Source organism: Cloeon dipterum, chromosome 4 (assembly GCF_949628265.1).
Source record: "Cloeon dipterum chromosome 4, ieCloDipt1.1, whole genome shotgun sequence".
In the NCBI taxonomy this organism is placed as follows: domain Eukaryota; kingdom Metazoa; phylum Arthropoda; class Insecta; order Ephemeroptera; family Baetidae; genus Cloeon; species Cloeon dipterum.
In genome coordinates, this window is record NC_088789.1 from 9,763,007 (window position 1) to 10,763,269 (window position 1,000,263).

The 1,000,263-nt window shown below is 40.3% G+C and overlaps 92 protein-coding genes, 4 long non-coding RNA genes, 1 other non-coding gene and 1 pseudogene across 158 annotated transcripts; 44 read left to right on the forward strand and 54 right to left on the reverse strand.

Moving 5' to 3' along the window:
- Positions 1-4,858: 4,858 nt before the first annotated feature.
- Positions 4,859-17,169, reverse strand: hfw (leucine-rich repeat domain-containing protein hfw). 2 transcript variants are annotated; one of them, XM_065490023.1, is made up of 9 exons: positions 16,935-17,169; positions 6,954-7,321; positions 6,564-6,766; positions 6,339-6,502; positions 6,093-6,278; positions 5,863-6,027; positions 5,695-5,805; positions 5,562-5,633; positions 4,859-5,503 (listed from the first exon to the last, which is right to left on the reverse strand). In XM_065490023.1, exons 1-9 carry the CDS (start codon positions 16,935-16,937, stop codon positions 5,300-5,302), a joined length of 1,476 nt encoding a protein of 491 aa, XP_065346095.1. In that variant the 5' UTR covers positions 16,938-17,169; the 3' UTR covers positions 4,859-5,299. The 2 variants fall into 2 exon arrangements, with proteins under 2 accessions (XP_065346095.1, XP_065346094.1); XM_065490022.1 differs by having other exon boundaries at positions 16,923-17,169.
- A 765-nt stretch (positions 17,170-17,934) lies between these two features.
- Positions 17,935-45,908, reverse strand: Cht6 (Chitinase 6). 3 transcript variants are annotated; one of them, XM_065487533.1, is made up of 21 exons: positions 45,678-45,908; positions 28,550-28,616; positions 27,054-27,251; positions 26,739-26,998; positions 26,554-26,678; positions 26,367-26,499; positions 26,126-26,311; positions 25,949-26,074; positions 25,447-25,583; positions 25,159-25,391; positions 24,662-24,784; positions 24,240-24,503; positions 23,985-24,177; positions 23,769-23,882; positions 23,474-23,713; positions 22,942-23,065; positions 21,547-22,854; positions 20,698-20,907; positions 20,093-20,432; positions 18,794-19,125; positions 17,935-18,585 (listed from the first exon to the last, which is right to left on the reverse strand). In XM_065487533.1, exons 2-21 carry the CDS (start codon positions 28,614-28,616, stop codon positions 18,388-18,390), a joined length of 4,911 nt encoding a protein of 1,636 aa, XP_065343605.1. In that variant the 5' UTR covers positions 45,678-45,908; the 3' UTR covers positions 17,935-18,387. The 3 variants fall into 3 exon arrangements, with proteins under 3 accessions (XP_065343605.1, XP_065343604.1, XP_065343606.1); XM_065487532.1 differs by having other exon boundaries at positions 21,547-22,866; XM_065487534.1 differs by lacking the exon at positions 21,547-22,854 and having other exon boundaries at positions 45,678-45,901.
- Positions 45,909-47,798: 1,890 nt separating this feature from the next.
- LOC135941800 (putative fatty acyl-CoA reductase CG5065) lies at positions 47,799-50,989 on the reverse strand. The gene is made up of 10 exons (XM_065487535.1): positions 50,788-50,989; positions 49,827-50,013; positions 49,523-49,771; positions 49,334-49,467; positions 49,166-49,275; positions 48,926-49,112; positions 48,551-48,793; positions 48,354-48,485; positions 48,172-48,297; positions 47,799-48,119 (listed from the first exon to the last, which is right to left on the reverse strand). The coding sequence occupies exons 1-10, from the start codon at positions 50,802-50,804 to the stop codon at positions 48,053-48,055; spliced, it is 1,452 nt and encodes a 483-aa protein (XP_065343607.1). The 5' UTR covers positions 50,805-50,989; the 3' UTR covers positions 47,799-48,052.
- A 1,759-nt stretch (positions 50,990-52,748) lies between these two features.
- On the reverse strand, positions 52,749-56,220 carry LOC135944655 (uncharacterized). Its single transcript, XM_065491753.1, has 5 exons — positions 55,668-56,220; positions 55,293-55,569; positions 55,051-55,244; positions 53,513-54,152; positions 52,749-53,313 (listed from the first exon to the last, which is right to left on the reverse strand). The coding sequence occupies exons 1-5, from the start codon at positions 55,687-55,689 to the stop codon at positions 52,773-52,775; spliced, it is 1,674 nt and encodes a 557-aa protein (XP_065347825.1). The 5' UTR covers positions 55,690-56,220; the 3' UTR covers positions 52,749-52,772.
- Positions 56,221-56,363: 143 nt separating this feature from the next.
- On the reverse strand, positions 56,364-58,133 carry LOC135944658 (hydroxysteroid dehydrogenase-like protein 1). The gene is made up of 6 exons (XM_065491757.1): positions 57,917-58,133; positions 57,669-57,791; positions 57,501-57,611; positions 57,226-57,446; positions 56,620-56,844; positions 56,364-56,559 (listed from the first exon to the last, which is right to left on the reverse strand). Exons 1-6 carry the CDS (start codon positions 58,077-58,079, stop codon positions 56,473-56,475), a joined length of 930 nt encoding a protein of 309 aa, XP_065347829.1. The 5' UTR covers positions 58,080-58,133; the 3' UTR covers positions 56,364-56,472.
- Positions 58,134-58,480: 347 nt separating this feature from the next.
- Positions 58,481-60,056, reverse strand: LOC135944660 (inactive hydroxysteroid dehydrogenase-like protein 1). The gene is made up of 6 exons (XM_065491759.1): positions 59,842-60,056; positions 59,593-59,715; positions 59,427-59,537; positions 59,120-59,340; positions 58,834-59,064; positions 58,481-58,773 (listed from the first exon to the last, which is right to left on the reverse strand). The coding sequence occupies exons 1-6, from the start codon at positions 59,999-60,001 to the stop codon at positions 58,702-58,704; spliced, it is 918 nt and encodes a 305-aa protein (XP_065347831.1). The 5' UTR covers positions 60,002-60,056; the 3' UTR covers positions 58,481-58,701.
- Positions 60,057-60,483: 427 nt separating this feature from the next.
- Positions 60,484-62,244, reverse strand: LOC135944656 (hydroxysteroid dehydrogenase-like protein 1). Its single transcript, XM_065491755.1, has 6 exons — positions 62,002-62,244; positions 61,815-61,937; positions 61,651-61,761; positions 61,338-61,558; positions 61,053-61,280; positions 60,484-60,628 (listed from the first exon to the last, which is right to left on the reverse strand). Exons 1-6 carry the CDS (start codon positions 62,168-62,170, stop codon positions 60,521-60,523), a joined length of 960 nt encoding a protein of 319 aa, XP_065347827.1. The 5' UTR covers positions 62,171-62,244; the 3' UTR covers positions 60,484-60,520.
- A 734-nt stretch (positions 62,245-62,978) lies between these two features.
- On the reverse strand, positions 62,979-64,320 carry LOC135944661 (uncharacterized). Its single transcript, XM_065491760.1, has 2 exons — positions 63,829-64,320; positions 62,979-63,427 (listed from the first exon to the last, which is right to left on the reverse strand). Exons 1-2 carry the CDS (start codon positions 64,204-64,206, stop codon positions 63,002-63,004), a joined length of 804 nt encoding a protein of 267 aa, XP_065347832.1. The 5' UTR covers positions 64,207-64,320; the 3' UTR covers positions 62,979-63,001.
- Positions 64,321-64,645: 325 nt separating this feature from the next.
- LOC135944657 (hydroxysteroid dehydrogenase-like protein 1) lies at positions 64,646-66,756 on the reverse strand. The gene is made up of 6 exons (XM_065491756.1): positions 66,444-66,756; positions 65,667-65,789; positions 65,496-65,606; positions 65,209-65,429; positions 64,923-65,147; positions 64,646-64,870 (listed from the first exon to the last, which is right to left on the reverse strand). Exons 1-6 carry the CDS (start codon positions 66,601-66,603, stop codon positions 64,769-64,771), a joined length of 942 nt encoding a protein of 313 aa, XP_065347828.1. The 5' UTR covers positions 66,604-66,756; the 3' UTR covers positions 64,646-64,768.
- A 294-nt stretch (positions 66,757-67,050) lies between these two features.
- Positions 67,051-68,891, reverse strand: LOC135944659 (inactive hydroxysteroid dehydrogenase-like protein 1). Its single transcript, XM_065491758.1, has 6 exons — positions 68,509-68,891; positions 68,302-68,424; positions 67,821-67,931; positions 67,539-67,759; positions 67,251-67,478; positions 67,051-67,190 (listed from the first exon to the last, which is right to left on the reverse strand). The coding sequence occupies exons 1-6, from the start codon at positions 68,657-68,659 to the stop codon at positions 67,098-67,100; spliced, it is 927 nt and encodes a 308-aa protein (XP_065347830.1). The 5' UTR covers positions 68,660-68,891; the 3' UTR covers positions 67,051-67,097.
- A 1,668-nt stretch (positions 68,892-70,559) lies between these two features.
- On the forward strand, positions 70,560-72,190 carry LOC135944664 (brachyurin-like). The gene is made up of 6 exons (XM_065491762.1): positions 70,560-70,668; positions 70,730-70,902; positions 71,210-71,376; positions 71,437-71,532; positions 71,586-71,728; positions 71,991-72,190. Exons 1-6 carry the CDS (start codon positions 70,621-70,623, stop codon positions 72,144-72,146), a joined length of 783 nt encoding a protein of 260 aa, XP_065347834.1. The 5' UTR covers positions 70,560-70,620; the 3' UTR covers positions 72,147-72,190.
- A 251-nt stretch (positions 72,191-72,441) lies between these two features.
- On the forward strand, positions 72,442-74,002 carry LOC135944662 (brachyurin-like). The gene is made up of 6 exons (XM_065491761.1): positions 72,442-72,805; positions 72,903-73,072; positions 73,134-73,303; positions 73,359-73,457; positions 73,517-73,659; positions 73,715-74,002. Exons 1-6 carry the CDS (start codon positions 72,755-72,757, stop codon positions 73,877-73,879), a joined length of 798 nt encoding a protein of 265 aa, XP_065347833.1. The 5' UTR covers positions 72,442-72,754; the 3' UTR covers positions 73,880-74,002.
- A 99-nt stretch (positions 74,003-74,101) lies between these two features.
- LOC135944654 (SET and MYND domain-containing protein 4-like) lies at positions 74,102-78,505 on the reverse strand. The gene is made up of 6 exons (XM_065491752.1): positions 78,051-78,505; positions 77,711-77,906; positions 77,085-77,625; positions 75,851-76,172; positions 74,767-75,197; positions 74,102-74,335 (listed from the first exon to the last, which is right to left on the reverse strand). The coding sequence occupies exons 1-6, from the start codon at positions 78,346-78,348 to the stop codon at positions 74,162-74,164; spliced, it is 1,962 nt and encodes a 653-aa protein (XP_065347824.1). The 5' UTR covers positions 78,349-78,505; the 3' UTR covers positions 74,102-74,161.
- A 337-nt stretch (positions 78,506-78,842) lies between these two features.
- On the reverse strand, positions 78,843-85,823 carry mAChR-A (muscarinic Acetylcholine Receptor, A-type). 4 transcript variants are annotated; one of them, XM_065489453.1, is made up of 6 exons: positions 85,587-85,823; positions 81,775-82,160; positions 81,472-81,677; positions 81,158-81,408; positions 80,645-80,976; positions 78,843-80,109 (listed from the first exon to the last, which is right to left on the reverse strand). In XM_065489453.1, exons 2-6 carry the CDS (start codon positions 82,131-82,133, stop codon positions 79,554-79,556), a joined length of 1,704 nt encoding a protein of 567 aa, XP_065345525.1. In that variant the 5' UTR covers positions 82,134-82,160; positions 85,587-85,823; the 3' UTR covers positions 78,843-79,553. The 4 variants fall into 4 exon arrangements, with proteins under 4 accessions (XP_065345525.1, XP_065345527.1, XP_065345524.1 ...); XM_065489455.1 differs by lacking the exon at positions 85,587-85,823 and adding an exon at positions 84,817-84,945; XM_065489452.1 differs by lacking the exon at positions 85,587-85,823 and adding an exon at positions 84,595-84,797.
- A 258-nt stretch (positions 85,824-86,081) lies between these two features.
- puc (puckered) lies at positions 86,082-97,083 on the reverse strand. Of its 2 annotated transcripts, XM_065491449.1 has the most exons (6): positions 96,944-97,083; positions 91,997-92,146; positions 88,805-89,078; positions 88,424-88,640; positions 87,797-88,114; positions 86,082-87,029 (listed from the first exon to the last, which is right to left on the reverse strand). In XM_065491449.1, exons 2-6 carry the CDS (start codon positions 92,137-92,139, stop codon positions 86,761-86,763), a joined length of 1,221 nt encoding a protein of 406 aa, XP_065347521.1. In that variant the 5' UTR covers positions 92,140-92,146; positions 96,944-97,083; the 3' UTR covers positions 86,082-86,760. The 2 variants fall into 2 exon arrangements, with proteins under 2 accessions (XP_065347521.1, XP_065347523.1); XM_065491451.1 differs by lacking the exon at positions 96,944-97,083 and having other exon boundaries at positions 91,997-92,223.
- A 5,062-nt stretch (positions 97,084-102,145) lies between these two features.
- Positions 102,146-106,010, reverse strand: LBR (lamin B receptor). Of its 2 annotated transcripts, XM_065491447.1 has the most exons (8): positions 105,903-106,010; positions 105,140-105,504; positions 104,415-104,674; positions 104,322-104,363; positions 103,632-104,105; positions 103,335-103,579; positions 102,991-103,118; positions 102,146-102,933 (listed from the first exon to the last, which is right to left on the reverse strand). In XM_065491447.1, the coding sequence occupies exons 2-8, from the start codon at positions 105,489-105,491 to the stop codon at positions 102,650-102,652; spliced, it is 1,785 nt and encodes a 594-aa protein (XP_065347519.1). In that variant the 5' UTR covers positions 105,492-105,504; positions 105,903-106,010; the 3' UTR covers positions 102,146-102,649. The 2 variants fall into 2 exon arrangements, with proteins under 2 accessions (XP_065347519.1, XP_065347520.1); XM_065491448.1 differs by lacking the exon at positions 104,322-104,363.
- Positions 106,011-106,476: 466 nt separating this feature from the next.
- On the reverse strand, positions 106,477-107,475 carry LOC135941917 (peptidyl-prolyl cis-trans isomerase FKBP2). The gene is made up of 3 exons (XM_065487714.1): positions 107,210-107,475; positions 107,014-107,126; positions 106,477-106,651 (listed from the first exon to the last, which is right to left on the reverse strand). The coding sequence occupies exons 1-3, from the start codon at positions 107,366-107,368 to the stop codon at positions 106,507-106,509; spliced, it is 417 nt and encodes a 138-aa protein (XP_065343786.1). The 5' UTR covers positions 107,369-107,475; the 3' UTR covers positions 106,477-106,506.
- A 451-nt stretch (positions 107,476-107,926) lies between these two features.
- On the forward strand, positions 107,927-109,922 carry LOC135941915 (ras-related protein Rab-4B-like). Its single transcript, XM_065487712.1, has 4 exons — positions 107,927-108,083; positions 108,151-108,231; positions 108,923-109,255; positions 109,562-109,922. Exons 1-4 carry the CDS (start codon positions 108,068-108,070, stop codon positions 109,765-109,767), a joined length of 636 nt encoding a protein of 211 aa, XP_065343784.1. The 5' UTR covers positions 107,927-108,067; the 3' UTR covers positions 109,768-109,922.
- Positions 109,923-110,180: 258 nt separating this feature from the next.
- On the forward strand, positions 110,181-113,354 carry alphaSnap (Alpha-soluble NSF attachment protein). 2 transcript variants are annotated; one of them, XM_065487711.1, is made up of 4 exons: positions 110,181-110,340; positions 111,803-112,079; positions 112,439-112,798; positions 112,862-113,354. In XM_065487711.1, the coding sequence occupies exons 1-4, from the start codon at positions 110,249-110,251 to the stop codon at positions 113,009-113,011; spliced, it is 879 nt and encodes a 292-aa protein (XP_065343783.1). In that variant the 5' UTR covers positions 110,181-110,248; the 3' UTR covers positions 113,012-113,354. The 2 variants fall into 2 exon arrangements, with proteins under 2 accessions (XP_065343783.1, XP_065343782.1); XM_065487710.1 differs by lacking the exon at positions 110,181-110,340 and adding an exon at positions 111,451-111,624.
- Positions 113,355-113,685: 331 nt separating this feature from the next.
- On the reverse strand, positions 113,686-115,110 carry LOC135941916 (calmodulin). Its single transcript, XM_065487713.1, has 4 exons — positions 114,967-115,110; positions 114,522-114,696; positions 114,106-114,247; positions 113,686-114,046 (listed from the first exon to the last, which is right to left on the reverse strand). The coding sequence occupies exons 1-4, from the start codon at positions 114,967-114,969 to the stop codon at positions 113,917-113,919; spliced, it is 450 nt and encodes a 149-aa protein (XP_065343785.1). The 5' UTR covers positions 114,970-115,110; the 3' UTR covers positions 113,686-113,916.
- A 58-nt stretch (positions 115,111-115,168) lies between these two features.
- Positions 115,169-115,910, reverse strand: Pfdn2 (prefoldin 2). Of its 2 annotated transcripts, XR_010575028.1 has the most exons (3): positions 115,741-115,910; positions 115,335-115,687; positions 115,169-115,279 (listed from the first exon to the last, which is right to left on the reverse strand). XR_010575028.1 is itself a non-coding variant. In XM_065487715.1 (2 exons), the coding sequence occupies exons 1-2, from the start codon at positions 115,857-115,859 to the stop codon at positions 115,396-115,398; spliced, it is 411 nt and encodes a 136-aa protein (XP_065343787.1). In that variant the 5' UTR covers positions 115,860-115,910; the 3' UTR covers positions 115,301-115,395. The 2 variants fall into 2 exon arrangements, 1 of the variants encoding a protein (XP_065343787.1); XM_065487715.1 differs by lacking the exon at positions 115,169-115,279 and having other exon boundaries at positions 115,301-115,687.
- A 28,235-nt stretch (positions 115,911-144,145) lies between these two features.
- Positions 144,146-155,451, forward strand: LOC135942848 (neurogenic locus protein delta-like). The gene is made up of 9 exons (XM_065489177.1): positions 144,146-144,251; positions 144,327-144,605; positions 145,801-145,852; positions 149,882-150,191; positions 152,891-153,197; positions 153,857-154,070; positions 154,353-154,594; positions 154,657-155,009; positions 155,106-155,451. Exons 1-9 carry the CDS (start codon positions 144,192-144,194, stop codon positions 155,275-155,277), a joined length of 1,989 nt encoding a protein of 662 aa, XP_065345249.1. The 5' UTR covers positions 144,146-144,191; the 3' UTR covers positions 155,278-155,451.
- Positions 155,452-161,132: 5,681 nt separating this feature from the next.
- Positions 161,133-167,060, forward strand: LOC135941978 (glutathione-specific gamma-glutamylcyclotransferase 1). The gene is made up of 3 exons (XM_065487821.1): positions 161,133-161,513; positions 163,949-164,126; positions 166,084-167,060. The coding sequence occupies exons 2-3, from the start codon at positions 163,971-163,973 to the stop codon at positions 166,672-166,674; spliced, it is 747 nt and encodes a 248-aa protein (XP_065343893.1). The 5' UTR covers positions 161,133-161,513; positions 163,949-163,970; the 3' UTR covers positions 166,675-167,060.
- A 315-nt stretch (positions 167,061-167,375) lies between these two features.
- Positions 167,376-173,948, reverse strand: LOC135941977 (BTB/POZ domain-containing protein 7). Of its 2 annotated transcripts, none has more exons than XM_065487820.1 (9): positions 173,767-173,948; positions 172,670-173,021; positions 171,983-172,174; positions 171,723-171,928; positions 170,624-171,065; positions 169,928-170,072; positions 169,620-169,870; positions 168,866-169,183; positions 167,376-167,747 (listed from the first exon to the last, which is right to left on the reverse strand). In XM_065487820.1, exons 1-9 carry the CDS (start codon positions 173,856-173,858, stop codon positions 167,487-167,489), a joined length of 2,259 nt encoding a protein of 752 aa, XP_065343892.1. In that variant the 5' UTR covers positions 173,859-173,948; the 3' UTR covers positions 167,376-167,486. The 2 variants fall into 2 exon arrangements, with proteins under 2 accessions (XP_065343892.1, XP_065343891.1); XM_065487819.1 differs by having other exon boundaries at positions 173,656-173,948.
- Positions 173,949-174,835: 887 nt separating this feature from the next.
- Positions 174,836-177,148, reverse strand: LOC135943958 (uncharacterized). Its single transcript, XM_065490625.1, has 5 exons — positions 176,509-177,148; positions 175,791-176,044; positions 175,538-175,739; positions 175,344-175,482; positions 174,836-175,279 (listed from the first exon to the last, which is right to left on the reverse strand). Exons 1-5 carry the CDS (start codon positions 177,072-177,074, stop codon positions 175,001-175,003), a joined length of 1,440 nt encoding a protein of 479 aa, XP_065346697.1. The 5' UTR covers positions 177,075-177,148; the 3' UTR covers positions 174,836-175,000.
- A 6,428-nt stretch (positions 177,149-183,576) lies between these two features.
- Positions 183,577-195,436, forward strand: IP3K2 (Inositol 1,4,5-triphosphate kinase 2). 2 transcript variants are annotated; one of them, XM_065491285.1, is made up of 5 exons: positions 183,577-184,390; positions 187,946-188,048; positions 188,372-188,518; positions 191,908-192,287; positions 193,333-195,436. In XM_065491285.1, the coding sequence occupies exons 1-5, from the start codon at positions 183,896-183,898 to the stop codon at positions 193,621-193,623; spliced, it is 1,416 nt and encodes a 471-aa protein (XP_065347357.1). In that variant the 5' UTR covers positions 183,577-183,895; the 3' UTR covers positions 193,624-195,436. The 2 variants fall into 2 exon arrangements, with proteins under 2 accessions (XP_065347357.1, XP_065347358.1); XM_065491286.1 differs by lacking the exon at positions 183,577-184,390 and adding an exon at positions 186,988-187,873.
- On the reverse strand, positions 192,737-205,666 carry Ork1 (open rectifier K[+] channel 1). 3 transcript variants are annotated; one of them, XM_065491283.1, is made up of 8 exons: positions 205,250-205,663; positions 200,006-200,185; positions 199,665-199,794; positions 199,296-199,498; positions 197,758-198,020; positions 197,087-197,553; positions 195,582-195,750; positions 192,737-195,138 (listed from the first exon to the last, which is right to left on the reverse strand). In XM_065491283.1, the coding sequence occupies exons 1-8, from the start codon at positions 205,401-205,403 to the stop codon at positions 194,959-194,961; spliced, it is 1,746 nt and encodes a 581-aa protein (XP_065347355.1). In that variant the 5' UTR covers positions 205,404-205,663; the 3' UTR covers positions 192,737-194,958. The 3 variants fall into 3 exon arrangements, with proteins under 3 accessions (XP_065347355.1, XP_065347354.1, XP_065347356.1); XM_065491282.1 differs by having other exon boundaries at positions 197,087-198,020; positions 205,250-205,666; XM_065491284.1 differs by lacking the exon at positions 205,250-205,663 and adding an exon at positions 203,720-204,288 and having other exon boundaries at positions 197,087-198,020.
- Positions 205,667-208,848: 3,182 nt separating this feature from the next.
- Positions 208,849-211,397, forward strand: LOC135944393 (mitochondrial 2-oxodicarboxylate carrier). The gene is made up of 5 exons (XM_065491287.1): positions 208,849-209,008; positions 209,097-209,302; positions 209,877-209,939; positions 210,004-210,261; positions 210,567-211,397. The coding sequence occupies exons 1-5, from the start codon at positions 208,945-208,947 to the stop codon at positions 210,864-210,866; spliced, it is 891 nt and encodes a 296-aa protein (XP_065347359.1). The 5' UTR covers positions 208,849-208,944; the 3' UTR covers positions 210,867-211,397.
- Positions 211,398-212,772: 1,375 nt separating this feature from the next.
- LOC135944476 (1-phosphatidylinositol 4,5-bisphosphate phosphodiesterase-like) lies at positions 212,773-220,788 on the forward strand. The gene is made up of 19 exons (XM_065491462.1): positions 212,773-212,890; positions 214,077-214,243; positions 215,089-215,202; positions 215,258-215,428; positions 215,542-215,621; positions 215,707-215,943; positions 216,000-216,194; positions 216,256-216,438; positions 216,493-216,586; positions 216,640-216,804; positions 216,860-217,054; positions 217,110-217,436; positions 217,490-217,861; positions 217,941-218,145; positions 218,565-218,717; positions 218,776-218,959; positions 219,014-219,217; positions 220,246-220,492; positions 220,565-220,788. The coding sequence occupies exons 2-19, from the start codon at positions 214,160-214,162 to the stop codon at positions 220,631-220,633; spliced, it is 3,279 nt and encodes a 1,092-aa protein (XP_065347534.1). The 5' UTR covers positions 212,773-212,890; positions 214,077-214,159; the 3' UTR covers positions 220,634-220,788.
- Positions 220,789-221,717: 929 nt separating this feature from the next.
- On the forward strand, positions 221,718-230,532 carry east (enhanced adult sensory threshold). 4 transcript variants are annotated; one of them, XM_065491460.1, is made up of 11 exons: positions 222,559-222,730; positions 223,431-223,923; positions 224,866-225,561; positions 225,622-225,972; positions 226,025-226,942; positions 227,025-227,100; positions 227,155-227,230; positions 227,442-227,862; positions 228,112-228,395; positions 228,574-229,038; positions 229,337-230,532. In XM_065491460.1, the coding sequence occupies exons 2-11, from the start codon at positions 223,432-223,434 to the stop codon at positions 229,557-229,559; spliced, it is 4,002 nt and encodes a 1,333-aa protein (XP_065347532.1). In that variant the 5' UTR covers positions 222,559-222,730; position 223,431; the 3' UTR covers positions 229,560-230,532. The 4 variants fall into 4 exon arrangements, with proteins under 4 accessions (XP_065347528.1, XP_065347529.1, XP_065347532.1 ...); XM_065491456.1 differs by lacking the exon at positions 222,559-222,730 and adding an exon at positions 221,718-221,846 and having other exon boundaries at positions 227,025-227,230; XM_065491457.1 differs by lacking the exon at positions 222,559-222,730 and adding an exon at positions 222,069-222,272 and having other exon boundaries at positions 227,025-227,230.
- A 151-nt stretch (positions 230,533-230,683) lies between these two features.
- On the reverse strand, positions 230,684-233,404 carry LOC135944477 (uncharacterized). Its single transcript, XR_010575339.1, has 2 exons — positions 232,963-233,404; positions 230,684-231,130 (listed from the first exon to the last, which is right to left on the reverse strand). It is a non-coding gene; the product is annotated as an uncharacterized LOC135944477 (long non-coding RNA).
- A 959-nt stretch (positions 233,405-234,363) lies between these two features.
- On the forward strand, positions 234,364-235,741 carry l(2)k10201 (lethal (2) k10201). Of its 2 annotated transcripts, none has more exons than XM_065489509.1 (5): positions 234,364-234,496; positions 234,574-234,737; positions 234,805-234,894; positions 234,956-235,067; positions 235,180-235,741. In XM_065489509.1, the coding sequence occupies exons 2-5, from the start codon at positions 234,598-234,600 to the stop codon at positions 235,564-235,566; spliced, it is 729 nt and encodes a 242-aa protein (XP_065345581.1). In that variant the 5' UTR covers positions 234,364-234,496; positions 234,574-234,597; the 3' UTR covers positions 235,567-235,741. The 2 variants fall into 2 exon arrangements, with proteins under 2 accessions (XP_065345581.1, XP_065345580.1); XM_065489508.1 differs by having other exon boundaries at positions 234,385-234,517.
- A 150-nt stretch (positions 235,742-235,891) lies between these two features.
- LOC135943100 (zinc finger protein 423-like) lies at positions 235,892-240,932 on the forward strand. The gene is made up of 3 exons (XM_065489507.1): positions 235,892-236,488; positions 237,464-237,546; positions 237,889-240,932. Exons 1-3 carry the CDS (start codon positions 236,289-236,291, stop codon positions 240,855-240,857), a joined length of 3,252 nt encoding a protein of 1,083 aa, XP_065345579.1. The 5' UTR covers positions 235,892-236,288; the 3' UTR covers positions 240,858-240,932.
- An 826-nt stretch (positions 240,933-241,758) lies between these two features.
- On the forward strand, positions 241,759-245,437 carry LOC135944592 (brain-enriched guanylate kinase-associated protein). Its single transcript, XM_065491646.1, has 6 exons — positions 241,759-241,990; positions 242,343-242,551; positions 242,615-242,789; positions 242,840-242,923; positions 242,975-243,131; positions 243,516-245,437. The coding sequence occupies exons 1-6, from the start codon at positions 241,961-241,963 to the stop codon at positions 243,908-243,910; spliced, it is 1,050 nt and encodes a 349-aa protein (XP_065347718.1). The 5' UTR covers positions 241,759-241,960; the 3' UTR covers positions 243,911-245,437.
- On the reverse strand, positions 245,424-250,676 carry Sym (symplekin). Its single transcript, XM_065491643.1, has 19 exons — positions 250,401-250,676; positions 249,901-250,328; positions 249,691-249,846; positions 249,488-249,636; positions 249,283-249,437; positions 249,007-249,225; positions 248,695-248,874; positions 248,427-248,642; positions 248,279-248,372; positions 248,002-248,218; positions 247,757-247,952; positions 247,460-247,698; positions 247,226-247,404; positions 246,611-246,771; positions 246,427-246,556; positions 246,188-246,375; positions 245,684-245,860; positions 245,582-245,626; positions 245,424-245,525 (listed from the first exon to the last, which is right to left on the reverse strand). Exons 1-19 carry the CDS (start codon positions 250,482-250,484, stop codon positions 245,490-245,492), a joined length of 3,249 nt encoding a protein of 1,082 aa, XP_065347715.1. The 5' UTR covers positions 250,485-250,676; the 3' UTR covers positions 245,424-245,489.
- Positions 250,677-250,805: 129 nt separating this feature from the next.
- Mrgn1 (Mahogunin ring finger 1) lies at positions 250,806-255,623 on the forward strand. The gene is made up of 11 exons (XM_065491645.1): positions 250,806-251,009; positions 251,172-251,290; positions 251,519-251,766; positions 251,820-252,007; positions 252,092-252,246; positions 252,307-252,558; positions 253,541-253,716; positions 253,888-253,969; positions 254,023-254,190; positions 254,246-254,491; positions 254,791-255,623. The coding sequence occupies exons 1-11, from the start codon at positions 250,922-250,924 to the stop codon at positions 255,028-255,030; spliced, it is 1,962 nt and encodes a 653-aa protein (XP_065347717.1). The 5' UTR covers positions 250,806-250,921; the 3' UTR covers positions 255,031-255,623.
- A 257-nt stretch (positions 255,624-255,880) lies between these two features.
- On the reverse strand, positions 255,881-257,424 carry RpL10 (ribosomal protein L10). Of its 2 annotated transcripts, none has more exons than XM_065491647.1 (5): positions 257,330-257,424; positions 257,137-257,167; positions 256,492-256,690; positions 256,325-256,431; positions 255,881-256,267 (listed from the first exon to the last, which is right to left on the reverse strand). In XM_065491647.1, the coding sequence occupies exons 2-5, from the start codon at positions 257,157-257,159 to the stop codon at positions 255,931-255,933; spliced, it is 666 nt and encodes a 221-aa protein (XP_065347719.1). In that variant the 5' UTR covers positions 257,160-257,167; positions 257,330-257,424; the 3' UTR covers positions 255,881-255,930. The 2 variants fall into 2 exon arrangements, with proteins under 2 accessions (XP_065347719.1, XP_065347720.1); XM_065491648.1 differs by lacking the exon at positions 257,330-257,424 and adding an exon at positions 257,258-257,282.
- A 475-nt stretch (positions 257,425-257,899) lies between these two features.
- On the reverse strand, positions 257,900-261,155 carry Aldh7A1 (aldehyde dehydrogenase 7 family member A1). 2 transcript variants are annotated; one of them, XM_065491740.1, is made up of 9 exons: positions 261,016-261,155; positions 260,606-260,792; positions 260,320-260,536; positions 260,049-260,266; positions 259,460-259,675; positions 259,225-259,404; positions 258,927-259,109; positions 258,667-258,873; positions 257,900-258,608 (listed from the first exon to the last, which is right to left on the reverse strand). In XM_065491740.1, the coding sequence occupies exons 2-9, from the start codon at positions 260,783-260,785 to the stop codon at positions 258,396-258,398; spliced, it is 1,614 nt and encodes a 537-aa protein (XP_065347812.1). In that variant the 5' UTR covers positions 260,786-260,792; positions 261,016-261,155; the 3' UTR covers positions 257,900-258,395. The 2 variants fall into 2 exon arrangements, with proteins under 2 accessions (XP_065347812.1, XP_065347814.1); XM_065491742.1 differs by having other exon boundaries at positions 260,606-260,720; positions 261,016-261,153.
- Positions 261,156-261,208: 53 nt separating this feature from the next.
- Nthl1 (Nth-like DNA glycosylase 1) lies at positions 261,209-263,236 on the forward strand. 2 transcript variants are annotated; one of them, XM_065491747.1, is made up of 7 exons: positions 261,209-261,335; positions 261,714-261,879; positions 262,084-262,254; positions 262,311-262,470; positions 262,525-262,741; positions 262,799-263,003; positions 263,057-263,236. In XM_065491747.1, the coding sequence occupies exons 2-7, from the start codon at positions 261,748-261,750 to the stop codon at positions 263,102-263,104; spliced, it is 933 nt and encodes a 310-aa protein (XP_065347819.1). In that variant the 5' UTR covers positions 261,209-261,335; positions 261,714-261,747; the 3' UTR covers positions 263,105-263,236. The 2 variants fall into 2 exon arrangements, with proteins under 2 accessions (XP_065347819.1, XP_065347818.1); XM_065491746.1 differs by having other exon boundaries at positions 261,290-261,604.
- vito (nucleolar protein viriato) lies at positions 263,212-264,190 on the reverse strand. The gene is made up of 4 exons (XM_065491750.1): positions 263,980-264,190; positions 263,810-263,915; positions 263,564-263,731; positions 263,212-263,500 (listed from the first exon to the last, which is right to left on the reverse strand). The coding sequence occupies exons 1-4, from the start codon at positions 264,072-264,074 to the stop codon at positions 263,249-263,251; spliced, it is 621 nt and encodes a 206-aa protein (XP_065347822.1). The 5' UTR covers positions 264,075-264,190; the 3' UTR covers positions 263,212-263,248.
- A 282-nt stretch (positions 264,191-264,472) lies between these two features.
- Positions 264,473-270,769, forward strand: LOC135944640 (RNA polymerase II-associated protein 1). Its single transcript, XM_065491732.1, has 20 exons — positions 264,473-264,662; positions 264,738-264,806; positions 265,039-265,163; positions 265,307-265,645; positions 265,695-265,866; positions 265,922-266,094; positions 266,155-266,513; positions 266,579-266,739; positions 267,941-268,208; positions 268,260-268,503; positions 268,559-268,630; positions 268,682-268,791; positions 268,846-269,041; positions 269,098-269,378; positions 269,444-269,533; positions 269,591-269,913; positions 269,969-270,107; positions 270,158-270,323; positions 270,374-270,458; positions 270,511-270,769. The coding sequence occupies exons 1-20, from the start codon at positions 264,545-264,547 to the stop codon at positions 270,654-270,656; spliced, it is 3,636 nt and encodes a 1,211-aa protein (XP_065347804.1). The 5' UTR covers positions 264,473-264,544; the 3' UTR covers positions 270,657-270,769.
- Positions 270,770-274,033: 3,264 nt separating this feature from the next.
- LOC135944639 (collagen alpha-1(V) chain-like) lies at positions 274,034-285,681 on the forward strand. Its single transcript, XM_065491731.1, has 43 exons — positions 274,034-274,262; positions 276,902-277,096; positions 277,153-277,369; positions 277,433-277,598; positions 277,651-277,774; positions 277,829-277,921; positions 277,976-278,202; positions 278,252-278,387; positions 278,445-278,536; positions 278,595-278,675; positions 278,733-278,843; positions 278,897-279,032; positions 279,089-279,150; positions 279,215-279,277; positions 279,327-279,524; positions 279,637-279,753; positions 279,811-279,999; positions 280,059-280,139; positions 280,194-280,274; positions 280,336-280,380; positions 280,435-280,542; positions 280,592-280,690; positions 280,770-280,887; positions 281,187-281,276; positions 281,338-281,381; positions 281,438-281,599; positions 281,659-281,820; positions 281,877-281,971; positions 282,026-282,147; positions 282,195-282,293; positions 282,348-282,409; positions 282,465-282,600; positions 282,661-282,786; positions 282,866-282,911; positions 283,012-283,100; positions 283,306-283,368; positions 283,419-283,606; positions 283,660-283,767; positions 283,826-283,950; positions 284,003-284,205; positions 284,885-285,063; positions 285,113-285,328; positions 285,381-285,681. Exons 1-43 carry the CDS (start codon positions 274,196-274,198, stop codon positions 285,522-285,524), a joined length of 5,265 nt encoding a protein of 1,754 aa, XP_065347803.1. The 5' UTR covers positions 274,034-274,195; the 3' UTR covers positions 285,525-285,681.
- Positions 285,672-289,976, reverse strand: LOC135944648 (uncharacterized). Of its 2 annotated transcripts, none has more exons than XM_065491745.1 (5): positions 289,833-289,976; positions 288,572-288,934; positions 287,495-287,809; positions 287,211-287,437; positions 285,672-287,157 (listed from the first exon to the last, which is right to left on the reverse strand). In XM_065491745.1, exons 2-5 carry the CDS (start codon positions 288,932-288,934, stop codon positions 287,055-287,057), a joined length of 1,008 nt encoding a protein of 335 aa, XP_065347817.1. In that variant the 5' UTR covers positions 289,833-289,976; the 3' UTR covers positions 285,672-287,054. The 2 variants fall into 2 exon arrangements, with proteins under 2 accessions (XP_065347817.1, XP_065347816.1); XM_065491744.1 differs by having other exon boundaries at positions 288,524-288,934.
- A 372-nt stretch (positions 289,977-290,348) lies between these two features.
- On the forward strand, positions 290,349-295,131 carry Nab2 (Nuclear polyadenosine RNA-binding 2). 2 transcript variants are annotated; one of them, XM_065491734.1, is made up of 10 exons: positions 290,349-291,153; positions 291,209-291,349; positions 291,403-291,816; positions 292,871-292,997; positions 293,051-293,091; positions 293,149-293,332; positions 294,058-294,169; positions 294,226-294,377; positions 294,429-294,532; positions 294,587-295,131. In XM_065491734.1, exons 1-10 carry the CDS (start codon positions 290,515-290,517, stop codon positions 294,689-294,691), a joined length of 2,019 nt encoding a protein of 672 aa, XP_065347806.1. In that variant the 5' UTR covers positions 290,349-290,514; the 3' UTR covers positions 294,692-295,131. The 2 variants fall into 2 exon arrangements, with proteins under 2 accessions (XP_065347806.1, XP_065347805.1); XM_065491733.1 differs by having other exon boundaries at positions 293,051-293,332.
- A 420-nt stretch (positions 295,132-295,551) lies between these two features.
- On the forward strand, positions 295,552-297,078 carry Zfrp8 (Zinc finger protein RP-8). The gene is made up of 4 exons (XM_065491743.1): positions 295,552-296,292; positions 296,353-296,520; positions 296,626-296,837; positions 296,893-297,078. The coding sequence occupies exons 1-4, from the start codon at positions 295,740-295,742 to the stop codon at positions 297,043-297,045; spliced, it is 1,086 nt and encodes a 361-aa protein (XP_065347815.1). The 5' UTR covers positions 295,552-295,739; the 3' UTR covers positions 297,046-297,078.
- A 55-nt stretch (positions 297,079-297,133) lies between these two features.
- Positions 297,134-298,811, reverse strand: LOC135944650 (N-alpha-acetyltransferase 30-like). The gene is made up of 4 exons (XM_065491748.1): positions 298,353-298,811; positions 298,100-298,223; positions 297,759-297,814; positions 297,134-297,688 (listed from the first exon to the last, which is right to left on the reverse strand). The coding sequence occupies exons 1-4, from the start codon at positions 298,809-298,811 to the stop codon at positions 297,551-297,553; spliced, it is 777 nt and encodes a 258-aa protein (XP_065347820.1). The 3' UTR covers positions 297,134-297,550.
- Positions 298,812-299,390: 579 nt separating this feature from the next.
- Positions 299,391-305,795, reverse strand: LOC135944644 (neutral amino acid transporter 9-like). Of its 2 annotated transcripts, XM_065491737.1 has the most exons (13): positions 305,547-305,795; positions 305,322-305,483; positions 305,032-305,133; positions 304,783-304,915; positions 304,297-304,391; positions 301,627-301,784; positions 301,416-301,577; positions 301,315-301,356; positions 301,063-301,260; positions 300,797-301,008; positions 300,638-300,742; positions 300,337-300,581; positions 299,391-300,281 (listed from the first exon to the last, which is right to left on the reverse strand). In XM_065491737.1, exons 2-13 carry the CDS (start codon positions 305,459-305,461, stop codon positions 300,113-300,115), a joined length of 1,761 nt encoding a protein of 586 aa, XP_065347809.1. In that variant the 5' UTR covers positions 305,462-305,483; positions 305,547-305,795; the 3' UTR covers positions 299,391-300,112. The 2 variants fall into 2 exon arrangements, with proteins under 2 accessions (XP_065347809.1, XP_065347810.1); XM_065491738.1 differs by lacking the exon at positions 305,032-305,133 and having other exon boundaries at positions 305,547-305,794.
- Positions 299,439-299,836, forward strand: LOC135944653 (cytochrome c oxidase assembly factor 6 homolog). Its single transcript, XM_065491751.1, has 2 exons — positions 299,439-299,597; positions 299,660-299,836. The coding sequence occupies exons 1-2, from the start codon at positions 299,439-299,441 to the stop codon at positions 299,750-299,752; spliced, it is 252 nt and encodes an 83-aa protein (XP_065347823.1). The 3' UTR covers positions 299,753-299,836.
- Positions 305,796-305,904: 109 nt separating the features above from the next.
- On the forward strand, positions 305,905-311,664 carry Pgm1 (phosphoglucose mutase 1). Its single transcript, XM_065491739.1, has 10 exons — positions 305,905-306,455; positions 306,738-306,900; positions 306,959-307,237; positions 307,294-307,484; positions 307,541-307,695; positions 307,750-307,860; positions 307,916-308,056; positions 308,111-308,300; positions 309,426-309,560; positions 309,617-311,664. Exons 1-10 carry the CDS (start codon positions 306,213-306,215, stop codon positions 309,704-309,706), a joined length of 1,698 nt encoding a protein of 565 aa, XP_065347811.1. The 5' UTR covers positions 305,905-306,212; the 3' UTR covers positions 309,707-311,664.
- Positions 311,665-311,669: 5 nt separating this feature from the next.
- On the reverse strand, positions 311,670-356,255 carry LOC135944642 (tyrosine-protein kinase Dnt-like). 2 transcript variants are annotated; one of them, XM_065491735.1, is made up of 10 exons: positions 355,795-356,255; positions 333,059-333,186; positions 314,662-314,896; positions 314,332-314,547; positions 313,438-313,789; positions 313,109-313,384; positions 312,892-313,050; positions 312,342-312,501; positions 312,151-312,287; positions 311,670-312,092 (listed from the first exon to the last, which is right to left on the reverse strand). In XM_065491735.1, the coding sequence occupies exons 1-10, from the start codon at positions 355,895-355,897 to the stop codon at positions 311,981-311,983; spliced, it is 1,878 nt and encodes a 625-aa protein (XP_065347807.1). In that variant the 5' UTR covers positions 355,898-356,255; the 3' UTR covers positions 311,670-311,980. The 2 variants fall into 2 exon arrangements, with proteins under 2 accessions (XP_065347807.1, XP_065347808.1); XM_065491736.1 differs by having other exon boundaries at positions 313,438-313,779; positions 314,334-314,547; positions 355,795-356,254.
- An 8,260-nt stretch (positions 356,256-364,515) lies between these two features.
- Positions 364,516-368,739, reverse strand: LOC135942369 (serine protease 38-like). The gene is made up of 12 exons (XM_065488449.1): positions 368,630-368,739; positions 366,413-366,518; positions 366,191-366,360; positions 365,963-366,138; positions 365,807-365,908; positions 365,607-365,752; positions 365,401-365,551; positions 365,216-365,334; positions 364,943-365,152; positions 364,854-364,889; positions 364,662-364,788; positions 364,516-364,613 (listed from the first exon to the last, which is right to left on the reverse strand). The coding sequence occupies exons 3-12, from the start codon at positions 366,211-366,213 to the stop codon at positions 364,516-364,518; spliced, it is 1,188 nt and encodes a 395-aa protein (XP_065344521.1). The 5' UTR covers positions 366,214-366,360; positions 366,413-366,518; positions 368,630-368,739.
- A 5,510-nt stretch (positions 368,740-374,249) lies between these two features.
- On the reverse strand, positions 374,250-382,127 carry Sep4 (septin 4). Of its 2 annotated transcripts, XM_065487861.1 has the most exons (10): positions 381,463-382,127; positions 380,257-380,568; positions 377,054-377,234; positions 376,526-376,701; positions 376,352-376,434; positions 375,516-375,666; positions 375,294-375,459; positions 375,083-375,236; positions 374,946-375,027; positions 374,250-374,856 (listed from the first exon to the last, which is right to left on the reverse strand). In XM_065487861.1, the coding sequence occupies exons 1-10, from the start codon at positions 381,607-381,609 to the stop codon at positions 374,716-374,718; spliced, it is 1,593 nt and encodes a 530-aa protein (XP_065343933.1). In that variant the 5' UTR covers positions 381,610-382,127; the 3' UTR covers positions 374,250-374,715. The 2 variants fall into 2 exon arrangements, with proteins under 2 accessions (XP_065343933.1, XP_065343934.1); XM_065487862.1 differs by lacking the exons at positions 380,257-380,568; positions 381,463-382,127 and adding an exon at positions 378,311-378,470.
- A 1,531-nt stretch (positions 382,128-383,658) lies between these two features.
- Positions 383,659-384,480, forward strand: LOC135942003 (PRKR-interacting protein 1 homolog). The gene is made up of 3 exons (XM_065487863.1): positions 383,659-383,844; positions 383,950-384,129; positions 384,213-384,480. The coding sequence occupies exons 1-3, from the start codon at positions 383,740-383,742 to the stop codon at positions 384,435-384,437; spliced, it is 510 nt and encodes a 169-aa protein (XP_065343935.1). The 5' UTR covers positions 383,659-383,739; the 3' UTR covers positions 384,438-384,480.
- Positions 384,481-384,506: 26 nt separating this feature from the next.
- LOC135942001 (HEAT repeat-containing protein 6) lies at positions 384,507-389,779 on the reverse strand. The gene is made up of 17 exons (XM_065487859.1): positions 389,576-389,779; positions 389,257-389,517; positions 388,915-389,190; positions 388,671-388,862; positions 388,347-388,622; positions 387,720-387,919; positions 387,438-387,664; positions 387,235-387,386; positions 386,909-387,037; positions 386,629-386,860; positions 386,413-386,567; positions 386,234-386,356; positions 385,987-386,114; positions 385,853-385,937; positions 385,650-385,799; positions 385,301-385,594; positions 384,507-384,837 (listed from the first exon to the last, which is right to left on the reverse strand). Exons 1-17 carry the CDS (start codon positions 389,726-389,728, stop codon positions 384,550-384,552), a joined length of 3,321 nt encoding a protein of 1,106 aa, XP_065343931.1. The 5' UTR covers positions 389,729-389,779; the 3' UTR covers positions 384,507-384,549.
- A 634-nt stretch (positions 389,780-390,413) lies between these two features.
- lilli (lilliputian) lies at positions 390,414-415,675 on the reverse strand. Of its 5 annotated transcripts, none has more exons than XM_065487362.1 (19): positions 415,342-415,675; positions 406,463-406,570; positions 403,474-403,600; positions 402,706-403,086; positions 402,322-402,351; positions 402,158-402,262; positions 401,753-401,852; positions 396,790-396,841; positions 396,454-396,529; positions 396,344-396,369; positions 395,906-396,179; positions 395,690-395,770; positions 394,251-395,636; positions 393,758-394,056; positions 393,419-393,616; positions 393,279-393,359; positions 392,495-392,591; positions 392,098-392,437; positions 390,414-392,031 (listed from the first exon to the last, which is right to left on the reverse strand). In XM_065487362.1, the coding sequence occupies exons 2-19, from the start codon at positions 406,522-406,524 to the stop codon at positions 391,919-391,921; spliced, it is 3,828 nt and encodes a 1,275-aa protein (XP_065343434.1). In that variant the 5' UTR covers positions 406,525-406,570; positions 415,342-415,675; the 3' UTR covers positions 390,414-391,918. The 5 variants fall into 5 exon arrangements, with proteins under 5 accessions (XP_065343434.1, XP_065343432.1, XP_065343435.1 ...); XM_065487360.1 differs by having other exon boundaries at positions 393,419-393,631; XM_065487363.1 differs by lacking the exon at positions 406,463-406,570 and having other exon boundaries at positions 393,419-393,631.
- A 797-nt stretch (positions 415,676-416,472) lies between these two features.
- On the reverse strand, positions 416,473-431,330 carry Ndf (Nucleosome-destabilizing factor). The gene is made up of 12 exons (XM_065491843.1): positions 431,013-431,330; positions 430,886-430,922; positions 430,462-430,550; positions 430,271-430,412; positions 430,041-430,166; positions 426,136-426,321; positions 425,430-425,603; positions 419,121-419,231; positions 418,750-418,851; positions 418,538-418,700; positions 417,709-417,888; positions 416,473-417,652 (listed from the first exon to the last, which is right to left on the reverse strand). The coding sequence occupies exons 1-12, from the start codon at positions 431,045-431,047 to the stop codon at positions 417,453-417,455; spliced, it is 1,545 nt and encodes a 514-aa protein (XP_065347915.1). The 5' UTR covers positions 431,048-431,330; the 3' UTR covers positions 416,473-417,452.
- On the forward strand, positions 419,950-425,382 carry LOC135944707 (leucine-rich repeat and immunoglobulin-like domain-containing nogo receptor-interacting protein 3). Its single transcript, XM_065491837.1, has 5 exons — positions 419,950-420,324; positions 420,547-422,407; positions 422,866-423,022; positions 423,100-423,240; positions 423,410-425,382. Exons 2-5 carry the CDS (start codon positions 420,567-420,569, stop codon positions 424,073-424,075), a joined length of 2,805 nt encoding a protein of 934 aa, XP_065347909.1. The 5' UTR covers positions 419,950-420,324; positions 420,547-420,566; the 3' UTR covers positions 424,076-425,382.
- A 284-nt stretch (positions 431,331-431,614) lies between the features above and the next one.
- On the forward strand, positions 431,615-435,778 carry CysRS (cysteine--tRNA ligase, cytoplasmic). The gene is made up of 13 exons (XM_065491838.1): positions 431,615-431,756; positions 431,973-432,143; positions 432,206-432,604; positions 432,657-432,803; positions 432,860-433,000; positions 433,056-433,266; positions 433,327-433,568; positions 433,634-433,867; positions 433,926-434,067; positions 434,824-435,038; positions 435,089-435,251; positions 435,309-435,511; positions 435,567-435,778. Exons 2-13 carry the CDS (start codon positions 432,057-432,059, stop codon positions 435,687-435,689), a joined length of 2,307 nt encoding a protein of 768 aa, XP_065347910.1. The 5' UTR covers positions 431,615-431,756; positions 431,973-432,056; the 3' UTR covers positions 435,690-435,778.
- A 102-nt stretch (positions 435,779-435,880) lies between these two features.
- On the reverse strand, positions 435,881-438,609 carry LOC135944713 (BTB/POZ domain-containing adapter for CUL3-mediated RhoA degradation protein 3). 2 transcript variants are annotated; one of them, XM_065491846.1, is made up of 4 exons: positions 438,175-438,606; positions 437,852-438,111; positions 437,544-437,795; positions 435,881-437,478 (listed from the first exon to the last, which is right to left on the reverse strand). In XM_065491846.1, the coding sequence occupies exons 1-4, from the start codon at positions 438,338-438,340 to the stop codon at positions 437,275-437,277; spliced, it is 882 nt and encodes a 293-aa protein (XP_065347918.1). In that variant the 5' UTR covers positions 438,341-438,606; the 3' UTR covers positions 435,881-437,274. The 2 variants fall into 2 exon arrangements, with proteins under 2 accessions (XP_065347918.1, XP_065347917.1); XM_065491845.1 differs by having other exon boundaries at positions 437,852-438,609.
- A 502-nt stretch (positions 438,610-439,111) lies between these two features.
- spin (Protein spinster) lies at positions 439,112-446,852 on the forward strand. 2 transcript variants are annotated; one of them, XM_065491840.1, is made up of 9 exons: positions 439,112-439,510; positions 443,262-443,458; positions 443,800-443,951; positions 444,112-444,315; positions 444,470-444,604; positions 444,883-445,144; positions 445,200-445,298; positions 445,359-445,632; positions 445,976-446,852. In XM_065491840.1, the coding sequence occupies exons 1-8, from the start codon at positions 439,255-439,257 to the stop codon at positions 445,629-445,631; spliced, it is 1,578 nt and encodes a 525-aa protein (XP_065347912.1). In that variant the 5' UTR covers positions 439,112-439,254; the 3' UTR covers position 445,632; positions 445,976-446,852. The 2 variants fall into 2 exon arrangements, with proteins under 2 accessions (XP_065347912.1, XP_065347911.1); XM_065491839.1 differs by having other exon boundaries at positions 445,359-445,599.
- Positions 446,838-453,337, reverse strand: LOC135944711 (delta(24)-sterol reductase-like). Of its 2 annotated transcripts, none has more exons than XM_065491842.1 (11): positions 453,163-453,337; positions 448,901-449,125; positions 448,638-448,793; positions 448,476-448,581; positions 448,302-448,420; positions 448,149-448,243; positions 447,843-448,011; positions 447,642-447,785; positions 447,387-447,584; positions 447,158-447,333; positions 446,838-447,104 (listed from the first exon to the last, which is right to left on the reverse strand). In XM_065491842.1, the coding sequence occupies exons 1-11, from the start codon at positions 453,169-453,171 to the stop codon at positions 446,951-446,953; spliced, it is 1,551 nt and encodes a 516-aa protein (XP_065347914.1). In that variant the 5' UTR covers positions 453,172-453,337; the 3' UTR covers positions 446,838-446,950. The 2 variants fall into 2 exon arrangements, with proteins under 2 accessions (XP_065347914.1, XP_065347913.1); XM_065491841.1 differs by lacking the exon at positions 453,163-453,337 and adding an exon at positions 449,193-449,270.
- LOC135944714 (uncharacterized) lies at positions 449,753-451,348 on the forward strand. The gene is made up of 5 exons (XM_065491847.1): positions 449,753-449,902; positions 449,963-450,073; positions 450,125-450,345; positions 450,418-450,475; positions 450,904-451,348. Coding segments are annotated over exons 1-5 (744 nt in total). The 5' UTR covers positions 449,753-449,900; the 3' UTR covers positions 451,256-451,348.
- On the reverse strand, positions 452,568-452,649 carry TRNAS-AGA (transfer RNA serine (anticodon AGA)). The gene has a single exon. It is a non-coding gene; the product is annotated as a tRNA-Ser (tRNA).
- A 351-nt stretch (positions 453,338-453,688) lies between the features above and the next one.
- LOC135944706 (titin) lies at positions 453,689-495,337 on the forward strand. Of its 3 annotated transcripts, XM_065491834.1 has the most exons (12): positions 453,689-453,935; positions 471,332-471,438; positions 473,137-473,297; positions 475,225-475,459; positions 476,405-476,642; positions 478,340-478,468; positions 488,905-488,967; positions 489,390-489,450; positions 489,501-489,628; positions 489,689-489,758; positions 490,266-492,793; positions 493,656-495,337. In XM_065491834.1, exons 3-11 carry the CDS (start codon positions 473,141-473,143, stop codon positions 492,764-492,766), a joined length of 3,582 nt encoding a protein of 1,193 aa, XP_065347906.1. In that variant the 5' UTR covers positions 453,689-453,935; positions 471,332-471,438; positions 473,137-473,140; the 3' UTR covers positions 492,767-492,793; positions 493,656-495,337. The 3 variants fall into 3 exon arrangements, with proteins under 3 accessions (XP_065347906.1, XP_065347907.1, XP_065347908.1); XM_065491835.1 differs by lacking the exons at positions 453,689-453,935; positions 471,332-471,438; positions 473,137-473,297 and adding an exon at positions 474,609-474,779; XM_065491836.1 differs by lacking the exons at positions 453,689-453,935; positions 471,332-471,438; positions 473,137-473,297; positions 475,225-475,459; positions 476,405-476,642 and adding an exon at positions 477,294-477,634.
- A 761-nt stretch (positions 495,338-496,098) lies between these two features.
- On the forward strand, positions 496,099-548,497 carry LOC135944099 (protein Fe65 homolog). 4 transcript variants are annotated; one of them, XM_065490841.1, is made up of 13 exons: positions 496,099-496,253; positions 513,533-513,625; positions 527,544-527,835; positions 541,123-541,487; positions 542,134-542,246; positions 542,306-542,415; positions 542,604-542,802; positions 542,865-542,992; positions 544,003-544,268; positions 544,705-544,907; positions 544,967-545,146; positions 545,264-545,443; positions 545,639-548,497. In XM_065490841.1, the coding sequence occupies exons 2-12, from the start codon at positions 513,565-513,567 to the stop codon at positions 545,420-545,422; spliced, it is 2,076 nt and encodes a 691-aa protein (XP_065346913.1). In that variant the 5' UTR covers positions 496,099-496,253; positions 513,533-513,564; the 3' UTR covers positions 545,423-545,443; positions 545,639-548,497. The 4 variants fall into 4 exon arrangements, with proteins under 4 accessions (XP_065346913.1, XP_065346912.1, XP_065346910.1 ...); XM_065490840.1 differs by lacking the exon at positions 496,099-496,253 and adding an exon at positions 509,503-509,634; XM_065490838.1 differs by lacking the exon at positions 496,099-496,253 and adding an exon at positions 522,258-522,466.
- LOC135943596 (uncharacterized) lies at positions 501,726-503,162 on the forward strand. The gene is made up of 3 exons (XR_010575228.1): positions 501,726-501,987; positions 502,036-502,106; positions 502,785-503,162. It is a non-coding gene; the product is annotated as an uncharacterized LOC135943596 (long non-coding RNA).
- LOC135944101 (uncharacterized) lies at positions 520,438-522,169 on the forward strand (annotated as a pseudogene).
- A 266-nt stretch (positions 548,498-548,763) lies between the features above and the next one.
- Positions 548,764-577,762, reverse strand: Pax (Paxillin). Of its 8 annotated transcripts, none has more exons than XM_065491856.1 (12): positions 577,563-577,762; positions 562,608-562,723; positions 560,064-560,187; positions 558,999-559,095; positions 557,868-558,000; positions 553,363-553,548; positions 553,136-553,309; positions 552,798-553,028; positions 550,772-550,892; positions 550,569-550,710; positions 550,353-550,421; positions 548,764-549,571 (listed from the first exon to the last, which is right to left on the reverse strand). In XM_065491856.1, exons 1-11 carry the CDS (start codon positions 577,573-577,575, stop codon positions 550,376-550,378), a joined length of 1,383 nt encoding a protein of 460 aa, XP_065347928.1. In that variant the 5' UTR covers positions 577,576-577,762; the 3' UTR covers positions 548,764-549,571; positions 550,353-550,375. The 8 variants fall into 8 exon arrangements, with proteins under 8 accessions (XP_065347928.1, XP_065347925.1, XP_065347927.1 ...); XM_065491853.1 differs by lacking the exon at positions 577,563-577,762 and adding an exon at positions 575,478-575,636; XM_065491855.1 differs by lacking the exon at positions 577,563-577,762 and adding an exon at positions 570,478-570,592.
- Positions 577,763-578,107: 345 nt separating this feature from the next.
- On the reverse strand, positions 578,108-580,802 carry LOC135943358 (RING-type E3 ubiquitin-protein ligase PPIL2). Its single transcript, XM_065489852.1, has 10 exons — positions 580,644-580,802; positions 580,187-580,406; positions 579,982-580,125; positions 579,761-579,926; positions 579,565-579,704; positions 579,237-579,509; positions 579,035-579,186; positions 578,788-578,977; positions 578,582-578,730; positions 578,108-578,528 (listed from the first exon to the last, which is right to left on the reverse strand). Exons 1-10 carry the CDS (start codon positions 580,673-580,675, stop codon positions 578,429-578,431), a joined length of 1,566 nt encoding a protein of 521 aa, XP_065345924.1. The 5' UTR covers positions 580,676-580,802; the 3' UTR covers positions 578,108-578,428.
- Positions 580,803-581,162: 360 nt separating this feature from the next.
- Positions 581,163-582,651, forward strand: Vha26 (V-type proton ATPase subunit Vha26). The gene is made up of 5 exons (XM_065489857.1): positions 581,163-581,331; positions 581,503-581,678; positions 581,747-581,915; positions 581,968-582,119; positions 582,176-582,651. Exons 1-5 carry the CDS (start codon positions 581,299-581,301, stop codon positions 582,324-582,326), a joined length of 681 nt encoding a protein of 226 aa, XP_065345929.1. The 5' UTR covers positions 581,163-581,298; the 3' UTR covers positions 582,327-582,651.
- A 426-nt stretch (positions 582,652-583,077) lies between these two features.
- On the forward strand, positions 583,078-585,482 carry mRpL16 (mitochondrial ribosomal protein L16). 3 transcript variants are annotated; one of them, XM_065489855.1, is made up of 6 exons: positions 583,078-583,141; positions 584,064-584,143; positions 584,382-584,447; positions 584,706-584,863; positions 584,921-585,052; positions 585,103-585,482. In XM_065489855.1, exons 2-6 carry the CDS (start codon positions 584,104-584,106, stop codon positions 585,427-585,429), a joined length of 723 nt encoding a protein of 240 aa, XP_065345927.1. In that variant the 5' UTR covers positions 583,078-583,141; positions 584,064-584,103; the 3' UTR covers positions 585,430-585,482. The 3 variants fall into 3 exon arrangements, with proteins under 3 accessions (XP_065345927.1, XP_065345926.1, XP_065345928.1); XM_065489854.1 differs by having other exon boundaries at positions 583,080-583,226; XM_065489856.1 differs by having other exon boundaries at positions 583,137-583,230.
- Positions 585,483-585,552: 70 nt separating this feature from the next.
- Positions 585,553-589,347, reverse strand: ktub (Tub domain-containing protein ktub). Its single transcript, XM_065489853.1, has 9 exons — positions 589,137-589,347; positions 588,603-588,677; positions 588,389-588,536; positions 588,132-588,325; positions 587,834-588,031; positions 587,444-587,668; positions 587,275-587,392; positions 587,066-587,218; positions 585,553-586,358 (listed from the first exon to the last, which is right to left on the reverse strand). Exons 2-9 carry the CDS (start codon positions 588,642-588,644, stop codon positions 586,225-586,227), a joined length of 1,212 nt encoding a protein of 403 aa, XP_065345925.1. The 5' UTR covers positions 588,645-588,677; positions 589,137-589,347; the 3' UTR covers positions 585,553-586,224.
- A 287-nt stretch (positions 589,348-589,634) lies between these two features.
- Positions 589,635-591,135, forward strand: MED9 (mediator complex subunit 9). Its single transcript, XM_065489860.1, has 3 exons — positions 589,635-589,836; positions 589,921-590,026; positions 590,842-591,135. Exons 1-3 carry the CDS (start codon positions 589,739-589,741, stop codon positions 590,980-590,982), a joined length of 345 nt encoding a protein of 114 aa, XP_065345932.1. The 5' UTR covers positions 589,635-589,738; the 3' UTR covers positions 590,983-591,135.
- Positions 591,109-593,967, forward strand: LOC135943355 (glomulin-like). The gene is made up of 5 exons (XM_065489844.1): positions 591,109-591,248; positions 592,070-592,585; positions 592,654-592,877; positions 592,934-593,493; positions 593,555-593,967. Exons 2-5 carry the CDS (start codon positions 592,078-592,080, stop codon positions 593,847-593,849), a joined length of 1,587 nt encoding a protein of 528 aa, XP_065345916.1. The 5' UTR covers positions 591,109-591,248; positions 592,070-592,077; the 3' UTR covers positions 593,850-593,967.
- Positions 591,244-591,981, forward strand: LOC135943363 (protein YIPF3-like). Its single transcript, XM_065489858.1, has one exon. It carries the CDS (start codon positions 591,258-591,260, stop codon positions 591,903-591,905), a length of 648 nt encoding a protein of 215 aa, XP_065345930.1. The 5' UTR covers positions 591,244-591,257; the 3' UTR covers positions 591,906-591,981.
- A 115-nt stretch (positions 593,968-594,082) lies between the features above and the next one.
- GTPBP1 (GTP-binding protein 1) lies at positions 594,083-598,143 on the reverse strand. 2 transcript variants are annotated; one of them, XM_065489843.1, is made up of 11 exons: positions 598,022-598,143; positions 597,422-597,679; positions 597,236-597,347; positions 596,614-596,973; positions 595,927-596,329; positions 595,727-595,871; positions 595,489-595,671; positions 595,298-595,433; positions 595,111-595,244; positions 594,705-594,887; positions 594,083-594,641 (listed from the first exon to the last, which is right to left on the reverse strand). In XM_065489843.1, exons 2-11 carry the CDS (start codon positions 597,521-597,523, stop codon positions 594,459-594,461), a joined length of 1,941 nt encoding a protein of 646 aa, XP_065345915.1. In that variant the 5' UTR covers positions 597,524-597,679; positions 598,022-598,143; the 3' UTR covers positions 594,083-594,458. The 2 variants fall into 2 exon arrangements, with proteins under 2 accessions (XP_065345915.1, XP_065345914.1); XM_065489842.1 differs by having other exon boundaries at positions 597,904-598,136.
- A 4,226-nt stretch (positions 598,144-602,369) lies between these two features.
- Positions 602,370-631,460, forward strand: LOC135942315 (uncharacterized). Of its 2 annotated transcripts, none has more exons than XM_065488357.1 (8): positions 602,370-602,527; positions 624,387-624,474; positions 626,317-626,443; positions 627,235-627,365; positions 629,002-629,111; positions 629,548-629,913; positions 630,217-630,333; positions 630,691-631,460. In XM_065488357.1, the coding sequence occupies exons 2-8, from the start codon at positions 624,394-624,396 to the stop codon at positions 630,806-630,808; spliced, it is 1,050 nt and encodes a 349-aa protein (XP_065344429.1). In that variant the 5' UTR covers positions 602,370-602,527; positions 624,387-624,393; the 3' UTR covers positions 630,809-631,460. The 2 variants fall into 2 exon arrangements, with proteins under 2 accessions (XP_065344429.1, XP_065344430.1); XM_065488358.1 differs by lacking the exon at positions 602,370-602,527 and adding an exon at positions 603,123-603,361.
- A 422-nt stretch (positions 631,461-631,882) lies between these two features.
- Positions 631,883-636,783, forward strand: LOC135943936 (probable cytochrome P450 301a1, mitochondrial). Its single transcript, XM_065490604.1, has 10 exons — positions 631,883-632,342; positions 633,703-633,949; positions 634,199-634,315; positions 634,382-634,458; positions 634,933-635,134; positions 635,520-635,685; positions 635,886-636,055; positions 636,120-636,198; positions 636,260-636,484; positions 636,547-636,783. The coding sequence occupies exons 1-10, from the start codon at positions 632,132-632,134 to the stop codon at positions 636,655-636,657; spliced, it is 1,605 nt and encodes a 534-aa protein (XP_065346676.1). The 5' UTR covers positions 631,883-632,131; the 3' UTR covers positions 636,658-636,783.
- A 106-nt stretch (positions 636,784-636,889) lies between these two features.
- LOC135943069 (probable cytochrome P450 49a1) lies at positions 636,890-644,413 on the reverse strand. The gene is made up of 10 exons (XM_065489468.1): positions 644,074-644,413; positions 640,859-641,105; positions 639,758-639,874; positions 639,299-639,375; positions 638,544-638,745; positions 638,328-638,487; positions 638,098-638,267; positions 637,961-638,039; positions 637,119-637,352; positions 636,890-637,064 (listed from the first exon to the last, which is right to left on the reverse strand). Exons 1-10 carry the CDS (start codon positions 644,285-644,287, stop codon positions 636,957-636,959), a joined length of 1,608 nt encoding a protein of 535 aa, XP_065345540.1. The 5' UTR covers positions 644,288-644,413; the 3' UTR covers positions 636,890-636,956.
- Positions 644,414-648,468: 4,055 nt separating this feature from the next.
- LOC135943188 (probable cytochrome P450 49a1) lies at positions 648,469-662,348 on the reverse strand. The gene is made up of 10 exons (XM_065489637.1): positions 662,085-662,348; positions 658,609-658,855; positions 655,925-656,041; positions 653,658-653,734; positions 652,017-652,218; positions 649,867-650,023; positions 649,431-649,600; positions 649,291-649,369; positions 649,012-649,233; positions 648,469-648,870 (listed from the first exon to the last, which is right to left on the reverse strand). Exons 1-10 carry the CDS (start codon positions 662,296-662,298, stop codon positions 648,757-648,759), a joined length of 1,599 nt encoding a protein of 532 aa, XP_065345709.1. The 5' UTR covers positions 662,299-662,348; the 3' UTR covers positions 648,469-648,756.
- Positions 662,349-671,123: 8,775 nt separating this feature from the next.
- On the reverse strand, positions 671,124-672,199 carry LOC135942525 (thyroid transcription factor 1-associated protein 26). The gene is made up of 4 exons (XM_065488666.1): positions 672,077-672,199; positions 671,774-671,902; positions 671,458-671,593; positions 671,124-671,396 (listed from the first exon to the last, which is right to left on the reverse strand). Exons 2-4 carry the CDS (start codon positions 671,871-671,873, stop codon positions 671,150-671,152), a joined length of 483 nt encoding a protein of 160 aa, XP_065344738.1. The 5' UTR covers positions 671,874-671,902; positions 672,077-672,199; the 3' UTR covers positions 671,124-671,149.
- Positions 672,200-674,176: 1,977 nt separating this feature from the next.
- On the forward strand, positions 674,177-678,322 carry LOC135943357 (zinc finger CCCH domain-containing protein 11A-like). 2 transcript variants are annotated; one of them, XM_065489850.1, is made up of 5 exons: positions 674,177-674,338; positions 675,603-675,713; positions 675,781-676,021; positions 676,147-676,266; positions 676,926-678,322. In XM_065489850.1, exons 2-5 carry the CDS (start codon positions 675,660-675,662, stop codon positions 678,083-678,085), a joined length of 1,575 nt encoding a protein of 524 aa, XP_065345922.1. In that variant the 5' UTR covers positions 674,177-674,338; positions 675,603-675,659; the 3' UTR covers positions 678,086-678,322. The 2 variants fall into 2 exon arrangements, with proteins under 2 accessions (XP_065345922.1, XP_065345923.1); XM_065489851.1 differs by lacking the exon at positions 674,177-674,338 and adding an exon at positions 674,728-674,841.
- Positions 678,309-736,890, reverse strand: LOC135943356 (paired box protein Pax-6-like). Of its 4 annotated transcripts, none has more exons than XM_065489846.1 (12): positions 736,752-736,890; positions 719,990-720,127; positions 708,057-708,122; positions 707,652-707,817; positions 707,010-707,190; positions 700,563-700,723; positions 699,773-699,882; positions 681,679-681,855; positions 681,081-681,163; positions 680,675-680,910; positions 679,912-680,150; positions 678,309-679,595 (listed from the first exon to the last, which is right to left on the reverse strand). In XM_065489846.1, exons 2-12 carry the CDS (start codon positions 720,072-720,074, stop codon positions 679,513-679,515), a joined length of 1,587 nt encoding a protein of 528 aa, XP_065345918.1. In that variant the 5' UTR covers positions 720,075-720,127; positions 736,752-736,890; the 3' UTR covers positions 678,309-679,512. The 4 variants fall into 4 exon arrangements, with proteins under 4 accessions (XP_065345918.1, XP_065345917.1, XP_065345920.1 ...); XM_065489845.1 differs by lacking the exon at positions 736,752-736,890 and adding an exon at positions 722,601-722,872; XM_065489848.1 differs by lacking the exon at positions 736,752-736,890 and adding an exon at positions 722,601-722,867 and having other exon boundaries at positions 680,675-680,907.
- Positions 736,891-742,179: 5,289 nt separating this feature from the next.
- glu (structural maintenance of chromosomes 4-like protein gluon) lies at positions 742,180-776,256 on the forward strand. 2 transcript variants are annotated; one of them, XM_065490836.1, is made up of 21 exons: positions 768,456-768,582; positions 769,376-769,674; positions 769,745-769,939; positions 769,996-770,175; positions 770,236-770,340; positions 770,426-770,613; positions 770,663-770,803; positions 770,933-771,083; positions 771,131-771,352; positions 771,410-771,531; positions 771,585-771,909; positions 771,989-772,292; positions 772,345-772,586; positions 773,110-773,236; positions 773,295-773,484; positions 773,545-773,689; positions 773,741-773,914; positions 773,972-774,154; positions 774,210-774,442; positions 774,498-774,681; positions 775,201-776,256. In XM_065490836.1, the coding sequence occupies exons 2-21, from the start codon at positions 769,387-769,389 to the stop codon at positions 775,825-775,827; spliced, it is 4,326 nt and encodes a 1,441-aa protein (XP_065346908.1). In that variant the 5' UTR covers positions 768,456-768,582; positions 769,376-769,386; the 3' UTR covers positions 775,828-776,256. The 2 variants fall into 2 exon arrangements, with proteins under 2 accessions (XP_065346909.1, XP_065346908.1); XM_065490837.1 differs by lacking the exons at positions 768,456-768,582; positions 769,376-769,674; positions 769,745-769,939; positions 769,996-770,175 and adding an exon at positions 742,180-742,183 and having other exon boundaries at positions 770,233-770,340.
- Positions 764,820-768,247, reverse strand: Nnp-1 (Ribosomal RNA processing protein 1 homolog Nnp-1). 3 transcript variants are annotated; one of them, XM_065490845.1, is made up of 12 exons: positions 767,960-768,247; positions 767,818-767,900; positions 767,292-767,435; positions 767,133-767,238; positions 767,003-767,073; positions 766,760-766,948; positions 766,440-766,702; positions 766,101-766,392; positions 765,633-765,953; positions 765,374-765,511; positions 765,238-765,313; positions 764,820-765,070 (listed from the first exon to the last, which is right to left on the reverse strand). In XM_065490845.1, the coding sequence occupies exons 1-12, from the start codon at positions 768,132-768,134 to the stop codon at positions 764,919-764,921; spliced, it is 2,010 nt and encodes a 669-aa protein (XP_065346917.1). In that variant the 5' UTR covers positions 768,135-768,247; the 3' UTR covers positions 764,820-764,918. The 3 variants fall into 3 exon arrangements, with proteins under 3 accessions (XP_065346917.1, XP_065346916.1, XP_065346915.1); XM_065490844.1 differs by having other exon boundaries at positions 765,374-765,526; XM_065490843.1 differs by having other exon boundaries at positions 765,374-765,577; positions 767,960-768,244.
- Positions 776,257-780,609: 4,353 nt separating the features above from the next.
- On the reverse strand, positions 780,610-795,960 carry LOC135944679 (uncharacterized). 2 transcript variants are annotated; one of them, XM_065491787.1, is made up of 10 exons: positions 795,682-795,960; positions 790,120-790,197; positions 789,627-789,728; positions 789,513-789,574; positions 788,508-789,457; positions 787,740-787,820; positions 785,838-787,612; positions 781,357-785,112; positions 781,074-781,178; positions 780,610-780,917 (listed from the first exon to the last, which is right to left on the reverse strand). In XM_065491787.1, exons 2-10 carry the CDS (start codon positions 790,171-790,173, stop codon positions 780,852-780,854), a joined length of 6,951 nt encoding a protein of 2,316 aa, XP_065347859.1. In that variant the 5' UTR covers positions 790,174-790,197; positions 795,682-795,960; the 3' UTR covers positions 780,610-780,851. The 2 variants fall into 2 exon arrangements, with proteins under 2 accessions (XP_065347859.1, XP_065347858.1); XM_065491786.1 differs by lacking the exon at positions 787,740-787,820 and adding an exon at positions 788,191-788,436.
- Positions 795,961-800,199: 4,239 nt separating this feature from the next.
- Positions 800,200-807,800, reverse strand: Nle (notchless). 2 transcript variants are annotated; one of them, XM_065491789.1, is made up of 18 exons: positions 807,606-807,790; positions 807,372-807,532; positions 806,982-807,293; positions 806,735-806,924; positions 806,549-806,681; positions 806,364-806,495; positions 806,197-806,314; positions 806,037-806,140; positions 805,851-805,977; positions 803,560-803,775; positions 803,256-803,476; positions 802,957-803,149; positions 801,645-801,842; positions 801,365-801,593; positions 801,115-801,305; positions 800,818-801,058; positions 800,648-800,761; positions 800,200-800,587 (listed from the first exon to the last, which is right to left on the reverse strand). In XM_065491789.1, the coding sequence occupies exons 1-18, from the start codon at positions 807,744-807,746 to the stop codon at positions 800,444-800,446; spliced, it is 3,165 nt and encodes a 1,054-aa protein (XP_065347861.1). In that variant the 5' UTR covers positions 807,747-807,790; the 3' UTR covers positions 800,200-800,443. The 2 variants fall into 2 exon arrangements, with proteins under 2 accessions (XP_065347861.1, XP_065347860.1); XM_065491788.1 differs by lacking the exons at positions 800,200-800,587; positions 800,648-800,761; positions 800,818-801,058; ... (4 more) ...; positions 803,256-803,476; positions 803,560-803,775 and adding an exon at positions 805,506-805,533 and having other exon boundaries at positions 807,606-807,800.
- An 11,270-nt stretch (positions 807,801-819,070) lies between these two features.
- On the forward strand, positions 819,071-822,220 carry LOC135941994 (uncharacterized). The gene is made up of 4 exons (XM_065487847.1): positions 819,071-819,162; positions 819,749-819,803; positions 819,973-820,316; positions 820,663-822,220. The coding sequence occupies exons 2-4, from the start codon at positions 819,759-819,761 to the stop codon at positions 822,080-822,082; spliced, it is 1,809 nt and encodes a 602-aa protein (XP_065343919.1). The 5' UTR covers positions 819,071-819,162; positions 819,749-819,758; the 3' UTR covers positions 822,083-822,220.
- Positions 822,221-823,490: 1,270 nt separating this feature from the next.
- On the forward strand, positions 823,491-827,578 carry LOC135941993 (uncharacterized). Its single transcript, XM_065487846.1, has 4 exons — positions 823,491-823,606; positions 824,000-824,062; positions 825,024-825,379; positions 825,769-827,578. Exons 2-4 carry the CDS (start codon positions 824,018-824,020, stop codon positions 827,471-827,473), a joined length of 2,106 nt encoding a protein of 701 aa, XP_065343918.1. The 5' UTR covers positions 823,491-823,606; positions 824,000-824,017; the 3' UTR covers positions 827,474-827,578.
- On the reverse strand, positions 827,574-833,333 carry pink (WD40 repeat domain-containing protein pink). The gene is made up of 7 exons (XM_065487845.1): positions 833,234-833,333; positions 832,540-832,626; positions 832,376-832,486; positions 832,067-832,318; positions 828,703-831,422; positions 828,533-828,647; positions 827,574-828,264 (listed from the first exon to the last, which is right to left on the reverse strand). The coding sequence occupies exons 1-7, from the start codon at positions 833,315-833,317 to the stop codon at positions 827,989-827,991; spliced, it is 3,645 nt and encodes a 1,214-aa protein (XP_065343917.1). The 5' UTR covers positions 833,318-833,333; the 3' UTR covers positions 827,574-827,988.
- Positions 833,334-850,993: 17,660 nt separating this feature from the next.
- Positions 850,994-852,668, reverse strand: LOC135944172 (uncharacterized). Its single transcript, XR_010575283.1, has 2 exons — positions 852,291-852,668; positions 850,994-851,405 (listed from the first exon to the last, which is right to left on the reverse strand). It is a non-coding gene; the product is annotated as an uncharacterized LOC135944172 (long non-coding RNA).
- Positions 852,669-853,797: 1,129 nt separating this feature from the next.
- On the forward strand, positions 853,798-885,547 carry LOC135944050 (paired box protein Pax-6-like). 4 transcript variants are annotated; one of them, XM_065490737.1, is made up of 11 exons: positions 853,798-854,158; positions 859,609-859,782; positions 865,890-865,964; positions 866,996-867,164; positions 867,496-867,676; positions 876,151-876,379; positions 881,017-881,169; positions 882,691-882,773; positions 884,134-884,354; positions 884,679-884,875; positions 885,211-885,547. In XM_065490737.1, the coding sequence occupies exons 2-11, from the start codon at positions 859,770-859,772 to the stop codon at positions 885,300-885,302; spliced, it is 1,413 nt and encodes a 470-aa protein (XP_065346809.1). In that variant the 5' UTR covers positions 853,798-854,158; positions 859,609-859,769; the 3' UTR covers positions 885,303-885,547. The 4 variants fall into 4 exon arrangements, with proteins under 4 accessions (XP_065346809.1, XP_065346812.1, XP_065346810.1 ...); XM_065490740.1 differs by having other exon boundaries at positions 865,902-865,964; XM_065490738.1 differs by having other exon boundaries at positions 853,799-854,158; positions 866,999-867,164.
- Positions 885,548-886,363: 816 nt separating this feature from the next.
- On the reverse strand, positions 886,364-892,319 carry LOC135944049 (transmembrane 7 superfamily member 3-like). Its single transcript, XM_065490736.1, has 9 exons — positions 892,104-892,319; positions 889,838-890,176; positions 888,734-888,990; positions 887,873-888,047; positions 887,644-887,811; positions 887,328-887,480; positions 887,171-887,268; positions 886,953-887,115; positions 886,364-886,895 (listed from the first exon to the last, which is right to left on the reverse strand). Exons 1-9 carry the CDS (start codon positions 892,192-892,194, stop codon positions 886,636-886,638), a joined length of 1,704 nt encoding a protein of 567 aa, XP_065346808.1. The 5' UTR covers positions 892,195-892,319; the 3' UTR covers positions 886,364-886,635.
- Positions 892,320-892,350: 31 nt separating this feature from the next.
- Positions 892,351-918,740, forward strand: LOC135944048 (ankyrin repeat and SAM domain-containing protein 1A-like). Its single transcript, XM_065490735.1, has 17 exons — positions 892,351-892,586; positions 898,355-898,435; positions 899,052-899,208; positions 901,270-901,415; positions 901,513-901,635; positions 903,164-903,396; positions 903,469-903,673; positions 904,006-904,345; positions 904,710-905,372; positions 907,313-907,469; positions 912,415-912,723; positions 912,847-912,986; positions 913,352-913,708; positions 915,121-915,429; positions 915,751-915,912; positions 915,995-916,132; positions 916,629-918,740. The coding sequence occupies exons 1-17, from the start codon at positions 892,483-892,485 to the stop codon at positions 916,899-916,901; spliced, it is 3,897 nt and encodes a 1,298-aa protein (XP_065346807.1). The 5' UTR covers positions 892,351-892,482; the 3' UTR covers positions 916,902-918,740.
- A 1,172-nt stretch (positions 918,741-919,912) lies between these two features.
- On the reverse strand, positions 919,913-920,909 carry LOC135943282 (uncharacterized). Its single transcript, XR_010575185.1, has 5 exons — positions 920,740-920,909; positions 920,541-920,684; positions 920,417-920,490; positions 920,265-920,364; positions 919,913-920,212 (listed from the first exon to the last, which is right to left on the reverse strand). It is a non-coding gene; the product is annotated as an uncharacterized LOC135943282 (long non-coding RNA).
- Positions 920,910-921,764: 855 nt separating this feature from the next.
- On the forward strand, positions 921,765-923,083 carry LOC135942370 (C-type lectin domain family 4 member K-like). The gene is made up of 8 exons (XM_065488451.1): positions 921,765-921,899; positions 921,946-921,980; positions 922,036-922,215; positions 922,270-922,324; positions 922,385-922,412; positions 922,470-922,543; positions 922,590-922,689; positions 922,830-923,083. The coding sequence occupies exons 1-8, from the start codon at positions 921,810-921,812 to the stop codon at positions 923,081-923,083; spliced, it is 816 nt and encodes a 271-aa protein (XP_065344523.1). The 5' UTR covers positions 921,765-921,809.
- A 43,602-nt stretch (positions 923,084-966,685) lies between these two features.
- LOC135943670 (venom carboxylesterase-6-like) lies at positions 966,686-969,022 on the reverse strand. Its single transcript, XM_065490324.1, has 8 exons — positions 968,700-969,022; positions 968,335-968,647; positions 968,098-968,283; positions 967,813-968,006; positions 967,389-967,748; positions 967,197-967,341; positions 967,013-967,142; positions 966,686-966,951 (listed from the first exon to the last, which is right to left on the reverse strand). Exons 1-8 carry the CDS (start codon positions 968,895-968,897, stop codon positions 966,723-966,725), a joined length of 1,755 nt encoding a protein of 584 aa, XP_065346396.1. The 5' UTR covers positions 968,898-969,022; the 3' UTR covers positions 966,686-966,722.
- Positions 969,023-969,307: 285 nt separating this feature from the next.
- LOC135943912 (venom carboxylesterase-6-like) lies at positions 969,308-971,803 on the reverse strand. The gene is made up of 8 exons (XM_065490581.1): positions 971,579-971,803; positions 971,210-971,525; positions 970,974-971,159; positions 970,717-970,910; positions 969,979-970,338; positions 969,780-969,924; positions 969,598-969,730; positions 969,308-969,541 (listed from the first exon to the last, which is right to left on the reverse strand). Exons 1-8 carry the CDS (start codon positions 971,771-971,773, stop codon positions 969,340-969,342), a joined length of 1,731 nt encoding a protein of 576 aa, XP_065346653.1. The 5' UTR covers positions 971,774-971,803; the 3' UTR covers positions 969,308-969,339.
- Between the last annotated feature and the right edge of the window lie 28,460 nt (positions 971,804-1,000,263).

Below are 1,000,263 nucleotides of genomic sequence, written 5' to 3' on the forward strand. Positions count from 1 at the left end.
TGCGTTTCTTTGCTAAATATGACCAACCGTTTTGACCAACCTATTCAATTACAAACCGCGCTAAGACCATTAAGCTTAAAATAACTGTAAATAAATTGTAATGTTAAAAAATCTAAAAATGAGGGACAAATATTTGAAAGTTGTGATTTTTTAGTTCCAATCACATTAAATTTCAAACGCGATGGTAGAAAAGGCGAGGGTCAACATTAAATTTTTGGAACCCATCAAATTAGAAATTATTCACACGTAGAGAATTAAATGAGACACAGAAATATTTCAAAAAATGGCTCTTCTCTGAGAATCCGCCCCTGCTATAGCTGTACAAAAAGAGAGCAATAGAGGTTATTTTTTATTCTCCATTTCTATTCCTTTTATTAAATATTGCATTACGCAGTTTTCCCCTAAGGCATGCAATCATCACAAAAAGTATACATTATTTGAGGATAAAAATTTGCATTTTAGAGCGGAACAAACCCAGGGTTCTCTTGTGAGTTAGGTAAATTAATAATTAACCAATTATTAACAATACCAATTATCCGCCGCATATCGGACGAGTTTGGCCTTTCCATTAATTTCAAAGAAATATATAAAAATTCGATTTAGCCAAAGTACAAAATGAGCTCATGGTGCTGTTGTGATTGAGCTTGGATACGATAAGCACGCTGACGCGCAGCTTCTATAAAAGCCACGAGTACATGGTGTGTTTCTTCAATGACAGGTCCAGCGTTATCTGGCATTTGCAGCTCTCAATTTCCATATAAATGGCGGTGATGAAATGCTGTGGCGGCGGCTGCGGTGGCGGAAAGTCGGACCACGACACACAAAACCGGCTCAATAGCCTTAATGGTGGTTCATGTGCGGCCTCCCGACTTGATTTCAACAATTTGGCTTTAATGAAGGCCGTAAACAACTTGGCGCAGACCCCAACAAACCCGAGTTTTGCCGGGCTGGCTCAAGTTTCGCGTGACGAACGGATTGAGGAGAGGAAACTTTGCTGACAAATTTGATCAGATGCGCCGGTGGTTTCCGAGCCAGACATCCGTAAAATGCAAGCAAACACTGTGAGGCAAATTGCCATGCAAGCAGCACAAAAACACCGCAGAGAAGCAATTTTCAGTCAATTATCGTTTATTCCTCGCCGATAATAATAATCGAGTATGTACACGGTGCAAGTTTGATGTGATGAATGCTTGTTGAGCATGAAATCTGGCGAGTTGCTAGCTATTGTTTGTGAATTCCTAATGCACGTTTCGCTCATGAATAAATAGATCAGAGCCGCATGTTGTTTGCAACTTCTCGCGAGCTGCGCAGCGCTTTCTTGCTTGTTTTTCCTCTCGGCAGAGATTTCCGCTTCGTGGGAGATGATTAACTCGCTGACCTGCTTTCAAGGTGCATGTTCACTGCCTTTTGGTTCGTTCCAATCAGTCAATGATGAAATTATTGCTCCCCCTGCACGGGTACACAAACCAACAAGCAACAGAAGCAGCAGAAGCCAGAGCAACTAGCAAAACTGCTTGATTGGCGCAATGACTTGGAATGGAGCATGGATAAGACATAAAGAGAACTAACTAGGACTGTTTGTTGCATCTCACTCACTCACTCACTCACTCACTCAAACAAACAAACAATACCTGTTTTCTGTTTAAATAAATCCGTGTCAATTTTCAACTGGGAAATCGAAACATTGTTTAATACATGTCTTTTAACAGAAACCACTATAAATTCAATCTAGTAATCTTCATAACACCTAACTGATAAGCAAGGAAAATAGCATTGTTACCTGAAAGGTGGTGTGTTACAAGCTCAAAATTAGATATTTAAAAGGTTTAATAATTTGAAATGGTGCTCATCCAGGTTTAGCATGTAGGTAAATCTAGAAAAATGAATAAACTTAGCACATTAAGTTTGCATTAATTTATATATTGGTTCTGCACAATTCGTTGTCACGTCTAGAAAAACAGCAGATACAAACAAAGTAATATCAAAAAGTGACTAACGTGTGTTCAACTTTTTAAAATTTCCAGTTCAACTGATTCTTAGAGGCACTTGATAAGTTAGTTTACTTTGACAATGAGGATAGGAAATACTTTATCATACCAAGGTAATCGAAAGAAAATAGAGCACAGGTTGAAGTATACTTTTCAATTTCGTAATACAACAACAAAAAACTCATGTACTCGGCAATATCTTAAGGACAAAACACAAAGGTAAGATGGTAGTAAACATCTCAACATGGTTTTAGCTACTGAAAACCCCGTGTGCTGGAATTGCTAGCAAAATTTGAAATTTGACATAATAGTCAATTAATAAAGTTTGCTATAATTTTCATACCAACTGCAACACTAAACTTGAATCGTCAAGAAAACACATTTTCAATTAATCGAAATAAATAAGATAATATCGCGAGAAAAAGAGAGAGCACACATCAGAGTTGTCGGGAGAAATTCTAAAAATAATTTTTTTAGCGAGCTCAGCAGTCATGACTTTCTGCCATTAAACGACACGTGCACAACCTTATTGTTATTTCATCTTGCTATGTTTCATAAAACCAGCCCGTGACGTGCGTCAAACCAAGTATGAGGCCAAAGGTGCGAGAGCGAGAGAGAGAGAGAGAGAGAGAGAGAAAGAGAGAGAGAAAGAGAGAGAGAACACGCTATTTGTCACCGTGTGTGGTGTCACGGAGTGAGGGCAATTTATTTTTCCTCGAAACTTTCAGCAACAGCCACTCGAGGCAGCGAAAGATGCACCGTCACTTACTCACTGTCTGGCGGCTGCTCGTGTCGACACAGACTTTGGCTCGAATTTCTCGCCGCCTGAGAGTCGAAGCGAGTGAACGTACACCGTGTGTTGTCGTTGTTCTTTGTTGTTATGGCAGCGCAAATTGACTGCTTATTGAGTTGCTGGCTGAAACCTCACTTAAAAGGTTGTACGTCGGGTTTGTTTCTCTCGGACGACGCAAGGGAAAATGTAGTGAAACAGTGTTGCTCTCGATTAGCTGAAAGGCAAACTGTTTAATTTAAGACTTCGTGCACACGGCATAAAATCTACATTAAGTAGAAGCAAAATGTTTGCTTAAAACTCTAAAATAAGACTTACCAAAAGGAAGTTGAGCTTGATAAAGAACAAATAGACGGGAGACATACACAGTTCAACGTTTTATGGACTGAACGCCTGAACTTCTTTGAGTATGCAACACGATGACAGTGGTGTAGTGCGAGTTGCATAGCTATCAAAGATTAAAAACTAACAATAAACTCTCTGTTAGTTATTTGTCCAATCACTTTTGCTCTAAAAGCAGTTGGAAACAATTATATTAAAATAAAATATTATTATCTACCCGAGAATCTCTTCTTGAAAATATTTTCCTGATGAAATAAATCATTCCTGTTCATAGAAAATCTACAACGCAATAACTGCTCCTGAGTTCATAACTTCATTTTTTTACAAAGATACGGAAAAAAGAAGTTTTAGTTTGAGATATATGATATAGGGATTTACTCAACAACTTTCCTGGTCAATTTCATGTTTAATTTAAAAGAAATGATGAATAAAGTGCACAGAGGTCGGTGGGTGCTGCGCAACTGTGGTTGATAGCGTGCCCCTGAATTTTATCCTGGGTGCCATTACTTTTGTCCAGAGAGAAACGTGGCGACACCAATTCTGTTAATAGCTTCTCCCTTGGTGGAAATACGCGGCGTGGGCCAGGAAACGCGCGCGGCGCGGCTGATTTATCGGGTTGGGCTCTTTTTTATTTTAATGTGCGCTGTGTAGACCGAACAATAACGATCATGTAAATTGTGTTGTGTGCGCGCCGCAATAAATCCGCTCCGAGTCCATCACACACAAAAACCGTAACAGTAATTTGCACGAACGCCACTTTTTGTTTGGCTGCGTGAATGAAAAGAGTGGAATTAAAAATGGCGTTATGCGACCGATTTCCTTGTTGGCATCAAAATTCAGAGAAGCTCCAAAAATGAACGCTGCTTTCCCCGACATTTTTTTTACATTCAAAAGGTTTTTGACTCGTTAACTCTATGTAATCAGGGAAAATGTTGAGCATAAACCATTTTTTGTAGTTTTCAACTTGAAATTTAAAAAAAAATGAAAAAAATGTCCAAACCTTCTCGCTTCATTTGGTTAAGTCTTTTCTTAGTGCGTCCTTAAATATCTTATCAAAAATGTGTAGTTGCGCGGCCCTATTAATAATATGCCTACTTCTTTAAGTTTGAACCTAACAACATCATTTTCCCTAAATATTTTTTTTATTGCTTTTTATCCCTGTCCAAGGACCGGGAAGGGCGCGCTCTGTGTAGCATATGATGCTGAAACCTTTCATTTTAAAAATCTCATTTGTAAAAAACTAAATTTTGAATAAGCGCTCTTTGGCAACCAAGCCGGTTGCCTAATTTGCATGAAAAACCTTCAAATCCAAACAAAATAAGACCTCAAAAAAACTCCATGGCCCAAACAAGTCGTTAAAATATTTGGCTATTCATTTCTTATTAATAAAAATCACATAATAATGCTTATTAATTATCTATTTATTAAATATCTTTTCTGTAGTTCAGGCTCCGCCAGCAACGCTAATCATTCATGATGCCAAACAAAAACAAAAAGGAACGTTGCGTTCCGTTGAAAAAGCTGTTTTAATGAAGCTAATAAGGGTTTATATGATATATAATGGACCCGTAAAAATTTCCTCTAGAACCCACTGTCATGAGAACGCGCCACTGGTGTATGCTCTGCCACCTGTGCAACGAATTGTAAACTGCTACATCGAGCGTTGTTCAATATGCGGCGGGAATTACATGTACCAGGAAGAAATCTCACTTTGCTTAAATAAAACAAAAATTGTGGGTTGGTTCTATTTTTTAACATTTTATTTCACATGATTACTAATTTCCTACAAATGTAGTGTCCCACATAGAAATTACTAATCACTCAAAGTCAGAACAACCTTTTTACAATAGATTCAAATTGGAAAGTGTTTTTCTTTAAAATATTTTTTAATTTTCTGGATTCTTTTTCTTAAAATATATTCATATGACTGCTTTGAAAAGTTTCACAACAGTTAGGCACTTTATTACATTAACAATCAAACATCTTCAAAAAATAGAGCTTGAACAGTCTTTTTTACACAAATCGTTAGGGTAACTGATTTCACATTCTACCGCCTACACTGAGCAAAGTTTTATATAGTTTTTAATACAGTTACAACATATAATACATAAATTTGTCTTTCGTGAAGCGTAGGAACCGAGTTTTATCGTCTATTTACATAAGTGTGAACACATTTTTGTCAGTTTTCGAGAACGCAGTCACAAGGAAGCCGCGGCATTTTTGACGCGGGCCAAGGAAGGTAGCCAACATGCTTGAAGACCCAGTAATCATAAGACACTTTTCCAACAAGCAATAGTAGAAGCAAAACTTCAGCTACTATTATATAATATATGTAGTTGATTTCATTTATTGTGCAAACTTGTTCATTGACAAGATCTATGATCTGCAAAATAAATTAAATATTAGAAAAAAGGATCAGAGATAAGTGAAATAACTCTTACTTTAATTTCCATATTGCTGCAATAAATATTCTCAAAATCAACAATGTGCTTCTCCAGCGCCACCAACATTGGCTGAAAATGAAAATGAGAGAATTTTGAAATTTTATTTTATTTTTGAGTGACCAGATCACACCTTCATGTGCAACGCCGTGTCACAGTTGCATTCAAACTTGTTATCGCTCAACAAAATCTGCCCTTTGCCTGAGGGTGTCCCCGTGACAGCTTTTTCTAGAAAGTGCGGAATCTGCAATGATTTTTTTTTTAATTATTTATGTCCAAGAGAAGGGATTGATTTGCTAACCTTAGATATTTGATTTCCTTTCAAACTCAAATACTCGAATGCTTTTAGAAATTCTGACCCTTCCAAAGTCTGCAGAGATTTGATTTCGTTGTAATTCGCATTTATGTAGTTGAGTTTGTCGTAGTTTGAATCAGGCTTTAGACCATTCAAGTTCAAACTAGTGATCTGGAAATATTTAATTATGCAAGATTTTATCAATCATATATAAGCAGAAATAGGAAAACACTCACATTGTTGTGGCTTACATCGAGCGTAGTGGTATACGTTGGCAGGCTCTCTGGCATTTTCGTAAGATGACGGTAGGAACAATTCACTGCGACGGCAATATTTGAAACTTGATTTTGATTGTTTTCACCTTTCTCTGTTACTATTCTGCTTTCACTGCAGGAACATTTAGGAGGGCATTGCTTATGTATCTGAAATTGGAAAAAATGTGATATTAATTAAAGAAAACGAAAAATTTAATAGTGGTTTACCATAATAGTGGATGCAATGCTGCTGAGATTCAAGGAGACTGTGTCTTCTTTGGACCATTGGGTGATGGTCACAAATTTACGGCACAGCGTTTGGTCAGGGTGAACGAACTTGATATTTTCTAGCATTTGCTCTTTGATACCATCACAATTTAGAAACTCGTTGTCTATGAAATCATTTGTGGAGCAATAAGTAATCAGAGAATTCGAAATTTTTAATTTACATACTTGCTATGTGCAACGAAAAGTCGCTCCTGCCACTGATGTTCGGCGCATGTGAAAGGTTGTTGTTAGACACGTCAATCAATTGGAGAGACGGAATTGAATTAATCACATTGGCCACGTCTGTGCTGTTGTCCAAACTGTTGTAGGAAACATTCAGGCAGCGTACGTTGGAGATATTTCCGACTTTTGGGTCAACCTTTATCATACTGAAATCATCAGTAAATTAATTTATAAATTGTAAATTGAGCAGTTCCTATTTCCAAAAAATATATATTTATATACATTAAAGATCTACTGACAATGAGAATGATCGGAAAGTTTTGATGAATTTTTGCGTTTTACAAAAATTCACTTCTGGCGCCACCATTTATTAAAATATCATCTATCACTTACTTATAATCCGAGTTAGTGAAAGCCAGTGTCTGCAGATTTGGGTACTTTTTCAAGATTGGGCTGAGATCAAGTTGGCTGATGCTAGGTTGTGAGAGAGACGAACAGTTGAAGAAGTAAAGAGCAGTGAGCTCGTTGAAGCCGCAATTATTGTAGAGATAGTCGGCCACGAGATTGAGCTTGAAGTGACAACATTTTGCCTTGGTGCCTTTGGAGACGCAGCCGCAGTTAGTACCCCGCGTTAGGTTTTTGCAAGTCAGCTCAGTATCTATTTCACAGACGTCGAGTTCATTGTTATCACTGCTTGTAATGTTACAGTTGCTGCCAGCCACAAGAAAAATCACCACAAGTCCCAAATATTTCAAACTGATCTGAAACAGAATACAATTGAAAATTTAGAATGATTCAATAAATTATTGTATAGTATGGTTGATTTGTTTCTTGTGTATTAAAACGTATATATTTAAACAATAAAATATAAATTATATTTTTCCAGGGATTGATATTTTTATCATCAAATAAAATTTTATTTGAACATTATTTTTCATAAATGCTGGACAATAAATTGGTTTGACCACATAAAACCTTTCCCCATCATGCATTTACATATTCAATAAAAATTGTAAGCAGAATGTGCTTGTGCAGTATTTTTGGAAAGAATTGATTTCCAGTAAACAACTAAGCTATAAAATCATGACTGGGATTTATAATAGAATAATTAGTGTAGCCATTAATTCTGATCAGCAGAAAAGTAGTCGTTTTATTACATATAACGTGAATAATGAGGAGAGAGCTTGAAGTAGAGACAGAAAGCCGTGTGTCTTACTTTGGCACACATAGAGCATAAATATCACTGTCCCTGCGGAAGTCTCGTGTTAGTTTGCTACGCCTCTCGTTCGCAATTATGATAGTGTGGAATGCTAATATCAGATTTCGCGGCACGTGAAATTTCATCTGACGAGCGACACAATGAGTATCTCAGAAAGTCGTAGGAGTTTTATCCCCGCAAGAGGTCTGAATAAGGGTCGACTTTTTCCTTCGGTGGCACAGCAGGACAGGTAAAAAACGCGTTGCCAAGCGTTTACACCGGCAATTAATTATGCCCGCGCGGCCATTGTATTCGTCTTCAAGGATATCCAGACGGGCTTGTAAAACTTATTGGCTTTGTTTCAAATTCACTTTTTACGAAAGCAGCCAGGATATTTTCCTCCGGTGCGCCCCGAGAGTACTCATAACCAGATTCTCAACAGCCGCGGAATGCATTGCGAATTTATGTAGGCACATGCTTCAATGCATAAAAACGCCCACCGTGCTCGATTACTGGTTGAGCAGGCTCTTTAGATGAATTATTCACACCAGCAAAATGAAGAATGCTTAGAGCTTAAGGTTTCAAAGGTACTTGCTGTCATTATAAGCTGCTTTTTGCCTGTACGATGACGATGTGCTCCTATTATTTTTAATTACATATTCTTCTTCTAAAGCTTCTAACGGAGGAGCTTTGATAGGAATAATAAATACGCTGCCTCTACTAATCAATAATATCGAAGGAATATAAAATTTAATGCAAAATAAGATAACAAAAACTGTGAAGAGAAAAATCAAGTTGTACACTGTTGGTGTTCGTAATTTAAATTTATATATTTAAATAAATTTAAATGACACCAATTCAGTGATTTTTCATGGAAATCTGTCCCCTAATACCAGGATTTTGCTAGTTGAGTGGACATCTACTTGATAATAATTGATTTCAATTATTCTCTGTTGATTTGTGTTTTTAGGCAACTTTGCTTAGAATCTTATTGAATTTGGTATGTATTATCACCATATTCTGCACTCCCACCCACCTTTTTGTTTGTTATAATGTTAAGCTCTAGTTGCAGTTAGTCTAGTTGCACGTTGTGTGGCGGCGTGTGTAGAAACGCAATGAGAGCACTATTTTTAGCTAGGACGTCTCATTATAACAGACGCTTCTGATTTCGCAGTCGAGAGAAATGACGCCCAAGACAATTATTCCTGACAGATCGGCAACATTTCTGCCGTGATGTGCATGCACCAGTGCAGACACTCATAAGAGAATTGCCATTTACAGATTAATTGCACCTGCACCAGCGATGGGTCACTTTCTTTGCCTCATGAATATCGGGGAAAATCAAGCGTAAAAGGAATTTAAACGAGCAAGACAAATGATTGATCTATAGCCTAGACTTAATAAATCATTCCAGCCTCTTTAAAGTCCACCTTCCAAATGACGGTCCTAGTTCAATTTTCGCCTATAATGTGCAAAATTGCTTGAGAACGAGAAAAACATTAATTATTTTTTGTATTGCTTAGTACTGCACTTGTTTGTCGTATTTGGAGCTTGCACTGCATCCAAGGAAATTTGTGGATACAAAATCATTGAGCAAACAAAATAATAATTTTTTACTTTTCATTTTCAGAGTAGTATCTTGAAAGCTGTAAGATTCACTGACACCTCTATAATGAACTAGTCTTGCATAAAAGAAAGGAAAATTAATTTCAAATTCTACAAAGTAAAGGCCGAGCAAAAAACCTTTGAACTCATAGAGTTACGTAGAAAAAGATCAATCGTTTCCTTTAGTGGAAAAAACAATATTCCTCTGACTAACTCAGGAGCAATAATCGTGAGTCAAATCTTTTCGGCTGATTTCTCACCAATGATTATTTTGACACGGAAACATTTTGAAATAGCGTTTATGTTAATCTATTTTTAGACAGAGCCGAAATTAACTTCATAAGGAAATAGCAACACTGCTTGTGAAATGCTTTTCTAATTTCGGCCTTGTCCTCGCACGCATTTAAACGCATGCGTTTGTGCACGATGCATTCAGCCTCAGCGCTAAACAGGTGCATTTTGCTGGCCTTGATATCCAACTCCCGTACACTTCAATAATAATTGCCTGACGGATTAGCAGGGAAAACAATGTCTGGCGACTACCTCTTAAGAAAAGATTGCGATAAGCAGATTACAATCGAGTTTGATGAATTCATAAATATTATGACAGATCTGGTGTCAAGTGAACACATTTGCATTTTATGCGAGTTACCTTAACGAAAAAAACAAAGAGCAACCTTGCCAATCACTTTCAGTCAGATCATTTATTGGATAAGGAAAAATGTGATTAATTTTATAAATGTTACAAGAGCCTAAGGTAAGTATTTTCCATCAATCTATTGCTGCCCGACTTTCTAAATATCTCCGATTCAAGTTTTAAAATTATTTCACGGAAAAGAAATTCTTGGGATGGCGGCTGTAAAATAATATGCAAATTGCCCGGCATAATTTTTGTCAGAATAATAAACAAAATTTGTTTACAACAACTTTCTTTTCGGAATAAATATAAACGGACCTCGTCGTTTTATTGACAGGCATAAACTTAACTGCGTCTGTTGGATCAGTTAAAGGTTTTCAGGGCAAGAGTCGATAACATCCATGCCAAGAGAAGGAAGCAATTACAAAATGCAATTACAATAGCAAGTACATGGGCAGGGACATGTCGGAGAAAAGGCTCGTGAAATTACATCATATTTTGACCTTCTGTTCTGCACTCGACCCGAAAATTTGTAATTAAAGGTTGCGGATAAACCCGTGAAATAACAACGCGGAACCATTGCCTGATTAATCGTTGCAAGGCCGTGCGTGCGCCCAATGACTCGAGGCTGGCTGGCGGTGGATCGCTGAAAACCGCGAGAGCAGCGCTGCGTGCGTTGCCTGACCGAATGCATTAAAATAAGAGCCGCCGACTCGCATGTATACGGCGAGCCTGAATTGAATAATCGCGACTGCAACAACGACAATTCCACTCCGGCGCTGGTGGCGTGTAACCCTTCCCGGCACACTGAACAATGCTAATTGAGCAAATGAATGGATTGGACGCTCAGACACGCCTACTTTTACGACCAGCGGACGCTCTCTTTCGCAGAGTGCAAAGGACAAAATAGCGACCGTGTTTGTTTGCTTGAGACGTATCATTGACCGCTTTCAATGCTAACTTTTGGGAAAAATTTGATTGCGCTCATAATATTCTGTGCTAATTTTTTTTTAATTTTTTGATAATTTCGTATTCAAACCATTTATATTTTCCTTCATACTTAAAATTCATGATTGAGTTAGTATTTCTGATATATTTTGCAATATGTAAATATGAAGATTGATCTCCATGCGCATTTTTTTCATTTCAAATTGGCCGCACAATCAAATAGAAAATATCCAATTCCATCTAGAGCATCTGGTTTATTTATATTTTGTTTTCATATATCTTACAAAGCTACCAGTACAGCATTATTCCGAAATTTTCATTTATTAAGTATGTGAATCATTTTTTCAGTTAAAATTAAAGGCAGCTTACTAGGTGTTTTTTTTTAATTTGTTTATTCTTCCCACAAATTCTACACAGTTTGATATAGAATAAAATAATTAAGTCTTCAAAGCACGAGACCGTAAAAAAAATTAAAGACCAAAAGACATTTCTGTAGAAAAACAGAAAAATATACAGTTCGACACCGCAAGGTAGCTGCCTTAACTGAAAAATTCTGTAAACCTCTATTGCATCTGCCTTCCTTGCCATTGGCCGAAAATTGTATGTAAATCGTACTAACCCTATATTTTCCAAAATAAAAATAAGAGAAATTGCGGTCTAACAAAATAAATTCGTTCACAAATTAAAAATGTTGTTTATAATATTGTAAACTTATATACTTATATGCCGCTATATTACTTTGAATACAAAATTATTTTTCATATTGGGCCCTTCAATTGCAGCGTAGAGTGTAATAGTTAATTAGGGGTGTATTTATTAAAATTATTTTCATTCCTAAGCTTACTGTTTAAATTAATGCGTTTCTATTTTACAAATAGGCAAAAATCTAGAATCTACCAACTCGTTTTCATTGATCTTTCAAAGCCGTCGGAGATAATCACGTGAGGGCCAAAGGTCAGCGTCCCTCACACCACGCTGCAGCCCCTGGAGTCTGGCTAACAAATAATGCTCTTGTCCAATCACCACTCAATTAACAATAAGATTACTTCTCGCGCGCTTGTTCAGCGGTGCATCGACCGGCCGCTCTCGTCGTGCATGACTTTACTTTGCTCTTTTGCATTTTTCCACGCGCAGTAACTCGTCAGCGAATATAGTAAGATTGCAATTCCACGGCTGACAGTTCTCGAAGGAAAATATGAGTTCAAGTAATTAACATAAATCTTCAGAGCAGCTGTCAGCCGTCCAAGACTGTTCAAGCGTGGCAGTGGCTACGTTAAAATTTCATTCAAACCACGGAACGTTTTAATTTTTGGCACTAAACTCAAAACTATTTTCCAAGCAGGTTGACAGAAGATGGACATGGGCTGCCAAACGCTTTCAAAAGCACATAAGAAATCTCAGAATTATTTTTAAAGCAAATAAATTTGTCTAAGAAACCAAAATAAGAAAATGAAAGCTCATAACATCTTTAACCAACTTTATAATTAGGTTCTAAATAAAATTAGATTATTATGACCACTGAAATAAACTAATGTGTATATCTGGGGAGATTTCGTTTGAAAGTCTCTCAAAAGTACACTGGTCATTTCATGATCAAGAAGATCCCACCCAGTAAACCTCTTGTCTCGAATGGAATATATAGAGGAGTTTATTTTTGCTAGTGAGAATCCGAGGAGTCTACAAATTGGAGCAGAGCCAGTGGATCTTTCTGTTATTTTCGCAGACGCAGAGCTAGAGCAGAAGCGTTTGTTTGTTGAGATGAGCGAGACAACCACCGGCGTGGTTTGCTAATAAAATATGCAACTCTTTTGCACAGCTATAGGCGACTCTTAAATTAGCACCTCGACTCATTGCGCAATCCTTCGCTTACAGCTTTCACACTCATCAACAAACATCAAATCTTTCAGGAATATTTATAATATTCAAATAATATAACAGTCAATTAATTCATCGCAGAAGATACCTCATGCCATGCTGACAACATGAATTTTTTACTATATTAAAAACAAACAGGACGAAACTGTGGTGCCTTCTTCTGCCACTTCTGTCCTAATAGCTAGTTTGCATTTTAACCTGTATCGCCAGGTGGCAGTGTAAATGTGTGCGATAAGCAGTACACCCTCAGTGCACCTTCACCAACACAGCACCTTTAACCTCGCGCGACAGCAGTCGAAAAAACTTGTTCTCTATCCGGCTTGGATGATATTTGGTGTGAGAATATTCTAGAAACTTTGATCTACCTGCACGACTTACGGGGTAAGAATTCATTTAATCGTGTAATAATTGTAAATGTTTGAAATTGGCATTTTCATGTTCAAATTATTTATTGTTTGTGATTTTAATTAGTTGTACTATTTCACAGTTTTAAATTTACTGATACATCTAATCACGAGACTAAATAATAAAAGACGGTCAATACCAAAAGACGCATTTCTGTCACGGCTCCTCGATCCCACAAAAAAGATTAAACTGAAAATAAATTATCGATCCTTCCATTATTGAAGCAAATCGAATGAGTTATTTATTCAAGCAGTTGTACATGAAGATTTATGCAATGGTGTGTACAAACAACACTAGCTCAGAAACGAAGTATCGCGTCAATATGTCTATTGCAATAAAGTATATGGCGAATCAGCGGAAGCATAAATAAGCCATTTCGTCAACGCTCGCGTTATTTCTTGTTCGCTTCCTCGCAAGAATCGTGTAAATTCAGTTTTAATTGGCACTGCTTATATTCTGGCTATGAGTTTAAGTCAATAACATTATTGCTCAATTCTAGTGTCTCTTAATGACCTTTTACGCACGTCAAGTTTGATGAAATAAAGTCGGTTTGGAAGACAGTTTTGACACTTGAAAGTCACTCCGCTAATGAATTGGGTTGACTTGGTGCCTCCATGCAAATTAACAAGCAGCGGATGAGGCTGTTTTCACGTTCAATGGCAGTTGGATGTGTAGATACAAAAGTTATTTTCGTCGCCTCGGCGGCAATGGTCATTTTCAGTGTCATTTAAATCGAGTCAGTGGCGCTCTCGCCCATTACACTTTCTCTAGCCTCGATGATCTCGTGACTTGTCACTGCTGCAAAATAGTCTCGAAGATATCCTAACATGACAAAATTTACGATCTATAAACGTAAGTCGTGCTTCGTTCCCCAGCGTTTTAGCACGTGGACTTTTTTAATGGCACTGGGCCAAATATGTCGAAATCTGTGACGCGAATCCATTTGTTTTTTGTTTAAACTTGAAGCTACCAGCTGCGATAGGTGTCGGTTTATTCAAACTGGAAGTAGAAACAGCAAAATTAATTATCAACAAGTTGGTTGCGTTGCTAGCTGCAATTCCGGTCTTGCGGTCGTCGTGCTGGCCTTTCGCGGCTAAAAATAATTATGAATAATCAAGCTGGAGATATGTTTTGTATTAGTATTTTTGTTTGTCGTCACACCACGCGACCAAATTATACACAAGTGAAACGCACTAAATGTATATTCTAGACTCTCTTGACTAACTAACTTTAACTTATCAAAAATAGGCTTTATAGAAACTGCAAAATATTTATAAAAATTGTAAAAAATAGCTGTCATAAAAACTAATTTTAACTATCACATTGCTTTAAATTTTATAGAAAATTGTAGAACATTTTGGTTTTATTATTATTATTATCTGAAATCTTTAAACCACGCCTTACAATTAATACATTCAAATCAACAGACAGTGGAAATGATCACCGCACGGACTTGATTTATATAACAGAAAACTTAAATGCCCTCTGTCGCTGCTGCAACGCAAATAGCTTGCTAAAAATCATGTAACATGCAAAAATACAAAAATATTTAGTTGAACACCAGCGACGTGTACACGCTACATAAAGTTGCGTATTTTCAATGATCATTATTTACGGTTCAAAGAATACCCTATCGCGTCACAGCCTGCAATTGATTAAGTAAGCTAGACTTGTTGGACGATGTGCAAGGAAGACACTTGTTCTGCAGCTGTCTTTGATGTGTCATTAAAGGCACTTCTTCACACAAGGTGTGGGAATAAACGCACGCTGTGCTAACCAGAGGTTAGGCCTCATCTCAGTCATCTCCGATGCTTCGATTCATTTTGAGCATACTAATAAGCCTGAATAATAATAAACGGATGTTGCTCAGATCGCTATCTTCATCGGGTTAAAATTAAAATTATTTTTTTCTGTCGCTGATGTAAATTAAGCACCAAGCGGATGGGTTTTGTCGGTTGTGAATTGAATTTAAATTTCTGCGTCAGACTCCAAAAGGTAATTTTCGCGCTCAACCTCCAAACTGAGGAGCCCATTTTAGTTATATTATCCTTTCGCAAAATATTTTGCCCCCTTGAAAATCTAAAATAAGTTTAAATAATATTTATATTTCTTGTTTCATCATGCTCAAGAGTGATTTATTTTATCTAGAGGAAAACGCAACTAGCTATAGCTCCGTGGAACTGTGAAAGCGTTAAAACATCTTCAGCACATTTTAAAATAGTCGCAAGCTCCTAATAAATTTTACAAAATACTACGTGTGTTGTGCAGCAGATTTACAAGCATCTGACGGTTTTCTTTTGCTTTGGCTATTAATGCTTGTGGTGTTGGCCGCCACTAACACACGAAGTCTTTCATGCGGCAGATGAAGAAAAGAAGCAAGCGGTGAAATGCGAAGCCATGTGATGAACAAAGAAAGACCACCTGCCGCCCGCCAGTGCCGATTTTTATGCGAGCAAAAAATTTGCGACTCACGAGCAGACGTTGTGCAACGCTAACTAAAACCCTTATTGAATTTCATTCTGGGAAAAGGCGTTTCAAAGTGTCTAAGGCGATTTATTTTATCGAAGCATTTTAGATACTGTGTGTGACCTCTTCTAAATTATCAGAAATTTATTTTTCCTCGACTTGCTAATTTTTTATTTCTTTCTCATGAGGTTAATCTTCAGAACGTTTTAAGATATAAAAGCTAAGATTACCAATCACCTCTACAAAACCAAAATCATGAACAATTTAGTTCAAGTGCACTCCAACGTCATTTTAAGAGCAGCTTATAATGTTTGCATTAGGCGTATTATCACATTTCAAACAAAAATCCTTTCAAGGCGAGGAACTATGGATAATATACTTCAAGTGGATTTTTATTTCCCTTCTTTTAAGTAACCGCATCTTGTTTGTTCTCTTGCAATCAAAATGTGTTTTAGATCAATGGAAAACAAGACGCTGTTTTCATCCACTGACAGAGATAAACGAGGCCTATTCACGCGCACAAAAACACCACCTCTTGAACTGGCATTTACAGAAAAACTGAAAATGCGCAGAGATGTGTGTTTGTCGCTGGAGCGAGAGATTTTTGCCTCCGTTTTCTGTGTATGAAGATCAAACATTTCGCGATAGTAAAATGCGGCTATCGTACGCCTTTGCAAGCGAACGCGGAAACTCAAGGTTGGCCCTGCTGTTAGATTATTATACACGAATTCCGAAAGACGTGCCTGGCCAGGGAAATGCAAGGGCGCCGGCTTGCGTTGAAAAAAAAACGTGTATCATATTGTTGAGCCGATCGCCGAACCGTTTCCTCAACACAGTTTCCTGCTAATCGAAAACAAATATAACCGAGAAGGTGAGAGGCTATAGATAAGGCGCGATGAGATATAAACTGATCATGAACTTGATTCGTATTTCAAATAATAGCGTTGTGTAGTTTTCCTGAACTGCGCAATTTCGATCACAGCAATACTCTTTTATTTACGGATTTATGATTACTGTCTTATTTTATTTTGAGAATATTACTGCATGGCTTTATACTATTGCATTTCAACAACATTTTATCAATTTAAATTTATTGCCAACAGTAAGATATGGTCAAGATTGATTATAAGAGAGTAAAATAATTAATAAATTAAAAAATTAGGGTTCCACTGGAACCGGTTTTGGAAACCATGCGTGCCTAATTCATACATGCAAAAAGGTGACTCACAAAATTTCTCACCATTTTCACAGAAAACTGCGTTGACACTATTTTCCCAGCAAAAAGTTCAGTGTTTGAAGCTAAGTTTTATCTTCTCGCAATCGTTCCATCTCAAGATATAGTCCAAGAAGTCACAAAAAATAGATTCAAAACACTAAAGCCGCTATTGAGCCCAACTAACACATGGGGAGCGCGACAAACAGTCACTTCCTTCTCGCCACAAGGTTAGAGACTGACTAACGATTCCGATTAAGCAGCTCGTGTGGCTCGGCTCGTCGCTGCTGGCGCGCCGCGGCCTCATGTGTGGAAGAAGGGGAATGCGGTCCCCAGTCCATCCAATTAGCATACATATTTTGAATGTGTGATTCCTTAATTTTAAAAGTTTTTAATCTGCAGAACTTTTAATCATGAAAATATAAGTTTTGATTCGTACTGGTTGTTTTCTGGTGTCCATCTGTAAGTTAACATATTATTGAGATTGTAGAAAAGATTGAAGTGCAGACGAGTGAACTCTCGCTGTAAATTTTTCAACTTTCCTTTTACGGTTTATGGTTTTATTTTACTCCCTTGCAATGACCGATTACTTATTTAAAAAACTTTAAAAAAGATTGTGAATCATTGAAATAAAAAATAAAAATATTTTTATCTTATTGAATTATCGACAGGACTAACTTCAGTTCCAAATCATTGTGTATAATATATATTGTTATATTTTATATTTCAACATGTGTTTGGGCAATTTTAAGATAACACAAAATATATTTTTCATTGTTGTACACTGGTTGCAGAAAATTCCGATCTTGAGCCATTTGGATTGGAAATAAATAAACCGGAAAAATGATAACGTGCGCCTCACATCCGCTGTTGCGCACACACAATATAAAGACGTTCTTTATTCATGATAATTGAACATTGAACTCTTTCTTGGTTAAAGGTTAGCATATTTTACGTTAAAAATTTAAATACCTCTTTATTAAGCCGTTAAATTTTTACTTTATATGTTTGATCAATTTTAAACCACTTTTCATTGTGTTTATTGTCATTTTATTATATACAAGTACAGAGCAATAAGTTTTTACAGCTTATGCAAAATAATTTCCGTTACAATTACAGTGTGGTCAAACACAGCATGGCCTTGAATCAGTTCTACTCTTGTAAAGTAATATGGCTGAAAGTAGAATAGAAATTCTTGCCGTCAAAAGAAATGCATAAATCGCCCTTACCATTTGAATAAATATTTTGATCATAGCATTACTATATAACAAAATTCAAATTTCTTTAACTGTTGTTGTTGTTCAATTTAAAGGGCGGGGAAGACCATACTCCATGCTTAAGGCTCACACTAGACCTAGATAAAATTCCAGTAAAAAATAAATCAAATTCTTACAACGTATAAACTCTCTCGCATTCACCACTTTGCTTGAATCACATGCTATTGTTCATGTGTGTCACCGACACTGTGATTATCGGCGGTTTACTCTTTGCAACCGCCAGACCAGTTGCAGATCCCGCCAATCGGGTCAAAGGCGAGATGCTTCGGACAGGTGTAAATCCAGCCGAGCAGAGCGCCGTTCTCCATTAGGGCGCATGAGATGAATTTTCGACAAGAGAAGGGATGCGCGAAGTTGCCCCTGTCGAGGCACTCAAGACTGCCGTCCTCGTGAATTTTCACCTGCAAAACATAAAGATTTGATAACTGAATCATTTTTATATTTTTTTATATTTTTAGGAAAACAATGAATCAGAAGAGGATATCCTATTACTATGCTGGAAATAAAATAAAACATTTTATCACGCCAGTGATTAGGTGCAATAATTAATTTTAGCAAAAATACCTTCGACCAAAATAATTTTCACTAAGATATTTTTAAAAAATTTACCTTATTGGTGTAGCTTGGCTGGAGCGAGTCAGGTTCGGCGTCATAGTAATCATACGTTGGTTGGTGCTCAACAGGCTCCTGATGCTTGTAGGTGACTGTTTGCGTGAATGGGGCAACTGGGGCAAGACTATGCTGGGACTTGGTGCTTCCTCTGTTAATTTTGGTGAACGGCTTTTGTTCCCTCACTACTTGTTCCTTCACTGCCGCAGATGGCCTCTGCGAGCGTTGCCTGATCTTGACGGGAGCTGCTGTGCTCAGGACTGGAGCAGGGGCTGGCACTGCCTCAGGGTCAGGGAAATCAGCGTCCAAGAGGTCAACGACAGGCTCAGATGCTAAAAAAGAGAAAATGAATTAAAAATTAGTCGTTACAGTAAAGAGGATAAAATTTGAGAAACTGCTAATACATTAAAATTTTGTCCATCCTATTAGGTGTAACTTTCCAGGTAACAGGAACGCGTTTTTACAAGCACATCGGGAAAAGAGTTAGGGTGTCCATTTTCACTATTACTATAAACTTCAAAATTCGTCAAATGTTTCTATCGTTAATAGCTGCAGATGACTGAACTCTCACTGTAAATTTTTCAACTTTCCTTATACGGTTTATGGATTTATTTTACTCCCTTGCGATGACCGATTACAATTAAATTTAAAATTAAAATGGGCTATCTCACAAATTGCTTCATTTGACATTGAAGCGCTGTAGCAATTTTTTATCACTAAAAGACCTAGTACTTCTAGAAAGTCGCGATTATTTAAAAAGGTTGTCAGTCGATAAAAGAATGATGTCTCGCCTTGTATACAAACTAGTTCCAACTGATTACTCTGTAGACGATCTAGAAATAAACTAATTCTTACTTCCCACTCCCTATCACAGATGCTTACTGAAAATTTGTTAACAAATATGAAATTTAAAGCACATTCAATTGATTTTAAATTTTTTAATGCCCCAGCAATGTGTGAACTGTCTGAGGATCTCGGATACATGCAAATTTCAAAGACAGATATATGTTTCACAGTTATCTGCGTTCTAACGTTTTACTTCAATCTCGAATCATCTTCAACCAGCGAATGCAAATTTATTTTAAATATCCACATCTGTCTATGTATAGTTTTTTGCATGCAATGCTAATGACTTATCTTTAAAGTAAGCAGCAATGCACAAAAATCCGAGAAAAATTGTATTTTGTAAATTGTACACCGTGAGATGATCGTTAATAAATATGTTTAATCAAAATTTAAATTATCTTAAAATAATTGTGTTTCTTTTGAGAAAGGGAAAATTAGTGTAATTAATCCTACATGGAGCAGCAGTTGCAAGTTGGGCAAGGGCAGTAACGCGAGTATTGGCCAAATCAAAGTCCTGCGCTGATCCGGCAGAGGGGATCTCTTCAGTCACGATTGGCTCATCGACAGTTTGCTTCGAGTAGTAAAGGGCGGGCGAGGGTTCGGCGACCAGGGCCGACGTCTCACCCACTTCAGCTACCGTACTCTCGGTCTGGACAGGCTCTTCAGTTGTGGTGGTTGTGCTGCTAACTTTCACTCTGCGGAGCAAATTCTGACTACGCCTGGGAGCACTGCTGGTCGACTCCGGGACGCTTGGTAATTGAGACTCTTTACCCTCCGTATTCTCTATAATGTCCTTGGATGGAAAGAATATTAAATTTTAATCGTTTATTTTTTATTGAATTTATGTCATGTTTTTTGACTGAATAATGGAACCGTATATTAATTAAATCAATATTTTTTACCCGTTTATTATACAGAAAACCATAAAATTTGACTATTCTTTGAATGAATAAAAAAATATTTTTTTTTTAAATTTAGATTTCTTACAAATCGATTTTACAGTTTTATTTTTCGATGAAAGAGTTTTAAAATAATTAAATTTTGAGAAAATCAACTACCTTGGTCGTTGGTCTGAATTTGCGTCTGACGACAAACCTCTGACGCGGTGACTTGGTTGTGTAATCGTCGATAGTTTCCAGAACGGGACTGCTAGCAAAGGAAGGCGATTCGGTGGTTCTCGATCGAGACCGAGAGTTTTGGAAAGGTCTACGATTGACGCTGGTTAAGGGTCGGGAGGTAGATCTGCTGGGAACCGAAACGGCTGGAGCCTAAATAAAAAAAGATTTCAATTAGGGCGATTTAATATCGGCTTTTGAGAAAGAGTGTATTCCATTTAAAATACCATCAAAATTAATCAGGCAACAGAAATTTTAAATAAATATTTAGAGAGTTTAATTATGTAAGCTTTTAGATTTGAATTTAACGATATTATCCATTACAAACTGGTACACATGATCCTGCACAAAATCACATGCCAGATTTATTTTGAATGAATAGTAGATTCCAACACCCTGGCAGTAGAAAAAAGAACAATTCATTTTAAATCAAGATTTAAAATAAAATTATCAAATAGAACATTTTATCATGCTATCTCATTCCAGTCACATGTGGTTTATAGGTTGTCCGTTATTTTGGGTCCGTTGTCCGTGTTTTGGTGTTTTTGTGCGTCCAAGTCGTTCGATCTCATCATCAAGTGTGTCGCGGTCAGTGATAATTTTGGTTCGCCTCCTCCACAGGTGGCCGTCTTCACCGCCGCAGTGTGGCATGCAGAGTTATTTTTGGCGTTAGAGGACAAGAGGACAGAGAGAAGAGGAGGAGCAGAGTTTTTGTTTGTGATTTTACCACCGCATCGATCCCCAGCCAAAGGGTTACGCGAGCGTTTCGGGGGGAAAGTGAACGAGTTCTACCTCGTCATTGAGGGTGCCGATTACGTTCTCTTCTTCGACAGAGGCGTCTGGGCCGGTTTGAGAGCTGGACAGCAGGAAAAACTCTTCTGGATTATTAACTTCGTACGGGTCGTATTGCGATTTGACAGGAGTGGCCGCGGTCGAAGAGGGCCTGCCTCTAATTAGAACAACGGTTTTGCGTCTGGGCGTGCTGGACACCTCAGGCGCTAATTCCTCGCTGGTTACCAGTGGGAGAGCAGTAGTTGGCACGTAGGTTTCGGCAGTGAACTCTTCAGAGTAGATGGTGGCAGGGCTAGAAGGGGTTGTGCTCGAGACAGTTGGTCGGCGTCTTCTTTCAATTCGGCTGACAGGTCTCTTGGAAGAATTACTGACCGCGGTTGGTTCGGTCGTGAAGGGGTTCCTCCTCCTAGCTGCAATAGGTATTGGTCTGGCAGTGCTGCTGGGTTCGGCACTCTCAGTGTTTACCACCGAGGGTCTTGTCCTGCTGCGGGGAACAAACTTTGGTCTCTCTTTGCTAACATTCGTATCATCATTATTTGTTTCTTCAGAGGAAGCGTACGTTGTGCGGCCCCTGTTTAATTTGAAAGTCCTCTTTTTCTCAGTTGTGGAGTCCAAGATGCTTTCTGTGGTAGAGGTGGTCGACGAGTAGTTGAAGCGGTGGTGCTGGCGAATGAAACTCCTCCTGGTCACCTGCTCTTCCTTGACCTCTGGCTCTTCCGTTGGCTTTTCAGCCTTTAATGGTCGTTTTCTGACTAGCTGTTTGCGGAAAGTTGATTTTTCCTCCTTTTGTCTGATGAGTGGCCGCTTGAACCTTATGGTGGTGCCTTTGATGGCACTTGTCGGCGCTTCTGTGGTGGTTGTCGTCGTTGTAGTGGTTGAGGTGGTTGTGGGCAAGTCAGTTACTACCTCCTCTTCCTCCTTGGTTGACGGAGCCATGGTGGTGGTCGATTTGGGCAGCAAGATAAACTGCTTCCTGTTGATAATGATTTTGGTCCTGCCCGTGACTAGCGACTCCGTGATTGAGGTAACCACACTCGTAACAGTGCTAGTGGAGGCAGCGCTGAAGGTGGTGGGCTCCTCTGTAGGCTGCTCGGTGGTGGTTTGCTCGAGGGTGGTGGGAGCCGAGGTAGTGGAAGTTGTGCTTGGGGCAGCCTCAACGGCTGGCTGTGCGTTCACCACGAAAATCCTCGAACTTTCGGTTGTGGTGGTGGTAACGGGTTTTGTCAGTAAAAAGCCAGAAGGAGTGAAGGTGGAGGGTTCTTCAGTGGGGGTGGCGGTTTCTTGGGAAAGCTCAGTGGTTGTGGCCTCCTGTGGAGGGAGCTGTTCATCAGTCGCATTATCTACCTGATCATCTACTATTTGTCTCCGCAGCGAATTGCCATCTTTGAATCCTACCTTTGTCACTTCATCGCTGCCTTCAAACTCAAGAGGAGTCTTGCCTTCTTCCTCGATCTCTTCTTCGAGCACTGGAGCCGCAGTGGTGGTGCTTCTAGTGCGGCTCAGGGAGGCATACAGTTTCCTGTAATCAGCAGCTTGTTATACTACTCTACCACCTTCACCCAGACATCGCCTATTGGATGAGCAGGGGGAAATTTAATGTTAAAAATACTAAGTGAAGCTTTGAATTGTCTACCATACTTGATAAAAACCAAAAAAGTTTTTGCGTTCACTCCAGCAAAAACTTAAATATACTGAGAGCAATGTTGCTGCTGCATGCAATACTAGCTTAATTTAAGTTTTGAAAATCTCCACATTTTACCAAAAAATATTACATAAAAGCGCAAAATATAATATCAAAAGGTGCAATATAGGTTGATATCTAATTTTTTCCCGTAACTTCTATGTTACTGCGCCAAAAATGAATCAATTGATCAAATAAGCTTGCTACCGTACAATGCTCAGGGTTAATTCATTTAAATACACAAACCTCTTGGGTGCCTCTTCCTGTATCGGTTGACGTTTCACTTCCTTTTCAACTGGTTCTTCTTCAACCTCCTCCTCAACGGGTGCAACAGTCGATGGCCTGGCTCTGCTAATGTTGGTGTACTTCGGATTGTATGGCTTTCTAGATCTCTGTGTGCTAACTTCTGGGGCAGACTGCTCACTTTCTTCACGCTCTTCAATTTCCTCTTCTTCTTCATCATCGTCATCCACAGAAGGACGAGGTCTATAAAAATAGTTCCAACTATTGATTTCGTTGGCAATTTAAAAACAAAATTTACCTAGCTTTCCTAATTTCCGTGTACTTAGGCTTTTCCTTTGTCAAGCCTCGGACCTCCTCGAGATCTTCCAATCCTTGATTTTGGGGGCCTCTGCTTTGGTTCAAGCTGCTGGACCTGTTGTAACAAACCAACAAAAAAAGTAGCTGCCTGTTGTATGAATCTGGGAAACCGGTATTGCAGTGATGCTGCGCAGGTTGCATAGCTATCAAGTCATACCTTGGTGTTTCTTCGCGGCTGGGGATTTCCTTCTCTACTAAAACTGATCCACCACTTCCACTCTGAGGGCGGGGTCTGCTTCCTAAAACCCTGTCATACAGAGATTTGGGGATGTTAGGAACTACAGCCGGCTGCTTGTTTTCTTCTTTATTTCCATTTCCACCAAACTGCTTTTCCAGTTGCTCGACACCGCCTAAATTTGAAGGAATTTTAATATGCTTTTTCTCTGCTTTTTTCTGTAAATTTAGATGCTACCTAGTTTCTTAATCAGTGCTACCAGATCCTTGATTGCTTGAGGATCATATTCTTCTTCATCATACTCATACTCTTCTTCATCAGGGGCGGCAGTAGTTGTTGTGGTGGTTGTGGTCGTGGTAGTGGTGGTTGGCTTGTAAATAGGGGATTTTTGAGACGTTGATGGCGCGGCTGTGGTGGTAGTGGTAGTTGTCGACTTTGACTGCTTGCAGATCACGTTACGCGCGTAATCGCACGAATCAGCGATTTTGTTGAAAAGTAGTCCTGAATATTATAATTTAACAAATTAAAATTGATTTTAAATGTAAGGTCACGTAGATAATGTGACAAGCGTGAACATGTAATATTAAATGGCTTCAATACAGTCATGGTGCATATATGTCTATAGTGAAAGTAATCAAACGATTAATATGTATGCATACCTGAAGGGCATGTGAACTGATGGGCCACAATTCCCAGCTGGGAAGGTCCACTGTCCAAGCACCAGAAGTACTTTTTACAATCCCTGGGATGTGGGAAGAAACCTTCATCCTTGCAGACAAAATCTAGCATCGAGAAAAAACGATTACAATATGGGCTTATACTTTTATCATGTGAAATTATTGTTATTGTTATTGATGAGATTCAAAATAATGTGCATTAAAAATTATAATTAATTACATAACGTTAAATTATTATCATCATAATGAGGGAGTATTAAAAACAAAAAATAAGTGAGCATTATACTTTTAGAATAAATTCTGAAAGACTACTGCGGCGCATCAAAATTTGCGGCACTTTGCAAGTAGCTCCAGTAGTGAAATTTTAAAGAATGGCATAAGAGAACGTAAAGTCCATTTTTTGCGCGTCTATGTAGAATACTGCTTTTTCCCCAAAATCTTTAAACTGTTGAATAGACTGAAATTTGTCAAGTGCTCACCACTGCCTGGGTCAGGGGTAGTTGGCGGTTCAGGTGTGCTCAAAAGCTCGGCACTGGGAGGAACAGGCGTTGTCGAAAGCTTTGGCGCCTCTGTGGACGTGGTGGTCAATGGCCTGGGTCTCTTTGCTCCGCTCCTGGCAGGCAAAGTGGTCGACTGCGGGCGATTTTGTCTACGCGGGATCAGTCCCGCGCTCGAAGGCTTGCTTTTCTTGGGCGTATCGCTCGTGCTCGGCCTGCAAACGACGCAAACGTGAGATCCGTGAGTGAGATAGCACCGCGAAGACTTACTTTGAAGACTCGAGGAGAGCCTGCTTAGCAGCCTCGATCAGCGGGTAGGGCCGGTCGTGGCATTTTCCGCGGAAATCGTCGTTGTCGATGGACCAGAACATGACTCCTCCGAGGCCCTGGGCGGCTACGTAACGAGCCTGAACAAAGGCGTTACTTATGTTAATCCAGAGCCACTTTCGTTCCCACGCCACCCGCGATTAATAGATTTCTCTCGCACGCGCTGGCGGCGGAGTAAACTCGGGATCACGATCGCCGCGCGGCCACTTGTGTGACGCCGGGCGGGCTTGCCAAAATAAACAAAGAGACGAGTGAAATGGTCTAAATAGGAAGTCTTTTCTCAATCGAATCAACGCGCTATTCTCGTCGGATCATGAAGAATAATCTGCATCACTGCAGGGCTCTCGAGAGTTTCACTTTCAGTCCCCAAATTCCCGACCATAAAATTGCGTTGCCAGAAATCGTGCATGAGAAAATTGGTTCTAGATTTTTATACTGTCCATACCTTGGTTTTGACAATATCTACGTCGTCGAAGCCCACCCACTGATTTCCCTTGTAAGCATAGGGGCCGACGTCTGTTGGGTTCGGAGACTCGACAGTCCAGCCGTCCTTCTTGATGCTCTCGCAAATCTAAAAGCATCACGTTAATGTACAGGATTTAAAAATTAACCAATACCTTACTTCATAGTATGCAAGGTAGCCCTTTTCCCTCGTTGCGTCACCTTGTTCTCCAGGCCCGTCAGCGGCAGAGCCGACTTCGTTTGCCAACGGGTTGAAAAGTGTGTATGATCTGCCGTAGGTCGGAATTCCAAGCACTAGTTTTGAAGGCTCAGCACCCGATTTGATGTAGTGTTTGATCGTGATGTCCTATTATTTGAAGAATTTTTTAAAAAGAAATTCAACGTAAAAGATTTTAACTCACGATAGATAGCTGAGCATCGAAATTGTATTCGTTGTCGGGGTCGCCACCACCAAAAAGAGGAGCGTGGTGATTTACGACCGGTTCGTAAGCAGAGTGGTAGTCGTAGCTCAAAAGGTTGAAGAAATCCAGATTTCTAAAGTGAATGTATGATTAGAACTGGAAAAATTGAGAGAAAATAAAGTCAAACCTATTGAGAGAAGGAATATCATAGCCCTTGTCAATGTATTCAATGCCAGCTGGCACGGCCATGGTGAGTAGAAGCCTTTCGCGTCCAGTTTTGCTGGATTCCCTCTCGAATTCAGCTCTTAATTCCTAGTGAAGTAAAAAATTGAATTGTAAATATTTAAAAAAAAAAACAATGAGATTCGGCACCTCAACAAGAGAAGCGTAATTTTCTCTGTCCTTTGGTTTGCCGCCATCCCTGAATGCAGGATATTCCCAATCCAAATCGAGACCATCAAAGTGGTTGGTCCTGAGGAACCGCACGACATTCTTGACGAATTCCTGCCTCCTTTCAGGGTCGGCCACCAAGGGTGAAAATCTCGTCGAACCTTCATTCCAACCGCCAATGGCGAGCAGAGTCTTGAGCTGCTTGTTGTAGCTCTTCAGTCCATTGAATTTAGCATATCCACCTGAACACGATCACTTCAATATTTTTTCCTTGAATACACGTGATTGGCTAATTACCTTGTTCAATATCTTGGTACTTGTCGAAAGGTCTGAGGCTATTTTCTTTGGTTAGACCGCCGAAGGCGTAGATGAGGTGAGTGCAGAGGTAGGGGTTGATGTTCTGTGGGGAGAATTTCGCTGTGCCCGGCCGATACACTGACCAGTTTGTGTAGTAGCAAACCACCCTTTGGTTTTCGCCAGCGACATTTGAAATGCCTGAAATCGATATTTTTGTTAATTGGCTTGCGCAACACCGAGACAAAAAAATAAGCGAAAGCAGAGCGAGTTTTGTAATTTCCGCCCTACGACCATTTTGGATAATGATGCGTGACGTCCATGAATGAAATTAAAAAGCAAAGAAAACAAAACAGCCTCCCACACTGCATTGAAAAATTGCTTAACGACCTGTGCAGGCGTTCCGCTTTGAGAATTAAAAATTAACAATGGAGAGTTAGCAGAAAAAATAGATGCATGATGCACCCACGTAATATTTTCTTTGTATTCAAATCAAGATGTGTGGATTTTGAAACACGATTGAGATTGTTTTGATATGTCAGGCAATTAATACTACGTGCGACTCTGCCATCACTATTTATGGATTTGATTTAAAGTAGGTTAACATGAAATCTGAGCCCTAAAAACGTCTTGAATGCCTGCATTTTTAGAAATTGTAGCATTATGGGAATAAAAATATCAGTACAATGTTTGGAAAATTTGTAACTGTGATATTCAAATAGAGCAGTTGTTGCGTTACGCCAGATTCTAATTTCCAATTAATGCTTGCAGGTATTGTTTGCAAGAGAAAGGCTAGTGTGTACAATAATTAGTACGAGTTCAATTACTCCCCGTGAGCCATTAACATACAAGCCTGATCCAATTATGGCCCGACGAATTTTCCATTACCAATTCATGTCCACAGCAATCTAATCGCGAAACTCTCCAGCACAATTTTTACGACTACAATTTTCACTCGCGGCAGAAGCATAAATCACGTGCGCGAGACGCGTCCGAGCGGAATCAAGAGTATAAAAGCAAAAGAGAAATTGACGCGTGAATCATTTTCGTTCGCGGCGCCGCTTGAATTCATACGTGTATTATTATAATAGTCAAAGGTCCATTTCTCTAAACAGCACCTAACATGCAGTGGGTGGGTTCTCGCGTGTCGATCTGTTGTGGCATTCCATCCGAAGAGAAATCCAAACCGACGTATTAGATTTGGGAGGAAGAAGATTTAATGCTTTTGCTTAATTTCGATTGTGGAGACTTTAATGAATGAGAATCGCTTTCTTCAACGGAGGAATAGACTTGCACGCCTTTTCATGATTTGAGAACCAAATTAATGCAATTTCGTTGTACGAGAGAACGAATCTGACCGTTTAAAAAAGGAAATTTCTCCTTCGCCGTCAATGTAAAATGAGATTAACTCTTAGTGAAAATTCCAACTAATGAATAACCTAGTTTTATGTTAGTAAAATGATTATAAGAGCTTTATTGAAAATTAAAGGAACACCTACCTGCGGCGACTAGTGAGACAGTGAGCAAAATAAAAGGGCCCAGGCCTTGCTTAGGCCACAGCCTCATCTGCAACAGACAAAAATGCAAAATGAACAAAAAAACCCGTGACAATCACACATGAATAGCACAATGAAGGGAAACCAGGTACATTCACAGGCCCGATACAAAGTGCAACCGACAAAAAACCACTCGGTGAGAAGGTGCGCTCGCGAGTTTACACAATTAAGCAGCAAGTGGTTGAAGAGTGTCCGCGATTCCAAACAGGGAAGTCCATTATTAAAGAAGAAAGTTCAAACCGGCATCTCACAATTATTAGTACTGCTGCTTGCGAAGATTGCGTAAGCTGCAGAAAAGTCGGCTGGCTCATACGCAATTGAAGTGTTTGTGTTTTAACAGCAATTAAGAGGCTGCAGCCTCTTTTCCCAACTAACAGACGCGTATCGGTGCGCGCGAGCAAGGCCCCTTCAGCTGAAACCTATTTGCCGCTTGGCATTTAATTTCGGGCCAGTCAAGCTTGTAAATCAGCGGAACGTGCAGTGCACTTCAAAATGCATGAGTGGTCGGCTGGGGAATCCGCATAGATGTATGTGCACACGCTGCGGGGATTTCATCTGATGAGAGTGAGACGTGAAGCACAATTTCTGATTGGCTTTCCTCATGCGGTTATTTTTTGCCAGTGCGTTTGTGTTTGGTCTGAACATTGTGTTTTGGATAATTGAAAGTTTCCAGACGTCATAGTTCCTTTATAATGATATGCTGTAGAGGATAGATCATGCCATTTACTGATCCATGTTCGCTATTAATAAATATCAAGCACACCTTAGAAGAGAAAACTTGACCGTTATTTTGCAATCAGAAATTTTCTTTGCCATTATGAACTTGAATTTGTTCATATCTTAAAAAATACTGCTAATTTAAACGCTAAAATTGACTTTGAATTATACAAATTAACGATGCTGAAGATCTGTTTCTACTCGCCCACCTGCTGTTGCTGATTTTTTTGTTATTTATTTATTTTAATTGATACGAATTTAGATCTGTGTCAGGCACGAGATCAAACGTCATAGCGGATGGCAATAAAAAATTAAGAAACGACTGGTTATATGCTTACATATAAGAGAAGCACTGAAATTAATATTAGACCCGAATGCGGGCTGTTACGTAATGTGTATGCTAATTTTTTATTACGTGTCTGCAGCAACGGCAAATTAAGAGGAAAAAAGGACCAGTCGCGGAATGTGGCGGGCTATGTTCTCACCGAGTGATCCATTTCTCGAGCTTTTAAACTTTCACTACCGGCTGCAGGCCGCAAAACTAATGCCAGCCAATATGTGAATGTTAAATAATTCTTCGTGGGTCAAATGTGCTTGATACGTTCGAGTGATTTACGCCCGGACAGGCTCTTCCCAAAGTGTGGGAACTCTTGCAAGAAGTTACTAATGACCAATTGAGTGGCCAGCCGAGCGGAATGAACTCAGCAAGTTGACTAAACTTCGTGAGAAGTCGGAAAAATTCACACGTTAATTTTAGATCGGTGCTGTAATTAGAAGCAGACGCTAACGAGCTAACGTAACTTTTTTGCATCTCGAAATTAGCATATTGAAACTAGTTTTGACATATTCTTTTCGTAATATTTCTTACTTATGGGGGACTCACACTTTCCGCTCACTCACACTTCTCGTTTTTTGATGGGAAGAATCATTGTAATGCCCTATCCTAGCGAGAAGTGTGAGTGTTGGGCGAAAAGTGTGAGTCCCCCATATCAATAGAGGATAATATTTAAAAAAAACATTTTAGCTCTTGCAATCAGGGTAAATAATATTTAATTTTCTTCGAGCCCAAAAACGATATTTTTAATCAATCTGGATTTAATATGGAAATTAAATTTTAAGTTTTACAGCTATATATTATATAGTCATGACAAAACCAATTTATGTTCCATTGCATTTTGCCGTATTAAAATTCTATCTGAATGCCCCCCACTTCATGTTTTACATCTGACCGGAACAAAGAAAAGCCAATTTAAGTGCAGTGCATGAAAGTGATTGGTGTCCCTTAAGTGGCTACAAAGCAAATCCGATCAGGAAAGTCTTTTTCAAACTGCTATTGTGCTGGCCGAAAGTATAACGACAAATTTTACGATCCCTTTGATCAAACTGTTTTAACTGAGGAGGAAAATGCGAAGGCAGACCAGAAGATAATCGGCTAAATTACGGCGTACACAAGCACTTGTTCAACCTTGAAGCCAACTTGATCGCATTCCATAGCAAGTAGTGTTATTTAAAACTTATACATACTGGTCCATCCTGAACACTCCGCGAGAGAGGTGTTGGCTGAAGTGAAAATTTAATGCACTTTATATATGTGTTTAATGAAAATAATTATATCAAGAAATACAACCCGCAGGCAGTTGGCACTCATCTGCTTTTCTTACAATCTCCACTGAGCTTTTTCTTTTCGAGACGGACGATGAAGCAGTTTCTACTCTTACCGCGAGAGAGAAATTCAAATAAGAAAGAAAAGAGACCAACAAGCACCGTAAATATGTACGGAGAAGGTCGAGTGAGATCTTTTGCTCACTTAAAAACATCAATTTGCTTTTGTTGTACAAATAACAGAGGAAACTTAAGGTCTTGAATCCAGCACATTGCGTGTTGGCCGCATATTTCAGACAGTTTAATTTTATGCAAACTACCCGACATAAAAATTCATTGCCACATATTTTTAGAAACTTGCACATCACGCGGAGAGTGGCCAACGCATCCTAATTCCCATAAGTAAAGCGCAGAAAGCAAAATAAATCCATTCATGCTGCTCAAGACCTTGAAATTTCGCCCTTTCTCGTGATATTTTAGTCATGATCCACAAGCATTCTTGGTCACGATCCCTCATCTGATAGGAATGTGATCGCTGATGCATATTCAGGAGTGCCGACCTTCGACAAGGGCGGATTAAGTATGATGAAGCTCCAGTGAGTTTTAAAACAACACTGAATGTGATTGATGAAAAGGAATGAAAGGCGTTTGGTTCCGAGAGAAAGAAATTCACTTTCGACTGGTCCTCTCAGAAAAAGATTTATTTTTGGGTCACTCCTTGCAGATTGACCTGTGACCTTATCTGCGGTTCATCACACGCGTATTAGAAACTTTCTCGTCAAAAGTGACAGCTTTACTGCCACGTCATTGGATAAATTTTATTTCAGATTTATGCGCCTAAACGGTAGTCAATTTATGAAAAGCCAATCCCAATCTTCATTTGATTGTACATATCGATAAAATTAAATTTAACATTATAGAAATTAGATTTTACTCGACGGTAAAAGCTTACAAGTTTAGCGAACCATTCTATCTTTATTTGAAATCGTCATAAAATACCTTGTAAAATTAGCTTAAATCTTTTTTATTCAATTATAAAATTGATACGATTTGAGAATATTTTCCAACATCTATAACTGATTCCTTGGAAATAAAGAGCATTTTTGAAGAATTGAGAGAGTGATAAAATTTCTAACTTTTATGCCGCACAGTTGCAATTGTTTCAAAATTATATGGTATTGCTTTATCTATTCTCTATTCCATCATTTTACGTAACACATCAAACCAGTTCAATTCTAGCAGAAAGATGAAGGATTATTAGCCTGTTCGATTAGGGCCGCCATGCATAACGAGCTCTTCTCTCCTCCTCACCGTGCATCAAATTAGATATTCTAATGTAAAGGATGCGCCGTGATGCGTGCAATATACAAGTATATTATTTTAGACATTTTGCTTTTAAGTGCGCAACACAAAACAAATTTTGCATCAATCAGAGAAATATGTGATGCACGCGTCCGTTTCTATTTATTGTGTTGCAAAACGGTTCTTCTATTCAGTGCGTTGTTTATTGCGTTTTGGATGGGCGCATAAACAACGCTTCATTTCTGTTGCAGGGCACGCCGCAATTTATATCCCAAATTATAGTCTTCAGTTCCGTAACTACCAACTCATTAGACCCACCAGGTCGTAGCTAGAAGAGCTTCTTATGACTTTACAAGCTATTATTTGATAATGCATAGCTTTCTATCGGACTGAGGCAACACTTAGGCTGATAGGAAACTTGTCCGCTAGTGCAAAAATGAAAAATGAAATCGAGCGAGCCAAATCAACTTCCTCTGGCGAGAAATGTACTGCAAATGCCAGCAAAACTTGTTAAAAGGATCATTATCAGCAAATTTACAAGTTGTTTAGTCTGGAATAGATGGTAAATTTGGATAATTTTCTAGCTATAAAATTTTATATTATAATAGCCGAACAATTAAAAGCAATAATAAATCAATTCCTTTACCAAGAAAATTTTGTGCACGATAATGTTTCTTTTGTTGCAAGATTTATTTAAATATAGAAACTTTCCATAATGATTAATTGTACTGCGCCTCGTAGTGATATTGCGATTATTAATTGGCAAGTGTATTACCGTGGGGAAATTTCTTGAATAATGAATGGTTGAGCAAACGCTTGCAAACATCAAATGATCAGCCAGTCCAAAATTCGGCAGCACCAGGACCACCACAAGATGGAAAGAAAGTGTTGCGCAACCGTTTGGGGTCACGCGTTTAGAAAAGCGAATAAAAATGTCATCTGGGATTCCGAGGCAAAATGTTACGCTATTAGCCTACGGGGCAAAATCACGCAGAGAAAGTAGTAGTGTGTTTTGTTCTGGGGCCGGCGCGAGCACTTGTCCCGACCGGCGTGGGTCTCGGGCTTTACTTTCTCCGTACGTATACGCACTTGTCTCGCAGCCGGACCGGCAGGGTTGGGCGTTACGTCACCTCCGAGACCTGAGCAATGATCGCCCCGAGGTGGAAGACCGCGGAAAATGATATTGCGCGCGCGTTACGTCACTTTTTTATGTTTCTCAGGTTGCCATATACGTGCGCTGAAACTTGATTTTATTCTGTTGAATCATTTGCAGGTTGTAGCCTTGCAAGGGAGCTTCTTCAATTGTTGCAGGATGCGAGGAAATGTGCATACCACTGTTGAAACGTCGGCGAAACTCGCCGAGGTATTTGTGCCAAAACACCTCTATTTAAATATGTATTTGACACACATATTCATGAATGGAATTATATGCTACATTTTTTTAGTCACATCAACGTAGCTCAGTGTTGCATAATTTTTGCCGAGACAGGTTTTTACATTTTTCATATACTGATGGTATTATCTATTCATATAAACTCCACGGTGGGAGAAATGTTCTCTTTGCACATGAATGGCTAAATTAAAATTAAAGGCCTGAACGCGCATCTTTTTCACAGCAACAACAACCAAAGCGAGTAAAACAAGCGTGCAATCAGCCCGCGTTTAACATTTGCGACGGCGGTAAATTGCTTCGATTAGCATATAAGAGTGGAATGTGCACGAAACAGCCAACTCGTGGGATGACGTGAAGATGCTCTTACTTCATAATTTGATTTGCATGTCGGTACCTCGGAGATTGCAATTAACGCACCCAAACATTAGCGTTGTTCCTTTTAGCACAGTCACTCTTCTCATAAATTATTGCGAGTGAGATGATCTTTGTTCCTGTGCGCTTTGTAAATTGATGTACGCACTCGTCGCTCGAAATTTCTGTGTGTGATTTATGCATGGTAAATTCGCAGCTACACTTTCCCTAGCTCTGTAACGAAACAAATTTTCATGAAGCGCATCTGTTTTCAAGTCAAGGTTGACTAGCTGTGTTCGAGTCACGTTTAAATTCCAGGATTGAGATTTGCACGACTCATTCCAGGGCAAATAACATTTGGAGCATCAAATCGAAAATTGAGCCACAAGTTGATGTCGATGAAGATAAAAAATGATCCTGATTTGGATCGCATATTAATGGTAATACGCAGAAGCGTTTTTATGTCTCAAGGCTGACTACTGGCGACGCCAACTGTAATTACCCTTCCTTGAATTTATAATGTGTATGCAACAAAAAAATATGGCCGATCAGATAAGACCGTATACGCGTAAATATTTCAAGCAGAACAAACAAGACTGTTTAAAATTTACAAGCCATCGATTAAACGATGCTTTGCATACAATATAAAAGCGGGAAAAGTTCCCATACATGCAATTTTCGCATCAAACTGTTTTCGCAAGTGATCGTGAAGGCTTGAGCAACGCAACATGCCAATTTTCACCTGCTGTGGAGTGAGTGCGTATAAATAAACTATAGAGGAGAATCAAGTTAATAGCCATCCACAGAGCAGATCGGTAACACACACACACACACACACACACACACACACACACACACACACACACACACACACACACACACACACACACACACACACACACACACACACAAACTCAGGTCATGCCAATAAAGAGTGATGAAAGTTGAAAACCGCAGCAGTACCAACAACAACACAGTTCGCTCCTCCGCACAATAATCTAATAGCCACTGCACGAGGTGCGATCGGCTAATGAGACCACGATGCGTCCGTTGCAGTTAAAACGGCGTGGTTGGTGCGTCTCTACATTCGTTTCCTCACTTCTCGCAGCCGTAATTACTTTATTAGCATGCAAATGAATAGGGCTGCTGTTACAAAACATGCACACGTACACGAAATTGGCTTGTGCGGCCTGCTTCCGCGTAATTACAGCGATTCGATTGACCCGGCTGACCGATATAATCTTCACTTCGCACGTACGATTGCGCTCGCACAAAATCGAGAGTGCAGCAGCTTTGTATTTTATGCAGGAATGTGAAAGGGGGTTCCTGTGTGTGCCAGTGCGCGAAAAGAGTTGTCTCTGAAAGTGCAATTCATGCATCAGAACTGATTGAAGATCGAGTGGATGTTAAAATAAATTAAACCACGGAAGTAGCTGATTTACAATTAATTTCGTTTCTGCAAGTCAACAAGATAAAAAAACAATCTAGACATCAGATTACACTTCAGAGCGTTCTTTAAATTACGCAACATGTGAAATAAAATCGATATTAATACATGCATCGCTTTCGTAAATTAAGAGTCGTCTCATAAGAGAGAGTGACTAGAATAGTTTCAACGAAAGAGGAAAGTTTTGAAGTCCGCTTGCCATAATCCACAGAAATTATGAAATGGTTGAATTCAAATCACTCATCATGCCAATTATGGGATGTGCAGCTCACCATATTTGTCCATCTCACGCTGAATTTGCTTCGCCATTCAAAATTATAATCCAAGCATGATAATAGGCGTCTAGTTCTAGGCATTATTTACATAATTCGCAACAATCATCTCGTCTAGAAATCTTTAGGCAAATAATAATTTCATCACATGTAGAAGTGTAGAGGCAGACTGGCACGCGCGCAATTGAATTGCAAATAATAGCCTGTTTCTGTTTATGGACCAAGCATCTTTGTCTGCAAGACACGCAGTCTTTGCATTTGCACAATACGCACCGCTACCTTGGTGCGGCGGGCGAAAAGCCAAATGTCCAGCGGATATGGCAAGTAGCAATTAAGAGTTATGTCAGCTAATACGCGCTCCCTGCAGCATCTCGCCGCTTAGCTAACAGTTTTTATTTGTGTGACTCGTGTGACTTAACATTTTGCCGGCGGTGCGTCAAAAATATAGCAGCGATGGTAATTAATTGCACACACACGCCACTTTCTCCGATAACCTTTAGGCCAAAACGCGCATTTTAGCTTCCTCGCCACGGTCTAAATGAATAACTTTTAACATTGTGGTGATTAATGCGAATGCTAGGCGAGAATTTCAGCTGTGGGAGCGGAGGAGAATTAATAATTGCTAGATGGGGAAAGAAAGACGTAAAATTTCCGCTGATTCTACTAGAAAGGTGACAGGTAAGTGAAAATCTCATTTGCCTCTGAAGATGTCATATTTTATTTGAATTTCAAAATTCAATACCCACTATAACATCATGAAGAGGACCAGTCTTGTTTCTTTCAAAGCCATAATTCATTTTTTGAAACCTATAAAAATTTGTTCTGATCAGGAAGTAATCATTGACATTAATTTCACGCCAAGTTGTATTCTTTTTTAATTCTTTGATGGTTCTACTACATTTTTTCAAACACATAATATGAGAAATGAAAGTTAACTTCTGGCATTTTTATTTGCTGAAAAAAACTACCTGGATGCAACAGCATCGATGAAACTCTCTGTTTAATGAAAGAAAGACATAAATAATAAGATGATTCCAAATTTTTTCGCCGAAGTTTACTAAATTAACCCAAATTGTTCAATTTACGAATACTAAATCACAAAAAATGGAGCTTTGTATTGCCTTCTAATGAGAACAAATCAACTCAATAATAGGCGATAACCCAAGATTAAAATATATCTTTAAATTGAAGGCTTTTGAAAACCCTGTGCCTTCATTTTTCAGGTTCAATATTAGAGTTTAATCATTTCTACGTGTCACTCATGTAATTGCATTAAGAATATTGTGCTCAACTTAAAATTATAATGATCGATTATCACGATTTCTGTCCCAACTCAATAAATCATTGAGCACGCATCAAGCCAGGGAAAGGGGTCCTCTCCAAGGAATAATTACACAATAATGACATTCAACGCAGCACAGTGTTCGCCTTTTCCACTCGTCCTTTCTTTCACGACTGATTTGGGAGCCTCTCTAAACTGGCCCACTCGTGAGGATTGTGACCCAAAACATGCTTTCGGTTTTTATTTCGAATTATGATAACGAACCACTTTCGATGGCTGCTATTTTCCATATCTAAAACAATCATCACGCACTTGGCGCGCGCCTCCACGGTCTGATAAGCACTTAAAATGCCTGGAAAGGAAGGCGTGTCCATCAGGTGAACGAGCGGTATTGTTGAAAAGTGTGATGAAGACAGCGAGACCTTTGCCAAGCTTATTATTCCCTCATCACGTCCACGCATACGCTTGGTTAGATATTATTTTCTTATTTTATTTGAATGTCAATATCAAGAGCAAGGTACTGAACAAGAACTGATTTGAACAATTCCTTGCGTTTAGAGTGATTATCACAGGAATTAAGGTAAAATTTGCGTGATCAGAACTTTGCAATTCGCATCATGAGTTGCTTCTAGTAGAATTTTGAGTTTTAAATAAAAATTGAACAGTAGGAAAGCTTATCGATTGAGCATCTGTTCTAGACTAACGTAGAGATGGCAAAATAATTTAATTTCACTTAACGACGAAGTTAAGTGAGAAAGGCAAGAAGTGAAATCCGAATTAGAATATCTATCATTGCTAGAGTGTGAGAGAATTCTTGCTGGAAATGCATCTCATGAACATTCTGAGCAGTTTCCCTCTTGACTAAGCACACAAACGAGAGAGCAGCGAAAAAAGCCCACGAAATTGTTATGAAAAAGTGCACGGAGCGGTGGAGTTGAATTCAGGTGTGCGCGGTGCGAAGGAAGGGAGTATTTCACAGGTCGCGCGCGGCGCTATTTACGTGTTTGCCTTCTGCTGCTCTCAGTTAGCGCACCTGAGCGCGCTTGATTTCGACCTGAATGCGATATTGTCAGTGAAAGTCACCACGAGAGCAGTGAATTTAATACTTGAGTAAGTGTAGCACTCGAGCAGTGATACACCTTGAGGAATGTGATCGGCAAAAGGTGGTTCTGGGGCTTCAGCAGGAACTGCGAGAGAGAGAGAGAGAGAGAGAGATCCTGGATGCATGCCTTGCCTAGGAGAAAATCCGAATTTTCAACGAGAAAATGACCCATTCGATGGTAATCATAGACGAAAATAATCTGTCATGCGCAGACCTCGAATCGAGATACAGATGTTAAGGAGAAATATTTATTTTCATATACTTTCTCAAGTTCCATAATATATGTAACTGCAAGCGACGGACCCCCAACAGTTGGCGCAATGATTGTAACGGATTTAGTAAATTGAAATTTAATTTAGCCGACGAGGCAGTTGGACGGAACGAAATCTGCAGGTGTTTGCCATTACGGCAAAGCAGGGACAACATTCGAAATCATTGCAAAATGACAACAAATTTGGCCCGAATTTCCACCGCAAGGATATCAATTATACATCACAATGACTCGTGTTTTCCTGAGTTCTGAGATTAATTTGTTTGCGTCTGATTGCTCTCAGGTGAGCTCGTGAGCAATCTAATTACAGATATCCAGTTGCTGTTCCAGTGCAAGGCCGTTGATGAAAGTAAAAAGAATATTCGCGAGCGTCCAGAAAGGCATGTTTGCGGCCACGTGACTCAAGAGAGGAGCGCCGGCTGAGAGTTCACTTGAGCAGCAAACAATGGTGCTGAGAGCGCTCCAGCGGTGTGGGCTGCTTTGTGTTTCAGACGCCAAGCACAAGACGAATCTGGACCAGATTAGTGGATTCCGGCTCCTGAGATTTTGAGCAACTGGAGCGTTGTATTGCTTAATCAGGCAGATTGCCGCTGCATTCCTCTTCAGCTCCAATCGTCGTAATTAAAATCACTCTCGAAAGTGAATTTCTAAATTGATATATTTATCTTCTAGCGTACTTGACGTAAATTTAATTGCATTCCTCTGTGCAACATAATTGCAAACGTTTAAAAAGCCGAGGGAGTGCAACCTCTCACATTTTTGTTTTTGCAGCTAGCTGTTAAAGCTCAGCGAGCGTGATATTACCTCGTTTCGATTGTTTGCCAAGGTACATCGATCAATACTTCATTATACTATAAATAATATTAGCGACAACTTTCGCTCACGGGTTATGGAAACAACATCAGAGAGGTCCGGGCACGCATGCAAGAATTCAGCTTTTACTTTTGCTCGATATTCTCTCTCCTTTTCTTTGTCTCTGACACAGGGCAGTGACATTCAATTCGCACCACAAGTGGAGATAAATAATTCTGTCCAGCTCTCGCACGGAGTTGGCAGCCTGGCCAATCGTGCGCCCCACATCGCCACTCAACCACTTTTGCTGCAATATTTATGCGGCTTGCAATAATGCGCACACTAAGCACCGAGCACCGCCAAGAGCGTGTACTTTATTTTTTCAGAGATCGATAAAATAAGATAAAACGTAATACACGAGAGACCGAACGTCACGCACGGTCAAGCCATCGAGCACTTCCTGCGGTAAGTGCATTGCAGACTCGGTTCTGCATTAGCCGGAGTGCATCCTCCATTGGCTTAATTGGAAGCAAATTGGCGGGTCCGCGGGTAGCGAGAGGAAGAAAACATCGTTACGAACGACCGCAAATAAAATAATAATTGCGCCTCGGCATCAAATGCTTTGTTTGTTGGCCGCAAAAAGTTGCTCGCGAGCGCAGAAATTTGGTTTCCCTTTGCTGATTGGCGAAAATGCTCCATGACCTTTAAATTTAGTGCCTGTGGCCACGGCGTTTCGAACTTTTCGTGGAACTGCAGAGTTACATTTTATAGCATTATTCTGCTGAAAACTTTCGAGTAAGCTCGATTGGAGCAAATTTATCACGTCTTTTGCCGTTTGTGCGCACTTTGCTGAATATATCCGTCTGCAAAATTTATGTCATCACGTCATCGCCTGAACCGCAAGCAACATTTTACGCACTCAAAAGACAGCCGCGGGTAAATGATATTCAATTCAGGGCATGACGAAAGTGTTAAATTATTTCTATGCAGTGACTGATTAAATTCCAAAGCGGAGAGGCTGTCCTTGGCGGTTAGCTTCTCCTGATGAATAAAAATTCGGAGATTACTATTCTGCGAGTGCGTCTTTCCTTCTGAATTTCCCACAGGGCCCGAGCAGTGCGTTTGTTTCGACAAGAGAGTTCCATTTCCCGCCGTTTTCACTTTCCTAAATAAATTAACTAACTGTGTGGTTATATCAGGGCCAAGATCTGCATTGTTTGCGGACGTGTGATAATTGCTTTCTGCTTTGGATCGCATACATTTGAATAAGCCCAGAAAAGCAGCAGTCTTTGTGAGGTCCACCGCGAGGAATGCTGCAATCGGTGTTTTCCAGAACGACGCCGCTGCGGTCGTGAGAGAGCAATCAAACTCAAACAAACAACACACGTACATGTAACACACCATATTGATTTTCTTGGATAAATTGGAGAACCAACCGACCGCAACGAAAAACGAGTTTGGAGCTCGTGTGTCCGCAAGAAATGATGCAAATTTTGGTTTGCTTCAAATTTCCTTGTCAACTCAAAAATGATAAGACGTCGCGGGGTTCAGACGGAAATACGAGAAATGTGTGAAACTCTTATTATTTAAGATGCTCATTGTCTGCGGAATCCACAATCTCACGAAGATGAGTAACTCGCTGGTTGACAAATTTATAAAGGCACAATGCAAGATGAAAAAATACGCTAAATTATGGGAACACTTGCGAAATGCAGAACTCTTTAGCGAAATTTATGATGCACGACCCTAATTAAATTCAAAAGATAAAACTGAAACTTTCGCTGTCGCATAATACAAAACAAAAGGAAAAGGAACTCATATCAGTTGTTCCTGTATTACTTCCAGTTTAAATTTCTTAAACTACTAAGGAAATTATAATCAAAGAGCTTAAAGTGTTTCTCTGCCAAATTTGCGTTCACGCCATGGCGCTTCAATTGTCACTTCCTTTTTGAATTGTCGTGATTTCTTTTTCGTGTAAAATGAATAAACATTTCATGTTCACACGTTTACTATTTAAATTACTGTAATAATTATCGCCCTTGGAATCAAAATATTCGTGTTGAGGAAGTGATGGAAATTATTGCTCTTAAGATGCGAATTTTATGATTGTTTTATTGGATAATTGTTTTTTCCACACTAATATTTCGTAGAACAAGCATATTTAATTTCACATCATCGTCAATTTATAATTGTGGGAACCAAAATTTAAATCATTGTTTGATAAAAATTCTATACCAAATGGTGTCCTATTCCAGATAGAGATTTCAACTCCACTGCTAAATTTCATTATCATGTTGACACGCGTGCAAAATATCACCCTGCAGCAGCAAAGCTAATTCCATTACGTAGGCAAGGAGTGGAGCAAGCGTTCCATCATCTAATCTAGCTGCGACACACTAATTTCTCTCGCGCCAACTTTGCATGTGTGCCATGGGACGCTTGAGTGTTACGCAACCTGCCGAAATCGGCATAAAAGCCCCAAGCCATCCCAAGATCCCTGGCGTAAAAACTTTTTCATCCGCCTTGCGCCAAGCCGAGCCTGCTCGCGCATACGCGTTTGTGTCTGTGATTCATTCGATTCATCAAAACACCTGCGTTGAACGAGTCTAAGCAACCGGGGCCTTTTATAGAAAAGAAACTGAAAGTTGTCTTTCCTAGCAGATAATCCGGTGTGTTATGCGATTGATCGGATGCAGACGCATATATTTTGACATAATAGGAAGGGCGACCAACACGCGCGCCTTTTTTTTCTAATTTTGCAACTGAATGTAAAAGTGGATATGTTTTTGTAATAGGAAGCTGCCTTAAACATATACAGTGCCGTCGAATCTATACGTTAGATTCGAACGGAGCTTAACTATTCAGCATCTTACATTAATCAAAGATTTTTGTCTCGAAAAAAATGTAAATTAAATTAGACTCCTCAGAGTTGAAGTCTTAATAAAAGGCTTTTTATTATAATTTTCCTTCACTCAAACCTCAATTTTAAGTAGAGCCTTTTTTAAATATTTCAAAGAGTTAGAACGAAATCATTATAAAATTATTATAAAATTTATGAAAAATTGTGATCATTTTACTTCCATCAATCTTAAAGATTATTTGTGTCACTTTCGTGTTGCAATATCACTGTCACTTTTGCTTAAAGAAGCATCTTTTTCCCAAGTGCAATAGATTGATTTGCAGGGCTCCCTCCCATCTAGCCCTCTTCAGCGTCGCGCTGCAAACACCGGTGATAAATTTTCGTTTTCAAAGACACGAGGGACCATTTCGCCTCTCAATCTTAATTTTCTAACCATTAGATGGAAACACCGTTTTATGTAGATAATGGGCGAGCAAAATAAATTGCCGAGAAAGTTGGTTGGTCCGCGTGTCTTATGTATTGGCGAACGTTCATAATGGTTTGATCTCTGGCAGCCACTTTTGCATAACCCAACGTCAGAGGCGGACCAAACGGTGTCGACTTTTTTCAACAGGGAAGTGACTCTCGACAACCTGCTGGCTGGTTAAATAAAAGATTTATCAGTGTTGCGATTTTAGACTGCCAGCTGGCTGCTGGTGTTCTTTCTAAAGAAAAGAGTACGCTGTGTGGTCAAGACAGAATCAAACTTTCATAGGGCACAGATACGACCGACGTTATCGAATTTATCGCACGGTGACGGCGGTAATTTGAGCATGTGCTACACTGTGTGAACAAGCAGTTAAATTTCACACCACCTGCTCTCCATTGTGTTTAATAGCCAGTCAATTGAGTCCGCATATGATTCTGGCCTTCGAGTGAGTAAATTTTGTTATTCTAATTAATTTGATAACTCTTGAGAAATTTTTCCATAAATATGCAATATTACATTTTACCTACGACTCAACTTCAAAGTTGATATTTAATAATAACTGTTAGGAACAATCGATTTGTTTAATGCTTTTAAGCTTTCATAACAATATTTAATATTTTCAAAGATATAATGAAATTGAAGGAAAATTGGAGTTTAATGTGTATGCAATTATTTGAATGAAATACATTAGCATTTATTTATACATAATTTCTATACTCCGGCACATCTGAATTATGTTTTAGTTTCAATATTATCATACACAAATCTAGATTATGGTGACAATTTTAATTAAGTTCGTTGATGAAATTTAGGAGATGGAAAAAACAATGAATAGGCAGATTCAGTCAGCAAAGCTCAATCATAAAACCGGCCACTGCGGCATACATCCTCTTTAAAGACCTGTGTGCCCTAATTAATTACGCGAACGAGTGACGAACCGCAGAGCGAACGACGTCCTCATTTCTAATTTCAAGGTGCACTCTCGCCAAGTCAGGTCTGGCTAATTAAAGCAGGCTGCAGAACAAAACAGCGTAAAGCCGCCACCGTGCGCGCTTGTATATTTGAAAATCAAATGGCGCTCGGCTTCTCACGAGGCGAATGTGTATTAATACCAGGTGAAATGCGCACTCGCGCGCAGTGAGAGGACAAAAAGCTCAATCTGCATGACAATTAGAATGATAATATACGTGAAGCAGCGTGTGCTCTCACTCTCGCCTTTCTTTCTCCTTCTTTGTTTATACCGTATACACGACCATATATCCAACACACCAAAACGCGCTAGTGAATTTTTGTATAATTCATACCGCACACTGGCCTAATAATCTAGACCTTGGAGTCGCAAGTGTGTGAGCCGAATAATTACACCGGTCATCGCACACTAATTAGGCAGCCAGGTGAAAGGGAACATTGAGACGAGTGTCCTTTTTCCGAATTGGACAGGTTTCAAACATTATCACACACTACCGCTGCATTGGATAAACAGTATTTATTTGTTGCACTTCATTCAACTTAACTTGTTCAGAACATTTTGGCTTAGGCTCAAATTATGTATTACCACTTTATGCTGAACAGGAAATTTAAAATGATGACCCCCAGCAACAAGTTTGGTGATGGATTAATCTATCCCTAAGAGAATATACTTTTGCAAGCTTTTAAGGAAGATTTTTCACTTCAGACTCCTTCGTGCGTGCTTAGCATCAGATTAAGAGCAACACGGAAAGTCAGATAGAATGACTGCACTGGAGTTATTTACTGCGTAACGCTAAATTAAATTAAAAATATGATATGTGAGATCCGTATCACATAAAATGTAGAAAACAAGAGAGGAAACAAAAGTGTGTTATCTATAGGGAATAAATTTCAACTGCCGTGCAGAGAGTGTGTCGAAAATTCTTTGATCACATGTGCAAAATTTCAGGCACTCGCATTCGCGGAAACTGTAGCATGAGAATTAATTTGTCACTTTCCTGGCAGTTGGCTAAACACGAGAGTCGCATTATTTAGCATGGTCCTTTGTTGACATCCCTGACAAGAGCCGAGTGAACGTGTTTCACTCTGCAACTCAGTTCTCGCAAATGACTTTCAAGGACGGATTTGACACAAATCCAATTCACTATAACCAGATCGCGGCTTTGTTTTGAGCAAGGCAGCTCCCCGTTCTCGCGGCGATACGCGGCAATAAATAAAAATGTATATGCAAGTGTGTGTAGTATATTTACTCTCAAATGACTGACACGCGATATTTTACAACTCTCTGCCTTCCTGCTAAAAGCAGAATCCTCCGCATTGACACATTTACCTGGCGCGCCGACGCTCACTTTTAGTAGCAATTTTCTTTTCTGTCTGTGTCTTAATTGATTCTGTCGACGGTTTCACATTCGCATCACCTTGCGGCTTCACATCTCTATTCATGATCGTCGGCAGTTAATCACCCAGATTATCTTCCAGCCATAAAAAGATTGATTACTCTAGTCTAATTGGGGCAGGTCGTACATTTTAATTGCGCCCTTGGTGAATTATTTTTCAAAAGTGATCATAATGAGCAAAAATTCCCAAAACTGCCATTTGTATAAATCGTGAAATAACCATTTTATCCTTCAAAAACCAAGTTTCCCTCTGAGAATCGACACTTTTCCACGAAGCGGTTAAAATCGAGCTTGATCTGGCTTTAATTGCCCTTCGCCGCGAGTGTCGTTAATTGATTTCTCTCAGCGTGAGCAAACTTTTCATCGCTTCCTGCACGACCATATCAGTTGTGATAGCCCATAGGTTTGCAGCAATAAATGAAATAAATTGCGATTGTACTGTGAGAAAAGAAAGTACAAACGCGCACAATCAATGAAGCGAAAAGAATATTCGTGAATTTTCTCACTTAGGACGATTACAAGGACGCAGTTTAAAAGAACAACAAGCCAAATTTATATTTAGAAAATGTGAGTGCTTATTATTACAATTTTTTTTTAATTTGAATGCAAATTAATTTTTGGTGTATTTCAACAAAAATTTGAACTTTCTACGTGCTTATTTACTACAAACACAAATCACATTTGAACAACAATTTTGCTAAACTGCAAAAACTATTCTTAATATTAAATTCACGCTTTTAGTTTAGTTTTAAAAATAAAATTAATATAAGCAAATAAAATAAAAATAATTTAAAATATAAATTATTTAAATAGGCTTTGGGTAATTTCTGCCATGAAAGTCTTACCTTGTCAGGAATTTGGTTTCTATTGTTGGAAGCAGGCGTGTGTAAGTTTCAGGTCGAAGGCGAAGTTCACCTCCTACACATGGGCACTCTGGTCGGAAAGTCTGCTCTGCTCACGCTTGTTCACCGTCTGCTGACTGAATGAGCCGCGGCCGGAGCACGAGTGTGCCTACAACAGCAGAGAAAGTGCTCCTCTGCTCCGCAGCAAATCCAAGGGGGAGTGGTCTGGCAGCGTAGCCGCGAGTCCCGTGCGTGTGCCGTGTAGAGTGTTGTTCACTGAGTGTGTAACTCCTAACGTGCCGGACGACGTGCCCCTGATGGACGATGTGACCCTTTCTTCGACGGACAGCACTATTGGTCAGGTAGGCCGCTAACTCTTTTTACTACTTGGAACATTTCATCTCCATCCACACCCTGCTGATTTGCCAATCTTGCTGGTCGCCGCAGGTTCTTAGAATGGATGTGCTTTTTATAGGCTAATTGACCTGTTAGGTAATTAAGTTTCTGACCAAATATTAACATTGGCCTTTAAGCAATCAGTGTAACTTCTTTTTAGACTAGTTGAATTGAATTTGGGAAATATACTCCTTAAGCTTAAGGAAAAGAAGTGAATACCAGACGAAATCGCTTTAGATATGCAATGGAAATTAAAAATAATTATGCCGATGTGCTGCATAAACAGTATTTTTATGCAAAGATCATGCCAAAAATACACATTTATTGATTATTTGGCAATCCTTGTGAATTAACCCGATCAGTTCATACAAGCATAATTTTCTCTATTTAAAAAAAACATTGAAAAAATAATATCGCAAATTCGTGTATTTGTTTTTTTTTAATTTGAATCGATAATCTAATTTGATCATTACTAAGATATCTGAACTTCAAAGGAATAATCTCAAACATATACGTGGATAGGTATATTGTGGCTTCATTATAAATAAATAATCAAGATATCTGACAAACTTTTTTAATTTGAAAAATATTTTTCGTCATTTAATACAGCATATTTAGATCTGCAAAATTCCTTTTTCTTTTCACTGCTGTTAAAAAGCATTAACTGAAAAATTAAAATAAAAACAATTAAATTTATGTGGCGCCACCCATCATTGAGTCAAATAAAAGTATCGAGTTATGTTATGCATTTTTCAACAGATAAAGTTTGCTATTGAAACGACTGGTTGTGTGTGTATACAACAGTTTCCGCAACAGTCAAAGCCTGTTGAGTATGCAACTAGCGTCGCTGAAACCCAAAGACGGTTGCATATATATCAACAACACAAAACTTTCGGAGGTGCAAGTATTTTTGCTGACGTTTTCGCCAATCAACTCGCTAAAAATACGTTCTGCAATGATTTCTTCTGAGCTTCCTGATCCAGCTGGTATTAATGTTTTTGTTAACACTTCATTTGTTTTATGTTTTAAATCCGGTTCCTGGAAGTATATAAATGATGTTTCTTTCTAGCCAACTCTCTCATCGCAAAAGTAATCTGTCCTGCTGTCCTGCATCACTTTAGCCCTTAAGAAACTATGGGCTCACGTCAGCTTTGTCATCCTCGGCAGGGTCCTAGTCACCTGTTTACTAGAGGTGTCTGCCTTTCTAACATATGTGTAATTCCAACCTGTGATACATTTTTTTGTAGAAGTCTCAGCCACGAGATTTAAGGCGGCGGCTGGCGGGACCAACTTGGCCGATTATTTGCCCGGCAGCTTGCGCGGCTGACAATATTTTAAACGTGAAGTTTGATAGTGCTTAAGGGCCGGAAGACATTTTTTTCTCATGCGCTCTTTTTAATTTTTGACCCTATTTCACCGGTATCTGGCGCGGCGCAGCGCGGCTGGCTGAGACCTCTAATGTTTCGGCAAATTGTGAAAATAAACATCGACAAAATAAAAAAATGTCTGGTACAGCATTTTAACAAGGTCCTTTTCGCTCTGTTTAAAAATTATTCATTTTTTGCTGGGATTTAATATTCACGAGACTAAAAATTAATTAGCCACATATTATGATAAGAAACATTTTCAATTAGAATTAAATTGTTTCATGTTAATCCTTTTCCGTGTCAGTTAAAGCATTATATTTCAATTTAACGGTATGCAATTCAAGTAAGGAATCGCATCGAGTTAATTAGTATGTTGTAGAAATTATTGTATTCATTGTTTTCAAGCATGGCTTATATCTTTTAAGTTTATTCCGTGTAAACTTCAGATTATATAAATTTGAGGCCAAACTTTCGTGACTACACAATATGCATATTAATATTTTATCAAAAAATATATTTATTGAGTACATGATGAGTAATGTACCTCTCTTCTACGCTACTTAAAGAACTATATCCAATAAATCACAAGAAACAAATTAACGTTCGTATAGCTGATTACAAAAGAATGGCGACTGCCAGCATTAGGACGAAACTGCGGAAGAAAATCTGCACCCAATACAATCTGTGAAAAAGGAGCGTGAGTTTGCTTTTGGCACAAAGGATCTATTACGCACCTCTGCAGCTTCTTTTTTGTCGCTGAGTGTGTGAATGAGTCGTCCTTGAGCACGTACATAACGATGCCTTTGATATAGTTTTTCACATACGTCTCCCATTTGATCTCCCGGCAATCCATAACAAATCTAATGGAAACGTAAGAGTCACACAAAAACTAACAAACGAATTTACGATTTCTTGCCTCTGTTTGTCAGCGTCGCTCTGCTCATCCGCCAGGGCCACCAGGTTGTCGCTTTTGAAATTCCACTCTCTAATGGAGAAATACTCGCCAGCCTTTTCAGCGTTTCTGGCATTATTGTAGATTCGCATTGCACTGGAAAAGCATAAACATAAAATGAATGATCTTTTGAACTTTATAATTAATCAAGTGTGGCATACATCTGGCGTTTTCCGCTGATTTTGTAGTAGACGTCCAAGAGCAGGGCTGGGATGTAATGCAACCAGAATGCCATGAAAAGGTGCACTAGTTTGCTTGTGCGGTATGTGCACGATGGATAAAATTGCATGTATTTAGTTGGGGTCTCTTTAGCAGCCTGCAACATGTAATCAAAATAGCGGCCCCATTTCAGAGGGTTCAATTCGCCACTGGAGCAGTTGTAAACCACGCGCCCGCCGCTAGTCCTAAAAACATTTAAAATGTCAAGAATGGTTTTTCTACAAAAAACAAAATGACCCTTGTAATGTGGCAAATTTCACTGATGCGATTGAATACATATTATTAAGCTGAATCAAACTCGTTCGAACTCGGCTTACTTGGAAATGTCTGCTGCGGCCACGAGGAGGCAGTTGGCCACAATGTCGACAGGGACGACGTCCATTTTGCAGCTCTCATTGCAGAAGCAAGAACGAAAGGTGCCCCTGATTATTTCAGTGGTCAGACCTGTGATGCCCGCCAGGTTGTCTACCCAGCCAGGAAACGGCTCGTTCAAAGCGCCAGTAACTATGGGTTTTATTGAAAAATTATTGTTCAAATAAGAGATTAAACGTTTTTACTGATAGAAGGTCGCACAATTGCCAACGGAAAATTTCCAGATTCGGTCCAGACAACATGTTCAGCCATGGCTTTGGTAAAAGTGTATGTGTTGGGGTGTTTTCCTATTATGCTGCGAACGGAATATTTCAATTACCTACAATACATGGTGGAATTTCTTCAAAACTGACCTGCGCAAATTGAAATTGGGGGTTTCCTCCAGGAGCTCTTTCAACGAGTCTGGATCCATTGGTGGCTCGTAGACCTTTTCATCAATATCTTTTATTGGAGAGTTTGAGTAGCAAGTAGACACGTGCACAAAAGACTAATAATAAAAAAGCTGTTTTTATCAGTGTGATCACAATTACTTAATTGCTAACCTTCAGGTGATGGAGTTCGTTGCAGAGCTCGACAACTTTTCTGGCTCCAAAAGTATTCATTTCCAGGGCGATCGCGAGTGGCTCGACGAATTTTACGGTTGCCGCGGAATGGAAGACAACGTCGATTTTTTCAGCAAGCAATTTTCTGTCTTCCGCACTGATTCCGAGTCCCTCCTGCATCATATCTCCAGAAATGAGATGCACTTTGCTCAAATTCTGCGGCTGCTCTTGTTTAACTCTATCAAAAACCTGAATACTAAATTTTTAGCGGTCCATCTAATTATGTATAGCAAGAAAAATTTACGCGGTCTTTAGTGTACTCTTCAAATCTACTTTTCGGGTCCTGTCCTCTTTTGGGTCGAACCAAGCAGAAAATCGAATCAACATCGGGGCATGATCGCAGCATCTTTTCAACGAGCACTTTGCCCAAAAAGCCAGTGGCACCAGTCAAAAATATCGATTTCCCTTTATAAAAATCAGCCACAAAGCTCCTGCAAATCATGAAAGATAAATTTATTTATTATACAAAAAAGGGTATAGTTTGTTAAAATAAAAAGGTAAACGCAAATGTTCAAATATTTGGCTTGTGGATTTAAATAAATGTACTGAAATTCACTGGATTTTCGTATAAACCTCTGCTCAGTAAATCCCGTGGGCCCTTAGCTCGCTAGGTCCCAATTACGCCACTGAAAGGATAACATGTGACCAGAGTGTCCGTAGATGAGCTTGGGCCTGATGTGGCCATCTTTTCGACATTTTTTGTCCCTTAAGTAAAGGTGCAAATACCAGCTAGTGGCGAATCGGCGCCGGTGCGTCTCGCACCGAATTATTCGATTGATCTATTTAGGTTATTTAAAAAAGCTGGTATCTTTATTCTGGTCTTGGCCAAATTGACGAGAAGAATGTAAATTATGTTAGTTTTATTATTTATTCTTTGTTAGCAGTCAGCTAGCTTGCGTGACAGCTTTAATTTCATGGATTTGGATAAAGAGAAAGGCTATATATTCCAATAAATAAATAAATAGTTGTTATTGTAAAAACTATTTGTAAAAAGCAAAATAGCTCAGCTATTTCAAATTTTAAAACAAATTTTAAACAAATTTAAAACAATTAAATGACCAATTCTTTTCTAAAATATCATGTTTTTCTGTTCATGAATTAGGGCTTCGGGGTAGGAGCCGAAACTGGTAGAGCTTAATTTGATATTAAATTCTAATAATATCATAAACTTCTATTTAAAAACCCACAAAATGCTATATACTTACACTTCTCTGTGGTCCATCTTTAAGGTGTTCCTTGTCAGTTTAGTTGAGTCGTCTGTGGTGTTGTTTTAAATGAGCTTGATGTCTGGAGGCAAGGTATATTTATTTGAAATTGTGCTGATGCAGCCCTGTCCCCCACTTCTGCATCCCCCCTGGTCGCTCAAGGGACGAGCAGCAAGGTTGGTGTTCCATCAAGTACACAATGAAGATGCAGCAATGAAAAAATATTTTTCTTTTGCTCCCGCTCCTTATTGGCAGCTAACCGAGACCTTGTCTCTACCTAAGTAAGAGTGCACTGCCCCTCTTATATTTTATAATAATTTTTCTTTGACGTCAGCCTATCAGTATATCTCATACAAGTTAGCTAAAAATCTGATTCAAAATGATGCAGCATTTAAATTAAATGAAGCCGTGCAGGTGACATTCCCTGTGATATTAATTCATTTAAAATTCGCCAATGGTGCAGAATATAAATTTTACAAATAATAGTTTGTGCCAATTCTCCTAACTGTTATTAACGTGAGTTACCAAATAATTATATAATGATTTAAGGGAATGAGTTCATATTTCCCAATTCTTACTTGATTTATTTATAGTTTTTAGCACACATTTTCTACAACTAAAATAATTATCCTTCTTTCTAGCACAGAAAGCTTGAATATGTAATTTTTCAATTTAACAATGGTTTCCTGAGTATGTGAAAACCTTTCATGAAACTTTCAATTGCATAATTTTTAATTGGTTCACGGTAATATTCAAACAACCTTACATTTTTTGCGAAAATTTATTCTTAATTCTGAACTTCCAATTTTATTATATAATAGAGCCTAAATACTTCACTTAAATACGTATTATGAGTTCAATTGCGAGACGTGTTAATTAGGAGACGAAGAGAAGAGAAGGCGATGCGGCACTGGCGCTTCAGAAACTTAGCATTGAGACGGAATATATTTTTAATAAATCACAATACCGAGTAATAAGTTTTTCTGCAATCAAGTATTATCTTTGATCAAACTCTCGTGGTAAATCACATGCATTTTATTTGCAATAGAAAGACCAGTGTGCATTATTGCATCGATTGTTTAAAAAAAGAATACCGTAACCGCAGTATCTTGGCAAACTCGCGTGCACACGTGTAATCAGGCCTTGCGGCTTAATTTTTTACATATTTACTGCATGCGCAGCACAATATTAAGTTCCTTCATCTCCGATAATCTGATATGATCCTGTAACTACAATTAAAATATTTTTCACAAAACCTTGGCCACGAAGGGAACTTGCGAGGGTTGCAAATATCCGGTAATTGCCCAAGGCTGGTGTGCGATAATCGTTATATCACTGTCCTACAAGCACTTCTCATTTTTCAGATTTCAGGGTAGAATTCTTAGCTAACCGCGCTATGCCGCGTAAGTCGGCGGTTGAAAAGTCGAAAAAATCTGAAAAGTGTTACCGGCCCGTCGGTATCACACTTCACTTTTAAAACAATTTCAGCCGCGCCAGCCACCGGCAAAAATTCTTAGCTGCCGCCGCTAGCTCAAAATTCGGCTGCAGCCGAAAAAGCTAGCCCCCGCATAAAATTACGCAGCTGATACCTCTAATTATGTGAGCCATGAATTTGAAAAAGGATATATAATATATTATTATCAATATAACTATTTTGCATTTATTTCTTTTGAAAATGTCAATGAAAAAAGTTTCAATGTGTATTTTTTTCTGCTGATGCAATTTAAAAGACATTGACACATTTCTCACAGGGGGATTTCCGACATTACATTTTTTTCCTACTTAGATATTAAGACGACGATCTATTGTTATTGCATGACACTCTCTTGGCAGGCCATTGAAAGATGAAACACGTATAATTAAAATGCTTTTTTCAGCCTTGATTGAGAGTTAAACTTAAATGAGAACCCATACATCATTTCTTAAATATTTATTTCACGTTTCATTAGGTTTTTTTTAAAAAAAAACATATAATTGTAATTTAATCACTCATAATAAATCACATATCTTTTTGGCGAAAGAACCACTTTGTAAAAGGCTAAACAAGCCACTGCGAGACCATAAGTCACAATCATTGTGTAAAACAAGTAGGTAAACCACCAACTCTCCATTTCCATTGTCAAATCTGGCCTATAAACAATAAATCCAGCTGCGAAATTCTCCACAAAGCAGATTGGCCAGTAAATCAGCATGATTCTCGAGATTTTCTCAAATTTCACTCCGTATTCAAGGAGGCAATAAAACGAGGCAATTGCCAATACGACACTGCGCCAAATTTTAGTGGTGGACCTATCGCTGTTGACTGTCAGCACAACACTCATGACGACGATATGGGCCACAGTGAGGCCAGCGGCCATCAGAGCTGCAAACAGCTGCTCCGCCACCACGGTCAAAAGGCCTCCGATGGCGATCACGCGGGAGATGGAAAAGAGGAACCAATGCACATGGAGAATGCAAAGGCCGACCGTTGAATCACTCTCCAAATATTTTCTGCCTTTCTTTCGTGTAGGAAGTTGCACTGTAGACCTGAAACATAATATTTGCGTAGCAAATTAGCTTTGAAGTGTGAATCTCTTACTGCAATGATGTAAAAATCATTCTTAGACCAAGACTAGTGTTTCTGAGCTTTAAATTCCTTGATTTACATTTTAATAAAATTGTATTAGCAAACACTATGAAATTAACATAATGACGCAAGCCTATGACTTGATAAATATTTGTTTACCTAGCAACTGTGCTTAATTTATCAGGCGGTGCGGGGGCTGGAAAATCAGGAGGCGCGGGCGCATGAAATTCGGGAGGCGAAAGGTGCGGCTGCGACACACTTGAGGTCCGCTTGCTGCTGTCGCTTTCGATCGCTTGCAAGTAATGGTAGGACGACCTCCTGTTGGACACGTCCGCCTGCAGAGTCAACCTTTCGCTTCTCTCCACGTAGGAGAATCGCAGGAAGGGCATCTTCTTGAAATCATCCTCGCTCAAAATCGAGTCCATGTCGTTGGTGTGAATCACCCTGGATGGCGGTCTGCTGGGTGCGCTGAGGGTGGACGCCCTCGGGGGCAGCGGGGGTGGTGACGGTGTTTCAGGCATGTCGGGCTCGATACCGCTGTCTTTGTTTCTCTCCAGGCCGATGGTCAAGGGGGCGAGTTTCGTCGAGTCGGGCTGGTCACCCCGAAGTGTTTTTTGTTCTTCCTCACTTTGAGCCTTATAAATCGGCTTCCTTTGGCATTTTGAGTGCTTGTTCGAGATCAGTTTCTGGTGCTGCCATGGAGCGATGTTTGAATCTTGCGATTCAAACCGCGTGAATTTGCTGGCGAATATGGTAACTGAGATGATTGATGTGAAACCGCAAACCACTTGTAGAGCTCCTGAAATGATACACTAATTTAATTTTTCAATTAAAAATATAAACCATTATTTTTTCCATCAAACAAAGATTTTGAGTGCATCCAGTTCCGTTGGAGAGGGCAACTTTTCTTTCAACCGTATCCAATTTACTAGAAATTCGCAATTTTGTAGGAAATTAATATTAATTCTGTTTTTACACTGCTCTGGTATAAAATAATGTGAACGACTGAAATATATAATTATGCTTGGCCACGATTTGTGAAGCAGAAACAATGACTAATGGATATTGGCGCAGTATTCTTTCTACACAGACACGTGTTTTACAATATTAATGTGCTTGCCAAAGCTATCGTTATAAAATGTTTGCTGCCTCAACATTTTCATTTCATTTTGAAATGTGCAAGTGTTATGGTAGTAAAAGAGAAAATCCATTATCTGCAAAGTTATCATTTCTGTACTTAGCTAGATAATCGAAAGTTCCCTATATGGCATTAAGTAAATAAAAGTTATTTTTTCAGCAAAGTTTTGATGTTCACAAATGGAAGCAAACTTTAGTGTTTGATCGGTGTATATCTTCCAATTTTAAGGGAAACAATACTTGTCGTTTTCGGCAACATATTTTCACCTTAATTTAATTTTAATGAAGAATTGATTACAGTTTAACAATGGATATATCTTTGCGTGTCATGCTCAGAGCCATGACACTCCTTTTTAGTGTGCATTTCTGGGTACGTACTCTCTCAAGGATTTTGCGCTTTGTTTCTTCCTTGTTTCCCGTCAAATTAAGAGTAAATCATTTTTTCCCTTTGCACGTATCATTGCAGTTACATTGTAAACGTTCCTGCTTTGACATTAAACGACGAAAATCGGTTTCTATTCATCTGTCGTGACAGAGCAAATTTAAATGATTTTGCTTACGTAGATTGACGTCTGCAATGAGAATCAGCTGCATCATTTGCAGCAGGGACTGCGGGGCCGCCTGAAAGAGCGCCCGCCACCCCATGTACCACTCAATACGGCGAGGTTGGTTTGCCCTTTGCTCTGCCAGCTCTTTCTGTTCCTGTCTCCTTGAGATGCTTTGCTCGACAAGCCAAAATAGCTTCTCCAAATACCTTGAAAACAAAAAATATAAAGGCAATCGTTCGTCAACAAATTATCACCTTATGAAAGCAAACATCGGACAAAACAGCACGTCCAGAATTCTTCCCACGACACTTTGCCACGTTGTTTTCTCCTTGGATGAGACCAATTTCACAGTTTCATGAACGCCATAAGCTATGATGGGCAGTAAGATTAGGCTGAGGCACACGGCACCGGCCCACACTGCTCTTTTAAAGAGCTGGATGGCAACAGCCAGGTCCGACACCATGTCCACTATGAATATGAACGTCTGGAAAGCCATCCATGCTGCACGCCAGCCAGCATTTAACGTTGCTCCTTAAAAATTAACATTTTGTATATATATAATTCTACGATTGCACGAATTAGGTGGCATATTAAATTATTTTGTTAGGTTATTTGTAAAAAATATTCACCACTTTGAAATAACTGTTCCATGTTGATGACACATTGGGTAATTCTCTAGGCGCGCCTTACGTTATCAAATCGCTGCCGAGTGAGACTTTCAAAACAGTTCGTGGAACCACACATTTTGCGTCGTTGATAATGGACGTTTTTAGCCTGCAGAATGAACACGAACTCGCACTGACAAACGTCCAAAAGCGCGGCTGGTGAGTTTTCCACTGCTAACACACAAACTGTCACTGCTGTGCGTGAGAAAGACCAAAGCAGTCGCCGCGTTGTTTCCAGTCATTAACTAGGGAACTGACTAACTCACGCTTTCTGGTGTCGATGACGCCCCTCTCCCAGTTTTGATAAGATAAGATTTCGAAAGCTCTTCTTCAGTAATAGCACACCTCACTACTGACGGCCTCGCGTTACACCGGTACGTGCATTTTTGCAAATTGAACGAGCCTATGACTCAATTCCGGCGATACGCCTTTTGAAGACCGCGCAGAGCGCAAAAAGAATTGAAACTAGCGTGTCAAAAAAATTCAAGAAGGCGATGCTTGCGCAACGGTCACAAACACTGGCATGCCGGTCACGGATTTTCGAAGCATGCGTTTCCTGTTCCCCAGCACAATTGCGTGCCTGATAAATATCGCCATGTAATTGCGAGCCGCCTTAAGTGTGTGAGTAGATGTGTCAGCTGGAATGAAATGGGTTTTGAGTTGTACAACTTGAATTTAATTAAAATCTTCAGTCAGCAAAGAGGAACAAAGGCCGCACGACAATTGCAGCGTGAGTCAACCTTCAGTAAAGGATGTCTCCAAATACAAGTTATATGCTTTTGTATTTCTTCGTGTCGACAAACATAGCCATCACGACCTGGCGCAGTCCCATCGGCAGAAATTCCAGCGATACGCTCTGCAATATTTTATTACTTATAAGTAAACTTTTAATGAAAAATTCAATGAAATGGATTACCTGAAGCTCGTGTGCCCAGTAACCCGAAGTCCACTTCATATGCCCTATTGTGGCCACTGCACTCTTTGCATAATTTTCGGGCGTTGGATTAAAAAAGCCGGGCAGATAATGTTTGTTTCCGTCAATAAACCCAGTGTCCACATACCCCGGCGCCAAAGTCTGTATTTCTACGCCCGTTCCTTCGCATTCGGCTTTTACGGCTTCAGAGAAACTGTGAACATATGCCTGGAATAGAAAAAAATATTCTAAATTAGAATAATATTATTCACATACTGATTTTTACGACCAGCAGGGCCTGATAATTAAATCAATTATTTCAGCGATGCTGTCGATTATTCATTCCTTTTGTATTCGCCCGCATTAGCTCAGTGACAAAGAGCATATACTTTCACTTCGCTTCACATGCATAGCTTAAATGAAATTACTATTGAGGTCAGCAGCTTGTATCTGTTAGTTTTACTTTATAGAATAAATATTATGAATATGCATATTAAGTTAAAAAATTTAAAATTAATTTTAAATATGTATCATCGAGTTCTTATTTTAGGTAATTATTCCCATTAATTTCACTAAAATAAATTATCGAATGTTTTGCTTGTTGTTTACCTTGCTCGCAGCGTAAATTGAAGATATTGGGTTCGGTGCAAGTGCAGCTACGGAAGAAACATTGACGATCAATCCTCGGCGTCGCTCTTTCATTCCAGGCAAAACCAAGTGGACCAAATCAGTGAGGGAGCAAATATTCAGCGTCAGGAGATTCCAAATGTCATTGCGCTGTAGGTCGTAGAAGTAATTCGGCAAGCCACCCGGCGTTGCAGCATTGTTCACTGTGTGAACGAAGCTCATGTTATAAACATGCTAATTTCATTTTTATTTCTTACCTAAAATTCCAATGTCGAGTCCTTGAATTGACGACGAAATTTTTTCAGTTGCAACTCTCCCGCTTCCTAAATCAGCAACCACGTATTTTGTTTTAACGCCGTATTTTTCACCTGGAATTAGATTTTAGATGTAAAAAAATAAATATTATTTCTTGCTCGAAATGAAACCTATGTCTTGAGACACCGCTCTTAGTTTCTCCTCGCTCCTGCTGACTAACACAATATTTATGTTCCTCTTCGCTAGTTCGATTGCATAATGCTTTCCTATGCCTTGCGAGCCACCGGTGATTACTGTAACGGAACAACGTTCTTGCATTTAGGTATCGTTAGTAGTGAACTCAAACTGTGCTCAGCCCATTTGTAACATTATTTTGACTTTTGCATTAGCAAAGTTGTAATTTTTCTTTGTGACTCACCTGCCCACGAGCCATAGCGTTGTTTCAAGTCGATTGGCTTTTTAAAATACACGCAAACGAAATACTTGTAAAAAATGTAAGCAATGGCATATCCGAAGTACGCCGCAACAGCCAGCACCACCAGAAATGTGGAGAGAAAGGCCATCCATAAGAGGACCTCCATGGCGTCGGATCTTTGCTGATACAAACTGCACGATCCAACGTCTAAAGAGAAATTGCATCCAGATGCAATGTGCGTCCAGCGCTGCTAGTCTGGAGAAAGTGAGCGAAATCCCCACTTACACAAAAAGTATTATTCCCGAGCATCGCTTTTTCTTCTTTGTTAAATTTTTTATAACCATTTTATTGCGCTCATTTTTAACTAAAATGGCCTATAAAATTGGTAGGATAACGTTGCAGCTACCATGTTTGATCGGCTTTCAAGAAATAATTTGGAATGACATGAATTTTATTTAAATGATATTGTTAACTGTTTTATTTAATCCTTGTAATTATAAAATCGGTGACATTTGCAGTATTTTGTTCTGGTTTGTTGCTTGGTAAATAAGTGAAAGGAAGGCAAGGTACACATAAATAAGATTTATTTTAAACAACATTTGTACAAAAGAATTGGGTCATTGGTGGCGTTGGCACTGACATTAAGCACAATACACGTTTATCCGCATCCCGCACCGACGGCATTGATCTACATTTAAAAAAGGTGGGCAAGCCAAAAATAATGAGTGCCTAAATAAGGATTTGATCATCTCCAAGAGAGCAGCCGTTTACTTTTTTGCTTAAATTATTCACGTTGATTTCAAGAAATAAGCCATCACTCCAGTACGCCAGGAATACGGCAGCAACTCGAGAAACTCTCTCTGAAATAAAAAGTATTAAAATTATAATTTTTCTGTCTCGAATTGAGATGAAACACTCACCTGCAAATCGTGCCACAAAGTGCCAGAGGTGAGCTTCATGTGTCCGATTGTGTCGACAGCACTCTTGGCAAACACCTCAGGTGTTGGGTTTAAAAAATTAGGCAGACTGTTCCTCTTTGTGTCGCAGTGAAGGAGAGCTGTTTGCACAAATCCCGGTGTTAGGGTCTGCACGTCGATGCCCTCACTGGCACACTCGATTCGAATCGTTTCCGACAGATTGGCTACGTAGGCCTGCCAAAAATGATTGAGTTCACCTTACGCTTCTCCCTATCAAGTATCTGTCTACCTTGCATGCAGAATAGACTGAAGCGTTAACTAGTGGACCGAGCGAAGCAACCGAGGAAACATTGACAATCAACCCTCGACCCCTGGCACGCATTCCAGGCAGCACCTGGTACATCAGATCAGCCACTGCACTCATGTTCACAGATGACATGTCATAAATACTTTGACGCTGCACTTTTTTGAACTGGCATGGAAAGCCGCCTGCTGTTGCTGCATTATTCACTGAAAGTAACCAAAAATTAAAAATAACAAAGCTTATACGGGTGTTTTAATTCGTAAATAATTACTATAAATGAATTGAATTTTACCTAAAATTCCTACGTCCAAATTTGTCAACTCCTTGTCAATTTTATCAACTGCGTCTTGGCCTTGGCTCAAATCAGCAACAATGTATTTAGTTTTCACGCCGTGCGTTAAAGCTGGGGAATGTCTGTTAATGCTTCGCGAGCAATAAAAATATCTCGTAACTCTTACATATTTCGTGAGCAACCTGTCGCAGCTTTTCCTCGCTGCGGCTGACAAGGATGATGTTCATTTTTCGTTGTGCTAACTCATTCGCATAGCTCTTGCCAATCCCGTACGACCCGCCAGTCACCACTGGAATCGATTGAAAAATTCATGGTACTTTCTTTAAAAGAAATTAAATTGGTTTATTTACAAAAATTATCTGTAACCCACTTCGTGACCACCCGCAATTTATATTAACTAGATTTCATCCTTTACCTGCCCACTCGCCGTAGCATTGTCGCAGGTCCTTAGGTTTCTTCAGGTATCTGCAAGTGAGATGCTTATATATGATCACCAAGTTGAGAAGCAGCACATATAAGATCACGAGAGCAAAGAACGCCTCCACGTAAAACAGCACCAAATACAAAAACTCCATCACACGCCAGCAACTGAATGACTCGGTGAACTACTGTTGCTGTCCCGCGTACTGGAGAAAACTGCGTGCTTTTGCGTCCCCACCTGTGCCGTGGCATCTCCCATTAGTGATACGCTGTGGATGACCGCAAGTGACCTAAAATTGATGCCCACAATTCCTTTTAAGAACTTTCGCTACGTCCTGCATTGTTTTCGGTTAATTCGCTATTCAGTGATCACAGGCGATGATTATTAAATATGCCGAGAAGATGATGAAACGAGAGAAAACCGCCGCTAGATATAGGGCTCTCCAACTTCCAACAAGGGAGACTAACTAAAGAAAGAAAAAAAAGATGCTCGAAAATATCGCATATCACGTACCTTCTGAGCCGTTCGTCAAAACAAAGGTCACCGAGCCATAAGATATGGTTGTGCCTCCTGGACGCAGTTAGAATAATAATGCAAACAACTTAATATCAAAAATGGTGTCTCATTTATTTGTAAAAACATATAACAACATTATTTTATTGCACTTTTTTAATTAGCGATCTTTTCTTGATTGCTGCTCTTTGCGAAAGTCACGCACCGCCATAAAATCAGCTGCCATCCAGATCTGCACACACCTTGGCAGCGATTGTGATATGGCAAACTGAAAATATATACTGTATATTGAATTTTTAATTTTTTAAACAACAATATATTATTGGACAAGTTATCTTTTGCTCTGTTGTTCATAATACCTCTAGCTTTCTCTAGCGGTGTATTTTATAAAAATTAATGTTTGTTTAAATATTATTTTATAATATTTAAGAATGTTTTTGATTTTACAAAACTGACTTTTTCATTAAAATTATCCGCTTGTGCTCACTTGACAGCTTCTGTATCTTTTGAGCACAAATTTAATAAAAATTAGAAAACAACCAAATTAAATAGCGCGTCATCTTTGAACCATAAAATAAATGTTCTCAGTCTAAGATGTTTTGTAAAAATTATTTCTTAGTCCAAAATGCTTAAAAATACTCGGAATGAGTGAGGTGACAGAAAGCAGTTGAAGTCGAACTTTTTATTCTAACCTGGATTTGATGAGGTAGATATCCAGCAGTGATGTTATCTTCTCCAATCATTGTGCTCAAGCTTCTCGCGTACTTGTCTGCCGATGGATATAAAACTTTTGGCAGGGTTGGGGCTTTGCTATTTTCAGCCACTCTTGTGTCGACAAAGAATGGGTGGATAACCTGTACATCGACGCCTGTTCCTTTCAACTCGTGCCTCAGTGATTCAGAGAAGCTCAAGATGAATGTCTGAAAAATAATTTTAAATCAATTGAAAATAACACAATCCCCTTAAATAGAGCACACCTTGCTAGCTGCATAGAGAGATGCGTAAGGTGTTGGTGCGAATGATGAGGTCGATGCCATGTTCGCGATCAGGCCTTTCCCTTTTGAAATCATTTTTGGCAAGATGTAATGAGTCAGTGCAGTAGCGGCACCCATGTTAACCAGCATCATGGTCCATATTTGTTGCCGAGACATATTTTCAAACAAGTAAGGCAATCCGCAAGCTGTGCCAGCGTTATTTACTAAAAAATTAAGGAATATTTTAACAGCAGCCCAACAAAAATTAGATTTTTTGATCTTAAAAATTGTTAATAATATTGGTTTTATTAATTACCAAGAATTCCGACATCAAGACCATCAATGACAGTGAATATTTTTTCGTATTCCTCCTCCGTTTTGCTAAAGTCAGCATAAATAACTATCGTTTGTACACTGCATTCGCTCTCTGGAACGGAAAAGATCAAGACCAATAGATAAACGATGAAATTTTAGAATTACCAATATCGGCGGAAACGCTTTTTAATTTTTCCTCTTCGTTGCTGATTAAAACAATATTCATTCCGCGTTTGGCAAGTTCCTTGGCCAGGCTTTTGCCAATACCATCAGAGCTGCCAGTGACAACTAAAATTTGTTGCATGACGTAGCTAAAGTGGCCAGTATTAAAATTATTTAAATTCTTGCATACCTGCCCAACTTCCATATTTTTTCACGAGATCCTTTTGCTGAAAAATCCATTTCGAGAGCGCGTACTTGTATGAAATCTTCGTCCAAATAGAAATGACACTCAAAACTAGGCGAGCGACGCAGAAGAAAGCGACCAACGAATATAAAGAGCTGAGTAAATGCAGGTCCATTTTACTCCTCCGGGTCCCAGAAATGCACTAACCTCTCGAGAAAGCTTCGATCTGTGAAACTTTCGTCCAATTTTGAAGTCTTCATAATTAAAAAGAGGGGGACAGTTTATGTCGATTTCCAAACTAGCACTCCCTGTATAATGAGCAGAGTAAACAAACACACTCAGAGAATAGCTTATTGACACAAAAAGTATAAATAGAGTATCGCCAGGCGAGGAACGATATCCTGCAATAAATAATAATATCAAGTGTACAGGGCTTAGAGAATAATTAATCCAACAATTTGTTTGTTGTTGCCCATCAAAAAATCCATAGCTAAATTTATACAATATTCTTTGATTGCTTTTTTCGTGCGGGGGAGTTAAATTTGGGGGCTTGAAATTTTTTTACTTGTTGGATGACCCTTTAAGTGTCCATTCTTATTATAGAACAAATATTGATCCGTTTTTTAATTGATTAAAAAAAGACTGCTTATGCCACTCCATTGTAAGGCTTTAGATTAAAAGTAATTTTATTGCGGATCAGCAGAGCAACTATGCCCCAGCCATCCCTACATCCAAAACGACATCAAAACATCAAAAATATCATTTGGCTTAAGAACCATAATATAGGAGATGTCACTATGCCATCTGGGGATCCTTAGCCAAACAAAGAATATCTGCTACATTTTAAAATTACAGTCATGAATCAAAATCCCACAAAAATATTGTTTTTTTGCCAACTCAAAAATGTCATATTATTTTACAATGCATATTTTTCCAGAAAAACAAATCATGCATTTAGTTATACAATTTTGAAATGTCATTTATTTAAAGGACAGGAAGAATATTATCAAATCTCTTTTTCCGGCGAGGATAAGATGACCATGCTGATCATGTCTTTGATTCCCTTAATGCGATCCTCCATGTCGAGCATGCCAAAGCTGTTGCAACTCTTGTCATCTGGTGTCCGCGACTTCGCTCTTTTTCTCACGAGGTTTTTCACCATATCCTTTCGGTGCTCCGACTTAGACCTGCGCAGCTCTTGTATTCGCTGTTCTTCCTGTTCCTTCTTCGCCTTCTCCTCTTGTCGGAATTTTCTGATCCGACGCAACGCTTCCTTGGTGCCTGGCAGCTCGTCCACACTGAGATTTTTCTTTAGCTCCTTCTTTTCCTTCTCGTTGACACTGGGCGAGCGCTTAAGCAGGTCCGGGCGGTCTCGCTGCACCTTTCTTGCACGCATAGCGGCTAGCTGATGGTCCTCTTTGGCCTCAAACCACCTAATTTAATCAATGATCAAAAAATTCAATGATTTTCCAATTATAATCAGATTAAGCGGAATTTCACTATAAAGGGATTTCACATGAGAAAGGAATTTGGAAAAATACAATTCCCTTAAATAGAGCACACCTAAATCAACATTTGGTGTTTTTTTCTGAAATTTTACTAAAATTTGTTCAATTCCCAAATCTGATTCTACTGCGGACAACGTTGTTCTCAATTTATACGTCTTTTTTCATTAAATGCAGTGTATTTAAAGAACAAATTATTTACTAATCTATGTATGAATTTTTTTAATTTATTATGAACTTATATACTGCTTAATACTTCCGCATAATTATATAAATGTGCGTGCTTATATCACTAAAAATAATGATAAAAAATAAATTTTATAACTCCCCTTTTATGTTCCTCGCTCTTGCGTCGAAGGTCGTTTTTCTGTTTTTCTTTTGCCCTCAGCCTGCGCTCTTCCGCTTTAGCGTCCTCCCTGCTGTGTTCCTCCAACAATTTCTGCTGCAGTTCAAGCAGCTCCTGTTGTCGTTTGACCTTGCGTTCCAGGTTGATTTTGCGCTGCTTAGCGGCGAACTCAGCAGCCTCTGCGTTGGTGTCGATGACTTGGCTCTTACGGGTATGAGCGGCGTGTTTCAGGCTCGCATGTGATTGCTGCTCGCGTTCCTTGCGCTCCTGCTCGCGACGATCGGCCTCAAGCTTCTCTTTGACGCGCCGCGACGCTTCTCGCGCGTACATCTTGCCCATAATATTATCGTTTTTGATCATCCCCACGCTCTTCACTCGCTTCACCAGCGAATTCTTTAAAATGAAGAGGGATTTGAATCCGGTAAGTACCACAAAACGTGTGGTATTGTTGGTAAACTTTTTTGTGTCGAGTTTCTGATTGTTGGTATCTTATTTTTGCTTCTTTAGCACATAACCATAGCAACGGGGCTTCCTTAAAAACGTTTGAAGTTAATTAAATCGATTCATGCGGTGGCAGCAATGTTTATGCTTGCTTAGAAAAGTGAAATGATTCTGGAAACTAATGAAAAATATAAATTACGTTGTAAGGAGAAACCGAGTTCAATTTCGACTGTAACTCAAACAGTTGACCTTCAAAAAATGACCAAGCTAAAAATTTGGCCAATGTTCTGAAAAATTTAGGATTGATAGAAACTAAGCTTTATTGCTCATCGAACATTTTGTATTTTATTTCTCCTTTTTAAAAAAATCATGGTGTTTATTTGCGCAGATTGAAACATAAGTAATTTGCCGAGCTTTAATTTTGAATTTGTTTAACTAGCAAAACAGTAAGATAAAATCAGTGTTGGGAAACATAGTCTAACTACTCTTCTTTCTGCTCGTTGGCGTGGAAATTCTTCACCTCAAAATATTTTGCTCCAAGCCAAATCTGCACGCATCTCGGCAGCATTTCACCAAAGACACACTAAATCCAAAGATAAATTTAAAAACGGTCCTCGTTTATTTTAATTGCTCACCTGAATATCATGAGCCATGTATCCTGCAGTTGAGCTGACAACCCCGATGTTGGAACAAAGATTTTTCGCAAATTTTTCAGGTGTTGGGAAGAAAATACTAGGTGTGCTTTTTGCGTTACTGTCTATGATGTTGGTGTCCACAAAGCCCGGGTGAATCGTTTGGATTTCTACCCCAGTGCCTTTGCATTCATACCTCAATGCGTCAGAGAAGCTCATCATAAAAGCCTGTTAGAAATAAACTGATGGATTAAAATATACCCACTCATATTACAATTTTTATTTCCACCTTGCTGGCTCCGTAAAGAGTTGCAAAGGGCGTGGGAAACATTCCAGCGGTGGAGGCGATGTTGACAATGAGACCGCAACGTTTCGATTTCATCTTGGGCAAAACGAAGTGAGTCATAGAAGTGGCGGCACAAACATTGATCATCGTAAGGTCCCACATTTGCTTACGGGTCATGTTTTCAAAAAGTCCTGGCAGGCCTCCCGCAGTGCCTACATTGTTCACTGCAAATTAGATCATAAATTGAAATTACATTTGATATATATTTTATTTATATGATGGATGAGTACCTAAAATTCCAACATCAAGATCTTTTATAGCGTCGAAAATGTGTGTGTACTCTTCGTCTGCATGGCTGAAGTCTGCAAATATGACTTTTGTTTCAACACCACATTCGGTCTCTGAAAATGGAGTAATTAGTTAATTATTTTGTGTAAGCAGTTGGTTAAAAAAATACTCACTAATTTCCTCCGCAACTGTGCTCAATTTCTCTTTTTCATTGCTTATTAAAACAATGTTAGCTCCTCTTCGCGCGAGTTCCTTAGCCAAATTTTTGCCGATTCCATTGGAGCCCCCAGTAACAACTATAATTCAAAATAAATTAGACATTTGCCATTTCACTATTGATCGCTGACTATAGCTAAATTTTATCATTAGTTCATGAAGCTGCTAGCATATAACGCATAATCATATTTTTATCATTTATACTGACAATAAAATTTATCTTTCTTTTGCTGTTATTATCAAGCAACAAATTGTTGCTCATATACCCCTGATTATTTAGAAGCAAGTACTGGGTAAATTCAATCTAGAAATTAATGGTTGTTAGCTTCATGTTGACTCATCAGCTACAGGCTGATTAATCATTGAATTTTCAGAATATATTTGTTATTCTTTATCTCTTGAGATGGGTGACCCCCTGATAGGGAAAACTCCGAGTCCCAATATCATCACGAGCGAATAGCATGGGCACACAGGCCTAATTGGTGGAAGCCCAATTCAGAAAAGGGCCACAAACAAACAAATAAAATTAATGGAAACTGGGCCTCATTGTAATTTTTCAATATATTATGTTTGAAAAAATAAAACATATTTCATTGAAATCTTTTATAATTTGGTAGATTTCCCAAAGCAACAATACCGCGAATTTCTTTAGAGACCGATTTTATGATAGCAAATTTGTATTAATTTCAAATTAAAATACATTCATATTCGTTTCCAAATTGAATTATAAATACCTGCCCAAGGTCCATACAGCTTTACGAGGTCCTTTGGTTTTACGAGTATCGGCGATAAAACGTGAAGATATAAAATTTTGGTCCATCTGCTGAAAAAGCTGAATAATGCGCAGAAAATTATAAGCAGTGCTATTAGCGAATAAGTGTCCCACGACTCCATTGCGTCTACTACTACTAAGCGTCTGACGTGTAATGAAAGTGAGCGGATTATTATGAGATGCTGAGTTGCTTCTTGCTTTATCCTTGCTTATGGGAGAGACCATTATGAGCACAGCGCATGAAGTAGTAATATAATAATTATAACCCAAGACCGGTTTCTGTAGTATATAATTTCTTGCTGTTTTAAAATAGAATATCAAGCAGATCAAGCTACCTTTCTGCAAGCTGTGGAAATAATGTCCAAGGATAATTGTGGATTCATATTATTGTGTATGGTTCATTAATTATTTTGCACAGTTGGAAAACTCTAAAGTTATTTGCCATTTCGCAATTTTAGAAATTAAAATTGTTCTTTTGATCATTTCGAAATTTCCATCTGGTCACTCAATTATTTGATCATTTGTGTGTATGATGAACTGTATATTTTAAGCAAATAATATTGTCACAGATTGACACATAAACATATTCCATGTTTTCAGTTGTTCTAATCAGTTTTTAATCTCTACGGTCTTTCCTTGCACCGGTCAGGGCAATGTAGTAAAAAATCCAGGTAAGTGCACTTCGCGGCAAAAATAGAAATGCTGTCATCTGAAACATGGTTACATGTGAACACTTTTTGTTTCAATACTTAGTTAGGAAATTAATTACCAGGATGTCATGTGAGAGGCAACCCGAAGTAGATTTGCAGTTTCCAATTGTTGCAACTGCATTCTTCACAAATGTCTCTGGCAGCGGATAAATTGCAGAAGCGGGAACATCAAAAGCTTTGTTACCCATGATATTGGTCTTTACAAAAGATGGACACACTGTCTGAACATGCACGCCAGTGCCTCTGCATTCAAATTCCAGTGCTTCAGAAAAGCTCCTGATGTACGCCTAAATCGAAGCCAAACGATACTCAACTAACTAAGAATGATTAGGTTAAAGAATAAATACCTTGCTTGCTGCATAGAGAGCACCGAGAGGTGCCGGGGCGATCGCGGTAATCGACGCGATGTTGACGATCATCCCTCGACCCCTTGACTTCATCTTGGGCATCACTAAGTGGCTCATTGAGGTAGCTGCACACATGTTGACCATCATTATGGACCAAATCTGCTCTCGCGACATTTCCGTAAAACTCTTTGGGAGGCCTGCAGCTGTGCCAACGTTGTTTACTTTTTTGTGAATAAAATTAGTTAAAACGATTGTGCTCCTTTTAAGGTTGAGCTTTTATACCAAGTATTCCTATATCAAGCTTTCTTAAAACTGAGAATATTTTCTGATGCTCATCTTCTGTCTGGGTGAAATCGGCAATTATTACTTTTGTCTCGATGCCATGATTTTTATCTGTAAATGGAAATCAATGTTATTTTTTTAATTATATAATTATACTCCTAAAACGCAAATATATACTTTTTCAGTATGAGAAATAACAAGATTGATTTTTGTACTATAGAAACTGGACTAAAATAAATTAACTTGTATGAACTTATAAGTTTTATGCCTCAAGCGTTATCAATTAAGTGATTATTTAGTAGCAGTTTAAATTATTTTATAATTTATTTTTCAAGTAAAAGCGAAAAAAATGATCATTAGCTACTAAAATTTAAATAGTTATATTACAAACCACCGCATCAAACTATTTATAGTAAAATTTATACCTACAAGTCACGCCTGGGGATAATTAAAATATTTAAAATTGGTAATAATTGCTTACTCAGCTGCTCTGCAACAGCATGCAGCTTTTCGTCTTCATTGCTAATAAGAACAATATTCATTCCACGTTTAGCCAGTTCAAAAGCGTAGCATTTACCAATTCCATCAGAGCTGCCAGTGACCACTGGAATCGCAAATTAGATGTTAGAGTTAAAATAATTGCTAGTCTCGATGAATTGCAATAAAAAATATTAAAATCGCACAATACCTGCCCATGGTCCATAAGCCTTCACAAAATCTTTTGGCCTTTTGATGAAGCGAGAGAAGATGTGCACGTAAGCGATCTGGACTACAATCCAGGTCAAGAATATTGCGGGCACTCCTATTAAAAGCGATAAAACCAGCAAACAAAACTCCATCGCGAAGTACCGCTCCGATTTTTTGCAATTGAAAATCAAACGCGACTGTGTTTGCTCTACGTTGTCTTTACGTGCTTATGCTCGCGAGCTGTGGAAAGCAGCGTATATTATGACCGACGCACAAGATCGGCAGACCGAGCCCACAGCCTCGACCTAGAACGGGTATCCTTGCAGCGGTGATGCCATTGGCTCACGCACGCACACTCTGCGTTTTTCTTACTCACACTTTTCGCCCAACTCGCACTTCTTGGAAGGATAGGGCATTAACATTGATTCTTTCTCCATCAGAGCGAGAAGTGTGAGTCCAACCATATCACATTTCAAGAAAGTTTATCAACTAGCCGTCTAAAGTGCAATATTGATTAAAAACGGAAGAATATTTCACGATAATTATTGTTAAGAAACGCGTAAAAATAATTTATCCTCAAATCAGAGTGTATTATTTGGCCCATAATCACTTTTATTGTTTCAATGAAATATTATTACTTTCCATGTACTATCGGTTTTCTGCTCACATTGAAAATTGCAGAAAGGTACAAAGAGTTCAAAAACAGCGGTGGTAGCTTTTTGACCCTTTTGATTAGATTTCATATTCTTCACTTCTGGCATTGGGATTGACACGTGCTTTTGGCGCCAAAAAGGATGAAACCATTGAAATGGTGCAAGCGGTTCCAGCACCGCCGGTACGTGGCGAACGCGACCCACAGCCGCCACCGCGACGCACGCGCACGATCTCCTTTTGGTTTTTGCAGTATGGTTGAGGATCTAGCACTCTCCCATACACTCTGCTCACAATGATTTGCCTGCTTCGAGTTTCAAGTCATAATAAGCTCTCCCAGATAATATGATTGTATTCTATTCGCATAACTTTGTTCCAAGAATAAAAAATATTTAATGGAACAATCTTAAGTTCACCTGTGAGGCTATATAAAAGGATGAAAAAGGATAAATATGATTTAAAATTGTTATTTTAATTTATTATCACTGAATCATGTACATAAATGAAATTCAAGATAAGTTAAAAAGGCAAAATAAATGTACAAGCGAACAAGTCACTGAAATGTCGCCAAATCAAAAGATAGTTGAGTCATACAGGGATTATGCTGAAACAAAATCACTCGATTTTTTATTAAATTTTAAGATGATCGACGTTTATTATATTTGGTCTTGGCCAAAATTAACTAAGCTTTTATTTATAAACCCGATAAAAAACTGCGAGCTCTGTTAAGTAATTTAAAGAAAAAGGTATTGAATGCCAAGCAAATAATGTAGTTTCAAATGATTTTATAGTGGTTCTGCTGGGATATTTTGCCCTATACATTACCATATCCAGACAAATGAATTCAAATAGGAACTAATTGTTGAAAGAGAGGTAAGACGTTGGTTCAATATTTCTTGAGGAACAACAACTGTTTTTTTAAGAATAATTTAAATGCACTAACGTTTTCGTTGAGACGCACATTCGGTGGGAGATCATTCCACAGGCGGTAGCTTTGATGTAATATGAAAAATATTTATGAAAATCTTTATTAACAAAATATGAAAGATCCCAAAATATTAAGCATGATTAAATTTATTATAAACCCTTTTAAATTTAATCAAACACAAGAATGTGGGATTTGAAATTGTCTTATTCTCCTGCTGAAAATTTTCATTTTTTTATGCTCTCATTGTCCGTTTTCATCAAACGTATAAGTGTGAAGACGCGTTATCAATCATGTTCGGTGTTTCGTTATCTTTAGAATGCTTCGATTTTGTTTCAAATGATGCAAATAATCAAGCGATCTGTCGAATTATCTCGCACATCAAATGTTTTCAGAACACTTAATTTATGGAATCGGAATGACCTCAAACGAACAAATTTTTTACCGGCGATCGATTAAAGCTTATCTAATCTATTATTTATACCCTTTTTATAGTAATTTATCCCACTCAGTTGATGCTTTTGGTAGTCTGCCAAGATGAAACACCTTTCTTTAGCAATTATTTTTGTTGCGGCCCTTCACAGTGTGAGATTCATAATTGCACAGACGTACAAACTCAGGAATCAATTTCACATATTCTTTTCAGGCGAACTCTGTCCATTTGGGCAGTCGCATTGTCGGCGGGGAAGAATCTACCCCCGGCGCTTACCCGTGGCAAGTATTCGTTGAGGGCGTTGCGAATGGCCAGGCTATCTCAGGATGCGGCGGAACCATAATTTCTGACAGACATGTTTTGACTGCAGCTCAGTGCTTTGACGGGTAAAATACATCTTTTAATGATTTTCATAATTCATAATCATTAAAAGTGGGAATGGGGTCATCGTACAAAAATAACAACTTCTTAATTAAAACATTTTTGAAATCAATTTCATCAAATTAGTTCAAAAATAAATATTTGGACCCCTCTTAAAAATACACCGTGTTACAGACAATCAATTAATCAGAGTACATATATACTCTAATTATTTTTCAAATTTCTCTTACGTAACCCCAAAATCAGAAATGACAAACAGGTTGCATAACTTAATATGGTCGTCCAACAATTTTTAAGCTTTATTCCTTTCAGCGCTCAAATTGCCCGCATGTACTTTGGCTCGTTCAATATCACAGCTTCAGATGAACCAAATCGAGTGCTCATGGAAACCAGTGACTTCACGACTCACCCTGATTTCAACAGTGTGTATGACAATGATATCGCTGTCATAACCCTTCCTAGAACTCTCGAACTCAATGGTATATATCATTAAGTACGGATTAATTGCATATCCAAATTCTAAATCTCTTCCAAAATAGAATTTATTGCGGTTGCAAATCTCCCTTCTGGAGCTGACATTGAAAGCGATTTCATTGGCACGGAAGGTCTTCTTGCTGGTTGGGGCTCACCTGATGGTTCGTTAAATACCATGAATCCAGAAATTTTGTACAAATTTGTAATATTACAGGCACCAACTCTTTGAGCCCAACTCTGCGCTTCACTCGCAACACGGTGATTGAAAAAGTCGACTGTGAGGCCCATTACGGTGTTGACTGGATGGGTCCCGGCAAGCTTTGCATCGAAACCCAAGACTTGAATGGACCTTGTTATGTAATTCACACTATTTGTAAATATTATTTAATATCATAGTGCAGAATGAAGTTTAGAAAAACTATGAAATTACGAAATGTCATCTGCTCTGCGTGGAATTAAGCGTTTTTTCTTAATTTTTTAGTGTTTCCAAAAATTCCTTGCGTGTTAGAAGTAACTTTTTCAAATTTTCGTGTTGAAGAAAATCATTATAAGAATTGATTTATAAATTAATCTGCTTACATTCCCTAATCTTGCATTAAAATTAATCAATATCCCTCAGGGTGATGCTGGAAGCGGTCTGATCCGCGAAAGCGATAAAACGATCATTGGTACCTTTTCCTTCCTGGACACAAGAGGCTGCTTGGATGGTTTCGCAGTTGGTTTCATCCGGGTTGGTCAGTTCGTTGACTGGATTAATGGAATTGTAGGTGCATAGAATATCAAATGAAATTGTGACTCAGTGATGAAAAATTAATAAAATTGTGGAAGGTCGCATCAGAACACTCCTTTAATTCCAATGAATACAAGCAATAAAATAATATTATATGAGCATCTTTTTTGCGGAGACAATCTTAAAAAGGGCCGGACTGATGATAAGAAGTCCTCCTGGTAATCCCGAACCTTCTTTTGGTGTCAAATGATGGGCCCTATTGCGGCTCTTAAAAATAAGCATAATAGGAGCTCCAAAATACGCATTAGCAATAAATGATTCAGCCTAGGACGGGCCCTGTTCGTAACCCAACAAACTGATAGGCGGGATAAACAGACTTTGATGATCTTAAAGAAAGGATATAAGTGGCTTAAAATTGTGTTTGCCATAGGATCATTTTCATAAATATGTTCTAGTTATAGTGCGGCTCTATAAAACTTGTCTAAGCTCTCACAGATTCGCGATAATTTATAACACGTTAGACGTCAACTGATCTATGATAAAAGCAAATCTGATTGCGATCTTTAAAAACGCCGTCAAGAGCAAAAAGGACCGTCCCCTCGAGAGCGAAGCAAAAAATTTTAATCTGCTAACAACACCCATAGCAATCAGCCATGAAGTTGGTACTTCTCTTGTGCGTTTTTACATGCTGCATTCTAACCTCCGTAAGTATTTTTATATTGTTTTCACTGAAGCCTATAATTTAATAAATATATTATTATATCCCATCATGAATTTTACACTGGACTAAAAATATTTCAGACCTGGTGCTCGCCAACCAGTCGCATCATCGGTGGCGAATCAGTGGTCAGGGGTGATTATCCCTGGGTTACCCTCGTGGAAGCGTTCAATGGAGGCCAGGTTATTTCATACTGTGGTGGCTCTCTCATTTCCAGCAGCTTTGTGTTGACTGCGGCGCAATGCATTGAAGGGTGAGCAATTGCGGATGAATTTTGGCAGCGGAAATAGAGCACTGAAAAATTATATTTGCAGAGCCGACAAAGCGAGAATTTGGTTGGGTGCTTACAACATATCCAACCCTCTTGAGTTCAGCAGAGTTAGACTCAATGCGACCTCCTTCTACACCCACCCTGACTACAACAACGCATTCTATGATAACGATATTGCTTTGATCCGGCTGCCTAGAACTGTATCTTCCTCACGTAATAATTATTTCAACAATTCAAGAGCTTGAAATTTTAAAGATATGTCTTGCAGCTTATATTAGCCCAGCCACTTTGCCAACCCAAGAAATAGCGGATCTTAATTTGGAAGGCATCTATGGCACAATGCTTGGATGGGGCTTCATCAGCCAAAGTTAGTGATTCGCTCTTAAATATTGATTTGAAAACGAACTTATCGAGTTATTTTAACAGATTACAATAAAATGCACGATGTCTTGATGAAATCACCGAACAGAGTGATTGCGCCGAGCACCTGTGAAACCAGGTATGGCGCAGGTTGGATGTCGCCCAACAAATATTGCGTGGAGACTGCCGGAGGCAGAGGACCTTGCTTTGTAAGTAAGAGTTTATTGACGACCTGATCAAATTTAATCGGTCCTTTAATTGCAGGGTGACTCGGGCGGCGCTCTGATGGCTCACAACGAGGATGGATCACCTGTTGTTTTTGCCATCTTTTCTTTCCTTGATACGGACTCCTGCATTCAAGGAATTCCAGTTGGATACACCAAAGTTGGTGCTTACTTGGACTGGATAAAAGGCATCGCAGGCGTTTAGAACGGCAGCAATTAACACGTGACCGTTGCGAAATGAAACTTCAGCCTTATCTGATAACCTCGTATGGCGCATTTTTCTTGTAAGAAATTCACTGAACAAGCCATTGTCCCTTACGTTCCTTGTAATAATAATTATAAATCAAGATTTTTTTATAGGGAATGATTAAGATAAACATGATGTGTTAACAAGTTAATGAATCGTTTTGAATTAAAACCTCTGCAATTAAATCCAAAAAAGCCATACAAATTTATTTTTTAAAAATCCCTTTTGTAAATATTTCTCTTAACGGCCTTTGAACCAGTTGCCCATTTGTAAGAAACATTTTCGTACAGCTTGTTGGCACAATACGAAGTCCTTGCAGGGAGGTGTTGCCAGAAACTTGTTTAGCGCCTCCAGAATTTGAATAAACATGTCCAATGCTTCCTCAGGTTTGTCCAAAGCCCGCATTTTCGCCAGCTAAAAATTCAAAGTGCGATTTAAATTATATGAAAAGTGAATAAAATAAATTAAAATGAAAATCTATGTTTAACATATTTTGCTTTCAAACGGGGTTGCGAATGAATCATATTAGAACGTAAATAATTCATTTTCACCTAACCAAAACAAAGTATGGTCGTTCGTGCCCTCTTGTAAAGCAAAAATTTATTTCATATGCAATAAGTTATTTAACATTGTTTTATTTTCAATCTTCGGATGTTTGTTTCTTTATTCTCACAATCATTCATATATACAGTAGTGCAACACAGTCAAAGTATAAATCAAAAGTAGAAAATCGTATCTTTTAATAGTTGCTACTTTAATTTTAAAAAAAAATCCCCACTCTACTTATTACGCTTATATTGTTTTTCATTTCTAGACTGTTTTCCTACAGTTTTTACCATATTTACCTCCATTTTTCGTTCTGTGTCCGCAACTCCGGCCAGGGACGCGAGGACGCTGGTCTTGTGTCCACACACGAGGCACGTGGCCGCGATCTGCTCCTCTCCAAAGATGACCGCGGCACCGCAGCCTCCGCATCGCAGTCGGATGATGTTTTCGGAGATGTCTTCAAAGAGTGGCCACTCGCCGACGCACGCTTCGCAGTTGCACTCAAACCAATACTGGTCACGCAGGCGTTGCTGGCGTACGTCTCGTGACTCACGTGTCCACAGCGGCCCGTAGTTCTCAGAAACGTCATCGCCTGGTTGCAGCGGACGCACGGCACGCACCACGACGACGCCCCCCGGCGCGTGGTAACGCATCACGCTCGGGTTGCAAGAGTGGTTGAGCAGAGCCAGCGTTGTGTACACGGCACCACCGATGAATAGCGACTTCGGGTCTGGCAGATGTTTAAAAAAAAGCCATTATTCATCGAATTGACGCTGAAGACTCGATTAATATATTTTTGGATGATTTTTTTTATTTCTACGTAATAATTTTCAAATCTATTACGAAAATGACACAAATTTCGAATCTTGAGGTTTTTAACAATATTTTGAAAATTAGTGCAAAATAAAATGTTGAATTTGTTTTATTTTTTCAGGAATTTAAAGTATTCTTAGTGGGTTTAGAGAGTCGTTTTGCCCTTAAACGATAAGCTGACAGCCAGGTGTGAGGAAAAATTGAAAAATGGCTAATACATAATGAAAAGATAAAAAAATCCAATTGATTTCTAAAATAACTTGTCTTTGCTATATTAATTTTTATTTATATTCATTTATTAATATTCATCAAAAAGGAAATATCAATTTTCCCGCGCATATTGTTTTGGATTTATCAATTCTTAGTGATATTTGGTGTTTTTATGATTTAAATTTTTAAGGACAATTGTTAATTCTACCAACTCTGAATTCAAAATATTGATGGGGATGTTTCAAAACGTGTACCCTTAAATTTTGGATTTAACGTTGTAAGTTACGAAGACTCTTGTGGCAACCCTATGTTGTCCCTCACATATTTTGCAATTTGCGAAAGCCATATTTCTTTGCTTACCTGAGTCATTGTCGCGTGAAACGAGCTCAGACACTTCATGGCTATTGAACTGCGCGATCTGCAGCGCCTGCAGCAACGCCCCGCCGATTAACGCTTGATCGGCGCTGAGCTCGGCGCCTAGGGCTGTTTTTCCGCCAAAGTACCCTCCTTGCGAGAGCCCGCCGAGCAAAAAGTGCGCCATCAAAGAGCGCTGGAGCAAATCGCGGGGCGATCGTCTTTCCGAGTGGCTTACCAGCGAGAAAAAATTGGACAAGTCGTGCGAATGGTACTTTTCCTCGCCGATCAGACGAACATCACGACCTTCAGCCTCTGAGAGACCAGCCTAAATTAATTAAGACATTTTTATTTCTCAGTGCTTACATATAAAATTTTCTGAATATATATTTATATATATATATATATATATTGCTCTTTTTATCACTGTCCGAGGACCGGGAAGGGCGCGCGCTGCACTGGCACGAATGCTGGAACCCGGGTCCCAATAACACCGCGAACGGATAACATGGGCGCACCAGGCCGCACAGGGACCCAGCCCACTCAAGGGCCACTTGCCTCCGCACCGAGGACTGCATTGAAACGCTAGACATTCATTCCGTGAAGCCAAATCACGCTTGCTGGAAAGGTGCAAACCAGCAAGTAGCGAGTCGGCGCCGGTGCGCCTCCCAGCCCGTTGAGCAATTTCAGCATTTCGAGTCACTAAACTAACCACTTTTTGCCATCTCCGACATTGGGTAGCCAGTATTAGATCTCCGAACTGCTCAAATTGCTTTAAATCTCAAATTTAAAATAATATCTTTAGAGTTAGCAAATCTAGGTCAAATGAAAAAATATTAACATATATAGTTTTTTTGATTCCTTCAATGCTTATCACCTTATCTGCATTCACTTACAAGGGAAACATTTTAGGTGTCTACATGTTCTTAGTTCTGATAAGTTGAAAATTCATTTAATTCGTGCATCCAATAGTAATGTGATAGAATTTCTATGGTAAGTAAGTTTGGTTCTATTTAATGTAAGTAGTTTTTTGGAGCAATGAGAAAATTTTCCAAACAACATAAAAATGTTTTGAAAGCCAAATATTTGTTCGAATTTCGTAAAATGAGGTTTTTATGCAATCGATAACCATCTTTCATAAAAAATATTGATGGTAAAAATGATGGTATGTTAAAAATATATTTTTTCATCCAAAAGCTAGCTCTTTATGTATATATATATATATATTGAATTATTTTACCCTGATCTTGTCCACATTGTTGTTACTCGCCAGCCTGAGAGCCAAGAGGCAGGTGACGGAGGCTTTGGACTCGCGGAGAATGGGCAGGAAGGTGCACTCCCAGCGGTGGTGCGTGCCGAGCGCAGCGTCCCTGCACTTGGCCGTGCAGAAGGCGACCTCAGCGCACGTAGGACAGGGCAGCGAAGTGCCGAGGCGCTCCATGCAGTGCCAGCAGTGCGTGTGGCGCCGCTCGTGCAGCAGCGCCGCCACGACGGGCGACTCCACCAGCACGGTGTCGCCGGTGCGGATGGCCGACCTGCACCTGGCCATGCGGCCCTCCGCATTTCCAGCCCACTCGAAGCGAAGGCTGTTGCTGGCGCACGGGAAGTTGGGGTTGACGCCGCCGGACAGGGCAGGCGGCTTCACCGACGTATCGGGTGGCAGGGGTGCGTCCTTCAGCAGCCCTTTTTCCAGCATCACCAGCATGATTTGCACGTCAGTGCGCATTTTCGTTTTCCGGTCTGCTTCCATTTTTGCGTCGTCCAGTGCTTGCATTGTCTGTCTGAAAATTTCGCCAAGATTACTCACTTTTTATCTAAATATATTTATAATTCGAAAATTGTATTTTATTTAATAACGTTAACAACCTGAAAGCGTCGCGTGCGCTCAGTCTCTGATCCATTGCCAGAAAACACCGCGCCCTCCGCTCTGAAACCTTGTACAAAAGGTGTTTTGGGTAGGCTCCGATAGCGTATAGCTCTTTTATGTCATTCAACGCCAGCCTGTATTGCTTCATATTGTAAAGCGCTGCGGATCGGTTAGCCAAAGCCAGGCACATGGATTCTGGAAAGGAATAAATTGTGTAAATAACATGATCCATCCAGGGAGCTTGAAAATTTTAATTAAATAAAGGTTTAAATTGATATTATTTCTCCAGTTTCGTAGACTGAACAAGTAATTGTCGCTTAAACGTCATGTTATACTAACCAGGATCATCTGCCACCAACAGACTTGCTGAATACAACTGCTGAGCCTTGTCAAAGTCGCCTATCTGGAAAAGTTTGTTTCCCTCGTTGCGTCTTTCGAGGGCCAAATCAGATTTTTTCCCACTGCCCGCCGGCTGCAGCCTAGGGAGCAAATCCTTGTTGGCCAGCAGTTTTGCGACATATCGGATCCTCTGCTCATTGTCCTGGAGTTTGCCGAATTCGGTCTCGTCTACTTCGTTTAATGCGTTATGCACCTGCTCCTGAAAAAGCGGAAACGAGAACTGCTTGATGGTGCCCATGGCGAACCGACTTCAGATTCAGATGGACCACCGATGGGGGCGGAGTGCAAAGACCGGCTCTATTTTTAGTCTCCGAACAGAAATAGCGATACGGTGCGACCGTGCGTACGCACAGAATGCTTCACTGTTGGTACCACACTAAGTCGACACGTGCTGCTGCAGAATAAGTTCAGACTCTCGGGATTTTTACATTTGTCTATTTTGTATTGGAATTTTTTATTGTGGTGTCCAAAATCCAAAAACTATTTTTCCACTTTATAAAATTATCCCAGCCCTGCGGGCTCTGTGTGTAGTGGAGCAACTTGTGCACCACTTTCATGTTCCGCTGGTTTCCTATATTTACCCGGTGAAATGAAATCGTTTGTGTGTGCTTAACATCAAAGTCAATATCCAATTTCCATCCGCCTCCGGCTGGAGCGATAGTGCCGGAATTTTTATTCTCCTCTGTTCGAGACAAAAAGGGATGTTTGCGAGATCAAAAGTAAAACAGAGCCTTGTTTCGGGGTTTTCATGTTATGTGTGTATATTTAATATTAATCAATAAACACAGCTCGTTAGGTAGAATACAAACATCCAAACACTGATTCGCACAATTGCCTGCAGCAGTCCTCAATTGTGGCGGGCGGGGATATGAAAGAGAACACACCGAGGGTCGTTGAGCAGCGTGGCCGTTGGTTCGTTAGTTTTAACACCCCTGCGCGGTTCACGCGAGCAAAATCTGCCTGGCGACATATTACATCGTGTTTATTTTTTAATCGCTGTCGCGAATCCAATTTGCAAACAATCTGGCCTTATGCTTGCTCCAAAGTAAGGGCGTGCGCGTCATCAGCCTCTTCCGAAATTCTTAATTACGCACGCTCCCGATCAAGAGAAAGAGACAGGAAGTTCTCGAATTTGGGACAGCACGCAACGTCGGCCCGTACAAATATTTGGCACGTGTTTTGCTAAAATTTGGCATAAGTAGTACACAAATGTATTTCAGAGGGAAGTACAGTTTACAAACACCGATTTAATGCATCGATAGAAGCGCGAGAAAAATACCAGGCTTCGCATTTAGTTTTGTATCTCAAGTATATTCTTAAATATCCTCTATACAATAATATATTCGTTTTTGCCGAGCGGGCCAGAATTGCGTGCGCCTCGCCGGCAGACTTTGCGTTTTCGGAGCCGCAGTTCGGGGACTATGATGTGGCTTATTGTCTCGGTCAGTTGTAGTATCCGCGGTTGAGGGCAGCCCTGTTGCGAGACTGCCACTTGCACTTGATGATCTTGATGTAGGTCTTGCGGAATGTCTCGTTGCACAGGGCGTAGCAGAAGGGGTTGATGGTCGAGTTGATGTAGCAGAAGAAGTAAAAGAAGTCCCACACGCCCTGGCTGATGCAGTCCTCGCACGAAGTCAGCGGCTTGAGCAGCACCAACACGTTGTACGGCAGCCACGAGATGATGAACACGGACAAGATGGCAGACAGCGTCTTGGCCGCTTTTTTGTCCGCCTTCTTTTCGTTCGATTTCTTCTTTTTCTTCTTCAGCGGAAAGTTGGATTTGATCAGCTGCTTCGGAATGATCTTGGCGTTCAAGGGGATGCGCACGTCCGACGAGTGACGACGCAGCGTCGCATCCGGGTAACCCGTATCCAGCGCCGGCAGCATTTTGATCGACGCCAGCTCCGATTTTTCGTTTTCTGACGGCAGCCGGATCAGTATTGTGTACACTGACTCCGTGGACACCGACCGTGTCAGGGTGCGAGCCCCTGCGGTCACCCTGAAATTGTGTCTCATTTCAGTAAAGAAGCATTGTGTACAATCATTAAATTGAACAAAGAAAAGGGGAAAGACGTTGGGAAATCTAATGAAACAAAATTTTTCAGAACGCTCTATCCCACATGCGACTCTTCAACAGGATGGGTGGCTGTTTGGGTAAAAAAATAAAAATGTTGAGCAAGAATGATTTATTTTTTTAATTTCTGTCTCATCGTCAGCCACACATGCTGTTTAAGAGTCACATGTGTTAAAGCCATTTTGTAAAATTGAGATGATGTTAAAAAAATTTCTCGTCCGCCTTTCTTACTAAATATAATTTTATCAGTAGGAATGATACACTTTGTAGCTTAATTAAAATCTGGCTGGTTTGTGTCATTTTTAAGTGGTCTGTCTCTTCAGCGAGATAAAGCTTTGCTGCTATGCTGTACCATTGCTTACTGAAAAAATGTCCACAAACAAGAAGAAAAGGAAATTAATGTCAAATTATAATTTAAAAAAATTTAAATTCTACCAGCCACTATTGAAATTGAACTCACTGTTTTGGGTCGTAGTGCGCCAGTCTAGCGGTGGGGTTCACCGCGTAAGGATCTTTGATCATATTGAGCGAGGTGCACCGCGACACGCTACTCGGCACGCTCGTCTCCATGGACACGGAGGTGTTGTAGCCGGCCTCGCTCATCGTGTCCAAGTCCTGCTGGCGGCGGCGCCAGAAACGGTGCTGCGGCGGTTGTTGCGCCTCGCCGGCGCCGAGGGTGCGGGCGAAGCAACAACGAAGGTACGACGCCAGCAGGTCGCACTTGTAGCGGATCCACGACGGCGAGCAAGGTGCGTGATACTGCTGGTTCACCGTCGGACCATGCACCGCGCACTGCAAATAAGTTTTGTTTCAGTTTCCAGGTCCTCTCCGATAAATCGGTTTTTGGTATTATTGTACTAGGAGGCAAATAACGCTCTTTTTCTGTTTGCTTCACGACAACTCCGATAAAATGTGTCCTGCAGCAATCTATCGGAATTTATTTCATGCGTCAATGCTCAATATCGCATTTTACCGTGCGGTAGGGTACTGCTATAAAGCTCTGAGAGTCGACTTCGTCGGGGCCGGTACTCGACTCGCTGCGCGTCCGTTTCCAGTCCTCGAGGTCCATGGCCTCGTCGCTCGAGTTCGAGCGCTTGGAGCACTCCTTCTTTCCGGCCTGTAGGTTTGGCAGGTCTTTCTTTCGCTTTTCCGTCTCCCGCCAAATTCTCCAGTAGAGAATTATCATCACCGTGACTGGCACGTAGAAAGCAGCAATCGCCGTGCCTGTGGAATCCAGATTGACAATTAGCGGCTGGCCAGTGAAATGTTGTAAGCGACGTGTTTTACCGAATGTAATGTAGTGGTTTGTTTCGATGAACTGGATGTAGCACGCCGTGTCGGGCACGGTGCGTTTACCCTCTATGTACGGCCAGGAAAAAATCCACGGGGGCCAGAGCAGCAACGATATTCCCCACGCGGAGCTTATCATTACCGCTGCTTTCGTCGTCGTCCTTTTTGCTCGATAGGTCAGAGGTCGTGTCACAGAGAAGTATCTGAACGAAGCAATTAATAAAAATTAGTTACAATGCACTGTCAAATTATTTTATTTTTTAATCGTTAAATGCAAAATATAAAAAATGGCGTGTTTACCTGTCAAAGGAAATTATGAGAAGGTTGAGCACGCTGGCGTTGGAAGCAAGGTAGTCGAGGGCGAGCCACATGTCGCAAACGTTAGGCCCAAAGGGCCAGTAGCCTTTCAGCAAGTAAATGGTGTAGAGGGGCATCGAGACGGAGCCGATGGTAACGTCGGCGATGGCGAGCGACAACAGAAAGTAATTGGAGATGGTCTGCAGCTGCTTGTCGATCTTGAAGGACAAGATCACCATGATGTTGCCCACCACGGTGAGGAAGCTCAAGGTACTGGCCAAACCCGCGATCAGCACCGTCTCAGGTAAGGAGTACGGCGCCGGCGGCTCCAGCGTCGCCGCCTCCGTCGCGTTCTCCGCCATCACGCTGCTCGCTCAGCCCCCGATCATCTAAAAATGAGAAAATTTTCAGTATTTCAGCAAATAAAATTTTTGTTTGTTTGCAAACCAGCTATTAGGTTTGCAAATGTTCCCCTCAAAATAAACACACAAAGTTCACATCACACCAGAGGTTTTGACCCTTAATTAGTTGCTCTGCTGAAACTTGCGCTACAACCACGTCGCAGCGCGGAGAGCTGCATTAATAATTAACGCGTGGAAATTCCAAGAACAAAGTGTGTGTTCTTTGAACTATCAAACTAATCCGCAACACAAAGGGTGGCGTGCCGCGCCCAATTAAGAGGTGGTTTCGAAATTTCCACGTAGGCGAGCAGTGTGAATGAGCAGGGCGTTTTTATCCACCGGTCTGAATGAATTGCAAAAAGCCCAACTTGTTGCAGTGAAAGAGCAACAATGGCCTGGTCAGCGGCCGTCTGCGACAAAACACTCTTTGTGTCGTGCCCGAGCACAAAGCGGCCACCCACTCGTAGTTAGCGTAGATTATGCAGATGAGAGCTCGGCAGCAGCTCCCGGTCTAGACCCACATATGCTTAATATCCATCTGCGGAATTAATTGCAGTCCGTCCTAGTCTCTTTCGCGCGACCCTGCCTCTTCAAAGGATTCGACAGTTTTTAGGTCAGGAAAAACCAACTCGTCGAGAGCGATGTGACTTGAGCTTTTTTAATTAACTTCTAGCCTACATCCCGCGCTCGTCCGTCGAGAAAGAAACGCGTAAATTGGAAATTTTTGTTGCGAGTGACAGCTACAAAGTGAAGGTGAACGAATATTGCGCGCAGTAGGGAAGTTTAATACCGTATAATTGAAGCTCTTGATGTTACGTTTGAAACGAATATAAATCAATTGTCGAGAGCTTGCATAGGCAATGAATCAATTAATTAATGGTCGGCACGTTCATTGAAGTTAATTTGAATGAAGAGCATTGGCAATCATCAAGAATGTATACGAGTCTTAACAGGAGCAGGCTGTTATAATAATTAAGGTAGATGGTTAGTTTTCCCTTACATTTCTCTACATTGTGGAAAATAATTAATTAAATTTCCGTCCAGCCCGCATTTATTGCGTAAAATGTCAAAAGTTAAGCGCGAATTGCGTGTTCACGCACATTGATTTTTGCTTAAAGAACAAAAGAAGCTGCTTTGAGGGATCAGAAATCGGAAACCAGGGTGGGGAATCGATTAAAAATTGCATTGTGCGACGCGAGCTCCTGAAACATGACACGGTATGCAATCTGCGCGACTCCCATGACCGACGTATTGCCTAAGCGCTCGGCCTGCAGGCGCTTGGTGCTTGTTTTGTTTGCTCACGGTTCACTCCATATACATATAACAGTGCACGTTTTTGCCCTCAACGCAAAACTTGAGCCCGCTTTTCGCAAAATAAATAAAGCCAGACCATTCTCACTCGGCGCTAGCTGCAACTCAAATACGGGGCCGAACTACAGTAGACGCGCACAATAGGCAACTTGCTTGGGTAGGGCGAAATCTGGTTTGTTGCATGATGATGCTGCAATGAGAGGCTCTAGTGTGCCACTTTCAAAGACAGTCTGAAATTAGCGATGTTTGCCGAGGGAAAGTTTTAGAACTCCGGCGAGATGATCTCCATATAGACAGCTGTTGTTTGCGGCAAACTTTTGTTTTGCAGAGTTTGCAGTTTCAAAGTTGCCGGAATAATGAGTATTTCGTGGGAAAGCATGCAAGAGGGCTCTTCTTGCTCGGCTTCATGCATACAAAATCCATATAAAATGTGTTAATTAAGATAAAGGGAATGTTAAAAAGTAGAAGCTACACTCAGTGAATATTAATTAAAATTAACGAGCGGGAAGTGTAAATGAGCGTACATGCAGTCGTAAATTCCGCGAGAAATCTGACGCCCCTAACCGTGTTTGCAAAACTAGCTCTATTGCAGCTCCGCCCAAACTAACGCCTTCCCCAGCAAACATTGACTTATTTTCTATTACAAAAATTTACCAACTGCCCGAGTGACTCACGGCACCCGTGAGGTCTAAATGAAATTAATTTAGCTACGACAAAACGCGAGAAAAAGATTAACGCGATTGGTGTGGCGGGACTAAAAAGCAAAAACGGCGATTTTCCCTCGCTCGGCGTGAGCGGTGAGCAGGGCGAGAAACAAAAGTGCTAACAGAGGAAATTGGCCCCTTCAAAGTGAGACAAAGGGTGGTGAAGGGCCTGGAAATAAGCAAATCCGCACCGGTAAGGAGGCAATTACTAAATTAGTCCGTGTTTACGAAGGCAGTTCTGCCGGAGATGTGGCAGCGATTGGGGGAAATGAGACAATTATTGCGCGAGGAGATGAGAACGAGAGCCTGGGCCGCCACTGAGGGGAGCGTCTCGGGTGGCCGGGCGAGCGGCCAGGTGGTCTGGGATAGCGGCCGAACGGCCACGGGACGAGCCAAAACAAACTCACTGTGAGGGTAGCAGCAGCAGAGACGGCACACGAGAAATGCAAATTGGGATCCGCCGTTGACAAAGCCCGGAAAATATCGATTCCCCTTCAAGAGGGTGGACCAACTGGAAAAGCAGATTTCTCGCGCATGCCGATTGTTATTTGGTTACACGAGCCACTTGCCAGCCCGGAGACCCCGAGGCGCCCGCGTGCCCCCGACCAGCCCGCCAAAATTGAACTTGCCTCAACTCAAAATCCAGTTTCGGCCCCTGTAATGCGAGAATTACAGCGAAAATGCGATTTTTTAAACGCGCAAACTCGGCGACGGGGATGTAAGGGAGCATCTGTGGGGATGCTGCGGAGAGAGAGCATAACTACTGCCACTACAAGGCCGGCAGAAACGGCGCAAAAGTGAGGGGGTGCTCGAGTACGTTCCAAAGGGGTAGCAGATTCGGGATTTTGAGATTCATTCATTCTAACTGGTTCTAACTTTTTGAAAAATAATTTCAAGGAAGATAATTATTTTTTAACCTTTATTGTGAAATTAATCTCATTCAAGAGAAATTGGATGTTTTGTAAATATTACCGACTTTAATTGTATTAGCTCGATTCAAGAGATCATGCAAGCCAACAATAGTATAGACTCTTTGGTTTAATCAGTCCGAGCCGAGCCGTCTTGGGGTCCAATCCGCGGCAAGGGTCTGTTTAGCCCCCGGCGCGGACTCGGCTGGTGCGGCGGTTTTAATTAAAACCCGGCCTCCGGCATTGTGAGTGGCACACAAAAAGCGAGCAGAGGAGTCCGCCTTTTTAATGAGCCGGCTCTAGAGATGCTTTTTAATATGCCGTGGGGCTTTCCTTGAATTATTTTCCTTGGCACGCAGGAAATGAGCCGCGCGCGCAAAGAGCGCGGATGAGCACGTAATCACTGGCTCCTCTCACAATGCCGGTCTGAAATTTCTCCGGCAAACAGTCCTTCTGCAAATATCTGCCGCGCGCGTCCTTCAATAACTCACCTTATTGCGTCGTGCCGCTGACGGCGGTTCCCCATTCAGGCGACCTCTTTCGCTCGGCCGCCTTGCCTATTCACACGGCTCCCGACAAATTACTGCTGGCATTCATGCGCCTGAGTTATGTAACAGTGGCATTGTTTGAGTTCCTTGTTACTCATTCTCTAATGACATCTTAAAATTTGAGCTTGTTAATGCACGGTAAGGGTCTCCCGTGCCGCTGCATCTATTTGGCAATGCACTGGAACTCCTCCATAGTCAATAGATAACATCTTTATTCATTGAAGGAGGCAGCTGTCATTGATGACCACCAAAAATAAAATATCACCTCAGTGCAATGTGCTGAGATATCACGAGTGTCTTCATTTCGCCTTATCGAGTTCGATTTCACAATTAACAAGCTCTGTTATCAAGGCCAATTAAGAAAAATTTATATCTAAGAACGCACTTCATACAGGCTTTCAGGTGTCACTGATAAGTTTAAAACAAACTGCGAGTGAATATTTTATCGTTTTATATGTGTTTATTATTATGATAATAGTTTTCTCGTCGGTATAACTCATTTTTCACATATAGTCAGTAGCAATAGAAACTAAAATAAAAATCAAATCATCAAAAGAGTGTGTTTACAAATAAAATTATCAACTCTCACATTATACTCGTCCACATTTAATTCGCGCCCAGCACCATCTGGAGGCAGGTATGTTTAAAAATATAATATTTAACCTGTTAATACACATCATCGTTTGTGATAATTTAAATATTCCAGCCTAAGCCACGTAATAATAAAGCTCCAGGGTGGCAGCGAGTCTCCAAGTTCGGTTTGTTTTGACCGCCGTTCCACCCAACCTGATATGCAAATCACCCGCATAAACAAAGATGGCGCTGAGAGCGCACAAGCGGCTCAATGATCATTCACTTGCGCTAAATTAATTCAAATTGACGCGATGGCCGCCACTTCTGCTTGTCAAAAAGGCCCTTTTTGTTGTGAGCCGTTGGAAAAAAAACAAAATGTTCATCTTGCGCAGCGCTCTGCGCAGGTCACGTGACAAACTCGCACTGCGCACGCGCCGTGACCTCGGGGGGCGGTGCAGCAAGCAGGTGGCAGACGCCACGCGCGCCGTTCAGTCCATTGCGGTGGGACTAGATGCACAGACTAGGCGCTCCATCAGTCTTTGCGTTAGCTGATGCCGCCCACAGGGGCGGAGGTCGCCTCCGCCTGCTTTTCGCTCCAGCTGGGGCCTTGCAGACTCGCCTCCAGCTCCATCAGCTGGCCCACAAAGTTGAGGTTGGGCGAGATTATGGACCGGATTTCCTTGACGCGGCGGTACGCCTCGTACATGGAAATGCGCTCGAGGCGCATCATGTAGGCAATGGCGATGGTGGGCGAGCGCGAAACGCCTGCCTGGCAGTGCAACAGCACGCGTTCACCTTTTTTGCGAGCTGCCTCTGTGGACAAAAACAAATTTCGCATTAGAAATGCTGTGACTAACCGCACATGAGACAACAAGGTTAAAGTGTTTTTTTACAGCCTGGCATTATTTTTACTGATAAGAATGACGGATGAGTAGTTGGGATTTTCCCTTAATGAAATCAGTAAGTTCAATGGAAAAAAGACACGGAACAAGAGAAGACAAGCTTAAACTATGGTCTTAAAACCTGAACAAACTAGAATATTTAGTTTGCGATTTTTTTTCAAACAATGGTTTTTGGATTTGTGGGCCAAGTTGCGTGGTTAGAAACAGCAACTAAATGAGTACAAGAGCAATTGTTCCACGGTTTCAGATAATGAATTACAAAAGACAAAATGATAATGAGTACAAAGTGTCGAGGAAGTTTGATGAATCAGCGTGAGCGCTAAAATATTACCAATTAAGGCACTATTTCCTTCCTCAATGCGTCAATCCATACTTAGATTCTCTTATCACTCTTATCGCAATGACTTTTCAAATTTTAATTTTGTGTTAATTTCGCGCACGCAAATTGATGCACAGTGAGCACTACAAAAAATCTAATTTCAGTGGGTTCTACTGCACTCTACTTTTCTACGTTATCGTTAGGGTTCGCCGTATGCACTGATATCGTGTTATCAGTAAATGCACACACGAAGTGCCACCATTGTGCACAAGAGAGCCCACACTCCAAAATAGATTAGTTGACAATTTCTCCGCAAAAAACAAAACTTGTGAAAGTCATAGTTAACATAAAAGACTCACCAATAAAGCTAAAGGCCTCCTCAAAAAATTGTTTCATGTTTTGACTGCAGTTGTCGGTGGCTGCGATGATTTTAGTCTCCAAGAGTGGCTGGACCGGCGATTCCTCGTCGGCAGAGATGGCCAATATGCGAGAGATGCTGTGGTCTGCCAACTTTTGGCGGTCACGCGCGTCACTGGCGTTGCCTAGGTACAGGTGGGGCAGAATGCGGGAGATGGGGTGCTTGTGCAGATCGTAACTTGGTGGTTCTTCAGGCGCTGAGGAGATGAGGGTGGTTTCGCAGTGCTCATGGTACTGACGCTGGAACTCTGAGTGCCCACCTAAATGATCGAAAAAAAGAGTTATAATGTAAATACGGATAATTTTTTTTAATTATCGCCATCTAGCTAATTTGGAAGCTTTTTTAATCTTTATCAGAACTTGTTGAAACGTTTTTAAACCAATGGGTCATTGAAGATAACTCCAGTTAAATGTATTTCTAGTTTTTTCTAGAGTGGAAGCCAAAGCCACTTGACTGTCAAGCTGTCAATCCAGCAAGTTTCTCTTTTTGTTGGTGGCTTTATTTTAAGTCTTTTAGGTGCCATAGTGACGTCATATTCTTATAAAAATAAAAATTAATGACAACATACCTATCAAAACGGCAGGCTCGCGGTTCTCCTCCACCAACGAGGTGAGAGCCAGAAATAGAGGGTGTGTGGACGACAGCTTGTCGAATTCTACCGTACTCTGGTCGTAGACAATAATTTCCTTGTAATGTCGCTTACGCAGCGCTTCTTTCACCTCCTTTGATGATGCAAGTTCACTGAGAAGGCTCCGCTTTGACAGCCTTTTGCGGCTGATCCGGTCCTGCAAGAAGAGCGTAATGAATTAAATCGACCAAGAAAATAAATACAAGTTTAATTATCAGGGGGTTATTTTTTCCTTCTTTCTAACCAAGAGAGTAATTTACTTTGTGTCTACCGCGCATGCGCAGGGTGTTACATAATTTTTCATCCAAAATAGCAGCCCACCTGGCAATTGATGTTGACAGAGCCAGCAATGTGACTTAGGTTGAAGGCCAAAAAGGGCCGGATGTCGATGAGTAGAATTCCGTTTCCACCACCCGTACTGAGGCTGCGCGCGAGGGAGGCGCAGTCAAGGGCGCGCACCTTGCGCAGCACCATGGAACGGTGCAAGGTGGATGAGTCGCAGCACGGCGAGGTGGGCAGCGACTGCGGCTCCAGCCTGCAGCGCTTTACCTCCGGCGAGGACGTTGACGGCGCCAGCAGCGGGCTCTTGAAGATGCTGCAACAAAGCATCGTGGGTTCACGATTAGACGATTGTCGAATGATGGCTGTTGCGTCGCAACCGCTCGATATTATTTATTTTAACTCGGCGGCTAATCTGAGGCAGATAATTTTTTAATTTGTCAGCTGATAACCCAACCGCTCAGGAGAGCTTTTAGCCGCTCAATGGTTCCCTTAATAACTTTCTAGATTATGAACGGAGGCGTAAAATGAGATAGTGATTCACGTCGCAATTCGTTTGAAATTTTGTATAGTCATATTAATCAATAGCACCGGAATTTCCTTAAACGTTATTTTTGGGCCCAGGTGTTGAAGTCAGTGCTCAAGTTAATATTAGGTAGCAAAATGCAATAAAAACAATACTAAAATTGGTGTCACTTAAAAACCAGGCAATTCTTTACCTTTCCCGTCATTTTATTCAAGCCCAAATATGAAAAGCCAGAAAATTAAGATATTTTCAAACCAGCTACTACTTTCGTGGAGTTTTCCACTGCACTAATTTTTCTATAGCCATTTCATAAACATTACATATCGCTCCCAATTGAACCGGTCAACTGGCTGCATTCGATTACGTGCATGAAGACAGCAAATTGATGTGGCCTTCGAGCTCATCACTGTTGTTGTATGTGCGATTAAATTTGCATGTTTACCGTTTTGCAAGAGAGGAATAAAATTACCCATCACGCATTGCGAAAATCGCACGCTAGCCTTTCTGCACGCAATCTTTGAGTGCTAAAGAGAAGTTTTCGAGCCGCGATGATGATTTGGCAAAGGGTATGGTATTTTTAAAACTCGATCTTGGCAAATGAAATGTTCAAAAGTTTTTGAATCATTGCCCGCGGGCAAAGAAAGATTGAACGCCAACTCAATTATCTGCGAGCCCAAGTGCCAAGATGGCTAAACTAGAAGTTCACTTTTATGAATCACGCACAATATAATTACCCGACAAGACTTCAAACTCAAGTGAATAAATACGCAAAATTGCACAGGGAGTGACTAAGCGTGCGACCATCACAAAGTATTTTGACGCCGCCGTATTTCTGATGAATCGACCGAATGAAGTCATAGACGAAAAATGAGTGATTTTCACACGGTGACGAATAATTGCGACTCTGAAAAGGCGCTTTTCTGAATCATCGCGGGGGTGTTTGCGCAATCATTAGGATTAGTCACGCACGATGCACAACAATTGCTAATGCAAAGACAGACCTAACATGCACACCTTGGCGGCAAGAGCGACAAAAAAAATAAATAAATATAAAGGCTTTGAGCAAGTGCATGCAAAATTACAGACGTAAATAAGAGCAAGAGACCCGTTTAAACACTGCGAGCCGAAATAAAGTGTGGCGAATCCGATCGTGAATCATCGGCGCTGGCGAAAAGCAATACCACATCAGCAACACAAAAATAACAGCCGATCACCCTCTTTTTAAAGGCCAAACTCTCACGCGGTGTGGCGACTCGCACTGCCAAACCCGCTAGTCCGTGCTGAACTTGCATTTTCGAGAGCATTTACATCCGTATTTTTGTCCAACGAAGTGAAATTTGAAGGAAAATTTAAAATTTATACAAATTATCTCATTACGAAAAAATTGTTTACTTGAAAAGACGCATGTATCTGGAAGTAATATCGTCGTTGTATTTATCAATTAGAAAATTATCCACGATGTCGCAGACACTAATTCTAAAAAACCTTTCGTGTTTTTTTTAATTAAAAAAAGTTATGCTGTAATGAAAGATATTGTGTAAGCCGTAGAGCAACCATTCAGTACAAAAATTGGATATCAGAGAAAAACATGCGTATTTCTGAACTATTTCCAATGATCTGAAAAGCTATTTTCGCGCCGTTTAGTCACGACGTGAGTCATGCTGCACTTTTTGCGCAATTGGACGCAATTTTGAGCGTCGAGGTGGTTGCAACAGCCTGCACGCGACTACGAATGTCAGAATACTAATCGCCGATAGCAACGATAAAGAATTGAAAAACCAACCACGCAACGCTCTGATTGGCAATTATTAATACGCATGATTTGTTATTATCTAAACGAGATTTACGTTCAGTCAGAAATTGCGAGAAACCCATTCAGGTGTTAATTTAGAGGCAATCTTATGATGATTGCTACATACTTTATCTCGCTGTCAGCATGCATGTTTTTTCACGAGAAACTCAAAACCACTTCAATGGGATTTTACGTTAAGCACGCTTCTTTTAACTTTCGAGCGCGCGCGACGCAAATTTGGCACTTGCTTAAAGAGTTCATTTGTGACGGGAGATTGAATCTACGGGCCACATAATTAGTTTTGGGGTTGGACAAAAAGATCATGTTCAAAAGAAGGCTAGCAAAACAATATTATTTTCGAAAGCGTGACAAAAAAATGACGACGGGAACACGTGTAAGTTAGATCTTAAAATATTAATGATTTCAGCGGATAGACGTATCAAGATTTTTAATTTTATACTTACGGTGCCAATTGTGAAACAAGTTTTAATTTATTCTTAAAATGGTTCAAATATCAATTCCATGGGGCTATTTAAATTTTGAAGCTAATTTCGCAACAATCATTTATCCAGGCTAAACACCTCTTCTAAATATTAAAAGCCCTCTTTAAAATCGCGATACCAAGGAAATTAAAATACAAACTGCTAGTACTAAAACAGATAAGCAACAGAGTTGTTAAAAGTACAAGCAAAGCCAATAAAGCACGGTTTAAGGATCTGTGAACTCATTACCTTCAACTACCGCCTCTGTGCACACAAACACAAACAATCTAAACTATTAACAGAAGTAGGAAAACTAAACAAGTTGATTGCTGGCGGCACGAGGTAAACAAAGTGGACTAGTTCTAAAAAGGCCGAACGTCCGTCCGAGAAAGCACGTTCAATGAAGAAATAAAGAGGCAGGATGTGTTTGTTACCTGGGACTGAAGGGCTGCGGCTTGTCGAGGGGCGCGGGCTCCGATACGCTGCGCGCCAGTGGCAGCCTCAGACTGGACCTCAGCTTCGCCGACTGCGGGGGGCTCTGGGGGGCTTCGGTCCGGATGGCCACCAGCGAGGTCATCGCTCAGCTGCGGACAGACATCGGTGCTCGGTTATTTGGAGACTCCATCGCTCAAGAAAGAAACCGACTCTGGTGCGAGGCCTTTAAACGAATCGCACTGGGGGGAAACGGCACTCGCGATGACTCATCCGACACGCAAATAGCGATCTCTCTCTCTCTCTCTCTCTCTCTCTCTCTCTCTCTCTCTCTCGCTCCCACTAAGTGTGTGTTTCGCGCCGCCCCTAGACCCCTGAAGGCGAACAACCCTGGGTCACCGAAAATAATGAGATATTTTAAAATCATAATTTTATTTAAAATTATATAGTATGAGTCAAGCAATGAGTGAACAAGGAAGGTATTTCAGATTTTTTTCAGGCAGCGGAACTGTTATGGTTTGTGAATCATTTATTTTTTTAAGTTTATCAATACAGGAAAATTCCAAACTACTTGAGTTGTTGGCTACAATAAACAGTTTTGACAATTTGTTCTAAAATTGCAATTATCCAAAAAGGACCTTTCTACAGTAAAAATGCAAATTTTTCATATTTCCTCCAAAATATTCAGCGCTTGACCACATTTACTTAGCAGATTTCGATTCCTCTCGTTGAAATCTGTCTAACTGCGTATGAAACCTTTTAGGGAAACTTTTTGTTTTAAAATAGAGTAAGATTTCTAGCAGGGAGACAGTCCTCGCCATTTGAAAAGCAACCTAACTTTGAAGCCCCTTTCCTAAAATATTTACAGTGCTACCTAGATCAGATTTGACTTTAGGGATTAGATAATGCATTGGAAACAAGGATTTTCCTGGGGTTGCAGTATCGATGAGGAGAGCAATTTTAATTTGAGTCGACGGAAGGAAATTAAAGTAACCTAAGTTCCTATCAGTTTGAAAAATCAATTAGAAGTGTCATGAGTCAACTTTTCATGCATAGAAAAGTGAACAAAGCGATGTCGGCGGAAATGGAAGGAAGAAACATGTCTTTATTCCATACAAAATTAAAGGACACACTCTGCTTTTATTGTATGCAAAGCCGACAGCTTCAGAACGAAAATATTCACGACTTATATGAATATTATTACGAAGTCGAACGCGGTTCCCACAGTCGAGATTTTAGAGCGCTCGCTGCTCTCACTCTCTTCGAGGCAATAATTGAATTCGCAGAAAATTATAGCTTTTTTCCTTGTGTAATTGGGTTACTGTAATTTCTGCCTGAGAGTAAGGAACAATGAGCTGTTGGCTGATTCAGAAGTGCGTTTCCCTGAATGAAAGCCTGACTGCTTTTCGTGAATCGAGATGCTAACTGGAAGTCGACGGCACTAGTCATGACTGAGCGACGCAACATTTTTCTTAATTCGTATTGTATGGATTGTTTCGAGAGTAAAGAAACTCGCTACCGTAAAAAAAAATGTATAATGCATGAGCGAAAAATGCGTGTTTGCTATTCAAACAATAGAGAAGCTGTGACACGTGCAAAAAATACGGCGAAAAGAATAATGGTAATACTGGAATAGCGAATGCTTCTTGAGTAACCTCAGCGCGGTTCACCTGCCGGGAGCTGTCAAGAAATGACCTTTAAAGGTCGGCTAAACGCGCAAAAACCCGGTCGAATATCTCGATCTGGGAGTCAAAAGGTTGGAAATTTCTTTACCGTCTGCAGCGCCCTCGAAAGGTGGCCAGGGGGCAGCCGGGGGCCTTGGCGCGGCCTCCGGAGGCAGGAAGTGATTCGACCTTATTAGCTGAGCGAGCGATTCCAGTTCCCCCCGTTGCCGCAATTCTGTTGGTGAGTCATGCATTCACGGCAGACTGCGTCATCACGTCGTGGTATCACACACAACAGCATACACGGCTCCAATGTATTTCAACCACCTTTTGTGCCCGAGCACACCAGGTGCAAACACTCTAATCTCTGCCCGCAGCCGCCTCCCCTCCCTCCTGCAGAAAATACCCTATTGTGCATATTATTATCGGAGCGATTTTTGCCACCTCCTCACACTTGTGCACATTCATAAGACGGCCAGAAGTTGTCTGAAATTAGAGTCTGCATTTAAAAATTAGGCTCCGGGTTAATCCACCAATTTCAATTTTTAGAAAATAAAATATAGTTTTTTATTAAAAAAATATATACATAATAAATCCTAAAGGTGCAATTTTTTAATATCTTGTGTGAATTAGGCTTACTGTCGATTTTATCCCACAAAAATTTAATATGGATTTTTGCTGTTTTTTACTTACAAAGTAAACAAGCATTAATGTTTGATGTCAGTCTTAAACATTTTCAATGTAGTATTACTTTGAGAGCTTGATGGTTCCTTGGCAACTCTTTTGAAGCCGATGTTATTAGTGGTGCCAGTTTTAAATGCCGAAAATAAGGGCTTGAGCCGGTGAGATCAGCGTTTGGAATTGTAATCAGCGACGGCCACGCAAAACACACAAACCAGCAAATGAAAATTGCCGGCCGAGGTGAGTCATGTGCTTGAAATGGAAAGTGCCGGCTGGAGTAGCTAAATGTTGTTAAATCCGTCCAATAGAGCGTTTCATTCGTTTCCAGAAACGATTTTTACCAGTGCAGTGCACGGTGAGATCGCTTACTTTCTTCGCAACTTTTTTCTCTTTTGGAATAATATAGATTCGCAGTCTTTGCAGCACGGAGAGGTAGAAAATGTAGTACACCATCAGTCGTGCAGAGATTTGCAACGCTGGGTTCGATTAATAAAACACGCCGCTAAAAGTGGATGTTAGATCATCAAGTGATCTCACTGTTTGCCTTTGAAGGAAATTTAAAAAAAAACCTAGTGCCGTTTAACGTGTCTGCTTTTTATCTGTTTACTTAACAACAACAGCTGTGTCGAAATTGAAAATTGGTCAGAGGGGGGTTGTAGTAAAGATAATATATATTTGATAAATCGAGCGTATGACTCATATATGATATAATTTTACGAGGTGGGGTTTCCTAACAAGTTTTACAGCTTTAATCGAATTACTCAAGGCGACAAAAATTTAGTATTATTATTCCTCTCCAAAGAACCAATAAAGACTTGTTTACAAACTAAGATTGGTTCAACCAATAGGTATAGTAATCATAATAATCTTTGACCGTTTTTAAAATAATCCCCTTTATAAATATTCAACGAACGAGTAAAACATAATATATTTAATATTTGTAATAGTAACGTAATAAATAATAACGATAATTATTTTTTCAAACTCGATCAAAGAAGTAACAATTTCCTTATTTCACAAGTTGCGCTCATCCTTGATTGGAATGCTGGATGCGGTCGCATTTTTTCGCCACGCTGTCATGAAAACGTCACCAAAATTAGTATTCCTTGAGCGTTAGCAAAGGTCATGATTCACAATTTGTTTTCCTGTGTGTATGATGGGTGCTCTGCTCAAATACGCGGCGCGCATACATGTGCGTTTAAGAGGAAAAAACGCTACGCAGATATAAAGGAAAATGACTGCTCGCTTTTGGAATGGCAACACTTCCGATGTACCAAGATTGATTCACTTTTTGATTGCGTTCACATAAAAAGGAAAAAACAAGCAAGGCTGTTCCTGGAGGAAAATGAGGAAAAAATAAATGCTGTGGATTATTCCACGCAACCACACAATGCGTGTTTAACAAGCAGACAAAATTTCCCAGGAATCACCACCAAACGCTGGTGGTATTTTTATCTGACGCGAATCGTCAATCGTGTCACCCAAGTGTTTTACTAGCGATGAGCCAAAAACATCCGCATTCGAAACAAACAAGGGGGAAATGCACTTTTGGCGGGACGAAATGTGGGTCAATCCGATTTGGAAAAGAATCCGAGTTGGCGGCACGTGAGACTGTCGCGAGCAGGGGAACGGGGGTGACAGGACGGGGGATAATTGCGCGTTTCACTCTATTTCAAGCCGGTGAGTGACTCACTCCGGCCGTGCAGATGATGACTAACGAGGGATGCAAAATGCGGGGTGTGCAATTGACAAACCCCTGAATTATGAAATGAGCGACAACAACACAAAACGCACGCGGGGGCAGCGACCATGACAATTGGGTGCGTGAGTCACTGCAAAGAGAGAGAGAGAGAGAGAGAGAGAGAGAGAGAGAGAGAGAGAGAGGGTTGCGCAACACCCATTTCGACTCCAGAACCCGCGCGTCGTGAGTCAGCCGAGTGAGTCACGGGGGTTGACGGGTGGATGGGTGATTCATCCCCCGGGGGTGCATCCGGCGTGCCGAATCAACAGCTGAACGCACCCTGTCAATGAGCCATTCATGCACCGGAAGCACACACGGAAGAGAAAAACGCGTCAAGGCTAACCGCACTCGCGCGCTGCCAAAGCGCCGTTTATCCGCCACCGACGGAGATGCGAGCTCCTTTCCTGGCAACATTCTCTCGGCTCGCCTCCTCCAGGAGCACGCTACACGTATTACATACTTTCCGGAAAAGTGTGCGTAGTACCGCGATAGCGTAAAGTAGCCGAGCGACCGCGATAATAATAATAATGGTGGCGTGAGTCATCCTGCAGAGACGAGGTGACGTCATGCGATAGGCTCACTCATTTTACATTATTTACACGCGCCCGCCGACGTTTCGCAGGGTCGGCCCGACAGCTGGTACATAGCAGAGCCGAATCCGCGACTGTCACCTGCCGGCTCGATAGGAGCACCGGTCAGCCGAAGGGCAAAACAGGGTCGGCAGGTGAAAAATAGAAAACGCGCTTTTGAAAGTCCTGGCGTAAATAGGCGCATGGTTTGGCTGTTTGTTTACTTCCCTCGGGCTCTATAGCCGCGCCAGGGTGCGAACCCACGCGTCAGGGGCTGCTTGAATGACCACTCACCTCTTTTGGGTCCAAGGGCGTCCGCAGGGTTGGCTTGTATTCCTTTTTGTTAGCGAAGAGTTCGCCGAGGACGAGCGGTGGCTCCGCGAGTGCAAGACAGACTGGCTGCGGCGGCTCTCGGCTCTCCCACTCGCAGCAATTGCTATAGGCGCTCACTGACGTCACCGAGAGGAATCCCCTTCCCTACACAGTGACTCAGGTATCGACCTGCCTTCACGCTTATGTACAGTTCGCACGGCCTATGTTATGTACTGAGCCTATTAAATTAATAAATCATAATCGCGCACTTTGATGCACGTGCAGCGCTGATGAGTTGACTGAATGGAAATGGAGACGCCGTGCCTTTAATTCGGTGGCGAATTAACGAAGCGAGCATTATTTCATTCAATCTTTGAAACGCCACCGTTGGGTAATTTTTTCTTTCACAATTCACACTACTTGAGGACACTGCGTAGTTCTCATATTCTAGAATGAATAATTGCACTCGGTATTTACGGTAAATTTACCATTTTTTAATTAATAAAATAAATGTTTACATTTATACAAAAATTGTATCCTATAATAACATAACATTAAATTAATCATTTTGATCTGTGTTGAATGAACGATAGTCCCTGTTTGATTTAGAGTGAATCATCACGGCTTGTATATCATATTATATTATTTATTTTAATGCAGTGCACTTTGAGTCTGGGGCGATCGGCTGGCTGATCAATGAGCAAATATTTAATTCCAAAATATTATAGCGGATTAAGGACTTTGCTCCGGTGAGAGCGACGGTGTTTAATATCTATATCCTACAAAGCTCTCAGTCAATGCCGAGAGCGGTCAGTCTGCTTTTTATGGAATTATGCGCGAGAACGCAAATAGGAAGAAAGCTTGCTAGTGCTGGAAGATATTTGAAGGGCAACGCCATAACGGTCGCGTTTAATACACATATCTTCCCGTGGGGTTTCTCTCCCATCAATAACAAGAAAAATCAGTTTCATGGCATTTTTTTTTTTAATTTTTCTTACAAATTAATTCCATGTTTGCTGAACTTTGTGACAAGGTTTGCTGCTAAGTGTGATGTTGAGTGATTATACAAAACCATTTCCTGAGTTTCCTTAATTTTATTGTGATGATGTTCTCAAATTATTTACATTTTTGAATAGACATCAGTGTTGCAACAAATAACTTAACGGATCATAGCAAATTGGTTACGGTAAATTTTGTATGATTTCAACATATTAGGGAAATGTGTTTGTTAACAAATAAGGCGTGTCAAATTCACAAAATTATTACCACAAGGAAACTGATTGCACTTAAAAACATCGTTTGCATTTTAGAAAAGTATATTACACACTAATTTATTGTGAAATGTCAGAGTTGCAACATGTTCAATAATAATATTATGGCAAAATTGCATTTTTATATAAAAATAAAATCCAGGATGTTTCGTCAGATAATGGAAATCCGCAATAAGAAAAGGCAGCAAATCAATCAACACAGGTAGCGTTCGAAATTCTGGACCGACTGCAACAACGCAGGCGGAGGTGCATAAACAGAAATGGTCCTTCAAAATAACACCAGTGACCACAAACAAAAAAAAGTCTAATCGCATTCAATAAATTGAATTTTATTGAATCTCTTCATGATAAAATTAAGATCAGTAAAAGTTGAACGTACGTTAGGTATTGGTCTGGCTGATCCATCCACAACAAGAGACATACCGATTGACATGATTAATCAATAATTTTAAAGTAATTATACTTATTCCATGAATCTCGATTGCGAGAAGGTCGATGGTTGGTGTGATTCATAGAAAGTGTTGTTCTTCATGTTTTGTGAATTTGTGTTTGTGTAGTTTACATTACACAATAAACTCGCTCTCTTTATTCTCTGATAATACATCGATGTGTGTGGTGCCCTTACACGCTAACGAGAGTTAAAATTCACACCCAGACTACCACGAGACACAACAACAAGTCCTTATTCTTCGTTCAACAGGTACATCTCACTTCTTCCGCCCTCCTCTTCTACTTGGCGCCGCTCCTGCAAATTTTTTCATTAAATTCATTAATGCACAAAGCAACGCACCAATAAAATATCAAGAGTATGTTCTACAAAATATCAAAAAAGTGTGTGACTAATAAAAGCCTGCTATTGCTCATGAGATTTGAGACTGTGACCTTGGCCAATTACCTAGAAAGATAAAATCGCTTTATTAAGCTTTTACAGGTAGGAATAGATATCATGTGTTTTGAAACAATGATTTCTTTCAAAAAAGCTCTGGTAAAAATTTAATTTAACTGAACCAGCGTGCACAGTATTCAATGCAAATAATTTACAAAGAAGGCAAAGCCTCTTTCAACTGTCGTAAAATTCGTTAAACTGTTTAAACGATAACTTTAACAGCTTGTGATTAATTTACAGATATATACTAGTGTGGTGGGCCTGACATTAGATTTATAATTGGGACATACCTTTGGCTTCCTTCTTGGCAGGGGTAGCTGCTTTAGAGGTTGAGGGGCGGGGTCGCTTGGCTGCTGGGGTGGCCTCGCCTTCAGAAGACTGCCGCTTAGCAGCTCGGGCAGCACGAGACTCTGCAGCGGTCTCTTTCTTGACAGGCTGGTGTAACCATGAAAGTCATTTTCATTGCTTATTGTCAATTACGATTCTAACTCACCGGTTTGGTCTGTTTGGATGGTTTTATGTCCTCTTCTTCCGATGAAGACTCTGACGATCCAGATTCTTCTTCACTACTGTCGGATTCACTCTCGCTGCTGCTGCTACTCTCAGTAGATTTCTTTCCTTTACGTTTGGGGCTTGTATTAGCATTTTGCTCCTTTTGGCGCTTTTTCTTGAGCTGCGCCTGGTCCGTAAACAAACTCAGGTCCAACCCATCAGGATGGCTTTCACTAACTTCAGGACGCTCTGAGCCTGATGGAAGATAATGATTAGATAGATGTCGCCAAAGACTGGGGTAGCAAAGGTTACCTTTTTCAACAGCTAAGGCTCGGTCTAAGATGCTTTTGATTCGGTTGTACTCTTCTTTAGGCAACCGATACTTGTTTTTGTCCACTCTATCCAAATTCAGGCTAGTAAGTATGCAGTCAAAATCTGTAGAATGAATCAGGTAAGATGTTTTGCAATGATGATCAATATGAGGTGCAAATTACCGGTGTTGTCATAAAAATCTGGTGAGTAGACCTCCGTATCTGACTTGTCTTGGCTTAGCCAGCGTATACGAATTTTATGGCTCTTCTTGGTGATGTTGTGCGTGGCCTGGCAGACATAGAAGCTTCCTTCTGCATTTCGGACCCCCAGAAACTCATTCCTGTAAGGTTAAAAATTAGTTATGTAGTCAATGTTTTGTTCCATAGATGGCACTAATTATGCCATTAAAATTCCACACCCCCACAGACATTTGAAACAATGTTCTAGCTAGAGGCTAGAGGGAACGCCAGAGAAGCTCTTAATTAGTTGTGATATAGCGAGTAAATAAATTATTTTACTTAACATGATTTCATAAGCTAGAAAACCTGATAACTTCCTCTATTTACTAACAGGAAAATGGAAAGTATTAGATAAAATAAAGTGAACATGAAGATATAAAACATAGATCTCACTGAAAACTGAACTCACTTAAAGAAAACAACAAGCTTGTCGTCCGGACTTTTGGGCCTTTTTGGGGTGGGTTTCAGGCCAAGGTCGGCAGTTGTAAGCGGTGCCTGATAAGGCTGAGTGCGAGTACGATTGCGTTTGGAGCGCTGCTCTCCAGGAGTGGTATCAGGGGCTGGTTTGGCCTCCCTCTTGCGCTTATTATTGGCCTTGGGAGCCGGTGGTTCTTTCGCGGGTTGCTCTTTCGCGGGTTGCTCTTTCACGGGTTGCTCTTTCACGGGTTGCTCTTTCACAGGTTGCTGCTCTTTAGCTGGCTGCTCCTTGGGGGCGACCGGCGCTGGAGCTTCCTTCACTTCCTTAACGGGGGTGGGTTCCTTCTCCTTGGCCGGTGCAGGTGGCGGCGGGGTCTCCTTGGGTGGAGTCGGTGCTGGTGGTTCAGGGGCGGCCGCCTCCACCTTCGGAGTATGGTTGGTCGTTGGAGGTGGGTCGGCAGGGGCCGGTGGGGGCGGCTCGGGCTTGCTTTCGGTGCCATTTACCGGCGGCGTCTCCGTTTTAACCGGTTCCGCGGGTTTCGAGATTGGTTTTTCGGCGGCGGGGGCGAGCACCGGCGCGGCCTCCGCGGGGGCGGCCTGGGGCGGCAGCAGCGCAAGCGGCGCCTCAGCGTCGGTCATAGCGGCGTTTATTTACAAGTGTCGCTCAAAATGGCCGCCCATTCAGCGGAGCAGCGGCGTCGAAGCCGTCGGCGGCGTCCTGGAGGTGCAGTACCTTCGACAGGAGTGCAACGGCGAAGGTGGTCCCTTTGGCAACTGGGGTCGTCGGCGGGGGCAGTGTTCGCGGCGATTTTGGGCAGCAACCGGAGGCGGTGTTTCCAGCAAGCTACACCGACGCGTCTCTCCACACAGGCAGCGCGCGAGTTTTGAGTGTGACGTCACGTGACGTCACCAACAGGGCAAATTTGTGGCGCGAAAATAACCAACCAAACGGTTTGAATTGTTTGAAATTACGAAATTGCGGAAATTACCACTAGATCGAAAATATGGAAAATATTATTTAGTTGATACACATATTATTATCAATTCGTTATAAGTAAAGTCCAGCTATAAGCACATTGATTGATGATTAATATGATATATTATTAAACATCAACATCACTGACGTTTGACTTCAAACTATCCTTTTTTAGTATATCACTTCAAATATGTAATTTCTTTCAACTTAGTCGCTTTTCAGAAACAATTCAAGTATTTTTAAATAAATTGTTAAGTCTTATGTCCTTTCAAAGCTTTTCACTTGAAATACATTATATATTATCCTTCTTGGAGTGAAGATTCACGCAGAAAATAATTAAGAATATAATAAAGTTAAAATATAATGTCACCCCGCCATAAAAGATTAATTATCACAGTGGGGTACAAGCGGATAGTCAGATCATTGTCTCTTCTATGCAAATTATGTTATATTTATTTTCTTTTTTGTTCACATGAGATAAGATTGTCGAGGACAATCAAGTTAAAATTTGATACTATTATATTGTCCTTTACATTTTAGTGTATTTCGTCGTGTTGTGGTGTATAAGGTACTAAAGTAAAAATCTATTGCTTAAATTCCTCATCCTTTTTTAATAGGGTGTACATGATACTAGTTTTTTTTCCAAAAATACCAAGCGTTCGATGAATTTGACAAAATTTCCTCGGAGGTTGAACCATACAAAATGTATTAAAGTAATATATAAAAATGCCCGCAATCTCGTTGGAAGTTACTGGCTAAGCCTATTGACCATTTTTACACAATAACCTCATGATTCATGATTGTTGCGCAGATCCAACTGCTTGACTTAAAATCAAATGAGTTCAAACACTCCATATTGCTCTGTTATGTTACTATCATCCTTTCCTGTTAAGATTCTATATAAAAATTGGACACACAAACACAAAAGTCCTTACAAAAATGGCGTGCTATAGCGCAGGAAGCGTTGCGTCTGGGCTTCCGAACAGGCAATATTTGTACTCATTGTTTTTTTACATAAAACTGTAGAGAGGCCAAAACACTTTGTGCAATTGCTAAATCGATTCATACAATTTCAGTTCATGAGATCTGGCAAGATCAGTAGATCTTTGGCAGCACACGATACTTGACCCTTTCGCAGTAACGCGACCACGCATCTCCATACTTAGCCTGGCAGTGGCGGTGGTCTTGGCTGACGCGCAAGAGTAGTATTAGGGTCGTGAAGATTGGCAAGAACCAAGGCAGAATATATTCATGTCCAGAAATCAAGCCGAATGTACAATGTACCAATATGTCACCAAAATAGTTAGGGTGACGCAGCACCCCCCACCAGCCAGACACTAACAGCTTCTTTCCTCTAGCAGTGGGCAGGGTTTCCAGGTCTACATCAGAAAGCAAGTTAGCGACAAAGATTTAACTAGGATCGGTGATAAACTTACGAGACACAGCAGGGTCCATCGGGTTCTTACGGAAACAGTGTTTCTGGTTGCAGCTCATACGGTTGATAAGGAGTCCAGAGGTATAAATTAAGACGATGAAACCAATTACGTAATTGTTCATTTCAACACTGCGGAAAAATTAACTGTTAGTGTACAGAGCAAATGCGTTGTGAACTATGGTGAATGTTATCCAACTTTGTCATGCCAAATTTGATTATGTTATTTGCAATTCTATAACATTGCTATAATTTAAATTATAAATGCATAATATGATGAGTTGTTTTGGATTAACTAGCTTGATTAGACTATTTAAAAAAACTAGCATCTTTCCTGATGTAACATACTTGGCAATAACGGCGTAGAGAGGCAAGTTAACAGCAAGGAAGGGGTAGAGGAGCATTCCGACTGAGGCCATGGCACCCAATCCTTCAGCTTGAACTGCCAAAGATGTCAGCATGTTGTGCTCAAAAGCAATCGCATCAAGACAGTAGATAGACGGCATCACAAGGGCAGCCAGCTGGTTGTTACCATATGGCTCCAGATTGAGGAATATCAGAAGATTCAGCAACAGAGACTCCAAGATTCCAATCTGAAGAATTTATTTTTAATTTGGCGCAATGAGTGAGTTATAGATGCCTTACCCTCAGGAGAACCATCTTCAGGTGCAGATTTCCAATAGCAGGGTTGATCTGCTTGCCCATGAAAAACGAGTAAACCTTGCTTGTGGCAACAGTGGCAGGGTTCTGCAGAGAGACAGGCGCGCGGGATCCTTTCCAGTATAAGTAAATGCCAAGCAGTAAGCCAGCAACGACTGACGTTGCTGCCCAAATAGGTAACGCGGTCAGAATTTGAGCCTCTGTCATGCCGTAGCCCTGGTAGCGGCGGTGAGCCAAGAGAGCACCAAAGGTAACGAAGACTGCGATTAAGCCATTACGGCGGTATATGCGAGGCCCAGTTGAGCCAGGCAGGGCGTTTTCAGTAGGGCCAATCGGCAGCAAGGCCAAGATTACTTGCACGAACCAGAAGGCCACCAGCTGGCCAGCCAACAGCCAGTCCCACTTGGGCCACTCAGCAACAAGTGCGCGCCAGTCCTGGCCTTTCAGGTTAAAGGTGCCCTGTAAAATGGTAAAATGTTTTGATCAGGGGATCAAACGGGAGCACAATTCCGATCACCAGTATCAAAATGTAATGAGAGGGCGAGGGCATGCATTTATTAAGCATCTTTTTTTTAAATTAAGTACAAGTACAAAATAACAATAAGGCCTGACACAACAACTAAAAAAGCGACACCATTCTGAAAGAAATAAAACCCTCATTGGGCATATTCAGACCTGAGGCACTGTGGCATTTGAGGACTTTGGGGGCATGGCTACCTGCAACAACTCTACTCAAGCAAAGCGCAAACTACAAAATAATTAACTTACAGATCGGAATATCATTTGCGTGCCAAAGGTGACTCCAATAATGATCAGGAGAAGCACAATAATTCCAATAGCTCCACCATATTCAAGGACGACCTTTGGGCCTTCTGTCTCCTTTTCTTTTTCTTTCTCCGTATTCTTGGACTCTTCAGTGTCAGAGTCGATGTTGTCATCTTTGTTCCAGCGTCGAACACGCAGAGTCATGGAGGGAGAGCTCACTGGCTCTTCTTTTTTCTTCTCAACAGTCTTCTTGGCAGTTGAGGCTGGAGAAATAACGTTTCAGTCAATGTTGAAGTCATCTACTACAATGCAGATTATTTAACACCAACTTGTTTTCTTAAAGCATTGACATTATGCCAAGTAAAACGACTCTATAATATTATATTATATCAAGGTGAACTTGTCGAGTTGTTAGAAGTTAAAACACTGGTTAATGAAAATTGCTGTAATAAAATCAATATGAAATTGGAAAAATTAGTAAACCGAAGGCGGAAACAAATTTTGAAATAAAATCTGATGATTGCATGTTGTATCATAGTAGGTATGTACTATTTTTTATACATACAGCCTTTCCATTTAAAATATGAATTAGGCATTACGTAATTAGATGAATTATTGCGGTCATTAATAATGCAGTATATCAAATCATTCACAACCTCGATGGTGAGTGCAGATATTTTAGTATGGTGCATTAGTGAAATTCGATACCCATGCTCAAGTTCTCTTACTCTTTTCAGGCTTCTCTTCCTTGGTCTTGGGGGTGGTGTTAGCTTTGCGGCCTTTGCTGGTTGATCGCTTCCGGCCTGTAGAAGCAGCCCTAGCAGGACTTTTGGGCCTGCCGGGACTGCGGCCACGGCCTCCGGTGCTTTTGCGGGCAGGGGAGCGAGAGCGCTGGCGACCCTTGGGGGTCTTGTTCGGGTTTTCGAAGACATCTTCTGGCCCGACAGTGATTTTGGTGCCATCGTCCAGCTGAATACGTACTGTGCCGCTCTTGTTTTCCTTCAGCACTTTGCCGGCGGCCAAGTCACCCTTTTCAGGTATGGCCACAAATACGTTAGAGCCCGTTGACCACGACGTCATGCTGTATGCTTTGCTGAAATTAAAAAAGGACGCCAACGGTTATTATTCGCGCGTTGGGTGTGAGATGAAATGCTGAAAGATTTTCTTCCGGCCTAAGAAACCGGTATATTAAAAAACCGGTTTACACTTTCGTTACAACGAAGAAAGGATAGCAGATGGATTATCACCGTTCAACAACATCAAAGGTACCGGTTAATTTTTAAATAAATCGTTGAGGTAGATACAATGGGGGCGTTTGTGACGCCGTCCAGTGACGCGAGGAGGCGTTGGTTTTATGATATTGAAGTAAACAAAGCACTTTTCGTCCTCATGTTGAGAGGAAGCTAACCTAATTTTTTGATTTAAATTTAGAAAAAAAAATTCCGAATCATTTAAGTCAGTTAAATTACCTAAATAACTCCAAAAACTTACCTTACTGAAATAAAATTGCACACCTCCAAATTGAGTGACAAACAACGCGCCAAATCGGCTGTTATACCAACTGTACGTCGAAATTGACGAGAATATCAACAACTTTTCAATAACTTGATGTGAATATTTAGCCTTTTATCATTTTGTTTGTATTGTAACTGAGACATTTGAATTTAATCAAAATATTTTATCATTAGCATCACTATGTAACGTACTAGAGCAGAAAAATACCAAAAATACTCAACAAATATTTTCTGTTCAGTTGGCATCTATTCTGAGAATTAAATTTTTACTGTCTCGCATAGCGCACCCTCTATCGTTTGCACAAATAACTGACTGAACTTGCAGCGGTGCAGCCACAGCCACAGCATCTTTTTTGTAAGATTGTAGTATAGAGGCGGGTAGATAATTCAAACCTAAAAATAAGATGAATGCATCCTGTACTACTATAGTAGTTTCGGCTGATGTTTGCAGCCCTAATTCATGAGCTTTCCTTATCTTTTGAGCGGTATGGATATAAAATAATTTTATTTAGGGTTAAGCGGTGCTTTGCCAATATTGAAACTTGTTTGGCTGATAATTTTTTTAAGTTTATTTTCAAAATTCACAACTCGTCTTTACGCTCCAATTTCAAGAGTTCCACATCAAAAATCAGAGTAGCTCCAGGAGGAATTTTTGGTGGCGATCCTCTATCTCCATAACCCAAATCTGATGGAATGACCAGTTTTCTCTTTTCTCCCTCGCACATCCTGAAATAATTAAAAAAATTAATTAAAATGAAATTTACAATGGTTTCAACTTTTGATCTTATATTTTGTGTCAATTTAATTCAAGCAGTTTATTTAAAAAAAATAGAACTGAACATTTGCAAGAAGTCCCCATGGCGAGCCTTCTACACGCTTTTAAACTATAAACGCCGATCTGCAATTAACTTCGTTCTAGTCTACGCGGCCGCCAAACAGGCCAAGTTGTATTTATGTACGAGCAAAATTGTCATAGCTGTTTTGTGCATATATTTGAGGCACGATAGGAAATAAATTAAAAGCGAGCCACTAATATTCGATAGAGTTGAAAAGGAATGAATAGATAATAATAAAAGTCCGTGTGTTACCCCAAAAGTCCTTGGTCCCAACCCTTTATGACTTGACCGGAGCCAAGAGTGAATGTGAAAGGCTGGTTTCTTGGAATGCTGGAGTCAAATTCAGTGCCATCCTCCAGTTTGCCCTATAAAAACATATTATTAAGTGCAAAGAAAAATAATTTTTTAGACTAGACAGTCAACATGACGTGTTGTTCATATAGCATACCGTGTAATGCATGTGCAAGAAGTCTCCCTTGCGGCTTTTAACTGTGCAGCCCTCTACACGCTTTTTAACGCCGATCTGCAACTTCCTTTTAGTCTCCGCGGCCGCCAAACAGGCCAATATGCCTACGAGCAAAACTAGAAAAGCAACCGTGGCCCTCATATTTTCTGGCCCTTAAATTTTGAGGCAAGTTCTCCTGGCCAATCTGGTGCAGACACGCAGAGGCTTGAGTTCGGCCAGGTTCGGCTTTAAATCCTCACAAATGTTGATTTTTCGTTTACGTTACTACGCCTACTACACGGTGTTATTTACGTTTCTTTGAGTGTGTACTAACAATAACCGGTGACGTAAAAATACATAAAAAGGCATTATGATAGGTTACTAGACAGTTGCAAATATAGTAAATAAATACATTATTACATATTTATTTTTAAAAACGATTAATTCTGGGGGTCTATACCACCCCACGCTCTCACAAACACTAACTTACAATTTAGTGACTTGAAAAAATACCGGTTTCAAGAGCAATGACGATGTTATTTTGATATCATCTAGATAGCTTACCAACAATGTGGGATAAATCCATTTGAAAAAAATAATATCCGTATTTTTCTCACTATGCGCAATCAATGAAAATTTATTTTTATATTTAACCGTTATTTTTGTCTTATACGATGTTAATTATATTATATGCAACATTATTTTATTTATAATTTGAGAAAATAAATGTTATGTTGGCAATTGCCAGCTGTGTGTGTGTTTGACAGAAAAGAAAAGAAGATTACCGAGAAGTACATACCTACTCAAACCTGAACATTGTTGCTGTTGCTTGTCTGTGTCAGTTCCCAGATGTGATCCACGATGTCCGAGAGTTACGGTAGGCTGCTTTTAACTTTTTCAGTTTTATTTTAGTCTATTTAATTATTTTCAACGCCTCTTTTCAGATTACTTATTTAAGTTCCTGGTGATTGGATCAGCGGGCACGGGAAAGTCATGTCTGCTTCATCAATTTATCGAGTCTAAATGTAAGAAAGTGCCCTACTTCTTAATTCGTGTGTATGACGCCTAATTCGCTCCCTTTTTAGACCCATTGTTTATCAAGTAGTAAATTATAAATATTGCAACTCTTCTTACTTAGCAACTAAATAAAAGCCAATATATGTACTAGATACATACACTCAAGTCTTTCTGTGATTTGACATAATGACTGACTATAGGTGGTTTTTTAAATATCATAAACAAAAAACATTAATATTAAAAAATACACAAATATCATGTTTTAAGCTGATCAAGTGGAAGCTAAGCGATTAAATTAATAAAACAAAACAAAAAATAAGAAATATCAAGAACACCCCTGAAGTCCAATTAACTCACTAAAATGATTTTTCAACAATCTACCAATAATTTCAAAATAATGACTTTGAACCTTTGAAGATCAATGTTGTTATTGTGACAATTTTATCAAATAAATACATTGTTAGGTTGACAATTCATAGCTATATACATATGTATGTATCTGATATAATATCATGCAAGATGCATATCTATATCAAATCCAAACAATTTTATTTGGATTGTAAAATTTTAAGGAAATGTCATCCTGAAAATTTTTAGATTCCATTATGTGATACATTTAGGCTTATAATATTTCCGTTGGTAATTTTTTCCTTATTTGCTGACTTTTATTAATTGCACTGTGTCGTTGTTTTATTTTAGTTAAGGAGGACTCATCACACACAATCGGCGTCGAATTTGGTTCCAAGGTTGTGCCGGTGTCCGGAAAGCAAGTGAAACTGCAGATATGGGACACCGCTGGTCAAGAGCGGTTCAAGTCTGTAACTCGTTCGTATTATCGAGGTGCTGCTGGAGCACTCCTGGTGTATGATGTGACTCGGAGAGATTCCTTCAACGCCCTCGCTAACTGGCTAGCAGACGCTAGATCACTTGCCTCCCCAAACATTGTGGTCCTGTTGGTAGGCAATAAGAGTGACCTTGAATCCCAGCGAGAAGTCACTTTCCTAGAGGCTAGCAGATTCGCACAAGAAAATGGTAAGTAGAAAGCCCTTTGGTAAAGAACGAAATTAGAAGCATAGATTTAAGTTAGTTGGCAATGTTTCACATTGGCCTTCACTAAATAAAAAAGTCTCTTATCTCTGCTTTTGTCTTTTATATCTGCAAAATTTAAACCGCACTTAATCGCATTGAACGCACCTCCTAAGCGCAAAAAATTAGTTGAACTGCGTAGGAGAAAACCTTAGGGATATGTAAAAAGGTTTAGTGAACCCTGAATTTTTATCCTATCATCAACACTAGTGTCATGCTGTCATGTTGAAGCATTTTTGTATTCTGTTGCAGAACTTATGTTCTTGGAGACGTCAGCAAAGAGCGGTCAAAACGTGGTTGAGGCGTTCTCAAAGTGCGCTAAGGCAATTGTGACAAAAATCGAGTCTGGCGAGCTTGATCCTGATCGCATCGGATCAGGTATTCAGTATGGAAACTTAAAGCCTACAAGAAATTCGGCCTCTGCGGCCACCGGCCGTTCCTGTCCTTGCAAGGTGTGAGAGGAAATGTTCAAATTCATTATATAAATCATTAATACAAATTAATTTTATCACAAATGTCTAGAAATTGTGTATTTGTTACTTCATTTATATATTTTGAATATGAGTATAAATTTAAAGAGCTAAAATAAATTAACTATTTACGTAAGGTTAAATACTCTTGATTTTATTTAAATCCCCTTTGAAAAATTATTCGAATAATAGGTAATTGCAAAGAAACAAAAAAGGGTGAATTGCACCCTTAATCTTAACTATTGCACATGATTGGCATCTATGTTGCGATTTTGGCACGTTCGCGGCGCTCGCGAGGGTCAACAGGGTGTGAGGTAGTGGGTGGGAGCGAGTGTGGGGTGCGCGGGCCCTTATTGAAGTGGGCCGCGAGAGAGATCGATTCACCCCGAGGGTGACGCAGGCGCACGGCCGCACCCGCAATCGATAGCGAGGCAGCCATCGGCTGGTGAGCACTCGAGCACCAAAAACCATGGGCGACTCCGAGCAAAAGGCCTACCAGCTCATTTCGGAGGCTGAGAAAAAGTTGAACCGCTCCAATGGCTTCTTTGGACAGCTATTCGGGTAAGTTACCTTAGCGATTGGACACTCTAGGGGCCACTGGGGTGAGCACCACAGTGGGTTTCGGGGTTACGCCAAAGCCTGCGTGTTCAATCAATAATAAGCCTTCCTTGCCCGTTTCTTGCATCACCAAGAGACCATTCATCCGCTTTTGCATTTTTTTACTCAGCGTAAAATTGAATATTTGAACAACCTGACGCATTCATTACGCGAGGGCTGATAGATTATAGATGAAGATGAAAATACGAGCTTCAAATTGCCTTGCTGAAGTGCTTCACTGCGCATTAATATTGTGTCCTTCAAGCGTTGCTGTCACCGTTTATTGAATTTTGGCGCACAAAAAATATTCTGCAAAATGAGGCTTTTTAACTAACTGAATATGTTTTTTGAAATTATTTCATTTGATCATTTTTGCTATATACTTTAATAGAAATATTTTCATAATGACTTTGGATATTATATGCTTGCGTTAATTCTCATTATATCAATATAATATTTACTTGAATAATGGAATAATTTATATTTGTCTCACCGTCTTGGTAAGAAGTGTGCATTACTATAATAATATTAAGCAATTCCTTCACTGGTAAAGGCCCTCAATGAAACAGTTTTTTTCTAAACCTGAAATTTCTTAAATCAAACATTAAATTTGCATTTCCCTATCATGAAATAGCCACAAAACCGCAACAACAACCGGAACGGGCATGAAAAGCAGTTATAAATAATAATGTTCGTCATCATGTCATTTTAGTTTGAAAATAATATCAGTTTTCATTCTCCCTCATTACTAATTTTAAATTTATTTCCTATACTAATCTCAATATTATATTCGAATAATTTACTCTCTCGCGTTTCATACTTTCTCAATTAGAGATCTGAAACGTTCTTAAAAATATTGCATTTTATGTGATAATGTGTAAAACTTAAAAAATGGAGTCTTAAATCCTGGCGCGTAGCTTAAATGACATAGATAATATCATCTGTTCTACTTTTAGTAAATATTTTTCCCGCGCGATGTATTTAAATTCTGGCAATAAACCAATCAAAAAAGTCGTGAGTCATCAGTTCACGCCCCCGTTGACTGCACTGCAATTGCACTATCATCTGATACTGTTTACTACGCTCTACGTCCTTCAGTTTGCTCTTCCGATCACACTCACTCTTCCACTTTTTGCTGAATTTTGAACACCAAACAATGGCAGATTCCGAGGCCAAAGGTCATGCTTTGATGGCCGAAGCACGAGCAAAGCTTCAAAAGCCATCGGGACTTCTGTCGTTCTTTTTTGGGTAGGAAAAAAAATTATTTCGGACAGTTTAGTCGGGTCGTCATTCTATTCTCAATTGCGTTGAGACTTTTTGAAATCACTTTCTCTTCATTGTTTTTTTCCTGACCGGATACATAAGTTAGTGGTCATAAATGATTTCAAATTGGAATAAATTTAATCGTTGTTTTTTTCGTTCACAGTGGTTCGTCCAAAGTGGAGGATGCGGTGGAATGTTACCAGCGGGCAGGAAACATGTTCAAGATGGCAAAGAAATGGAACGAGGCTGGAAAAGCTTTTTGCGAGGCAGCCAGCCTGCACGCTAAGGCAGACAGCAAGCATGACGCGGCCACCAATTACGTAGATGCAGCCAATTGTTTCAAGAAGTCCGATGCCAATGAGGCGGTCAGCTGTCTGTTAAAGGCCATTGAAATTTACACAGACATGGGCAGATTCACCATGGCTGCTCGGCATCACCAGGTATTTTTCCACCTCTGTTTTTATCATTGGGAAGAAACAATAATACATAAGGAATGAGTTTCAAGTTTGTCCCTGTAAAATATTGATTGCTCAATAATTAGCATAGATACATTTCATAAATTTTAAACACAAAAATTGCTATACATAGTTAACTTCTCTCAGTGGCAGATAGATTTTGATGCGTGAGAGGAGAGTAGAATATATGAATCACACAAAGTATAGGCATTCAAGTTAAAATTATTAGTCATGCAACTCAATACTATCACAATGATTATCAGAAATGCATAATATATTTATCAACATTACAAGGAAGAGAAACATTAAAATTCTGTGTTTAAATATTTTATATTTTGTTCCAGTCCATCGCTGAAATTTATGAAACAGAGGCACCTGACCTTGAAGCTGCTACTTCGCATTATGAAAAAGCAGCCGATTATTTCAGAGGCGAGGAGTCCAATTCTTCTGCCAATAAATGCATCCTGAAAGTTGCCCAACACGCAGCTCAGTTAGCTGATTACGAAAAAGCCATTTCAATTTACGAGCAAGTTGCCGCCACCTCGCTAGAGAGCTCCCTCCTCAAGTATTCCGCGAAAGAGTACTTCTTCAGGGCTGGTCTGTGCCACCTCTGTGTTGACATGCTGAACGCCCAGCTTGCACTGGACCGATACATCCAGCAGTATCCAGCTTTCCAAGACGCGAGGGAATACAAACTTCTTAAGGTATCATTCTCACTGACAGACAACCGCTTTTGCTGGATTAAATATTTTTTTTCTTTTTCTAAGGTGCTAATGGAGCATATGGAGGAGCAAAACGTTGATGGATTCACAGAAGCTGTTAAGGATTACGACACAGTCTCTAGGTTCGATCAGTGGTACACCACCATCCTCTTAAGAATCAAGAAGTCGGTGCAAGACAATCCCGACTTGTGCTAATCCCGCAACATTCCTTGGCTTACTCATTTTTTATTTTTGTTGTAAATATAATTAAGATTTTCTCTCGATCGTATTGAGAAAAAAGTAAACTCTTAAGAATTTCCATAACTATTCCTATCACTTTTGGTTGCAGTTCTCTTGGTGTACATAATGAGATCAAAGGCAAAAATATATCACATAAAGCAAACCAAATTGTAAAACTATGTTAGTAAAAAATGGTTGGAAGTATAACTGAGAGCGCGCAAGAGCATCGAGTCAATTTTGCTCAGGATGGGCAATTGAAAATATCTATACCCCTAAGTTATGTTTGGAAAATAAAAAATACAAGTTATGACGTAACATACTTGATTATTTTGTTTCATTAGAACCTAATGGAAATGTCAAAATATTTTTTTATTTCCTTACATCTGGTACCAGAATTTTATCCCCACTCAAATCAATGTCACAGGGGTCTCTAATTACGTGAAAATGGCTTGAAAATAATGTAATCATTAACTTGCATTCCTCGACTGATCAAATTCAGCTGACTCGTTAATGATAAGAACTAAAAATGAAATCTACACATGTCATGCTTCCCTTACAAGCTGCGCACCTCCTAATCTTTAGTTTCACACCGCAATAAGAATACTACACAAAGATGAACATTTCGAGAAAGGAAAAACTGACGCAAAATGTATTAATTTAACTTCTTAAAATTTATTTAGTTGTTTTACAATTTTTGACCGAAAAGTCATCTCTTTCTGGACTGGGCCCTGTCTGGGCTGGACCGACCAATCAAACAACCAATTTCAGCGAGTGATTCATTGATGAGTGTGTGTGTGTGGTTGTGTGTATTTATCTTTGGAAATGTAAAAATGACTGTGGTGGAATGTGTTTCAAGTAATAAATTAGGGCCGGCAGGCACCTCACTTGGAGGTCATCATGGTGACGAACTCCTCATAATTGACCTGGCCGTCACCATCAATGTCCGCTTCACGGATCATTTCATCCACCTCCTCATCAGTCAGCTTCTCACCCAAGTTGGTCATGACATGCCTGATGAAAAAGCAATAGAAGTATATTTTATTCGATTGGAAAAACTCGAATGCACAAACCTGAGCTCAGCAGCCGAAATGAAACCATTTCCATCCTTATCAAACACTCTGAAGGCCTCGCGGATCTCTTCCTCAGAATCAGTGTCCTTCATTTTGCGCGCCATCATGGTCAGGAACTCGGGAAAATCGATGGTTCCATTGCCTGAAAATAACATTAATTAACAATTAAAAAACGATATATTTACAATTAAATTAAACAACACTATAATGTCAAATTAAAAAAAAAATATGTGTTTGACTTAGAAAATGATTTACACGCGATGAGTCACCCCTCTAATTTAAGGCAGAGCAAAGATCACCTATTGCCCTTTTTCAGGGGTAACAGGCTAAAATTAATTCAGTACATAAAGCACTCAAAAACTATGTAAACAAATAGCAACAGTTAAATTAGAGGCTGCAGATATAAATATAATTACCATCAGCATCGACCTCGTTGATCATGTCCTGTAGCTCAGCTTCCGTGGGATTCTGTCCAAGGGACCTCATGACGGTTCCCAATTCTTTGGTGGTGATGGTTCCATCGCCGTCTTTGTCGAACAATGAAAACGCCTCTTTGAATTCAGCGATTTGTTCTTCAGTCAGTTGGTCCGCCTATAATTAGGTCGGAGTTTTCGATGAGACCTCACATATAACATTGTGACGATCCAAGGGTCGAGGGAAAATTAAACGGTTTCTTTTTAAAACGGTCATCTGGGGTCGCAACCGTCCCCAAGGGGGTGGAGAACAACCTAAAGGGGCGGCCGCCATTTTAGCCGCTAATGACTAAGGAATTCTTTTTTCAAAAAATTAAAGACCTAGGAGCATCAAGGGGCACTAAAGGATCGCAGATGACAGACAAATGGGAACGGATGACTTGCTTACCATGGTTGATTGCTGGATGTGACCGAGAAGACGGTCGGCCGATTCAGAAGCTATAAAGCAACTAGCAAGAAATTAGTTCGTGAGGTAGTCATCCGCGGATAATGTTTATGTAATTCACAGCTTGTGTTGAGCCAGTTGCATTAGTATTGTAGAGAAGAAATAAAGCTGGGGCTAAATTAAATCGTTTTATTGAAACAAAAGGTTGGCTATTTAAATGTTTTATATTTTTGTGTAACAGTAAATTCGCGAGAGAAAATAGATCCAACTGCCATTGGCCAGTAGAGACGTCGCATTGCAGTCAGTCGAAGGCGGCCTAATTCAAAAATACGTCACGGAGATGTATAATTTGATTTATTATAGTATTTTACAGGTATCTGCACGTGCATTTTGGATAATAACGTATCACGGTGAAAAGTCACTTCAAAGGGATCAGTTGACAAGAACACCAGCTTGCTGGGGCGCTTTCGGCGCTTCTTGTTTCTCCTGCTCTTCGTCTCCGGCGTTCCTCACTCTGATGTTGTATTTTTCTTTATAGTCGTTCAATTCAGTTCCTTTACGTGTCAACGCCTCGTTGTGCAACCGGATGGCTTCGCCAAGCTGCTCCAGACTCTGCAGAAGCTGCGGACGCACTTCTTTGACGGTGCGTTCGACCAGCACGCCGTTGATTAGGCGGAAACATTTTCGATCATCTTCAATCTTCCCCAGGGCGTCTACCACGATCCTAAAACAAAGACCTTTTTGACTTGGGCGCATGGGCGGCGAGCTTGATTTTACTTGTGTTCGTTCTGGTCAACTTCCATCTCCGATATTTTGAGGGCAAGCCGCCGCTGTTCATTGCGAAGGGCATTAAAGCCGGCCACAATTTCCTCAGGAGACTTTCCTTTATCGGCCATGCTTGTGCTTGTTTTGATACCTCATGTCTTAAAAACTACCGGTTCCCCTCCCAGTCACTCCTAGCTGGAATACCGGTTGCCTAATAATACCGCACCATAAAAGGTTAGGCAGAGAAGAATAATAGCAAAGTGACGAAATCCCAACCAAATTATTATTGAAATAATAATGCCCCATTAAAATGTGAAAGTCTAAAAACAATTAGGAAAACCTTGACCTATTTTTTCAGTTTTATTGCCACCGTTAATGAAGTTTTTAGATAAATCCATGACCTTTAATGAACATAGGTTTGACGATTTGATGACTTTAATACCATATATACATTTTTATTTTTCTGTTTTATGGGATGCGTTCAGTAACAACTGTATTTTTATACGAACAAAATTGTAAATGAAATATTTATTAAACACCAAAAGGTGTACAACAGACATAAAATACAGATTAATTAAGTACGAACAAAATTGTGTGTTCCTTTTTAATGTTAACTATGGCCTCCTGTTAATTGACTTTGAATTATTCACAAGTTTTTTCTTTAAAAATTATATTCATAAAAAATTGATTAAAATTTTAAAGAGCTAAAAAATGATAATTTCCCACATTTTCCTTTCTGGCGATTAAAGCGAAAATGAAATAAAATAGGCCAACTGGGGGCGCCACGCGCAAATCTGTTCGGAAAAACCGACGAGCATTTTCATCGCTGGCCGCCAGATGTCCAAGAAAGCGTTGGCAACCAGCATCGAGCGTTTGTCGTGCGGGCTGCATACTCCAGCAACGATCAGGCGCCAATCGAAATAATTACGAGGGAGGAACTTCGGCCGTACAAATCTCCACGGCCCAAACATAGGTTCAAAAAATTAAAAACTAGAAATTTTTGTTTTTCGGCGGGAAAAAGGGTTGCGACTTGGCAACGGGGCGGCAATTAAGACGCTGGCTGGCAGCGTTCCGTTCCAGTGACTCGGCGTACTTCCGCTGCACGCTGAGTGCGTGTCTTCACCTTGAGTCGCACCAGGCGCGCGAGAGAGCGCCCAGCGGCTTTTGCCAAATCCGAAAATTTGATGCACAGAAGTCGCGCGTCGACGCTGCCGGGGCGAATTTATTCGGCCGAAAGAGGAGGAGGAAAAATCAGGGCGGACGGACACCGGAAGCCGGTTTTTCCTGTTGCTGTCGCGCTCTGCACGTGCAAAGGGGTTGGTCCGCGCCTCGTGGAGAGAAAGAGAGAGAGAGGACCAGGGGTGAATGAGGGGTGCTGACGTCACGAGGCACGCTACGCTAGCTAGCTGTGGCTGCGCCGCTAGCTGCTGCCTGCCTGCCGAAACACCTGGCCTGGTCGCGGGTCCAGGTGCATGCGGGACGACAGCTGGCGGAACGACGACCATCACCAGCGCGAGAGCAACCTTGCGGAAATCAACAGATATCCCCGCGCGTTCAAAATACTACACGCGCACTCATAATAAATACGCGCGCATTCAGATTTCTCCCCGAGATCGACTCTCTGCGCCGCGCGCGCACTTGCGTTTTATTTTGCGGGAAAATCAGCGCCTCCTTCCTTTTTCCTATGATTCCACGATATTCGCTTTCCCAAGAGCCAAGGTTGATCAGATCACGTGCGTGTCGCTTTTTTATTCTTCAGTCAGATTTCACATTTTGAAGTGCGCGAAATACAATGGCCGCGTAAGTGACACACTGACTCTTTTAATTATTGTTACAAAAGAGGCGGAAGCTTGTATTTTGGCCGGTGAAAAATAAATGTTCTTGGAGATTTCTTGCACTGATAGTTTCATTAAAATTTAAAGGGTGGTACGAGCTCTTAATTTATTAATAAAAATTGTCTGGTGACAAGACTATAAGGAGTAATTATCATTATATTAGTCCCTATCACTATAACCAAGGTTGTTTATCTTGTAGAGATATTTTCACTAGAGGTTGTTTTTCCACGTACTAATTGAAAATCAGGCTTCATCATCGTTGCTCAATAATCGTCATTTAATTGTTTACTAGTTTTGGTGTCCCTTTTTGTTAAGTGTAGCCTTGGTGCTTCTAGAAATAGGAAACTGACACCGAAACTGGTAAAAAATAAGTGAAATTATTGAGCATGCTTATTGGGGAGCTTTAAATTCAGGAATTATTCACTATATGTTAGTAGTTTTTCCAGTCAATTTTGTTGCAAATTTTTCATGCATGAATTCTTATTCCTTTCACAACATTTACCCTTGCAGAATTTGATTAATTCATTTCATGCCATCTGTCAAAATTACCATAAAAACGTTTCAATGCTGATTTAAAAATTCTGTATTAATATGTTGATTATGAAAATCAAAATTTTATTTTAAAAAAATCCTAAATCTAAGCAATATTTTTCTAACGAAATGCCAAAATATAACGTCTCTTTGGCTTCTGCGTCACGGGTACACGAGTGTCCCTATTTTTCTCGACACTTGAATTTCTGCCACGACAAGTCAATTTAAACGAGACAGTTCTAGTGTTTTTAAAAGGCACAGTCCACAGATATCCGCACGATTTATTGTAGGAAACAAAGTTTTCCCAAGAAACTCCTATTCTAAATATCGTTTTCGCACACACAGTCAAAACGCACGACTCAATAATGACGAAGTTGTGACTGCTTTGTGATGATGGTTCGGAGCTGACGCGCGTGTTCGGTTTTCAAATTTCAAGTGCACGCACGAGCTGATGAGCGGAAAAATCGAGAGCGCGCAATTAAAAAGAAATCGGAGTGCATGAACTCGATTAATAATTCATACACATGCACTCACTTTCGGCAAAAAAAGGTCGGCGAAAATGCCGGCTGCTGCACGCGGGTGTTGATACGCGCGGCTGGGAAGTTTTTAGAGGTTTAAAGACCTGCCAGGTCGTTAGCCACATTTGCATAAAGCCATTTCGCGATTTATACACACACACACACACTCAGACAAACGAGGAAGTGAGAAAAAATAGCAGAGCTCCGCGCTGCGGATAATATAATAAGCGAACGAGCGTAAACGTATACGAGATCTAAGAGAGAGAAAGAAACGGAGACAATGGGAATAAATATGCGCGGCGGCGGCGGCCACGCGGGCCTTTAAAGATAAAAAATGTATTGCTCGTGTGAATAGGACTGCAGTGTGTGTAAAATACGTATACGCTCTATAGGCACATATAAATAAGATCAAGTACAGTAAAGTTCCTTCACTTGCGCGCGCGGCCTTTTTTCAATTACAATTGTGCATCCACCGCAACCAATTGCATGCAGCATCTCACACTTTTAATTGCGATTTTATGTCTCTCGCGCGGCAGCGGCGTCTCTATTTCCTTGATTAAAAATCCGCGCTGTGCATGCGCTTTGATAATACACTTTTCAAGCTTTTATCCAACTGTCTGATAGCTAAAAGCCCGCGGCACGAGAGCCATGTGTACAGCTGGTGGCAAAATTGTTGCCGGGAATCCTTAAAAGTAGGAATGAAAAAAAACAAGCCCTATTGGAAGAACACTTGACTTCCTGTGCGCTGCATTCGCTGGCTAAATGCACGGGGGAGCATTTTCAAATTAAAATTTACGTGTGTTGCGGTAGGAGGGTAAGAAAATATCAATTTTCTGCTGGGCTGTCTGCTTTTTTAGTATAAAATCCGTTCGAAAATCAAATCACGCACCCCTCTACGCTCATTAAGGTGGCCCTGCATTTTTACGAACTCATTCACTTCCGAGAATGGTTATTTCCCTGTATGATGAGAAAGCTAAATCTGGCGTTTATGCCACAACTGATTCACGCGTGCAACGAGAGCGGAAACAAAAGGACTGTCTAATTAGCAAAAAGGAAATATGCGGATTTTCGTGACAGTAATTTCGGCACACCCGTTAGGAACAATATACCACTTTTCAAATCATTCTCAGACGAGAATAGTCTTTGCGACTAAACATTTTAGTTCATTTATTTCATAAATCTTTTTAAATGTAGATTTTTCAATGTTTGCTTATATTCGCCGACGACCACATTCGCGCAACGCGCAGGCATGTCGTTGGGAGGAGTATACGACGCTTTGAAACTGGCAGATAAAAATTTGTTTAAACAAAATTATGATATAATTTGCAGTACATTAATTAACGCCAATTGTATCAGAAAAACACACTTATTGCGAAACTCGTTAAATAAAGTAAAAGAGAGCTTAAAGTTTTCCGTCTTCGAAGGCATCTTGGATCTGTGATCGGGGGAAACTTTTTTACCGCAAATCTGGCCCCGATGCTTTAATTTAAAAATTAACGCTATAGATTTTTTCACTTGGATCAACTATCATCGTTTTTATTCCAAGATAAAAAAAATTGGTTGGAATGAGATACCCCTGAGCGCCTAGCAATGGTAACATTTGGTCCTTAAAGAGAAAGCCATAATATATGGCAGTGATAATATAATTTTATAAATTTTGTATCATGAAAAAACATTTTAACAATACTCATAGCCTATTGGTTTCGAAAATTTCGTCCCATTGCGAATAAATTCACTGAAAAATAATATGTTAACTGCAGTTCGGTTGAAAAGAATTCGACATTTTGCAGCATTTTTCTTTTCTGTTAAGGCAAACAGAAAAAGCTGTGATTATGCCAAGAGAGGGAATTTTTAGTGTCGTTTGTCAAAGCATTAAAATGAGAAGACCCACAACCAACAGTCAGTCAGCTCGGCGGCGATCACAGAACGCAGCAGTGCAGCTTGTTTATACCTAATAGTAGCAGCTCACTTGACTTGGAAATAACTCAATGCACATATAATTATTCTCCGTGCCGGCAGACACACGCGCGTATTCTCGAGGCGAAGCGGAAGAAGCACTCAAGAGAGAAGCAGCGAGAGATCAAAGACAGCATGATTTTGAATAATTCTTTTCAAATAGCTCGAGAAATAACTTTCATTTTTCAGAATCGACGTCTCCGCCGCTTGCATGCTAAACAACAATACATAGAGTCGGCGGCGTTCAAGGAAATATGAACATCAAACAAAAGCGCGCCTCCCTCTCCGAAATATACATAAGCATCTAGGCGCGAAACGCGAGTGATCACGTTGAGCAAATAGAATTTTATTTGTCGCGTTGCGACTTGCGACGAGAGAGTGCCATGAGCGAGAGGATGCTTCCTGATTGACGAAATCGACGCGCCCAGCTGTCATTCGATTCACGTGTCCACGATGCTATTTATTTCGCCGCTTTCGCGCATAATGCCCAGAGGAAGCAACATACAACAAATAAATAGAATAATTGGCGCTGCATCACGCACGCAAAAGTGTCGCATTCAGCGCAGCCGAGCAGCGCGTGCAAGAAAGGAGCCGAGCCGAACAAAGCGCAGAATGGAAATAAGCAGGAGCTTGATTTCCTCCCGCTGCAGTGAATGAGCGTTGTCTTGAATAATTCTTCCTGCTCTGCTTCCTCCTGCAAAGGTACACACACAGCACCAATTAATGGCTGCGCATTGTGGATCCTACCGCCAAGATAAAAAACCGGAGAGAGAGAGAGAGAGAGAGAGAGAGAGAGAGAGAGAGAGAGAGAGAGAGAGAGAGAGAGAAGAAGAAGAAGTGCTTTCAAGCCTTTGCTGCTTCCTGTGTTTGACAGAGCGAGGAGAAAACGGGCCGGAAAAAAATCTAAAAAACGTCGACGGTGGGGTGCATTTCGCGATAAAAATAGGCTTTCCGCTCGGCGGGCCGCGCGCCACGCGCCCTGACGTGAACGCTCGCACACACCGCGCCAGCAGCTTATACCTTTCGCCCTGCCAACCTTTCATTATCTGCCGAACGAATTAATGTTCCTTCCACTCACGCCACGAGAATCGCTTTAATGTACAAAACCACGAAACCGTGAATTTTCTCGATTCCGAGCCAATTATTGCGACATTAACTACTCTTTTGCCTGAACGCTGCGGAATTTTCGCTTATGCCGCTTGAGCAGAGCAGCAGCGATTCGAAATGCTCGTTTTCATTTCTCCGAGTTGATTGGGTGTAAAACGGCGATAATAAAGCGGGAGGAGATAAATTAAGTTGCCGCGCGTCGCGACCGGCTATTCGGAATTATGCTGATTACTTTTGGAGATGCGCCATTGCCATCACGCGGAAGCACCTGCTGTAAAATGTTTTATTACGAGCGCTTGCCGCGTGTGTGCTTGGGTATTATACCGGGGCCCAGTGCATGTCAGACGAACATTTTACTTTTGTGTTGTTCATTAAAGGTCTCGAAACGCGCAGAAGGAGGGACGAGTGTTGTTATCGGGGGAATTTCATCGATGCGCCCTGCCTTTTGTTTGCTGTACGTGTATTATAACAATTTACACGCGAGCCAAACGCAGTCTCAGGTACAAAAAAGGACAATCAATAATTCGTGTTATCAAGTTTTAATTAAAGTTGTATTCCAGGAAGTAAATTATAATATAAATTTGTATGCTTTGATGAAATAAAACTACCATTAAAATGCTGGTCAGTGGGCGATAGCGAGTTGGAGCTGTGTCTAAAGTGGCACAAAATGCAGCATTTTACAGCCGGCGTTCATCGCACTCGCGGTAGACAGCAACTTGTTGAAATGACACAGCGTGTGTGGATATATTGTGATAAGCATCTCGGTTTTAAAATCGCCTGACTAATTAGGTCTGTTGAAAATTCGTTCCATGCATGATATACGCCTGCTCGTGCCGAGTTAATAGAAAATTAAGTTGTGAAAAGCGACGCATTCGAATAGCGTGTGGCAATTTCCAGAGGAATTATTTCGAATTAAAATAAAAATCAACGTCAAGGTAGCATTAGTGGAAAGAAAGGCACGGGTTGGTAACGTTAATAACTAGGCAGATTTTTTTAAACCACTCATATTGTTGAAATTTTTGTAATATTTATTTTCTTACTTATTTTATTGTTCTTTTCAAAGACTATACGATTTTAGATTCTGCTTAGGGAAAAACAGAGTAACACAGCAAATGAAAAGCCTATAGAAATTCAGGCCTTGAAAACACAGTGCTTTATCTAAAAAGTATTTGTGGTCCCACCGATAAGAGGTGTAAAAGCAAGCCGTTTATGCAGCTGGCCTGTTGATACGTACACAGGCATAAATAAATTGGAGCAAAAAACACACTCGGCCCCTCGTCAATCCTATTCAAAAAGGCGTCCGTTCCATCAGCCGACGAAAAAATCAAACCGCGTCATTTAAATCGACTAACAAATGGCCAACTGCTGCCGGTGAACAGCATACATCGGAATTATTGATATAATAAGTCGAAAAATCAGGAGCGGACGCGTTCCAGTGGTATGGCCTAATAATGGCCGGCGCGCGCCAACATTGTGCGGGGGCGCGTGTGCCGCCACGTGCGGGGGTTGAGGGTGTGCAGGCGGCAGTCTGCGCCAGCTGCAGTGCACCCCAAACACTTGTTTAAATAATTCCTCCACTTGATGCTCTCTGATTTCCACATCGCGCCAGTTGGCCCACGAGCGAGCGAGGCTGCGTCGCGGGCCCCAATTCCCTTGCCGGGACTTTTTTCTTTCTTTGCACTCTGCTGGGGCCGCTTTTTTATTAGATCGACTCATCTTTTTATCGCGCTCGCTCTTAACTCACTCCCCGCGCGCTTATCGCTGAAACTGCGTGCAGCTTTAGATACTCGCGCGCGCTTGCCACTCTGCATTTTTATCACTCCCGCCGCTAAAGGGGTGAGTCTTGTTGGGGCTCTTGGGCCGTGCACTTTTCGAACGATGCTTTTTGTGTTATGACAAATATAGAACAACACCGCGGACTGGTTTTGATTTTTTACGTTCGTATTAGCCCTGTCGCTCAGACAGACACCAGTTCGTTAAAATTTCAATCGTTTTTGTGTCAATGATGCATGGAATGGAATTTCAACAATAAGCGACACTAATGAATATTAATGAAGCACATCACTTCAACTGATTTTTTACCAGGAGACCGGATCCTATAAAATTACACATTTTATTTCCAAAGCCATCAATTCTACTTCAACGAGTCCAGTGCTCAAGATATTAAGAAATATTCCATATCCGTGCACAACCATTCGCTCGTTTACAGGGCATTAAAAATGAGAGCCAACTTTTTAAAGCGTGATCAAGAATACTGATTAAAGCACCACTCAGGTCTTAATTAAGCTGATTAATCAGCCTCCCTCACAGTTGAGTTCGGTTGAGCCGCTGCAAGTTCGTGTTATATTTATGGTTTTCCCTTACTAAAAGGGTTTCTCTTTCGGCATGTTTGTGATTTCCAATATTTATAAACACATTTTTACTAAAATTTTGATATAGGTGACCACTCGAGGTTGTGTTCATAATGGCAGTATACTCATGATTAGGACGTACTGGGATGACGTCGAAACTATAGCCCGAGAAATTGAAACGATAATTTTTCAACGAGGATGAAGCCTGGTTTAATTTACTGCCATTACATTTTTGATAAGTAAAATATTTTGTAAATGCTTTTATTCATTGTTAAAAATACACGTGACTGTTTTGTAAAAAGAGAATAGACAACGCATGAGTCACCAACTGGCTGATATATATTTGGATTTATTTATTTTTTGTGGAAGCTCCATAAAAGATTGTCTAGGATACACATATTTGTTATTGTTCCTTTTGTTACGTGTCAGACATTGAGGGATGACCTAATCTATTTTTCTCGACATATGTCACGGATAAGCGCAATTCTTGTTCTCAGGACCCCTTGGTTTCATACCTTTTATGTCTGCAAACACACAGCATCATCTTGAGACTCGACTTATTTTAAAAACGCAAAGGTGAACAAACTGTGTGAATTTTTGTTTTCAGCTAGCGTGTTTTATCAAAAAACATATATGGTTTGGCAGCAGAACATGTACAAAAAAAGCATTTTTCTCTTTAAAGTATAACATCAGCAAAACTATGTAGTATGAGTTCTCATTATCTTAAATTTTCAGAAAATCATTCCATTCTGCGCATGCGACCTAAACACATTCTACATTCTTTTCCTATTTTCGCCTTATAGGGAATTGTTTATGAGCGTCATCCATCCCTACATAAACAATAATATAATTGTTGGACACCTAAATGTTAGAATGGAATGATGGAAGACAGTTTCCACAATTTGTCGGCATCAATAAAAGGAAGCTTTGAGAATATTTTCACTTTTGTGCGGTGCGGGCCCTCTCATTCATGTTCTGTAAAACACTGGTGTAGACACAAAATATTGTATGACATGCGTGGCATCGCGCACATTATGTGACCCACATCATAGCCATTTGTGCATTCAACACATTTTCGTTTTTTTTAATTCATTCTCGGATACATTTCAACATCTCACTCTTTTTACTGTAATTTTATGTGCAAGTTGAATGGCGGTGTGTGTTAGATTTTTCTCTTACAATACATGCATCAAAATTTATTGTGTGAATTAAAAATTTGACTTTATCATCTTCGTCGAGGCTGAAATTTTTTTATTTCGTCCTCATGTTTCGGCGATCACAGCCTCCCTAATTCAAGAGAATAAAATCGCGGAAGTAAGTCAAACAATGAATATAACCTCGACTGTTTAAGACAAAAGTTTTTGGATTCTGCTTCTCTCCAGAAAGAGATTAAAATTTAAAGGCCATAATTTTAAGTATCCCATTGTCTACTTATTTTGATTAAAAGGAGATATACTAAAAAATTCCTTCGAGGCCTTTATGATTTCATTAGAAATAAGCCCCTATGTTTATACCCATTTATACTTCTCACTATATCAATCTCTCGCATGACTGTGTTGCTAATTAATTCGCTCAGTTTCGAGTCCATCGCTGACTGAAAATCACATGCGCGCGAACGAAACAAAAGATAATAGATAGGGAGCCGAGACATCAAGATCGTTTTCAATTGTGCTGATGCTAATTCGCCAATTAAATATGCGACATTATTTGACGGTGCTTGGGAAATTGAGCCAATAATTGTAATAGAAGGAAGAAAGGAGACCGAGCAACTGTAAAACATGCAAATCGTTTTCATTTCGCGCTTCCAACCGCCATCCTGTGTTTTGGCACACATTAATTATTAATTGTGTCGCTCCGAGACGCGAGCTCTCTCAGCACTCAAATTGTTGGGAAAAATTTCGCCGACAACACAGCTAGTCGTTTTGGAGCAATTACAGAGGACGTACCTCTTGTCAACGACAGTTAACAAGAAGACATGCTGGACGACCCGGACGACAAAATAAAAATGTGAAATTGTGTTACAGCCTTAAAATATCAAGGGCAGAGGTATTTTTACTACAGCAGGTGAGGATTTAACTTGACACAACATAGTTTTTAACAAACTTTTGACCACCGTGGGCTGGTGCATGAATTAATTTTAATCTCTTTTATTATAAACATAATTTTTATGATTTCTAGACTTCAAGCCTTCCATTTTTATTAGTCTGCCCAATATGGACGAAGTCATTGTAAAATCAATTAATAAATAACAATACGTTCATAGCCCACATGGGAGACAAAAAGGCAAAAAACGATTTTACTGGATTTTACACTACATGCACTTAAAGTATAGTTTAGCTTGCTGGGGGTGGACATCCTAAATCAATTAATCAGGTCATTCAACTACAAAGGTATGTCTTTTACTTGTATGACTCATGGCATTCCATTATAATGCGGCCAACCCCAGAAATAGCCCCCGCATGATACTTAGCCACCCACGAAAAAGGAATGGATCCAGATAGTAAAGAGGAAAAGCCGAAAGGGTTTTTATTTGCTTTCGTTCATTTTTCTTGTTGAATAGAAAGCTGCTTGGCCATTGTCAACTATTTTTTGACAGATAACTAGTTATTCCTGTTTTTCACTTATATCCAACCATTAATAACAATGTGGAGAAGCTACAAAACAGTGATTTTCACCTTTACCCAACCATTAATAACAATGCGGAGAAACTACAAAACAGGCTTGATGACTCACCAAAATTCCAAAGATTTTTCTTAAGGGATGCTCAAAATGTCAAACGACAATTTCTCACCATCTTCCAAATTTAAAAAATAAATAATATTTTTCTTCTCGCTGACCAAGTTCTATTATTTTATAGATATCTGGTCACCACAGCTGTTCATTAATCAATGCGCAAGTGAGTTTGGTTTCTCATTGTTGCTTTCTAATCAACTTAATTACATACCTATCCATTCCATTATTAATTACAAAAATTTATTTCATGCCATGCTAAAAAAGCAAATAGGGATATTACTAAAGTGTCTCGCTACCGCATCAAATTAAGTATGTTTATTTAAATGCCGAAGTTACTGCACGTCTCTGGTTTTGTGCGAAAGCAGCCCGAGGCCGCACTTCCAGCAGAGGAAGAAAGCGATTAGCAACTCTTAATTCAGCGCAACAAGCTGTCTGTGGTATTTTTTATCGATAAAAAATTGCGTGCAACGAGCGGTATCAGCGAGAAAAAATCAGCATGAAATTGCTCAGCGCCAATTTATATTTTAGATCAGTGGAGCTGCGGCAGCGTTTCATTATTTTCGCCAGTGAGCGTGCGTTTCGCACCGGAGAGGTGTGTGCGTTCGTTATTAATATTCAACCGCATCTGCGCGAAAAGCAGTGTGTGTGACGACGAGATGTGAATGGATGCTCAGGTATCAGAGCAGCAGCTTGTAAGGAAAGCGGCGGCGGCTGCTCTGCGGTTGCTGATTTTTCTTCTTATATGACACGAGAAGCAGACAGCACCTGCTGATTATGTTGTTCCATTAAAGGTTTAATCTCGCCCTTGCAATCTGCTCTCCGAGTATGTATATACAAGCACAATGGTTTTTAAAGGGAAATTACATACCTGCTTGAGGAAATTTAATTTTATTCTGCGTCTGCTCTGCGGAGAATTGTTCCACTGCCGTGTAATAACACCTTGGGGAATCCGCCGATTAATTTTTACGAAATGTGTGGAATCAGGGATCACCGTCTCCGAAATAATCTGATCAATAAATCATACATCTACATCAGTTTGCACTAATATATAGCCCAGCAATGTGTACACGTTTTCAAATATGAATAGAGAAAAGTCTTCTGCTGCAGAGGAATATAGACGTTTCCGTTTTCCCGCCTTTTGTTGCTAACTTTTCAATGTTTCAACAAAAACGAGCCTCACAAAGGTGAGTATATCAAATTCCCATAACATATATCCATAAGCTTGAGAGAAAATGTATTAAAATCAAACCACTGTTCCTTTTTCCTGCATGCTATCTATTGTATTCACCGAAGCAATCTTTGAAAAGCGAGGGCAATGGTCCCGTAAACTAAATTGTGTCGTCGTTCGTGTGCAGTAGTGCAGGATAAATTACAGAAGTGTGCCCCGCTTTGATGAATAGGAAATAATGCGAAGCTGTGGTTGGTTTTGCTGCACCGCACTTGATACAAAACCGCGATGAGCGCAGCGCAGCATTGCTCCATATAAACGCGATCATCCCTCTCTTTCTCTCGGCTGTGGGTCGGAATGAAGCCGCGCAGGGGTGGTCAGCACTGCACCCTCGGAGCCATCAGGGGCCGTTCCCATCCACGGCTCATCTGTTGCTCTGGCCGCAACAATAGCCGGCTTAATTAACGCGACAGATGCACCATTTATAAAGTGCACACACGCCGCACGCCGCGCGGAAATAGCGCGGCGACAAGTGCGCAAAGCTAAAAAACAGCTCAGAGGAATTGCATCTCGCGAGACTGCACAAATTTCGAGTGCGTTGGGGGTGGTTATTATTATGTGTTTTTGAATTTACTGCTGCGCGCCCACCCCATTCCTTTGATCGACGCTCTGCCATTCCGGCGGAAGGGTTGTTGCGGACGGTGATCAATTTGTCTGTCTCGTTTGATGAGTTGCAATTCTGAAACGGCGCAGCTGATCCGATCCGATCTGATCATGAATGCATGATTTGCCGGCACAGTTTTCGTTTTCACAGCATCATTAGCGCAAAAGCTGCTCCAGTGCTCCTGCACGGCGACAATGACCAAAAAGGCGGGAATGAAAATGGATTTTGCTTTCCACATTCAAGGCTATTAGCGGCTTTGTGCATCCTGACGCAGAGGTATGAAAAATGAAATATCTTCAAGAACCATAAATACCTCCCATTTGAAAGGTGCGCTGTGAAATGACAACCCTTTTGTGTATCGCCTTTTTGTCGGAGTCATGGATACCCTGTTCTTTTCCTCAAAGGAGGACTTATACCGCCTCACAATATTTCCTTCTGTTTAACCATCAACCATAAACCAATCTGTTCCACCATTTTCTCGAATGTGATAAAAACACTTTGACACTGTGCCAAGCCGCCAAAGCAAAAACTAGCAATGAACCTGTGATTTAATTATTGTATATGTCTGTTGTTGTACACCCGTGGTGTCTAATAAATATTTCATTCACAATATTTCCTTGACAAGTTTCAACAAGTTTGGGCAAAATTTAACGTCTGTTAAAATTTCTCTTCCAACAAGCTACAAAAATATTTGAATGTACTGTAAAAATAAAGAAAATGGGATCATTTTGACAAATAGACTTTCGGATATCGTAAGCTATTATTAGTGGTTTAGGATGGACAAATTTAGTGTATGCATAGTGTTCGGTTGGTTATAATAAACTTTGAGAGTTACAATAAGCACAAGTGCGCTATAGTAAGCGTTGCCTCCGTACTTCGCACGAAAATTCACAAATTTAGTGATGCAATTTTTAAGAATAAAAAATAAATCTTAAAAATAATCCAAAATATCAATATATTTGTTCAGTAAAAAACATTTCATAAGAAAAATAGCAGCCAGTATTGGAATAACGCCAGAATTGTGTTCAAATAAGCTAACAAAAAATTAAAGCAGAATTGGATTAGCATAATTTTTACTTCTTTAAACTTGCAATCAAATAGAAAAATTACTTAATCTCATTTTGTAATAGTTTTGAGGTCATAAAATTACCGCAGCCAAGAATTCGTTCCAGCAATTATTGACCACTTTCAATATTTTCAATATTTTGTTAAAAAAATGATGAAATTTCAAAGAACAAAGTTTAAGAAGTCTTTGAGCGTTCAATCTCCGCATTTTTGACGGAATGAATTATCTTGGACCCGCTTGGGCTCTGTCCTCCTGAACAGGGTTTTCGTAAGATGTTTACCAGGAGTGCTGCCTTTCCTCGTATGCTTTATAATTTTTTGACAATTCACCAGTTGCATAAACCCTAAATGTTTGAAGCCGCCAACAGATGGCGCCACCGTAGACGTTCGATTTTAAGGCACTTCCGCTGCGACTTCAGACTCAATCTAGCTACCGTGCATTCTTCAATTAATTTGCTAATTTTGACGTGCTGAAAACCAAAATCGGTTCAGCCAATCGCCGTAGAATCGAGAAAAACTATTTTTTGAAATAAAAAAATCTTTTTCAACGTTTCTGCGGCGAATGGCTGAACCGATTTTGGTTATCAGCACGTCAAAAATAAGCAAATTAATTAAAAAAAGCAAAATAGCTAGATTGAGTCTGAAATCGCAGCGAAAATTCCTGAAAACCGCCCAAAATTTTTTTTAAAAAAGTCTGTGGTTGCGCCATCTGTTGGCGGTTTCAATAACTAAGGGTTTATGCAACTGGTCAATTGCTGCTATAAAATTATTGTATTAGACAAAATAACTGTTGGGAATAAACAACAATAAAGATCCAAAATAAAGATCAGATTTGCATGCAGCATTTATTTACCTTTCTGCACTATCAACAGAAGATCTTAAATTGATAAATTGAATAGGCTGGCCTACTCTGAAGGGCTGTAACGGAACTCAGTTTGCTTCTTGATCCAATGAATGTTTGGCTGGTTAACTATATGTAGGGGAAGATTGCAGGCTCACTTTGCTGCGACCCTTTCCATTTAAGCTGTTTGACGGGGTAAGACCATTCATGTCAAGCTCTTTCCCAATTCTGGATCGTCTGTATCAATAGCATGTCGTTGTTGAGCTATTGAATTTATGTGTGTTATTGTAATATTGTGGTTTTGAGGATTTGGTCGGGTTTTCCTCTACCTTTTGCCGATTATGTTTGGGTTTATTGCTGCGGTCTTTGTTAGGTTGTTGGTGTATCGTTTTGTTGAAAAATAATGTTTTCTTTCTAATGTCATATTGGTCTTTATGCTGCATTGGATATTATGTTTTAAATGCCGTATTTTTTGAAGGGCTTCAAGTGAGCAATTAAAAGAAGCAGAAAATTCCTGTTGTGTTAACAGAAAAATAAAAACAATTCGCTATACCGAAAATTAACTGTTTAAATTCAACTGTGAAAATATCAAACTCTTGGAGTGCATATCTGCCTTCATTGTCAAGGACCGAAAATTTAAAAAAAATATTTTAATAGTCGGTGTAGCTTTAATGCGTTACACAGTCTAGATTCAAAACATCAAAGTAAAGAGAAGCCAACTGGAAACCAAGACCTGATTTTGATGATGCGTTTAATTTATAGTAAAATGGAATTTCACATTAACACGTTTTTAAACAAGGCGAACGCACTGCAACTATAATCAAACATCGTCGATCAGCTGCACACAGGCTGCTCGCGGGCAAAATCCTCACATTGATTAAATATGCATAAAAGCGTATCACAGGAATAATGATGATAATAATAAAATATCGAATGAGAAGCCATAAAAGCGGCGTCGAAAATAAAACTAAAATGCAAAGCAGCGCACACCCTGCGTGCGTCCGCTCTCGCTGCTGACACACACAAAGCAGCGCGTTATTATTATACTGCATAATATTATATACGCGCGCGGGTCGAGCTCGCCATTGGCCGCTTGTTTCTTTTTGTAATTTTCGCAGTCCGGCAGATAGGTGTGCATAACAGGATAGCGGCACAATGGGTTTTGCGAAGCGTCTCTTGCACGCCGATAAAAAAGGTGAAATGAGATCTAGGTTTGCATGCATATACATGCATGCACGGTGTGTGTTTTTGTGCGACGAGCAAGAGCAGCGCGCGTTTTTATTTATTTGTCCCCCTTGAATGAAACGGAAGGGTGGACTGGCTGCTGCCGCGCTGGAAGCTCATCCAGCCAGCTCAACCCTTGCTTTTTTCACCTGCTTTCGTTTCATCTGCGCCCCAACCAACAGCTAGCTCTTTGTACACGTATACACGAATAGTAGAGCAGGGGGTTTTCTTAAAATAAAAAAACAACTCTCATTTTGCTTCCCCGCCCTGTGCATGTGCATTTAATGTATTATATTATTATTTTCCACATGCGCCGCCGCGTGTGTGTGCACAAAAAGAGTTGAGCCCCCGAATAAAAGTACACCAGGAAGCACATGCCCTCTTCTGCGACGACGCGCAATATTCGTGCAACAAAAACATCCCAGCAGCGGCTGCTGCCTGTTTACAAATGCGCGCCAGCAACATGTTAAAAGTGTAGTAGGCCTTTTAAAATTCAAATTTCCATTATAATAGCCGGCGTTGCGAAATTTCTAGGTCGGCATAAAAAGTGCAAAACAATGCGAAATCGGCCTGTGCAGGAATTTTTTCTATTAAAAGAGCAATGAAATTAATGGCGTGGAAACGTGTTGTTCATTTTATTTCACTCGCTTCCGTTTTCTTTCTTCATAATGCGGATGCCATCATAATTCATTATTTTTTGACGGACTTTGAAGATTCACTTACGCTGTAACGCATGGTAAAAGGCAACAAATTTTTTCAAACTAAACGGATTTTAAAATGCTTCTCCGCACTTAGGATTAAGGATATAGGTGAAAGTGTAATTCTGAAAAGAAAAATTATCTCGCTTGAAGTATTCGCACAGCGGACATCAACTGTTTCGGCATCAGACCTCTTCAGCAGTACCTGCAAACCAAAATTCACGCTGCTTGTGTGCAGGAAATTTGTACTGGACATTGAACACTATAAAAAAGAGAAATGGGTGATGGAATTTTGTGAAAACTACCAATCCTCAACCCAAAATTTCCCTCTTGATTTGAAAGTATTTCAAAGAGAAAAACTTTGCTTCACATAATAAGGCTTGCTACTGTTGCCCAATCAAAAGAATTTGTTTGAAATAGTTCCAAATTTTTAATTAAGCTGAAATTACTTTCCATTGATTATTTTTTAAGGTTCATTCATCTAGTTTCCCCGATTTTTCTGTTTGAATTAATAATATAATAATCGATTGTCAACTCAAGGTATTCAAACTGATCGTGCTTTTAATTAATATGCTGAGCACACTAGAAACAAAATTTAAAAAATCTCTTGTTGAACACACTTTTACAAAATCGTTTAGTTAATCTGGTCACGTTTTCCGATTCAATTTTGATTTTCTGGTGTTATAACTTCGATCGTCGGGCCACACGCACGGCCTATTGTCCTAGGCCGTTTTGAACGCAGGCGGCGTTTTCACTTTCTAACAGGATTTATTGTACCACGGCTCAAAAACACAAAGTGCACTCCAAGAGCTGGACCCCTGACCTCCAACGCAGCGAAGAGGAGAAAAGAGATGTTGGCGGCAACGATCATACACACATAGCAGCGCGCGAGAAGCGATAAACAAACAAAATCATCTCGCATGTCGTGCACGCGCGCAAACAATCAATAGAAAAAGACGCGGCGGCGGTGGCAGCGGCGACGAAAAACTCAAATTGCTGCGTGTTGAAATCCAGTTTCCGAAGTGGAATCGCCGTAAATGGTATGCGGCCGCGTGCGTTTTTCTCCAAATCAAAATTGTGAGTCACGTCGGCAGGCGGCAGCGGCGCCGCCGCCGCGCGGCGAGAGCACGCGTCGGGCACGCGCGCCCTCCAGCTTTCCGCCCCCGGACACCCCCTAAAACTGTTGCTCAGTGAGGCCAGGTGAAGCGTGTGCAGAGCTTGCTACCTGCGACACCGGGCATCTGGAGCAACAGATTGCAAAACAGATGCACTCGCAGTGCTGCAGCGAACGAGCGGCAGGCGCCTGCCATCAAGAAATCCAACTCTCGCCGCTCAATTATCTCTCGGAGGAAATCCGAGCGGCAGCAGCCGCTGCTCTTGTAAATTCGGTCCTTGCGGCACATATTGGCAGCGCACGCGGCGGCGGTGGCGGCTGCTGCTGTTGCTGCTGCTGCTGCTGTTATGCATCGCTATTTTTTTGCCTCGGATGATAGCAGGCTGCTGTTTTGATGCTGGTCGATTTATTATTCGATGCCAGCCAGCATCCACGCACGAGGACGAGATGCATATGTGCCCGCGGGCGAGCTGGGGACCACCGCCGAGAGACATTAATGAGCGATCGAGTGTTTGACACCCTCTGGAGAACGCGGCGTCTCCGGTTTTCATTCAAACATCTTCCGCACCGCACCGGTTAGAAGCGATAGCATCATCTCGCTTGCAACAGTGGCTCCCTGGGATTTGGTTACGGACCACCAATTAAGACCAATTTGAGAAGCACGCTGCGGCGTCCAATAAAAAATTATACGCTTAGTTTGGCTTAACACAGAGATAAAATAGGAATTCACAAGGATGCAGCAACAATTTTTGCATGAGCCATTAATTTTTGAAAACTCAAATTATAACCCAAAAGTGTAAATGTCTCCTCTTGCAAAAATTATGATGACGCAACATGCTCTTTCCAGAAAGAATTCCAACCATAATTATAGCATCCGGACACATTCTGCTTTTTTGGTGCACACATCATCTTATTCGTTTAATTTAATTAAATATTTTTAAAATCGTTGTCGCCAAAAAGGAGTGCTAGAAATATTCCCACGCAATTTTCAACAGTGTCCTAATTTTTCCAATATGTTTGCCATCGCAATTGAATAAATTTACACACCCGAGACCAAATCACACCTTGCTGGTGATTAGGAAATTTTCAACGTGTCGTTAAACAGATCTGTTTATCCTCTCATCTCACTTAAAGACAGCAAACAATGTTTCCTTAATCGTGTTTTGGAAACAACAGTTTGAAAAACAAATTACAGATCGAAAGGAAGACTAAAGAATGTGCCGGATTTATGCGAGCATTAAGCAAAGCACCATCGGGGAGATAAAGTTTGAAGGTCGTCTCGAAGACGGCGCAGACTAAATTATTTGATGCGGCGTCTGAAATAATAAAAGAAGCAGCGAGACTGAAATAGATATGAGTAGGAGACTCTATGTATTTTGATAGGGGCCGGAATATATTCAGTTCAAGTGATTTCCTGGTCGGCGGCCCATCACTCGGATGCATTTATGCGCTATTTATACAGCTTATTAACAGCAGAGAAGAGAGGGTTACTCGGCGCGATCACCGCCGCGCGCCGAGGCGCAAATAGAGACGCCAGCCTCTCGCAGTCAGCAAACTGGTGCGCGTTTTCTTCTCGGAACATCATCAGCGAGAAAGCACATTGAAAGACAAAAGGAATTTGAGGCACGCAGGAAACACACTGCTGCATCGAAACTCAATACGAAAATTTCTGCTAGTCTCGCGCATTCAAGCCTGAGACGGGACGATTTTATTTCTCACTCTCTGTGGATTTCAAGTTTTTCAAGCACTCCATACATTTTTGCTTTGGATGTAGTATATGTTCAGCTGAATACGTCTGGGAAAATTTTGTTTCCTCTTAATTGCAACTATACAAAATACCCATAACATACAACATTTTAAAGCCTGAATCGAATGACAACTAATAGCAGAATGTTTTCCTTGGATGATTAAAAATAAATATATCATATGCAATCTTTCATACATAGCGTACATATAAAGTTGATATTTATAGCTGAACAGTTAATGTTAATATTGAAATGAATTGCTAAAACCCGTTACTTTTTTGTCTTTTAGTTTTTGTCGGTTGCAAATAATGAGTACAATTAAGTGGATTGTTTTAATACAGGCGGAAACGGATGCATTTGTTTTATCATTAGCTGACCCAAATGACTTAATTTTGATAGATGATAAAAATGCTATGGGTGAACTCTTATGATCCTCACTTTCGCCCACTGATTAGTAAAGGAAACCCTTTGACTGCAATAAATTGATAGTTCGTCTATGAAGCTATTTGAGACACACACGCACACCCACTTTGTATTGCACAGGAAAGAAGCGGGGGAACAACTTTCTTGCTCCGATGTTCATCTGAATGGATGAATATACAACCACTTGAGAGATGTATTTTTTGCTCTTGTGACTCGACATGATTTTTTGTTTTGCAAATTTCGCTCAGGGGGTATCAAAGAAATATCACTATCCAGTGCCTCGTCGTGAACCATTAATATTTTAAAAAAAAATCAACTGAGAGGGCAATTAGTTATGATAAATTATACGAACATTAAATACAATGAAAGGGCTATTAAAAAAATTCTTATGGCTTCATCAAAGAGAAAATAGTTTTACGTCATCAGAATTTTTAGCAAAGATTAAACTCTTGTTTGAACAAGTTCTGTATGAGAAGAATTGAAATATTTCTTTTGCTGGGAAATCTATTCACTTGGAGTGTCATCGAATTCTGTGGTTTACAGACATTTTATGATTCCAGCGGCGGTTGACGAAAATCTTATTCAACCATGAAAGATGATTCCTCGTGCTGATAGCATTTTGAAGAATATACACATCAAATAGAGAATAAATTTCCTTGGAGAATGCGAAATGACGCTAGCGGCATTGAAATTTTCGAGGGGAGCTTTCGAAACACATTGGAGCAACAAAAGGACGCGCTGAGAAAGAGTACATCATATCTGTTACAAGGGAGGGCAACAGGCGACGGAGGTACGTTGATTTGAAAATGCCTTTTATATACGCTGCCGCGCATAATGCACGAGCCGATCAACACACACGAAATCCTCCAGCATAGCAGCACATATATGAAAATGAATGGCTGTTTACACGGATTGGCGAGAGAAAGCCACCAGTTGCATCCCCTGCAACAGGGGTTGCTTCCCTTGCCGCGCGCTCATGAAAGCTGCCGCGCGCTCGGCAGGAAATGGAAATCGGAAATGCATATTTGGCGTTTTGCTTTTTCGCCTTTGCTCTCGATCGCGATGATTGAAACCGTGGAGGAGGAAGAGTTTGATGCTCGGTCGCGTCTGGGTCAAACAATGGTCTGGCGAGTGGTCTGATGAGCGAAGAAGAATGGGACTTCCTCTGGGACAATGGGCCGCGACGCAATGGACCACGCCACCGAGCCTATCTGAAGGTATGTGTGTGTGTGCGCGCGGCGAGAGCGAGCTAGCAAGCATCAAGTGACGTCATGCGGCGGATCTGTTGCTCTTTGGATGGGTCGTGTGCCAGGCAGATGTTATTCCAAACAGGGGGACGGCCACATCTGCAGAGGATGCCGCCAGCTGCCTCCAGAGATGAAAAACAAAATCCCTCGCCGTGCCATCCACATGCTATTACGCAAAATCACTCAGGGCCACATGCACCAAATCAGGCCTCCGAATTCAAATCTGCTCTGTGCGCCCGCTTTTTTACCGCCGCGCATTTTATTTCTGGATTTCGGCGGAAACGCGTGGATTTCCAACGCCTTTTTTAACTTTTTTCGCCCGCTCGCTCGCGTGCATGTGCAATGCGGATGATACAGCACTTGGGGGAGTTGCACAGCCCACAGTTATGGATGCAAGCGGGGAACTTTACGTTTTTCGAAACTCCCTGATCACTCGTAAAGTCGAATTTGTGAAGTGCGGCTGCGATGAATCAGCCAACACAGCAATAAATTTCGCCGCCGGCCACCCTCTAATTGGGCCAGAAATTACGAATTTGCATTTTCTGAGAGCAATATTTTTGAATGCGCTAACGGAGCGGGCGAGCGAGCGCGTCGTCTCTCGATGACACTGATTTCATTTCTGCCTGGCACTCGCCTGTAATCCCTCGTGTTATAAATGCGCGTCTGAACCTCACATTTAACTCAAGGGGTGGTGAAAATGCGCCGAAAAAACGTCATAAATTCTATTTCACCATGGTGTAGTGAACGCTGAAAGGGCAGCTTATTATGAGTTATTGCATTTTAGGCATGAGCGTGAACCACAGAATTAATTACGAAAATTAATCTTAAGTAAACACTTCTCTGGTGTTGATGCCTGAATAGGAATGACGGAGAGTTTTTTTATTAATCTCGTATAGTTTAATTAGATGCAGCTGAAATTGGAATTTAGAGTATCATTCCCCAAAAACGAATTTGAATAGTGCAAAGAGCGTACCTATGTCATGTACTCTCTATACCTGTTAGCAGCATATTCCCACAGAAAATTATGTTTTGATATTCAAAATTATCAAGGCAGACAACAGACAGCTCATTAATTTTTGCTCTATTATGCGGGCTAAGCCTAAAATTCGCACGCTTAGTTCACCGATGGGACCTGCTCGGTGGCCGTAAAAAATCATAACCAGCATTCTGGCCGAGCACGCGTAAAACTGAAACGGTGGCGTCTGTAGCCGACTTAAATAAATATGGAAAATGTAAACTGTTTACGCAAAAAGGATAAGATTTCCAAATAACTGTCACGCATTTTGAAGGATCTTCCCCGGCTATTGAATCGAGCAGGGGAAACCGCTCGCTTCAGAGAGGAGAATTCGTTACTATAGCTCGCGTCGAGATGATTGACAGCGCGTTGATAAAGGATTTCCTGAGGCCAATCTGTCTGACCAGCAGCTCCAGCTTGGATCGGATCACCACGGGGCTCTCATTATTTCGGCGTTTGAAGGTTTTACGCCGGTCGGGCGCCTGGTCGCGTGTCCCGCCGGCCTCATAGAGTGGATGGATGTAAACAGCCCAGCGAGCATTAGATTCAAACGCTGCAGCGCGCGAGAGCATATGCAGTCAGCGAGGCGTGCGCGGCTCGCTCTCTCGCACTCTATCTAATACATTTTATTAATAAGTGTCGGTGGCGAGTGTATCACACACACACTGCTCCACCGCCTGTAAATATGTGTGCAGTAAAAGCAGTGATACGCGAGACATAGAGCAGAGCAATCAAACCGCCAGAAATAGCCCGAAATTATGTTACACGCCGCCCAGCTCGTCGCCGGGCGCTCGGCACTCGGAACCCCCGCATGCATGTACATATACGCATTATTTTTTACGGCCGCCGCGCCAAGGCAAAACGAAAAAATCAGTGCACGCACGTGAGCTTGATTTTCCGAATCACGCTTGAATAAAAAGCTAAAAATATACATGGGAGCGCACGCTGCAGTGTTTTTTCCCTCAGCACCTGCCCTGATGCAGATTCGCAGCTGCAGTCGAAGGAGACTGCATGTTGCTGCGCTCTGCTCGCTTTTCACTAGCGGCAGAGGCAGCGGTGCATCCACCATTATATACTTTTTTTTCCTTTCACGTATATAATAGAGAAAGGTGGATGCATCGAAATGCGTTTTCGGGGATGCAACAGGGGGGCCACCTGGCCAAGCAGCGTCGCTGCTCGCCGCGGCTAGCACACACTTCCATCATCTGTTGCTAATGCAAACCTCTGGTTCGCCACCCGGGCACCAGCTGGGTCTCGACAGGTAGCAAATTTACTGATAGTGTAGGCTAATTACGTGTCGCTTATTTTACCGTATTTCCAGAGAAATGAGCTCGGCCGCGCGGTCAGCTCCGCACGTTGTAGCCGAAACAACGAGCGCCGCGCTCCTGCTTCTTATGATTTGTAACATAAAAAGGTCGTGCAATATTGTGTGTGCGTGATCGTGAAATTCTCGGTGAAACGTCTGCGCGCCGGGTTCACGATTTGGCATCTAGAGGTTAATGCTCAAGCCCGTGATATGATTTTATTAGATTACTCCACGATATATTTAACAACATGCGATTTTTCTTCAATGCGGTGGCAACCCCATTTCCTATTAGTTTCTCGGCACTTTTCTGCTAACAGTTTTTTTGCCTCAATTTTATTAGACTATAAAAATAATTCAGTTTCATTGTTGAGATAAATTAATGACCCATTTAGCCATTTCTACGTTGAAACCGTTGAAACTATATTTTTTCATTAAGAAATAATATTTCCAGCAACTAATTTTACGAATGGAGTTTTTAGAACACAATTTTATTTCGTCTGCGAAAAATTATTTATTGTGCAGATTTAATTTAAACAGATTATTTGGTTTTGTATAGAAAATTTAAGAAATAATGATTTCTGGATTTGTCATAGAAGAACCCATCAGAAAATAAGTAACCTAATTGTACAGTGAATTCAAAAATTGTTAAAAGAAAATATCTTCAAAGCCAGCCTGATACTTCATAATCGTCTCTTCCGCAAAGGAAAGCCAGATTGAAAAGCGTGTAGATCGAATTACGACCCAATTATCAACGCGTTATGACAAAATTAAGAGGAAAATCTCCTACTTCCTGTTGTTCGATGCACAACACAAGGAGCGACGTCATTCAAGCAAGTCGCATATCGAAATGAATGAGTCTGAAAAAAGAAGGAAAGCGTCGATAATGTAGTAAAGGACCTCATAAACCGGGTCGGAATAATAAAGAAGCGTGCCATATTGAGTGTCTTGGCGGGCGACGAGAGCGCAGTGGTGCTATGAGAATATTCAAGCCGGTGTGTGTGCGAGTGTATAGGAGAGGAGTAGATTTCGGGGCGGAAGTTGTGCAGGCTGCACCACCGGATGGATGTGTGTGCATGTGAATATGGGGGATGGTGCAGCCCTTGCGCGACGCGCGATGCAGCATTTTGAGCACGCAGGACTTGACCTGGACCGCCGACGTGACCGAGATAAAGAATTGGCTGGCGGGTAGACGCCGGCAAAAGCGCAAATAGGCACATATAACCATTTCGAGAGCCGGCACTTACCTGATTTTCAGAGAGAATAAAAGCTGCAGAGAGCACCACTGGGGTCAAATCCGGCGCACGTCCGCACCACCTCTCCTGAAATTTTAATGAAAAGCTGCTCTTTTCATTGTGAAACAAGCCAATGACAATGGAAATGTGTCTGGGGTAACAAAGGGTTGATTATAAGGCATAATTAAGAAAAACGAGGCGACGGAACATCTGTTTCCTTTTGCGGCCGAATAAATAAAATCCAACTTAAATTATACACTCAGAGCAGCAGCAAAGTGGACTGACTTTCTGCCTTGACTTGCAGAGAAGGGTTATTATAGTATACTTTTACTGCTTTCTATGCGGGTGGAAGTGGCTGGAATAGAATAAAACCGGATTTGGCGGAAAACACTTGTATACATTATTTGTTAACATGACCTTTTGTTTGTGATAATTTAATTAATTCCTAGGAAATTTAAGAACCATACAAAAATTCAGCTGAGCAATATAAAATTAAACAATCAATCAGTATAATATTAAATTAGAAGGACAATTTTATTCTCAACCATCCTATTCTTAAAAAAGGGGAATAAAGAAATTGTTTGGCATTTAAAATTAAAGTAAACGATACTTCTGAAATTTAGTAAGTTTATATATATGCTTTCAATTAAAAGTATGGCAGTGCCTTCTGCACAACCAGACCGACAAGATTCGGTTTGGTCCGACCCGAAATTAAAAAAAAAAAACTCCTGTTTTTCGTCGTCATCACTAGATTGATTGAAATGACCGACGACCTAGACCAGCCATGGAAATAAAGATTGATGTCTTAATATATGTTATATCTCAAATATCCACTCAGATATTTAGCTTGTTATCTTTATGAAATTTGAAATTAAACCCTAAAAATGAAAAAAACGGGCAGTTTCTTACGTATCACTGCCTTATATTATACTTTGCTGCGAAGTAGATGATAATACCATTCTCCAGGGAGAGTAAAATGCGTGTGGTCAGAACCAGACGAATGCATGCAGCGTTGAGGAAAAATTGGATGACTAATTTTTTTTTTTTGAATGCTCTTCGGTGGTTGAAATGGCGTGGAATTTCAGTATGATTGTTATGCCTCCAGAATGCATGAGAATCTCCCCTGAGAGTATACCAAACACATTACTTCTCAAAAAATGCAATATTGTTTATTAGTTTTTCCTTTGTTAAAATTTGACAAATGACTACTGCGTGTGGGAAGAAGCAATGCTCCAGCTTTTGAAGACTCTAATGGAATTCTTCAATGACTTTGCTTTACTGGAATAGCCCCCAACGACGTTTGACTATTATTGTGCGGCGCACAATGTAAGTCTCTGCTCCCAAAAAATAAAAATAAACTTTCCCATTGACTTCTCCATAATTTTTCAGGCCACAAAATCGTTTAGTAGCTGCAAGACCGCCAGAGCAAAGGAAAGACTAATTATCATAAAATAATCATGTCCAATAAATACGTTTTCAATTTTTAAAACACTATTCTACGCCGATATTCATTTAAAAAGCCCTACTCAAAGCGACATAAACTTTCCATTTTCACGTCTAAGAAAAAGTAATAGACCACCAAGCACCTACTGGACAAACGGTGGCGGTTGATGAAATAAAATGACAGCAGGGTTCAGATAAGGTGTCAACATCATCAATTATATAATTAAGCAGAAAGCGGGAACTGGAACCAGCAGCGCACAACAAAGGATACTGTGACGAAAAAGCAGCCATGTACCTGGAGCTTCTGGCGGACAATGAGTGACCTGCTGCGTATGGGTAGTTTTAGATTCTCTTTGAGCAATAACAAAGCAATTCATGAAGGCATAGTAAATTTTTGAAGGCGGTACATTCCAAATCAGCTTTTAGTGTCTCGCTTTAATATTTTACCTGTAGAAACCGGGGGCGAAACCGTGTCGAGCTTCATTATATTGCAAAGCGATATGCTCGTCATTGCACGATTCTACAGGCTTTTTGAAAGATATTTTAGCCCTCCGACCGAAATTTACTAAAGCTTATTCTTTGAGGGCTCATTCATTGTGAGCGACATCTTAAGAAAGCGCATTGCTCTTTGGTCCATTTTTTTTAACAAGTTGTTTTAGTAGCCAAAACGTGTTTCTGCTCCTGCGGGACAGTTGATATATCCTCCATTATCCTTGCTCCAGAGTAAAGGAGAAAACGCATCAATGAAAATATGCTCTGCATCCACGTGAAAGACTTTTCAACTTACAACATATTTCAGGCTGAATAGAAAAGCTTATTAATATGATAGAGATTGATGAGGGGAAACTTAACAAGATAAACACACAAAAGATGGCAGCTACGAACGCAACAAGGTGAAATTGATTCCGCAACTAGCGTCGATTGAATTAATAAATTAGGGAAATCTTTGAAAACGCAAATGGCGCAAGTGCTGTGCGATTAAAATGAAGTGTGTGTGGAACACATACCACTTATTTACGGAGGCGGCGCGAGAAGCGTTGTTAAAATAATTAGGCCATGACAAAGAAACAACACGCCATGTGAAACGGACAGTGCAAAATGTAACATTGTAAAAACACAACACAATCACCAATCCATCATCGGTATGAGTGCGGTCGACACAAAATTTTCTTTTCTATTTTGAGGCAGCCGTCGGTCGGCCAAAAGGTGCTAATTAAATTTAGGAAAGGGCCCGCCTTCAAAGCTCGAATGAAATATGGGCTTAAATGTGTCAAGTGTGAACAACGTTTTAATAACCGCCGTCTTTTGAATAAACAGATTGTTATCCGCGAGGAACTGTTCTCGATTTTTACGCTGTACACTACACAGAAAGGAAAGCTGAAATTATCGAGTCGTCACTGCGCTGAAATTCGGTTTAGTTTCCTGTTTCTTTTTCTGTCCTCAAGTCCAAACAGGGTGTTCTTTTTGTCAGAGCGTGAATCAACAGAAGCAGCGCAACTGCCGCGCCGCTTGCCACGAGTCGAAACAAATTAATCAGCCTTTCTGATGAAAAAGACACTAATGCCAGAACGAACAGATGAGGACAAACATAGCAAATGAGAAGAACGGCTATTAATTTGATCGCGGACTGGTACGAATCGGAACGTCGAATCGTTTCCTTTAATTTGTTGCAAGATTATTTCGAGAGCGCGTTTCCAAATTGACCTTTTAAACGCGATCCATTCATTTATTTTTACGCGACGATTGACGAAGACGAGAGAGAGAGAGCAACGAGGGGGTGCAAACGAGAGGCGACTGGCGCCGCCGCACGCAGCCACAGACTCGAAACATAAAAAATTTGGCGACGGACTGATTGGGTGGGACCGACTCTCCAGAATTAAAAACAATCAGTTTGAACTTGCTAGAAAATTAAATTAAAACATTCGAGGGCGAGACTCTGCGTTGTCCCCGAAATTCGTAAATCGCAATAAGATGTAAAATCGGTCCGCGGGCAGAATCCACCAGGAGGCGGCTGCGTCGCGCCGGCTCGTGCAGCACTCGTACCGATTGCGGCAGCTGCGTCTGGCGTACCGGTATTCCGCGACTCCCTCCCCCCCGTAAGGGAGCAACGGCAGCAACACCGGCAGCTGCTCTCACGCGAACAGAAACCGATAAGCTTGTGAGAAACCGGTTTCCGCGGCAGACAGCAGGCTGGTTAGAGGCATCCGTTTTCAGTTCGAGTGAAGCTGAGTTCGCGAAAGGATATGCATGCGTGAGATGCGGCCCCTGCTGCTTGCTGTGCTGCTGCCGCTGGTGCTGTGGCCCCAGGTAAGACGCGTTGCCACCCTCGCGTGCCACCCCCGTCGAGTGTCCGCCGATCTGACTGTGCTTTTATTCCAACAGGAGGCCGACGCCAGCGGACTGTTCGAGCTGCGCTTGTCCACTTTCGAGAACCCCATCGGACAGGACACCAAGGGACAGTGCTGTGACGGCCAGAATGTTGTAGACAGTCGCTGCGAGAGCCGGTGTCTCACCAGCATCCGTGTGTGCCTCAAGCACTACCAGGCCCAAGTGGACCCAAATTCGGCCTGCACCTTTGGCAGCGTCAAATCGCCAATTCTCGGAGACAGACTCATCAACGAAAGCTATAACTTCTATATCCCCTTCAATTTCACATGGCCGGTGAGTGTCAACGCCCCCCCAAAGTGCTGTCAGTGGACGCGGTGGTTTTGCCAGGTGGACAGTGCTCTAGCTGTGCGTGTGTGACATTATTCAGCTCTCGATTGGATTATTTCTGAGTGCATCTGCCGCTGGATATCATTTGGATTTAACGTCGGATCGAGGAAAAGGCTTTGGTGTTGAACGAAACTTAGACTTTCAAGATAGTTTCTTAAATAGTTCCTTTAATTTTTTTCCCCCCTATTTAACTCCGTCTCCTATCAAGGAGCGGACATTATTTTTGAGTCGTTATTTTACGCAGAAAATAGTTTTTTGAACGATGCTATCTCAAAGCAAGTCGTTTTCATCTCGCGTATATTTAATGTCAGGCTAAAGAAGAAGCTCCGTCGAAACAACGCCAAGCCCTTTTCTCTCTCTCCGACGGCGAGAATCTGAATTTGGCACAACGCAAGCCGGCGAATCCATCGTGCAAAACCCGCGTCACCGCACCACCCCAAACAGTGAAAAGTGAACAAATCCAGCCTGCATCTCCCAAATAATGCCGCCTCAGTGATATGAGCAGCTGAAATTCGTTTTGCGTGCGCATTTGGATTACGCTTCTGCCTCAAACAAAGTGCCCTGCTCGGGATGTCCAGACCTTTTCCATAAATAACGCTGCCCGCGTCTGCCTACCTGCCGCCGTTTTATCGGGAACCCATTCCTCTAAGCCTAACTGACCACCTCCTTTTCATTAAATTATTTTTTGTAATAATCTCGGGTGCGGGAGTGTGTGTGTGTATGCGCGCAGCTCCTCCACTAAATCGTGAAACAATGCTCGGATTCTTCTTTCTTTCTTTCCTTGTACACACGAGGTAGGCACAACTTCATTAAATGTTTTTCTCTCCCGGCCGACGCGGCTGCCAAAAGGTCGAGGAAGGTGGGCATAAATTGAGCTGGCTGCAACGCCGGCGTAGGTGATTATTCGGTGGGCCCGTCCAAACGGACCGACCGCGCATGAGATCCATCCTTCCACGTTTATCCAAGTTGGCCGGGCAAGGCAGGCAGGCAGGCAGGGCTCCTCGGTAATTAAAGAGGGGAAAGTCTGCTCGAGAGGTCACAGGCATGACCGAGAGTCGTGATTCGGCTGCTCGTAAAAAAACACAACCTGAAGAAGCAAGCGTGACCTGATCGCTAATAATTATTTATCGTTTGTTATCAGCGCACCTTCTCGCTGATAGTCGAGGCCTGGCACGACTCCAACGAAACACGGGGTGAGTACACAAAACCATGCTTCTTATCTCTTTTCGATTTCGTGCGCACAACCCCTTTCGCCGTTTTTTGTAGATCCGAGTACAATGTAATTATCCATTGTCCGAATTATCGCGGCCTGCTCGCCGTTCCGCTGCTGTTGCTCGCGCGTTTGTTTATTTCTTCATTAAACTTGCTGCACACATTGTTTAATTATCTAGTGCATATAATCGACTTGGCAGCCTGACAGTTCTTTCGCCCCCCGACATTGTGTTTTGCCGTCGAACGAAGTCTGCTCCTAAACGTATTTCGGCAAGGACTAAATCGAGCTCTTTTTGCAACATTGTTGCGCCGCTCTCTCAAAAGCTCTAAAATTGGCTAATTTTTACGACGGAAATTATTTTTATTATTGCTTGTTTACACTGCGTCTGGGTCCAAGGTCATTGCGATTGGCAACGCTGTCCACCCTTTGATGCCGCCATTGTATAGCAGAGCGACTTTCCTTAATGAGCATCCGTTTAGCGGGTCATCACGCGGGCCGTTACAGTTTTTCCGCCTATTGCACAACTTTTCCCAACGCTTCTGCTCGAAAATTAAAAACTTTTAACGCAATCAGTGCTTTAACCCTTGCGGCACACTACGCGTGCAGCGCGTTCTTTAAATTTCGGTGAGCCCCTAGCTGTTTCCGTTTTTGCCTGCCGTCCGCTCTTTCTTCCTGCGGCGGATATAGATTGATGAATGGCGAGCTGAAAGTTGATCTGTGCGACGTGTCCTCTGGATGAGGAGCATCGGGAGTGCGTATGCGTGTGTGTTTGGCCAACGGCGGCGGCAACTTCCTCAGCTCTGAGGCTTCCACGCTGCTCGCTCGCCAGCAGCAGCAACGGCAGCACGGCTAAAACAAACTACCTGAGCAGTAAGGTGGAGATACATATGCCACTTCCGACTGCACGCGATCTCTCCGGCGAGGTTCCCACAGCCCAATTGCATGTTTCGGGTCCAGCATGCGAGCCATAAACCGAGAGGAGAAAAAAACTCATCTCCATTTTCCACATCTCACACACCCTGCGCGCATTGTTAATAATAATTTTATGTTTCCAAGCTCTCGTGATTTTTCATTCAAATTACTATCGGTTTTATTGGCTGCGCTCAGGCAGATGGAAAAGCTTCTCGGAATTATTAGCACTGCCGTTTCATTCGATATGATTATGGCCGTTCACGTTAATTAAGTTGCGAGCGTGATTTTCGGCTCGGCGGCCTCTGTGATTTTTTCCTAATTTACTGCTGGCGTCTTTGTTTGTTTCGACACAAAAGTGTAGCACCCATTCACCTTCTTTTTCTTCGGGGATAATATTTCATTTCGCCAACCGAATGCGCGATAATTTGAAGCGGAGCTTTTTCACACGCTGCCTGCGAGGGTCGTGGTAAAATCTCTCCTCCGCCTGGCGTCTTCCTTGTCTATTTATCCGGATTTCCTACCCTCTTCAAGAATTGTTTACTCTCCAAACAAGCCAGCTGCTGTTCTGGTAAAATACTCGCTTTTGATATAGTCAATAGAGAGGAGCGCTCTGTGGCTTAAGGAAAGGAACTGCATATTGCATCCCCCGTCTGCGGAGGAACGACCTCGATTAGAGCAGCAGAAAAAAAACTGCTGCGAAAATTGCGATAAACGAACGCATCCTTCCTCTGCTGTTGCGCGGCGGCACTTCCTTTTCGATGATTGGAAACAGTTGCGAATTTATTCCGTTTTTGACGGCAAATGCCGCGAGCAGCGTCCATTTCCGCTGACCGCGCGCGACGCCCGCCGCCTGCTTTTATCGCGCGCGCGCGTTTTAATTGCAAACTTGGCCTGAACTTGACCGATAATGCGTCTTCCTGCGTTGCTGCTGCGCCGGCAAGCAGTTTAAATGCCGCATTAATTACGGCCGGGCGCGCGTTCTCGTGTGTATTTTTCGCCAAACTCGTCTTTTGCCGCATTTGCAGCGTTGGTCGTTACACTTCCTGTCTTTTTAAATTCCCCCTGCGCGCGCGTAACGGTCGGGGTTGACGCGAGAGGGGCGAGTATGAAAGCATCATACGATTATTCCGCACCCCCTGAATGCACGATCAAACAGCAACCACTGACGGGGAAAAAAATTACGGCGGCCCTGAGCCGGGCGCCTTCAGCTTGGCTACCTGCTGCCGCCGCCGCTGCAGCAGCCCAATTGGGTTTGTTTTTTACTCTCCGTGCTGTTGTAAATGGTGAGAAACACACCTGGCGTCCTCCATCCATCCACTCCATATGCCAGACCGGCATCTGCTTCTTTTTCGCCACAGGAAGGAGCCTTTCTCACACACAGGCAACAGCCAGCCTTTCTTTAAAATCTCCTGCCTTATCTGAATGGTGCGGCGGCGGGCCTGCTCCGATGGGTCGCGTGAGTGCCCTCGCCGCCCCCGGGGCCCACCGCCGGCCCAAAGGCAGACGCACGCGTAACTCGGCTGCCTATTCCCTCTCTTTTCACGGAAAGTGCCCGTCTTTCTTTCTCTCTTTCTTCTCCAGATCGCTGCCAGCGAAACTGGTTTTTTATTGTTAAATAATCGTGCTGCCGAAATTTGTTCTCGAGCCGGGGGAAAAAACAAACAAACAAACGCACGGTGACAGCTCGCCAATTACGCAATGGAAAGTGATCGGTCAAATTCGCAAAAATTGAATTCGAAGACGCGCGTCTTCTCCACCTGCCGCTTTTAATAGGTCTCGCGCAGTCGGCATTCGCGAGCGAAAGTTGATGAAAATCTCCAGCCATTAGCTCATCCCGCGAGTTGCCGTGTTTTTATCCACCTGCAAGTACATAAACTGGCAGTCGAGAGCGATAAATTTAATTTTCCCTCCGCTCTTACGTGAGATACCATTCCCTCTCCCTGTCCGCCGCCGCAGCCGCTGCTGCTGCTGTCAAATATGAGCAAACTCGTCTTGATTGGCATTCAAAGTGGCGTCGTGAAAAACACCTGTAAACAAGTTTTAAATTTATTTACATTCTTGAATGCAGATTTAGAAAGTTGAGTGGATCGTCTTCGTCTCGTTCGAATAGCACTGCAAATTTTTCTCTTATTTACAGTCTTGATTAATTTGGTTAACCGCCGAAGTGAATAAAAAGCGGGCGAGCGAGTGTTAATTAATCACGCCACTCAATCGGCTGAGAACCGCCACCGACTCTCTCATAATTCACTCACGCAGTGATTTCCACAATGGAATCGATTTGTTTTTTTTCTCTCTCTCTCTCTTTCTCGCTCGTCTCGAAAATGAAATTTCTTCTGGAGAGCAGAAGCGATGGGCGCTCGCTGGCCGCGGCTAAAAAAAGCGGCCGAGTGCTTCTTTTTTGTCACCTCGGCGTGCGGTGTTGTGAGCAGGCCGAGTGAGTTTATTTCCACGGCTCTTCCTGTTCACTGCTCTCGAGACGGACGGAGGATGGTGCGTCTACTGCACACGCGTCTCGCTCCATTGCGCCGTCAGGGAGACAATTTTACCGAGAATCATTCGATTGTCAATTTTGTGTTCGTTTCCTGTGCTTTTTGCTGCCCATTTTCCACTCCCTTTTCACATCGATTCACTCGAGTCCTCAACTCGACCGAATTTACTCGTTTTTTTTTCTTATTTTCTGCGCGTATACAGCGGAATTGAGAGGCTGCCAAAGTCACGCTGCTTGTGTATAGATTTTCCTCATAGCCCCGAGACGCGGTCGCTTTCGGAGACCAGTGCGAAACGTATATATATCCGTGGCTCTCTGCTCGCTCGCCAAACTATGATTTTCGCAAATGATTTTTTCCTTGGCACGTGCAGTTATTTATTTACACTCGGCTTCCGATGAACTGCTCCTCCTCGAGGCCGGTTTCCGCCTTATCTGCAGCCAGCGCTGTGTAATTTCTCGGCCCGAGACTTGGACTGCAGTCAAAAGTTACAAAACACCCTCCGTAATTGTCATCGCGACGGGGTTATGCGTGTAAATTTGGCTTGCTGACTTAATTGCCCAGGCACTTCGCAAACAGAAATAATAATGTGTTTATTTCCCCTGTTTCAGGCAAACGACGGCTGCTCTTAAGGCACACCCTTCAGCAGAACGTGGACGTCGGCACGGAGTTCAAGCCGGCCAGGTTATTCAAGGACCAAATGTCGCTGCAGTACGAATACCGCGTGACCTGCGACGCCAGCTACTACGGTGAAGGGTGCGAGGTGCTGTGCAAGTCGCGCGATGACACCTTTGGCCACTACACCTGCAACCGGCAGGGCAAACGCGAGTGCAATCCCGGCTACACGGGCGACTACTGCGATAAATCCTTGTGCATGAAGGGCTGCGTCAACGGCTTCTGCAGCAGGCCCGGCGTCTGCGAGTGAGTATATAAACCGATTTTTAGTTTTGAAAATCAGTGAAACTGTGCGAGCCACGCGCGGTCTCGGAGGAGTATCGTATTTAACGCGCCGTTAAATGGCGCGCGCGCTCGTTCCCGGCCCAAATCCATAAAAATACAGTTACCCCTTCGGCTGGTGTAACTCGAGCGTGATTTCGATTTCCCAAGTAATTCGAGAAAAAAGAGCATCGTGTAGAAATGAAATCGCTGCCGCGGAGGATCGCTTTCCGTTTGAAAGTTAAAATAAGAGTTTATTTACTCGCGGCTGGCCGCTCTCCCATCTACACAGCGCGCGCTCATTAAAATTGACAAAACAGTCTCGGTGTCCATGCGGATGAGCGAGGGGATGGCTAGGCTCGCCGGCCGAAAACCACCCCCCTGGTGCACCCCCGGCGGTGTCACCGGCCGGCGCTGCATGCACGCGCGCGCTGCTGCCGTCGGCGGTGGCTGTCACTGCTGTGGCAGACGCGCATGCAAATAAATCCGCCAGCGTGTTCACTGCGCCGCTGCCGTTGCTGCTGCTTTATGTGAACACTTACACATATATACACTCGCACACACAGAGTGAGCGCATTTGAATTACAAATACGGCGCGCTGACTCGTTTCCAAAAAGAGTCCCCTCTGCGCGGCTCCATTTTCCACACATTTGTCCGTCTTCATATGCCACTTTCACGCGGAATTTGCTTCACAAACGACGCAAATTGGTCGAAACGCCGCCGGAAATCGATCTTTTCACTCGCAAACCCGGGTCGCGCGGCATAAAGCTTTTATTTACGTCTCGACTCGGATCAGTCCTCCCCACATGGAAACACGAAAATTTAATTTTGATGCGCCTTTTGGGGAATTTATGCCAGCTGGCGAGGACCCTCTCTGACAGGTGGAATCATGATGAAATTTAAATGTTTAATGTTTTAGCTTCATTAATATGTTAACTAAAACTAGCATTTTATAAAAAGGAAAATGGGAAAGACGTGGAGTGGATAATGGTCCGACAAAAGTCCTAACCGATGAAGCTTGTAAGATTAAATTTTGACACTGCAAACCAGATTCGCGAAAATTTTGCAATGTCTTTTTATTGTATCCGCCATTAAACCGGCCTTAGTATTCCGCTCGAGACGTCTACACTGACGTAGTACTCGAAAGAAAAAGAAAAAAATATAAAAGACTAATGAATTGCACATTGCTCTCGTTGTTATGCGATTACCAGCTCGAGGATAATAAATAAATCGGCACCTGGACTTAAAGAGCAGCTGTCAATTTCAAGTTCACGGTGCTCCGAGATTGTCTTGTAAAAACATCTGCGTCTGCTTGAGACAAAAACGGGTCTTTTTGCACCAAAAACGTCCTCAGACGATTTTACACCATTCACGCCAAGTGGCATGAGTAAAGTGGTGGCGGACTCGAGAGGGTGGGCTGACACTTGACGCGCGCTCGCTCGCGGGGTGCAATTGCGTTTCAATCGGCCGGAAAACGCGCTTTGCACGCACACAAAGGGGTTCCGTCTGCCGGCGTCTAATTTCGCGAAGTGATTCAATCTGCCGAGCGTCTGCGAGGAGCAGGAAGATGCCAGCCAGCCAGCCAGAGGACCGATTTTCTCACACACACACAGATACACTCCGTACCCACGCGTTGCACAAATTTGCTCAATCGGGCCGGTTTGCTGGTTTAAAGGAAAAAGCGAAAGTAAGAGAGCACACACATGTGCACGCATGCAAGTTGTCCTCTCTCAGGCTGTCAAAGGTGGCTTGCTTGATATTACGTGTGTATGTATATGTAAAAAGCAGCCGGTCTGTCTCGTCCGCTCGCTCACTCGCCGGCTCATTCCGCAATCAGAGTGGCATCCTTAGAAAATTAGTTGTCACATTTAATTAAAGCACGGGGCTAATGACAAAGGAAGCCAAAAATCGGACGAAACCTGTTCGACCGAGCGACCGTCCGCGCCCACCGCCGATTGGCCTAGAATTCGGGTTTCGGGGGCGGGTGGGGCCGGCTCGGGGTGCGATTCGCACTAGGGGTGGGGTGTGGGTGGCTGCATCCAAGGGTCGGAGCGGTGCATCCCAGCCTGGGTGTTGTGAATGGAATTTTCGCGCAGCGCCTTTCTCGATTCCCATGCTGCGGTTCCCACGGTGTGTGGCTGGTATTCAGCTCACATCACAGGCCTCTCTGTACCGTCGGCGCCACAAAACACCGGCTCGCGCTCGCACACCTCACTTCTTCTTGAGGTCGAACCGCCGAACACGACCGTTTTTACGCCTTTTTCGCACAGTCGGCGCACACCGACTCCGACTGCCAATCCGCGTCTGCTCTTTTTTGCGGAATTCGCGAATTTCTGCAAATGTCGCAAAATTCGCTTAAACGGGCAATTAAGCCCGCTCGGGAGGCGCAGCCCGACCGAGGAAATTTTTATTATTACTATTTCAAAGTCGTATTTATCATAACAATTCTCCAGCGTTTAACCAATTTGAGCAAGATTGAAATCACGAATGCCGCGGCAATCAAGATTTTTTCTTTTAATTCATTCCGCACTCGAGCGCATTTTTTCACAGTTGTCGTGACTTTTGAAATATCTGATAAACCTGCCGGCGTTCTGGAACATTTAATATATCGTTCCGTGGGCATATTTCGCACAAGATCCGAAGACGAAAACTGATCGATCCTCATTTTTCTTATCTTTCCCCAGTTGCAAGCCAGGGTGGATAGGCGATAGGTGCGACCAGTGCCAGATTTACCCTTCGTGCCGCCACGGCTCCTGCAACCAGCCGTGGGAGTGCATCTGCGACCAAGGCTGGGGTGGCCTCATGTGCGATGAGGACCTCAACTACTGCACCCACCACCGGCCGTGCAAGAACAACGGCACCTGCTTCAACACCGGCTCGGGTCTCTACACCTGCAACTGCACCGAAGGCTTCACGGGCGTAGATTGTGGAAAGCCGGTCGGCACGACGTGCGATGCATCGAGCTGCAAGAACGGTGGACATTGCCATGAGGTGAGTTTCCATTCTCGAGCGACTCATCAAGTCCCCCGTCCGTTGCCACCGCCACCCCCTTGCACTCATGGCCGCCACCAAGCGTTTTTGTCTATTTTTATGGCGAGAATTTTATGTCGGCTGCGTGCCTGCCGCGATTCGCATGATTCCCAGCTCCACGCAGACGGAATTAATATTTATGTATCAAGCGCGAGGATATATGGGAATTATTATTATTTTCGCCTTTCCTTCGCCCACGACGCTTCTTCTGCCGGTCGCTCGCTCGCAACTGCTGCCCGCTGGCCGGCCTTTCTTTCGCTGTTTGCTTTTCCTAATTTCGCTTCGCATTCGATTCACGTATCTTTGCAAATTGCGTGCCGCGGAGCCGAGCGGGACCGCGCGATAATTCATGTTCGGCCTGCAAACGTGAGAACTCAGGAAATGAAAATATAATAACAATAATTGCGCGCGAAATTGCTTCTGTACGCCGAAATTGGCCGGCGCAGATAACGCGGGCGTTTTTCCAAATTTTTTCAAATTTTTTTGCAATTTAATTAGCCTTAATAGGTCTTTTGTTCTTCGCGCGGTTCTCATGCACGCCGGAAAAAATTTGAATTCCCACCTGCCTGTTTGGTTGAAAAAATCCTCATGTTCTGACGGTCGTGTTCTCTTCTCTTCAGCTGGGCCACTGCGTATGTCCTCAAGGCTTTATTGGTGCACATTGCGAGCTGGAGAGCGGCTGCTCCAAGAACCCCTGCATGAACGGAGCCACCTGTGAATCGCGCCTTCCGCCCCCCGGGGCTCAAGACTTCGTTTGCAAATGCGCCGTAGGCTACTATGGGCAGCTGTGCGAAAACCGTGCGAAAGACTGTGACACTCGCCCATGCGAAAACGGTAAGGAAACATTTCTCGGAATTTAAACTCGTTTTGTTCTATATTTTAACAGCACTGAACTATTTTATTAGTTATTGCATTTTCTTTCGCGTGCTTAATTTGACTTTAAAAAGATTTTTGTTTCTTGCTGAAAATATTTTTTTAAATAACACATGACATCACGTTACCTTTTGTCACATCACCATCCACTAAATTTTAAAATGGCTTGCATTGAAAAAATGTGCTGTAAAGTCCCATGATAGTTCAAAAATATTCTAAAATGTCAATTTTGCGCTTTTCCAGGTGGGCAGTGCGTGAACAAAAACGGCTACCGCATGTGCGAATGTATCCTTCCATACTACGGCCAGTTCTGCGAGAGTCTCACGCAGCCGTGCACCGCAAATCCTTGCCACCAAGGAGCCACGTGCAAAAGCCAGATGGATGGCAAATTTATCTGTATGTGTCCGCCCGAGCGCTTCGGCCCGACCTGCGAACATGTGCGTGATGTGAGCAAAGACGTGAATAAAGGATATCTCGTAGTTGGTGTAAGTATTGACATTGCCGTAGAATTTCGCTTGATTGCTAATTTGCTTCTTTTACCATGCAGGACGAGGATCTAGAATACTTGGACAGGCAGAAATTGATGGTGGTTCTGGTGCTGTCGTCCGCCTTTGTTTTGCTCATCCTGAGCGGCACCGCGATCATCATATGTTTAAAGAAGAGGAGAGATATGGAGCAGAAAAAAGCGGACACCATGGCCCGCATGCAGAACGAAGCCAACCTTCGGGCCAGCGGTCAACGGCCAGAAATGATTCACAACAGGCTACGCGGCGAGAACGATTACGCGACAGTCAGCTACGACTATGCCAAGCTCAACACCAACCGCACTTTCAGAGACGCAGACAACAGACTGTCCAAAGCCAGTCTGGAATCGCAGCAGTGCTGCCAACCTTCAATGTGGTGAGTGTCGCATTTTTCTGCCATTCTTTCTGCAAATTTCTTAGGTTGTTTTAACATTTGACTAACCTGGGACCCTCTCTCTTTTTGTGATTGCAGTGACCCTGGAGGTTTCAAGAAAAGTGAGTGCACGCCAGGACCGTCGTCGGCCTGTTGTAAAGACACGTCGTGCATCTACGGAAAGTGTGCGACGATTTATTCAATCCCAGACTCAAGTTGCGGCGACGCAGTGTTATCTGCACCCCTCGATTTTGTCGCAACAGAGGTGTGATGAACTGTTAATTATTGTTGTTGCGATAATTACCTGATCTCAATTAGTCAATTAATTTAATAATTAATAAGGAAAAGCCCTGTACACTACTTTGTAAATATATATTTGTAAGTCATACTGATGAAAATATTTTTGCATTTAAATTACATAAATGAAAGTCAAAATCCTGATAAATCTAGTCGTTTGATTTTTTGCGTATCATGCCTGCTGTTGCCATTTGCATTTTCAAAAAGATTTTCCGCTCACCTGAACTCGTTCGTGGGCTATGCAAGCAGTGGGGTAAAGTTGAATGAATTTGAGCGTGAACCTTCGCCGTTCGGCCGGTGCACAGCGAAATGAATAATGAATATATGAAAATGTGCGCCTGGTCTGGAGAGGCAGCGACGGACGGAGTAAGAATAAGAGCACCAACTGGCTGGTCACGCTTGGAAACAGACAAACAATCGCAACAAAGACAGTGCGCGCATGGCCAGTGAAGCAAAAAGCAGAAAGAAAACCGAAAACAGCCTCCCTTTGTCCGGTGCGTGAAACTCAAAACTCAAGACGGGAATCGAGTTTCCGAAATCGGCCAGTGGAAACAAGTTGCAGGGGGAGGAAAACGCGGTGCAGGCAAACAAAGCGCGCGGATGTTTGCGAAATTCTGCAACATTCGTTTGAAAACTTTCAGCTATTGCATTACGCTTTCATCTCCCAGCGGCACGCCCAGAGGAAAATATCAAATTAATTCTCCTCCAGGATGACACCCGCATTTCTCCATCTCAAAAGTCGCGATTTGAACCACAGTTAACAATTTTTCAGCAACTCTAATAAATGAGAAGCGGGCTCTTCTTCTTCGCAAGAGGCAGAAATCAGGTTTATTTTTCTGCGACGCCAGCAGAGCATACCGCACTCGTGTGCTTTTCTGCCCGTGACTTTGTAGACGGTAACCCGAAGTGTTCACCAGAGGGAATATAATAAAAATAAAAAATAAAATACACCGGGGTCACCGACCAAAAACAAAAATTTGGTCGGAAGAAAGTTTGGTGACGCCGGCCGGGACTGCAGAAAAAGAGCAGCTCGTCGGGGGGCGGGCGAGACAAGTGTGCAAAAGCAAAGGCAATATCAGCGTCGATCGTCTGCGGTGATGAAAGTGCGAGCGTCGAGTGCCCCTTGGAGGTCCGCAGACGGCGGGCTTGGTGAGTGGCGCGGGTCTGCCTGCCGCTCGGGCGGCGCCGACCCAGAGTCATTGACTTCGCAGATAACGGAGCCACTTGTCATTACACATTTCGTGCATCACGGCCGCTAATCTGGCAGCGAGGATGGAGCTCAGCAGCGCATATGGCACCTGCAACAGGGGCGGGCCGCCCCGATAATTTGGACAAACACGCACGGCCAATCAACGCTGGTCCCGGCATAATAGCACTCGCCGCCTAAAAAGCAGCAGCACTTTTTCAGCACCATTATCGCGATCTCTGGATTGCTGGGAAATTAGCCCTTTTCCTGAAGTGCTCAATTTGCAAATTTACACGCAATTTATTTTGTCTAGAGCTTCGTTTTCTTCTGGGAAAAATAATTTGTCGGGTTTGCTCACTTGAAACGCTTATTTCCTAAGTAGAACAAATTTATATCAAGAGAGGTTGAAACTGTTAATTTTAATGTTTTCGAGTTCATTTTAACGTGCAATCATAAATCTGTTTTTTTATACTTAATTATTGGAATCAAACTTCAGAATGGAAACCGTCAGAGAGAAGAAAATTGCCACGCGAGGATCTTGCAATTTAGAAACTCTTTTGCTGGCTCGATGAAACTGTTACTTAATGGGCCGTCACGATAATTTTCGGCAAACACTTTTACGTCGGAAGAGTATGGGTACACACACCATCTGTCATCCTCGATATTGCCCCAATTATTTACAAGGTAATTCACCAGGGTCCTTGATTCATCATCGCACGAGTCACGTGACTTTTTGGCAAGCGATCAAGGATGCTGCTCAAGCTGGGGGTCTAGCTCTTTCAAAAACAGAAACGGCGCACGCCAAATTTTCATTACGTGTGTGCACGCGTGTGTATATTTGTACCCGTAACGAGACAAGTTAGTGCTTTGCTCTTTTTGACACACTTCTCGGTAAATAAATTTCATTTACGCGCACCGCTCGCCCGATTCGCACCATAATTATTCTCGTCATGCGGGCACTCTGTTTGTTGTTCGCAGCAAAAAGATTATGAGTGTCGGAGCGGACGGGTAATTGGCCTTCTCGTTTATCTCGCGTTTCAGACCAATAACATGACTAGACTTCCCGCGGAGCTATTACTTTTTATTATGGTAATTATTAGTTTCGGAGATGAATGAGGAAAATGCGCATTTTCTGCTGTGAATTAAACGTGGGATTTTCTTGCTAATTTTCAAAGCAGTGCCATAAATTAAACCGATTAAAGCATCAAGCTGATATTGGCCTGACTTAAATTTTCAGGGTCGTGTAGCTTACAATTAGAACATACATATTCTAACGCAGGTGTGTTCGTTGGCAAATTTTAAGCGGATCCTTAAACCTTTTTCCAAAAAAATGGAATTGATTATCAAACTCATAAATACTTTTGGCACTGCCTCAATTTATTTGTGTTGCTAATATTTCTGTTGAAGCTGCGTAAAAGAGTTCTGTAAACTCTGATGCCTCCATGTGTGACCAATGAATCAAGTGGCTTGTTTTGGTTGAGATAATTTCGCCTATTCAATAACAACAATTTTTTTGGCGAGAGCTGAGGATTTCTAGCACAGGCCAATTTTAGCCGGCACAGATTATCCGGGATGCCAGTCGGTCCTGAGCACTTTTTCTAATGCCACTTGGCAATAATAGACATGGCAATACTTTCTTCTAATCTGGCACTGGTGAAAAGTGCGAGTCTCTCTCGGAGCGTGTTTCCTCATTCTTATTTTGGGCGCCGTCAAAGTTCATCAGCACGCGAGGCGGCGGTGCTGTGTTGCGAACGCGATTTTGCAACCGCGGCGTTTGTCCTATCCCGCTGACTGCCCAAAGGACAACTATCAAAGAAAGCGAGCAAAATCGGGACTGCGACGTGCTCTCTTTTCGCTTTCATCGCAGGTGTGCGCGTCGAGCCTACACAGCGAGCGGGTGAGTGTGTGCGAGAGTATTTTCGGCCAACAATTACTGCGCATTTTTCGCAAATCGCCACCAGAAAAAAAGGCGCTGCCGAACACGCTCGCAAATCGTCGCGCGCCGCCGAGTTAAAATTAAAAGTTAAAAGCTCTCTGACATTTATCAGACCCGCCGCAGCCGCTAATCGCACCCTCGCACAACATTTTCTAAATCGTCCCTACCTCGCTCCTCTTTGTTTCTTTGATCGAAGGAAATTGCGACAACACCCAGGCATTTAGATTATTTCGACGAAAAATAAAGAAATATGTGCCTGTTGCGGGATTATGTCGAAATGACAAGCAAATTTTAAGTGCAGACCAAAAGCATACAAGAACGATCTCGGATATAATTCTTAACCTTGCCATTCAAGGTAAATGCCTTAACAATTGTACCTCAGTAATTTTTGCATCGCTGAAGTGTCTACCCAAATACATAATGAGTTATCTAAAATTTTGCAGTTACTAATGCAATTGCTTTCATATAGCTTGGGATGACGCGTCATCTCCAACAAAGGTTGAAATAATCAGGGCTTTATGGGGAGTGATTTTAAGCAGACCGAGCGAGGTGAAGGAAATATAAGACCAGAAAGTCTTTGCTCATCGTCTCATCGTGCAGTGAAAAACTTGCTAAGCAAAACAACTTCAACGAGATGAGCGAAACTGTGCAAGAAACTTTGAAAATGTGTGTGTGTATTATGACGAACTTGAACTGACAATGAGTGTTTTGTATGCATTTTTATATTTAGCTTTTAAATTTTATTTTTGGAATAGGTGACCACTCGAGGTTGTTTTCATGTTAAATATAAATAAAAAAACATTCTTCATCCTCGTTCTTTTTTATTTACGTTCAACTTAAAACTTATGTTTCGACGTATTTCAAAAATAACACCTTTAAATAATTCAGATCAATGGAATACAAATATTTTGAGTTGAATTTAATTGTTTTGCTTATAGAGTGCCAAGGTGAGTGTAATTTCAAATTTATTTTTAGCAAGAAAAATACAAAGCGTATTTATAATGAGAAAATTTTGTATTTATTCTACTCCAAAATATTGTACTTATAAAAATTTGCGTAATTTTAATATTCCGGATATTTTTTTGCGATTTGAGACAAGGAGAGGTGTCATAACTTTTTCTACCTCAGTTGATAAAAACGCAAAAGTTGATTTATTTTGTCACAGAGCATTTGTAAAAGCAATCCTCTTACGCATTAGGGTGCTCTGTCTCTTTTTCTTGCAATTTAAATAACGAAAACCGTGACAGGCGTGTCTCGTGAACATTATGTTTGTCAACAAAGGAGGCGATTCCAATATCGGTGGGCCATCCCAGGTCGAAGAACTTTAGACGTTGTTCTCAATTCATCAGTCTAAACAATGAAACTCTAGAAAAACATTTATTTCATTAAAAAAGTGTAAGGTATTTACTGTAAATTATTTACTAGCTTTTTAAGAACCAGTAAAATACGTAGCACACGGTTTAAACATATTAGGGAGGGTGGAAAGGTTAAGGAAGTAAGCAGATGATTATCAATGAACTAGTCATAAAGATGAGATCAGGGAATGAAAAAATTACTCAAAACATTTGTCTAATTTATCACGTAATTGCTAGGAAAGTAGGAAATCAGTTTTCTAGCAGCGGTATGGTAAATCAATCCGGGATGTGATGACCCCGACTAAAAACACTTGATGCTGCCCAGGGGCGACTGGAGGTGGAAGTTATTGTCTCATCGCAGCACAATCAACCTTTGATTTAAAAAAATGTAAAAACCCGTGAAAATGGCCCTTAAAAATAATTTTTTCTGTTACAATAAAGTAAATATGGTTAACCTAGTTGTGTTACTGTTAGTGTTTCACAACAAAGTAAATATTTGAGTTGCACGAAGACCACTAAAATATATAGTGATACATTATTTGTAGAAGAATTGAGATCAAAACCGTATAAAGTACACTGATCGCGATAGGTTGTAATACAATACCCATGTATAAACCACGTATACATTTTTTTCTAAAATTCAGCTGCATCGAGTGAGCTGTTGCACAATGCAAGAATTTTTCACAAGCAGACGTTTTTCTTCTTTCTCATAATCCATTAAAACTGGAAACATAACAATATTTGTTGCATATTTTTGTCACGAGCAAATGTTGTCTGTTCGCCATAAATCACCATAAATTGTACTTTTTTCTGCTCTTTTTGAAACATGATGTGAGGGCAAGATGCAATGGGAGCACATATTTTCGTAGCTTTGGCTGATGTAACAACTTTCAAACTTTACACTGCAGCGCTAATCATTTATGACCGTCTGCGCTGCGATCCCATTGTCGGTCGGTTGGGAACGAACCCATGCAGCGTGTTATTGCACTGCGCCGAGTGCAATGCAGTTTATTTATAAGATTAACAGCACAGCGTCTGAGCACGAAAACAAACAATGTGCTGAATCGGCTATCCTTGAGCTGCCACCGTTTTTTGCGGTGAAAAGTGAGGCAAAGTGCTGAGGAAGCTGCATCAGCGTGGCTCGAGATGCGAGATGTGCAATCGGGTATTATTTAATTGTGTCTAGCCGCGTGCGACGTTTAGCATAGCGCGCGAGACAAAAAGAGCCGGGGAGGAGAGAGCACGAGACTCATATAATAAATAAAATGCGCCGTCGGATTCGGCTCTCACACCACTACTGCAATGCAGACAAAGCGACCGTCGGCGAAATCGCAGCCGAGAGCAACCGCCGCTCGGAGCACACGATAATTAGACCGAGATTAACGCGCGCGCGGCGCGTGTGTTTGTTTATTTATTTTACGCTGTTGCTCCAACCCTTCTGCTCCGCCCTTTGGTCGCGTTTTGTCCACGGCGGCGGCAGAAGCGGCTTCGCAGACCGCCGCACATACCGTCGCGTGAGTGTGAGTGGCACTGACCCCGATAGACGACGCAGCGAGTCGGAGTGGTGCGCACTCGCCGTCAGACCGACGAAACGCCGCCGCCTCGGTTTCATCAGCCGTCTAACTCGCTGCGGCCGCCTCAGTCGCCTCTGCATCCTGGCCGCGCCAACATGAGACTCAGATAGCGCCCGCAGCACCCCTCAGCTCAGCCCAACCGCCCTTCTCGCACTCCTCGTGAGTATATTTTCGCTCTTTAAACGTGGCACGTGTGCGGTTTCGTCGTTCGCATCCTGCAGCAGTCGGCTCGCTGTGCTCCGTGCACGGAACTGGAATTTCCGCTCTGCATTGTTTGCCTTGAGAGCTGTTGTTTGCTGCACTTTTCCTCCTCGCGATCCATGAATAAATTCCCTGCAGGAAAAGTTTCCACCATCTAAGAAAAATAAGAGAAAGTGAATAAAAAGAGATTGTGTCGCTTAATTACTGCCGCAATTACTGAGGCTGCGCTGAAGGGCAGAACGAAATTCGCCTGCAGATGTGCTAGCCTTATTTTGCTGCGTTTCCTATGAAATTACGTGTCGCAGTCACGTGCTCGGTGAAATTAGTTTTTTATTGAGACCGAATTGCGAGACGACGCAGTTTTTTCCAAACCGCAGGCTGTCACATTTGGCCCGGCGAAACCGCGCGCCGCGGCCAGTTTCTCTGCTCCCCTCGGGAAGTATAGCGGAGAGTCCAAATTAAGACTGTGCGTCGCGAAATAACTGCGACTCCCTCTTCGCAACACTCGGACGGACCACCGAGAAACATGCCATGCATTGATGTGTGGTATTTACATAATTGAATCGGTTCAATCGTAACGATCGCGAAATTGATCCTTAAGGCCGCGCCCTTTAAATGGACCGAGTGGTGAGTGCGGTCGGCGGCAAACACAAGACGCGAGGGAGCGAATTTCATTCAATTCGTCTGCCACATCACGCCGTGTGTGCATGCCCCATATAGGCGCGCAGCCTCTACGCAGATCAATAACTCTGGCGAGAGCACCACGCCGCGCGCTCTCAGGATCGCGTATCACCCACCGCCCTTGCCCAACCACTCCTCTCCATTATTATATTGCCTCACTTAAAGTTCCGGTCCTCGTTAGTGTCACTTATTGCTAGTGGGTCACGCGTTGACAGTGGAAAATTCCCAAATTCACCGAATTCGGAGGGTGAGATAAAAGTGAGGCAGTTAACTTGACCTTAGTTTCTCCCATTGATTGGCGCCGATTAATTCCTCGCTTCTGCTAGGGGGGAAATCAAATACGGCGGTTGTTTGGGGAATTTTTATTACTCTGTCCGGAATGACACTCAAGATACTGCCGTGGAAAATCCCCAAATCTTGGAGGGTGAGATTAGAAAGTGTGGTCCGTATGGCTCTTCTTCCATCGGTGCATTGTGTTCGCACCACTTTCTTACGAAAGAAAAAAATGCCCTTTCCCTGGCTGCCTTTCTCATTCCTACAAAATCTCATTCATCCAAAGAATGTATTCAAACTCGAAGATGTCCGAGATCCACTTTGATTAATTTTTTTGAGGCACCATTTTTAATTAAAAAAAATAATTATTGGATCAAAATTTAGAAGAATTGCGTCTGGGTTTGCTTGAATGAAATTGTTTGTATTACATTATTAGTTCAAAATGGTGATAATCATGCGTTTTAAAGGTCCTTTAAATTACAATGCCTTTGTGTCCGTTAGGAGAAATCATGTTGTTGATTTTGATTTTAAGATGATGCAATCAAAATATACATAATAACACAAGTTGTGATAATAAACTCGTGAGATGAAGGGATATTATTTACAAAGTTTACAAGAGTTCAGATAAGGTGTTTAAACATTAAGTGTGATCTGTCTGGTTTAATGATCTTTAGGCAACAGAGTGGACGAAATCATTTTCAAAGGCCTCGGCCGTTTACGATAGCGAGGCGATTCAGACTAACTTTTCAGACTGACAATTAGGGAGGTTGTCAATAAACGGATGTAAAAATACAGAGATATTTCTGCACAAACAATCAGGTCAGTAAAAAGAAAGACGAGACGTGCACCGATCCTAACGGTACCATCAGGGTCTGCAAGACTTATAGCCATATATATAATAAGGGATTCTACCTCCCCCACCATCCCTGGATTTGTGGAGCTTAAAGCTACAAAAGGTTGCACACAACCTTGGAGGGCATGAATCTATTTTCGTGTACAAAATCAACAGCGTCGGTCGTTCACAAGCTGACGCCGTGGGACGCGGAGCTGAAAACGCGATCGCCCTGAACCTCTCAAAATGTGAGCATTTTTTAATAATGACGGCCTATATTTACTAGGGAATTGCTGGTTTCACTTTGCAATTTACAATCGCGCACGAATCTACTTTAAGGAATCAATTAGAATACCCGTCGTCCTTTTGCCGCAAAAGGCAGTATTGCCGTAAACCAGACATTGAGAAGTAGTGCTTGCACCGTGAATATACATTATGTACACATGTACCACAGCGAGCAACGAAGCATGCAATATGTGCGCTGGCGGTTTGCTCTCGCGCGCTGCTTGATATTCCGCAAAATTATCGGGCATAACAGGAAATGAAAGGATGCTGAATGAATAGCAATAATAATAGAGCGCTCGTTTCTCGGAATTGCTTGTTGCAGGCCGCTGCGCCGCGCCACCGAAATGAGCTCCTCCTCTCAGGGCCTGTGGGTCTTCGGTTACGGCAGCCTTTGCTGGGACCCTGGATTCGACTTCGAACAAGCACACATCGGCTTCATCAAGGGCTTCAAACGCACCTTCGCCCAGGGCAACACGCACCACAGAGGAACCAAAGACCAGGTACACACACAAAAACACATGTCTTTCCAGTTTTTTTTGTGCTCAGACTTTTTCAAGCACACCCAGTTTTTTTAGGGAATTTTCCATTGTGGTTTTCTCGGTGCGTAAATTTCAGCGCTGTTTGCCGGGTATCATTTTAATGAAACAATTGTCATGTTACACAGCGAGCTAAAAGTCACATGAGAGCATACTTTTCTTAAAAACATGTGAGCTCTCTTTATTGCTGCCAGAAAACTTTCTCGTCAAAGCTTCATTGACGCCGCGTTCTGACCGGCTTGCGTATCAAAATGCGAGACGTGCGTGTTTTATCGTTAATTAATAATTCATGGTGGTCGGCAGCATGTGATCATGACTATTATTTGTTCTTTAAATAGTTTTTAAAATAAGAACCTTTTATGACACCCAGAGGTGTCTTGCGCAGAATTTTAATTTCCCAGACACACGCAATGCTGCATAAAAGCACTCGCTCAACGCACCGTGGAACTTCTGGATGATTAAATTTTTGTCATACGCCAGGTGATCTTAATGCTTAACAGCCACTAAATCCAAACTTGGTATAGCTTGAGCCCTGAATTTTATGATCTAAGATAGCTGGACTTTTCCGCATTATTTCGCACCTCATGTTAAGTACAAAGATTTATTTTAACGTTTTATCACACCGTTGAAAATATTTTTTAAGTAATAAGGTAACAATATTTTTATTATTATAGTATTTTATAAACATAAACGGTGTACAACACATGGAAAAAATATATATTATATTACAAAATTCTTACGAAACACATGTTTAGCAGATTGAAATAAAACGATAGTACTATTTTTACACTTGAGCAATATCTATACAGACTTCATCACAAAAATTGGCATTTGCAGCTTACAGAAATATCAAAATGGAAACGTTGGACTTTACAAATAAGGAAATGATAACCATGGAATGAGTGTCTCGAAAAAAACATACCGGTCATTTCAATGAGGAAGCTACCAGTTCTTTTTTGTCATAGCTGGAGTGCAGTAATATAATTGGGGTGGATATTTTGTTTTTTATACATCATCATGTTCTCCAAAAAAAAAAAATTTATACACAAACGTAACTGGAAGGGATAATTTTTTTCTTTAGTTCGTTAGTAAAATAATCAGTCTCAACCAACTCATATACACAAACCTTGATTTCATTCGTTTGTCAGTACATAAAGCTTTGTTAAAGAATAAGGTAACTATATTTCAGAGATGATTTCTATTGAGCTTCTAAGCAATTGATGTTGTTGATTGTTGTTGTCCAATGTTTGTGGCCAGATTTAATTTTTTATAAAAAAATGCATGGCACAATTTAGGAGCTAAAAATTGGACCGATCTCTAAAAAACTTTCTTTGAACAATAAAAGTAAAAAGAAGCTTGATCTCTTTCCCGTACTTGATCTGAGCTAGCGACTTTAAGATAAGAGTTGTCATGGTTTTCCCCTACACTGAAATTATTCTTAACTAACGCATTTGGAAGATTTTAGGGGTTTCCCCCAACTATGACAGAATTTAGTCCCTCTTTTCAAACTTACAACTATTTGTTTTTACATTTTGTTAAGATATTAAATTGGAGTTAATATTCCGATTTCACCGATTCGTGCGGGAATTCATGGAATGATAATGACACCTGGACCGATTAATTAAGAACTGTAGTACAAAAATTCAGGATAAATTCCTGAGTAAGAGCTATAATTAATTTTGTTATTCATCTTTTTGAAAATTTTATTTAAATTTTCATAACTTTTGGCCGTCTAATTACGCAAATAGAAAATTTCCACCTTGCAACTCAGGAATTTTTCCTCAATTTTGTTTCTTACTTCATTGACAAATTATGGAATCCACTAAAAATTGCATTAAAAAACTTTCCCTCCGATCCTCCGATCTTGCTCTTTAAATTACTGTATCGTGAGAAATATTAAGAATTTCAATTTTGATTGCAGCCCGGCCGAGTTGCCACTCTTGAAGAGTCGGCCGACGGGATAGTGTGGGGCCGCGCATACCTCCTGCACGGGGAGGCGGCCCTCGCGTACCTGGCGCAGCGCGAGTGCCTTCTCGGCGGCTACAAAACGCACTTCTCGGCGGTGTGGCGGCCGAAGAGATCGAGTGGGCCACTAGCGCCCGAGTGGCGGTCCACAGGGTTCGGCCGGTGGTCATCCACCTCGTTTGAGCAGCTGACCGCGGCCGCCCTGGTGTACGTGGCCACTCCCGAGAACACGATGTGGCTGGGCGAGGCCTCGGCGGCCGAGATGGCCGAGCAAATCTGCGTGGCCGCCGGCTTCAACGGCCACAACGCCGACTACGTGCTCAACCTGGCCAAATTCGTGCGAGAGCACTGCCCGCACTCGGACACGCCGCTGTTGCAGCTGGAGGCGGAGATCCGGCGGCGGCGGCCCTTCGGCGCATTGCTCTACAAGAGGCTTCCACAGGCGAGGCCGGCGCAGTCGGCCGAGGAGGACAGGCGGACGCCCACGGAACCAGAGTTCTCCAAGCGTGTGCAGGGCAAGAAGCTGCGCTGCCTGAACATTTACTGAGCTTTTGTGATAATATATACGCGTATACTATATGATTATTATTTGATCAATCGCTGCTTGCTTTATTTAACGGAGCCGCCAGGGAGAGGTTCAGAGAGACCTGATCCAGGGACGCTAATTCTTGGCCAATGTATTTTTGCATATATATATGACATATTTTGCAAGCATTGTTGCGTATACCTATTTTGAACAAAGCTTGGGACTTCCAGGCGTAACCCTTCCTTCGACTCGTAAGCCTTGCAATGGGTTCCCAGTATTTCGGTTACGCTCACGCGACCGCTGATTTCTGTGTTTTATCTAGCATCGCGCACATCATAAGCTGTGAATTTTTAATGCTGAAATCTCGTTAATATATTTAATTTGGTGAATAAAAGAAATTAAATATATTACCAGGCGTCTTACTGGAAAGCAAAATAGCAAATTTTCACCAGTTGTTGTTAGTTTGTACTGCCTTGATTTAGATTCTTGCATTCTTTTGATCTCTCCAAAGAAAACTTTGATCGGACTAAGCGCAGTGTCTGTCGCAGTCCAGACTGATCCAGTTATAAATATTGCCTTGTTTGACCCAAAGTTCACAGCCATCAATAACAAACTCGGTTACGGATTATGTAATGGCAGCAATCTATTAAATTGCTTTCTCGTGCCGCGAGCTATTATCAATTATCATCTATGAGAGGAAAGTCGTAAAAATAAAACCAAGATTTTAATTTCATAGAAAACAGTGTTTGTGTGTTCTGCTCGTGTTTATTTACAAATAAGTTAAATGCATCAAGTGAGATGAGATGGAGGCAGTGGGGGTGGCGGGGGCGGTCTCAGTAGTGGAAGAAACGCTGCTGGCAATAGCCGTCGCCGAGGTCGAGCTCGATTTCGCTCTCCTCCAGTTCCAGCTGGTTGAAGCTGGCCGTGGCCATGGCCACGTCAGGCATCACCTCGCTCAGGTGGCCGTCCGCCCCGGCGTCCGCCTCCGGCCGCCGCCGCGAGTACAACAAGTGCTCCTGCGAGGCTGACAAGGGCCGCGCGAAAGGCCCCCGACGACGAGCCGCCTCTTCTTGGTCCTTCAGTCCGCTGGCATTCTGCAAAATTAAATAAATGTCATTTATTTATTACTTTATTCTCAGGGCAAGATATTTTTAACTAAAAATAAATAAATGGCACAGACGTCATGTTAAGAAAATTTCGAGGAATTGCATTACGCTCTTTAAAGTCAGTCTATCAATTTAATCATTGCATTTGGAAATTTCAGGGTTGATTTTTATCAGTTGAGATAAAAAAAAATAAGTGACAGGAGGTCCATGATAGCTTACTCTCATTCAACTAAAAAAATGTCCTTCCATCTAGCAATAAAGGAGGTGCAGCGGTGTGTCATTTGATGTGAAAATCTCAATTTTCACGCAGCAGGAGCTTTGATTGCTTTGATGACGAAGGCAAAAAACTTTCATTCGTCATCCTTGAAGTTAATTCATCAGTTTACACGCTGATAAAAGTTTGGTAAGGCAATGGATTTATTAAGAAAAGCGCTAGACGAACTTCCTTCAGATTGTTTACAGAAAGATTAATCGCCAAGATAAATTTTTAATACGTATGCGAATCTTGATTCATGGCTTGAACCAAATTTTAAGAGCCGCTACAGGCCAAATAAACAAGCTCCAGCTGGAGATAATGAAAAAATTGCAACGTTTATGATCTCTGATGACGCGTGTGCGATGATAGGAGGACGTCAATCCATTTATAAAAATCTGCTGACGTTAAAATTAATTTGTATTAAAAAAACTTGCTCCTCAAATTGTCAGAAGGACACCAAGAATATTTTTTGACATTTAGCTCCATCAGCAGCCATGCTGACACGTGTGGATTTTAAGCTGTGCCGCATTAGCGTAGTTTTCACGTCAGCAAATTGAAGATATCACCGTTAAAAGTCAAGTATGACCAATGGCTATTTTCACCAAAAAACATGTTGAAGATGCAACAAGAAAAATATTCCCTGCAGGATCCATGTCGATTTATTGCCAAAGACCTGTAAGAGGCTACTTTTCTAGACTCAGCAAATTCACGAACATAATATTAATTTAATTTGAGAGCGAATGTGCAAAACACGTAACATTAAAATTTGATACAGTTCTCTCGCAGCCACGAATTTTACTCCCCAAATCACGTGATTGAAATCAAAGGTGGCAATTTTAACGCGGTTTACCTCGAGCAGCTGCGCAGTGGCATCAGGTAGATTGAATTCTCGCACTACGCGCAGGCGCACCTGGCTGAGCACCAGGTGCCGAGAGGTGAGTGGAAGGCTGAGCGCGCGCAGCACCAGCGGACTCTGACGCAGCTTCTGCTCGCGCTTCACCATTTGGCTGAGGGTGGCCGGATCCGGCAGCGGGGGAGCTGGGTTGGCACTCGCTGCCTCCAGATTCCGCCGCTCGTCCACCATGTACAGAGTGTCAGGGATGTCGTCCGGCCTGCGCACCGCGGCGCGCACTACGTCCACCGCCTGACTGAAATGCTCCTCCAAAACCTGCAATCACGAATGAATAGTTAAGTGATTAAATTAAAAAAAATACATAATATATATGATTTGTTATGTTCATTAGAAATCTGAAGATATTGTAATTTATTTTCTTGACTTTAGGATGAGGGATAGTATGGGGCAAAGTTGCCCTGCCAATCCAAATTAGAATGAAAAAATTAAACAGGGAGCGAAAATTTAGTTTGACAATCTGATAAACGATAAACTTCTTAATTTGGGAATAAATAAGTGTAAGTGTAAAATAATATAAAGAATGCAGGTTAAGTATTAAGTTATAATTTTAAGATTTTTCCAATGCACTCTTATCTCTCGATCTCTTTGGATTTACTATGTAGTGTGCGTCATGTAATTTGAAACTATTATGGGCCAATAAATTCAAGTTTAAAAAATTCTAAGTGGTTAGATGAGAAAAAATTAATGATACCGCTTTTGCTTCCTCGTAATAGGGCATAAAGAGTCGCGGTCGAATCCACACGCCCTGCGCACAGCCTGAGGTTGACCTAATCCAGGCGTGGATGCGCACAGCATCCCTGTCGCCACCCAGCATGTGGCTCGGAGGCGTCGGCAGCAAGCCGCGGCGGACAGCGTGTGCCAGGGTCTCGGCATTAGCTGGCAGAACGTGATCCATTCTCACCAGCGGAAGCAGAGGAGACAGGATCTCACGCAGCTCCACATCTAACACGCGGGTGTTAGCGCGCTCTTTGTTTCATCTTGGTATCACCAGAAACTAACCTGATAGGTCCCTTTTCTTTACACCCTTGCGCGCCACGCTGTGAGCAGTGTGGCTTAATAAGTTCGGCTCTCGGTCCTCCATCCGCCGCACAAGCTGGTGCTCACCCCACTTCAGGACCGCCTGCAGAACTTCATGTTCTGATGCCTGCAGATTGGTGCAAAAATTTAGTATCAGCTTAAAATTATTTAACTATAAAAATGATGAACTGCAACAAGGGATTGAGTATGTTTCATTTATTACGACCAAGGAATGAACTGGGAAAATGTGAGATAATTTTCCTTTACTGTTTTAGCAGGAAAACGCAATTTAAGATTGAGACTGCAACTGAAATACATTTTTGTTCAATTTTACTCTACTTAAATTTTAGTTTAAAATAAGTAGACCTAACACACTTTAAAATTAATTTTGATGCAGAGGGTAAAAAAATCGCCCCAAAGGCAAGTAAAGTTAATAATCACTTATATTTTTAAAGTATATGTGAACAGAGTAAATATAAGCAAATTAATTTTCATTTGTGTCCAAAGACTGCTATTGCTGATAGTGTTAATTTTAAAGAGTAAAACAAATACCTTAAAACAGAAAAGAAGGAGAATTGTGACTTAATGTCTCCTGCAAAAATTATAACCCAAAAAAGCGCATCGACAAATAATGTTCAATATTTAAGTGTGACAAGACCTAGCCGTTTGTGAGCTTACCTGAAGGAAGTCTGAAGAGAGCGCCTCCCTGAGGTGCTCTGCACTCAGTTGCAGCAACACTGGGGACTGACTGAAGGGTTGAAACTCATCGCGAAGATAGTTAACCGCTTGTCTATACACCCAAGCCGATCCGTACGGCCGCGCGCCCCACGCCAACACTGTGGCTAAATTGTTTGGAGTCAGCATCTCCAGAATTAGGTCCTCGCAGCCTTGGGACAGAATGTCCAGCTCCAGGAAACGTCCAATTTGGTACAGTTCCATGGCATCCTCGAGACTTGTCGGACCTCCTTCGAGAGGCCGACATACCAGAGCCAAATTCACCTCGTCCAGGTACACAGCGTGAAGAAGTACTGAAGAAAAGCGCTGCGGGATGACAGACTCGTCAAGCACGATTCTAGTCGCCAGGTTTAACCCTGCGCGCTCAGGTTGGAGCTCTTCGCCCCTGAAATTTGAATAATAGTGATGATAAAGACTTTTACCTTTTAAAATTTTAATTACAAAATTTGATTTAAAATATAATCATTCTCAGGTTTTAGATCATAGTAATTCAAAATTCGGAGGCTCTATAATATATGTGTATATTAGCTACATCTAAAAAAATTAATTTAAAATTAATATATTAAGTAAAATATTTAAACCCAAAATAAAATATTTTAGATTTGAGAGAAAATGCTTCTTACTATTCTTTAATTTTGAAGGGTATAAAAGGGTTTTTTATTTTGTCTCATTTATTGATAATGTTTAATATTTATTTAATTAGGAGTTACCATTGAATTCAGAAAGTTAATGTAAAATTACTCATTTGCATCATACTTGATGTGAAAATTATAGATACCAGGGATCGGAATATACTAGAATTTCATATTTTTACCATAACAGGTAGCAATAATTACCAGCGGTAATTACCGGTGTGTACCAGTTATAACTGAATATTTGCTGCTTTCAACTACTAATTACTTATTATTGTACTATGCTAAAAATTTCACTTTCAAGGTAAATACCAAAATACCTAGTAAAAACTTGTTGGTTTTTACCGTTAAATACTATGCTCGTAAATAGCACTTGGTAAATACTTGCGAATTACACAAAATAAATGTACCTGTTTCTTCGTTGTACCAGATTTTTGAAAAATGGGCTCCTTGCAGCCAGCACAGCTTTGTGGCAAGGACGCTCCAGGGTCCCCAAAGAGCTGAAGCCATACTCTGAGTGACCCGAGCTGGAGCTGCTGCTAGAGGAGCCGTTGCCCTTAGTAAACACCAGCATGGCATCAGCAAAGTCGCCAGTCTCCAACAAATATCGCAGATCCTGCACTCAGTCAGTGTCAGTGCTATCAAATCTAATATATGTCACAAACCGAACCTGTTCAAGAGGGTTGGGGGCACCTCCAAACTCATCAGCTAACCTGCCAAGAAGGGGTCGGTCGTGCTGGTGGGGGGCGAGTTCCCCTGTGTACAACAGCTTGAGCAGCGCCCCAAACAGGGCCGCATCAACGCCGGGGGTGCGCAGCTCGAGACCGATTCTCGCGCCATGCCCAGGGAATCGACCCAATACCTGTTTACAAAATTAATTAAATGAATGCCAATCTGATGAATTAGGAGACACAACTTATAAGTAGTTAATTTTGTTCATTTGTTTTAAGTTTGCAATTATTAATGATTTTTTGAAATTTTTAAGTAGTACTGTATTTGCCAGGGTTCCTCGTTTATCAAAGCAATTTAAACTCAACCAATAATTATTCCTCAGATTGTTTGAAATCTACAGTAGTAAAAATAATTATGCTAATCTTTGTGTGTTGCTACTGTGCGGCAAATTTTCCAAAACACTAAGGAGAAAAATTTAATCACGTTCTTGTTCTGTACAGCTGCTGTATGTTTCAGCCACGCAACTTCATCAGCCTCATCAGCAGTACTTTGACTTGAAAATGAATTTCAGAGTTTCATCTGCGTGTTTTAATTATTTCAAATTATTCCCATTTCAGCTAATCTAAACAATTTTTCTAACTAGCAAAAAAAAATAACATTTTAATCTGCATGATTGAGCAATCACCTGTCGGAAGTATGGACATCTGGCTGCCAAAATGGCTCTATGTGCGGGGAAGCAGGCGCCAGCGTAGACAAGCTCGACGTCGGCGGCCACTCGGGTCTCAAACAATGCGGCCAAGTCATGTTTCTTGGCAGACGCTGGCGGTCGAGCAAGGTCGGCTTGCACAGAGAGGTCCTTCAGGGCGGCCAGCGCCTCGTATTGCTCACACAAGGCGGACACCTCTGCCAGCGAGCAGCCGGAGAGCAGTTCGCGCATGTAGCGGGCATGGTCTGGGCACTTTGATGAGCGGCGCCGTCGAAGGAGCAATCGCCGCCTCAAAGTCGCTAAGCTACTCGAAGAACCACGAGCTTTCTTTCTGAAATTCCAAACGAAACCTTTTTAGAATGCTGTTGGAAAAGGAATAATGAATATTAATATGCAGTTATTGTTATTTTAATCTAATATCTCATTTTTCATGAAGTTGTTGGATAATCGCCAGGGTAATTTTCCCACCATCACAATGACGCTGTGCAGTGCAGCTTTTATCACAAACAAATCAAAGTTCATTGTCACCATGTCAGATAGACGTGCGTGAATTTACTAAAAAGTTATGAAACTCAAGTAACAGTAATCAGTCAACAACTGCAGCAAAAAGCTTTATTCTCTCCTGAATTTGCGCAAGAGATTCAGCTCTCTTTTCTGCTCCAAATATTTAATTACATTCAATCGTAGACAAAGTAGTACCATATATATAATCCCATTCAGTCAAAAATCTTGTTTTGGCACGATTTTCTAAGGGCATAATGGAAACAAGCCCATTTCTCTGCCCACATTCGTGACCATAAAAAACACTGAAAAATACAAACATAAGCCCCTTTGCACAACATCCTAGGGCCTCTACGAGAAGTGCTGGAGTCCACTTCGAAACGAAAGGTATGATGGAAAAGACTATTCCATCTACTCTTACCATTAAAATGCAAAGTAAAAACAACAAAGGTGACAATAATTACAAAGGTCTAAGCTTCCATAGGGCCCAAAAAGGGTCGCGTAGCCGCGGGACCGAGGGATCAAGCGAAGGCTCTAGTGGGCGCCTTCCAAGAGTCACTCCAGACAAGCCGCACCTTTGATTGAGAGGGTCGCTGCTGCTGCAGAGGCCCGTGTTTTCCCTCAGGAGGCGGGGGGCAGCCACGGAGGTGGACTGACTAGTGCCCATTTGGGGCCGCGCTCTCTCAATCCAGGATCAGCTCGGCTCTGTTGTCAGGCGGCCATCTTCTCAGCCTGTTTTGGTCGTCAGCTGCTTCAATCAATATTCCAGGGCCCTCCGACGCCCCTAATCAGAGTGGACCCCAAATGCAGCGGAGAGTACCACAAAATCGAAACGAAAATTTTTTAATTGGGAAGCTTATTAAGATTATTACACTGCTTTATGTTTTCCAAAATTTTATTTCAGTTTCGCGAATGGATTCAAATGACATTTGAATTGTGGCGGGAAATGAGAGTGCTCATTCAGCCGCATCGGATTTCTAACCTAACATACTTGAAGTGCTTCTCGTCTGAATTTCATAACAGATAGGGAAAAAATATTAAGTAGTGGTTGTGCTGAAAATAACTGCATGATAAATAACAATAAATTTAATGGGACGAGTTAGGTTTCATCCCATTTTATTTTAAGATTCAAAGATTCCTTCATTAAAATAAAAAAGCAACCCAAGTATAGTAACTAGAAAATAAATGAAGACGAGATATATATTTTAAAACAAAATTGAACCAATTAATTATCAAATTTATTAATCCATCCAAAGGGTTTCATGGAAAATCTACACATTTTGTCGCATTGTAACAAGTATTTAGATACTCGTTTAGTTCATTTAAATTGATTCTCATATATGAACTTGCAAGTGTAACCTGGCGTAAATGGGAACTTCAATAAATTGCTTTTAATATAGTTCCATGTTTGTCATAAGAATTTCAAAAGCTTGAGCAGGAAGAGAGAAATGTTTAGAAAAACATGACTTTATATTGCAATTTCTTCTCAAAAGTGGCGACAGTGTGCCATTGTCTAATCCTGGACTTTCTTAACCTAGCAAGTGAATGCAAAGCAAAGTTCCCTTTCTGTGACAGTTTTGAGCTTAAGGAGCTTATTATGTAAAAAAAAATATTTTTTTGTAATTTTGTAAATAATTTTTGTAAAAAAAAAAGATAATTTACAAGTATATTCATGTCAGCTTTGCAAATTGGCAGGTGTATTTTTAGCTTTTAATGCACAAAATTCTTGCAATACGAATTTAGATATAGGTAACAGAATACGCTTTACATGCGATCTAATTTAATATTCGAACAACAAACTTTTATAAGCTACTTCAATAGCTTTTGCGTGTTCAACCAACTGAAGTAATCCTTACTGATAAAACGGTAATGATTACTAGCAGGGCCAACTAGCTTGAAGCAGTTGAATTTTCCAGGGTATTCTGGATCAAATGAAAAGGTGTAGACAGTGTCTTCTGGAGTGTCATCTGTAATGATTGTGCTGACAAAGTTGAGAAACCTCTTTGCTTGAGACACGCAAACTTCTCTCCTAGGATGAAGAGTTACTCCAGTTCTCTCCAATGCAGGTATTTGGTTCATATACAGTTCCTAATATATAATCGAATGATAGTAATTACACACAAGCAAAACATAAATTTATCGAAAAAATTACCTGACACATTTGGAGAAGAGCATCCTCGGAGTACTCTTCAATTTCCTTGATTCTCAAGCACTGGCTATCCTTGATTCCCATGATCATGCTGCTCATGTTGCCGGAAAAACAGCGAAGCCACTTGCGGAATAAGTTGTAACTAAAAATCGGGAAGTAGAACATAATTTAACCTATTTTTTAATAGAAACTCTTACAGCTTATGAGGTTTAAAGCCAGTCTTGACTTCAAACATTTTGAATTCTTGCAATTCCTTCACATCATTCTCCGATCTAACAGCTTTGAATTTATTCTGCATGAGCATGGAGAGCGTCCCAGTTTTAAAAATTTCGACTGAAAATAGTTCTACTCTTTTCCTGTCGAAAGCAGTGTTGACATCAGGCTCCTTGTCTTGAACGTCTGTAAATTAAGCTATTAAAGCTGTAAAATCCAATTTAATTTATAACTTGCCCGACAATACACTTTTGTGGAACATGAGGCCAGCGATGGAGCTCTGTGGCAGATCCAAAGTAATGTGCTTGATTTGCCTGGATAGTTTTTCTTCGTTAGTGTAGAACGAAGACAGGTAAATCTTTCCACGCAATCTCACTGCAGAAATGATAAACCCATTCTGATCATGGTATCGAAATCTGGGATCATGCAGGTATGCTGAGCACATGATATTGTCAAGCTCCAGACGAGAACATACGAACTGCACGTCAGGACTGGAACATGAGAACATTTTAGTGTAAAATAATTTTATATTAGTGTAACAATAAAAGTGATACAAATTGACTCAAGTGACCCAAGTTGTGATAAATGAGGATGTGAACTGGTAGTAGTCAAGATTAAGCTTTTGTCGAATAATAATTTTGTGTGGTTTAATATTTCTATTGATGAGCGACCTAAATGCATTTTCAATTTCACATCACCATCAATGGATAACTTACAATTGTAACGGTGAATTTGGTTATTTTTGAGCCAAGTTTAATCCTGATTGAAGTCACAAGAGAATTTTCTTAAAACAGGTACGCAACTCAATCATACGAAAAATGTCAAATTTGACATGATAAATTGCACCAATAATTAGAGTTTACAAGTGATGCTTGGATTCAGATAAATTTCAACACCTTCACTTCTCAAAAATGACCACTTCATATTTATTATTATATTTGATAAACTCTCTTACTAAGTTTTGTTGAATAAAGCTGGTCTTGGAAAAGAGGCCATGATCCACGATAAAATCTCATTGATGTTTTCAGAAATGTCAATTGGCAGGTGCAGATCATCCTCTTTACCAAGCACATCCAATTTCACGTTGGGTTGTTTGAGATCTTTGGGTAGGTGGAGGTAATTCAATTGCGCTTCGTGCCCACAGTAGAAGCCCTCACTGAAGCCAAACCAATCCATCCTTTCAAATTTCCAATCAGGACCAAGAGTCTCCTCGTCGCTGCTATAATCCTCCAGCTCCGGAAACTTATCGTTAAATGTCGGATAAACGAAAGGACGAAGGGGTTGAGTCAATTTACTCCATTGGTATTTGTTTGGAAAGAAGGGCTTTGTATTCCGATCGTTCCTGCTAATTTTAGCAGGCTTTCGGTTGTCCTCTTCGTCCTCTGAACTGTCCGTGTTGTTGCTGCGCCAAGACAGCACACGGTCAGCACCAACAGAAGGCCTCTTTATGTACCTCTTGCACCAGGAGTCTGTTGAGGAAGCAGTTGATGGTGTCGGAGAAGAAGGTCGTGACTTCAGCATTTTCAGTCAGCAGAGCTAAAATTAGCCAAAATGATTTAATTGAGTTCAGTTTCAGGCAAAAGCTTAAAAACATGTTAAAATAAAAGTAGCGTGAATTAGTAGGTTTGTCAATAAATATACGTGTGTGTTCATCATTTTTACAATTTTCTTTCATTTTTACCTGAGAAAGAAAAGATCAAATATTGTGATTGCAGAATTTTTGGCCGCAGTGTCATTTAAAAAAAAACAGGCGTATTTTTTATAATTTCATGATTTCTTAGAAATGATTTAAATATCTGTAAAAAATATAGTTCCGTGAAAAACATGTACAATGTAAAATAACGAATGCATAACAACATGAATAATTACTTGCCCAATACTAAAAGGTTCATTGCTGTTATAGAAATGAAAATTATTTTTTGTTCTTAATTTTGGACGCACTTACGTTATGTGGGGGGTAGTAATGGGATACCACTATTATTTTATAGTTTTCATTCGTTTGTGTGTTTCCATTTAAAGGCAAAATGTTTGCTCCTTCGCATTGATTTGTCGCCTCTGTGATTCATTTAGAATAAATTAGTTGGAGGTGACAGGTTGAATTTTGATTCCATAAATTCCAAGAAATCAAGTAAGTATGATGAAGTTCAAAAGTTCAAAATGTACATCGGGCGTAATTAAATATTATGTACTTTTTGGGTGATATATCACACAATAAAAATGATTAGCATGACCGCAAAAAGGCAAGTTAGGCTACATACCTATATTATTTTCAAATATATTAATATGGTTTCTGACATAAAATATTTAGAGCTGCAGTGTAAACGTAGTGTTATACATCATGATGTATGAACATATATACGTACGTACATAATATGTATGTACATAATGCTACGTCAAAAACCACCGTCTACATACATAATATGACTGTATTATGTACTACAAAAGCTACACTTCTCGCCAGTTCTTGTGAGCATCCCATAAAAATGTACAAACATATAATAGTAGATGCATACACATACTTATTATATATCTATTCGCGGCAAAAAAAGGTATAATTACATAATATGTATGTATGTATGTAATTTTTCCATGAAATATCATATAATAATATATTCTAGTAGAGATATGACTGTGCTATACATACTGTAGTTTTCAGCTATAGCACGTATCTACATACACGAGCTGCACCATTATGTACCTTGATTTGCGTTAAAACCATGCAGCAGTCCTTAACTTCTTTGTCTGCAAATCTTCAATCTCTGGTCTCCGGTCTGGGATCTAAGCCTGGGTCCAGGGTCCAGGAATCCAGAACGAATGCGACTGCGTGGGGCGTACTCTCTGTGTTGGTGACTCAATTAGCATCCAACTTTCGTGCCAAAATTTCGTTCCGGCTAATTGTAAGTCAGACAACTTTTAAGTTTAGTTGCCACTAATAATTAATTTAAGTCACAAAAGGTTTGTGAACGTTCATTAATTAATGACCATACCCCATTTCTCTTAAAGACTTTAAAGAAGTGCGATTTTGCCTGTTAAGGTTTTGTGTGCGTTTTGTCGCTCAAAGAGTTTAAGTTCATTGACTTGAGAGCTGGACTAGCAGAGGGGGTGGTTGTTATGCATGATGCAAGATGCACTACTCACTCATCCGTTCCAGTGATTTAAGTCGGATTTAATTAGTGACGATGGTGGGAATTAATACAAGATTTACGAACATAATTATTATATATTTATGCAATATAGCTTCATAAAAATTATTACTGTATTTTGGGTTTCAGCGGATTATTAATTAACATAGAATGTGGATTGGGGACAACAGACCTAGATAACAGAGAAGAAGTGCAAAAAAGAATTATTCAGTGGATAATAATATAAAATGCATGGAAAAAATCACAAATCTCGTTCACATACATACATACATACATACACACACACACACTTCCCGGCCAAAAATAATCATGTGGAGGAAAGCGAGAAGTCGAAGTGAACGATTATTGTGATTTTTGCACATGTATGGTAATGTAACAATTATATATATATATATATATATATATATATATATATATATATATATATATATATATATATATATATATATAGATAGACAGTATAATTATTCATACTTCTCGATCACTTGCACTCTTCGTTTTTTCTGTAAGAATCTCAGAATTATATTAACTTTGTACCGAGAAGAAGTGGTCGGTCAAAGATTGTACTTTAAGCAAACATCAATTGAGTCGCCCTTGTAAATGTTAGCTCAAATAAAACAAAAGTGCAAACTATAAATAAAACTGAACTGATAATGATGAAGTTGCGATGCGAGAGCTATAACACTATATAAAAATGCATGTTTTTTACAATAAAAAAACATACACATAATTATTTTTTGCTACTTACAAAGCTCATCGATTCTAATCGAGACATAATATTTATTAGGGTTAAAAAACTACATTTTTGCTATCATAAATTATTTCTTGAGGTTAATTATTGTGTCAGGATTGGCCTACTATGAAGACTGATGAATTACGTGTGTTAAAGTAAATAGATAGCAGGACTAGCATTTTCTAGATTAGCAGAGGAGAACACGGAAAAATTCGGATTGTTGTGACGCCAGTTACGCGTTTAGCCATTTTTGTGTGAAAGAAATTAGCGCTGTTTCATTTTCTCGGAAACAGCGTGCGAACTGTTCTTACGTACGTCAATAGATTTTATTGGGTATTGAAACACCGCTTTCTGAGCACACGCGTTCATAAAAAAAATACAGTTTTTGCTATTTAATATTAGTAAATAAAAGATGATTTTTGCCGAATAATTTTCGTTTGAATGAATATAGAAGCAAAAGATTGGGAAAACGTAGATGTTGAAAAATCCGTTTGATTCTAAAAGGAAAACTGAAAAACAAAAAATTAACGGCATGAGATATTTTAAGAAAAAAATAGCTACCGCAAAATGATGGAACTCAAAGGAGGTCAAAAATAATTGCCTTCATTTCATTTGACGTTCATTCAATAAAATGAATGAATCTTGCATCACACGCAGCCTACAAAAATAATGTTAAAAATAAGTGAATGTAGATTTTTAATTAAATTTGCTTTTCCCTGAATTGGCTCTCTTAGTCCATAAACAGTCAACTGTGCACACACGTGCATTAATTATGCATGCAAGCAGCTTTAACAGGCAACTTCCATCTTTATAAAAGCGAAAAACATTATGCCAACGAGCTCGCACGCGAAGATTAATTTCAAACCGCAAATGATGACGGCGTGCCAGGGAATAATATAAAAACACGCTGGTCGCTTCGTTAGCAATAATACACAATGCCAATGTGGATCGGTTCAGATCAGGAAAATGGAGATGGACGAGCTCGAAAGTACCTGAGGCGACCTGGTGCCAGGCTTATTATGCGAATGACGTCTTTGCCAGCCATTTTCGCAGCCCCAGGAGTAAGAAAATAATTTTATTCGCATCATGCGCGTTATTACTTCGTGCCGTGCGGCGGATTGATTTTTAAAAGCCCGCTCATGCACTCGACTGGCGACTTTCGGAGCGCGCGGACACATGTATTCATATGTGGATATATACTCCAGCAAGGGTTTATTACTCTCTGTGCTTTTTACGACCGCCGAGCGACCAGTTAGTATTCTCATTGTGGCCGACCGAGAGAACGAGAGAGATCTCGAATGCGCAGAGATGCAGACCGCGTTTCTTTCAGAATTTTGTACAAACGTGTACGCGTCTCACTCGGTAAACAAAAGTGATTGGCTCAAATAAATGTCAATTGGAGTGGTGTGTGTACTAATGTTTCGCATCCTGTGTCTGGCTGAATGTGTGCTGTGGACCCCAGCAGCCGAGGCATCTGGTGCAATATTCATTCGATGCTCCGTAGTTGACTCTATTAGAAGTGTGGTAGTCAGCTCCGCTTGCAGCCACGGGGAATACATACGCTTTGCTCCTCTTTGCTCGCACGCATTCACTGTGCAATCTATTTTATAGCTTTTTTTCTCGCTTCTGACGAGAGCACTCTTTATTGCCGGTCTGCAGTAGGAAATTCCCTACCAATATAATTGGGATCGCCAGGACGCGTGTCCTATGGTGCAATTACTCATGGCCCGTATAGTGTGACGAACCAACAACCAACTGCGTTTGCCTTTGTTGTGACAGCTGTTGGTATGGTCAAAAGGGAACGGAGCCCAAGTTTGTGGTGGCAAGAATATGAAACTTTTCTTTGAAATCATATTAGTTCTTATTGCTTTAAACTAAGGTTAGATACTTAATTCTCCCGACAAGTTTTATTGGAATTAACGTATATTGAAAATTTATCAAAATTATACGCGACATTTTTTATTGATTGTACGTGTTTCCTTCGCCACTGAAAAAATTGAATTTGAAAGCGACAAAATTTTCAACTTCTTTTGTTGCCTAACTCTGAACTGTTTCCTTTGAACCAAAAATAACAATACACGAGGGTATTTATTTATGAAAATATACTCTATTTTAAAATTAGAAAAATGTCGATATGATAAACAAATGGAAATGCAATCTATCTGTAAGGTTAAAGTGATAACAAATCCATATGTTTAGCAATCATGTGGATCTAAACTTAATCAAGTAGCCACTTCTTCAGCGAGTTGCTTTGATATAAGAAAACTGACGTTCGTCGTTTTAACGATAAAAAAAGTCTGATATAATTCATACTCATTCTTTATTTTTTAAACGCAATGAGCGTTATTAAATTACTCACATTGAGTGACGTTTTGCGATTCAAATATAGCGAAGGAAAACCTTGAACGCAAAGATTATTTCATTTCGCGGTCGCGGTGAATAGTCCCTGATTCATCCCATTTACGTTTTTCGCTCGGGTTTCTCCAGGTCCAGTCTAAATTTGATATTTTACTGCCGGTGTAAAGGAACTTGATACAAAAATGTTGGTATCAAATTAATGTTTGGCTAGTTTCTACTTTGATATCAACGCATAGAAAAAACACAAAAAGCAGATTAGCATTTATACAGCCAGCTGCCACAATAGTTTTGATAATGGTGGAATGACGCAAATGCGCCAAGGAACTCGACCTAAAAATTATTTTTCCCAGTAAATTACTCTGTTGGCTTATTTATACTTAACTCCAGCTCGCTTTTTCCCCTGAACGTAGCAGTGCAGAGCTAATTATTTTCTGGTGAATTTTAATCTTTACTTAATTCTTAAAATTTCCATGTAAGGAAGATTTAAATATATCTATTTCCACACTCTTAAGTTTGAGTCATATAAGTTAAGCATCATTTAATATGTTTTATTTCTCATTTCCTGCAAGACACAGTGACATTTCTGGGTTTGGTTTTGTGGTCAGTGAGGATTTTTTGTCGTTGATAATCTCACATAATATTTTTACATAAAGTCGTGTACTCTAAAGCCGTTTTTTAGAGATCATATGATGCGATGAGAAAATATAAAGACTCATAATGATAAAAATTTTGCGTTTAATTACAGCTGGTATTAATTGGCATGCTGTGTCATTTCAATTTTGAATCAAGGACAGCTATCAGGTCTATGGCTATTAACAGCGCACATATTGACTAATATGTATTTCTTCCAGCACAGAGTAATATTTTAAAAGCTTTTTCCAGTCAAGATTTTTATCGCTCCTTCCGCTTGAGAAATAAATGACAAATTACAAAAAGGAAGTAGTGCCTCAAGCGCCTTTTATCGGTAGTTTCCTTATTTCGATCTCGATCTGAATTTAAGTTTCACTTTTTATCTTCAACTCGATTTTTAGTTTCGCCTTAAAATCACATTTATTTCGCCTGATTTATGCAGTGCATTTTGAATGGCTGAAAAAGCTTGCTGATTTTCTCATCCTACACTTCAGAATTGAAATCAGAAAAGCCAAATATATCTTACAAAAACAAATCTACCAATAAAATCTAAAACAATTCACCAGTGTTTACTGTATTGCTATATGTGTCCCGCTTCATGATGAATAAAGCATAATCTTTTCAACAAATACGTGAAAAATTTGGGTTCTCCAATGGAGTTTATTTGCCAACTATGCGAAAAGGTTGACGCTGCTCTCGTGTTTGTGGTAAATTTTCGAGTGGGGTTGCCAGTAGGCTCACGGAAAGGTGTTATTCAAACCCAAAGTCTCAATTCGGCGAGTAAAAATAATAAAACATGCGGAAGCAAATTCATTATTTTTCACTGTTGGCGATCTTTATTTGAATATATGCTTGTCACGTAGCTAGGAGGCTCGTCAACAATTCAAATTTAACTCGTCATGACTCCTGATGCCACTGGATTACACAAAAGATGCAAGCCCGGGGCAAGGAAAAGTATGGTCCAACGCCCGGCGCCTGGCAACCCTATCCCTAAGCGCGCCTTTCGCCGCCGAACGCTTGTTGACGCTGCAATCGCGTTGAAAGACGCGGGCGGCGCTGCACAACACAAATTGAGATAAAAATCTCGCTTTTCTATATCTTATCAAGGAAGAAAAATTATTACAATCCTGGGAAAGTGGTAAGTGAACGATTTTTTTCACTATGTGTTCCAGGCGGCGGGGCGGCGGCGGTGGCGAAGAAGCGAACCGCAGAGTGCGAGAGGAGGGCGAAAGGACGGGGCAGGACGAGGGGCAGTGGTCGTCCGCATCCTGCGCACACGCACCACAGCGCCGGCCTCCTCCTCAGTCAGAGAGCGAGAGCAGTGCTAATGGCCATCCGCGTATTATTGCCGGCGGCCTAGCCGCGCTGCTCGCTCCATTAAGGTGACGTCAGTCGTGTTCGAGGAGCTGGCTGATCGGAGAGCAGCAGCAGCAGCAGCAGCAGCAGCGGCGGCGGCGAAAGGTGCACTTGAGTCAGTCATGTCTTTCTCGGTGAGCAGCGCGCTCGTCGAGGGCGTCGGCCCGCCGAAGCGCAACCCGGCCGCGTGCTACGTGGCGCAGCTGCGTGCGTTCGCGCAGCGCCGGGCCGTCGGCGGCGCCGCTACGTGGCCGCGGGACGACGCCGGCGCCGACAGTGACGACGAGCCGACGCCGTGGCGCTCGCAGCGCTGCGCCAGCTCCGACTCGGCCGTCGACTGCGACGAGTGCGACGACGACGTGGACGCGGCGGTGGCGCGCGCCTGGCGCACGCCGTCCGTCGTCGTCAGCGACTTCAGCGACGAGACGCCGTGGCTGGCCGACGACGACGACGAGCGCAGCCGACGCCTCTCGCAGCTCTCCGACTGTTCATCTTGCGGTGGCTCGCTCTGCGCCCCGCAGCGTAAGACCTCAGACTGCAGCACGTGCAGCAGCGTCAGCGGTGACGAGGACGCGCCGTCGCCCGCGTCCGACGCTGCCTTCAACAGACAGTCCAAGGTGTATATCTTTTTGCCTCTCGCCCGTTCGCTCTCCGGAGACAGTGATAAATTATTTTTCTCTTCCGATCCGTATCTTTGCATGCGCGCGTCCTCCAAAAATGCGTGAAAGGGGCCCTTACTCGGCTCTGCTTTGCCAAAGTTTCGCCACTTGCAAAATTTCAATGTTGCGTTTCCCGCCAAAATTCGACAACTGGCCACCCTAGCTGTCTGTCTTGATAACATGCTGACTGATGAGGAGAAACTCATCATCTCGTGCGTAACACACCGCCTTTCTTCTGTTGTTAGTTGTACAATAATGCAGTAACACACTACACACTCTCGCTCCGAGTTTTTTCTCTGCCTACCTGCAAAATGGTTTTTAGGCACCGCCAGCACTTTTCTCGCGAGTGACTTTAAAAGACGTCCGAGAGAAGCAGGTTTTTGCGTGGGGCGACCAAGACCTTGGGCAGCAATGAATAGTCGAAATGAAGAAAATTTCGTCAAACACCTTTTCCAGAGTCTTCTGCCACAAGCTATTTTTAGAAAAGCTCGGAAATCATTGTGTTGCTTAAAAGGCATAATTTTATAACGCTGCGCAACCAATTTGAATTTACATGAATTTTCCATTCCGTGTGTATTGACAAACTTATGTTTAAAACTGCTTCGGGCCTTGTTCGGCTTTTATAATGTTTCCGAGTCATTAAACTTCGAACAAGCAGATGATCAACAAGTAGTCTCGTCTATTTTTATAACAAAAAGGCCCTCTCCTCCCATCAAACCTGTTTTCGCAAAGGTAGATTGGCCGCAAAATGACGTCAATTTAAGAAATAAATGTGTGTGCTCTCTCACCGGCAGCGCACGTATTTTTGTCCGCTAATAAGCACTAATTGCTAAATTAAACTGTGAAAGTAATTCGCGAAGCACGTATGGAAGTCGCAATCGGAATCGTGAAAAATCCCCGACGTCAGTCACGAGCAGCCGTGAGTGTGTTATGTGTCACACTACTCAAGCTTGTCAAGAGCGAGGCGCACAATGCAGCGAGATGAACTACATTTTGGGCCTAATTCCGTTCCAAGTGGCGCGGGGCTATCCCGTTATTTTATTTCCATTAACACCAAGACCACATATATATCGGATTGAGGAGCTCTCTCGCACGTTCGATGCGCATTTTTCATGCACCAACTCGCGGAGAGCGGACAATATAATTTTCAGTAAACACGACGCACGTGAAAACAAACGTATCGTTGGGAGGCAGCGAGAGTGCGTCGCAACTTTGCGGTTAGAACAACGATTGGCTTTTGCGCGGAATTTCCTCTTCCTGCCGACTCAATGCCCCGTCGGCCAACCCCTTCTTCCTTGTGCGTGTGCTGGGCCGCGGGCGAACTGTGCCAGCTGCGCTAAATAATTCGGCCCTCATGCTCCGCGCACAAATAAAAACAGTGTGCATAAATAAATATAAGAGTGTGTAGACAAACACACGGCACATTCCCAGGCTGCACGGTCGTGAATGAGCGAAACGACTTGATTGATCAGAGCCTTGACTAATTTCCATGCTGAATAAAGGCAGACACACGCTCACGTCCTTTTCGCTGTCCGGCCGGCCGCTCTTAATGACCAATCAATTGATTCGGGCCGCCTCCGAGTGCGGCTCCAAACGGCGGCCGCCTCCCTCGTTCAATTTGGCAAAGGTCGCCCCTGGCTGGTGATTTGAATGGTGGCGGCCGTGACCTTCGCGAAAGTGTGTCGAGGTGGTCCGCAATCGCAAATGCACTCGTCCCGGCCCCCACGCGCCCGCCCCGCCGCCCCCGGACCCCCGCCGCCCGTCGGCCGACCCCGAGTGCCGAAAATCGGCCGCCGACCGCGGAGCCGACGCCCGCGGGCCGCTTGGTGGCCGGAAAATGGCTGTTATATGCAGCAAGGCCCTTTGCTCGTAATTTCCTGCTCCTTGTTAGGGCCGAATTTGATTTATGGACTTGTTTTCGCCAGCTGGGATGCATTTTCCGTTCTGTTTGACTCGAGTCGAGCGCATCGTTCCTGCTTGTCCCGTATTTTCAAGGCGCCGAGTGAACGAAACCTGCTGAGGCGGGAAACCATAAACTTAATTAAAGAGGCTGTACACTTGAGTGCTCCCCACTTAACTTTCAAGTTAAGTGTTAATTTTTTATGCCCGCGACCCCCAAATTCCTGTTTGCCATATCGCTCTACGCTGCTGGGAATTACTTAGGAAATATATAGATATTTATTTTATTGATATTGTCAATATCTTAAAAGGCCGAAATTTGAGCTGAAAATTTGTGTTTTTTGAAAAGTCGAGTTACAAAAAAATTGCGGAATGTGTCGAATTTATAGAATAAAAAATACTTGAATTGAATTTTAAAAGAAATAATATATCAATGTTTTATCCTCTTTAAAATGTTCTCTCAACACGGCCACTTGATATACGGAGTGTTTTTAATAATTATAATTTCTCCAGAAGAAACGGCGTTGTTAAAAACATATCTTGTTTCATCCTATCACTCACAATAAGGCAATCGCCGCTGCAGCAGTTGTTACCATCTTTCAATGAATAGAAGAGAAAAAGGTAGATAGGAAAAAAATCGAGTTGCAAAACAAAGATAAAACTGAATTCAATTCAATGAATGCGTAAAACTGCTCTCCTCGGATAGTACCAGATTGCTTTTCATAGCGCTTTTATTCGAACCTCCGTGTGCGAAATGCCTGGCTGTATCCAAGCTATCGAATACCATTAACCGAGAAACACTCTTTGCGTTCTCCTGGTCCGCGCGTCAAATTCGCGCGTGTCTCCGCGAACAAAATCGGTGAGTTCGGCAGAGCCGCAACCGGTTATTTCGAGGTCGGTGCGCCGCTGTTGCGTCACAGCCGCGCGGCTGGCGGCTGTGGCAGCATCGGCAACGCCGCCTTCGCGACACACAGGGATGAGCACCGACCTCTGCTGAGCACCGCAAGCGAACAGGTTGTGTCCGGCAGCACGCGGGAAACCGGTTATCGGCCACCGCGGCGCGATCGTCCTGCGAGCACCGGCCGAGCGAGGCGCTACGGCGCCGAGGGGGTGCCACCTGCGGCGCCGGACGGGAATCCAGCCGCGGGGTGGGCGTCAGGGCAACCTGGAGCAGCGAGCCAGGGGCCGGTGGGTGGCGCTGGCAACCGGTAGGCACGCACTCCGGTTAGTTGTTTTGGGCGGCGGCAACGCTGCATTCAACAAGTGGCCGTCGCCATGTACTGCTGCTGCTCGGGGTGTGCGCGCTGCACCGCCCCGGCCGCCGCCCGTGTGATCGTGCGCGCCGCCTCCGACACGGCGCTCGAGCCGGAGGCGGCGGCGGCCGCCCCCGAGCCGTGCGGCTACGAGTTGTATCAGAAGTCGCTGCTCGGGGTGCCCTGGCCGTCCGATTACGGCGACGCCTCCAGCGACGACCTCAGCTCCGAGTGGGACTCGGACGCGGCCGAACCGCCCTCCGCCTCCGCCCCTGCCACCCCCGTCAAGGTGTGCCGCGGGCCCCGAACGCCAGCTCGCGTAGCCCAGTAGTGACCGCAGCGTTTTGTTTGTTTGTTTCAGCCGTCGGGGTGGCGCAAGCTGCGCAGCATCGTCCAGTGGACGCCCTTCTTCCAGACCTACAAGAAGAAGCGCTACCTCTGGATCCAGCTGGCCGGACACCAGGGTGAGTGCTCGTTGTCCGGCGGCTCGCCACGCGGAAAACGCAGCCGATACCATCGCGCCGTTTTTTACTGTTACTTTTTGGTGCGCGCGCGGTATGACGCAAATCAAAAACAATGAGATGCGACTATCTCCATTACAAATTTAGGTCATTAAATTTCTCTTTTCATTCAATCTGGCCGGCTTCCTGTTTCGAAGCCACTTATCGCACCGCCTAAACGGCAAGTTCAACCTCGTAACACAAATTCCCGGCTGAAGTCGTCGCTCGGCATAATCTCGCTCGGAAGTAGCTTTATTTATAAATTTGCTCTCTAATCTGTTGCGCAGGCAACTTCAAGGCCGGCCCTGAGCAAGGCACCATCCTGAAGAAGCTGTGCCCGAAGGAGGAGCTGTGCTTCCAGGCGCTGATGCGGGACGTGCTGCGACCCTACGTGCCCGAATACAAGGGCCACTTCACCGCCGACGACGGCGAACGTATCCTTTTTGTTCATTCCAGTGCAGTGTGACGCACGAAAAAAGGAACACGGCCGCGGGGGACACGGCTCTCGCGATAAAAACAACACTCGCACACACACACACACACTCTCACACACATAAGGCCTTGACGCTCTCGCTCTTCTGCGTGCAAATAAATCGTATTAGTCGATTTGTCGCGCTCTCAAGACGAGTTCAGGGTTCGCCAATCGGCGCAGCTGCGCGGGGTCCGTCTAATTGCGGCGCTCCTCGAGGTGCTAAAACGCACCTCTTGCACTAATTGTACCTTATTCGTATTCATCGCAGCACTCGCGCGACAAAAACCAACTTTTCTCCGTCGTGGCGTGCGTACCGCACTGCGGTGGTACAAGGTGTTATTAATACTATTAACCTCCACCGGGGCGACCTGCCGCACCGCCGATATCTTGTTTTACATATTTCTATTATCTAGCCGACTTGATCGGATATATTGAGCTTTCGGAAAAATTATACGCGCTCGCTCTCGTTACACTTGTGACCTGATTGTTAATTAGTAAGCCAATCGACGTGGAAATCGCTATGGTAATTAGACGCCCGTTTATGGCAATATTGTGTGGAAGAAAAGTATTACTCTGCGCTGACCTTTCCCGGGATGAATTGAAACTTTTACAAGTCGCCTTTAATTAAGTTCAATCACGATTATCGGACTGTGCGGCCGACGTTGCCAACCGCAATTAGTTTTCCAACTTGGGCTCTCGTAATTTGCTATTAGGTAGGGACCGCCTCGTCGTAACAATTTTGATCGTAATCGCATATATTATAACCTCAACACCTGGTAACTTTCTGGCTGAAATAATTTTTCATTACTTATGATCTCAATTTTTTTATATTTATTTAGTGTCTAACTGAGATGAATACTTTTTTACAGTGTTTGCTGGTTGCCAGTGTAACCTTGAAGATGGGAAAACCTGACCAATTAAAATACAAATTTCTAATTTGACTTTGACATGTTTAAGACATTATCCCACCAGCATGCCTGCAGGTTGAAATTCTGGAATTTTTCAAACTCTTGCATTTAAATCATGATTTATTTATATACTGGTGTTGAAATCTCTACTCATGTGTTCTTGTTTCATTTTTTAATTATTGCACCCATATAATTTTTACCAAGAAACGGTTTCAATATTTAACAAGCAAGAAAATATGAGTGTTATGGCAATATTTTTGTTTCCTTTTAGTTTTCCTACTTTTGGGCAATATTTTATGTAAAATTAAAATGAGAAAAACTTTCACTATTTATTTGTTTCTGAAGAGGAAATTGTTTTTCTTCCACTGTTGCGTGATGCAGCTGCATTTATCACGGATCAGGTTCCGCGAATCTCGAAACAATAATTTCTCTTTTCACAGTGGAGCATGTAATCATATGTTTGTGCACACATCATAAATCTGAAATGTATAATCGGTCGAAAAGCCCTAAATAATAATCAAAGTGCGCAATTTGGAATCGCGTCGCTCGGCCCGAGTGAGAATGAGCTCTTATCACGAGCGGCTTGTTTGAATACTGTTATGTTACAGCATTCCAGTGTTATTTCTTCGGAGGTTTCGGAATCGCCGCCGACGTCACGATTTCAAACTGTGCACTTTTGTGTGCGCATTTTCTTTTATTTTCGAGCCAACAAGCGACGCGGCGCCTGAGAATCACGCGTTTCGTCCTCCTCGCACGGAGAAATGGAATAATAGCTTAAAGAAAACGGGTGTTCTGCTCTATTTGCATGATCCTTTTAACTGCGCCGCCTATAAAATGTATTCAATCGTGGCGTGTAAAATGCGCATCATCAACGTTGCATGGCGCAAATGCACTCGCGGGCACCTAACTGGCTTTTCTGCACCAGAATATCCTGTTTAGCGATTAACCAATTAGCCTCGCGCGGTGAATTTCGCGCGTTCAATTCGCAAACATGGTCATGCCAGAGCTGGAATTATAATGTATTTCACTTGCGCAACTGATAACTCGGGTAAACGTGGTGCAAGACTAAATTCCTTCTATGGTCGATTCGCCGCGGGTGTTAAAATGTCAATCCGTCGTCTACATGCGAGGATAAGCGAGCTGTGATTGTAATAAATCGGCCACTGAAAACACTTAAAGGCGCTGTCTGCGCATTAGCGCGTCATTGAAAGTTAAGCCACTCGATAGGACTAAAAAATGAGTAAGCACCTTCTTTTTTCGGCTGGGTTAAAAGCGTTTCTCAATTGTGGGTCAAATGCTGTTAATAGCAAACAAAAACACACCAATTAGTCTGCAGTTCCTAGTCTGCAGTGCCATGCAATGCACTACCGTGTTACCGCAGCAGTTGGAAATCAACCCGTCTCCTTTGAGTGCGCCTGTGGCAATCAATTTGATCGCTTATTAAAAACCATCAACAAAAAAAATAAAAAAACACATTTAAGAGTGTTATGAACTTGATTGATTCCGTTTTTAAAGATAGAGATCTAACTAATCATAGTTGTTGTGGTGAGCTTATGGTCAAAATTAATTTGTCTCGAAAAAAAATACAAACAAATGCTCGCAACACAAGTCACGAAAAGCGTTGCAGACCCATTTTAGTTCTTGATTTATTTCTTGTCTTTTTGATCTCCAGACAATCAAGTTAATTTAATTACAAAATATTTTGTAATTAAATTAACATGTATTTACATGTTGCGTATGAAAATGATTAATTTTAAAAATTAGGTTTTCCTCTGTGTAGTCTTCAATGCCATGAAAAGGTATGAAAAGATTAAAATTCAAACTAAAATACAACAGATATTTCAAACTTCAAAACACTTCTTTAAATTTAAATTAAGCTCTTTTTCTAGGGAAGACATTCTAAGCAACACAGACCAACTGTGGAAGATTTTAAAATATAGAATATCTTAGTTTTCGCGTTTGCTGGAAATGTTCCGCAAACTGAGTTTTGTCTAGATTTAAATTCTTTTATAACATGTGATCATATCTTCCCGTGGGCTATGACCCAATAACGCCGCCGAGCGGATAACATGAGGCCTAAGTGGCCGCAGAGGAGCTTTGGCCCAATGTCTTTTTGCCTCCCCGCACCGAGGTCTTTTTATTGAAACACCAGACATTTTCCCCTCAAACCGCTGGGAAACAAGTTTAGTGGAAAGTCAGCGCCGCTACGCCTCCCAGCCCATTGAGACATTTTGGAAATATTTCCTAAAATGAATTGTTACTTTTTTAGAAAGCCTTCCCTAGTAAAAGTGCTTGTAATTTTAAATTTATTTTGACTAAAGTAACAGGCAATAATTATTTCATATTCCAATAAAAATATTGTTTGTAAAATTAACAAATATCTGCTGATAGCTATTCTCTGTACACTTTTCTCCAGAGTTTTCCTTGACCTTAAACCAAACAGAGTACCTGCAGCTTCAAGACTTACTCGGCGACTTTACGTCACCGTGCGTGATGGACTGCAAGATCGGGGTGCGCACCTACCTGGAAGACGAGCTGGCCAAGGCCAAGGAGAAGCCGAAACTACGGCGCGACATGTACGACAAAATGATCCAGATCGACCCCTTGGCGCCCACCGACGAGGAGCACAGACTGAAGGGCGTGACAAAGCCGCGCTACATGGTGTGGCGCGAAACCATCTCATCGACGGCCACCCTCGGCTTCCGGATCGAAGGCATCAGGCAGGCCGACGGCCGCTCCAGTAAAGACTTTAAGACCACAAAGGCCAGGGAGCAGGTGGCCGAAGCCTTCAGGGAATTTACGGCCGGCTACCCGCATGCCATAGTAAGCCTATTTATCATTTCATTTTTTTTTCACTGCTGCTCTCGCAATCTTGAATTAATTGAGTGTACCAATGCCACGGTGTGAATTGCTCTCGAAATATATAAATTTAATCTTATTTCGGACGTCATAATATTTTGTTTAATCAGTTCTGTCATTTATATCTTTTGTCAATCGACTTCTTAACGCCCTTGTTTAATAACCAAACATTTAAAGAGCTCAACAAAAAAAATCCACTACACAAATAGTAATTGCCACTTGCAAATCTTGATTGAGGACCCGCAGATAAAGCTTTGTTTGTTTTCTGGTAGTTTCAAGTGTTTGCCAATTAATGAAATGTACTAATCGTCACTCCACTGGTTATGCAACGTGCTAAGCTCTACGACCCTGCCAGTTGCAGAAATCGCTCTATCAACGTCATTCGGGGTTGCAAAATAATTAAACACAAGTGGTGCGTTAATTCGCATAATATCAAATCTATTGACTCATCTTTTCTGTCTAATCACAATTATAATTGAGCCAAGGGTCGCCCGGGGCGACCCACGCAAGTCGTTATGCACACGTCCACAATCGGGACGCAACAGCGAATAAATATATTTTATTAAACTACAAGCACAAATGGACAATTTTTGTGCCTTGGCAATGGGGGATCCCACGAGAAAATTAATTATCTCAAGACTGAATTCTCCGTTACAGAAGATAATTTTTTAGTTTGTTAAAACTGGATAACATAGTTGATTTTTAAAATTAACTCTAAATAATAATTTTGGTATTAATCGTCCTGCAATTATTTTTAACGGTAAACTGGTTTTGTAAATTTAAGAATCTTTGCTTGCTTGATATAATTTTATCTGAGGCACGCAACCCTCCAAGTTGGTCAAATTTCATTTAATTTTGTAGAAAATTTCTCATTTAAAAGCTTCCAGTGAATCTGAATTAAACTTAATTACAGGGCGAACAGTAACAAAAAAAGCAGTAGATTTCACGGACGCACAGACGATTTCGTTTTGAACGGCTTAAATATTCTAACGACGCACTTTGCTTGCAGCCCAAGTACATCCAGCGGTTGAAGGCGATCAGGGCGACGCTGGAGGTGTCCGAGTTCTTCGCCACACATGAGGTGATCGGCAGTTCGCTACTGTTCGTGCACGACGCGAGCAACGCCAACGTGTGGTTGATTGACTTTGCCAAGACTACGAGGCTGCCGTCGGGCCTCGCGATCGACCACGCGTCGCGCTGGGTCGTCAGCAACCACGAAGACGGCTACCTAGTGGGCGTCAACAACCTGCTGTCCATTTTCAAGCAGGTGCATCAGCAGCAACAGCAGCAGCAGTCGTGAATCTACCGAGAAACAGAGAGCGAATGAACTTTGACCTCCGACGACGGTGACTCCCTCCCTCTCTCTCTCTCTCTCCCTTACACAGAATCAATCACTCGTAAATTTTTTGACGTCTCAGGTGCGCGCATGTCCGCTGCGTTGGCTCCCGCTGAAGGGCGGCAGTGTTTTGGTTCTTACTTTCTCACTGTCTAATTTTATCGGCCGCGTGGAGACCTGCTTACATTTATAAGTTAGTAGTATGTCCTCTCGAAATGTACACAAATTGAAAAAGAGGCTGTGCATCCCGTTGCTGGTTCTCCTTTTTTGAAATCTTGCCATAGTGACTAGAAGTATAATGACTCTGCCCCAGTTGACACAGCTAGATTATTTCTCGCATATTATTTACAATGCGGGATGGATTTGAATTGTTTTGTGATCGAAATGAATGAAATAATTAAATTACGATCAAAAACAGAAAATCAATGCTACTTTTCATACACTTGTTGGCCGTATAATTCCTAAGCAATTTTTACAGCCTAAATTTCAAGGAGCAAGTTGACTCTGCTTGTCTTCAAGGGATTATCTTATAAAAAAATAGTGCACTAAATTCGCCGTAATGTCAAAACGTGTAAATATATAATATCTTGATATTTTGAAGCTGTAAAAATGAATGAAAATTGAGGTTAACAATTTGAGCAGTAATTTTTTACGCGACAGTTTAGAATGAATCACTTGATTTACAATTTAACATGTCAATAACCGTAATTTGATTTTGCGTGATAGGCTCCTATCACGATTTAATACCAATTCTTTAAACTTATTATCGATTTAGGTTCATGGTTGAGCCCCTTTTAAAAATTCGGTCATCACTCGCAAAGAATTAGTTTGCACTGCACTCAATAATGCGAAAAAAAAATTGAAACAAATTATCAGATGAAAACTGTCGGCAGCTGGGGTGGAACGGGTCTCCTGGCTTTTATTGCATTTTCACACTCGCACTTGAAAGAGCAAAGTCACTCATCCCCTTCAGCGAACCGAGTTTTATCGCGCAGCGGTTTGCGTCATTTACTCAAAAGAATCGGCACTCGCGGAGCACATCCGCCTATCTTTTTTTCGCGCCTTCCGCCCACGAGAGGAGTCACTCGGGTATTTTTTGTTTTTTTTAATTGTCATAAAGTGTATGAAAAAAGGGGCGAAACTCCGCCTCGAGCAGCTGCGTCCGCGTCTCGTTTGCTCTGTGTTTCTCTGTGCGCGCGAATCTCTACCCTACTGAAGTGCAGTGACTGGACACTGTGACAGTGTCAGTGTGATAAACTTAGTCACGTCTGCAGCACCGCCTCAGACGCTCGGGTGCCCTCAGAGGCGCGAGATCTGCACCGACTTGCCGTCCCAGTCGTCGTCGTCATCTGCAGCTCGCATTGCGACCCCAGCACTGGAGGTCTCGTCCTCGAAGGTCAGCGTGGGACGCAGCGAGCCGCGACGGGAGTGGAGCGCGTGCAGCGCCCGCATCAGGTCGCCCACCGTCGTACCGTCCAGCTGCAAACCACACCTGATCAGTACTTACGCTGCCGGACAGTGTCTGTTTATTGTTCTGTCTGACTGTCTGAGTGCGTCCGCCGGTTTAGCCAGTTAGTCAGAGGAAATTGTTGTTGTGCACAACAACTTCTGTTTGAGTGTGTACATATTATAAGTGTGTGAGTTGTAAGCAACAGAGCTCGGGTCAGTCCAAAGAGAGAATTTATGTAAGTTCAGTGTTTCGTGAGATGAGAAGCTAATGTGATGCCCTGTTCTTTAATAAATCACGATTTAGATGAATCTGTCTAATCAGAATGGATCTTGGTGTTTTTTTCCAAAAATAAACAAATTTTAAAAAGTTGTTACAATTTGAAGGGAATGGAAGCTACATTCAAATTATTTAATCCCACGTGTAAGATGTTATTTACTGTTTTAATATAGATTTTGTAATTCACTAGACTTGCCTCGGAAAATGGTTCATCCGTGGGGGGTCTGAGGACAAACCCTTCGGACCTTCGCCGAGCTGTTGGATCCCAATCTGGCGCGTTCGGCCGGCGCTCTTGAAGTGGAGAGCTTTGTTGCGAAGCTGCACTCAGATTCCGCTCTGCTAATACTCTACGCAGAGATGCCCGTCTGAAATGCAAAATAATCCGCAACATTATTTAAGTCTGCGGTAATAGATAAGATATAATAATATGATACTTGTGTAAATTATTTGTACAGTAATTGCATCGAAAAAAAAACAGCCAACAAGTTTAGAAGAGTTTGCTTATTGTTGGTTCCATCCGAAAACTATTAAAATTTTCTAAGGTTTAATCCTGTCAAAGCAAAATATAAATGAAACCTAGCTATGAAAAATAGTCAGTTTAGACGACGTTTACTTAAGCAAAAATAATTTACAATTGTTATAAATATAATTCACCTTGACCTATATGTAAAAATTGAGGTAATGAAGCAAAAATTAAAGTCAATTAAAAGAGCCTTGCTTGGGTCCTGGTCTACACAGTTTTTATGGCAAATAATTTTATTTCAGGGGAAACTCAAAGATATTATTTGTTTTTAAACACTTAATATCATTTCAAATGTTGGTGTGGATCACGTTCTTTAATCGAAAGTTGTCCATTGGGCAATTTTACTCATTAATTCTTGATCGGTCAAGGCAAAATTTCAGCAAAACTTCTCAAGCGAACGGGTAAATTTGAAAAAATAATATTAATTCAGTATAAAAATTCATCATTGATCAATTTGTCTTATTGAAGTCTGTCAAATATTATTCAATTAAAATTTAATTTTACTGACAATGAGATGCAACCTGTGAAAGCAAGCGCTGCAATAGTCCATTATTGAACTTGAAAATCATTTTACTCCAGGAGCTGAATTTTCATTTTCACATACAGTTCCCCACGAGCAAAGACTAGCTCCTCCCAAACCATTCAGGTTTTCTTATTATTGTTGGCTCTTTATCATTACAAATTTGTATGGTTTTTGACAAGGAAACTCTGAGTACGCTCCGCTCTAATATGCAAATTTGTGCCTCAAACGTGTACTTTCATTAAATTTAAGGAAAATTACCAATTATAATATTTAATCTATAGCATCATTTCCGAGTTAAAAATAGCAAATTTAAAAAAAGTGTTTTATATTTATATGAGTTTAAAAAAAATACAGGCGCTCTTTGAGAAATTTTCTGAGAATATTTGAAAGTAAAAAACTGACCTGTCAATTGATTGGTCTATTCAAAGGGCATATCAATATGCCAAATATCACGATTGAACAAAAATTGAATTTTAAAATTATTTTAAGTTTTTTAAATTTGTGTCCGTGACTTAAAAATATTGCTAGATTGAAAACTTTGGTCTGGTGGTCCATGTAAATATCACAAAAGTGAACACATTTGAGGGAAAAATGTATGTCAATGCGGAACGAACCCAGAACCCTGGGTTCTCTTGTGCCGAATTTTGTGTCTCACCCTTTAGTGCGACGCGCATCTCCATTGATCAAACTTCCTCGGCGTGAGGGAGCGGCGCTGCTCTTGCCGGACATTGGGATCAAACTGCCCCTGCGCGAGGGTATCCAACTGCTCCTCCTGGATCCGGCGGCGCTGCTCCTGCGCGAGTTGGAGCCGCTGCTCTTGCGGGAGCGCTCGTCGGCTAAGATATCCTCGTCGGGGAGGCCGTGGTGGGCGCCGGCTTCCTCCTCCTCTACGGCCTCGACGGCCGCGGCAGCCGCCGCCACGGTGGCCAGCAGCTCGGCCGCCTCCACCCTGCGAGGCGAGGAGGCGAAGGTGGCGTCGCGGTCGATCAGGTCGAGACACGACTCAGAGAGGCTGCGCGGTGGCGGCCGGGGCGGCAGCTGCTCCTCGTCCAGGTTCAGGCTGCGGCTGCGTCCCCTCAGGGTTGGCACGGCGGCCAGAGATCTGCGGCCGCGGTACACCGGCTGCAGCAGGTAGAGAGAGTGAGTGGGGCAAAGAGTCAGGCTAGGAACTCTATAGCTTGACTTGCGACTAGAGGCCAGCAGACTACACTCGAAAGAGTCTAGGGCGTAGCTAAACCTATGACTAGCGACACTACACGGAAAAGCGGCTCGTTTGCTCTGGCGGCTGCAAGCGCTACGGCTGATGACGTGACGGCCACCGTGCACCTTGAATTTCAGGAGGTACAGTTCGTTAAGGACGCGTCTCAGGTAGCCGATCTCGCCTGAGTGCCACAGGCGGGCGCTCTTGATGCGGTGCGCGAGCCGCTTCTCCAGCCGTCGCAGCCGCGACGACCGCATCGCCCGCGTGATGAACGACAGGATCATGGCCAGGTATCCCAGTCCGAACATGATCCACAGCACGATGAACGCACGGTACGCGCCCAGCATCCCAAATTTGTGCTTCCAGTCCTGTTCGTTGGCCATGAAACCTAGAAGGAAATTTGTTAACTTAGAAAACCCTGGTGCGGGGGTAGTAACATGAGTCGCCTTTGGTCCTTTTCTAGACTGGACCTCCTCCAATGAGGCCCGTGCGCCCATGTTATTCGTTCGCGATGTTATTAGGACACGGAGTTTTCGCAAATTGTTCGCTATCAGAAGGTCGCCCATCTCGAAAGTGGTAAACTGATAAAAAAAGTATTAAAGGCACTGGTCACACGAAGATTTTGAAATTTTTTTCAAGCAAAATTGATGAAATTTACACCTGTTACCATACTATTCTAACAATGAAACAATCACTAACATTTTTTTGTGAATTTTTAACTGTAAGCGGGTTATTGTTTTTGTGCCTCCCCTCTGCTAGAGTCGCAACTTGAAAAGTAAGGTGTGCATTAGATTCCTTTCTGATGATGATTGTAATGCAAATTTTGAGGGGAATGTTGTTTGTTTGGCAAGGAAAGTGACTCTAATTGTAAGAAAAGCAGCGAAACGCTCTACATAAAAATTTATCTATATAGTACTTTTAGCGCTGTAGGCTTAGTTCTTTTAATAAATCTACTATTCAATTAGATTTCCCTCGCCGAGCTTAACTAAATGAACACCAAAAATATGGGTCAAATTCATTTTCTAAATATTTCTAGCGTTTTCCCATTACTGTTAAGCCCAGTGAATTTTTTTTTAATTTAAAGACAGCCAGAAAATAGGTCCCAGGATCATGTATATTAAGTGAAAATTTCTGAGTGTCCAAGAAATTTGAGTTTATAACTTTTACAGCTTAACCTATTTTCAATTTTTATTTGTTTTGACGGCGAGATTTAACCATCAGAATTGCAAAAAGCACGCAACAAATCGACTTCTCTTTGCATCCTCTGGTGCACGTAAGATTTTGAGGGGTGGTCCGTTCAAAAATTACTAAATCTAAAAAACCATCAACCGATTTTCTTATTAACAATGCGAATGCCGCTCTGAAATTTAAACACTAGTTTATACGTGACTTCTCTTTAGGGTTTGTCTTTAAATTTACAATAAAAGAGTAAGAGTGTTTTCATTCAGGTGCAGTATTGCTTAAAAATTAGTCTTGGTTCGATTACAAAAAAATTAGCAAAAACGTTTTGGTCGGGTAGATTCAAAGAATAAAATAAAATTATTGCATGATCTATTTGACGGTTAAGGGCAATAATATAATTATCTCATACTTTCTTGCCATGAATATTCATATTTCTGCACCTGTATGTAACTATTGCTAGTAGAAAATTTATTCAAAGAACCTGCAACGTAGTCGCCGAAGCCGATAGTCGAGAGCGTGATGAAGGCGTAGTAGACGGCCTCCTCGTAGCTCCAGCCCTCAGCTAGGGCGAATAGCACCGCGGGTAGCAGAATAAAAAGTGCGATCCCAGCTGCCAGGTACTGCATCACCTTGAGCAGTAGTTGATATCTGCCCTGTGGTTCCTCCTTGTAACGGTGGTGCGCTCTGTTCAAATTGATTTATTTTAATTGCTGCGTGCATCCAGCTAATTAGTCGATGCGTGCAAGCGCGAGTCACACGTATTGCATAAGCTCTCTCGCTATTATACAGGGACGCGCGCACGAGAAAGAGTGAGAGAGAAATTTAAAAAAATACACTCTTTCGTGATCACCTGAGGAATGTGCGGCTGAAGTATTCGCCGAGACCTGCGAGCAGGATGCCGTTCAAGGGTATGCCGACGAGTGCGTAGCCGATGCAGAACATTCTCGTGCCAAAAGTGGTTGGCGCCATGTTTCCGTAACCTTTAAAAGCCGGCAGAATACACAGAAGCTCTCAAGGAACTTGCGTTTTTAGGACAATCAACGCGTTCTCCAATTAAATAAATATCGCGATGATTCGAAAAGTAAATTTTCCAGAAATTTTCTCTCGCACAAGAATTGCACATTTAAAAAAAAAACGGAAAAAAGTTTATATTTCACGCGTGGAGCGTAATTGATAAGGAAAATTTATTACCTATTGTGCTGACGATGGTGACAGCGACAAAGAAGGAATTGTAGAAGTCCCACTTTCGCGGCGATTCTTCGTCAAGTGTAGTTTCTTGGGGTAGTAGAGGCTTGCCACAGTACTGGGACACTCTGTGGATGGCCTGCAGCCGTTCATGGGAGCCGTTTACGAGAGTTGTTTCTACTAAATCTGAAATGACAGAATCTAAATTGTAAAAGAAACCAGAGTAACGACTTAAGGATGGATAAACGAAACGATATAATATATATCAAATATTTTAAAATGCGAGAGTATTCTGACTTTTTTATGTTGCCCGTGCTTTCTTCCTGTTTAAACAAAAGTCCATTTCGAGTATAAAACATAAAGTAAGTATAGGTAGATAATGCAGTTCTTTGAAAAACGTTCGTAGCCGCGACTCGGCCATAGTCACTTTGAAAAAGCCGTTGCCACATCACTAACATTTTAGAAAGAAATAAAAATAATGCGATCTACAGTGCTAATTTTGGAACAGTGCAGAGCAAGAACAATTGATAAAATTTTCCGCGCAAAAATCTTCCCTAGACAAACAGCGGTGTAGTTATTTGTACATACTTTATTCAAATTCAATTTCAAATAATTCAGAATCCATTCGCACTGCATGGTTAACTGCATGTTTTCTTCAAAAGAGTTCATTATAATACAAATTTGCTGTTCCTATCTCACGCAAGTTGATTTTCCGTGTATAAACGCAAAAACTAACATCATACGGTGTTGCAGCAAACTTTAAAAAACCATCGTAAATAATGAATTCTTAAAATTCAAGGAAAATTTACCACCCTTACAGCAAACAGCATGCCTCCACGCCCTGTTCAAGCAGAGAGGCACGTGGGGGGCTCAAAATCGGGCTTAGACGGAGGAAGAAATTGTCAGCAAGTGAGACGAGAGCCTTAATTAGCACGCAAACTTATTTATTGTGGGGGTATTATTGTGGTGTGTTTGGGTTCAGCCAACGAACTGAGCAAACAAGAGCACACTAGACTTGAGGAGCGAGCTCTCTCGCTGTTTGGTCTGGATTAGGTTGGTGATAAACGCCGCGCAGCGTGCTGTCTGCCCGCCTGCCTGCCGGAAAAGCGCCCAAACTGTACACACGACGAAAGTTGGTTTGTTGCGTACGAATGTGTACACAATAATCCTCTGTTAGACTTTTTGTCTGTGTGTGTGCTCAAGCCTACGGTTTGTGTACCGGCGAATATAAATTTCGTATTGTCGCGAGAGGCGCGTGCAAATTGTCAGCGGCCGCCGGTCCCGCCCATGTATAGCAAATTCCAACTTAATCTGCCTTGATGTCTCGTAATTCGCACACTTGGCAGCGTAATAACCTGATTTGCTAAAAGAAAATATGGATATTAAATTTATTAATTAAAAAAGGTCATCTCCATTACAATCTATTTAGGTTTCGTCTGTCCACTGCAGCTCTAATTCACGAGCACAATGGTCACTCGTGATGTTTAAAGTGATCATTGTGCTCAAATTAGGACCACAGCGGACGACCGAAACTGTAGCGGAGTAATATAAATGACCTTTACCAATAAGGAAATATTTTTTATTCCTGAGTTATTCCCTTGTGAATGTTGGTTCTTTTTAATGGAATTTGGAAAACGCAATTCAAATCCGTTTAAGAATAAAGAAAATACAATGCTGTTATTGACTGAGACATTTAACAACTGAATTGTTCTTCATTTCCTTAACACTGCATTGCATTAAGGAGAGCTTTACTCTCCTTAAATTGCTTAAATCAAAAGAATTGGCATCGTTTGAAACGTCTGTTTGCATCTGTAAAACTATCTAATGTAAAGTTGGTTGATACAGGATGCCAATTAAAAATTGTATGAATTATTGGATGCAATAAGCTGTTGACCGATAAACAATTTGTTCTACAATATGCAATATTAAAAAAATACCTTGCTATAGTAAAAATTCAAATTTTCTCCAAAATTTACAGTGCTTGACCACATTTTCTTGGAAGATTTTGATTATTTTCGTCAAAATCTATTCAACAGTGTATGACACTTTTTGGAGAAACTCTTTGCTGTAAAATAACACAAGATTTCAAGTAGGTAGACAGTCATCACCATTTGAAAAGTATGCTAACTTTGCAGCCACTTTTAAAAAAAATTACAGTGCTACTTGGGCCAATTTTGGCTTCAACTGAATCCTAAGTGATCCTAAGGGACGAGTTCATGCATTGGCAACAAGATTTTCCAGGATTTTTCAGTATCAATCCTCTCGTTAGATTCAAGCACTTCTGATTTACTAATGAAAGCGCATGAACAGTACAGTCCAATTCATTTGAAGGAGGTTACAAATATATGCCGCGGTCGCATTGTTTGGAATAAGATAGTTATGAAAAAATGCATAGTCATTAAAGTCCTTCACAACATTTTTTTTTGTAAAAATAAATTCTTCGTTATCACCTTAAGGAGAGGATATTCCCTCAGTTGTGCCATCAATCATTGCACGCTTATCTTGTATGTGGCATTTTGTTCTTCCGTATTTTCAAAGGGATTTTATCGCATAAATTAAGGTTGTTTTCGTTCAAAAGCTTGACTTTCTCACTAGGTGGTATGACAGCAAGTGAATAATGCCAATCATTTTTAACAAAACCCCGTACCAATATTTGAAGGACATAAATCCATAAATAAGTTGAGATTATTTTTAAATGGAAAATCTTGGACATGTTGGAGTGAAATGTATAAATTAAAAGATAAAGAGAAAGGTAATTTTAAGATTATAAAAATAAGTTATTTTTATCAGAAAAAAAACATTACCTTGATCATTCGGTGTAAAAGAGGAGCTCTATGAATAGAATTAAGTCATACAAGCTCTTCACTTATCTGGAATTTTTGAAGATAGCGACCCGCGTTAATTGTCTCTATCGTTAATTGACTGCAATTATTGATAAAATTCGCTCAAGATTATCCAAAATGGACAAGCTGGGTAATTTTTATTTGTCAATCAAGACCTGCATGAATAATGCAATCTGGCCGACTGCGATTAAACACACAACACCGACGCAAACCGCGAGCGCGCATTCTGCATCACTAATATAGCATGAGCGTGAAACAAATGACAATAATGAATACTAATTCAAAGACCGCCAGTGTCGCTTGCAATTCACAACTGTTGAAATGCGAATTTTTAAAAAATCAGATATCAAATATATAATGCACAGAAAATCTACATATACTGATTTGAAAAATAGCTCTACTCCACGTGTGCAGCTTACTTTGACAATTTGAAGTGAAAATATTTCTAGCATTTTTAGATACTGGAAAATTTAAATTCTTGCAAAATTAATTGTGTTTTACCAATAAATTATTGCAAACAGTGATTAATTTTTTAAATCAGTTTAAAAAACATTATTCTATTCATAAGTTGTATTGTCTCTTTCAGCAAGGTGACTCTTATGGTGGTTAATAAAATACTTTTAAATAATTGCGTCTTGCTTGAGCAGCGACAAAAGAGCAAATTTAGCTGTACTTTTTATATTCCTAGTCATCAAAGAAAATTTTTCATTGCACGAAAGTATTGAGTTTCGTTTGTTACTTGTTTTTCCGTCGATTTACTAACCTATTTTATTCCACTATTTATTGCGAAAATTTATTTTCTACTATAATAGCATATGTGCATATACATTACAAAGTGTGTATCTGCATTGTTAGGAGTTAATTTGACATTGCTCACGATTTCACTGACGTCAGAGAGTATTCCGTGAGTGTTTGAGGTCGCAAACTTTGGCTGTGCGGAATTTTCAGCGAAAGGGGTCGATTTGCTTGGAAACATTTTCAGGATCAAGGTGGCGGCCTGCGAAAGTAACTCGCGGGGGACAAGGTGGTATTGTTTTCGCATAGGAGACAATAAAGAAAGAACTCGCGCCACGGTGAATGTTGACGCAACACACGCGAGTGTCGTCCAACCGATTCCTGCTTGACACACGGTATAATTATTAATTGCTCGGCTGATTTCACCGACAATGCTGCTGCTACTGCTGAACTGGGTCGCCGCTTGGCTAACCTTTCAACTAACACCGCAAGCTCACAATCAGTACCTGCAGAAGGCTGCTCACGACCGATACGCGCATTCATCGGCAAAACGCATAGATCGCCATTTTCAAAATCCGCAGACCTTGATCTTTATTGCGGACTGAAAGTGCCTTTGTTGTGCGCGATTAAAATGCTGGCTGTTGCAATTATATATTGTACATATTATCCCTGCTCTCGTGTGGTTACGGATGAGCTGGTAATACATAAAATCGAGTTGGAAGGCCAGTAACTGTTTTACAGGCGCTTCTGCTGGATTTGGGATGACGCTAAACAGAAATGGGTTGCAAGAGTTGGCAAGTGGCTTATTAACAGGTGATTTAAGTGTCTTGGCAACTTTTGAATGTTTCGTTAGCTAACAATAAGCCAAAGGTTGCATTAGCCATTACTCTTCCATTCCTATCACAAAGAAATGTTTACTTCTACTTTGTATGGTTGTTCTAAAATTTTGGAATGTTCTGAAAAAATGTCCATTTAACTATTTTTAGAAAACAGACTTTCTATTAATTGCTTCAAAGTTTTTATTGATTCAGCCAGTTTCAGCGTTCAAAATGCGGCCTTTTTCAAGTGAAATATTTTGTTAAATTTTCGCATAAAATAGGACGCTGAAGCTGGTTGAGTGATTAAAAATCATGTGATCTACAATGACGAAGACTGTTTTCTCATTCCTTCTGAAGATTATTAGCTTTAATTTAAATTATTTAACAACTCGTATGCGCATCAAAAAGCATGAAAAAGGCGGTCTTCACCACAACTCCCATAGGTTTGGGGAAAAACGAGGAACGATTATATAGTAATAGGAGGTCACAAAACGATGCGTTGGGAAAATTGAGTGAAGGTATTGTATGTCGATAAATAACCCGCCATCAGGGCTTTGGATTTAATTAACCCACAGCATATATAATCCTAGACCTATTTCTCACAAATTTAAAAGCTCTCAGCACATTCCCACGTTTCACCCGACAAAAACATCAATCAGGAATTAAAAACCGGACCTTTTCCTTGTCGTCAGAAAAGGCATTTTACGCTCAACCAGTTTCGGCGTCGATTTCACATTGGATAGGCTGCAGTGACCAATAAGGACAGCCCTACTTCGCACGAAAAAAACTCGATTCGACCTCACCCCCAAATACCCGCGCGTTGAGGTCACCGCGGGGGCGGCGGCGTGTCTCACCTTGCAGCTGGCGGGCCTTGTCCTCGTCCTGGGCCCGCTGGGCCTCTTCGTTGAGGCCCTCGAGGTGCATGAGCACCACGCCCCCGAGCACCACATACACGACGAACACGAGGAACAGCAGCAGCCACTCGAGCCGCGACATGACTGCGTGCATAAATTAACTCGCGGGCCCTTATCGCGGCGGCGGCGGTGAGCGAGCGAGCAAACACATGCACCAGCGTGCCCGCCAGCGCCTCCGCGGCCTCCGGCCTCCACCGCCGCTTTCATGTGCCGCCCCCGACAGCCGCCGATTCGCAATTTATCGCATCACGATTCAAAAGGGGGGTTTTCGGCGGAACTTTATTAGTGTACGCGCGCCGCCGATTGCACGCGTTCGGCTCAAGGTTCGCCGCAAGGGAGAGGGGACTGCCGCTGCCGCCGCCGGCTGCAATCCGAGTCAAAGGAGAAAGACCCCGCTGGCCGCGAGTGAGCAGAAGCGCGCCGCGTGCCTCGCGAGAGAGAAGAACGCTGGCCGTGGCCGAGTATGAAAATTCATACGACGTTAGTTGCCGAGCGCGCGTGATAAGATTAATTTCTGCTTTTTCAGCGTCCATTCCTAAAAACATATTGCCAGCCGACTTTATCTCCCGCAGATGATACTGAATTCGCACCGTTCGCCGTAGCTCGCGGCAAAATTGGACGCTCAACTCATGCGTTGCGAAACGTTCACCCTGAACATCAAACCAAAACTTTTGCATGTGCTAACTGTTATTGTTGCTGTTTAATTAATCACGAGTGACGTAAAACAGGCTGGACAGAACATCAAGCAGTTTTCCGCAAATACGAGCAAGATTAAAATTTGCTTCTATTTGCTTGATATAGATCCTCTGAGTTTGCAATTAGTCTCATTGAAGTATTGTTTGTGCAAACGAATGCAAACATATGGCTATCGGAAATACTCAATTGCTTTCAGATAACAAAAATAAAAACAGTATTGTTTGCATCTACAGATTTAATAATTGTAAATCATTGCTCAACTTCAGTGCCAAAGTCCTTGATATATATCTCTTATAAATAATAATGCAAAGCAAAATGGCGAAGAAATATTAATAAGTTATTTTATAAATTTAATAACTTTTTGTAGCAGAAAGAGGTCAACAATTGCAAATTATTTTTGCAGTTGGTTACAGTAAGCACTAAGCAGTCAATGGGGAGTAATGGTAATTGACTCTGTTGCTTTTAGAATTTACAATAGTCAATCTCTATACAAGTCCCAATATTGAAATCAGGACCACATCACATAAAATTTCAAATTTTGCAAAACATTATTTTTCGAAAAAATAATGGTTTTGTCAATAGTTTTTGCTTGATTTATATTCCTCTCGTCGTGATCATAATGGTGTGCAGATTGCAAGGCTAATTTCTCTAGTGGAGAAAAAATCCTGAATTTCAATAGGGATCAGACAGTGTTCACCGCTTGATGTAACATACTAACTTTTGAGCCGATTAAATCGCAAATTTAACCGGCCACTTAGGAAAATTTTAGCGCTTTACAAATTTTTAGAGTATTTCAAGTAAAGTTGAAATGATTTTTGACAATTTTCTGTACAGCTTTATTTAAATAATTTTGGACAGTTTAAAATAGCCTTTCAACTCTTCAATGTGCAATAATATAGAATTCTAGAAAAGCTGTAGAGAAATTGAAACCTTGCCTAATTTCGACGAAATTTTCGTAGCGTTTGACTATTATTTCAGGGCAGATTTCGATTCTATCCAACAGTGTGGTGAATTCTTCTACAACTAAATAAGAAATCCACAAGGGACACATTGTTCGCCATTTCAAAGGTAAAACTTTCCTCTTTTGTCACAAAATTACTGTGTTACCTTTTGTTACCTAAGCTTCAACTCATTTTCCCACCAATAATACCAATAGAGAATAGAGTATAGCAATAAGAAAAAAGAATCGATTTTCTTTATTTAGAATTTAGAAGCAAACCTCACTCAATTTATAATACTTTACCTCAAAATGCCATTTATAAATCATAATGCGTGCAGATATGGTTTATAATTGTTGACTGAAGCAAACAATAATCAAATCCCTTAATTTATATATTAAGAAATTAACTTTGAAAAAAAATCATATCCATGATGAATTTAGATATTTTGTGGCATAAATTCCTAATATTTGCTTGAATGAGGCAATGGAAATGAATCAAAAATTAAAAAGCTAGCTGAAATGTATTTAGATTTATTAATCAAAATAGATATGAAATAAATATGGCAATAACTACGCAAAAACTAATAAATTATAATTTTTATCAAATATATTTCAATGAGAGCATTTAAGCATTTACATTAAGTTTATTAAATAAAGGCAGGCTCGCAATTTTGAGGCGGCGCCTGGCTCAACGGGTTAATCCAAAATTTATCCTAGTGGCTGTGCATTTTTGCACGGCTAACAAAATTGTGAAATTGAAGTTTAATAGTGCTTAGCGGCCTGAAGGGCCGGAGACCAATTTTTTCTCCGGAACTTTGTGATTTTTTCAACTTTTTGATCAGTTTTTAAGTTTTTTGGCCAAGTTAACTTCATTAAAACAAAAATCAAAAGAATGCTCTTGATCGGAGAAAATCATCATCGTCTCAGATTAAATTTCATTCGACCATATTGTCATCGAATAGTAAGAAAAGTTGCATCAAGTGAATTGTATGTTGCATTTGCACAAGGGCGAAAGTGACAACTGAAATCTAAATTCCATGTAACACATTGCGGCACGGCCTCTTTTGTGTCGCGAGATATTATAATGCGCTAAAGCCTGCTGGTAGGCGAGCACTATTTTAATTACACAGCTACGACTTCAAACGTGCAATAAAATAATTATAACACTCTCAACAATAAATAAATGGTACCTTGCGGCCATAGGAAAAATAAGAAACATATTGCGTCTAAAAAAACGAGAAGTGTTTTATTTGCTTCCAAACCGCGCCGCACAATGTCATTGACTACGATCGCGCAATTATTTGAAAAATAGTTGCACTTAAAACTCACGCAATGGGAGAAAAATTATCAAATGGAAGAAGGCGCGATGTTGAAACAATTTTAAATGTTTGTTTTCTGATTTCACATCACCATTTTTCTGCTTCGCTAGCAGAAGATTTTTAAACAGCAGTTTAATGCTTTGCACTTACAAAAAGAAGAAAAATATATATAACATCAAGATAGAGATTCTGTTGTGCGTGACATTTAACAAAATTAGGAGAAAATGCAACAACTTGGTGCTGTGTATGCAACTCGCTTAACTTTATTTTTGTGCAGGTTGCATATTTACGCTACTTGCAGGGGCACAATAAGCAGGACACTGCTTTTAAATTACGCATCATGCTTGGATCGATAAGGAAATAAATATGTATTGAATTGCGGGAGCAGAAGGAATTTTTGTGTTTAAATGCTCTAGTATAGTTTATCAAATAAAAGGGTTGAGCTTAAAATTTATAAATTTTTGGCTAGGGCTAAATCAGCAAAAAAATTTGAAAGTAAATTTGCGTTCAACAAAAATTTAATTTATATATCTCATTTGAATTCTGCAATTTCATCTTTGTCACGCTGCAACGCGATTGCTACGTGCTCCAGATAAAGATGAGCGCCAGTGGGGGCCCCTAGCGGACGACCAGACAGCTTTCATTGTAAACACAGACGAGACCAAGACACCGGGCCAGCGATGTCGGAGCCGCGGAAGGTGGCCCAACAGGCGGCCATGCAAATCGCGGCCGGCGGTTCGGCCGGTGAGTGAACATAACTTAACCCTGAGTCCCCCCTCTGTTTCGTTCTATCTCTAGATTAAAAGATTTATTTCCTTCTTTCCATGCGCAGGGTTCGTCGAGGTGTGCCTGATGCACCCCCTGGACCTGGTGAAGACACGGCTGCAGCTGCAGACTCGTGGAGCATCTTTGGACCCGCAATTTTACAATGGCGTTGTGGACTGCCTGAAGAAAATGTACCGACACGAAAGCTTTCTCTCCTACTGGAAGGGGGTGGTGCCCCCAATTTTGGCAGAGACCCCGAAAAGGGCCGTCAAGGTGAACCCATTATTATATCTTATCATTTAGGGCACAATCTAATTTTAGTTCCTTGATATAATTTATGACCCTTGTATTGCATCTTCGCGTAAACATCTCGAAGCGGGAGTTGCTGTATCATTGCAACATTTTGCTGGAGAAAAGTTTGCTTGTGATAATGACGCACCATATTTTAGGGTGACTGTAGAAAATTTTTTCCACTTTGCTTTCAGAGTTATTAATTGAATGTTCAAAAAGTTACTTGATGAATAAATAATACAATTTATTACAGCAGTGTCGTGACCTGGAAACTACTCTCTATTTAATTTGCTGACTGTGAGAAATATAAGCATGCTATTTCAACACAGGGATTTTATTTAGGACAAGTACTTTAAAAATACGGCAGTTTGAACTCAAGAATAAAACCAGTTTTTTTGTTATCTGAAAGATATAACATTGTATTTTCACTAAAAAAATGCAAGCTAAATTAAAAAAAAAATGTTTTGTGGTCTTCCTAAATTGCAAAATAATATAAGTTTAAAATTGTAAAATAGCCTAATCAATAACCTTTAACTAATTGGATTCCAAATTCCAGTTCTTCACATTCGAGCAGTACAAAAAGGTGTTTCTGTTTGGTTCTCCAACCCCAACGCCTGTGGTGAGTTTTTTCAAAATATTGTGTACGTTTGAATAAGAGCTTAACACATTTTACTGTTTCCTAGACCTTTTCATTGGCCGGTTTGAGTGCAGGCATCACGGAGGCAATTTTGGTCAACCCGTTTGAAGTGGTGAAAGTTTCCCTTCAGGCCAATAAGGGCAAGGCGCCCTCAACTTGGAGCATGACGAGACAAATAGTCAGAGAAAACGGGCTTTGGGGATTTAACAAGGGGATGACGGCCACAATCGCTCGCAACGGAGCTTTCAACATGGTTTACTTTGGATTCTACCACTCCGCCAAGAATTACCTCCCTGAATCGCAGGTAAGCAATGCTTTAAATAATATTCACTGGTTTTATAAGGTGGCAAGTATAAGACTCCTAAATACAAAACTATTGAAATTTTACCAAACTTTTTTATTTCATAGCATTTTTATTTCACACTTAGAAGATATGTGCCAGTAATTTTTTATTCAATTTCATGTTTCTAATCATCATGATACAAATAACTTTTGGCTCTTTTAAAAAATATTTATGATCGTTTCAAAAAAAATAGTTAGAATTTTTACGCCCAAACGCTATTAAATTTATTGTCTAATCGACCCACTAACTTTTTTTATTTAAAATAGGACCCTGCTCTGGAGTTTTTCCGGAAACTTCTACTTGGCTTTGTGTCAGGCACTATGGCCTCATGCTTCAACATCCCATTCGACGTGGCCAAAAGTCGCATCCAGGGACCGCAACCGGCCAGTGGCATCAAGTACCGGTCCACCGTGGCCACAATGCGCATAGTGGTTGCGGAAGAAGGCTGGCGAGCCTTGTACAAGGGACTGGTGCCCAAAGTGATGCGCCTCGGACCTGGAGGAGCTGTCATGTTGCTCGTATATGAGCACGCGTACGCCTACCTGCAGGACCGATTTCCCCTGTGACTCGATTGAGAAGCATTTATCATAAAATCCAAAGCAGTTAATTCACCATTATGTAGTGATATTATTAAGTTCATGCTAGTCTTAATGAATGGTCAAATTTACTTAAATTTTATCAAGCATGAGTCCGCATTGGCGTTCTGATACAGACTCTATTTACTTAAAAAAGTCGGTCTACTCATTGTTTTTATATTATTTTTTTCTAGTGATTTGTCATTTCTTCAATGTTATAAATTTCGTTTTTGGTTTAACTTTAGACAGGCAGGTATTTAAAACTCAAATACTCAATGCAAGAAAATCTGTGATTGTTGAAAAGCACCACCAATAAAAGAGTGATCTCTGCCTTAATTATGCTAATTCAGCAGCAAGCACAGTCAACCAAGATTATGTACACCGCGTGCCTAAACTGAAAGCTACATTTTTCAGAAATGTTCACTAGCTACAACTTCCAAATAATAATTAAGAGACTTAGTATCCAGCAATGCGATTTTATGTTCTTAAATCATTTTTAATAAAATTAATATCTAAACCAAACCAATAGCAGTTTATCTTTTTTAACTACACGTCACGTCATGACATTTCAAAATTTTCGTGCACATCCTTCGTGTCACTCACGTTCACTAGCTTGTAATTATTATAGGCTGCAGTTCTGCGAAAAATTACAAACTCGTGATAGTTAGCGAACTTTACGGGCGTATGTAGTGCTATTCCAATTATAACGAAATTTAAATAATGCAAATTCACCTGTTGTCACGCCATACGAGTGAGTTTTTTTTATACATTTTAATTACTGAGACCGACATTTTGCGAATGGATAAATTATACTGGCGAGTAGAAAAGGTCGGTACGCCAGTGCGGTGATTTCAAGGGTCCGCGTTGCCCTCGAGCATGCGCTCCATTAAAATGCACGCACGCCGAGCCAGCAGCGCTCATTGTGCGTTGACTCAACATTGAGTTAAATCTCCCACATCTACGAGCGTTCATAATAGCAATTTCAGTTCAATGCCTCAAAACAATTAGATGTCATTAATAAGTTGCTCCGATCTCCCCCACTTCGACAATTAAACACAATTTATGTGCCAAGCGGGGCGCCTTGATACGAGTCGATCGCATTTTTTCACCTTAATTGGACAATAATAGCATTGAATTCATTCCTGTGAAAGATGTACACCTTGAGCATTATTTCCCTCCAATCTATTGCTGTGCGCTATAAAGATTTCACTGGCTATTTTTGGAAATTCCGAAAGCGTTAAATTTATCGTCGTCACTGCAGCTATGCGGAGAACCTGTTTCCGACGTCGAAAAATTCCACTTCTCACGAGATGATCGAGAGAGGAAAAGTCTTGGCTTCTTATAGAAAGTCCAAGTCTCCTGAGCGAGCACCTTTAATTACAATAATTGTCACGCCCAATTTATACACTCGCGGTTAGACGTGTGCGTCACGACGAGAAAACAAAATGCGAGGGGAACAGACGCTGACGCCGGCGTTAAATTATAGGGCCCTATTTGCGCTGTTAATTGGAAATATGTGGAGCGAGCGCAAACTAAAATAGGCGAATAAATAAAATGATAAAGAGTGAGTGCCCTCAGGAAGGTCTGCCTTGGAGTGGCCTTCGTTTGCGTTCGCCAACGGCTGGGCCGCCTAAAAAATAGGCCGCGCCGATGTGTTGCGTAGTGAATGGCCCAATCCGCGGGCGTAAATATTTTTCGTTGCGTGTTATCAAAAATATTTACTCAAAAAACCGTAAACATTTTTTCGGTCGGTACAAATTTATTTTTTCTTCATTTGAAAATATTAGGCTAACAGAGGCTTTTCGCTTCTTTAATTTCCAGATATATAGTGTAAGTCGAGGATTGTTCAGCGTAATTTTGGACTGATAGAATTTAATTAACACCTCGTGCTACAGCCCAGCTCGAGACGGTCCTGGTTCTGGTACTCGGCGCACGCGCGAACAGTCGTGAGCACCAACATAAACCAAGGGGCTGGGTTCTCGTCAGTCTGCTTATTTTCTAGTCCGGACGCACAGGTAAAGCACCCCGCGGTCCCCAGGGGACCCCGTGGCCCCTTTTCCCGGGGAGCCAGGACTCGGCGGGCGACGGTCAATGCCCCCGGTGCGCGTTCTCGCGATTCGAGGGGCCCACCGAGCAGGGGCGGATTTTTATTGATTTCTTCGACAGTGACAGGGTGACAGGGGCAGCGCGGCTGGCCCCCCGGGGTGGCTTGACCCCGATGCGGGTCACGGGTCGCGAGCGGAGAGAAGGCCATCGGCATATGGCTCCGTTTTTCGCCAGTCAGAATTTCCGCAAGGGGTGGATTTCTCGGCCGCAGGGATGAGGGGGTTGTTCTAAATTGATAAGGGATGAGGGTAGATTTTGCTTATTGAGCGAGGATTTACTGACGGGCAGATGCGCGCATGTTGGTGATGTTTCGCGTGCTGTTGCGGATGCTGATAAGAATCAATGAGGCCACAACGACTCTCATTTAAATTGTCAATTATTTAATACGCATTGCGTCCAATCGTCCTATTCAAACCAAATTTTCCTTGCAAATTGGTATCTGGTTAACGGAAATTTCCTAAAAGGTCACTTTCGTGTCTCGAAAAATAATTATTGTAATTTCAAACATGTTTATTTAGATAATAATGTTATCAGTTGAGCGTATCGATTCAATTAGCTAACAATGCGCGTGGTAGACTGCTTACATCGGCGCTCGCATAACAGCTCTACAAAATCTTTGTTGAATGAATTGTTCAATTGATTGACAAATTGCTCGCAGATCATCACCAATGTGAAAGTTATATAGTGGCGCGAAAATATAATGCAGTTGGCATTGGAAACTCCCCTTCAAGCACTTTTAGCACTTCCTATCGGTTGATTCGAGCATGAGGTCCTGCACGTTCCTTATAAAATTTTTGGCACACGAAGCGCAGGCTAAAAAATATTTTTCCTTTTTTTGCAACTGAAATAGCAGAGATATTGTCACTCAAATGTACGGTTGAGGGCTGGCCTCTTTACTAAATTTTTTTATCTATAACTTGAAAATAACATATTTTCCAGTGTCGTCAGCTCAGAGGTTTAAGTATAAAGCTGAGTGAGTCTCTTTGGTTTTTGTCTTCCGTCATTATTGAAAAGTAAATTGCGAAAAGGGGACAGTGAATGTTCCGCTGACCCTTTGCATTGATTATTGCATTTGCTTCTCCTCCCGTGTTGCAGAGAGTGGGCCACCACTTTTATGGGGTGAAGCCTGGATGCTTCTCCGTCTATTTATGTGGACTCAGTACCACTAAAACTGAACCATGACCAAGAAATTCGAGTTCAACTGGAAAATTATCGTACCCGAGCCACTGCTCGAGGGGGGCTTATTCGAAAGATGGACTGAGGTAAGCTTTATTTTCTTACTCTCATTTATCAGAAACCAAAATTCGAGTGAATAATTTTAATGTGATGAGGGTTGATTTTTCAAATGAAAACAACTCTAAATATTCGAAGAAGTATTGCCGAAAAAATGGTAATCAATAACTATTGCGGCATTACTTCGTTTGATTAAAAGCTGGTTGATAGCGGTAATTTGGCGTATATAGTTACACTGCTAGCTCTGGCCCGGGACGCCGCAGAGCAATTTCAATATTCTGATGGTACATATGCACGTAAAAATAGAAATTTAAAAGTAAATTAGCGTTACTAGCTGCTGAAAACCACTTTAGTGGAATAATATCAACCACACCAACACCACAAATAGCTTTTAAAATTGAGTTACATTTTCCTGCTGTTTTATTGTAACAATTTCCTTCACATTTTAAAGTTTTTAATTCAAATTTGCAAATTAAGAGTTGCGAGTCGACGTAATTAATAATCAAGAAAAATAATATATAATTATATATTATGTTATCGTCTTTATAATTGCTTGAAGATTTTTTTTTTGTAATTTCACATACGGGCAAAATATTTTTGCTTTGGTTTTTTTAAGCTAATAAATAAATCGGATCACATATTAAGTTGTGACTGAGGGTATAATTCTGATTCCATTTGCCAATTTTTCAAGCTGTGGTTATCTTAAAATTTACTCTTAGAGGATTTTTCCTAAGCTTCAATACATTCAAAACTCCAGAAAATTTCAGTTTAACATTTAATTTTAACTGTTATCTCCTAATAAAATTTTCTTGCGACAGAGCAAAAACAAACAATAAATAGTGTGTTGAAAAATGGTTTCAACGTGTACTTACAGGAGAAGGATTCGATCGACTTTGAATCGCAGTGCGTCTTCAAAGTAGACGAATACGGATTCTTCATTTACTGGAAAAGCGAAGCACGCGAAGGCGATGTCATCGAACTATGTCAGGTACTCTGGCGCAGTGTCCTCCATTATGCAAAATGGTGCTGACGTGATTTTCCAGGTGAGCGACATCAGGGCAGGTGGAGTGCCGAAGGATCAGCGCCTTTTAAATCAGCTGGTCGCTCGGCATGGCGAGCAGCTAGAGGACAGATCGTTGACCATCTGCAGCGGCACCGACTACGTCAACATAAATTACCAGCACATTGTTTGCCCCGACACTGAAACAGCCAAGGTAAATCTGCTCGTCGGTCAAAAAGCAGTATAGAGTGAAATTGCTTAAAACTGTAGTTCCCCTTTATATTTAATATATGCACCTTCAGTCGCTACAATTTTCTGCTTTTGAAGGTATGGCTAGATGGGCTCAGGTCAATCACGCATAATGTCAAGGCCAACAACGCTTGCCCTATGACTTGCCTGAAGAAACAGTAAGTTTTGCTGTAGCAGTTACATATTTATTGCTTGATAAAAAATGGAAATATATTTAACGTAAGCACTTATTTAAATTTTCAGCTGGATGCGATTGAGCTTTTTGACTTCTGCCAAAGGCAAGGTGCCAGTCAAAGTGATCGCTCGCACATTCGCTTCAGGTAAAACGGAGAAGCTGGTGTACCAGTGTCTCTCGGATTTGGATCTACCCAGCGGCAAATCCGACACAATAGAACCAGAGGACTTCACCTTTGACAAGTTCTACAGCCTATACCACAAGATCTGTCCTAGAAATGATATTGAAGAGCTTTTCCAAGTTATGTGAGTGACATCAATTAAATCTTGCTACGGTTCATATTAAATTGATAAAATTACAGAAATCAAGGCAGTGCAGATTATATCACCCTGGAGCAATTGATTAACTTCCTGAACGAAAAGCAGCGTGACCCGAGACTGAACGAAATCCTTTATCCATTTTACGACGAAAAGAGAGCTCGGGAAATTGTTTTGGACTATGAACCTAATGAGGAGCTGAGAAAAGAAGGGCTCCTGAGCAAAGATGGCCTAATTAGGTGAGGCAAATAAAATCTACAATTAATGGATGCAAAATTATTCACAATAAAAAAATCATAGGTACCTTATGTCCGATGAGAACGCTCCAGTTTTTTTGGACCGTTTGGACTTGTTCATGGATATGGACCAATCACTGGCTCATTACTACATAAACTCGTCACACAACACGTACCTCATAGGCAGACAATTTGGTGGCAGGTCCTCGGTTGAAATGTACAGACAGGTTCTTTTGGCCGGGTGCAGGTAATTCGAAACTGCTTTTGCGGTAACAAAATACAAGTGACTTGGTCGTAACAGATGTGTGGAGCTCGATTGCTGGGACGGAAAAGGAGAGGACGAGGAGCCAATTATTACTCACGGCAAGGCTATGTGCACAGATATCCTATTTAGAGTACGTATAACATTACACTGTTGAGACGCCCAAACAGCAATATTCAAATTTAGGACGTGATTTATGCATTGAGAGACACAGCGTTTGTGACCTCTGACTACCCAGTCATTTTATCCTTCGAGAACCACTGCTGCAAAGCCCAGCAGTACAAACTGGCAAAGTATTGCGAAGACATCCTAGGAGACCTACTTCTCAAAGAGCCCTTGCCAGAATTTCCAGTGAGCACCACTTGAAACGCCAATAATTCCTTCTCTAAAAATCCGTCTCTTGCAGCTCGATCCTGGTGTCGCCTTGCCGTCTCCGAATCAACTGCGCCGAAAAATTCTCATAAAAAACAAGCGGCTCAAACCTGAAGTGGAAAAGCAGGAGCTCGAACTGTTCAAACAGGGTCAGTTTGTGATTGAGGACGAGGAGAAGGAAGACGCCAGCGCCGTCAGCACGCTCGCCATCACAGAGAAGAAAATAGAGGTTACAAACAGAAATCGATAACAACAGAGAAATGTTGAATAAAACAATTCTGTAGGAGCCTGCGGCAATGTCTAATGACTTGGTCGAGTCTGTAGTGGTCGAGGGCACCGAGTTGCCGGTGCAGGTGCAGTACACAGGCTCTACCACCAACGTTCATCCCTATCTCTCCTCTATGGTGAACTACGCGCAACCAGTGAAATTCCAGAGCTTTGAGGCTGCAGAGGAAAAGAATTTTCACAACAACATGTCTTCCTTTGCTGAAACTGCCGGATTAAATTTACTCAAGCAGCAAGCCATCGAATTTGTTAACTACAACAAGAGGCAAATGTCTCGGATTTATCCAAAAGGAACCAGGGCAGATTCGTCAAATTATATGCCGCAGGTAAATTAGTAGAAAAAGATGTTATCATTTTTGTAAAATACGACGAACCTTAGATTTTTTGGAATGCTGGGTGCCAAATGGTGTCTCTGAACTTCCAAACGCCTGACCTGCCAATGCAGCTTAACCAGGGAAAATTTGAGTACAATGGCAACTGTGGTTACCTCCTGAAGCCAGATTTCATGCGGCGCTCAGACCGTAGCTTCGATCCTTTTGCTGAATCTCCCGTCGATGGCGTTATCGCTGCTCAGTGCAGTGTCCAGGTCATTGCCGGACAGTTCTTGTCTGATAAGAAAGTCGGTACATACGTCGAGGTGGACATGTACGGCCTCCCGACAGACACAATAAAGAAGGAGTTCAAGACGAGAATGGTGCCCGCTAATGGTCTAAATCCAGTATACAATGAAGAGCCTTTCCTTTTTAGAAAGGTTAGTATAGTATTTACTGACGTAAATCACAGATTATTAAAGAAATAATACCGTGTGCGCAATGCCATTTCTTGCGTAGGTAGTGTTACCTGATCTTGCCGTGCTGCGCTTTGGCGTCTACGATGAAAACGGAAAACTTCTTGGCCAGCGCATTTTGCCGCTTGACGGTCTGCAGGCAGGCTACCGGCACATCTCCCTTAGAACCGAGGCAAACTTCCCAATGTCTCTGCCCATGTTGTTCTGTAACATCGAGCTGAAAATTTACGTCCCAGATGGATTTGAAGGTTTGAGAATTTTTATTTTTTTATTACTTAAAATTTAAAACACAAATTTATAAATAACTCTTATTTACGTTAAAATAGTATAAAAATGTATCCGTGTCGTAAGCTTTCGATTACTGCTCGTGAGAGACAGTCGAAAATTAAGCAAGTTATGCAACCGCGTGAACAACGGAGTCGCGCAAGTTGCCTATATCAACTTGTTGCTGCGGTCGTTGTTGATGGAATGTGAGTCCGCCAGGTTGCATAAATCTAAATTTCGATCTTCTAACTCAAAAGTACGATTGATTTTACATCATTGACCTAATTTTAATTAACACACGTAGTTCAAATCAAATGATTTGTGTGTTTTATGATAATGACATTTCAATAAAATCGTTGAAAACAACCTTGTTTCCTGGAGTTAAACTTTCAACTTGTGACAGATTTTATGGCTGCGTTGTCCGACCCCCGACGTGCTTTCATCCCTCCAAAAGCACCCCCCACTGAGCGTTTAAAAGGGATGGGCATCGAGGAGGCCGACAACTCTATGGAGTCGTCTATGGAGCGCTCTCGTAGGGAAGAAGCGAAACGAAAGGGTCAGTAAACTCGCATTTCATCAGGTGGTTATTAATTAAATTTCAAATCAAACACTAGAAGAGGCAGAGCTGAAGTTTGAGGATGTGACTGTGGAAAGTCTCAAAGCCGAAAAGGGCTTCTCCAAGGTCGGCCGCAAACAACAGAAAGACATTGAGGCGCTGAAGAAGCGGCACCAAAAGGAGATGGCCGCCGTGCAAAAGCAGCAAGTGGCTGCAATCGAAAAACTAGTCAAGGGAAAGAAGTAAATCTCGCATTTCTTCTCAATGGAAAATATTTTCAACGGTTTCTTCTGCAGGCCGAATGAAGCGGCTTTGGACCCAGCGGTGCGAAAATTGGTGGTAGAGCAAATGACTCAGTGGTCAGAAATGGTGGTGCGACAGCAGCGCGAGCGGTGGGAAACCCTTCGGCAGCAGTTGCGCGAAAATCAAGAGGTGCTGCGTAAATTAATGGAGGGTGTGCAGGCAAACCAGATGAAACAACTTGAAGCCAAACATGAGAGGTACGAGAAATTATCTTGCTTTAATTGCTGTCGCAAGTGGTAAAAACGTCGGTGTTCATTTTATAATTATAAAATTGAGCGAATCCCGTCTGCGCATTTCTTATTGTGATATTTTTATGCACGATTTTATTTAATATTTATTTATTTTTTGAACGTCTGCTCAGCACATTCCGTGGGCAATGAGCCCACCGGGTCTCAATAACACCGCCGAGCGGATAGCATGGGGCCCAAGTGGCCGCAGGGGAGCTTGGGCCCAATTTAGCCATCTTTTCGACTCCTGCACCGAGCTATTTAATCGAAACGCCAGGCATTTGTCGAAAGCCGTAGGAAAGGTGCGAAAACCAGAAAGTGGCGAGTCGGTGTTGGTGTGCTCTGAGCTATTTGAGCACTTTGAGTCACTTAACTAACTATCTTTTACCATCTCTGACATTGGGCAGCTAGTATTAGATTCCGGAACTGCTCAAATACCTCCCATTGCTTTGACACTCCTGAGAATGCCTTTTTTCAGTTTTTTCAGTACAGTGAAAAGAATATACCTGAATAAAACATTTTGGACAGAGCCTACAGCCTTCAGCGCTGCCATTAAGAGCACAAACACACTGATAAGCCTCTGTTTTTGCTTGGCCGAAAAAAATCCCAAAGGCATGTAAGCATTCATTGTTAAATAAGCCATTCGCAACCTTATGAGTTTTAATTGTCATTTGAATAAAGAATTTTTCTTAAATCATAGATGCTTAAGTTCTCTTACTAAGCCGCTGTAAATTGGACACTGAGGGTAAAATACAAATTAATTTTTGTTTCCGTCAGGCAAACTTGAAAATTGTGTATCAACAAAGTGTCAGATAATCTACTTTACTATGATAGCTTTGACTACAAGAAATTTTATTTAACAATATTGTACTCAATTCGTTATCTTTAAAAGAAAATCGAGAAAGAAAATAATTATAATTACTGGAGCTCTTTTTAAACAAAACTAATTGATACTTTTCAATGTCCTGCTATGTAGAGTTCCATTGTTATTATTTCAGGGACATAAAAGAGCTGAATTCGTCACAGGCGCGCATCTCGGTTGAGACAGCGCGAGAGGTCAACAGCGATAAAACGCTGAAAACCAAGAACGACAAGGACCGAAAGCTACGAGAAAAGAAGCAAAATAACACAAAAAAGTTTATGGACGAACGAAAGGTTGCCAAAATGAAGCAAGATAAGGAGCGAGAGCGCCTGCGGAAAAAGCACGAAAAGCAACTTGACGAACTCAACAAAACCTTCCACAATGTAAGTCACAAGATCCCTCTTTTCCCCTCCCTCACATGAAATATCTAATTACCAAAAAACGCGTTTCCGCAGCTGATGGAGTTGTATCAGAACGAGGAAGTGGAATATAACTTGGCAAGTAAGCAAGAGTGCTTCGTTTAATCTGGATCTAGTCGGACCAATCGAGTCAGCATGAGACGCCATAACGCATTTAGTCTTCGTACAAATAAAAACCTATACTGTCTGTTTTCTAATCTCAAAAGTGTATGACTACTGAAACAATAAACACGCTATTGAATGTTGAACCAGAACCGAAACGCAAAGCCTAATTATTGACGTAACGCCTGCCACACGACGAGATAGGCAACCAGGCCGTCTGGTTAGATCAACGGGTTGCATAACTAGGATTCGGCCGCGGCAGGGGCAACGGCTGCATCCACCCACCGACGTTCCTGAAACGGGTGTCGCGCACAATTCACCCACGAATTGCGAATTTCGGCGAATCGAGATTTTAAAGAGTCATTAGCCGCCGGAATTGGGTCGGGCGGTACACGGCATTTTTATTTTTAGCTTGCGAGACGGTGACTTTCTCATTTTAAAGCGGAGAGAGAGGTCCAAAATAGTGTTGATCTCGGGTCGGAGGTGGCTGCGTGCATCGGAGGCGGTCTCTACGGAGGCCTGCCGGGTCAAAGACCCCTGGAGCGGCAAAGCAGGAAAGGAGGTCACCGATTGGAAATGAGAATCACGCGCGTTGCACGCACCGCGAGGGGGGAGGCGCGGAAAGGCGTCGAAACAATCGCTGATTTACATTAGCAGCAAATTCATAATTAGAATTTCACCTCGCTGCGATGGCATTTGAAATGTTTCGCAATGAGGCTGACGCAAACCGACAGAAAATGGCTGCTTCGTCATTGAAATGCTGGTATTATCCCCTGGGGTTATAACTGCTTCTTTTCGTGTGCATGCGCTTTTTCAAGGCAGATGGAGAGCCGCCGATTCAGCTTGTTCATAGGCAGATCAATGCGGCTTGGAAATTGGAAAATCGCTTCACGCATTTAAATCCCTGCGGGAAATTCCGCTGTGAGGTAGTGCGTGCGCGTGGGAAATCCACACGGTCACCGGAAAATTCCCGAAAAACACTAATGACTCATTTGAAAGCGGCGGCGTAATTTAATGTGATACTTAATTAAAACGGCCGCGGGTTCGGTGAATTACGTTTGGCTGGGGAGAATGTCGTAAATAGGCGGCAGCGTTCCGTGCGCTCCGCACGAGAGCACAGCGGAGTGCAATTGAGAGCGATTACGGCATAGTGAACGAGCTAGCGCAGCAGCACAGCAAAATACATTCATACACACGTATAGTATGTTGGCTGCAGGTGAGCTAGCGAGCGAACGTCGTAAAATAAAATGGACGAGAGGCGAGAGACGCCTCGTGTTTAGCAATGCAGCAAGGTCAAATGAATCGCACAGATTTTAGTTCTCTGATCCGTGACACGCAGTATCCAATGCATTATTCTGTAATGCGTAGTAGAACTTGAAAAATTAACTTCTATGTTGTGTAAATACAAAGTTTCGTTTTTGGGAATTTTCCGATTTTCCAGAATAATTAACCGCTTTTCCAGCCCGCCGAGTCGGTTTCCGGCTGGCCTTTAAATTGAAGCATCGTTTAGCTCGAGCGAAATGCGCAGCGAAGAAGGGCCGCGTGCGGTTTAAATCGAGACTAGGAAGAATTTCCCGAAGAGTGCTAGCTGAAAGACAAGAAAGCAGGCCGACGACACAGCGCGTCTCCGTGGAGGCTCCCCGTGGGTGTACAGTTTAGAACTTTTTAATTTCATTTCCCTCCCTGAAAAAATCTCATAACGCGCATATTTCGGGCTGGTTGGAACGCCTGGATCGCAAAGAACACGATCCCAGCGAGCAATAGCGGGGCCGTGGCCGCTACAGGTTGTAAATCAGCTCCGAAATCCAAGGTTACGAAGAGGAAACGTGCTCGGCGGGACAGCATAGCTACTCTTGCAGGGGCACGGCTCACGTAAACTTTTTTACGTGTCACGTACCTCAAGTTTAGCTCCGTCTTTTAGGGAACTACAGAATCTAGACACATATTGTTGGATTCAGTACACCTCGCCGAACACGTTGCGATCGGAATTCGGCTGGAATTCGATCGAGCCGAGAAGCGTCGGCCGCGTTTCTTGCTGTTTGTTGACGTGAGCCGCCATTGTTTGCGCGCTCCCACCGAGTCACTGGCTTGCCACAATGCGTAAGTGTTCGCGGCCTCCAGCCGCCTCCGCTGCCCCCGCCGCCCCATTTGAATGCTGTCCCAGCCTTCATCAATGTCTGCTGCACTTGTTTTTGATATTGCATTACCGCCCCTGCTCGGTCGTGAGCGTCCCTGAGGCTTGATCCCTTTCGGTCTGTTTGTTGCCGTGTCGCGTTCATTGGGGGCAGTTGGAGGCGGCCCACTGCCGCCGTTTTTGCGCCGCTTCGGACCGCATTTAAATACACAAGGCTGTTGACGCCAATTTCCGCATTTTGATAATTTTCTGCTAATTTATGTTGGGGGCCGTTTTGGCACACTTGTTGATATCGGAGGCGGGGAGGCGGCCCTTGTAATTTGTTTTTAGTGTTTTTGTCCAATTATTGGACTCCAATAATACATACTCGATAGCCGAACCCAATGAAACTCAAATCCAAAAATGTCGACATGAATAATTTGATACCTATGAAATTTATTACGTCTGTGGGATTTGCACTATACATACAGCTTGTCGGCAAAGAAGGGGTGGGAAAGTTTCAAATAAATACACAAAGAGTGTCGTGGTTTAAAAATTTCCTGAGATTTTGGTGCAACAAATTAACTTTGAACTGTGTCGGTTGATGAAAGAGTTCCATTTATTCTGTTAGGTATTATTTTGTCAACTTAATTAGACTTCAATTGGACAGTTCAAATTTGATTGCAGAATGGCTGGCAAGGAGAAAATGACGTCAGTGGCTGCCTCACCGCCTGTTCGGCGTCTCTCAGTGTCAGGGGCAGCCAAAAAGGGTAGAGAACCGGCGTTCGAGTTTCCTGTGCCCCGCAAGCCTCGCCAGCGTGCCTCAAGTGAGCGATCTTCGCGCTCATCAACTCCTCTCCGAGGATCTCGGGGATCATCTCCAGCTGAAACAAGACGGCGGCCACCAAGCAGGCCTTCTAGCCGCCCTTCTACGCCTCAACCAAAGAAGAAACGAAATAATGAATTAGAAAGATTATTGATTTCGGCCGCCAATGACGGACAGCGTCGATCCACGGTCACAGAGGAGGTGAAGAAGGGTGCCGCCAAGAAGTCGGCTGACAGCCAGCCCGGGAAGAAAAAAGTGCCTTTAGGAGCCAAAAAGGTCCTTGAGAAAGCCAAGAAATCTCCTGCTAAGACTGCAGTGAAAACTGTCGTGAAATCGCCAATTGGAAAAAAGAAGGTAAGTTGTACAAATTGGATCCATTTAAACGTCGTTCAAATTCCTTCATCGCTGCTCAATTAGCATTCTTTTATTTCGTCAAAGATAGCTCTAATGCTCATTGAACCCCTTAAAAGCTTTAATTTGTAATCATTCGTATGGGGACAGGTAAAGAGCAAAGTTGCCTCGCTGATCCACAGTAATAAAGCGGGGTCTAGTAAAGCTCAAACTGCCGAAACTATTTTTCTATTTCTTAATTTTAAACCGCATTTAGAAATATTTTAATGTAGTTGTGCACTTGTGAAAATTATTTTTGGTAGCTTGATTTTACTTTGACAAGGTGCAAATCAAATTATAGTTGACAGTCACAAGCTGTTGAAAACAGGAAATTAAATTTAGCTTGCCATAATTATAATCGTTATATGCACAGTTTTGCACCCTATCACAAATAAATTCAACTGTCCAAACTTTGTAGCTAGCATTGCCTTGATTTGATTTGACTAATGGTAAGAAGGGCGTCATAACTTACAGATAGGATTGCCAATCTTTTTTATTAAACAGTTTCCAACATTTCAAATTTTTAATCATCATTCAAGTACAGATAACTTTGCATTGAAAATCCTCAATTATATTGGAAACGTACTGTCTCAAAACAAACCAAGTTATATTAATATATTGAATGCTGGAATTTGAGTAAATAATGATCTGTTGAACCTGACAAGTGAAGGCAAATAAATTTCAAGATTTTCTGGCTGAACATAAAGTGGTCTTCTTTGCTAGTTCCGTCTCTTTTCTTTTACTCATCAGATGTCAATGAAAATCCTGTTTTGCCATTTTGACGTTCTAATTAAACTGACATAATATTAAACTACATTTTTAAGTATTCGTTGATGCCATAAATTGACCTCTAATTGAGCATTGCGTACTGAAAAATAAACTGATGACATTTTTGTATGGCTACAGTTGGATGTAAAGAAGAAGGCAGTACAATTGAAGAAAGCTGTTGGAAGCATAAAAAAGACTGATACCAAAAGCAAGCAAGCTGAGGTTAAAACCAACGGCAGCAAAAGCGTGGAGAGCCAAACTGACTTCAAGTTGGTGCCGAAGAAGGAAACCACCCTAAAAGCCTTGAAAGACGCAAATAAAATAAGTAAGGAGAACCAAGCAGTATCAGAGGCTCCTGAATCCTTGCCCAATACCAAGAAGGATGTAGAAACTCCGGTCGATAGTCCAAAACCTGTGAACGATTCAAAACTGGTGGAACCTGTGATTGACGCTGTGTTGAAAAATCAACCTGGGAAAGATACAACATTGGCCAAGGAACCAGAAAATGAAGTGGGGAAAAGAGAAGAGGTCATCACTTTGGAGACTGTTCTAGCCCTAAAGGATGCACTGAAGGAATCAGAGGATGTCTCTAAGACCTCTGATGAGGTGACAAAAGGCAGCTTGGAAGTTGTTAAAAGAGATGAGAAACCTAAAGTTGATGTGATGCACACGCTGACGGAAGCGTGCCGAAAGCTAGAGCAGCTGACCGGCAAGAAGAAGGATCTCTCGCCTTTTGAAGTCAATCCCAGGAGTCCTGAGGTTGCCTCAATGTCTCCAGAAAGGCCGACTGAAAAGCCCATGGAACACAATGTCATCTCTCCTGTGAACCTCCAGGTAGTTTCTACTAACATTGATTAAACATTAGACATGATATCGTAAAATAAATTTTTGCAGCTTTTCATGCAGGCAAAGCTGAGGAACAAGCTTAGTCAAAGTCCCAGCGCTGAAGCGAAGGAAGGGAGCACAGCGTTTCCATCTCCTGCAATTGCACCACTCACTGCAGCCCCAATTATTAACTCACTGTCAGCCGCCGCAAAGCAGACATCTTCTTTCCTCAAAGACTCTAGTGAAGTGCCTATTGAGTATCGGTGGAAACTCGATAAGCGATATTCTACGTTGTCACCTATCAATTCTTGTATCAAGGATAAGGTGGCAGATTTGCTAAGGAAAGACCCCAATGAAGTGGTTCTCAAGGAAAACAAAAGAAGAGAACCTGAAAATGAAGACGAAATGGAGGAGCTAAGGGTATGCATCTAACTGTTACAAGGTTATATATTTCTAATTTAAATTATTTTAGATAAGTGAAAGCGAGGGCGATTCGAATGGTTCATCACCTGAAAAGTTTATCTCCAAATCTAAGCGTGAAGAGATAGAGCGCAGAATGGAAGAAATCTACAGGGAACGTGAAGGCGAGTTGGGCAAGGATGACGAAGTTCTAGCCTCAGAATTGGAACCTGAAGACAATATCGAAGCCTCAGCCACACCAACAACGATTAAAGAGACTGAATCGGACCAGGATCAGGAAACTCCTGATGCCACTGAAGCAACTCATAATGAGGAATCTGAAAAGATTGAAGAATGCCAAATAGAAACTGAAAATCCTGAATCGAAGGTTGAGCTCAACGAGAATATGTTAACTTGCGAAGTAACTAAAGTTGATGAGGAGTTAGAAAAAGAAACTGAAGCCAAGGTCGAAGCGGAGGTTGCAGTAGAGAACAATGAAGTGACTCAGGAGGTTGACCAAGAAAATGAAAAAGCTAATAACGACAAAAAGAAACGCTATTCTAAATCCAAAAGGGAAAGTGATAAAAAGAAAAAGAAAAGAGAAGAATATCAGCGAAAAAAGATGGAAGCTGCTGCCAAGAAAGCTGAAGAGGAAAAATTAGCATCAACCGCTACTGCTGACTCGATAGTGTCTCCAGAAGTCGGATCACCCCAACCAGAGTCCAAGGCTGCATCCTCCTCAGTTTCTGAGGCACCAAGTCCCAAAGCTAACGGAGGACCGCACCTTGACAGCCCAGAATCCGCCAAGGAGGAAGATCTCGTTGCAAAAGAGAGTGTTCTTGGAGCACTTGGTCTGCAGTCGACACGAGTAGCCCAACAAGAGAGGCCGAAGGTGCCTAAGCTCAAGTTGGTTGTGAGGCCTAATCCCGCCAAAAAGAAGGGTCACCGTAACGAAACTGGAAATGAGAAAACCTACGCCATTTGCCATGAGGTCAGTATCTTGTTGCATAGCCTTGCAGCTCTCATCTAACAGTCTTAAGAGCGTCTAAATTAAATCTTGTCTTTCCTTGCAGGTCGAAGGCGCAGAGGGCCAGAAAAATAGCCACCGTAAAAAGTCGCTGTGGTACCCTGGTCTTCCGATCTCCAATGGTGAGCTGGCGAAACTAATCCTGACCACGCCATCTATCTCGGATCTGATTATAGGCCGGCATTTAGGCGAAGCCAAACCGCCCCAGCCGGGCATTGGCGTTGGCGACGGCCTCGATATAGAGGCAGAACTGTAATTATTAATTTGTTATCAAACAATCGCTTTTTCCCCTTAACAGTTTCTATGGAGCCCTGCATGGTTCGAAATTTCGGCAGTGGTTTCAGACAAAATATTCCAATAATTACCTCACACGCTTTCAACTATAATTCAAAACGTTATACGCATCTTTAAACTTACAAAATTAGACCAGAAATATATGAATGGAAATGTCTTAATTTTTCAGTGGTCAAAAAGGCCCTAAGAAGCGCGATGAAGTGGTCATTCCCGAGAAGACTGCCGCGAGCAATGTGCATCCTGGCCGACCGTGTGAAGATGTTTGTTGTTACTGTCACAACAAGTTTGGACTATATGACACGCCTCTGCACGTGTCCCAACTGAAAGGAGGTAGCGAAAAGCAATCTGCTGTGCTCGCCCGAGAGCCAGTCCTGACTCTGGCCTCTTGCGTGTGCGACGCTTGCTTCCGCCACTTGGATCGGCCCTTATCGGCAGTGGCAACCTGGCGGCCAGCGCAGGCGAAGCAGAAGAAGCCCAAAGAAGCTTCAACTTGCTGCTTTGCCGGGTGCAGACAGCCAGCGCCCCATCCGCTCGCCCGCAAGTGGAAAAGGAGGGTTCGCGGTCTCTTGACTAGGGGACTTGACATGAAAGTAAGTTTAATTTTTTTTAAAAACAAATGGTTGTTTGCTTTCTTCAAGAGTTATGCTTACTTTTGGTATTGACTTCTCAAAATACAAAATGTGTGAGTAAGTGCCACTTATGTTTTTTTTGCTGCCAATTAATTTTAAATCTTTGATATTTACTGGACATTAATTTCCCGCACTTATGATTTTAATTACGTGAAAGCAACTTTTCCACTCTTCTTTATGTTTTGTCTAATTCAGTTTTATGTTACGCAGAGCGGACTTTTCCTCTGTCATCAACATCATCAAGAAACAGCAAAGATTGGCGCTTGCGTCCTCTGTGGGCGCAGAGCGGCCTCGTCGCAGTTGTACTGCTTGGAGCCACAGGCCACGGATCAATTTAATGAAGTCCTCAGGCAGGACTTGATACCCATAGTCGTGCAGCCAGAGGCAGATCTTTGCAAGAAATGCAGATATTACTCCAGCCTCCGACTGCGATACTCGGACTACACCAAAGTCAGCGTTTCAAATCGTGCCTTCCTGCGACAACACAGAGAAAAGTGAGTTTGTTTGGCGTCATATTTCTCGCCTGCAGGAATGAGAACAAAAACATAAATGTTTATTAGTATTTTTTTTATAATATCTGCAGGTTTCACTTGGAATTCACAGAAATCTTGGTTTAATAAGGATAAACGCCCCACAACCAAAATTGTAACAAAAAATTCATCATATTTTCAGAATCATCAAGAATGCTAATCCTTCAGACACGTCAGCGCTGGTGGAAGTGTTCCCTGAAGTGTCTAAGGCAAGAAAACTAATGCCTCCTCCGCCAACTCCTTCCACGTCTTCCGCTTCAAGCTCGTCGTATGTTGCCGCAATGACAGCTGCCCCTAAACGCACCCTTCTCACTCCGTCAGTGGAAATTATCCCAGTCCCTGCTGAGGGGCCTCCTCCAAGCAAAAAGACAAGGGGCGTTGCCCCAGCCAAAGAAGCAGTCACTGTTCGCCTCGTTGGAGGATGCTCGTCCCTGTCATCTGTTCCTTCACCGGCCAAACGGCCTTTGGTCAAGCGAACTGCGAGGAATGACGGTCCGAACCTCAACTTCCAATGGCTAGGTGAAACTGGGCCTCCAAGAGGCCGCTGGCACACGACCAGGGCGGACATTCAAATGGACGACCGCACTTTGGCAGAGTGGAAGAAAAGGTATATTTGCTTTTTTTATTAATTTTATTGGGAAGTAATGCACTCATTTCATTCACACTAAAACACAAATTTCTAATCAAAATAAGAAAGATTTTGCTAGCAGTTTCATATTAATAAAAAAATGTATTGCATTCTATTATCTAATAAAGTTTTTCACTCATTAATTTGAATACGCAATAAATTCAATAGAGAGTCAAAATGCTCGTAGCAAAAATGTAATTAATTTTTATGTATTTATCATCTACGATGTTCAAAGTTATAAAAAATGAATATTTATGTTATTGTTTCCTTTTCTTAGGCAAGAGCCGTTCGGCAGCTACACAAGCTACGTCAAGCATCTCATCACCTTAGACGGCTTCTGGAGGTCGAAGCAACTGGGGCCTCTTCCTGGAGCCAACGGCGCTTGCGTCAAGTACTGCACTTCGGTGAGGAACAGGATTGAAGCGTATGAAGGGCTCGCGGTCGAGCCTGAGGACTCTGACCGCCCCAAGATATGTGATGTCCGATCCCTTGCCGAGTGACCTTCAAACCCAACTGTGCCCAGCCTCAAAGGTTTGCTGCTTTACTTCTGGATTATGCTAACGACAGGCGGCTTGGCCATGTGATAATATATATTCACAAATAACTAATAATTAAATTATGTCCAATAATTGGAAGTTTGAACGGAGTACTTGATTCTGTGGTAGCTGTGACGGAAATGGCACGAAATTGAATTTGATAATTCGGGAGCCTTGCTCAACAAGTATTAACGAACTTTTAATAGCAAGCTGCCTGTTGTTACTGTTGGTCCAGGAAATACTCTCAGGTTTCTACTATATCAAATGATTGTGCAAAGAAGAGTCATTGCTGGGCACATTGTGTTTGAGTACTCGAGAACAGTGCAGCAGTTTTGTACTCTTGTTGAATGATCTTATATTTTGGACTATAATATTTGTAAATAGAGACGACTTTCTACGAACCTTTTTTCAATTGGACTTTGCAATTTGAAATGAACTCTCTATATTGCACTGAAAATAAATATTGTATACTAAAATATTTTTGCCCACTTAAGTGCGACTTTGTGCTTAATTATTTTAAAGATAATTCATTTCCAGTTGTTAAAAAGTTATGTTAAACATTCACCCGGTATGGTTGCACCTGTGACTTATATTTTGGCTATCAAAATGTGTCAATCCTTTGCTTTCTGGTTGCTAGTTTCGTTAAAAACTATTCAATCAAACTGGTTTCAATGTCGTAAAAATGTGGTTTCCGAAATGAAATCTGGAAGTGATTGACAACTTTGGTTTGTGACTCAACTACGCCTCCTGTGAAGTGCCTTCACGGACATCTGTATTTATATATATATATACACATAAAACGCTATTTCTGTTCCTACCCTTTCAGTTTTATGTAATTGTCAATAATTATTACATGTAGCAAATATACTATTAGTAATTATTGTTATATATAAAGACACGTATTTTCATAAGCATTAAATAAAGCTATATTAAGGGATGCAGAAATTAATTTCAATTTTCAATAATCCTAAATTCCTACAGTGTCTTTTAACATTTACATATAAGTGCCCATGTCTAATAACCTATTGCCTTTTATTAAAAAAAAATCTCATGAGAAGTAGTTTTTCAGGATATCAGTAAAACAAGGATTCATGGTCATACATAACTGATATCAATTTTATTAAACTAAATCACAAAAGTTTCTCCTGCTAATTCCAGTTTGGCATGGTTTGTACAGACTAGTTAGAAGTAATAATAAAGTAAACAATTAAAAGCGTCTTGATAACAGAATATATGCAAAAGGATACTTTTAAAGCATACATCTCCAAAGAGAGTATAAGGTTGTAGAGTTGTAATTTTGTTCTGTAGTTTTAAATTGTTTTAGTGACTCGGTTGGCATGAATTTTAATTTCATGCAGTTTCATTGGCGTTCATCGCAGGGGTTTGAGCCTCCTCTTCAGAATTATTCGTTGGCGGGTCTTCACCAGGGGTGTTTTCAACATGTAGCGCTTCTTCATTTTTCCCATTTCCCTCAGCCTGATAAAATTCTTCTCCAATCTCAGCGTCGTCTTTATTAGCTGACTGAGTTAACGGAACTGAAAATAAATTAGTCTGATAAAATTATTTATTGCAATAAAAGGCACACTTTACAAATATGCAATTTAAAATATAGTTTTCAGCGCAATTCTGTGTTAAATAAAAATCTTAAAAACAGGATAATCTAAATGTGCGTAAGCTAAAAATTGAAGGAGAAATGTTCTACTTTTTACTTAATTTGGCTACCCCTTTTCGTCTGCATTTCTTGAAAAGCACAACCCGGCAAAACCTCGTCTAGGTCGGGCCGTTCCAAAAAAATACCAGTTTTTTGGGTTTTGCCAGGTATTTTAAATTATAATAGCTATGCATCTCCCAATATTTTGTTGACGTTAGAAAATTAGAAAAATAAAAAACATAATAGCAGTAAAGTTTCAAACAATCATCTGAGTTCTAAAAATACACTTCACATTTGCAATAACATCACGTTATTTTCGTAAGAAGCTGCGCGACAATGAGATCATCGGTGATTAATTTGATTTGCTAGCGCGACACGCACACGAGCGCGCACTTCATTTCATTTAATATATATATGGAGTGACTGGCATTCAGGTGGGTGTGAATGAGGTGGGCCCCTTCGAGTGCTGTTCCCACGTTCATTTCCTTCCGAGGAGAGAGATTGAGTTTGGTCATAGACAGAGACGATGAAACCCCACCTCTGAGGCCCCAATTAGCCCGACGCTTTTCTTCAGAGCTCGACGATCGGCCTACACTTTAACCTTCCGGCGGGACAGCAATTAATATCCGCTTTGTGCGCTCAGGAAAAAAGGACAAAGCTCTAACTGGAAAAAAACCGTCACGCTGCCATACGTGTGAGGAAATTTATTGCGTGTGTGACAAATAAGCAGCTTTGCCTAATTTGGTATCATAGCAATATTCGTTTCTTCAATGTAAAATATATAATAAACAAATTTCGGGCATATTTATTTTCTTTCTCCTCTTCTTTGATCAAGATGAACTCTCTTATGTAAGCCTACGCAAAAACTTATAGTGCTGTATACCCACTAATGAAAATAAATTAACTGCGTTTTGGATTATAATAAAACTACTTGTATTCTTGCTGTAGTATCTTAATTTGCGATACGCTAGAAAACACACAAATTGTGCTCGGCTTATTGTCACGCGCACCTGATTTCCCATCCAGAAATAATTGCAAAATTCACTATGAATTCTTTTCTCGTTTTCATGCTATAAATGAGATTTTAAGACACTCTACTGTAGAGGGCCTCCTGAGGGGGCACAATCCCTTTATCGGGTAAGATATTTTGGGATTCACAAGCAGGAAGGGTGAAAACGGTCTATGGATGTCTACAGCCTGTCTGCTTCCATTTTGGGATTCCCAAGGCGCAGGCAAAGGCGCGATTACTCTCGTCACGCGTCTGGATTGAGACTATATATATCACAACATCTTTGCAATTAAATGATAAATGTATCATTATACTGCTTCCGGCACAAAAAATATAACCTGAAGCAGAACCATTCAGAATCAAAATTCTTTAATTTAATTTAAAATCACTAAAAATTTCAAAATTGCAATTCCCAAAGAATAAAAATAGGTTGAAGGCCCACTCAGTACATTTAACCAACGGGAAGGGCGCAAAATTATTTAAAGGTTTATAAAAAAAGCAAATAGTTAAAATTAATTTTTGCTGGTAGAAAGGATATTTTGCATCACGATTTGAAATCCATATAGCGTATCACTTAAGCCTCGGCGTCTGCTCTCTGCTCGCGCTAAATATTTCACTGATAATAAATCGCATTCGGCGGAAAAATTATTTAATAAAAAACTCGAAATGTAGTTGTCAGGGTGCCTTGGTGGTGGAATTTTTCTTACCTTCACTTCCCAAAATATCATCACAAAGGGAAACCAATTTAACGTCATATCGTTTTTCAAACTCCTCTTGTTGGAGTTTCAAGATGTTCGTCAATTTCTCATTCCAGGCAGTTTCGTCTGGCTTGCCAAACAAGCACCTGCGGACGGAGGTTGAACCAACCGGAGGTGTTCTTAAATTTGTGGCCAACTCCATTTCTCAGACACGACGATGTGCGCTAGATGAACACCGAAAACGCACCTAGGCGAGTTCACGTCTTCCGGATGACTGAGTGAGCGAGAAGCGCTGGAGCGGGCGCCGCCGTGTGCCTTTTTACGCGATGCGCATTCGCTGGCCGGGCCGGCAGTCGGCGGGCAGGTGCTGCGGCCATGCGGCACTGGCCGCCGCCGGAAGATCTTCTTTCCGCTCATACGCTCACCGAAATAATTATCCCTTTAGATCAAGGACAAGGGCGTAGGGAGGAAAAAGCAGTCTACTGATTACACGTCACCCTTTGCGCTATATGTAGATCTATTTTTACATTTTCAAACTGCGCGACTCGGAGTTTTATAGCTAAGTTATTATTTGTTTTCAATGGACAAAAGTATGCTAACTGTCGGATCTGTTGTCCTTACTATGATTTAAGGCATACCTTTTCCACTCTTATTATTATTTCAATTGAAATTAAGCCAAACTAAAAAAGTTTATAATTGTTAATTATCTGATCTAAAGGATTGACGGTCGTGTTTTAAGACTTTAACATGAAATTTTATTTCCAAATTATGTTTCACTTGAAGGAAGAATAATTAATGCAAATAAATTTTCACTTTCATCCGGGTGTAATCCAAATTTATTATAAAGAGGATTTCGACATTTTGATCAGCATCTGACGCGAATGACACGGTTTCGTAAAAAATATAATATTTTAAGAAATCAGTAGTAGCCACTGATCATTTGGGTTTTAAATAAACACTCCAACAATTGTGGAGGAATCAGATAATTATATAAATCAGCAAAATAGTTTCGAAAAATATTAAAAAGTTACGAGTATAACAAGAATTTTGAATGGTTGAAAACTGTTTCATCAATATTATATCGTTTCGAGACCAAAAAAACTTAAACATTTATAATTTTTAACCTTTTAGTACATTTCTTGAGAATTTAAATATTCTATATTTCTCCATAAATTCCAGAGACGCACCACTCAATATTATAAGTTTCACAGCATAATTTAAAAAATTACACTGCAATTAGCCTGGCAACTAATTATGTGACTCTTGCTTATTGCAATTGGCATCCATTGGTCGTTATCCATACAGCAAAATGCAAGTATGAGTAATGAGAGCAATCATCCGCAACTGCTCGAGACCAAACCTTTTTTATTGGCCTAGGCCATCTGTTTGTAGTGCGCATGTCAAAGACAGGTAGGAGGGGACGAAAAGATGAGAAATGTAAATAGTAAACAAACAAGAAAACGTACGTGCTGGCATGCTTGGGCCTGATTGGAACTGCAGTACTGTACTTGGGCTAGGCGGCTGTAATTAATTGTTTCGCTAGGTGGGAAAACGAAATCACATTGTAATTTATTACTTCCATGCATTACTTGTCGATTTATAAAAATAATTTAATTTAAGGCTGCTAAACTGAAGAGAATTGCAATGGATGGATTGGGTGAAATAATGAAGCACATCACACCAGGCAGACGTTTGCCCGGGGACCCCAACTTTGCTGCCGGTGACGCTATTTGCGGTCCTTATAAAATACTTGGGATTGTTGATGTCGACGTTATTGAAGAAAAGTGAGTTATTCTTGCTCTAATGGCCTGTTAATTTTGGTCGAAAATAATTACAATATAAATTTTTCAGCGTCCAAGTATTTATCTGCGAGGTTCACGGATGTTCAAAGAAATTGTCAAGCTCTTTAGAGCTTAATCAACACTACAATGTTTTCCATAGGTATAATAATTTGTTTGAAAATAAAAAAGGCATTTGCTTACCATACAACTCCTTGTTTTAGGTATGAATGCACTGTGTGTCGCAAACACCTGGCGTCAGCACACCTCCTTGACATTCACATTTGTGAGTCACACGACACCTTCTTTGAATTGCAAGCATCAAAAAAGCCTATGGTAATTTAAGGTTCATTAAATCCATCAGAGAGCTCGAACAACTCCAAGAGCCGAACATACATAAATAACAAAAATATAAAGAGCAAAGAGCTTAAATTAGATAATATTACAGTATTCGTGTTTCGTGGCTGAGTGCTCTGAGAAATCGTGGAATGCCAAGGAAAGGTTAGCACATTGTGTGGACGTCCACCATTATCCAACCAACTTTCGCTTGGACAAAGTGCCCAGATCAAAGAGTCGCAATAATCCCAACGGCATGGACGTGGACAAAGCTGATACCCCTGTAAATAATGTTAAGCCAAAAAATCAACCCAAGAAGAAATCACAGACCAGAGAGTCCAACGCAAGCCAGAAAGCCCCCATGATCCTTGGTGGTGGCCGACGTGGTCGAGGGCGACCAACAGCAAGCTGGCATCATAAAGTGACAGTTCGAACGAGCGCTGAGCAATCGTCTGCAATAGACATGCAAGATTTGGAATTTTCATTGCCTCAAGACTAAAATATGGTGTTGTTATTTCTGTTGGGAAAAGGATTCTTTTATTTTAACAATTGAATTGGGTCAGATTTCCATTAGTCTTACAATTAGTGAAAAATGTTATATTTTAAACTTAAAGATTGAAAACTACAAGAATTTAAAAAAATTTAACAATAAAAATGGTGATTTTATACTGAGATTAATTTTTTGTTTAACGAAAACAAAATTTGTCTAGTTCTGAAATTTTGTAGTAATAATATGATGGAAATGTATCTTCTGGGTCAAAAGGTTGGAAATAATGATTCAACGATAAAAATGCATGGGCTCTCCCCCTATAAGCATCCTCTAAAGGATGGCTATAAAAATTCCAAATATTATTCCCTTATATAATGCTAAAACTAGGAGATTAATTCCTATCTTTCCCATGATTGATTTTGACACGGATTTTAAAATTTCTAGACCCCGACACCAAAAGAAATCCGGTCGAATCCCGCTGGAGTCATTTCATCACCATATTAATATTCGCAGTTCGCAGCCAAAATCATCCCTTAACCTTAAACGGCCCACTTCTCATTCACGTTTCCCTTTTACTTAAGTTTACCCAGTTTCTGTATTATTACCCCCTCCACTAACTTGAGCAAGTTTCGCGCGATCGCCGCAGCACATAGCGCATGCTGCATCTCACAATAAGGCAAAATGTAAACAACATTCCATTCCATTCAATCTTTACATGAAAGGCAGACGGAATGCAGTCACCTGTGCTGCCTCTAAATTTTCCGAAATGCATTTTCTGCGAAGCCCCTGTTGTCGACGGGTCGTTGTATTTACCGGATGTCGATTTTACGAAACTCAAGAACTGGTGGGCTAGTGGTGGATCAGGCATAGAAATCGATGAGGACTTTATCCGTGATGAGTACTGCTGCATGAACTGCGCCCGTGAAGCTAGGTAGATAATATAGATTTGTGCATGAATTGTATCATATTTCGTAAAATATTAAATTTTAATGATCATCCTTATAAGTAAATAGGAATACACTATTGTACATTTTCAATAATTATATCTTTCACGAGCTTAATACTGAAATGCCGAAAAGTACATACTTAAAATGACATGCAATAATATCCGCCTTTCCGACTAGATTTCTCAATGAATTTTTAACTGAATTCCTTAAATTCATGCAATAAGTGTATGTAAATATTCCTATGTTTCCGACACGCGAACCTTTTATTAAAAGATCGTACAACTCTCTCAATTCCTTTCTTTTTCAAAGAAAAAATTAAAATGGTATCGATTCTGTTATTTCTGTTCAATTACCTTTTTAGCTATTACATGGGCTAAAATTATTACAACTTTCAATTGCGCATGTTATATAAAACATTTTTCTAAACATTTTTGGTCAGATTGCTGATAATTAAGTCTTACAATTAGTTGCATTCCGATATACATTATGTAATATCTAGATAAACAAAAGCTATAAAGGAATGCCTAACAATAAAATTGTGTATGGAATGCATGCTTGTGACTTGTGATGCTTCCTTATTGTTAGCAGCTGGCGTAGTAAAATCCGCTGTTGTCAGTTCTCTATATCTTTCGTCGCTCTCCAAATTGTTATAAAATAAATTGTGGATGTATTGGAAATTCTGAAAGGCGCAAAGGAAAATTACAACAATGAAACACTGAACTTGTAATTTCAATTTCCCCTAATGGTAAACGTGATTAAAAAAAATTTAGTGTCATTATGTATTTTAAATTTATTTAAAATTTTTCGTTTATTTTTCACGCGTAATTATTATCATTAATTTTTAGTGGATATAGTTTGCATATTGGCAGTGAAAAATTTAGAACATCAACAAATAAGATTAAAATGAAATCTATATCATAGTAGTATACATATTTACATTTTATTGAATTCAATTTCAGGCTTCTGCATGAATTGTTTGAGGGTCGTGATGGCGACGTATGGTGGCCAACATCTGGAGATCCATATTATGAATATTTCCAAAGTGAGTGCCGAGACCGGGTTTTTTATTAAAGAAAAGCATAGTCTTGCCAAAAATACCCCATTGCGCTGCAAACGCACAATTTGAAAAATTCACAAAATGTGTGCTCATAATGCTATTCAGTGGAAAAGCATTATTTAACAATTAATTTGCGGGAGCTTACAATGTAGAGTCAAATTTTTGTGTGCATTGAAATTGATCTGTCGGACTTGACCCAAGGTTTGACCCAGCCATGATTATTTCTCAAATATATGGATTAGAATGGTCTAACTTGGGATCTTTTAGTTTAATTTAATTTAAGTTTTCACTTATTAATGAAAATTTTTTGTCATATTATGTTCGTAGATGGACACATAACATCATGTTCAGTTCAACTAAAAAAGTTGACTGATGAAGAGGTAGCCTTCCATACAAAAGCGTCAGGCGTGGTGATCAAGACCGAATATTCAAGTGACAGTGATTTGTATGTGAACCAGCTATCCCCTTTGTTAGGAAAAGATTTATTTTCTGTTAAGGAGGAGCCTCCATCTAGCGTTTCGCCTCCCGCTAGTCCACGTCCTGCGAGCTTATCAGGTATTGGGTATAGTTCGCCGAGAAAAAGAAAAAATCCCAACAAAGAGTCACCTTCAGATGTGAGTTTAGACCAATACATTTTGTCAGAAGACGTTGTCTGTTTTTTCTGTCAAGAGAAAGGACCGAGAAAAACGTTTTTCCAGGAGCACATGAGCTCCAAAACTTGCGACTTGTGTGAGAAGAATTTCAGTTGCGCAGGTCTGTTGCGGAATCATCAATTGTCGTGCACAAATGGTGCTGCCATTCTGCAAGAAAAGGACTTCCTGGTTGCCACAGAGCCAGCAAACGTACCAGCCCTTGCGACTAGCTTCAGATGCATGTTTTGCTTGGAGGTCTTCAACGCCAAACCCAGCCTTGATGAACATATGGGAAAGGTGCACAATAAAACGTCCAGTTCAGTTTTCAAGTGTGGCGAGTGCAACAAAAATTTAATCGGAACGCTGACACTGCAGCAGCACATGGTAAATATCCATGCTTTCAAACAGCACGCTCAGTTCCGATTAATGCACAACGCGAATAGAATTGCGAGTGTTTTGCCTGCTGACTCGATTGCAGTCAAGTGCGAAAGCTGTGGCGCTGTCATGAGCGAACGCACGCTGGAGGCGCACATGAGTGAAAACCACCCCAATCTAACAACAAAAAGCACAGAGGTCTTCCCGTGTAATAACTGCGATTTCGCTGCCAAATCCCAATCGGAGTTGACTGAGCACAACTTGAAACAGCATCCAGACTATGAAACTTTCAAATGTGATGCATGCGAAGCCACATTCCAGTCCGAGATACCGTACATGTACCACGTATGCCACAAGCGTGTCAAAGAGACGTGCGTCGACTGCAGCTTGAACATGTATGGCTTCTTCCTGCCCTTGCACAGGACGGTACAGGATCACAAACCAAACTGCAGAAACCCGCCAAAATGCCAGACGATGGTGAAGGTGCACGAGCTGTCCAGAGTCTTCTGCAAATTCTGCAAAATCAAGCTGTGCAGCATGGAGGACCTGGTGGTGCACACGGCCAAGACGCACAACTTGGAGCACGCCATCCAGTTGCAGGGGCTGCAGTTCAAGGCGCTGGGCCACCTGTGCAAAAAGTGCCAAGTGTATTTCCCGAGCGAGCAGAGCTTGGAGAACCACCGAACCGTGTTCCACGTCAACCCCAACCAGCACGCGTGCCGCTTCTGCGGCCTGCTATTGGGCTCCCTGCCCAACCTGCAGAAACACCTGGACGTGGTGCATCAACTGCAGGGAAGGGGGCATCACTGCCAAACCTGCAACCTCTTCTTCTTCTTTGACGCTGAGTTCAAGCGGCACGAGAAACAAAACAAATGCCGCGAGCCGCCTTACGAGTCGTGCGCCAAGAGGCTGCGACGCAACATGATAAAGAAACTAAAGAGTTCAAAAAAGTTCCCAGGGAACGAGGAGATTTACTGCAACATCTGCAACCTGCGCTACTCCAGCATAATTCGTCTGGAGGAGCACGTGCTGGTGGTGCACAACGCGCTTATGCCGCAGAACTGCATGATTTGCGACAAGAACTCCACCAGTGTGATGGACATGCTGAAGCACGTGCTGTTCAATCACCTGCTGCGCCCGGAGTTCGCCGAAGAGGTGGTGTCGCGTTCCAGGGAGAAGATAAAATGCAACATATGCCTGCAGGAGATGCTCAAAGTAGACGTCAAAAAGCACCTGGAGGTCAGACACAAGAATGACCTGATCGTCTTACTTACTGCTAGGCTTCAGTCCTCGTCGTTTGAGTGCGAATACTGCGAGATGGGCTTCACGAAGACGGAGCTCCTGCTGGCACACTTCACAGAGATTCACCTAGAAAACGTGGCCAACGTCTGCATCTACTGCCGGGAGTACTGCAGCAAGTGGAACAACGTGACGACGCACATCAATGCGAATCACTTGAAACAACCAAATAGCTGCATCTTGTGCAAATGCGACGTCAACCCTTACGACGCCGTCTCGCACTACGCTAAGCACATGGACGAGATCAAAAATTCAGAGGGAATCTGCACGGCCAACTCACTTGCTCAGCCAGCTGTCCCAAGAGAAAGTGACGTCGAAGCTGCCACCGTCAGAGTCGCCGAACAAGAAGGATCCGCCCTGCAGGCAGTCGCCGACTCCACCACGCCTACCTCCGCGGACAGCCAGGAGTGCGCCTTCTGCAAGGTGGTCATGCCCACGGGCGACATGGCGCAACACATAACCGACGTGCATTTCCCCAAATCTGAAGAGCTGCAGGCGAAGACCCTGTCCTCCCCAATGGACCTTCCAAAGTGCGTTTTCTGCGACATGCACTGTTCGACTGGAGAAATGGCGCGTCACATAGTGGAAGTGCACTTTCCCAAACTGCAGGAAGAATCTTCAATAGAAAGGCCAAAAAATCAAAAAGTGAAGTGCCAGTTCTGCAGCGCGACTATCCTTGCTAATAATATGCGACGCCACATTAAAAATGTTCACAAAGAGCTTTTGTCAGAAGCAAACCAGGTTCAAAGCCCAATGAGTGGGTCATCAGTTCGCTCTGACATGATTCTCACGCACCTCCCAGATGGTAATACCTGTCGATCGAAGCGTACAAAGAAAACCATGTGGTCCATGTGCACCATATGCCACAAATGGATGCATCCAGGCGGGTTGAACAGGCATACTTCGGAAGTGCACGGAATGTCACCGCTTAAATCTGGCGCTGCTGAAGTAAAATTGGAATATGACGAGGAAGACGCATTGTCGATTTAGTTTTGCTGTCGTTTTATTAAATGAGGAAGACCCATTTTAAGAAAAATGCTGTCAATAAAAACTTTGATGACATGTGGGGTGTTTTTTAATTGCTTGATTTCTTGAAATAACTTCACATTTTAATAAGAAACCACAGTTTGGGCTTAACCTCAATGAGATAATTGGGAAATATCTAATATAATGTTATAAGTCTAAAATTTATCGCTCTGCTTAACGTATGAACAAAGTATGGATGGTTAATTCAAAATTTACGCTTCGAAGTCGTCTGGTATGAACACGTTTCTTTTCTCTGGTTGTTTAATGTTTAAGTATGTATTCTTAACATTCTTAAAACTGAAAATAAATAAAAATTAAATTACTCAATGCAATTGGGATTGCAACCAAATGTGGACAACCAAAAGCTTACAACAATACTTTTACAACGAGAAATGCATTGGCTTATAATTGTTCTGCAAAATTTTCAGATGTTAAAAACAATTTACAGATGGGAAAAATTGTCCCTTAAATTAGTGTCTCTGACAGTTATATTGCAATACCATGAATACAAAAATAAATTGAGCAAAATAATGATAAAATTTAGAATCTAGCAGTTCTTAAAATATATGTTGAAAAAAATTATTGATAAAGATGTTTTTAAAATTAAATATTCATGATTTTATCACTATACGAAAAAATAAATTGGATCGGAGTGATATCCAAACTGATCAAAACACTGGTAACCTCTAACGCTTCACACCCAGAGCGGTTTTCTGCCTTTTCAAGTAGACTGCTGCATTTATGCAACACGTTGGACTGAAGTGACCAACGCATTGCATAATTTACACAGGACCGCGGAAGAAGGCGCGGTCTTTCCCCTCTAAAAAGCGGGGCAGCACAGTCGCCACTGAATTGGTCGTGTGGAGTAAACAGCTGTTCAGAGTGACGATTTTGAAGTAAGACGCGAGTCGTGTAAAAATAGTTTTGATTTTCCACGTCACTTCGAATCTGTAACATAGCGTTTTTCGCCCTGAAAATATGATCAATCCCAGCTTTTAAGCCGACAAGGTGAACTTAAAAACTGATCTAGAGCGTGTGTTCTACATCGCATCAAGAGAGAGCATGATATGGCCCACAACTTCAGACGGTCATGCAAAGTAGGTCATTTTTCTGTTTTATTTCCGTGTGATGATAGTGATTAGATAGAGCGTTTCCCATCAGAATCAGTTAAAATTTTTGCGCGCAGTCTAACGCAGAGAGTTATTAACAAATTTAAGGGGCAATGGAAGATCCGACAAACGATTTATATTTAGATCCTGTACAACATGCAAAATGTTTTCAATGATTGCAACTGTTGGCATGGGAGCTGTTGAAATAATGAAAAAACTGCGGAAGCGTGCTGTTATTTTTATTCAGTGTCACGTTTGCATGCCAACGGTGCATACGCTGACTTGTTACATTATTTTTGTGAATTGGCACATTCTTCAAACTGACGTTGACTCGTTCTAGGAATGCGGGTGCCAGTGCGAAGGCTGCAACGACAACACATCGCTGCACTTGCATGTAGAAATCGAGAATCTTCAGCAACGTCTTCTTGAGAAAGAGCATCACATTGTCAAAATGGAAACAAACTTCCTTTCGGAAGCAGACAAATATCCTGACGGTGAGGTGGTTGCCATGATGGAGGAGATTGCCGTTTGGCAGGACAAGTACAACAGGTTATATTGCACAATCCTTTTGTTTCCTGTGCTTAAATTAAATTATGTACTGTGGTGTTGCAGATTGTATGAAGCGCACAAAAAGCTGCAAAAGGTTAACCAGGGACTTGAGGACAAACTGTTAAGAATAGTCGATAAATTTGAAACTGAGAAGAGTGTTTTGTCTAGAGAGTTGGGCTCGACGTCTAGGTCGCTGAGTGAAGAAAAAGCCAAGTCGGCAAGACTAAAGACTGAAAATGTAACTATTGAACAGACAATCTTGCTTCTTTACCAATTTCTTTATTACAGGAAAGATACAGAAATGATGTAAATTTAACAATTCAGCTGTTGCAATGCAGGCCAGGGAATTTTATGCCTCAAAAGATGGATTCGGTAAATATATTTACTCTCTCTGATTCTTTCCAATAACATTTTTCGCTCTAGTTACCCTCAGATATCCAACAAAAAGTGAAAACCTATGTAAATAATAAGAAGTTAAATGGTGGAAGTTTTCCGCAAAGCAGGCCTGAGCCGAAGCTAATAAAAGTGCCCATTCCTACTTTCCCACCGACAGCGATGGTCTATTCTGTCAATAAAGGAGGTTGGTATGATGTGGTGTTTAGAATATTTAATAGTGTTCACTATTAAATCAAATTGTTATTCTGATCAACATTTTTATTTGCTATATCAAAGATTTTAAATTGTCGTTGCTTGTTCACTAAAAATATTCAACAAAAATCAAGCAAGAACATAAAAGTTTCTGTACAAGGACATTTTCGTGAGTCAGAAAGCTAGTATACAAGAAATATCGAATGCAGCCACAGGCACATAGCTTTTATGCAATCATGCCCCCAATTTTTTTAATGTTTTAATTTTAATAGATACTTGCAAACCACGTTTGTAAATATTTCATATTTGGAACAGAGGCTTCAATTAATTTACGAATGTCAGTGAAAATAACAATTAATTGTGGTCTTTGGTGCAGAGCCGAACGGGTCCGCAAACATAAGCGATCCTGAGGAGCAGCCCGTGGACATCGTGTCGGCCGCCATCATGGCGAAGGTTCTCGAGGAGCGAGAGCGGGAGCGGAGTATGCAGCAACATTGTGAATCTTGCCGATGTCCTTCGCTGGCGGAGACAATGAGCCAGGACGTGGCAACGCAAACGTCGGACCACGTGTCGGTGGCCATACTGCCTGCAAACCATAGCAACATCCTGCTGGACAACATGGTCGGCTACCACTCGCCAAAGCTCGGTTCCAGCTGCCGCAGCGCTGTGCTGGTCCACAGCCCTCGCGGCAGCAACAACTCGACCTCCTCGTGCAACGATTGTCTACGAAGGGGTCGAGGTGAAGCGTCTGAGACAGAGACGGACATTTAGCTGACGAGTTTTTGGTATCTTTTAAGTCTAGTCGTAGCCTCAAGAGAGCAGGACCAAACCATGCAAAGTGCTGGCATTCAAAGGACACAATGTAGCTCGTTCTGGTGAGAAAGAAGCGTTAGCATTTGGGTTTGTTATGAACATTCTGGTATATTTTTTATAAACCTTAGGTTTTTTCAAAACTGTTACTGGTGACAAAATTGAGAGGGAGGAAAAAATTAACAAAGTTGTTTATGGAAAAGTCAAATTTTAGCTGTTTTCATATACTTTCTTTGATAATTTCTCAAAAAAACTACATTTTTTCATGAAAGATACACAGCTGAAATCTGAGGTGCTATTTTCACTTTTCCGTATGAAGCTAAAACCAAGTCAATGCATTTTAAATGAACAGTCAGACTCTGGATTCGTGGACTATAAATTGTAACTCAAACCTTTATCTGTTCTGTTCCCATTTTATTTTGCAGTCTTTCCTTAGTAGGTCTGGTATTGGTTATTTTAAATTTGAGAATTGAATTAAATTTCCATCTAAATTTCGCTATTCTGGCTTTGCCTTAATAATGTTATGTAAGTAATAATGATTCAGTGAACTTAATTGTTACTATCACAGGAACCCTTTTTTAGCCCTACAGCTTCTTTCTGGACCAGATAGCGATCTACCACAATTAGGATTTAATGCCATGAATGAGATTAATACAATGTTTTAACCGTTACTGCAGCGAACAACCAAATGAGGCAATTTCATTTCTCTGTATGTTAGGCCTAACTGATTGCTCATCACAACTGGTGCTTCAGACGTGGTACTGACTAAACTGTAATCAGGTGGAGCAAAAGGTACCTCAATATATTTTCCAAAGTAAATAGTTCAGGTCTTAGTTCTATAATCAGTAACCAGACACTTTCAAATTCATCCAGATTTTTGCGTTACGAGTGACTCGAAAAGAATTTTAAATGATTGAAAAATATATTATGATTCATTTTACTTTTCAGATTTGCAAATCCCTTACCACTTAAAAGCACACAAAAAGTATAAATCATGTGTGAGTCAGTGTGATTATATTTCTTTTAAATGAAGAATTTAGGGGCTTAGAATGAGCAATAAATTGTTTCCTGTCAGTTATGGTTGTATATAAATTTAACTATTTTGAAAAGAAGACATGTCTAAATTATGTGTAACTATAACAAGCGGCATTAAAATTTGGACCAAATATTTTCACTGGAAGGATTCAGCTAATAGCCTTACTAGCTATAAAATACTGTAAATATTTGTTCCTTCTTGTCTGTTTCACAGCAAAATTATTTCCAATGCCCTGTTCATGTAATTATCATTCAAGAATACTTTGATTGTTGGAAAATACTGAAATTTTTTGGAACTTGTGGATCTATTTGCAATTGATGTGATAATAAAATACAGTTTGTTGTTATGTTAAGGCATTTCCATCTTAAATCTAAACAGAACATCTATGTGTAGCCAACTGATAACCAAATTGATCATGCTCATGAATAAACAGACAGATAGTCACTAAACAACATATTTTATTTAAATATTCTATCCCGACATGATGTGGTGAAAGATATTTGATTACTCGTCTCCCGGAGGTCCAGGTTGATTTGAATTCTGGTACAGAAAATTTAAATCAAGTTCAAAAACCCCTGAGAATATTAAAGCACTACCTTGCCCGTCAGTACTTCCATCACAGTTGAAGGAACGTGAGCTCTCTATAAAATTTGTTTTTAATCAAATTTCTTAAAACAAATATAATTGAAATAGCATACCTGGTTCTCAGTAAAACTCTGTACATGCTCCAAGAGCGGTATCTTCATGTCGGGACAAATGGTAAATACATCTTCCAATTGGGGAGCCGGCAATTGCAGCAACACTTGAAAGCTTTGTGGCATAGCTCTCTGACAGCATTTGACGAATCCCTCCCATACTTTCTTTTGCTTCCACACCTAAACAAGATTGAACAATTATTGATCTACTAAACACTTGCTCAAGCGGGAAAAGAGACTCATTGACGTGGAGCTGGTGAAATGGGATTTGCAGAATACCTTTCAACTGACACACATACTAAAATTACACCAAATCAAATTGTTGCTCCAAAAAGGATCTGTAGTGGTTGCGGGGCCGAGCTCCCACTCCTTTTTCATTTTTAGTCTAGGGTATTGTTATTCATGAGATTGTTAGAAATTCGTTAATGCAACATAAATTAATTGAAACCCACTATAGAGCTTAAAAAAATCTTAGATCCCTGCCTTAAATTTATAATTCTTGTGTACCTGTTTCTGAATCAGTCGTTGGAGAATGTTCATAATGAAACCAATCAGTCGAGGGTAAAGCGCAAACGACTGAATTACAGTCCTCATGAACAAGGTTGGCAGCGGGCTCTGCTCCATTAAACTCTGCATGACGACAGCCAACACTTCTTGGGTGTAAGCTTGTTGCTCACCAAAGCAAAACGAGGTTGCTGAAAGAAAATTTGAATTAAATGAAATTTTTAGAATAACCTGAAAAATACCCTTCATGATGGTCTTCATATCAGCCTTGCTTGTGTCGATGTTGTGTAGAGCAATCAAAAGTTCCGCCGGAGTGAGAGGAGACGTGTAGCTAGAGCCTTCAGAATGGGTACCAAGCAGACGGTTGAAAACCTGAGAGTTAAAATTTTGTATGCAAACAAACTGAATGGATCATATTGAAAGTACCTCTTTAACAACCACAGGGTTCAAGCTAATCAGCTTGGGCAACGCTCCGATCACCTCCTTCTTTGTTAAGCCATTGAGAACAGGAATCAAGAATCTGACGTCAGATACTCGAGAGTGATACAGGTCTCTCACTCTGTTCACCAATTCTGTACTTGGTGGGCCTGGAACAACGAAATTCAGCTTACTTTGGTTCAACCTACGCTGCCATTTTAAATTTGAACAATCAGTAAAAATAAGGAAATTAAAAATTTTCAGCCAAAGCCACACACTGACTGAAGGAACAATGGCATTCACAAGGGGGAGTCCTTTCAATGAACGGAAAATCCTTGTGAATTAAAATGTGTCCCTAAAATTTTCAGCTCAAATTATATGACATTTTCAAGCAATTTCAGAATCTCTTAATTAAAATCGCGGATCTTATTAACCATAAGTTACAATATCACGCTTAATTAGTGGCATTGTAACTTTTAAAATAACAACATCAAACAGAGCACAATTCACCTATTATTGCTATTCTATTGGCGGCTTCAAAAACGCTTTCGCAATTGGAGAATTCTTTCGTTTAATTTGAAAGCAAGACACACTATCGGGTGATCGGGTGGAAAAGGTACATACTCTTTTCTGTGAGAATGTGGATGACTCTTGTCACTAGGGTTTCAGCGCCTTTGGGACATTCCTCAACCAGTTTCAGCAACTGAGGAGATTCCATGCCCATTCCCCGAATGGGCTGCTCGAGCAAACGAAGGATAGTTCTTTTGACATCAGCAACAGTTTGCACGTAAATTTTAGCCAACCTGTAAAATGAAGTAAATTAACCTAGTCCTTTGATGCAACAAGTAGCAAACTTACTCGTGAATCATGCTTTCATTGAGGGGCAGAAGGGAAAGGTACAGATAAAGACAAGCTCTGACGCAATTTTCGTTCCAATCCTTAGTGTTTTCCCTGCCTCTATCTTCTCCAAAAATAACTTCAGGTGGGTTTGGCAATCTTAGGAATCCTAAATAAAAGATTGCGTAGTCTTCAATCACCTTGCACTGAACACCTTTCTCGTACAACTCGTATACAGCGCTCAGCGCTCTACTGCGGATCTATTAGAATGGAGTTCAAATGTAGAGGGAGATTTAACATCCAAAATTGTAATAATACCAAATTGTTCTCATGGGCTGTGTACAGAAGCAAACAATTGAGGAAAAGCAGCTGCTTTGGTGGTCTTTTTGTTACCAAGTGCTCAAGCAGTGCTATTGAAGACGAAGCATTTTCCTCACTGCCGCATTGGGCCTTCAGGATTTCAACAGCATCATCAGTTATGGTAGGACTTTCCAAGTAGATTCTCCACATCAAGCTGGAACGAAATTTTAGGCAAAGAGCCAATAAAGCTATCAATTTCTTACGTATCATGGTCCTTGACAGGATTTTCGTTGGAAATTAGCGTGTTGATGATGCCGCACAACAGTTTGTTGTAGTTTTCTTCAGGCGCTTCAGCGTACTGTTTCCTCAGCAGGCTGCTGCTTCTGTTGAAACCCTGCATGTAGCTGTACTCTTCGTATAACCACTGTAACGCTAAGTCACATCGCTCACTGACGTTTTCCAGAATATAGTTGTATATTTCTAAGAGAAATGGTCAGTTAAAATTATCAATCCACAGGGATATTTGATTCTACTGCTTACCACCCCTGACCTCAGAAGGGAACTGCGAAGCAAGACTGGTTAGAATCTTGCATCTCGTGATCATTGCGCCTCCCAAGACAGCACTGTTATCAGCCTATTCCAATGGACATAAAATTATGAGCAACCATTGTGAGAGAAAATTTCTTACCTTCAAGATTCGAACGACAGCCATCTGAACCATCTTGTTCCTCACTTTAGAAGACATTGGCTTTGTTATTTCTGCAAGCTTCATGGTCTTGATCTTGGGTATTTTAGTTATTTTTGTAGGGGCCGGCACTGGCGTCGGAGCTTCAATTGGTTTGCTTGGCTCTATTTGCATTGGCAAAATTATGTCATCGTCGTCATCATCATCCTCCAGCAATTTCTAAAATCAGTTCCATTAGAAAGACACCAGAGGCAGTAATATAGAGATGTACCTTGTTAAATACTGAGGTCAACGCGGCAGACGCTCTCGTACAGTCGGGCCCAAACCCAGCGGACGCTATTTGAGTGGCCATCAATCTTGCGACGTGCTTAATTTGCCCGTGAGTTCCAGCAGCAGCAATGGGCGTGTAAGTTGAGCTGAAAGTGTTTGGCATCTTTTCCGGCAGGAATTTCTGCAGGCAATAAAAATCTTTTTAACTCTCCAAAAGTCCAGATAGAAAATAACATGGAATTTATAAGTGAAATTAATACTGATGCATAATTTCAAGAAAATGAAATGTCAGTGATTGAAATATAATTTATACCATTGCTTGCATGATGAGCTGTGCGGCCAAGTCTACGCCTAGTCTATCTGCTATGAAAAACTCCAAACGATCCAGGTCAGAACTGCTCAGAGTTGGCCTAGAAACGTCAGAGGTGCCCGCTTCAGGATCAAGCTTGGGCTTCTTTGCAGGGGGCTGCTGCGCTTCAAGCTTCTTTTGCCGCTTTCTCACTTCTTCTGGTTTGGGCGAGTTTTTAGCAATCTTAACAAAATAATCAGGTAACTAAATTTGCAATCGCCAGCAAAGCATTGCACACACTTCATTCTGGGTTGCCCCCAGGTCCATTAATAAAGTGGTGATGTTCGATAACATCTCAAATGCGGCAGGGTGTTTCAACAAATTCAACAGCTGCAGTTTCAAATGTTTCCGCACAGAGCTCACTTGCGACTTTGAAAGTGTGGGTGGTAGATTTGCTGAAAGGAAAAATTGAGTTTCAAGCATTCGCATAAGAGAGAATATTTACTGTGCAGGGTTTCAAAAGCGATGATCACTTTAGCCATGTATTGCGGTCTCATTTTAGCTATGAGTGTCAGCGTTCCCATACAGGCCATCAAATTGACGCTGCTTATATGGGCCGAGCCATGGAACTTGATTATATGCTCCAGAGTAGCACTATACAATTGAAATAAGAGTACAAATTATATATCTAGCAACAGAAATTCTTACACAGCTTCATCTTCAAGTCTGCGCCGTTTGGCTACTTTCAAAGCCATTGGAACATCGTCCAGGGAAAAATCGTTGGCCTTTCTTACGCTGTCAGCGTCGGTGTAGGTCTGCAAGAGAACAACCATCTCCAAAAACTTGACAGACTGCGTTCGGACACTGTAAAGAAATGCAGATAAGTTTATTCATCAACAGAATATAAAAATAAAGTACCCATCATTGTCGTGGTCAACCATGTCTGATATAAAGTTTCTGATTTGAACCACTTCCTGCCAGGTCTTCTCCAAAGTTTCAGAAACAGTTTTGGATTTTGAAATCCACATCAAAGTGGCTTTGTAGACCTGAGATGCTGCCTGCACTGCTCTTTTGATGACTTGGACTGATTCGTCCCTCAGCAGGGCCATCAGAGCGCTCGTGAGACGGGGCAAGACTTCAGGCTCATGTTTGCTCACTTCTTCAATAAAGCCTACGATGGCTTTCCTCACATCTGCGCAGGGGTCTCGTTGAAAGGCAAGAATTTCGTCCAAAAAGTTGTCCAGTAAATTTGGCGACATATGAATAGCGATTTCTTGCACTTTGCGAATGTTATCAGATTTAACCTTCTCATTCCCTAGCATGGCTTCATTTAGCAGAGAAACAACCTGGAAGGTAAATGTAAAATGTTAGATGACATGTCGTGAAAAATTAGATCGCAAGAACTAAAATGTACATACCCTGTTTTCAGTTCCATCCTCCTCCTCATCCGCAAAATATTGAGCAGCGGTGCTCCTGCGAGACTCTCCATCCGCTGATGCCATTTTTGTGCACGAAAACTAATATTGCATTCAACTGAAATGCTATCAAGTTGACAAATTCGACAAGCTGGATTAAGCTTTGATTACTCAACCAACAACCATGTGGTTTATCATGCGACTGGTTCAGTCCACAAAAATGTAAATAATAAATAAAACCATCAATGGCGGCCGCTACAGAATCTTGCCGGTCCCCGCGGTAAATTTAAGTTCAGTTGTAACACCGGTTTAAAAGCCATTCTTAAATATTACCGGTTACAAAATTTGTAAAAAAAACCTCTTCACATATAATCCCACTGGTTCCCACCTGGTCCCCACCACAGACTTGAAAAGTACACAGAAGATCTGAAATACCAAGATGGCTGACAGAAATAATTTATCTGACTTATCCCAGTGAAATTTTTAAGGTTTAATCAAACCCTGCGCGATACAATCCCAGAGAAATGGGTTCTCTCGCGAGCAGGCAAAACGCTGGGGTGGAGGAAGTGGATGTTTCCTCGAATCATGCTTACAAGTATCCTCCACGATCAGGTAAAAATGTGACATTATTTGCTATTTTTGTTTAGCAACCAGGCCATGTTTATGCTGTTAGGTTACTTTAATTAAAAAAGGTCGGCCGAGTATAATCTTAATCAAACTTCGCCCTGTGGATGTGGAAATAGAGGAGTGTATTTTTATTTGCGAATCTTACAGGAAATTACTTTGGCTGCCACTTCATCATGGGTGGTGAGCGATTTGACACACCTCAGCCAGAGGCTTATCTTTTTGGCGAAAATTCAGATCTGAATTTTTTAGGCAACAAACCTACGCCTGTGAGTATGATGGTTATACTGAATATCGATTAAAACTATTATATAAAGTTAAGTAATTATTGGCATGTGTACATTATCTTACCAAAGGCAGCCCTATTTTTTCTTTCACCTACAACGGTACATTTATACTCGCTCTAAAGTAAGCTCTGTTTACGTATTTTATCCTTTTTTAGACTTATTTAATTTGCTTGGTGAATATTTTCTATAATTTAATATTATATTTTTCAGTTCCCATATCCACCCCCTCAAGCAACTGAACCTACTAAGACATTGAAGAGTATGATAAACATAAGAAAAGAGTCTCTCCGGTTTGTCAGGGTAGGCTCAGCTGACAATATCAATAAAGGAACGCCACAGGATCCAAAAAACGAGGAGTCAAGCAGATTTACCATAGAGTTTACATTTGACTGCGACTGCAAATGTGCAATCACTATTCATTATTTGTGTCAGGAGGAACTCACTCCATTGGGTGTTACGTGAGTGATTTCTAAAGCAATGACTAGCATGTTGAGTTGAAAAATTTTGTTAGGTACGCATCAAGCAACCCTTCACTTTCTTCAGAGACTTTCCATTACAAAAAAGGATCTGGACAAACGTTCTGCCAGCCGTCTCATTCATTTAATCCTTCTATTCTTACGGAGGACCAGCTTAGCTATAACATGGAAAGAGAAATTTGTCCAGTCGCCATCCATTGTGTTGCTGAAGAGCCCGCTGATGGTAAGCAAAAAGAGTACAATGTGCTCAGTTGCTAACAATCCTTCCCTTACATCGCAAATATTAACTGTAAAAATATATGTGCAGAACCCAGACAGTCACACACGACCATTGCTGTAATTGACAGACATCCTGATGGGACTTTTGGTCTGCGTGCATTTAAACAGAAAATCTACGTAGATGGACTTTGCTATTTGCTGCAGGAAATTTATGGCATTGAGAACAAAAACAACGAAAACAAGGTAAATTAGTCTCTATGCGTTAAAGGTAGTCAAACACTGAAATTGTTGACTTTGCTGCAGGGTTCAATTGATACTGATACCGAAGACAATGGAAGTGAATGTGTGATTTGTATGTGTGACGGGCGCGACACTTTGATCCTGCCCTGCCGTCACCTCTGCTTGTGTAACAACTGTGCGGACTCGCTGCGGTATCAGGCCAACAACTGCCCCATTTGCAGAGCACCTTTTAGGGCACTCCTCCAAATAAGGGCTTTGCAGAAGACAAATAGCTCAACTCTTCCAATCGCGTCTGCAGTCACTGGCAACAATGAGGTAAATACTGATTTGTCTTTTTCTATTAAATTTGTTACCCTTTTAAGTTGTGTCGCTGATAGAGCTGGATTTGAGGGGCATAAATTTCAATCGTAAATAGTGGATTCAGCCAGCCACGCTGCGCCGCGCCAGCCAGAAAATTTTGGGTCATGTGGGCAGCTGCCGAAGAAAAGGAGTCAAAACTTAAAAAGTCCAGGAGAACCAAATGTCTTTCGGTCCTTCCAACCATTAAGAACTATCAAACGTTTTAAATACTGTCAGCCGTGCCAGTCACCGGTGAAAATGGCCAGCCGCTGCCACTGGGAAAATTTCGGCCAAGCCAGTCCTGCCAGCCGACTCCTTTAATCTCGCGGCTGAGACCTATAATCTTAATATCATTGTTATGAACCACGAATTAATGTTATCGTATTTTTAAAAGTTAAAAATAATTTTAAAAACGGAATCAGATCGTCACTTAAAGTTCTGCCTTTACTATCAATTTAAAATCATGCTTACATAAACTTAATTTTTTATTAAATGTGTTATGGAGAGAGGCAACCATGAGCGTTCCCTTTATTGCAAGCCACCCCTCTCTTTCAAAAAATCCCCTTTTGTATCTAATTTATAATCTGAACTATTATTTCTGGCGCCCAGGTCCCATTGTAAGAAGCCCAAGCCTAGAATGGGCCCAACGTTTTGCCCTCAAATTTAGGTCTTTGGTAGTAACCAAAATTGTCCCGTTATTGCTAGAGAAATGCTCACCAGCTTTTGTGTGACGATCAAATTTTAATGGATTGACTTCCATTGTGTTTGAGTTACACATCAGCATTTCCAATGCAAATTGGCTGTAGTTAACTTTTCCTGCTCTAACTGAATTAGGGATTAAAAAACCCTACCAAGAAAAATAATTTTGGTTTCACGTCAGATTCATAAATTTGTATGTTATTTTTTTTTAGATTTAACCTAAATAATACAGTTGACCAAAATTATTGTGTTGATGTAGAGCACACTTGCCGCTGTTCCTGCTGGATTTGAAGCTGTGTCTTTGATTGAGGCCCTGAATGGACCATCTCAGCCAAGCAGACCGGTGCATCCACCTCTACTTTCCAAGAGAGACAGAGCAGCTCCTACCGAAATTGAAGTTGCTTCTGCTACTCAAGCGGCTGAAATGCTGAACAAGTAATCTTATTTTTTATATTATGCCACCTCCATACCCCGCCATTAAAGTAACGGTGTCCACGAAAAAATATCTATTGCTAATTTTCAGTTTTTAAAATACGCTTTTCGCAAAACACATAAATAATGCAGGATGTTTTTTCTTGGGAATGATGATTCAATTTTCTATTCCAGATCAAATTTAGATCTCCAGCATTCTAGATCAGGAGATTTCAAGGAAAAACTGAGCCCATCTTCAGATGGTCCAATTTCAGAGGTAAAATATTTTGTTTTAACGTAAGCTGCGATTCTAACCAAATGTGATACCAGTTTCGAACAGCTGGTTCGGCATTGCGTGACAAAGATTTGGCGTTAGAATCAAAAGAGTGCAGGAAAGCCACATCTCCCACATCTAGTTCGGCTGCCAAGCGCCCATCTCGAAAGGAAAAATTGGTGAAAAGCAGGGACAAAGTGAGAGTCGTCAATGAAAAGAACGAGGTTTGGAAATAATTTCATCGCAAAGCCAGTTAGTCTCACATTCACGCAATCACAGAGTGGAGATATTTCGGACAATGAAGCAGACAGCGAAGCAGAAAAGCTGTCTCCGCTGTTAGATGCTAGCACAAGTACTGACCCAATTGTTTGCGCCAGTCCCGTCCAGAGCCCAAGAGGCGAGAAGCCAAGCAGGAGTACTCTCAACGCATGCCACCCAGCTGTTCACGGGGCTCAAGGGTGCGCTTCGGCTGATGAAACTGATTACTACAACACTGAGGACAAAATTCCCAGCGCTGCAGAAAAGGTAAAATCATTTATGACACTCAAAATGCTAACAAAAAAGTTAAAATTTTTATGCAGCGTTTAGACAGTACCATACTGATGTTTTTCTGTTCAATTATACTTGTTTATTCTTGCCATTATCCATACAATACATCATACAATACATAGTAAAATATGAATCAGATTTTAAATTAGGACAGGGTAGCAAAATAATGCAAAGTATCAAAATATATAAATTAAAATAAAAGAACAAATTTTAAACTTTGATTAATAAATTTAGTTGGATTATGAGAATATAAATAAACATCTTGTACTTTTCAGGCTGAAGCTCGGGCTGTGGCACCTGCAATATCTGCTGGTAACACGCCGATCCGAACTCCAGGAACTCCTCTGAGCGCAGCGACAAGTCACAGATCCAGCGGTGACAGTTTTAGCTCCAGTAGCTCTACTCGGCAGTTGCTGCCACCAGTCTTGATTGCTGGAGCGACTTCTGCAAATGCAAACACAACAGGACAGCCCCCTGAATCGTCCAAGTCTTTGGATGATATTGCTATGGTGTGATTTCGATGATTCCTCTCTATTGACCCAAATGGACTCTGATCCCGTTTGGAATGGTTACTTCCGTGATTTAATTAAGCTTCATTATTCGATATAATTAGGATTTAGTATGATCTGAGATTGAAAGCATTTGATATTATTGAAAAGTTAAAAATCAATGGCTAGAGTTAAGAATGTTAATTTATCAACTCTTTTGTCCAATGTATAAAGATTTATTTTTTGTACCTTACTAAAACTACAAGTTAAGCGTAATTCAGTTGTACTACAAAAGCCACTTGAAGAGAAACTTGAATTGCCTCTCTGTGCTCCGGTAAAGATTTAAAAAAGCTATCAGACGTTTCCAAGATAATATAATATGCTAACTCATGCTGGCTTGCAGCGTTTTATAGAACCAGAAAATTAATGGTACCAGCAACAGAGATAAGCCGAGAATCATGTCAAGATAGCGTAATTATTCTTTTTCTATTCATTGTCAGCACAATTGAATTGCACCCTTGGAAAACTATAATTTATATGCGTCTTGATTGATATTATGTTACGATTATGCGGCAGAAATTAGATACTTCCAAATAATAATGCTGATTTTAATCACTACACTAGACACGTGTTTCATTCTATATCCCACCACTTTTAAGTGGTTCATATAGGATATTATTGGGCAGGAGTGAATTGAATTTAGTGAGTAGTCAACTTGGGCGAACACGTGAAGAAAGTTTTTAGGTTAAGCTCATTATAGGCCATAAGATTGCTTGCATTTCAGTTGCACCTTCATAATCAACCATTTTCTATTTTAATTTTGCTGTTGATCAAGCTAAGCTTTTCAAGAGGATAATGTCAATATCAAAGCCAGATATAATACCCGAAAGATTGAGTTTATTGAATTGGAAGGTGGTCATAGACAAATTATCCTCTGCCTTCGCTCAGCGTCTTCTGCCAGTTCTTCCAGCTGAGAAGTGGACCATGCTCAGGCCTGTACTTGACGTTGCATCCGTCATTCTCCAGTCTGCCTTCTTTCAAGAGGTTTTCATACTCTTCCTTCTCGTATTTTGTGAATCCCCACTTCTTGGAGACATAGATCTTCTGGCGGCCAGGGAACTTGAACTTGGCACGCCTGAGAGCCTCGATCACGGAAGCCTTATGACGATCGCTTGAGCGAACAGACATAATGGGCTGGCCGATGTCGACGCGAGCAACAGTGCCCTGTGGTTTGCCAAAAGCACCGCGCATTCCAGTTTGGAGCCTGAGGACGTAGCGTTCTTTTAGCTTTATCTTTTTAAAAAGTCTTTAATAATTGTACCTATCAGCTCCAGCGCAGGACAACATCTTGTTGATGCGGATCACATGGAAAGGATGAAGTCTCATGCGAATGTGGAACTGGTCCTTGCCGCAGTTCTTCACCAAGTACTGCGTACAACAAGGAATTTGTTAAGATTGCCAGGGAAATTGTGCTGGCTTGATTTTTACCTTGTTGCAGCAAATACGGCCAGCCTCAAGGGCCTCGGATGAAAGCTGTTCATACTCATCAGAGACGAGATGCACACACAGCGGGAAGTCCTCAACCTTGGCCTTCTTTCTGCCAAGATCGAAAATCCTAATCTTGGGGTCGGGGACACCTCGACAGAATCGGGACTTGGGGTAGGGCTTGTTCTTGCAATAGCGGTAGCTAATAAGAGAGAATTATGTAAATTATAATTACATACAAACATATAATTGGTTTAAATTCACCTCAAACCCAACCCATGCAAACGTTAGAATTTTCTACTTAAAAAATACATATTGTGTTTATTTATTAGATATTATTGGATTTAAAAGGGGATAAATGTTATGATTCAACTGAAAAAAATAAATATATTTTTGAATTGAATGCTCTTGCTGGCGAGTTCCGTTCATTAGAGGTACCGTGTGGACCCATCAGGGTTCGCAATGCCATCAATCTCACGTAATTTGATTAAGCTGTGTACATCCAAACAGTTTTCAATTGAGATTTCATACAGCGCCGATTATGATAGAAAGTTTCCGCCAGGCGATTGCTCGCAAGTTTGATTTCAAAAAGGAATTTTAAAAAGAAACTATCCTAAATAATATCAACAAAAAATAACATGTACTCACCACCGCGCAGGCCGCCGTCCCATGATGACTCCTAAAACATGCAATTCACAATATTATACCTAACGTATCATTTCAACCAGTAATTTGAAATGTAGGAAATATATATAACTGTTAGATATACAAGAAAATTGAGTGATCGGCAGGATGATTGAGGATGAAAAATTAAAAATTAGTTTGACATGCTGAAACATACCTCTGCGGAATGAGAGAGCGGGGCGGAATACACAACGTCGTCGTCAACCTAGGATCCACGACGTAAGAGACATCTAGCGGTAGCGGGAAGCTACCGCGAACGGCGCGAAACTGGCGTCCAAAGGTAGCAGAGCACTCAGGTTATCTTTATTATCAGATGAGTTAAGACTAAATTTAATTTTCTTCTCAATAAAAAAGGAAAGTAATGATATTATGAAAGAATAATTAACAACCGCGTCGATTTTGCAGCACAAGACAACGTTTTGCATTTTTTTTATTTTTCACATTAAAAAAATTCTGCATTACTGAAGGGCACAGACCACCGAGATTATGTTGCCTTGATCTTACCAAAAAACAGTAGTTACCTCATTTTCATTGCCAATTGAGGATGATGTAGACACAGAATACGACATTCAAATTTATTCACCAGTTTGCAAAGGAACTGTCTAAACAGGATCCAAGTCGATTTTTGTATCCTGTCTACCATCCTTATAGCAAACTGCCATTTTTACTTATAGTAGTTTATGACGGGCATATTGGCTTAAATGATATAATAATAAAAAATCGACAATTTACAAAAATCCAAATACTTTTATTTCACAATGACACTTGAATGAACACATCATCATAGTTTTTCAAAAGTTAGTTTAGCAATCAAATTTCAGCTACCCAACCTGGACCATATCTAAAAATTTCAGATGCTGACTTTGGTGTTTAGAATATTAGAAATTTCAATCCTATATTAGTTTGTAAACCTCGCATTTATTTTGAAATATATTGTTCAATCTTTAGCATTTTTATATCAAGTAGACAACAGTAGACAGACGTGTTAATTTAACCATGAATCAAAAAATAATTTTATGAATAAAAATATGGCACTGTTTCAGCCTATGACACCAAAAATGAACTGTATAAAAATAGATGGCTTTTAAAAGGTAGTCAGTTAGATGTCAAAGTGCAGAACACAGTTTACATCATGTTCCAATTTTTAAGCAAATAAGTTTCTTACTTGGATGGTATGTAAAGCGGACTTGACGCATTTGATGCAGCATTTTTGCAATTTAGCATTATTCAAATTTGATTCCTTGAGCAAGAGGCAATTCCTTAGAGTAGTTGATTGTGATGGTTGAGCGGCGCATGTACTGCTTCCATGAATCAGTGCCTGACTCCCTTCCACCTCCAGTGTGCTTTTCACCACCAAATGCTCCGCCAATTTCGGCCCCGTTGGTCGGAATGTTCACGTTGATGATTCCACAGTCGGAGCCTTTCGGGCCAATCCACTGTTAAATGGAAATGTCACAGTTGAATTCATAATTAGAACACTGACAAAATGAATACCTTGAAAATCAGTCCCAAATCTTTAGTGAATATGCTGGAGGAAAGTCCCTGCTTGACTTCATTGTTCCACAGGATGGCCTCATCAATGCTGGAGCACTTGAGCACGTATACGATGGGGGCGAAAGTTTCATCTTGCACAATTGGGGCAATATGTGCAATTCCAGTGATGATGGTTGGCTCAACAAAGTAACCAGGCCTGTTGATGACCTAAATATAAAATTTAAAATGTTTTTTTCAAGTAATATAAATTTTCAACCCACTTTTCCACCAAATTCAATTTTTCCGCCTTGCTCTACCGCTGCAGTAAGAGCCTTTTTGAATTGCTCAACTCCCAACTCGCTGTGCATTGGCCCGTAGAGTATACCACTGTCCAAAGGGTCTCCAACTCGGTTGATAATTTGCTCATATCCTTTTTTCAGACGAGCCAAAACTTCATCATACACCTAAACATTATTGATTTTTTAGAAACTAAATTATGTAGAAAGATATGCTAAAACCAGGAAAATTTAAGCAAAGTCAAGATGTTGGCTTTTAACAATTCATAAATTGGTGCAGTACCTTTTCATGCAAAATCAGTCTCCTGGTGGTGGTGCATCTTTGTCCAGCAGTTCCAGCGCAGGCAAATATTATGGCTCTCGAGACCATATCCAGGTCAGCATCTTCGTTGACCAGCAGGGCGTTGTTGCCTCCAAGTTCAAGAAGGTGCTTACCAAATCTCTTTTGCACTTCAAGAGCAACCTAAATTAAATAATTTTTTAAAATTAACTATTACAGATAAACTATTCTCTTTTACAGTTTGCCCAATTTTGGTGCTGCCGGTGAAAGAGACCAACGGCACTCTCTCATCTTGCGACATAGCCTTTCCAACGTCAGCACCTCCAGTGCACAGGGCACAAACAGCGCCTGGAATGTTGTTCCTCACAAGCACCTCCTCGATAACCTTGGTGGTTGCAACCGAGACAAGCGGCGTTGTTTCAGCGCCCTTCCATAGCAGAACATCTCCGCACACCTGGACGAAGAATCAACTTTAGTATATAGGAAGGAATTATGATGCGCAGTATCAACCATGGATATCGCTACCAACAAATCATCAGTGATTTTATCTAACATATTTTTAATCCTAGTCAAGATTAAAAAATTGTGACCTGATCAGACTAAAAAGTCTTTTCCTTATTATACTGTTCCAACTAAAAATATAGTTTAAAAATAACAAATTTCAATTCTTATTTTGCATTAGTTAAGAATAAATACCCCCCAAAAATAGGACAGGCATTCAAAGATTTCCGAAGAATAAATAATTGATTAACTATATTTCTTGGATGGCATAAATTCTCAGAATAAGGGGAATGTTTTAAGGGATAAGAAAAAGAAAATTAAATCACCATAGCAATAGCACTGTTCCAGCCATACACAGCAATTGGGAAGTTGAAAGCAGAAATAACTCCCACAACGCCAAGAGGGTTCCACTTTTCGAGAAGAGCATGCCCAGGCCTTTCTGAAGGAAGAACACGTCCCTCCAGCATTCTGGACAATCCAACAGCGTAATCGCAGATGTCGATGTATTCTTGGACCTCTCCAACTCCCTCAGGCAAAATTTTACCTAAAGGCGTTTAAGCAAAATATACTCAAAATAAATTAAAATTTGTCATTTACCCATTTCCAGGGAAACTAGTTGGCCAAGAGGCTGGAGCTTTGCCCTCAGTGCATCCCCAATTTGGCGAACGATTTCACCCCTCTTTGGTGCTGGAATGTCAGCCCACGTTTGCCAAGCCTCTTGGGCAGCCTGGACACAGCGGTCGTAGTCCTCGACAGAACCCGTCTGCACTTCAGCAATGGGACGCCCATTCGCAGGACAAATTGAGGTCACAGTCTGAAATTTGCAAATTTGATTTAAATATATTTAAGTTTTTGACAAATTAGTAAAATCAAATTTAAATACCTTGCCTGATGCCTTCCACTTGCCATCATAAACACCAACATTGACTTTGTCCAATCCTAATTCCTTGAGGAAGGAATATTTGGGTTCGTCAATCAAGTACGACGTGGACATTGCTCTAAAATAAAATTGAAAATTTCTAAACGCTGCTGCTGATCTGAGCCGTAACAAAGCGGATGCCATTTAGTGTCTAAACAAAAAATTGGACAACAAAATTACTTTCACGAAACACTTATTAGCAAAAATGCAGTTTACATTTTATAATAACAATAAGTATGATACATTAAATAAATTAAAATATGCAAAATGTAAAAATTACTTTTTACAAAACGTGCATTAAAGTCAAGTCAAATAGCACACACCCGGCTTTAAAACAAAATGATAAAATGCAGCAGCACAAGGAGCACACTCACGAATATCGACGATGACGGCTCTGTTGAGGTCAATCAAGCAGATCACAACAGCCTTAATCGCAAAAGAGCTAATCCTTCGCTGGTCCGCCCTCCCTGTGTAGCGAAGTCAGGAGCTCAAGGTCACAGAGTTGTGTGTCGTGTGATGCTTGTTCTGGCTGGCGGCTGCTGGTGCCGATTTGAGTTCGCAGCCGGTTGGATCTGGTGTTGCTATCTGCTTGTGCTCGCCCTGCGCTTGCCTGCTTGGACGGCTTCTGCTGTCAATGAAAAGATTGTAAACAACTCAGCGAATGGGCAGTTCATAGGGGAGCTCAGTTGATTATGTAAATTTCAGAATTTGGTAGCGCTCATCGGAAAGATTGTTAGCTCAGATCGGCTCAGATCCATTTATATTTATGTTTTGTGTAATTTTTTAAAATAAAATTTAAAATTTATTCGCTATGCCACTGAGAGAGAAAATTTTGCATCGCCCTTCTTTATGAAGACTGCCTATTAAAAGCTGACAATTTTCCCTTGCTGTCTGTTAAAAGCTAAATGCCGCGAAAGGGAACATCAAAATTAGTCGGAGTTTTTTGCACATTATAATTTTTATGTAATGGTTTATTTTTTCATCTGTTACAGACCATTTTCATGTCTCACTCAGCATATGTATAAGATCTCGCACATTTTCATAATTTTAATTCATGTTTTGTGAATTTTAGCAACAAAAGGAATTAAACCACCACTCGTCTCACAATGCCTCCAAAATTTTCGCCACAGGAATGGATGAAAACCTTAAATAACATCAGAGAAATGAGGAAACTAGAAAAAGCTCCTGTTGACAGCATGGGATGTGACCAATGTCAGGACAGTGATCAACCTGCAGAGGTAATATCTTTTTCCACGTGACGGAACAATGTCAATTTTCTCTAGACGCGTATTGACCTTTATCCGTAAAACACAGAAAGGGAAAAATTCCTTAATAGCCCCTCAACTTAACTTCTTGTTTTTTTTTCAAATTGTAATTAACAAATTTTTTCTCTTAGTGTTGATTCCCATTCTCAATTAATTTGTCATTTTTGCGGTGGACAGATTCAAAGATACCAAGTTTTGCTGTCTCTGATGCTGTCTAGTCAAACCAAAGACCAAGTCACTCATGCTGCAATGACAAAATTGAGAGCTCATGGTTGCACCATTGAAAACATTCTCTCCACAAATGATACTCTGCTTGGAGAGTTAATTTACCCTGTCAGCTTTTGGAAGGTAATCAACGCTATTGAAATCTTATTCGTGCGCTTAAAAATTTCATCCTCTCACAGACTAAAGTGCGACACATCAAAGCAACTACTAGTGTGCTGGCTGACAAGTATAAAGGAGACATTCCTCAATCAGTGGACGAACTGTGCTCTCTGCCAGGCGTTGGCCCAAAGATGGCACATCTGTGCATGAACATAGCATGGGGCATCGTTACGGGAATTGGTAAAAATTTATATGTGTATTAAACAGAGTTGTAAAAAGATGAATAATGTGCAGGTGTAGATACACATGTCCACCGTATCTCCAACCGACTTGGTTGGGTCAATAGCAAACAGCCTGAAGACACGAGAAAACAGCTCGAAGACTGGCTGCCGAAAGACCTTTGGGATGAGGTAAACCACCTCCTAGTTGGGTTTGGACAGACAATTTGCAGACCTGTGAATCCAAGATGTGCTGAGTGCCTGAATAAGGATACTTGTCCAGCAGCATTCAAGTGAGATGTTCATTTTTACAAAACATGGATTGTAATTGATACTCTTTTCAATTCAAGAGAGGTGAAGAAGTCACCAGCCAAAAAATCACCAGCTAAGAAGAAAGAGGAAGGTATCATGTCCAAACCTAAAGTTTTGAAATTGGAGGAGCCCCAGACATCAAAGTATTTCAACAAGGAGGAGCCGGAACATGAAGATAAAAACCAGAAGAAGATTAGCAAACTGAAGAAAACCATAAAAAAGGAATCGCAGAACATTGAAACTGTACATTCAATTTCCAGTATATATTCAAAAGTTAATAATGTACACTTTCTTAGGAAGCTAGTGGTGGCCGCGTCACAAGGAGCAGAGCTTTTAAAAAGTGATCATCAGAAACTTACTTTCGTCAATCAGATCTACCTCAATTTCAAAATGATTTTGCATTTATGTGAGTGGATTACACATTTGTTGGTGATTGAAATCAAATATTAAATTTATCTTGTATAGTAAAAATATAACTTGTAGTCTTTTTATTTTCTAAAGGGTTTACTACCTGGGCGATTACTTATGTTTTTAGCTTTTTTCTGTTTTTGAGTCATTCTGGACTTCTTCTGCTGCTTTTTCTGATTGAGCTTTCCTTTCTTTTGAAACGCTTTACTCTTCTGCACCTGCTTAGTGGCCATTTTTTTCACTGCCTTCTTGATGTCCTTTCCACTTTTCAATTGCTTTTTATCTTCAACATCAGGTTCATTGCTCTCGTCATCATTAGTTTCATAGGATGTCTAGATGAAAAACCGTAGTCAATATAATGAATGTTTAACCAAAAGAAAAGTGAATATATTTACCCGATTTTCTCCGATCCAGAAGTTATCATCTGCCATTACAGCAGTGGATAGCTCCTTTATACTGACAGAATGTTGCTCAAAGTCAAAAGTTTCTTCTTTTCCAAGCAGTTCTTCGACTTCAGGGATTGGTCTGTGTGACACCACCATTGTGTTGTGCAGATTTTTAGCCTGAAATAAAACCAAAATTGATTATTTATTGGCAATTCTTAAAAATAAATTTGATAGTGTGTTATATATTATAGATACCTCTTCCTTGATTCTCTTCTTTTCCGCCTTTAATTCCGCAGCAAGTTCCTCCTGAGCCTTTTTCTGGCGAGCCATTTTCCTCTTGTGGAAGCCAGTCAAAAAATCTCTGATAATATAAATAAATAAACAAAATGAGATTTTGAAAAATGCATAATGAGATCGTTCTATACCTTCGAGCATCAGGATCAAATACTAATTCAACTTTACTCTTCCTGTTGATGGCCTTTTTTGGCCGAAATATCTTCCCTTGACCTTTATTTTTCATTCTGCGTTCTTTCCTGGTTCTGTCTCTTCGTATTTTCGTAAACGCTAGAAAAGCAATAATTCACAAAAACGAAAGCGCGTGTTTTCCAATCGAATACGCAACGCAAACAAAAGCTTTGTGGTGCACGCCCCTTGTTGAAACGTCCCAAGGAGTGTAAGCTAAAGAGAAGAGAAAATCAAATTCCGATGAAATATTTTTAGGTGCTAAGGTGTATACTTTTAAAATAATCTTTATAAATATGCTGGAAAAAAGACAAAATTATGTTTTTGACTAGTTTTCTAGATGATTTATAGTATTTACTATTAATTCATCGTTTAAGTTATTCGGCACAGAAATTAGACTTCTATTTTCCCGGAACTTCATTCATTATCATTGATCCTTCAAAAAGCAGCTGATTTGAAATCATCTTGAGCGGTCGTGAGTGGGTTGTTATTTTTCGTCTTTTCAGAGATCATTTCTGAATTGTTAAAATGAATACCTTACGTCCAGACCCTGGTGAAACTGACGATGATCTAATTAGGCTAAATGCTGATTTTTTGAAAAGTAGTAAAAGAAAACAAGAAGATACTGACAAAAAGGCTTATGAGGGTAATACTTGTCATAAAATGAACAATTTTTTAATGTATACATATACATAATGTATCTTACTTTTTTCTCTTTTAGACGGTTTGAAAAAGCAGAAGCCGCTAGATAGTGGAAATGACTGTATTAATGATCCTCAAACAATATTGGGTATGTATCTCCTATTAAATTGATTTAATTAATTTTGTATCTTTTTATTAATCTTAAAGTGAAAATTTAAAATTTTACATAATATATATATATATATATATATTATTGTGATTTGCTCTTTTAATGACTCTTTTAGAGACGAGAAGCTTCAAAACTGTGCAAAACATAATTTTTGTGTTGTCTTATAGTGCGTTTAATAAAATGTTTATTTTAATACTTTATTTGCTCACAGAAAATACCATTGCACCCAAAATGATGCTAAGCGACGTAGTTGAAAAGCGTTTCTCTCCACAGCAGTCACTTCCACCAAAAAAGACATCGAGAGGTTTCCCTAAAGTGTTCAAGCGAGATAAAATGGTCAGGTTTGATTCATAATTTTGGGTATTTGAGCTCTCATTGTCAAGTCGTGATCTTTGTAATCATCCTCTTTTATAAGATAATATTTATTTTCTAGCAATTATATGCTTCATCAAAGAATTACATGTTTGGATTTTTAACAGGTGTCTAGCTGTGGTGACAGCAAGAAGACGAGCATTTTTGCCCAGATGAAAAAGAAGGAAGTAGATCAAGTACCAGTGGAAGTTGATGCTAAAATTGATCTTGGCGCACAGAAAGAAATAAAAAATATTTTTGGTCCGTCGGAGGCTGAAAAAATTCACATAGAGAGCATGCAAAAACTTCCTGCTGAGTTATATGAGGAACAAATTCTTGAAGAAAGAAATCGCTTGATGGCTACCCTTAAACCAGACACTTTGAGCTTTTTTGCCAAGAGAAAGGCAAAAGTTGCAACAGTTACAGAAGAACCCTCAAGATCAAGCCAAAAATCCATGAAAATAGAGGTACATTATTTTTATATTACCCAGACACCATTCACTTCACATTGCACAGGAGACGAAAGAGCTTTCTGATGATGACGATTTGCCAATACCTGTCATTGAGGCACACAAGTGGCTGCACATGGATGTCGTAGAGACTGAAAAGCTGAAGTGGATGAAAAAATTGCCGCAACCTAAGCCGCTGGCACCGGGAGATCCATATCCTGCTCGCTTTGATTTTCAAGGTTGCTCCAACTTAAAATTTTTTAAGTGTTGATTTTGACAATTCCCATATCGTAGGAAACTTGCTTCCGCCAAATGCTGATGTACATGTAGCTAAAGCTCTTCATCACCACGGAGACGAACCTGAAAGAGCAGGGTACACTCTTGAAGAGCTGCTGCTCTTTTCAAGGAGTTCAGTTATTCAACAGAGAACTATTGGCATCTCAACCATTGCAAACATATTGCGACTGGTGCGTTTGACCTTTTAGTTTTAATCTGGCAAATATTTGTGTTACTCTCACAAACTTTAGGCTAAAGAGGGAAGGTTCGATTTGTGCTTTGAAGAGCAGATTGTGCCTCAGCTGGTTGGCGCTGGTGTGTTTGCGGTCCTGCGTTTTTCACTGGACGACAGCGTCAGTATGGTCGTTCAAGCTGCAGCTGATGCTTTGAAAAACCTTCTGGCGTCAGACCCTGACGAATTGTGCCTCTCATTGCTGCTAGGCACAACTTTCGGTACAGAGCAACCAATATTATTTTGCCTACCTGTGCCTGACGATGAGAAAGAAAAAGGTGAAGCTCCTGTTGAAGAGGGGGAACTGAAGGACCACGAACTGCTGCAGTTAGACGTCATCAAAGGAGCGATCAGAACTGACATTATTTCAAGAATCAGGTGTGCTAGTTTTGAAGCGTTTGAATATTTATTTAATTGAATCTGTTTTAACTGATCATTTTCAGATACTTGTTGGAAATAACGAAGCCAGACCCCAAAACGACGCTGTCTTTGATTGAGATTCTAATCAGAATTTCTAGGCACTCTAGAAATTCTGCTCTGGAAGTGGGAAGGTGCATTGGTTTAATGCAAATCATCATCTCGCGTTTCATCCCTATAGAATGGGGTGAGCTATTCCATTGACGTAATTTCAAAATCACAAAATTTCTTAAAGCGTTGCATTCGTTTGAAACCGGAACTCACAAGACTTGGTTAAAGTCTGAAAATACATAGCTGTTCTCCCAAAGAAACTCTTTGAATTGGACATCAATGTTTATTGCGAAATTTAAGTAATTGAAATCATGTATTATCCAACAAGCTAAGAGATATCACTAAGGAAATTTTTTGATTCGTCTGAGTTTGCGAGTTACAGTGCTCCAAAGGTTTAAAATCATTAATTGAATTTAACACAAGGAAATGTCTCAAAATCAAATCTTGAAGCCAGTTGTCAATCAATCGTAGTGATTAGTAGACACTCTACTTGACAAGACGAATCGATTGGAGGTTCATTTTCATTTTCCAGAGTAGTCCCTAATGGCTCATTAATGGTCCAAGATAATGTTTAACTTCAGAGCTTACTTCCAGGTCATTAATTTACATTTTGGTCACTAAGAAAAATATATAGTCTAGCGTTTCAATGCAGTCCTTGGTGCGGAGGCAAGTAGTGGCCCTTCAGTGGGCTGGGTCCCTGTGCGGTCTGGTGTGCCCATGTTATCAGTTCGCGGTGTTATAGGGACCCGGGTTTCAGCATTCGTGCCAGTGCAGTGCACGCCCTTCCCGGTCCTCGGACAGGGATAAAAAGAGCAAAAAAATAGATTAGAATATCATTATGGTGGCCGCCACACACACTGCTCATGCATGGAGTGTGAAATAGCCATTTCTTAATATTTTAATTTTAAACTAACATATTTAAAAAAAAAAATGAAAGATGGTGCAAGAAAGTTTTGGTCCACAAGTACTAAATAGAAAATTTTATCAGCTTTTAGAATATGTTTAGATTTTTTCTCTACGGTGAACCATTTAAAACTTGAAGCAGGGAACTAAACCTTTTGGGAAAATTTTAATGTTTTCTGGAGCTTAAAAAGTGACCACTGATTGATTTATATATCTATACAAACTCAATTTCAGCTTACTTGAACAAAAACTATTTTTAAATCAATTTTGATATTTTGGGCAACTTTCATATTAGAATTATAACGTTAAAACCCATAAGTTTCCTTGACATCGCCTTAAATTTTATCATCATCTTTTGCCTTGTGTTTGATACTATAATGCTCATTTTCTGAGGATGACATGGGATCTGACTACTGATTTTTAATATTTTTCAGAATCTGTGTCTAAAAAGCCCGCAGAAATGGACTCCGTGTATGGCGTTCCTCTTGCGAGAGCAGTGCGGCTGGTCAGGGTCATAGCTGCTCAGAGCAAAGAAATGGCATCGGATTTCGTGCGCAAGTACAAGGTCATGCCGACAATAATGAAATACTTGTCTGCTGAGCCTGGTGATACAGGTATTCCCGATGGTGCAGCCATCCTCATCGAATCTTTTTGCCTCTGGAAAACATTGCTGGCTTATGGCTTTGCGTTAAAAGATTTCAGGTTAATTTCCAACATTAATGTACTTTTGTGCTTAACGTTTGGTCTCCACAGCTCTTTTTCACCAGTTTACGCACAGCTGTTGTCATTTCACTTGACAACCACGAGTCTCCGCACAGAAGGGTCGTTTTATCAGGAACACGCGACCGCCCTCATCAGGTTGCTGCAGCAAGCTCTTGAAGTTGACAGACGGTTACACCATGAGTTGCCCAAAGACATGATCATCAACATGGGCCCTGTGATTGTCAGATCAACTGCATCCTGGATGCAACAGGCATCTGAAAATTTGCCATTGAATGTACATGTTACTGCTTTAGATGAAACTGTCAAAATAATATGCCAATTCATTTCAGTTCAGTGACTGCAAATTATTAGGAGCGGCTATTTCTCTCTCACAAACTCTATTCCAAGTGTTGCTGCAATGGGTAATACAATAACTAAATTGCGATGCGCAGAGTTGTAATTTATTATATTAGGATGGAGTTGATGTTGTGTCCTGGATGAGTTTGCTGCAAAATTTTATGAAATCATCTATCATCCCATACGTTTCTTCCAAGGCTTTTCAAAATGCTACTGCTTCCATGTTGCAAGTGAACAGCTTTTGTTGGCTTCTCTCCTCTAATTTGAGCGTATTTTTCAGGGAATATTCCTCATTGCTGAGCATTGAATCATCTTCTGGCAAAAAGCGAGACCACAAAGGACTGCCCTCAGTAGGTTCCATCAACTGTGGACAGAAAGTAACCAGCATTCTCCAGCCAAAATCAGCGCTCTTCTTGATTCAGCCTCTCATTTCCTTCATCAAGTTTGCTGCAGACAAATTCCCATCGCTGAAAACTGTAATAAATTGTTTACCGCATTGAAAATTCATTGTTGATTCAATTTTTTCTATTAGAATATCTTGAGTTTATTACTCGCAAACAGTGACATCAAAAACTATGTGAGCAAAATAGCTGAGGATGGATGCCCTGGTTTTGACAACTGGTTTTCAAGGACAGAAATGCACTTAGTGGTGGACCTGCTGCTCCTTGCTGCCAAAAGTGATGTTCTAGAGCCTGACTACCAAACCCAGTGCCACATTGCCTCTCTCAAATTGGTGTCCTGCATCCGAAAGAACGACAGAAAATTATTGTTAGACTTGTTCCAAACATGGGTTTTCCAAGACATATTTTCCAGGTAAGTAAATCTTGTTTCTCTTAGAGGATCACAAAAGAACGCTTAGCTATGTTATGATCATCTAGTCATGAAGATGTTGCCATTGGATCACTGAAAAATCTCAGCTTGAGGGATGCTAACCAGCCTCAACCAGCAGTTATAACCGCAATCAATGAGTAACTTTACCTTTGACAGAAATATAATGTTTTGACTATTGTCACTCTAATTTAAAGGCTCACGATCATACGAGACACGTTCATCGCTGTTTTTAACTTGAAGTTTGAAGAGGCCAAAGATAAATTGAACACAATAAGTCTACTAGCTGAATGTGACACTTTGGTACCCAGAGACTGGCCTTTCTTCCCGCTGATTAAAGTTGTTAGCTTTTCGCAAGAGGAAGTCAAACCTGGTGGACCAGAGCCTGCTGTTGATTTCCAGGAGGTTGTGAGGAGTTTGCAATGGATTCTGTTACTTGAAACTGCAGAGCACCAAATTCTACACACAATGCTCTCTCCAACAGCAAGATTTTGCAGACTAGCTTGTGTTTTTCTTGCAGGTACACTCACTTGATTTTGTTATTTTTTCTGATTGTTTCTTTTCCTTTTTCTCAGAAAACTGCCTCTTTCTGGAGAGTGAGATTCACAAGTATCTGAAAGAGATCGTCAGCACTCTTCTGGCGAACATGGAATCTGATGGCAAAGATTTTGACTTCAATGACAAAATTCCAGGCCTCAAGGATTTCTGGGATTTGTAAGTCAGCAGATGAAATTGAAACTTAAATATTATCAGATGTTTTCTAGATATGTGCAACTCGTGCAGCAATATAGTTCAGAATCTTACGGGGATGGATTATTCGCTCATTTTATCTTCATCCCGCTCCAGCAGAGATTTGGTACTGCGTTTAAAAATTTGATCTGGGGAGAACGGATTGAAGTTGTTCGCTTTTTGTCATTACCAATAAGCGAGGTAGGTTATTCAACAATAAGGAATTCCATGGTTCAATTGTCTTATTGCAGCTCTTACTGCCTTTGGAAAAGTTCCTGGAGCCAAGTGAAAAAGACATTTCACTGTTGACTTTGTATCTGAAAAACCTGATAGCAGGTAACACTCTTCATTACTTCTTATTTAGCTACCATTAATGTTTTTTCCAAAGGTTTGGTCAAGCCGATGTGGAGTCCTATCCTGTACAAGGTTGCTGTCCATCATATAATGCAGTACATCGCAAATGGAGAAGACAGGGAGTTTGCTGAAAAGCTCAAGATAGGATTGCAGACAGCAAAGTTGGAAACAGTTGCTTAAGTAGTTTTAAATTGTTTTAATTTTTTGTTTTCCAAATTGTATTTTTACAATTTTTCTGATGACAGTTTTCATTAAACAGATTAAACACAAAAGTTTTGTATCAACAACAAAAAGTGAATTATTTTTGCAATTAATGTTTCTCTGAAATTCATTCAGACTAAAAAAGCAAGAGTAAGAAATTATAAAAAGATATAAAATTCATCTTATGATATGTGAATAAATTATCAATGCAGCACTTAGACTTAAATTGATGCTTCATAATCTGATGTGCTTAGTCCTCATGAAGTTATTTGCTTTGTCTTGGTTAACAAGTTCTGATGTCAGATGACCGCAATAAATTATTAAATCAAAGACAAGGGCTTGTGGGCTAGGTGATAATCATGCAGGAATTGCGAGTTCAAGTGGAACAAATAGTGATCAATATTTCAGCCAGCACGTAATTGCTACGAGTTTCATAAGCCGCACGCGTAGCAAAGCATAGTCTTTGACCTTATGTTCCAGAGGGAGTGAGGAGCTATGGTGTTTCTTTTAGAGGCTCTGTTTCTAAAATTGGGGTTTTTGCTGGGAATTTTCCCGTATGCGCAATCTGGCACAGGTCAATTTCAGGTTTCCAATTTTGGCCTGTTTCTCCTTTTGGCTAACTTTCTTTTTTCTCTTTACAACGAAGCAGATATTTTGATTTACGATATAATCAGACTTTTGACAAAAGCTTCTTTTAAAAGCGGAGCTGAAATTTACCCAGTGGTTTTATTTACCGTAAGCTCGTGCCTCGGAATATTGATTGGAATTTTAAATGCGTTTTGGAAATTGGAGTTGACTTTAGAAATTTTCAATCGTTTGAATAACTTATTACCTGGGGCCAATAATAACTCTTCTTTTATAAATTTTGCAGATTTTAGCAAATTTTTCGCGTGCATTTTCGTGTTATTGCCATCAACCGCTTTTTACGTGATGCATGATTTGATTCACTTCTTGCAATTTGGCAAAACTCGTCTTTTCATAACCTATCTGTCCACCGACTGGTGCACCATGGGTCCCTTGTACGTGGAAGGTCTATTTGCGCTTACTTGTTTAAAAACCTGCGAGTGCCTAGACCAAATATCTAGCTCGACCATGGAAATCGGGGAATCAAAACACCTCTCTGCTAAATTCTGCGAAATTTGTGAAATCGTTTGGAAAATCAACCGAAGGTGTGCTGAGTCAATCATAAATTTAAACCAGAAAAAACCTATGATTTAATTTATTGTATCTAAAAGGTTCAGTCTAGACTTCTTAATAAGCATATCGCTTGCTCCGCCGCTCCTCATTTCCTGCCTCTTAGTCTTGGTCTGCTCTTTCCTAAATATCGGCTCCTACGGTGAACTTAATTTGTTCTTCTACACGTCGTACGCAGTCTCATCGTTCGTCAGAACATCATACGTTTGCTACTTTTGCAGAAAATTGCTTGTCAAGGTAAAATTGTTTCAGCGCTTTGATTTAATAATTTATTCCCTTCGTCCTTGCAGAGATATATAGGAAAGGCGTTTTGCCATCAGCGCGATTATTTCAATTTTCTTATCAGCACACTTGTTAACCCCAATCTCTCCATCAAAATTTGGAATTGATGAGTAAATCTTTCCGTTTATATATATTGACTATGAAAAGACACGGTATATCCTCCTGTTTCTTGATTTCAAGGCATTAGTATAGCTGAGCGAGCTCTTAAATACGGTTTGGGCCATGAATTCATTTTTCTATCACTGGTCACTCGGTGCGACGTCTTGGGTCCTACTTTTGGCCCTCATCCTCGGTCTTTTTCCTGCTGCCCTTGTTCCCGGATGTAAATTTGGGGAGGTGGGGGTTGGAGTTTTCATGTTCCTCGTTAACTTCAGCTTCGCAATGTTCATCAACGTCCGCAGCATTCACACGCAAAGCATCAAAATCTTGGAAATTCTCTCGGCAAATTCTAACGTTAAAACTGAAATTTATCCAATTATCACATTTATGACCAGTTTTCTAGTTTCGGTCATTGCGGGTTTACTAAGCGCTTATTTCCAAAGGCGACTAACGATTGATATATTAAATGACGTGATCGACACAAAGAACTTTATCAAGGTGTTACATGGGCCGTGAGTAGCATATGATGTCAATAATAATTTACAGATACTGAATGATTAACTTTCCCATAATAGAATAATTTACAGCGATAGGCACATTTTGAAGCTTGTCATCGCAACGTATTTATTAGTCATTTCATGCGCATTTTACGTCGGCTACGACATTATTCAGCATGTTGAATACGATGGCACATTGGAAGAGTTAATCGAATATCTAGGGATCGACTGGTGCTCCATGATTCCTCTATGTATAGAGTCGATTTTCGGAATTTTCTGTTTATACGTGTGCGAATGCTTGGATCAAATATGCGTCAGTCCGTGCAAGTATTTTGTAATTCAATTTTTTCACATATATTTAAGCTTAACTCATCGTCAAAGGGACAATAAGCTATTGCTGCGAGTATTTGTCCACTTGTGCGCCACAGTGCAGAAAATAAACGAGCGTTTCGGTGTTGATTTCCTGATCAGCATTGCCATCGGACGAATCACTTTGTTGAGCAGTCTTTTCACGTTGATCTGTAGTCTATTGGGTCTCGGCAGCTACGAGAGTCTCAACCCCGTATACCTGTGTTCTTATGCCACATCCTCCTTCGCCAGAATTTACTTTGTCTGTTATTTTTGCAGAAAAGTTATTCTGAAGGTACTTTAAAGAAATAACACAAGCAGTGTTTTTTTATTAGATCTAAAATCGTAAACGTAGTGAATTTTCTCATCAATATAAAAAATGTTGCAGATTGAGGAAACCAAATTGGAGCTGTTCAACAGGTGCGTTTCTGCACGACAGCAGAGAAATGAGCCACTACCCTTAGCTGTAAATATATATATATATATATATATATATATATATATATATATATATATATATATATATACCAAAGTTTTCCATGGAGCTAAAAAAGAGCTAATTTTTTTATATTTTAAGATAAAATGTGTGATGAACCGAAAGAAAATTGCAGCGTTTGATGCGTGTGGTTTCATCCAAATCAGTATGGACTTGCTCGGAGAAGTATTTATCAATTCGAGTTAAAAACTTCGTTTTAAATTTTTTCTCACATAGATCATCGGTTCTGTCATCACATATTTAGTGGTGTTGGTGCAATTCCAATTTCTGAAAAAGTGAAGCAGCGCAAAAATGCTCCGCCAACGTCGCATTACTCTGCAATTAAATTTCTGTAGCTGGTTGATGTAAAATTTGAGTGATTAAATGTGCACGTCAGCCAAATAAAAATTAGAGCACGCATGCGCTTGTGTGAAACAAAAAGCTTCTTCTCCTTTTAACCCTTTGCATCTCCAGAATTGAGAGATGCTCCAGTGAGGACCTGTTGTTGGTTGGCTGCGGCATAGCATCATGGGCACGCTTTTGCAGTCTTGAAATTGCGCCACGCCGTATAGGAAGAGCAGGAGGCTGAATACGTACTTTGGGAGCGCGTCTCACGGGCGAAAATGAAGCCACCTGAGCTCGTTTTCTTCCTCGTGTGGAGTGCTTTTATTTCCAGTCTTTCTGCAGAAGGTACGAGGAATTTTTTTTCCGATTCAAGGTTGAGAGGAATAATATAGATCTTTTAATTTAGATTGTTTTGCATATTTAATTATGTAATTATTTTAATTCATTTATAGCTGAAAACAATCCATTCTGATAAATAACATTAATTTATTGTTGAAGGGCATAGTTTTCTTTCCAGATAATCAGACCAAAAATTAATTAAAAATTGATAAAGAGGCCGTTTGACTACAAAAATTATATTTAAACAAAAAAGGCCAGCTTCTCCTTGAAAATAAAAAAAATATTCACATTCAATTTTAAAATCTCATTTTTCTCTTTGAGAATAGTAGAATTCTTTGGGATAAATTTCCCTGTCAAAAGAGCATCAATTGACGGCTGGAAACGGCAGCTAAAATGCAGGGAAGTAAGATCGGGTTTTCAACGTCAACGAACCACATGCGCCTGGCGCTTGGCTTCAATTTTCGGAGCCTTTCTGCCGAACTTCATTGGAAACAAGTAAACTGTGAAATGAAACAGAAAAGCGGTGCCGGCGCATTCTAATTCCTTTGAGTACATAAACATTCGCGTGAGAGGCAACGACGCGGAGCCGCCAGGGCTGCATGCATTATTTCCAACAAAGCACTGTTGATAAACTTCCTGGCCACAAAAAAGGGACATTCACTCTCGTTTAGTGACACATGGCTGCATGGTTTTTTGTGCAGCCTCAAAAAAGGCTTGATTTCAACACCATCTGAGCGGCGAGGCAGCGCGCAAGGCTCGATTTCGAGACGATTCGGCTGATTCTTCGCGTGCGCCGATTCGCGTTCGCTAAAGAGCACGCCTGCCCTCGGCAGCAAAAGTCGGGCCCATTCATGATGAAAAAAGTTCAAGTTCACTTCCGAATGAATCTTCAAAGATGCCATCTATCCGATTCAAGTGCGTCGGTCAGCTCTCACTCACAAATCGCGTTACGTCAGCCCTTAATTAACGAGCCCGCGATGCTGCTTCTCTCACATGTTAAATGAAACGATCAAGAATATATTGTGTAGCATGAGAGGGTAACTTGTGCGTTTTACTTTGGAAAGAGGAAGCCTGTCTGAGTGCACTTTTTAGCCAAAACACGTGTGGCTGGCACGCTCTCGAAGACCATGATTGCCTAATTTTCGCCAATAGGCTAGATTATAAGTTTTTGATAACTTCCAAAATAAATTTGTCCAAAAAAGTATTGAAATTAAAAATTTGAAACTCTCATAAGTAATTGAAAGATCATCTCTGCCATGATTTCAAATAGCTATCCACACCCACTCCATGTTAACACTTCAAAAGCAAAAATTGTATGAAAAATCTAAAATACTAAGTATTAATTTTAAAAAGTATTTCAATAGGAAATGAACTGAATATTTATAAATTATTTCTTTCACATCGACCCCGAGAGGTTTAAAAGTTAAATTTTAGAGTCAGAAATGTATTGTACCAACAGGGATACATAGGAAAATGAAAAATACTGCAGCTAAATTACAAAATCTAAAAAAATGAATAAATAAATTTTTGCTTGTACTGTGCCTTTTCTTGCTATATTTTCTATTAATTATTAAATTTTATTTATTGACATGCAAGAATAACCAAGAATGAATGAATGAAATGATAAAAAATAAATAAATAAAAGAAACACGTGGGAAATTTTAGGAAAATTAATAATATTCTTATTCGCCAAGCGGAACTGATGCTGAGTGAAGTTTGTAAAAAATCCCAAAACGTATATCGGTTCTTTTGGCCCCACCGCAGGCCTAAATTTTTTGTTAACAAATTAGGTTACTGAAAATTTGATTAATTTTAAAGAACAATTATCGGTTTCATAGCTAAAAAAGATGTTCTAAGTCTAAGTGTCATTTTCCCTCTAATGAAAATCATCATATTAAAATACTCTCCGTCGAACGTCCTTTTCATTTAGCAGAACGACACTCTAACAAACTATTATTGATCGAGACAGGGACGAGAGAGATGAAGTTGCTGCTTCTCGGAATGGATTCATATGAGGCACGAATGATAATTTATGGGCGTCGGATCTGGATTCAAAAAAGGGGAGAATGACATCATGAGACGCAAGCCATGCGCCTTGCTGCGTGCGTGCATAACAAACTTCTGCTCAATCACTTAACTAGGCGACCAGTCCACGTCGCATAATGAAATAGCGGAGGCGCGATCTCGTTTACGACTTGCAAAAAGTAATAAATTGTTGTGTATTACGGGCGCGCATCAAGATTCACTTGCCTTCAAAGTGGTTCAAGTACACGCCTTTTTGAAGATGCCGCGCCGATTGCTATTCATTTTTAAAATAACCTACTTATTGGAACAAAATTATTGAGGGCATTGGCACTGAAAATGACAGGAGTTAGAATTCCCCGCCAACACTAACTTAATTAGCGTAATATGCACTTCAAACGCCAGAATATTTTATGTTAATGAGCGCGAGTGTCAATCACAATTGTCTTGCTTGACCCGTGCGCACTACTTGTCTTCCACCCTTCTAACAAAATGATTGCACTCATTACGCTCTCTAATTCTAAATTAATCATTTTCTCTCTCTTGAATTTTTCATGGGGTTTTCAATAAAATTATAGCATAGGAACTAATCGAATTTTACTGAGAAGCTCTGGCTGTTTTAGACCAAGAAGCCGTTGACCTTTTGTCCCACGCCCAGCTGCAAGACCTCCCTAAAGGGGTTAAGGTGGTGGCCGACATTTGCGCCGACAGAGGCGGGTCAGGGTCAAAAACGCCGAAAGACGCCGACGCGGGCCAACGAGCCTACATGCTGAAGAAAAAGGCGTCGATGCCCATCACAGTCTCGCAGCTATTCGAAGGTTAATTTTCGCACCCCATTCATCAACCAAGCGTGACAGTGTTGCTTCTGCTGTAGATGGCACGTTCCCGCAAGACTTTTCGCTGCTGATGGCGGTCAAGCCGACAAAGGGCTCAAAACAGGTGTTGCTGACCCTGTACAACGAGCTCGGCGACGAGCAGGTCGCGATTACCTTGGGCAAGCAGGTGGAGTTTTTCTTCAGGGACTCAAGCGGCAGGCCGGTCGAAAACAAAAAAGCCACGGTCAAATTTAACATCACGGTCAATGACGGAAAGTAAGATTTTTATTTAAAATTTTATTTCATTTTGAATCTATTGAAAAAATAATTTGAAAAAAGGTACCACCGACTGGCGTTAAGCGTAAAAGGCGACTCCGCGACTCTGCTGTCGGAATGCGGCGACTTGAGCATAACCAAAAAACTCCACCGGCCAATTCCGTCCGATATTAGCACAGCTGGAATCATGCTAATTGGCCAAGAACTGTTGAATGAAGAGCATTTCACTGTGAATATCAACTTAGCCGGAACGTGAATTCTTATCCAGTCCGAGTTTTCAGGGAGACATGCAGCTTTTGATGTTGGCACCGCGGCCTGACGACGCGTACAATTTGTGCGACTACGTGCCATTGTGCGCTGGTGAAGAAGCGACTGCAGCGAAAATCAATGCGGCCGTTAACGACAGTATGTTCGATTGAACCATGTTGTTTGAGGAGTAAATAAATTTTTCCATTCCAGAAAAGAAAAAGAGGAAGAAGAAAGTTGATATTCACAAACGACCGCAGAAGCAAGAGCCTGCGTCAAACTATTACGATGAAGAATATGATAGTGGTATTTTCCAGTTTTAAATAATGTGCTTTTAAAGTATATTTTTTATTTTCTAAGGCTATGAGGATTTTACTCCTGAATTAAACGGAAACGTTGATTATGCGATTCCGGACGAAAACGGTTTTTACGACAAATTGGAGAATGATACCGTGACCAGCGTAACTGAGCCTATCGAGCCAGGCATTTTTTTACCCAGCGTTACAACTACCACTGAAATACCTATCACGACGGAGTTCCCAATCGAAAACGAGGGTAACTCGACTTCAAATGAAACAGACGATACTGTAAGGAATTTAATTCTTGAGCGTATATATTCTGACTGATTGTGTACAGTATGGCGAAGAAGATGTGATAACTGAAATTCCAATAATTGGCGGCGAGTATAGTCCCTCTAGTCCAGGGGTTCAGTATTACCCAATCAGGGGGCCTCCTGGTCCCAGAGGCTATATGGGCCCTCCAGGACCACCAGGTAAAGAAACAAAAAGAAAGTAAAAATACAGATATTTCACTAACAATTTTTAAAAAGGATTGCAAGGGCCAAAAGGTGATATGGGAAGGGATGGTTTAGCAGGCACAAACGGCCACCCTGGCCCACCGGGTCACGTCTTTATGATACCGGTGAGAATTCAATGCTGACAAATTTTATAATAAGAATAATAATTCAATTTTTTTCTAGCTTAACCAAGGCGGAGGAGGGGACACGAAAGGACCAGACAATCAAGCAGAGCAATTTAGACATCTTCTGTCACAGCATATGGTACGCCAAATAGTATTCTAGATTGAGCAAAATACCATTTCATATGTTAAACTACAGATGTCTATGAGGGGAGCTGAGGGCCCAATGGGTTTAACTGGCATACCAGGTCCAGTAGGGCCACCTGGTCCGGATGGAATAAAAGGCGAATCAGGTGACTCGGGAGAGCCGGTATGATAAACAACGAATTAAAAAAAACTGTGCAAGCTTTAAGCATTGTTCAGGGTCCACGAGGGTTACGGGGTTTGGTGGGAGCACCTGGTCGGGAAGGACGCAGAGGAAGGCCGGGACGGGATGGTGAGCGCGGCTTGACTGGCCCGCCAGGCGTGAAAGGCGAGCAAGGCTCTCAGGGACTGCCAGGTATTTTTTAAGGCAGAAATAGCTTAGCATGTGAGAATTCAGAATTTTTTATGTAGGCATGCCGGGAGAAAAGGGCGAAAGAGGCGGCCCTGGTAACACAGGAGAGCCAGGACTGCAGGTATAATTTAATCAATGATTTAGCTTCTTGGGGTTTCAGTGTTCCCTCAAATATGAAATTTTAGGGTCACGATGGAATCCAAGGTGAAGACGGTCCTCCAGGGTTGCCAGGTCTTCCAGGAGAAATGGTAATTTTTAATTAATTTTGTTTGAAAGCCCTCAAGCCCTTTAAAATAGGGACCACGAGGATTTCCAGGGCCTCGAGGAGTTCCAGGACTAACTGGATCCCCTGGGCTTCCAGGCTCTGAGGGTCCTACCGGCCCCAAAGGCAATGCTGGTCCTCCAGGGCAGCCTGGCGCGCCAGGACAGACAGGCCCACCCGGATCAATAGGCTCACCAGGCCCACAAGGATTGCTAGGCCCCCCTGGAATGGCTGTAAGAGCATTATTTTGTCTGACGAATTTTCAAAAACGAAAATTGGTCGAGTTTTAAGAGAGGAAAAATTTATATAAATATATATACTGATTTTAAAAGACTTTGGTTTCAGGGACCTCAAGGAAAACCTGGCATGCCTGGGTTGCCAGGTGCAGAGGGTGCTCCTGGACACCCAGGAAATTCTGGTGCGCCAGGACAAAAGGGTGATCAAGGTCTGCAAGGAGCTCAGGTATGGGAAATATAAAAGATATCGATCAATTTGGCTATTATTGAGTTAATTATTCAGGGGCAAGTGGGATTCCCAGGCAGCAGAGGGGTGAAAGGTGACGAAGGGAAAAGGGGTAGTCCAGGAGATAAAGGCGACAAAGGTGAGAGAGGTGGTGATGGTGAGAAAGGTGACCTTGGCCAGAAAGGGGAAAAAGGATCGCAGGGTCCTCCAGGGCTGATGGGGCTGGAAGGTCCCGAGGGACCAAAGGTAGATATTATTGCATAAGTGTATGCGGGATATTTTAATTCAAATTTTCCGTTGTACAGGGATTCGAAGGGCCAAGAGGTGAAGCTGGACCCACAGGCCCACCAGGGGAGCACGGAAAAGTTGGAGTTCCTGGATTTCAAGTATGATCAGGATTAAAAAGCAAAATTTTGCCTTCAAATAATATGTATTTGCAGGGATACGCTGGCCCACCAGGCGAAAAAGGAGACAAAGGCGCAAGTGGAAAGCAAGGGACGCCGGGTGAAAAGGGAGACAGGGTATAGATTATTGTTCAAACAAATCACATAAAAAAATATTTTAATTATTTTCATTTAAAAGGGCAATCCTGGCGTAGCCGGTGAAAGAGGAGAAGCTGGACCAAGAGTGAGTTGTGGCTAAATAAAATGCATAGATGAAAGTAAATTTGTATATTTACAGGGTTTCAGAGGTGCCCGAGGGAGAAGGGGCAATGATGGCCTTCCAGGTCCGAAAGGTGACACTGGCCAGCCAGGCTCTGCCGGCCCGCAGGGTGAAAGGGGCTTACAGGTTTTTGTTCAATTTAAAAGTTCTGAAATTTTTAATCCATGTAATTCAGGGGCCAGAGGGTCCAAGAGGTTTTGTTGGCCCACAAGGAGCGCAAGGTACAAATGGAAAAGACGGTAGTCCAGGATTGCCAGGAGAACGCGGTCCTCCAGTGAGTAAATTACTTGATAATTTTAATTTAAATTCTGTATTTTTGTCTTTATACTCAATTTTAATTTTAAACTGTCCAGGGTGAGCCAGGTCCAACGGGTCCTCAAGGGGCACCAGGGGTTGTGGGACCACCTGGTCCATCAGGTGAACCGGGACCAATTGGCGAGCATGGCGAACCTGGGCATCCAGGACTGCCGGGTAATAACTGTTTGCTATTATTTTCCAAACACTTTTGAAGTGCACGTTTCTTAACACTTATTCCTCAATTGATAAATTTAAAAGAAAATCTTTTTTATCTGTTTATATTAATGATTTAAACGCATACCAATTTTCGATTACAAATGCGTTTTTATTAAAAAAAAAACATTAAAATATTTATTACTCTTATGAGAGGAAGATAATTCATTATTTGAATATAATGAAGCTAGAATTATACTAAATGAAATGAATATTAAATGAATTTTAAAAATTTAATAATATTTTGAATAATTTTGCAGGTGAGCCTGGCGCTTCTGGTGAAGCCGGCAAAGAGGGTCCACCAGGGAGTGCAGGACCCGTTGGTAAACCAGGCCCAACTGGAAGCACAGGTGATGTTACGAAAAAAGCGCATATTTGGGATGCAACTTTAACATTCAACTTTTACTTCAGGACTTCCTGGTTTTCCTGGTGAAAGAGGACTTCCTGGACTTCCCGTGCGTATTATTATTTTTTTGCAACATATTAAATCAACTGTGGCTAATCATATTAGGGAATGCCGGGTCTCAAAGGCGAAATGGGTCCGTTTGGTCCAATGGGATCGCCGGGTGATAAAGGACAACAAGGAGAGAACGGGAAAGAAGGCCCACCTGGACCTGAGGGAAGGCAAGGACCACTTGGTCCTCCAGGAGAACCTGGAATGAAGGGGGATAGGGTAATTTGTTATTAGAATACTCAAAATGAGAGAATTTATCGACAAAACAATGAACAAAGGGCGAATCTGGACTACCAGGATCTGTGGGAAGAGACGGATTGACAGGACAAAGAGGGTTGCCTGGGCCACCTGGACCGATCGGCCCGCCAGGAGAAGACGGCGATAAGGGAGACGTTGGTCCACCTGGCGAGAAAGGTTTCAAAGGATCTCGAGGAGAGCAAGTATGAGATTTAAAATTTATTAAGAGAAAAAAAAATTCAAAATAATACGTATAAAGGGACCTCCTGGATCGCACGGTTCTCAAGGGTTACGAGGAGAACCTGGTCCAATGGGACTTCAGGGTGAGAGAGGACCACCTGGAGAAATCGGAAGGTAGACCATTTTTGAAATAATACCAAAACAGCTAAATCAATCAAATATTTTAAGACAAGGGCCAAAGGGAGAGGACGGACCACTTGGGGTAGCAGGACCTCCAGGACCAGCAGGGCCACAGGGGTTGCCTGGGCCGCCAGGAGTAAAAGGGGATTTTGGGGACCCTGGACCAAAAGGTAGTGTGCTTTAAATAATAGGATAAATATTGACTTTAAACATACAGGACCACTTGGAAAGCCTGGCCCACCTGGGGAGCGTGGTGGTCGAGGAACCAAAGGTGTGGAAGGAATTGTTGGACCTCCAGGAGCAGAAGGGTTGCAGGGTAATAAGAATGTTAGATTTGGAATGCCATATTAAGCAGTTATTTAATTGTTAGGAGCAAAGGGAGAACCAGGAAATGCGGGTCCTCCAGGTCCACCCGGCATCGATGGAAAACATGTTAATTGATTATTTTGCAAACTTTGACAAAAATGCATAGCTTCTTCTTTTATAGGGTGAAAGAGGTCCAATCGGTCCAAAAGGTGAAGAAGGAAAGCAAGGATTGCCTGGCTCACCTGGTACACGCGGAATACCTGGTCCAGAGGGACCAAAGGGTAATGTGGGTGCCGTTGGATTTCCTGGCCCAGCAGGTTGGCAGACAATTGATGAAAGGTTATACATAAATTTATCGATTTTTTTTTTCAAACAAGGGGAGCCTGGACCACCTGGTTCGAAGGGTGAGCGGGGTAAAGACGGAGCTGACGGCCGCGAGGGCGAACAAGGTTTACAGGGAGAGCCAGGGCCACAGGGAAAAAGTGGAAGTCCCGGTCCACCAGGTCAGAATTGAGATAAGATAATTAAATTTATGTGTCTCCAGATGTTTTTAAGTGTGGAATTAAAACATATTGTTTCTAGGGAAGTCTGGACCTGAAGGTCCACCAGGTCAACAAGGAAACACAGGGTAGGACATAACTACAAAAAGCTTGAATTACTTGAATAAATATTTGAAAAATGCGACCACTCGAGGTTGCTTTCATGTTCAATATAATTGGTTGATTCAGACTGCCTGGTGAGAAGGGAGATCAAGGGCCACAAGGTGCGCCAGGTTTGATTGGGATTGCTGGATCTCCAGGATCGCAAGGACCTGAAGGTAATTGTAAAAGCCAATTAAAGTGGAACTTATCTTTGACTAGCAATGCGGTGATATTTTTCTATAAGAATATAGGATATATTGTGTATGCAATTTGCTCTGCACTTGAGACGTGCGAGTTGCATACTTTTGAATACGCAATTTAAAGAACATTTTTGGATCATTTTATGAAACTTATTAACTTGGTTTTTATTTAAAATTATAGGTCCACCGGGATCAAGAGGGTCACCGGGTCCAGCAGGTGATGTTGGACCGCCAGGGAAGCCAGGTAGGTTTGAAAATGTATTTACTATTAGTGAAATGAATGTGTGTTCTAAGGGGAAACCGGCCAACCGGGCAAAAACGGAGAGGTGGGCCCTAGAGGACCCAAGGGTGACAGAGGCAAGAGAGGTATTAAAGGTCACCGCGGTGAAATGGGGCTCCAGGGACCAAAGGGTGATCAGGGAGAAAAGGGAGAGAAAGGCGACAGAGGACCACAAGGACCGTTGGGCGACAAAGGAGAAATCGTGAGCGAGTGTGGAATTGCTCTACAGCGTATCAATAACAACATTTTGCCTAGGGACCTGCCGGCCCCATCGGCATGAAAGGCAGTGACGGACCACAAGGACTCCCGGGAATGGAAGGGCCACCAGGCCCAAAAGGATCGGACGGACCCACTGGCATAAAGGTATATCGACCTGGATTAGATGTCCCGCAAACAAATCCATAATTACAATTTTTCGTAGGGTGAGACAGGTCCACCTGGTCCGCCCGGGCCCCCTGGCATTCCAGGCGAACAACCGATGCTGCCCCCAGAGTTACTCTTCCACCAGGTCGAGAGTTTGAGCAGGGCAAAACGCAACATTTTTGAGTACGTTTAAAAAAGTGGCCTTTGTTCAAATAATTCAATTCTCTTCTCCAAGTGACGATGATGTGGCTGGAACAGGGGACAACGTGAACAAAAAGAAAGGAGAGGACGACCAGGACGGGTGCATGCTAGACATGTACAATGCAATTTACGGAATGCGCAAGGAGCTCGAACGAGTGAGGAGACCTCACGGCACTAAAGAAAATCCAGCTCGCACTTGCCGGGACCTGTACTTTGGTCATCCGCAGTTTAAAGACGGTGATTTAGTACTCTATTAATGTTATTCATCAAATTATTAACCAGCCCGTTGGCTCGCATTGTTAAGGCATTCTCAAGAGTGTCAAAGCAATGGGAGGTATTTGAGCAGTTCGGAGATCTAATACTGGCTACCTAATGACAGAGATGGCAAAAAGTGGTTAGTTTAGTGACTCGAAATGCTCAAATTGCTCAACGGGCTGGGAGGCGCACCGGCGCCGACTCGCTACTTGCTGGTTTGCACCTTTCCAGCATGCGTGATTTGGCTTCACGGGACGAATCGAATGCCTAGCGTTTAAAAAAAGTCCTCGGTGCGGAGGCAAGTGGCCCTTGAGAAGGCTGGGTCCCTGTGCGGCCTGGTGCGCCCATGTTATCCGTTCGCGGTCTTATTGGGACCCGGGTTTCAGCATTTGTGCTAGTGCAGTGCGCGCCCTTCTCGGTCCGAGGACAGGGATAAAAAGAGCAAAAAAAAATATATTTAGGGAGCGAAATTTTTTAACTTGAACTCTCACTGAACTACAGTGAGGTGGAAAATGTATAAATTTTCTCAGGTAGCAAAAAATTTTCATTTTATCGCCCGATAGTTTTCAATTTGATTGAAAACCTTAATCACGCCAATATTTTAATGACCGAGAAAATTATTTTTATTCTAACTCCTCCAATCTAATAAATTATCTGACAGGATGGTACTGGATTGACCCGAATCTGGGAATGTCATTTGACGCGATTTACGTGTTTTGCAACCTGACAAGCGGCGGAGAAACGTGCGTTTTCCCGGACACGCATTCATCGAAAATGCCAAACATCCCCTGGAGGAAGGAAGCAACTGACTGGTACAGCAACCTGAGGGGCGGCTTTAAGGTTTGAGCACGCAAACACCCAGCATCATTCAATACCCAATCCTTTTCAGATAACATACGAAACAATCGGCATTGTACAAATGAAGTTCTTGCGGATGTTGAGCCAGGACGTATATCAAAACTTCACCTACACGTGCATCAACTCCGCCGCGTGGTTCTCGCAAAAGTCATTCAACTATGAAAACGCGATCAAATTGATGGGACACAACGAGCAAGAATTCAGCAGTGACGCGCTTCAGCCCGCCGTTTTAACAGATGGCTGCAAGGTTAGTTGACGAATTTAATTTCAAAAGCTTTAATTCAAAATCTTTAACGCAGTCTCGGAAATCGAAGAGCAAAACTGTGTTTGAAATACGGACCAAAAAGTTGGCCCACTTGCCAATCATCGACTTCTATCCCGTGGATTATGGGGAGGCGAATCAAGCGTTTGGATTTGAAGTGGGCCCAGTCTGTTTTAAGTAACTGAGTTCTTGAAAATCAGCTACAAATTTGACCACTGCCATTTAAATTTATAATAAGTAGATTAATGATAAAATTAAGAATAAACTTTTGATATCTGGCAAATAAGCCGACTAAATTGAGTGTAACTTAAAATAATAAAATGTAGGATAAGATCACACTTACAATTTATTTCAATTTTCATTCCAGCAAAAATATCAAGCGTGCATAGAAACCAGGAAATCATATCAATTATCTAAGAAAATAAAATACAGACTAACAAAATCATCTTTTAACATTATCAACGTTATATATTAATCTATGATGCGTTCAGCATGTTATGTTAAAAGATTTCAACATTTGAATATTGTTGTCTGCTTCGATTTGACAACTGTATACCATGGCGCGATTCTCACTGGATGCTTAAATTTAGCTCAATTCACAATGTAATATTGATTGATGATTTTTTTTACATTATCAAATTATTATCCTTTCGAAGTGAAAGGAAGATACACTCCAGAGAATTTAGCAGATTGATTATAGTCTCACTTGGTTGTTGACTAAGGTTTGCATAAAATTATGCATTTTAAATCAAGTTATCAACACTGTGCTACTATGTATACCAAGCATGCAAATTCCCACCACCACAAAGCAATTTGGGGTTTCAGACTTTGTATATCATGGGCAGTTCCTCAATTGAATTGTTGCTAATTCCACAAGCAAGGAGAAAAGTGAAAGCATTTAGATATTTTTTGAGCCCTCACACACACACAGGAACCAATTTGTTTCAGCAGTTGATTAAATTTTGAGTGAAAATATTCTGGGAACACGACTACTCAAAAAGGACACTTCCTTAAACTGTCATGATATCGATGAACTGATTCATACACATATCTGATATGTTTTTGCTCACTTTTCTCTCCTTCATATTATGTTCCCTTTCCTCCCTTGAAGCTTCAGAGTGCCTTGTCTCCCTTTCACTTCACAGTCTGTTTAATTTTTTATAATTTATTCTGCGCGTTGTGACAGACAATAATTTAGCTGATTGGGAGTGGAGGATTAAAGCTGATCTTATAGTAGTATAGTAATATAAAAGGTGGCTTTGTTTTCAAAAATTTATATTTTTTATAGGTGTTTTCAAATTTTTTAAAACAAAATGGAATATTAAAATAATCATTTGATATTAGAATGCTGAGATGACTGTGCTATTCTAATACCTAATTTCTGAATAACTAGTAGTTTAAAAAAATTATCGCGAAAAAATTGGCATGTAAAAAGTTTTCCTGTTAAAAGTTACCAATAAGTATTTGCACTCCATTTATTGCTTTAGATAATAACTTCTTGTGTTGTATGATTTGAGGAAGTTTAAATTTATTTTAGATGGCATTTCAAATTGTATGCTGTACATTGCTGTGGTGGGGAAAGGTACGACTGTACTATTTCTCCCTGCTAAGGAAATTTTTTGGAAGGAAGGAGGAAAATCCCCTATTTGTAATTCATCCTTTGAAATGACACGGACCGCCAATGTTGTAAAATTAGTAGAAAGATTAAAACTCATCGCGTTTGAGTTGGTGACGACGACGGCTTGAGGCGCATCCCAGCGATTTTCTTCAAGCAGCTCCGAATTTCGTCGCTATCAGACACCATTTTCTTGAAGCTAAAACGCACCCTATTAGATCAGACATCACACAAAATGCGGTGTGACAATACCTTTCTTCAATTCTTTGGTATTCATCCTGCGTGAAGTTTCCATATTTGATAGCCTTCATGCATTTTGAGGCCAGGTTTTTGAAACAGCATTTTTTGATGGTGTTGTGAGCAACACTCTGCCAGGTTGGGGTTAGTGACACGTATTTCCAAGCCATTTCAGCATATTCAATCACCGCTCCGTAATTCTTGCTATCAACAAGCTCATTGCCATAGTCGATAACAGCTTTCTGTAAATCAAACCGGTTCACTTACGATGCACTGGCTTTAAGAAAAACAATATTTACCTTGAACATGTTAAGGTGAGTACAGACTCGCGCGAAACCAGAAGCGTCGTACCTCTCAATTTCGCTCGACATAGGAAAGGCCTTAGAAATATTCCCATTCAAAGTTCTCAGCTGCTCCTCCATCAGTTCTAAGTCGGGAAATGAAAGATTGTCGCGGACCATTTGTTCCACATCAGGTTGGCTTTGAGTCACTCCCAGCAGCAGATTTATCAGTTGCTGCTTGGACTGTCCCTTCAGCAGCAAGGAAAGAGGCACCTGAGGCAAATTTCGCGTTCCCAACCTCTCCACACTTTTTCTCTTGGAAGGTGACGGTGTCTGCAAATGAGTTTGGAACCTCAGATACAGAAACTAACAGCATAAAATTCATTTAACTCCAAACAATTTTTTTTAAATCCCATACCTCTCAAGCAAAAATTGAAACCTCAAAGAAGGAACAAGCTCAGAAAGAAAAGTCCCATCCAGGGTCGAAAAAATTATTTATGTAGAAAGCAGTGCTCTGGTAAGAGCCGTTTTTGTACCAATTTTTCTACCTAAAAAGCGATTTTTTGAGAATATTTTGGTGATTCTTCGGTTGCATGATAACCTTTCATCTCAGAAGACTGAATGTTGCTATTGCACAAAAACAAAATGCAACTAGTGTTAATTCAGATGACTGAGATAGTAAATTTAATGAAAACAAAAATATTAACTCTCTCCCTTGTCTGTTAAAATAATATGCCTCTGGAACTTAAGATTAATAAATACAAAAACTCTTAGTTTCTTAAATATCATGCTATTTTAATTAGCCATGAAGTGGCTTATTGAGAAAACTTGATTTAAAGCAGTAAAATTTGAAATAGTCAGGTCAAAACGTTAAAATAATTTGTTAGTTAAGCCATTCTATCAAGATTTCTAATATTTCTGCCAAAATTATAATAAATTCATTTCGTGCAATTTCTTGCGCACACAATTGGGCAAAGTAGGGTGAAAAAAACGGTAAAAACCGGGTGGTAAGAAAAAACCAATCCTGAACTCATGCATAACTCTAACCTGGGAGGTGACAGATAAAAGCTCGAAGCTTCCTGCTATGCGGCTCACTTTCCTTGGCGACTTTTCTGGAGTCCGTTCATCATTGAGTAAGAGTCGCTTCCTTGGGGTGCTGCGCAGGACAATGCCGCTTTGGTTTGGACTTCCCGGTATCAGCTTAATAGGCGAGCGTTTTACGTCGGGACTCCAAGTTACTGGAAGTTTCCTGCGTCCTCTGAGTTGAATAAGGAGCTCGTCCGGGGATGGTGACGGTGTCGGGAAGCTGGACGTATTTAATTCTGGAGTCACCGGCGACGGAGTACTGGAGGGGACCTCCATCAGAGCTCGTCTGGTAAAACGTCTCATGTTGTACACTGGTTCGTCAGCGTCAGAGTCGTTGTTGATGCCACCAGGAGTGTGAAGCACCGAATCCATCTAAAAAGATCATATAATTTTTATCTAGTAAATGCAATAGTAATTATTTTTGTTGAAGTAGAAAAGCTATCGATGATAAAGTTCAAGCCCCTAATTGGGATGTGTGCTTTATGCTAGTGAAATGACTTTATTTCTCTTGACTCATCTGGGGCAATTTAAATACAGGAAATTTCATTGCTTTTCACCTAGGGTAAAAAATATTTAACAGTTTAATCGATTAACCTTTTACACTTTCAAAGTGTCAACTATTTGACACTTTCGTACTCTAAAAACGATAAAAAATACAGTTTCATCATAACAATAATTTTGGTCATTTCTTCTAATAGCTTATATGTTGCAATCCTTGTCAGAACTGCTTACGTAATGATCATATGATTCTTCCCGCCTAAACTGAGGGTGGGTGTATTTTGGTTTTAACTTTCAAACCTGAAAACCACATTTAGGACAGGTTCTAATTGTATTTTCCATGGAATTAAGGCACAAAACACTCAAAAATATATTTCTGACTTAAATCTAACAAGATTCTTTGCTCCAATCGGTAAAAAATATGATTTTTTTAATACATACCATCCGAGCGCGTTTGCTATGGCGGCAGTACCGTGTAGCATTTTAAATTTATTATCCAGCCATTAAATATGAACCCATTAATTCATCGTGGCCTAAGAAATCATAGGGTTTTCTTTTTAAAACCCATAAAAAATATCCACCTTTTGATATAAAATTTAGCTCAAGCACAAACATCATACATTTATTCCATTTTTATTCAACCCTAAGAGACGCCATTATCTTGGCGGCCAAATAGTGGTTCAAGGATCGCACAATAATTATTTATGCAGCACATTTATCCCCAAAATAAGTTGCAAATCTGAAAATCAAGATATTAATCTGCTAATCTCACCTTCTACAAGTCCTGGATTTATGCAGAAAAAAAACAAATTCTTCTCTCCAAGTGGACAGATACCAACGACGACTGGCAACACACCTGGGCCAAGCGTATGATGATGATGATCTCGACTCGAGCTTCGCGCTCGCGGGAAGTGTAGAGACAGTGAGAGTGGTGGTGTGCTGAACGTAGTAAATATCTGATGTTTACAACTGAGATCAATGTTGTGATTGGAGGACTGTTTTATAACTTCACCAATAGCAAAGGCTGCTTCCCTGCTGCGTCCGTTTAATTTACTAGCGGGAAATTTAAAGGAAATTTCACTTTTATCAAGTCATTATAATTCACTATCATTAACATTGGTATCAAAACTACTAAGACAAAAATTAATCTTGTTATGTTTAAAATAAGCAAACTGTGCTCAAATTGAGAACATTAAACAAAAAATCACTCGCTTTTTGTGACAACTGAATATCACGCCCCCTCAGGTCTCTAACTAGCAGTGAGGCCTACCGGCGGCCATCATTAAGGTCAGCTGTTTATGGTATCACTCTCAAGCAGAAGCAGTTTCTTGGTCGACGGCTCACGGTTTAGTTCATGAATTTGGGGAATTGGCGTTAGTTTGTTGATGTTTGTGTGAGGCAGCTTGACACTTGAACATTGCTGTGTACGCTGCATTTTAATTTATTGCTTCACCATGGAATTGGTATGTTCTGAGGTGGGCAAAAAAATACGCTCGGCCATCAAAGTTCGGCTGATGGAGCTTGGGAAAACAGTCGACGATGAATTGATCGACTACATAATGGTGATGGCGGCCAACAAAAAAGAAGAGACTCAGATGGCCAAAGATTTGCAACCCTTCCTGGAAGAAGACACGAATAAATTCACTAGTTGGTTACAGAAGGTTTTGAAGAAACTGGAGCAGATCACAGTCACTGTTACTGACAATGAATACAAAGTGGCAGCCACTGTGAACAAGAAATCAAAATCTGTCACTGCTGACTCTCTGAAAAAGAAAGTTAAGGATGGTGACAGCAAGGACAAGAAGAAGAAACTGAAGGTTGCCAAGGATTTAAATGACACTCCGAAGAAATTAAAGGTAGTCAAAGCGACTGGGAAGACTCCTTCTGAAGTCAGTCCAGATTCAAAATCTAAGGGTAAAGTTAAATCAGTTGTCAAACTGAAGAAGACTGTCAAAGAGGAACCAACAATTCCATTGGAATCGTTTCCTAGCACATCAGGACTTCAAAGTTCGGTAGTTGTTGTTAGATCTGAATCAGTCTCTGAGAGAAAGATGGAAGCTGCCACTGCTAAACCTAGAGAACCAGTCATGATGGTGAGATAATTAAATGGCTGCAAGTTTCTATGTTTTAAACTTTCACAATTTCCAGACAAGTGACGTTGATGAGGACGAGGATGACGATTTTATCAACATCAAAACTGACTTAATTGAAGAAGAAGAACTGCTAGCTGAAGAGCAGCCAAATGGAAGCAAAGTTAGTCGCGTTGAGAAGATGAGCAGCGATCATGATGTAAGATGAACGCCAAAGTGATATTCATTTTAATTTATCCCATCATTTTTTAGAGTGAATCGTCAAGGTCCAGGCCGTCATACCGCAACAATCCGGCAATCACGACTGCAGAGCTCAGGGCACGGAGGTCCGTGGCTAACAGGTCTAGAAATGAATCTCCACCTGTGCAAGCTGTTATTCGATCACAAGTGATTGCGAAAAAACGCAAAAGCCCAAGTCCTCCACCGAGAGTGTCGGTAATGTCAAGAATTGGCGCTGTGCTGAAGCGCAAAGCCGAAGAAGAGGAGGAAGTGAAGCCAAAAAGTGTCGCCAGTGTTGTTAGGATCAAACCAAGAACAACCTTGCCTCCGGAAGCGCGCCCTTCCAAATTTCTTCTGCTTAAGGCTATCAATGAGGCGCAAAAATCAATCACTACTGCTAGACAAAAAAGTGTTGAAGAGGAAGAAGAAGCTGACTCGAGACCAAAGGTATTGCTGATGATAATCTAAAAATTTAGTTACCCCTTGATGTTTTAGTCTGTGCATGCCTTTCTCAAAATTAAAAATAGGCAATTATTTCAACATATTTCAGAAAAGGAATCAGCCTGCTGGCTCGCATTGTTAGTGCATTCTCAGGAGTGTCAAAGCAGTGGGAGATATTTAAGCAGTTTGAGGATCTAATAGTGGCTGCCCAATGTCGGAGATGGCAAAAGGTGGTTAGTTTAGTGACTCAAAATGCTCAAATAGCCCAAAGGGCTGGGAGGCGCACCGGCGCCGACTCACCACACTTGCTGGTTTACGCACCTTTCCAGTGGGTATAGGGACAAATAAATGTCTGGCGTTTGAATTCAGGAAGGCGAAAAAAGATAGCTGCTCTGCGGCCACTTGGGCCACTTGTTTCATGTTATCCGCTCGGCCCATAGCCCACGGGAAATTCTGAGCAGAGGTTATAAAAAGAATCAAATTAACAAACTTTTATCCTTTATCAATAAAAAGGAAAATTTTTTGGTTAAATCATAATTAAATCAGGTTAGGAATATATTTCCTTTCGCTGGAATTGTGTATTTTACAGTAGTTGGAACATTTGCTAAAAGTTTAAAATTTTCCATCTTGAATACGATGAAACTTAAATTTAGAGATCAGACATCACTTAAGAATCAGGTGCAAAATTTTTGCGTTAGCTAGCTTACAATTAACACCATTTTGCCCCAGCAGCGGCAGGGTACGATTTCTGGCATCTAATTTTTTAATCACATTTGATGAATTCCTTGGGGATTATTTTATGCATTTGTAGCAAATTTTGCAGTATCAATCCTCTTTAATTCTATGATCGGTATCTCAACACAATTTTTTTTAAAAAGAAAATATAAAATTTCCATTTATCATTTTTACATTGTACTGTCAGTCCAGGCATCATTCCTTAAATTCCCGTTTGAATAGTTAAAATTGTAATTTTCTAGCTTCTTCAATTTTACATCTTCTAGCATAAATATGATTTAAAACTAACTCCATGACAAATAATATTCTTATTTTTAACTACCAGCTTTTCACCAAGAACCTGAAGAATAGACTTGGTCCTAGAGAAAAGATCCAAGTTACGTTGCGCAACTTGGCAGCAGAGAAGAAGTATGATCTTGAAGAAGACGATGATGAGATGAATGAAGGGGATGGTACGAATTAATATTCTGCGAAAAACCGTTCGCCTAATTTTTCTTTGTCTCAGCGTACGTGCCTGAGCTCACAACCAGCAAGAATCAACCATCGGTAACTTACAAGCCAAGTCCTATCATAAAACCTGATGTGAACCGAAATCCTACCCAGTTTTTAATTACGCTGGATGGATATGAGGAGTACTCCAACAAATATCTGAGGGCTACTGCCGAAGACATTGAGATGCTGCAGGAAGAGGGCGTTGAGATGGAGTTCATTGACGAAGGGCAGCTGGCTGATGAGAATGCACCCAGCAAGCCAAAGCGTAAACGCATCGTTTTCACACCTGAACCAGGTAAAAATCTTTCACTGTACCTTTTTAAGTAGAATTTAAATTATGTAAGGAATTCTGAGAGCGCTGAAAAAGGATTGAATGAGGTGTGTTCTGATACACTATTTTAATTGATTGAAAGAAAAAATGAAGAAATACGCACACTGGCTAAATCTTAAAATATGAAAAAAACTGAATGGCTCTTAAAATTAACTCTGGACGATTAGCTATTAGAGAAAGTTCTAGGAGGAACAGGAAATTAAATAACACATTCTTGTACAGTAGTTAGTTGTTGTTTTGGCCCTGCATGCCTCATCAGCAGTACAGTAAGAATTTTCTGCAGCAAAGTTATGAATTTAGCTTTTGAGGTAAAGAACTGCTGATGAGGCCTGCAAGGCCGAAACAGCTGCTGTCTATTACGAGAACGTATGCTATTTAATTTTTCCTCGTAGCATATTCACTATTAGCTAACCGCGCAGAATTAATTAACCACACAGTGTAGAGCCAATGTATTTTATTTTAGTTGATGTTGTTTCCTAAGGCTTGAAAAACTAATTAATTTGACATCTGAGTATCTTTGAACCCCTCTGAAGTATGCCCTTATTAAACATTACACCAATTCTTGTTGTTAAACCTTGCAGAGTTATATTTTTGTAGTTTAACTTCTCTGTAAAATAGGAGAAATGCCACAGTAACTATCAATTTGAACTGAAATCGAAGAGAGTGAGTTAAAATTAAAAATATTTCAGAGGAACCAGTGGCCACTGAGCCTGTCAAAAAGACCATGGAGAGGTGCAAATTTTGGCCGGCGTGCCGACAAGGTGACAGCTGTGGTTTTCACCACCCCTCGACTACTTGCAAGTAAGTATCCTTAATATAATGAATGAAATATTTTATCTATGAATTCACCTATCCAGCAACTTCCCTAATTGCAACTTTGGTGACCGCTGCTTATATATACACCCTAACTGCAAATTTGATGCTGCTTGCACTCGAAAAGATTGTCCGTTCACTCACGCCAGTCCAAGAACCTTCACTGCTGTTGTTGCCATTCCTAAGTTTGTGCCAGGTATGTCTACTTTTGGATTGTTTTAGGTTTTCTAACAAAACATAATTACAGCTCCAGTGGTTCGACCTGCAGCTCCGGTAAAGCCTGTCGGCCCTACGATTTGTCGCTTCTACCCTGGATGTACCAATATGAATTGCAGATTTTTCCATCCCAAGGTGAGCTCAACAAATAAAGAAAAAGGAGAAACCTAATTTTTATGTATATTATAGCCATGCCGGTTTGGAGCTAGCTGCAAAAGCTTTGGTTGTATTTTCTCTCACCCTGATGTTGCCCCCATCACAAAGCTGAAATGGGTCAATACAGCATCAGTCTAAAATTTAAAGCTGTAGGTGTTGCTTTTTGTTTTCAGATACCTTGCAAATTTTGTAAGAATCAATAATTCTATTCACCTTATCAAGAACAAAAACTGTTTTTTCACTTTCAAAATTTCAATAGATTTTGGCGGAAATAGTTTTGTTAAAGTCAATTTTATGTGTGCTATGAAGACAGCTATATCAGTCAGTATTTCATCAGCTGCAGCAACATGATTGTTATTATGCTGTTCAGTTCTTGCTTTATGCATGTGGTACTGTTTAGAGAAAACCAGTTTTTCTATTCTGATGCCATTTGGAAAAATTATGCCTAGCATGAAAAATTTTGCATCAGCATGATGTATTATTGGATTTTGGATTACATGAACCTCTTTTCATTAAATATATATATGAATTAAGATGAATAAATATGACATAATATTGGGACTGAATTAACAGAAATATCTTATAACAGTTTCAATCTGATCCCTACTCCTCTGCATCCGCAAAGATAATTTTGATTGCAAATTATTTTATAACAAATAATAACATTGTATTTTCTAGTTGCGGAGAGTGTCAATATTTTTTATTTCTCCAACACTTGTTTCGGCTTTACTAGGCTTTACTAGAGTGACACCCTATTTCATGGATAAGTTACAAAATTATGATTTAAATAATAATTGTTTATTGCTATCATGACTGAAATATAAAAGCCGTACAAATGTTAATATTATATTACGAGTAACGGTCAAATTTAAATTATTGTCTTTACAGAACTATAATAATATCGCGCATTTTTATTTTCTCTACTCTGTGTGTGGGCGTGGCTTCAAGCTCCGCAACTAAAGCGAGGTTGCCAGTTGCCAGCTGGGTGTCATCAATGTTTTGTTGGTTATGTTTATTTTAAATTTATAGAAACGCTTTAGGCACACACGGCCACACGTGTTTAGTTGGCTGTGGTGTTTCGACTGTTTCGAAAAGTTGCAATTTTACCAATTGAAAGCAGTGGTTTTGCTAAATTATTGCGATTTTCTCACTCTGCGGTTAAATAAGAAGTTTGTAAACATTCACAATGGAGATGGACGACGAGTTTTTGGATTTGGACAACGCTGGGTCGGTGGACTTGGGATTTGCAGAAAAATGCGACCCGTGGAAACTGGAAAGTCATTTCTTCCCAAGCAAGATTGGTGGAAAGCCAGCCTGGCTGAACTTTTCACATGTACCAGCAGCAGACCGGGTCCTTTGCAAAACATGCAAAAATCCGTGCATTTTTCTTTGCCAAATTTATGCACCCATCATGAGCACAGACGAATGTTTCCACCGGACTCTATTTTTATTCGTCTGCCGAAACGAAGACTGCTGCGAGCCGAATCGGTCTGACAACTTAGTAGTTCTTCGATGCCAGCTTAAGAGAGAAAACGAATATTTTTCATCCAGCCCACCAGTCGAATCGAAAAGTTTTTCGCCAAAATGTAAAGTGACCGATTTCACTAAAACATGCCGAGTCTGCAATTTAAAGGGCACATCACACTGCGGCAAATGCCAATCAGTGAACTACTGCTGCCGTGAGCACCAGGTTGCTGACTGGAAAGCAGGACACAATTTGGAATGTAAATCTGGCAAAGGTAATTTTCTCTGTTGAAGAGAGTGCGATTTGTATCTCTGAACTGCTTCATTTTTTCCAGCTGACCCTCAAAGAAAGTGCCCACTGTTGCTCCCAGAGTGTGAAATAGAAATTGAAGCAGAGGAATTGACGGATGAAGCAAGAGAAGGAAAAAGGGAAAAGTCTGAGGAGGAAAAAATGAAGGAATATGAAAATTTAATTAAGGAAGGCAAAGCTGGAACCATGCATGGTATGCAATTATATTTTATTATAAATGCTCTCAAGGCTCCTGCGCTCTTCTCATATTATTCTGCTACTGTTATGGAATTAGAATTCATGTTAAAAAACATTATAGGGGACTCATCAGCAGATCCAGATTTTGATGCTATGAATGAGGACAAGGAAGATGTTGTCTTCAAGAAGTTCAAAAAAAGGATTGCTGCAACCGCTGCTCAAGTTTTGAGATACGAAAAAGATGGAGAACCACTGTGGGTGTCACAAGAACATCAACCAAATGCTATCCCGCCATGTGAATATTGTGGAGGAGAGAGAACCTTTGAATTCCAGGTAATACAATATTGTTATCTCTTCTCTGATATAAAGCTAACTGATTTGTTTTCAGATTCTACCTCAAATGTTGAATCACCTAGCTCTGGATCAAATTGGCAAAAGTATTGATTGGGGCACCATAGCGATTTTTACTTGCAAAGAAAGCTGCGACAATGGTGACGCGTATAAATCAGAATTTGTGTACAAGCAAGATATTGTTCAATGAATATCTTTTGATTAAATTAATTTCATGTTTCAATCGTGTGTGTTACTATGGAGGGTGGGGGCGAATGCAATTTTCAACCCGTAAGTCATTGTATTTAAAGAAATGAAATTTTATTATTCTATTCACGGTTGCACAAGTTTAACAGATATAGCAGAACTAAAACAAAGAGGGCATGGTTTCCAGGTAGTCATATTTTTTAACAATTTGTAATTTTAACACTTAATCTTTGTCTCCTGGTCCTATACAAAAAGGCATTTTGTCACTTTCAAAGAAGCATGTTAGTTTAATGCGATGAAAATTTAATGATGACAGAAATTATTAGCAGACAAAACCAAACTGATGAGCTGATATTAACATTCAACAGCAGAACCAGCATCAACAATTGACAGAATTCATTCAGCCATTTCATACAACACGGCCAACGCAAATTCGAACCACTCGTACGAGTAACAATCTGATCTGTAGTTAAGACATGGTAATGCTAATTTCAGAAGAGTTCATTGGTTTATCGTAGCCACAGTTTAAGTCGCAGAGCATCGACTCCGTTCAGATAATAGCGAAACAAGCGCTTGTCTCGGACGAACCCAAGGTTTTCGTACAGTCGCAGAGCGGGCTTGTTTGTTATCTCGGTTTCCAGAACAACCTGCATGTTAAAAAGGTTTATATCAGAATAAATGCTGGAGAATAATATGCTGGTGATGGTGTAAATTTACCTCATCGGCGTCATCTGCAATCATAGCTCTGATTGCCTTTAGAACCAAGTTGGAACCTGTAAAAGAAGCACTTCTAGAAATTTCTGCGGTGATTTTTATTTTTAAGGAGATTCCAAGTAAAACTTGTTTAATCAATTTAGCCGTGGGATAAATATAAACTTTTTAACACTAAAAAGATTGGTCAGGATCCTAAATATTTGCTAGATCAAAAATTGACACAAATTAAAATTTATGGTTTATAATATTATTTACTGATTTCAGTAGAGCCCATGACTGCCACTAACAAATTTATCTAGATAAAATTCCTTTTAAGTACTACAAGTTAATTTATTGTTTCTTACCTATCCGCTTTTTTCGGTGTTTTTCATCCACTGCTAGCATAGCGATGTAACCCCTCTTCAAAATTTTTCGATGTAAATCTAACTTGCAGACAATCGCTCCCACGCATTCATCTCCACACATTGCCTAAAAATAAGGGTGTAATAATTAAATAATCGAGGAACGGCAATAATCATCTATTGAAATATTTTAACTGGTTTTGCTAGAAAAATAGTTCTACAAGAAAATTTAAAGTGTCATTATGTATTTAAATACCAAAAAGCAGAGCTTGGGCCAGTTGTGTATGAAGTATCGGTAGGTGTATATGGAGTAGGGCTCGGACAGATCTTTTTGTATGAGGCGCATGATGTCCGGCATCTGCAGCTCCGACCCGTAGGAGACATAGCGGATGTCAGAGTCTGAGCTTTCTTCTTTGACAGACTTTTGACGACTCTCCTCGTGGCTTGAACTGTATCCACTTGACTCCTCACTATGGCATGGGACAGGTTCATTAACACAGTCCGCACTTTGACTAGAGCATGGCTGGACGTCCGGACAGCAGTGTGACGCACCGTCCACGCCATTAACCACCACCCCGTTCACTGCACTCTTAAGTCCTAGTCTGTTCTTAAATTGTGTTGCAATACATTCGTCCGTCTGCTGCCCCTTCCCAGCGTTCGGACTGTCCGAGGGTGCGGGACATGGCCCGAGCTGCTCAGAATTTTTCGTGTCCATTTGATTGGCGAAGCCCTTGGAGGCCTAACGATGCTGGAAACGAAGCTTGCTGCGCAGAAGGGCACTGGTGGTTGCCGGCGCGTTCATTTTCTTGATCCTTGTGTCACCATTCGTCTTCTGTAGTCAGAGCAGCTCATGGAAAATAACAATAGTCTCGCAATTTTTCCATGAACACCACCATATTGGCCGGACAAGCGAGCCACGGTGAGCGGCAAGCGCGGCAAATTCAAAACTGGTGGTGATCAGCTGGAATTGGAAACGAGAAGCAGCACGCTGTCTGGGCTGTTTTGTCCAGTTAATAATATAATTATATGTAAGTTCATTTTTTGAAACTGTCACTTCTACCGCTAAAAAGTTAACACCCAAAAGCTTCAGACAGCAGTGCGACGTTTTTATATATCTTCTAGAAGGTGCGGGCTAAACGTTTTCGATATTTTCAAAAATATCCCCTATCGAAAGGATGTGTTTATAATTATTGTGGTATTATTTTCTTACGTAACCTGGTTATAATATTGCTTTTTTCTCGAATTTGATCATAATAATTAGCTTGGGTCACAAAATAAATTAAAATACATACCATCACAGTTTGTATACATACAATAATATTAACTTTTATTTTATAGCAAGATGCCTCATCTCAACAAAGAGGAAAGATCAATATGCTGGAAATCAAGAGATGATTACTGGAAGTGTTTAGACAAAGCTGAAGCAAGCAAGCAATTAGACCCAGAAAAAGCATGCCAAGATCTGTACCAGGTTTTTGCATCAAAATGCCCTGGTCAATGGGTAAAGAAATCCTTGAACTAGTTTAAGGTACAACCACATAATGACAATTTTCGGTTTTATAGGTTAAACACTTTGAGCGAAAACGTAAATTTGAAGTGTTCAAGAAGAGAATAGTTGAAGAAGGATTCGAGCCTATTCCAGAAGAAAAAAAGTGAGACTAGTTGATAAATTTACAGTGTTAAATGTGCGGATGTGCGAATTTCAATGAATGAGTGACAAGTAGAATATTATTGTACAAACTTTGTTGTAAATTGAAACTATCCTGAAAATCTCACAGTTTGAAATCTTTAACACATCTTTGGCCTCACATCATAGATCTTAAAGAACATTAATTTACTAGATAAGTAATGTAACACATTCAATGAAGGTACTACTTAAAAAGGTACTCAAATAACTTAAAATTTCTCATATATCAGATCAGTCTTTGAAGCTTATCTTGCAATAAGGCAGCTTTTTGCTGGAATTTGTCATATCACGCGTATCACACATAATTTGAGATATCTTGCCTGAAAAAATTACAGCACAAAAAACTGAGCTAGTAAATTGATAGCACCAACAAGCGGAATAATTGTATGAATCAAAACTTGGAGACAGGTTAGCCTATTTTCTTGGAACAACGACACCATATGCAGCAGACAGGGAAGAGTGAAAACGTAGACCATTCCAGATATTGAACCAGTGAACCTGCAAATTAAAATTCAAATAATAAATTAGAATTGAAAGTTAAGTAGATAAATACCTTGCGATTGTTCCAATTTTTGGTAGAAAAATTGCAAACAAAACGCAGAGACAGACAATAACGGTGTTAAGAGTAAGGATTGGCACTCTGGCCTCCAAGGCAGTTGCTGGGAGTTTCAAAGCTGCAAAAACTTGGACCCTGATCATGTATGCCACTAGTGGAAATACAGTGACCAACTGAAAGAGCAAAAAGATCCTGGCAGTAACGGCCATCACATCCCACGCAGGGAAGTTGTTCAGGATGTTCTGAAAATAATATCATCAAACTTTCCACCAGCTCATCAAAACATTTCTTATCTTACGTCCTCAATGCAGGTTTTTGCCAAGGGGAAAGTCACATAGAAAACAAACCCGATGAGGATGTAAGTCATTGTCACAAGGCCATAAGCAATGGACAGATCACGGCCCTGAAAAAATATGTTCAATTCAATGCCATATCATTTGAAGCGATATCAACCTACATTGTTTTCTGGATTGCGGTTGTTCTTCATCACAGTTATGACAATATTGTGTATGAAAAATGAGAGAGCAAGGAGACCCGAGAGCGCAGGGAAGGACTGCTCAAATATTGGTGTAAAGGACGGACTAGTGGGTGTATGAATATCTGCATTTATACCCCACTGAGCGCCCTTCGTTGCTATAAAGCCCAATAGGTAAAAGACAGAGAGTGTGCCTGTCAGAAAGCATAAATAATCACTGCGGCTACAAAATAAGTTAATTCATATACCAATTGAATTAAATTTTGTGAAAAAAGTCGCGTTCCTGCAACTTATAAGCGGAGCAATGAAAGGAATCAAAACAAGAGGCACTGTCGAGTTCATATTCCACCACTTGTGATAATCGTCATCTTGTGATGCCAGTAGGAAGCCAAAGAAACTTGCGGTCTCGTTGTGAACTGGTGGTAGATTGGCACTTGGACACAGGACTATACATTTTAGTTAAATTTAACAAATAAGTATTTTAAAAATTATGTATTTACCGCTAGATGCATTGGAGACATCAACATTTTTCGTATACTTTGCTAAAAATATCAATTAACAATTAGATAAAGCAATATTTAGGGAAAACAAGAATGCTCACTATAAAAATAATCCACAGAGTAGTAGAGGAAATTTGACATCAGAACCCAATAAACAATAGTGGCTCCCAAAAGCACGACAAGTGAAAAAACCTTAGCAGCTATTTCAGCAGGCCAACCTAGCAGCTTTCTTGAAATGTCAGGGACCTCGGTGTGTTCGCCTCCTGCACAAAAATTAGCATTATCATGACAGCTAAAAAAATCATAAAATACCATGCAACTGGTTGATCTTGAGCAAGCGCCAAGTGGTGTACAGACAAATAGTGCTCATGAAAACCATCAGAATAAGGCCTCCGCCAAGGCCAGCTTGTGACACTCCCCATGGCATCGAGAGCAAAGATGAACCCATGATTGTGTTCCATATTGCGAATCTAAAAACAAATCCAAGAACAGAATTTAAGTTATGCTGGAATGTTCTGATTTAACTATAACATAACAGGGTGCAAAGGTTATCAGCAACGCAGCAAAAGCGGCTAAAAATTGGCGGCACAAGAGATGCACGCATTGTAAATGGTGACTGTCTCGTTGTCATGGCAACAGAGGTCGATGACCCGCCGTGCAAGTGGCGAAAAACTTGAGCACTCGAAACGAATTGTAAGTCGCCGACCCTGCCCCAAGTGCGCAGTTCTATTTAAAATTCAAATTGATGTCGACCGATTGCCGAGGAAAGCTATTTGAAAAGAAGGATATGACTTTTTTAATTATTCGCAGATTAAAATGTGTCGGTTAAATTTTGATCATGTCTAGAATTGTTTGGACTTAAACGATAGATAGATGTTTTTTAAAACAATTTCTTTAGTTGAATTTTGCAAGGTCTAAACAGGTTGCAAATTACGCGAGTCAAGGTCAGAGTTATATTGTACAAGCGTTGGCTGCACGCGAAAGGCAGAGAATTTTGATTATGCCAATGCCCAAGGTACGCGCATGCACTGGCGCTGAAATCACCCACCAGAGCCTTGCAATTTCCGAGCAGAGGCTCCAGTCGTCCGCGAAACCATGACCTAGGCTGACGCTCTGCTCAGTCAGGCAGGCCAGGTAAGAAGACACAAATACTAAATCATTGCTTTTTCTATTGCAAATTGCATGCGCACTTGTATGGACAATTCATAAGCACATTGATTCTATGCACGCGATCGTCACTACACTTTTTGGGTTCTCTTTATTGTGGCGGATATTACAAATTGTCAACAAAACTTTGAGAGGTTTCTTAATTTTTCTGTTAGAATTTTACATTGCTGCCGAGACGACCAATCTTTTTAATAATTCTTTAATTGGGGTACAGTAAATTTGACCACATATTAGCGTTTTTGCACACTGATGATAATTTCATGGCGTCTCGCAAGACTTTCAAGGTGAGGTTGTGAAATTGCATGAGCGCAGGCCGAAAAATCGCAATGATTGAAGCTGTGCTCGCTGCGTTCAAGGACATGACTTTATATATGCTTTAAAAATGGTCACTCACTGCATTATTTATCCCTTAGCCAATTCAGATTATTATAATTTGCTCAATGCATTCCTAAGATACGAAAAAACCGCATGACTTCAAATTGCAATAATTAAAATTTAACTTGAATGACTTCAATGCCACAATTTTTAACTCTTTACAATTATATTAGTTTATTTTTAAACTTTTTAAAAGATAATTCAGAATTAAAAATTTGGGGATTATTATATATTTAGCGAAAGACACCACAGTAGAATGAAAACCCCAATCAAAATAGAGCAAGAAAAGATTTTGTTGAATGGTAAGAGAACTCGAGCTGGCGGTGGCGAGCTTAGTGCAAGGGCTGCGGCAAACGAATCGGATTTATTTTGCCAAAATGTCTGGGATGCGTGCGCCCTGCAGACGACCTCAAATTGATCGATCTCGGCTGCATGCGTCTGGTTGGGCTGTGAGTGCAGCGGCCGTCTAGACACGCGGATCATCTCTACGGGGCCAGCCACCCCCATTGCCAGAATTGTGCCTGTGATTCGCGGCGTCCCTCGCGAGGGGGCATTCAACCCTCTCACAGTCGCTGGAGTGGGAGAACGAGAACGCGGGCCGGAGCACCAAACTCAGTTTGCCGGCTGAGCCAGTGCAGTCAAAAGGGACGGCGACAGAAATGAGACTGACGCGCTATTCGATACGTTGAGCCCCTCGTCGGAAAAAATTTGATCCGAGTGAAGCACTTGTCACATTCAATTCACGTGTGCGAGGATGAAATGAAAAAAAAACGAGTATCGGGTAGCGAAAACTAGACGGTGTCGTGTTTCAAGTCACATCTTTTAAATAGAACACTGAATTTGTAATAATTTGATATTTCAATTACACACAGGAATCATTGAAACACTTAATTGACAAGACTATTTGATTGAAAACCAGTAAACGCAAAACGATTAAACTAATTTAAGTGGAAACTCCCATAATTTAAAATGAAATTATGAATATAATACAAATTCAGTCGTAGTAGAGGGAGGAACTTATGAATTAAACATGCAAATATCAAAAATTGAATTGCATGACCCTAACGCATGATTCACAATTGCCCCCTGCGTGACCGACGAGAAAAAAACGCACAATAAGAAGTGCGATCTCTCGTAATCTTTGCAATTCAGTCGATTCACGCTACTTTTAATTGGGTCAGTGTGTTGATTATTCGGTGACGGAAACTGGAAAGACGCAAAAACATTGATCATGAGCAAGGAGTGCAAAAATAGTCATGGCCATATACTCGCAAGTGTCCGCCCCAAGATAACCCCCCATCCGCAAGGTCAGCGGACACAAAATCACGTCAAGTTTTCCATTGACCGCGTGTATCGAAATTACACCCATAAGTGACGTAATTCTTATTTTTAAATGCAAGCCGTTAAAAAGGAGAGGTAAAAAATTAAAATTTCACTCACATAGTGACGATGCTGCTTTGTTTGCCTGTCGGCCTCTCCGTGCCTGGGAAGTAAGGTAAAAAGAATGTTGGCGGGATCACATGATCAGGTATAATCTGTGAAGCAAAATTTAGGAGAGCTTTTTACTTCTACATCTTCAAATGAAATTTGTCGCATTGATAGAAAAAATTGAAAGAAAGACAAGGTTATGACCAAACAAGAAAAAAATTGTAAAATATTATTTTAGTGAGCACTTAGTAACAGTTTTTAACGTTTAATTAAGACACTACATTGAACAGCTAATTGCTTTTTAGAGACATTTCTTCATGTTGGTAAACAGAAATAAGGTTGACAAATTTATTGAATTGGTACTTATATTTTTAAAAATCTGACAAATTAAAATAAATAATGAATTGGAAATTTTTATTTTTCATTTCAAATTAAAATTTTAAGGTTAAACCTTCACATTTCTAATTGCTTTTCGCTTCAAATAAAATCAATAGTTACCAGGGCTGGTTCTTCCACTGTCACTGTGCTCCTCAACTTATTGTAGTACTGAAATCGATTGTATGTTGCTGAGGAGGATTCATCAATTTGTCCCGATATACGTCTGTGGGTGTGGTAATGGAATGGTCTGCGGCTGTTAAATTAATTTTTATTGCTAATGTGATCCAACGGCCTTTGAATTATTTAAATAACACAAGACTATTTTAGAGAAGCAAATAGTTTAGAAAGAGATTATTAATATAGCTTTACTTGTTTGAGTAGGTTTTGCGTAATAGTTCTCTGGTCCTCTGGTAATTAGCAACATATTCCATATCACTTGTTTCAGAGTCAGGAAACATACAAACAGGCATTCTGCAAGAGAGCATTGTACAAAGCCAATATAGTTAGGAAGCCATTAAGAATAACCACAGCGTGTAGAGTTTTGAAAAATTAATATAGAAATGAGAAGTAAAGAATATCTAAACAACTTGAACTAGAAGAGGAAGAGAAGAAGTTAATGCTCTTATTTTAGTGTGAGATCAAATTAAGAGTGGACGCACGTGTAGCTGTTATTGCTTGTACGACTGCCGTCTGATGACAGAAGTGGTTGAGACTCTCCTCCAGAATCAGTGGTTTGGTCTTCAAAATTTGGTGGGTAGCGGTTTAACGGTCTGCGGGGGAGACGAGCTCTGTCCGACATTTCTGTTTATTTGCTCGACCACCTTATTATGCAGCGTAGAAAGAGAAATTGGTGAAAATTATTTTAAATGATTTGCGAGTCTCACAGCTGGTGAATAATGCGATGTCCTTCAAGTGTCAAACGGCGAAAAGATTACTAGCTGCAGATTAGTTGGTCAGCGTCATGTGATTTTCTTCAGTGTTACGAACGATCGAGGGTTTCAGGAACCAAGTGGTCTCTGCCAAAGCGTTGCTGCGCTCTCGGTTCTCATACTAAATCAAAAGGCACAATATCCACTCGCTGGCAGCCAACATCATCTGGCCCATTGCATAGTACAGTCACAACACACTGTCGGAGGTGGGAGAGTTGCCATGCTAAAAGAGAATGTTCTTAGGCGCGCCTCGTAACCAATCACGGAGCGGCTCAAAACAGTCGCGAATGGCGATCCGTCAATGGCGCGGGAATTTCACATGGCAGAAAGTAGCACAAAGTTTGCGAAATTGGCCACTTTTCCAGCGCTCCACTGCCGGAAAAGTGATTTTGGCGCATTGGAAGAGGCCAACACATGGATTCGCATTCTCAGTTGGGGGGGCCATGAGGGCGGAGGACGGTTCACCTTGAAGAGCACTGCGAGTGCCCTTGAAGGTCATATGGCAGCACCGGCAACCGGCTGCAAGGACTGGCGATCGGTTTTTAGGGTCACCTAACTTTGACCGCAGTCGCTCTCGTTCCTCTCACCGTGGTTGATCGAACAGAAACAGAACTCGCCAGGATGGCCTACACAACCAAAAAAGTGCCGACCACTCCATTCGATGGGCAGAAACCCGGGACCAGTGGCTTAAGAAAGGCAGTCAAAGTTTTCCAGCAGCCAAACTACACCGAGAACTTTGTCCAAAGCATTTTAAACGTGCTTGGAGACAAGTTGGCCGGCAGCACTCTAGTCGTCGGCGGGGACGGCCGTTTTTTCGGCAAGGATGCTGTCAAAATCATCATCAACATGTGTGCGGCAAATAGGGTGCCACTATAATTTTTCCTCATCTTAGACGAAAAAATTCATTGTTTGACAGACGTGTGTGTGTATGGTGAAACTTTTGATTTGTAACATATTTTTCAATTTATCTCAACAACAGACCTCTAGTTTCAAATCAAGCTTTAGCAATTTTATTGTGTAAATTGCATTTACCAAGAGTTTTTTTATTTATTATGAATTATGATAACTTGAATTATTTTGATCAAATTTCTACCATAAATACATAGAATAATTATTAATGTTTCTTTTTTTCTTTTGTTTTTATAGGTTGGAAAGCTATTTGTTGGTCAAAATGGGATCCTTTCAACCCCTGCTGCTTCTTGTTTGATTCGCAAACACCAGACAGCAGGGGGTATAATTTTGACTGCTAGCCACAACCCTGGAGGCCCTGATGCAGACTTTGGAATCAAATTTAACACTTCTAACGGAGGTTTGACTTTGATTGATGTATGATGAAAATGTAATTAAGATATAAATTAATTTGATAGGACCTGCTCCTGATGCTGTCACCAATCAAATTTACTCTTTAACCACTAAGATATCTGAGTACCTCATCACCGATTCGCCGGTTGCTGTTGACCTGTCAAAAATTGGATCCAATACGTTCACTATTGATGGCGGCCAACAGTTTACAGTTGAAGTTATTGATTCTGTTTCGGACTACCTTCTTCTTATGAAAGAAATATTTGATTTTGAATCAATCAAAAAATTGCTGAGCGGTTCGTCAGGAAAGCCGTTTAAATTGCTATTAAATGCAATGCATGGAGGTAAAAAAAATTGTAGTCTGTTTACTCCATATAAATTTTTATATTTCAAATTTCAGTCACTGGGCCTTATGTGAAGCGCATTTTTGTTGAAGAATTGGGGGCTGGCGATGATTGCTGTGTGAATACAACTCCTTTAGAAGATTTTGGAGGTCATCACCCAGACCCCAACTTGACCTATGCTGCTGACTTGGTGAAAGCTATGGCTGAAGGAAACCACCAACTGGGAGCTGCGTTTGACGGAGACGGAGTAAGTTAACAGATTGTTAACAAATTTATATTTCTAACTCATTTTCAACTAACTAGGACCGCAACATGATCTTGGGTGAAAAAGCGTTCTTTGTCACTCCATCTGATTCACTGGCAGTATTGGCAGCCAATCTAGAGTGCATTCCATACTTCAAAAAGACAGGCGTTCGAGGTTACGCAAGAAGCATGCCCACCGCAGCCGCTGTTGATAGGTTTGCAGATAAATGAACGTGTCTGATAATTTATTACAAAATAAATGTCCACAGAGTCGCAAAGGAAACGGGAAAAGAGTTTTTTGAAGTGCCCACTGGCTGGAAGTACTTTGGCAACCTGATGGACGCTGGAAGGCTGTCATTATGTGGTGAAGAAAGCTTCGGGTAGGAACGAATGATCTGTTCGAGCATTTTTTTTAAATTGTGTCACTTAAAACAGCACTGGTTCAGATCACATTCGTGAGAAAGATGGTGTTTGGGCTGTGCTCGCGTGGCTCTCTGTTTTGGCACACACAGGCCTTGGCATTGAACAACTTCTAAAGCAGCACTGGGCCCGCTTTGGAAGGAATTTCTTCACAAGGTAAAGTTTAAAGGGAGGCATAATTGGACATATTGAAAATAAACAAATTTTTAGATACGACTATGAAGGGTGTGAATCAGATCCATGCAATAAAATGATGGCAGAGCTGGAAGCCAAAGCGATAGAGCCATCTTTCGTGGGCACTTTACTGACTGCTGCATCTTCTGGAAAGGTTTATACTGTGGCCAAAGGAGATAACTTTGAATACACTGACCCCATTGATAACAGCGTTGCTAAGGGACAGGTAAATTTTCTTGCTACCTTCACTTTTATTGAGTCAGACCTAGACTTGGACTTGTTGGTCTGTGCCACTTATTACCAGTTCAGAAAGTACTGTTCAAACTATTATTTATCGTCATCTTTGTTAGGGTGACGAATTGAGCATTTTGTGATAAGGATTTTCATGCTACTAACACATAAAGTCATCAATATTTATCTCAACGTTAAATTGAAGTTAATATTCACATTCATTTGCGTGGGAGGTTATGCAATGTTGTCTTGACCGTTAAGAACGAAAATGATGTTAAAACAATTTGGAGAAGACTCACAAGTTGGAAGTGGAAATTTTCCATTTGCTTTGTACTGTCAGGAAGTGAAATTTCAAAAATTGTGCAAGTAACTATTGAAGCAAATGGAAAGTTTCCACATACAAAACTTGGTAATTTTCTCCAATTTGTTTTAACATATTTTTCATTGTATCAAGATGTTTTGAAATCATGATAAAATACTATTTTGAGCACATTGAAAAATTACAAAGTGATGCTCTTGGCAACGAGAAAATACAATGTCTGTTTTTCATTGTTTTATGGAACATTCCTCGAGTGGCTCGCATTGTTGAGTGTATGCTTAGCTTGCACCTTGCAATGTAAAAATCTGAGCGTTGTTTTGGGGTCGATAGCGGGCTGAAGCGCCTAGGTTTGACTTCCTTTGTATTGCAATGACGAGTACATTTCGGATTTTAAAGGATTGCGATTGCTTTTTGACTCGTTACTTGCTGGTTTGTACCTTTCCAGCATACGAGAATTAATATCACGGGACGAATATCTAGTTTTCTAATAAAATACCCCTGTGCGGAGACAGTAGCACGAGCTGGTCCTTTTGTAAACTGGGCTTTCCCCAAGGGGGCTATTTATTCGTTATTTGTTCGCTGTGTTATTGGGACAAGGAGTTATTTGCTTTTTTATTTGTCTCACTCTATAGGAACTGTTGGACATGGTTGAATGCTTGAGATTTTAGGCCTCTGTTGATATCCTTCACAATAAGCTCTAAATTTTTAAGCCGAACTATTCTACATTGATTGCAGCATCAAGTTCTTATATTTCCTAATAATTCCTAATTCTTTTTTAAAGAGAGTCCTAAATATTTTCAGGGAATTCGAGTTCTTTTCTCTGATGGATCACGAGTGATCTACCGCTTGAGTGGAACAGGCAGCGCAGGAGCTACAGTTCGGCTCTACATTGACAGTTATGAATCTGATAGTTCCAAGCACAGTCTAGATGCTGAGGTATGTTCCTAATAGCCTGAAATAAAAATACTCTTCAACTGAATTGGTTAAAACAGGAAATGCTGGGCCCTCTGGTTGAAATCGCCCTTCAGCTGTCCCGCCTTGAACACTTCACTGGCCGCTCAAAGCCTACAGTCATCACGTAATTGGCGTAGTAAGTACTAAAATAACTTCGTGCCATGTTTTCTTGTCAAAATTTAGGGGTATGTGACAAGGTTGTATCGTTTTAACCATTTTAACACAATTCGCATTGCGGCTACATTCACCTTAATCTAAGCAAGGATAATAGTTTCACACAAACCTTAGCATAACCCAAGCAATCCCTCTTCAACTCTACCTCTTGTTGTTAGTGTTTTCTCTTGAATATTGTGTTTTAATAGCAAAAACAGTAGCCTTTTATAAGGATTTGTAAATTGTAAGGACGAGTTAATTTTCTCCTGTAACTTAAGAGATATAATAATGGTGGTTGGGAGTATTCAATCTTAATGTCAGTTAGTTATAGGAATGTGGGATTCATGTATTTCGGTCTAAGCAAATTCTTAAAAACTGTTATAAAACATTTTACTCTTTTTGGCTCAGAGATATATCTTTGGCGTGAATTTACTGTAATTTTTAACACTAATTTTGATGAATATGAGCTGAAATCCATTTTAAAATATTTAAATCCTAGTCCCTAAATTTCTGCACAAAAATTGATGGAACGATTTACTATTTTTTCGCGTTTCACCTGCAAGTATTAGTTTTACCTTTGCATTCTAAATACAGCTAATGTAAATACTATGCATTTTAACAATGTCTGCGAAATTACAGCTTGCGCTATGAAATATATCTTAAAATAATTGATAAGGAAGAGCAGCGGACATTGCTTAGCAAACTGCTGGATAAACTTCATTTTAACTTTACTTTTAACCAAATACTGACTTTATACATTGGCCAAACACATCTTAAATAGTTTGTTAACACATTTTACGTAGCATACCAAACAATTAAATTCGAAAAAATAAGTGTAGGTGTCGCACACATAGCAACACTTTAAAATCCTCCAAGCACCTCACCGTAAACACACATTATAATACATATTATACCAAACAGGATAGGGAAGGGAGGAATGATAACTGCCAAGTAAAGCTGTGAAAAGGATATTTTTGTGAACTAGATTTTAAAGGTAATCATTTGATAAATAATGATTTAAAACAAAATTTTAAGCACGAGCACAATTTGCATTAGCGATTGTTGCTCAGTGTGCTCATTCAGCAGAGAATTGTTACAAATTAAAACTCAGTTTGATTCTGTGAAAATGGGCGCTAAAATTGTTTAAAATCAGAACTTTTCTATTAGCTTTTACAACCATGAAAAGTGTAAATACTTTACCCAAAACTCTTTAATTTGTTATTGTTATGCAAAACTCAAAAGATCATCGTTTCAATTGGCCAATCTGACGTTGACATGCCCAGAAAGACTTAATATAATCAGTAGGAACGTATTGAAAATACTTTTAAACCGAAACTCTTGTAAAGGAGAGTGACATCTCCGGCGCTGACAGCCACGAGCAGCGCCGGGTCAGTGACCAGCCATGACTGCCTGTTGTTGTATGATAGACTGGACTTTCTCTACTCGGTATCTATCTGCTTGATCCGTAGTTTGTAGAAGGGCACCTTTCGAAGGCGGTCCTGGTGACCGTTTCAAGGGGCTCTTGCTTTGTTTCCATTGTCCAATTTTTGTTTGCACCGTTTCAAACGAATCTGCTGCGACGCACCAAACACTCGCTATAGCTAGAAATATTGAGCTAAATGCCCTGACACGATTGATGGGTTCATTTTAGCTTTGCTTATTGTAAATATTTTGACGCACTCTTTCTCGGAAATATATATTTCGCCTCAACGCACTTATTATGAATCTAAGCTGGGAATTCAATGAATTTTTGTGCAGTTAGAAAAAAAGACCACTCATCAGCTCTATATGAAAATGGATTTCAGTTTATATTGTCATTTTGTTCTAAAAATGTAAGCTACTTTAAACATGTTTGACAGGCTCTGGCTTGTTTTCTGAAATGCCCATGAACTGTATGAATTGGAATTAAATAATAATTAGGATAACCATAAAACGCCATTGTTTCATTTATTATATCATCTCTATTTAATTTTCTTCTTGTATGACTCATACATTTTTGTACAAAACTCTGATCACTCTGGATATCAACATTAAAATACATATTTACAATGAACATTTATTCTAGTATACAAGTTCATCCAATGGACATAATAAATAGCTCTGATAATATCCACTTTTGATTATTTATAGTGTTATATTGTTTTTGGACACCAACGCGACATGATTCATGCGCACTAATTCACATGATGATGACTTCAGTTTATCAAAGTTCTAAATCAAGTCTTTGAAGAGTCAATTAATTGATACGATCACACAAATAGGGTCAATTGATTGTACAGCTCTTGCAGACAATGTTCCATCTGGGTCGCAGATGGTCTTTCCTGTGGATCTATTAACCAACAAAATGCCATGGCATCAAACCTGAAAACATAAACAAGAATCAAAAATTGGTCAAGCAGTGCATTTAAAAGGGACTCACAGTTTATTTGGACAATTAAGAGGATGGGCGAGTCTGTAACCCTTCTCCAGGTATTCTGACATCTCAAAGGGATCAATATCTGAGTAAGGAGCTTGCGCCAGTGTGACGATTTCCCACAGGAGGACTCCAAATGCCCACTAAAAGATCACGATTCAACGCTAATCCGTATTTGATTCCAGCCATTCTCTTACCATATCAGACTTAGTTGTGAACTCGTGGCGGTTCAGGGCTTCGATTGCCATCCATTTAATTGGTCGGTTGTCGTTGTCGCCCAGACAGTGGTAGTCCATTGGGAAGAGATCTCTAGCTAAAGCATTGTCGGCAATTTGTATCCTAAAATTGCCATCAATCCTGGAATAAGTCAGACAAATTTTTTTTTAAAAGGTTGAAATTTAAAATTTATTTTAGGTGCACAATAAATCGATTTCTCAGAAAGAAGAAAATCGTTTTTTAGCCTATCCTCCTTAACCTCCTTTTTGTCCCTATCCGCTGGAAAGGTGCGAAAACCAGCAAGAGGTGAGCTGAAGCCGGTGCGCCTCAAAGCCCGTTGGGCTTTTAGAGCATTTCGAGTCACTCAACTAACCACCTTTTGCTATCTCTGACATTGGGCAGCCAGTATTAGATCCCCGAAATGCTCAAGTTAATATCTCCCATTGCTTTGACACTCCTGAGCGAGCCAAAGTTTAATGCAATCGTTTATTTTAAAGCTAACTTAAATTTTTTTTCTAGGGTAGCACTTACATGCAATTTCTGGCAGCAATATCTTTGTGAATGATTTGCTTCCTATGCAAATAACGCATGGCTGCGTTGACCTGAAGGCCCATGTCCACAAATTTCTGCGTGGTTATCATGTGAGACATGCCTCCGTCGCTATTGTAATGGCGACAGTTTAAGAGGAACCTGCATCAGGAAATATACAATTTATTAAGGAAAAAAAATACGTGTGGATGAAACTTGCCTCTTGAGATTTATGTGGCCCTTGTAAGGGTAAATAAGAAGGGGTATATTTTCGTCGAGAGACACCCCTCTCACTGCGAGCAAGTTTTGGTGAGTGAGGGCGTACAGGTACGTGCCCTCCTGCAGCAGTAAGTTGATCTGCACTTGAGATGCTTGGTCCACCACCGTCTTCACGAGGACATCTTCCTCCTTCATGGTGAGCGCTTCAGCATAGGAGCCGAGGTAGACTCTTCCAAAGGTTCCCTCCTGCACCACGCTTTTTAGCCGTACGCGGCATCTGGAAAAGGTTGAATTAATTTCTCGCTCAAAACTTTTGAAATAGATATCTACCTCTGAATGGTGAGTTCGTTGATCCGTTCTGTAATATCGTGTGTCCGGTCGTCCCTGCTAGTGACGACTGAGGGCACCTGGCAAACCGAAGCAGCTGAAGCCGTTCCTCCGAGGACAGAGTGAGCCGACTCGTGGTGCCGAGATGGCTGCCTCCTTGAAGAGTAGCTGGCGTAGCTACTGGCACCAGACTTGGCAGAGCTGGAGCCTGCAGGGGCGATGATTGGTACACCGTGGTGGAAATTGTTTGGCGACGGAGTGGGCACCACAGGGGCTGGCAGCGTGTAGGCTTTGGGGTGCAGCAGCGGTCCAGTCAGTTGGGAATTCGCAATCATGCGCGAGTCACTGCAAAGGGACCAACATTGGGATTCAATTGAGATTTCCAAAGTCAAAAGAAAAAATAAAACAATGAATTTTAAATTTTTACTCTTAAATTTGTGCACATGTAAAGTAAAAAACGTGTAAAGTAAAAATTGAGTTGCCAAATTTTAATTATATGCACAGCAAAAATTTTGTTGTTTGATAAAAACGATATTATAAATTAATGTTTAGAACTCTCAATAATAACTGTTTTTGGGTGTTTCTAGGAGAAATTTGATAGTACGGTCTGCAACTTTGAAATTTTTGGTCGTGGTATTTTTTTATTTTTTGATAATATGTTGTTGGAGTCATACAGAGAAAAACTCGAGATATTCATGATTTTGTGAACTGGCTGGCTTCTGATTTCACCCTGTTTTTCCGGGAATGGTAATGCATTTTTTACAAACATTTGTGATTACAGCACCTCTAAATTTCAGACCATATCAAATCTCTCCTGAAACCACTTTTTTCATTTTAACTCAACAAATATTACAAATGTTGAGAATTTTCAATGAAAATTAAAGTTGGGAGATACTTACTGGATGACATCCTGGCGCCTGGACTTGTTTCTGTTTCTAGCGCAGCAAATTGATAAGAATACCGCAACAAAGACCAACAGGCCGAAAGCACACGCCGCGGCTGCGATAAACGGGTTGTTGTTCTCTGGCCCTGACGCTTCTGGAGAAGTGTCCACAGAGACATGCCCCGAGGAGAATTGAGACAAATCGTTGCTCTCAGACAAAGTAGATTTTCCTAAAAACATTAATAAGAATTTTAGTTTCCGAGTGTATCTTCCGCATGACTTTATACGTGTGAATCTACTAGTTTTGAAATATAAATTATATCTTGTCTTGAAGAATAGCTTACTTTGGAGGCAAAACTTCTTTCTCATCAAAGTGATCGCAGTGACAGTTTTCTTTTCACTAGTAACGTTGATGGAAATGTTGACATCCACCTCAGCGTCGAGATTGCCAGTGCAGGGCAACACCACTTTGAAGATCTCCTGCTCCGTTGGCACGAAACCCACCGTTGTGATGTTGGCAGTTGGCCGATCCAAGGCGTTTTGGTTGGAAACAACGTCTATTGAAAGAGAGTATGGCATCTGAAACAAAAATGCATGTTTGAGAAACATGATTGATTGAAATTGGATAATCAGGACTGGGTAATATTGAATTGCGCCGTAAATCAGAGTAAATTGACTCTTTTGTTTTGGCAGAGCTCACGGGATAACAAAAGTCTAGCCATCCATTGACTCTTTGACCCGCTGCTTCAATTGGCGTGAACTCTCCCAGAGGAAGTAAATGATGCCAAAAAGGGGACCACCCTGGGATCCGTCACCGCGTCGAAATCATACGAATCGAGACGTCAAATAAAGCGTACTCGATCAATCACAATAATTGCCACCCGCCGCACTCGAAAAAGGAATAATATATACAATCGAGTCTACATTTCACGCCTCGTCACCTCGAGCATGTAATTACTCGGGCGCATAAAGCACGCATGCAGAGGACCACGCTATAAAATTAATCACAAAGAAAAATCTCCTCGGCACACAACGGCGTGCACTGACGTCACGATTTAATTCGATTCAGTCGGATTTCGAGAAGCGCGCGGCCTCTCATCTCGATCGTGAAAAGATCCAGGTGCGCTAGTCGGATTTGAAAAAATAAGCGGAGGTGTGATGGAGACCCTCGTGGGGTGCGATGTTTGGACAGCCGCATTTATTTTGTGACTGCTGAATAAAAATACAGTCGCTGTTCTCTGCTGCTGTATATTTAAAATGCTCCGCTGGTCCACTTGGGCACTTTATTCACACGCGCGGGGTCTGCATTCATTTGAATATTGTGGGCTGACTCGAGTCCAGGACGGCGCGTTTGTTTGGACGCGCGCTGCTCGGGCCACAAACAGTCAACATCTGCACCATCGAGAAAATGGAAATGCGGCTGAGATGCATAATTATTCTGACGCTGTTCACGAAATTGAATTTAGGCAGCAGAGGTCATCAATTAGCATTTCAAAATGCCGGTTATATAGAAGCAGGCAGCGTATTTTTTTATATTCAAAGAGAGAAGGAAAATGAAACAGGATCTAAAGTAGAAAATTTCTCACAACACTCGCTCCTCTCATATTTTTTCTTTTTTAACGCGAATTCTGAGGAAACCAATTCGTCTTTTTGTTGCGACTGTTTATGACTTGACTTTGGCGCCAAGCAAAAAGACGACAAATAATAGACGAGAACAAGGCAGTGCACGCGGTGCTTTGTCATTTTACTTAGCAAAAAGCCTCTCGCTAAAATTGAACAAAACGGAATGGCCGGCGGCGCTTCGCCGGAGACGCTTATTAGTATCAATTTTCCGTCTGCGCAAACTACTTTTTAACCATCTCCCGTGGCCATTATGTTGCCATTACGATTGTCAGTATGTTGTGTTGCTGATGTCGCAAAGCAGCGGATGATTTCTTGCGCTTTTCCATTCTCAAATAAATAATAATGAATGCTCTTTTGTGTGCGCACAGCGTCAGGCACGGCCGCCTAGTGAAAATAAACACACGCTGCATAAAAAGCACCAACTCATTTGAGCGATCTGTCAGGTACGAATGCGTACGTGAACCATAAAATAAACATTAAGCGTCGTTTAATAACTCATCATTCACCAGTCATTATTACTCTGCTCCTCTTCCCCACTCGGCCCGTTTGGCCCGGCGAAAAGAAAAAAAACACCAGCCATCACTCAGTTAGCCATCATTAGCGGGAATAATTTATGAGTCTTGCGTGAACCGGTGTTCTCAGAGCAATGGAAAAATAATAACTTCTGACTCACGGTTTTACACCACAGGCACGAAATTCGCCATGTATGGTCGTGTTTTTAGGTTTTTCCACGAACCCGATATTTCGGAATTATATCAACCTTCCCATTTTAATTTTAAAATTGTTAGAACGTAAACTACTGTCAAAAAATAATGAACCAAATGTATTTATTTGCTTCATGTGAACTAGGATAGCTAAGGCAGCATTAGTAAATATAACGTATTCAAAATGATCCCCTGAAAATAATTCGCTATAACTGGATAACAATATTTTGAATTGAATTTATTTGAAGGAAATTTATTTTTTAAACTGATTCATGGATGAAAAAATTGTACTTGCGGAATTGGTAAACGCGAGCTATGTTGCAAAACTCACATTAGCATTTCGTCAAATCGTAGTATATTTAAATTAACTAATTTATTTTGTGTGTTGTCTAGCCAGGAACGGCAAAAAACTCAGAATTCTCAATAAGATTTCCTTAAGTTATTTTAAATCTTATACTTCTCCTTAGTTTATTTTCATTAACGATGCTGTTTGAAATTAATTTGCAGTAAACATCCGCACGACTTGCTTAAAAAAAAGCTGCCAAGACTCAGCAGTAGTATGTAAATCTGTCAAGAGAGACTGCTTTGACTTTATACTGACGCTGCTAAATGAGAAAAAAAATCCTCGACGGAGTGCAGCGAGTTGTGTGTTTGCGGAGGGCGAAGGACCAAAAGAGACAGACTTCTTGTCTTCTCGTGTGTGCACATGTAAAAAGCTCAGAGCAAGCCTATCGGACTCCCACTATCTGACACAGACTGTGATGTATAGACGGTGGGTGACAAAAGTAACCGCACAACCACCTCTCTTTACATAAAAAGTAGTCTTGGGAGAGAGCGACAGAAACGTCCGTCCCGAAAGCGAGATGAGAGATAAAAAGACGCCTACTCGCGGTCGTGGCTGCTGCTGCTTCTTAACGAGAACACCACCGGGTGTTAACTCGTCTTGTAGGCAAATAAATTAAAAACTTATCGATTCCATCATTTCTGCCTCGAGAATAACACGGGGCCAGTTTTGTTCGGCGAAACGCACATTTACATACGTAAGGCGGAGAGTCGAGCCAGTTCGGCTCGGCCGCAGCTGTCAATTAGCAGGGATCCGAGGCGCGCTCTTTTTTATTCAATTATTTAATCCTCGCCGGAATGCTAATCAGCCGGCTGGACGAGCTGGATGTAAAATATTTGTACGCGATACTTTATGGTGCCCGCTTGCCCTGCTGTCGGTCGTTCTTGGCTCAAAACACGGCACTTGCCAATAAATTATAATCGCAATCGGATAGCTGTTGCCTGCGCAAGAACTAATTTCGATTTTTGAGCATGAAAGGTGCTGACTTATGCGATTATGGATAAACTTTTACGTGTTTGACGAGAGAAAAATAATTAATTTTTGGACTCGGCTCTCGTCAATCTGCTTTTATAATTAAAAATGCAATTTTAATTTACGAGAAAAGAATAGCAGAGAACGTGGTTTCTGGTTTAAGAATTTTCATCTTCTTCCATCTGCATTAGCATTAATACATTTTTTTAATAAATATTCAAACTGAGCAAAATTTAATTTAATTCAAACAAGTAGTTTATTTATTCAAAAGAAGTTATATTTAAAAGCGCGATTTTTCACGTGAGCTGCCCATTAAGAAAACGGTTATCGAAAACCAGTGTCAAACACGGACACACCGCCCTGTCGCGCACTAGGCTTGTCGAATTAATTTATATTTGTGTATGTACATATTTACTCTGGAGGAAAACCGGCAGCTCGTCTCCAGCACGTGTGAAAGGCAACTCTCGGCGAAAAACTGTTTTTAAAAAAGGGCTTATCTTGAAGCGTTTATCAGTTGTGTTTGGCTCCGAATTATTTATATATTGACACATCACGAATGACAGCCCATTTCACACATAACAAGAGCGTGTCCCAGTAATTTTTAATACAGGAAGCTTTTGGATTTTTATCACCTCAAGGTGCTGAGAAATCGGAGAAGAGTGCGTCATTTTTGTCAGACTGGAAGAGATTAGAGCGCTTTATCATCTCACTCGCCAGTCTCGAGGTGTCAAACGTGTCAAAATGTTGAGCTTTATTTTCATTATCGCGCGCTCTCCACCGAGGCCCAGCTAGATGTTTGACTTTGGAATTATGAAACGGACACGATTTTTTAGCTCGCTCGATTGATTTCTGGGAACTCTGAGCGCACCTTTCAAGTCAAAATGGTTTTGACGTCGTTTTATCAGTCACCTCGCATTCATCTGCTCATTTAAATACGCTATTGACAGACTCTCTTTTTGAAAGACATCTGGCTTAATAGCTACTGGATTTATTTTCGTTATTTCACTCTTAGATAAAGTAAAATTTGAAAAGTTTCATGGATGTAGCAAATTTTCCCATCTATTATGGAGATCACAGAATCAAAAGAGCGCACGAAGGAAATTTTTTGTTTCAGCCGAATCTGAATTTTAGTTAAATTTAGGACTCAAACTAATTTCACGTTTGCCAGTCTTTACATCTTACATCTGGCATTGTTTATTACTTGAGACGTCGAATGTTAAAAATATCAAATTTCAACAGCTATTTAAACATTATTAAATCTAATCTGTGATCATATTACATTACAGCAAAAATAAAAACGAGTAACGAAATATGGTGACAGAAAGCAACGAATTTTTCCCGTGGGTTTTGTTTGGTGCTCCAACCAACAGTGAGAATCAGCGGAACAATTCCGTGTGATATCAGTGCACCGGACGCTCTATCCACCTGCACGTCAGAGAAATCGATCACTCCAGCAAACCCTTTCTTCCCACGGTGCACAAAAAAGCTTGGCTTCCAGTAATTAGATTAGCGTTTTTGTCGAGCAGCCATTGCGACAAGAGACAACAAGGCTCTTAACACCTTTTACACGACAGGATTAAAATGCGATTTATTAGAGAAAAACTGATATTTCTTGATGAAAAAGTTTTTAAAAATTGATATTTCTGTCTCAATATGGAATTTTGAATTCAATTTTTTTTCTCTAATAAATTTTTAATAAAATAGATGTCAAGGGGAAAATCAAAACCGAAATTTTTTTGTTGTTTTTCAAAATTGACGTTAAGCTTGGTTCTATATAACATCATAATATAAATGAAAATCAACTAATTCTAGACTGAGTTTCAGCACTGTCATTTATTTTCAAGAATTGGTCAGTGAAAAGTTGAATTTTCGAATGTGCTTTCCTGGTAATTTGACTTGAAGACGCGGACACGCGAGAATGCATCCGGGAAACTTTTCCTGCGCTGCAGCGTTAAAGTGCCACCTGGAGCCGGCCGGTGTCGCCCTGTCAGTTCCGCTGAGCGATTTTTCGGATGCCTTTCTCGTGCACAGCACAGTGATTGAGCTCGGCAGAAGCATGTTTAATTATCGGTGGTGGCGCAGCAACGCGCGCGGTGACGCTGCATCTTATCTGCGGCTCAACAGAGCGGCACCGTCTCTTATCCACACACATTGTGCCGCTAACAACGTGCACTAAAAAGCGGCATCACGGAATGCTTTGAGAGACAACTCTTGCCCCTTCTCTTTTCTTTCCAATGAAACACAATTTATTTCAGTTTAAATTAGATTTTGATACATTTTTTCTCTCTCTCTCCCGCTCGCTCGCTCTGCTCCTTGGGCTACAATATGCTGAATAGACAGACCTTCGCCGGCTGGACCACACTATGTGCACGCCTCGAGATCTCTTTTGACTCTTTCTCGTTTTCTCTGCGCCACATATATATATATAGCTGGATGCCGCGGCATTCCTCCTCGCGTGTGTGTTAAATCGTAATGAGATTCCTCTCGCTGCCACGTCCATATGTACATGCTGTTGTGTTAACCATTTTGGTGCACGCTTTTATTCAGCACATCTGCACATATGTACACCAGCAGTAATGAGATTTGAGTCCATTCTCGAAGAGGGGTGGACTTCATTCTCCCTCGAAACGCGAGTAAAATCAACAATTTCTGTTCAGAACTGGCATCATGTCAAATGTCACGACCCTACAAAAGTGCATTAAAGAAATATTTAACAGCATAAATACTGCAAAAGCCATTTCTGTAGAGCAGCATCGATGCTAGATAAAGTTGAGAAACAACAAAGAACTTGAAATCTCTCTGCTGCTATGAAAACGGGCGTTTCTCTTCCGTCGACCCTCAGACAGGCGCGAAAAAAGGAAATAATTGGCATCAATCGTTTCTCTCTCGAGCAACAGGTCTAGGCTTCAGATGTGTCAGGCTTTTATTTATAAAAAGTGGGCGATTTTCATCGCAGCAGCGCGAGCGTGACAGTGAATTACTTACATCGCCGAGAGAATCTCGTGTATTTATTTTATTCAGGCAGGCAGGCAGGCAGAAAGATCACGAGGACTATGAGGACCTGAGGAGATGACCCTCGTAATTCGAGGTGACAAGATAAATGGGCGCAACAATCAATACACGCGGTGTGGGAGCGAGCGCTTTTTCTCCTGCTGCCTCCACAGTGTAAATAACAAAATATCTTGACTCAATATCGCGTTTTCCTTAAGGTAAACATCACGACCGTGCGCGTTTTATTTTCGTTCACTGAAGAGGAGAAGAAGAGACTTCTTTCTGACACAGGTTTTCATTCTGGGCAGGCACGGGGACGAATGGAAATTATGGTAGTTTGTTCTTTTGTGACAGAAACGCGTAGTGTAAATACGCACCAGCAGGGAAAGAGCGAGTGACTTCATTTTTAGATATTCCAAGCATGACTTTAAATAATCACACGGAACCATACCTGAGGAAAAAGTGCGCAGCCACGAGAGAATTACGTGCTCCTGTGGCAACGGCTGTGACACGAATAATTTTAAGCTTGCTCCGCCTTTGGATGCAGAAGGGTTGAGCCAAAAATGCATATTTGAGATGAAGGTGATGTCTCAATTCCGAAGTCAAAATTTCACTATTAAGGGTCTCATTGTCAGTGGTCGGATAGGAATTTGACCCGTCTGTTGCGGCTTTTGTGTCAGTTTCAGCAGTGACGCTGGGCCCGAGATTTTTTTCACGGAAAAGCCACAAAAGAGCTGTGTGAGTGTTGTTGTTTCTCAGCCCCTTTTTTGTACTTTTGATTTGTGGTCGAGTCCGTGATATCGAAGATACGGGCCGGGAGAACGCGTATGTTACTTGAGATTGCCCGCCCGCCAGCCTCAACGTTTCTCCGTTTTTATTCAGTATTTTTCTCCGTGCGCGCAGAGCCACAACCTTGAAGGCGCAGGCGAGTAACCCGAGATGCGCAGGTGAGGCTCTTGTTAGTCGCCAAGATCAGTGTTTCTGATCTTTTTGCAGCGAAATTTATGTCCGCCGCCGAGAAGTTCTGCTTGTAAAATTAATAAACGTCATTGCGTAAAAATGTCAAGTGTTGGGTTTCTATTTGAATAACCCGCGAAGCAGCCGCAAATGACGAGGGAATTTTCACTCGCTCGCAACTCGCAACCCTTTCCCAGCGCTAACAAAAGCGACGGCGGCCGCACAGCGTGTGGAATTATTTTTTATTTCATCGTGATGCACTCTTGGGTTCGTCAATTCCGTAGATTTTACGCCGGCCGCTGCTTTTTATGCGTCTGTTGCACCGATGGGAAAATTTATTTAACTTTTTTTTTAATATCTCGCTCGTGCGTCGTTTGACAGCACACTCCATGCAGCGCTGCGTACAATAAACAAAGGATGATTTTGGAATTAATGCTGGCGCGGTTTGCGTTTCTAATTAAATGAGCATACTCTGGCAGCTTGAATGAGGCATTAAACAAAGTGGAATTTGCTCTTTATTGCCGTGTAACATTTTTATCACCCCCCGTAGAACTGTTCTTTCCGAAGCTAAATATTCATAAGCAGGGAAACAATTGCGCTCGTTTGTTTTTACAAATTTAAATCACCGCATATGGGAATACAAACCTCGAGTACTTCTATCTGCAAGTGAAATTCTTTACATAAAATACGGCTTGAGAAACCTCCGATTAAAAAGTCAAATCACCAAATTTAAGAGTCGCGAATGCAATGTGGGAGACAAATTTCTCATATTAATGAATATTCATACACATTTTCACTATGTATTTGGAATAGCTTCACATGAATTTTTTGGGCTTGTGAACCGTTTATGAGGCAGTGTCCTCGCAACTGTTGCTTTTCCTTGTTTATCCTGCAGTTGAACGCAATCAATCGTTCTCAATGACCAGTTATGAGTCAAAAATCCCTACAGCTGCGTCATGGATTTCATTTTACAGGTAGCCACTGCAGATGAGGCCCGAGGGACTGAATCAAAACCAAAAACAGCAGCGGCTGTTCTGTAGGAGAACGTGCTTCAATAGTTTCCTCTTTAAATTTCCACTTGAACCTACCATTTTTTATGAGAGAAACAGAATAGAGCCATTTACAAATTTTTGGCTTCACAAGGCTATTTTACCAATATTACTAACTTTATTCCAAGTTGATTCCTTTGTTTCATGAACTGACGTATGAAATGTTCATTACAGAATAAAATTTTCCAACCCTCTATGTCCAAGTGGAGTTTGCTGCCAACAGGACTCGGGATAGAGCCGTCTAAGTCAGTGCAGCAATCGTCGGTGGCAATTAACGCTACGGCGATAACAAGAGGCGGCTCAATTTTCGCACAATTGCAATTCCGAGAAGGCCGAAAAGCCGCAGCGGCGCTCGGACAATCGGCCGGGCAGCCTGCTGGAACGGCCGCGCGGCGGAATTAGCATTTTCAGGCGGCGTGCGCATTTTTTGAAAAATCATCCATCACAGCGATCACGAGTCGCCGGCTGACGCAGCACAAATTCGCCGACGCCCGCGGATCACACCGTATATATTTATCCGTACGATATTTATTTGCCCAACAAAAGCGGCCGCTTCTCTCGCGTGATTACGGCGGTGAAGCGGCCGTAAAGTCGCCGCTTTTGTGCAAAGCGCCGATTCGATCGGAGACGCGGAGAGATGCGGCAGCGCCAGCATCGAGTTTGATTGTTGTTGCATCATTGAGCGTGGAATATTGTGTGATATTATTTATTTATGGAACACAGCGCACGACCTCCATTTCAGCACGCGGCGGGAACTTTTCTCATTAAACATACGCACTCGGAATGGGAGACGGCGAGAAGGAGAAGAAGAAACTCGAAGCTGCAGCTATTTCATATTTTATCATGACTCAGCAACAGGGAAAAAAATAAAAAGTGAGAGAAAACAAGCAACTCTTATTCCCTTTCGCCTGTGCTGTTTGAGTTGCTCGGGCTGAAAAGTACTTGAGGAAATTGTGGGATGAGTGACTTCCAGAGGTGACAGGCGTCTCGGACACCTGCTCTAGGGTCCTCGGCAGCAAAAGCAGCAGTAACAAAAAATGGTGAGAAAAGTAAATAATCTCGAGTTTGTGAAGCTCCAGGGATAAGTGGCGACGAGTTTATCTTGACATCTGCATGGATGAAAAAGCAAAATAATTGCACTTTTCGCTGATCATCCGTGCAAATGCGCGCGGCGACAAAAAAAAAGCAAGTTTTTTGTGACGTTGGATGGTTAAATAAACGAGACGAGCCTGACTGTGCGTGTAGGATCCAAGCGTCGCAAACTCGACGCTACCCTCATGCGTTGGAGCGAGAAGGTTATCCAGCAGCCAGCCGCGACTGCTGGGTGTCAAGTATTCACGCCTCCGTTCCATTATTCGGCCATCCAGATCGGTTTCTCAACCCTTTTGTTCGAGTCTTCCTGCGTGCACGCTCAGCCCACACAAAAGGAAAGAACCCGCTTTTCGTGTCGCGCAATTTTTCCCTCGGCGGCGCGAAGGAGAATGCGAAAACTCGAGCCAGCCTGCTTGTTCGATTCGGCAGACAATGGAACCGGCTCCAACGGTCCATTATTTTGCCAGAAACAACGTTTACAAATAGGCAAAATCAAGAGTGACAGACATTGATGGTCCTCCCTGCTGCGGCCACGCGTGTAAGTTTTCGCTGCTTTTCTCGAGCACAATATGAAACGTCTGCGCTCTGCACGTCGAATTCGGATCTCGACATTACATATATTTTAATGCGCCGCGAGAATGTACAGCTGACACGTTTCATTTTTATAAATCCGAAAGAGAACACGACACGAAAACTTCTTACAAGTGTCAAGATTGATTACTTTTCCAATCTAGCTAGCATCGCTATTTTTCTCTTTCTCTCTCTCTGATGTTCCCACGACGCAGGAATCGAGAAACAGACGCGTTGCATTGTCTAATTATACTCAGCCGAGCTAAAATTCATGAGAGTAAATATCAAAATGTTTATCAACAACGACAGGAAGTATTAATAACAGAAATAAACGCGTGTCACAGTCTCTTTCCCTCGATGCCTGCATTTTAATGAAAGATAATTACTTCATCTACATAATGTTGGTGCCCACTCCAATTGACTCTGTCACATTTATCAATAACAATCTGTCAAGCTAATAAACACAGCACATGCCGCGCGCGCAGCTTTCACGGTAATTTAAGTTGACCAGCAAGCAGCGGGCGGAAAGACACATGCGAGCGACGCCGAGCATTGTTTTTATTAAAACACTACATCAAGTTGTCATTGAGTCGGCCAAGTGCGTTGGCTGCCTGCTCGGTAAAAAATGGCCTGTCCCACTTTGATGGACAATGGCAGATATGCAGCAGATAAATTGTCGAGCCGAGGCATTCATCAAAAGTGGTGCCCTTTGCCTTTGAGTTTTGCAATTGAAATGTTCCGGCAGAGAAATTGATATTTATGACGGTGAATTTTTTCATTTTAATGAAATTCAGCAGCTGCTGCTATATATGACGAGTTTGATTATATTAAACGAATGACGTTTTTATGAATAGCATGCGGGATCGGCAATCGACCATTTCGTTATATCGAAGGATTGATCGCAATTTCATAACCAAATACTGTAGCTTTTTGTTGCCAAGTAAAATATGTTGCAAAAATTGTTTTTGGTGCCACCCTACGAGGCCCGTGCAGCAGTCGTTTGCGAATAAAAGCTTAGGCAGTATTTTATCTTCGTGTGGATGTTTTATTGTCACCCGACAGTAAGGCAGGATGAGTTATAACCACCTAATGCTTTCATTTTGCCATTCACTATCTCGTATTTTTGCAGTCGCTGCGAGTACTATTTAATCCTCACGCGGAGAGGAAATGCAATGCGAGAGAGGGTAACAGAATACCAGCCAGCGAATATTCATTTACGCCAAGGGGTGCCATTTTAGACTGGCTGCTGGCTTTTTGTGTCGTGTGCATGTGTGTCTGAGCAATATTCATTTGTTCGAGTGCGTGTGCGTGCAGACACTCGAAATACACACACAAAAAGCTGAAATATTGCACACACACGCGTCGTCTGCAGATCACACAGCGCGAATTATGATGATTTTGGGGGTAAAACCAGCACCCCTGCTTACCAATTAAATTTTAATCTTCGGCCTGAAAACGTCACGTGAGGTGTGTTTAATTGAATAAAGCCACCCCTCGGTGAGCACAAAAAATTGAGCTCTAAATCATTATTAAAAATGAGCAGGAAAGAATCCCGTAAATTCCTGGATTTGCATTAAAAAAGGAATGCAACCCTCGTGAGCCAACACCCTGTTTTATGGCGGATATCAAACGCCGAAAATCTCCCCTTTTGGCGTTCTGGCGGGAAAGAAATTTGGAGGAATTTCGAAAGGGACGTGCAAATGACCACTCGAGGGTTGTTTTGCAGAACAGCAAAGGTTATTACTTTCCACTTATAGCATCGGCGTGGGGCCAGAATTTTGCGGTCATTCTCTACGCTCATTGCTATTCTAGCCACCGAAATCAGCAGACTATTGTCCGACGGAGGGATTAATTGCGCGAATGAATGATTCATTTGCGGGCGGGGTGAATCAGGCGGCTGATGAGGGGTTGCCATCGGTCGTTACAAGCACCTGTTTTCGTAAAGCCACAGTCGCGTTTGCAGCAGCAGCAGTTGGAAACTTCGGGCGTGCGTTTCAACCGCTATGCAGCCGTCTCTGCTGTTTTTTATTAATCCTATAAAATTCGTTGAAAGAATTTATGGCTAATAAAGGGAGGGAATGAGCGAGCCTCGTTAAACGAGCAGGAATCCAGAGTGCCGCTTTTGTGAAAGGAGGAGACAGTCCTCAACTTTTTCCAACGTGCCTTTTAACCTCAAGCACGCGCTCTGAAAAGTGACTTTTTAAATTGTCGATATAAATTGTGCCTTTGTGGGGATAGAAACGAATTGCCCTTCTGCTAGACATTTGGTTCAGTTTAAAATTGAAGGCTGAATAAGCGAGGAGGAAATAACAAATTTATTTTCTATTCCTGGACAGCTTTAATAGCCAGAACGAATATAAAAAATTGAACAGCCATGGAGCTTTTAACATGGAAATTCCTTCAAATCTGTTCCACAAGGATTTAATTGCTGAGAGAAATTAAAAATGGAAATTTAATTATCTCGCGTTTGCACCCTCGGTTTTCTCTCAAAGCAGCAGCACATTATTTCCTCCCAGAGGCGGTGCAATAATAATAATCCAGCAACACAAAGCAACAATGCTCGAATATAGTTTGGAATGAAGATAATAACAATAATAGCGGAGGTCTGCGCTACGCAAACAAGCATTCCCGACTCGCATGCACACAGCACTATTACGCTGAACAAGAAGTAGGGTACGCACAGCATCTCTGTGACGCGCGACGAACAGAGTAACAGTTCGCGACGCCGGCGACGGAGGATTACTTTGGGCGGCAAGCACTTCTCACAAATGGTGTGTGTTTGGCAAATAGCGCTCGCACTTTATGCAAACAGAGACACGCGCCAGCCTCATCGTGCGTCTCTCGCATACATACTTTATTAAAACTGCGCGCCTTCAACGCTGTGCTCGCTTGCTCGCTCGGCTGAGTCAGTGGCGTGTGTATTTTGACAAGCACCCGCCGGGGGCCGAGGGGTGAAAATATTAACAGAATCCATCAGCCGCCGACGGGAGATTTTGTTTTCATTTTTCATCCAACAGCGAAAAGCGACAGTTTTAAAAGGCTGACACGTCAGATTCAATTAGCCCGGCTAGAGAGATTTATTTGAGATGCTACGCTGTGACACTCTCGATTTAAAGTTTAAAACTATCCGTTGGCTTTGGGGTCGTTCAAGTTCCAAGAAAGTGAAATTTCGTGGGGGACCAAATGGGATTTTAAAATTTTCAGCGACGGGGGAGAAAAGTCGTCGTCTACGCGCACACGATCTTTGCGCCCTTAGCATTTTGAAATTGCCGTCTTCCCTTTCCGAGTGTGGGTGCGCAGAGCGATGGACACGCGTATACATTTAATACGTGCGCATTGTGCCGTGCTCCGAAAGTACGGGGCGGCGAGGGTGAAATGAGCCGGGCAGCATGCACTGCAAAATAAAGGGCTGCGTGCATGTTTTGTATAAAAGCTTAATGGCGCCTTAGCTGCGAGGGTGTCACGCTCCCGTGCCTCCGAATTATTGCCACCGGCAAAATTAGGCGAATAAATCTTTCAATTACAGGAAATCGCGTCTGCATGCTCGTGTGACGCGCCCACATCACCGCATCTTCTCGTGCGCGCATAAGAATATTATGATGTCGGCTCGGGGGATTATTTATGACGCAACGGGTTCTAAAAAGAAGATGAGCCTTTTTCATCTCCCGTACGCAATTAAAGCACTCGGCTGTAAATCACAATATTTGAATGGAGTTGAAACGCACCCTCTTTCATTAAGGGAAGGCACTCTTACAAATTTTTCTTTTGTGTTCAAGGTAACATTCACGGAATTCTACTCAGTGAGCTTCGAGAGATTTATACGACGGAAATTTTTTTCTTTATTAGCACAATGGACACAAAATGTTTTGTTTAAAACTCACAAATGGAAAGAGAACACCTTTTCAGTACTAAGGCGAAGTGTCATGAAGCACAATTACGTTCGTAGATTTGCATTTTTATCGCGCGTTAGTGGCAGTCAAAACGCGCAACTTCCTGTCAGCACTCGCGGTTTTCACGCCCATCTCGACGCAGCCGTGTCGAACAAAAGATTTGCCGTGCGAAATCCACCCCTCCTGCACCCCTATTTGCATTAGCTGATGAAGTCGTTGTGCGACCGGTCGGCACAAAAGGTGTTAAAAAGCCTGCCAGTATACACAACGCGCGCAGAGAGAGCGAGAGAAAGAGAGGTCTGAGGAGCACTTTCAACAAACAGCCGGGCGAATGCAAATGTAAAAAATACGCACGTTCGAACAGAGCGGTGCGGGGAGCTGCTGCTTAAATACATACAAAAGTATATTAATGTTTATCCCCCAGCAGAGCGTAATGAGTTCACTGCTTGCTCTCTATTCAATTGGAAGGAAAATGCCGCATGCGTACAATAGATGAGGCCGAACGAAATTTATATATGCCAGGGTGTCAGGCCGAAAGGATAAAGTAGCGCTGCAATTATTATGATTATTGTATACGCACAACAGCATCCCCTCTCCGCTACATTTTTAATTCAGACCAGGGGTGGCTGACTGGTTCTCTCGCGGCAAGAGGGGTGTGTCGAGGGGTGGTGTTAGATTGCGGCTTGATTGATGTGCGACCAACACCAAATTCTTCGCATTCGTGTTTTGTGCTGATAGTAATCAGCGAAAGACGCACGACATTTGCTGACGAGAAATACGGAAATACTTGTCTGTTGTGTGGTTTATGGGGGTGCATGTGATTTTGCACCGGAAGAGGAAAAAACCTACTGCTAGAGTGAGTCATTTGATATTCTGCACACCCTATAGGCAATTTTGACTCTTCAAAGCGGCTTTTGTTAATTTTAAAAATTGGCATGCAAAGGAATGGCCGACAAAAGCAGCAGTCCTTTCAGCAGCCGCATTCACTTGGACTAATTAAATCACAAAGTCACACCTCGCAAATGCTTCATCATCAAAGGCGATGAGTCGGTCGCGGTATTCGCGAGAACTATATGACGAGTTTATAAAACACGCGCCAGCGAGCGAGCAAAGCGGCCGCAAAAGTACTTCGCGCAAATTCCATTCTCGCTAAAGAGGCAGGCGCGCAATTTATTACACGGCTAATGAGGCTGAAAAATAAATATATATAAAAACTCATTACCACGCGGTCGAGATTTGAATAAAAGTGGCCCGCCGGGCGGAATCGAGTGTGTTTTGGGCCAAACCAGATTCCGTGCTGCCGCAGATAGTTTCCTTTTACCGACGAGCGTAAACTCTCGCCTCGCTTATCTCGCGCTTAATTGAAAGGACGCAAAAGTGGCGTTGAACACAAGTGACAGCCGAGTGAAAATAATTGGCGAATGCAGTAGCTTCTGGTACGGTGCGAACGCGATAATGATTGATACAATGGCAGCCGCGGAGGCGATACACGTTTGCGTCGCCGTTGGGGGTCCTCGGTCCAGCCGCTCCACTCGATCGCGCGGCTTTAATTCGCGCCGGCCATTGTGCCAAAGACGAAACATTCGCACACCGGCCTCTTTCTCTCTATCTCGACTTGTAAGGCCGGCCGACAATCAAGTCATTATATGACCGAACCTGCTGGAGAGCCGAAATACCTCGCGCCAACACTGCTTTATCAGCTTGTTTATGCAAATTAGCGCCCAAAGATGAAAACTCTTTGATTACACGCATTCTTTTGTTTCACACTTTTGACTCTACAGCTTTTCATCAATGAAAGAATGCAACAAACAATTATTTATTTTCAATTTTAAGTCTTTAAGTTGTTTGTCTCCTTGAGAGTGATTTGAATTTTAATGAAGACGTTTACGCTCATTAGTACGAACAAGTTAAAAACGTTATTTCCCCAGTTTGTTTGGGTACCTTATCTGTAGCCTTACTTTACGAGGAACAAAGACAGGAAGTGATTAATTATAATATGTTTCACCACTGTGATAAATGAAACATAATTTAACGCTTGGAAGTCTTTACAAGAAAAAAACGTTCCATTTTTTATCAAATGAAATTATCTGTTTTCTTTCACATTGAAAGCAATTTGCATAAATAAGTTTTTCTCTTGTGTATGCAATGTGATTTCATCCATCTGCCACAGTTCATCATCATTCTCGCTGTATTGTTCGTTAAAAATACGGAATAAACGATGGTCCAAACTAATATTGCAATATGCCAACAGGCGGGGGTATATCTCATCAATTTGGCCATTTTTTGCCGGATCTCGGTGCGACGCCAAATAAGCATCGCGCCAACAATGAACTGCATGATGGAAAGCTGTCAAACAGGAACATGTTTCATACGCGGCCTTTTAATGAATAAAATTATCGAACACGGCAGCGAGTCAAAATAAAGAAGGCACTCGCAGGTCCGTTTTTCATTTTCATACCGCGGTCGAGATACGAGCGCCGATAATGGCACTCATAATAATAATTCAATATATTTTTTGCCTTCGCACCGCTACTTGCATGGGCGTGAAAATAAATTAGAAAAATGATTCATCCTCTCCGCGGGCCGGCCAGCCGGCGCTTGTTAGAGAGGCAAAAACTAGAATCACGGTCAGAGTGAAGTCATGATAAGATGTGCTGTGTTTTGATGGCTGACAATGAAAACAGGCGACAGTAATTTATTCCTGCCGCGTCCAGAGGTTTTATGGACGTCGATTTTACGGCTTCATCCAGGAAAATAATCGTCATTATTGCTGTCGAGGGACGTGAACGCACTACTGACAATGCCCGAAAAGATGAGCGGACAGCGTATAAAGAAGTGCCGCGGGATCAAATATGTTGATTATCCGCGCAGCCATCCCCTGAAATTCAGGGCCCACCCCATGGGAAATTGCAGCCGGGCCATTAGAATTTCCACCCCCTGCGCGCTGAAAACGGGCAACTTTTCGGAAAATGAACTGCTTGTGCGTCATTTAGTGCTGTGTTGAATCTCAAGAGAACTGATGTCGAATTAATGGATTCACTGCTCTGTGAAGTGTCTTCGGGGTGTCGTTGTGAGGCAGTGGAGTGGCACAGCGCGCTGCATGTGTGACCAATTTGCTTAGTGCGTTCCGCGAATGAACATTTACCAAAAGTGAAAATTGTTTATTAACTGAGATGCATCGCGTAGCAAGGGTGCAATTTTACCATTTCTTTCAAACCGAACGAAGCAAATTAAATTCGTGACTCATGCCCGTTGTGAGTTTCCACGAGTCGCGGGAGCGTTCCGAACTGAAAAATTGTGCTTTACTCATAAAAAGCGGAATGAATGGAGTCTAATTTTCACAGGCGGCTTCTGCCAAAGCAATTATCGAGGCAAAAAATGCATTGAAAAGAAGCGTCTGCAGAGCATCAAACATTGCTCCTTGATGCATCAACTTTTTCCACCAACTTGAGCCGCGAGGCGGGCAACTCGCGCGGAACTAATTCAATTCAGAATTTGACGCGATAAGGTGACTCTCGCTGTAATCCGCGCTGCACCTTGTTAGAATAAGGGGAGGCGGCAATTTATTTGCTGGAATGGAAATTCCGTAAAACTGGCAACAAATTTTCCGCGTCGGAAAGGAGCTGGGGAGCGGGGCGGTATCTTTTCCAGCCAGCGCTTGAAAGCACTTTTCGTGCAATTAGAATGCAGCCGCCTCGCCCCCGAGGGTGCAAACGTGCACACTTTCCAATAAACCGGCATCATTTGCCTCGCCCCGCTGCTCGATCAAACAGAAGAGAGCGCTCACGTTTAAGTGCAGAAGAATCGGCTCGTTTGTCGCGCCTGCACCCACATGCACCCCCGGCCATATTTTTTGGACGCGACGGTTACTAACGAGCGACGCTGATGTCATCGGACGAGATTAATTCCCGAATCGCTCAGAGACAATGTTGCAGAATTGAATGTGCCAACGGATTTAGAGATTCATCAGTTTTAATGAGAGTCGGTTTCTAGCCGGCTTGCTGAGGGTGGTGTCACTTTCATTAATTAAAACGTCGACGCGCCGCGTATTCAAATTTTAACGCCGGAGGCTTCAAATTTTCATTTTGATTTCCTCCGAGGACGCGAGTTTCAGCCTTTCAATACTCCCTGTGCTGCATGTCTAATGCTAACGGAAAAGTGCATTTTTCTCTAGGGATACTGTCGTAAATATCCACGTTTTCTATGAGAATTCCGCAGGGGTGGCGCCGAGTGAAATGAGGACCCGAAGTCGTTCCCTCAAGATAATATGAGTCGAAACCAAACACACTTTGTGATAAGTTCGTTCGAACAAGTACATAATAGGAAGAATTTCTCCGCACTTGCAAAGCAACCCCTATACTTGACGTCGCCGCTTATAAATCTCTCAGCCATGGTAGCTTCTGGAATAACAAAAGCGCGATGCATTGCCTCTCGTTATCTGTTGAAAAATAGCTGCGCATTGTGTGATAAGCAGTATGACAGGCCCGCAGATGGGGGACCGGGGAGGTTTAATGAATAAATTTCTAGATAAGAGCGTGCGAGGAACTCACCTTCTTTGAGGAATTGCTTCGCCATGTGAAGTAGATCTCGGTGAAGTTGGCAGGAACAGGAACGTTGAATTTCAAGGCGTACTGATTGACAACTCCGTCTCGAATGTAGTACAACTCAGAAGCGAGTCCTGGAAAAATATAAAAATCGATTGAAATTTCGTGCACAAAGAGGTTCATTTTAAAACCCAAGGAGCCCAATTTCAGGATTAAATTGTCGCTGATCGTAATAATTGATTTCCCAACAGCTATTTCCCTGCTTATCGCCCTTCCGAACAAACAACACGAATCCAATCCTTCTTAAAATCCTCTTGTCTTCCTGAAGAATTAATAGGACGACTAAATCTATTCCACTTTCCCGTGTAAAACAAAAAAAAATTCCACCCGTTGGTCACACCCTGCAGCCTCTTCCCATTAATCTGCAGCTCCATCTCGAGAAATAAAAATAAATCCACGCGCGCGAGCGCGAGAATAAATAAAGAGCAACCCTCTGGGATGAAGAAACAACCTGAGAGATGCTGCGCTGCGATATAAATTGTGGCCGGCCGGCGTACTTAAAATTCATTCCACAACAGGTATGTGAACGTCAGGCAGTGGGCACCACGCTGCGCATGAGGCTGCGACTTGGTGATCAATCAGGCCCTTGCTGGACCGCCAGCCAGCACAAGCAGAAGTCGAGCGATCTGTCACTCGGCCCGACAGACTTGTCGCTGTCACTCGACTCGCACATTTTATTTCTCGTCTCCATTTGAATGGGAAAAATTCCGCCGCCAGAAACAAACCGCCGCGCGCGCTTATTATGAAGAGTGTGTGTTTTGACTTGACGCCCGCCGATTCCTTTACGACTTGTCTGCTCGCATTTCCCTTGCCTGGATTAGTTCATAATGCGAGCCCCTCCTTGAGCGCTTGACACCTTGAGCGAGTCTGTATTCAAATTCGGTCGTATCTACGCATTCCATCTGCGCCGCAAATTAAATTTTAACCTTTCCATTCCGGGTGGATTCGCAAAGCTCCTGTTTGGAGCCTTCAGGCAGTGTGGTCTCGTTTTCATTTCCACTGCAACAAGCTTAAAGTGGCGTTTAACAACGTCCAGAAAAATCAGATTAGTTTGAATAGCCACTGCGGAGGACAAAATTATTATAAATGGACCACCTTTTTACTCTGCTATTTCTGCGTGGCCAGTTTCAGTCTCTCATCCAGCACATATTATTGATTCCAGCTCCCATAGTCATTGAGCTCAAATTGAGAGACAAGTGCTCTCGGACCGCAAACTAAAAATACTCGAAATTTCCTTGCTGTTGCGGGCGTTCTATTTCTGAATAGAGAAGGATCACCAGCCCGTCGGTGCCACACTTCAATTTCTCATCGCCCGTCTTCAAAACAGATGTTTCCCATCAGATATGATTAAAATATTTGACTGCGTTTACGACAACGCGGCCGAAAATTTGTCGCTTTATTCTTTTGATGTTCCCTGCTGATTTATTCGTGTAACGGAGGCGACAGCGACACCGAGGAAATTATTATCAAAACATTTAAAACAGCGGCTCGTGCCACGAGGATGAGTCGACCCGGGTGAAATTTTTGTGTAGCGACTTCCTGATTTCCACGAAATTTCAGCTCCGTTAACTCGCTAATTGGGAGCTTGCGTTTTAATTGGAGGATAATTGCAGTCATCGAGCTGGGAAAGCAGCCACATGCTTCACATAGAATTTAATAATATTATAATAATAAGGCGCAGGCATTAGACGAATAAATCACACGCACGCACACATGTGTTATAAATTAGAGTGCCAAAACGGCAATGATGCAGGCTGACACAAAAATAAAGACCCGCTCTTTTTATTTATATCACTTCCTTCTGCCTCATCAGATCGCCGGGTAATTATGGCTGCCGAGGGCACAAAAAATTAAATAAACGCTACTGCAGCGCTTATTTAATAAAATATATGGGCCATATGAATTTTTATCACCCAATTTAGCCCAGCCATTGGATAATATTTCATCCGGCCGCGACTAGTAACTTGCAAGAGATATTTTTTACACATGTGATTTTATTGGGCAATAAAAAGCGCCCGGAGATTACACATAATGGGCGAGGGCTTTTTGTGCCACGCTGCTTAGCATTTTGGGCAGGCAGCTGGTCTCGCACCCGAAAATCAACTCTCACTTGCTTCGATTTGCACAGATTGCCCCGCGAGGCCTATTGTGTAGGAAAAGACCGAGACTAGCGACGGCTAGAACCGGTGGCAGCGAAATTCAGCAAATTGGAAGACGATTTTCGGGAAATCTGACCGAGAGTTTTGTGCAGAGAGCGGAAGATCAGTTTTCGCGATAAAGGGTTCGGTTCCTCGAACGGAATAAAATGTGGATGATGAGGGAGTCGAGATTAGGAGAGCGAGGCTCGTTACACTGGACTGCTCGTTATATGGAAAAGGAAAGGATGTGTTCTCTCTCGCTCTCTCAGGTATGTTTTCTTCTTCTCCTCCTCACTGGCGAGATCGACCCGCAAGACAAGCAGAAGAGGAGAGAATAAAAAAGGCCAGCTAGGGAGTAAATTATTGCAGGCGGGAATATAAAACGGCGAGTCGCGGCCATAAATACATTTACTCGCTCGTAGCGCGCAGTGTGTGTGTATAGACTTGGCCGAATGTATAAATTTATACCTAACTTTTTCACAACAACAAACCTGCATCGTTAATTCAGTGATTTATGACTGTTTATTTTTCACCTCCTTTGTCACACATTCTCCCAGACAGAGACGATTTTACTGCGGCTCTGGCGCGCCGAGACGCCGTTTAGTCTTTAATTAAGCTCTTCTACAAGCCTAATTGATAAAAAAACGTATTTCGGTTTTTAATTCATGTATAATCCTCTTTATCGATGTCCTTGGGATTAAATCCATTATTTCGATCAATAGGTTCATATTTCCCAGAGAATTCTGGCAATAACCGCATCCAGCTGCTTTAAGTGCCTGTCAAAAGTGCATTTTCTCTTTCTTCCCGAGTGCATCATCTTCTCTTTCATCGCTGCCATCAATCACTCTTTTCCCCATTCTTTCAACCGATAAATATATCAGTATGAATTATTCCTCTCGACGATAGTGTGTGTAGGTACTCCACTGGCATACATTTATTTTGAATATCATTATTTCATACACGGCCAGCCAGCCAGGCAAGCGGCTCAGCATCTCTTTGTGTATTCAGAATAATCCAGTGTCGGCGGCGAAATCAAAGGAATCGAAACGCGGTGTTGCTTGGCCTGTAGTATGCTCGTGTGGTGCTGTCCTACGCAGCATGAAAATTTCACTAGCCGAAACAAGAGCGCCTCCTGCCTGGAATGCAGCCGCGTAAGCAGATTAAATTATTTGGGAGCAAGGATAGTGCGAGACACATTCATATAGTGTAATTTTTTTAAGCTAATATTATAATCTGCTTGCCCACGAGCAATGCTTGAAAATGCTCTGCCTCTCGCACTCGACTGATTTGCATTCCCGACTGACCTGATGCAACGAGAGACCAGAGCCGGCTTTGGAAAGGTTGTTTGATCTCGTTATCGCTTGTTGTTGTCCAGTTTTTGATAAAGTTGAACACGCGAAAGGATTTACTGCGCTTGGAAAATTGCTATATCATAAAGAAAATTGAATTGTTAAGTGATTAAGTTTATTAATATTAATATTATTTGATTAAAATCACTCAAATAATGTGATGCAAATATTAAATTACTGCTTTTTTCAGGATTAAAATGATCTGAAATGATCAAAAATGCACTGATACAATGTAAACATGCCTTTGATTCACTCAAAGTTAACGAACAATTACACCGTTAATGAGTTTAGTCTTGTTTGGGAGAAAATAAACGGATGTTAATGACGGTGGTCGAAGAATGCGTCTGCTTTGCAGATGAGTCGCACTCAATTAAATGATACACAAAAACGACGGATCGCGAGTGTGCTGCCGCGCGAATTCAGCACTGTTTTTTGCGCTGCCTTGATTGTTTGGCGTGAAAAGCGGAGCGGCGGCACTGCCGTTTGATATGTCACTGGAGAACGCTTTTGTGTGATTGCATTTTCTAGGATAAAGAGAGCAGAGCGGAAAATAATAGGAAAAGGGGTGGAATGTGACAATGGAGCCGAGGTGAGATGCCGCATGCTGTGTTTTGAGTCGTGAGAGCGAATATCCTGGCGAATAATTCACTCTCCGGCACAAAACCTGCTTGTTCTCCGCGTAAATTATTCTCTTGACGTTGGCAGAGAGAAGAAAAGCAGCCACGAGGTGTGAAAATATCGACTGGAATCTTAATCGGACTAGATTTTCTTTTTGCTCGCGGTTTTGTACAAGCGTAATGAAAAAACAACTGCGTGCTGTCAACTCGAGAGTTCACTCGCACGGTGGGCAGTTGAAAAATTATCAACAGCTGGCCAAAATATATATTCGCCTCGCGTGAATATATATGTGTACGTGATTGATGTCTTATGTGATCAAGATGTTGTTGTTGCTGCTCGGTCTGGCCAGCGCGTTTCGCGATTGTAAATTGAAATGACAGTGTTGTGGAGCGGAGACACGTTTCACGTTTGATGTCGTCTCTCATGCGGGCAGATTCAAATAATGGTCCTTTAGGTGTCAAAATCCGTTTGGCTGACGTGAGAGACGCTCTAGAAAAGCGTCAAAGCTCATTTCGGTTTGTTAGTCGAGAAAAAGTGCACGAAATAGAAGGTGGAACTCTTTTGTGTTGGTTGACTCGGGATGTAGGTTGTTTTTGCTTGTATAAGAAATGCTCGAAATTTGTGTACACTTCTAAAGCTCCAGTTGCATAAATATATAATAAAATAATAACTCGATATTTTTGGCCGCATTGTCTGTGACTTTTTCTCATGCACGAATTCTTCTTTTAACAAGTGGTTGCACCAAAAAAGGAATTAATTTTGGGCGTTGCAAATGAACCACGTCTAAAAAGTTATCTTTTTGAAGCGAAGATCAGTATCTGGAATTAACAAGCCTGCTTTTGTCCAATTAACAGCTCCTCCGCTTTGACTGTCTTTTTTCCAGCGCTTTTCCTCGCCTCGTGAACGTGCCGTGCACGGCGGCGTTCGTGACATTATTTCCCCTTGTCCGTCCGAGCGTCCGCCCCGAAATCGTGATGCCCGTCTGCCCTTGTAAATTATGCACACGCGGGGCAGAGGCGGCCGTAAACTAGCTGAACTAACTACCAGTGTAAGCTTTATTTCAACAGCACACTCGGCGTTGATAGTATCAAATTAAATTTCACACACGGCTGTCCGTGAGCCGAACGGGAATAAATTTCCATGTCAATTTATATTTACAGAGGCAATATAATACATTTTGTTCAATCCGGTCCTGCCGCCGCCGCTGCCCGACGCCAGGCCGAGTTTGCTTAACAAGCTGCGGCGAGCAAACTAAAACAGCGAGCGCGCTAATGAGCAGCGAGATGCGAATCGGACGCCCTTAATTCAGTTTCTATCGTTCAATGTCATCGCAAAAGGGCTGAATTTTTAATGTCACGACGTCGTCCCTTTTTCCTTAATAATTGGGCGCTAGGTTCATTCTGTAAATTATTTTGTGTCGGTGCAACTCAGCGTAAAATTGCTAGACTTTTTTTGTTGACGGACATGCACTCAATGGAGACTTCAACGAGAGGGTTAACTTTAACTGCCTGTTTGACTCATTCTCCTCGAGAGCGGATAAGGAATTTTCAAGATTATCAGTAGAAATTTCGGAACGTGTTTACAGCTAAAGGTTAAGTAAGGGCTCGACAGTTTTATTAAATCGTTTAAAAAAGTAATTTTTCAAACGCCACCAAACCAATCCTTCTTGCGTCGAAAGTGAGCTTTGACTTAACGGAAACATCAGGAATCGCTGAGGCGCTCATTTATTTTTCGAGGAGCGGCGGAAAAAGCGTCGCCGACGGAAGCATCTGCTGTGCTTTTCCTTGCTGATTGTGCACAGTGTCTTAATTACCCGCAGTCTCTGAGGCAGCCAAGCCTGCAAAGTCCACAATGCTGCCGAGGGAAAAGAGAGAATTGCATGCGAGCTGTGAGTATTGAGAGAGAGAGATAGAGATGAAAGAGCAGAGAGAAGTCTCTTTCATTATCCGCATCTAATCATCTCGGCACCTCGTTTTGTTTCAGCCTCTCTCGCATCTGCGTGCGTGTACACTTTCCGACAAATGAGAAGCCGTTATTTGACTTGTTTGTATCTCCTTTTATTAAAGTCGGCGCTAGTTAGTTAGCGAGTGGTTATAGAAAATGTACAAGGAGAGAGAAAGAGTGGTGGAGTGGAGGCTGAAAATTATTTATCGCCTCGTTCCGAATGCTTGTTTTCGAATTCTCTTGACCGATCGGCTCCGCGGCCCAAGCCTTTGGAGCAGATCGGGCGACTCGATATTGATGTTTTACGGCCGTTTGTTTAAAAATCCGGCGGAGAGAGTTTGAAAAGGCGAACTGCATCTCGTCTAAAGCAGGAAACACGCTCGCTTCTGGCGACCGAAACGCGGTCTTGTCCGATTAAATTCCGGCCTGGCGATTAAATTCGTATTCATCGACGGACGACTCTTTCTTTATCTGCGGCGTGTGCGTGTAAGCAGCCACGCTGTTGCGTGCCGTTTGTTTACATATTAAACAAGCTGAAATGTGTTAACAAGGTGTCAGCTGGTATCGTTTTTGTGCGTTGATTTTCAAACGTCTGCCAACAAATTAGGCGCTCGATTTTAATCTCTTGGGAAATCGGACGAACGAGTTCATTTCCTACCACAAATTCCATCAAGATCACATTCTCACCGGCGCGCCGTAACTCATCCCGAATATTTTAATATCCAGTCAAGGCAACGATTTCTGGCATTTTGATGGGCTGAAATTCCTCTTCTGAACTGGTCCCTGCTCACTACTCGCGGGAGTTTAAAATTTCTGGCGCGCACACGCCGCTCGAATACAAAAAGGCGAGAAGACCACCCCTTGTGAAAGTTTCACCAAGAGGAAATTCCCCCAGGCGCAAATCAAGTTTTGTCACCCTATGTGTCCGAATGTGTACGAATAAGAGGCTCGTCTTTCACGCGATCGAATTTTCTTTCTCTATTGAAACTATTACGAGGCACAATAGCGGCCAGCCCTTGCGACGTGCGAGGAAATCAAACGTCTGCGTATAATTCCTATTAAATAATAATAATTGGACCCACAGTGCGTGCTGACAATAAAAGAGAATAATCCCTCTGCAGCAGCTCCCAACTAACAACAAGGGCCTTTTTCCTGTTCCTGAGTTTCGTTGAGCGGGGCCATGCGCGCGGATAAATTTTATTTCTATATGAGCTGCTGCTTGCACGAGAGGTGACAAAACCCTCGCTAAGAACTTCTAAGTGAACAATAGGCGAGCAGCTATAAAAGCAGACCTATGCTGGGGGACTTGCACAAGGCTGTGGGGTCGACAGGGTTGTGAACTTGAAGCAAAGTTTATGACAGTTTGCATTTTACACTTATATCACTTGAAGAATAACAGTTTTTATTATGTTAAGAAACAGATTTGATTAAGTTTTTGTATTTTAATTAGTTAAGTAAATATCTTGGAAATCTTTTCTGGTGCTAAATTGTCTCGTTGAAAATATATTCTACCACCCTATAATCACTGCATGAATACATTTTTCCTCGTATTTGGCATTAGGGGTCAAAATAATGGTCACGGCAGTTAAAACGTTACTTCTCCTAGGCAATCCGCACATGTGTCACTCAATCTTCGAATTTTGCCACAAATATATAAAATGCGGTGTACTGGTGTGGGGTCAGCGTTCCATGGATCTATACTTTAAATTGCCTAGTTTATTTTAGGTGAATAATGAAAATAACTTGCAGCTTCTGCAGCTTTTCCTACAACAGGCTGATGTATCGAGGAGCCGGCTTGTTTGGATTTCTCGAAACGTATACAAATGCCACCCGACAGATATAAATTGCTAGCTGCTGGACCAACATTGGGCGGTCTAAAAAAATTCGAAGAAAAAATGTGCGCCTCCAGGCCCGCTTTTATATCTTGCTTTCACGCAATTCAATATACGCATAGTCAGGCGAAATTAGTCTGGACACGATTCCGATGCGATTTTTATCAACTTTTATGGACGTTTTTAATCAGCAGAGATGTTGGTTTTTGCCAATAATTTTTGCTTCGACTCAGGTGCGCGCAATAATGCAGCATTTTACGACCCGCAATCCGTGGCCACGGGCAAAATCGAGATTCAAGGAGTCGAGTTTCGCGCACGCAAAAGAGAGTATAAATCAAGCCTCGTTATAATAACATCGAAGGTACGCAAATCAGAGAGAAAGCAGCCGGCAGCGATAATGCGGCAGGCGGCACGATAATTTACTCGCAATTTCATAGTTTAATCAGTGTGAAAACTCGTTTCAGCAGGCGGCGAATCAGTCTCGAATTTACGACGTTGAGCGAGCGAGCGAGCGAATCTTAATTAAACACACACACACAAACACATGCCCGTTTGTGCCGAGCACCAAAGCACACACTCTCGTGTCCGTTTGGCGCATTGATTTAATCGAGTCTGTCACATTTTCATCTAACGCACACGGCACAAACCGAAGAGAGATATGAAACTTGAGATTCAGTGAGCATAGCGTGCAACAAAAGGCTCCTGTTACTCGGCATCAGCAGCAGCATCGTCGTCATCGTTTTGTGGCTAGAATTTCTTCTAGGATGACGCTTCGCAGATGGCCAACAGGACGCACGAAATATGCCTCTTGCCGTGAAATAATATCCCGGCAGATCTTGATACATATATTTCGACCCAAAGAGTGCACATTAAACCGACCTCCGCTGCTCAGCACTTCTCGACCACTGCGCGGAATGCCAGCAGATGAATAAAATTGCGAGAAAAACGGCCTCAGCCCCGAAAATGAATTTCATCTCTTTTTACGAGACAATTAAGACGACTTTTTACGACGCCTCTCGTCGTACTTGTACCTTGTTAAATTTTATATACAGACACGCTTTCGAAAAGGCCGACACACACACAATCGCGGCGCAGCAATCGTTTTCGCCGTGCAAGAAACGAGAGTGTTATTTTATCAGGGAAAAACGGCGCGCGTAATAAATATTTTTATGTGTACACACATACACATCAGGCCGGGGTTATTAAAAATCAGTTTAGAACAACTGACTGCGGAGTTGTTCCGAAATCGTAAACCATAGCCTAACGCACAAAACGTTTCTCGTAAAAATTTATTGTTTCGAGGTTGAAGCTCAGGAAAAACACGCGAATATTGAGCATTGCCGTTTTCAGGCTTCAGAAAACTAATCTTTTTTTATCTAGAAAAGAAAGTTTCACCAAATTTCACGGTTTTGTCGGACTTGGAAATCTTTTATCCGGTTTTCTATAGCAACTTAAACTTGCGCCCCTGGCTGTGCTATTTGCATGAAAAGCGGACGCCCTGGCCATTCATTGGCTATAAACCCACTTTTATTTGCTCAACTTTATTCACCTCCTACTTCACGGCCAGTTAGTTACCTGTTGCACGAGGTGGAAAGAAACCTAAGCAAAAAGGAAACCAGACCTGCCGTGCGCTTGTTCATTATTCCCCTAGTGGGTGAGGAAGAAAGCGCTTTATATTTTCAGGGAATACGCATCGTGCTCCCACTTTGTGTACGTTGGATTTCTAAAGGTTGATGTTTTTTAGTTACAACGCAACTCCTGCGTGGCCCTGTTTCCGATAAAATTGAATGGCTAGTGTAAAAATTTGAAAGGTACATATCAACAACACAGCAGGAGGTTTTAACTTTATTGTCACCTCCTTTTCACAAAGTGTTTTGACCAAAGAAAGAATTTGTCAAAGAATTGAATGAACGAACGGTCAAGGCTTTTTCACTAAAAATGACGTCGTCTTCAGTGCTGGAGGTAAAGGGGGTATGCTTTTTAAGGAGATCTCAAAATACAATCAAACAGCTTCCATAAATATCTTCAAGTTCCGAGGCATAAAAATTAGACTGTTTCGCTGAATTCAAAAGGCGTATAATTTTAGCACACCGCCCAACAAAAATCTGACCTCTCGGCAAAACGACTTGTGTTTATGCGCAAACAATGGCACCTTATTCAAATTTAATTTAAATATCTCTCGCTCGCTGCTCGAGACCCTATTTTCGTATGTGTAATAACAATTTAACGCTGCGCCTAGGCGTTGCTGGCCAATTTATTCAGCAAAGGGAACCGCATTGCGGTCTTAAGTCGACAAGACACATCAGAGGAGAGATGAAATATGATCGGCAGCCTGAGCAGTCACTTTTTATGTTTTTGTGTCTCTGTTTGGACAATTTATGGCACTCTTTTTTGTCGCTGTCGGGAATCTCGATTAAAATATGACGGATTCACGAGTGAAATCACTCCAGGAGCAAAAACAATTTTACCCGCTCATATTTATTCGGCCGAGAATGACGAGTCATCAAACAGGACACGAAGCGATTTCATTATCAACAAACACCATCTGTTTTAATAAATGGATACAAGATGGTGTACAAACACGTTGGGACGCCCCGCGAGAGTTATTTGAAAAATTAGCATAATAATAATTCCGACGCTCTCCAGCACGACTGTGTGCAGTACTTATTATTTCCATTTCGTCCGAACCGATTGTTTGAACAAGGGACGCGCCTGTCGAAATAAATCGGCGCTACGGGAGAAAATGGTGTGGCCATGTCACTTCAAATTGACTTATCAATCATCACCGCGAGAAGTCCGATTATTAAAAATATTTTCCTATCAGTCCAACCCGATCGTGTCGGTTACACGCCATATAATGCCATTGTTTAACTTTGGAGCAGGTGCAATTTACTTTTCGATTTCGGATCGAGTCGCATTAAAGAAGAAACCCCAACAAGCCTTTTATTTGTCGAAGGGATCTGCAAACTCGATTAATCATGCGGAGTGTAAGACAAAGGCTGTGCGAAGAATTCCTCGCTCAACGCAGGCGGCCGAGTAAATTGAGAAATTATGAAAATTTTTCTCATCTCGAAATGACAATAATATTTATCAGGCGCCGCACAGCAGTGTTTCCGAAGGTCTCGAAAAAATGCATGGAGGTGGGCAGGCATGCTGGCGCGATAATTCATTTTGGCTGGTCGAGAGGCCCCCCGTCGCACTTGCTACACAGTCCCATCCTGAGCTGTTCCGCGAAGCCCTGCTGGGGCAGGTGTGGTGCGGGTAAAATAGTGACAGACGCCTCTGCTCGCCGCCGCACATATGCTGCTCAATGCATGGCAGGGCGACACAAGCCTCTGAGCAGGCTGGACAAAAACCTGATCCTCGGTCTCAACCGACCCATCAATAATCCCTGACAGCCTTGACAGCATTTCGTGAGAAAAATCACAAAGGCGCAAAAAGAGTTGTCACGACGCTCACAAGATCAAGCTTTTCGTGTGCAATCTAATTTGAGTTTACTGACATATATGTTCAGTTAATGGGGTTGATTTTCATAGATTTGTCAACATCCATCATTCCCTTCCGACACCTGGCTGGCAGGTGGATTAAATTTGCGGGGGTTCCATCCCACTGACCATTTTTTATAATGGCCTTTTGATTCTAATTTAGTTTGAAGTTTGAAACGCAGTAAATCATAAAAATTAGTGAATATCCCAAATTTATCCGGTCTGCGCTGGAACTGAGTGAAAGACCGGCCCCTGAGGTCGGAGATTCGTAACGATTTTGTGGCCTATCCGCGCATCAGCGAGCGGCCAAAGGGATAATTTATTCAGTCAATTTATTTTCTAATCTAGTTTGTTTATTTATCAACAGGTACAGCAGCCGCAGCCGAGCATTAAATGTGTGCTGTTTATAAATAATTTAATGGAGGGTTTACCGCCTCTGGTTATATTTGGCATTAAATAAACATCGTTTCCATCAGCGCGTCTCGCGGGGCCGCATGTCCGACTGACTAAAAGCTTTCGGGCCGGCGAAGAAAACGCAGCATCACTCAAAGGGCTGCTCTGGCGTTCTCTCTCTCTCTCTCTCTCTCTCCGCGCCGCTGCGAGGATAATTGTTATTATTTCGGCTATGCCATTCAAAACGCCAGTTAATGGGCAAAACAACAACAGCAGACGTAGGAGCACCAGCCGGCCGGGCTGATTCACCAAGCAAATTGGATGCTGGTGGCCCTTTATTCCCGCAGACCGGAGTCGGATTTTTCGCTCTGTCGCCGCTTGATTGGCTGTCACTCAGCAGAGTGGCGTGCGTGACTGCTCGAATCGCACATTCAATTATTTCTGCAGCCGAGTTTTAAAATTTTCCTGCTCCCGGAAATGGGTGAAACCCGCGAATTGCGTTTCCCGGACGCATCTCTGGTGTTCATAAATCTCGAATTCGAACCGATTTTCAAACAATCAATCTTGCTTATCTCGAACAAGCCGTCGGCTGCCTTTACCAGAGTGTCATTTCCGGCTCAAATTGGACTCGCCCGCCACTGACTGCGAGGCCGATTATTGGATTTGCTGGAGCATTGCGAGATCACCTTCGTTTATCAGTTTGAATAACACGGAGAGCGCCGCGCACTTGTTGCTGCTCTGTTATACACGCAGCGGAGAGCCGCACGATTTTTGTAGCCACCTGTACAGTACCAATAAAACAGACAAAGATTCGTACAAAGGGAGTGTGGCAGGCCGTAAAAAATCCGACCAACTGATCTTCACAATAAAAATCGGTGTGTTCACACGAGATTAACACTAAATTATCCGATACGTTTTCCAGAGCGAGCTGCATTGGCATTTCACCCTGGGATTTTTCCTGCAGGTCGATCCACCTTATCGAATCAAACGTTTGATTGATGGACGAATTCAATCCACGCACCAACAGATGATCGACGCTTCTTTGTCCTCTGATCACGTAGGAAATCGTCATTATTTTAAACATACACACGCAGAGGAATTTCTCGGCTTGTCAATTCTGCTTGATAAATTGATCGATCCTAACGAGTCTGAGTGGCTCTGATTTTGTTTGTTTGTTTCGAATTTAAAAGTTATAAACTTCAAACTTTTGATGATAAAAAGAACTGAAGCGCAGAAAAGAGGAAATTGTTCTCCTCGTTAAAACTGGTTAGAATGATCATTTGGCAGGGAAAATGCCCCTGTGAAGTACTTGCCATATTAAAATCCAATGATGGGATTTGGGACTCACATCAAGTATTTGAATTTGCAGTAGTGAAACAAATAATAAATTTTAAAGAGTCAATGTTTGACTTCAAACTGCAGAACCGCTAGAACCTGTAAGAGTTGAAAACGAAATCGTATAATTGGGAGCTCTCAAGTCGAAAGTGCAAACCGGTTGCAGCCGCTTATCTGGCCGTATTGACTTAAATAATTATCAACAAGTGGCGATAACCAGATAAAAAGCGAGTTCTTCTCAACGGCAGCAACAGAAACAGCAGCAGCGATAGATTGGCAGTGTCATGCGTGCTAATTATTTGTGGCAACAGGCGCCGTCCGAAAACTTCGCACCCTCGCATCGGACGTTCAAACAAGCGCAGCGAAATGATTATCGATGCGGTTGCTGCTGCTGCTGCCGTTGGGCGCACGTGTGGTGCGAAAAGTCGGAGATAACCTACGTGGATTCACATTCACACTCCCTCTCTCGCGCACAGAGGCTTGCTTATTTTTATCGGACATCGCGATAAGGGAGGAAACGGCTGCTGATATCATGGATTGCGCGCTCTGCCTGTGCCATGAGTGTAGGTTGGTTGGTTGCTGCTGCTGCTGTTTCCAAAATAAATTTACGATCCTTCTATTTTCAGCAGGATCTCCGCTGTCAGCGTCTAAAACAAACTGCTCGCTCGTTCGCGCGCGCAGGAAGAGATTTTCGTTACCCTCTTTATCAACGCAAATGAGCCGAGTTTGTTGATGGAAATTTTTTATCGCAGAGGAGAGTGTGTGTATTGTCTTACACCGCAAGGATGGCGCCTCTGCCAAGTGTTTGATAACGGAAGTAGGTAGACTTGCTTGCTTGCGTCTGTGTACACACATTTTTGGGTGTAATAATCGCGGCGCGTCGTTATCATGCAATAAATTGTCATTAACATGACTACCTACTAAACAAGAAATTTATTATCCCGGAGATTATTACACGCATGCTGCGGGTGCAGTAAATTATTCACCTGCTCGGCCAACTTTTTAATTAGTGTGCCGGTGCTGCTGGTGGTGCGACAAATGGCGAAGAATTTAAGACGGGTATTTAATCCTCACACGCTCATAAAAAGCACTGAGCGCTATAAAATGGGACATAAATAATAACTGAATTCAAATTAAGAGATTACGATAAAGTTAACGCCATATTGTTTTGGGAATTAATTTATCAGACTGCATTTTAAAATAAAATTTATTCGTTTATTTTCCTGTATTCATTGGCTGCAATTTCACTTTAATTTATTTTATTTCTAACTTCTGTAAGTGAAAGTTGAATTTCGGCAAATTTATTTGACTGGACTGAACATAAATGGGTTTAATCATTTCTGGACCGATACTGTTTGCATTTTTGAGTAGCCTTTAAGAAATTTGCGCTGCTTTCAAATCGTGCCTGCTTTTGAGGTCGCTGAGTTGGCCCGAGCTTTCAACGAGCAAATTAATCACGACGATCAGCCGCCGTCACAAACGCATTCTATTAACAAGACGGTAATAAATAAAATTTCATTGAAAGGTGGATAATTTTTCGGCTCACCCCGTCCGCGTGTGCATGCCATATTCTCGTTTATTGGTTAGTCGGTCGTAATTACAGGTTCGCCTCGTCGCTCGTCCGCCAGGTAAATAAACAATGAAAACCCGGGAGGTCCGTGTATATATATCCGCGGAGAGAAAAATTCCCATCAAAATTAACCATCGGCAGTTTTTCTGACCTGGGACCAGCCATATTTGAAGCCTGATCAAACAGCCCGAGGGCGAATCCGCATAAATAAACAATCACGCTGGTTCTTGTATAATTACAAGGCGCTCGGATTTGCATATATACGTACTGACTCGGTATATGCTGAAAACAATTGGCAATATCTCTGCAGCTTGGCGGAGCAGAGATTCATCAACTCCTCCGGCCAGACGGGGAGATGATGATGATGATGCCGCTCGGGAAAGCCATTACCCACTTGACGAGTGTGTGTGTAAAAGAGTACGTGTGCATTTGGCGAGTGTGGAAAATGGGCCCAAGGGGGGAATGATTCGCCAATTACACCCTGGTCCCGACGCCAAATTGAAGGTTGGCAACGCACGATCGCTTTTGCTGCCGTAATTATTGTCCACCAGAGCCGATTCCACGCGAGCATCAATCACCGGCAAATTGCTGCTCGGGTTACAGCGGGAAATGCCGCTGTGATGGTATGTTGATTTATATCTGATTTCCACTGCAGAGTAAACATCACAAATTGCGCGCAAAGTGATAGTCGCGACTGTGAGCGTTTCCGTCGTAACTCATTTTCCTCGTGTGTCCAAGTACGCACTCAATTACCGGCAAATAGCCTTAAGACGCAAAGTTTGTTTGCTTGGCGTGATGGGAGGAAGGCGATAAAAAATCCGAGGGCATCCCTATGCTCGCGAGGGAGCTGTAATATTTTCTGCCCGCCCATTTAATAACCCGTCAAACCCAAATAAAAAGCTCGCGAGCAAACACAACGCAAGAGCAAGAAAAAATATATTGTTGTCTGCTGGACTGACTGAGAGAGCACGATAAGTGATTAGTCCCTTTTGCTCTAGCGCGTCAGACGAAAAGAAACGCGCGGCCCACCTGCAACCCAAGCCCAGTAGTGATGTGTGTGTGTGTTTCACTATTATAAATTTTTGATCCGAACCTTGCTCTCTCGACAGTCAGTCGGGGGCGATTAAGCACGTCAAAAGTAATTATCGTGTCCACTAGTTTAATTTATTCCAAAGAGCAGCCATCGCTGAATTCCAAACACACTGCTGAATTGAAAATTTATAAAATGGGCCGGGTATTTTGTGTTTGGATAAACTGATCAAGATAAACACTAATTTTAGTGTTGATCCAGCACGGAGTCGCAATGTTTCGTTTTTTTATTTCATAAGCATCGTCGTCTTGAAAGACTTGGTTCGCGTCGGATTTCGGTTTTGGGCGATGAGCGATCCACTCCCGGCTTCCCATAGCTTGCCCGAAATTTCCTCCTGCGTTGAAATGTTGAAAGCCTAATCGTCTGTGTTGGCCTTGGCGGCCGCGGAACAATGCAAGGGGAGCCAAGCGAGCCAAGCGCCTAATTGTACTGCAAAATGCGCTCATTTGCAAAACAAATAAGCCAGCCAAGACGCTTTTCTCATCAAATGGGATCAAGATACTTGCTTGCAGTGCTCCTAATCTACTCTGCTTATTGCTAATCGCCGTCCAGAGTATTCTTTGCAAAGAGGAAAGAACAATATATAATGGATAAAGATGAGGTACTTTTTAACTATTTAAATTGAAAGAGCCTGGTCATGAAAAAATGTTAAAAACTTTCTGACTGAGATGCTTTAACTGTTGTCTAAAGAACCAAAATACAAAATTCGCCCATCCACGTTTTTTAGATTGTCTTGAACATTTGAATTTACAAGTTTAGTGTTGTATTTTCATCTAAATATTCATTATAAAAATTATAATCATTTCCTCTGTGGGAGAGAAGAGCAGAATCGCGCCTTCGACCATCCTGCCAAAAAAGAAAATTGACTCATTGCAAGGAGAGAGAAGTCTGCGGGCCAAATTCCTTAACGGTCTCGTCTGACATAAAACTATATTACAAAAAGGGCAGCTCGTTAATCCACTCGCCGTTTTGTGCATAAACACCGTGAAAATTCGCACGAGGATGGAGAGGCGGAGCCGATAGCGAGAGGCAGAAGGCAGAAGAGGATTAAAATTATAATTTGTGGTCGTGTTAATGTATTGCGTGCATTTTGTATACACACGCGGGCAGGCCGAAATTATCACCAGCCAAACTATTGCACAGCACACACAGGTGGTATATAATTTCATTACTCACTGCGAGCGCAGAGGAGAGAATCTTTATTGAAATCTTAATTGTTTTTAATTCAAATATAAATTGCTTTCCAGCGCAGAATAAACACGTACTCTCTTGCACGCCCAATTTACATTCCCACCACTCGCGAGAGGGGGCCGGCACGGGAAAAATTAAAAGCTTAAACAAACAGTCCTTGGCCGCGCTGATGGATCGGAGGTATAATTTTACAAGGTGCTTATTAAACAACAACAAGCAGAACTTCTTTCCTTAAAAATAACTCGTCGAGTAATAAAAGTCTGATAATTATTCTCGTTAGGCCCCCACTGCCGTTTTGAATAATTTAAGCATGGAAACTGCGTACACCGTAACACAGCACCTGCGAGCACGTGTGTGGGAAAATTTGTTTTGCATCTGTTGTAAAAAGACTTAATTGCGCACGGTAATATACAGCTAACTAAGCAAACAGATTATCCCGACGAGTGCTCGGAAATGTGAGTTGTCAGCGTGTGCATGCAAGGGCAAGTCAAATTATTCGCCGCCGAAAAGAGAAAAGCGAATGATTTGCCGGAGACAAGTTAATTGGTACCCATGTCAATGTTTGACGAACGTAACTGCTTTAAAATTGAAGGAAGGGACGCTCCCAATAACATTATCGCATTTGTGAAAAAGTTAGGATCGTCTTTTAAATCAATCACTTGTCACGATAATATTCAAGATTTCACGGTAAAGATTATTTGATCTGTGGAATTTGTTGCAATTGCACAGATATGCAGAGTGAGTGATCGATAGGTACTGCTGGAAATTTAATCTAAAATTTGATAACGAAAAATAATTATTCCAGCTTGAATAAAAATATTTATCCATAATATTTTTTTAGTAATTAATACATATATTATTTTTATAAAGCGATCAATTTGAAGTTGAAAATTCTTGGGCAGACAATGGACTTTTTTCAAAGTTTTCAAACTAAATAGTTTGTAATTTTGTCACATTTCCAAATGTCTGCATGGTTAGAATGCAAATGGTATGTGCCCTAATGCGTTAGCACTAAATGATAGATTAATCCTCGAAGCCCAGAAGGTTGGAGATGAAAAATAGGCAGAAAATTAGCGGCATTATTTAAAGACGTTGGCACGCTTTGAGGAATAGAAAATCACGCGAGTCGCCTGAGGTCGCCGGCTACGGAGGAAAATAATTAATTGTGTGGCGGGATTAAGAGAAGAAAGGATCGGAATGCCGCTCTCTTCGCTGACTCGCTCACTTTTCATCCTTCGCCGTAATAATTCTCCGCTTTTTGTGTTTGTTTTGATGTAGGACGCAGCGAGTAGAATACGATTCTCGCAGGCACTGCTTGGAATTGTAAATTATAAGGCAGCAGCTCGGTCAACAACTGCTGATTACATTAAAAAAGGAGGGACCACCAACGTTTAATAAGCAGACATGCACCTCCTCTATTTTAATTCCTGATTATAAAACGTGATTGCTTTATAATGTCGGATTTCATGTAAATATTTTAACAAGCACGCTGGCGACCACTTTTTTGGGAGAAAAATGGATGTACGGCCCGCGAGCGAGTCTCGAGGGGCCCTGGCTATATTTTTTATCTTGATTTTTACAATCCTCTAAAATTTAGTGAAGCAAAAATAAGTTGTAAATCCTTCGATGGTCAAGCTAATTCCATTATACTCAACAACCGTCCTTCTCTATTCCCGTGAAGTGAAACCAAGTCCATCGCTTTTGTACATAATTTATGAGGGGTTCATTGTTGCAGGGCGGAAACAATCTCATTTTAAGCTCAGGCGTATAAAATTCTTCTTTTGGTTTTCGACTAAACAGTAATCCATGCATAAATAGGGTTTTTACGCTTTGACGTGTGGGCAAGCCTCAAACGCGTATGCCTGTCAAAATATGTTGACCATATAAGTTCATTGTTATTCGGATCCCTTCTTAGAAAAAAGGTGCCTGGGGGGGTTGAGATGCGCAGCAGTAGCGTTGTTTCACTTTTTTCCGCACCCTCTGTATGGTGAGTTCCCATGCCCAGCTAGCAATGATGATGGACAAAATTCTGATGCACCCTCGCTTAGAAAAACACTCTCAGCCATCTTGCATTAGTATCTAGTGCGAAAGATAAATTATGACAAAAGTAAACACACACGATGGCAGTTTTTTGTCACCAGTCTATTTTCTTTGTTGACAGAGGCGGATGCATTTGTGAAAATATTTTGGTGTGACTTCTACCACCCTGCGAGGCGCTAGTTTGGTAAAAACACAGGCAAGTAGGCCGGGTGGAAATTTGAGCCGCCAGCTGCTAATGCATCGGCAATAATTGCAGAGCTAATAGCACAGAGCTCTGCTGTGTTGGGCACGACAGAAGCGAGATATTGTGTTTCAGGCAATAACAGAGGAAAACTAGCTATATAACAGTCCACTGACACCACTGGCCGCAATATTATCAAAGACTGATTTCGTATTTCACAAAAATTACGATGTTCCAAAGTGGGCCTCAATGATTCCTTAAAAATAGTTTGAAATAAGATATTTTGAGACCAATAATTGTGGCCATGATTATCTGTCTCCATTAATTTTTTTTTTAATTTTGGCAATGTTATGATCTGATTAAAATCTTTAATTTTTGCGTCATCTGGCAGGCAAAAGCCTCCTTGGCAATTGTTGGACTTTTTAATTGTTGCCATGACTAAATGATCGATCTAAAGGAATTACATTTTAAAAAGCATCGATTTATATAATCTCGAATTTTTAAAGCGAACACCCTGGGCGCATCACGAGCCACCAACGCAAGGTTGGATATTAATCTATCCTCCTCCCCCTGCAGCAGGCCAAAACATTTTCCTTTCACATATAAAGCATTTCTGACAGAATCTAGATTTTTGACTCCTCGCCTTTTACAACCACCAAGCGGTTGCAGCAAATCTGATAGAGTACCAGAGATTAGGCCAGAAGCGAAGTCAAAAGCCAGCTGCTGGCGTCCGCCAACCAACGAGACGCACACATATACACATAAAAGTATCAGTGCAGCGCGATCAGAGTCACAATATGGGTGCCGCTGCTTTTCTTTTTCTGCTCTGCTGCCCGCCGAGCAGGCAGACATAATTTATTTGTATATTGTGCAGCAGGAAGGACAATTCTGCTCTCCAGTGCCGGCCTCATCTCCATAACTGGCTAACTGGTCGGCTCGGGCATTAATTCTGCGCGGCTGCTGTTTTTTCTGTCTGCACGGGCAGACCGTTCATTCGGCGAAAGAAAATTTATGTCTTGCATCCCGAGAACACCCTCGCCATGAACGAGCAGCAAAGGTGAGTCTGTCTTATCCAATCGCGAAAGGCAGTAGTCACGACTCTTTGGCGTAAATAAATTTCCGAGCGTGCACTGGTACAACAGCTATAGGCCGCATCTCTCTCGACCGAATTTATATAGGGAAGGTCGATTTATTTTTTCAGGTATACGCATCCAAGAGGGGTTCGTACACCCCCACCCTCAAGGGATGCTTTGGTAATCCTGTCATCGCATCATCTCGAATTACAAAATTTTTAAAACGGTGGAGAAAGCCAGGCACTTTGAAACGACATCAAGTATAAATTAATGAAACAAGATTTTTTTCAAACAACCACATTCCTCATTCCATGTATACAAAAAATCAGGAATTAGGTTAGCCTGCTTTATTTTGAGGTTGATTTACAATTTTAAGATCATACTAGTTTTTCAATGCGCTAAAAAAAGATTCGAGCTTTATGCTTTCTGTAAGTTCTTTCTTGAAGCAAACACTTTTTCCTTTTTCCTGCGGAATTTGAAGCGTTTCTCTGTCAACACTCGGCCAGTCCACAGCTGCCCGCAAGTGGCTGCTTTTTGCGAGCAGCCTTCTACATCAAGTGGACAACTTTTCAGCGCGGACGTAAGTGCGTTTGACTGACTTTGATGGCTCAATGCGCGAACGGCTGTCAAAAAGCAGGAATTTCGCACTGCAACAATCGTGGAGCCGCAAAAAGGAACACACGCGCGCGCTAAAACTGCTCCCTCGCGAGCGCAAAAAATAAAGGCAGGATGGTTTGGAGAACAATCTGGCCGAGGCACGCACTTTTGCTCGCTGCTGCTGCTGCTGCTTGAGTGATGGAGCAAGTAAAAATATTTAACTAGCGAGGTGGCATGAATGGAAGCTGTCATCGTGATATTCAATACGCGGCTGGAAAAAACTGGTTGAATAACTTACATGCATGCTCGCCAGCTTTGCACATACCACGTCTGCGTTTTCTTTCTCTCCAGTGGTGCGAGATGCATGGTGGTTCGAAATTTCGCAGCTGCAACACGTATTTCTTAGCGCGCGGATATAATATCTCACCGCGAGCAGCCCGCTTGCGAGCACCATTCAAAAAGGATGCTGGGTTGGAACAATTCGATTATGAGTGAGGAGAAATTTGAGGTGCTAGGTCAAGGAGGGAATTTCTTCCAATGTTTCCTCACAAGGAAACACTCAGGATTCGACGTTTTATAGTTTTTTTGCGAAATAATTGACATCGCGTAGCATCCAACGAGTTAAGAAATTCGTTTAAAATTTTTGATTCGTCGGAATTTGAGAGTTACGTGGCTCTGAAAGCATTTAACATGGGAACCGTTTTAAAACGAACTGTGAAGCCATTTTTCATTCAATCGTGATATTTTTATAAGGCAGACTCTACTTGACAAGAAAAATCGATCGATAGGTCGTTCTTCTGGGAAATTACGCTCTTCATTCACTCTTGTGACAAATTTTCTTGTCCTTCTTTCTTAATTTTACTTAAGAGTTTGTTAAGAGACAGAACGATCCTCTTTTTATGTTAGGCCTGAAATAGTCGATTTAACTTTTCCTTTTTAAGGTGAATTGAATAAGGATTCTTTCAGGAAAGTCTGTTGACATACGGACCAAATTACAACCCAAGACCCTAAATGCTATAAAAAGGATTTTTCTTTTAATCCAGAAAATAATTGTTTTCTAGTTTGAAGTGTTTCTTGAAGCGTGAGATTGTTTTTTTTTAATTAAAAATGGCCAGAAAATCTTGCTGACAGCATGAATAAAAACGAGCTCATGACTTAATTTGGACTGATTTATGGGGGAGTCACGCGGGCATTTGTACGACTGCGGGGATCCTCTCTCACGATGATTGCCACGGACGGAATGCCACTTTTAAGATGTTATTTGTATCGAAAATGGAGAAATCGAATCCACCTGCCGCGAGCACACCCGTCATATTTAACACATTTAATTAGGCACGTCTCGTTTTTCGCCGCGAATAATAATAAGCGGCGAGCGAACACGGGAGTCGCGACGAGCATGCGGCTGGACCGTTTCCAATCGGCGCAGCAATAAGATAAATCAGGCATCCAATTTTCCTCCTCAATCATTCGCAGCTTGGCGGGCGCAAGGCCAAAACAAGAGAGGCTCGCCGGTAATTGCTATTGTCAGTACCCCGTGATTGAACATCAACAAGTCCAACCAACTCGTTAACGAGCCGCCAGTGTTTCCTCGCGCATATTGTTGCACAACACACACACGGCTTTCTTTCTTTATTTTTCTATACACTCCTACACGGAATTCCGCGCCTCCCTCGCCGGCTGATTTGCATTTTAGTGGTGAAACAACAAACGCGTTTGAAATGAGGAATCGTCTACAGAATCATCAGTCAGCGTGATTGATGGAAAAGGTGTCGGGCTATCTATCCATCGACGGGGACTTAATTTTACGGAAAAGCACCCAGCTGAGCGCTTGAAGCTTGGAACTCACCTAACAGGCGCACAGACTCCTTTTTACTGATGAACAGGTTGAGACTGCCGTGGCACCCGAGGAGGCTGGTCGCGGTCAACACCGCTATCACGTGCTTCCACATCTTGTCACCGGGACATCTGACAGGCGCGAGGGGGTGTTTCTTCCTCTTCCTAGGCAAGGCGGGCGGCTAACGGCGCGGGGAAGTGAAAATTTCTCTAGGTCTGCTGGCTTCTAACGAGCGGCAGGTGAGCCGGCCGGTGCTCAGGTGTGCCAGGACCTGGCAAGTAAACGCAGGCAGGTAAGTCCGAGCGGCAAGGGCGGTCAGTAGGGTGCGGGCGCGCGCTCAGGGTCTTGCTCTTTTGACGGGGCCCCCGGGGGTGTACGGGGGACGGCGTGTCCGAATGTCACGCGAGCAAACGCTGGCACTTGCATAGGGGTGCACGTGGCTACGTGCGTCTCTTACGACGCTCTACACACGACTGACGACTGACTGCGCGGCTGCAGCGGAGCGGAGAGGAGAGGAGAGAACGCCAGCCGGCGGAGGAATAGGCTCCGAGGCGGCGCGAACGGGCTCGACGACCGGCCGATGATGGCATGCTGATTAGAAGGAGGAGAGGCACACAGTTGTTAACCAGCATCCAGTTCGTGGTACTCCTCTCCTTCTTCTCTCTCTCTCTCTCTCTCTCTCTCTCTCTCTCTCTCTCTCTCTCTCTCTCTCTCTCTCGCTCCGAGAGAAGGAATATATTATTACGCTGCGATTGAGAGAGACGGCGATGATTATTGTTGGATGCTGCCTGGCTGGTCCAGCACGCTTGTTTGCCCGACTCGTTCCTTTGCTCGCTCGCTCGCTCGGCCAGGGCGATAATCGCTTTATAGTGCGCGCGGAGATTGGACTCTTTAACGAGGTGGTGCTGCTGCTATTTTCAGTTCTTGTTTTTCTTTCGACCGTTTAATTGATAATCACGCGTCTTCAGGGAGATTGTGTCCTGCTCGTGTGTTCTGTACCACCGGCTATTTTTGGCAGTGCAATCACACACGCACCCGGCATCACCTGCCTTTTGTTTACCGAGCCTTAAAATAGGGGCAAAATTAGATCGTGACTTGAAATCTTCAATAAGGATTTAAAATAAGAATGAGATCGGCATCGAAAAATGAGTAACACAAATGAAAATAAAACTTTTTTGCCTCAAATTTCATAATATGAATTTCGTAAAATATATTATGAAATTACAGGATACTTTTAGAATATTACCACAGTGACTCCAAAACTTCAATATACAACACCAATATTGCTTAAAAAAATCACGTGATAAGATCTTCAGCTTAATATTAGTAATTCTTAAATAAAATGTATAGAGTTGATTTACTTGATAATATCAGATTGCAGATATTGCAGCAACCTAATAAACACGTAGAATTTTATTTCGGAACGTTTTATTTTTTCCCCCAAATTAAAGTAAAGCTTTACAGAATATTTGTGAAAAAGTTAGGATCGTCACTTTGTCATCAATTACTTGTCACGATAATATTCGAGATTTCACAGTACAGATTATTTGATCTGTGGAATTTGCGTTTCAATTGCACAGATATGCAGAGTGAGTGATCGATAGGTACCGCTGGAAACTTCATCCAGAATTAGATAAGGAAAAACTCTACTTAAAAATGTAGCAGTTCAACAGTTTTGTTAATATCAACAAAACATGTTTTCATTCCTTATTTCCAACATGATTTTTTGAATTTTCCTCTTTTATCAAAATTATGATAGCAATATAATGCAAATGCTCACTGAAAACTTAAATTTTCAGAGAAAAATCATAAGGTTTGGAAGCACCTTCATTTCTTTTAACTGCCAGCTAGTTAGAAGAAAATTCCAGTTGAAGGATATCATCAGCGAACGCCAAACACATTGGATACTTTTCTGCTGGACAATATTTCAGGTCCAACGGGTGGCAATTGATTTGACTGGACAGCACATAAAACACGAGAGTTAAAATCGCCGAGTGGTCGCTATTAATCACGGCGCGCGCGTAAATGGTCGCTGAAAAATAAATAACCCTCGAGTTGGCAGCTCCGAGTCGAAACAAACCCGCAGGAGCGGAGGAAATCCAGCTTCACGCAGCGTCGGTTTCATGCGAAATTAATTTGCGGGGCAAACACACACACACGGCCCAATCTTGATCCACAATGAGCAATTTATGTGGCGTATTTTGACAGCACGCCGAGGACCATATAAAAATAAACTTTTTATTATACACGTCAGATCTTGTTTGCGCCGTGGAAATCTTTATTTACCTTTGGCCGTGCGCTGCTAACTAGGCAGCGCGAGGAAGAATCAGAAAAAATTACCAGGCAAGACACAGTCTCAGCAGGGGTGGGGGCGCAGGAGAAAAATTAACAATTTATGCAAATAATGGTTGCACAGCATGCAGAGGGCAATAAAGCGTCTGAGGCTGGCTGGCTGGCTTGTCGTGACCAAAGCAAATAATATATAAGAAATAAGATTTTATGATGTGCTGTAAACGAGTTTACCTGCCTGCATGGCCGCGGAGAGTCGGCGGACCGAGGTGTTCATGCATGGCTCGTATATCTCGCGCAGATCGCTCGCTCGCTGGCTCGCTCTTTCGTTCGTGTACACAAGGCCCTCGTTACTATGATTTTCCAGCAAGCTCTTCCTTTCTTGAATATGTATCCCAAGTGCGGCCTAAGGCTCTGCGTCTTGTTAGGCGGGCGATGGGACGAAACGGAGCGCCCGGCCGGGACGTCGGCTCCAAACAGCCTTTTTAAATCGGCTGGGTGGTAATATGCCTGCACTGCATTTGCATAATTTCTTAATTTAAAATTTGGCTCGCAAGGTGGATCAACACGCGGTGTCCGCAAGGCGAGCAAAAAGTTGAATAGCCCGTGGTATTCAGTTGTCAAGTGAGACAGAGGCTTTTGAATCGCAGTCTAAATATAATTTTGGCCAGAACGGTGCTCGTCGTGCAATATTATGGGTGTAATGAAACACGGCATTACTTTATCTTATGAAAAAAGATGATAACGGAAGGAAAAACAAAATATTTCATTAGAGATTTTAAATATTAATACTCACTATATTTGGGTAAACACTAGTTCTCACTGTGTTTTTAACTTTTCCATTAGTGTCAAGCTATTTCGTAATTTCCAATCGCAATCTATTTATTAATTTCTTGTGGCTGCTATGTTGAACTTTTCACTGCGTAGATGAAGCAGTTACAAAAATTGGATTGCAATGCTTATCAGAGGATATAAATTTGTGATAAAAATGTTGATTTGTCGGCACAGACATTTTATAAGTTTGAAATGAATGGTAAATATAGTAAAGAAATAATATTTTGCTCATTAATTTGTTACAATAAGTGCTTGGCATATATTGAATTTCGTCCTCTTTTGGAAAATAATAACATCCAAAAAGGATACACATTTGATCCAAACTCTCTCCGTGTAATTTCTTATATTGTTGTTTATTCTCACATTTTGTCAAATACATTCACGTTATAGCATGTCATTAAAAAGGTATATAAGCATGTGAGAAAAGGCAACACTCCTGGCAAACAACTTACGAAAACCCTGTCCAGGAGTACAGAGCTGGAGTGGGCCCATGGACTATGTTCTTTAAGTCATATCAACGTGAAAATTAGGAAATGAAGAGAAAAGGAGGAAAATGAGAAGAAAATGTGCCAAGATTGGAACGAATAAACTGATGGAGGAATAAAAATAATCTAATTTGACAAGATGTAGTGCCAAGTCAATTCATGGTGAGGTGTTCATTCGTTGTGAAATCACTCCCGAGTTTACAAAAATATAGAAGTGTCAGAGCCTACTCGTCTTTATATTTACAAATGTGCAGCAGACTGCTCGACTCTTTTAAATTAGCCTTTCTTGCGCTCTGTTATTTCCTATGCCAAAATGTCTTCTTCTCCTTTTCCCTTCCTTACCTTATTATCTTTTGTATTCTTTAAAAGATATTAGATCATAGAAAATTTTCTTCAAATTCTTCCTTTTAAAATATATTTCTTTTACTTAATAGCAGTATAGCCTTTTTTAAATACGAGATATTTTTCAAATGAAAAATTAAATAGACAGCAAAGAGAATTTTGAAAAGAAAGACTATTCCTAAATCAAACTAAAAGTAATGAATCCCAAAAACTCCATAAAGATCACCGATAGAAACACACGCACAATCGCGATAGCTGGAAAGTTGAAAGCCCTTTCATTGGTACAGTTTTTACAGCGATTATCTCAGTATGAGTGGCAAAAAGACAAGTACTCTAGCATGCAATTTTAGCCGGGGAGCACTTCAAACTAAGTAAGGCGCAATACATTCTTCCCGCACCGTGAAGAGAGCAACATGCGGTTTGGCTGCCGATAAAATCACTATTTGCCAACAATCTTGTTAATTTTTGCGGCCGTCAGTGCTGTGCGGCACTTGGCCGATCAAATAAAACAAAGGGTCAGTCAACTCGCAAGCTCTTGGCACACATGCAACACACGGCCATCAAAAAATTATTCTGACAGGAGAGCGAAATTGCTTACCCGCCGCAAGACCATCAAGATATACTGTGTGTTTGTACCATCAGTTTTTGCCAAGTAAAAAAGTGGAGAGGAGCAAAATTTTAAGTGCAGAGAATTGAGATATACAATTGCTAATCCAACTCTGCGCTTTCCTGCAACAGAAGTCAATTTAGATGAGAAATTTTAAGTAAGGGCAGAAAAAATCTAAATATAAATTAATACAAGTATAAAAAACCATGTCAGGTAAACATGCATGTTCGCTTTTTTTCTCCTTGAGCGATGGATTGACCAGAAACGGCGCGTCGAAAGTAAAATTACACACCGCAGCCTACGTTCACAAGAATAAATAACAATGCCGCCCCCTGCCCTCCCCCAATTGGAATTGGCCAGATTGGCCTGATATAATTTTTAAACAAACAAAAATTACATATAATTTGATGAGACTTGAGAACAAGCGCAGAACCTGTCTGCTCTTTTCTGTGCCTACTCTCATCCCATTATTTATTTTGTCCAAAGGCCCGCGCAACTCTTTGTGCTCCAGCCAAATTGCCATAATTACTGAACAATTTATAAGGTCTGCAGACTCTCATGATTTGCGATAAAATGTACCGGCGGACTATCCATTTTTTAAGGTAGTGTAATTTTATTGTGAATACACGCAATGATTAGGAATGAAAATTTTCGCACTTTGATTTTAAAAATTTAAGCCTTTATTTTTTAAACGAAATAAAAAAGGATTATTTTATTCTGTGGTGTTGAACCATAAAAAAAATCCAAATATTTTAAATGAGCTAAATAAGTGTACACTTCGCCCTTTTAAAATTTTAAAATATTGTGTGCAGACTAAAAATGTATTTTATTTGCCAATATTTAAAAATATGCATATTTAATTTTTAAGTAAATTTGTTTCAAATAATGAAGAGGACTTTTACAACTTAATTTAAATTCTTTTGAAATAAATTATATTCGATATCTTCCTTGTCCAGGGAACTGCATGTCAAAATTTGGATTTTTTATCCCCTTGAAACTCATAGCCCACGGGAAGTGCTGTGCAGAGGTTCTAAAAAAAGCTAATTTAATTACACTGTTAAAAGCCAAATTATAATCTACTTTCCCTGTCTTCTTAGTATTTTCACCTCCGTAAGTTTTTGGCATACACCTACTCCTCACGAGAAAAGTGTATGTGTACAACTCAATTTAAAAGAGGCAAACATGCAACATATAACAAGCAAGGAGGAAGAGTGAGGTTTCAACGTTTTCACTGTTGCATGCAATCAAAACATTTTCGCCGCAACGAAACATAAAAACGAATGGTTGACGTGATAAAAAGCAAGTCTCGACTCTTGTCAAAACGATTAGCATTATTTGCGAGTGAAATTAAATATCTGTCCGTCGCATTAAAAAGTGCGGTGCTCATTAAACCAGATAATGGCGGCAGTAAAGTGAATAGGACGACTTTAAACGCTCATTTTATGTTCTCGTCATCGGGCGAGCATAAACTAAAAGACTTGAAGACCAAACATAAGCCATGGCACTGCGCCCTGCCAACATATAATAACAAGGGACGCTGTGTAAGCACAATAAATTTCATCCGCGCGCACCGAGATGCTGATTATATGCATCGCGCTGTGTCATTTGATACAATTTTTATTCGTCCGTGTTTGCGAGAACGCGCGCGTCTGGTGTTCATAAATTCGCGTGTAACTCTGTCTTGGCAGACGCAGACTCTGCGTGAGATTCATTACGACCACCTTTCGCACTTAAATTTTCCACCAGCCAACAACCAACCAACCGAGCTCGACAGAATGTGAGTGTGTGCACACGTACAGGAACACAGCTTCTCGGACCATGTTCAACATCATCAGCGGCGGAATTAGAAATTAAATTCAATCTATATTTTATTTCCTCAATTTTAACTTTAACATGGCTCAACAAACGTTAACACATTGTTCACACTTTAAGAGTTAAAACTGATTAAGAATCAATAGGGATGGGAATTTTAGATGGTTTTGCGACGAACAACTTTCTTATGGCTCCATTAAGGTGTTTTTTTTTTAACAGTTTTAAGACCGTTTTTACCGATGTTTCAAGTTTTTGTATCAAATATAATTCCAATATCAGAGGAGTTTGAAATTTTCAGATAAGTTTAAAAAAAGAGATACTTGAATTAATTATTGTATTTTTGCAACAGTTTCCGACTGTTTATGATAAAATTCTAACATGAAAATCCTATAGTCCATCTACTTTTTATTCCAAGCTCTGCCGAATTTGGCAACTGACTTTAATGGGATCGATAAAATCTGCTGGAAAATTTCCATCGCACAACTAATTGATCACTCAACAAAGCCATCCGAGATTAAATGATCGGCTCGATTGAGTTAAGTTCTCGTGATCAAAAAGACGCGAGAAGACGACATGTCTGCAGAAATACGGTTAAATAAACAGCTTGTAACACACCGAGGAAGCTGAACTTCATTTATTGAGATTAGATGCAAGAGTGTTAATATTTTGCTCCAAATTATTAATATCTCTCATTGAAAGCAACTGAAATGTATAATAATATTATCCAATAAAATAATACAGACTTCATTGTATATTATATCTAGAATACATAGAAATAGAACAGTTATGTTAACTTTAGCCCCCATATATAAATATTTACTATATTTTAAATGCAATGGCAACAGTTTCTTCATTAGCTAAAGAAATAATAAAAATAAGTTAATCACAGAATTTGACAAATTTAAAGAAATCATATTGAATATGCTAATAGTACTTGAGTGAAAAACTGAAAAAAAGCTACCATGGCCAACACAATGAACATAAAAATGACTCGTCGTGTAATATAAATTTTAATTCCTATCAACTGCTATACAATTAGGAGTAATGTTAAATTTTTTATTGCTTAATAAATAATAATGCTGTAACGAGCTATTATACAATAATTAAAAACATATAATAATGATTTTGAGTGTCATCTTGCAACATTTCATATTAGCTGCAGAGAATTCTAAACAAGCGATCGTTGAATTCCAATTTCTCAACAGCAATCGAAAAGAAGAAACGAGTTACGATATCTTCTTGTCAACCCCGCGTTAAGTACGAGATCGTATTTTTAGTTTTTACTCTCATAACTCACTAATAGCTATCCATCAGAAGCATGTCTGCGCCGTTCGATAATTTAAATTTCAATCTCGTGATTTAATAGTTAAATGCAATTAAAAATGATTATGCTCGCAATGGAAGCGTTTAACTTCTTATTCTCTGTTTTTAATGTTTGGCTCGGCACGCCACTGCCTTGGTGCGGAGCGCGAGGCTTGCTGCAAATTCAAACAAACAGTGCCATAAAATAAAAATAAACTCGGGTGCGTGTAGCATCGCATGGGACGTACGCAACTGCTACACGTGGACGTGGGGCGCACAATTTGTGAGCTGCAGCAGAAGAAGAGCACATGTTGGCGCGGCTAAATGGAACCGCGCTGCGCCTGCTGCTGGTCATACTCAAAATAATGCTCCCGATGTATTTATTGCGGGCACACAAACATTAGCACGCGGTTTATTTTGCTTTAACAGACTGAAATATTGTCTGCTGACGAGCTTAGTGCTCTGCTTTGACATCTTTGCTGCACAGCCGCGCATTTGTTTTGTGCCACGAGGTGCGCGATCTGCACAAGATCTCTCTCGGTGCCTATCGCCTGTGATTCATTGGTCAAGTTTCCTCTGGAACCTTCTTTAAATTCTGTGCATTTTACATTGTTTCTTAAACTGTAACTGGAGCTTTTGTGGAAATAAAATACAACTTTTTGAAAGACGAATCGTGTTTATTAGAGGTAGAACGTATCCAATTTCCAAAATTTCCTGCAATCGAAATATGCGTTAGACTTAAACAGAAGAAATAAATTAAAGAAGAGTGGGAAGGATAGGGAAGATTATTTTACACTATTTACGTTAGCCAATTATGTGATTGCTTCAATTACAATTGATTGTAAAACTCTTATGGATTGTTCATCAATGCATTGGTTATAAAGTTTTTGCACTGATCAAACAGGGTGTAGTCAGTATTACAGAGGGTGTTCGTTACTGAAAGATTATGTTTGTTATAAAATGTTTGCAATCGATCATTTAACTAAGTGTACCTCTTGACGGGCATTGATGCGTTTTTGGAAGGTCAATTAGTTTAAAATCCAAATTTTCAAATTTACATTATTACACATCAATGATTCTGGCCAAAACACATTGCACTACAAGTGCACCGCTGGGATTGCACTTCAACTTGCCAGATGGCAAGTCTGGCAGGGGCAACTCTGAAATTTAGCTCAAATATCTGTTTCTGGCCCTGTTAAAGGTATTACCGTTGACTAGGGATGTGCAGTTACTAACTGCCGCCGTTATAATTTCATCCCAGGGACCAGAGGGGTCTTGATTTGCGATCAGCTGGGTGGTCAACGCCGAAACATCGATGACACCAGTGCTATCGACCTTAAGAAATATATATCATGGTCATGTAAGTTTATTCTGGTTGCTAGAATGGATCATCGACATACAGCTCCTGTTTGGTTGAGGAAGCATGAAATGTAGCACTGAAATATCGTTTAGGTTCAAATTTGGCAATTGTATACGAAATTCTCGTTACAGCAGCTTTGGCGAGTTGCTTTGCCATACTGGCAGAATCGGTCAAATCAAGGCTGGTTTTTTTCTTAGCATTCTGCAGCTTGTTGAGGGCGAACAAATTGAATGCAGTGTTGTCACCACCAACCTTTTTGCAAATGGTTTCTACTGCCTTGTTAAACGTCTTGGCTAACAAATCTTTAGCAGGTGGAGAGCAGCACTTCCTTTGCAAGTTCTGTAATAATTTCAACAACAAGATCACAAGACGCTGTTCCATTGATGGCTATAAGCCAAAAACCTTGAAATCTTTGGGTGCACATTGTGGCGGTTTTGTAGCAGTTGGTGTTGTAGGTTTTTTTGTGGTACTAGATCTGGTGCTGGCAGTGCTAGGAGCGCTGGTAACTCCGCCGTCAAGTGCTGGAATGTAATTGATCATTTTCGCCTGACTCTTTTTTGTAATACTTTTTTTTCTGAACGTTTTACCACTCATTTTGTTAGTAATCCAACTCACGAATGACGTGACCCTTGTATACACGGAAGACGTCGTCTGGCAAGAGCTGCCTGCCCACGACACAATTCCGATCTGGACCCAAGCAGAGCCGTTGTTGTATACGAGAGCTCCGCCGCTGTCGCCCTACGTGCATTTTTTATTATTTATATTGGTGACTCAAACTCTTGGCTTAAAGTACGTTGCAGTCTGCTTGGTCTGCGGCTGGTGCTTTTGCACACATCATCACATTCGAAAAGTACCAATTCGCGCCGTACTCGGTTGTGCACGACGCGTCAGTGGTGATTGTAAGAGTTGCGTACTTCAGCGTGTTGCTCGTAATTTGATCTGTTCAATTTCAATTAATTATCCGCAGCAAAGTGCATCGTTCAACGAGCATACTGCTATCTGAAATTCTGCCAAAGCCGCTAACGTTGGCTTTCGTGCCGACCAAATCAGCGGACGCGAGTGAAGGTTGAGGCAGATTGATCCATTGAATATTGCCTGGGGCAATGAAACGCTATTGAAGGTTTTGGTGATCGACTTTTTTATAGTTACTCGTTGCAGTAACCGGGCTATCGAATGGAAGCAGGGACACATCATTTTGGGTCGTTGATGCAACGTAATTTTCGTGGCAAATAGGTTTTGCAATGGTCTTCCTGACATATCCCGCAGTGGGTGATCTAATGTTGACTATGCCGAGCACCACTTCATGCTTGAATTTGGAAATCGGCCTGCAGACATATTTCTTTTGATTCAATTTTCACCGAGTCTAAAGAAACTTACATGATGCAGTGACACGCGGACATCGCGTACTTTGGCGCGATCAGCGAAGCACCGCACAAGTATCCACCGACAGCCGATTTGCAATATGTCCAGCCAAGCGTGCCATGGGAATACTCCTGCAGCAGCCTGCGATCCCCCGATGATTTGTGCGCCAATATTATTGGTGTTCTCTAAAATATAATTAGTTTAAGTAGAAGGCTTGAATATTTTTGGTTGTCGAACTGGTGTGCACGGGTTGGACTATTTGTCCATTGTTCTTCACGAATATGCTCGGTTTGTTGTCTTTTGTCGCTGCATTTACGCTAGCAGCATTGAACAGGATCAGGATCTACAAAACGAGTTAATCCAACACTATTTAAATTTAGGATCAAGTGTATGAAAAATACTATAAATAAATATGTAAATTATCAAAGATAAAAATTAATTGCTCTAGTAATAAAGCCCGTCAAGTAAATTTTCCGGCACTAAAATGTATTTGAGCCATATTCAGTCAAAGCAACAAATTTCTGTCCAGGGGTCGATAGATTTTGATGAAATTTTGTTTGCGTTAATTTTGCCCTAATTGTACTTCAAAACAATTGAGAAAACTCCGACTTTCCCATTTTTGCGGGTTTTGCGGGCGTTCAAATGTCAAAATCTGGGAATTTTGAGTACTTCATAACTTTGCTCAGGGTAGTCCTAGAACAAAAATTAAAAAACCCGTAAACTCGTCTCAACAAGGCAAACAACTTTTACATTGACCTCAAAGTGGTAGGTCAAAGGTCAAGGTCATACAAATTAATTTTTTGAATTTAAACTCAAATTTGAAAATGAATATATTGAAATTTTTTGTTTTTTTCATAGCCATTTTGTAGAGCACAAAAAATGAAGCTAAAAACGTTAAAATTTGGAATGGCGTTTTGCCTCATTTTTTTAATAAAAAATGAAAACTTCGAAAACCCTTGTTTTTCGAGGTTGGTAAAAAACGATGATTGGCCAAATCTCGACTTCTAGTAATCCGAATTTGAAAAACCGCATACCGTTAGACTCCTCTCGACGTCCCTAAGTGCACTAAAGGGGTTTTAGACCCGCCAACCCCCAACCCCCTTTTAACCCCCTAAATAACGGCAAATTTAGAATTTTTCGTCCGCTTTAACACCTTAGCACGACGTTGACGAGTAATTGTCTTCTTCAAACCAATTCAGTTACTTAGTTGCGCACCCGAATCTCAGGTTGTGGTGGTCCTATTTACAAAATATTAGTTCCGTTTGACTCGTCTTTGAGTGAACTAAGTAAATGAATTGGTTTGAAGAAGACAATTACTCGTCAACGTCGTGCTAAGGTGTTAAAGCGGACGAAAAAATGCTAAATTTCCCGTTATTGAGGGGGTTAAAAGGGGGTAGGGGGTTGGTGGGTGTCATACCCCTTTAATGCACTTGGGGATGTCGAGAGGAGTCTAACGGTATGCGGTTTTTGAAATTCGGATGATTAGAAGTCGAGATTTGGTCGTTCATCCAGAATTTTATTGCATCGCGTTTAGAATAAAAATCTTTGTGCACCCGAATCTCGGATTTTAGTGGTCCTATTAACAAAAATTAAGTACCTTTTGACTCGACTTGAAGTGAACTAAGTAACTGAATTGGTTTGAAGAAGACAATTACTCGTCAACGTCGTGCTAAGGTGTTAAAGCGGACGAAAAATTCTAAATTTGCCGTTATTTAGGGGGTTAAAAGGGGGTTGGGGGTTGGCAGGTCTAAAACCCCTTTAGTGCACTTAGGGATGTCGAGAGGAGTCTAACGGTATGCGGTTTTTCAAATTCGGATTACTAGAAGTCGAGATTTGGCCAATCATCGTTTTTTACCAACCTCGAAAAACAAGGGTTTTCGAAGTTTTCATTTTTTATTAAAAAAATGAGGCAAAACGCCATTCCAAATTTTAACGTTTTTAGCTTCATTTTTTGTGCTCTACAAAATGGCTATGAAAAAAACAAAAAATTTCAATATATTCATTTTCAAATTTGAGTTTAAATTCAAAAAATTAATTTGTATGACCTTGACCTTTGACCTACCACTTTGAGGTCAATGTAAAAGTTGTTTGCCTTGTTGAGACGAGTTTACGGGTTTTTTAATTTTTGTTCTAGGACTACCCTGAGCAAAGTTATGAAGTACTCAAAATTCCCAGATTTTGACATTTGAACGCCCGCAAAACCCGCAAAAATGGGAAAGTCGGAGTTTTCTCAATTGTTTTGAAGTACAATTAGGGCAAAATTAACGCAAACAAAATTTCATCAAAATCTATCGACCCCTGGACAGAAATTTGTTGCTTTGACTGAATGTGGCTCATTTATCGAAATCATCAAAAGTGTGAAGAAAAATTTCACGTTTTTTAGCTTCAATAGGGTAAATTTTCTTGACGGGTCGGATTTTAAAGAAAGTTATAAACATAATAGAGGGATTTTACTTGGAATCCCAAAAGAAAACTTCTGAATGCGCTCATCTTTGCGATGAGCTCTGTCAAAAGTGCCAGCGCACTAACTCGGCTTGGCTTTTATACAGTCCTCACATCCTGTTGTTCAGTTTGCGAAATATCCTTTGCATTTCTGATTTAAACTATGACATGAATCTCCGCTGTCCTACTTAGAATTATTGTGGGAAATATTAAAAACATTTTCACCTGCCATCCGATTGGTTTCTAACTTACTAAGTCAAAATCTCGTGACTATGATCAGCAAAATATTTTTTATATCTATTTGAAACATAGCAGAACTATCTTATTATCGATATGTGAATTGTGCTGAATAAATATACTTTAATAAAGTAAAACATCAACATAAGGAAATTACGCGTCCCAGGTATGCACATTTAACATTTTGTTTGTAAAGAAAATAAAAGACGGCACTGATTGGAAATTCATCAACATATAAACAGTTTGAAATTATTACACGGTGGTATATATTTTGATAAATAATGGCTGTCCCCCGTCACTGCATGCCCCCCATTTAAGAGGAAACCATAGTCCAAAATAAACTGTGAACCTTCCGGTTTTCGCATCTATCAAACATCGCGATCGGTGGAAATTTCATTCCATGGAAACCCAAAATGTTAGTGTTTAAAATTTCAAGCTATAGTTAATTTAACTGTAAAAGTGTACGCGTATTTTCATTTCTTCTGATTGCTTCATATTTTTTTCTTTCTTGAAACTCAGCTTTATACTTCCCGTGAAATATTGACAAACTGTAAGTGTAGCTATATTTAAAATCCTCCAATGTGTGTATTTGTTTCCTTGAATATTTTCTCTGGCATAAATATTATTTATAATTCTGATTTGTTAAATTCATATTTCACGTTTTTAAATTGGATAAAGTAGGTCACAGATGCAATCAAACCATTTTCCATCAGACTCTTAAAATACAATAGTAACTATTGCCGTATTTCCATACAGCCAGTTGTCGCTGTGGGAACGTACTGCAAAGATTGCATCGCAATCGTGACACGTATGTAGAGATGCAATGTGTGTAAGGCGTCATTGCATTCTGTTGCTAGATATTTAATTTAGGCGATTTGATTATCCTTTTGTATGGGCCACAAGTAAAAATCCATCCTACTGACTTGCGAAACCGGCACTGTCTAAAAGTTAGAGTGTAATTTTGCATGGCACTTGCCATGTCAATCGAACTAGCAAATTGGATTTGTCTGGGCGGGCGGGTGAAAGACGCAAACTTGCAAGTCACCCACCTACCAATGAAACAATATGCTCTTGAAAAATACTCCTCAGATGGAACAAAGCGATAAGTAAAATTCAATTCAAACGCCGAGTTCTCAGCGTTGCAGCATGCAAACAAGTTTTTCCTTTATTTATAACTCAACGCCTTTTGCATTTTCCATTTCGCATGCTGGTGTATCTTTGCGAGCACGCGTAGCGTGTGCCGCGTGGGCAACTTGAAGTTGTCGAGCGAGAGACTGCAGCTAACAAGATGAGTGAAAATTATAATTATCTCCCGGTCATCCAGATGCCCACTCTTTCAATTATTACTCCATAAAATATCCAAGGGTTTTATATCGACTCGCCTTTTTCGAGTTAGTCGACCCCCTGATAGCGAAAAGCTCGTCCCTATAACATCACGGACGAATAAAATGGGCGCACGGGTCTGATTGGAGTAAGCCCAGCGCAGAAAAGGACCAGCTCGTGTTACTGCCCCCGCACCGGAGTCTTTGATTGAAACGCTAGACATTCGTCCCGTAAAATTAATTCACGCATGCTGCAAAGGTGCAATCCAGGAAGTAGCGAGTCGGAAAGCTTTCGCAAAATCCGAATGGAACCGTCATTGCTATGCAAGAGAATTAATTGTAGGCGCATATCAGCCCGCACTCGACACCCACATAGCATGCTCTCAACAAATGCGAGAGTTTCAAGTTATTTTGCGATGTCGCATTTAAACCTGTATGTCTACATAAATTCTATTAAGAAATTTTGTTCGCGTTTAAAAAAATGACTTTGGGGAGGGGGGATTTGCATAAATTGTAGTTAAAATACCCCACAAATTCCCTAAATAATGCTACTTGTTCAGTGACGTATTCAAATTTGAATTTAGTACACCTATACTCCCACAATTCTCAGAGCGTGACAAATTTTGTGGGAATTTCCTGTCCTCTCAATAATCCCGTTGCCAACTGGCGAACCCCAAGGGGGTGTTAAGTAAGGCTTCCCTGACTGTGAGAGCCAGCCGGGCGCAGTGGAATTCAGTGCAAGCGACAGTCTTTTTGCTAAGGGTGTGATCAGCACCCGACTTAATACCTCTCTGAGAAATACAACTGTACGGTTGTTTTAACGGCAAACGGAAGAGAGAAACGCTAGAAGGGGAGCTGCAAGGGTGTTCGTCTTGTTTCAACTTGATCCAAGCCAGAGACATACGAATTTATTATTATTTCACTAGTTGCGTCGCCTCACAACACGCGAGGGAAATTCGAAACAAGGAGCAGTCTCTGTTTCTTGAAATTCTATACCTCTCAACGTGTGAATTTCTAAGTTCTTTAGGGAACACTTATAGGACCTTCCGTTCCAAATGGAATGACTATTTTGGAGATCGGATTTGAGTTTGATAATTGACTAGAATTAACAATTTGAGCTCGTTATGACTGCGAATCATTTCATCTTCTTGAAAACTCGCAGATTTAAAATGCTCGCAATTAATGACTGATATTTTTAAAACGTTTAACGACACTTATTTTAAATATAATTTAAAATTAAATTAAACCCAATAAACGAATACTTTAAACATAAAATATTCGCATTCAATTCCTAGTTGATTCTATGATATTTATAAGAGCTAAAAACCAAACTCAACAACCGTTTGCAGATTTTTCGACCATAAAATCAATATACCATACTAAATAGCTATTCGTGGTGGAGCAATAGAATTCCCCTTGTGGTGTTTAAGCTGGGGTCTCTTTTCTTTTTTTTAAAAGTGTCTTGTTACTCACGACTGGTTGCTTATTTTATTACTTCTAATACAGAAAAAAACACCAAGTGACAATCACAGAGTATCAATTTCACGCTCGCCTTGTAAAAAGTCCAATAGCAAGACATATAAATAAAGATTGTATTGTAACCGGGGGCAATCAAGCGCTGGAACTTAAAACTCAAGTCAGGGATAAATAGCCACCTTCATTTATGAGAACAAAATTGAAACTTATGAACTTGAATGAGAAAATGAATTTATTTGAAAGCCTATATTCATAAAAATGTCCTCGTCGCGCTTAAAATACCTTTTGAATTAACTATGGGGACCCACATGTTTTTAAGTATTTTATAAGTTCATCGATAATTATGTTGTATGATCTGAAATTATATACATGAAAATTTATGCTAAACTAAATAAAAGCGATGATTTTAGTTGTTTTGTAACGTTTTACAGTCTTACAAAAAGGTGACTAAAATTTTAACACTATAACGCAGAACACAAACCGCAAAAAGATCACATTTCAACGCGCTCGACAAAAATATATTATACGAACGGACTTGTTGCTCGTTGAAAAATTCCTGGTTTCGCTCTCGTCATCAAAACTATCACGTATCAGGTGATTTTACCACAGCGTCCCCGTGTCGAGTTGCTTTGTCACGTTGTCACTCCAACTTTTATTTGTCGATGGTGCATGATATTGTGTTTACTCTATACAGCACGTTCAAGTTATATGGAGTAAAAAAGTGACACAAAATAACGGATATTTTTTGCATGCTATTGATTTTTTTGTTCCAACCAAATGTTAAATAAAATTTTGCTAATGGAACCAATATATGTATTTTTCGGTGCGATAATAAATTTTGGAATAAATTTGACCGAATAAAAATTAAACTCTGCAGAAATTAAAAATAGCAATGCTTAGACTGTTGTGCCACAAATGATTGGAAGGTTTTGTGATTGATGGGGACAGCATCATTTATTTCATGCCTCTCTTGTGTGTAAACAGCGTCTGCTTGTTATTCAAAGTGGATTACTCATCTGCTTGTTCCACCGAGACACACGTGACGATCAAAATCAAGGATAAGGCAGGCTCAAATTTTATTGGCTGCTAGCGCCGAATACAAATAGGAAGTGTCACTTGAATATCAAATAAGCAATTTGCTTATCCGTCAAGCCGGTTGACTCAAGCGGCGATGCATATTTTTGAAGACGGGGGCAATTATAGCTACAAGAGCATAAGAGCAACTTCACTGAATTCCAGAGTGCCTTCAAAGATTACACTTCATTCGATTAAAGGAGAACAATGAGGCAACAAATACATGATAATGTACGTCCTGCCTTATTAAGTTTTATAAGATTAAATATTTTACATGTGATTTTTGGTAACATCGTGTGTATTTAATAATTTATTTATTACTTCGTAGTTGGCATTAGCAAGCAATAATATCTATATCGAACAGTAGTAAAATTTCCTTTATTGCAAAATAATCAAAAGAGGACCAAAGGAAATTTACGATGTTAAACATAAAGACAATTTTAAGTAGTCCTTTCAGAAATGATTCAATTATGAGAACAATGGATTTTTGTGCATGGATTTGAGAAAAGAATTTTACTGTCCAGTGTGTGAACATGACCGAGTAGGAATAGCTTCGCATTTTGTGGGCACACGTGTAGGGCGATTGTGAGTGAGTATGCAACTCGCGCAACTCGCTTGCCGCGCAGGTTGCCAGATTGTGCTTCGACTGAAAATGATTGGAAAATGTAACAAAATACAAGATTTAAACAGGGAATTAAAATAAAAAATCTAATTCGCATTATTCATTGAGTTGGCTTTTATAAAATTTGATTTTTATTTTCCGATCGAGTTGAGTTGGTTTGAGTGAAGCGAGATGCATTGTTGCTGTATAGGAAACAAAGAATGGAATCGACAATCTAGAGAGGAAGTGACTGTCAACACGCATTTCATTTTCCCCTGCTTTGATGGTACATACATTACAAAAATGGAAACGAGAATTACCTTCAAACAGTCGGCGTTTGCAAAAAATACGTGTCATTGTGTTGAGCAAATAAACTCTTGAATTATGTCACAGCGGGCTTTTATGCATGAAACCAAAAGCCGATATATTTCCCTTGCTGATTATTCTTCATATAAGTATTTAGCAACACTACGAAACTAACTTAAAGTATCTGTGTATTTAGAGATCACTTGATTATGAATATGAGATTATGCAATCCGCTCAACCCAAGTGCAGTGCAGTTTGCCGGAAAGGCATTTTCTTCAGATTTTCCTGCAGTAGCTTAGTACGTTGAATTAAATAATATGGTTCATTGTTTTATTTTTCAGTCTGCAACAAACCTTGTACTATTGCGATGTGGAAATTTGTGATGTAGTTTTAACACACTCGAAATAAAATGTTTTGTATGAAAACAATAACTTTACTGCTGTTTACTTCCATTTATCAGAACCACAAAAGGCCACCAAAAAAGCAAATTTTTGTTTTTACTTGAAAAGGCAAAACTGAATTAGTAGAGTTTCAAAAATCACCCAATGCAAAAGGTAAAAGGTATTTACAGCAAAAATACTCTATTGGAATCATATGGATTAAAAAGTTCAATCAATTTAATTTGCTGATTTTTAATTGTCCCAATACTTGAAATACATATTTCAATAAAAGTCTAAATTAATACATGAAACTACACGTCTCAAGTTATCTCCATCAATTATTATTCACAATATAATAAATTAGCTGGATAAAAATTCGCAAATAATTGCTTCGACTAGAAGTTTGCATGACACTAAATGTTTTGAACGATATTATTTTACAATTTGCCACTTTAATTGAGATCGCAATCAATACTGAGAATTATACACCTCTCCATTCGAGTAAGAATTTTCGAAAAAAAGAGAAACAAAATTTAAAACCCTCAATTATTAGTTTTTCGTCATATTTTGGAATCAACACTTTGTATAGGGGTTTATAAATAATTGTTGTGCACATTATATAGTATAACAATAAATTGCTGTGGATCGATGATTGGAAAAATCACTCTTTTAACTTTTTGGTACGCGTTTTTTGGCGGAATGTTACACATCCACAACACTGTCCCGTTGGTTTTGATTGGGTGGGACAGCGAGCTCGTCGAGCAGATTTCCTTGTGAACCAGTTGAACTTTGCTTCTGCAGCTTATGTTGCATTTGAGCAAGCATTTCTTGCATGCGACGAATCTGAAATAATGTATTTTTATTTGGAGGTCAAGTAGATTAACAATTTATTTAACAACAGGTAAAAGCAATAATTTACAATGAAGATTTACCTCTTCATCCTTCTGCAGAAGTAGCCGGTCTGTCTCTGTGCCAATGTCCAACACTGGACCGGAAGAGTCACGTTTGCCCTTTCTGAAATATTCCACTTTTAAGAACTGTTTGTCTAATGGTCATTCATGAAAATCACCTCTCCTTAATAGCTTGCTGCGAAATTTGTGCGATGCAATGGGCTCGGAAGGCTTCATAATGAAGGTCGTGTGTCACGTCTTTCAAGTCCTGCATGTGTGTGGACACCAGGAAGCTGCGGAGACGGGCAAAATCACTGTGTTGTGGGTTGTCCACTGTAAAAAGAATGCGGCTGATTTTTTTCTGTTTTTTAAGAAGTATTGAATTTGTACCTTCAACAACTCCCCACGCATACTGCCGACCTCTGACCTTTTTGCCGTTAACTTCTATGGTTGTATTACTAGCAATTACAGCGAATGGAACACACTTTTTCAGTTCTTCGTCCTGTTTTTTAAACTCATCGTCTTCATCAGAGTCGCAATCGGGAAACTGGTAAATCTGTTGTCAGGGGCGATTTTTAGAATCAGGAATGTACGGCCCAGAACTAAAAGTACCTGGACATTGTTCTCCTCCAGGTCAGCTATAACCCTTTCCTTAAGTCTCTTCAGTTCGGTGGGTGTGAGGGTATCAGCTTTTGCAATAACGGGAACCAGGTTTACTTTGTTCTGCAGCCGCTTCATGAACTCCACATCTAATTGCCTCAGGCTGTGGAAAAATGACAAATGGATTTTAACAATAAAACATTCTCAAAATAAAATTTCGACCATTAAAAGTGTTGACAATATTACAGACACGCATAGCAAACAAAGATAGTAATATACATTATCAATATTTGGAGTTGAGTAGGGTTTAGAGCTGATTATCCAAGCGATTTACTTGTACTGAAAATTCAAATTGAAATTTTGTTATTATTTGAAAAAGTGGAATTTATGGCAAAAAAATCATCAATGTGCTTAGACCATTTCGCAAATTTTTAAGATGGCTTTACTTAGAAGGCGCGCTTTGGAGCTAGAGAGGGGTTTTTACGTTTCTGTACTGTCTTGTTTTGAAAAAAAAAATGAATTGTCTTGTCCTGTTTGGTATCAAAATTTCCGGAATGTTTCGGTTGGAAAATTTTTAATCACGTTTGGAGGTTATTGGAAACACAAAATTAAAATTCCTGTCGTGTCCTGTTCTGGTGAAATTTTTCTTGTCATGCCAGATTTTCAGGAACAACCCGAAATTCCAGTTTAGAAAATGTTAGATCCCTGTTATTAGATAACTGTTTTAAATAATATTTCAAGTGTGCGAAAAATGCAAATAAGATTGCCACTTTGTATAGATTTGCTGCGGGAAATGAGGAAGCCAACTCGGCCCGAGATGTTTTTATAGCAGCTCTTGGTGCAATTACCCGTGGCCGTAGGGCGGAATAAAGTAGAGGCAGCAGTGGATGCGGTTATCCTGGATGTTCTTTCTGTGCAGTCCGCTTTCGTCCTGCGGGCACAAGCCGAAATTGTTATTTTAAAAACCAATTCACGCGCGTGGCCCAAACCAAACTGGCACACACATAATTGAGGCCATTTACCTGGAAGTACTGGCTGAACTGCTGCTCGACGTATGTGCACACTGCCCTCCAGCTGTCGTCACAGTCGAGCGCGTCACCGAAACCCGGCGTGTCCACCACGCTGAGCCGCAGCCGGACGCCTCGCTCCTCGATGTCCATGGTCTGCTTGGAGATCGCTGTTGTCCGAGCGACAAGATCTGGAATAGAGTCATTTTAGAACTGGTTAACACTGTACAAACTGTAATGATTTAATATATTATATTTTCATACAAAAATCTAGGACGAAGTTTAAACAGTTTTACTAGATGCAAAGCCTATAATGCTTTTTTGTATTAACAAAATTTTTAAAAAAATCAAAGATATACTAACAATTTTTTTTAAATGTGTTTTCATCAACAGCTCTTTGCTCTCCTGGTCGAATTATTTAAAATAAAAGTTAATGTGCTAAAAGTAGTATAATTATTCAGAGCAGGCCATAAAATATTGAAATTAATATTTAAATACAGTTTTCCACAAATCTGGCATTTTGAGTTTAAGTTTCAGGCTAACCGCTGACATCAGGAATGACTCGGTCATTGTAGAGGTCGCTGAGGAACAGGCTGTTGACGAGCGTTGACTTCCCAAGTCCCGACTCGCCGACCACCATCAGGGTGAACTCGAAGCCGCGCTTCACAGATTTCCTGTGCACTTGCTCCGGCAGAGTTGCGAAGCCGATGTAGTCTCGGTCACTCTGCGCCAAAAGGGATTCATGTTGAAACGTTTGACAACATATAATTATTTTAGCGGAACACTCCAGATCTAAACAAGAGATTGTGCGTGGCCACTATGAATACAGTTAAAATTCCATACTTCGATCAAAATGTGTGGTAAAAAGCCATGGTTAAAAAAAAACGCCTTGGAAACAGAACCGCAATCATCGTTTTTTTCCATGAACGGCAAAATGTCGCAATTTGTTTACTGAGTTCTGCGTCCCATTTTTTTAAAGAAAAATGTTACATCATTTGGTTTTGTTGAGCTGTTGGTTGATAAGACAAGGTATAGGATAATCTCACTACACCCATGAATATTTATTTAATTTTATCTTGATAATTTAGTTTAAATCTAAATGTCAATATTTGGTGTGAATAAGAGATTTTTAAGTGGAGTGTTACTATAGAGACACCAGAAAGGATTAATCTCACCCAAAATATACCAGAAAATTTAATAAAAGACAAATGAAAATTTTAATTATTGACGAGTGCAATTTTGGTATAAAATCATAGTTCCAAAAATTTCAAAGACATATTTTTTATTTTTTATCTTTCACCTCTCTCAAGATGAATAACCCTCTGATAGCGAACAACTATTTGTTTCTCTGTTATGTTCTTGTGGATTTGGTTAGCACTTTGCGTAAGATTTTATTTTAAAATAATAGTAAAAGAAAGGATCAATTAAGAAAATTTGATATCTAAATCGCGTTGTAGGCAGCTCCGCGTAAGACGGTGGATTTCTGAATAATGGACTCACTTCGGTGGGCACACCACGCTTATCAAAACGGTCCGAAAAATTAATTAGGCAAGAAGAGAAACGCGATAGCGCATAATAACTTCCTTTTAAAGGCTGACGGAGCCGCAGCAGCCACGTCTAATCTCGGAAATAAATAATTCAAGCGAGCATTGAAGCGCTCAAAAAATATATTAAAGGCAGCCGCCGGCGCCTGCCGAGCCGAGAAAAAGATGGAATTATTCGAGGCGCGGCCGATTTCCCCCTCGCACCGTGGCTGTATAAATATATTGTGTTATTTGTTTATCTGAATGGTCATCTCACCACCAGTCTGCCCATTTTCTTTCTGATGGAACCGATGCGGCGGTAGCTGCGCCTTGTGCTGCCCATCCGACCGAAAGAGGAGTCCATCGCGCGCGCACCTTCCTCGCTCGCACAACGCCGGCCGCCGACTGCGAGCTGCGTCGGCAAACGAGCCGCATACATTAAGCAAGCAAGCGAACGAACGAGCGAGTGAGAAGAAGCTCCTCACACGCACCGACACATTATTTGGATCCAGGCCAGAATATTATTATTATGTGTGACGTCACGGCCAATATAACAATTTGAAATAATCGTCGGCACAATAGCTGCGGGCCTCGACGAGAGCAGGAGGATCGCCTTTCTGCCTTTTCTGGGGTGGTCTAGATTATTGCAGTGTCGTCACCACTTGGCTAGGATTACAATTTATTAGGCCTAATGGTCTACTGGGCCGAATTTTACCAATCGCTCATTTTTTAAATTGCTAAAAGTTACATTTTTCTTGGTGAGAATAAACAAACAAGCAAATATAAAAAAACATGAGCTAAAGTTTGAATGTATCTGTTTAAAAACAAATTTTATTTTGTTGAAGATAACAAAAGGCAAGACCATTTGAGAGAACCTCCCTTTATTATTAACATTAAGCCGAATTGTTCCTCTAATTCAGCTAGTTATCTCCATAAAATTACATCTGAAATCAAAATTTAATTTTGTAATCTACCTTCAGTAACGAAGAACGCCTCTAAATTTACAGTTAGAGCTCTCAAATTATAAATGAATGGGTTTGATTAGCTAGAAAGGAACGTTAATTAACAGCTCATTATTTTCATTTGTTTTCTTTCACAATTCATTTTGGAGTTTCGAGAGGAGAAGCGTATGGATTGACGCCAATTTACAACTTGTTGGAAAATGTCAGCCTAATTAATTTAATTATATGTTCATATGGAGATGACCTTAATAAGGTATTTAAAAATGTTGTATCAAATTTATTCATTTTTTTCCACCAGGAATTAGTTTTTTAACTTTAAATCCACCATGAAATCATTTTCTATGAATGTTTCAACATGGTGATCACGTGTTGAAAAATTTGTTCAGCCTTCCACTTTTTGGAATACTAATATATTGAAAATTACGAGTTGCTGTGGATATTTTGACTTTGCAAAGCAACTTATTCAGTTAAACTTGTCAGTTATTCCGTCCGCCATCATGTCAGCTTTTACTGATAAAATTCAAGCACACAAAACCCAATTCCACGCATCGAATGCGAGCTAATTCTGAATCAACAACTGGGCACGTCCATTGCAAGATTCCCACGCATCCGCAGTCCACGCACAAACTCTGATACAAGCACGCACACCACACTCTATCAGGGTTGCCGGTTGGCATGAAAGTGGCTTCCATGCAAATACCATATACTGGTCTAATATTCTATGGGTCCTCTTATTAAAAAAATGTTTACATTTTCAAACCCAGTCGTGATTTTAGGGAGCTCCTTACTAATTTTAATAAGCCTTTTTATTCTACAAGATTCATAGTGGTTTCAGACTAAAAGCTTTAAATTAAAAATGACAAATTTTAAATCCGAAAACGAATAATTTTGCTAAAAAAATCGACATTAAGCAAAATCGAGCAATATTATCAACTGGAATGCTTCATAGGTCCCCTAGCGTGAATGCCTACATCTCGCTCTCTAAAAATTAATTATTATTTTAACTTTGTTATACATTATACATCTTGATTGACGTGTTTTTTCTACACAAGACAAATCCTAGATTTAATACCAATTTTATATGTAAATATACAAGTGTCTACACTTGGATTAGAAAATCGGAATGATATGTGATTAAAAATGTTAATTTGGTTTTTTCTTTACATAAATGTAATCTGGCAACCCTAACATTAAATCACACACGCACGCAGACATTAAGACAGAGCGGAATTCAGAGTAAAAGAGTTGTAAAAGCACTCACGTCTCCTCCTACGATGAAGGGTCGGCGCAACGGGACACGTGGTTTGGCGCGCAGGGCGTCGGAGAAGCGCAGGTCGTTCGGCGGACAGCAGAGGCAGTAGTTGGGGTCCATGAAAGAAGGAGAGGGGGCACGGTGGCCAGGCGTTAGAGTGCGCTCCTCGGGCACGCCGGGTGAGGGTTGCAGGGTCGAGGGCCGCGTGGGCCCGTCCGACGCGGGCAACGGGGTCGAGCGAGGCGGCTTGATGTACTGGATGGGCCGACCGAGCGGCTGGAACGGCATGCCGGACAGAGCGCTCGCGTACGTCTGCCTCGGCTCAAGAGGGCGTTTTTCAATCAGCATTTTATCGTCTCACGTATTTATTTCATTAGTTTGGACCTCGTGATATAGTTCATATCATCCTCATAAAATAATGGTTGATAGTTTTGAACGTACGTTTAATACAAGTTATTATAAATGACAAAGAAATAATTATTTGTATTTAAAGAAAAACTTAACAATCCAATTTCATGTGGAAACAGATTCCCTAGGCAACCAAATTTTACCCCACAATAATTCAAGGTTAAATTCTATCAATCACTTAATTTTATACTTTGGATTGTTACTGGTCATCTATTAATATTTAAAGCGCATTAAAATTGAAATCCCATCTTCAACAATTTTTTTTAAATTACTGTTCTTAAGAGAAATGTGATGTGAGTGGCAGGAAAGGAAATGAGCATTATTTCTTAAAATTCCTAGCGTACACAAGCAAATTGTTTAAAAAAATTATTCTATCCTAGGATTTGTTTAATTATATTCATTGACACGATGCTTTGAACACGCTCAATGTTAGTATAACATGCAAGAAGCAAATAAATAACAATATTGAAGGAATTTGCGTTGCAAATTTTATGCCATTTTTTACAAACCTTTCTCACCTAAACTCAGGACAGTTAGGAGTATCACCGCTTTCACAGATTAACAGTAGACCAGGGAAGTGAAGGCGAAAAAATGGGTTTCTCGTTTTCGCCTTTCATGCCACTAGCACATTATTCTGAGTTTTCTTTCTCTTTGTGCTTAGATAATGATTAGAATTATCTTGTTAAAACTGGATAGAAATCACTTAATGGAAATGTGTCTTTTACAAATTCTATTCACCGAAAGTGAAAATTTGTAACAATCAACCAATTTTGCTACTTGCCTCCCCTGATAGCAGTTTTTGTTTACCAGATTGGTGGCTGGAAGATAAGTGGAGGAGAGAGGGCCCAGTCGGGGCTGGACCGCCTTGTAATGGCCGTAGGAGCCGACTGGGCTTCTCGGGGGTGGAATAGGAGACTTTCCGGGGTCGGCGGTGGGACTGGGCGAGCGCCTCATGCTGTCACGGTTGGCGAATTTTCACACTTCGCGATCACGGACAACAACTCGCCAGTTGTCTTTTCGACTTTGATGCGACGCTCGCGAGGGCACTGAACCAACTAAAGCCGGCTTGCACCCTCCGTGACTGAGGCTGCGCCCCGCTCGCGACAACATGATGACCTTTACCTCGCAGGCGAAATACCAGCGGTGCGGAATTTTGGCTCCCGTGTTCGGGTATCAAAGGAAAAACAAACGACACGAATGCTGCTGCCAAATTTTTTGCTCCATTTTTATCGAGAGCGATTATATTTAGCTTGCTTTAGGCGCAAGGAAAATGGTCATTGTTGTTCAAAATTCACGAATAAACACTGCCAGAGATTGTGATTCATCGAGCCAAGAAATACGAAACAAGGAAGAAATTTTGAAGCAATTAACATTGAAAAACCGCCGTCCCTATATTCAGCTTCCTTTTATGATAAGATAAAAACAACAATGATACTGTTAGATATTGCACTCATGAAATTCCAGATCCAGAAATTTAAAAATCAATAATTTATTTTGTTGGATATACATGACAAATTATGTTTCGGATTTTAAACTCATGTGTTCATTTAAAGCAATTAAATTCTAACGTTGTTTATCATATGAATCACCATTCAAGAGAAAAACACGATTAAAATATAAAGCTAGGAATAGTGCCTCAAACCACCCAATAATTACTTTGTTTGAATCGAAACCCAGCACCGTAGGAGGAACTAAACACGCGTTCCCTTCCATAATTTGATACGTGAGCGAATGGAACGAAATCTGGCTCATTGTTACGCACGACGGATCAGCTGCTGCAGCACAACTATTATCATTTTCCACGCCGACCCCAAAAAGGGCAGGGTTCCGACTGGCAGACGAGTTTGGGAGGCACGCACCACGGATTTTTATTTCCTCGCTCGAGCCTACGCACCGAATTTTTGTGTTTGTTATAAAGTCAAGATGCATACACAAGCAGGAGGAGGAAGCACGAAAAAACGAGTTGGACGACCAAAATAATCAAAGGGAAATCGTAATCATTACGAGCTGCTGCCGCACTCCGTGAATTACACTCAAATGTGGGAAACGCCGACACATTTAATATGCTAGCAGCAGGTTCTTCACTTCAACGTTTATATTTTTTTATAATTGACCACATTGATAAATTACCAGAGCAAGAAAAGAAGGAAACGAGTCAGAATGGTTGAAAGCATAATTTTTCATTTAGTTGACTTAAAATTAGGATTGAAATTATTTCTACTGAGCGGGCTATAATTTTCAATCTTTTTATTATGAGATTGCCTATTTATGAAAATAAATCCAGTGTTCGCATTGAAAGCGGGAAATCCTGCACGCCGGGAAAAGAGCTGCACGAGGCCAACTACAACCCCTTTCATCACCCCCTTGTACATAATCAACTTCTCGATCTGCCGAATCGATGGAACTGACGAAAGAGCAAAAATGCTGAATGAAAAACACCACACCGCTCATGCAGAGCCGGCAATAAGTGGTGGCCGTTCCGGCGCAATAATAAGCGACTGTTGTTTGGCAAGCCGCCTCACTCAACTGAAAGCAAAGGTTAGCCGATCAGAGGAAAACAAACCTGGTGTTGACATTTGCGCTGATTAAAAATGCTGATGAGCGGCAACAAGAGCGGAGGAGCCGATTTAAAAATGTCACTCTCTTGGTGCGATTCGGTGGAATTACTTCTTCATGAATCGCCAGCCGCTGCTTTTTACGATCGCGCTGACATTTCGGCGTGAACTTCACCACCCGACGCTTTGTGTGTGTGTGTTCCGACACAAACAATAATTTTGCACCCCCTTGTAGTAGAATCGATTTTCGGGGCGTCTGCTGCTGTACAAGCAGAATGGGCCAGCTCCCCTCTTGCCGGCCGGGCGAGCGTAGCTCACAGGGCCCTTTCACTAAACTCCAGCGCGCCAGCGCAATGCAAATGAAAAGAGGGTGTAACCTGCTTCTGGTTCTGACGAATAGCAACGGCGCTGCATCATAATCCCAGTCGCTCCAGTTTGTTGCTTGTTTGTTTACGACCCGAGACTAGAACGCGCCTTGCTGCACATTCTATCTATTTTCGTAATTTTTTGGTGATTTCTCTGGCAAAAAATGGAGGACAGCAAGGAGGACAAAGAGGAAGGAAAGAAGTTGGTGCACGCAAAAACCACTTACGACATGCAGAGGATCCGATTAGAGAGGCTTATGCAGAACCCAGTGAGTATTTTTCTAGAAATATGTATCAGCAAATTTTTGTTTTTCATAATATTATGATGTTTTTATTAATACTCGCATATTAACTTTGTGTTTTAATATGTTTAGGACAAACCGATTATCATTCCTGAGCGGCCAAAGGAAAGGTCAATGCCTGAAGCTCCTGATTTTGTCCGTAATGTTATGGGTTCAAGTGCCGGAGCTGGCAGTGGTGAGTTTCACGTGTACAGACACTTGAGGAGAAAAGAATATGCAAGGCAAAGGGCTATTACTGAAAAAGCGAGGCGGGTAAGTGTTAAAATGTCTAGATATCAAATTTTTTATCAATAATATATATATATATATGTGTGTGTGTGTGTGTGTGTGTACAGGAACAAATGGATGATGATTACCAAAAGAAACTAGATGATAATAAAAAGAAATCAGAGGAGAAAACTGCCAAGAAAAGAGCTAAACGGATGAAGAAAAAGGCCAACCTGAAGAATAAGAAGACAAAGCCAGATAACGGAAAGGAAAGTGAAAAAAGTGATTCGGATTCAGGCAGTGAACCTGAGAACAGTGCAAGTGACAAAGATGAACAGAAGGACAAGGAATGAAAATGAGCACTAAAATTAAATTCTTGTGTCATTTTAAGGCAAAGTTGTGTGTTTGAAAATCATCGCACCTTTTAACTGCATAGTATCAGTACCTTTCCATTTATTAATTAAGTTAGCAAACTTCGTCGAGAAATGCTTGTCCTGAGCTCAATATGCACACCAGCTGTTCACAAACGTCTTTCACGCCTCCTGAGTTAGTTGCAGCCAATCTTTTGACGTGGTCCAGAGCGTTGCTAAACGGCTGCGCTTTCTCAGGGACTACCCGCAATCTCACTCGCTGCAGCTGAGTGACCAAGTTTTCCTCAGAACCCATAACCAGTTGGATGAGAGATCCGTTCATTCCTCCAGACAAATCTTCCGCAGTCAGGCAGCTAACAAGGTGGCAGATTGAAAGGCAGATCTAAAAATTGTATAATTAAATTTTTTGACTGAATTTGAAACTCTTGCAGAGGTATTGGATAAGGGGTGTGTAGTTTTGTAATTCAGCATATTTGAATATTAAATTAACGTGGAATCCACAATCCACTAGCTAATAATTAATAGCTTTCAGTTTTTGCTGTTGATAATCCTAGTTTGAAGCATCTCTCGAGAAATAATAAAGTCATGGCAGAACAGTACAGACTTGTTTTGAAAAGCCTTTCTATATCTACTGAAGCTAGAAAATCTATTTTGCAGAAAGCAAGAACTACATTAATAAAAATAAATGAATTCTAAAATAAATATATTCAGAGCTGGAAAATCGCTAGATTGCGGCTGTGGCGTTATCTTTGATGGGAAAAAAGTGTGTTTGGTATATAAATTATTAAGTTTCTGTGCGATATTCGTTTGAAAGTAGTTTGCTAGGTTCACAAGCCATTGCATACCTGGTCAACAAGGTTGTCTCGGTGCTGGAATTCCTTGAAATCCTGCACATTGTCGGCGGATGAGAGTGCCTCTAGTAGCGCGTTCCATGAAGTCAAATAGAAACCGAGGTAGTTGGCTCTGGTTCGAGGAGCAGCTAGCGCTATTGCAGCGCTGATCCTCACTTTAAAGTTGGGGGTGTTGACGACCATGTCGCAGAGGACAGGGAAAATCATGGACTGCCAATTCTGCACCTCGTCATGCAGCTCCGTTCCCCGGAGAAGAGAAGCCAAAGAGTACAAAGCATTCCACTTGAACTGAGAACAATTCGTTAATTTGAATGCAATATTTTTACTTGAAAGAAAGTCTTACTTTCATCACGTTGGTTTTTGGATCTGATGCGCATGTGATAATTGCATTCACTGAATGGAAAACAAGTTCTCGAACTGCTGGCTTTCGAAGCTGCTCAGGAGGAAGTAGCCGTATCAGGTTTCCAAGGGAACGAACAGCATTTAACTTCAGCTATAGTTCACACTTTAAAGCATGACAATTACTAAGCTTTAAATCTAAATTACCGCATCATCGCTGCAGAATTTAAGAGAATCCTGGATTAGCTTCACTACCAGGTTACTGGGCACAGTGTCAGGGAATCCTTTGTCCCTGTGATAAGAATTAGAGATTTGTAATTTGATTCAGTTATTCAAGTTACTTCTTTGTCAAAAGTTCATCAGATATATTTCCTAAAGCCCAAGTGACTTTGTTAATTAGATCTGCGTCTTCTTCATTGGAAATGGCACTTGATACATATTCAGTTGCGTCCAGCAAGAATTGTCCATCCTAAAAATAATGAGTCAGTTTTTTCTTACCAGAGTCAATGTGTATCATCATTAATTTATAGTTGAAAATAAGCTTTATTGAAAGCTAATAGATATCAAAATAATTTTTATCAAAATTACCTCCATTTCAATTGGCCAGCCAGCACACATACCCAGAGCTCTGACAGCTTGGATTTTGACATTCGTACATTGATCTCTGCACAGCTCAAAAAGTGTAAATGCTATTAAAAGTCTTGAAGACCTCTAAAACGGAAATGACATTAATAAACAAACCAATGAGTGAATTAAATTCATAATACTTCAATATTTTCATACACTTGGGGGCCCATGGAGGACAAAATATCACAGAGAAGAGATCGGAAGCTGGGGTTTGCATCTGTCGAAAGTCTCGGCACAGAATTCCCAATAATGGTGCTCCACATGGACAATCCATACTTCAGATTGTAGTTGTTATCTGCGAAAGGACACGCTTTATAGATATAAACTTAATAAAAAACACAAGGAGCAAGCATTACCAGGATCCTCCATGTATTTTGCAAAGCTATCACCCAGGTCGACAATGCCTCGGCCAGCCGCCAACTGCAGTTTTGAATCATTTTCTTCAGAAACAAAGGCTTGCACAAGTAGATTTGCAGTGGTAACAAGTGTGTTGCCATTGTCAGCAAGTAGCAGCTCAAAGTATGACCTAGAAATTGCTGCTATAGCACGGCAAACCTCCAGTTTCAATTTTAGGCCTGCATCACTCCTCTGAGAAAGAACTTGTGGTTAAAGGTTTGAATAATCACTGATGTTTACCTGTAAATAACTCAAACAGTACTCAACTAGCCACGTTTTGCCCAAGTCTGAATTGTCATACTCAACAAAATCCTCAATTTCGTCACTGTTGTCCAAACCACTAATTTCTGGTCTCTCATCTTCACTGGTCTGAAAAATAATTACGAAATATGTGAAAATAAATAACGTTCCGTATAAAATTTGAGCTGTGCAACTGGTGTTCAATTAGGACTCGTAACTAACATCTAAAAAATTATTGTTGTAATTATTGCATTTTCCGTATTGTATTTTAATTCTTGGGATAATTATGGGCGTGAAGTTGTTACAATAAATCAATTCTCTCTTACCATATTTGCCGATGAATTTTCAACTGAGCCAAAAAGGGAGGATGGTTCTGGCTTTTGAAGGATTGTTTGCAGTTCTGGTAATTTGTGATTAGCAGCTGAAGAAGACACCAAACCAGTGAAGACAGAAAGAGCTGCAGATTTTACATCGACATCTGAAATTCAATGTGTTTAAGGAGCTAAACATAGTTGAAATAATAACAGACTTTTGTTGATGAGAAATGGTCGCACAGATCTAGAGAGTCTGGTCAGCAATCCACCAGGCAGTCTGTGGTAGGGTGTTGCCACAACCAAAGAGGACAAGGCGGTCAAAATAGCTGCAAGGCACTGAACGATTCTGTTGGAGCTGAGCGAAAGGGTAAGGTACCTCTGGCAAGATTCCAGTGACTGGGCCAGACTGTGTGACCAGGGCGTGAAGGCCAGCTGACCAGAGCTAAAATTCTAGTGTCAAAAGGTCTGTATTTTAAAAATCAAGCGTAAATCCAAACCTGGCCTCAGCCATGATCAGGTACATTCGGCATCGATTGAGGAGGTCTCCAAAACACTGGGCAGCCGCGATTTTGCTTCCAGTATTGGGGTCTCGTAGAAGACAGCAAGGCAAGCTCGGTTTGATTGGTGGTGGGCCTCCAGGAGGCGAATAAGGCACTAGTTGGTCCCAGAAGGCCATCAAAACTTGCGGCTCAGTATTCTTAAATACATAGATAAAATTTCAATTATTCATATCAAACAGGTGATTTTTAATAATTAAAAATTGTAACGGTGTACCACTGCCTTTCTCGCGCCATAATGTCCAAATAATTATATGGAGATCAGCGACTCTACAAACAGCAGCTAATTTGTAAGTGGAAAAACTAAAGATTTTTCCAACCTCTTGTTCATTCTTTTCACCATGGCGAGAAATTTTTTCCAATTAAAGTTGACGATTGTAGAGAGCATTTATCTTTTTCTTTGGTTGAGAAAGTGAAATAATGCACTACAAATCTTGTAATGAAAGAAAACTTGTAAGAAGTATAAATAAATAAACGACTTTATCAATAAGATTTTTTTTCTTCCATTGAGTGCAACCTTAATGAAATCTTGACATGTTAAATTTTACAACTAAATAAGCAATTAACCTTAATTAAGAGCAGTAGCAGGCGGATTGCAGCAAATCGTACTGATGCATAAGCAGTGGCAATGTCCCGACCTCCTTTACCGCTCGCTATGTTGGAATCAGACGTGTCCTCAGAGTCGCTATTTTGGGACCAGAATCCAGTTTCGTCAAATTCTCTCCGACTTAACGCTGCCCCACTGTCATCGTCTGTTTCTTTGACTAGTGCAGATCGCAAGCGCCGAACTTGCTTAGCGTTTGCAGATCTGTTAGGGCCATGAGGACCTCTTCTTGGCCCTGACTGTTGAATTTTTATTTTTAAATAGATATTTTGATATTAAATACAAACCCTCAGAACTGAAGCTGCGGTTGGAGGTGGAGGCCCTGGTTCAGCAGGAATTGGTGGGAAACTGGAACTGTCGTACTCTGGCAGGCCGACAAGCCAAAATGCTCGAACATATCCAAATCCGGTTTGAAAATCCAGTGCTACTGGCCTCTGTAAGAGAACCGCTTGTAGTCCTCTCAGGCAAGTGGAAATCACCTAGTATGAAAGTTAAGAGAAAACCATCGTACAACTATTTGAGCAAACAGACCTTGAGATGATGAAGACCTGCTGTGATAGAGCTGTTGGATAATTGGTTTTTGAAAATCACAGTGCAAGCTTCTAGTCTGCGAACTCTAGACGACGAATGGGCGCTGCCAATTACCAAAACCCCAGTCTCGGTAGGACTCGAAATGGCTTTGACCACTCGCAATGCTGCCACTTTAACTTCGTCTGGCGGCAAAACCTTCAGCGTATCTAGATAGTCTCGCTTGAGCCAATTTGTCAGCGATTCAGGCTGTTTCTCATTCAACAGCGCCGAGAGTGTCTATAAACAGAAGCATAATTTTTAAGTGTTAAAAATAAAGAGAAAAGTCTTTCTGCATTTGTGTACCTTAGGATCCACCGTGATAGCACGACCTCTGAGAATCATTTCTAAAGATGACAGAGCTTGCAACAAGGACAATTCACTTCCAATCTGGAAAGCCCTCAGGCACCAATCCTCCATCAATGATGCCATCTGAGGGCTTGAGGCGAATATTTTAGCAGAATGTGGTTGAGCTGCACAAGACAATATATGGCAAATTTTTGCTGCCAAAGTTGAATCAGCTGGGTCTACAATTTGCATTGCATGTGCCAGAACTTTCATGAGGTCCTAGAATAAAAGTTAAACGTCAAAAAAATAAAGCGATCCAAACAGGTGTTCATCCAACCTGGCACGATTCTATCGAAATTTTCTTGAAATTTGTGCCGCTTAGTTCATCTAAAGCCAAATTGAGCTTGTCCCTATTACGGTTATCCACATTGCCATTAGCTACTATGAGGAATTCTCGCAACCCAGTCCCTAACTTTGGATTTGAAGGCATTTTCTGATGTTTGCTGACCGAGAAAATTAAATTCAGCGAATCTTTTCCTTTCCACGCCTATAAGTTTGTTTTGGTTGAGCGAAAATGATGTCATTGGTCTTCCCCGGCCAATGGCAATCGTTTCTGTTCATCCGTTGAATTTCATTGGTTGAATGTTCAAGTAGCCTTTTTTGATTGTCTGAGCGCAATTAATTTATGCTGAGATTTTTATTATTGATTGTTCTGCGTTGTTTCTGGTATTCGATTGAGCTCATAGCCAGGGCCGTGCTGAACAGAGATTCAATAAATTATTGGACTTGCTTAGAGAAGCAAATTTGCGTCCCATGATTATATGCGATTTGATATTTTTTTAACAGATTTATTTTTTTGTACATACATAATAATATGAATAATATATTACTTCTGTGCGAGTGCGCAGCCATGGAGAAACTTGCCTTTTTCAACTCAGCATTTTCAGAAGGGTATGAAGCGCGTGTTAATAATAATTTATTTTCTTTGTATAGAAAAGTTGCGTTTCTTCTCAACCGAACTTACATTTTAGCTCACCAATTTATAGCTCTAATGGAGAAAATGAAAGGAGATGAGAGGAAAGGGCGAGCTGAAAATGTCAAAAAAATTAGTCCACACCTTAGTGTGCTCAAGGTTTTAATATATAGTTTCAAGACATAAAAAATAAAACGATTAATTTATTATTTCTCATTGTAATCAATTTATTTAATATATATTTTAGATTAAAAGGTAGTTTTTAAAATAAGTTTTTGGCTCCTTCTTAAGGATTTCTACGGTTTGGTACATTTTTAGATCTCCTTATACATTCGCTATTAATTTTACTAAAACTTAACAGAAAGTTTTCATTATCAATAGAGAATATCTTTATTTGTTTGCAAAGTACTGCATTGACACAAAGGGCACTTCTTGACTGAAGAGCGCCTCTCCAGCACCCAACAATTTCAGCTTGCTGGTGACAACATGGACAAGACTCAAAAACGGAAGAAGAGCAGAGATTAACCTTGTAAAAATACTGCTTGCTAATCAGCAAAATCAGGCAATAGATGATTCAATTCATTCACAAATTTATTAATAATTGTCTCTTGTTTTGTGGTGTAGAATTTAACACTACTTCTCAATGCATTGCGTGATTTTTCCATTTTTGGACTTGATGAATGTCATGCGTAAAAACTTAAAAATATGTATCAACCGTTTCTTTGTGTTATTTAATATTTCCGTATTTTTGTATGCAATAAAAAGGCTTTAGTTAGACATAGTGTTCATTTTCTGGTGCCATGATTCTGTATATTTATCTGATCGTCGCTTTATGTAAAAATATATTTGGGCATCATCTCTGTGTCATACATTGATCAAGTAGCAAGGTTTGCTGATACAAAATACGAATTCGCTGGACATTCCTTTCTGAAAATATGCTTTTCTAAGCTATGATGCATCAGCTAGTGCGTATGTAAAACAAGAAGTTCGCTCTCTACTTTCAACTTTCTTTGTATATTACATGGTAACCAACAAATAATGCGAGACAATCAAAGTACTTGCCATTGTTTCAAGAGAAGAACTCAAGGCTGTTAGCAGGTATCAAATTTCAGAGTTTAACTATAATTGTTTTTCTCTTCGCACTTAAAACGTTTTTGTCACTACTTCTTTCTTCCACAGAAAATTCAGACAAACAATCAGAACACTTTAAAAAAGAAAATGTGTAGAAGTTGTCCTGGATGAGATAAACAGTAAAAAAGAAACCACGGGTGAAAATATAATTGACAATCCATGATTGATAAGCCCGGTAGAAAATCTTAACTTGTTTTGCGCAGTGAAGAACGCCCAGAATATATCAGGAGGTATGCAATGCAAGCTTCTCACTTCTTTCAACTGGTACAGAGAGCTGAACGCAGAAAAGGTTTCTTGGATAAGGAGATGAATAAATCGCTCTTGTGAACAGCCTCAAATTGCTGATTGCAGTCAACTCTTTTGACTGGTGGAAAAAGTAGTGTTTGTAGAAATGAAGTAAATAAATAACGTTTCCGAGAGTCTTCACGAATAAATTAAAAGTAAACTTCAGCGTTTCACAATAATTGCCTATGTGGGGCCAATAAAAATTATTCACTCGTAGATAACACATGCGTTGCTTGTTTGGTTAGTTCGCAGAGAAATGCTGCGTCGCGTTTACAACAATATTCACAAACATCAATTCGCTTCCTTCAGTAATTTGATTCCATGTCTGATGTATCTCACTAAGTGGCTCACTGAACTGTGCAGAGTCAACGGCCCAACAACTTTGTCCATGTGGATAAAGAAGTCTGCAAGTGAGAGAAAAAAGGGTCAGTGAGTCAAGAGCTGCAATTTGTCAGCCAAATATTACATACCTTTAGATCTACCCTTGGCAATGAGCGCGTCCGACTGATCCCACAGATCGTGACTCATGGACAGGTAGTTAGAATACCTGTTCTGCTTCATAATCGCCTGGTGAACTTGACAGGGAATGGCGATGCATTGGTTTAGGGGGGTTTGCTGACCGGCAGCCATGCTGGAGGATGGGTTGCTGGCACTGCCTGGAACCTTGGGCCGCAGTTCGCCGCTGCTGTAGCCAGAACTCTGGCTATTCACCGAGCCCACGGAGCCTGGCGACTGCGGAGAAGGCGTCTCTGACGTTCGCGCCACGCTCCATGCCTCGCTGTTCACGTAAATTGAGGGTTGTTGCTGGAACTGCAGATATTGTGCTACAGAATATGTTCTTTCATCCTTTATCTGCCAAGGATTTACCTTAGTGACGTAAGAGGAGATGGTTTTTTGAAGCTCTTTGGCTTCTTGTCTTCGCATCTTGAACAGCTTCAGGTAAATCAAAGATTGGCAACGTAAGCTGAAAACAAGAGCAATATTTTTTCATCTGTTAACAAAACTAATAAAATGTCAAAAATGTTTGTAGTGAGTAGTGCCACTAAACACTTTTCTCAAAATATTGTGCAATTTAAAGACAACTATTTAATTAAGTCTGGGTTAGATGGTTTCCAAGTAGATTGACACGATTGTATCATGCACCTGCTTAAGTTAATTTAACTAAACTTCAAATAATATATCTTAAACAAAAAATTAAAGGGTTTGGCGTGTCATGGGATAAAAAAAAGACATAAAAGTCCTAACATTCGTTGTGAGAAAAAGACCAGTATTCTTTACGGTTCCGAAAGGCAAGGAAAAATATTACTGATTTATTTAGCTTTTCAATCAACATTGTTCCAAAGATATGCGATTTCCTGCAAACTATGCGGGTTTATTAAAGTCAAATGAGACAGTTTAAAATGACTGCAATTGCAGCTGTTTTAGAAAGTATCACATATTATTGTGGTTCAAATGGCTCTAACGTGCATGATTTGTACTCAATTCAAAATACGATGATTGAAAGCTTAGAAAAAATTGTTGATTATTTATATTTCAGTGCTAGCTACCAATTAAAAATGTATGCAGCATAGCGAGTTTTGAAATATGATTTCGACTGTAGAGCTTTGGGCCACCAAATATAATTAAGCGAAAAGATAAAAAAATCACTCACCCTAGGACAGCTAGTTTGTTGTCGATGCTTCCTGGAGCAGAATTGTACTGCTGCTGGTTGCGGTATTTCGATGATATGTATCTAACATGAAATTTGTGATTAAACCTTTGCTTATGGTTGCAGACTTTTGGAGGCCTTACTTGATCAGCTTAAGCGTGTCATCATACATGGTAAAAGCTGCCATCTCAGAGTCGTAATTGTCTGTTTCCATTGTCTTGCCAGTTAGGATAAAGTAGAGGGCAGACTCCAGGTACAGCATGGCCTGAGCGGTGTGATCCTTTTCCTTATCAGCCGTGTGCTTCAGTCGTTTCGCTTCCATCAGGTAGTGCGTTTGGTCTCTACACCAATAGAATCTGTAATTTAGACTTTTCTGTACTCTTTTGAGTATGACGGCAAAGGCTCTCCAGCCATTAATGAGTTTGTCAAAATTTTAAAAGTAATCCTAAGGCAGAATAGATGTAAATAAAAGTTTTCCGTACTTGTCATCTTCTAGGATATCAGGGTGCTCTAAGTAAGAACTGTACATCTTGCAGCTTGAGGAACCTGGCTGTTGGTTGGTCCACTCTGCGCCAAGCCAGCTGCTGCTGCCAGACAAGTTTCCTTGAGCGGCTGGGTTAGGCGAATACATCGCTGGTGGCGAACTCAGAGGCGACAGCGCCTTGCTAGGGTTAACAAAATGAGAGTCTGGGTCGTCAAACGAGGACCCTGGTCTCGGCGGCGGTAATACCCTGTCGTGGTTTGTGGGTGACGCGTGAGACGGCCACATCACTTCCTCGTTCTGAAATTTTAAGGAAGACTCACTGAAAATTGTGTTCTGTTTTTTTGCCTGGAAAATTGTTTCGCACTGAAACTACAGAAAATAGTTTTTGCAGTTGGATATTAATTTCATTTCAAATTATTACCGTGATTAACTTTTCATTTGTCTGATTTGACTCTAGGGTCTATCAACTAGAATAAAGTATTTTTAATTACCTGACTAGGCACTGGCTTTTTACTACTACTCCGACTGGCATCTTTTCGTCGCTTTTTGTCTGCAACTTCGCCATCCTCGAGACTGTGCTTGCGACTCCTTCTACTAGGTTTCTTGTGCTCCTGAGGCATGCTTGTAGCTGAGATCCTACTGCTGACCGTTGAAATTGATGACACCGAACTGCCACTCATTCTCCTCTCGCGATCAGGTTTAGTCTTTTTAGAGTGGCTTTTGCCGTTGACTTTGCTCGAGCTTTTCCTCTTCCTGTCGCTCGTATCGGAGGAACTCACGGTCGCGATCGGTTGGCTAGGCGACTGCGAGCCAGTCTTGGAAGAGTCAAACAGTCTTGAAAGAACTTGCGCTTTGGGCACTTCAATGTCTGGTGTTGCCCCCTCAGGTCTGAGCTTCCTCAGTTGCGATTCCTTAAGTCTGCTCAGCGGGATGCGGCACATCAAACTGAAAGGCTTCTTGACCACCGGCGCTTCCTCCTTGATGGAGACAGCAGGACTTGGCCGCCCAATTGACGGCAGCACAGCATCTTCCTCGCTCCTTTCCGACCTGCCGGACCGGGCCTTCACTCCCTTTCCGCCGTCTGATTGGCCAGACTTAGAGTACACACGCCGCAAAAAGTCATTCTTCTTCTTGTCCTGAATAACTTTATCGTCCACTTCTAGCTTGGGCGGGCTGTCGTCCTTTTTGCCAAGCCCACCGACGCCTTTGGGCTTAACATCATCGTTTGAGTCGGAGCTGCTGTCAGAGCTGTGGTGTCTACGAGCCGCCCCTTTGCCGCTGACCCTCCTCCGAGGAGCAACAGTCGCCGATGGCTTGACAGGAGTAGTTGGGGGAACCCAAGGAACATTCTTGTTGAGCACTTGAGAGTGCTCCAAACTCGTTAACTTTTTCACCTTTGTATCAGAGTCACTACTACTGCTGCTGCTCGAGTCGGTTGGACATTCCTCGACGCTCTTCATCTTTGACTTCTGCTTGCCTCCCTTTCCGCCAGTAGCAACCGGCACTCTCTTCGGTTTGACTTCTTCCCGTGACGCGGTTCGCCGCTGCTTCTTCACAGGAACCACGTTGCTGCTGCGACGAGTTTCCTCGCCCTTGGTTTTGCAGTTGCGTGCCGGCCGCGCTGCCTTACTCGGTTCATTGTCCTCGTCTTCCGAGTCACTCAACTTCTTCTCCTCCTCGATGCTCCTGGTCGAGGAACGCTTCTTCCTAGGCTGCTTCCGTCTGGCAGACTCAGCAAGCTTGCGCACATTTGCAGCATCGTCATCATCATCTGACAACAGCGGCTGCAGAGGTGTGGGAGGAATCACTTCCGACAAGGCGACATGCTCATCATCGCTGCACTTATCCTGCTTTGAACTTCTCTTTGGTGAGCCACCCTGCAATATTAACTAGTTAAGTAGTTGTTTGAAAATGGGCATTAAAAAATTACCAGTGACTTTTTATTAGAATCTTCAGCTTTGAAGAAAGACTCGAGTTTCCAACTCCTTTCTACCTGCGGAGCTTCATTTGCCTGTAGGATGAAATTCAATTTAAGAGATAACTAATTAAAGAGATACAAATTTTTATAATTTAAAATACCAATTTTTTCTAAAATCTTAAAAACGATACCAGAATATTGAGCATTTACTCGAAAGAAACCACTCACCTTTGGTGACGAAGGTCTTGGGGGCGAGGGCCTACTGGCGAGAGGAGCTTTCTCGAGGAGTGATGTTGGCTCCTCTTCATCCTCACTGCTTGATTCGGAGCCAGAGGAAGAGGAGGACTCTTCTGAAGTAGTCCCTCCGCTCTCAGAGGCATTTTTAGGCATCGGTGCAATGGGTGGCGAGTCCTCCATGCGGACACTCGTCGATGGCAATGGACTCAACAGAGGCGGCGGAACTGATGGTCTCGGAGTTGTGATTGCCTGAGAGGCACCTTGTCTGCAAAGCGGAATTTTGCGAATCAAACACAAGTAATCTTTTATACAAGCTAATTATTGACAAGATTGCCACGAAAAACAACTGCATTAAAGTTTGGATTTAACAGTGACAAAAAATTAGCTTGTTTTTATTTATGTCTATGTGATGCAAAAAATTATACTTACAAAAGAGTGCTGCTTGTTCCTTTCACCTGAAAGAGTGGAAAAAATTAAGTAAACAGACGTTTAAAGTAGTGATTTTCAAGATCACTAGTTTCAAGTATTAGATTTCTTACATTCGGTTTTGAGTACTTGCGAGCATCAGCGAGCTCATCAGACGAATCTTCAGAAAATTCTAAGTCTTGCTCAACACTGAAACGAAATCAAGAGGGAACGGTCAAAATATGCGTTTGTAAATAATTCCTCAACTCCGCTTTCAGTTGCACAGGGTATACAAATTTAGGAAAGGTTAACCTATCATATTGAAGCATGTTATCACAACTTCCTGTGCTCGTTAAATGTAATATCAGTTGAACGAACTGAAAGGGCGATGGAGAGTAGAAACGCGATAAAAAAATATATGGAAAATAAAAACCATCACAGAGGCTCACTGTTTAAAGTTTGGTACTTACATGCAAGGCTCAGGAGGACTGGGTAAACTCTCTTTTTGTGGCGTCCTTTGCTCTGTAACAAGAAATATTACGTTTTCAAGCAATTTTTCCTAAGTAATTCAAGGAAAATTAAACATTCAGTCAATCTGCATTGAAATTAGGCGATAAATGTGCTTAAATACGACGTGTAATTTACTGCGTAAATAAATTGTCATTTTAGTTGATCAAATCCATCTGTGCATCACGGGCAAGGATGTTAATTTGGTTTCTTTTAAGTTAAGCAGCTGTACGTTGGGCAGGTGGAGCAGCGCGCACGCGGCCAGGCAAAGGTGCTGCCATTTCACAGACCAGATGCTCGCGTTATTACCTCGTAAAAATTACCGCCAGGGAAAAACACGAGTTCCACTTAACTCCAATGTAACTAACTGGTCATTCTATTTTAAGTCAGACTGCCGGATTTAAAACTTTCCGACCGGAATCTCATAGAAAGGAACGGCCTGGGGCGTTATCAGCCCATTTGCGAATTTTCCTGACTGACTAACACCGGATGCAGCCTGATAATTTGGCGTTGATTGCTGAATAATGGAGTACGAAATGTGAATTTTAAAAGCAGAGTAAACGAACTTTGAGAGATTTTCATGTATCTTATAATTGAGTTTTTAAACGATGTAGGAGAGGGAGCAGCGCATCATTCCGATTCACAATAAGAATTTTCCTCATCATCGAAAGCGTAAAAATCTAAGTGGTCCGGCACAGCGAGCGGTCAGCATGCCGGACTCTTTATTTGTAGAAAAAAACGACTTTCGAAAAGTGATCAACAAAATAGTGCTCGTGCTCAAGCGCGTTAATCGCTCAGCCAGAAAGGGTGCAAAATTTGCACGCGAGTTAGCAGGCGAGCAATTGGCTTTCCAGCATCTCGGATGATTATGACAGTAGCACCTCCACTGCGGCCGTTGCAAAAAGCAAGGTCATTTGTTGCTGGTGGCACCAGTCGACGTCACTCTCGCACTCACTCTCAGCTCTCTTGTGTGCCAAGGCGACCGTCAATATCAATACTGTCTGTTCATAGGGCGAACGACTCGAATAATTTTTCTTAGCACTTTAGTAACCAAAATATATTATTGAGAGCCTTTCATTGTGCTAGCGATGCGGAATTTTTTGAACTATAAATATCAGTTCCTTTCCTTGTAGTGAAGCGATAAAAATCTGCAACTTTGCTGGCTGACGGAGAGAGGAGAGTGATGACAGTAGCGACAACAAAACAATCCATTCGTCTCTGGATCAGAAAAGAGATAAAAATTTAAGGGCTTCGATCCCATTTATGTTTACTAATTGCGTGTTGGCCAATGCGATCTATTATTCGATGAAACACATCTCGTGGATTATTCACAACGCAAAATCCGATTGTGCTTGCTATTAATAGCTGAGTGGTCACCGAAAATAAAGCTGATGAGAATGAAGTATATAGGGGGGCAGTCGATTGAACACATGACGGATGGGACGGCAGAAAGGATTGAGATCCGCCCGTGAGAGAATTCGGCCTCTTGTAATGAAACAACAAAACGAAAAGCGCTAGTCACGATTTTCTTTCCAAACGAAGCTCAGGAGAAATTGATGCGCGCAGCGAATTCAGTAACAAGCACGCGGACCGATTATTATTGCTTCTAATATGTTGGAGAGGATCGTTTCGGTGCGGCAAACAGTGCAGCTGACAACGAGCGTTCAACAAAAAATGCAAAAGTGAATTCTTGGTCAAAGATTTTTCACAGAGGATGTCACAGTACCAGTTGAGGCATTTTGCTCCAACAGCCTTGGGAATTTTAATTTAAGCGTATATATGCTCAATCTTTACGAATAAAAACGCAAGGTTCAGCAGTTTGCGGAGGCCGATTTTCTTTGCTGCTTAAATGAAACGCGAATATGAAAAGATTCTCATCTTGAACAATATTGTGTCTCGCTCGACACAATTAATTGCAAATTAAGAAAGGGGTGGTAAATGACCTGTTGAGACAGTTTACGATAAGCAGCGTTATTTCATAGCTAAAAATTGCTGTTTGTTGTTTGAAAATAACGATAAATTGTGTGTAGTAGCATAAAAATTACTGAAACGTATCGCCAGTGATAAGGACAGAGGAGAGTCAGAAACAACTTTTTTTTTTAAAAAAAAAAAAAGTCGTCTTGAGTTGAAGGTTCTTTATTTTTGCTGTTATTTTTGTTTTTTTCGCATCAAACTCTAAGTCCATTTATTTTCACACAAAATATTTCGTAAAGTTTCTAACATCAAGGTGATCCTTTGAAAAAAGATTATGTAAATTAAAATATGTGGAGTAACGGGGGCGATCGATGGGATAAGAAAAGAACACCGTTTCGCGGTGGTGTCTCATTACCGGAGTGTCCTGCGGTCATTAAAACAAGATCCATTTTCCGCCTAAACTGATTTACCCTCTTAATGGGCAACGAGGGTGAGTGGCGCGCGGCTCCGATTACAAAAACAGGCGGCCGTTTGGCTAATGATTATTGGAGAGGAGCAGTCGGCGGGCGCAGCGAAAGCAGCACGCGATCAACCAACCAACATTTCAACAAAGACAACACACACTCAAATACACAAACCGAGGCGGCGACGGCAGCCGACGGTGACGTCGTTCAGGGCGTTTAATGCTTTCAATTAAACTAATATCCACGTACGTAATTATCGATCGCGGCGGCCAACATCGCATCATCTGGCTGCCCCTGCTACGTGCCGTGCGCGTTTCTGCTCGATTTGTCGGCGGCATTGAGTATTATAGTGCATATGGCACTTCACAGACAAGAAGATGAAAAAGAGAGAGAGAGAGAGAGAGAGAGAGAGAGAGAGAGAGAGAGAGAGAGAGAGAGAGAGAGACGGAGTAATAATCTCCGTGTGCCAGTGGAGGTGGGGGCGGTAACGTCGTGTTCCTCTTCCTCTAGGTCACTCGATATGAAATTTTCGTGACGGTGGCGGAAATTTGACTGATCTCCACTGGATAATTAACCAGCAGGCACGACGCAAAAGCAGAGACTCTACTGTATACAGCAGGAAGTAGCCAAGTGTTTCGGTAAAGTGTACTGCTTTCGTGATGGCGCGCGAATTAAGAGAAATGACAATCAGCAATAATCCGCGTAAATCTGCGAGCGCACGCGAACAAAATCGATACAATCACGTATAATTAAAAAACAAGGCTTTCGTAACTTCGAAGCAGTTGCATGTTTGGCATGATTTGTTTTGAAACTGCTCTCCAAATAGAATAATGGCGGAAACTTTGCAGTAACTTAAATAAAATAGACTATCACATATCATTTTAGATTGTATGTAAGAATAAACGTTAACTTGTAATTAATCAAAATTTCACATTTCAATGTTTTACCGAGAAGTAGACTTCATAAACCTGGCTTCCGCGTTAGGACAAATATGATTATTTGACAAAGCGAACAAAAGAAAAATTCAAGGTTAGAAAATAATTACGCGTTTAAATCGGCAGACAGTGTTTGTGGCGAGTGCTTTTAAAGATTGATTTTAATACTTGTTGTAGCAGACAATGATCGAAGCTTATTATGTTAACTTAAGCTAGCGTACTTCACATGTTGTACAACTTGTTTGATTGTGAAATTTGCGACACTCGCTGGCCTGAAGTGCAGCGATGTCAATAAAAACCAATTTTGAACCGTGTGGAGTTTCGCACAGAATGAGAGCCGGAGAAGTGCGCGCTAGTACAGCGAAAAATTCGCCGACTGGCTGCGGCGACGATGACGACGACAGCGGCGGCAAAATCACGGCGGAATCGATCCATTTTCCGATAGGCCACGAGAAACATTAAGGTTTCCCACGCGGCGTCGACGGCAACGGGCGCGCGAATCTGCAGACGACAAGGAGCAGCTGCTGAAATGCGATACCTGCGGAAGTGGAGTGCTTCGGCCGCTTTTCGGCACAGTCGGCCATGCAAAGCGCGCAGAACGAGTTGACCACTATCGCAACAACGGCGGCTCCATACATTGGCGTTAAACGCTCGAGGAAAGCCCAACTAAATCAAGCGTCACTGTTCTCGCCGCTGCGTGTTTTGATCTTGCGGACGGGCGTACGCGAGCGAGACGCACTCTCTTACACACAGCTGAACACTCCGTCAGAAATGACTGTAATATGCGCGCTCATATAAAAAGGCAGCAATTGATGAGAGCAGGGAAGAAGTGCTTGGCTAGAGCGGCGGGCTCGTGGTGGCAGCAGCTGCTAGCCAGTGTTCCCTTTCGGGTGTGCGGCTTCCACCGCGCGCGCCTTGTGCATCAACCAACAACAGCGGCCTGTAATTTATGTTATTGTGCACGGGCGAAGGATGTCTCTCTCTCTCTCTCTCTCTCTTTCTCCTACCACGACGGCGGCAGTATGAAGCAAGACAAAAATCACACCTCACTAACTGCAAAATGCGGTCGAAATGAGCAGACCATGAAATCATTTCGCGTTCTTCTCCGGCCACTTGCTTGCACATCACCACGAGGGAAAATAACAAGAGGCAAACTTGCCGAATCAAGTCTGCTTTTAATGTCAAGTAAATTACTCATTTATAGAGGGGTTTGCGGCATATAAGTCAATGTTGATTTTTATTGACTGAAATGATGTCAGCGTAAAAATATTTCTTATGTTAATAGATCAATTTTAAACAATCAATTAAATTTTCACAACCCGTGAAAAATAAAGAAATTTAACCAAAAGCTCATCTTCCCAATCTTCCATATAAGAAATTTAATCACATTAATTTAGTATTTTTTTCTTGCACGTGGATTTAACAAATTAAAAATATTTTAGACATCATAACTTGATTTTGATCACGCAGCAGGCACTTTCTTTCATATCGCAAAATTTGAATTTTAAAAAGAATTGACGCGTAGCTACTCATTAGCGAGACCCACATGAATGCAAATTAAGCAATTCATTATCCAGCCGAGAGATTGAAATAATGGTGGAAAGAGTACTCACCTCTGGAGTTGGCTGAGCAGTTCTGCTGTTGAGTTTTAGGTTCAGTCGTAATATGTGCAGTCATGGGGGCAGGTGGCGGCAAGGAGAGCGATTCTTTTGGCTGCAAAAATCGCAAAAATCATGAGAATAAATAAGACGACTCTTGTTAAATAATGTGCGACGTTCGATTCATTGTTTCAAGATAGACTTGTGGCATGTGTGTGCGTTAAAAAAATGTGTCACATTAAATATTTTCTCCACGTTTGTGAAGCATGGAAATGCAGTTGCATCACAGTGAATATATATCATGCTTGAACACAATATATATGGAATTACATTAGGAGGACTTATATTTTTATGAATTGATTTCACGACTAGTTACAACTGAGAAGTCATACAAGGCAGCTTTCATTGATGGACACGTACCTTCACTGGTGTTTTCAGATGTTGATCAAAAGTGAACCTCAGCTCAGTGGGTTCTTTGCGCGGAGTTTGGATGCCTTCCATGAGCGGAGTGATGTCGGTCATCTCCTGAAGAGACAGTTTAAAAAATTTAACTCTTGGAAAAACGGCATTAGCACAAAATTTACCTTGAATATGTTGTCCAATTCCGGGTAAGACTAGAAAGATAGCAAAATTTGTTTAGATGCCACAAAATCAAATTTAATTCAATCTTATGGGGATAATATAACACTGTTGCACATTTTTCCAAAGTTAGCAAAACAAGTGGAGATAAAAGCCTATTGGAATTGAGGCAGTTAACGCTAGACATCGGCAGGAAACAGGAAACTCGTTTGAACCAGAGGTTGCCTATTATGCAGTTGAATAATACTTTGGAAATTACTAGCAACTATGGAAGATTTGATTTAATGCATTGTTATTTTTCCAATCTTAAATTAAGTTGAAATTTTGATTTATATGCTCTCAAGTAGGGAAAAAATACTTAAAATAAATAAATAAAAACAGACATCCACCTTTGACACGGCTTTTGGTTGGCTGAATGCGTTGAAGGATGATGGTTTCGAGGTATTCATCTTGGAGCTCATGCCCATTTGGGGAGCAGGGGTAGGCGGCATTTGACTCGAGTGTCTCGACGGCAAAGGGTGGCCGTTATTTCCGCCATGAGGTACATCGACCTTGGGCCCAGGGGCGGAGTAACGGTTGCTTGAATGTTGCGAAACTCCTGACATCAGACTATGCACTTTCTTGTGATCCGTGGGCGCCGGCGGGGGTGCGATCGCGCACCCTTCTAGGCCTATCAGCCGTTTTGGTTCCTCCAACAGTTCCCCTTTGACATCATTGAATTTGCCAAGTTTCATCTGTATCTGCTGAGCGGCCTTGTCGGTTGACTTGGGCTGGAAAGGTTGAAAAGCTGTTAGCATCGCCGTGAAAAAATGCGTGCGGCGGCTAGTTGGCATGTGTCTAACGTCTGATGTTATGTGGGTAAATAGCAGCAAACGCGATTGTCACTGCCACGTACTAAGGAGAAAGTTTTATATGTCGTGGTCTCGTTTGATGCAGAAAAAGGATTACGTGGGTAAAATCAGCGATCAGCCGATTTTTATTATTGTTTCAAATTGCTAAAAATGGCAGTAGGTTTCTTTGAAAATAATATATTTAATTGCCACGGTGAGTGAATCGACCACGAGAAGACATATACAATGATCATAGTTTAAGATTGTGCAAGGGTATTTTTTATGATTTGTGGAAGATTTGGGGTCGTTGATTAAATTTAAGCATACCCGTTTAAGGGGGGAGAAGAGCGGTTGGGTCGGAGTAACTAACGGGTGATCACCACCTCGCTCCACGCTCGAGATGATTTGCTGCCTAAACTGACGTTCTTTTTCGCGCATCCTTTCGCGCTCAACGCTGAAACAGAAGGGACCAAATTAAGATAAAACGTATTATTTTCGAATGTTTCCATTCAGCTGCTCGTCTACCATGATTGATAAAGCTTATCAAACCGAAACCAAACACACCGAACGAGGGGAAATGTGTAAACGTGCTTGATCTCACTTTGTCTTTGATGTTTCTTTTAAAAATTCAAAGGCAAAAAAGTCCGTGAATTATAATCTATCGCAGAAAGTAAAAGTACGACATGCGTCTCTAAATCTCCAAACGGTTTTGCTATATTGTTTTACAATTCTATGGTGCCATTTTCTTATCTGAAACTATTGTAAAAACAAAAAAGAAAAACAGCCATTTTCGCGAACTACCATCACTTCTCCGCTTGAGTCGGCAACACTATACAGAAACATTTATTCATGTAATTAAAATTGTGGCAGCGCAGACCAGGTCAAGGACATCGTTAGCTGAATCTCGCTGATGCAAATGAATTTATCGGCACGCGAAACCGAGAATTCGCCAGCAATTCAAAACAATGCGTCAAGAGCGACCCGCAGGCGGCAAAATAAGAGAACGGTCCCGTTGGACAGCGTTTTTGAACTTTGGCAAGCAAAGTGTGACGCAAGCGAGAGCGCAATGACAAAAAAGCAAATGAGCGGGCAGAGAAACCAGAGCTCTTTTCGGTTTGAATCGAGGCTGCTGCTCGCGGAGAAATTCCCACGATTTAGCGTCCGCAATCAGGTTGAAAAATGGTCGGGCGAAAAATAAATCGCGTTGCGCTGCGCTTGCTAGCGCCTAACACTGTTGCTACTGGATAAAAGTAAAGCAGGCGCACATATGTATATATTTAACACTGAGATAAATATGCACATATATTAGAGCCGCATGCATCATCCGCGCGCTGTTTCGAACTCGCCGTCGAGGGACACACAATTTCCCGAAATCCAAAATCGAAACGCGGCGGCCTAATTGTCGGCATTCTGAGCGAATCCTCATTCAGCTCCACTTGCTGACGCGCCTCGCGATTTGTTTCCCATTCGTGAGTTACTTTCTCTTGCATTACTTTCAAATTCGACATTCAAGCAGGCAGGCAGGCAGGCTAGCTGGCTGCCTGAAGAAAATGCACACACACACTCGTACCTCGTCAAGGTTCCTTTGAGCAAAGGATTGGGACTGTCATGATAGCCTCCAATCATGATCATTCTGATGCACACGCACCGCGTCGCTAATTGCCGATCACTTTAAAAATAATATAATCGGTCGTGCCACAGTGACATCTTCTTTCTCGGCTCGGTGGAAACAGGACCATATGTCGAGATCGTCGCACCACATTTGTCGTCACTGTCGGCGCACGTGCACTTGTCAGTATTGGCCACGCGTGATCGTCGGCCTCACGCCGCGGTTCGGCCGTCGAAAGCACGGGGCCGCGGCTGCATACTCGGCACTGCAGCGATTGCAACAGACCAGACGGCACACATAAACTAACAAGTGAGCCGCACAGCACACCTCTGTAGTTTGGTAACGGAACTTTCTTGAGCGACGGTGCTCACTTGGCGGCTGGGGGGGCTGGAGGGGGACACGGACAGGAAAATTAGGGGAATAACAATTGTTGCTGCCGCGCGCGATCCGCGGATGCAAAGTTAAAAGTTTAAACATCCGAGGCTGCGTTTTGGGACAGAAAATCGAACGCTAGAAATAATTCATCAAGCTCAACTGTGAGGCCAGTTTCGCTGTTGGGCTTTGTTTTTTCTACATTGTCATTTAAATCGCATGGTGACGTTTTGTATATGAATTGCACAGGCAGCGTGGCCTCGATAGCGAGTGCGTTTAAATGCAAAATAGCTTGAGTGGTCACTTTTCACTGCTGCTGCAAATCAAAGTGCGGCGCCTGCTACGTGTAATTAGTTATCCTCATCGAGCTAAACACATAACTAAGTCGCACTCAAGTCTTGTGAACAGAGTTGAATCGTATTTAAGAACAAATTTGTCATTTTCCTCTAATTACTGATAAGTTCTGATAAAATATACTTTTAATTTCGGTCAGTATCCAGGGTTTCCTTGTAAGTCTAGAGGTACTATAATCTCTCTTAAATTTTCCTTGTAATTGACTCAAGCAGTCACTTTTTGGCACCACCGTTTATCTATCAGTTTTGAGAGAAACCCCAATGATTTATGCATTAGTAAAAATGTATTTCCGTGATTTTCTTTTCCTGCTCAGTGCGATGTGAGATAACCTTTTCAGTTTATCTTTTGCAGCTTTTCTACAAACCGTGTTTGCTTTTTTTCTTTCCATTTAATTCTAACATAAATCTAATTACATGACTAGCAAGAATAAACACGCTAAAAACTACAATCAACTCTCTAGACAAATCGTGGTATGATCGCTGTGAAGAGTTTTTCTCAATAAATTCAATTCGGTTTATTTATTTATTTTTTACTCCAAAAGAAGTCAATAAATATAAATATGGCAGCAGTAGGCTGATCTGATTTTGGAGTTGAAAGGAATAAACGATCAGAGGGGATTTGGCAAACTTATACCAGCGCCATGCTAACACTTGAAATGTTTGAAAAATAAAAATGAATAAAAAATAAAATAAAATATGATAAAAAGTACGCTAAATTGAATCGTAAATTTTGCATGACCCTAGGATTATAAAAATCCATACTCAACCAAAAACTGTCTTTTTATATGAGCTTTCAGTGGGCCAAATGTGTAAAACGTGCTGCAAAGTGTGCGTGCAAACACTCGGCATTCAGGACATGGGATGATTTGAATAAATTTGAGCAGCACGTTGCATCCCACGCATCCTGCGACTAGAGTCTGGACGTCAATCAATCAAGCAGAGCGCTGAATGGAAATAACGCTGAAAGAAGCAGTCCACTTACCCTGCTCCCGCAACAGATTGGTGCTGTTGCCTAATGCGGCTAATAAATCCAGCTGAGTCCATGATCGTCCCAATCAATTAATATGCGCACAACAACACCGCTTGCCAACTGAAAACAATCAACAAAATCACCAGGTCAATACAAGTATACGAACGAAACGAGAGTAGTTCACAATAAAAGCGTTCGGGCACGATTCATTTATTCTTTTCCTTGTTGTGCATCTCTACGGAGCGTTCTAGAGAGTAAGCATGTTACATTTATTATTATGCATGCATGTGTGTGTTGCAAAGGTAAATCGAGTGGATGCATCTATCGACGCTAAAATGGGATGCACAAAGCAGACGCGCATTTTATATTAATGACTGATGTGATTTGTTTTCGTAATAGCGAGCCTTCCATTGATTTATCATTACTATTATGATTGCCATTGTTGCGTACGAGCAGCACATTTCGCACTGCAGTTGATAAGATTAAAGTGTAAAGGCGTCGTAAAGCAGAAGTTATTGGGTGCTAACTCAAGGGAACAACCTGAAAATAATCAATTCGATTACAAAACTCACACTTCGCCATTTAAAGACTGAAAATTTAAATTTGGTGAGGTTATAGCTTTCATTTTCTATTATTCAAATATGACAGCCTAAATACAACTACTATCAAACAAAAGTAAGAAAAGGCTTATTGTTTTTATACTGTCAATCAAATTTTTACATATTTCATGCTGAGAATTGTAATTTTGTTATTTAATAGACGGTTCAATTAGATAATTATTAGATTAAATTCCTTTGAAATATTTCTTAAATTTATCCGACGATGCATTGTGAGTTCCCCAAAATAGTTACCTGATATTATCCACACAAACATTTTAACAGGCACTAATTTAAAAGCTTCGTGGCCCAAAAAATATTCAAGCAAGAGTATGGCGACTATTTATTTTGGCGACAAATCAACTCAGCGTTCACAATTGTTAGGCGTTTACAGAGAATGAGAGCAAGCGCTTGATATCTGGAGCGTGATATAGCGATATAGCGCGATTTGGGCTCATTTTCTCACTCTTTGTTTAGAATCGTTTCAAAGAATGCAATTTTCGCTCTTTCGTCACCTCTGCCATCCCACTGGCATGGCGAATATGCAACTCAATAACTGATATCGCCTCCAATAGCAAAACACCGCCAGTTCAAATTTGCATTACACGCAGATGTAGATGTCAGCGAGCGCGATTTTTCACACTGGGTTTCCTTTCTTCTATTTACATAATATGGAGATACACATGGCTATTTTTGGACCGCTAGTTCAGGTATGGATGTCAATTAGCGACTCAACCGACGCAGAAAACGTGTAAATTCGCACGTCTAGATTCGATTTAACTACACACAGCGTGACGCTATGGTGTAGAAGTTAAAATGAAAAGTCATAGAGCTCATTTCAATTTAGTTTGGCTGACTGTTACATATTTTTGAGAGCTAATAACTGATTTAATCAATATTAATAATAAAAATTAAATGATTATGATTAGGAATAACGAATTCAGGTTCTTACTTGTATTTTAGCCACTCTCAGGAGTAGCAAGAAAAATATACTTTATTTTTATAAGTTTAAAAAAATAAAGCTACCAGAATAAGCATAATATACATACTTCAAAGATGAATATTGTAAGCTATCATGATTTTTAAGGAAATATTTCGCCAATGAAATAAAGTAATGTATTCAAAGGTAGAAAAATTAGGGCACTTGCCACACTGAGCGCGTCTAAATCGCACTCGGTCGGTTTATAAATATCACACAAAGCGGCAGGAAGCTGGAATTCAATGCCGTGTCTTGAGTCTGACTGCCGTTCATAGTAAAAGAAGAGTCACTTAAGGGAAATACCAGAAGCAACCTTCCCTTAAAAATCACCAGCGAACAAGTCAGGGGAAGATTTGTTGTGCGTATATAGTTAAGTTGAGATATGGGGTAAGCGCGACTGCTAGCAGCGAGAATCTCCTTCGAAATTCCAGTACCATGACTCACTTCACCACGTAAATGTGGCCACGTCGAAGTGGCCACACACGATTTTACACAAAACAAAACAAAAAAGTTTTTTGTAATTTCCCAGCAAGTCAAATATTACGACGCGTTACTTAAGAATCGGTCGGCGAATTATTTACGCATAACCAAATAATAACTGACTTCTAACGCAAAGTAAGTTATTGGGTCTTCTTATTTCATAAAATCTGTGATGAAAAATTCAGTTACACGTTTTATTAAAACATTAAGCTCTACTTTAAGTATTTTATGGGAAGTGGTAGAATTGTAGAATCACCTTTGCCAGCAAAATGCAAGCAGCCGGTAAAACTTAAATAAAGTATTTCAAATAAAGTAGTCAAATGGTTTTTATGTCGTGCAGACCACACACGCTCTTAGCACAAAATCTACACAATATTTGTTGTTGTATGATATAATATGGTATTTTTCCCTAGTCTTAACAAAGGGATGCATTGTCATTGTCACCATCACCATACTTCCCTCTGCTGCAGGTAGTGCTCTTTCCTAACAACGCTCTCAACTGACCGATGGTGGAAAAATTGTAAACAAATCAAAGGAATGAATGCAGGGACGTAAAGCCTTAACACTATGGCTGTCTCAAGTTTTAGGTCGGCGTACATATACACATACAAATTTATTTACATCCATCAAGTTTTCATTCAAGAAAACAGGACGCGAAACCAATGAAATTTACAAGCTCTCTGAACACGAGACAAAGCGTACTATTTGGCCCAAAAGAATTTTGTCTCAATCTTAGCTTAAATAAAAGCTAAATGTGATATTCATGTCGTGTTTGAGTTGTGAGTGTTTACTTATCAGTCTCCTGAGTGGGGTTTTCCTTTCATAAGTATTAGCCCCAAGAAAATCTAGGTCTCAACAGTGACTTTATAAGGAATTAAACGATGCAGACAATTAGCCCATTGACCAAGCACGGATTTCGGGCAGCTGTTTTGACAAAAATAAATATATGGTTAAAAGGGTGAAAATTGAAGCTAAAACAAACTGAGAAAAATTCCTCAGTTTGAAGCTGAAATCTTCTATTTGCTTCTACGGTCAGGTAATTGAAATTTTAAATAAATTGTGCAAGATACACACAGCAGAATCAATTGTAACAATGGTTTGCATTGCAATTGTGGCTAAATCCAAGCTTCATCAGCAACTCTGGCTCTGAAAAAAACTTACTAAGCCATTCTCCCGCCACATGTGCGTTCTGAATGACCTGGGAAATATTTTCATAGGCGAGCGAGCAACAGGAAGCCGTCCAGCGGCCCATTTGGCGTTTTTTCGCCACCCCTTTCCCAATTGATTATATTTTTCTCTCGTTTGCTTTAATTTATGAAAATTTTGTTTAAAGAAAGCGGATGCGGACCAATTTTTAACCACTCATCGCTCAAAACAATGTCAACGCAAGTCTTTTGGCCCTATTTGCCAGCAGTTGCTGACCATTTTGAGCCAGAAAACAGAAAAAAACAAACCTGTTCAGGCCAGATATGCGAATGACTTCTGTTTCAGCTAAGTTGTGCAATTAAGATGTTAAATTGAATTTTATTTCTTCAAATTTTACTCCTTCGTGCGGGAAATAATGGAATGATGCCTGAACCGATTAAGACTGACGCAAAAACAAAATATTTGGACAGAATATTGAAGATTTGGAAAACATAAACAAATTTTTCAGAAATACAAATAACAATCGATTGTAGCAATGAAACAACAACGTATTTTAAATTAAATGTACCATTATGTAGTGACTTTGCAAGAATAAACAAGTATAGAATGGTAAAAAATTATAATAATTTACTCTTCATACTATCCAGCCGTTTTAATATTATATTAATAACATTCTTAATTATACCATTGGCTCGCATTGTACAGCACAAACACCGATGGAAGTGATCTGTGCAGGATGCACGCTTGCATTTGGCTCGCACACATTGTAAAGGAGTTCGTTTAAATTTTTGAAGGTAAGTGAAAGCAGACCGAGGCGCTACTTAGGCTGCATCTTTCCAGTTTCCGGCAACGCGATTTACGGGTAAAAAAGTCTTGGCACCTGAACAAAAGCCCTTGGTTGCCATCCATTGTTATTTTGCACGCTCAAAATTTGCGAAATTTGCAGATCGGAGATACAAAAATAATTGACTAAATAGTTACCTCAGTGCTGATAGTTAATTCGGCTCCCGGTATTATTAATTTATACCTTTAGACTTAAGGCAGACTCGCGAGAATTGCAAGATAGCTTTGAGTTTCCGTCTCAGAAAAATTCTGAGTATGATCATTCTTTGCGCGCACTTTTGTTCAACAAGGAAAAACTTTACTTTCTCGATGAGCGAACACCGATCCGTCACGGAAATCACGGCGACTGTTACAAACTGCGACCTAATAGAACGGAAATTAGTCATCAGTCCTCGCTCCATATCGAACCCGATTTAAGGAATAGTCTATGACAATATTTCACACTGGAGAAGCAAATACATAATTATTTCGACTTTTTTTGATGATAGGAATGTTTGGTAGTCTATGCCAATGCCAAGCATATAGTTCTTGGTATTTGCATTCAGAAATACACCGAGAAAACTGTCACGTGTGCGGCAAATGTGACAAAATTAGCCAAACCAATAAAGGCTCTGCCATTGAATTCAAACATTTCAAACCCATTTGTCAGTTGACGGGCATCCAAGAAGCGTCCGCTTGCAAATAGCTTTAGATTTGAGGAACAGCCTTTATCAGGCACGGAAACGCAGTTTTTAACCGTGTATTAGCGGAGCAACTTCCAAATCGCAATTACAGAGATACTTTAATTCAAGAATAAATCAATAAGATAGGTTTTGTTTGAGTCACTTTGTTTCTGTTTGGTCATCACTCAATATCATTCTTTCAGAGCATCACATCTCCCAACCCGCAAAACAAAGCCGGCGACAGTAATAATTTTCTTTTCATCCCCCAAAAATCGATACGCAAAGCGAGGAATAACCGAATCTGTGTGCGAACACGCTCCCTGTGTTGGACTGGCTCCTGGCGTGAATCAGCGCAGTTTGCATGTCAGAAATATTTTTAGAAGAGCCACTCGGCCGGCGCAATTTTAATTACATAAATATCGTGAGCGCCATTATTTCGTGATCGGCCATGCTGACGACTGCTAACAAGACTGGATTCACCATACATACGGCTCGCTATCAAATCGCGAGGAGGAAATTGGGCGTTTGACGCATCTAATTTATCAGTCAAAATATTTTGTTGCTTCCAAGAATGCCTTGCTGGGATTAATTCTGTTTGTGGAATTGGAATAAAGAGAAAAGTAGCTATTAAATTGTGAATTTGTTTTTTCGTATAATTTTTGACGAAAAAGCTTTATCTGAGAAGAAAGAAAATCTCTGCAAATAAACCGCTAGCGAAACTTGTAACCTGCGCATTTCCAAGCAATCGTCTCTTGTGATAATAAAAAGCCCAGGCCTGAAAAACAAGTCGGCAACTCACACAAATAATACTGTATTTAATACTGAAAAATATTTATAATTATTCCAAATCAGCTTGTTTCTAGTTAGCTTAGATATTGAAATAAGCTATCAATGAAACTAATAGTTAATTTTTTCTAAAAACATCTATTGTTAACTTGAATTTTATGGTGGGTCACCGTTTTTGGGATGTTGCAAGTTGTCCGAAAATAATTTGTCTGAAACATCAAACGGAACTTGTCCGAAACAGAAGATGTCCGAAAGGATTTTATCCGAAACGGAATAAGTCCTAAATTTGAATGTTTGTCAGTAATGTAAGTATCTTTCTGCGTATATATAAAGAAGAATAGGACAAATAATTCAATTTAACCTAAACATCGCCTGCTGAAGAAGCAAAATCAAAACCTCACAATCAAACTGTTGGAGATTTATAGTATAGGTAGCTCAATTTTCAATTTAGTAATAATTCTGAAAAAACTTAATTTCTTTTAGATGTTTTAAAGGCCTATGCTTAACGTGCAGCGTCAATCTGGATGGCCTGAGAAGTGGCAAAAAATTCCAGGATTAGACGACCAGGCTATTTGATCCAAGACCAAGACATTGTCAGGAAAACACTTGAATTGGAAGACGGGGATTTCTTGAAAAAACACATAGCAACAAATTCATTCCATCGAGAGCAGCACTGTATGAGACATCGGAAATTGTGCCAAAGAAGGCCATCAAGCGACCAGCTCAACCCCAAGATTCAGACTCAGATAGTTAGTTTCAGAAAGATATTACCGACACTTTCGTTCATTTGAATGATTGAGTACTGTGATTTTAATACGAAAATTTGATAGCTAAGCTTGCCCATTTCGGACAATTTCCTACACTGATAAAGTCCTCTCGGACAAATTCTGTTTTAAGTGTTTTTGGACAACTTGCACGCCCTCCCGTTGTTGTTATTGTCAGACGCAGTTCTGACGCGCCCACTTATGTTGTTTGAATTTAATCTTAACAGTTGCGAGTGACGATTTTACGAGAAAGGGCAAAGGGCATCGAATAAAGTGGATACGTGAGTCGGAATGGGCGCAAAAATAAAGGAGACTAAAGCAAGTACGTCGGCCTGCACTACTGCAGCTTTCAATTTGTTAGCGGCAGCAAAGGGAGGCTCAATACTGTCTGCCGACCGCTCCAATTTAATTAGGCGGATGAATGAAATTTAAAAATAAAACGTGGGGAAAGTGGCTGCATGCGTTTCTGCTGCAAAATTGGCTTTCCACCAAGATTGCTGAATAATTATTGCCGCTTATGGCCAACGTATCTACACTATTTGCACGCCTAACATATATATAATCAGGATGAAACCGCTATGGTAGCCAATCGTGCTAATTTATGACGCAACGCCGACTGTTTAGCTGAAAACGAGAAACCTGAATTTTTGCTAGCTAGTTCACATTGTATGGCGACGGTACTTTTTAAGAGTTCTTTCGATGGTATAATTTAAATTCATTTTTTTTAATTTTTAATAATTTTTTATGTAATAAATATATCGGTATTCACTTGTTTGGAATGTTATTTCACTTGCTTGTTTTATAAATTTTATACATATATATACTTCAACAATAACAAGTTTCCAACATTATTTAATCAATTCAAAATACAGCTTGTGTTTCCTGGACACCTTACTTAGGTGATTGTTCAAAACCGATAATATTCTTCAACTTAAAACTGGCAATAATTGAGAGAAATGAAGAGACAGAAAAGTGTGCCAAACTATAGATATAATGGACTAGATTCCTCTCTCTGCTAATAAAGAGCCTAATGTCATGATGTCTCGTGCGAGTGACAACACAAGAGGTTACACTGTTAATATTGTAACCATTTAAGCATAGAGAAAGCACTCAGTATATTTTATAACTCTCATGCCTACTGTATTTTCTAAAATTTTGTTCAATAATACACCATTATTTAACGAATTTTTCATCACCCAGCTTAGCTTATGAAAGAGAAAAGTCCAGTCAACTTTCTCACTCAAATATAAAAAAATAGAAACTCCATGAAAAAAATATAATGTTTGAAGAAAATTAACACACAGGCTTAGTAAGATTTAGATTACAATTAAGTAAGCTTAAATTTAAAAAAAACAGTACCATATATTATAATACTGCAAGCTGCTGCTCACAATGTCTAATAGTTGCAAGGTATCGTATGATTTACCCCTCGATTCAAAATGAATATTATGAAGTATGTGCGTGGTTTAAGTAGAATATGAAAAAGAGCATCCCCATCCCCTTTCCACGAATTACCCACGCTGACACCGATTCCTCCACTTCTTGAAGCAAGTGGAAAACCTTTCACATTGTTGCCATAACTAACAACCACCCCAATGACAAGCGACGCCGACATTTTAACTCTAGAAGTTTCAAACGAAAAATACCTTCATTTGAACGGATTTAAAAATTTAGAGTGCATAGATTTCAGTAACTGCGGTCCAATATTTATTTTGTTCAGACCTAACCACTTTAGGGAATTAGGCCGGTGATAGTAGCTGTTCGCGTTTGAATCCATTCTTAACTCTGAGCCATAATATTTATTATTTTACTACTTAATTCTTATTGTTTAACAAATAGCTCGCTTTAAAATTGGGAATTCCAGCAAATGCAATAAGTCACGTAGGCATCTCCATAATAGGTTCGCGCGGAAATTGCCGTTTTGCACCTCGGCCGATATCATACTTTCCGTCCAGGAGGAAATTAGATAATATGCAGCAGTAATAGTCATCAGGACATGGGATAATACAGCGACAAGAATGTCAAAATGTGCGTGCGATGATTCATGCTGCTCTAGACGAGAAATCGGATGCAGCGAAAACGATGCCGGACGCTGTGCATCTGTGTAGCACTTCGCCCTCAGCCAATGGATTTCCACCCCATCTTTTAGCACTCAGCAGGTGCCGTCGGCGGCACCGCATGCTTTGCCTCGGTCGGCGCCCGCTAGTACGTAGCAGCGTCCCTCGCGATCAAACGACATCACGAGCATTTGAAATGTACATGCACAGCGATTGCGACACAGTCGATCGGGATGCGCTTTTGCGCGACGTGCAAGGATTTCATACCCTGAGCAGGCTCCTGGTCGCTGCACTACATGTAAAATGCGCATGCAACAATTGCACAAAAGTGCAGAAAGTGGGGTCATTTAAAGGGCCACTCGCACGGGCCGTCGAGGGGTGGGGGCTCGCGGGGGCTGCTCGGCGGGTTCCCCGGAGGCCATCGGGACGGGCGACTGCGACCTGCGGAGGCCGCGACGGCAAAACAAACAGTCGCCAGGGTCGTGTCCGAGTGGGGTTAATTTCAGGGTCACTCGCGTAGCAAAGCCGAGCGCGAAGGTCCCACCCGCCCAGACGTCGACCTTTGGGTGCTGACCTACCTGCGGCACGAGGCGGGGTGCATTCTGCGTACCAGGGGCTCTGGGGCTGCTTCGGATGCTTCGCCAATGACACTATGAACGGAGCCACTCAATGCACTCGATGGTTCTTCGGGCTTCGATTCAACAAACCAAGCTCACAGCTAGTCGGCCCGACTCACAGGTTGGCGTGCCCAACGGGCGGCTTCGACATCACTCAACTCGTCGTCGACACCTGGCCTCGCAGCGCTGGCCGAAAAGCCCGAGACAAGTTGGCGAAACGCACTTCTCAAGTCGAGCTCAATTTAGGACGACAGAACGAACGAACGTCACAGATCAAGTCGCCTCTATACCAAGTGCTGCCTAGTTTACGGTCAGGCGGCGCTAGTCGTAACTCGCTTGTTTTTGTGGCGCGCAAATACGTCCCTTCAATTAATAATTGCTCACTTTCAATTTTCTTTTTCCTCCTATTCATTTTTCCACCGTCGCAGAATTATTTCTTTCACGCGCAACTGTGCACCCGAAAAAATTCAAAAGCAAGTTAAGTGTCAAAAGATCAGATGTTTAATTTGAATTATTTTGGCAGCTCGCTTTTTATTTCTCATGAACCAAAATTGCCCTGGTGTGAATAGTATACTGAGGCAACATAATTTTACTAGTTAAGGAGTGTTGGTAAGCGAAAAAATTTAGCGAAAAGCAAAATTACTAACGCACAAATTATTCTGCTCACGTGAAATTTATTGGCGAATATTTAGACAGTATGAATACATGACAGAACTATGTAGTTTTTTAATAAGGCAGCTAAAAACTCATAACGTACTGGAATGACATTAAAAAAATTCAGGTGTTTATTTGAGACAAAATAAAATAAATATGAAAATTTTCTTTCTGACAATAGTCGATAAATAAAAAGCATCAGAATTGTTTACTTTTACATTTGAAATAACCCTTGAAATTGTGCGGCAGGAAATGGTAAACCTTGTTATCAAAGATTAGGGTATTTGTGTATGAAATTTGTTATGCTAATTTTTTGTCTTTATGGTTATAAAAAAGATAAGCAGAGTTTGAACGTGCGCACACAGATTTCAAGCGGAATTTGAGTACAGATAACTGGATTTAAAGAGACCGCAAGGATGTGAAATAAAACAATTCAAATTCGTCTTTACATTTAATATTTTTTAAATGAACAGTGCGTTTAGAAAGATACACATCATATTGATGCCAATTTTTGGAAGCCAAAGAAAAATGTTGTCTTAAATTTTAATACAATTACCAAGCTTACGACTTTGAACTGAGTTTTAACAGGAGCGATCATAGGTTGTTAATCATTAAAACACACCTCCTGCATTCTAAGAATACAAACAAATTAAATACGTGTTTTAAAACAGTAGCTCCGTATTGTCGTAGTGACTGCTTAACATAAATGGGTTAAAATTACACACCAGCATTTTTCTGCCTCTAGTACAAAAATAATCAAATCCTCCAAAACATTACTCATTGTTTGAGTGGCCCAAAAATGTACGCATGTTGGAATCAGAAACATTTTCAGTTAAATTTCAAAGCAACTTTTCCACGATTCATAGATTAGCTAGATTTAAAATTCATTTGGTTGACCACTGCATGATCCTCTGTTAAAGAGCTTTTTGGAACAGATTCAGTTACTGGCATTAGATGAGAACGCTACTGAATATTGATGATTAAACTAGCTTTTAAAGTCAATAAACTGCAATTGGAAATTAAAAGAACCTGATATTTTTTTTTACGAAACTGACAATTGCTCTATCTCTGATCAAGCACAGCGCTGGTGCTGTGCAAAAGGCGTTGTCAAAACACTTCAGTCTGCCCAGTTAAGACATTTAAACTGATCAGTTGTTGTAAAAACAATCATTTCCCAGATGTGATCTCTACATCCCTTTTTATATATTCTAAAAAAGACAATAAAATGCCACATGCCTAATTACAAATAAGGAAAATAGACACAAAACAATTGACAGAAGAGGTTGCAGCTTTTGGTACTTTCTTAGTCATGGGGGCACATCATTAGAAACTGTGCCGCGATGCCGAGTCTATTGTGTTATTTGCAAAAGTTGGTTGATTTTCTAACAGAACATTGCGGCAGTAAAGTGAGATCCTCTTCAGAACCGTGCTCGTATATACACCGCGGAGGCATCATGGTCACCGTAACCAAGTCGTTTGGCGTGCTTAAAGACCTCGTTGGCTGTGGCTGTCAGAGGCAAAGGTTGCTCCAACGAGTCTCCCATCATCAGGGATAGCTTCATGTCCTTTTGCAGATGCTGCAAAGGGAGGTTGGTCTGGAACCCTCCATCAATAATAGCTGCAATGGACAGAGTATTTTCAATAAGGTTTTCCAGCCAATTAATGCTTACACACCTTTGCTCTTTTCGATCATCATTGGGCATGCTAGTGAAGTAAGCTCAAGAACTTCCAGGACATCCTTCTGCTGAAGCCCTGCACGGTCAGCGAGAGCCATGCCTTCAGCCAATCCTGCCATGGTCACTCCAGCCATCAACTGCAGGACAAGGTTCATCTTCGATGCATTTCCCACATCACCTAAAATTTTAAATTTTACTTTCAGTACCTTTTAAGAACATGAACATGTTTGAGATTTTAAGGGTCAAACCCAATGCCGCATTGTCCCAGGGGTGAGCCTTGTGGCGCCCCCCCCCCTCCAGCTGCAATGTTAGCGCCTGATATTTTTTGCTCTACCCCAGCACTTGTCAAACCAAGATTAAGTTAAGATTTTTGGTCTTGGTTAATCTCAAGTTCATTACATAAATAACTTTCAAAATTTATTCCGAAGTTAACTTAAAATTTAATAGAACCCTCGTGCAATTTAATGAGTTTGTCATATTTAAACTATTTTTCTTAGCAATTTTTAATTAAATATTGAACAATATCTGTACTTTCAAACTTAGATGAGTAAAAATTCAGCCACTGGACTTATCTCTTGCGAGTTAAATAAATAGTGCACTGAGCTGTTAAGCAATGTAGATAAAATGTTGTTGATAGCGGCTAACGTTATCATTGTTTACAGCGTGGCACATATTTTCCATTGCAATCATGTCAATGCTGTTTAAAATGTGTTATACTAGGCATAAATTTTGACCAAACAAAATTGGTTAAGGGCACAGAACAACAAGACTTAGTCTTAGTCTGAATAAAAATCTTAGCCCGGAAAAGATAAACAACTATTAATTACCAAAGTAAAACGAATTGCGACCCATAGCCTGGAAACATGTTTGACACTCATCAAACAAGGACCTGTCTCCAGCGGCTAGAATTACTAAGCTTCCCTCTTCAGCCTGATTCTTGCTGCCTTGAATCTGGGCCTCCAGGAATCGACCACCCTTTGCTTGGATTGCCTGTGAAAAACGATTTAGATTAGAATGTAAGATTTAAAGGATGAGGTACCTCAGCGATATCATGTGAAGTGTCGGCATCAACACCAGTCATCTCGACGTAGCCTTTGTTGGGGGTAATTTCCAGCAGCACGCCGCAGTTTCCAAAGACCATCTGCAAATTTGTCCATTTTAATATTAAACCACTTGATGGCATCATCTGATAAATGTGGCAAGAAGCACTGAACGTGTTATCTAAGATTTGGCAAATACAAGCTGAAGTATTTTAGCTCTCATGAATTAATAATCCTCCACCAAGTGCAAAAAGATGGTCACAATATTTACTACGTTATTAAATTATTTCAGTGTAACGAGTAATTGTAATCACGAGTGATTTCAATTACTCGTTACATCAGTACTAAAATAATCATATTGTCTCTTTACCTCTTTGGCTGCTTTTGGGTCGGCAACGCATGAGAAGATGATGTCTGCTGCAGCAACAACATCTGACGGTGTCAGGCATTCTTCAGCTCCTGCCTTAACAAAGTCTTTGCACTGCAACAAAAAATAATTTTTTTTAGTGAAAAATTGACTACATTAAAAACGATCAAAAGCCCAATCCGGAGATGATCCCTGATAACACTTTCAAAATTCTTTAAACACCTAAGGATAAGATAATGATAGATTGAAAGAGCTTTTTCTTCCATAAAAAGTTAGTGTTGACTTGGCTTATTTTTAAGTGTACTCTCGCTAATATTTTTTATTTTATTTTTAACTCTCCTGCATGTAGAACAATCAAGCGCTATTTTTGTGCAAGCTACATGTACGATTTATTTTGAGGCTTGCAAGCCTTGAACTTTGTTTGGCAACTGCTCCATAAGGTGCGTCATTCAATTAATCCAATTTAAAAGCATCTGCGCATTGAAGCTCATAATTAGATAGGTGCGTGATCAAAAAAGCCGCAGCGAGAAAACAACCTCATATTAAATTTTATTGAAACCAAGGCCGCGTCATTTTAACGTAGAGCATCAAAAAATCATAGTATGTTACTTTTACGAAATATTAAAAATTTCAGGCTGCCTAGTGCAGAACTGATGACCGGCACCACAGTCAGAAGTGCGCGATCCTCATCGGTCAATATTTTATAGTCTTGATTCGAGAATCGAGTCAGGCAATCGTAGGTGGCACTGCTCTCCTCGCACCGCCCTCCACTCCAAAAAATGAGCCGCTCCGCCGTCTCCTCCGTGTTCATGTTGCAGTGGCTTTGAAGCAAGAAAGCAGCCATACACGGCAGGCAGCGAGCAGTGCGAGAAGCAGGCTTTCGAGCGAGCGTTCAATCCACAACTCTCGGCCAACCCCCCCGCTACCGGAATGGAATCGACCGTTACTGTAGCACGGCGATTGCGTCGACGGCCATGTTAGATTCAAAACGAGCTTTCAGTAAATAGTGTTGACGTACTTCGAGGCAGTCAGCTTAAAGGGGTCATGGCATTGCGATTTACAGCCTCTCTACTCGGTCACCAGCATTTGTCAATTATAGAGATAATAAAGTCATGTGCCCAACGCCTCTCGTAGAGGGTAGGTGCCGAATCTCAAGCAACCATCTGCGTATGCGGCTAGAGAACACCTACCACGTAAACACGGAGCGGTAAATATCAATATCAATTATTATGCTTTGTTCAATATGTTGGCGAGCCATCTGATAATGCCCCTTGCGACTGTCTGTGTTGCGACTGGCGCCCTGGAAACGCCGCGATCAGACTCTCGATTTTTAACACTTCGCAGACAAATTTTTACTGCGCATAATCATGCTTTCGAATCTTTATCAGAAGCAGCGGCTTAAATCAGTTGGCGTGTTGTTTTGTTGCAGCTAAAACTACAGAGGAAAAAATGCGCAGTCGAAAGAGGAAGCGTGGCGACGTCGGCATGGCGGCAAGCTGGGGTTTAGCTTTTGTGTTGAGGTGCATACTGCTGCTCCCTTCCCTCGCGACCGGGGATGCACAGTTGCCTCAACCTTACCTGCCAAACAATCTTGCCTTTCCACCGCGAAAAGTGTCCCCAGCGTCCTGCTCCAGCGCTTGCTACTACTGCACGGCCGACCAAACAATGTGCCAGGGCGGTTCTGTGCGCGACCTTCGACTGCCTCCATCCACGCTGAGACTCACCCTGGAGGGCGTCAAAGCGACCACGCTGGTCAAGGGAATGCTCGGCGACATGCCGCTCGCATTCATCTCGTGGCGCGACGGCGGCCTAACCAGGGTCAATAGCGACGCGCTCGTAAACCTGACAGGGCTCATCCACCTGGATCTCAGCGAGAACGCCCTCAGTCAGCTGGGAGATTTCATGTTCCAGCGTCAGGAAGCGCTCAGACTGCTCAACCTGACGTCAAATCAACTTTCGTTTTTGCCGCAGTTTGTTTTTCAGGGACTCGAAAATTTGGAAATACTGCACCTTGCTCACAACAAGTTCACCACCCTGCCACACAGAGCGTTCGAGCCACTACGTGAGCTGCAGACGCTCGACCTGAGTGGGAACCTCCTCACCACTATACAAGACGTTATCCTTCCGCCACACAATAAGCTCATCAACCTGCTACTTAGCGGTAACAGGATCGAGGATATTAGGCCTGAAGCATTCCACGGACTGCTCGACTTGCAGATTCTCGACCTTTCAAAGAACAACCTGCAGAACGTCACGGCCAATTTATTGCACGGACTGCACGACCTGAGATACCTCGACTTTGGAGATAATAAGCTGGAAATTTTACCCCAACGCATATTTCGGGACATGGAGCGGCTGTTGCAACTGAATCTGAGCTCCAACCCTTTGATGACGCTGGACAAGGGTGTTCTCGCCCCTTGTGCCCACCTCGAATCGCTTTACCTCACCAACACGAAAATTGCGCACTTGAAAGACACCGATTTTAGAAACTTGCGAAGCTTAAAGCACTTGCAGCTTTCAAACAACAAATTCCTCAAAGAAATAGAAGACTACGCGCTGGTGCACTCAACTCGAATGCGACACCTCGACTTGCGCAACAACAACCTAACTCAGTTCCCTTATTCGCTGAGTTCGTTGATCGGGCTGCGAGAGCTGATGGTTGCGGGCAACCCCTGGGCTTGCGGATGTCGTTCGCTGTGGTTCATCAATTTGATGCGCAATTCCAAGATCAGAATGCAACCGACCTTGCAGCAGATGGAGTGCTCGCCAAAGACAGACAACAATTTCATAAGTCAAGTTCTGGCCGTAAACTGCACGCCCACGCAGCCTGAGCCGATCGCGGAAACGGCTACCGTGCAATTCCGATTCGGCGGCAGGGCCAAGCTCGAGTGCAAGTTTTCGGGGCACCCGACCCCCTCGATAACGTGGCTGACCCCAGAGAGAAGAACATATCACTGGTCGCCACCCGAAAATCCGCGAGAGGGTCCACCGATTTTCAGACACCATCCCGAGTCGCACGACGCTGATTTAAGACCACTGGAAACGGGCCGCGTGTTCGTTTCACCGGGAGGCGAGCTGCTCATTTCCAGGGTGCTGCGGGAAGATGCGGGAAGGTACACTTGCTTCGCATCTAACGCTTTGGCAAACGCTAGTATGACTGTGATAATGAAGCTGGATCCGATTACGATGCACCAGATCCAATACATCAGCCTTGCCTTCGGTGGAGGCTGCGCTCTCACTTTTCTCATCTGCACCCTGATTGTGCAAGGCATCCGGAAACTCGCTAGAAGGTACGTTCAATTTTTTACTAATTGCCTTATTGTGGAAATTTGCCTCTGCTTGCAATCGTCGCGGTGCTGCTAAGTAGAGCGTGCCAATTAGACATTCGTTTGTGAAACAACAGTGTGTGTGCATCGGAAGGAAAATCAAACGCGTGCACACGCATATTTTCTCTCTCACAGCCAGACGCGAGTAAACACTTCACTGCGAATGGCGTTAAACGCTCAATAAGTATATAAAAAAACGAGCCGTTCTATTCATTGCAGTATTGTGCGAGCATGGAAATGCCGGTCTAGAATGGTCGAGAGACGGTTGTTTGTGAGGCGATGTATAATTCAGTAGCTGGCAAAGCACGGCACGCGACTAAAAATAGGCATTTGACACGGGAAGAAAAAATCGAATAAAATGCACGTCATTGACCCTGACTGATACATTGTGCGTTCTAATGAGCGATTCAATTATGATTCAGGCTCGGCTGTTGCGCCAATTGCTGCTGCGAACGGTGGTGCGAAGACGAAATAAATCCTCGGTCACCGCGCTCGAAACATGTAAATCAAGTGCTCGAGACGATCGAGCAGTACAAAACGCAGCAACTGGAAAAGCTCCGAGACAACTACACACAGCAGGTGAGGAGAGAGGGAATAGCGAAAACGCGTTACCGCACGTGCTCACGCTAACCCGCTGTGAATATTTTTGTCGACAGGTGCATCGCATCAAGGAGAACTGCACACAGCAAGTCGAGTGGATACGCGAGAGTTACACAGGGCAAATCAAGCATCTAAAAGACTTCAGAGACTATGGCACGACACACATCACCTCCATCAGGGGTCAATACTATGAGCAGGTAGGTCGACGATTTTGTTTTCCTGCTCTTGATTAGCCTCTTTCGTGTTTAGGCCCGTTCTACACGAAACGCACTTAATGGGAAACGATGTTTTCCCCACTGACTTAAATACATTCGTGTTGATCACGATTTATTTCGTAAATTAATTATTTTAATGCGTGTGTTTCAGGTGAAGCGCGTCCGCGACTATTCTGTTAATCAGCTCAATTGGGTGCGCGAGAACTACGTCTTCCAACGAAACCGAATTAAGAAATTCAGTGCTCATCAAGCTTTTCGGCTGCGCGAGACTTACAAATACCAGCAGCAGACGCTCAATAGGCTGCTCGAAAATCTGCCAAGTTTGTACCTGGAGAACTGCCGGTCGGGCGCGTGCGGCCGCACCGACTCGATCAACTTTGACTCGTCCACCTTTGCCGAGGACGAGGAGCTCCGACACGTGGCCATCGGCACCGAGGACCACGTGTGGTACCAAAGCCGGCAATCCGTCTACTTCACGCCAACAGAGCTGATGAGTCCAACCGTGCCACCCCGGCCGCGCCACTACGTTGTCCAGATGGACAACACCGAGATGGCGCTCAAACTGCAGGCTTGCCTGCAAAAGCTGTCTGACCAGCAGTCTGACGACGAAGACGAAACGACCGAGCCGCAAAACTCGCCCTACTTTTCAGCTGGCCTCAACAGCCACTTGCGGCAGGAAAGAGCATGTGCCGAGGAGGTTGTCAACCTCCTGCAGATTGCGTCCAGGGAAGAGGCGAGCGTGGACTTCGAACCTGTCCAAGAAGAGGAAGGCCCGAGTCTCAAGCGCTCGCTGTGCAAGGACGAAATGCCGCTGTAAGCGTAGCTGGCTTGCGAATGTGCAGTGGAAAAAATTCGGTTCTGTGATATTGTGACACGTGAGTGAGCGGAACAATTACCGTCGTGCATCTGGCCAATCTAACAGAAGGAACGCCGCGTGACCAACATTTATTCGACAGTTACGTAATGCAAGTATTAACCGGTAGAAGACAAAGTGAGCAACATCGTATAAGTATTACCTTATTCCGTACTTTCGTGTTTTCAGTGTTTCTTTTGTTTTATGCAACATATTTCTTAATCGTATTTCAGTATAATGTTCTCCTGGCGATAGTAATTATACGCAGGTTATTAGTACACTAATTTTGTAGATCTTTTCCCACATGCCCACCTTTCAAAAGCATGGTTGTACACTCTCAGCACAGTAAGCCATCCCTGATATCAAGCATTATCTATTCATGGACCGTCACAAAACACGGAATTAAATACAGTATAAATCCCTCGAAGTGGCACATTCACTGAGAGGCGCATATATAGCGTTCAAAAGCACCTGTTTAAACATTTTCGCACAGGTCGTGAGAAAAAAAAAACGAGCTGTAGCTCTCTCAAGTATATACAGATGCAACCATTTAGGCGAAAAAAATATAAATTAAAGGCAGGAAAATGATGTTGTGTTGAAATAACACGAGACAAATTTTTGTTACACTAATAACTACACTACTTGCAAATGCATGTCAATTTAAAGAAAGGTAAAATAGATCAACTAAAAGAATCAATGTTTGGTGTTAGGATGGGAGTTCTATATGGCCCATCCTTCTTATTGAAAGCGCTGATCTATTAACCAAATATATTTACTGACAAAGAATTGGCAAGACTTTCTTTTACACAAAACTGCTCATGTAAGCATAAGAGTTAATATGAATGGGTAGATTTTTGGTAACTATATAGGCATTTTTGAACATATACATTGCAGCAACTAAGTAGACCAGACCCAGTGTAAGCATTTTAGATGTTCCAAATATGCTTGATTGTATATTCTGTTGTTAGGTATGTTCCTGCTATTTGTTACATTTGAGTGTCTATGTCAGCATAAATAAAGAATAAGGACTAAAAAGGCTGAAACCCAATATGTCTTAGTTTTCTCATGATCTTATATCATCCTAGGTTCTAACTGAGAAAGTATTTAACAAAATTATAAAGAAATGATTAAAACAGATAAACATTATTGTCACAAAGCTTTTGCCAAGGTTGAAATATGTATATTTTGTCACTTGTTGCTAGTGAAAGATTCAACCGAACCTATCCATTAAATGTAGTTATAAAAAATAAAATGACTAAAAAAACTTACAACCCACTTGTTTACTTGAGAATACAAGGTTAAAGAATTCTGTACTCACCTTTTCCGGTGTACGATTCCAAACAATGACAGAGTGACCCGAATTTAGTAGGTTCTTCACGATGCCGGAACCCATGATTCCTAGTCCCAGGAAACCAAACTTAAGCATAGAGGGCATGATGTTTTTCTCTTTCAGTGTCTGCGTGACACCCTCAATGTCTAGCGGAGGTGTCTCCTGCAAGAAAAGGATTAACATAATATTAATTTTTAAAACATACAAATTATTGATGCTGCCAATCAAAAAGAGTAATTCCAAGTAAGACAAAGTGTTTATTGAATAGGAATCACTTGAATCTATATTTCATTGGTTCTACTACTGGTGAACCACCATTGAATGTAGTCACTTATGGACATTTATGAGAGACAGAATTGTTAGAAATGAAGCTAGTCGGAATTGAATTCAAACCAATATGAGTAAGTATGTACCGTTTTACAGTAAAATAATTATTGGCAACTGGTATCGGAGTTCAAGCGATATTTTTGAATTTATCAGATATTTTCTGGACGAATAATTTGAAATTGCAGTAATTCCATACTCATCAGATTCCCCATATTGAAGAACACGAGTAAAATAATATATTTGTTTCAAAAAAGTATCATGGCTTTGCGCCTGCGGAAATAAATCTGTAGCCCTGTGATAAGCCAAAGATAAGTCCATGTATGACACAAGCAGCACGCGAAAATCGAGAGTAAAATAAGTCACTTACAGGTCGGACAACATTTGATGGCCGGTCCAGCAAACTGCTTGAAGCTGCAGCTTTACGATAGGAATGGTTCACCGACCCAGCAGAATCGAGGTCAGCGTCCTCCTCAGGTCCCTGTGAGCCTTTGCGCGGTCGTTTGGCGGACGATCCATTGCTTGTTCCTTCCGAGAGCCGACTCTTTTTTATATCCTGCAACAATATGTCGAAAGATATAATTCAAGATCAAAAATGTCTTTCTTTTCTAGACTCAAACATAGCAGTCCAAATCAGCACTGCTGTGCGTCACCAGCCTGCAAAGAGTCACGTTGTTAGCAGCTAAGTAGCCACAGCCGAAGTAAAAAGTCGAAAAATCGATGAGTTAGGATAGTTTTGTAATCTGATTCAAAATGTAATCAAATAATATGGACTTTGAAGTCTAAGCCACCAGACGCTAGATTACATAGCCAGCCTCCACCAAGGAAATGATGTGGTGGAACCGATTCAAATATCCGCATGCGGTTTAAATGACTAGTACATTGATAAGGTGCACCGGCATCAGTTCGACTTATTTCATTACTTATGTATTTTATTCATTCCATTAATATGATTTGCTGATGATAATTCATTTAGTTACTGTCTACTAATTATTAATGTTAAAACAAGCGAGTTTATCGCGAGACAAAGCGCATGCAGGTTCTTCGTGTATATAATAAAATCTGAGTCCCTCTGCTTTGATGCCAGCAGCACAAGATGGTTCTTTTATTCCCCTCACTCGGTACAGACTGGCATGGAGGAGGCTCCTGACTTGCACAAGTTATCACCCTCCATACTTTTGGCACCAGCTTAGGGTAAAGGTAGAAAAATGTGTAAATGTGCACCAGGAACAAGTATAAATAAGAGGTTTCAGCCAGCCGCAAGTGGGATGACCAGCTTAGCCGATTTTTTGCCTGGCGGCGGCTGGCGTGGCTGACAATATTTTAAACGTGAAGTTTGATAGTGCTTAACAGCCTGAAGGGTCGGAGGACATTTTTTTCTCCTGCACTTTTTAATTTTAGACCCTTTTTCACCGGCGCCTGGCATTGCTGACGCAGCTTACTTAGCCAAATTCACGACGGCTGGCGATTGCCCATGTGACCCAAAATTTGCTGACTGGCGCGGCGCAGCTGGCTGAGACCTTTACCATAAATCTCTAAATTCTTCGTCGTTAAAAACCTTTAAAAAATGATTTAGAAAACTATCAGCCGCGCTAGTCAACAAGTATGAATTCCGGCTAAGCTGATGCAAACCAATAATCTGGAGGGCTACGCCACATAATTAAAGGTGGCGGCTGGCAGAACCAGCTGCGTACGAATTTTGGGCTGGCGCGGCAGACAAATCTTTAAAAGTGAAGTTTAATAGCGCTTGACGGCCTCAAGTGCCGGGAGTAATTTTTTTTCGACTTTTTGACAGGCGGCTGGCACATTATAACGAGTAGATGTCGAAAACTATGCTTTTATCGAATACGTTCAACGAAAATACTATCACTCGATTTAACATTTGGCCAAATCCACGGCGGCTGACCACGTGATCCAAAATTTGCCGGCTAGCGCGGCTGGCTGAGACCTCTATATATATCACGGCTGACAGCTTCGTGAATTTAGACGACATTTTCTTCAGCGGCAGTAGGGAGAGTTTAGAAAAGCTTGTCTTAAGATAAAATCTTTTATTTAAGATCTCTTAGCGGCCAAAATTAAAGCAAGTTGTGTTTGATCATCAGAATCCCTAAATAAGTGTACCACGGGTTCGAAAATTGTTCAAAATGCAGTTTTTGCCAAAGAGAAGTACCTGATATATGAAGTAGCAGCGTTCTTAGCAACGAGATATCGAAAAAGCAGATAACTGAACTGGCTACGCCAATACATAGAGGAATAATAATTTTTAAGTGTTTTATGATAGTGCTAATTTACAGCAATAGGGCATTAGGGAGGATAAAGTGTCCCATTTCCTCATCTTTTCGACTTTTGAATTGGCGAGTGACCATGCGACCTAAAATTTGCGTGGCACTAAGACCTCTGATTGTAGGAGGGGAAGGTTATTTAAATTGTGAAATTAATTTTATACTTTTGTGATCAAAACTACTGGATTTAACTATATTAAGGGCATTATAACCATCTTTAAAAATAATGTCAAGCAAAAAACATGTCCAATTTTTGTTAATAAATCACTGTGTAGCAACACATTTTTTCCACAGTTATTACGTAAGTTTTGAAAGAACAATTTTTTCCTGATGGCTGGCTGATGGCGCAAGTCACAGATAAAAAGGTGAAATAATGCTTATTAATTGGACAACTCAAAGGTTCAGGGAAATGTAGGGCACGCAAGATGTTAAGGCCTGGAACTCATATATGTCGAAATGGGTATTGGAATCACAGATTTCGTAATTGAGAGCTGATTGTCTTGCTGTGGCGGATGATGTTTTACTTGAAAGACAGCTATTTCGCAAGAGGCGTGGGTGGGTTGTACCGGAAAAAGTTACAACCACCAACTCTGTTAGTCAATTAATTAGTCTGCCCTGAAGCTGGCAAAAATTAAAAGGATCTACGTCTACATTGAATCAACAAGAGGACAATAAAAGCTTGTATTGTGAACCTAGTGAAGCCATCTTTCTAAAATGGATCAGGTAGATGCCGTTATATTTCATAGATATCGGTCTTAGCTAGCTGCACGGCACCAGCCTGTTAATTTTGAGAGATGTAGTCAATTATCTTGACTTAGGACAAGCTGCGCCAGCTACGATCCAAAATGTCAGGCATTGTATTAGTACCAAAGACAAATATTTGTGTTTCAACGTATTCCAAAATCACACCTGTGCATATTTCGGATTAATGGAATCAAGATTTTTTTGAATTGCTTTCAGTACTTCAGACACTATCAAACTTCTTTTTAATAATTTTGTCAGCCAATCCAGCCACTCGTAAAAATGCACGCCGCCACCAGGCTAAGCAGGTAAGGACAGCCTCCTCGTCAAAATCTTAAGGCCGAGTCTTATAATTTGGCTCAAATAAAAATTTAGCATGTGAGTTGGAATTGCAAACAGATCATGAACAGAATTGCGGAATTCGCTTAACTAACGCAAACTAAACTAATAAAACAGGTTTCACCTGACTTAATTAAATTTATGTAAAATGCAATGTTTTTTTTGCTCTTTTTAATTCCTGTCCGAGGACCGGAGGACCGGGAAGGGCGCGCACTGCACTAGCACGAATGCTGAAACCCGGGTCCCAATAACACCGCGAACGGATAACATGGGCGCACCAGGCCGCACAGGGACCCAGCCCACTCAAGGGCAACTTGCCTCGAGAGGACTGCATTGAAACGCTAGACATTTGTCCCGTGAAGCCTAATCACGCATGCTGGAAAGGTGCAAACCAGCAAGTAGCGAGTCGGCGCCGGTGCGCCTCCCAGCCCGTTGAGCAATTCGAGTCACTAAACTAACCACTTTTTTGCCATTTCTGACATTGGGTAGCCAGTATTAGATCTCCGAACTGCTCAAATACCTCTCATTGCTTTGACACTCCTGAGAGTGCCTTAACAATGCGAGCCAACGGGCTGGTTTAACAATGTTATAAATTTATTGTATCTTGATTTTCAGTACTGGATGCCAAGCAGGAATTACCAGAACATTCTTGCCAGAGGGCAAAAGTATCATACTATTTTGAAAAAACAATATAACGTATTTTGATCTGCCTTTTCAGTCAAAATTAGAGCTGGTGTGCTAGAAAGATACCACGAATGTTTTGTTTCATGGTGGAACTTTCAGGGAAAATGTAACGAACTAGGCACCACACCGTAAAATGAGGAAACATCTTAAAGCTATCTGAGTATAAATTTTAACTATATAAACCACAAGCAGATACATTTGATTTTATAAAAATGAAGTTGCACAATACCTTCTTTATTTTCTGCTTCGGAGTTGCAGCAGGTCCTTCACCTTTGGCAGGTGTGCGACCCTTGTCATCGTCGAGGAAGGATTCCCTCAAACGGTTAAATTCAGCATCAGATGCACTCTCTCCGATCTGCAGAAATTAACAATATTTGAGGCAACACTCGGTTAGTGATTGATTATAACATTTAATGCATAACTAAGATATTGTTTATGATGATAGGGTACAAAACTTACATTTCCGCCACCCTTTCGCTGATTTTCGACATATTCTTCGATTGCTTCAACAGCCTCCCTGAAAGGAGCACCCTTGCTTGTCTTGGAGAGGGTTTCTTTAAACTGGAAGTAGGGCTTCAAGTTTGTTTCTTCAATCCAAGCGCTGAAAGCACGTATTTAGAAAAGATTTCAAGTGCGCAAGACTTGCTCACTAGTTGTTAGAGCCAAAGAAAAACACCCATCGGCTTCCACCTTTCTTGGCAGCAGTCTTCTTCAGCTGTTCTTGGTCAGGTTCAGCAACCTACAAACAAATTAAATATTAATTCCACTTCTTAACACAGAAGAACATAAATTAAAAAAATACTTTGTATAGCTGAAAATTACGAAAATTACTATCATTTATTACAAACAATGGAGACTCGAGCAAAACGTTAAGCATAGTTTTGTTGTATGTTCTTAAATTTAGAACAACATTAAAGGAAAGAATAAAATGAAGCAACTTTGTATATTACTATTTTATAATATTTTTGAAGCTATGCTGAAAAATACTGTAGCTCGAATAACTTCGTGAAAAGCAGGAATTTCACAAGATTTCCTTCGCAATGATCACATAAACAAGACGTCGAGTTGGCTCACCTTTGCAGGCCATGGAGCGAAACCCTTCATTTTGGCCCTGAAACGAGTAAAAATGAAATGAGAAAATGTAAATTAACGAGCTAGTCAATGGGGAAAAAACCCGAGATAAAAGAAAATTGCTCCTTACCAAACCAAATCTCCGACTTTCCAAACTTCACCCATTGTCGCGGCAAATTTCGACCGAGCGTCAGAAGCAAGTTAACAAGCGGCGTTGGCTTCGTTCAACTGGAAGTCAGGTGATCGCGCACAAGGACCAAAACTCAAAGTTGTCCCGCCTAACAGGATTCGTTCTGTGACGAAAGTCGGTCTCCCTGAACGCAGAAACCGAAAAACTGAGCTAGATTTGGTCAAAACCGGCGATAATCATGGAAAATAGGCGCGAAAACAACGCGATGGCGTCTCACGGAAGCACATGGAAGTCAACATGCACATCACGTGTGATGTCGCCACTGTGCAGGCAATATTTGTAAACATTGCTAGATTTCCCTCCCGCGCACGAGAATTTAGCCAATGGAAATATTCTTGTGCGCCCCCATTATGTAAAATGAGTACTACGTGAATTTCAGATTATTTGGCGGTAGATTCAATTTAGTTTTTTAATTTTCTTATCTGAAGTGAGTGAAATTATTGCTAATTATTTGGTCATTTTCAAAGTTATGCTATGTTTACTCATTACAACGTAAGCGGTATGTTTCATAATAAAAAGCAAATTTTGTTATTGCTCTGAAAGTGAGTATGTATGAATTGAAAATATTAGCAAAGGGAGGCGTGTCTTCTCATTAATGTTTTGAGTAACAGTTTTGCCACATGCACATGACATGATTGTGTAGGTGTATTTCAAGTTGGTGGTCAGGAGGAAACGGAGGAATAGGTACGAAGGTAGTTTAGGATTAATCGGATTAGTAAGCATCTTTGCTTCTATGTATGTACTTGCATTTATGTAATAACTGTTGAAATTTATTTGAGACACTAATTTTGTACGATTTAAAAATAGTGAAAAATTTCTCGCCCTTAAAAGCTTCACCCTCTATTATCTTAATCACATGCATATGTAGCCTACATACATATTAATTGTTATCACTTTCAGTTTTAGCTGATGCAATAGTAAATAATTTGACGTGTGCGAAGAAAAGTTGCTGATTGCTGTTTTTCTCGCAGCCACGCACGCTTAATGATATTTAAGCCTGCTTTCCGCAGTAGAATCTTAGAATCCTTTGCAACAGTTCCTGGTGTCAACCGACTGAACAAGATCTCATTGGTAAATTTTATATTAAACGACGAAAATAACCAAAATAACCATGGTATATTTTTTCTTCAAAGATCCTTAGTTTTAAAAAATCGACGATGGCAAAACGAACCCAACCAGCATGGTCTCCACCTCAAGGAGCTTCTGAGCCTCAACTCAAACTTTTCAACAGCCTTACAAGACAAAAAGAACTGTTTGTGCCTCAGAATGGGAGGAAAGTTCTCTGGTACAGCTGCGGGCCAACAGTTTATGATGCTTCCCACATGGGACACGCCAGGTCGTACATTTCATTTGACATCATGCGGAGAGTCCTCACAGACTATTTCAATTACGATGTCATGTATGTGATGAACATCACTGACATTGATGACAAGATCATCAAGCGTGCTCGTCAGAACTATCTGTATGACCAGTACGTCAACAAGGGCCACAGCCTGAACAAAATCCTTGAAGATGCTGATAGTGTTGTTGATGTATGTATCATCAGAAATCAAAGTGTCTTTAAATTAATTGACCAATATTCAGGCTTTGCTCGATAACATTAATGGAACTGATGACCAGGACAAGAAGACTATGTTGAAAGGCATGATGGTCAAAATTTCTGAAGTCCTCAAGGAATTGAAGGCAGCGTTCCTCAGTAACAATGAGACTGTTATCAATGAGAAGCAAGCAGTATGTTAAATTGACTTAACTTATTAATTAAAAAAATCAAATATGTTTAATTACAGGCTTTTTTAGCTGAGGCCAAAGATGCAATATCTAATTGGCTTGACAAGAAATTTGGCGCAACAGTGAAGGACAATTCCATATTTTCGGAACTGCCTCGTTATTGGGAGGCAGAGTATCATAGGGACATGGATGCCCTGAATGTAAGTTAAAAATATTTTTATTTCATAGCAGCACTCAATAACTACGTGCCACTAGGTCCAACCCCCCCATGTTCTAACTCGTGTCAGCGAATATGTTCCTGAAATCATCGAGTACACCAAGAAAGTCATGGAAAATGGATTTGCATATGAGTCCAACGGCTCGGTGTATTTTGACGTTCAGGCTTTCGACAGACAGAAAGGCCATCACTATGCCAAACTTGTGCCAGAAGCTTTTGGAGATGAAAAAAGTTTGCAGGAGGGAGAGGGTGAGCGATTTACAATCATCTTGTAGGTTCTTTCTGTAATACATAATATTGTTCCTGCAGGTGACCTGAGCATTTCGAAAGACAAGTTGCAAGAGAAAAGAGCACCTGTTGACTTCGCACTGTGGAAAAGCTCTAAGCCTGGGGAGCCTTCCTGGGAGTCGCCATGGGGACTTGGCAGGCCTGGTTGGCACATTGAGTGCTCAGTAATGGCCTCTGCAATTTGCGGCGAGTCTCTAGACATCCACACTGGAGGAGTAGACCTCAAGTTTCCTCATCATGACAATGAGTTGGCGCAGGCTGAGGTGCGATAGCATTTTGCATGTCTTTTTTTTTGTGTGGAATCATTATTTAACTTCCCATTTTGTAGGCCTACTTTAACAATGACAACTGGGTTCGTTACTTCTTACACTCAGGACATTTGACCATTGCTGGTTGCAAAATGTCCAAAAGTTTAAAGAACTTTATCACCATACGTGAAGCCTTGAGTCGCAACACGGCCCGACAGCTACGACTTGCATTCTTGCTGCACTCATGGAAAGACACTCTGGACTACAGTGCCAGCACCATGGAGCAAGCAACCCAGTTTGAGAAATATCTTGGGGTTATTTTTACATTCGGTTGAAATAAACACACCACTATTCAGCGTATTGAAATTTCAGGAGTTCTTCTTGAACGTCAAAGACATGACTCGCTCATCAGGAGGAACTACCTTGGACACTTTTGATAAGTGGGGTGCTGCTGAGCTTGAGTTGAACAATCGTTTTGGAGTGGCTAAATCGACAATTCATAATGCTCTTTGTGGTAAGAGATTTTTAAACATCACCAACAGCTTTTAGTAAATATTAATTTTCGATTTATTGCCAATTCTAATTTTAAAATGCGCAAAATGCACCACTTTTGTTCACATAAAAACAGCCAGTTTTGGGTCATTTCGCTTTTTTTTTGGAAAAGGTTCACATTTGGTGTCAAATAAAACAGTAAATATTATGATAAAATACATTATTTTAATAGATATTTTTGCGAATGGTGGCACTAGGACTAAATTTTAAATTTAAATTTTGGTCATCCGTCAATGCAAACCAAAACCAAAAATATTCCATCGCAGCTTTTACAAAAAATATCCGTTGGGGCAGGCACTGCACGTTCTCCGGGCGCTGCTTCTCGCTTCAGGTGGTTGGGAGAAATTAAACCAGTAGCAGTACTTTTAGACTTTCGGTGAACTTAATTTACATGATTCTACTGGTTACAACACTAGTTTTTAATGCCGATTGCGTTTGCGATTAGGATTACTCTTTAAGTATTTATGAACTTCTATAGTACATGTAATTAAAATAATGTGAAAAATTGTGTCAAGAATGCAAAACACAGTTTGTTGCAATGCTTTGTTTTTTTTCCTAAAAAATGTAGCTTCTTGGAAATACTGGTCCAAAATTATTAAAATCTTAATTTTCTTTGCTGCCTTAGATAACTGAAATATTCATAATTTTAGTCAGTGTTGCGTCCTCATACCTTAGCAGAATGAAACTTTGAACCATAAATTATTTTGCTTAATTGCAGACAACATTGACACAAGAAGTGTCATAGAAGAAATCCGAGAAATGGTCAATGTGAGCAACAACTACATCAGGTCCAAGAAGGCCAGCCAGGATCAGCCAAATAGACTTCTGCTAAAAAATGTTGCCGAGTATATCACTCGCATCATGAAGGTCTTTGGCGTGATATCTGGTGACAACTTGATTGGATTCCCCATTTCTGGAAGTGGTGCTTCAAACGTAATGAGTTTAAACTTGTCTGTGCTGTTAACCTAAACAAAATATTGCAGACTGAAGAATTGGTGATGCCATATCTCCAAATTCTTGCCGAGTTCAGGGAAAATGTGAGAACTGAAGCCAGGACACTGAAAGCTGTGGCCATTCTTAAGGAATGCGATAGGCTGCGAGATGATGCACTACCTAATGTAGGCGTCAGACTGGAAGATAAAGAAGGTACTGTCTATGACACTAGTTTGAAAAGCCCTGTATTGTTGAGGTATTTAAAATTAGCTGGCCATCCTGCTGGAATTAAATTAGTCGGTAAAGAAGAGCTCTTGAGGGAGAAAGAACTGAAGAGGAAGCAAGAGGAGGCCAAACAGCTTGAAAAGGAAAGAAAAAAGGCAGAACAAGCTGCTCTTTTGGAACAAAGAAAGATCAAGCCCTCTGAGATGTTTCTGAAGGAATCCGATAAATATTCCCAATTCGATGATAAGGTTTGATTGAAAATATTTTTTGCTTCGATTTCACTTACCCAAACTATTCATTTAGGGTATTCCGACTCATGATAAGGAGGGGAAAGAAATCAGCAAAGGCCAACAAAAGAAATTGCTTAAGCTGTATCAAGCACAAGAGAAGAAATATAACGATTATCTTAAAGAGAGTGAAAAGTAGGTTCATTCACTTTCAGGTTGGGACAAGAAGCACGAGGATGCTGAAAAACTAATTCATTTTGAATAAAGTAATTTCATTTAACTTGTTAACTGCTGAATTTATCTATAAAAACTCAACATCAACTCTTTAGACGTTTTCTTAATTCTTCAGACAGGGAAAATATAAGAAAGATGGTAATAAAACAATTATGCTATCTGTTGATTTCTTAAATTTATTATGCGCTAAAATATTCCAGTTACAAATATTCAATTATGAGACTTGACCAACTTTACATGTATCACTCCAGCTTCTGCTCTAGCAGATAATTATCTGAAGTGATCGCTCATCACAATCATCATCTAATCCTGTCTGACTTATTGTATTTGGTGTTCACAATTTGAATATATTCGGGTGGGTTTAAATTCGTTTTAATACTGTACACTGGCACACTTGTTTCCAAGGTCCATCATGGAGTAAGGAATGTTTCACATGCTACGATCATCCTTGTGAATACTGAGTGGGGGCAAGAAGGCTGCGGTTTTTGCACATAGAATTTTGGCACACCAAAGATTATAAGTTAGTTAGGTGTTTGGGAATTTGTCATTTCTCTTGTTAAGTAAGCTATTACATTTGATTAAATTAAATACACGAGTAGAAAATTTTACAGAATAATCATGTTACGAGTGACATCTCCTAACTTTCCAATATCACAATTAAAGCCCTTTGCATTTTGTTAGTTAGCTGACAAAATCTAGCAGAACCCTCTGATTCAGGTAAACCTTGATGTTGAGGTTTCTTCTCAAGCAGTCTTTGAATGTTACTTTGGATTTTATTTGCACACCCAACATTAATATGTGTGATAATGATTTTCTGGACTATATGAAAAATTACAACTTTTTTTATCAGTTCTAGATAAATTGTAAATTTTGCACCAACTTGGGAATGTATTCAAAAGTGGAGTGAAAATGAATAGTGCCTCCAATACTTTGTTCGCTTGTTTGAATGGTGAGGCAGTTTTGAATGCATTCCCTGCATGTTGTGATTTTACACTTAAAAATGGCTTTTCTTATTTTTGCACGGAGCCTTTGAGGTATAATTTGACTGATCTCATTGACCTAAAAATAATACTTCTACTATCAAATCGAGATCAGTCCAATTGTAGCCTAACAAGTTAAAGATCACATACAAAATAGTTGGTGGAGATCTTTATAAACACTTTTTTACTGTTTAAGAGCGTCTATTTGAAACAGTGAAATCAGTTTCTGCAACAGCAATGTTGATTATACTTCATTTACAAGCTCGAGCTGCATTCTCTTTCATACGGGACAAATTAAGGCAAAATCGCTGCCAGGAATCAACTCAAGGGAGGATTAACGCTTCTTGTAAAAATTGTAATAAAATTAGCAAATTATATAACGACTTAGGAACTGCGATTATGTGCATACAGTAAGAAATAAACCCAGTTTGGACATGGGAAATCAACGATATGGGAGGCAACATTCGAAACAATGCAGCAAAAACCGTCGAGGTTTCGATAAGAGTGAGTTTCTCACAAGCGAAACAAGCTCTGCATTGGCCTCCCCGATTGTGGGGGGAGGCAGTTGCGCTAGGGGTTATTCTGCTTGTTAGATCGCAAACGGGCAAGACCAGATCGCTCCTCCTCCTCATCACTGGTGTAAGAAGTCATGCCTGCTGCCACCGCGGTTCTGGAGGACGTGGCTTGCATCAGTTCTTGGTCCGGGCCTGTGCGATTTTCATACAAAAGAATGTTCAGGGTCTCCTCATAGATCCTAGCTTCTGGAAACTCTACCTGAAATTTAACATGTGGTTCCCTCAGCATTCTATTATGTCACTCATTCAATAAAAAAATATTACTTTAGTGTTTTTCCTGTCTGTGGCATACACTATGGATGTGCAACAGACTTCAGCGACTTTTTTGCCATGTCCGTAGAAACCCCAGCAGCAAATCTCAGTAGATCCTATCACATCCTTGATGAACAAAACTCTTCCGCTGAATCTTAGGGAGAGCTTGTCAAAGAGTTCAATGTTTTTCAATAGGTTGTCATCTGATGTGTTAGTGTACGAGTACTTGTTGTTGTGGCGGTTGATCAGTAATTTCACAATTGGCTGGATGAAAGCAATTATTACAATCATGTGAGCAACACTCAATTATATTATAATACTTTAGCCGTAGAATTGATGAGCAGTTGCTCTTCTTTCTGAGAAGTGATGAGAGGCACCCTGCAAATTGGCTCAGCCTCTCGTTCTCTTTTCAAGAGAGCCATCTCACACGCTTCGATCAGGTCTTGGATGCAGTAATATTTGACTTCAGCCAGCAACTCTGCAACCTCTTTGCTATTATCAGGAAGAGGAACGCTGCCATCCCTCAAATAGTTGAGGATTGTGCCGAAATGCTTCCCGCAGCGATCGATCAGAATCCACCCTGAAAGCAGAGTTAAAAACCTATTAGCAAATTTTGTTAGTTTTCTCTCTACTAATGTGATACCTTCAGAATCAGTGAGGACTTCCATCCTCCCACTGAACATTGCCCTAAGCATGGTGTCATGCTTGGTGAGTGTGCCAATCGTGGTGTAATGCAACGAACCACCTATATTGAGCTTCACATACTGGGAAGGATTGCCTTTGATTACTGTTTTGTGATCACCCGACATGGTCGAGCAATCTAGCACGCTGCTTTTCTGAATTTTTTCGGACGAGTGATCAATCAGAGGAGAAACACTGTCGCTTTAGTAGCTTTGCTTGTAGTTTTATCAGTCAACGCAACTGCTCTAACTGGGTTAGATATTCAAGCTGCAAAATCCACTGCGAAAAATTGCACTTGACTCAAAGGGAACCACACAAGGAAAATGGAATGAACGATGAATAACACGGATAGAGCCTCCTGTCGGCCTTGTCCGTCATTCAATTAAAAATGGATTTTGCAGCCGGTGAGCCAGCAGAAAAAAATCGATACACAATGTACGGTTACATTAGACACAAACGGGCACAAACCTCCAAACTAAATAAGTTTTCATCTTATTGATTATTAATAAAAGAAAAAACAGAAATACATTGTTAATATAAAAAATAACTTTGTAATAAATTGATGCAAAGCCAATGCAAATGAATTTTGGATTCTTCCAATCTTACCGGTATTGTACTTTTTCTATAACAAAGGCTGAAAATTATACAGCTCACACGATCCTAACAAACCGCAAAATCTCGATTCGATTTCTGTTAATGCTTATGTATGTATTGTTAAGTTCTAAAATTGTTGATGGATTTTATTATTTCATTGAAGAATATCTAATGAGCGGACAACGGTGGCTACCTTCACAGTTTTCACAAAATTTTAGTTGTTTTAGGTATTCGTTCGCAGTGCTGCCGCCACGCTTGGATAATGAGAACTACTTGAGTCGGGCGGGGTGGATCTGCTGACTGTGAGCTGTTTCCGAAATAGAGCGGTGGGTGTGTTCCACGTCTGTACACGTAAAATTCTCCTTCTCCTTCGCCGCCTGAAGTAGCTGCCGGGTTGAAAATATGTTGGTCTTAGCCAGCTCTTCAGTCAGTGTTTTGTGCAGCTGCAATGCCAACGCAGAAGAATCCCTTAGACGCTAGGCACTCGCTGCAAATTCTCCAAATGGAGCCGAAAGGGATTCCGTCGAACAGCTCGAACCAGCAACTCGTCAGCGGCGACGAGAGCGACGGTTACCCGAGCGACAGCAGCCCTTCACCCCGTCCGAATACAATTAACATTCGAGTGACACGGTCACAATGGGTCACCGTGGCCATCCTGTGCTTCGTCAACCTCATCAACTACATGGACAGATTCACCGTGGCAGGTGAAGAAATGTTCTGGACGTTTAGGTGCACGTGCCCCTATTAGGGACCGGTTGCATGAAAGGGGCGCGGCTTTGTAGCAAAACATAATTTAAAATTTTAAATATTTTTATCTTTAGCTAGGATGTTTCATTTCAATGTAATCAAGTGAAATGTTCAACAGAATCTCATTTAAGAACATCTTCCTATTTAGTGCAATGCTTAGATGTTTCGCATGTTTATTTTTTCTCCATAGGATATTTTTGCTATTTTAGAAAACTGTTTAATCGTTAGTACAATTTGGTGCATAGATAATGTTCATTTACCTTTACTGAGGAAAGTGAAAACCCTCACTGAATATATACTTTATTTTATAATTATACATGAAGTTAAATGAAATTAATGCTCTTGGAAAAACGCATTTTGTCGGAAAATACTTTTCCGTTTCTAGTCACGGCACAAGTGACCCGATTCTTGCACCGTCACGTAAGGGTTGGTTAAAGCTAACAGGTGGACCGGGCGATAAACAATCGAGGCCGGGCGGTCTCGAATCAGCATATGCGAAAATAGTCGGCTGTGGCCCAATTGCCAAAATTATACATTTGGTGTCCGTGGGTGTTGAGCCACGACCTTGGCGGTCACTTTCATTTCTAACATTTTCATTTCACACACGTCAGCTGATTGTTCAGCCTCTCGTCAGCGAACCTTTTTCTATTTCGCGTCAATGAAGCTGTCCATCATGAGCATTATATTTGTTTTGGGTCTGGAATTGCAAACATTGATACGCTCTAGGACTGTACGTCAGGCGGGCAGACGTAGACGCATGGCGTGACGTGCGACGGTTATTCCGGCGCTGCTCGCATGCGGTGGTGCGATGAGCGCCAGCCAATCAGGAGGCGCTCAGCCGACCGTGGGCCCGGCCTACATAGCCAATGCAGTGTCCCGCTGCAATTTTCTTCCTCAGCACGCCACCACGGTATTGAGCCGCCGCCTGCCAGCTAACCGTAGCCACCATCGGCGGCACCAGCATTGAATCGTCAGTCTTGCATTCTCAGAACACGTGCTTTATTGCAGTTTCAGTATGCACGTCGCACTCATCATGCATAATAATAGGGACAATAATAAATTGCAATTGACGCGCGCGCGCACACACTGCTGCCTGCGCTATTTTTGAACGACCTTTCTCTTATTGTTAATATTTCTGGCCGTGAGCTGGAGTAAAGTTGCTGGTTGGCCGGCTCGTAAGGAAGGATTTCATTCATGGGGAATTTTTGCCGTGCCGGCGGCACACGCCCTATCCAACACGCCATCCTTTTTCCTTAACTCTTATCGGCCTTATCGCTTATCGTCTGCCGACGCGAACGTGGCCTGATGCGGTTGATAATTACACAAATTTCTAGCCGTTTCTCTTATCATATCAATGTTGACGAGGTTAATTAAATCGTAATTGAACACCTCACTTTCTGCAGAATAAAGATGCGCAGTATTGATCAATATCTTATTAGTGGCCCATTTTTGTTGTTTTCATTTTTCTCTACAACTGACGTAAATTTAAAAAATATGTTGGTATAGGTGCAAATGAAGCAGACTAACTAACAATAAGATTTCAACTTTTTCAGTTAGAAAAACATCTTATAAAAACATGCGCTGCTGAACCGCAGTAAAACTACTTTTGAATCTAAAAATAATAACAAACAAACAATATATTGTAGTTATTTTGTCATGGGTATCTGACTGTCCTCTAAATATGTTGCGAAATATTCTTTGCCAATCGTCTGCTGAGTCTAACGATCCCAACTTCCCAAGTGAAAGTTAGCACCACAATTATTTTTACTTAAGTTTCACTTCAGCGTCAAGAGCGCCTTTCATCCACTCTATGTGAAATGCGTGGATTCCCCGCTTTTATATTGAAAGTGCGAGAATGATGGGTTTTTTGTCGCGCTTGTTAATTTTGTTGAGAATAGTTTGGCGTGATTATCGAGGTTATTTACCCTGCAGCAAAGAATGGTTAAAATTATTCTAAGCCAATAACTGAGCGGCCCTCTCGGATGCCAACGCAATAACCGGTTCCTTGGACCTTCTCATTGTCAGGTGTTTACGTGCTTAGCTTTTAAAACATGCGCGATGGTTGCGGATTCCTTTCATTGTTTTAATTGTGATAAAACAGAACGTGATGAACGGGAAAATAGAAAATCAAGAGAGTAGTTTCATGCAAATCTTCCTAAAACAATAACTCCGATTTTACTCGCAAGAGGTAGGCATTCCAGACTAATATAAAATCAAAGAATAGGAACATTTTAAATTAAATTGGAAATTTTCTGATTAGATTGTTATGTCATTCTTGAAAGTGAAAGAATCGAGGCATACAACGAAATGAATTTTTTCTAAGAAACTCTTTGATCTCCTCACCCGTCTACAAAGCTAATTTGCGGCATCTTGTCACCCTCTTAGTGGTTTGCTGATCGTTCTGGGAAAGACGAAAAACCGAAATTCACATTTGTCATTGAATTAACCTTCCTCCTCCCCATCGGTGGGATTAAAGATGTTAAAAAATGGAGGCTACACTTGCTATAAAACTACAAGGGAAAGTTACTTTAATCGTATGGAATTGTTCGATTTTTTCAGTCGGAAATCCGATTAAAAACCAAAGCTAAATCAAATTGGATTTTCAATGTCATTATTCCAATGACACTTCTTACTGAACTATTTAATAAAATGATATCAAAGTAAATCTGAAAGTTTGCTTTAAATAAATTTCGTGGCAATTCTATTTGTGTCTTACAAAGATGGCGAACGTGAATGTTGAAGAACTTTCATCGTTTTATAACTCTGGCTTAAAAACTTCCGAGATTTCAACAATTTTTTTCCTCACTGACCAACTGCGTTGTTGGCGCTTGCGGCGTCAATATCCGCCTTGAGGATACGTTTCGCACAGTACAAGGCTGTCCCTAAATGAAACAAACTTCCGACCGGAAAGAATTTTTATTCTTTCAAGGCAGTGCTAATATAGTGAAAAATCACATTAATTTAATGTCTCCTGCGCTATACCGTCTCACATCTTAATGCCTCCGGAATAATTAAAATTAAACTATGTACTCTGCTTTCAAGTGTATGAATAAGTAAGTCATTATTTGAAAAAATAAGAACTATTAAGCTGTTGTAATTGTATTTTAGGTGTTAATAGGTATTTAATCTATACTCCTCGGTAAATTAATAATAACTTCTTGTCATTATACCAAACAATACTCAATCGAAACTTAGAAAATAATACGAATATATATTAAAATAATATATTTTGCTGACTGATTCCATATCCGGTTTTGTAAGCATATACTATATGTGGCAACTATGTAGATAGCATAGCTCTAAACCAAATATTTAAACAAAGTTATCAACCCGGCATATAGCTCCAATCATGAATGCGGAGTATTATATTGATCCCGGGACGTTTCATGGTATATATGAGCAAAGAATTCATTTTTCTGAATTTTGAAGACACTGAATACACTTATCATAGAGCTAAAACGACTGGCAATTTATCTTGAATTGCATAAAAAATAAGTAGCGGTAAAATCTATTGTTATCAAAGCATCACTCATTGTCAGATGTCAACTTTCTATTCAATGCTCAGAAAGAAATATTGCATTTTATCGTAAATAATGACAATAAAGATCACCAATTCTATTTGAACAACGTCATTGCATGTCTGCATATTTTTCCTTCAGTCTGAGACTCGAGCCAAGTTTTAAAAGTTCAAATGTTGCTCTTTTGCAGGTGTGCTGGAGGACATCCAAAAAGACTTCAGCGTCGGCGACGACAAAGGTGGCTTGCTACAGACCGCCTTTGTCATCAGCTACATGGTGTTCGCCCCACTCTTCGGCTACCTTGGTGACCGCTACAGCCGAAGAGCAATCATGGCCTTCGGAGTATTCTTGTGGGGCCTCACTACCCTTTTGGGATCTTTCATGCAGGTTTGTTGAACTGCGCCACTTATTGTATAAACATGTGAAACAGTTCAGTGACGTACACGTGCGTTTTTTAGGCTTCTGATGAAGCTTTTATCCCTCGAGTGAATTTTTTGCTTATTAAGTTTAGTCAGTGCTTAACGAGATTGGCTGTCTACCCCAAAAAATTTGTGATCCCTCTATAGGGTCAACAACCAGGAGCCTTGATATTTAAGCTTAAAATACTTAAAGTATTGATAGTCTTACTGGTGAATAGCTCTGCTTGGCTGTTTTATTTAATTAATCCTGATAAATTCAGCAAAAAATCCCATTTCGAGTAAAATAATTAAGAAGTATTTTATTTTCAGAGTTACAACTGGTTCCTGCTTATGCGGGCGTTAGTGGGCATAGGTGAAGCCAGTTACTCGACCATCGCGCCCACGATCATCAGTGACCTTTTTGTCAAAGACTTGAGGTCCAAAATGCTCGCCCTCTTCTACTTTGCCATTCCCGTTGGCAGGTAAGAATTAAACATCATAATTTCTAGCATGCGTGTTACGTTTACCTGTAAGCCTGAAGCCAAAACAAATTAACCATTTTTTAATGGTTTTTAACGTAAAATCCCCTTCAGATATATTTCGACCAGGATGTTCACATAGTGTTTGATCTAATTGTTTTAGTGGCTTGGGCTACATTGTGGGGTCCGAGACAGCTCACTTTGGAGGCAGCTGGCACTGGGGCCTTCGAGTGACCCCCGTTCTAGGTGCGATCGCGGTCCTCCTCATTCTCTTCGTTATGGTTGACCCTGAGCGGGGCCAAGCGGAAGGTCACACTGAGCTCCATCATACCGACTATGCAACTGACATCAAAGATCTCGTAAACAAGTAAGAATACCATATTTCACTGATTTTTTCTTGGTTTAATCATGTAATAAATAATTTATTTCTATCGTATGATACTGTGACGTAGAAGCAGTTGATTTCATGCTTCGCCTCTTTTTGCAGTGAGTTTCTAAAATTTGTGGTTTACTTTTTGCAGTCGCAGCTTTATGTGGTCAACTTTTGGTTTCACTTGTGTCGCGTTTGTGGCTGGAGCTCTGTCATGGTGGGGACCGATTTTCATTCTCAATGGAATGCAACTGCAACCTGGCAAGGAGAACATGAAACTAGCAGAGTGAGTAATTGCTTGGTGCAACGACCTTTGTCGATTCTCTTATTTATGGCATGATGCACCAAAGGGAAAGGAACAAAACATTTTCTAATTATCTCTGTGCACTTTCATCACGGACTTACAATTGGACTGGAACAAGTTTCCTTTGCTTATTCGGTTCCGTGGCCTTGGAGGATTTTTTCAAAGATGTATTTCTGCTCCATGTTTTAATATCTTGATATCATTATATCAAGAAATTTATTAATTATAATTGATTTGAAACTTTTATTGTAATTTTTCAGTGTCTCATTGACGTTCGGCATAATCACCATGCTTTCTGGCATTGTTGGCGTACCTTTGGGAGCCACACTTGCCCAGAAGCTGCGAGTCAACTATCCAAGAGCGGACCCACTGATATGTGCAGTCGGCCTTCTAATCAGTGCCCCTCTTCTGTTTGCTGCTTCCCTTACTGTCACCTCAAACGCAATACTGTGCTACACACTCATCTTTTTGGGAGAGGTTGCTCTCAACCTAAACTGGTCAATAGTTGCTGACATCTTGTTGGTGAGTCTCGACAAATACGCGATCTACTCTCGTGCTAAGTTAGTTTTTTCCAAAGTACGTTGTTGTGCCAACAAGAAGATCAACTGCGGAAGCATTCCAGATTCTTCTGTCCCACGCTCTGGGTGACGCAGGCAGCCCGTATCTCATTGGTCTTGTGAGTACTAGGGTGTACCAAACCGACAGATCGTCTCACTTGCCCACTTAATAATTTCAGATGTCAGAGTACTTCAAAACCATACTTGTTCCCGCTGATGTCGATGTTTCTGGGCTGACAGCCGAAAACGTCACAGCGGCTGCTGGCCTCATTAACGATGTCAGCCACTCAGTCAAATTCCATAGTCTGCAGTACGCCCTCTTCACGACCAATTTTGTGGAAATTGTTGGAGGTCTTTTCTTCTTCCTCACGGCTCTCTACATTGTAGCCGACAAACGAAGCGCAGACCTCGCAGCATCAGGCAAGTCCATCTCACGAGCGCACATACTTTGATGTAAACACATATTCAAGTCTTACTATAGCACCTTTAGTAGATGAAGAAATAAGAATGCTAAATTTTTTTTATGAAAAAGTGACTTTTAAAATGTTAAGCGCATATGTGGCACATATTTCCTTTCATCTTGTGTCTTGTTATGTAATTCCTGTTGAGTAACTCAAATATTCATTATCAGCCAATCAGCAACGACACATTTTGGAGATCATCTGAAAATATTTTTGAGTATGAAAATCTTCCAAATTATATCAACATTTCCTCATAAACAAATCAAGTGTGCAGTTAACTATTATTTATAGACATGGTGACATCTTTTTTATTTTTGCGATTGATCTGATTGCAGATGACATGCCTGAGCAAGGAATTACAAATATTTTTGCTGATGAGGAAAGTGTGACGACAACTCATCAAAGAAGAAACAACCTCAGCTAGAAACCGAGCTGGAGCTGTGGCGTAGTTTTGACTGATTTTGATCTTGTATAGTTTGTTCTCAGCAGCTGTTCAGTACAGTTCAATCAGTACTTTCAAAGACTGTTATGCTCTGTTTGAAGATGCGCTGCACATGTATAAGGCAAAAGCACGCATGTGCTGATCGGTAAGGCTGTTCTATTCAAATTTATGGTTGTTTAAATTATATATAAAGGTGCCTATATGTATTGTTTGTCACATAACAACACGTTTCAACATCACGTCATTGCTTATCAAAGCAATCAATCATAGAGGTTCCTCAGTGCTTAACTGTTTTGTTATGAAGTCTAAGAGCAATCTATTATTATTTTAGTGTTGTAGTAATTTTAGATACGTGATGACTACCTATTTGATCGTTATTCCGCATTTGATACTTATCAGTTAAATGAAACCCGCTCCTCAGTCTCTGATTAGTACACATTGTTGCTCAAAAAGAACTCGATTTTAGTTGAAAAAGGGATCCGTTCATCAGTGAGTCATCTTTTGGAAGACTGATTCATTTTCAAAATTTACCATGCCCTTCACCCTATTTTATGAACGATATTCCTTGTGTACTGTCCTAGAGAATTAAACAGGACTGGCCAACGCATTGTCAGTTCAACACAAATAAGTAATGCTAAAATGGAACTGACAAATTGTACTGTAATGTAAGGTAGCCTGGTCGAAACTCTTTTGAATGTTTGCAATTGGAAATTCTACACGTATCAAAATTTGTGTTGTATGGAATAAATGGATCATTATAGTATCAAACAGTTGATAATTCTTTTAATCAAATTAATTCACAACAAGTATAAAGTTTTGGTGACAATAAATTTGTTAAAAGGGCAGCACTTCCTATCCGCGCTACTCATCAGTACCGAGCAGCTCGGCTTACTTTGTCGTAAACTTCTGGGAATGCTTTAGTGCAGGCAAGTTTGCTTCTAACACGGTCATAAAGCGTGTGGTCAAACATCCGCCGGAACTCTTCCTTGGTTGTGTACGTGTCCGCGTACAGCATCTGGAATCTGCAATGAGAACTTTGTAATATTTAACTTAAAATTTAAGTGGAGTCACTCACCCTTCACATTTCTGCACAAATTCTTCGATTTTCCTTGTCGTTTCCATTGGTTTAAAGTTGACGCTAGGATCAGGTACACCATATACTCCTATGTCAACAAACATTCTTTCCTTTGGTGCGCATAGCATTCCAGGGTCAGCTGGTAGCTTAAAAGGACAAAGCCAAATGGGATACACCTATGAAAAGAGAATTTGCAATGCCCCTTTTTTATTAAAAATTTTGCGTCCACTTTTGTTTCCTTATTGAACATTTGCAGGGATTCCTTGAGATTTGTAATGGGCACAAGCATGTCTTGAATAATGTGATTGTTCTCGTAGAGTCTCTTCACTGCGTCGGTCTGAGTGAGCTTCAGGAAAGATATTTTTGGAGGCATCAACCAGCCCATGCACAATCGGAACAGCCTGTTATTGCCAAACGGAACTATATCCTGAGAAGAGCACACATATTACAATGCACTAGAGATTCAAATAGAGAAGACACTGACTTGCAGTTCCCAAAATATTGATCTCGTATGCCTATGGTAGTAATCCCTAAGAGGCAGTATCTCACTTGCTGTCTTTCCAGTAACCAAAAAGCTTTCCACGTGCTTGAAAAACCAAGGTTTGTGCCATAATCCTATTTTGTTCACCTTGAAAATATTGATTTTATAAAATTACGCGAAAAAGTAAATATTTTGTGAAAAAACCTTGTCGCCTGGTTGAGGCTCGTCGATCATATTTCCAGTCATGATCACTCCTTTGTTCAAAGTAAACATAATTCCTTCAACAAACTGATTTTTGCTTGCTGATGCTTCAGAAAATTCCTTTACTGCGTCATTTAAGGAGTAGACTGGCTTGTAATTTAATTTTATAAACCTGCACAACCAGAAAAATAAAATTAATACTCATAGAGTATATTTATATTAGCAAAATAAGCTTCAAATTGCAATAATGGGACACAAAAAATCAATGGATATCATTCAAAAATCCTTTAGGTATAGTTCAGTTCTTACTTTGTGCAGGGCACTATCATGATTTTAGCAGCGGTCAAAAAACCAAGGGTGCCATATGACCATGGAACAGCATAGAACAGGTCTGGATCAGAATCCTTCTCAAATCAAATGAAAATGTGAAATTATAATTTAAAAAAACCGTGTCTTTGATACTTTCGTCACGGTGACCAGACTTCCGTCAGCCAAGACGAGCTCATATTCTTCACAAATATGTTGGAAAAGTCCAAATTGGTGAGAAGAGGATTCGATGCCAGTACCCAAGATCAACCCTCCTGTGAAATACAAGTGTAAGGCTATGGATAAAATCATATCGCCTTATAGTTTTACCAACTGTCAAGTCGTCAATTTCAGGAACAATTGGAATGGTCCAACCAAGAGGTGCTAATGATGCGCTCAGCTGCCCCATCGACACTAGAGGTTCCACTCTAACAGTCTGTGATTATGTAATTAATTTAAATTCTAAGAAATTTTAATAATTATGAACTGCACATTATTTTCTGTGTCTATTTCCAGGACATCAACAAGGTTGACCTCCACTTTGTAAAAACTCTTTTTGTACACTCCCTGTCGAAAGCTCATTGTTTGCCATCCTGGCCGGGCTGTGCACATATGGCCTTGCTGTCCATTTTTATTCCATTCCCGCACCTGAAAAAATATGTATAATTGTTAGGGAAAAAGTTTTCATATTTATACAAAGGCAGAGCGAGTAAAAATTAAAAAAAAAACGTTTCTGCCCTCTTTGCAAAGACTACCTGTTGTTGCACTTTTTGCACTTTAGACGCATGCTTTCCTGGGGCGCTGCTCAGCTTGAAGACAATTAAATTTCTGAAGTAGCTCCAGAGTTCATAAAGAAAGGATGCTGGCAGCAGGAAAAAGCAGACAAAGAGCCAGCGATATTTGATCAACACGTGTTCCAGCAACTGGTCGCCTTTGCCCATCCTGAAGCCTCTGGCCGCCAGCGGTCCGCGCGAGATTGCCTGTAAAAAAGGAAGACGTGATGGAATGTAGACAGATTTATACACCAGATCGTGCTGACAAGAGCACCTGCAGAAGATAAAAATGAAGTATTTTTGAGCGCCGATAAAAATCTTTTAGCGAACGACACATGGTTTAGTTAATGATTTTTGGCACAAAGACATTTCATTGAAGCCTGTAATGAGTTTGTAGTGTTCTATTTTAAAACATTATCAATCATTAATCAAAACAAGTAGTTCTCAAAAATATTATGCCTCATTTGACAAAATCTTAATGTTTTTCAGTGGCATCAATTATTACTATTTAAACCATTTAAACATTTAAAAATAAGCTCTAACTAGTAAAATTTAAAAATGCAATATAAAAAATTACTTTAAGATCAGTAAATCACCAATCTAAATGTTGTTATGAAACAAAGGGTTAGGGTAATGGCACATTAAGGCGGCTTCAAATTATGGCAAAGAGTCCTACTAAGTGAGTATACACAATATTCATCGAGATTGGGCCATAATAGGTAAAATTGTGATGGTTATTTTCAGCCTTTACTAATTACTTACACATTTAAGTAGGAGAAAAACATATAATTCAAAAGCATTTAAGGCTACATTAATTGGTTCAACTGTAGATAACACCGACTTTGTAAACCCGCGCGCAGCTCGAGTTTCAATCAATCAGCTCACCTCTGTCTGTGCTATCGGACGCAGGATTAGATAAGCAAAGTATCTCATTATTTACAGCCTCTCAACATTGGAAGCAGTCTTTTCTTTCAGCTGTAAGATGTAAGTACACCGCTGTTTGCAATTTTCCTATGTAATATCTTAATTTGATCTAACTGATAGGACTCTGGCAAGGGCGGTTTGTTTCCTCGCACTATGTGCACTCGCTGCAGGCCTCACTTTCAAGGGCGAGACTGGTCGTGTTGAAGAATTTAAGAAAGCCTTTGCATACGGGTAGTTACAATTTGATAAAGAGACAATTCTGTAATAATTTTGAACCAAAAGAGAGGTTGTGAAAGCAACGCCATTGCAATATCCCAACTTCGAATCAATGCCTAGCGAACAGCCGATAATGGGCTTCACCGTCACACTTAAGGGAGTATCCGACGCAGTAAAAGAAACGTACATGGTTGAAATCAACGCCACGACCATGAAGATCTACGTGCCCTCAGCAAAACCGCCATCCCCAGAGGAAATCCGCATCCCTGACAATGATGATGTTGAAAGTACGTGTTGAATTTTCACTTTTAAGTTTCCCGAGTCAAGGAAAACTAATTAAAAATCTATTATCTATTAAGATATCCGAGTTTACTTCGCTAATGAAGAGGGAAGAATGTTGGAAGTACGTTTCAACAGGTAAATATGAAACATTCACGCATCTATATTATTTTGCTTTAACCCAAAGGAAATTCACAATGCCCGGTGCAGATACTCACGTATTAAATATTTATGGGCAGAATATGGCGTAGAGAGCGTGCTCATCGCAGAAAAAAACTTGGCAACGTTGAAAAAATATAAGATTTTTCAAGTGGGTCAAAACAATTAAGAAAACCCTGAATTACGAACTATATCATTGCCATGAAAATAGAATTAAAAATCTTTCCTCTGTCAACTTGATGCCTCAGCTGATTTTGAACTCGCTAAATACCATTTATTTTAAATTAACCTAATCGTAATCACGTAGCGATAGCGAAAACATCATTATTACTCAATGACGTAACACCGCCTGACAAAAATTAAAACGATTAGAACATAACAAATTGTTCATTTTTTCCTCATTTTAGATTCCAACAAAGTTTGGTTCGTTTGTGGAAGCATCCTTACGGGATGCTGCGAGATGACGGATCAGTTAACTTTGTAAGCACTGTGACAACGGGAGATAGGTACTCAATGATCGTCAGAGTGCCAGCGGAACTAATGCCTGCTAATGTGACACGGGTGCACGGCGTGGTTGTCGACCCTACGCAGGAGGGTGGTTTCAAGTACTTTTCCCACTACAGGCTCTACAACTACCCCATCGCCTATGACTGGAACATGATGGTCTACCAGATGTTCAAAGAAGTTACCATCTACGCACTAGTACCTGAATCCATCAACAAGATTTACAGCACCTGGTGGGATGGTCTTACTAAATAATTTGAGATGTATGAGATTTCCATTTGTTTTCTCAATTGCACTTAATATATAGAAGTGTTCAACTGAAGCAATAAAAACGACTTTTTTTAGTGATTCACCCGTATTCTAAAAGAGAGAAAAATTATAATAAAGATCGAATATAATGAGATTTTCAACTGCAAGGGAGAATCTTGAAATGAAATTATTATTAAAACTAGCTCCCAAAAATACTTGTCAAAATTAAATATATTATGTCTAGCAGAGCAGCTTTCAATCTCAATTATGGTGCTGTTTACGCAACCGTTCAATAGAATTTGATAAGAGATGACAATTTTCCAAAGAAATAGTTTCCCATTATTTATGGTTCGCAAGACCTACACCTCTAGCAGTAATTTAAGTGTAAATTTTTAATAACTTTCAAACTGCCTTGTAATCTAAAATTTCGGTCAGATCTAATAATATACTTAATATTTTTGTAGTCTACTCAGCAAAATATTCCATCCGAAAATTGTTATGGGAAAATCGCGTGCAGAAAAAAAAGTTTCCATAAAATCGAGCTATATTTTGGCTATTTTCAATTTTTCCCCGGGTTGCACTTACTTGCAAGTAAACATGAGTCAATTTTTGAAACGATATTTCTGGGAATTTGGCAGAGGAAAACATCACCAGGTATGTTAGAAATTGCAAATTTCATCAGCTTTCCGAAATTGCTGCGCTTTTTGCTGCACTAGCACTCATAGTCGCTGAATTAAAAAGCCAAAATAATAGACTAAAAAATCCTCTTTCACAAGAAGGAAAATTTAGTCTGTATTCAGTTTACAAATTCAAGATTTTCATAGTACTTAACACAGCCATATAAACTCTCCATAAAGTGAGACTTGAACGTCCAGGGTCCAGGCCATAACTCGACAACCGCAAATATCCCCTTTGAATATCCCGTTTGAATATTGTAATTTGTATTGGGAATAAATGAAAACAGACTTCATCCTCGTTGTTCTATTGAATTCGTCGTTTTAATTCTCGACTATAGTTTCGACGTCAACCAGTACGTCCTATTCATGAGGCAGTTGAGGCTAGCTCCAAAGAAATTTTTGGTCTCAACTGCCTCATGAATATAGGACGACACGTACTGGTTGACGTCGAAACTATAGTCGAGAATTAAAACGACGAATTCAATAGAACAACGAGGATGAAGTCTTGTTTCATTCATTTATTCCCAATATGAGCACAACCTCGAGTGGTCGCCTATTTCTAAAATTGCCCTGCTGATCCGTAATAAACCAAATTTTGAATCTAAAATTATAATTTGTTTTAATTACTGGAGCAAAAATTTCGCAGTCGGTAGGATTCGAACCTACGCTCCCAGAGGGAATCTGATTTCTAGTCAGACGCCTTAACCACTCGGCCACGACTGCACAATAAAAAAGCTATGTGCATTGAACTTACTTGATTTGAATTAGGTTTAGCGTTGATCTAAAATAAAAAATTGCACAACAGCAACAAAAAATTTAACAGCAAAAAAGTCAGAAAATAGTTACCACACTTAAATGGTAAGTTAGCATTCAAATTGATTATAATACACATTTCTTACACACTAACTCAAAGAATATTATTTAAAGCGTGGTCCGTATCCCTTGCAAGAGAAATCGAGCACTGAACATTTTCGCAATCATTCCTTGACAGTCATGCAGACATCGTAAGTAAATCGCAATACATAACAATAACCCAATTTATAGCATAAAAGAGACGAAGGGTAAGATTTTGCAGCAGAACAACTTGATTTTTGTATTCTAACAGTAACCTAGAAATTAGAATTTCGCAAAAATTGAATCCGGTGAAAAACGACAAGCAAAACACTTCCCGCACTTTCCGACCTTGACAAGTTGTCAGTCCAATCGGTTCAATCGAACAAAATTAGGGCATCTCACCTTGGCCATCTGTCTATGTAGTACCCCGAAGTTCTTATGTAGAAATGCTTTACACCGCTAAATTAAACCTTGAACAACACTGAGTGAGCTTTCCTCTCCATTTCAGCCCACTTCAGCCTGGCAGCCAACGACACGGCACACCGAACCCTTGCGAAAACATAGTCACTCTCGGTGTTAAAGATTTCAGAAATGTACACAGATGGCGTAGCAAACTGTGAACTCTAATAGATTTTCCAGTCATCCTTTTACGCGGTACACAATCGTCAAGTTACATAAATAAACCGGAAATAAGAAAAACTGTTGTACTTAAAATCAACCTTTCTACTTTGTTAAAAATAATGCTAAATGGCATGAAAAATTGAAGAACTAAAGTTAAGATTCATTGATCACGAGAAATAGTCAGGTAAAATAATTATTTGCCTGAAGAGACTAAAAGTTATCAGAGGATATTTGAATTTAACCGGTTTAACCGTCTGGGATGCTGCACACCATCCCCTCCTCCCTGTAGCCGCCGCATGCCTCGCTCGTATTGAATGCAGTTTGTGTTGTTTTGACGCCGCTTCGAGTGGCACTACTTTAGTCCGGAATCCGTGAGTGACGGTTTCCGAACCGCGGCTTTACGCTTCTTCTTTGTGTCATAAAAATTGATTTCTCAACTTGGAATAATTGGATCCTGCAACTAAGAACGGAATCAAGGGGATTTACTGGAGACTGAAGGACGGCTGTTTCGCAAACGGCTTTTTTTTGCACAGAGTGTTGCCAAAACTTGATTGGTAAGTACCTGGCGGGCAACCTTTTTTTGCTCATAATATATTTCGAGAGCTGAGAGGACAAAAAATAACAAGAACCTTCGTAACTTGTCATCTAGTTCAATTGTTTTTTAATTTAATTTTCATCAAAATGTTGAACTTTAAAATTTGTTTATCGTTGCGAAAAGTAGCGGCAGGTGACGAAATTTCGCGGCAAACGCTAACGCACATCTGACTCCGATTAGTGCAATTTTCACCTGCGGCTTGTTTGCCAGTGCACTAAGTGAAATAATAAAAATCTGTACTTAGCTAGGCGTTGTTAAAACAGAATTCGTGTCGTGCATGTTGAGTGTTGCAAACCGGAGCGATTGGCCGGGCATCATGGAAAATGAGCAGTGTGTTCGTTGCACAAACAAAAGTGCTCGTCGTTAAAAGTAAAAGGTCAAGCTACGGGTCGTGCAGACAGCAACCCACCTTTCCAATCGGTGTTATTGCCAGCAGTGCGATCATCTGTGGATTGTAAAGCAACACTTCGCTTTGAAATATGATAAAAATACCAAACAGAAAAGGGAATCAGAAAAATTGTTAGCTTCTATCAGAAGTGAGTGAAGATTCCCTTAAAAGTGATAACATTTCAAAATTTTCAAACTTAATAGAAAAGTTGACCCGCCCTTTTAAAAAAATACTTAAACAATTGCTCTCTGTGTACTTACCACAGTTCATTGAACGAAATGAGTTTTACTTTGGTACTCAATTGTAAATTAATTGATAAGGAAAGGCTGTGCGATAATTAATCTTAAGTTACACAATTCTAATAGTCTGTAATATTAGGTTTTGCAGAGCCTTGAAAGTTACTCGAGCGTTCAAGGTTCAGGCCCTTTGTCAGTGTTAGCTACCAGTGTTTGCCATGCAGCGCCCTCAATTCACCGCAGTCTTATAAAGTATATTTGCAGTAGATCAGTGCCGAAATAATTTAAATAAATTCAATTGTTTGCTAACAAAATTACAATAGCGTATCATCAGAAAAACACTTTGAGTGTGCCAGTCATCACAACTAAACCAGATGAGAGCTTAAACCTCTAATAACTTAAAACATAAGCTTATAAAGCCAAAAAATCGAATTTAAAATGCTTAAATATTTCTGGCGTTTGAGTTGTATTCATATTTATAACAGAAATATATTTTTTGACCGCTCTGCTCATTGATTAATATTGCTGCTTTCTTCATAACTAGAGTCCGGGGTTAATTTTTAATGGCATGAATTAAACATAGATATTTGTTGTGGTAGTATCCTATTTTTTTTCAAAACAATCAAGTCTGGTGGAAAAATGGAGCATTACTTTTCTTTTATCCTCAGGTCGTGGAAATCCGTTAGATGTAATTCTTCTTTGACCCTTTCAAAGTTGTGCGCCACGAAAATAAAAATAATCTAATTTCTTAGAGCGATCCTCCATATAGATCGAGACTAGAAGGAACACCTCCGACAGTTTCCTCTATTAAGTCCATAAAATAGCGAAAACACAATAAAAGCGCCGATTTTACTGGCAAACGAGAGCAGGCGAAGACAAAGAGCGCCATAACTTTTTTAACAGCCGAGCGTAAAATCCGGCCGCGCGCGTGCATATTCATGCCAGCGTGTAGCATATTATTTTCGCTGTCTTGTTTATTTGTTGTGATGCAGCTCAGCAAAAATCAGGTCGGCGGATGGGCTGGAGTGTCACCCATTGGCACGCTTGATCAGCCCGCGGCATCCTCCATATCATTCAGCTGCGCTGCTCTCCGCTGGGGCACTACCATTTATCTAAGAGCACTTTGTTAGATTGAAACTGAAACGCATTTGGTACATACGCGATTTCTAAATCTGTCACGGTGACATTTAAAAACGATTGCTGCGTGAGGCAAATCTCGAACTCTGTGAGTTTGGTACACTCAAAATACGAGTTAAAATAAGAAAATTTTGAACAGTTTGAAACATAAAATTTCAAGAACTTCTACAAGACTTATAATTTAAATTTCTTAAGCTCAACGCCCTCCAGAACGCACCATATTTCAAGAGTTATTTTTTAGACAAATTCTTCAGACATTTTCGCATATCGTCGAGTGCTTTAAAGGGAAATTCTTTTCGGTTACAACGCGTGCTTCGGTTGGTTCGTCCGCGGAGAGTTGGGTCACTAACTCACTCGCTTCTCGTGACTTCGCACGCACGAATGATCCCTAGTGCTGTGTACAGCAACCGACAATAAAATAAAACTACTGCTCCACTGGCTGGGTAATCGCGCTCCCATGCGATTGCGCGATAATGTTTTGCCCTTTTTCATTAGATTTTCCGCGCATCTCTTGTGTTCGGTGCTGCCTTTTGTCTCTAGAGCCAGGGAATTCGTCACACCTGTCTAATTGACACTGACAATTTACTTACTAGCCGCGTTGCTTCCATTTCAAATCTATTTTGGTGTAAGAACCTTGTCGATTACGATTATCTTTACGACATTCATTGCCATCCTATTATATGTTGAGTGCTGTCCAAAGGGTATTTTTAAATATTAATTTTTATTGAACTTACGTTTGATGTTTTTGAATTGAATACACAAATCAAGTTATCAGCTGGAATTTTCGTCATTTGAAGAACGCGCTGCACTTAAAATTATCGCTCTTTGATTCCTTCATTCCTTCTCTTTTCTTGTAAGATCAGCCTCAGGGATATCCACAAGAGGCGAAGCAAACAACTCGCTTCTCAACCCAATCGAACAAAAAGTTGGGCCCGTCGATAATTTTGGACCGCTTTTATCCGTCCATACGTGCACCGTTTAAAAATGTTAACAACGTCGCTTTTTGGGGTCGACTTTTTGCTTTGGCGTTGCGTGAAAAGCCGCAAAAGGAGAGTGTTGCCTGTTAATGCAGCTTTTTCACAGCTGACATTTTTTGTTTCTTTCGTAATTTTGTGTGACGTTTTTTGAAGCCGTATAGAGAGGAGATAATTGAAAAATTTCATTCGGAAAGCAGTGCTCGCGACTTGGCGGCACGTAATCTGACAGCTCTACACAGTGGAAAATTATCGATTGGTCAACACGTCATTCCAGTGATACTTATTTCCAGAATATAAGAGCTGAAGTTTTAACTAATTACAGTGGGTGTTACACAGCACAGTTGCAGAAGGATAGATTCGCTCTGATTTTAAAATCGTTTAATGAAATAAAAATCATGCGATAAATTGAATAAAAATAACTGTAAGGGTCGTGGTTGGGTAATACCCCAACCCTATAACAAATTATTTATATAAATATAGTCTTAATTTTTTTAAATGCAATCCGTGAAAAAATTACTCTGGATGAAAAATTCTTTCACCACAACCAGCAACAAAATTCAATGTCCTCCCTGTAATTTAATATTTCTGCACAAAACTTTCCGGCAGTTCTGTAGTGTCTCTTTTGGGCATGATTCGTAATTCTACAGTGGGCCATAAAGCACGGCCATAATTCACATGATTTTAGTGCTTCAAGTGCGCTTATCTGCACGCGAACGGAACCGGCTTTCGAAATGCTTGCCAGTCACACAAATTTTGGCCTTACGGACATTAACACAATCCATGCAGGGCTTAAATGCGGTGGCGACACGTGCAAAAACCACTACAGATATTAAAAGGTCAAAACACCTGCGTATAAACATCTCGTTTTTCGGCTTGAAAAGCCGACTTGACCAAAATTGGAGGTGCGTTAAATGCCTCGACTGCTTGTTTCTTCCTTCTGCGAAATTTGAACACTTTCCGCCGCTCTTGGTATTTGGTAATCAATTATGCTGCTAGCGCACGATAAGCTGAGCAAGCAGGCAGTGAAGCACACCATAGAAATTTCGAGTTCTGCCTCGTTTGACAAAGCAAAAGCAGCGCCACAGGTACTAATATGTAACTCAACTTGAATACCCTGTTTTTCTGCACGAGCTCAAGCAACTATTACAATACTTCCGAGGAAATATGTAAATTTAGTTTGGACTTATTCCAAAGTAGCAACTCGAACCAACTGTTCTGCTACTCTTTTTCGCCTTGATTTAATAAGCATTTATTTGAAAAATTGAATTTCTTTCTCACGTGGCAGATAAAAATTGCAGAAAATTTCATTAACGTCAAACATTTTGAATTTACATCAAAAACATCTTTTTTTATAATGCGGATTGAAAAAATAACAGTGTATTTACCGTATTTACAGATGCTTGAATTGTGTTGAGATGTTTGTTTATCTTCATTTTCCCATTTCCACAAACTCAGTTGGCTACAAAAACTTAAATGATGAAGCCATTTGAGGATTCTTATTTATTTCCTCGTTTTTCGTCACGATTTGCAGAGTCATTTATTTCTCAAACAACCGGCGGAACATTAAACACGATCCGAAATCGTTCAGAGACCATTAAAGTACCGCTAACGAATTTGCAGCTGGACATAAATCTCGGTGTTTTTTCGCGACGCCAGCAAACACCAACGCGGAGCAATTTAAATAATCGGATCGTTGGCGCTTTCGCGCACCCACTCGCGGAAAAGGCCAAAATTGCAATTCGACTTCACTCGCATACGTCACTTATGTATTTAAACCGGGAAAGCGGCGAGTTTGAGTGCACGACAAGCATAACCGCCCTCAAGGCGAATTCGTGCCAAATTACACTCACGCCTCCGCACATTTCGCGACGGAGGGGAGAAATGTAAAAATGAATACCAATTTGAACCTCGACGCCATTCACACTGTGCACGTTGTCTTTCGCTTTCAAAATGCTTTATTGCGTTATTTAAAGATGCAAACGTTTACTTGGTACATGAATGAAAGACACGTATGTTAGAATTATATACAAGCGTACTGGACATTCTTTTGGAGATCATAAAGATTCAATTTGAAATCCGTCTTTGTTTCCCTTGCATACACATACATATTTATTTTGCAACAGAGATAGTGGGAGCGCATTTACATACTTCTGTTTGTCCCTCTCTCGATACTTGTTACAGACGTTCAGTCGAGTTGCACTGCTCGCTGAGCAAGATAACAACATTTTATAGTACCTACTCCAGCCGCCGCTGCGGTTAAAGTGTACGCTCTAAATAAACGCTTTTAATTAAATCACTTTCACGCGGCTGTTTCGCCACCTTCTCTGAGAGCATATGCACGACTCAGTAGCACATATTAACCCTGTGTGTATCAGCACGAGGCTCTCGAGTGGCGAGCAAAGCCACAGCCACTGGGTGAAAATCATGAAAACGCTAGGCGGGGTTCCCCTTTGTGAGGAAGTGAACGCTCGCACCGAGTAATAACTCATGCTAATTCTGGGAGGGCCGCTTAATTGGGCGTGAGATTTAAATGGATGGTCTCTTGAGATAACGATTTTTAGACGCGAAGGCGATGCTCTTGTTTGTTTTAGAGAAAAATAACGGTCACAACCTTTGGCTCCATTGGATTCATTTAGTTTAAACAGATTTTCTCTTATGTATTGACTGATTTACCCATCTAATTTTAAACAATCATGTTCAAACTGATATTATTTTGTCTGGATATGGCAATGTATGGGGCAAAATAGCCCTGCAGAACCATAATAATGATTACTTTGAAACTAATTAGTTGCTTTAGATCGCCAAGAAAGCTTCGACGATAGAGTCAAGTCTTTGCTGATTTGCAAAACGAAGAAGGCTGATGTGCCCAACGCTCAGCAGAATTATCCATCAAATAATTTAAGATAGCTGTTTTTTGCTTACAAAATAATCTTGTTTGTCTGAATACAATTGACGTTTGATAGTTGTGTACTCGACTTTTTTAATTATTTGCTCCCTCCGTTTGCTCACATTTCACTTCTATAAACAAACTCTTCACAGCAATTCACAGTCGTTGTTATTTCTGAGACAAATAAACGGATTTGCAATTAAAACATCGTGCGCCGTAATCACCGAGTGTCACCACTCTTCACACAGCGAGAGTATGAGCAAAATGAATACGTCCATTGTCGAGAGTTAATTGCACGAAATGAGTGAGTAACCTGCAGTGATGAACGTCGATAATTGAGACAGAGAGAAAAAGTGGCGAATCGCGTTAGCGGTGCTTGCGAGAAACAACTCTGACACGTCTCTCGTCATGAGTAAAAAGTTGGCAGATGTAGTTTTAGCTTTTATAGTTGCTGCCAGACCGTATAAATTTTCCAACGACACAGCTATGGAGCTAGAATTTATAGCATTATTTTGCACTCGGTCTGGCGGAAGATTGAAGAAAAGCATTACTACGTCACTTTTTCTTGATTAAATTTCGACCTAAAAAGCCCTTTGGAACGATCCCCCATTCCGTTTCCTTTCCTCGACTTTGGCGAATAGCTGTACTCTATTTGCAAGCGGAATGTTTAGCCCATCAATTTCCATCAGTCCATTAAATTGGGAACGAGATTGACACGATGAATAACTTGTCAATCTCTCCGCGCTTTCGTTCGGCAAGTAGACCATTTTATTCTGTTACGAAACACGCGCGAATTCATGCAAAAAGCAGCTCTCTCTCTCTCTCTCTCTCTCTCTCTCTCTCTCCTGGCTGCATAAATGGAGCTTTAGCCACGCCACGCTGATGTGCCCAAAGTGCTCCTCTAACGTCTATTGCGTGCAGTAGTTTTTTTATTGCTGCCTGTACAAGAAAGTGATATAAGCGCTTTGTTAGTTAATAGCTTCGGCTTTTCCTCCTAAAAGACGTCCGCTCGTCTCTGTGTATTTTCCTTATTACCTCACCTTGTGGTCGCAGCACAAACATAACTAATAATAATTAATCTAATAATAGGACATAGCAATGAAGGTCGTGTTGTTAATAAGGGTAAAAAAGGGTCTTTTCCTGTTTGAGGAAACTCCGAAAAATATGAGTTGTGTGGTCAAAGTAGTTGTTAAACTGTTTAACGGAAAGATCGGAATTCCTTTTTTTTAATATTACTAGTCTATTTTTTTGTCCAGACGAAAATATAATGTTCCTCTTAGTGTCACGAACTTCTAAAACAAATCGAAAGAAAAGTTATAAAGTTGGACCCCTGCTAAAAACTCGTTACCCGACCATCATTGAAAATATCACAAGGTGTCATGACCGCATTGAGGGCTTTGGTTGATCGACTAAGCAACATATTTCTCCCATGAAGTCATTTGCACATGCTAAACCCGCAGATGTTGTACCTTCGCGCGCACCTTTCATTTCAAATGGATTTAAAATATGGACAAGTCGAAAGAAACAGAGTGCTAGTTATTTTATTTACATATTTGATCTCTGCATAATAATTAGATGCTTGTGCCAACTCAGCTATAAAAATTTATTACTTGCCTGTGTTTAATATAATGTATCAGATTTTGAATTATTCAATAAAAATCGGAAGGTATTGTGACAGAAATGTGACGATCCTTATTTAAAACTTTATAAATTTAGCAACAGTCACACTTTAAATAGCCCTCTTAAACGTCTGGAAAGTTTTATCTCGTAGCCAAAAGCCGAAGCGTAGAAAATTGGAAAATAATGGAAAAGTGGCCCTTATGGTTGGAAAAGAAAAGCACACAAGAGGCGAGCCAAGAGACATGCCACTCGTTCCGTGGCCTGAAAGCCTCCCGTCTGGCAGCAAACAAATAGCGTCTGCGATTTCTGCTGCTTGCTGCTTCTGTTGGTATTACATGTTATGGAATGCAAATTAATGCAAAGGCAGACGCACATATCATAAAGAAGCGCCTCAAAGTGCTCCGTTCTGGGAAAATAAACGGGCGCTTAGTTGTGGCTGTTTACGCCGGCAGCTAGAGCTGTGTAGTGTAGAGCGTAGAGCTGGTCCAGGCGGCGATCTCCAGACGACGAAACAACAGCAGCCAATTATTAAAGAGTACAACAACACGCCATCTGCTTGCTCCATCATTCGCGTCAGGGTGAAGCGGCACATTTTCCGCCGTACGTGAGATCATTATTCTGCATTTTCACGCCGCAATTCGTACGCTCCTGTGCGGTTGGGCCAGAGGACGCTGTGATGATGATGATGGCTCTCTCGCACGCCGGCTTTTAAAAGTTGCTTTTTGCTGGGTCGTGTGCGTTGAAAGTTGTTGCCGAGTTCGCTTTACCTCTGGAGAACGGCCATTTTCCATGCCACATTTGAGGCCAATTTTCCTCCGAGTGCAATACGAACCTCAGTTTGGTCGTTTGACGTTTCTCTTGGATTTGAAAATTTCAAAATGGTAGAAATAAAGACGAACCTACTCTTGGGACTGGCGTTGTATCATATTTCTCTGCTATAAAATTGAAATTAATAATGCAACGCTTTAGATATTCGTCTGATATCTATAATATCCAGGGCAATGGGCAAGACGATTTTTTTTAGATTTAATCATATCAGTCTTGGTGTCCTCAATGAGGATGTAATGGCTAGCGATTTTGGAGAGAATGTGTGTGAAACGTTTTCGGTTGCGTTTGTAGGAGTTAAGCTCCAGAGCACATCAAATAAAAGACTAGCTACATCTTTCAGTATTATTATACTGCTCCAGAGGCGTTATTTACAATTAGTAATTTATTTAAGAAAGTTAAAAAAGATATTTTTAATTTAATTGTTTTGCTACCACAGTTTTTAAATCCAGTCACAATTTAATTAAATTTGGCTTGTTTTGAGAAATAAAATTGGCTCTAAGGCGATTTAAGCAATTGCCATTTCTATAATGTAGAGATGCGGCAAGCTTTCCCTTTTTGCCAAATTTGTATATTTGCAGTGAAAGACGGTTCTTCAAAGCAACTAAACTCTAACCATTCCCCAAATTTAGACGAAAGATACTGTAGGAAGCGAAAGCAGGCTGTTAAATGAAAATCAAATCGAGAGCGCAATTGCACCTAAAGCGCTGAAAAGCAGCACTGACTTCTTCGCTCAGCAAACCGCTGCGACCAAAAGCTACTCATCTGAACTTTGAGCACCTCGACCGCGGCGGCTGCCAGCAAGCGAGCGCAGCGGTTGTCGGAGGAGGAAAAAAGGATGAGATGGATGGATAGCATCCAGCACACATACGTACTCGCACACTGTTGCCAGCACTACTATTGTGGTCCATTGTGCGGCGTGATTGCTCGTGAAAGGCGTATGTACTTAATTTACGGCGAACAAAGAGGCAAGGCCGCGTTTGCATCCAGCAGGGCTTTACCTGAAAAGCTAGCTTGTGCTAGGGTTGCCAAATGGCTTAAAATTGTGACCCATAATCACACCTTATAATAAATGCTTTCAATGAAAGTCCAGCAAAAATTATTTTCAAAGAATTTGGGTGCTCTCAAATATTCACATCAAACCCCATGGGTTTTTTGTCATTTTACTCATCCAACATATTTTTAAACCAGTGAAATTTGAAATTAGTTCGTTTCTTTTCCCTGTGTGATGTGCGCATTTCTATGTTTCACGTTTGCTCCGGTAAACGAAGTCCGGACTCTGGCAACCGCAGCTGGTGCCGAGTGCCCTTCTCTGTGTTAAAAGTGGCGTCTGCACCGCAAAATAAACACAAACAAAGCACATTTTTCACCGACTGAGATCAAGGTTCTGCTTCTCGAGATGAACAGGCCGTCGTTGCATTTGATATTAGCATGCACCGTTTTCATTACTGCTTTTCAGAAAACACATATCACAGGACGAGACACCACGCTGCTTTGTTTGCTTTCGTCGTCGGATTGAAAGAGACGCGCCGCGAGCTGAAAATTTCGCATTCATTGTGCAGAGGGCAGGAACGTTGCACACGCCTCTTCCTTTTTTTTATTCATTTCGCCAGGATTTGTATGATGCTGCGCATTTCATTGTAGCTCTTGTTTTGCCAGTCGTGTGTTTTGCAAACCCTCTTTTGAAACCGCAGGCACAAAGCTGCTTTCCGACCCATCCACTCGCCAGGGGAACCAAACAATCTGCTGAATAATGTAACGCCTTCATGATGTTTTGGCAAATCTAATTTTGTGAAATGGCACCATATTCAGAATTTAGATTTGATTGATCGGCCTTGAAACATTAATAAAGCTCGGGATCGATTATTCAGCATGATCTGTAAGTTTCATGGGGTTGATGATCCCGGAGCGACCTAATTCAAAGTTTCAAAATTTGAGAACAAAAAAGTCTACGAAGCTAATCAGCGTGGTATGTCACAGAATAGACTTCTGGCCAGCTATTTCCGTCCAATTTCAGCTTTTAGCAGGCCGCGAGACATTTATATGAGCCAGTTTGCTTTCTCAGTCTCGTCTCCGTCAAAAGCTTCTGCATTTAGTACAATTTTGGCCCTCTTTCAAATTCATCACGCCGCGCTCGTGTCGGTCGCGGGCAACTCTAGTCTCGTGCATATGTGCCGCCGGGAAGACCAACAAGTCAGCCAGAAGCAGTCTGGGTTAGCGGCACAGATGACGAAAATGAATTTTCGCCGGCGCGAGTCGAATCCGCGGAGTCAGTGATTTTTCACTTCCGCGCACTGCAGGTACGTGGGTTTGAATTTCACTTTGGCGTGCTGCAACCCATCAACTCGCACATTACCCACTTCGAAAAGCATGACTGACGGCTGGAACCGCTGAATGTGGCCAATTTCACGCGATATTCTAGACTGATTCGATGCAATAGGAAACAGATGAAATTCTGCCCGGCGTGCCTTGGCCTGATTGTGGAGATGAGCTTTGCGTAAGCTAATAGAAGCTCATGCGATGGGTCGAATTGATTTTTTATGTAACTCATCCAGCAAGAGAAACCATAGATTTCTAAACAGATATATTTTAAATAATGAACCAGCTATTTTTTAAAGAAAGGAAAAACCCATCAGATAAATCCATTATAAATTATGTCAGCTTTAAAGAACACGCTCAACTCTATAAAAGTTCTGCTGAGTTAAATTACTCAGTAGCTCCACCTCAACCCCTGTACATTTTTCATTTTGAATATTCGTGCCACTCCTTATTGGAGGTTCCTGCCTCCTGCCCGCTCAATATAATTTGTCTGGAGGAATCGGAGGAATGCATAAACAGTCGGTCCGCCGCCAACATATTTTCGTTCCGCGGCACGGATAGCGTTTTTCTGCATCGCCCGCGACTAAAAATACAAGGAACTGCACCAGCGAATGTGTGTATATATCGGACTGATTTGTAGTGCATAAAGGGCTGTCGGCTGCAGACGCGCGCGGCAGACTTGGCCACAGCCCCATGAGAACTTTTAGACGCGAACCGGAACAAAGAAAATAAACACGTGCAGGACATACGTCAATGTTCGCGTGGCTCGCAGGAAAACATATTTTACACACCGTCTACACCATACCATGTGGCATAATAATGCGTTTTGCTTGCCTGACGAGAGTCGTTTGTTTAATTATTATGTCCTGAGAGCGGATCATGCGCTGTACGCTTTTGGCAGTAATTGCCTGTCTACGTATATTCGCAAACTAGAGTAAAGGCGGATATTTGCCAGGCAAGGCTGAATTAAATTAGCTACCTTGTGGTTGGGTATTTTGTTTACCAAGTGCGTCATTAGTGGGCGTTGGTCAGGTTTGACCAGAAGAAATGTACACCTATATGTGTTTACAACTTATTGAAATTTTTGTATGCTGGAAAAACTTTGTTACATGACTTATACAGCCGTAAAGCATTCAAAACAAGTCTCGTAATTTGTAAAATAAAAAGCAAGAAATGACAGCAAGATTTACATAAAAGGTCCGGACAGAGATTAAATTGAACGTCGATCGTCATAAGATTTTTCTTTTACGATGATTTTTTTAATAGGGCCAAAAACTTTCATGACACATTATGTAGTTCCTCGATCTCTTTGTTAGATATATGCTATAGCTTCAAGTCGAATAAATTATTATTGCCTATTATGGTAGACTGACCATTTTTTAATGGTTTTCTCTCTATCTCAATATTATCAAATCATATGCCTGTAACAAAGTGACACTTCATGTCACACTATCAACGGAATTTTAAATTATTCTCATTTTCCTGCACACATAATTGATTTAAATCTTTCACACATTTGTAGACTTAAACGTAAAAACGACGTAGAACAACTTTGTTACTCTGCAATTGTTAAACCGTTTGATGCACCTCCGCATCAATCAAACTCGCTTTTATACTCTCGAGAGCACGTATTTAAGTCGACCTTGATCTGAAAGGAGCAAAGTAGGAAAATCCAAGCAAGAAGTTGCACATTATCGCGAGAAGAAAGGCGCTCACCAACTCCCTCCACCACCCACTATATATCACAATATCTATGAAAAAGTAGACAGAGAATAAAACTCGACCAGCGCACCGCGAGGTTTCTATTCACCTGACGACGTTTTGCAACGGATAGCTTACTTTTTAATTGTCACATGAATGAACGCCACCGGTTCGCAATTCCCGCCGCCCTTCTTGCGACACTGTTTAACATGTTTTTGTCTCGTTACAACGTGGCGCGAGAGTGTGATTCATATTCACGGCCCTTTCCAGTGTCCGTTTTAGCCGCAGATAGGCCTTCGAGCGAGGGGGCACACCAGTAGCAGCGAGTGAGTCACTCTCCGAGTTGCTTTTTGCGACCCGCTTTGATGGCGCTAATTTCTATTTAATGGACTAAAAGCGCGTCATCGCTCCGATAATGGGATCGATCAAATCATTTTCATCTGGACTAGGAAATCGTAAAAAATACCATATATCTATTTGCCATTGTCTGACTTTTTCGGTTTGGTTCTATCCAGTCAATGTTACAAGAATGAACTTTCAGGTAGGGATTTTCTGATGATACAATTATTCAATTTATTCCTAGTATTTGTTAACCAACCATAAATCGAGAAATTCCTACGATTTTTCTTATGTGTTCATTTAGGTGTAATAGACATGTACATTACACCCAATTATTTCTGTTTAATTGTGAAACGAACAGAATGATCACATCTGATTGTTGATGTAAATCAAATGCTTCCACGATCGGCTAGAGAGCCAATTTCATAGGAATTTGTGAAGGACTAGCACAATTACCCAATTAAGCTCAATTAGCCGTGTACGACGAGTGCGCTTTATATGTTTTTCGCGATTCTCTCGTTTCCTTCTTGATGCTCTGGAATTGCCGTTCTGCTCGAGTCTGCTTCCTCCGTTTGAAGGTTTCGTGGTAAATTTATTTTTTTGAGCGGGCCGGCCGACAAGCTAGCAAGCTTTTCACGCCTGAAATGGAATGGTGAACCTTTTACTGATTTAATTTGTCTCACGGAACACAAAGGCGCTGACTCTGTCGGGAATATAACCGGTGCGCTCAGCTCGCATTTACGCAACCGAGTCTCGCTAGGTGCCGAGCAGATCCATCCCTGGCGTATCTCCATTCCGCGCTGTCAACCATGCGTTTATATTTGCTCAAAAAAAATCACGATGCAAATAGGTTATCTGGCTAATGAGAAATTTCTAATATCGCAACCTCTTTTGATCTCTGGTGCCCTTTGACAGTCGCGGCCCGGCGGCACGCAACGGAGATTAGTGTTGTTATTCAAATTCGAAACGTCGCCTAATGCACTATTGCTTTTGGGGAAAAGCGTCGGATTTTGCACGCGTGCTTGGTTTTTCTTTATTTTCTATACGCAGCCGCTGTATGATCTATTTTCTTCGGACAGTTGCGTTTCGGTGCAGTTGGAAGTGAAATAAAAAACTTTCTTTACTGTGCGCTGCCGAGTGATAAGAGTCACGCGTCTCTCCTGAGAATATACAACTGTCTGCCTGGAGTAGTAGTTATTATTCACGCCTAGTTTGCATGGAGATCCTGAACAGATCTGTTTTTCTAATGAAAAGAAAACTATGAGATTAGCTCTACTCTTCTTTCAGATTTCCAAGAATTTTACCAATTTTACAGCCGACTGAATTAGCAAAAACTTGCTATGGTGGCAGATAAAATATCCAAGCTTCAATGAGCACTATGTATGCATTTACATAATTTTAAGTGACTTGATGCAGGTCAACAATTGAAAACAATTTGCATTGTTTGCTTCAGTTTGCGGTACTTTGAGTTGGAATTTCTAACAGTTGCAAGACTCTTACAAAGGGCAATAATGAATCACTACAACACGTCGTGTCCAGTTGCAGTCTACAAAAAATATTCAGATTCTGCCAATGCTCTGGAAAAGTGACAACTTTTGAATGATTTTTCAGGGCAGATATCGAGATCTATAATAACGGTGTATAATTATGCTTCCTTATATCAGGGAAACTCAGTTTCAAATAAAAAACAAATTCTTGTAAGGAGCATGATGTGATTACCATTATTTGAAAAACACAAAATTTTGGAGCTAATTTTTTCTAAAAATACTGTGCTGGTTAAATTGTTGCTTTAAACTTAATCATCAAGGGTTTTTCTGGAGTTTGCATGAAATATTATGAGAAGCTTTTTCCATTAATTTTTCCATCAATTTTTAGATATTAAAATTTGATAGATTCCTATTGGAAATAAAAATACTGGCGAGTTTTAAAGCTAGATTTCGCTGAATGTGAGAAATCAGTCATCTGTAGAAGTAAATGTAGCTGAGGTATTCCGCATATTAAGTATGCTTTCCATATTAATGTTTATGCCGTTCTTTTTTCATCGCACGGCTGGAAACACTCTATTCAACTCATCTATTTCTATTTATTATATTGACCAACCCACCGCCTGTCGAGCCATATGAGGCGCCTCGGCAATTTCCTAATTAATCTCGCGATGCACTCCAAGTGAGCCACTTTTCCCACATAAATTACAATCAACTGTCCGTTGTCGATGGCAGTGCAAAAAAGGCGAAGACGCCTGACGAGAAATGCACGAGAGGCGGTGAGGTCATTATTCAGCTGCCGTTGCTTTTTTTCTGCAGGCAGCGGCAATTACAATCATCTTCCGCAGCTGCCAGCTGAGTGAGCAGTGTATAGAGGCAACGGGGGATGCAAGGTCAGGGTCACGGCCAACATATCCAAACTTGTTGCTCCGCGCGCACTGTTGGCGGGCGGACTGCATTCGGGGATGCTGCGCCGGGGGATGTGCAATCTGCTCACCCCTCGACCGACCGACTGGTCGAATCGAGACGCGAGCCTAGCTGCTGCACAATATCGACCTGCCTCACGCCCTTCGCGGCTGTCTACACACAATGTGCGCCGTCCGTGCCAAGCACTCGGTGCCGCGCCCGACCTAGTGGCAGGCAGCCCCGCATGCCTCCGAAATTTTCGCATTTGATTGAATGTCCCAATTTCTACCTTTTATCTGAACAATCAACCATCGTCAACGCCCGAATAGCAATATATTATGACTGCTAGAAACGCTATAAGATTGAATTTTACGGAATTCCATTGGTTCCTTTTTTAATGAACCCAGTTACAAAAATTTGAAAGTAGTGCATTTATTATTTTATTGTTTTGTAAATTTTATTTATGTGCGATCGAAAATCAGCCCTGTAGAGGGAGGCGGGATCAGCCAGCAGTGTTAAATTACAATCCATTGTATTTTTCTTAAATTTATAAAAGTAATTCATTGGTGCCACAATTTAATAGACCTAATATTTTTGATCAATCAAAAAATAATTATAATTTCATGCTAAAGAAAAAATTAACAGAAAATAATAGGTGATAATGAGTGAAACTCCCCTCCAAAATTTTTGTGAAATGATTACTAGTTGTTTTTGCAACTCTTTAACTTTTGCATAATATTCGGAACGCTTTTCTCTTTAGAAACATGAAAGGCGAACTGCATCCGTTCGCGTTGGGGTTGAAGGTGCCAGTGGAAACCAATAAATCGGGGATTAAGGCGATTATCGCGTTCTTGGGGAATTCCTCCGGTGTGTGTGAATGGCTTCCCAAGCTTCTACTCCTCCCACTGGCTATATTATCCGTCCTGGTGTATAATGGACGCCGGTGCGAGATCGATCGGATTAACGCCATAATGTCCTAATTTATGGGTGCTGCTGAACACGCTTTTAGGGAATAGGGCGGGTGAGCAGGTGCTCGAGTGCGGTTAATTGAAAAGTTTGGTGAGAATAATATAGGCGAAATAGGAATGAGGTGAGGCCGGTGAGGGTGTGTGTTGTGAAATTTTTACACGAGGAGGGTGGTTGCTCCACTGTAATGGGAGCAGTGTCTCTCTACGTTGAATTTCTACTTGGCAATTCTTTCAATGCCAAAAGCGGTCTCTTTCAGCGAAAATGGCTAAAAAAGTCCTCTGCAAAGTCTTTTCATTTTTGCTCTCTGGAGCCATGCAAGCTCTCTCATGTGCATGTAATGCGCCTTAAATTCTTGCGCTGCGTAGCGTGCTCTCTTTCTAAAACTTCGAGTACATACATATTTACCCAGCACCGCTACTTGCAGTTACATAATTTTAAAGAGAATACGCTTTTTTTGTTTCATTGCGATGAAATAAAACAGCCAAATAAAATCCTTTAAAATAAATTTCAACATTTTCACATCATTTCATAATTTATTCTTTCCCTGGCTCCAATTGAGGATATATTTTTACTGTATGAAATACTTACTTCTTTTACAACAAATTACAATGTCCCTCGTCACAATATCACATGATTTTTTTACTAGTTCATCTCTTTCGAGTTGAACGACTCCCTGATAGCGAACAACTCGCGACGTATATAAATCCCAATTTGCACGATTCGAAAGTCGCCCAAGACTCAGCACATTTTTAATAATTGTGCTATACCAGGAGAAAAGTACTACTGAGATGGGATGATTTTCAAATTTGACACGCAGCGTTGTCACCCGTCATTGCTTTTTTAACTCTCATTGCACACTTTTTTCCGTGATCTCAACCGAGGGCGATCAGCCAGAAAGATTTGCATTTGAAACTCCTCAAGCGTGAAGTTGCCGGAGCTTATTCAAAAGCTGACCTTTAACATTGCATTATTAACCTTTGTTAGTCGCGCACAATGCACGAATTATAAGCGTGCACAGGCCGCTGACACCTTAAACTAAATTCGCACTAGATACAGAGGGAAATTACCAGTAATACGTTGCATGTTTAAATTGACATTTTAAATTGACGTTAAATTGAAGTGGTTTGATTCTCGGCCCAAATAAAATTGAATCAGTAGCACAGCAAGCTGATTTTAAATTTCATTCGTTTAATCCACTGAACCTATTTGCCAACCTTAGTCATTGCCTAACCACAAAAACTTCATCAGACGAAAATGCGAGAGAAATTTCCCCGAAAGAAATTCAATTTCCACGACCTCAGCTCTATTCCATACCTAACTATCTGCCTCAGAATACGAATTCACTGCTGCACCAAATTATTTACTCGACGCGCGGAGGCACGATTTTATCAGGGCACGTCCTTAATGATACGGATTCGCAGCGCGGCGCAGCGTGTGCAGTTCGCCACGAGGCTTGAAATGAAACCGTACACGCATTGTTTCACATTCGTCATTTTCCAACAATGCAATACCGACGCAGCTGCTTTTTGAGTTTAGTTGCTAATCGATGTGCATGTATGTGTTCCAGATTGATTGCGAGTTGGCCGGATAAGAAACTGCCAGTAATCATGCCTAATTGGACTAATACACGATGATGATGTGTGATTGGAAATAAGCGCAGTTACCACCGCTCGGGTAAGGACCTAAACGACGGCTGCTCTGTCTTTGAGTCCGACTGAGAACACACCAGAGACTAGTTTCTCTTTGGTGCGCTTCACTACTTCGCTCCTCGCTTCTTGGGCGTCGCCCTCGACACTCTTTTCCTTCACCCAAACTGGTTTTGCTCTGTGTACATACACGTACAAACCGCGCCGTGCACTTTTCGAGGGTATCTGGGGCACGGAACGACTGGGTGGATTGTTTTCGCTTTGCATTTCTCTCCAAACGTAGAGATGTGTAATGGCACCCCCACATTGTGCTCCATATAATAATTGCCGCCGCACCGTAACTCATTTATCGCGCACTCTATACGCTCTCGGTGGTTTTATTGTCTACAAACTGCTATAGAATAATGAGAGAAAGAAAGAAAGAAAGACGTTTTATTATTACTCCACTTTTGAGGTCACCGCATTTTGATCTGATTACCTAATATGTCCGAAAAGTTGAAAAATGGCTCGCACTCAATCTCATATTGCAAAAAAACAGGTTTAACCGGATTAAAAATTAACTCAACCCTTTATTAGAACCTTTTTAAGGACCTTGTTTATGTTAATCCAAGTGAGTTTTGCCATTTCAACATAAAATGCCTGTTCTCTTCAGCATAAAAATAATTTTACTTTAACAAAGCCGGGAAAGTCGTCATAATTATTGATTTCTTTTGCCGTGGCGTGCTGGCGCACGGATTAGACATTATCTTTAATTTAGCTGCTGGTTTAGTGCATGCAAGTGAAATTGAAAGCCGTCTGACTAATCACTGCACCAAGCTAGAGAATTTCCCCCGCAAATGCGGTGATCGTAATTTTTTAAGTCCAGGAAGACAATTTCGCTCTTTACTTTATTCAATGCGTGCTTGGTGCACTCATTTCAAGTAATGAGGTTAATCAAATTTGCATTTTGAAAGCGAAAGCTCGCTGCGTTTCCGTTATTACAAAGCTCCTTTACAACTTTGATGCCAGACTAGATCTTTTTGAGTAAGTGCGGGACCCGATATTGCCTTATTTTGCTGACGCAAAAGGCAATATTTTTCCAACGTAATGGTTTGGGAGCTTTTTGTACAGAGATCAGTTGAGTATAAAAAGTTGATACCTGATACGCAAATAATGGATTTTTACTCGGAATGGAAAAAATTTTTACATCAAGATATTTTATTAAAAAATAATTTCAAGTTGTTTTGTTACCATGCACGTCTAACTTGCAGCCATATAATTCTTTGACATATTGAGGAAAGGAAATATTTTATTCTTTTTTCTAATAGATTTCTTATTTGCGTGCTACAAGCCTTCTATCCATATTTTTATTGCTTTGTAACATGTTTAAATTAACTTACAGTTAGATTCATTTGATGAATTTTACCAAATTCATTTTTTTTTTTGCAGAACGACGAGGTAAAAAATAAAAATTCAATGCCAAGAGCATTGCGATGCAATTATTTGCTGCTTTATTCCTTTATGAATTAGTTAAATTTATTATAATGAATGTTGTATCATTTTGCCTCCGTCTTTTTAACCTGCTCTCCTAGTGCTCTTTATCACTCTTTGGCCCCTTGCTAATAGCAACGAATAATGAATGCGCGGCTACCTCCTTGGAGCTCCAAAACCTCTCACGTCCATCCCTGACACACACTAATGACGGTGCCTACTAAATGAGCAAAGTTTGATCGCCGCCTCGTTTCAGAACAATGAGCGTGCAGACGGCAACCAGGGGCGCTCCTGCCGGCGCTCCGACCTCCCGGCACTCATCCAGCCTGTTAGCCTGCGTACGGGAATCATCACCTCCATCTGACCCCGGCGACGAGGCTCCTACCTCCGCGGCTGCCGGTGACTCCATCAAAAATGGTAATACCACTCTCCACGTGAGCGGCACTTGCTGCCGCTTACACACGCGCTTTTATGCGTCTATCATGGGGGGAACGTGAGATAAATAAAAAACCGTAATTACGTCCTGGCGACAATAGGGGCTCACGCATGATTTTGCTTTCCGTGGGAATTCCGAGTGTGGCAAATTTGCGCACTGCAATCAGAGTGTTGTGCCACAATTTCGCTCGTCGGCCGCGCCGTCAGCTCTTTTGTCGGATGCTGCTCAGGACCTTGAATCGTGCCGCTGTCAATGCAAAGCCGCTCGAGAGGAAGTCTTGAATTGTACAAAGAGCCCGGCTCTATTTTTAGCTTGGTTGTGTGCGAGTGCGATGTGACAAAGAAGAAAATTAACTCCAGCACGAATTGATTAATGCCATCTGCGCGTCGCTCGAGGGATGTGAAAAACAGTCTTTAGCACTTTCTTAAGTGCATTCTCTAACGCTTTGAGCGACATACATAAAGTACTAGAAATAGATGATTCTTAAATTTCATTCTGACTAAAATGTAAAAATTGTCTTGACTCTGGATACCAAGTATTTTAAATTGCGGTAGATATAATAAGAAGTATCCAATGGGCCTCTAGTTTGATGCTATTTATATTTTTTTTTTCAAAAGAACGTATACATGCATGTATGGTTCTACAGGGCAACATTGTTATATTTCAATATTTTTTTTTAATAAATTAGACTTTTGAAGGTGTGAAATTTTCTTTCAAACGTAGAGATTTCATTCTTATTAACATTCAAATAAAAATATTGATTTTAGGTTGAAGGGTACTCTTAATATTCATTCCAGTATTTTTGCAAAATGTCATTAAGCACAAACATGTCAACAGTGCCAAAGGTCAGCTTTGATTAATTACCCTCATATTGACCGAAACGCCAGCTATTTCTCACGCCCCTCTATGCGGGCACATGATTAATGCAGTCAAAAATGTTATTTATCCAGTCAGATCTGACGCACATGATTCATTTCCAAGATTTAAGACACGTCCAGAGTATCGACCCTGTAATAAATATGCTCTTCCATGGCTTCCACGGGTGCTGATTCAGAGGAATGATATAAACGGCCATTTTAATTTTAAATATATGATATTTAAACTCGTTTGATATGGTTGTTTGAGCGTTAACAGATTTAAACGCATTCACATAACAAACAACTAGAATCCAATTAACGCGTGTTGCACAAAGCAGATCGCATTCGCAGGGGTCGATAGTTCTATTGACAAGGACACAGCTAGTGAAAAACTTGCGGGCTTTCATGCTTTCCTGGCGCCGCAGCAGACTTATTTGCATGTTAGTGCTCAGTCGCACGCTAGGCAGTGCGCATCGCGTATGCTATTTCTGATTCCGGCTGCCGCGTCCTGAGATTGTGTCGATTGTTTCCCTGGTGGAGTTGGCCGAGCGTGGACGAACGAATTTCATCGTTAGTGCCGGCGCATCAGGATTCCGTCGTAGAAGCGTAATTGGTCTATGAAATTGTTTTCTCACCCATCAAGCCAGGCGGCTAATTGCGTGCCATCGATTGGTTCTTTGCAGTAATTTTCCAATCTCTCATCAGCTTGTTTGCTCCCATTTTCATCGCGTCACTCTGCCCGCATTTTTGCACAGATAATCCTTAATTACTAAACAAACCTTCGCACAGCAGCGGCTCCACGCACCGTGTCATTGCTTGAAGCTCTTTGATCGAGGTCAAGCGAGTAAAAAAATTTCCAACTCAGCCGCGATTCAATGAAAAAGTGCTTCTTTTTATCGACCCGCGCGTAACTCGTGCTCTTTTAAAGTAGAAAATAGACGTGCAGCAGACTCTGTCGCTGCTGAATGCAAATCAACTTAAGCGCACATTATCCCGAGTGGGCGGCCGTGCGCTCAAATGCACTGTTCTGATGTTTACATTGTACTTGCAGGGTCAACAACCCATCCTCAGCCAGAGCCGAAGAAGCGCAGATTCCATCCGTTCCGCGGACTGAGGAGAATGTTTCGGCGTGCCCCAAGGGTGCCCGACCCGCCCCAAGGCACTACCGAGCAGGGCGGTGAGGCGGGCAGTCCCGTCGGAGGCGATCACCTGATGGTACCAGAAGTGCATTTACGATCTCGGTCGGCCAGCGAACTGATGGACAGCACGCAGGAACTGCGGAAAAGGTGATCAAATCAAATTAGCCGTCACTCACGTCCTCCCGATGCAAAGCCAATCAATCAATCAACGGTGGGCTGAGTGGATGCAATAGTTACGCCTGCCAATACCCCGTGGCAGAGCTATTTTTAACCTTTGACGTGTTTTCTATGCAGGTGTGTCTGGGGGAGGAAGGCAAAAAGAAGGGGTTGGATGACTGCATAATGAGTTTCTTTGATCTTTTTTTCAGTTTGATTATGGCAAAGCTTGCGGTTTTTTTGTAATTTTGTGGAAATATGCTGTCGAGACAGCGATGTTGAAGATTTTAATCTCAAAGGAAATTCATGTTCAAATACCAAAGGGGTTACGTCGCCAAAGCAGTGTCATCAGTTTACCTTACTTTTTGCTCTTAAAGGAGTATAGGGAAAAATTTACTGGAAACCCGTCAATCCAATTCAATTTGTTATCAATATAACTGCAGCTGTAGTTTTAATGAAAGACGCTTTCCCAAAGCATCATAACCTACGTCATTTAATCATTTCACTAATTTTTGTCGTTAATTTTACTAAATAAAATTTTCGATAGATAAGCAGGAAAGCAAGAAAGTTTTCTTCAAATCTCCCTAAATGGAGCTAAAAAATAAACGATTATGAGGGAAGTTGGTCTTTTGCCTTGCTTATTTTAGATGCACCAGGGTTATTAATAAAATATTAATATACTTAATTTAATCCTGCAATATGTCAATGATGTAATGTCTGATTAAGGCTTGTTTGGTTTTCACAAAGAAGATGCCATCAAATTGTTATTTTTCTGGGGTCATAAAGTTGAATATTTACAAATAGTGCAGTTTGCTGTGCAAAGAATTACAGGGGTTTTATGAAATTGAACTTCTCTTGATTTTTTGTCTCTTCCAATTCTATTCACTGAATGCGACAAACTAATATTTTTTTACTAATTGATCTTTTTAATTGTAGGAGTTCTGGCGGCTTATCTGGCGGCAGTCACGGTGGAAGTGCTGGTGTTCTCTCAGGGGGCCTCAGTTTGTCGCATGATTCAATTTTCACCTCTGACTCAAGAGCTGGCTCTTCATCACCCAGAGGTGGCAGCGCCATGGACATTCCTGAGACGTACGGTCTGCACCACAACGGAGCAGTTTCTCCGCCCATTGGTGTGCATCCAAATGGGCCGATCGCCTCGCATGCAGGAGTCAGGGTGAGTAAACAAAGCTTTAATTTCACCTAGAAAGCGCTAAATAAGTGGAGGAAAAATTATTAATTAAACAGGAGCATAAAATGAAATGAACATGCGCTTTATAGTTGTCTCTAAATGAGATAAGTTTGATTAAAATCTGCTCGGATGCTGTATTTGTAATGACTGGGCTGGGTCTACTACACTCTGACGTGAGCGACTTGCTTTCCTTTCAGTGCTTGGCACTAAATTGAGCATTTATATGCTGCAAATTCCTCATTTGGCTTGTTGGCCTTCAGGCTCCTGCTTGAAGATCGCCAATTCTCCTTTGGCTTGCTCTCAGCGCACTTGATCGAGCATAATACCAACTCAACTGGTTCTTGCTAAGCGCGCCAGCATTATTTAATTCTGTCTGCATTGTGCCAAAAGGAATTTCTCGTTTGAAGGTGTGCTTATAAGGAGAGACTCAAGTTAATCGCTGAAAAAAAGGATCAAGAGGCGGTTCACTTTTACTTTTTCTGCTGGTATCAACTTGCATAGCTTGGCGTTGTTCCTATGATAAGTATAAGTGAAATCATAATGCAAGTAAAATCGCCGCCCAAGTGATAAGCACTGAACCACTTCCTTTCGTCAGCTCATTTCCTCAAAATAAAGTTCAAAGCAGTCAGTCCTTTGCCAGCCTTGTAACCGGGCAAACTGTACAAGTGCGCGCGGATTTCTTATTCTGGTGTAACACCCACACGATGGGACACTTTTCTGGGGCAGTGTCGTTATTGCGTGAGTGAGGGTTGTCACCGACGTTTGAGAAAATTGGCTTATAAGCGGTGTCCGTAAATAGCACTTGAGCCAAAATGATGGTGCCCTTGGAAAAGAACCCCGAGAAAAGCAAATACACAATCAACCCCAGAGCAAAGGAGACCGCCGCCGCGGAGGCGCCAACAAGCCCGAGAGCGTCTTGGGGGTCAGTCATCTCTAAGCCGGCCGTCGCCATTTATGTCGCCTTTTGCAAAATATGGGTAACTAAACAATTGTACAACTGCCTTCTAGGGAGTGATTCTCATTACCACCATTAAGTGTGTTAATCAAATAAAGAAATATACTTTTTTCTCTTACCAGAGAGTAATGTTTGCTGTGGACGCGCAGTGAGAAAAATAGGAAGATAAATGGCGTCTTGAATGAACTGTTGCTTTTAATTTGCATTATTTACTTGACTACGCATTCATAATTTGCGAGAACACAAAGCCTGTTTTTATTTATCCCACTGACTCAATTCACATGAGTGCCCTTGTTGCTAGGCTAGAAGTTAACGAACTATTATTTAACACGTTTGCCCTTTTTAAATTCCGCACAGCACCTTCCGCATGAAATCTCCATGTGCAAATGTGCGACTTTAAATGCAAGCAATGAATTGGAAAGTGCAAGTCGCCCGCGTGTCCCTTTCTAAACACAATAAAACAAAATTATGCCAACATGCAAGTGTGAGCAAGTCACAATAATACCTATGTACATACACAACAGTTGGCACAGATTCAGATAAAAAGTGTGAACAAAGCGACATAAAAAATGAATAACGCCGCGTGTTGCCGTCAATTATTCGTCCCGATATCTTTTCACAAGTGTCGAAGGCAGGGGGTATTGATTTTGCCAGTACGGCTAGATGGATCTCTGCACATGTCGGAGTGTGTGGTGAATTTTTCAAAAGCTTGCCATTTCTGCTGCAGGCCGAGCTGTTTGAAGCGGTGCGCCGCCGAAGGGGCCGCAGTCGCAGTGAGGACGAGGAGGAAGACTTGGGTCTGCCCAGTTCCCCATATGGCGTGTCGCCGAACACAGCAGACGACCACAACAACATGGTGAGTAGTGCTACTCTTATTCCGAATTCGCGGCCAATTTACCTCAACATCTGCACTGAAATGGCCCCAATTTTCCGGGCTTGCTCGAAATTATTGCGGTGACGGGGCATTTTGCATGGGGACGAAAATTAAAATAGCAACTGTCTCATAATGCGGTTAGATACGAAATCGTTTTAAAAAAGAAAACTGCGGTATGAACGCGTCTGCGTCACCTGTTCCGAGTAATACAAAACGCCTAGCTAGTTATGCTTCCCACGCAACACTGACGTCGCGAGATTGCCTACATCTCGGTATTTATCGTACGTCACTGCGGTTCACCTGCCAGTTACCATACGGGTGTTCAAGGAAAATACGATAGTGGAGTTCTCCCTGCGGTACATCGCGCAATATTATTCCACGTTGAGGTTAAGATAACAATCTGATAATTAATATTATGGCGGAAAGTTGATTTATGGTTATGTTGTCTTTCATATCATTGTAAGCTATTGACCACAATTAATTACAAATTTGAGTCCTTTTTCTATTTATTCAGATACGCTTATGCCTTTAATTGAACTTTTTGTGCTTTCTGCAATGGCAGATTCATCTGACGTAATTTGTCTTATCACCTTGTAGCTATAAAACAATAACCCTTATAGCTGTCACCCTTGACAGCCGCAATGACGACTTTCCCTACAGTAGCTGTTCAGTAGCAGGCTATAGGAAGAAATAGGCGTTGATAAAATACTTAATGATGTCACAGTTTTAAGTATGAGATTGATGTGAGATTAAAAATGTGCGGTGGCACAGGTTCTTGTGAAGGCTAAGGCACCCTGTATACGTCCTAAATTCTTAGTTGAATCCTTTGATAGCTTTGCGAGCCAGATACGAAACCGTGATTCAAGCCAATGCCGAAAATGTGGAATGACTGAAACAGATCATCTGAAATTATTGCGAGGAGCATATTGAAATTGCTAAAGAATAAATTAAAAATTGCAATCTTGATTTAGAGTGTACTTCGCCACGGTTAACGCTGATCGTTTATTAATGCAATAACTTACTATATCGTAATCAGTGGAAAGGCACAAATTGCAAAACGCCTCGTTATTGGATGATAAAACACGCCCGCAATAATTATTACCCAAGCCAGCGGCAGTTTCACTTTTGATTCTTAAGAAAATTGGCTAGTTGCTAATAATAAGGCATGCACAGCGGTCGGTGCAAATTCGCGCTGACAGATGAGTCCGCGCAAAATTTTGCCTCCACCACGCCGAACAGCCAGCCATTGGTTTCTCTTTTAATAAGGCAGAGTGAGCGTGTTGTGCTCGGCGCTACCGTTATCTCTCTCTTCTTCTTGGTCTGGCGTGCGAGTTTCTGTGTTCCTACCTGCGGGCAGCCAGGCAGTCTTTCTCGCTCGAGCCGCAGTCCTGCCAAAACCATGGCTGTTGTTGTACTGTGCCGCTCGTGATCGTCTCCTCGAGTTGAATTTATTTGCTGTTGTTGATTGTGACTAGTGTTTTTGTTTTTGTTGTCCTGCCACTGTCAACATGCCTGAGGAGGAGGTAAGCGTGAATCGGTGTTTTTGCCAACTGACCTTTTATATTGCTCTGATTAGCAAACACACTTGCGAAAATTCAAATCGACAATTGTGGCTAAATTTGTAAAAAATGCTACTCCTGAAGCAAAATTGTTGGTCATCAGAAAAATTTCAATTTGGTTGATTCGTGTCAGATACGCTTTATTTTCACATAAAATTTTGTGTTCTAATTTTTAACACATTTTAATTCTCACATGAAGGGGCATGATTGAAGGAAGAAAACGCACCATTTTCATGGTAAATTTTTAAATATAGTTATTCAAAACAGTAATTTTATTACTTTTCTTGAGTCAAATAGTGTTTCAAAATAAAAACAGTCACGCAAGGCTATCAACGCTCCTGATTAACGAAACTCTCAAATTTGTACGTAAAGGCAGTTGCTAGTACTTTCAGTAAGCATTCATCAGTCAGCCTAAAATTTCCGGAGTATATTTAATGCATTTCGGTAGGTAGAGAAAATGACACCTGCAAAGTCCATGTATTCATTTGAGGGGTGTAGCATTAGGTTTCGCGGTTGAGAAGAAATGATTAACTTAAAACCGTCGCCTATAACAGTTAAGTGGCACACGTATGTATCAGATTATGCCAATTTTAGCGTTACCCTAAGGTGCGCCCCTTTCCATCAAAGTTGCCATGCACCAGAATAAAACAGATTTAAACTAGCTGTAAGGCAAGAAATCGTAATGGTGGCGGTTGAATTGCGCATAGCTCTTCAACCAAACTCAAGTTTCCTTGTTGCAAAAAAGGGCAACAATCAATGCGGCCGTTAAATTTTTAGTGGTTTTTGAGCGATGCACCATATTACCGCCACCAGGACGAAATAATGATTTTACCTCTTTTTCTTTAATTAAACATTTATCGTTCCTCCTCAAGACTTTTACAATCTGAAATAGGATACGAAATTCCGATCCAGCGTCGTCTCTTTTATGGCCTTCTTTTATGAATTAATTTCCACGCACACAAGTGTTCGAGGCCTGTGGCCCCAGAGAGCAGCGTGTGTTGATGCTTGAGGCGCTGGACCTGTTGTAGTGCGATTACGATTACTATGTACATATACACACACACACACACGATGCTTCGAGATTAAGCGTTAATTCGCGATGGGATACAGTTACCCAGTTGAATGATTACCCAGCAACGATTCTGTGAAATTGGCGATACCCATGGGTTTCGCATTTGGTCCACGCACATGTTGGAGCATTTTTCATTTCGCCCAAAAGTACCGCTACGAGTCTGTAAAATTGTACTCAGCGGAGACGAAAATTATCGTCGGATGAGAAGCACTTAAAAAACACGCTGATGATCTCGGAACGACTCACGTGAAATAATCGACGCCGGCAACGCATTAACGAGCCACCGAAATACGCTCGTCTCGTATTCGCCTTATTCCGAAATAATATTGCAATTTGATTGCGCTGCCTGCACAGCGGACCAAAACAATATCCGCCACTAATTAATCATTAGAAAGTCAGTCGGCCGCCGCCACAGAGAGAAAATGATAATTTTCGGCTAATGAAAGCCGATTTTGCTTTACCTCCAATAATGATCCTCTGGGAAAACAAATTATCGAGAAAAGGAAAGCACGAGTTATTCCCAATTCCTCCTCTCTCTCGATCGTGGATAGCGAAAGAACAGTTTTGTTCGTTCTGCGGAGGAAGCGTCGGTCGAACTGGGGGGCCCGAATTAGTAATCGCTCGTCTGCATCACAATGCGATGCGCCTCTTGACACAGTCCCATTGTGCGAGTGTAAATGGTCACAAGCAGCTTGCGTGACTTTGTCCACCCACGTTACACCGTTTGAACCGCAGAGGTCACCTGTGAGTTTTTCTTTCCGCCAAAGAGTGCATCTCCATTTCCTAACCTCAATTCGCGGAGAGGATATCTCTGTCCGCGATTATTCGCATTGTGCTGTTGTTTTCACTTTTGCAGCCTCCGCGCGTTGAAGCCCACGTCCAGCAGCGCCGTGACTCATCTCGATTGTTGTTCGCGTTTTGCGTTGGCTTCCCCAAACAATCCGATGGACGTGGTTTATTAATAGTCCTTTGCTCTTATGGTGCTTTTGGGCGCGAAATTCGCTGTCGACGAGCTCGTAAATTTTATTCCCTCCACAGAACATGTTATTTCAAAAACATTCGGAATTATTTAGAGGCTTCGCATTAATTTACATATTAAAAAGGCATTTATCGTTCGCTTTTTTATTTGTCTTTTCGGAAAAAAAGAAACTACCAATAAAGAGGATCGATTCATGGCATCAGTTGAAAAAAGTTCAGTTGCTGACTTAAGTAAACGATTCTTTGAGCCGTTTGCTTCAACAATAAAATCTGTTAAGTGCTAAAATAAAAACAGGGCAAGACTGCAGAACGTTCATTAATTGCCAATTTTCTCGAAAATTTGCAGTCCTTGTCCGTGTTTTCTTGGCTAATTTTGATTCATATTTTCGAGATCGATTCAATGGTCCTTACTTTATAAGAGGAAGCTCCTAATTCTATTATAAAATAAGATTAGATTCAGGACAAGGACACAGTGCCACCAATTGGAAAGAACGCAAACTTTGCATCACTTTTTCTCAAAAATTTGCAGCGCTACCCATATATTGACCTCAAGTGGCAAAAAGGAATTTTTGGGTTTCCAGCAGTGCCATTTTTTCAATATCCAGGTTTTTTCAAATATCCGGAAATGTCAACATTTGTCGATAAAAATTGAAAAAACTGAAAGCAAGCAAAAAACGTAAATTCAATTTCAAATTCACTCGTGTGAAGTCAATTTCCTTGCTTTCAACCATGTATTTGCGAAGTCAGAACCACTGATTCTAAGTGTTATCTGGCTATGAATATCATACTTCATGCAATGTAGAAGGAACAATATGATTTATAAATTTTATAGCTACCAGGACCTTTTAAATCATTTTTACATTTAAACGCTTGATAAGCTTATCCAAATTTAATGACACTTCCTGTCAGAACGGAAGCTTAACAAAAAGAAAAGAAAATAACCGATTTTCGAGACCATGTTCGGTTTTAAATCAAGACAGGAAACTGCATGGCGTTTTGGAGCAAGTAAAACACGCGGAAGAAAGTTACGCGTATGGCTGCAGTGGGACATTTTACTTACTTGCGCTCCTTAAACGCACATTTCAGCTTGTAGTATACTGTTTCGACGAATTAAAAGACGCATTTGCAAACAAAGGTATCCTGCCGGTGTTGTAAGCTTTATTCAGAGAGCATTTCCTAATTACGCGAATTGTGTGTGACTTTGTGTGCTGCGCGTGCATAGAAGGCCGAAAACTCCATTTAGAAAGTGTTGTACTTTATTATTTGTGCTGATATACCAGCGGCAAAACAGCGAATCCATAAAATAATGCAATTCACTTTCACGCCGGTATGAATTTTAAAATTTCGTAATTCCAAGCAAACCGCCGCTTGCTGTGCCGAATCAAAGCAATCAGATAAGATGCCGACCCAAACAATCAGCTGCCGTGAGGGCAAACAATGGGGTCTCAATTCCTCGCCTTTGTATATAGAGAGAGAAATTCTGGGAATCGTTATCAGCAAGAAATGGATTTGCACACGGGAGGCCGGCGCCGGCGTTGATAAGAGGTCGTATGTCGGTGTGCAGTGTATACACGTAAGCCTCAAATTGCGGACAATGATGGTCGGTAAATGAGGCTTTATAAAATCGCCAAATGGCGCTGGCGGACCGCGGCATTAATTAGCGGCAGAGCGAGAGCATGCATTTCAATGTGTGCGGCTGCATCACGGTCACACACGGCTTTGTTGGCTGCTATCGTTAACGTGGGCACCCAACTCGCCACACTCGCTCATCCTTCATCCTGGTTGCTCTCCGGCCATGTTGCAGTAGTATCAACGTCGTTCGTGCGAATGCCACCGACACAGCTACACTGCTTCATGTTAGCTAGCGATTTTCTGCTTTGAACTGCTCAATACCGCTCAATGTGATCACCTTGAGGATTTAAACGTAAGGTTTTTTCATTTATAATTATGGATTACTGCGAGAAATTAATGATTTTTGTAATTAGATATTAGCACACAACCTTTGGTTGACATTTTTTTATTCTAAGAGCTTTTACGGAGACTGATCTTGTTGTAAGTTCCGACACTGAGTGCCATTTAATTCAATCAAATGACTTGGACCAGCTCACAAACGTTGGTAACTGCATATTATGTCAATCTTAATCAGAGAAAGTTAAAAGATGTACGTGGCTTATGATTAATTCCAGTTAAACCAATTTGTCTCGCTACCGATGTTTACCTCCGTCATATTTGATTCACAATTGACCAAAATTAAGGTTTCACTTGTGTGCAAGAGGAGTGAAACATCTTGTGAATTAGTTTGATCGGTTTTCCTCTATCCGAATTCTAGTTTAATTAGTGGTTTATTTATATGTAGGAGTGAATCAATATGTTTTATTAAGTTTTATCCACTGATATATTTATTTTTTTTACCGTCCTACAGTAATATATTTTTATAATTTTAGTTTGTAAAAAAGTTAAACAGAATGCCAAAAAAATAATGGAAAGGTGATAAAGCTGGGAGCAAAATAGAAGCGCTAGCATTATTATTTGGTGCTCTTATTTAAGAATTTATCTCTCAGAGTAGCACTGTAGCGAATATAAAACTATCCCATTGATTTTATCACACAATTGATCTCATCATGTGAGATGCCAGCGTAATAATTTCTGACCCCTATTCTATCCCATTAAACAGCAAAGCGTCAGCTCTACTTACAAGCGTGTTATTATTTCTTTTTCATTTTTATCATTAGGTCTGTTCGAGGCACACTCACGCATTGTATTCTTTTTTCCAAACGCGATTGTTGTCCGTGTGAACCCCGGTCGCGCGAATGTGGAGCAAAGCGGTGGCGGAGGTGTGTGTTTGTGTGCGCGCAGACGACGGTACAATCGTAGTGTCCGTGGCTCACCAATTAGCATTGTGAGCGCGCCGAGGACCTAAATGTGCGTTGCTCAAATCCGCGACTTTGTTTCTGCAGGAGAGAGGCTTTGGCCGGCTCAATTTGCTCCTGCTGCTCGCTCGACGCATTGTTCGGTTTGCTCAGTTGGAACATTAGCCGGCATCAAGGTGTTTCGCTGGGTTTGTGTTAGTTTGGTCCTACTAGGTTCTCGGAACAACGCATTACCTCCTTCAAAGGCGTGAAATTCAACTCTGAAACAGCGCACCTTGAACTGATTCGGACGCTTGTTCAGCACTGTAAATGCTAACGTATGACCGCAACAGCCTTGAGTGAGCTTTAAAACCTTTTAGGAATATTTATTTCATTGTTATGAAGGTCTCAAAGAAATTAGAAAAATTTTGAAGTAGAATTTCAATAGAAAATTTTTGCTTCTTTTCCTGTGGTGTTGAAATCACCATTATAACGAAATGAAATTCAGCTTCTTGTTTTAAAACCGTATTTTTACAAAGATTGATATTCATTGATACGATTAAGTTATTTTTACTTGATAAAATCGGAAAAGTTAGTTATTTTTAGCCAAATAAATAATGAGTGAACTGTTTTTTCAATAATTTACATTAAAATTAAGAATTACAAAGAAATTTCAGAAATTAAAAAACCTAAGTAACACGTATCGATAATATATACTAGTAGTAAATTAGTAATTAACAATTTCCCCCCAAGAAAAAGTTTCTCACTTTGAACCAACAATAATTATTTCAAGAAAAAAAATGATAAGGATAGTCCTGGTTTCCGGTAAAAGGCTTTTCCTATTTTTTGAGCCAGCGCTTTGTTCATGGTTCAGCTTCTGTCTGCTACATTGACGCCGAGCTAATGATATGCAAAATAAACAAAAAGGGTTGCTGGAATTGATGAAATGTGATAGCGTGTATAGACACTAGCGGAAACGCTGCTCGCATGAAGATGCGAATCATGCAAATCGCGAGCTCAAAGTGCACTGAAACAAGTCAACCCTGCATTGAATTGCTGCGAAGCAAAATGCCTCTCTAACATTACCACATGCAGGAAGTGGCTGACTTTTAATCAACTTCACAGAATTCAATATTTAGTGAGAGGCGAAAAATAACAGGTTACATGCAAAGCAGGCCAACTTCCCTAGTGCCGTTTTTGCGAAATTTGGCAATTCACATTTTGGTAGTTTAAGTGTAATTACAGCTATAGCCAAGACGCAGTGCTCATAAAATTTAATTGATGGGCTATTGAAAATGATGATCTCAAGCCCTATCGTGAACTCGTTTACTGCTTCCTCCTCTGCCACTCACTACAAATATAACATGTAGAGAAAAGCGGCTTGGACAGCTTGCCCTTAGAGATGAAATTTTAGGCTGCCGTTTTCGTGAGTAAAAAACACGAAAAACCAGCTCCACGTATAAGAGAGTTGACCGGCGTGTTTTCAAATGTAAACGCACATACACACACGAAAAGATAAAGGTAACGGGACATACGGGGGACGCGTCGACCAATTGTCATGAAGAGCACATTTTTATTTATACCGTTCGCGCGCGGCCGATCGGCCGCTCCACGCGAGTTTTTATTTGGTCCATCATGCCCTCAACGCGCCAGCGATTATCAGAATTGAACCGAACACCTGGAGCATATCAAACACACGCTTTCAACAGTTTAGACTAATAAACAGGCGTGTTAAACCGAAGTTTGATGTTGCTCTGACAATCGTATTTAGGTTCAATTAAAGAACCGTTATTATCATTACATTAACCTCATAATTTAAATTCGTTGAAAAAGTCTGAACTATTTTGACCTCTTTGAAAAGTTTTGAGTTTTGGTTTCTACATTATTCTTTTTATCATTTTAAATGTTTTACTTTTTAAACTGTGTTATTAAAGGGTTTTTATAGTTTTGTCAAACTTGATCCGTGCACCTTAATTCTCTGATTAAGGAATAAGGCAATTTGTATAAGTGTCACAACTTTCCTTGAAAATGTTCTTGTTGTTTCAAACAAATACACAAATGTTCAGTTGAAAAGTTAATCTAATCCTATGCTTTCAAAAATACTTTTAGTTTACACCTCTTAAGTTCTTACTAAGTCTAAACAGGAGTTCTTTGTTGCACGTTTTAAAATTTTAGTAATTCCTCATTTTTTTCAGATTTATGATTCAATTTATATAATTTTCTCTGATTATTATTTTTCGTATTGTTACATTCAACCAGTTGAATTAAGACGACAGCAATTCAATTGCGTCCATCAGAGGGCAGCTAGATACGTAGAATCGCAAATTGAATCAGAGCCGGTGCAAAGAAGAAGACACCTCATCTCGCATGCGTATCAGCCGACCCGACCACTTGCTCTAATTGAAATAAGATAAAACGCTGTCCGGCTCTCGTTACGCGAACAAGGAGGTGGATGACGTTGATGGACGACGCTCGAGATACGCGACGCGTAGGCATAATATGCATTCGAGAGTGAACACTCAACAAGAGAAACCTGTTGTCGGAGCGCAAAATTCACTGAACAAACCGCGACTATAAACTTCATTGGCGGCTCAGGATGAAAGAGGGAGACTCACAATGTTAAATAACTGGATTGCCTGCGAGGACAAAAGCGGTGCGAGCATTACGTGATTTCTCTTCCTGATGCGCGCGGCTGCGGACGCCGCCACCGCCGCCGTTTTTTTCAATGAAGGAAGGGAAAGTACTGATTGTGCGCGATATATTACGCGATGCTCATCATCTCTGTCATATATATATTCCACTTCTGCGCTAGAAACGAAACCGGAGGTGGCAAGGTTTTAATTGCGTGGCTGAATTTTCATCGTGATTAGCACTATAGAGATGTAAGCTTCTTTAAAGCAGCGGCGGTGCACGAGATAAAGCCTTGGTGAGAATTTCACGGCTTTTTGATTAGAGCAGCTATTATGGGAAATGCTGTCGTAGTTTAATCATCTGTATTACGGAGCTCATCGGAGCGCGTAGCGAATGATGATATTTTTATCGGTCTTTCGCAACTTCAAATCTGAATGAATGGTGTTTCACATTTAGATATGCCTTTGTTAGGGTACTCTTTCCCTCGAGTGCTACTTTTATATCTTTTTTTTTCATTTTAATTGCCTACATTAAGTTGACTTGAGAGCATACAATAATGCTGATTGAACTCGAGTAATGAAAACAATGGAAACACTTTAATCATACCTGAGTTTCAAAATAGGCTTCAGATTATTTTAAGTCTAACGAACCGACCTTTCTTCCAGAATTGCTTTTCTTAAGATTAATGCCCCTGTAAACAGAGATATATAATTATTTTTTATTGCTTATTCATACTAACATGAACCGGACCTCTGACGATTTATATCACTGCTAACCCATTTTCGTTTCAGGTAGGACTAACGCTTTACAACCTGATAGAATATCTCTACAGTTAATAAATAAAATTTAGCAGTAACATGCAAAGAACAATGCCCACCTAAAGCGGCTCCCAGATTATATCAAACACCAAACTATAGAATTGAAAATAGATTGAAATCTTTAAAGCAGCGCTAGGTACACTTTCATGTTGAGATAATTCTGTACCAACGTTTTATTTGAATGGTCAAGGTGAATATGTCAAGTTGTTAGACTTTTATATCTTGAATTCATTGAGTCTTTAAAAGCCGACAGTCATATATTTTTCTGATTTGGCCATGCATGTCAATCAAATCGAGCGATCCACTATCGACTTTTTCACGTGATCTTGATTACTTTAATAAGCAATTCAGTAGACAATCGGTGCAACGGTATTTTGCCAATCAGCAAATAAAATAAAAATCTGTCCTTTCATGTCATAGACCTAGATCGAACTAAATTAAGCTCTCACTTAAATATTTGTGAAGCAATTATTGTCAGGATTTTATTCTCAAATTTCGATTTTTGTTGCAGGGAGCACACAGCACTTGCAGCGACGGGTCTCTCCTCAGTATGGGCAGCAACGAAATGGACGAGGTGAGTTTACTTTGAAAAATTGAAGCTTTGGAAGCTGGTTTCAAGACAGGACTTAAATTTTTGAGAACTTGGCAAGCCTATTTTGTCTCGGTTTCTTAACTCGGCACTGTACTTAATTTATTTTTCATATTTATTAAATGAAAACATATTTTTACAAGTGCTTTTAAAGCACTAATTATCTAGCTGCAAATATCATTAAGACGACTACGCACGTGAATTTGCGCCCGATTTGCACTCGGCAAGCACACTATTTATTTGCGGTACTCATTGTCAGCCACACACCAGGCTCACTTATCAAGCATTCAGTGTTTAAAGTCGTGGCAAGATAATAATGCAAAGATAGCAGTGAGAAGCGGCCTAATCATCCAAATCTGGCAGACAAAAGTGAACAGCCAAAGAGTAAAAACGTTTTCTGTTTGCAGGACTTTCACAATACTGGAGGTTCTGTTCAGTTGTTTGCCGCCGACAGGTCCCACAGCGAGGGTAAAATTTGTTTTGTTGAAATTTTTCGAATACTGATCCGTTCATTGCAGGCTTAGCAGACATGGCGCTCGAAAACGGAGACAAAATCCCACCGCTGAGCCACATAGCAGCCAAGCACAAGATAGCAGTCAGACCGAAGAGGACGCATGGCCCACCACGGCTCCGGCGGCTCCAAACAGTATGCTTGGATTATGCACTGTACAGGGGAAAATTTATTGCTTTTCCTTTTGGTTTACAGACCCAATCTGTGTTGCCATCTACTCCCGAGGCTGTTGAGGAAATAGGCCCTATTGTTGATTTCAAAAAAGGTAAAACACTTGTCTATTTATTGAGCAAGAATAAAACTGACAAGATCAACAACGAATTAATTAGCTGGGAATTAAAGTACTCAGTTCATTGATAAGGAATTTACAGCGAAAAAGATAAACAATTTTGAAGGTGGTCTTCAAAATAAAGTTATCTGTAAAAAGATTTAAAGATGTGATCATGCTGTTTGTTATCGAAATAAGTTACACGCCAGAGCCAAAATAAAATCTGTGTTGTATTTCAAACCCGTTTTTATGATGCCCTCTTTTCTATAATAAGAAATCCGAAACAATGAAAAAGTCTAATGAAATCTCTGAGAAATTGTCATATTAGTGTAAATGAAACCCAATTTCTGATAACCTAATCTTTCTTATCTATGCAAGTGTTTTTTGTGCGCCTCTCTTTCAATTCGCAACTTTCTGCTTTCCCAAAGCGGCATATTCTGCATTATTAATCATACGAACTTTGCCATGCTTTCAACTAAAAGCTTGCCTCGTTTGCCCTTTCAGATGATGTCTGTTTGCCTGCTTCTCCGCACAGCCATGAAATTAGTCAGGCTGAGTATTCCGCCTCCTCGCCTGTGGAGCGCAGTGCTCCTTCTTTTGAAGCCATTCTCGAGCGCCAGCTCAAATCTGCCTCGCTGCCGCCTGGGCTCGCGCTCGCCGCGGCCGCTAACGCCCCCGCCGCAGAGGTCAAGCTTGCCCGCAGCCACTCGAGCACCGAGCAGCCGAACCCTGCGCTCATCAAGCCAACCTATCGCCGCGCCGTGTCAGCCGTGCGCATCGAGCAGGCCGCCCTGGCCAGCGCCGCCGCCTCAAAGTTCAGTGCCATGTTTGGGGAAGAAAACAAGCAGGAGGAGGAGGAGGAGGAGACTGCCACAGAAATCGAGCCTGAGAAAGCTGAGGTGCCAATCGCAGAGAAGAGGGCCAAGCCAGACAAGCTGGAAATCGAGGTGGACAGACCGGTGCCCCTTCCCAGACTCTCGCCTGTGAAAAAGGCGGAGGAGGCGACCTCTCCGGTCAAGGAGATCAAGTCGATTTTGAAGAAGGACGAGAAGCCAGAGTCGCCAACAAGGAAAGAGGCAAGGTCGCCTCCGATTTTGGCACCAAAGCCGGAGCCTAGGCGTATTTCGTCAGCTAGCTCAAGGCAGCGAGTGGAGCCAGTTTTGGTACAACAGAGAGTGGACTTCCCACCGCCCTCTCCAGTGTCCCCTGCGCATTTTGTTCTCGCGTCGTACACAGACGACTCGCTGGAGGCCAATAAGGATTTCGGAGCTCAATCTCCGAGCTCTCTGGACAGTCTGGAAGACTTCCGCAAGATGCGAAGTCCCAGTCAGTCGCAGATGGACAGTTTGGAACGCAATTTGAAGATTTCATCAGACTCCCTGAGCTCTGGGACTGAGCTTTCCAGTACCAGTGACGACGTGCGGCCTACGCCTAAGTTCAGACAGTCGTGGCTGCCCACAAGCGACTCATCGGAAGACAAAATTGAGGTGCGGCCCGTGAAACTGCGCGCGGCCAAAAGCAGGCATTCCGACCCGCCAGTGACGGCCGCGCAGACCGAGTTGCTTATCAGAAAATCGTCTTCAGTTGACAATATCCTCAGCACCAGTATTCCTGAGAGGAAAGTTTTGTCGAACGATAGTGCCAGCAGCTCGGAGGAGGTGAATTTGCGACCGAGCGAGATCAGGAGGCGTCTGAAAGATAACGAATGGCCAGCAAGGACCGAGAAGGTGGTCAAGCCAAGCACCCCCGAGTTCCTGCGTCTGCAGCTTAACCCTCTGGACAGCAAGCAAGACGCTTGCGTGGTCAAAACTGAGCCAGCTCGCAGAAGCAGCAGCAGCTCTGCTGAAGAGCTGGACAAGTCGAAGAGAGTCTTCCCCAGTCCAACAGCGGTGGAAGTCAAATCAATCGTTGAAAGTAAACCGGTTGAGCTCGGACGTAAAAGCCCTGAAGTGAAGGACAAGTCGAGCACCCATGAGTTCCTGCGTTTGCAGCTGAACCCCGTGGGCATCAAACAAGAGGCTGCATCAGCCAAAGTAGAGCCTATCAGACGGAGCAGCAGCAGCTCAACTGAAGAGCTTGATAACGACAACAAGCCAAAGCTCTTGAAACAGAGTTTGTCATCGTCGCGGTTGAGAGTTTTCTCAAATCCTCCGTCAATGGAAACCCATTCCGTGGAGAGGGGAATTTTCGAGGCCAAACCAATCGAGCATAAAGAAAAAGCAGAGGAGCTTCCGAAAATTATTAGTCCCGCTCGACTCAACAGAAACGTGTTTAAAACAAAGAATGTGGAAGTTGAGGTAGTGGCGAAAAATAATAACCATAAGGAGGAAACGTCCCCAATTCAGATTCTTCCCAGCAAAATAAACATAGTGGAGGGCTTAAAAAGTCAGACAGCACACGCAAAGCCTGTCGAGGAAACTCCCAAAACGGAAATGAGTCCACAGATCAAGCCAATCCAGAATTTGGCCAGAACTGAGCAGGTCATCCTGAGAAAGAAACCAGCTACCTCGGAAACGGATGCCGAGTGCGAACTGTTCAAAGTGTTCGCGAGACGGTCGCTCAAGCTGACAAAGGACTCGGACAACAACAACCTCTCGGTCCAGCTGTCAAGAGAAACCTCAGTCCAGATTTCAAGGGACAGCGACAAGGAGAACGACGAGGAAGTGAAGCCCGCAGCCTCGGAAAAAACTCTCAACTCGATCAACAACAACACCACGCCGTCAAGCGTCGCCAACAATAACAGCCTCAATCGACGGCCGCACACTGTCATGAACAGCGTCGAACCTAAGGTGGAAAGACAGGCGCAGGAGAAGACGCCAAGACCGAAAAGCTACTCGGAAAAGAACTGGTGGACCATCAAGGACAAAGACGTTGAATTGGTCAAGAACGAAAGCAACTCGGGCACCGCGTCTCTTCCTCCCAATGTTTCATCTGGCAAAGCGACCACAATAACGCCCAAAGTGAAGAAGAAGCTGGAGCAGTGGGAAAAACTGGCCCAGCAATGAGGGAAAACTGATTAGCAGCCTAGAACAGTAAGGATTTTCGATTGGCTTCAAATTGCTGCCAGATTACTGCATGCTTTGCTGATTTTGACTGTCATGTATGCTCGATCATTTTTGCTTTTGATTATTTTGACGTGATGAAATATCAGGAATGCGAGCTATCGTGTTTAGGATGGGCAAGCATTAAGATTAAGATAAACATAATATTTTTAACGTAAGCATCCTTTTTTATCTAGTATCAGGTGTAAGAATTATTATTATAGGTATCAAAAATTTAATCACACGTTTAGTCATCCCAGAGAGCTCGCAAGAATCCTTATTTTACCTTTAAACCTACAGCATCTTGAAAAACGTTTTTACAGAGTATTTCCGCAATTTTTTCGTTCTTTTTACCCCATGCATTTGTGTAGCGAATCATAAATGACCAGAAATTGTATTTTAAAGATCGATTCTAGTGCAATTGATTTTTCTGAAATTTTAAACTATGGAATTTTTATCGCAAATTTTGATCTAAAGAAGGTCCAATCCATTATTGACTGTTTTTTCATTTAGTTTTTTTGCGCAAAAATGCTAGTGGTGTATTAATGCGCATTGTAAAATTGGCGAATCATTTACCAACCAAAATTAATTGTGTGAACCAAAGCGAATTTCCTGTGTTCCAAAAACACCTGCTAGATTCAAGCGCACCTTAGTAATTCGAGGCAAAATCTCGGCACAGAAATATCAGAATAAGAAGTGGCGATAAATAAAGAAACTAGAGCTTATCTCATCAATTGATAAACGTTTTTGCCACTATGAATAAGATGCTTAGAGTGCAATAAAAGAGTTTTTTTCCTTATTAGAAAGTAGTTTAGGTCAATGATCATTTTGATAAAAACCTATTTTGTTTCAGGGAAATCACGTGGAAAAAGGACTGTGTCATGGCGCTGATCAGAAGACGTACCAATTACAGGCGACTCTCGTCAGCAACAATTGTAGATAGTTTAGCTCACCGTCAGAATATTTACACCCGTTTTCCATTGAGTCAAGCTGGATTTATCGGCACTGGTGGCCACAGTTACAAACTATATGCAGATTTTACGACTGTGGATGACATATATATTCATAGCTACCCTGATTAATGATTTTTGTACTTTTTAAAGTATATTTAGGCGTTATATAATATACTAATTAATAACGTGGGGATGCAAAAGCTTGGATACACCATTTTACAAAATGTAATTTCCTGTGATTCTAACTGATAAACAATAACCATCATACGCAAACAAATTTTCAATTGAGCACATATGAAATACGTGAAGATTAAAATTGGGCAAAATGGTGGCAGAAATGCACACCCCACGATCCAAATAGCATTTCTGTGCTAAGTCAGTTTCAAATTATTCCACACTTACGCCTCCTGAAAATAGTATTTTGTATCCTACATTTATGTATTGAAACTAAGTGAGCAATGCAAAGCAGAGAACATTATACTTACTGTGTCAACTTAAGTGGAATATATACATAGCACTGTAGTTGAATGTGAAAACTTGTATGCCTTATTTTGCTCCTATTTTCCACGAAGAGAAAAATAATTAAATTGTGTTTTGAGAATATTGGAGTGTCCTACTAAATTTTGTGTCTGTATATTAAAATTTTATCGCAAAGATATAAAGGGCACATTTTTGCATTCCCGCAAACTTTACTGGTGATTCCTAATCAAGACGGATAGTTTTTCAAAATATTTAGATGTTTCTGGATGAAACAAATAAAATGTATCTGGTAATGTAGCTGGAAAATATGATAATCACGTTCAGAGGACCACGGGAGGATCAGTTGGTTGACCCAAAATTTTTGCTTGCTGCGTATTTTTTGTAAATGCAGTTCAATTAGACGCGGACATATCTCTTGATGAGCATGCACTCTATTTTTTGCTAGAAAATTTATTGCTGAGTCGGGATCACAGTGTGGGGGGAGCTGTAGAAAACTAATTGTCTCATTTTTTGTCTTTAATTTGTATTGCTGACAGCATTAAAAGTGCTCTCCTCTGGTTCTTTTTTCTTTTGTATTTTAGACTTGAAGCTAACTAAGTAAATAATCTAGGAAACAAATTGAAACACTTACGCAGTAACTAACCTTTTGAGCTACTTTCCATGGTGAATATAATAAATTAATATAATTTTTAGTTGCAAGACGTGACAAAATTTTTTGTATTTTAGGTGTCTAGTCAGATTTGTTAATTATAATTTTTGCCTGTGTCAAAGCTGCATTTTTTATTTGAGTTAAAGTAATTTGTCTTTTCTTATTAGGATACTTTTGTTTCCCACAGAAGAGCTGTAGGTGGTGAATACAGCCAAGCAAGCAAACATGTTTTCTACGATTTGTTTTATCTCCATTATTGTTGATGTAGTTAATACTTTTTTAATTGATTGGTATTTTTCTTTTGCTGAGAAATTCTGAACAAAATGCAGAGAATTAAGTATATGTAACGCGTATTAAGTTAAACTATTAATTGTACAGTCAGCATGTATTATTTGCTACACTTGTCTAATAAAGGCACTTGCAAAACATATGCAATGTGCGGAAGACCCTGTATATTTGTTGTTTTGTTTCAATATATTGTTTTGGTGCTGAGCAAGAAATCAAGAATATTTTAACTACCCAAATCTAGCAAGTATTTCGATTCGCTAACTTTTTGCTTATTTTTCTCTATTGAAATTATATAAAAAGAAATTTCATAAATTTCCTATATTACTATAAAAACATTCCAAGAAAGGCGTAAAAGGTGAAAAATTACGAGTTGTATCTACATATTATGGTGGAAATTTTCAAATAAATTATTAGAGGCCCATCAAGGCCTTCTGAAATTTAAAATAGATTTAATAAGCTATACAAGTTCCAATATTTAGAGTACTTTCATTTTCTGATGGAATAACACAGCTAAATGATACTAAACAGGAAAATGTAAGGAATATTTTTGTATTAAGAGAAGGGGACATAAATAAGTCGCTGAAAATTAAAAGGATTAATTAAAAGCCAACCTTAATTCCTTTACTTCTAAATCATAGTCAAAAATGCCTAAAACGAATCTGCGTTCCAATCTTTGATAATTCTAAATTGTAATAAGAAAAAATATTTTTTATGAACATACCCAGTTACCCAGACAGAAAAATTCGCTAACCAATACATACATATAACAAATTACAATATAAACCGGTTACATCGTTCTGACCATCCAACCGATATCTGCGGTGGTCACCGACACAGGCACCTGGAAGGGAGAAACACATGTTTGCTCACAAGTGGGTGGTTCCGCGAAGCCGCCTCTCGCTTGCTGCATCAAAATCAGGAACAAACCCAATCAAAGTTTAAAATTTGGCAAAGTTGCAAACTACGAATGACAGTGTTTTAGATCAAGGGTTCAGCTTTCGAGTTGTGTAACCGTTTTTTTATCGCGTGAATCGCATCAAGAGGCTGCATCGACGGCATTTGATCTGTGGAGGAGCAGGAGGTGAGTCATCTCTCCTTGAATTCTGGCATCACTATACTTCCTCACAATTTGACTGCTTCACTTGATTTGGCTCACCTTCACAGACGACTAGTTTGACGCTCCTTGTTCTTTCGATATGCCTTCTTAAAAATTGAGAAAATTGAGGTTTATTTAAGACGAAAATACTAGCGCAGCGCCTTCTTCCTGGCAGCATTTTGACTTTTGACTTAATAAATTTTTTGCTATTGTTTTAGGTTAAGTTCAGGTTACACCGTAAAAACAACTGATAAACTTGTGTTTTTTTAATGCGGAAGTAATATTTTACGACAAATTAAAACTGTAGGTGATTGAAATCAGACAATTACATTAAAAAAAATTGACGGTGGGAAAGGCTATGAAAATTTTTATTCGCTTTTATTTTTAGCCAATGAATTCTTGTTTAATACATATAACTTGTTCTTGTGTTGGCAAGTAATTTTTCGTGAGATGGAAATATTTTTTTAAGTTTGGCTATAAATTTAAAATTTCAAGATTAGTTAGAAAAATATTCTGAATTCAGTTCAAATCTGAACATTTTTAGCTAACAAAAGCCTCTTGATCTGACAAAAAGGTGATTGATGTGTTTAAAATTTACAATAATCGAATTCCATTTGTTAAAATTATTAAATAGATGACTCGACTTGTGTCTTCAATTGGGAAGGAGGCTGTGAAATGGAGACGCGAGTCTATATTAAAAATTAAGAAATGGCCAAGTAGTTGTGCTTCCGTCCGGCTTTGTTTGAAAAGGAATTTTGGACAAACATTGAAGTTGACTTGCGCGTGAGCGCGTCCAAAACACGTTTGCAAATGATAGCAGTGCTTGCGCAAATTTCACTTATTCACGCCGGGCGTAATTCCCAGCAGGTCTGCTGCACTTACTCGTAATTGCACGCGTCCAGCTATTAATGAGAATGCTAGCTCCTGGGCGCAATTTGCAATTCGTGGCGTAGAGAGGCCAGCCCACTGCGCAGCCAGCGCTCGCCGCCGTTTAATTCGGCCGTAAGGGGCCCCCGAATGGGCCCTGCCTCGGTCTGCTCATTTGTATTTGCCCGCCGTAAAGGGGCTGCTGAATTTTTCATGCCCTCCGCTCGTTGCCGATGCGGTTGCCACCCGCTGCTCTAGTTTCCAGTCTGCATCGTGCAAGGACGAAATTTTATCTTGTATCTCTTGGTAATTTATTGGAACCGCAGTTCTTTTCAATTTTTTTATGTCCTCAGACAAATTGTCTTTCTCAATTACACCGCTTTTCAAGTCAATAATAAAATTTTAAAATCCCTATTTAAGTTTACAATGCAAATGCTCATCTCTCTCCACCTAGAGAGGCAGTATTTTATTTCTACAATGGCTTTAGATAGTTAATATAAAGATAATTTAGCTCCATTTTAACCAGTTAGAGAAGCTCTATTTTTTTGCATTTTTTGAGTTTGCATTTATTTGATATTTTGCATGAATGAAAAAAGGAGATTTCGTCAGCGTTTAGAATATTGTGCCATATATTGGCCATATTTTTCAAACCTGTCACTAAAATTCTGGAATCAAAAAATTTCGTCCATTGAACATCACAAATCACAACAGGTTACACGATATTTCTTTTTTCAAAAAAAAGCAGGAGAAGTTAAATAAAAAGAAATGGGATTTGTTGAACTGAAACCGCTGATTTTAAGCAAACTATGGGCAACAGTCTGCATTAATATGAAAAAAGAATGAACCAAATGAATGCGACAGAAATTAGTGCATTCTGGCAACCCTACTCAGCCGCTGCCGCTGGTTGGTGTTTGCCCATAAAGTGTAGTCGCGAGACTCTGATGCGTTTGTCTACTGTCTCGGCACGCACGTTTACTTAGCGTCGCCGACATTATGCTGCAAATTACATAAATAAGCATTTTCTTGGCTTTGTTGCCTGTCCGAAATGATGCTAGGGGGATTTTTCGCTTTATTTTCCCCGCGCCGCGCAGCTCGGCCGCACGCACTAAATTTGCTTGCTGGCAAATTTTATTTGCGCGCTACTAAATTTTTTTAATTTCTTTAATGCTTGCAACCGCACGGCACGCGCGGGCGTCGTCTTCAAGGTGTGCTCCTGCGCCTTTTTTATTACTTTGCACGCAGCAAAGTACATCACTCGAGTGGCGTACGTCATGTTAAGTGCTGCGTTTTTATTTTTAGTTACCTCGGACGGAATATATTAATATCTCCAACCGCCTATCAAGCGAATGAAATTTCAACTTGTAGCGATAATTTTGTAGTTCTCAATCATGTCAAGTGCATTTGATTTGTTTGCTAATTGAATAAACAGCCAACCTGAGTGCAAACATTGTTTATTTATTATTTACAGCTCGCGATAATAAACCCGATATATAGGTTACAGAGCAATTCAGAAGCGCCGACTTGCTCCAATAAAAAGAACTTAATCATCTCGCTCGTACGAGAACGCGCACGTCTCAATAATAATCAGAATAAGGTTCATTTATCCAGGTTAATGATCTGCGCGCAGAAGTCGATAAATGTAACGGGCTCGCGGCGAAAACGAACCGAGTTGCGGAACAAAAAGTGCGCCCTAACAAGGGTGCATTATTAAAAGGTGATGACGCGTCAGTAGTTATATGCAGATAGAGGCAGTTTGCTGATTTTCTCCCTGATACCACCACTGGAACACTGATTGAGACCTTCTCGTTGGGCATTTGGGTGTCCTGCTTTGCGCTGAAAATTTTTATTGTTCCAGATTCAATGTGATTTTCTCAGAGATGGCCCTCAAATTTCCTGGCTTATAATTAATTTTAATTTGCTGTTAGGTGTAAGTTTCGTTTTTTCTGTAGTGTGATGACGATGACACTTTGATACTGCTGATTACAAAAGAACAATAAACTTTTATCAATTCCAATTTTTATGATGGAAAGAAAAGAACAATCATTTCCAAAGATTTGAAAATTGTTCCAAATCCCATATATATTTTAACATATTAATATCTGAAACTCTTTGATTGATTTTAAAATAGGTTAACTATCACTTAACTAGAAACCTGTGGTGGCTCTGACTCTCTCTGACTCTCTCCCCCACTTTGTGCTAGTGCGCCCTGTGCTCTTGTGACTTCTCACCCCCACTTAAGATGGTGCTGAAAACCTCCAGAAGTTTCCCCCATCTCAAAATGTACTTTAATTAACAACATTAATTAGCTGACTAATTGTGTCCTCAATTCATCGATATTACAATTTACAATAAACTCTGACAATAAAGGCAAACCCAATTTCACCCATATTAGTAATGCACAGCAATAAATATGATTCAAATAAAACTCCACTTCGCGACGCACTTTATGGCCAGCCGTTTTGGCCAGTCTCTGTTCACTCAGTCTAATAAAGCAAGAAGTAAGAAGTAAAGTTAAAAATCAGTAGTTGAGTGTTTTACTTCATACGACTACCGCTCCTACAAACACTTAAAATTCAAACTGTCTGATCTCATTAAAAAGTGATTATTCCAATCAGGTGATTGTTACGCCTGCTCAGATAAATGCTGCAGAAACCTTGAAAAAACATCGGTATGATATAATAAAGGGATAAAAAAATTAATAAAACGATGGTATATTAAACAATGATTTTTTTATTTTTGCAAACATGACAAATTTTCAACAACAAATAGTTTTCGGAGCAAAAAAGGTGACCCGGTCCTTCTCGTTGCTGTGCTAGCGTTTTTCTCGTTCTCTCGGCGACGCGAATCTATTGATCTGCGGGTGGTGCGCGCGCCCGTCCGCCCGACTTTCCAGCCAGCTCCTTTCGAGGGCTCTCCACGTAAAACGTAGACTGCGCCTCCTACCGATATTAGTGTGCCGTTCACAACTCGCCCCAAAAGCTCACACTGCAGAATTTTCGGGTAGAACGGCAGCAAGCACCACAACCCAATCAAAGTTCAGGGCGAAGCGCGCGCGGAAATGAATGATGAGGGGAAACACACACACACTCTGGCTGGTTTGATTTTACGAGCACGGAATCCAGACGAAACGGTGGTGGAGCAAAAATCGTCCGCTTGCAATTGCCGAACGGAAAGGGACTTCAATTCGGAGTGAAACTATTGCTAGATTGTTGGATATTGAGTCTTTGACACTTAATTCTATTTTAGAAAAAGGGGTTGATTTAACGAACAGGTGATTTTTAATAAATGAAACATGTTTTTCTGCGATTTTAGTCGATAACTTTATCTAAAGATACTTTTTTTTAAATTTTACTAAGAAATTTAAAATTTTGCTTCGAATACAAATACTAATGATTCTGACGGTCCTGTAACTCATGGGGAAATTACAAGATAACTCGCTTTCTTATCTTATCTCGTGCGTCTTAGAACAATTGAAAAAATTGGAAAATACAAAGTGAATTAATAATTCATCAATAAAATTGAATATAGTTATTGTGCTTTGAATTAAATGTTATCATCCAGCGTCACTGAAATTTATTTCTGTCTGCAATAAATGTATAGCAAACATTATTTTTAAATGATTAAACCACCGAAAACTCCAAATTGTTTTGTTCTTATTTTAACTAATTGATCCAAAATAAGTCTTCCATTTAGTAACAGTACTTAAAAAATTTGCAATGAAAATATTGCTGAGGCGTGAAAAAGAAATGCTATTGAGCTAAGAATTAAATGTTTAAAAGCCCAACGCCTATTTTGCTATTCAACCCCTTGCGACAAATCAATGCCTGACTCACCGATAAAGTTTACTCCCGCATTCTAGAAGCGTTTTATCGCGGTCGGGCGGGCCGGGATGATTCACAAATTGATTTGACCAGCAGCCAGACGGAGCTGCGAACTGCAATAAACCCAATTGCTTTATCTCTTAAATCGCGGCGTGAATCGCGCAAGTTGGTGCCGATTAAAATTGTATCGTTCGCCCTTGTGCTGAAGGGCACGCAGTTAGTTTTGTGCTCGGCGCACGCGGGCGTCGATAAATTGCGGCTGTGCACGTCAATTGCCGATACACTAACTCCACATTTGCAGCTTGGTTAGCCACGGCCCGAGTTTGGTACACACGCGTTACATAATTATATCGGCGGCAGCGAGCTGTCAGAGGAAAATACGAGCTGAAAGCAGAAAGAAAGAGGCAAAGAGAGGTGAAATTGAAAAGAGGCAAAAAATTGGCATGTCTCTGTAAAGGAGAAATCGCATTTACCGCCCAGCTGTGAGCCGTGAAACGAAAAATTCCTTTCTTCTTCTCAACGGAGAGAAAATTGAGCAGACGATGCGCAACTTTGTGGAAATAAAAGTCACAAAATCGAGGTTTAAACTTTACAGTTATTTTTTCAGAAACATACTAGTCATTAGGCCCGCCAGCACAATTTGCCTTATTATCAGCTCAAATCCATGCAAGTGCAATTAAATTCTAATGACATGGCATTGGAGCTCTTGAACCGTTCGAATGCTGCATTCTGGTGGCACCTGCATTTTTCATTTTATTATTCACCGGCCGCAAATGCTAATCTGCCATCAATCTGTTTACGGAATAAGGGCCGTTTTCGACCGCCGAAACCGCACACGAAGCGGCAAACATGCAGGATCTGTAATTGAGAGCTTATCTCGACTGGCAGACGAAAAATTCTGGTATAAATAATGAGCAGGAGAAACTTGAGGCTACATTTTTCCAAACCCACGGCCCCAGAGGTAACCCAACCCGAAAACATGGCTGCAGCTCTCCGTGTGATGCTCTTGCTCTGCTTGGCTCTTGCACTTGGTATGAATACAATTCACTTTCCTCGCAACTTGCTGATTGGTGAAAAAGTCTTGGCGCAAAATCAGGTGGCCGAGGACGACCTGGCTCTCCACACCAAGGCTGAGAGCATAAAACAACAGGTGAATGCCTTACACTTTTAGTTTTGCGGGCCCCTTTCAGTCCGAGAGCCGGTTTTAAATCATTATCATACTTTGATAGCAAAGAATTTGAAATGTTATTTGGCAAAATTTAAAACTATCTTGTTTATTGGGATTGAAAACCTTTTTGCTTTAGAATCATCGAATACTTCTATTGCAAAATCCAAACGTGCGTCTACGATGCTAAACGTGGCGATGAGCACTTTTGTTCATCCTGCCATTCAAGTCAATTTTTTTAACCGGTTGTTAGGAATTATATACTTTGAAATATCAATATTTCTTTAATAACTTTATAGCGGGGAACGTCCCCTCTGGTGGCTTTAAATTAGATAATCTTAAACATGAAATTATAATTTTTTCTGTTGAAATTCAATGCAGCTTCCGTAGTGTATATCAAGCTGATCATTCTGTACTTCTGCAGAAATACTTAATAAAAATAAACATTTTGATATACACCGAGGAAGCTGCATTTAATTTCAACCAAAAATAAGTGTTGACCTCGTGTGCTTCTGTCTTGATTGGCATCAATCAACAATATTAAAAATTTCAAGAAGGTCGTTGAACAATTACTTAGATAAATAATGAAAACAAGCCCGAGTATATATTCCCATTTTATTTGATTTTCTTGCGGCTGATCTCTTTTTCTGCTCGCGATTTTAGGTCGATCTGATTAGAAATTTGCCGAAGCAGCAGGCGTCTGGTTTTTTGGCCGCGGTGGACCAATTATTAGCCAGTTTGATAGCGGCAATCCCTTTGCCGCCTACGACCACGACTTCTTCCACAACCACTACCACTACCACCACTCGTGCTCCCTAAAAGAGAGGAATAACGTTTTCACTGCCGCACCTAATTGCCCTCCGCGCGCGCGCGTGTGTGTGTATATATATTTGTATAGAAGCTCGCTAATTACGCTCGCGCGTTCATTTGCATACACCACGCTGCATAGAGCAGAATTCCAGCCTCGTTTTATCAGTCGGCTAACTTCTTTGTATCACGTTTGCAATCTTAACTTGGAATAAATTTGCGCACCGAAAAGAGGCCGCTCGTTTTATTTAACTCGACTTGAAAAAGGCTCGACTTTTTAGCTTTTCAATGGGAAGACACAAGTTTACCGATCCACTTTAGAGAGACAGAGTGCCGTGCCCCTCGGTCGGCCGCAACTAGAGAACGAATTTGACGGTGCGGACTAAAATAGGAATTCCCCGGCTTTCCTCTGCTGAATTCGCAAAAGACAGAAAAGCCCACCCGTCTAATTGCTATATTAAAGACTTTGCGTAGTAGGCAGTGTGTATGTGCACGACTAATTTGCATAACTGCCGATTATCCAGCGCCAAACGCGTGTTTTTGTCTAGCCTACTGCGTGCGCCACTTTTATAGGCCACTGGTGTAAATTAATATGTAAAATTTTGGCGAGTACGCTATTTTAGCATGCGAAATTATAGGAATTGGGCTATATCATCATCCTTTTTAATTGCTTTTCGCACCATCGATTGAAATACATTTTTAATTAAATTTGACCCTACAGAGTTTTAACCTTAAATATTGCCATTTCAAATCTAATATATGTTAAAAAATGAAGTCAAGTTAAAAGAAATCAAATTTAAAATTTAATTCGGTTGTGACTTATGTGGCTTTTAGGTGGATAAACTGGTGTTAATTTTGCCGAAGCAGCAATCTACCGGTGTTATTTCCGCGTTGGACAAACTGCTGACCGACCTAATAAACGCTATTCCTCGGCCGATGACCACTGTAAAACCCATTGTGGCAGTTATCTACAATAGGCCCTTCCCAGCATTTCTTGGCTAAAAAGACTGGAGTGGAGCACAAACTTCTTTTTATTATGATTTAGGTGTAAAATTGATAGATATTAAATCTAAATTGTCTTATAAAACACAATTTTATTTATAAACCGTGCAACAAACTCTCTGAACTTAACTAGATTTTGTGTTTGAAAATTCTTACTTTTTCGTTAATCTATAAAATCAGTAATTTCCAATTTCTAAACCATAATCAAAATTGAAGGGAATAAATCGCTGCTCAACCACTTTGCCAATGATTTATCGTCTGGTCAGAAATCACTTCCTGCATAGCTGATGAAAAATCCAACAGAAGGAAGAATAATATTATTTAACGTCCATCGTTTCGTGCCGACCGATCGCTGCAGGATGTTTCAAAATCATACATGCAAATTACGCGCACTGACTCGTTTCTCGTTTCGGGTCAGCCGCTCTCGGACAGATTGTGGCCGATGGCTCGGTTTTTGAACACACAAAAAATTGGCGTGACGGCATTCTAGGTTGACCAGCTCGTCGGCCTCCTGCCGCGGCAGAAAGCGACCAGCGTTTTTGGTGCCTTGGACCAACTGTTGGGCAGTCTGGTAAATGCGATCCCACGACCAACCACCACTAGACGGCCCACCATTATTGGGGTGATCGTCATTAGACCCCAGCCATCCTTCCTTGGTTGAGGCGGACAGCTGAGCAATCTGCACGCCAAATTGGCCTGACATTTTTCAAGCGGCTCCCAAACGTACTGCAATATTGCACGGCCGGGGAAGCAACTTGTGCGCTGTCAACCTTTTATTTTTGGGAAATAAAGTTTTATGCGAGCCTGCGTTCCGGGGTAGAGGGCCTGATGCATTTGCGTTGAACGAGCGATTTCTGTTTTGCTTTTGTCTTCCCTTTGGGAAAAATGCTGTATTTTCTGTTTGCGAAATGCAATTATTTTCGAGCTGCACGCACTATTGTCAATACTGCGTTCTATCAATATTTTTTGCGTGCCAGAGATTAGATGTTGTAACTTGGTTGCTTCTTGAAAAATAAATTGTGCATCACATATTCAATGGATTTTTTTTGTGAAAAATACTGAGGCTTGGGACCCTATACGCTATAGTGTCTAAAATTAAAACCGTGCCAAGCTGCATGCTTGTTCAGTGGACAAATTTTACGAGTCAGCCTGCGGGCCTGCGACCTAATTAGATTCTTGGCACGATATTAATTCAAGTTACCTATTATACTTAACAGTTTTTTAAGGCACATTCCCCTAATAATGTATTTATTAAATCTATATGTGTGAGCGAAAATCACTCTCATATCAAAAATATGTATATTGCTCAAGAAAAACATTAAAATATTCTTTTGACTCACACACTGCAAATATACTTTCTAATTTCCTGCTTTACAAAATAAGTTTTTGCCCTTAAATACGTAAGGTAGAGAAAACAGGGTTCGCCAATTTTGCAATGCGCAAAAATGCACCACTGGTTTTTTGCGCAAAAAACCGGCTGGAAAAACCCACCAGTCTTGGGTTTTTCCGCACTTTTCCGAATTTAACCCGAAAATAGTCAATTTTCGCTTGAAAAGAGTCTGAAATTTCAGAAAACTATGCAGAGAGTTAAAATTTTTAGTCTCTTGGAGGAACCAGTGGCTCTAATACTGATTTTGGTGATTTTGAAAAATCCCTATTTTTGGTCATCCATCATGAAAATTTTTTATTTTCCATAAGAATGCATGTGTTTCGGAAAAATGCGCAAAATTGCAGAAAAACCCGCAAAAAAACAGTTTTTTGCAATGCAGTGGGTTTTTCCGGAAAAATGCGGGTTTTTGCGAACCCTGAGAGAAAACGCATTGTAAATGCTAGTGATGCAAATTGACCTCGAAGTTGGTGCTAGCGGAAAATTCCCGCCACAAAGTTAATCACACATAAATCCCCGTCGAGTGGAGCAATCCAGAGTGGCGCATTTTTCTTTTGAAAATTTCCACGGCGACGAGCCGCGCTCCTCCTTTGAACTTGTCCCATTAGCGCCCATTCATGTTCCCCGTGCCGTGGCGAAAACTTTGAAGGCTCGAACCGAAAATCATTTAACCCGTCGGAAAATGCACGGCCGAAACGGCGGCGAATAATAAAGGCAATTTTCCGCCCATATCGGCAGGCTCATCAAAAGACCATAAAAATTCGCCGCAACAAATCCCTGGGCGGGCGGGGGCTCGCATCACTCGCCTCATTAGATCCTGGCTGTCTCGAGCGTATGGGCTTAATTGCCTCGACTTAAAGCTCCGCCGACAGAGTCCATTCCATTCGGACTCTGGAATCGAACCATCTGTTTGGGTCAAGAAAATCAATACTAAATTTAGGAGGCGACTAGTTCGCGCAGCCTTCGGTGTGTGACTCACCCCTCGACATTGCTGGTCGCACTCTCTTGAATTTGCGAGTAGCTTGGTAAAAGCAGCAGCATGTAGCACTTACATTCTGGCGAATGCTCGAATACGTCTCACGGTATAAAAGCTGAGCGTGGTGATGGTACTAAAAGGTTATGCGCAGTATATACGCATCTAAAGAAAAGTGTATCAATCTCTCTTAAATCTTAATTAAATCGTTTACTAGAGACATACATGGTCCGGTAGATTTTGAATCACTTGATTCTTAGGTCAAGTAAGAAGATAAATTTCGAGAGAACATACCTTTTGACAGAAAATTTCTTAAATGATAAGATATAAAAAAGGGAAAGAAAATACCAGGTGGATCCAGACAGTTTTTGCTATTTTTGACTGTGCGGACAATAGTAACATGAGTTTAAAAATTTTGCAAAGAGATTAAAACAGTAATGATCTAGCTTTGTTTTTTTTTTATCAAATATTTGTTTAACCTTTTCTTGCATCTTATTACTTATTAATAAAACTATCAAATACAAAAATATGCTTTGTTATATTTTTGTTGTGTTCTGGATGTGGATGTATGGGGCACAGTTGCCCTGCTGATCCGTAGTAAACCAAAATTTTGAATGTAAAACTATCAATACGAAATTCATTCCACAAATTTCCTTTTGGATTTAATTAGATTTTTATTTTCTCAATTTCAACTACTTGAATTCAATTCATATTCATTTTACCCCAGCGGAAACAAAAACGCTCCAAGGTGTCATATTTTGCTAGTGCGGCCTGGGTGTTGAGCATTTGCTCTGCTTCTCAAACACTTGGTTAAAAAAGGTTTCCAGCATGTTGAGTTAAATAAATTTTAAAGTGTCAAAACGAGGCAGTTTCGCGTTCGCAGGGTGTCCTAATTGCACGAAGGTTTCAGCTGGGAGATTGCACAAAAGGCGAAACACGCTCCAGTAGCTGAGACGCAGATGTGTTTGTCTCGAGCTCTCGTATGCAAATTAATTAATCCGCTCATTTGGCGAGAGACTCGCCGGCTGCTTATAATTGCACATCTCGCTCACTCACCCACTCGCGGCAGTCGGTCTGGAGCGAGCGCTTTTCACCGCCCCGCAATCAAATGAGTCGCTGACGCTAACTCGATGGAATTTATTTCGAAGACTGGCAGCGACTTTGGTATTAATCCGACACGAGTCCTTGCTTTACGCGCTTCTGTATAATTTGCCAACTCGATTATCAACCAACTCTTTGTGTCGCATACTTGAAAAGGTGCTAATTTTCCACTGCGCTCTGGGTTGAATCTCATGTGTGTTTGTACATAGATAGTTCAGCTTAAAAACGTTGAAAGAAAAGATGTCAATATTTTGTTTGGACTAACATTAAAGGTAACTTACAAACCATTTAAAATACAATTCGAACATTTTTGAACAAAAAAATATAATATGTGTTGGTTATTTATTGTTTATTTTAGCTATTTTAAAGACGATTTATTGTAGTATCTCAGGGTAGGGTACCCTGAAATCTTACCAGATTTAAATTGAAATTTAATTGCCAATAGCTTCGATTATTTTGTATCTACTCAGCTGTAGATATCATGTTTATATTTGCAAATTCTTCCTCAACAGGGAAATCCTGTAGCCCTTCTCGTGCGTTAGATTGGTGACGTCACGGGATTCGCCACTGGGAAAGAGGCCAGTAGTGTAATTTCCAGTGCACTGGAAATACGCTGCCTTTGAATCCCTTTAAATGGGCTGAAAATCCATTCGATCGCGAGCAAATCCACTCTCTGCAGCCTTTAACGCTTTTGAAGGCAACCAGTCGACAATTGAAACACACTCCATTGGTGGCGCAGAGATCACCATCCGCGAGTGCAGTTTGAAATAAGCACTACGTGTACACTATCTAGTCCGCATTCCTGCAATGCCTCTCAAACTCATGCCTTTCGTGCAATTTTCTGAGTCAGCCATGTGGCGCACTGCTTGCTCTCTTACTTTACGGACGAAGCAATCTCAATTTTCCAAAGCCCCCTGTTTTACAGTATTCGACGATGCGTTTGTTAACATAACATTGTACTGTGAATTTGAAGCCCAGAGGAAAAATCGATTTCAATTTCAACTCGTTCACTTCAAGCAAGATGGCAACCATAAAAGAAAATGCAAATTACTGAAATGGAAAAATTGAGATTGCGTGCAACTCCACAACACCACATCGCATAAATAGGCCACGCACCTGTTTTGGTATTATTACTGCTTTTTGAAGTAGCAGTATAAAATGGCGTTTGACTTTGGAATATTTATCTTGAATATCGAAGTCGTGCAGGGTAATATACTGCAATCTTTATATAAAGTTAAATTTGTTTGCTAACGCTCACTCAAGATCGCTTTTTGCTAGGAAGCAGGTATATCTGTCGCAGCCTTTCCTCTGAATCATACGAAAATATATTTTTTATTCTTTTAATAATACACAATTCAACGCATGAATTAAGCAAAATAGGAAAAATAGAAGTGTAATGCACAATGATTAATTTTAACTAAAAAGAAATATTTAAAATGCATAATACTTTACCCAAAATTAAAATCAATATTTTTGCACTTGAAAATATTTACATCTGTTTTCAACACTTTATTATGCATGAAGTTTGAAACACTTAATCCGCATGTCGAGGTGTGTTGTAATAAAGAGGTATCACGCAGGAATTAAAACGTAGAACTGGCTACTTTATACAAAAACGATTCTGGTTGCAGATAAACTAATCCTGGTGGCCAGAGTGTGTTGTTTGCTCGTGAAAACACGCGAAAATGTGCATATGCACAGTGGTCGTAAATCCGCGCTATTCCGTCAAAAGAGCACGGGTCGTATGCAAATGAGCAAAAAGCGGTCCAGCCAGCGCTTTGCTCAACGCAACTTGGCACTTGTCTGCCGATCTTGCAGCATTATCTTCCTCTGGCGAGGCGAAAATGCTGCGCACTTTTAATTGCCGACCTCACGCAATAGATCAAAATCGAGAGAGCCGATGAATAGATTCATCATCCGGCGCGAAATGAACGGATTGTTTGCGAAAAATGGAAGCAATTTCGTTGGCGTAATTTTCGACCGGCGGCGGAGTCGGCCCACTCAATTGCAGTGCAGTTAATTGTCCCTCGGAATTGGCAATGCTGATTTTTCCGGGGTGGGGTCGCGGGAAAGGGGCGCGTGCGCAGGGGTGGCATCCGCGGTGGTGGCTGAAAAAGCGCCCCTCGCAGCCAGTGCATAGCTGAGAGGAGTTAGCCAGCCCTTCTCGGACTTACTCTCACTTAATTTGTGCTGAAATAGTTGCTCCAGGCCGAATTTCGATCGCCGATTCGCCATTGCTTCAGGTAACGAACCTTTTTGGCGTTGGTCGGGATCGCCTGCGGGTCCAGAAAAGCCACCACGCGCGTGGAAGGGGCTCGAACGACACCCCGAAGGGAGCGTGGAACTAACTGTGGATATGTATTGGCATTTCTGCAGTGTACAGCACGGGCAAAAAACGACTCTCGGGGCGCGTTTTCGGTTTTACTTGCGTGCTCGGTCTGGCTTGATTTACGAGACGCGATCGGCTGATTTTTGCGGCCTGTGGATTTCGTCCGTTAATGGCCGCCGCATGAATATGCATATTTTATTTGCAAATTGTTGCTCCACGCGGAGTAATTGGCGTCGCACGCACGCAGCCGTCGGCCCGTCTGTCGCGGCTGCACTTTAGCCATTTCGACTCACACGGATTTGACTGCGGCACTCGCTGAGCCGCTCTGCCGACACCACTTAATTGGATTAATACGAACTTTTACTTTCCCTGGCCCGACGCATCGATCGCAGCCAAAAAAGACAAAATTTCTAAATATTGGTCCCACAGGAAAATGCCCTAAAAGCTTATTTGTCTTGAAAATTTCCTTATTTTGCGGAATATTTTCACTGGCAGAAATAGATTCACCAAAATTCAAATAAACGAGTGTTTGCTGGGGGTAGGCTGGGGGAACAAACTACAAGAGATGGTAAAATTATTCACAGTGCGATGATTCTAAGTAAATTTTTTTCAATTTGAAATAGAACGAGCAGTTGGTGAAATCCTTGATGAAAATTCGGTCTTGAATGGCACGTAAAATTCTATTTGGCTCTCAAATTTATGACTCACTGCACGCGATTTATTTCAATTGCTGGCTCGACATTTTTGCCAGCAGTATTTTTCGCGGGTCCTCCCTTATTCATATTCCTTTTGAAAATAATTTTCGTGGGATATGAGGTGTCAGCCACAGCTCTCCTGCACATATATACAATTCGATCAAAAATTCATTAAAATTTCGAGCGCGTGCTGAAGGGTCATACATGGTCCAAAAGTTCTGCCTTGGGCCCTTGAAGCGATGCCGTTGCGTAATTGGCCTACGACAAAACGTGACTTGTGCGAAATCTCACGGTGGCCGCAGATAATCCGAGCTTTGTCACAAACAATAGCTACCTGCCCTTTTTGGGCCACTGTATCCAAGGGACTCACGCGGCGCCGATCAGACCAACTGCAGTGCACGAGAAGTGAATTTTGCGGCAACGCCTATCAATCAATAAAAATCACTCCTCAAGGAACGATCCCGTCTCTCGGCTGACAATAACACACTGCACAACAACCAGTGGCTGCAACAATAAAACGCAAATCGCTTCGACACCTTCCAACTCGAGGTCTGCTCGTGACCATTGATTGACCATGATAAGAAGCGCTGCTCACTCACAATCAGTTCACTTTTCTCTCTCTCTCTCTCTCTCTCTCTCTCTCTCTCTCTCTCTCTCTCTCTCTCTCTCTCGTTGTAAATTTGTGAGTGTCCAATAGCCTTCCAGAGACGATTGATTTAACTCTGTACCAGCTATGAGCCGATAGAAAAATTCTAGAAACATTCTGGGTGGTTCTCAAAATGAAATTATTAGCTCGACCGGTTAAACATACAAATTTTGTGAGTTTTAACAATAAAAAATTCAACTTGACTATCGCTAAATAAATACCTCTTTTACTGTCATAGTAGTCGAGCAATGTGGTGACAAATATAAAGTTTCGTAATTTTAGCAATTTCCTATAATTCCGGTTAAAGTATGAAAGCATAAATTTGTTCTATGTCAGTTAAAATTCAACATGAAATATTTTCGATTTAATACAGTTTAATCCAAGAGTACAAAAGAAACCATTTCCTTAGTTCCGCTTAGTTCGCTCTTAATTTATGAGTAGAAATTGACCTCATTTTTGCATAGCAGACTCAGATCGACTTAAATTATTTGGTGCTCATGTGTTCCAACTAGAATTCCGACGGCGCGACAGCTTCCAACAGGCGGGATTAGCGGTCCAAATGGCATTGTTCTCTCGGCGGTTTGCATCTGCATTGTTCCAATGAGCGCAGAGCTATCAATCAAGGGCTGCGGGAGAACAATCTAAAATAATCGAACCGCTCATTATTCGTTGTGTTTGCGCTCTCGCGATCGTGGTACGAGACAATGCCGATCTATACCGTGCACACTGCTCAAATACTAATAATAATAAATTTCACGAACGCTGTCATAAACAGATAAACAGTGGCACATCGTTTCCCTAATGGCGCCTTTCACTGATAGGGTAGCCAGCAACCTCCGTGTCGGAGCCACTCTCCACCGACCAGGCATAAGATAAACTCAATTGTTGGTCTGGGTGAGGACCTCTTTTGTTTGACGCCAGAAGGTGACAAAGTCATCTGGCACCCCTATCCGCTAACACCGCTCATTGTCTCTGTTTAATCCGGGCGCATGGTGCACATTATGCAATTGTGTGGCCTAGTTTGCCGCTGTGTTTGCGTTTGCAAGCCCGACACGTTATTAGCACACTCCTTATCAATAAAAGAGGCGGCGTGCCGACGCGAAACGGGCGGCCGGCATGAAAAATGTCTGAAGGGTAAATTGAAAAAGTTAACAGAGGAATCGCATCAAACGCACTCTCCGTGCGCTCGAATGATTTACGCGGACGTTCTCTGTACCCTCTGCAGTGGAACACCGTGTAAGGGCTGCCCATCTGCCGACATTTTGCGCGAGAGCCTGATAAAATATGTACAAGATTATGCATTGATACGAGCAACGCCGTGCGAAATTGAATTTATGGCGCGTTTGAGAAATGGAAAATTGGATTTGTAAATGCTTTAGAGCCGAGGATATTGGACTTTTGCTTAGGAAGGATTAAATGGAGTGTGGATTGCCATCTTGAATGAATTTCATTGTACTTTTCTCATAGCTCAGCAATGTTTCCCATGAGCATACACCACTTGTTCCGTGCATATAAATCCGTTTAAATTATGGCTGTTTATCAGAGATGTTCAGTTGACAACAACTTTTCCGTGAAATATAGTGACACAATAAATTTCATGGTGCTCCACAGGCGTGCCACTTTTGTAGAACAAAACTTTATTTGCTCTATATAATTTGCTGCATTAAGAACAATTTTTTTCATTATCTTAATTTGCTACAGTTTCCCCGTTGAATTTATAACTGAGCAACAGCATGATTTTCCATATAGTTTAAATATGAACTGGACTGATATTCAAACATTTGAAATGTAACCGGGAATAATTTTTATCATTTTTGTGGACACCTTTAAATTGACTCGAAATGGCCATGATATGCTGAGGTATGATTTGGTGTTTAGTTAGCTTTCGTAACAGGTTATATATCCTCAGACCCAGACGTAAAAGAAACTTTTGAATCAGAACTGCAGCCGTCACTATAGTTTAACGTACTATCACAGGAAAAAAACATTGAGATAGCTACGTTAAACTCAACTTTGCTAGTTGCTCATTTGTGATTTATCTTATTTTGATTTATGAGCAGATAGAATTAAACAAAAGCTGAAAGAGCAATAACTAACGCAAGCAAAGTATAATTTACTTCATGAGTTTGTTGCTTTCCTTCCTGAAACATAGAGCCCCGATTATTTAAGCAAAGCCGTCGACACGAAAAGAGAAACGGGCGTGAACACATCTCCATTTAAAAATCCGTGCAGTCGCACATTCCAGCGGCACAGCGAGGGGCAAAAAGCTGGGCGGCACTCCAATCGGCTGAGCATGGAGGGTGAAAAAAGTGATGAACTGTCTTTAATCACGAAAATAGGCGCAGCGCCCGCGGGCGTCAGGCTTTTCGCTCGGGCGACACACCGAATTTTACGACGCGCGGCTGCCCGCAAACTGTTGAATGCGTGCGAAACTTTTTGTCCTCATTTTTGGCATTTTCCGCGTGTTGCAGGCCGTTCTCGCCTATGTTGGATTCACCGAGTGATGGAGTGGGAAAGCAGCAGCAGTCTCGCCAGGACCCAGAACCAACTCGCAGCTGAACTGAGTGAGTGCCGACTTGCAATCTTCCAAGTCATTAAATATTCCACGGGGGCAAATATCAATGTCCGTGTAGGATTTACGTGTGTGCTGCTTACAAATCACTCGTTTTCCCGACTTTATGCATAGGTTGTGAAAGCGGGATCGCCACATTTTATTCGAATTTTAAAGTAGAGTGCTACAAGTGGAAAACTACCGCTTTAAAATTGATTTGACCGACTCGTGAAGTTTAAAGTTTTATTTCTTCTAAATTTTTGTGCTCGCGTGTTATTTTAAACCTTTCAATCTGAGCAAAATGTGGTGGTGACCCGAGACAGCGATATTTTCCACCCGCATCCTGAACGCACTGCTTATTTGTGTTTGGTTCCTCTACCACTCATTATCAGGCAGGTCGTTTTTCATTTTGCGCCGTCTTAGCTGTGACATTATGTGTGTTTAATCGTGCACCATGAGCGTGATTTCGCTTCTTCCTCAGTCGTTAAAGCAGATTAATGTTCTTCCTAGGGTAAATATGCGTGTAGACGGTATCATTTTATCTTATTTCGCTGTGTTCCGTGCTTTCGCCGTCTCTTTAATTATCAAAATTGCCAAAATACGTACGATGACTAATTTATGTTTGAAATAATACCCAAGAATGACAGCGATCTCAGGTATTTCTCTGATATGTGAATTGTGCCCTCAAACGGTCTGTTCTGTTCAGATTTTAAACGAAATATAATTTTATCATACTCTATTGCAGTCATTAAATTATTTTGATCGCGATGCATTGCAAACAATCATTACGTATATTAAAAAATCAGACATTGTATCCACTTTTATAGATTTAGATAAAAAAATGAAATATTTAATTCAAATATAATTAAAAAATAAACCACAAACTATTGTGGAAATTAAGTAACAGACTTCATCCTCGTTGAAATCCGCGTTATTTTAACTAAACTCGACCAGTTTCGGCGATTCCAGTCCGCCCTACTTCATGAGCGAATATTTTCTTGAAATATTTTCTCCATTTTTTCCAATATTGCATTTCATAACTGAACCGACTGTTCCGTGGCAACCATCATCCGCGTGCAGCTATGAAATCAATAAGGGAGAAACACAGGCTCTTGACCTATTTCTGAAAGAACACATTGTTCAAATAAATGTTATGAGGATAGCTGCAGTTCCAGCTAAACTTGCCCAACAATTGCAAATCAATTTTTAAATTTTAAAGCTAGCACGGAGTTTGTGGAAATTTGATTCAGTCAATTTCTGGATCCAGATATAATTTCTATATTTTTATGATTTTCCTGGTTTTTATTGTTAAGAGTAATTCGTGTTGACAAAATGGTTCCACTGTTGCCAAAAGATCCAAACAGAACATTTTCATGTCTTATGCCGATGTAAGACTCGTCTGGAAGCTGTAAAAATGCAAAAAAAAACAGACGTCGTGGGCACTCCACCAAAAGTTAATTTAACAACGCCGTTTTCTACCACCGCGTCATAAAATAAATTTCGCCCTGCACGTGCAAGGAAACTAATGATGCACCGTTGGCCTGAAAAGACAACCGCACCACCAACCTACCAGTCCTTGAAGTTAACAACCACTCCTTTGACGCTGCACGACTCGGCGGCGGCAAGAATGGAGAAGGAAAGCAGCGCGCCAGCGAGTCTGCCGACGTTGCGCTGTGTGCAATGTCGTGACAAAATTTCATTTTCCCTTGCGCTGCTCGCACTCGGTTCGGAACGAGGAAGCTAGTTTGCTTGCTTTGTTCTCTCGCGAGGCAAATGGAATATCGAGCGTTAATCGGGCGCCAGGCTGGCTCGACACCGCGACTCCAGTCCGTCCGCACGGCTCATTTGAAAAGCAGATTTTCCTTGCGGTCGCCGGTCGTTATCCACCAATTAAGGCGGCCACCGATTGGGCCGATTGAATCGAATCCAGCGAAACTGCATACTCCCCGACCTGCTTTATCACTTAGAGGCTATTTGTCCCCGGCAGCGTGGCAGCCCTCCAAAAATTTGCACTGGATTTTTATCACCAAGAGGCGCGCCGCTGACAAATTAGAATGGTCGGGAGAATTTGTGGACCGAGACTTTTTTACCACGAGCAAGGATGCCAGCGCGAAAGACAAAGTGGGGTGCGTGCTTTGGCCCCCTTTTACTACTTTTTTGTGCCGTTCTGTAGATCGGAGAAAACAGTTGCAAAAAGTTTACTTGTTGGGACGAGGCAGAGCCGAAATCAATTTTCATTTGGCTCGGAAACGGTGAGAAAAAATCGCCTGTGGGAGTGAGAGTGCTGTTTCTTTTTAGCATTCGCACTAAAAACGGTGGAGTTCAAATGTTCATTCATTAAAGTATACCAGTGAAGATAACTCTTGTAAAATACGTGTCACAATTTTACCAAATTAATTTTTTTATTATATAAGCACAAAACGAGGCGCTAAAAATTTAAAGATATCATTAGAGAGGTCTCTTTGATATTTCTTTGCAGACTGATTGGATTCGCCTTTTGATCAAAGTTGGCTGAAATTCGGCCTCTTAACGAACATCACACTTTATATTCGTTCATCAAGAGGGCAAAGCATCGCTCTCATTAACTCAATGTAAACCTTTCCTGTGTGGCCATAACTTTCCAGCGCTTTTGAAAAGCAGCCGCAAATCATCCCCCTTTCAAAGTCACACAGTGTGCGAGAGTAGGGCAGAGCGAAATAATAATTGCGCGTTGCACTAGCGCAGCAATGCGCTCATTTACTCGAACTCTCGCATGTTTATTTATGTGTATCATTCTAAAGTAATGCAAGGCGTGCGTTCGTTCGTTCAGATGAGTCGTGAAAAATGGAGCAAGCGGCAGGCTGAAAAGCAGCCAACGAATAACCAGCCAGCCAGCCGGGGGCAGAGCGGAGCCGAACGGAGTAATGGTTGTGTCGTTTTGCGACACAAATCGCTCGGGTCGATGCACACAACAGTAACCGAGAGCACGTATATGCAATCCGCGTTGCATGGATACAGACGGGCCTGCCTGCTTGCTTGCTTGCGTAACCCGATAAACGGAGAAGAGACCTTCTAAATAATCGAACTCATCCCCCCCGGCCCCTTTCGCAAGGCCGGCAGAATTGATGGGGCAGTCTCGGGTTCATAAAAGGGCGACAAAAATGAGTCGTAAAAGAAAACAGCGTGTGCTTGCCGGCCGCCTCATTAGGCTGCATGGCCACGCGAAATTGGGCCAGCCCAAACATTTGGATTTCGGCATGCCATTCATTGTGATTGCCAGCGGATTGGTTACAACCGAATTTGTTTCCGAGCACAGCGTAAACGACGACTGCTATTTTTACATAGCAATAACGACGACGATTCGTATATTTACCAACCCTCTACTAACAACGCCAAAAATTTATGCGCGAATCTTCGTGTCTCTTTTCTTGCATTATTTTTTTAGAACTTTCTTGCAAAGAAAGTTTCTCGTGATAAAGAATAGTTTTGAATGAAATAGTTTTTTTCCACATTTATCAACAAAATGAAAGTTGTCACTTTTTCGCACACTATAATATAGTAATATGATTTAGAGAACAAATTATGCACGAAAAACAAACCACTCAAAACCCACATTCACTTGATGATTAATCAAGACAGCCATAATTCCCGTAAACGGCCAATTACTCGTCTCTGCTGAAAAATTTGGCCCTGCGGAGCAAAAAATTATAGCTCTTTGCAACTGCAATATATCACAAGACGCTCGCTTCTGTTCTGTGCGAAAGTTTGCCTATTTCGTCCGTGTCCCAAATGCCTGCGCCAGATAGAGTAATAAATTATGCAAATGACTAAAATAGCTATGGAACCGGACCATTAATATGCAGATGACAGTTCTATTAAAATAATTAGATCCGTGTGGCATATAAATACGCGCTGCAATTTCATTACTTCTTGCTCGTTCTTTTCTTCTTTTACATATTTTAGGGCTCTGTCAGGTTGATAATTTCTCTTTGGTAGACTTGACACATTCTTTCGGGCTCATGGGTCTGGAAGCTTTATTTAAATTAATAGCTTTTATTTGGTTAGCAAACATAAATTATAACTTCTTCTCAAGAGTTCCATTTTGCTATATAAATGGACCACATTATCGTTGCTTAAAAATTTCCCCTTTAATTTATCATTCCGACATGTCTCTCAAGAGCTGCTGGATTAATTTAATTTTTTCTTCACACCGGATCATTCACATCTGCTGTTTTGGTGCTTTTTTAACTTTCTAGTTCTCGATACAATCTGCAGCATCCTGAATTTTGAAGCTACCCTGTTTCTTATTTTACACTAATAATAATCATGGAAAACCCGTAAAACGCTAAGTGGTGGTTCCTGGAGTGTTACCTTTTCATTTGAAGTTTGAGCCAGATTTTGTAAGGCATAAATTAACTGGATTTGAACAATTGCGCTGGTAAATTACGTGAACGAAATTATCCCTGGCAAAAAGCGTTGCGTTGAAGAAGCAAAAAATAGCGTTATCAAAACTTCTGGCAAACAGGTCAAGCGGCTCGTCGATTCAATTGGCAAGCGGACAATTGGCCGGGTCTCAGCACCCCGGGTCGGCTCCATTTATTCCGTGGCTGGCTCTGGTGTTGCGACTGGAAAAGTTCAAGCATGTGCGCCATCGCTGCTGTGACGTCGGCGAGCTGGTGGCCAAGGCCGAAGGCCGCCCTGTCGATACAAGCACCGGCCGACTGTGAGCGACCACTGCAAGGGATGAAAAAAAAACCGAATACACGAATATGAAAACAAGCAAACGGCGCACGCCAACCACTGCCCCTTCCCGTCGACTGCATTTTACTTTGTAATCTACGGGAAATCGCACACCCTCTCCCCCCAACCGATTTCGAAAATGAAAATGCGACCTGGCGCCTGTGCGCCTACCAGAGCGTGACTGGATCGCGGCCGCCGTTTGACGGGATCCTGATGGATTGCTGTTTGCTCTACTTCGATCCGAAATGACTGCGTGATTTTTCTGCCCAGATTGAGCCTTGGCGAAGCACGGAAAATGCCGCATTCAATTAAAAGCTGACGATATGCATATCAACACCCGAATGGAAATTATTCCAGCTCTAGATTTTCCGAATCTCCACAGCCCTATAGATGAAAGTCGATAGGGGAATGCTAATATCGGCCCTTGAGGATGGTTTCAGCAGACGCTGTGAGCATGCAGAGTTGGTGAATCGGTATTACATAATTTTTTCTAAGGAAATCAATACTTTATCTCGCAACCTTGAACATAAAGTTTTGATAAAATTTATTTACATATCGATGCTAAAAACAGATAAAAAAATACCGCATTTTAATTATGAATTAATTAAGTGTATATCTTCTCAATATAATTTCAAACTACTGAAAAATTCCCCACAGAGTCTGCTGTGAAAGTTCAAATGGAGCCAGACAAGATAATTCCGGGTCATGTGTGCGAGGGAAACATGCATAATTCCTTCGTTGGGAAATTTAAAGTAAACGTGAGGGATCTTTAGAAAAACTCCCCAGTTGGCCAACAGCGTCGAGTTGAACAATGAATTGTGTCATGCCCCTCTGGCTCTCTCTCTCTCTCTCTCTCTCTCTCTCTCTCTCTCTCTCTCTCTCTCTCTCTCTCTCTCTCTCTCTCTCTCTCTCTCTCTCTTGCCATTTGGTATTTCCTCCGTCGCCAGATGCTGGATCAATACTCCCTCGTGCTCTTTCCTTCTTGAAACTTTTACAATTACTGTACCGAAATGCCGGGCAATTTTTATAGCACCAACAGGGCGATTTGTTCTCGTCGGGGCCGACCCCATTCCGTTTGCCCTTCCGCCCGCCCGCTGCCTCCTATGCTTGCACCACGTGTGCGTGCGTATTTATTTTAAGTGTGTGCGCTCGTCTGCATGCGGAGGAGCCCACACACTTCACCGGGTATGCAACCTGGCCATCGCGCCGGTCCCGCTAGTTGCATACCCATGAATAATTAATGGTCGTCGGCGTCAGCGGTGGCGGCGCGAGTGTGAGCTGGAAATTAGATCTCCTTTGAAAATTTCTAGATCAAAGGCGGAGTAGAAGAAGTGGCTCCATGATTCCAGTGGTGCTCGCGGCTGATAAGCCCGCGCCGAGCTTTTATTTTTCAAGGCTGTCCTGGGAAATGGGAATTGGCCCTAAACGCGTTTGGGAGAAGAAATTAACTTATCTCAACTCGAGTGCCGTCGCTTTCTGCGCAAATAAAAGTAAAAATATTGCCTTTCCATTTATCAGTTCGTATTTGGATCGTCACTGTGAATTGATGCATTTAAGATGATTCTATTTAATCTCTGCAATCTCGCCTGCTTTAGAAAATGGTGCAGAGATAAATTCATACATAAGGTTTGAAAATGCGTTTTTCGTACTAATTTGTATGCGTACTCTAGCTTAAATTTCAGAAGGATTTTCTAGATAAGTAAAGTGTTGGAATAAATTATCATTCATGAATAATTTTAACTGTCATTGTTGTTCAAACCATATACCTCCTCCAGACACGAAGACTTTATTTTGCCAGCCCTGTTTGCATTATATGTCCTTATTGAAATTCATTGTTGTCTATTTTTCCTCCAATGATAACTTCACAACGTTGGTTTTTAGCCTTAAATTAGTCATTGAAAATTATTCAAGAATAATACAATTTTTCTGTTCATACACATGATCTCCCAGATATGACCAAAGTCAGTTAAAATTCAGCAACACGATAAATTGACCATTATTTTGTAGATTCAAGATTAAGCTTATCTCGGATATCACATGGCCTACGATTAGATTTCATTTATAACGGGACAGCTTTGGTGCCTTCGCAAAATCACATTAGTCATACAACATGTCGGTTCAATTATACGCTGGAGACGTTATCGCTGCAGTTAAGGCGATCCATGGGCCAAAATCCACTTTGAGTGACTTTACAGTCGTCAATGGTTCTGAAGCTGCGCATGAATACTTGTCCTGCGTGGTTAGGGTCAAGGCAGTCTGCGATGTCGAAGGCGAGGAAAAAATTGCTAATTTTGTAGTGAAGATGAAGCCTTTGCTGGATATGCAGAGAAAAATTGTTGAGGGAATGAAGGTGTTCGACCAGGAAGTTGCCTTTTACACAAAGTTGCTGCCCTTAATGAAACGTAATATGCCGGGGTTGAAGATCGTTGAATGCTACTTTGCTCACAGCGAGGGAGTGATCGTGATGGAGGATCTTGCTCAGCAGGGATACCAAAACTTGACCAAAAGCCTTTCTGAATACAGAGAACAAGTATGACACCGATGTTTGAATTTTTTTATATATATTTCAACTGATTAATTTAAGGTGATAACCCTTGCTCAAGCAAGAATGGTGATGCGGGAGCTTGCCAAGTTCCACGCCGCGTCGCAAGGTTTCGATTGGCTAAACTTGCTGCCTGGATGTTTTGAAAAAGACATGCGACTGGAGATGGAGGGATCAGATGCATTTCAGAATATGATTGGGGGCAGTCTTCGCAATAGCATCGTGCCTATCATGCAACACATGTACAAAGATGATTTGCTCTTTATTAAGAAATACACCGCCTGGGTAGCAAACCTTGAGGACGAAATTTGGCCTTTTCTAGTTAAATCTTGGAAAGCGAACCCCAGGTGACTATAGGCTCCAAATAATATTTATAAAAATAGAAAAGTCATTTGTGAAAGAACATTATTTATTTATCATGCTATGAATTTAAATATTCCTTGGATATTTCTTATAATTGAATAACTTAACTTTAATCACCAGGTATATAAACGCCGTTTGTAATGGTGACTTCTGGGCCAACAACATCATGTTCTTATTTGATCCTAAAACTCGAGCACTAAGAGACCTTCGACTGATTGACTTTCAAATGATGCGCTACTCGCACGTCTACATACTTCGACCTGCAGCATTTCTTCTACGTCAGCACCAAAGCGTCCTTTAGGGAACAACACCTGCAGAGTCTGTTGAGAACGTATCTGGACACCTTCTTAGCGTTCAATAACGTTTCTCCTGACCTGAAAAAGTTTGATCAATTCTTGGACGGATTTAATGAGACCAAACTGTCGGCAATCCTTATTGGATTGGCAATGTGTCCGATCGCGGTGGTGTTTATTGACGAAATGGTACAAACCGACAACGTGGGACCGTCTGAGAACCAAGTCTCAAAACTCCTTGGGAACGAAGAGCATGCTGAGGCTAAATGGGCGAAATCCGTTAAAGCTTTTGAGGAGGATGAGCTTTTTAGGAGGGAAATTAAAGCAATGGTTGCAGAACTAATTACCGACATGAATCGTCAGATCTTCTGATTGACTTGAATATTAAAAAAAAATTAGTGAAAACCCGTTCCGTATTTACTCTAAAGTAACAAAGACATTCTTGGCAAATGAATACCTTTTTGCATTGCTTTATATAAATAAAAAAGCGCTTAATGTGTCATATCAGCTTTACGAATTTTACATCTTTTTCGCACGTATTCAACACCCACACACACTGCTGCATGCCTTGCCTTCCGCCTTTTACCGTTGTCTATGCACGAAGTTTTTATTTTAAACCACGGATGTGCCGATGCAAATCTCCCCAGCTCTGGAGCATGCCGCCCTCCTGCACCCTTCATGTGTCCCCACGCGGCGACGCTGTAGGCTAAAACAGGTTTGCTCTGTAGGACGGTGGTGGTGGTGAGCGGAGGGTGCGTCATCGCGAGGGTAGTTTGCTGGCAGCTGTTCGGCGCCTAGATGCTGCAAGGCAGCGGCCTAAGGTCGCCCCTCAGCCTGCGCCTGGGCATCAGTGAAACGCAGAACCCTTTCTGCTCCCTTTTGTCCCTGGGCATGGCAAACCCTCCGGCGCAGGCAGACAATGAGGAAGTCTTTCTCGGTAAGAGCACCCCCGACTTTGCTATATTATATATTCTATAAGCATGCTCCCCTTTTTCGTCCCGTCTCTTCGTGTATGACACATACACACAGTTTCGGCCTGCTGCTCCTCTTCACTTTTACGACTACGATTATGTACATTTTTTATATTATGAAGTCCTCTCCTCTCGCGTACGCTCTTTATTTTCTGCTCCTGCTCGACGAGACTCAGAGAAGTGAGACCCACATACTCTTCTTCCTCTTCTCCGTCTCTTTCAAGCATTTCTGAAAGGGCTGGTATGGGCTTTTTTGTTATGACGGCCAGACTCCGTCCAGGATCAAAGAGCAGAAAATCGATTTCAATTTTGCTGCCTAATCTTCCTTATTTGGGTCAAAAACTGTGACTTGCTCTAGAATAACTTGGAAGAGCCGGAATATCAAAATAATAAATCGCACTCAAAAAGTAGGCTATGAATTTTTCGTCTCGGATTTTTATCACTTTGTATTTTGAATTCCCTGCTGTGAAACTCCCCTGTTGATTCCACTTGCATGCTTTAATTGAATACAGGTATGCGGCTGGACTTAAATGTTTGTTAGAAGATATAATATTTTTTACACGAAATGAAAATCGATAGGTTGTGTGTAAAAGTACAAATAACTTATAATAAATGTTTTTATGTAATATAAATTCACTCGTGAAGTTAATAATGCCCAAAAATAATATTTTATATTCTGTCAATTAAAAATTCATCGCTTTTCTAGCAATAACTAACACTCATGGAAGACGTGCGTGCCAATCATGGTCTTTTATTTGATTTATTTTAATTTTTTAACTGTGCTTGTTGAGAAGACGTAAATGTTGCGAGTAGAGGTGAACGACAAAAGACCAAGAACATGATGTACTTTCACGTGCAATTAATCTGAAGCATGAGTCGCGTTTCAAAAAAGGCAAACGGTAGCTGGCACCGCAAGAATTATTGGCGTGCACCGTGCCAAATGCCACCTTTCGAAGTGCACTGTGCTGTTGAATCTCTCCAGAGTTGTTGCAAAACGCGAATAATGACACAAATCAAATGGGCACCGGCCCAAAACTGAACTCTCTCGAAAAGTGCTCAGAATGGGGTGGGACGGCTGCCAACGCAATGCATGCATTTGTAGCGCAAACAACCGCACACGTTTTAATTTGGACTGTTTACTCTCGTGCTCTGGACTTTATAAAAATTAACTACAGCAGCAGCGGAGGCGTTTAAACGCTTTGCACTTTTATCCGGCTGTGTGTGCGCGACACACACACATAACGAGCAGCCTGCTTTTAAGCGAAAAAAGCCCGCAGCACGAGTGCGGAGCAGATATTATCTGCTGAAATATTCATTTTAACGCCGAGAGCCGCGTGCATAATGGAGCTGTGCAGACATTTGTCTTTTTGCGCCGCTGGAATAAATTGAAAACGAGAAGCGGCTGCGAGAAAGAAGCAGGATGAGAGCCTCTCTCTCTCTCTCTCTTTCTCTCTTCTGTCGTTATGTATGACAAATTCAGGCGCCGAGCGCGGATGCGTCAGGTAATCGATTTCCAATAATCGGCGACGTGACACGATTTAAAAGCTGCCCGCCACCGCGCCGAGACTTTTATTGCGGGGAAAATTCGAAAACCGCGCAATATAGAAAGCGCGGCCGAGCGGAAATTTGATCTTTATTCAAATGCGTGCGCGTTGTGCGCCAGAACAAAAGATTGGCACTGCAATATCGGTGAATCCAGCACTGCCGCCGCCGCTGGAGATAACGCTGGATAGCGAGCAGCCGCTTTTTTATCGCAATATGTGCGAAATCCGCGACTCTGCCTTTGTTAAATTTGCACCGCATTTTTCAACGTCGGCGGCCAGGGTGAATAAAGTGTTCCTCGCCAGTTGCGGAAAGCGCCCGCGGCGAGCAGCAATATTTTGTCAGAAGGGTTCTTTCGCGAAAATTTAGACGTCACCACTATGTACAGTTAGCTTGAAATGAGCTGTTGTGCGCAAAACCCTATTTGCAGTCGAATAATTTATGTTCCTTGCATAGATTATGACAGGAAATTTTCTCCTCCGGCAAAAAAATGTGTTTTTAGTGTTTCGCAAGAAGGAAATTTCAGCACAGGAGTGAGATTTTGAAAAGAAAAAGTATCTCTCGTTCTCATACTGGACAGCCATTGTTTCGGCTCATCAGGCCTAATAAGCAATACTTTACACCTAACTCACGCAGTAGTTAAGCTGTATGAAGTTTTGAAACACATTTCGTTCAAAACTCTCGAGTGCAATCATTACTAAGCACAATCATCGAGAGGAACAAATATGGAACATTTGCGACAAAACGCCCCTTACAAAAATTCACAAGCCCAAAAGCTATTCTTGCTTCTCCTATCACGGAAATTCTATAAGGAAAAATTTTTGTACCTCAATGAAGGCTGTTAAATCAAAAAGGTTGTGGCGATATTATAAGATAATTCCTCTTAAGAACAGGAAAAAATTTAATTTACTCCCCCCCCCTTTACATCTCTTTTCCCCAAATATATCTCATGTTGAATAAATATTAACGTGGTCAATTAATTAATTGCTCTCTCATCAACAAACGTCCATAGTTCATCGATAAATAAATGTTGATAAGTCTAGTAAACTGTGCCAATACGTTTTCATAAACACAAATGTGTTTAGCGCAAAAGCATTAGTTTTTGAAACATTTTTTGTAGTTTTAATTAAAAATTGTTACATAATTTGAAATAATGACGAGCTTTGCAATTCATTAAATGAGCAAAACCGTGGGTAAAAGTGAAAGAAAGTAAAACACGAAGCAATCAAAAACTTCCTGGAAAGCCTTCAATTACCGATTCAATTTCCGCGAGTGGAAAAACGCTAGCCTTGGGTGCTTCAATTTCCGACGAGAGCGCAATGCCTGCTTGCGCAATGTTTGTTGCACTGTGCCGTAATGAACACATTATTCAAACGAACGCACCCCCTACGTGCAAGGTACTCTCTTTGAAAATCGATGACCAGCTTACACGAGAAAATTATTTACAGTCGTATAAATAAACGCAGCCCAGAGAGGAAAAACTTAAATGCTTACTCGAAAGTTTACAACGACATGAACGCCAGAAGCAGATTCGGATTTCCCAAGCACTCGTCATTCGTCGGAAAAGTGGAAAGGACGATAAATAAATCGAGCCAGACTGGAAGTGGTGGTGTTTGGCGTCAGGTTTTATCTGTGCAGACTATCCGGCGCCCGTTTCATTGATCCGCGCGGTTGGTTTTAGGCTTCTAAGACACGCACGTTAAGCTGTAATGCCAGCGAGCGCTGCCAGCCAGCCTGCGGCGCGCAGTCAGTAATTTCCCGACCCTCGGCGAAGTATTAGTTTATATTATCCCCGGTATAAAACTGCTGAACACCTCTCGTGTTCGGCTGGGGCCAGAGTTGACTGCCGCTCCTGACCCCGCACGCTCGCTTTTCGGGGCGGCAGATGGCACACAGGTAAACTTTGCACACTCTCCTGCATGTAGTAGTTGGGAGGGTTTGTGAGTGATTGTAATTGGATCTGCTCTCGATTCTGCTTGCGTCGGGTGCCGGAAAGTCCGCGAGTATTGGATGTGTTTAGAGAGGTCGGTAGTGCTGATTTTTTCGTTGATAGAACAGCGCTAGAAATGGGAAAACGGATTCGGATTTTAAGACACTAGAGTTATTTTTTAACTATTAAAATTATTGAATAAATAAAAAGTATTGTTGCATTGAATGCGAAATTTTTGTGCTTTTCAAGTGACAACCTTCTTGACGTCAAATTTTATAACTCTGCACGTTGTTTTGACGTCATTAGCATTAGTCACACACCGTTAGCTACATTTCGACGAGAGGAATTAAAATCATGAGCTATACAAACTGCTGTAATTTAAAATCCACTTTAAATTTTCGAGTGATTTGCTTAGATATGTAAGGATGGCGTTCGTTAGCAAAATGTGATTTTTAATTAACGTTGTGTTCTTTTGATTGTAACAAATAGAAGAATTTGATTGCAAACAAATCAATAATTCAATGGAACGCTTTTTGTGGCCAATTTAGCAGTTTGTCACATACAAAACAAATTCAAAGACGAGCCAAAAATTTCGGGAATTTTCCACAGCCGGAAATTGACGGCACTTTCACCAACAACGCAAAAAAAGCTAGTCGTTGCTGCCCTTTAGTGGGACGTTACATCTTGTGGTGGCTGGAATCTCATGCTTTAACTTCGAACTCACATTTTAGGAACGATTGGATATAATTATTTTGGGGGGAGGGGGGTCTCCACATACTTAGTTTGCGGAAGACAATTTTTCCGAATGGATGCACTTTTTAAATTACTTCCTCAGTGGGTTTTAAATTTTTATTAAAATACATCTTAGTATCGTAATGAAAAAGCGTTAGGGATACTGCTAGATTAAAAATTGCTGACCACATATATGAGAATTGTTATTTGTTTTGCGACTCTTTACTTAACCATTGTATTGTGCTGACTTCGTTGCTTTAATTATAATCAATTGAATTTATAATTTAATACACATAGTACATATGCCCCAGTATAATTATTCGCTGGTGAGCTTGAAAATAATTTCCATTTAATGGTAACGTCTAGCCATTTCCCCAGTTCACCATATCTTTAAATTGCATGCCACGAGTTTTTTTTATTTTAAAGCATTCCAAAAACATTTCTGATGATGATTTAACGTTAATTTAATTTGGTCAGCTAATAAATTTTAAGAGTTCATAGATGCCGTCTTGAAAGACAAATTTTTATTACAAACTTTATGAGCTCACGCTTATCAAAATATAATTAGCACGTCCCGCATCGCAAGTAAATGTTCCAGCGGGATCTAGTTCAAATCCGTTAATCCGTACACAATTTTCGTTGATTTTACGAGGCGCACAACAAGCACGCGGCAGTTAAGTGCGTTCGCGCGAAACACATACCAGGTACGAACTACGAAGCGACCCTCGGCAGGCGAACCGCATGCTAATTAATAGCGAGAGTCGTCGTAAACAGCCTCCGCCGTAAAAGCAGCCGGGCAGAAAAATTTTTATGTATTTATTTCGTGTGTGTGTTCGCAGAAAACGGTCTGCTGAGCTATGAGAACCCGAACTACCACCTGGACCCGGCGCGGCTGGACGACGCGCTCAACTCAAACGACCCCGAAGCGGCGGCCGCGCTCTACAAGGAGCTTTACCACGAGTTAGACGCCGTGTGCAATCTGCAGAGCCGCGGCGGCAGCGGCAGCGCCGGGGCCCGGCGCCACTACGCCGCCCTCGACCTCGGCGCCATGGGGGTCGATGTCAGCGCCGGCCCGACGCTCAAGTGCGTCCTTCTCGGCGCCGCCCACTCGCCTGACAGCGAAAACAACAGGTCAGTGCATCATCGCCTATTTTCGTCCTCAGCAATTTGTCCCCCAACTCACCCCAATTTGACCTTGTTGGACTGGGAATTTTTCTTTAAATATACAGAGTAATCCCCCTGAAAAAGATTTACTCACCAGAAATGAGTTAAAAAAATCAAACCAGCTGTAGCTAAAAGAAATTCATAAACTGACTGTATTTCTTTAGTGTGACTTGATCGCTGTAAAATTTTCTCGTTATTATTTGAGAAGTTCTATCAAACGGTTAATTTCAAATGTCCGCATCAACGAAAGTCCTCCCTCACAAAGAGAGAACAGAAACAATATTATTTCGTTCTCATGAAACATGGCATGAGCGAAGCAAGAAAGCACAAAAAGTAATAAGTCATTGCTTTGACATGTATGCTAGAAATAAATAGTTTGAATGACGTCAATGTCATGCGATAAATGCAGGTTTCAACGGAATAGCACTTTCCTTAAAAATTTTGTCTGCTATTATGACAGAGAACTATAGCGCGTAACAATGAGTCTTATTTTGGTCGAGTATCCATCAGATCTGCACGAATATGTTAATTGAAGGCCAGTCAGACTTAAACCTTCATAGCGTCAATCAACTGTCAAATTTTGCATAAATACTACATTTGAATAGATACATTGAAAAAGCGTTTTCTAAATTCTGTCTTTTGTGAAGTCTGTTCTGCACTTTGCATAATTATTCTATGGAATAGAGATCCAATTTTCTGCACTCCTAATAGGCACGGACCGACAAGAAACCTTGGTCTGACGCAGAAAAAAGACGCATGAATGTAGATTAAAGTCAGAACTATTTTGATACAAATTAATGAAGATTATGTTGTCATTCTACCTCCAGCTTTACATCTCGTCCAATTAAAAATATTGTATTCTGCAGTTTCTTCATTGCAAAATAATTTACCGCTACACTGGATTGCAACTCTGAAATACAAACCCGCATCTCCTTGAAAGTCAGGAGAAATTATTGTTTTAATCCTCGCTGCTTGAACGTTCCGTGTTGTTACTTACTTGAATATATTCAAATCCGAGTTGAAATTCATGTTATATTCATCTCGAGAGAACATACGCTCAAAGGCATTAGCGAAGCGCGGGAATGAATTTACTCAGAAATATCTAAGTAGCTAACGAGAAAAGTTGGATGAGCAAACGCTCAAAGAATGGAGCACGTCGGCTTCTTTTATGTGCTTTGCAATTTTATCGTTGCTTAACTCGCGGAAAAGAAAAAAAGTAATAACTCAACAGTAGAATGTTGAACTTTTCCACCAGCAGCGAGCTGAAACAGAAGTTGTTCGCGGTGCGAGGGAATCAGCAGTGCCGCCCGTGAAGCCGTAGCGGTGACAAAAATTATGTATTATTATGTATTTGGGGCTTCTAACTATCTTTTACGCCATTCCGGCGTGCGCGAACAGAGATTTCCTCGCTCGTTTTCTGTCACCGAAAATATTCAGCCCTGACAAAAACACGCTGTTGTGCCGCAAACGACTGCATTTGCATATCATTCGTCGTACAAAGCCAACGTCAGCGGCACCGCAAGTGCGTCACGCTCGCAACATTATTCATTCACAGAAACAAATGAAGAGTTTTTGTCTGAAATTGACATTACCGAAATAGCCACAATCACGGTTCTAACTTCTGTTGTTTTTTTCCTTCGTGGAAATGAGGTAATTTCCGCCCATTTTGTTCAGAAAATCTTCATTGATCATCCAGGGTTTTTTCTGTCCAACATATTTTGTAAAAGGTGTCCACATTCTAATTTAAACTTTGGCCGTCTCATCTCATTAGCAAACTAAACAGAACTTGATACAAATAATTTGTGCTTCAGCATATTTGTATAAGATATTTTTGTATATATAAGATTAAATATAACTTGATATAGCTTCAATTAATATTTTGGTTCGGAATTTTTACAGATGATAATTTCGAAAGATCAAAATGTGATATCAACGTAATAAAAAATGTGTGGAAGTTAAACATTCGATTGTTGTGGAATATTACATATGACTCTCTAAGTTTAATCTTATTTTCAGTTTCTTTGTGTGTACAATATCGGAGTTGATTTGAAATCTCATTGAGTCAGATCACCAATGCAAAGGAGTGAAATCCAATCTCGTCTGAAGATGCTGCTTTCATCATATCCGCCAAATCTCGTTTTGAAGAGTACAGGCGTTTCAAAAAGAGATCACTCTCGCAAATTGGCGAACCCTTTCGCCGGAATCGCGGCTAATCAATCATAGCTGATTAAATGGACGCCACTTTCCAGGCAATACCACCCGGCGAATGCGTAAATTGCACTTTTATCGGGTGAGCCGAAACGAACTCATTGAATAATTCAAGCGCCGACTTTGATAGAAAATGCCTGGCAATTCGCACCGGCTGGATGAATGAATGAGTTATTCATCTCGCTCTCGCAGGCATAATGCGTGCATTATTTATCAGTTTCCTGCGCTGAAATGCGCGCGCGCGAGAGAGAGAGAGAGAGAGAGAGAGAGACCTCCTGCAGTGGCTTTCATCAGATAGAGTGAGAAAAAAAGCGGCGAGCTGTGCGATAATATTGCTGTCTCGTTATTATTCCCATGCACTCTATAGCTCTTTCGATTGTATGGAAAAATTATTTACTTTATTGTGGCCCTGTTTCGGCCGATGGGAAACGTGCCGCGCGCCACGTGCGCTGGATTCTACTCTGTCCACATTGTTGTTGGCTTTGTCGAATCTCTTTCCAGCATCTGCAACACTTGTTCGTTTGTTTTGCCTCCCGCGAAATGAGAAATGGTCGCGCCGCGATGGGAAATCGATCGTTTCGACTTCTTCCGCGCAAAGTTATGTACACAAAGCGGCGTGTGTGCAATCCAATATCTCGCGGCAGTCGTGCGCCTTTGTTTGCAAATGCGGCTGCGACGAAGCACTTTTTATGCGCCAGTCCTCCTTTTGTAAATTGTCTTTTGAACAGCATGTCAATAATTTCCAATATTCTCGGTGGCATTTCATTGGCTTGCTCCTCATTATCGGAGCTCCAATATTTCTTGTCGATGTCTTTTCTCAAAGGCGAATTTTTAATATTGCTCACACAGGCGGAAAAATCGCTTTATTTGAAGTTGTTGTTTTCTTTCTCAGACACACAGCATTTCGCTACTTGTTTGTGTCGAGCACGTCAGTTGAATGATGGATTTAAAAGTAGAAGCAAGACCGCACACTTCCAGTGACATCTTTATCCCCTTAGTTCTACTGGAATGTTCGGTTTGGAGGAGTTTTTATCTGTTCTTTCTTCAATTCTAATTTTGCGCTGGCGGGCATATGGTGCTTTGCTGTCACCACCTCGGCTGCTGATTATATTTTAAAGCACTTAAGCGGCACGCGCAAAAATGGATGCATCTCACTCGGCATTATTTAATCAAGGCGTGAGCGAATTTCAAAAGTTTTCAGACGCGCACAGAAAAGCATCCCCAAGAGATTTGTTCGCCCACTCACGCATGCCCGACTTTTTCTCTTTTGCGCGACAGTGTTTTCTACAGCCTCCCCGTCATGCATGGAAAGTTTTTTTTATTAATATTGGAAGGAAAGCATGGGATGCGCGGAGAGCAAAAGGAGAGCAGCACAATCAGCATAAACTCATTTCCAGCTGCAGCAAGAAAGAGCTCGGAGGCGGCAAACTTTTTCGCTTGGACAAAAAGGCCTTTTTTATGCACTCTTGTGCACGGAAAGTGCGAAATAAAACGCCCATCAGCGAGCGAGCAGAGAAAATTAATTCTGCGAGATTTTAAGCGGCGAATTAGTAGTCCTGTGCTCGCAAGCACGATACAGACTTTTTTGGACCGGCCTTCGTTACTTTTTTTCGGCCGAAAACAGCAACGTTATGCAAATCCGCCCCAGCTGCCGCCAGTGACGGCGTTTCGCCCGAAGAAAAGACTGTGCTGACATTCGGCCGAGTGTAAGAAACCTTACACTTTTCTCGCTCGCACCACTGACTATTTTTCCTTCTTATATGTCTCCGTGTCCATGTGTGTGTGAGTGTGTGTGTGTGTGTGTGCACGTTATGTAGGTTGATAAACAACCCCTCGACGGCCGGCGTTTGCATACTTACGCTGGCTGGCTCTGGCTATATGGCTCACTGATACATGCGCAGCCTTTTGCCTCGCTTTAGTTCCGTCGGCCCTGCGGGCGCAGGGTGCGATAAAAATCCACCCGCCTGCTTAAAGTTGTGCGTCGAAAGCCGATAAGGATATACGCCGTGAGGGGCGACTCCGCCGGTCAAAAGTGTACGCGTGAGCTGCTACGCTAAGCTGCATGATCGCGATTTTAATTAGGTATCGGATTTCGATGCGTCTGGCTGACAGCAAATTTGTCACTCTCGGCCTGGCCTGGCGTGGAATGGAAGGCAAGGGGGATTAATCTCTTGCCGAGCTAGGGGTTGAAATTCCATATTCTGCGATGGCAAATGAGATGGAAATAATGGGCACCAGAGCGATAGGGAAGCGAAAGGATCGGCTCAGTTTATAGATCTGTTGGTTTGATGGAACTACTAGAATTGATTGCCGCTATTACTCAGTAATCTCTTATTTAGAAAGCAAACTTGTTTTAGGTCGGTTGGAAAACTGAGTCATAACAAAGGTTTAAACCAAAATTAGTAGTAGGATTCCGACTGCTCTGGATCTGCGACACTTGCTAAAGCAGGGAACAACCTTTTAAAACGGGGTTTTATGTGTTTAGTCCTAAAATACAATTTTCTCATTAATTCACTCATTAAAAGTATTTTTAAATTTTGATTTGCTGATTTTCGCACCTTTCCAGCGGCTTTAGGGATAAATGTCTGGTGTTTCAATAAAAGACTCTGGTGCGGGGAGGTGAAGCACATTGGTCCGAAGCTCTTCTGTGGCCACTCGGGCCGCATGTTATCAGCTCGGCTGTGTTATTGGGACGCGGTGAGCTCACAGCCCACGGGAAGTGCTAAGCAGAGGTTAAAAAAATCACTGCCCATTTAAAAACTTTTTTCACTTTATAAGTTGCATACTTTGATGTTTCGAAATCTACGATTTTAATCATTAATTCCTGTCTCTTCACTTAGTTTTCATTTTAAAAGCATGTCAAACATCTTCTGACAGTTCTGACGCAATAGTTTGTCAGTTCTTTCACACGCAATTATTGCATTTCCAAGTGCTCGCTGTGTTCAGCTACCGTCCTATAAGAGCGATGGAGCGCGAGGGTGGCTCTCTTTCTATTTTTGGATTCTGGATGGTATAGCAGAGAAAGAGAAGCAAAAGCTCTATTCTTGAGTATAGAAGCCATTTGCCGGTGATAATGTTACAGGCCATTATATATAAACACTAGTGAGTATACTTGAGATTCCTATGATCATTTGACCTGTTTATAGCTTCATATCTTCACGTGGCTCTATACACAACATTTTCATTAACTCGTAATGAAATCAATAATGAAAAAATATGCACGAGGGAATATTTTATGGAAGTTATTAATTGCGAAATTGCTATTATTCTCTGCATTGATCTTAATGGCCATTGCGTAATTGATTTATTTTCATAAATAACTTGCATGTGTGAAAATCTAACCACGCATTTTCCACCATTAATTCAAACTGTTGTCCTGTACAAAAATTGCACGAAACTAATGATTTTACTTTACTCAAGGATTAACCATTGCAGAATGTGTTTGTTAAACGTTTGTTTGTATTGTATAAATCAATCACAAATATTTAGTTTTATCCCCCACAGAGGTCCAAACCGCATCTCTCTCTCCAGCTTAATTCTAAACCGTAGGCTAAATTTGCTAAACTGCATATTAAACAAAAATCAGTTGAAAAAACAGCTTGTACTGTATTTTATGTCTGCTTTTTACCACTCTGAATTCAACGAAAATTTAGTATCCTCAAAACTAACAAGATATTTTTTCATTTTTAATAAGTAAAATTTTTGTAGGATACTTTATATACTACAACTTAAATAAATAGTTTATATTTGACCCTTCCAAAGATGTAGAAATATCATTTTCGTCACATTTAATCGACGAACGGCGTTTTATATGTCGTTGAGCCGCGAATTGAGGGCAGTCGACACACATTTAGAGAAGAGCGCAGATCTCGGGAAGCTGTTCCGAAAGTAAGATCGCGAAGCTAGAACGACAAAGTTCTGCATCGGGAAACAGAGCAAAGTTTGCGCATCAAAACTTGCAGAAAATGCGACGCTAATTAAAGTGCCGGCGGCGCCGATCAAAGGTCTAGCCGTAAACAAGGCAGGCGCGCACTCTCCGTGCCATTTCGCGAGTCCTGCGGGAAGAGCAGAGTGGAATGCATTTGGCCGTGTGCTAATTGCCTGGCAAGAGCGGCGCACACAGCCTCTCGGTTTGTGCCACTGCGGCGGGCAAGTGTTTATCTGCAAGCAAATTAAATTAGCTCTCGGGGCGAAGCAACTGACGAACAAGAAGTACCGACGACGCTGCCGCTGCCGCCGCCGCCGCTGCTGCTGCATTCAAAGTCGGCCTGCCGAGGGCGCAATCGATATCGCGGAGCTGCCGCTCCGCCAAGCAGGCGAATTCGCTGCTATTATGCTCACTTGTGCCCATATTAGCTGCGAAATGTGTGCCCCCCGCGAATTATTGCCTCATTCTCGGCACGGAGAGATGCGAACACGCCCTCGCTAAATATGCACCCGCGAGAGGCGAACGCGATACCGCCCGTCTTGGTTTTGAACAGACGCAAAGTCAAGGTCCTCTCCGCTAATGTTGAGATTGAGCTAGATTTCAGAGGTTTTGTTGAATTTCCATGGCTGGCATTGCGTGGAATTAGCCAGCTGGCTGTTTTCTCTCCAGCGTGCAAAGGAATTCGAAATCGTACATATTTTTCATGAACTCTCGACCTTAAATGTGTCATAACAGATCGAATGGAAATTAACTCTGTATCAATTGATTCGGATATGCGACTACTTTCACTTTCGTTGTCAGCGTGCGCGTTATAGGAGGATAGAAAGTACACGGGTTAATAGATAAAGCGGCCGATTATGTTGTTTGGAATTTGTGAAAAATGTCGGCTCGTTATCGCACACCTTGGGTACAAACTCGGATAATTATAGGGCTGGATGAATGAAAGCACTTAATTTGAAACCTACCAGCAGGGAATTTATTTTATGTAAATGGATTATTTTTAAGCACGCAACATTTCACACTGCTTTGTGGAACACTTGAAAATAAATTCCATTATTTTCACCTATATTAGAACTCTATAAATTTGAGATTAGTCGTGGCACACCGCATAACTTAAAAATAGCAACAATTGTACGATTTAAAGATTTGCGACTAATATTTATTTAATGTTGATGTTACACATCTCCAAAATCCACCTTGAAAATTATTGCTCGTGAGTCAAGCATCTTAAAAAATATCATCATTATTTTTAGAATCAAGTGTACGGCTGCTGATAAGACGTTTAATGCAAAATTCATCACAGCAGCAGTTTATCAATGGAGCGTGCTTTTAAGAGATAAATCCACATTCACTTTTCAATCGTGATTGTTTTATTGCAAGTGCACTGCCACCGTCGACTACCGTGCAAAAAGGAACAAAACTCGTCCTTGAGGTGGCCGCGCCGTAATTCGCTTTAATTGTCTGCCGAGCGTAAATGCACTGATACAGACTAATGAGCAAAGCAGTGACTCTAATCGAACGCAATAAAACGTTACGAGCCTTTTGTTGTTCCCGCAAATGATACAAAACATTTTTCAAGAGAGTTCCTATACAAATCCGAATTGGAGGAACTCCCAAACGCCCTTCACTTTTCATGGTTAAATAACTCCGTACCTGGTGGTCGGTATGCTGTATATTCCATCTCTTTCTCTCTCGGGCGCGCAAGCGGCAATTGCTCCACCTTGACGAATAACAACGCATAATAATAGTCAAATGCTATTTCCACACGCATTCCGTCAAAGAAATCAATCAATACGCGGATTTTCTATTATTTACGCCAAGTTATTCGTCTCGTCGCAAGGAATTTGAGTGGAAAATTTACAGCTCGCGGCTGGACGGCGGCACGCTTTGATTTACGCCGCTCGTAAAGCAGTCCACCCACAGAGCATATTAAAAATGGAGCAAACTGCTTCAGGCCGGGTGATATACACGGTTGCATACATCGTCATTTATTCCAAGACGCAAAGCTCGCCTTTTACGGCTAGATGTTATATGATATAAAAAACCGGCTCCACCCGCGCCGTCTAATTAATTCGCTTGAGGTGGGAATTAACAAAGGTCGGGGATCAGTGGCGTGACTCTCATGACCAAGGGTGGAAAATCCGGGCCAACCGGGGCCCGTTTGTGTAAGCCAACGAGGGGTGGGAAATGAGTGGGCAGCCGGGTCAGAGTCGGGGTATTTATCTCAACAAATTTCCAGCTCTTGACTGGAAAAATAATTTTAGTATAATGCTAGGAAAAATAGGATTTAGGGTGAAATTATAAAGCTTGTGGATAGAAAAATTGTTTTTTAATTGACTGACAAATTTTATTTGTTTACTATTTGTTCAAGTAGATTTGTGTTTATACTCCTTACTTGTTTGAAAATCGTTTAGTTTAATCTTTCAAAAGTTTAATGATGCAGATAAGGAATAATGACAAATTTTGTAATTTCTTTTTTTTTCCTTAGGATTATTTTACAAATAAATCGGACAGTTCATCTTGAGTATTTTTTGAAAGTTTTGTTTTATCAGACAATATTTGCATGAAAAAATTTTGATAAAGCCATCCAAGCCAATTTTTTATCTGCCTTGTTAGAATTAAATTGTGTTTGCTATTGCGATGCATGTGTAATAAAAGCGTGGCGGGGAACACGAGCTCCACGTTTATCTCGCGTTCAACAATGCACGACGTTACGCCACTGTCGGGGATAACAAAGGCAGTCGGTCCTCCACCCACCGAGGAATGCAAGAGTGGGTGAGAATTGAATGATATTTTTGCGTCGCCGCCGAACGCGGTGCTCTGCTCTCGTCTATCCGTCTCTATCCAGCGGCAGCAGAAAAGGCGGAGTGTTCCGAGCGGCCCCGACGGCCGCTGCACTCGTTGTTGGCACCGCGGATGGGGCACCAGTCTCCGCCCGACGAGGATCCCGGCTCCACGCATCGTTCGAGCGATTCCCCCCGAAGCGGCCTTCGAAGCCCCGGCCGTCGGAAATAACGCACGCTTCCGGTGTCTGCCGTCAGATGGCCCGCGACCTGAGCTAGGCGGGCGGTCAGCGGTCACCGCGCCGCGCCCTGATGAGGGCCGACGAGAAGCCCAGCGCCGACAAGAGGACGCACGAGCGCAAGAGCAAGTCCAGATGACTTTCGTGAGTCGGCAGATTGATTTTCGGAGCTGTTCTATTACGCGCGTGTGGCGCAATTCGCACGCCCTTTGATCCCCGCCTTTGACGCCACTGGCGCCTTTAATATTTGATTCGCCCCTTTGCCGAATTCTCTCAAGGGCCGTCTCTCGTGCCTCTTCTGCGGTTCTGCTCGATTTCCGGGCTGCGTTTGCGTTTTGCGTCGTGTTTTCGTTTAATTAATGCCTAGCCCTGCCGCGGCGGCGGTATGCCTTTGTTTTTTTCGGTGGTCTCGCACACACGTCGGGTCGATCGCATCTCAACCTAATTTTCTTTAAAGCTGCAAACGCGAATAAAAAACAGCGTCACGTTTGCGAAAACTAGCCGTGTTGTCTCGTCTCGGTGGCAAAAGCAAAACTCGGCCGTCTGGAAGGGTCAATAAAATGTGCCGCGGCAGCGAATCAATAAAACCGCGCTTTTACACTCGCGCTAGACTAGCTGCGCTGCAACACGCTGACAAAAGAGAAAAGAGCGGCCCCGAAATGGGCCCAGCCGGACGAATGTGGCCCTGCCACGGCACGGCAAGGTGCCGGCCGGGTCCATTTCGGCAGCCTCAGCCGGCAATGGCCGCTCTCGTGTGTGTTTGTGTAGGTGCATTTCGACCAGCGGCGGCGATCAATACAGAAAGGTTGAATGGCACACGCTCTTCTCACTCGCAAGCAAGACCGCCTGCCCTATTACGTCGTGTCGCAATTTCGCACTGACAACATTTGTGCGTTTTCTCGCCTGCCCCATCTCTTTTTCCGACCTTTCGCACCCAGCCAAAACTTGCTTTCAAATTGATACAAAAGGCGCCGGTATGGTTGCCACATTTCCACCAGAAAAAGTTAAATGTTTTAACCTAACTTAATCAATTGCATTAATTAACCTTGAAGTTTCCTTCTTTAAATGCTACAAAGGGCATGATTTGAAAAAAATACATTTTATCCCACGTTGGCCGGTACAAAAAATTACATCTTATTACACTTTGGCTAAACGATTGCAGACTTGAAACTGGAAAATTAATAGAGTCCGCACGTACACTAAATTAATTTATTTCTCAACCACAATCAAGATCTTATGCAAAATTTTTCTAGCCAAAAAATTGCAGCTTTGAACAATGTCTAGATTTTGTATCTCCGAAAAAAAAACAGACGAGCCTGGCTGTCCAATGAACACACGCAACCGGAAGGTGGCAACCATAGTCTGACGCCTTTTCTAAAAAATTGAGCCACCAAAATGGGGCATTTGTAGCGCAGATTGGACTGCGGGGAGTGTTATTTTTCAGGAGAGGACACGCTGAGAGCCCTCGCCTAATGCTGTGTGTACACTTTTTTCGGTAGACAGGATGTTCTACTTTTTTGCCTAGGCCCTTGTATGCACGCTTGTCTGTAAGCTTTTTCCGATGGAACGTGTCTTCTTTGTGGGTGCCGGAAGTGAAAAGAGGAGAATTTACGGTGGCACAAAGACGAAAGCAAAAGTACGTATAGTTATGCAACGCGGCGAAACTTTCGGTCCCAGCGGGTTGCATAACTTTTTGTTCTCGCCTGATGAGGGGCGCGGAAGAGTTAATTTTGACAGAGCTTTTGAGAAACTTCTTTTGCTGCAATTTGATAACTTCCGTCACTGTTTGAGGCGTGAGCCGCCAGCACAAATGTTTGCTCGGCTAAATTACATAGAACTGAGAGGGTAACTTTTCTTTGGCAAATTTCAGTATGAACAATCTTGTCGCCGCTGTCTGTGCGAAATGTCACATAAATTTCCAAGATGAGCGTGATTGTCGCCGTCACTTTCAATGTAGGTGGTTAAACGAGATGCATTCAGGCTGACGATTTTCTGATGCGACCCATTTTATCACGAGCCAAAGACCTTTCCCACTTTTGTATATTGATGCGAGCCGGAGAGATCCATTACAATGTAACCCACTTTTGTGCCGAGTCGACGCCGAGTTATCACTGAGTGCGCCAGCTCACAAGTTGATTTTGGGGCCAAGTACGTGTAAATCGCATGTTAATATGCGAAACTCGTCATGCCGAAACAAAGACTGCCGGATTTATGCAAATGGCAGCGAGATTCGGGAGCCGAGCCATCGGAATATTCATTCGCAAACGGCAAAATCAGTGTTGGCCAATCTTGGCACGCAAATGTGGAAGGAAAGTGAGTGCGAATTTCAAAGGCGTCTCCTCTTGCTCCTCCTAATTGGACTTGCAGTAATCACCTTTGTTGTTGTGTATTTCTTCATTACTATAATGATAAATGGTCGTAAAAAGTGTCGTTGGAAATTGTAACACAATGGAGAAAGGTAATAGCACCACAAAACACCTAAATCGTCCAAGTGAGATAATGTCTCCCGGACTATGACTAAGCTGGAGCAGGAACCTATTGTTTTATAACTTCGATTAATGATTAGTAATCGATTGCAACCTTTTTGTGATTTAAGTCTTGAGCAAAAAGTGGAACAGGTGAACAACAAATAAATTATCCCACTTTTTCCGCACATTCGCGCTTTTTATTAAAAATTGGAGGTGGCGCAGTGGAAATTGGACTGGGAGCAGTGGGCGTGCGTCAGCAGCGGAACTACATTTGCAATAATAATGACATAATCCCGTAATAAATGTCCGCCGAGCGGCGAGCCGCCGATGATTAATTTGAAAACGTGAGCCGCGCACCGACCTGCTGTCTGAATAAGTAAATATACGCGCGTGCATGCAGTATGTATGTGTGCGAGCGAGTGCAGAGGAAACAATATAGGAGGTCACTTTGCGGTAATACCCAACAAAAGCGGCGACGAAAAAAAGGACGAGCTGCAGCACGCGGACCCATTTAGAGAGCCGGTCTGAAATGGATGCGCTCTCTCTCATTTTTAATTAACGCATGCTGTGTGTGGTGTCGAGGCAAACAAAGGCAAAAGGCAGCCGATCGCATAACTCGCATGCACGCGAGCCAAGGCTTTTCCTGTGTCTGGAAAAAGGTTTTCGCAAAACGCAAGTAAGTTGTGTGTATCAGGTTTTGCGTAACTCGGTGGTGTATGGATTTCGCCGCTGTGCTGAAATGCTGCCAGAGTGACGGCGCAGCTCGAGCGTCGAGCCACACTGTATTGATTAGAGGTTCATTTCGTCTTGCGTCCTTTGCTGAGAGGCGCGCGCTTTGGTCTTTTAATTGCATCTGCTAGCAAAGGCCTTTCAGTACGTTTGCATCGTAATTGCGCTGGCTGTAATTAAAGGAGTGTTCATGCTGCTAATCATTACCTAAACCGCTCACCTCTGTTTACGTTCGCCACACTGGAAATTGTGTTTGCTCTACACCGCGTTTTTTTCATGGTTAAATAGGGGGAACAGACTCTTCAGGCTAAAAACTGGATTGTTGAACTTCACAAAGTAAATACGGGTGTTTTCCATAGCAAATTGAAATGTGCTGTTTTTCCGGTTTTGACCGGTGCTTTAAATTTGGCATTTTTTCATAAACAGGCCACAGTCAAAGACACACACGCCATCGCAAAACGAATGTGAAATGCCATGCTCGCAACAGGAATAATTTTTGAGACTGATTAATTTCCACTTTCAAAAAATAAGCAGATTTATCAGTAGAAAAATGAAAACAACCTCAATTTAGTCTCCTTCGCTAAACAATTCATTTTTAATTATAACGGTAGCTGATTGTCTCAGCAAGTATACGGACTTTTGTGATTGCGGGAATCTGCATTATATTCCCCACTCAGCTCTCCAGAATAACGCAACCTGACGAATTCCGACAGTTCCTGAAATAAGCGAATTCTGCCCGAGAAGAGCCTGCTTATGCAAATCGGCCAGTTCCCACACTCATTTCTCGCGCATCCAGCGACAATTCGTTTCAGAAACAATCCCCTCTCCTTAACCTGCATTATTTGCCGGATCTTGCAGACGCGGCATCGGAATTAACTGTTGTCATTGTTTGTCGTCAGGACAAATAGCGAGGCCGGACTGGACAACATGGGCCGCCGGCCGCAGCAACAGTACCCTGGGGCCGACGAGAAGCGGCGCTCCAGTCCGCGGCCCGACCTCATCGAGAACGTGCTCGAGTCGCAGCGGGCGTGCGACAGCATCTCGGAGAAGTCGATGGACCTGAGCTCGCCCGAAGAGCAGGGCGAGATTCCGCACCTGCCCGGACAGCTGAACGCCGACGAACTGTACGCCGTGCCGGTCAAGCGGCGCGAGCGCAACTGGAAGAACATCGACGAGCCCGCCGAGCAGAAGCAGCCCCTGCTGAACCCTGACGACGAGGACGAGACTGAAGAGACCCTTCCTCCTGGCTGGGAGAAACATGAAGGTCAGTACTCTCTTTTCACTTATGGAGAAATTGAAAATATTAAAATGAAAATAGAAAATGAAGTGAATTGTAAAAAGGCAAAAATAATTTTAGATATTTTATTAATCCCTCTTTATTGAGCAGAAGTATCAGTCATCATTGATTTTAACGAGATATGCATGGAACTTTCCTTCTAGAATATTCGTGACTTATCAAGCAAAATTTACCCCAATTGAATAGCTTTTAACATTGTAGGATGAAATTGTAGGTTTGTGATATTTCCGGATTTTTTAGGAGGAATTGTTGTCGCACAGTGGGAGTAATGGGGTTTCACGAAATTCAGCAATTATTTTTGTCTGTTTCTGACGACCAACTGCACTTTAAAATGAAATTAAACAGAAAAACAATTTTAAATATAGTTTGCCATATGATTAAAGATAACAGTTCCAAAATATTTACTGTACTATCTGCTGCATATTAATGTTTATTCCAGCTATTTAATTTCTTACATTTAGTTTGGCATTCTCGAGAAAGTTGACACAGTTTAAGTTCCAGAGCATTCCGTTTGCAAAAAGGCACTTTTAGAGTGTTAAAATATTGACATTTCGCTCTCTGGCTCCATATATCTTTACAAGCCTCTTGTTAAACACTTTTTCTTACTTTTCAGATAATGACGGTCCATACTTCTGGCATATCAAAAGCGGCACAATTCAGAGGGAACCTCCTCAGAGCGACAAGAAGGTGGATGGCAAGAGAGTCACACTGCGGGACTCTGAGAACGTAAGATTGCTTTCATGTCGCACACCGCAGTTGTAATTAATATTACTATTCCGGCGCAGATGATGCCATTTCCCACCGGGGTCACCCGTAGCAGCACCAGTTCGGCCTTGGAGGAGCTGCAGGAGGGCGGCAAGAGGAAAGAGGACCGAAGGGAGGAAATGGCTTACAAGTGAGTGAAAGTTTAATCACCTTGCTCAAATCCGTTTGTTTGAAATGCTAAAAATTATGCAATTACCTTGACATCGAAGGCCATATCGAATGCCATTATTTGAAAATAATATTTTGTTGAAAATTCCTAATAGGAATCAAATATAATTTTATCACAGGACAAGAAAAAAATTAAATTTTTAATTTCAGACGCCGCAGCTATCCAGCTCGAATTGAGCCAGAAGCCAAGGAGAGATCCATCCGATTTGCAGTCCGCTCCCTTGGCTGGGTGGAAATCGCCGAGGATGACCTGACCCCTGAGAGGAGCAGCAGGGCTGTCAACAAATGCATTGTGGATTTGTCGCTAGGCAGAAACGACCTTCTTGACGTCGTTGGACGATGGGGAGACGTAAGTATATCACATACCCGTCATTTGCGGTCGCAATGGTAGAAATAAATTGCTCTTTGCAGGGGAAAGATCTGTTCATGGACTTGGACGAAGGTGCTTTGAAGCTGATAGATCCAGAGAACCTGACTGTTCTCAACACGCAACCCATTCACACAATCAGGGTGTGGGGAGTTGGCCGGGACAACGGAAGGTAAAACTGCGATTTTGCTTTAATCATAACTAGGGTTGCCACTTTCTTGGTTTTGTGAGAGTTAAATTAGGGATCAATGATATTAATATTTTTTTATTACTTATGACTCTAACTTGATTAAAATATTTAAAAAGAAACTAATGTGTTAGCGTCCAGAAAAAATTATTTTATTATTTTTTAACCTCTGCTCAGCATTTCACGTGGGCTATGGGCTCACCGTTAGCGTTTTCTTTATTAAAGTTAATGTAATAATAGTTAGTTAGCTGAAGTAATGTTTACCCTCCATTATTAAAAAAAGTCAACATTATAAGAAAATGAAAGGGTTGTGGAATTTTGTCCTGTCAGTTGGCAACCATATTCTGTTATTTTCTTTTCAAGGCATTTAGTTTGATATCAGTAATCTAACTCGTAAACTCTTTGCCATTTTCCTGGCGCTGTTGGAACAACAGAGAGAGGTAAAACATGCATTAATGTGTTATTGTTGTGGCCGTGCATTTTACTCGCGTTTCGCATGCATGAACTGCAGTAACCCCGGCACTTTCAGCTGCTGCTTGTTTACACAAACACACAGCGATAGAATTAATTCGTCAATTGAATTTGCGACCACTGACGTCGTCGAGCGCTTGCAAACGTGCCATTACGTAGACCCCGCCGCTGTAGCACGGCTATCCGTCATGCAATTGAAGATTTCGCAGTTCGTGATTCAGATCGCGTGCCTCGCAGATTCGCAATGACTAATGACTTAGCAAAAGTATCAGTTGAGTGCACGCAAATGAATGCAGATTGAGTGTTATTAACCTTACAAGATTAATTATTTTTGTCCCTGGCATCTACCACACTCACACACACAGAGCTGAAAAGAGCACTCTGCCGGCTGTGCAAGCGCTTTTAATGACGATTAAAGCGGCCGCTCGTAGAAAATTAGTCAGCACTTTTAGAGTTGATCGTGATAAGCATGAGGCTCTTTTGACCAAAATCGATCCTTGGCTGAATTGCTGCTCCGTTCACAGGGATTTCGCATATGTGGCGCGCGACAGAGGAACCCGAAAGCACATGTGCCACGTATTCCGCTGCGACATCCCCGCGCGGACGATCGCCAACACGCTGCGGGACATCTGCAAGAAGATCATGATCGAACGCTCCCTGCAGCAGAACCTGGCCAAGCCCATCGACATCAGCGCAGTCGGGTCTGCACGAGCTGGACTCGCAGTCAGACCGACCAACCTGCCAACTGAACACAGGCGCTTCCACTCAAGAAATGGTCAGAATTTAATTAGTAAGTCCAATCTTCTCTCTCTCTCTCTCTCTCTCTCTCTCTCTCTCTCTCTCTCTCTCTCTCTCTCTCTCTCTCTCTCTCTCTCTCTCTCTCTATCTCTATCTCTTTTAATTTTTTTTATTTATGCTCAGGAAAAATATATGTATTTTAATAAACCCGTGTATAATTTAAAAGAAGCATAGGAGATTTAAAAAATAGGATTATGGCCTACTTATTTTATTTTATAAGCAGAATATAGTAAAATAATCAATTTTTAAAATATAGTAAATTCTTACTTTCTATTTCGATTTTGTCGAGAATTTTTAGATACGTTAAAAATTGAAATATTATTTATTTTTAATATTGTTCAAAAGACTTTCAAATGTCATGAAATAACCAAAAAATCATTTATGAATGTGCAATTTGAATTTTAGAAGCACTTAATTTGCTTTTTCAGCTCAATCTTTCCCTACACCGATGGAAGAACCAAAAAAGGTGCTGAAGGCGATGTATCTAGGTGCAATGCAGGTGACCAAGTCCACCGGAATGGAAATCCTGAATGACGCCATCGAGAAGATGATGTCAAACAACCCCAAAGAGCAGTGGAAAACTGTCAACGTCGCTGTCGCCCCGTCTATGATATCCATCTCTCTTCCGGGGGTAAGAGCGCCTTCACACGCAATTTGCCACGCAGAATGCTAAAAATATGTGGTCCTTAGGATGATGAACAGATCGTCACTGAGTGTCGAGTGCGCTACTTGTCTTTCTTGGGCATCGGAAAAGATGTGAAGCAGTGTGCCTTCATAATGCACACAGCACAAGACTTATTTATTGCTCACGTTTTCCACTGTGAGCCGTCGTCGGGAGCTTTGTGCAAAACAATAGAGGCTGCTTGCAAAGTGAGTATGGATAAACTTAAAATAAATATTCGTGAAATCAAAGTGACTATTTTTTATTAGTTGCTTTTTTAATTATTTGATGAAGCAATCTAATTCTTTGCATCACGTCTGATTTAGTTGAGGTATCAGAAGTGTCTTGATGCACACCCAAACGGACTTGGTCAGGGTTTGGCTGAAGCGGCCAACAATACGGGCAAAGGCCTCGGCGCTACCCTCAAGTCTTTGGTCGGCTCACTCACGGGACGTAAGGGCAAAGGCGGCTCGTTAGAATCCTGAGATGAGGCCTCGGCTTTACAGGTAAATTATTAAGGCAATCTGCGTGAATTTCACCACCAATTCGGAAATAAAATTTTAAAAATAATAATTTATAATATTTAAACATTTATTAAGATTGTTCTTTGTGAGTCTTATATTGTTAATATAATTTGCCAGTTTTTGTTTACAAAAATTTCAAATCACTCTTTGCCTGATCGTGGCGTTTCCTTTTTTCAGGATGGCTCATGGAGTCCGCCTGTAGAGCGCGAGGTAATCCCACACAGACACTTGCAGTCACCAATGACGTGTGAAATGTTCAGTGGCGCTGCCGACGAGGCCGCCAACAGTGAATCTGAGGACGAAGAAAACGAGGAGGAGATCGACACCTCTGTGCCCGACGCGATGGGCAAAAAATCCTGGTATTAGAATGCGATTAAGTGACAAGGACAGACAGACTGTGCCATGTGTGGTCATTGCCGAGTGCGCTTCATCTCTCAAAAGTTGACAGAATAACCGCTAAATCAGCAGCTTTGTACTAGTGTGGATAGCAAAAAATCTCTCACCGAGAAACCGGCCGCCCGAAACAGCGATTAACGCTTCATTCCTTTCAAAAAGAGAATTTCTTGTTCCATTTATCCGAGAAGAGCGCATGTTTGTGTTTCTTGCGTTTGCCTCGCCAGCAGGGGAAATTCGGGCGGCTGCCCACACACACACTAATGTAACAGAAACCGTGTATATTGTGTACAAACTGGATTGAGCAAGCACGAGGCCAGCACACCAAACCTATTTAATCTATAACGAGTAAATATACACGACGGCAAGAGGTAAAAACAAAGAGGAACGGGAGGCACACAAAGAAACACACTCTCAGTGAGCGACTAGGCTGCTTTTCAGTGAGTCATTGGCAGCTTTTCGCGCATGAAAAACGGGGAAGAATCAAAGTTATAGAGGTAGTATATTTGTGGGTCCATTACTGATGAACACTCAGTGCTCGACGAGAGCTAGTGCGTCGTTATTTCTTGTAGCGCGTTCCGGCTGCAGCCCAAAAATTATAATCATAAACACACACACACACACACACGCTGTATGAGTGTAAGTAAGAAGTACATCCCGCCCGTGCATCTCGCATACAACAAACCTAATCTCATTCACAAGTCTGCTCATCCCGGTACACAGACTTTTTAATGTATATTATGCTTCTGATTTTTGTATATCTTTTATATCGATTCTTTTTAAGTTGGCGTTCCAAACCAGGGCAACTCGAGACTCTATTATTTTACCTGTTCGAAGCTATGATTTTATTCCGGCAGAGTAGTACATGTGATATTTTGTAAATAGGACTTTCGCTTAATTTAAGTTTCCCCTGCGAACATATTTGAACGGGGGAGTGCCATATAGAATATGTGTGGGCAGTGTTCTCTTCGCGAGCTGATTTTTGCCAAATTCCTGCGCCGTTTCCTTTCCCAACAGTGGTGGAGATTTGACTGATTCGAGATTGCCTTGGCAATTGAACACTGACAATACTTCAATGTCACTTAAAGTAACCATTTGTAAGCTAATCGCCCAAAGTTTGCCAAACATCAGCCAAATCTACTCCCACCATTTAATAGTAGTGATTTCTCTGTACTTGAACGCTGTTTGTTGGAATTATCTACATGTGCCTCTGATTAAGTAGTGGATCGAACGAAGAGTAATTTTACTTTAGGTGTGTAATCCTGAAATATTGCCCTGGCCCTTTTTTATTTATTCTTTACATTAAAGAGCGGTATTCCCTGTAATTATAATTCTTCACACATCCCAGAAACCGACGCTGGAGAGTTAACTAAGGCGAAAATAATCTCACCTTTCTCATATATTGAACCTCACGTGCGAATAAATTGTTAACTGTCCAGAAATAGCAAGTGCATCCTTTGAAGTAAGGTGAATAATAATCAAATTATGATGAAGTGCGGCGCGCGCGAAAGAGAAAAATAATCCTTTGAGTGTAAGAGCAAAAATGATTACGGAAAAGGAAGACAAGTGAAAATTTTGTCTCGTCCCCAAGCAAACTATAGAGAAAATAATCAGTTTGAATGTGTAAAACTACTCTTAAGGCAGCAAAACACAATTGTAATCGGATAATTAGCATCAGTATGTACAGACAGTAGGTCGCAAATTGCATGCAGCAACAAAGACACACTTAATTAACACAAAAACACTCACACACTTGACGACAAAAGATATAAAGATTTTGCGTTCGGTGTTCGTTTCCTGCCCTCGAGCCACAAACGTACTCTGCGAGTGGAATTATGCGCGGCATTTGCAGAAACACCTTTCAGGGTCAGCCACAGCTTCGTAATTCTGTACTCGATTCATGCACCTTGCTAGATCTATTGAATTCCTCGAGGAAAAGCCACAAGAGAGCGGCGTGCCTGCGTGTCTTTTAGGAGTGCGAGTCGTAATTATAATTCTTCCTTCAGTATTGCAGTCGCTGCATTGTTGCGCCAGCACGCCACTGCTGCTGTGCCCATTTTGCATTGGTTGCATTTGCTATGCAGGTGGTACAAAAGTGTGTTCCGACGATCAGAGCTGTTGTTAATTGTTGTTGTTGTTTTGCGCTTGATAATGCATCTTTCAAAACCTAAAAAATCCCTTCGAAATCACAAACACACACACACACACTTGGGTGGTAGCGAAATTTATATTCAAATAGACCATCTACCTTTTGGTCAAAGCAGTGTGGCTCGCACTGTCTTTGGATACTTACAAGAAAAAAATAGGCACCTTATACATACTACTGCATGAGAGATTATAAACATGTGAGCAGATTTTTGATGAGAAAATGTTGAATGGATTAAATTTTTATTTTTTAGATAAAGAAGATGATGTAATGAAATGGAAAGTGTTTTCCGTGGTTATATCGATGTGTGTATTGAAAATGGCAATTTTTGCATCTTTTGGACTAATTGGAAATAAATCAACACTCCTCTGTTTTTAGGTACATGGTCTATTGAAATGAATACCGATTTGCTCTCTAAAATGGAAAAAAATATTGTAAAAACATGATTAATGATAAATTGCCTTTTCTGTGAATAAATAATAATTATTTCAATTAAATGTCGTTTTTTATTTTCTGCTAAACTATCGTTGGAAATGAAAATTCAGGTGGGCAAATTTGACAACAACTGTTGCTCCTGAGATTTCAAACAGTTTTGATTTTAACTGAAATATTTTACCAAAACACAGAATTGGTTTGGAAACATAAGTATTTTTTAGTTATAAGCAGTAGTGAGTCAAAGGTTCTTTTAATCTTAATTTCTAGAATTTTAAGGACTCTAGCCACTTATTTTGAAGAGGATTTTGTTAAATGATATAGCGGCGAATGAACTGTTAAATGATAAAAATTTTATTCTCCTTATTATCATATAGGCTTTTAAACTAAGAGTTTATTTAAAAATCAATATATTTCAACAAATTCTGAGCCACGTCAATAAGTGGCACTCTTCAGAGCAGTGCCGGATCTTTGCAGTTAACATCTGATTATACTGAACTAGATTTGTTACTATAATGGCACCGAGAGAAGGTTAAGAAAAGTATCGTCCAGGAAAAATAGAACTGGCGTGTCACAGGCATGGAGGTATCAAAGAACCGACACTGCACTTGAAAATAGAAATACGTGACAAAGATTTAACGGAAGTGAAGAGTGAGATAGATTTCGCTTCTTATACAAGCAGCAGAAGCCAGCGAGTAAATAAACATTATTTTCATATATGTAATTATATATAATCTACTAGAAAATACATTTATATCCATCTCTTTGATTGGTTGACTGTCTGACACCGATTGAAAACAATGGCTAAAATGCTGAGTTGATTTGTCGCATTTCGTACTTGGATTAGATAACTTGTGCAAATGACTGGGATTAAATCTCGGAAAACCATGTTGCACAGAATGCAGAACAAAAGTAGTGTGCACTGCTAGTATACATAATATATATATATATTATTGGTCGACGTAGAAATTAAAAGTGAAACGTAATAACAGGAAATAAACTGTGCGTAATAACTTTGATTAATGGAGGAAAGAGCAGCAGTGCGTTTAAGTAAGAAGTACTTGGTATTTCATTTGATATCTGTCAGCTTTGCGCAGAGCCTCGGTGGTTTTCACGCTTGCAGAGGGCTGCTTTGGTGGCTGCAAAATCAGAACAGACCAGGTTGGAATTGCACGAGATTTTCGCATCACCCGCTATTATAGATTTACAGACCAGATGAATATGCATCAACTGAGTTATCTTTTTTTTAAATACGGATCAGTATGGTATCTGTGTAGTTAATGTGTTTAAGAATTAGGCCATAACCAATATTTGAAGAGTCGTCTCAACTACAGTACAAGTCAAGGTAGTTTGTTTTGTTCAGGATACAATGAGTGTATAGGAGGACAAAATACATCATTCAAAGCTAGCCTAGAGTCGACTTTTTACAAAATCCACAACCATTGTGGAGACGCCGAGTGGAGCGTCTCCGAAAAAGTTAAACGAACACAAAACCAGAAAAAAATGAACTAAAAAGATACAGGACGATACAAGGAAGACGGATGATCTGGAAAAACGTTCTGTGGTTTTTACGTAAACATCAGTTTTTTGCTTCTTGGAATATTTACAGAGCAGAAGATACAAGATGATTCCCCGCGTTTGAAAATAATATTAATGAATTAAAATTATGTACAAAAATAACGAGTCTATTAGCAAAGCGCATTAATTTTGAGGAGCCATTTTGTATTCTGCCAGATTGATTCGGTACAATAATGTAATAATGAGAGGAGTTATAATTATGCTAGAAGATAATAGTCATTCCAAAGCCAGTTTATCCATTTCATTACTATGAACTGAGGGTGTGCATGGCAAAATTAAGTGGTACTGGGATGATTCAACCAAACTGTTAGCCAAAGTGGTACAAAGTGCATACAGACTTACACTTTTTAATCTGCGGTGGAAATTTAGACATATTTTTGCTGATCGGGCGTGACCAGGATTGCAAAACCCCTGTGAGGCAATTTGGAAGAAGAAGAGTTAAAGAAACGGAAAAAAAACGTAGACATAAATTGCAGAGGACTGGCTATGCGAGAGAGGAAACACTTAACGCTAGAAATTAATCCTAGCTCGCTTCCACGACCAGAACTGAAAGCCTACCCGAATAGTTTTTCAAAACAGCCATGGCAGTAAGGTTTGTCATTTTGCTCCTTGAAGGTGCCCTTGTTGAGCTGCTTCAAGCAGAAGGCGCAGACAAAGTGCTCAGGGTGGAACTTGCGGAACATGGCAGTAATGCACCGACCTGCCAAGAAACAAGAAAAAAAAATCAGAAAAAATAGATATTAGCAGCGGCAAAACCTTACCAGTAATCGGCTTGTGGCATCCTGCGCAGAGCGATCCTCTCTTAGCGTGGTAGTGGGTCTCACAGTAAGGCTGTCCTTCATGGTCAAAGAATGATCCTCCATGGAAAGGTTGCCGGCAGTCCTTAAATACATAAAAATTATGGTGTAGAACTTGCATGGTTGGGCGAGTCAAAATTTTTTCGCGAGAGTGTAGATGGTTCTTTTTCCTGAGATTTTTGCTATAGGACATAGAAAGTGAATACCATAAATTGTTTTGCGGGCAATGTAGGAATTTGAAAACGTTTTAGCACTATTTTTATGGACAGATATACAAAATAAGTTAATTACTTAGAAATTGTATGGAAAAAAGTTAGGCAGAATTGCATCTTGGGGGCAACACTTAAAGAGCCATTTTCAACCAAAGCAGTTGAAGGGGCTCCTTGAAAGAAGTGTTTAACTAAGCGTTAAATAACCCCGCATCTCTGAAAATTTGCTCTCAATAGAACTCCCTTCAGACGTTTAAAGGAAATACCCTGTCTACGCACCTGAAAAAGATCTAATTAAGCAGGAAGATGTAATAAAGCAATTTTTAGCCTTCATGATCACAAAGCGGGCAAAAAAGATTTGAAATCTCGAGAGCTCCCGAGCTCCCATAATTGAGAACCAAATAGGCTAGCTCAACTTTTTATGGTTCCGGCCAAATAGCTAATAGGCAACGCTATCAGCGAAAATTATTTCGGTGAGCGCCTTCGGCCACACAACTGACTCATCTTGTTGATACAGTTTCAAAAAGATCAGCCATAAAGTGTGAAAAACGCCCGTCCTGCCGCTGGCATGTGTTTCGGCTGTGATGCAATAGACCACACTTGCTCTCAGTCCGTCAGCCGCTCTGTATATATTATCAAACTGCTGTAAATGCCCGCGGGTGCGCCCACAAATGGGCCCTTTTGGCGCTAGCTCAATTCCCAGAGTTAACATGCAAAAATATTGCATGCACTGCAGCAGCTGGCCCCAATGAGAGAAAAGCACTCGCTTTTGACTTGACAATTCGCTAATGGGACCGACAGATCCGATTTCATGCCCGAGAGTGTGTAAATCTTGGCAAATTTGACTTGAATCTCACGCAAGGGTTGCCAGCAGCCGGAATAAGATAGGCGGGTTGGTAGGCAAAAATAGTCTAAAGACTAGCGTGGGATATTTTAGAGAAATTTGAATTATTTGTTTTGTCAAATTTCCAGATGAAATATAAATAAGCTCTCAATTTTGAATCCGAGAGAAAAATTGAAGACTGAAAGCAGTTAAGTGGGACATCGATTGTAGTCTTTGGCAACCCTAATTGTAAGAATTTCACGGTCATTTTAAGTGAGCACATTTTTGTTGACAGCTTAAATTGCGAAGTATGTGAAGGTCGATATTAATTGGACTGGATGAGCAAATTTAATGCACTTCAATTAAAATGGCTTTTATCAGATCGATGATAAAAGCATTTGGCACACCTGGTACAGAGACACGCACGGCACGTGATCACTGTCAGGCTTGGCCTAGATTTGTGCATTTTTGTTTTTTGTTTTGTTTTTTGTTTTTCTTTTTTTATTTATTAATTCACATACTTAACATAAATATTCTCTCATGCTGCCAGCTGCACAAAAAATCCACCACCAAAAATTGCTTTATCAAAAATTCCTCCCAGAATACTTAAAACTATATCAACAAGAATAGTATTCCATGTTTATATATCTGAAGTGCTTAATTCGTGCGAGACAGTGTGGGTGTTCTCTTTATTCGTCAGAGGGGGTCGGGGGCATCATTTTATGGGGGTCATCATCATTTATTCACTCGTCGTCCTCGACGCCGACGCATTTCGGGCACACAGGCTTGCCTTCCATGGCGTAGAAGGACTTGCCCGCCACCGCGTTCTTGCAGTCCTTAAAGGCGAAAAGGTCAGACAACTGAGCTTCAAACCGCAAATAAAAAAAGGAGAAGAGAGAGAGAGAGCAGAGGAAGAGACACAGAGGAGCCAACCTGAGCGCGAGTGGCGGCAACTTACCCTGCAGACAAAGCAGTCTGGATGCCACTGCGTGTTGAGCGCCGAAATGTAGTTCTCCATGATAGCCCGGCTGCATCCGCCGCACTTGGGCGCGAACATGTCGAAGTAGTCGTCCTTGCAGTAAGGCTTGCCATCCTTCTCGTGGAATCCCTCGTCGCCGAACTGCTTGCCGCACTGCGCGCAGAAAAAGTGCTCCGTGTGCCAGGTTTTGTCCAGCGCGGTCACGCATTTCTGCAAAAGAAACATGCGTTGGTCGGGGCCTTTCGCTGCCAGAGGTTTTCTCAAAAACCCCCCAATTCGAAAGAGAGAGAATTTAAAACGAAAATTGAGAGACGCACGTCGAGAATGGCGCCGTTGCAGTAGGCGCAGCGCGGCGAGAACAGATTGTGGTAGTCAGGCTCGCAGTAGGGAGCGCCGTCGCGCTCGAAGAAGTTGCGAGTGCCCAGCTCCTGGTTGCAGTGCTTGCACGTAAAGTGCTCAGGGTGCCAAGTCTTGCCCAGGGCGGTGATGACCTGAAACCGGCTCGTGAGAGTCGGGCGGACAGCGAGGCTTGCCTGTTCGTTACCTGGCCCACGATGGGCTTTTCGCACGCGTTGCAGCAGCCCTTCTGGGTGGTGTTGACGCCCTGCCTACTCATGTCGGCCTGCAAATTACCAAGCATCGAGTCCAATTGGTTTTTAGAAGACGCTTTGTTTGGTTTAGCGTAGGGTGAGTCGGTTACGGTTTGGTGTTGGTGCGTGCTTGCGTTAATCTGTAGAAGGACGGGTCTCCGATTAGTACCAAAACACTGCAAACTCAAATTCAGTATATTAACAATGTCAATTCGGAGGAGAAATACAAAATTAGAAAAATATAATCGAAACACGGGATCGAGCGTTGGAATAAACGAGTGAGTGCAAGTACAAAGGGATATAGCGGCGGTGCGTTCGCTGAGAGAGTCGGACGGCTTGTGAGCGGCGGCGGCGGCTCGGGTGTCTGCCTGCGACTCTGCGTGCGGCAGCGCCCAACCTCCCTCCAGAGCTCCGGAGGTGGCGTCTATTCCCAGCAACTAATCTGGCCGCCGAGTCGCGCGCGCCTCTTTTGCACCCCGCGCTCGCCGACTCTCTCGCTCGTTTTCCAGACCCAAATAAGAAGAACCGACGGCTGCAATTAGGTCACTTTTCGGCCTGTGCCTACTGGCGTTTGCGAGCCGAAAATTGCTTGCTTTTTCGGCCGATGATACAGGCCAGAGGGAAAGCAAGCACGTAGCACGTTTATCGCTTTGTTGGCGGCGATGCGGCATAAGTAAACATATGCGCGCGGTCAGCTCTTATTTTTAGACCGAAATATGAAGGAAACCGTGGCAAAATGGAGTGTGGTGGAGAAAGTGAAGTTTTGCATTTTGCTTCGAGCTGCATTGCTTAACATAAGACTCAAGATTTGAAAATCGATCCATGGAAATTGAAAAATAAAATTTTCGACACATCTGTTTAATCAAACACTTAAAAATTTAAATCGAAATAGAAAAAAATAACAACATTTTGCATTGTTTGCTCTAGCAGGTTGTCCATCAAAAAATGCTTGTGGAATCCAGCATCCTTTCTGTGTGCGATAATGAAAAGAGGACTGAGCAACAATCAATATCAAGATTTTGCCAAATTTCTCAAAAAATTAAACGGCTTTTGTTTCAGTGGTTCAGTTAAATTCCTCTCGTCGCGACCTATCCAACAGTGTGCGGAGCGGCTTAAGAGGCCCATTTTTTCTGGAGGACCCTTCTTGCCGCTTAATTAGCATACAAAACTTGGTTCTCGAAAATTTGAAACGGTTATCAGGGTGAAATTTAGCTTTCGTAGAGATTAAAAGTAAAAATGGTCTTCCCCATTCCTGCTTTTTTAAGTAATGATTGATTTCATTGTTTTAAAATAATAATTGAATTTGAACAAACAAACGAGCTAGACAATTTTATTCCGATCGTTGCATCCACAATATATTAATTGAAAATGAGAACGATATTGAAAATTTGAGACAAATTTTTGCCCTCTGCAATTAGTTTGAAGGGTATACGTAGATCAATGTCCGGTCTGTTTGTGCATTAACTCTTTTACGCTACTTCGTAACTTATATAGCCATGAGTAAGCCCGCGACCGACGATAAATTCCTGCTATCACAATTTTACAGCTGGTTTATCGTGGAATTCTCACGTCGGCACTGCGGAAAGGACGTGAACAAAACTACGCAGCGTGGAGGGAACAAAGCCGGTGTGTGTGACTGTCTTTTTACGGCAGAGCACGTCGATCGACTGCAATTTAGTCACGCCAGTGTTACAGCGTCATATGATAATCATCTCATGAAATATTGAATCACGCTTGAATATTTATTGCGTGCATGGACGTTTAGAAACACGAGCAATATGTCGACAGATATCGATGCGGTGACACAAAAATGACGTATTTAATTCGGTCAAATCGGTCAAGCAGACATTATATATGCTAATTTTCGATTGTATTGTCAAATATGTACCGTTTAACAACCCAAAAGGCCGCAACTGTTAATTGTTCTACTGCAAGTGACGAGTCTTGTGTGAACTAAATTTTTCAAAAATTGGCCATTTAGCTTCAACTTTGCATGTTCTCATATTTTGACGAACGAGTTTACAGTTTTTCTTCTGGAAGTAATACGGCGCGCTATTAAAAAAGCTGAAAGTCTAACAGATGTTCTGAAGAAATTGCAATTCAAACTAGTTGATGAACGGCTAGAAGCAGATTCGAGCTCGAGAAAAAAGCGACCTATTTTAATGGGCCACGCGAAAAATTCCTGGCCGCGCGAGTTTCCACACGGCGTTTAAGCTCATCTTAAATCTTGTTCAACACTTTACGAGCAGCGCGGTCGTCGCGACAAAAACAAATGATTTCCTAGCGCGGTTTGAGCCCACTTATTTTTGCAGCCGTCAAAGAAAGAGAAACAGACGTGAACCCGACTAGGCGGGATAAAATTTTAATTAAGTCCCGTGCTGCGACTTTCATTAGTCCAGGGGGAAATCGCACGTTATCGTTCGCTGCACTAATTTGTCGACCGAAATTTATTGAGTTTGGCACTGATCGTTACAGGACAGCTGCCTTTTCATGTTTGAACAGCTCAATTCACACACGATTTGCTCGAGCTCGTCGTTTTAGGCAACGGCAATTTTATAAATATACCAACAAAACTAAATAAGACAAACAAACTGATAATTATAAGAAGTTTGTTAACATAAAGATTATAAATAGACGCTTGATTTGTGATGCATTTTATGAAACTCAAACAATGATGAATGGGAATTGGAGGGTGCCGAATTTTGAAGATAGACATGTATTTACTCGATTTTCATGCCATGGATATCACTATTTGTTCTGTGCAACTCAGATGTACCATTATGAACCTCAGGAGATTTGTAAATGTAGATTTTGTGGAGAACAGTGTGAAAAATATCATATTTTGAAATGTGTAGTAAAAATAATTAGTTTAAGAACAGCAGCAAAGACTTGTAAGAATTGATTGTATAGGATTAGTGTCGCACGCATATATGCGTTTAATAATAAATTCATTCAAAACTAAATCATCAATATAAAATAATATAGAACCACGCTGAAAGCTTAATGGCCAGAAATTATGCAAGTTATTCTCATATTTGATTTTAAAATGTATAGATTTCCCGGACTATTTATCACTGGATTTTAAACAACGGTTGGCTAAAAGAATTTGGGATTTTTACCATATTTTGTTGACTGGGTAGAACTCTGGCTTTGCTCTCACCGGTAAAGTCTAGAATGCTGGTTGCCAAGGAAGTTGGCCTATCTCGCTGTTATTTTTAGATAAATTATGCTTTCTGCGATTATGCAATGGCCAATTTTAGAATATGAACCAAGATATTTTGATTGACTTCTTTTGCTTAGTTAAAAAGTTCCCATTATTATGGCTACTTATGCAGCTAAATATTGATAGATGTATGGGGTTCTCCAGTGTTACACTCTGCCCTTTATGATGTCACAATAAAACAAAATTAGCAAATAAAGTATTAAGGATGAAATCCCAATACAGATTCTTAATTAAACATCAACTCTTTGACACACTTTGCATGATCGTTAGCGATTTCCTTCTTAAAAATCTGAGCACCAAAATCGCACGTCGTGGGTTGCAGGCACCCCTAAAATAGTACCCAGCGCCTAATTAACGCTTGACAACTTCGTGAATGCGAAGTCCGCCTTTGCCGCGTCACATCAAGTGGGCTTTCACGTCCACGTGACGAATCCGCCGCACAAAGAGCATTAATTGTCGAGCGCGGTGGTGGAAGGCTTAGGCGATACATATTTTAAGGTTTGCACACGACAACAGAGTCGTTTCTCAAGTTGCCAATGACCTGGGCCACCCGCCAGCCAGAGTGTGCATCGCTGTCGCGCACGCTAATTGAGCAGACTTGTCCACGCGCTTTTTCAAGCTGGACGTAATTCATTTCAACGGCTGCGTTAATTTAAGTAGCAATCTAGTTTCTTAGGAAATGAGGTAACTGAACAAGATGGAGTGCATAATTAATTAGGATAACTAATATTTACACATTTCACGCTCGTAGACTAGATACGAGATTGTTTTCTCGGTTAGTTTCGTAAGTTTGAAACACGCCACTGCAAACTTTCCAAAAATACTCCAAATTTTCAACGGTAAGCCGTGGTGAACGTGCTGCATGCCAAATTATAATCTTTGTCGTGTTCCCAGATTAAGTGTTGAAATTATTATGTTCGGGTAATATGGGTGTGTGTGGGTGTGGAGCCGAATTAACTTTGTTTGTTAAGGGTTGGATCGGTGTCAACATTTCCAGATTTAGTCCTGCTATATATTTTGGGATTATGTATCGTTATACTCTTTTGTTCCAACGCTCTAATATTGGTGGAACAAACTAAACCAATTCCATTTCAAGCTGCAAAGAAATTTCACAGAAAATTATTATGTTCCTTCGCAGAGTGAAACATTAGATTCCAAAAACCAGAGCTAAATACAAAATATCTGTAAACGCGTGTCGGTAAAATGTATAAATAATTGTTCAGCAGAACCACTTACCTTGAAGTCGGAAAGCGATGCCATCAAGTCATCAAGCTCCCTGGTGGCAGTTGAGGCCACTGGACCACCCTCGCGTGTCCGCGTCTCTTGGATAGTGATCGTGGTGGTCAAGTGGCGTGGAGTTGACTTTTGCCTGTAACCGCAATAAAAAATTCCGTCTTAGCTCGCGAAAAAAAATTTAACAGATTTATGTTAACATGAGCCCTAGGAAGCAGTGACTGCTAGGGAACTTTAAAAAGGAAATCCGTTTAAAAAAGCACACGTCATGATAAGTGCGTGTGAAATCTGTTGAAATCTAACCACAGTGGTTTGGTTTGCACACTAATTAAATGAGTGACTAGTTTTTCTCAAAACAGGACGCGTAGCGGTAAAAATTAAATAATAGTAAAAAAATACAATTGAAAATTATGGAAGAACCAAAAATAGGAGCGCAAAAATGTCAAGCTGACGTTTTGCTTATTATCTAATCAGTTTTGCAATAAAAAACCCTGAAATCTTATGTTGTGTATTCATTGGCTTCGAAAACGGCTTAAAATTCAAGCATTTCGAAAATCTTCTTACGATATATTGTTTTAAATTTCGGTTTAATAATTCAACATAAACAATATGACTTGAGATCTCGAGCTAATTGGATATGTTTTATTATCAACGAAGAGAACCAAAATAATCGAGATATTGTGCTCAGACGATAAAGATATTATTTCCAAATGGAACAGCTAACATCCTGAATGATTCACCTTCTGGTGACGAGAGCGCAATAATCACAAAAATCACAGAGCATAAAAAAGCCAAACAAAAGAGGGAGAAATTCGTTTGATGGCACCTCCATTAAAATGTGTCCAGCCCCACCCGCAATAATTTCGAGAGAGGAATGACATCAGATCCACTGTCTAAAGCCGCCATAAATTCGAGGTAATAAAATTGGCTGATAACGTTGGGAACAATCACTTTGCCAAAATAAAAAGGGCAAAAAGTGAGGCAGGCGGTGTGACGCGAGGCTATTCTCGACAGATTTGTGTTTTTGTTGGCACTGGATGCGGCCAAAACAATATTTTTGGCCTGTGAAAACTTTCCCTGCTTCTCTTCTGCACAAACTCTGATGAGGGATTCTCAAAGTGACTCTTCACTCACCCGTTGGGCACGGCGCTCAGCTCGTCCAGCAGACTGTCCATCGTCGGCCGGTTCAGCGAATCTGTCGATGGCGGTCGTTGGCCTCCATTAACCCCTTCTGAAAGAAACAATACACCGGCTCTTAGTATGGGCAACCTCGCAAATTGATATTTTAGCTTGCAGGGCGTGTTTAACGAGCGTTTAGTATACACAATAGGCCGTACCTAGGTAGTAAAACGTAGACTGAGCAAACAATATTAAAAACCCTTTGGCGGAATAGATTTGTGGAAATGTCTAAGTAAAGACTAATAATTTTTAATTATTAACATATCATGGAAAAACTTCCATGCATTTGAAATTTAGGGAATTAACTTTTTCTTCACAAAACGTGCGCAGCATTGATTGATACTGTACTGACCTACAAAAAGTTTTTGTAAACACGATGTTGTGCAGCTGGAGGGCTACCACTTACACTTCTGCACAGACTCGGCCAAATTACTGATGGGACAATAATTTGGCTGTCTCAGTGCAGAAGGGTTGGTGATAGCCCTCCAGTTGCACACCACATGATAACAACATTTATTGCTCATTTTTTGCAAGATAAGTGACAAGTATTTAAGGTGTAAAAAAAACATGCGAATTTCTAATTAAAGCATAAATTGATAACGGCACAAAAAGCAAGTAATGACAACAGTATCTTCAAGTCTAACAATAATAACGTTTCTAATGATATCACTGACATTTCAAGGAGTCAAAACTTTTCAAAGTTTTCTAAATATATCACAAGGATTTAAGTCTTTTTTTTTCAAAAATCACGGCACTAATTTTTGAAATAGCATGTCTGCTCTTCATCCCAAGAGAAAACCCATTTTTAAAAAGTTCTGTGCATAAATATTTCACTCGCATCTGCTGAAAGAAATACGAAACGACCTCAAAGAAGGCAGCTCACACGCAGGTAGGAAGATAAATCATGCGAATGACCGTCATTAACGCGAGAGGGATGTAAACATCGAATAATTTATGTCGGGGGCGACGGGGGCGGGTCAGGCGCCAAATTGGCACCACCTCACTCAGAAGAACGCTCACCTGCGTAGTGGGCGTTGCTCAGGTCCTGCAAAAGCGTGTCCAGCTCAGAAAGGTTGTTGTTGTTTTTAGCAGCTTGCGTCGTCGTGAGTGTTTCTTTGATGATTCTCTGTTGCGAGGGCAGCGTCTGTGAAAACAAGTGGAGAATAATGATCTGTGACTCATCTTTGGCTGGAAAGATTTAAAAATAGTAAACATAAGCTAAGGGGATATATATTTTAAAACTCAATTTTTTCGTAATTTACACCTGTTCAAAAATGTAAATATATTAATACAATAACTATATTAACTTAAAATAACCAATAGTTTTTTATTGTGTCCTTCTTTAGTGGTAAATAAATAACAAAACTCAACCCTCGTAGATTTCAGAGTTATTTAATTAATACTTGACCAGTTTCGGCGAATCCGGTCCGCCCTATTTCATGAGACAAAAATACAAATTAATAATATAATATATACGCAAAAAAGTAAAGTTTTCTCTGGATAAAAGCTGAACGTTAATGTAAAAAATTTCATTTTTAATTGGAGCTATTGGCTCCAATTCCTCACATTCTTCATATGTTTTACATATTTGTAAAGTAAAAATACTGCAAGTCAAAACAAACAGCTAAATTTATAATAACCGATAAAAATCCCAACTGCTGGAAACGCCACCAAGTCCAAAATTAGATATAGCTCATTTAAGTGTTGTAAATTTCCGAATGTCAAAGGCACGACCATTCATCAATCAATGGATGGGTGCATCTCGAATAACTCGAAATCTATTTCTGCTTTTCCGCCCCATTGAAGCCTGGCGGCGCCACCAACTTGGTTTGGCTGTTGGCGTAAAAGCCAACTGAGAAAAATATTGTTCGGAGTGTCGTGCTAATGTTGCGTGTGTGTCGTTTAAGTAAATATAGGTCAGACGCAAAAAAAAGGAACAGCGATTTATGGCGGCGTGGGCGGAATTGCATCAGCTCCAACACATTTCATGGGCCACCTTTTTCACTTGGAAAATCTTCATCATTCACTAACGTACAGAGAAATGCCCACCCTTTTAAATTGATTAAAAGCAATAATTATTAGTCTCCTTAAAATATTAATGCTTTTAAATTTAAGCGATTTGAACGCGTGAAATTTTCAAATGGTTGAATTTTATTATTTTTTTAATGACGTATCTACCGGAATTTCGAAACATGAGTATATTAAATTTTCAGCCGCATAGACCAAAAGTATTTTCAGTCTAAAAATACACTCAATGCATTAAAAAGCAAATTTATGTATAGGTAAGAATATTCAATTAAGCTTCATTGCCAAATATTGTAATTGGAGATCTAATCAAACAAATTTCAACTATGCCGAAGAACCAATTTTCAGAGTTAAGGGGGCCTCCCGATTCGTGCTGCGGCGCCACGACCTCTGACAAGCAGTGTGCTTTTTGGGCTATTTTCGCCGCCCTCTCGCTCTCATCGCGTGCTAATTTTTCAGTTTCCCGTCAGTAATGAGCTCCGACGCCAGCGCATCGTTCCGCAAACCGACTTTTCGAAACGTTTCCAGCTGCTCTGAACCCCATAAGGCACAATGACATGCGAGATCCGCGACTGGCACCAAATGACCTGATCTCCACGAGTATATCGATGAATTAAAACTGTCTTAAAATAAAGATCGTTTAAAAAAATCAATGAGCTTAAAATCTAAAAAGTTTTTAAAAGCTGATATCGATCACGAAGGTTAGTTTATCTTTCATCGCAAGCTTGATGTCACGCAAGTATTTCTGAAACTCGGGCAGACGTGGCGAGAGAACGCGCCAAAGTCAAAGAGTTTGAGCTCGACAAGCCATCTAGCGAGCCGGCGCCGAGGGATACAACTCTAAATTATCCCTTTGGTGTCTCGATCTCGCGGATTTTGTCGGCACTGCGAATTACGTCACCTTTGTTACATCACCGCAGCTATTTTCGCTACCGTGCTGATTCACGCCAGAAAAAAACATCATGTCAATAAAAACGGGCGACACTTTTTAAGAGTCAAGTGAGCTTGAAGGCCTCTATCATAAAATGGATTTAAAAATGATATATTTGACTTCGCTAACTTATAGTTCATTGAAACACGCCAAGAAGAGCTGTTATTCTCCGTATTAAAGGATACGAATTGAATATTCTCTAATGGCGTCATGAAAGAAAGGTCCAATGAAGTTTCAGAATTAAAATTTGAAGCTGAGAGATCACTTTTATTTTTAATTTGAAGTGGGCATGTGGGTTTTTTAATGTCACCGCAAATTTTCCTTCAAATACTTGTGATCAAACATTAAGTTAAAGCCAGTTCAAAAGCGATTCTTCATCGAATTTACTCACTATGTTAAAATGATCCCATATTATAGCCCTTTCATTAGAAGCAATATTAAATTGAGCTTTATTATTATTATTAATTTCGTTTATAACTATGTTATGGGTCTAACCATTTTTTACAGTTTTTCTTATATCTCTTTGACTCATAGAAGGCATGAGTAATTGCTTCATGAATGAATTTTGGCACTGGTCAGCAGAGATGAATGAATTGTAGAAGTCTTACCGAGTGGCCATGACGGTCATACAGCGTCTTGCTGACTCCATTCACGTTCAAAGATCCGTAGCCAGGGCTAGCGTTGCTGGGATTCACAGTATTCTGAAGATCAGCGAGCAGCGCGTCTAAAATGCAGAAAAATCTCAATTAGCCAACGAGGTTTGGGTCGAGGAGACTGCCAAGTTGATTTTTTTAAACTCATTCATAGAAATTGAGCTTTGGTTGGGTATTACAGGTTATGAGTAAGTTAAAATTGTTTAAATCTCGATGGATGTTTTATTTTAAAATTGTACAACCCTGTTAAGAGTGTTTCGCCCTTTTAAGATATTTTTAAACTAGCTCAACCAGGAGTAAAAAGGTCGTTGAGGTGCAAGTAAGATTGACGCCTGCAAAAAAGATGTGTATGCAACTTGCACGACACCTTAGCTATACTATGGTGGTCCATTAAGTTATACTTAACTGAGCTACTTACTAAAATTTACAAGCAAAAAATACAGTTTTAATACTTATGTGGAATGAAACAATGAATTCGAGTTAAATACCTTAATTTACCTACTAGTCCTTTTACAAAGATGATAAATACGTTACGAAACAAGACAACGAAGTTCATTTCGCTGCTGAAAAATAAGGCGATTACGTTTTAACCCGTTTAACAAAAAATTGCGACAGAAAAATATCCGGCTGGTCATTACATTGAACAAAAATAGTTCCCTTTCTCAAATAATTGTTTAAATAAATTTTCGTGTCAAGAATATGTATATAGATAAAATTTATTTTTTGGTTGCCCGTGAATTGCCATTGGCGAGACGTGCTGAAACTTGAAAATCGCAGTCAGGGGCATTGTAAAAAGAAAGAAAGTGGCCGGCGGTTGATGCCGCGAGGTAACGCCGCGTGACACTTGGCACGTGCTCGAGGTCTCGGATTGAGCCTCGCCAGCTCCCTTCGTGGGAGTTTTTGAGAAGTCTGCTGGGCCGGAGCCAGCAACCGATGGTGCAATAGCCGCAGCAGACAAGATCAAAATCTACCCCGAGTGCATCTCTACAAGGAGCACGTGCTGCACCACATTTTTTCGACGACAGTTTTACAACGCCGTGTTTGCACACACGGCACCGACAGCCACTTTGAATTCCTATTAGTGCAGCCGATGACGCGGTAAATTTCAAGAATTCCAATTTAATGGCCCTTTGAAGAGGGGTTAAAATTTAGCTATGCAATTGTATTAAGAGCAAAACGAAAGTAAGTTACGTGATTATTTTTTCATGTATTTTTTTTTGTCTAGGTTTTTCCGTTAGATGAGCAAATTGGTCCAACAAGCTTACTAGGTGCCCAAGCGTGTCATTTTTAAGCGTCTGTGCGTAATTTAGACAAATTTGCGAGTGGACCAATTAGGCGGTCGGAAAGAGGCACAATTCGCGGGCCATTTACACGGTGGTGGCCGCCGGGTGCAAAAGCGTCATAACAACCTTCCCGGGCCTGAAATATTCCTCACGCATCATTAATGCGGCGACTGGGCGTTTGAAGCGTCCCTTGGGTGCGTGCGGCTACCGAAATACACGCTTTTGGCAGCAGAAATCGAATTAGCAACCTGAACTCGAACTAGACACGCACCCGAAATAACAAATTCTTACACCTACTCAAGGGCGGCGCGAGTTGATTTATTTTCAAATTAAATAAATACACAAACATGCGTGCTGGATCGAGTTTCCTCACGCGCTCCTATGATGTTTACTGTTTTTTTCCGGAGACAACACAGGCGTTTGAGTCATAAGTATGTTTGCACGTTTTCATCTTATACAATATTGATAAAACAGCGTTTGATATGCAATTTTTTATAGTATAACAAAATTATTCTATACACAAAGTAAGAATATTTATACGTAATAATTTAGGAGTATTATGAGATTAGTTTAATCAAAATAATGAATACATTAACATATTCATTACTTCACCACTGATAATTTTTACTGTTTTAATTATTGGTAATATTAAAAACGTGTTTGAGACTGAAATTTCACAACTAAAATTAACATAATATTTAGAGGTTAAAAGATAAAAATATATTAAGAACATTCGCGTTAGAGCCCAAGATGGGCTTGTTAAGCTGTATGACTTTGCCAAATGGTCGCAACTTTCATAAGCCAGTCGATAAATTAAACCGCTATTCCGCACTACAAAGTTGACTGAATGATGAAATTGACCGCCACTCGACCGTCGGCGAAATGTGTACGCATGGAGAAACTAATCAGACATAGTTCACAAAAGGCAACAATCAACTCTCATTCGCAGCGAGAGATTGACAAGGATGTCAGCCCATTTATTAAATCCGATCTGTCAGGTAGTTGAACTTTGGCTAAGCTCACAATGCAATTCGCCAGGGAAAATGGAAAGCAGCAGCCTTGGTGGATCAAAACAATTGCCATTTCAGGCAGGCCACCGGCCGAGCAAATTGAATGCATCTCACGTGGCCGATCGCTTTTCCTTCATAATCAATCAAACTCAACTGACCCGAGTTTTCAAAACAGGTGGCTCGCACAGTTGCATAAATATTCAATCAGTTTTGTTGACATAACAAGGGTATAACTTTGTTATTATGTTTAGAAGCTTGGAACAGTTATGCAATCCCTTGAAAAGGCTCTAAGGCTGAGAGCAAGGCTTCCATTTATTTTTCTTTTTAACGATGGCGCAAAATTACTGTTGTTCACTGTTGTAAAACACATTTTTAGTCTCCCTGTGGCACTATTATGTAATCGACATGAAACTCGGATTAACCGTGATTTGATTAAACAGAATTGAAATGAAATTTTAAATATGCTTCGCGCATTATTGATCTTCACAAAAGATTATAAATTTTGACTGTTTTTGCCGATTATGAGTTAAATCCTCCATCTGCAACAGGTCAAAACCCCAATGAATTGAACGGCTCCAGCGGGTATTTACTTGACACAGAATCTCCAGCTCAAACAGTCTAGGCCGTTTCGTAGGCTAGCAAACAAAACAGAGGTGTTGGAAGAGATTCCAAGCGGCCAGATGATCCTATTTACTTTGGCACCGAGAGAAGTGACGCTACCTTCACACAGTGGCCGTCTGTTTATTTCCACTTGGTGTCCGTTTATCAGGCCATCTCCAAAAGAATTAAACGCAAAGAAAGACTGAAATCCGCGCGGGCGAGTGCCGCAGATCGTTCTCGTTGTAGCGGGAGGCTGTTTTGCATATTACGGCGGCGGAGGAAGCCGAAAATAGCGGCCGCGTGTTTATCCTTAGCGCGACCAATGAGTCACTTTCGGCGCCGACCATTGTGCTTGTGCTCATCCCAAACGTCAAACAGGTGAATTATGTCCCCTGCCCATCAGTGTGTATTTGCCACGCTGCGAAATTGCTTAATTGTCGCCCGCTGACAGCATAATAGGAAGGAAGGGTTTGCCCGTTTGTTTAAAACAGACCCGTATTTTCGAGCAAATCAGTTAAAGACGAATGAGGTTTTTTCATAAACTTGAGGAAGATTATGAGAAGAACTAATTTATCAATTATTCTTTTTGATCTTTTCTGTGGGCGTCGACACAAAACAAAAAGTTCCGCTGCATTTTTAAACGCATCAGCGGAAGAAAAACAAAGTATTAGCGAGATATCAAGGTGTTTGCTAGAAAGTATATGTGACAATAGCGGACATGGTGATTCCTTCTCGATTCACGTGCTATAGCAATTCTGAACACTATTTCTTCCCTACGTCTAGCGTGAGCACTTTCATTGAGTCTTGGATAATGGACCGATTGTTGAGATCCCGTTTTTTTATTTGAATTAATTGATTTGCGGGCCAGGGAAGTTGACGAGTTGCCAAAGTGGCATTTCTTTCAGCGATGTGGCTCAATCGAAACCATCTTTTTCGCGGAACAAGATCGCGTTGGCTTGTGCGTAGAAGGAAATACGCATTGCGTAACCGTTTGGAATGAAGATTGATGCATGCAATTACTCAGCTTTATGTATGAAGGAACGAAGCATTGCTCAATCCAATTACTTGTGTAGTGGACATATAATTAATATTGCTGCTTATTGCATTAATATCTTTGTTTCGTGTGAGAATTAATAATTACTACATTATTCTGAATGTTTTTTAATTGATTTGAGACATTGTTCCTGTACCATCCTACCTTTTATATTGCTTTGCAAAGCATCAAATTTTTAGCTCATTGTCAGTCATAAAATAATGCTTTACCCGTATCCCTGATCATGACCAAAGAACAAACGGATTGTTCGCCGAATCTCCATTTGATCATCGCCTATTATCTGACGATCAAACCCTTAGAGTACTTTTACTGCACCCATAAACTTGCTTTTTGCACCCACGTTCTGCGAACTATTCAAACGACAAGAAGTTGGCATGATTTCCTTGAAAGCAACAATAACAGGAATCGGGCGAAGCGCGTGGGCCAGCACCTGCGGCGTGTGTGAATATCGGTTTTCTAAATTGAACAAGACTCCAGCTGCAAAGGCCATATTAGTATCTGGGCGGTTTGCCGTGCGTCCACGAGGAAAAATTGAGTAGGAGCCGATGCTGTTACACATTCCGTACGATGAATAATTTCGCCCCACCAGTCACGCATAAAAAATGAAAATAGTTCGCCGAATTTCGGGAAAGCGAAGAGCGAATTGGATCAAGACTACCTCAATGAATTTATCCTTGAAAACATGGCCGGATAGATACTCTCCGGACACAAGGACGAATTCCGCAACACGATGCTGAGAGCGTCTATTTTCGAGCGTGCCACTCAGCGGAGCAGTATTATGTGTGCGAGCGCGCGGAATGGCCGGAGCCCGCTAATTAGCAAGGGTCGCTCCTACAACGACCTGACTTGCCGCCAAAACGCACCAAGGTGATTTGCGCCCGACTTTATCTCTTTTGAATCGAGCCCAAGGGAAATACTTGCGACATTTAGTCTTTGCCTCATAATTACTCGTAACATTAAACGTGTTTTTGAAACATTAACCTGCGCTTAATGATCGATTTTCGCGCTGTGTCTGAATTGCAATCTGTGCCGGTGATTTACGCTTTTTTACGTTAGTAGTAGTGTTTAGAAACGCTCTGACGAGAGATGACCAAATTTGGGATAATTCCTTAGTTTTTATGGGAGCATTCCTACATCACGCAGCTAAAGACTGCGGTAGAGACCATTAATTTTACGTAATAAAGAATAAACATTGACTGACGTCGGTTACAAAATATTTTTGGTGCGTGCAGTTGAGAGAATGCTATTCGAGGCAGAGAAGATTCAAATCTGAGAAGGTCCTAGAATTAGCTTCAACTAATTTATATCTCACACAACATACATAAGTTATCTTTTGGATGGAGGTAATTTGAATAAATCCAATAAAGAGCATTCCCTATACCGCCCGAAATTTGTGAGAATGACAGATTAGCAAAGATGGAAATCAGTTATAGTTGTTCAGAAAGACATGCATCCATTGCGAACCACCACCAGCAGCGACCACCACCTCTGCATCATCCGGAGCCCCGTCATAGGGGGATACTTGCTCTTGGCGAAGTGCATGGCGTCGTCGTAGGTGGTGTGCGTGGTGATGACCCCGTCGCGGGTGACCCGCTTGTACACGGTGGTGCGTTTCTCACCAAGGTGATTGTCCCAGCTGTGGTGGCGGTGGGTGCGCGGGGGCGGCGAGGGGCCGCCATTGGTGGCGAACGGGCGCCTCGGCACCACGGAGCTGCTCATCTCTTCTCGTCTGCTCTGCACGCTGGTCAACTAACGCGCCGATCCGCACCACACACTCACACAGAAATAACTCCCCTACTCCGGCGGACGGCGACACTCGCGAGCGGCCAAGAAGAGCACCTGTAGGATCGCGGCCAGTGCCGAACGAAGAGTGCAGAAGAATTCGCTTCCACCTCGACGCAGGTTGCTGGCGTGGGCCGCCGTGCAAGGGCGGACCTCCAGGCAGGGCCCACGCACGCCCTGACGCCCACTCGCGTGGCGAAACCAACAGCTGGCCGTGGGTGGGTTTGTTTGATAGCTGCTTTCGCGTCAAAATGGGCTTTTTGAAGTGTGCGAAGGTGATTTGCACAGAGAGCGGATGGATGAGTAAATAAGCAAAGAAGCACAGGAGGAATTTGGAGAAGAATGCCGGCCGAGTTGGCTAGCATGAAGAGGAAAGGCTGACAGATAAGACAGAGTCCAATACCAGTTTCCAACTTACAGACAAAACATTAATCTCAATAATGCAGTGAGGGGGTTGAGTTCAGTAATAAATAAAGTGACTTGGCACTGTTTCTATTTCTTCACATATAAATAATTTTTCTCAGAATTTATAAAATGGAAATTTATTTCTGTTGTAACTTTTAGTATGTAATAAATTAATAATTTAATACTTGCTTGTGATCACATTCATAAAAAATTAAAACTTGTACTATAGTTGCAAATATAGTTTATAGAAAATCATTCAAATTTGCCAGATTGTTTTAAAATTAAGAAAATTAAAATACAGACAGTAAAAATTTTCAGCAAAAGTGATGACCTAAAGACTTGAACCTTTTTAAATTGCATTTTTATTTAGAGTACAATTTTTGAAAATCAAAATATTCTGTTTGATTTATATGCTTTAAAAAGTTAATCCAAGCTTGGACTTTTCGCAAGAAAAAATTGAGATTGTTGAATTCATAATGGGAATGGGTAATGATAGTACCGCAACAGACAGACTTGACGCTGACGATCAATCTACAATTTATGAGAATCGAGCGTGCACATGATCAAACAAGCTGTCAACTTGAAAAAGAGAAAATTTGATTCGCGTCTGCGGAGCCAACTGACGTCGTTTCATTTTCTCACACAATTCAGACAGACATGAGTTAATTCATTCAGCACATACTCGGCCATTCCCTTCCTTCAGAATTTTAAATTGTCTCAAGCAGACATTTATCTCACTCTCGACGAGAGCACAGCGGGCAATTTACAACAACTGCATCGGAGGTTGCTGTGTATAATAAAAACACTGGCATGGCAGGAGCCCACGCGACTATCGCAGAGTCGTGGGCGCAGCGTCATCGGCGAAACGGCGCGAGAGCAAGACAAGCATGAATTGTGGCTCTCGCCTTAATTGGACACATTTACCGTCGCCGGTTGTAAAAGTCGCAGGGCACCGCCAGGTCACAATTTGGCGCCTGCTGCGGTAGTGACGGCTCCCACGCGTGTCGTTACTGCTGTGATGCTGTCAAGCGTCATGCGAATGCAGTGCGAAACGAGATCAAGAAAAGGTATTGCGTTTCTCGGTTTGTCGCACAACATGAATGTGACAGGAGGCGAACTATAAATATTTGATCGGTCTATTCAAGCTGCAAGCAAACCTTTCTATTTTGAAAAAAGAGAATGAATAATGCATATAATTTAACGCTGAGGCAATTAATTTTTGCGAAAATATATGTACTATATATAATGTATTAAAATTGTATTTTTTCTCAGTCATCCATTATGCAGCAGATGCCGATTAAAAAGAAGCGTGGGCACGTAAGTGTCGTTTAAAATTTTAAATAGCAATGAAAATCTAAGCAAAAACATAATGATTATGATTTTCCTGATAGTGAAAATCAACTTGGTTTAAAGGCTTAATAAGTCGATCTATTTATTGGAAGTACCACATTCGGCTAATAAAATTTAAATGGGCCGAGATACACCTACAAATTATTTAAAATTGGCCGTTTCAATTTTTTTACAAATAACATTAGTAGGAATAAATTCTTACATAATATGAAAATAACGGTTAAAAAGACAAATTGAATTTAAATTGAAAAAGGAATGCTAAGAACAGAGCACTTCAGGAGGCTAAACTGTACAATGTACTGGTCAATATTTAAATATTGTTTATCGCATGAAATATTTACCTTTTAACTTTTTATAGTCATCCATAATTCCTCCGATTCGACATTAAGCAAATCCACTTTGCGATTTATCCTTATCCTCCTCTCAACCAAATGGCTTTCATTGACGGCAAGCGGTCTTAACTTCACTCAAGCTTTCTTCAGACTGCACCCTGAACGCATTTCTGGAGGGTCCACGTTGTCTGCTCAAAATCTAGCTTTGCCCAAATGGGCTTGGAAAGCAGACTCCGAGAAAGGCGAATCTTTGGTGCTGCTCAACATTCTTTGGACATTCTGGTTTCGCGACAAGGAAGTAGTGCCATTAAGGCTACTTTTTTCTGATTGTGCTTTTAAAAAAGACGGGCTATAAATCGTGGGGGTTCCTTATTTGGACGAAATCCGCATATTAATACACGCGTGCTAACGCACTGAGAGAGAAGAGCGGTCGCAATTTCCCTTTATTTTCAGAGAAGCGAATAAGGAGCGCTCTCTTCTCTGAAGGCCGCTCGCGTAAGCAAACCAGACTGTAAAAAGTGGGATCCTGAATAATTAACCTCTGTTGCGCGCTGCAGCACACTGCTGGTATCTACCGGCAAAACGCTGGACGAGATATTGTCCGCTTGTCTATTCCAAAGCCTGGAAATGGAAATGCACCCCCTCTTCTTTCGTAAATTAAGTAAGTTTATTTTATCAAAATATTCCACAAGTGAGTGTTGGTCAGGTAATATCTCACTAACTAATTCACGTCTTTTCAAACCCCAGGAAAAATTACTTGAAGGACATACAAGCAACATAACCATGGGATATGTATTTTAACATAAATTGACATATTATATTGGCTATGTTGATAGTGTGCCCAAAATATTAAAGAATGCGAGGATAGTGAAAATTTCATTTCTTTCGCGCTGCATAAAAGGTTTCATTAACGAGGGAAAGTGATTTCAATCTTTTAGCACGTCGAGACACTTTCTAGCAGCGATATTTGTTTATAAATTCAGTCATAATCGTAGCTATAAAAAAGCCGGTTTTTTAAGGGACTTTTGTGTCTTGTAAATATACATATAAACAGATCTGAACTGGTTCATGCGAATGCTAGTAATTTAGTAGTATACAACTTCCATTCAGCGGTGCAAAATATATGTGACGTCGCACACTGTGCCAACACCCAACCGACTGACAAATCATTCGCATTAGCTTGGCAACTGTGCAGTACACGCTGTAATTATTTGAGCTCCGGGCGAAAACCTCGCGTAGCACATGTGCGAAAACGCGGCCGATTTGCCTGGATAAAAATGCGCAATTATAGCAATTACACTTTTGCGCAATTTTCTCGGTCCAAAGAAAATACTTGTTTTAACAGATCATTTCAAATTGGTTTTTCCTTCAAGCGTTTACATACAATTTTCTGTTTTACGGGTATGGTGTGCGAATAAGCACGTCAACTTGCTATTTGCAGTACTGCGCAATACAAAGTCCTCGAGCAAACAAACGCATGTCTACTCGCACGCTGAGATGGCTCTTTTGTTCTCTGTCGTTTCGACACTTACGACAACTGTAACTAGGCCGTCTTCAATTAAAATTAATCGAGCCAATGGAAACTCAATTCAACCGAGTTGCCGGACAGCTGCTTAAATGTACTTCTAAGTCCCCGCACATGTCCTGAAGTTGTTACTAAAGATATTTATTAATGTTCAGATGGCACAAATTTTATTTTGCATTTACAGGGCTCCTTTGCCCCCTCATACAAATTAAAAGACTAGCCATTTTACGATTAACTTTTAGTTTACAGACCTGTTAATTCAAAATGCAATTCAAAGAGCTAGTAAATTCAAATTTATTTTTATTTGTTAAAACATTTATTTTTAATGAATAAAACTCACATTTGAAACACACATTTCGATTGAAAACACTCAAATTCAAAAAACCAAAAATTTAAATGAATAGAATGAGCGCTGTATATATATCGCCATACCATATAAACTGATTCAATCCAGCAAAAATTGAATCAAATCTATTTATAAACATCAAAGAGATTGCCGTTCCGGGTTCACGCATAAAATAATTCGAAAATGAGACAGCAGGAAAAGATCAGATATATTTAGTAAAAGAGCAGTCTAGCGGCGGCGACTGAAGTGACGATGAGAGCACTTCTTTAGCCTTTAGAGCGCTATTATAAATAAATGAGAAAGCGTAAAAAATGCGTGTTTCCTCCCGCGAGCGAGGGAGTCTCCGACTATTTTTGGCTCGCACTTTCTGACTGACGGCCACACTTACAATATGCTCGCAAATTGGCCGCTCTCTGTTGATACAATCGTTATTCGAGGTGTCAAGACGACGGCTCGATCGAAAGTAAACTAAAAGGTTCGAATTTATCGGTCAAGGCCGGCGTGTGCTGCCGAGCATATTTCACGGTGATTTGATTCCTTTTAAGGAAGGCGCAAGGAAAGCCTACGCTGAGATCATCACAACAGCTGTTTCAGCCGCACGTCATTACGTTCGCCGCACCTCCTGCTGTTGGCGAGATTGCTTTTGCCGTGCCATTAACTAGGATTAAAAGGATTTTCAGGGGACATCAAAAGGCAATTTTCACGAAAAGGGTGAATCTAATAAGATTGCCAAAAAATTGGATTTCAAATAGCACGAATTTATATCGGCGAATTTCTAATGTTAGCTAATTATGCAACCAGCGCGTCACTCGTGTCTGAATTGCATAGAACTAGAAGATTTTGAGACCATCTGTGCGCTATATCCGCAAGATATTACAAAAAAATTAAAATTAATAATCAACTTTGTTTGATCAAGCTGCTGCAAACTGTTAGAAAATTTTAGGAATTGGAGGAAATGCAGTTCGAATTTACTTTCTTAAAAGTTTTGTTCAATTCCGACATTCAGATTACGAGGCTAAAAATTTTCAAATTATTTTGAATTGCCTACCATCTTAATTACACATAAAATTGGTATTATTTATGACTTAGTCCTCATATATATTTATGTCGGCAAAAAATTCTCTAGGCAGTGCAAATCTCTTGTAAATAAGGCGCAGAAAATTTTTCATTAACGAGGGGTCAAACGAAAGTCGGTGAATATATTGAACCCCAGACCATAAATAAATATGCAAAACAATTTCTACAGCCGACTATTAACCAATGGACCAAGCAGCAGTTAGGGCATCCAGTTAGCTTCAAACGACTCGCTTGGGTACGAAAATGAAAGTGAGGCGTGTCAGAGACAGCATTCCTGAGGGAGTTTATAACGAATGCAGCAACAAGAAGAAGAACAAGGGGCCGAGTTGTGGCCGCTTGTGGGAGTGATGTCATTATTCGAGCGCTTTAATAAAGCCCCATTACCCAAGCACAATTGGCCTGAAATGGGACGCACAAGCCGGCGGTCATTCTGCAGCAAAAACTTGTTATTCCTCTCTTGGCATTTCTTTCAGACGCAAATCAAGAGACCGCAATACGAGCGAACGACACAGCAGAGGTGAAAATAAATACATTCTTGTCTAATGCACCACTGGCTGAAATGCAAAGTGAGTTCTTCTCGATCGGGCGTTTTATTGGTTTGGCCGGCGTCGAGAAAAACATCAAGCTTGGGAGTTATTTCCAGCGGCCGCTTCAGAAACAACAAACGGTGCATTTTATCGTTACACGTTGACCAGGATTCTAAGACTCGTCAGCAGCAACTAAAATGAGGCAAGCGCAATGGGAGAATTGCGTATCCGACACATAATTACAGGAAAGTACTTATTTCTTATGTCGGTTGTTCTTAATATTTAAAGTCTGTTTTATACAGGACCCAACATTTTCACACCTAAAATCTGGAAAAAGTGAGCAGTTATGTTTTCAATTAAATTATAGTCATCGATATTTACAGTATATTTCTAAAGTCTGAATCCCTTGCTCTTGAGGCATAATGTAGAAATCAAATAGTGAAACAGTTTTAGCCTCTCACTCATCCCCTTCAAACATTTTCCTCTCCCTCTCATTCCAGAGCTGGAATAAAAAATGAAACAGAGCAACTGCATCTTGACAAGTGATGAAAAATATGAAATGTTTGTTATTTAGTGCCGACGAAAACTCCCATTTGATTCATAGACTAAAAATACCTTTCGAAAGCGCGGCGGCGGCTCCAAAGGAAGCGATAAATACATACATACATACATACACAGCTCCGACGCTAATCTAAATTTGAAAACAGTCCTTTATGAAGTATTATGTTTAGAGTCTGTCTTTCGAGAGTGAGCACACTCGAGTGGTTGCATCACGAAACCTCTTGAAAAGAGCAAAGGGTCGTTTTTTGATTCTGAGACACAAACCAGCACGCAGTCAGTTAATAACGTCGATCGAAAAACAGTGACTTCAGCATCTAAATTTGAAATGGAAACAATTTGTGTAAAATTTCTGGCACGAGCACGGCAGTCTTCAGACTGATTTGTTATTTTTGTCAACACTCGACTTTGCGCTATTTGTTTGAAGGTGGAAAATACTGAGTGTGACGAATCAGAAATAAATTAGTCTCACTCAACCGAATCCATCAATTTTCAGCTTGCCTGGCGCTGCCTTGTTCTTGTTAACATTGTCGTTCTATATTTGAACAGGCGGGGGATATTTGCCGATTTTAGCGCACAAATCGTGCACTTGTGAAAGTGACGACGGAGGATTGCCAAGTAAAAAGGCCTTCGAACAAAGTAACCAAATATTGATCATCATGGAGATTGCAAAACCGTGAAAAAGGTGGCCATGAAATCCTTAGAAAATGAAAAAAGTAAGAAAATTTCAATGAATATCCGAGAAAATTGAAAAATGAATATATTATATATAATGCAAGCTTGACATCTATTTAAGCTTAATACTCATTCCAAAAATTTGATTTGTTTTTAAAGACGTTGTAAAAACTAAGGCGACTTTGAGAGCTATCACGTAGAAAAATTTATCATTAAGTTTGGAAATAAAAAATCATGTGCACGAAGCACAGCACGGACAGAAAAGTCAAGACGATGGGATTCTGAAAATCAGTGAACTCACATCCTGGGGGTTCAAGGCCCTTTTTGGCGCAGCGGTAGGGGTGCAGAGTGCCCGGTTCGATCTTGCCATACATTGTGCGGTCCATGGCGAACGCACCATCAGCACAGCTAACACACAATCCCTCGAGTTGCGATGATCGACTGAGGGTTCGTCGGTGTTGTTGTGCCGAGAGCGGTGGGGCGTTTACGCGCGGCACCAGCAGGCATGCCAGACGCGTGCATTAATTCACCGTTCCAGTGGTGCCGGCAAAGGGTTACAGCCAACCGGCAGCAGCTGAGCGGGCCCACCAAGATAATTCGGGACGGCCGGCCTTGTTCGCCAGCTTTTCTCGCATACACAATCTAGCGGAGATCATCTTCTCAGGGAGACACATGGCCCCCAACGTACATCGATTGTGCTTTGTGTAGTAAACAGTAAAAGTGACGGAACCGGTGCATCTCGGTAAGCAGAGGACGAGATGCAGAGGTGATGTCACTCATTGGAGGGCATGGCGTGTCATTCTATGGCTCCTTTCTTAGAAAGACAAATGAAGAGACCGTGTAGCCATGGAACGAATTAGCGGGGAAAAATAAAACTTGGCTGGCTGTCTTTGAAATGTTTTATTCTGAATTGGTCCCCGTTAAAAAATATTTTCTTAGATATTTCTAAGGATGTTTAAGTATTCTCAGGTGATACGGGTTTTTATGGTTGAAATATTTGTTGAAAGTTGGTATGAGATTAAAGCCGAGCTAAGGATTTCCTAAATTTTCTATTTTACAATTATTATTTTGTGCACTAAAAGATTTAATTCAGTCACATGTTTCTAAATCAGCAGACAGCTGTCCCAAAAAGGTTTAAAGGTATCACCGTTCCTAGCTTTGCACCAGATAATAAATTATTTCGGCAATCTAGACTTCTATAGACGTGATCCAAATTTAATGGGCGCCTGCGTGTACTTAAATACAGAGGAGATTACTTAATAAAGCCTTACTTGAATGGAGCCATGAGAATCGTTCATTTGGCAAGCCCAAATCTTATTTACATCAAATAACCAGCTGCACGACTCTGCGTATACAACGCAGTCCTGCTCTCAGCCATTTGCATAATTCACGGTGTTGTTGTGAAATACCACCATATGGAGCTAATTTTTTGATCGTAAATCAACGTCAGCGCGGCGGTGATGGAAACTCCGATAGATTTGTGACTTGTCACCTTCTAAAGTGAATACAATCTAACGCTGTGCTATGCATCTATTTTGCCGAGACAAGGCATCGGCTGCTTTAAGAGCGCAATTTATATGTTGCCAAGTAAGCAGTTTGCCATGCAGGTCGTCACCCCTGCGGGAGCCTTTTAGATTCACCTGCAGGGAAGGTCGCGACTCGCGACCCTCAAAGTGAAAGTAATAATACGATCGATCATGCCTCATTGATTGGCTGATCATTAACGAGTTTTAAATTTATTTGTCACGTGCTTCGTTGCAAATTAGACGAACACCATTTTTGAAAACTGACAAGTCACTTAACTTCCTATAATGGGTACGAGGACAACTTGTTTAGAATAGATAATTTGAAAATTAAATTAAAAAAGCAAGCTTACTTTAGAATTTTTAATGTGAAAATATTTGATGGAATAAATAAAGGTAACCTTAACTTAAAAGTGATTAAAACGTATTTCGTTTGTTATCAAAAGCATGCGATCCTAATATAATTATTAAAAATTCTGACAGCCATCAGTTTTTAAGGAAATGATACAGAATTTCCCCTCTTTCAAACACTGCAGATATTTTTTATATCATATCATATAATTATAACGTCATTGGAATTCCCAAGTACATACGTAGTGAGGAACGCTGCTGAATAATGTATTTCACACTAACTGAAAGCTGCAACCTTGCATTTAACTCCCAATTACTTTAAAATTTTCTTTGTTAGACGCGTAAGTTGTAGTGCATTATTATATTAAAAGAAATTAAAAGAAACTTCCGCAGCGTTATATTTTTACGATGAATTATCGTGCTCTATGGACGTGGGACTTGGGTATACCAGGTATATCTTATCTCGCGAAAGAATGTAAACAAATGGCACCAAGTCAATTCGCGCTACTCACCGAGCTCGTCCATCGCTGTTGATAAAGGTCAAATCTCCTGGGGTTCACGCGGATGAGAGTTAGAAAGGGTGCTCTACCCTGTCACTCATCCAAAAGCAACCTCAATCAAAGCAAACTAGATAAAAACCCGTATTATTTGCAAGAAGAGCCTGCTCTGCTTAAAACTTCCTACTATGGCTGCGTTTTTCACTCTGCAGTGACGTCATAAGAGGCGGGGAGCTTGAATTAGTTTTGAATGTTACTCACATTTGTTCCTCATAAATTGCATCACTCTTAAATGAATGACATTTCTTGATTCTGCATCATTAAAGCATTTATATTTAATTTAAAACTAAAAATTACTCACCAAAACTATCAATCTTTGGCGTGCCACGGTGGTGACAGCTGCATACTGCTCTGTAATTTTATTATATTTATGCAACGTGTCATAATGGAAAAGTTTATCTCCGCCGTTTGCATAACATCTTATGAGAATCCCATAAAAAGTATGGGTGGCGAAAACTTTTTTTTTCATAGAAGTGGCCAAGTGAAAATAATTTTATGAATTAATTGTATACTAACAGTTACTTTTTATTTTTTCCAAAGTATAATTTTGCCTTGACATCCTTTATTTAATTTACTGTCGATTCCACCAACCTGTCATTGTTAGGATGAATAAAAATGATAATATAAATATTATGAATAAGTTTGGGTTCAGTGATCGATGTTGTTTACAAAGCTTCTCTCTCAGAAGATAATGAACGAATATTTTGATTAACATTTATTTTAGCATGGCAGCCAAAATAAAAAAGACGCATGTGTGAAAAGAAACTTTTAAAAGTTTTGTTTGTTATTCTTATATTACAAAGCATACGATTACAACCCAATCACCAATTGCTGAAAGCGCCAAATTTGTAACCAGGGATTTCTTTTCTTTTCTTCGGCTGTGGTTCTGATGATTCAGTTGAATTATCGCCTTTGATCATTCTGAAAATAAGATGACATTTAAAATATTTACATGGTTCAAAATGAATTCTTACTGTGAAGTGCTCGGCAGGTTGAGATACTTTCCGACACCTGCTCTATACACAGTGAGAGGAGCATCTGCTGCTGCTTTTTTTGCTTTGTTCTTGGCCGCAGCTTTTTCCTCGGCTACTCTCTTCAATTCCGCCTCTCGCTCAGCAGCAAGCTACATTATTAAAGTTAATTTTACTATTTCAGTCTTCATTTTTATGCTCATGCAAACCTGTTCTTCTGCTTCCTGGTATGGATCAACAAAAACTTGAGCAGTCTGGATGACGATGTTTTCAATAGGTTTGTCCTTGTTGTCCACCTCAATCATCTCCATTTTATTCAGCGTGTCCAGACCACCAACCACTTTTCCAAACACAGTGTGCTTGTTGTCCAGTTGACGACATGAGCGATACGTGATAAAGCTGAGGGAATCAATTTTAAATTAGATCCAGCTATGTAATTAAGATTTATATTCGTACAATTGCGATTTGTTGGTGTTTGGACCACTATTGGCCATTGAGAGGACGCCCCTTCCTGTATGCGTCAAATTAGGCTTGAACTCGTCCTCAAATGGTTTTCCCCAGATCGATTTTCCTCCTAAACCAGTTCCAGTTGGGTCTCCCCCTTGAATCTGAAGAAAAATTTGCTTCACTGAGGATTACAGTATAAAATTTTCCTAACCATGAAGTTCCTGATTGATCGGTGGAATTTTGTGCCATTGTAATATCCAGCTGCGCAGAGCTTCATGAAATTTTCGCATGTTTTGGGCAGCATATCGCAAAAAAGCTCTAAATTCAGAGGGCCTTTGTTGGTCATTAATCTGACATATCCCTTCTTTTTCACTCTGTCATAGAGGACCAAATCTTCATCAATTATTGCAGCCTCATGCTCCAGAACGGGCGCCATCACCGTTGATGTCAAACCAGCTGCTACCATGCCAGTAGAGTAGTGAGCCTGTCACAGGTTTCATTTATTTATTGATTGAACAAAACCACCTTTCTCTACCAACCGCATTGAATTTGTCAGCCATTTTCCTTGCTTTTGGCACTTCACTGGCGGTTGGTTTGTAGTCTCTTTCTAACTCAGCCAAGGTTTCTCTGGTCTCCAAGTTGACAGATTTGAGTCTTGCGTTGGGGTCCTCCTCTTTTTCTAAAGGTTCATTATTTACGTTATATTTTATCCTGGTAAATGATGGTGAACATTACCATCTTCTACCAGTTTTAGATCATGCTTCAAATGGTAGAAAGTTGAAATGTTGAACTTGTCAATATTGGCAGGGTCCTGAAGAGTAATCAATTCTTTCCGGTTATATGGTTCATCAGTCAGCAAGTCCTTGAAACTTTTTGTCTTGATATTCAACTGTTCGATAGCCTACAGAAAAAACAAATTAGGATGGTGGTTGAATTGACTCACTTTTTAAAATGACCTCATAAGAAAAGACATTCCCAGTGTTCTTGACAACAACTAGGTGCGAGTTGTTGGTGAACTGCTTGTATAGCACCGGGCAGTGGTACTTTCCTTCAGCATTTTTGTGGAAGTTCAGTTTTACCAGAGACTTGGCATCAATAGGCTGGAAATTAAAGAAATTTAGAGTTTTGTTTGAACAAAAACAGGGTAACGAATTTACTAACCTCCCCTGTGCAGGGATTTTTGTGGAACTTTTTAATAAAGTCAATGATGGCCTGCAGCTCATATATGTTGCCTTTAAGATCACAGTAAGGATGTTGAAAAGGTTGTAACGTGATACAACAGTGATCAAATGGAAGCCGTCGAAAGTTAGCTTTATCTCCAGTTGGTGGACCCGGACGCTTGCCTCCGTAGAGTGTAGTCCATTCAGTGTACGTCAAGTACCTAGAAAGAACGAAAAGGGAAATAAATAAATTGTGGTTTAAAGACATTTTTGTAATTTACATAAAACAAAAAGAAAGATATGTATGTAACATAATTATAAAAAATCACTATAAGCGTTCCCTCACACTTCTTATTTTCCTTAAAAAGATTAACATGGACCGCCCTGTAATATTAGGCCGGGAAATGAGTGTGAAAAAGTTTTTATTTTTCTATTACGAATTGTGTTGATCTACATACATTTTATCTTTTTGATGCTGGCGTTTCCCCATTTTGATGAGTTTAATGCAAAAGGTGGGTAATATGCTTGTAATTAATGTAATTAGGATTATAGGTTCGTGCGGGTCTATGGTCACTGCAACAACGCGTTTTTGATATAATCACAACTAGAGAAACAAAAATTGTAAACAGGAATTAAGTGGGCGTGTCTTCGTCTACGTCAGTCTATGTCTCTACGACGCCATCTAAACACTGGTGCCGGAAGCTGAAATTCTATGTTAATATTAAAGGCAAAAAGTATTATTATAAATTTTAAAGAGAAATACAACTGCAGTACACGTCATCGTTAATTTGAATTGAAAACATTTTTCCCCTTTGATATACGTATACAATTAAAGTATAACTTCACTTCTCACTTCCATTCAAACGGACGACGATAATCAAGAGGCAAGAGAGCTCATTGTCAGCTCTTTAGCGCGCTCGCGTTTCAAACATCAAACATTGATGGACCAATAGGACATTGGTCCACATTATCGAGCACGGTTCTGCACGACGGGGTGTCGACTTTAACCGATCTATCTCAACATCTTACCTCTGTCTTGTGATCATTCTCATTGACACCTTCCCGTCAAAGTTACATTTTTGCCACTAAAGTTGCCCTTTCTGTGACTTAAAAATGGCTCTCAGCGATGCAGACGTGCAGAAACAGGCAAGTTTAAACCACTCTTCATAAAAATCCATATTTGCCGCTGTGTAAAACACGGAAGATGCCAAAATTGCGTCCCATATTGCTGACTAGGACCGCACAATGGGCTGTGTCACAAAACTCGGGCATCGTGATTAATATTTTTCTGTCTCATTAAATTTTCCTCTATTTCAGATCAAGCACATGATGGCCTTCATCGAACAAGAGGCCAACGAAAAAGCCGAAGAGATCGATGCCAAGGCTGAGGAGGAGTTCAATATTGAAAAGGGCCGTTTGGTCCAACAGAGCCGTCTGAAAGTGATGGAGTATTACGAAAAAAAGGAGAAGCAGGTTGAACTGCAAAAGAAAATGTATGACAAATCAGTTTCAAACAAAAATTTGTAGATTCTGAACATAATTTTCGTTCACAATATTGCAGTCAGTCCTCGAACATGCTCAACCAAGCTCGTCTGAAGGTGCTGAAGGTTCGTGAGGACCACGTTGAAAGTGTGCTTGAAGATGCCAGGAAGCTGCTTGGAAATGTCAACCAAGATCAGGGCAAATACAGCCAGGTTTTGTATTCATTGATCCAGCAGGGTTTGCTGCAGGCATGTTTTCAAAAAAACTCTTCTGGTTTGATAATAAATTTTTATTGTTTAGCTTCTTGAACCACATGTTACTGTTCGTTGCCGTGCCGCAGACAAACCTGTTATTGAACGTTTGATTGGAGGTGCTCAGGCTGAGTTCAAACAAAAAACAGGAAAAGATTGTGTTGTTAAAGTCGACCCTGACAATTTCTTGCCACCTAACAGGTAGTCTGAAGATGCTTGATTTTTTTCTTCTAGTTCCTAATTTTCTAACACAATAGCTGTGGAGGCGTCATTCTGCTTGCTCAGCGTGGACGCATAAAGATTGTCAACACTTTGGAGGCTCGCCTTGATTTGATTGCCCAGCAATTCGTTCCTGAAATCCGTAACGCGTTGTTTGGACGCAACCCTAACCGAAAGTTCACTGATTAAACGGCACAAATTATTTTGGTTGATTGTTGTTCAAGTTTGTGTACAATGCATTCCATAGTATAGTTTTAATTCATTTCAGATTATATTATAATTATTATACCATTGTACATAAATAATGTATGAACGTTTCTCTCTTCAGTGATGAACCATGGCATCCAGTATTGTAATAAATCAGTGTTTTTACTTTGGATATTAATTTTCCTTCAATTGCGTAACAGCGAGTAACAGTAGTGTTATCTGAACCAATTATACATCAAAGTATATATGTATATCAAGAGAAAAATATAAATAAAATTGTTGTTCATGCATAAATTAAAAATAAAAATGTTTAGATTCTACTTACCACCTGTTAAAGTGAAAAAAAAATTATTGCAAAATCTGGACATATTTTGAGCGTATGAAGTTACGTGTATGTATGGTTTTTCAGTCTAGATTCACATATAATATTCTATAATTTTTGTTAGTTATAAATACGCGCCGCGCTAACATATTTTTTAAATTAAATTAATTATTGCTTCTCAAAATATTTTAATAATAATTAAGGTTTAGAGTAATTATCGTATAGAAGAAAAACTTATATTGTTCATCTGAAGGCTGCAAATAAATATTTCAAAAAGTCACTCATATTTTTAAATGCAGGATCCAGTACTGATATTACATTAGACAATACACGCACTTGCGTGGCATGCACCTTTTGCGGGATACTTTAAAATGTGGGCGTAGTCACCGTCACCGCTCTGTTCCGTCTCCGCCCTCAAAACTCCAGCACAAGCATGAACTGTGAGAACTGAACACACACAAGACTTCATTGTATTGTTAGTACATAAAAAATGGTTTAACTTCAGCCTGATATCTTTTCTTCATTCACAATTTTTGGTATTTTCATCTCACCAGAACCCCGTGCGTTAGTATTAAAATTAAGAAACTATCATTCTGATCACTATGTATTATATTTTTTTATATCGATAGTGATAGTAAAAATTTGATTAACTCGATGTGTTTAACTTTCTGAGTGTAGATACATAAATATCTATATGGCAGACTCACCATTTTCGCCCAACTCACACTTCTCGCTAGGATAGGGATTAACATTGAATCTTCCCATCAGAGCGAGAAGTGTGAGTGAGCGGAAAGTGTGAGCCCCCCATACAATCATATATATTATTTATTTTACCGATTTTACTATTGATTTTTAAACTGTTTATATTGTTATTTTATGAAAGTGGAATGATACTGGGCAACAATTGAAAATTATTTAAATTGTTGGATGCCATAAACAATTGATCGATTAACAATTTGTTCAACAATTTGCAATAATAAAAAATTGACCTTCCTACAATAAAAATTCAAATTTTGCCAATTTTCTCCAAAATTTACAGTGCACAAACATATTTTCTTGGCATATTCCGATTCCTCTCGTCGAGATCTGTTCAACGGTGTATGCCACTTATTGGGGAAACTCTTGGTTTTGAAATTAAATCGGATTTCAAGTAAGGAGACAGCCATTGCCATTTGAAAAGCACGATAACTTTCCAGCCAATTTTCTCAAAAAATTACAGCGCTCCTTAGGTCAATTTAGGCTTTAACTGAATCCTAAGGGGCGAGGTTATGCATTGGCAACAAGCATTTTCCAGGCTTTTCCAGTATCATTCCTCTTTAAGCCTATTGTAATTTATATTTCTCAAAATTCTACTCATCTGCAAGCAGTTAAGTAGTGTCATGCTTTTTGTGTTACAGAGAATTGTATCTTCCTTAAAGTGGTTGGAATTCACTGGCCATGAACCTGACCGTTAGGAGAGTTTTCCAAGCTGCTACAAGTAAGAAACGAAAATTAAATGCCTTTGAATATGTATTAAATATATAAATTGCAAGAAATACAGTTATGACGATACAGTTTGATTTGTGTGAGGATAGTAGAGATTTAGGATCCTACAATGGACCAATTTTAATACTTCTTATTCTATTACCCTCCATAAGAATTGCATTGTGGGTAACAGGATTGTCGCATCCTAATCTCTACCATCCTTAGATGTATGTTACTTTTTCCTCTTGCAGATCTACACGTTCTGAGAGTTCCAGTAGCAGGGCTTAAATATTTCCCACCACCAATATCAGTTGGGGGTAAGAAAAATCGAATTCAATTTTTTAAATAATGACGTTGATTATAATCTATATATAATATCATCTAATTAAGTATGAACATTCTTATTTACACACATTGTGGTTCCTCACTGTCATTCAACCATTCACAAATACATATAATATAATATGACGGTACATGATGTGTGAATAGGAACACTTTAAAATTAAAAATTGCATTCCTCTCACTTCATTTTTTAGTAGTTGGTATACTTCTTTGAAAAATCGTTGTTTTTTTAGATATCGACTACCCTGAGAGGAGGAAACTCAAAGTTGTGGATAGACAGCCCCAGTATGGCCCAAATTTTCGTCCCCCAAAAATGACAAAACGTTTGGACCTGATGCGAGGACCTGAGGAATATCATACGTTTTTAATTCACAAACAGTTCGGAATTCAGGTATTGTATATTGTTGATTGCTGTTTGCCTGATTTGAAAAAATAAGTAACCTTATAGGCGTTAACTGGAGGCCGTATGAAGTTCAATCATTTTGAGATGGTCCGCTACACCCTTGGTAGAAAGATTAACACTAACACTATGTTCGCCCAATGGAGATTAGACCCTCCATGGCAGCCAGTCACAAAAAAGGTAACCGAATCATGACCACTTAATGTCATGCTAAAAGTCCATATCTTTAGGGTCAAGGTCAGAGAATGGGTGGTGGCAAAGGCGCCATTGACCATTATGTCACCCCACTGAAGGCTGGCAGAATAATTTTGGAAATTGCGGGCAACTGCACATTTGCTGAAGTTCAGCCGTGGCTTGAAGACGTTGCCAAAAAGCTGCCATTCAAGGCTAGAGCTGTGAGCCACGAGATGCTCAACAAAGAGAAAGAGAAGGAAATCGAAGATGCAATGAGAAATATTAACCCCTACACCATGGAATTTGTCATTCGCAATAACATGGGAGGAGTCCAAAATTGGATATCCCCTTTCGACAGGAAATGGTTTTGCAAATATGTATAAGATGGCCCATGGCCATTAGTCTAGATATTAAAGAAGTCTTGGTTGAAATTTTACATTGTTTAATTCAGGTATAAATAATAAAAACCGCGAAAATTGTGGTTTCTTTAAATAAAAATGAGCAAATGCTTGAACGCTATTTATTGACCACACTTCTACTTAGGCAACAGTTGATTAGTATAATATATTATAATGCGTAAGCTCCATTGACCTGTAAATGTGTATAATGCTGACACGGTAATTAATTTATGCAGCAAAAGTCACTGCTGTCTAACGAACATTACATAAAATAGTACTGATACCACAGATTTATGATATGAGAGGCAGAAAATGCAAAACAGAGATCTCATTTGAGCGTCGATCATTTATCTCTTTAGTAAATGGACAAAAAATACTTAGAAAAATACAAAAATAAGTCAACACGCAATCCTGCCATTGTATGGATTGGAGCAGTTAAGGTGCTTGTTTGGTGAGTTTTGTAAGTTCAAGACTTGACGTGTAAAATGTAAGATTCGGTTTTAAGGTCCATCAATCACCTAAACCTAACAAGTTTCATTTGTCATGTACCACAGGTTGGCTGCATTCGCGACAACCAGGAATTTGCTAAATTTGTAGATCACACACAGCTCCTAAACATCGCAAGGACAGATCATAATTTGTTTGCACACCAAAAACATTTCATGCGCCTCTAGCTAGTTTGGTAGGACAAAATTTTGGTGCTCAAAGAGTCTCGTCTAAATTGAAAACAGAGATCGAGCTCGACGGATTCAGCGCCACTGACACCAACCAACTCTCAAATTATTCACATGCTAGTTTGCTGTCAAAGCTTGAGAGAGCTATGGCGAATGCTTGCAGAGCGCACATTGGGTACCTGAAGTCCATGGTGAAAACGTCCTCTGCCACGCGACCGAATTGCATGACGATGTAATCAACTGTAAACAAAATAATTTCAAGGGTCAAGGTGTAAAATTATTCCATATAATTTAAATTCCAAGAATGCTTAGTATTCTTTAAGAAAGAACATACAATAAAACCGTCTTGTGATTGAGTGTGTTTGGGTCGGTTTTTGCTAACATACTGTCGTTTATGCTTTTAACCCGCGTTTTTCTTAAAACACAGCCGGGGATTTGCAACAATTTTTTTTAGCGGGATTTATGCAATTTAGCACATTTTCCCCAAATTCCAAGACATGTGCAATTGAACAGTAGAAGATAATTAAATATTTTTTAGTTGGATGGACAAAATATGAATTTTAAATGGCCAGCTCTAGTAATTCTTATTTAATTATAGAATAGAGTTTAATTAGTATGTAGACAAAGTGATTGTCGTATTTTAAGAGTCACCCCATACCCATTGACTTGAGAAAAATAAAAAAGACTAAACTAAACAAAAACTAACTACATTGATTTCACATAATAATGGACTTGAAAACATTTGCTGGAATTTACATACTCTCTGGCACAAATTATAAACTTTATGGGGATCAATTTTCGAAAAACGTGGAAAATAAGGAAAAACAAAATTGGTGCGTTCCTGTTTTAAAAAAGTGTGGCATTTGTGCGTAACAAGCGGTGAACGCATTGCCAAATAGGCAAGCCCTGATTGAACATCATAGTGTCAGTTGACTAAATACACTTACTGTCGCTGTCATGTACGATTTGAAAATTCTTGACCGATGCTTGCGTTACTCGACCGTGGAAATTTAGAACGTAGCTCTGGCTGTCATCATTCCATACGGGTGTTTTGTTGTGCAGTTCAATCAATGAATCCATTTTGCGCCCTTTCCAACACTCTGCAATCCCATAATGTTACTCAATGATTATTTTGAAGATATTAGCTAATACTCACCAATGAGACTCTCAGCATTATTTTGTGGACTAAATGGCACTCGTTTGTGTTCTGGTGTCATACTTGGCAGTATAACTGTCATTTTTCGTGGACCCTTGAATCCCAAAACGTTGGTTTCCTGAGCAAACAAATATCAGACTTGTACAGTCTTGAATTGCCAAACTCTCACATAAATCACTGCAGCAACTTCTTGACGAGGTGAGCACTTATTGGAGCTGCCATTTTTGCTCGGAGATTGGCCTCCATCGAAGATAGTGAAATGCGTGCCCAGAAGGTTTGAGCGGAGTTTCCCAACAAAGGACTCACCCGCCCTCGACAGATCAGTGGGGTCTGTGGAGATGAGGTAATTGCTTGTGGTGCTCTTTTTGCGCTTCCTGGCAGCCAGCAAGAAGACCTATCAATCAGACAATGATTGTTTAATCTGCTAGAGAAACTTATCTCATTTCTTAAAATTGGTACTAAATTAAATCTAGAAATTTCCACAACATGCAAAGTTATTTAATAAATAGAATAATATTATCTTGTCATCTTGAGAAAAAAATTTAAAAGTTTATCTTACCTTCTTGCCATCATCCCGTTCCAAGTGCAGAAAGTATGTGGGGAACAGGCCTCTGTCCATTCCCTTTCGGTCCCTAGTGATTCTGCACTTTACAAGAGCGCCTTGCGGGGCAGGCTCAACTGCAAACTGTTCCAGATTGCTGAGAACACCAGATAGCAAGAGTTGTCCACCTCGATCATCTCCTGCACCAGGTGAATCCTACAAAATATTATTATAGTTGGTTTTGAAATTTCAGTGTCAAAGATTACAGCTGAATTATAGTAGATTTTAATTATGACTTAACATGGCGATTACTAACCAACTGTGCAAAACTGCCTTCAGATTGGGTTGCATCCATTGTTAGCAATTCCTCGGACGGCTCGACGACAGGACTTGATTCATGGTCTTCAATATCTATGTCTTCTTTAGACAACTGCTTTACTGGAGCCGAAATAGGATTTACACTATCTGGACTGCCCTCTGCCATGGAGAAGTGCAATGGTCCATCATAGCCTGATTTACAAAAATCATTTAACAAAATGCACTCTACATAACTATTATAAATTTATGAAATACCATGAAGTTCCTCGCTCTTAGAATTGGAGCCTTGAAGAACCCATTGCTGCTTTCGAGATTTAGATGACATTGTAGGCCGTGCATCAGAAGCTAAAACCATTCCTGGGGTTTGCCTCTTTTGCTTTAATCTCTGCTCCATTAGCTGCTTCTATTGACACAAAAGTTGCAGCGTGCTAGATTGAAAACTAAACAAATTTTATTTAGGAAAGCGAACCTGTTGGTCCAGTTTTTGCTGGCGAAGCGTCACAGAAGTCATTGTTCTGTTGAGGGGATAATATAGCTGCGATATCTGAAAAATATGAATGTTTTAGAACTGTTTTAGTCACTTTACTCTGTCAAAGAAGTATTAATAAGTACATAATTGTGTACAATAGTGACGTAAAGTATATTAATATACATAATGTAGGTAGCAGCAGCCAAGTTACTGGTATGATACTGTCAAAGTAACGGCAGTGAAGGAACAAATAATAATAAAATATTAAAGCGGATACGCAAGACATTAAAGGACAGAGGCGGCCCCGTTAAGTGTCACAAATGAATGTCCAAAAATTTTGACAAACTTGTCTTCCTCTATGGAAGTCTTAGCAACTGAACTTTTTTAATATTTATCATAATTTGTTTTTTTAAGCTTTCATGTATACAAAATAGCATACATTCAGACTTCATTGAGTAACATTGAGTAAAACAAATACATAAACAAAACGATCGTTAATTTTGTTTGCTTTGTTTGAGGAGAATTGCAACTTACAAAAGCGTTCCTGATCTTGATTACGGCGTGAAAACACAACAAGTTACAGTAGAATCATCTGTCAATTCAATTAGAAAAACATGGCCAAGCAGTTTCATTGATTGGCGTTTAAAAATTCGAATTTTCACTTATGGGCAAGGGACAATTGAAGGAATTTACTTTCCGCTTGTTTGATGTTTGATCGCTTTCCGATTTCAATGCCCTCTACTTCCGACTGTGGCGCCTCCTCGATTAACTGTTTCGGTAATTCAATACCGGTAGATCTTATAATTATGTTAAATTCAATCAGAGAATTGAACATAAAAGTAGTAAAATTAAGTTATTTCTAAATGAATGCTAAGAAATTGGAAACATATTACGCAAAAATGTTATGTTAGAGGAAACTGAGGAAATCTTTGCAATATTCTACTGCAGCTAAAATATGTATTTTACCGGTTTAATTTATTCAGCATTTTTCCTCAACTTGAGATTCGTACAGCTGTTTGTTATACAGTCCAATGGTGATTGTTGGTTTTCTGGCTTGCGGCTCGTGACAAAGTTGCTTGCACTACACTTCGTCTTCGTCACTTTAGATTATTTATAGACTTTGGCACGATTATGTCATGGATTCAGCTGAACCGAAGACTGTAACTAATGGTCATCTAAGTGCCGACGAAGTTGACGTCGAGTTTCTACCACTAATCTACGAAATCTTGCGAGGGTAATTACCATGGATTTTTATTATTTTTCGGCTTCATTTTGTTGCTATTCATACTACATAATAATTATACCTAAAACGTTTTAGAATTGAGCGGGAGTCTCTCGACACTGCCCAGAAACCAAGAGAGTCGCAGGACACAAGCCTGAAAGTTGTTGAGCTTCACAAGAAGTTGAATCAAGTTCGTGAGCAGGTAATGCAACGATTGCACAGATTAGGGGTGCCAGACAACCAAAAAGCTGCAAACTGGAGTTTTTCCATAAGTCCATGTTAAATTTTAGGACCAAAAACCGGAGATCCTTATAACTCCGTGTTTAATTTTCAAAAAACCGAACCGGACACTCCGGTTCAAGCAATCCCAAAACCGGATATCTCTGGTCGAAAACCAGAGGTTGGCACGAATAGGGGCTGTAGTGCACCTATCACCTTTGTAAACAAATGCATGAATATGTAGTCGAATAGTGGCTGGAGGGTTCTCATACCCACTCACTGCATCACATTCGCACCAAATTTAGGTGCGAATCGTGTGAATATACGTAGTTTTCTTCTTAATTTAAAACTTCCCTCAGCTCATGCGCATTTTAATTTTAAACGAAAATTGCTAATTATGTGTTGTAGATTCACACAATTTTTCACCTAAACTGTGATAGACCAAGAATTTTTATATCTAAATCCCATGAACTTCAAGAAATCAGATCAAACCAGCAATTTATTTTTTAATCAGCACTAGAGTGTATTTCAATAACAAACTTTTGTACTGTCTGGAACGTTTCTTGACGAAACTGGTATTGTTTCTAAAAGGAATATTTAAAATATTCGTGTCTTGTATTGTTTTTCAAACCTTCTTGTTATGGTATTGTTTTTCTGAAAAAAAATATTGTTTTGTTATTTGTTAGTTTTTTTTTTCTCTAGAAAAATACTTCTTTGTGGAAAAAACATTAAAAAATCAGCACCACCTAATTTTTGGTTTAAAACAACGTATTTTAATTTTGTGAAATAATTTTTCAGGTTCGAAAACTGCCAGGCATTGATTACAACAGAGAAGATCAACTGAAGCAACTTGATCATCTACGGAAGCAACTCCGCTTGAAAAGAGAACTTCTCCTGAAGTATCGTAATATGTGCTCATTTGACATTCCCAAGGCTTGAAAAGTATGCCCATCCTCCGATTTATCCTGCGATACTTGGCCAACAACGAACAACTCATTTATAGACTCTCTGAGTCAAAACCTGTTAGGAGAGCAGCACAGTTAACCATAAGTTTGTTTCACCGAAGTAAAATGCTTCAGGAAGATTTTGAGAAATCAGCTGCAGGAAGACGAGTGATTAAGCATCTTGAGAGTTTGGCCCATCAATTGAAAGCAATTGAGGAATCGCAGAAGAAGCAGAAGTAACTTTTTCGATAAAGTCCTCAGGTACAGAAAATGATGCACAGAATGTGGGACAAAGAACCTTTGATTCCGACCTCGTACACCCCGAGATACAAACAAATATTAAAAGCGCCGCCCCAAATTTACTTCAGAGACTTTGTTAAACAACTAGTCGCACCCTTGATCCCATCTCCCAAATGCGTACCGTTCAAAGTAACAGAACTGGTGACACCAGCAGTGGCCTACTTTGGGCTTGTGCTGCTCCTGTTCAACTTCAAATCTGCCAAATCCGATTTCCCCGCTGCTCTGCTATCTGTAACGCTATACATGATTCTGGTGCCAGCTGGAACGTACCTTTTGTGTTTGGCTGGAAAAGCACCTTTGTCCTTTGCTAAGGTCTTTTCCGTCGTCACAGCCTCACAGATTGGAACTCTGCTGACTCTTCTGGTACCAATTGTAATATCACATGAGAATGCTTTCAAAAGCCACGTCCCCTTTTTAGTCGCCCTGGCCATTTTCGGTGGACTGACAACTGCTAGAGTTTGTTTGGTCCTGATTGTGGCTCTGCCAGTGCCAGTGATGCGTCTGATTACAGGCACAGTTGTGGCTCTGACCAATCTGTTCTTCATGCTTTTCTTGCACTTTGCCTTCATGCACCCAACATTCAAGTATGGCATTGGTGCATACAAATCAAGTTTTTAACAGATAGATCTGAACATGTCAAGCCAATTTGTAAAGATGTGAGCAGAAGTAAAATATATTAGCTGTTTTAATTTCAGACTACTTGTCTTCTTTCTAATATTTCTTTTGATGGGCTGTAGATTTGCAGGAGTGTGATAGTTACAACGATTTTCTTTTATTTTTAGGTTTTACAATGGATATGCCAAATGACTCAAACTCAACCATGAATAAGCTCAAAGAGCTGCTTCTCAGCTCTCAATTTGAAGAAGCTAGAGATCTTTTGAAAGACCCCAGTTTCATCGAAAGTGCCATAAATTATCCAGAAGACCTATTTGGAATTCTTACTGGCTTCATTTCACCACAAAACCAGGGCCTTAATCCAGCCCTGGTTGAAACTTGCCAAGAGATGATGAAGACATTTGTGGAAGACTTGTCTGATCCTGATGTTACACATCTAGTTCTTCTAGGGTACTTGACGTCAACGGAAAACGACGTTTTGTTTGTGGTCGTGTTACAGTGCGTGGATTCCTGTCTGCAAAAAATGAAAAAAGCCAGAGCGCTTAGAGAGTCCCTTACTTCAATCCAAGTTGCTTTAAGTGATCTGAGCCTTTGTGAAAGAGAGCAAATTGAGCGTCTTTTCATTGAAATTAGCAAATTCTGCTGGCGTATCATTGACAATATCGACGAAGAAGATTTTAAAGGTTGATTTTACGGGTTTTGGAAGTATTACAAACTAATCAGTAAAATATTTATTTGTTTTTCTTAATAGAGGCTGAAAAGCAGAAGCAGTGCCTTGCGACGTTTTTGCTCTCGTGGCTCTTAAATGATGATATACCTCGATCCACCTTGGATGAGAGTATTAAAGCCCTGGCTAAAGTTCTGCCTCATTTAGGACATCCCTTTGCATACTTAAATGAGGCGGGTAGGTGGCGGAAAAAGAAGGGAGCAACTCTTCACTTCTTGGACCAAGTTGAATCACACTGTTGCTATGGAGTAGGGAATCAACATTTGTTTTTTAACTTTCATGTTCTCATTATTTCTTCTCACAGGTACTGTATTATAATATTTTGCATCACGGCATCTGTTACGAATCATTTCCGCAAGTGTACAGCCAGCAGTATTTGTTTGTTCGTCTGGGCGCGTTGTGCTCCACACTACTCTCAAGCCAGAGAGAACTGCAGAAAAAAGGCATTTCTCTGTTGAAGGATGTAGTGGACAGAGTCGACCCTGGAAGCATCCCTCACACTGTACTCTCCTCAGAGCACTATACTTGCTTATTTTTGGGTCTTTCGCATGTTATGTTGGAATGCGAGGATGAAAAATTGCGAGCAGACACGCCTGTCATCTTTAGGAAGTTCATCATGGCGTTTAATGACAAAGGACAGCACTTGATACTGCTCCATGGCTACCAGACTATGAAAGATCAAAGTGTTAGAGGCTACATGGTGACAGTAACAAAAGATTTAGTTGTGACGTACAATCAGAGCAGTGACTATTTCATGAGACGGTTGCCTGATTTGTTGTACCTGATGCTAACTTTGCCAAAAGAGGTCAGATCAAATCTTCATATGAACGTCAGCACAGTTCTCTGCAAGTTAAATTTCCTGAGGTATCAGATTACCCATTAGGTCAACAATGATCATTTTGATATAATGATTCAATTCTTTCAGGTATCTTATTACGGTTGATCAAAATCCTGAAAACTTCGCGGAATTTCGCAGCATTGCTGAACAATTTTTGAAGCATATTCCCGACGCTTTAAAAAGGAGCAGGGAAAGTGTGAATGAAATACTGATCGACGCAGACGAGCTCAGTAAGCAAGAATCAAGTAGAACTTCAGTTGAAGTGGGTGGATCAGTTTTGCCGACTCCTTCTTTTGAAGAGCAAGTGAAGGCTGCCACATTGTGGCGGACCCAATTAGACACTATTGAGCATGTGTATAATCTATTGATGGAAAAATTTTAGGTAACACTTAGGTGAATAGCTGGTGGCCGGGAAGTTGGTTATTGTAATCTCTGAGAATAAGACTAAGCACAAACAGTATGTACTGAATCAATAAATTCTTAAGATATGAAACTAGATATATCATGTCCCTAGAATTTTAACCTAACTACCGCCTTTAATTAAGTACAAGACAACATTTTACATTAGCTAGTGCATAGGAAGATAGTAAAACTGAAATTGTAACTTATGAGGCATACTGTTAACAATTGCTTTATTGGAGATCAATTATCTTTAACATAAAGCTGTATACAGTAAAACTTTATTAGGGCAAGTAAATATACAAGCCGGAGTAATCCAAAATATATCTTCTCCAATAGGGGCTTGATCTTTAAAATCAGAAAATATGTGGGCAGGATTAAAACAGCTAGATTGTCCTAGAAATCAACATTGGCAATTAACAGAGGGCAAAAAGAACACAAAATTTCTGGCATTTTGATGAGTAGGCTTTGTACTCCTAGAACACAAACACTCTCGCATGCATAGTTTTGCTTCAAAATAAAATTTAAAATTATTTAAAAGAGCTCTCATGGAAAAGTCCCAGAGAACCAATTTCTCAAGAGATTGCTTGCTTCAAGCTTTTCCTGGTCTTGCCGCGCCAGCATTTTGTTCCCCAAGAGGCTTCACGCCTGGGCTAGATGTCCTATCGGCAGAAGACCTTCCCCTGCCTCCCCTCCTTCCTCTGCTCTTGCGCCCCGTGCGATTGGGCGTGTTCTCACGCCTGTCCATCTCAAACTGTCCAGTGCTTCCATCATTCTAAATACACAATAAGTCAATCATACCATGCATACAAAAAATTGAGCGAGAATGCAACTTTACCTGAGCTAGTGATGCTGACGTTGACACTGAAGGTGCTGGAGATGGCGTGTGGCTGGCTGCACTGATATGCTGCTGTTTCTGCATCTTGTTAGGCTTTGGTCGAGGTAGTTGGGCGCCTGGACTGGCATGTGGAATTAGCCTCAAAACGTTGCCTACAGCCTTTGTTCTGCCTTCACGGAAAACCTACACATATTTAAAAATGTACTAAAGCTGGAAAACGCTAAAAACAATGTTTGCCAAAAGATAAAATAAGTAAAGTAAAATAAAAAATAATAAAGTAAAGATAAAATAAGTAAGTACATTTTATCAAGCCATTTAAAAGCATGCCAATGGTTATTAAATGTTGTGTATTGTTTATTTAAATGAGAAATCATGTTGGTTTTAATTTATTCTTTGCTTAACTTACCATCCGTTGACCAGGTTTGAGATATTCAGGGTGTTTTATGAACCTGAAGTGGACAAGCGCTTTGTCACCAGTTCGTAAACAGTCTGCATTCATTGATAAGATAGATGCAGTTTGGCGGATGCTTCCGCAGTGAACTAAAACAACACTGCTCTTCAACGCTACCTCAGACCAAATTTATGGTTCCTACCCATTGCCTGATAGCGAGAGCTGATTGTGGTTGGATGGTGTAAAACCAGGATTTCACCTTCAAATTCCCAGCAGGCTGTTGGGTTTAATGATGGGGCAACCATCACCATGCCTTTCCTCAAGTGAGACCTCTTGATCTATTGTTAAGGAATAAATTTACAGATACTACATTTTAATAAATAAAGTACTTACTTTTTTGAGAGCAAAAGAAGCAGTCTGTCCACTACGCACTTCACGGACAGGCATCCTTTTTCGATGGATGCTTTTAATTGCAATCGGAGTGAAATGACCTAACAAATCTGGGCCTAGCAAGAGCGTGTCATTTAACCGGATCGTCCCCGCCAGAGTTGTGCCAGATACCACAGTTCCCACACCCTGTGTATTGAGAACGTAGTGAAAAAATAAAACATTCGAGCCTAGATTTACATACAGGGACGCTGTACATGTCATCAATTTGAAATTCAGCTGGCTCATCATCTCTGGCATTGTTCCGCGTTGTCAGCAGGTTCAAAAACATTTTCAGCAAATCCAAGTTCTCCCCAGAAACGTTGGATACTTGAAAGATTGGACATAACCTGCCAGAAACATAATAAGTTATTAAGAGCTTTTTTATTCCTAGGGTTATTTCACCTTTCAGAAACAAAATTAGTTGCGCTGAGGACAACATCATCTTCAGATCTGACCATGACAGGTACCTTCCTGCACCCTTGAGACTTGAGCACTTTGACAAGCAATCTCAGGGTGTCGGTCAGGACGTTTGGTGGACACATGTCAATCTTGGTGACCACCACAAAGACGGGCACATTGAGGGCCAACGCCAGCCCCAAGTGCTCCTTTGTCATGCCAACAATTCCTGCGTTGGCCCCAACCATCAACATTCCAAAGTGAGGTGCGTGCCCTGTCATGCCAAAGACAGTAGTTTTTAAGTATCGTTCGTGACCTGCCAGGTCGATGAATGTGATGACCTTTGCCGACCGCTCACAGATGCGGACCCAATCCAAGGAGCCGTGCTCAGGTTTGTTCACAACATTGCCTGAAATAAATTCAGAAATTTAGCCTCTAAGTCTGAAATAATTTATTGCAACTCTTTAAAGTATTTATTTATTAACCGACAAAAGGATAAGGAACTATGAGGTATTTCAGGACCATAAAGTAATATGATTATAACAGAAGCTAGATGATACTAGGAATTTTAGGGATTACAAGCGAGCAAAATAAATTATATTCAAGTTCAAAATGGAAAACAAATAAGAAAATATACACACAGGATTACACTTTAAAATGGAAATCACAAATATCAACTAGTCATTTGTTTACCTATACTGTCAAAGCCCAGAATATCGTTTCCAACTGAGCTTGTTCTTCCTGACTCCATTTCATGTTTGTGTCTGAAGAGCTTCTGGCGAGCATGTCCCCTGCCGTTGTCCAGCTCTCCATGGGTTAAGACTCCAAGAAGGGTGGACTTTCCCGCGTCCACATTTCCAACCACAGCCACTCGGATTTCCAAGAAATCCTGCTCATCTAATCGCTTCCTGACCAAGAACTGGCCAGTCAGACCCTTCTCCAGCTGACGTTGACGCAGCTCCTTGCAGTCAGAGTCAAGAGTGCTGGCCAACGATTTCAAAGTGGCCACTGAGGCCTCAAATTCATCTTCAGCCAAACCAGCCTCGGTGGAATCTGTTGGATTTTAAATTTACATTTACATTGAGTCAGTCAAGAATATTGAAGATGCACACAACTGTTTTTGTTCAAAGTTTAGCTTGTAAAACAATAAATATAGTATTATCTCTCATTATGTGCAATCGATTAATTTAAATGATAACTGAAGCAATTAAGATTATGACTAAAGAAAGAAAAAAATTTGTTTGGTTTTACAACCATTTTACCGTATATTCTTTTCGCTCTAATTTTGTTTGTCGTTGATAAAATGAAACTATACCTTCTCCGATTCCAATCTCATAAATTGTTTCTCCTCGACCGTCGTCTAACCTCTCGCGGAGCTGACGCAGCAGAAGATCAAATTGCTCAGAAGTGGGACTGACAAGCGTGGTCTAAAAAACAGAAGAAAAATGATTTATGAAAATACCTTATATAAAGGCAATAGGATTTAAGAATATGTACGTACTTTGCCTCTGATACTCGAATAGTCCTCTTGAGGTTCCTTGTTCTCCATCGCCTGCGGAACTAATGTTGTCTTGCTTGGAGACTTTTCCACTGCAGATGACATTGTGCCCTAATAACCCTTTCGCTGTCCGACTTCTTATGGCAGTAACGGTAATCGTAATGGAGCAATTCGTAACACCGTAGATAGTGTAATCATTAAAGGAAAACCAGGCATGGATCAAGTAAACTGTTGCTTGCGTCCGGCTGATGTCACAAACAGCTGAAATTTAAAACAAAAATTTCACTATCCATATGGTGCGAATTCGTGGCAGACTGAACTCATTTAGCAAAGCGAAACAGTGACAGAACTGACATTATTTGTTTCGACAACTGGGTCAAGCGCAACAAAACAAGACGCTTCTTGCATAATTGCACAAAATTTGGCATGAGCTCTACGACGGTTCAAAGAGACAAGTAAAGAAAGAAAATAGGACCCTAGGTCACCTTTGCAATGTCACTTAAGTAGAAGAATTGTTCCGCCTGACTGCAAGCACGGTTTACACTCCTAGCAAGGAAAACGTGACTCTGCAAGACAGAGTCTAATAAGAGGAGAACATAGTACTCAGAATGAGGGGGCCAGGCAATTTCGATGAATGTCGATCACCAATTTCGCAAATTCGCAAACGCGAAGTTTGTGTTGTAGACAGATGCTTGCCGACGTCACTTGCGCAGCGACCCGCAGTGGTAGACAGCCAAAGTCAATTTTGAAACATCGTGGCGCGCAGTGTGGTTTGCCGGCGCAGTATAAGTGACAGGCGTTCTTGCTGTTCACTCTGATTACAGAAGTGGTTTGAGAGTGTGGTTGTGGTGAGCAAGAGGCATGGTATATTATGAACACTTTTCGACTTCGTATGAAAATTTAAGGCGCAAGAATTCACATAAATCTGTTTTGCAAAGACCAAATGGTTATAATTATGTACGTATATTTACCATATTTACCAAAATATATTATGTAGGTATTCGTACTTAAATTATTTGAAATCAAGGGAATATTATTTTGTAATTTCTTTTAAATGCTTTATAGCACTATTATACAAAATTTGAGAAATTAGAAATTTTTTCCCTAATCGGAGGAAGAGGAAATGTTACATTTTTTGCTTATCTAGTCACGAAGTGCAAATTAAAGAAAAATGCAAGGAGATCAATAGCCAGGGAATGAATTGGAACATACTTCACAACCCCCAGCGCGAGCGGGAAAATTTGTAATATTAACTTAAAATTATAATCAAGATATTTCGTATACACGTCTAAATTTGCTGATCAATAGGAAGAGGAGGAAAATATTTCTCTTATTATAAATTTCGACACAAACGGTATTAATAAATTTTTTAACGTGCCATCCTGTAATGGAAAGAGTGCTTTTTAGGGAATCAATTAATTGGGATTTTTATCTTTTAAATCCCTAAATCGAGATGATTATATAAAAATAACAAACTGAAGTAATAAAGTATTTTTTAACTAGTTCAATCTTATGAATGTGAACAGTACAAAATATACGGTATTTTTAATGAAGAATTTTGTACAAAAACATTAATTTTGATAGAATTGTATATTAATATGTATGTAACCAAACAGTTGCATCCTCCAGTACATGCATAAATTTAATGCAAAAGGGAAATAGACGTAGAAACAGCTTGATATAGAAATTTGGTAGCAAAAGCGTCGTTGTTAGCCTGCGCCGCGCCAGCAATCGCGATAATTTTCTCTAAAACAAAAACTCGATCGCCATCACGAATTTTTCACATAGCATTAATGAGTTAAGCTTTACTTTAAGGGAAATTATATTGTTTAAATGTGCTTCTTGGAATTGAATTAATTTTTTAAATTTAAATCTTAGTAGATATTTAAAACATAAAATTTTGACCTTCACCTAAATTAAAAAGTTCATGATAACTCTTTCGCAAGTTTTTTTTTAAATCGCATCTCTGTAGCTATCTTAGAACTGGAGTTATCGCATATTTCCTAAAATAATTTTTTCATAAAGTGTCAAAAAGTAGGAACTACTTCAATATTTAATATTTCCGTAAGTACGGCCATATTAAAATCTGAAAATTCCGGCAAAAACCCTCTCATCCATCCCCCTTATTATCGTATTATGTAAAATTCAAGTTTTTCCGACGTGCCGATATTACCCTCGGTTTATAATGTACCTGCCCTTTTCAGTTTATTTCTTTTTTTCAAACTAGCGTTGTTTTTGTTTGGAACTGCGGACGAGAAAAATGTAAAATAATTTCCAACTCAACTAATCATGTTAAAATCATCAAAATTACGATGGCGTTAAAATGGTGCTGTGGTAAATACAATTATGAAAACTATTACACAGAAGATGTGCGTTCACATTTTTTCTGGCATTTAAAAAAGCGAGAAAAGTGAAGAGAAAATCAACCGTAACTAGCGAGATATAGAACACTCATAAGGAGAGCCGCCTTTTAAAAAATAATAAAGCGGTTACTACATCAAAAATTCTTTCTAAGAGATCGGCCAAGATTCAATTTCAGATTAAGAGAACCAATATAAACATCTCGTAATCCTAAATACACCGTACAATAAAAATCATATTAGAAACCCACATCTATCGAAGCGTCGGAGAGGGAAACACATCATATATATTTTTATTAACTCTTAAAGTGGTAATGATCTCGGTAACACGCAACATGCCGGGTTGTTATAACTCTTGAATGCGATTTTGATTTAGGGAAAGTTGTTGTTTGCGTTGTGGGTGTAGCACGCTCTCTCAAGGAATTAGATTACGCCCTGAGTGTTTCAAACGCGTGCGTATTATTCAGGCGCGGAGAGCGAGAGACATGAAAGCAGGCTCCGCGAGCGCTCAAGAAACTGGCGCACAATCAAAAGGCCATTTTTGGCCTATCACTCAATAGAATGACCCAAGGTGATAGTTGTCGGACTAATTTACGACCTGTCCGAGATCAACATTCTACTCCGCAGAGACCCCTTTACGAAATTTGAAAGTGAATTCGTAGAGTGCACGAGATCTCCTCCCTCTGTTCCTCTTGGTTTTCGAATCAGTCTGTGGCGTACGTGATTCGCACACTTGTACACGTGGAGATTCTCCTCTCATTGTCAGTCTCTCTCACTGGCGTATTTTCAGGGCGAGATATTCCTTTTATTATTCAGTCGTCGCGTTCCATCCACTCGCGTCAGAGATTATTTCTGAAATTATCAATGTTTGCGATCGGAAGAAACGAGGAACAATATAATATAATATGCCATAAATAAATCTTGCACGCTCTACAAATTTTGTCTAGATTATATTGAGAAATTTATGCGTCAAGACGCAGCTATTGCCGAAGCTTACTTATTTCGAAATTGTATTGAAAACAAAGCAAGAACATTTTTATATTGAAGATATTATACGGTGGAAAGTTTAATGAAATTATCTTGAAAGTTTATATTTCAAATGTTTTTCAAGCTTTTATAATTTTTTGCAGTTTATCTACAGATTTTGTACATTGAATTTTTAAAAATTGCTGCAGCAATTTCATTTGTAAATATTAAAGGAATGCAAATGGTTATTTATTGCCACGAACTATTAAGAATATTTACATTTATTAGTATTTATTGAGACGTACAAGAACAGAAGAAGCTAATTAGATTTGCTAATTTGTTATGATAAATTTAAAATTGCATCCATAAGTTACAATAATAATGGATGCGGGATTCATAATTAATTTGACCTGGTTAATTAATTATCTTGTAATTTGTAATAACCTAGTGATTTACGCAACTTTGACTCACTGCATCGTGCAAGAGAAATTTTAGTTTCCCTATATTAAAATGTGGTATGCTAGATCAAATTGGGGAAAAAAAATTAAAATTGCTCTACAGCGCAGTCATGACATGTACCTATTTTATTTATTTAGAAAGTCCCTTTCATTCACAAATCAAATAAATTCGGAAAAAATGGTACCAGATCGACAGCATCGTTATAACAAACTCAATTATTTAGATGAATTATGTATCTATATTTTCTAAAAAGGTGTTTGCCTTTAACAAGTTAAATTAATGACTACCCTGCAAGCAATATCTACCATCGAAAGCTACAGCGCATTGCAAATACTCTCTTGACATGCAAACTTTAAATTTCAACAAGTGCTTTCACAAGCGAGTTTGCTTATATTTGAGATTGGAAATTCCAAGACGTTATTCTTGCGTAAATGAGAGATAGGAAAATAAATGTGGGATTTTAAAGGCATGAATTTGCATGAGGAGATATCTATATATTATACAAAATTAAATGTAAGGCCATCAAACATTTTAAGTAGTAAGTGTTTCGCGTCGAAAGAAAAAGACTATAGTTAATATGCGAGCAGAAAAATGACATTAATGGCAAATTCTTGTAATTTTTGCATCATGTAGTGATTGTGTGCAAAATATTTCAAAGAACTGCCCTGTATGAATTGACCATAAAACAAGAATAAATTTCCCAAGCTGCGCACAAAGGAAAGAGGTGATTTAATGCTACAGGTCTTAAATGGGATGCAAAGTTTTCCTCAATTAGCTGCCAATCACAGAAACGACAATTGGAAATTTATACTACGAGAGAAAAGCATGATTCATCCACTCACAGCTGCAAAACCCCACCGGAAATTCTGAAACCCACCTTTAACCTTTTTTTCTAATTCGGACCATAAGCGACGCTCCACGCGCGAAACAATTTTCCCCGCCTTATTGTTAGAGTGACGAGCATCGAAACTGTAAAATAAGGCCAGAATGACCTGCTTAGAAAAATTTTAATATGTATAATAGGCTGATCTGCTCGCGTGTGCTGAGGAGTCAAATTTTGTGCTCATCGTCGATAACGGAACGAGCCAGTTGGCATGGTAATTTTCGCGTTTTAATAATAAGGTGGACTTCTTAATGTTGGGTGTGTCGGGTGCGCTTGCGCAAACTCTCGGACATAACAGGTAGCCGGTTGAGGAGTTGTTCTGCTCAGGTAGTCCGAAGCAGCCTTCCAGTCTCTAGTGGAGGACTAGTGCTTTCATCAGGGTCCCCACGAGCACGCGCTCAACCCTTCCCTGCCGCCGCGCTTGAGTGTCGCCGACTCAAAGTAAGTGAAACGATGCTCTATTTCAACTTCTCGGGCATAAATTTGTTTGAATATTTATTTAGTTTATTGCAAATATTTTTCAGATCAAAGGGAATTAATCGTAATTACTTTTTTATGTGAAACTTTTAATTTTTTTAGCTTCGAAAAAACATCGCATAGATTATAACGAACACAGAAGTCGCAATGAAAACAGAATAATTTTATTTCATGGTAAATCAGGGTCATTTGTCGCCCAGTATTTTAATTTATCGCTGGTGTAGACTTAAGTTAATTAAGCTAGTCTGATTTGCTCGTGCAACATATTAATTCCGCTCGGCAAGCAGAGGCGAACCGGCGTAATTTTGATTTATTTGAGAGAAATCCACATCGGTCGTAATGGAGCGTGCGGTGTGCATATTGGAGTTTCTCGCCACACTCGCAATTTGTCATTTGCGGTGTGGGGCAATAAAGTCAGGTGTGATATCCCGAGCCATAAATATCGGACAAAACGCGCAGAGGAGCGAGAGAGCGATGGCTAGATCGAGCTGTTAACATTGAAAGAAACTGCTGAGTTAGAACAGAATCAGTAGGAGTTGCTTCTCAGGAATCCAGTGCACCAGTTCAATAAATTATTCAAACACACATTCACGCGCCATTGTATGGGACCAGATTTGTGCCTGCGCTTTGTTTATGCAACTCCCATTTGTCTCACCAGCGCTCAGAGTGTTTACGCGAGCTGCACAGATTTTTAATCCCCCGTCGCGAGAGCGTAAACTGGAGCATAAGAGACTCTCTTGCCTGACGGAGGGATCTCCTTTTGAAGAAAACGAACTTCGTGCACGTAATTCTTTTCAGGTAAGAAATAATTGGATTTTTAGCGTATTGGCAGATTTTGCGAAAAGATTGCCGTTGCAAATACAATTATTGTTGCGGAAATGGGCCATTCGCGGTTGTTTCAAACAGATTCCGGAACCAATTCAAAATGATTTATGAAATTTTTGAGTTCCAAAAACCCATTTCGTAAAAAAATCTTTGATGAGTTGCACAAGTCCAAACACGCTTACGGCCGGATAATTGCGCTAGCTGCAGACCACTTGCCACCACATCGAGGCCAATCCATTCATGCTAAAAATTAAAAAATATAATTATACGTTCGCATACTCAAAATAACTAGATTTCTTAGAAAATTTAGAAAATTATATATTGTGATCTATAGCTCAAACAACAATATCTTTCATGCAACCTATTATAAACAGAAAACCAAAAAACTAATGCATTCTAAGTGCAAAGCTATTTTGAAAAGATTTTTCACAACTGATAATGATAATGCCAAGGAAAACACCACAGCGAAAATTATTTGTAACGCATAAACAGTAATCCTCGGGCCTTTATATGTCTAGAAAATGACGAAAACCCCCAGTATTTTTGATTTTATAATGAACCTTCCAACGACCATTTTTCTATTCATTTTTTCTCCAACAAATTGTTTTCTCGCCTTCATAGTGACTTATTAAGGGTATTATGCTAATACACTCAAGAACACGATAAACATATCAGTGGGTTCTCATCACAGATGGAAACTGCCACATAAAATGTTAAGCTTTTTGAAGAATGAGAACCAGAACATAAAATTAAAGGCTTTATTCATGCAAAAACATCCAGCTGAGCAGTGTGGTGTCGTAAGTCTTGATGGTCATTCTGTGCATATAGTGCAAAAAGCCACAGTTTTTGCGCAACTTCGCCCTTTTATTTATTCCGCTAGCGTTTGTCTGATTAACGAGCGAACAGATTCACATCAATGTAAAATGTCTCAATCGTACCAAGGCGCTAAAGGAAAGGAAAAAATATCCGCACCCTGACGTACACAACAGAGGTGCGAGTGTCGAGCATGAAAATTATTTCTAATACACATGATCGGAATTAAATGTCAATAAGAAATAAATATTATGACGGCTGCGGAGACATAGTTACAGCATCGCCAGCAAGCCGCAGCTCTATGTGTTGTTTTTGTTTTCACGCGGCACGTTTGCACTTTTATCGCGGAAAACGCGTCAAGCGTTTACCTGGGATCGCGCCTTTCGTGGAATTTTATCGCACTTATTACACCCAGCGCTGTCAAACAGTTGAAATAAAACAGATGATTTAGAGTTTATTTACAATCGGCATAAATATATAGGCGCGTAACAATAAAATGAGAGGCCGCCGAAGCTTTCAGAGGACTTGGCAAAGTCAGACACGCCTTAAGCGCGAGGACTCTCGTGGCAAATTTTGGCACCGACCCGCATAATTTATGATTTGAATTCTGCAAATGTGCCTCGGTCGAGTCACGATTTAAATGTCATTGAGAAGTTATGCGTCATACCATAGTTAGTGCAATTGTTTTTATTACGTTTGTGTATATGTTTGTGTGTGTGTGTGTGTGTGTGTGTGTGTGTGTGTGTGTGTGTGTGTGCGTGTGCTCGTTGGAACTGTATTAGCAAGAATGCGACCGCACATCCAAACGCAAATAGCCGCTTTTGTTGTTTTTATTTTATTGCAAAATACCGATATCGCGCGCATCAGGCGTTGATGTCTCCAGCTCGAGGACAAATTTCTCTTGTCGCATTATTTACCTTATAGGTGGGATTAATGAGCTTTTGTTGCACCGCTTTCATGGGAAAAGACGCGCATTATTTTCAGAAACGCGCAAATAAAAGTCAATTTTCCTCGATTGTTGCTGTTTTTATTGCGGCAGGTAATGATTCATTTGCGTTTTTTCCATTCATGCCGTAAAAGCAGTAAAAATACAAACACGCAGCTAGTGGGATATAAGTAAATAGACAATGAAATGATTGCTCAAAGACAAGCTAGCGATTAAACAAATAAAATATTTCCTCTAATTAGACTGCATATAACAAGGCAGAAAACGACAAATTTGACCAAATAATTTCTCAAGCATGGCTTCCTTTCCTTAGGCGCGCCTCACATTTCAACGTAATTTTCATGGGAATGTAGAAGCCAGCTGAATTGAAATTATTGGAAATTATCCTCTGTGGTTGACAACTCTAACTGGATGGGAAATAACGCACTTAAATATAAGAGTGTGTGTCTTTATATTCTCTCGAGCAACGTACTACAGCGGCTCATCGACATTACAAATGTGGCTGCTGCTGCACCTCTTCAATCACTGCGTTTATGAAAGTACACCGAGACGCTAACTGTTTGAACAACATTACACACTGCATTACGAATGCTTGTACGAGCATAATAGAATGAAAGTGAAAACCGTACATGCGGAATGAGACATATTAACAAAAGAGAATAATACAATGACCATAGCAATGATGCAATACATTGAATAGATACTCAAATCGATTGCCTGTGAGCAGATAATAAGGTCACTATAGTACTTGGAATAAATCACAATCACCCTGACAGAAACAGAGCAGGGAGTCTCTCGCAATCGTTTACTTGGAAATTATCAAGATTTTGTCTAGCGCAAAATGCACTGAGAACAATTATTTATGCCACAATTTCAGTTCTTTTCCGAAATAAAAATACCCAAATCGTGCAACCATCTTTAGAAGAAATTATAATTAAGCCTAAAATTTTATTAGTTTTCCGTGTAAATTCTGCTGGTTGATGTCTTGTTTTGGAAACTTGCCGTCCTGCCCTGCAATTTCAGAAAATTTATCGACCAGAGTATGTCTGGTTTCGTGGCAATTAGTCTTTAGAAGAGTCGCACTCTGCTTTTATTCGTCTTTGAATTGAGTTTTGCAACTCTACAAGCCGCGTTTTATGCCATTAGAATAATAACATAACAGCGGCGTCGGCCGAACAGAGAGAGTGAGCGAGGAAAGTCGAGTGTGTTACGCGCGGCGTGGATGAGCATTTGGCTGGCCTTGCTTCCTCATCAATATGGTAATCTGGAGAGGACACTGACGTGTTGTGTCGCATACGCTATTTTTATTTGTCAGCGGGCAGCCAAGGTGTCGTAGTTGCATTTATCGGCCAGCAGGTTGCTCAAAAATTCATTTTGTAATTAAAATATGCGCGAGCTCATCAGCATGCAGTCTGCACCCTCGCCGGCGTTTTTCAATTTTAATTAGCGTCTGCGCGTCTAATGACTCGTCGCGGTTCACTGCCGTCGAGGTGCTATAATAATTGCAAAACCCATAGCACTCCTTCCGAAGATGGTTAATTGCTGTACATTTCATGGGAAGGAAACGTTGTTCGATGATAGAAAATATACAAACCACTCGCTCTAGGTGATTCGCAAGGCTGCATAAGCCTGTTTGAGACGTGCATTGTTGCCTATTTTAATTAGTATAAAAATGACGGAAGTTTTTTGAAAATTATTCCAGTCGCAAATAAATAAATAAATCTACGCCGCAAAGTGTTGTTTTTATTGCACATTGAAAGGAGATCATAAATACATAACGTATGTTTATAAAAAAAGCAGTCTTGATCATTTAATCAAAGTTATTCGCTGCCGTAAATATGTCAGCAGATAAGCTGTGACGAATGCTTAATACATCTGCATGCCGAGCAGAGATTGAAAAAGTGCCATTCGTATTCAGCAACAAGCAGTCTGAATCGTTTGACAAGGCGGAAACACTACTTATTAGTTTGCTCCTCAGCTGAAATGAAGCGACAGAGTGTAACAGAATTGCATCAATCATTCTCTGTGTCCAAGACGATTCAATATTGCACACACATAGCTGCATATCAATTACTGCGCTCGCGCGAGTGTGCAACTCAGTGTGAAATGATATTTGGAATCAATTCAGTGAATTAATTTCTTGGCCGATGCACAAGGGAGGCTCTTTGGTCATTAACAACGGTTGTGGACTTTCGGTTTCATATATTATACCATGCAGTACTAACAGATCTCAGGGTGAAATTACAATACAAGAAAATTCACGCAAAAACTTCGAGCTTAGAATTCCTTGCGTGACATCAGACTGAGCGTTATTATTTAGATGCAGGGATGATGGAGCAAAAAGGAATATGAAAAATCTCGCATCAACTTGTCTTTAAACCAGTTTCTTGGCCTCAACAAGTCAAGCACTTAGTCTTTTTTTGACATGCAATTACAGGCGTCATAATTAAAACCAATTTAAACACAATTAAACAGTTGCAATGATTAACATTAAGATTGATTATTGGCAACCCCCAAAAGAATCGTAATGTCAAAAATTCACAAAAATCAATTTGAAGTCTTATTGACACGATTAATTTATGCACGCTGTTATCACAAAGCGGTATCTCGCAACTTTTTACAACTGAGCAGATTAGCAAACTGAAGAGTCAGTCGGGCAGCAGTCGAGTGTGTTTTTAACCCATTGATCTTGTTGGCTGGAAAACAGCGACTTTATGAGTTGAGGCCTTTGGATGCCACGCCTCACTCCACAATGTGAAAATTAATGATGGGTTGTTATTTTCTCATTCAAGGCCGGCCGTATAAAATGATATCGTGAAATTATTTATCGCGGCGCTTGCCCGATGGCTTTGCTCCGACAACACAACTGGCTCGTGTAATCGAATTGTCACTATAATCATTGTTATTATTTGCAATATTGATTGTAATTTATGAAAAGTTGTCGGCCGAAAAGCAGTTTCTGCTAGATTTGCTATCAGTCAAAGCTTTTGGTGGCTAAGAAGTGAATAGCCACGGGCAACCCAAAGTATCTTACCTGTTTTTCAATAAAGGTTCAATCTACATAATAAATTTAAATTAGGTGTTTTTTTTAATTCAAGCTCGTCTTGTTGGATTTGAAATGTCTACGACAAATTGTGGTCCATCGCTCCTCGAATGGGTCCATGAGATAATCCGGATTTCAGGTGCAGGATTTATTTATTTATTTATGCAGTAGCAAATAATATAAATTACCAAATAAAAAGGTTTAGGATTTCTGATTTGCGTAGTTCCGAGTTATATTTGTTGACGCACAGCACCAAATGGGACAGTGGCAAACCCATGTTTAGCCGGGGAAAGGGAAGAACAGTTTTCAAAGTTCGGCGCAAACTCTTTCGTCGAGATGTTTCTAAGGGGAGGGTACTTGAAATTTTCATTCCGTCCAACTCCAGACAGACCAAACAAGTACTATAAACCCAAGACAAAACGACCAGCTAAACTGCTTCAATCGATTAAATTTACATACACCGCAGCAGTCGGCGTCCCTTTTGGTGCGAAATTTACAACTTTCTGCGAGCAAATCCGATAAGATAAGCTACACGAAGACCGGATTATGCTAAATTCTATGAACCATAAATTCAGATATGCGAAATGAAATCCATGGAGAGTGTTGACCCGAAGGAAGAACAAAAAGTGGTTGGCAGCTGGTTTGAATTAATTGCAAGTGGGCTGTTAAAGGAACTGCAAAATCACCATCCCACTTGCGCCGAAAACTAGGTGGGAATGAAAGAGACACATCACGCAGAAAAGTCAACGCGCAGGGATTTGCTTGGCGGTGCGTCTGCTGCTCGTTGGCCTTCGGAAACACGTCGTTACTTACGCGCGGCTTTTTTCTTGTAGAATCAGAGCAGTCGTAATAATATCAACCTGCCTCCCTTTAATAAACATGAACTTGGCCTTACGACGGAAAGAAACTCACTCTCGATCTCGTCGTCTTGAACGAGCCTCCTCTCACGCCAAACGGCGCGGGTAATTATTGCCGAAATTCTCGTCTGGCCCGGTATTCCGCTCGAACGGGTTTGATAAGAGAGTAGTTGGCGTTTCAGGGACGAAATGGACCCTGAAAGTGAATTTTATTGCTTTATTCTCGTGTGGCTGTCTGTTGGTTGTATTCAACACATTGTTTCAGGAAACCACAACAACAGAAGAGAATAAGGCCCACATATAATTTAGAAGCTTTTTTAAAAAGCGCAGAGATAAAAATCAGCGGGCTAAAAGTGTCCACTGAAAGACGCTAAGTAGCTGAAACACGGCGGAAAAATTTATAAACTGAATTGTTAAACATCTTGTGCGCGTCTTCTCTATAAATTTCGCGCTTTCTGCAATCGTTGACCCCACTTAATTGCAAAATTTACTTCGCGTCGCACTTTTGTATCTCATGCAAAATATCGTTGTAAATAAGCGTCGGACGTCACATTCGCATATCTTAACGCGCAACGCTACTGCCTGCAATGCTAACTGCCTCGAGACATAAGTCAATCCTTATGCGGCTTTGCAGATTTTTTCTTTTAGGTCGTTCACGTAAGCCGCAAAAACAAAATAAATATCGATATTAAATGTCTTTCGAAAGGAAGTTAAATATCGAATTTATATGAGCGGTCCAATCGAACTTGCCCATTAAACAGCCGTTAAATTCGCGAGGGTCTTTTTATACTGCCTATCGTTCATACATTATTTCAAATGCGACTCGGCTTCAAATGGTGCTCTCTTAAATGCTAATTGACCGCACGTGCAAAAATTTACGGACCATTATTATTATTTAAAGCCATCAATCATACAATCTGGTCTTTTTAATGCATCATGTCACCTCGTGGATTTCTCTGACAAGATTCATCACATGATTCATCAATCAAAAGGAGGAAAAGCAGTCGAGATTTCGGAGCACAACATGGTCCTTTCTAATCCCACATATGAGTCAGTGAAGCATATATTTGGCATATAATTACATTTCTCGGAACGCTCCAGTTTATTTAGCTGGCACACGCAAAATTACCATAATAACTACCCTTTGTCAACCGCTTTCATAGATACATAAAAGCGATTATGATGTGGCTTTAAATAATCCTTTTATCTGTGCAATAATTTTTTATCTTTAAGCACCTGGGCAGTAAAAATGTAATAATAATTCCTACCCGAAACACGCGGTGCAAGAAATGATCTCGTCAGCCAGTTGCCGCAAGCACGTAAAGCGGCCCACCCAGATAAATCGCAGGTGCCGCGTGCAACGCCGTGGGATAGCGAGCCGGCGGTCGCGGCAAACGATGGGCGGCTAGTTTTTCTCAAGCATTTCGGCGTTTGTCTGCTCGTCCGCAAGTGTGATTACTTTGCACATATAAAATAATACCCATGTTTAGCTTGTGAGTACTTAATTGTCTGTCATCACATACAAGCGCCACGCGACAACGCAAACATTTCATGGAGCAACATCCAAACATGTTTTAAATTCGATTGGTTTCCTAACTAAGTAATAGATTCATCAATAAAAAACTGTGTCTCAACAATGAACTTTTACTTCACAAAAGCAGTGTAAAAAACCAAGAGGAAATATTTTACGATAGAGAAAATAATCAACTCATTTAATCGTATAATCCTATTTTATAAATGCTGGGAAACCAGACTAAATGGACCCTTCGCGCACCATTGACAGAGTTTTTGTTTGAACTAATGATTGTAGGCAAGATTCCATTTCCATTGTTTGAAAATATTAAATTTCAAGGTTGGGGACTTTCTCCATTCTAATCTGTTATTGTTATACTACATAGAGTCCATATTTGGTTGGTTTTTCATGTGGTCACTCCAAAAAATATACTAAGCGACACTTCACTGATCTATCCACATCAATTTAAAAAGCTCTATTCCATGCCAAGTTTTGGCCCAAAGATATATAATGGAATAAAATATTGTAGCATAAAATGATTATATATTGGATGAGTGCTCTAGATGAAAAAAGCGGTGGTGACAGCAATATGGAAAAAGTATAAACCTTGTTGATGCAGAGTCACTGATCAAATAGATACCAACTACTTTTTTTAATATCATTGTTCAATTGATTTGATTTTTAAATAATTTTAAACTTTTTCTGCTTTTACAATTCGACTAATAAAATATGGATTCTATGATATTTTTGCGTTTAACTGTTGAAAATGAAAAGGACTAATTTAATAAAACTGATAAAATTGAAAATATGTCATTGCGTATTATCACTGTTTGAAAAGTAATTTATTTGATTATAAATAATTGCGAAAATTTTGGAAACCTCAAGGATATATCTATTTCAAAGCAACAAAGAACTAGCCATCAATATGCAAATCCTTGAAATTGGGCACAGATCTAAATGGGACGACCTCCACTCCAATGGAGTTGTATACGAGATGTGTTTTTCGTGTTGTAATTGTGAGCTTACATGGGGAATGTGCTAAGAAGGCGTGAAAAGTGCCAAAACGGCGTGCATGTGCCAAGCTGAATTTCACTGATGGCAGAAACACAGTTGCCGTGATGGCGGAAAGTGTTGAAGTGACGAAGTGGAATGAGATAACAACGACAACCTGACGTCTCAGTAACAAACACGATCAGAAAAAGCCATTTAAATATTCTCAATTGCGCAAGGTTACTCAAAAATATTTTGTCAAATCCACTACAAGGCCATTAATCGCTCGCGATGGACCAACCAGGAGACACAAATAAATCTTGTACAACTCCAGGAGGGTAGAAAACACGCCACTTTGCATTTATTCGGCTTTGAAAAGAAATATACATATAATCATAAACATGGGAGAAAAGGCCATGATTCACCTTCTGGTAAAATCTTTTCGTGTGATGTACGACCGCATGGACGAACGCCATCTTAGAAATTCGCAATATATTTTGGGTGTCACGCCACCTGGCAAAGTACACCGCATAGATTATCAAAATGAGGAGCGATCCATCTTGTGACTCTACAGCCGAAATTGCTTTTGCCGTTGGACAGTGCGAGTTCAATGGCGAAATAATATGCACAGATGAGTTATTTTCTTTATTTTCTGTAAAGAGGACCAACACGTACTTAAGCAATCCGACATCTCTTTGAAGCGTCCGCAATTACGCTTGTAACTACAAATCAATTAGCCTTACGAAAAATCTCGCAAGGAAGAGACAGTTGGCTCGGCTTAGTGATAACGTCTCTACAGGATATTTGATATTTTTTATTAGTCACGTTGCCTATCAAAATGTCATTTGTCGCACTTGCATCGTTAAAACGATACTTTGGAGCGCCTAAAAAAGCGACATGCAGGATCTTGGGCGATTCCGCGTGAGCACTTAACCTGTCAAAATTGCACTCGCCCATCGCTTGTGGAGACGAATGGATGTGGCCATTCAGCAGATTAACTTTCCACAAAGACGGATTTCCATTATAATGAAAGGTCACGCGGCCTTTGAAAGCAATTAACGTGATTTATTTATCACGTTACATAAGGTGAACGGCTTATGCGCGGCGCTAGCTACTCCTCGCCGGCGTTTGATGCCAATGGGACGCGCACATCAACGCAGAGTCAGCCAACAAACCCAGCATACATAGTTCTACATTTTGCACACTGTACTTATTAATTATACGCGTCAGCTATAAACCGAGAATACTCTCGTTAAGCGTAATTAACCTGCTCGTGAGCGACGTTCACTCGTTCAATAAGTAATTTATGTGACCCGGCAATGACGAGGGTAACAATATTATAGTAGGCGGGTCGTAATATTTTCTATTTAATTTGCCAAGTGTTAAACTTGATTTTTTAATAGCGTTAATTACAACCTTGATAATTAGATCCACTTAATTGCATGATGACACATTTTGAAAATATATTTCATCAGAGTAAATTGTGATTTTTCAAAGACTATTAAGTTAATGCCGTGTGTAATATGTATTACAAATTGTTATTTTTCCTTACGACAAATCTCAATGCAGTGTTTTAATTCATTTATTCACTGCATTTAACGCAACATGCTTGACAAGATATGAAAAACAACCCGAAACCTAATGCGTAAATATTCACAAAACTCACAAAAGCATAAAAATTATATAGCTTAAACCTTGCCTTTTTAGGTAATAAAAAATAAATTAATTTAAAACTCAATCCTTAAAACCGTCTGCTGTTCTACTATTTAAAAGAAGATCATAATTATTGGGATTTTTTAATTGAAGGTTTGCAAATAATTTATTTCGAAATGCTACCTTTTGAGCGTCTTGAACGATATTTAAAGCGGTTGCCAATTAATTACAAAAGTGATTGCTATAGGCTTTCTAACAGGCGGAGACGCGTGTTTGCCAACAAGTACAAAGCCATAAATCTATGCATTTGTATGGCAAGTAGCCTTCGCTTTTTTAAGTTCAAGCTTTTTAAGCCTCTTTCATAGGCTGAAGCGTGGCATTATCTCCTGATTTAGAGCTGCGAACAAACAAATAATTATCAAATGGGGTCTCGCACCAATTAACCTTACGCACAACTCATGACAAGAAAGTGCAGTGAAACATTCTGAAATCGGTAAGAGGAATTCATGCGCGGCTGATTTACGAGCGAAGGATGAGTATGTGAATTGGCCAATCTCTCTCGCTCTCTCGCGCTTAAAAAGGATTGAACGTACAATTTGTGTATTTAATCATTGTGCACTTTTCTCACTTAGGCACGGGGCTATAAATTAAATTAAATTGAAAAGTGTGAAAGGTAATTGACTCTGAACTTCACACACGTGTTGCTGCAGTACCTTACACGACTTAAAAATTAGTTTTGCTGTTGTTTTCTTGTGTAATGTACATCAATTAAATATAAAAATGACTAATAAAATGTAAAAAGATCGGTTTTGGGTACCATAATATTTATCTACTATGATTTGAATTCAAATGGACGTATAATAGATTTCCTTTTCTGGTGGAAATTTTCAACAACCATTTGCATGAGAAAAATATGGTCGTCTCGATTTAAATGGACTGTGCGCTCCAGGAAAAAATCTAATTTCATTCAACTGTCGCATGTTGTCTTGGATCTGCGTCTGAGTGAGAGATGAAGTGCGCGTATATAGCGCTTTAATGCTTCTCAGGATCACGTCTGGCAAGAAATTTTATTAATCCATTATTCACATTCCGCATCCTGGACGCAATTATAAACCCACAGCACATTTATCTGCCAAATTAAGGGGAGAATGGTTCATAAATCATCTGTCAGCGGTGTAAATTTGCATCGGAAATAATTGGCCAGTTGAGCAGCAGTAGTTGCAAGAAACATTCATCAACCGAAGAAAAGTGCAACTGCTTGTAATTATTTAATCCCATCTGACTTTAATTCATATTAATCTGCTGAAAAACGGCGATTTGAACTCGGCGTGAAAGGACTACCATTTTCAGATGAGAGATAATCGTGCGATGTCCGTCCGGGATAGCATACAAAATAAACACACCGCGAATCGCACTCTCTTCCATCATGTCGATGCGGAGAATGTTGTACGTGCAGAGGTAATCCTGCTTTATTACGCAACGCATAAAGGTGCACATTTTCTGGTCTTTGTCAGCACCACTCATACATATTTATTCACCTTCTCAGGTTACCAATGATGTCTCATCTATCTGTGCCGGGCGAATTAACCGCCGCGGAGAAAATGTGTCTGCACTTGAATAATGACGCCTGCCCATTTATTTATTCCTGTCTGTAGTGCTCTCCAGCCGCGGGAATCGCGGCTTTGTGGAAAGATCTTCATTAAACACGCCGAGCCACGCAAACAATGATTAATGGCTTTGCGTTCATAACTGACATATTGCATCGCAAATAAAGCGTGCCGTATAGCGCACGGATTACAAAAAGGAATGCCGACCACTTTGCTCTTGAGAGATTTTAAAGTGCCAAAAAAGTAGTTTGGAATACAAAAGCCTTGAAGGAAATTGAGTCTCGTGACTTTGCAGATATTCCATGCGAGGATAATCTTTGAAGAAACAAGAATACATAATTCACCGTCGGAATTCAGTGAAATGCCTTTAATTGTGCAGCGTAAATTACATTCTCCCCGTTTCAGAAGCGGTGCGTATAGAAATCGAAAGAGAGATTTATTTACTCCTTTTAATTCAAGACTTGAAAGTTCCTTTTGTGCAATTAAAATTCAGTTATTTCACAACAAACAGAGGCGTTAACTATTATGAAACGCACTTAACGAGCGTGAGGCTTATCTCTTCCGCAGATTGAAACGCAAAACGCTACGAGCTTTTCGAGGGCGGAGCGGGTAACGACTGAGAATATTTAAACAATCGTACCCAGAGGTGATTAAATCTATACAAATTTAACCACACGCCTGCCGGGAAATTTTTTCTTGAACGGATTTGCTCGCCACGCACTGAAAGAAAGAGTCGCAAGCACACTTTCATGCTAATTACAAGCTATCATTATGGTAGCGATAAATTAAAGCACAGCGGTCGTTCCAATAATTCACGCGCGCGAGGATAACATCTTTCCTGGACCTCACTCGATTCATGTTCGAAAGCCATTAATCTTTTCCTATTTGTATACTAATTTCTCACTTACCAACAGTAAAGTTAGATGGCTTCTCCATGAAACCGTGGATTATGTAAATGAATTTATATAATTTAATTTTTACATTCAAACAAATCATTTTTAAACTCACCACAAAATTTTCACAACGTCGTGATAACAAATACTTTTAAATTTATGTTAAGTGACACTTTGATATTTATATGATTATTATTAAGAATTTTGAAAGAGAGACAAGACATGATTACGAAAATTAAGTCCATTTTACCACGACCCTTTGCTTACTTTGTACTTAAAAGCGAGCTTTCTGGATGGATATAAAATTTATTGCTGTATTGAACACTGAAACCCATAAAGTAGCGCGTTGAGCTTACACCGAGAATAAAAGTCATATTGTTGCAACATTAAAATCTGCGTTCATGGGAACTTGAGCCAAGATGTACGAGATGCTATCCCACTCAACGAATTAACTCACACCAAATTGGAAATATTTCGCTCAATTCTGGCAATAAAGTCTCGCATCAAATAACTTGGGTCTTAATTGCCGGCGCCGAGGTGCGAAACTGATTTCAATCTAGTTGGATGCAACGTCTTAATTAAGGTCTGTAGGCTGTATTTTTATACAGTCTTGGAAATTACGATGCAGCTTGAGTATACAGAAGAGTCAAGCTCTCGGAGAGTTGAATGGATGCAACAATTAAAAAAACTCGTAAGAGGAAAATTAGCAGCTCTCGGTGCGTTGTTTGTTTAGTGTTGCGCATTCGTGTAAGCAAAGGAAAGAAAACACCATGACTCAAAAGCAATTTGCATTCAATGTTCAATTATTCACCGCGCAATGTGCCCTCAGTCAGTGGCCTTACGAAAAAATCCGATCATGAATATGCATTTTTCTTTAGCAGCAGTGTTAAAAATTGCATTTTAATTAACATTTAACATGAAATCTGAGAATTTGATCATCAATTAGACCTGAACTTGTATAGGCAAGACGTCATAAATTTCAATCTGGCTGTTTGATCCGTCCGAGATAAGCGGCATTGCAAAAATTAATTCACGACGTGCCTCCAACAGGCGGGGTCCGAAACTGTGTGCAAATGAAGCCTGCAAGTGAGGTGGGTCCAAATGAAACACATTTAAAATTGGCCTTGACTAGCCTTGAGACTGAAAAAAAACAGCCAGAGAGTGTTTTGCGCGGGAGTCAGTAAATTGTTGTTTATGGAGACGCACTATCGTTCTCCACTGGCTCGTTTTTCGTCTGACCGGATTAGCTCGTGGTGAGTGCTTTTGCAGCTTTTGAATGCTTGTTGCCGAGGATTTTAGCCGCCACACCAGTTTGCATTGAATTTCAGCACTTACACTGATATAATTGTTGATGACTGACGGTATCGTTTTCACTCTGGCACGTGTGCAAGGGTTAATTCCTTATTACGAAAGGTGAGGAAAACTGAAACACTTCTTAGCGTGGAAAATCTCTGCGACCACCCAATACGATAGTGTAGCTAACACGCAAGGCTTTTCCTCTAAAACACGAAATTCGCAACAAATAAAACACTCCGCGTTATTTTGGCTGTTCTGGGAAATGTGATACAACATTGGTGGAGAATTCGAGTGTTTTCCTTTGTAGGCAGAGCGACAAAATTCTTGCACGAATAAATAAAACCAGCGTGACTACATCGCATAAATAAAAAGCTAAAGCTAGCAGTAAATGCAGATTGTAGCCGTCTAGACGGATTAATAACTCTCTTACGGGCACGGATTTTGGAGATTTTCAAAATACTTTAATTCAAATCAGACAAGATGATTAATATATTTTGACTTAAAACAGAAGTCCTGTGGTTTTCTCAACATTCGACCATTCATTTAAACAAAATTTCCCGACGTTGGTGGTCAAAATATTTTTCCTCAGATATACCGACTCCACAGTTCACAATTATTGCAAACCGCACATTTGCAGCTGTCTTTTCTGTTCTTGCTTCTCTCGTCCTTGATGCATTCAACAGGTTCGCCGCCGCAGACTGCAATTTTTCTCAACCCTTGCATCTTGAAATCAAACACCGATTCGAGCAGTTACGTATTTTATGTACGGGCGTGTGTATGCTTAAAAGCCCAAGCCAATGGCAGATGGAATCAATTAATGCTCCTTTTGAGTGGCGCCGCCATAAAAATACAAACTGCGTATCTGATGGCATTGCAGGTGCAACCGATGCACACGACACGACGTGTCGTGACAGTGAAAGTTGAATCTTTTGTCATTGTCAATTGATTCAAATTAATGCATCTCACCGGCCTTTTCTTCACTTAACAACAAAGGAAAAGTATTTCATGAATTTTAAATTCAACCTCTTAACATTTCTGCAGTCATAATCAGGGTTTGCCAATTTTGCAATGTGTAAAATTGAAACTGAAACTAAAATTTATCAATTTTTTGTGAAAATACAAACGCAGAGGTTTTTCTGGAAAAATGCGGGTTTTGCGATCTGAGAATTTAATCGTTGTAGTTCTACGTTCTTTCTTGTCCTGAAATTTTATGTGAAGATTGCGCAAACATTTTGATAATTAAAAAAACCCAGTCAAGACATGCTCAGCATACTTTGAAATGATAAGTGAGTGACTAAAGATCAATCTGTCAGAGAAAATTGGAAAGTAAAAGTCATTCTTATTGACATCAAAGAGTTGCTCAACACTATAGTTTTGACGCGTACATTGGATTGTCTCTATTCCGAATTTCTCTAAAAAATACTCCAAACCTCTAATAAGAATGGTTTTTAATCTTTACAACGAGCTCTATAATCATAATTGTTGCTTTGGGACAATTTAAGATTTTTTAATCACACCACAAATGAAAGAAATTGATTCGCCTCACAGCAATTACAGACACGGCCCTTACTCGCACTTAAGTAACAGTTTCACTATGCATACAAAAAGATGAAATGAAAACCATGAAAGGCGTGTCTCGTGAACATGTTTGTTAGCAAAATATGTTATACTTTTGGAGAAAATAATGAAATGCAGGGCAGCTATAAAGAATTTATAGCAGCTATTAAAATCAATTAGATGCAGTACAGTAATGAAAGAGAACGTTTTAGAGTTATGTATCGAGGTGGATTGTCTCTCTTAATTTACCCTCCACTCTTATTGGCTTATCTTTGTTTCTACACCTGGAGTGTTCAGTTGGGTAAAAGCCTGTAAATCATTAAAGAAATTGAACTTTTATGGCGGGCGAGAAATATGGCGTTTGAGCGGCACCGTGTGACCTGAATATCGGGGCGGACAGGGAAAGTGCATTACAATGCGCACAAGTTCGTGCAAGCGTCAATCACCATGATCTTGCTCAATGCAACTCGCAGTAAACCCTCGCACGCTAAAACTACCACACTCGAGTGCAGCCGACAATGAGCTTTTTATCGCTGGAGAAATTATCCGAGTACATTAAAACTTTATGGCTCTCTAAACTACGCTCGATCGATGCTTCGCAGCGAAAAAATGAGTGGCCGGCTTTCCTAATACAGCTTTTATTGTTTGTCGAGAGCCTTTCGCAAGGCGAGATTTATTTGTGGACAAACCGAGCACGTATGCGATGTGATGGATTCCCGGAGAGAGTGCCGATTATTCATCACTCCGCACGTCTGCACGAACGACCGGGTGTGTATATTATGCAAGGCGGCAAGGGAAATGTGTGTGTTGAGAGAACTCGCCTTCAGGGCTGAAATAAATCAGTGCACTTGAAGCTACTTATCGTTTTGCAGCTGTAATAAATTCACACGATTTTCTGCCCACGCAAATCACATTCTTGACGAGAGAATGCACAAGCAGCGGAACATGACACCGAACGCGAACCTGCGGGATGTTCGACGGCATGTCCTCTTATCAAGCTGATTTACAGCTTCATTGCGCTGAGCGAGTCGTCCGGGAAGTGACTTCCACTGCAACTTTCAATATAAATTATTTCCAATATTTCTTTCTGATGTGGATTCCATAGATTTAATTCATATTTAAATGTTTTTCAGCATTCCTCACACTAAATATTTTAGGAGAATAAATTGTAGGGAAATTTTTAAGCTCTGAAACACGGTGTTTTCTGAAAATTAAATATAAAAATAATTGAAATGGATCTCACCCATCGTGGGCATAGTCTAACAAGCCTCCACTATCCTTACAATGATATATTTCCGGCATATAACGACAATAAAGCAAAAATATCGTTCTGACGTTTATATTTAAAAACTCATAAATCATTAAAATGCCAATCAGAGTACCTTGAAGACACTTAAATGGTCTCAATAGCACTAAAATGGTTTGAACGTCGGTCCTATGACCAAAATCGCTGATAATCGAGAGTAATAACTTAACGCTAATATAAGAAAACTCGCTGTCCTCCACGCGAGCGTAAAGAGTGCATCTGTGCTTCTCCTGGTGTGCGCTTAAGTTCAATTAACCAGCTCGTTTGTAGACGATTAAGTTCCATGTATTGAAATTGCTTTGATAATCACCACTCGCGCTCTAATTTGCACCTCTCAGGATGGCTCGGCGTGTGTAATTAGTGCATCAAGCGGAGAGGGCCAATAAAACTGGCGATTGATCGATTAACCTTCTTGGCGCGACACGCAGGCGATTAAATTACGAAGGCAGGCAGGCAATGAAACTGTCACCCACGAGCATAGGGTTGCATTCGGTGCTGCATTTTAGTGCCAGCCCGGTGCATATCTCGCACCTTCGAATGCTGACGACACGTAATTAGCAACGATAATTTTTTTCTTGAGCAAGGTGGAAACGCCTTAGGTATAGCCTGCTTTAGATATTTTCATTTACGCTCCCACTTTGTGGCTCTCTTCCTGCTGCCTTTGTTTTGATTTTATTATACTCGTTCCTTGCTCTTTCTCACTCACGAAATATATACGATGTTTCCCTGCTGGAGGGTTTCAAGAAAATTGGAGCTCTGAAGGCAAGAATAAACTGGGAAAATGTGTCTGAGATTTTTTCTTCACCAAGAACCTTTTTGCTATTGTTTTCAGGCCGTATTTTCCGGAAAAACCCACTGCATTGAAAAAAATTGTTTTTTGCGGGGTTTGTGAAATGTTGTGCATTTTTCCGAAAGATGATCAAAAATGATGATGGATGACCTAAAATAGGGATTGTTTCAAAATCAATATAAAAGCCACTCGTTTCCCCAAAAGACACTCATCGTAATTTTTAAAAGTTTTACTTTTTTTAGCGCGAAATGTGACCTCATTGGGGTTAAATGCGGAAAATTTTAAAAACCCTCCAAAGCTGGTTTTGGCGGGAAAAAACACTGGTGTATTTTTGCGCATTGCAATATTGGCGAACCCTGATTGTGTTACATCTTCTTTCAAAGTTTCAATATCATGTTGTCATATAGCCAGCATCTAGAAACACGTTATCAAAAATAAAAGAATATTCTCAAATTTCAAATGGAAAGTATCTTTGACGAAATCTTATGTCAGACAGTCGAAACATAAATTTAATCCTTCACCTGTCCGTCAGACGAGGTCCTAGTTCGAAAAGCTGGCCAGCAGAATAACATTAATCCATCAAAAGGGGATCGCACGCGCTGTTTTTACACTTGGAAACAGATCGGGTCACCGACCGGCCGGACTGGGAAAGAATAAAAAATCGTTCCAAAAAGCCGAGCAGAGAGCGAAGCAACGCGCACAAACGGCCAACTCAGGAGCCAAAGCCAAGGTCGGTGAGGCAAAAAATAAATTCGCCATCCACCTTCAGGGCCTTGCCTCTTTATACTCGCAGCGACCCCGCCCTTCGCTGATATGCGCCCAAGAGCAGATGCGTGCTCTGCAGCGGAGCCAGACTAGCGAAAATATTTTCATCTCCCGTGCGTGGGAGGTCGCGCACTGCGGAAAGCAAACGAGATTGATTGACCCTTCAGAACCTTTAAACAGGAAGCATATTTGATTTCACAGTTTGAAAGCAAACGGCTTTGATGTTGTCGCGCCATTACGGTGGTGTATGCACGCCTTTTGCGCGCTCTGTAATTGATGATAAACAAGAGACCGGCGCTCTGTGTAGCATGAAATTTTACCCGCGACGCTCTCTCACTTACAAGGCTAATTTTTCACCTGCGGAGAGACAACATACTCTCCAGTATCGTTTCAAACGCTTGCCGGCCCTTTTTTGGACTGCCTCCATCAGATTTATCTGTTGAGAGTTCCTGGTGAATCGCATGCAACAGTTCTAGCCGCGGATTTTCTACTAGAAAACTCCTTTTCACAGAGTTATTGCGCCCATCTTCAGAATTTACAGTGTCTGCGGTAGGTGATTTGAAAAATCTGTTTTGAATTCGATAAGATCAGCAAGTAGATTTTATTGGCCGTCTTTCTTCCTGGAAACTTAGATCCAACGTGTTCTAGTAACTAAACACTGCTATGACAAATGTGATACAATGAAAGTAAACAAAGGCTTTGCTGTATATTAATGAGCCTGGCGCTGATCGTTTGGAAAAGTAGTTTCACTAAATTAAACAGCTCCGAGGATAGAATTTAATTAGTCTAAAGAGAGACTATAGAGGCTCGAATAATAATGAGAGTGCCCTTGCAGTGAATTGCCGGCGCTCTGTCAATCCATTTCTGGTGCTTATTATCATTAAAGCGACGCGGCTGCTGGCTTACGACTGCCAAGTTTTTAGTTGAATGCACAGTGTGCAGGGCTAATTAGTGAGAAGTGTGTTTGCTCGTCACCGCTCCACTTTCATACACTCGACCAGTGGCCTTCGTCAGTAATAATCAACAAAGCGATTGAAAGGAAACTTTGTTGTTGACGTTTAAGATAAATTTAGCTAATTTAATTTTAATGATCATTTTAAATAGATGGCCTGTTCCTTGTCAAGATAAAAATAATTTCAATGTTATATTTAGATAAAAAGAGAATATAATTTGTAGAGTCACGCCTAAAATATTAGCTGTTAATTTGTTAAGATTTCATTAATTGAGCAATTTACATCTGTGGCGGTTGTTGGGCGAACCGTCGAATTTCAGGTTTCGAATCGCAGGAGGCGAGCATGTAAAATCGTAGTTGTTAGTTTTCCTTGTGTCGCGTGCCTTCCTGTTATGAATGCGCGATTTCTACTGAGATAAATTTGCTTCATATTTGTTACACAGCTCCCTGTTTGCACAAAAAACACACGTACGCGCGAGTCTCATCTTGATTTGAAAATGTGACTCCCACAACGATTTAAGAAGAAGCCAAAAGGAAAGAATGCGCTATTTGTGATGGTGCGTGGCACATTAATATATGTATATCAAACACTATAGAGAAAAACGTTTAAACATTGTTTGTTAATTAATTACTTGACAATTTTATACCACGGATATGGTTAAAATACCAATAAAAGAAAATCTCCTGCCAGGGAAATGTATAACGTCGTATTAAAATATTGGGACGTGATGTTTCCGAGCTGTTTGTGTTTTTGCCGCGATCAAGTCAATTTTAAAACCTGATTTTTATCAATGCACGATCTCAAGCACTCTGTTCAAGTCGAGAGTGCATAATCGACGAGAGCTTCTTGTTGCGAGAACGGATCGGCAATCGAGAAAGCACTGGCTGAGCAGCCAGAAATAAGTAACATCGCCGTAGGTTACCTATATTCGATTGGATAACATTTCACGCGTACGAGCAAAAACTGGGCTTGTTGCCGAACAATGAGCTCCAATTCGCGTCTGGCTGAAGTGAAGTATTGATTTATGCTCGTTGTGACTGACAGCCTGACCAGACGCCGCCCATAAGTTGCGAATTCAACTGCAAAAAGGCAAAGTGCTTCAATTGTTCAATTACAAATTGGGATCGGGAATCTGGTTTGCCACCCGATATTTCACTGCTTTCGATCTGTGTGCTAATGTGTAGGAATGTCGCGTACCAAACTAAGAGACATGCTCCGAGTTTTAAATGTTTATTGCTTGAGATAATGAAAAAAATAACAACTTTAAATCTGTACTGGCTTTACTGCAACAAGGTGTGTTAGCGAATCAGCCAGGAACATGAACGAAATATATAGGATGGAGAGTACAGATCTCAAGTTTTAAAGTACCTAGTATATTTTGATAAAGCTATGACTGATCTCTTAAAATTGATACAATTCGTGCGCTTTTGTTCTAATGTACAATTAGTTCTTCAATATAGAAACACCAGCCGGTAATTTTCCTCTGAAATTGCAGGACAGGTAATGCTTTAAACTTTGAACAAGAAACGATATAAAATTTGATTAAAAAAAACGTTATTTGATTCACCATTTAAACACCACAAGTCATAAGCCATAAGGCGCAGTGTCATTAAAAATTATTTTTATCAAACAAATAAATTTTCTCATTTATTTGTATGCTTTTATATTTTATGATCTCGATTATTTCTTTAAATTTTTATATATACTAATTTAAAATAAGTACCTATAAATTTGTCATCAAGCTAAGTGACAATAGTGAAAAACTTATATACAAAAATGAATTATTAAGTTTTTTACGCACCATTATTTAAATTAATCTTTCCCTGCTCTCAAGATCCGAATAAATTTATAATAAGGATAAACACCAAGAAAAGCTAATATCATAATCACTTAAGTGATTTACCAGAATAATTTATTCACGCCTCTATGAAAAAGATTTTTTTCTATTTTGTCGTAATAGCTCAATCATAAATTTGCATAATCATGATTTATTAATCTCCATTTTTCTTTTTTCAGCTCAAGCATGAAAACACCGGAGTGGGGCCTGATGGCAGGCTCCCTGAAATCGATCAGCTGGCTCCTGCTAGTCCTGATGGCATTGCAGGTGAGCAATTTTTCCTCCATTCACACCTCGTTTCGAATGCAACAGGTGCAAGTGCGATAATACTCGGGCGTTGCACGCTCTTAATTAAGCGAGTTGGAATTTAGCGCCTCGGAGGCAATCAGAATTAAATAAACGCAGTCGTATGCTGGCCGCAATAAAATGCTCAAAGTTAGTGCCGCCGTTCGATTCTCGAGCGTATCTCGAATCTCAATTATCGGCTGCACTCCTCCGCTGCACTTTTCCGACGCTTTTCGCGGCTATAAAAGTGACGCAGTTGCTGCATCCTGAATGCCAATCAACAGTTTTACGCGTTTGCGGCAAATTAACGCGCGCCGTTCCCTCACGGTAGCTGACAATGAGTCAGTGTTTGATTGATTTAGTGCAATGATATTTATTACGCCTCTACAGACGTAACGCGTATTCCAGAGCAACTGATCAGCAGCAGGCACCCACATGCATGTCGTAAAGTTAAAACGAGCAAGATTGGTATCTAAGTGCACCTCTCCCAACAATATTTACGCACAAATTAAAATCGAAACTTGTCTTAAGATACATTTTAAGACATTTTACATTAAATATTATATTGATTATTTTTATCAATTTAAAACTCACACATTTTGCGTCAGTTATTGCTGTAGTGAGAATCTCTATGAATGTTTGCAATTACCACGAAAGGTTTTTAACTAATTTCATAATTCTAAACTAAAATCTAATCCCACGTTAACTTGGATGTTTTCACGGCTTTTGAATGATAAGAAAACGCAAGTTTTGATTTTCCTGCAATTAACTAGTTAATTCAGATATACGTGGGAGGTTAAAAAAATAGTGCATGTTAGTGAGTAAAATTACTGCGCAAATTCTTGGCTTTAGATAGATAAAAACCATCCGTAAAATATTTAAGTTTTTTTTGCTTTGTGTTTCACTTATTTGTTGTCCAGCAGAAAAAAATATACAGCACCTGTCGACAGTCCTTTTTACCACTCAGCACTACTCTTGCTGCCGAGTTGCGATCGACGAGCATGACTTGGCTTTCGATTCATATTTTACAAGGCGGAGGACATAAACAAGAGTAGCAAAAGCTTTACACTTAAGCGCCACTGTATCTTGTCATAGATCTCGCGCGTGCAGCTGACTTACTATGCTCATTAATTTCGCTCTCGCGTATATTTCTCTTCAGCATCCCGGTGACACAATACTACCGCACCGCGATTTTTCCACTGGCTACAGTCCAGTAGAATAATTAGTGGTCGCTATCATTTTACGCCTCATGAAGCGTTAATTGATAAACACGTATTTTGTTTCGACGGCGGGATTCGCTTTAACGTGTGTACCGCAAAATTTTCAGGAATGAAAAGTCAAACATAAAAAATACCCTCAATTATAGTCGCTGTCAAAGGAAACCGCCCGGAACGCTAGCGGCTCTAATGGAGCGTTCTGTTAACAAATAGCCCGGTTTTACATGGCAATTTTCCACCTTCTCGAGGCAATTTGTGGCCAGCAAATTGCCATGCAGGCAGGCGAGATTTCGGGGCCGCGTGACAAACCGGGCAGAGGCAAAGGCGGGCGATCGGCGAAAAATATCGCTTGATTCGTATATTGTGTGATGAGAGATGCCGTGAAGAACCTTGAGACGAAATGTAGAAGTAGACGTTTTTATCCATCTAGCAACCACGCCCTGTTTCTCGTCATTAGCCACCGCCGCTTTTGAAAGAGAATAAAAAAAGATTACAAGGGAGAGAGAGAGAATGTTCAAACACACACATACACTTCTTGGCTCTTGCACAAATAAAGCAACGAGATCACGTACGCACGAATTAATAATGAAGAGCTTTTGATCTGCAGGTGCCGAAACCGGTGGGAGGCCACGGCAGGATGATGGACCCACCCGCCAGGAACAGCATGTGGCGCTTTGGATTCCCCAACCCTGTCAACTACAACGACAATGAGCTCTTCTGTGGGGGTTATGCAGGTGATTTGTCTTCTTAAATATGCTAATAAGAAGGCAATAAAGAAGCAGAAATAGACAGCAGCGATGTTTCATGTTGAAAATCTGAAAAAAGAAAAGTTATTTTGATAAGCAGTTGCGAAACATATTAAGTATTGAGATTATAGAGTAAAGTTTAAACATTCTAAATTTAGTGAATTTAGAAAAAACAAAATTTGTGTCTCGACAGGTGGAGTTTCAAGCCGATTTCCGTACTTTAATCTCAAAATCCAGAAATATTTTAAAGGATTGTAATTGTAATAATTATATTCTTTAACTTATTTGTTAAGAAAAATAAAGAAATACACATAGGTTAGTAGTTAAACTTAACAGTGTCTATTGAATAATTAAATTTATATGAAATCTCCCTCCCACTCCCAACAAATTGATTTTTATGTAGTTTTTTAAAGTGAAAATGGGCACAGATCGTAAAAAAGCCTTATGCGGTCTGTAAAATTTCATTCCATCCACTAGTTAACTCATTACGCACATTCATTTTAATAATCGTCATAAATAACCTTTAGAGCCCACGCACATATTAAACATTTTCACTGTATGAAATAAACCAACAAGGACTGGAGCCACCAAAAAGTCACCTATAGCAGATTCTAAATATTTCAGTCTATTTTATTGCAGTGACTCTAACAGTTCGTGAACGTTTCAATAACTTTGACAGCATGGGTCCTCTCACTGAAGAACCATCTGTTCATTGACTCTGATGATATCCGATACTCCAAACCATAATTCTGAGAAACATCGCCCGTATTTGATTTCAGTGCAGTGGATGCAAAACCGCGGACAGTGTGGAATCTGCGGCGACCCGTTCCACTTCCAGAGTCCAAGACCCCATGAAGCAGGTGGCCAATTCGCCAAGGGTATCATCGGGCGGCACTACAGCGTCGGACAGGTACCGTGAAACACAAACACGTATATTCTTTAATTGCACCGGCCATGCTAATTTATGGTGGATGCAAATTTCCTGATGCCTAACCGCAGGCGCTCGTAAATCTGTTTCGTGATGGCCAGCGGGAGACGTTTTAATCACGGAGAATAATTAATATGCGTCAGAAAAGTGCAATTTGCGCTCAATTAGCAGTGATGGAATGGCAGCAGTATGATGCATCGTAAATCCAGAAAGTCAAAATTGAATATTGAAAATTGAATGTCACGATGTTTTTTCCATTCAAAGCAAACTACTTTTTATGGCGTCGCGCGTGTATTGCTCAAGGGCTACACATTTCTCAAATATTTACATTTTCATCGCGTTTTATGAGCATGCAGGTCTCGCGTAAAATGTTGCAACGAAACGCAGACTCACGAGACTGAATTTACAAGCACAAACAGCCCACGCCCAAAGCTCCATAAAAATAATGAAGTGATTACATTTGCACCGCTCTCGCCTCTGTTTTAATTCGATAACGAGCGTCTAGGCGGCAAAAAGAGGCTGCCGCCGTCAAGTGCGAGCAACCACTCCGTGACGAACCTAACGGCGCAAGAAGTGCAAAACGACCAAATTGAACTTGACAATGAGCGGAATGCGCCAAGGCTGAGCTACATCTGCACTTTCACCGCGGGAAATCACTCCATGCCCCGGGAAGGCAATAAAATTTACAAATTTCAATTCGTCGGCAGACAAGCGAGCAGCGTGCAAGCTGCAGACTAAATTGCACTAATTTACCGGACAAATTGCTGCCGCCTCGCGTGGTGGCAAGCTTCGCAGATCCGACGATGTATTGCATGCCTCCTCTCAACCTTGCCATACAGGAACAAGTTGAAACAGGTACAAATGAAGAGACTGTGCGCAGTGTCAAGGGACACAATTATCAGCTCATTAATTGGAAATAAAAGTTTTTTATGACATCGACTATTTAAATCGATAAATAAACTCGAATGTTAAAGGTCAGCCTTTAAAATTGAGGCCTTAAATCAAAGAGTGACTTTTTTATTCTGTGGGTTATTGCAAGGAAAATTCCTACACGATGTCGATAATTTTTCACCTTTCTGCGTTTATTCAAATTGCTCAATTCAAATCTGCTTCATGACTGGTTGTATGCTTAAAAAATGCGAGGCTCCAAGCGGCTCTGCTGATGCATTCCCTCCCCTCGCGTTTAAAATTACGTTAATTTAGCGGACAAATTGCCTCTCGCACAATATATTATTAAGCTTTCAGCCGCACGGGCTGCATCTCAGTTGTTTTGAGAGAAAAAAAAGCGTAGAAAGAAGGGCCGCCTATATTACGTGCGATTTCGATGTTAAGTGCACTGGGAAGTAATTGCTGGCACCTTTATTTCGCTGCATTAACGCAATTTACGTGCCCACTTGCAGAGAGCGTCATTCTTTGTCTCTGAATTTATGCAAAGTGTTTGTTAACAAAAGCTGTGATTACGTTTTGATTGTGTTCCTGCAGCGCTTCTCGTTTCGACCGGGTGTGCTGCATAAATATTAACCACCGTATTAAAATGCAATTTGACTGTCGATGTTGAGCATGCTTCTTTGTGTTCATCTATTTCGCACGGACTTATTTTTATGGTTTCTGCTCTCAGGATATTGAGGTTGAAATCGATCTGACTGCGAACCACTGGGGCCGATTCGAGCTCAAGTTGTGCCCAGTTAACAACCTCAGACTGGAGGCCACACAGGAGTGCTTCGACAGGTTAGTCGGCTTTTCTCATTAATATTGATGATTAATTAGTCTTCTAACTGGATCTGATCTTTCGCGGAATGGATCCCTCGCCAAACCATATTTGACTTTGCAAAAAACATGCCAAAAACGATCAAAATAAAATAAAAAATGGGAATCGGTTGGTTTGTTGTTATTAACAAATTTATTAAAAAAATCGAATGTTAGACAAAAAAATAATTGAAAATAAACAAATTATTTTTAATAAAATTAATCCCAGATATCTCACAACATTTTGAGTGTCTAAATTGCTCATAGCCTTTCACGTAACAGCAAATTTAACAATTAAATTAACACATTAGTAACTTAAAATGCATGTACGTGATGCACACAAACAATTTTAATAAATAAATTTAACACTATTAACATGATTAAAAAAGGAAACAAAAATTCTGCCGAAATATTTTAGGTATCCTTTGTACATTGCGGGGACGAGGCAGTCTGACTTCGTGATTCCGTTCGACACGCAGAAGAAGGAGGTGTTCCGCTACAGGGTGCGTCTGCCGCCGTATGTGACGTGTTCGCAGTGCGTCATCCAGTGGACCTACTACACGGGCAACATGTGGGGCACCTGTCCCAACGGCACCGAGGCCGTGGGCTGTGGCCTGCCTGAGACCTTCCGCAACTGCGCCGACGTCACCATCACAACCAGCACCTCCGGACTTCCACCAGCCTTCGTCGAGCAGGACAACCCCTTCCTGTTGTACTACAGGGACTACTCCAAGAAGACCACCAGGACGCATGAAGAGTACGCTCTGGAGCCTCTTATCATCAGGTAAGAAATTAATTTGATTCAGCGAAACTTTAAGGGGTTCATAAAAGAACTAGAAGCAAAAAAGCAGCTAGCACGTAAATTATCTATTTTTTCCTTTGATTGAGTACAAAAAGTTTAATTTAAGCGACAGTTTACAGTGCTTACAGCAAATTATGGGATGGAAATTCATGAGTAAAGATTTAAAGCTATAACGGTTTGTGTATGCAACTGTCTTCGCACGAGTGTCGTGCAGGTTGCACACAATAATGGAAGTAAATAATGGCCGCGGTTCTGACTGAGAAAAATAACTTGATCTATTTGTAGGTCTCAAAGATGCAGAGCTACTAGAAGATGGTCTAGAAATATTGGAATGGACGAGTGGTGCCAGGTCAATTGTCTGCGATACCCCCCTAACTGCCCTCCTGAAATTTGCGAATGCCCGTACGTATATCTCTTAGAACAACTATTTAAAAACGCAATGTATACGATATTAGAAAATTATCCTGCTAGCTATATATAACAATAATAATTTTCTTTTTGATTTTTTGATGACTTTTGTTTTAAAAATTTTTGAGGAATTAAACAAGATTGCAATAACTTAATAATTAGCCTTTAAAATCATTGACTTTGACAACACATGCCAGTATTTTAGTCTTTTATAGAATATGGAGGCACTACTTATTTTGTATCTGTCAGTATACAAAAAATAGACGTTTTGTATTACAAAAACTGATAATTTTTATCTTGAAACTGACAATATATGCAAGCAAAGTTAAAATAATTTGGTATTTTTTTCAGCACGGATTGCGAAGCCATTGGTGAAATTGCTGGACGCGAAGGCGCTGATGTGTACTGCCTGGACAAGTGTCTGGTCAACACGCCTAATTGCCCAACTAAACGTTGTCGGTGCTTCTAAGCACCCTTCGATAATATTTTGAAACATTTCACGGGGCCGCACCGGGTGATCCCAAACACTACGGATTAAAATACGATAAAAATGAAATTAAAATGTGTCAAACATATCCATGATGTCACTGCATACATTGTTACCGAATTATTTGCTCATCAAAGGATCACGGCCCCAGCCATAAAATTAACTTGAAATATAATGTGACAAAAATCTCCAACGCGTCTCATATGGGAAACTCGCCTCCTGTGCCTCGGGTTTATTTGTCGAGGCTTCAGGACGTGAATCACGCTTTTGAGGCAATTAGCTTTATGAGACGCGCTGGAGGGAAGTGAAGTGTAGCATTTAGTAACTTATTTTCTCGTGGTGCAAATGGAAAAAAATTTGTTTTAAATCTCAGCTTCAATATTTAAATTGGGAGGCACTCAAGATTCGGCGCAGATATGATTTGTACAAGCTTTCATCCTTTTCCTTCCTTAAGTTAAGTGACTCTTACTGATAATCATCCAACTGATTTTTGGTGACCGCATGGCACATATACAACTGATATTGTTTTTTAAATGTTTTTCCTGCTTTTGTAGGCACAAAACATTATAATGACCCGATCCAACTGCATTTTATATCTTCAATGTGTTAAGAAATAAAAATATTCTTGAGAGTAGCTACTGGATTTTATTTTGTCAAATTATGCAAAAACACCAAAGATGAAAGAATAAAATTTTTCCACAACTCATTAAAAAGACGCTCGTTGAAGGTGACTTTGAAATACATGTAACAGCAGTAGGAACTATAAATTTATACATTGTATTTTCCATTACGGATCTGTGTTTTCCCACAGTAAAATATAATGTCTAAGATGCCCTTGTTTAATTTTAATTTCATCTCGACCAAGGACAATTGAACTTGAATTAGTTCAGTTCGCTGAAGGAAACGTAAAAATAACTTAGAATTAATAGAACAAATTCAACGGATTAGATATTGAATACCATGAAATGAAAGTTTGATGGTTAAAACCAACAATGAAAGCAAGAAACCTGTTGATCGTGCAGCAGAGTGCATTTTTATATTTCAATTCAAACTTTCAATCGCGCCCTTTCAACTGAATCGTAATACTTAATACCAAGATGTGCGGTTTCTATTGCGCTAAGTAAGACCCGCTTTGCTGTGTATTAGAGACTGCTGCGGCTTTTTCGCTTTCCCACTACTCCATTGAGAGGTGCTTCGTGATAGTGAGCTGCATCTCCGCTCGTCCTAGCATTCATTCGCGTTTCGCATTCTCTGCAGTTATCACTGCACGCTATTTTTGCCAAGACGAGAACTTAATTTTGGAGAATGTACTCGCGAATACTGAGAGGGCACAATGTCAATGCAATATGCAGTGTTTCAAGTGCAGTCCGCTTTCGATCCCATATTAGCGTGGCACCTGACGAAGCCCTAGAAGATATCATCACAAGCAGTAGCACTGTTAGACCATATTCTGAAGTTCCTGGACCCCGTCCGTTGCCATTAATCGGCAACACATGGCGCGTTCTTCCGTACATTGGTATGTTTCGTTTGAAATTATGTTAAAAAAATTTGCTTTCATATCACCAAGCCAAATATTCAAAATATTGTAACAAGTACAACAATATTTGTTTTAAATACGGTCAACAAGATTTTAATTTAAAACATTTTGTAAAAGTAATTGTTTATTATATCAATCATATATGTGTTTAATATTTTTTTATAATTGATGTGTGTAAATTGTGTTTTGCAAAATTACTCATTTGAGATAAGATCTAAATATATATTCAAATAACATATTATCCTTTAATCAATTTTTTATAAATTTTCTTCATGCTATAGATATTTTATTGTATTTAAAAATTAAAATTCTCTTCATCATAAAATCTTGTGACCTACAAGTTTTGATTTTAGAAACTGAAATTATTCAAGACGTCAATGTGTCAGCATTTGTTTTTAATTTAGTAGAATAATATCCTTTCAAAATATGAGGATATATGCCTATATTAAAATGAGAATGAGCCGACATTGAAAATTACATGACAAAAGCCATGATAAGGGATAATAATTGAAATTTTTTTCTTAAACAAAGATTTTAAATAATATAAAATATAATTTTAGGCTGCGCATGAAAAATGTTTATGATTTATTAAGTTAAGTATAATTGAAAAAGCATAATATCAAATGAAAATTGGAAATTTTGGGAGTAGGTCATTCCATTAGATTGCAAGTTACACACATTATTCGCTTCCGTTCGTTCCTGAGAGATGCATTCGCTCGTGCACACAGATGTGCCCGTTCTCCCATTGGTGTCCTAGTAAACGGATGGCTTTTTTGCACTTTACTGAGCACGGCACAATGCAGAGACGGGCGAAAGAGGAGATTCGTAATTTGCTCCAGCTGCTTGGCAATAGAAAGGCGACTTTTATTGCAATTCTTTTTGCTCGACAGCCGCTCCTATCTTCCATTATGCGCTAATTTGCAGAGATAATTCAGGGTCAGCCATCCTCACCTCATCAATGTCATTGAGACTAATCTTCACGATTTCGTGTTTCTTGCGAACATAGCGAAATATTAAAAATATTTCACCAATTTCTATATATATGGTAAAATATTTATACGGTTCAAACGAAAAAAGTTAAATTAATATTTTAACCGTACAGACAAATTTTATACTATATGAAAAATAGTTTTCCTACTCCTATCATAAAATCATAGCTAACGCTTGCTCAATCTGGGAATGCCTGCAGCAATTTGCGCAAGCCACAACCTCAAGTTCAAAATAAATTAAATTATCACCTCCCATTCAATCGGAGAGATACACAATTGTGCACATATCCGTTAGATACGATTTCGACGCACGTGTGCAAATAATTTATTCCTTTTGGGTTTATCAACAGGACAATACTCAGTCTCTGATTTGGCAAGGGTGTCCAGAATATTCTACGAGAAATACGGCAAAGTCGTCAAGCTGAGCGGACTGGTCGGTCGGCCCGACTTGCTCTTTGTGTTTGACTGCGACGAGATCGAAAAGGTGTACCGACAAGAGGGCCCAACGCCTTTCCGACCGTCGATGCCGTGCTTGGTTGAGTACAAGAGCAAAGTGCGCAGAGATTTTTTCGGTGACTTGCCTGGCGTGGTCGGAGTGTAAGTATGTTAGAGAAGCAATTAGGTTTTATAGGCAATTTCACGAGCCATGGTTTGCAATAAAGAAATGTGTGATTTGAGAACTGATTAACTCACTTTTTAAAAATCGCATTAACTGAAATCCACAGCTGGTTTTCCTCCAATTTATAAAATGAAGCCAAGCTTCTCAATCGAATTATTTTCCAATTTCACAAAAAAAAGCAAAAATTCTTGACTCTTAATTTGAAGCAAGCAAATTCGATTCTTTAGTCATGGTGAACCGTGGCGGGAATTCAGGACGAAAGTCCAGAAGCCGATTTTGCAGCCAAAGATAGTAAAGCAGTACATAAAACCTATTGAAGACGTGACGAATGATTTTATAGACAGGTTAGTTTTTTTAATTCGTATTCTGAACTGTAATTTATGCAAACGTTATATTTAAATTGCTTTTAGAATGCTGGCCCTGAGAGACGAAAATCTGGAGCTTCCTGAGGACTTTGACAATGAGATTCACAAGTGGTCCCTTGAATGTAAGTTTATTTTAAATTTATTATTTTGTGTATTTATTGCACTGACTGAGCTATTATTTAATTTACTCGCATAAATATTTAAATGAACCGAAACAGTGAAATTAGAATTCAGTTAAATTCTCCTGAACACGAAAATAGAGAAACATATGCATGACTGAGAAGTTCTTTGTAAGTACATGTTCGTGTTGAGAATGTCCCAGGGTTATGCTTGGTACGTTTCGTAAACACCAAATTATTTACTTACAAACATGCAATTCTTAACAAAATATACGTGCTAGCTGCGCAATTTCACATTTAAACAAAAATACAAAATCTAAATTATACAATCTTTTCAAAGCCTATAGTCTCCATTTCGTTTGCATGGTCACCGGGAGTTAAAAGGTGTAATCAGTTTGTAATTGAAAAGGAAGCGGTGCCAACAATGCATTTACAGCATATGTGGTAATTTAGGTAATTTTGAGGCAATCATTTTAGGCATTGGCCGGGTTGCCCTCGACGTGCGACTCGGTTGTCTAGACGCTGCTTCTGGCGAAAATTCCGAGCCGCAGAAAATCATCGACGCGGCAAAGTTTGCCTTGCGGAACGTGGCCGTTCTGGAGCTGAAAATGCCGTTCTGGAGGTATCTTCCCTCCGCGCTGTGGACCAAATACGTTAAAAATATGGACTTCTTCAGAGAGTGAGTTCATTATAAAAATAATTAACATTAAAGAAGGATTTAATATTTAAATATCTATTTCGTCTAAATATTCTCAATTTTAAGATTTAAATAGCAAACGCAGTATGAGAATAAAATCAGATCAAATTTTTAAAATTCATTTTACTGCAGATTTTTTAATGAACCTTACTTTTTAAAAATTTGATAAAACTTCGATATTCAAACTTATACATTGATTTTGAGGGCATATATATATATATATATATATATATATATATATATATATATATATATATATATATATATATATATATATATGGGGGATGAAATTTAAGAAAATATTTGTATTCTAAAAAATTGAATTATTAAAATTTTTAATTTTAAACTAAATGCGTGACTTTTAAAGAGTTTGCATGAAATACATTGACGAGGCTATGAAGCGACTGCAGACAAAGGACCCTGAAAGCCCGAGCAGCGAACTGTCACTAGTTGAGAGAATCCTGGCAAACGAGCCCGACCCAAAGACGGCCTACATTTTGGCACTGGACCTCATTCTCGTCGGGATCGACACGGTGAGAATGCAATTAGCACCTTATTCATTAGGCACACACAAATCGAAAACGCATCCGATGCAAGCTCGTCGGAAATGCACTTTCTATTCACGTTCCCTCGATTAAGAACAATATAAGCACTCAGCCGGTGAAATTGCTTTTGTGCACAATCGTGACGATTTATGCACAATTATTACTGATGCTCTCCTCGCTAAAAGTAGATTTCCATGGCCGTTGCCTCGATCCTCTACCAAGTCGCTACGCGCCCTGATGTGCAGGAAAAGCTGTTCGAAGAGGTCAAAAGGGCGCTGCCCGACAAAAGTGCATCGCTCACGGCTCAAGACTTGGAGAACTTGCCGTACCAGCGGGCGTTTGTTAAAGAGGTGTTCAGGTACGTGATTTGTGTCGCGCACGATAATCATCTGCGTGGGCTAATTTTATTATTGCTCTCGCAGAAAGTACTCGACAGTTATTGGCAATGGCAGAACTTTGATGAATGACATGGTCATCGGTGGCTACCACATTCCAAAAGGGGTAACACAAATAAAAATATTTTTAAACCTTAACTTTTCTAAATTAAAAAAAAATATTCCAGGTGCAACTGGTGTTCCCTACAATCGTGACCGGCAATATGGAAGAGTATGTGAGCGATGCATCGTCATTCCGTCCTGAGAGGTGGATGAAGCAGCATCAGCAGCAGCAGTGCCCCATGCACAAGGACAAAGTTCACCCCTTCGCCTCGCTGCCTTTTGGATATGGGGCGAGAATGTGTTTGGGGAGAAGATTTGCAGATCTAGAGATCCAAGTTTTGCTAGCAAAGGTGAGCTTAAACTATTCCAAACACTCAATTAAAAAAAATCAATGATTTCATTTGAAATGCAGCTGATCCGTAACTACAAATTGGAGTTCAACCATGACCCACTGGATTACCAAGTAACTTTCATGTACGCACCGGATGGGAAACTCCGATTTAAGATGACTCCAAGAGATTAACAGTAAATTTTGTAACCATCACGAGATGTTTGTTAGTTTCCAAACGTGTAAATATGTTGATATGAATCAAACAGTTGAAAAATGAATACATTTTAGTAAATTTTAGGTTGTAAGCTAAAATAAAATATTTTACTAAATATTGCTGTTTGATTTTTCCCATTTATGAATCCTTTGGCCTATATCAGCGTAGGATTTTCAACTCTTTTTTGACAAAGAAACAAATATTTCAGTTTGTTTTTACTAATATTTTAATTTTTATAGAAAATGGCAGGGATGAGAGTACATAAATAGTTAAAAAATTATCTCTCTAGGAAACGCAGTTTCAAAGGTCCGGTTGGCATAAACATTGGCGTGACTTTGTACTGCAGAGGCTCGTGATGGTACTCCACTCTATACTTCTTGACAATCTGCAGAGTTAAAAAACATGTTAAGGAAATTCAAAACTTGTAGATGCAATTTACTTTTGCAATTAGGGTCTGAATTTCTAAATCGGCGAACCGCCTGCCCAAGCACATCCTCCTTCCGTATCCGAAGGGTAGAGAGACGAAGGGATGGATCGGCTTTCGCACAGGACAAAGTCCTGATTCGCCTTGGCACTGAGACGCCTTCATCCACCTTTCAGGCGTGAATTTCTTTGGCTCGGAGAAGTATCTCTCTTGATTGCTGATAATTAGGTGCTGGAAAACTACCTGAACCTACAAAATTATCGTATTAGAAAATTTTCTACCGTGAAACTAACAATAAAGAGCAAGTTGAATGGTTCACTAAAAAGCATCAAATCAGTGGGTTCATTATTATTTCTCCTCACTGTAACAATGAAGCATGTTCCGTGCCAAAGACTGCGGATTGAAAACAAACATTAATGTTTTTGTGGTAATAGTAGTAAGAGGTCAAGCTAGCTGAAGAGATGACGAAGCATCAATGAAGAGAAATCTCGAGGCGAGACAGTAGGTGTATCTTAAGGAGTATAACAAGTGCAGCCGCGTTTTTAATAATAGTGTATCAGTGCACGTCATGAGTCAGCACCCGCGCTTATGTTTCACGTTCCCCGTGGCTCTTTCTCGTTTAGAGAGCAAAGGAATGGTTTTGTGTGACCCTTTTGTATTGATAGTGTGTCGCACGGCAGGAGAAAGGAACATAATAATCTCTACCCGCTGCTCTTGGAAAAACACACTTCTCGCACAGGAGAAACTGGGTAAAAATTATGATTGAAGCGGCAATTCCAGTCACGTAGCATGCAAATCAGTGCTGTCCGTTTGTTATGATTGACGCATGTGATAAATTTCAATTGAATTCTTCTTACTCCTGCTGGGATTTCGTAGCCTGCTATCACAGTATCGCGTGTCATGCACCGGCCGTTTCCAATCACCACTGGGTACATTCTAAAAAATATAAAAAAAGTTTTATATCACAAAATTTAATTATTAAAATAGTTCATACCTAAGCGTTTCTTTGATGCACGCTTTTAAGTAACTAAAGCTATCAACATTTTCCGCATTCAGGTGTGAATCGAAATTTGGCAAGACCTGCTCGATTTCTCGAAAAAGTTTCTCTTGTTTGTCAGGATTCAATGCCAGTTGGTACAGGATTGATGCAATAGCGGCTGACGTCTATTAGCATACATATAGAAAGAGCAACGTGCAAATATTTGAAAATTTGTTTGAGCTTACAGTGTCAATTCCGACGAGGAACATATCTAGCGCGAGGTTGTACGCAGTTTTCTTGTTCGTATTTTGCAGGATTCTCTGCAGCAGAGACGATGTGTGGTCCAGTGGACGAGGATTCCTCTCTAGTTCCTCCATTGCAGAGTCAATGTATCTACTCGAAACACTAAAAAAATTCAAATTTAGTTTTTTTAAACCAAAAAGTAAACATTTAAAAATCACCTTCGAATAACATCTAGGGCACTGATATATTTATTCCAGGTCGGAGTTGGGAAAAGTCGCCAAAACGGGATTTTCAACTCCAAGTTACCGACGTTTTTGAAAAACGTGCCCACTGCGTCGATCATCCTCTGTGCGTCGGACTCAGGGGCCAGGTATGGGGCAAGGCACCCCAGCCTCTTGTCCAAGGCCACTCTCGCGATTGCTGTAACAACGGTCAAAGTTATACAATTTTCTTGCACCTATAACGCACTCTTTTGCGGTTTTCCCACGAAGTGATGCAAGTTTCACACTACCGATCTTAATTGGGTTTCTTTCCCATGATCTACTTTCTTGCTGATAAAAGTTAAAATTAAGCACAATCTCATTTGTTATTAACATTATCTTAATATTACGTTATATTACCATGGTAAGAGACAAATAAAAATGAATTGAATTGAAAAAAAGTATTGTAATTGAAAGGAAGAATTGAAAATCTGTTCTTAAAAAATATGTTTAATGTGCTTTATATTATGCTAACATTTTAGTTTATGATTTTTCTCGTTAAAACTATATAGTAAATTGTAATTGAAGTACTTTTTCATATAAATATTTACTTGCAACAGCTCAGTTTTTTATTATATCTAACCAATAAGTGTCAAGAGAACTAGATTAGACTTTGTCCTGAGATTTCTAGTAATTTTGGATTTATTTCGGCCAAAGTTTTGCTTAAAAATTGAATAATATGTTGTTGCCAATAAAATATTATTATAACTTACATTCAAGGGACCATTTATGAATTTCGTTCATAAAATTTTCTGGCACATCGTCGTTTTCATCTCTAATGGCTTGAATTCTGAAAAAACTCAATTAATCACACATGTATTCTGCGAAGAATCATTAAAGACAGTTTGGCGATGTTGCATCTCACAGGTGTGAATCGATTTAGGTCAAAAGATGCAATCAACTCACACCTCATCTTTAATTGCAACAATCAACACTAGCTAACATTTATCGATGTTAGAGGGCGTTCCACTGATACACATACGCGGCTATATATATAATGTTTGCTAAACTCGACATCAGCTCTACATCGAGTTCAAAGAATAGCTTGAGGCTCAATTGTTGTTATGAAGCACATATTGAAAGCAGAGACAACTAACTGAAAAGTAACTGTAGCATATGTATGCTAATATATGTTCAATTATACATACTTATGTTCAATTATACATACTCACCGGTTGACAAACGCGTCTGCAGTCTCTTCGATGGGCCTTACGTACAACTTAGCTGTTCGCGGCTGCAACATCGGCTGCTGGACTTTTGTGCGAAAATTATACCAGTTCTCACCATGTCTGTAATAACGAGGAAGGAATAAATTAACTTTCATTCTCAGCCGATTGAGTTGGACGATCATTAATAACTGAGAGATTCACACTCATTGCTCCAGATAAAAGGCCCAGAAGGAAGCTGATCTAGAAAAGTAAAAGTTTGATAAATGCAGCGAACAGTATCTGCCTGCACGCCAAGCTGCGCATATTTGCGTTCTGCTGCGTGAGTGCGTATTGCGGCATTATTTTGCGGTGAAAACGGATATTGTTATACCGGCTCAGTGGGTAATAATCATATATATGTTCTTCACAGTGTTTGCAGCGGAAATGATTCACTTGTGAGAAAATTTGTTGCATGCAGCCCTCGCACGTCACCATAGTATAATAGCAATCGGAATACAACTTTTCCTCCGGCCCAATTATGTTTCATGAATTGTAATGAACACTGGTATAACGATGGAATCATTTTGGTATCTGTATTAAATGCAGGTTTACATTTCGATCACGTAAAAAATAAGAACGTGTAATTTGGGCAAAGCTCGTTGGAAGCAAAGCCAAGTGTAGCATTTGATGCCAAATTTTTACCACGCACTTTTCCTGGTGCGTATGGCTACGGTTATAATGGTGCTACTATTACTTTTTAAATATTCATTGGTAATAAATTGTTTAATTTATAGCTCCGGATGTTGTCTTTCATATCAAAGACCGTAAGAACTGAATTTCTAATCAAAGCTAGTTGATTTACCACAACAGAATTGCTTAATTCAAAGAGAAGGCGATGAAAAAGTTTTGTATCCATAAAACAATAAAAATAGGAGGTGAACATGAAACACGCAATATTTGGCTTTAACTTGCTCCTCTCTGTGTGCTTACGTGATGATCAACAGCAACACAACCCGAAATTCACTGCGCCATACACCTCTCATCTTTTAATTTATATGTGGGAATATCCCGAGATAAAAAATTAAAGAATATAATCCTCTCCTGACTGCTCATCTCGAAACTCACACGGCAATTACTCCACCGGTGTCTCCAAACAGGTCTTTCCGCAGCACATGCTTGTAGTAGTTGAGCGACGGCATCGATGGCCGCAGCGGCATCAGCTCTTCGCTTCGGAACACCCGCTCGATCTCATCGGCGTCGAACAGAAACACCATGTCCGGCCGTCCAAGGATGTTGCTCAGCTTTACAATCGGTCCAAACTGCTCGTACAAGTGTTGCGAGGTTTTGTGCACCTCCTCGATTTTGTACGTTCCTGCAACACATTATCAAGTCACTTGAGTGCCTTGGGTCATTCAGACGAGTTTTTCAGGTCGGACAGATGAAAAAGCTCTCCGCTTTGGAAGAAAGTTTATACCCAAAATTCGACTGGCTTTGAAAATTTCCGTTCTGCCTTGGACGAAAAGGTCAACTAGCTACTGGTCAATGCAGTGAAATCGGGCCTCACCGACCTTGTTCTCCTATCAAAAACGCATAAAAACCTGGCTATCTGGTTAACCGAACCGCATTGTGATAAATCAGTTGTGAATATTTTCGAGGCAACCGGGTGTGGGTACTTGCACTTTAATAACACATAATGTGTGCGCGGGCATTACAACATCCGCCGCTTGCGAAATGCGACTAATGAATTGCAAATGAGCGCCGCCGCGTGTACTTGCACTCCATAGCGGCACTTTCTTTTGAAAATGAGAAGCTCAAACAATGTATAAAAAACACTTTTAACAAGGCATTTAAAAAATATGCCTCAAGAAACAAATAGGAATGTGGGTTGATAAAATATTTGAGTATCAAATTCTAACGAACTAAATAAAAACCCTGAATCAAATAAATTTGTAAAATTTTCGCATTTTTCTTCAATACTTATTGCAGATTAAAATACAAATTAAAAAAATAAAATAGTACGAAAAGTAATGTTTATTCATCTCATTGTCAGCGTGGCGTGGGACAACTTTTTGCCACCGGTCTTGTTTTTGCAGGCAACTGCACTCGTGCAACACTTTATCATAATAATATGTGAATCATATATCATTGATTGATTGCGTATGCAACCAGTGTGAAAATGGTCACAAAAAATTGAAATCCAACGACACATTCTTTGTTCATTTTTATGCGAAAAATAAAGATATAATGACATGAGAGTGTAAAATTATTTTGATTATTCAAAAAATAATTAAATCTTGTCATGTACTGCAAACATTTTGTCTGGAGAGCGTGATCACCGATCTTTTAAGCAGGGTTTATTTGTTTTGCTCTTTCCCTCTCACTTAGCGCCATGCAGTCATTGAATCCCGGCCGTAGCCAGCGCGGCAGACACAAAAAATTAATAAATCAGACCAAAGATATTGACCTCAAACTGTCCAAGCGCAAGGTTCTAGTGCCGGGAAAATTTAATTGACGTAATTAATCAAGCACCAAGATTAACTCCACGGTCTTCATACGTTTATCTTTTCCCTTTCGTGATGTTAAAATGACGCTGCCGAATTTGATTCACACAACATCAAGGGCGTCAAAGTGGCGCGTAATTGTCGTACAATCACAATAATTTCTTTGTCTGCGTGCTCGCTCTTCACCGTAACGTTTTATTGAAAGAATCTCAATTAGCACTCTCGCAACCGACAGCCTTCGTGCATGAAAACTAAAAAACGAAGCGCAAACGCCCATGGCTTTAATTTTACGAAACCGAATAGATTCGTTTTTTGCTTCCTAGCTGTTTCGAAGAAACAACTCTCTAGAGGCGTGCTGCTCGCTGGAATCTAGCCCCCCACTTTTCTGCTGGCAGGAGAGGCAAATTCAAAACCTTTGACCTGAGAGCTATTAGCAACACTGAAACAACAAGGAGTTGAAATCTGTGCTGTTTTACTACACAGCATGCAATTTATACGTGACTTTTGACGCTACGTTCAAGTGAAAAGAAAACAAACCATGGTGATTCAATCTAGTTGTTAGCTGCACGCCTTAAATAGACTTAATGGTCCGGAGTTTCCAACAGCTGCTGGTCAACAATTTCCGTTAGCTGGACAAGTGGAATTAAAAAGTAGCAAGCAGAGCAGAAATTCCTATTGTGTCAATCCGACTGTCGGCAAAATGAGTGACGTCTGGCTCTTAGAGTAATGAACTGCAACAAATTCGGGAAGGAAAGTGTGCCGAACAAAACAACATAATATCTTCAGACGAATTGTTCCCATAGAAAGTTGTGACCGCAAACGTCAGTGTAAAATTGGCTCTAGCGAATTCTATGAAGCGAGGAGCCGCCTCTCTCTCGAGCGCGCGCCCGCCGCACAGTTATGTTGCAAGGCCCGTTTATAAAAAACACATTCGGCTTTTTCAGAAACTCAGCTTTTATGGGCAGATATGTGGTGCTTGAGGAAACGAAGCTGCCAAACCGCAAGTTAATTTGTCTGCGCGAGTTTTGTAATCACTCGCCAGACCTTAGCGGAGAATCACTGTGACGGCGCGTTTTTGTTATGTCTACGGATGAATCAAATTTTGCTTTCATTCGGCTTATACTCGGTAGTCTCCGAAGAAAGGGATAAATCAAGGATTTTCCAGCCTTGAGAAGATGACAAGCTCTCTTTTGACCATCGCCGAACAATGTATCTATTCTGACGAATAGTTGCGAGAGTGTGCTAACGCTTATTGTGTCAAATGAAAACCACAGTAAAATCCCACATTGCCCTCACTGACAATGAGGCATGTGGATGGTGTTAAGTGGTGGGAATTTAACGCGTTGGCTTTATGTAACTTCGTGAAATATGAACTTTACATTAGATTTGGCAATAGCAGTTAAAATAACCTGTCCAACTTTGATAAATGAATGCGTTTATAATTTATTTTTTTAAATTTATCTCTGGTTGCTTAAACAAATATGGATTATTGTCAAAATCAATTTAAACAAACAGCAAAGATGATTGTGGTGGAGGTGATGCGTTATTGAGAAACAAATGACGACCTGTAGCTTATTACGCAAGTAATCATGCACGCAGTCATTTGCCTTGGGTTATGCAAATGCAACCAACCGATAATCGTTTTATAAGAACCATGCATCTTCTTGAAAAAATAACGATTCCACCTGAGACTGGTAAAATCCTACGCTTATATAAAAAGGTTCGTGATCCTCTCCAAGGCTATGTGCCTCTCCCTTAAATAGATTTTCTACGCAGCAACGAAGCATAGATGAAAAGGAGAGAGAAAATAATAAATAATGAATAAAAAAGCCATCTCACCGACGAAGGGCAAGAAGCGCCACGAATTTCCCAACAGGGGGAGCGCCCGCGGGCCGGGAATGCTGGAGTACGGCTTGACTCGGCGTTCGTCAACGGCTTCGGCGCCTTCATGGGCGACCTGCGGCGGTTCCACCAGGACGCTGGCGTGCGGCGCCTTCACCACCTTGGTGCTGCGGCTGTAGGCCCTGCTAACGATCACCCTGGCCGACAGCATCGTTTGCGAGTGTGTTGCCGCGGCACCTAGAAACGCATCTAGTCCGAGCTGGGTGCGTCGAGCGAGTGAGGCCTGACGGCGACTACTCAGGTCGCTTTGCCAGGTGCTCTCGTCTCCGGCGCTACGTGCTGCGCGGCCGCGCGCACTCAAAAGTATCTCTCTCTCTCTCCAAGAGCAGGCGATGGGAGTGTGCGAGAGAGCCACTCGAGATTTGTTTTGGTGGAGATGCTTTGATGCGTGCAGTTCTCGCCCCGGGTTTCCTCAAAATTCACTTTCACTTGAGGAAACAGTCGGTTCGATTTTGCGGCGAACATTTTTTGGCCAGTTGCGTCAATCAGCTCCCAAGTCTTGTATATTTACTGTTTTTTTTTTTTTAATAGGGCGCAGTTTTGTATTTTAATTGATGTAATTGAGATTAATTTGATTACTAAACACGATGGTGGCTGATTTTTGTGTTTCAAATTATTTTCAGGTTCTTTTAAACGTTGTAATTTTTTTTAATTAGGAGATTCCCTTGATAATTTTATTTTACACCACCTGTTAAAATTAACAAAAAAATCAATTATTTCTTTTTTATCGTCACAAAGAACTGACGACTCGAGCTAGGATTCAGATTCAAAGTGATATCATTGTGGATCAGCAGGATTCTATTTGCCTAGAACTTCTCAGCTTTCTTATTATACTTCGCTTTTTTAACGCTTTGAATCTACAGTTGAAGTCACTTATAACCGTCTAAAACAGTCACGACATTACCTAAAAATCATAATTTGGTCTTTTAACGAGCACCTAAAAACACTCATTAAAATAGCAGACAATTTAACATCGTGGCGACAAAATGGCTTTTCTTCCCAAAACTATTTTAAGGGTTTTTAGACTTTTAAATTCTCCTGAATATATGAAGATAAAAAAACAACGTGACTTAAGATTAGTTTTAAATCATTTTAGCCGTGTTTGGATATAAAAAGCTAATACAAATATTGCATAAAATACGTTTTTCATATCGTGAGATTTCGTCGGTCTTTTTTAAATCACATAAATCGCCATTGTAAAAATTTAAGATTCCCGCGGAATCTTATTGCAGTTTGTTGACTGATAGAAGTTTTGACTAATTAGACTGACTGCCAAGTCTAATTATATTTTGTCTTAAATAACATATATAAATTATTTTAAAATGAAACTATCTGAGCTCTGCATAAAATCTTCAATTTAAAAAAAAAATATATTTACAAATTGGCAACGTTTTAAAATGTTATTACATTTTATCAAGAACATTTATTTTGATGGAAAGCGTATGCACAAAAACAACAACTGTCTAAATTTTTGATAATGAACGAAATTTTTTGCCAATGAAGGTAGAAGCACACAAGTTAGCTTCAGCCCTTAGACGGGACAGGAAGCTCATGAATTATAGGGCTTCAAATAGCAGCCAAAAATAGCTGAGTAGGACATTTCTGCATTCGTGTTTTCTTAATTTTACCAACCCTAAACATCAGCTTAAAAACAACTTAATATGTTAACATACTTTCGTAATCGAGTTAATTTATTTTTTAATAATCAGTAATGCCTTCTAAAGTGATGCAAACATTCTGCTTATTGTCAACTAAATAGTTTTTTGGTGCTCGAAAAAGTGGCTGAACAGGTGCTACAATTAAAAGCAACTCGCTCTCTGTCAGTCGGAGCCGACCAGAGGAGCAGGCTCCACCGTCACTGAGAGTGGGTTAGCACGGAAGTGGGTCACTCGTCCAAAGTGAGGATGCCGCTCGACACAATCAGGCGACCTTGCGATTGGCAGGACGAGCCTCGCGAGAAAGAGGCAGGAAAATTGATTCCGCGATCTGCCCTCGCAACGATCCCCACGCGTGCGCGCATTTCACTTTTCGCTAATCAAGCCGCACGCATTTTTGCTGCAAATACCTCGGACGTATAATAAACGAGTGGCACGGCCTGCAGCGTAATTCCGCAAATAAAAATTTCTCTACTGCTGCCGCTGCTCCGAATTTCTCGCGCTGCTCTAGTGGGACACTCTAAGCATTCATATATATGCAAAATAGAATTATGTACCAAATTATTTATCCAAATCATTTTTTTACGGGGAGAGAGCAATTTTTGCAATGCATATTTCGAGAGTGAAATTCTTTGATTAAACTCATAAAAGTAATATTAATATCATATTAGCTAACACAGAACACTGCAAAGCTGTAAAAACGTAGCTTGCCAGCGAAACTGTAATTTTAAATGAGAGTGTAACTAAGAAACTAGTTAAAAGGGTACTGTTATTTTTGCTAGTGAAACAACTAACAATTTTACAGCTCAGTTAATCCAGCATCTCAAGGGAATTTGCTATGTCATGCACACACTCGATGATCTCACTCTTTGCAGTAAAATCATTTGTCGTCGTGTACCACCTAGCTGCGCTTGCACACCAGTTCTCTTATTAGAAAGCGCTGTGGTCTCGTATTGCCATTGCTCGTTTGCCTTTGTTTATGGGCAATAATTAATGCGTACACAGCATCCTCTCGGTGCACTTACTTGCTGATGATTAGCTAGCCAACCACACGAGGCGTTGCGCGACACAAAACATGGGTCTGCTGCGCTTCCATTCATTGCTCTTCTCCACACTTCACGCTTTGTAGTAAACTCAACTATATAGACACAGCTGCTGGCGAGAGTACACACTACATGCACCACTTGTCTGTTAGCTTCTGATGATGTGTTTGAGCAGACCGCGACGTGATACTAACATGTGTTCCACGAGCTGGTTAGTCAATTTCAATACTCTTAGTCAAATAAATAATCACGATACTGGCTACATTTATTTTGAAAAATTATTTTTAAAATGCTGCAAAAAACAGTTTTCTTTTACTGATATACTAAAAATAAAATTAAACCTTACCAGTGACTTAAGGCGTTTCAATCAAAAACCTCGGTACGGAGAGGCGAAAAGATAGCCACATTGGGCCAAGGTCCTCAGCGGCCACTCGGGCCTCTTGTTATCCGCTCGGTGCATGGTGTAATTGTGACCCGGTGAGCTCATAGCCCACGGGAAGTGCTGAGCAGAGGTAAAAAATGAATTGAGTTAACAAAATCAAATGACAATACATATTTACGTAAATTGTTAATGTAAAAATTATGATGCGATGACCACAATAAGATTATTTTTTACTTACTCAATAATTTACAAGGAAATAATCTAGTAGGTAAATTTTTGCTTGGCTACCCCATCTATCTTCAAATCGTCTTTTTTAAATTTGTTTTCATAGCAACATTATTTACATTCTTAATATTTCCTGACTAAGCTTTCACATTTAACCATGTGGAAATATCCAACACAATACATCTAGTTTCTTAAAAAACCTCATTAAATGACATTTTAACTTTGGTTTTGGAAAACAAAAAAGACAAACCTTTAGTTTAATATGTTGATTGAAATCTATCACAGAGCCATTAAAATCAAATCATTTTCAAATTCGAATATATTTTTGCATCCTAAAAAAAGTACTTAATACTTTTAACTTATTATATGTTATGAGCAGAGTAAATGACAGACGATGGGAAAAATGGACATAATGCTCAGGATGTGGAGCAAATGACTGGCTGTGCGTGCTTTCATTTTTCGCAAATGGACGTAAATTACGTGCAGAAGCTGGCTATTATATGCGAATGAAACTCACTCAGCAAAAGTGAAAAAGCAGTGGCTCGCACAGGATGCCCGTCCGTGTACACAACACACCTACTAATTAGCATGGCCGCTGATGAAAGAGGAGAGATAGCAAAGCGCACTTGATGATGATAAACATGAGAAATACGACGCACACAAAGCCGCCCGCCGCTTTTGAGGAAGCCCCGCCAGATAAATAAGTTTGTTTTGAGTTATTTAATCCTTTATGTCACGGCAGCAGTACTTTCTCTGAACATAATTTTCCCACTTGTTCAGCGAACGCGCTCTTTTTTATCAAACCTCGGGAGGCCTGCAGGTCGTATAATCAATTACGAGCCATCGCTCCGTGAAATTTGTGGAAAAAACAGTCTTAAAAACAAACATTGTACATTGTAGAGTTAGCAGTGCAAAAGAGTACGCTTCATTAAAATGTAATCGCAGCCTGCTAAAACTGTAACATCTATTGTCTTTTTCACTACGGGTACTTTCGATAATTCAGGTATGAAAAATAAGACATGTTGAGGAGGCAGAATCTGTTTTTATTTACTTAGCCTGTGTAAATGAAAATTTTATCATTAACCTATTTTGACATTCTACTTCCTTACAACTAAAGTACATTTTATTTACAAATATCAATACTGTGTTTTATATTAGGTGTAATTTTTTAGTGTAAATGCATGACCATGTACTATTCGGTTTAAAAAGTTCATAGATTTAATATGGTAATCACCCTGTGCAGGCTACTAGATGGGAAATAATTTACATAAATTTATCACATAGGAGGTAAAGTAAGGCACAATTTTGATTTTATTCATTCTTCTCTTTCAATGAGCTTGAATTTGAGTGGCGATTCCGGAATGTAGGTTGGATGAATTGTATAGTGGATGTCACCATAGTGGTATTCAACCTTGTACTTGCGGAAAATCTGAAATAGTAACAATTTATAATGAAATTCAATTTTCTTTATTTAAGGCTTGTATTTTAAAACAATCTTGAAAATGAATGGAGAAAAATTAAGTACACCATCATCGTGAGGAATGGTGGCTGTAAATATTATACAACGTACTTTTGACAGCAAAATATGCAGTTCAAAGTAGGCGAATCTCTTTCCAAGACAGGTTCTACGTCCAAAACTGAAAGGCAACGATGCGAAGGGGTGGATTTTGCTTTGGTGGACAGGACACTTCTCTGTCGAGCTCTTAAGCCACCTCTCAGGGAGGAACTCGGATGGCCTTGGGAAATACTCTGGGATGTTGCTTAGCACGTAGTGAGGAAAAATCACGTGCGTCTGTGGAAATATTAAGTTATAGCTTCAACTAAGCTGCAAAACTCAACGCCAACTTACTCCTTTAGGCACTTGGTATCCGCCAATTTCTGCGTCTGAGGTCAAGCTGCGTCCATTTCCGATAATAACGGGGTACATTCTGGCGTGGGAAGAAACGATCGATCAAACCATCTCGAAAATTATAGAATACAGCCACAAACCTGAGCGTTTCTTTGACGCACGCCCTCAAGAAGGGCATTTCATTGAGGACACTTTCCGTTGTCGGCTGACTCGGGTCTGGGATGGCTTGCTTCAGTTCTTCATACAAAATGTCCTGTTTCTCTGGGTTTCTCGCGAGCATGTTGAGTGTAGAAGCCAGAGAGACAGATGTCTGTAATTTGAATGAATGAATAAAAAAGGTGTGTAAAACAACAAATCGTGAACTCGGAGTGTCATCATTGCTGCAATAAATCTTGCGTGCCCGCCTTGATCCGCATTTATCGGTTATTCAACTCTAAAGACTAGGAAAAATTGACCGACCTTCGAAAAATATTTTACCACCACAAGCAATCATCTCAATTAGGATGCAGCTCAGCTGCTGAGATATCAATTAAAAAGCATGATGGTTAAGGTAATATTGTTTGCTAGTGAACGTACCGTATCAATTCCGACAAGCAAGAGGTCAAGTGCCATTGTCGCTGCGATCTTGGGGTCTCCAGTTCTGTCCAATACCCTTTCCAAGAGTGATGATCCTTCATGTTCTTTCCTTCCATCAAGACGTTCGACTGCCGCGTTTATCCTCTCCATGCACAGTCTGAAATTTTGTGATTGAAAATATTCTGGTCATGAAATTTGGCAACTCGCCCAATTTTAAACTTGTTAATTTAAGAATTCAATTTTAATGAAAAGATGTCATTACTTTCCAGTTAAAATTAAATGTAATTACGTCTGTGTAAAACAAGCTCTTCATTATTTCTGTAATACAGTATTTCTACAGAAAAAATTTTTGTGTGTGAATGATAAACGTTTCAAATAAATTGTCCTCAAATTGAACAGTTTTCATTATCAATTGTATCAGGATTGAACTTGACTAATTTTAGCACGTAAGCGAAAAAAAGAAAAGGAAATAAACTAGATATGAATCAAAGAACCTTTCGCCTTTCTTATATCACGACGTGTCAAGGATATAGGCCGTGCATGAACAACTTTTTGACTTGAGAACTGAGTGTATGCAACCGGCCTCACAAGAATGTCGAGCGAATAGCCTAAGTTGATTTCTGTTTCAATCAGATACCTGTAAGCCGCGTTAAAATTATGAACCAGGACACTGCGAGCTCAATACAGCAAAAGTATAAAATTTTCTTTCAATTTCACGTTTATAAATTTTGCAAATGCTTTTGCTGATCCTTACTCTTAATCTGAGCGAAGGTATAAAATAAAAATAACTTCTGTTTCATAAGAAAGCATCTAGTAAATCAAAACAAATTGCAAAAAATTATATATGCACTTGGCATTGTACCAAAAAAGTTAGTTTTGATATGCGGTATGGTTCAAAAGCCATTGGAAAAAATTTTATACTTAAAAAAATATAAACAATGTTTCGTTCGAAGACTACTACTTGTCGTGTAACAAATTTAGCTAAATTATGGTGGAAATATTGACATCAAATAAGGCAATTAAATTTATATCACATGTTTGTTCCTTTTTTTCTGTTAAAATAAATAGCCTTGCAGAAACGTAATAAATATCATTTTGAAACTAAAATGACGTATCGATATTGGAGCGGGTTTCAGCATTATATGCTGTTCAAAAGAAAGTAAAAGTGATGAGACAGCTCCACGTGCGGAGAAATATATGACTCCTGAAGAAAGTTTGTTTACATTCACGAGATAACATCTCATTCACTCAAGGTCATTACATCACGATGAGCCAGTTAAATTCCGGTAAATGAACTCGCTGTGGGAAAAGCGATTTACGGTGGCCTTTAAAATATTTTCTGACAGCTGTTCAAAATCCTGGAATGACTTGCATATGCTTAAAACAAATTTCCATAAAGCCCATTTAAAACGTGTGCGTTCCCTTCACGGTCAAGGTTAAAATTGTTTGGGGAATACTATTACTAGATTTATGGTCCAATTCATCTACCTTGTTGAAGCCTGAATTTGCATGACAATGCAAAACACAACAAACGATGCGAGATCATCTACTGATCACAACAGCTACTTGGTTGATCAAAATACGAGCCGGCAAATTAAAGTCACTGTCGGCCGCTCGTTTTTGCATAATGATGCCTAATAAAAAGCTCAAACAATAATTACCACTTGTTCCTTTCAGCCTGAGCAGTTTGACATTGATTTATGCACTCTCATGTGGCCTCTGTGTACTCAATTTTGCCAACAAGGTACCGCCGTTGTTAGTGTACGCGTATTATTGGCACACTGGCTCCTGCGATGACAGTGATTGCAATGTGAAACGGTTGTTTAAGTTGTACCATTACTTTTGAACTGAAAGTATCTGCAGCGGCCTAAATTGTACGCTTTGATAACCTTTTTCAAAACATATTGCATAAATCACGTTTCGGTTTGCACGTTTAATTTAATTTTTACCAAACATCGGCCGTAATTAGTGCAATGAGCAGAAACAGTAAATTCTTATAATTTTCCCTTGAAATAATGATTAAAAATACAGTAAGAAACAAATAACGCAGCTCAGATAAAATAATTTCAATTTGTCAAAAATCAACCATCGTAGTTGCAAATCAAATGAATGGAATGGAACGAAAATAAAAATTTCTTAGAATTACTTACTCTCTGAAAGTGTCGAGTGCGTTGATGTATTTTTTCCACGACGGGGTTGCCACGAGTCGCCAAAAAGGGCTTCTCAGTTCGACGACTGACACGTTTTCAAAGAATCCCTTCATGGCGTCGATAATGCGTTGCTGCTCTGATTCAGGTCTGATGTCCGCTCCGAGGCATCCTAGTCTGGAGTCCAACGCGACCCGCCCGATTGCTGCGAATGCAGAATAAATCTCGCCGGTCAATTGGTGCGCGTTACATAATAATTATATAAGTCTCTTTGTGTGCGCACGAGGCACGCAGTTCGCTTTCTCTGCAGTTTTTCTGCTCGTCATCTTGAGGAGGACTCTTTTGTGAAATATTCTCGAGGAGCATGGTTAATTTCTTAGGCCTCATCGCACCGGTGAAAGCCTTTCTCGTCATTTGCTTGATGCAACACACCAGCAAGACGCATCCTATCGAGTGCATTTTTATAATTGATCCTTTTGCGTTTGGCGCACGTAAACATGTGCGCGAGAGCAGCTTAGATTTATGGTGTTCTTCTGCTACTTAAGTTGCGTCAAACGCGACGCTAGATGAGTTGCACACAGCTTCGCTGCAGATCAGAGTCGTGCTTGCACTGTTCTCAATTGAAAACGTGCTTGCGAGGTGCACCAGGAATGAACGAGTACAATTTAATTCCTTAGTTGTTCAAGCCTGGGATGTCGCGACCTGATCTCAGAAAACTTGGCACAAGTAAGATTGTTCAAGACTTTAGGTGAAACCTATTTTGTGATTTACTTTAGGCTTGAGACAATGCAACAGGTAAAAGTGTGCCCACTTGAATTTTAAAACGGATTTTTGAGCTCAATGATGTGCGAACAATAAGCAACTTTGCAACGTCATTTGTTTTAAAATGCTTTTAATTCATTTCAGAGGAAACAAAAAATACTTATTCCTGTCGATTTTGCAGGAATTTTTATATCTCTACTTATTAAAATGAATAATTTTTTAAATAATGCTCTCAGTGATAGTGATAGAACACAACAAGGTCTCTGAAAACTAATTGGAATTCGGTGTCTTCAAATCAGTCCTCATGATCCCTGTAAACAAAATTAATTCCAACGCAGCATTTCACATTTTGTTTATTTCATCTCGCTGCGCATTCCAAGAAGTGGAGAAATTAATCCTCGAACGTGTTTATAGCTCCTAATGAGACAACAGTTACCACTTATAAGCATCTCTTATTCATTCCACGTTTTGAAAAAATAGAAAATAATTCCATTCTTTACGATTGCTAATTGAAAAAATGTTGCAGATATAATGAATTACAAAACGCTTCATTAATTAACATTTAATTAATTCTCACTCGTTGATTGCTACGTGAAGCAAGCAGTGTCTTTTGGTTTCTCAAATGACGAGAGATTCGCACGTTTTAGTGCTCCACGAGGAAAAGGGAATAGTGCAGCAACAAAAGCAGTGTCACGCGCGCACCAGTCAAAAAGCAGGGGATTTATTATTATGTGTGATGCAACTGGCGGCGAGTCCAGAGAAAGTGATATGCGCACATCCACGAGACAAAAGTGGGATAGGATCAATTAGCAGTCCAAAATAACACCTCGCCCTTTCCTTATTTTTTTTTCAGAGATTTGGGCAAAGTGAATGAATACTCACACTCGAGGGCCCATTTGTAGAGCTCGCCGAGGAACGCTCCAGGCAATTCACTGTTTGAATCTCTCAACAGGTCGATCCTGGAACGAAAAAGCAGCAGTGATGGATTATTTTACTTTTAAAGGTGTTGGAAATAATTGTGAAATTCAATTTGGTTCCTTGGGCAGGACCGATTTTCATAATCTATATAATATGTAACTTGAATAAGATGCATGGTGGTGGAGGATTAAAAAGAGATTATTCAATGTTGTATTTCTAGGACAGGAAGCAATTATTCAATTAAATCGAGTAAGCTTGTCTTTTTAAATAAACTTATATCAAGAATTTTTAAGGGGACAATTGAATTTAACATAATGTGAAACATTTTGATGACTCCCAAAAATTAATTATTTTTATAAATAGATTTGACAATTCTAAAGGTAAAGGACTATTAAGCTGGGGAGAACTTGCCGAAATAATAATTTTTTTCCAAAGAAAATTTATTAGTTAAAAATTTCACTGAACGAAGTTTGAACGGTCAGTTAAATTGCCTGTACTTTTATGAAATGGAAACAGTATCTTATTTATTAAATTTTATGCTTGTCTGATTCTCACACCTTACATGTTAACCGCTCATGTGATGTAATTTAAATATTGAGTTGTCGCTCTTTAAGCCGGTGAGGTTCCTCTTGACCCAAAATATGCATAATTGCAACGTGCGAGAGGGAGAGGGCCGCTTTTACTTTTGGTAACATGATTTACACACAGTTTTTGTGAAGCAGGACGAGCAGGAACATTTTTTGTTATCTTGATGGGAGCAATTAAGGCTGACGGAGAGCTTAATTGCTTGTTACAATACCAGCAAACGAACAATTAGAATGGAGTTTCTATAAGGGAGTTTTGCTAAAAACCACGTTGACTAGAGACAAAGGAACGACTGTGTCAAGGATCACATTATACAATTGGCAGAGATTTCCATCTCGAGATGCGTATTCTAAGCTTGAGCGCAAAATCACGGTTTGTGGAGGAATTTTCCTATTGCTGTTTCGAAATTTGCTAATGTCGGTTGCATTGTTTTGCTATTTGATCCAACGTGCTGGAAAGGACTGCCATTTTCGGGATTTAGGTCATTTGGCTGAACAATCGCACTTGTTTGGGTGAGCTATTGTTGAAAATAAAAATGTCCGCTGCAATGATGGTGCACTTTTAAATTCTGAATGGCCACCCCCCTGGGATTTGTCTCAAAATTGATTTCTCAGCATTACGACTTGTGCTCGGTAACAGGTAATCATACTGTTCAATCTCAGCCCAGTTAGCTAGCATGCGTAAGATTGCAACGCAGTTAGCAGTAATAAACGTAATTAATATTGGTGCCTGATTAATTTCGTCACTGCTGGCTCACCGACCTCGAAAAATTTCGGTTTGCCTTGATCGCGTTATGGTCAATATATTTCGGCAGCAAAAATAGGTTGGCGCTCGCAATGCCTACAAATTCCATCTAGAAACTTCATTAATTGATTCATTTTTCAACTCAATGTTATACGCTAATAGCAAATAAAAGTACCAGGACGCATGCCAATCGATATTTGACAACTTTCTTCGATGAAAAATATTTCAGAAGTGACAAAGTGCTTTTTTGTGTTCGTTGGTTAGTCGGCTGAAACTACGGAGAGTGCTATTCATCAAATCTAGGGCATATTGGATCTACGTTGTGAGAAATCAGCTGCCTGCTACCCTTGATGCAGTTGCAAAAGATGTTTAGCAATTTGCATATAATATTTTCACCGTGGTGCTAATTGTCGCCAAAACTACACATACTACGCTACGGCTTAGCAAGCTGATCGAGCTTCAAAAAGATAGCATTTTATTCATATTTTGCAGATCGTTTTACTCTTAACCAAAAATGCAATTGTTGAAACTAGCAATTTTAAAACAATTATTTTTTTTTAAAAGTGAATACACTTTTAATAAAATTTTGAAGTTTGATGAGTAACTGCTAATTAAACTAACCATTTTAATTATCTGAAGAGTTATGTTTGTTACACTATTATACATTATAACAGATATAGTGAAGTTCTATGTTGCATATTTTAAAAAAAGTATTTTTTACAATTAATTTACATGAATTTCGCTGGCTTGCATAGTTTCATCTCTGCAATGGATATCACAGGTTTAAAATTTAAAAGAAAAAATTATTAGCAGAATTCTGGATGAATGTACCTCAATGGCAACCTCATTATTAATAAATTTAATAAAAAGCGCAAAGTAACGTAATTGAATTCAATATTTACCTGTCCATGAAATCATCAGCGATGTCGTTGAGGGGTGAGATGTACTGTCTGGCGACGGCGGGTTGCAGAACCACCTGCTGCACTTGCACCCTGAAGTCGTGCCACTTTTGCCCGTGCCTGCAACCAATGGAGCGAATCGCGATTACGACTGGCCGAAAAAAGAGAAAGGTCATGGTGCGCTGAAGCCACACATGTGTTTGTTTCCAGTGGCGACCTTGTAAGGTCGCTGAAAGTAAAAGCGCATTAATCTGCCGGTACGTCGGCTAGCCAGCCGACGTGCGTCCCAGAAAGGTGTTTGTGAGCTACGCTCGCTCCAGTTTGGTAAAATATTACTCTCTCTGCGCAGACTGGTTTTTATGCCCGGGATTATCTCTTTGGATAGAGCCATGTATCAATCATTTGCCGCGAGTGGAGTCGAAATGACCTGGAATTGCGACGTGCCATTTTGCACTTTTCAACTAGTCCCGGCGCATCACGCATTATAAGCGGTTTACATTTATTAAATTTTTTTATCACCGTGTGATCATCACTCTCTCGCAGCCGTAGAGCTCTCGTATCGTGTATTTCGCCTGTCACGAATGCAAACAAACAATCGTGTTTTTCACCTGAGGAAATTCCGATATCGAGAGTAGACGGTGAGAAAGGAGAACTGGATGAAATCGACTCTCGGGCATTGTTGAAATCTGATAGTATCTACCGCGCTCCAAATTCGTGAAATATTTCAAAATTCGCTGGACATTTAGTAACCGCAACTCCTTCCGTTCACCAGCAGACCATTTTATTAGCGTATTAAATATGTTCAATTGAAAACTGGTTTAATTTTTTTATTGAATCTAGTGATTTTACAACGTCCGCCGAAATAATGTCCTAATTTGACGTACAAACCTGATTTAAAAGCATGTTGATTGAGTTTTACAACTCTTGTGATTTTTATTATTTAGAGCTGTTTTGCAACTTTTGCAATTGAAATTGTCAACGATGCTAATTCGAAAGATTTATCCCACCGAAGAGCAGCAATTTTGGCACCGTTAGCACATGCGAAGATTCTCGGCTATGAGGGAACCAGTGAATTTTAAACCTGTGTAATTTAACCTGCACTCGATTCAAAGTTGTTATTGTTTCTCGACTTTATGATGATGCACGAAAGTCGGTCAGCCTGCTGATTTTTACACCTTTCCACCATCAACCATCATCATCAACTGTGGAATGAGCGAATCTTTCGTGCCGAAATTGTTGCCCAACCTAATGGAACGCGTCGCAATTACTAATGATTATGATGTAAAGCGTGTTGGGAACGAGTTACACTTTATAATAATGTCCAGATGACTCGACAATATCTATTTTCACTCGGCAACTTGATATTAATCTTAATTTAGCATTGTGTGAGAAGTGAAACGACCCGCCTTTTGACAAATATAATCCTGCAGGCATCTCTTCTGTCTCCAAAGAGTGTGACTCCCGAACTCATAATTGACTTTTTGTGCTTTATGCTGGCGAAACTTTTCCATTAGTGAAATTCAAACGAGTGTTGCGGCACGTACACCAATTTGGTTTTTAAAGAAAAGAGATTTGATATTAGCCGCAGTTCCTGATGTAGTCATCATCATAACGTCCTGCATTTCAAGTACCTTTTTTATTGTTCCATTAAAGAAAGTTAAACAGGGAATAAAGAAAAAATTATTGAATAGACATATAAAAATTATTGGAAAGGTTGATAGTTCTGAAGAGTGGTACAGAATAGAAGAGAACGTTGACATATTTTCCCTAATTGCTAGGAAACAAAAATTATTTCCTTCTGGAACTCCCAACTTTTGCTTTTATTGTATCAAACCTCATAATTTTATCGAAAAATTAATGTTTCAAAAGCAAAAATTACCCAACAGCACACGGATTTCTCGTCAGTGCTGTATTGCAATATAATTTATATCAGATTCGCATATAGAAATTTCACTCTTCGACAACATGCCAATGGGCGTGAGAGATATTTGGAACAGAGTTTTCTACTTTGTTTGACAGATAAGACGAATCTGCAGCGTACGTGAGTTTCCTCCTACAATAATTATAAAGCAACGTGTGACATTGACACAATTTTTTTAAGCTCTGATTCAGATGCTGGGTCGTTGACGTGATTTGAGCCCTGTAAAACTCTCTATCGCTTCGTGTCACGCGGTCGTTTCCTTAACATCAAAGCTTAAAGCAGCAATTATTTTGCAGTTCCAAATTTTTGGCAGACACCAAATGTTATTGTACCACTTTTTAACTGTTTCATAGAAATATGAAGAAGAGAAAACTAGACAAGAACCAGGGATAAAAACGCTTAGAGGCTCTGATTATAGCAATAAAATCAGACCTTTATAACAATAATAATAATCAAACTCTTAACAGTTGTGAAACTAAGTGGTTTGCTTGCTCTGCAAAAAAAATATATACGAAACTTTATTGCTCTTGTGGTTTGTTGTCACGAAAATAACATTTCGCAGACACAAATCGAATGCGTGTGAGGCAGCGGGTTATTTAACTTACAATTAAACGTCGATTCTGAGGAAAGTATTTGTGCACCGGCCAGCCAAGGCGAAATAATCCGCAATTAATGAAATATTTCATATCATTTAAGTAAAGGCCAAGGTCTTAATTAATTCTGCTATACTGAGTGAGAAAACGGTAAAAATGCGGACGATTCTTACACTCCGATGACGCCTGGTGTGTCGCCGAAAAAGTCCTTCCGCAGAACATGTTTGTAATTGTGCAGCGAGGGCATGGAAGGGCGATGCGGCATGTGCTCCTCGCGTCGGAAAATCTGCTCCACCAGGTCGGCGTCGAAAACGAAGAGAAGGTCGGGGTGGCCTAGGAGACCGCCAACCCGAACCACCTTGCCGAAGTCGCGGTATAGCTGCCACATGATCTTGTCGAGCTTTTGAATGTCATAGTGACCTGGAAATTAAAGAAAACATTTACTTTTAATAATCATGTGAATGCTAATGTAAGTAAAAAATGTCGTATTTTCATGGCTGCTACAGCATAAGTCACATTCAAATGTATTTTTTCGATAAAATCTATAAAACCTTCGTCAATTGCTTGAACAAATAAAAATAAACACATTAAAAAATTTGAGTCTCAGACCACTTAATATTAATCATCTCGCTTACATACAGTATATAAGAAGGAAGAGAAATGAAAGCAATTACATTTTTTTAGTAAGCTTCGTAAGCTTCAACGCTCAGATTTATTTAAACATGATAGCCTTGGACTGTGAAATGAGTTAAAGCTATAAACTTTAATTCGCAGACTGTCTCATAACATCTTGTTTTTCATATTTAGCCAACTTCGAATTCATTATGCTATTTTGGTGTGTACGTGCAAGCAGTAGCATCAAACTGGTCTTCTCAAGGTCCTTCCAGGGTTCAGCCCTTCCTTGACTTAGCACGAAATAAAATTAATCTATTCACCGGTTTTTACGCTGGATTGGTTTTTTAGCAGTTTTGGATGGAGCAGCAATATAAAGATGCGTGTAGAAGAATAGATCCCAAGCAAGGACTGCTGGGAAGTTGAGCTTCTTATTCGATAGAGACGAGCAGCGAGTAATTTGCATGGTGGCGCTTGAGACGAATACGGCGCAATTAGCAAGGTTAATATTCCGGAAGTATTTTATTTCGAAGTAGCGAAGTTGTGCATATTCAAGTGCTCTTAATTGATTGCAAACACTCTATTGATTTATTTCCCTTGATTAAATCTATAAATTTGAATTATCATAAGTGGATTTATTTTTACGAATTAATATACATAAATAAGAAATATGAAGCATATAGTTGGAAAGTCATATATAGGCATCATTTAATTTCTCGCTGGCCAGTCAGACATTTCTTCTTTGAATTTAGCCTCATTGCCAGTAGTATACCGAAAAGTGAAGGTTGTCTCTTCCCTGCCGCGTTCTCGGACCCGAATTTCACATAAAACACACAAACTCGTTTCTCCACTTTTTGGACCTGTTCTTGAAACTTCGATTTGTTATAAAAAAAACAGTGAATAAACATAGAAAAGCTTCGCTTGCGACGGCCTTGATCTCATTATAAACGCATCAAAAGTGGAGCAAAGACGAATAGTACGTGTTTTGCATGCAGGTGCATTTCCAGAGGAATTTCATAAAAAAAGGAAAACTGGTGCCGTATGTACAAATGGTTCTCAATAATTAACTTCCTGGTTACTCAAAAGCTAGAGGCACTGTTGCTCGTGTGCATTATTGTACGGTTTGTGATGCATGATTGTTTATTTGATGTCATTACTGCAATGCACACATGAAACCCAATTTGCTTAGAACTTTGTGTTGCATTGCCGCTTGTTTATGTTACTATCCCCCATTGCGCAAATGCTACACATTTTATTCACTGTTGTGGCTCGGTTTTCACGGCGCACTGACCAAACAACGAAGCATGACGCCGAATTAGTGCACCAGTCTGGCTTATCTCTTCAGCTGCAACAGATTTTCGCAAGAAAGGAAAAATGAGTTTGTTTTGAATTATATGGGACGGATGTCGTCGTTATTTGTCGTGGGATCACCAAACCGCTTTCGGCTGGTGTCTGAAGCCGCGGCGGTTGGTTTTTTTCTTCCGAGACCAGAATAACTGGCTAATAAATTGTTTGGCTAGATGGCACGTTCAAGGCTGCTCAGGCTAGGATCGCATTCCTAGATCTGTTACCGAGTATTATGTCAGTGGTACAAAAAAAATCAGAGAATATGAAAATAAAACTAATTTAAATAAGTCATTGTCATTTTTTCTAAATTGATAAAATTCCTAACTAGGTGCCAAATAGTTGATAAATTACAGAGGATTGATCCTGAGAAACCCAAAAAAATGACCAAAAATCCTTATTGCTATTTGCATAAAAAATTCTAGCCCTTAACCATTACTTCGTAACTACGATTTTCACCATCATGGCGAACAATGTCGATAAGACCTCATCAAGAAGAATTGAAATTTGCAATGAAATAATAATTCTACTGATTTTTTCAGGAACATTTGAAATTGTTCTGTCACTCTCCCTCTTGAGATTTTTTGGTGGGCTTTATTTTCAAAAACCATCAAACCAAACGACTGGCTGCTAAAACCAAGAAAGTAAAAATTTGTTCTTATGAATAATTACTAGTTTTAGACCATATTTTTAAACTAAATTATTTTTAAATGTTGTCCATTATAATTAAACTTAATGTTCATTCCATTTTATCTATTTTTTGTTAGCCAAATCGAAGAAATTTAACCGGTCGGCATTTACGTATGCAATAATTGCCAATGAAAGTATATAGTTAACTGGCCTTCACCGAATTATGCGTTGCCGTCGAAATTAGTAGCATCCAAGTCTTTGACTGAGTGTGAGTAATCACCGCATAAAGTAGGTTACGCGCGCTATTCAAGTTCACGTCTTTATAGTAGTCTTCTTCCTACTTGCATAATTTCAATTTTAATCCTCTCTCAAGCGAGACACTCTCGACTCTGGTGTTCTTTCTTGATCTTTGACCAAGACTGAACAACTCGTCTGCATTTTTACTAAATGGGTCGCGCATTTCAAGCACATACGAGGAATAATAATGAGCGGTTTTATGTTGCTCCTGGGAGAGTAATAACTTTCGGTTTCGTTCGAGCCTCTGATCTATCAAAACATTCAATCCAGTTTGTTATATCACACCGGCGGCGACCTCTACTCGTGACGTAAATATACAAGTTTAAAGCCAACCTCATTGCTGTAATTGAAGTGAAATGAACATTGAAAATACAATACAATAAATGCTCCGAGGGAGAACTGGAGTTGGAAGAAAATTCGCAGAAAGAAAAAGAAAGCTAATTGTTGATATTTCGTGAGTCTTCTTTGGCATGCAGCTCTTGAACTTGGATGTTTTTTTTTGCTTTTAAACGCCGGCTCACGCAAGAGATGAGAGGAATTTTGGAGAAACGTGTTCGCCCCATTCTACTAATTGCAAATGCTAATATTCAATATTGTTTTTACCTTAATTATGTTGTTTTGAATGAAGTATAGAGAAAATCCTGAATCTGATAATTCAAATAGATTGGAAAATCCAAATATTGGAAAGTTCACCGCAAAGTATATATTTTTAGTCTACAAACGTTAAAGTTCAAATATTTTTATTTTGATAGATAGCTCCACTCACCAACAACCGGCAAAAACCTCCACGAGTTGCCGATAATGGGCAGGCCTTTGGGCCCCGGGACTTCAGTGAAGGGTTTAGCTTCGCGGGACGCAGTCGTCGAGTCCTGAAGTGCTGTAATCTCCTGCAGGGCGATGGACACGGTGCTGCGGGCCCTGCTCCACAACGGCGCCCTAGCTTGGCGGGCCGCGAGGCCCCACGCACACGAAGCTAGCATGATGCAGAATGAGCAGTGCGAGTTTGACTGAAGGAGCTGCGCCACCACAATCAGAGCCGCGCCGATGATAGCATTTGAGGAGGTGGAAACCTTTTCTTTCTAGCGCTTTGCTCCCGGGCATCCACAAACACGCGCTTACGAAATTCGCCGCCGCGGCTCAAAATCTGAGTAAGAGATGCTGTCGTTCAAGTCTCCAGCACCCGCCGCGATGAACTAAATTAATTATTTACAATCATTTTCTCCGTTCCTTTGGCTTAATGCGTTGGTTCGCCAGGAAGCACATTATTAAAGATGAATCATATACAGTTTCCATTCTGTTTCCTTGTCACATAAATGGAGCACACTCGCTTTCTATCAAAGAAAGGGAGTAATGTGTATTGACTTGAATTTAAAGTATTTTACAAACGACTCTTTACTCTCCTACGTAAGCCTTGTTAAAGATTGAAGCAGTTAGTTGACATTTTAGCTAGCCTGGTTTAAGAATTAAACAAATATAAGTTTATTTTTAACAGTTAGCCAACAACAAAAAGAGTTTAATTCAGAATCTTCTTCATTGTTTGTTAAATAATTGATTTTTTCAAATAAAAGTTCGAAATTTTTGAACAAAAATCACGAAATTGATCAGCGAGTTGCAAAACTATAATATTATTATAGATGTTTATTCTCACTTATATGTATACAATATACATATATACATCAATAAGACAAGTCAGGAGTAAAAATAACAAGTGGGAAAGGGCACCATTCCTGGCAAACAACTTGATAAAACCTTGCTCCTGGGAGCAATGTCGGAATGGGCTCAAACAATGATATCACTGTGCAATATCTGTATCAATAAATTAAGCAACAACTAACCAATCTTCCATATTATGATATAGAAATAACGGACTTCATCCTCGTTGCTTGAAACTTCCTTCTTATTCTTCCAACAAGCTTTAGCGTCACAGTAGCGCCTCTTTGATAATAACTAACTAAATAAAAACTAAAACCCTACTTTTATTACACTAAAACAATCAGCTTTGCTTGCAGGTGACTCCTGTTCATTATTACTTTTGTTCGGAATTAAATTGACCAGTGGATCAAATATATATTGTATTGGATTTTGGGAATACTCCTTTTGAGAAAACGGTAAATTTTAGACATCCAGTAAAATAACATGCCCCAAGTCAAGTCTCCAGCTCATCATTTGAAATTCCAAAATAAATTATGTCTGTAGATTTTGTCAAGGTGGTGAAAATCATATCTCTTTTCAATGGAACTTATCTCCTTTTGTGGAGATGTGCGTGTATTTTTTCCCAAAGTACAAGCACTCAATAGAGTATTGCAGAAATCGGAATCGCATATGATAGAAGTTTAAACATCGTGCATAGTCATAAAAATATTTAAGATTGAAATTGAGCCCGTAAGTGATAATAATGATAACACAGCCGCTGACCCAATTTCGGTAATTAGCATGCTACTGAATGTCGGAACTTAAGCAAGGTGTACTACGTGCCGACGCCGGTGCGGAAACGTTAGCGGGCTAAAAATGCTAAATCATTTCTGCTATCACACTCACACAGCCGCCAGATCAAAGCCAGTGGGCATGCCATGCACAAAACCGAGGCTCACCGCTGCTGTTTATTTTTTCACTGCGGAACGTAAACAATAATAATGAGAAGACGCACCGCAAACGGAAAACGCTCGTTTTGCATAGAAGCCGCAGAGTCTGATGAGCAGAGGAAAAGTGAGAGTTTTTCTCTGCACCGGCGACTCCAATTCTAAATGAGCCTCTGTCTACGTGCGGCATTTGGATGGCTGTTTTCATACCGCGCGAGTGTTATGTCATCGTGTGCAGGACGTGGTTTCGCTCTGAACATACTACTTAATAGATCGCTTTTTTATTGCTCTATGATGCACTATAGGGATTTTGACAAACAGCCCATTGTCCGCGGCTCAGTGCAGCGAGCGAACACTCACGTGCGTCCACCTGTCGGTAGCTTTCACGCATGTGCGCACTTGTTTAGGTGCAATCCCTTATTAAATTTCAGTACCGGTCTAATTGCCATTCTTTTAGATTTCGGAATGAAATAATGACGAGTCAACTTCTGGCACTGCGCAATAAATGTGTTAATTTAGCACTTTTTATGGATGTAATAACAAAGCTTTCAAATCTGCAGCTCGTCTATGCTAACCAAAATATTATACATATTACATACACTTAACGTTTTAAAGAACATTCAACGTTGTAATAATTGCTCAATAAAATCTTGGTCTAAGTGCCTGGAAAAGTTATTTTCTTAATATATGAAAAAATGCAATAAATGGTACGTGGCTTGAATATAGGGAATCCTGTAAAATTGTTTATTTGGATCGCAAACTTTACTCTAGAGCTGTGAGTACACAAGGATTAATGATTCTTTAAATTAAGGCCGGCCAAGTCAAGTCAAAAGGAATACAGTTATTGTGTAAGTCTATAGTGCTGCATTATTTTGTTTTAGCAGGCGTGAAATTAATCCGCGCAATCGCTCACTTTCAGCAAAGTGGCTGTACCGATTCTGGGTTACGAAACTGGCATAATATTAATGACGCGTGATGCTGGATGAAAGAGACGGAAATTGAGAGCCGAAAATATAGAGCGTGTGCGGTGAACATGGTAAGCCACATTCTCGTTTGCAATTTCGGTTTCATTTGTTTGTGTTGTCGCAACATTTAATGTGGCCAGACTTTTCATGAGCTATCTTTAAGTTTTTATCGAGCAGTGGCAGAAAATTGCATGCAATAAAAAACTTCATAACAAGGTGCGAGCTGGATACGACACAAACACCTGAAAATGAACAAATTTTCTGCAAAGGAAAGATAATCATACAAAATCTGTTGCAATGAATGACAAATAGTTTTTCCCTTTGTAAGTATACCTTTGTGTTCTGCCCGCTTGTACCTTCTTAGTTTCGCATGCGGCAGTTAACAAGCAACTAAAAAGTGTTTATGAACTGCGTGATTGTCATAAACATTTTAAAAATCGAAATGTTTGTGTATATATAATGTGACTTTTCTTTTAATAGGATATTAGATGAAATCACCTGTTCATTGAAATTATATTTTAATTTGTTAGTCTGAAGCTATCTAACCAGCGTTAATTTCTTGATATTATTCAACCTTCCAAGGGTGTGCTCTAGGGTATAACCCAACCACTATAAAGTGAAAATTTCTTGACAGTTTGATTGATTTCGCATCAAAACATTTTTGGTTAAGATCATAAAATTAAATCAGGGGCAAGGCATGTGCATGAATTTTGAATGGAGAGTATTCGTTTCTTTGTTGAAATTACATTTCAGTTTGGTATGTACCTAACTAAAATAGAAAACAAGAGTGGCCAAAAACATTTTCGCGCCAATCAATAGTGCAAATAGAATCTGCAAACTTAGACAACTGTGTTAAAAACATATCCGGACCAAATCAGCGGTGTCGGCCAAAACACAAGTAGAAAAAACTTTCTCTGCTGGACAAGTGAGGTAAAATATTACGTTATAGATGCTAATTTAATCTGGGTAAGTGGTGCACACAGCACGCTGCTGATAGAAAACGTATTATTGCTCGCACTGGCTCGCGCGCGCGATATTTGTGACGCCGAACAGGTTTCGCATAACCGACTTGTTTATAGCGCTCGCCACGCACATGATCTTGAAACCGAAAGTTTTCCTTGTGCGAAATCCGTTTGTTTTCAGGTGCGGCTTCCTTACTTGCTTAAGTCTTTTCATTAACACAACCATATGTGTACTAACCTTGAACTTTTCACTGTACAGTGTGCGTGCATCCTCATGTTGACCAATTTTCAGCTAAACATTTAAACTGGGATGAATTCATTGAGTGCACATAAACGTAACAATAATTTGATTGTTTGCATGGTTCAATTCCTTCGAATTGTTCACCGTCACAATCAAGGCGGAAATTTTACGGTTCATTTTGTGTCCTTCCTCGTTGACTCAAATACTGCATAGCACCGTTGCTAAATTTTTTGATCAAAAAGACGTGTTCCTATTCGTAACAGCTCGTCAATCACAGTCAGGATAATATCGTTTGTCTTTCATCAGTAGGTGAAATGTGAACTGTCGTGGAGAAGAGAGGTGCGCCCAAGGAATTATACGAATTTTGTTATCAAATTAATAAGCTTCAATTTTTTGATTAGACATATTTTCTAATTTATCAACGGTGAAATGACTCAAAAAGTAAAGGTTAAAACTGCTATTATAATACCAGTTAGTGCAAAAGTACGTTGAGACGTAAAAACATTTTTAAAGAAAAATAATCACGTTAATTAAGTGTTAAATAATTTCATAAATATATTTTTATTGGAAAATACACGACAAAATTTAGTGTTTAGCATTGTTAGAGGATTTGACGGTATATGTAAATCATGAAACATTTTCCTCGCATTTTCGTTGATATTAAGAGGGAGAAAACAAGGATATTAGATTATCAGTAGTTGTGTTACGATCACAGAACATGTAGAAAGTGGCCTCCAGAGCAAAAAAACTGCGATCTTTAAAAGAGCCATCAGATCACTAAGAGCAAAAAGTAAATGCATCGGGCTCTCTAGCCAACCATCAAAAAGGCAAACAAAATTCCTGGACGATTCGAGTCGCTTCGTAACACGAGTTTTCACACTAGAGTGTCTCATACCTTTCTCCCATTTAACAATTAGTCTGGCTTCATTGTTGCCTTGTTGTATAATCTGTAGACGAACTCGCTGCCTGGTAAATGATTACGAAAGTGTCGACTTTTTTGTCAATTTTGCTACTTCCTTTCTCGCACAGAGAGTGAAAGGCGCGGCGCGTCGATATGGCTTTTGGAACGAACACTCGATAAAAAATTTGACACTCTTTAAAACGCTCAACTTGTTGCTCTTCAGAGTCACTATTTTTTGTCCATTTTTTTGCGGAAATAATACCTCTGGCATACATTAACGTATAATCTAAAGTCTGATATGTATTTCATTTCTCTGTCCTAATCGAAATTTATGATGCTGAGACGACTGCCTTTTAAATTTATTAATAAATAATTAATCCATCAGTCACCAGCTCATTTTATATTTATTAAATGTACTAATTCTGATTGCAGTATATGGATGTAAATTTCAGTAAAATTTACGAAAATGCCTATGAATTATTCCTGTCACGTTTTGACCAAATATAGTCTGTTTTATATTCAAGTAATTTTTAATCTATTTTTAGAAATCCAGAATAATTTCAAAAGCTTTGGTGAAATCCAATTAGGAAGATTACCGCATAAAAGATTGAACTGATGACACATTACACGTTCATATGACTTTCCCGCATGTTGAACGGAATATTCAAATGCACTCGAAAACTTTCTCCGAGATATGAGATGTGAGCTCATAATCCGGTAGTGGCTTTTGGGTCTATTGTGATCAGGTGGCCAAGATTATAATTTAATTTGAATGCAAACACAATAAATTGTATCACTGACAATGAGTGCCTTCAGCAGGCAGCTCATCGTCCTATAGTGGTTACGAAATTTAATACACGATTACGCCTTTATAACGCACTGATACGCTTTGTTTGTGCCGTGTAGTATAGGTCAGTGCTGCTGTTTCTGCGATGCCATATCATGCGTTTGCAAATTCCTTTCATGTGTGATATTAATGATACAGGCTGGCTTTATATCGAGATAACTCTTAATTGGCCAGAATATTATCTTGTCTATAGGTTTCCCTATCTTGTGCTTGCTGATTTGCCCCAGGCTTAATACGGCAGGTGTCGATTATTGCGCATATGAGTTTTCCTTCACCCAAACCGTTCTGCTATTTTATAATTACACCACTTTTGATTTATACGATTGTATAGAGCACATTGTTCATATCAATTACTGTCACAATATCTGTTGCCCTGGAAAAAGTGCTCCGTATATGCAATAAAATTATCTTGGTCTCCGTGGGCGATGCCACATCTGGATTAGCATATTTTCACCAATAGCTAAACAGTGCTTCAAAGTTATTTTTGCGGGGTTTTCATATTTTATTGCGGCAAATAAAAGTATTGACTGACAATGCACGGTTGGAATAACCAATTTCCGGGTTTGTAGAAGTTTGTTTATTGAGTGGATGTTATGGCTCTATTGCGAACAAGAAAAGTACCACCGCTGTCTAGCAGCGAAATAGCAGATTACACACGCGGCTTTGAGACTTTTGTTCCCTCGAGTTAAACTGGCTACTTGAATAATTCATAAAAAGAGCTGTTGGCTAAGTCACGCAAAATATATTGAGTATTAAGCGTGCGTGCAATAAAGGATTCAAATTCCATCTTGGTCCCACAAACAAACATTTTATCTTCCCAGCACTTTGTGGTGCAAAGCAAATATGTATAGCAGAGAGCGTGATTTTTACTTCCACGCGCCACTAGTTTGCTTGTTTGAATTTCTATTGCCAATTTAACGGCAATGCTAAATTTCTCCTGCTTATATACGCACAAACAGGTCGCGGAGTTTGGTTTCAAATTAAAATTTCAAATAAATTTTCTTTGCAACTTAATGAAAAGAATCGTACCTCTTCAAGGTTGAATATCTCAACAATGAAAATTATTGCAAATAAATATCCTTGTTAACAATACAATAACTTTTTAAAATATTGAAATTGTTGAGAGCCCTTCTGCTTCAAAAAATTGCCAATATATCCTTTTATTCATGAAATGCAGCAGGGACGAATGGTGCAATTTCCTTTTCTTTGTACTCAATATTTTACTTAAACATATAATAATTTATTTTATTTTATATTTTACCCAATTGTTATACAAGTGCTGAATGACTTGCGCGCATGCCGCGTAATTCAAGATCGGAAGAGTTGTATACCCATTCATTAGTACATAAGAGTAACTTCTGGCAAAAGCTGCAATGAAAATTTGCAAATTATTTTATTTTTACTTTTTTTGAACTTAAATTCAATCGTCTTAAGCAATAAGTCAGTAGTGAACCAAGAAGTAATAAACACACTATACAAAATTGAAACATTCATAAATTACCTAGCGTGTTGAATTATTATATATTGATCTTTTCCATGAAAATTTATATTTTGACCCACAGTGGTTTACAACGAGAAAGTATACTGATTCTTTAAGCAAATTTAAATGATATGATAATTTTCTGAACGGCTTATTTATCCAAAGGGCTGATCATCAAAGTAAACTTGTGAATCAAACACGTTGTCGGTGCTTCTGAAGATGATGTAACAGAAAAGTGCAAGACCTTTGTATATTATATAGCCAAGAGGCATGCCTGACTTGAGCGCCGCTTCAATAACAACTATATATACATTACTGGTTTTTAATATGCACTGGTGCTAGCACCAGCACCTCTCACTCTCTACGTCTCCAAATATATAAATATCGAAATAGAATAGCGGTGCAACTAAAATACCTTGCTAACTTCGACCTCAGGTTACGTTGCTTCACTTTGTTACTTACCACTGAAATGGTATAGTTACGACCAGGGGCGGCAGGGCCAAGGTGAATTGAATAAACTAAAGGGAGCAGAGCAACGAGCAGCGCACATTAGGTCTGCCACTGCAATTGACAAACACGCTAAATGATTAATTTGATGTACAGTACATATGTATGAATTTATAAAAATGTCATCAATGAAATTAAGACTATTTATTTGAGATCTTCGGAAATTATTTAATACAATTTCAATTGATAAAATGGATAAAATCAAATCTATCAATTAAAAATACAGTTTAATTTGGTTGTTCTGATATGTCTCGAAAAAAATCCTATCATATCATTGAATTTTTATTTAATTTTTCATTTTGAGCCGCTCCTCCCAAAAAGAGTTAATACTTTTTGAAATTATATATTATGTCCTTTAAAAATTGCACACATTTGGACAAAAATCCTTTGCTCTTTTATATGTTGAGTGCGAAAAATTTCTTGATTTTCTGAAATAAAATATGCTGAATGCTAAAGAGTAGGAGAATATGGTAATTTACAGGTTAGCAATGTGCGTCACAGTTATTGCATCTCTACGAGAGCAGGCCAGACGTGCGTGCCTTGAGGCATTCAATGTTCATTAGGGTTTGGAAAATGCTTGTTGTAGTTGGCACCAATTTCGCAAACTTTAAATGGTTAAAAACTCTGAAAAAATTAACGCCATCATGATAAAAAAACGGGATACTGCTGTATTTTTTAAAACTGTTAGACAGTACTGAGGATGACAACCTCCTGCTATTGGCTATCAGCTAACACCTTCAATACCATCGCAAAAAATGAGTGTCAAGCTAAAGGAATCCAGCACAACCACCTTTGAGGACTTAAATCAAACCACTATATATGCAGTATAAAAGCAATAATCTGTGAGCCTACACTAACTTAATAAAATGTGTACGAGTTTAATGCAATCTTGTACTCTCGCTAAGTAAGAAATTTAACATTAAAAGGAATCTTATTCTTGGTTAGATTAACAATTATTATTAGAGCATTAAATATCTTAGTATCTGCAAAGTGAAAGATATTTTCAGGGCTCTCACTTCGACTTTGGTTAGTTTGTCTTCCTGGTTAGTCTTACTGTTACTCACCTGTTTAAAAAAATGGTCACTCTTTGTCACATGATAATTCTGACCTATCACATGTTTATGTATTACGAAAAATTGTGAGGGTAAAAATTTACCCTCACAATCCCTTTTCTAATTAACAAGCATCTTAATCCCAACTATCATGGCATCAGAAGAGTGAATAATCAGCCAAAAGAACTCAACGAGGACATGATTTAAGCGAATAATAAATAATAATAAATGTGAGTGGATAATGGTAATATTTTATACACTTTCAAACACCTTATATGCTTCATACTTCTGTTTATTTTATCGACATTGTTTTTGGATTTTCTCTAGAAGCATTTCAAGTCTGTCTTTCATAACAGGCTGACCCTTTTTAGTTTTCTTTGAAAGTCTTTTGAACCTTTCAGCTTTCTTCTCTCTGTACTCCTTCAGCTTTTGTTCCTTCTCGGCTTTTTTCCTCTCAAGTTCAGCTTTCCGATCTAGTTTCTGCTGTTTTATCCTCTCGAATTCCAAGTTTGCTTTTTGTGTTGCACTCATTTTCTTCTGCTGCCTGAACATGATAATTTTGGTTCTTAATAATGCTCAGAATTAGCATTAAATTTGAGGCTTACGTTGGCTGTCGCTGGCTAGGATGGTTGAAATCGCTTGTTGATGCTTTGGGGTCTTGAGGTTCCCCTTGAATATGCTTCAATTCCCTATAGTATTTCCTTAACACCTTCTTCTTTCTTCGATCGTCAAATTGTTGAACTGAATTAAATAAATAAATTTAGTCAAATGTTTGAGATCAGTACGAACATTAATGGGAGGTTTTTTCGTTTTGATACCACGAATCTCACAGAAAATTTTATCATTTAGATCCATGACTTTCGCCTTTATGAATATCAATTATTAGATACGGGCTTAAATTTGAATATTTTAAAAAATAACCTTTAAATTTGTGGCTGTAATGACGTTCTCGCCATTTTTTCTTGTCAAATCCCTTCTTCTTTTGACCAGCATCTTGATTCGCAAGTTCACGGTTCCTCATGGCAGTGTAGTTTCGTGTGTACAATTAATCTAGAAAACATGAACACAGAGAGGTTAAAATTCATAGGCATTTAGGGAGTATCTATGCATTACTTAATTTAGGCTTTCATACTATGAGATACGTATATTATTTATGTTATGTTATGACACAATACGTAAGCGACCACATTATAATTATTATAATATATTGAAAGAAGATTTCACCTGGATATCACTCGTGTGAATGAACTTAATGGATAATAAATTAGGTTTAATCTGAAATGAACGTAAGCACAAACAGAAAACACAACGTGCTGGTGCGAGTTGTGTGGGCGTGACACTATTTTGAGCCTTTTGAGGCATTGGATGGATCTGGTAAGTTCCAGCTCTCATGAGCACCAACATAGGAAAAACTTTCAGGATTTAGGCCATCTATATTTATTCACTAAGAAAATGACTTGCAGAGATATCAGTAGTAGTTGTTGTTAGTTTTCAGTTTTGGTTTTCAAGTTCATGGAGTCAAAAATTACCAAACTAATTCTGCAGCAGTAAAAGTTTTAGAGTAAACTTATTATTCAATGTAGATGAATAAGGAATAAGGCAGTAAAGGTGGTAAGAGAGTAAGAGGTATCTCAATTACCAATACGTCGTGGTAGCGGAGAAATTGCGCATTTTTGCGAGTTTTTGGTTCGCCCGGCGTAATTGCGCATAGGTTCTTGGTAAACCCGGTGAAATTGCGCATTTGAAAAATATTAAATTTTACAGGGGAGGGAGAAAACTGTCTCCGCGCCACAGGTTTTGGAGTACAAAATAGCTATCAATGAAATTAAATGCCTATTTTATAGCTTTAAAAAATGGTTTAAATTATTTTTTATCAATGCGCGATATAACGACCATAAACGGCCTTGTTTAACGAACGTGCCCGAAAGATATGCATGGTTTTTGTAAGAATTTTTATTCTACCTACAAATATTATGAAATCTGGTTTTAAAATTATGGTGCTGCTTTTGCCTTGGATGTTTGGGAATAGATTTCTTTAATATTTCTGCCACTCATAATAATTTAAAACCAAAATTATGTCGATAGCAATAAATCACAAGAAAAAAACGTTTCAACTTTCAACACCTAAGCACGGCGTAGACGAGTAATAATTGTCTTCTTCAAACCAATTTAGTTATTTTATTCATTTCAAGACGAGTCAAACGGTGCGTATTTCTTTTGTAAATAGGACCACAACCTGAGATTTGGTGCTTATATCGAGCATTTTATTGCATCCATCTCGATAAAAAAACTTTGTGGCACCCGAATCTAGGGTTTTAGTGGTCCTATTTACAATAAATACGCACCGTTTGACTCGTCTTGAAATGAATTAAGTAACTAAATTGGTTTGAAGAAGACAATTAATCGTCAACGTCGTGCTTAAGGTGTTAAAACGGACGAAAAATGCTAAATTTCACGTTATTAAGGGGGTTAAAAGGGGGTTGGGGGGTTGGTTGGTCTCATACCCCTTTAGTGCACTTGGGGACGTCGAGACGAGTCTAACGGTATGCAGTTTTTTAATACCGGATGATTAGAAGTTTAGATTTGGTCGATTATCTTTTTTACCGACCTCGAAAAACGGGTTTTCATATTTTTCAGTTTATATTAAAAACATTTGAAATTTTGACGTTTCTAACTTATTTTTTTGTGCTCTACAAAATGGCTATAAAGAAAATAAAAATTTTCAACACGATCATTTTCAAATTTGAGTTTAAAATAAAATTATCAATTTTAATGACCTTGACCTTTGACCTATGACTTTGGGGTCAACATAAAAGTTGTTTGCCTTGTTGAGACGAGCAAATCAGTTTTTTAATTTTGGTTCTAGGACCACTCTGAGCAAAGTTATGAAGAATTGAAAATTTTGGCTCATTTACCATATTTAGGAGGATACAAATTATAAAAAACGTCACTAGATAGCGTTCTAGTGCTCGGATTGGTTTGAAATTTTTGTCAAGCATGTATTGGAGGGGGAGAAAACAGAATGTGCATTAAAATGTGTTTGGTTCAAAATGTCAGATGCGCACTTTTCAAGATGCGCAATTTTCAAAATGCGCAATTTCACCGGGCGAACCAAAAACTCATGCGCAATTTCTCCGCTACCACGACGAATACCAACATCAAACTGCTAAACTCTTTACTGTTTATCCATAGTTGAGCTCTTAAATAATTAATATTTTACTTGAGGCTTAATTAAAATCACCAGAGTTTTAAAAAAACGTTGCTTTTATTTCTAAAACTATTATTTAGTTAGTAACCCAGCAAAATATAGAAATTTCTCTTGACTCCTTTCAGTGCTCCCCTCATACGAAAGCGGATTCCTTTCCATCGGCCATCTTTATCTTTAGTGTGTTGCACGCTGCACTTACGTTTGTCTCGCTCGGCACTTTTAACGATTGATATAGACAGCCAGATCCCTGAAATATACCTATTTCATCACTTAAAAAGGTAAATAAGACTTGAAAATTTTACTCATTTGCATAATATGGTAAAAATAATTGAAATAGTGGGTTTGACGAGAGATTAAAATAGTACAATATAGTGCTCTTTTGTCTCCTCGACGAGCTCTCTCCTCTCCCTGTTACACAACATTAACGACATTTTTATCCTTAACTAGCTCTGGTAGTTAAGCGTCTTCAACAATAATCTATTTAGATTAACTATGTATCTAGTCTGCGTTCAGGTTCTTTTTGTGACCCCGTTTGTGGCCACTTTAGAAAAGTTCATCTATCTATCTATTATGTACTCTCCTTAAACTGGAGTGGCCATTTTTTGAATATGGACGCTACCACTGTATGGTTGTGTTGGATTGTGTTATTCGTGACTCGGTTAGTGACCATGACCACTTGAGAAAAGTTGTTCGTATTAGCATTATGGAGAACTCAAATTTCTCGGTAGGATAGGGCATTAACATTGATTCTTCCCATTAGACCGATAAGTGAGCGGAGAGTGTGAGTCCACCATAACGGGATTTTGGCACTAGGGTGGCTTATTATTGAATCTGGACGCTTCCACTATTTTTTTTATGATTCAGTTAGCGTCCAAACATGGAAAAATTATAGTTTCCGCTGGGTTACTTATCTCGCCAGGTCTAATTTTAAAAGTATGGGTGGCGAAAAGTGTAAGTCACTGCGAATAATTAATTTTTCCATTCTCGTTTGTGACACGGATATGTAGTGACCACTTTAGAAAAGTTGTTCGTCTTGCTATGGTAAAGATACAGTTTCTGCCGGGTTGCACATCTCGCCAGTTCTTATGAGAATCCCATGTTAAAGTAGGGGTGGCGAAAGCTGTAACTTCGGCGGCGAAAACCGACTTTTCCATATTAATGGGATTTAGGCACTATTGTAACTTGGAACAATAATAAATTAAACTTTTAGCCGTGACATTTTCGCCACATATATTGATTAGTTACAGTTTTCGCCACCCCTACTTTTACATGGGATGCTCATAATTATATAAGAACTGGCGAGATGTGTTACCCGGCAGAAACTGTAACTTTACCATATTACATAAAATGGATAAATGGGATTCTTATAAGAATTTAATAAGCTCTCTATTAAGAACTGGCGAGATGTGTGACCTGGTGGAAACTGTATTTTTCCCTATTTTTTACTTCGCACGCTATTACCACAGATAATATAATATATTGTGTTGTTTTATTCAATTCATTCTCTATAAATATCCTCTAATATTTTAATAATTTTTCCAGTGGTCAATCGGACATCGTCATTGTTTCATCTTGAGTTTGGGATTAGTCAGGATCAACATGGATCAAAAGATGGACGACTGCTACTTTTACTACTACTCAACCTGCGCTAAAGTATGTGATCAAATTCTCGGAATTCTAGAAACGAGCCTAGCATATTCATAATTGATTTGAATTTCAGGGAGACGCATGCCCTTTCCGCCATGAACCAAACGCTCTTGGCACTGAGTCAGTGTGTCGGTTCTGGAAACAGAACTCTTGCATCAAACCACATTGCACCTTCCGACACATGGAGATGACAGTGGACCGCAGCAAAATCGCTTGCTACTGGGAGTCGCAGCCAGGTGGATGCAGGAAGCCACACTGCCCCTTCTTTCACACTGTGAAGCCGCTCACACCCACCAATGATGTCGTAAAGACCAGTAAGTAGTGTATTCTCATTATGCGTTGCAGAGAAAATCTTTTTTAAAGTTTAATTAAATTGATTCGGCTCTGAATCTAATATCTTGTTGAATGTGTCAAATTATTATCATATTTTTCCTTTCAGTGTTCCTGCCAGCTCGTGGCAAACAGATCTCGCCTAAGCACATCACATCTATGCTTGAAAATTCGCCGCAGCTGACCATGAGCGCCAGTCTGGACCCGCTGGTGGTCAACTTCGAGGAAGGTATGCGCTTTCTGTGAGCAAGTGCTGAACATTCTTGCATGATTGGAGATAGGAAATAAGTGCATGTTTCAACTTCATACTAGGTCATGAATATCACTGCAATTTTGCTTATTAAGTTTCTTCTTTTCTGCCCTGCTGCATTTTTCTAAGACATAATGCATGAGACAGCTTGTAAAAATTCTTTTGCTTATTGTGTACATTGCTTCTTTCCTTAATAAACTCTCTTCATCAAGCATTGTCATTTTATTTAGTCAGGTGTGTTCTAGCAATTAATAAATGCATAATTGGTGTAGATTGTAAAAATGCTCATTGCGTCTAATATATCAACACTGCTTTCACTATTGCTTTTGTAATAATGTTGATAGTGTGATAAATTTATGATTTCCAAATGTTATAATAAAAAATCTTACATTACCTGAAGTTGTAGATATTAATTATTAAATTTGTGGTATGAACTATAATCAAAATAAATTAAGCATGTATAGTAAATAAATACGCTCTCAAATTTGTTTTCCATATTCTCTATTTTTCTGCTTCATAACTAAGTCTCAAGTGGTGAATAGTATTAATTCTTTGTAGCTGTTCTCTTCGGGGTAAAAGTTATGTGTCAAGCGGCAGGACGCATTTTTTCAATTCTAATCGTTGACATATTGTTTCAGAATCTGACGATAGTATCCCATCAGTGTCTCCCAGGGTGAGAAATTCTCCAAAATGCAAAACATCGGAGCAGAAACGACTAGACAAAATTCAGTCTGACGCAGCTGCTTACTATCAGTATGATAACCAGGGAGAGGTTAGCCAAGCGACGGAGGACTGCCGCGAACGACTGAAGAGAAAGTTGGTGCTTACAACAAGCGGGGAAGATCTCAGGAGCAAAATGCAATCACGGCGGGCTGATGAAGTCGCTGTCTCAAACGTAGAAAATATCAAAGTCCTCTCTATTGCCGAGATTCGGGAGAAGCGGCGGAGAAAGTTCGAAGAGACGGAGGAAGCGACGCATCCATCTGCGTCCCGAGAGCCAAAGAAAAGAATCACTTTTGATTGCAAGGAGGCTCCTGATGTGAGAGTAGAGATCATAAACGATGTACCTGAAGAAGAATTAGTTGCGAGCAAGAGGATGAAAAGGCCGCCCTCGCCTGTTGTCTTTGACATCTCTGAGAAAAAAGACAAGAAAGCGAAAAAGGTTAAGAAGGAGAAAAAGGAAAAGAAAGAGAAGAAAAAGACTGAACGCAAAGTAAATGTGCTCAATGTCTCGAACACAAAGCCGAAGAGCGTATTTGAGAGAGTTGCCTGCCCAAACAAACCCATTGTGGCTGTTCCTGCGAGGAAGCGATTAGCTGACGAGACGCCATCTGTGTTCAAAAGGTTGAAAACTGAGCCTGTGAAGAGTGTAGCGGAACCGAAGACCAAGAAGCCAGAGCGACCCCTCTGGCGGCCGTCGAGGCTTGCCAAGATGGAGGAAAGCGAACCCGAGCAGAAAGTAGTGATTGGCCTGAAGCCCAGGTCCAGCATTGTGGCCAAGCAGACTGAACAAAAGCCAGAGTCAAGCAAGACTGAACCATCTTCTGCCTTACCTTTGAAGCTGAAGAGACAGCCCATAACCATGCAGCGGGAGGAGGAGAAATTGCCAGAGGCAGAGCAAGAAAAGGAGCCCGTCGCTGTTGTTTTACCCCCAAAGCCTTCAACGACAGACGCGTCCTTTGACATGTCGCTGGAAGATGACGATTTCTGGGGGCCTTCGTCCAATGCCGATGACGTCTTTGTCAACGTTTCTGATGATAAAATACTGGAAGATATAGACGCTTTGCTACAGGAGTAAATTGTAGTTGTGAACTCCATATTGACGATTTTAATGTTGTGCTCGGTTTATTGGTGGGGAGCAAAGCACCCTTACACTGATGTGATTTTACCCAGATTACTATAATGCTGTTGTGGTTTCGCCTGCCTGCTCTTAGGCTTTTCAAAAACGTTAGTGCAATGAAATGGTTAACAGGTACACAAATTTTTACATTTGTGTTCTCTGTGAATAAAATCCTGCAACCTATTTTACACCAGATTTACTGAACTTTATTTTGAAACTTGTATTCCTTATTTACAAAGTCGAGTGGATGTCATACCCAGTTAATAGCATTAAATTTTTACAGTGATAATGCAATGGATCATTTAAATTTTACACTTTTCACGCCTTACCTTACTTAACATTAATTAATATCAGCTTAAAATGCTGAGTGTGCATTTTAACACAAAACTTTGTCGCAGAGATCATTTTGTATGTATGATTTTTGCAATCATTTTCTCTAGTGCTAATAAGTATTTTTTATATTCTATGCGTTTAATTTATTTCCAAAATTATATGAAACTCTTGAACTGCGGAGTTCACCACTGCAAGCAGTTGGCAAACAGCTAGTAAATGCCTGTGGCCTGCTTTAATTCTCACTATTGCTCGCAGGCCAGCATGATAGAGACCAATCCGCAGTCCAGCGCTAATTTCGTCCAAGTTTTCTTGCTACTGTTTTTTTGAGACTGCGCTTTATACAGAGCAATGATTTTTCTGATATACAAAGAAACGAATAATATAATATGCAATAATATTTATGACTAGGGTCGAGAAACTTAGACCGTTTCTTCAAAACAATATTTCTTCTCATTCGAGTTTTTTTTTAAATTTGCTTTCAAGTTCAGCTGTGTCCAATTATGATCCAATTTTAAAACATATAAATTAATTAAAAACATTCGTAAGAAACATAGAAATATAAATGGTAGTAAACTCAATGTGTAAAATTGCTGCTGTACAATGACTGATAATTTAACGTAAATTACAAGATATGTTTGAAACCATGACATATCTCTCAACGCCCCCAAAAAAACGTTTCCCTGCACTTAAATAACCTAGTAGTACGATATAAACCAAAAACAAATCGGGGTTTTCAGTCCAAATTTCTCAACCCCAATTCCAATACTATACAATACAACACAGTGCTTCTGATGATCATTTAAAATCCTATCAATAGTCCAAACTTCCGTTCAATTGGTAGTTTCAGGGTCGGGCGCCTGCTCATGGCTCGCTATGGGGCCAAGCTGGGGTGGCTGCCAGTGCTGTACTTCCGAGTAGTGCTGTTCGTTGCTGTTAGCATCATTGCTGGCCAGATTGCTCGTCGAGGAAGTTGCCCCTGGGGATGAGTCAGCACCACTCAGGACGCCGCTCTGCTCCACCATGGGGCACAGCGAGTCTCAGGCCCACCACTGTCACGGAAACCGAGACCATGAGTACTGTTCACCATGCTGGCCAGGTACGGCGATCGGAACAGACACTCCAGGAGAAATCAAACCTGTCAAAACGAAGAAATGTTTAATTATTTTCTTTAGGGAAGAAAGATATAAAAAAATGAAAAATCCTGTGGTCATATATTAACCATCCCAAGGATTTCTGCTTTTAAAAATTAATAGAAAAAAAATGTATATGTATTGTTGATTCTACAAATGCATGTGTTTTTTTAAAAAGAAAAGTTCGAATTGAAATCAGAATCAAAAGAAATTGGAATTTAGAGCTCTTATTATGTTTTTACGTACAAAAGTTAAATTATAAATTGTTTTGCTAGTTGAAAATTTTAAAAAGAAAAGTGAAAAAATTTGAATTTGAATTACCTGTTGAGGAGGAGCCATTGGTGCCATATTGGCCATTCATGCCCTGATAAGCTTGAGAGGGGCTGCAGGGAGAGGGTCTACCGTAGGGGCCTAGAGCCAGCGGGTCTCCGTAGTGAGAAGAGCGCGTCATGCAAGCGTAGGTGGGATCACGCTGCTGCAGGCAGGAAGCAGATGGCACGTGGCCCATGCTGGCCCCTTGATTGGCCATACTGAAGCTCGGCATTGGAGTCATTGGACCGCTGGAAATCGCAAAAAAGGGTAAAATTATTTTGACTTACAATGTAACGTGATATTCCAGTAAAACTGAAATTCAATGAACTGAAAGATTTTACAAAACTTAGCCAAATCAACTGACCCTTTTAAATTAGAAATTAGTTTTTTAAAACTTTTTTAAAATTAGTATTTGGCATAAATTTTTCTTTTTTTTCCAGTTTTGGAATTTTAGATAATACATTCTGCTACTTGATATTATTTATCAGATCCTTACAGATGTAAGATGCGTAAGATTATCTCGCAAGAAAAAATAAAATTTGCCTATCTGCGCTATCTGAATATAAATTTAAAAAATGTCTATTTAGAGTGCCAAAAATATACATAAATTCCTTTTTTCAAACAACAATATATACTGTGGTTTCAAAATTTATTTCATATCATGTTTTTTTTCAATTTTCATTATACAAATCTATATAGTTTGCTTGAAAGCAATAAATATTGATTGTTACCAATTTTGTGAGGCTATAAAAAATAAGTACAAAAATCTTACTTGTAAGTATCTGCCATGGTCATCGATGGTGGTGGAGGAATGGATGAGTACATGGGGCTGTTGGAGAAACTGGTGGTGCCGTTGACGAGACCCCTGGTGGGCGAGGCGCCCCCGCTGCCCCCTTGGTGCAGGTGTGACGGCGGGTGCTCCGGCGGCGGGGCAGCGCCGCCTCTGCGCTGGTTGCGGAGTTTCTCTTCGCGCCGCCACTTAGCTCTGCGGTTGCTGAACCAAACCTGCTGACCACACGCACTCTTGTTAGCCCACCACTGGTGCAAAACCACCCTTTCATCAACTCCCAGCCAAACTTCTGACTGGTGTGAAAGGATAAACTCAAAGCTGATTGATTCGCGTTTTTTCCGGTTAAATTGGATAAGCTCTTAATGAGTTTGAATTGAGACTGTCTTACCTGTATTCGAGCCTCGGGAAGACCGATTTTGGCAGCCAGCCTTTCGCGGGCGAAAACGTCGGGATAGTGCGTTCTCTCAAATTCTGGAATAAACCAAATGTTGCTTTATTAGTTTTTGCTGTTACAGATTTCAAGTGTTTTTTTTTCGTAATTTCTCATCACAACTTGATGATCTTTATTAATTAGTGTTGACACTGCCGAGAAGGTGACAAGTATGGTTGACGAATGGAGTTAACAAGGCATTAAGGAAAATGCAAATATTAGCTTGAAAGAGGCAATCAAAAGGGTTCAAGTGGAAGGCGTGGAGGATGTGTTGCGTGAAGGCGCTGGTTTGAAGAAAAGATGATAGAGCCGACGACCGGATAGGACAAGGCGACACTTTCTTATCGATAATCAATACTCTCCACGTCGGATTATGTATATATGTATGGAAAAAATTCTCTCGCGCCGCTGTCTTTTCTCGCTCTTTTACATATTGAAACAGAGTGTAAAGAGGATGAATCCATCTGCAAACTTTCCCCCAATTCCCGCAGCCAACTGATCAATCACCCCTCGACTATCTGGGCTATATATATTTTTTATTTTATCAGTGGCTCACCTTTCTCCAGACTCTCAATCTGCTCATTAGTGAAGGAGGTCCTGTTCCTCTGCAATTTCCTCTTGAGCCGCAGACGTGCCTGGTCATCGTCAGTGCAACCCACAGGAGAGTCGCCGCAGTTCGAGTTGTCGCCAACGGAATTCGTCTCGTCGGAGGGGACGGCATCCAAATCTGTCACTGTGACAGCCAGAAAAGAGTTTCAATGTCAATTCGCATTTTCTTTTGGTTACAAATCGTGTGAAATATTAAAGGAAACCCTGACAGTTTAAATATTTAAGTTATTATTGATCCATCTTTCCATACAAAATGCATTTTTAGTTCAATGTGTCTTTCAGCGATTCCATTTTTGCATAAGACCACTTGATTTTTTCATGATAATTGATATATCATGAAAGCCATTTATAATAATTATGAAAAATAGAATTTATTTACGAACCATGTTAAGATATTTTGGGGCATATATAATTAGATTAATTATTGTGCTCGAATTCTCTCGAATGCTCCAAAAAGGCTGCTTATCTTTGGAGGAAAACAAAACTCCGCGCAAGGAAATTCAAAATGCAACGGCATCGCACGCGTTTCGATTATTAATGGGCAAACTTGAGCCCCCCATTGGCGCGTGCGACGTATTTGGCGCTAATAGATATTTCGTCAGCCAACACACTGCTTCCCTTATCACTTTTCAGTTTTCCATTATACACGCTGTGCCCGCCAAGCAGGTTCCGCTTGCTCCTTCTCTTCGTGGAGCTGTTTATAAATTCTTCTTCTCGCTGAGGAAATTTATTTTGCACGGCACCAAAGGGGGCGAGATATTTTGGGGTGGTTTGCACGAGATAACGCAAATAGTGGCGGCGGCGGCAGAGCCGGTTGGGAAATACCTCTCGCTCTCTCCTCGGGCTCTCTCTCTCTCTCTCTCTCTCTCTCTCTCTCTCGGTGGCTCTGGCGGCGCTCCCTTTATTACTAAATAATATTATGGGGAGGCAAGCGAGCTAGTTGGTTGGCGAATATTGCAGCCAGGAGGAGATGTTACGGGCGTGACCGTTCAGCCAGAAACTCGCTGATAAGAAACCTTTTCTCTACCCCTCATCTGCTACACAAATATTATATTCGCAGAGCACTCCGCCAGCTACGCCGCCGTAGAGAAAAGCGGTAGAGGAGCCGCCTCTCCCACCGCAAAATATATTATTTATTAAATTCTCAACTATTAGAAATCTAACGCCGCAACTTTGTACTTAAAATTAAATTAGAGAGAAGATGTAGGGTACAAGTTTGATTGCCACTATAGCTACGGATTTTTGGGGTGGCAGAGAAAAAGCAATTCTTTGTTTGCGCTTCTTATTATTTGCCTTTCGTTTTTTCCGACGTCTCCGTCCCATAATACGACCGTTAAATGCGAGCATAATTATTATTTTATTAGCATGCGTGTGCACTCTTTTGAAAAGTAACAGCTCAATTGCTGTCGACGTGCAGACAGTCAGCCCGATGGCGTCTGTGCTCTTAAAATTTAAGAACCTGTTCTTCTGCATTTCAAAGTGAACATTTTATTCACTGAACGCAGCTACCATTTATTTCATCCCCGAGTTCACAAGCTTATAAAAAGCAAAAAATAGCGGAGAGGCCATAACTTGTTGACTCTGAAATCAGGACCACACATAAAATAGACGTCCAATAGAAATTCGTTTTCCCCTTTAAACCTTTAAATTTCTTTTTGATATTTCATTGTGATGCTAAAACGAGCAGTTTAAAAGAAAAAGGGTTGGAAATTGCTTGCACAAAACGTATTTTAATGGAAACAATAAATAAAATATCTCGAAATAAGCAGTTGATGAAACTTTCATGAAACCGAACCAACAGCTTGCTCCTTTATAAGGATATTATTTCATTTCCCGGAGAAAAACGGTATTGCAGCCAGTCGAGTGGCTGTTGCACTCTAAGTCGTTTTAAAACACAATAAAGACCACCTTTTCGAACTTTCAGCAGCTCAAGAGAAAAATCGCTGGCGTGCTTTATTACTATGTAAATAATATCTCACGCTTGGTTGAGCTGTGATAAAAGCAAAGTGCAGGGAGAGAACATGAACGTCAAGTGCAATTTTTAAAAGTCGCCCGTGCATGCAGCACACATGCAATATTAAAAAGCCCCGTGTGCCAAAGCAGCGTTTATTATGAATATTGGACTTTTATCGCGTAACGTGTGTCGAGTATTTCATGCATGCCGCACGCGCTTTTGAGGATCATTTACCTGTGCATTATAGAATGTTGAGTGTGCGAGCATTATTACGCTAGCTTGCGTTCATTGTTCTTCAAGCGACGCTATTTTGCATTATTAATAAAGTTCCGTTTTTTATCAACTGCGAGAGCGTAATTGTACTCAGAATTGGCTTAAACTAAGCAGCAAAGTAGTTTTCAGGCCTTGATTTGATTTTGCTTAAATTAAATTGTTCTTAGAAGTGCTAGATTTTACTTGCTGTAGAAATATACGTGTGACTTTGAGGCAGTGTACCTTTTATGCACAGTCAGACACGACTCTGGATGTTTCTCTGTTATAAACTGCTGTTTCGACAAACCACGAGTTAATTTTCCACTATCGAGTTACATTACCCATTTCGCCGAGCAAAATCGTCCACGAGTTACGCGAATATTAGCATATTACTGCGCACACAAATGGCAAGCAATCTGAATAAATTTGAAATATACCCGGCGCCGTAATGAAATTTGCATCCGCGAGAGCTGGCTGCATTAGATCCGAGCGATAAATATATCCAGCAGGCCGAAGCCGAATCCAAAAATGCAAAAGAAGCCGCGACACAGCAGACACTAGTAATTGCCAACTCGAACGCGGCGCGCGCCACGTACATACATACATAATAATAAAATAACGAGTTGGCTGGCTTTTGGGGAGTAAAATAATTTCTCAGCGGCGGCGGCGGCTGCATTAACATAATTTCGCAGCCGTGTGAGATATTATATGCAGCGGCGAGAGCAGAGCTAGCAAGAAAAGAAAACGAGGGTAACAATGAATCAGAATAAATACGGTATAAAAAGGCAGCAGGGGAAATGTACAGCAGTTTCGGCGCGAATATGTACAAAAGCAGAGTACATGGGCATAAAAAGAAAATTATTTACACTCTAGCGAATCTATTTGAGCACGGGGCAGAAGAGAGAACAACACCATCAGGCGGGCGAGATCGCCGCCGCGGCCGTATTACGCTCGCTGTACCCGAGCGAGCGAGGCAGTTGGAACGAGAATATCGTCTCGGGGGTGGAATGAGCTTGTGCATGGGGTGCGGAATTTGCCGTTGTGCACAAGAGCTGGGGTGGATTATTATGAAGTGGCTAATGAACGAGCCGAAGAAACGCTCGTTTTCCCTTTTTTCCACTGCGCGTATGATATTAATAAGGGATGAAGGCAATAAGTATGGAAAGAAGAGGTATACTCTTCTTCTTCTTTTCTTAAAGGCGGGGGTGATAAATCAGGTCTGCCTTTATGGCTGCAGGAGGGCTGTAAATATTTGCTTGTTTGTGTTGATGTTGCGAACAAGTAGATTTTGAGTTATGTAGTTAATACAAAGGGACATATTTATCTATCTGGTTCGCTATCAATAGGCCAACACTCTGTAGCATGGGGGGTCTTGGCCTGTTGTCGGATTCTATAATCTCTATTATCGCCCTCCTATATCCTACATCGTGAATAATAGCGAAAGAAGTAAAATTCGACAGGATTCTTTGCTTTTCTAAGTAAGCGTGAAAATCAGATTGGAGGTGAAGTTAGGCAACGTCCTTGACTTGCGTGTTGCGCAAATTGCCTAATCATAAAAACTCGTGATAATGTTGAAGCAAGAAGCAAGATTTGAAACAATTTAACGGACACAATTATTCTTTACAAACATAGAATCTAGTTTTTTATTGTGAAAAAAAAAACGAAAAAACGATTGGATTTTACGGATTCTTTTAACTAATTGTAGAGGTTTGGTCTGTATTAAGTTGTGATATAAAAGAGCTATATCTACCCTCTTTACGAGATTTTATAACAAATATTCTTCTAGAAAATAAAGAGTGCATTTGGACGTACAATATTTTAATAATTATAATATTTTATTATTAATTTTTAATGTCGCTACGCAATATCAAAACTTAATTCCAAAATTAAATCTCAACAAATATTCGTTTGAAAGAATTACTCGCATTTCTACAGAAAATGCAGTCTCTAGTGCAGTAGAATCTTTATCTTCTGCAATCTTGACGAATGAACATTTTTAAATTTTTGTTGAACGAATCGATTGAATTTAAATCTAGCAGCAAATTATCTCCACGATTGAGCAACTATCAAATTTTCATTCTTTTTAGCTGTATGGTTTAATTGTGTCTAATTTGTTTATTATCGATTTTGCTAAAATTATAATTTTGTCATCATTTTCCTCATAAGCTTCACAGCAGCGTTGAATACATCGCGACGGTACGAGAGTTTTAATTTTTCAGTGTGGGTTCAAAGTTTTTTTTTATTATTTTGGCCTAGAGGAGCAACTTATCCACACATCCATAAACTAAAGACTTGAAAGTCTTGAAATACAGCTTAGGAGCTCTACTCTGGTCAAATTTTATGCTTGACGTGATTTTTTATTTTTGACTATTTAAAGAGGTTTAAATGATATTCCTTTAATCCTCTATGAAAATGCAACGGCGAGAGAATTTTTCCGCTGTTTACTGTTTGCGTGAAACATAAAATGCAGTATTCCCATCAGAAAACTCGAGACGCGTGATTTTCATTTCCCGAGCGGCGCGCGTTTCTTTTTCCAGGTGACCTGGCACAAAAATGGGTGACTTTAATGGCCGCACAACAAGCAAAGGTGTGCAGTCAGCAGCATGAATCGGTGGCACCTGCTGTGTACACAGACATATTATAATTATTTGCATAAAACGTATGCTGCTGGCGGCGGCGGCGGCAGTCAGCGATTTTAATTAGGGCTCCGGCATACCTTAAGAGTGTGCATGCACATGTATGCCGAGCAGCAGCAGCGCGGGGGAAAATTAAAAATAATTTTGCAATGCGGTTTTCCGAGCGAGTGGCCACATAATTTCGCCTCGTGCACAACAAATTTCCCAGCCGAGGGCAAAAGCAGCAGCTCGTGTTTTTCCGCATTATTCTCAGGCGTATGCATGTGTGCGCCACTTTCTTTCTGGCGGACAGAAATTGTACACGGCAGCAAGAGCGAGAGAGGGCAGGCAAAACATGTGTATGTGTACATTTGCATGCGCGCACAAAGAGCAAACAGCCGAGTGATTTCGAACAGCGGAGGCACTAAATAAATAACTGGATAACTGAAAGGCGAGAGGCTTTTTAATTTATCAAATGGGTTGGTTCGTTGGTTGGTTGGTTGGCGCTCTGGCTTGCTCTCGTGTGCAGCAGTAGCGCCCGCCTCGTTCTCTCTCATCAAAATTTTCACGTGCTGGCGTGCGGTTTTGTTCGCCTACAACATGTGTACATGCAAATGGCGTTCATGTATGTATGTGTGTGGGCTATAAGAGAAGAGAGAAGCAGAGAAATTGCACCGACACACAGGGATCAGCGAGGTGTAAATCACACCTAAGTTGAGACGTTAATTAATGTTTATGGCGTCGGTGTTGCCGCCGAGCAATAATTATTTTGCTCTCTCCTGACTCGAAATCGACGCCCGCCTCGCAAATAAATGCTCAATTTCGGGGTGGTGGAATATAATTCAGCACGCGTTTCACTATTTTATGGCACATGTTGGTTGGTATTCTAAATTTTCCCTATATATTCCATGTACATATTCAAGTTGAAATGCCATGTAATTGATGACAAGAATTCAATTTTGAATGAAAATTCATGGCAAAAAAGAACGTTTCTGACCAGAAATAAAAAACTATTCAATTTTCTAATTTTGTACATGCCAAAAGTTCAAATAATAAATATTGTTATTAATAATTGTGTACCGATTTTAATAATTCATTTCAATTTGTGCAAAAATCCTATTACAAATAAACTGTTGATTGAACATATTTTAATAATTTTCTCAACTGCAACTAATCATTCTAATTTGTTCTCAAGCTGCTATCGAGTTAGGCGGGTTAAAAATAAAATTGTATCATTGTCCTTGCGTGTAGAAAATTTTTGTTTATAATAGTTACTCATATCAGAATTTGTTGTAAAATCGTTTATTTGTAAATCTGTTAACTTCTGGTTTATTGTGACAATAGGCATATTTTGATTTATTGTGATAACTAATAACCTTAAATTACCTGGATGTGCAAAGGAGTGATTTATTTGCTACACTGTCTAGAAGCTTAATTTTAATTCATATTTCAAACCAAAACTTGAAATATGAAAAATATATCATTTAGGAATAAAATACTTCGTCTGAATTAGCGTGTTGGTTCATTTCCTTAAAAACATATTTTTCTAGCATCTAAAATTTCGGTAAATTTTGTTTATGTCTTATATTTTTGACTAGGTTAAGTCTATTTATAACATAAAAAAGGATGCAACACTCAGACTATTAGAATTAGCAAACAGTGAGCAAGCTTTGTTTTCGGCACAAAATTGTTGGCTATATTCTTCAACCCTTTACAGAAGAGCGAATTCGTTGTCGCATACTCACACACAAATTTGCAAGGAAAAGGGGAGCGGAGAGTCGAGAAGTGTAAGTGATATTTATTTACAGGCAGCTGATGCGAGATGTGCCTGGCAGGATAATTGAGAAAATTGCGGTTTAGCGCCTCGGCACTACGCCGCGTTTATTTAAGCACGTGTGCATGTGTACATATACATACTGTATACACATTCAGCTCTCGGGGCGCGGGCGTGAATTCGAATTTGCTTGAATGCTGATGCTCTTGTTCGCGAGCGACGAGCAGAAATGCGCTCGAATTGATCGTTGCCATATCGCAGCCACCGCGAATGAAGATTATTTTTCTTTTCTGCCACGGCGTGCACACTCGAGTTAATGAGGGAGTGCGTGTGCCCTTATTCGCATATTGCGAATTTGCAGCGAAGGGGTTGCTCGCGAATGACGCGACTTGATAAGGTGAATGAGGAAAATGAGCAACGTGACGAGTGCTTCGTACCCGTCCAACTGGAAACCGCGCGCACTAATTTTTGTTTGGAATGCAAAACAATCGGCGAATGCGTGCCGCTTTCGCAATTTTAATATCGCATAGTGGCCGGTGGCGCTCAGAACCGAGCAGCATTTTCATTCACAAGCTTTCCAATTTAAAAGATTGGAATGAATATGGCTCATAGCTCTTTTTAATTTTTACTGAAGAACAATGTTTTTTTCATTATAAAGCTTATAGAAAACCGCTGATAAAAATGTTATTTTATTTTTTGGTTAGTTTGAGAAGACAGATGAGTTACCAGTTTCAACAGCAATATTTATTGAGCAAATTAGTAAACCTTCAGCTAGATGCAATATAGTTCCATAATAATATATAGTATATTATTATTTAAGTTTTAAAGGACTTAGACGTCGAAAAAGAATAAATTTGATTCTGCAAAAAAGCAGAAAATCTACAGATCACCGTTCGATACTTAGAAATCAACAACTGCGTAATATAGGACAAGAAGTTAAGGAAGCAACCAGCACATCGTGTAAATTTGACGTCTCAAATGTTTAGGTCACGCCACTTTTGTTGCCCTATGGTTTTTGGTCCTAAGGATAGTAAAGAACTGTTGATGCATCCTCTTTTTTGTCACCCTGAGCAATGATGAAGTTAAAGATAGAAAAGATCCGACGATCTGGTAACCGTACAATGTAATTCATGTGGAAGGGTACAGTAGCATTTTTAGCATACTGTCAATCTTGTAAATATCCTATAGGATAACATTATGAAATGTGCTGGCCGTCCTCATTTTCCGATTCAAATAATGCAGCAGCGCACCGATTTTACAGATTTTATTTTTTCACAAAACAATATAAATTATTTTTTCAACTCCCCTAAGTTTTAATTTGTAAACATTCCTTGGTTTCGACCAATAAATTTCAGACAGGTTACGTTCATTTTACATTCATTTGTTATTGCAAAAAAATTGGCAGAGAAAAAGGTGGAGCTGCAATTTTATGAATTTTACTAACGTGCGTATGGTGTGTACTATGCTGACTTGAAGCTAAGAGCGGAATGCGAGTTTGCATTAAAAGGTTGACAATTAATTTCATGCCTCTCAAGTTGTGAAAACGGCGGTAACCGGAGATTTATTCTGCGGTTGGGGCACACGTCTTTTCCACTTAGGGAGGCCGCAATAATAGAGGCACAATGCACACGCAAATCTACCTCTCCAATTGATTTGCCTGCTCTCGAGTGAAACTCGAGACTTTTCCTCCTCTTTGATGTGTTATTATATACCCCACAAGAAAAGGTATTTTGCTTTGGATTTTATTTTGATCGGTATAGACGACGAGAGAGCTGTTTTGTGCCGCCACGATGTCAAAGAGGGAAAGAAAAAAGTCAAAGCACACGTATCGAATGATCAATATTTTGCCTCGGATACAAAGTCAGCAGCTGAATTTGTAGAAATTGCTTTGAAAGCGCAATTTGAGTGACGGGCCAATTATCTCGATCGCTGTGCGCGAAAGATGAAAATTTTTAATAACAAAAAAGCAACGAGGGCACAAAAGCTTTGTGTCGGCGCGCATAAAAACGATATAAATATATATTTATTAAATTCTGCGCACCCGCTTGCCCGCCCCTGAAAAACAATGTGATGAAAAAGCGCGTACCGGGCGGGTTTCATTTGAGAGATAAAAAGAAATATTTATGGCGCCGAAAAGCAGAAAAAAGTGCCAGCTCGAAAATCGAAACGACGCAGCAGTCCGCGTAATGGGGAAAATTCCTTTTATTAAATTCATTTGGCCGGGCGGCGCGATTTTTTTTAACTAATCTGTCACTTGCACGGCTCGGTGGAAAAACAAACAATCAAATGGTTACAATGTTCAACTGGCCTCCGGTATTTTGTGTGTGCGCGTCTCGCTCGCAGCCAGCTAGCAGCACACAAAGCGAATTTATTCAGTATCAAGCTCCACATCAAACAGCCCCTCGCGTATACATACGCTGTCCGTTTATTTGTATGTGTGTGTGCTGCAACGCCGGCTATGAAATGCGCTACTCTGTCTATGTGTACATCCGGGCACAAACGCTATTTACTTTGTGTCTGCGTTTGATAATATTCAAATTGCATAACTGACAGCTTGCTCTTTTATAATCCAGCTATGGCAAAATCCGTTCACGTCAATTAGAAGTGTGATGGAAATTATTTTATTCACATTGAATACTTATCGTATGATCAGATTTTAGTATTTACCTAGATATAAAGAGTTAACCAAATTTTCAAATTTTTATTGACAGGATAAATAATTGAAAGAAATAATATAACCAAATAATGTTACTAAATTTGCTTGCTGGTGGTGAAACTCCAGCTGTTAGTGAACTCTGTCTTGAATTGGGAAAATATATCTTGGTATACTGTTCCATTAAAAAAAATTTATTTATAGGTATATAGGTTGCAGCCTTCATTTAACTTCATAAAATTTTTCTTTCATGAGTTTTTTTGCTGCCAATAGCTTAAAAATAATGGATCATCTCTATTTACGAAGCAAAACTGCGCATTAAAAGGTGCTCTCCAACGTAAATCTGAACAGTTGAATTTTTGTACAGCAGATTGCTTGCTTGGCGATCTATCTACAGAAAAATTACATGTTTCCGGCTTGCGGATTTTATGAGTGGCAGAGGTAAACAATATTTTTACAAATGTTTCGGTTGCTCCACGATTTTTGCTCTCTCTCGCTCTCTCTCCGGGAAACTTTCGATTGGTCCTGCTCCACAACTTTACGAGAGGCAATTGAAAGCGATGGGCATTCAGAGCGAAAACACGGTGTCAGTGCCAGTCTGACTGTGAAACCGAGCTTTGGCTCTGCCTTCGCTGCCGGAATTACAGAGTTGGAAAAGGTCCGCGTGTTGTGAGATATACGGTCGAGGATCAGTGGTAATGATGGTAATGCTCTCCCGGGGGCGCTTATATTTAGCCGAGAATAAGGGATGCATGCGCCCCATCCCTTTATTTTATGTATGGGGTATTGATCTCGAGCAGCATTGTCTTCGCACCCTTATATTCCTTAAAGTGTCGGGCACACACTGAACATGCTTCCTCTCGGCACCCCATACACGCGCTGTGGGTGGCGCGCACACTCTCGCGAATAGACTCTCAAAACTTGCCAATGCAAGCACATCTTTGAAAACTTTTAAAATCCAAAACTGCAATTAAGTTCACGTGCCTTTTAAAAGCTTTTGAAATGGACAATGTCAAACGGATTTTAAAAATTTTAGTCTTTGTGGAATTTTAAGGGTGGAATTTTAAAAACTTAAAATCATCCTGTATTGGACAGCCACCGTTCCGACCACTTAGGCCATATCAGAAGTACTATTGTAATGAAATATTTACCATATAGAAGAAATTTTCAATAGACTTCAAAGTATAGCCGCAAATTATGCCACTTTTAGATGCCACAATTAAAAACCAAAACATTATATATTTTTACTAGGACTAGAAAAATCTTCAAAAGTGTTTGATAAAAATTTAAAAAATATCTCAATAATAATAAAATTAATTACAAAATAATTTAATTTTGTCATCAATTAATCAAACTTAATTAAAAGAGAAATATTTAAAATGGTCTCTGAATTCAACAAAAAAAAAAAATTGTGCGTTCGAATCTCTCCGCATGAGTGAATCCATTTTGAAAAATGCGCAGTGAGGCAGAAAATGTCACCCAGTTGCTCAGCACTTTTGCACTCTAGAAGCGGACCAAGGCCGAGAGCGACAGAAGGGCAAAGTGGACCACCGCCACCCCCGCCCCCGAGACGCGTGCAGACCTGGTGCGGGGGTGGTTTTCGAGAGTCGGCATCAGGGGAGTGAGCGCGCGGGGGATGCCAAGGATCCAGTGTGCAATGGAGGATAAGCAAATGAGGATCGTCTCCTCTCGGCTAAAACTCGAGCCAAGCTCTATAATCTGGTTACGTTTATGGCATGGCAGGCACAGCCGTTGCGCGCGAGCAGAAAATAACGCAGCAGCAGCAACGGCGGCGGCACTATTACATAACGGATCACGACAATAATATTATCTTGATCCCTTAATAATATTATTCAGCAACAACGGCGGGCAAAACAATACACTTGGTATTAAACGGCCGCGGGACGCATACCAAATTAAATGGCATTTTCTCTCTCTCGCTTTCGCTACTCTATCTGCCCAGCAGCAGCTTTGGGTCCTTTTAATTTTACAGCGGCGCGCCCCACTTTCCCAGCCAAGCAGCGGCTTTTGCCGAAACGATTTGAGGAGATAATCCGTGTTATTGCTTCTTGTTATTACCTTACTTTCTGGTTTTTATACGTTTAGATGTGCTCCTCGTGTACAACCAGGAGCGCCACTTGAACTGCAGTTGGAACGCCTTGAGACTCGATTCCGAAATCGAATCGGATAGTATTTTCTGAAGTTAGTCCTATTTATATATGTGAAATGATTCATCGTTTCCTGCTTTTTGTCACTACTTAGAAACAGAAAAATTTGACATCAAATATTTTAACTTTTTGTTGAGATTACTAAACTCCAATCGTAAAAGTTACCAAATAAAACTAATATTTACCAAGTTTACAAGTGTGTGTGCGGTCCCCTAACAGCTTGTTAAAACCCCCCAGAGCTTTTGATCGTTTCCGTCACAACTTTTAACTAAAAATGTATGGACGCAAAACCATCAAAGAGAAACCGCAGCCTAACAGACATCCCTTTCAGCTAGCACTGTGATTGACAAACAATTAAAATGGAGAGAAGAAATAGCATTCTTTTCATATGTATCATAGGTGAGCCCCCACACCTGGCAGTGCGGCAGGGTTAAATTGGTGGCTGAACAACAGTTTTCAAAAGCTTTTCATGTATATACAAACTTCCGGAAACTGACAATGACAAACAAGAATGACTCACCTTACAACAACACGCTAAATTAATATAGTTAACAAACAAATTCACAGAGAATAATCTTTATTGGGCTTTTTGTTTGAGGATGCATATTCTGGAAATAATTATTTTGCATGTGAAAAGACGCAAATGGTGGTGAAATATCTGTAAGAATTTATTTTAAAAAATCAGAGCATAACATATGTTCATGTCTTGAATTAATTCTTATACTTTGAAATATATATCTTTATTTTGTTCTCATTAAGTCGAGTCTCTTTTACAAGTTCTTTTGTAACTATTTTGGTATGGAGCTGCAACCCGCTGCATATATATGTTTATGCTATCAAGGACTGTTAAAAGTCAAACGTGCAGTGTTTCAAATTAATTAAGCAGCATAGAGCCTGGAGAGCGAACAAAATCATCACCCTGAAGGATCAGCGCGTAATCTGGCGAGTAAGCCTTTAATTTGCTTTGGCATTTCAAACTTGCGTCGGCGAACTTTGTTTTAGCCGGCGGCAAGCGTTCACTTCTTCTCATACGCTAGGGCAAACGTAAGCTAAGCCCTTGAAACTATACAAGAACAACAGCACAACTCAGATTTTCTTCCCGGCGCAATTATAAATAAATTAACACATTCACCTTGACTAAAAACGCACACGGGCATGAATATGCTGTGGAAAGACATTATCGGGTTCCGCATCTAGAAAATAATGCACTGGATGTCTAATTAGCGGTGCGAGTGTTGTGTATAATACGCCTCTTTCATTTCGTGAAAGGTGCAGCGGGCGCGAATTGTTCATATAAATATGTGCATATTATTATCTCATCACAAGCAACCTGCCCTGCGGTTTCCAGGCTGCTTTCCGACCACCTTGGAGAAAAATAAAACGCTTGTGGTTGCGCAGCTTGATCTTGAGTAAAAATGTTTCGCACAATAACAACAAATAATGGCATTTCAGTGCTCTGAGAGCTTTTCATGATGAAATGACATTATGGTTAAATCTAAATGCACTTCTCTTCACCAGAACATCTAAACGCATAATAACTTAGCACTATAAAAAGTTCAAATTTGATTATTGCTGAGAATTCAAGAAGCTATTATTTTATATTAAAAAATTGATTTTGCCATATATGGTATTTATGGCTGAAGGAATTTCTAAAAATAAAAAAGTGCTACGAAACACACAATATGTTGAAATAAATAAGGAATTTCTATTGATTAACCGGACATTCCATTTCTTATGGGACAAAAAGATGAATGAAAACCGACCTCTATGCTCAAATAAAGCCCTGTAGAAAGAGTGTTTCCTAAATGACAAGTATATTCCATTACGGAAATACGAGAAATTACTAAAATACACGTTTCCTTTGAAGTAGGATGTCAATTTGTTAATAAACACCACCGGATAATATTTTCTCACGGGTTCTTTATATAGGCTTGTATATATATTAGGGTAAAAGAATGCTATACAATTTGTTTGAAATGGAAAATCATCATTTTTGTCTGAAAACAGTGCGGGTCTGAGTTTTAATTTCGGCGTGTTTCTTGCCGTTAAAATTCTATAAATTGAAATTTGAAATAAATTTTGGCATGGTTTCAGTACCTTTGACAGTCAGCTTTTTTAAATATGTAGTTTGTATTATTCTTTTTGATTGCTATATAGAATGTTCGAAAAATGACTGGTTTCAATATCAGTCTCGTGCTCCGGGGATAAACGCAAACAATAAAAACTAATACGCTTGTTTGAAACTGGTGATTCTCACATCCAATGATTTGCTTTTGATGTAATTGTCATAAATATTATTGCAGTGCAAGGTGGCCGCGCGTGATGAGAAAATGCCAGCACGAGCAGTCAGGTTGCGATCGCATGGTCCGATACGCAATCACAAGTCATTATAAAACCCGGACGACATGACAGCACAAGAAGAGCTGCATTTTTCGTTCGCCGTTGCAAGAGACATGCATAGCAAAACACAGGCAACGAGATCACAATCATCTGTTCTCAATTTCAAGTACGAGGGACAAGGAGATAAAATCGGCTGGAGGAGAAAGAATAAATAGATTGCGATTCATCTGCCATTGCCAGGGATAAACAAACAGGGAGAGCTGAATGCGCCTGTTTTATTTGCTTTTGTTGTGCAGAGGAACGAAATAATGATATCAACAAGTGCTGCCGGCAAATAAGTTTACCTGCTGAGAGTCCCGTGGTGATCGGCGGAAAATTCCCATGGACCCCGGACCGCGCGCGATGCAGCGTTTGATCCGCGTGGAATATATTTCTCATAAACACCCCCTATCGCGCGTCTCACCACCGACAAATAGGTCAAAGTTAGTTTGCAGCCTCCCCGCAATCTCGTAGTCATCTTTTTGTGCGTTTTTCGTTTCTTTCGTCATGCTGAGCGCGCCTGCCGCGCGGGCCAGACGCGCAAAGTTGCTGTTCAAGCGTGCAGATCAGCTTATCTCGCGCGCTGCAGCTGGGAAATTCGCTGACGGGACAACCTCTTGAGGTTTCCGTTCTCATTTGCAACTGTTTTCCTCCGAGCCCACGCTGGGTGGAAGTTGTGGTCGCCGCCGATTTTTATCATGATGGGCAACGTTAGTGCGTGATTAAAAGCCAAAATGCTTATTATTTTTGGTCAGTTTATCAATAAAGAATTATTACACAAATCTATAATTTTATACTGAAACAGAATGTATTCCAGCGTTACGTATGATATTTTTTATTATATTTTTGTAAGACAGTGCAGAACGTATTTTTTGAAAATATTTTTAGGCTCAAATCTGTATTTTTTCTGTTTTCTGGTAGAGACTATATATAGTATTCAATATTTAATTTTTCCTAACTTTCTAGTGTATTCCAACTGTGTATTCTTTTTAGCATATTTCTTATAGTGATCAAAGCAAATAAATGTCAACAACGATTTAAAGTTAAAAAATATGAAGTTTTTACCTGCGCTGCATGAAGCAGTTTTGAAAAACATCTTTATCACCTCCAAAGGAAACTAGATATTTTCTCAATGGCAACAGACAACGTTAAAAATTAAATAAATTTGACAGCGTTTTTATGACAGATCCAGCACGTACAAGGTAAAATTTACAGTTCACTTTTTAACTTTGCGAAGAGGGTTGTAAAATCTTGTCTTGCCAAATACATTTTAAAGCAGCAGAGCAACCCTTCAGTGACGATTTTTTAATGAACTTGAAATCCAAAGCTAGAGAGCTCATGAAATTAGTTAGCATCGGGCGTCTGAAGAAAAACGCGTTAAAATTGTTCAAACCTTCAAACAGCAGCGCCCCGACGTGTGCGTTTCCGCATTTTATGAACACTTTTATTTCAAATTTTACTGCCGCACTGTATAGTGCAAGGGTTTGCGGAAGGGATGTCCTCGAGAGTGCTGTGACAGCAAATTCACCTCTGCTGCTTATTTTAACGCAGGGCGGCTCTAGCGCATTATAAAGAAGTGCGGAGTGTGTAACGCGCGTATTTGGCGCAATCTCATCATTGTGCAGCGGAGGAGCCGAGCAGAGCAAGCCGTCTGCTGTCGTCTCTCTCTCGCTCTCTCTAAAAGCAGCGGCACCCCAGCAGCCTCTCTCTCTCTCTCTCTCTCTCTCTCTCTCCGCATTCGCTCTCTTCTTTCCAAGCAGCATTGGCGTCGCATATTACAGCGTTAAAGCACCGCACACACACCGAAATTCCAGAAATTTAATATCTCTTTTGATAGCAATATGGCATCCCATAATATTAAGGCTTTATAAGCGCAGAGACGAGAGAGAGAGAGAGAGCTGCTCCCTGCTCCACCACTTTGTAATATATAAAATATTTTTAGCCACGCCTTCTATATGGCATAACGCCATAGCAATGCAGAAAATTTTTATTTACACGACACCGTGGCTTCGTTGTTCCCTTTTTAAGCAAAAATTTCTCTTTTCACCAAAAGCACACGCACTCACCCTCGGGGGTGAAAAGTATTAATTAAATATTTTTGCCGGACGGAAGCGTTTTGGCGGCTCCTGCTTCCCTCTTGCAAGTGCCGAACGTGTTTTGTTTGATTTTTCGCGTCAGAGGAAATCGAGAATTCTAAAGATTAATTTACAAAAATAAACTGATTAAATCGAAAAAGCTGGCTTTTGTTCTTTTGGCCTCTCTCACTCTCGTGCATATTAAAGCGAAGTGTACACGCAGAAGCGCGAGAGAGTTGATGGGGCGAGCGAGTGAGCGAGCGAGTCAAGTACACTATTTGTTTTCTGGAGTTGGCTTGTGGGAAAAGATCAAAGCGCTAATTCAACCCCGCCTGCCCGGTTCACTTTGTAAAAGCCATCTACCAACTTAAATAATTTTAAACTTGCAGCCAGAGTTTGCGGTGGTGGTTGGCTGCCAGAGATTTCTCTCTGAGCCTTTTTCCTCGACGAGGGCGCCGAAACTTTGAATATTGAAAAACAAGGTGGCTATGTAATTTCCCCACTCAAATTCCTTCCCTCAACAACGGCATTCCAATAACTTTCTTCGCATTCAAATTTGGTTTCAAACTTTATTTATACCAAGCAGTTCGTATTAGAGAGAGAGTATACGATTTGAAAACTTTCTGAACACGATTTAGCTGTCAGATGTTTTATGCCAAAACAATTTAGATCACCTTGGAAATTTGCAATTTTTATAATTTCTAGCGTTGGCACTGCCAATTTTTTGTGTTTCAAATCCTAACAAACGGAACTTTAATTGCTCTCTTTTCAACAACAAATTCACAGTGGTGATGCTGGCGGGGGTATGCAAAAAATAGGATATGAATATATATATATATATATATATATATATATATATATATATATATATATATATATATATATATATATATATATATATATATATATATATATATATATATATAACCCGACGAGCTATAAATGCACTCCAATCTCGGCATGAATATGTGTGTGCGACAGAGGCGCATCTTACTCTCTGTGAATGTGCTGCTGCTGGTGCATTGTTCGTTCCTATACGACATATAAAGACGCCCCGCGAAGATGGTCTTTCTTTATTATTATTTGCCATTGCAAAAAGAGAGGCGCGCGCGTTTCTCTCTGCATTCAAACTGAACAGGGCACCACCGCCAGCAGCAGCAGCAGGAACATTATTATTTGTATAAAAAGGCGCTGCGCGCAGAGAGAGAGAAAGAGATTATTCTCGCTATTTATTTCTTGGCACGCATTTAAATATATTAAAACAGCCTGCACGCCGGATGAATGGGTGAACCATATGTCCGTCGTTATAAATGCAAACCCTTGTACTAGCGGGTAAACGAATAATTTAATCATGCTACACGTGCTCTGTCATTGTAAAGACTGATTTCCAATTATGAATGTGCGAATTTGATATGGGGCTTGTTTGAAAACTGCAGAAGAAAAAAATTGCAAAGTAACCACAAAAGTGACTAAAAATCTTGATAAATAAAGAACGATGATAATTTTCAAAGTTTTTAAAATGTAATAATGTTATTAAATTGGTTTTCCGGTGTTGTTATATAGAATTTTAGGAAGTTTTGCACGTAAAAATTCAGTATATAGTTGGTAAATTAATAGTATTCATGTTATTTGCAGAATATTGGCAAAGCTTCAAAAGGTTATGAAATAGATTTGCGTTATAAAAATATGGGTTTTAATTCGAATTCAATTATAATGAAATTGGATTAATTTATACTTATAAAATAACCGTTTAGTTCAACTGTTAATATATCAAGAACGACAAGTTGGAGCATTTAGATTGAATTTGGATGCAATTGAACGCGACGAATAAGTAAGAGGCTTACTCAATCGCCATGTATATAGCTCTTCCCTTTTCCTTCTCATATATATAATAAGAGGATTACAAACTCAACAACTGCCGCGCGTCGAGATGCGTTCAAAATATTTGTAGACATAACAGATTTGCTGCTCTCGGAAGCGATGTGATACGCAAATAAATTTTTCCACTTGCCAAAACTCGTAACTCTCCGCTCTTTCGTATTCCACGCGACGCGCCGCGCGTCGATGGGAGCAAATATTATTGATTATCGCCGCAGAAGAGAAGGGTTTTTGTACAGAAAACAGCTGATCTGTATGAAATGGGAAACCGATTTATAGGAAATATCTCCTACCTTTCTTTGGTCCTAAATCGTGATCTGAAAGGATCGTGCATCCCCCGTTGAGGCCAGGACTCGGACTAGCTTGATGTCCACTGGGAAAAGGGCTGGTGGCTGGTGCGTACCTAAAAACAAGGATCAATTCACTAGTTGCATAAACCCTAAGTGTTCGAAGCGGCCAACAGATGGCGCCACCGTAGACTTTCGATTTTAAGGCACTTCCGCTACGATTTCAGACTCAATCTAGCTACTGTGCATTCTTCAATTAATTTGCTATTTTTTGACGTGTTGAAAACCAAAATCGGTTCAGCCAATAGAATCGTAGAATCGTGAAAAACTATTTTTTGAAATAAAAAAATCTTTTCCAACGTTTCTACGGCGAATGTCTGAACCGATTTTGGTTTTCAGCACGTCAAAAAAAGCAAATTAATTTAAAAAAAGCAAAATAGCTAGATTGAGTATGAAATCGCAGCGAAAATGCCTTAAAATCGCTAAAAACAAAATTTTTAAGAAAGTCTGTGGTTGCGTCATCTGTTGGCGGCTTCAATAACTAAGGGTTTATGCAACTGGTCAATTTAACAAAGAGAGGAAAAGTGGAAAACAATCTTTTTGTCTCAACTTAAGATCTTTCATTGATAAATGTTGAGATTCAGATCTTAATTTCTCTAGATCAATTATTTTCTAAACAGGACAAATTTAAATATTTTATAATATTTGTTTACAATGATGAAATAATGACCATTTAAGGTTATTTTTGTGAACTCTTTTATTTATTTTCATATTAAACAATTATCAATATTCGTACCAATGAGTTGGACGAGGCCAACTTACTGCAGTTGCCTGACTACTTAGGAGTCTTATCTTTTCATAGGCTGCGTCCCCTTGCACAGGACTTTGCTGTTGGTGCTGTTGCTGCTGCTCCTTTTGGGCGGCCAAGTTTCTTAACACACGATTGATTGACGAGACCTGAAACAAGGAGTCAACGTCTTCAGCATTTCCATTTCCAGTTTATTTCATTCGGTTTTTCTACAAAAGTTTCCTTTTAATTTTTACCGACAGAGAATCTATATATGTGCTTTTAAAACAAAAGTAGGAAGAAAATTGCGCAAGAAATTTCTCAAAAGTAAAAAAAACGAGGTTCAATAGAAACGTAAGAATTAAACTTTGTAATGGATGGTACACCGAGCAAGTTTCACAATGGAAAGGGCATATTTATTTTCCACGCCACTCGGGAAAATTGAAAGAATTGTATTCGCCAAGAGGTATAGCTAAGGGCACGTCTTAATTCAAAGAAGCGCAGGCCGCAAACATCTGTCCGACAGCAGAAAAGTAGCCAAATACTAAATGGAATCGGACTTATGATCCGATGTAAGGAACGGATGACAACAAAGGCGGACATAAATTTTAAGCCGGCGCGCTTATGATGAAATGAATTACACGCATATCATGCATGTTTTACAAGCCCGGCATGCAGCAGGTAGGTACAAAGACGGAAAAATGTATTCTTCGCTGACAGGGCCGGGCCGGTACGTGTAATAAACGACGCGAGATGCAGGATGTCAATAATGCATTGAGGAAAAGATGCTGTCCAGACAGCGTTCAGTACTTGAAGGAACAAATAAATAATCCAGGGGTGGCTGGCACAAAGCTGGCCTCGTGAATAGCGCGCTGCAGGGTGTTTTCGAGGCTATTGACACCGTTATAGCTCCAACCGATGCTAATACTCCGCGCAATGAATATCGCAGACTCATTGTCGTCCAATAGCAAAAGCGAGAGGGGCCCGTTTACCTCGTCGGCACACCACCTTTTGTGTGTACAACACATCCCTCGGCGAGAGAGTAAAAAGAAACTGCTGTCGATTAATTAGCGCAAATTTATGATCGGCAGTTACAAATCGCCGCCAATTAGTCTGTGAGCGATATAGCATGCGGTCGTAATTGGAGCCTTCGCCCTCCTTTCCCTTTTTTCCACGAGCGTGAGGTATATTATTATTTTCGTGCGCAAAGCGATCCGGCGGGAATAATAAAACCACCCCGCACGCTGGTGTGTGTATTCTGTGCGATGGGAATTCCATCCCAATTAGAATGCCACTTGTGATATGGGGATGACAATTTGTAGTATTTCAAGTGCCGCGCGCGCTTCCAAATTGAAATATACGCGCCCGTGCGTATTGTGTTTAATAAACCCGGCCAGCACCCTCCCACACCGTTCAAACGATTGCTATTATCGCGCGCGGCGATTGTTATATGATATTCGAATGTGTCTCTAACTGAGCAGAGAAAACTGTTCATTATATGTATGGTCCCCCTCTCGTAGCCGAGATGTGTTGAAATATCAGGTTTTGTAATTCTTAAATTTGTTGGTTTTTCATTTCTTTTAGGGCTTGGTAAAAAGTATCAAATTATGATACAGAGAAGGAGAAATTTTATCCGCATGAACGCAGAGAAGATGGGTTTTTATTTACCTCCACGTTATTAATAAAAAGCAGAGAGCTCGCAGTTCTTATAATCAATACATAGCCCAAACAGGTTGGAAACTCATTAATCTAATTATTATTGTTGTTGGTGACAGTAAGAACGGTTTGTTGAATGAATTTACAAACAATTAAACACTACAATATTCAAAAATTAAATAAATCAATTAAATACCAATTTAATATGTATGTATGTATATAAATATAGTATTAAAATTAGCTGAAAATGATGCGGCTTTACCTCCAATCGAGGATTTATCCCTCGGTTTCAAGTAATTCATATTCATCACTCTAAATTGGTCAACAAAAAGTAAAAATAATATTCTCTGCAAAGTTAGCAGAAAAGTTTTCATCACCCTAATAATTTTGAATGTCGCGATCACGACCTCAAACACGAGATCCAGGAATATCAGCAAGGAAAACAAAGGGGCGATCGAATGTGTGCCATCCAAAGCCTATATACGAGATGCATTTTTGTATCTATACATAAAAAAAGTCGAGCGGCAAAGAACAGGAAGAGAGCAGCGAGAAGTGAGGAAGAGAACGAGAGAGTATTCGCACTCGTCGATAAAACATGTTTCGTATTTTTACGCCGATTTCGCAGGCCGCTGGCTGCAACAGCGTCTGCTTCCTCCATACATAATGCATCAGCTTCCTCGCAGAGGGTGTCGCTTCTGTATATTTTATCCGCCGCCACCGCCGCACGCCGCTTTTGGGCCGAGAGAATCTGCGCGTTCCCGACGCATTCTTTGTTTTCCTTATTGGCGTGTGACCTAACACCGACCCTTGATGCACAGCAAATGCCCTTGCGGCCAACAACAATCCCTCCTGGACAAGTCAGTTAACTTTTGTCTCCCCCGCGCGCGATACGCAACAAGAAAAGGGGTGAATGGCTTTGGCATTCAAACTTTTCCTACGGCGAGATCACAACTTTTTCTACACACTTTGTCAACTTGCGTGAAACTATAACAAAAATTGAAGCAGTACTGGTCTAGATCTTTATCGAAGAATATACTTTATTTATTAACTTTTTGTTTAACTAGCCTTTTCGTCTGTTTTTTTCTGTTTGGTCTATAATCATCAAATATTTATAGCAAAATTCTGATTTTTGGCAACTGATAAAAGTGAACGAAAAATCTAATATTGTGGTCACGAGACTCAAAAACGTCCAGACCCCGTGCCAAAATCTCATTTATGCTAAAAAAAATTTTACTCAAATTTCAAAGGAAAATGTTGTACAAAACGTTTTAGTTTTATTTTCTTCCTACAGCCAACACTGTCAGAAAAGTTTCCGGTTCGCCGCGAAATTAGCCGGCGCTCTTGCGAGTGTCACGCTCTGTCATATGACTCACGCAGCAGCGTAAAAAAGGGGTTGCATGCGTAATATTTGCAGGGCGAAATGCACATCGGAGCGAGAGAGAGAAAGAGCGACTGCTGCGTGGCTGTGCCTCCACCAAATCCAGCCCCCCTCGGCACAGCTTTCGCCGAAACTTAGTTTCTCTAGCTCTCTTCTCTCTCATATGGTTGCGAGCGAGAGAGAGAGCGCGCCACCGCTTCTTTTTCTTATTTCTCTCCCGTTCTCCCTGCTACTCGCTCTCTCCCTATATGCAGCGAGTTTGTTGATTGAAGCGGTGTGATTCGCTGAGGCGTAAGAGATCAAGTTTAAAATACCCCAGCCCTTTATCCCCTCTAACATCTTTAAGGAACGCCGGCCGGGACTGATTCTCTCCTCTCTCATGCATTATTTCACGCACGCGTATTTTCAAATCGGCAGCAGCAGTAGCAGCAGCCGCCTTCGTCTTAATTTTTCGCATAAATAAATCTTAATACCTCCTAATGAGATGAGCATCTGAGTGAATTATCATCCTCCCGCCGTAAAGATTAAATTATTATTTAATATTATCTCCCGCGACTCAAGGAAGAAGTTTCTGCCGAGCGACTTGCGCTCCCTCGCTCGCTCTTTTTTAATCCTTTCTTCCTTCCTTTTGACTCGAAAATTTGATTAATTATGTGCTAAAACATTCATTACTTTGTACCCGGCTGCGGAAAGAGAGAGTGGCGATGATGAGGGTGTGTGTGTGTGTGTTTGCAAGATGAGAAAGAGAGGCTGCGCCACGCGCATTTTTTGCCCTGCTCCTGCTCCTGATATACAGCGTAGCATCAAAAGCGACGAGGCAGCAGCAGTCTCTCTCTCGCTCTCGTGTGATTGGCACCGAGTGATGAATGTTTACAAAAGAGTTTGAGGTGCCGCGTCCGACAACAAGAGACAAAGATGGATTAAAATGATGAGAAAATGACGTGACACTTTTTTGCCCGCTGTACGTACACGCCACATGACAAATTGATATTCGCATTTGCAGCATCGCGGCCATGTCTGCGCCTGCCGCCCTCGTCTGCCCCGTGCGCCTTGCCTACGTGTGCGTGCTGTGTCTACTTTTTCACTGCGTGCTGACTTTTCAACTTTGCAAGTGATTGCACGTGCCGAAGGCAAACACTTTTCACAAACAAAGATATTTAATCTACTATGGTCTGTGCGCTGTGTGGTTTTCATAATACTTTTGAAATTGAAAACTATTCATCTTTTAAATTGCGGACTTTTATTTCTCCCGTTTCGTCAACTATTCAGATCTTTTTAATTTGCATTGCTCTCAAAATACTTTCTTGACATCTAATTCATCTTTTTTTCATATAGCTGTATTTAAATAATTCAAAATGTGTAAACACAAACAATTCTCAATGCGTCAATGAAAGTGCATATAGCAATAACAGCTAATCAAAGCCATCCACAAAGGTTGTTTACAAAATTGTAAACAAATCAAATTAACTGTTGTGGGTTTTAGTGTTTTGCTTCTATTAGTAATATTTATATCTAAAAGTTGTAAAAAATACAATCTTTAACGCATGTCCAAACACTGAATTTTACTCAATTTAGAGAGTATCGACGAAACCATTAAAACAAATGCCGTTTAATGTTAGTCATTTTTTATAAATTTCTACAATTTTTTTCCCTGTTTAAACAACACCAATTATCAACCAAATTAAATATGAAATACTTGCAAACCTTTAACAAGAGGAGCAATTTTACAGCGACAAAACACATTTCTTTAGAAATTATACATAATCTGAAATAACTAAATTTATTACCAGCAAGTGCAAAAATTATAGGGAAATTGTATTTTAAAAATAAAGGTTCATGAATATGCCTTGTCTGCAACCACCCAGACAGTATGTTTCGGGTACTTAACCCTCATCATGACCTTTATCGCAATTTCTTTATTATGGTTTGTGTTGCAGTGTTGAATTCCTTCCTTTTTAAGTGATATTTATAAATTTACTCTTTAGACAGACAGGAAAAATGATAATTTTCCGAATTATCATGAAAACCAAAAATAAAAAAAGTACCACACCACCAAAAAAATGGAGAAAAAACAAATAGATATGTGGTGATTTTTACACTACATACGAGTGTTTTTCTAATATTACACAAAGAGCGTCAAGTCACATAAATTTTGCTCCCTCTCAAACTTTCAAAAGCACACTAAAAGTTTCGGTTTGGTTTTTGCGTTTCCCGCCATAAACTAAATCTTTCAGATAGTCACTCCACATTTCCATAACAATGCAGCGAGTAAAAACACGCACAGAAAGTTTTAGGCCGTTTTTCGGTGCGAATATAAATAAATCACACGTGCTCCCTTATCAAAACAAAATATTTTCCCGCATATTTTCCGTCAAGCAACGCGTGTGTGGAAAAACCCAAATTGAATGTCTTCCGATCTATTGAGCAATGAGCAGACAAGGAAAGAGAGGAAAAGACGAGGCGCTCGCGAAGAGAGAAGGAAAAAATGATTTACATGATATGTGGATAAAAATGTATATGCGCGCCATTATAAGGGAGTTTGGCGGAGTAAGACATTTCCATGGAAAATGCATTTTGAATATATTTTCTTTACACACACAGCAGAAATAATATTACCGAAACGGGAAAGAGAGAGATGTACGATATCTTCCGTATGACAATAAACTTTACGTGTGCGGTATAAAACACGCGCACGCACGCAAATAAGACGAAAGGCTAATGTTTTACATGCAGCAGAAAAGCGAGCTAGAGGAGCAGAGAGCAGAAAAGCAGCAGGGAGAAAAGAAGTTTTCCCTTTTCCTCCACCGCTCCGATATCTCTACTGCTGCTGCTTCTGCTGCTGGGAAAATGAAAAGTTTCTGCTGCTGCTGTTACTGTTGTAATATCCTGTTCTCAGTTCAATCTGGAACGCTTGCTGCTTTCTCTGCGAGAGCAGTGTGTGTATGTATATTCTTCGGCGGCGGCAGCAGCATCTCTCATACTCAAAAGTCAAATTTTCTTTTACTTTCCTGCCGCCGCCTCCATTATGGCGTCCTTTTTGCCGAATACACTTCTTTCTTTTCTGCCCCGCCGCCGTCTTGGAGGAATATAACCGTTATGGCCACCCTCGCCAGTAGAGGCACTCTTTCTCTCCTGTCCTCCCAGCAATAAAGAAAGCCTCGAGCGCGCAAAAAAGAATGGAAAAGAGCCACCCTCGTTTTTCCAGCACCCCGCATCCTCATTTTTCCCTGCCCCAGCGGCCCCGTTTATTGGACGCATGCAAATTTCCCCATCGCCCGTTGCCGCCGCCGCCGCCGTCGACCGGGGCGAGAATAAAACTACATTATTTCCCGCTTCTCGCCGAGCCGAGCACATATATACACATATACGACGCAGCGTGCAAGCCCTCTTAATGATCGAAGGTTCGCCAGGTAGGTACTCACGCTGGGGATGTTTTCGTTGGTGCAAACGCCGTCCTGCAGCAGACGGTCCCTGATTTCCCAGGCGAAGATCGACGGACATTCTCGTTTGTACTGCGCGATTTTGGCCACAACCTCAGCTGTGGCCACGCGCGGCTTGGACCCTCCGATCGCTCGTGGCCGAATTGAACCAGTCTCGTAATAACTGAAATCGAACAATCAGGAGCATTAATAAAATATAATTAATATGCTAATTTGTTTCCTTCCCCTTTTAAAAAAATCAATTACCAAAAAGCATTTTCTAAATGACAATCATAATGCTTTTTCTGAAAAAGCCTGAAATAAATTAATTTGATACAAAACATTCCCGATCTGGGGGTTTAAAAGAAAAATTATTTATTTTTCAAGCAAAAGAAGCATTGTTTTATTTTTCATCAATTAGCAATTAAATTTAAATTACTTGTCTTATTATGTCACAGGTTTCTGATTTTTTTAACTCAACGGAGCAATATAAATAGTTAAAAAAAATAATGCGATATTGCTCTTTTACTTTTATTTATTAATTGTAACAAATTGATTTGCCCTCCTTAAGTCTTGCCAACTAAATATTTAGAAAAAATTCTGTCTCGTTAATACATATCGAATTTTATCAAAGAGTTTACTCACCGGCCTAAAATTTTTGAGACACAGCCATTGGAGACCTGGAGAATCCTGGAAATATCACACGGCCGCGCTCCAGAGTGGGCAAGCTCGACGATTTTCTGTCTCGTGGAATCAGGCAAGGGTCGGCCGCCGACAAAAACACCCCCTAGCTGGTTCACACCACTATGACCTATTCAACCGAGAACAAAGCTTCTTTAGTTAATTTGGCTGCAATCGAAATCTAGTATGTGCCAATGAATGAGTCAAAGGATCATACGAAGTAAAGGAAATGCTCAGTTTTGAAGAGATCTGAGTAGTGTGCTTATCAAACTCAAGAATGCGAATTGTCAACTTTAGACCCTGGCGGTGCTCTTGCGAGTGTTTCTGATTCACCCTGGCACCGGGTGTCCAGGGGACTGAAAAACTCACAAGGGTACCGCGCATTGAAGCCTGGCGATGCTGTTGGAGACAAGTTCTTCGCTTGCTGGTCTAAAGCTAACACAGACACATTATATAACACAGCAGCACAACCAAAAATTAGCACAAGAGAGTAAGAGCAGGGAGGGTGCAAGCGGGTCTCAGTTTGAAAAAGCTCGTCAACTGCTGTGGCAGCCGTTTGTGAATGCGGAAAAATCGGCCTGATCAAAAGGCAGAGTTTGAATTGGATCTGAGATGGGTGTCAAGTGTGGTGTTGGGGAGTGCTGATGCTGACTATATACTTGCATTCAATGTGAAACTTCTGCGGGGGTGACTATTGGCCCTCTTTTTCATGCTTTTTGTATCCTTTTTATAATCGCCATGGCATAGATAAACCTCGCTAAATAATATCCTCTCAAATGAAACCGATATGCAGATACAAACTTGAAAAATTCTGTTTGGAATACCCAAAGTCATTAAATTTTATATTTCCTATTAAAACTTGAATGGTTACACTTGTAAATGGCTATGAAAAATATCGCGTTTTCCGTCGACAGGAAAAGACGATCGCTAACAAAAAAGGGATGGATCCTTTTATTCTCCTGCCGACAATCGAACGCTGTTTGTTAGAGGTCAGTCGCAGCGACCGCTGTGTCTCACTTGCCATTGATTTGATTTTCGAGGTTCTTTATGTGGTAGTTCCCTTCAATATTCTTCGCGGAAATATTTCACAATAGTACGGCAGGTGTATAATTTGAATGCATATATATGATCAAAAATACACTCTGCCAATGTTTGCTCGCATTGTTAAGGCATTCTCAGTAGTGTCAACGCTAACGGGAAATATTTGAGCCGATGGAGGATCTATAATACTGGCTGCCCAATGTTAAGAGATGACAAAAGGTGGTGTATATACATAGTAAAGTGAATCGAAATGCTCAAAATGTTCAATGGGCTGGGAGGCGCATATATGACTAAGCAAGAAAAATTAATTTCACATTATTTATAAGTGGGAGAGAAAATTGATTTGCACTCTGTCTTTTGTTCTAAAAAATAAACTGTTCATATGTAGAAAAGCCCTGAAAATTTCGGTTCAAATACGGTCCATCGGTGTAAAATTAATAGTCTGCTAAATCATAAACCCTTTTTCTGGGTCAACGGAAAGCTGGCGGAAAATTTCGCTGAGTGTGATTCCCCCTTTGCACTCTGCTGTGCAAATTCAGACTAAATTATGTGCGCGCAGTGTGTACACACACAGACCAGAGAGTGAGCGAGCCATTGATCAGGAATAAAATCCTCATCCAAGCAGCACAATCATATAAAGCCGGCAGAGAGAGAGCGAGAGAGAGAGAGAGAGAGAGAGAGAGAGAGAGAGAGAGAGAGAGCGAGAGAGAGGAGAAAGAGCGCGCGCGTTGGTCCAGTCAGCTATGAAGGACACATACAATTTCTTTTCCTGCCGTAAAAAAGGGAATTTATATTCCCTCAGCTGCACACGCACACTCTCGCGCGTCTGGGGCACGGTTGCCATTTCTTTTCATCGCTATTTTCACGCCCGCCAGCTTTTGGAGATTCCCCTTTGGCTCGCACTTTACCGGCATTTTCCAAACCGCAAAAGGAACCTCGATCGGCAATGACAAAAAGTCTTCTTCTCCATTAGGACAGCTGATAGTAAAAAGATTAAATTTCCAAAACAAATGCGACGTGCGTCGGATGCTGCGTGGTACAGAGCGATCGCGAGGCTTTGTATTCACCGCCGCCGTGCGACTTGACTGCCATCACTGCAAATCAGTCATGGTTTGTAAGCACTCAAGTTGAAGGAAACCTGACTCTCCCTTCGTCAAACGCTCCTCTCGCCTGATATTCTTAGCGCATGGTTCAATAAATGTGGGTCAAGTTTCCTCCGCCATCAGGTTTGATTGACTGTGAAATAAATACGTAAACACATCACCCTTTTTTATTTCCTACGGCTATATAGGCAACGTGCTTGGCTCACCTCTGCCACAGGCCTCATCAACCGCAGGATTCCTCGCTTTTGTCGGCACTGGCTCATTTTTATTTGATGATTTATGAAACTTGCAACTTTTAATAAATTTATGATTTATGAACGGATTAAAATGGATCATGGGGCCCGAGTGGCCGCAGAGGAGCTTGGGCCCAATATATGGCCCTCTTTTCGCCTCCCCGCGCCGAGGTCTTTTATTGAAACGCTGGTCATTTGTCCCTAAAGCCGCCGGAAAGGTGCGAAAACCAGCAAGTGGTGAGTCTATATCGATGCGCTTCCCATCCCGTTGAGCTATTTTAACATTTCGTTTCACTTAATAAACTTACCACCTTTTGCCATCTCTGGCATATGGCATCCATTATTAGATCCCCGAACTGCTAAAATATATCCAATTGCTTTGACACTCCTGGGAATGCCTTAACAATGCGAGCCAACAAGATGGTTTAATAACAAATAAAGACCACCATGAGGGAGGATGCGAGATCTTGTCACAGCACAAGTTACAACAACAACAACAACTGGCCAACCTATTGTTGGAGGTTTTTCTTATTTCATACTATACGCATTTTTCACATTTTTCGTGCGGACAGCATGTGGTTTCATTAACAAATACATATAGTGGCAGGGCAAACACAAATATTTTTCAGAAAATATATATCAAACTTTTCCTTTCCTGCTTTTAAAAATGTATTTGTAGAGATGAAATAGTGTTGCACAACCGATTTTAAATCATGAATTAATTACTTTAAAAGCAGACTAGCGTTATATAGTTCCTGAAAAATGTTTCCTTAACGAATAATCTGCAAGCTTTTTAATTTAAGAGTGGCTTAAGTTTCTTAATGATTTTCCATGTGCATTTTTATGGTTCAGATGCTGGACTTTTGTTCAACTAAAATTCCTCATTTTATGCGGGGAGCTCTTTTGGTTATATGAAACATATTTTAAATAAATTTTGATTGATAGATGAGAGACTGAAAATCGGCAAGAAAAATCTCAGTTTCACCTAGCCTGTAAGTGTTAACTGCCGGATGGGGAGAAAAAGCTTTCACCCCTGAAGCTTTTGTCGCCCTCGTCGCGGATGACGGAGCGAAACGCTATATGCTCGGTTTACCCCTATTGCTCTCTCAGGAGCTTATAATCAGCCGGCAAACACACGGGCCGCGCCGTAATCCTGCTTGCGTGCATGTTTCGTATTAAAATACTCCCTCGGGGCCATGTTTTTGTTAACCACTAATTGGCTCGCAGTTGACACGCCGCACAAATTGTATTAAATTTCACCCATGACACCTGCTAATTTTGCGCCCGGTAATTAGACTAGGGCCGTTTTATACCGCATTTTCATCTGCCAGCGACGCCTCTTGATTTTTGGCGTGCACTTCACGCTTGAAAAGTGATATTTGCGCTCACTTTCTGCACGAGTTGCTTTTCTTTCTTTCATATTGTCGGGTAGCCACAGCACGTGCGGTTCGCCTCAATTTCACGTATAATTTGTCACCTAAAATTGAAGTATAAAATAAATGTTTGGATTTGCTCAAAACGCTAAGGATATTCAAATATTTCAATATCTCGAATTGCCACTGCCTGTTTTGCAGTCAATAATAAAAATGTTTTTTAAATGTGGTTTAAACAATTATTTTAATTTTTTAGTAAATAAAATTAGACATGATCCACATTAAAAATTTCTTGCTCATAGGTTATCTAATTTATTGCAAGGAATGAACCGTCATTTTTTCAATCTTATTTCAGTCCAAAATTTAGGTCTTTCCGCGCACGTCCTGCATTAATTTTCATCCAAGCATCGAGTTGGACGAAAGTTACGGGCAAATTTTGCCAAGAGAAATTTCTGGAATTGCTGCACGAAGCAAACTCATGCAACGTCGGTCTCACACGGCGTGGCTAATCAAAGTGCGGATTTGAGATACGCTGCTTGGGTGATTTGTGTTTCGGCTCGGCGGGAGGAAAAGAGAAAAAGCACGCGCGCGCGAGCGCCAAGATTAAGTGTCCGACATTAAATTAACGTTTTATCGCAATGCAATCTCGTCGCTTCTTTACAACTCCCCGACTGTCGCCGTGCGAGAGGGTGTGAGAGGGACACACTTCTCCGTCTGAAAGGGTATTTTGTGAAGAAATTTAGCACATAAAACAAATGAAGAGACGTGCACGCGGGCCTCCAGAATGAGCCTAGGGTGAAAAGAATAAGTATTATTTTTATTATGAGGGTGATGCATTAGACACAAGAAAAATGGCGCTGCTGCTACTGCTGCTGTGCTCTTGAAAAAAGCGGGGAATGCTAAGAAATGAACCCTCTCGTTCTGGACGCTTTTTTATGATCGCGCAAGCGAGTGAGCGGGCGGGCGTCCTCGGCTTTCGCACTTGCACATAAAACACAGCGTGAAGTCGCGAGCACAGGGAGGGCAGAAATCACCCTCTGCTTCTGCCATTATGCCGAGATATTTCAAACAAATGAGTCTGTTTACGTGGTGCATGCATATCCGCGTGCGGCCTTTTCTTACATACGCATTAGCGTCGGCAGAGCAGGGAGTAATGCTTGTTCCCTGCTTGCTCCGCTTTCTTTCGCTTTTTGACTCGCCAGACAAAGCGAATGGCGCACGAGAAAAGGCCTAATGCTTTTTAATTAAAAGTCTCCACTTAGTAAATTGGTACTTTCTTTACATCAATTTCGCGCTCGGAAACCTGAATCTTGGAAGCTGTTGCACCTCAATTATTTTTGCAAAGGAGTAGTGGGTCTGACTTGCCGTGTTTGGTTGTAATACACACAAGCAACCGATTATCGCACGCGAGGGTTTCTGCTTCACTAGGGGTGCATATTAGAGACAAAATGGCGCGCAGCGGGTGATCGGAAGGAAACGCTAGCCGGATAATGTGTGCAAAACACTCTCGCCTCGTGTGACGCGCAGCATCTTCTATTGTTGCCGGCCTGTTTGCCTTTTTCCCATTAATTTTAATCGATAATGCGTCGCTCACACAGCTGACGCATAAGTTGCAGCGAAAAAGTGCTTTGTGATATAGATAATTATTCTTTATCATTACTAATATTTAGGATTTATAAAAGTGAGCAAAAAGTTTGAATTTGTACTAAGGATCCCAAAAACGTTAAGAGTGAGAGACGAGCGAATGTAAAATACACTGTCGGCGTTGGCTCAAACATAATTTGCTTCCAAGGGTTGGTCATTTGGAATGAAAAGGTGCAAGGGAATATAAATTTTCTAAAAACATTATTACATGCTTGATGCTATTAGGAGTCTAAATGTTAAATGCTTGTATATGTAATATATATATATATATATATATATATATATATATATATATATATATATATATATATACACGCTATACTATACTATATTATACTACACAACATTTAATAACATATATTTTGAAAAACTTGGGTAAGTAGGAACTTCCTGTTTTAAAAAGTATATGGATTTTCGTGTAAAGGGTTGGCTTATAAGAGCAAAAATAATTATAAAAATGAAGTTTGGCAGCGATTTTTTAACCTCCTTTTGTATTTGAAGGTGGCTGCTAAAATTTTATATTTTTTTGCTGACAAACAAAGACACTTCTTGATTTTTGTTTCTTGCTTATTTAAATTTTAGAAATGATATTTTCCAATTCAAAGTAGATTCCAATTCCTTTTTGTTTTTGTTGTGAGAACTATATATATGGAGAAAAGGATTTGTTCATTAAGGATTTAGATGCGTGGAAAAAACGTTTCCTATTTTCCACACCCATATGCAAATTAACCAGGGTGTTTCTTTAAAAACCACGTCCAGCATTTTCTATTCAACTGAGCAGCGGTTTGTTTTAAACAACTAAAAGAGCGGGGTATAATAATAGTTTTGCCGGCTCTATACTTGATTTGCGCTGCATTTTTTCGTTATAAGAAGTCTAGTAGTGTGTTCGTGTATTATTTCTATATTTGTCGAGCGGGCGAGAGCGATTGACTGCGTGCGACAATGGTTCGCAGCCGGAATGAGTGAGAGCTCTCGATGTAAACTGCAGGAGAGCTTTTCACGATTTCTTTCCCAGCAAGCACTGTTCTGCGACCCCTGAGACCAAGAGTCGGCGGCTGAGCGCGCGAGACTCAAGCAGCAGAGTCGAAGTTTCGCAAGCTGCTGTTGGGGTTGAGAGCAGTTTTATGTGCTTTTCCACGAGGAGTGGCAGCACGGGGATATGAAATATGTAAGTTTGTATTGTGAACAAAGTGTCGATTTATTGCCGCTCACGGATATATAGTATTTCTGTTACTCTTGTAATAATTCCCTCTTCCCACTGAGAGTGTTCTTGTGCGTGTGTGCTACTGGCACGCTTTTCCACTTGGACCTTTCATATTTGTATCACGTTGCAAAGAGTGATTGGAGTTTAATGGGGATATTTAATTAAAATCATACAGGATTTTTTCGGCAAGTAAAATTTCAACCTGCGTTATATATGAATGGATTTTTATGATGCTCTATTTATAAACAACAATGTGTAAGATTTTGGCTCGATTTCACTTGAGGTTTAATAAACAGAATATTCATTGCTGCATCGAGAGCTTATAGTTTTGCTGAAGCGTTATGAAAATGGATGTCAAATTCGCATTTTTAGCTATCGAGACACAAAATCCATTCAATTTAAAGCACCCGCCTTGGATGGCGAAACTGTCGTATATCGTGCTGGGTTATAGTAGGGGGTTAGAGCTAAAGATAAAAATGTCAATTTAACGAAGCGAGTGAATGAGCAGAAATGCTTTTTTGATTGATTAGTCCTTCCTGACTAAGGCAGTTATATACAAATGCACCATTGGTGGTCAGGTTATGACAGGTTGTTGTTTACTGTCCGCATATACAGTCCCTTTTATTGTAAATATATGTTTGGCGTAAGAAGCGTGTGGGAAGAGGTCCCAAAGGGAATAAGCGGATGCGAACAATGAGCATTCCTGAAGTTTGCTCTGATTGTGAGTAGCCACTTGGGAACATGCCGGAGTGAAAGATCGTAACTCGACCCTGGAAGAGATTATGGAGTCGCCACAAACTTAAACATAAAATGATCAAACATAGAAAAGAGAAACAGCATATGACCATCAGAACTAATTCAGGATTCACCGCATCACCCTAATTTCATAATAAAAATGTAAAAAAATCAAAATGTGCCAGAATATTGTGGATTTGACCGTAGTAACTGCTTATTTAATTTCCTTGATTATTAATTTAACAATCATAAAATCACTAATTTGTATTTTCCCAGTTTAAATATGTAGGTAAAAGGTTTTTGACTTCGAGTCTATATATAGGAGTATGGATTTCTCGAAGCTTTCTTTACTCTGAAACGTTCTGGGAAGAGCAGCAAGACCTCCAATGTGCGGAGAGGTGCAAACGGAGAAAAGGGGTGAGACGTGTAATCGGTAAAAATTATTCATAGGATGCATCAGTGGGCGTGGCGTGTGCAGCAATGAGGTGCCCTTTCCGCATCGATTATGGAGAGCCGCACTTTACTTGATCGGGCTGAACGTCATATAATATATCCCACACCACCGCCGCAAAAGTAAATATATGTATTTATCTGGACGGTATATTATCTAGCTGTGCGCGCGAGTTGGACGACGATGACGACGACGACGAGTGTGCTCCGCTCGTGGTGTGAAGCAGCTAAAGCAAAGGGTGGCGTGCTGCATGAATAAGGATAAGGCGCCAGCACAGCAGCAGCAGCAGCAGCACGAGAGTGCGAAGGGCAAAAGTTACTGCGAGCGCCCTAGCTGCTGCGCTGCCGGCTTTTCTTTGTCCCCGCGCGCGAACTGGATTCGCGCCAAGCAGCCTGCACTTGAGATTTCATATATTTATTTTAAATTATTATTCAGGACGGAGGAAAAAATGGCTGAGAAGTAAAAAATAATTTCATCTGACACTTTAGCGCTGCTGCGCTTCTTTTATGCGGTCTGCTCCCATGGCGCTATATTATGTCAGGGCAAGAAACTTTTTTGAATTATCGCCCTCGGAACCCCAGCAGCTAGTGGCGGGAGAAAAAAGCTGTGCGCTGCTGGGTAAGGGCAACGTCTACCAGCTCTCGCTCTGCCTGTCGCGCGAGTTGCACCCTCCTCCATATACCAACTTTAAAGTTGATAATGATTGGCGAATGCGGCTCACTATAAAAGCTGCTCTCTTCCATTAATTGTAATAGATTTCAACTAATTTAAGAAATCAAAGAAGCTGAAAAATAGCTGTCAGTCATCAAAAATTCCAATAGAGAGAATGGTTAAAGACTGCCCTTGTATGGAATTCATTGTTATTGGTGCAAAGTATTTGTTGATGTTTGTCACGCACGAGCTAATAGATTCAAGCCAGCATGTCGCACAGGAGCATAATTGCACGGTGGCGCGATTTATTCCGATATAGGAGAAGTGAATGAATAACCTGCATTTACCTGACACAAAGTTGAACAAGAGTCACACAAAGAGCGGCTGAAAGAATAATCGGAAACGCATTTACAGGCATGGAAAAATGTTTATTTTGGTCACGCGATTGAAAAGAGCAGTACGTATATAACCAGCCAGATAGTCAATAATGGCTATTCTAAAGATTTCAACAAAAAGCACAAATAGGGTATAATAGCGCGCGGGTGATTTCACGAGAGCGATTACTCTTTGGCTATTCTCATTTTTGCTCCCTATATTGTGTGCTGGTTCAAAATTTGGAATACAATCGTTTTTGAAAAGACAGCTCGGATAAGTTAATTAAGATCTTTAATACTAATTTTAAAATTATAAATAAATATTGTCTTTCCATAAAGGGAACATTAATTTTAAGTATAACAAAAACCACCTACAGACTCGATCGTGTTTCTAATTTTTTAGATTTCCTTAAAGCTATAACGTGACCTAAAAACATCCATGGTCCCATTTTAGCCGAACATTTATAGTTTTCGAGTTGAACTCATAAAAGAAATCTTTTGAACACAAGATTGAGATTTTTAAAATCACTTTCAAAAATCAGATGCAACCTCAAAGGTGCTTTTGGTGAACCTTCTCAGAGAAGATATTCAGATTTTTCTTTGCTTAAAATGTTTCTATCAAAACTCTCGTATATAATACAGTTTTCCTGGGATAAATATTTGTGAAAAATGTTTATCTCCAATCTTAAAAAAAATTGCGTATCGAAAATAAAATGAATAAAATTTGCTAAGCTACAGTATATGTGATTTTCGAATCTCAAAAGTATGGTTTCGAGTATGATTGCTTGCAATGGCCAGACAAAATATTGGGACCTATCATGCAAAAAACTTTTAAGGGTGACAAAAACAATTAGTGCCTAATTTTGGAGACTTATAATTCGACCCAAGTCATTTCTAACAAGAAATTATAGCTGCAAAATTAACCTTAAGATTTTGTTTAGTTAGGGCGTATCCAATAGTTAAATCCCGACTCGAAAGGTAAATCGCTGTATTAACTTTTTAACGATCATTTTTAGGAAATTTTTGAAGCGTAAATATCACCTATTTTTTGCAGCATATTAACCAAACATGACGCTAAATTTGCTTGGTGTGTATATGGTATTATGTTCCTTCTTCCTGGTTCCAGTTATATATTATAGAGCAGATAGAGAGACTAATAGCCCTTACCAAAGTGTATTCTGGGTGACATGTCCTTGCTATATGGGGGTCCACAATAAAATTTCGAGAGACGGGTCCAGGAAGAACAACTAACAACTATTGAAGGCTTGTGTGCGCTGCCATGACTGCCTGTGTGTGTTTGGTTGGTTGTGTGATGGAAAAAATATCAAATGTGTGTAAGGGAGAAAAGAGAGGCCTTATCTGAATAATAATATCGCGCGCGGAGTGACTGTCATGGGCTCAAACATGCACCTATGTGTTTATTCATGTGTAACGACACCTGGGCCCTCCTATGCCAAGGTCTGCTTTGAAATTGCCTCCCTCCTCCCCTCGTGCCGCTCCCTCTGCCTGCAATAATCACTATTTTATTTATTAATGCGCCTCCCTTTTGTGACTGTTTTTACTCTTGTCGCCGTGCGTGCCGCTCATTTTATGCATTTTTGCTGCCCAAAAGTACGTTACGTTATCCCATCTGCAGCCTTTTGTTGCTGCTATATTTATTACCATTGTGTTGCCACGGCTTGGTTCGTATGGTGGCCATTTTTTAATCAGCGTACAACTAGATTTATTTTTCGCTCTTTTTTATTTGGCTGAATGTACAAATAATATCAATCATTCAAAAAATTAGAGATCTTGCACCTTTAAAATTGTTCAAATAATTAAAAAAATTACTGATGATAATAAATAAAAATTTTGTTTTAATTAAAAGCCTGAGTCGCTTCAGACAAATAATAGAAAACAGCAGTATATATAGTATTACTGATTTTTGTGTTTGCTAAATTCTTCATGATAGCGAGGATCAAATCTTATTCTCTATCAGTGTGGATAATGCATCAAAGTTTGCTCTTTTTCCAGTTTAAGAGTTCAAAAATTATCTTTTCTCCACTTGAAAACAAAAGATATTGAATTTACTTGTTAAAAACGTTTAAAATTAGTAATAAAAATATGCAATTAAGTAAATGCAATATATATGTTTCAATGAGAAAAAGTAAATTAAAAGCTTAATAATAAAAGTTATTGACAGCTGATTTTGCAAAAACTGTATTTGAATTACTGTAGCGTTCCTCAATTTTTCCATTTCTACCAAAAAATCGCATAAATTCGTGCATTGCAGAAATGTTATACCAAATTTAATGAATATCAGATGATATATATTGTAAAAATTTAAAATGAACTGTTTACTTCAAAAGCGCAAAATTGACTTGAAATAAATTATTACCGTTTTATTTTTACTTTTCTAAGAAAGAGTTACTTATTTTTTATCAATGTAAACGAAACGCTACATTGCCTGAATAGAAAGTACGGACTTAGGAACAACCAACTTCCGTCTTCGGTATTAGTCATTCATAAGCATTTTTATTGTTTTCCTTTTGGAGCAGGCTGCCGCTGCGCAAATAAAAGTGCAATGTGGCGATCATTCAAATGAGCGAGGCTGGCGGCTCGGGACTTATTTAATTGGCGCAGCACTGCGCTGCTGGGAAAGATGATAATAAAACGTCTTCGTAAATAATTTGCCAGCGAACGTGCAGCGCATCCTAAAAGCCCTCTCGCTCTCCTTCCTCTCTCTTGGCGGCGGCGGCGGCGAAAGCAGCAGCAGCGATTTTGCTTTGGCATGAGATTTAACATCGTCATGCGTATTTGAGGATTTAAAGCACAAAAGCGGGCGCAGGCGAGAGAGACCTCCAGCGACAAACCTCTCTCACTCAGTCGCCAAGCCACCCTTAGGCAAATAAGTGATTTTCTTTTTTCACCTTTCGGCGGGACGTGCGGCGAATGCCGATTTTGCTGCCGCCCGTCCCCCGCGCGGCGCCCGCGATCGCTCCCTATGCCTTGCTTTGTGCAGTGCGCGGGCGGGCGGGCGGGCGGACCGAGAAGACGGGGATTTATGCCAGCAGCGTGGGATTAATTAGCCGACTTAATTACACGCGGGATTATCGTCATTCAATTTGCATCGGTCGCGCCTGCTGCCTTATGAGAGAGTGTGAATAAAGCAAAAGAGAGAAAGCCCGCGGGGCGCCGCTTTTGTATGCAAATCGCCCCGCCAACTCAAGTAGTGATAAATTGGATAATGAATACGCTCTGAATTCAGAAGCGACTAAATCAATTTTGACAAAGTGTTTGTAAACAAAAGGAGTATTCCGCGAATTAATTAATAATCGTAAAATAAATAATCCTAAAATAATATATACATCACGCGCGTCTATCGATAATTATGACTTTATGATTTTCAATATATACTCTAGCTTTTTCAAACTGATATCACTTTCCTGTTAACATCCTGCTTTGATGAGAGCGGAGTTAATGAAATGAAGATATAACGCGTTGATTTGCTTACCTTTGTGCGGCATGTCGTCGACAGAGGCCGGCGGCCACACCCCGGCAGCAGCGGCGGCAACTGCGGCCGCGGCTACCGAGCTCATCTGCTGCGATGGCAGAATGGTGACCAAAGCGCATGCAACCTATGCCTCCCGCCCTGAAAAAAATCAAGAAATAAATCAAATTAGTGTCTAACTCAAGTATGTTCAATAGCAATCTGATAATGACATATAGGAGCGTTGAAATAATAAAGTACCGATTGTGAGCCTACTAAATTCAAAAATTCCAACCAACACATATAATACATACACATGATAAAAAAATTATGTACTGTGGTGTTTTTTCCAACCTAAAAATACCACGAATCAAAAATTAAATTCTTGGATAAATTTTATATTTAAACGGACAAATTCCTAGAAAGAAGAATAATAGCGGGTGATCGAACTCCCCAAATATACATTCGAAAAAATATAATATATGGTTTATTACATAAAACATAAAACTGAACAATTTATCCTAAAAACTGCAATGATTCATTCGACTTATTACACTTTGAGATTAACGCTTGTGAGTAAAATGTTTGATTTCGAGGAAAGTTTGAAATGTTGTAAGGCGCCTAATAATATCAATTTTAAAATGCGTGTATAGTCCAAAAGTAACAGTCAATTGATTTAGAAACGCCGCCCGGCGTTTACTTAAGAGCAATATGAGTCACACACTGTTCCAAAGAACCCTATATACAGCGTGAGAAAAGAGGAAGGAAACAATTTTACAAACATAAATAGTGTGGTAAGTTTAATTTTTAGGAGTGTTAGACCGCGTCTTAGGAAAGTTTTGAGTTGTTATAAAATTGTCAAATATATTGAAACATTTTTTTACTTTGACTCTTTTGGAGAACATATTTTTTTGAGTGGCAACAATTCTAATAAAAGGTATATTTCCGTTTCATAACCACATTAATGTTGGATCAATAAGCAAAATGTGAGAAAGCTGCGGTTGCTGACCTATCACCCTCTCTTCTGGTTTCTTCAATGAACGAAGAATGAACCCATCGATAAAATCAAGGATTACTTACTTAAGTCCTGTTAGGATTGTATATATGCCCCAAACATTGACAGTTACAGTTTAACTAAAAAAAGCTCTAGTTGTCTCCGTCAGCTGATTCAAAATAAATTAAATAATGAACTACGGATATATTAATTAAAGTGAACAGTTAATTTTCTGCTTAAACGATTAATTTCTAAAAAAAATCCTTCATTCAATGCTATTACTGAATATAAATTAAATTACTGGTACAAAAATCCGAGGGGAACCAAAATTTTACAGCTACCATACAAGGATTATATTGCAGGCGGTATATGGCAAGCCAATTGAGCGTTAATTAACCAAGCTGCGTTAAGTTGTGAATAAGACAAGCGGAGAGAGTATGTGCGCGGGGCAAGTTGAGAGTGTCTGCCTTTTAATTAATTTGCACAAGTGCGTACGTGCCTCCTTTTGTAAAGTGTCATTTTGCACATAAGCATTCAAATTAAGGCTTGGAATTGCGCGCACATCCCATTCACACTCGGCGACTCGAGTGCTGTGCGAGGAGAAGGCGCACGTTTGCTTCCAGAAAGGGTCTGCGTGCATCTCTCCGCTCTCGAACCAACCCTCGCACGGTAATTAGTATTTACCTCGGCTGGTAAACAAGTCAACAGCTGAGAGGATATAAAAGGGGTAATGAATTCGAGCAAAGCAAACGTCTTGTTTAAAAAAGCCACGACGCCTTTTATACGCACTAAACATTATTTGTTTCCCTGTCGCAATTGTGGAGGGTTTTTTTTTTAAATTATATTGGCGGTAATTAGGTGAAAAATTTTGTGAAGGAATTGTTAAATGACGCGCTTCATTTTGGGAAATAGGTATTCCCAGCATTTTTTTAATACTTGAATCGGATATCAGATTTTTTGTTTTAAATTTTGAAAATCTTAGATTAAAATTGAAAGATCCACCTTTTAAAATGACGATATTAAATCGCACAAAAATTAAATGCAACTGAGGCTTTAAATTAATATTATCACTACACATATAAATTAATTTGAAGGTATTATATATATATATATATATATATATATATATATATATATATATCCGTTTCTTAGTGATTTAAGAGTAAATTTATTCCGGTTGCTACCAGTTTCCAACTGCATCATGGATATTATTTGGATCCATTGATGGAGCTAATTAAACCAACCAATAACAAACTCAACAAAATTCTTATACTCTTAAGAAATAAGTTTTTGTCTGATTGAGAGCTTAATTGCTTCTAATTTAACTTATAGCTAGAGTGGCAAAAATACTGAGTTCCGGCTGTGTGAGAAAATATATGCATGTTTTGGGGGAATTGAAGAAAATTTTGCCTTTCAGGAGAAAAAAATCGCAAAATTTGCATTGAATGGAGCAAAAATTCAGACTCTTGATTGGTAATTAATAGTTCGGAGGTAGTAATCATACACTCTGACGATTGGGAATTAACACCCTCATTTCATCAAAATAAATAATATTTTTCCTTTTTTTTTGAAGAAAACTTTCTGAAAAAAAAAAATCACAACAGAAGTGAACAAGCCGTGGTATAAGCTATGGGTACTCACCGCGCGATTTCGCTGCGACAGTCCGCCCTCGCGGAACAACCACCGTCAAGGGAAAGTGTTCTTGAGCTCGCTTTTAAGTCAAAGTGTGTACTTTCGGGAAGGCGCCTCGGACCAACCAGCGGAGCCACTTGCACACGTGCTTGGCACGCCGGACGCGATCTGCACAAGGGCTGTTTACTCCAAGGAAAGTTATCGAGATCTGTGACGGCGCGGTTGCGTGCCTTGGACCGGCGAGGAGGCGACAAATGCCAGGGCGGGGCCTCGCAGCCGCCAAGCCAATGAAGACTCTGCAGGCCGGCCCACACTCCCGAAGCCGGCTATCGTTATGCCATTGATTCGAGCCGAGGGTGCACTCATGCGGAAGGGGATGCATAGAGGGCGCACCGGCGCACGCAGCCTTCGTCGCGAGTCCGTCGGAGGGAGGCACCGAGTGGCGCCTTGAGACGATGAACCAGATGAAGAGAGATAAAGATTGCACCCTGCCCTGAGAGTCTTGGAGAGAGGCGTTATTTTGAGTATTGGTGCTCAGTGCAAAAAACCATTTAACGACCGGCAAGGGAGACACCATACCCGTGCAAATGCATTTTAATTGTAATTTTTACGAGCAAAAATTAGCTTCGATGAGGTTGCCAGCCACATTGTTGCTTCAGTAATAAATGTTCCTGCAGTGCCATCCGGTGCCATCAAAACTCGTTAAAGAAGTTTCGTTTGCTTTAATGAATCCGTAGAACAGAAGTTTGCAGGAAGCAGTGAGAAGGATCGTATACCAGATCTTGAATGGACTGTCGATTATAATTATCAATGTCAACAACGGATAAATCGCAATATAATTTATAAATTATGTTGAAGGTTTGCCTTCAAATTAAAATCGCTGAGAACTGGTTTGATGAAAATCACATGAAATTAATTTCAACTCTTTTTTATTCATCTTTCAAATTTTTAATTTCTTGGAAGCTGATGGGCATGAAAATGATTAAATTTGGCATTTCACCGTCGGGTGTATTATTTTGCAGTCAAAATATTGTTTAGTTGAAATTTTTAAGTAAAAATTAATGATAATTAAAGATTATATGGAAGGAAAATCATCTCACACTCAAAGCTTTGTTTTTCTCACGTACGCACCCTTTATACACAGCCAAATATGCCATTCGAACGGAGTCTTGCAGGCACTTCAAAGTGCAGGGCAGCAGCTCAAAAGGACTCTTTTGTGTCAAGCACGCCATTTATTAAAGCGTTTAATGTAATCCGGTGGACAGCTAATTGAGAGAGGATTCTGAGTTGACGCGTTCGGCGCGCACAAAGCTGCGAGCACACACAAAAACGGGCGGCATCAACTCATTCGTGGCGCACGGACGGCAGCAGATGAAATATATTCTTTAAAGTAACTGTTACACGTTTTGAAAAAGCCACATGTGTAAAGCAAAAGGGTGCTAAAGGGGGGTGAATCATCATAATCAGCCTCTGCTCGAGAGAGCACGATATATATATTTTATTTCCATCCCTTTCCAACGCATCAGGACGAGAGCGACTGCGACGCCAGCCTCATCATTATAAAGTACCCCCCTAGAAAAGCAAGCTTTTGCGACTCACCCTCATTCTCTATCATCACCAATCCTTGCACACCCACCCTGCGCCAGCGAGGAACCATTGGAGCGGATTTAATTCAATGCCGTGACGTCAGATTTTATCATTAAACGCTGCCCGCCAGTCGTTGTTCTCAAAAATTTTTCGAATCTTCTCTCGATAAATTTCAAGTTCAACTTATTAGCAATGGCACGATTTGATGGCTATACTGTTGAAAATTATAGGATAATAAGTAAAGAAAATATCAAATTATATGGCTCGATGGTCTATATGACATTGATTTGTGTTGTTCTCAAATCAGTGGTTTGTGTGTATACAAAGCATTTTTTTTTAAATTGAAGAAAAATGTTTAATACTGATCTAAATATGAGACTGTAATTTGATGTTGTCTATAGAAATCAATCGAATCAATGGTTCAATGATTTTTTCTAATTGGATTTAATGGGTTAATGTGTCATCTATCCATTTTTATCTACTTGACTGTAAGATTTACTATCAAGTTTGAATTAATAATTCTACGCAAAACCATACACTTTTTACGACCAAAAATATTTTTTGACTAAAAAACGAGCGTCTCCTTTATTTTTCTGTTAAGTGACAATTTCACGGGTGTAATAAATTTTAGACATTTTATATCCGGAAAAATCGGGCATAAATCTTTCATGGAATTAAATGAGACATTTATACTCCTCCAATTAGTCGTCCAGAAAATCGGACCCAATTTCATGACTGTTAATAAAACGTGAAGAATCAAAAATGAAAGATTAGCTAAAGGCATTTTAATTTTACAGCAAAATATAAGCTCGTAAAAGTTGCATAAAATGGATGAAAATCTGCGAGGAAAAATTTATTTCATGACAGGTTTTTTTTACTTATAACAGCCAAAAACCATTTATAAAACGATAAAATCTTAACAAGTTCCATTTTTAAATTTAAAATTGATTGGCCGGTGATGTTTAATTTAAAAATTTAATACAACTTTTTGTGCAATATAAATTAATTTTTATTTTGCCATCAAAATCATTTCAGCGTGCATATCCGACTCTGGTTCAGCCTCAGCGCATTTCCACAAGCTGAATAAAAGGCTCATTTCACGCCGATTATACCAAGTGAGCAGAGATTTGTGACGTCGCGAGGCCTTTCCGCCGAAGAGACCTGGCTGCTGCCGCACTATTCGCACCCCTCGCCCCGGCAGAGAAGGAAAGAGCAGCGGCAAAACGCTCGCGCACGCATATGCTGTAATTTATGTGGAGCGAATTAAACCGGCACTTCCTGCGGCAGTTAGCGCCGCGGTTTTGATATCAGCACTGCTGGGAGGAGTCTCTTTCTCTCTCTATGTACACTGCTCTCATCGCATACATGTGCAAATCCCGCCCCGCTGCAAAAGCACTCGCCGCCACGCCCCACCGAACACCAATATTGTACAGTCTAACGAGTGCAATTGAACACAAAATTTATCAAAAAGTGAGCAAAAATTTCGCATGGTTAGGAACTGAAAAACGAGAATATTTGAAACCTCAAAATCAATTGATCAATTTATTGGTTAGAGTTTTTTGCTAACGATATATCACAAAATTTAATAAAACCCATCCACGTATGATAAAAACTCTCATTTCATGTTTGTTAAATCAAGATGTCGAAATTTCCATGAGTACAGTTTTTTATAAATTGCTTCAGGGTATTTTTTTTCAGCGTGAGAAATCATTAAATATGTTTAAACAAGTGTAATTTTATATTAACAATGTTACATAAGCTCTCAAATCGTTACTATAACCAAGAGAACCGTAATATCACGGAAATAGACTGTGGTTATTCCGAGATTTAAAATAAAAATATTTAATTTTATAATCATATAAATCTTGCTTATTTTCTGTGTTAATTTTTGTAAGCTCTTTAGAAAACTCGCAAAAATATTAGTCGCCTTAAATTCATAGTCTTTTAAATTCCATGCAAAGAAAAAAGCCAGGAAAAATTCTAAACAGCAAAAATTGGTAAACTAGACAAAATTTATGAAAAAAGATGGAAAATGTAATGACTCTCCTTGCGCGGAAATAAAACCATGGACGGCAAGATGAAATTTTTAAGAGAAAAAAGTTCTCACGTCTCTATTACCATTAATCTGTTTAAAAATCATTTCTTAAATTGACATTCTGGATGCCTTTGGAGATAAAATTTAAAACCATTGCAACTACAATTTTCGGCAGTTATTTTTAATCAATGTGGCAGAAAACTTCACCATGATTATATTAATTTCAAGAAAAAAGTGCTGTTGTGCCAAACACCTTGCTCTCTGCTCTGTCGATAACTCACAACTTGCATTTAATATGAAAAAACTAAACAAAATGCTTTTGCGTTTGATAAGTACATTATTACTCGTTCGGATTTTTGTCAAACTCAAGATACACTTCCTGGTTTGTAAATGATATTGATAGCTCAACATTTTCGAATCCCTTTATGAGAGTTTCAATCACAAAAGCTTCACGGATTCCCTCTATACATAGTGGCCGGAGCAGTTGTCCCATTAATCGGTCAAACATGCCACTAGCAAAATGACTTTAAATAAAAACTTGCGAAAGAGTTGGACGTGTGCAGTTTTAATAAAGTGGGCAAATAAATTCATTAGGAGAGCGGCACGTCGGTTGGCAGCGAGAATTATGTTCTGCTGGGTGCAAAGTAAAAATGACGCGAGCCGTGATAAGCAAAAAGCATCGGCCAACCGCGCGCGCACAAACAAGTTGGTCTGCTAGCACGACGCGAGATTTATGTTGAAAAGAGGGCTGCTCGGCCCAATGCACACGCCACGTAAATCTCACGCGCACTCGGCCTGGAGTTAAAGGCAAATTTATTGCAGGTGACACTCGATTGTCATAGCAAACGCCCGGGGCTTCTCATTCTCTTGAAATTCGCTTTCCTTTTTTCGGTACAAGCCGCACCAAAGCTTAGAAATTTTTTATTTCATAAGAAATTTTGCGTCTCTGCCAGCAGGTTTTACTTAAATCTAACAGAAGAACCTTGAAGAACTGAGGAATAATTTTGTCATCATTTATCTTCACGCATCCAGCATTGATTATGATTGTAATAAAGATTAAAAAATAAGAACAACAAAAATTATGATAGTTTATATAGTGTTTTAGTTAATCTTCTATTTGCTTATTAACGTTGGATTTTTCTAAAACAAATGACAGATTATTTGGTCCCCTAATTTATCTGTCTATTCTTAGTGACAGAGTTTTCGGTTTCATATATAAAGTTCGATAGTAAATATTTACATAATGACACCCGCAAGGTTAAACTATCAGACTTCCGTACAAATTAAAGCATTTAGAAAGTCGCAAGAGTGAAATGCACGAGAAATAAAAAATCTATACATAAAAAGTTGTTGTTTTGTTATGAATCAATGTTGAAAATTGTCGTGGTGAAGTAATATCTTGAGGCAAACATACTTTTAGTGGACAACCAATGTTTAATTGGGTATTTTATTTATTTCCTGGGTGGTCAACCTTATCCTTATACTGTGCTCTATTTAGTCATATTCTCATCAAAGAGATGTCAGTGGGTCAGTGACACCAAAGAATTTTTTTATTCATCTTGCGATATTTCGGATCATTTTGTGTGAAGTTACTTGCGGCATTTAAATAATGATGAGAATATCAAAACGCTATTTATTACTAATAACCACATTTGAATCACTTGTATTGCCTCGTAAAACTCAGCAGGCCTAATTAATGTCTTAAAAATTATTTTCTATCTATATCAAAGATTTTGAGCACAGCACATTTTGGCGTTGGAATTGAAATTGAAATATAATTTGAAAAATGCCATTTATCTGGAATAAATTCCAAAAAAGCAGCCTAAAATCAACTATACAGATTAATTTGAAGAACTACTATCACAGGATTTAAAGAAAGTCCACCCTAATTCTTTAAAAGAAAAATTAAAATATCGTTATATTTTCATTGTGTCTGCGCCAAATACTCGTTATTCAAATTAACAACTCCTTGTTACAAGAATTTGTGTGTTTTTTGTCTGAACTGATTATCTGGTAAAAAAGGTTAATGAGAATTACCACTACCCTGCATTTTATACACATAAAAAAAGGAAATTCAATAATAAATTCAAATTTTACACTTTTATTATTTATACCGTAAATGATGCAACAAGAAAAGGGGACAGCTCGATGATCAAAATATTTTTCTTCGATTATCGAAAACTGAATAGAAAAGTTGAATCCAAAGTTAATAAGACTTGAAATCACGTTCAAATACTTGGAAATGACTTCTTAGATGATCTTCATTTTTAACTTTTTAAGACCACACAATATATATTTATTTGACGACGACGAAGTTTTTTTCAGTTATTTTTAATGGTAATACACGGAAGTTGTTTGATAAATTGTTGCTCTCAACAACACTTCCAAAAAAGGTGGAAATCGGAAATAATTTCAAAAACTAATGGCATTCCAAAAGGTCGTGAGAACGTTTTCAAAAATTGTGTTACCTTGTTGTCGGATTAGGGGAGGGTTGGACGAAAAGCATTTCCTTGTTTCAACCGAATGAGGATTTAACCAAGAGGAAGAGTTACATTATTTGTCCCAAATCGTTTTCTCAGTGAAGTCTGGATCATATGACAAAAATTGTGCACTGAATTTAAAAATGCGTTTCAAATCCATCGAATCATTTTGATAATATATATAGGAATTTTCAAATGAAACCTACAAGTTTTTAAGAGTCGCTATGCGTGGATATTGCCTCTCTTGCCATGAAATCACATATCGCACACCCATCACTTTTGCTACTCGCGTCTGCATTTTCATGCTGCTTGGAATTGAGTATAGAGAACGCACATAAACAGCCCTATACACTGCGTATACAGCACAATCGTGTGCTCGCTAGTGGTGTGGTGCTTTTGATAAAATATGCCGTAATAACGCTTTGGCGCTTATCGCACTCGCAGACACGTGGCCGGGCCATGTAATAAACGCGCTTATCCGCAATCAAACCCAGTCAGCATGCAGCGGCCCTTTGTTCCCCATTTGAGCGGCGTTCGACCCCCTTCATCCCTCCCTCAGCTCACAGCGTAACCGGCGTTGCTTTAATTACTCTCTCAAATATTTCGGACCGAACGCCGCGTGCGCGAAATCACTGCTTTTCCTTTGAAATTCGCGCGCGCGTGTGTGAGCAGTTTTCATAAAAATTTTCAACCCGCTAGCTTATTACACGCACTGCATTTTTGCTTTTGTTCCGCGGGAATTCATATATTAAATTTTCTCAGCAATGCGTAGCAGCAAGTTAGTAATAAATTGATAGATTTGGGGTCGTTTTTATTTCTTTGTCAAATGTTTCGTTTGTGTTCAAATTAATTTTATTACAAAAGTGTCAGAAAGTCAAATTAATGGTTCGTTTCAAGCTATATATTAATTCCGTGTTGAGTTAATTTTGAAAGTATATACACACAGTGTCTGGTCAGGACTTGATTTTTTAAAGAACAAAGAACATTGTATGTGCTCGAGTCATTTCGTAATGCAACAATTTAACAATGTCAATAATCAACAAAATAAATAATTCAAATGTTATGAGAACTATATGTTCCTTAAGAACGAAAATTACTAGATTGCATATCAGCAAAGCGAGCCAACATGTGGAAAACCTAAGATAATCGCTCCAGTTATATTATACTTTTTAACATCAACAATAACGATCGTGTTCAAAACGATTTGGATCATTTGAGAGACACATTTTGCTAATTCAACATATCAGCTTTTATCCACCCCCTAACATTTAACACCACTCCAGACGCAAAGAATCGGAATTTATACCTTTGTGACGCTCACTCCATTCATGATTACTATTTATCATTCGGCCAATTTCCTTCTCAAGAGACGCGCGAGTCCATAATGAACAAAAGAATGCACTTTCAATCGGAGTGCACCAGTGGTAAAAACGCGCGCTTCTCGGCCAGCCAGAGCACATCTGGGGATATTTTGATATCTGTGAAGGGCATTTTTATTCGAGGTTCATTCTTCACCATGAAGAATAGCGAACGATGTTGACCCTTGAATTTGGCAAATCCCCTCTATACGTGCTCGCGGCTTGCATGTCATATATATTTCCAATAAAAAGAGATCCCGTCGGGATCCATTGAGAGGAGCTATTAAAATACTGCAGAGTGCAGACTGACTGGGAAATTTTTCAACAAATTCGGCCGCTTTTGATATCTGGATGAGAGAGAATATATATGGATTCCTCATATGAGAAGAATCTCATGCGCTATGAATGGACCAGGAGTGTTTGGGGAAAATAAATCCACAAAGAGGTGGAAAATAAGACCTTTCACAGAGGGTGTAGTTTTAACAATGCGCAGGCGGCGTTCTTTGCCCGCTCGCTCGCCAAGAGAGGGAAGAATCGCGCGCGTTTAACAGCTATTTCGATAGTGACACAAGTTAAAAAATACCTTTTGTCGTCGCCTCCTGAATAATGGTTCGGCTCTTCAATACTGCTGCGCTGCGTTACAAGCATCGAACACATTTTTGCGGGATGTGATACATTCTATTAACAGAGATCAGCTCGAGAGATACAAATGAATGTTCACACCTGGGATGTCAGCCGTTCTTTTATTGAATAATAAAACACCGTGTTCGCTGTCATACTTCATGCCACAATGCTTGGCTTTTGAAAATTTTTTTACAGTTTGAAGATAATGTTATTTTAATACATTCCATAAATCATTCCGGGATAACTTTTCTTTAATTTGTGAAGTGCAACCATTACATTTTTCGTTTCAGCAACCTGTTACCAAAGTTAAAATTAAACAAAATTTGTATTTTAAATTTATCTGACGACAGCTGCTCTGTGATTGAATTATTACTAGGGTTGAGTGCTGCAATTGAGTGACTCTTTTAATGTAGAACTGATGCACATAAGTTACGGCACAATATGAGCACGGATGTCAAATTTTTGAAGCCTTTTAATTAAGCTTTATGGCCTTTAAATCGTCTTTCGGGCCTAAAACCATCTAACACTGCCAAAAAACCTCACCCGGAAAGCGCCCTGGGTACACGGTCTATATTTCCGTTCGAAGCATTAAATGATCATTTAACCGGAAAATAAAAAAATAACGTCTTTAAGCTGATTTTGAAATCTTTTATTGGTTTCTAGAACAAGGAAAAATGTGATTACATCATAACAACCTCTCAACGTTTTTTCACGTTTCTCTTTCTATTAAGTCAGTTTTGTACAGATAAGCTCAAGTCTAATCCATAAATTTGAAAAGTCAATAATTTTTAGTTTAATAGACCAAGTTAAGCATGATAAATATTCATCTGACAATGAGGTTAATTTCCTTTCCAAGCTAATAAAGGTTTTTGCTGGACCAAAATCCCATAAAACCATCTGATTTTTACTGGAGAACTCTTTTTGGCAGCAAAAATCATTTAATGAAACTGCACTCCCCCCCCCTGAAAATATAGCAAGGGTAATTGAACACAATAATTATAAAATTGGTTCCAAACTCGTTTAGAAAATAATTTTGCCAGAGAAGAGTCTGTAATTCTCAAAATTCCCAAACGCTGTGCAAGCTTATTTCACAAAATGCGAACAAATCAAAAAATTATCCCCATATTATCAAAAGCCATTCGTGCCTTCCAAAGGGATAAATCATTCTCATTTATGCTTAACCGTCTTAAATTTATTCCACGAGAATTTCAAACCCCTTTTGAACAATATTGGAGCCGTCGATGGCCGTCAATAAACATGCACAAACATTCAACGAAAAGATAGTGGCATCTATACAGCTGAGGCGTATACGCACAATCGAGGCCGTAAACATAGAGCTATGCCGAAAAAGGCCTCCGAACATCACTGCTCATTCATTAACGCCCATGAAATGCAAATGAACATCGCACGCTCAGAGTTATTTCTGCTGACAAGCGGCCATAAAAACTCGACATAAATTATACCCTCGTTCTCTCAATTTGTATGACGACTTGCGAGGGGGGCAGTGCGAGCGTTGATTACAATATTTATGATAATCAGCACTCACATTGGATTAATAATGGCGCTGCTGATGACTTTATATGTGTAAGTACTACAAATGTGACACCCCGCATTCGGGGCGATCTTTTCAGTGTCGATTGGTCACGCTACTCGAGTCAAACCCCGACGACAATCGGGGCCGATTCGTTGCGATCTGATGCTCTCAGTCAGTGTATATTTGCGCCGAAAAGGGGCCGCTTTTAATGTCTCAATCGCAGCGTTGCGCTCCTCACTTTTGTGTGCGATTTGTTTGACGCAAGGGCGGCAAATCGTTCACACTCCTTATAGTTTGTGCAAACGAGATCTGCTGTGGGGCTGCCTTTGTCCATTGTCATGATGATGTGGCTAATTATCGATGCTCTCCGGCGCGAGGCAGATGTGCTGCTGCAGCGTCCTCCCAGCTTTTATCGCTTGTAATTTATGGTTTACACTCGAAAACCGAAATTTTGTTTAATTCCACCTCAGTAACATACTGTTCTGCAACAGATATTTCCTCCGTTTAACTTCGAGATTTCATTTTAACTCTGGATAGGACCTTCCTTGATGCATCTTTTTGGTCTAACTTTTGATATGAGGAAAAAGTTATCTATATATAGAAACACAACAAACAAAGAATAGAGTGCATTTTTATTTTGTTTTTTCATAATCATTGTTATTTTGTGAAGTTTTTATTTCATTTGACATTTTACTCTCAAAAAATGACGTTTTGTATGAAAAACTGAAAGCAAGGAAAACCTAACAAGCCAACATCTTGGGAAATGCCTAATTGTTTCTTAAATTAGCATTGATTGCAAAATCAAGCAAAAGATCTGCGAACTCACAAATTTAAATATATTAATTAATAGGGTATATCTGCTAATTTTGAATTGAAACCATTGTTGATATTGATAATTTTTGTAATATTACTAATCATTGTTGTTATCTTGTTAAATAATACTATTTGACAAGAATCATATCGTTTTTATTTGATTTACTGGCACAAAGAACTCATCTACATATATACGCACCTTCGATTGAGTAAGCTGTGTGATTTCACGATTTGCCACTTCAGAAAGTGGCAAACACGAGCGGGCGATGGAGTGTGCGATGCACCGAGCACATAAAATCAGAGTGCTCAACACACTTTTCATAAAACTTCATACGTACATTTTCCATCGAAACCGTGTGTGTGTGATGTAATATTCACACGAGTAGGACGAGGAGGAGTTTTCCTTCTTTTCGCTCACTCCCGCGGCACGCTCGTAATTTAAAACTACTGGACTGTGTAACACGTGAATTTTCCGGCGTAACACGCTGATATAATAACGAAGTTACACACAACATTTCTGCCCTTTTCTCCGGCTCTGACGAGCGCGCGAGAGAACTCGCCGGCGTTTATAACATTTGCTCAGCAGCTCACAATGCTCAATTTTAATGCGCTCCGAAATGAATTCATTAAAACGAGAGAGCTGCAGAGAGGGAATCTCTGCTCTCTCTGTTTTTCCATCCGCGTGCGATGATGATATTTAAGTTAATATAAGACTTTCTCTGTGTTCCGTTCCCTGCTGCTCTCTCTCTCTCTCATCAAAATTTCACCCTGCGCGCACCGTGAAAAACACACATGCAAATCTGAGCGAGCGGAGTGTGTGGCATTACATTCGAACGCAGGGGAGTTTTGTTTCCTCGCGAGCAGTGACACGTGCGTAATGTAATTACGCCCACCCTGCTCTTTTTGCCACTTGTTTTTCGCCGTAGATTATACTTAGAACGCACATATGTACCGCGCATGGCGACGAAAGTTCACGTTTCTGCCCCTCCGTGCAGATTTCCGCTTTTAGTTGTTAAACCCTGAAAACAATTTAAAAATTGGGAAAGGAATTTGAGTATAGCGTAAAAAACAACCAATTTTGGTAGGTATTACAGTTGACTTTGAGAATTTAGATTCAAAATTATTTACATTGCGTGGAATCCTGATTTCAGACTAAAACACTAAAAATCTGACTTTTTTTTTTTTTTTTTTTTTTTGCTCTTTTTATCCTTGTCCGTCCGAGGACCGGGAAGGGCGCGCACTGCACTAGCACGAATGCTGAAACCCGGGTCCCAATAACACCGCGAACGGATAACATGGGCGCACCAGGCCGCACAGGGACCCAGCCAACCGAAGGGCCACTTGCCTCTGCACCGAGGACTGCATTGAAACGCTAGACATTCGTCCCGTGAAGCCAAATCACGCATGCTGGAAAGGTGCAAACCAGCAAGTAGCGAGTCGGCGCCGGTGCGCCTCCCAGCCCGTCGAGCAATTTGAGCAATTCGAGTCACTAAACTAACCACTTTTTGCCATCTCTGACATTGGGTAGCCAGTATTAGATCTCCGAACTGCTCAAATACCTCACATTGCTTTGACACTCCTGAGAGTGCCTTAACAATGCGAGCCAACGGGCTGGTTTTATCCTCCAATAAAAAGATTTAACTGGATTATTGTTTCTTGAAGTTTTATGTTTACCGGTATTACCAGACACATTATCTTTACCGTAACATAAACCAGATCTGGTCACAAAAAGGCGTCTAAACCGATTCATTGGCTCACTCCAAAAATATACACACATTTTAGGCGTTATCTGGTTTCGGTAATATAAAATAATTTTGTAATTTAAAATAACAAATAGGGAAAATTTTTCACAACGTTGAGGCTTTATTAAAATTCCAAATATACTTACAGCGCTTTCATCAAATTATAAATTTATAGACTGGATTTTCTATGTGGTAAAACCGCATGAACTCTTCATTAGTAATATGACTCTTAATGAGTTATAAAAAAAGAAAATTCCTACTGGCTTGGGATTGAAATACGTAAGACTTTATTTTTATTATTTATGTATTTATGCGCTACACATGAGTACACATTTCATTCAAGAAGACTAATCAAAACCTTTTCCGCTTTGGCAGCAGTATAGGAAATGTCTTGTTGAAGTAATATTCAATCCGAGGCACTGTATTCATTCACAGAACAGATAAAATGATGGTCAATAAATTTAATCGGTCTGCGAATCATAGCTCGGTGGTGCTGGAAGAGCCACGCCGTTTTCGCGTCGGCAAAAAGCATCAACATTTCACGCTCGATAAACAAAAATATAACGCACACGCCTGTCGCTGGCAAAAAAGGCAGACGTAATGCAGTTTGGAGAGAGCAGTCCTTTCCGAAGTGCATTTCCCGGTACATTCCTTTCGAGCAGCTGCAGACAAATGGGCACACGCGAGTTACGTCCACTCGATTGACCGCCTCGGGAGGTCCGAGGGCAGGCCAACCCGCCTGACTCGCGCGTCGCGGGCGTTGCCTAACAAGCCAGGGGCAAATGATGTGCGAAGCGGCAATTGCCGCACAACAGCGCGAGCCGCCGAAAGTAAGTGCGCGCTGAATCGTCTTTTATTGCCGGGCAAACAATAATAATATTATAGCCGGCGACTAACTCAATTAAGCACGCGTCCAGATTCGATTAAGCACGCAAGATGTTTGTCTAACGAAGCGGAGAGTGGCTGAAAAAGCGCTGCTGCTCCTTGTTCACGGCCAGATGCGTCCGTCCGTGTCGCAAGATTTGCTCCCTTTCTTTTCGCCCACCGCACGCCGATTGATTATTAGCCCGCTACCCCAGATTTTTATTTGCGCCCGCACGGTGCGGAGAAAGTGGATGGAAATGAATGAGCGCAGTGACGGCGCTCGCTGGCAGGGGTTGTTGCCCCTACAGGTGGAAGTAATTTATTTGGGCACCACATTAAGTGGAAACTTAAGGGTGAATATTGTATTAGAGGCCGTGCGCTTTTAAAGACGATATTTTGGCCAAATGTTAAAGGGCCGATCACGGGGCGATGCGTCGCAAAAGGGAAGCAACTTTTTGACGCGATTTACTGCACGGGAAATTTGCTGCTTAAAACGCTTTCACACTTCTTAATTGGTCCGGAAAGCTTGTTCATATATCTCTCTTGCCACGTTTTCGAAAGTTCAAAATTAACAAAATAATGTCAAAAAACGGCCCTTTGCCACGTAAAATTCACTCGATTGTGTCGCAGGAGCAGCCTTCAATGAAGTCCACGGATATTTTCCTTTGATTCAGTAAAGCAGCATTTCTCTTTTTGTAATAGCCTCCAATAATGGATGGAATTTTGGGTATGTCAAGTTTATAATGAGGACCAGATTTGTCGAAGGTAGGGTATAGGTGACGTGGTTTCAGAACATTTCGTCACTTTTTACTCTTTTAATCATATACTCACCAATTGGAACAGTTGGTTATTTTCAACGATCTAGGATAAGGGCCAAAAGAGTGGTTGTCCAGAACAAAAGCGTGCTAGGTAACTTTTATCTTTAAAAATTTGCACTACAATTAGCTGCCCATCCTTTATTGTCTATCACTCAGAGTTAAATGATTCTAAATTGTTAAATTCTTTTTTAGAGTTAAAATGTTATCACAAAATATGGTCGAGAGGAATTATTAAACGATTTTCTTGATATTATAAAGCCGTCATGAAGAAAACAAATAATTTAGAGCAAGAAAATAAATCTTACCTCGATGCAAGGGCAGAATTTCCCGCAAAACTCAGCCGAGTCTGCGGCAAATGCCTTGGCGAGTGTTGTTTCTACTGCTTTTTGGCGCGGGCTGCTGTGCGCTGCGATAACGGATCGAGCCTGTTGCTGGCAGGGCTGCTGGATGCGGTTTAGGACGAGCAGCGATGGCACCAACCCTCGGGGCAGGGCTGCTGCTGTGGTGATCGCTGTGTCGGCCCACTCCTCGACTCCGCTGCGGCCGCCCCTGTTGGTGCGCCGCAAACAACTTTGCGCCAATCTCTCGCTCGTTTCCGCAAATGCCCATGCTCTAAAATAACCGGGCATATCAAATTAAAAAAATTTATATTAACAAATATTTCATGAAACTGTTGTGATTCTTTTGAAAGTGAGCATTTATGACAATAATTAAAACATCCAAATAATTGAACTGGTACCCTTGAAAAAAACACAAGCGTTCAAGTTTACTTTTCATATTCAATTGAATAATTCTATCAACACTTCTTATTTATTTTCTAATTAATGTTTGTGAAGATATTTTATAATTTATTCTCTCGAAAATTTTCAAGCTGTTCTAGCATTCAATATTTTATGGTAAAATTACTTTATTACTGGCATGAAACATATTTTGCTCATTCGGAGGACTCTTCGGAGAAGATATATCCACATTTTCGTCTCGCCAAAAGCCAGAATTCATTGCCACGCCATAAATTTTGCGCCACATTGAACGAAATATTTGATGTATTGAGAGCGTTCCCCACAATGTGTGCGCGTGCTGAAATATAATAATATTCTTTGCCAAAACCGATCGTGTTCGGCGACAGTTTCCATGACAACAAACCAGGCAATCACGCAGAATGAGCCACGGCGGCATCTCTCGCGCAGTTATGCATGATTCATCGTCGTTCCCTGTGCAAAGTCGGCTGTTTATTCATATATCGGAGCGCATATTAGGGCAGGCGCGCGTGCACAGCTCGCGCACTAAAAGCCGATGTGTGTTCCTATCGTGCTTGCAGCTTCTTCCACAGCCAGCAACTGGGGAGAGAAGAATCCGCGTGTCGAGCCACTGGTACCATTTGATTGTTCATGTGAGAATAATTGCGACGCTCATGGGGAGGACTTCAAACATATACATCGTGCGGTGTGTTTGTAAAATTAATTTTTCCCTGTGGTGCACACGATGTTCGAAATTTTTGAAATTCCTAACTTGGTAATCGAGCATGAAGTAAAACTTCTTCCGTGAGTAACATGGTATGTATTGTATATGAGGAAGAAATGTTATTTGTAAAAGAAATTGAGGAATTTTGCAGAAAAAAAAAACTTGACATTTCAGTTAAAAAGTTTATGTTTTCATAATGGTTTCTTTTGAGAGCAGGCCTCAACGTAAAAAGTCTAACTATCTAGTTTTTATATCAATAAATTAATAAGTAAGTAAAATCAAAATTGCAACACATTGCTTTTCTAAGTAACGATATTCTAAATGGATTTGATATGCAAATAAGAGAATTTTACCAATTAATTCTAGACCAGAAATGGTTATCTAACCGTGGTAAAAAATGTTGCGTTTTTACTGTTGTTTATTCTCCATTCACCATAAAAAACAGAATTTTTTATTAGAAATGTGGATAATAACACAAGTTCAGAATGTTCCACTGAAAAATCTGCTTGGTTTGAAATTTTAAGATATTATACGAAATAGGTTGATTTTCTACAGAACAAACTCACCGTGTTTCAAGAGATTCGCAACGCTGCGTACCATCGTTATCCTCAAACTTTGCCGTGATTGAAATTGCCAATTACGTCTTCATCAAAAATCATGATTTTTTTGTTCACAGCTTCATATATCCGTCGTAGAATCAAAAAAGTAATAAAAGAGTCAAAGTCGAAATTTGGCTATACTCCATGACATTTCCAAGGCAACGGCCTCATTAACATGATAACCTTACGTGACGCGACGCTAAAAAACCCACTCTTTTGCAGAGATTACGGGTTAGAGTGGTGCAACGACGTCGGCAGCAAGGAAATAAAATAACGACGGCGGCGGAGACGACGAGAGGACAAAGCTCACTCACAATACAGCAATTGGAGGACTGACAGAAAATCGTAGGAAGCAGCTCGAGAATTATATATTTCATTTTGTTCCTTTCTTTCCTTATGCTGCCTCCGTGCCTCGTCGTCTTCTTTTCACTCGAATGATTTGTCAAACAAGCGGAAAATGAATTTCCCGAGTTAATTTAGGAGAGAAATGGCATCAGTGTATGGGTAGGGCTCCGCTGCCAGCGACATTATAATGTGCTCCTGCTTTCCTCCCACCCCCAGCCGCCTCCGCCGCCGCCGTTTCTCTCTCTCTCTCTCTCTCTCTCGCTCTTCTCCGCCTCTCTCTCTATATATATACGCTGCCGGGATCAATCAGCGAAGAAAGGAATTAACGCACTCTTGCAAAACGTTGATAAGATTAACAACCACTGCGTCTTGGCTGCTCTGCGCCGCTTTGCGACCCCGACGCGTCTAGCTCGTATAAACAGGAAAACGCTCCTCGCCGTTTGTGCCATCTATAGGAGGAGGAGGTGCGTGCAGGAGAGTCGGTGCAAAAAATAAATTGCCGATGGTGCACTCGAGTTCACCCAGAAATAATAAATTTTTCACACTTGCCGCCGGGCTGGTGTGCGTGCTGGCGAGACAAGATAACTACAAGAGCGCGTCGCCTTTTAAAAGGTTAACCCTTATTCATCCACACTGAAAACGAAATCTACTTTCGGTAAGAAAGCGGAAAGAAACGAGTTTATCATTCTTGTCGTGATATTGCAGATGCGTGAAGCCTCTAAATATATTAAGATGTCTCAATTCATTTTGCGCTGTTTTTAAAGGAGACTGTTAAATATATTTAGTTTAATTATTAAATTCATGTTGTAGCAGTTCCTCGACGTGACCCTATAGGGTCACGTCGCCCTGACAATGTTAAAATTAAAATTTTTCCCTGAAGGGTGTTTTTGGACTACAGGTAAGAAATGTAATTTTTAAGATGTAGATTACGGAACTTTAGATCTTCAGATTTGAATTATTACTATTCAACTTCTTAAAAATATAATTTTGAGTCAAGAACATCAAGCAAAATCTTGAATTGAAAATTTTGAAAAAAAATAATTTGATGTATATTTAATTTTATTGTGCACAGAGGAGAAATGTCTAGCGTCTGGTCTAGCGGGAAACCGACAAAACTAGAACAAAAGTCATAGTCGATGCTTCAATGAAATTTATTATTAAAATTTAAAAAAGTGTTTGCGAAAATCATACATAAAAAAGTGCTCACAATATTTTTATAAAACCCTTTCCCTCCTATGGTTTGCAATTTTATTTAATCTCTCTGTAATCTGCTCATTTATTCATTAGAAGCAAAGTTTCAATTTAACAATGAGAGAAACAACATCAGTGTGCTATAACTAATGAATTAAATGATCAAAATGTATTGAAGGCACTAAAAATATTATTTTATCACTTCAAACACCTTGAAGAAATATATATTTTAGAGCTATTCAACTTGCGTAACAACATTACCTGGAAAATTACCTAATGTTTAATGCTCCCGAAATCAGAGAGCTTATTTGAAGTGCGCACGGTGGGCGCACGGCACGCTTCAAATGAACATCAGAAGAGATGCAAAATCTCGGGGAGAATTAGGTTCTTTCGAACGATCTATTGACAGTGAGCTGTGCCACGGGCTTCAGCGGGCGTCGCTCATTTGTGACACTTGGTGGGCACACAAGAGAGTCATACGTGAACGTGTGAGAAGAGTTAGCGACGCATTACGTGGGCATGAGGAGAGCTGAATGCGCAACACATCCGCAATCATTCTCAGCTTATTCGTCGGCAAATCCTGTCTGTCACACATGACGGGCTTCCTTTGGACGCCTCCCTCGTCCGCTCAATGTAACACCCCGAGTCCACTTCTGCACCTGTCCACCTCCGCACGACCAACAATCCTCACATAAACACGATAATAAACACCTATATTATGCAGTGTGCATACGCAGCTAGCACGTGCACGCTCAAAGCCTATAAGTTGTTTATAGTGTTGCAAAAGGGTACGAAATATTAAGCAATTCGTGGCAAACAAAGAAAAATGCTTAGACAATTTAAAATCAGGAGAAAATTCCAGACTGGATTTTAAAAATTTCAAACTGAGATTTTTCAGTCGGCACTTGAAGAAATCAAGTGTGCAATCAAACATTTATCTATTGTTTTGACGCAGTATTTGGTTTAAAATTTCTCAGTTTAAAAATTTGATTTTTAGAAAGTTTAGAAACATGCTCAAATAAAGCTGTAAAATTATCGAGATGATTAGTTTTAAGTTCCGTCAATTTTAAATTAACATAACAACCTAATAAAAAAATCCAATTAATCACTGGGCACTAAAAATAGTGGGGAAATTCAGTCTTTTGCAGTCCTTAATATAGGTTGTAGGTCGTTTCACAATCCTACCGGCACTAAAAAATGTTCAATTCCGTTATACCTTTGAAATAGGGAAAACCCGATCCAGTTCAAAAGAGAAAAACAGTGCGATTCGAGCTGAACTCTTTGATTTTGCTGTACAGCGGGTGTACACCAAAGAGGTGAGTAAACAGGAAGGTGGAATTATTCACTTTGTCTGCAAATTCACACAATTAAGCGTGCAGTACGTTTTTTTCACTGGGCACCCTTTGTAGTCGGATGATGAAAGGCAAAAGCGAAGGTCCACGCGCGCGAGAGAGGCTGTGTTTGAGAGAATGCGTTTTGTCGGTCGCCGTCCGCCGGTGGGGAAGCCACAGGTTCACAGTTTACACCTGATTAGGTGCCCATATCTCTATTAGAAGGCAAAGGGCCGGGCGCGTGTGCGGTAGATATTATATTTAGCGGCGCACAGAGTTGTATGGAGAGAAATTACCCATCTGTGTCCAAGTGTTAATCAAGCAAAAGAGCCTTTGAGTCTCCTGTTCCATGCACGATGCACAGAGACCGCAGCAACAGCGCAAATTCGCTTCAGCCGTGATCACAAAAGAGATTCACGACTTCACGCGTGTTGTCCCGGGGATTTCAATAGTGCTAATCTAAAGTGATGCAGCTTTTGAATGATTAATGTTCGGCTCAAACTGGCCACTTGATTAGGATTGCTATATCAAAACTTGTTTCAACAGGAAATAAAATTTGGATTTATATTGCACTCATAGCAAGAGGATATAATCTTCGCCTTTAAATTTAAAATTATTTTTTGCCCAACGAAACAGAGATTTGCCTCTACTTAAAATTAATATTTAGTGCCTTAAAGGAACCTTAAGCTATACAATTTCGTTGACAGCAATATACAATTAGGAAATACAGTCTAATTGAACCAATTGATACTTAGAAAATTTGATGATTATCAAATATGTTCATATATTGTCTTCAAAATCCTCATTTTAATATATGGCATTTATACTAAAAAAAAAACATTTTAATAAATCAATCCCTTTCCAAAATGAGCACAGCAAATTTGAAATTGAATAAGAAACTGTTCAAAATCTGGAAATGAAATTTTAAAAAAATCAGATTTAAATTTTCAAAATTTAAATAAAATCTACAAGCAATCAATATATTTTGATATTTTTTTCTAGTTTTTCAAAAAAACCTAAACAGCGACTTTTGGTTGAAGCCCTTTTCGGTTAGAGTAATCTTTATTTATATGTTTATTTAAAGGAATATTGCGGCGCAACTTGTGACTTTTTGCAACGTCGCAATTAATGTTTGCATTTTTAATATACATTCAAAACATAAATAATATCATTTGAAGTGGTGGTGGAAAGGGAGAAATCGACCAGCTCGCACTGACTGAGTGAGCAGAGTTGCTGGAAGTAAATAAAAACATATCCAACGGCAGCCCTCATCAAAGCACAAATACGTGAAAAATTCCTTTGTTTGCACATTATTATTTTTCAGATTTACAGGGTGGAAAAATTTAACGACGCTGATGGAAAATTAAAGCGGCAAATGAGCAGCATTTGAGGTTGTGTTTTCGAGCGGCAGTCGAATAATAAAAAAAACCCACGCGCGCCTCGCTCACTATTGCTTTGCAGCAGCGTGAAATGCAAAATTCACATTTTCAAACAGCAACACAGTGGTGTCGGTGGTGGCGAGAAAAATGTGAAAAACAACGGTTTGAAACGAATTAAAAAAAAAATGAGAGAGTGAATGTGTCTGAAAATGCTGCCGGGGTTTTGAGAGCAAGTTTTTAGTCCACTGGGCACACATCAGTACAAAAACACACATACGCGCGCATGTTGTATTTTGTCAATCAAAAGAGAGAGAGAGAGAGAGACTGCCGCGCCGCTCAGCTTTATATCCATTTATTTGTTGTGTGCGCCGCAGCGCGGTTGGGCGGCCGCCGTTTTTGTGTGGAAATATGAATTCATACATATTTCTGCCGGGAATGATCAAAAGAATAATGCTCTCTGGCCGCTCTTTCGATATGCACGAATATATCTAGAGCACGCACAAAGGGCCGGTTTAACGTCCAATTTGTGACCATCAAATGCAATATCACTCGCTGCTCCGCTGCCTCGCTGTTGCGCGCTCTGGCTTCCTGTTGCTTAAATGTCAAGCATAATTATGAGCTTACGTTACTTTGGCTGGAGCATGATTACTTCGGTTTTCTTTAACTCTACGCATAACAAACGCGCATTTCAACCATCCCTTTGCTCACTGAAAATTTTTAATAAATTTAGAGCAGATAATAATGATCCTGTTGGTACATCTGCCAGTAAAAATAGAAAATGAAACTGCTCTTAAAATTCGAGAAATGTCTGGAACTGCAATATTAAATCAAGGTTCTTCGATCTGCAAAAAGCCTAGAATTAAAAATTTAGCCTGCACATTGATAAATTCAAATGTTTGTTCTTTGCTATTTCTAATATGTACATTTGTCATAACGACAATTCAACATGGCTGAATTGCCTATTTCCTGAATTCAAGTCGAGCCTATAATAGTGATTGCAATTAGGGAAATACGGTTAGAAGGACTGTATACTTTTATTTGTTGCGGAAATGTTGTTTACTTGTGTTCATTGGAGAACACTTAGAAAATGTTTTTTTATTCTAAAATAATTTTCACGTCTGAAAGATTTTTGAAAACAAAGTAAGAGGGAATTTTCTAAAACGCATGATTTTCATACATGGTTAAATTTTATTACTCATGGCAATTGCTTCGAGCATCAAAACACAGCCCCGGTTCATCACAGATCCAAAAGTTATTAGTTTTCATCAAATTCAGACTATAATGAGCTGAAAAATGTGGTTTCTAACTTAAAGTCTCTGCCGCGTAGTTTTAGGCGGTGACTTGGATGAACCGGCTGGAGCTGAATTTTTGGATGGTGGCAGCTGAGATTTTTTTCCGGCTGCTGGCGGGGTGGACAAAATTTTTTATTTGAAGCTTGATTGTGCTTAACTGCCTGAAGGGACAAAGGACCATTTTTTCTCCACCCCCTTTCGATTTTTTGTTTACTTTTTGGCCGCCGGCTGGCGTGGCTGGAACAGCATATAGACAAAGTCACGGCGGCTGGCGGCTGACCACGAGACCCAAATTTAGCCGACTGGTTGTGAAACCTCTATTTTTAACTACATAAATTTATATCCATAAATTATCTCAGCATAAAATAATAAATTAGCCACTTTAATATTATGTATGGTTAAAATACAAAATCTTACGAAATGGAAAATTTACTGGAGCCTTATGCAATGGATAAGTCTTCTGAGCTCCGATTGATATAAAATATATTCCACCAAAATTGATATGCGAACAAAGCTCCGAATTTTGACGTGCGATGTCAGGGGCTATTAAAATAAGTCGAGCCGGCGGGGCGGTTGCCCCATGCTGTCGCCCCTTTCTACCGCTATTACATGCGAATTGTCCTCGGGGCAGGGTTGCGCAGCACAGAAGGGGCCGTCGCCACATGTCTCCAGCGTCATTGCCCGAATTCCCACGTCCTTTGTGCGTCCGCTCTTGCATTCCTCCACAAAATGTGAAAGAAAGTCACGGAAACGCCCACCGCATAATGCCGCAATTATTGGCTAATGACAGGCTCTTTTTCCTCTTGCGGCTCACCCTGCAAATAGGATGCCTGCTGTCGCTGTGAATACAATGAAAGCATGAGAAAAAGAACACATAGTTGAATGAAAAGGTCCGACGGAAAGGTGCTGCGCTTCATTAACGTGGCATATTTTTTTCCAACTCTGGTGTGGAGAGAAAAACAAGCTTCTCTTTTTCCGACATGCTGTGGTCTGTGTTTTGTGTTTACAACTCTCTCATACTGGAGACGCTATAGCTTGTTTGCATTCACCCTTTGCGAGAGGGTAAGATCCGAAAGATCGTTAATTATTTCATACTTGAATTGACACTCACATGGGATGATTCCAATTCTAAATAACCGCTGTTAATATTGTTCAGAAAATTGTGACACAATAATGAAACTCATTTAAGAAGTGTATATCTTACTACTTATGAAATATTTTTACGATTTCCTTCAAATTCTCTTGGGTCCGAGTTGTGTAATCTAACAAAAAAATATGAGCCTGCTCATTTTTTTCATTTTTTTTATGTAAAGCCTGATGAAACATTTTTATCCACTGTTCAGTTCTGTGTTTAGTTCGATTTAGTTTTAAATTTGAAGTTGAACATGGAGAATTTACTCTTAAGCCGCGGTAAATTTCCATAAATCGAGGCGTTTATATTTTGTAAGGTTTTTAAAACTTCCCAAAGTTCTGATTCTAAATAAAACATTAATGACAATAACAAATTTTTAAATTAATTAATTAACAATAACTTGTTTTAAATTTATTTTGTAACTCTAGTCTACGTTGTTCCATTTTAGAGGGCAGTTAAAACAAATATTTTCCCATTGTTAATTTCTCCATCTGAAAAAAAAACAAGACCAGTTCAATAAACGTCGATAAAGGCTGATGTGAAATATTAACAGCACAACGAGAGACGTCAGTCTCAATTCTTCTCGGTTTGACGAGGTTGGACCTGCGTCTTTTTCCGCTGGTTTTCTCACATGCGGGAGACTTTTGTGTCCTCCTTTCACCCGCTGGACGTCCCACTGAGGACGGTCCGTGTAATAAAATAGAGCGCGCGGTTCTTTTGAGCGAAATTCTTCCAACGTGTCTCCCCGGGGGTGCCTTTTAATTGAAGTCTCAGTAGCAGTACGTTATACCGGAGTAATTATTGTTACTTCGGCCTGGATAAGGGGCGGACAGTTTTATTATAAGCCGATATTCGGCGACAAAGCCGCTTGGTTTGTGAATTCCGAAGCAAAATTCACGACTTATATTGAGTTACGATGGTTTTTTGGTCAGAGCTATTTCTTACAGCTTTTGGAAATGAAAGCGTCGTGCGGTTTCACAGTTTACCCTGCAACGAAACGGCTTTTATTGTGTTGATTTATTTTATATACCGAATACCGCAATTTCTTTCATTCACTCGAAAGTGCATGCATGCGTATTTATATGCTGTTGCTTTAGTCAAAAGCACTACAAAAATTACGCCTTAATTGATTTTAATGTGTGCGGTATTGTAATTTTTCAAGTTGACAGATGCTTTTTATTCCGAAACTGCTCCTTTGCTTCGTTCGGTTGTTAATGTTAAAACAGACGGAAAGCACGCGACGTGCGCGCACACGTGATACTGTGCACACTTTCAAGAGGCACGCTTGCAGAGAATTTTTCTTGCGCCTCTTGACTGCCTAAAAGAGTGTGAGCAATGCAACGCAGGTGGCCGCAGCAAACCTTGATCGTTTTCAGATTCATGAAAATTTGTTGAAATTTATTTCCTCTGCGTCTCCTGTTTAATAATTTCTCCCAAACACGCCTGTAATATTTTCGTAGAATTCTACGCAGCGAGAAATAAAAGTTTAACCGCGCGAGGGCGGGGTGCGAGCTTTTCAACTTTGCCATTTTGCAGCACGCGGTCCATAAACGACTCAACTTCACAGCCCAAGTCCGTGGCATGAAACGCGTGCGTATATTTTTCGAGCAACGCGCGCGCGTCTACTTTTGTGAAATGAAGCGTTCACACACCGTCATCGGTCGGTCCATATCTCTTTGGTCCAGCCGCCGTCGGTTATGCAGCCAGCAGAGCACTACATAGCGAGGGTGTTTTGTGCTCGGTTTGCTCACCCTTTTGCTCTGCCCCTATGTATAACACACACGCCCGAATCAATGGTGTGAACAACCGTAAATTATATTTCCATATCCAGCAGCAGCATCTATAGAACGCGTGGAAAATCTACTTTTTCGTAGCAGCAGCCAGAGGCAACTCTGTTCTTTATGTTCAAATGTTCGTCAACCCTCGCATGTTTGCAAAAGTTTGGAATCAGATGAGAAAATTAAACAAACAAGTTTGGCATGGTTATAAAGCAACGTGATACTTTTTAAAAACGTGCATGTGCATATTGCAATAATTAATAAAACATGTAAACAGTTCCGTACCAATTTAATTTAAAATTAAATTGAAGATTTTATCCGAGAAAAAAGAGAAGACCAAATAAATTGTGCAAAAAAAGAGGGGGTTTAAGAAAAATCAAAACTTTTTTGTGTAAAAAAATAATTGGACTTTTCCTCGATGGTTGAAAGTTGTTCTCAACTTTCAGCACACAAGAACAACTTCGATTTTTTTCATCATCAAAAATGACATCCTCGAGTGAAAATTTCTAGATTTTATTACTTTGCTCACCGATTTTATTTGATTTCATCCCTCTAGATTTTATAAACTCTTCCTTTCGTGTAAGTGCCATTTTTTAAAAATTCATTATCCAAGATTTTATAGAGAGCATTATTTGATATAATACATTTATTTCAGGCTGAAGCAAGAATATTGAAACATCCTATTAGACAGCTTTCCAGAAATTGTCTTGTGGAACTGAAAACATGATAAATATTACGAAGTTTTCAAAAGAAAAATCATCGTATGTAAAATTCCAAAGTATGCAATGAATATTTATTACTTGGATAAATTAGATAAATTAGTCTATACAATGAGATTTACTTGGGAATGAATAACGATTTGTTATGTTGTAGAGTTTCAAAATGCACGGAAATACCTACAAGTTTCCTGTTTCACAAAGCATTAAAATATTTGAAAATTTACTATGCAATGAGAAGAAGTCGAGCAGAGTACAAACTGAATAATCTTGCAGCCTGTCATTCGGAGGTGAAATTTCAAGCTGCTGCCGCTACTGCTGCTGGATAGACGAGAGATAGAGATGGATAATATGCTAACGAGTTGCTCTGCGCGCTGACATTCAAATATTATCCTCTGACACAGCGGCGGCAGTGAGCGGCCTGCCTCCCCCTGGCTGGCAAACCTCCCCGCAGTGATATTTGCTCTAATTAGACTGTCAAATGCAATGTTACCAATTACATTTATACAGCGGCAACGCCGGCAGTCAGAGAAAATTTCAGCTCTTGTTTGCTGTGCTCGCGCGTTTTGTGTGTTTTATTCATCAACTGCTGCGCTGCTGCTAATTCCATTTATTTGCCCTCGCTCTCCAGCACCACTTTGCGCTACTTTGTCACATCAAGGCTGGTCCTCTCTGCTGTATTTACTTTGCAGGTTGCACTCAAATCCACTATATCACTAAGTTTCTACTTCTTTTGGCTTAATTAACTGTCGTCTCAGTGTATACCTTAAGAGAGTTTATTATTTTTAATGAAGTCACAGCGTAGCGAAAATTGCCGTTAGCGAGAAGCATTCATTCTCTATCATTTTTATATCCAGTATTATTATTTTTCTCATAAGCTGCACACCATTGGATATAGACAATGACGAGGGGAATTGGTATCGGGAGGAAAAAGCAAAATAACAATAATCTGCATTTATTTTTTATCGATAACTTTGGCAGATTCTGAATGCAAACCGTTGCTCAGTCCTGAGCTGATCGATTATTGAAAAACTCAAGAGTAACGTTTGTTGCTTAATTCCACAAGTTCCTACATGAATTGTGACAAGATTAACTTTATAATAAAAAAGCACCACTGACTTTTGATTGTGACTAGAAAGGTTTTAATTATTTCTGACTTGATAAAAATTTATTGCTAAACTCTATCACAGAAGGTTTTGACTTTCTAGATTTTTATTTCAATACGAGGTCGGCTGGTGCAGTACAAAAGTAAATCCAGCATCTGCCAAAAGTTTAAAAAGGGCCATTTGCGCGGTATTGCCATTAAGCCGAGTGTGAGTAATCGGCGAGCAGCACAATACGCACTGGAAATACATATAAAATAATGCATAACGGCCGGCTCAGCGGCAGTCGTACTCATTATCTGGTGCCTTGGGCGGCACACAAGTCAATAACATCATTATGATAAGGGAGGGGCAGGCGAGGTGAGGTGAGGCGAGCGAGTTTGTCTTTGGCACAATGCCGCAGTCAGTGGTATTCGCGGATCATTCGTCATAAAGAGTGTCGTCAGGTGGAGCAAATTGATTAAGCAATTTCTCATGCGTGGCTTGAGTAATGACAATATGCCAATTGCGCGCACTTTTATTCGTGTGCACCTCTGGTAGACGAAGCGGAAGATGCGAGGAACAAACTATTTGAGCAGAGCACAGGCACCCCGCGACACGCAGCGAGAAGTCGGCCAGGCCAGGCCAGCGGGCCGTTACTTTGCTAATAGTCGTCGGTCGGTCGGCGCAGTGTTTGCTGCCCAAGCACAATGCCGATCGCGTCCTTGCCTGCCTCTTTGATGAGGTGACAATATGTACATGTGTAATAATAAATATAGTAGACACGCTGAATTGGGAGAGCACTATACAGCGTTTTCTTCCCTTTTTTGTTCGCGCTGCATGCCTACTGTGGTGCGAGCAACATCTGCACACTCACTCACTCGCGTTAGTTTGGTTTTTTGCTTGTTGCGGCAACTGCTGCGATCGTGTCGGGTAAATATTGTGATGCTTTTCGCTCAAACACTCGTGCACAAGTGCCGTAATTTCGGGACATCTCTGAAGAGCGTCGAAATTAATCTCTGCGTCGAAATATTAACGTTAAAAATAAGAAATTTTAAATTTGCTGCAAATACTGGTGTTATTGATTGGTCGAGGAATAAGAATTTAAATGATTATCATAATTTTAAATTAGATTAAATTTTCATGATCTAGTTCTCATTGAGCTATGGTTGATTTTCTGTAAATAAATTTTCCTAATTGCTGTTGGCACCTTGCTATATATTTATCCAAAAAAATTGCCATGCAACATTTGAACATTGATAAAGGATTTTCTGCAAATAGAAATTTCCCCTAAATTGCATACATGCCGATAGCAAAAAGAGGAAAAATCGCTACAAAACCAGTATAAAAAGTGACCTCGAATTAAGCACTATACTACTTCTTGTTTTCTTGCCAAATAGTACATTAAATTTAAGCTACAATTTTATGTTAATTCAAAATCAGATAAATTACTTAAAAATCACTATTTATTGCAAAAAGAAGCATCCTTTTAGAAGAATAAAAAATATTTTTGTCGTGTTTCCAAACTAGTCCATTCTTGTTTAAACTCTAACCGATCTTCTAGACAAAACGCACAGCAATATTGCGCAAAGCAAAACGTACACTGTTCATTTTGCTACGAAAATATTTGCCTATCAAAGCGTCACGCTGCTTCGTATTAACAAGATGATGAGATTATCTGCGACTAACATCTCCCCTGTTAATAAATTGCATGCATGGGGAGTGGTGGATCTTTGATTAGAGCGCGAGGCCAGTTGGGAGCCGCATGCAATGTGCGTTTATAAAGGGAGATCGAACGCCACTGGCTGTGGGAGACGCGTTTGATTGACAGAACAAAAGAGGTGTCCGCATTTAAAGCTTAAATCACGATCGGAAAAATAAACCCCCGAGGACTTCGGCCAAATCCAGTACACTCTGCGTGATGAATTATATGAAGCGAAAAATTAGCTTTGGTCCCATGAAAACGTGGACATTTTTCTATATACAGTAAAAACGTTTCAATTTGCAGTGCAAATTTTGAAATGTTTGAAGTGTAATCGGATCAGTGTTCATTATGACGACAAATTACAACCTCAATTTTTGTGCACGTATGAATCAGGATAATTACGTTTAAAACTCACAGAATTTGATAATTTGGAATAAATTTATTCTTTTTATTTTTGTTTATTCTTGCCAAGTCATATACATAAAATACAAATATTTATTCATTTAAAGAAATAAATACACTAGTAGGTTCTTTTTTTAATTCAAATTTAACGAATGGCGTGGATATTGGCTAAAATACTTAACATTTTGAATAGGGCAGCAGTTGCAGCCGTCAGAAAGGTATAAGTGGCATTTTACCGTAATAAAGCCTCTCTCGTGTAAGACAAATTAAGCTGAATTTATTTCTCTTTGAAATTAGATTTTTTTACAAATGATGGTATTTTGAGCTTGGTAATTTAGGGAAGGTCATAGGGAGGGCAAGTGGAGGGGTGAACAAAATTTTTTCACTCGAATCCTCTTTTCGATTCTGCTCAGTAATGAGTAAAGGCGGACGTACATATTCGATGATCGCTGATTCAGAATTCTCTGCAGCCTAAACTGTGGTTTTGAATTTTGTTTTTGAGGTAAGTATACTACTGACGAGGTCTGCGGGGCCAAAACACCTGCTGTACACAACAAGAATGAGTTATTGAGTTATTTAATTTTGTCCACCCAAAATAGAATCACCATCCTGAATTAATTTCCACGCATATAGTAAAGCCACATTCGTTTAAATAAAAAATTATTTGTTTTGCTGAATTAATGCAAAATGAACTAGTAAAAAATCGCCATATATTTTAGCTTGATATTGTTGTGAATTTATCAAATTGGATGAACGTGATTGAGGTTGATGAAGAATATTTTCATGATTAAATATTACAAAATTTGACTTAAAATATTTTGATAAGTGGTTATAAGCAAATTTAAAGAGACAAAACTGTTAGGTAAATTAAAAATCTATTTTGTCGGGAAGCACTTTTCTAAAGAAAGTTAGTATTAAACTGTTTGCTAAAGAAACCTAAATTAAATAATATCACTTTTAAATGCACATCATGATGCACCATAGGTAAACGTCAGTAGCTTCCTTTGAAATTCTAACTTTGTGGATACACAGTTTTTGTGCTATGAGCCGCGGTTTTGGCTCCGACGAAGCGTAAACAGCGAGAATTTCAACGAGACGCTGGCGCCGGATTGAAGTTCAAAGCACGAAATCTGCTCAAAATTAGCGTGAGAAAGAAAGAAAGCCGGCAGCTCAAAAAGGCGCGCGATCAATCGGGTTCTGCAGAAGATATATAGAAAGATCGACTGCCGCTGCTGTTCGCGTTTCTTTGATATGGTGAAATTGTTGTGTGGCGGAGGCATCAAAGTTGATTCAACCGTGTTTGTTTCAGCGACGTGCCCCGAATGCGATTAACCCCCGAGCACACCCCATTTTCGCCGACGAATTCCATTAATCCGCGCCCCAAAGCGACACCCGGTTAGCTTGCTCAGTCTGAGTCCGTAGTCAGTTTGCCGGTGCGAAAACTAGCGTGTAATTTGTGACGGTTGATTGTTGCACCCTCGAATTCTGCACTCGACCTCTCTAACGATCTCTAACTGCCTTTCATTGTTCTCTCTCGCAAATATTTTGCAATATTTGAGAAATTTAATTTTCTTTGATTTTTTACCACGAAATAGTGCACAGATGGAGATGGGATATCTGCTTTTATTTTGTGGAAAAATATTTTATTTTATTGGATACGTTTAAGATAACTTTTTAATACAAATATAAATGACTTGGTTTATCATTATTCATTATCATCAGAGTTGGAAATTTAAGATCAGCTTTTTTAATTTAGAAATCAAAATTAACGTTTATCACGCAATTTTATGACTTTAGAGCCACGCCTTAAAATCATCTGAAACCTTCTTTAGACCACAAAAAATCTAAAACTGCTATAAAATGGTTATTTCGTCTACAAAGCCTTATGAAAATACTCTAAAAACCCACACGATAATGTATTGTCGGGGCATGAGCTTAGTATTAATCAATTTTTTGGGGTAATCGAATTAAAAAATTGATTTCGGGATTTGCTCTCGAAACTGTTTGTTGGCCGTTTAGACCGTTAAGTAAAAACTGAACACATTAAAATTTTAGTGTGCTTCTCAGTGTGAGATTTTCAACTATAAAATCAAAATACTTTCGTTACTTTTTCATTTGAAATTTAATCACAAATTTGTGCACCACTTCTATATTATAAATTAATTAATTTAATTAAAAGAGGATCTAATTAGCATTTTATTCAGTACTCACTAATACAAAAACAATTAATTTTTCAGAAAAATCCAAATTTTTTACTAAAAACTCCTTTTTAAAGCAAAGACGTCAATGAATTCCAATTGGGATTAATTGGTTTCGAAAATCACTTAAAAATGGGTATATGCCATGCCGTCTAACGCTTTCTTAATTCGCTTTGACGCCGTCTTAGAATATTCGCATTTCGTAAATAACAAAATTAATAATACATATATTTATTTAATTTAGAAATGGAGGGTAACGGATTTTGAAGTTGAGAAGAACCAAAAGCTATTAGTGTTTTTGTTCTTTACTCACACGTTTTAATTTTAATAATGTTTTTTATATTCAAATAGTGAATGAGAAAATCAGTTCAAATTTAACGTAAAAGTCTTTCACCAATCTACAAAAAATGCAACATAACAAGTTAGAAGCGGGTCTTTGTTATTAAAATTCGAGGCACATCAAGCAGCATCAGATCAAGCAAAGCAAAAGGCAGGAAAATAAAGCGCAGCACAAAGGGCAGGCACGTTCCCTATTTCCCCTTTGCTATTTTTCCTGGGCGCCGACATCTGTTGGTTTTTCGCGCGATGTGATAAGATATTCACCTCTCATCGGTTCGCTTTCGGGGCGGCCAAATTGTTGATTCGATATCTCCTCGAGAGAGTGAGAGCCGGCAGCAGCACGCGCTCTCACTCACTCATTCACAGTTTGACTGCGAGCGGGAGTGACGGACTGGAAATGTGCATTTAACGGCACCGCACCACCGTCGTCGCCGCCACCGCCGCATCAGTGTAATTTTGTGTTGCATGCGCCCCGCTCAGCAGCAGCTAGCGCACAATAATCTGCTGATGTATCTGCGGCACACCGCTAAATGAAGCAGCCATCAAGCCAGCCACAGAACTGTCACCGCCAAAATATACACACGCTCACAAAAGTTGGAGCGCTGCGAGGCTATATTTGTGTGTATACGCATAAACACAGACAGACACGGACTGCAAACTATTAGTTGAACGAACAAGCGAGTCGGAGTTTCGGGCAGTAACACAATTAAGGCTGCTTGCATAGTCTTTTAACAAAATTTATTTTCGTTAACTATTGGGAAAACGCTATTAAATTAAATTTGAGTCCTGTGTGATCATACTGTGCTGATTTATTTTCATAAATGCAGTTGAATTAGTTCGATTTTTGGAGTATATTACGCTCCTAGTTTGTAAAAAGATGTTAGCACTTTAGTTTTTGGGACTTACACTCTATTGCATTTTAAATTTTTAGTTTTGATTAGAATGCAGTACTTTTCTCCTTTCGACGATTCAGTTTGTCACCTTTTCGAGGAGCTTTCAGATTATTTGCCTCCGTCCTAAAACCTAGTTAAAATTTTCAAATACTTTCAATTGAGATTATAAATTCGATTAATTTTCAGTGAATAACAACCAACAAAAGTCAGATCAAGAAAATACTCATTACCAAAATGGGTTTTGTATAAAATCAACGCTGTTTTAACTATGTTATTTTTAGGGAAATTTATAAGTTTTAAATAATTCGTTTATTAGAGGATCATTTCCCCCCAAAATTGATTCAAATGAGCTAGCATATTTTACAGTTTGATTTAAAAGGAATATGACGGATGCAGTTTTTATTGCACCTGAATATTTACGAGCTGGTGTTTGAAACAAAGCTAAGATTGCATACAAACGTTTTTACTAATTGATATCATCTGTCCAGTAATAATAGTTCTGCTCCTCTAGCAATCAAGTACAGTGTTTTTACAAACCTAACATTCTGGTTTGAGGTGACAATGGGGTAAACGTGGTCTATAGTCACTTTCATACTGCAAGGCGTAACATATCTACATATCATCATTTACAGCAAAGAATTTGTTTCTAGTTTCGCGAACTATAGGATCTAGAGCATTTGTTTTATAAAATCTCTTATTGTTAGTGTTATCTTACGAATCTTTCTTGACGCCTTTCAATCCGCAAAAGATTAACAGATAAGTGAAGCCAGCAGGAGCACATACCCTCAAATCTAAATTTAATTGTCTTGCTGCAAATTTGTCATTCAATGCTAAATGTATCTATTTAAATTTAATTTAAAGAATTATAAAAGAGTCAGGGAAAGGGATCAAAACTCACACAGTCCGTGCCTGGCTGGTTAAATTTGCGAGGAGGAGCATGACGCGTATTCCGCTAGGGGTGCCGGGGATCAGCAGAGAAGTGTCATCCTCTTGTCACCCAATTCCAAGTGCAGCAGCAGTTGCTGTCAACATTTGCGGCTGCCTGCAAAAGCCAAGGGCCAATTAGCTGTCAGCCAAAAAGTAAAACAAGAAAAGGTTCAGTCTAGTGCTCCAAAAATTCGTTATGTAAATTCAATTTTCGGAGAGTACAATTTCGCTTTCTCGTATTTCAGTTCAAGATATGGACGCGGCAAATTAGCTGTAGAGATAAATTTTTGCTCCATTGTCAACGTCAACTGCTGCATATAATCATTCGAGAGTCCAATTTAAAAATTCACAGCAACAACTGAAGCATGAAAATAATTACGCAAAAAGAGGAACTTGCAAGGGCGGCTGCGGCAGCGCGTCAATTTTCGTCGGAAAGGCGCACTTTGCTTTAATGAATAATTGGCAAATAATGCAGGAATGCGTCGCTGGCGAAATACGACGAACAATTTTTCTCATCGTTTCCACAATAGATAATCCCGAGCGCGGCGCAGAGACTCCCCTTGTCGAAATAAAAAATAAAAGGCGCCCCTTTTTGCGAGCGGCAGGAAAATTCCCCGACGCCCCCAGCAGTCACTCTCTCTCGGGCGCGCGTATATTTTTGTGAAATATATTTTATTCGTTTTAAACGTGTTCAGGATAGAGTACCAGGAAGCGGCATTTAAATCACTCCATTCTAGGAGATTTCACGGTGGATTTAGTTCTGTTCATTGGGCTGAAAACCTCCTCCCGTTCATCCCCTGAATGTGGGGCAGTGGCCAAGAATATTTTATAAGTGTGGACCATCAAGACGGAAGTGCTGCACCAGAACAAGTTATGACTGCCCAACCCTCGCCATACTTTCGTATTTGTGTATTTATCCCATTCGTTTCCAATGGCTGACTTCGGCAACGCGTAAAACACGCTGTACGAATACTCAAATGTGGTGTGTGTCTTTTTTAGAAGGGATTCTGACGCTTTAAGCCAGAGGAAACAGCGAATCCGTGGCTAAAGTGCTATGGTTTTTGTTGGAGAATTTCTTCATTATTTCCAAATTTGTTTCTTAATGGAAAGAGTTCATCAATAATTTTGCTATTTAGCGACAAAATCTCTATTAATTAAAAAATAAGCTCACCGGGTCCCAGGTCTTAATAACACCGCCGAGCGGATAACATGGAACAAGTGGCCGCAGAGGAGCAACCAATGTGGCCATTTTTTCGCCTGCCCGCACCAAGGTCTTTGATTGAAACGCCCGAAATTTGTCACTAAAGCCGCTGGAAAGGTGAAAAAACAAGAAAGTGGCGAGTCGGCGCCGGTGCGCCTTCCAGCCCGTTAAGCTATTTGAGCATTTCTGCTGGAACTGAAAATATCTATATGGTAGTTTTCAAGTTCGTACCTATGGAGAACTTATTCACGCAACCAGACATATAATCATCTAATTTAGATTAATTTAACTAAATTTTTCCGACAGTAAAAATAAATACAATAAATTCACCTTTCAAAGTAATACACACACAGGTTTAATCTTCATTTATTAGCAAATAATTCATCTCATTTTAATAGAAAATAAAGCTCAGATAGAAATTTTTAGTGTTTCAAGCGTTTGAATTATTAGATAAATGTAAAAAAATATCCGATGAATAAAATTATTCCAAATTAATCATACAGCATTTATGTTCGAGAACGCCATATAAAGTATCAGATAATATTAACCTCATGAAGGAGAGGATCTCCTTGAGAATAAGTGCAAAATCCATAAATTACCTCCATGGCATTTATTGCCGTGTGTGCATATCTATTCATAAGAGCGCCGCTAATAGCCGAGGCCCTCTCTATCTTTGAGTGAAAAGGCGTTTGATATTTATGGGGAAATAAGAGAGAACGAGCCGGAAAGCAGCCGCCTGTTATCAGGCAGTGTGCACACAAAAACCAACAAGCACTTTTACTTGCAAGCAAGCACGCACTCACAAAATCCTCCCTTTGGAACGAGGGGATAGAAGTTCCTTGGCTTTCTCGAGAGCAGAAATCTTTTGAAGATTGCCAAACTTGGTGTACAAGGGAAATATGTATTCACCGCAACTGACAAGGCAAAATAAGATTAAAGCGAATTCCAGCGTGATTTTTCTCAGCAAAAAGGTCGAGCTTGTGCGCAAACAGGTATTCCCTGCCAACAATCGACTGCTTGAGTGCTCCTTTTCGCATACACACACTCTCTCTTTGCGAGAGGGAGCGCGACTTTTAAACGGACCCTCAAGCCTCCTTTGGAAGCTGTGCGACGCGGCAGCTTATTTCGAGAGGCCAATTAAAACGCAGTCTTCTGCTGCGATGTGACGATTCATTTTCAAGAAATGTGGTACCTTAAATTATAAGGTAAAATATTTTCGGTTTGGCTATTTTACAGAGTAAAGATAAGGTGGTATATAAATTTTGGAATTCTTATCAAGTGCAAAATCAATTTTAATTGCAAATGGGATGGCTGATTTACTAGGAAAAATTTTGCATTTCTATTCAGCAATTTATTTTACAAAAATTCTTTTGATCTGTATACATAGTTTAATGAAAAGTTTAGTCATTGTTGATGTGGGGCCTTGCCGCCACTACTAGTAAAAATGAATATTGGGATGATGATTCCCGTAATTGTCATAGGTGGCAGTGTAAAGGTGAAGCTCACCTTTGCTGCACCTTTAACCCCCACTGCCTAATTAGACTCGCACGAAAGCAGTCGCATCTAATGTGGTCTCCCTACTCTGATGGAGAATGCGTGCGAGGTACGAATTGTATTATTGACGGAATCCGATATGGGGTATGCATAAATTATTGTTAATTAATTTGACATTTGATAATGTGGTGTACAATTGTTGATTCGTTATTTGATATATTGACTGTGATTTTTGTCTTCCAATTATAGTTCTGTTCATGTATACTAGAATCCTACGATTAATTGCCACGACAAGTCCCTAATAAAATGAACGATTGAGGACGTAAGCTGCCCTAGTTTTAATTTGAGGGCTCCTCGAACTTGGCCGCTACATTGATTATACGACATTTACTGCGTAATTTTTAAGCATTATTGAGAGTAAGATTTTCACCAAACATACCACATTAAAGCATTACGTATTTGACTCAAGAGACACACAATCCTCGCTGCAATAGGCACGGAAATTGAAAAATGGCCGTGGAAATATTTCACAGTTGCTCGGAAATGAAGAATGGAGGTGCGCTCATGCTGAAAAAAGGAGCGTGTGCCTGGATAAATTTTGTTTAAACACTCCTCGGCTGCTGCTGCTGGCGAAGCAAAAGCGGCTCGTAATTTTGATAAACTGCACAATGGAGGTCCATAAATACGCCGAACACACATTTATATAATACATAAATGGCAAAGCTGCTGCCGAGAGGAGATAGCGCGCTGTAGTAGCGCGCATAATCCTTAATCATGCTTCACTGACTCACCTTTCAAAATTCCATTACAACAACGAATTGAATAATGACGTGCTCACTTTTCTTGGTGCGAGAAAAGCCAGCAGCCGTTTTCTTTTGATTACTTGTGTCTGACGAGAAGAGCTGCGCGTTCAGTAAATGCCGCGCCGGTGAATTATTTTCCAGGCAGCGAGCAAAAAAATTAAACAGCCGGGAAGAAAAGAAAGCTGCTGAGGACAATTCCTTGTGTATATATTTTACAACATTTTCGTTGCTGCTGGTTGGCAAAATTGTAATAACAACCCAAAGCAGCAGCAGCAGCATAGCAGCGGCGGCAACTCCGTCTTTTTTTTTAAAAAGATCTCTGTATTATTTATTCTGCACCGCACTCTTTTTCCGACAAAGGAAGGAAAGACTACTCGCTGTGTTATTTCACTTGGCTGCCCCCTTGTAATTGGAATGGCGAAGAATATATAGAATAATAATCGCACACGCCACACGAGGGCAGTCTCTCCTCCTGCGCTGATTATTTTTTCCGAGCTTCCTTTGTCTGCTTTTTTGTTGCTCTAAGAAAATTGATGTAAAAGTAAAGTTAACACAGAGCCTTTTTAAATTCAAATACTGGGAATTTTTAAATGTTTCAAATTACCATTTTTGAAATTTTAAAATTGATGGTGGGTTCACAGAGTTCCAGAAATCAGTATTCCAAACCATTTCTCTATAATTTGCAACGAATAAAAAAATCATAAGTAATGATTTTACTGATATTTAGTTAATGATTTGCCAATTTTGCTATATACAAGATAAGTTACGACAGTTCAAAATTCAAACCATTGTACATTGTTATAGAAGTATTGTTTTTAAATGAATTTAAAAATTATTTAAAATTAATTTTTCAAAACCACTTCATCTGGTTCTCATACAGTTTTTGAACTCTGATCTTTGACTGTGACTTTTCAGGCTACATTAATTCAGAAAAAAATGAAAGTCGCATTATATTGCATGCAGCTGCTGCCTAAATTTATTCGTTCCTTGAATCAGTTGGTTGGCAGAAAGAGAGAGGGAGAGAAGGAGAGAAAATATTAAGATAACTGCCCTTAATGCGAAAGAGCATTTGGGGCGAATTATCATAACCCTCCAGATTCCACTACGTGCCGCTCAAAGTTTCCATTTTTACCCTCACGGCACTGTCTTTGCACTAGTCACTGATTTGAATTTTAAATGAGAACATGCAAAAAATCAATTACGATATGCTGGTACATGCTGTTGGAAAAGTAAAATGTATCTTCCTTCTTCCTTTAATTCAATTTCACAGTTGAGGCCGGAAAATAGGGTGGCAGAGGGATTTTGGATGTGACAGTAATTTTTCACAAAAACTAAAAGTTGTGTAACTCTAATAAATTTAAGAGAAAATTTATCTGTCCCGAATTATGTGAGACTGAAACAAATGTGCACTGGTGTGAACCTAATTTTCTGGATAGTTATGTATTGCTTTCATTATTGTTGTTGTTTATTCTTGCCAAAGTCATACAATTAAGAACAGATATAAAATTACAGCAATAAGAAGCCAACAACTGCATAGCGTTGTTTTCGCACCAGATGAAGACTCGGTCGAGGTCTTCCTGCAACGCGTCCGCGTCCTCGGGGGTGGCCACCACCCTATGAAGGGTGGTGTCGTCGGCGTACTGCTTGAGCCCCGAGCTGATCTCTTTCGGCAGGTCGGCAACGTAAACTTTAAAAAGCAGCGGGCCGAGGACACTGCCTTGCACAACTCCGGATAAGACCTCAGTCGGCGCTGAGAGCACACGCTACCGCGCAGACAGATATGCTTGACGCTTCTCTTCAGGGTTCTCGTTCTCACTCATCGACACGCTAAATAAATAATCTATAATTCTGATCAGCTGTTTCAGAGGTTTCGTCGTTCACGGGTGTCTGTTTTTCCTCTTTCCGCCGATTATCTTCTTGGGTACTGTCCTCTCGATGCAGCTGAAGACAGTCTCTTTCCAACTTTCCCATGCTCTAGAAACATCGTTCTCGTCTAACACGTTCACAAGATTACACTCAAGTTCCACGTTTAACACATTTCAATTCGCTCGCTGGAAGTTCGGCACTTGTTTTGGTGCGCCTTCACAGGAAGGGAGGCCACAAGGGCGTCAAGGTCGCTGGTGCCAAGCACCACTCGTGAATGTTCAACCAGAGCAGGGACATCACACAGCAGCAGGTCAATTATTTTCCCTGAACTATTTGTTGTTTGCGTCGGTGTTTGAATTAGTTACACAAGGAATAAATCGGCAAACACGTCCATAAACGCTTCGGCTGGTTGGGCTCCCACAACATTATGAACTAAATGATGATTTTTAAATTTAGAGGAGTGTTGTGAATTGTGAAAAATATCAGAAACATCAGAATTTCAATTCTGATGTTCATTCAAAATTTCTATTTAATGAAATAAGTTAAAATTTTTCCCCTTTGGGAAGGCATTTTCCGCACTTCAAAGCATTAACACAAACTATTTTGAGAAATTTTGTAATCTTGCATAAACACAAACACTTTTAGTAAACGCGAAAATAGTAGGGAAAAATGATGGATCATTGTTTTCCGCCATCATACTGAGTAGGGAACAGTCTGTTGCGGGTATTAAAAACACAATTTTTTTCAGTAAAAGGACGCTAACAGCTTTTGCTCGCTCGACAAGGTTCGGATTTGTGGCTCAATTTAGCGGCACTCGTAGACGAGCGAAAAGAAGGACCACCTTACAACGTTTCGCTCTTTCTTCCGCTCTCGCGGTGGGCTGGGTGGTGAAGTGCATTTGGAGTGACATGAACGGTGGTGACAACCCTTGTTAGTCCTGCTTATTGGCGTCCGGCGCTGGTAATCCATGCTTTCGCCTCGCTACTTGTCACTTTGGCCAACCACTGGAAACTTTTTCCATCTAGCCAGCCATCAAATAATAGCTGCTGTGAGAAAGAGAGCCGCCCTTTTTGTTATCACAGTAGCCGCTGGAAAATGATGAAAGCAGATGCTATCATCGAATTTGTTACATCTTCCTGCATCCCTCAAGAATTCGTTGATGGCGCCATCCCTGGCTCCTTAGGCCACACAGGAGCTATGTTTTCAGGATTAGTTCTTCAAAAGATTTATTGTTGAAAAAAAACATGGCATTTGCTTTTTCATTCAACTTTTATTTACGTCATTGCGCCGGATTTTTTTCAGACAGTTGGATATTATAATCTGCTTCAATCGAAGAATAGCTTTTATTGCGTGGGTCTATTTTCAATAAAATCGATATACCTGAAATCGTGTAATCTGATAGTGCTGCGTTACAAATTGTTTACAATGGTCTATGCGTGGGGTAGTGCGGTTTATAATCCAGGCATATTTATAGATCTATTGAACTTAGTAAAAATATTTACGATATCATGTATCTCTTCCCCTTAACATCGTTCATCCTTGTGTGAGGAGGTTTGTGAGACTCTTCTGGTCTAAATTGTTTGGCCTTCGCCTCATTTGCACAAGTTTGTGAGAGTGCGTGTGCATGCTATTAATTTTCGCGTAAAACAGCATCCCCCTTTAAATATATTGCGCGCCAAGTTAAAAGACTTCATGTGTGAATAACAACTCGTCGTCGTTATACGCGCGTCTTGATAATTGCAACAGCACTTTGTAATTAAAGTTGGTTCCGTTTCACAAGCACACGGTGGCTAGAAGAAGAGATATGTGCTGCTCCCACCCACTCCTCCCGCTCCACACGCAACTTCTTCAGGCATCTAATTAACAAAGTTTGCCGTGGGTACAGACGGCATTTCTTGCGCTTTCTCGAGAATAGCGCTTCCGCGAAAATTTGGTCTTGATATATTGCTGTGAGTTTTGGCTTCTTTGTTTTACCAATAAGCGCGTGCTTCGTTCAGATTGTGTGCACACACTTATTTTTGTTTTGAATTTTCTAACATTCCTCTTGCACGCCAATGGTACTTTCTGAACAGCTAAAATCGCTTTTTTAGGAAAATATTTCTCACATTTTAAGTTAAGTCTCCCGATTCCAAATTTATTTCATGGTTCCCGTGTATTTGAAATATTTTTTTTAATAAGAAAACAACTTGGAGAGCCTGCAAGATGAATTTCATAATTTTAATAATAAAATGCTAATTTTTACAGAAAAAAGCAAATTTTGCTTATTTCCGATATTTGAATTTCATATAATCTTGAAATGTTCTTGGTCATGAAAAGCTTCCTCTATTTCTTGAAAAGGTATATTTTTTAGTAAACAGCCCTCATTAAAATTTATGTTGCATTTTTAAAAATGTGATAGATCGTCGAAAGTCCAGTTCATGTGCTCGCATTAATATATAATTCTTACTTAGCTCATATCCCACAGGATATGAGCTTAGCAGAAGTCCTAAAAAGTGTTACGCGTTACATTACATAGCATGGGAAATTCCTTTTTGGGATCCTATTTGCTTGCATTTATATTATATTCTTGTTCATCACGACCATTATGACAGCTTTTAAGCGAGTAAATTGTAACTTGAGTTGTATGCAACTGGCCGTGAAGGACTGCTCGGCGGCGCAGCATTTATTTCTCGGAAGGCGCTTCACCAGCATTTCATGCTATGGCGGACTTGCCTTTAAATAGCTTCACCCTTTTTGGTTTTTATCGGATGCGGCATTTGCGTAGTAAAAACTACAAGACGCTATTTTAAATATGAATGAGAAACATTCGTTTAGTAAATGAGAAGATTTTGGATATTATGTGTATAATTATTAAAAGTAGTAATGAAAGTAAAATTGGGATGAAGCCTACAAATTGGGTTTATTTTTACAAAATGTAAAAAAATCATTGTTTGTAATCTTTCAAGTCCTGTCAATTCAGAGGACAGTATTTTTTACACTGTAAACACTTTTATTTTTAGGATAATAAAAATAGTAAAAACTGCTTTCATTTGCCAACTGAAACAAAAGAGATTATTATGAAAATGTGTAAATTACCTCAGTGCTCGTGAGAAAATTAAATGAGTAGGTAGGAGCGAGGGCTTGGCTAAGCGTTCGAATAAAGCGTGGTTTTTTATTGCCATGCAAGAGCGGGCAAGAACATGAATTGAATGTCGATCCGCACATTTATTATTGCTAATGTAAATCTTTACAAGAATGACTAAAATATGTATATAGTAGCAAGACACATTCTTGATTTTTTTTCTAATCGGTTATTGATTGAATTCCTAGGATAACAAATTGTTATAAGGGAATGCATTATTGTCGTTGCTTTATTAGTAAGATATTGCACAGCAAAACAAAACATCAATTATAAGAAGACGATCCAAAATGACATGCCCTTTTCTTCACCGTGTTTTCCATACTTCCTTTGCAGCCTGATTGGATCTTTTGTCCCAAGCATATTTACGGAAGAACCGTGGCGCGCAACTCTCAACAAGGACAACGACGGAGATGATCTACTCGATCTACTAACCAAAAATAGCCCAGATAAGTCTTCAAACGCGACACAGGAGCATTTTATTCCTGACTCTTGTCGAAACTACCAAACAGAGGAATATTCGAACGAGAGCTGCAGGTTTCAAAGACTTTTAGAACGGAATAGAAAGCTGGAGCGAAAGGTGCAGAAATATGCGGAGGCTGCGCGAAAAGTGGAGTCAACCCTCGAGAGAGCAGTTATGATGGCAGCGAGGCTGGAGAAAGAAAATCAACGACTAAGAAAATTGATTAAGAATGATTTGGAATCGTGTTCTTGCGTGCAGCTTCATATCTGTCCAATTCAAATGGCTAATGACCCTGAGACTAAAACAATTTAAGTAAATATCTCAAACGGAGTTTCAATTATAGTAGCGCAGTGCATTCTATGATTGTTTTCTTTTATGAGTGCTTCATTGATGATGGAATTGTATGTTTACTTTATTTGGAATTGTAGCTGTTAACTCAAAATTGAAATCAATCAGCATTTATACTTGATATTTAATGGCGATTAACCAGCTAAATGCATTCCTGGCTCAAACGAATATTTAAATATAAGGGCACAGACTGACAAGACATCGTCTTAGCTCGGCTAATAAAGGAAACATATTGCTAGCTTTAGTACAACGTAGCCCACCCCTTTCTTGCATTATAGATTTTACAAAAAGTTAAAGAAACAAAAAGCGATTTAAAAGTTATGAGTTAATTAGTTCAAATTTTATTCAAAGAATAATATTGATTTCTGCTCACCAAAATGTATTTATATAATTACAGCAATTGTGACATTCACAGTATATCCATATTATTTTGCCTAAATTTTGCAATGGCACTCTTGAAAGGAGCAGGCGAACCTTTGAGCAAGCCTTGAGAGGGCTTCTTGCTACTGTCGTGAGGATTGCGTGGACTTTCCCTTAATTGCTTGACATACTCATGAACCTCTGCAAAGGAGAACAAAAATATGAAAGCCATTTACAAATTCATTACTCTGAGAGCTAACGAGACATACCATAATATAGCAATAATTAATAAAATATATATATATACCACAGAAAATAAATCAACCAAAATGAAATCAGTTTAAAATTTTATGTTTTAGAGGACAAACCTTGCGCTTTGTTGTGCTCCAGTTTGATGCTGACTCTTTTCTTAGCACTGTTTGTCAAGGCAGGTATCAATAAGCTCTGAAATTATTATCTTAATTGAAAAGTCTGTTTTAAAATTATTTAGTTTTTATCAAGTACCTTTTTTCCAACAGGGGTCAAGTCTTGAGACTTGGTGTTCAATGGCATGGACACACGGGCCTTTCTCAAAGCGCTTAATGGTGAACCAAAGTTTTTGGGTTCCTCACGTTGAGCTACTCTGCTGGATTTCGGGCTCTCCTGGTTTTCAGGCATCTTAGCATTAAACACAAGCGTCAATGGCGACCTTGCTACGTTTTCTTTGCCCTGATAAGATAGGGCAGTTGCAGTTGCATTCAAAATTAAGATAAAGTTAGCATACCTCCGGCTTGGGCTCTTCAGCTGCCACTTCTTGGTCTATGGAAGCCTTGCACAGGCTCCTTCTTCTGGGGGACTTTTTCGGACTGACAAAGTACTCGTACTCTCCCTCTTGCAGCGGCTTTTCCCATTCACTTGAAACCCCTTTCTTCGGAGTCGAGTCTTGTTCGCTGACGCTGACAACATTCCAGTTTCCTATGTTGCCTGGAGAGGAGGCATCTGGTACCTTTTCTTTTGCCACTTCTTGGGTCACCTCAGAGATCTCCCAGTTGCTTATCAATCCAAGCGAGGACCTTCTGCGTCTCTTTGCAGGAGGTTCGTCTGCCTGCAATTTCAATTGGTATTAAATATACAGAGGTCCAGTTTATTGCTTGTTTATTCTCACAAAAAAATGTACTGTGCATGTTAAAACAAATTGTCAAAGATTAAAAATATAAATAGAAAATTAAAATTAAAAAGTTTGATTATGTACTTTGGGACTTGGAGCTTTCTTGCTTGGCTTTGTCTGAGGTTGTTCAACCAATGGTTGACTCTCTTCCTCATTGTCGATATCAACGTCAAGCTCCTCATATGGCTCAAATCCACCCTTCCTCTTTCTGCGCGCTTTTGCAGATTCCTTCATCAACTCTTCCTCAAATTTCATCAAGTTTTCAGCTGCACGCTTGGCAGACTTCCTGGGCTTAAAACCAAGGTAGCCAATTTCATCCTCTTTCACTGGCGCTTCAAACGGAATGGGATGAATGTTTTGGGCAAGAAGTTGGAACCTGAACATTTGTTTTGTAGCGACTTCAGGAAAACATATGAAAATTACATTTCTCTGACGAGCTTCAGTGACTTCTTGGTCTTAGAGTTAAGTTTCTTATCAGCCAGGAATTCGTCTACCATGTCAGCAATTTTTTTGGAATTAAACTTGATTTGCGGCAACTCCACGTTCATTTGTCCAGCTCTGGGATCAAGAATCTGTTCTTCGTCATCAGCACCATCATCACTATCAGCAGCTATCATTTCTTCGTCATCCTCTGAGTCAATCTCATTTTTCTCGATCTGGTCCAAATTAATTGCTGGGCAGCCCATCTAGATGCAAATTTTTAATTTACAATTTATATTAACAGGTAACAAAGGGAAGCCTACCATTTTCCATGCTTGGATCTTTTCGTCTTGTTCAATACCAACATCAGACTGATTGACCAAGTAGCCGAAAACAGACTCTCTGATTATGGCTTGCAGTCGTTCATCTGTCTTATTGGAAGCAATGCATTGGACAAAGGGTCGCACAAAATCGAGCAGGGCGTTTTCTGTCAGTTCATTTTTACCTGAGCACTAAAATAAACACTAATTAATAATGTAACAAAAATTAAGAGCAAGCATCATTACTTTGGAAATTTCCTGGAAATATATTTCGCTGATATGGAATGCTAGACCAATCGGCGGCGGAGGCACTGTCTCTGATAGAAAAACGATTAGGTAATTATTTCAGTTTTTATCAATTGTCTGGTTCGCTTACTGAAATTAAGAATGTTCTCCCAGAGAAGTTTTCCAAGTTCACCTGCCAGTTTCCAATCATCAGAAGACACCCTCACCAGAATTTGGCGCAATACTCTTCTGACAAGCTAAAAAACAATGATACTTAGTATAAATAGGTAACACAAAAGGCAGTCTAGACCATTTTGTATTTGTCCATTCGGTAATTGTCAATGTAGGTCCATTCATAGCGAAGAGTTGATAGAAATCCATCAATGAAGAGCATCACATCTTTGTCATTCAAAATGCAGTGGACCAAACTCCCCATATCCTCACACAGTTGCTCCTGTGGAATTTAAATAACGAAATTCATGAAAATGATGTTCCAGCATACTGAAAGTGGGCATTTTCCATTATTTGCTTATACATTCAGCAAAACTGTGCAAGGAGATCAACAAAATAATCATTTAGAGCACTAGGTTCATGTATTGTATTTTCTGCTATTCCCAAGGCTTGTCAGCAAACCTAGCTATCAAATTACCCTCCACGCACCAGTCGACTGGCACATCATCTGTACTGAAGAATTATGTATTTTCTAAAGGGCAAGCGTGGCACGGTCACAACCCCTAACGATTGACTCTCCGCTGCAGCAATTCATAAAATGTCTCTTTACAACAGCGAGTTTTATGTATCTTATGCATGGAAAGTTAAAAGAAACGTCACACAACCTGAACTAGTGGCTTATCAGAGTTCCACATGCAGTAAAAGAGTCCTCTCCACAACATCATTAGGTCTTCCTTTGTGAATGCAGCTGAACAAAAACGATAGAAATCAGAATTGAATAAATTTAACAGGCAGCTTAATTCTTACGTCCATCCTTCGTTTTTCCATAAATCCAGCGTTTCAACCTTTTCAAAGCGCGGTCTCGCATGTGAACTTCGTTGTCCGCAAGCTTTTGTACAAGAGCAATTTCTTCAGAAATTTGCAAAACCCTCTTTTTCTCTTCAACATCTTTAGTCTGATTTATATTTTTGCACTTCACCATGTTGTTAAAGAAATTCACAAAATATGATCAAATTGATGCTGTACAATTAAAAAAAGACAGAGTCTATCGGATGAAACAGCGCACGTTGTATGGAGCGACGGGATGTTGGTGTGAGTGTTTCACGCCTACGGGAGACGGGAGAGCATTGTCAGCTTTGAATTTTTTCTTAAGGAAGGTGATTCGAGAGTTGCGCCTGCATTCCTGTCTAGCTGCGCAGAACCAGTTTTAGTGGTTGTATTGACATACAGCGCATCGCAATCAATGCGTTTGAGGATGATAGTTCACGTTTAGCGGTATAGATGTCAGTGAGAACGTGAGAAGAATCTGTTCTGAGTTTGTGTTCTCGCGCCAAACGGCAGCATTTTCCAAACACAAAAAATGTAAATAAGCCGTTGCCGGCCGCCTCCGAACGTAAGACTGTTACAGCTCTCGTTGGTCTTGTTAGCCGGTAATTAAGTTAATTATGCTTTTTAATGTCCGCTCTCTGGTAACATCACGCTTTGGCAGCGGCAATTGCCATTAACCTCCAACACGGGGTGGAATTTTAATTTTTGTTTAATTGTATTGCATGTATGATCATAGTGCGATTTTCATTGTGAGCAGTTATGTACTTGCTATCTGCTGGCCGCCACTTCAGCCTTCTGCTTGCTTTTTTTATTGAAGTGAACAGTAAACAATTTTTTGATATTTCTAATCAAATTCTTCATTCTTTTAACGGTTTATGTATCTATTAATTTAGGCTATTCTACGCCCGATACAACGCGAGCAACTCGCAAAAACTCGTACCTGATATTCGCGAACGAATAAACAAACAGCTTTCGTCCAACGAGCTTCGGAGAAGCCCTGTCCAAAAATGAACCACTTACCTGTTTTTCATCTCGAGAATTATGTACGAAAAATTTCATTTTCTGCTGGGTTACATTATTATCACACTTTCCATTTTTTAGTATTATGAGAATCCCTTTATGTATGTACATATTATAAAGGTATATATATGAAGTTGGAAAAAACTAAACGTCGCGGCAAAAAGTATATTTTTTCCTTAATTTAATGCATGCTCGAAAGGTGTAGTGTAAACCAGCAAATTGAGCCCCCACTCATCCTCCAAACATCGCTCGGATTATTCAAATAATTAGAAATAATGCTCATAATGAATGCGTTCAGCAATTCTAGCCAACGGCTTTGTGGTTCAAGTGTGTGTACATACTTTTAAAATCAGATGTACTTGTATTTTGTTATAGATCATTAACTGATGGCACCAACAAGTCGAAAGAGTGGTGCTCGTAGAGCGGGAGAAGAGGCGGAAGATAATAACGCTCAAGATGATGCAGCCGACACTTCTTTTGGCAAAGAGCTGGACGCAACGGTACCAGATGATATTCCTGAGGGAGCCCTCAAGTACAAGGACATTTACGTGCCTCCACCTCCAATTTCAACCTGCTCATATGACAACAAAGGGCCAAGGATGATCATAAAAAATATTGTGGTGCACAACTTCAAAAGTTTCCACGGCACCCATATCATTGGCCCTTTTTTCAAGGTGATTTTTTATTATAACTACATTGAGCAGCTTTATAACATTTAGCATATTGTGTTGAAACTCATTTTAGGGAATGTCCTCTGTCATCGGACCCAATGGTAGTGGAAAAAGCAATGTCTTGGACTCAATTCTGTTTGTCTTTGGCTACAGAGCCAGCAAAATCAGAACCAAAAAGGTTTCCATGCTGATCCACAACTCAGCCAAGTTTCCCAATTGCAACAGTTGCACTGTTACAGTCAACTTCGTGCAAATATTAGACAATAACGTGAGTTCACTTATTTTGTGATTCAATCTCTTGTTATAATGAGCAAATCAATTCAGGGACCCCAAGAAGATGCTCAAGAAATACCAGGCACAGAGGTAGAGGTATCCAGGTCTGCTTTCAAAGACAATTCCTCACACTACACCTTGGATGGAAAAAGAGTTCAGTTCAAAGACATTGCGGTCAAGCTGCAGAACCATGGTGTAGATCTTACCAATGGACGATTCCTCATTTTGCAGGTTAGCTCTGTCATGCCTAATCAATCTTGTTGATGATTCTAACATTCTATTTTTGTTCAGGGTGAAGTTGAGCAAATTGCCCAAATGAAACCTAAGGCTGAAAATGAGAATGACACTGGATTGCTAGAGTTCTTGGAAGAGATAATTGGAACCCTGCGATTCAAGGTTTGATTAAATTGATTCATAAAAATCTATCTGGGCTTTGAGCAGTTTCCCACAATTTACTTATTAATTTAACACGTGTGATCAGGAGCCTCTTGCAAAGGCAACTGTCCTTGATGCAGAAATGGAAGAAAACCGAGAATCCCACAAAGCCAAAGCTGACAATGCGCAAATGCAACTTCAAAATTTGGAAGAAGGCAAAAATGCAGCTATCTCTTACTTGGAGGAGGAAAATAAGTACAACAGAGCTTGGCACTTCATTGCGCAAAAAAACTGGTTCGTCTAGATTTGCTCAATTGAAACTTGCTGACAATTAAATTCGCAGCTACAAATCTTCAAAGAAGATTGACCGGAAGGAGGAAAAGCTGAATGAAAAGAAAGAAGAATGCAACAAAGTGAAAGAAGAGCTTGCCAGCTTTGAAGAGAAAAGTAAGGATTTAAGAAACAACATGAAGCAGAAAGAAGAGTAAGTTTTTGTTTATATTTCATTCAATTTTTATTTGGTTTCAAATGGTTCATCATTATTTCCCCCATACATTTGTCATAATATCCTGACAAATAAATCATGTAACGTAACTTGATGTTAATTTTTCAGTGCTATTAAAGATTGCAAGGGCCAAAAAGAAGAACTTGACAAAAAGTACAAGGAGAATGACGCTGAATTCGCGAAAATTGCTGCAAACATGACTGAGAAGAACAATAGGCGAAAGAAGATGGGTGATACTATCAAGAACGAAAGAAAGAAGGTGAGGCATTACATGTTTAAGTACAACTTTCTAAATTCGTATTTTAGCTGGAGGAAATGGAAGGACTTCCTGAGAAAAATCAGAAAGATATCCAGGATTTGGAGAAAAACATCACGCGGCATGAAAGTGAGAAAGTAGAGCTTGAAAAGAAATTGATGGACGCTACTGAAACACTTCAGCAGCAAGTTCAAGAGCCACAAGACCAGCTAGTCGGTCTGGAAAAAGAGTTAGCTGGCCTTTCAAAAACAAAGGAAGAAAAAGCTGCAACTGTAAGTTCCCTTTAGCAATAATTGTTATCTTAACTACAGTCATTATATGTTTTGCAGTTGCAAATTGCTCAGTCTAAGTTGGACTTGGCTACTAAATCCGAAAACCAGGATAAAGAAAAGCTGGATGGATTGAGGAACTCTCTTGACGCAACCACCAATGGCTTGAAAGAGAAGCAACAGTAAGCTCATATATTTTAAATATCCTGTTGTATTCATGAGATTTTTCTCACAGGCGATTGGAAGCGGTTAAAGCTGAAATTCCGGGTATAAAATCAGAGTTGCTAGGGGTTAAAGAAAAACTTGGTACTGAGAAAAACGACAGGGCTCAAACCGAGCAGAAATTAGCCCAGGCTAAGGTTGAGCTTGATGGCGCCCGCACCGCTGCCAGACTTGCCACCAGCAACAACCGGGTTGTAAATGCCCTTAAAGAGGAATGTTCTGCTGGCAGGATCCCTGGAGTGTATGGTCGTCTTGGAGACTTAGGTGCCATTTCTGCCCAATATGACTGCGCCATCACGTCTGTTTGTGGATATTTGAACCATATTTTGGTTGATAGTGTGAGTTTCAAATCTATCGATTTTGCAGACACCTCTTAAATTTTTGTTAACCCTTTTCTATTTTTATTATTTTTTGCAGGTTCAAACCAGCGCTAAATGCATGCAATTTCTGCGATCGGCAAACTTGGGAAAAGCTAGTTTCATCGCTTTAGACCAACAGCAGAAATTTGCTAACACCATGAAACAGCGATATGACGCTCCCGAGAATGTGCCTCGTCTCTTTGATTTGATCAAGGTTGAAGACGAAAGGGTCCTCCCTGCCTTCTACTTTGCTGTAAGAGACACTCTGGTCGCGAATGACCTCAATCAGGCAACCAGGATTGCACTTGGGGCAGTGCGTCGTAAGGTTGTTGACTTGAAAGGCAACATTGTTGATCCAGGCGGTGAGCATGATCTCTTTTTTTATTCAACGGCCAGTACTGAATGGTATTGCAGGCGCTATGACTGGAGGAGGAAAGGCAAGGCGTGGTGGCATGGGCCAAAAGGTTACCGCCGGACTTGTGGAAGAGACTCAAGTTGACTATACGCCTCAGCTGAAGCAATCCATTGAAGAGCTGGAAAGCAGGATCAGAAAGCTGACTCCAAGCATTGCAGCTTTGGAGAAGCAAGAGGGTAAACTGCAGAACAAGTTAGTGGAGCTTGAAACTGAGAACAAGCGTCTGCACATGGACATTCAGGTATTAGCAATTACAAAATAATGTATATCACATGGGTTCTATACTTATACACAGGGCTGAGCATGGGAATAAATCGGTTTTTTGCAGATCCGTTTTATCCGGCTAGGTTTTCCCGTTATTTTGCAAACAAATTTTGCAGCTATTGATTTTTGCCTTTTTAGCCCTCTCACCAACTTTTTTAGGCAAAATTATATTAAGTTTATTTTTAATCAGATTTTTTTACAAACAAATTGTTGAAAAATACTAAGAGCTGTAAACTCTAGATTATCATTTTCCGTTTAACATTATGTTTTTATGGTAAAACTGATCAATTTTGAGTTCTTTATATTATGTGCAATATTTTGCACAAAACTGGTAAAAACCACTGAACTGCGAGTTAGGGAAACTCCCTGGGAGATTCCCTGCCCTGCTTATACATGGACATGAAAACCTTAATGTTTAATTGGTAATTTTTAAATTGCTTTGAATTTTGGGAAGGTTAAATAATCTTTTTTAATACTGATAAATTCAAATGATATTTCAGCACCTGTCTAAGAACATTCCAGCCTTAGAGCAACAAATTAAAATCCAGCAAGATAAAGTGAACAAAAATGTCACTGATCAAGCTGAAGTTACAAAATTGGAGACAGAACTCAAGAAGGCTAAGAAAGGTTGGCATTGATAGTAGAAATTACTTAAATCAAATAATAATCACAAATTAATGTAAAGACATGGAAACTGCAAGCTCTGCAGCTAAAGATGTTGAATCCGAAGTTGACAGTCTCCGCAAGCAAATTGAAAACATAAGAAATAGCACAGTGGGTGGCTTAGGCAACAAGGTAAAAGAGCTGGGCAAGAAAATAAGCAAGGCACAAGCAGACAGGACTAAATTGGCTGCTGCGATCGCATCCAATGAGAGGTGAGAAATCTCAAAAACATCATATTTGATATTTTACACCTCTTGGACTTCTGATCACAGAAACATGGAAAAATGCCAGATGAAAATCACAGACCTTGAGGAGGACATTGAGAAAATGAAGCAGGAGCTTCTCCAAATGAAAGAGCAGAAGGACAAAATTGCTGCTGACAGCAAAGAGTTGCTCGAGCGGAGAACAGTGCTGGGAGTAAGTCTGCGTTGAGTTATCATAAATTTTAGTTGCTAATCGAGTTTGCAGGAGAAAGAGATGCAACTTCAGGAGGAGTATGATGCTTTCAAAAAGGAGCTTAATAAAAAGCATTCGGAGGAGAAAGACATCAAGAGTAGGAAAATTGATTTGGACAGGGAATTGGAGAAGCTCACTGAAGAACTTAATGAGGCCAAAGCTGAACTGAAACGTCACAAGAGCTCTGTATGTCAACTAAATATTATTAATGATTAATCTGGCTAACATCTATCTCGCAAACAGTTCAAGGTGTTGAAATTAGAAAATATTCCTGGGAAAGAACCAGAAAAACCATTTGAAGAGATTCCAGTTGAGGAGCTAGAGAACTTTGATGTGAAAGATTACAACTACATTGTGGCCAACTTTGATGACGTTATTAAGAAAAACAAACCAAACTTGGACATCATCGATGAGTACCGAGCAAAGGTAGTGCGCATTAAATTTGAAATTTTGGTATGTAAATAATTTTAAATATTTTCAGGAAACTCAATTCATATCTCTGTGTGATGCCTTGGAAGAAGCCACTGCCAAAAGAGATGAAGTGAGGAACTTCTTGAACCAGGTCAAGAAGCAGCGATACCAAGAGTTCATGGCTGGCTTCATGATCATCAACCAGAAGTTGAAGGAAGTGTTCCGCATGATCTCCATTGGTGGTGACGCTGAACTTGAGTTGCAGGACACTTTCAATCCCTTCTTGGAGGGAATAGCTTTCAGGTATATTCATGGTACACCAACAGGCGTAATAATTCTCACCGCTGCCACTCTTTAGTGTCCGTCCACGCAACAAAGCGTGGACTCAAATTGATCGTCTCAGCGGAGGCGAAAAGACGCTATCTTCGCTTGCTCTGGTTTTCGGGCTTCACTACTTCAAACCCTCTCCATTTTACATGATGGATGAAATCGATGCTGCCCTTGATACCAGAAATGTCTCCATCATTGGGCATTATATCAAGGTAAGAAATTAGCCACATGATGTCTAACGAGGTTTTACTTGTTTTCATTTCAAAATTTATTCAAGCCAATTATTTTATCAGTTAAAGTCATTATATCCTGTAATTTTCATCCTGAAAAATAAGAACTACTTAAAAAAATAAATTAATATTGAAATTTTTAAAACTGTTCCGCTTTGCATGCTATAAATTCATCATACATAGAATCATTTTAAAAAATTATGACGCTTTTGTTTGGGTTGGTTAAATATCATCCGCCAACTGATTTATTTGTTTTATAGAATGTGTCAAATTTGCATTTCTTACTCAAAGAAGGAGAAATAAAAACGAATTGAATTGAAAAAAGGAACAGAGAGAAAATATGAAACTCTTTCTGTGTGAATCTGCTGACACTGCAGAGCCAAGAGCGTTGTAGTCAGAATGTTGAGTTGCAGATATTATGAAGCTTTTTCTTACTAGTCAGCATTTTCAAGAAGTATTGAATTTACTGAGGCAAGCATCATTGAAAAAAAACTTTTTCAGAAATTCACAGTCAACTGCCAGTTCATCGTGATTTCCCTGAGAGCCGAAATGTACGATTTATTCGAGCGCAGGATTATCGGCGTATTCAAGCCTGATGGCTGCACCAGGACAGTTGCCATAGACCCGAGGGAATTCAGCAAATCGCATCTTAAACAGCCGTCGCCGCCACCCAGGAACCAAAAGAAAGCAAAGCCTGCTAGCAAACCTACGGCAGCGGCACCAAGTGCGCCTGCTGACCCCGCTCCAATGCAACCTCCAACTGCCCCTGCACCACCAAGGAAGTCCAATCCTGCCAAGAGAAGGCGCTTCATGAAGCAAACAGACGAGGAAAGCGCCGACGACTCAACAGCCTCATCTCTACCCGATTCTCTTGCTGAAGAAAACTTAGGAAGTGAGCTCCAAACCATACCCGACACCCCAGAGAGAGAGGCTGCTGCTGAAATGACTATACCCGAAACTCCTGAAAGTGCTGACGAGGAGGATGAAGAAGTGGACCCACCAGCAAGTAGTGCTGCAGAGCAATCTCCTCAATCATCTCCTTCTGAGAAAAAACGGCCCCTAAGACGCAAAGCCTCTAAATCTCCCATGGCTGAGCCAACAAGATCGTCAAAAAGAAATCGAAAATAGTTCATCTTGGCTTGTTGAACTTTTATTGAAATTACATTATTATTTGTAGTCTGCACTCTTATGAATTTTATCCGAATAAAATATTAAAAACATTTTGGTATAGGAAAACTTTTTTTAAATATCAATTATATTCCTACAAAAAGGAAAGCTTTTAAGATGTTTCATTCAATAACATACATTTATTTGATTTTGACACTAATAACCATGTCAAGGCGTTTTCTTCTTCAAAAGTAATATTTAACAGCATTTTTAGATGTAACCAATAATGTAAGCTGTTGTACTTAATGATTACAAACCGGATTCCTATTTTTTATTCAAGCCTATTCTACCTGTGTGCTTATTAAACAACGCAGCTTTTCTACTCTAGGGGATATGGATCAGAGCTGCTTTTACAGACGCTGAAACATTTGTAATAAAACTAAATCTTGTCATAGCTGTTTCCTTTATACTCAGGAAAAATAATCATCAATCAAAAGTTCGCTGGCTTGCATTGTTAAGGCATTCCTATTCCAGGGAGTGACAACTTGTCAAGGTAATGGAAGATGTTAGAGCATTTCGGGGATCTAATACCGGCTGCCCAAGGTCATAGATGACAAAAGGTGGTTTTAGTTAAGCGACTCCAAATGCTCTACGAGCTGCGAGGTGCACCAGCGTCGACCCGTCCGTCACGCATATAGATGGGTTTCGCTCCTTCCCAGCAGCTTTGTGGAACAACTTTTGGCGTTTCAATGAAAGATCGGAGCTTCTCATCAGGCCCTATAATTGTGTTATCAGCTCAGCGATGTTATTGCAAGGGACTCGGTGAGCTCATAGTCCACGGGATGCGCATAGTTTAACCTTTTTTAATTAAAAAAACCAAAAAGATCCGACTCACGCTCAGTCAGGAGTCAGGTGAGATTTATTTTTGAGGCAGTTAGGCAGTAACAAAAAAGTTGCATGTTGTGTGACAGTACAGAGTGACGAGACAACGTAGTTTCACTTTTCAATTTCAAATGAATCATTTTATCAAATAATGTTTTACAAGTTATCTTTTGTATTATGGAAAAATATATTATTTTTAAATACTTTAAAGGAGATTTAAAATAATTACTTCTGACAAATAAAGTTTAGTTTTTGAATTTTGAATCACAATTTACTAGGAATAATAGTAATTTGTTTATGGAAAAAATTATATTCTGTCTGATATTCTATCTGTGGTGCAACGAAAGCAAATGGCTTGGGTGATATCGAGCGGAATGAACCGTGCTGCACAAAAGTTGAGAAACCGCATATGTCCTTAAACTTTGAGCTACGGGGTATTTGTACTTAAGTCTGGACAGCATATGCGTATGGTTACGATGTTCTGATTTCTGATAAGTCCTTTATCACAACATATTCGGTACGCTTTCTGGGAATAAAAACGTTAGTGATCACACGCGTTGGTTGTGGACTAGCGAAAGTTTCATTTGTATTGAATATTCTAGGTCAGTTCGTTACAATAATTAACTTCATTTTTCACTTCAGGAAGCACGTTGGTAAATAGTGCGTTAATAATTTGGATTTTTACAGTTATCCATTTTATTTTTCAACTTATTTCTTCATATTTTTAATTTTCTATTAACTTATTTTTGGCCAGTTGTTTTATTTTTATTTTCCAAATAAATCCTATATTTATCGTGACCATTAAAGTTACATTTAAAGGATAATTTTTGATTTGCTATGATGAATGAAGTTTCGGCTGTACTCACGATTCGTGCAAAGAAGTCTATTTTTCTTTGTTGAACTTTGCAGAAGTCTTTGCTTTTTGGAAAATTATTGCATCGCGCAATACACTGTTTCGTCAAGTTGCGAGAATGCGGCTTGAATAGATTTCATTTAAATTTTTGTAGGCTCGATTATCTACATCACACAAAAATATTTAAATTAACCTTTTGTAACTAGCCAGTCAGTTCTTTTACTCCTCTTGTCCCACCTTGATTTCCAGATATTTTAGGAAATTGAGTAACAATTGGGTGTTAATTTAATGCATACACATTAATTATTGAAATGGGCTAATTCAATTTTATTATCATTGAAGTCAGAACAGAAATCCATTTATTTTGCCTCTTTTGGATCTATTATTCCACCTTCCATTAAGGAAATTGATGCGTTTTTCTATTTTTGGACGCGCATCTCAAAGCTCTTTGACGCATTTAGGAATGCGGCCCGCTGCACCTGCACCTGCATCCTCATTATTTGTCTCGGCTCCATGAGAATATGAGATTACATCAGGCTTAACTATAGAATCCCTCGAAATTTATTGCTTTTCATCAATTGCGCCTTTTTTATGGGAACGCATCATTAAGGGTTATTTCCACTTAACACGTATATATGGTATTTTTGATCTGGGCTATTTTTGCTCAAGAAGCTTCTGGCGCGTTTTGATCTGTTCGTGCTTCGTGCTCAATTATGATTCTGAATATATATGGAAAAATTACAGTTTCCGTCGGGTTAAAAATCTCACCAGTTCTTATGCGAGAATCCCATGTAAAAATATGTGTGGCAAAAACTGTATAAGTAGAGGCTAAAAGTGTAATTTTACCATAAGGTTAACCGAGCTGCAAAAGATTAATTTAAACATTGTAAGATTTAGACGATCGAGTCTACACTTCTCCCTGTTTACCTCCCATCTGCGCCTTTTTCAGGCAGTTTCACAACACCTGCCATTCAGAAACAACTTTTAGAAACGAACTATAAAAGCATTACAACCGACCAGCACTTGCGGCAGAGTCCTGGCCAAGCGCAATTGCCGAACGGCTCGCTAATGTTCTCATTCGACGAAAACGTCAAAACTGGCACCAAAATTGAAGTATTCTATTTCTATATCACAGTTATACTATGCAGCCCGTTTAATTTCAATTCCTATAGATTGCGGTCGATTCAGTGACGTTATAGATTTCATGTAGGTTTGATTAAAAATTAATTCAAAAAATGTCGTTCAGCAATATTTTATTAAATTTTCGCGAATATATTTAGGATTGAGTAATTTTGTGCCAGATAGGCTGCGCTCGTAATATAACGAGGTATTTATTGTATTGGCCCTAGCAAGATTAAACAAGAATATAATATTTAAATGGCTGGTTGATAACACTGACGATAAACCTGGAACCAATTAACTTTTAAAGAATAATAAATAACACTGTTTACAGAAACAGCGTCTTGTCAAAAAGCACCCTCGCCCTTGTCATAAATCTACATTTTTGTTATTCTCCTAAGCCCACACATGTGCATGTCGAATTGGCCTAGCCTGGTCGTACACAATAATAGTTTCCATATAGAAAAACACGTCTGGACATCATGCAGAGAGGGACGCTTCTCACAGTCCTATTAACATTTCAAGTAAAATGAATTTCTTTTAGCCGTCAAAGTTGGTGTTTTTATATCCCTGGTCACCCAAGGATAATTCATCATTGCACAAGTATTGAGTTCATTTATTATTGGTTTTCCATAGATTTAATTACCTATTTTATTGCACTATTTATAGCGAAATTTATTTTATTCATGCTAAAATAGCATACAGGTATATTACAGAGATGGTTCAGCTTTGTTTGCGCACACATTGGAAACGCCTAATCTCAGAACACAACTGAAAATAATGCAAACGCGAGGTGCGAGAGTTGAATTATCAGAGCCGTTCACTACTTTACTGGCTGTGCTGACCTTGGCTTCGACTGCATCCTGTGAAGGGCAAAGGGGCTGTGAGAAGGCATTTTTATACAATGGGGTGTAAAAGCTGAACAACAAGATAAATGGAATTTTGGTGAGGCAGATAGAGAGTGAGAGAGAAGCTTGAAGTTTAGGGCACAAAAGCAAGGGGAGGCAGTAAGCACATGACAATTTTTGGGGGAAGTATAACAAAGGAATCGTCCGCAGCAGCGGGTGTCTTGCCTGCGTATACCATCTGGATAGACCCTCAATTCCTTACACGCGCTCTACCGCGACGTTCGCGTCAGCTTCTCTTTATTTTTTAATGCATTTTAGATTCAAAGTGATTTTATTGCGGATCAGCAGGGCAACTATGCTCCACACCTCCCCACATTCAGAACACATTTTACTTCAAAGATTTTGGCTACAAAAATGTTTATCCTGCACAAATATTATAGTTGTTTATTATTTAATGTCGATTCATCTTTTAAATCAACTTTTAATTTCTGAAAAAAAAACGATACTGGTCAGTAAATAAGCCAATTTTATACATAATAATGTCATGAAACGGATCTTCTCCGGTCGCGGCAGGCGACCGCGCGTCGCGCCTTGAAAATATGTGCTGGGGCGGAGTTGCGGCAGAACAGACCGTGTCACGTCAAATTTTTGATGAAATGTTTCTATTACTTTATTTTTCTTTCAGCCCGCGTGCTCTCCGCGTCTCTTATATTTTTACCACGCATTCCTGTCCCTTTATTGTTATCACCATATCCTGTAGTGGAGCAAGGAACAAACACTGTTTACCTCGAACCATAAGGCGATCTCTCGAAGCAGGTAGTCTAAGCCCAGTGCTGTTGCCGTGAAGGCATAGCTACTGAAGTGGATTATCCGACCGAATTTTATTGCATGTAAGTAACAAAGTATTGGTTGCTTCGTCAGATTTTTTTGATAGTGACAAAAAAGGCAGGAATTTAGGATAACAGCAACAAAACAATAATTTTCTATCCGATATTTTTTTTATTAAAAATCCATTTGTCATTAAGGCGAGAGAACGGGAACGACTTTTCAATCTATGCACAGAATTGCTAGCATGAAAACAAGTACAATAAGAGTCTTGAATTTATGACAGTGTAATATAAACATTTTATTTAGAAATTATTCCATTAATTTGTAAGATAGCTCGCTGGATAAAACAAAAAATCATTTACAAACATTGTGATAATGTTGAAGAACTTAATCCCATTTTGTACATGTATTTTTAGCACACTCCATCAGATGGAAGCGAGATCATAATATTTAAATATAAATGCAAATTAACATTTCTTGTTCAAGCATTGAACGTGGTAGTTAAGAGTTGAACGTCAGAAAATATTCCGGAATATTGCTTCCTTATCGTCTCTCGGGTCAATGTGGCGCGGATGTTGTTCCTGAAAAAAAAATAGATAATAAAGATGGAGATAACTGAGACTATGCGCGGCAGCTGACAAGTTTTTTGCGTTGGTTTCTTTTCTTTCATGAACGTTAGGAGTTACACACTATACTGAGACTTTACTGGAATGAAAATGAAATTTGAGAGAACTTACCAGGCAGCGAAGAGAGCAGAACCTATCTCCACAATTACAACTTGATCTGCACGGGCTCATCATCACACCTTTTTTATCGCAAGTTATGCAGCTACTTATGAAAAACTGGAACAGACATAAATATAGGGTATTAGATTTGATAAAAATTTTCTTGAGAGACGTTAATATGTCTATTTTTTCATTGGCGCATTATCTTTTTACTTTTTTTAGTTAATCGTACGACAACACCACGTGGAAGCAACTCAAAGTAACAATGGGAGAAAAAAAACGTTTAGATAGTTACCGGCGCAGTTGTCTGAGCGGTGATAGCGACTTCCTCCATCTCAATTTGAGACACCATCCTACCAATTAAGTTTGGTGTGTCCCGTCCATCTTCATCTTGGTGTTTCTCAGGTACGTAATTCACAGGATATTGTGTGAGATTGGTGTGAGGCATGTTTGCTAAGTGTTGTTGGTGGTGATATTGCGGCACATTCATCTCGACCTGCCTGTAACTCGGTGGATGAGGTGGTTGATTTTGGCGTCGTCGGCCTAGCTCTTTCCTAACTGCTTCTTCAACAGCTGAAGAAGCTTGCACCGAGATTTGCTCAGGCGCATTGGCCTGCTGCTGAGGCTGCTGCCCAGTAGAGTTTTGATATTGGCTTTGCCAACACCACTGCTGTTGGTTTTGGTTGTTATTAGCCTGCACCATTAGATATGCGCTTGTTGATTGATGAGGCTGGAGCCAAGGAGCTGCATTCTGGTAAGCTGCTTGTTGCTGCCTTGCGTCAGGGTAGTATTGGGCTGCTGGTTGTTGGTAATGCATGGTGGGTTGTGTAATCGTATGCTGAACATGGTGTGCAGGAAGAAGAGCCGGCAGAGATCGTTGGTGATGATGAGAAGTTGGTTGTGGATTTTGCTTTTGGTACGCAGTGTGAGGTGATTGAACCAGCAAAGCGGGAGGCTGCGGTTGCGGTGGACAGTCTCTTGGCGGTGGACAGTCTCTTGGCGGTGGCGGTGGTGGTGGTGGCGGCAACGGGTATTCATCCGTTGGCAGCGGGGGTGGTGGATTCTCTTTACTTTGCAGCGACGGTAGCGGTGGATACATAGGTTGGGGGGACTGAGCCAGCAACGCAGGTGGCCGACTCCTACATTCATTTCTGATTTCTAGCGTCTTCTTCGAAGAGGTGATGGTGATTTGTCTAGCGTAAGGACTTTGCATGAACTGTTGCACGCACTGTCGGCTGCTCACTGCAGTTGGCGTTGGCACCTGTTGGATGGAAGGGATCGCTGATTTTGTCATGAACGACCGTCTCGGGTCGACAACAATCTCGTTGCTGCTGGACTTGGATGCATTGCCAACCCGTATGCTCAGCTGGTTCGAGGATGATGACGTGGCAGGCGGCACAATCCGACTCACGGCAGCACTATTTCTGTACTTCTCAAAGAACCGGTCCAAGGCAGCCTCAAACAACACGACGTGGAAATAGTTAGAGATGTCCGGCAATTGCACCATGTGAGAGTTGTTAAATTGAGAAACTGCAACGCTTCCATCGTGCAACTTCCGCAAGGCTTGGTTTAATTTCAGCTTATCGCTCGTCCCAGATTCTCTGAAGAATCTGTCTGCTTTCACCTTGATGTTTGGCACCTTGTAAGAGATTTTGCCAGTTTTATCGATTTCAGTCAAGAACTTACTGAGAACTTTATTTACGCAGACCAACTTGTCACTCAAATTAAACTGCGGGCCAAAGTAATGCTTGCAGAATATCACTATTGAAATCATATTTTCCCAAACTTCACAAGACTCAGGAATCCCATCTACCAGCCAAGGCTTGAATGATCGAAATTCTTGAAACATTTCTTTCATCTCGGATTCATTTAAGTACCCAGCATTTATTGATACTCTTTGCATCCGAAGCTTCGCAGAATTATCCTTCTCAAATGTTTGCATGGAAGACAAAGTCAAGATCGCGCTCACATTTTTGGTAAGATTTGCTAGAAACACTCTTTCATCCTGACTTCGTTCATGTGTTGGCTGTTCAACGCTTGCTGACCGTTGGGCCTGGGCATTAGACACATTTATTTGCTCGCGGTTGACTTGGGCGCTTGTTAACGTGGAGAGTTGCACCAAAGAATTGCCTGACTGTTGAGCAGAGGGTGAAACACGAAATTGGTTGCCAGAATGTCTACTTGGATCATAATTAGAGAGTTGAGCAGAGATTGACGGAAAGTTTTGCACTGTTTGTGACACGCTGCTTGCTTGTACATGTCCCTGGATAGCATTTGATAGGATTGATCCTGGCTGCTGATAATTCGATTGGCTTGGATTAGCGATTGATGTTTGAGTGGTATACCCGATATTAGGTGTCGGTTCGATGTTGTTTAACATTCTGGATGGGCCTGCTGCATGCAAATTATGTGATATATTTCTTGAATTAGAAGGACTTGCGTTCTGTGGCACCACAGATTCGCCGCGACTGAAACCTTCGGATGAATGCCGTGCACGATCAGAATTTCCTCTCTGGCTCACCTCGTTTGAAACAATGACACTCAAAGAGCGTGGCTGTGGGTTTGCAGGTCGTGCAGATGAAATCAGAGTATCCTGTCCGCTAAACCGCTGTTTAAGTAACTCTTCGCGGCATAGATGCTCCAGGAGGTCGATTTGCATGTTGGCACGAGCATGTCCAAATGTTTTAGTGCTGTTGACATCTAAGATTCTCTGCCCATGGTTTGTTTGATTACGAACAGGAACATCTTCAACTGGTTTCTCAGAGTGTCTGCCTGGTTCTCTCAACTTTATAGCTTCATCAGCTGCACTTTTCTGAGCTGCTTGTTCCAGTTCTTTAATCCTCATAGCTTTAGCTGCTCTTAGAAACGCTTCTTGTTGTTTCTTTTCTTCAAGCTTTGTTTCAGCCTTTACCTTCGCCTCTTGTTTTCTCCTTTCTTCGGCTTTTCTTTCAGCTTCGAACTCTTTTTGTGCCTTTTCTCGTTCTCTCTTTTTCTTGGCTTCTGCTTCATCTTGTTTACTTTCCTCAGCCATTCTTTCAGCTTCAGCCTTTGCCTCTTCTGCATCTCGTTTTCTCCTTTCTTCGACCTCTCTTTCTGCAGCTTCTTGTTGCCTTCTTGCTTCTGCCTTTCGTTCAGCTTCAGCCTTCTTTTCTGCAGCTTCTTGTTGTCTTCTTGCCTCTGCCTTTTGTTCAGCTTCAGCCTTCCTTTCTGCAGCTTCTTGTTGTCTTCTTACCTCTGCCTTTCGTTCGGCTTCAGCCTTCTTTTCTGCAGCTTCTTGTTGTCTTCTTACCTCTGCCTTTCGTTCGGCTTCAGCCTTCTTTTCTGCAGCTTCTTGTTGCCTTCTTGCCTCTGCCTTTCGTTCAGCTTCAGCCTTCTTTTCTGCAGCTTCTTGTTGTCTTCTTACCTCTGCCTTTCGTTCGGCTTCAGCCTTCTTTTCTGCAGCTTCTTGTTGCCTTCTTGCCTCTGCCTTTCGTTCAGCTTCAGCCTTCTTTTCTGCAGCTTCTTGTTGTCTTCTTGCCTCTGCCTTTTGTCCAGCTTCAGCCTTCTTTTCTGCAGCTTCTTGTTGTCTTCTTACCTCTGCCTTTCGTTCACCTTCAGTCTTCCTTTCTGCAGCTTCTTGTTGTCTTCCTGCCTCTGCCTTTCGTTCAGCTTCAGCCTTCTTTTCTGCAGCTTCTTGTTGTCTTCTTGCCTCTGCCTTTCGTTCAGCTTCAGCCTTCCTTTCTGCAGCTTCTTGATTTCTCCTTTCCTCAACTAGTCTTTCAGCTTCAGCCTTCCTCTCTGCCGCTTTTTGTTTTCTCCTTTCCTTGGCTCTTCTTTCAACTTCCGCTCTTTTAAAGGCCACTTCATCTTTTTCTCTCTTTTCCTTGGCTTCTACATCGTTTGTTGGGGTTTCTTGTTGTCTCCTTTCCTCAGCCTTTCTTTGGGTTTCAGCCTCTCTTTCTGCCACTTTCTTTTGCTTTCTTTCCTTATCTTCAGCTTGTTTTGTTTGAGAGAAAGTCAAATCTCTGCCTGGAGAAGCTGAAGTTGTGTCTAGTTGAGCAGGATCCTGGCACTGGCAACATAATTAAATAGCATAATTCAATAACAATCCTTAAGGCACAATAAATTCCTTGCATGCACACTGATTGTGTCGCCCTATTTAATCAGAATTAAATAAGCAAATCGGCCTGTTTACTTCCTTATGTGGAAATTATGTGCAAATATAATTTGATTTGTGTTCCTAACCAATAGTCAGATGAAGTAGGTGAAGCGCACAAAAGAGCGTGTTAGTAGCTAGTTGTTATTTGCAAAAGCTCATTTTATTATGTATTTGACATTCTTTTAAGTATTGAAAATGACGTCAGTACTAAAGAAATTGCACAATGATAGCGGATAGGATATCCGATGAAACTATTATATTATAGGTGTTGGTATCATCAATTTTATGCCACGTAGCTGCTCAAACAAAACGCTCAGGTAATCACCTAGCAGATAGCATCAGTTTTCCATTCTTCAGACTGAGACCTGTCCTCCTGGACTTATTTCTTCTCACCTATTAAAAGTTTATAAATAATGCAATTTTTCTTGCATACAAAAAGACAGGACGAAAGCAAGTTACAGACCCATAAGTAATAGGCAGAAAATTATGACAGAATGATTAAAGAATTACATATATTTTAATTGAATTCTTTAGAACTTCAAATTTTAAGTAACATGTTAAACTTAACTAATTTAAGCACAGTTAAAACTAAGGCGACACAAAAGAACGAACAGACAGCTAAAATCCTTTAAATTTACCTGGGTAATGCGCGCGTCATGGGATTTGGAAGTGCTCGGCTGGCTGCATTCCTCGTCCATATCAACCAAGTCAACTACTTCATAATTTGGCTTTGGGGGAGCATATTCAATCACTTCCAAGTCATGATCGTCGTCCACTTCAGGTGTGTAGTGAATGGTTACGTGATCAACCTGCTCTAAAGCTTGAACAGATTGTTCTTGTCTAGTTTTGCGCTTCACAAAATTTCCAACAACACAAAGATCGCTTCTCTTGGTGTGGGCATTCAAGACTGAGGATGCCTGAATGAATGGAAGATTGGGAAGGATGGCTTGGTAAATGTCTTGAATGGTGGCAGGCGTTTTCTCAACAATTTCAACCATCAACGCGTCATCATCATATAATTCTTCTTCAGTTTTTTCTGGTACAGCCTTGTTGGTGGTTACCTCATCTGATACTTCAACTGTTTGAACAGTGTTGGAATTCGTTTCACTTTCTTCATCAGACGAACTGACGATTGCAATCTTTTTAGATTTCCTGCAACGTATTAAGTCATCCTCATCCTCGTCGTCACTACTATCAAGTAAAAATTGAATGCGTCTGTAAGCTTTCTTGGTTGTTCTAGGATTATCTGTAGTGCTCTTGCCGCTGACAGGTTTTTCTTGTACTGGCTGTTGACTCCCACCTGACTGGCCCTCTTCCATGCTGTGCACGACTGTACTGGAAGGTTTTTCTGCCACGTTTTCACTTTTCAGCCTACTCTTCTTAGAGAGGTGTTCACTCTTTGACACATATATCAACACGTTGTCTTTCAAGCAGATCTCGCTCATTTTTAAAGTCCGCTTTTGAGACACAACTTTCAGTTCTTTATTAAATGGTTGAATCAAAACAGAGCAGAATTTGAGCTTTTCCTTTTGTACTTTCAATGCTAGCTGTGCAGAGTTTGCAGGCTTGAGTGCAGAAGGAATTGCAGCTGGCTGAACTGAGTGTTTAGGAGTGTGACTAGAAGGAATTGCTGGTTTTTGCTTTTGTTGCGACAGCAATGCATCTGGCTGTGTATTTGATTTAGATAGAGCTATCTTCGCTGGAAAAAATTCACCAGTCTTACTTTTTTGTACATCCGTTTGACACATTTGTTCGGTGCTCATTTTCCTATCAGAATTTGATTTACTTGCAAATGCAGGCGAGCTTGTTGGAAATCTAGGTTTTTCAGGGGGTTTAACACAGTCACTAGGTTTTGAGCTACTGAAAAGGCTCTTTGGTGGGCCACTAGGGGTGCTGAAAAGTTCATGTTTTTTACTAGGAAACTCTCCAATTTGTCTCAGACTTTCAGAAGATCCTTTGCTTTGATCTTTGGAGTGCGATCTAGAGTCACTTTTCGCTATGACTTTGATGTTGTGTTTGTTTGATCTTGACTGATGAGAAGATGTTTTGTCCCTGCCATATGACTTGTCCTTTTCCTTTTTCTCAGATCTGTTGGCCATATCGCGATCACTTTTCTGGTGAGCTTTAGAAGTGCTGCTGCCCTCATTATTTGAAGGAGCTGGTTTTTTACTTGCGTCGACGGAATTGATGTCAGGCAACGGAAGTTTTGAAGGAACACGAGGCGTGTAGGTTTTTGGAGCTATGTATGATGCAAAGTTGACAGCAGAAGAACATGGAATTCTTGACAGTTTTTGAGGATGATTGCTGGTAGAAGGTTGACTAGATGATGAAACTATCCTCCTCAGTGAGGTAACGCCATCGCGCACGTGGATAGGATTGGACAAGGGCATCTGTTGAGCACGTGAGGGCTCACCTGAAGCATTATGTAACATATATTTTTAATTTTTTGCAAATGGTGGCTAGGTTACACTAAACAATTAACGGGTTCTTGATGTTGATTTTGCAACAAAAACAAATATATATAGAAGAGATTTACACACCAGGAGTAAATTCAGAAGTTTTCTCAATCGATTCTACGATGCACGAGCGCATATGGGATGAGTTAGAAGAAACGCTATTGACTGTAAAAATAACAAGAAAATCGGCATTACAATCCAAGATATAAAACAGTTCTCATTGAATCAAATCAAGGTACTTCATGCGTTTCATCCTAACGTGGTTAGCAATGAAAATTGTAAGCTATTGTGATATCTAGCTACGTTTCTGTATAGAACAAATAAAGTGAGAAGATTCCTTCCTACCAAGAAGAGCTAAAATCTACCAGAGTCAAAAGGGACATGGCACCATCTGGAGATGGTTCTCCCATTTAACAATTTACGGTCATGCAGATTCCACCAATATCTTGAAGAAAACATCAAGACACCAAGTAAAATTTGAAGATATCCTTTCTGCCTTGAAAATCATCCTAGCTATTAATAATGTCGCAGTTACCTGGAACTTGATTGTGTGGTGGCAGTGCAGAAGGAAGTGGCAAAGAGAGCGGAACTCTTTTTTTTGCGTGAGTATTTTTTGCTTCTGTAAATGACACTCCAGAGGATCCAAGAGAAGACATAGGTTTTTCTAGCAATGACCTGCGAATTTCTAAGCTAATTTCCTTCTTTTCTGAGTAATGAATCACGCCTAAATCGCAGGGTTCCCTAGGCTTTTGCCTGTATGTTGTAGGGTCAACACACTTATCTGTTCAATGATGACGCATAAGTCAGAAATAATGTTCAAGGAAAAAAACAAGTTAAGAGAAAAATACCTACTTGCGTCATTATCTGCTCTCTTCCTGAGACGAGGATCTCTCTCTGCATGAGTGCCTTGAGCGTCAGCTTGAGGCTGCGTTTTGTGTCCTGCAGTGCCTGATCCTACTTGGTTTTCAGTTGAGCATGTTTGTGTTCCTTCTTCTTTGCAAGCTCTGCTGTTACCAGCGCACGTCTCCAGATTGGACCCATCATCAACTGCAATAGCTCTAGATCCAGTGTTGGAGCATGTTGTTTGTTGAGTAGGAGCAGTTTCTTGAGGTAGAACCACTTTAGTTGAACTAAAATTGGATTTTTCCACATGTGTTTGGTCTCTCTGCGAATTAGAACTCAGTGGTGCTGGGGAACAATTCTGCTTCTCGTTTGTGTGTGCTTTTCTTCCAATCTCTCTGCTAGAAAATGTCTCGTCATCTTCCTGCGCGTCCATGTCCATCTTGTGAATATCATTCACACTACTAGGTTGGTGGACAAAGACAGCCTCAATTGATAGTGGCTTTAGGTTGAAAATGTCCTCTTTCAAACTCAGAATATCTTTCACAGGCGCTTCAACAGGCTCAAGTGGGTAGGATATTTTGCTGTTGATTTGATTCCCCAGTTTCTTGTAAAGTTCATGTGACACAGGTATGAAGCACAACTTGTTCTTGCCAGGTGCAAACGCCTCAGTCCCGCATTCCTCGTCAGATTCAAATTCTGGTGTACTTATTTCGTCAGAGTATTTAAGCTCAATGGAATCACTTTTCAAACCCAGTCTTTCTGGTTTGCAAACTTCAGTTGCTGATTGAACTTCTTGGTAAACGAAAGTCAAGGAGGATTGATTTGGCTTTCTCGCAATTGCCAAGTTAAAAGGACATAGAAGATTTGTTGAGCAGTGCTTTCTATGCTCACATTCACACAGAGAATATTCTTCAGTGAGCAAATTTCGTCGGACATCCGCAAAGGTTCTTGCCTCAGTCCTGAAAAGTGAGGAACTTTTTATTTCATGAAAGAGTTTACACATTCTTTAAATACCTTTGGTTGAAGGTAGATTTTAGTGAAGAACTTATCGTTGCATAATATTCCAACTCTTTTGGCTACAGAGATTTAATTAGTTTTTAAATCAGGTAGAGAAAAAGAGTTTTGTACCTTTGTTTCCACATCAAATGGCTTTTTAATATTAGCTTGATTTTTGGCCAAGGTATGGCACGCATCTACAGCATCACGTCTATGACTTGAGGTGGCTAGCCCCTATGAAGATGGAAATACAAATTAAAATTCTACACACCACACAGATCGTATAAATAAACTAATAAAAACCGCAGAGAATAATAATGAGTTATCTCAATGATAGTTTTTGGAAGATCCAATATACTGACGCTCTTAATTGAAATACAATTGTACAATGAAGCACAAATTCTTCATATCTGGCTCAATTCTCACAATGTAGTGGCTATCTCTTTTAACTCTTATGCATTTACAAGCTCCGCCTCATTTTGGCTGAGCTATTCTTCTACAGATGCAAGGAAAAATGTTTCCTCCCAACTACACGGATTAATTTTTCTTTAAACAGTGAATTTCAAGAATTTTTCACATAAATAAGTAAAGTGGAGAGCTTGAGGAATTGTTAGGGTATACTCACTGCGATCGCTTCCAACAGTTTCTCTAAATTGGCTGAAGGATCCAATGCCTCCATTTAAAGGTTCACTGCTGTCAGCGCCTGTAACAAATCAAAATAGATTCAATCATTATAAATTGACTTTTTTCTGCTGAAGAATTCTAACGAGTTTTGTTTTCATATTTTTCCTCAAGATCGAAAATTTAAATTAATGTTAACATTGAATGTGAAAGAGTATGAAACATGTCCTGTTTTTGATAAATATGTATATGGCAAAATTAATCAATTTTCAAATCAAATGCAGTGGACCGGAAAAAATAATTACTGACTTTAGCACAGCCACAGGTTAGGAAAATTAAAATTCAAGCAAAAACTTAGGCCCTCGCCAAATCCTAATTATTTCAAGATATTTTGAAGATTACATCTGGTTTTAAAAACATTAAAACCAACCTAATTTCCACCGTTATTGCTGTTTTCTATCATCGACTGATGCATTAAACCCTGCATGAAACACTTTCGTTTGTTTGGAAGAATATAATTTCTCACTAGGCGTTTTTTTTTAACAGGCTGAAACGCTGATCCATCTGCATATCAGTTGAGAGAACCAGAGCCTCAACGACTGCTAATGCTGCTGACAGCCGAAATGATAAAAGAAGTGAGATAATTAAAAATGATTTAAATTGTTGGATGCCTTAAACAATTGACCGATAAACAATTTGTTCAACAATTTGTAATAATAAAAAATGACCTTCCTACAATAAAAATTCAATTTTGCCAATTTTCTCCAAAATTTACAGTGCTCGAACATATTTTCTTGGCATATTCCGATTCCTCTCGTCGAGATCTGTTCAACGGTGTATGCCACCTATTGGGGAAACTCTTAGTTTTAAAATTAAATCGGATTTCAAGTAAGGAGACAGCCATTACCATTTGAAAAGCACGCTAACTTTCCAGCCAATTTTCTCAAAAAATTACAGCGCTCCTTAGGTCAATTTTTGCTTTAACTGAATCCTAAGGGACGAGTTGATGCAATGCCAACAAGCATTTTCCAGGCTTTTCCAGTATCATTCCTCTTTCATGAACCGACCTTGCTGTTCTCTAACAATGCTTAAACCAAAAAGGCAAGCTCCAACAAATAGCCCTAAGACTGTCTGAATTTGGCCCATTTTATAACTTCGCAACAAACAAACTGAAGGCATATTATTGTTTTAATTCAAGTTTGGTCGAAAAATATTTCATGAGGTCAGTAAAAATGTATATTATATCATAAGGTAAGTATGTAAGACTGAAGCTTTCTGCAGAGTGCTAAATTCTGATATTTCAGCCTGCAATGATCGGACTTAAGGATTGTGAAACCAGCTCAGGGAGCAGTCAATTAAGCAACAATGACGATGAAATACTCTCGACCGTCAGCTCAAAAATCACCGTTACTCTGCGCGATGAAGGCCAAAGCTACACGATTTCGAAAAGGAACACGTTCAGAACGGAGGGAGCGGATTTCCGCAGAGAAGAACCGATCAATGTTAACAACACACTTTCAAAGCACTTGTTAGACATGGAGGACAATATTAACAAACTGGCAACATATTTAAGAATGCTTGAGACTCAAATGCGTGCCGAGAGGAAAAAACGGACTAAAGTGATGGAGAAGTTGGCACAAGTGGAGGAACAACGCAATACCTACAAGCAGCAAGTACAAGATTGCAAACAAGAAGTACAAATGCTGCAAAGAGTTTGTGACAAAATGGAAAATGAAGTCACAAAATGGAAAACATTTGCTTTTGAAGAAGTCAGCAAAGCCTTTGAAATAGAGGATTGCCAAGAAATCCAACGAAAAATAAATGGCAAACACGAAGCACAGCCACACGGATGTTCTTCCTTTGGAAAAGAAAGCGAAAATATGACCGATATTATCAATTCACTTAACAGCTCAGTAGAGATCCTTAAAATTGAAATGGCCAATGCTTTTAAAAACCACGAAAAACCAGAAGAATTTTTGACAAAGAGTAAAAAATCTGACCCTTCCGAAGCTCAGGCCAAGAAAGGAAATTCAAATCCTGCGCTCGGAAAGATGAAGTTGAAAACTAAACCTGCTTTGGTTCCAAAAAGCAATGGAAACAGAACTCATCTGACTTCAAAAAAGAGTGTCTTGCAAGATCGAAAAATAGCCAGCGCGAAGGGTAGGGTTAAATTAAATTTTAACTTTGAAATAACTTACAATGGTTTAATTTTATCAGGGGGCACTAACTCAAGAGCACAGCACAGCAAGAACAGTGAAGCAAAAGGAATTTCAACTTTTGGTGTTCCTCGAGCACAATCAACATTAATTCGCGGTCCAGGGGGAATCTGCAGATGCAAGAATGACAAAACTTTTGATTAAATCTGATGGAAGTATGACATCTGATTATTTCTCCTGTCAGCGTTCTAACCTAATGAGCGTAATAAAGCTGCATAAATAAAATGTTGGCAGCTGATATCTAGTAACAAAACACTGACGAGGAGTTAAGAAGATCTGACGTAAGGAGAGAACCCTTACTAAATTACTTTTCTTAACACGACGACCCCCTGCAAAGATATCAAGAATGGATGAATCGGAGTACGGCATGCAACAATCACCCCCACTCCCTCGCTGTCTCCAATGGGGCCGTCATACCTCCTACCTCAACTCCTCTTAACAACCGATTTCTGGCCAAATCTATTGAACTTGATTCCAGGATATTTTTTGTAAGACCAAGAAGGAGAAGACAAGTCTCCCGAGTACCAATTTAAACAGCAGACAATAACCAAGTGAACATCTTGCCTCTGCTTATATAGCGTCTAATAACTCGCATTGTCATCCACCGGCCCGCTGTGCTACGTGGTTGGCAATATTTAGGTCACTAGGTCTGCCGCCAAGGCAACTACGCCACTCATGCCAGCCAAAAGAAATCATGTCAGATAAAAAATAGCCTCCAGACCTTTCGGCTGATAAAATAAGTATGCTTTCAAACAAACTGATTGGCCACGAGGCAATAAATATGCGGCGGACGTGACCTATGTGCGACCTTACTTCCATGGGAAGCTGATTTAGCTGACCCCACAACGTGCTCGCTTTCGAGACGTAAAAATAAAAATATAATGAGGCTGATGAAAAATCGTTTAGTTTAAGATGAATGGTTCTTTTGTGCCGGTCTAGTATGCACATTGAAAATAACATGGCTTATTTTTAGGGAGAGAATGCGCCTAGAATGTAGCCTGTACCTTGCATAAAGGGATGTACCTCTCCCCCGCTCTAGGTATACAATTTAAGTCTTGGAGTGAAGCCGTGACCCAACAATAGCCTTAGTGAAATCCCCCTGAAATGCATCACAACACGTAGCTACCTGGGAGTTGCTGGCAAGAATTATGAATAGTTCTCTTTCATTCCCAGCCAGCTTCATTTTTGTCAAATATGAAAACCAGCCCCTTTGACTCGCATTGTTAAATTCCCAGGAGTGTCAAAGCAGTTGGAGATAATTGAGCAGTTCAGGGCTGCCCAATGTCAGAGATGGCAATAGGCGGTTGACTCAAAATGCTCAAATTCGCACCTATCCAGCGGCTTAAGGGACAAATAATAATGTCTGGCGTTTCAATAAAAGATCTCGGTGTGGGGAGGCAAAAAGATGGCCACATTGGGACCAGGGTCCTCTGCGGTCACTCGACCCCCGTGTTCCATGTTATCCGCTCGGCGGTGTTATTGGGACCTGGGACCCAGTAAGCTCATAGCCCAAGGGATGTGTTGAGCAGGGCGCGGATCACGGCAACGCAACCATGAAATAAAATGGCAACGCTGGGCATAAGGATAGCATTGTACAGCGTTTCAAGGTCAAGCAAAAAAAAGTGCCGTGATCAGCACCCAGAAGCTAAAAAAGGTATTGCTATTGCACGAGGGGGCGAATTACGGCACCGTTTTTTGGCTCGACCTTGAAACGCTGTACAATGCTATCCTTATGCCCAGCGTTGCCATTTTATTTCAAGGTTGCGTTGCCGTAATCCGTAATCGAGAAGGTATATTTTGGAAATCGATTTTTGTTTGTTTTGTAGACTAAAAAATACTTGGGAACTTGAAGCGGAAATTATCCGCGCATGATTGATTTTCTTTACCTTTACATATGAATGGATTTTGTGGTGCAATTGATAACGGTTGTTCCTTATACTGCAAAATGTGATTTATTATTTAGGTAATTTAATCATTTGTTTCCATAATTGTAAAAAAATATTAACAATTGACCAGTTGCATAAACCCTTAGATATTGAAGCCACCAACAGATGGCGCAACCACAGACTGTTTTAAAAATTTTGTTTAAAGCGGTTTGAAGGCATTTCCGCTGCGATTTCAGACTCAATCTAGCTATTTTGATTTTTTTAATTAATTTGCTTTTTTTTGACGTGCTGATATCCAAAATCGGTTCAGCCATTCGCCGTAGAAACGTTGAAAAATATTTTTTTATTTCAAAAAATAGTTTTTCACGATTCTACGGCGATTAGCTGAACCGATTTTGGTTCTCAACACGTCAAAAAATAGCAAATTAATTGAAGAATGCACGGTAGCTAGATTTAGTCTGAAATCGCAGCGGAAGTGCCTTAAAAGCGAAAGTCTCTGGTGGCGCCATCTGTTGGCGGCTTCGAACACTTAGGGTTTATGCAACTGGTGAATTCTTTGAAAATCTCAAAACATTTATTTTATAAGAATAGGAATTTTCAATAAAATTGCTGCTCCGTAAATTTTGTATGTGATTTTTAATTTTTACTTTAAAATTAAATCAAGAAATCTTTTCTATTTTTAAATTGACTAGTTGCATAAACCAGTAGTGTTCGATGGCGCCAACAGATGGCGCAACCACACTTTCTTAAAAAAAATTGTTTTAAGCAGTTTTAAAGCATTTCCGCTGCAATTTCAGACTCAATCTAGATGCATTCTTCAATTAATATGGTTTTTTTGACGTGCTGAAAACCAAAAGAAAGCATATTTAATTAAGAATGCACGGTAGCTAGATTGAGTCTGAAATCACAGCGAAAGTGCGTTAAAACTAAATTTTTAAGAGTCTATGGTTGCGCCATCTGTTGGCGGCTTCGAACACTTAGGGTTTATGCAACTGGTCAATTGGCAAATAATTCCCTTTTTTCTTTCTTGTGCCACATTCTCTTGTAAAAAGCTAGCCGGCTTAATTATTGTGGTCACGTAGTCAGCCTTCAGCCACCATCATATAAGCAAACTGAGCGTATCATTGATCCAAATATTTGAAAAGAAATAAATAAATAAAACAGCCGGAGCAAAAACCAATCTGTTTAACTCTATCAACTTTCACTAAAAAAATTGTGAGCTGAGCCAGCCGCCTATAAAATACCAAGGCCTTTAGATGGAAGTGTCGCAACAGAGATCTTGAATCAATGATTTTAGGTCGTATTAAAACATCTTTTACACCCAAAAAATACCCTATTACACCCTTCGACTTGTTCAAAGTAGAATCAAATAATTTAGAAAGAGGCAAAAATTGAGACTGGCATGTTATGTGATCCAATTTAAAGAAATTAATCAGCTTGCAACCAAAAAATGTGACGAAGTACCTTATCAATACAAGATAGCGTCCATGACGAGCCTGTTGACCGACCACTCTGAATGTTTTGAATAAATTAATGCGCTCCTTCTCATAAGAGATTTGGGTACAGATAATACACGTGTTGTGGGCATGAACACGATAAATAACTGGCCAATATAAACGAAGAACGAAAAACAATAGGGTGGTGGGAGAAGGAGCAGGGAGGGAAGGAAACGAAAAAATAATTAAATATAACGTCGATAAGAGAAGGAAAAAATTGATGCGTCCTCCTTGGCAGCTGCTCTCAGACTGCGGAGTGAAGAAATTTCGAAGCGCTTCTCCTTACTCCTAACCTGTTGGAGGGAGAAGGAAAGAGCAGCTGGTCACTGGACAAAGAAGGTATTATCACGCACGTTTCACAAGTGCTGACAAAAAAACGTGAGACACCTGACAATAAGGATGATCTACCATCCCTAGCGCGGCCCCATTGGGCCATTGCCTGTCTCAGAAAGATGATGCAAACAGTATAATTATTTCATCACAGAATAAATAAATCCAATTCAAGGTACATTAAATTTATTTATGGGTTATAACGTTGATAGAATGTCAGTAACCCCTTAAACACCCTGGCTGAATGTTGAAAATTCGTACCTGGCATTGCTTGTACAAAAAATAAAGCTTTTGACTTTTTTAGGTACGCGTGAAGAGGCGCAATTATTTTCAAAGAGCCAAGAGGTTTGGTCAGTTACATCAAATATTCAACAATAAGCAAGAAAGAAAGCAGTTTGAAAATTTCTTTAATATCTAAAAACGCTAAAACCATATCGTATCCGTTGTAGATTAGGTAGAGGAAAAAATATTTTAATTCCATAATCACAAAGTTGCTGATTTCTGATATCCGATATTTTTATTTCAAGGGAAATGCAGGGCTTGAAATCTCCCGGCCAGTTTTCCAGACTAGCAGTGCAGTGATTTTTGTAATTAAAGGAACTCGAAATTAATCAGTTTTACCATTTAAACGGCGTCTGAAAAGTTAACTGCTCGGTTTCTGCGTCATATTTGCGTTTGATAGATTTTTCACTTCTTTAGCAGCACCGGGGTCCGGATTGCGATCTGTGTTGGTTCTAGCCGGTCAGAAGTCAATATGGCGTTGAAATAAGGTAGGCCAATCAGAGGCGTGACGGCCTAATATCATTCCCGCTTTCACTTGACATTCATTCATACAACTGAGCATTTTGCGTCTCTTGCGCGCGCGTCAAGCTGTTTTTGTGCCATCGAATGGTCGATTCACCGATTACTGGCGTAATCAGCTGTTAGTAAAGATAAAACAACAAAAATATTCATTGTTAAGGTATTTTCATGAAAAATTTTCCAAGCCAGTTTCATTTTACGTTTGAAACTTTCCCGCCATACGCTACCTGACGCCATAGATCTGACTGTCGCGTGAATCTGGACCGTACCCCGGTGTTTAGCAGCTCAAAAATAATGGTTAATATAGAGGAAGCTTCCGCCACCGCTGCCAATATAGAAATTTTCTTTTTTAAGGAGAGTCGATGCTCTTTTGTGTAGCCTCAAGGAGCCACGGGGTTTAAAAAACCATTGTCTTCGCCTTTTCAAGGTGCTTCCATTTTTAAAAAGAATTGGATGCACATATTGTGTTGGAATCAACCTGGACAACAGCTCAGCGTGGAGGTGCGGTTCGTCTTTTGAAAATTCATTTGGGGGTTCTATCAAAAGAATAAATCCGAAAGCTGTGAATCTGAATTGTGAGAGGAACCGCCGAAAATCAGTTCCTTGCAAGTTTTCTTTTAGCTACACTTACGTACTTGAGATCCAGCAAATGCGGAACAATCTGCATCGACTCACCGCCGGCAGTTTTCTGCCTTTCCTGTCGTGCATGTTGCCGGTGAGTTCCTGAGACAGTCAGTCAATTAAAAAAAGAATACCACATGTCAATTGAGTGTGTCACGTCAAGGACTGATGGAAACGCACGATTTGCGATAGCACGCCCTACTTTCATATATCAAAGGTTACTCATTAAAAAAATGGTGCTGTCACGAAAATTTGCTAATTTTCGGCACGTACTATTAGAGCGCGTGGCGAGGTGTGGCCGGTTATCTTCTTATGATATACTTGAAAAACTCTGATAAGATACTCATTGATTTAGGCTCTGTAAGTAAAACCATCGCACGAGAGAAGAAACACAGCATTATAATAAATAATGTTATTTTTTAGTTACGCCAGAAGCTGGTCATAAAATTAAGCTTGCGGGTCGTGGGTCACGATTATATCAGTTCATGCGAAACTGATCTGTCTGCGTGTCATTCGAGAGAACCTCAACGACTGCTACTGCTGCTGACAGCCGAAATGATACACAAAAAAGAGAGTGATATAATATGGCATTTAAGATAAATATATTAGACTAATCAAATCCCGTGCACAACTAAACAAGAAATCAGATAAATTTTATGAGCTTTGAACTTGATGATTTCTAATTACTAGCTACGCAATGCGGGTAGTTTCAAGAGGAGAGCATTAACGAAACCCACCGTGGATTCCAATTAAATAAAATGATGGTGTACATTTTATTTACTTTTTAAGTCCGTTAAGAAAACCGAAATTATACAAGATAATATCGGCTATTCTTTAAGAACATGGATGTCGAAAAAATGTTATGTCTAGCTGGTCATAAAATTTAGCGTATGTGTCGCGATAATATCAGTTCGTGCAAAAATGTGAAACAAATATCACGTAGCTTACACTCAGCATAATAATATATATCATACCTATGCAGTTTAAGATAACCAATGAGTTTTAATACGCACCAGAAAAAACTACATAAAAATTGTAACGATAATAAAATTGTTCCGATAAAATTTAACTTTGCACGGAACTAAATAATAAGAGCTAAGACAAGTCTCGGTCCGGAATCTCGTGTTTTTAGAACACAATAATAAACTGAGATAAGATTTAGCGCAAAAAATTGCCTCGCATGGACCTGTGACCTGTATTGATTCATCTAAATTTGGGCGTTCAGCGTGCTGTTACTTTTAGGGCTCCAGTTTAGTGTGTGTATGTACATATAGGCGCCAATCATATCTCTATGTTATCATATTTGACGATGTTGTGGTGAATGTGAACCCACTTGGGGATACGTCAATCATTTCACCAATATTTGATAAAGACGACGGAGTATGTACATAAAATTACGCAAATATGTAGTACATAACGTTGTGCGAAGATAATTTTATATCACAACTTTTAATACATATATGTATGCAGGTAAACTCTTCTCTCACCCAGAAGGATAAAAAGGAAGGGGTGAAACCCCCAAGCTTAACAAACATGACGACATAATACATTATAGATATAACAGTAAAAAATGTAGTAATAGGTCTACGTCACTGAAAAGTCTATCTACTACATGTAATATGGGTAATATTAGACGTAGAATCAAAACAAATGCACATGGCAGAGAGAAGCCAGATGGTGGAATGTTTACAGACGTACACGCTTTTATAAGAGAACCCTACCGTGGACATGGAATCAGGTTCCACAGTCACGTCGAGAAATTTCGATCGCACCGCAGATCCCCAAGGTTTTAAGCGTCTTTTTAGCGTCTTCAACTCAAAGGCAAATGAGCGGGTAAGCTAATCCAAGTTACACCCCTTGAACAGCTCCAGATAGCTAGAGGCAGGCAAGCGGTGTGGGAAGATTTGAAACTATATGAGCAAGAAAGGAAAACTATGGCGCTACATTGTCTTTGTGCTTATTCTTATTGTCGCTGACGTGTTGTCATTGCAAGCAAATGTTTTGTATTCGTATCCGTATCACTCCTGTCCTGTCACGCGGACAAAGGACAAAGCAGCATGACTAAGACGAAATGGTAATATTATTATTACACGGATATCAATTGTCTGATAGCGGTTTATTTGCATATAATTGCATTATGGAAGGAATAATTTGCTCCAAAAAGATTCGCGCCTTTGCCACAGAAGTCAGCTTACTGTTATCTATGCATGGAAAAGTTAGTTTCTGCCGGGTTACACATCTCTCAAATTCTTATGAGAATCCCATGAAAAAGTAGGGGTGGCGAAAACTGTGACTCTTTCATAATTTCAGATCAACGAATCTGTCGACTAATTAATTGTAAGAATAATAAAATTAATTCTACTGACGACTTTCTTTTCTCAGATGAAGCTCATTTTATAGAAAGAGATTTTGACTCTTGCAAAATATAGTAAATTAGCATTTTTTCATACATTATTTTAAAAGGCGAATTTTTGAACTCTCGGAAATGTGCAAAAAATCGTTTAAAAAATCTTCAGTATGTAGTGGTAGAAGTTGATTTGATGATTTGAGCAATATGTGGAAATTTTAAGAAAATTACCAATTATTTATTATATGATTTGAATAATCCAGTAGAATTGGTCAATTAATATCATAATTATGCTGAAATTTGGTTGGTAGACTAAACACTGTTCACTGGGAAAAATCAATCAGTGAGCTATTTTTAACGTTTCTAGATAAAATGAAATATTCACCATAAGTGGTTGCTTTTTGGGTTTAATAAGTCTTCAATGGCAAACAGTAAAGCAAAAAATACTGAAAGTTGATATATGCACTCCCTTTTTAACATTTTGAATATCATTTTCTAATACCTTCTAGTAAGTTTTGAGAAAACTTCAACGAAAATTTTCAACATTTTTTACTGTAGCTGTATGATTGATTCATCAATTTTAAAAATTTGGTGTAAAGCCAATACTTTAGAAACATAGAAATAAACAGCATCAGTAGCCGGCAACAACAGCATCCCTCCTGTGGTCTGAATTTGCAGTTAAAAATTGGCCATCCCTGGCAACGCCATTGACAGCTGATCCTCCTGTGTATCGACTAGTCACGTGTCCAATAGCTTCTAAGCCTTTCACAATGCGCTAATGCGAATATAAAAATTGAATAATTATAGTTTCTTTGTAATTAATTTAAATATTTACGTCAACATTTCCATATTCGTATTGCAGCTCCATTGGGTACACTTGGTGATGGATGCGTGGCGCATCAATGGCTTCTTTGATGTTCTGGTTAAACCACAAATTTCTCAAGGCAGTCTAATCAAAATTGAATTAATCATATGCATGAAATTATTTTTTCTGGTCATTATTACTTGAATGACAGAAGAAGTAATTTTTGTGCCACCAGACGCTCCAACTGATAAAACAACGTCACCATTTGCATCTGTGATGATCAATGGGCACATTGATGATAAAGGTATTTTTCCAGGAGCAATAAAATTTTCTGGTGATGGGGGCACTCCATATGAGTTGGTTATATTAGGGGCCGAGAAATCATCCATCTCGTCATTTAAAATTATCCCAGTCTTAAGCGAGCGAGTGACAGATCCAAATCTGTAAAAAAAAAACAGGGAATAGTGATTGAAAGTGAACTTTGCTAGTGTTTGTACACTTGATTAATGGTGCTGGTGACCGAGACGGAAGATCCATCCTTGTCTATAATAGAGATGTGAGCAGTTCCATGGTTTTCAACATTAAGAGTTTCTGCAAAATAGTGAGCTGGGTCATTGTATGTCTTGTCATCTTCGATTCTGCTTCTGATGAAATTGGCGTAGTCCTTAGAGGTTAGATTTGATAAAAGCTAGAACCACAGAAAAGAAGCTGTTAGTCACTTAATAGTTAGAAGTAAATTAAGCACACCTCACTGATGTCAACAAAATCAGGGTCCCCCAAATGAGTCCTGGCCCCATAAGCGTACTTAATGGTTTCAGCAATTCTCTGGTAGGTAGTTATTTCATCTGCAGCTGGGATGAATCCGTCCAAAATGTTGAGCATAAAAATTAACTGAGCTCCAGATGCTGGAGAGGTGAGTGTGTAGGCGGTGTAACCATTACTCAGACTAGCTGACACAGGTGTTTGCCACCGAACTCTAGTTCATTTTATTAAATTTGAGAAAAACTTAGCTACTTGAAATTCTTACTGGTAGTCAGCCATATCTTGTAGAGTGATAATACCTCCTAGGGCTTGAATGTCACTGACAAAATCTTGAACCAAAGATCCAGTGTATAAAGCGTCACCACCTTCATTTGCAATCACTCGAAGTGTCTCGGCCAGTTGCGTGTGGTATATCTTGCCTCCCTCAGTAAGCAAATTACCCTCTGCATCTGTTAGCAATTCACTGTCAAGCACAAAACACATAGTTTAGTTTCGGCTTTAGGATACAAATATTTTCCTGGCTTATCAAGTCTTAATTTAAGGTTACATTCGTTACATTCATAATTATTAGCAGCAAGCCATTGGCTCATATTTTTGAGCTCATGCATTTCGTGCACTTGCAATGTGACAATTTGAGAGACATTTGGAGGGTCAAGTCGGGCTGGTTTGTACCTCCATTTCAATAGCGATTCTATTCCGATTTTGGAGGACTGCGGAAGCTATCCGACTTGCTACTTACTGGTTTGTACCTTACCAGCATACGTGAATTAATTCCACGGGACCAATCATTAAAAGACCCCGGTGCGGGGGGCAGGAACATCAGCTGATCATTTTCTAGAATTGACTTCCTCCAATGAGGTCCTTGCGCAAAATGTATTGGGAAGCGTCGTTTTAACGGTTAACCCTTATGGAAATATGTGAACTGATAAAAAAAGGAAATACGGTCTTAAAGCTTTTTGATCTTGTAGTTTTGCCTATCTCGAGCTACAGTGCCCAGGTTATTTGGCTGTACTCAACATAAAGTGATTTTGCCAAATTAGAGTCAGTAAAGTCGAGATTTTTATTTTGGCTTGTCAAAATATATGAAATCAAGACTGTCTTATAAACTGGCCACCGCAAGCTTCTTTGTTGATGATTTAGCTGCAAGATTTGCTTTACCTCACTCCAAATTACAGAAAATTTATTCTAAATTAGGGGTTCAAGTTTTTCCTGAAACAGCAGGAATTTTTCGACACGCCCGCAATAGTTGACCAGAGTTGGAAATCCGTGTGCCATGAGAACAGGCATAAGCTAATACAACATGCCTGTCACGGCTTGCACTTTCTGCTGTGTAAAATAGAAGAATTCCAAAGCGAAGCTCTACCTGCCTGTGTGTGTAAACTTTGTGATAAGAGCATGAACTTCTACCATTTCTTAAACTGTGATAAAATCCAATTAAGTCTGAATCAAGCTGCAAAATTTGCAGTAAACTGACCCAAGAGTCAAATTATTATTATCATCTGTTGTACACGAAAATATTGTTTAGCAATAATAAAATTATTGATTGATAAATTTTCGCATGTTGGTTTGATTCATACCGAATTGTTGGGCTGGCGAGAATAGCTGCTTCTTTCTGCTTAATCCTCGATGCCAAATAAGGCCCAACATCGATACCAGATTCACACAAGTCAATTGTCGGCTGGATAAGCCTGGCCCATGGAAGGGATCCAAAGCGCTGGTACAGCTCCCAGTAGCCCTTCAGCTCGCTAGGAACAGCAACAGAAAGACCACCTGCGGAACAACATAAGAGTAGTGGCTAACGATTTGACTTTAAGCAGGCATATGGTTATACCAATCAATTATTAACTCATGTATCATGTAATAATGAAGAACTTACCAATTTGTGAGAGTGTGGAGTTTCCATCAAACATGTCTTCGTAAGCCGCTCCTGGAGCCACTTCTCTAGCATTCAGAGCAAAAGCCTCCTTTGTAGTTCCGTTATAGATAGTCATCAAAAAGCCCCCACCAAGGCCCATGCTCTGCAATGATGATACTCCATCACAAAATAGGGTTGCTATGGCGGCGTCCACGGCGTTTCCACCCTCCAGTAGCACATCTCTGTTAACATTATATTTTTAATATCCATTTTGCTGTTGTTTTTGTAAGCTTTCCAAGGCAGTGAAAAAATTTAGACAGTTCACCTTCCAATCAGGTTGCAAGGGTAAGAGTTAGCAGCTACTGCAGCATCGTAATATACTCCCATGGGGGAATCTGAAGGAGGAAGAGGATCTATAGGGTTTGGTGGATCCAGTTCTGCATTAGGGTGCGTTCCAACGTAAACTCCAACCGCAACGCCAGCCACTAGGCTTAACATGACCACAACCCCTGCAATGCCAAGTGGCTTCCACAGGTTTCCTCTGGAACACGTGGGATATTTTAGTTCAATAGGAACTTAATAAAACAAATAACTGATAAAAATTTGCTGGCTCAACGCACGTAACTGATTAAATCTGGAAAAAACCATTCATCATGCTGTTACTCGTTAGATAACTAATAGTAAAACCGGTTAAAGGTACACAGGGTACATGTGCCATTTTAGCAAAGAAAGATTGTCATGTGTATTAATCATTTTGAAAAAAAAGTTTAAACAGAGTAATTTTGAATCTAGGTCATATTCATATTGTCTGTACCTCATTTTGTAGTTCATGCACCGCAAATCGTAATCACCTTGCACCATGTTTATAAAATTTTGTTTTTAATTTACATTAAAGCTCACACATGTTCATGCTCGTGGAGAAAAATGTGTACAAAATCATAAAGCATTAAGAGAGGCGCTCAAAAGAAAAAAAGAAAGCGAATAGTCTGAGGTATAGTCTACATTAATGAGTGAACGTTGTTTGCGTTTGCACACCAATTATGGCTAAGTAAATATCGTAAAATATGAAACCACACCAAGCCACTATACCTCCACTCCTTCTCATGCTTGATAAATTAAACAGTTCAGTTGTAAGTGATACGAATCATGAAGATGTAATAGACAATTGATCACTACTTACGGATTAGACCTCATGTTAGCTGGTGAAGCTCCTTACAGTGAATGAGGTTTAGCTGCACCTAAGCCGGTTTAAAAAGTTCTTATCTAACGCACAAGAACTTGGACGACAATGGGCTGGGTATCTCCCGGGGAGTTTCCCAAACTTGCAGTGCAGTGGTTTTTTGCGGTATTTACCCATTTTGTGCGGGTTTTTTTGCACCTCACGGTAATATAATGAACAAAATACCCTATATGGAGAGGGAACGGGTTTTTGGTTTTTGTTGACTCGTGGTTTTTTAGTTTTTTTTTTAAAAAAACATTTTAAATGTAATTTTCCATGAGCAACAAAAATTCGGGAGAAACTAGCTGCAAAAAACCGGATGCGCAAAAGAACGCTTAATACCCATGCCAGCCTTGACGACAATGCATCCAAAACAATCTTATCTGGGTATTTTCATGATGGATTTGCAAGAATGAATTGAACTTTCGAATGGCTATGAGTCCTTAAATTAATTGGCAAATAATATGATTTTGAAGATAGTAAAATTAAATTTCAGGACATTTTTCCAGAGAAATTTAGATATAAATTTTTCAGCAAAACAATAAATACCACTCGACAAGGTATTTTAAGTACTGAATCTTGCGCAACAACCGATTCATGATATTACAAGAGGATCTGAATCAATTTGCATCTAATTTGCATAAAATGCTGACCAACAACTACATAACCAATCAGGTGACAAGACTGAACATGAAAAAATTGAACCACCATTCGAAAGTTTAGAAGCACTACTTAAGCCAAGTTAGATAAATCATATATATACCGATACCTTATATAATCAAATAAGTGTTTTGGTCGGAGATAATCAAGCCACTTCATTGTAAAATTGACCAAACATAGGTTTGCGTTGGATTATCATTTTTATCAGATTCTTCATGTGATCACATCAATAAATGGAAACTAGCTCGGTCAGAGCTCCCTTGAAGTTAGCAACAATGAGACACTTAAATTATTAAATTGTTTGGTTTGGATTACTAAACTAAGCGCAAAAAATAAATATTGGAAAAAACCAAAACTAGATTCCCTTAATGTTTTCTTAATAAAATGCTCTGTTGTAAAAGAATTATTTAATTTTGCCACCTGAAACAGAATAAGGAAGAAATTAGTGCTGTGGAATTTTTCAAGTTATGCAATTTTGCAAGCTTTAGCTAACAGCTATGTGCTCTTACAAATTGAGTAAAAATAAATAATTTAACTAAATTTTTGTAAAATAATCTTTAAAGTTAACTGTGGCATTTTGAAGTTTCTTCATGAAATTTTTAAACAAAATTAATTCTAGAGCATGCAATATTTTTACTAAAACTTCCAACTTAAATGAATAGTTTATGTAAATGCATGTTTTACATACATTATTATACTTGTGAATTTCCAATAAATCTTTCTAAACATTAACTCACATTTTTAAAATCTTGTCTTTCCCACCGCTAGCTACTCGCAGTCCATCCGGTGACCAATCAACAGCATAAACTTCATCTGCATGGCCTGGAAGATCAAGCTCCAACTTCTTTTGTTTTACATTCCAAACTTCAAAAAGATAACAGTATGGTTGTTAAATCCAACACAAAAGTTTATGGCAAGAATACCTTTGAGTGTTGAGTCTGCACTGGCGCTTACCAACAGCCTGGAGTCAGCAGACCAAGCCAGCATGAAGACTGCTTGGACGTGACCTCTAAGTGTGGTAATGAATCTAAAATATTCAACAGTTTATAAGATGAACAAAAGATTTTAACTATTAGTTCTTACTTTCCACTTTTTCCATCCCACAATTTGATCGATTTGTCGAATGATGCTGATGCTAGGATTCTCGTGTCAGGAGAAAATCGAACGTCATTTACCAACTGCTGGTGGCCAGTCAAACGTTCTAAATTGGTGAAATATTAGTTAGGTTTAACATCAAGCAAGGAAAATACCAATTGGTTTCTTCTCTTTCTCAGGCAGCCACATCATCAAAGTGTGGTCATCTGACGCAGACACAAGTCTCTCTTCGCCTAGACGACACACGGCCAAGTACCTTTTAAGAGCAAGCTCTTTGATGTCACTTTCTGCAAAAATAAAATTTTACAGACAAATTAATTAGCGTCGAGAACCGTCTCACCATTGACATCCTGGCCTTTTCCTCTGTGAACAGCAGTAGGGTCAACTGCACCGGTTCTCAAAACGTAGTCAGTGCTCAGAGCTAAGGAATTGACCCAGTGGCCGTGCCCCTCCAACGTGCGGCACAACACACCCTGGAAAAGAAATCTCAAAATTGCATGACAATTTTTGACACCTTGGTTCTCACGTCAGGTCTCCAAACTTTGATGGTTCGATCTTGAGAAGAGCTGTAAATGAGACCGCTGCCTCCCCATCTCACGCAGGTGACAGATTGGGTGTGGCTGGTGAGGACCCTCTCAACATTGCCCAGCGCTGTGTCCCAGATCCGTATATCTCCGTCTTTGGAGCCACTGGCTAGTCGGCGGCCCCGAGGATCTCTAAACAAAATTTTTGTGTCACTAACGGTTGCTTTGTCAAGGAGGAGACAAAGTTACAAGTGAAGTGGTTCCCAAGCCAGTGAGGTTACCCACTGCTTGTGCCCTGCAAGGGGCTTGCCAATTTGCTTTCCGGTCTCTGGATTCCACAATAAAATGACTCCGTTCTTACATGCTGATGCCAGCATTTTGGAGTTTGGTGCCCAAGAGATGCAAAGTACCCAGTTCTTGTGGCCTTCACACACCATGAATGGTGTCTGTGTATAGATATCCCAAAATCGAACGGTCGTGTCTCCTGAACCACTTGCTAAATACTGCCCGTTGGGACTGAAACCTATGGAAATAACAGCCTCCGCATGTCCTGGCATAGAGCTGAAAGTAGGAGAGGAGAAATTAAGCAGACATTTGGAAATTTGTCCTCTTATAAAAAAGTATGACTGTATTACAAACCTAGTGCATCTTGTGACCGCCCTGACTTTGAAAACGGCCTGCTGCTGGTAAATAATTTCAAGCACATTTTCTGTTCCAATGTCATCTTGAACCATGACCTTGTCCAAGCAATCAGTAATTTCCTTGCCATTGACAAAAAATAGAAAAGGAGCCGGCTCTTCCTGTAAAAAAAAAACATAAGGCAAGTTGCCTCTTAAGTAAATTTTATATCCTTTTGTTATAAGAATATCTCACATTTTCTAATAGATGGTTCACGAGTAACGCTAGTTTTTCTGGTGTAACGTTATATGGCAAATCAAACAGCCTCTCAAAAGAATCACCAGTGTCCGATACTAAACGAGTGAGGATTCGCCTCGTGTCTTCAGCTTCGTCCATGCCGAGTTTAAGTTTAGGTCTGGTTGGGTCTGGTTAAGGTGTGATCGGGTGTGATAGCGTTGTTTTGATTTTGTTTACTATCGACACGTGAGCCTGCAGATCTGCAGCGGTGCATTGTCTCTCAAAGTGGGCTGTTCCGAGTAATCCGAGTTGTTCCACATACAGTCTACCAACTGACTTCAAAGCTCAAGGCATTCGTTTTCAATTTTACAGCCTCCAACAAATCAACTCTCTAGATAAAAAAAATTCAAGCAATATAAAGCAATTTAATTATAATTTATCAAAACATCATTGGAGAGGTTGGAAGTCTTATAATTATAGGAGCAAAATATTTTTTCATGTTGGTAGACAGCATATGTTGAGACAGGAAAATCATGAAAATCATCGAATCATTAAACTCACGCCGCTTCACAGAACTGACCTGGCACAAGCAAGCAAGGTGGTGTTGACGCTGACGACGCCATCATTCAGTTTTACTTAACACGACGGACACGACGCCGGTTTTTCAAGTTTGCCGTCCGAATTTAGTTCGTCCGATCTTTCTTAGAATTTCCGATATTTTAATAGAACCATGTCAGTGTCAGTTCCCACGAAAAAACTGAATATTAATAGAGATAGGAAATTGAGAATTGGGAAAACTCATGGTATGTATTATGCATGTTTACATATCGTATTATATCTATTCTACTCCCAATCCTCCCAATTTATTAAATTTAAATTTTGACCTAGAGAAATATCACATAATACATTTGGGTCATCCTACCGAGAAAAAAGTCAACCAAAAGGTACATAATCATTGGGTGCCCACGTGCGGTCACTCGGCTACCCCCCGTGGGCACCCAGATGGGCACCCATTGGTTACGTCGCATGTCCAACCCTTCGGGCACCCGCGGCTGGTCATGACCAGAATTCGGTCACCCAATGGGCACCTTTAAGTGACCTTTCATAGAATCTCTTAATTTGTACGTTGAAAGTATCAGATCTATGTACATATAGCTAAATTCAGGGAGCATAATATCAATAGCTGCACGCTGGGATATTGTATCTATGGACTCAAATTTGACTCTTATTGTTTCCATCTCTCTTCATTGTGTATGAATGTCGCTATTTAATTGTGATTAAATTTCTAAAACAATTATCTACAATGACATTATGTACATATTGTAATATCATATATGGAAAAGACACAGTTTTCGCCGCCGAGTTACAGCTTTCGCCACCCCTACTTTAACATGGGATTCTCATAAGAACTGGCGAGATGTGTAACTCGGCAGAAACTGTAACTTTACCATAATTTTTTTTTTTTTTTTTTTTTTTTTGCTCTTTTTATCCTTGTCCGTCCGAGGACCGGGAAGGGCGCGCACTGCACTAGCACGAATGCTGAAACCCGGGTCCCAATAACACCGCGAACGGATAACATGGGCGCACCAGGCCGCACAGGGACCCAGCCCACTGAAGGGCCACTTGCCTCTGCACCGAGGACTGCATTGAAACGCTAGACATTTGTCCCGTGAAGCCAAATCACGCATGCTGGAAAGGTGCAAACCAGCAAGTAGCGAGTCGGCGCCGGTGCGCCTCCCAGCCCGTCGAGCAATTTGAGCAATTCGAGTCACTAAACTAACCACTTTTTGCCATCTCTGACATTGGGTAGCCAGTATTAGATCTCCGAACTGCTCAAATACCTCACATTGCTTTGACACTCCTGAGAGTGCCTTAACAATGCGAGCCAACGGGCTGGTTCAATTATGGGGAACTTGAAATTCAATTTATCTACATTATTCGCTCTAAATATTCACCAGCCTCGTTAATTATTTCAGAAACGGGCCAATATGATATCAAGCTTGTCCTAGTCCCGATCACTTCCGCTGTGAGGATAAGAAGAAATAGCGAATCTTCTACAGGATCGAAACGACGTCAGTCGGAAACTAGTTTTGAGTCCAAGCGGACTCGTGTGGAGGAAAAGACCGACAGTGAAGCCTCAACACCGATGACCGCTGACGAATATGCAGTAGGCGAGAGTCCGTCTGATGAAGAAAATTTACTTAAAAATTTAAACTCATACTTATACAACAAGCCCAGCGGGTCCAAGGCCAAAGCCTATCCAAATTGTAATTGGTCACATGTGGCTATATAGTGACAGTTAGGAACTCCAGCTGTTTACAAAATGAATGCTCTGCCAATTGACTGAATATGATAATGTCAACTTTTGACAATTTAATCAATGCACAGATATTAATGCTAAGTATTCAATGCACCTCTGATCTCTGCCACCCTCGTAACTAGCAGTGCAATTAATTATACGTGAAATGACTGTATCATATTAATATATGTATATATTTACACTACTTTGTTAATCTTGTAAGGCATCTTTGAAGTGCGAATTTAAATGTTGCTGTGTCTATGTTTAGCAAAAGATACATTTTAAGAGACTACATTTTATTATTATTTTGTCTTGGTTGAATCAACTTACCCGTAACATTTAAAACTTAAGTTCGGGAAGTATGCACTGCAATTTTTTTAATCCAGGCTTTTGCAACCTTTTTAAGTTCCTCAGTCTCTATAAACTACAACAAACAGTACAAGCATCGCTAAACTTTAAAAGTTCTTAAGGCTTAGTTTTAAGGAACAATATGAAGGGGTTTTAGTGATTGTGCCTCAAATGAGACTTATATGACTGACTAGTGGTGGGTAATCTTAAGAATTTTTATACTTTACAGTAAAACCCTAATTTTAGCTAAGACATGCTCACAATAATTATTGTATAAAAGTTTTGTATTCTTGCTTAATTGTTTCTGATTGTTCCTCATTTACCTCAAATACATAAGACTTGTATGATTGAATTACAATAAAGAATCATGGTAATTTTAGTATTTAACTGATTGTTTTAATTTTACAACTATTAAATATCAATCAACCAGCCCGTTGCCTCGCAATGTTATGGCGTCCCCAGCAGTGTCAAGGCAGTGAGAGATATTTGAAAATTTTAAGGATTGACGATTGGCTGTCAAACGTCAGATGGCAAAAAGGTGGCTCAATGCTTGAATAGATAGGTGGCAGGGAGGCGCACTGGTGCTAACTACTTGCCACTTGCTGGTCATTGCACCTTTCCAGCATCGTTGTAGCTATATATGTCTAGCGTTTCAATATAATTCTTTGGTGCGGGGCCTCATTGAGTCCAAGCCCCTCTGCGGCCGTTTGGGCTTAGGTTAACAGTTCGGCGGTGTTGTTGGGACCAAGAAGTGTGTGTGCAAGCTCATAGCCCACGCGATGCGCTCGTTTGGTGAGCAGGCAGGGGTTCAATAGAAAAATTTCAGAAATAAAACGGGATTTCTCACAATTTGCTCTTTCCTTGGAGAAATTAATACCATCAAGCAACGATTTCACAGGATTTTGATACTCTTTTAATTGCTTCATCAGCTGAACTGGACCTGAATACTGCGCAGTATTTAGATGCTGGTAAAGTTTAAGGTGCAATCAAATTAGATAGAGTGAAATTCGGTGAAACTTTCCATAATTTTTTATTATTGCACCTTATACTTTATTTGTACATGCATTTAGTGTAATACTAATTATTGTAAACACGTAATTTAAGGGGTTGAAAAGAGCTTAAATGCTTACGAGGAACATTTTGATTACAATTTCTTAGACTCGTTGAGTACAAATAAACGACGATAAAATGGGTCATAATAAGCAACTTGTATCATTCAGCGCCTTGCGGCGGTGGAAACTGTGCCGCTGTGCATCCTTACGATGCGGGTAGCATAAGGCTCCAGTGAGCTTAAACTATAAACCATACACGCCATGATATATTTATGCAGCAGGTGAATTGTGCGAGTGAATTTGTTAGCAAAAGCTGCAGTAAATCAAATTTAGCTCTAGACATCATCGTGAAGGAAAAATTAAGGGAAAACTACTTTTATTATTATTATCTCTTTTGTTAGTGCTTACGTTGTTTATTATATTTTAAAGAGTATATTATGAATCTAGTTGAGTGCATTATTTATATCATATTATCATTAGTTCGTAAGTTACAATCACATTTAATGATGGAGGAATTAAATGGATTGATGAGATATGGCTCTCGCTTTTTACCCCACCAAACGTTGTGTGTTTGAGCGAGAGAATGATGTGACAAATGCCAAACCTTGGCGTCTGCGTGGTGTAAAAATATCGATCCACACCATCAGCAATCGCTATTTGGCAGAGAGGCAACGTTTTGTGTATATAGCACGCCTAATGACACATGAAAGATATATGACAGGTGAAAATTTAGAAACTTAATCAACGTGACAAAACAACTTTAAGAAATAATCCCATCACATTCAATATATTTGAGGAGTCTGGAGATGCGGCATAGATATTTATTTCTATTGACAATGAGGACAAAGGATTTGGTGCGGCCGGGCAAATTTCGGTTTTGCGGGAAAATCAAGGCTCTGTGGGAATTTGAGTAAAACGCCGATGTTGCCTTTTCTTCGCACGGTTGCCGATGACACGGTGTTTTGGGCGGGTTGAACGCACCAGTTTGGCATGCACGGCCAGGAGGTCTTTCCAGCACCGCGAAGAGGGTGCTTTTCTAGGGCGGGGCGGCCGGGGGTGACGGCGGCGGGACGCCTGCGCCTCGCCCGCTATCACCACCTCTCGATAGATAATCTTGTGCAATTTGGCAATAAGTTATCGCGGCCAAGATTAATTTTGTTTACGGAAATTTGGAAAATGCGCCTCCCCCAGCCGCCCCGTTGTTTGTTTGCTGCGTTTCTTTTCGCTGGAAAATCCTTTTCGAAATCTTCCACAAAAACAACCGTATCGGGGTGGCATGCGCTTGCAAGAGGTCGAGTCTCCCTGTTTGTGCATGGGCAAATGTAATGTGTGTGTGTTGACTCCATGGGCAAATGTAAACACGCCCGTGGGAGTTGTATCGCATTTGCATTGGTCAAAACAGCAGCATGTTCTGCCCGTTCACCACTTGCAGAGATAACCGCACTCAAACCCTGCTGCTTGCATATCTTCTTGAATCGATGCAAATTATTGCTCTCGTAGCTTTGCTAAATTGTGTCTTATCTTATGCTATATTCCAACAAATGCCTCCATTTTTAATGCTCTTCAAAAGTGACGCATATTTATCTTTAACTTTGAATATCACAATATTTTTCTAGTCTTTTCCATTAATGGGATGAATAATTATGTATCTTTAAACGCTTTATTATCATTTTATTTTTAGCCCATATACTCGAGCCTTTATAGGTTTGAAATAATACTTACGAAACAAACAGTAAAAAAAATTTCTTTCGAATTTAAAATTAATTTATTAAGTTAAAGGACTAATTAAATTTCAACTTAGAAATTTTGACGGATTTAAACCTCCTCCAGTGAATTTGGCCTACATTGGTATCCCCAACAACTGTTATTTTCATTAAATCAACAAAGTAAAAATGTTTTTTGTTAGTTGCTATTATTGCATTGATGAGCTCAAAAGCCCACCGCTTGGAGCGTTAAATATAAATTCAAGAAAAAGCAATGGAAATATGTAGTAATTGTTTTTATTTACCTCTTAAATCCACTTGACACTCTTTTACGTCAATGTCGTATTTTGCGTGTGACCTCATGTAGTGCGGATCTCGTGAAGTAACTTGTTAGTCTCGTAAACTTTTAAGCCGACAGTGAAACAGTGAGGTAACATACTGGAAGGATAACAAAACAAGTCGAAAGGTCAGGAGGCGGCCACATCAATATATAATGGGTAGCTGCGAGTGTGCGTGTTTAACTATAGCGTGAATACATCAGTCCGGATGGACGCTAGTGCTGAGGATCTCTGATATTGAAAACTTTCTAATGTCCAAAACTCGCTCCTAGCGTTAAATCACAGCAACGGGTTAACAGATTTAGCGTTTTCACAATGCGATTGCTGACTGTGCTTTGTTGTTTGGATGGTGTTAAGAAATTGGCCTGTGTGGCAAATGATTACTTAATTACGTCAACAGGAAAATTGATGACACATTAAAACCCAGAGAAATCAATTGTTCTTTTATAATTTATCGTTTGAGGAATATGTAGCCATATTGGACCAGTATAGCAAATTTTGAACAGAATAGATGTATTAAGAAATATTTTTTTATTCAATAATATCTCAAATTATTTTTTATTTGTTTGGCACACAATTAAAAAAGAACGGTATATTTTGCATAATTATTTTGTCTATAAAAACAAATAAATTTTGAATTATCTGATAGAAGAATATATTTTAATTCAAAGAAATCTTGCTAGACGATGCAAATATTTTACCAGCGCTCGCGACAATATCAAAAGAAGATTTTTTTCAATAAAGATAAAACGCAAAAATAGAGATGAAACCGGAGATTATGAAAAAACGAAGGTGCATTTGCATGAAGTCGATAAAATCTAAAGAAAGCCGACCAGGCGCCCAGTTATTATGTGAACAGCTCCCACTTGCTTCCATTCACGTAGCAAAAAAACCAAGTCGCCTAAGGCACAGGCTGACATTTAACTCAGCGTCAAGGTTGCAGGATCAAGCTAAGATACGAAATCTCCGAATCTATAAAAAAACGATTGAGTGTCTCTTTCCTCATTTCGACTGTGGGTTTTGCGCATCTCCGAGTAATTGAATACGCACTTCTTTGAAGAATTTTGAAGCCTCATGATTAATGAAAGCATCAGGCCACGCGCACGCTCAAAAGCAAGTGTTTTTCGCAACCTAGAATTAGCAATATGCAAAAAACCACCGAGCAGAATGCCAGATGTTGACCCTCGCTATTGAAAACGAGTTTGTTTTGCCGCATGCAAAGTCATCAAGCAGATCAGAGAAAATTCATAACTCCGCGAGCTGTACGATGTTATATTGCCTTGCTGCTCAATATACGCAAAGAGAAAATATTAAATTATATTGTATAGTTACTGAAATAGTTATATATTGTAATGTGCGTCTCAAGATTAACACAGCATTTTTTTATAAATTTAGGAATCAAGAAAAATTTAGTTTTGTCCTTAACAAAGAAAATGTTATTTTAGACGCAAATATTTAAATCACCGTAATATTTCCGTTGCTTCTTTCTTGGCACTGTTTTGACTGCAGATTTTGAAATAATTATGCTTTTTCACATTATAAAATCTGTTTCAAAAATTGCTCTATCCGCAATTTTCAACCTGGTGCATTAAAATTTTGTGTTTGTTTCTTGTGTTTAGAGGTAGCTTTTTTATTTGCATTTGAGTGGAGAACCTTCCATATTATATTTTAAATCGATCTCGAGGTCAACCGCATATTACACGTTGTTGAGAATTTGGCATTTAAAATCCGACCGCAGCAAAAGTAATTATTCCTGTTTGGATGAAAAGGAGGAAACATGGGAATGAGTGGTTTCATGAAAGATCCTAACCTCAATGTCAATCCAATTAAAAAATCCACCAGTTAATAAAGCTTGATTCTAAAGCTGCGGCCTTAAATCTATTACACGCAGGAACGCTAATCGTACACTTTTGATTGCCCTAAACCAGGATGAGCAACATTTGCGCCCAAATTTTCATTGTATTCTTTATGCCTACACCTCATGATCTTCCTGTATAACAGATAAAAAGCAACAACCGTAACTAGAGGTTTGCAGCCCAGTCAACGCTGGCCGAGGGCTCGCAAAAAGTGTAGTCCCGGCCGTAAATCTCTGCTGATGGAAATTTGCACACAGGCCCACAGCAGCGTGTCGGCTTATCCGCTGAGAGCAGTGGGCAAAAGGGTGCCGGGCCGGGAAAGCGGCGGCAACACGGATCGATGTGAGAGAACAGATCAAATGTCAGTCAAGTCTTGGGACGACGCACAAGGGTTAGGAGAGATGAATGTTGCAGGAGGTCTACGGACATGATTTATTGCCGCCAAAGTGACAGCGCGCATCATTCCTGCTCCTGCCGCAAATGCGTGTACGCACTATGCGCGGTAAATTCGCATCATGTGAACGCAGCATACGCACCTGCATTTAATGCAGCTCAAGGGCCAGGTTTCGAAGGGCACCAAACACTGACTTTGATGGGAAATAGTCATAAAGTAATTGTGGGAGTCAGTGAACCCCTTTTGAAGGTGATCAAGTGCAGCCAAAGCCGCCATTTCAATCTTTAATCAACATAAAAAGTGCGTGAGCCAGCTTTTATAGCAAGGAGTGTTTCATGCTTTGAAATTTTCTTGAAGAGCAGACTTTAGATTCATTCTACTACGATTTCCTTGAACAGTATAGACGAACGTCGCTTTATGGGTGAAAAGATCCTTAAACAACAAATATATAGATACAAATCATATTATATTGATTCAATTAACAGTAAATTGGTGAAACTGAACTTTTCATGCGGAATTGCGCCACTTGTATGTGTTTAAAATGAACATTTATATAGTATGCCGTTCTATAAAACTATTTTGGCTAAGGGGTTTTCACTTTTTGGTATTTTTAGACATTATTTGCATTTCATATTAACCTGAAACCACTATATGTGCAGTTTCAGTTACAACTCCAGTAACATAACAAATTATTGGAATTTCGTTTTCGACTTTCATAAATTTTTCAATAAATGAACAAAAGAGATGCTAGAACTTGAATACATTAAAAGTTAAACTAACTTAAAATTATACAAATTGACTGTCCATTTAATGATTTATTGTTATCACAAATTGAAATGAAAATCATTTTATGCGGTTTGCAGCAAAAATTCATTATTATAGGGTTGAAATGAATAAGGATAATTTGTTTAAAACAAATTATTCATATTAACGAATAACCCAAAACCACCATTTATAAATTGAAACAGCTCCATTACGCGAAAAATGGAAAAATCAAGTTTTAAGGGGAAAGAGGCGCTGTCTTTATTCGCGCAATTTAAAGGATTTTTAATCAATATGATCGCATTTTTCACAATAAAATATATCTGTTCCCTTTTATAGCCACAAATAGCACTTTTCAGATATTTTTGGTCAAGCCGTTTTATCCTCGTGCAAAGGATGTGTATTATGTATTAGAAAGCGCGCTTAATAGGCAGCATGTCGATGCTAAGCACGTGCTCTACCGGCGTGCAACGGCAGCTACGGGCAGAAAAACTCACCCTTACAACCCTTAGGGGTGTTTTCCAGGGGTGCTAACGCGCCGGCGTGACCCGCGCGAGAACCTTGGTGCCAGGAAAATATGCGTTATTAGGAGGTTGTTGTACGAAATCCACCCCTTGATGAAACGGATCGATATTGTGCGCGATTATTGTGTGCAATACGCGCCACAATGGACAGGCGCGCAGTCCTAGCACCTGCCCTTTATCCGCCGCGTGCGATTAAAACGCCATGTGTGCGCTATGATACGGAACAGGAAGAGCAGCCGGCCATGCACGCCGTCTCCTCGCCGCATGTGCTCACTCTCTGGGCCCCTGATCTATTATTTTGTCTCGCTTCCGGAAGATCAAGTTCCAATTAATGTGGTCGTGTACGTTAACACTTATTTTGATTCATTTTGGCAACAATAACTAATTTGTTTCTCATAATATATAATTTTGTGTCGAGAGGTGCGTATGTGTTTGAATCCTTAAGGTATTCATAAAGTGGATAGAGAAGAAACGTTCTGAAACATTTTTGATTTTACTTGTGTGTCGCCTAAAAACGTTTCATAAATCTGAAAAATGAAAGATTTTTCAGCTTTTTAGAAATTTAATAAATGAAAGTTACAATTTTTTCTTAAAAAATCAAGTTTTTATAGGTAAAAAAACTCATACGCAATAATATATCAGGCAGAAGAGGTCTCATTGATGAGTAACACTTTAGTAAAAACAGTTGATTTAATTTAGCTTCAAAACTTTTAAACATATTAACCAAACAGGCAAAAACCTAGAAAAAAATATTAAATTCTCTAAAAAAAACAGCCTATTTAAATATAGGAAGCGATATTTTATGAGTGCTTAAAGCAAAGGTTAAGAGTCAGAGTGTTCCTCAAGGTTGGCGAAACCTGTTGCAAGTAATATGAATGTTTGCGTCTAGACAATCCATTTAACGAGTGCTGAAACCAGGATGAGATTTATGCAGCTGCGAGGATTCCTTCCCATGCAACCACTGTGCAAGAATTTACGCATAATATATGTTGTAAAACAACCTTTTGTGCGACCTTTTCGCGACATCCCCTTTCCTCGTATAATATCGGTTTTCCGTGAAACAAATCAAAAGAAGAAGCAATTTATCTCCTTCTCTGATGGCATTTGGCACCAAATTAATGTGCTGGTCTTCAAGGTGAGAAAGGGAAACATCGTTTTGGATGCGTCTTCTATTTTAGTGTTCAGCTAATGTCTTATGCAAGCATGTCGGGATGTTCAAAGAGAACATTTAACAGTTCTGTTAAAGAAAAATAGAATTAAAAAAATGTTAGTCTCCTTTATCAAACCGCAGCGTGGTTGTTAATATGTTACAGGAAATGTCCCCTCTTGCAGATGAGGCGATCAAAATATTGTAAATGAGGAAAATCAAACAATTTATCACTCCATCCTAATAAATGAAGTGTCATTTCCGTAATAAATAAACTTCATTGGATTCCCATCACCTGCAGAGACTTTTTCCCCTGACGCTCATACTCGTTCAGCCTTGGAGAGTATTAAAATTAATCCTTCGCTCCTACATCATCTTCCCTTAAAACAAACAAAAATGTACGCGCTAACTCAGGCAGCCACGGGAGCATAATCATTGCTCGCATAACACAGCAACGATTTAAAAATGAAATAATTATTCAAAAATAAAACTTGTGCTCAATGAAAAAGATCATACAATTAATTTAACCAAGAAAACTTCAATTATATTGGTGGTATAGCTTAAAATGATTGGTGGTTTCACTTACTACTGCACTTGTTCTTGTAAGAAATTACTTTTATTTTGATTTCACATATATGATAATTTTCAAAATCTTATAAATGTGGAAAGTTTTAGAAAAATCTGGTGAAAACTGTTTATCTAAAATTTAATAAAAGTTATTCTTATACACCTTTGAAATTTAAAACATTGATTAGAATAAAGTTATAAATTCGTTTTGATGATCGCTATTTTTAACAAAAGCGTATTCTAAAAAGGCTTCCATGGCGCGTTTGGTGCACACAACACAGCCGCATAATATATTATGGTGAAAAGGCCAATTGCGTCTTGGAATCTGATTTATCTGAGAGTTACTATGGTGCCAAGTAAATCTGTCGTCTTGGTTCTGCCACAACGTTTGAAAGCCTAAATTAAGTTAAGTTGAAAAATAAATCAACGGTGAATACTGGAAAGAGGTCCTCCCTCCAAGATCTTTCTCTCCTCAGGTATATAATCGCACTTTACTTGCTTTTGTACCCACTTGTTGTAATTTTTGTGTGTTAATTGTGTTTATTGAGCTGCAACGAAACGAACTAACTTCAGCGGCTCTCAAAAGTAAGTATTGAAATTAAAACAGTAAATTTAGACTTACAATTAGGGCTAAAATAATATCATATTAAAATGTGGTCAATCCTCCGTTAACTCGCGTTAGTTAAGAAAATAAAGATCAATAAAAAATTATAAAATCCCTTTTCTGTCCAAAAAATCACCTGTTGTAAGTTTTCAGTGCTCCGTAATAATTTAATGTTTGTAACTTATGGCTTAGTGATTGCCCTTGAAATTGATCGTTTTCGCATTTTATCGCATGCCTTTTCTTGCTATATTTTTTAAAATATATTGTTATACGTATTGAGTAAGCAAAAATAAACAAGTATATATGTAAGTACGTCTTAACCTCGAAACCGAAAACCTTTGCATTTTCAATCACTATTTTACTCTAGACTAACTTGTAAACATTTAAGATTAGCAGACATCTGACGCGCAACGATACCATAATTAATATTCACGCGTCAGCTTACAATTATAATTTACAACGCAGGAAATTTGAGACTATACTAATTAAGGGTCAGTGTATTTGATCCAGTAAGAGCTCAATTATTCTTAATTTCCCCCGATATATCAATTAAATTTTTATTTTCAGAAAACGCGATATGCGCAGCAATGGAGTTAGGTTCATGCTTGCAGTTTTAGTAGCAGTAAGTGTAAATTTTAATTAATAGCAAATTTTTATGCTGATATTTTACAAGGAAAAACTCAATCATATCCTTTTAAATACACGAAATAAAAAACAGACGAATGTAATGTGTATAGAAATTTTCAAAATAATTTAACGTTCTAGTAAAAACTGAAGGGTAAATTTTCCAGGCGGTGCATGGTCAGCTTCAAGTTCTCTTTGAAGACGAAGTAGCAGCAATCGCCAAATCGGTGAATGAGCTCGCCGAGAATCCTTCAATTGCAAGAAATGTTCGACAGCCTCAGATTTTTACCGACCCAATAGAAAATCTACCCAATGGTGCATTACTAAACACAAGAATTCAAAACGATGGTGGGCAGCACCATCACCACCAGGACGGTGCACATTCACACACTCATCTGACCAGGCTCGATGTAACCTGTAGCAGCGGCAACATGAGGGTGGAGTTGGAATTCGATGGGCCATACAACGGCATCGTCTACAGTAAAGGACACGCCGCCAACCGCAGATGCCGGTTAGAATAAATTTTATATATGCATTTTTTTAAAAGCGAAAATAAGAAATTTACTCGCAAGGGACTCTTATGATGAATCTTTTGGAATTGCTGAAATTGCAGTATGTATAAGCCTATAAGATATGCAAGTTATTATTTATTTGCAAAATATTTTAAACTCCTTAACTTGCTGGCTACACACTCAAATAGGAAAATAATTTTTAATGCTGATATTACTTTTCACTTTTAATGCAATTAAAAACTTCGGTTCATTTTTTCTATTTACTGCTATTTATAATAAACTCCCTTATACCCACTTTCTTGATATTCACGAATACGCTTTGACTTGCTATCATCTTTGCATTAGATTCATCAATAAAGATAGTGCAAGAGGATCGTTCAACTTCGTCGTTCCAATAGACTCCTGCGGTCCAGTTGGAGATGAAAGACGTGGTACCGACGAGACAATCCTCGTCTTTCAAAACGACGATTCTGTCATAGAAGTCTGGGACGTCGCACGACGAATCCAATGTCCAAAGGTGGAGCGGAAAATCGTTAAAACAATCACTTTCAACCCATTCACTGTGGGCCGCATCCTTGTCGAGGAAGGCCCAACCCCAAATGAGACCGTCGTTGAGTGCTGGATGGACATCCTGGTCGGCGAAAACCCGTGCCGCGGCAAGACAGCAAAAGACAAGGTCAAAATTGGCGACGATATGAGCGCGGTCATCTACGTCAAGGACGGTGGTTCCAACTACGACATCCTGGTCAAGGACTGTTTCGCCCACGACCAGGCGCAGCTCAGTGGCCGAGACACCACTTCCGTCCAGCTCTCTGACAGCAGCGGCTGTCTCAAGAAGGAAAAGCTGCTGGGACAGTTCCGAAAATACCCGCAAACATGCTCAGGCGCGGACCTCGTAGCGTACGCTCCCATGAGCGCCTTCAAGTTCGCCGACCGGCCCAGCGTGTACCTGACCTGCGTCGTTGAACTTTGTCCAGGCCAATGCGACCAGTGCGGCGTCCCCACAAACAGGTCAACCGTGTCCGTGTGCCCTACCGAGCTTCACGGCGTCGATCCGAAGTGTCCGCCTTTCGTCTGCACGCCTCAACTTGTCGGACGCGACTCTCGGTGTCCGACACCTCCTCCCCCTCCAACAACCGCATTCGTCTGCACTCCCCGCCTACGCGGCCGCGACCCTCGATGCCCAACACCACCACCTCCTACCCCCCCTCCAACCCCGGCATTTGTCTGCACTCCACGGCTCGCTGGACGTGATCCTCGGTGTCCCACGCCAACGCCACCACCCACTACTCCTACTCCCCGAACAACCCCCACTTTCGTCTGCACTCCTCGACTACTTGGGCGCGACCCTCGATGCCCTACACCACCACCACCTACTCCACCTCCAACGGCATTTGTCTGCACGCCTCGGCTCGCTGGACGTGACCCTCGCTGTCCTACGCCTTCTCCACCACCCCCTCCTCCCCCTCCGGTTACTCCAAAATTTGTCTGCACGCCGGAGTTGAAAGGTAAGGATGCAAACTGCCCGGATGAAAATGAAAGCAACCCTCCGCCGACAACGCGGCTTAACTGTGAGTTGAACCCCTCGGACCCGAGGTGTAAGAGCCACCCCTTCCACGTCCGTCTACCTGGCAAAGGAAGTAGAAGACGACCCACTGGCTCCCTCCCGAAATCGTTCATTCCTGCACCTTCTGCCAGAAGAAGGCGCGACGTCAGGAAGAACATTGTCATCACTGGAATTAGTTCAGGATTTAAATATGCTTGAAATATGTGACAAATTCTGCGCCTGACTCCCCACGCCGTTTTTTTCTTTCTTTTTTTTATCAAGCTGTGCGCAGTTAGTAGTGATTTCAAAATGCCTGCTACATGTAACATGAAAATAAAATATTTAAAATCATCAAAATTAAGCGTCTTTTATGTTTGATAGTTTCCTGCAGCAAAATCTATAACATGATCTAAATTCGTGAATTTATTTCTTTCTAGCCTTGCAAATTTAAAATTTGGATTTTATTTAATATAGCCGTGGTTTCTTGAAAATAATTTGATTAATATCACTGCAATCGACATTGGTGGGTTTCACTTTATGTTACTTTATTTTGAAAGTAAATATTATGATCACCATATATGCGAATATTTGAGCCTAGCAAATATCAGCAAAAAATCTTTTCATCTACACTTCCCTCTAAACATCAGAGAGAGAAGCAAGAAGCTACACCTGTATGACAAGAGCCCTCCTTTATGTTTCAATAAGAGGTGCACCTTTTCACATTGCGCTGCGCCAGCGTGATCGTGCTTGTGAAGTGGCAATACATGCTAATTGTCAATGTTAGGTAATAATTGTTTGATTAAACTAATTACTAACCACAAAAATCCAGCAGTGTCATTACTTTCAAATTTCACCGGCGGCATTATGCGAAAAGTGATTGGCAAAGATTTGTTTGACGGATGACAGGTACATGGACCTTGTGAGGGAAAATGCCGAATTTTGCAATTTATGGGCGCGAGCCGGTCGACCTCGGTTGCTATTTATTGAGTCTTTTTGTGAACTATTCTAAGCGAATTCCTCAAGTGCCATCCATTATCGCTTTTGTGTAAAAGCCCACGCACACGGAGTTAGCTGACAGTGAGGTAGACGCTAAAAATGCAAAAGCTTCTTCCTCACTGTCGGTGAATTCATCAATACAACTTGAACATTTGTTTTTAGTCATGATTTTAACAATCGCCTAATTCATGAAAAGAGCATTATAGAAAATCTAAAATTGAAACTTTTGTTTCTCGCATTTATATTTAGTGGAATAAGTTATTCTTAATTTTCCATCAGTTTCCAAGAACCAAGTGTTCTCGCAATATTTCTTACTGCACCTTGACGTTTACAGAGAACCATAACATTGACGTAAACTTTCATCTCATCATCAACGCAGCATTATGCTGTTCTAATGAAAATACTTGGAAACAAAAATAATTATGAAATTCGTTGCCCACTGCTGATAAATATTTGTAGGTATATTTTTCCCTCTAAGACATATGTGTGGTCATCGTCTAATGTAGGCTGTGCCTTTTGAGCTGAGTGGGTTGTTGCTCAACGAACTGCAGGATGCGAAGATCGGTCGACCAGCGGTCCTCCCTCCCGCTAAAGAGAAGATTCTGACCATGCAAACGGCGGTCCGAGTTGCATCTCCCCGCCCCAGGTATAAAATCGCGCTTCGCACGCTTTTTGTCTTCAGTGCCAATTTTGTCTGTTCTTGTGAATTTTGTGCTCCCACTTAACATATTGGATTATTTTACTTTTGTAAGTACATATTGCTCTTTTGCTTTCATTCAGCCAAACAATTGAATCTTTGTTTCATTATAATGACAAAGAAAATTGAGAAGCTTAGAAGATTTCAGCAGTAAATGATCTTTTTTAATTGTTTTATTTTCAAACGCTGGTCTTAAAAGCTCTGGAGCACACTAAAGGTATATGTATGTATATTTTTTTTCATATGCAAAAAAATTCTTAAAGCGGTAATGCGGGGACAATAATATGCTGAAATAGCATAGAGATATTACAAAGCTTTGAATGAAATTATTGACAAATTATTTCAAATGATTTTATATTTCAAAGCGCACGCTGGTTCAAACAGAGTTTGAGATTTTACTGCAATATATATATATATATATGTCCAACATTTTTCGCTTTCAGACAAGACTGACTGCCAAAATGAGGCGTCTCTTCTTAGTCGTGTTCGCATTTTACTCATTCAATGTAAGTATTTAACTGCGTCAATGCTATTTTTATAACCTACTAAGAATCAATTATTTACAATCTCTTTGTGGTCATGCAAAGATTAAAACCAAATTGCACGTGTAAGGTCGATTATAAGCGTTTTATGCGCGAAACACTTTGCGTTGTTTGTGTTTGAGGTTCCTATGTATCACCGCCAATTTAGGTTAGTCCTGCAATTAATTCATTCCCATAGACGCATCTGCGTAAGTTTGCTCGAGGCGGCGAGCAGGTTGCATAACCCCCGAATCTAGGCTTTTGTGTTGACGCTGCCGCCGCGTCTGTGCTTGCTCATTTATTGTGCATGGGTGCAGCCTAATGACTCTTTAGGACCGGTTGCGAGGTGATATATCGCTACATTAGACGTACAGTGAAGCATTTTAGAGACTGGATTACCTTCTTCGGGACAGGTGTTTACTTTTTTGTCACGCAATATAAATGAAGAGGATTAAAACTTGAAGGGAGTGTATTAAATATTTTTGTGGAAAGTATGAAATTGCACTGTCTCACTTGTACCTTACAAGAATTAAACAAGCCATATTTGGTGCACGAGAAAATTACAAGATGCTGATGATATAACACTTTATAGGGGGTACAAAAGGTTTTTAGAACACGTTTTAACTTAAATTTTATTTTGAAAATTTTCAGCTCCTTTCCAGTTTACCGCCGTATACTATATCAATCCGACACTAAAATATTTCCCAAAAAATCTCACAATTGTGTCACGACTTAACAGCTTGCCATGTCCTTTTATCAAACTTACCGAACATAAATCATGAGCCTATTGACCTAGAAGGTCCCATATACGCCTTGCATTAGAAGTTGAAAGCGTATTTGCATAAATTATTGTGTTACTGCTCAAGCATTGAAAAGTCATCACATAGAAAATGAGCATTAAAATCGCATAAAACTCTCACTTACACACAGCTTTTCTAATTCGCAGGCGGTCCAAGGACAGATCGATGTCCTATACCAAGATGAGGTGGAAGCTCTTGCCAAAGAGCTAAACCAGCTCTCTGTAGGTGCCGCCAGCAATGCCAGAGCGGCCCGCCAGCAAGGGTATTCCTATAAAGCACCAGTAAATCCGTTGCCGCAGCCCTCTAGCAACAATGCGTTGAGTAGACGGCCAGAGCCGGAACATCACCACCACGACGATCACCATGGAGAGCACTCGCACACCCATCTCACTAGATTGGACGTGACGTGCGACAACAGCGGCATGAGAGTGGAGCTCGAATTTGATGGACCTTACAATGGGGTCATTTACAGCAAAGGACATTTCAAAGACCGACGATGCCGGTGAGTGTACAATTAAATCGTTAACCAGGATTATTGTCGTGGTAGGTTGGCTGAGAAAAAAAATAAAATTATCTTATTATTTTATGAAACAATTTCAATATCTTTTCTCCAAATACGAAAAAAACTTGTTCACCCACAAGTTGCTTACAAAAGGCGTTATTTCATATTTAAACATGTTGAGCGTGGCGTAACGGCGTAACTGGAAATAGCATGAGTTGCGGTTTTTAATCTATAGTTACAAAAAAGTACACATTTAGCATTGACACATATCATAAAAATTATTTCCCACCAAACTGGATGAGAAAATAAAAAAATTCTAAGAAAATCAGCTAATTTAATCAACTGTCTATTTTAATTTAAATAAACAACATTGGATTTGTATTTGCTAGGTACGTGAATAAAGACAGCGCAAGAGGCGACTTTAGCTTTGTCGTCCCGATGGACTCCTGCGGGACCGTTGGTGACGATAGACGCGACGACCACGAAACCATCCTCATTTTCCAGAACGAGGAATCCGTGCAGGAAATTTGGGATTCGGCTAAACGTCTCCGCTGCCCAACGGTGGAGCGCAAGAAAATTATCAAAACAGTTTCGTTCAATCCATTCACCGTGGCACGGCTCGAAATTGAAGATCAACCGATTCGAAAAGCCGCTGAAACCAACATCGAGTGCTGGATGGACATCCAAGTGGGCGACAACCCCTGCGGCAAGGCCGTCAAGGACAGAGTAAAAATCGGTGACCAACTGAGTGCGGTCATTTATATCAAGGATGGCGGCGCGCAATACGACATTCTGGTGAAGGATTGCTTCGCACACGATAACGAGGATCTGAAAGGCCGCAACACGTCGTCTGTGCAGCTCTCCGACACCCGAGGATGCCCGAAAAAAGAGAAGCTGATGGGCCTATTTAGAAAGAGTGAGCAAACGTGCTCCTCAGGGGCGGACATTGTCGCTTTTGCGCCGATCAGCGCCTTCAAATTCGCCGACCGGCCGGATGTCTTTCTCACCTGCATCGTGGAGCTGTGCCCGGGCGGCTGCGACCAGTGTGTGGCTTCCTCGACCATCACCAACGTCATTAAGGAGCCGCCTTTCAAGTGCACGCCGAGGCTCGTGGGGGTCGATCCCAGGTGTCCGGCCCCCACAACACAGCGGACGACTACTCCGTTCCGCTGCACCCCCGAAAAAATTGGCAGGGACCGTCGTTGCCCCGCACCGACCACCACTGAACGCATCACGACGCCTTTTGTCTGCACTCCTGAGAGGATTGGACGTGACCGTCGTTGCCCAGCACCACCCACCGAGCGGCCCACAACAACCGAATTCATATGCACCCCTGAAAGGATTGGAAGAGATAGCCGCTGCCCAGCACCAACCACCGAGCGGACGACCACACCATTTTCATGCACCCCTGAGAGGATCGGAAGGGACCGCCGGTGTCCTGCTCCCCGCACGACCACGCAAAGAACAACCACTACTAGGTTTGTCTGCACTCCTGACCTGATTGGCAGGGACGCCAGGTGTCCAGCTCCCACGACTCAGCGGACAACCACCCAGTTCGTGTGCACCCCTGACTTGATTGGCTTTGACGCCAGGTGTCCGGCTCCACCCACCACCACCCAAAGGACGACTACTCAATTTGTCTGCACTCCAGCCCTTCGAGGAAGAGATCCGAGGTGCCCGGCTCCGACCACCACAACTAAGTTCAGATGCACCGAAGATCTTATTGGCGTAGACGTCAGGTGTCCGTCTCCCACAACCGTGGCCCCCACCACCCCAAGGTTTTTCTGCACTCCAGAGCTGGAAGGAAAGGACGCCAGGTGTCCAGCAACTGGAGCGTCCTTTGAGCGCAATCCTGCAAGGAAGGGCATCTGCGAGTTCAACCCCACGGCCCCAGGGTGCGGGCTGAGCACGGAGGGATTGCAGAATCACGCTTTCCACAAGTGGCAAGCGGTCACTGGTAGAGGAACTCGGAGGAGACCAGATGGCTCGCGTCCCAATTTCGCGCCTCCATCGCCAAACCCTGCCAGGAGAAGGCGCGATGTCAGCAGGAATATCGTTATCACAGGTGTCACCTCCGGCTATCATTATAACTGAAATTAAATGGCGATGATTGAGCAGTCAGCATTGTAATAATCGACTTGTTCCTTCACTGATCTATAGTTTCAAAGAGTAGTGTAAATAAAATTTCAACAGCTCCGATTTAGCTTTTTATTTTGCAAAAATTACATTTAAGTCCAATAAACTTTTCAAAATGTGCAGAAAATAATAATCACAATGCCTTTCCTCTGGTACGAAACAAAGGGATATATTTCACTCTAGGCTTGAATTAAAAATAATTAGCTTCCATTCTCAATATGACCCATCTAATATATAGGCTCTACAAAAATAGAAATGCTTGGTTCACAAGGGGATTGTGGGATAAAGACCTCTAAAATGATTAAAAGTAAATTTCAGGGTGTTTACAAGAGTTGATTGAAATAAGGATTATTGCATCACAAGCTTTCAGGCGTGACTTGATTTGGCCATGTTAGCAAATGTTGGCTGAGCGTGGTGATTTCAGCAGGAAAATTGCACGTGATTAAGGAACAACTCACAATCAGTAAATCAAACTATTCTTTAGCCTTGCACTGCATACATACAGTTGGGGCGTCGCTAAGACAAGCGACGTGGAATGCATGAGAGCAAGGAAATATCCGGACTCCACTGTTCCTGAGAAGAACGTCGTCTGCGAATGGAAGAGAGCATCGAGGGCAATTCTGGTCCCAGAGGTGGACCTTTATTCCCCAGTGGTGATCGGAAGAGGCAGCAGGGGGCATGAATTGGGTTGGAAGCACCCCTTGCAGTGCTAGATCCTTGGTTAAGGCCTCAATTACTTTGCCACCAACCTACAAAACATTGATATCTATTTTCATTGTTGTTTATTATTCATGATTCAAGTTTTCATGGAAAATCCACATTGCATGATTCAACGTTTTGTAAAAAATGTGGTATTATTATTCACTTTCATTTATTAGTATTTTATTTTATTTTAAGTGAGAACTTAAATAAAATAAAAATGTTATGGTTTTAAGCTACAGAAGTTAATGTTAAATATCACAAGCTGGTGTGCCATCCTAAATTGGAATTAAAAATGAAAACCAAGTTTTAACACACCTCATTGGAGAAAAGCTGGCTTGGCTCTGTACTCTTCTGCATCAAATTCACAGCCTTCTTTGCTTTTGATGGCGCATCAGACAACAGACTAGCAAATATGCAAGATTGGAAGAAGCTGAAAATGAATTTTATCAGTATCAATGCAGTACAATTTTTGGAAAAACTCAAACCTCTTCTTTAGCAGGCCAGTCTGTCCTTGAGGAGTGCATCGTTCAAGTACATTTATGGCCTGGTCTGGTCCAATAGCCTTAATAGCTGTTTGTCCCAGGTAAGTCCAATCCAAAGATTTCTTCTTCCAGTTCAAGTTCAGTCCACAGTTGAAACACCCATTTGACTCGTCAAGGCGTTTTCGTATATTCATCAAATTTTCAAACAGTTGTACATCTAATTGGGGTAAAAATTCGTCCAGTATCTCTTGATCGTCTAACTGCAGGATGAGGGGCATAATGTCATTGAGTTTGCTGCCACGGTCCAGTTTGAAATACAGAAAATCTTTCCACTGGCCAAGCTTTGAAAGTGTACTTAGAAACTGCTCTGGGTTTGTTTTTATCAAATGCCGCATGAGCATGTCACCAACAACGGTAAACTGGAGAGGATACTTTCTCATACTTCCTGGCAGAGGAAATCCGCAAACGCAGGCTGACTCCGCCTGGACCAAGTTTAAGTTGACATAAGCTTCAAGCGCCAGTTTGTAAACATGCACATCCTCGAAACAGTCTTCACTGATTGACTTTTTGGTTAGGACCGACAACAATATATTTTGGCAGTATCGTTGTATATTCTGACTAGCGTTGCCCGCCGTGATCTTGTGCTGCTGCAGCTTCAACACCACGTAGCAAAAGTCCCTTAACGTGACGTGCTCTCCTATTGACAGGCAAATGTCGATGCCTTCGTTGCTTGACACCCGGAGAAGAAGATACATGACATCCAGCAGCCGGGGTAGGGGACAGGACTTGTCAGTGATGGCCTGCCGGATGTTGTCTCTGGACTCGGATGTGATGAATTTGAGTACTTGATTTTGGAATGCGTTTAAAACAGAGCACCAGCTCATGAAGTAGCATGGCACGTCTAGACTTTGCAGATCTTGCAATATTGTTTCCTCGTCCAAAACTTCTCCGTAAGCTGATATCAGTTGGCTCAACTGAGTGTCAAGCAGAAGGTCTTGATCTGAATGGGTGGATTTGAACATGTCAGGATAGTCCCGATCTGGTTGCAAGGTCGGTGTTGAAGGCAACAGGTTTAAAACAAACTTGCTTTCAAATGCTTTATGGAGAGAATTTTTCACGGCCTCCAGTTCTGAAAGTTGCAGAAAGGACTTGAAGGGGAACATGTTAAAATTAAAATTTCCAAAGTGAATTTTAAAACAGACGTCACAGCTGCGCAAAATTTGCTCGAAATTCCCACTTCTGATTGAGTCTCTCAGATCGATTATGTGCGGGATGTCTGACTCACAAATAATTTGCCTTTCATTCTTTCCGTTTGTTTTTACAATTTCGAGGCTGTCAAAGTCTTCCTCGTTCTGCTCAGTCTCCTTCTTTGCCCCATTTGTCTTGACTCCTACATCTAAAAGGGGAACTTCGTGACTAAAATATTTCATTTTGCCCTCGAATGCCATCCACTGCTTCTTAATTTTGCTGGAAAGGATTGTCGTCAAATCTTGGAGAGCTGCTCTTGCCTCTGGCGAGGTCATCACAGAAAAGGGAGACTCATGTCCACACACATCCTCGTAAGTCAGCAATTTGTTTTCAGCGTTCACTGGGAGAGATTGAGAGCTGCTGTTTCTGGGCAACTCATTGCTTTTAGCTTGGGTCGTTGGTTTCCTTTTCGGAGAGGCGCTCAGGGACCGCGATCTTTCTGACGCTTTCCTTGATCTACTGCCAGAAAGAGACCTCAAAATGCGGAAACTTTTACCCTCCTCATCGCTGTCAAGGGTACTTCCAATTTTGTATATTCCATTTTTCATTTTCTGTCCTCTTGATCGCTTTGATGGCAGGAACTTGAGGATTTCAGAGGTGAGTGGCAAAATGCTCAGTCGCAATTCCGAGTGATCAGAAAGCTTGTCGGCCAAATCAGAAATAAAATGCAACTTTCTGGCTGATGGCACGATTTTCATTAAATGCTCCAAATAGCTGCGGCAAAGCTGGGCGCAAATTGGGTACTCCTTCTTGAAATACAACTTGATGATGCATTTTTCGACAGGCTGAAAGTTGAGGGCGTGCATTTCACCAGATTTGAGCCAAACGTAGATCGAGTCTTCCCACACTTGTGCGTCCAATATGTTTGTAAATGAATTGTTCCACAGGACAACTAGAGAGCTATATGGATCAAAAATGTACAGCCCGTCTTGTTGATAAGTGAACAAAAACTTATCCGCAATGGCGTGTAATTTGGGAAAGTTAAAGCCACTTTTGAGCGCGGGCGTTGGCTCCGTCTTGATATTGGCCAGTGACACTATCTTAGAAGGTGGCTCTGCTGAAATGGATTCCTTCAGTTGGTGAGTGCTCATCACCGATCCGTCGCAATTGACCTCCCAGAGCCTTGAGCCAGGCCGGGCGCAGAAAATCCTCAATTTGCACTTCATGCGCAGTGGAAGGCTCTCGTTAGCCCCAATCAGATCAAAGTGATTGACCATCAATGCAGCTGGAGGAACTGAGGCGGCAGTTTGCTCCTTTGATTGGCTGCATTCGTCGTTCTTGCAAATGAAGCAGGCGCCGAATTCGCCATCCCGCAGTTTCTGTCCAACTTGCTTGTACTGCTCCTTCTCAGTGTCAGACAAGTAGCATCTCGTGAGGGTTGAGATTATCATCAGATCGTGTGCGAAATCCATCTGAACGATGTTTGAGTCCAGTTGCATCAGTTGCATTGAAGCAGTTTGGAAAATATTTTTCGGCTGAAAATAAAAAATTTGGGAGTGTACTTTAAGATTTATTCTTCTTTTCCTTATTTTAAATAATAACATAAATGCAAACACTGAATAAAAACACTGACAGATGGCAAATTTATTAAATGCTGCAGATGTGATGGACTTTGAAATTACTATACATAAAACGTGCTTTATATAATCTTATACAAAATGCCAATAACTAATTTAATAGCTGTCAAGTGACAATGTTTGAAACAAAAATATATACTTGTTCTTGAAACAATAAGAGGCAAAGTTTTTAACGAAAAAAAACGCAAGCACTATTAATTTAATAGTATTCCAGTTCAATTTTGGTTCAACCTTCAACAATAATTAACATGACAATCATTGTAATTTATTTTAAGGTTTGAGATAAGCCTTATCGAGTTTTATAAATAGCACAATGATGACACAATCAAGGCGAGTTAGCTAGTAAAATCTTTCTTTTTTTAATCGTGCATTCAAACATGTAAACACATAAAAATTGTAAAAAGAGTCGTTATTTATAATTGTGGTTAAAAGAGCAGCTTAATACAGCGCTTCCATGTTTCAATTCTTAAGCCTTCTACTTAGCACAATTTGGTACTGAAGAGGTTCAAGTTTCTAAAAAAGGGTTGAATGATAAAACTTACTGTAAAGACTGAGACGCAAAGGAGCGACACTTTGCCTGTGTTGTCACCAATGTATAGATCATCACTTTTTGAGTTCCACTGCATTGCAGTGACTTTAGCGCCCAAGTGCTCGCTTGACATCTGTATCCTCCTGGCTGCAGCTGGAGGAGATTGCAGCACATTGTGTTCAATCATCACCACAGCTCCTTTGCTAGTGGCGTAGGCCAAAATTTTTTCATCTGGAGATATTGACACTTTGTTGATTGGTCCATCCTGACATACAAATTTACTTTTAAAAATTTTTAGAGGGTTATTGATTTTCAATTTTACCTTGCTGGGAATAAGATGAAGGAAGGTACATGGCTCTCTCCTGAAAATGTATAGACCACCGCTGGTTGCACCAAAAACAAGAAGTTTTTGAGAGAGACCAAAACAGGTGTACTGAAATTTTTCTTTTAGTTTGGATGTTGGTGGCCATAGAAACATTTTAATACCTTTATGCGTTGGGTGGATTTTAAGGGTTGTAGGATGTGCCCAAAATTTTCCAGCTCACACAAAACATATGGCCGCTTCTCACTTTCCTAAAAGCATAAACAATATAATATTTTCACTTGATTCAGGATTTACAATATACAATAAAACGAATAAAACCAATTTTTCATCAAACAAAAATTTAAATACACACACTCGGTTTATCCCCTTTCGCTTAAATTAGATTTGAAAAATCCAAGAAGCAGGAGTTACATAATATTTTAAAATGGTATTGATTGTGTGTCAATTACATAACTGTTTAAAACTTAAAACTATAACTATTACTTGCAAATTTTGTTTCTATTATGCAGCCCGTGTATCCTTGAAATAATGCCGGTTGACTAAATTACAGAATTTTCCAGTTTATGTCATAGCACGCGTGTGATTACAAAGTACATACAACGTCAACCGAGCATGTCAGTGTGCTGTTATTGATCACAATTTACCACTGCAGCCCGTCCTTGCGGTGACATGTCAACATGAAATATATTTACGACGCCCAAAACAGCCACTGTGTAGCTGGAGGAAAGGTCAAGTCAATCATTTTGCAATGGGATTAGGCGAGTGGCAAAATTCATCAGTTTTTACGTTGATCAAGGGTAAAACCACCAACATTTCCTTTCAAATTGAAGAAAGACATTTAAATGATTACTTTACCACTGTTTCATCCATGGCTAACGCATAATTATCGCAATATTTAGAAGATATTTGGCGCTCGCGACCACTCGCTGGTTCGGTCATATGATCATTTTGTTTACGGAGTGGTTCTTTGGCCACACCCACGGATCACGTGCTTTTGTAGGGCGCGGATATAAGTGAAGCTTTTGAAAGTTGCTGTAACACAAGTTGCATATCGTCCTGGTCCCGGTAAAATTGCGTAACTTTCAACAAAAACCCAAATTTTCAATGTCGAATTGATTGTTGACATTTTCTTGCAACAAGGAAATTCGCGTTTGGTTGTTGAAAGTTACGCAATTTTGCCGGGACCAGGACGATATCCACAAGGCTGTGCTGTGCAAGTAGAAATAACTCACTGGTTCTCTGGTTTGCATTACATATATGTAATTAAAATGACAGCGCGACATCACTGAACGATTACGGACCATGCTAAAATTAATTTCGTTTGATAAAAAGAATAAAATGACAGTGAATTTGTATTCGGACACGATGCAGAATTTCCTGGATCCGACTTGGCCTCTTCAATTTATATAAAGGCCCATTAGGTTATGTGTACGATTCATTTCAACGAATACAAAATCAGATAAATAATAATTCTTGTTTCATTGTTGTCAAAATTTTGTAACGTGGAATAGAGTCTGCTATACGGATAGTCTATTATATCACTCTATTTGAACGTTGAAAGTAAATGAGAAATAAAAAATGTGTAACTACGCAAAAATATTCATAATTTGAAATTTTTTTACACTCCCATGATCCCATGATTTTTATTTGATGGACCGCGAGACTTTTGATGTTGCCGTTGTCACACTTCTCAGACGATTAAACACCATCAAACATTTTTTTGTCAATTTTCTAATGAAGCGTGTGTGTTGTGCTTTAAAAGGAACAAATCGGCCGCTGATTTGGACCGTCGAGGGAATCATCAAAAGCGTCAAGGAGATCTCGCCGCCTCGCGCTCTGTCACACTGCTCTTAATTTGAAGTTTGTTGGCATCTAATTAGCGAACAGCTTAATCTTTTCCGCTCCATTGGTGATTTCTCATCATCGCAGAGAGCGTAGCCATCTTCAACGACGCGGCGTTTCGCTTTTTGAATATATTTAATTTATGTGTCACCTGTGCGCCAATTAAAAGCTGTGAGACACATGCATGAGCACCTTGTCATGAGATCTGTTCAGGAAATCTATTTTCCTTTATAAAACAGAAATATATCTATGCTCGCAGATATACCTGTCTGCTTGTAAACAGGTACTAATGATTAGCTAGTGATCTGCAATGTCAATCACCAAGGATTAAATTGCACGATCAACTTCAACTGTTGGGATTACTGTAATGGCTATTTTATACTATCGCAAAATTTGGAAGCATAATCATTAATCTTATAATAAATATTTTCCAGAAGCAAGTTTAATCTTAGTCACATTTTGTTGACACTGCGGTAATTTTGCCGATCTCTCTCTCCCTCTCTGTTGGGATTGAACAATTAACAATTTTGCTGATGGACAGATTTCTGTCGGAAAATTGGGCTGATTTTTACTTTTTACACATGTCTTTGTCCCACAAATGGTGCTGGTGTCACCCAGATCACGTGATCAAGTACAAATTTAATTTTCTGTCAAAATGATACAGCGTTGCTTAATTTAATTTTGCCGTCAGCCAACAATTTCCAATTGCAATAGAGGGAGATCGGTCCAAATGCCGCGGTGTCAACGATTTAACACTTTTGGAATGACGGTGTGAAAGTAATCCCTTATAAATGATTAAATTAACTCTCAATATAAGTCTGATTTTATATTTTAAAAAATATATAGTCCATGATTGAATTTCAATAATGGTCATGAAAAGAATAACCTACAAAATACTGGCTGTCAAAAGGGCACAGACCGACAAAAAACAAAAAATATGGCTTGAGCAGTTACTATAGGAGAAGTTTGAACTTCATCCCGTTCGCAATTTTATTTTCCTGTTTTTAAAAACTTTTTAATCTGCTTCCTTCCCAAAATAGATTCAATACGGTAAAAACATAAAATAAAGAGTCTAATCAATAATGCCTCATCTCTAACGCAGATTTAAAAGCCATTAAAATCACATATGCGTGCATCAACGGTTTAGATTTCATTTCAGCTCAAATCGTGATGAAAATTCAGATCAGCAGTATATCGGACGTGCTGTGAATTTGCCGCGCGCGTCTCTCAGAGCACTTTTCCGTCTATATGGCGACAGATTCTCTCTCGGCATGCAAGTGGTGAGCAGATTACCGGAACAATAATCAGCTTGAGTGGAGTGACCCCTGTCATGGTAGACCACCCGCCCTGCAGCCTCTCCGCCTATTTTCTGCGCGTCGTCCAGCCTGCCAGCGAGCGAACGAGTTTGATTTCCTCCACCGCCGCCGCATAATACATTCACGGGCGTCTTCTTTTTACCGTGGAGAATAAAGGCTGCGGACGACAGATGCATGATAAAAACCCTCTTCAGGCCAATCAAGGGCCGCACATCCCCGCAATGATTGCGTCACGCGCCCCCGATCCACGCCAATAAAATTGCCCACTCGGCTGGAAATTAAAAGCATCAGGCGCAAGGCGGTCTTGCTGATCGAGAGATACATTTCAGCCGGCGACGCGCCGCTCGTCTCGCGCGTACTCGACACAGATTCATAAATATACGTATATGCAAGCCGACTTGCACACGCATGCATCTGGGGTTGAGAATTTTAATCTACTTTCCAGATTCAAGTTATTGTCGACATTTCTGGTGCGTCAATCGCGCATTTTCCTTCCTTTCATTATTATATTTGTTTATTTAACTTTGGAAAATCAATCGATTGTACATATTTGTTCAGCAATTAGTAATCACTTATCACGACTGATGGATGAGCAGTTTTTTAGAAATAACTAGTCGGGGATTCTTGAAAAGAAATAAAACTGTTTCATGTTTTGAGTTTAATTTTTACTGCCACAAAGCAAATGAAAATATGATTGGAAAATCTAAATTTGAATTTCTCTTTTAAAAGGGGTAATTTTTGACAAAATAGGGGAATTAAAGCAGTATAAAGAAGTCGATGCAAAGGCATATAATTATTTTTTCTAGTGTCAATCTGATTTATGACGAGTTACGTAATATAAAAACAAATTGAATCACTTAATTTACAAACGTTTGACTAAAATGCACACCCCCAAATGAGAGCAAGCGATTGCGCGTTGCTGCTGGTTCTTGGGGGTGGTTTTGCACTTGGTGGGTGGTAACACAATACACGCACGCAGCACTTCTTGGCTGTACAACTTTCCTCTCATTCTCTCTGCAGCATCAGGCTTTTAGTTTCAGCATACTCGTTGCAGATTGGGTTCCACCTCAGCGCCGAACAGCATCTGTTGCACTTTTTCCAGTTTTCGGGTTGTGCTGTCGGTCTGCGGGCGTTAACTTGATATGAACGCAGCACTGCACTCACGCGATTTTTCACTCGCGCAGGGTGGGTGCGTTCCGTGCTGCTCTTGCAGCCAGCTCTTTTTATTTTCGTTAATTATTTAGACGTTGTTTACATGTGTCATACAGTGTCAGTGCGCTTATGTAGCTTCAATTGGCGAAAAAAATTGTGATTGTTGGCACAACTTGGCTTTCCTTTACTTCTTGGTCAGTGCAAACATATTAATAATCAGTTGACGTATATAGTATAAGCTATAGCGTGGTTGTTTGTGTAAGTCTTATTAGTCAGGCATTAGAATTAATATAAGAATATCAGTCGGTTTGTAAAAATAAATGTAACCTTGGGCCGTCATCGAGCTGGGATGGCCACCTTGGGCATGGGCACGTCGAATTTTCTCTAGAGCCCGTTAACCCGTTGATGCCACGTTTAAATGCTATAATACCTTCAATGATGTAGTTTGCTTAGTTTTTATAATGTCTTTTAAATTATGATTTTTTTATTTATCACATCGATTTTATGTATTTTTGTATGAATTATACGGCATCCCTGGATCCCAAAATCCACTGTTTCTATCAACATGCAAATGAAAGGCATAGGCCGTGATGGTAAAAATGTAGCACAAACTCCAGGGCACAGCAGAGAAGAAAAGAGCATTGTGTTCAGCTCAAACAGGTTCAGCGGGCAAAAATAGAATTTCATCCCCACAACTATTGTTATTCCCAGCGCCTTTTATAAACGTCCTTTCAATAACCTGCTGCAAAACGAGTATATATGCATGCTTCCCAGCAGAGCGAGAGCTATATAGGCGGCATCTTCTGAAGTTGAACGCACCTGATTTTCTCCCTTCAACTTGATATAGAGAACCAACCCTCTTCGCAGGGTCCGCGTAAGATTTCTTCTTCCAAACTTTATTCGTCATTTGATAAATAATGTTTGATGTATTTTATTACAGAGCAACACCCTTGGTGGAGAGAGGCCAGTTTTTTTCGACTGTGCCGAGAAATTGTTGCCATTTGTGCTCCGCGGGGGATGAATTCCAGGGCCATTTGTCACAACTCCGCTTTATCACCAAGCGTTAGTTACATAATGACCCTTATATTCGGCGAGAAATGATCCTTTACGCAACACACTCCTGCACAATACAAATACACGCACGCGGCACAATTTGTAGGGATGCAGGGATGCAGGGATGAGGACGAGAGCGTGAGAAATTCCTCACTTCAAGAAGACACAATAAGAGATCGAAGAGCATATGTGTAAACTTGGAAACATACAAAAGTCACAAAGAGGAAACATAAATTCCATCAACTCTAATACGCGATCCATCCCATTCATTCAAAGAATGAAATACGGCTAAAAATCTTCAACAGTACCATGATTCCGATTCGCTCATCTGCTTGGTTCGATTGGTCGAACATAGAAAAATTAAATTAAAAGGCTCATGAACAGAGCTCTCATAACCTAACGGTTAATTAATAAGAAAATGAAATGAATTGAATAAACTACATGTAAATATAAATAAACTTGATATAATTTCGATGTAAATTTTTACAAGAATTGCCGTGAAAAAATAAATATCACGTCAACAAATTACGCAGAGGTGTTGATGTCATTGGCAAAAATATACCCCTGCAATTTCTGGCAGCAGCGGAAAGAAGCAAAAACTCGGCTACTTGCAGATTCCTTTCAACTCTCGCGGCGTAATGTTATTAGCTGCAATCCTCTTTTTGCTGCGGTTTTACTTTTCTTTGTAGGTCTGCCTCTATCGGTCGCGGAGGAGCACAGATCTTGCTTATATTGAAAGCGCGTTTCAATAATAATTACGGCGTGCAAGTCAGAGTGTGAAAGGTTTGATAAAAGACGTAATAGCCGAAACACGTAGTATTGGCGGCATGAATGGATAATTGCTATATAACCCGCACTTTATATCAAAGGAAAACTGCTTCTCTCGTCTCTCTTCTATTTATTGCATCTTGTGTGCCTCACTAGACGCCGCGCTACTGGATTTTTATTTGTGCGCCGCATGAATACGTCGTTAACTATCAAGAGATGCACCGCATGTGATTGTGTTATTGAAGAAAAATATGACACTTGGGGCAGTACGAGAAATACTAATACTCCGAGCTTTGTTGTTTCTGTGGGCAAACATATTCACGCAGTCAGAAACTTTAAAATTTATACTTTGCTTAAAATATTCGCCGTGCATTGTGCATGCTGGCCTGAGCAGGCGTGCTGGTGAGAGAAATTACTTTACCCTCGAATCGTAGGAACTGGCATCCTGCTGTTCTCAACAAAAGCAGTAGCAGTAGTACCTGATAAACATACATGATGGTTTGTTTTGTTGATACAAAAATTAGATTGCTAAGAATGTTCCCAATCTGCTTGGGAATTTATCTCTTGTTTGAAGTTAAGGAAAGGAAAAACATCCATCATAATAGAAAATATTTTACAGGGGTAGTCCCACCAGTTGAGACGAAACCTTAACAATATATTGACATTCTGCGCAGCCATGTGTCAGTTGTTTTGTGATCTCTCTGTAAAATCCTATCCCAGCATCATATTGAATTGACAAGGCCCGCACAGGTGCGTGAAAAATTCAACTGGGGCAGCACTGATTTTGGCAGCCTTCTATATTGAACATTTGTATTATGGGGCTGGCCTCTACGGCCCACTTTGGCCTTAAAAACCGGAAATGTTACCAGTGAAATCGAAAAGGTATACTGTACTGTTACCGGTATAATCTCTCCCAATCCCCCTAAACGCCCTGTGAAACGGCGATGCCACCCTGTGCGGTGTCCGCTCCGAGAGATATTTTTGAAAAGGCTGCGGTCGAATTTTCGTGCAATACTAAAACCAAAACCAAAAATTCGGACGCTCCCCGAAACCACTGATCCACCGACCCCACAGACAGTGATCAACGCTATGAAGACGTTGAACTGTCCCCGAACGGTGGTTCCCTAAGACGGCGGGGCAAATAGGCCTGTATACACATACTATATATATCGCAAACAATAACCATTTACGGTTTTAGAGTAATCCTATTTGCAAACATCTGGTTTTTAGTCGTTTTTTTCCACCATGTTGTGTTTGCGCGTAGGACCACTCTTGTTTACAAGTGGACAATAAATTAGGACAATAAAAAATATCATAATATTAACTTCTCTAAGTTACACGAGCATCATAATAATTGAAATAACGATTCGTATTATTGAGACATTTTCTAGCAAATGAATATTTAGATTGTACCAAAAATTCTAGATGACATGGTGAAGGTGGAAAACACGATCTTCATCTTTGTTAACCCATCAAATTTCTTTTTGATAAAAATTTGGTTTTCATCACCAATTTTAAATTATCAATCAAAACTATGATTCACAAATTGAATGGCATGATCAAATAAAATCCACCTACATACAATGTGCGCAAAGTATAGCGCTTGTTGTGACACACTTCCCCTGACTACACCATGCAGTATTATTCATCCAGCATTCAAGCGGCATCTTTTGAATCCGCTCGAATAAAAAATTCATCGCCAGGCAGCATTCGGTGTATATGTTTGTAGGAACGAATGTGAGTTGCTACTACGAGTGTACCGCCTTCTGTGTAGCACAACACATTCACCTGTGTATATGCGAGTGTGTCTCTACACATATACATATTTATGATGTGCAGAAGAACAAATTAAAAATACAGCAGCAGCATGGCTGGCTAATGATCTTTTACGATGACGGCCACTAGTATTACGTTTTGGTTTTTTTATTCTGCCTCTCTTTTCGCCCGCTATATATGGACGGCGGGAATAAAAATTGGAATATATTTCCCACTAATGAGCTGCTGCTGCACCAACAACGCGAGTCGGCGGGCACTTTTGTTGCTGGACGCTGCGCTGCTGCTTCTTCTTTTTATTCATTCGTCAGCACAGCCACTCTGCCGAGGCTTTTGAATAATCTATTAATGTTGTTGTGAATCATTTGGGTTCACACGCGTTTTATTCCTGAGAGATGAGTCGTGCTTGCTTTTGCGTCGAGCTGGAGAGGTAGAGTTTATAATTACAGGGTTGATTTCACCAAATGAAAAGACTATAACTATGCCCAAATGATTGTACGTCAATGGGCATGAAAAATCGACATTTTTGAAAACAAAAATTGTTATTTAGCAATTATCAGCTTCGCTGCTTCGTGGGAAGTGTGCGACACATCTTAATTATATTCATCAGGTGAGTGCGTCCACGCACCCGATTTCCTGGGCCGCCAAAATATGACGAATTACAAGCAGGCAGGAAGTTTTGACTGCGTTGCAGCGACACGGAATTGCTATTACTGCGTCAACACCTTGCCTTCACCTCTATCAGCACACGAAACCATTAAAAGAATGAGCGAGATAAAAAGTAGCACGTCAAAAACCTGACCAACAATTCGGCGTCGCAGCACGAACGTACATTAAAAAAATAATAATTCGTCCAGAGGCACAAAGGGCGCGATAAAAGAGCTGTCAACCGCGCCACCATTAATAACGCTTTCGCTGATAAATTTTCGCGGTGACAAATTGATTTTCAAGTTGGTTTCAAAGTGAGCCAGTGCTTTTATTTTCTTTTCTAGTAAATTGAAGCAAATATTTTCCAAGATTATTATGCAATCCGCGGAAAATTGCTCTTGAGAATAGTAATAAAAAGAGAGACCAAATCAAAATAAAATGTTCTCTCCGAAACACGTGTTTTACAAATGAATGAATATGTTTTAACCTAGCTCATAAAATTCTGAGATAGAATAAATTGCATTTACTAATTTTCCTGGCCTATGCTAGGCTAAATTCCAAAATTACTTTGTGGAATAATTGGAAATTTAATAAAATACTTATTCTTACAGCGAATCTAATTAATTTATTAATTTTCCAGTTTGCTGATTATTAACTTTACAACCTTTTACTAATTAATAGTAATAAAAACCCTGAATTAAAAGAAATATTATTTTAAACAATAATATATTTATGATATAAGATAACAAACAGCCAAATGGACTATTGTTGTTAAATAAAATGATTTATTTTAAACGAAGAGCATTCAACTTAAGCTATCTGAGCAGACAATTTTTTCCGTGCTAATAATTGCTTTTTAGGATATACACGTGAAAACCAGGTGTTCAAGGTGCTTGGCTTACATTTTGAGTTCATAGCAATATATTAATGAGGCCGGCCTAGATTAAAATCAAAAGCGGGCCTATTAAACATTTTGTGTACAAATCAATCACATTCTTGGTGATCAATTGACTGAAAAATAACTTCGATGGAGTAACACACGTCAAATATAATTGGACATGTGTGTGCGCGCTCGTTCGATCCATGGTGCTGAAATCAGATTCACCAGACTTGTTATTATAAATGATGGCACTCGGGAATTAAAAATAAAAGAAGAGATCTCTCCTCATCCTATATTGAGACGACATTGACGACGCACGGTCGCGCGTCTCTGGTCTCAGAGAAAAAATACATACACGTATGAACCGTGCCCGAGATGGAAGATTAAACACTGCGCATATGTTCAAAGCTGCGAGAATTCAATTTTTATTGTGGGAATACTCGGAGAAGACGGAGAAGACAATATTATTTATAATTTCACTATAGCAGAGTGCACTTGCATGAAATGACTCAAGATGCTGAATCTTCATACAGGTGACGAGAGCCTCTTAATTAAAAGAGCGCAGACGTGTTGCTTTTCAAGAAAGGCAGATAATTATCAACGCGAGTTTTTCCCTTTGTTTGTTTAGCAGCTGAAGGCATTTTATCACAATGATGTATCAAATTTGCAATTAAATTTGCTTCGTTTACAAATGGCTAATAATTAATGTCTCCAGGCTATATACGAGCTGGAAGGTCAACCATGTAAGGAGCTAACAATGCGGGTTAAATTTATAAAAATTCGTGTACAAAAAATATTCTGTCAAATGTATAATTTTACATGTATTTTATAAATAATCTTTTGACTTTCTAAATCATTGTGCAGAAATCCGATTAGCATGTTATTTTCTTTAGCAAACTTATAAGCCCATCAATTTTCCTTGGATCGATTTTGATGGGTTTCAACTTGTGAGGTAGTTTGGAGCCTTTGTTCTCTGATATTGACGTATGAGACGTCTGAGCTGAAAAGCTGGCCGAGTCTAAATAAGGCATCAATCGAAAAGTGATCTGGTCCTCTCGAGTGTCGCGCTTGACGTTTTAAACAGAATATTTTCTCTATCACAGAATAATAATTCAATACCGGGCATAATCGGCGAGTTTGGCGAGTGGCAGGCGCGCAATAATGCAGGGAAATATGTTGACAGGTCAGACCACCCGCGACCATTTACTCTGCTTGATAAGCAATCAGATGACACTTGAGATAGTCATATGTGTGTACTTTTAATACACTGGCCGAGAGCAAATGCTGCATCGCCAGGGTGATCCATCTTTTGCTAAGAACCGCGTGTGAATATCACTCTCTCGGTACCACACATAATTTTCACATTAGTCAGACTTGCTGAACGTCAAGGACTCTTTTATTTCTTCATGTCGCTGTTCAGATTGGAAGCAGATCTTATCACATCATTTTAATTACCATTAGGAGAATGTTATTGACTTGAAAGGAATATATAAATAAATGAAATTTTGCCTAGGACTATGACAATTTAATGTTATTATGTTTAATTTAAATAACACCACTTGAGCCTTGAGCTCCTCTTGTTATTTTTCTGACAAGAAGATTTCCCTGAGTAAATCAATTTAAATAAGGCCTTTATAATTGTAAGGGAAAATATACAGCTTTCAATATTTATCAGAATTAATTTATGATCAAGGATTTATTTATAATTTCTGAGAACACTATTACAAATGATGGCAAAATTTTCAAACGCAATTTTATCAGTTAAATGGCACGCGTGTAATTTAAATGTTTTTTTTTTAATGGAATTAGATTATTTTTAGGTAGAAATAATTGCATCTCTCAGTTGACTAGGACATGTCTGTAAAACAGAAAATAAATTGCTTGTATTACTTAAGAAACTGGAAAGTAATTAATTTTAACTGTGAATATTTTGACACCCGTCTGCCTCTGCCTTCATTAGCATCTACCAACAAGGGCATTAGACAAGTTACTTTCGGCATTGAAAAGAAAATATCTAATTTAAAATTTTATCAAAATAAAATTTCAAGATAGTGTTTTATTTCAATTCGCAATTCAGCCAAACAATTCGATATAAAGACCTATGACCTCAGATTCGTTATTTAATTTTTCCTTCAGTTAAAATGTCCTGTTGGTCAAATATATTATGTCTCATTAAAGCAGAGAAGAGTAGCACGCAATATAGTTCACGTTTACGACACTGTAAGGAGCAGTATATCTCTCAGTGCGGAAAATTTGCGGCTTCTGGTTGGATCTGCAAAATGGAGAAAAGCGGAATGAATTCATTTAGGAGTCGCGGTTAAAATGTAATGAATCACCGCCCAGCACTTGGGGCACAGCAAGAGGTCTTTCCGAACCAGCCAAGCATGCCCAATGATAGCTACTGTGCGTTCCTTCCTTTGATATACGCATGCATTCTCACACGCGGCAATATGCGTCGAGTCATCGTCGCGATTCAATTCGACGAGAGAGTGAAAAAACGAGTGGTAGACGCGCTTGGCTCTTCAAAGTGCCGCACACTGTCATTTGATTTTTCTCTAATGAGACTAATTTACATTTCTCAAATTTAGTTTTATCATATTCACGCACCCATTTCACCGCCACCGCTCGATGACTTTCAGCAAAGCACCAGAAAAATTTATAAATGGAGCTGTACGAGCACACTCTTTTTCATGAAATAATCTTGGAAAGAGGAAAGAGCGCAGGAGTCATTAGCTCCGCGGGACTACAGTAACATGATCATTAGCAGGAGACTTAAAAGCATTTAACCCATTTAATTAAAAAAATTGTTCCATAGCTCTGATTGATTTTTCTCTCAAGCCAACCATCCCACTATTGCCATAAATCCACAGACAGTATAAAATGTAAAAGTCATTGGGTAGTTTTACATAATATGAAGCTTTCATAATTTAGCCAAGTTCCCTGAACGGATTATTTTTACAATTTTATGTAATTCAACCTAGAAGTGTGCAATTTAAATTAATTTTTCAGGACATAATCAAATATCTCATTTTTTTTAACTATAGACTAAAATATTTTTTTAAATTCAACGTTTTTCAATCATTGTACTTGTAATACAAAATAGTACAGCATCGTCAGTACTTTATATTAAGCTCTTTTGCATAAATTTATGAATTTATTACTATTTTTTTAATTCTACCAAAATTGATTTAAAATGTTTGAAGAAACGTCAGGGACATAAAATAAGTTTCGAGAACAAAATCAATTAAGAAAATTGCATGATGTGTCGTTTTAAATAAAAAAGTACTGAGCTGAAAAATAAATCATATTTTTAGTTGAATTAATTATCTAGAGGTGCTTTAATATCATTGCACACATCCAACTCAGTGCAATTAAAAGTGTCACTTACGAGAACGTACAAGACACATCGTCGCCGGGGAGAGAAACATGCGTGTTTGCGCGTGTGTCAGAGGTCCTTTGAAGCTGACAAATCACGGAGATAAAATTAATTGACGCATCGCCAACTCCAGGGTAAAGCGCGCGCGGGTCAATACTTGACTCTCATTTATTCGTTCGAGACGCGCGGGTTCAAAGAAGAGTTTGAACAAAATATATCTCATTGCTTAAGTGGATACTACCACTCGAGCACAGATCCAGCGACAATCCTTTGATCTCTCTCGACTCTTTCAAAACCACACACTCTTTTGGCTATACGTTTTCAAAAGGGGCGGCGAGAGCAGGACTTGCTGCTGCTGATGCTGCAGCCCTAGTGTGATTTTTATATACACGGTCTCAATTAGAGAGATTTTTGCATTACATTTTGATGTTTGGGTGAATTTTTTTCAGCTACATGCTTGATTCAGTAAAGAAATGCTTCCGCTAAAGAGATCAGACAAGCTCAATGGGTTCCTTGGCACGAAAAAATTGAACGAGTGTGGTTAGCAGCGGAAAAAGAAACGATCTTTCGTTTGCTTGTTGGCGTGAGTAATATAGTGATTTAAAAGATGTCAATGATATGGTTTTAGGTGCGCGGATCAATAACCATATTTTTTGTACATTTCCAGATTTGAATAAGTTGGGGAACTTTTAAAATTGTAAGTTGGAAAATTATGTTCTTCTACTTTTGATCGGCAATAAGCTACATACGTTTAAAGATCTTTATTTAAGATAAAATCGAAATAATATAAAATTTACCAGCCCGTTAGCTCGCATTATTAAGGAGTGTCTAAGCAATTTAAGATATTTAAGCAGTTCGGGGATCTAATACTGGATGCCATGTGTCAGAGATGGCAAAAGGTGGTTAATTATTAAGGGAATCGAAATGTTAAAATAACTCAACGGGCTGGGAAGCGAAGCGCATCGGTGCCGACTCGCCACTTGCTGGTTTTCGCACCTTTCCAGCGGCTTTAGGGACAAATGTCTGGCGTGTCAATGTCAATCAAAGACCTCGGTTCAGGGAGGCGAAAAGATGGCCACATTGTCTCCTCTGCGGACACTCGGTCCCCATGATATCCGCTCGGTGGTGTTATTATGGGACCCAGTGAGCTCATAGCCCACGAGGAGTGCTGAGCAGAGGTTTATTTTTATTGTAAAATGAAATTATGACTGCAAATAAACCCATCATTTAAATATTTTTGCTGCTGTAATGGAATGAAAGTAATTCACACTCAATAAAATAAAAATTGCGCCCCAAATCATATATGTCTCGAATTTGGTTCATGATTTTTGTGAAGCGTGAGTCTCATTCAGTTATTACTATATATCAACTTAATATAATGAATTTAAGGCACACACTGTGCACACAGACCCCTATCGGAGTTTTTATGCCTTTAATCCCGAAACTGCGCTCAGTCAACAACAAGTGATCCTCCAATGAAAATGCATTAGCTGTTGAAATTGATACGCTGCGGTCTAACAAAGAAACATCATCTTCGCTACAGCACAGCTCTTGATATATTTTCCAACTGCGAGTTTTTATGCCTAAATTTATTTGTTATTTTGAAATTCAACAAACATACCACTCTTTTATTCTCTTGCAGCCAGGATGGCAGGCCTTTGTACGCACACAGAGAATCAATGGAAAAAGCAACATACAGGGTGTTTGAGAAGGGCAACCTTTGGCGGTACTTGCACAATAGATTGCGTATCCGCAAATCCAGCTTTTGTACTAGAGCGTATTCCAAGAGACATATGAAATGGTAACAAGAAACCAGAATTTCTGCTTTTTCCAAAAATTTCGGCAGAAAAAGAAAATATATAGTTATCAGGAACAGGACAAGACAGGACGAATTATATTTCAAACCAGTTAAAATCTTGGTTTATATTAATCTAATTTATATCAGATAAAACTTACGTGAAGACTATGTAAAATTTCCATTTTAATACCGATTTACGACGCCTACTTTCTATATCATGTGCAACCAAGAAAGTGTCCACGTCCACTTTTGTACTTGCACACTGAATTTCAACGAATTAAAAGTGTTTTGAAAAACACTTTTTTTAAATATGCACTAAAATAATTTGAATTTCATTTTACTTTAGTAATTAGAATTAAAAAGTGAAATGCAGTAAAAAAACTTGTTCATCAAAAAAGAAGAGTATAATTTAAAAATGACATTGTTCCAAAAATTAGGCCAGTTGAAGATAAGTCGAATACAATCTAATTCAAACTCCGCGAATGTAAAAAATATCTAATTTAATTGATATACACATGAAATCTTTATTTAAGCTCACATGAAATCTCTGACGCAGCGGATAAATTAATAAATATGTAGCTGGCACAGCTTTCTGATATATACAGAAAGGTAACACCATCGCACATCTCAAAATTCTCCTGATATAAAAGAGTGTCGTCGGCTTCTTATTATAAAAAGATACAGGTCTGCGATACAGCGTCGAGAGACTTGTACAGTTGACGTCTCTCCTTCAAGTATGTGTATTTTCCCCAATCCCTTTACTCAGCCGCTAGTGTATTTTATGAGAGATTTGATTTTAATTTTTGATATGAAAAACCTTTTAATTGAAACCCGAGAAGAGGCTCGCTGCGAGAGCAGAGCAGATCAAGTAGCGTCTTTTATATTTTAATATCTTCCTTGCGTGTCATCAACATAATATACTTGCCGAGATATGAATATTATTATATAAATCACAACGCACATTCTGAGAGAAAATCACTTTCAAGTTCAGAATCATTTTTGGAAGATTTCAGTTGTTAACCAAATTAAAAATAAAAGGGATGTCGTAACGATTAATTCGCAATAAATACATTTACTTTTAAGGCCGCAAGAAAGAAGCTCGGGAATAATTGCTCGTGACTAAAGCGATTTTCCGACTGACAGAGTTTAGTTTGAGCGAGCTGTTTGCTCATTTTCCGGTAAAGCAGCTTCGCAGCAAGCGCGCCAGAAGAAGCAGCAGCTCCTTGTTTTACGCAAATATGTGAGTTTGGTGAATGCTCGGATGCCGCCACGTTTCTGCGATGGCCATCTCCAGCTGAATTGCACCCATTGAGCGCGGACGAGGACGGTTTCGTCGAATCGTCCCCCATCAGCGGCCGGCATCCCATTCCGGCAGAGGCGCCGGCGCGATCGCACTTGGCGATAGCCCTCGCTGAAACATGCACTTTCTGTGCCTTCCCGTGAGATCAGACCGGCAGCCAGCATTCCATAAAATTCTCCAATTTCAGCGAGCAGAAGCCTAAAGCTGTAAAATGCCTTCTGTGGACGCCGATTTTGAAAAGACAGAGGCGCCTCTGTTTTCGTCTTGCGCTGCGGAAGCTGACGAGCATTCTTCTCTGATTATGCGCATGAGATAGAAAGAACACATACAAAAGTTCTGCATTTTGAACTCTGATTTTGAGATATTAAGAATGTTTTTTTCTGCTAACTCCTCAGTTTAGAAATCACTATTATATCATTAAAGTAGATTTTAAATATAATTCTTAAAGATATTCTTGGGGGATCTTCAAGGAAATCAACTTTGGTTCTAAAGGCCTGTGTGTATATATCGTGGTCAAAATACGGTTATATATGCTAATAAGTTATTATTTACTGCTTTTTCCTTTCACAGTTGAAAATCAACTAACATATTTTGAGCTACAAAAACTCAATGAGTGCTGACATGCTGGAATCCTATTACCCATTCTTGATCTGGGATTAATGTGATCTATGTGTGATTTTTTCGCTATATTATGGTATTATTTTGCCTCAATTTTTGTTATGATTGATACACAAAAACTTTTACAGAAGTTTTTAATGGATTTAGAGTGTCTTTTATATAAAATCTTTGCTCCGCTGATTCAAATGTTATATTTTTAAATTTATTTAAAATATTAATTCAAATATACAATCTTTGAGTTAAAAATTTAGGACCAAACCTAAATTAAATCTGTTATCCTTTATACATACATAATTACCATTTGTTGGATAATAGCACATTATTCCAAATTAATACAAAATTACAAAAAATAAACTCTTCTTCTGGCCTCCCCCAAATTTTTGACGCCTCTCGTGTGCACTCTCCCTTTTCTTATAAGAACTGTGTGTCTGCCCTACTACTGGTTTCGCAGTCTCCACTCTGTGAATCTTGTATATATTTCGAGCCCATTTGAACAATTGATTGAAGACAGAGACGCTGGGGGTGCAGTTGCCATGGTGACGAGCCAAACTCGGAGAGAGCACTTGCTGCTGGTATACGCAGTAAAAGGCTGCTGCTGCTTGGTTGGTGTGTGTGTGTCAGAATTTTGGCTGCTGGATAGCGCGTTATACGCCTATAGTGCTGTGGAAGCGCCGGATTAGCATTAAGCTTTCCTACGCTGCCGGCTGACTGAGAGTTGTGTTTGGAAAATATTGTGAAACCTTTTATGTACTCTCTCCACTGCTGCCTTGGCAATGATGTAAGGGGGGTGCAAAGCTGATCAGAACCACCCTCGCGTTTTTCTGCACCTTCGATGGATATAATGTATCTATATTCCTGCCCCTCTATAGGTCCCCCGCGTTTCTCTTTGCTGCTGCCGACACTATTGCTACTTGGGCCCCGTGCACATATAACCAACTGAGCATGGGGCAGCTTTTCTTTCTTCCTTTGTATGCACGCTGGAATTTATGATGGGATTTTAAGAAGTCAAAATATTTGTACTCACGCTTTTTATAAAAGCGTTGAAATAAAACTGATGGATCAATTTTCTGGATATAAAGGATCTGATTAGAAGTAGGACTTATAATACTTAAGAAGTAGGAATATAAGAAGCTGGAAAATTTGGAAAATATTGGATTGGCTAGTTTATAACCTAGATATTTTTTTTTTTAGAAATAACTGGGAAATACCTCAAACAGCTCTAAAACTGATGTGTTTTGTTAGGAGGGTGGCCAAGTGCAAATTTAAAATGAAAGAATTTTCTCTTTTTGGAGCAAAGAACCCGCAAATGTTAATAATTTTTATTTCAACTTGAAGTGTATATGAATAAAAATCCCCATGTCTTTAAACAATAAGCTCAAAAAAGAACACGACACACAAGTTAGTGATATATAATTATTACATTCCTGCAGACCGCAAAAAGGCAGCCATATAAATTATAGTTTTATTTTAATTTGAGGTCTTAGAAAAAATCAGTTTCTCCTCTCTGTTATATCACATACAAACTGGAAAGCAACATGATAGGAGAGATGAAGATAGAAAACTAAGCATTTGCGACAAAAATCTGAGCACATGCCCCGCTGTTGGCGGAGTGAAAAGAGGTCCAGCCGGCACTTTTCAAAAAATCCATCACACGCGGGGAGCCGCGACTTTTATTCCGCTCTTACTGAATTAAATTTAAGATATGCATCTCTTATTTATAAGCACAGATCAAGCGGTGATAATATTTTTATTAGAGAAGACCCGGCCGGGCGGCACAACCACCTACGAATCCATTTTACCACCAACTGTTTCGGCTGCTGTTCACTCTTTTGACAGGCAGCAGCTACCGAAAAGTTCCTATTAAGAATCAGTCACTCCAACATTATTTTGACTCGCGCTCCTTTTGTCTGGTCCTTGCGATGCCCTTGCCAACTTGGTTCTATACTGAAGGGAGTAGGTGAAAAAGGTTAACTTTTTCTGTGTATTCGTATTAACAAAAGCCATTGTATCGTATACAGGCAACCAGTGACCAAAGATTCTTTGTGAATTCGCATGCAATTGTCTGTGAAATTGAAGTAACACAAAATTGAGGAAGTTGTGCTGGAGGAATGGAAAAAAATCCAATTTATTTTTCATTTTGGGAAATAATGTATAACTAATAAAGACTGACATTTTGTATGGTATTTTTACGCCTGGTGAAGCTTAAAGTTAAAATAGAATAACCCTCATCTACCCTGAAACCTCTCTTTCTCCCTCAAACTTGGACCAGGCACACTTATTAAGATTTTATACTCGTTTTGATGGGGAGGACGCAGATGGAACGCTTTGCGTCACACGATGCGGCCAAATGCATTTCAGGGGTCGTCGGCGAGTGAGATGATGGATCACTGCTTGTCAGCTGATGTCAACCGCAGATATCTCCAGAGTTTAACTTTGAAGCTAACCGCCTTCGATCTTAGCTCTTCGCGACAAGGCCCACCAGAGAATTCCCGAAAAAATTGATCTGGAACAAAAAATTGTTGGCTTTACGTTGAAAAAAAATCAATTTTTTATTATAAAACTATAAAATAATAGCGTGGTGTGATTTAAAATGTATATGGTACAGGAAAGTAAAGATCTGCCTTAATTTTTACAAATTAGATTTTTTAAAGGAGGACGCGTTTTACTAAATGAGATGTATAGAGGCAGCAATTTGTATGTCATTATTCTAAAAAATTGCAATTTAGGTAATTGATAATTACATTGTTTATCTTCAAAGGGGAGAATTGATTTTTGTCTGACAATCGAAAAAGCAGAAACTACTTTGTTTTAGCTATTTCTTAACTTAACAATATAGGTCAGAGTATTTCCTATTATATTTTAAAAATACTTTTCTAACAAATAAAAGAGTAAAATAGTAAAAGATGTTAATAATCAGCACAACACTATTTTTCCCATAAAATTAAAGAAAAAAATAAAAAACATTAAAAAATTCAGCGTGGTTTTCAGTGAAAAACGCAGTTATATTTTTTTCAAGACAAGCAAGATACTTTTAAAATTATTTTATCTGGGTTTTCTCTTTCTTATTTCAACAACAATTACACTTTGTAACTATGAAGCCTTATTGCTACTTTATATATTTATAAACTGTGAGTGCAGATTCACTAGATAATTTAATGTTCGGACCAAAAATATAAAATAATTTCAATTAAAATATATCTCTTTGACATTATATGTATGTACTGCGTAAAAACTGGAAGGTTAATCTTTAAAGGAAGACCATTTAAACATAAGTTAAATTTTAAAAAAAGGCAAAATAAAATTGAATTCCAGTAAAAGACATGCACCTGCGGGCCCATTCATTTATGTGGAGGCCGCGGGAGGCCCCAACAAAGGCCCTGCTACTCACATTGCTGAAAGTGCGATCGGCAGCTAGGCAATCAGTCCGTGGAGCGGGCCCAGGGTCGCCGACGATGCGAGACCGCGAGCTCTCGGAATATCATCTGGCAGCAGTGCCGGCACGCCAAACAATGGCTTCCCGCGAGAACCAATAACTTTGAAGCAGCCGAGTGCAGGGGGACCATTCAGGCGAAAGTAATTACCAAGACCCCGCCTTCGCAGCAGCTCCGCTCTGTCACCAGCGCACATCATCCCTGCCGGGGAGAAGCAGAACCGGCGCGACGCATCCCTTCGACACAGGCCGGGGGTGCGAGGCGCGCATACACCCAGAAAACCACCCCACCACCTTCCGTCGAGCGGCACATGTGTAGACTAAACGCGTGATTGACTAAACACTGGGAGTAAATTATTTAGGTTTTTGCCAATATCGTGAAAAATAATTAATTGCAATATTTTTAATTTTAAAAATAAATATTTGTTAGCCAGAATATTTAAAAACAAAAATTCTTAAAAAAAGTTCATTTTTAAGCACTTGCAATTGTTAATTAGGAAAAATTCGTTTTAAAGTGAAAATATTTAATTATAAAATATCCGCGAGTGAATTTCGTTAATCTTGTGTAGATACTATTTTAACTTAATGATGGAAAGGTTATAGCTACAAACCTCCTTGTGTGTGTCAATATTTTCCTTTATTCGAGCCTGATCTTTAACGTTTGAAATTAATTGAAATAGAAAATAATTTGTTCGGTGTTAAATTTATAAATAAAACAAAAAAATCAAATGCAAAATAAAAATGATTTGTGTGAATTTTGAAAATAGGATTAAACGTTCTCTTTTTTGGTTTTGCAGCACTCAGTGCAGTTGATCGCCAGTGATTCAAAATCACCTTGAGCTCTAACCGTGGCTTAGTAGAATTTTGTTTTAAAGAGTAATTTTTGGTGAATCTTTAGAGGGGCTGAAACATTTTGGCTGCCCAGCACAATGCGAGATTATGCAAAGTCTGCAAGTGTCCACTCTGTATTGCGTAGCCGTGACCCATCCTATTAAGCTATTTTCAAATTTAAAAATTAAAAAGAATCAATATCAAACAAAACTTTAATCGATTTCACTCAAGAAACAACTATATTCTAGACACTACGCCGCAGGAATACAAAGTGCTGAAAAGGAAAGGAAAATGTATTTAAATCCAAAATGATAACTGTACAAAATTAATCATTTTGATTATTTTTAATTTTAAGAGGCGTTGAAGAAAACCCCTTACAAAGGCAAAAAATGCAGTGGAAAAAAATTTTGGTTTAAAATAATTTGCAAAATTTGGCATTTTAAATACAGGTTATTAGTTTTTTATTATCATCGGCTGCTAAGGGTGCATTCGCGCCACGAGTTGCGATTCCGCTTCCTCCCGTCATGCTACCCCTCTCCGTTCTGTACAGCACCGTGTGTCTGCTGGCGTGCAGAGGGCAGAGGGGCCCCCTCAATCGCACCGCCGGCAGCAGCCATCCACCCCCGAAGAAGGAAGGAGAAGTGAGCGCGTTATGCCGTGGCACATCATCAGGCGGCACACACAGCTAGTGTAAAACTTACGGGTGAATGGAACGGTCATCCAAGTGTGCAGCTGGTGAGCCCGCTTGACTTGTCTCCGCACGAGCACAAATCGGCGCCCAAGCCTCGTTGGCCACCACTCGTCCGCGGCGCCCGCCACGCGATTTTCTGCTGCACGTCCACCCTGCCCGCGTTCGGCCCTAACGCTTTTCACCAATCGACTTTCGTGGCCGACTAACTTTGCTGCTTTCTCCGTCGCGGACAAGGCGCCGGCTCACCAAACCTCGCGACTCTTCACGTTCTCCGTTTCACTGTTGATGCTGGCACACAGCTAAGGTCAGTGCCAATTTTCCCACTGATTTCCCAACATTTTCCCTCTGACAACATACACAAAATTAAAAAATACTCAATGGTGGAGTCACAAGAAAGATAAATACTTAGCTCACTGTTTCTACAACGTGCGATCGATTTCGTGACATAATATATTCCTGCACTCGTCCTCAATTTACCTATACTTGCCTTTTATTGTAGGCCAAAGGGAACTTTTTGAATTCGTTTTTGCAATCAATCCCGCTTTGTGGATACACGCGGGGTAATATAAAACCACGCGCATCTCTTTCCAAAAGTACACTCAATTCACACAAGCGGTTGGATCGCATTACACGCGCGCGTCTCGAATCGTATTATATTTGTTTGCAATTACACCGCGACCAAGTAAAAAAGATCTGGCACGCGGTTCATCAAGTATCATATTAATTTGAAGAGCATATTATAGGTTTCAAATTGGCTGTTATAGAATTGAGAATGCTCTTCGTTACGACAAAGAAAAAATTGAAGGTAAATTTTCTCTACAAGCTCGTGATGATTTCTTTTACGATTTTGAATGTGATGAATTTGGTATTTTAAACGCTATACCGCATAAATAAATTTTTACTGCATAAATCATAGAGTAGGAAATCAATTTTTAATCATTATCTCATGTGCCAAACATACGTACAAAATTATTTTCCAATTCTGCAAGCTGCCGCAAGAATTTTAAAATGTGTGAACTGATTGAATTAAAATAATCCTATCAAATTTTATTGATTTGAATGTTACGTGCTCTTAATTTTAAGAAAGGTGAGCTCATAGTCCACGAAATTTGCTGAGCAGATGTTAAAAAATAAAATAAAATCACGCCACAAAGAGAGCTGATATTAGACAAATATATGCCTATATTTTTGTATAATATATAGCAATGCACCGCGCGAAGGTGTCGAACTGGTAACTGAAATAAAAATAAAATCGGCTCTGTCTGGATCGCGTTTTTAGTAATTTCCCTGTCTCAGAATTATCACTAAAAAGTGCTTTAAGGTTAACAGTGTAGAATGGCTATTAGGATAGTTTCAATTTACGGTGATAAAATTTTATATTTTGATTTAACTTTCCACGAAATGCCAATTTATAATGACGCGCGATTTAATTAGATGTCGAAGCTATATGAAACCATTCGGATAAAAATCCAATAAGCGAACACAATTTTTCCACCGAGCGGAAATTCCACAAGGCGTGTATAATCTAGCATAGATCGCGACGGAGAGATGAAAGCGGAAGTAAGAAAAAGCATGACCGCGAGCATAATGTAGTGTGAAAATTACACTCATCTTTCATTGTAGTCTCAAGCTGAAATGCTTGCGCAGTGATAATAATTCACGAGAGAGCAAAGGCGAGCGACTTCAGCGCGCCGTGTGTCACACTCGTAAATGGTCCTTTTGAATGAATTAAAAACACGCCAGTGAGGGTGTTCGACACACAAAAGGTGTTTTACTCTGGGCAAACCATCGTACATGGAGAAAAGGTAGCCTGCGGACACTTTTATTCAGCATGACACACGCATGCAACACTCGAAAAAGGCAAAAATTCATTGAATGAGTATTGCTCGACAAAAAAACAGCATCTTTGTCGCGTGCAGGACAAAGATTTCTTTTGCCGTGACTCCCGAGCTCTTTTTAACTTTCGTCAAACGGCATTATGTCCGCATTGAGAAGCTCCGCACAGTTGAAAATAAATCCGTACCACCTGAGCGCTCAAAAGCCTGTGGTCGTATAACTTGCAAACGGAATGCACCACATGTCCATGCTCTGCGACTCTATTCTGCACCATTCTCTGAAAAAAATATACAAGAGCGTTAAATACATCAAATATCACTCATTGCAAATCCACCAGGAATTGTGAAGCGCTTAACAAGTGGTCGTTGGGGCATAACAGGAAATGAAATAAAAACAGGAGGGATGATTTTGTCACTTCAATGGAAATTATGTTTGTGAACAAATGCTCGCATCTATATAAATACAAGAATTTGTGTGATTTCTTGGAATTTCAATGTCCATAAAACACATAAATCCTGGAAAAAATTCATAGCAAGAATAGGCTAACCAATATACTAGCAGATAAATCTGCAAAAACGATCGATTACAAGAGTAATTTCTCGCCACACGGACCGCAAAAATTATTGTAAGTACTTTGAAATTTAAAATTATCAAATGGCTCTCAGTTCTGCACGAATTCATTGACGATAGCTGAAATTTCACTAAGAGCTATATTCCATACTGCCGAGTCCATTGAATTAGAATTTAATGGACTTAATCGGATCTGCTTTGTGTATTTATTGATTTCTCTATTATTTAAATATGTATGCTAATTATATTCTCAAATAAATTTTCGTTATGGGCTAAAATTATGTTTCTCTGTTTTTAATGTATATCACTCTGATCCCACATTGATCATTTGTTTACAAAATCCAGAATAATATAGCCAATAGACATCATAGACGAGTTCGTGGTCAAAACGTTTAAGGATGGATATATTAAAAATGAAAAAATAAATCCACGTTTTAAATAATCATTGGAGTGCGATGTAATAACTTTATTGTATCCCGCGCTGTTACATAATAATATATTGGTTTACTGTTTTTTATGCATTTCTTTGAAGTGCAAAAACAAAATTAAAATTCAAGTATGTCTGGTAACAGGTGTTCACGGATTATTTACAACATTTCCCAGCATTGTGCTCTTGTAAAAATGTGAAGAAATATATATGTTCCATGCTGAAAGTATCAAAAAATTGAAACGTTTCTTTATCAATTCAATCATTTAGAGTGTAAACTCTTATCTCTTTATGAAAGAATGCAATAGTTGGTACAAGGTTGGAAAGCGATTGGGAGGAGGGAAATATTTAATTCATGAATACTCTTATTTCTCGCGATTGATCATAATTTTCACATCGTGAGAACACTTAAAAGGGAAGTTTCACGTGTAAACTACAAGCGTAACCCTTAAAATCAGCACATGTAATATTATAAGGCATTGGAATAAGGCAGCTTGATAATTGTATTATTTGCTTAGCGCACTTGCATGATTCAGTGCTCATGAGCAAGTTCCTAATGCACATATAAGTACAGGACGGAGGCAAGTATGTTAGTACACGGGCTGGGGTGTAATAATGAGTGAGGAGGCGCAACCGTTGAGCACTCAACACGCTCGCTCGCGGATCGGTCAGAGCAGATAGGCTCTCCGCTAAATTTGCAAGAGGAGGAAGCCAGCTAAAAACTAGAGACGTGTGGTGAAAGCAACGCTTTTTAGCTGCTGCATGCACTATTCTTATTCAATGTTCTGCTCACTCGAACAACAACGACCAAGCTCTTTCACCTGCACTTGCATTATATTAATTTGCACGATTCTCTTCGTCATATGCGTGTGCATATATTATCAGCCGCTTCTGGTCAGCAACGAGGTCGAATTGAACGAATATTTCGCCATGAACACGCACAGCATTAATTCTTATAACCAACTACAATGTTGGCGACTTTGCAGGGTTTCTGTGTGGGTATATCGTGTGAGCGAATAATATGCAATACGCGTGCATTTCATATTTACACAAACATTCAAGCAATTGGGAGGTTCACGTGCATTTTTTTTCATTTAGAATGAACTGCCATCAACAATTGTAGAATTGCAAATTTGCAGAATTAAAACAACATTGCTTTTACCTTATTTTTTTGTTTCTTGAGCAAATGAATACCTATACCTATTCATCTTAAGCTGGTAAATAAGTACATAAGTGATTATCATCCATTTCTGTTCATGAACCATGCTATTATCTCCAGTTTCGTATTTCAAGAAGAGGAGGGTTTGGGCTCCCCAACAAATAAGTAGTTATGATAGTGGTCTTAATTATTTTTACGCATATAATAAAATCAGTATCATTTTGATTAAGCTTTGCAAAAAAATGATGATAAATAAATGAAAAAAAATATTGACGTTCAATTCCATGCTCGCACTTACTAGGAAAGTTATCCTCAAGCAAACAAAGTCAATATATGAGAAAATAAAAAATTGTGAAAAACCCATATATTTTTGGAACATATCCAGCCAGCAAGCGCCGTGCAGGAATGAACTTTGAACTATTCCTTCAATGCCAGCACCCAGACTGTGCAATATTCCTGCAACAATCTTAACAATTTGGAAAGTAATAAGGATCGAATGGCAGCCGTTTTGTCCCATGCAAGCTGCCGGCTTGAATCCTGGCTGGGTTTAGTGTTGGAGATTGACGCTTCAGAGATGCTTCTGGATGGTGTGTGTATAAACGTCTGCACCTAAAATTCTATTGCTAATAAGGATTCATAATTCTCAAAACAGTTCTCACTATATTGCTGCTATATTGAAAGAAAAATCTATATACTTTCCAGTTAAATCACACGCTTACTGGAAGTGTTCTCAAAATTTATGGTTTTTCCAGATTTTATGATTTATCCGATTTATCATAGTTTGCGTTGACTAAGAATGCCTTCCCTGTGAGTTTCAAATTTATCATGTACAAAAATTACTAAGAAATGATTGATTTCTCAGCATCATAAAGTACACGTTCCTCTTTATTAACTCACTGCAACTCGCGATCGGATAAAAAAACAAAATAAATAGTGTTACACTTTGTACTTATAAAAAAATAAGGAAGAAGATATGTATGAAATGTGACACAGTCTATTAAAGCCAACTCATGGCTGATGTGAAATAATAAAGCGAATTTGCTGAAATCAATGCAGTCGTGATGAGCAAAACGTGCTAATGCAGAACGAAAGGGTTATGCGCGCTTAAATGAGTGTGGCGGGCACGCTCGATGCACAGCAGCGGACGTGGCTGTAATTTCGAGTCAAAGTGCGGAACCGATCGGGCGTCGAGGGTCGCGAGGGGGTGCAACAAAGAATAATCTATAAGGGATGCGGCGAAACATTTAAGTTATTTGTGCTCCCACGAGAGAGCGAGGAAGCAAGTGTTTTGGCCAAACGCATTAGTTTAGAGCCCTCTGCCTGCGGCATAATGACATGATATCAAGTGCTGCTCATGAAAAATTGCGTGTACCCCTTCGTTACAACGGGCGAGCAACAGCAGATGCAGCGCAAGAAGTGGCCCTTTTCAATGTAAAATTGCGCTGCGTGCAATTTATTAACGCGCCGGACGTATTTTTTAAATGCAACTCGAAGAGGGTGCCCTCTGCCCCTCTCAACTTGCATTCTCCAAAGTCACTCTGGTGTAATTATTCAAGCTCTACATCGTGAGCAAGTGCCTGATCAATTATATTTTGTCAGCCAACACGTTCACCGCGGGATAAAAAAGTTTCTGAGCCGAGACAAACAACAGTCCCATTCAGAAAATAATCAAATCTCACGCGCTCGTTGGAGCTGCGTGTCTATCCTATTGTTTATGCTTCGTTCCCAACGCTCGCTGATTTCCATTTTCAATCTGCTGCAGGCGTGGGTCCCCGGCCCAACCAAGACTACACAAGCGGAACCCTGCCACCCGAGCAGGGTAGTTTCATCCCCCAGTTGTGCCAAACATCCGCCAAGACGTTGATAGGACCAAGCCTGGTGGCGGCCGGGCGAGAGGGCGGCTGCTCTGAGGCCTTCTGGAAGATGCCCCACAAAGGTGAGTCTGTTTGAAACCCCCAAAGCAGTGATCGCAGCTCCCGCAATTTAGCTCCTGCATGCTCTCTTTTTAATAACAGCCGTCAGTTAATTCCCCTCCCTTTTGTGTGCGTCGCCTTTTTGGGCAGAATGTGGACGAAAGATTTGGAAAGTCGATGCTTTTTCGTCCTCCTGCGCTCGCTTACACTGAATATATCGAGTTACTCGCTTCACGGAGCATGACTATACTTTAATATTTGGTCCGACCCCGTGACACGATTTTTATATACTAAGGTCTCGTTCGACATCCGAGAGATGAAAGAATCAATTTAAAATTACTCTCTGTACGAGACAGTAAGTTGCTCGAGCAAAGTTTCCATTTCAGCATCAAAAGGGGCAAAAGTTAGAAGCAAATTTGAGGTTTGCTCGGTTTGATTCTGTGACAAATATTTCACGCTTGCTTGCACGCAGGCGCTTTGCAATTTATTTTATTCGCCATGTACTGAGCTGAAGCCACCGCAAGCTGCAACCATTCCGTTATTGGCGCAGGGGCCACGGCTGCTAGGGGCAATATTCCCTACTGCTGCTGCTGCTGCTCTGGTCTGCTGCACCCCTAAACCGAGGGTGAAAATGGCGTCTGCTTCATCGAACATGTTTTATCCCTCTCTTTTCGCGCGCCTCCTCTTTATAAATTTATAACTTTGCTTTCCAACAGCAGCTCCTTTTTCGTTCCCCTTGCGAATCGTTCCAATTTGGAAACCATTTTAAATATTTATGCTTGAGTCTTGTTTGACAGTCCAATTTTTCCTTAGTAATTAAGTTTTTTAACATTTATTAAGCTAAATTGTTTTAAATAAAATTTTTAAACTTCTCCACCTTAGGTGTCAGTTGATTGTGATGAACGTTCTGCGATCCCGAGTGAAATTTTCGAGTGTGAACTAATTAAAAGCAAACACCGTCGTGCGGGAATAAGAAAACGTCGAGAGGCAATTTGTTTGCAAATGATCCGAAAACATGCAAACGCCGAAAAACACCAAGAGAGAGCGAGAGCAAACAGACCTGCTCTCCGCTATTTGCGAAAGAGCGAGCTGGATGAAAAAAAACGGTGGTGGAGCCGAATTGAGCCGGAGCAATAAAAGAACAATTAATTAGCGCCCGGCGCATTGGCGGCTTGTTGTTTGAGCTCGGCAGCACCACTCGTGCATGAGCATTAGTGAAAGAAAGGGCGGAGAAGTGCGCCCCGCGCGATTATACACGCCGAGCGGGCATACCACCCGCCTTACACTGCACACAGAAGCTCTCTGCGTGCGGTGGATTACATCGAATGCGCGAGCATTAATTAAGAGCCAATGAAAAAGGCTCGAATCCCAAACACGTGCCAGGTGAGTTTTCATTCTGTCCTTTCACGATCTCCCCCACGCACACCCACCCTCTTGTGGGAGTAATCGAGAGTTAATTAACACGCCATTCAGTGATTCAATATTATAGGACCTTTGAATGAATTTAAATACGTTTTAACTGAATGTTAAATCATTAATTTAAAAAGAAAAAATGGATGAACTTATCTGGCATGGTTATGATCCTTAAATAATAATTTCAATTTCTCCAAAAATTTAATTGGGCAGACTTTTTAACCTCTTAGAAAAACTATTTAGTTTCAAATTGATCTTTCTTATAGTTCTGCAGGGATATTTTGCCCCATACATCGCCATATTATCCAGACAAATAAATACAAATATCATCATAATTGTTAAAAAGAGGGTGAAATATTTTGGTTCAATAGCTCTTGAGGAAATTTCATTCAGACACAGATTCGGTGGGAGATAATCTAATAAAAATTAGGATTTTTTTTATAAACTCTTATACTGAATGTCATATATACATAAGGCGCACAGAAAAACTGTTTATGGAAGGAAGGGACCCTCCATGAACAGAGAAATAATGAATTTATGTAGTTCCACAGTTTTTATCTCTTCCTGAGCATTTAAAGATAGTTCCTGTTAAAAAATCTCTTTAACTTATTAGGTTTATTTTCACTTTAGAGTTTACTTTTGTGAGCTTTCATCGACAAAACTGCAAATAAATTATGAGCAATTGATTTCATTCTATAAATGAAATTGAGCATATTATGCTGGTTCAAACCTTAAATTTTGCTTAGTGAGATCATCATTGTATAATTTGCAGGATTCTCTGACAGTCACATCGATTTAAAGCTAACACAGCAAACTAATGTAGAGTAAAACCACACTATTTATATTCCTCGTAATAACATCACACCTCGGCGCGACTTTTAACCGCACTTTTCCTCTTTCGCAACTCCCGCATCAGTCTAGAATTTCTTTTCACACATATTTACCTGCACCTTCATCGAGACCAGCAGCAGCAGCCACCCTTTGATGTTGATCAAGTGAGCTAATCTGCGCTGAATTTATTATGTTCCATCGTGCGCCCTTTCAGTCGCGAGGCCGCGCTGTTCACGCCGCACATTTTTCCGACAGCCAGGCACTCTGACGGCGCGCAAAGCGAGCGATTCTTTATTTGCGACTCGCGTCGGCGGCTTCGTTTAAAATAATTATGCGAGCGAGTTAGCGAACGAACGCGCCGCATGCGGTTTTACAATTACGTCTACGTGACTTGCTCTTAGGTTTCTTGCGCAATGTTTTGCCTCTGGTTAATGCACGTGTGAGAAATTTAATTATTTGGTGCACACCTCCATTTTCTTTGAAGAATTTCCATACCAATCCAGTGCTTTAAAAATAAAATGTGCGAAATATATATCAGTTTATGTTTTACTGCTGCTTAAATTTTAATTGTTTTTAAGAGACCATGTCAAGTATTATTTTTTCTTTTCAGATTTATTTTTTTAATATTTTGCACCAACTTTCAACTTTTCAAAAAGCAGGGACAAAGAATGACATATTTTCAACGTTTTAAAATCGACCCTTTAAGTCCAATTTCAAAACAGAACCGATAAATATTTATTTTTTGACAATTTTCTTAGAAGTTTACGACGGTCGACTCTTTGTCGTAGAAAATTTCAATTCCCTTGGGCGATGACGGGGAAAGTCCGTGTTTAGAAATTTAATAAGAGATTTCTAGGATGGAGACTGTGTTCACCATTTGAACGGCACACAAACATTAAAGTCACTTTTCTAAAAATATTAGTGTGTTGCTCGTGCATATTTTTTTTGCTATAACACAGTCCTTTAAAGATTGGATCTGGATGCAGCGAGAATTTTGTCTGATTTCTCTATTTAACTTCACTTAAACTTGAACTATTACCCCAAATATAAATTCAAAAAGCCTAAATTTGGTTTAAACATTAAACTTACCACTTCAAATTTTTAAAGAGCTTGCCACCGATTGAAAACCATGCATCATCAAAAATAAATGAAAATGTGATACACAGCCACAGACAAATATTAAAATTAGTAAAACCTGTTAAATGATTAGTACCATCTAAAACTCTCAAGAGTTAATAATTATTAAAACCCCGATATGATCACACCTCTTTTAATCAAAGATCGCAAATACACCAGTTTGTTAAATTGAATCTTGAATAATTTGACGACCGATGGGGCCCTCAACCTTTAATCAGTAAATCCCTGTTCAGTTCTGATTTCTCACAGAGTGGTCTCACGGGAGAAAACATTTCCTTGCGAGTTTCCGCTAAAAGGGTTAGGGTGTGTGTGCTGCATAAACTCGGGCAAACATGCACATGGCCGAGAGGCCTGCTGCGCTGCTGCTGGTGATGGTGGCGGCGGCGCCGAACCACGCCGGGAGGTGTGAGAGCAGGGCTGCGAGTTGTGTGCTGGATGAATCTGCCAAGCGGCCAAATCGCGTTTCACACTGGTTGACTCCACACACCTGTCCCAGTCACTGCTTTCTGCTGTGTTCGCATGCGAGCGAACGCCACATTATCGACTCTGTCACAGCGGAATGGGTGACGTCACTTTTCACCCCTTTGCATCCGCCGAAAAATCGCACACCCTTTGAATCGAATCAAGGTGCTCTCGTGTATGTGCTTATGTAATCAATGGATGCGCGTCTGCCCCACGATGGAATATTCTGCGGCGGCGGAGGCGGTTGCGATTGCGGCACCTCTGGCCGCATGCCGAGCATTCCCTTGGGCCACCAACCCCCGCCCCCTGCTCCCCCAACCTCATTTGGGTCGGCCGAAAACAATGAACCCACCGCAGCCAACGATTTTTCCTTGTGGACCAGATTAATGAATCAAAATTACCGTTGTGGGGGTGGGGTTGATTTTCAGCTTGAAATGTTGAATATTATGCACAGAAGAAATTCAATTTAATATTTACCCCTGCTTTGGTGAGTACTTTGAATTTATACAAAATTTATTTCAGCGATTAAAAAAAATATGTTGCATCGATTGCAGAAAAAAATAGAGAAAATGAGATCACGATGTTGGAAAGTAGAAATATCCACTATAATGCTAATCTAAAATAAAATACATAATTCAAAATCGCAAAAGCTCAAGACTTGCAAGTTCATCTAACCAACTAGTTCTGCCAGTGAGTGAATTATTTTTAGCAATTTAACAAATTCCCCTCCACTCTTTTGGACAGAATAATTTACCTGTGCAGCGGTTACCTACCGTGCGGGCGGCGACACACGCAGCATTTGCCGCCCTTTCGAGTGCTATAATTGTTCGTCCGGAGCTTGCTTTTTATTCGCAGCATTTTATTAACATCATCAGTCCTAGCTTATAATAATCTGCGTCCATTTTATGCTCAGCAGAGTGGAAGCTTTTTGGAACTAACTACCACCACTGTTGCTTTTATATGATGATGATGCGCTCGCTCGCTCGCCCGCTCACTGGCTGGTTGGTTGGTTGGCTGGCTGGCTGCCGGCTCTTTCTTTCGCTCCGCATGAAAATAAATTCTGCTTTTCAGATTAGCTTTCGGGGAATGGAATTATAGAATGGATTTTGCAAAATAAAAACCCCAGGCCCGCCCGCCTGCCCACCCGCCAGCCAGCCAGCCCGCTCGCTCGGCTCTCGCTCTGCTTCACTGCGCGTTGTAGCCTGTTATAAAACCAAAAAAGGCTCATCCGCTGGCATGTAATTTTTAAAAAAAGATAAATAAAATACGCACCTCGCTCACTCGCTCGCTGCCGAAATAAATGCAAAATGTTGTTCGCATATTTCGTGTTTGCCATTAAAAATAAATATCCGCCGTTGCTGCGCGCGCGAGTGTTTCTCTCTCTTTCGCTCTCACTCTGTGTACACCATTTTTGCGTGTTTGCCATTTGCCTTAATACGCTTGTACACAGCAGTAGCAGCGCACGAGTAATATTTGCGGCCATTCCGGTGGTACGTCCATTAAAAGGATTATTGTAAGCCAAATAAGTCCCCTTATTATTTGCAGCCTGAAAATGGGGATGCTTATGCAACCGTGATGGATAATTTGTCCGGCAAAAAGCCTAGCTCGCTCATGCTAGGCGCTAATGTGCATACCAGGAAAATGCTTATCTTTCATGCGTGTCAATCGGAGCCGTTATGAAATAACTCTTATAATCACATTTCTTGATGCCTTCATGGATTGTTATACACAAATACCCACGATCGAGAGTTAGTCAATCTTATACAATGCGGCCAACAAGGCCTGCATATTAAGCTAATTAATTGTATTGTAACTAACAAAATTAATAAAAATGGAAAAACGTTTTAATTTGTTATACCTGTGACAGTGTTTTCCTCTACTTAGACCGAGTAATTTAAAACTTATTATCAAAAAGTAACATAACAAAAGAGAGGAAATTTTCCAACTGTCCGTATAAAAATTAAAATTGATCGCTCTATCCTATATTATAAATAAAAAATATTGGTGACTGCACTCACCACATGCCTACTCTTTTTGTATGCGGCATAAAAAGTATAACGCGAAAGAATAAGTTCTCGGATTTCAAACCTCAATCCCGAAAGGGAGGAATAGAAAAGTGCGCAGGCCTCGCACCTGTCACCATGAGAATCAAATTCGAAAATCTCGTGTCTCGGGGACCACCCTGCCCGTAGATTTGATCCCCTCTTCCCCCGCCCTGCGATTGGTGTGCTTTAAGTGTGAATGCCTGCATGTGTTCAATGATAAGGGTTGCCAATGTACCGATCAGGCGTCTTCTCAGGTCTCCACCAGTCGACCCAGCTGTTGGGCGAGCGACTTCTGCTGCCCGCCTCTGACGGATCAGGTAAGCAATACTTATTTTTAACATCTGAAAACCGATCCTCCTCGTTCGGCCGCCCTATAACCACACGCATGCTGACTAAAAAAGAAGAAACACACAACATTTGACACAAAAACAAAAGACGGGATCGCGCCTCTCCTCCCTTTCTCTCGTTCACACTCTTCTGCCCTTTCTCGGTGGCGGCGACTCCTTGGGTTAATGAGGCGCGGCGGTGTAAATAGGCCACTTGCTGATTTCCAGTTGTCGCCCTTGAAATTGCATTAAGGTTGAACATTACATGCAAAATTGAGGAGCTAGCGACTCGTGATAAAAGGGGTGGTGGTTTTTGTTATGTGACGAGGGTGACGCCGACGGTGCTCGTCGTTTTGCATGGCTAAGTAAATAGTCACCACAGGGCACGTAGAGCAGGGAAAGGGAGACGAGAGGCGCGCAGACACGCCAGCGACGCCGCCGCCGCCGCTTTCCAAGTGGTAACTCTCGCGACCGACTCCCGCACCTCCCTCGCCGAGCAACATGCGAACACGCTCATTTAACACAGACACTACCACGCATATTTTGCAATATGAATGGACTGCACCTTTGTGACGGGCCAAACATAAAGCAATAATTAGTTTCTGAAAAATTTTACACAAAAATGCTTGTTTTATTGATTTATTTTTATGATGAAGTGAAAGTATATCGCTTCTGGCTTTTCTTACATGTGAATTTTTAAATTTTTCCATATTTCCAAGTGATAATAGATTTTTACTTAGACATTCTTAAAATTGGAAATAAAAATATCACATTTTATTTACAGAATTTGCCACAAACAATAAGCCGATAATTCATCTATATTAGCTTGACTGTCATGCCCATAAAAATATTTTGTTATAATTTTTAAATTGTATATTCTATTGTTGAATACCCCACTCTAAAAATTTTACTCCAATATCTCTCATTCAGCCCATAATAAAGGCCAAGTCCTGTTGCAAAGCTAAAAATAGACATTTAGAAATTTGCTAACGCCTAGATATACAGACTGCACACCTTGTTAGCAGGGCACAGCGGCATCAACCAGCTCGGTGGCGTCTATGTCAACGGTCGCCCGCTACCCGACTCGACCCGCCAGAAGATCGTCGAGCTGGCCCACTCAGGAGCAAGGCCCTGTGACATTTCTCGCATCCTCCAGGTCTCCAACGGCTGCGTGTCCAAAATCCTTGGAAGGTGAGCTCACCTTGGATCGAAACATGTTTATATCTCACACATACTTTGGATGTTTCGGCAAATGAAAAGGAAAAAGCTGCGCTGCTGCTGCTGCTGCTGAGTGAGAGATCACAAAATGACGCCGACATGAACGCTCTCTCATTCTTCCAACGACGTCACACACATAATTTTGTATTTTTTGCCCCGCGTGTTTGCCGACGATGGCTGTGTGCGCTTAATTTTCTGGCTCATTTGCATCAGAACAGGCGGACACAAAAGCATCTGGCCGCCCTTTTTGTTATTCATAACGAGGTCTGCGCGAGGTCTTTATTCGGGCCGCTTTCTTTTTCAGGTATTACGAGACCGGTTCCATCAAACCTCGAGCAATAGGGGGCTCGAAACCGAGAGTGGCCACCACACCGGTGGTTTCCAAGATAGCCGACTACAAGAGAGAATGTCCGTCCATCTTTGCCTGGGAAATTCGAGACCGACTGCTCTCCGAGGGCGTGTGCACCAATGACAACATTCCTAGCGTGAGTACTCTTTTTCAGCTCGCTTTTGCACGCGCATTTGAGCACGGGGTCGCCGACGTGACTCTTAATACACAGTAGCTCTCATATATTTTATCTCTAATCAACAGATTATAAACATTTTTTTAACTCTGCGCGGGATGTTATTTAGCTTCTAGCCAGGATATGTTCAAAGGGTGTTTGGACGGCAATGTTACCTTTTAAGGTCAAATAGCTATTTAATGTTTAAATCATGCGTACTTACACAAAAAGTACAAAAAATAAAACTTTTTACTGTGTAGCCATCTTTTGATTCATTTTACCAGCAGCATTAATGGAATTCGTAACTTTTGAAATGCTTTTCTATCGTAAATCAAAAGCAATCTAGAGTACAAAATAGCCAGAAAATTTAAGTTAATACGTGAAAGGGAAACATCGGAAATATTTTCCCAGCTTGATTATTGTGAACATAAAACAGCGATAACTCATACGTAGAGTATTATTTAGCAACAAACTAATTCAATTATTTTAATCTTTTGAAGGGTGTATTGTTCATTATTCTCTTGAAACACATTCTATTATCCAAAATACATATTATTTCCATCATTTGATCTTATGGAGGCATACGTGGATAAAAAGCAGGGCGGTGGTCTTCTTTTTGTACTAATGACAAGCGGACGAGAATGAAACGCGCGGAACAAACAGCAGATGTTGCGAACAATATCTAAATGAAAAATGGCCGCCTTTTGAAATATTATTTATTTCCCGCTCTCTCGGCGGCAAACTCACAAAAAATGGCTTGCGAGCGGTGTATATAAAAATGAATTGCGGCCGTATTTTGTATGGCTGATACGCTTTTCGCCGCGGCTGGCACAAAAGGGCGCAAAACGACGGCTCATGCGCGTATTTTATATTAATATATAGTATCAAATAATGTAGCTCGCAATGAAATGTATCAAATTTCAAGCAGGCCATTTTTCCAACCGCAAAACAAATCGCGGTCCCAATCGAAAAAAGGTTCATTTGAATAATTGGATTTGCGGTGCAGAATCGTCGTTATATAATATGCGAAGTGGCTGCAGGATGAGAATCAGAGTGCAAACAATATGGTCCGATTTGTAAAAATTGCGCGCATATTGAGAGTGCTCAGCACACTTTGTTTGCAGAAGCTTTTGCGCTCTGCGCGAGCACATACATCAAAACTATACCATCTTGGCGTTTGTAATCACAAAGAGCGTGGCAGCATCATCTCGTTATAATGCACACAATAAAGTCTTCCACCGACTAAATATTAGCTTATGAATTGTATAACTCTCCTAGACGAATCTCCCGGCGGCTGCTATTGTTGTGTGTGTATGCAAAACTTTGAAGAGAGAGCCGCTCACCCTGCAGCAACCGACTCTGTCAGCACTTGCCTCGGATAACATAATTTATTTGACTAATGAAGAGTCGCGTGGGATACACCCACTCGCAGTAAAGAGTAAATTAAAAGTTGATTTAAAAAGGGTTTTGTGCTCTAGGCTAAAATATTATGATTTCACTCTCTTGGGATAAAGTTAAATTATATAGTACATTTCATTTTGTAGATGGAAATGGTCACGTACGCAAAGTTTTTATTTTTTGTTTACGCTCCATGGTGATTGCGAATTTTTTCGATTGGCCATGACAAACTTTACAAGAGGTGAAGCACGTTTCCGAGTTCTTTGTCATTCGACGGCCGCGGAACGAAGCCATATCACGGGCAAAAAAGCATTCCGCGAAATTAAGCAAGGCGTGTAATAGTATCTCATTAATAGAACGGCACGCGCAAACGGCACACCAAATTGGCCTTGGCTTTGGTTTTTTGTCCAGGAGGCAAATCCCAAAATTGCTCTTCGCTCCACCCGCCGGCTGAAATTCCGCTCTTTTTGTACTCGACACGCCAGCGCGCCGCTAATTGAGAGGACGAGGGGTGCGGTTGTGCGCGGCGTTTAATTAAGCATTTTTTACTACTATTTCCCAGACGATTGTTAAGCCGGTAATGCTTGTGCAGCTTTTCATCTGGTGTTGACTGCGAGTGGGCTTCGAGCCGCGCGTGCATGCAGTTTTTGAATGCGCCCAGTTAAGCGTGTTGCATCGCGCGATTCATGTCCACTGATTTGTGAAATAACGTGGCCCTCAATGGGGCAGACCGCGGCTCAAAAATATCCCGTTCACGCACAGCTAGGGTGCACATTTAATGAAGCCGCGCGCTGCGCTGTGTCTCTGTAATGTGATTTAAAATTAGCCTGCTGCTTGATATGTAAATTTGCGGATGGAAAGAAATCTGTGCGGTTTCCGAAAAAACCACTGAAAGGAGGAATCGAACGCGGGCGGGTGAGAGCAACCCCTTTCATTATCATTAGCCGGTCTTTATTTGGAAGTAGCCAAGCATGTCACCCCTTATCTCTAAACTTTTTTTTACTTTTCACGCACACTGTCGCAGACGTTTGACGTGAAATCTAATTTCTGCTAATCTTCTTTGAGCGAGTCAATGCAATTCAATCAACGAACGAACAAAATTTCAGGGGAGAGCGTTTGAAATTATTTTTCTTGGCTATACCCTAAACAGATGTTATGGATTTGCAGAGGTTATATTATGCATTTCAGCATTAGCAAGGTATTGTTGTTTGGCAAGCTATTTTTGCATTTCCGAAAAGGACGTTCTATAAACTCTACCTTGCATAAAAGGTTATAGCAAATCGTTATAGAATATTGTCCGATTCGATAATATATTATATAAATATATTATATATTTGTTAATGGTAAAGTTTGAATCAATATTATTTTATTTTATTTTCAAACTTTTTTTGGGGGGGGCATGCTGGGTTTACCCCGAAAATGGAATGGCCTAAAATATTTTGCTGCAAGCGTGTAATTCCGAAAATATTCCGGGCGTACCAATTTCGGTGTGAAATCTGCATGGTACATTTTCTGAATAAATCCACTTTAGTGCCTGGCGATATTAAGGAGATACCTTGTTTGAAGGCTGTATGGAGAAACTGTCAGGAATTTGGCCTTGCTCAACTTTTCAAGAAGAACAAATATATAGATTGGTCTCTAAACGACCCGGTTGGGGATTCCATTTTCAAAGCAAGGAAATTAAAATATACTTGATTCGTGACAAGCTGGTAGCCAGATTTTCTGAACAACTTTCAGAGGGACATATTGATATAGAGTTTCTGTTATGGCCCTGTTCGACATTCTGCCTCAACCAGGTATTTTTATACAATTTGAATTTTCATAAGTCTTTTTAAATGCTAACTGCCTTGGGCCCCTGAAACAACAGCCGAGAGCACGCCAACTGCCAACTCAAAGACTGTCGGAGTAAGAATCTGATTCACTGAAAAATTAATGAAACTGCTCGTATTAAATTTTGAACGGCATAAGAAATAAACCTCAGCTGTATTATTTTCGACCATTTTGAGCAAAACCTTTTCGGGCGAAAAATTCAGACATTTTCATGTCATGGTATAAAAAGTTTCGGCCATTTTACATTTCAAGTAAAAGCATTCTACATTTTTCTTCAAGCATATCATCTTTTACATTATTTGGGAATTCTATTTTTGGGCAAAACCTTTTTTCTCTATGCGATCCACCGATTAGTTTAATCCTTTTGAGTGACGGCTCACTTTGGGAAGTTAACAGCTTTCCCTATATATTTCACTGGTTTTCCCTCAACTGAACAGTGTCTATCGTTCAACCAACCTTTCATTGAGGAATGAATGCGGGAAGTGTTGACAAGAAATATTTAACAAGAAAATTCATTTCATTCCTTTTTGTTTAACAATTGAGGTGTTCCTGGTTGAGAATTCGATGCAAAACGCTTAACGATTTGTGAAATTTTCTTTTAGCGTGAAGTGAATCGGGAAATTCCTTCGTGGATTGCGCAAGTAGGAAAACGGAGTAAAAGCTGGGTATCAATGAATGCGATGATGGTGTCAATTGCAAACGGCAGGAATTTCAAAGACAGCCGAAGAACAAAAGGTGACGTCAACACAGGAGTGCGGACGGATTGCACGCTCATGACCTCATACAAGTGGCGCATTTTGTAATAAACAGCAGCCGTGAAACAAAGTGTTAGGTAACGCGGAGGCACTTCTTTGAAGTTTTGATCCAATCGCGATTGTAGCGTGAAAAGCTCTTTTCCCGGTCTTTGTTTGGCAAGAGATGTCAATTGATAACGTAGCAGGAAAAACAAATGACGCGTCGATTTGTTTGCTGAATGGAGGCGACCAACAAAAAGCCATTCACGCGCTCGCTGCAGCAAACATTGATGAAACACGCGCACTGCTCTGCACGCAACGCGAATTTATTCACTCAGAAAACTACTCCGCCACCGACGTGTTACGTAAATTCTGTTATTGACACCAGAATTTTGCCGTTCATTGTTTGCACATTTCGTGCACTCGCCCCACGCCGTCACCGCCGCTTTTTCAATAAATCGCATGAAAAACTCATTGTGCCGTTTGAAATTGGAAATCCCTCTGCGCAGCCTGCCAGCCGTCGCTCGGGTCTCATTGTTGGCCACATCTCTTCATTGAAAATGAAAATCTGATCAATATTGAGCCACTCAAGGACTGCTGCATCGTGAATCGACCTGCTCCTTGAGCGTAGAAAGGTACAACACGCACCTTCATGGGGGCGTGTTAAATAGCATATATTGAATTTGGGCTGAAAAAAGCGGACGGATTTTTTGTGTAATTACCAATAACATCGTGGATTTTTTAGAAATTTATAGTAAGTGTGTGAAACCACTAAAAATATATTCATATTAATCTTGAGAGATTTTTATTTAGGTTTTTTACATTTCATTACTAATACTTATTTATATAAAGTGTGTTTAATTCATTAGTAAGTAAGTAAACTCGTCAGCAAAATTAATTGCACCATATTAAGAGTATCAAATTGGTACTTTCATTCTTCAACACAAAAAGTATACGTTTTAAAGCTGAATAAATGATTTCATGGTTTTTATTTGTTTGGAATTATAATATAGTCTTCCACTTTTAAGTCAGATTTATGATTTAATTCAATAAAATATTCACTGATGGCAATGCGTATAATGGAAAAATATTGATTAATGATATTTATACTCAAATCAGTGACATAAATTATATTTAGATATCGGATGGTTTGTTTAATTTCAAGGTGAAAAATATTCATTATTTATAATCTTGTGAATTTTGATACAACCCCCATTTTGCATTGTCCCCTTGCCCGGAACCCACTGTGGCTGAGCTGCTTCAGCTGCATTGTATCTCGTCGCAAAGAAAATGCTGTACACGAAAATGACAAAAAGGAATTACCCAGGACTTGCAATCGCCACTTTGAACTCTGAGCGCGCCTTTCAACTCGCTGTGAGAGCTAGCCGGAGTCTTACACAGCGATGGACAAATAATTTCCACTGCTTCAGGAGCAGTGGAGCGTCTCGTCACAACCATTGTGCGCCCCTTCTTTGAGATTTTCTTCACAAGAGATGAGTTAAGAGAATCTGGGCTATTTCCTTGGCCTCTGAGCTAATTGTACGCGTTCTTGCCATTGTGTGTGTGCGTATGACGCAAAGAGAGCGAGAGAGAAGAGAAGAGAGAGAGGGACCGTCGAACGGGAGCAAGAGAGTCGCAGCTAGGAAATTCATGGTGCCTTTTCAATAATCAAACTCGGCTGCGGCGCTAATAACTGTGGAGCTGCTGCCTCTGCTTCTGGCGACGATTCTCTCCTTTTCCTCTGGCCATCTCTCGCTTGCTTTAATGTTGCTCCTCCTGCTCGAGACAATGGCCCGAGAAGATAAATCAGCACACATTTGGAGAGAGTTGAGAGAGACTGCCTGGCAAGCAGCACCAGTCGACCTAACTTATAAAGACTTTCTGCCAGAGCTTATTGCACTCGTCGCTTTATGTGCTGTCAGCTTCAGGATTTCTCCGAGACAATGCCGCCGCTCCATTGTCAAAGTCTTGATGCTCTCGTTAGGTAAAAGTCGATAGTTGGTCAAAGAAAAACGTTCCTCCCAATCTGCTAATTTCAAAATTTCATTCTGTCGTCTCTCTGCTTCGGCCCTTGGAAGATTCCGATATCCCAGCTATTAATTTCGCTAGTTCAAATACGCGGCGATGAGGGTAACATTGATTTATTCCCCGTGCTCACCGGCCTATTTCCAGCTTATTAAACCCAGCCGGGGCGGAAGAGAGGACATAATTGTGTGCGCGACGCGCCTAGCACCTGGTGTTGTTAAGAAGTCTTAATTCGTCTCACTCTCGAGTGGCTGCGGAGAAAGGAGCAGGAGGCACGGCAAGAAAAATGGCAGCAGATTGGGAAATATTTTCAAAATATAAGAAAAAAAGTTATCATATCCGCGAGTCAAGCGGAGAAGAAGAAGACGAGGAGAGAAGGAGCAGAAAACCACTAAAAGTTTCCCTCTCTAGCTGTGCCGCGCGCAGTATTTTTTCTCCGCTTCTTTCCTCTCTTCTACAATTTCCACTCGACTGAATCTCTGTCCCTACTCTTTTATAACAAAAATAACATTTTTCTTTTTCCTTATCATTTTTTCTGCTCGCTCTGGGCTTCACGTTCTCGGCTCGCTTTTTCTAATGAGATGATGGCCATTGACCAGTCAGCACCTCCGAGACTTGTGCACGTTCGCCAAATAAAGCGTAATGACGGCAAACAAAAATCAATTTGCACCGACCGAGACTAGAATTTGCAATGGCATTTAAGACGCGCGCAAGTTTCCCTCCCATAGACATATACACAGAGCAGTTTATAATGCGGTGGCGGCGACGGAAGGGTGTTAAAGCTTGCTGCCAGTTTCGCTCCTGCTTGCTGCCTGGCTTCTTTTCTTCCGTTGGATGGATTCGAGGCAAAAGTTAGTTGCCCATATCGAGTGTGCGCACTCAAGCGTTAGTATCAAAACCCACACCCCCGTGTACTCGTCCATATTGATGATGATAACTCATCCGACAACTCCGTTCAACGCCGCGCCGAGGCAGCCACCATTTTTGCTTTGCGTCAGCACTTTCGGGCCCGTCGAAATCGAATTAGACTCGTCGACACAGCTGAAACTCGCAGCCCTTATTCTTTTCCGCGTCCATCCTAATGGATTAATCTGGTTACGCCCGGCTTTCCACCGAATTTCAAAGAGAAATCTTCACGTTGTTTGCAATAAGTCAATTTGCGCGACCATTGTGTTTTGCAGATTAGATCTCACAATCAGTTTCCCTGACAACACGCTAAGGGAATCTTCGAAAAATTGAGCCTGAATATGAATTAATTGCTGTCTCGTTGAAAATTCCGCGTGAATGTTGGTTATATTTGGTTTGGCCATAGATAAATATGAGAGAAGGCGTTTTCTTTAAAAATTCACACTAATTTGCACGCGGTTGCTAAAGTTTTCAAACACAAACTTATCGATTACGCTTGCTTATTCAAGTTTGAGCAAATAACCCACTTGGCAGCCGCGTTTGATTGTACAACATGATTTACTCACATCCCCAACGCAGCCGAGTGTTTGCCATCTTTTAGCGTCCTCCCAGCTGCCCCCTGATACATGCGCGCGTATATTTATTTATATTTGGCGTTGGCTGTGCGCGTATTATTCGAAAATTTTCCACTCCACCGACTCCTCCCCCATCGGTGGCGGCTGCTGCTCGGCTGCTGCAGGCAGGCCGCGCGCGACGAGTCATTTAAAGAGTGCATCAGCGACATCATCAGCGCGCTGCCGGCTAGATTGGCAAAGATCAGGCTCAAGTGTTGACACACGCCTGCCTTGTTCCGCTCATTTGAGGGGCGAGACAAACGTCCTGTGCCAAATTTCGGCCGCCCTTGATCGCTGTATTGGGATAAATTGTTTAACTGCCTGTGCACACAGTCGATGAGTAATCGGAAAACTTCAGCGATGTTGCTTCAGGGATTACGCATCTTTAGATTTAGTTTCCAGTTTTCATCAGAACTTATACGCAAAAACCAATTTCTTACAATTAGCGAATAGAAGGGTTAAAATGAAAATAATATTTTTAGCGAAAATGTGACAATTTTCAAGCACTTCTACTGAATTAATAATATATGTATCTGGCTGCCATTTTTTCAAGCCCACATCAACATTTAAGCGAAACAATAATTTTCCAAATAAATTTGAAACACGAATTTATTTTCCTGATTTGCAAATTAAAACAGTTGTTTGTTTAAAATGTAATGGAACTCGTGAAATAGGGACAAACTTTTCATGTTATTTTAAATATATCAATAAATCTCGCACACTTTTTTCTGACTCTTCCAACTCTAGGTGGTGCCACAAAAATACTATGATTGCAATAATTGAAGTCTTCTGCTTCACAGCACTCCATATTGATTTTTATTTCCGACTAACCATAGTCAACCCCTCTTCAATTTCTACTTTAAATCTTCCCCCCGAGAATCCAATTACCTGCGTCTGTTCGAGGCAGACTTTGAGAGCGCCTGATGAAAGGATTGCTTGTCTGTTGCAGGTGTCGTCGATTAATCGCGTGCTGCGCAACCTGGCTGCACAAAAAGAGCAACACGCGTCCTCGCAGAGCGAGTCCGTCTACGACAAACTGCGGATGTTCAACGGCCAAGCCCCAGGTTGGGCCTGGTACCCTGGAGCGACGCAGACCCCGCACCTCAGCCTCCCGCCGAACCCGACGGCCGCCCTGCCGTCCGCCGCACAAGTCACCAGGGACGATTTGCAGAAAAGAGGTGAGTTTTGCTAGAACCAGGGTATCATTCGCAAAAATGGGGCATGTAATCTGCTGCAGCGGATGACCATTTATTAACGAACGGCCAATTGTGTATAATTGGCCACTCCATTGAGAAGCTGAACAAATAAACAGGCCGCTGCCGTGTTTGCCTGAAAAATAAATGTTTATTTGCTCCAACGGTCTGTGAACGCTCCGCGATTTGATTTGCCACTTTGATTTTCCATCGCACAATGCACTGATTGCTTTTGGACAATTTTCTACTAGATCATTTTGCCTGTTTTCAGTGATCAATTCACGGATGGAAAAATCGATTCAGATTAAATTTATTCTAAAAACATTGATCGAAAATATAAATTTTGTTTATTACAGAATGCCAAAAAAGCAAACCAACATTACGTCACTTATGAGCAAATATTTTGGGCTTTAGTTTAAACAAGGACCAGCCTTCATAAAATATTGAATTTTTCTATAATTCTGGATATTTCAAGCTTGGAAAAGGAAAGGAAAACGATGTTAAATGTCATGAGAAAAAATCACGAAATGTATTATAGAAATGGTCGAAGCACAATTTTTACTCTCTCGACACAATCGATTTTCTGAGTGATTAGAACAAAGGTCCTTTTGTGTGCACTTTTGTCGGTTTTTGTTCTTTCACATCAGCACCAAAAAACACCTTAGCGGCGAGCAGTAGCATTTTAAAGGGATAAAAGTTAATGACGCGATACATAATTATACTGGGAACGATGATGGGTACAACACACGCACGCAGCATGCACACAAGTGAAGAGGACATAATTACAGGCAACGTGCTTAAGAGCGCTTTTCATCGCAGAGAAAAACAGCCGAGCACTTGACTCTCTCGTTCTGCTGCTGTACGCGTCGTGTGTATATTTTCGTAGAGTGCGGTTTCCCGAGAAGGGGGTGGTTCGCCTTTCAAACCGCATTGAAACGCGAAGAGCCGCGCGCCACCGCCGAGGCAAAGAGCGAAAAATGTTCTTGAAAATTTATTATAACAGCTCGCGAAGATTTGGTACGCTCGGTTGGTGCAGGTGAAGCAAAAGAAAAGCCTAAATCAATGAGCGTGTTAAGAGACGCTGGCTGAGTGCGCGCAAGCGTGATGTGATGCAATTTTCCCTTTTAGCTCTTCGCTCCGCGCGCGCTCTCTCTCTCTCTCTTCTCCCGTTCGCTCTTTCAAAAAACCACCGAATAAAATGAACGCCAGGCAACCCGCCTGCCGTTGCCGCCGCCGCCACCGCTGCCGCCGTCGCTCGCGCGTTTTCATCAAACACACTTCATTTGTGATTTTGTAACAGGTTTTAAGCCTGCCTGAGCGCGCGTGCCAATCGATTTTCCGCCAATCTCGCGCTGCTTCGCCACCGGCGGGTGCATCCGATTTCCCTAAATCTGAATGTCTACCAAATTAGCCCCGAGGGGGGCGTGGTTGCACAATTTGTGCCACGCTACTTTCGCTAGGATTACAACCCTGGCGATTGCCGAGGTGGAGATGAGAGTTAGGCAAATTGTTGAGCACGAGTGTGGTGCGCGTTGCCTACCTCTCGCCCGACTATTGATTGAATGCGCGCTGGTGAGGTGTAAAATTCAATACTTTGATTCAGTTTCAACGCGTTTGCAAGTCTCGCGACAAGTCAGTCAGAGCCGGTGCGATTCTCGGAACGGGAGGGAGAGTTGTAAACTTTCGCTTCAAAGAGGAATGCTTTCGAGATTGCTCAGATTTCCCTCTCTCTCTCTCTCTCTCTCTCTCTCTCTCTCTCTCTCTCTCTCTCTCTCTCTCTCTCTCTCTCTCTCTCTCTCTCTCTCTCTCTCTCTCTCTCTCTCTCTCTCTCTCTCTTTCACTCGCTCGCGCCGCTTCTAATTTCGCTGAAAACGAGAATGCAGATCTGATAAAAAATTGCTGCACAGCAAAGCGGAAATATTAATAAACGCTTCCCGAAACAAATCGTTCACCTCTGAGAAGCCGACGGGATCTGCGTGATTGTGTGTCCGTCCGCCAGGCTGAAAAAGTGGCCAGACTTGAGAAAAGTGTGCCTGTGTTTTATTTAATAATCAATATTAGCAACAGCAGCTGCGAACCCATTTCTTTGCAGCCCAATCGGGTGGTCTGCTTGTCAGCGAAAACGCACCCCCGACCGGTCGGGGCCGGCAAATTGGGGGTCGTTTCGGAGGCAGCCAGGCATGGCTGGGGATGCACTGGGCGATGCAAAATGGAATCAGATACGCAATATTTTTGTGCACCACCACCCTCGCCGGTTCATCTCCTCGGGCTCATTTTGCGGGGGTGCGCCGGGGGTAACCATGGAAACGGTGTGGAACGCTGCTCGGATTGCCGCCACGCGGTGGTTGTTCTGCCTCCCCTGTAGCAGATTGTGGAGGCCGAAAGAGAGGGCGAGGTGCTCCTCCTCCACCCCCGCGCGCGCCGCCAGCCACCCTCAGCCACCCCCGGTGTGCAGTGGCAAAAGCGAGGGCCCACTGATGGAATTTACGACCAACACAATTACGTGTTTAGATGGAATGAGCAGTCAGATGGAAGAAATGTTTGTTCATTTCAGCCGCTCCGCGTCGCCGCTCTCGCCAGCCGCCGCCACTGCGACACGCAATCTCGCCTGCCGACGCTCACCCTGATTAGGCTAGAATTTTAATTAAACGTCAAAAGGACCAAATTCGCCTTTTGTTTCGCTGAATCTTCCACGTCGATTGTTTTTATCGCCCCCCCCCCCGGCTTGCGCTCACTCACGCCGCCTTCCCTTCCCAATTCATTTCGGAAATATGGGTAAACCTATAACTTTTTGTGGAAAAACAATTTCAGCATCCTCAAATTGATGATAGTTTCGTTTGGAAACAATTATTTTTTCTCAACAATTTAAGCATTGCAATTTAAAGCTCTTTAATTTCAGACGGTGTTTGAATTTTTAAAATAATTTTGCCGACTTCCGTTTTTGTGTTTAAAACCGATTAGTTTGTTTTCGATTGGTTGCAAGGTCTTTGCCCTCGTAATTATTTACCTTCGCACCTTACTGTACCACCTATTAGCCCGCATGTGACAAATTAGTAGGTAAATTTAGAGTGGAAGCAGGCGAAAAGCTCGGCAAATGCGGCGCTTCGCGCGTGGCGAGCCGTCGAGTTGTAGCGAGAAGGGTGGGAGATGCGAATCTAATGCCGTGTGCTGCTCTTTGTTTGCAGGGGTCTCCGACAACACCTCTTTAATCCATATCACTTGTATGTATGCACCTTGTTCTAAAGGTGTGTAATTAAGCATGGCCCCGCAAAAGCAAACACCTTGCCCGACTCAACTGTGCATGAGACACAAAGAGAATTTTCGTTCCGCTGCCGACTAATCCGCTTGCTCGATATATTGGATAAATATAACGTTGCTTGCAGGCACTGTTAAATAACTGCACTTTTTCTGATATCATTTATACACGAGCATATTGAATTTTCAAATATTCCTTTCTATAAACAACACAGACTCAAAATAAATACAGAGATTTATAATTTTAGTTCGAGTTATTTGGATTTAGTTCCTCGCAAGACGTTTAGCGCTCAGACCAATAAACACGCAGCTAATATGCAATCCCCTCATTCAGCTATTCCTGATGCTGTTGTGACAAATTAGCACGGCGAATAGGTCCGTATCACTTGCTGTGTGTACGCGCGGGAGGGCAAATATTGTGATTATTATTTTCACCATCTGCCGCTCAAGCAGCTACTGGGTGTAATGCTCATTAATTCTCTTTGAGTAACTTGTACGCGTGGGTTTCGTCGGAGATGCTCGTCTGGCGATAGTGCGGCCTTTATTAATACAAACAACAAGAGAGTAAGCGAGTTTCGGAGTGAAATGCGCTGCCGTCCGACATCAGCGCGTTGATTTCGCTGCAGATTGGCCAGCGCTGCTCTTTCATGTGTAAATCATGTGTCATTTTGCGTGGCAACAGAGCGCCAGCCACCCACCGGGAAGCCACCCTCGCGGTGCGATAAATATATACGCGTGTTTATCGCCCCTCAGGGGGTGCAATTTAACCGACTGTTTCATTGTGATCTAATTAGCGTTGCCCAACATGAAAGAGTAAATAACGTTTTATTATATTTCGCGAGCTTGATCCGTTTTGTGTGTGCTCGCTGCGTAACGTGACGCAAGTTGCGTAGAACGCCAGTCGGGGGTGCGTTCGGGGATAATCCAATATCTGCTCAAAAATGGATTATCTCTCTCGTGTTGTGATGAAAGAGGCGCGCCGGGGGTGCAAATAAAGAGCTCGGCGGCAGTTGTCTCGCTTCGCAAAGCTCAAAATTTTCGACTTATTTGTTTTGCAGCAGTTTTGCGTTGATTTCTCTTACTCACATGGAGATTCTATTTTCGAATGCTATAAAAACTATTCTACGTGGAATCATTTAAGGATTAAGCAGTGAATATTGAAGAGCAAAATTTTCTCACACGTTCCCGTACTTGAAATTTATTGTTTTGACCCCTCAGCTCTCATCATCAGTACTTTACATGTAAAACTAAATTCACGCAGCAGCATGGATTGTTTCACTAATTTTCTTCCCAAATTTCGCTAATCATGTTTTTTAATTTTTAATTTCATGATTTCTCTGACAATCAACCAATTTAATTGTTTACAGTCGATGGAGTGATCAACGAAAGCACATCGGATGGCAACTCGGAGCACAACTCCTCTGGTGACGAAGACTCGCAGCTGCGTTTACGACTGAAGCGCAAACTGCAGAGGAACAGGACCTCGTTCACGAACGAGCAGATCGAGTCCCTGGAGAAAGGTAAGAGCAGTGTCTCAGTTGTGAAAATTGTTTTGGCCGAGATTAAAGAAGAGCAGACTTGACCAGCAGACAACCAAGCCGCGGGTACCTTTATTGGGGAAAGGCAAGCACTGCCACTTTTTGCGGCTTAGAGATGGAAATCACATCGGCCGAGAAATCACTAAAGAAGTCTGGGCGGGAAGCGGAGAGAGGAAAAAGCGGCAGCGAAAATAAGAAAGGAGAGAAAGAAAGAAAGAAGTCGTCCCAGGGCAAAGAACAAATCTCATTGCCTACGGGTTTAATTTCGCCTCTCTGGGGAGTTTTGCGGCACAGCATAGCGTTTGCTCTCTCGGGGGCAGGGGTGGTTGCCGCTGCCACTGTTGCTGCTGGAAGAGAAAGGTTCGAGACAGCGATGAGATCTCAACGACAAGATTCATTTCATTTTCTTCGCTTTTATCCGCGGCTATTTTTCTTCCCTCCTCTTGCAACAATCCATTCTCGTCGTCTCTCTTTCTTCTTGGGTGGCAGCCACCGCGTGCTCCGCCTGACTTGGATTCCGTTCGGCAAGAAACTTTTGCAGCTACTCCGGCAGGCAGCACTTTGCAGCTAAAAGCTCTGTCTGTATAGGCGCGCACATACGTATTCACAGCACTTTCATCTCAAGTTATGATGAAAGCGAGTGAGAGCGCGCCTCACTCCGAAAATGCTGCTGCTGGAGTAGATGCTGTTTAGCTCTCTGCCACATGTTGACATTATAAATCCCGTGTAAACCGAAAACTTTCCATGCACGCACAGCAAATCCCAGGGTATCTCCGGCAACGAGCTCTTCTTCATCCATATCATTCATCATCTTATTCAAATAAAAACACTCTACAAAGGCCAAAAAGTTTCATCAGCTTTCAGAGCGCACCGTGTTCTTGTACACTCTCAAATCTCTCTCCCTTGCTGACGGCATTTACAAGAATGGGAGTGGAGAAGAGGAATGACGCTCTTTAATACTGTTGACGTGTGTGTTCCTTTCACGGGAGCATTTCACAAAAATCTTCAACTAGACTTAATTTTGATTTTTTGTTCGACGCCTCTTCAGAAATTCAAAATCTGTTAATTTTAAAGACATTATTGGGACGAGGGCAATTCATTGCTTTTCCATATCAAAAATATTTGCTAACTTCTTCTAAACAAGAGGCGTGAAAACTGTGCACCTTAAAATAAATATTAAATATGACAATTTGGATTCATCTGATTTTGAGCTGATTTTTAATTGTCAGCATATTCACTAGCTTGAAAGCCTTCGATGATAAATTTCGAAGTCAATGATGTTCTTCTGGGTGGAAAATATAATTAAATAAATTTCTTTCAGATTTAATCTGCTTTGAGAGGAAAATGGAAATCATAGAAACGTTACAAACTTTTATGTTTGATCGAAAATGACTTCACTTTAAATCCTCAATCTGGTGGTTTCGGTCGCTATTTAATATTGCTCTACTGCAATGGATGGCAATGAATTTTGTTATAACGCAGGTGTGGTTTGTTTGAATTCAGAATTCGAGAGGACGCACTACCCAGATGTTTTCGCTCGTGAGCGGTTGGCCGAGAAGATTGGACTTGCCGAGGCCAGAATACAGGTGAGTGCCGTGATTGGACGTGTGTATACATTATAAGTTTATCTGCAGCCCAAGGCGCGCCCCATTAATCTGTATCTAAATAATCCGCTGCCATGCCAGCCAGCCAGCCAGCCCGCCGACCGGCTGGCTCTCTCCAATCACATTAGCAAAGCTGGCTTATGCCGCCCGTGTTATAAAGAGACGAGATCGCGGAATAAATGCGCGTACATTCCACGCCACCTGGATTATTCACATTACCCCGCCACAGCCGAACAAACACAAACGACACCGCGCGAGCTTTTTCCCTTTTTCCGAGAGCCAATTTGCATCCAAACTTTTCGTTCAGTTTGATTTTGGCACCGCAGCGTTTTCAATTCCCATGAGAGCGCCCTCCTGCCGGAACACACACCTCTTTTTCCAATTAATATTCTGGAACACCGCGTGAAAAACATTTCTGAAAGTAAATGCAAATAGCACGGCGCGCGAAAGGGAAATTAAAAAATCTGCTCTGTGTCGCCGCCCAGCAGCTTGCTACTCGCTCGCTTTTCGCCCTGCTATTTCATTATGTGTCTTTCCCCTTGTGGAATTTCACGCGCGGCCGTGCAATCTTTAAAAGTGCGCAACTGTAAAATCCTGGCAAACAACACCGCTCTTTGCCGTAATTAATTCCTCGCGCCAGGCGCGGACGGACTTGTGCTTGTTATTGCCGGCACGCTGAGCTGCGAATTCACATCTTTCCCGCCGCCCTTTCGCTTAATTTTTTCGCGGCCGTCGGCCCTATCTCTCTTGGCAGACCCAATTTGCTGCTGAAAATTTAATCTGCAGAATAATTGCACAGGTTGGCAAGATTTAAAATAAAAAAACAGGCAGCTTTCTCGAGGAAAATGAAATATAATGTATATCTTTTCAAATGCACTTCTTAAATTTGGAGTGATCAAATTAATGGGTGCTTAATTGCTTTATGGGGAACCAGACTTCCTTGATTTCCCAGCAATTTCAGTTTGGCATGTGTTATATACCATCAATAACTAAAATTCTTGCGTAGTTTTTTGTTTTAATAATGTTATAGAAAGCGATTAATTAAAATATCAGTTCCATGAAAATTTATATCAAATGTTTTTCTAGCTATTTAACTGTCCAAAGTTACAATTGTTTGAATTTGTTTTTGTACCTGTTTTAACAAGCTTAGCTAAATAGCAAGTCGCTAAAAAATTGCTCATAAACTATTGAAATAATTGTGAAAATTTGGAGACAGAGAACACACGGGTTTATTTTTGTAGCAGGGCTGCACGCTGAAAAAATATTTGATCTTAAAATAAATTTTTATCTTACAAAAAATGGAAGGAGATGATAAATTGCCTCCCTTGGTTTGTTTCACTAGGTGTGGTTTAGCAATCGCAGAGCAAAGTGGCGACGAGAAGAAAAACTGCGAAATCAGCGACGATCAGTTGATCCCGTGGGAGGCACGACAACGCCATCAGGATCGGCGGCCGCCGCAGCCGCGGCCGCTGCGGCCACCAGACTGCCCATCAATCCAGCAGGATTCAACTCCATGTACCCATCTATCCCGCAGCCGATCTCCACAATGGCCGACACGTACAGGTCAGTTTCTGCCCGATGTTCGTTTCAATAAATATATAAAATAGAGCAAAAAGAACTGCACGTAAGGGATAGTTGCTCCAAATTGAATTACGATTTCTCCCTCGGCCATATCAAAAATAATTATATCAAATCCCATGGTCAGCATTTTTCTTTTCGTCTATCTTTTGTATCTTTTTGTGCGCATCTGTGCTCAAAACTGGCGCTCCATTGTTATTTTCAATTCTGTGCGCCCCTTTTCTCCTTCGCCTCTCACTCTGGATCAAAATCCATCCGATATCTGACGATCAGCGGTGCATGATGAGAATGTGTGATGGATGTTTGCAGCTCTATGTCGACCAGCCTGAGCAGCATGAGTGGCAGTTGTCTACAGCAGAGGGACTCTGGCTACCCCTACATGTTTCACGACCACTTGTCTTCACTAAGCTCGACCTACAACTCACGGGCAGTCGCGGCCGCGGCCGCCGCGCAAAGCGCCACTCACTCGTATGGATCGCCGACAACCACATCCGCATCCACCACAGGTAAAAATTATTTTTGAGCCACAATGACCTCTCAAAATACTTATTAAAGTACACCTGAATATTGAACCCATTTTTCCGCTTGAACGTTAAAAGCAGTGTGAAAGCAAAATTTAAATAGTGTTTTCTGCTTTTGACAACAGTTTAAACTGTGTTTCTTTTTAAATACTGAACCGAACATTTTAAAAAGTTTCGTTCTTTCCTAGATTTTAACACCATTGTAATCAAACGTATTCATGAAGTATATGTTAGATTAATAATGTAACATTCCGATATTCTGCATTTTATAATTTTGAGGTCAGTGGAAAAAATTAATTAATCAAAATGTTGTGTTTCAGGAGTGATTTCGGCTGGTGTGTCCGTGCCAGTACAAATCCCAAGCCAGAACCCTGATCCCGCGTCCAACTACTGGCATCCTCGGCTTAACTGATCTCAGCTTTTTGGGTTTCCACACAGCCGATGCTTCCTGTTGGAAAACCCAGAGCAGCCGGGAACTCCATCTCCAGGCGCGTCTGATCAAGCGGCCAGTGCGACAGAAAGCCAACAACCCATATCTCAGGCATAGACTCTGAAATCAGCTCCGCATCTCATTGTCAGTCAGTTTGAATCGAATCACCAGATACACAGTTGTTTGTCGTAGCTTCTGAGAAATAAACTCTCTTTTTACACCTCGTACGTTCTGCAGTCTCCAAATGACCAATACACACACACATCCCGGTAATCAAGGTTGTATTGAAAGCGTATATTTGAAATTTAAATTACCAGTGTTTAAACTACTAGACAGTGTTTTTAAATTCATCAATCATCTGAACGACAAGCGCAACACGTTCTTTGCTGCAAGTGGAGTAATTTTAAAAATGTGCAATAACTGTTCACTTTGGGCAGGCCAAATTAATAAGTGTCATATGTGGAACTGAAACAATTGTATGGCATGAAAAGCTGTAAGATATTTTACCAGGCAAATTTTATAATTGGCCTGAAGCATTCCCCCATGAGTAGCAACCATTGCACTGCGTGGTCAGCGCAGTTTGTACATACTCAAAGTCTCAACTAGGCCTGGAAATACTAGATGTAATCACTATCGAGAGTATACAGTTTAAGAATTAAACGCTCTGCGCTGTTGTGTGAACGAAAGAAAAGAGTTCTTGCTTTTTGTAAGAGTTGTGAACTGGTTGTTGTTATTGCTAATAGTAGACGATGATGGAATATAGTTCAAATCGCCCCCAATCGAATACAAAGGAAGCCTCCCCTCCCCCCGGATCGACCCCCCCATTCAATGCATGCTGCCCCTTTGTATAAATGTGCATAAAGAGATAAGGACCCTGCATCATACATGTACATTATAAGCCTCCTAACTGCATGTGAAGCAATGTATGGTGAAGCAGCTTAATAAAGAAGAGCTATCACACATTTCTCAGTTTGTGTGAATTTTTCACTGGTAGTCTCTCACCGACCCGTCAAATCGAATTTGTGCAAGAGAATCACAACCAATGTGTATAAAATAGAGACCTTTTTGTTCTCTTTGTTTATTGACAAAATTGTTTGATTTGCAATAAGATGTTATCCTGTGATTACTGTATAACAACAATATAAAAATAATAAGTGTTGTAGCGAGTGTAGCCAAATAATAATTATAAAAATCAACTATGTGTAGCGACAAGATACCAATAAATGAATTAATATCTTGTAAATAAATGTGGCCCATTTTTACAAACAGCATTCATTATTCAATATCACCCTCTTTCAATACTAATGGCACTTGGTTAGTTGCCCTCCTGGCCGGCACTTGAGGGTCCAGCGCGCGGAGACGCAAAAACGCTGTCGTCTCCGACGGACACAGACGCGTATGAGTGAGTCGGCTGTCCCCGCAGAAGAGGCTCATTTTCTAACGCAAGACGCTCGCGTTGATCCAGCAGCACGGTGTGAGGTGGAGGCGGGAAGGGTGGTTTGTTCTTGTGCAGGTACAGCTGCACACATGCCCCGAGAATTGCCAGCACGCCCCAGGCGACGCTCAAGATGAGATCTGCAAAATTGATGGTAATTAATTCGATTTTTGGGGTTAGAAAATTTAATTTGGAACCTCTCGTTTGATAAGGAGGGTCGATGATCGCTGTTTTAAAGTCAGGGTTGGCCGCTTTTCTCACGTTGTTGATGATTATGTACTTGAGATTGGATCCAACGTAGTGGTCGATCGGCGCAATGATGGCAAATGCGCCGAAAATGCTGCACGCGATGATATTTGCCTTAAATTAGGAGCAGAAGTGAGGCGAGGGAGCCAGCTAAGGCTAATCAACTTACAACGTGCGCGGCCATGGCCATGAAAATCGGCACCGCCACGACTATGCAGAAAAACGCGGTCCAATAGTTGATTTCATTTTGAAACACGGGCACGTCAGCTGGAATTAAATCAGAGATGGGTGATTCAGTCGCTATTAGACTATGAGGAATTCGCTACCTGCTCCGGAGAAAAATACCGTCGCAGCAACAAGGTAGCCCAAGGTGAGTGTGATCAGTAAAGTGGAAATGGCCGGGATGCCGTAGAACCACCACAGTGACAGCCAAAAGGTACCGAAAATTGCGCCTATCAAGACAGATATGGCCAAATGTCCTGCAAGAACATTTTTGTGTTTTAATTTTCACAGAAGAATATCAGTTAAATATTGGGCATGGAAAAAAATAAAGGTAAAAAAGAAAGAAATATAAAAAATAAAATTTTTCGTTTTCACATGTTTACACTGATACAATAATAATAACAATCATTGGATACTCACCCTCAAAATCAAAGTTTCCTGGCAGGGAGACCAAGATGTAGGCAATTAGCCCGCCAGATAAAAAACCAAAGATGAACATCTCTGCCTTGAAAAAGTAGTGACCAGCAAAGCAGATGAAAACCCCCAGAAAAAGGATTGTAGCACATAACAGCTTGGAGAATGTTGAAGCTGTGTATACGGATATTTTAATGCTTATTAAAAAAATGTCAGATGTCAGGTGTATACTCACTGAGGACATCACAAGTGTCATTCCAGAAGACTATGCTGCATGCATATGTGGCTGCAGGGACGTAGGCGGCATCAAATTCATTGTCATACCGCACGACGACGGCGTAAACAGATCCAGTACCAGGATACGAACTAAACGTTCGCTGTAATGTGGGCCTACCAATAATTTCAGGCACCTGTAAACATCACAATACAGGGAATTTTTATTTTTAGAATTAATTACATGCTTATCACTTAGTACATATAAGAAGGAAAATTAAAAATAACCTAGTGACGAGGTTGAACAAAAAACAAACAAGAAATATAGAAATATACTGAAGATTCGTAAAAAATCGAGACTTAGTCAAAGTTACAAAAACAATATAATACTATCGATTTGTCTCGTCAAGGAAATCATTAGCTGTTCTCTCCGTAGACTCGACTTATTGATAGTGTTAATAAAAGTTTTCGTTTATATGTTATAGAAAAACACAAATGAGATTTATTGATGTGGTTAAAATTCATCACAATAAATATTCTGATTTCGTTCAGCACCGATGGGGCCCATATCTCCATATAAATATCAACGTTGGACTTAATGTGTAAATTCATTTTTGGGTTTCCGTTCATTTCGGGTTCTCAAATTTTTATCTATTTTTTTGCGAGAACAAGACTTAGTCCTGTTAGTCTATGTCCATATTAGCAATGCAGAAATAAAAATACAACCATCCCTCTATTATTTTCATTTGATTTTATTTTTAAATAAGAAACAGTAACTGAAACTATACATTAAAATACTAAAAAGTTTAAAATGATAATATACATTAAATTACTTTTTTTAATTTGTTTAGTAAAAAAGAGAAAAGTAGTTAAAATTTCCTACCAGCTTGCCATGCTCTGCAATCCTGCTGGGAGTGAGCATCTTCCGAATGCCATCAAAGTAGGCCCCTTGGCTGTAGTTTCGTTCTTCCAGGTACAAATGGTAGACATCATAGTCGAGCAGATTTGACCTGCATGAATATGGAAACGGCGGAGCAGCTAGCTGGCTTTTCATGGTAATCATATCACTCGTGTAGGTGACTGAAAGGTATGGAGCTAACTTGGTGTTGAACTCCATGTTACAACCTCCAGGAATGGGATCTGTCAATAAGAAGGAACGTAATCTGAATCGGTGAATGACTGCTGCCGATTTTATCGAAATTATTTATTTGATAAAATATTGTAAAGGGATAAATTGAGGCTTAATTAAGGTTTTATTTTTATTAATCATGTACTAAAAGCTCCGTCCGTGAAATAATTATGTAGAGACAAGTAAAATAATTTAATCTGTTCGGACATTAACAAATATTTGAGGACCCTCACAAGCACAGTCAGAAAAGACTCTTAAATATACAAATTTGAATAAATAACGACGACTACTTGTATTTTTAAGATTAATACAAGGGATAATAATTAATTTATCCTGAGCGTAGATTTAGTAGTATAAATGTAATTTTAATGTGCATTATAATTCAAGAAAATTAAACGTAGTGCCGGAATTTTTCGAATGAACTACAAGCAAGAAAAAACCTGAACAAAACTATACAACGTGCGCGAGTCACTTTTTGTGTTATGGGCCTCTTTTATAAGTAAAATAAATACATCGCATGGTACCCCCTCAATTTTGCAAAAAATAGAGATCCGTTCACTGCATAATTTGAATGATGCTAAATAATCCTTCAGTGTAATTATTTGCCAAGAGACAAAAACAAAAGTATTAAACAGTTTAAAAATTGCAAATACCTTAACCATTTTAATCAAAATTTTCAACAAAAATCATTTATGCGTTAATTCTAAATATCGCAAAACACCAACAAATGTAAAAGAAACATAAACAAATGACATAGATGAAAGCTCAATATTTTTATTTATATATTTTAAAACTTCCTCATAGCGATATGAAATAAATATTAAGCACTTTTAAGATTGAAATAACATTGTTTCCTACCTTCAACTCGAAGAATACTGACGACTATGAGAACGCTGACATTTGTCTCAATGTTGAAGTTAGACAGCTCGACCTGCGCCATGTTGGCCTTTGGCTGCACCAAGAGGCCTACGTTGGTACCATTGACGTGCGTTGTGGGCAGCAAGGTGTCATTGTACGCGAGGGTGACATTGTAGATTTGCGAGTGCGCTTGGAAGAGCACGAAGCGAATGAAGGGTGGAAGATTCGGCGTGGTCAGGGTTACTCTGCCAAGAACGGGCAGAACCTTGATTTCCTCTACCAGTAGATCATCCGGTGATCCAGAGGTGTTGCTAAATGAAAAGGGCACCACGTCTCCATCTGAGAACATTTCACAATGCTAGGATTGAAAACTGAAATTTGGCTTTTATGTGTATATTTATAAAACTTGTCAAAAAATATGTATCACAGGTCAGTATCAATCACGTGAGCACATGTGAGAAAGGGCAATCCTTTTGGTAAACAGGCAGACAAAGCCAAAGTGAGTCAAGAAGAGCAAAATAAATCACGAAGATATCACAGGTTTAGGTTTGAAACATTTTTCAGCCACATACGCCTTGCGTAGGAAAGGAAACTGTGCCGCCGAAAAGTCTTTCAGTGCGGGAGGCACATTATTATTCTACAATTAATTTTCATAATAAAAAATTGTTGCCTAATATTTTTAAATCACGTGCTTGTTTGAAGCTTTTTTATTTTAAAATAAAACTATTACATAATGCATTTTTGTTAAATGTCTGGTGCTCATTTCTTCATCACACTTTCTGAACGTTTTTCTAAGATTATATGTTTCGATTTTTCTAGTAATCTACGTTTTTAAAAATATTGACTAGTAATTTATTTCTTTGTGCGTTGTGGTGAGTTGTAACATCTCAAGTTCTTATGGTATCGGAATAGAAAAACAGTAAACAATGAAGATTTCTACGAGTTTCATTCCATTAACCATACACAGAAACTCAACATTGACAGTAAGTACCAACAGTTTGCTGAGAAGTGTCAAAATTTCCTAAAAATGAAAACGGTGAAACAATCCTTTATGAACAGATACATATACATATCACATTATTCAAAGATCTCAAATTTAATGAGATAGACAAGCAAGTAGACACACAAGTTTATTTTTTTTCCACCCTATATAGCTTAACAAATAATTTTGAAACCCGCCGCGTCCCGATTTTGCAACTACGTCGAAATCATTATTCACCACATCACCACAGCTCAGCAAAGCAACGAAATCAAAAATATTTTTGCACCAGAAATTTTAATTATTTTTTAACCAAAATCGAAAAATAGTTTGCAATTTGTCAGGTTAAAATATTTTGCTCTTATGTTCAAAAGTGCATTTAAGAAAATAGTAAACGTGTATTTTTTAAACAAGTAGTGGTGGTTGTTTAAAATATAAATAATGCCCTTAAAGAGGATTGATACCGCAAAACCCTGGAAAATCCTTATTGCCAATGCATGCCCTTAAGATTCAGTTGAAGCTAAAATTGACCTAAGTAGCACTGTTATTTTTTGAGAAAAGTGGCTGCAAAGTTAGCGTGCTTTCCAAATGGTGAGGGCTAGTCTCCTTATTTGAAATCTGATTTGATTTCAAAACAAAGAATTTCCCCAAAAGGTGTTGGACAGATATTGACGAGAGTAATCGAAATAATATATGCCAAGAAAATGTGGTAATGTATGTACTGTAAATTTTGGAGAAAATTTAATTTTTACTGTATAGCAAGGACCTTTTTTATTATTGCAAATTGTGGAGCAAAATTGTTTATCGATCAACTGCTATTCCATCAAAGGATTTTCAATTGTTGCCCTGTTTTGATCCCCTTTAAATATCTTGGTGTATCTGTTTTTTTTTTGTGTGTGTTTATGTTCATTCTATTTTTTGCCTTTTTTAAGGGTATATTTGTCTGGAGTAATTTTTATGTCTTGCTTGTGGTAAGATGTAAAAAAATAATTCGTATAACAAATGCAAAATTTTTAACATAATATGATAATATGCGCAATTTATCGCGAATTTTGCGGTTGCCTTTTGCAATGTTAAAAAGTTATTATGCCTTTGTGATTGTGAAGCAGTACAAAAATTGAAAAGCAGCTTGTAATGTGAGTAAGACATAATCTAATCAATACTCGCAACTACTCATGAGGGCGTCCGCTCGAAATTACAGCTTTTGAACAGTCATGTGACTTTCAAAGGCTAAACCCAGGAGAAGGTGTCTAACAAAATACCGGAAGAAAGTAAACAAACGCTCACCATTGACGTCTCGCACCTCCAGAGGAGGCAAGTCTGCGGCCAAGGCGGCCACGAGCAGCGGAAGACAGACGGCCAGCACCCTGAGGAGCATTTCAGGGTCTCACGGGGCCATCGTGGGGTTCGAAAAGGGTACGGAAGGGGCTCCGTGAGTGCGGTTGTGTTGCGAGAGCGGATCAGCTGCTGCAGCAGTCGGTCGGCTCTGGGTGGGTGCGACTCGGAGAGTAATTCGCCAGCTGTTTGTGTGATGGCGCCGAACACAGTGCGAGTATGGCAGGCGGCCGATCAATGAAGTTGGCGTGTTGCTTTGTGATTTTTCGGCAAATTCGGGGGTGCGGCCCTCTGCTTTCGGCAACACTGGGTCGCTGCTGATTGATGGGCCATGGGCAAGGATCAGGAGCTGCTCGAGGCGGCCCGCAACGGCAACATTCCCATCGTCGAGAAGATCCTCAGTCAGCGGGCCAAAAGGAGTGGCCCTTTGGCCAGGTACGTGCAACCAGCGGCCACTTACGGCCGGCGGAGGCCACTGCACCGGCCACCCGTCGGCGTTCGCAGCCCTTTTGAGCTGCTTTTCGGCGCTGTCGTCCCGTTTTCGGTGACATTCGGGGCTCGATTGGCGCCGCCGCTGGGGCTCTCGCAGGCCGATTTTGACTGAAATTTGACTGAAAACACGCAAATTGGCTCGTGTATCGGTCTTTCCGCAAGGGCGCAACGGGGCAGGGATCGGGTCGGGCCGAATCGAGGTCCGAATGCTCCTTTTCGGCGCCAGGGGTGTCATTAATGGCTCATGTCAACATCAGGGCGGGCAGTTTTGCGCCCTTTTCAGCTGCTTGCGAGGCCAACCGAGGCACGACGGCCCTCCGGAAGGGTCGGTCACTTAGGTGGACGTGCATGGCCAGCAGTTACCGCCTCGGGGAGTCTAGGACTAATTGCCGTAATTGCATTTGCATTGCGCTTTATCTTCTAATGAGATACGGCCTGGTAAAAAGGGGGTGTGGTCGGGGTGTGTTCCTCGTGTGGTGCTGGAGCTTTCGAGCCGAGTTATACAAGGGGTTGCTCTGTGCCATAAGCCAACAGATCATTATATCTTTTGCTCGCTGCAGGTAAATTTTGAATGCCTGTTAAATTATTTTAGGCAATAATATATGACAAAATTTATAAATTGAAAAGTCTTAACTTCAAATTCCTAATTCTTTGTGTGTTCTACAGGTGAAATAATTAAAAAAATTATTAATTTAACTGTGTCGGAATCAAGCATTGTGAGCACACGTTAGTGCTAAAGTGAACAATTCAATCCAGACTGGAGTCGTGTGGCCAGTCGAACGATAAGATCGTAAACAGTTTGCGTGATCGCGGCCGTAAAAGCCGTTTGTTGGGCCGCAAAATAAAGTGAGGCATTAGGAGTGCACCTCCGGCGCCAAAGAGCGGTGGCGGCGGCACCACCACTCGACGCACCCAAACAGTACCCCCCTCGGAAGCCACCCCCGTCGACCGGTGGCTATCAATCTTGATCATAAACACTGTTGCTTTTAATAAGTGGACAGTGGCAGGAAGTGAATCTTCCAAGTCACTCCCGAGTGTGAGTGAAAGAGTACGGGGAAGAGAAAGGCAATCGATTTGCAAGGAGGTCGTTTGCCTTGCTTGCCAGTCCACCCCCAGCAAGCCCGCCCGGGGTTCCAGCTGCTGTGTACCAACCGCACCCTTAGCACGCCGGCGCAGCCCCTTGCTCGCTGCCGAATACACTCTCGCTCTCTCGAATTTGGGAACCAGACATGTGACCTCGTTCGCCGCACCTTCCCTCCAAACACTGACCCCATTTCGCGCCAGGCCGACCGCACTCGGCGGCCAACAAAAAATGCACTCGACCGCGCAGTTTCATTCATTTTTATGGCAATCTATATTTTTGATTGCGAGAGATACCAGATTTTCGCCTCGCCTCAGTAATTAAATGCCGACCGCGGGAAGGGGACTGACCCGAATAAAGCACCGAATTGCGGAGAGATAAACTGTTTTAATTGAAATGTATCATGCCATCGCGCCGATCATCTCGACTTATTTTTTATTTATTTTAAGTCGATATAATAATTTTCGTGCTCCTTTTCCCGGTTGGAACCTTAATTTTTCCTTCAGATGATAAATTAAGATTTGTTTACTTCCGCATGAAAGTTTTAAATGACAAATTTTGCCGATAACCATATGGCTACCAACCATTTTGCGGTGTTTGTGGTTCGCAAAAATGGGGGGCATAATGACAACCATTTAAGCCTTACATTCTAGCTAGATGATGTTATAATAACTATCGGGTAGCATATTAACGTGCTGTTATTTAATTGTCAAATAGTAAACACTGAAGGTTAAGTCAGATTTTGTTAGGTGATCGAGTTGATAATTTTAATCGATGAAAATTGCGAAGTAGTTGCGAAATAGTCGATGATTTGTAAAGTCTACGACATTTTTCGGCTCATATTGTTGACCTAATCACGAGGAGTTCACCGGTTGTGACTCCCTTGGTCTGCTTTTTTACTCTTTGGTAAGAATGGTACACATAACCCGACGTGCCATAAAATGGGCTAAGTCGGACAATGGCGCCTGGACAAATTAGATTAGCCAGGATTGTTTCAGGGCTGTGAGCAACCGGGTGTTAGCCAAGGTTTACGCTCTATCCACGTTGGCTCCCAGCAGCTCGTCACGGGAAGGTTTGGCGCTGGAACACTCGATTTCACTCCCCCGGCCGGTCTCCTTTGCAGGCATAAGAGCCACCCCTCGTTCGAAAATGAATTTCTTTCTTCAGGAGTGCCGGCTGTCACTCGTTTATGGAAGGTTCATGAATGGTACGGCCGGGTCGGCTCTGAGTCGTCCCAAGCTGAGATCATTCGAACCCTCGATGGTCGTTGCGGTGTTCGGTTTATTGGACGGAGAGCCGCATCCTCAGGGTAAAGAGGACTCCTCTCCACCAGAGCAGAGCCCCTCGGCGCGATTCTGAGTGAATATTCTCAGGGTGCCACTGGCGAGTTACTCATTGTCAGGCGCTATTTTGGTTATTATTCATTAATATTTTATTTTGCAATTTGTTCATCATTTCTTTATCAAATTAATTTTTCAATGTGATTTTTCTGTAAATATCGCCTTCTAATTTAAATTCAAATCGGGTCTAGTAGAATTGTTTTTAATAGTAAAAACTGTTATAGATTTTTGCATGCGTTTTTTAAAAGTCAAATCAGGCAGTGTGATATATGAACACATAAGTCACGCTATTTTTCAACTTTTATTTTAAATGCAGCCACGTAACTCACTCCGCCTGTGTACACACAATAAATCTGTTCACTTAATGTGCATTTGAAACCTGCCGACGTGTTATTTGTACGGCGGAAAACAGTAAAATTGAAACTCTAACTGCGTCATGTCCGTCACTGCGAAATACTTTCGTCCAACATTTCATTTCGTGCATACTTGCTCTCCTTCAGCAATGCAGTCAACAACTCTCAACTCTGCACGACTGCATAAATGTAAATCTGTTGGCACGGTTGCAACTCTTTATTGCTCTATAAAATGAACTTTGATCGGGCATTCCTCGAGAGGTTTGAAGTATCGATGTGTTGGAAATATCACTCTCAGCAACAAAATCTGTTGCTGGAAATTCAATAAGGCTAATTTGTGATATTTTATAAATTTATATTCTCATCTCAATAATTTTCCTGCGTTTTAAAAGGCAAGAAACTTTCTGATTTCTGATATATTGCATATTTTCTTCATGCGTATTATTTTTTCGTTTGGCACATCTATATTTTTGTCATATGGTTTTAATTAGAAATACGTTTTGTTATTCGGCTTTTCGGTAAGGAAATAGATATTGACTAATGTTAAGCATCCTCTACGAAATTAAAAGAAGAAAAACATTTGCGTAAATCTGTATCAGCTTATTCAGCTTAAAATGGTTCAATTTCCCTTTATATATTCCACATTCCGTATGCTCCCAATATTTTTTACGTTTTTTACTGCAACCCGACCTAATCTCTCGCCAAGAAGGGCAAGGAGACAAAAACCAACATTAGCTAGCTTCTCGCATTAGTTTGCTTCTCGCAAGATTAGAATCGAAGCGAAGCGCGCGGTGTCGGTTAGTCAGAGCGGAAGAAAATTCGGGCCGCGTGCATCTCTCTTGAAGCTATTTCCGACGCCGTCAGTGCGATAATGAGAAACGCGAAGAAGGCTCCAGCCACCCACTTTTCTTTCACGCAACACCACTTGAGTTCAGTCCTTCTGCGTCATTGAGTGCATACTCAAATGCGCCTCTATTAGGGCAGATCAAACGGCTTCAGATATCGACCCCCAGAACACCGAAATGCTTCTCGGCGCCTCACCTTAACTGAAGTTGTTGATCGCACCCCTCTGCTTCCAGAGAGTTACACAGCCTTGTGGATTTGATCACCCTTCATTAGCATCTTACTGTCAACAACTTTCATAAATAAAAGTTGAAAAGTAGATTATTCATAAAATTACACTTTCCCTTATTATCTGATCTAATTGATTGGCATTTATTCATTTTATTTTTTTAATTAAGCCACATCGTTTCAATTTGAAAACTGATACGGTTGAAAGGCATGCTATTCTCAAAAGCACCGGGGAAAATATTTGTTTACTCACAAATTGTAAAAGTCATTGTTTTATTTAACTTTATTTAATTTGCATATTTATTCTGTGGAATAATTTCAATGAACCTATTCAAAATATCCTGGAATTTCTATCCCTACGTCACGAGCATTCAGTTAATTTCAAACGTGTTGGATTTATTCAACTAATACCGATTTAGCATACTGCATGCGCATGGCTGGCTATATGCAGGCATTCACTTGCCCCCTTTTAATGCTTTTTTCCAACCAAGCTGCGGTCTTTGATGTATTCAAAATTCATTTTTAAGAGCTGAATAAGTCTCGTGGCGACTTTCATCTCTTTTTTTGCACGACAAATTAAAAGCAAGAAAATTTTAATTAAAGAGAGACGCGAACGTACCACTTGAGAAGTATAAAATTGGCGGCGACGCGCACAAAGTCTAACTTGTTCCCCAGTGTGCTAGGTACATGGCTGAGAATTTAGTGACAAAAAGGAAGGGCGATTTTGATATGATTTAGATAAACACTAGGAGAAGATTTGTTTAAGTTTGGTGGAAAAAACGTACGCGGAAAGTACATTAGCAGCAAATAATAAATTAAACTTTTTATTTAGTTTTTTTCACATAAGGTTTTAACAGCATAATTTGCTTTGTTAATTTGCTTAAAATTTTGTATTTAATTTTTTCATGTTTTCTGTTACGCCAACACAGTGAAACAAAACTTAAACCCATTCATAATAACACTATGGTGTATGTTTATTTATCCATGACACGATCTAACTAATGCCCAACATACAATAATTTTGAAAGCTTACAATGTATAAACTGTACCTGCTTTGCTAAACAAATGAGGCTACGTAGAGAAAAAGAGAAGTCATTCGCCGGCTTGCTTTCACATTTTTCGCCCCTAAATGGAAGATTTTAATGAGCCCGCAGAGAGGAGCATGTTTTCACTCAACTCGAATTGCGTATATGTGTTTTTATGGTCTGGCTCGGAATAATGCACCTGGCTGGATTGCAGAGAGGCGGCGGCGGCGGCTCGCTCGCTCGCCTGTTCCCCGCGCGTTCCATTGAGGGCGAACACATTGTGCAATGAAATGTGTAGGGTGGCTAATTATCACGGCGTCGCGAGCGCAAATGTTTTTCTCCTTGCTTTCAATTCCTTTCATTGCGCCCACAAAGAATTTTCCCTTTTCGCATTTCTCCACCACTTGCAAATTAGCAGAAAGGAAATCCTTGAAAGAGAATAGGAATGTTGTTCTTAACCAGAGCTGTAATTGACACGACATATTATAGCAAAAGTGTATTTAACAAAAGAACGAAAAACTACAAAAATGACTCTACTCTGCGCGGAACTTAGTCAGGTTTGGGTAGTTTTGTGTGAATTTTGAAGAGAATAAATTCCCTAATCTTCTGCAGCGTTGAATATTTGTTTCATAGGTAAAGTTAAACCGTGATGAGACCAGTGTGAGACTATTCGCGCAGGGTTGAGCCAACCGTAGTTTTTCTTTCATTTCGTTTCCAGCGTTTGAATTTTTATTATTTGCTGATATAATTAGTTAATTAGAACTCATCAAATTGGGAAAACTCAAGATAAATCATGAAGAATATCTGAAACGGTTAATGGATACATTATGTTTTGTTGCAGTTTAAGACGAGGACCAGGCGCAAATGTTCAAGACAGCAGTGGCTACTCGGCGCTTCACCATGCTGCTCTCAACGGACACAGGTAAATTAACTTGATTTTTATTTGTTAATAGAATTAATCATTGGACGGTATATTTTTTCCACTTGCTTACAAGCTAAAACGTAAATCATTCTTGACACAAAATCGTTATTGGATAATTTTGAATGATTTCCGTCTCAGAATGTGAACGAATTTAAAAGTATCTTGAGTCTTCAGTTTTATTTCATGTCAGAATTCATATATTATTTTAGCATATATGTTGTTGCTTACACTTGGAATTGTACTTTATTTGCGTTTATCTTCGGTATAACGTTGTAGTATCGCCCAGTGCTGTCCAAAAATTGACAAACATGTCAAAAACAAATACATACATTGAGCATATCACATTCTTTTTAAAACTGAAAGCTATTAAAACAAAAATTCAGAAAAATGGTATCTAATATTTTTCTCATAAGCATAATTGATGTTTATGTACTGAACGGCCGATAATTTTATTAATTAATTTAAGAAAACTTGATCAATTTTTAATATTTACTTTTCTCGCTTATTTAAAAATCTCAAAACTTATTTGTCTCTATGTAAAATTAAGACTCAAATTAAAAGAGCTCATGATATTCATTTGAACTGACCGGGATTAATGTGTTTGTGTATCAATTAGGGAAGCGGTGGAGCTGCTGTTAGCGCACGAGGCATCGGTCAACATTGTGGACAGCAAGGGGTCGTCCCCTCTGCACCTCGCCGCCTGGTCCGGCAATGAGGACGTCGTCCGACTTTTGCTGTGCCGAGGCCCGTCGGTCCCTAAAGTTAACCTCACTGTGAGTACTACTACATCCACGGCCATTCATTCGAGCTGTGTTCACTTGAACCGCTCGCGTAATTATCTAAATGAGGGCTCATCCAATTTGGAGAGAGTCAAAAGTTGCTCTTTCGCTCGCTGCCAAAAGGGCAATATTGCTGATTAAACGCGCGCGCCCATTCACTTTTTCACCCGTCCGCCCGCCCCTCGCGTGGTCTTGAAATGAAATGTAACAAATTACTCAGGACGAGCGTTAGATACAAAGGTCGCAGCTTTTGCTCAGCAAAACATCTGCCGTGCTCTTTGACTAATAAGTACCAATAGAGTGCAGTAGTTGCAATTTTACAGCGGCCGGCTCCGAATTAGCTAGAGGGGTGGACTCGCATGATGTGCAGTTTGCTTTTCTTTATTGCTATACTGATAATTTATACTATTTATTGATTAATCGTAAAGTGGAAATGGCATTTAAGTTGGGGACTATCATTATTTGGCTTACAACGAGAAAAATAATGTGTCTTGAGCTGGGGATTTTGTATCAGTATTTTTTAATTCGGCAAATTCTATAAAAGGTCAGGAAATTACATGAAAAAGAAAAAAGGAACAGGATCTAATCTGAGCGGATTGACCAAAGATGGTCGGTTAAGAGTGAAATTTTGGGAGAAATATACCATGGGAGTAACAGAAATAAAAATTTAACCATTCCTCCCTCTAAAATATTATTTTGACTGCCCTCTCCTGTCTCCGGCCCACCATAAATTGTTGCGCAACCTTTATTCATTATTGAATATAAAAATATGCAAATCCATTTTTAACCTAGCTTTTTAGCATTTTAATTAGAGTAAAGCAAAAGTAGTCTTTCAGTGAGACACGCAATTTAGTAGTTTAGCTATTCTCAGTATTTGGGTGTGGCCAATATGGACATCTTTATTAGACGCGGCGAAACCATGCAGTCACACACGTGAAAAATTATTATCTCCGAGCAATCCAAATATTGACTTTGCAGCTCCACCCGCGAGTAACACGTACCCATTCGCTGAACGCAATTTTGGGTCGAGCGTTGAAAGACAATTCGCACTTGCACACATCCGGAGCTACATTCGTGGTCTCGTATATTGAAAACGTCGCGAAATTAAAGGTACCGGTGGAATGAAAATTCTCCTGGGGTGACGGGAAAGCGGAAAAAGGCCGGCGTGTGCACTGTGTGCGCATTAAAATGTCACGCACAGGTGAAGAGCGCAAATACATAGAGCTGGCTGCTGCCTTTTTTAACGAAATCTGCTGGCTGCGCATCCGCACATACACACATTCTCGCTCCACCACCTTTCAACTTTGGAAACACACGCTTGCTAAGTATTCACGCTCCTGCGATTTGGGATAAAAAAGGTGGTTGTGCAAACACCTTTATTCCGCGAGTGTGTGCGACGTGTGTATCATGCCTCAGGTGTTTTCATCTCTCAGTCGCCCTTGCGACTCTGCAAATTTTCGCACATTGTTTTAAGGGAAATGCGGGTGTGTTGCATGCAGACGCGGTTATTTAATTACTCCGCTGCGTAAGGGTTTGCCAGGGGTGTGCGCAAATAAGAGCAACTCTTAATTTTGAATAGCCTAAACAGTCGACTCGCGGATATGCGAATGCGTTGGAAGGAAACACGCTTGGCACGTGAGCGCGGTAGCTGAACATGATGCTTTTGGTCTCTTTCCGAATCATTTTTTTTATATATATTTCGACTAATATGATTGTTGAAAAAGCAAAGAATGTCTTACTTGAGTTTTTTTTTTAAAAAATATAGGAGTCAAAGCGACGTGGTTTTATAAAAATACCCAGGGTTGAATAATATTGATTAATGATCATATATTTAGTTGCCTCCGGCTCCCTAAATTTGTCTGGTAGTCTAGACCGAATACGGCGTTTCCTCTTAACTAAGATATTTTTATAACCGCCAAACCAACTAATCAGATAATATTTCATACACACATACAACTACAAACGATTCAGTCATAAGGGATAATGCCGCGAAAATTAGTTTCTAGAACGTTGTCTAGAAACAAATCGAATCAAATGTCTTTCTGCTTGTTCCAGACCAAAGATAACGAGACTGCCCTCCACTGCGCGGCTCAATATGGGCACACAGTGGTAGTCGCACTTCTTCTCGAGCACGGCTGTGACCCCAACATCCGCAATTGTCGCGGGGAGACTGCACTAGATCTCGCGGCTCAGTATGGAAGGTCAATTCTCTCGAATATTTAGCGCCGACCGTGTCTGCGCTGCGCATCTGCTGCCAAGGGAACCATGTGACACCGTTTTTCTTCCTATTTTTTGCAGATTGGAAACCGTAGAAAAGTTGTTAAGGACCCACCCAGAGCTGATACGGCAATACGCTGACGCACCGCCCCGCACGGTCTTTCCCTTGACACCTCTGCATAGAGCCAGCAAAAATGGGCATAAGTGAGTGTTCAGATTTGTTTCTTTAAATCAATGAAATAATGTTGAAATATTTTGACGAACTTCCAGATAGCCACAAAAGTAATAGAATTGAATGACAAAAAGATTTGTTTTTTTTATTAAAAACTGGAAATGCATAGCAGCATACAATGGTCAAATAATGAAGGCAACCGATTTGTTGCAATAGACAAAGGTGTGTATTTTCAAAATCAGTCAAATTCATTAATATATCGACGGTCAAAGATGTGTCTTATTCTTAAAAATGTTTGTTCTGATGAAATCCATTATCCACTTTGCCGCCTTTAAGTATTGGCTTTGCTTTGTTACAAAAATTAACGCCACAGCAAATTTAATGCATCTTGTTAGTCTGAAAATGTGCTACACTGAATAGTGGAATGAAGCGTTATCGCAAATAGGGATATTGATTGGCTCGAGCAAGTGCCACAGTTTAACCTGCCACGCGCCGGTTTTGCAAACTGCGCTAGGGCGAAAGTGAAACTCAACCTGATGAAGAGGAGACAAGTAAGAGCGGCGGAGTTTTGGCGTCGAGTGCCACACATCAAGTACCAGTATCGATTTTGTCATTCTGCCAGCAAGCTAAAACGCAGCTCTTCGCCGACACATAAAAAATCGCATTCCAGCCATTTGAATAAAAGTGCGTTTTACCCATTATTGAAACAGTCAATTCGCAAATCTCTGAACTGTCGAGCTGAATTATTGCTTCACCGGCGGTGCGAAACTAATTAACTCTTCATGCATCAGACCTCTGTTGAAATTTAATAATAATTCACACACAGTGGCGATTTATCAAATGCAAATGTTTTCCTCTCTGTTGCTCGGCAGAGCGGTTGCTTCACGCTCTATTCAGCAAGATACAACAAATTGTACACACGCTACGTGCATGCAATTTGCTGCCCTGTGTATGTATCGTCGGCGGCAGCGGCTTCGTCGTCGTTTAGCAGTGTGTCGTGGTCTGCTCGCCAAAGCACAATACGCGCGCTAATGTCGGCTGCTGCCGCCCTGGCAAACTGGCCGCCTGTTTGCATTAATGCTTGGCAGCGCAAAAGCGTATTACCCGGCAATAATAACGCACCCAGCCACTCGCAAAGGCTCGCGTGACGACGCTGGCAGGCCAATTGTTTGCAAAATTTGTTGATTTACATACAGACTCTTTTCGCGGGCCGATCAGCCGTGGTTGCAACACTGCGGTGTCTCTGCGTAGGCAAATTCGCGAATTTCAAAGAGCATTTTTAATTGAGTTTTCTTTTAATTTGCTAATAATTGCTCTTTGTTTTGTGGTTAAGTGGTAAGAACATCAGTGTGGTACTTCTATGAAATTACAAAAATGTTATTTTTCATTCATTTTATTGTTTTTCAATTGTGCATTATAAAAATTCAATAATTTTGCATACTTTTTACTCAGAAGTTAATATACACCAGATCAACATCGAATAAATTGAAACAAAATCAAACACCAATTTGCAGTCAAGGAGTGTGTTAATTGCTAATGCGCAACCTTTTGTGATTACAGGTCGGTGGTGTTAGCACTCCTAGAGGCTGGGTTCCCCGTGAGTGCACTGACCCCTGCTGGCACGGCCCTTCATGAGGCTGCCCTTTGCGGCAAACTGGAGGTGGTTAGGAGCCTGCTCGACCACGGCGTCTCCCTCAGCGCCCGCGACCAGTGCAATATGACTGTTCTCGAAGTCCTCGCGCAATTTCCTGCTCACCTAACACATGAAATGTCTGCACTCATTACTAGGCACAGTAAGTAACCGCACTTTTTTTTAGGTTTCTACCAAGTTGCTTCTTTTTCGAATTTTGTGTTGCTTCCATTAGAACTTAGAAGGGAAACAAATTCTGGGACGCTTCCGTCGCCTGCCATAGGTGAAGACAAAGAAAACACGGAGCCCCTTCCTCCTATTCCCAGCATAGGCAGTCCGTACGAGAACGTGCGTCTCACCCCTAGAGGACGCATGTCCGAATCTCCAGGTGCTTCTTCGCCCTCGCAGTGGAATTATTACGAGCAAGAAGATCGCAGAATGTAAGTTTTTAATTTAACTCACCTCTACATGTTACATATAATTTCATTTTAACATTTTTACACATGTTGATCGGGACCTTGATAGCATAATTCAATCCTTCCCTGCGGTTCTTTATACTTACGCAAGGTCAAGACGCAAATCAAGTCAACATTAACCACATGTTCCACTGAACAATTTCTCTTTCTAAAAAAATATCCCCATACTCAACTCGTCGACAGCCTGCCGCTGTATAAACAAACAAACGCACACAATGCTTCCACTGCTCTTGCAGTTAAGAGATCCATTGTTTTGCTACGATTCTGAAGCATGCTTCCAATTTTGGCCGAAACAGGAAAAACTTGTCTGACAACGGCGGCTTGCTGGCCAAGTCTCTGGACTCGAGCGGCTTTGTTTCGCGCTCGATGGAAACGAGTTGCTTCTCGGCCAAGTCGATGGACTCGAGCTACCTGTCCGAGGAGCTGTCCAGTTCTTCCAGGCTGTCATGTTATCAGAACCACGCCGTTCGGGACGTCGACCAGCTGAGCGTGTCTTCCAGCTCCAGCATGACCGGGCCCTCCATCTCGCCCAGGGAAAGGTTCATGCCACCCACCGACAACGACAGGCACAGCCACGACAGCAACTATTTGCCCATGACCGGAAAACCAAGTGCCAATAACGCGGCGAAAGTATCGGTGAGTGTCATATGACAATTTTTTAGTGTAAAGAAGGAATTCATTTTTCACTTATATTAAAATGAATTTTGTCCAGAAAAATTTATTTATATTTTTATTTATAGCTCGAATAATTTTGAAGAATAAATCAGTAAAATTGCCTTTTTGATGCCTAAATTAAAAAAAAATAGCCTGGAGTATGATGTGACAGAATAGCAATGTATATGCAACGCGCAGAGCTTCCAAATGGAGAAATTGCCTAATTTTCATCTCTAGCATTTAAAATTACGCTTTTAACGATGGGAACTTCTAAAAATGCTTTCGAAACAAATTTTTGTGTGAAATACATGCAGTCATCTAACAAAATACCGAATTGATTTTATAGCCGACTCCACCAAAGAAGCCGCCGCGACGCAACCTGTCTGTGTCCCCAACGCATAATAATGAGAAAAACTACGCGTGCAGCAACTACGAGTACCTGTTTATGGCCCGCAGTGGCTCAGCCAGCGACGACAAGAGCCTGCGACGTGGCCGCAGCACGGACCAGTACATTGAGATGAGGACGCCACGCAGCAGCTCAGGACTACAGCTGCCGCTGTCCAGCAGCGTAAGCGTCGACGCCGAAGACCACCTGCGTCACAAGCGCAGTGACAGCGCGTGCGAGGAACGCATCACGCACGACTTTGAGCCAAATCACACTGAGAGAAGGCACACGACCATTGGCCAGTACGACGGCGCAGTCCAGAAGCCGCACAACTACCCCAGACGCAAGCTGCGGCGCCAGTCGGACAGGCCGTACGAAAACTTTGAGCCTAGTTGTCCGGGCACTCAAGATTCTGTGCCAACATTTGTTTCTTCTGCATATATTCGCCTGAGGCCTTCGCAGGAAAATATGGTGGAAAATGCCGAGGCGGCCAAGAAGAAAAAGATATCAAAAACGCCGCTCAGCCCAACAAACTACAAGCAGCCGCCAACCCCAGACCACCCTCCTCCGTCTGCGGTGGATGCAGAAAGAAGTATTTACGAGAGGATTCGGCCACTCAGTCAGGTATGTTGTTTACTTGTAAGAATGAAAAAATCCAAATCATGTGAGAAAAATAGGAATTGAAAACTCGCTCTCAAAACAGCCAATCCTTACCTAGAAATTCAATTAATCTAAAACAGCCATACTTTTTCAAGAGCAATTTTTAGCAAGCGTGGAAAGACTGCAAAATATGAAATTTTGATATAATTTAAGGATTAAAAAATGCATTTTTTTAGACATGCAGAGGATGAATTTGCTTTTGAAAAGATCTGAAAATATCTTATCATCTTTTCATAGACTGTGCCATTAGAGGTTTTATGTTCTAGAAACATTTTACCTGACTAAGTAAACAAATTAATTAGTGAAGTTATGATACAATCAGAACAAAAGCTACATTAACCGTCACTGCTACTGAAAGCAAACAGCCACTTCTGTTTTAATTTTTATTGAGCCGGCTCTGTTAGCAGCGAACATGTGAGCAAAGAGGCGGCACTTTTTGAAAAATTAGTTCGCTCTGGGGACTCAAATTTCATATTGGCACGCTTAACAGGAGATGAGCAGCAAATGTGCAGCGAAAGCGGCTGGCTCAGCACCTATTCGCTCCTATGTGCCATTTGTGCATATAGCTACGTACATATACACACAGATGTGCGCACGCGACGTGCCGCTCATTAATGATGCATGGATTCACCGGCAAACGAGCAAATTCCCTCCCTTGGCACAAAACCGGCACGCTGTCGGCGGATAATGTGGCAAAAGAGCGACTTTTTGTCGCATCTGCGACGAGAGAGATTCTTTCCGCGAGGCTGGTTTGCAAATAATTTTCAATCGTGTGCGGACAGGTGTGTGCCCGCGCGCGGATGAGTAATTAGATTTGCTCTCGTTGGAATTCAATTTTGACGTGGAAATTAAAAGTGCGGAAAATTCTTGACCAGCAGAGGAAAACCTCAGAGCCACCTCTCTCGCGTCTGTCCGCGGGCAGGAAGTGAATCTGTTTCCTCAAAGGGGAGCGGAAAATATCATATTATGCGATGTTTGCGGTCTATAAAATGAGGCAGTCATATGGAAGAACTGGTCATCAAACGCATTGTGTCGTGCTCCTGGAGCAAAAGGGAAATAATGCTGCCGAAATCGAGTTGTTGTGCACCGTGGGCAGGAAACAGTAGAACCCAAGCCATCAACGATTTACCTCAAACACAGCACCAGACAGCATAATTTGTTGTTGTGCTCCTCATAATAGGAAATATGGTTCACATATTTTTCTTGTTTGGATCATTTTGTTCAGCTGTCCAGTCGATTGTTTCCATCCCTGTGAATCTGAATTGGATTAATCCCATTTCTGAGCAGGAAAAAACAACAAATTATATTGTTGATGATTCTGAAGAATAAAAAAACTAAATCAAATAGGCTTGAAGGTTCAATTTTATTTTAGACGAAAACCAAATCTTTCAACATTTTAACCACCACATTAGCACTTTTCCTACCATAAAGTCGGCAAAACGCTCAAATGAATATACTTACGAATGAACTTTTTATGAACACCTAATCAAAGGGCTCTTTTCATCCCAACGCAGTAAGGCTGACACATTGACCTCATCTGCCAGCCCACCTTTCAGTGACATTTAAAATAGCGAGGGTGGCATTTGCAAAGGTCAATAGAACAGCGCCAATATCTGGCACCCTTGCTCGGCTTGATTATTTTTATGAGGAGCACCTCTTCCGTTACTTAGTCGTCAGCATGCCGTGCTCAGGGTTGCTCGCGTTGCTCTGCCTGGTGCCCCAAAAGCCCGCAGGGTCGGGTGTCCGATACAGGCCCGTGCCTTGGCAGCACGACAAACGGCGTCACGACATTTTGCCGTGGCTTCAAGAACTCAAAGAGCAGGACAAGCTGCCGTGGATTAAGGTCACTGCGGCGGTTTCATGGAATTTTTCGAATTTGGCTGACCTCGTCCCATGTGTTGCAGGAGTACAAAAGGCGTTCCAAGGACATCGAGACCGAGACAGATGAGGATGTTCTCTTCTGCTCGTTTGGTGCCTCTTCAGGGTCGCTTTCCAGTAACCTTTCCTCTGACAAGAGCATCGACTTCGTGGAGGAATTCGTCGGAGACGCACCTTTTGCTGGTGAGTTTAGTAGCAACTTAAAAGTGTATCCGCATAACTGCTAAAGCATTCTTAGAAGGGCAAAGAGTTTTAGTAAAATTAGTTTCTCATAAACAAAATAGGCTAGTTTTGGTTCAAGTTAATTTGGAAAAATTAAAATGATTTTGCACGGAAATCATAAAGGGGCCGGGTGATCAAAGCGTGTTTTAGATTCAAAGTAATTTTTGATCAGCAGAGCAACTACTATGCCCCATACACCACCACGTCCAAAAATCAACAACGAATTTGTTTTAATACAAAAATACATCATTTGGAAGCATAGTTTAATACAGTATTTTTCAGAAAGCTAAAGCGGGGACGCCATCTAGTGGCAATTTAAATATTCTACTTTATTGTAGCGATTTAAATTTTTGTGGAAATTCCAGTAATCAAGATAAAATGAAAGTTTCCATCAGTGTCATGGCAGGATGTGCACATTGGAATATCATTAAATTATTTATAAAATTTCTAAATACATTAATTTTAAGCTTCGTTAATGATGATGGCTTTCTACACGCGTGAGAAAATTGAAATTCTGACACGAACGTCCTGGCAGAAAATAGCTTAATTGGTGGCCGATGCTCATTTTCAAAGGGACCCTCGCGGCAGCCGCCTTTTCGCTCGTTACCGCAAATTGTCGCCGCGGCTGCAGCAATCGTGTGGATTTGTCCATTTGCGTTTGAAAATCACAGAGCACGCGCCTCAGCGATAACCCCTTCCTTCATCAGAATGCAATCGAGGATGCACGTGACTCAAAAAATGAGCCTTTTATCGCCTCTCTCCCCTGCTGCGCGCCGACTCTTTCTCCCGCGCGCTTTCGACTAATAAGGCATTCCCCGACTTGAAAAAGATTTTAATTAACTCATTATTATTCGCGCGGTGGCGAGGGCGACTCGCTTTTCACCCGCTTACATACGCACACTCGGCAGTAACATCAAAAAATCCAATTCCCGCGCCTCACCTTTTCTTTTCAAGCGCGAAAAGAAAGGGAAAAACGCTCGTAAAAGAGGTCCTTGAAAATTATGAGTCACAAAAAGTCTACCGTCTGCAACGACGGGCAAAAAGTCTCTTCTCCTTGTGTGTGTAATGCGAAAACAGCTGAGTGAGTAAAAGAGAAACCAAGGAAACCGCGACCTTTTTTCTATACCACGCCTTAAAAAGTGAAAATATGTATGCAGCCGAAAACGGTGATTTGGACGAATGAATGAAAGGTAACGCACACACAGTCGGTTGAATAATTTGAGTACAATGCTCCTCCGGTGTCATTGTTGCTCGCGACTTAATCCTCTGTCGGAGGGGGGAGGGCATGGTCTCTCAGGTCGTGACTTACTAGTCAAGGAAACGCTCAAGAGCCGCTCACACTTTATTGCTTTTCTTCAGTATTGTTTTCTGAGTGCGCGTAAGCTGATATGGATTTTTACTTCGTGCCGCGGATTGCGAGTTTCAGTGAGTAGCTCATCTCTCAAACTGTTTTTCATACTGTTGTGTTGGAGTTGAGAAAAAATAGCATCATTCTTAAAACAATACGTGCACCTTAGACCAACTGATCTCGGTACTATTTATTTGGCATGGATTCTGAAACGAACTTAAATCTTTCATGTTTCTCAAATTCATAATAATATGGAAAATATTTTATAAAAATTGCAATTATTAATAATTGAAATCTTGGCGAGAAATTGATTGATTCACAATTTATAAATTAAAATTAGCTCAAACTTGATCATTCCAGTTGAGCAATGTAGAGTAGTTTGCATATAGTATGTGTGTTATTTTTGAGAATGATGGATTGATCAAGCTGCTAGTAGACCTGATGGATTTCGTGCTATTAGGATAGGAATTTTATGGGGCCTTTGAAATTCTTATCTGTTTGGAAGATTCCTCCCTTATTGCGACAAACAAGCCTCATCCCTCCCTCTGTTCAATACAGCCTATAAAGCTTTAGTGATTGAGATGCGACTCACATTCAAATATTAGTCCCAAAGTGGTAATATGATCTCGCCACCACAAAGAAAAAGAAAATATAATGCTAAGGAAAACAAGACGTGTTGCGTGGCGGTTTTTGCTTGGACTTGTCTCAATGCTTTACTGACAGCACTTAAGAGATTGTTTTTATCTGCAAAGGTATGCAATAAATTATTTAAAGACAAACCGGCATTTTAAAACGAGATCAATTGTGTGATTTGCGAGTTGTATTTACGAATTTTAACTTGCCCTTCAACTTATTTTTAAATTCACTTTGTTTGGTACTCAATATTACGCACTTGAGAACTTCCGATGCGATAACCAAGAAAGTCTAGAAGCTGATAAAAGCTTTTCTAAAGAATGAAACCACCAGTGCGGTGAATGACAATGACGTGTGCATTTGTCCAATTGAAAAGTGGGTGCAACGTCAAAACGAAACCAAGTAAGGAAAGAATGAGGAGTAAGTTAGATGATTTATCTGTATAGATCCCAGCAGGATATCGCGTTACAGTCTTTTCAATTTCCTATATAGCTAGTCAACTCCGGTCTTTTTACCAGTTAAGTACCAAGTTTTGGCTAACAGCCAGTCGAGATTTGTACACACATCCAACAATTGCATTTCCTTCATTAATTCAAATCTCGCAACGCACTTCCCATCAGCCGCTAAACTCTCACACAAGGCGATTCTTTTCAATGTTTGTTTCCAATTGAGCCTTTTTCACATGGAAGGGAATTGACCGCCGCGTGTGTTTCTCTTTTTTTAAAAGCAGAGCTTGTTAGTAAGTCGATTAGTATGCCTGGTGAATTGCAAGGAAGGAAGTCAGTGGGCCTTGTCGGCTTCTGTTGCCGCTACAAAAACAACGAATAAGGCGTGTGAACGAGCCCCGTGACGTATAGGCTAGCTGCCAGTATAATATACGTTTCTCGGCAAATACTCCCACTTTTGATAACGCGAGCAATTGCATTGTGCTCAGCCGAGAGCAGCTCGCGGCTCACTGCGCGTTACTTTGAGAAGCGAAGATTTTTTGCTCTTTTCGCGGCTCATTAGCCGATTGGCTGAAACCAAGGCTACTTGTCCTGGCAGTCAAGTCGACAACAGTCGGCTTATCTTATCACGCTCGGGTGCTGGTTTGTTAACGTGCTGAATGTCGAATTCTGGCGCGGCAGGAAAAGCTTTTTGCTCGCCGATGGAAATGGAGCAGCGCTGACAGATTCGAGTAGAAAGTTCTTCTCCCGCCAAGTGCTCAATTGTGTTCAATTGTTATGTCCCAAGGTAAGCGTGATTATTTGTTATTTACCCCGCTTGTTTGACACCCACATTCCTGCAGCGTGCAGCTCGCGGCGCAGATTATTAGTCCCGGGCATAATTCTCCTCTGTGCGCCTTTAAGCACGCGAGGTCGACGATCTTTCTTTCTCTCCAAGCTTGCACTTAGTGCAATCATCTGTTGATCGAGTTTGTCTTATTGAGTAGACCGTGAGTTAGATTAATTTATTGCTCAAATGCCTCGTTTCAATTAGCGTTTTATTAGACTCAATGAGGAACTAGCGGTGTCTCTGGAAATAAAATTAAGATTTTTTTAGATTCCCATGCTTTCGTGCTTCACATTTATTATGTTTACTATTGGCATTTGAGCTTTGTAAACAATCTCAACCTGCAGATACCGTAATGCACTGTAAGATTACCCTATATTTGAATTGATGCTATCGTTAGGGAAACGTACCATATTGATGAAGGGGGTAAATTTAATTTTTGATCTATGACCAAATATTTACAAAGCCGTTTTACTCTGTGAACATGTTTTAAAAGACTGTTGCAGCTGAATTATCCAATATTTACTACTCACACAAACATTGCCTCATCATAAACCAGACTAAATAAATTTGTCGGCCAGACTTTTATTTCATATTTCATCTCGTGTCTTTTTGTAGACCCTTTTCTATTGAAGCTCTGTAAGATTAGGTCCTCAAATCCAAACACAATATAAAAAACTTGATTTCATTTCTATTGCAGCAACTCCTTCTTAAGAAGATTTCAGAAACAATTCTCAAAAGCGTGCTCGTGAAGGGGATTGCGTATAATTTATTCAAATAGGCGTCGTGAGAAAAAAGTCCTCATCAGGAACATAACAGCGTCTCTTTCCGTAGTAATGGTGCATCATTATTGAATAAAACGCGTCAAATTTACTGCCGGTCCGTTTACGACACTGTCATAAATTAGGCGTTGATGTCACGCTCAAGAAGCTTCATGGCCCGAGCAGTATTCCCATAAATTGTGCTCTTAATTGCCATATGGCGATTTGTGTTAATTAATTAAGACCATCCGCTGATTGGAACAAGAAGTTTTATTGGACGGCGCTGACAGAGAGAGAACAAGCCATAAACTTTTGGCCGCACTATACATGCATATTATTCGCAAAGAGGAAGAGACGCGTGACCCGGGTGCCAAACGCTCGCCCATCTCCATATAAATTACAAAATAAAGAGGGAGCGATGGCTTTTTTTAAGTATGCTAATTTTATTACATCAACTAACAAACCGCCTCTGTGCTGTTGGAAAAATTGCAGGGAAATTTTTTCGTGCGCGCACCCAATCAAAGCGGATTTGGAAAATGAATCTTTTGTTCTTTTGGGAGTTGCACTCGGTTGGTGTGCGTTTTGTTTGCCGGGAAGCAGCGAAAAATCGAAATAATGACGCTCAAGCGCCGGCTTTGTGCGAGTTGATTAAGAGTTAATGGGATTGTTTTGCAATTGCCCTTTCGTCGTGGCGCGCCGGCTTTAAATCCGTCACAATGCTGGGAAAATAATTGAGACCAATTAAAGTTGAATTTTTTTGCGTTTAGTTCACAAGAGTGCTCTGGTGGCGCAGTTCACAGAACACCCAATACGTTCATTTCGCTTAATTGCATTTGCCGCCACATTCTTTAGGTTTTCCCTGCTTGCTCAAGAGCCAATTCTTTTGTTTCAGGTTTGCTTAAAGGCTCGGTGCCGCCCTCCAAGGTCGAAGCCATGGCCGTGGACTTTGGCCGTCCTGTGGAGCGGCCGAAAACACTGAATCAAATCCAAAATGCGTATGAGGTGCCCAAAATCGAAGATGTGGACAGCGAGGAAGGCAGGAAAAGCGCACAAGCCGACAAAAGTCTCTCCATCCTCAGTCCCTTTGATGAACAGGAAGAATGGGCCAAGATCTCTGAAATCATGGCTTCTTTTGGCACCGGGCTGGTCCGCGAGTCGGTGTTTGTTACAGAGCTGGAGCAGGAGTTTCAAACAAGATTAGGTATGTACAAATAAATGCCTTTGAAGAATTTCATTTCATCTCATTTTTCCGCCTGAAAGTTTGTTCTGTCTCATCTCTTTTCAACTTCAAAGTCTGATATTGAGTTGCTTTTTTCTTCAACAGGGCTGAGCAAGCAGGAGAGTCTGACCAGCCCAAGTGCACCTCCGTCGCACGCCTCTGTTGGCGAGTGGCTCAGAAGTATTGACATGGCAAAGTACGAGAGGGCTTTTGTGAAGCACGGCTTTGATGATCTCGACTTTATTGTAAGTGTGCTTTCCAACGTATAACACAACATTTATATACGTCCCCCATACCTCTTTATATCCAATTGAAATAGATCAGTTTTTGCTACTTCTTGTTCTTTGAATTGCCAAAGAATATGTTATACTCATTATTACATAACTGCTTTCATTGCACAAAGTGAAAAAATAAATAAATAAATGTTATTTTTCTATGTTGAATATAATTAAAACCAGGCTTCATCCTCGTTGTCAAATTAAAGAGAAATTCGTTAATTTGACAACGAGGATGAAGCCTGGTTTTAATTATATTCAACATGAAAACAACCTCGAGTGGTCGCACTTTTCAAATATTGTTATTTTTCTAATTGGCTTTGAATTTATTCCAGAACGGATTGATCCAACCATGTGACCTCATTCTCTTTGGCATCACAAGCCCAGAGGAGACGGCTAAAATTACAGAGGCTATCAAGCAGCTTCCAAACAAGTCAAAGAAAGTGGGCGCCAATGGAGAGGCTCAACCAGAGACAGTGCGATTGTGGCTCAGATCCATTCACTTGGAAAACTACGCAGAAACCTTCCAGAAGCACCTGTACAATGAATTCCAAAAAGTGATGCGCATTTGGGACGAGGAGATCACCACCATGTTGGACATAGACAAAATCGGCCACCGGCGGCGCATTCTCGCCTCGGTGGGCAACGAGGCAGCGCTCAGTGCCGACATGGAAACCTCAATTGACGTGAAGGTAGGAGAATTCTGTCATTTGGCAATTTGCGAGAAAGAAAAACGCATGCATGACCAACTCTGGCTTGATTGTGAGCAAAGAGAAAGGCGGAAAACACTGCTTTTTCGCTGGAATAATGAAAAACACCCCCTTGTGATATGGTACTGTCAGCTATTATGCGCATTGCGAGAGAAGAGCTCATTTTTCTGCTCGCTTTTTTAATCTTTTGGGGCGCAAGCATATTATTGTTCCCCTGCGGCTCAGAAAGAAGCAGAATTCCACACCCCAACAATAACTTCACATGCTGCCATTGAAATTCATCGCAGCATTTTTTTATTATTTCTCGATGAAAAAGGGATGGGTGTGTATGTGTTGTATGTGTGTGTTTGATGCTGTAATTCTGGCTGCACCGGCTCGGCTGCTGGCAATAGTGCGCCTGCCGCCGCCGACGCCGCCGAGCAGTGTCCGCGAATCAGCCAAGTGTTGCGCACCAGTGCACCGCCAGTCATCAGCAGCTGATCTGTTTAGGCCGCAGGCAGCGGCGGCATCAGCTTCGCCAAAGCCACCCACCCCCAACCCCCAGCAGCCGCGCGCATTCAATCATCCAACCCCGCAGCCCTTTTGAATTTTAATACTCGCGCGCGCTGCATGCCCGAAAAAGCTATTTTTGTGTTTCGCCTCTGCCGCGAAAATCTCTCTTCGCTCGCCTGCAATTATGGGGATTACCAGATTTTTGCAATTTTCATCAAAGCTGATTTGCTGAGAGGGTTACAGTCTCCCTGAACGAGGGAAACAGTATTTGAGCCGTAAATGGGAGTTTTAACGACCAGATTGATTTTAAAATCAACTCTGATGACGGCTATCTGCGCCTATTCTAGATCTCGTGTCAGGAAAAGATTTTTTTATGCGATAACGTGCTTCATTAAATTTGAAATTGCTTAGATTTTTTAATTTCTCAGAATCCAGATTATGTACTTGAGTAAAATTTATGAGAGTACTCAATCAAGATTATTTTAAATTTATTTAGAATTAGTTTTATATATGAAAAATACTATTATTTCGCCTTTAAAATTTTAAAGCCTGATCGAATTTCTTTTCGGCAAATTAACGAGAGACACGATTATGGACCCCTAACTCAATCCAGTAGAAATGTGTATGGATTATTTTCCAATTAAAGCGCGTAGTTTACTCGATGTGGCCACAAATGAGGAACACGCCGAGGGTGGGAACATTGAAAAATGCGTTGCAAAATGAAAAAAATATAATGGAACCGCAGCCGAGTCGACAAATGGCCCCCCGTCGGCAGACAGATTTCCCCCCAGGGATCAATAATTGAATATGCGTTGCACATGGCAGAGAGTATGCTCATTCGCATTACATTCCAATCTGCGGTGCACTACAATTGATTCCGCACTGCTTGTTTCTGTAATTAGCCCTCTGAGGAGATGCCCGCCGGCACCACCAACAACACCGGCACCCTCCGCCACAGTAAGAAGTCCCGGCCCGCCCCTCCACCCCCGATTGTCGCCCCGAAGCCCCCCGCAGCCAACGGTTCCGCAGCCGACCCAAAGGTCGGGGTTCCCACCAAGGTGGTGGTGGTCGAGGAGAGTGTGGAGGACCCTAAAGAGCTGACCATCAGGGATCCGAATGAGCTGCTTGTTGGGGTGCCTTCCACCCTGACCACCCAATGGAGGCACGCACCTTACGCACTGGTCAACGGATTCGTCACTTACTCTGCAATGGTGGGTTGAAAAATTTGAAAAATTAATTTTTTTAATTAAAAAATTAGATTTAATACACGCCCAGAAAATAATTTTATTGAAAATAAACAGCAAATAATGGCTTAACTCTGTAAGGATTGATTACCAAATTTTCTCCCAGCTGCCTGTTCTTAATCAGTTTGAGCAGAGTAGTGATTTTTAGTTTTTTGCTTTATTTTAAAATGCATATTCATATATCTTAAGGGATAGAAACATTAAAAAAATTATTATTTTTTCATTATTTGCTTTAATTCAACCAGTGGGATGTTTACGTTATTTTTTCATTTCTTCTGTTGTAAACAGTACTTGGGTTCCACTCTCGTGAAGCAGCTCTTGGGCACTGAATCAACAAAAAAATCAATCCACAAGTTGAAAAAGTCGATGGTGACGCGCGAGAACAAGCCGCCAGAGGTCTACCTCTCCATCTCATACCGAGGCGTCCAGTTTTTGGAGGCGGAATCAAGAGTGAGTAGCGAAATTGCTAAAGTCACGCTCGATCGATTGATCATTGTGTCCCTTGTGTGTGTGTTTGTTCTGTACCGATCAGGAACTGGTGTGCGAACACGAGATCAGGAACATCCACTGCGCCTGTCAGGATGCCGATGACTTAACACATTTTGCCTACATCACCAAGGACCACAGCACCAAGGACCATTACTGCCACGTGTTCTGCGTCAAAACCATGGTAAGGATATTTATCACCTCAATTAATATGCATGCATCGATTTTTTTTAGAAGTAGTTCATTCTCTAGGCGCATGATGAAATAATAATTAGTGTGCAACAACACAATAATACATGAATTCAACTTGAATTTAAAATATTAATTACTTTCTTTCGTGCATTTACAACAGGCATTTTTAGAAGGATATATTCATAAATAGCGTTGGCAGAATTATCCTAACGATAAATGCGTGTTGTCTAAAATTCCTACAATTAATCATGAGAATCTTTCTTGAACCTTTTTTATTTGGTATTAAAAAGAGAACAAGTAATTCAGTAAATATTAAATAATTCAACTGGTTTGATTTATTTTTATGTAGAATCTACGAACTTACTGTTTATTCTTTAACTAGTTTAACTTCGGCCAGCCAACAAAGTTGCTCGAAATATACATTTTTCATGCATTTTTCTCGATATTTGCAATCATAACATTTTGGGCCGATCCTGACCGTGTTTCAGGACCAGGCGTCTCAGATAATCCTGACGCTGGGCCAGGCGTTCGAGGTGGCGTACCAAATGGCGCTCCGAGAGCAGTTCAGCCACGGTGGTAGTGGATTAAAGCCAGGTCACACGCGGTCGCAGTCAGAGCACCAAATCAAGAGCCACCACAAAGCCGGTCCCGAAGGCAACGGCCACTCGAGGTCGCACTCGGTCAACGGGGTCATCCGGCCAGACGAAGTGACCGCGGGCGTGGCGTCGCGCGCGCCTATAGTGTTTACTGAGGACATGTGATCTTTAAGGAGAAGCACAAGTAAGAGAGACTTCAACGGAAATCTGATCGTTCCTTATTATTTATAATTTTTACTACTCACGCACACATGCTCATCACGATATGTAAAGCTGATTACTTTGTAATTGGCTACCTATTCCAGGCTATAATTGGGATACATGATTACTACAAGTGATTCTAAATAAGCGGGAAGAGGAACAAATAAGGTGGCGTTTTTTGGGCCTACACTTAACTTGCGACGATGCAGGTTTCTCTTTTGGTTTTTGCTCAATTTGATGCGCGCGGGACAAGTTCAAGCACACAAAATTCGAGAGGCTTTCACCGTTTCAAAGTTGTACTGAAGGGTGTGTGCATCTACCTCCAGAAAATGGTGCGTTGAATATGCGTTTGAGTATGTTTGAAAATGTGAAAAACACACACATACACTCGTACAAACCACATTAGGTGGCCAATAATGGAATGGACAATCATTCTGTTATTTTACCCTCAGGCCAGCCAGAATTGTATCACGGATTAACTCGAAACTTTCATACCTTTAATAGCTGCGAACCAGATTTTTCGTTTTCCGAGAGAAAATATAGATTTACCACAGATATCTGTAAGGACGACATGGACCCTGTTAAAAATTTTAATTCGCAAACGAAAAAAGTGCTTTCGTGATAATTTCAATTGGTATACGAGACACATGGACCATATCAGTGTTTTCCAACTGTTGCGGTGTTGTCTGTCGTTTCATTTCTTTTGATATTGCACAGAGAGCATTAAGTTTTTTTGGCTTCGAACGGTTCCATTCTATTCACTCGCTGAACCCCAAAGAAGTGCATTACTTCCGAATTTCCGCTGGTGGAGAGAAGTGTTGGTTTACCCACAGTCGGCCGTTGTGTGTGTCTAGCCACCCGAATTCCAAATCAATGTGTACCAACCATTGTTGTTATGTAAAAGCGAATTTCATATCACGTGATGTTGATTTGCGGAAAGAGATATTAGCTTTCGGACCAAAATTGAGTGTTTTGTACAACGTTAGGGCATTATTGGCCGATTTGCTCGAAATTTTTGGACTCATTCAGCTGCTCGATTGTTCTGAATGCTTTTGTCACCAACAGTTCGCGCGTTTTTCCGGCGCCGGCTGCCTGTTTGTAAAGACCTTTGATTCCAACGTGCTAGATTCCATATTGTCTATATATACGCATTAAAGTGTGTTTGTGTACCTTACATGTTGAACTCAACAGTGCATTTAATTTTGTTCAAAGTGGATTCAGCGTTCTTTGTGGTTCTTCCAAAAATACGATTTGCATTTCTATAAAGTTTGTATCGATTCTTGTTTATTTATAGCGTGTCCAATTGTAGCTGACATTCTACACCAAGTCAAAATGCACGAATTTCAACGCCAAAAGTCAAAACAAATGCCATGCATTAAATATTCTAGTCTTAAAGATGATTTCATTAGTCAATTGCGTAATCATTAAGTTTATTAAATGGCCAGTCAGCGCGATACAAATTATGCAGTTGGTCCAAAGTTTTGGTTTTTAATACATTGTATAAATTAGCAATTTTTAAATTTTCATCAGCGTAGCTTATTAAGCACCTTCCTCAGATAAAAATCATTTAAAATAACGATTAAATAGTAAAATTTAACTTTAAAATACGCAGCGGTGCTTGCTATAATCAACTTTGAAGAAGCCAACTCACAAACACTTGTAAAGCTAAACTATTGTTCACACATAACACTCACATGTAAGATAAATTATGAATCTATTTTATCTGTTCGCTCTTGTGCTAACACATGCCTGTAAATAACCCTAATTAAAAAACGTGATCATTAGAATGTGTAAAATTGGAAAGACCACCCCTCTGTCTGTGTACCTTCCGTTTTATGTGAGTGCAATAAAAAAGTATCTTTCGAGGATCCTCCAGCGAGATAAGTGTACATATAACTTAAATCTCCAAGCTCTACGTATTTACGCGAGAGAAACAAAATTTGTCTGCCGCTATTTGGGCTGACAAAATGAAATCAGATTCCTTTAGGGCAGACTGGTTGTGATGAAAGCTTTGCATTTGGAGGCGACCACGCGAAAGAATGCAATATTGATAAAAAATATGATGATATATATATATATTATTTGTTAGATACTCTTCACTCTTTATTGTATTCAATCATATTACTCTATATTATCATGATATTATTATTATGGAATATGAGAATAAATGTAGAACAAATGACGCTAGTAAATGATTTTCATTTTATAAATCCCTCTCCACCAAAATAAAGCCTGATTTGATACAAATTGTTGTTGATGAGTCATCTTATCTATCGTATTTTAGCACAGCACGCGTGCCTTAAAATATAGAAAAGATAAGAGCATGCATAAATGTTTCAATTTTCACAATTTTTCAACAAAATTTTAATTTTAACTTATTATTTTAATATGGTGCAAACTGTACATTTTTTACTTTTATGTTGAGAAAGAATGCGGAACTTGGCTTCCCTCCTAATTGTCTCCTACAACGTTACCACTTAAAAAATGTCGTTAGGATGGAAGCTCGTCGCTTTGAATTGGCAGTTGGAGGAAAGGAGCAGCAACTTGGGTCGTCGTCACCACCCACCCCTGACTAATATCCCTTTTTATTGCCACTAAATTGTGTGTCGTCGTGTCTGCACACCGGTAATTGCGTTCCATCTTCTTTTATCTTTTCCTCTGTTTCCGCCTCTCTGGGCCCGACGAGCAGAGATCCTGCGCTGGGGGAGCTGCAGCGACGGCCCCGTGGAGTGAGCTCTCGTGTGCCACCAACTCTAATAATGCGCGCCACTTAATTGCCCACGTCATTAAATTGGCCGGTGCAATTGCCACTACCGCCACCCACCCCTGGCCATCCAACCGACGCCCACCCTATGCAGGGTTGACAAACTTTTGTTCTTTCTGCGCCGCTTGTGCTGCATAGAGAATAGAATGAATGTTATCTTTTCGGAAGAATTTTTACGTTTTAATATTAAAAATTTGGTTTTTAAAGCCACTGCAATAAATTTAGTTTTTTTATTACTTTGTTTAAATCGATTTAAATAATTTGTTAGATTCCAGCTCACAGATGAATCGATTTCTGTTTTTGCAAATGTCATCATTCCACTTGTATTTCAGTTTTCTCTCATCTCGACTTCTTCTGAACTGAATGCAATGCTCTTTTCCATCCAAATTATCTGGTTGGGCTGTTTCAAAATCACTAAAAGTTTTCAGCAGCTTCGCATTACTGGACCAATAAAAATTGCCCTCGGAGCCTAAATCTGTGCCAGAAAGCCAAAATCGATCATTTCCATCACCTGTAAGTCAGCCGTGAAGTAAAAAGATCAGAATTAGGAAACTCACACCAACCTAAAGCTGTGATAAGAGCTCGATTTTCGTCTGCTTTCTCAATGCTTGCCAGCTCCATTCCATTTGATTTGCAATATTTGTCGGCCATGAACCAATTTTCCTGGGGAAAAATTACGCTATAAAGATTGTTACTCTCTGATTTTGAAACGCACCTTTTCATTTGGTGCACTAATGTAGTAGTATCCAGTTGAGAGATTGACTAAAGTCTCGATCATCTTCATCAGAACTAAATAATGTGATTCATTAATGTGTTATAATTCCTCAGCAAACGTTTACCTGGCGCTTTTTTACATTTATGTGCCTGGAATGATGAATATAAAATAAAATGAATAAAACCTGCAAATCAATACGCAAATATCTTGTCTAATAGAATTTGAATATCGGCCAAAATAGTTTCGTCCTGCTTGGAAATGTTGCTGTCTAAATGCACAATTTTGTAAATCACACAAATTTGTCTACCAGTTTTACTACCCACCTCAGCTTACACGTTAATTTTTCCAATTTCATTTCTAACTGACATGAGCCTTCAACCGCTACAATGGTGTCATTGATGAAACGAATGGTGGACTCGCACTCATTTCGTTTCCAATCAATGATTTCTTGTCCAACATCCAATGTGTTACACAAACGTTTCAAATCGTCGAGCGGGCATTGCTGCTGATAAAAACGATTTAGTTCATTTGAGAATATAACTGAAGTTCAAAGGTACAAAATTACGCAATTCAGTAAGTATTTTGAGTCAAAATTTGTACCTCATTGTCAGTCGAATTTATTTGCTGTAGAGTGTCAGGATTGGAATTCTCAACTAGATCTTCTTCACTTGTGAGTATGTGTTTCGGTTGCACAAAAATAAAGCCATACAATAAAAAGAACATTGTTAGCAACATTTTAATGTGCTGACGTTTCTTTCCACGCTGCTTGAAAATCAACTCTTTTTACTTATTTATGACTGGTCTTATCTAATCAAGAGGAAGCAACTCAGTGTGTAATTACCGTAATTACTGTAGATAGTGCGATGGTTTGGCGAGAAGTTTCACGCTTGAGTTTTTGTAATCAAAATAAAAGGTGGTCGGTCACCATTATTCGAAGAAATTTAGACCCTACTCTTAAAATGTATGAAATTACTTTTTATTTAAAAAAATATATTTGAATTCTTGAATTGGTTCATATTATTTAAGAAATTTGCGTTTTTTTATATAATTCTACCATTGATGACGAAAAACTACTCAAGCATTGTGGAATAATAATTTTTACCGAGAAAGTAAAAATTTAATTAAAGTGTAATGCAAAAGTTGAAAACAATCGCTATATATTGAGTGGCATATTTTGATTTTGAACAAATGTTTCTTTCCAGGGGCATTTAAATGTGTCAAGGAATTCATTTGATAAAGTTGCAAGCACCTCCTCTTTTTCCCGTAATTACTTCCAAGTAGAAATACTTAAAGAGGAAAAAACACTTCTGTAATGCGCAAAACTTCTGAGAAAGCGAAAGTAATTTTAAAAGCAGTGCTGTATTTATTTGGAGTATCTTATTTCCCCGCAAAAATGAAATTTTTGTTAGCAATACTTGTTCTTAACTTTATTTCCACTTTTGCAACATGTAGTGCCCAAACCGTCACAGAATCTTCAAGACAGGTACTAACTTTTAAAGCAACTTACATCGCTTTACGTATTTTGTCAGCTTTCAGAAGACGCCAGCACGCATTGTAAGCAAGAGTGAGTATACATGATAGTTATTTGATTTAACATCAGATTAAAATTGTCGGTTTAGTGTAAATTTCGTCAAAGCAGCTTTAAAGTTCTGCGAGAAAATAATTATTGAAAGGGCTAAATCAGAGAAGAAAATTCGTCAGTGCGAGAGAACTGTCAAAAAACTTAATAAAACGCTGAAAACCAACAGAAAGCAATGCTCAAATCAAGTCAAAGAAGAAAAAGATGCATGTGATAGAGGGTATGCATCCGTCAAACATTCATAAGAAACCGGCAACTTTTCCATAATTTTCAGCTTAATTGAGTTGCAGACAGTTAACCAGCAGTTAGCAAATCTCAATGCCGACTGTGTAAGAAAAAATTGTTTGTACTGTTCAGCATTCGTCAATATTTTTTTAAACATACTCTAGGACAAGCCGTGCAATCTACCAATCTCAAGTTTGTATTTGTATTTTAAATGACATAATCAATTTATTGTTATATGTTTCAATTTAGAACTTGGTAAACCGATGGAAAAATTAATCAACGTTTCCTCCGGCTACTATTATGTCAGCAAAACATTTGAAAAGGTAGAATATTAGATTTTAGCTACAGTTTTTTACCTTTTTATAACAGGAAAATTGGTACCTGGCTGATTTCCAATGCAAACTCAATGGTTTCAAACTGGCCAGCTTAGAAACGGAAGAGGAACACAACGAAATTACTAAAGCTTTAAGTATGATTAAATGTGGAGCACAATTTCTACAGTTGTGCGATATTTTATTTTGTGTTTAGCTTCTGTCTTCTAATTTTAAATTGCACGTGCTGAAAATTTGAATGGTTTATTTTACAACATATATGTATCCGCTTTCACAGACAAAGAGATTGATGATTTTTGGATCTCTGGCACTGATCTCGGTTCAGAGGGACGATTCTACTGGGCTGCAAATGGCAAATCCGTTATGAATTTTGCCGACTTTGAGTTCGGTCAGCCTGACAACAAAGACGGAAAAGAGCATTGTCTGCGTTTGAAGAAAAGCCGGGTCCAATTGATGCCAGTCTACAGGTGGGACGACAGCAATTGCGGCAGTAAATTTCGATACATCTGTGAAGTCATCACCACTGATTAAAAAGCACCTTTACACTGACGAATAAATCAATTTGAGTTAATTTGAATGACGTTTAATTTCCATGGATGAACTTTTTTGTGTGCATCTTTTAATCAATCGGTGCTGTGAAGCTGGGAAGAAACACACTACTTTTTTGCACAATGGCAATATAGCTTTTGATCAACCGCAGCGAGCTCCAGCTGTGACCAATTATTCGCATCCACTTCATTATTGTTAATTGTACCCCGGCATATCCATGACCGAGAAAGGGTGTCTCTCTACTCTCACTCGCTCGCTCAGCAACAGAAGAGAGACGCAGCAAAAGGGCTTTAATAATAAACAAAATAGGCGCGGGGGATTAGGCGGACGGGCGCAATAATAAAAAGAAGAGGAGGATTAAAGCCGAAGAATGATTGGTAATCACGTTAGGAGGGAAAGGAAAAGTTTTCGCCTCAGTGACTTTGGCGTAACATGCAGTGGGTGTTGAATGCAGCGGCAACACACGCGGCGCGGCGGCGGCAGCTTTGTTCGAGAGGGAGTCTTTTGCAGCTGTGAATTTCATTTTGATTCTCGCCTGTATCACAAAAACAGAGCGCGGGAAAAAGAACACTCCATCACGTGTTGCCATAGACACACGCGCTCTCGCCGCCGACGACCCCCGTTCCACCCCCGATCGCTATCTAGGCTGCTCTCATTACCTTGCCTGTAATTGAGAGAGGAGGGCGCGGGTTTGATGTGTGAGCCAGGGTGTGGATGTGTATGTAGATAGGCGGTTAACTCGCGAGTGATTGCTTCTGATTAGGACTCACCTGCCATCGCACCAGGGGTGCCACATATTTATTAACGACGCCGAAACCGCGACGCGCACTAATTGCAATCAATCTTCCGCCCACGACACCAAATTCATGCACGTCACACAGGGGTTTGTGATTATTCAGGAAATGAACACTTCACGTTATTTTGAAACAAATAAAGATATTAACTGAAGAGGGGTTTAAAATCATTTTATAATTATTTCACTCGTCCAGTTTTTGTTTTAATGAAGGGGCACTGTACAAAATAATGTTTTAATCATAATTTCCTCATTATTAAAAAGAGAATACCGTTGATATTGAGCAACATGATAAATAAATCAACAAGATCCAATTAAGAGGGAAGGATAAATTTTGATACTTCTGAAAAATCACGATATTTGGGCCCAAAAAATATTTTGTATAGCTACAGGAAAGGAGAAATGCCATGTGATAAGCAATAATTCTGAGTAAGGATGGTGGCGAACATCCTTAATTCAGAGAAATTATTAAAAGGCAAACACCAAACAACTGTCAACATTTTTTTGTCGTGCAAAAAATTCATCTTTCCCTGCAACAATCTAAACAAACATTTGTTAATTTTTCGCTCTTTTGTAAGAATTTGATGAAACTTTGAACTCTCCAGTAGCAAATGGCTTGGTGGTTAATCTCAAAAAGAATTTTAAAATTGCCCGTTTCATTCATTCATTTCAGAGCATATCCGCGTGGAAATTTTTGCCAATTAAGATTATCGTCTGTGCATTTATCTGTCAGTGGCACTCTCGACTTTCGACAAATACCAACGAGCACACTATACACATATTGTCGTTGCCGGAGTCAAAAACTAAAAGCCCCGCTCCACACATCATGCGCCGCCGCGGCAAATTGAATTACACTCGAATGCGATAAGTTGACAAGAGAAAATATAATGCCGCTGAATTATCATCATCAGCATGCAAAACAAATCAGCAAACAATGTGCTTTGTACACGAGTGATGCTTTCCATTCATCGCCCATGAAAATTTACATACAAATCGAATTAGTTCCCTCGTGTTCAGCGCGCGCCGAGAGTCTGCATGACTTTAGCACTCTCCATATCTGTCCTTTATGCTGCGTATGCTCATCATAAATAATAAATGCAAGCCCTCACTTGTCTCTCCTATGACTCTGGCACAATGCATTAGTTTTATAAATGAGCGTCGGGCACGAACGATGACACCACAACATCAACACAAATGTGATAAATCTTATTACAGTGCCGCAGCAGCAAAAAGCCATAAAAATAACTTGTTGTGCACTTGGAAACAAAGTTATGTCATCCAGTAAGGATTTGAGACCGCACTGAGAGCGTTTTTTCTTATTTAAATGTTAAAATGTTCAAATCATCGTTCTTTTGTGTTGATCAAACATTCATATAAAAAATTGGCAAGTTTGTGGTTGTATTTTCTATTATTTGGCAATCCAGAAGAATTAATGGAAATTAAAAGTCAAATTTAGCTAAGTTTATCTGAACGCCAAAACCTGTGACTCCATCCAATCCAACTAATGTTAATTCATGCGATACGATGGCTTGACACACAATTTTGTGAAAATATAATTAAAAGAGGTATACATTTTAATAAATGGATTGTTCGATTCTTTATATTGACATTAAATTAATGTTGTACGTGTTTTATATATTTTAGAAAAACAATAAAATTTATGTGAAAAATTATTGAACAACGTAAAATGCTCACTCTGACCAATAATACTCGACACTTATATTCAAAATTGAAGGCTGAGTCACGCACCAGGAACATCCTTCTCCACGCCTGAAAGTGGTCCACTCGAACCGTAATACAAGTGGCAAGTGTGCTCGGGAAAACAGGCAACTTAATATGCACGTAATCAGGGCGCGCGGGGCGGCCGAGTCAAGTCTGTTTGGCGACACTCTCGAGTAAAAAGCACAAATATGCAGCAGGCCCCCTCACGCTGCGACGGCAAAATATATTGCAACACTTATTGCTGTTTGATGTGCAATCATCTGCTGTGATTGCAATTTGTCGCTCTTTGAAGTGGCCACTCTAGCTGAAGTGCTCGCACCCCGGTTATTATTCAAAACAAAGCCGCCGCCGGCCAGAGCGTCGAGAATTTAATTTTCTTCCTGCCTGTCGACGCGGCCAGGAAACCCGATTTTCAGTCCCCTGTGGTGATCAGAGGGTAGGCCACCGGCGCGACGCGCAAGCCGAGCAGGTGGCCCATCAATTGTCTCGGAGCACTCGGCGAGAATGAGCCACGGCTCTCCAGCTCCTTTGTCTTATCAAATGATGTGGCCTGTTACAATATCAAGAGAGGATATTGTTTGATTTTGCCGTAAAATCGTTCACTCTTTGGATAGAAATTGTAAATTATTATCTAGTTAGGATTGAAAAAAAATAAAATCATATACCTAGGGTGAGATTCAATATGTTAATGTCATTCTCCAAATTAATTTTTGGAAGCTCAAAATTTCATTCTTATCTTCGACACTCAATTAATTTTTTCAGAACAGGGAAATACATAATAAAATTTTTATTTAGAGTTCTGTCAAAACACTATTATAATTTTTCTCTTTTATTAAGATCATTGTTAGTCAAGGTAAAAAGTAACTTAATTGTTGACTTAAAAATTTGATGCTGATTAAATCCTACCCATGCACCCAAAAGATGCAAATAAATTTTATCATCAATCAGGTTACGTTTGAAGTCTTGTTTCATCTCACAGAGAGTAATTAAAGTGTGGCTCGCTTGGGGCTGAGCAAACATTGTGACAGCGGCAGATTCATCAAAAGCGAGAAAATCGGATCGGCGCGCGCTGCAGAATTAATTTGTCATGCACTAAAGTGCAGATTGCGCGGGTAAAGGGCTGCTTAATGTGTACACGTGTCGGCGGCACGTGGGTCGAAAACGAATCGGGGCGCTGGCTCGGCGTAATGAAGGCAGCGAGGTGTGTGTAACGACAAGACAAATCTCTCGCATAGTGTGGCGAATCGCTGCTGCAGCCGCGGCGTGTGTGAGCGTGCACTTTATTTGGACAAAAGTGAGTGCATTTACACAGCGAGAGCAGTTGAAGCAGAAAAAAGCGGGGAAATCGGACATAATCACTGCCATAAATCTTGTTTTGACTCGGCTTTTGACTGCTCTCTGCTCTGCGTAATTGCTGCACAGGGGTGGCAGCCACAATTCTAGTGGAAAATAGCTCATTTCGCGGTCTGGACAGGACTTGTGATTTAAATTTCAGCCCTGTGCACGTGTCCATCTGTAAATGCGGCTCGAGTTTTCCTCTTCATTGTGCTCCAAATGGGGAAAAAACTCATGCAAGAAAAGATAGAAGGTGGAATTATCCGGGAGACTCGATAAATAAATATAAATGCCTGCGTTCAATCTGTTACTTTGCTATGTTGAGTAACGGGAAAGATGGCTTAAATTTTGCTGAACAATATGCATATTTTATTACTACCATTGCCTCTCATTGAGTGGTTGGTGAATCTGCTCACACTTGATTTGCTGCCTGGAGAAATCAAGCGCAGGCTCCACCCAGTTGGAGCACGTATCAAGCTGCAGCAACAATCCATACCACATACACGTACCCCAACGCCCGTTGCCGGCAGCCAGCCGAACAGTCAACCATGATATCGAAATCGTAAAAACAACCGGGGTCGTGTGGATGTGGAAATGCATTCCGCACTAGCACGAATTCAAAACGCGCCGGATGAATGACGGGGAGTGATGATTATTAAAACACAAAACGCGCGGGGCTGGTTCAACCCCAGCGTTTAACAAAACATCGTTCCACCGCACTCTCTTCAAAACTTGCACCCCCCGAATTGCGCTTGCAGGAAGGGAGAGTCTGCGAGGATATTAGTTTTTAAATTGCAGCTAGCCCGTCTGTCTGTCGTCGTCTCCTATCTCCGCCATTAATATTTCCACTGTGCATCTCAAATGGTACTCTAATTGAACCTTCACTTTTCACACTGCAACCAAACATGAATTGGGGGAAAATGCTAATTATTAAGAATCTTGCTAATGAATTACATAATCTAACACAGAATTTACGCAGGAACAAGTACTGAATCGTGCATTACAAACAATACAATTAATTCTACCCTTATAATAATAATTTTCCAAAAAGATCATTATGATCAATATTTGTGTTGTTGTTGACAGCATCTCAGTTAATTTTGTAATTTTTTAAGTCAACGTTTTATTACAGCTGTATATTTCACTAATAAAAAAACAAATTAATTTCAATACACAATATCCATTTTTTAAACTTAAAAATGAAAAGCCAATTATTTTTATTTTGATCAAGTACTGATTAAAAATAAGCTCCATAGAACTTAGCAAAGAGTCATTCCTAAAACGGGTGTGAAAATGCACTTCCAATCAGATCATCTCTTAAAAGAGTGCAAAATTTTCAACCCCTGCGGTACGCAAGTGAAACTCTAGCTATTATTACTTAGAGACTTCTTAGTGCAGGTAATAGGTATTAATAAAAGGCCCCGTGTGGTTAACCGCGCCACGCTTTAACGGTTTCTGCTTTCCACTGCAGACGAGAAGCTCCCTACTCCGTTATCGCTTGCACATATATGTAACGCACAGATAGCAATAATGATCGAGTGACAAGGGTTATTATCGTGTTTTGCGCGCGTCATTATGAACGGGGAGAAGGAGCGCAGAGGCAGCGCAGTGCATCTCGGACTCAATGATGCTCTAAATTAGGCACGCCTCGGTGCCTCTGCAAAGAGAGCACTGTGCGCGTTGCGTTGGTTCCCGAAAAAAGGTGCACTTTTTTCCATCGTCGTCGTCGTCTTCCTTTTATCAAGCGTTTTGCTATCTTGCGCCGCCGATAAGCAGGCTGGGGAGCGGCGCGCGTTTTAGCATTTTTTGGCAGCTGTTGATGGATTTTCCTCTTCTCTCTTCAGCCTCTTCTTCTCTGCAGCCGCGGAAGAGTACTTGGGTGTACGCGTCGTCTTCTTATGTCAGGAGAGAGTAGGAGGAAGAAAGAGAGGAAAAAACGCGTCCCGGAATGATGCAGCATGCTCTTGAAGGATCCAAATCGATTTCATCAATCTCCTCTCTTTCTCTCTAGCTCGCTCATGTCATCTCCCTGCTTTTTTGTTATTCTTGTAACAAAAATTGGGCTTCTCTGCACGTTGCTCTGATCGAAAATATAAATTATATTTGCGATGAGAATATCCTGGATCGATTAATATATACATACAAACACTGGTAACTTGAACTTTATAAAAACTATATTGAACTATTCCAAACAGCTGTACACAAAAATAATAATATCTAAAATAGGAGAATTGGCAGCATACTAGATGGGCATAGTGGTAAATGTAAAAATTAGTATTTTTAATGGCTTCAGAGTTCGCGAAAGAGATTAAAATTTAAAAATTCATGTTTTTCTAGGCATGAATAGGTCATCCTTAATAATTACATTTCCATAACAATTTAATTTTGCATTATTATTACTGTGTCATTGAAGAGCACGCGTGAATGATGTTGGTGAAGAAGGTTGGAGAGTGTTATTTGAATAGTTTTGAAGGAGAGACTTGCAAGTTTAGTACATTTTCTTCCTTGTGCTAATTTATAAAATAGGTTAATCTCTCTCTACACTTGATTTGAAGATAAAATTTTCAACGAGGTTGACTGAGCCAACTTGCCGATTACTTACTTAGCAAATTAGCCTATAACCCAATTTTCCGATGATTTTGGCTCCCCACAGTACGGTGAAGCAGCCATGCAAACGCAACTCGGGCAGACACGCAGAAGTGTCCCGTGCAAACCGCTGAGCAAACAAGCCGCAAATAATTCGGCTGCAGCGCCGGGAGAGCAGAAACGGCAAGGAAGGAGAGCTGCTCGTTTTTCAGCTTGGTTTGCTTGATTCGCATTAATTTAGATCAGAGAATGCGGCCACGGGGGCAGGATAATAAGGTGGCCGCTCTTTTTCACGGCCTAGTGGCCTCGGCCGGCCGGGGCCTCGCCCGCTTGCCAGTCACATGCGCTCATCAAGAGGACAGCCAGCCAGCCAGCCGGCAGTCGGTCCGATGGTGGAGCGTGCTAAGTCTCTTGCTTGTATGAGCGTAAGTTTTCAGTTAAGTGGGCCACAAAATTCGACATCAGTATAAAGCAAACCCTAACCATGGGGCTTTAATACTCCATCCACTAGTCTGTCTATAAAGGTTGACTTCGTCAGAGTGGGACCTCAGTTGTGAGCTCGATTCTAACGCGGACACATCGCTCCCTCTGTCCCCTGCCCACGGAGAAAAGTGTGTGTTTGTCAACCCTAAAATTTATTCGTGAAGTGTTTTGTTTTTATTTTCTAGGTGTGAATGTGTCAGTGTGAAAACGGGCTACGGAGGTGAAAGCAACATGGCGGCCGTTCGTGAATCATATCGCAGTGTGTTGTTACAGAGCGTCCTCTTCAGTGTGTTAGTGGCGCGTGTGGTCAATGGATTGGCATAAATTGGCTGTGAAACATTTAGTTAAAAATTAGATATGAATTTTTTTTTAAACAGTTCAAATTTTAATGATTGCAAGTCGCACTGCGAATAATAAAGGTTTTATCATTAAATGTTTCTAAAGCTTTTTTTTAATTAATTTTGTAATTTTGGTTACTGAGATAATAACGTGGTTGGAGAAATTTTTATGCTTAAAATCATGCTATATACCGTTAATATGAAATTAAAATGAAAGTTACCCTAATTATCGATAGCTTTATTCATCCGGTAAATTATTATTTTTAGTAACGGCTGGGCAATGAATGTGATACACATCTAATTTGTTCCAATATTGAAACATACATTACAGTATGTTTTCTGAACTCCATAAAACCCTTTTTCACTTGAGGGTGGAAATCCATAAAAAAAAGTTGTATAAGAAAGGGGAAAGGACGAAATTTCAATTGTTAGAGCAGAGAGCAAGTTTTGCACGAGACAGTGCGCAAAGACAAGGGAAGCAACCTTTTTGAGCGTCACACGGCAGAGACAGCAGCCTCAAAGCAATTTGTCCAGTTTTGTGTAAATTTTTAATAATGCATTTTACCCCTTTGTCTGCCCGCGTGTGCCGCTGGAAAAGCGCGGAGAGCCTTTTCTTGGATTCCCCAGCAGCAGCAGCAGCAGTCGTCCTTTGTGCTGCCGCCTGCACGCTCCGTTTTTTGAAATGTCATTACACGAAATGAAAAAGCCCTCGCGTGCACGGTGCTCTCGCGAAAATATATTATTCTCATTATGCGGCTGCTTTTATTTTAAGTAAAAAAGAAACTCCCATTTTTCTCATTTTGTGGCATGAAAAGAGCATGCACGAGCGACTCGCGCTCGCTGGCTTAAAACAAAGTCTGCTTGCCGCCGCTTTTTAACGTGTACTCCCTTTTATATTATGACATGATGTCGTCTTGCCGCACTCCAATAATTACGATTGTCCCTGCGCCGAGATTATTAAAATGAAGTGCACACTGGGGAAAAAAAACTGTGCTCATCGTTTCATACGCTCGCAGCGGCGCAGCTCATCTCTCCCATGTATACCTTTTTTTTGCTTCTTGGCAAAATGTTTTCATCGTGATTGCCTGCTTTTTCCGTGCAAAAAGAGCCGGCGGAAAGCAGTGTATTCTTTTCAATAAAACAGCATTTCATCTGGTCGTGCTCGGTGCGGTGTGGCAGTTTTGCTTTGTGTTTATGAACTCAACCTCGAATGCCGAGCTCGCTTTTTAATATCACGCGCACGCTCTTTTCTATCAAATAATGGAACCCATTCTTCATGAAATCACGGTATAGGAAATTGCAATCTCTCTTTACTCGATCCTGGTTTTGCTTTTTTACGTAACATGTGGTTTGAAACGCATTCAAGTAAATAATATGATGTGATCAATCATCAATTGCACAATTTTAACAATATTAATAAGTATTATTTGCATTAGAAATTACACCTTTTATTGAGAGTTTGACTGTAACTCATACTGAAGAAATATTGTATTTTGACCAAATTCAAGAAAAAAACAAATATCATAAGATTTCTTAATAAACATATTTAAACATTTAAAGGAGTAAATACACAAAATGAGGAAACATAAGTTGAAGTAATATATTTCTTTACGTTCCGCGCACCATTAAAAATGTGCAATGAATTTTGCGATTTAATTATTTTGCTGATAACATGGATGTACGAAACAAAATTAATCAAGGAACAAAATTTAATAAAATGATAAACTATTTTAATTAACTGACAACAATTTATCAGTCGGAAAATATTTGCTCAGCATACTTGACACGAAATCAGATAAAAATATATATTTTAAATAAAAAAATCCTCCTGAAAATACTATTTTTTTCAATTAAAAGAAACCAATATCCAAGACAAACGTAAATTTCCTCGCAATAAACTCCATCTGGTTTGCTGCAGACCGATTTCTCTGGTTGAGAAAAAACGGGTAGATAGAAACATCAGGATAAGATTAGGCCGTCGCCATAAATTCTAGGATTTGGAAGTATACGTTCACCGTGCGCGATTTATGATAACAACACACGGTTGCATCGACGAAATAAATTGCAGTGCACACACATGCGACACGAAAGGCAAATCCGAAATTTATTGTGCTCGCCGCACGAAATTTATTGTGCACATATCGGAGGAGCACGCGAGGTATGCGACGAGCCAGAGCAAATTGCGCAAATCTAAACTGATGATCCATCACCGGCACAAGATTTAATGGAATTAGCACAGTCGTAAATCTGGGGGTCCGAATATCGGCGAGATGGATCGAGAGTGAATTATTTTGTGCTGCCATTTATTTATTGCCCTTTGCGCGTCACTAACGTTTATTTATCGCACCATAAAACTATGTATGGTCGCAAACATTTCCTTCTAATAATGCTGGCAGCAATTTTCTCTCTGATGGCGCAGCCATAGAGAGCGCCTCTGCTAGCAAACCAGAGTTTCTGGAAGTATGCAACCGGCGCAAACGATGTTCATTTCGGTTGCATAACATCCAGACAAAAGGTGAAAAGCGGAATTTTCCTGTCTTTTCCAGATTGGCCGTTTTCTTTTTTGGGGAGTTTCGGAGTATAAATCACTAATTTTTTATTTGCTTGTTTTGCAGCATTTGTACACACGCATGTGTGTATGCGTTCTTATTTATGGAGCGAGCAAAAGGTTTCCCTCGGTCTCTCCTTCTCTTTTCTGCGGATATAACTTTTGCTACCGTCAGCTGTAATGGACGCAACTTTTATTATTCTCAAACCCATTCATCTTTTCTGGGAGCGCGTCATAATTCAATGTCTGTATACCGCTGAGTAATGATCAAAAACACTCGCTGCCGTGCTTTTTGCCCTGGCGCTTGTTTTCCACGGCAACAGCACTTTCTTAAATTTATCTCCAGCTGGTTTTACATTCTATACGCTGCACAGCTTGCAGTTCTCATTCTAGCTGAATGTAGCGGTTTATGGTGTAGCACATTTTTTAAACTGATTAAGTTGAAATATTTTAATTGAATTGTTCCCTCTTTAAATTTTTGAAGAATCGCTCTATCTTCCGTAGATGACAAATTGAGTATATTTATTTTCTTTTAGAGCGAACCCCAATAGAAGAAACTTCATAAGATTTTTTAAGATATTAAAAACTTAGCTCTGCGTAGTAAAATATAAAAATTTGCCTTTAGAAGGAATTGAGGATAGTTTAAATTTTAAATGTAATTTTAAAAATTAGGTTGAAACCGCTGCCTATCAACCCCTCCTTGGATTCACAATATACTTTTAGGGCTTTTAGGCTTCATAGCATTGTTGTTTATTCAAACCCAAGCGGCTTTTCAAAATTGCTGGATGTTTTTAAGGATTTAAATCACCATTACAATTTTTCTATCATTGGTGAATACTTTTTTCTATTTTTAGTCAATTGTAGTACAGCAAATAGCAAAGCTCTCAAGGATCCTCAACATCATCGATTCACAATAGAGTGATGTGTATTTTGGTTTTGCAGAGTAAAGATTAAAAACAGCTTCGGCCAATGGATAGAGGATTTCGCGTGGAAATTGGGATTAAAGGACAAAGGGCGAATCTGCTCACGTGAGCGCAGCTTGCGCATGATTTCAACGCCGGGTGAAGTAACGCGGGCGAAAGAAGCGAGAAGAGGCGAGCGGGCGCGGGGCGACGACACGATATTATTGAACGATATGAGAAGTTTGCTCATCCGAGCGGGAAGATGACCGTTTCTTCGGCAGTCAGGGCGACACAATTTATCCGGCGAGGCGTGACACTTTTCCCCTGCTGGCTAGATTGGCTTTCGAGAGCTTTTTCATCTCGCGCGCAGCAGATTTCTTTTTTCCGCCTCTCTCTCTATTCACTTGCTGAAAGGCAGCTAGCTGCTGGCGGGAAAAAAGGGAGGAAAAATGATGGAGCTGCTTTTCCCGACGACGTCGGGACCAAAAATGCGGAGGTTTACACAGAAGGATATGGGAAATATTGCAGATATTGCCCCTGGGCCGAGTTTATAGGATAGATCTTTATAAAAGCGGCTGCTGCGGCGGCGGCGGCGGCGGCGGTGACTTCTTCTTCTTCCCGAGACCTTTTTTACATCAGAAGAAACTGGTTATTGCTTTTGAAGCATGGCTAGCCGGTCATTCGATACCATCTGTCAGGAATGCAAAGACTAAAAGCCCCGTTCCTTTTTTATACACATCATTTTTATCGCGAGAGGATGATGTTGCTGATGATGAAACGCTCCGCCCTGTGGATCTGAGCGAAGGCGGGGTCTAGTGTATTCGCCGCTTTTGCTCTATCACGACCACGAGCTGTTACGTTCCGCCGGGCCCGCCGCCGTCAAACGTAATATTCCCTCCTGTATATGTGCGGCGTGTGTGTATGTGTTGTGTGTGTGTGTATGTGCGCCTATATTGCACATACAAAATCGTGCGCTGAGCAGGGGGAAAGATATTGATAAAAGCCATCATCCAATAGTTAGCGCATCGCCCTGGGCAAAAACAAACAGTTTGCGGTAATTTGCTTTGCCGCGCCGCCAATGCCAAAGCCCAGATTACTTTTTGGTAATCATGGCTCGAAAATCGACTCGCGCTTAATAGCGTCCCATTGCGATAAAGCTTTTCCGCGCACCGCTGATGGAAATTGGCTTTCTTTCTCTTTGCAGCTGGAACGTGATTGATCTAATTGAATTACCACTCAAACAGATTTTCTAGTAAAGGGAATAGTTTAGCAACCAGTGACATGAAAAGTCTGTTTTGCGAATAGCCAGCTGTGTGTAGGTCTCATTAAATTTGTATCTGTAAGGCAAAAGATTGAAGTAAAAAACAAATCAGAGCTCAACGTTCACTTCGCGTTTGTTTTCGTGGCTTGAGAAAAAGTTTGATCGAATCGCAGTTGAGGAATCGTACAAGTTTTCTTGTTTATCACAGTATTTGCACTTGTATATAGTCCTCACTTTGCATACGATATTGATATAGATTGCTTTTTTACCGATTAAATATTAAAACCCATTACCATATATATAGTCTCGTGAACACGTGTTTGTCAGCAAAAGGTTTCCTTCCAATTTTGGTTTACCAAAGCGCAGGGGTGTCGAACAACTCTGCTTCAATTTCAGAGGCCTAAAAAGCTGGTTAACCAATGAATTTTTCATTAAAATCATCACCCTCTGGTAAAAATCATTAAAATGAGTGTGTCAAAAACAGGTACATGTACAAATTGGCACAGATTTTATTAGTTTTAAAATGGATGATGCTGCTCTTTTAAAAAATCAACGCTTGTTTATATAGTCCGTGAAAATTATTTTAATCGCTGAACATAGCCAAACTCATCCTTTAATGGTTCATAAGGCACACGAGATTGTTTTAATTTTAACAGACACAATTTATCTTTGTAAATGATTTATGAATTTATAAATTTCAAACTGATTAATATGTACTAGAAAATACGATAAAGCATAATCAAACCATTTTTTTTTTTAACAATTATTGTTAACAAAAAAGTTGTCAACATATTTGTTAGTATATGCACTGAGATATAATTAGAATGTATTAGCGTAATTGATTCAAGTACATAAAACATAAAATCAAATATAATATAAGCTCTTATACTATTCCCCGCGGACGGTCCCATCGCCAAAAAGATTTAGGAAACATAACTGGAAATATGAATATTTGATGAAGTTGATATTGAATTCCAAACCGCACGGACGTGACGAACCCGTCGCTTCTTCAGCCTGCAAACAAGAAGGCTCATCAAACGCTGTGAGCGTTTAGTCCCATTATTGAATAATGAGAAATCTCATTTCGCCGCAAGATCCAATGTGTGTTTTGAGTGCTCCGCACGCTTGCCGGCATACACCGCGCGCGCACATACAAACACTATTATTATATGGGCGCACGGTGTGTTTGCAAACAGGCTCGCATTCACATGACACACAGCCGTGTGTGTGCGTGTAATATACGCGGCGTGTTTACCCTTGGCAAGCTGTTATTTGGCAGCGCCATTTGTTCACTCAGGTCCCTGCAGGCTGTTTACCCTGGTCCAGATAATAGCGACGGCAAGGGCTCACTTTTCGTTCCAGACTTGGCCGCAGAACACAGCTAGCTTATACATATATATATATATATATCCTCTGTTCTGCGCGGTGCATTCACAAATCTAGATTGAAAAAGGTCGCCGCCAGATTTAAAAGTACGCGCGTGTGTCAGTGCAATGTCACTCTTGGTGCATGTCAAATTTGTTCATCCAGCTATGGCAACGCACCAGCAGGCCTTTTGATCTTTCTTCTGCACCAGCCGGTTTGTAATTTCGGGCGCTATACGCTGAAGCTGAGCTGCCCCAATGACATATAAATGTGCTGCAGAGAGCTTATTTAAAAATTTATTTGTCCACCAGTTGAAATTTCAGTTATTTGCCTGAAGGTCTGTTAAAGCAAAATATTTCATACAACTCTTGATATTAGGTGGAAATTCCTCTTATAATTAATTTCTATGTTGACATTTTTTGGTATTATATAAAATAAATTTTGGCTTCGGGATTTTTTGGGCTTCTATGGTGTGACTCCGAATATCTGCAAATTTAAGTTCCTATTGAGTTTTTACTTTTTGTATGAACTTCCATTTTGTCTGAACATATTTTGAATAAAATAATTTATAAAATAGTAAGCCTTTTAGGTCCTTTTGAATTCAAGCATAAAAGCGATATTGACGTACCAAAATAATTGTGAGTATTTTCAGCGTGTAGGGCTACCATAAATTTCCTGCTCTACAAGCTTTTTCGTGTTATATATATATATATATATATATATATATATATATATATATATATATATATATATATATATATATATATATATATATATAATACATTGGCAATGAGCAGAGTAAAGGAAGGAAAAATAAAATCGAGATAGAGAGATTATCACATTTTTGAAGATATTGATGGTTTTTATTTCAAATCTATTTGTCTTTCGAATAGACACTTAACCGCAACTTCAGATCAAGTGAAACAATAGAATCTTGGCCATAGACACAATTCCATTAACTGCATTTGAGCCAGCTCCTGATAGCGAAGGGGAGATTAAATTAATTGATCCTCAGCCTCACTTGAAGCAGCAGTCCGATTGCGCGCGGGAGATAAACTTTGCGAGTTACAGGCGGAGAGGCTGCTTACTTACAGCCGGAGTTTCTTGCTTCGCGATTTCAATAGCGAGAGGGCTGTTGTGAATATAAGTAAAGTAGTAGCAAACTATTCCAAGACTTTGGCGGAAAAGGACGCGTCACTCGCCGACGGAGCGAGAGTGAGTCAAGCCCCGGCTCTTGTGCACCCCATCCGACCAAAAGCAGCCAGCCAACCAACCCCCGCCGAATAACAAGCCCGCGTGCTCTCTCTGTGTGCGTATGTATGTGACGTACGAATATATTTTATGCGTGCAAGGAAGCATTGGGCGTGAAATGCTCATTCTATCATGAAGACACACGAGGTATGACTCACGCAAATTCACACACAGCACTCGGCGTAGTCGCTCTCGCGCACTGCTCTGTATACCACTGCCTGTTTGTTTGAGCTGATGAGTATGTACGCGAGTTCCTTGTGATGTAAAATTCATTAAATTGGGTAAATTTAATGCAAAATTCATCAGGCGTTTGTGGTGATAATTTCAATTTGATTAAAATGTCAACGGCCTCGCGTGTGTGCTCTGCAAAAGGTTAATTTGGATCAGGGAAAATTGCACCGAATTTCGAGTTACGACACCAATGGTTTATTATACTCTCTGATTATGCTGTATGTTTAATTGTTTACTCAATATTGCCATGAGTTAATTGACATTGTTTATTAGAAAACATTGAAATAAGCACGCTTTCTGTGTTGGATTGTAATAGCCGCGCCCATCCTTAAATTCCCGCTCAGAGTAGCATTTTATTTGTTAATATTGTGTATGTTTCTTTTTGCTCTTTTTATCCCTGTCCGAGGACCGGGAAGGGCGTGCACTGCACTAGCACAAATATGCTGAAACCCGGGTCCCAATAACACCGCGAAAGGATAACATGGGCGCACCAGGTCGCACAGGGACCCAGCCCACTGAAGGGCCACTTGCCTCCGCACCGAGGACTGCATTGAAACGCTAGACATTCGTCCCGTGAAGCCAAATCACGCATGCTGGAAAGGTGCAAATCAGCAAGTAGCGAGTCGGCGCCGGTGCGCCTCCCAGCCCGTTGAACAATTTCAGCATTTCGAGTCACTAAACTAACCACTTTTTGCTATCTCAGACATTGGGTAGCTAGTATTAGATCTCCGAACTGCTCAAATACCTCCCATTGCTTTGACACTCCTGCCTTAACAATGCGAGCCAACGGGCTGGTCTATCAATACTTTTTAACAAGACTTTTTCCAGCTCTTATGGTGTTATTAATGTGGTCTTGAACATATTTTCTTTCATAAATGAAGATTTGACAATTAATAAATAAAAAATCTTTGCACTTGTTCTATTAATTTTGACTTTTGAACATCATTAAAAGTCTGTGAACAACTGTTTAGATCAATTCTTAAAATGGCTTTTCTTGTCCTAGCTCTATAAGGGCTAATCTCTTTAAAGTAACAATTTGTCTGGGACGATTCTTTTTTTAGGATCTGTAGTGATTCTCCTCACTAATACTTGGCTGGCCCTTGACAACCTGCATACCGGACCTACAAACCCCTACTCAGCACATCCCGTGGGCAATGAGCTCACCGGGTTCCAATGCTACCACCGGGCGGATAACATGGGCCGCAGAGGAGTTTGGATCCAATGTGGTGATCTTTTCGCGCACCCTCTCCCCCGCACTCGCCGAGGTCTTTTTATTGATACGCCAGACATTTGTTCCTAAAGAGGCTCGAAAGGTGTGAAAAACAGCAAGTTATAGTGGCGAGTCGGCACCGAGACGTCTCCAAGCTCGTTGAACTTTTTGAGCATTTCGAGTCACTAAATTAACCACTTTTTGCAATTGCGTTGACACTCCTAGGAATTCCTTAACAATGCGAGCCGCAACAGGCTGGTTTGGTTAAAAGTTATGACTAAATTAAGCAGCCTATTTTTAACCGAACATGTTTCATGCAGTTGAAAATTTTTAGTTAGGAACAAAAAAGTCGATGAAAATTTAATTGCTCTTTTTAAATCAAATTTGAAGTACTTTAAAAGATGAGATCATTTTATTACTGGTATGCTAATATTTTTTAATTATAATAACTGTTAGTTATTTTCAAAGCAGTTTCTCTAACTGGGGATTCCCAGTCATCAGTCAGAAAAAGCTCATGAATTAAGTCTGCAACCAGTAGCCGAAACTAGTAGAAAAACTGAAAAATGAAAGTTCGCTCGCTATACGCTGGGGAATCTGCTTTTAATTTTGACTGAAAAATTTCCGTATGTGTTGATTTTATGTCATTTTTTTGTGAGACCAAGATAAAGGTCGTCAAAAGAACTGTCATGGTATGTGCTCCATTTTAGAATACAATATTATATGGACTGTGCCTGTAGTTTAATAATAACTAAGTGCTAATGTCATGATATATAAGCATTTTTTTAATATTCTATCACTTTTACACTCTCGAAACACCGGTGCAAAATTGTGTACACAAAAATACACATTAGCAGATTAGCGCTGATGAGTGTGGCGGTGCGGAAGAATCGGGCAAGCATAATGCAAACGTAATCTTTCGAATGAGCAGCGAGAGAGAGCTAATTGCAAAATCAGCAGCAGCGGGCACAAAACGTGGCGCGCTTTTGTTTGCCGGCACAAAACACAGTCGCGAGACGGCGACGAGAATTGCCGATTGTTCCGCTTTTTCCACCGTGCAGTCGATTTGAGCGAGCGGCATTAATCTCTTCTAATTAGGCTGAAAGAGCAGCCGAGGAGCAAATTGATTAATTAAAATATCAAAACAAGAAACTCGTCTCGCAGTGAGAGAGAGAGCGAACATTATTCGGCGCGTTCGATTGAGCATGAAAGCAGCGGGGTTAAAACACATTTGCAGAGAGCGGCGCGAGCGCGAATGGCGCTTAATTACGTTTTCGCGGGAGCAAAAAGGCGGTGGCGGCGGATTTTCCTTTTCATCAGGGGCGAAGAAAGGAAAGCGCGCGGCGCCCAGATAGCTGCAATTACGCCGCACTTGGCATGAATGAATGCCGACTTTGAGGAAAATTCATTAAAAACGATGATTCCCAACTATGCCGACGAATGAGAGAGCGGCGGCGTTTTTCTGGCCCGGCTTAGTGATGCAAATAACGTGAGCATCATTAAAACGTGTGGATGAGTTCACTCGAATAATGCACGGCGCGCGGAATCCGAGTCCGGCCGGCCGGATCGCAATTATTGCACCCACCGACGTACATATATACACACACAGCTGCCAACGGGAATATGTACACCCATCACGCAAAAATAATTATACATCGCGCGCGCAAAAACAGCACACGCCTTTTTGACGCTCGTCTGATCCTCGCCGGCAGGAGTTCGCACCTCCTTAATGAGTGTTTTTATGCATCATGGACTGGCTAAACGATTCGCGCTTCCTCTTTCGCGTCACTCGCTGAATACCACAGCTTGGTTCTAATTAAAACTAAATTAAAATCAACACGTACAATTCAGAAAAAGATTGACTGGATGTGAAGCTGAATTTTCAAAAGAGAGACACTGTATTCTACCCCCTGGTGCGGTCATACCTTAATTTTGCAAAACGTTTGTATATTTATAAACCAATAACTCGTGTCGACAGAGCAGCAGAAACAAAATACAGTATGCACCATTCACATAATTTCAACAAAATCTTATTCCTATAATGTTTAAATTAATTGTTGTCAGAAGTTACACAATATGAATTTTGGATGTATTAATAGTTTTCACAAAGTAGGATGTAAATGGACTTTTCCAGAGGAATATTTTCGATTTGATATAGGAAAATATTTGTCATTAAGCTTATTACGGTTAAAAATATAATCTTCTTTTTCAAAATACACAACGATTAAATTAACAAACAGACGATAATGTACCTCGAACATTAAGAGTTCACAGAGTTCAACATTAAAACATATAATTTTATGACTTTCCAGCAATAGAATAAATTTATTTTTGCCTCAATTCGCATGAAAACCAATATCTGTTTTTATAATAAAATGTATTGCTCATGAGAACCTGCGGGATTACAGCTGCTGTACAGTATCTTACTATATTTGCGTGTAATTTTTTAACTGCTCACTTTTAGCCACCTATCCTCGTTAAGATCTACACAGAGTATATGCTAATTTATTAAAAATTAATTTACATTCATTTAAAATAATTACTGTTTCAACTAGCAAACATCGTGTGATTTTAAGATATTTTTAATGCTTTTTATTACAAATTAAATAATGAGAAATAGATGTGGACCAGAGAATACAAGGCAGCAGTCACGCTGTGTCCGAGAGTAAATTGATTTGAGTTTCCCCCCTTTAAACGCGCGTTGGAAGTTCTCATTGAAAGCGACACGCTCTTCGATCATCTGATAACATAATCCATTGCGCCGCTCATTGTTAGACTTGGAAATATGCATTTTAAATGATGATATCTATATATCGGAACCCCTTAAAACTAGACAATAGCAGTTTTTAAAGGGACGAGAAGGGCGAGAATATTTAAATGAAATATTTTCATGCAAATTTTCCTTACCCAGTTTGGCACCCTTATCCTTTACATATCCGAGGTGTTTTTTTTATATTCTTTAATATTTGAAAATAAGTTGGCTGTACACAGTGAGAGAGAGAGACTCACACTCAGAGAGTGATTTGGATGTAGTTCAAGGGGTGGGTCTTTTCGGAAAACTGACCCTTGACTGCATCGCAGCTCTCATTATTCTCGAAGCCGCGCTGCTGCAGTTTCCTTCCTGTTCAGCGCACTGCAGGAAGGATGTGCCCTTTACGCGGGGATAAGCGATAGCTTCCCTGCCCTATTCAACAAATAAACCGCCTCTCCATTGTTGTGTCACCCCCAATATTAAAGATGATATTTTCACTCGCTTCAATGAACCTATATCGAAACAGTCGACATACGCACAAAATCTATAGTATCTTATGACGTTGTGACATAGCTAACAAATTACAAAATTTATCTTATTACAAGTATTCCAATTGATTTAGGGCTTTAGTTCCTTGCAAATATCATCATATGATTTTTGGGAGAAACGCCGAGAATGTTTACTCGTTTGGTTTATTTATTTCTTCAGGCAGATTGCTCCCCTTGAATTTTTATTTTGAGATCAGGGAAGTATCGTTTGCAAACATTATATATTATTTGCCACGGTGGGAGTGGGAATAAAGGCCTTTTGATAGATTACTGCAGGCGAAAGTTCAATCATTGAGTGGTCGCTATAAATGCGGTCTCGCACCGCTGCCCGTGATTTCCTCCCAAAAGGCATGCAATATGTGTGCTTTATTATGGGCAGAGCGTGTGTGCTCAATGGCGCTTGTCGAACCGCATGTCGCCATTGTAATCAAACAGCCGCCCATTATTTTAGGTGCCGAACCAATATTTATCACCGCCTAAACGGTGGCTACCTTCCTGACTGAGCTGCTGCCACAATTCGAGGGTGATACCCAAGCCACGTGCCGATATATGATTTTTTGTCGGCACTGTATGCGCGCACGACTATATTTATTAATTCTTTCAAATACAATTTGACTGTTAGAGCTAAAATAATGCCAGAATCTAATCTAAAAAAAGCAACTAAACAAATTTTCGAAATTTGTTTCTTGTTTTTTGTTACTTTCTACAGAAGGCAAGTAAAAAACTGTAAATTTTTGCTTAACTTAAAGTAAATAAAATGACTCACTGATTTTTAAATACATGTATTTTAACATCTTTTTAACTTGAATGTGATTTATAAAACCACAAATTTAAACTTTTTCACGATTTTCAATTTGTTTATCCATAACTTCTCCAAAACACAGATTTTTGTTTTTAAAATTTCACGAAATTACTAAAAATGTGATAAATAGTAAATACATTCAAACTTTAAAACTTTATTTTCTAAGAAAAACTTTGACGAGCAATGTTTAACATACGATCATTTTCTCCCGCTGCAAAAATATTATAATAATATCACCGCTATTACTGATGCAAAAAAGTATCAAATTTTTCCATGCACCAAAATTGCTCACCCCTTTGGCCTGGAGTGCAACATCAAAGGCGTTTGCACGTAGGTTGCTAGGACGCAAGCAAACATTTACTTATACACAAATACAAGAGCTTCTGTGCACGGGGAAGCGAGAGAGTATTAGCTTTGCAGTCACACATTAGGCACGAACATCACCGCTCGTGTACCTTGTAATTAGATTAAAATTCAATCTGTATTTATGGTGCAAACAAATAGCTAGGGCTGCTCTTTGCTTCGCCTATGAACACACGAGTGTACACATTCACAGACATAATGATTAACCCTTTGGCCTGACAAGAGCGGCGCGGTGCTGCACAGAGAGGAAAACCAACACGCGTGGCATGAGATGGGTGGGTACAAACACACAAAACTAATACGTCTCTTTGGAGGCAATATATTAGCAGCAAAGGCTGGTTGCGGCTCATCCAATACATTTGCCAAAGTAGTCCCTGAAGCAGAAACGAGGAGCGCGCATCAGGCACAGCCACAAAAGTGCCGCCCCGGCGCAGCGTTTAACCAAATTGTTACCCAAGTGGTGAATGCGATCACAACAACGGAAAACCGCTTTGAACGCAGCACACGAAACAAACTGATCATTTTGAGCTTGACCGTAGTTACAAATGTTAATGTCAGCCATGCCAGCTTTTTTGAAGTGCGAAAATGTTTTATTTTACGAAATGGGCTTCATCCTAAGAAATAAAGAAGAATCATAAACATAAATAAGTATTATTTGTCAGTGGTTTTCCTGACGAAAAAATAGCATAGTAGCTTTGTTTTAACTCAAGAGTTGCAACATTAATAAGTTAATTGATCCTGCTTGGTTTCGAATTACGGAGAAGCGCGATCTTAATCTTTTTTCCAGCATTTCCAAACAATATTGATTATAATATCGTTAAAAATACCTGAGAGTATTATTTAATAAATTTAAAAGTACCTCTCTCTGAAAAAACTTAATCCTTAAATCAAACTTTGATCATTTGATTGAAGGACAGGAAACGGATAATTACACCGAAAATATCAAAATCCGCTATGAAAAGTTTTGCGGGATAAATCCCTTGAAAGCTGCAAGTGCAGTCGGTTTGCGTTCCATTTGTTTTACAGAGTTTTATCACACTTTGGAGTAAATCATTCGCAGGCTATTTGGCAAAAACCATTTGATCTTCGCAAGAAGTGACATAATCGAGTTCCAAGCCGGCGAGAAAAGCACTCATATTTTTCTCCGGCGACGGCGGCACAACATCATCTGCATAAAAATGTTTTTTCATGAGACGTCAGATTGAACTGCGAGAGAGATTTTCTGCGATAAAAACGAGGCCGCATACATTTATAAAATGTAAACGCGACGTATAGCGGTGCACACATAAATATAATACACTTTTACATGTTGTGTACAGCGAGCGCTTGACGTCAATCTGAGAGCGGCTTGGTGCAACGTCGGCGGTGGCAAAGAAGCCTTTTCCACCATCATCCCCGTGGCATCATCTTGACATCGCCGTTGACAGCAAGATCCATTGGTGCTCGACAGGCGGAAACTTTCAACTCTGCATTTCAGGCAGCAGCAGCAGCTCTCTTTTCTATATACCCAGCTTTCAACCAGCAGCAGTCGTGGCAGCGGGGGCAAAATTCTTCTCTCCGCGCGTTTTTCGAGAAAATATTTTATACATTTAATATAGTATAAACGCGGCGGTGGCTTTCCCAGATTTTGTCGACAAGGATTTGTGTATAAGAAATGCCGCGTAATAGGAAAACGAGAAGGGAAATTCAGTTTTGCTACTTTCGCAGTGGGTGGAGCGAGCGCGGCTTATGAAAATTATGTTTGTTGCGCGAGATGAGCTTCTCTTTGCGCTTCACCGGTTTTAGCTTTTTACCTGCTTTGTATTTGATGCAACTTCGTAATTTGAGAGTGCTGTGGAGTATGGGAAATATTATATTTTTTACCCTTCCATAACCTATTCGGTAAAACTTATTCACGAAAAAGTTTTCTTAAAAATACAATTTTCATTTTACCAGTTGAAATTATTTGTTTAATTTAAAAATAGGATAGACCTCACGATAAAATAGTTCTGGATTTTTAATGATTTTTCATTTATTTCTTTTGGTATTACCCTTTTTACACACTTATTAATGTTTATTTTAGGATTATATTGTCAAAAATTTGTATCATTTTTGTTGCTAAAAATAGTCCGGTTTTGTTGAATATATTAGCTTTACTATTCTCTCGTATTTCCTAAGTGTTAATTTTTCACGCAAAAATGTTTCGTTTTTGATACTTTTTCAAGCAGTTTCTTGAACCCACCAGTATATTAGAAAAAGTTGCAATGTTTGTTGGAATTTCACCCTTCACGATAAATTTATATACTTTATCTTCCCGATTTCTCAAAAGTATACAAAACATCTCGGTCGAGGAAAACCACAAAATATATTGTAGAGCGGAAATTTTTTAACACAAAAATTAAATCAGAAGCAAAATAAAAATAGGCGGTATTTAAGGAGTATTTATCTGATTCGCAAATATAGTTTTTAAGACGGTTTTACCAATTCGTCGTGGTAGCGCTGAAATTGCGCATCGCTAAACAAACAATCAAATTTTCACTGTTTAGTTGATTTTTGCCCTTTTCTTGCAACGAGGAAAATTATATGTGCGCATTTTTTCTGCTAGTAAGAGGAATTGCATGATATGTGCTCATTTGATGGCTCACCATAATCACCATAATTGGAAGCTAAAAAACGTCAATCTTCGTCTTCTTAATTTCAGACCTTTATCTGATAGAAACGATATTCAAAATTTACCCGATGTGACGTTTGTTAGAAATGACTGCTGACTGCAGGAAACCCTCCAGAGCGTCAAATTTGACCAAAATATTTTATTCAAATTAGAGCGGCTGTGATTAAAATATTCCAAGCGTAAGTGCGCGCGGCGCAAGTTTCGCAATTTCCAGCGGTGGAGTTTTAATTAGCATGCATTTGCACACGCAGTCTCGCGTATTCTTTTGTAAACACTCGTTCATACCCGGCGCCAACAACGTACGCCCTCCGCCGCATACGACGCGGTAGAGATGAGATGAATGTGGAGCGTGTGCGCGTTAATTCTGGTTTCGTTTTCCTCCTTGGCGCAAAGTTTTATTATTCCGACAGCACAGCATGCATATGCATGTATACACGGTTTTTGTATGTGTATATGCCGCATTGCAAATAATACACGAAACAAGCAGCAGAGCACACGTGGATTGTTCGCGGGTGGCTACAATTCCGCAGGCTCTCGAGCTAAAGTTGTTGAGTTTTTCCCTCTGCATGAAATAATAATAACAATTCGCACCGGCAGACTCCGCTCTCGCGCGGAACAAATAATGAAACCACAAACTCCTCTCGTCAGAGGCGTGCTACTGTGATTTATATGCTTCTTGTTCTCCCGTTTGTTTGGCTTTCTTTGAAACATTAATAAGAGCCCTCGGCGAGGCATATACATATTATTTTTATTTGCGGGCTTGCCTCGCGAGCGAGCGCCACTGCAGCGGCAAAACCCCTCTTTTTCTCTCCAACAAGCACACTGCCGCTGCAGATTTATTCGTGCATAAGGTGAAATTTTCCGTTTGGTCTAACGAGCGTGGTGGCAAATTACAACACCTCTCACAGAATGTGTATTTTTGAGATGAAATAGCAAAAATAGCGGTGTGGTAGAATATTAAAAAATCAACATCTTTGGTTCGTAAATAGGAAAAATATTTATAACAGAATCAAATGCAGCCACCACAATGAAAGCTTTTCATTTTTCCGTAGCCACGGAAAAAATTCCTTCTCACTTTACACCGCAAGTAGCTGTTTATAAATTTAATTTTAATTAGAAACTTACATCTGTATTTGTTTGCATTTTTCAATTAAAATTAATTAAGTAAAAATTCATGCAAACCTTTATTCCTCTTATTTACATGTTGCTGTAGTGATTATTATGTTTTGAAAATATGCTTTATAGCAACACGATAATCAAAATATATAATTCTGCTTCTTCGATTAATGAATTACCTAATTTATATTGAAATTAGAGTTCAACGCATTCAATCTCAAATTATGTTGGTATTTTATAATGAACAAATCAAGAATCCTTAAAAAAAGAGTAGAATTAATAGTTTTCACTCAATATTAAAGGGCTTTGCTTTCTGTTCTAGTACACGTCACTTAATTTGTTTTGAATTTGAGTGGTTTGCTTAAGATAGGTATTTTACCTGCCTTATCTTAAGATTTTATTAATCATTTAATGTCAAAACAAAACAATATATTTAAATTAGCAGCTTTAAATTAAATCTCTTCAACGAGAATTTTTAGACTGTTGAAAAGGTAACAAATTTGTTTTATTTAAAAAAATTTCAATAATTTCATAAAACTATGATTAAAGTAGCACTTATTAACAAACAAAATCTCAACAAAAAATAACTTTGGGGAATGATAACGCCTCTTTTTCCGTTTGGCATCAATTTCCTTTCTATTTTTGCTGACTGTCCCCCGGCGCGTGTGTGTTGACGCCGATTAAAAAACAATGTGCGGGGGCTGACACGAAACGTAATAAAAACGGAATAAAGCTGTTTGACATCTCAATTATTCGATGCCAAACGACGCAGGCAGAGGGTGGCAAAGCAAACATAAATATCATTTCATAATTTGATACACGTCTGCTGTTTATTTGCACGCGCAAAGGGCGCCGGTCGCGTGTTGCCTTTTTACACCCGATTACAATAAACAAAGTATCAAGTGAAGTGTGGAATTTCCAAATCGGCCGGCGTTCGTGAAATCTGTGAGAAAACGGGGCAGCGCTCGCGCGTGTGGCATTTATAAAGTCACGTGCCGGCCACTGCTGCAAAAAATCCCCGTTTGATTCATTGTGCCGCGATCAAAAAGGCAGCGATTTAATTCACCGCCCCCACCCACCGAGGGTAATTGCATAATTCCTCCCCCTATCAGCAGCGCCGCAGCCTCCGCGCTCCGCGGACGCAGAGTCACACGCAGCGAGCTGGGTGGCTGCAAATATAGACGGAATTACTTCGCCGCGCCTGCTGTATTGCGTGGCTTGATGCCGATCAAGTTGAGTACTGCCAATTTAGAAGAGAGACGCAAAAGTGACACAAAAAACAGAGCCAAAAAATGTTAAGGACACCATATTTTTAATAAAAACTAAAGTCAGCCTCTTTTGACTGCGAAACGGAATGAAATATACAGAAATTGGGATATTTTAATAAAACGCAAAAATAAAATTCTCTCATAAAATAAATTAAATATTGCTCAGGGTTAAAGGGACATTGCATGAACTCAGATGAACTATTACAATAACTGAATATTTATTGCAGCAAAATTTAGTTTATATATTTTTCATTGGACTAAACTGTTACAGTATCGTTATTTGCCCTTTTTAGCAGTTTTTAAAAAGTTGACAAAATTTAATTTATTTCTCGGAAAAGTTTAATGCATATTTTTTGGATTTCTCTTCCTCGCTGTGTGAAATTCGATTGCAGTATCTCCTAATGACAGAGAGTGGGAAATCCTGGATTCCTTGTAACAGTTTTCTAAAAAAAAGGTGAATTACTGCTCAATCAATTGGAAAAAACGTATTTTCACAAAAGTACTGAAATTGTCCATGCACATTTGCAAAATCCTGGATAACAACTTGTTAGTTTTTCAATCCTCATTTTGTGCCTCACTACTATTCAGTCCTGCATCGAGTTCAATTGGGGAGAACACACAGTTCAAACACATTGGATGAAAGGAGCCAGCAGCCGCCACCCTGGAGTCGAAGTCACGTGTCATGACCCCACGCACACCCGATCAGTCTTTGACGTAATTTCGAGATATCTTAATATTAAAAAGGGCGGCTTTTATTTCTCACTCACTCACTCGCTCTCAGTCAGATCCGTATCACTTACATACAAGCACCCAGGGTATTAATGCGCCTGCTGCATGCGGAGAGAACGTGCGCTCATTGTGATATACAAATTTTCACCCCTGCGGAACACACGGGCCTTCGAGAGGGGTAATTAGTAGAACTGTGTGCACTTGTCGATCGTTATTCATACGTGGATAATTATCAGCGAGTGTGTGTTGAATAAAGAAGTCGATTTGCGCTCTCGTTTCGATTTATGCAGGAAAGGTACAAGTGGGAGTGATTATTTCTCATGGAACTCTTGAGTGGTTTTTCAGGAATAATGATGTGCAAGATTATATTGCTTGCAACAACCATGCATGTACGGCCAACGCTTCATTTGAGCCGAGCTAGAGGCAATATTTTCTAAATAAAAATTCTCATATCCATGACAGTGAAGCGTATTTTTGCAGGTACGTTTAGTAAACTTATACAGTGTACGTATATATCAACAGTTTTTTTTTATTCAATGGTAAATATATGCACTTTCATGTTCATTGTGTTTCTTACAATTTCAAAATCATGATATTCACTCTAAATCTTTGTTTTACTTGGTAATTTAATCAAACTTTATAGATTGTGTTTCATTCTCATAGCAAAAGTTATCATTCCGTTTGAGGGATCAAAATGTGCTCGTCGTTGAAAACTTCCGTATATAAATCTATCTGACGACCTTTTATGATTACAGCATTAACTGCTGCTGGGTGACACTGGCAATTCTTCTCAATTAAGTTACGAATATCCACGTGAACGATCAAACAAATTGTTTCGTAAAGTGATTAAGCAGCGTCGCGCATCATTATCGTCGATAGACAGGCTTCTCACAGCAGGGGGCAAAACTACCCCCGCGACTGCTGCGAGAGAGAGAGAGAGAGAGAGAGAGAGAGAGAGAGAGAGAGAGAGCATCAAACCATGGCACATATACACACATCGTGCAAAATTGTATTTATAGAGGGTTGCCCGTTGGAATAGAGTTAGAGGTGGTGAAATTAGTGCCGTTGCCAAGTCTGCTCCGCAAATGCCACCGCCGTTATACTACGTTCGCCATACATTACACGTATGTGCACGTTTTCCGCTTCAGATGTTTTTCTCTATGAGCTCTCGCTGATTTGTACCGCGCGCGCTTGCGATGCCCGTCATGGGAGGCGCAGGAAGCAAAGATTCCGCAAATCGAGTTATATCCGCGGGGCTCCCATCAAAATCATATATCTCGGAATTGCTGCTCCCTTGTGTGTGCACCACGCTGAGTTGCCGTTAGGGTCCTTTGACTCGGCACTGGCTGCTGTTCTGCAGGCTAATTTGATTGTGGATTGGTTGCGTGATTATAAGCGATTTTCATGATGTGTATTTTTGTCATATATATCGCTTTGAAATTGATTGTTTGCTTTTTCTAGACTGTTTTCTTGCAATATGTAAATTGAAAATTACTTATCACGAGAAAAAATTTGGAAGCTTAAAAAATGTTTGGTAAGTATTATTTTTCAATGTTCTGGGTTTATTTTGAGTTCATTAATATACTGAAATAATATGCTAAAAGAAGCTAGCAAATTATTGGTATCTTAAAAAAGCTTTCAAATAACATTAAATGTCACTCAAGAGTCGATCCCGATTTGGGTTCGGTTGAAAAAAAATTCACTTTCGCATTATTCCTCCCGCAAGCCGCAAAGTTTCCCAAGCAGCATAAAGTGTGTGCTGAGAGGATATATCGTGAAGACATTATACCGAACGACTTGAGCAAGATCAAGACAAGCAAGTGCTTTTAAATTTAAGGTTCTCGCGGGCGAGGTGCGGAAACAGGAAAAGAGCGGTTGTTGCACATGCCAAGATCTCACGATAATTCATTTCCATAACCGCGATGAGTCTCTCTCTCTCTCTCTCTCTCTCTCTCTCTCTCTCTCTCTCTCTCTCTCTCGCTCCAACTTTTCCACGCCGGCAGCCAGAGCACATCGCATGATAATAATATTATTTGGCTGGCGGCGAGATTGTCATTGGCTCCGCAATATTATTCGACGCCGCAGCACACATGGTGATTACATTAGTGTTTGATTTGTTATGAATGCGAAAACAGCGCGCGGCACATCCAATTGCCGGCTGTTTGCCGACAAAGCATTATTATTACATTTCATCCAGCGCAAATTCATCAAAATCATCGTCGCGCCCGTGTGTGTTTGTCGGCGGCGGCTCCCTCTCACAGCAGTGAATTTACACGAATATTTATTGCGCCCGCTCTGATGATGAAATATTGTGCTGATGTCATTTGCAAATCATTATGTACATATTGTGCGATGTTCAATAGATGAGATGTTAGGGGATCGATCAATTCATGCGCTCTTCCACGCAATAATGAAATTATTTTGTCCTCTCTCAGTCATGGCGGATACACTCCAACAATTTAATCTGAAAGCTCCAAATTTTTGGAGGGCCAGGCAAATTTTAAACTCTCGGGTGTGACATAAATTTTTAGAACATCACAATTTGACAAATTTCAACTACACATGCGAGCCGAGAGAAATGCCAGACTGATTTGTGGCGCACCCCACACTCTTCTGTTAAATGATATACAAATCCAACAACATACCCTCACATTTTGCGCTGAAGGCGTGCAGCTGTAAAAAGCAAACCAGTACAAAAGACCAGGCAACAGCAGTCTGTACTCGCCTCTACACCAGATTCATTTACGGTGATTAGCTCAAATAATAATGCCATTTGATACCCAATCTGGTCGGTGGAGCGAAAAGACGACGGCACGTTTGAAAAAACGGCAGGGTTGACGCAACAAGAGCGCACGCGAAAAAGGTGTCATGCTCCACTTAACAAATGCATGGTACAAGATGCCGCAATGTACACGCAAACATTATATAATATCGAATCTTAAGGCGTTTTCTTTCTTGATCCTCCCTTATGTTCATAAGCTGGCCTATCATTTTTGGAATTACATGCCACAAAGCGCATTGTGGCGGATCTTTCTTGAAGAATGCCGCTCCTTTTTATTCGCCAGGCCAGGGTGTTCTTTTTTGTGTATGCGTCTCAACGAAACTATAACAGAAGCGAGCAGTGGTCTGTAAAATAAACGAATTCTTACTTTTTTACATAAATTTTAGCTACATCTGTTTTTTTAAATGTCATTTTTTTAAGAAAACATTATAAATCAAAGGTTTCAAGACTTCTATAAAGTGATATTAATCAAGTTATTTTCAACTTAAATCATATGAAATAATAAGAAGTTGGCCTGTACTGTTAAAAGGGAGTAGACCGACAGATATATTGCTTGGCCTATGGTCTGAGATGAAATTAAAGTTGTCTAAAATGGAGAAATTAATTGGATGCAGTAAAGTTTGATGAATTTAAATCGATAGTAATCTTTAGCAGTAATGCTTTAATGGAGGGAAATGATCGAGTAGTTCAATATTAACATTAATGTTCATACAGTACGAATTATATTACGGAAATCAGCAGATTAACCAAATTATAGTTATAATTTTTTGAATCCCTTTTAGAAGATGAAAGTTACTCACAACCAGCTCTGAAACTGTTCATAATCAATACTTGATTTTCTACTCACTAAAGTCTAACCAAGAAGATCAAACGAGGTTTTCTAACTGAGTAGTTAAATAGCGTCTATTTTAAGCATAAAAATTCCCTATATAAGTACCACAGCCGAAAAAAATGAGTATATACTCGTGATGCTCCTTTGTGCGCGTGATGTTTGGCCTTCACAGAGGCTTATTTAATTTCCAGAAGGGAACTAAGAGATTGAATGTATATATATTCGGGCTAGAAGACCAGTTTCAAAGGACGAGCTGCCGCCGACGCCGCTGCTGAGAGAGGTACTTCTCTGGCGAGATGCGTTTTCATAAAATCTTGGTGCTCTTTGTCCTCATGAACAACACACAAGCCGCGGGATTGACTCGGATGGACGCATTCTGCGGGAAGTAATGTGATGTGACTTGCACACGTTCTTCGATTTGGCCGCCTGTTAAAATGAAGATAAGGCGCCACGGAGATGAGCGGATAGACGCTTCTTTACGTATATAGGTGTTCTGTCTGCTTGTAAATATTCAGTTCTATTCATCATGATCCACCAGCTTTTTTGAGATATAAATAGCTTATAGTTTATACATACGAGTTTTAAATATTCATGAAGACAATTTCTCATGAGCCATGAGTATACAAATGAAAGATTTCCACCTACTTGAGAACTTAAAATATTTTGTTTGAGACAAATTTATTGTATATTCTGTAAGGCGAAAGGTAACAGAAACGTTTTTAACTAAATTTAGTTAGCACTGCACTTTCTGTAGAAGCACCTTCAACTTCAAAAGGTGTTTCATGTGGTCTAAACAAACAAGGAGGATTGAGTGCAAGAAAAGCAGCTACTCTGAATCAAAATAATTATAGTTGAAAAATTATTATTTAATTGAGACTGATTATTTTAGATAATCTCTGCCAGAAACAGCTGTTTTGGAAAGTATGTTTCATAAAAAAATAAAAAATTCTTCCTAATTTTTTAACACAGCAGCAATGATCAATGGCTAATAAGAACTGGTGTTTATTTTTTAATTTTATTGATAGATATACCATATCAAATATGTTTTCACCAGATAAACTCCTTCCATGGAGATCACTTTCTGATTTGTAAAGATAAACGTTTTCATCTAGATGTTTCTATACCAACTGTAAATAATTGCCGAATTGAATCAGTTATAATAAGTAAATTAACAACAGATGGAACTAAAGTCAACCTTATGTCGAATAAATTATTTTCCAACGTTGAGGGCGTTGTATTTAACGCCCAACCCCTTGGCTTGGTGTGTGCACTGACTGGTGGCGCGGGAAAGTCACAGGAGCAGAGGAGTCAGCCGAACACAGTATTCTGCCGCGTGTAGTGTACTGCTGTGTATATTACACACAGCGCATAGTGTGCGCGGAAGTTGGGGGAGCACGAGAGCAGAGTATCGACCGCGGGTCGCTGCACTTGCAGTGTACGCTCGAAACAAATGTACCTCCTACGCACTATGCGAGCCAGATAGCAAGTGTTTCGTAGCTACACCCACACAAGCCTGTTTGTATTTTTGTCCTGGGTGCTAATTAGCAGCACCTGTGCTAATTAATTCGACAAAGACTGCGACGTCACTCTAGGCACAGCCAATCGCAGCTGACGGCGCGGATCCTACAAAGACCTTTGAACAACTTTTGTCAGATTTGTATTTCTCTGTTGTCTGTTGGATCCCCCAAGCGAGACGAAAGCTCTACTGGGCACTGCGCTAGCTTGTAAGGAAGGTTTTCAAAAATACAATAATTACTTTACGGAAGTAGACGAAAATATATGTAGATAAACATATTTTATGTGATTTGGGTTGAACTTAATAGTATTAAAATAACCTGAATAGTATAAAGTTTAAAATTCCACTGTAATTTCAATTTAGATAACATACATTTTTCATCAGCAGTCAGCTCCTCTTGGAAATGGTTTGACTGAAGTAGCTTTAAGAGTTAACTCTTACAATGATAATTATCAATAATTATAAGGCAATGTTCCCTACGTAATCAAGAATACTAATTAATAATTAAAAAATAATTAAATATTATAATTTGTAGGACTAAAAATAAAAGCATTTTCACAAACCAAATTCCAAAATTATTCATTAAGGAATTAAACCTACGTCCAAGGAGCGAAGAGGAAAATAAAATAAAAAATGAACTAACAAGACAACACTTATGCACGAATTTTTTTTGAAGAGTTTCGTAAAATCATTTTTAAGGTGATTTCAAACATTAAATGATAGCTACATGGTGTAAAGTAACCTAGATAAACAAATTTATTCTTGGACTCTTTTTATCCCTGTCCGAGGATTTCAATTTAGCTATAAAAATTAAAAATTGGTGATCTTTACCTTTGCCCTAGAAAATATTTTTCTACGCAAAAGTGGTTTGGCACAAAAAGTTGCTTTTATAAAAGTTTGGTTTAACTTAGTCTTTAAAATAGGTTCCGAGTTATGTTCGATTAAGTGTTTTTAAGAAACCTTAATATCTCGGAAATAGCTCTAAAATCCAATTCAAAAATTTACATAGGCTCAACAAATCCAGCAAGATGTGGATATGACGGGAAAATTTAGGCTATTTTGTTTAAATTATAGCTGATTCCACCCCTTCCGCCCTTATATAGTATGCATCTTTTGTTGATGGGCTAAAAGTAATATTTGAAATAAGGAAACTGAAACCAAACGTTATCAAGAAAAATTATAACGCAGGTTGACGGTGTAGCGGTTCCCACACATTTGGCGTTAACTATATAGTTTATAACTTATAGAAGATGTTTCCTGTATGATAAGCTCTTCCTCCTTTACCCTGTTTAATTCTCATTACTGACCGCTCACCCTCACTCGCAACCGGTCTTGTTACTCTCACGCTCCCTGACCAGGAGCCGCACAAGCGAGAAGTAAAATTACCTTGACTGCAACTATTAGACCCGAAGACTATACCGGGGTAAGAGTAAACTTACCGTGATAAATTGTTATTAATATTGACTTGCTATTTGCACTCTAATTTCATGTAATTCAATAAACCAACTCTGCTATAAGGAATTCGCATATTTGATTCCGCTGGGCGACGCACCCACAACGGCATAAACCTACATTATTGCATGCTGGTAGCTATAGAATTGCTAAAGTTTGCACAAAGGTTTAAAGTTATTTATAGAGGCTTGCCGTGCCTCTTTTTATGGCTACACACTTTCATTCCAGGGACCGAAAAGAGAAGAAAAGCTGGAGATTCCATTACAGATTGCATTTATTCTGAGCGCGGGGTCGACCACCGCCACCGCCGATGTCATCATGGACGGAGAAAAGACCTGGTCGGTCTGTTTGTGATCTCTGTGAAAGGCAATCCGTGTTTTCTTCTCCTTGAAGGGAGGATTTGAGAGGCTGGGGACTGGACGGACGGTCGCCTCTCGCGGGTGGGTCACCCTCGAGCGGGCCAATTCAGATGTCACTCTCGCCTAATGACAAGTTAGCAAACAGACTATCAAGCCGCCGCCCCTGAGTAATGGACCACTGTGATCCGCATACAAAGCAAAAATTCTTTTGTCTGATGTCGCAACGCGTGGACTGCATCTCTCTCTCTCTCTCTCTCTCTCTCTCTCTCTCTCTCTCTCTCTCTCTCTCTCTGTCTCTCTCTCTCTCTCTCTCTCTCTCTCTCGCTCTCTTTTGGCGCAGATATATAATGAACCAAAAATTCAAGTGGCAAAAATTCACTGACATACATTAAATGACGCTAAATCCAACTTAATATTTATATTATGTTTATGCTTAAAATCAGTACCAATGATGACGTAGATATCCAGAACAAATTCTTTGGCCTGCACTTGAGTGAAGAGGATGACGGTTCCGGCACAGCTCTGGAACAGCGACCTGCTATATTCTTTAAAAATGACTTGGTGGCTCGAAGAATTTAACCCCGTGCACCGAGAAGTGTATCCTAGGCTACACCAGCTGCCTACCCGCACCGAGGTCGGCGAAACCTCGTTGGTTATAGTGTTTGGGGAAACTGGTATGATATATGCCACACGCTTTGAAATACTGTTCTACGGCACAGTTTCCTCTGGTTTGTAAGGCGTGCGCAATTGCATAATATTTGTAATGTGATATAGCGTGCTTAAATTTTTACCCGCTTCGGCTTTGCTCTCACGATAAAAGTCGTTTTTTAGGTATGGTACCTGTTTTTACCGTTTTTTCCCATAAAAAATCATTTCAAGTGATGAATTTGAGGTTTGTATGATTTCCAGTTGAGAATAAACGCGTATGAAGCTGTTGCATTTTAAATCAAATATCAATGTGAGTTTTTAAAAATAATAAATGTACATGTATAAAAAGCTTATATGCTGAATTGCTGTTATATGCATGACAGTTGTACCAATCACCTGATTGACTCTTAATCAAAGTAAAATATCTACACCAGCGTGAGTATTTTAGCCAAAGCAAAAAGATCACTCTAACAATCGCAGTTCCTTAAAAGAACATTGGCATGGGAAAGAAGTTGAGTGTTAAGACATTGGTAAAGCAAGCGATCATATTTAATGGTTTTGCAATCATTAAAAATGCGCGTGGAGCACTGTCGAAGACGAGATGATAGATCTCATTAAGGCAGGCGCCCTTATTAGAGAGCAGCAGCCAGGGAACGCGGGATGGAAAAGAGAACAGCAGGCACGATCATTTTCTGGCCAAATTAATTGACGAGCAAAGGGAGCAGCGGTTCAAGGATGCTTAAGGGATGAGGAGGGATTTTGATGATGGATTTTTGTGGAGCCAGCAGCGCATGATGTAATCTGCAGATGGGAACGCAAATTGCTCGGCGGCAACTAGCGGCCTTCTCGAAATTAATTCGCCAAATGCAAATAAAACTCGGAGCAGAGAAGAACGCGCGCGCGGGAAAGCAACGTGTTTTTAATTAAACTGCAAAAGAGCGACTAATTGTTTACCGACGAGTTCTTTTCTCATCAGCACCAGCTTCTCTCTCTCTCTCTCTCTCTCTCTCTCTCTCTCTCTCTCTCTCTCTCTCTCTCTCTCACTCCACTATTCATCATCCGAGCTGCACGAAATTGCGCCTGCGGAGCCGCTTAATTAATTAATCCTCCTTCTTTTGTGTTCCGACCAGTGGTAATAAAATTTTTGCTCTTTCCTCGCTCTCTTAACGCTTTTGTCCAGGCAAAATAAAATAAAATATGCTAGCTCCCCCGCCGGCTGCGAGATGCTTGAGCTGCCTCGGAAGCAAATTAGAATACTTGCACAACAAAAGCAGGTACGAAACATGAGGGCAGCAATTTGCAGCCAAGCGTCTTGCAACATCTTTCTCTAATTAGACACCCCGTGTGCTCTCTCTCTCTCTCTCTCTCTCTCTCTCTCTCTCTCTCACGTCAGTCTAATTACATTGCTGGCCACTGACCTGTCACTAAAACGACGTCGGCGACAGCACGCTCGCTAGTTCTCTCGCTGCCAGCCTCATTTTGTGCACAATAAGGCTGGTGTTTCGCCCCCCTACGCTCACTCACTTTTGTCTTTTCTTACCACTTGCACGCTGATGCTCATCATACCATCCTGGGGAATGCTCAACAACAGGTTTCTAGAGGTGGAAATTGCATCACGGTTTTCAGCACGAATTAGACAACTTCTTTGCATGTGCGTTGCGCAGGTTGCCTACACAAATCTACAAAATAAATTTTATTTCTTTAAATGTTTCAAATGATTGCGCTTAAAAAATAATGTAATATCTTCTTGACTAATAAATAATTAAATTATTGCCACTAAAGAAGTTTCAAAAAATTTGCGTGTGTAACACATACGAAACAAAATTTAAATATTATTATTGTTGTTTATTCTTGCCAAATTTACAAACTAAACAATTTAATTCAAAAGAGCACACGTGCCAACGGTAGTATGAAGAAAATAAAAGAGCAGAGTATAAAAAGGCTCAATTTTTCCCTGAGAGCTTACGTGTTAGGACCCCCTCATGACTAGATAAGAAAATTCTTTTACTTTTTCTTGTGCAGTGTTTGGAGAATTTTAACTTTTTGTAAGTAAAGAAGGCCCAAGCTCCTCTGCAGCCACTTGGGCTTCAAGTTATTTACTCGGCGATGTTATTGGAACCCGGTGAGCTCATAGCCCACGGGAAGTGCTGAGCAGAGGTTCTAGTTATTAATCTAATTAAAAAATAAAAATATATAGCGTGAATTATTTATTTTCCTTCTTTTAAAATATTTACAAAATTTAAAAATATCATATTACAACGTTTATTAATAGAAATATATTATTAATAGAAATATACAATCTCATTAACAGGGTGCTAGTTGTAGCCGAAACACTTAAAGAATAGTTAAAAATCACACCCTCAACCAAAGAGGAGAAGTCTGATAATTTCTCAATTGTCAGGAATTTAATCCAATCGATGAGATATGGTGAAATGCTAATTCAATCTTTTTTAAATGTCATCCATATTATCAATGTACAACAGTGATTGAAGAAGGAATGATTGCCAGCAAATTAGAGAAAATTCTGCTCACACAAACACCCCCGCTTCTGCTGCACCCATCAGTCCAAAAAGAGAGAGAAATGAGAAAGAGAGGCAACGGCGGTAGGCACGCGGGAGCAAGAGAGAGAGAGAGAGAGAGATGAGTTTGTTAAAAAGGCAGAAATGGTCACACGCATCACAGACATCAAAGCGATGATTCAAAATGAAATCCAGTGGCAACGTGAAAAAAGCCTGCGCCGTGTGCGTACGGAAAATTCATCATACACGCACACAGGGCTACATTATGGCTGCGGCCGTCATAACCCGAACTCTGCGCCGACATATGTGTTTGTATACGCACGGAAGAGGTACTTTTTGCAACACAAGATAAACCTCTACGGCCGTCTGCACGCTTCCCAGCTGGACTTTGCGCTTTGCGTGGTCGGAATCAGCCAGGCGTGTCTCAATTTACCAACGAGAAAATTCTCAAAAGTTTCAAATGTTAATGATTGCGATGTATTTCACATTGAGTACTTAAATGAACTAATTTTTTCTTAAAAAATATATTAATTTTTACACAAGATAACGACGTATATAGATGAAAAATTATCAAAAATATCTCTAAAAACACCATCAACTTTGGGCCCTTAATTATTTTTTAACGCACACCAAATTGGATAGATATGTTTAATTTTCCATTGCAAAATTTCTCATTTTCAAAACAACTCAAACTGAATGATTGAATTTCCTGCAAGCCCACGAAGGTAATTTTTAAATTTTTTCTGCGGCTGTACCACGCCAAATGTGTATATATATATATATATATACATATTTTAAAATAAACACACTCATTTCACATATACCCTCGGCACGAAACACAAATTTAAAAAGAGTGCAAAGCCTGATGCTGTCTGCTTTTTCCGGGCGTGTGCATCATGTGTGTAAAAATTTCCTTCGTTACACATTTTGAAAAGTTTTCCATCGCCGTGATGAAGGTGCGCGCTGTTGAGAGCGAGGGTAAAACAAACATATTCGCACATACATATGCATCCCCTTCCCTCTCTCTCCCTCTCTCTCAGCCAGGCTCGGTGTTCACAGCAGCACAGAGCACTACGGCAGCCTTCTTTTTGCCACGGCAGTTCATTTTTGCAGGCAAAATGATGTTGTGTATGCGGCAAGTAAGCAAAATCTCTCTCCACCGCTGCTTCGCCTGCCTGCCTGCCACATTTATTTTGCGCTCGAGTGTGCTCAAGCCGAAACCGCACCGCATCCTCCAATGCTGCGCTGCCTGCTCTCCGACTCTATTACTTTTCACTCATTTTCATACGAGTGTGCTTCATATTTTTTACCACAGCCTGCCGCGGTGTAATCGTAAAGGGTTGCTATTGCAAAAGCATACGTGAAGGGAGCCTTGCTGTGTATGAATTTTATATGTGGTTGCGTTTTGCACGCTGCACAGACTAGGGCGGACGTCACACATTATTAATATATGCGTAAATCTTTGCGAAACTGCAATGGCGATTAATGTGTGAGAAGAAAATTAAATGTGCTGTTTGTTAGAAAGGGTGTTGAAATATTTATTAAGGGTTTACACACTAGTGACCTTTCAGATTAATATCTTTTCAGGGAAAATAAAGGTACTCGTTAAAATATCCTATAGTGGGTTTGTCAAAATCAAAAGTTAATATCACGTTTACTATATTGTGAGACGCATTTGTAAGAAACTTGACTCTCTTAAGAAATTGAAAACAATCAAGATTACTGTAAAATATATTTATTTTTTAATTTTCTCTTAACGCTGAGGAAAAACAGGAAAAGCGCTTAAAGCCAGAAAATATTCTTCTCTTGGATAACCGTTTAGTGAATTATCCGCCCTCATCAGCTGGAAACTTGGTGTACACTTAGTTACGGCATCCCTCTAGCGCCAATCTCAAACATAATCAACTCAAAGTTGTCCCAGTCAAGGTGATTTCTGACTTAGGACGGTTAATTAGAATTTATTTTCTCTTAATTATTTACTTTGCCAAACAAAAATTTAAAATTTTTATTCCAATTAAAGAATGTCCAAATTCTCAACATGATAGCCATGTGTGTCATGAACTCCTTATTACCTCACAAAAGCAATTTTTGTGTTTGATAAGCATTGACAGGGAAGTAATAGTTTATACAATAATGATTACTTTAACATTTATAATTAGTTTAAAATAAAAGCCATGTACACTCAAGATGTGAAAAATCGTTAATTCTTTTTGGAACATCTCCTCAACACTTCCCGTGGGCTATATGAGCTCACCACTGGTTCCAATAACACCGCCGAGCGGTTAACGATAACATGGGTCTGAGGATCATGGTCCCAATGATATCATCTTTCGCCTCCCGGCATCGAGATCTTTTATTGGAACGCCAGACATTTGTTCCTAAAGCCACTGCGGGAAGGTGCGAAATCCAGCAAGTGGCGAGTCGGCGCCAGAGCAACTCCCAGCCCGTTGAGCATAATTTGAGCATTCCGAGTCCCTTTGCCATCGCTGATAATATGGAGCCAGTAAAAAAAGATGCCTGGAATGCTCAAATATCTCCCATTGCTTAATATATTTGACAATCCTATAAGAATGATTTTTAAACGAGCCAACTGGTTTTATTCGTTTGACTGTTAATAACTTATTCTTAGGGTGATGAAAAACTACGAAAAGATTTAGCTTTTTAAAAAATGTTTCGGAAAGAGCTGCTAGTTTTGATCAATTTCCCGTGAAGTGACTAAATCTGCATATATAATAATAATAATTATCTTCAAGCACACAGTTGTGGCATATAGGTTTGAATAAGAAAATAGGAATCTGGTTTGAAAAGATTAAGTGGTCTGCTTTGATCTGCGGTCTTCTTATTTTCAGGGATTTGTAAGTGTATTATAATTTAATAAAATGAGATAACACAAGCAGAAATTCCCAGGGCCACCGAATCTTTTATTTCTTTCCCCTCGCGTAGTCAGACGCGTAAAGAGGTGTCAGCATCCAAATGAGGCGTAATCAAATTCGCAACGCCACTTTGGCGTGCGCGGCGCGCTTTCAGGCGAAGTGCGAGCGAGGGACTTTGCCGCCTGAGCGGAGAGGAATCCAAGTAAGCCGCTTTACTGCCGGATGAATAATTAATCGAATTTACGGCGGGAACAGGTGCGCGCGGCCGTCGACAATTTGCACGTGGAATGTGCCTCGACTGGAATTTCATAACTGTCGGCACGTCGTGCATGCCCTTTTCGGCCTCCATCTCTCAAGCGGAGCGTGTCTTTTGCATACCTGCCGTACGTACGTGTGCAAGTGAGAGAGAGTGCTGGCGGCCGCCCTTTTCCAACAACGCCCCCACCAATCACATCCCGAGGTAACGAGCCAACCGTGAGACTCGACCGCCGTCCGCGTCAAGGAGCAATTATTCACCTTTTTGAATTTCAGTCCCATTCAAATTTATTTTTACCTCTATTTCATTATTATCGTCCGATTTCAACACCATGACAGTGTGACGTGGCCTAAAAAACTAATTATTATTACTGACTCATCCACCCTCCGAGAGGAAAATTGTTGAATTCAACCCTGCGTCCTTGTTGAAAAGTTACAAATTAAGAGAATTTACCCTTATTAATATTCATTTATATAAATGCTATATATGCCTTAATACTACTTGCAATACCTGCGCATACTAAAATTATTCTCAATATGCTCAGATTGAAGCATGAATTTTGCATAAAGGGATTGTCATGTACATTTTTAAGAAATTTTATTCTGAAGATAACTAGGATAACCAGCACAGACAAAAATCGGCTTCGTCTACCCATTAAACATCGTTATTTTATTTCTTGAAAATAAGAATTTTCGTCTCAGAAAGGCACACATTTTTGGATGGTTATTGGCAAGGGAACGACGACACACGACACAGCCACAAAAAGCATGTAGGCAATACCGTCTGAATCACCAAGAGAAAATCATCAAAAACATGATTATGATCAAAGAGTGTTCCTTTTCTTTAATTAAATAAATTATTATTTATAGGATTCGCAATAAAATTATACCATTGGTTCGACCAACCTCTTATAAGACCCACAAGTAAATAAAGGCTTGAGTTTTCTCAAAGAAATAGGAAGATTTCTCTTAGAGAATATTTTGTGGAAATTATTTTCGCTCCTTTAATGCTTATTATAGGTTTCTTGCTGTTGTTAATTTTCACTGGATATCACCAAACACTAGAGTGTTAAAACTATTGAAATAATGTTGTTTTAGTGGTAGTTTTAAACTAGACGTTCATTTAGGTAATTTCTGGTCAATAAGCCAACACCAAAAAGTCAAAATTCTCAATAACTGAAATTGTTTTATTCATATATATTAGAGCTTTCATTGTATAGCCCAGAAAACGGCTGCCTTGTTCACTGTGAAAAAATAAAATATAAATTACAGTGCCGCGACCAGACAGAGTAATTTTCAATGAAACTCTTGTTTCCGACCCATTTGGTACAATATTTTATTTTGCTCCCTTTCTTCAAAAACCCCTCTCATTGTCCACTGAACTGTACGAAAGAGCTCACTTGAATTTGTAATTGTGTGCAAGAGCCATTATATATTTAGCCACGGTGTGTATATGCGATTTCGACGCGTATACTTTACTCTCTCGTAATTCTCGCTGAATATTATTGATTACAGTCGGAGTGTTTTGCCAGACAACAACAGAAAGAAGAAAAAAACTTGATGGGTATGACGCCAATATCACATTTGCAGCAGCAGCAGCCAACCCCTTTTTATTTTATAGCTGTGTGCGCTTTGTCAATCCAGTCTCCCTTTTTAAATGCGGTCAGGCGGAAATTTCATTTAACATGCGTGCATCACATTCAAATGTATACTATATAGTGATGGAAATAGTGCAACTGTTCCGACAATCTCTAAATATACAATTGCCAGCATGACACATGACGGATCTGTTGGGAAGTCAGTCGAGTGCAGAATTTGAGTAATTGAGATTATTTCATTAGAAATAGGAATAATTTATGTTAGTTATCTGATTGCAATTGATAAAAAGGAGGATGTTGATAATTTTTGAGTTAAAAAAGTGTAAATTATATTTTCAGAAGATTTGTTGAGTCATGTGAAGCCGAAAAAGTTGTTCAACTGAAGCAAAATTAATATATTTCACCAAAAACATGAAAGTTGAACTCTACATAGCACGCTTACGACGAGATGCATTATTTGCTAATAGGTAAAGATATCCATATAACCGGCTAAGATTTTTTTATTGTTCGATATTTCTGATGCATTAATCACAATTTAATTTATTTTCACACGAGTCTAATTCACAATTGAATTGTTTTTTCTGGATCTTTGTAGTTTGTAGATGGTTTAATTTGATTTCTTTTTTTCATTTTAATTGAGCATATAATTTTGATAAACTCGACAGAAAAATGAGTCAAGTTTGTATCAAGAATAAATTAAAAGGCAAAATATCAGGTCACTGCAAACAATCTTTAAACTATTTTCGGTCTTTTACATAAATTACATGAAAATGCTGGGAGCAGATTGCTGTTAAAGTTATAAACTGGCAGATATGTTAATTTAGGCAGCACTGATTTTGGATGTTTTATCGTTGTATAGGGTTGTAAGAACAAGTTTTATTTTTGCCCCTGCGGTGATACAGTGTCTATTAGAGCGTAATTTGTTTCATAGAACGATTGTTATTTCACGTGCGGCAGTGCGGTCCGCCGGCCAAAATCCCTTGGCTGCGCGGTGCAGCATCTGCTCTCTCGCTCACCTCAGGATGTAGCCACGGTACAAATGATACTCCGCCGCAATAATACCCCCGTGCGCCACCCCAATGGCGGAAATTAAGTAAACTCGGTTAAACCTGTTAGCATTGACGAATTCTTATCAAGCGGAAGTGGACGAATGAAAATAAAAAAGGATGCGCGCTCGGAACGCGCGGCCGCGCTGTTGGATTTTACGGTGCATTACGGTTGGACACAATTTAGCTGTCAATACATGCATGCACATTATTCATGTTACGCGTACTCTTTTTGCATCAGTTACCAATATCACCCGGCGGCAGCGGCTTTTGTTCAGAGCTGTTGGACGCCCAGCTGCTGTCACTGAACACGTTTGTTATAAGCTGCCGCTCCTAATGAGCCTCAACGCTCATTAAAACCGGCAAAATATATTTCTTCTTTAAAACTTAAAAAATAAAGGTCGATTAGTTTTATTTAAGGTTATTATTGTATTGTCTATGAATCGGATGACGAATTGAAAATAAATTAACATGTTTCGACGTATTCTCTATTAAAAATAAATTAATCCATAAAACATAGGATAACAAGTAGTTTTTTCGGTCTTTTCATAGAACGAGACTTACCTATAAAATTATTATAACTCAAATTTTTTGTTTTGTAACACAAATTTGTAAAGTAAGAAAAGTCATACAAAATATTTTATAAACAAAAAATGAAGTTTAATAAGGGAGGATCACCTATGTTTAACTTATTTTTCCATTATTGATACTTTTATCAGTCTATTATAAATTAAAAATACCAGACAGCCTCTTTGAACACCTGGAATCTAGACCAAGCATAAAATAAACTACACGTTTTTTCTTATTTTCTTCTCGAATTTTCATTTAAATTTTATTACCCCATCACCTAGCAAGCGATTAATAATATTGCTGTTAACAGAAAAAGATATAAAGTTATGGTTATTTTAAAAGTTTCAATGCTATAAAGAATACTATAATTATGATTATTAATTTGAACCCAGTTTCGAAGGTACTACTTATAGTGAGTGATTGTTATATTTCTATTATAATCTGAAATTAATGCCCGTTAATGTACATAGAACACGGTTCGCGTTCATTTGAGTCAATTCAAATCAACAAAAGAATTAAAATATGATTGACTTATATTTTTAATAATATCATTACTGTTGTGTGAGCAGTGAGAGCACCATAGCTGCTTGTGAGTCAACCCGTTCGCGAGCGAGAGCTACGTCTCGCGCCATCTAGAGCAATAAAATCAAACACGAAAGTGCAAGCGCTCACCCCAGTGGCAGCACCAAGCGGAAAGTACATCCCTTAATTTATTTCTTAGTGAGTTCCCAGTTCCCAGTGGGGATCTGAATAGTAAATTACACAAAATTATTTAATCTATAAAATTGGATTACGAGATATACCTTACATAAATTTTAAGTGTTTTGCTCTCTAAAAATGGAACATATAGTATTTTGAAATGATTGAAATGAGAAATATAATAGAAAATTAGAAAACAGCCATATTTATTTCCATTAAAATTTACAGCTCATCTCTTGATCTCATTTCATCCTCCTTGTTTCTTAAATATCTTCTCTTTTCTTTTGGTCTTTGGGTCCACTCGTCAATTGGGAGTGATAACCAAAAATCTGCGTTGCCAATATCGTTGTCGTACGCCATATGCGGGGGAACTTTATCCATGTGCAAATAGTTAAAATCAGCATCAACGTCGACCCAGTTCCACTTCACTCCCTCATATTCGGGTAGATTTCTAAAATTTATTTGCCAGAAATTTTTATTTCCATTATATGCGAGTTGAAAGGTTTTCATACCCAAGTGATGCAAACTGAGAAACCAAATCTAGCATCATTTCCATGAATCTCAGCTCTTCTCCAGTTCTCTCATAATCCTCATAGAAAGTCATGTTCATGAGATAGAAGAAATCATCTGCATGACTCGTGCCTAAAATATTGCATTTTAACGCAGTGTAAATATTTTCGTATTTAAAATATCTACCATAGTTATTAGTGGTTCCTGTCATAAGATCACTCAAACTCTTTGAGGGTCGACGCGTGAGTCTGTAGAAATAAATGGGTGCAAACTGGCTCTGCATTTCTGCCGCTTTTTGGGCGTCCACCAAGTAAAGTCGGTCAGACACCATCTATTGCAAATTACCTTCATAAATTTTCAAAACATGCCTAAACACACCTTAATCAACTCTTTTGTTGTTTCCTTGCTGATCTTCTTATCGCCAAAATACTCTTTTCTGATTTTCCTGGTGACCTCAAGTCGGTCTGACGGTTTCACTGTGTGATTAAAGTCGAGCAAGAAAGGAACCAGCTCATCAAATTCCTCGTCAAGTCTTTTCAATTCTTCCTCGTTATTTATGAAATTCGCAACCGGATACAGGCCTTCAGAATCGACCGTACCGATCATCCAACGCAACCGTTTTTGTCTTCCAGAAAGCATGATTTCAGTCGGGGAAGCGTAAAGAACCTCATCGTAATCTGGCGAACGGTCACTTTCAACCACTGGACCAAACGGAGTAAACGGAGAGTACTGCCAAACCTATAAAATTATAATAATAAACATCAATTAGCCTTCAAATGAAAAATTCAAACGGAAATAAAACCAAAAATTGCTCGACGGCCTTCATTAGGTCTTCAGCCGGCTTTTTCTTCAGGCATTTTACTGTCTCCGTTGTGCCATTTGAAGTATCGCATCCCAAACTGTTGGCGTACGTAGTCGCTCTTTCCTTTGCATTGTCCACTAGCGCCCACGGACAAGTTGCCGTTCCACTGATGGAAATCGCACCGTAGAACAATCCTGTCAGGCGTGAAAAATAATAAGAAAATATTTTTACGCTCATAGCATAATTTGATTTGTAATTACTAAAACAATTAATTTATGATCATACTTGAGGTATGGTGGTTCATTAGTTGATAGTGCACGCTCGCGCCACCAGCAGAGAGTCCCATTAGAGTGACATAATATTTGTTGCCACCAAAGAAATTAATGTTATCCTGTACCCATCTCATTGCTAACACCTGATCTCTCAAACCGTTGTTTCCAGGAAGAAATTTATCCTCAAAACTCAGAAAACCTAAATCAAGCCATGTTTAAATTTTAGCGAGGAAAATAAAGTAAAATGTACCAAGTGGTCCGACTCGGTAGTTCAAGGTAACGAGTACAAGGTTCTTGTCCATGAGATATTTCGCGCCATGGTAATTGCTCGCGCCGAACATGAAAGCACCCCCGTGAAAGAAGATGATGACATGCATCAAATCATCCTCTTTGGTGTTTTCATCGGGTAATTTTGGAGTGAAAACATTTAAAAAGAGACAGTCTTCTTCCCCGCTGATGGGATCCCTTGGCGTTTGACCCAAAACATGCTCATAAGAAATGCAGTGCGATCCGAAATCTCCAGCGTCCAAAACTCCATCCCAGGCTTCTGCCGGTTTCGGGGGCTGATTTTGGATTTTTAAATTAAACTAATACTAACTATTCAATATTTCTCACCTCGAATCTCAAAGAGCCAACAGGTGGCTCGGCGTAGGGAATTCCCATAAACGCTGCATATTTGAGACCTTTGGCTGACGTTTGCCAAACGCCCTGCAGGTCACCTTGTTTCGCAGATGCAAGGGGTCTGTCGGCCGACCCCAGACACACCAGTGAAAGTAGGGAAAGTATCGAGGCTCTTAATAAAAACCACATCATCGGTGATTTCTTTGAAGAGAACAGAAAGTCCAGCGTGTCAGTCAGCCAGCAGGTACCGGCCGGAGATGAGCGCAGATAAGATAAACTACTAACGTGCTTGCTCAGGCTTACTGCAGCGGGCTGACGAGTTTGTTTTTGTTACTGATTGCATTAGATCAATTTTAAATCAAATTCTTTGACAAACATTTCCTTTTGCTTTAATTACCTCAAAAAATGTATCTCTCCGTTTTATCATACTTCTTAATAATTATTGCAGTTATGCAATCCGCGACACATAAGTGGCAGCCGAGTTGCATAAGCATCCTGTTATTTTCTAAACTAATATGCATTACAACCAAGTAGATGCCTTTAAAAGGTATTTGGTAATTTGTTTTTCTTAATGTGACTCTTGTGTAAATGAAAAACACTACTTAAGATAATTGATTTTGTAATTCAACTCTGTCTACAGTTCATCCTTGGCTCCACTTTTAGATTTTTGATGGAGTTTTTGAAGTCCCTCATTAAGGGGTAATGTACTCCAAAATTTTGCATTTCCCATATCATTGTCATATTCAGTACGGCCCGGTGCTTTGTCTAGAAGTACGTAATTGAAGTCTTTATCATACTCCAGCCAGTCCCATTCCATTTCTTCACTCATTGGCATCCTATAGTTTAAAGTTCCGTGTTTTTAATTCAGTATTATTGGGTAAAAAAATCATACATTAGGTCATCCTGTGCAAACGTAGTCCAAAGATCAAGCATCATTTCAGTAAATTTCTCGTCCTCCTCTGATTTTTCAAAGCTTAAAAATGTCATGTTGATAAAGTAAGTGCCATCGTCAACATGGCTCGTGCCTATATGAAATTTTTTTAAACCAAAATTTTGTGCACACTTTCACCCCACCATAGTCTTCATTAGATCCTGTCATAATGTTGCTCAAACTGAAAGGTGGGCGGCGGCTGACTTTGTAAAAGAAGACCGGCGCAAATTGGCTCTGGAATTTAGCGGTCCATTGCGAGTCGTAAACAAAAAGGCGATCAGAAGCCATCTAAAATTTCAATAGATTTTATAAAAAAGATTAGAAAAAATTTCTGAATAAAACCTTAATTATATCCTTTGCCACGTTCTTATTGATTTCTCGGTCTCCAAAATATTCTCTTCTAATTTTTCTTGCAACATCCCGTTTATCAGCAGGCTCCACCGAATCTTGGAAGTGGAGCAGATGTGGCACTAATTCATCAAATTCACGATCAAATTTCTTTAGTTCGACCTCATCATTGATAAAAGTTCCAACAGGATAGAGCCCCTCTGCGTCGACAATTCCTAACATCCACGGGAGGCGTCGCATCCTTCCTGACAGCACTATATCTTCAGGAGGAAGCACCAAAAACGGGTCATAGTTTGGAGACCGTTTCCTCTCCACTACTGGCCCAAATGGTGTAAACGGTGAATACTTCCATACCTAAAATTTAAGCATAAATTTTAAGTTCAGAAACTAAATTTACCGTTTGATTTTAATAAATTAAATATTTAAAAAGCACGTTTTCACCACAGGGAAGTTTGCTAAGGAAGTTTGAATGAAATCTAGTTATTTTTTAATTTGATGTGCAAAAATTTGTTAACGCTCAGTGTATCTCTTTTCTCTCTTTGCATTAAAACCACAACCTATTTGAATTTTGTCAAAAAAGCGCGTAGTTTGCAATATTTATAGTGGTTGCCCAGATGTAGGGAAGACTTTAATTTGCTGCATTCTAGGTAACAAGCTGTGTTCAGCAATTAAAATTTTTTAAGTACACCTCCAAAAGCATCATGCAATTAAAAAACAATGCGTGATACTTACAAAGAACTGTTCTACGGCTTTGATGAGTCTTTCCGCTGGTCTTTGCTTTAAACATTTTAAAATCTGTTCAGAATCCTTCTCAACGTCACAACCAGCGCTGCTTGCAAATTGCATGCCCTTTTCTCTCGCATTTTCAACTAAAGCCCAAGAACACGTGGCGGTTCCGCTCATAGATATTCCATTCTTGTGCAGTCCTGCCCATTTATTCAGTTCCTATTCATTATACGATCACCTCTTTTATTCAATGAGACACTCACCTCGCGGCATCATAGATAAGTAATGGTAATGCACACTGGCGCCGCCGGCAGAAAGACCCGCGAGTGTCACGCTGTCAGGATTACCTCCAAATTTGTAAATATTTCTGTTGACCCATTTCATGGCCATGACTTGATCCCGAAGTCCATTGTTTCCAGGCACTACTTCATCCTCAAAGCTCAGAAATCCTAGGGTTTGACCAGTGATTGTCACGATCAATTAATTTGTATTTTCTTACCCATCGGTCCAAGTCTGTAATTGATTGTGACAAATATCACATTTCTGTCGACGATGTATTTTGCTCCGTAGTATTTCCCTCCTCCGAACATAAAAGCTCCACCATGAATGTAAAGGATTACGTCAAACTTAGGACTCGGTTCACCCTCTTTCGGCAGCCGCGGCGTATAAACATTCAAATAGAGACAATCCTCTTGGCCAACTGTGAATCCCTGACGATCAGTTCCAGGCTCAAGTTCGTGTTCGAAGGCGATGCAGGAGGGACCGAAATCACCTGCGTCCCATACACCGTCCCACGGCTCAGGGTCTTGAGGCGGCTTTTAAAAAAAATTTAAGATTAAATTTTAAATAATTTGAAACGGATATATACCTCAAATCGCAGCTCCCCTACTGGTGGTTGAGCAAAAGGAATGCCCATGAACGCTGCATACTGAGCACCTTTGGCAGAAGTTTGCCATACTCCTTCCAACACACCCTGTTTAGTTTGCACAATTGGGCGCTCAGCAAGACCAGAACTAATAAAAAATGTTGAAAAAATAAATATAATTTTGATAGGCCCTAGCATCGTGAGTGTTCCCCGTAGATGAATGTTTGGAAAGGACTTAAGAGATGCCCGGCACATTGGTCGACGCAACATGCTCTCTGATAAGATAGAGAAAACCATATAAGTTTGATGTAAAAACACTTCATAATCATTTATATTTTTAAGGGCGTGATATTGTGCTGTTTTTGCAAGGCCTGATTTTTCTAATCATCCTGTAGGGGAATTAAAAAGAACCGTAAAAGTTTCGTTCTTATGGAATCTACAGTGATTTAAATATTTCGTCACGCATTATGTATAAAAATTTATAATATTTGTAAATAATGAAAATATTAATATATGCCAGGAAAAAAACATTCAATTTTAATCCGATATAAATTTGAATTAATTCAATTATAAATAAGTTTTATTTCACTACGAAACGTTAATTTTACTGTACTTTAATTTTCGAAACAGTCTCATAGTAAAGCAGGAAACTTCTGACATCCCCTCAGAGATGTCAGCAGAGAGAGTAAAACTCGAGCAACACGCAGCGGCCCTTATCTGGTGGATGCCGCTATCTGGCGAGATGGGAGTGGAATATTGTGTGATTTGCCGATAGATTCCGAATCGCAAAATCAATAAAGTTCTATTATGATAGTTGGAGCAGCAAGTAGCAACCTTCACTGGTTGAGAGAGAATCTATCGATGGCACCATTTTACTCAGTGACCCTTTAATAATGTAAAATTTTCTTCACTCTTGTTAATTATTCTTATATATTCATCTCGTTATTGTTTTGCACAAAATGCAAATATATTCCGCTATCGCGAGACTGAAATTACTTTTAAAAGGATGAGTTATATTACTTCGTGGACCAGCGCGTGATATCAGATTCTTGGCGAGTGGAGAAATAAATAAAAGAAGCGGCGCTGCACGTATAAAATAATAATGATTGCGTGAAGAAAGGAAATAAGTCAAGAGTGACTGGTTCAGGCATCAGCGCAGAAGCACCTGCAGTATTTCAGGAGATGAGCTGCGAGAGCGTGTGAGAGAGAATACACAAGCCACGTCTCGTAGTAATAATCAAGCAAATTTATACTGGTGCCTCCGAGCAATAATTTAAGAGTTTATCTTTCTCTAAATAAGCAACAAATACGTACACGCTGAGGATTAATGACTAAATTATAATTTTTCAGCGTCTGACTTATCTACAAACTATTAACACTTAAATTTATTGTTCTTCTCTGGAAGAGCTAGCCAGCAACGGACGCTTTTTTACTTCTTCTCTTGCTTTTATTACGATGACTATAAAAATAGAACAGCGCAACTTAAGCATTTTAATTTTATTTTAAAAGAGACATTAGTCTTACTGTATAGCAAGTAAGATAAAACCTAATAACTATAGTAGTGCACTATTCAGTGTTTAAAATAAATATGCATCCTCAATCAATCAGATTTTTTTCATAAAATGAATTTAATGAAATTAAATAAATCATAAAATTATAATTACAAAGCAGTTCCGGCTAAAACTGAAGGGGTTGCTTGCATATATTTTACTGTGACAATTTCTTGAACTACGTTTAATTTAAATTTATAGTAAAAATTAGATTTGAAAAAAGGACTTCATTATTTTTTGTATAATTTTAAATTAAAATAAAAGGTTATAGAAACACATAGCAGTGCCTTCTGCACTTATTACGGGTACGTATCGACTTGAAAATAATCAAGAAACAAAGTTAAAGATTTTGAATATTTTTTGTACCTCTGCTCAGCACATCCCGTGGGCTATGAGCTCACCGGGTTCCAATAACACCGCCGAGCGGATAACATGGAACATGGGTCCCGAGTGGCAGCAGAGGAGCTTGGGCCCAATGTGACCATCTTTACACCTATAACCCGCACCAAGGTCTTTTATTGAAACGCCAGATATTTGTCCCTAAAGCCACTGCAGAAAGGTGCGAAAACTTGCAAGAGGCGATTCGGCGCCGGTGCACCTCCCAACCCGTTGAACTATTTTTTGATGATCAGATCTTTGTTTTGGTTTTCAACTTATTATAGATGAGAATAAACAAGTATTAACTATTTTTGTGTTAGACTATAAAGAAATTTGGTTGTCTAATTTTGACAAAGAAATAAGCTGCAGTGGCTTAGCTTCGTCTAGATTTTCAATTAAAAAAATCTTGCTCAATCAAATTTGATTTCAAATAAAGAGTGTTTGCAACCACAATCGTCTTTAAGGCTCAAAGTCGAAAACACAGCGTTCTCCACTCGTCAGCAGAGCGAATCGCAACCAGAGTTGCACAATGGATGCACTGGCGACCAATAGGACCGCGCGTGGTGCCGCTTCGGTGCTCATCGTGGCAATAAAAAAGCGCCACGCTCAGCAGGGCATTGTTCGCGGGCGCGATTCTGAAACCACGCCCGAGCAGCCTGTTGTCATCCAGCACAATCGCTGTTGCGCCTCCAATTGTGTCCGACCCAATCGCGTCTGCGAAAAACGCGCCGCCGCGCCGCCGCCGACACAATAGCTCTACTGGCGCCGCGCCGTCAAACTCGCGCCGGCACAATGCGATTTCAGCGGCAACAGGTGAATCGTGTCGAATAACAAACGAGAGGCCTTTGTTTGTTCTCAGCGCCTGGATGCACACTTAAACGGGCGAAACGCCGCTCTGGCTCCTCCTTTCTCTTTCAAAGGTTTGCAGTGCGCTTTGCCAATGTTACTTGATGCGCGTTTTATTCATCTATTTTTCTAAATTTTTTTAGATTGTATATTGTATATTAATTTTCATCATGTTTATTGTTCATAATAGAGAAACTACAAGCAAGAATATAAAAATTAATGATCACTGGCAAAAATTGACAAGCGGTAACTTCATACACGCACAAAATATAAGTGAGTCGACGTTACCATGCCCCGTAATTTGAGTCAATAAATTAAGAACATCACGAAAAACACTTTAAAAATCGTACCACAAAAGAAATTCTTGAACAGGAAATTTTGATGAGTAGGAGTCCTTTATGAAAAGGGGTATAGGTCGTTCCAGGGTATTCAAACCCTGAACGAAAAGCTACTTATGCTGAGAGCAGTTCTCGCCGGGGGCCGCGCAGTCATCTCGCAGGGCTTACCCATGGGTGATTCTCGGTCTTATCTATTGAAAAAAACAACGATTTCGTAAGTTTTCTTACTGGACAACCACTGTGTCGGGCCTTCAAACCCTATATCAGAAAAGCCTAAACTGTAAAACGAAACTCACAAGGCAGAAAGAGCTATTGAACCGCAGATTGTTAGAAAATGATTGACCACACATACTCTAGGCATAATAAATATGCGAACAAAAAGTGACCAAAACTCGAGAAGACTCGCGCCACTAGCCCTTCGCGTGACAAAACTACCTATATAAAAATGAATCACAAATCTAAAATTCCTTCCTTTATTTAAAACCATTTAAAGGTGTGTAAATATTCCCTTGAGAGTACATTTTATTCATTAAAAATTAAGTATGCATAAAGCAGCTTTAAAAAGTAAAGTGACATAACACACATTATATTTAAAGGTGAAACGTATATCCATTAAAAGAAGAGTCAACAAGACGAGCTTTTCTTTTCTAAACATTTGTCATTTTTTTACTCAAGTTTTATCAATCAAATCTCATCCTTTGGTTTTGAGAGCAAGGTAACATTGAGTGTCTTTTCATACACAAGTCGCTATCTTACGAAGTTCTCCTCTCCCTATAATACTAATCCACGCATTTATTTAAGAGTAGCGTTTCATAACTGATAAATTTTTCATTGGGAGGCCCACCCTGCATCGGCGGCGGGATCGAGAAAAGAGCTGAAGGCAATCTTAAATGAGGTAGCATTCGCTGCCGCTGCCACCGCCGCCGCTGCGAAATGTGTTTTTGTTAAACGCTCTGCAAATAAGATCGAAGCTGCGGACCTCCAGCACGCGGCGCACACAAAAACGTTTTCTTTTCTTCCCATACTGATGGTGATAAGCTTGGTAAAACACTATAAACCAAGGTGGAGCTGCTTCTCCACTTAGCTTTGCTCTCATTATAATCGTGATTTTCGCTGCTGCACGGCGGCAAGGAAAAAAAGATTTTAACATTCTTCGACTCAATCGGGGCGTTCATCGGCGAAAGATTTGCTCTCAGTTATTATTTGTGTTTAAAACTTGTTACACGCTTGGCTTCAGAAGACTGTTTTCGGAGAAGTGATCATTTTATCTTCGCTCAATTTGGGAATTTTCACTACAATTATAGCCTAATTAAACGAAAACTCGAGAATAACATTGCACCAACCGTTTATTGATAAATAGTATTTATTGTCAAATAAGTAATTTTTATTTGAGTAAGTATTCTCAAACCTGATATCAATTTAAAACATTTATGATGCAAATTCAGATCAAAACGGGAGACACGCAGTGTTTATTGCTTTGATTTAAAAATTTTGAAATTGGCTCACTAATTATTGAAGAGTACAGAAGAGTGACTATTTATTATTTTAAACTGTTGTTTATAATTTCGAATGTGGCTTTTGGTTTTTATTTCCTCAAATAGTTGAATATACAGAAGAAACAATCAATTATAGAAACAAATTATTCAAATTAAAATACTACACAGAAACGTGCATGTTGCTAATGCTGCTGAAAATTAACTCGCGGGTATAAAAAGCGCCTATCCACTCGTCTTGTCGGCTATAAATTATCACTTTGCCATGCGCCAATTAGCGAGTCGCATTTTCAGTTCGGACCTGCAGCGGGGGGCCGCTGCTAAGTGAGGCCATTAGGGGTTTCCTTCTCAAGGGTCCAATTAAGGATTGTCTCGATTTCATTCTATAAAACGTATAATATGTATTATTGTTTCGTCTGGTGTGTAGAGAAATTATTCAAACGCGCCCTAATGATGCCCCAAAGAAGAATTAAAAGCGTCGGATTCCTCTCGAGGCGGCAATTGTGTGAAAAGAAATATAGCTCATTTCGAAGCCGCGAGGACGCTGTTAAAAGATACCGGTCTCATCATTCAAGCAGTCATCTCCGCATTATGCTACCGCGAATTCTGATTGTTATTAAGAGCCTGAGACCGCACCCAGAGATTTCAAATCTGCGCGTTGCGGCGAGCGAACGTAAAATATATTGTCATTTGCATACATCGCGTTTTGTTGCAGATAATCAGCATGTTTAATTGCGTCTGTGGCCGGGCGTCTGCTGGACGCGCGGCTTCTGCTGCCTTTAATACCCTTTAATGTAGACGGATGTGCGTGGATCTGTATAAATTGAGTAATTAAATTCATAACTCTGCCGTTTTCGAGTTATGATGAGGACGCTAAATGACAGAATTATTTTATATGAGCTTTAACATGGAGAAAAGTTAGTCGTTCCGGATCTTAAAACAAGCGCTGAATCTCTTTATGGGCAAATCTCAAAGATAGGGGATATATTATGCAATTGCCGAAATTTAAATGGCAGCACTTAATTATCAGAGCCATCCAGTTAGACCAATATATGAGTCATACTTTTCAAAAGCGTTTAAATTTATACACCGAAAAATTAATTATTAAATAGCAGATATATTCTTTCGTAGTAGTGAACTCTGTGATAATTTTTAAGAATCGATTTCTGTGTGGTCAGGCGAGAATATAGACTTACTTTAATTGCATGCTTCACACGCAGTTTTTCTATATTTCTAGGATCAATCGCTAAATCTTGAATATCATGAAATAATTTCATGCATGCAACACTTCACGCACGAAAAGAGCGTTTTCAATCCTGAAATACGGAGGATCATTGATCTCCATCCAAAGCAAAAATATACGCTTTTTATATTGTATTGGAAAATAGACGGAAATAAATAATGGTGATTAAAAAGTACACAAGGGCAGCGTAGCGGCAGCACCCACCAACATAATAAACAAAGCAGGAGAGCCACTTATTATGAACACGCACACATTAAAATAATTTAGCCCAAGGTGTTTTCCCGAAGCTTTGCTATAACACTCCTGGCGGCAAAGCCCAATGGGAAGGTCGAAGACCTGCAGGCTCTGTAATAAAATGCTCCGCGCGCGGCAATAATCATCGCCATCATCGGCATTCTGTGCTCATCAGAGCAGCACAATGACTAAATGAGCGAGTGAGAAGAAAAACAAAAATTCCGATCTCTCTCGTAAAACGGACCCGATAATGGTAATAATGCATAAGCAGACCTGCGCTTTGACCATTTCTCCCGAGACGATAAGAGAGACGGGCGGCGTCTCAGAAACTTTTAGCTGCGTTTTGGGTCATTAACCGTGACATTTTATTGCATTAGCCACATATTTAATACATTCTATGTACGCAAGGAACGAATTCACATGGTCGATTCTCTTGATCTTTTCAAAAGGATGCGAGCAAATTTGTAACTGGGTGTCGGTCGTACTTGTAAAATCGAATTTGTCTTTCTCCAGGATTCATTTTAGCGATTTTAGTGAAGAAACAGAACAGAGCTAAATTATATCCTCTTTTTATTGGCCTTAAAATTGTCCATTAAAATAAAACAATTTTCTTTAAATTGTCTCAAATCTTATAAGGATCCACTTTTATGGGTCTAAACAAATGTGTACATTTAAAATGTGCGATCTGGCGTTGCAAACGAATGATGGAAGCAGTCGTATAATGCTGACTCTGCTTCGAATAATAAAACCACGCTCCGTGCAATAAATTACGTTTTTCGAGTTTTATTTTCAGTGCTTTTTACCTTTGCAATTAGCATTATGCTTCTTAAAGTTTGGAGTTTTTATGGCTCATCCTGCTTTCAACAACTGGCGCTCATCACCACCACTGATTTTTATTATCTCAAATCCATTTTTTTATTCCTCTCTCTCCGCTCTCTGGCCGTCTCGCAAGCTTTGAGTTATTCATCCTTGATTATTTTTTATATTATTCCAGAAGTAATCCACATGCAAATTTTCTCCGAATTTTTTTTAAGACAACTTCATTTTCCTCCATGAAAAATTTATCACGAACTCAAGCTGCTTTTCGAAGTTATTGCCCAGTAATGAATTAAGTAATGATCTCTATTCAATTTCTGATTTATGGTAATATTGCGTTTAATAAAACGACCATACCTTCATACCTTAAATCAAGAGCATTTCTGTCAAATAACAAGCCAGTATTATTTGGTCATGTTGCTGGAAACAACAGCCCGCAGGCCTAGCAGTGGATTGAATTTTGCTAGCAAATATACCCGGTACAAAACAATTTAGACCCGAGTCTCAAATAAAATTGCTACCGAAATTATTTTATGAGCTTTTGCTGCTGCTCGTTAGCGACGACTTTGCTGTTTCTGTGGAAAAATTCTGTTTCTGTGTGAAACGTTTAATGAGACTAATATGCAATTAGTTAATTAGTTACGAAACGCCTTTCAACTGGAGAAATCTGCAACTGGCCAAGAAAACTCGTCTTAATCCTACAAAGGAGGTTTCGACATCATAGACAAGACTAGTTTAATAAAGCAAAGAGAGAGCTATATAGTAGAATTGTTAAGGTCACGTAGAATGCAGCTTTCATACAAAAATGACGTATTGAAAAGCTAACAGCAGAAATTAAAATGGGAAAAATATGTATAAATTGATTTATGTCAAATACGCTTTGAAAATTTGACGAGTGTAGCTTTCAATTTCATTTCATAAATAGGTCAAAACCAGATTTTTAAAGGTATTTTTGATGTTAAATAAATATTTGATCGATTCCATTTAAAGTTGTCGGTTAATATTTATTAGGTCTTACTTTTTATCGATCAGATGATATGGAATGATATTTACCCACACAAGCATTGTTGGAAGCTCAGAAATTAATTAAATATTATCTCAAAACTTATATACTATAATTTTTCAACATATTCCAATAAGTGCATGACCAAGAAAATCTTCATGCAAAATTCAGGAGGGCCGATCACGAAAACTGTCCCTAAAATTCGTATCAACCTAAATTCGACAAGCAAATCGACGTGACAAGACACGTAAAAGAGACAGTGTAAGGTAACGCAGAGTCCCTTTAACTGTTAAACTTAATTGCAAGTCTTCGGCGCGATAGCATAATGAAAAAAGTCACCTGCCAACAATCAGAGACCACCCGGGAAACACGCGGCCGGCTAATTGCGTGGGTAAAAAGTGGCTGATTACAGCCACCAGCCGCGGCAGTCTAATTATTATTGTCCTTTCCGTAAGTGCATCGAGTGGATAGCTATTCGGACTGCATTCTAATTTGCAGCGCGGAGAGCGGGTGAGGAGCGAAGGCGCGTGAGATGGGCACTCGGCCATTAGTCGGCTCAACATGGGCATTAAGGCGGTGCTCGCAGCGAGCGCAATCTGGCCGAGAATCGGCAGGCAGTCGGGCAACAGTAGCTCTGGGCCGCCTACTCCATCTTCATCCCACGTGTCACTGCTTGAAAGTGGAAGCCCATCATCTGGACGGGACATTTGCTTTGTGAAATCATAAATAACAGAGATACAATAAATAAGAAACGCACTCTGCCTCAAGACTACCGCTCGACGCATCCTTTTATTTCGTGCGTCGACGCCTGATAAAACAGGAAGGATCGAAGCTGTTCTTTACTTCAACTAGCGATTTTTATGCATATCCTTTTTGCATTAGAAAATTGCAGTACCAAGGGTGAAAATGTAACATTCAGAAAAATTTTGACGTCGGAGATATTGCAGTTTCCCTGCAGTTATTGTTCTCCTTGCACAAAATTCTCGTCCTGACCGTACAAGGAACTTATTGAAATAATAAGGATAAAATATTTTGAAGAAACTTCCAAATGAGCGGTAAAAAGTTGTTTTTATAAATCTGTTTTCAGCAGTAAAAAGCCAATGTCGAATTCTAGATATAATCAAAGAAGTCATTCGCTATGCAGTACAAAGTCTTAATTCTCTTATTTGATCTAAAAATCACATCATCTTATTTACCAACTTACTTACTCTTTTGCTTGAAATGTGTCTTCATTCTCTCATGGTATAATAAAAAGCGAAACTATCTATTAATCAATTGGGCCCAGTTGGAGAAAATGTAATCAGGAATTAAATCTTCATAATAAACTGGACGAATAGTTAGAGTGTGCCACTTGCGTACGCGGTGGGTTTAGGGTTTCAAAGCGATTGTGCCGTTGCGGACGGAAGAGAAATCAAGATTTATGTTTCTTTTTTTTGGTGCTTGGTCCGTATCAGTTGTAGCTATATATATACGTTCGTATGCGAGTCGTCAAGCGAAGTGACATCACAATTCGCGACATACGTGCATGTCTCATTATACGGATCACAAAAAAATGTTCGCACGGTCGGTCGGTCAACGAGCCGCCGAGTTGCCACTGCTGCGTTGATATATTAACCGCGCGCGCATGAAAAGAAGTGGACGGCTTGTGTGACACTCGATTTTTCCTTCGCATTCCGCGCAATTTGTATTAATAAAGGAGAAGTCGGCCCGCTGAAATTCTCGACGCGACCTCCCATGCAACCGTCTCGTCTTCGCTTTTTCCATACGCTGCGAGGTATTATTGCTTAATTTTATTAACTTGAATACCTGGCTGAGCCGATAAATGCGAAAATATGCCGGCAATTTCGATGCGAAGAGGATAAACTTTAGGTTGAGAAGTCAGATCTCAATTTTAAACTTTACGATGTACGAATGACGTTCATTGGTCGTTCATTTACCAGCATCGAAAGAACGTCAAATGAGGAGCTTCTCACCGCAGCAGATCAAAAAATTTGTTTGTTCATGAATTATTCTTTTGAACGTTCATGCTTTGGTTTGCAAACGAATTTTATGTTATGGCTAAAATTGGAATCTGTCTTGAAAGGATTCCCTTATAAATATGAGAAATCATTACTATGAGCTCGGTTAAAGCGTTTCAACTACTTGCTGCGTGCTGCTCTTTTTATGCGCAGATCAAGTGATGAGATGAAACACAAAATTGCGATATATCTTGTTTGCAATCACATATAATTTTAAAAGTATAAAGCATCTTACGAATAAGAGATTAATAATTATTTATGAATGTATTTAGCCTAAATATTTATCGCTCTTCCATTTAAATCAGTTTTCTGTATTTAATATCATTTTATTAAACACAAAATTGTGTACAACAGATTTTAGTCATTGATTGGATCAACTGCAGACGCTGCAGACACAGAAGCATGCGACAAGCTGACTTCATTTTCATTGCAGATGAGAAAGTTGTGGAAGTTTATCTTTTTTCCACAAAGGGTACACTCACAATCAGGCTAAGATTCACAGAGAAACTCTTGTTTTTACATATTAAGTAGTGGAACCCGTGACATGCGTGCCTATTCTCGTAACAAGCTGAATTCCATTTTTGGTCAACCATCGCCGGCGTGTCATAGAATTCAGGCTCGATCTGATAAATTGTGAAAAGCTGGTTTTAAATTAATTTAACGTAATTTAGAGAATCAGACAGCGAAAATCTTGCTACAAGATCATCAACGAAATAATTTGTGTTGGCCAATTTGTAAGTGACTTTATTTCGAGAAGCAAAGCACTTTCTTCAAAAATCATGACTTTACCGAATCTAGTTTAACTTCCATATTTAAGGTTAAATAAGTCCAAATTACTCGGATGCCATACAGCAGGCAATTGCATGGAGCTAACCAGATCGAAAAGTTAAGTGCTAATAGAGCATGTGAATAGCGCTTGCACGTATTTTAACCATTTCAAACAGATTATTACGATTTCAAGTATACTGATCAAGTGGCTTAAAATTGCAAGACTTTTAGTGATCATTTGATGTCCTCATAATGATTTGGAATATGGCTAATATTAATTTTGAAGAAAATGCCCCGATCGTGCAGATATTTGGACCATATAACATTAATATCTCATAACTAGACCTGTATATTTGAAGTATAGATAAGTAAGAAATTGCTATACAAGTGCGCAATTTTCTTTCCCATCAACCAATTTAAGCTTTCGGCGGGGCAACCGAACCGAGCAACAACTGAATGGAAATCAATGTTTCAAAAAAACCGAGCATGACATGAGACACTCACATGAGTAGCCGCTGCTGTGTCGGTCTTGTCATGAGCGAGTAAACCAATCCGCAGAAGAAAGCTGTGCGGGTAAAAAACGTAAAAGACACGAGAAGAGCATGAGACTCAAAAAAGTGTGTGTATCGGCGGCGCGCGGCGTATGTAAATTAATATTTGCAATTGCAACCGCACTCGGAGAGATTTTCCTCTGTCATATCTTGCGGCTGGAATTTGTAACCGACCGTCATTGTATAAAATATCATCTATGGTTAGTGATAAAATACAAAGCGAGCGAACGGTGCAAATAATACACAATGCCGCCGAGCTAGTTGGCTGGCCAGTATTTTAATCAGTCTGCACGCTGCTGAGAAAACACGAGAAGAGCGCAAACAAAACGCGCACGGCCCAAACAGTTTCTACTAGTCCGTTCGCTCGCTCGCTGGCTGGCCTCTCATCTGCATATAATCTCCTAATGGTCGGTATACATTTGCATTATCATTTTATTCAGAGCAGCAGCAGCACGGCAAATAATAGGTGGCTGGACCGCGCAATCGACAATAAAGTGCCTCGAGACCACGCTCGATTTATTATCTCGCGGGCAGTGACCAATCGCGCAAATTTGAATGAGAACGCGGGATTGAGCCAAGAGCAGGCCAATAACTCATAGGTTTTTTACAAGCGGAATAAATCGCGAGCAAAGTTGGACAATTTGGTCGTAAAAATGATCCGTTCACAAACTCGTTAAGCAGCAGAGGTTTTTGCTTACAAAGATCTAGGCGGATAACTATTCCGTTAACTGTTATGATCTAGCCACCCAACGCCTTTTCGGAATATTTTATCGACAAAAGGTAGCAGAAACTGCTTCACGAGTCTCATCAGTGCTTTTATATTATCTTTCATGTAACTCTGAATAATGCTGCTGAGAGGGTAGGAAATATTTTTAGGTGAAATCCAGCAACACAATAAGTGGTGAGAAGGAATAAAATTACATTACAGACCTCATCCAGAAAGTAACTCTAAATTTGTAAATGTATTTTTGAACCCTGCTGTGTAGAATAAAAATTTAAGCTTTAATTTAGATGAGATAAATCTAAACGTGCCACTTCTTAAAAAATATTTTGATCGATGAGTGTTATATATGAAATTAACGTTGTTTAGTCTACCAAACATCCTAAACATTTAAAATTTTCTCTCAGAAAGCAAAGAGGCTCGGTTTGGGGAAAGAAACGAAATTGATTATATTATATTTTTCTTCTATGGCGTTTAATGCATAAATTATTGTTCTTTAAATTAATTTTCCAAGGTGAATGAAACAATTTTAGGTTTCGTTGAACCGATATTCTTTGCACTGCCCCTATTTATTATCATCTTTGGCCGGGCTGTGATCATCTTTTTGTGCTGGACGTCAATGGCACGCCTGCATTTTGCAATAAGAGAGACGCTGCTGTGGCGATTTATTTATGGTTCAAGTATGCAAAGCAATCAGCGCAGCGAGAAGCGTACTGCCGATTTGATGCTCGCCTTGCAATCTCTCGTCGCGCACGGCACACAATAATTTTATAATACAGCACAGGACGCGAGCTGCTGATGAAGAGTCTCAAATTAGGTATTATTTTGCACAAGACGCGGTCGTTAATCACACGAGTAAGATGTTATCACGCTGGGTACTCGATCGTAAAACAAGCTGTCCACGCTAGCAGGTGGATTCGCGCGCATTGCACCTTTTTCTCAGGAATTCGCAGCATTTGATCGGAATATGTGCTAACGAAGCGTACACCTTGCGCGATTATTGAAAATTTCGGTCCGATTATCTCTCTGCTCTTAATACGCAGATAGGTTTTTTGTGTATCCGCGGCCCATGTTGTGAAACAAAAAAGCTACAAGCTAAAATGTCACAATCTGGATGTGGGATCTAAAGAATCGCTCACTGCGGCACGCATTACATGCCTGAAATATCAAATTTTATGCCAGGCATGAAGACGATTATTAAACTGCTGCTTGGGAGTAGCTGCTGTCACAGAAGAGAAATTCCTTTTCATTCAAAAACGCCTTGTGTTCTGAATCCTTCATGCAAACATGATGATGATGATGGCATCTGCACGGCACAAAGGCAGCCAGCAGCATTTTTTCCTGGCCATTCTTCTCCACCTTTATGGCTTCAGTAACAAAAATCAAAGGAGATATCGCAGCTCAGCGTAATAAGCCCCGTAAGAAATGAAAAATACGCGACACAATAAATTGAATCAATACAATGGCAAAAAGCAGGATTTTTTCTTTTCTTCTCTCATTATTCAGGCAGCAGAGACGATTAGTTCCAGCACGCAGGCAAGTCTGATTAAGTCATCACATTTTTCTACCCCTCTCTGGTGATGCGAGGGGTGCAGTGCGCGGCAAGCACTCTCATTGACCTCGCATTTTCGCCCTTTGTTGCGCAGCTATTAATCAGCTTTTGAATAAAAATCATCTTCAGTGATTCCTTCTGATGGAAATTTCTCGGATTCGACGCGCCGCGTTTGAAGCTCAGGCAACAAAAAATTAATTCCTCTTTTGTGTCGGTCTCAAATTGAATTTTCCTCCTCTGACTCGATTTTACTCTTTAAAAAAGTTATTTTACTTTGATAACGATCGCAAACTGCTAAGTAGTTAAAGAGTTGTTTTTGTGCGTGTCTTTGACCGTGATTGACCGATCAGGAGCGTGGAGCAGGAGGAAAGTTGCCGCCTCGTCCGTTTTTATAGTTTATTGTGTTGTGTCCCCTGGATGCTTCTCGAGCGGCCGACCAACTCGTTTTAATTGGCATCAACACGCCAAAGATTTAAGGTGCCTGGCCGGCCAACGCAGATCGCGCCTCTAATTCCGATCCATTATTCTCAATCTGGCCAGCCAGCGTTCTAATCGTTTTTTCCTGTTTTCTCTTAATAACAATAACACCGAGGTATATCATTAAATTCAGCTGGCTACTTTGTAATGCTTTTTATCTCTCTGGAAAGCGCCGAGATGAACCAGCTTGAGTGGAGCACGTCTCCTTCCGTTCGTTTTGAAGTACTCAACCTTTGTCTTCAGGTTGATTACAATCGGAACCTTAACAAATAAATGTACTCAAAAGCTGTAAGAAATAAATTTAGAAACATAAAGTAGCAATCCGGAGGCTGTTTTCCCAGAGTATTTGAAAAAAACTGATTTGAACCTTACTGTCGTTAAATGGTATTTTATTTTTGGTCAAGCAGAGGATCTTGCGCCACCCATGAAAATGAACATAATTTTTTGACTCCGAAACTACTTGAAACAATTTTTGATGACAATGAAGGAAAATTAGTTAGTTAAGAATTTTGAGAGCATTTTAATTTTAAAGCAACGAGTTCTCGTTCTTTAACAAAAGTTAAGCGACAGACGATAGAACGTATCGGAAGACGTCTGAATTGTTTGTGAATTTCAATAAAATAAATGGATTTATTTGTGTAAATGTAAATTTTAAGTTATTATAATGATGGGAGCATATAATGATTAATTGTTGATAATTATAAAATTTAGTATCAGCTTTTTTAGTTTTGGTCTTTTTATGGAATTATCTTTGAGCACAAATTTTAATAATATTGGGGGGTTTTGAAACCATTTTAATTCGTAAATGCTGATTTTTTGGTTGAAGATTTGAATGTATAAGACAGACTGGTGTATTTAAGTGTGACATTTAAAATTGATGTTATAAAGTGAGTCGTCGGTAGGGAGAACGAAATTAAAGATACAGCTTGCAAGACTCAAATATCAGAGATAGGCACGACCCGCGCACACAATCGAGCAGACTGTTGGTTGCCGTAAAAAGGCGAAAAGAAAAATGCGTCGCTACCTGCATGGGTGTTATTTTGCGGATTGAATAATGGGGCATTAAGTCAGACAATGGGACACAAAGAGTGCTCGTGATGAGATACAACAGCCGGGAGATTTCGTTTGCGCTCCTCATTGGGAACATCATCTTATATACAGCAGCAGCAAACATATAATGCATTGTGCGCCTGCCTAATCGCTGGCGGCAAAGTTCTCTTTCTCGGCTTCTGGTAGCTGCCGTTTTGAAAAACGAAGCGGTAGCTTTAAGTAGCCATTTGTCATGTCACACCAACGTGTGCATTGTGTAGTATTATTTTATTGTGCACGCAGCCACCTTTGAATAATATCGACGGCGGCCAAAGGTGCGTATTATTGCTGCTTTTAAAACTTATTGGGGGCAATAATTCACGCGCCGCAGAAAGAGGAAGTGGCCGGGGAAATTTATGCTCCTTGATTGGCGACTTGTTTGCCGCTAGCCTGTACCATTACCGTGCGTGGGTGTGCAATTTTCATTGATTGTTTGCAAGCAAATCTCAGGTTAAAATACATGCTTGAGTTAGCTTACTTTAATTGCATGGATTTAATCGAGATCAGCATATCATGTTAAGATTGAATTAATTACATTTTGGTTGCCACGTAATGAGGAAAACAAATGTAACGACATAATTTCGATTGTGAGCAACACTCTAAAAAGCGATGTTAACCTGCCAACGTGAGACAGTATAGCATATAAGGTTCTAACTTTCCTAAGATTTGTAATAATAGTAACACATATAACAGTATCCCGAAAAAAAATAATTCCACCATGAGATCCAAAAATCAGATCTCAACTGAAAATTTTTGGTCTGCACTATGTATGAGATTGAAGCCCACAGCCGATTTATCAAGGTGAGAGGAAAATTTCAATCTCACCCAATTTTTCGCTTCCATGATGAGTTATTTATTGATTTTTTTTTTTGGTGTACAATTTGAAAACAACGAAGCAATCATATTTACAAAGAAACTGCCAAGAAACTTGAAGAATATTCTTTGAGGGTTCAGCCATTGGAAAAGTAATGTGCCTATGAGGTTTTTTGGTATAAAAGATTTACAGTTCCATTTAAGATGACTGATATTTGACTGTGGGCTGCGTATTTCCAGAAGCCGAGACGTGGAGTGTTCAAAAGTGGCTGTCCAACCGATACTGTACCCGATGTGTTGCTGAGATGTGAATAATGGCTGGTGAAAAATAAGAAGCTCTCCGCTCAACAGAAATCGCTTTAGGCTACTAAACGTTTCCAGTGTAATAATAACGATGATAGTGGTCATAGCAATATATTTTCCTCCACCCTTCAATTATTTATCATCCATCATCCCGCAGCAGAAGCTCACGTAAGTTGCAATATACTAACCGCCTCTCGCCGCTGCTGCTGTTCATACACCGAATATTTATGCAAATTATTATTCAAAACAATGAATAATCTTGTTGGAAGTCGAAAGGTTTTGATCCCTCATAGCTACTTGATTCTCATTAATAAGCGTCGGGGCTATTGAAATAAAAAGGTGAAGAGCAGGCTAATTGAATCAAATTTCGAATTTTCTTCATTTCAAAGTGCATTTTGTTTAGTGCACAGTTGGCAACGTAAATATTTTTACGTGCTGTTCTCTCACTTCGTCTTCTGTCAGTCGACATCAAGCAACGAACAAATAAATGACTTGACACATTTGGAATAAATAATGAGAAAAATTCAAAGTACGGCTGCTCGTCTGGCGGACAATGCTTTTGACACAAGACAAATGACAAAACGCGTCATTGTGCCGCTCGAATAATGGAATAAATGTTAATGCACATCACCCGTAGAGCTGAATCCTTTCTGCCGCGCTTAATCTGTCTGCTTTTTCAAAAGTCACATATGGCACATTTGAATTCCGTATTATTTACTCGCGCTCTCCTTTCAGCCGCAGTCAAAGGTGTGAAAATGACAATGGACGCAGGAGTGAAAAGCATCTGCTTCACATCCCTTCCAGTTTCATCTCAGGAGGAAAGAAGAAGTAGCGGTGGAAACTGCTACAATGTTCTTCAAGAAAGTTACTACGTCTCCACCAAACTTTTCCCGCACGTTTGCTGAATAAATTGATGCACGACAATCACGTGCTCTAAGGTCGCTGCCAACTTTAAATAAAGGTGAGATCTAGCTATAGCTGGCATTAGCCGCATCACGCGGCTGCAGCGTATAATGATTGCAGCTACAACCATTTAACCATAAACACAACAAATGAAAGCAATTATTTTATACCTTTATATCAAAACCAGTTTCATATAAAAATGAATATAGTATGTACTCGCAGCTCGGCGAAATAACACACCACCGCGCTGGCTGTTAGACACAAACATAATGCCACACACACACACTCTGGGTACACGCACTTTCTTGAAGTACGTTATTTTACGTCATTGGCACATAAATAATATTTGTTCATAATGCGAGAATTCTTATAAAAGAGCTGTGATTTTTCAACAAGTGACTGCAAAAAGCGATTTGCTCTGCTCAGTCCTCTGCGAAAGAATAAATAACGCAACGACTCCGAGCGGCTTACGCTGCCATCCGCGCAGGGAATGATCATTATTTGCAATTAAGACCTCTCTCTCTCTCTCCTTGGAACATTGTAGCAACATTTTTTTTATAATCGTGCGTTTTATGGTGTCAATCACACATCCACTCTAGGAGAGAAATCGGTCTCACACGCGCGCGCGTTAACTGGAGGAAGTCTATATAATCAGCGCATATCCTTATGCATGAATTTATACCATAAATTATGCAAATTAATAACGATATGTTAGCACTATACACGAAGTTTAATCATTAATTTCGCTTCGCTTCCAATTAAAGAATTTTCCGATTATAAGCATAGAGTTGTTATACATAAGCAATATTTTTCTTTTTAAATTTTACCAAATTTTTTGAAACGTAGAAAATCCTGAGTTGAAATTTGGCTTCTAGTTTGCACAAATCAATTGATTGCAATTAACGACATTTATTTGAAAAGTTGCTCGCGTTTGAAAAAGAATTTTGTTTCATTTTGGAAGAGTTTCCCAGATTGAGTTGATTAAATGAAGTTAAAGTTCAATCCTCATCTATCCTGAGTCTCATTTTTTCCTGCATGATAGATTCAGTTTATTATTAAGATTTGATGCTTTTAAAGCTGAAACAAAAAGTGTAATCGAAGCAAAGGGTCACTTTTAGATCAAAAGAGATTAAAAAACTTTTGATGCAGATTTAAAAAAAATGTTTTTAAATAAAGAGAACCTTGGTTGCAATTTTATGGAGCTACAAAAATAACTTAATGGCTCTACTATGCGCGGAAAATTGATTCAAGATGGTTAGCTACGAGGAAAATATCAAATAAAACGTTCTCGTACTGTGCAGCAGCTGTTTCGCAAACTTCATCAGCAGTACTTTACCTCAAAAACAAAATTCAAAACCACAGTATAAACTTTAGAAAACTCTGAATCACAGCGATCGTTGAAAACGTCCGGCCCAGCAGGTCCTGCCTTACTCTTTGCTGAGTAAAATCGAAAAGAGGATGCGAGTGACGAAATCTTGTCCACCCCACCACTCGCCCCCCTGTGATTTAACCTTCCCTCACAAAAATTCACAAGCACAAAATCCACCTATCCACCGTAATGACTATAGCTTATTTAAAAAGTTATTAAAAGATTAACCAACTTGTGAATTTCTTTTTTTTAGAAAAAAATTATTTGATTTCCATCCATTAGAGTGAGCCTGACTGAATAGCAAAAATTTAATTTCCAAGGGATGGAAATACCCTGTATAGATAGAAGAAATACTGAAATAATTTTTAATTAAATTATATTGAAATCATAAGGGATATATACATACTACTTTTCAACTGTGGTCTTGCTGTACAGGCACACACGGGCAACAGCAGCAGCAGTGGACACACCCTTTTATTAAAAGATTATTGCTTAGGGCTACGCAAAAAATAATCACGAGAAGAAACAGGGGCAACGCAGAACAAATTAATGATTCGCTATTTACTGTGTCGCACTTTTATGTGCCTGCCTAAACTGTTCCTTTGCCTGACTGAAACCTGTAATTACCCTATCCGTTGTTGTTTATATGCTGGAGAAAAGTCGCAGAAATTCTTTCATACAAATTTGAGCTGTATAAAATGCGCATCCTGCTTTTGGTTCATTACATAAATTAGTCGGTGAGACTTCTAGTTTTCAAATATACACGAAAACATAAATCTATAAATGCCCGCTGTGTGTCTAATTTCTTCAGGAGACCATAATCTTGATTCCAGTTTCTGTTGCTTTTGCTGTTTGTGTATGTTGGACAAATCTAAGTTATTCTTTCAGCAGGATGTTATTCATGTGCTGGACCGTAAAAATATAGCATTTAAGTCGTTTTCTTCGCTTTTATTGAGTCATTAAATGCGGTAATGAGAACTAAAATAATAAATAACAAGACTACCTGATGCCATGAGACAAGAGCATAAATTTCGGTCCAGCAGCTTTTCGGGAGTTTATAATCCATGCATTATGAACTCTTGTGGCCGTCCGTGAACCGCAACAGTCGGAGAAAACAAATATTTTAGGGTCTGCATTAAATACAGCCAAACTGACTAATTCATTTTAAATATTCGTGGAGTATTGGATCTAAAGTGAGGGATAATTTACTTTCAATACTTTTTATAATCGAATAAATTATCTCAGAAATTGAGCGAAATATTTTATTTGTGATGAAATCATGGTTAATTTGCTCCATTATCAAGTGCTGATGTCATTTTTAAAAGCAGAGTTTCTTTCTTAATTTTTCCTGCCGTGCTGGCTGCCGAGAGCGACTTTGATTTACCACCTCTCTATAAAAACAGCCAGCCTCCAATATAACCACTGCGAGGGTAATTTATAATCTAAATTGCACGCTGCAACATGAGATGATCTGATTTTTTGTTTCAGATAAATCAGAAATACGCGTAATTTTTCAGGAAAGGTGGTGTCAGAATCCTTTGGTATTTTAGTATGCACTGAAGTATTTTACACATATAGATTTTAACTGTGCAAATTAAGGAACATAAATTTCGAGGAGAGCTACGAAGAAGGCTTATTACATTACGAATTTAAGCAGTATGTGTATGTTTATGAAGTTGCAAGTAAATGAGAATTGTGCCTGAAGGTTTGGTGAGTTATCTTTTATGTATAATCGGCATTAATAATAGATTTTAAGCAATACTAGCAATTTGCGATGATAAACATACGCGCATGTATTTGGTTTTGGCCTGGCCACAGATGGAGCAATTTTTCACCTTGATGAAGAAATAAAGCTTTTTTACTGCGCGAGCTCACTTAGTTGTACCTTGTGTGTGATTATTGCGGTTTGAAAAAGAACGAAATATATTCTGGGCTATAAAATTACGGGCCATAAAACGAACGCATTGTTATAGAAGGTAGCATCTTTGGAGGGAATATGAAGAAGAAGTAACCAAAATAATAAAATAAATGCTGCGCCGCTCGTATAAAATTTTGGTCATGCAAATAGATTTATGTTTCGTGTCCAGAGGTTTTTTACACTTTTAGCAGTTATTTATTAAGTAATTAGGAATATGTGTGCGGATAAATGCACGGTGGGAATGAGCGAGTGCTGCTGTGAATTTGTTTATAGTTGCCTGCCATTAAACCCTTTTCTTGTCTTCTCTTTTGTAATTCAGCTACTTCTTTCGGAGATGCGAAAGAGAATAGTAAAATTTGGGCTCCGCAAGGTAATAAAACCACTGGACCCTGGAAACTTTTAATGACCACATATTCTGAAAATCGTGTTTCTCGCCAGCTCACACCGCTGATGCCGTTTTGTCGTTCAGCGCGTTTACAGTTCTGCACCGATCTTCTCCAAAACACCAACAAGATATTTGTAAAATTATATTTTTCCCTAAATGTACGCCACAGATAAAGAAATACGGTTTTGTCATAAATTTGATAAGATTTGTAATTGGGAATCTAGATCTGGATCGATATGAATCTTGGAGGTGCAGAGAATTGAAAAAATCATGATCGAAATGCATAAATTTAGAGTTTCTTTTAAATTTATTTGAGATTTGTAGCTTCGCATAATATACATTGGTTTGTTACATAATTGTCAGGTAACATATAAGTTGCAGACAAATTTGTTGTTATTCTCATGATCACGCAACCATGTATGTCGATGTCGGCGATTTAAAATACACCTGCGTATGTAATAGAATCGCTTTTATCCTCAGGGGGAGCAGCAATCGTTTTTCCAATTCATTCTCCAACTGGTCAATGAAGACATGGGAGACACGTTTCAAATGTTTTATCATTCAAAGTGGAACCACACTGAGCCAGGTGAGACCTGCACCGGAGCAAGGGCCAAAAAGTGCTGATTCAATGCATGATTTGATCGACACTGAGTGGAGGAATCATCCTTCAGACAACAACAATCGGCTTAGCATCCTAATTATTACATCAGTCAGATTGGAATCTTCCTTATTGCTACTCATGAGGTGGGACGCAGAAAGATTACTTTCCAATACGAAAAGCAAAGCGCAGCTAAGTCAGTTGCTGAGATGCTTGGTTCAGCAAATAATGGGCAATTATCAAACGGCAGTTTATTGTGCGGAGCACGCAGGCGTTTTTGTGCACTAGTGCTGTGCGGCTTGTGCTCTCTCTTCTACTTGCTGGACTTTTTCGCTGCAATCAAGGCTATTTTCAAAGATGCGATTCAGATAGCCTTTTTATTTGCCACAATATATAAAATAAATAATGAAAGAAGCTTGGGAAAATGAGAGTGTATTTCAAATATAGCTGGACCTTCTTTTCTGCGCTTCAGCAACCGATCGAGTTAAGATATAAAGAAGATACGATCAGCAGATCTATAATTCTTGGCGTTTTTATTGAAATGCAAAGTGGTTCACTGCGATATTTTATTGTTTTTTGTTCGGTCTTATATTTATTCCAATGGAAGCCGATGCGTGTTATGATATTTTATTGACCGATAAGTGGGCAGAGCTAAGCTTTTTGTGAGATGAAAATTTACTCAATCGGCAACGTTCTTGCAAGTCTAATTAACAATGAACAGAACTTGAAAAAAGAGATTCAAATAATCGATAATAAGGGGAATTTATTTGTTGTCTGACCACGTAACCATCAAAGGAATCCTCAATCGTAAAAGTTAATTGATACAATGCAGAAAAATACACAAAAAATCTCGAGGTAACGCTCGCGTTAAGTGCAGATCGGTTCTAAGTAAAGGAATGTGCTCACTCGGCGTATTTTATAGTCTAATTTATTGCATTTTCACCATCAGCAGAAGCGCTGCGCGTCAATAATTAAAACCGCAATAAAATAAATAATCCAAAGATCCATTATCTAGAGACGGAAAAGAGTCGAACAGCTCGATGGGGCATGGAAATCGTGGCACTTAAAATAAAATGCTAATGAGTGATTCAAACACATCACTGTCCTCAATTCCAAACTTAAAAATGAAACCTTGGCAAGACCAATCGCTTTCCCGGCACGTCATTGAAGAACCAATCAACGCAGTAGTGCGAAAAGTACAACACTTTCTCACCATGCTTCTAAATTGAATCTTCGATCGGACTTCCAGATTTTGTCAATTATCTTAAATCAGGAGGAGTGAACAGGTGGGTGCGTCAAGCAGGGGAGCTAATTTGCTTGCCAAAAAACCTTATTTCGACCATAAATCGGTAGCGAGCTGATCCCCCCGATGTATACGAATGTTTGTATTAAAAAAGAAAGAAACCCATTCCGCCCACTTTGGCTCGCTGATTTGCATGCGCAATCTCAGAATAATAATAGGTTGCGGACCAATAATAACGATGACTGACTCAGGCGCAGGACAAAAAGCAGCCTGCTCGGCCAAATTGAATGTGTATCTCGAGTGGCAACGCGAATAATAATTTAATCGCGCGAGAGCACCGACACGTGGGCGTTTTCGGCATTTTCGATTGTCAGGCAGCCGCCGCCGCCGCCGCCGCTGTGCTCTTGGTGTGTTACTTTTCGGGCTCGGCCAGCTCATTATCATTTATTTGGTCTTTGCTCCGCTTCTTTGACCATCGCGGCCCACGTCCCCACCCCCGGCAGCTAGCTTCCCCTGCTGCCCTTCTGTTTTGAATATAAATTTTCGTTTTTTCATGCATGGATGGCGAGTGTGTGTTGTTTTTAGCGTATGTGCTCGTTGCTCAAGAGATCCGGTCAGATTCCTCTGGCTCCTCTCTTCTCCTCCTAAACCGGTTATTCCACAACAAAACGAGAATCACCTGTCCCTTTGCTTTTATCTCAGTCTTTTATTGTCTTTTTTAATTCTCTCCTTTTTGTTTATTGCTGAAAATTGTGCGATTTTTCCCCGCACTTGGCCTGACACCTATGTAACCTCGGTGTTCGCTCACCCGAATCGTCCGAATTCCAAGGCCAAAATTATTTCGGAACGTTTTGCAAACTGTTCGCTTGACGATTTCACGAACCTTTCAAACAAATATGCACATATAATTTGATTCTGGATTGCCGCAAATTTCAATTCCAGTCTGAGCGGCACCAGAATGGAATTTCTCCGATGAATTCCACTTGCTCAAATTTTCATGCAAAACAGGTGGAATTTCTCTTCTGCAAAATTGTGAAGCAAGTGCTTTGTCTCGCTGTGGGTCCAGCTCCGGTTAAATTTTATATGAAGTGTATAATTTGCAAATTGGCGGCATAAACAACTGTTTCTCCGGCTTCCCCCTGCGGTCAAAAACGTAGCCAAAAATCTGGAGCCGCGCCGCGCATCTCCAACTAAGTAAGTTAGGCCATAAAATAAGTAGGCAGTGATAGCTAGAGAGTGGTGGCATGGCATCGTATATAAGACATTGGAGCAGAAAAAAAGGCAGAAGCGGCGGCAAGGCTCTCATGCCCAGGTCAAGTGCCCAGGGCAGCAACAACTTTATAACCTGGCTGATCCATCAGAGCTATTGTCTTCAGAGTTGCGCATTAACTCGGCCTGCGGGCCGTTTCACAACAGATTCAAGGAGCTAAATGGAACATGCGCCGGTCCACTCTCGGTCGCCGTGCCGCGCCACTGCTGGGAATTGTGTATATTTTATGTCCTTTAAGCAGATTAGTTTTCTGCTCCTGCTGCTCTTGGATTTCTTGCATAAACTTTTCACACGGCTGGCAAGCTGGACAGACGCTCTGCCAAGATTAGGAGCGAAATGAGCTCGATATGCTAATTTCTTGCGCAAGTCACAAGAAGAGCCTTTTGCGTTTGCAATGCACTTTGACTGGAATTTTTCTCTAGACACTGTTCTGCACCTTTAATTCAAAATTTGAACAATATTAATGAGTAATGCTAAAAGTGTGGAGAATTAAAAACAACCCTGCTTGATTTGAATTTAATTTATTTAATATTTATACGCAAATATTAGAGAGTCGATAGAATCTTTAAATTTTAACTTTTGAACTTTTGATGGCTTTCAAGCTTAAGTTGAAGTTAATAATAAATTGATTCATAGTTTAATTTTTTAAATTTGGTTTCCAAAATATTAAGGTTATTTGTTTGTATAAGAATATATGAATTGTTTGCCCATTTAAAATTATTTAATTTAATTTTATGCATGTATACCGATGATGCCTATTCTCAATCAATGAACTGTCAAACAGAGGCAGAAAATTAAATCCGTTTTCATTAATTACCTCTCTCTTTTTTTATTTAGTTGCTGTTTGCCGACGGAATTTTAAACTGTTGTTCTCATGTGTGGAAAAAATGCTTGATTCATTTCAAAGCATTTCTCGGCAACGGCCTCCTTTTAATTTGCTGTCCCGTTCGCAATTTTCTTTTATTACAACTTCTCAACTAGCTCTCGCTCATCGGCGAGCACAAACACACACGACTACATTTTAATAGCGAACAATAGCTTGTTCTTCCACGTATGTGTGCTGTGTGTTCTCGTGCTATTATTTTCAGCTCACTTGCAGCACAATTACAGGTGGTATTCTCTGCTTGATTAGCGAAGGTCGTTACCGCATTAGCCGCTTGATGGGCTGGTTTTGTGCTAATTACTTTTTATGGAAGCTGGCGAGCTCTCGCGCGCGAATAGCTATTTTGCACCAGCATCCTAGATAAACGAGCGACTTAATTGTATGCTGAAATGGATGAACGCCAGCTTCCAGGAAAGCAGTCTCACTCGCGAATTTAAAATTCTGCAGACGCCACTGGTCATCAAATTTGCGAAAATAGCGGTGTTTTCTCTTTCATGTTGGTCCAGATCCCCGCATGTAGCATGTTGCTTCTCGTTGATATTGTCAGAAATTAAAATTGATTAAAATTGCCAGGTACAGCGGTGGCGGCGAAAACCACGAGAAATGGGACAGGCAGATGAGCAATAATTAAATCCTGACACAATGATGGACATGGCGTGGATATTAATATTGTGTTGCTGCATGCAGCTAAAAATGCACAAGGAAAATAATACTTGCGCGTATATTCTGTGCGAGAGAGCCACGACAAGTGAGCCGCGCGTGCGTTGTTATTAAATGAATTTCTCGCGTTTCCACGAGTCATCCTCTCGGCGGCGAGAACAAATGAAATTAACCAGCAAATGCAACACACGCGCTTTTGGCAACCGCGGCTGTGCAAATAACATCTATGTTGGGCCGCGGAAATGTTTAACGAGCTCTTTCCGCGCTTTGCGAAAACAAATTTATAGAAACTTAATTGGGCAAACAAGCTTCAAAAGCTGATGGTATAAGCGTAATGGAGAAGCATTTGCCAAAAGCCATCCTGGTAACTCAATTAGGCCTTTTTCAGCGTGTTGTGTGGGCAAAATTTAACAGAGCAATTTAAATTCATCTGCCTAATTCACTAGTAGGACAAATACACTGTTACATTAGCTAGCACGAAAGTTGAACGAACTCTTGTTTAGGGTTGTATTTAGTAACCTCTATATTTTCCCTGATTTTGAAATACCCTTTTTACAGGGAGGGGGATTCATTTTTTTGGTATGATAGTATATTATAAATTTGAAGATGATTTTAATTGTAGTCTTTACTGATAAGCTGTGATTTGAGTTCATTTTGAAAAAAAAACTAAATGGGATCCGACAGAACGTAAAAATAAAAATAATAAAACAAGGTTATGTAGGCAACATTGAAAATAAAATTTTTTGCCAAATGAGTCTCCAAAACAATTTGAAAATTAATTTTTTAGAACATTAAATAATCTTTGGATCTATATATTTGATTTCCGTCAGTGGAACTATTGCAGTGCACCCACGAAGTAATATTATGTGATTAAATTTCTAGATTCAAAAAGAAAAGGATTTTTGCTTGCATATGTAATTGTTTTATTTAATCATATTTGGAATAGCTGGATGGACAAGGGGAAAACTTTTCATGCAAGTGTGCGACATGTGGCAGATACCTCATAAGCAAAAACTCCAAGCTAATATCACATGACAGTCAAATGCTAAATATTGTGAAGCCTTTTGAAGTTTCCCAACACGGGGTGCAGCATTTAATTTTAAATTTTGGTGTAAGTTACGAAGTAGAAGTATCTTATAAGATTAAAAAATATATTTTGCATAATGTATTACAGGCACACAAGAAGTTTTACTATATCTTTCCACAAACAGACAAAAACCCAGAGGCAATGCAATTAATTTTTCTCGCCGAGTTCATTGTCAGCATCAACTATCATGAGTTGAGAACAGTGTCGTCCAATTAATATAAAATCCGTTCATTATCATTGTAAAATTTACCTACCATTATGTGTCAGGCTGTCCATCGAGTCAGCAGGTTCTCAATTTCTTCTCGGCTCCAATCATGGCCACTGCTACGATCAATTCGTAATATACAGAAAATTGTCTCTCATGTCGTCGCAGAAGAAGAAAGAAAACGCAACCAATTAAGCGAGCATAAATACAAGCACCATTGACATTGATAAATCATTTCGCCGCCGAGATATTGAATAATAAAAGGACGTGCCAAGAGAAGAGCGTTTCACTGTTGCGAGTTGACGAAATGACAAAATACCTTTCCATCAACACACGCATAATGTGTGTAATGTGAATACAACCGTCTCGTCTTAATCAGAGCTTTGTGTTTATTTTATAAGCTTCTTCGCGACTGCTGATGCGCATCGATTGCAAAAAGAGCAACAATATAAACAATATTTTTTACCTGTGAGCACGCACGTCAAAAGAGCTCTGTTGCTCTTGTTGAGGAAAATGGGAAAACTGGATTTAAAAGGTATTTCATTGTCATCTGGCACTGCCAAGAGCATTAAACAACAACATGTGCCTGATTACATCATAAAAAAGGCACAAAATGTTGCTGTGAGCTGCATTTTATAGTTAAGGATGTAGGTATGCTCTGTATTATGTTTGAGACTCTGCTTCGGAGCAAAACTATAATATGGCTCGCACAAAATGATGAAAATACTGAATAATTAGAATCTCACGCGATATAATGGCAAAGGCAGCTTTCATAAGGACAGCTGTCAGGCTAATGGATACCGTTTCCTATTCTGTTTTTATAAATTTAAATGCCTCAGTCTTTAATAGCAATTTGTGAGTTCTGTAAGTGTGGAATAATATTGTACTGTTCAAATAGAAAATACTTAATGCTTTCTTGAAAGTTTCAACGAGGTTTTTTTATGAATAATGCGCGGGGCCAGAACAAGTGTTTGCACACGACAGATTTTCGTATTTGCCTCGATTTGCATACCCAAAATGTTAGCTGAATGCTGGAATATCACAACCATCCTTCTCTTGCTATAATGTATGCGCAGCCGAGGAGATAAAAAGGCTTAACATTAAAACAGAAGAAATGCGCGTGACCCTTGTAGGTCGTGCGAATCCAGACAAACTAATCCATCGCACGAAACATGTCAGATTTCGTGGATAAAAAATGATTTCACAATAAACGCGAGGAATTAGTGGTGGCATTAATCTGCTCTCCAAACGAGCATTTTAAGGGCCGCCGAGTGTGAGTAATTCGCGTTGACGTTCGTGAACTTTTTCACGTCTCCGAACCAACAAGGATATTCAATCAGCGAGTGATTTGGTCCGGCGTTTAAGGAATCAGCGTGCGCACCTCTAATTCTCCTTTTATCTTTTGGAAAAAGAATCCGCTCTTCGGATGCAGCATCGTTCCTCGATGAGTGAATGGAGATGTTTGGGCCCACGGGCTAAAGAAACACTCACTCAAGGAGTTGGCTTTGTCAGCTACAGATTTATATACTCCGCATGCGTGCTCTTCCAAATGCATCGATCTGGTCCACCGATTGTCGTGAATGGAATAGTGGAACTGATTAATTTTGAATGACAAGCGGCCAATTAAATTCAGAATTTTCTTGTTAGTCCACAAAGCATTTTTTCATTCTAGCTGTACGCGAAGTGTTTACTTTTATCCAAGAAAATAATATAAATGCTTAACCTCAGCTCAATGCAGATCTGCACTAACTCCTATTCAGTATATTCGGGGTAGGAAACTTTTGGCATAATAATTTAGATCGTCTCTCAATTATTAAGGAAAATCCCTTATGTACTTAAATCATATGCAACGAAGAATCTGTACCAATTTATTGTCACAACTAATTCAAAAATTGGTATTAGCATTTCAAATTTATAATTATTTTATTTACGAAAATTAATTTTACTATTTATATTTGACAGCAAAAATTATAT

Bases quoted from the DNA above. Each gene is read 5' to 3' on its own strand.
- hfw (XM_065490022.1), bottom strand. The intron at 6,503-6,563 runs GTATGTAAATTA...ATGATTTCATAG, and splicing joins CTTTTCGTTGCACATAGCAA to ACAACGAGTTTCTAAATTGT. The intron at 6,028-6,092 runs GTGAGTGTTTTC...AAATATTTCCAG, and splicing joins TCGATGTAAGCCACAACAAT to ATCACTAGTTTGAACTTGAA.
- Cht6 (XM_065487532.1), bottom strand. From the start codon at position 28,616: ATGAGGCTGTGGCCTAAGCAAGGCCTGGGCCCTTTTATTTTGCTCACT. The intron at 24,178-24,239 runs GTAGCATCTAAA...CTTCAAATTTAG, and splicing joins AGCACTGATTAAGAAACTAG to GCGGTGTCGAGCAACTGGAA. The intron at 19,126-20,092 runs GTAGGATTAATT...TCTCTTTTTTAG, and splicing joins ACTTGCAACTGCTGCTCCAT to CATCTGAGCCTGTCGTTGAC.
- LOC135941800 (XM_065487535.1), bottom strand. The intron at 49,276-49,333 runs GTCAGTTTTGAA...TTCCGTTCGCAG, and splicing joins CCCAATTTCAATTTGCGCAG to CATAATAGGAAAACACCCCA. The intron at 48,486-48,550 runs GTATGCCACACT...ATGCTTTTCCAG, and splicing joins ATCAGCGGAAAACGCCAGAT to TGCAATGCGAATCTACAATA.
- LOC135944655 (XM_065491753.1), bottom strand. From the start codon at position 55,689: ATGGAACAGTTATTTCAAAGTG. The intron at 55,245-55,292 runs GTGATAATTTGT...TTTGTTTTCAAG, and splicing joins CCGATGTTTGCTTTCATAAG to GTATTTGGAGAAGCTATTTT. The intron at 53,314-53,512 runs GTAAACAAATAT...ATTATGTTTCAG, and splicing joins AAATTAAGCACAGTTGCTAG to GTCTACAGTGCAACTTCCTA.
- LOC135944658 (XM_065491757.1), bottom strand. From the start codon at position 58,079: ATGGAGGTCCTCTTATGGATGGCCTTTCTCTCCACATTTCTGGTGGTG. The intron at 57,792-57,916 runs GTGAGTCACAAA...GTTCCGTTACAG, and splicing joins ACGCTATGGCTCGTGGGCAG to TAATCACCGGTGGCTCGCAA. The intron at 56,845-57,225 runs GTAAACAACAAG...TTTCTATTCCAG, and splicing joins CAATTTACGCTGCGAGCAAG to GCATATGTTCACAGTTTCTC.
- LOC135944660 (XM_065491759.1), bottom strand. From the start codon at position 60,001: ATGGAGTTTTTGTATTTGGTGCTGTTTTACGTGGAGGCGTTCTTTGCT. The intron at 59,716-59,841 runs GTAAAGGATGAA...AATCGATTCCAG, and splicing joins ATGCTACGGCGAGTGGGCAG to TGGTGACTGGCGGGTCGTAC. The intron at 59,538-59,592 runs GTAAGAGTTACG...GACATTCCCCAG, and splicing joins ACAGGTTGCTCACGAAATAT to CTTTAACGCACGGCGTGAAA.
- LOC135944656 (XM_065491755.1), bottom strand. From the start codon at position 62,170: ATGGACCTGCATTTACTCAGCTCTTTATATTCGTTGGTCGCTTTCTTC. The intron at 61,762-61,814 runs GTAATTCTAAAA...TTTCCGTTCCAG, and splicing joins AAGCGTTTCCGCCGATATTG to AGAGCGAATGCAGTGTACAA. The intron at 61,559-61,650 runs GTAATTAATAAA...TTAATTTTTTAG, and splicing joins TCTTGATGTCGGAATTCTTG to TAAATAACGCTGGCACAGCT.
- LOC135944661 (XM_065491760.1), bottom strand. From the start codon at position 64,206: ATGATCAAAAACGATAATATTATGGGCAAGATGTACGCGCGAGAAGCG. The intron at 63,428-63,828 runs GGAGTTATAAAA...GATTAAATTAGG, and splicing joins AGAGCGAGGAACATAAAAGG to TGGTTTGAGGCCAAAGAGGA.
- LOC135944657 (XM_065491756.1), bottom strand. From the start codon at position 66,603: ATGGAGTCGTGGGACACTTATTCGCTAATAGCACTGCTTATAATTTTC. The intron at 65,790-66,443 runs GTATTTATAATT...TTTGAATTATAG, and splicing joins GCTGTATGGACCTTGGGCAG to TTGTTACTGGGGGCTCCAAT. The intron at 65,607-65,666 runs GTGAGTATTTTT...CTCCATTTTCAG, and splicing joins CACAGTTGCGGAGGAAATTA to AGACCGAATGTGGTGTTGAA.
- LOC135944659 (XM_065491758.1), bottom strand. From the start codon at position 68,659: ATGGAGTTTTGTTTGCTGGTTTTATCGCTTTTAATAGGAGTGCCCGCA. The intron at 68,425-68,508 runs GTATTGTGCGAT...TTGCGATTCCAG, and splicing joins GGCTTATGGACCATGGGCAG to TGGTCACTGGCAGCTCTGAT. The intron at 67,760-67,820 runs GTATAAAAGCTC...TTCACAAAAAAG, and splicing joins GCTTGATATAGGAATACTTG to TAAACAACGTTGGCACAGCT.
- LOC135944664 (XM_065491762.1), top strand. From the start codon at position 70,621: ATGAAACACCTTTCTTTAGCAATTATTTTTGTTGCGGCCCTTCACAGT. The intron at 70,669-70,729 runs GTGAGATTCATA...TATTCTTTTCAG, and splicing joins TTGTTGCGGCCCTTCACAGT to GCGAACTCTGTCCATTTGGG. The intron at 71,533-71,585 runs GTTCGTTAAATA...GTAATATTACAG, and splicing joins TGGTTGGGGCTCACCTGATG to GCACCAACTCTTTGAGCCCA.
- LOC135944662 (XM_065491761.1), top strand. From the start codon at position 72,755: ATGAAGTTGGTACTTCTCTTGTGCGTTTTTACATGCTGCATTCTAACC. The intron at 73,073-73,133 runs GTGAGCAATTGC...TTATATTTGCAG, and splicing joins GCGGCGCAATGCATTGAAGG to AGCCGACAAAGCGAGAATTT. The intron at 73,458-73,516 runs GTTAGTGATTCG...TTATTTTAACAG, and splicing joins ATGGGGCTTCATCAGCCAAA to ATTACAATAAAATGCACGAT.
- LOC135944654 (XM_065491752.1), bottom strand. From the start codon at position 78,348: ATGGGCACCATCAAGCAGTTCTCGTTTCCGCTTTTTCAGGAGCAGGTG. The intron at 77,907-78,050 runs GTTAGTATAACA...ATTCCTTTCCAG, and splicing joins GTTGGTGGCAGATGATCCTG to AATCCATGTGCCTGGCTTTG. The intron at 76,173-77,084 runs GTAAAATAATTC...TAATTAATTTAG, and splicing joins ACAATGTGGACAAGATCAGG to GCTGGTCTCTCAGAGGCTGA.
- mAChR-A (XM_065489453.1), bottom strand. From the start codon at position 82,133: ATGGCGGAGAACGCGACGGAGGCGGCGACGCTGGAGCCGCCGGCGCCG. The intron at 81,678-81,774 runs GTAAACACGCCA...TGCTTCGTTCAG, and splicing joins CTCATAATTTCCTTTGACAG to ATACTTCTCTGTGACACGAC. The intron at 80,977-81,157 runs GTAAAATGCGAT...ACTTATTTGCAG, and splicing joins TAGCAGTACCCTACCGCACG to TGCGCGGTGCATGGTCCGAC.
- puc (XM_065491449.1), bottom strand. From the start codon at position 92,139: ATGACCTCGCTGGTGGCCATCCGGACCGAAGCCCCCCAGAGCCCCCCG. The intron at 88,115-88,423 runs GTATGTTGTCAT...TCGATCATTTAG, and splicing joins CGAGCCTGCCGTTTTGATAG to GTGGGCACTCAGAGTTCCAG. The intron at 87,030-87,796 runs GTGAGTCTTTTA...TTTTGTCCACAG, and splicing joins GGAGGCCTTTAGCTTTATTG to AGGCAGCTCGCAAAAAAGGT.
- LBR (XM_065491447.1), bottom strand. From the start codon at position 105,491: ATGACGTCGTGGTCAACGGGCTCTAACGTATTTGTGGCCATACCTGAA. The intron at 104,106-104,321 runs GTCTGAATATGC...ACCATTTTACAG, and splicing joins CAAATGCCACAGTGCCTCAG to GGCACCTTTAACCTGAAAGG. The intron at 103,580-103,631 runs GTAAGGCATCTA...TAAATTCTTCAG, and splicing joins TGAAGATGGTTCTCCTGAGG to ATTGGAATCTTGGAGTCTCT.
- LOC135941917 (XM_065487714.1), bottom strand. From the start codon at position 107,368: ATGAGGGCCACGGTTGCTTTTCTAGTTTTGCTCGTAGGCATATTGGCC. The intron at 107,127-107,209 runs GTATGCTATATG...ATGTTTTTATAG, and splicing joins TCTTGCACATGCATTACACG to GGCAAACTGGAGGATGGCAC. The intron at 106,652-107,013 runs GTAACACACGGA...TAATTATTTCAG, and splicing joins TGGGACCAAGGACTTTTGGG to GATGTGCGAGGGAGAAAAGA.
- LOC135941915 (XM_065487712.1), top strand. The intron at 108,232-108,922 runs GTAAGAAAGTGC...GTTTTATTTTAG, and splicing joins TCAATTTATCGAGTCTAAAT to TTAAGGAGGACTCATCACAC. The intron at 109,256-109,561 runs GTAAGTAGAAAG...ATTCTGTTGCAG, and splicing joins CAGATTCGCACAAGAAAATG to AACTTATGTTCTTGGAGACG.
- alphaSnap (XM_065487711.1), top strand. From the start codon at position 110,249: ATGGGCGACTCCGAGCAAAAGGCCTACCAGCTCATTTCGGAGGCTGAG. The intron at 110,341-111,802 runs GTAAGTTACCTT...TTTCGTTCACAG, and splicing joins TTCTTTGGACAGCTATTCGG to TGGTTCGTCCAAAGTGGAGG. The intron at 112,080-112,438 runs GTATTTTTCCAC...ATTTTGTTCCAG, and splicing joins TGGCTGCTCGGCATCACCAG to TCCATCGCTGAAATTTATGA.
- LOC135941916 (XM_065487713.1), bottom strand. The intron at 114,248-114,521 runs GTAATTATATTT...TGTTATTTTCAG, and splicing joins CAACGAGGTCGATGCTGATG to GCAATGGAACCATCGATTTT. The intron at 114,047-114,105 runs GTTTGTGCATTC...CTTTTTCATCAG, and splicing joins ATTTCGGCTGCTGAGCTCAG to GCATGTCATGACCAACTTGG.
- Pfdn2 (XM_065487715.1), bottom strand. From the start codon at position 115,859: ATGGCCGATAAAGGAAAGTCTCCTGAGGAAATTGTGGCCGGCTTTAAT. The intron at 115,688-115,740 runs GTAAAATCAAGC...TCTTTGTTTTAG, and splicing joins GTTGACCAGAACGAACACAA to GATCGTGGTAGACGCCCTGG.
- LOC135942848 (XM_065489177.1), top strand. From the start codon at position 144,192: ATGCGTGAGATGCGGCCCCTGCTGCTTGCTGTGCTGCTGCCGCTGGTG. The intron at 144,252-144,326 runs GTAAGACGCGTT...TTATTCCAACAG, and splicing joins CGCTGGTGCTGTGGCCCCAG to GAGGCCGACGCCAGCGGACT. The intron at 144,606-145,800 runs GTGAGTGTCAAC...GTTTGTTATCAG, and splicing joins CCTTCAATTTCACATGGCCG to CGCACCTTCTCGCTGATAGT.
- LOC135941978 (XM_065487821.1), top strand. From the start codon at position 163,971: ATGAGCTCCTCCTCTCAGGGCCTGTGGGTCTTCGGTTACGGCAGCCTT. The intron at 164,127-166,083 runs GTACACACACAA...TTTTGATTGCAG, and splicing joins ACAGAGGAACCAAAGACCAG to CCCGGCCGAGTTGCCACTCT.
- LOC135941977 (XM_065487819.1), bottom strand. From the start codon at position 173,858: ATGGGCACTAGTCAGTCCACCTCCGTGGCTGCCCCCCGCCTCCTGAGG. The intron at 173,022-173,655 runs GTAATTATTGTC...TTGGAATTTCAG, and splicing joins CTATGGAAGCTTAGACCTTT to AAAGAAAGCTCGTGGTTCTT. The intron at 171,066-171,722 runs GTACATTTATTT...TTCAAATTTCAG, and splicing joins CTGGTACAACGAAGAAACAG to GGGCGAAGAGCTCCAACCTG.
- LOC135943958 (XM_065490625.1), bottom strand. From the start codon at position 177,074: ATGCTGAAGTCACGACCTTCTTCTCCGACACCATCAACTGCTTCCTCA. The intron at 176,045-176,508 runs GTAAGAGAGTTT...CTCATGTTCCAG, and splicing joins GCTTTATTCAACAAAACTTA to TCCTGACGTGCAGTTCGTAT. The intron at 175,280-175,343 runs GTAATTTTTTCG...ATTATATATTAG, and splicing joins CTCTTCTCCAAATGTGTCAG to GAACTGTATATGAACCAAAT.
- IP3K2 (XM_065491285.1), top strand. From the start codon at position 183,896: ATGTCTTTCTCGGTGAGCAGCGCGCTCGTCGAGGGCGTCGGCCCGCCG. The intron at 184,391-187,945 runs GTGTATATCTTT...TGTTTGTTTCAG, and splicing joins CCTTCAACAGACAGTCCAAG to CCGTCGGGGTGGCGCAAGCT. The intron at 188,519-191,907 runs GTATCCTTTTTG...TAAACCAAACAG, and splicing joins CACCGCCGACGACGGCGAAC to AGTACCTGCAGCTTCAAGAC.
- Ork1 (XM_065491282.1), bottom strand. From the start codon at position 205,403: ATGCACGCAGTCATGTCGCGGCTCGAGTGGCTGCTGCTGTTCCTCGTG. The intron at 199,795-200,005 runs GTAATAAATTTT...CGGCTTTTAAAG, and splicing joins CACCATCGTCAGCACAATAG to GTTACGGAAACATGGCGCCA. The intron at 198,021-199,295 runs GTTCTTTGAATA...ATTTCCTTCTAG, and splicing joins CTTCGGCGACTACGTTGCAG to GTTTCATGGCCAACGAACAG.
- LOC135944393 (XM_065491287.1), top strand. From the start codon at position 208,945: ATGTCGGAGCCGCGGAAGGTGGCCCAACAGGCGGCCATGCAAATCGCG. The intron at 209,940-210,003 runs GTGAGTTTTTTC...ACTGTTTCCTAG, and splicing joins CTCCAACCCCAACGCCTGTG to ACCTTTTCATTGGCCGGTTT. The intron at 210,262-210,566 runs GTAAGCAATGCT...TATTTAAAATAG, and splicing joins ATTACCTCCCTGAATCGCAG to GACCCTGCTCTGGAGTTTTT.
- LOC135944476 (XM_065491462.1), top strand. From the start codon at position 214,160: ATGACCAAGAAATTCGAGTTCAACTGGAAAATTATCGTACCCGAGCCA. The intron at 215,203-215,257 runs GTACTCTGGCGC...GTGATTTTCCAG, and splicing joins ATGTCATCGAACTATGTCAG to GTGAGCGACATCAGGGCAGG. The intron at 218,146-218,564 runs GTTTGAGAATTT...AACTTGTGACAG, and splicing joins CGTCCCAGATGGATTTGAAG to ATTTTATGGCTGCGTTGTCC.
- east (XM_065491456.1), top strand. From the start codon at position 223,432: ATGGCTGGCAAGGAGAAAATGACGTCAGTGGCTGCCTCACCGCCTGTT. The intron at 225,562-225,621 runs GTAGTTTCTACT...AAATTTTTGCAG, and splicing joins TCTCTCCTGTGAACCTCCAG to CTTTTCATGCAGGCAAAGCT. The intron at 226,943-227,024 runs GTCAGTATCTTG...CTTTCCTTGCAG, and splicing joins CCTACGCCATTTGCCATGAG to GTCGAAGGCGCAGAGGGCCA.
- LOC135943100 (XM_065489507.1), top strand. From the start codon at position 236,289: ATGCAGTCACCTGTGCTGCCTCTAAATTTTCCGAAATGCATTTTCTGC. The intron at 236,489-237,463 runs GTAGATAATATA...ATTCAATTTCAG, and splicing joins AACTGCGCCCGTGAAGCTAG to GCTTCTGCATGAATTGTTTG. The intron at 237,547-237,888 runs GTGAGTGCCGAG...TTATGTTCGTAG, and splicing joins ATATTATGAATATTTCCAAA to ATGGACACATAACATCATGT.
- LOC135944592 (XM_065491646.1), top strand. From the start codon at position 241,961: ATGGCCCACAACTTCAGACGGTCATGCAAA. The intron at 241,991-242,342 runs GTAGGTCATTTT...GACTCGTTCTAG, and splicing joins ACTTCAGACGGTCATGCAAA to GAATGCGGGTGCCAGTGCGA. The intron at 242,790-242,839 runs GTAACTATTGAA...TCTTTATTACAG, and splicing joins CAAGACTAAAGACTGAAAAT to GAAAGATACAGAAATGATGT.
- Sym (XM_065491643.1), bottom strand. From the start codon at position 250,484: ATGGCATCAGCGGATGGAGAGTCTCGCAGGAGCACCGCTGCTCAATAT. The intron at 249,438-249,487 runs GTAAATATTCTC...TTTTCCTTTCAG, and splicing joins CGCTTTTGAAACCCTGCACA to CAAATCTACCACCCACACTT. The intron at 247,953-248,001 runs GTAAGAAATTGA...ATTTCGTTCCAG, and splicing joins CCTGTCAAGGACCATGATAC to CTTGATGTGGAGAATCTACT.
- Mrgn1 (XM_065491645.1), top strand. From the start codon at position 250,922: ATGGGTTCTCTCGCGAGCAGGCAAAACGCTGGGGTGGAGGAAGTGGAT. The intron at 252,008-252,091 runs GTAAGCAAAAAG...ATATATGTGCAG, and splicing joins TGCTGAAGAGCCCGCTGATG to AACCCAGACAGTCACACACG. The intron at 254,191-254,245 runs GTTTGGAAATAA...ACGCAATCACAG, and splicing joins TCGTCAATGAAAAGAACGAG to AGTGGAGATATTTCGGACAA.
- RpL10 (XM_065491647.1), bottom strand. From the start codon at position 257,159: ATGGGACGGCGGCCTGCGCGGTG. The intron at 256,691-257,136 runs GTGAGTACATGT...CTCTCTTATTAG, and splicing joins GGACGGCGGCCTGCGCGGTG to CTACCGCTATTGCAAGAACA. The intron at 256,268-256,324 runs GTACAATTATTA...CTACGTCCTCAG, and splicing joins TCCTGCGCTGGAGCTGATAG to GCTCCAAACTGGAATGCGCG.
- Aldh7A1 (XM_065491740.1), bottom strand. From the start codon at position 260,785: ATGGCATCCGCTTTGTTACGGCTCAGATCAGCAGCAGCGTTTAGAAAT. The intron at 260,267-260,319 runs GTAAATGACAAA...AAACGCCTTTAG, and splicing joins ACTAGTTTCCCTGGAAATGG to GTAAAATTTTGCCTGAGGGA. The intron at 258,609-258,666 runs GTATTCATTTTG...TCCATTTAACAG, and splicing joins ATTTGGGACTGATTTTCAAG to TGGATTGGCCCGAAAGGCTC.
- Nthl1 (XM_065491747.1), top strand. From the start codon at position 261,748: ATGCCTCCAAAATTTTCGCCACAGGAATGGATGAAAACCTTAAATAAC. The intron at 262,471-262,524 runs GTAAAAATTTAT...AATAATGTGCAG, and splicing joins GGGCATCGTTACGGGAATTG to GTGTAGATACACATGTCCAC. The intron at 263,004-263,056 runs GTACATTCAATT...ACACTTTCTTAG, and splicing joins AATCGCAGAACATTGAAACT to GAAGCTAGTGGTGGCCGCGT.
- vito (XM_065491750.1), bottom strand. From the start codon at position 264,074: ATGAAAAATAAAGGTCAAGGGAAGATATTTCGGCCAAAAAAGGCCATC. The intron at 263,732-263,809 runs GTATCTATAATA...GTTTTATTTCAG, and splicing joins AGAAGAGAATCAAGGAAGAG to GCTAAAAATCTGCACAACAC. The intron at 263,501-263,563 runs GTAAATATATTC...TTTTTCATCTAG, and splicing joins TCTGGATCGGAGAAAATCGG to ACATCCTATGAAACTAATGA.
- LOC135944640 (XM_065491732.1), top strand. From the start codon at position 264,545: ATGAATACCTTACGTCCAGACCCTGGTGAAACTGACGATGATCTAATT. The intron at 264,807-265,038 runs GTATGTATCTCC...ATTTGCTCACAG, and splicing joins TGATCCTCAAACAATATTGG to AAAATACCATTGCACCCAAA. The intron at 266,740-267,940 runs GTGAGCTATTCC...AATATTTTTCAG, and splicing joins TTTCATCCCTATAGAATGGG to AATCTGTGTCTAAAAAGCCC.
- LOC135944639 (XM_065491731.1), top strand. From the start codon at position 274,196: ATGAAGCCACCTGAGCTCGTTTTCTTCCTCGTGTGGAGTGCTTTTATT. The intron at 278,203-278,251 runs GTAAGGAATTTA...GATTGTGTACAG, and splicing joins CAAATGAAACAGACGATACT to TATGGCGAAGAAGATGTGAT. The intron at 280,691-280,769 runs GTGAGTAAATTA...TAAACTGTCCAG, and splicing joins CAGGAGAACGCGGTCCTCCA to GGTGAGCCAGGTCCAACGGG.
- LOC135944648 (XM_065491744.1), bottom strand. From the start codon at position 288,934: ATGGATTCGGTGCTTCACACTCCTGGTGGCATCAACAACGACTCTGAC. The intron at 287,810-288,523 runs GTTAGAGTTATG...ACTCATTTGCAG, and splicing joins TTTTATCTGTCACCTCCCAG to ACACCGTCACCTTCCAAGAG. The intron at 287,438-287,494 runs GTAAATATTGTT...TTTGATTTACAG, and splicing joins CTCACCTTAACATGTTCAAG to AAAGCTGTTATCGACTATGG.
- Nab2 (XM_065491733.1), top strand. From the start codon at position 290,515: ATGGAATTGGTATGTTCTGAGGTGGGCAAAAAAATACGCTCGGCCATC. The intron at 291,154-291,208 runs GTGAGATAATTA...CACAATTTCCAG, and splicing joins CTAGAGAACCAGTCATGATG to ACAAGTGACGTTGATGAGGA. The intron at 294,533-294,586 runs GTGAGCTCAACA...TGTATATTATAG, and splicing joins GCAGATTTTTCCATCCCAAG to CCATGCCGGTTTGGAGCTAG.
- Zfrp8 (XM_065491743.1), top strand. From the start codon at position 295,740: ATGGAGATGGACGACGAGTTTTTGGATTTGGACAACGCTGGGTCGGTG. The intron at 296,293-296,352 runs GTAATTTTCTCT...CATTTTTTCCAG, and splicing joins GGAATGTAAATCTGGCAAAG to CTGACCCTCAAAGAAAGTGC. The intron at 296,521-296,625 runs GTATGCAATTAT...AAAACATTATAG, and splicing joins CAAAGCTGGAACCATGCATG to GGGACTCATCAGCAGATCCA.
- LOC135944650 (XM_065491748.1), bottom strand. From the start codon at position 298,811: ATGGACACGAAAAATTCTGAGCAGCTCGGGCCATGTCCCGCACCCTCG. The intron at 298,224-298,352 runs GTATTTAAATAC...CCTTATTTTTAG, and splicing joins GGCCCAAGCTCTGCTTTTTG to GCAATGTGTGGAGATGAATG. The intron at 297,689-297,758 runs GTAAATTTACAC...TTTAACATGCAG, and splicing joins TTGCAGATGACGCCGATGAG to GTTGTTCTGGAAACCGAGAT.
- LOC135944653 (XM_065491751.1), top strand. From the start codon at position 299,439: ATGCCTCATCTCAACAAAGAGGAAAGATCAATATGCTGGAAATCAAGA. The intron at 299,598-299,659 runs GTAAAGAAATCC...TCGGTTTTATAG, and splicing joins CAAAATGCCCTGGTCAATGG to GTTAAACACTTTGAGCGAAA.
- LOC135944644 (XM_065491737.1), bottom strand. From the start codon at position 305,461: ATGTCGGACAGAGCTCGTCTCCCCCGCAGACCGTTAAACCGCTACCCA. The intron at 301,261-301,314 runs GTAAATACATAA...TAAAATGTATAG, and splicing joins TGTCTCCAATGCATCTAGCG to TCCTGTGTCCAAGTGCCAAT. The intron at 301,009-301,062 runs GTATATGAATTA...GCTTTCTGACAG, and splicing joins CACAAAATTTAATTCAATTG to GCACACTCTCTGTCTTTTAC.
- Pgm1 (XM_065491739.1), top strand. From the start codon at position 306,213: ATGGCCTACACAACCAAAAAAGTGCCGACCACTCCATTCGATGGGCAG. The intron at 306,901-306,958 runs GTTTGACTTTGA...TTAATTTGATAG, and splicing joins ATTTAACACTTCTAACGGAG to GACCTGCTCCTGATGCTGTC. The intron at 309,561-309,616 runs GTATGTTCCTAA...TGGTTAAAACAG, and splicing joins AGCACAGTCTAGATGCTGAG to GAAATGCTGGGCCCTCTGGT.
- LOC135944642 (XM_065491735.1), bottom strand. From the start codon at position 355,897: ATGTGGAAGCACGTGATAGCGGTGTTGACCGCGACCAGCCTCCTCGGG. The intron at 313,385-313,437 runs GTAGATATCTAT...AACCTTTTCCAG, and splicing joins AACGAACTCACCATTCAGAG to ATGCCGCGTACGGCTAAAAA. The intron at 313,051-313,108 runs GCAAGTTTCATC...TTCCTGATGCAG, and splicing joins GGCCACATAAATCTCAAGAG to GTTCCTCTTAAACTGTCGCC.
- LOC135942369 (XM_065488449.1), bottom strand. From the start codon at position 366,213: ATGTCCGCGTGTCACTGCATCAT. The intron at 364,789-364,853 runs GTATGTCGATGA...ATATTTCTTAAG, and splicing joins TCCTCAACCAAACAGGAGCT to GTCGATAGCACTGGTGTCAT. The intron at 364,614-364,661 runs GTAATACCTTTA...GCTAAATTTCAG, and splicing joins CTGCACATCCCTAGTCAACG to AGTTGCCCCTGCCAGACTTG.
- Sep4 (XM_065487861.1), bottom strand. From the start codon at position 381,609: ATGAGGCGCTCGCCCAGTCCCACCGCCGACCCCGGAAAGTCTCCTATT. The intron at 375,460-375,515 runs GTACTTTTAGTT...CCCTGACAACAG, and splicing joins TGGAGGAGAACAATGTCCAG to ATTTACCAGTTTCCCGATTG. The intron at 375,237-375,293 runs GTACAAATTCAA...TTCTTTTTACAG, and splicing joins TGCGTGGGGAGTTGTTGAAG to TGGACAACCCACAACACAGT.
- LOC135942003 (XM_065487863.1), top strand. From the start codon at position 383,740: ATGGAGGACAGCAAGGAGGACAAAGAGGAAGGAAAGAAGTTGGTGCAC. The intron at 383,845-383,949 runs GTGAGTATTTTT...TAATATGTTTAG, and splicing joins AGAGGCTTATGCAGAACCCA to GACAAACCGATTATCATTCC. The intron at 384,130-384,212 runs GTAAGTGTTAAA...GTGTGTGTACAG, and splicing joins TTACTGAAAAAGCGAGGCGG to GAACAAATGGATGATGATTA.
- LOC135942001 (XM_065487859.1), bottom strand. From the start codon at position 389,728: ATGCCTTCAAATCCAAAGTTAGGGACTGGGTTGCGAGAATTCCTCATA. The intron at 386,115-386,233 runs GTAATTTTGATA...CATTATTTTTAG, and splicing joins GCTGGCCAATTGAAATGGAG to GATGGACAATTCTTGCTGGA. The intron at 384,838-385,300 runs GTATGCAATGGC...TACAATTTTTAG, and splicing joins GAGACAACCTTGTTGACCAG to ATCTGCCTTTCAATCTGCCA.
- lilli (XM_065487360.1), bottom strand. From the start codon at position 406,524: ATGGACTCAGCTGGATTTATTAGCCGCATTAGGCAACAGCACCAATCT. The intron at 394,057-394,250 runs GTAATTAAAAAT...TTAAAATTTCAG, and splicing joins AAAAGCCAGTGCCTAGTCAG to AACGAGGAAGTGATGTGGCC. The intron at 393,360-393,418 runs GTAAGGCCTCCA...ATTTCATGTTAG, and splicing joins GACACGCTTAAGCTGATCAA to ATACATATCATCGAAATACC.
- LOC135944707 (XM_065491837.1), top strand. From the start codon at position 420,567: ATGCGCAGTCGAAAGAGGAAGCGTGGCGACGTCGGCATGGCGGCAAGC. The intron at 422,408-422,865 runs GTACGTTCAATT...ATTATGATTCAG, and splicing joins ATCCGGAAACTCGCTAGAAG to GCTCGGCTGTTGCGCCAATT. The intron at 423,023-423,099 runs GTGAGGAGAGAG...TTTTGTCGACAG, and splicing joins GAGACAACTACACACAGCAG to GTGCATCGCATCAAGGAGAA.
- Ndf (XM_065491843.1), bottom strand. From the start codon at position 431,047: ATGGGTGAAGTTTGGAAAGTCGGAGATTTGGTTTG. The intron at 426,322-430,040 runs GTATTGTGCAAC...ATATTGTTGCAG, and splicing joins CGAAGCAGAAAATAAAGAAG to GATATAAAAAAGAGTCGGCT. The intron at 418,852-419,120 runs GTAAAGAGACAA...ACAAATTTGCAG, and splicing joins ACCCAAAAGCAGCCAAAGAG to ATGGTCTTTGGAAACTGCGG.
- CysRS (XM_065491838.1), top strand. From the start codon at position 432,057: ATGATATTTAAGCCTGCTTTCCGCAGTAGAATCTTAGAATCCTTTGCA. The intron at 432,605-432,656 runs GTATGTATCATC...ACCAATATTCAG, and splicing joins ATGCTGATAGTGTTGTTGAT to GCTTTGCTCGATAACATTAA. The intron at 434,068-434,823 runs GTAAGAGATTTT...GCTTAATTGCAG, and splicing joins AATTCATAATGCTCTTTGTG to ACAACATTGACACAAGAAGT.
- LOC135944713 (XM_065491845.1), bottom strand. From the start codon at position 438,340: ATGTCGGGTGATCACAAAACAGTAATCAAAGGCAATCCTTCCCAGTAT. The intron at 437,796-437,851 runs GTATTATAATAT...GCTTTCATCCAG, and splicing joins TCATCAATTCTACGGCTAAA to CCAATTGTGAAATTACTGAT. The intron at 437,479-437,543 runs GTAATATTTTTT...GTTAAATTTCAG, and splicing joins CAGACAGGAAAAACACTAAA to GTAGAGTTTCCAGAAGCTAG.
- spin (XM_065491839.1), top strand. From the start codon at position 439,255: ATGCCAACGCAGAAGAATCCCTTAGACGCTAGGCACTCGCTGCAAATT. The intron at 443,952-444,111 runs GTAAGAATTAAA...TAATTGTTTTAG, and splicing joins TTTGCCATTCCCGTTGGCAG to TGGCTTGGGCTACATTGTGG. The intron at 444,605-444,882 runs GTGAGTAATTGC...GTAATTTTTCAG, and splicing joins GAGAACATGAAACTAGCAGA to TGTCTCATTGACGTTCGGCA.
- LOC135944711 (XM_065491841.1), bottom strand. From the start codon at position 449,255: ATGTGTCGTTCGCTAAAAGATTTTTATCGGCGCTCAAAAATACTTCAT. The intron at 447,585-447,641 runs GTCAGTGTCTTC...TGCTCTTCTCAG, and splicing joins CAATATTTTGGGAACTGCAA to GATATAGTTCCGTTTGGCAA. The intron at 447,334-447,386 runs GTGGACGCAAAA...CTCTTTTCATAG, and splicing joins TGTTCAATAAGGAAACAAAA to GTGTATCCCATTTGGCTTTG.
- LOC135944714 (XM_065491847.1), top strand. The intron at 450,346-450,417 runs GTACGTGTTGAA...TTATCTATTAAG, and splicing joins TGACAATGATGATGTTGAAA to ATATCCGAGTTTACTTCGCT. The intron at 450,476-450,903 runs GTAAATATGAAA...TCCTCATTTTAG, and splicing joins TTGGAAGTACGTTTCAACAG to ATTCCAACAAAGTTTGGTTC.
- LOC135944706 (XM_065491834.1), top strand. From the start codon at position 473,141: ATGAGCGTGCAGACGGCAACCAGGGGCGCTCCTGCCGGCGCTCCGACC. The intron at 478,469-488,904 runs GTGAGTAGTGCT...TTTTTGTTGCAG, and splicing joins CAGACGACCACAACAACATG to GGAGCACACAGCACTTGCAG. The intron at 489,629-489,688 runs GTATGCTTGGAT...TTTGGTTTACAG, and splicing joins GGCTCCGGCGGCTCCAAACA to ACCCAATCTGTGTTGCCATC.
- LOC135944099 (XM_065490838.1), top strand. From the start codon at position 522,328: ATGCTGCAAGGCAGCGGCCTAAGGTCGCCCCTCAGCCTGCGCCTGGGC. The intron at 544,269-544,704 runs GTAAGTCCAATC...TTGCTTTTTCAG, and splicing joins AAATGGTCAGAATTTAATTA to CTCAATCTTTCCCTACACCG. The intron at 544,908-544,966 runs GTAAGAGCGCCT...TGTGGTCCTTAG, and splicing joins TATCCATCTCTCTTCCGGGG to GATGATGAACAGATCGTCAC.
- Pax (XM_065491849.1), bottom strand. From the start codon at position 568,318: ATGAGCAGCTCCGTGGTGCCGAGGCGCCCGTTCGCCACCAATGGCGGC. The intron at 560,188-562,607 runs GTAAGACTTCTA...TTGTTTTCACAG, and splicing joins ATGACCGTCATGGCCACTCG to ACGCTGCCCTCGCAACAGAG. The intron at 553,549-557,867 runs GTAAGTGGTTCT...GTCCTTCTACAG, and splicing joins CATCGCTTTCCGACTTCAAG to ATTAACGCAAGCACGCACCA.
- LOC135943358 (XM_065489852.1), bottom strand. From the start codon at position 580,675: ATGGGGAAACGCCAGCATCAAAAAGATAAAAT. The intron at 580,407-580,643 runs GTATGTAGATCA...CGTTCTTTCTAG, and splicing joins CAGCATCAAAAAGATAAAAT to GTACTTGACGTACACTGAAT. The intron at 579,927-579,981 runs GTCATTTTAAAA...TTTTTTCTGTAG, and splicing joins GGAATGTCTTTTCTTATGAG to GCTATCGAACAGTTGAATAT.
- Vha26 (XM_065489857.1), top strand. From the start codon at position 581,299: ATGGCTCTCAGCGATGCAGACGTGCAGAAACAG. The intron at 581,916-581,967 runs GCATGTTTTCAA...TTTATTGTTTAG, and splicing joins TCCAGCAGGGTTTGCTGCAG to CTTCTTGAACCACATGTTAC. The intron at 582,120-582,175 runs GTAGTCTGAAGA...CTAACACAATAG, and splicing joins AATTTCTTGCCACCTAACAG to CTGTGGAGGCGTCATTCTGC.
- mRpL16 (XM_065489855.1), top strand. From the start codon at position 584,104: ATGAACCTGACCGTTAGGAGAGTTTTCCAAGCTGCTACAA. The intron at 584,864-584,920 runs GTATTGTATATT...GTAACCTTATAG, and splicing joins ACAAACAGTTCGGAATTCAG to GCGTTAACTGGAGGCCGTAT. The intron at 585,053-585,102 runs GTAACCGAATCA...CCATATCTTTAG, and splicing joins GGCAGCCAGTCACAAAAAAG to GGTCAAGGTCAGAGAATGGG.
- ktub (XM_065489853.1), bottom strand. From the start codon at position 588,644: ATGACTTCTGTGACGCTTCGCCAGCAAAAACTGGACCAACAG. The intron at 588,537-588,602 runs GTTCGCTTTCCT...TTGTGTCAATAG, and splicing joins AGCAAAAACTGGACCAACAG to AAGCAGCTAATGGAGCAGAG. The intron at 588,032-588,131 runs GTTAGTAATCGC...AATATTTTGTAG, and splicing joins AAGGCAGTTTTGCACAGTTG to GATTCACCTGGTGCAGGAGA.
- MED9 (XM_065489860.1), top strand. From the start codon at position 589,739: ATGGATTCAGCTGAACCGAAGACTGTAACTAATGGTCATCTAAGTGCC. The intron at 589,837-589,920 runs GTAATTACCATG...AAAACGTTTTAG, and splicing joins ATCTACGAAATCTTGCGAGG to AATTGAGCGGGAGTCTCTCG. The intron at 590,027-590,841 runs GTAATGCAACGA...ATAATTTTTCAG, and splicing joins TGAATCAAGTTCGTGAGCAG to GTTCGAAAACTGCCAGGCAT.
- LOC135943363 (XM_065489858.1), top strand. From the start codon at position 591,258: ATGATGCACAGAATGTGGGACAAAGAACCTTTGATTCCGACCTCGTAC.
- LOC135943355 (XM_065489844.1), top strand. From the start codon at position 592,078: ATGGATATGCCAAATGACTCAAACTCAACCATGAATAAGCTCAAAGAG. The intron at 592,586-592,653 runs GTTGATTTTACG...TTTTCTTAATAG, and splicing joins CGACGAAGAAGATTTTAAAG to AGGCTGAAAAGCAGAAGCAG. The intron at 592,878-592,933 runs GTAGGGAATCAA...TTCTTCTCACAG, and splicing joins AATCACACTGTTGCTATGGA to GTACTGTATTATAATATTTT.
- GTPBP1 (XM_065489843.1), bottom strand. From the start codon at position 597,523: ATGTCATCTGCAGTGGAAAAGTCTCCAAGCAAGACAACATTAGTTCCG. The intron at 595,672-595,726 runs GTATGTAAATCT...CTCAATACACAG, and splicing joins ATGACATGTACAGCGTCCCT to GGTGTGGGAACTGTGGTATC. The intron at 594,888-595,110 runs GTAAGTTAAGCA...AAATATGTGTAG, and splicing joins TCAAACCTGGTCAACGGATG to GTTTTCCGTGAAGGCAGAAC.
- LOC135942315 (XM_065488357.1), top strand. From the start codon at position 624,394: ATGAAAACACCGGAGTGGGGCCTGATGGCAGGCTCCCTGAAATCGATC. The intron at 626,444-627,234 runs GTGATTTGTCTT...ATTTGATTTCAG, and splicing joins CTTCTGTGGGGGTTATGCAG to TGCAGTGGATGCAAAACCGC. The intron at 629,914-630,216 runs GTAAGAAATTAA...ATCTATTTGTAG, and splicing joins CTGGAGCCTCTTATCATCAG to GTCTCAAAGATGCAGAGCTA.
- LOC135943936 (XM_065490604.1), top strand. From the start codon at position 632,132: ATGTACTCGCGAATACTGAGAGGGCACAATGTCAATGCAATATGCAGT. The intron at 634,316-634,381 runs GTTAGTTTTTTT...AATTGCTTTTAG, and splicing joins ACGAATGATTTTATAGACAG to AATGCTGGCCCTGAGAGACG. The intron at 636,485-636,546 runs GTGAGCTTAAAC...TTTGAAATGCAG, and splicing joins TCCAAGTTTTGCTAGCAAAG to CTGATCCGTAACTACAAATT.
- LOC135943069 (XM_065489468.1), bottom strand. From the start codon at position 644,287: ATGCTGTCGGCCAGGGTGATCGTTAGCAGGGCCTACAGCCGCAGCACC. The intron at 638,746-639,298 runs GTAAGTTATAAT...CCGTTGTTACAG, and splicing joins TCATAAATGGTCCCTTGAAT to CAATCGCGAGAGTGGCCTTG. The intron at 637,353-637,960 runs GTAAGAAGAATT...ATAATTTTGTAG, and splicing joins GCTACGAAATCCCAGCAGGA to GTTCAGGTAGTTTTCCAGCA.
- LOC135943188 (XM_065489637.1), bottom strand. From the start codon at position 662,298: ATGCTAGCTTCGTGTGCGTGGGGCCTCGCGGCCCGCCAAGCTAGGGCG. The intron at 658,856-662,084 runs GTGAGTGGAGCT...TTTAATTTCCAG, and splicing joins GAGGTTTTTGCCGGTTGTTG to GTCACTATGACATTCAAAAG. The intron at 648,871-649,011 runs GTACGTTGTATA...TTACTATTTCAG, and splicing joins TGCATATTTTGCTGTCAAAA to ATTTTCCGCAAGTACAAGGT.
- LOC135942525 (XM_065488666.1), bottom strand. From the start codon at position 671,873: ATGAGGAACCGTGAACTTGCGAATCAAGATGCTGGTCAAAAGAAGAAG. The intron at 671,594-671,773 runs GTTATTTTTTAA...TATTTAATTCAG, and splicing joins TTACAGCCACAAATTTAAAG to TTCAACAATTTGACGATCGA. The intron at 671,397-671,457 runs GTAAGCCTCAAA...TATCATGTTCAG, and splicing joins CCTAGCCAGCGACAGCCAAC to GCAGCAGAAGAAAATGAGTG.
- LOC135943357 (XM_065489850.1), top strand. From the start codon at position 675,660: ATGGATCAAAAGATGGACGACTGCTACTTTTACTACTACTCAACCTGC. The intron at 676,022-676,146 runs GTAAGTAGTGTA...TTTTCCTTTCAG, and splicing joins CAATGATGTCGTAAAGACCA to TGTTCCTGCCAGCTCGTGGC. The intron at 676,267-676,925 runs GTATGCGCTTTC...ATATTGTTTCAG, and splicing joins GGTGGTCAACTTCGAGGAAG to AATCTGACGATAGTATCCCA.
- LOC135943356 (XM_065489846.1), bottom strand. From the start codon at position 720,074: ATGAGCTCGGTAGCCGCGGCCGCAGTTGCCGCCGCTGCTGCCGGGGTG. The intron at 680,911-681,080 runs GTAAGACAGTCT...GCGTGTGGTCAG, and splicing joins TTCCCGAGGCTCGAATACAG to CAGGTTTGGTTCAGCAACCG. The intron at 680,151-680,674 runs GTAAGATTTTTG...TGCGATTTCCAG, and splicing joins ACCATGGCAGATACTTACAA to CGGTCCAATGACTCCAATGC.
- Nnp-1 (XM_065490843.1), bottom strand. From the start codon at position 768,134: ATGGTGAAGTGCAAAAATATAAATCAGACTAAAGATGTTGAAGAGAAA. The intron at 767,901-767,959 runs GTAAGAATTAAG...GTTTTTGTTCAG, and splicing joins TGGAAAAACGAAGGATGGAC to CTGCATTCACAAAGGAAGAC. The intron at 766,949-767,002 runs GTAATGATGCTT...TGTTTATTTTAG, and splicing joins ATTTCCAGGAAATTTCCAAA to TGCTCAGGTAAAAATGAACT.
- glu (XM_065490836.1), top strand. From the start codon at position 769,387: ATGGCACCAACAAGTCGAAAGAGTGGTGCTCGTAGAGCGGGAGAAGAG. The intron at 772,587-773,109 runs GTATTAGCAATT...ATGATATTTCAG, and splicing joins GTCTGCACATGGACATTCAG to CACCTGTCTAAGAACATTCC. The intron at 774,155-774,209 runs GTAGTGCGCATT...AAATATTTTCAG, and splicing joins TCGATGAGTACCGAGCAAAG to GAAACTCAATTCATATCTCT.
- LOC135944679 (XM_065491786.1), bottom strand. From the start codon at position 790,173: ATGGAGGCATTGGATCCTTCAGCCAATTTAGAGAAACTGTTGGAAGCG. The intron at 789,729-790,119 runs GTGAGTATACCC...CCATCTTCATAG, and splicing joins AACTGTTGGAAGCGATCGCA to GGGCTAGCCACCTCAAGTCA. The intron at 788,437-788,507 runs GTAGGTATTTTT...ATCATTGAACAG, and splicing joins GAGAGCAGATAATGACGCAA to ATAAGTGTGTTGACCCTACA.
- Nle (XM_065491789.1), bottom strand. From the start codon at position 807,746: ATGGACGAAGCTGAAGACACGAGGCGAATCCTCACTCGTTTAGTATCG. The intron at 803,477-803,559 runs GTGAACTGTCTA...TAATGTTAACAG, and splicing joins CCTTGCAACCTGATTGGAAG to AGATGTGCTACTGGAGGGTG. The intron at 803,150-803,255 runs GTAAGTTCTTCA...GTTGTTCCGCAG, and splicing joins CTCCACACTCTCACAAATTG to GTGGTCTTTCTGTTGCTGTT.
- LOC135941994 (XM_065487847.1), top strand. From the start codon at position 819,759: ATGCGCAGCAATGGAGTTAGGTTCATGCTTGCAGTTTTAGTAGCA. The intron at 819,804-819,972 runs GTAAGTGTAAAT...TAAATTTTCCAG, and splicing joins TGCTTGCAGTTTTAGTAGCA to GCGGTGCATGGTCAGCTTCA. The intron at 820,317-820,662 runs GTTAGAATAAAT...TCTTTGCATTAG, and splicing joins GCCGCCAACCGCAGATGCCG to ATTCATCAATAAAGATAGTG.
- LOC135941993 (XM_065487846.1), top strand. From the start codon at position 824,018: ATGAGGCGTCTCTTCTTAGTCGTGTTCGCATTTTACTCATTCAAT. The intron at 824,063-825,023 runs GTAAGTATTTAA...TCTAATTCGCAG, and splicing joins TCGCATTTTACTCATTCAAT to GCGGTCCAAGGACAGATCGA. The intron at 825,380-825,768 runs GTGAGTGTACAA...TGTATTTGCTAG, and splicing joins TTCAAAGACCGACGATGCCG to GTACGTGAATAAAGACAGCG.
- pink (XM_065487845.1), bottom strand. From the start codon at position 833,317: ATGACCGAACCAGCGAGTGGTCGCGAGCGCCAAATATCTTCTAAATAT. The intron at 832,627-833,233 runs GTAAAGTAATCA...TTATGCTTTTAG, and splicing joins TAGCCATGGATGAAACAGTG to GAAAGTGAGAAGCGGCCATA. The intron at 828,265-828,532 runs GTGTGTTAAAAC...AATGTTTTGTAG, and splicing joins GCCAGCTTTTCTCCAATGAG to GTTGGTGGCAAAGTAATTGA.
- LOC135944050 (XM_065490737.1), top strand. The intron at 867,165-867,495 runs GTGAGCTCACCT...TTTCTTTTTCAG, and splicing joins GTGTCCAAAATCCTTGGAAG to GTATTACGAGACCGGTTCCA. The intron at 876,380-881,016 runs GTGAGTTTTGCT...AATTGTTTACAG, and splicing joins GGACGATTTGCAGAAAAGAG to TCGATGGAGTGATCAACGAA.
- LOC135944049 (XM_065490736.1), bottom strand. From the start codon at position 892,194: ATGCTCCTCAGGGTGCTGGCCGTCTGTCTTCCGCTGCTCGTGGCCGCC. The intron at 887,481-887,643 runs GTGAGTATCCAA...ATGTTCTTGCAG, and splicing joins AGGAAACTTTGATTTTGAGG to GACATTTGGCCATATCTGTC. The intron at 886,896-886,952 runs GTTCCAAATTAA...TCAATTTTGCAG, and splicing joins CCCTCCTTATCAAACGAGAG to ATCTCATCTTGAGCGTCGCC.
- LOC135944048 (XM_065490735.1), top strand. From the start codon at position 892,483: ATGGGCAAGGATCAGGAGCTGCTCGAGGCGGCCCGCAACGGCAACATT. The intron at 904,346-904,709 runs GTGAGTGTCATA...TTGATTTTATAG, and splicing joins ATAACGCGGCGAAAGTATCG to CCGACTCCACCAAAGAAGCC. The intron at 905,373-907,312 runs GTATGTTGTTTA...CATGTGTTGCAG, and splicing joins GGATTCGGCCACTCAGTCAG to GAGTACAAAAGGCGTTCCAA.
- LOC135942370 (XM_065488451.1), top strand. From the start codon at position 921,810: ATGAAATTTTTGTTAGCAATACTTGTTCTTAACTTTATTTCCACTTTT. The intron at 921,900-921,945 runs GTACTAACTTTT...GTATTTTGTCAG, and splicing joins TCACAGAATCTTCAAGACAG to CTTTCAGAAGACGCCAGCAC. The intron at 922,690-922,829 runs GTATGATTAAAT...CCGCTTTCACAG, and splicing joins CGAAATTACTAAAGCTTTAA to ACAAAGAGATTGATGATTTT.
- LOC135943670 (XM_065490324.1), bottom strand. From the start codon at position 968,897: ATGATGTGGTTTTTATTAAGAGCCTCGATACTTTCCCTACTTTCACTG. The intron at 968,284-968,334 runs GTACATTTTACT...GGCTTGATTTAG, and splicing joins CTACCGAGTCGGACCACTTG to GTTTTCTGAGTTTTGAGGAT. The intron at 966,952-967,012 runs GTATGAAAACCT...AATAAATTTTAG, and splicing joins TCTCAGTTTGCATCACTTGG to AAATCTACCCGAATATGAGG.
- LOC135943912 (XM_065490581.1), bottom strand. From the start codon at position 971,773: ATGCTAGGGCCTATCAAAATTATATTTATTTTTTCAACATTTTTTATT. The intron at 970,911-970,973 runs GTGAGTGTCTCA...ATAAATGGGCAG, and splicing joins CTTATCTATGATGCCGCGAG to GACTGCACAAGAATGGAATA. The intron at 969,542-969,597 runs GTATGATTTTTT...TTTAAACTATAG, and splicing joins TTTGCACAGGATGACCTAAT to GATGCCAATGAGTGAAGAAA.